The sequence below is a fragment of the Mauremys reevesii genome, linkage group 11 (assembly GCF_016161935.1).
Source record: "Mauremys reevesii isolate NIE-2019 linkage group 11, ASM1616193v1, whole genome shotgun sequence".
In the NCBI taxonomy this organism is placed as follows: Eukaryota; Metazoa; Chordata; order Testudines; family Geoemydidae; genus Mauremys; species Mauremys reevesii.
The window spans coordinates 60,284,193-61,437,625 of record NC_052633.1 but is presented as its reverse complement, the minus strand read 5'-3'; the positions used below and the strand labels follow the sequence as shown (position 1 = coordinate 61,437,625).

At 41.1% G+C, this 1,153,433-nt stretch overlaps 5 protein-coding genes and 1 long non-coding RNA gene across 30 annotated transcripts; 3 read left to right on the top strand and 3 right to left on the bottom strand.

Annotated features, from left to right (window-relative positions):
* Positions 1 to 192,659: 192,659 nt before the first annotated feature.
* Positions 192,660 to 241,198, bottom strand: ACTR3 (actin related protein 3). Its single transcript, XM_039495067.1, has 12 exons — positions 240,873 to 241,198; positions 213,492 to 213,547; positions 205,368 to 205,492; positions 204,790 to 204,900; positions 202,844 to 202,939; positions 201,806 to 201,913; positions 200,558 to 200,701; positions 199,403 to 199,576; positions 198,022 to 198,114; positions 197,024 to 197,149; positions 193,981 to 194,064; positions 192,660 to 193,583 (listed from the first exon to the last, which is right to left on the bottom strand). Exons 1-12 carry the CDS (start codon positions 240,914 to 240,916, stop codon positions 193,488 to 193,490), a joined length of 1,257 nt encoding a protein of 418 aa, XP_039351001.1. The 5' UTR covers positions 240,917 to 241,198; the 3' UTR covers positions 192,660 to 193,487.
* A 16,873-nt stretch (positions 241,199 to 258,071) lies between these two features.
* On the top strand, positions 258,072 to 311,327 carry SLC35F5 (solute carrier family 35 member F5). 12 transcript variants are annotated; one of them, XM_039494296.1, is made up of 19 exons: positions 258,080 to 258,319; positions 259,703 to 259,771; positions 261,528 to 261,600; positions 266,827 to 266,909; positions 267,346 to 267,438; positions 270,003 to 270,147; positions 271,148 to 271,291; positions 280,685 to 280,747; positions 281,763 to 281,844; positions 283,282 to 283,472; positions 285,342 to 285,423; positions 287,067 to 287,154; positions 288,801 to 288,856; positions 289,238 to 289,342; positions 293,396 to 293,555; positions 298,304 to 298,394; positions 308,434 to 308,588; positions 309,558 to 309,646; positions 310,240 to 311,327. In XM_039494296.1, exons 5-18 carry the CDS (start codon positions 267,392 to 267,394, stop codon positions 309,637 to 309,639), a joined length of 1,491 nt encoding a protein of 496 aa, XP_039350230.1. In that variant the 5' UTR covers positions 258,080 to 258,319; positions 259,703 to 259,771; positions 261,528 to 261,600; positions 266,827 to 266,909; positions 267,346 to 267,391; the 3' UTR covers positions 309,640 to 309,646; positions 310,240 to 311,327. The 12 variants fall into 12 exon arrangements, 11 of the variants coding, with proteins under 11 accessions (XP_039350236.1, XP_039350230.1, XP_039350229.1 ...); XM_039494295.1 differs by having other exon boundaries at positions 258,081 to 258,319; positions 270,006 to 270,147; positions 288,801 to 288,865; XM_039494291.1 differs by having other exon boundaries at positions 258,081 to 258,319; positions 288,801 to 288,865.
* A 56,897-nt stretch (positions 311,328 to 368,224) lies between these two features.
* GPR39 (G protein-coupled receptor 39) lies at positions 368,225 to 495,841 on the top strand. Of its 2 annotated transcripts, none has more exons than XM_039495975.1 (2): positions 368,225 to 369,963; positions 394,090 to 394,157. In XM_039495975.1, exons 1-2 carry the CDS (start codon positions 369,096 to 369,098, stop codon positions 394,140 to 394,142), a joined length of 921 nt encoding a protein of 306 aa, XP_039351909.1. In that variant the 5' UTR covers positions 368,225 to 369,095; the 3' UTR covers positions 394,143 to 394,157. The 2 variants fall into 2 exon arrangements, with proteins under 2 accessions (XP_039351909.1, XP_039351908.1); XM_039495974.1 differs by lacking the exon at positions 394,090 to 394,157 and adding an exon at positions 493,968 to 495,841 and having other exon boundaries at positions 368,247 to 369,963.
* Positions 494,822 to 522,353, bottom strand: LYPD1 (LY6/PLAUR domain containing 1). Its single transcript, XM_039495976.1, has 3 exons — positions 522,254 to 522,353; positions 520,730 to 520,867; positions 494,822 to 495,077 (listed from the first exon to the last, which is right to left on the bottom strand). Exons 1-3 carry the CDS (start codon positions 522,351 to 522,353, stop codon positions 494,839 to 494,841), a joined length of 477 nt encoding a protein of 158 aa, XP_039351910.1. The 3' UTR covers positions 494,822 to 494,838.
* Positions 522,354 to 525,697: 3,344 nt separating this feature from the next.
* Positions 525,698 to 1,106,665, bottom strand: NCKAP5 (NCK associated protein 5). Of its 12 annotated transcripts, XM_039495322.1 has the most exons (23): positions 1,106,488 to 1,106,665; positions 1,065,467 to 1,065,777; positions 1,064,688 to 1,064,753; positions 1,038,240 to 1,038,368; positions 885,494 to 885,567; positions 817,483 to 817,546; positions 783,921 to 784,054; positions 706,468 to 706,558; positions 684,028 to 684,177; positions 645,204 to 645,272; positions 637,855 to 637,893; positions 630,991 to 631,110; positions 607,760 to 607,864; positions 604,447 to 604,638; positions 593,880 to 597,727; positions 592,665 to 592,842; positions 589,673 to 589,708; positions 587,398 to 587,473; positions 567,593 to 567,907; positions 564,058 to 564,197; positions 562,213 to 562,342; positions 559,084 to 559,271; positions 525,698 to 526,340 (listed from the first exon to the last, which is right to left on the bottom strand). In XM_039495322.1, the coding sequence occupies exons 4-23, from the start codon at positions 1,038,306 to 1,038,308 to the stop codon at positions 526,059 to 526,061; spliced, it is 6,300 nt and encodes a 2,099-aa protein (XP_039351256.1). In that variant the 5' UTR covers positions 1,038,309 to 1,038,368; positions 1,064,688 to 1,064,753; positions 1,065,467 to 1,065,777; positions 1,106,488 to 1,106,665; the 3' UTR covers positions 525,698 to 526,058. The 12 variants fall into 12 exon arrangements, with proteins under 12 accessions (XP_039351256.1, XP_039351254.1, XP_039351260.1 ...); XM_039495320.1 differs by lacking the exons at positions 1,064,688 to 1,064,753; positions 1,065,467 to 1,065,777; XM_039495326.1 differs by lacking the exons at positions 1,064,688 to 1,064,753; positions 1,065,467 to 1,065,777 and having other exon boundaries at positions 592,665 to 592,785.
* LOC120374909 lies at positions 606,073 to 630,535 on the top strand. 2 transcript variants are annotated; one of them, XR_005586332.1, is made up of 4 exons: positions 606,073 to 606,167; positions 616,526 to 616,588; positions 618,619 to 618,659; positions 630,465 to 630,535. It is a non-coding gene; the product is annotated as an uncharacterized LOC120374909 (long non-coding RNA). The 2 variants fall into 2 exon arrangements; XR_005586331.1 differs by lacking the exon at positions 606,073 to 606,167 and adding an exon at positions 614,043 to 614,140.
* Positions 1,106,666 to 1,153,433: the final 46,768 nt, after the last annotated feature.

The window sequence follows — 1,153,433 nt, the reverse complement described above, 5'->3', positions numbered from 1 at the left end:
CTACTATCTGCTCAGCTACAAAAGACTGCCTGAGGGTGCTGGCTGCAGTCCTACACCATCAGCAGCACCAGTCCCCAGGGTTACAGCTTGATCTAGAGTAGGGGTCCCCAATGCAGTGCCGATGGGGACAATGGCGCCCGCGGGGGCGTTTAAGTGCGCCCCGCCTACTGGCCAGCAGACAAGCATCTGCCGAAATGCCACCAACAAGCAGCGTCATCCAGAGGCGTCACTGCCGAAATGCCGCCGATTTTCGGCGGCGATGCCTCTGGATGACGCTGCTTGTCAACAGCGACGCCTATTGACATTGCTGCTTGTCAATGGCATTTCGGCGGCAACGCCTATTGACATTGCCGCTTGTCGGCTGCATTTCGGTGGATACTCGTCCGCCGCCACGGTCCTCGGTGGCTTGTCGTCTGGCTTGTCCTGTGATACAGTTCAATGTTATCATCCTCATTTTAAACATGGGGAAACTGAATCAAAACTGTGTAGTCCCCCAGGACACTTTAATTGTTCAAATTAGAGAGCTAACTCCTGTCATAATCCTGTGCTCAGACTCTTGTAACATATTTCTCTCTAGAAGAACTCACAAGCAGAGCTGCCAGTGAAATATGGGAGTTTGGTGCATGGAATTGGAGTAGACCTTGCAAAAGGTCTGCAGAAATATGAGAGTTTGGTGCATGGAATTGGAGTAGAATTTTCAACACGTCTGCAACACGCCTAAGGCATCTGCAGTGCAGATCACAGAATTTGGCTCTTATGATCACTGGTCCAGCAGCATTCTCTGGGCTCAGAAGAGAAGAAGAATTAACTACATTGCTTCTTAAGTATAATAGAGTCACTTTGGGAATTTGTTTCCATTTGAGTTGCCTTTACGAGACGTTTCAATTACACTGTTGTATGGCAACTGCAGCATCAGCTAACAGGGAGCAGGAGTTGCTGTTATTTATGAAAGTGTCAAAAGTGTCTGGGTGTTTTTTTCTTCCCACCTCACAGGTCCTGGTGTGTTGATGGGTGGCCCCAAAGGTACTTAGGTCTTTGCTGAATTATTCAACCCAGTTGAGTGCTGAGATGGGACAGGGTGTTTGTTGCATTGCATCATTCTGAATTATTTTTGTTTATTGCTTTTTTTGTTGTCCACACCTTGCTTAACTGTCACCAAAGAAGTAAAGCAAAAAATTCTAAAGATACAGGAATGACTGACCTGACGTTGAGATGTTTTGAACTAAATTCTGAAGCTAAAAAGGAAAAATGATTTCATTTTTGCTAATCTTTGTATGGCCTCAGTTTTGGGAACAGCATGTGAATCACCTGTGCAAGTCAGCATAGCTTAATTGAAACACTAGCCAATGGAGCTATGCCAATTTACACCAACTGAGAACCTGGTCCAATATTCATTACCAGATGCTTTTTTATGTCATTCAGGCCCATTCCTGGCACATAATATATCATTATCTAAGTACTAACATGTCCCTATAATCATAGTATTGGAGCATCTTCAAAGTAATAATCTCTTTGATTCTGACTGACAGCGGTCCAGAGGCTCTTCTCCATCAGTTGTGGCCTTCTGTTCCAGGTCTCCATGGGGCCTTGGTGGCTCTGTGGTGGGGTCTAGTCCAGGTGATGTGGCGCTCCTGCAGCCTCTCTGCAGGAGCTACCAGCTCTGCCCACCCTGAGCTGGGCCACCCCCTTTTGAGCTCTGCTTCCATTGTGAGCATGCCCATCAAGTGTGGCTTGGTGGGGCCTTCTGGGCCCCAAGCCGCTCATTAATCCTTGGTTCCCTGGTGTGGGGCCTATGAACCTCATCACACACATCCTCCTCAGGCTAAGACCTGGGCATGGGTCTTTTTCCTGCCACTCTCCTCCATCCCAAGAGAAGAAATTGGCATTCTTGTGTGCCTTTCCCAGGTGGTGGAGTACCTGGAACTTGCAGGGTTATAGGGAAAGGTACCATTTCATGATCTGGGCATTGGTGACTTTCATGGAGTTTAGCCACCAGGGGGGGACATGGTCTGTGACGAGTATGAAGGAGTTCCCTAGGAGATAATATCAAAGTGCATCTATGGCACTTGTCAATGCCAGGCCTCTCTCTCGATAGTAGAATATTTCACCTCCCAAGACAACAGCTTTCTACTTGTTTATAGGATCAGATGTTCTTCTCCTTTGATCTTTTTGGGATAGCACAGCTCTGAGGCCCACTTCTGAGGTGTTCATTTGCAGAATGAATAACTTCATAAAAAGTCAGGGTGGAAGAGAACTGGCCCCTGGATTAGCAGGTGCTTCAAGGCTCTGAAGGTCCTGTTGCAGGCCTCCATCCACTGCATCTTCTTGGGGTTGGTGCCTTTAACCAGGTCCGTAAGGGGGGCACTTATTGTGGCAAAGTCGGGTACGAATCCCCTGTGATAGTCGGCAAAGCGTCACACTTCCTTTTTGGTTGATGGTATCAGGCAATCTGTCAAAGCCTGGACTTTGTCCACTAGGGAGTGCAGACAGCCCCGTCCCACAGTATTCCCAAGATATGTCACCTCTCTCTGTCCTGGGTCGCATTTGGCCAGGTTCACTGTACACCCTGCCTTCTTAAGGGCCCAAATGACCATGGTGACATGGTGTAGGTGGTCTTCCGAGCTGCAGCTATAGATGACTATGTCATCAATATAGGATCAGAAAAGAGCTACAAGAATGACTCAGGGTCTCAAAAATATGCCATATAGTGAGAGACTAAAGAAGCTCAACCTATTTAGTTTATCCAAAAGAAGGTTCAGAGGTGACTTGATCAAGTACGTACATGAGGTGAATATCTTTGATAGTAGAAAGCTCTTTAATGCAGCAGAAAGAGGCTGTAAGGCACTGGGGCATAGGTAGTCTGGCCTAGTGGTCACAGCTGGGCTGGAGTCCACATGTCAGGGACAGTAGTCGGTAAGCAAGGGTCAAAGAGAATGCAAGATGGAGAGATTCCAAGCTGGAATCAGGAGACAGCAATCAGGGTCAAGCTGGGATCTGAGATCAGGAGATGAGGTGAGGTGTGGAGTCACAGCAGGCCCAAAGTTTGTATTGTTGCCCAAACAACTTTCTGGGGAACCCTCAAGGGTTAAATAGGGTGGCTGGCCAATCAGAGGGCCACAGGGTACTGTCACTCTGGGTCCCTTGGGAAGTACTTCCTGCAGTGCTTATTCTCTACACTGCTCCTGCCTGGAGCACTGCATAGCCTCCTGGTGGCACTGTGGGAACTTCAGCCAGCTCAGGCTCTGCTGACCCCTCTTCAAGTCCCTGCATTTTTACAGGGGTATAACAAAGATCCAACAGTTGAAAGCTGAAGCTAGACAGATCCGGACTAGAATTAGGTCAGACTAGATGATCATAGTGGTCCCTTCTAGCCTTAAAATCTATGAAATGCCAGAGAGAGATACAGCAGAAAGATTATCTACAGATTGCACAACTGAACATTTGGATTAGGATCAAGCAGATACAAAGCAGCCCTGAAGCAGGTATAGCCAGTCATGGGAAGCCCTCCCCAGTGTAGGTATCCAGGGGAGAGACAGAATAGGTGTAGTGGTGTCCAGTGTAGGGGCACAGCTAGAGGAAAATTGGTGCAACTTTGACAATCCAAAGTTACACTATTGGCCCCTTGAGGCTGTTGGCAGCTAGTGTAATCAAAAGCAGCCTAAGTTATGCCTTGGGACCAAACCAGTACACAGTTTCCCAGGATAAGGGAAATACAGAAGTGCAAACCACCTACATATATACAACTGTCTCTGTGCTGCACTTTGTACACCTTTCTGCCATAGTGGGCCACTCTCTTCGGTGGGGTATCAGAACTTCATGCCCGGTTTCTGCACCTGAATGCTAAAACAGCAATGTGAAAAATTTCACTAGATGGGCAGATGCACCTTTTGTCAAGGATGGCCTTAAAATTTGAAGGATCCCAGACTGTTGGACGATGAGGAGTCAGCTAGTTGCCTCCTCACCTTGCTGTTGTAGGGGGAAGATCATGCAGTGAGCTACCTCCCTCTTCAAGCCCTGCAGCTGGAGGGAGGCATTTGCAGTGAACTGCAGCTTGCTGCCAGGCAAAGGTAGAAAGAACCTAGAGAATTACTTTCCTTCTCCACCCACCCATCCCTCCTCCGCCACCCAACACATACACACACCTGCTCCAAAGTCAAAGGGAGTGTCTGGCAGTCAATTGACTGCTCCCAGTCACACTGGCAAAAAGAATTCTGGGCAGCAAGCTGCCTACCCCTCTTCTTGTGGCAGCAGCAAAGGGAAATATCAGGCTGCCCTATGAGTTTCCAAACTAACCATAGACCCGAAAAGTCAGGGGCCTACACAATCATTTGTGTTACTTCTGCTTAAGGCCAACTCTACCTTTGTGCTAGATTTACTAAAAATATTCCCTGTGCTGATCTGTTAATTTTGCCACATGTGGGCTGGCAGCGGGCAAGCAATTGCATATTTTTTCCATTCATGCAAAAATATCACACAGTTCCACCAAATTATACACGTTTTTATTCATACTGCAAATTTTCAAGAACTGCAGGTGTGAACTTCCCTTCTCTTGGGTCCTATAAAAATGCCAGTTTGGAGGAGTTAGGTATACAAATACTAAGAAGAAATATATGGGCTTGATTCAATCCTACCCAACCATAACATCAGAGGGCAGGACTCTAAGCTCCGTTACACTGTTGTGAGTCAAGAGTAGGTCCACTGATGGCAACTAAATCACATTAGTATTAAAGCCATGCAAGATCAGAATCTGGGCATGGGTTTCATTGACCATAATCCTACAGCAGCTGGCTTTGAAATAATCTACAAGGCTGTGAAATAATCAGGGCCGGCGCTTCCATTAGGCGACCCTAGGCAGTCGCCTAGGATGCCAGGATTCGGGGGGCGGCATTTTGCGTGCTCCCCATGGGGTGCGCGGGAGCTTACAGTTCCGCTCCCATCGCGCCACCGAAGAAGGACCTTCTGCTGACGTGCCGCGGAAAACAGCGGCAGGCAATTGAGCAGCTCAATGACTGCCGCTGTCGCCTGCAGCATTTCGGCGGAGAGTCCTTCTTCGGCGGCGCGATGGGAGTGGAACCGGAAGCTCCTGCGCGCCCCATGGGGAGTGCACAAAATGCCACCCCCCGAATTCTGCCTAGGGCACCAGAAACTCTGGCGCCGCTCCTGAAATAATTAACTGCCAGACTATACAAAGTTGCTAAACTAACAAACTATACAATTGCTTATACAAGAAAGTTAGTCCCAAATATGAGAACTGTTGGATACAACAAACTTTTACACCTCTGCAGGGTTGTTTGTTTGGTTTGTGTTTTTTTTTAAATGGGCCCTGCAGAATTACACCACTTGGTAAATAGCTTTCCAGTTTATTGTAAACTGCTTCCCCAAAGTAATACTCTTTTATTCCCTGTTAACTTTGTTTCCAGCTTTACACAATTAATTAGGAAAGTGTTTTAAGACCTACATTTTAAACCACTTAGTTAATAAGGAATGAATGTTTAATGGCTATTCCTCTCAGACTATTTAATTTAATGAGAGAATTTGCAAGAAAAGGGAGCAAGGAAAATTGATTTAGTATGTAACAACCTGCAACAGAAAAAAGAAATGTCTGGAAAATAGTATATATATATATATCTATTTATTATTTAAATGTAGAAAGCATCCAAAGCCAGAGCTCAGGGTGCTGTCATTATTATTATAAAATATACAACTCAGATCAAAGAGACATCCCCACCTACTGAAACAAAAGGCTGCTCTTCCATCCCATCCGGAAACACTAGTAAACACTCCATTCCCACACTGCCTCTCAGAAAAAAGCCTGAGATAACAGAACAGATGAGCCTTGTAATTTGTCCTACATCCAGGCTCTAGCAGACCAAGAAAGGAAATGAATTCCAAAGGAGTTCAGGACCCCTTGTGGAGTATACTCTGCCACCAACTCCCACTAGTTTAAACCAGTGAGCTGTTACTTTGAGTGCTGAACACAACTATCATGTTTTCACACAAAGAAAGAGGCAATGTTTAAAGTGGTCAACTCCCAGATTACATAGGGCTCATATCATTTATGCAGGATATGTTAAGATTTCTGACTAGGAAAAATTGGCATTACCTCCTCACCCTAGCACAAAATCAAATAGAGAAATCAGATAAGCATTTAAGACTGATTTATTTAAATTAAATCTTTATATTGTTGCAAAAAATTAATAGCATGCAGTAGCAGCAGCTCACAATTTTATATTGTAGGGGCTGTCATTCTATTATTGCTCCATAAGCAAAATTTCCTTTGATGTAGAATGAGGTGAGAGTATATGTCCTTTTAAATATTTTTAAAATATACTAGTTTAGTTTCATTGCCTGAAAGACCTGCCACACACAAGTAAAAACAAGGGTCAAGACAGTCAGGTTTCCTTGGTAGAGAAGGTTAAAATAATATTAATGAATAATAATACTATTAATAGTAATTCTATTAATGCAGTAGTGCCTGGTGGCCCCAGACAATATCAGAGCCTCTATTATACCATGTTCTGCGCTGACTGTCACAGTTCAGAGCAAATGAACCTGTATTCTCCCACCATGGTCCAGCAAGGGCACCCAATTTTTAGACTCCCAGCTCCTTAGCCATCACCTCTCTTGGGTGGAGACCCACATCTGTCTCATTCATGACTGGGTTTTTTCCAGGCTGCACGGTGCCCTTCCTACACTGTGAGTTCCCCAGCAAGCTAGACTGCCTAAACAGATCTGTGCCTGCATCTTGCTTTCTCCTCACAGGCTATAAACAGTTATAATTGTGGGCAATTACAAGTTACCACATAGCTCTTTCTAAGCAAGCACATTTATTCTTAAGATGAAAGAATTACAGAAAAACCATATTAAAGCAATAAAAGAACCTACACACATGTTAATAAGCATACCAGAGATGACCTCCCTGCCAACTCCAGCAGGGCCTCTGGCAGAAGTCAGTCTTCAAACCCCGAACAGGGGTTTTTCCAGGTTACAAACGTATAACAGCTTTTGCTCAGAACAAGAACAACCATTCATACTTCATTCTTTTCTTTATGCAACTTGGGCCTTTGACCTTGTCCTGATATAAAAGGTGATCAGCAGACATTGTATCCTGAAGAGCTTACAATCTAAACCCTATGTTCGATAGCCAGTACCTAGTTAGCCACAATAAGGAACGGTAAGAAAAACAAGCTTGTTTTAACTTGGTGAAAGAACTGGGAATGAACATTCAAAGAGAACATGAAGTTATAAGGGCCCTATTCAGTACAGTTAACAAGATCATAATCTTTCCCCCCAAAGAATCCATTGTGATCACTCTGATGAGATTCAGCATCATAAATAAATATATGATGGCATATTGTTTTGGCAAAATTTTGCCTAACCCATATTTAATACATTCCAATATGCCCCAAAGGATAGCAAACTTGGCAATTTAGCTATACATTATAACCCGTGTGTGTTTATAAAGGAAGCTAAACAGCAAAACATTCCTCACTATTTCATATTAGTTAATTTTTCCATTACATGGATATACCTCACTTGGCCAAACTAGCTACCCAAAGTAAAGATAGTAGAATCCCACTGGTACGAACCATGAAACAAACTTTTGTTATTGGGCATTTGTGAGCTCACTCAGGTATTTAAATTAATAGAGGGAAACTCAAAAAATCAATCTAATCAGAAATACCCAATAAATCTGGACTGGAGGATAGTAACACCTGCTCGGATGCACCTCCAACCTAGGTTAGTTTGAATGCTTTAAACATTGACCTAGAAACATATATTCTCAAATATATACAGAATATAGTTAATGTTTATGAAAATCAATTTGCTTGTTATAAAGACCAAGGGCTAAATCTTGTTTAAAGAGGGAAGGAAAGAGAAAAGAACGTGGGAAGTCTTTTACCATGTCCTCCCCAAGTAACAGAGGGCAGAGCTTTCCACAGACCTAAAGAGAGTAATAGGAAGGACCAGCTAAAAGTTGGACAAAATAGGGGCATATTTGCTGTTTAAGGTTGTATTCAGCCTCTCAAATCAGCTAGTGAGCACACTGCAGTTAAAGGAACAAGAGAGGCTTCACAGCATGTTCTCCTGGCCTGCCATGAGGAATCTTGCCCATGCCAGACAGAGTCCTTGTGCAAAGGACAAAGTGAGCAATGCTGTACCAGCCAGGGCAAGATTTAGCCCCTATCATATTAAAAGTCATTCAGACTTTAAAATTTACATAATCTAATGTGACTAATTACTCATAATTACAAAATGTTGCAGCATATGCAATTACTTCTTTAGCTTTGGTTTTAAATTAATGAAAGTCACACTCCTTCCATTTAAAATCTCATTTTCCATATGTGTAAAGCTTCCAATCAGCTTTGAATTCCAAACAGAAGGGTCTAATTCAACCTTAGTGTAAATCCATTTAAACACAAATTCGAACACAAATCTGGACCGTTGTGTCGAAGTCCTCACAAAGAAGAAAGAAAGCAATGTTACAACCTTGTATATGGAAAATATTCAGTAGATATCACTTGTTTAAAAACAATCAAGCTTCCTTAGACAGAATGGGAAGGGATTCTTCAACCATGCCAAAAATAAAAGGTATGACAGTTATTCCCTTTTCTCATCCATGCAATTCTATGCAACTAAACTGCCCCAGGTAAATAGAAATATTGACCAAACACTGTGTTCACAATTATTTTCCATTCTCCAAAATAAATTCAAAACCTAAGTATAATATTCTTTATCACGAAGAGAGTTGACAGTTTCTTGGGACTATAGTTCTGTTTGGCTTTTGTAAAAGGACTCTGCTCAGTGCAACAAAAATAAGTCCATCACAGGACTGCAGACAGGGAACCTACTGCTTTATTTAACTGTATCGCAGCAGAGTAGAGGAAAAACTCCTGCTCGCTAAAATAGGAATGATGTCTCGATCCCAAAATACTCTGGCTAGCACAGTTAATGCTATCATGAGTGCTCTACTATGTTGACAAAAAAAATCTCATAATCATCTATATGTTAAATTATTTCCACAAATAGAACTCCACCCTTGTTTTGTGTTTGCTCCTGAGCCATTACTGTGGCAGTTCCTCTTTGCTCCAGGACATTTTGCAAAGCACCACACCAGTGATTCAGCAGTCAGCATATATAGGACCAGATCATGTCTTTTAGAAGCTACTTATAATAAGAGGTGATGAGGAGGAGCCTCATTGCCTGTAAAAGAAACATACGGAAACAAAGGCAGAGAGTCTACTGCAATATCCCTTTATGGGGTGCAGCTTACTACCTCCTGGACAGCTTGGCTAGCTAGTGCATGGGAAGGACAAAGCCATGACCCAGCCAGATCTCTATCACCTTTGGGTGGCAGATCCCCCAGGGGAGGAGAGAGAGCTGGTCTAATAATTCTCTGAGTGCAAGGACTCCAGCCCTGCCTTGCTCTTGGTCCATGTCTTCAAGAGTCTGAAAAACACTCCCGTACTTCTCCCAACCCCCACACTATGCACTCACCGGGGGTGGACATAATCTGATTCTTAATAACGTGGAAGCTCTTTATTCCCAAGACCTGCTAGCTCTGTATCTAGAAACTAGAGCTTGATATGTTCTGTAATTACATATTTTTATCTTTTCCAGTTGTCTGCTCATTCTCCTTTCATGTGCATGTCCCCCAGCTGCCTTACTCCCATTTACCCCTGGCCATTCCTTTCCCACTTCATGTTTCTATTGTAAACAGCGTTTTTATCTATGAATATCTGTGCCCATATTACAAATGCTGCTCTTAAAACATGGGTCAAGTAGTTTTTCAAACATATTTTAGGTTATCCTAGAGACTATGAACACCTTAAGAGCTCAGGCTTACTGCACGATGGGTTTCCTTTTTCTTTCAGGTTCAGGGCACATTTGATCAAATAAAAGATGGAAATCCCTGGTAAGTAGTTGCCTAAGGATGCATCATTAGCATTGATTTTCTGAGTGACAAATGGGGACTGGTTAACAAAACAGATATTTGAGTCCAATGAGTGGTGGACTAGAGAATATTGACTCTCTCATACGTGTCAAACTTGCCTTTATATACTGGGCCAGAGTCACTGCAGGGGATGTATCAGCTTCTCTGAGATAGATCCCTCCAGATGTGCTCCACACGCACACCTCCAGCAATGGAAAGTCACATGAAGGTTTGTTCCTTTGTTGGACGAGAACAAGCACTTTCGCAAGCGTACCTATTTTCACAAATATCAAATTCAGTTTTTTCCCCACACATCTTTGAAATTCACTTTCCACCAGCATTCATGCCAGTGCTCTGAATGCTCGTAACAAGTAAACCAAAATAAAGATGTGGGACATGGAAATGACCAAAGTGAAATATGAACAAATATTTGTGAGAGACAAGGTGGATGAAGTAGTATCTTTTACTGGACCAACTTCTATAGGTGAGAGAGACAAACTTTCGAGCCACACAGAGCTTTCCCAAGCCTAAAAAAGAGCTCTATGTGGCTCGAAACCTTGTCTCTCTCACCAATAGAAGTTGGTCGAATAAAAGATATTCCCTCACCCACCTTGTTTCTCTAATATCCTGGGACCGACATGATTAAAAGAACTCTGCATAAAATATTTGTAGACAGTTTTTTTTTCATTATTCTTCCAGCAATATCTTTCATTCAGAAAGTTCCCAAAGATCTTTACAAGTATTATGTAGTGTCACCTACTGCTGAAAAGCAGCTATCCCTGGGGTGAAACATGACAGCTGTCTGGCAGACATTTCATAATGAATCCATTAAATCCTGATCCAAGTGTGAGAACATTTTGTCTTTATGAAAAAGCACAACAATGAATATTTGTGATCTCTATACACTTAATTACACTAGGATCTTTAACGTGTAAAAATATCAATTATGATGAATCTCCTGAGCAACAAAATTGCTACTTTTCCTCCCACCACTACCAGACTGTGATGGTCAGCAGAAGGGGGAATGCAGACTCTGTCTGGTCTCCTGTCTAATAAGCAGGAAACAGAAAGCTCTCTGGGGATCCAAGAGAAGAAGGCAACTTTAGTGCTGGTGATCAGCAGAGAGCCCAGCATGGAAGATGGTTGATGCTGGCAGCAGCTGTATCACCTATTGAATACAGGCCTGCACAGAGCCAGGGAGGAAGTAACAGAGACTCTCAATTCAGACAGCTGACTAGAGAGGGCTCAATGAGGACTTCTCAGGAGCAAAGAGGCAGCAGCCTGCTAAGGCTGTTAAAAAAGGCAGTAACTTAAGTTGTGGCCGCCAAGGTGCCCCAGACACTGTGAACATAAGGATGGGTTCAAAGCAATATGACTGTGTGTTAGCCCCAAGGACGACTGGGCCTCTGTGCTCATAAAGGGGGGTGGGGTGGAGCTTCTAACTTAACTGTCACGCACAGATGGAGCCATCTGCTAGCAAAAGACATTGGACAGCCACTCATCTGGAGGCCTTCAATTATACAACTGGCTGTGGATCTGAATCCTGGGCAGTGGGACCTTCAGGATGAAAGCTAAGAAAGTAGTGGACTAGAAAGGGGACCGTGTGACCTCCTCTAATGCACTGCCCCAGGTTAGGCGGTACAACAAAAGGTAACCACTAATAAAATAGCTGACTAAGCTGCTATGCCTGACATTTACAAATTTTCTGTCAACTCCAGATAATCTGCCAATAATCATTAGAACATGTGTGAGAATTTTCAGCCCCCTCCCACATCCCACAGAAGACGCTGAAGTTTTTGCAAATATCAAAAATCAAAATAATTTGGATAAAAAGCAGAATATTTTGATTTGGAAATCTTGCTGCAATGCCTCATAGGAGTTGTCATTCAAGTGCCACATACTGTCATTCTCCTCTATGGAATGAGCTCCCTGGTCAGACTACATTTCTCACAATTCACCATGACTGAGCCACCCCAATGCATCTTGGGAATTCCACACATTAGGGGAGGTGTGATTTACTCATGTTGCCAGGCCCACAGAGGAGAATGGGAGCATGAGACAGTGAGGTTTTTTTATGACAACTTGACAGTTTCTGCAGAAAGCAGGCACTTTTCAAGAAAAGTTTCATTTAGCCAAACCCCCAATTTTCCATCAAAAACAGTTCCAAAGGAAAAACTTTGACCAGCCCTAATCATTCTTTTTCTGTGAGTGCTTATTGGAAACTCTATAGGCCCTAGAAGGTGAAACACAATCAACATTTGCCTCCAAGTCTAGGCACATGAGTTGATGTGCTTCCAAGTATCTGAAAAAGTTTGTGTACTGGAGTGCTCCAGCAATTTCACTGGGTTGGGTCAGTTATATATTACAAAATATATTCAACATGTAAGTATGGTAAATTTCAGGTTCTAATACTATAAGTACTAAAGTAGTAAAAAAAAATACAAGTATTATATTTAAATCTTATTCATAGTACCACCACAAGCCTTTTCTGTAAAATGATTTCTGTCTGTATTCTTAACTATTCCTACATCCAGTCAGAAAGATTTCTAGTTAGTTTAGATAGGAGTCTTCTAGAACTTTATCTACAGATGAAAGCTCAGTAACTAATCTGTTCAACTTTTTCATGCCAGGTTACCTGTTTGCAGTTTATAATTTTTATGCCTCCAAAGATGGCTAGATTCTTTGTAATCGGCATTTAAACACGCATAGAATAATATGCAGTGCATTAAGTCAGTATTTATGACTCTACACACAACTAACAGCTTTGCAATTAAGTTCTCTGAGAAGCTCACATTTCAAAAAGCCAAAAATATAGTGTTTATAAAGTTACCAGTAGAGATGGGCCTTTTATCATTCTGCTTTCCCTTGGGAGAGCTACAGCCTAAGAAAATTATCACAAGCACTTGGTCTGCGCAAAGCCTTTGAAATATTCAGTGATAAGTTACCTCATCACAGTACCAGTGGGAACATGCCTATTCTAACTTTAGATCTTGTTAAGCAAGAAAATAGCAACACATCACATTATCTGAAAATATCACACACAAATATCTGAAACAACTATGATTAGCTCCGTAACTTACTGGTTAACATTAAAGTTTTATTTCTAGACCAACATGTAAAGATATTTTCACCACTGGAAAATCAACGGTTTGGTATCAGTGCCATGTATGGAATTCCAATTCAGATACCAAAATATCCCACTACACATACGCTCAAAGTTAAGCAGTATTCAAATCTGGCGTCACACCCATTTCTACTTCATACCCACCCAAAAAAGCAATAGTTTTTCTTACACCTTATTTTCCGAGGTACATAGTTTGAAATGTTTCCATATACTGAGAGATAAAAGCATTGCTAATTAATTAGCACAGATAATTAATCTTAGATAATCATCGTAATTCTATGTCTCCCTGCATGAACTTGTACTAATTCCTTAAATGTTCTGTTTCAGTTTTCCTATCTGTAAAATGATATAAAATATAAAAATAATTGCCTACTTCATGGAGGCAATGAAAGGTTTAGTTAGTCAGTCAGTTTGTGAATTACTTGGAGCGCCTTGGAGGAAACACGGTATTTAAAGGCAAGCCCAAGTTTCTCTCCAAGTCACTGCAGAGACACAGGAAGTACATTCCATTAAGGAATGCACTAAACATCCCAAATCCCACAATTTGAATCCATTTACAGTGATTCCCAAGTAACAGTGTACATTGGTAGTGTGCAGAGCACAATCTGGTCATGTTCTGCATGCACTCCCCAAGTAAAGCACCTCAAAACGAGGAATAAAGGCCGGTGCAATTGGAAGAGTCAGCCATCAACAAGAGGCAAACATGTAAAGGAGAAGGGATGAAGCAACAAGGAAGCATGTATAGGAAAGAAGAGGAGGAGAAGGGGAGCAGGGTGGAGGGAGTACGTGCAGATGGGAGAGTGAAATTAAACAAAAACTGAAGTAAATAATGATTAATAGAACTGGGTGAGAAAAAACTGAGATTTTTCACCCCGCGGAAAATTTGGCCAAAACCAAAAAATGTTGATTTGGAAGTGCAGCCACAGTGCCTCATGGAAGTTACAGTTTGGGTCCCTCATTCACCCAATATGCTCCCAGCTCCCTAGCTGGACTATATCTCCTTTGATGCATCATGGTCTTGATGAACTGCTGTGAAGCATCCTGGGAAAAACAGTATAGCTGGGGGGCCTAGCTCAGAGAGGAGAGTGGAGGTATAAGGCAGTCTAAAATTCTCATGACTAGACTTGGCAGAATTTGCTTTTTATTTTTTATTTTTGTTTTGACAATCACGGGGAGGAGTCAATGGGGGAGTCAGACAATAATTATTTAATAACAGTAGATGTTGAGATTCAAAAAGTTAAAGCTTTATAATAGTTTTAAATCACAAATTGTCAGCACCATATATGAAAAAAATTAATTACATATCCTTAAATCAAATGCTAAAACATTTCTCAAGCAGCATTTTTATTACTTTGCCTAGCTGTACATTTCAATTATTATTGTTGGAAATATTTTCTGTTGGTTTGTATGTGTATGATGAAATTGATGTTTATCAACATTTACTAATAAAAACCTAATATTTTAAAGCTTACTCATGAGTTATCATGGTAGAAAGTTTTTACATGTTCAGGGGTGGTTTTTTAATAAAGAGTCTAAGTTTTCCACAAAAAGCAAACACTTTTTTGCAAAACAATATTTTAGTCAAAAACCCAAATTTCTTTCAAAGGTTGCCCAGTTAACTGTTTTTAAAATGGAGGAAAACACCTATCCCACTGAGAACAAAAATACCTAAATATTTTCTTGATATTAATTTTCTATGCAACCAATTTCTATAGTTGAAGCTACAGGGTTGTTATGTGATTGTGAATGGAAAGGATAGCCCACATAGTTGTGAACAGCAATTATAGGGAGAAGTGGTCCCTATGATTATGCATGAAGCAGAAGAGGCTTCATAACAGTCTATCTGCATAGCTACTGTACATCCACTAAGGATGTTAAACTTAGGCTATGACTACACTACAGCTTGTGTCAGCACAACTTATGTCACTCAGCCCCCCCTCCCTGAGTGACATAAGTTACGCTGACATAAGCGCTTGTGTGCACAGCACTATGTCGGAAGGAGAGCTTCTCCCACCAACACAGCTTGTCATTTGCGGAGGTGGTGTTGTTATGCTGACGGGAGAGCTCTCTCCCGCTGGCACAGCGCATCTACACCAAACACGCTGCAGCGCTATACATGTAGACCTAGCCCTAGTCACTGACGGGTTTTGTTTGGTTGTTTTTTGTTGTTAAGAAATGAGGATCAGTAAGCTTTTTACATCCCATCAAATTCAACAACAAACAACAACAGCAGCAGCAACGAGCCAGGAAAAATCCTGGATTTCTTTTTCCTCAGGGGTTTCACTCTGTCTCATTGTGTTTATAGCCTTATTTTTCTCATACAAAACAAGGAGCCAGCAAAATGTTTGAATCTATACCTCACACCCAGCAGTTATTTTCTTGAGTTATGTGCTTCAGATACTAGACATGACAACAATAAGCGAAGAGTAAAACCGCTGTGTTCCATCAGTTCACAAGAGCTTAAATAATGTTCACAAGATAATTTAAGGCACACACTAGCTCCCTCCAGAGCAATACATATTATTTATAGGTTTGAGACCATTATTCTTGATTTGTCAAATCTGTTGGTTTACTCTGATTAAGTCATTTTACTAGAAGATGGTTTTAAACCATGCAATTCTTATCACCCTTTTGAGCTGTCATGAGCTGCATGGTAATACAAACATGTTTCAGTAATGGGAATTATTGTGAACGCTGTTGCTGCTGCCTGACGGATTTGAAAATGTAAACATTGTTAAACTTTTTCAGGTAGAAATATCTTAGTCGATATATGTCTCATGGACCACCTTTTCTTCAATTTGCAACCATGCTAACCACTCCTATCCCATTACATACACACAACATCCCTATGATAACTAGATCATTTGCTTACATGGTAAAATAATATTAAGAAAATATTTAGGTATTTTAGCTGTTTTTAATGGAATTCTTTTAAAAAAGGATAATTATTGTCTCTTTTTGCTCCTTCAGTTCTACTCTCCTCTTTTCTCCTTCTCAGCTGGAAACAAGGAGAACCAGCATCATGTGACTAGCCAGTTCTTTGTAGGCCATTGTTTGGGAACCACTGAGACAGAGTTTCAGATCTTATCTTCTGTTTGTTTTTTGTTACAAATCTATAATTTAATATTTTCTTTTGAGAAAGATATATTATAGAAACAGATGAGACTTCCCCCACCCCATTATTTAAATGGGAAACCCATCACCACATTTAGAGTCCCTGTTTACCTTCCTTAAATGAATCGACAGAAGATTTCCCTGAGTAAAGACTACAAAATATGGTCAATTGTTTGCGTTGCTGATGATACAAATAATTGTTTTCCTTAAAAAACAAAAATCACTCAAGGGCTTACATATTAATTAATTAGCACTGGAATGTTGTTTGTTTATTTTCACATTTTAACAAGCAAAAATGCCATTAATTCATTACCTATTAACAAAAAAACCCTAATTTTTAATCTTTAATATTAATTTATATATTTTTATTCCTTTCCCACGTCCTGCACCAAATCCCCTGCTCCTTACGTCAGGTCCATTTTAGCTGATGACAAGTATGATATCCGTTCACTGGCTACAATGCACATAGGAACAGCCATACCCAATTAGACCCCAGGTCCATCTAGTCCACTATCCTGTCTGCAACAATGGACAGCATCAAATGCTTCAAAGGAACATTACTTTCTCTGTGATTTTGAGATAGTCAGGGCCTTGTTGGTATGTGATGAGAGAGGTGAACCATCTCTCTAAAATAATATGTGTCTCTCTAAAATAATAGCAATTTTTTTAAAAAAAAGTTAAAACAAGATTTTGGCTGTTTTTTAAAAAGAAAGAAAGAAAGAAAAACTTGAGGCTTTCTTTCATTTTCTGGCAGAGATGCTTGAATGCTAATGAGACAATACCTGTCCCAATCCCAAATAATCATATTCAGGTAATTAATATGTGTTTCAAACATCCTAAACCCAGTGTGTATATAGGAAATTTGGGGTTTGTGTAACCTGGCAATTTTTTCATCTCCATTGGAATATTTTGTCTCCAGTATATTTGTTCATTGAACAGCTAAAGGTCAGTGTATAAATTAAGAGATAATGTCAGTGAAATTGTAAAGCTGATTTAGGATAATAAGCTCACTTTCTGCTTCGTAAGTACTGGGGTGAAACAGAGACCTTTATTTTCAAAGCAGGTGTCCTTGATCCTGTGGCACAATTATTTCTAAATGACTGTAGTTCTTTTATACTAAATGAGTAATTCAGCTTTAATCAGTGTGTCTACAGGATCTTCAGAGTGACAGATCACTGATTTACTGCATTCTCACTGGTGTGGAGAAAGACCTATTGTGCATTTCAGCCACGTAGAGAGCATTGGGCCTGAACCTATAAGCCTTTACTCATACAAGCTGTTAGGATATAGATATTCAGGCCTGTCTGCAAAGGCCTATACTTTAAGAATTTAGGTGTATTCTTATCACTTAGCTAGTTATAGAGATATAAAAGAAAGAATTAAAAATCACTGTCTGTCTGTGTAATGGCCTCTTACTGTGACAGTCTGAGGCCCTGTTTAGTCATATTGAAATAAGGCAGTCTGGGGCTGTTAGGAAGGTGATCCGATCTATCACCTCCAGAGAAAGGGAAGAGCCTAGAAGATGTAAAAGGAAACTTAGTTTGATAGCATCCTGTCTGGTAAGAACTCACTTATCAATAGACACAGCTGGAAAACCCTTATGTCTGTATAGATGTAGTTGTAAAATCCTCACTTCTGTATTGTTTTGTATGTTTATTTGCATGGTCTCTGTCTGGTTCTGTGATTGCTTCTGTCTGCTGTTTAATTAATTAATTTTATTGGGTGTAAACCAATTAAGGTGGTGGGATATAATTGGTTAAATAACCATGTTACAGTATGTTAGGATTGGTTAGTTAAATTTCAGTAAAATGATTTGTTAAGGTATAGCTAAGCAGAATTCAAGTTTTACTATATAGTCTGCAGTCAATCAGGAAGTAGGGGGGAGGAAATGGGAACAGGGACTGTGGATGGGGGAATTGGGATCATGTTTTGCTAAAGGGGGAAATGGGAACAGGGGATGGGAACAGAAACAGGGACACAGGCAAGGCTCTGTGGTGTCAGAGCTGGGAAGGGGGACACTAAGGAAGGAAACTGGAATCATGCTTGCTGGAAGTTCACCCCAATAAACATTGAATTGTTTGCGCCTTTGGACTTCGGCTATTGTTGCTCTCTGTTCATGCGAGAAGGACCAGGGAAGTGAGAGGGTGAAGGAATAAGCCCCCTAACACAAGCACTCAACTCCCATTGAAGCCATGTAAATGTCTAGGACCGGGGACCTTTCCACCTTACATACTGATGCATAACACTTTATACCATGATCCTATATAAATTATAGCCTTTTTAGTCTATACGTATTGTAAAAAAAAAAAAGAAGAAAGAAATCTTGCTTTTACACCTACACAAGTTCATTGTCTACAATGAATGAAAGAATGTCATAAATGAGCACAGAAACTGGCCCATTGTCATTAGTTACCATGCCTTTCTGTTGCACAAAAATAAAATCTATTAGAAAGGAGACAGCAATGATAATGACTTCTATGTATAAAACCCTTTTCATGAATAATTTAGGGTTTATGAAATCTGTTACATATGTAAGCTGATGGGTTTTTTTTAAATCAATAGCATTTTTCATGTGGACAATAGCTTCCAGGATTGGGTCAAATTTTATTCATGAGTGTTATTTCAAACTTTGAATAAGATAGTGTATATTTGTCTGAAATTTTCATTTTAAAAACATGAATAATTGTAAATCGTTCCTCAGTTTTATTGACCAGTACAAGTTCCATTAGTATAATCTGAAATATAAATGAATTCATTCACCAATTTGCTGACCATCAGATAGATTAAGCTGCAGCTACTAATCAATACTGAATTTCTTGAAATGGTATGAGTTGTAAATTATCCAGTTAAGAACAGAAGCAATTATTAAACCACTCATATCTGCTACAAATTCTGTTTATTTTAGATTTGCATGTTAATCAGAAGTCTACTTCTACATATATCCACTACAGCCAGGCCTGATTCATCAGTTAAGAAGCTGCTGCAGGAAACATAGAAACAAATACTTCAAAATCATCCGAATGAATCCAACATCTGAGATTTGATTTCTGCTATGCTAATTTACTGCAAACTCCTAAACTCTGTTAGCCTTCCAATAATAGGTTGCTAAAGCGGAAGACTGTTGTTGCTGTCCTCTAAAGAATGGGGCTGAATGCAGATTAATGAATGAAAATCACTTATAGGTTAAATTCACTTTGAACTTTTTAACACTAACAACAATTTAACATAAATTTCCAGTATAGGTAAGATGGTTTATTCAGAGACATAACTGGTGGATGATTATTTTTGCAACATGCCGAGGCCAAAGGCTAATATATCTACACTATACTATTCATATTCATTTTCTCTCTCTCTCTCTCGCTATATATCTATATCTATAGATATAGATATAGATATATATGGAATGAGAAAAAAAAACAGAATAAGCATCCTGTTTTAGGGTTCCGCTATCCTAAGCAATGTATTTGCAATACTATGTTGTTCAAGGCCCTAGTTTCCAGTACAGCAATGATCTTCTTGCATCCAGACTCACAGACACACTCAGAATACAGAAAGTAACTCATTCTGTTATGCAGAGTAGAGCTTGAGGATATTTCCAATCTACAATTATAGTTGTAGCTTTTTTATCCCAACTCCCCGACTGGATCTAACACTCCCTTTAACAGCATTCTGAGCATATTTGAAATGGATATTGCAGCATCTGGCAGAAGGCAAATTCTGAGGCTTGGGGCACAGAACATTTCATAAATTGCCCCTTATCAAACTAGAAAAACTAGCCATAAATTCTGCAAACCAGGCTTCCCATAATATCTTTTCAACAAAGCTTATTAAAAATACCATACACAGCTTCTGTAATCACATGTCTTGGTCCCTCAGAAGAGATGATAATCTTCTAAATGGACACATAATAAGGCCTGGTCCGTGATTAATGCAAACTGAAATTCATTTTGGAGGCTGTGGCCCTGAATTTAAGAAAAATACTTGCCTATTTGCTATGTCAATATGGTTTAATTTTAAAAACCAAAACTAAATAAAGCTGCTTTTAAAATTCCCTTTGGAGATTAATGTTTAAGAAAGTTTTTGGAGCTGTGGGGATTTTTTTAAACCTAAGTAATCCAGTGCCATATATGTATGCTTTTAAGTTTGAATTTCTAGGAGTAGTGAACTTACTGTGTAGACTGGGATCAGAGAAGACTTGTTTGCATGAGCTGGAAATATGAATTTAGAAATCAAATCCTCTTTTTTCATTTTATTTGATCTGATCAACATGAGTAACTGTTGGATTCTTCCTGGGGGCAATGGGTGACCTTAGCCTGACCAAAATCACACAAACATACACTGCTCTAATGTTGTCATAAATAGTCATTACATTCTTCTGTTCCCACTGATTTAAACAGTTCATGAACCTATTTTATTCTTGATAAGATATGTGTAGGAGATATACACAGCATTTTCCTTCAATTTGACACAACACACTGCTTTGTTAATTTTATAAAGTCTTCATAGTTGTGCGTCTCTCACTGCTAAAATAATATACTTTCAGCTGGATTGTTTTGTGGGGATTATGGTGATGAAGGAGAAAGAAATGCATGTTTGGGTGAAAAAGCACTTTTTATCAACCTATCATAAACTTCAAAGAAGTAGAGCATTAAAACAGCCCTTCACTATAAACAGTTTGCACTATATCTGACTAAAATCAAATATTAAAATGAGAGAAATCAATTATTGATCTGCATTCTTTATTTACTGACACATTTTGTCAATTAAAATTTGGGCGTCAAATGGGCTTCAAGTTTGCTTGGCTTTCTAAAGTATATTTTATCATAGTAACTAATTTATTTTCTACTTTTTTTTCCCCCTGGAAATTTGTCATCTTCCTCTTAACTCCTTGAATACCAGAGTGCACGGCTCTACCCAGGGTCCATTACACAGTGGTACAGTAATATACTGTGAAAATCCTTAACAAGAAGGTGCTTCCTCTAAACGCCTTCTTCATCAGTGAAACTCATGATTTTCCCTAGGTGAAGCACTCTCCTTTCCTCTTCCTTTAGAAACAAAAATCCACTCTCTTCTCCCTGCCATCCAAGGAAAGTCTATTAATTCCAAAGTCCCCTCTCCCAAATCCATCAGTCCCTTCACACTACACATTCCTGTCTGGCATCTGTTGGCCCACCATGCTTCCCCCTCCTCAGTATCTTAGTGAGACATTCTAGGTGGTGTTTGTACCACACAGTTGTTCCTAACATCAGTATCAGTCATGGTGGCATGTGGGCCTCCTACAGCCTCTGCTGGCATCAGGGGTGGCAAGCAAGTCATCCTACAGTCTCAGGTTGTAGTGTCTGGTGAGGTGAGCAGGTCCACCATCTGGTGGTTATTTGGCAAGTAGGCAGGTCTTCCTCACTGATGATGGCCTATAGAGCTGTTATGAGAGAACAGATGAGCTGGTCTCCCCAAACTGGTGTAAGGGTTTTCCCCTAGCTGAAGACTACCAGTATCAGATCTTCAGACACCAATTGCAGATACTGCAGAGAAATAGGTGGCCTATAGTGATTACAGGACTCCTGCTCAGTGCAGCAGTAGTTTAGACCTGTTTCCTTATCTGCTGCTGTAGCTGTGGTGGGTATTTACACATTTAGAAGTATTGCTGGGAGCTACAGAAAGTGGGTTCCAATTGCAGAAGCTGCTGCAGTCACAGCAACAGTGGGTGCACTCAGAGAAGGTTGAAAAATCATAAGGTAACAACGAAGATACAACCAGTGCGCAACAGGATAGTCTGTCTCCTAAGCAAAACAAACCGAGGAGGGAGTATTTCACCAGTGCGCCACAAAGGACATTCACTCACCATTCACTACCACATCCTGTTCAAGGAAAGGACTGCTTCTGGTATCAATCTGCAAAGCCCTTAACAGGTGCCTACTGACACTTCCAGGATGATCTTTCCTTCCAGGACCTGCCACAGCAGATCTGATCATCAGCTATGCTCTAACTAACAAGAATAAATGTAAGAACAATCTCCTCAGTAGTATGCACAAAGCTCTGAAGATCAGAAAGACTCATGTCCTCTTCAGGTCATATCCCAGGAGTCACCTCTTCACCATAAAAAGTGACAAAGAGTCCTGTGGCATAAATAACCAACCTCCACACAAACGGACTTTACTAAAATAAGACAGGAAATCTACATTACACGCTTCACCTCTCTACAAAGGAAAAAGGACCGTAAGCTGTCTAAAATCCTACCTGCCACATGGGGCCACAACAGTGGTACCCCTAACTCACCCAACAATATCATCAATATATCCAGCATAACACTCAACCTGGCAGAAGAGTCTGTCTACAACCCACTTCATCAGATGCATGTAGTGGAAAATGCAGTAGGAAGATATATATATATACACACACACACAGAGAACATGAAGCAATGGGTGTTACCATACACACTATAAGGAGAGTGATCAGTTAAGGTGAGCTATTATCAGCAGGAGGGAAAAAGAACTGTTTGTAGTGGTAATGAAAATGTCAATTGCTGGAAATGGGCCAAGGAAACAGTTCTTTTTCTCTCCTGCTGATAATAGTTCACCTTAACTGATCACTCTCCTTATAGTATGTATGGTAACACCCATTGTTTCATGTTCTGTGTGTGGTGGGGGGTATATTTTATATATATCTTCCTACTGTATTTTCCACTACATGCATCTGATGAAATGGGCTGTAGCCCACGAAAGCTTATGCTCAAATAAATTTGTTAGTCTCTAAGGTGCCTCACGTACTCCTGTTCTTTTTGCAGATACAGACTGACACAGCTGCTACTCTGAAACCTGTCTTATCTCGGGGACTCTCTTTTTGCCCCAGCACCCCCACAAACATGATACAGTTCTGCGGTGATCTGGAAGCCTACTTTCGCCGTCTCCGACTCAAAGAATACTTTCAAGATAACACTGAACAGCGCACTGATACACAGATACCCTCCCACCAACAGCACAAGAAGAAGAACTCCACATGGATTCCTCCTGAGGGTCAAAATACATAGAATGGACCTATACATAGAATGCTTCCATCGATGTGCACAGGCAGAAATTGTGGAAAAACAACATCACTTGCCTCATAACCTAAGTCGTGCAGAATGCAATGCCATCCACAGCCTCAGATACAACCCTGACTCTATAATCAAAGAGGCTGATAAAGGCAGTGCTGTTGTCATCATGAACAGGTCTGACTACCACAAGAAGGCTGCCAGACAACTCTCCAATACCAAATTCTACAGGCCACTTTCCTCAGATCCCACTGAGGAATACACTAAGAAACTGCACCATCTACTCAGGACACTCCCTACGCTAACACAGGAACAAATCAACATACCCTTAGAGCCCCGACCGGGGTTATTCTATCTATTACCCAAGATCCACAAACCTGGAAATCGTGGTTGCCCCATCTTCAGTGATAGTGCCAATTCCAGAGATGGACTGTCCAGATATGTGGACTCTCTACTCAGACCGTACGCCACCAGCACTCCCAGCTATCTCTGTGACACCACTGATTTCCTGAGAAAACTACAATGCACTGGTGATCTTCCAGAAAACACCATCCTAGCCACCATGGATGTGGAGGTTCTCTACACAAACATCCCACACACTGATGGAATACAAGCTGTCAGGAACAGTATCCCTGATGATGCCACAGCACAGCTGGTTGCTGAGCTCTGTTACTTTATCCTCACGCACAATTATTTCAAATTTGGTGACAATATATACCTCCAGACCAGTGGCACCGCTATGGGCACCTGCATGGCCCCACAATATGCCAACATTTTTATGGCTGAGCTGGAACAATGCTTCCTCAGCTCTCATCCACTCATGCCCTTTCTCCACTTACGCTACATTGATGACATCTTCATCACCTGGACCCATGGGAAGGAGCCTCTGGAAGAATTCCACCATGATTTCAACAGCTTCCATTCCATCATCAGCCTTAGCCTGGACCAATCTACAAGGGAGGTCCACTTCCTAGACACCATGGTACAAATAAGTGACGGACACATTAACACCACCCTATACTGAAACCCCACTGACCGCTATGCCTACTTTCATGCCTCCAGCTTCCATCCCGGACACACCACACAATCCATCGTCTACAGCCAAGCACTGAGGTACAACCACATTTGCTCCAACCAGGGCCGGTGCAACCATTTAGGTGACCTAGGCAGTCGCCTAGGGTGCTGGGATTTGGGGGGCGCCATTTTCTTCGGCAGCAACCGCGGCGGCCGGATCTTCAGCCGCCCCGGTTGCCACCGGCATTTAGGCGGAGGGAGCTGGGGTAGGGGAGCACAGGGAGGGCCGCCTGCAGCAAGTAAGGAGGGGGCAGCATGCAGGGGAACTCCCCGCCCCAGCTCACCCCTGCCCCGCCTCCTCCCCAAGCACGCTGGGGGCAGGGGTGAGCTGCTTCACTTCTCCCGCCTCCCAGGCTTGTGGTGCCAATCAGCTTAGGGGTGCTCGAGGTGCTTGTGCGCGAAGCAGGGGTGAGCTGGGGCCGGGGGGGGCCTCAGAGTGGAGCTGCCGCAAGTGGGGCACCTCAGGACGGAGCGGGGGAGCTGCCGTGGGGGGGCACCTCAGGGTGGGGGCACGGAGGGGGGTGCAAGGTGGAAGTTTCACCTATGGCGCGAAACATCCCTGCACCGGCCCTGGCTCCAACCCCTCAGACAGAGACCAACACCTACAAGATCTTCACCAAGCATTCTCAAAACTACAATGCCCGCACGAGGAAATAAGGAAACAAATCAACAGAGTTGGAAGTGTACCCAGACGCCTCCTGCTGCAAGAGAAGCCCAAGAAAGAAACCAACAGGACTCCACTGGCCATCACCTACAGTCCTCAGCTAAAACCTCTCCAACACATCATCAGTGATCTACAACCCATCCTGGACAATGATCCCTTGCTTTCACAGGCCTTGGGAGGCAGGCCAGTCCTCGCCCACAGACAACCCGCCAGCCTTAAGCATATTCTCACTAGCAACCACACACTGCACCTTAGTAACTCTAACTCAGGAACCAATCCATGCAACAAACCTCGATGCCAACTCTACCCACATATCTACACCAGCGACACCATCACAGGACCTAACCAGATCAGCCACATCATCACCGGTTCATTCACCTGCACGTCCACCAATGTAATATACGCCATCATATGCCAGCAATGCCCCTCTGCTATGTACATCGGCCAAACTGGACAGTCCCTAAGTAAACAATAAATGGACACAAGTCAGATATTAAGAATGGCAATATACAAAAACCTGTAGGAGAACACTTCAATCTCCCTGGACACACAATAACAGATTTAAAGGTGGCCATCCTGCAGCAAAACAACTTCAGGACCAGACTTCAAAGAGAAACTGCTGAGCTCCAGTTCATCTGCAAATTTGACACCATCAGCTCAGGATTAAACAAAGACTGTGAATGGCTAGCCAACTACAGAACCAGTTTCTTCTCCCTTGGTGTTCACACCTCAACTGCTAGAAGAGGGCCTCATCCTCCCTGATTGAACTAACCTGGTTATCTCTAGCCTGATTCTTGCCTGCATATTTATACCTGCCTTTGGAAATTTCCACTACATGCATCTGACGAAGTGGGTATTCACCCACGAAAGCTCATACTCCAATACATCTGTTAGTCTATAAGGTGCCACAGGACTCTTTGTTGCTTTTTACAGATCCAGACTAACACGGCTACCCCTCTGATACTCTTCACCATAATGATTCACCAAAGAGCCCCAAAAAGAAAACCCAACAGTGTGCTCAAAGATAAGTCAACAATTAACTCAAAGAAAATTAGCAGTCCCCAGTACACACAGTTATTATTATTGTCTATAATCCATTTACAGCACTTACAATACCGGGGACAGGCACTTCAGTATGTGATATTACAATTAGAGCTGGCTGAAAAAAAGGGAATCCTTTTCCTTGAAAAATGTTGCCTTTTTAAAAAAAAAATATTAGGACAAAATGCCAACATCATGAAAAATTTTGAAGAGGAGTTTAAAGAAAAAATCAATTTCAAGAGACTTAAATTGGCATTTTTCGGCTGCCTGGGAAGTTGTGAAATTGACAAAAGCCTCCAAGCCCAGCTGCTGGAGAAGCAGAGAACCTGGCACACTCTGCCTCCCCATCCCAGGGAGCTAGCAGGGAGGATGAAAGGTCTGCTTCCTCATCCCCTGGAGCTAGCGCTGGAGGAAAACTCTTGTCAATTTCACTGGCAGCTAGGAAAACATCATTTCTGTTTTCACTCTGAAAATTTTCAGTTTTCAAAAGGGGCATTGGAAAAAAAAAATCATTCTGACAAAAAATGTTCAACAAGCTCTAATTACAGTAGATGCATTTCTTGACAGCTAATTGCATAAGCTGCTGCACAAAGGAAACGTTCAACAAAATAAAATGTGCATAGTTGGACTTTTCTGTTTATCTAGATACTTATATGGCCCTCATCCCTGTGGTATCTGCATACCTCGCAACACCTCTGTGAGGTAAGGAAACGTCATCCACATGTTACAACTGGAGAACTGAGGCCGGGAATGGAATCCGTCTCTTAAGTCGCTGTTCACTCTTTTATCCACTAAGATTATCCTTCCTACTCCTATAAGCATGTCAACAACATTTTCTAAAAATCAAGGTACTTTGTTATACTCTGAAAATGGATTATTTTTATACTTTAGAATTGCCATGGAGTTAAGGTTCGGTAGGGAAAAGTGCACGTGGTATGACTGAAGAAATTTGGATTTACTAATGAAAACATCGTAAATGATTTAAAAAGAACAAAATGAACTACTGTGCTTGAACACAGCGTCATGTTTGATTACTTAGAACTTTTGCATTTGTGAATCAGATTTCTTCAAACAAGCCAAAGCCACAATCACATCTGTTTTAAAGCTTCCTCTCAAGCCTAACCAGGAAACTGACCATCATAACAACTTTCATCTTTGTAATTTATATCAACTCTACTGCTAGGTGTTCTTTTTTACTTCCTCTTCTGATCCCTGTCTCACTTGAGCGGTGATCCAGGAAAAGTATCTGCCCTGTTCTCTTGATTTATTTTACTGATGGCTTGCAAACCAGACTCTGAAGCTGTACTGCATTTGATGCACTATAGGGTCACTGCAACCACAGAAACCCTGGAACGGCAATTCCTGACCCCTGGGGCTGGGCCCAGCTCCTCGCTCCAGGAGTTGCAACCTGGCGCATGGGTTGCATCACCACTCAAATTTGGCCTGGCCACCCCTCCATCACATCTGAAGGGCAGCTGGGCCAAACCTGAGTAGCACTGCAATCCAATGTGCTAGGTCACAATGTGCAGAGCTGGGAGCTCGGTCCAGCCCTGTGGGACAAAAGCCACCAGAGAGGGGTGAGTGAAGAAGATCCAGCCTCCCGCTGCACCGGGCTGGGATTAGGGTTGCGGTGCTGGTGCAGAGGGTGCTGCTTTACATGGTAGGGACTGAGGAGAAGGGTGTGATGCTGGAGGAGGAGTGTCCACTGAAATGGAAAGCTACATCTTGCACTGATGATGGGTCTGAAAAGGTACAAAATCTCAGAGGATAATCTCCTTGGACATCACAAAAGCAGAGGACACTTGGAATAAGAGAGGCTGAGTGTGAGAGAGAATCTCTGATCAGTGGCAAACTGCTTTCACAACTACATTTGCAACAGTTTTATCTGGTTTGTTTAGGAACAAGCACTTTTCAGTGCTATTTGATGGCTCTTGTCCTGACACAGAATCTACTGTAGCTTGCTCAGCCATGTAACAATTACAATCAGGAGTGGAAAGTTAAAGGCAAACAAGATGTCAGGAGGAAACTGTGAATGGAACCAGCAGTTACTCACCACACGCTAAGGAAGAGTGTCAGAAGACAAATAGTGAGGCAATGTAATAAACAGAAATTCAAGAACATTCTCCACATAATTTCACTTAGACCTTTTTTGCTCCCTTTTATATTTGCTTTGCAGCAGTGTTCACACTGGTGAAATTTTGTTTGTGTTAATGTTCATGGGCCTGCAACAGAAATTAATCTGAAATATTTGTTTTTGGTAGGAATGGATATAATCACTCAGCCAAGGAACACAAATAATATCTTGTGTTTTTGACCAATCATACAGCATGGAGAGAGACTAAATCATTATTGAATGCTTGAAGGATCACACAGTATGAGAGCAAGCAAGCCACAGGCTGACACTGGTTTGCACAGCACACTCCAATAATTTCAAATAATGAAAAACTTGTTAAAAATCATAGTCTATTCATGGAAAATTCACAAACAGAAACTCATTGAATAGACTTTTTGCTGTGAGCTGTTCACTCAGCTCTAAGGAGAGAGAGAGAGAGAGACAGACAACTTTTGGAAACTGTACATTTCGTACTCGTTTTATTGTTTAACAGATATCTTAGTAAGGCATTGCCAGCTAGTAGCCAGATAATTCAATAAAGAATTGCCAGTTAGCTGCCATCTGGACTCTGTCTCCCAAGCTAAATTATCTCTCAATATTACAACAGAGTTCAGGGCCACATTCATATTCTATTCTACATAGGTTCTTATACCTCACTCATCACTGTCGTGTCTGAGCATTTTCCAGCAGTGCATTAAGAAACATCACTAACACCTGTCACACAGGTCATTCCCTCTCATCCTCATTTAAGCAATAAAATGATTGGAATAAGGAAGTACAGGGCTATCGCTAATGTGACCATTTAGATTGTTGACTCTTCAGAGCAGTAACTGTCTTTTATTATGTGTACAGTGGTCAGACTTATTCCAATTTCAGACATAATAAAGTGATATTACCAATATCTAAAATGGGGGATATTGTTCGAATCTGTAAGACCTCTAAAACTGGAACTAACATTTTTACTGTGGCCACTGGATGTACCATGCCTAGTTAGAGCGGGGCAAAAAAATTTAGCCAAAGACTTTTTCAATGAAAAATGCAGATTTTGAGAAAATTAAAAAAAGTTTTGCAAATCTGTGTTGATTCTGAGGTGGTAGAATCTCTGTCATTGGAGGTTTTTAAGAACAGGTTAGACAAACACCTCTAAGGAATGGTCTAGTTATTACTTAGTCTTGCCTTGAGTGCAGGGGACTGGACTAGATGACCTACTGAGGTCCTTTCTATGAAACTGTTTGTGTAAAAAAAAAAAAAGTTTGAAAAAAGTCAAAATCAAAAGTTCAGATTTTTTATCCGACACTACAGTACTTTTTGTTTTGAAATTTCCCTCAATTATATTGAAAGAATTTTTTAAATTAACAAAAAAAACCCCACATACCTCAAAATGGATGTTTTTTTAAACTCTGATTTGCTAAAAATTTTCAAAAAAATGTTTTTGGGCCAACCCAAGAAATTTTTTTTTACAAGTTTCCTGAATTGCAAGTGAACAAAAAAAAATCAGTTATTTACATAATTCTATGCCTCGAAGGATAAGTCACTAGGCAGTAGTGTAATACAAACACCACAATGGTACATTCAGTCTACACAGATATGTGATTACGGTAACACCAGTATATGTATATCAGCACATTGTGCACGATCTTCAGTTTGCTCAGGTTACCCATTTTCTAGTGCTCAAAAACAACCATTTTCTCCACAGTCCAGTTTCTGACAGAGCTCATTCCTGACCCCTTCAATCAATGCAATAACACTCAATCCCTTCACTGCACTTTGGATTTTAGTGCCTTTCGTATATTGACAATAACTGGCCATGAAATTGTTATGACATTTCTGTATAAATGATGCTATGCAGATATGAATTTCAGTAAATTACTATATATTCTTGTGCTATATGCTTCCAAGAGCATATTCCTGAGGCAGCATTTCAAGACTGGTGATTTATAAATCCATCAACTCCTTCTCAAACCCATCACTGTGAGAATCAGATAGATGCTTGAGACATGCAGACAGCAATAACCCAATGGACAAGAAAGTTAGTGAGTCTAGCTTCTGTCTGAAGATTTAAACATAGGGACAACCTGTTCCCTCCCTGCCATCTGGCTAACATCCCATAGGAAGACATGCACTCCCCTAAGGCACTATTCCATCTTCAGAAATAATTTTTGAAAAGCTGTACCGTGGTGTAAAGAATCCCCCTATTAGTGCTTATCTTTTCTTAAATATGATTTCCACTTCTATTGTAGGCTCTCTTTAATTGCATCAATTTAAATTCTCTTATGCCAAGATTACAAAAAGTCCACCAACTTGAATTTGCTTTGTCCCTTCTGCGATAATTCTCCAATTACTTCTCAACTCCGAAAACCTTCATTTATTTTGTGTTTCAATTTAGCTTCCCAGCTACAGTAATCTGATTAGCAATCAAACCAATTTTGGAAGATTTTTCTGCTCATAGCAAGCCAGGAAAGCTCACAAGAAAAAACACCTCTTTGAGCCTATTAAGCATACAAGTTTATTTTGTTCTCCTCTAGTCTAATGATGTTTGCATGCAACCCCATTCAGCCTCATGTGAATTGACCAATACCAAGATAGCTCTGCCTCCCCAGCATCAATATTGTTATTTATTACAGAGGCACAGAGAGGTGAAGTGACTTGCCCAAGGTTGTGCAACGGGGCACAGGCACATGGATCTCCTAATTCCCAGTTCCATAGCCCTATCCACCAGGCCTGCACAACATACGGCATAGAATTATTCAGCAGCGGGGAGCCCAGAGCCCTTTAAATCCCAGCCACAGCCAGGAGTCAAAGGGCTCTGGGTTGCCGGCAGCAGCGGGGAGTCCTGAGCCCTTTAAATCTCAGCCGCGGCTGGGAGTCAAAGGGCTCTGGGCTGCCCGCAGAGATTCCCCGCCGTGGCTGGGATTTAAAGGGCTCAGGGCTCCCCGGAGTGACCAGCAGCCCAGAGACGTTTGAATCCTGGCCCGCAGCCGCTGATTGCCCCCAACCCAGACTCCTGCCCCAACTGCCCCCCAGGACCCCCACCCCCTATCTAAGCACCGCTGGTCCTTGTCCCCTGATACCCCTCTCCCAGGACCCTTGCCCCTAACTGCCCCCCAGGACCCCACCCCCTATCTAATTGCCACTGCTCCTTGTCCCCCGATTGCCCCCTCCCGAGACTCCTGCCCCTAACTGCCCCTTGGGACCCCAGCCCCTATCTAAGCCTCTCTTCTCCTTGTCCCCAACTGCCCCCTCCTGAGACCCCCACCAACTTCCCTCCAGGACCCCCCCCCCTACCTGTCCCCTGATAAACCCCTGGGACTCTCATGCCTATCCAACTGCTGCCTGTCCCCTGACTGCCCCCAAACCTCCGCCCCATGCTTCCTGTCCCTTGACTGCCCCCCGGAACCACCTAGCCCTTCTCCAACCCCCAGCCCCCTTACTGTGCCACTCAGACCAGCGTGTCTGGCTCCGTGCAGCTCCAGACACGTTGCTGCCATGCTCCCCCGCGGAGCCCACAGCCTCTCCCCCGCCCCCCGCACCTGCCTTCCAGATTTGAACACCTCAAAATTCAGGAGTGCTCAAGCTCAGTTTGGGCAGCTGTTACTTCATTTCTCCCAAATCAAATATACTGATCCACTGTAACTTGCTGTAGAAAAAGTAGGATAAAATTGAGCAAGAAATGCTTATTAGCACTGGAATTGCTATTTTCAACAGCCATTGCCTTTTTGTTTGTTTGAAAGGAAGACAATGATATTGCATTGGCAAATTCCCCACAGAAAGAAAGAGTGGAACAAAAGAATAATAAAGGCACCTCAACTTTCCCTCATTTATGGAGGACAGTCTTATAATATGCATCCAGATATCCTCCAATCACACAAGCTGAAAATTGTTCCACTTTACTGCAGCTCTGTAACCATATGGGAATCAATCATGTCTGTGTTTTGTGCACATCCAAAATTCCTGCTGAATGACCTGCCCTGGGACCGAGTTATCAGTGACCCAAGGCTGGGGCGGCAGGAGGTGGGGGGGGAGCCCAGGGCTGGGGCAGCAGCGGGGTGGGGGGAGGGCACTGGTGGGGAGGCAAGGGGGGAGCCCAGCGCTGGGGCAGCAGGGGGTGTGGGTGGGGGGAGAGCCCAGGACTGGGGCAGCAGGGGGGTACAGGGGGCTGGGACAGGGGGCAGCCAAATTTTTTTTTGCTTGGGGCAGCAAAAAACGTAGAGCTGGTCCTGCCGGGTTCCCCTTCAGCTGGGAGCCCCTGGTTGATTTAAAATAAAGTATCACCTCCTCACCCCCAACTTTCTTTTTTGGCCCACAGCTGTTTTGGTGGGGCGGCGCTGGGGAAGGAGGGTTTGTTTCCGCAGGGCTGAGCGGCCCTGGGGTGGCGTGTTTCCACAGGGCCGGGAGGTTTCGGCCCTCAGCTGTTTTCTTTGGAGTAATGTGGCTCTCGCCGCTTTACGAGTTGTGCAGGCTCCCTGCTCAGGAAAGCACTTAAAGTGTTTGCTCATCCTGCAGCGCACTTCAGTCCCACTGAAGTCTATGGAACATAAACATACTTAAATGCTTTCCTGAATATGGATGGACTTAGCAGGTGCTTAAGTACTTTTTCTGAAGTGGGATCTATAAAAACAAGACTCAATATCTAAGCAGAAAGTCATTGCCATGGAAATAACAGCAGATTTAAGAAGCATCATCACACTATCCACAACTATACAAAGAAAGTAAGTAAAAAATGATCCCCAAAATTCTATTATTCTGGTTAATACTGTAATTCCTGTCAAAGTTACAACTGGAAACGAGATTTACACCCTGTACAACATGCCCGTATAAACCTTTGTTATGTCAAACAATGAGGTATTTGAGAAAATCCCCAGCAGTAATAATACTTCTGATATTATTAATATCACATTGAACAAGACAAGGTCCATTCGGCAGTCACATATTTCTACACATTAAAAATGAAACTCCACCAAACTTTCTTATTCATCTGTGTGCATATCCAAGAAAATAAGAAATTATATAGATCAAGAATGTTATTACGTTTACATATAAACATGCGCAGAGCCAGTCTAACATGGGTGAAGTTATAATAAAATAACTTCTAGCGCAAACACATCTAAATATATATTGTGTTGGGGTATGGCAAAAACCAATGGATTTCAGTATTTGACCAGCCCTAGTATGTACATGCACATACGTGTAGACATGAATGGAAAGAGATATACGCACAGCTCTAGAGCAGTCTCTCTCTTGTAAACTACACCAGGGATTAATTTGGATGGAACACCAATGGAGTTGTGCCACATTGCACCAATGATGGAAAGTGTCTGTGTGTGGCTGTGACTTGAAGACCTCTAACCTAAGTAATTTTTAACTTGTTCTTTCCCTATTTTAGCCTCGGATCCTACCTCATTTTCCCTGGCATTCACTATGTTAGATGTCCAATCGCTACTAAGCTTTTTGGTGAAAACTGAAACAAATGATTCATTTAATACTTCTACATTTTCATGTTTTCTGTCATTGTCATCCCCTCCCCCATTGGGTAATAGACCTACCCTGTCCTTGGTCTTCCTCTTGCTTCTAATGTGTTTATAGAATGTTTTCTTGTTACTCTTTACATCTCTAGCTAGTTTAATCTTGTTTTGTGCCTTGGCCTTTCTAATTTTTTTCCTACATACTTGTGTTATTTGTTTATATTCATCCTTTGTAATTTGACCTAGTTTCTACTTTTTGTAGTATTATTTTTTGCGTTTCAGATAATTGAAGATCTCCTGGTTAAGCCAGGGCGGTCTCTTGTCTTACGTCCTCTTTCTTTCTTATGCAATGGGATAGTTTGTTCTTGTGCCCTTAATAAGGTCTCTTTGAAAAAACACCATCTCTCTTGAACTGTTTTTCCCCTTATCCCATGGGAAGCAAGTTTCTTACCTACCAACTCCCTGAGTTTTCTGAAGTCTGCCTTCTTGAAATCCATTATCTTAGAATCATGAACTCGATCATTTCATGATCACTTTCACCTAAGCTGCCTTCCACTTTTAAATCCTCAACCAGTTCCTCCCTATTTGTCAAAATCAAATCTAGAAAAGCATCTCCCCAGTAGCTTTCTCCACCTTGTGAAATAAAAAATAGTCTCCAATACATTTCAAGAACTTGTTGGATAATCTGTGCTGTATTATTTTCCCCAACAGATGGCGGGGTAGTTGAAGTCCCCCCATCACCACCAAGTCCTGTGCTTTGGATGATTTTGTTAGCTGATTAAAAAAGCCTCATCCACCTCTTCTTCCTGATTTGGTGGTTTGTAGTAGACCCCTACCATGACATCACCCTTGGTTTTTTACTCCTTTTTTTACCCAGAGACTTTCAACAAGTCTGTCTCCAGAAGTAACCAGCAGCCAGTGTCCTCCCTGTGACCAAGCCATATCCTCCTCCCACCGTGGCATGACAGCAGGCCTCTCTGGCTGGATAGCTTCCTCAGCCTTGGACATCTCCATATGAATACTCTCAATGAATTCTTCATGGGCATGGATGCTCTTCAGCCTAGCCACCTCCTCCTATAGCTCTCCCACCTGCTTCCTGAGAGATTCCACCAGCAAGCACCTTTCACACTGGCTGGTCCCCCCAGCCTGGCTTTCTGAAAGCAGGAAATGCAGGCCACAGTCTCTGCAAACCCAAATTCCAGGATCTGGGTAGAAGCATCCATGGTCAGGTTCTCTCTCTGAATATAGGCACAAGTGGAGGAGATAGGAGCAGCACTGGCATTGGCACTGAAGCCCTTCCTACCCATAGCAATTAGTTATTACAACTCCCTCAAATTCCTTTGTTTGTGGTCTCCTGTTTGCTAGCTTCCCTTGGTCGCTTAGCCTCTGGATTTTAAGGCTCTCTCTGCTAGGTCAGCCCTACCCACTTGTTACTTACACAGAGGGAGGGTGACCACAAGGCTGACTGAGGCGGATCAAAGATAATCAAGGAGGATCTGGGGAACAAATGCTCAATCAGTCCCCAAACACACAATCCGAACTGACCATGTTACTTTAAATAACCTGAAAGAGAACTGAATCTATTTCCCCATGTTAAGTATCCTCACACCTTCTATGGGTCATCTTGATTATCACTTCAAAAGTTTTTTTTCTCCTGCTGATGATAGCTCATCTCAATTGTTTGGCCTCTTACAGTTGGTATGACTACTTCCACCTTTTCATGTTCTCTGTATGTATAAATATCTTCTTGTTGTATGTTCCAGTCTATGCATCCGATGAAGTGGGCTGTAGCCCACGAAAACTTATGCTCAAATAAATTTGTTAGTCTCTAAGGTGCCACAAATACTCCTGTCCTTTTTGCTGAAAGAGAAAGAAATACACAACTAAACAAACTCACCCCAAGATTAGTACTCGCACCTTGTTTGTTCAGCGGGGGAAGGGGGGGGAATTCTCCTTCTCTCCCTCTGAAACTCCCCTGTTTGCAATCCTCTGTTCGCTAGATCCCCCTGATTGCTTAGCCTCTGGCTTTTAATCAAACTGCATTTATCTTTATTGCAGGTAACATAGCCTCACTGTTAACATTTCAATCCTAAAAATATAACCTCTTGCAAAACAGGTTCTTGTGATGAGTGAAATTAAGTGTGTTCATTCTAACTAAATAATATATGTATTGCTGCTATTGTGTTATGTCAGCTATCATTGCACTGCAGTTATATGCAAATGCATATTCCAATTCCCATAGATTCATAACATTTGCATTCTATACAAACATGTACCTATACATACACACACAATAATTACTTGTGCTCATGAATTTCAGACTTATTGGTGAAACTGCTAATTGTAAATTAACACGGAAGATGAAAAACCAGACGAGAATTACAAAAGAAAAAAGCATGCTGCAAATACCCCCATATAACATATTACAAACTTGTTACTAGCAGACAGTGCACAGATTAGGATGTCTGTGTGGGATGAATTGGAAATAATCTTCCATTAAATTTCAAATAACTTTACTGTTATTTACTTTACTGTTAAGGATGAGTGGCATGAAGTTCAACTTCATGCTGTTCTTGAGTCTGAAAATTATTCAGAATGTAGTTGTATAGAAAAGGCATATTAAAATGCATAAGACATGTAGACGTATGGTGTATGTGACAAACACTGCGGAATGCAAACATCCTGAGGTACTGCGATCCCATCCCACTTACAAACTATAGACCAGACAGTGAATAACAAACAAACATTAAAATACTAAACAATGGTGCTGGAACAATTTGCATAGTGGGGATGCTGAGAGCCACTGAATCAAACTGCAAACCCTTTATAGGATGGAGGCCACTTCAAGCCAGGGGGTGCAGCAGTACCTCCAGCAGCCCTAGTCCAGCACCTATGAACACTAATACAATCAATTAAAACTAACAAGTACAATTCGATAGCATCAGAGCTGTTGCCAGGAAGCTGGCTCTGCACAGTTACACAAGGACTGGGGGAGTACAGAGGTGCACTGTGCATTGCCTTTAGTCTCTACTCCCAAAGAGTGCTGAGCGCCATTCAGCCGGACCCAGGAGCTGGACTCATATCTATAACATGTCTCCCACTGGTCAGGAGAATGAGAATTGTATTTTCTGCAGACAGAACTCTGATGTGCTAGAAAAGTTGCATGAGTATTAAAAATGTATGCAGCTGTGCACTGCTATGCAGACTGCTTTTTACAAAGCATGAGTCAGACTGTGCATTGATACTTCGCTGGCTCAAAATGCATTAAAATGCAATCGAGAAAAGTATATCGGTTACAGATATCTTTTGCTAAAGGCAACTTTGATCAGTTTTTCTTCAAAATAGATGTGAGACTGTTGCTAAAAGAGCCATGTAAATTTCACTTTTTACACTGACATACACAAAGGGCAAATTATGCAGCATTTAAAAAATGTTATCTATGAAAACAAATCCGGGTCAAGGACAAGAAACACAATCAGTAGGTAAATCCTGCACTATGAAGGAGAAGCACAGCATTAGGGATCAGGATTGAATATATTGGTAATACAATATAATCCTGTGCTTTGTAGAGAATGTTCTATATCTAGTCCATTACAGGTTGAAGGCTGTGACAGTATAAAGGACATGTCACCTTTTAATACTTCACTAGCGTGTTCATTATGAGTACTTATAAATACCTTATGACTACTGTGTAAATACACTGGTTGTTGACAGAGTTAGTGCAGTTCCACATGCTTTTAGCAGTTCCTTAGCTTTCGTAAGTATCTTCCTCTGAGGACCGATTTCCTATCATTTCCTCTTGCTATGCTTTCTCGGTCTCACGTATAAATAATGAAAGTGTACTTCTGTCTCCTTGGTACCTTATGTTGACAATCAGTTGCAGAAGAACCAGAGCAGTCAGTGGTTGATGTGAATAAAAGAGAAAGCACACTGAATTCAAGTGCCAGAGATTGTGAGTCAGTAAGTTTCAAAGCTATTCCCAAGGCATCCTTTTGGAGAGGCTGGAGTCTAACAATAGTAGCTGTTTGAGATGGTTCCTCCCAAGCAATGCACCCCTTCACAAAGTTATCCCTACGTCATAGAGCAGTTATTGTTTAGACCCATAAAACATCTGTTCACAGATTAATATAAGAACACAGAAATTATACTAATTTTGACAAATGTGCCACTTTGTGCTCAAATTCCTGCATGTCCCTGTGTTTCTGATTTATGAACAAGCCCAGAGTGGCCGTCAGAACCTTTCACACAGTTGGAAATGTAAAATGATGTGCAATTTTTGTTCCTACTGTGGAGTGGCCACTGAGTGGAAGGGTCAGGTCTATCCCCAGAAACCGTGATTGATCAGGAAGTGGGCAAAAAGAGGAGGTGGCTCTGGAGAACTGGGTAGAAATCCCACCCTGACTTTCTGTCTGCCAGCCTCTCCTGTTGTAGTGAAGAAGTGTCATTCCAGAGCTGGTCCAGGGAATTAGCTGCAAGACAGGTGGCTAGTTATGGGCAGGGCTAAAAAGACAGACAGACAGACACACACACACCCACACACACCCCTACTTGCGTATATGTTGCAGTCTCACTTGTGCAAGATCAAGGCCAAGCATAGTCTGAGCCCGCCTAGGGAGAAAACCAAGGGCACAACTGCAGCCAGGCTTCTGGAGCAGCCTAACTCAGAAGACAAGGCATGACCAGCAGCACAGTGACCACAGAGAGGACACCAGACAACACAGCAGAGGACTCTGTACACCAAGCTTGCACTGTGTCCAAGCACCAGCGACCAATATCCTTTCACCAAACACATTGGAATGCAAGCATCAATCCGTTGCCCTAACACTTCTGATGCCCTAATTAATCTGACTACAGGACTAACTTTTCTGGGCTGTGAGAATGGTTTCAGTCTTGATCTTGTTTGTCTTCTTTGTCTCCTTGTAGCTAGAGGGGTATTTTCTTCAGAATAGAAATCTCCCAATACTATCCTAGACAATAAATGGTTTGTTAAATCCTGGGATATTTTATTTATGGAGAAGCTTTGGTGTAACTAAAAAAGGGTAAACATGCCAGGTGTACTGAAACATGGTAACCCTTCATTAAGCATATGGAAGATATCCATAAATTATACAAACCAACAGATCTTGTTATTTATACGATTCTCTGTTACTTCTATATTTCTTAGAAGTGTCAATCCTCTATATTTTGATAATGGAACTTTGAGTTTTCACTGAAAGCTTGTACTTCAGTAACAATAATTTTAAATAATAAAATCCATCTATATTGGGCCTGATTCTCCAGTACCTTGCCCCTTGTCTATTCATTGAAACCTGTGTAAGGTGCACATAAAACACTATCAGTCTGAACTGGAAGCATTTTACGCCAACATTGCAGAAGTGTAAATGACACGAAGGATGATGCAATGGAGAGTCAGGCCCCATGCTTTATTTTCACCCCAAAAGTTCAGCCCAGGCAATGACCTTGTAAAACAATTTTCAGCCCAGTGGGCATTTTTAGACTGGAGTCCCTAAAGGCATGTGTTTGTAATGGTAAGATACCCAAGCCCTCAACTAAGCAGTACTGTGGTGGTGATGAAGGCATAGCTGAGCATCAACTACTAATACAGAATGAGTGATTATTCTAAACTTTTGGGCCAAATCCTGAAATCCCCATAAAGCCCAGGTAAGCAGGCTTTGTCCTAGGGCCCCTCTAGTACAAAGGCAGAAGACGGGGAACTCCCCAAGGCACAGAGCTTCAATGAATAAATAAAAATGTGTTTTGGTATATTTAAGAACTAATGATAGTAGTAATGCCAAAATAAGTCTTTCACATTTCCTGACTGATGGGAGAAATACATTAAACATGCTATAAAAGTTTTATAGCAGTTAGTGATTTCACTTTGGAAAACCTGCTAGGAATAAATTTAATGGCATAATACATTTTCCGTTGTGAGGAATGGTTATTTGGAATTTTAAGGTTCGAGAATTTCTTGTAATTCTAATCAGCCAGCCAGCAATGAATAATGTTAACGTGCCTCATGTCTTTCTGCATGAACATCATAACGGTGCATTAAAGGATATACCTTAAAAACTTCAGATCTACCTTAACAACTTCAGATCACTCGTATAGACCTATTTATGTTTGCTGGACATACTCTAAAAGCAAGCATTTCCGAACTGTCAGCTTCACCTCTTTAGGAAGCAGGCAAAAGATGTTGAGTTTTACTGGCATGGTTGAAGGAGCTTTCTTTTCCAGTTAGACTGTGCCTGACCAATCTTTTGTGTTTTATCTCTAAGGAAGAAACAGGTAATTTGAGTCTGACACATCTTGAATCACAAAAAAAATAAAATATCAAACTTACTGTGTTTTCATCTATTATGCTTTTGATCCATGAAGGAACTCAGATCTATGCTTGAACCAAATTATTTTCCACTAGTGTGGATGATGTTATAATTATCAGTCACAGGCTAAATTCAGAAAGAAAATACAGAGTGAGCTAAAAATGACAAGGCTAGGGAACTACAGAAAACTTCCTACTTTGGAACCAAGGAGATACAGTGAACTCCAGGTTATAGTCAATGAGTTAGTAGTTGCATGTAGGGTGACCAGATGAGAGACGTGAAATATCGGGATGCCGGGGGGGAGGGGGGCGGGGCGGAGTAACAAAAAAAAAACACAAGAGCCGCCGGAGCATAGGAAAAATTGGTGGGGGCTGACCTCCCACCGGCAGCTCCGCGCCCCACCCCCCCGCACCAGCTCGCCTTCGCTCTGCCTCTACCTCCCCTGAGCTGGCTGCTGCGTCCTGTTTCTCCCCCCTCCCTCCAGCGCTTGTGTCACCATACAGCTGATTAGCGCAAGCCTGGGAGGGAGGGGTGAGGAAGAGGAGTACGGTGTGCTTGGAGAAGAGGTGGGGCCAGGGTGGGGATTTGGCGAGGGATCCAATGAGGGAGGGAGGGACAATTCGCGTCCCGACCGATGTTCGGTCGGGACATGGGACAAACAAATATCAGGACAGTCCCGATAAAATCGGGACGTCTGGTCACCCTAGTTGCATGAGCACCAAAGAGGCGTGAAAAGCAATCCGAGATCAAACATACAATTACATGCCCAGATCTTCTATAGCCACTAGGTTTGAGTTTGTCCTTAAACTGACCTTAGTATGGTCTTAGAAGTAGGAAATGATGCAAAGACTACTGGTGGGGGCAGCCCAAAGGCAGGCCCGCCGACGGGTGGGGGCAAAGGGGGCAATTGCCCAGGGGCCCCTGGCCAGTGCCACAGTAGCAGCCAGGTGCCCTGGTCCCTTTTAAATCACCTGGGCGGGCTGCAGGCAGGGGTGAAAGTGAACCAGTACGAGACGGTACTCTGTACCAGTAAGAACTCGTACCAGCCCATACCCAGTCCACATTAAAGGGCCGCTGACTGGGGGCAGGGGGAAGGGGAAGCGACATTAAAGCGCTGCTGCAGCAAAGGACCCTGCAGCGCTTTAACGTCCCGCCCCTTTTGCCCCCACCCCCAGCCGCTGACGGGCAGGGGGCGCAAAGGGAGCAGCTGCCCTGGGGGCGGCAATTTAAAAGGGCCTGGGGCTCTGGACGCCACTGCCGCTACCACAGCAGCAGCGTCCAGAGCTCCGTGCCCTTTATATCAACATGGGAGATCCAGGCGGCGCAGGCCAAGGGCTGGCTGGGTGATGCTGACCCCCAGCCCTGCCCCTTCTGCCCGAGGCCCCGCCCCTTCCAGGGGCCAGAGCCACCCCCACCCCGTACTGGTAAGTGTCCTCAGTTACTTTCACCCCTGGCCGCAGGGCTCCTAGGCGTGTGCAACCACTCTGGGCCCTGCGCTTTGGGGGGTCCCATGGGCGGGCGTGGTCAGTCCCGGAAGTGATGCATTTGTCATTCCCGCCACACGCACACACACCCGTGACGGCCCTGGCCCTGGGGCACAGTATTGCTGTCGGTGGGCCTGCCCAAAGGAATGGGATATTAGAGGTGACAAGAGCTCAATTATAGGCAGGGCTACTAGCATTCAGATTGCCTGACAACTCCCATTAGAAGACTCCACTTTCAGTTGCTTATAAAACTTTGCCAAACAGTTTGGACTGAAATTTTCCATGTTGCATATCTGTCTCCGGCTAATGTTCTTTCTTCTTTTTAAGAAAACTTCAGCCTAAATGGTTCAGCAGTTTCTGAAAATGAGGCTAGTAGGGAGGGAAATCCCAGGGTATGGTGGATCAAAAGGATTTTTCCTAGTAGTGGCTGTTCTGGGCTGCCTCAATGTACCCAGGCAGCGTGGATGAAGAAGCCATCTGATTTAAATACAGAGGGGATAAGAAGGGAAGAAGGGAAGGGAAAGGAATAAATTGGAATAAGGTGTCTGGTGAGACAGAGACTAGATGTAGAGAAACTGTATCTAAAGGTACGTCCAGACTACCCACCGTATCGGTAGGTAGCAATCGATTTATCGGAGATCGATATATCGCGTCTCGGTATTCCCGTAGCTGAAGTTGCGTATCTTACATCGACACCCTCCCGCAGTGTAGACCAGGCTAAGAGTTGATGTGGGAGTGGAGACAGGGATTTGGGGGGACGGGAGAGAGACTGGCTGAGCAAGCAGAATGTAAGCTGGCAGGTAGATCGGGCTAGGACTGAGAGCCATAGGAGGAGAAGAGATTGGGACTGGTTGGCAAGGAAGCTAGGAGCCAAAGATCAGAATGAAGCTGTTGGGGGAAGGGCGGGGGGACAGACTTGCTAGACAAGGAAATTGGGACTAGGAACCAGTGGAAGGGCGGGGAAATGGGGAAAGTGGGAGGCAAGACAGATCTGACTAGGAGCTGGGGTTTGAGGGGAGAACTGGATCTTCTGGGCAAAGAGACTGGGTAAAGGAACAGAAGACAAGCTGGATGAGGTGCTGGGAGGATGTAACTGAGAGTAGCTGTTCAGGGAGAGCGAGGACAAGGAGCTGAGGTGGGGAAGATTGGGACTGGCTGGGCAAAAGGACGGATTGGAACAGGGCTGGGTGGCGCTGGGGCGGGGTGTTTCCGCGGGGCCGGGAGGTGATGGGGGGGGCGTGTTTCCGCGGGGCCAGGAGGTTTCGGCCCTCAGCTGTTTTCTTTGGAGGAATGTGGCCCTCACCGTTTTATGAGTTGTGCAGGCCTGTTTTATTGGATGTATTTAAAATATAAATAATATAGAACTTATCCACAAGAGGGCCAGCAAATGAGATCAACAGCATTGAAACTACATAAGAATGGCCGTACTGGGTCAGACCAAAGGTCCATCTAGCCCAGTATCCAGTCTACCGACAGTGGCCAATGCCAGGTGCCCCAGAAGGAGTGAACCTAACAGGTAATGATCAAGTGAACTCTTCCTTTTGTTTGTTTTAAACCTGCTGTCTATTAATTTAATTTGGTGACCTCTAGTTCTTGTGCTATGAGTAACTTCCTTATTTATTTTCTCCACACCAGTCATGATTTTATAGACCGCTATCATATCCCCCTATCATATCCCCCCTTAGTTGTCTCTCTTTGAAGCTGAAAAGTCCCAATTTTATTAATCTCTCCTCATACGGAAGCCGTTCCATACCCCTAATCATTTTTGTTGTCCTTTTCTGAACCTTTTCCAATTCCAATATATCTTTTTTTGAGATGGGACGACCACATCTGCATGCAGTATTCAAGATGTGGGCGTACCATGGATTTATATAGAGGCAACCTGATATTTTCTGTCTTATTATCTATCCCTTTCTTCATGATTTCCAACATTTTCTTTGCTTTTTTTACCCCATCATTTTATATGTATAGTTGGGATTATACTTTCCAATGTGCATTACTTTGCATTTATCAACACTGAATTTCATCTGCCATTTTGTTGCCAGTCACCTAGTTTTGTGAGATCCTTTTGTAGCTCTTTGCAGTCTGTCTGGGACTTAACTATCTTGAGTAGTTTTGTATCGTCTGCAAATTTTGCCACCTCACAATTTACTTCTTTTTCCAGATCATTTATGAATGTGTTGAATAGGACTGGTCCCAGTACAGACCCCTGGGGGACATCACTATTTACTTCTGTCCATTCTGAAAACTGACTATTTATTCCTACCCTTTGCTTCCTCTCTTTTAACCGGTTAAAAGATGAGAGGACTTCCCTTGTATCCCATTACAGCTTACTTTGTTTAAGAGCCTTTGGTGAGGGATCTAGTCAAAGGCTTTCTGAAAATCTAAGTACTCTATACCCCCTTAGATCCCTCTTGTCCACATACTTGTTGACCCCCTCAAAAGTATTCTAGTAGATTGGTGAGGCATGATTTCCCTTTACATAAACCATGTTGACTCTTCCCCAACAAATTATGTTCAAATATGTGTCTGACAGTTTTGTTCTTTACTATAGTTTCAACCAGTTTGCCTGGTATTGAAGTCAGGCTTACCAGCCTGTAATTGCCAGGATCACCTTGGGAGCCCTTTTTAAAAATTGGAACCACATTAGCTATCCTCCAGTCATTTGGTACAGAAGCTGGTTTAAATTATAGGTTACAGACTACAGTTAGTAGTTCTGCAATTTCACATTTGAGTTCCTTCAGAACTCTTGGGTGAATACCATCTGGTCATGGTGACTTATTACTGTTTAGTTTATCAATTTGTTCCAAAACCTCCTCTAATGATGCCTCAATCTGGGACAGTTCCTCAGATTTGTCACATAAAAAGAATGGCTCAGATTTGGGAATCTCCCTCATATCTTCAGCCGTGAAGACTGATGCAAATAATTCATTTAGTTTCTCCACAATGGCCTTGTCTTCCTTGAGTGCTCCTTTAGCATCTCGATCGTCCAGTGCCTCTCTCCCCCTTCCCCCCCCCTGATTGTTTATCAGGCTTCCTGCTTCTGGTGTACTTTAAAAAAATTTGCTATTACTTTTTGAGTCTTTGGCTAACTGTTCTTCAAATTCTTTTTTGGCCTTCCTAATTATATTTTTACACTTCATTTGCAAGAGTTTATGCTCCTTTCTATTTTCCTCACTAGGATTTAACTTCCACTTTTTAAAGGATGCCTTTTTGCCTCTCACTGCTTCTTTTAGTTTGTTGTTTAGCTCCAGTGGCACTTTTTTGGTTCTCTTACTATGTTTTTTTAATTTGGGGTATACATTTAAGTTGAGCCTCTATTGTGCTATCTTTAAAAAGTTTCCATGCAGCTTTTCACTTTTTGCGTGTACCTTTCAATTTCTGTTTAGCTAACCTCCTCATTTTTGTGTAGTCCCCCTTTCTGAAATTAATGCTGCAGTTGTGTTTTTCCCACCACATGGATGTTAAATGTAATTATATTATGGTCACTATTACCAAGCAGTCCAGCTATATTCACTTCTTGGACCAGATCCTGTGCTCCACTTAGGACTAAATCAAGAATGGCCTCTCATCTTGTGGGTTCAGGACTAGCTGCTCCAAGAAGCAGTCATTTAAAGTGTCAAGAAACTTCATCTCTGCATCCCATCCTGAGGTGACATGTACCCAGTCAATATGGGGATAGTTGAAATCCCCCATTATTATTGAGTTTTTTATTTTAATAACCTCTCTAATCTCCCTGAGCATTTCACAGTCATGGTCACCATCCTGGTCAGGTGGTAATATATCTCTACTGCTATATTCTTATTTTAGAGCATGGAATTACTATCCATAGAGATTCTATGGTACAGTTTGGTTCATTTAAGATTTTTACTTCATTTGATTCTACGCTTTCTTTCGATGTAGTGCCACTCCCCCACCAGCATGACCTGTTTTGTCCTTGCGATATATTTTATACCATGGTATTACTGTGTCCCATTGATTATCCTCATTTCACCATGTTTCTTTGATGCCTATTATACCAATATCCTCATTTAATACAAAGCACTCTAGTTCACCCATCTTATTATTTCGACTTCTAGCATTTGTATATAAGCACTTTAAAAACTTGACACTTTTTAGCTATCTGCCATTACATGATGCGATTGAATGGAATTTTTTTCATTTGACTGTTTCTTATCAGATCCTACCTGTATTTTATCATCTTCCATCCTCTCCTCCTTACTAGGACATGGAGAATCTCCATTAAGAGATCCTCCCCTAAGGGATGTTGCTGTCCGAACCACATGCTCCTCCACGCCTGTTGTCCTTCCCCCAGCCCTTAGTTTAAAATGTTAAGTGCCCGCAATCTGGTTCCATTTTGGAACCCAGCCTTCCTGTATAGATTCCCCCTTTCCCAAAAGTTTCCCCAGTTCCTAATAAATCTAAACCCCTCCTCCTTATACCATCGTCTCATCCATGCATTGAGAGCCTACAGTTCTGCCTGTCTAACTGGCCCTGCTTGTGGAACTGGAAGCATTTCAGCGAATGCTACCATGGAGGTCCTGGACTTCAATCTCTTATCTAGCAGCCTAAATTTGGCCTCCAGGACCTCTCTCTTATCCTTCTCTATGTCATTGGTACCTCCACAGCACTACAAATGCTTGTTTATGTATAATTAATAATAATTTCTAATTCCAATTACACTCAAACCACAAAATGAAATGTGACAGTTCCTGTATAGTGCGACTCCATCACACAGACCAACAGACTGGCTCTTCTATAAAGAAAAAACAGGCAGGCCATCTAGGCAGCAAAGGTCATCTAGGCAGTAAGGACAGATATATTCACATAGACCGACAGTAATGGAACCCCCTAGAGTTCCAGGTCCATACAGTCCGTAATCTGCTTTTTCCCCCATTTTTAAAAAATTCAATTTTAAAGCCATATTTTAATGAGAAATTGGACATTAAAAAGAGTAATGTTAATATGCAGAACTCAGGATAGCTTTTTTATAAAAATGTTAGAAAGCTTTTAAACAATTAGTGCTGCCAGTGAAAATTCTTTTCACTGGTAATGACATGATAAAATATTAAACAGCAGGTGGGAGTTCCATTACAAAACACCCAGGAGGAAGTCAGATGAAGGATTTTTTAACTGTTTACAAGTGACCATTATTATAATTGAGTAGCTTTTTAAAAAAAAATGAAATAAAAAGATGACTAGGCTGTGTTTTCATTACCTTAATTGCTTCACATAACTTCACACATCATGTTATTGTTGCTCATATCTTAAGTGTCACTTGATATCCATAACAATCATAACATCAATCACTTTTGATAATTGACATCATTAATTTAAATATTTTGAAGGACTTTCTGAATACATTAATTAACCATATAGGATGTAAAATCAATGCTCTGAACTAGGTCACTAATAATAAGGAACAAAAATTATACATTTTGTACATGAATTAATTCATATGGTCAAACAGAGTAAAAAACACCTCTGACACTCACAAATATCAAATTCTTCCATGCAGCACAATCAGTGTTTAATGGATGTTCCTCCTCCTTTTTTTTTTTTTTAATTGTATTGACATTATTTTGCATATTTCACACAGAATATTAGCCCCAGGTAATTTTAAAAGCTTTTTCAGTGGAAACCCTTCAGGCCAATTTCCTCTCTTGTGTAGTTACTGTTTAAATAAAACCTTTTAATACTGCAGAAATCCCTATGGTCTACTAGGGAATATAGTGATGCTCTTCCTGCAACATCCACAGGCTATGTGGTATACTGGGGATGTTCATAATTCCTCCTCTGCTCCATGGAATTTTACAGGCCTCTATACAATAAAGGTGTTTCTCTGTGGATGCCATCAATTTCAGTTAAAGAAACACAGACGGAAAGTCACATTTCTTCTACACACAGTTCATTCTGACTATTTTAATATCCTCTTTCTCATAAAGCTATTCCCAATACATGGGTAGACCTTGGGAGTAATCCATATGTTTACTATCATATTATCTGGAAAAGAATGAGCTTGCTGCTTCCCAGGCATACAGCTCATATGGCCAGGAAGTTTAAGTGAAGTTATTAATGATGGAGGAAACCCCATACACTGGTGGAGTGAAATAAAATGAAGCTGCTTCCCAAAGGGAAAGTTGCAGACAACATTCATGACATTCCAAGTTATTTTGGTGGCCACAGAAGATATGGGTAAAGGTTAGGGTTAGAACTGTGGGGGTGGGGGAGAGAGGGAAAAAAAGTGTTCCTGGTCCTTAACCAGGACAAAAAGTCAAAATCTAGAAATTGTTAGTGAACTGATAATCCAAAAAAACATCAGTTACGGTCAGTCAAAATGTTTCATATTGATCATTTTGACTTATTAAAATCTTTTAGTCTAAATTTACTAAAATTTCAGAAATGTTATTTTGACTAAAAATATCCTAAACTTGTCATGATATTTGGACAATTCTGAAACTTTTTTCCCAGTAACTTTTTGAGTCAAAAGATTCATCTAAACCAACCTGTTCTGTGAACAGTTTTGATTTTGCCAAATCAGCATTTTTCCCAACCAGTTCTAGATAGGGTGGCAAAGCCCACCCCCAAGGAACATAAAGCTTCACAGTTGTTCATTTTTCCTTTGGACTTAGAGACTGAGTCTATTACATCTGTCTGGTCCATGTCACGGTGACATTTAGACTCAAACGTGCAAGGAAAGTGTGTCATAATAACAAGCCTTAATGATGGCCAGAGCTTCTCAGTATTAATAGCTCCCATCTCTGCAGGAACTGCAATGGGCTGAGCATTTAGATCCTGATCCTGGAAGTGCTGAGCAGTGGTTCAAGTCTATAAAAATGGGAGACTAACACCTCTGAAGAGTAAGGAGAGCCAGGATGGGTATTATCCTTTAGAGAGAAGGGGAAAGATAGGGGGGGGTCTCGCAGCTGGGGCATCTCCCATTGAGGGCTTCAAAATCATCAGCCAGGCACCAGCTTCTGATGCTTGTAATTCAGTAGCCTGCCCCGGCAAGTCCTCACATCATCAGCTGGGAAGTGGGGGGAGGGAGGTGTTAGAGCAGCAGCACTCCATCAAGTAAATAATAGTAATAGTAATAGGATGACATTTAATAACATTTAATTAACAGAAAGCATACAAGGAGTGGAAGATGGGAGGGATCAGCAAAGAAACCTACCTTATTGAGGTCAGAGGGTATAGGGATGCAGTGAGAAAGGCCAAAAGCCGGGTAGAGATGGACCTTGCGAAGGGAATTAAAACCAATAGTAAAAGGTTTTTTTAGCCATATAAATAGGAAGAAAACCAAGAAAGAAGAAGTGGGACTGCTTAAAACTGTAAATGGAATGGAGATTAAGGATAAGCCAGGCCTGGCACAATATCTAAACAAATATTTTGCCTCGGTCTTTAATGAGGCTAATGAAGGGCTTAGGAATAGTGGCAGAGTGACTGATGGGAATGAAGGTGAGGGGTTGGAAATTACAGTATCCGAGATAGAAGCCAAACTTGAACAGCTTAACGGTAGTAAATCAGGCGGCCCGGATAATCTTCATCCTAGAATATTAAAGGAATTGGCGAGTGAAATTGCAAGCCCGTTAGCGATAATTTTTAATGAATCTCTAAACTCGGGGGTTGCACTGTTTGACTGGAGATTAGCTAATATAGTTCCTATTTTCAAGAAGGGGAAAAAAAGTGACCCAGGTAACTACAGGCCTGTTAGTTTAACATCTGTAGTATGTAAAGTCATGGAAAAAATATTAAAGGAGAGAGTAGTTACGGACCTTGAGGTCAATGGCAATTGGGACAAATTACAACATGGTTTTACGAAAGGTAGATCATTCCAAACCAACCTGATCTCCTTCTTTGAGAAAGTAACAGATTTTTTAGACAAGGGAAATACGGTGGATCTAATATATCTTGATTTCAGTAAGGCGTTTGATACAGTACCGCATGAAGAATTACTGGTTAAATTGGAAAAGGTGGGGATCGAAATGAAAATCCAGAGGTGGATGAGGAACTGGTTAAAGGAGAGACTGCAGCGGGTCGTATTGAAAGGTGATCTGTCGGGTTGGAGGGAGGTTACCAGTGGAGTTCCTCAAGGTTCGGTTTTGGGTCCGATCTTATTCAATCTATTTATCACTGACCTCGGAACCAAAAGTAGGAGTGGGCTGATAAAGTTTGCGGATGACACGAAGTTGGGAGGTATTGCCAATTCGGAGAAGGATTGGGATATCCTCCAGGGAGATTTGGATGACTGAAGTATTAGTAATAGGATGAAATTCAATAGTGAGAAGTGTAAGGTTGTGCATTTAGTGATGACCAACAGGAATTTTAGTTATAAGCTGGGGATGCACCAGTTGGAAGTAACGGAAAAGGAGAAGGACCTCGGAGTCCTGGTTGATCGCGGGATGACTATGAGTCGGCAATGTGATGTGGCCGTTAAAAAAGCTAATGCGGTCTTGGGATGCATTAGGCGAGGTATTTCTAGTAGAGATAAGGAGATGCTAGTCCCGTTATACAAGGCGTTGGTGAGACCTCATTTGGAGTACTGTGTGCAGTTTTGGTCTCCCATGTTTAAGAAGGATGAATTCAAACTGGAACGGGTACAAAGAAGGGCCACTAGAATGATCCGAGGAATGGAAAGCCTGTCGTATGAAAGGAGACTTGAGGAGCTCGGTTTGTTTTCCTTAACCAAAAGAAGGTTGAGAGGAGATATGATTGCTCTCTTTAAATATATCAGAGGGATAAATACCAGGGAGGGAGAGGAATTATTTCAGCTCAGTACTAATGTGGACACGAGAACAAGTGGATATAAATTGGCAGTCGGGAAGTTTAGGCTTGAAATTAGACGAAGGTTTCTAACCATTAGGGGAGTGAAATTCTGGAACAGCCTACCGAGGGAAACAGTGGGGGCGAAGGACCTCTCTGGCTTTAAGATTAAGCTTGATAAGTTTATGGAGGGAATGGTTTGATAGGATAACGTGATTTAGTCAATAGGTCAATAACGTGCCACCACTGGTAATTAGTACCAAGGGTCAATGTTGGGATATTGAAAGTCTTTTTCCTGAGTGTCTGGCTCGAGAGTCTTGCCCGCATGCTCGGGGTTCAGCTGATCGCCATATTTGGGGTCAGGAAGGAATTTTCCTCCAGGGTAGATTGGCAGTGGCCCTGGAGGTTTTTCGCCTTCCTCCGCAGCATGGGGCAGGGGTCGCTTGCTGGAGGATTATCTGCTACTTGAAGTCTTTAAATCAGGATTTGGGGACTTCAACATCTGAGTCAAGGGAGAGAATTATTTCAGGAGTGGGTGGGTCAGCTTTTGTGGCCTGCATTTTGCGGGAGGTCAGACTAGATGATCATAATGGTCCCTTTTGATCTTAAATTCTATGATTCTATGATTAATAGTGAAAAGTGAAAGGTCATGCATTTAGGGATTAATAACAAGAATTCTGGTTATAAATTGGGGGCACATCAGTTGGAAGTTACAGAGGAGGAGAAGGATCTTGGAGTATTGGTTGATCACAGGATGACTATGAGCCGCCAATGTGATATGGCCGTTAAAAAAGCTAATGCGGTTTTAGGCTGCATCAGGCGAGGTATTTCCAGTAAATATAAGGAGGTGTTAGTACCGTTATACAAGGCACTGGTGAGACCTCATCTGAAATACTGTGTGCAGGTCTGGTCTCCCATGTTTAAGAAGGATGAATTCAAACTGGAACAGGCACAGGGAAGGGCTACTAGGATGATCCGAGGAATGGAAAATCTGTCTTATGAAAGGAGACTGAAAGAGCTTGGCTTGTTTAGCCTAACCAAAAGAAGGCTGAGGGGAGATATGATTGCTCTTTATAAATATATCAGAGGGATAAATATCAGGGAGGGAGAGGAATTATTTAAGCTTAGTACCAATGTGGACACAAGAACAAATGGATATAAACTGGACATAGGAAGTTTAGACTTGAAATTAGATGAAGGTTTCTAACCATTAGAGGAGTGAAGTTCTGGAACAGCCTTCCAAGGGGAGTAGTGGGGGAAAAAGACATATCTGGCTTCAAGACTAAGCTTGATAAGTTTATGGAGGGGATGGTATGATGGGATAGCCTAATTTTGGCAATTAATTGACCTTTGATTATTAGCGGGTAAATATGCCCAATGGTCTGTGATGGGATGGGATCTGAGTTACTACAGAGAAGTCTCTCCTGGGTGCTGGCTGCTGAGTTTTGCCCACATGCTCAGGGTTTAGCTGATCGCCATATTTGGGGTCGGAAAGGAATTTTCCTCCAGGAAAGATTGGCAGAGGCTCTGGAGGTTTTTCACCTTCCTCTGCAGCATGGCGAACAGGTCACTTGCTGGAGGATTCTCTGCACCTTGAGGTCTTTAAACCACGATTTGAGGACTTCAATAACTCAGACATAGGTTAGGGGTTTGTTACAGGAGTGGGTGGGTGAGATTCTGTGGCCTGCATTGTGCAGGAGGTCAGACTAGATGACCATAATGGTCCCTTCTAACCTTAAGTCTATGAGTCTATAAGTCTTGGATAAGGAGAGGAGGGGAAGGAGGATATATGCTTCCCCCTTACTTTAACCCTAGGAACTCAGCTACCCCAGTTCCTGTTGGATTATATTCCAGTCTTGTCTGGTGTCATCTACAGAACCCCATTTCCAATTACAAGTGTACAGCCCTCCCCACCCCTGGCTACTTCTGTGAAACCCCAGCATGAAAACAATAGGGTCAGATGTATGCAACTGATGGCAGAATATGGCTTACAGGATCTTTATTAATGGGGATGCCATCTGGAAAGAATGTTGCCTGTCTTCTAGATTCCAGCGTCCTTTAGAAGAGGTAGCAGTAAGAAAAACATTTTATCATGTAAACTGAGCACATTTGCTATGAAATAATTGAAAGACAATGAGCTTGAAGCTCTACAATGTCATTTGAACAGGAGTTATTTTACAAAGAAGCACCACACTTTAAATAACAAATTGCTGTATGTGTCCTGGATAGTTACTATTGGAAAAAATATCAGTGTGGGTGCCGAAGGTTGATTAGCTGCCCTATGTTCACAAAAAGCATCAGTTAAGTTAATAGGATTGGGGTTTTTTAAGCAGAAAAAGCTGTTCCATGAATCATTATGAATGTGGATTTACATGTGCAATTTACCACTACGCAATGGAATGAAACCACAAAATGTGTTAAAGGTGACTTTTCCAAGTACTTTTAAAGCAAATTAAGTAATTGTAGATTCACATGCTAAATGCTTCAGGTCGCAAAGCACATCAGTGGGCCATCCTTATTCAGCCTAACCCAGCCAGAATTTAGTCTTAGATTTTGTTGATTGAGAATGGGGAGGTTGCTGCATTACAACTATCTGATTTTCCTTCCTTTATTTCTTTCAGTGTTCTGCAGGGTCTCTTTTTTGATCAGGCCATTCCCCGCTTTTATTTTGCATCACATTGTGTTTCATTGCTGCTGGATCACTTTCCCCTGAAATAATCTCTTGTGGTATAAAGTACACGAGTCACCATCCTGTGTTCAATCATCGATTCTTTACAAACATAATCAACATGAAAATAGCACTGCAGTGACAGCAGCATCTTTTTTTATAAAGATCTTTTGGAGCCATGTCAGTCAGTTTGGTTTTTCTTTTATTGTCATCCCTTAGTCCTGGAAGAGCATTCTCAAGAGCCTAAACTGATGTTTGGTCAACTGTCAAATTCCTCCGCAACTATAATTTATTTCCTTGCCGTCTCCCTAGACTAATTCTACTACATGACACATGGGTCTCATATTTGACTCAGCAGTTTGTTTTAGATCTCATATAGATAATATTGCCAGATCCTTCTCAAAAAATTATTTGTTCTCATTCTTGGTTACTGACTAGATTTGATTATTATAATTTCAAGCCATAAAAATTCACTTTCATTATACAGTTGCATAAAATGCACAACCTCTTCCAATCACTAAAACACTCACATCAAATACATTAAATTCATTTCCATCCATAGGAAATCCTTCAAAAGAAAGGGAAAAAATTGATTTCCTTCCATAGGAAGGAAAAAACGAGTGCTGTGAATTCAACCACTGTATTCAATTATCACACAGAGTATGAAAAACAGTGTCATAAAAATGAAGTTAAATGCAGAATGTTACACAATACTGATTACTCATGTTATCTACTGTTTTATCATGACACAATATAAAACTTTATGAAATTTACTGTAACAGTTTCGGGTAATTGCACCTGTATTTCTTGTCCATGGTCCCTGAAGGGCAACCACTTAAGGTTTCCAGCTTCCAGACAACATCTCTCTTGGATGTTTCTCTCCCTCCTGACCAGGGTTTTCAGGCTGCACAATTTACACTGCAATATTCCCAGCAAGCCAGTCTACCAAAAGGCCAGTGCCTGTGCTTTGCTCTCTCTCCCCAAGGGCTATGGACAGTGTACTGCTAGCAGTTACAAGTTACCACAGTTTGTTCTAAACAAGCACCTTTATTCTTAAGTCAAAAGCAACACAGAGAAAAGCCCGCTGTTTTTTGGATGACATTTTCTATGTCTTTAAATGAAATATAAGCAAAAAGTCAAACCTGTTTCTGCCTTTGAAATTTACAGAGAAATGTTTATTGATCTGGTCATTAGAGTTACAAATTACTGAAGGAAAAATGATTTTCTTTCTGTGTAAGTTGGCAAAAGGTGCTGAGAAGAAACTTTCCTATGCTTAATACCAATATATGTTGCTTATACCTTCTGTAATGCAGAACTATGAATTATTTTCTTTCCTCTAAGAGAAAATAAACTTGTAGTTGAAGATATGGGAAGATTCAAAGAGCATATTCTGGGCATTAGGGAGACACATAGCATTCCTCAGCATCCTCTGCCAAAGAACATTTTCCGTCTAAAAGAAAATCAGTTTTCAGCACAATAAATTTGAAATTCTAGCAAAGTCACACAAACAGTACTTTATATTAACACTGAAAATGAAATGCTCCTTTCAGTGTCTTGTTTTTAGTGTTCAGCAAAGATAAATTACCATAGCTTTTCTAATCTCCCTAAACTATCAATTTACCATCAACAAAAAAAAAACCTCTCTCAACATTTTGGTCTGAATCTGATTTCATTCCTGAAATCTGAATCTGGTTTCATTTCTGTTCCCCATGTGATGCTCTGTAGTGAGGCGGATTGGCAGCCCACAGACCCAGAGGGGGAGGGGCCCCTCACTGAACCCTCATAGGCAGAGCCAAGCCATGCTCAACCCTCCTGCCGGAAATCAGTGGGTGGGACCGAAAGTACAAAAGGTGGGCTGGAGAACTCAGTGTGGTCCCAGCCACCAAAGGAGCCAGATGTCTCCTGTGAGCTCCCAAGCTGGGATGCTGCCGCAGACCCCGAGGAAGTTGAGGACTGGCCAAGACCACCAGAGCCATTTATAGACCTGAACACAGAGGAACTGCAAGCCCTGACAGAGGCCCTCTTCCCTGACGACCAGGACGACCCTTTACAGAGCCAGGTATGCCCTGAGGGGGAGTTGGGAAGTGGCCGAGGGGTAGCCGACCCCTGTCTGGCTGCAACACTGCCAGTGAGTGAGTCGGCATCTTGCGGCTGGATCCCTGCTGACCCAGTGGCAGACCGCTGTGCCACTGCTAGGCCCTGGGCTGGGACACAGTGGAGTGCGCGGGCCTGTGTCCCCCCGCCACCCCTATCCATGGGTGGCCGTCTCCCCCTCTCTTAGGCAACAAGCCTGTGCTTGTCGGCCCTCCACCAGAGCTAGGAGGCCCAACTGTTTGCTGCTCAGCCTGGGTGCAGGCCTGAGCCCTCAGACTCTTTGCTGCCCCGCCCTGACCAGGGGCTGGGCTCTGTAACTATGGTTGTCATTCAGTCCTGATCACAGACCCACGCTCATGTCTCCCGTCACCCCGCTGATTCCCCATGTCAGGCAACCTCCCAGAGACTTAATGAGGCGGATTGGCCACCCACAGACCTGGAGGGGGAGGGGCCACCCCCAGGAGCAGCGTCAGGGTTTCTGGCGCCTTAGGCAGAATTCGGGGGGTGGCATTTTGTGCGCTCCCCACGGGGCATGAGGGAGCTTCCGGTTCCACTCCCATTGCGCCGCCAAAGAAGGACCCTCCGCCGAAATGCCGCAGGCGACAGTGGCAGTCATTGAGCTGCTCAATTGCCTGCCACTGTTTTCTGCGGCACGTCGGCAGAAGGTCCTTCTTCAGGGGTGCGATGGGAGCGGAACCGGCAGCTCCCGCGCACCCCGTGGGGAGCGCACAAAATGCCGCCCCCTGAATCCTGGTGCCCTTGGCGACCGCCTAGGGTCGCCTAATGGAAGCGCCGGCCCTGGCCACCCCACACCCCCAACAGACTACAAGCTCCTGTTAAATATCAATGAGAGCTGTGTGCATGAAACATGATAAAAATAGCGATGACAAAAAAGGCAAAAATCCTCAGCTGTGCTTTCTATAAACATGTCTAATTTCCAAGAACACAGATCCCACACAAAAAGAGCAGAAGTAGAAAATGTGGCATTCATCTCACCCTGAAAAAGGGCTAAAAAATGTCCACTGGTCTTTTACAGTATGAGAGTCCTAGTCCCTGGTTACAGTTGTAGGCACAAGGAGGGGTGTGCACAGTGTAACACACCACCTTCAACAAAGTGTGCCTGGCATTGGGATCTTTACAATGGGTTCTGTCAGCTAGATAACCCATAGTGGTTTGCTAATGTGATGTTGGCAGACCAGGTACCAGCTCATGCTAAGTTTCCAGACATCACTGAACACTGCCAAATGTGTAGCTGGAAATCAGTCTGGCTTACCTGTGTATTAGTATAGTTAAAATGGGTATTAGAGTTATAAGAATGTGTTTAGACTTTATAGAATGCTTGTAGGATGCTGCATGTATTAATCCTACTTATAATATCTGTATCCCATGTTATAAGGTAATGTTTAAATGTTTGCTTTGTAACTATAAAAATGTTTGCTAAAACTGTGAGTCCCCCATAGTCAAGGGAGAAGCATTACCAAGCGTGAAATACTAGTTCACCACAAGAGGTGTTATTTCCCCTCATAAAAAAATCTTCAGACATCAGACAAGCCATTGTGGACAAAAGACTTTGCTGATTGCTTCCCCCAGGCTCCTGAAATGGGCTTGAATGCTGGGGAAGGTAATAAAAGGCCTGTTAAGGAGAACTTATTATTCCTGTATTGCTTGAACTCTGAAGGGAATGGATTTCTAAGCATAAGCAGTGAGTCCCCAGCTGTTTTGCCTCGGTTAGCCCTAAAGGATATACTGAGTCTGCTTACTATAGATGTTTCTATTACCTTTTGATACCCGACTGTAGCTCGTGTGTGTGCATGCTTCCCTGCTTTAATCTTGTCAATAACTCGAATTTCTTTTTCCTAGTTCTTTCCCCCAGAGTCTGACCTGTACCTCATCATGGTGGAGGGTGTAACATCTGAAGAAGGAGACTGCTTGTTGGAGCTATGCCATCAGCAATGAAGGCTGGTCCAAAATATCGCCTTGGACATTATGCGAGGTAGATAGGTCCAATGAGAACCCTGAAAATGATGGTTAATGCAGGTGGCGAAGATGCAGGGTAGTAACTGCACCTAGTTACCCAAGGTGAAGGAAGTCACCAAGAAAGACTCAATGGCTCCAGTTGCACAGCATGAGCCAGTACTGACAGACCAGGAAAAAGTTCACATTACGGCAACTCCATCTCATCCCAGTGGGATGAAGTATTCTTTGGGACAATCGTTCACTTTTGCTTTTGATCAACATGAATAACTTAGTGCTCAGCACCAGGGTTAAAGCCCCTGCCCTACTCTCAGCTGTAGATGCTCTGCCAGTGCAGTCTTCCCCCAGTGCAAACATGATGGGCTCGTGCCAAAGTCCCCCTGGGGATGCGCATCCTCTGACAATGTATTCAATCATAGCTGGGATCTCTGCTGGGAATATTATAACCAAGTGGCCGATGAAGTTGAACTTGGCTTAGCAAGGGGAGATTTACAGCCAGAATTCCATGTGATCCACAGCCTCAGTGGTCAAGAGGTAGTTGCTATGAATGGCATCCTTCTTAGTATATGCACAACGTGCCTCAGGTGGCATGTGACCAACATTCAACACCGAATTTGGTCCACTGGTTGGATCATTAGCTTCCTGTGCCCGGGGCAGGTATTAAGGGGAGCACAACATGAACACAGATTCATGCCCCCCACAGCATCCTGAATGAGAGCAAGGCTGTCCATGTAAATCTGATGATGATGTCTTCTTGCGCTGGGTGGAACATTATGACAGTGCCCTGAACCACCCTCCAGCTGCCACTTGCTCAGAGCTGCATGATGCAGCAGCCACTGTGGTTTTGCACCCAGATACTTGTACTGACGTAGCGATGTTGGATGAAGTTCAGCAGTCCATCTGTGAACTGAAAAACAGACGTGCACCTGGTCCCGATGGCATCTCTCTGGAGCTGCTAAAATGCACTATTGACCCTCTAATGGAATCAACTCTGGCTAGCTTTCGCCTGGTGCGGAGAACTGGAACCTTGCCAGCCACAGTAAGGACAGTATTGTGATCTCACTTTATGAGGGCAAGGGACCACACAGCAAATGTAAGAGCTTCAGGCCGATCATCTTGTCCATGCCAGCAAAGGTGCCAAGGTGCACATGTTCTGCTGGCGCGTTTGGAGCCCCTGCTACATCGGAAGTGTCGTCCTCAACAGTCAGACTTTACAAGGAACAAGTCCACATTAGACACCATTTTGGCCCTCCATTTGTTGTCGGAGATACATCACAAATTTAAGAAGCCCCTGTACGTAGCATATATCAATGTTAAGGCATTTGATTCAGTTGACCAAGTCGTGTGATGGTAGGCCTTAAAGTGTTCCAACCATTCTGCTGGACTTGATTAGCAAGCTACATAATGGAACCACTGCCTGTATACATCTCAGGAATCAGATATTGGCACCTTTTAAATCAGTATCTGGTGTCACAGGGCTGTGTCTTGGCCCCTGCACTCTTTTGTCAGGCAGTGGATTTCATAATGCAGTATTCCATCAGATCCATAGGCATTAAGATCAGTGATCTCTCACTCTCAGACCTTGACTATCTTGATGACGTTGCTCTTCTAGTTCAGAGCCTTGATAGGTTTCATGAGGCACTCTATCAAATGGAGGAGGAGTTGGCCAAGGTTGGCCTCCATGTTTTGTGCTCAAAGACAAAGCTGAAAAACCTAAGATCAGGTCCACCCATGACTCCAATGTCTTTGAATAATGAAACTGTCAAAGCAGTCTCCAGCTTTTGCTATTTGGGTTCTGGACTCACTGGTTGTTCCAACTCTCACCGGGAAGTTCTTCACCGGCTTGGCATTGCAGCATCTGCCATGGGTCATTTACAACGAAGATGGAATCAACATCATCTTGGCATGACAACCAAGTTCAGGATCTACTTGAGCTGTATCCTCTCCGTACTGCTGTATGGTTGTGAAACATGGACATTATAACGCTCAGACTGGGCAAAGCTGGAGGCTTTCCATACAAAATCGTTTATTGGGCACTGCATAAATGAAAATGATAGTTTCTTAGTCAGAGAGCTCATAGTGAAAGATTATGACAAGATGCAACAGGTGGATAAACAGGCCAAAAAGAGTGGGATGTTGGATAAGGTGACAATATAGCTGAATATTGTATAAGTCAGCAGTTTTCAAACTTCTTGAGCTGAGCGTCCCTTCTTAACCAAAATCTGAAACAGCACCACTGGCAGTGCCTGGCACAATAGAGCCCTGATCCCAGATTGGGGTCTCTAGGTGCTACCACAATATAAATAAATATAAAATCTAATAATTTAAAAGCAAGAAACAGAGGTGGTTTGTCCATTCTTCTCCAGCTCCCCAAACCCCCTGTTCGTTTTCAAGAAATAACGTTCCTGCATTGCAATTTGGAACAAGTTGTGTATTCACCAGCTCTGAACTAGTTACACTCGCAGTTACCATTTGCCATTGCCAACCACCTATGGATTTCCTATAAACAGGTCTCATTCATTGTGCAAATTAGATAATTGAAACAATCCATTTGCTCCAGGGCTGTGGTCTCAGCTGTGATACTTCCCTGTTGCCATGACAAGTAATTTTCTGAGTTAGATGCTAGCTGCTATAACTCACTTCCACAATATTCTATTGCCCATTCTCTTTATTGGCAATGAGAACTTTTTATTAGGTACTAGAGAGTATTAGTCAACCTTCTGCCAATTGTTATTCTGCCCAGATAGCTCCTCTTTCTCTATTACCATTGCTATCTCAGCAGAGATATTAAAAAGATATGATAAGAGAATGCAACCCTGTCAAATGTGGCAATGCGAAATCACTCTGTCATCCTTTCCATGATTCAGACTACTAACTATTGATTATTATGCAGGTTCTGAAGTAATTACATTGGAGCAAGTGGGAAATCCATATCAAACATTACCTAACAAATTTGCATGTGACAAAGTTTCCATTGAAGAATGACAGACTCATAGAGGGGTTAATTAAATTTCTTTACCTTTCTCATCAAAATCCTTAGGATAAAAATGGGTACAGACTTTGAGCAGACCTAATTTCAAATGAGACTCTACAGGGAGTGCGGGTGGATGGAAACAGCCTGCTGGCAAGCTTGGTATCAAATGTTTAACTCTGTTTTTTTCACATATGCCATTTTAAAGGAGCTGGAATGGCCTTCAAGTGAGTTATAGCCCCATTTGTAATTCCAGGTCCAAGCGGAAAACCTCAAAATTGAAAGCTTCCCTCCAACAAAATTGCTTTTCATAATTTTCTCAGTATCTTCTCTGGCCACTGCTATAACAGAGCACATAGTATAAGCCATACCCTGCAGTCCTTGCTCAGGCTAAACTCACAGTAATGATGAACTGTTGGAAAGATGACTTCAGCTATTTAACACTGAGAAATAAGAAATAGTGTCTATGGGATGGACCAACTCTGTCTAGCTACTGTTATTTATTTGCAGAACAGTCATGAGCATCAGAATTCAATCCCCCGTTCTGTGCAAATTACTCAAAAACCTATATTGCTGGAGGGCTTGATAAAACACTCCTAATTCCCTGCCCTCTCTATCACCTGTATCTCGTTCGTTGAGGGCTATTTGGTGGCCTATGTGCAATAAGTTTGTGCTCTGACAGGCCACTGGTCTAATCCACTAGAGCAATTTTGAGATTCCTCTGTATAGCGTGACAGTATGTCCCGTTTTGGCAGGGAGAGTCCCTTTTTTAAGCCCTGTCCCAGCCATCCTGACTTTTTTGATAACAGTGGGAATTTGTCCCATTTGCTCTTGCCCACTTTTATCAAAAAAAGTGGGGTGTGGAGGAACGTGGAGGGGGTGAGCGGAGATGCCAGCTCCTTGCAGGAGGGAGGTTGGGGTGGAGGGAGTGGGGGAAGGAAGGGTTCCAGTGTCGGGGTGTGGGCAGGCAGGGTTCCAGCGATCAGCGCAGCCTCAAGCGGGGGGCTAGCAGAGTTCGAGTGACCAGTGACATCCTCAAGCAGGGAGCCAGCAGGGTTCGAGTGACCAGTGACAGTCTGTAGGGGATTGCCTTGGGCGAGCCCCATGCAGTGTCCCATTTTCCCTTTGGGAAATATGGTTACCCTACTTATGTGCAGTTTATTCATCACAATGAACAGGCTCTGGGCTGGGGCAGGGGATGAGGGGTTTGGGGTGCAGAGTTGGGGCAAGAGATTGGGATGTTGGAGGGGGTCTGGACTCTGGGCTGGGGATGAGGGGTTTGGGGTGCAGAGTTGGGGCAAGAGGTTGGGATGTTGGAGGGGGTCTGGGCTCTGGGCTAGGGGTGCAGGCTGTGGAGTAGGGCCAGAAATGAGGGATCCAGGCTGGGGCAAGGGATTGTGGTGTTGGAGGGGGTATAGGCTCTGGGCTGGGGGTGCAGGCTCTGGGGGGGGCATGGATGAGGGGTTTGGGGTGAGGAGTAGGCTCTGGGGTGGGGAACAGGGTTGGGGTGTGGGCTCCGGGTGGCACTTACCTCAGGTGGCTCCCAGGAAGTTGCCAGAATCTCCCTCTGTCTCCTAGGCGGAGAGGGCAGGCAGCTCCACATGCTGCCCCTGCCTGCAGTGCCACTCCCATTGGCTGCGGTTCCCGCCAGCACTGCGGGGGGGGAGCAGCCTGCAGAGCCCCGTGTACCCCTAAGCCTAGGAGCCGCACAGAGCCAGGTAGGCATCCTGCCTGCCCCACTGCGGGCAACCAACCAGACTTTTAACAGCCCAGCCAGCAGTGCTGACTGAAGCCACCAGGGTCTCTTTTCAACTAGGTGGTCTGGTAAAAAACCAGAAGCCTGGCAACCCTAATTCAGAAGTCTCAACAGTATGAAATTATGAAATTATATTAAGGGACCAATCCTGTGAGGTGCTAAATGCCTCTGGCGGGGTTGATTTCTAGAGCTGGGCAGAAATCCTCTAACAAAGTGTTTGTGTAGAAAAATGCAGCTTCATCGAAAGCGAAATATTTCACAAACATGGCAAAAAAGCATTTCAGTAAGTTCAATAATGTTTTATTTTATATTATACATTTAACTACTGGGGGGAGGGATAGCTCAGTGGTTTGAGCATTGGCCTGCTAAACCCACGCGGCCCCTGCCCCTACCCCAGCCATGTCGCTGGGGGGAAGGTGGGGGGGGTAGGGAAAGGTTCCCCCCACACACTCACCGGTGGCGGGAAGCGGAGCAAAGTGGCCCCAGCCTGCTCCGCTTCCCTTGCCCGGGCCCCCGCTTTGGGGGCAGGCGGTCGGGCGGATTGGGGAAAGGTCCCTCCTCCCCCCACACACACTCACCAGCTGTGGCGGGAAGCGGAGCAGCCCGGCCCCAGCCTGCTCCACTCTGCCAGCTCCCAGCCGCAGCGCTCCGCTTCCCACCGCCGGTGAGTGCCGCTTCCCTTGCCCCTGCCCCTGCCCCTACCCCAGCCATGTCGCTTGGGGGGGGGGCTGGGGAAAGGTCCCCCCTCCCCTGCACTCACCGGCGGCAGAGCTGGAGGAGTGGAGCAGGCTGGGGCCGGGTTTCTCTACTTCTGCCGCAGCCGGTGAGTGCAGGGGGGCTCTCTTCCCCCAAACACCCTCCCCTGAGCGACATGGCTGGGGCTGGGGCGAGGGAAGCAGAGCAGGCTGCTCCCCATCTCCCGCTAATCCTCTGGGCCACTCTGGGCCTGCGGGCCCCCAAAAGTGCCCCCCACAGCTCCTGCCTCCCAGACCCTCCAGGTCTTTGGCGGCGGGAACTTCAGTGCCGCCAAAGAAACCCGGAGCAAGTGAAGGGCCTGCCTCCGAAGACCTGGAGTGCTGCCAGGGTGAGTAAAAGCGCTGCAGCGGGTGGCGCCTTTTTTTTTTTTATTGCTCCCCCTGTTCCCTCCACTTGGCTACGCCACTGATTCTATCTCAAAGGACATATTCAGGACAGTGGCATAGCCAGATGGAGGGAACAGAGAGAGCAATAAAAAAAAAAAAGCGGCGCCACCCATTGCGGCCCTTTTACTCACCTGGCAGTGCTCCAGGTCTTCGGCGGCAGGCCCTTCACTCGCTCCGCGTTTTTTTCGGCGGCACAAACGGGAATTTTACAGGTACTGCCTTTGCCATGGACAATGTCCAAGTCTCTGGCAGTAAGTTCAGAGGGAGGGTGTGACGCTGTACCCCATAATGCTTTATGGGAATGTGTCATAACTGGAATATGTTTTGTGCTGCCTGTACCATGTAACATATCTCTGTAAAGGTTATGGTCTACTATTTCTATTCATCCCATTTGTACACATATATCATTCTCTACTTGAGGTTTAAGGCGTGGCTGTACCTTTTTTGCTTTTCTAAGTAGTTTTTTTGAGGCATCATCTGGTCTTCTTTAGGAAGAAGCAAGATTGATTAAGTACCCGATCAAGAAGAAGCTTGAACAATGCATCATCTTGGAATGCTCAATCCATAATAGTTCCATAGACATAGACAAACAAGACAATGGTGGGATAGGTTCTCCACCCACAAGAGAAAGTCTATTTAAACCCCTGGGAGACTCCTCCATTTTGGTCTTCATCTGGCTAAAGAAGGAGCCTCTCCACCCCCCAGGATACTTGAAGGAAACTAGAACAAAGGACATTAACTACAGGGGGTGAGAGTGATTGCTGGACTCAGGCTAAAAGGAGATTAGTCTGTAAAAGGGAGCGTTCTGGAACTGGTGAGGAACTTATATGCATTTAGTCTGATTAGACATAGATTTGCACATTTTATTTTATTTTGCTTGGTGACTTACTTTGTTCTGTCTGTTACTACTTGGAACCACTTAAATCCTACTTTCTGTATTTAATAAAATCACTTGTTACTTATTAATTAACTCAGAGTATGTATTAATACCTGGGGGAGAAAACAACTGTGCATATCTCTCTGCATAAGCTTTATACAGGGTAAAACGGATTTATTTGGGTTTAGACCCCATTGGGAGTTGGGCATCTGAGTGCTAAAGACAAGCACACTTCTGTGAGCTGTTTTCAGGTAAACCTGCAGCTTTGGGGCAAGTAATTCAGACCCTGGGTCTGTGTTGGAGCAGACGGGAGTGTCTGGCTCAGCAAGACAGGGTTCTGGAGTCCTGAGCTGGCAGGGAAAACAGGAGCAGAAGTAGTCTTGGCACATCAGTTGGCAGCTCCCAGGGGGGTTTCTGTGATCCAACCCATCACAATTTCCTAGGCAAAACTCCCATTGGCTTCAATCGGAGTTTTGCCTGAGTAAAGAATTCAGTAGTATCAAAACCAGTGTCTTTAAAATAATTTTGTAACTCATACAAAGTTTCAAGCCATACGCTCTACTGTGCATATTCTGATCACATTTTTACTTTTATTAACAATACTTTAAACTATGGCATACCTGCAGGGGAAACACATTATTTTTCTGCAACAGAACCCTTCAAACACTGAAATTAGCATGCCCTTCATTTTTTTACCTAATATAATAAATAAATCAGTAGATTTATTACACTTTTTGTAACAGACACATGATACAAAAAATGTATCATTTTGATTTAATTTACTGAGACGTATTATTCAGTCGGCGGTTTGTCTCAAGTCACTTGTGTATGTAGTTTTCAATAATCAGCCTCCTACATGAGGACAACCACGAGCTGAAACAATACAGAACAAATGGCCAGACAAGAGCTGTAATTCAAATCAGTTATTTATACTGCATAATGACCATTCATACACAAAAATCTTGAAAAAAAACTTATCCGGAAAATTTATGAAACTGGAATAGTGTAGATTTATTGGAAACATTTTTACATTAGCACTTTTAAAATATATTTGTAAAATCCATGACAGAGCTAAAATTCTAGCAGTAGCCACTTTAGAAAATTCACAAGAGTATTTAATAAGATGTAAATTTCTGCTTAATTAAAAATTTATTATTATAAATTGCAGCCAAAAGATTAAACTCATTTTCAAGCATTTTTAAAGGAAGAACAGACTTCTAGTTCAAATTTTTTTTTCTTCTGAGCAACTAGTGAAATAAGGAGCTACAATGTAAAATATTTATTCCATTAGTTTTAGGTAATTGAAATGCACAGTGCTGAGCACTTAATCTATGCAAGCAGGGAAAGCTTCTTGCTGTCAGATTTTATTAAGTCTTTTTACTGCTCTTTGAGTAGTCAATAACAAGCGTCTAAACTCAGGAAACGATGTAGAGGTAGCATTCAAAGGTAAGGATATGATAAGGTGGAGTTTGCATTCAGGATAATATGTAGAAGTCCAGCATGTACCCAAGAAGACTTTTCTCCATGTCAACTAATTAGCATGTTTATTGGAAGCATTAATTATTCTGACAAGCTTAGAGATTTCTTCCAAGCAGACTCTTATACATGTTGAATATAACAAATAGCACAGAGCAAAATAAAACCATCCATACCAGAGTTGGGTTTTGTTACAGAGTCAAAATACAAGTCAGATATATGAATCTTCCATGGCAAACCTGGTTTCATTTTCAAAAGGAACCAGGGACAAATTAGAATTTTGACAAAAATCAGCTGATATTTGGCAGCCTTAACTGAGTTTTGCTTTGTGTTTCGGAACATAGTGGTACCTGAAACTCAAAGGGAAATGCAGAAGGTAGGATCTCATGCAGCTGAAAAACAAAGCAGTTTACATGAACCTCTGCCAGTCAGAACAGCCAGGTTTCACACAGAGCTATCTTCATGTCCATATTGGATATTGTTCAGGATACTGGCAGGGCATTGTCACTCAAGGGGCCAAATGCACCGCTGATGCAAATTAAGTTACTTTACAAAATACATTGGTAACCATGGATTAATGACTGGATTGAATTTGGCCCAAGGATTTGACTACCATTTTTTCAATTCAACATTGCTTATCAGTATGGTAGCCTCAGAGTGGTGGATTAATAACTACCAGAGTTAAGCTATGAATCTTTGTGATGAATTGCTATCGGCAAAGAGGGAGATGAACAGGGTGACCCTTGGAGGTACAGCGTAGCAAATGAGAGAAACCTTCCCAAGATGAAGACTTGAAGGATTAAAAAAAATCAAGTTTAGTAACTTAATTTATTTTGTTCCAGTTCTTTTTCTGTATATATGGACTTCAGCAGCCATATTGTTTTCACTTTTCTTGGTGTTGAATTTGGATAGAATTATCCTGTAACTCTCACAATGAACAACCTGCACTTCTACATACTCTGGGTGGGGTTTTCAAAAGTGCCTAACAGACAAGTCCCACTAAAAAAACAATGGCACTTTTGCAAATTCCACACTACAGACACCACTGAATGAAGGTTCTTTTCATTTGAGTTCTGAAGCAACTTTAAATACTGACACTATATTTCAGAACGATCACAGTAGAAAAAAAGAATTAGAACCTCCTACTCTGTTATCACCCCCCATGTAGCCACCTCTTTTATTTGCTTCCATAGGCCAAATAATCCTTTTATGCACAGTTGTGCATGGCACCCAGAGGAGCCATTCAGAAGAGTGTTTTCTAATCTCAGCCATAGTAACCCTTTCTCCCAGAAGTGGCAAAGTAGATTTGTGTTTTATTTTACTTTTATAATGCATAAGTCTATGGCTCCTTTGACAGCACCACTATAAAAATATATTCTTTTTCTCTTTACTCTCCTTTTAGTCCCAATTTCTTCTCTCCCCTTTCCCTCTAGCATTTTTCACCTTATCTCTCTCTCTCTCTCATCATCATCAACCTTTCTGTTCCCTCCTCTACATTCCATAAATACTTGGTTGTCCTTTCCTTCCTCTTACTTCTCTCTTCTCTTTCCTTCTCCTGCATTTCTGCTTGTCTCTCTCAACTCCATCTCTCTATTCCCATATCTTTAACTTCAGCCCCAAATTCTGAAGCTTTTCAACATCCATTACACACACACATACACAAACATGTTAGTGGCATGAAACGTATGTGAATATGTCAATAATTTGTTTGACAGATATAGACTCCAAGGCCCAGATTTTTAAATGTATTTAAGTGCCTAAAGCTGCAGAAAGGCAAGCTTTTGAAAATCCCACTAGGCACCCATCTACATCTTTAGACACCTAAATATATTTTAAAATCTGTCCGTAAGTCATAAATTTCTGAAAACCACTTATGGTTGTCTCAGATTTACTAAAAGTTATTCACAAATAATTTCTATGAATCATCTCTGTAGAGCAAGAGGAGCAACCCAATCTTTGAGGACTGACACACTTATTCTCAGAAGAGAAAAAGGCTGCCTCATCTCCCCAAAATACTTTCTACATCACTGAACTACCTTACATCTAGCAAAGTTTTATCACATTATGCAACTTTTGCTAAATGAAGCCTAGAGTTTAATATGCACAGACACTAAAATATCTTCTTCCTCTCAGTCCCTCCTTATCATATTTTCCTGGGAAGAAACATGCACTACACAATTGAATTTTGCATTCTTTAAGTTGAGATGCCTCCCACAGTCTTAGTGTAAATAATTTCCAGTAGTTTGTTGAACTACAAGAGTCAAGGAAATTGTACCATTGGAATAAGGCAGTGTTCTATATTACTCATGGTACTAAATGTTGCATTAAAAATTTCCCCAGGGATCCTCTCCACGTTCCTGAGCAGTTGGGGAAGAGATTTAAAGCAGCGTGATTAAGAAGGGACCACAGATAGAGATAAAGAGATGGAGAAATGGAAACAGATAGAGCCAGAATGATAACTGTGGAACAAAGGATCCAAATTCTGCTGCTAGACTCCCTATATTCTGGGATGATCTTCACTTATTCTGTTCCCATGAAATAGGACATGGAGATGAGGTAGAGAAGTTGGCTAGAAGGTGCCTTCTTCAAAGACACCCCTGGGATGGAAAAGGGATCTGAGCCAAGATGCCTGGGGAATATGCTGAAAATATTCATTGCTGAAAATACTTATTTGCAAGAAAGTAAGAATTCTATGGGCTTGTCTTCACTCTCAGGGTAAGTCAGCCTAAGTTACACTACTTCAGTTACATGAATAACATAGCTGGAGTCGATGTAGCTTAGGTCGACTTACCCCACAGTCTTCACTGTGCTGCGTCGATGGGAAGCGCTTTTCGGTCGACTTACCTTACTGTTCTTGGGGAGCTGGAGTACTGGGTTCAACCAGAGAGCACTCCGCCGTCGATTTAGCAGGTCTTCACTAGACCTGCTTTGATCTCCCTGGTAGTGAAGACAAGCCCTGAGGGAGAAATCAGGTGAAAAACTTGTTGGCCTGATTTTCAGAATTGCTGAGCACCCACAAGTCACAGAGTAGTTACTGGGAGAAGAAGTTTCCAAGAACCTTTGTATAAGTGGAATGCATTGTAGCTAGCTAGACTTAAAGAGCAGATTGCAGAAGGCTAATGGTGTGAAATTAACAGATCCTATTTGGGTGTTATAAACACAAGTAAAATTTTAAAAGAAAGCTCTCAAGGCTCATGATGCAAACATTTACCAATTTATTTTTGTAAGAGCAGTTTAGTGCCCACATAATTCTTTGTATAGTTTTTTAAAGCAACAAACTGCTTCAATGTTCTTTAAGAAAAAAAAGTGACAGCAGCCATTCATTCATAAGCAACCCTACAATAGCAAATCAATATGCGATAGAGAAAAAATTTGGGAAGGATATAGATGTCCAAGGTTTTATTTTATTTTTTTTAAATATATAAGTGAGAAAAAATCTTCTAAAATCCTAAAAATACATTGATAGTGTTCTTTTTGGGCTTGTAAAGGGCTCCAAACCCTTATTCTCAATGAATACTATAAACATTCCAAAACTAGAATGCAATACCAAGGATAATTTGCAGTTGTTCTATTCCTTTCAAGTTTGGAATGCTGCAGTTACAGTCTCCATAAAGCAGTTCTTAAAACTTAAGTGTTAATTATTGTATTTATTATAAAGGGATATACTTTCAATTAAGTTTGGGAGCTAGTAGAAAAAAGTTACTGTTATGTAAGCAACTACTCTCATCTTTATGGCTAAAACAGACTAACAATCCCTTTTTACGTGGTTAGCTGGCAACAGCTATTTCAAAGAGTGTCTTGGGTAAGCCTTGGAATGTAAGTATTACCAATGATAAGCCATGGTTTTAGCTGCAGGGTATGCGGTATGATATTCGCTTGAGTCCAATAATCTCCTTTTCAAGGTTATGAGTAAAAGTCTTCTGATTTATATTATAATTAAGCTGTAGACTCCCCCCTCTCTTTTATTCAAATACAGTATTCAGTGTTTCCCCCACTTTCGTCCCTTTGCTAGAAATCTCTAAATTGATGGACTGTTTTGAGTCCATTTGGAGTCTTAGCTCTTGGATCAGAGGAAGGTTTCTGAACCTCAGACAGCCAATCTTGCATTGGTCAAGTCAGTATGGGACTTAATCAGCTCATTTTACTAGTAGCATTGCTGCTAGCTTAGTTTTTGGTCACCCTTAGCCTATGAGCACTGACAACACTGAGGAGACTGTCAAGTAATTGCTAGTCATTTTAAAGAATTAATATTCCCCAACTGTTTAATATTTTCAATGATGTATCAGTGATGTGCTCCCAAATAGTTAAACGAGGGACTTCTTCAAATCTCCCTCTGTGGGCTTGCTGCAGAACCATGAAGTAGGAGGGCATCTACTTGCACGGAGGAAGAGTACAGGGCTTCCATTTATTTCTGAGTTTCTTTTTTAAAAGAGTTATGGAAAGAGCACTTGAAATCCTGTATTTACACAGTCATGTAGATGATCTTAAACTCTGGTCTTTGCAAGAGACTGGAACACAGAATAGTAAATGAACTACTAGTCCTTACTGCTAACATTCCCTCTAAAAACTCCTGTCTCATGTTGAACAGATCCTTGGCTGCAATTGGAATTAGTGGGCAAAAATATGCCCTTGTGCTTCCCTGTTCCAGGGCTACTCTGCATCAGGCTGGTCTTTCTGATACAGATCAGAGCAAGCTGTACTCCAAAAGACCTCTTACAAAAGCTAGAGATTGCAGGATTTTAAAGGAACCTCAAATATATTCCCTAAACTAGCAGTGGTGAGTAGTGTAGAAGCTGTTATGAGGGTTCTTCACAATCCAAGGTCCTCCTACACTGGAGATGTCCTCTGGGAACTAGCTCAGTTTGGTATACGGCCACTTTGCACTGGTTGAGCACTACAAAGTTCCAGAGCATAGCCTTGCATCAGAGCCATAATGTTCTCAGGCAAACAGAAACTAGTGAAAATCTGTGTAGGTTATTTTGGAAGGATGCAACAGAAGGTTGGATTATTTGGGGATAACAAGAGCTTTCCCCTGTTTATTGTTTTGGAAGCACTATTAAAGTTCGAAGTTAAGAACTGCAATCACATTTTATGAAATACCCTAAACAGGTTAAAGAAAATTCAGTGACAGGGAGACAATTTACTACTTGTAAATTCTTCTAGTCCTAGGGCTAACACAAAATAATATGAGGCGGGAAAAATGCATTAAGCCTGTAAAAACCAAGAGAGATGAATACTTTCAGTTTGTTTCATCTGCATGCTGAAGTACTATCAAGAAATTAGAACTGGTTGTGGTAAAGCAAAAAGTTCCTGGTAAAGGGTATTGTAAATTGTCATATTTGTAGTTAAAGAAAAAAAAAGTGGTGATCCCGGCAGTAATTTGTCATAGTCACTGAAAAGTATTATACTGGCACATGGCTTGACATGCTCTGAAGAGAGATTTTTAAACCACCTACTAAGAGGGGACAATTTCTCTCTCACAAGGAAAAGCCACCTAGGGCTGTGTGCCTCTACCACCCATACAGGAGGAGTTTGCACCTTTGCTGCACTGTTCCCAGACCCTGTCCCACGCACTGGATCCACCATGGGTCTAGGCAGGGGTAGGAGGAAAACATATTATCAAGCCTGCCATCAGCGGTCAACGTGCTGAAAGGTTAACGCAGCCTGTGCTAACTTTTGTGTGAAGCCCCCCTGACCACAGTGAGGAAGACACCTTTGTTGGGGGCACTTCACATGTCCTCTGGTGGGGCCTGTCGGTCACTTCCAGAGCTGGTGAAAATGGCCCCATTACTGTATTAGATCCCTTAAAGCACTGTGTAAATAGAGGCTGAACTCAATAAGAGGGAAATTTCCATCTCTCCCCCCAGTGGAAACAATTGATGATACTCAGGGATTGTCTACGTGGAGCAATAATGCAGACCGTGGAGATGTGATTTCTAAAGTGCACTAGCATGTTGCTGTTTCATATAGCAGTACATTAAAGCATATTAGGGAACTTTTAGTTTTCATCAGCAAGGTCTACACAGATAAATTAATGTGCAACACATTAGTGTGCTTTAGAAATCACATCCTGATAGTCCACGTAGACGAGCCCTCAGCAAGGGACTTGAGTTGGCAACAGTTTTACCAGCCGCAGGCAAGCGTTCTTTAACAAAGCATTAATTAGGCTCTTGTATAAATGGTCAAAAGTGAACACTGTGAATGACCATACAGGCTGGGATTTGTGCTTATAGAAGTTACACATCATTAATAAATATGTAAAAATCAAAAAGTAAAATTCATCAGGGAATTTACAAAAAAAAAAGAATCAACCACCATTACTAAGGATTAAGTATCTGGACAAGATGTGAAAATATTTGAAAAACAGCTGAAAGAATGATCAGGGAAGAGATTTTATGTGAACACTGGATAGGAGTAAGCACAGGCCACACACACTCAAGGTGCTCTATACTATTACAGTTTCTAAATTTAAAAATGCAAGGACTCACTAGGCATGTATAAGCAAGACCCAGCACAAGAAAATGAATAAGACCCTACACCCCACATTTGCTTTTCCCAGCTATCTTTAAGAATTCCAAACTTCCAAGGGAAACTTCCCTTGAATGTCATTTTCTCAAGTCCCTGTTTAGATTCAGGACTTCATAGTAACAGAGCCAACTTGCTCTCAGGATTGAGAAGTTTCAGATGTTATTGTAATACTATTTAAGGTGTTGGGCCAGTTAACAATCTCTGGCACTGCAGTATAAATCCAGAGTCTCTCTACTCATGGCAGTGGAGATACTCTGGAGCTAAGCTACACTCACACATCACAATCTTAGACCCATCTTCTGTACATACAGGTGCATTAGACAGTTTACACTTTTCCAGAATATCTAAATACTTACATCCCAAATCTTCAGGGACAAGCTACAAGAATTGAGTACAATGAAGTTTCTGGGAGAGAATAATTCATAGCGTAGTAGCTCTAAAACTCTCAGCTTTTTTCCTTCAATTCCCTCAAAGCCTCCTCTCTTGGCAGTTACATACACAGTTTACAGGGCTTTGGTTTCCTGAGCCCAATTAAAAGGAAAGAATTCCGCTAAGATCCGTCACATACTAGCAACTACCTGTTTTCCTGGTAAAATACGTAAGTGTTGTTTTCTTTTGTACTAACAAATCCCATCTCCTGGCTTCAGAATGTGTTTTTACCTCAGTCAAAACCAACAGGGTATACAAGCACTGTGTATTCAAATATGTTTATTATCAACATTAGGGGGGAGGCTCTCAGATACAATTTTATACATATTAAAGCTAGATATAAATCTTTCCAGGTCTTTAAGATGGAGAATTTGTGGTGTTCTCTCAGGATATGTCTACACTGCACACCACTGATGAGGGTATGTGTACTACCACATTGTAGTAGCTACACACAGGAGTGAAAAGTTCTGGCAAGGGGGCAGATAGCAGGGAAAGGCTCCGGCTGTGGGGAGCTACCTGAGTCTTTCCTCCTCTGCCTCCACACCTGCCACAGCTTTTCACTGCAGCAGGAAAAGGGTCCAGCACTGGGACACTACACTACTAAAAATAGCTGTCTAGATGGGGGGGCACTTTTACTCCTGGGGGAATTCTGTGCCAAAAAATTAAAAATTCTGCACACAATATTTTAAAATTCTGCAAAATTCTGCATATTTTATTTGTCAAAATAACACAATATAATCACACTGGTTTCAATTGTATTTGGTCATTTATTTCAAAATACCTGTCAGCAAGTATGTCTGTAACAAGACAGACAACAATAAAGATTCAGGAAAAAAAAATTGACAAATAGATTCCTTACTAGGCATATTAACACAGAACTCGGAGTAATAGTTCATTTAAACTACAATACAGAACCGTATTTCCCACACCCCTCAGAAGCAGTGCAAAGACTTGGGGGAGTCAGGAGTAATAGAGATGCTGAGAGAGAGGGAAGTGAATTGCTGGGAAGGAGCTTGGGTGTGAACTTGGAGGCTTGTTGAGTATGTGTGGGAAAAGTACGGAACAGGTTTTTTTGGGGGCCAGGGAGGGGTTGTTAGGGAGCTTCCCCCACGCAGACCCTGGCTGACCCCTAGCCATTCAGTCAGGCACATCTGCCCTGCCCCCATGTGTCCTTGCATCCCTTGTCCACATATGTCCCTTCACCTCCACTCTCCCCATCCCCATGTAGCCCTGCACCCCTCCCCCATCCCCACGTGTCTCTGTGCCCCCATCCAGCTACTCCCCTGTCCCTATGCCCCTGAACCCCTCCCCCATCCTCATGTAGCCCTGCACTCCTCCCCATGTGTCTCTGTGCCCCCATCCAGCTACTCCCGTCTGTCCCTATGTCCCTGCACCCCTCTCCATCCCCATGTGTCTCTGTGCCCCCATCCAGCTACTCCCGTCTGTCCCTATGCCCCTGAACCCCTCCCCCATCACCATGTGGCCCTGCACCTCCCTCCCCCCATGGCGCTGTGCCTCCACTCCCATTCAGCCCCTGCCCCAGTCTGTCCTCTCCCCACTAGCCCTTATGCGCCTCTGCCTGACCCCCCCCCCAGCAGCCTCACACTGTCTGTCTCCCCATAGCCCCTGTCTCTGGACCTGGCCAGACAGGCGCTGTAAAGAAGGCAGGCTCTCTCTCTTCCCTCGCTGCCTGGGAGCTGCTGCTGTGTTCTATGGCCACAGTGCCCTCTAGTGGGCAAAAGGCAGAACTACAGAAGTTATTTTCTGCTGGAAGCTGCTACTGTTCTTGCGCCACAGTGCCCTCTTGTGAACAACTTTTTTGTGCAAAAAATTCAAAATATGTGTGGCTCAATAATTATGCACACACAGTACCATAAAATTCTCCCATGAGTAGGGCATGTAGACAGCCATGTAGGGTAGATACCCCAAGGGTCTGGCATGTCTTTATTCAACTTGCCTAAGCAGTGCCTCACTGTCTACACTGCTATTTATACCCATGCTGGTCTACATTCCACCATAATGATTGAAAAAGCCCTGGCTGGGATGATTTAGTTGGTGTTGGTCCTGCTTAGAGCAGGAGGTTGGACTAGATTATCTCCTGAGGTCTCTTCCAGCCCTAATATTCTATGATTCTATAAGAAGTATGCAGTGTAGACACACACTCAGAGACTTTTCCGCAAAGCTAGTTTACTCTCGTTTGGGCCTCCAGGGTTTGTGTTTTTGAGAGCTGAAGAGCATGGATTAATTCAAGACAGCCAGTGGGACCTGACTGCTTCAGAACAACTATAAACATATTTATTTGTAACACAGCTGAATGCTATCATATCTTGGATCGAGTGAGCAATATTCATGGCTCGCTCAATGGGAATTCCTAAGGAGCACTATTACCTCTAGGCAACTTTACCAGTGCAAATGGACCATGAGAAATCATTTAAACTTTTTCCCCCAGAGGCAAAGGGAAGACCTCTGAATTCCTCATGAAGTATATATGATATAATACAATATGATTTCTTCACTATCTTCCCCATCTATTTTTTTCTTCCCCCTTCAACACATCTCGCTCTGCGGTTACCATCCTAGCAGCCATGGAGGACAGGATGCAACACCTTTCACTGACTTTCACCCCTATTCCCAGGAGGTAGAAGGAGGTCACTAGCCAGACGAAAGATGGTCAGGCAATGAGACTGGGGCTCAGGAGCTCTGCGTTCAATTCCCAACTGTGCCACAGGTCTCTTGTCCCTTAATTTATTGGTGTCTCAGTTTTCCCCTCTGTAAAATGGGATTGTTAATAAGAATGCTGCCTTTATTCCATATCTTTTGTCTATTTAGACAAACACTCGTAGGATCAAAGATTTTAAAAGCAGAGGGGACCATTATGATTATATAGTCTGACCTCCTGCATAACACACACTGTAGAATTTCACCAAGTGATTTCTGCATCAACACATAACTTCTGGTTGAGCTAGAGTATCTCATTTTAAAAGACATGCAGTGTCTTTACTCCTGGTGGAATTCTGCACCACTCCACATGCACAGAATTCATGTCCCTCCACAGATTTTTTTCCTTCCCTGCAGAAAATGACAGGGTGTTTTTATTTTTTGGCACAGAATTTTTAATTTTTTGATGCAGAATTCTCTCAGGAGTAAATCTTAGAGAAAAACATCTGATCTTCTTTAGGGAAGGGACTGCCTCTAATGACGCTTACATACAGTGCCTAGCACAATGGGGCCTTGGATGCTATTGTATTAGCAATTATAAATAATAACAGCCTCACACATCAAGATTCTCACTCTGGCTTACTTTGGGGACTTTTCAGAGTCATATAATAATTTACCTTTTCAGTCCAACAAGCAACATTTTGCTTTTGCTTTTTTTTTTTTAACTTCAATCTTTCACTCCAAGGTTGTACAAAAGAATTGTCCTAACATGCAGAATGTGTATGTAACATATACTTGCTCAAATGTATGTGAAGAAACCCACTACAAGAATTCATTATTTTGCATTTACGTCACCATTAGTCAGCTCTTCATTTGCAAATCCAAATGTATGTATAACTAGGTATCAAGAAGCATGCATTTTCTTGCAAAATTTTCGTGATTTGTTTATATTATGTAGAGTGCTTTGCTTGCTTTATTTACATATGTATTTTCCACTACCGCTGTATACCATAAATAAGCTGCCAAGCTCTGACACAGTGTAATAAATTTTTCAAGCATTTGATATGGAAATAAGAATAAGGTTTTTTATATTATATACAGATATACATATGAGAGAGAGAGAGAGAGAGTTTTTTCAAATACTGTTCAAACATTTAATATTCATAAAATTGCTTTTTTTTTTACATGACCAACAGGAATTCCAGTGCTCTGAATATTTCAATTATTTTGTATCATAGCAACTAGCAACACCATTCCTTGTTAAAAATTCAGATCTGTGATCATTTCAACTAAAAGGTTCACCATATTCCAAATACAGCACAAAAGACATCTCTTACGATGCTGAAGTAAATAATAAAATAATGCATTGCATTTATAAAGCATCTCTATCCGCCAGAACTTTCCCAGAGCATGTGGAAGACTCATCAACAGTTAAACAGACTATAGGATCCAAGTTTCAAAAGCACTTAAGTGATTTAGGAGCTTAAATCCCATTTTTCAAAATGGCTTAGGGTACGTCTACCCAGCAAAAGAAAGACCAGCAGCAGTGTGTCTCAGAGCCTGGGGCAACTGATTCAGGCTCACAGTGCTCAAACTGGGGGACTAAGAATAGCAGTGTAGACTTTTAGGCTCAGGCTGGAGCCCAGGCTCTGAAACTCACTAACAGGGGTTGGATGTCTCAGAGCACAGGCTCCAGCCCACGCCTGGATGTCTACACTGCTACTTTTAGTCCCGCAGCGTGAGCCACATGAGCCTAGAGTCAGTTGACCCAGGTTCTGCCACAGGGTTTTTGTTTGTTTGTTTTGCTGTGTAGTCGTACCCTTTGAGACTTAGGCTCCTAAAGGCTTTTGAAAAATTTACACATACTTTAAAATAGTATGAAACATACAAAATAAAAAAATATATAATAAGATATAAAAGAGCCAAGCAAAGTCACATCATTGTAAGAGAGGTAGGAGTCGTCCAAACAATGAGGCTAATAGTGATTAGAGCCAACACTTTCCTAGAAAAAACATTTAGGGCTTTAAAAAAAAAAAAAGAGGAAGTTTGGACCGATGAGCTGAGGTTTCTGCTGAGAGAGGAACTAGTTTGACACTCTAGGAGCCATCACAACAAAATGTTAATAGTCTATGAAATAGGATTGCAAGGGTGTAGCCCCCTAGAAACTGGGTTGTGTCAGCATGCCGTGATAAGACTCACAGAGGAGGTCTTGAACATAGTCAAGTCCTTTTCCCATAAGAGTTGTAGGAGCTGGCAAAGTCTATTGGGGAAAAAAAACCCATTGCTCAGCACTAAGGGGCCCCAGTTCAGCAAAGCATTTAAGCACATGCTTTCTTTTAAGCACGTGTGAAGTCCCATTACATCTACTAATGTGCTGAACAGCTAATATTGTAGCTATTTATGGCCATCAAGTGTAAGTAATGCCGAAGAGTCTTATTAACAACATTCAATCCAATGAGCAGGTATGTACTGCCACATTTTGTACAAGCTCTAAGTGATGGAGGAGCATAGCTGGAAGCCTTTCTCACAAGCAATTACAAATAAAGGTGGGCAAAACCAAGGGTGATTCCATTCTGAGTGCCATTTCATGAGCCCTACAGTTCAGGGAAGCATGTATTATTGTTGTGAGGCTGTCTCAAACTAAGCAAAGGATCAGTTGTTCCATTGTGTATAAATAATTAATCAATCATCGGAGCAGGAACTGGAACTTGGGTCTCCTACATTCTAGGCGAGTGTCCTAATCCTAAACACATGACAATGAATAGTCATTGTAAGGGAAAGAGAATGACTCTACTCTGGTGGTTAGGACACTCACTCAGGATGTAAAAGACCAAAACTCCAGTGACTGCTCCAATGACTAATTTATACCCTATGGAACAGCTTAAATAAAGAAACTGAGAAAGGCCCGCACCAGAATAACCCAGTAGCTAGGGCACTCCCCTACAATGTGGGAAACCCCTGTTCAAATCCCTTGCTGATATCAGGCCGGGGGTGGGCGAACTGAACCAGGATCTCCCACATCCTAAAAGAGTACCCAAACCACTAGGATCTAGGCTGAAGGTTATAAGGGAGGCGTTTTGATAGTCTACTTCTCCTTTGCCAGAAATTGAAATGTTTTGTTTCAACCAGATTCAAAATTTGGGGGAGGGGGGAAATCATTTTGATTTCACCCAAAATGATTTCCCCCCACCCCCGAATTGTGAGTGAACCAAAAAAAAAATCTATTATTTGCCCAGCTCTAGACCTGAGTTCTTCTGTTCCTGGCTTCCCTTGTGTTCTCACCCCATTGACACTCTCCTTCCCCCAATGTACTCATTTGCTGTGTGATATGTACAATTTATTTGTGAATTCCTTGGAGTAAGGACCTTACTCCCCATTCCATTTAATACCTGTATAGTTTATGCACACATACAATGTTATGCAAATAATAATGTGAAAGAAGTCTGTCTCCAAACACAGAATTTTATTTAGAACTGATAATTGAAGGATGTTCTGAAAGTTAAGCTAGGGTTGTTAGCATTTTAGGAAGAGCTCACTGCAGAATCAAGGGTACACAGAGTGATGGATAAAATTTTATGACAGAAGTTCATTGATAACTAGATAATACAAGAGGCTAACCCTAGGCATTTTCTGTGCCATGTGCATTTTACGTACCAAAGATGATTCACGTCCCCAGTCAGTTATTCTAATATTTAGAATCAGTCTCATTAAACAATCTTAATTTCTGATTCTTAGACCCTTAGTAAATTGTATTGAATGCTTTGTGAATCATGTATGTATCTTACCTTTACCATGTATTCCTCACGTACTTACAGTAGCTTTGCGATTATGTTGTCACTTTCTAGCACATTTTGCAAATTTTCTATTCATTCATAGATTCCAAGACCACAAGGGACCATTGTGATCATCTAGTCTGACCTCATGTATAATGCAGGCCATAGAACTTCCACAAAATAGACCAAAACTTTTAGAAAAACCATCAAGTTGTGATTTAAGAATGGTCACTGATGGAGAATCCACCACAACCCTTCCAATGTTCAATTGACCTCACTGTTAAAAATGTACACCTTATTTCCAGTCTTTACTACTTCTCCTTCTAAGTATTCTGACATTTGCTCTCCCGCGGTTGTGCTGGGAAGCTTCTCCAGAACCATTTGATCTACTGTGTCTGCAGGTTGTACAGTTTTTGAAGGTATTCTTTCCATTGCTTATTCTTTGCTTGTTCATCCTCAATTATTTGCCTGCGCTTGTCTTTCACTGCCAATATCCTCAATTTATAAGTCCTACTCGGTTCTCTTGTTTTGTGATACAACCCCCGTGTGGCATTTCTGTATCCTGCTTTTTTACACTGTTCACTTATCCAGTTGTTTTTGTCTCTCTCTTAGAATCTCAGGGTTGGAAGGGACCTCAGGAGGTCATCTAGTCCAACCCCCTTCACTTTCTGCTTTATCTCCCTGGTTAACCTACTGTACTCAGCTTTTAGACTTCCATCTTCTTTTGATTCTCCTTCAGTTTCCTACACTTGTCCTCAACTGCAACATTTTATCCACCTTTGTTCATTTTGGGCTTGTAACCCAACACTTGTTCAGCTACTCTCATAATCCACCTCTCCCACCCTTTTTTTAAAAAAAGAACACTGATCCATGTCTCTTCAATGTTCATTTCTTCTTTCATCAGACACATGGTGTTTTTCTGCATGGCTTCTCTGATAACTGGCCTTTTCAGTTTGTCCACATCATAGATTTTAGTTCTTGCACTTTTTCCACTGCTTTCAACCTCAAGCTCAGTGATGCCAGCACCAATTTATGATCAGATCTGATATTGGCCGCAAATGATTTGCACAGTACCATGCTTGATTTTCATCTGATTTGGTTCTGAATCTCACCTACAACATATAATATATGGAGATATACCTACCTCATAGAGCTGGAAGTGACCCTGAAAGGTCAGTGAGCCCAGCCCCCTGCCTTCATGAGCAGGACCAAGTACTGACTTTGCCCCAGATCCCTAAGTGGCCCCCTCAAGGATTGAACTCACAAGTCTAGGTTTAGCAGGCCAATGCTCAAACCACTGAGATATCCCTCCCCCCCTAGTTAGAAGCCTAGCTTGCCTTCAAGCTTTAGCACCTATGCAATTCCATCCTGGTATCCACCATCTTCTCTTCCCAATATCAATACCCTATGTTCACCATGGTAGAATTCTCCTGAGCCTTCCCATCTCATTTCACATAGATTGATAATGTCCTACTTATATCTTTTCAACTCATGCAACATTACTGCAACTGCTCCAGCCTGGTATAATGTTCTTACATTCCATTTTCCAATAAATGTCTTATCTTTCTAGTTCATCACATAATCCCCTGTTGTAGGTGTTGTATTTGTTCTGATTTTATCCCTTTTCACCCCACTTGGTTTCTGAGTGGTGAATGAAGCCCTTGTTTGTCCAGGTAAGTACTAAGCCAGCATATTTATTTTTCCATTCTTCATTCTGTTTCTATTGTCCAATATTTTCCACATGTTCAACTAGCTTGCTCAAGCACCATTTCCACTGATGTTATACTTTGAAAGTTGTTTTGCCAGCTTTGCCATAGGAGACTTTGCGCACTTGGAGAGCCAGATGTGCCTTTTCACTAGTGTTTATTGCCACTAACTACCCTCAGTAGGTTTAACATGCCAGCTGAGGCACGGTCAAAGGGTGAGGCAGAGCAGTGCACACAGTTACTTGGAGCCACCAATGAGAGTTGAGTGAGTTGCCAGGACCAACTGCAAGAAAATCACTCCTTTTGCATCCCTAGAGCTCACCCAGTACATCCACCACCTCCAGTAGACTAGGAAAGCAGAACATTTGGATTGAAGATCAGAATGGAGAAGATAAAAATTATGGCAATTGGATACAAAACAAAGATCTAAGCTCAGACTCAGAGACAAAGAATGAGAACAAGCGTACCATGGAGAACTAGTATTGAAGAATGGGAATTGTGAAGATAACATAAAAAGAAGGAGCGGCTGCTACTGTATTTGGAAAACTGCAAGATCTGGAAGGCTAAAGATAATTTGATAAAAACAAAAATCAGCATGAGACATTTGCCATAATGATATTGTTGTATGGATGGAAATGCTGGGGTAGGAGGAAAGCCAATGAACAAAAGATTTTGCCTGCAGAAATGAACTGTCTCTGAGGAATACCGTGAGTTTCAAGACTCCACAAAATTTTTAAAAAAAAATGGAGATAAGAAAACAAGTAGGACAAGAAATAATGCTGTTACAGAAGATTCAAGAAAGATAACAGACTGTTTGGACATATGTCAAGAATGAACCAAAAAAGATATACATGGTGATACATACCAGAGTACAAGGAACTAGAAACAGAGGAATACTGAGAATGCATTAGAGAGACATGGTCAGGGCCATCCCTAGGGGGGGTGCAGGGCCCAGGACATAGGCGCCGAGTTTCTAATCTGCCAGAAGGTGCTCCCCCACCCCCGGCTCTGCCCTGGCCTTACCCCACTCCATCCCTCCCCCCAAGGCCCCACTCCCGCCCTGCTTTTTCCTGCCCCACCTCTTCTGCTCCTGCCCCTCCACTTCCCCGCCCAGTTCCGCCCCCTACCCCGAGTGCACTGCGACCTCCCTCCTCTCCCCTCCCCCGCCAGCACTTCCTGACGGCGCAGGCAAAACATCTGATCCTCAGTAGGTGCTGATCGGAGGGGCCCGCCAGCGGGCAGGATGCACTGGGGGGAGAGGGGTTCTGGTAGGGGGCTCCTCCTCACCCTCGCCGCCCGCCTGCTGCTCACCTCCCCATTCGCCTCCTCACCCCTGCTCGCTCGCCCTCCTCCCCTCCTCGCCTGCCTCCTGCAGGGCCCCCCAATGCTTGGGGCCCGGGGCAGGCGGCCCGATTCACCAAATCCTAGGGACAGCTCTGGACATTGTGAAGAATGACAGAGAAGAAAAACATTTAAAGATGAGCAAAGCCATGAACCTAGACTGAGATAGAATGTGGTGGAAAAGACTTCACACAGCCACATCATCATGACTGAAGCTGATGGATGGGAGACAGAAGAAGAAGAGAATTTTAGTTCCTAAATATAGTAAAAGAAAGAAGAAATGTCTTAACAAGAGTATTATTATTACTTGAACAGACTTATGGACATAAAAAGTATAGCAATAAAGTTTTCTTGATAATGTCTACTGAACTAAGAAAAACAGTAAATTAAAAAAATTGTTTTGGGAGTACTCACTGGCAGCATATTTAATCTGCTGTTTTTCTAGCACAGTTTTCAATGATACTGTCAAGCTACTATATATTTCCTAATTTACAAAACAATGTTTTTTCTCCCTCTGTTATTTCCAAATAACCTTGGAATCTTGAAACTGAAGTCTGTTTCCTTTTCCTACCAAGACTCCATTGTTTGTGCAGTTTCTTATTGCAGGGTTGCTCTTACGTGTTTTATTCAAGCACTACAAACAGATTTAAGAAGGAAAGTCCAGTTGGGGACCTCCAAAAACTACATTTATCTCAAGTGTATGAAATTAGTTAAATCTGGCTCCAGAACTGTCACAGTGTGGTACCAGTTCTAAAATTAATTTCCCCATTTATATAAATCACATTTCTCATCATATTAATTTAGTTCTAGCGTGCTCTTTTATGTATATGTTCCATAAAGCACTAAGGAAAGGTAAAAAGAAGCAACATCACAGCTACTGCTAGGGTTTTCACACACTGTCATGCTAGTTATTACATGTTAACTATATTGTACAAAATAGAGGCTTATTTGGAAAGTGACAGGATATGGAAAAAGTTTCCCTTTCATAAGATGCTTTATTTTGATCAAAAGAAAATCTGCAGCTACATACACCTCTTCATGTGTTTAGCGTAAAATCTCATCTGCTTTAGTCTCATCAACAAGGTGACACTGTAAAGCAAAGCCAATTCTAACTGTGTTCCACTGTTTTATTTGATTGCTTGAGCTCTATTAGAAGTTGGTGTGTTTTCTTTGAAACAGTCTCACAGAATCTAAAAGCCTCTCCCCTTGGAGGATGTTTCTTCATGGTCTTCATTGTACCAACTCTTATGTCAGCTATTTACAAGAATATATGAACTCATCACCACTTTAGAGCTTGACTGGAGACTTCCAACAGGATATGTCTGACTGATGCACACTGAACTTACATGATCCCTCTCTGATTAACAGCAGTGTGTTTTTTTGGAGAGAGGCGTGTGCTTACTGAAGTACTTTCTGCTGGGCTAGAAATCGTATGGAGAGCACCAACAGGGTCATGCTTCCATTAGAAAGTTGACTGTTCATTGTAAGGATGAAAGGAGACAGACACCTCTCCAGTGTACTGAACCATACACAATGTAGGTTGAGAGGAAATTGTTGAAGAGATGTATAACCTTGTTTCTGAACTCCACAATAAAAATTCTATTGCGAGACTGGCACTTTAGTTAGCTCGGTGCTCTTGTCTTTCCATACAAAGGGCTCGCTTTATGTCAATAGGAATTTTGCATGCAGGTGGAAAGAACTAGATCCCCTAGAGATTAAAAAGGCAGGGAAATGGATTAGTGGCTTTTTCAGTGGAAAGATTTTATGAGCTCTTGCTAGAGAATCAATAGCTCTCTCCTCCAGCCACTGTTTAATACATTAAAACTTGGCAGGCCTTTCAAACAGTAATCTGTGACCAGGCCAAACTCACACAGTTTTGCCAAACCTTCATCCACAGGGGGTCTCCAGGTCATCCAATGCCTTCTCCACCAGGGCCAAGTTGAAATGCCAGTGTGGTGTTTACAGCATGTGCTCTAGCATTATCTGGGATGAGGTATGCATTGCTTTGCAGACAGACTATTGTGGTGGTACCTTTAGGAAGTCAAGCTATCTTCCTGTGTACTGCGGCACATTGCAAGTTCCTCCCTTCTCTAACAGGAAACCCCTATCCACTAAATTACCCCATAGCTCCAACCCATGTGTGAACATGCTAGTTCTAGTCACACTGCTTACTGGGGGAGAGAGACAGGAGAACGACAGAAGGAGGGTAATGCAGACAGACAGCACTAGCCAATAGTCTTTGCATTTGGTGCATTAAAGATTTATCCCTTTTACTCTCTGACCCTTTCAGCAGGACAAAGTATTTCTGTTTCCATGAGCCTCTTTGCTCCCCGCTGTCATCTGTGCAGTCTTTCACTTTGATATAAATACCACTGTAAAATAAAGATAAAAAGCATACGGACCCATTTTGCTGCTATGGATCAGCCTCATAAGAGTTGTTTTAGCTTCAGAATATGCTACTGAGGAGCCAAAAGATCCTTTGGAGCCAGCTACCTGCTTCCCCTCTATTTTACACTCATAAAAAGCAAAAGAAAATGAAAACCACCCAAAAGTTCTTCATTAAATGCTGCGAACATTTTAACAAGTGAGGACCTGAGCCAACTCATCATCCACCAATTCAGCGGGCTTGCACTGACTTGAATGGAAACTGAATTTGGTCCTGACTTATGCCAAACTGGCAAAAAATAGCAAAATGTACTACTGTTAATATTTCAGTGAATTAATCCCCTATTTATTTTCCTGTCTTGCCAAAAAATTTACTCAACAAAAACTATGTTCACAAGACAGACACCACTGCCCCATTTTTGGCTATGTCCAGCAGCATGGCACCCTGGCCTTACTTACGGGGAGCCCTGCCCTGCAAAACAAACAAGAACAAGGTACCACTGGCGAAACCTGTACGAGGAGAGACTACATCATATCTGGCCATGCTAAGTCACTTCTCTACTTTTACTTAAGTTTGTCAGACTCATGACACACACAACTCTCTCTCAGGGGAGTTATTTTTATTTTTTCTTCTGTGTGTGTGTGTGTGTGTGTGTGTGTGTGTGTGTGTGTGTGTGTGTGTGTGTGTGTGTGTGTGAGAGAGAGAGAGAGAGAGACTATTAATGGACTTATAAACTCACAAGTCTGACTGTCTTTTATGAGATCAAGCAAGGAAGGTGTTCCTTCAGGGGGAAAAATGTTTTACAGAGTTCTCCTAGCTAAGAACAGTAATGTTAGCCCTTCCCTCAAACCTAATTCAAACAATTATGTGAACCACTACCAGAGAATTTTCATTTATTAAGTACCTGCAAACTTGAACAACAAAAGACCTGTCCTCCATCAGTAGGATAGCATATAAATGTCACATGTCTGGTCTTTCATCATCATTTAGAATGAGACAAGACACTTAACTAATCTTAGGGCTGGTCTACACTGGGGGGGGATCGATCTAAGATACGCAACTTCAGCTCCGTGAATAGCGTAGCTGAAGTCGAAGTATCTTAGATCGATTTACCTCTCATCCTCACGGCGCGGGATCGACGTCTGCGGCTCCCCCGTTGACTCCGCTACCGCTGTTCGTGCTGGTGGACTTCCGGAGTCGACAGGAACGCGTTCGGGGATTGATATATCGCATCTAGATGAGACACGATATATCGATCCCCGAGAAATCGATCACTACCCACTGATACAGCGGGTAGCCTAGACATACCCTTAGATTGCATTTTGTGAGCTAAGTTCTGCTCTCATTTACCGACGTGCAACCCCACTCAACTCAAGGGGACTCAAGGAGAGAAGTGAATACTGAACTCATCCTCAAAAGCTGCTACAAAATGGAAGATGCTGATCAAGAAACAGGGGCCTGAGCAAAGCTCAGTGATGTCAATTGGAGTTTATGTCAGTCTTAGAGACAGCAAAAATAGGAATACATTTTCTTGTCTAAAGAATGCTTCTTATCCTTGATGTAAACCTTTTATAAATGAGGCACTTTAAACAAAGCTCACTTTGTCTGTTCAATTTATAATTACAACCTTGAGCTTCTGATACTGCCTGTCATCTCCCACCATTCCACCTACGATACCCACATTTGTTGTCCTTGTTACAAAGCTCATATATTTTTCCTAGCTTTCCTTGACTTCCATATGGACATTGGGACAATTTGATTTTGAACTTATCTTTGTGAATTGTTTGTACCTGAGCCTGGAGGTACATTTTTATAGTTTCAAATAAATAAATCACACCCATGGAACCCAGGTTGTGAGCAAGAAAGTGTACTTAGTGGGCGCAGACAGGACAAAGAGGAATGATGTGCCCACCCTTCGGCCTCTGCCAGGGGCCAGGTTCCCTTCTGTCTGCTTACCCTTTTAATCTTACCCTTGCCTTGCTGAGCAACACGGATTCCTCTCTACATTTAATGCTAGGTCTGCCTTAGACCATATTCTTGGTCCCTTCTTGTTGTTTTTTGTACCTCCCTCTCCTTAGTGCATTTGAGTATCACTGACCTCTGCAAAGCTTTACCTCTCTCCTTGCAGCTTCCTTCTGCTCCAGACTTACTGCCTTTAGTAATCACCCACTTCCTCGTCCATCTGGGCTTCATCTTGAATTAGGGCTGGCCCACCGTCCAGGTGCAGGCAGGTGAGCTAACTGGCCCCAAGCTCACAAACTCTTTCATCACCCCCATCAAACCACCTTTTAACACTTATTCCCTTCAGTTAGAAACAAAAAAGCGAGTTAGAACTGAAAAGCAGAATGTCCACACTCTATTTGTCTTAACACAAAGGACACATTTTCCTCAAATCACTGCTAAAGCCTCAGATTCTCTCTTATGATGGCGAAATCATCACGAACAACACTTTTGCACTGTTTTATTCTACTACATTTCAGCTTCAAGTAACTTCAGCCTTTTATTAACTGTGCTACTGAGTCCTATTCATCAGTTGGGCAGGTGTATTGGCTGATAATGCAATAAGCTTTCTTGGATGTATGAGATGTTTTATTTCTTTTATACCAGTAATCAGTTCCAAGAACATAATAAAACAAAAGGTTTATTTCTTTTTTACTGGTAGCACAGTTGTAAATTATCATCCATCAGCAATAACTATTGCCATTTAATACAAAAATAAGCTTTCTTTAATCCAACAGGGGACATAATAGATAACATAAACAAAATATTTATTAAAGTTGGTGACAAAATGAAGGATTGCTACAAGTGAGTGTATGCAGTGACGATATTTGTGTAGATAACACAATACTGCAGCAAAAAACAGACCTAACTTAGATGTAACAAAATAGATATTACACATCATTTTTCTGAAAAAAACCACCATTGTAATGTCTCAGCTGGCCTTCTTCTGAGTCTTTCAAATCCTCCAGACTGTAAGTTTAAGAAAGAAGAAATCTATAAAAGTTATAAAAACAAAACTCATTTTCAGTTCTTTTAGTACAATATCTAGAGAATAGCTATACGTACTGATCATCCAATGGTCTCCAGTGAATCATTACCAACTTTATTTCCATTTAATTTAGACCAGACTATCAGATTGTGGTCAGATCTCCATTTTTCTAATCTGTTGCTAAGCTATATGTTGATTTTTAAATCAGCAGTGAAAACACTTACTTTTCAAGACAATTTGTTTGTTTTCTGGTAGCCCCTACAGGCCCCAGTTAGGTGTGGGACCCAATTGTGCTAATCATCGTATACATACACACAATAAAAAAGACAAAGTTATTGCTATGAAGAGCTTAAAAATCTGAACAAAGACTTTAGGATCAAGATTTCAGAGTGCTCAGCAAGAGCTGTTGGGTGTAAACCTAGCCTCCAGGATAATAACTTTTAATTTGCTTTGTAAATTGTATGGCCAAGGATGAATCTGGATAAATGCATGTGTCCAGTTTCAAGGACTAACCAGCACTAATTGCATTGAAAGATAAAAGGCATTAACCAGCAGTAATATATTGCATTTCCCTACAGTCATGCTGTATATTCCAAGTTCTCGCACATGGGGTATATGGCCCCTGAGCTCCACCATGGCTTGAGGACAGGGTAGGGAACTTAATACATTATTTAAGCACTTTCAAGTTTTCATCAGAATGTTCTTAAAATTTCAAAGTAATAATCACCATATTTCTATATTTGTAGTAGATCAGTGCTCCATAAATATTTAATTCTGATGTTTTCTCTTATCATCCCTTTTGACGTTAAAAAAATAGTAGTAGTAGTAGTAGTACATGTAAAGCTGTAAAGCTGATCCAAAAACTCCTCTCACAAAGAGCCATGTAAAATGCAATCTCCCCAGCTATTCTCCCCCACACATCAGCATTCATATCCACTGTAATTCAAGTGGTGGTGGATGGAGTAGGGCTCAGCAAATTGGCAAGATCAAGGAACATCGGCAGGGGCCCCTTTTCCACTGAGTGCTTGAACCAGCAGATGAAATATTCCACCTGCAGTCCTGGTTGAGGTATCCTTTATGCTCTATCCTCACAGCAGGGAAGCCATGGGAGCTGCCAAAATGATTATTTGGCTCCAAGTCTACAGGATTGGGAGCCCCCTGGACTTTTTCCGTCCACTCTGTAGGACTGGGGAAGCCATTGGGGTATCTTCTCCCCTTCCCTCCATTGTATGGATGAGAACAAGGGATCAGAACAGCAGCTTGTGTGGTGCTCTACCACTAAGTCTTAATAAAGACTGAAGAAACACAGTGTAGATCCATGAGGGCTCCTATTCTGAACCTGGTTAGTCCTAGTAGAAGTTCAACCAGCAAAAGCCTGGTATTCCAGAGACACTGTGAAGGTCTGCTACTATGTACTGTGCCGCTGATGATGATGATCCTCATCATCATGTTCCTATTACTCCGCTGGCATTTAGGGCAGTGACGAACTCCTCCACTCCTGTCTGTTTCTGGCAAGTCTTTCAATAGCTCCCCAGCTGTGCCCCAGGTTTTTTCAGCTTGGCTTCCACAGCTCTTCACACCACATTGGTTTTGGGCAGCCTCGTTTTCGCTTGCCTTCAGGTGTCCATCTTGTTGCTACTCAGGTGATGGAATCGGTTTCCACTCGAAGCATATAACCAACCAATCCATCTCCAACGCCTCCTGGCAATGATGGTGCACATATCCTCTTGGCTACATTGCGTCAATAGATCTTGGTTTGAGATTGATGATGAGAGTGCCCATAATATTACAGTGCTGTATCCTATAAAAACTGAAATCCAATACTGTCTTTTCTAAATATAGATATACATTAATTATTGCTAGATTCATTATGATTTAGCAATAAAATTAACAGGAATGCCTTTTTGTTTAAAGTTTAAAAGTGAGAAGTATCTTACCATTATCATTATCTCAGTCATGAATGCATAATCCTTATAAATCATTGACAGTCCATTAGTCTAGTCTGGAAAACTAATTTACACAATGAGACAATAAGAATAATCAAAGTAATTCAAAGCTTTTTTTTCAGCATACCAAGCAGACTTGGGTGGCAAACCTCAGACAGGAGTCTGTAGAGCTCTAGGAATTCAGGAAAACAGACAGATGTGATATTCTATGAATCCTGAGTGATTGAGATGGTAATGTCTACTAGTTAAAAGTGTGTTATGTTTATAGGCACCCTTTACTAGAGGGGGTCTCTGAACTTAATTGAGAAGATCCTGTGTGCTGCAATCTAACCTTAGAGACCACAACTCCCATGATGCCTTGGGGAAGGGATGAGAGAATCTCTCTTGCAGCAAGTGCAGGGACAACAAGTGGTGGACTCCATTTTGGAGAGAGGAGCAAGATTGCTGGTGTGGAGCTCTGTCCATACCAGGAGATACTGCTGAGAGCCTTCTGGGGCTTTGATTGAGCAGGGAGCCTCAGAGGCTGTTGGTGGCTTCACTGGAGCCAAGGCAAAGACTGTTGCTGTGCCTGGAGCTGACTGAGGTGGGCCTGCAGTGAATGAACTGTGAATAACCCCCAGTGTGGTGTGGGAAAGTACTTGCAAGGGAAGAGGCACAGCAGAGAGACTGAGTCTGAGGAGAGGCAGAATGATCTTCCCATCGAACCAGGACTCAGAGCTGCTGACATTTGGTGGGGCCAACTCCAATCGTCTGCGGGGTTGTGCAGCTTGTTGCCTTGGCTGGACTGATGCACAGAACCAACAGAGTGCTGTCTCCAGCTGCAGGGCTCCAAGTGCACTCACGCAAACTAGTGTCTGGGACTCTGAAATCCAGAGGAGTGTACATTCCAGGGTGGGGTAAATGGTGGCAGTGTAAATGCCAGTTAGATACGTTTCATTTATGACTGTACACTATATTTGTTATTTGATTTTCATTCAACTGACCCCTGTGGATTTAAATTAGTAGTGACATTTAATCTTAGTCTATTATACCCTGTTTCTCTAAATTGTTAAGTAAAGGTGTGTTAACTCTATCTGATGTATATTATTTATAATTGGTATTTTTGAGTTGGACCCATGGCACAGATTATTATTAGAATGGGTTTATTCCGGGACATACCAAGGCACACCATTGAGTGTGTACAGGGGCCAGCCAGAGATTGGCATCACCAATTTTAAATTCCTTTTGGAGTAATGGGACAGCAGCAAAGGGGTGAATAGAGGATTCCCACCTATCCAACATCACCACTGGGATACTCAGAATCATCTTCAATGTCAACAACATCAGGTGCCCAGGCACATAGGTGAGTGTTGCCTGCTCACGAATAACCCAAGGGGGGGGGGCGGTGTTACATGTTGTACCACCTGCCCTCTGCCATCTTAGCAGGTATGTTCCATTATTCAGTGCATTGCACTGTGATGGAAGGAATTGCCCCATAAAATAAATTTTACCTCTATGGACAACTGCAAGTTTAAAGACATTTCAAAATTCTAGGACATTCAAAACAGAGATTTAAGTACCGGTAATTGTTTAAAGCAATAAAGAATCATGGGCTTAATTCAACCACAACAGACATTCCAAATTATGATGTTTTTAACCGCTTATGAATTTGCTTCTCATAGAAAAACTTCTCCCCAGCTATCTTTCAGCCTTTCTGAAATTATAATTTGAAAGAGAGGCTATATTAAAAATAAGGAGTTAAGCAGTTACAAGCAGATAATAAAAGGGATTCTCCATGCTGTAGTCTGAGGCCTGGTCTACACTACGCGTTTAAACCGGTTTTAGGAGTGTAAAACCAATTTAACACCACAACCGTCCACACTAAGAGGCCCTTTATATCGGTATAAAGGGCTCTTTAAACCGGTTTCTGTACTCCTCCCTAACGAGAGGAGTAGGGCTAATATTGGTATTACCATATTGGATTGGGGTTAGTGTGGCCGCAGATCGACGGTATTGGCCTCCGGGCGGTATCCCACAGTGCACCACTGACCGCTCTGGACAGCAATCTGAACTCGGATGCAGTGGCCAGGTAGACAGGAAAAGCCCCGCGAACTTTTGAATATTTCCTGTTTGCCCAGCGTGGAGCTCTGATCAGCACGGGTGGTGATGCAGTTAAAAATCAAAATAAAGAAAGAGCTCCCGCCTGGATGCGGACGTGATCGCTGTAAGGGCAGGCAAATCTGTTCTATCAGCGCTCCGTTACAGAAGACGAAATTCAAAATCATTTTTTAAATATCTCCAGACAGATGCCATAGCAGGGACTCAGCGCACTGCTGCGTGACAAGCGTAACGGAAAGCCAAAGAATCAAATGGACGCTCATGGACTGGAGGACTCAAGCTATCCCACAGTTCCTGCAGTCTCTGAAAAGCATTTGCATTCTTGGCTGAGCTCCAAATGCTTCTAGGGTCAAAAACAGTGTCCGCGGTGGGTCAGGGCATAGCTCGGCAATTTACGCACCCCCCCCCACCCCCAGAAGTGAAAGGGAAAACAATCCTCTCTTGACTCTTTTACATGTCACCCTATCTTTACTGAATGCTGCAGATAGACGCGATGGTGCAGCACTCAACACCAACATCCTTGCTCCCCCCACGCTATGGCTGGCTGATGGTACAATACGACTGGTATCTGTCCTCGTCATCAGCCTATTGGCACATGGGGCAGTGCAAAAGGACTGGTAACCATGATGACCAGCATCTGTTAGGTCGATCAAGGGCGCCTGGTCCTAATTTTTCCTGGTAGATGGTGCAGTATGGCTGATAACCATCGTCGTCATAGCAACAGGGGGCTGAGCTCCATCAGCCCCCACCCTTCATGTGTAAAGAAAAGATTCAAGTGCCCCTGAACTAGCAGAGGGATGCTGGGCTCCTCTCCTACACACTCCTTACTGTCCTGTCTTGACTATCATAGCAGCTGGACGCTGCCTTCCATTCATATCTCACTAACAAGTCACTGTGTCTTATTCCTGCATTCTTTATTACTTCATCACACAAGTGGGGGGACAATGCTACGGTAGCCCGGGAAGGCTGAGGGAAGAATGGAATCAACAGGTGGGGTTGTTGCAGGAGCACCCAATGTGAATAGAATACAGCTCATAATTTCTGCAGGATCTGACACAGAGCAGCTGTGCTCTCTGGTTCTCTGATACAGTGGTTCTCTAGTACACTTGCCCATATTCTACGCAGGACTGATTCTATTTTTAGATACCAAAAAGGAGGGATTGACTCAGGGAGTCATTCCCAATTTTAACTTTGCGCCCCTGGCTAAGAGCAGCCAGGGCACTTATGACAGCAGCAAATGGAACAGTGCAAAAGGACTGGTAGCCACGATCATCTTATTACCAATTTATGAATTGGTAGATGGTACAGTATGGCTGATAACCATCTCTTCTGTCATGAAAAGCAAAAGCATGCTGCTGTGTAGCGCTGCTGAATCGCCTCTGTCAGCGGCATCTAGTACACATACGGTGACAGTCACAAAAGGCAAAACAGGCTCCATGATTGCCATGCTATGGCATCTGCCAGGGCAATCCAGGGAAAAAAGGCGCGAAATGCTTGTCTGCCGTTGCTTTCCCAGAGGAAGGAGTGACTGACGACATTTACCCAGAACCACCCGCGACAATGATTTTTGCCCCATCAGGCACTGGGATCTCAACCCGGAAATGCCAAGGGGCGGGAACTATGGGATAGCTACGGGATAGCTACCCACAGTGCAATGCTCCAGAAATCGACGCTAGCCTCGGACCATGGACTCACACCACCGATTTAATGTGTTTAGTGTGGCCGCGCGCACTCGATTTTATAAAATCTGTTTTACAAAACCGGTTTATGCAAATTCGGAATAGTCCCGTAGTGTAGACGTACCCTGAGAGTTGATTCCTGGTCATATTCCGTTGTTGATTTATGGGCTCAGGCTGAAAAGCCTGATTGAGTAAAAAGATATGTCAGAAGGACAGGGAACACCTGGAGAGAAAGAAAAGCTAGACATAGATTTGGATAAGAACTTGGTGGATTTCATGCAGGAGCATGATGGTTTTTGGAAGTCTGGGAGCTTTATCGATCCCAAAGCGTTCCTGTAACTCTGTAAGCATACAGTAACGATGCTAGCAGATAAGCAGATAAAAGTTGAGAAAGAAAGAAATATCCAGACATAGGGCAGCTGTGACAGAAGAGAGAGAATAGGTTGGAACAGGAAGTGTCTGGATTGAAACAACAGAAAACAGAGTGAATCTATTGTTACAGCTTTACTAAGGGAATCCCAGGATACTAGCCAGGCTGATCTCTGGGAATGTAAGAGTCAAAGTTGTGCGCTCAGAGCCATGTGGGGAGATCAGAAGGGAATAGTGGTTATGATTCGTGAAAGTCGTAGCCTTAGAAGGGTGGGGCGAGTCAGATGAGGATGTTGACTCGTATCCTCATCATGATGATGAGAGAGGTGATCCCTATGAGCTTCCTTTTCCCTTGGACTCTTCTGGGCAGTCCCCATATGGTCTCTTGCTTGGAACACTGGAAGAGCTGCGGGCACCCATAGCCCCCATTGTAAGCAAGATTGATCCCCAAGGGGGTAACTCAGAAGGGGAATAATGGGTAAAGGTCTTCAACCCCTAACCAGGCTACAGCTGAAGGAAAACTGGTTGGCCCATTAACCCAGAGCACAGCCTTGGAACGTCTGGCAAAGACAGCTGACACCCCCGGTCTCACTCCAGCAGATGTGGCAGCAACTCCCACTCTCTTCTCAGAACTAAGATATGGGATAGGGGTCCAGGTTCCCAGATGTTCTGGTCTGCAGAGCCCTACTTCTAGATTTGTTGTTGCTGTCTGTACTTTCCTCGGCTTAGGTTTTCCTTTATCCTCAAGTCATTCTTTTTTCACTCCCCATCTCCACTTCTTCTCCCCCTTTCTCTGCTTTTCTTGTCTCCACCTCTTCTCCCTTTCTCTCTCCCCTTCCACATTTTCTCTTTCAGTGCTTCCTCCTCCCAATTTTCTCCCCCCCCCCTTTCTCTATTGAAAGTTTTTACTGTTGAAGATATGGTTGCCAGGCAATACTGATTAGGGCCTAGGGAGCAGTTTTGAAAAGACAGTAAATTACCAAAAGAAGGATCTGGCCCAAAGATTGAAAAGTTTGTGTCTGCATGAAGCAATCTTCTTTAAATCCATGGCCCCTGCTAAATAAGATTTTAAAGAAGGGCAAAAAGGAAAAAGGGAAAGTGAATGAAAACAGGCCCTTTAACTGGAAGGTAGAAATTTGGAGACAGCTTTTAAGGCTTGTTCACCCTGGAATTTTTGTTGAGGCTGGCTGAGCATGCAGGAAAAATCCTGAGTGCAATGCTACCGCGGCCATTTGCCTCCCTGTAGGGAGGCCAGTGTCCCGAGCTCCCCCAGCAGTGGCACATTTAGACACCGATGAGTGGGGATGGTTCATGGTTTCTGTGGAGATTGAAGGAGGGGCGTTCAGACAGAATTTGTTGTTAGATACAGGTGCCACTTACTCCTTGATGAGTACCCAGAATGAGAACCTCTTTGGCCCTCTGGCTGGAGTTAAGACCTTACAGGGATTTAATGAGACAGAATGTTGTTCCCTTTTGCAGAAATATATTGTATTAAGTGTGGAAGAGGAGAAATAAAGAGCAATTTGGCTTAATGAATTTGGGAGAAGAAGGAATTTTGGGAGAATTAAGAGTGTTAGCTGATTTTGCTAACACGGTTCTTCTATGTGTAACACTACCTCAGATCTCTCTCTCACACACACACACAATTGGCTAATACAACCACACTGGTTTTGTTGTTGTTTTAAACAGATTATGGTCTTTGTTTCCTATAAAACTAAAAATGCACAAGAACAGTAAGAATTGACCATCTACTTGTTTGGCAGAGCAAAGCAAGGGCCTACACTCAACACAATGACATTTTTCTGATTGCCTGTCTGTAAAGCAATAACTTGAATACCACATCTATTCAATTTCAAAATGTCAGGGAACGTTCAATAGGGCAGAACCTATAGAAACTAGAACAGCCTGATTTCCCACTGATGTAAGTGAGAGGAAAAGACTGTTCCACACAGAAGGGGGCACAATGGAGGACAGCATAAAGGTGACATGGAGAGCAATACAAAAGGATGGTAAGGAGGGACAGTTGGGCTGCGGGGACCAGGGGAGAGGAAGCAGGATGAGATGTAGGTCAGAGCGGAGCAGGATATGGCCTTGCAAGTGAGAACTCTGACCTTGATGCAGGAGGCACAAGGAGGGCAGTGCAGAGATCTGACGAACTGAGTGACCTGAGCAGAGTGGCATAGTCTGATACCAGGCCAAGCTGAGACCTGATCACTGCCCTCAGTCTAGCTCAATGCCTTCTCCTTCGATGGCCAGAAGGAACCCTGCCCACCAAAAGGGAATTAAATCACTTCCCACAGGGCATGAAAGTCTGTTAGCGTGGAAGATGCATAGGGTAGGGCTCAGGAACAACTGGTACACACCCATATGTTGTGCTGGTATCCCTCTGGATCTATTACCTTGTTCTCCAGAATCTCAGCTTTCATTTTAAAAAAATATTTAGCTATTATTGTTACAAAGAAAACCTAAAAAACGTGAGCTGTGTGTAAGAGAGGTAGGGGGAAATTGCAGAGAACCTGGAGCAATAGCTCAGAGGTAAGAACTGCCCCATTCAGCTCGTTAAATATTTCATTTCCTATTTCATTCCTCATGTAAGAAAGAGAGAATCACAGTTCTGCAGAATTTACTGAGACTGACATCTCCTTTTGCAGCACAAGTTGGTGGTGGTTAGGAGATACCACTAGCACTAGATGGGAAGTGGTTTTCCCATCCCATAATAGTGTTCAAAAATGTCACCCTCTTGAATTGGGATGAAGAGTTGAAATCTCAAAAGTTTTTGCAAACTGCTAATCTGAACAAAAATTGAATTGAAACATTCCATTTTGATAATTCTAAAACATTTTGTTTGAATTTTGACTTTTTAAAAAAAAAACAAAAAACGAACTATAAATTAACTAAAATTTCCAAAATTCCAAAAAGTTGCTTTGGTCAGGAAAAATTAAACTTCTCATTTTGAAAATGTTAAAACAGGACACTGACAATTCAGAAACTTTGTTTTTTCAAAAAATGTTTTCAACCAGGAGATTAATCAAAACCGACCCTTTCCTACAAACAGTTTTAGTTTCAACAAATCGACATCTTCCAACAAAAAAAATATTTAACTGGAAAATTCTTGACCATCTTTAACCCACACTTAGCTCCCCACCCCAGTTCAAGGAGGATAGCAGAGACCCATAAAGCGGCAGAGCCAAGCTCAAGGAGTTAAGTGTTGAAAGTACAATCTACAGTGAGCAGTGTCTCATTTTGGTGGCTCGGCAGGGAGAGAACTTGGAATGATATCACGATCTTTGTCCTTCTCCCAACCTGACCCTACATGGAGAACAGTATGTGACCCAGGAGTATTTAGTGTGTGCGTTGGTGCAAGGTGGGAGTAGATAAGGTGTGGAGGGGAGGGTTGGAAAAGCAGTGCCTGCAGTGAACTAGTTGGCAGTATTTCCACACAAAAGAGCATAAAAGTCACGAGCCAAAAACATTCAAGAGTGCCTCAATATTCATGAGATTTAAAGGATGTCCATTTGAGCTGCCTTTTGATTTTGGGAACTGTGATCCTGTTAGGCTTAAAATTCAATCTCAAATGCAAATACAAAAAAACTCAGGTCTCCCCCCAGCTATAAAGAGGGGGATTTCACTCCACCTTCCTGCCTCCTAGAGTGGAGGAGCCATCTGTGATAAAGGTGCGACACACAGAAGTGGTGGTAAGAGATTAATCTTTATTTCCTATCCCCAGTCACCAGACATGGATCATAGTCATTCCTCAGCCAGTACCCACTGATTACATCTCTATTCCCCTCTCCATCCTACTCTCCTACAAAATTTCCCTCCTACTTGCTGCCAGGTCTCTTCTCCCAGTCATCTGCCCTCCTTACCATTCTCACTGCCTGTTCCCACAATTTCCTGTACCCCAGTCATAGGGACAGTAAAGTAGCAGGTGTGTGTGCTTCCTCAAGCCACCTTAGACCTTAAATCCTGTACTCTGAAACAAACCATCCCCCGAACATTCCAGCTGGCTGCCTGACTTCTTTGCTCAACATTCTGAATGCCATTAACACAGTGCACCTGAAAAATTGTCTATACTTATCAAAAGCAGAAAGTTCCAGTTCTCATGCTTGCATGTCTGCTTAAATAGCTTAGGGGTTTGTTGCGGGAGTGGGTGGGTGAGATTCTGTGGCCTGCGTCGTGCAGGAGGTCAGACTAGATGATCATATTGGTCCCTTCTGACCTTAAAGTCTATGACTCTATGATTCTAAAGGCAGCTTTTCAAGGCCCTGCCTGGCTTATACTGACAATAACCCCATCTTTTCTGGATAAAAGTTAAGGGGACACAAAAATACAACGCGCCTGCTTTGATAAACAAGCAACCAACCAACCAGTCAAAAACGTGTTCCCACAGCAAAGGCACCACCTACAATTTGGCACAAGAATTGACAGTCTGTTGTAGAAAAAAACAGGACTCTGAAAGCGGGGAGTGTTTCAGGTGTAATAACAGACACTATTTCCTTAATCTATTAAATTATATAAATTTTTAATAACACATTTTAAAAATTTAAAATTAATAAATTTAAAAAGCATTAGCCAAGCTGAGCAGAAATGCTGGTATAGCACTTCTCCACAGTCTTTCTGGTCCTGGGTTCATGCTGACACACTCAAGGAAAATATAGTTGCTCAGTTTGTTTTTAAGATTTTTTGTTTGTTTGTATGTTTGTTTGGATGATAATTTACGATAAAAACTTTAAATACATGTAAATTAGGGTAAGTAAAAAATAGGATGACTCCAAGCTTCCTTTCAAATGAACCTGTTAGACTTAAGTCAATATTATAATATACAAAAACCAACTATTCATATTTTAAGATGAAAAATGAATTTCAAAGCTTAGCTAGAACAATGACTTCAGCAACAGAGACAATGTAGTATTATAGGTTTTAGTATTTAGGCATGAAACTTCATACTTCATGAACTCTCTCTCATTACATATCCTAAGAAAATCATTACTTTCTTCCTAAAGACAGGGGAGGAAGATAATTCATTAAGTGGTTTCTGAAAATGATACTCTATGCTTCAAAGATTATCAATATAAAGCTTCTTTCACATTAGCTGTAGAGTCTCCTGTGTTATAATGGCTTTACAGATATACTTGGAATTTGTACAATAAAAAAGCATAAGACAATTAGTTCCTATCCATGAAAAGCTTTGAAACAATTTGCTGAACATATCATCAAAATTACACAATAGATTAGCAGGCTGCAAATGATAATCAAGCCCAAAACTTCTAATGATGGTTCTTTTGTACACCAAAGTGATAGCAATATTCCTAGATACAGAAGAATAAAAATACAACAGAACTATCAAAACAGATTTTTTTTCCTTTCTGACAACTAACGCTTTACTTTCCAGTTTAAATTTACATGCAATTCGGTATTTTATGCACAAGTGAAGGAAACAAGCAACATTTAAATGACAGAGTTATCGGTCTTTCTTGTATATTGCAGCTGCTTGGAAAGCCATAGGGCAAAGACATTTATACAGGAGATAAGCTCATTCTGTAGAACAAATTAATGCTGCATTGTGAATTAAATGGCATGTCTTCGGACAGCTAATTAGCTTTGTGCAGCTCAATTAAGCTTTGAAAGAACATGCGTTTCTTGATGGAAGAGAAAACATTTCAAGACTGTTTCAATTCTTGATGCGTACTATTTTACGAACAGACTGAGCAGCCCATGAAGAAATAAAGACAAATCTAGCAACATTACTAAAAATATATCAAAATCTAAACTACAAAGGTGCAGTAAGCAACAAAGTGAGGAGAAAAGCCTTCTGGCTTATTTTCATATACTTCCAGAAATCTTTTATTTCATGCCAAAATGACTTGAAGCGTAAACTAGTATGGAATAGCAAGGAACCGTAATTCCCTGTATGTGCAATATTAAACTATAAAAGTATCAGGAAAGATCCAAGAATAAGTAACAAAGGACAAAGAGGCCCTATAGTATCATTCCATGTTTTGTTGCAGTTCTCTTCTATTAACCCAAAATCACATCTAAAACTCAGGCCTAATCTATACTATAAACTCACATCAGTATACCTATGTCATTCAGGGGTGTGAAAAACCTGTAAGCGACACAGTTATACTGACCTAACCCCTGGTGTAGACAGTGGTATGTCAGACAGGAGGGCTTCTCCCATCAACATAGCTGCTGCCTCTCCCAGAGCTGGATTAACTATGCTGCTGGGAGAAGCTCATTTTTATCCAAACTATCCAAGTTTCTTGAGACTCAGAAGTTATAAGAAAGCCTTCCATTATCAAGCTTTTCAGAAGATTTCCAGCACTTCTATTTCCTTTTCGCAGCTGGGAATATCATGAAGGCAGCCTGTCTCATGGTATTATGATGATGCTGGCCACCGTGTAACTCAGGAGTGCAAAAGCTTGGCAAAACTGGGGCTGGGAATGATAAAAGGGAATAAGATGCTTATTTCAACATTTCCACACCTTGATAAAAGATATGCGTTCAGTTCTTGTGGTGGACAAAGGTGTAGTTCATCCCATCCCTACTTAACACAGACAATAAATGGCAATGTGTTCTATTGTTCTTCTACAATCTTGAAATTTGGAATATTTATTTTATGAGCCAATGAACACAGGAAAGTAGATCCCCCATAATCAAACATTGACCTTTTACTTTTCCATTAGAGATCAGATTTTCAACACTTCAAGTATCCTTTTCAGCTACAATCTGGAAGTGAGGTGGATTTATTAATTATGCATTGATGATTACAGAAAAATGGGCATTTGACATTTCTATCATAAAGGTCAGTTTAACAATTTACAAAAAGTTATATTAATTTCTTCCATTATTGGTCATGCTGGATATGAGGCCTCTCATTTGGAGAAATTATGTTCATCTGAAGTCACCAGTTTTATTTGATATATTTTAGCCAAGAAAATTGTTGACAGCCATGTCCTCTGAAAGGGAGAGCTGCCACCTGCTAATGTATATGTACACCTATATATTTTTGATACACTTACAAAATAATGTATTTCCACCAAATCTGCAGGAATTTATTATAGAAACATCATTAAACAGAAACCCAGCTGTTGCTAGATGATTATGTTCCATCTGAATTAGAGTTATGACATTGTGACCCTTCTGTCCTCGGTCAGGAAAAATCATCCCATAGCCTGCGGAGCTAGCTGGGGAAGTCTTTGAAATGAAAGGTTACATCCACAAGTGGTGGTAATAAGAAAATGGAAGTTGGTGTGGGCTCAAGTGAAAGGTCATTTGCAGCCCATCAAGCTTGGATGGACTGTACAAAAGAACTATTAAGTTATTCACCTCACCTCTGGCAGCTTTTTAAATCCTTCAATGTGGAGCTTACCTGAGGTTGGTTAGTTGGTCCTTTATTTGAATGTTCTATTAGATCAGTGGTTCCCAAACTGGGGTTCATGAACCCCTGAGGGTTCGCAAAATGTTACAGGGGGTTCTCAGGAAAAAATTCCCTAATGGCAGACAGAGCTATCCCTAGGGACCCCAGGCAGCACGGGGCCAGCAGCCCGGAGCCCCTGGACTTCCAAGAGCTAAGCAGATCAAAGCAAGTGTATCTATCACACTGAGGAGATTTAACCTTCAAGACTCCTTATAAGAAATGGAAAGGGAGATTGATATTTTTTGCTGTTTTTTTAAATTAAATAGGAAGTTAGTATTGTTTTTAAAATTATTATGAAGAACAAGTTTAAGCTTTGTTGTAATGTGCGTTGTTTGCCTGGACTGCTCAAGACCTGAATGCTTGTGTAGGAGGAACTCTTTGAGTTGGCTTCTTAAATACCTTCATGCTGTTTCACATCTGATACTCCTAGATGAAACACAGGAGTCTTGTCTTATAACAGGCTTACTCAAAGTGATACAAGCTACGAAAGTGAGATCTTGGAAGAGTATTGCCGTTTTCATAATGTAATAAAAATACTGTAATGATAAATAATAATTAATAATAAATAGTGTGCAATAAGTATGTCATATAAACAAATTTTATATTTCCAAGATCATTGCTTTTTATAATTTATACTCAGGTAAAGGAGAAAATCTCTGGAAATATTATTTTTAGGAGGGAGTTTGTGACACTTGACATTTTAGTGAAAGGGGTTCACAGGTTGTTAAAGTTTGGGAACCGCTGTACTAGATCAGGCCTTTAAAGTTCAAATTGCACATGCCATTAGAACCTGCCATTGCCTGAATTTTAGTTTATCTCATGCAAATTTCCTGGCATTTTCCAGCACCTTTTCCTCTCTATTACAGGTGCAGGCTAGCCCTGCAGAGGAAACTGTCTGAGGTAATTTAATAGCAGACCAACAAACTCTACTTCAACTTTCTCTACTTCAAATTTCTCTACTTCAAATTTCAAAGGACAAAATGGCTGAATCAGTAGGCAATGGGCACATACAACCACATTGACTGGGGAGGGGGGGAGGGGGGACCGGTGAGTATCAAACATAGCCTTGAAGAGTTCCTTTTCTCTAAGTATCCACTCCAAAACAGTAGTGTTTCTGCAAAGGGAGATTTAACCTGAGCCCATTAGTACCTGTAGTGGAGCTGGTTCACTCCCTGAAAAATACGATGGTTTTGCAAAATAAAATATAAAAACTAAGACACATCCTTAACTTGGGGGTGCCTACCATAACAAAGAAGGATATTTTGGGGCGCAACTCTCACTTTGCCACAAGTACAAAACCTATAATCCAACCCCCATCCCAAAATTACAGGCATCAACTATAAAGTCTGGGAAACAAATGCCACAATGGCTATATTTTGAACTGTGCGTAGTTTCTCGTTTTTTAAAGCCACCTTCATTTGTATTTCTCCTCTTTCCCCTCGCCCCTTCCCTTCCCCCATTGGTATGACCACTCTGAACTGAGCAAACTCTGAGGAAAGACTTCAAGCTCTCCACGTGTTCTGAAACTGTATATAAGAAAGAAGTGTTTCAGAACATTTCCTCTAGATATATTTAAAATAGCTTCTGCCTCATATTGTGTTTGTTTGAATTTTATTAAGCATTCTCATAGTGAATTAGACATCCCATGTCTGATGTGAAGAATCTGGTGCAGCACACCATGAAAGGAAGACAGTTTTGCTTTGTTCTGAGGCCAAGAAAACATCCCATGTGCACCACTTTCCAAATTACATGAATACTTCCCACAACTCTTTATTAAAAGGTCTTAATACAAAAGGCTTAGGACAATAATCTTTCAGAATGCATGAGTGATAGGAATGCCACTGTTAAATACTGTACTATATTCGTCTTGCAAATACTGTACAACTAATTCTCATATTAGCGTTATTAAAATAGGATAGAATGTACTCTACCTCCTCAAGCTTCTCCCGCTGACACAGCTACCGCCGCTCATGGAGGTGGTTTTATTATGTCAACAGGAGAGCTCTCTCCCGGCATAGAGCATCTTCACTGGATGCACTGCAGTAGCTCAGCTACACCACTGCAGCACCGTATCCTTGTCTTGGGGGCAGCTGCCGAGAAAGTCTGGGGGGATGAAGAGTCGGGCTTCTACCGCGACGCCAGGCTGCCAGAATGTTTGTTATGACGAAACCTTCCCCATCTCCCACATCCGCTCTGCTAACTCCACAAGGAATGAAAAGGAGAGTCACACAGAGGAAAAGCGTTGAAAGGAATCAACAAACAAACCCAATGTGGTTTTGGACTATAAGAACATGAATATTTCTGTAATGTATTGCTTTCAAGGAGCTATACTGTAACACTAAGAATGCATGAAATGTTTCTGCTATGAGGATTTATCAATATTGTGTCTTGACTTCTACATGTTTCGTCCCTCTTGTGGTTATATTGCAGTTTTAGAAGCAGATTCTGGTGTGTCTCATGTTTAGGGTGACCAGATAGAAAGTGTGAAAAAGCGGGACGGTGGCAGGGAGGGAGGAAAAAGGCGCCTCTATTAGAAAAAGCCCCGAATATCAGGACTGTCCCTATAAAATCGGGACATCTGGTCACCCTGCTCTTGCTCACACACATAAACCCTTCCCTGAAGTCACCCAGACCCTTTGCACTGGAGAGGAAATTCATCCAAGTCAAGTCCCTCCTAACACTGTACAAACAAAACAAAACAAAACAAAACAAAACACTGCATTTCTGTTACAGCAGGACGGTTTTAATTAAAGGGGGATCCATAGAAGCTTTACAGGCAGAGGTTGCTGAGGAATGCACTGGATCAGCAACATTCCCTCAGTGCCCTGCCCGCATGCAGTTGCCAACACAGCACCTTTTCAGACTTTGCTGGGCGTGTTCCCTCCGTCCCCTCCTGCCCCCGCCCCCATCTGCAGAGTAGTGTGATGGTTGTGGTGGACATTTCAACAACAGTGCCCCATGCCCAGGTTATTCCCTGCAGAAGCCTGCATAAAGCAGGGCTGATTCTAACTCTAGAGTCTTCCCTATTACTTTTATTATTATTATTATTATTATTATTATAAAAATGATAACAAGCTTGACTTTCTGGAAACACTGAGTTAGTCTTTCAATTAGCTTAGCGTTTGAACTTTTTCCATCAGTAAAGTGAAGGATAATGCTAACCCATTGTACCATTTCAGTGGCTCTTTCCACGACACTGGTTTACAACAAAACAAGGATTTTGTGTTCCTTGCCAGTAATGGAGGTGAAGGTAAAGCAGGGAAACAGACAAGCTAGCATTCATGTCATCTTCAAGTCCTATGATTTCCCTATGAAAGCTGAAACAGACAGTTTGACATAAAGGAAATGTTACTATGAATTCCACTTGCTTGAAGCAGTCTTCGTAAAATTGATAATAAATCCAATTTTCAAGTTGCTTAATACAGCCTTCTCTTGACTAACACAGTTATCCTAACTTAAGGACCTTTTAAACTAATGACCTGGAAGGAGCATGGCATATTTCATTTGAATCCATGCAAAATTTGAAGAACTACTCCATAATTTTCTGCATCTCTCAGCACGGTTAGTAGTCAGTTTTCATCCTTGCCTGCTATGGACCCTTACAGGAAAGAACACTGACTTATAATGCAGTGCAGGTGATTAGATAAATATGAAATGAGAAATATTAATATCAGAGGGGTAGCCGTGTTAGTCTGGATCTGTAAAAGCAGCAAAGAGTCCTGTGGCATCTTATAGACTAACAGACATATTGGAGCATGAGCTTTCGTGGATGAATACCCACTTCGTCGGTATTCACCCATGCTCCAATATGTCTGTTAGTCTATAAGGTGCCACAGGATTCTTTGCTGCTTTTACAAATATTAATATGTTATTGAACATATCTTAAAGACAAAAAACCATGCATAAGTAATGTCTTACCACCTTCGCTTAACATTACAAAGATAAAATATAAGGTTTCTTTACTGAAACACCTGGGAACCAGTTGGTTGGCTTCAACCCTGGTTTTTCAACTATAGTTATGATTGTTTTTAATCTTTCTTGTAGTATCAGTTTAACAAACGCCACCTCATTTAGTAAGAAAATGTCTACTTTTTTATAATAAATGAATGGCACTAATATAGAATAAAATTAGATATTCAAAGGTAACCAACTCCTAGTGAATTTCAGTTAGAGTACCTGTCTTCACATTGGTCTTAGAATGTGTGTTTCTACCTAATGTAGAGTACCTCTCATCAGGCTAAGGTAAATTTAAAAATCAATGGGATTTGGCTGTCTACCTCCCTCAGGCCCTTCTGAAAAGCCTGGCCTAGGTAACTTTGTGGGAAATGATCTAACAAAGGGGTAAAAATATATAGCTCCTCTACTTCCATAACTATCACCTTTTCCATCTATTTCAGCTTTCCAGGATTCCATGTTCAGCCACACACGTGGAGAACCCAAGCCCTTCAGTGCACACATTTGTTGCATGAGCTAAATGAGAATCTCCATCAGCTACTGGTGCTTGTGTTGAGCTTGTCTGTATATAGTTTTCAGGCTAGCCAACAGAGACATGGTGACAACCACTTAGTCAAGTATGCCTTCTACATAGCAGAGGGCAATGATACGCATACAACACATCAGCCAGTACATTATACCTTGACATGCAGAATTTACACTTGAAAAAAAGATCCTAGAATTACTATAGACAAGCTATTATCAGTTAATGTTTGCAAAATTCAAAAAAAGGCATTCCATAGTACTACTTGTTATAGGTTACATTTACCTCAGCTTGAGGAGGGTTTGCCTGCATTACATAGGACAGGGATTCTAAGACCAATGCACAATCATTCCACCAACAAACATCAATGGCATTTGTAAACATGAAGCCTACTTCCTTTAATGCACCAAAATTATTCCTTTTGAACTTCTGCAGTTTTTTTCCTTCCTTATCTGAGCAGAACCTCATGTATTGATTAGTAAGGGAAGGAGAAAAAGAAAATAACTAGCTTTGAAATTATTCTTTTGAAGATCTCTTCCAATACCAAATACCAATCCAATAAATGTGAAAAATATGTACAGCACCATTAGCAGGATTGCAAATAATTCTAAAAACGTACAAAAGATTATGAAGTATAATCACACTCGGTATTGCAGAGAATTGTGATGACAGAGTACCCCAGTTTTACCAAGATAGTCCAGGATTTTAAAGCAAATTTCACAGATTCAAATTAAAGCAGATTTAAAAAAACAACTTCAAACATAACTTCAAATTGACTTCTGTAGCAGTCTCATTCCATTTCCTTATCCTACTGAGTACAGTACAAGTAGCAAAATTCATCCCTGCTGTGACTCCACTGACGTCCACTTTAGGAAAATTTTGCAGCAGAACAAACTGTCCTAATATCTGGAACTTTTTACCAGTGACTAAATGGGAAATCACAAGCATTGTGTATTTCACATCTAGTGAGGTGGGGATGGGGTGAAGTGGATATATTTATGGACAGCCCTTTTTTATGTTGCCACGTTTAATTTATAGGGTAGACACAGATCACTGCATGGGCATTTGTAGTTGTATTACAGAAATTTGAAGAAACAAAATAAACTTTAAAAAAAAAGCCACACTTACTAAAATCTTCATTCAAAATTACGGCAACACCTAGAGGCCTCAACAAGACCAAGCCTCCATTGGGCGAGGCCCTGCACAAATACATAGTAAGCAACTGTAAACACTTCAGAGTATGAACTATGTAAAGAGACAAGACAATCACAGGGTTGGAGAAAAAGTATTATTATACTCATTTTACAGATGAGGGACTGAGGCATGGAGAGATTACATGTCTTGCAAGAACTCTGCTCCTGTTGCAATGGTAAAATATCTATCATCTCCAATAACAGCAGAGTTAGGCCAACCGTGATGAGCACTTTTGGAGATCCCACCCATAACATACACAATGAGAAAACAATTTTGCATGCATCTTTAATTTGAATGAAACATTATCATACTTGAGCACACCTATTTTCTAGTGTGCTAAATACGCCATCACATAATAAAGTCAACACATTAGAGTCATTTACATAGTAACGAGAAGGATTAAGACACAGAATACAAAGGTGCATTTTCCTAAATCGAAAACCAGCAGGTTTCACAGCAGAAGTAAAGGGTACATGGTGCTCTCATCATTTATTATCCTGCATTCTTTTGGCTGTCGAGGGATTTAAGTCTCCTTACAAGATGGCAACAAAAATCCCACCTTCTCCACAAATTAGGGAATTCAGCCATACGGATGTTCCTCCAGGGTGTTCCTCCAGGAAGCAGTTACCACTACACTCAGAAGTCAAAAGATGTTCGTAAGGCACCTGAGAGATTCTCAAAAGCACCTAAGTGTGTAACTCTCATTGATTTCTGAGAGTTAGGTGCTTAACCAGATTTTTGAAAAGCAAGACAGAATTTCATAAACTAGACATATTCTGCAGCACAGAATGTTAAAAAAACTGTTTGAACAGATAAGCTAAGTTAACAGCTTTGTTATGGGGCAAACAAATCATCACTCACACAAAGTGGCTTTTTATACAGCTTGATATTCTTGTATTATTGAGCTGAGTGATGTGATGTGACGTGACATCAGATACACAGTGCCACTGATGTGTATAGAGCCTAAAAGAGATGACAGCCATATACTGTTAAGTGTCAAGCTTCCCAAGCATGTTTGTGAGCAGCCACCAAGTAGAATCGAGTAATATCATGGTGCCTATTTGCAGAAATACAGCTTAATTCAATAAGCTGACAGCAACAAGGCTTTTACAATGGCATTTTAGTAGCTGCTATTATGGAGAAAGAATAGCAGTGTAAACCATTAGAGAGCGACAAATAATTTATACCAAAAAACTAAATTAAATCTCATAGTTTCTTTTTAATGTATTCATTATTCAAATGTATTCTCACAACATAAGTTTTGTACTCTATGGTGTAGTGCCAAATATTCATCATTTGAACTGTGTTGCTTAGCAGGCCAGCTGTCAGATAAGTTACATGTTATTGCTGCTGTTAGGATGAATACACCAGAACTTTAGCATGTACACTGGTATGTACACCTCTACCTTGATATAACGCTGTCCTCAGGAGCCAAAAAATCTTACCGCGTTATAGGTGAAACCGTGTTATATTGAACTTGCTTTGATCCACTGGAATGTGCAGCCCCACCACCCCGGAGCGCTGCTTTACCGCATTGTATCCAAATTCGTGTTATATCGGGTCACATTATATCAAGGCAGAGGTGTATCAATTTGAAATCAGTTTCTGTCAATATTGTTGTGAACCCTCATCCACGGGGCTCTTAGACGATAGTAGGTTCTAACCTGCCATCCACTGACCTACTGTCAATTGCCAAAACAGAAGCTGAATGGTGACAAAGGACTTCAGTCCTGGACTCTGACTGGCAGAACACTGGGGGTCCTGCTTGGTTCACAGCTTCCATATAAACCCAGCAAAGGAACGGGAAGTTATCTATGCAACTGGGATTTCCCTGTTTAGGACTGCTTCCTCTGCAATGCCTGCTCCTGATTTCCTGGTAAACTGACTCTGCCTCTGGCTTCTCCTGAACTCTAATCTCCTGGTATCTGACCTGGCCTGACTCCTGCTCTGACCACTAGGTCAGACGGCCCACACCCTAGTCATGACAAATATTCACACCTGCAACTTTGAAATTTGCTTTCCAAGATCATTTTGGCATTAAGCCTCAATTTTCTCAATTGTCATGGAAAACAAATTCAGAAGTCATGCAAACATGGACAAAATGAATTCCTTTAAAATGCAAATGAATGTTTACAGAATTTGTTTGGCATTATTCACCCAACTCTAATAATTGGGCGTTTCATGACAATATTTGCTGTAGGGGTTCCTTCAGTGTTGTCCATCATATCCATGAATGTGTCTCACTACTATTTACCTTGATTTCTGGGAATAATTAATGTATATGTAGTGCCCCCCTCCACCCGGTTACCTTCTTGAATGCCAATCTGCTCACAGGTTTTGATGGACAGGCCTGGGTTCTTCTGGATCCCGCCACCCACTCAGCAGGGTGAATCTTCTTTATTTTTTCCTATGAATTTATTTGGCGATGCCTCCACCCCCTTTGCTCCTTCCTGGCAGGGTCACAAGGGCAGCTTAGGAGGAAAACTCTAACCACAGGATAATCCTCACTTACTTGCCAGATAGTTGGAGACTTCCAAGAAATAACACAAACACACACAATATATTCAATACAATAATTATATTAAACAGGATACAAATATAACAACAGGGTAAAACACTATTTTTAGGGTCACCGGTGCCCACTCTGATAATACCTGTGACCTTCCCCAGTCACGTGACTTGATGTAGCAAATGTAAGATTAGTGTCCTGTTGGTACATGTACTTTATTGGGGCCCTTGATGACCTATGACCACAAAATTCTTCTCTGCAGTGGTTTAGCCGTGTGGCTGACTGGGTTCAGGACAGCCCAAAGGAAGCACAAGTGGGAGGAGGTGGTAAATCCCTCCACAGGTTTAATATGCAGCTGGTTATAAAATCCTCAAACCTTCACTCCCTAGCTTGGGGAGACAGTTCGGGGAGTAGGGGGTCCCCAAAACAAATTCCCTGACTAACTAAAAGAGGGTGCACTCACAAACTCCATGAATGATCCTCAGGTTCAGAGATGACTCTGGACTCCTCAGTCACTGGCAGGGATCCTCTTCAGGCAGGAATCAGGCTGCTTCGGTCCCAGGATTTCCCTTCACCACAAAGGGGTGCAGGGCTCAAGGTGCAGATTATACAACTGTACTAAAATCCAAACTGTCGTCTCCTAGCCAGCGTCCAGACACACAGGCAGCAGTCCTGCACTAGTAGCCAGGCAGAGCTGACCATGTGGTGACTGGTCTCACCTAGGGAGCTGGGGGGCTAACTCAGCCTGGCTGGGGAAGTTTCCCAGCAAAACTCTACAAACTGGGAGTCATCAGTGGAGAAGGAAAAGCCCAGCTGAAGGATCTTGCTTTCAGGTCTCTAGAGGCCAGTTCTCAGGGGGAACCCTGCATGCAGGCCTGGGATTCACCAGCTCTCCAAACTGCCAGTCCCACCCTTGCCCTGGCTGGCTCCAGACTGACTCAAAAAATGGCTTCTCCCCTTCCTGAACTTCCCAAGAAGGTCTCTCACTCCCTACTGGTTGCTTGGCAGACTTACGGTACGTCTTCACTACCCGCCGGATCGGCGGGTAGCAATTGATTTCTCGGAGTTCGATATATCGCGTCCAGCAAACCAAGCTGGTGTCTAGGGCGGCCAAATCTAGGGGGCGGCAGGCTGGTCCGCTGTTCCGGCGGCTCGGTGGGCTCCGCGATCATGCCTGCGGCGCAGACGCTCCGTCCGCGCCGCTGGTGGTGCTGGAGCTCGGAGCTCAACCGGGGGGAAGAAAGGACGCGACCGGCGGACGGAAGGCGCGGCGCGCACCGCACTGCCTGGGGCAGCCTACTTTCTAGAGCCGCCCCTGATCGCGTCTCATCTAGACGCAATATATCGAACCCCGAATGCGCTCCCGTCGACTCCGGAACTCCACCGGAGTGAGTGGCGGTAGCAGAGTCGACGGGGGAGCCACGGACGTCGATCCCGCACCGTGAGGACGGGTAAGTAATTCGAGCTAAGATACTTCGACTTCGGCTACGCTATTCACGTAGCTGAAGTTGCGTACCTTAGATCGACCCCCCCGCCTCCCCCAGTGTAGACCAGGCCTCAGTTTGCCTTAGCTCCCCCTCCCCACCAGGGACAGTGCCTCTCCCTGAGCTGCCAGCAGACAGAGCCCCAGGAATCTAGATCATCTCCTTGGGGGTTACACATATTTTCCCTTAAGAATATTTGAATTTTAACCCCTCCCACCTACCTAAGAAGCAAGATATTTCACCTCCTTGCAGAGTAGAAGGATGGCCCAGTCTAGTGTACCAGCCTGGGACTTGAGAGACTTGGGTTCAGTTCCCTGCTCTGCTCCAGCTTCCTGTCTGACCTTGCACAAGTCACTTAAGGTGGGATTTACAAATATATTTAGGTATCCATCTCCAATTATAATCAGTTAGGTGCCTAAAGACCTTAGTTTCTCTGCACCTCACTTCCCTCTTGGTAAAATGTGGATAATTTCACTTCCTTACCTTAATGGGAGATTTGTAAGGATAAATAGATTAAATATTACAAGCTTCTCAGATACTAATATAGTGGCGACCGTGTAAGTTCAACAGACAGACAATCTACTGATCCCAAATGAGAGGAATGTCTTAAGAGAGAGTGCTACCGGTGAGCTACTGCAGTTTGGAAGGGGGGAATCGAGTCAAACTTGAAGACATGTTAATCCAAGCCCCATCATCTTGGATTTGTTTGCTCTGGGAAATTCAATGTGATTTTGCAATACAAACAGAACTGGGCAGTGTTTAATGCATTCTCCTGGACTACATGAGGAGAATGGAAATGTATCGTCAGTGTCTTTTAAACTTCTTTTAAACTCCAATTTCTCCTAAAATATTTTTCCTTTCATCTCCCCAGACTTCTGCTGCTCAGTCAGAAGTCTTTTTTTACATTAATGCAGGGACTGGCTATACAACTATATCACTTCAGAAACAGATCCATTTAAAATCATTGCAGTCCCTTAGTGTGGTTATACCAGTGGGTGTTTATATCAGTATATCTTTTCCATAAATTGCAGATTTTAAAAGCATTCTGTTTGTTGCCCTTACAGAGGAGAGATTATATTGGTTCTATCTACTATTACAAAAGCCAGACAAGAATTCATACTGCAGAGTATTTTATATTTTATATTGTACAGGATTTTCCTGGGGCAATGACCCTTTAAAAATCCCCAATATCCTCCAGAATGGAGAAATGATAACTGCACCTGGGTAGCTCCCTTCCATCAATCCCAAATCTCCTGTCCTCATCTCCATGGAGCCAAAATTATAGGGGCTTATGACTCCAGCAGTTCTTCCTTCACTTCCCAGGAGGACCAAATGGACTGGAATCCTCCATTGCATTCCCTACTTGTTATATCTTGTCTTAAAATAGACTGTTAAGAAATTCAGGGGAGGAACTGTCTCTAACCAAGGATATGCCAGCACTACAGGGACTACATCAGCATAGCTATGTCCTTGTATCTATGGCAGCATAACCCTGTAGCGTAGATGTAGGCTACACTGACAGAAGGGGTTTTTCAATTACTGTGGGAATAATACATCCTGCCGAGTGATGGTAGCTGGGTCAACAGAAGTACTCATCTATCAACATAGTTGTGTCTACACCGGGTGTTAGGTCTGCATAACTATGTCAGTCAAGTGTGTGGATTTTTCACACCTCTGACTGCCAGAGCTATCTTGCCCTAAATTTTAAGTGTAGACCAGACTTTACAATTTGTACAGAACCTACCACATTATGATCTTTATTCTCAGAGGGGCCTTTGAGCACAACTGTAACAGAAACAAGCCAATATTTTCAAAAGTGACTAGTGATTTCAGGCGCCCAACTTGAGACACCTTAAAGGGCTGGATTTTCAGAAAGTGCTAGGTAGCTTGTTCTCTAATGCGGCTCTTTCAAGTTGGGTATTCCATATTGAAGGCATTAAAAAAAAACCACTACTCACTTTTGAAATTTTTCTCCTTAATGCATAATACAAGTACTGCACAGAACATGCAATATCAATCAGTAGTACATAATGAAATACTGTTCATTGGTTTGTTCCTCTTTGTTGTATAAATGAAATTATACACATGCACTACAGAAATCTACCAAGACTATGCAGCTACAGTAATTTCAAACATAGCAAACTGGTTTTAAGATGTTAAACAAGCTCCAGTTAGGTTGGGAGCTTCCTGGGCACTTAAAAACAAAAACAAAAACAAAAAGCAAACACACACATATCCATATGTACACAGGATTTATTCTCCTCACTTACACACACAAATTGGACTCTTTCATTCAGCAAAGGAATTTGGAAGTCGGAGAAACATTTTTTTTTCTCCAAAGTATTTAATGGTTCTGTCAGCACTTAGCCTCTCCGTTTACCCAAGGAGGTTTCTTAATAGTAGTATAAAAATATTATTGTCTTCCCAAATAACACATACTTTCTACCACAATTATTGCCAATACAACTTTTCAGCAGAGAAACATAATTATAACTGTGGAAAAGCAGACTCAAAACTTGCTATTTAATATTAATTTTTACTTAGCACTTGAAGAAGAGCTGTGCATAAGCTCAAAAGCTTGTCTCTCTCACCAACAGAGATTGGTCCAATAAAACGTATTACCTCACCCACCCTATGTTTCTAATATCCTGGCACCAACACAGCTACAACAACCCTGCATTTAGTACCTCAGTAATTTGCTACTAATATTAGAAGGTGCTCCCACAAAAAAATCACTTTCTCCTCAATTTGGTCTCTGATAAACCACACAGACTAGGGTTTAATGTGCTCAGTCTGAGGAGAGGTGAGGAACTGGGGAATCTATTTGTTCATTTTCTTACACAAAAATACTTCCTCATAACTATAACCAAGGGGAGACTACACCACAGGGCAAACAGAATTAAACTATGAGTGCATTTGCTGGAAATGGTTATGCTTCAGTCCTGAAAAATATACTAAGGATATGGATGGTAAAACAAGTGTATATGTGAAAAGGATGGGGGTCGAGGGTGATGACCTTATAAGGAAGGTCTACCATACTCTCTCTTGGAGCAATATCTGTCACCTGGTGCAATTTGTTCCATTCCACAGGCAAAAAAGTTTGCTCTTTAACAGTAATTTAAAGCTACCGGGACAAAATCATCTCTGGCAGGGATGCTATAGCTGTACCCACACTACCAGTCAGCTTCCTCTGAGGGAGGAAAAATATCCTTATCCTTCCTTGAATTTGGTGAGAGAATTTTAACTGGGACTCCCCTCCGGCACTTTACTTCACATTACTTCAATGCAGTGCTGAAGAGGTGCATAGGCCTCATGCTGACTGTCTGCACAGAGATAAATTTCACCATTAGAGTCCAGAAGAAAAGAACTCTCTTTTTCTAGGGCTTCCTCTGCTGCCCAGAGAATATGTTCCTTCTTTTCTAATTGCTACTGTACTCTAGTGTTCAACCCCTTTCCTTCACAAATGACAGTTTTCCCACAAAAACTTCTTTCGTTGTTTCTACAAATGAAAGAAGCAATGAAAATATGAGTTTAGAATAGGTGACGGTGAAATGTTTTAGAAGGAGATAGGCAAACTGGCTTGTATAAAATAAGACCTGACCCAAAACTTTATCAGTCCTTCCAAGTTGTTATATTCATTTGTTTTCTGGCAGTACCCATTATGTGCTAGATGCTATCCAGAGATACATGAAGCCAGCCTGTGCCCCCAGAGAATTTACTATCTAACAAAGTAAGTGAAATGCAAAGGAATTGGGGAAGTGGATATAAACATAGTCAAAATACATACTTCTATAAAAAATAAATTTCAGCTATCCCCAACTCAATTTCTACTAAAATGGTCTTTCAAGGTTTATGAAAGTTATCTTGATGGTGTGGGATATGTATGACTGGGAACAAATGGTCTGCCATTGAAGCAGCAGCAAAATAAAACCAGAAAAAGCTCTAGCTGCCACTGCATGATGACACTGACTAAATCCCCATAAGGCAAAAGCTTTTACGTCAAAAACAACAAAATTGTTTTCTGTGGAGGGATGTAGCCCAGTGGGCCAGCTTGCCTCTATTATATTTACTGCTTTGCATTATATTCTGCTTTTCATTATATTCATCAGTAATAAAAGAAACCTACAGGCCTGTATCCTGTAAGACATTAGCTTCAGCAAGTTAGCATAAGGCTTGAGACCTATGAACTCAGAACGTCCCAATGGAAAACCCAAAGTATTTGGGGAGCTGAAAACAGAGTTTAAGGGGAAGTTCTGACCACAGGTAAATAATGCAACCACAGAAGTGTCCTGGCAATGAACTGATGTAAATGACAGGTACATGAGATACATTTAAGGCTAGCCTGCTTGCTTGCCTATATATCTTTTCTTATAAGTTCCTGATTTTCTTATGGGTTTATTTGTTTTATTATAATAGGTTTATATTAGAGTATATTTTGGCTATGACAAAAGGGATCTGCAGGCCACATCCTGTATGTTGAGTTAAGGCAAAGTTAGCATACATATGTTTGGGACCTTTCACCTAGATAGATGGTGATAAGCTAAAGCATATGATCCATGTATGGCTGTGACCTTTAACATAGAGGATGCGTTAAAGCAGGTTGGCATAGAGGCTTCCCTAAGTTCATACCCTTTTTAATTTAACAGGTACACCACAACTTGGAAAGAACCAAAATAACCACTTAGGACAAAAATAACCAATGTGATGCCTAACCACAAAAGGGCCACGGTAACAAATGAAGTTATGTGATAATAAGTAGAGATAATTGATATAATAACCTATAGGAAAAAGACACTCCAACATTAGTAAGGTGAGGAAATCAAATAAGGAAAAGGGGAAAAATCCCCTACCGAATCCATCAAACATAGTGGTGTCAGCGTAACATATTAGAAAAGTGGCATCCCAGGGGTGGTAGGAGAGAGAGATGTAATACTTAGGAGGTACCAAAATGATGGCCACTGGTGATGGTGCTGAGGAAGATGATGGCTAACATTTCAGATTGTACAGGAGATGGTGTGAGGATATGGATGTGCAGATGTACATTCTGTAGTATTTCTATATACCTTATTGAGTTGGGGTATTTGTGACTCTGCTAAATGTATAAATAAATTATATTTGTAAATATAAGTGAGTTCCTATAGTGTGACTGTTGCAACTGTACACATCAGGGTTCCCAACTATATAATAATTTAAATAATACTGGGCCTGATCTTGGGACAAGAACCTGTCAACCCTCAAAGTGATAACTGGGGATTCTTAAGTAATAAGTATAATTAATACATAATCTAAAGATCGGGAAACAGGGAAAAAAGTGATTTGACAGACAAAACTTTTTATAGTGAGTAAGGTGTTTCTATGTATACACTACGAGCTAGGGGTGGGGTTCCCCTGCTTGTGTACACATACATGCGCAAGCTGTGATCAAGCTAGCACGAGTATAAGTCACATAGGGTCGCCAGGTGGCCAGTTTTTGACCAGAAAGTCTAGCTGAAAGGGGATCTGTACAGTGTCTGGTCACATGTACTGACTGGATACCAAAAGTCCAGTTACCATGGGTACAGAGGGTCAAGGGAGGAGGCGCTGGGGGGGGTGCCTCAGGGCAGAGGGGGGGAGCTGCCGCGGCCGGGGGGCACCCTCAGTGCGGGGGCGGGGACGGGATAGGGCGCAAGGTGGAAGTTTCACCTAGGGCGCGAAACATCCTTGCACCAGCCCTGAGCCCAGGAGCAGAAGGAGCCCAGCTGGTGGGGGGAGGGATCGAGCAAGAAGGGAGGGGGAGAGCAGCGAGTGATGGGAGAACTTGTCTAGCCTAATTTACTCCCTTGCCTGTAAGGAAGTGGGTGTCAGATAAGGCTGGGCAATGGTGGAGTGGAACTCTGGGGCTTGGAGGAGATGCAAGTGGTGTGTGTGTGTGAGTACATTTTTTTATTCATGTTGTCAGAGTTATTTGATGGGTCTTCAGGGAATTGACAGGACTCTTTAGTGTATTTTTAAGAGATTGTTAGGGGCACCCAGAGGACTGGATGGGTGCACTTCTATTTTCATTTGTATATAAATAAATAAATGTGGGTCTTGCAGGTGAGACCCAAAAGACACAAGATCCCATCTACCCTACAGATACAGCAGAAAAAAACATCATGCATTCTATAGGACTATGGATTTGCCCCATGTTTTTTGTCAACGTTCCCCCCCAACCTCTGCTATTGTGCAGTGTTCTCTGCATGCCTGCCGACTGTTACTGCACTGAGAGAGGTATGTGATTCATGTATACGATATAAGATTCTCACCTTGCTCTAGCCCCTGTATGCCAGGTAAAAGAGCCAAGTGGCATAAAGGGGCTCTAAATTCCCCAGGCACAGGAATTGTAGAGACAGTCACAGGCTGTCCTCTGAGGATCCCTTGTAAGTACTGGTGCAGGAGGGGGTGCCAGAGGCATAGCTGTGGGTGGGAAGGCCATGTCAGGGTTAGGGCTAAAACGCAGTGCTGTGGGAATTCTGGGTAGCATTGCTGCCCATAGATAGGTGTGGGCCGGGCTGCCATAACTTAGTCTTGAGGGACTGTCCAAACTGCACTCCTCAAGAGCCGTATGAATCAGGAGCATGAAAGGGTAGTTTAAAGCTGTCTTAATCCCCTTTTCCCTGAACTGCAAACTCTGTGCTCTGCCTCTGAGAGCACAGAATCTCACTCACTGTTTGATAAACACCTTGGGATCCTCTGAGATAAGAGGTTCCATGGAAGTGTAAAATATTATAATTACATTCATAGCATGTCCAGACCACATGCATTTTCTCTTAATAGCTTAAAAAATTCAAAGCTAATATCAGAGACTGGTTATTTTCATTTACTCACAGAATGGCAGGAAGACAATATTTGTGAGACTATCATATAGGTTTTATTTAGAATTCCGTACAATGTAAATTTAAAACAATACAAAGTCCAGCTACACAGCTGCTTTTGTTACTTGATTTTTATGTGCCTGTAACAATTTAATGCAAAATTTCTGTTGGGAAAATTGTATGTGCCTTTTAAAAAACACAATACTTTTCAAAGAACTGATTGGAATGATATATTAAAGATGCAGGTTGTAGTGCCTTCTGGGTATATTGTACGCTTCTCAAAAGAACTTTGCTCAAATTAGACAGAGTTTGGCAGTACCACCATCTGCATTTGGAACCAAGGATTTCATCCATGCGTCATTGCTGTAATCAATCAAATTTGTTAACCTCCAGAAGTTCTTTCTCTTCCAGAGATAGAAATGAAGCCCACTGGTTCGTTGTGAGGATAATGGATTTTCCTCTAATTGGTAGTGACAGGAGTAAAAATAATCGCCTTGGGGAAACAATCAGCAAACAAAAGTCTCAGCAGCAGTCGGCTATGATGTACATTTCAGTGAAATAATGAAAACTGGCCAAATAACTAACCATTACAAACAAACTTAAGCAGTGGAAGTGAGCACAGTTTCCCAAGCTCCCAATGTCACGCAGCCAGCTTCTATAAAGAGAGAGCCTATAAAGCAAGAGCGTTATAGTCTATGGGTATGTCTACACTACAAAATTAGGTCGATTTAATAGAAGTCGATTTTTTAGAAATCGATTTGATACAGTCGATTGTGTGCGTCCCCACTAAGCGCATAAAGTCAGTGGTGTGCATCCACAGTACCGAGGCTAGCGTCAACTTTCAGAGCGTTGCACTGTGGTAGCTATCCCACAGTTCCTGCAGTCCCCGCCGCCCACTGGAATTCTGGGTTGAGCTCCCAATGCCTGATGGGGCACAAACATTGTCGTGTGTGGTTCTGGGTATGTCATCACACCCCCTCCCCCCATGAAAGCAACGGCAAAAAATCGTTTCTCGCCTTTTTTCCTGGGTTACCCGTGCAGATGACATACCACGGCAAGCATGGAGCCCACTCAGCTCACTGTACGTCTCCTGGGTGCTGCTGGCAGATGTAGTACTGCAGTGCTACACAGCAGCATCCCTTTGCCTTGCCTTGTGGATGGCAGATGGTGCAATACGACCGCTAGCCATCATCATCGTCCTGTGAGTGCTCCTGGCCGGCCTCAGTGAGGTTGGTCGGAGGTGCCTGGACAAAAATGGGAATGACTCCTGGTCATTCTCTTCTTTAAGTTTCGTCTCATGGAGATTCAGTCCTGCCTGGAATATCATGCCAGCTGGAGGTTTCTATCTCAGGCTGCTCTCCCAGTCAGCAGTACCGCGCAGTCACACCTACCCCAGCCTACCCCTTGCTCCCATGGCTCATGAAGCCTGGACAGTAGTAAGGAGCAGTTCAACTATAGGCTGAACAAATGCATAATGATGCCTTTGGACGTTTAAAAGAACAAATGTGCCTTTGGACATTTAAAAGATCGCTGGCACAGTTTACTGACTCGATTAGACCTCAGCGAAACCAATATTCCCACCGTTATTACTGCTTGCTGTGTGCTCCACAATATCTGAGAGAGTAAGGGGGAGATGTTTATGGCAGGGTGGGAGGTTGAGGCAAATCATCTGGCTGCTGATTATGCGCAGCCAGACACCAGGGCAGTTAGAAAAGCACAGGTAGGCACGCTGTGCATCAGAGAAGCTTTGAAAACCAGTTTCATGACTGGCCAGGCTACGGTGTGAAAGTTCTGTTTGTTCTCCTTGATGAAAACCCGCCCCCTAGGTTCACTCTACTTCCCTGTAGGCCAACCACCCTCTTCTCCTCCCTTTGATCTCCCCTTGCAGAGGCAATGAAGTCATTGTTGTTTCAGATTCACGTATTCTTTATTAATTCGTCACACAAATGGGAGGATAACTGCCAAGGTAGCCCTGGAGAGGTGGGGGAAGGAGGGAAGCACAGGGGTGGGGTAGTTGTAGGGGCACCCACTAGAATGGGATGCAGCTCATCATAGAAGTGGCATGTCTGGGGCTGTGACCCAGAGTGGCCGTTTGCCTCTCTGGTTCTTTGGTAGGCTTCACACGGCACTGCTGCGGGTCCCTGTTATAACCTCTGTCCTTCATGCCCTTGGAGAGTTTTTCAAATATTCCGGCATTTCGTCTTTTGGAATGGAGTTCTGATAGCATGGATTCATCTCCCCATACAGCAATCAGATCCAGTACCTCCCGTTCAGTCCATGCTGGAGCTCTTTTGCGATTCTGGGACTCCATGGTTACCTGTGCTGATCAGCTCGCTACGGTGGCCAAACAGGAAATGAAATTCAAAAGTTCACGGGGCTTTTCCTGTCTACCTGGCCAGTGCATCTGAGTTGAGAGTGCTGTCCAGAGCGGCCACAGTGGAGCACTCTGGGATAGCTCCCGGAGGCCAATACTGTCGAATTGCGCCCACACTACCCCAAATTTGACCCAGCAGGGTCGATTTCAGCGCTAATCCCCTCATCGGGGAGGAGTACAGAAATCAATTTTAAGAGCCCTTTAAGTCGACAAAAATGGCTTCATCATGTGGATGGGTGCAGGGTTAAATCGATCTAACGCTGCTAAATTCGACCTAAACTCATAGTGTAGACCAGGGCTATGTCTAATGAACAGTGAAGAATTTGTTGTCTGGAAATCTGTACACCTTCCCTTATTCAAAATAAGAGTTTTTATTATATGTTTATTACAGTAGCACCACTAGGTTTCAATCAACATCAGGGCCCAATTGTGCCAAGTGCTGTACGTACACATATCAAGAGACAGTGTTGACAAGCATATACGCTAAATAGACAAGACAGGCAAAGGCTGGGAGAAAGGAAGTATTACTATCCTCATTCTACTGATTGGAGCTGAGGCACAGAGATAAAGTGACGTGCCAAAAATAGCTCAGGAAGAGCCAAACGCATATCTCCAGCACAGTGCATTTAACCACAAGGCCATCCCCTTCTTCACAATTTTTGTATTTTGAAGATTCAGCTACAAAATACAGAGTTATTTCATCATTACAAAATGCAGTGTTATTTCATCATAACAAAATGTCAATATACCAAAATAACGCAAGTGAATGAAATCCATTATCAGTTGCATGTATTATTACAATTACACTATACATAGCAATAGTGAAATCAATGTTTCCAGAGTTCGTGTGTGCTGAAAACAACAACAAAAATGAAATATCGGCCAACCAAGCTCCACACAGATAAATAAGCCACTTCTAGACTAGACTACACTAACACAGATGTATTAAAGAATAATTAAAACCTCAAGCAACATTTCAGAAACACATACCAATTTTAGAGCTACCAGCCCTCTGGTTGTCATTTCCAGATTTAGAGGGCCCACTGGCAGGAGAGTGAGATAGGAAAAGCTACTTTGAAAAGATAATAAAGTCAGACTGAGGTGCATAATACCAAGCAGACAATCAGAAAGCTCTTAGACAAAATGTGATGGATTCCCACCTTACCATGGTGTAGGGATCTGGAAGGAGAAAAAAAAACAACAGTGATTTCCAGAACTAATGTGTTGTATCTTTCTTTTGGTTTGCTATGATGCTGTCTTGATAGAATACATTTCCAACTCCCTTTTGAACATTGCTTGCTCGCTTTGAGGTTTATCACCACAGTGTCATTTAGAAAATTCAGAAATATTTTATACAAGCCTACTAGTTTCTAAACAGTATTCAAAAGGTATTGGTGTATATGTACACACATATGTATGATTTGCATATTATATACAATGCTTTCAAGGATCTTAAACAGTCAGTCACAATACAAACACTTTTTTTAGTAATAAGACATTGCACTTATGTGGTAGCCAGGGCCATCCTTAGTACTTATGGGGCCCTACGCAGTATTATTAAACTAGTGCCCCTATGCCCGACAGCAGCCTGGGCTTGCAGCTCGGGGGGGAGGGAGGAGACAGCAAAGGATACCAAGTCATCTGGCCCACCCCACTGTGGCAGAGAGTCACAGTTCCCTGCAGAAACCCTGTATCCTCTCCCTTATGTAGAATGCGCGGCGCCGATGCAGTCAGTTCTGTGAATACGGCCCCTGCCTAAGGAGGATGCAGCACATGCTGAGTGTGCAGGAGCTGACTTGCTCTTATCTGCTGTAATGGGCAGTGGGTGAAGCTACCACTTGGGGAGTCTAGCTCCCCAGCCCACCTATTCTACCTGTGGCCCCACCATACTCCACCCCTGCTCTGCCCCAGGCCCCGCCCCCACTCTGCTCAGGCCACATCCCTCCCCACTGTCTCCCTCCTCTCTTCCCTTCCCACTCACCCCCTTCCGGCTAAATCCCTGAACCCAAATGAAGCAAATGACATTTGAAAAAAACCACTCTTCTGCAATTTCTTTCTAAAGAAAATGGAGCATGTTTTCCACTGCATGCCAGAAGGTGAAGACTGGACATGCAGAAGGTACCTAATTAAAAGCACTGAATTTAGGAATAAAAAATGTCAGTCACGGGTTTTTTGATATACCCTGAAGTTTGTCAGAGATTTATTTGCAAAAATTTTGTAGTAAGGGCAAGTCAGCTGTCCTGCTGAATACAACATTAAATATTATGGAATACATGATGCAACTCTTCTCCGTTTTACATTTTCTTAATCAGTATTTCTAAGCTGATTTTATATTTTAAATGTACTCTTAAAGCCTTCATAAAGTAATCATTCCTGATTACTACATATTTAACTCACTGAAACAAAGACTTTATTGTAAATTAATCAGTCACAGAGGTTTAGTGTGTTCATAACAATGTTCATTGCTTTTAGAAAAAGGGAACACTAATTTACTTTGTGTGATCTCCATAATAATAGACATGTTTATGAAATTTCACCAACTTTAAAAAAAATCTTTCCAAAGATTTTAGGCATAACAAAAGATTTTATATCTTACTGAGGTATTGATTTTGCTAGAGGGTTCTCTTAAAACTAGTTCATCAAATAATCAGAAGTAAAGAAAGCTGGAAAAATGACTTTCCCTATCTGGAAGAAAAGGGGTGTTGTCCCTTTAAGGGCTCTCTTCAACACGGGGGTGAAGGGAGAAAGGGATGGACAGAAAGGAGAGGAAGACTTTGGAAGCAATTTTTTTGTACTATAGTAATTAAAATGTGTATTTTAGATAAGGGTGGTCTTTTGAAGGATTTATTTAAAAAACTATATGTCTGAAGAGCCAAACATTTAAGGTTAAAGATGAAAACTCAGATTGTGCATCTAAAAAAAAATCTATGCAAGGATTTTTTAGAGATGTTATTTTATAATCTTCACCAACACACTAATGAAATATTTTTAAAGCAAATATTAAACTAAGGTCCTATAGACGCACATGTTCCGAGTAAATATTAGTCATGCACAACTGTTTTTGACAGTAATTCAGAAACTGACCATATATACCTGGGGGTTGGCAAATGCCTGTTAAATGGCTTCATTACCACTTGAATGGCTCTTTAACAGTTTCAATGTTGTGCTAATAGGTCTGGAAGGCTTTTTCACTTTTAAGTTACTAGATCCCCTCCGGAGGAAGACTCACCAGGCTGCAGCAGCCAGCTGTGGTGGGAGCCTGCAGGAAGAGTCAGAACAGGGATAGGAAGAGACGGAAGGGTGGACACTAAGACCTAGGAGTTCCTCAAATTTTTGAGTGCCCTATGCAGCCACGTATGCCTAAAGATGGCTCTGGTGGCAGCTTCCATGTGAAGACTCCAATGCTTTAAATATTAATGTAGACTCCCAGCACCCAGGAGGTAGACAATATTACGTCATTTTGCAGAAGGGGAAATGGAGTCAGAGGGAGGCTCAGTAACTTGAGCAATGTCACTCAGCATATTAGTGAAATTATGAGGAGCAGAACCCAGGAATCACCAGTCTCCACCAAGAACCAGCACTGCCTCCATAACTTGCCAAGAACACAGGTTTTATGGCTATGCAGAGTAACATTAATTGCCACCCTATGAAAGTCATGTGGCTCATGTGATTTTCTCTATGACTCTCTCTTCTGTAGTCCTGTGTAATTGGTCAGTGGGCTGCACTTTCAGTCATGGATTTTCTGTAACTGAGACTGCAGTCAGGGCCAGCTCCAGACCCCAGCGCGCGAAGCGTGCGCTTGGGGCAGCGACCCGTGGGAGGGCGGCAGGCGGCTCCGGTGGACCTCCCGCAGACGTGCCTGCGGAGGGTCCGCTGGTCCTGCGGCTCCGGTGGAGCATCTGCAGGAAGTCATGCCTGCAGGAAGTCCACCGGAGCCGCGGGACCGGCGACCGCCAGAGCGCCCCACGCAGCGTGCCGCCGTGCTTGGGGCAGCGCAAATCCTAGAGCCGCCCCTGACTGCAGTTCCCAGCTGATGACCTGTAATTGTGGCTAGTCAGTCTAGATGGGCAGTGGCCAGGCCAGAAGTCTTGTGGCCAGATTGCTTACAAGCTCCTTTCCCCAGCCCACAGGTACAGACAGGTAATTTTCCTGCTACGGGGAATGTGGGAAATTTCTGTATTATTTTTATGAAAAGTCTCTCTCTTTCCCCATTCATTTTTGTATTCCTACTCACTTGGTATGAAAGGACTAATTTCCAGAGACAGAGGAATACACAATAAATTGATTAGATGAAGACATCCTGGGCTTGTATAAATGGATTATCAAGAACTAACAACACGTGAATGATACTACACTGGAACACCAAAGACAAGACCATTAACTTTTAATGATTGCTAGCCAAGGGAAATCTTTTGGATTATGTGTGTAAATTACCTGTCTCCTCACAACCTCTCATGGCGGGGAGGAACAAGCTACACGAGAATAGTGTTACTGGGACTTAAGACAAAAAACAGAGACAGAGAGATGTGCTGCGTAATTCCATATGGAATAGTTGAGCAAGGGCTGGGAGGTTGCTGCAACCATGCAATCTGCCTACCAGGCCAGGGCAAAGAGAGACTCACGTAACTGAGCAAGTAGAAGGTGGCTAATTAGGGGAGAGTTGCATTTAGTCTTTGTTTTACCATTTTAACCCAGTGTCCCTAAATAGTGTATTCCAGCTGACTAATTAGTAATGTCTTATTTAGAAAAGGCTGCCCTGTGTCACTGCAAACACGTGCTGGTTGCATCGCTCTCAATGGGTGAAGTCCTCCCAACAAGGATCTGCGCTCATTTGGACCAGCTACAGGAGCCACAGCAAGAAACAGAAGTGCTGAAGCCAGGGACCCAGTCTCAGAACAGCTGGGTCACTTTAGTAAAATGGAGGCCTAGGGCCTGTCACTAAGAAGGGTACACTCCCAGAACTGTATGAAGATCAGAGGTATAGCACACCCTATGGATCTTGATACCTGCTGACAGGTGTTAAAAACAGGAGCATTTCCTATCAATTAAGTTCTATTGTTCCCTGACAGGTAAGCGTGGGTGCTGTAAAAAACTGATTCCCTGGAGTTTCCGTGTTGCAGAAATTGGACAGAGCATTGAATCTGATTTGTTGTAAGTAGTATAGCTTCAGCATCTTAGGAAGACCTTTCCTAAACTGTGTCAACTCCCACTGGATCTTTAAATATACCATATACACTATGTAATTCTATAATGCACTGTACATGAGAAACTCAAAGAAGTACAAAGCCATATTATGCTATTAACTGGTCTTCGATACACTCTAAGTAATCTTCAGTGACCCCACCAGTTTCTGAATATTGAATTTAAGAGACCCATTTTCTCTGTAATATATCTTAAAATTTTAAAGATTAACAGTCTTTTGGCTTTTATTATTTTCTCTAGCTTTTTTCAGCTCAGAAATGTGATGGACAATACATTTCCAGACCTGACATAGCACAAAGTGGTTATGTCTGCCTTGTAATGTATGACACATGTCATGAAACTGACCCAACAACTGACACACTGCTCTTATATATGCCATAGATACAACATGAATTCTGAGACCTTGAAAGAGTAGTAACTGTCAAAGGCTGGTATAAAAATCCTTCAGAGCCAAGTTCTGTAAACATTTACTGCTAACTGTAACGTGAAGTCAAATGCACTGTTTATATTATCAAATGTCATATCTAATTTCCTGTTATGAACCCTTGAAATAAAATTATGTGATAATTACATAATCTATGTGAAACCTGACAAATATATTCCCAATACAAATGATTTATGAAGATAGTTTGCTGCTTTAGCATAATGTTACTTTGTAATGGAAGCAGTAAAGCTGTTTCCTATACTCTGATAACCACATAATGATTTCTTACACAACTAAGATTAAGCAATAGATAATACAGGCATTTTGGTAAGTATAAATGTTACAGATTTGTTCCAGGCAGTTCAAAAATTATGTCCTGCCTATCTAACTAGCCTGTTAGCAAGGTATAATCTTAATTTGAGTTGTTTCTCTAGTTTCAACCCCATGTAGTGCCACTGCAATAGATTTATGTTTGGAGTAAGAATTACTTTTGTAAGGATTACTCTTAATCATAAACTTAATGACTAGGCTGGTCTGGGGTGAGTCATTAGTAATGCATCTCATTCCCATGCAGCAGACCTGAGATTAGTAACTGGTGGGGATTCCACTCCCAAGCAAGCCCAAGAGGCTCCCATAAGTGATGAGCTGCTAGCTCAGGAGTCACCTATTCTGAAATCACCTCATGTGACAATGACAGAGGAGTTAGCACAATGACAACACAGTTGTCTTTCCTCCTCCTCATTGGGTGCAGTCACTGCCTCAGTTTCCCCTTCCAGCAGTGCCTTAACTTCCCTCACCCAGTAGGGTAGGTAATTTAGCTCTTCTGTCAAATCAGATTCTGCCCAGTCCAGGGCTGACACAAGTCCAAATAAAACAGAAGTTCAACAAAAAGCCTTCACATAATTCTACTCCAGAGCCACAACTCTCCCTTCAGTGGTCCATAGGAACTTGGGTAATCAATATGCCTTTCACCCCTTGGCTTCAGGGGTTTACAAAGTCCTTTGTCCCTTGGTTGCAGGGGTCCATCTTTATATAGGGTATCAGCACATCACCTGAAGGTGGCACTAGTGAGGCACAGAGGATCCCAAGTCCCTCGTCTGCAATGGACTCTAGCCCAGAGAACTTAAGTAGTGAAGCAGTCATCCGCTCCACTTTCCCACATTTTCACTTCACTCTTCCATCTGGGCTGCCTCCCTCCCTCTGTCTTAGGCCTTCTTCCAGGTCCTTCCACACACTTTTAACATAGCCTCTCAGGGTCTCTGTCTCTGCTGGGAGACCCACCATAATCTTTGCCCAAATCTCAGGCACTACAGATCCCTATCAGCAGGCTATTGATCTCTCTCAGTTTCGTCCCACAGTGGAAATGGCTATTTCTTATATCCTCATTTCCCCCATCCCCTTCTAAAAGGCCTTGCTTTCAGCCAGCAGTACCCATGCTCCCTTCAAGAGCAAAACCCCACAAAGTCCTGGACAGAGAAAGTAATAGGGGTGGCAGGCACGGAACCCGTCCTTAAAGGGCCAACATGTTCTGTTACAGGCATTGCCTATCCAGTGGTTCTCAACCTTTTTAGGTTCATGACCTATTTGGCCTGTTGCAACCCAATAAATAGCTGTAGTGCAAAAGTCTGGCATATTAAATATTTGTTATCCACAATATATAATATACACATTAACGTAAGCACTAAATGTAGCAAATATCTCAATATAGCATTTAAGTAATTCTTGTATAAATCCTAGGTTCCACTTAATGAGAAACCTGAGGTTGCTTCTCGTTGATGAGTTTATTAAAGTTTGGTGTAAACCAGTGCAGTCCCAAGGTCATGCTCAACATCCGTGTTTCTGCTTTTATTTTTCAGTTGACTCATAGCTGAAAATCCTGTTTCACACAAGTATGTCATACTGAATGGCAAAATAACTAATAGCACGGCTAGCAAGAACAGTTTATTCATTTGCAATGCTGCACACAAAACTGGGAAGACTTGTTTCAGAATGTTTTCTCTGTAGACTATGATTGCAAGACAATTCGAGCAGCTAAGATTCTTCCGCCATAGGCAGACTCACGTTTTCCAGCATTATTCCAAATGGATCACAGATCCACTCTTCATCTTTGAGTTACTCATCTGGAAAACAATCACAGAATCTAGTGTGTAATTTAGTTAAGTTATTACAGATAATTTTCTGCTGCTTCCCAGCCTGCAGAATCTTCCTAGTTTTCCATTTCTAGCAACACAGAGTTGCTGCATGGAAACTAGACACTGATATTTGGGCTAAGGAACTTAAGAGGGTTTTGCCTGTGGATAGTTTGTAACCATTTCTGTTCAGGGACTAGTATATGTGTAAATAAAAAAGTTGTATTAAGAATATACCCAGATTCCTCATCTCTGATTTGTCTTCCAATGGAAGCCCAACCTGCAAGCCCAACCACCAACATATGCCATCACTTGGCAGAGAGGCAACAAATACAAGAGGAAAATAAATTCCTATAGAAATAAGGGAGAGGAATTTAAGGGGTACACAGCCTGCCTTAGAATGAAAAGGTGGGAAGTAGCTTGGTGGGAGGGAAGAGAATGACTCAATACACATTTTTCTAAACCCTAAGAAGAGCCCTACTAGAAATACTTTTCATTCTTTTCATGCCTCAAACTTCCATTCTATTACTGTTTGGCTTAAAACTGCAGAGCATCTTTTCATTTGCTTTGGTACCACTATTTATTAATATGTATGACAAGTGCTCAAATGTTAATTGTTTCTGGAGTGAGTTTAGGTCAGTAGTGCTAAAATGTTAACCATTTAAATGAAACCCCAAATAAGTTTCTGCAATTTTCGGCAGATGAAATAATAATTACTTTAGTTTTATTCATGCTGGTAAATCCATGCTTCATAGCACTGATTTAATTAATAAGCAGCTAAACATGACTGCCCTACTAATGATTTGTTCTTATGTTACCTGTGAAAAATAGTAACGTGGAACTAGAAGCATGCTAGGTGACAGCGTCCGCCACCCCCAAAGTTGTCATAAGCAACAAAAGAATTATAACTGTATACGCCTATAACCACACAAGAAGAAACCAAAAATGTACTGAGGTATCATGCATATTTCTGTGGAAAACATCTCTGATTAAGAAAAAGAAAACGTTTCACTGTATGATGCCCTTCAAACCTTACATAATTAACATGCATGCTTTTTTGTTTGGACTGGGGTCATTGTTTTAAAATCATGACCTGATGACGACATATCCTCTTTAAAATATCCTCCCCGCTAAATGATTATTTGAGCGGATAAGGATAGGTCTTTAAAGTAAGAAAGTTTAACAACTAGGAGCCACAGTAGAGTGGCCATACGTCAGAGAAAGTGCTGTAACAGAGAGCGTCTGAAAGCGAATTGTCTATATTCAACTACTAGAAAAGTGAGACCACGACAAGTTTAATTAAGCCATCCACTGACTTCTCTCTCAATGGATATTCACTTGTACAGGAAGAAAACAACAGTGGTGATGTATATCCACTAGGTTGTCCTCATACAATCTTAAGAATTTTCCCATCAGATTTCCTTCAGGGCCAGGCTAGTACAAGTCATTTTTCCCCACCAAGCTTGTTGCTAAATTAATTCATAGTGCAAGACAGTAAGAGAATAACATCATTCAGCAATAACATCTCAATTAATGTCTTTCACCACACTAAAGATTATCTCTAATTCTGGCTTCTGCCCAGGCAAAAAAATTACACTTACCCATGGACAATTCCAGGTCCTGAGTGATTAGCCACTTACTTTAATCTCAAATGTTCATGCACTATATAAAGTTCACTGAACTGATATTACTGCATTCGTCATACAATAAGATTAAAATAAAGGTAACTAATATGATATGGTACGACAAACATTTAACATCCTTGCAGAGGAGATTATATAGATACACTTTTAAATGCTAAAACCGTCCATCTTTTGTATCAGAGGGGTAGCCGTGTTAGTCTGGATCTGTAAAAGCAGCAAAGAGTCTTGTGGCACAAGACTCTTTGCTGCTTTTACATCTTTTGTATGCAAGTATTTGAGAAAACGAAACCCTCTAGATTACAGATGTACACAAAACCTATTTAACATTCATACAAAGATCAATGCATAAGTATTTCACAATAAAATAAGAAATTCTGTCTGGTATTTACATGCTGTTGCTATATGTTCTAGCTAAGATCTTTGCCAATATTATTTCTGAAGCTCCTTATATATATATATATATATATATATATATATATATATTTAGGTATGTCTAAGGCCCAGAACTTTTAGCTGTCCCAACTGAAAATTCAGGTAGGATATGGGGCCAAATCCTGCTTTGCTTGCTCAAGTGAGCAGGATTTGAGCCAAATATATTGCATTTCTATAGAACCATTTTTTTCTCCAAAGCATCCTGCAGCGCTTTTCATTCTACATATCTTACGTAAGAATCACTTTACCCACCACAGCAACACAGCCACCTTTGAAGATGAAACACACCAGTTGTTCAACAGCACACAGTGATATTTTGTAACAGTTTATGACAGGAAATGGAAGACACTAGATGAAGTTCAAGTTTTAAGTAAGTGCAATGTAATTACACGCAGTCACAGTGCAATCTGCTCACTTGAAAAACCTCTTAAAGTCTATAGCCTGTTCCCAAGTCCAACACAGGAATGAGGAGATGGTATTTCTCAAAACTCATGGGAGTTATAGATTAGATTATTCATCTCAGAAAGGAGGCAGGGATTTAAGATAATTTACATCTCTCCAGTAAAGGACCTTAATCAAGGTCCAAAGAGAAGTAATTTGAGTCAGATTTCCTGACATATGATCTTGAAGATGCAAATTATCACACTAAAATAATAAAATAGTAAATACAGAGCATTTTACTAATGCAAATTAGTTTAATGTTGTACCTGTCATACTATGATAAAATGAATGTGCAAACAAGGAAATCACTGTTGAGATTAGGTGACTCATAATTTGCCTTCCAATGGAATTCTAGAATAGGATTATAATTTTCTATAAAATTATAAAAGATATGTAAAAAACCCTAAAGAAAAATGTATGGAAAAGTTCTATAGCATTTAATAGAGCATAAGGGGAATAAAATCACTGACACTTTTAGATAGAGTTGTGAAGCTACTATTTTACCAGTGCAGTAATTTCTGTCTCAAGATCAGTATTTCATACAGCTGTTGCTAAGACCAAATTTTATTTCCTTACCTACCTTTTTTCATATTTATTTTCCATAATCAATGTTTAAAATGCAGTGGCCCTGATTCTCTTCTCACTTACATTGGTGCAAATAAGAAAATCAGGCCCAATATTCTTTTCCATTGCTAAAAACCGTGAAAGTTACACAAGAGTTTTATTATGAATGTTTCAGCAACACATATAGTTGGCGTCCTGAGAACTTGCTGAGGGTGCAATTCATCCCATCATCCAGATCATTAATAAAGATGTTGAACATAACCAGTCTCAGGATCGACCCCTGGGGCACTCCGTTTGATACCGGCTGCCAACTAGACATTGAGCCATTGATCACTACTCACTGAGCCCAACAACCTAGCCAGCTTTCTATCCACCTTATAGTCCATTCATCCAATCCATACTTCTTTAACTTGCTGTCAAGAATACTGTGAGAGATGGTATCAAACGCTTTGCTAAAGTCAAGATATATCACATCCGCTGCTTTTCCCATATCCATAGAGCCAGTTATCTCATCATAGAAGGCAATCAGGTTGGTCAGGCATGACTTGCCCTCAGTGAATCCATGTTGACTGTTCCTGATCACCTTCCTCTTCTCCAAGTGCAACAAAATGGATTTCTCGAGGACCTGCTCCATGATTTTCCAGGGACTGAAGTGAGGCTGACAGGTCTGTGGTTCTCTTTCTTCCCTTTTTTAAAGATGGGCACTATATTTGCCTTTTTTCCAATCGTCCAGGACCATCCCCCGAATTTTCAAAGATAATGGCCAAGGGCTCTGCAATCACATCAGCCAACTCCCTCAGCACTCTCGAATGCATTAGACCTGGACCCATGGACTTGTGCATGTCCAGCTTTTCTAAATAGTCCTTAACCTGTTCTTTCACCACTGAGGGCTGCTCACCTCCTCCCCATATTGTGTTTCCCAGTGCAGCAGTCTGGGAGCCAACCTTGTCTGTAAAGACCAAGGCAAAAAAAGCATTGAGTACTTCAGCTTTTTCCACATCATGTGTCACTAGGTTGCCTCCCCCATTCAGTAAGGGGCTCACACTTTTCCCTGTAAATTTAAGGCCACAGTGAGGATGCACTCTATGCCTTTGTATGTTTGTTTGGAAGAAAGTGGTCAAATAAGTACACATATGTTAAATGTGACACATTGCTTAACTTCAGCAGCTCTGAATGCAGGACACAAACATAAATGATACACAACTAAATTCAGTTTGAAAACATGATGCATATTCATTGTGTGACCAAATCTCAATCTCTAGCTATACTACCTCATTTTAGTGTCATGCTAATAATACAGTCTATTATTTACAAGGTGCCAAATCAAACACTGCATGCACACAGCAATTTCTAGAATACAATCACAATTACATTGCTTTAATAGTGGCACTAAAATTGAATCTGCAGACTATATATATACACTTAAATTTTTTTCCCATTATCCTGACTGTAAAGTCTCCATTTGTCAGTAATTTGGCACTGTGGTTACCATGTACACCGTGGACAGCTATTGGATTTCAACAGAACTTCATTTCATCCTTACATTAAAAGAAAGCATAATCCATTCAGTAATATGACCCCAGAGCTGAAGGTACATGATTGCACTGTTCTTCAGGAGAATGAATCCACATTCTATCATAAATCCATCAGTGAAGTATCAGAGCAAATATTGTCATAGCTGTACTTTTTACCTATATATTTCTCACTCCTTTGAAAGCCAAGGCTACTTGTGAGATTGTGGTTACTTCTCAATAACTTCTTTAAATTGCTCATTTTGTGCTTGGTCATAGGCAATATTGATAGCATAAAAGGTGGTTGTAAATTCCTTATCAATGCCAAGTCTTCACCTCGCTTTTATAGCGTGGATTACTGACTAATTGTTGCCCTTTGTGTTGAAAGTGAGCAGAGACTGCTGTTAAATGAAGCTGATGTTGAGAAAGGATTGGAAGGTCTGGAAAAGGAACTTAAATTACAATCACTACTATATTCTGTTCATAATGGTGGGGTTAAAAAGGTCTCACTTGCAGGATCAAATTCAGTGTTTTGCTCTCCTAATTCATCAGTGAAAGTTTTATTCAGTGGTATATCTGATCTTGAGGAATCCAACAATTTTTGATCATGTCTACAGGGGCGGCTCTAGCCATTTCGCCGCCCCAAGCATGGCAGCATGCCGCGGGGGGGGCGCTCTGCCAGTCGCCGGTCCTGCAGCTCTGGTGGACCTCCCACAGACGTGCCTGCGGAGAGTCCGCTGGTCCCGTGGCTTCAGTGGAGCATCCACAGGCATGCCTGCGGGAGGTCCACCGGAGCCGCCTGCCGCCCTCCTGGCGACCGGCAGAGCGCGCCCCTGCGGCGTGCCGCCCCAAGCACGCGCTTGGCATGTTGGGGCCTGGAGCCGCCCCTGCATGTCTACACTTTTCTTTAGGAGAACTATTTTAATTACTTCAGGCCGCTCAATCACTTGTTTCCTACCACTTCCTTCATCTTTGGGCATGCCGAATCAGCTAAATTCATGCACTGAATTCAGCTAATAGCTGAACACCAATCACCCTTTGCAGTGTAGATCAGCAACTTTCATATACTACAGCCAGGAGCAACCACCACCTGGTGAATTCAACGCTGAAAAATACCATAGACAGCTTTATGTAGAATCATGCTGTCACATGCCCTTTGCACTCTCCTAGAAAGCAAGCCACCTTAACTGTTTACAACTCCACCCATTCCCTCTCAAACACCCAGTGACTCCACCCACTAGCCACGGCCTTCTGTCTAAAGTCATCTGAATTAAATCTTTTATGGGAAGAGCAAAGGATTAAGAAAATATATTTGTTTAGCCCTTGCTAAACATACTTTAAATCTATTTTACAGAATTTCAGATAATTATATATAGTAATATGGCAATCTCTGACTGATATTTAATTCATTTATTATAGCAGAACTCATTGGCAGTGCTTTAGTTTAGTATAAATTCCTGCTTTCACTGCAAACTCCTAAAAAACAGGGATTATAATGCTCTGACTCAATTAATTAAAATATTTCCTCTCTACTTGCTAGTACAAATATTACTTTCAAAGTACATTTAATTAGTTATATCATTTTGGGGGCAGTAGGGGGACGGTGAGCAGTTAGTTTTCTCAGCCTCCGTGTATCACAATTTCAGCACCTTACAATTCCTGTTATAACCCTTGACCAACTGAGGATAACAGTGTAATAAAATTTGAAAATGATCCTTAACAAAAAAAGAGATGAAAAACGGTGTGCTTTGGTAATTTTCAACTTAAATTTAATTGGCATTTAAATTAGTATTAAATGTTAATTGCTTTTCACCGAGGCGGGGTGGAGGAAGAGAGGCAGAAGAAATTGAGGTGGTCAGATCAATTATCTGTGAAAAAAGGCATTGTGTGAATTCCTGAAAACTGCTTTCACGGTGGCCTCATCTTTAGTGCAACTGATGCCACATGCATGTAATAATAAAATTATAAGAGTTTTAGTAACATCATACTTTTTCTAAAGACCTATTGCAGATCCACTTTCAGTCAAGGGAAGTTCCTCAGAGCACAGGCCTGAGAACGAACCAAAAATCCAATACAATTAGTTATTAAAGTGCCTGCTAATCTTGCCTAAACATAAGGGACCATTTGGACCTCCACACATGTAGACAGACATAGTTCGATTGACTGCTGATTTCAATGGACCACCACCTATTTATATTAGCTGAGCATCTGGCCCAATATCTTTGTGGCAAATTGCAAATGGAATTGTGTATACTTTAGATACAAAAACACAAAACTACAAAAACTCTCATACAAATGTATCAGTCTCAGCACAACACTCTAGCCAAGCATGGTTAACATGATAATGAAATAAATACTTCTGTCAAAAAGTAACTCATGCAAGGGCAAGCGGATTTTTCAAGGCCCGATAGACACACAGTAAGTACATACCTGAATGTGAATATAACCTTGGCCAAAACTTACCTCTTCCTTACTTTAAAGGCATTGTAACCGAACTGTAAGCTTCATGCAAAAGATGCATCAGGTGTACAACAGCTACACATCAAAATTTCTTGGGAGTCCCCTTTGAATGACCTGTTAGTCTTAGGGACGTGCATGAAACTTCCTTTCAGTTTCCATCCAACCACTAACTACTGGAACAAGTTCTTTGAAAAAACAACACCCACACAGCACACAGGGTAATCAGCATTATTATTATTATTATTCACCAAAATGAAGCAATTGTTATCCCGATAAGTAAGGCTGCTGTTTATAATAAAGGCGTGTTACTCCTGGCTTTTATTGCCAATGAAATGCATAGCAATAACACACTTTGATTTTTCTCCTATTCTAAAACAATTAGAAGACCAACTGCTTCTACATTTCACCCTCCTTTTTTCCCCCCAGTCTCACTTTAAACCACGTTGACTCCTATATATTTACTGCTAAGACTGCCTCATCTACTTGTGCTACTCGTTCAACCCATGTAATCCTTTGCAAGAGAATAACAGAGCAAGAAGTGTAGGAAGGATTTTGCTGCATAGCGGAAAGGATTAGGCTCTCATTTACTTCATGTTTTGAGTTGTTTTGCTTAAATTTATCTGAAATGCAAGGCTCCTCATAAGAAACTAAGCTATAGCAAGAATAATCTCCTGTAAAGTAGGGGTTTGAGTTTGCTTGGAGAAGTTACTATCACTGAGGGAACTTGTCAAAATTAGTTTCATCTTAAAACATTTACCAGTCCCATTTATTATCCATTAAAATTAACAGCCTACCTTAGACATGGGGTTGCCACCTTTCTAACTGCTGTTAACCAGACCCCCGAGGCCCCACTCCTCCTCCACCTCTTCCCCCAAGGCCCAGCCCCCGTTGCATGCTCCTCTCCCCCCAGCCCACGCCTCTCGCTGGACCGTCTCAAGGAGCCTGTCTGCAGTTAGGAGGCGGCCCCAGCTGAGCAGGGGCTGGTGTGGGTTAATGACCCAGCACCTCTTCTCACCTCACGGTAACTGGATTTTTGGTTCGGGTGCCATTTCGGGTTGCCAGGTCCCTAAAAACTGAGCATCTAGCAATGCTAAACGGCACCCAGACACAGAAGCTAAAAACCAGAGTGTCCAGGTAAAAACTGGATTGGGGCAACTCTATGTAGACAGAAGTATTGCCTAATGGGGAAAATCGGCAGTTCTTTCCACAAAAGATGGGACTACTCCCTTAGATTACCTGATACACCAGGGAGGCACCAATTAAAAGAGAACAGCCACAATTTTTAAATTAGGCATAAAATATATGGTCTGGTTTTCACAAGTGCTAAGCAAAGGCAGGTCCCATTATCTCCAATATACCTCAATACATTTGTATTTAAGAGTTTCAAATATGGATTTAGAATCGTATGCCTTTAGGAAGCCTGGTTTAAAAATTTTGGTTGTTCTCTTTATTCACATATGGCAGGTGAAAACCAAAATATTGACAAATGCAATTTAATACACACTGCAAGAACTACTCATAAACAGTGCTAGGTTGTTAATCCACTGGGCACCACTCAGTGAAAACCTCTGCTCAAGGTATAGAAGTTATTTGGGATCATAACATCTAATAAAATGGTAGGATGTCTAGAAAATTCAAAGAAAATACAAAAAAAATTATAATGCCATTATCTACAGCAATGTTACAGTCTTCACTCAAAAGAGAAATTAGTTGGGAGACTGCAGAGCACTGTTGCAGGGAAGGGTGAAGCTTTAAACTTTTGTTTTTAAATAGGCTTTCAAAGAAGAGGAAATAAATGTTACCCCTATTTTATAAGCACCCTGGTCCCAACATCAGAACCAGCAGCATATGCCAGGAACACTGCAATACATTTGGGATTACGCAGTTGCTACACCATTAAGGTCTGGTTTCTAACCCCAAGGAGGCAGCACACCTCACTGTTTAGCTCAGCTTTCTGGCTGTATGCTTTGAGGAGCAGTATAAATGCTGCATTTGTCAAGGTAGCTGACACTGCAACCTGCACATCTGTAATTACAATCTGGCCTTTACCAGAAGTAGTTCCAAGCTACCACTCAGGAACAATATTTTTCTTTGAGTTTTGTTAAGATCGGGGGGGAGGGGAATCTCTCTTCAGATGACCCAGATCCATCTACCACTAAGTTTACGAAAACCAGAATTGTGTGTTATATATAACTGTGTTGTATATTTAGAGAAGGGAAGCATTGACCCCATGAACTGGGAAGAGCTGGTTGGCAGCGGATTGCAATGGCGTCGCATCAGACATCGTGTCTCAGCTTGAGGAGAATCACCTTGCTCAAGAGGCTGAGAAATGGCAGAGGAGGAAGGAAAGGGTGCAGCATCCCTGCCAGCAGATGTGCTCTCACCATGCCACCACCTATGATATATGTGGAAAAAAATCTACAGAGCACGGTTTGGATTCCTCAGCCATCTTAAATCTCCTCAGTGACTTCTTCCCCAGCAGACATCATCCCCATACCGAGGGATAGCCAACAACAACGATTATATATGTATATACACACGCAACTCTCTCTTTCTCTCGCATGCACGCTTGTTTCTTAAGGCCCCTGATGGATTGGATAAACAACCACAAATCTTCACCGTGGCACTCTGCCATATTAAAACATTCCCCTTTTGAAATTCTTTGCAAAGGCACTGAGAACAGGTATAATATATATCATTTTTCTGTTACAAAATGAAATGGATGATTGTAAGTATGGCTGCTTACCCTGCAAATGAAATGTTGACTACTTCATCAGCCAGGAACAGTCACAGTGGGTGTCAAACAATAGTTACTCAGGCCATAATTTTCATTCAAAATAAAGAAATAAAAGCATTTACAGCTACATCTGTTACCAGTCTCTGACAGTACATCAATGAGACTCTGGTCTCAAGCCTTTTTCTCCCCAGGGTTATTTTATGTGACAAACATAGCATTTTCATTTTAGCAAAGAAAAACCTTACAGCAAAAAGGAAGCATTGCCTTTACGATCCCAAGTGCACAGTGTATGTCTGCACTTAGTTGCAAGGAAACAAAGGAGAAGGAAATTTTGACGTGGGCAGCTCAATCATAGGTTATTAACAGGAAATCAATCTCAGACCCTTATGCCCCCAGCACAGCACTGAACCAATACTTAACTATAAGCACGCGCTTAAGTCCGATTGCAATCCATGGGATGTCAGTCCATGGTTTAAGTGCTTTGCTGGTTTGAGCTGCAATGTCAGTCTTTCAAACGCTACAAAATTAAAACCTGAGTGCATGTATGTTGACTTTAGGATTCATAAAAAAAAATATTTAGTTTTTCACTAAATTTAGGTTGACAGTGTCCTTCCAAACAATCAAGTCTATATTACAAATAGGGGACATCAGGATCACATGTTTGAAAACTGTTCATTTTATTTAATTTTTTTTCTGAAGAGATGTTATTTTTTTCTGAATCAAATTAAGAGATTTTGTTTGTCTCATATATTCACTGTACAGTGGCAAGATGTTAACCAAAATTAAAACTTGGAAAGTCAGAGCACTCTTTTAGACAGTGACAGAAACATTTAAGCAGAATTAATCCTTTTAAGAATAAGCCTGACGTGTTAAAAGGAAAACAAAATTACAGGTTAGAAAATTGTTGCCAATTATGAAGAAAAGTTTTAACTTAAAAATGACATTTTGGGTTTTCTATTTTCTGCTTTGTAAAGCAAATTGCTGGACCAGCTTGGTTTCTTAGTTACTCAAATTCTGATTAAGTGTACTGACAAAGGAAAATTCTGGCGTCATTAAAGACAATGACAAAACTCCCATTGACTTCTATGGGGCCAGGATTTTACCCTATGTGTATAAGAGAGACAAGGTGGGTGAGGTATATCTTTTCTTGGACCAGCTTCTGTTGGTGACCTACTTATGTAAACTGAAAAGCTTCTCTCTCTCACCAACAGAAGCTGGTCCAATAAAATATATGACCTCACCACCTTCTCTAATATCCTGGGACTGACAGAGCCACAACACCACTGCATGCTCTATGTGCCATATGTGTGAAGGTGATGTCCTTAGTGATTAACTGTAACATATGAATTTATCAAATGCCTGTGACCTCTCCACCTACCCAATAACCCAATTTATTCCTACAAAGCCAGTTTTAAGCCATTTCGTAGTGTTTTACTTACTTTTAATTTCTCACCCAAGTCCTACACAATGGAACTCATGGTCACAAAGGGTATGTCTACACTACAAAAGAGACCCATGGCAGCAAGTCTCACTTCCTGAGTCAGATGAGACACGCCCCCACCCACCACCCACCAGGTTTCAGAGCCTGAGGTCCAGCCTGAGCGAGAACATCTACTCTGTTATTTTTAGCCCCATAGAGCAAGACCCATGAGCCTGAGTCAGCTGACCTGGAATCAGAGACTTGCTGCCATGGGGAGGATTTTTGTTTTGTTTTGTTTTGTTTTTTGTTGCATGGTAGACTTACCTTAAAGCACCAATTCTGCAAAACACTTATTCTTATTCTGCAAAATGCTTAGCTTAAAGCATTCAAGCAGCCCCATTAAGTTCAATGGGACTACTCTTGTCCCTAAAGTTAATACATGTATAAACATTTGTAGGATTGGGGCCCAAAGCACCTCGCTTTACTAGCAAAGGCATATTAGATAGATCCAATAAAAGTCTTTAGAATTTACTAAAAACGTCCCTATTTTTTCCCCTGCAGCACAAGCAGCATAACACAATACACACACTGGAGCAGTGTGTTATAATGGTTATATCAGCATGTTTGGGATGAGCTGCATCACTCATTCATGCCTTTGCTACATGTAAGTATTACAATAATCCCACGAGCCATGTCAGCTTTATATCACTCATTCCCTACATTTAGTAATTAAATAATTTGTCTAAGTTTGGAGCTAATCAGTAAAGACATGAATACACTTGACAAAATCATTCAAGGATTACTGAGAGAATTTCTGTTTGGTTAGGTTACTGTTTTATTATATATTTGAAAATGGCATACATAATGCAGAATTCTCCAAAACTGAAATGACTGATTTTATTCAAAAATGATTTTTTTTTACAAATGTTACTATTTCCTACATATCAATGCAAAGAAATGAATTGCTGAATACTACTGTTGTCTTTCAGTGTTATCAATACCAATACCAAGGGAAATATGTATCATTTATTACAGTTGCTACTTTCCTAGAAGTGTATATTGTGGTAAGTTGTTCAAACCATCACAATTGTGCTACAGCCCATTTTATTTGGTAGCAGATATGCCCTGTTTAATTGTAGCCAGTTGCAACATTACACTTAACTACTGTCATGGTCCTTGGTAATTTTTGTTTAACCCGAATAGATAATAATATAACAGAGAAGAGTGGCATCTTGGAAGTTGTATTATCAGTATACCTAGGAAAATAAATCAAGGTAAAAAATTTACTAGAGGACATTTCAGCTGATGGTGAAGTGGTAAAAAAAGTGAGTAAACTCCAAACTCCATATTCCCCAAACTCACCTGTGTTTAGCCTCTACTACACTACTGATTTCAACTGTATTTTCACTGCAATGATTTCAACTCTACAACTTTTATACTTAATGAAACTTTACAAGCATATTTTTACAGCAAATGTTTTGTTTTTATGTATTATTTGCATCCAATGATTTATTTGCATTATGGAGAATTATTGTAGCATACAGAACTGTTATAAATTAGGTTTATTTTGAGACAAGTTGAAAAAAATGCAAATAGTTGCCACTCCTGTGACTTAATGTTGGGAGAGTGTATTTCTTTGTTGCAATGCAAAGCCATTTTAAGTGGAGAGAGGGAGAGAAGATTGTTTTTAGATTGCAACATAATTGCAAAACCTCCACCCAAAAATAGATTTAAATAATGTTTTCCAGATGCATTCAGATTCATGAAGTAGACTGGTTATTTGTTCTCCATATGGGCACACACATTTGAAGAAAGAAAGAAATGTGGCACTGTGCCTTTTGAAAGCGCATTGGGATTCACAAGGGAAGCATTTGGCTCCCTTTAACAGCAGCTGACTGCTGCTGGGTTTGGTCCACCATCACCACCAATCCAGATGATTCATAAACAAGATTAATCTACAGTCATCACACTTTTGTACTAAGGGACAAGAACCACCACCACAGCCTCATGGGGTTTTTTTCCTGTGAGAGACTGTGAATAGGTAACACAAGACCTAACATCCTGACTTTGGTAAGGTTTTTGATACTGTCTCACATGACCTTCTCATAAACAAACTTGGGAAATATAACCTAGGTGCAGCTACTATAAATTGGGTGCATAACTGGTTGGAAAACCATTCCCAGAGAATAGTTATTAGTGGTTCACAGTCAAGCTGGGAGGACTTATCAAGTGGGGACCCCAAAGATCAGTTCTGGGTTTGGTTCTGTTCAATTTCTTCATCAATGATTTAGACAATGGCATAGACAGTATACTTATAAAGTTTAGTATCAGAGGGGTAGCCATGTTAGTCTGGATCTGTAAAAAGCAACAAAGAGACCTGTGGCACCTTATAGACTAACAGACATATTGGAGCATAAGCTTTCGTGGGTGAATACCCACTTCGTCAGAAGCATGTAATGGAAATTTCCAGAGGCAGGTATACTACTACTTCTACTACATGCATCTGATGAAGTGGGTATTCACCCACGAAAGCTCATGCTCCAATACGTCTGTTAGTCTATAAGGTGCCACAGGACTCTTTGTCTCTTATAAAGTTTGTGGATGATACCAAGCTGGGAGGGGTTGCAAGTGCTCTGGAGGATATGATCAAAAGTCAAAATGATCTGGATAAACTGGAGAAATGGTCTGAAGAAAAGGGGATCAAATTCAAAAAGGACAAATGCAAAGTACTCCAATTAGGAAGGAAGAATCCACTGCACACATACAAAATGGGAAATTACTGCCTAGGAAGGAATACTGCAAAAAGGGATCTGGGAGTCATAGTGGACCACAAGCTAAATCACTGGTGCAAAAAAGCAATCATCATTCTGGGATGTATTAGCAGGAGTGTTGTAAGCAAGACACGAGAAGTAATTCTACTCCGCTCTACTTGGCATGGATTAGGCCTCAACTGGAGTATTGTGTCCAGTTCTGGGCATCACATTTCAAGGAGGATATGGACAAATTGGAGAAAGTCCAGAGAAGAGCAACAAAAATGATTAAAGCTCTAGAAAATATGGCCTCTGAGGGAAGATTGAAAATAATTGGGTTTGTTTACTCGAGAAGAGAAGACTGAGAGGGGACATAAGAGTTTTCATAAAAATTTGTTACAAGGAGGAGGGAGAAAATGGTTCACATTAACCTCTGAGGACAGGACAAGAAGAAATGGGCTTAAATTGCAGCAAGGACAGTTTATGTTCGACTTTCTGTCGGGGTGGTTAAGCACTGGAATAAATTGCATAGGGAGGTTGTGGTATCTCCATCACTAGAGATTTTTAAGAGCAGGTTAGACAAACACCTGTCAAGGATGGTCTAAGATAATACTTAGTCCTGCCATGAGTACGGGGGACTGAACTAGATGACCTCCTGAGGTCCCTTCCAGTCCTACAATTCTATGATCCCTACTTTATTTCAGTTCAGCTTCTGTTAGAGTTAATAGTGAACCCATTTTTCCTCTTTATCCCTTAATCATATTATTTCCCCTATACATTCACACACTATCATGCACAGCATGATTTGTAAAACATCTGAGCTACATACAGCGAATGTGGTGCTATGAAGAAAAGGCAAAAAACTTGTAAAATAAGAAAATATGACCATTCAAAAACAAGCAAATAAAAAGTTTTATGGAGGAGTAAAAACAAAATTTGTAAGGGATTTGTTTCTGTGTGTCTAGAAAACAGATGTTTTAGGCTGAAATGGTGCAGGTCTGATTACAGACATCCATTAGATGGATTATTTCCAAACTCCACTTCTCCTGTGTGCACATCTTTGCCTCCACCAAAAACACATTGCTGAGGCCATCAGCCTTTAAAATACAGTATACCAAGTAAACCAATAGATCTACAGTCATGCCACATTATGCATATATCAAACTGAGCAGGGTCAGACCAGATCAGTTCTTGATTGGCAGACCCCTGAGGAATACATAGGTACTGGTGTTTCAGCACGTGGCAGTCAAATGCCCAATTCATTGGTAGGTAGTACTGTGCTATTAGATAAGTAGTCTTTGAGATCATGAGTGGGCAGGCCCACTTGTAATCATTCGATTCTATGGGTTTTTAAAAAATTATTTCATTCCTACAAGCAGAAGCATTAGCCCTTTCTTCTAGCACAAATTCCAGCTCAACTAATTTACATTCTTCCCAAGTCCTCCCTTAATTTCAGTTGGATGGGATATTCTTTTTCACCTCCTGCTCTAAACTATTGCCTGGTGTTGCACTGTTTGCTGTACAATGCTCAAAGGCTGCTGTATTTCAACACAGAGGCTGTTGTACTTCCATGGTAGATAAAGCTATCCTTACAAATAGTTTGCAAGGTGTCTCCAGAGGAAAGGTAAGATAAATGCAAGATGTTATTAAACACGGATTTTCCCTAAAGCACATTAACAAGTAATGATTTACAAACCAAAATGTAATGACAAATCCCACTGAAAGTAATGCATGGCTTTTTTCCATTGTACTGCTCTCCAAGCAATAGATCCGTTTTCTTATTCATGACTGTCTTCCTGGGGTGTTTGCTTAGTTAAAACCACATCAGACATTCGCTGTCAGTACTGCAATCACATGATTAGCATAATTGTGTGGGACGCTTTTGTATATAAGCCAAAAGCTATTGATACATTGGAAAACAATACACTGTGTAAGTGCAAATTATTTAGAGTTAAACGCAGTTTCTTATTAAAGCAAACATGTTGTTTACCTAAAACCCAATTGCTGGTTTAACAAATTGGCATTTCCCAATGGCTTATACGTGTTATGTTACAGTACCAACAAATACAGAACATATCTACTAATAAAAAAGGTATTTAAATATGCCTAACACTGCTCTTTTTAATGGGCTGAACCTGTCTCCATTAAATATTTGATGTAAAGGAAGAATTCTCAAGCAACAGCCATACAGCCACAAATCAGATAATACCAGATATCATGGTGCCCATGAAAGCTGGCCAGGAACATACTGTAGAGGATCTGAAAATTCTTCTTGAATATTAATCCAACAAGATGACAGAACCAAAAAATTCAGTCTTTTCCAGAGAGTTCATTACTGGTTTCTGCTCCCTTCAGTGCGTTCTTCTCTCTGGCTTAATTTAGCTGTTTATTCATTGAGTCAATGCTCCAGAACAAAAAGGGTTTTCCAGCGTATTATACCTAGAGATTTGCCAGGGATCAGAAAAGAGGCAGAATCGCCCTCATCGCTGAAATCTTTCTACACATGGTATGCTGCTTAGTTTATTTGCCACATTGGTGAGTTGAATCCCTTTTGAAAATGATCTTTAGGCTCCTAAATCAGCTAAGTATTGCAAGACTAAGCGCAGCACTGCCTAAATGCCTTTAAAAATCTCAGCCAAAGTGCTTTACTGAACCAGAGACAAAGTGAGGGAATAACTATGCTTTAAGGTCCTAAATTTAATGGGCCTACCAGAGCTGCCTGTAAAATCTTTGTTGGACCAGTATAAGTACAGTGGTTGCCATAAAAAGTAAGCATTTTCCAGTAGTCACAACTGAGAGGTATCGGAGATTATCAGTTTCTCCCTATATTCAGAAGATACCTGTACTGACTCTTTTAATGGTTTGGACTTGATTTTCAGGGCTACTGGGTCTGGGCCTAAATACTTTCTGGACCAGAAACCCAAAAAGAAACACTTAGCTCTCTGACACAGGGTCCAAACAGGGCAGGCTACCAATGGGGAGAAAGGAGTTACAAGGTTAATACAAAAAGCTACTTCATGTCATTAAAATACATCACTGAAAGGACACAGAGCCCCAATGGCAGGAAAGAACTCAGCTACAAAGCTGGCTTCTTCCCTAGCTGTACTCTTACCTTAACGAAGTATCTCTGTGGCTGTGCTGAGTTGTCTCTAGAACCAGGGGAGCCCAGCACCATTGCTAATGGACTCCACTTTAGGTTAGGAGAGGGGAGCGCTGCTATTTATACCCTCACGCAGCGCCACCTGGTGCTATACATGCAGTACTGCAGCTTAACACTGAGAAGTGGGGATATGGCCATATATTTGTTAGGTGGATGTTTATTTTAATTTCAGTGTGTTCTGATTTGCATAAATGGTGGTTGGTGGTGCCCCACTTATTTACTTGTGGTCAGAGAAAAGTAAAGTGAAAAATTGTTACAACATTTTAAAACATATATGTAAAGGGGAGATGGATAGATTGTGGAAAGGGCTGACTAGCTGAAGCAAAAGGGAGATGAAGCAAAGGAAAGCGACTCAACAGGCACTATAGGAGTCAGTTGTCATTAGTCAGTCCTCAGTTTAGGCTGGATTTCTAGCAGAAGTGCTTTACACTTAAAAGTGGGCTTTAAGAAATGATGGCTACATTGTTACTGGAACTTTGTAAACTGAATTTTATTCCCTTTCCCTTCCTAACTCTGTCCAGGTCTGCTTATTTGCCTCAACAACCTGTTCTGAGTTGTGACTTTTCTCAGAAAAAAGCTCTTTGAAGCAGGGATTTTCATTTATGATTTGTTTGTACAGAACCTAACACAATGGAGCCCTGGGGAATAGTCTTAGAATTATAGAATATCGGGGTTGGAAGGAACCTCAGGAGGTCATCTAGTCCAACTCCCTGCTCAAAGCAGGACCAGTCCTCAACTAAATCATCCCAGCCAGGGCTTTGTAAAGCCTGACCTTAAAAACCCCTAAGGAAGGAGCTTCCACCACCTCCCTAGGTAACTCATTCCAGTGTTTCACCACCCTCCTAGTGAAAAAGTTTTTCCTAATATCCAACCTGAACCTCCCCCACTGCAACTTGAGACCATTACTCCTTGTTCTGTCATCTGGTACCTCTGAGAACAGTCTAGATCCATCCTCTTTGGGACCCCCTTTCAGGTAGTTGAAAGCAGCTATCAAATCCCCCCTCATTCTTCTCTTCTGCAGACTAAACAATCCCAGTTCCCTCAGCCCCTCCTCATAAGTCATGTGCTCCAGCCCCCTAAGGTCCCTCTTGGTCTCTAGGTGCTACTGTAATATGAATGCTAAATGACAATATATTAATTTACCTGTCATGGAATTCTAATTTAAAATGTGGGGTTTATAAATGCCAGTGGACTCTGGATTTCTTTCTGCTCTTCTATTCATAGATTCATAGAGTTTAAGGTCAAAAGTAGCCATTAGATCATCTAATGATGATCATAGGCCATTAAATTTCACACAGTTACCCCTGAATTGAGCCCCAATAACGTGTGTTTGATTAAAACAGAACTTGTGTTTGGCTAAAGCATAAGTCTCAGAAAGACATCTAGAAGAGATGGAGAATCTACCACTTCCTTTTGTAATTTAATCAGATGGTTAATCATGCTCACTGGTAACTTCAAATAAGAAATTTGGCACAAATTTTCATCTAGCTTTAGCTTCTAGCCACTGGTTCTTATTATGCCTTTCTCCTTAAGATTAAAGCACTTTTTAGTATCTGGTATTTTCTCTATTAGTCATTGTCATTCATAGGGGCACTTCATAGAGAGGGAAAATAATGAATAGTTATTATGAATGACTATGAATAGTCACTGGGCCAGAGACAGAGCAAAGATACTGCTATAGCCGAGTGATTAAGATAATCACCTAGGATGTAGAAGACACAAGTTTAACTCCTGGCTTCACTAACTATTTGATTATTTATACAAAATGGAACAGCTTCAACAGGAGATACTGAGAGCCCCACATCAGAATATCCCACAGCCCAGTGGTTTAAGCACACTCCCACAAAGTAGGAGACAGGTTCATATCCCTTTTCCAGCCCAGGAAGAGTGGGGAACTGAACTTGGGTCTCCTACTTCCCAAGTTAATGCCTTAATCACTAAACATTAAGGGAACCAAGTATCTCTTTTCCTCTAGTTGTATAGTAGCCCTTTAAAAGGAACCAAAAAACCATGCATTTGGGGGTTGAATGAAACATGTTTTGGATCCTGTTCAACTTGAAACAATTTTCTTGACACTGCCTGTGAACCTAAAAATCAGTTTTTCACCAATCTCTCCTCCACAGAGATCTGCCTTCACTAGAGCCTGATTTTCTGATTCCAGGATCCACACCTCCCATGCTGCAGCTGTACTATAACATTCCTTTTGTTGCAGTATGTCTATAGATAAATATATTACATCATAGTTCATTAAATCTTACATACCTGCGTTTTTAATGCATTTTCTATATGCAAAACAAGCATATTGTACAACTCAAACATATGCAATGCAGTTTTTCCATTGATATAATCAGAGTTCATATTGTTAAATATTAATATCACTTTGATCCTATTTGATCTGAGCTAAGAAGGGCTTTCATATAGGCTTATCCCCATTTCAGCTGTCTAGTGTTTTAAATATTGATTTCTCAAATGCTGCTACATCTGTCATTGCTTTTAATCATACTACTTCTACAGGTGGGTTATCATTCTTCCAATGCCTTTAATTTAAAAATGTCCATTCCTTTAATTAAAAAACAGAACAGAACACAACCACAACTGCTGTAGTGGATATTTACAATCTAGCTAAAAAACCCTCAGAGTAGTGCTTCTAAAGGAAAATTGATAGCACTGGAAAATGAAGTGCAGGTATAGCACAGCTCATGGCAGTCAAAGTACTCTGTTTTCTGCTGTATTACAATATTGCCTGGCATATCCCTCATTGCTCTCAAAAACCTTTCATGCAAGCATCTGTAACAGCAGTTTCTATGACTCCAATGACTAGAGTGGTTACTAATCCTATGTTCAGTGAACGTACAGTGGTGGGATACATTTAAAGTGAGGGATAAGTGGAAACCACACAGGGCAATGGAGCCTTGACCCTGAGTGGGGCCTCTGGACACTACCATAATATAGATAATTAATATTCAGTATAGAAAGTGTTGGATTGCCTAAATTGTCTGTAAATGCCTCTTATTTCCCTGTTACAAGAGATTCTCCTTTATGGACTCTTTCTTTGAGGCAGAAATGAGTCATCTGGCTTGTACCGTCTAGCTTTAACATTTTTGACACTAGTTATATCTGCAGATAGGTGCTTAAATTAGAAATCAAAACAAAAATATAAAAATAAAAGAGTCCCCAAGGAAATGCCAGAAAGACACAGATTCAGTTTTGAGAAGAGGCTTCCTGCGGTAGAAGGGAATAATAGAGAGGCTTCGGAAACCATCAGGGAAATAATAGGCTAGATTCTTTCCAGCACCAATATCCACATGAGGAGAGGAGTCATCAGGGAACTGTTCACAGCTCCCTGATTTTCAAGTTGCTCTGGCCCCACACTAAATGAAATCAGCCTAATATTTAGGGGCTGCACCAATTCACAGCAGCTGACTGTGGTTGCCAGGGGCCATATAGAGTAGAAGGGTGGGTAGGATTCCCCCCCCCCCCCAGAGATAAAAAGGTACTGACACATAACCAGAGATATACACAAACAGCTATGTAAATCTGCCTTGGTGCTGTGCGTAGTTTTAGAATGCAAGGTCTGAAATACTGTGTGGCATTTATGTATTTTAAATCACTTTCTTCTTGTCCCGTCCCCCCCCCCCTTCTGTAATATTTTTACTCTTTTATTTGCTAATGGAGTCAGAGAGACCCAGAGCAGTCGCTTTAATGCTCTATAAAGCATAACTCCCCCAAACTGCTGACTATGTGAAACAGCATAGAAGAGCATCTGAAGCTCAGGTCATTTTCCCTGTAAGGCCGTTTAGTGAACTTGACATACGCCCTAGTAACATTAGTGCTGACAGGCAATATGTATTCCTTTTCCTTATCACCTTACATTAAAGTGCTGAACATTTTTATTCTTTCCAATACCAATGAGACTTACTTTTGACAGTTTGGAAACTTCTAAAGCTCTTTCTTTTTTTTATTATTCTTTTCCTGCATGAGGACTCTCTCTACCGCTCTCTGGTGCTTAGTGGAATTGATTTTCAATTCAAATTACTCCACCTCTAGGACATCCTGTCAGCTTGAGAGGTGCAGTCATTACGTTCCTGCCTTCTGAAATTTGTAACACATTTTTCAATTTGCACCAATAGAAATTAGCTCTCTATTGTTCCTGACAGGACCACGTGTAAAGGATAGATACATTTTGAACAGTAGAAAATCTAAATGTTGCACTGAATCAAGCCTGTGGAATACACTATCAGTTATGGAGTCTGGTCTTAAGACTAGGGCAAGTTATTTGTAATTAATTGGGCAAAATTCAATAGAGTTACAGGAAATAGGGGAGGATTTTCAAAGGCACAAATAGCAGCTAGCCCCCAAACAACCTTTGTAAGTCAATGGGAGTTAGGCACCTCACTGCCATTGTGCCTTTGAAAACCTCACCCTCTTGCAATGTATTTTTTCAGTGCCTAGCACATTAGATTTTTGGGCACTACCACAGTGCAAATAATAATGATATATGACATGTATCTTTTTAGTTATTTTTTTTAATTGAGATGCCTATGGACATAACATTTATTAGTATCCTTTGCTGGTGAGAAAGTCCCAACTGGAAAAGTCTGCTGCCCTTAAACTGGAACAAAAGGTTCCCACTGATTTTAGTGGAAGCTGCAAATGTATACTTCAGCCTGGAAAACCCCTACTGCACTGTGTATTTTCAATCTAAGACAGTGTTTTTACGCACTCAGCACTGCAGGGCCTGGGGGAAAAGCAGACACAATGCCCCAGTGGATGATGGTAGGACAACACTGATAGCCAGGTATGGCAGTAGGAGCACAGACAATAAGAAAGTCCAGTGGTCTGTATCATGGACAGGAAATCCCACACTGAGCCAGAAGCTACACAAAGCAGAAGGCATTTTGTGGGGAGGAGATGGAAAGGAGAGATGAACCCACATTCTTGTTCAACCATTGGTTCTACATTTCAGCCTCATAATGTGAACAGATGAGCAGGCGTACTTGGCAGAGGAAACATTGGCACAGAGGACCTGACATGTCAATTTAAGAAGCTGCAGCATTCAAGCAAAGATGACAGGGGTCCAAATTGCACCGTTCCACCACATTGGGTTCTAATTTAGAGGTGTGTGTATGAGCTTTGCCTAAAGTACTGTTTCCAACATTTTGTATGTGAACGCCAATGCAGACATATCTTGGTACAAACTGCAGAGGCAGCAGATTTCTGTGCTTCTGAAGTTTCTATAGAATATGACATTGCTGGGCAGGGGACTGAAAATGCCACAGAACTTTTTAGCTGGGCCAATTAAGGTCTTAATAGTTTTGTCACTACCAGGAACCACATGCTTTAAGATTTCAGCAATGGGATGAACAGCTGAGTGGTCTTTCCTTAAGGCTTTTTCTAAGCTGAACCATTATCTCATGATACAAGCCTCACTGTAAATGCCTGTGAAGAAATCTATGCAGAAGCTTAAGTATTCCATTTCTCTGTAATGTTGATGGCAGGGTGCTCTTTTCAAAAGGGGAAAACAGCAAGAACTGAAATGTAATTTATTTTTATTGCTGTGTTGGACTTTTCAATAATTTTGCAGACATGCTTTTTAAAATAGATTCCTGCACGTATTTTACTTGTTGAACAGTTTCTATTCACTGGCATCACTTCAATTATTTAAGGAAAAGTGCTTGTTGGGTTATTTTCAGATGTTTACACTGCTCTCCAAATACACTTTATTGATAACTTCAGTGAAGTTGTTTGTTTGCTTTGGCTAAAAGGCTGATGTACACTAGATCTGCTCATGCCTACTGTGAGCAACCTCTTCATAATGTGTTCCAACAAACTTCTTACTTAAGTAAAAATGTTTGAGGATGTGCTTAATGTTAATGAAAGTGAAGAGGGACTAATAGCACTGCCATGAGACAAGCACAGAGCAAAATGGCACTGGGAAAGGTTCTCCACTGAGATATTAAGGAACGAGGACCTCAGATAGATAGACACATCATGGGCCTCTCTTGAGTGTAGACCGCTCTTTGTAACAAATTATGTAGCAGGTTTGAACAGCTGGAAATAGCCATAACTTGTGATCAAAACCAGCCTAACCTGTAAAGAAGAGGTGGAAAGACCAAAAAAGTCAAAATATGCATTTTACACAGCAAAAAAAGCAGTTCTGATTAAGTAATGATACCTGGATATCTAACAAGACCCCTATTTGTGAACACAGATGACAAACTATGGATATGCACTCTGAATCAGAAGGGTCCATATAACCTCTGCCATTTCCTCTGGTTGCTTCCTCCAAACTACCATCATGGCTTCGGTCTTCTCTGGACTGAACCTCAACCAGCTTGCTTTCATCCATGCCTGATTTGTTTCCATACCCTGAGAAAAACCACTCAACTTTACCCCTTGCATTGGATAAAATGGTAAGATAGAGGAAGCCATCAGCCTATTGAGAACAATTCAACCCATACTTCCTAGTTAACCCTCCCAATAGCTGTATATACACACACTGAACAGGAGGGGTGGAACTGGGTGAGAGAAATCTTGAGACAGAAGCAATTACCCAAAATGCCCTCTGTGATCTCTCTGTCATCACAAGATAGCCCTGGGTATTTACTGCTTGAATCCAACACTAATCTCTCTTTAAATCTTCTCCCTGCCCCTTTCCCACTACTAACCTTTTTACATTAGCCTACATCTTTCTCTTAAGTTTGTCAGTCTGGCTACCATCATATTTTACTCTGCTATATCTCTACAATCATAGTATTATTCCACTATTTTCTCTGAAAAACATCATTTTCCTGCACGGTTTGTTTTTTACCACCCAGCCAGGTGCTATCTCTGCTAGTCCCTTTGGGTCACATTATCTTCCTGCCTCAAATGTATGATCATCTCACCCATTACATTTCACTTTGTACTTTCTTCAGACATTTCAACATTTTACCTATTTATTTTGCAGGTAAGGTTTTAGTGTCAAAGTACCATATGATTCTTTCTGTCTGCAATCTTCTATCAGATTAATTCGTCCCTTGTCTATTGCTTCCAAGGGAAAAAAATGCTTGTTAAGATCCAAGCCATGTCGCCCATATTACTATTAGGAGGTCCTCAAAGCAACATATTTGATGTATTTTTTTTTAAATTGAGAGTCTAAAACTGCCTTTTTCTTTTTCTTTTTTTAAACTTTCATTACATTCCAGCTAACTTTTAAATGTTCATTGGAAATTATCTAAGACACAAAGGAGATCTAAAGATAACTTCCCCCACACTTTTATTTTTTAATTTTTTTTTAAGTCTAGCACCAAAGCTGCTACAGCTGTCACAACAAAAAGTAAGAGCTTGTAGAGACTAATGACCAAAAAGCAGAAAATCTGCCGGTAACTGCTTAATAACATAGTGCTTTAAAATGCTTCTCTGACACTTCAGTTTTTTATGTTCTAGAATGTGAAAGGCATGCAAATGTGTTGTGTCTGAAACAACACTCTGAGCCATTGAATGTTCGTGAATATGAGCTATCAATCTACAATACATGTTGACTGTGAACATTGTTGCTCCTGTAATTAGTCTGAGCAGTTTCCCTTTTGCTTCTTTCTTATTTCAAGATGCTTCCAATTTCTATTACTTAATCAGTTAGGTCCATGTTTATATGCAGAGTTGTTGTAGCCATGTCGGTCCCAGGGTATTACCTCACTCACCTTGTCTCTCTAATATCTGTTATTGGACTAACTTCTGTTAGGGAGGGAGACAAGCTTTCAAGCTTACACATGGCTCTTCTTCAGGTTTGGGAATGCCAGAAGTTGGTCCAATAAAAAGATATTATCTCACCCACCTTCTCTCTTAATTAGGGACAGATTTTTATAGGTATTTAGGGGTCTAAAGGTGCAGACACATGCCTAATTCTCTTTGATTTCAGTAGCTGCCTATCTGCATCTTTAGGGTCCCAAACACTTAAATATTTGGCTCTTAGTCCTTCCTTAGAAGGCTTTTACTCATTCATTAGAAAACAAAACACTTAATATTAAATTATGTGATAGATTTTTCTTCTCTAGTGCATTATGCAACATAATCTCTAGGTTTTTTGATACTGTGAGCTAGACAGACTGTTAGGTTTGTTATTATATTCAGATAGAAACAGGTTATACTGAAATTATGCAGTCTCTACATATTTTTAGGATACATTACTTCAGAAATAGCATAGAAATAGGACAATTGAAACCCAATTTTTTGACATAGGCAACCAAAAAAGCATCAGGTGGAGACCATTCTCAGTCTCTGGCTTGGATTTGTAATTTTCGACTAGTAATATCCAGATGTGCATGGAGACATGATCAAATGAGCCTAGACCATCCCTGACAGGTGTATGATTTAGTTGGGGATTGGTCTGCTTTGAGCAGGGGGTTGGACTAGATGACCTCCTGAGGTCCCTTCCAACTCTGATATTCTATGATTCTGTGTTCAGCCTGTTCTTAAAATCCTTCAGTGATGGAGATTCCACAACCTTCCTTGGAAGCCTGTTTAACTACCCTTATAGTTATAGGTTAGATTATAGGAAATATTTTCTATCTCCCTGGGTGCAAATTAAGCCCATTACTTCTAATTCTACCTTCAATGGACAAGGAGACAATTTTGATCCCCATCCTCTTTATAGGAGCCCTTAACACACTTGAAGTAGTAACAACAAACAAATACAGAGTTTCCACTTTCAGCACTCCCACTATAAAAATTGTTCCAACATCCTTGCTACAGCCACAAGCCCTTCCCATCCCTGGCTCACAGAGAAAAGTGGTGAGGCCAGCAAGCAGGCCTGAAAGCCTGAAAAGTCTCATCTGCATCTCCACTGCCCGTTGCCTAGACTAATTTCTCAAAAATGGGCTGGTACCCGCTCAAAGGCTGTGAGATTTGTCCAGGATTTCTAGCATCGCCCTACAGAATTTGCCTTGTGAGCCAGTGTCTGCTGGCCGGAGAGCTAGTTTGCTGCCTTCTCACTCACGCCGTGGAAGCTGAGAGTGCATGCCTGCATGAGAAGCAGACCTCAAGCTACCAGAGCTCGTCTCAACATAGAGAGAGAGAGAGAGAGAGAGAACAACAAGCATCCTCTGCTAATCACTGTTGCACACCATTGCCAGACACTGCAAGGCTCCCAGTTTCAGTCAGCTAATTCTGCAATGCTCCTCCAGATTCCCAACATGCCAGCATCCCATCATGAGCACTGGGAACTCAGAGACTTTGCCTTTGGAAAGTTTCCTTCCCATCACTGCTTTGTGGGGATGGGGAGGTGAGGAGTTTAACTCTCAGAATGCACAGATCTTGGAGGATCCATCAGAGGCCACAGCCATCTGCATGGAGGCCCTTTCTTTTTGTACTATTTTCCAGCTTTCTCACAGCCCTATCCAAGCACAGCTCTGTTGGATTCGTGCTCCTATGACTTCCCCCATTTGCTGCTGCCCCCAGGAACTCTCTCAAAGCGTGTATTTCAGAGCACTGGGGTTGGAGATGTGGAGTCAATTTAAGTTTCTAGTGACCCACTCGTCACTGTTAGGCCCGGAATCTCTATGTCTTACATACAGACCCTCACTGCGGTGAGTGGCTGTGCACCTGGCTCTGACCCCATTCAGTAGCCATCACCACCCACAAATCCCAGAGCAGATTACTTTGCTTGTCATCAGTTTGAGAAAGCTGTTGGTCTAGGTCAGTGTATCTCAACTGGTGGGCTGCAACCCCCAAGGGGGAAATCCCAAAAGGCAGTCAAGGGGGGTTGTGAAGTATTGAAAACATTATAATAATCTGAGCAAAGAAAATCTTGCTCTCCCACTTCCCACACTCCCTTACCTTTCAAGGACATGTTTTCTCTGTCACCCTATTGAGCACATGTATAAATACGTTCTATTGGCATAACAATAAAGATTTTACTATAAAAGTAATAGTTAAAAAATGTAAGGGGGTCATGAACAGTTTTGACTTTAAAGGGTTGCAAACTTAAAAAGGCTGAGAAACAATGGTCTAAAGAGACAATAGACTGTTAGCCCTATAATTTTATATAATGTTCCTGTAAAGAAACTCTCAAGATATATTTCTTTACTTGCATCTTCCATCCAGGTAGTTTTCCCTGTTCTCTGCCCATTTTGAAAGGCTAATGGTTTGTTCCAGCAAGAAACAACAGAAACTTCTGCAGAATCATTAATTTCCCCCAAAGGAAAATACTGAATCTGTCCTATTGGAGAAAATGAAGGCCAACATTGGATTATAGCATTAGGATAAGGTTATGGAATGGAATGGAGCGACGGGCTGCTCATGTACTGGTGTAACAATTGACTTAATTTCACATGCAGAAGCCTGGAGCGTAAAAAAAAATAAAAGAATCCAGCAAATACAAATCATGATGATGTGAGTAAAATGTAAAGACTTTTGATAAATAGGCTGCAGTGTCTCCATGCTTCCTTGAGAATTACACAAATCTTATGAAGCGTTCGCACCCTGGAGACGGAACATAGGCTGCAGGGTTTCCTATCTATCTTGGGATCCATAGTGAAGGTAAGTAAAAATCACCTGCAAATGAAGAGCACAGAATTGGTTATTGTAAGTCCACTCTCAAATATGAATCCCAGATAAAAAAGCATAGGCCAGTGGTTTGCAAACTTCTTGGTGTTACACCTAGCTCAACAGGGTCCTGGTCTGTGATTGGGGTTTCTAGGTACTATGGTAACAAATAACATCTAGGGCTCCATTTTCCCAACTTTTCTTTGCAAGTGTAAGCACTAGAAACTTAGCTTTCATTCAAAGTAAAAAGTGAGATTCTCATGTAATTGCATGATTCCAGTAGATGAATCTTTAAGGGCTAGTCTACACTTACCAGCCGGGTCGACGCGGTGAGTTCGACTTCTCGGAGTTCGAACTATCGCGTCTAATCTGGACGCGATAGTTCGAACTCTGGAAGCGCCGCGGTCGACTCCGGTACTCCACCACTGCAAACGGCGGTGGCGGAGTCGACCTTGGAGCCGCAGACTTCGATTCCGCGGCGTCTGGACGGGTGAGTAGTTCGAACTAGGGTACTTCGAATTCAGCTACGCTATTCACGTAGCTGAACTTGCGTACCCTAGTTCGACCCCCGCCCTTAGTGTAGACCTGCCCTAAGAAAGCCACCCAAAAAATCAGAGTCCGGGAAGGACAGAAGACAAAGCAAGCAGGCTGTGGCTGGCTTAGACGTTGGGTTGGTAGAGTGGTCAAGGGCATACCTCAGTCTTCATTTGGTACCTCTCTGCCAGCTGAAGGCTCAGTTGTGTAGTCCTGATGAGGAAAATGGCCTGACGCTGCCTTGGAGCTGGCCAAAAACAGGGTTCAATTGAAAAAAAAATTGGGGGAAAATTTTGTTTTTGACAAATTTGGGGGAGGGGCAAAATCCAAATTTTTTCAAAAGGTGTAATTTTAATACCCCTCACTTTCAAAATTTTGAAATTATGTTTTTCCCCCACTTTTCAACACTTCGTAATGTTTTCCAAATTACAAGAGTTGGCAAACAGAAAGTGGTGGTGGGGCGGGAACTTTGCCAGTTGGAAAATAGTTACAAAGTTTTGGCATGGGGGGAAGCCTCCACTTTTCAACCCTTTTTTCTGTGCGAAGTGCTGTTTCCCTACTTTCTTGCACTTTATGACTCATTTCCAACTTCTGCCAGGTGCAAAACAATAAAAAGGTGAGAAGTCTTCTCCTCCCCCGCAACTTTATCAGACTTTAAAAAATCATCTTCCCCTCCCTTTTTCCCTCTGGGGAAAACAAGAAAAAGCAAAAATTGGGGGAGAGCCTGAAAACTAAAGAAACTCGATTATATTGGTTAAAAAAAAAACCCAATGAAATGACATTTGAATGACATTTTAAATCTTTCTGCAGGAAATCAAAATTTCAATAGGGATTTTCCCCATAAAAAGATCAGAATGAAGAACCCCATTTTTCAAAACATCTCCACATTGTTTGCTGCTTAGGGTTGCCAACTTTTTAATCGCACAATACCAAATACCCTTGCCCTGCCTCTGCCCCGCCTCTTCTCTGAGGTCCCCTCTGCTCACTCCACCCCCCTTCCCTCCATTGCTCACTCTCCCTCACTCTCTTTCACCAGGCTGAGGCAGGGGGTTGGGGTGTGGGAGAGGGTAAATATTCTGGCTGGACATGCAGGCTCCAGCATGGGGCCAGAAATGAGGGGTGGGGCTAGGGATGAGGGGTTCAGGGTGTGGGAGGGGGCTCAGGACTGTGACATGCAGTTGGGGTGTGGGGTGAGGGCTCTGGCTGGGGCTGTGGGCTCGGGGGTGGGGCCAGGGATGAGGGGTTCAGAGTGCGGGAGGGGGCTCAGGGTTGGGGCAGAGGGTTGGGGTGCAGGGGGGGTGAGGGCTGCGATGTCAACCAGACTTTTAGTGGTCCGGTCAGCAATGTTCCCTCTAATTTTTTACATCCATGTGCAGAATGAATTTTGTTATGTGAACCAAGATGGAGGTGATGTGTGGTGAGTCTAGTCTCCCACACTTTAACTCCCATATAGGATTAGATGGCCCCAAGGTATTTTGCTGCCTTTTATTTAATGCAACAACACTAGATACATCTTTAGAGAAGTGGTGAAGGGATCTTTAGGTCCAGACTCGTATAATATCTTCACGAATGATCTAGCTGACAGAGTAAACAGCACACAATGAAATTCACAGATGTTAAATCAGGAGCTGAGGACACCAGTAAGGACAGAGAAGTAACAAAACTATTCCACAATAATACCCCAATATAAGAGAGAGAGAGAGAGAGAGAGAGAGAGAGAGAGAGAAATACCCCTGAAGTGGCAGAAGGGACTAGATGACTTTTCCATTTGTAAACTATTAAATCACATGATCCACCTAGCTTTTCTTTTAGACATTTTCATCCTTTTTTTTTCCTTCTAATTTATTACATTTCAAAATGAAAAATTTGGATACTTTAAATTTTTTTAAAAATTTTAATTTTCAAATTGTGGGATTTCTCCTACTTTCCTCTCACTTTTTAACTCTCCTCTCTACTTTCTGCAGTGGAAAAAATGTTGGGGTTAAAAATAATAGAAAATGAATTTTATTCCCAGCAAAATAAATTAAAAATTTTAGTTGTGAACATTTTTGTTGAAAACCAACAACATTTAAGAAATTTCCGAACAAAATTAAAAAAAAAATCTTTTAAATTTTCATGAAATTTTTTTGACCAGCTCTAGCTACAATAACAAAAAAATGTTTTTTAACTTATTTGGTTCTTGGTAGAGACTTATTTTTTTCAGCAATGACACTAAAATATCATGAAAAATAGATTTGAAATTTGCTTGCAATGCTGATCATCAGGACTACATGTGATTTATTCTCAAGAGACATTTCACAGAAAACATGGATTGGATAAAGTGCTGCATATTAACCTAACACCCATCAAGAATCCATTATTTCACAGTTTTGATTATTTAGGATGAAAGGTTCTTCTTCTTAGACCATGCCTACACTATCACATATGTTAGTATAACTTTATGCTGCTCACAGGGCGGAAGAAGCCACGCCCCCCCCCCCAAGTGACATAAGTAACTCTGACCTAAGCGTCAGTATGGACAGCACTATCCAGCAGGAGAGCTTCTCCTGGTGACATATCTACCGCCGCTCATTGGAGGTGGAGTCATTAATGGAGTAGCACTAGTCTAAGAATACAGGTGCAGTGTTGTCTAATGGTTAGAACATTGGTCTGAAAGTTAGGACACCTGGTTTCCAATCCAAACGGCCATCTAGCTCTCACTATGGGACTCAGTCCTGGCCTACACTGAAAAATTATACTGGCATAGTTAGTCCGGGGCGGAGGGGAGCAAGGGGGAACCATACTCCTGACTGATCTAAGTTACCATAATGCCCAGTGTACACAAAGCTACATTGAAAGAAGGAGGTTTCCATCAATGTAGCTAATTTCATTTGGGGAGGTTGTGTTCCTACATGCGGGACTATGCCAACATAACTATGCTGCAATAATCTCTATAGTGTAGAAAGTCCCTTGCTTTCTCTGTGCCTCCATTTAACCACTATCAAAATAGGGATAGTGAAACTTGCCTATCACCCTATCAGGGTGTTGGGGGCGGAGAATTAATTGGTGAGTATAAAGTGCTTTGATCCCCTCAGATAAAAATCACTATTAGAAGTATTATTGGCATTAAAACCGCCACTAAAAACCATCTTCAATAGGCAACCCCTGTGTTGAATGACTGCATTATGGTGTAATTTTCCAGGTATAATTTTGTTTGACCTTTAAACAACCCATCTGTTATGCTGTTAATATTTGCTGGTCTCTTATGTGATCACTTAAGAGAGTTTTCACTTTTAAAACTCGTAAGTACTTCATAATTAAAACTGCACAGGATTAGCCTATTCCTCTGCACACGGTAGCAGATAACCAGCACAAGGCAGCACTCCTTCCATTGCCATTCTCATATATCCTTTTAGTCAAATCCTTAGCTGTTGCAAACATCTTGATGAATGGACCTGATCAGAGCCCCTCCTTGTTTAACGATTATGTTCGCCTCTTCATTTCCCATTTCACACCCACATCACACCATTCCCATTTTATTGCAGGAATTGAAGTATACGACCTCCTGTCAGATTACGGGTAATTTATACTTTTTTAAAACCTCAAGGAATATATTACTTCCTGTTGGACTGGAATGTGAACTAGATGCTTATAATCTTAAGTGGAGTACCTAAATAATTACACGTATGGGCATTTTGATATCAGATCTTTTAAAAGAGCTGTTGTACGTGGCCTGTGTATCTTCAAGACCACTAAATCCAATTTGTCAAGGTACAGCATCTTCTCCTGCCCTGGCAGTTACTGAAAAGAATCAAGTTCTGTACAAATGAACATCTTCAAAGGTTGCCATGAGAGAAATGTTGCCTGGTGTAGCTACATTGACCTATTATAACAACTTTCCATTTAAATTCCACTCACACCTAGATGTTATGCAGGTCAGGATCCCATTTTGCTAGAGGATATACAAATATATAGTAAATAACAGTCCCTCTTTAAAGAGCTTACAATAGTTACACTGGTGTAAACCTTTTAAGCAGGGTTTATCCAGCACAGCTTTTGAAGTATAGCATACCCCCTAGATACATAAAGATGACAAGAGGTTTCAGTACATTTATTTGGGGGCAGAGCAAATCACACATGTAGACATGTGTGACACCATTCAAGTGGTAGTGTTATGCCAGCAGTAATCCACAACAAGATATGCAGTTACATCAGATGTCTCAGTTCCAGGTGCAACTGTGTGGTAGAGAATTTTCCATTGACTTGTTTCAGATCACTTAATGTTGTATCAGTTCCCTTCAGGAATCCAGTATATGTAATTATAGACTCATGTGTTTATAAATGGATCCTTTTTGGATTAAAGCAATAGGACTTGTGGGCAAAATTATGTTAGGCCATTTTTTAACTTGTGAGTCTTGTATTAAGGTTTTTAAACGTATATTTCAAAAGTTTTAGTGCATGGGGAAAATAAAACTCTCCACTGGTTAAGCCAAGAATTAACTCTAGCCGCTGCACTAAGGTCCCCATACAGCAAAGCACTTAACACGTAGGCAGGCAAACTTTTTGGCCTGAGGACCACATCGGGTTTTGCAAATTGTATGGAGGGCCAGTTAGGGGAGGGGGGCATGGGCCGGCCCTCACCCCCCTCCACTTCTTGCCCCCTGATGGCCCACCCCAGGGACCCCCACTCCCTGTCCTCTGACTGTCCCCAGAACCCCCGCCCCTGACTGCCCCCTGCTGCCCCATCCAACCCCCCCCAACCCCCGCCCCTTTCAAGCCCCCTGTTCCCCATTCTGACCACCCTGACCCCTATCCACACCCTCGCCCCCTGACCACCACCCCAAACTCCCCTGCCCTCTATCCAACCCGCCCCCGCTCCCTGCCCCCTCACCGCACTGCCTGGAGCACCGGTGGCCGGCGGCACTACAGACACGCACTGTGCAGCACAGAGCCCCGGGTCAGGCCAGGCTCTGCAGCGGCGCTGCCCCAGGAGCTCGCAGCCCCGCTGCCCAGAGCATTGCGCTGGGGGCAGGGCGAGCTGAGGCTGTAGGGGAACAGCAGGGGAGGGGCCGGGGGCTAACCTCCCGGGGCAGGAGCTCAGGGGCCAAGCAGGAGGGGCCCGCAGGCTGTAGTTTGCCCACCTCAGACTTAACATGTATTCAAAGCAGAGTATGTGCTAAAGGGCTTTGCTAAATGAAGGTCTAACCACAAAAGTAGTAGTTAAAGTGCTCCCCCTCCTGTGTCCCATTTAGCTTAAGGCAAGCTCAGTTAGACTATGGTGGAATCACAACTAACCTAATTGTCCTACAGTGCATAGCATTTTCTTCAGAGCGAAGGGTTTTATTTCTCCAAGTGGACATACATGCACTCTGTAGGAACTCCGGTTCAGAAGCTCGTAATGTCTCTCTTGGCTCAAGACATTAGGCAAGTTTTTACTATGTTGTTATTCCAGGTAGTTTACAACATTGTCACTTCAAATTTTAATAACAGTTCTGTGAAGCTTTCCATAGTATTCAGCTAGTTGTAAGAGTTGCACTAGCTTTTATATTATGGTTTTCCTTGTCTTTCTGTAAAATTGCCAGTAACTCCCTCAAATTCATTCCTGGTTTAACACCACTAAAGTCACTGGAGTTCCACCAGGGGTGAATTTCGCTCATGCACACTGAAATGAATATCTGTCTCTTTATCTAAGGCATTTGCTCCTTTGCACACTCAGGGGAAAATTAAACTCAACTCAGGTGAGGCAAGGAAAGGTGCTGAAAGTTTGGCCAGTGTACCAGATCATGACCTTGGAGAAAGCTGTGTCTTCCTGAAACTGTGCTACAGAATGGCTGCTTCAAATGACCTAAGCAGTATGAGGCAACAGACACCAGCAAGGTTTAGGATCCATATCTAGCATAGCAGATAAAAGTCTGTGCACCTATAAGGTAAGGACATAGCTCCCTGGGAGATGTGTCAGCTGATATTTTTCAGAAATAGAAACCAACATTTTTGATCCTCTGCATCCATGAAGTATTTGTTTCTTTGCACAGCAGTCATATTGCAACACGTGGTTATCTATTAATCGATATATTTACTGGTTTAGTGGCTTTACTACATAACTTATCTCTGTGTCCAAAGGTATCTCTCATATTGAACAGATCCTTGACAACTCTGGAATGTTTTGGTACATTGGTCTATCTTATGCTGTCATATAGTGCCTCTCATGGAGGCACATAAGAACTAAAGATGAAGCAATGAGCGTCTAAAATCTCTCTCATTTATAACTAGCACAGAGAGAAGTAAAGCTAAGAACATTACTGTATAATGTGAGGAAATAATGTAATGACACAGAAGTGCTAATGCAAATTATTTGTTCTAATGGGACATATTCACCAGGCTATTTCTAGTACAATACTTCAAGCCCTTTGTGACATAGTGTAAAAGGTGTCACAGAGAATAGATTAACAGACATATTGGAGCATGAACTTTCGTGGGTGAATACCCACTTCGTCGGATGCATGTGACATGCATCCGACGAAGTGGGTATTCACCCACGAAAGCTCATGCTCCAGTATGTCTGTTAGTCTATAAGGTGCCACAGGACTCTTTGCTGCTTTTACAGATCCAGACTAACACGGCTACCCCTCTGATACTAGAGAATAGATTGTGTTTCAACTCCAGATGAACGTCACCAAAAGACACTTAGGGAAAACATGTTTTGATGCCAAAAAACTGACTTTGCTGAAACCAATGACCAAGTGTAGTCCCCGTGTATAACCTTTCCAATAAACCACAGTAAAAAAAGGATAAAAAAATAGTAAAATTGCAAAGTAAAATAATAAAAAAATTATAAATGTTTTGAAAGAATCTTTCTAAGTGCAATAATTTCATTTGATATTTGCAACTCTAAATTGTTACGATAACAAAAACAGTAATACTAATAGCATCTGAAGTTTTATTCTTTTGTTATTAGTACCACATTCATATATAGCCTTTTGTCCTAATAGATCCCAAAGTGCTTTTCAGTCTTATAGGTTAGACACTTATAAGCTACACTGATTCTCCACTGGTTTGCACCTTGCTTAGTCATTTACAGCTGGGTAAAGGGTGGTAATATAGTACTAGACTGATCTGGTAGCAATTTATATCCATCCTTCCCAGATCTAAATGACTATATTAGGCCTTGGCTACACTTGCACGTTATACCGCAATAAAGCCTCTCAGAGCACTCTACCTTACTCCCCATCCACACTGGCAAGACACGTAGAGCGCTCTGACTCCCTGGCTGGAGCGCTCCTGGTACTCCACCTCCCTGAGATGATTAACAGATGTTGCATATTGGGTGAGATGCTTCAGTGCCAGTGTAAAGGAGAAGTAAGTTTACAACGCTCTAATTGACCTCCAGAAATCTCCCATAATCCCCTTAACTCAAGTGGCCTCCCTTGTCTTTGTTGTGAACTCGGGATGCGGAAGTGCCCTTTCAAAGCTCCGTTTGGGAGTGCCGGCTGCTTATCTCGTCTGAGAAAAAAAACAAACAGCTAATGTTTGCACTGAGTGAGAGAGAGAGAGGTGGAGGAGGGAGGGGGGGTCTGAACTTACAAGCCAGCATGCCGACACACTCTCAGCACCCCAAAAACCCACTCTCTCTCCCCCTACACTCCCTGTCACACTCCAATCCACCCCATTTGAAAAGCACATTGCAGCCACTTGAATGCTGGGATAGCTGCCCATAATGCACTGCTCCCAATGCAGCTGCAAGTGCTGCAAATGTGGCCATGCCAGTGCGCTGTCAGCTGTCAGTGTGGACAGACTGCAGTGCTTTCCCTAGTGTGCTCTCCGAAGGCTGGTAACTTAAAGCGCTCTACAGCTGCAAGTGTAGCCAGGCCCTTAGTTAGATGAAAGACAGTGGAAAATCAGGCCCACAGATATATCAATTCACCCATCACTGAAATGCAACCATTCTGGGATGGAACCCAAACACTACACAACAATTCAGGACAGGAAATGAAAAATAATGGACTATCCAGCTGAACCTGCAGGAGACATCCAGGAAGGCAGATTATAATGACTCAAATTGCAGTCCTGCCTGGCATCAATGTTAACACCTTCATTCTTACGAAAAGCACCAAGGCATCTGTAAATACCATGTGGTAAACGCCTCTGTTTCATGCCTCATTCAAAAAAAGCAGATTCTAGATGGTTTTACTGATTTTAATGGTCATTTTAGTGCCATGTAGCACCTAAAACACACTGGTGGATAGACACTATATAAACAAACAGCAAAGTCTGAAGAGGGATGTTCATCATGTAAAGACCGGCCTTTTAATGGTCATTACCATTGCATGTTCAGTGTTTTAATTTAAAAGGACAGGTATATGGTTATCAGAAAGAATCAGTTATTGGAGGCCAAGTATACACGATGTAGTTTCATGGTTTGTGATCCAGCCATGAACAAACAAAATATCCTTTCACTTCACTATTGCCTTTATATACATTTAGTTTTCATAAAAACCAATATTAAAAAGTCTATTTTGTTTACCTAGTTAACAAGTACATTTTATATGCTCACTTAAGTCAGCATGCTATTTCACAGTCAATTCAAAGTTATTATTGAGATGAATCCAAGTGCTATATAAAAACAATTTAGTTTTTATATCTTTCTAGTTGTCTCTTTATACTCTCTCTCCTTTTTATTCACTGAATGAGGTGTCAAGGACCATTCCACTGATAAAATACAGACGTTTTCACTTATCATCTTACTGCCTCAGAATGGGAAGAAAAAACAATACATGCTATGGGGGTTAGGTACTGAAGAGTTGACAGGAGATCAAGAGACTCTTTAAAGACCGATGAAAGTCATACGAGCAGGTTTTTAAAAACTCTTGGTTTGTGCAGGTAAGACTGAATAGCCTATATAGAGGTACTTACGTCATTCATATTCAGTTCTCCTCGGCGGCCTTACAGTATTTCCCCAAGACCCATGGGAAGAAAAACAAGATGCAAATCTGGGCATGAGGAGAGGCTCAGACTGGAGGTACAAGTTTATATACTCTTTCCCATAAGTATGCAGGGACCGTAACTTACCTGAACCCAACCAGCGCACCCACGTGATCTGGTGATGCCTTTTATCCCTCCCACCACCCACCTGCTCCAACCTCCTGAGATTCTAGGGATTGCACTGGAGGATTTTTTGACCAAGGATCCCAAATGGGATAGGTTGCAGACTTCTTTATTCACTACGTCCTCTTAAAGGTTAAACATTGTTTTGGTCCTTTGGGATGATTTGTGTAAAATCACCAAAGAACAGTTTAAACCACCTTGTAGATAAACAAGAGAGAGAAAAACAAAGCAAACAGTATTCATAATGTACCAGGTGGGCACAGTTCATCTCGTGATATGGTGTCACACTGCCTGGAGTGACCCACAACAGAGAGTGCCTACTTCAAGGCAAACTGTCAGAAAACAGGGCAGACACCGCAAGCTGGCAGTGTGTTCTATAATTAGATTTCACCAAGCCAGTACCAAATGTGAACTCTTGGATCACTATACCAGTCTTACACTGGAGTCACAGACTGTCCCCTTACACTCTTTAGCTATCTCGCCACTCAGACAAACTGGACTTTGTACTAATGGTCATGTAAACCAAAAAACCATACCACATCAGGTTGCTCCCAGTCCCAAGAGACCAGTCACTTACCCCAGATCAATTGAACTCCAAATCTTACACCACAGAAAATACTGGCAGACAATTCTTTAGTAAACTAACTACAGATTTATTAGCCAAGAAAAAAGAACGAGAGTTATTGAGAGGTTACATCAGGTAAAATATATGTTCATGTGAATCACAGCTTGTAATTTCAAATAATGGCAGTGATGTAATAAACTGCTAGTTTCTCAAAACTCTTGTCAGGATACCCAGATTGTCTCTGTGAATTTCTGCTTTGCATCTGGTACACTTCCATGTAAGAGTCCAAACCATTCAGAGATAAAAGATCTTTCTCTGAATCCATATTTATAGTATCTCACACAGAAAGCAAGCTGACAGTGTCTCTAACCACGTGGAGTTTTCCTTTGATGACGTGTGTGAGGAATGAACCTAGTCTTTTGATCACCAACTGTTATACACAGGGCGGCTCTGGACATTTCGCCACCCCAAGCATGGCGGCATGCCCCGGGGGGTGCTCTGCCAGCCGCCGGGAGGGCGGCAGGCGGCTCCAGTGGACCTCCCACAGGCGTGCCTGCGGGAGGTCCACCGAAGCCACCTGCCGCCCTCGCGGCGGCCGGCAGAGCGCCCCCCGCGGCATGCCGCCCCAAGCACGCACTTGGCGTGCTGGGGCCTGGAGCCGCCCCTGGTTATACATAATGGCCACTTGCTTTGAAGTTAGCATTGTTAAAGTCCTTAGGTCTTCCATTAGCATTTCACAAGATTTCTTTGATGGTTATTTAGTTACAGAGTAAACACAATGTAAATGTTTGCTGTTATAATGGAACAGGAACAGATAAGTGAAAACAATACAAGTAACATTCCAGTAGTTTTCATGAAGGTTAAACATCTGACTGCACACTTACACATTTAACATCTACACTAAACACAAGTGAATTGGTCTGGGGTTCTGACCTGAGCTGGCATCTGATTTGCCAGCATCACGCAGGGAATAACCAATATCTTGGCTTTCTTGAGCAGCTTGTGTCTCTTATTCTTCTGACCCCTGCATAGGGAAGTGCCTGGGTCTTGGTTTGCTGTCCTACTTTTGCAACATCAGGAGTCCTATTGAAGGTATATGCATACATATAAGAGTAGTTCCTAGAGCTGCTTGAAATTTTTCAGTTTTTGAATTTAAGGAGAAAAATTAGCAAAAATTGTTGTGAATGCAGCCCCTACTGTATGTGAGGTTTTCGGATCCATTATGGATGCAGTGACTCCCCTGCTGGACCAATAATTCACTCTGTGTTGCCACTACAAATAGGTAATACCAGGATTAAGAGGTGTAGAGGGCTCTGCAAGGACCTTCCAGACCTCTGTGAGTCTAACTCTTGACTAACTTTTGCTGCAACCAACCCAAGTACATTCCATTCACAGAGCACCGAAGCTCTCAACGAGGCACATTTCAATTTAATCCATCTGTTTCTCTCACATACCCATTTTACACTGTACTTAAACTTCCAGTGCATTGGAAAATAATGTGATTAGGTTTCTTTATTAGACATTTAAAAGGATTGTGTTGTATTTCTAAATATGGTTGATTGGGGCACAGTATGTGGTCTTTGAGGAGGATTTATCTTAAGGCATTTATTTAAATGGGCTTCATTACAGAACATTCTTTTGAATGGGGAGGGAAACGGAGAACCTGAACGCAGAAAATGAATGTTGTTCTGGCTGTGGCAACTTCATAAGGGCGCTATTAGGAGCTGAGTAAAGAGCTGCCGGAGGAAGCTATTTGCAGTGCACAACAAGGTTTTTTATCGGTCTTACCGAACCCAGGAACTATGCTCCATAGTCTTAAGTGCCACCTACTGGAATCTTAAGTATTAACTATTTACATCAGCACTGCTGTAATAGATACCTCTACTTTTGTTGATCAGTATTGGTGGCCTGCATTGTAATAAGTAACGAGAGGAGCCACTTCTGAATAATTATTAGTCCATGTTAGATCACATCACTAAGCAGGCATCTAACTGAAGCTAACCTGCTGGTCAGGTGCTCAAACAATGCCAAGAGACAGCCAGAGATGAGAGCTTTACCTTCACTTTTCCCCTGAATCCTCCAGTCTCTCCTTCTCAATCATTTCATCTCTGGTTACGTTTTCTGCTGAATCCCCAATTTGGGACTCTGCCTTCTGCTGCTTGTGCAGGGCTCCCAAGGAGTTCAACCTCTGCGACAGAGGCATCTGCACCCCCACACACACACACACACCAACCCTTCCGCTGCCACAAACCACATAGAAAACCACAAGGAAGGGGTTGAAATGTGAAAGAGGCATTTGCCTGTGCTATCCTCGAGATTAGAGGTGGGCTGTTTAAGCTTTTCTCTATCAGGATTCTAGCTCCCCCACTCAGAGTGGAAAGCACAGGGTGGTAACAGCCCCCACATTGAGAATCCCAGACTTAGACTAACAGAAATACTATCATGAAAGATAAGCTGCCTGCCCTCAAATTCCTTTATTTTCTGCAGAAGCAGGGAGGGTATTACAAGCTCCACTGTGACCATGTTCTCATTACTAATTAGCATTATTTTTGTTGTTTTTCATGTGACTGTACATAGTTTTTGGTTTGGATTTAATGCTTCCCCTGCAGCATTTGCTACCCACACGTTGCAGCCTTGGGCCAGTGCATGAGTCCCTTGAAGTGAAATCGACTTGAAACTATTCCCAGCTGGGGTGGAGGGGAGGAAATCAAGCAACACATAAACAAAAAGCCTGGCAGGTGGAAAGAACTGCCTGTCAAGCTCCTAGTCCATCTCCCAATTATTCCCAGCTTGTCAATGTACTGTTCTGTTTTCATAGGTATATTATGATCCTATCTCAGATGGGGGTAAGTGGTAGGCTACATTATTTGGAAAGGCTTTCACAGCCTAAAAAGTTTGCAAACCACTGATCTAGGGGTACACTCAGGGGCGGCTCTAGAAATTGGGCTGCTCCAAGCAGCGCGGAGCGCTGCGCCGCCCTTCCCCGGTCCCAAGGCGGGTCCCCTCTTCCCGTCCACCGGAGCCCGGGACGAGCGGACCTGCCGCAGTCATGCCTGCGGGAGCTCAACCGGAGCCGCGGGAAGACGGGACCCGCCGCAGTCATGCCTGCGGCAGGTCCGCTCGTCCCGGGCTCCGGTGGACCTGCCGCAGGCATGCCGGCGGGAGCTCCACCGGAGCCAAATGCCGCCCCCCCGGGAAACGGCCGCCCCAAGCGCCTGCTTGGCGCGCTGGTGCCTAGAGCCGCCCCTGCGTACACTTGCAGACCTCACGAACCCTGAGCTCTCACATTTGAAAGTAATGTTCCCTACCATCTCCACTTGGCTAGGAAACTTGGTCCCATCCTGGCCTCAGTCATGCCTTCATCAGCTCTCAGCTGCATGACAGCAATGCAATATAGTTGGGGATGAAACTTTCGGCACCTTAAGAAACTCCAACTAGTTCAGAATGTTGCAGTGCGTCTCAACAATACAGGATGCCACGAACATATCAAACCTGTCATCCACGCTCTATGCTAGGAGGGTGGTGAAGCACTGGAATAGGTTACCTAGGGAGGTGGTGGAATCTCCTTCCTTAGAGTTTTTTAAGGTCAGGCTTAACAAAGCCCTGGCTGAGATGATTTAGTTGGGGATTGGTCCTGCTTTGAGCAGGGGGTTGGACTAGATGACCTCCTGAGGTCCCTTCCAACCCTGATATTCTATGATTCTATACTGGCTTCCCATAGAATCTCAAATCAAGTTCAAGGTCTCAATCCTTATCTTCAAAACTCTCTACGTCCTGGGCCCAGAATATCTAAAAGATTATTTAAGGCTCTGGGACGAATATTTGATAACTACACTCCTCTGGCACAATGTTTTGTCTGTGTGGGAGACAGAACTTTTTCTGGTGGCTGGTCTGAGACTGTGGAATGAACTCCCCTGGGAACTAAGTCCCATTACAACCCATACCACCTTCCGCTCCAAAAGCAAGAAACATTTCTTTGACTTGCCTTCTCTTATATAATACATAGTAATAGGAACACTTATATTTGAAGACAACAATGAAGACGAAGAAAACATACTCTACCAAAACAGGATACTCCACTGCACACACCTCTCCTTCTGGTGAGAAGATGAGAGAACAAACAACACATAAAAGATCTGTAGTCATATTGCTTAAGGCACTAATGGAAGACCCCAAGAGACTACGGTGATGAGCACAGTATAAAAACCTACACAGAATAGAACAGAAGGAGAGGAACAAGAAACACCTGCTCTCTTTCTCAGCAATGAAGCAGGAGTGGAATTGGAATTCTATTAAAAGACCCTGCTTTTTACATTTTCCTGTAAATGACTTCACATACCAAGTGTAAGCAGGGGACTGGTCCCACTATTGTGGGGAACTTTCCTGGCTTACACACTACTCACGTGGAATTGGCTAGCAAAAGGCTCTCTGAGTTCTCGCTCCCACTTCCTTTACCCAGAGGTCTGCCTAACCTCGAGTACTCTGCTTCCTGTGTGGCAGGATTCCTGAGGGGCTCAACTCTGAGTCTTGTTGTGGTCACTTAGGACAGTAGCTGGGGTGTCCCCACTCTGGGGTGCTCTCTCCACACTGGATGCTTCCCTGACCCACTTGAGTTTCACAGCCTGACTGGCACTTTTCCTTTGTTGGCATTAGCAAGTACATTTGCAACCAGGAGCCCATTAGGGAGATTGACCCCAGGTGTTGGCTCGACAAGCACTCAGTACCCATCAAAGTCACCTGTTATAACCACTTTCTGTCTCCCTGCCACCTTAACATAGCCTATTTGAACCATAGGACTTGGAAAACGTCTCTGTCTATTCACTTGGGCTAGTACCCACTTCAGCATAGCATCCTTCTTAGCTTGCCCATGTCCGTTCATCTGCCAAGTTCCTTCTCCTACCACTAGTAATTCTTTCAGCTCTCTTATAATATTCATCCCGAGAATTCCTGGTACCAATAGTCCCCTTATACAAGCATGACCTCTTCCTGCATATTCTTACACTCCTAAAGTGCCCATCACCATGGTATTTTGCTCTATGATATCCTCTGCATTAAAAATCATGTAACAGAGATTTGATCTGAGTATAAGTTCTCTTAGGTAATGTCACAATGTTTCTCTCAGATGTCGCATCTTATTTGTATACGATTTCATAATCCTACAAGAAGATACCTATTTGTTGGCTGTAAATCAAAGAGCAACACTATACAGTCCTCTCTCAATTATCTAGGATTAAAAGGGCACCAGGCTTTCTCAGAGAGAGTTGTTTTCTATTGGTGCTCTGTCTATTGGTGTCTTCCTTTCAGATGAGTTGTTGCAGGGAAAGGATGCTGCTGCAGAGGTGGAAACCGTTTTGCTGGCAATCACTAAACTGAAACCTAATTTCTGGTACAAAATCACCATCTAGTGGCAAATTGGGACATTGCTCATGTTCCAGATCTGAAAACAGCAGAGTGAAATGCAGCCACCCATATAAGATTATTTGAAATTCCCCATATGCTCAGTAATGCTGTATGAAGGAGTATGTCTACACGGACAAGGCCAGTTGCCAATCTTTTTCTAGTTTGTTTCTACCATCCTGATTTAGTGTTTCAATTGTGCATTCATTTTAACTGCCATAAACCATTTTTTTGGTTATATTCTGGCTTTCATCATAGTGTTACATGAAGCTTATAATATTTCTAAGATGTTTATTATATTCCACACATTATAGCTATTGCCATTCTCCATTGTTGGGCCCAAAATACCCAAAGAAAAAGAAAAACCAACCACCACACAAAAATCACCTCTCAAATTCCTGTCAATTTTAAATTCTAATCACACTTCTCTTTAGATTCAGCTGCAGAACACTCAACGGGAGTTTGAAACATGAGACTTGGCTGGCATATGGTCTTCACTAAAGACTAGTGCCTTTGCTTGGTTAGAGAGACTGAAAAATCATTTTCTGAACATTCTTAGTAGTGATCTGCTAAGATTTTAGGATCCTGACACCAGTTTATGAAATCCCTGGTAGGCCTAAGCATGGGCCTTGGGCACAGAAAGAGACTTTTGCTCTCAAGATGCTGCTGGGATACTTTGTAATCAGTCCCTCAGACCTGAAGTCCTGAAAACCAACAGATCTGAACTTTGTTGGACTGAAGTGGATCCCAATTCCAGATCTGAATGTCCATCACTGAGAATGTAATGACCCAACATCCTGTTGATTAAACAAATAGACCACAAGCTGGAACACCTCAGAATCAGAAACAACTGCTGTGGTGTCACACGGAAGGAGAGGCAGTCTCTAAAGTTGCTAGAACCTAAGCCACACAGGGCTTTATAGATCAAAACCAACACCTTTAAATCCACCCTGAAATAAAAGAGAAGCCAGTACAGGTCACAGAGTGTGGGTGTAAGCTCTTCTCTGCGAGAGGTGCCAGTTAATAAGAGGACAGCTGCACACTGTATTGTATGAGAAGTGGACTTTAACTGAGCGATATTATTGTACGGTCTTGGTTAATTACAAATAGCGAATGGAGGTTCTGTCTGCAGTTCTGGGATTATGTTGCTGTTTTATGGGACTATTCTGAGCAGTGCTTAAGAGATATTTAAGGATGTGAATATTTGAGGATGTGAATGATTCATCAGTCCAAGTGTTTTATTAAGTAATGAACCATGCTCTTTAAGAAGGAATTGTTAAATGTTTGTAATGGTTGCTCTTGAGCAAAACAAAAGCCAATGTTCAGTTACAATATTTTATTAACTCTTGTTAAGTGCCATACAGAAGACATCAGAAATTGCCAGTTCACATTCTGAGGGAGGCTTTGACTGAAATGGAGACATGATGCACTTGTTAGTTTAACATGATTGTTGTTTTCAAAGTTTATATAACTCAGACTCAAACTTTAAGGCCAGAAGGGACCATCATGATCATCTAGTCTGACCTCCTGCACAACGCATGCCACAGCACCTCATCCACCCACTCCTGTAATAGTCCCGCTAACCTCTGGCTGAGTTACTGAAGTCCTCAAATCATGGTTTAAAGACTTCAAGTTACAGAGAATTCACCATTTATACTAGTTTAAACCTGCAAGTGAACTGTGCCCCATGCTGCAGAGGAAGGTGAAAAACCCACAGGGTCTTTGCCAAGCTGACCCAGGAGAAAAAAAATTTTCCAACCTCAAATATGGCAATTAGTTTGACTCTGAACATGTGAGCAAGACCCACCAGCCAGAGCAACTCTGAGCCCTCCCCATCAGATGTCTCATCACCAGATATTTGCTGCTAGCAGTTGCAGTTCAGCTACATGCCAGTATAGGCAGTCGCATCATACCATCCCCTCCATAAACTTATCAAGCTCAGTCTTAAAACAAGTTAAGTGTTTTGCCTCCACTTTTCCCTTTGGAAGGCTGTTCCAGAACTTCACTCCTTCATCTAATTAGAAACCTTCATCTAAATTTTAAGCCTAAACTTGTGGATGCCCAATTTATATCCATTTGTTATGTCCACGTTGGCACTTAACTCCTCTTCCTCCTTTGTATCTCTCTCTTGGATGTATTTATAGAAAGCAATCGTATCTCCCCTCAGCCTTCCTTTTGGGTAGGCTAAACAAGCCGAGCTCTTTCAGTCCCCTCTCCCAAGGTAGGCTTTCCATTCCTCAGATCATCCTAGTAGTCCTTTGCTGCACCTGTTCCAGTTTGAATTCATCTTTCTTAAACATGGGAGACCAGAATTGCACACATTATTCTAGATGAAGTCTCACCAGTGCTTTGTATAATGGTACTAACACTTCCTTGTCTCTACTGGAAATGCTTTGCCTGATGCATCCTAAGACTATATTAGCATTTTTCACAGCTGCATTACTTTGTTGTCTCAGTCATCCTGTGATCAATCAGTACACCCAGGTCTTTCTCCTCCTCTCTCACTTCCAACTGATAGGTTCCCAGTTTATAGCAAAAATTCTTGTTGTTAGTCCCTAAATTCATAATCTTGCACTTGGCGCTGTTGAATTTCATCTCATTTCTATTATTCTAGTTTTCATCTCAATGTCTTATATCTCTACCATTTAGCTAAAGTCAGTTACTACTTTTTTTTTTGTGGACACATTGGCCAAAATATACAAAAAGGGTTAGTGATTTTGCATGCCCCAGTTTTTGGCTTCCCACTTTGAGCCATTTCAAAAGGGCTTGATTTTCAAAAGGCAGACTAAGAAAATCAGCCTCCTTTAAAGGATGTCAAGTGGGGCTCCCAAAAAGAGATCCAAAATCATTTTGTGTTTAATTTAGGTCATCAATATTTATTCTTTCAATAGGGAGTTCAAACTTTCTCTTCCTGGTTTTTCCTTACCACTGACACTGAAACAGACTGGGTATAAACAGAAACCTCGTCAAGGAAAGTCTGACAGTACATTTCAGATGTTCTGGAAATAAATAAAAATAATGATTGTTATTATTGGCCATTTATATGACTGTGCTTATGTTAGGTGTTCGAGAATAAGTTATCGTACTCCTGTAAATGCTGATGAGTCATTCAGTAATACATATTTTCAAGAACAATAACATTTTAAGGTCATACTGTAGTCATCTTAACCCACTACATTTTCTTGAAGAGCCTGTACATTAAATCCTTTTGACTCCTTTACACTGCCACACAATATTAACCAGCCTTTGGGGAAAATCCCATGGAAATTGGATCAGCAGAACAACCAGTAGGGAACTTCTTAAACTGATAATAATTATAATAAACTTGAAGTGTAGGTTATTATTAAAGGGAATCTGGCACATTACAACAGGTAAAAGGTACTAAATCAACTGCAAAATGCTGGCCTCAGACAACTCACAAACCAAAGGCACAAAGGGGCCTATGGGTTTTAACCCTGGCGGGTGCTGCAGAACTATTAGGTTTTCAGCAGCAATTGAAGGAGAAGAGTAAGGGAGCCTAGTACACAGTATCTGGGAGTCTGTCCCATGCATAAGGCTTGGCATCAAAGGTGGCTTGTAGTCAGGAATGCAAAGGAAGCAACAAGGGAAGCTTAGACAGATTTTAGGGAGCAGGTGGGCATGTAGAAAAGTAAAAGAAGAAGTTTATAGACTATCTCCATTCTTCTGGAGAGTTTGAAACACTAAGCAAACTAATGAGCACAGCAGTGCACCAAAGTAATTGCTGGATTCTTTTCACATAGCTACAATTTAGTTACATATTTATTTCCCTCACCTAAAATAGATGCTCCAGCTGAAACCATGATTTCAGATCGGGATAGGTGCAAACAAAGGCAGCCAATTATCTCCTAGATGCACATTTACCATAGTACTAAGAGTTACCCTGATGGACCCGGTGGGGAAGAGAGTCCTCTGAACTTCAGAAGGCTGGAATAATTTTGCATGCTCATCCAGTACAGCAAACCCCTGTAGGGAACAGCATTCCTTATTTTTGATGAAGGAGGATTTGACAGTATCCTATGTCCATTAAAACAACAAGGAGTCCGGTAGCACCTTAAAGACTAACAGATTTATTTGGTCATAAGCTTTCATGGGTAAAAAATGCCACTTCTTCAGATGCATGGAGTGAAAATTACAGATGCAGGCATAAATATACTAACACATGAAGAGAAGGGAGTTACCTTACAAGTGGAGAACCAGTGTTGACCAGGCCAATTCAGTCAGGGTGGATGTGGTCCACTCCCAATAACTGTGGAGAAGGTGACAATACCAAGAGAGGGGAAATTGCTTTTATAGTGAGCCAGCCACCTCCAGTCCCTATTCAAGCCCAATTAATGGTGTTAAGTTTGCAACTGAATTGTAGCTCTGCAGTTTCTCTTTGAAGCCTGTTTTTAAAGTTTTTTGTTGAAGGCTACTTTAAATCTGTTATTGAATGTCTAGGGAGATTGATGTGTTCTCCTACTGACTTTTATATGTTACCATTCCTGATGTCTGATTTGTATCTATTTTATTCTTTTATGTAGAGACTGTCCGTTTTGGTCAATGTACATGGCAGAGGGGCATTGGCTCACTGGGCTTCGGAACCTATGTCCCCTGCCTAGCAAGTGCCATTCAGTTGAGGGCGAGTCCCTGTATCATGGCACACCAGGTACAGTTCTGCTGCCCTCAGTTCACACAACAAGGATAACAACCTTTATTACTCCTTCCCCAATAACAAGGAGACTGGGGATCCAACACCAGCCACAAGTGATCATTTGGGCAAGCAATCCCATCATGCTGAGCACCTAAAGTCCTTTTCCACAGCTCACTACTAGATGTCAGGGGAGATCTCACTCAGACTCTGTTTACACATGTATTCAAACTCTTGATTTTCAGTCTCTCAGTTTCTGATCCAGGACAGTCATTTTGCCTTTTGCCTAATGACTGCTTAATAGCCTCTTCTGGGGGACTGTCTCAAAGGCTTTTTTGAAAGTTTGAATAAATTGCATCTATTGGTGCTCCTTTTTACACTGTCTTGCCGACACACACAGATAATTCCAGAAGATTGCTATGCAATGACCTTCTCATCGCTGTAAACAGTTAACCAGTTGCAGCAAAAATTAAGAGGACTGATCCAATAATATCCTGACACAGCATTATTTCTATCCTAGGTTTCCTTTTAACACACAGAAAGGAACTTCCTTGGAATCATTCACCTCTCTCTGCCTGGGTTTTAGGAAGCACTGGTATCTTCCTGTTGCTCATCAGTAGAGTCTGAGATTAATATAATCCACTGGCAGAAAGTCTGCATCCCAAGACATTAGTTTAGTTTACACCATGCACTTACTTTCTTAAATTGACAATTTCTTTCAAATGGTTTTTCCCAGTTGTCTGAATAAAAATAATACCTAACTCTATTCCTTTACAGCTTCCAAATATTTGAAGATTAATTTTAAATCTTTTTCATGACCTCAGTGTCGAACCCACAAACTGTTAGCTTCTGACTCTTTGATCAATAACATCACTGCTTGTCACAGACACAGAACAGGACAGTTATAAAACAGACAGCTACTCAGGAAATTCTCTTCTGAGCTGACACCACTTCACCTGAAGAAGAGCTCTGTGTAAGCTCAAAATTTTGTCTTTTTCACCCATGGAAATTCATCTAATAAAAGATATTATCTCACCCACCTTGTCTCTCTACCATCATTTCAGGAGAGATTTATCACTTATAGCTTCCTAGGATACTTCCATTAGTTAGTGAAACCAAAAAAAATTACATGACCTAACTTGAATTTCTGAAGAATACTATTGTTATTTATTTTACACACATGCACTGATGATCTATCTTGTATGGCCCTCATCACCATAATATCTGAGCATCTCCTAGTTGTTAATTAATTTTAGCCTCACAACAGCTGTGAGGTAGGGAAGAATTATTGTACCTATTTTACAGGTTGGTGACTAAGGCATGGGACAAATTAAGTAACTTTTACAGTCTGTGGGAAGTCTCAGTCTGAAGTATTATCCACAAGATCAAACTCTGCCCACTTGTGCTTAGCTCTGTAAAAGATTCAAATGACAATATGTTCCCTGACGTCAGCTAAGAACACACTGGTATGCCCAGAAGATGGCTGTTCATGTGTACCATACAGGAGAGAGAAATGGGAGTGGTGATGTCATCGCAAAAGAAATCAGTTTCCAGTTGGAATTTAAATTAAAAGGAAGAGGCCTTGCCTTGCACATTGGCAAGCAAGATTATTCCAGGCTTTGAAATAGCTTTTTCTTGCTATGTACAGTATGTGCTGTGTATTGCACTCCTATTACTAATTCTCTCAGTCTCACTAAGGTTCCTGTGAGACTGAGAATTCATAGTGAAGCAGTGTCCCATTGCTTATACTGTATTGCTTGTGATGCAGAAGAGAAATCTTTATAGCAGTCAGCAAGCAATTTGTTCTTTTCTGTTGCTTACGAACTGGGCAGCCAAGATTTTAAGAGATTATTTTATTTTTCAATGAATATTGCAGGCATCTCCTAGGGATACTTAGAGCTTAATGTTCTAAGTTGTACCTTCCTTACTTTCATTATAGTGGAAAGTGAGGCGATTGCTTACAATATTAGAATGAAGCATGGTTGCTGGCAGGAAGTGGCCAGCTATTCTTTCATTTTTGCTGTAAAATGAAAAATGAAATCTAGAGCTTGCAACCTCTAGTCTACTTTTTGTTTGTCAAGAAGCAAAAAATCAGTAATCTGAACATGTTTTATTTATTTATTTAATGGTGCTAATATGGAGTGAGGGATATTTTTCATGCCTAAGGCTTGGTCTACATTTACTGGTAGATCGGCGCTGCTGCAATCGATGCAGCGGGTGTCGAGTTAGCAGGTCTCATGAAGACCTGCTAAAAATTGATCACAGAGCACTCTCCGTTCAACTCTGATAATTGACCACTCTGAGAAGAGTGAGGTAAATTGATGGGAGAGCATCTCCCATGGACACAGCGCAGTATAGACACTGGTAAATCGATCTATGCTACATCGACTCCAGTTACGTTATTGACGTAACTGGAGTAGTGTAACTTAGGTCAATTTACCACGGTTGTGTAGACAAACCCCAAGTAATGAAAAGGCTTTAGAACTGTGAGCTTAACAGGAACTTTCTGATGAGCTGGCATTGATTACTCAGCTCAATAAGCCCCGCAAATGCCTGAGGTCTGCCTGGTTTTCTTTCATTGTTCTTATCAAATAGAATTTAAAAACAAGACACTCGAGGCAATGGAATCACCAAAGGATTATTACACTTCTGGGTGGTTAAAGTCAATCAGCCTTTGTGCACCTGTGCTTTTAATCCGATGACCCGAGGCGTATATTAATTCCCCAGCAAGTCACAGGGTATGGTTCTTTACTGCTTAAATAATTATGCTCAGTCATTCCAACTCAAACCACTAGCTATGTAAAGGAAAGCTATCATATTACAATGTTTTTTTAAACCTTGATTTCACAAACTCTAAACTGGGCTAACATTGATTTAGTAATGATCTTTCAGCAATCACATCAATTACTGTAACTTCAGCTGTAATCAAGTTTTGTTAAGGGCCACGTTTATTTTAACCTCTCAATGTCAGCTAAACCTGGAGCCTCTGATACATTTTGCATTCACAAGCCTGTGGGAATTAGAACCAGAAAAAGCCTCTCAGCCTCCTGCCCTTCTCATGGAGATAGATGCCTAGATCCAGACTGCAGGGAGGTATCTGTCTCTGCTTAGCAACCCACACAGGGGAACCTGTCTCCTGGAGTCAGAGGTATAGACATCTAAGTATATTCTTGTGGGAATGAGTTAGATGCCTGTCTCACTTCTCAGAAAATGGCTGGAGGAGGAAGAAGAGGGGGTGCCACCTCTGCCTGCCTGATAACTTTTCTCCTACTTATTAGGGGGCTTTCCTGTGATGGAGGAGACCCAGGTTCGATTCCCCTCTATGCCTGATGGGGAGAAAAGCTTCGAACTGGGGTCTCCCAGGCCAGTGCTCTAACCACTGAGCTATTCTGATGTGTGTGGTGGGTCCCACAATCTCTCCTGTTGAAGCTGTTCCACTGTGGCTAAATAATGAAAAGAGAGGGGGATGACTGGATGCTCTGTCACCTCCCAGCTGGGGGCCCTAATCACGTGTCTATAGTCGTTTCCACAACTCTAAGTATTTATCCACAGTGGAACAGCTTCAAATAGGAGACATGGAGGGAGCCCTACCTCAGACTATCCCATATCTCAGTGGTTCGAGCCCTCCCCTGAGAGGAGGAGATAGCCCTGTTCAAAATCCTTAATGTGGCTGAGAATGGAATTGAATCCAGATCTCCCACAGTCCAGCTGAGAGCTCTAACCACTGGGATTACATCGAGAAGGTTGGCAGTGGCATCACCAGCAGGCTGCAGCAGCTATTTTGTGTGGAGAGAGGCAGGCACTTAACTTATTCCCACAAGAAATGCCTTAGGCACTAAGCTACCTGGTTCCAGGAGGCTCCTGTTCATGGATTGCGAAGCAGAGCTTGGTGCCTCCCTGGCCTGAATTGGCGCCTGTCTCCATGAGAGGGGCAGGGCTTAGCACACACTCCTCTTGACTCGGCATCTCCTATTGGTGGCTCCCGGGGCTAAAAGTTATCAGGTGGGCACCACTATCACTGCTTTCTCCTCCGTCTAGATTTTGAATGGGGCCCATTCTGGGAGGCAGCCATTGAGCATGCCTACTGGATTGGGCTCCACATGTGACTTTTTTTGGGGTGGGCAGGGAAGATGCCTACCTTCCCCTGGTTCCGTCTGGGGCTTAGGCAGGAGACAGGCATCAGGCCACCTAGAGGCTGCATGCCCAGGAGCAGAAATTTAGGTTCGATGGGAGTTTTGCAGATCACAGTGGAACCTAAAACTGGGACTTAGGGGACTAAACCTGAGACTTAGATGCCCACCCAAGTACCTTTGTGAATTGAGACCATGGGGGTTATACAAGTTCTATGCCCCCCGAGGAGATGGGGCCAGATCCTGTCCCCTTTACACTGCCAGGCAAAGCAGAGGGAGTAGAACCAAGAATCTCACCCATTCTTGGAGTTTGACTAGCAGCATGAAATAGGATTTTTAGACAGAGGAAGAAAAAAAATTAGTTTTACACACAGATCCTAATTATAAATGGGTTCTCCATACAATGTTTGCTTGCAATAAATCTCAGAAGCTGACAAATATAATTTGGATCTAACTTTATTTTTTTAAAATTTGACTTTGCAATTAACCTTACAGGTGCTTTAATCAACCTTTTCAACCAACCAGAGAGCAATAGAGGCAAATGTCAGAGTTTATGTAAGAACAGAGGTTTTACACTACTGTAATTGCTTTTTTATTGCAGTTTTACAGTAATTATTTTGTTTTACATGGTCCTATGGATTACTTATTTGCAAGCTACAGAACTCTGTGGTTATATTGTTAGAGGTGGCAGGCCAGATTCTAACTGAATTTACAGTGGTGTTATACCATTGTAACTCCATTGCCTTCATTGGAGTAATTCCCAATTTACATCAGTATAAACAGAGTATTTGGCCTGGTATGTTTAAATATTGATGCAGTTTGCATTTTAGCCAAGTAATGAGTAGAAGTGTCTCAAAGATAGTATCTAGTGCAATAGAAATCTGTAGTCCTTTGGTTTAACAAGTTAACATTTCCTTCCATTATTATAACTTCTGAATTAAGTTGTTGGACTTCACAAATATTTTTAAGTGACCCTTTGCTTATGCTGAAGAGGGGTTTCTTACATGTGATTTGTGAGACTAAGTATACACATTTTGCAAGGTAAACATTTCTCATAATTAAGGCTGCAAAGCCTGCGAGTCTTTCACAGAGGTCACAGATTCCATGACTTTCTGGGACCTCTGACTTCTCCAGCGGCTGGTGTGGCTAACCCAAGGGCCATCCGAGCATCTGGGGCAGCCCAGGAACGAACAGCCGCAGTGCCCCAGGCCCTACCCCAACCAGGAACGACAGCAGGGCCCCAGAGCACCCCCCAGCCCCCAACAGCAGTGGGACCCAGGAGCGCACCACTCCCCCCCAGGAGCAGCAGCCTCTGCAGGAGCACCCTTCCCAGCACTTAAGATTTAGTTAGGGGCATTTTTAGTAAACATCATGGACAGGTCATGGGCTGTGACTTTGTTTATTGCCTGTGACCTATCCATGACATTTACTAAAAATACCTGTGACTAAATCACAGCCTTACTCATAACTTTGAACTATATGGCACAATTACATATTTTAAAGTTTTTAAATTACATTTGACTTATCGGGGTTGGAACTGGCAGTAGTGACATTAGCATTATAGGGACCAATTGTAAAAGAATGTAAACCAATTTCTATCTAATTTTAGGATGGGATTAACATTTTTAAAATTAATTTGTTTGAAATTTGAACTTTTAGACTAGAAAACAAACACTACAATGTATTCTTGGTTCCAAAATGCCACTTTGAAGCATTTCCGAGACATCACTAAAGATTAGAATTCTGGGTCTGCTGAAATCCTTTAAAGAACTCGCTTTGAAGAGCTAAGAATGACCATGAAACAACTCATTTTTGACTCCACTTTTCCCCAATAAGTTCTTCACACAGTTAAATGTAAACGAGCAAATCCTCCCTTCCCCTTTTCCCCAAAGAAATACCATAAACTAACCAAGTGAAGGATTTATTATTTCTATTTTTAAATATTTAGGAGACGCTCTGATGACTGAGACCTTAGACCTGGGCTTGTTTTCAGCTGCTTATAGTGATGAGAAAATTGTGGTCCCATGAACGTATTTTCAGGGAATGCCTTCTGTGACACAGCTGGGCCAAGCACCAGCTCATGCCAAGATCCCCATGTCTCAACTGGATACTAATAGATGCATAGCTGTAATCTCTCTGTCTTAATATTCGGTTAATATTGATAAAATAGGGATTAGCTTTATAAGTGTTTAGGGACATTAATTAGCATGAAGAGCTGCTCTTCTACAACAAAAAAAAGTTATGCCCCTTACAAAAGAGGAGACCTATTATCTGATGGGATCTTACAACTAGAAACTCCCTACATCTGGATTGAGAAACCATCAACAAAAGGACTAAAGACTCCTTATTGTTCTGCTCTCCACCCCTTGAAAATGAGTCACTTGAGTAGACTCCTTCCATCACATGAAGTTGCAGCTCCGAGCACATGGCAGGAGGGGGATGAAAACCCCAAACAAAAGGAACTTAGTACCTCTATTCTGCTGGGAATCAGGGAGTGGAGGAGGGTTCCTAGGCATATGCAAGAGATCCCCAGCTGCTCAGGCTGGATTAGACCGAAAGGTCAAGTAGAGCTTGCTGATTATAGAAACCAATATTATCTTTTGAAACGTAAGGCTGTAACTCATTTGTGTGTCTTTGTTTGCTTTAGCCCTGTACATTTCTTTTTCTATTTAAGAAATCTTGACACAATTTAATATAGGATTATCTAAGGCACTGTCGTTGGTGTGAGACCTAGAGCACAATTGACCTGGCATAAGTGACTGGTCTTTTGGGATCAGAAGTAACCTATTGCTGTGATTCTTAGTGCAAGGGGCCATCTGTCACAGCAATACAGTCACCCGCGTAGGAAGACAGATCCGAGTATTCAAGGGGGCTGTCTGTGACTCCGTGTTGAAGCTGTTAAAGTGCCTAAGGAGTTTGTACTTGGTACAGTCGGTTGGTAAAATCTAAATTTAGAACTTACAGCCAATTAGGGGTTTTCAATAGTCTGCTCTGAGGTTGGTACTCATGCTCTTGCATCACCACTGGGAACATCACATCTTCCCTTTCTTCCCTCTCCTTCAAAGAAATGGTTAATGTCCAGCATTGAAAGTGGTTACTTGGACATAGGAAAGGGTTTTCCCAATATGTACACATTTAAGTACAACTGCAGACTTTTATTCCATTGACCATATTTTGTGAATTAAATGCTATGTGGTATTAGTTACAAAATATGACTAGATTAAATGTAAACTTGTTCACCTGCAGCAGGAATCTGAGAGCAACCAGGAAATGCATGGGTTGCTAAGCAATGTTGTTAGCACAGGAACCGTTTTTGTGTCCCAATTAACTGAATTCCGTGATTGTCAATGGACTACCTAGGAGCCTGGTTTGGACATGACAGTTCCAGTTCTATGCAAAGAGTGTGGTTTTGTTTAGCGAGAGGCTTAAGAGAAAAATTTTACTTAATGCTTCAGCCATTACTACTTGATAGGTGTCAGTCTTTAGGCAAAAAAGAGTTCTGGGCTTTTCCTCTGCATGCCCTATGTTCTCATTGATTAACAGCTGTAGAGTCATGGAGTTCCTCCCACTGAAGTTGCTAGTGGAATGAAAAAAAAATGAAATACCTATTTTTACCTTAAACAGGACTCTCTCAGTTCTCCCATACACCTGAAAGCTTCCAACCTTCACAATAATGTATTTTCCCTGCCAAAAAAGCAAGAATGGGAGCTGGCTCGTTAACTTACCTTAAACTCAGTGATGCTAGTGCTATTTGATTCTTACTACGGTGTAGTAAAATTAATTTTAGGCAGTTCAAGCAGCAATTTATTGCCAAATAAAATGTAAGTCAACTGTATAGAAATGCAGTAAACACATGATAGGGAAGAAGTTGGTGGTAAGAATTTCACCTCACTAATTTAAAATGAATGTAATTGTAAGAGGTGCTGCGACAATGAACGTCCTCCTTGACAAAATTTATCTGTGGTCAGAATAGGTTAAAAATAATCTCCAGGAAACAAGCCCTTAAAAGGAAGCAGATGAACTATTGGTAACTGAAGGTTCCTTAACTAGTGAGAGGAATCAGGAAGATGAACACAGGACAGGAACAGGTGTTTGTGCCTCACCCTTTGCACTGAGGGAGAACAACAGAGAAGACATTGTGCAATTATATTGGAAAACACTTTGAGGGGTTAAAACAACCCCCTTAAAATATAAACGCTATTCCTTGGCTTAAAAAGAAGTGAAATGTGTTACTGAAGCAGAACCTCATGCTGTCAGATTGAAGTAGTTACTCTGGGAAATCTAGAAAAAATGTAGGAGGCAGCTAGACTACAGCAATGAATGTGGGGTCATTCCAGTTCAAGACCAAACCCTAGCTTTAGAGATATGTGGAAAGATGACCCAGGTAAGTGACAGACTGAGTGGTCATCTCCACCAGTGATATATTTCTACATACAAAAAGCCTAGTTTAAAATTGGGACAGCACAGATGTGAAACATTTTGATTGCTGACAGAGTACGGCAGCTAGGAAAACTTGCATACTGCCTTTCACCAAACATACCCAGTTTAAGACAGAAGTCCTACATACTGGCCATAAAGTGCAAATGGTAGTTAATGACTTTTAGGTGCAACACTGTCATACGTTCTATAAATTAAATATTACTGCTCACACTGTGTGTATTTAAGATATTTAGATCACCCATTGGCAACCAGAGCTGTTTGAACTATGAGTAATTTGACACACTCAAGACCCACCTTTGTATCAAATTGCCAACAAAAGTGCTTATCTGAAATAATTTTTACAAACGTATTGGAATTATGGATGATTGTGTACTGTTTGTAGTGAACATTCAGTTGCTTCATTGGCTTTTGGAGTTTGCTATTCAAGCTCTGTGACAAGTTACTTAGGTGATATGGACCAACTAATCTTTTTATTGACTACTACAGTGCCAAACAAGTCTCTTCAGTAAATGAAATTCACCTATTGATCTGAAGCTCATCATTTATGAACCTACGAAAATCTTTGGTCATTTGAGCAATTATATGGACACATGAATAATCAAAGTACAGAAAATAAAAGGTATAACCTGCTTCTAATTCAGAGGACTACTCAAACAAGTTTCAAGTATCAGAGGGGTAGCCGTGTTTGCTGCTTTTACAGATCCAGACTGAGTCCTGTGGCACCTTACAGACTAACAGATGTATTGGAGCATGAGCTTTCATGGGTGAATACCCACTTCTTCAGATGCATCCACGAAAGCTCATGCTCCAATACGTCTGGTAGTCTATAAGGTGCCACAGGACTCTTTGCTGCTCAAACAAGTTTATGATTTTTGACCAATATTTGTATCATCTAGAGTAGATGGCCAGCATTACTGCATTAAAAAAAGTGCCTGGAAATTCTGACTTTTGGTTGCAGTTCATTTTCAGACAGACAAAGTCAGCATCCTTTTGTCATTCCACCCTTTTTCTTTTAGAGCAGTTACAGAACAGGGCTCTTAATTTCAAAAAGCTAAGTTAATTAGTCACAAAACAAGGGGAAGTTAAGCATACTTGCTTTTGCAAATACCAACTTACAGTTACAAGTCACTACACCATCTTCTTCAGAAATAGTACCCAAGCAGATCTACTTTCCCTAGTTGAAGTATCTCCTGCAAACCCAACTACATTTATGTTAAATACTATTGATTTAATAAATTGACAAGATATTGGCAATGAAAACTGCAGCCAAGCAGCTAATCTTAACTTTAGGAGGAGGATTTAACTGCCAATGACCAATTGTCTTGGACCGTGGTTAAAAGGAATAGATATCATCTGGGCCAGCCCAACAAAGGGCTTAACCAAATATTAACATTCTAGAAGGAGCGCAAACAGGATTTATTTATTTATTTATTTTTCACTCACTAATCTGTTACTGAGAAATGAATGATTGCTCCTCTTGGGCCCTCATAACTATTTAAATTAAAGCTTCCAAGCCCTGAGCATAGAAAAATGACAATGCTGAGAATACTGATTTCATAAGGAGGCTTGTGTTTTGTAAGAAACAAAAGTACTGGGGAAAGAATGTATTTTGCCAAATAAGGGGGGGGAAAAAAAAGAGAGGCAGAATAAGGAAAGAGTTTTATTAAAATAGTACGTTAGCATTATAAACAGTTTAGAATAATCAAAACGAGAAGAACTTGACATCAGTATCTTTAAAAGAAAACGTAACAGACTCAAAGTGTGAAAGCTTTAAAGATAAAAATCAAATTTCAGGCATCTACCTCAGACAAGATATAAAGAAAGTTTCACTTCCAATATTTTCCCAATTCACTCAAGTATGGCAGGTGTATTCACTCCCGGTTTGGAATCTATTGCAAACCATTCCGCAAAGAAAAGCCTGTCTGTTTAGATAATAATGTTAATCTTGGTATTAGGATGTAGTGCTTAGATAGCCTAATGGTTTGAAAGGCTAGATGTAAATGAAACATATGATGAGCAAACTTCACTCACATGAAAAATTAAGCAGGGGTTATGTTCTGTGTGTTTCCCAGCATTCAAGTAATAATAGGAACACAAGAATTTTATTTGGATGTACTACTATGTTCCATCAGGTACTAACCTACATGTTGTTTAAGGCGATAGAAAAGTTTAATATGATAAGGGAGATTAGTACTTCGAGATGAAAGGAGTTAAAACCATGGTTATTTGTAATGCTGAACAGAGGAAGTGTTTGGTCTACATTTCAAAAGTGTTAAGAGCTCTTGAACTCAAACATCATGGATTTTATTAGACACTTGGTGATATTTTGTTTAGACACTTGGTGGAAGGAGTCAGTATTTATAGACAAGACAAAGAATACAAAGAAACAAAATATTGTGGGGCTAGTTCAGCCTTCTCCACCAACCTTACTTGAGATTTAAAGTTACATTTTATAGAAGTAGATATTTTTAAAGTTTTGATATAGGCAAGGGAATTATAGGTAGCAGAGTTCGGGCAGTGACTTGTCAAACTGATCTGAATCACAAACCAGCATATTAAATACTGTAGAGGTGACCCCAATAAACACTGTAAAACTTCATTATTCAGTTTTAAAAGCAGCTATCAGAAAAGTTACATTGGGTAGTGCTATCTTTATATATGTTATTCAAGTTTGCTAATTTAAAATTAATGATTAAAGAACCGATCCAGCATATGAAAATCTTGGACCTAAAATAATACAGTACATTATCATCATCATCACATACTGATTTTCCTCTCCCATCACCAGTAAGAGATTCAGTAGTCACAATATTATTGACAATGTATTGGTGGTGAATGAAGTGGAATAGAATCCAGCTGGCTGCTCCAGTATTTTTATTAGCTGAGCAGTTCTAACAAAGTAGAAAAACTTTCCTTTTGCAGTATTTCCAAAACATTTAAGGCAACTGTTTGTTCACCTTACTCTGGCTTTCTGAACAGAGTCAGAGAGTTTAAGGTCATCTAATCTGACTTCCCGTACATCACAGGCCACCAACACCACTCAGCACTTGTGCAATAAACCCAAATTAGCAACCTAAATTAGACTATTACAGCCCACAGGGGACTAGACCGTTACATGCCACAGGCAGAGAATGGGAAGGACTGACGGCCCACGGCCCCCACATTGGCAGAGAAATGATTGAGACATACCCAGACAATCATGGCAAGTGACCCATGCCCACAGACTGCAGAGGAAGATGAAAACCACAAAAAAACTCCAAGGTCACTGCCAATCTGACCCTGAGGATGTTAGCAAGAACCAGCCAGCCAAGCACATGACAGAGAGAATGCTTGGAGCCAGCTCAGCATCCTGGCCCTCCCCATCCTATCTCCAACCATGGCCAACCCTGACGCTCAGAGAAAGAAGATTTAAAAAAAAAAAAAAACCTTCTCAGAATATGGGGTGCAAGGGGAAATCCCTTCCTTACACATGCATGCAGCTGAAACCCTGAAGCATAAGCTTTAGGGACATAAAACAAAGTGGAAGTGAGCCCCAAGACTGTTGAGTCCTGCCCCCTATCATCACAAGCAACCCCATCATACAATTACACTCAAATTTATTCTGCTCTCTTAAAACTATTAAGTTGTTTGCTCCCACAACTCCTACTGGGAACAGGGCTGCCCAGAGGCGGGGGGCAAGTGGGGCAATTTGCCCCAGACCCTGGAACCCACAGGGGCCCCCAGGAGAATATAGTATTTTATAGTATTGCAACTTGTTTTTATGGAAAGGGCCCCCGAAATTGCTTTGCCCCAGGCCCCCTGAATCCTCTGGGCAGCCCTGATTGGAAAACTGTTCCCCAACCTCACTCCTCTAATGGTTGGAAACCACCTAATTTCCAGACTGAATTTGTTCATCGCCCAGTATATATACTTTGTTCTTGTGCCAACACAGTGTCCTGTGCCAACACTGTCCGATGTATTTATAGATGATCTTATCCCATCTCAGCCTTCATTTTGCTAAACAAGCCAAACTTTTCCAGTGTCCTCCCATAAGACAGTTCCTTCATTCCCCTGATCATCCTAGTAGCTCTTTGCACCTATTCCAGTTTAAATTAATCTTTTCTGAACATGGGTGACCAGAATCATGCACAGTATTCCAAATGCTTACCAGTGCCTCCTACAATGGCATTAATATTTCTCTGGAAATGCCTCAGTGAATCATAGGTGAAAATTGGTGCTGCAGTCATATAAATATTTTTGATAGCAGATGGGATTTGAAGATACACTAAGTATATATACTGGACAGAAAAGATCACTTTCACATATTCACTTCTAGACCATATGTATGCGTTAAGTAGTAACTTGCATACAAAATACTGTAATATTATGGAGATAAAATATGTCAAGTTGTCATTTACAAAAGAAACAATTTCAAAGCATTCAATTATCACAAAGTAGCATGAACAAGCATAGGCATGAATTTTAAAACAGGTGTATTCTTTTGTCGTGTTTCAGATCTTTCTACCAAAATTGAGAACTTTATTTAAAAGCTATATTTTTTCAATGTATATCTACAGAAAGCTATTCTAAGTTTCTGATTCTGAAATGGATTCTTGTATTTCTCTTCCCTTCCAAATTGATATAAGCGTGAGAAATGTTCTTACAATCTACTTACCAAATATCCAGAGAAGTCATTTCCCACTCCATAGATTTCCCCCCTCAGCATTTCATTCCTTTTTGGACACCGTATAGTCAGCCACTATTCAGCCATACTCTCTTGCACTCTCCTGTGCCTGGTTCCCCTACAGGAGCCCCCCCCCCCCCACACCCACTCTGGGCAATCTCACTGTTCCCAGCAAGAGTTCAGCTTACTCCTAGGGTCCTTTCTGAGTCGTTACCGCTAGTCCTTGGCAGTGCTCCTCAAGCCTGACCATAGGCTGTTAGCTAGGAACAGCCTTACAGGCCTCTTGCCCATATCGGGTTTGCAATGTCAGTCTGCCCCCAAACAAAGGGAAGAGGGGGTAAGAAAGGGAGGCTAGTCCCTCCCTGAACTAGGCTCCTCTTGCTACTAGAAGTCACTGGCTGTCCCTAGAAACCTTTCATCCTGGGCAAACTTTGCCCCTTTCCTGTATGTGACGGCTCCACCTTGTTAAGCTCCCCTTCTCCAGATGAAGTATGTTCTGCAGCTGCATCCAATTGACACTGCCTGAATGCTCATTAGCCTGTCAATAGGATGGGGGGAGGGGCATATCCCATCACACACCTGGAGAACTGCTGTACCATTTTGACTTTTCCTCCTGCACTTGCATTCTCATCAGCTCCAGATCTCTTACTAGTATTCAAATGCTTCTCCCCATCTCAGCAGAGAGAGTTGGATCAGACCAACAGGGGGATGAACCACAGTTTGGAGGGCACAGGTCATGCTAAGACATGCTGGTGAAGAGGCCTCTCCTTCTGCCTCACAGTGTATTTGTTTCCTCTGCTTCCCATTGGCCAGCCAGGGAGCAATTGAGTAGCCCTTTCCCTCCTCCCCCTATCTATTTAAAGCCAAGAGACCAAAGGCCATCTTGCTGCTTCCCCCTCCCCCACAGGTGGGAACATTGATCTGTGTCCAGGATGCGGTAGGTCTGCCCAATAGCCCATTTTGAGGACCAAGAAAGAATTGTTTCACATTGGGCCACAGTGTCCAGATGCCAGGTTTTTGCCTTCCTCACAGCACCATAGAACAGCAGCTCAGGTTGAAAGGAGTAAGAATAGGAATTTATTGCTTGGAGGAATAGAGGAATGTTCAGTCTGCTGCAGTATGTGGCCGGTATCCAATATAGAAGTAGGTTAAAAGGGCCAGCTCTCAGCAATAAATGAGACCTGGAATATGGCTGGAGAACCTTTTGACCATGAAGAGAAGGGGAGTCCTAACGTCTTGACGGACTGAGGTCCCCATTGGTTCCCTCAGTCACGTCGTTGATGGGACATGCAAAGGGACTCAGAAGTGAGCTGAGTGGGGGTTAGGCTCAGGAGGATCAATCCCAAGTCATTGGTTATAGGGTGTGAGCCCTTTAAACACCACATAGGACCCAATTAAATGTACATGAGGGGGTATGGGTGGATAACAATGGAGAGGGACACTAAGTTAAAGACACTTAAACCATCTGGGTCCATCTTTCATTCACCTGCTTGTCCTGGGAGTATAAGTACCTGTAATAAAACACCTGTGGCACTGTCTCCCCGAGCCTGGGGTCAGCTACCTCTCATGCTTGGGTTGCAGGACCAAAACTAGCAGTGTAGACATTTGGGTTTGCGCTGGAGCCTGGGTTCCAGCCCAAGCATCTATACTGCAATTTTACAGCCCCACACCTAGAGCCCCATGAACCTGAACCAGTGGACTCAGGATAGCCAGGGTTGTACCAAGGGTCTTCTATTGCAGTGAAGACCATACCCTAAGTCAACTGGGTAAATGATACAGTGGTGTAGGAAAGACTATCACAAAATGGAGTTCTTATTAAATGTGTTTTGCACTACATGTCCTACCTTAAAAGCAATTTTAGATTTCACACACACAACACCGGGTATTAGCCAGGGTGTAAGGCACTTGTTGATGAACACATTAGACCAATGATGCCCAACCTTCTTACACAAGAGGGCCACATAAACCTAAGAATGAGCTTGTGTAGGCAAAGCCGATTCTACCTATTTTAATAAAGTTTCAAGTCACCTGTATTGATTTATATTTTAAGTTCAACTTGCTTCATGTGTAGATAGACAATACTGTACCTACCTTGTTTCGATTTATCCTCTTGTGTAAACCAAAATGTTGTAAACAGCCTAACAAAATGCTAATGAATTAGCTGTTAGTATATTGTGTTGAAGCAGGCTGCGGGCCTTATGAAATGCTGCTCCGGTGTGCCATGTACAGCCTGCAGACTGTGCACCCCTACATGACACTATTGGCTAGCCTCTTCCCTTTCTCAGAAATCCTAGAGGGATTTCTGCTATTTTTCAATGCAGATGTGTTAACAGATATTAATTTAAGCAATGGTAGTTTATTTCCTGAACCCAATTCAGGCAGCATATACCTCTTAAGAGTATTCTGTTATTGGCTGGATGGGTTTCAGGCTGAAGTAGGGAAAGTATCATTCTTGTTTGCAAAATACAGTAAAATAAAGCCTCAAAAGCTACAGGTACAACTGAACTTCACTTTTCTGCCAGACAACAGTACAACTATGGCTGTACATACAGCTTTACCTTGAAGACTAGAATGATTGAAGCATGCAACTTGCTATTGCCCGGCTGCAGTAGAGAATGAAAATTCTAGAACACCTGGCACTCTCATGTAGGGCCCTACCAAATTCACATAAGAACAGCCATACTGGGTCAGACCAAAGGTCCATCGAGTCCAGTATCCTGTCTTCTAACAGTGGCCAATGCCAGATGCCCCACAGGATATGAACAGAACAGGTAATCATCGATATAATCCTCTGTCACCCATTCCCAGCTTCTGGCAGAGGCTAGGGACACAATCCCTACCCATCCTGGATAATAGCCATTGATGGACCTATACTCCACAAATTTATCTGTTTATTTATTTATGAATTGAAGGTCCATTATGGTCAATTTCACAGGATTTTAAAAATCATAACTTCACACTGAGGTGGGGGGGGTCGCAAAGTTACTGTAGAGGGGGTTGCGGTACTGCTACCCTTACTTCTGTGCTGTTGGCAGAGGCGCTGTTGGCAGAGCTGGGTGGCCAGAGAGCAGCAACTGCTGGCCGGGAGCCCAGCTCTGAAGGCAGAGCCGCCACCAGCAGCAATGCATAAGTAAGGGTGGCGTGGTATGGTATTGCCACTCTTACTTCTGCGCTGCCTTCAGAGCTCGGCGGCTGGAGAGCAGTGGCTGTTGGCCAGGCACCCACAGCTCAGAAGGCAGCACCCTGCCAGCAGCAGTGCAGAAGTAAGAGTGGCAATACTGTGACACCCCCCGCAACTCCCTTTTCGGTCAAGACCCCCAGTTTGAGAAATACTGGTCTCCCCTCATGAAATCTTTATAGTATAGGGTAAAAGCACATAGAAGAACCACATTTCATGGGGACAGACCAGATTTCATGGTCTGTGACACATTTTTCATGCCCATGACTTTGGTAGGGCCTACTCATATGGCAGTTTACTTCCTCAAAGTGCTGTAGAACATTAATCCTTACAATATATATGAGATGTATATAATCCATAATTGTATAGATTGGCAAACAGAGAAGTTAAGTGAATTTCCCAAGGACAAACACAGAGTTAATGTAAGAGCTTGGAATAGAACTCAAGCTTCCATCTCCAAGTACTATGCTGAGGCCTCTAAGTAAACCTTGGAAGCCAAGCTGAATGTTTTTGCACTAATATCATTAACCAATGAACAAAGCACATAGAAATTATAGCAGTTGTCAGGAGAGAATAGGAATTGTACCTAGCATTTTATTCAAAAGATATTAAGATAATTTTATATCATGATTGTTTAACAGTTTCTTATTTTGCTTCCAGATTCTGTTTATTTTTAGCTGCTGCACATGAAATGTCTTAGTAATAGTTGTAAAAATGCCTTTCCATATTTATCCTCATTTTCTGGAAAGAACTCTCTCATTTGTCATGCTTTCTCTTCTCTTTCAAGTGACTGAAAGATATCACATCTAAACGTTCATCTCTTTCCTCTACCCTTGATTTTGAGTGTCTCCATTTTTCATTTCAGTGGAGAAAAAAAAAATCAAGTAAAAAGATCTCCCTCTTGTGGTCTTCTGTGTAAACTGGTTTAACTAAATTTGTGAGTCCAGCAGAAAATCCTCCTGCTACACATTCTTTAGAAAGATTTCCCTGTATTTTCTGTGTTCAAACATTAACAGAAATTGCAGATCACATTAAATACACTCAACTTCTTTCTAGAAACTATAAAAAACTTGAGCTTCATTTTACTTTTGCACATAAGCTATGAAAATTGAAAAAAAGACAATGCTGTCTCTGAAATGAAATGAAAAAAAAAGTAGCAATAAGCTATGGAGATGAATAAAGACCAAATACTGAGATGTATAGACTGATTAATTTAGATGACGCCACACAAATTTCAGTTCTAAAATTTTCATTTTAGTTTGAACAATGCACATAGTGATCTCTATCTTGCAAACTAGCTGAGGTGTGTATGAAGATTTCATGCAATGTGATCAACAAAGCCTCACACAAATGTAAAAAGAAATGTTGTGCCTTTATTGGAATGGTGTTAGGCTTTAAAATACACCACTTTCGATAATGGGATTATTTGTTTTTTCATTAGAAATGACACTACGGAACTGCAATACTGGTCCAACAGTCTTGTCTTTACTTTTGTTTTTTTAAGCAAGAAATAGAATGAAAATGCACCGAGTAATCAGAAAGCACTAGCAGGCATCGGTTAACCCAAGATACTAGCTTCTTTGTTCCAAAAGCACTTCCAAAGTTGGAACCGAGGACTTAGATTGGTCATAATTTGCAATAACTAGAGTCACATGAGTAAGCTTCATGTGCCCAATATATATATTTTTTAATTTACCATTAAGTTGGTCACTGGTATTTTTTCCTCAAATATTACAGTTTTTCTTTAATTGATATTTCTCCTCAAAGTATAAAAAAGTATGAAATATAAACAAGTTCTTGCATTGTACACATGTAAGAGTACAATTGAAGCATTAGAGAGCTGATTATCTATCTACACACCGTCAAATCCCATCAAATCTTGGATAATTCATTAATATACAAAATATCAGGGCACAGAAAGAACTAAAACCCACTTCTTTGTTTTGTTACGCACAGGTTCAAATATTCAATCTAAAGAAAAACACTTTTAATTATTTTGGCTTTCCACTATATCCGCATATTGAGACACTTATTAAAATATTCCTGTTTAATTGTGTTTGGTCTTTTTCTTATTATCAAGTCATGTTTGTTATCTTAATACCCGCCATCCAGACAAACAAGTAATCAGAAAGACCCTCCTTTTCCCCCCACTCCCTAGCCCTGACCCCTCTCAGGTCAGTTTTAAGACATGACTCCAAACACTGGGTTGTGACGACAGATGCTAGGACCAATCTCTTCATAATCTTTTTTGGTGTGGCATACTTGGTAGAACTCAGGCTGGAAAAGAGGAAACAAAAAGTCAGGTGCTCTGCTTGCATTTCAACTATATGTAAATCTCAATAATAACTGGGAAAAGGTATACTGAATTTGGAAACTATATTTGGTTTTGAATTACTGCTAAACAAACCCATACAACAGACATCACATTTTGCCATAAAGCCAAATACAGTATTGAATATTCATTTAGAATAATGTATTATAAACAAATACATTTCATGACACTTGGTTGTCATTTGCTCCTTTAAATCTTTAAAGTCTTCATTAGACTCAAGAGGGTTTATATTTGCTGCCCCAAATACATCAGTAGGTGTTATGAATGTGCATCAAGGATAAAATAGGATTCAAAAGTGTACCTAGAATGACTGAACCATGTTAAGTTTTATAACCAACTTACTGTGGAAGCCAGCATTGATCCTCCAAACCAAACTGCATATCTTTGCATATGATGCGTAATGACTTGTACATCAATAGGTTTGGGCTACAAAGGAAAACAAAATGAATACAATTAAAACTTGCCATTACTAATGATACTAAATAGAGTGTACATTTTTCTTTACAGATCTAAGTTTAGTGCTCATAATTAAATCGTTTCTTAAACAGTGTGTATATATGTGCACTATGCTATGTTTACACAACTATCACACACCTACTATTCCCCCCAATAAAAACTATTTTAAAAGTTAATTTTTAAATTTCATGTGGTGATTCCACCTAAACATAATCATAATAAAGACCAGGAAATTCCTATCTGAGATGTGTGTCATCACATCATAATCTACAGCCACAGCTTTTCCTTTTCTAAATTAGATCACCCACAAAGAAGCATCTTTTCACACAAAACATACAAATTGTAATGCCAAACTTCCGAGTGGTTAGAAACGGATGTTTCCTCACTATCTGGAGTATTGGTGTTGCAGGAAATAGTGTGTATGATGTAGTTTGACAATGATGGGTATATTTGGATTTGTTGTGAGTGTGTGTTGGGTGTGAGAGCATGTAGTTGATTGAAATTTAGCAAGTGTGGTAGGTAATCTGAGGAAACAAAGGTGTGTGCGTGCGTGTGCGGGAGAGATTTATTGGAGGGAAGCGAGGTGCTGTGGTTCTGTGAGTGTTTCAAGCCATCACTGCAGGTAAGTTTAATCATTTTGAAAAGTTATTGTTTGCAACTACTAATAGTGTTATTTAAAATGATGCAATAAGGAAGTCTGATGTGTTTTGCTTTTTCAATAATTGATTTACTGTCGGGGAGAACAAAGGGCCTAGGAGCTGGTCTAGGATGGAGTCCAATATCTCTGTGCTGAGGCATCCATGATTGAAAGGATGCACTAGGACATTAAAGCAACAGTGCCATGGGGAAACCCTAGCTGTAGCAGGGCTTTGGCACAGGATGTGTGGCTCCACCAGTGCTGATGGTGTGTCAGAGTCAAGGCAGCAGCGCTGGAAAAGCTAAGAGTCTCTGCAATTATGTAATCATTGCTTGAAACACTCCCGGAATCACAGCAGCTCCCTCCAATCTCTCTCTCCCTCCATGGGCGGTGGGTATCGTAGACAAGAGTAGGCTGTGCCTTCCTAAATAGCCCAGTGTGGCCCCACCCACACTCCACCTCCAGGCCAGGCCCCCTCCTGCAGTTCCCAGTCTAGAGTGCTCTGCCTGGCTGGCGTGCCTCCTGCAGGAAGTCAGGGTGGCTGGTGCTGGGGCCACGCCAGGGGTGCTCTGGGCTCCTGGGGGGAAGGAGGGAGCATAAGGGGGGCCAAGGCCTTGGGCACAAGGGGAGGGGCTGGGGACTAGCCTCCCTCAACAGCTAGGTCACCAGCCACCCATGTCTCCCTCCCTCTCTTGCACAGTCCCACCTTATTTCCTCAGATTACCACACTTGCTAACTCCCATCTTTACAAACCCTTCAGTCATGTCCCCATGGCTCTCATTGCTTATGTCCTTCATGCCCTTTGCTACTTAGGCCTGGTCTATACTGGTGAAAGGGAGGGCGAGCTAAGTCAGTCTAAGTTACGCAACTTCAGCTACGAAAATAGTGTAGCTGAAGTCAACGTACTTAGAGCTACTTACCGCAGTGTCTTCACTGCAGTAGGTCGACTGCTAACGCTCCCGTCGACTCCACCTATGCTTCTCGCTCCAGTGAAGTACCAGAGTCGATGGGAGAGTGCTCAATTTATCATGTCTTCACTAGACGAGATAATATCGACCACCGCTGGATCAATTGCTCTGAGGGTAAGTGTAGACCTGCCCTTAGTCTACCTCCCTGGCTCCCCAGAGATATATGAAGATCACTACAGATGACTCAGACATGCAATGTCATAAACAGAAAGCAGTTGACTGATTCAAGCAGTTCTGTCAGCTAGTCTTAGCGAAAACTCAATTAGGTTATTTTCAATCAGGGGAATACGTGTGCGCGTGTAATTTTAAAATTTCAGAAATAGGTCCTGAAGAAGAGCTCAATGTAAGTTCAAAAGCTTGTCTCCTTCACCAACTGAAGTTGGCCCAATAAAAGATACTACCTCACATACCTTGTCTCTCTAATATCCTGGACCCAACACAGCTACACCAATACTGAAAACATTATTAGAATGTGTAAGAGATGCTTAGTGTTTGTAAGGACAGTAATATAGCTAGAGTAACCCAAAGAAATATAAGACGTATCCAACAAATGCTGCACTGAAGTCAGATTTAGGGCCCAATTTTGAAAAAACACCCACAAAGAACAGACATTCAATTTACCTCACATTTTCCCCAGACATTTTTTGTTGTTATTTTGGTTTACAAAAAGGTCAAGGTCAGCATCTCATCAGTAGGGTGGAGTGCCCTCTCCCCATAACACGAGTAAGGCCTATCCCCTATGGGAGAGGGAGGGTGTGTCTACACTTCAATTAAAAACCTGCTATGGCCTATGCCAGCTGACTTGGGCTAAGGGGCTATTAATTACAGCGAACATCTTTGGGCTCAGGCTGGAGCCTGGGCTGTAGGACCCTGCGAGGTGGGAGGGTCCCAGAGCTTGGTCTGCAGCCCAAGTCCTAACATCTACTCGGCAATTAAACAGCCCCCCCCGAGCCCGAGCCCCAGGAGCCCAAGTCAGCTGGCACCAGCCAGCTGCGGGTGTCTAATTGCAGTGTAGACATACACTGAAATTTCTACAGCTCATGACTGCAGCAAGGGATGGCAGCCCAGCTGTGAAGCAAGGGAAGTATTGTGTGGCGACTATTCTCAGGAGTCTGTTAGAGTACATTAATCCTTGTTAAAATAATCTACAAGATCTTTATATAAAAGAAGAATCAACTTTAGTTCAAAATGATAACAAACAGAAGAGTGTCATTGCAGTAATTTGTTACTTAAGACCTAGAATTTCCAGTAAAAAAAAGCATAATAAAAAGAAATATACATGAGTCATGAACATTAGTTTAATGTATTGGCTAAGGAAACAAACCTTCAGTCTACCACCACTCAGTTCCTCACTGAGTTTCAGCCGGGCATCAACAGTTCTTTTCAAATCTCGTTGTAAACGGCGACCAAAGTCCCTGAACATGGTCGAACCTCCAGAGAGGACAATATTCTATAATGAATATGCATATACATTAGAAATAGGTCATTAATTAAGACTATCAAAAGTTAGTTATTAGTCTTGGACATAAGAGTGAAGACAGATGCTGATTATTATAATTATATTAAGGGTGCTTCCTGTTTACAAGGACTCGGACCTAAATATTTGACTGATTAGTGATTTCAGGTGCCTCCATTTTTGGGTACTCTATTGGAGAGAGGTTACCAGGGATTGATTGATTTTCAGAAGTTGGATACTTAGCATTTCTGAATATCAGACCTCTTTAGCGTATCAATGTAGGCACCCAAAATTGAGGCATCCAGAATTACCAGTCATTCTAAAAATTAGCTCCTCAGTATTTATTCAGACCTGGACATGGATATTCAACCTATGGTCACCAATTTGACATGGCTTTTTACGTTATTACACAGAATATTTTAAATCATTCAAATTTTAAAATGCTAGATAAAAATACCACCCAAATTGGGCTGTTACTCTGAAGAAAGGTAAATTGTTAAAAAAAAGTTTTAAAATCCCTTTGATCCCTACCATCATCTTTTCTTTCCCTCATCTTTTTTTCCATTTTTAACCCTTTTCCTCCTTCTCTTTTTAAACAGTATTACAATCCTGAAACATTAAAATAGATTAAAATGTTCAAACTGCAATTTGGTTAAAATTAAACTGTTAGTGAAAATGTTTTCACTTTGAGTGGTCTTCTGTATGTTAGACCCAATGACAATGGAGTTTGCTTTTAATTAAAAACTACCACCAAGTCTATAACAACAATTTCAGTATAAAAAGATGACATCTATATCTAGTAAAGGACAGCATGTTTGGACCCCACTGAAACAAAACTATTTTAAAATAACTTCACTCTTACTGACCTTATACAGAGGACGTCTAACATCAATAGGACAATTCTGAATAACTTCATCTACTACTTCTGAAATGGGTTGTGTGAAGTCAGGATTAGCAAACTAAAATCAGAAGTCAAATTGAATATTAAAAACAGCTGTAATTAGGTTGCTAACACCATAATTTTAAAACAATATACTTTAAAAATCTTGCTGTTTAATTCAAAGAACAAGAATCCAAGTGCAATTTGAAACAGCAGTAATTATCTTCTGGCTTTTAGAAGCAAACCTCCTTTTCTTGACCTACTATGTGTATGCAGGTTACTCAGGGGATCCCAGGAAAGTGAGAAAAGAAAGAACTCAATTGAACTTGAAAGAGAAGAAAACTCATTAGTAATAGGGAGTCAAGTACTTGAGAGCAACATGCAATAGAAAGAGAGAAACAGGAAAATTCAAGATTAATCCCAGACACGTCCTTAATTGAAAAAGCAGTGTTAGTATATGCAGGAGTAAACAGGAAGGATATTCTGAGTGGTTTCCCCCCCTTCCCCCTCTCCTGCACATTCACAAATGGAAAACGGTCAAGTCAAATGCTGCACCATTTATACCAAAACAGAAGAAGGGGGGAAATAAATGAAGCAAGCCATCTTAGTGCACATGTGCAACTGTTAACTAATACGAGAAACAGAAACCTGAGTATTTATTTTAATGGCCATTTAGTAAAAGGTTAAAAAGAAAACAAGCGATTAATTTTTTTTTCCATTTTGCCATTTGTTCTCTTGTACTGCTTTTGTAACTTTAACGATTCTTTTGCAACAGTTCAAAGACCTCCCAACCTTCTCAGATACTCAGTACTGAAGCATACAGTTTAACTCAGAATGAGGAAGTGGCCATGACAACAGAATAAAGAGAGAGAAGGGACTGAGGAAGAAATAGGTAGAGTTATTCCTATCTGCTTTTTCTAAAATGACCCTGAAAACAGGGCTAGTGGCACAGAATTGGAAGTGGGAGGGGAAAATTTTTTTAATGAAATGAAAATTGGTATTTTAAATGACTAGACAGAACCATGCACAATGGGTAAGAAGAAATTTAATTTTAAAAGATAAATGCTTAGCAAGAAGGAGAGGAACAATAACCCATATTAGCAATCCAATTATTTAAAACGTTCTACGGTTATACTGTGTTTGACTGCTCAAGTGCTATAATTTGTATACTGAAAGGTCCCAATATCAAGAAGTAAAACTCACTCGCTTTTTAAAACAGCAATTATCTACTTTAAAAGGTAAACTGAGATTTGAAAGATGTGAAAACTTGCCTATGTATTTAGAGTTTAGTGTACCAATTTTAAACTGCTGTTCTACAGCTTGAATAGAAAAAAATCTGAAGACCACTATAATTCACACCAACTTACCTCAGGATGAAAGAAGATCTCTGGCCCCAGGAATCTCTCATAGCCAACATCAATGGTGAATTCTTTCTTTGAAATTGCATTGATTCCAGTATATTGTTTAATCCATTTTGTACCATCTGTGTCATACTTGTTAAATTCTTTTACTAAATCAGGGCAGACATAACTAAAGCGCTCCTGAAAATTAAATATACACATTTGTAGAAATCTTCTCCAACAAAGTAGAAAAAAATGGTATGTACTTACAATATGGAGCTGTTTGAGCCCAATTAAATATAGTACAAATAAGGCTCCTTTTTAAAAATGGTTCAGGCTCTTGGAAAGAGTTGGAAGCTGGTAAGTAGCTACACAGTAGAGTACAAAAAAAAAAATAGTTCAAGTGACATTATGTACAATTAAATAATTTTAATCATTTCTATGCATCACTAGGAGCAAGTAGCATGCTTTGATGGGCTAAGTTGGTTTTGATTCCATTTTTCCTAATATTTCGACACTATACATTTAGTACTCATTTTTCATTAATGTACTTAATAGCTGAACATCCTTCAGTGGATCAGTTACAACAGATTTGTACTGAGGGAAAAAGACAGCTACCTATGCAGAAGAAATCATAAGGACATAAGAATGGCCATTCTGGATTAGTATCCTGTCTTCCGACATTGGCCAATTCCAGATACGTCAGGGGGAAATCATTGAGTGATCCATTCCCTGTCATCCAGTCCCATCTTCAGAAACTTAGGGGCAGTCAGAGCACAGGGTTGCATCCCTGACCATCTTGGCTAAAAGCCATTGACGGACCTATCCTCCCAGAAATTAAATAATTCTTTTTTGAACCCAGTTACAGTTTTGGTCTTCACAACATCCCTTGGCAACAAGTTCCACAGGTTGACTGTGCATTGTGTGAATTAAAAAAAGATAAAGTCATTAGGGCTTTTCATTTTACAGATAGCACCAGGAGAGTTTCCAGTTAAGAATTACAATAGTTCCATCTTCTCCCCTGAGACGTTTCTAGACTGACATTGGTATATTAATATGTTATATTTTAGGTATTTAAATATCACTTATATTCTTGTTTAGAAAAAGATAATTAAGGGAGTCATTTTTAATAATAAATTTATACTGTAGTATAACTTTGCCATTCATGAATTTTCATTTTACCTTCACTGCTTTAGCAGTTTCCAAGGATTGCTCAGGAGGAATTCCTACTTCTCGCTCTCTCAGCAGTTGCTGAATGAAGTATGTTATATCTCGTCCTGCAATTGGAATATGTTTGATACAGCTGCCAATCACATAGCCTTCAGCCTGGAAGTAACATTAATTTGGAGAAGGAGAAAGAAATGCCTTCCATCAGCTTTACAGTTATTTATTAAAGCATATAGAGTGCAATTCTGAAAATACTTATTCATATCCTTAACACTTCTTCACTACCACAATTCAGATTTATCAGAGTTACACTTACACACACAATCCCTCTCATAATCTTGTCCCCTTGATGGAGCCTGGAGGACATTCCCATTATTCATAGCTCTTTATTCTCCTTTTCTGAGGCCCTGCATTTGGTTACCATTCTTACAGGCGACAGAGACATATCCATTCTGTCAGCACTTAAAGTAACAACTTCTTACTCTCTATATTTGCTCCTTAAGCCAGATAGAGTGAGTGCCATTGAGTGATGGGAGGCATTCCCTCACCCATTACTGTTCAACAGCACTCAAAAGTCGTAGGCATAAGTATGCAAGAGTTTACAATCTACACAGGCAAAAGAGATGAGAGTTTTGAAGGTCGGGAGGAGACAACAGTCCAGCAAAGTGATCAAAATGACATCTAGCACATCACATTGGTCCACGATTTTTATAATTTTTCATTCCAACCTCCCTATCCCCACATGTCAGAGAAGGAAAGGGGAGGCAGGTGTTTAAGTCTATCATAAGTGATGGAATATTTGTATTCATGAGGATTAATTTGTAAATTGCATACGTTTTAACAGGAGATTAGATTTACCAACATTCAAAAAGGAAGCTTAAAGCAGAAGACTTAATGATTCTGTTATCTGATACACTGTTTGTACAGCATATGCACTACTCTTTACAGTATTTAATATTTGAAATGTCTTAACTATTCAAAGTTCTGCATCATTTTTGAAATTTTAATGAGCTAAAACATTTTTTAAGTAGCAAACCCACACTTAAAACGTGTATTTTTAACTAAAAACGATCAAAATGAATATTCACATGTCTGTCTGTCCCATTGTGGAGATTACATTTTCATCTATCAATTCCTTTTCCTCTACTTACATGTTTTAACTACAACAAAAGCCATCTCCCATATCAGTGTTCTCTTCAGCAAGGTTACAATGCGTGATATAACATTACATTATGCGGCTTTGATATTTTGAAGTATACTTACCACAGGAATAACATGAGTAACACCATCTCCACTGTCTATAACTGTGCCAGTCAATGTCCGTTCTCCTACCTGTCTCGATGTCCAAGATGCAGCTAAGGCAAGGACAGCCTTCCAAAAGAGAAAGCAGAATTTGAACCTTTAGTTTTACATTGATGCATAAAGCCTATACTGAGATTCCTCTACAGCAGATGTTTTATACCCTTTGAATGAAGGTACAAAAAAAGCCAAAGTGAGCAAAGTCTATTTAAGCATAACTGAATCAAAATAACCTAAGCCCTCAATGTTTGAATACTTTTCATTTTTCCCTTATATTGAATCAAAGAATGAAACTTACAAAATTTCTTTGTCAGAGAAAAAGTTAAATTCAGTATAAAAATGAAAAAAAAATATGACTTTGTAACAAGTACATCTGATTTTGACAGTACTGTAGCACAAATTATCGTGTACTGAAAAGGGAATTGAAGATCTATTGCATTTTAAACAAAAGCAGTAGAATTATTAGTGTTTGGCATTTAGTTAGTTTCCTTTTATAGGCAAATACACTTATAAACTAAAGGGTAGATCAGTGGTTTTCAACCTTTTTTCATTTGTGGACCCCTAAAAAAATCTCAAACAGCGGATCTAGCCCAGTGGTTTTCAACCTAGGGGTCTGCGGACCCCAGGTTGAAAACCACTGGGCTAGATCCGCTGTTGTAAGCTGGCATGGTTCCACTGTTCATGGACTATCCTGTTCTTGGTGTATTGCCACTTATTATGGTGTGTTTTCTCATGGGAAACCTGTCCTTCACGAACTGAGTTGAAACCACCAGTTAATTTTACATAATATCATTTGGCTGCTAGCTGAAGTAAGTATTTTTGACCACTATGCTGGATTTGAGCCAGTCACCCAATGAAAACCTCTGACCCAAATACCAATCTCCAAAACATCTTCAAACCAGTGGAATAATGCACAATTCTCTCACTGGGTTTAAAGATTATTTAAATTAAAGTTGAGAAAAACCATCCTTCCTTCCCTCCACTTAACAGTTGCAGTCTCACCTGAACAGCAATGTACAGTCCTGGAACGTTGAAAGACTCAAACATTATCTCAGCAGTATATTCCCTATTTTCCGGAGTATTTAGTGGAGGTTCAGTCTGTGTGACAGAAGTGATTTTTAAAATCAATTCAAATCCAATACTTGCATTTATTCAGATTTTAAAAACACACCAAGAAAAAAGTTTTCCGGTTGTGATATTAATAATTTACCCAGGGTACAAACAGCAGGAATTCACACTGTGCTTTAAAAAGCAATCAGCAAACTGTTTAATTTAGTAAACCTGTCAATTCCCATGAAGGCTAGAAATCTAATGCAAACTGCACTATAGGGATATCACAGTGTGTGTCATAATGCAGAAAAACAAAGTGATGTGAAACTCAATTCCTGCCACAATTTACCAAGATATATTGGTATCCTCTTATCATGGGCAGTTATTTCACTGCAACATTGTATCCACTGACAGAATATAGCACTATCATCCAAAAAAAGGACTTTTGTATATTCCGAGTATTTTGATAGCCCCAATTACAAAGAAAGAACCTATTTTTTCTCAGCCATTCACCTAATTGAACATGGATTATGATGATCTATTTTCTTCTCAAAGGCAATATCAGAAGATAGTCTGATATGATCTGAATAAATTATATTAAAAAAGGAGACTGGGACAGAATACATGTGATGTGCTACTATCAAACTGTGTTTGTTCTTTGAAAGTATGCATTCTGAATGTTCTATAAGTGAGGAATATTTAAAAGAAAAACATAATATTTGTTGCTATCAGTTGCTTCCGTGTAGGCATATGCTACAGTTCAGGTAGAGGAGGAATATGGACTTCAACCTGCAACCCTCATTGAAGTTGCACCGATTTCAATGAGATTCAATGTGGTTTGTTAGTGGATGGAGATACACACACTATATTCATGGAACAAACTATGGTTGTGATACTAGAGCCATTTTCTGCGTTTACCTTTTTTATATATAAAAGTAGGGAAATTTTAAAGAAGAGTTATAAATTGGTCATGAATAAATTTAGGCTGGAAATTAGAAGGGTTTCTAATCATCAGAGGAATGAGATTCTGGAACTGCCTCCCAATAGGAGGAGTGGGAACAATTGCTTAGCTAGGTTTAAGATGGAGCTTGATGAATTCATGAATAGGATTAAACAACAAGGCGGCCTGTGACAGCAGTGAACTGATCTTAATGATCCAGAAAGTTCATTCCAGTCCTATGTTTTTAACTTCTGTATGTGTATTTAAAAAAAAAAAAAAAGTCTTGTACAAAAGACTGAAGTTGTCAAGTTGCCCACAAGTTAATTGTAGCTAAATTGTGTTGCACATTCAATTATCAAAAGTCAAGAAAAAAGCTTAGAGCAACAGTTGTGAGGAATTAAAAAGGCTCAGACCTTGCCCCAAATCCAATCATAAAATGTCTAGAACTACTCAAAGCTGCAAAACAAATCCCACTGAATAGATTTACACTCCGTGTTTCCACAGGCTCTGTAAAAAGTATGGCAACTGAAATGACACTTTAGCAACTGCATCCAAATGATACAGTAATTGTTCCGTTTTAATACAACTGCTATTAACACACAGCGCACAGACTGCTACTGCATCACTGGAGAAATACTTACCTAAAATGTAGTTTCCATCACATCACTATTCACTTCAATGGAGAGCTGTTGCAACAGAGAAAGTTTGGGGCAATAGAAATAAAGGAAGAACAGGAGTTTGTAGATCAGACACTCCTTTGGTTTTAAAGCTCATAAAAAATAAAGAAGCAACTTACAGAGAAGCAGCCAGACCAGCCTGGCTTCAACCAATGCACATGACCTTTAACCTCCTACATAGGTGGTGCAGCTTCAAGGTTTATTTTCATAAAAGGTTGTGTGTGTAATTAACACAAAATTCTTACACATTCTTTCATAAACAGGAAGTAATTTATACTCACTAAAAGAAAGTAATGATCTTCCGGTTCTGCTCTTAGATATTTAAAGATAACTTGCTCCATAAACCTCTCCATCAAGTCCCAGTCTTCAACTATACCATGGCGGATAGGCCACTGTTAAAACAGATGCATCAGTATGTATTTTGAAAGTTTAAAATAAGAAGTCTGATTGATTGATTGTAACTGCAGGGAAAAAAAGTCACTAAAAGTGGAGGCAAACTACACGGTAAGAATACTGCGCTATAAGTTCTTCCTACCCCAGAATGATTATTAATTTGAAATTCTGAAGTCTTTATAAGCACTCATCTATGCAGGGAAATAGGCAGTAAACAACTGTGCTTCACTCTCTAATGTGAGTTCAAAGAAAATAAATTAATGAACTTTTTTCCAAATGAAGACAAAATGTCTTGAAAGTTACCAGAAACTAGTTGAATATTAAATCACATTTTAATATTTTCTTTTAAAAAGTACATGTTAAAAATGGAAAAAGAATTATTTACAGTTAAGCATCATTTAGAAACCATTTTACAGTGGATTTTTTAGAAGTATTAAATTAATAGAAAGGAACTATTCTTTAATACCTTTGTTGCATAAGTCGGTTTTTCTATTGCTTCATCCCCAATAAAGAAGTCTAAATCATCCACACCTTTCGTAACCCTCCTTTGTGCTTGATCAACAACTTTTGCCGATTCCTTGATTGCAATACCTTTAATAAGCAACAAATATACAAATGACATTGTAGACTGAAGTATGACAGAAGTTTCAGGATACATGAAGCTTTATATTCTGAATTCAAAGATTACAACATTGCCACCTGGAAAGAGTTTACCATTCCTAGCTTCAGTGCAGGTATAATGAGTCTGCTACAACACTTAAAATCTCATTTGAAAGGCCACCTATAATGAAACACTATTAGGATTGAATAATACAACACAGTCGTGAAAACAAAATGTGAACATGCTGCAATGCTAAACATACAATGCAGAAAAAGCGGTTACTTACCTTGTGCAATAACTGTGGTTCTTCAAGATGTGTATCCCTGTGGGTGCTCTACTTCAGAAACACATGTGCCACTTGACCCCTTGATTGAAGATTTTCAGTTAGCATCCATTCGGCCCATGCACATGTCCTATGCCTCCTCATGCTATATAGCTGCCCACAGTTCCTTCTCTACCCAAACACTCCTAAGGAACAGTCCAAACCAGAGGGGAAGGAGGGTGGGTAGTGTCCCTATACGTGCTCCACATCTCAAAGAACCACAATTACAGTGCAGAATGAGTAATTTTCATCAAGTAGTGTCCCTGTGGATGCTTCACTTGAGGTGACTTCCGAAGGATGGAGAAGGGAGGGTCTGATATAAAATGTATGGTATAACCTAATGTTCTGACCTATTTATCTGTAGTGATCCACCTCTAGGCATGTTGGAAGTAGGCAGGGCAGTCTCCAAAGTGCAGGGAGGTGGGCTAGTAGGAACAGCTGTGAATACAGAAGTGCAGGAAGATTCAAGCCCTTGACCAATCCATCAACACTGTTGTTTTGAAGATGGCTAGGTCGTCATGGAAGGCAGTTGGGCAGCCCTTTCTCTTTAAAACTTATGTCTCTTTCTGGGGTGTTTGGTGGATCTATGGGACCTGGAAAACAGAGCAGGATGCAGTCTCTGGATAGTCTGTGACCTACTAAATCTTTTCTTATTTGTAGGTGTATATGTGCCATGGGATTGTAAAGTAGCCCTCAAGTTTGTTAGAGTGTTCAAGAACCCATCTGTGGTTTACAAGAACAGCTCTGTTGAAGAGGAGGTCCTCCATGGTGGTCTGTACTTCTCTTAGAAACCACAAGAAATGACCATGATGCCTTGTGCATAACCACCACCATAGAGATGCAACTTGTAGCAGTGTGTGAAGCATCAAAGGATGTTTGAAGCGTGGTTCGGCCACCAACTGCCGTTCTGAGATGATGAACTGGAATTGCTCCCTATGCTTTTGTGGTGCTTGAGATGCTCAATAAAAGCTTGTTATAATTTGCTAAATTATATGTCGGCATGACTGCCAGACAATCACAACCCCGAACTGCAGGGATGCTGAAGAGTAGGCCCTTGGCCCAAAGATATCCAGCCTTTTCTGGTCCTTATATGGGGTAGACTTACTGAAATACTGTCTACCCTGCTCATTTACCACATCCACCACCAGAGAATTAGGTGGGGGAGGTGGGAAAACAAAAAGAAAATAATACTTTTATCTGCCTGTTTACATGTGGGCAGAATAATGTCAGGTGTCTGCCACAGCGGTATAGCTGGATCCAGGAGTACCTCATCGATGGGTAACTATTCTGGGGGTTTTACTGACTGCAGGATATCCAAAAGTTTGTGCTGTGAATTCTTGATGCCTCCTAGAGGAATTTGAAAAGTGTCAGTCATTCTTTCTGTGATCATGAAATTACTGAAAAAGTCATCGGCCTTGGATGGTGGCGGAACCATAACCACCTTGTCCAGAGATGAGGATGAAGTCGGAGTTTGAGAGGTGGCCTCCTTATCTGCCCTAGCCTCCTGTTACTCAAATGTTTCCTCCTGTCGGAAGGCTGGCTGGGGAGGAGAAAGCTGCACAACTCTGGCCCCCCACATGAGACGGTACCAGTGGTCTGGTAAATTGTCAATTGGCAGCCGGGGGCGGCAGGGAGCATAAGGAAGTAAAGGTAGCATCCAGGGTTGGTTCCATCACCATTGTTGTTAAGCCCAATTTTCCCCATGATTTTCTGAGAATGGGTTCCTGAATGGATATATTGGAGAAGCCTGGACAAAGATAAAGGAGACGGATTGAAGTTGTCTTCATCCTCCGGCAATCTCATCCAAAAGAGGCGCACCCTCAGTGGAGAGTCCTGTGGTACTGGAAGATGGTAGTCCAGAGATCAGAGTCTTGGTACCAAGAGACGCTCAGTACCCATGAAGAGCAGAGACTCTGGTTAATCTGTTATCAAGAGGTCCTTAGTATATCTGAACTCCTGCAGTACCAAATAGGGGATCGGTACTGAAGCAGTAGCTAAGGTCATGGTTGCCGAAACAGATTGTGGGCTCTTATACAAAATATTAGAATGATAGAAAGCCAAGGCATGCTCAAGTTGGACATACTAGGGCTCGGTCTCAGGCTGAGGCAGGTGAAACGGAACTGAAGGTGATTCACCCCACACACCCCTATGTAGCTTTGGTGTCTGGCATGAGGGGCCAAAGGGTGCATGCACAGGTCGAACGGATACTGCTACACTGAAAAATCTCTGATCAAGAGCTCAAGAGATGCACAAGCACCTGAAGTAGAGCACTCATAGGGATACTACTCAAAGAAGCAGTTAATATTTTAGCACAGTCAAACTGGCTGTTCATTCCACCTGTTGAAGACTTGCCTCAACAGGGAATGGACTACTTTACCTCCACATTCAACTAACAACCATTCAGCAGCCAGAAAGACAGGAGAAAAAAGGAAACTGCTGCGCAATGTGCACCCACATTCAAAAAAAGAAGACAAGATACTAAAGTATATTAAGAATGGGATAAAGATATTTTCAGTACCATGCCATTATATAAATGGATGTTTCACTCTGAACTCTGAGTTTAGTTCTAGACACCTCATCATAAAGAGATTAACAGACCAAGAAGGGATTCAAAAAAGGAATTAAAGTCAGGGGAAAAATATTTCCACAAAGAGACAAATAGGAATATTAAGATTCTTTATTTTTTAGAGAGGGAATATGAGGGAGATATACAAAATAATGAATACTATTGAAAAGAGAAGTCAAGTATTATTTACCTTCTATCATGACACAAGAATGAAATTTGGGAAGACACTTCCCTTTACAGGCACCTTTATTTATTATGGGGGTTTTGCACACTGAAGCATGAGGTACTGGCCAATATCAAAAATAGGATACTCAGTAGATAGATCATTGGCCTGATCCAGTAAGGGTATGATGCACCTGACCTTCCCCTCCAATCTTTTGCAGCTTCATTTGGCTAGTTGGGTTAGCTTGCTGGTTAGCGAGTGTCTGGTAAATTTTCAACCCTGCAGATCACCTTTAAAATTAAACCCTTTCCTGAAGTCAGGTGTCATATAAACTTCCATATGTAAGTCAAAAGGTGTTCAGTTATTGGTCAATACCTAGACCTGTGAAGGATGCTGAAGCAACGTGTGAAAAATCCTAATCCAATCACTTGGGGATAGTGACTTTTGCTAATGAACAAAGGATCTTAACTGAGCACTTCCTCATCATAAAAATCCTAAGGATTTACTACTGAAGCCTACTTTGTGCCTCAAAGCAGTGAAAGAAGACAAGTCAAATATCACCAGAGAAAGCATGAACCATAGAAGAGCCAAGACTAAAATGAAGAGTGCGACAGAAAAATACGAATGGTATTATATATTTATAAATTATAGTAGCTTACACATAGATGGTAAGGGGTACAGGGAGAAAAGATCCAACAGGAGTAGAACTGAGCAAATAATTCCTTTTCCTCTTCCATGGCTGAACTGGGAAAAAAAAATCTTTAAAATATTCAGTTTGTTTCAGATCCAAAACTGATTTTTATTCGTTTTCTTGCCAAATAAAAATAAAATTACATACATATTATTGTTTTTGCAGGTTGAATGAAAGGCTCCGAATTTTGTTTCAAGAGCAAACATTTTATTTAAAAAGTGCTATTTCCAATAAATAAATAAATAAATAAAATAAAAACCCAGGTGTTTTCTTCTTCCCAGCCCAAACTACAATTGTTTCCATGCCCTGAAAAATGCATATATTTTGGCAGATTTACTCTTTGAAGAAATTTTTGTCCAGCTCAGATAGGAGGATGCAAGATGATCATGTGCGACGTATAAAAGGAAGAGTTGTGTCAATGCAGTATTTTTAAGAGCACTATTATAAAGCTCTTTGATACTTTAGGTTAGGTTTAAAAGGCTCTTGCTGCCCAGCAGGGGCATCTTAAAAACAGTTTTGAGACAGACACCACCACTTGCTATAAACCTCCAGAGCTTTTCAGGTTAAAGTGATTTATCGTTGCTCTAACCCAAAGGTGGGCAAACTACAGTCTGTGGGATGCTCCTGCCTGGCCCCTGAGCTCCTGGCCCTTCCCCTGCTGTTCCCCCTCCCCCACAGCTTCTAGGTGGCGGGGCTCCAAGCTCTTGCCAGGCATCGCAGCTGCAGAGCCGTACCCTGACCCGGTGCTCTGTGGTGCGCGGTGGCATGGCTGGCTCCAGCCAGGCAGCACGGCTGCCCATCCTGGTGCTCCGGGCAGCACGGCAGTAGCACTGCCGGCCACTGGTGCTCCAGGCAGCGCGGTAAGGGGGCAGGGAGCAGGAGGAGTTGGAGAGGGGACAGAATTTGGGGTGGTGGTCAGGGGCAGGGGTGTGGCTAGGGGGCGGTCAGAGGGAATGGAACTGGGGGGTTGAATGGAAGCAGGGGTCCTGGGGCAGTCAAGGAGGAGAGGGGGGATTGGATGGGGTTGGGGGGACGTCAGGGGCAGGAGTTCTAGGGAAGTCAGGGAGAAGGGGTGATTGGATGGGGCAGGGATACTGGGGGCAGTCAAGAAGGAGAGGAGGGGTTGGATGGGGGTGGCGGGGAGCAGTTGGGGCGGGGACAGGGGTTGGATGGGGCAGGAGTCCCAGGGGGAGGGGCTGTTGGGGGTGAGAAGCGGGGGGGGGGTTGGATGGGGGCAGGGGCTGGGCCATGCCTGGCTGTTTGGGGAGGCACAGCCTCCCCTAACTGGCCCTTCATAAAATTTCGAAAACCTGATGTGGCCCTCAGGCCAAAAAGTTTGCCTGCCCCTGCTCTACCCTAAAAAAAAGGATGACTCCATATTTATTGCTGAATGAAACTAGCCTACATTTTGGGCTATATTTAAAAATAAAAAAAGAAGCAATTTAGAAAAAGCAGTACATTGTGACAATATAAACTGGAAATTAAATCTGGGGCTATGGCTACACTTAGCGCTGCCGCGGGAGCGCTCCCGTGGCAGCGCTTTGAAGCGCGAGTGTGGTCGGAGCGCCAGCGCTGGGAGAGAGTTCTCCCAGCCTTGTCCGTACTCCACCTCCCTATGGGGATTAACGTACAGCGCTGGGACCCATGCTCCCAGCGCTGAGGCTCTGATCACACTGGCGCTTTGCAGCGCTGCAGCTTGCAGTGCTGGAGGGGGTGTTTTTTCACACCCTGCTGCAGCGCTGCAAATCTGTAAGTGTAGCCAAGACCTGGGTAGTGAAAGAACCAGGTTACAATGGTGTTTGAAGATGGAAACTTCTCCAGCAATCTCAGAGTAGTTGGCTTTGGTTTGTTCAGCACAAGACTGAAAAAGTTTTTAAAAGAAAGAAGGTATTTGTATCAGACTGACTTTTGTGCTCAAAAACTGATGGGGCCATTTGTTTTAAGTGTAACAACTGGAAAAATAAGAGAACGAGCATTTAAAATTTGTTTTCACACAAAAAATATTTTGATATGAACACAAGAAAATAGGAGTGCTTGCACTGGAGGGATATCAATTAGTTGATATTTTGAACATATATCACACAGTAAAAATCAAAGGGAAGAAAGGAATGCTTAGCTGGACATTAACAAATAGCTGGGAGACAGCAAAGAAAGAAAATGAACCAGTGAACTTCAATGGGGTTCAAAAACCGTCTTCCTGGCCAATGCAACTGGCCCAATATTTCACTTTTACTTTATTTTTCTAGCAAGTTTCCTTGTGCAGTACAGATGCATATTCAGAATTAAGCAGGAAATCTATATAAAGGAACAGTGGGAGAGAAAAATCAGGAAAGAGAAGCAACTGATCAAGAGGGGAGGACTGCTGCTCGAACTGGTTATATAATAAGCATTTTTTCCCCTAAAGAATCAAATAGAGTGCAACAGCCAATATTTAAAGTCAAAAGAAAAAAAATAAAATAGCAAAGGTGGAGTGAAAGAAACTAAAAATATAGAAGCTTTTAAAAGAGCCTCATTTATTTCAGTATGAAATTATGTGCAAGTACTGCTGCAATTTATCTAATGTGGATTATCAATTCTATTTTACCCCATTTTGGGTGGTGGATTAGTTTAAACTCATGCAATTAGTGTAATTATTATATAATTTGGCCTAAAGGACAGAGGAGGAAATAGCAGACTATGATCCTTTCATTAGCAGTCCCATTTAGACTGCAGCTATTTCCACAGGATGGCAATTTCTTTGTGTTTTATATACAAGTAACGGAATTTACTCATCGATATTTAAAATCCATTTATTTCCTCAAAGATTTAACATATATATGTGCCACTATCCTCTTTTCTTGATGGCCTGTTAGATAACTTCCCTGCCTATCTCTTAGGTAATTCCCACTCCAATATTTAATCTCTAAATCAGACCACTATGATCAAGTTAGAATTACTAGCAAGGAAGAAGAGATGTAGGAAGAATAAATAGAAGAAACATCTGAATATCCAGGAGTGTACAAATACATGGATTAGAATATTTAAAACTTGTAAGTAGATTTATGTCCATATTTGAAGTGAAAATTCCAGCTTTAATATTATAATGCAAAAAGAATGACAAGTGGATTATTCAGTTAAAGGCATTTGTTCGGTAACATTTTCTGTAAATCCAACATTAGCTCCTAAATACTGTTCTCAACGTCCTGTTGAGAAATAGCAATTTCCACAACACATTTAAAATTAAAATTCTCAAGTGAAGTAACGGGCTAGCAGTTACCAGTTTTTGGTGAAATATGCAGTGCCGACAAGGCAACATCGAAAGTGCAGGTTTAAGGGGAAAAGCAAAACTGAGGATAGCACACTGGAGATATCATCAAGTAAATGTATTTTAAAAAGGCAAAAATGATCCAAAACAAAAAATGTGGATAGTTCCAAATTAAAAACCTACAGAGAAAAGCAATGGTTCTATAGTACTGGAGTAAAAACAGGAGAACAATAAGAAATATTAAATGCATAAACCTTAGTTTCCCAAAGTATTGTTGCCAAAAAAGTAAGACAGCCCCAACAATCCACAATATTTACTTTGCAACAACAGTTTTTAAGCACTTCTGCTTCTTGGACTAGGTGATCAATGACTTGGCACCAAATCATCCAGAAGGTTAAAAGAAGGATTTCCAAAAGGAAATTAATTGAATTCTACGTTCTACTCTAGTTTGGCACCAATCACCGGGAACCCTTTCATGAAGCGGATGGAATAAATATGCAAGTTTTACATGAAAAAAAAAAAGTTTAAAAAATCAGTTTCTACAAGTACCATTTGCAAAACTTAAGTTGGGAAACTGTTAATAGAAACAATGAAAGTCTGGGGAAAATACATCAGGTCAAAAGAACCGAAGATATGAAAACATACCCCAAAGTTGTAAATTAGAGTGTTTTCTTCAGTTATATATGTTCACATATTTACATGGTCTTTTACTAAGCCTACTAGAAAAGGTGAACCATACCTGTGCTACTATTACTTTAAAGCCAGCCTCCTTTACCAGCCTTTCAACTTCGAAGGCTAGATTTTTTTTTTTTTTAAATGAAGCTTACATTCCGCATAAACTGAGGCTACATCTTCAGGAAAGTTAGCTAATGCCCAGGGACAAATGCTTATATTCCACTTCCAGCCCTGTGCACAGTAATTTTGCCATGTATTCCTGGCTACCTTTCTAATTTTAAAAATAAATAGACCATGAACTTCAGTGCATGTGTAAACAAATGCTTACATGAAGGAATGATGAACTGTGGTTCTGTATTTCCAGCATATCCCAGTTTTGTATACCTGCAAAACAAAAGGTAAACAGGTTATGCTACTAATATTCCTATCCATACTGAGTCTAAGATACTACGTGATGATTAATGTCACAGAAATATTGGTTAAATACATTTCTTATGAGTAGTCATAAAGGCACAAACTTCCAATGGAGATGAATCAATTAAATCAAGCCTGAAACTGATGTTTTTCTAAAGTATCTTATTTTAAAAGCACAACCCTAACCTTATTTGTATACCTCAGAGAAAAACATCTTCATGAAAATAAAAAATATTTACAAAGGCATAACTCTGTGCATGAAAGGAATGTGTAATATTAAACCCCACCCTCCTATGAACATTAAGCAAGAGAAAATACAATTTCTTAAATTTTAACATTTCCTTTGTTTGTTTGTTTTTTGGAGGTCTGCTAAGTATTATTCATGATAACCCACCTCCTATTCTTGTGAGATGTAACCAGCAAAACATAAGAATGGCCATACTGGGTCAGACCAAAGGTCCATCTAGCCCAGGATCCTGTCTTCTGACAGTGGCCAATGCCAGGTGCCCCAGAGGGAATGAACAGAACAGGTAATCATCATCAAGTGATCCATCCTGTCACCCATTCCCAGCTTCTGGCAAACAGAGGCTAGGAGTGTCAAATTATACTTATCACTGTTGAGGAATGGAGCAGCCTGTCACAGCAAGTTACTGCAAATTTGCTCTTCTCTGCCCAACATTCACCAGTTCCATAAGAACCTTTTTTATGGAGTAAGAAAACAGGTTTTTAGGGCTATGTCTACACTACCATTTATGTGGTATAAGTTATTTCGCTCAGCGGGTGAAAAAGCTACCCCGAGTGGCACAAATTACACAGACCTAAGCACCGGTTCGGACAGCACTATGTGGGCAAGAGAACTTCTCCCGCCTACATAGCTATCGCCATTCGTGGGGACTGGAGTAATTAAACCCATGGGGGAACTGTCTCCCGTCAGCATAAAGCAGCTACATTACAGAGCTTGCAGCTGCATCGCTGTAAACTCTCTAATGAAGCCATAGCCTAGGAGTCCTAGCTATAGGGAAATGAAAAAAAAAAGAAAAAAAAAAAAAAAAAAAAGACTACACTCCCCTTGCCTACAAGCCTCACTCTTGCTGACTCATTCTTGAGCAACAGTCAATGGTGATTATGTAATCAAAAGTGCTGGAGTGTCTTGTAATAGGCAGAAGTTGTTTCCCAAAGGCAGTTAATGATGGGAAACAATACAGATATTCAGAGTCACATATGGAATATGCAAATTTTAAAATATTTTTTACTTTATATATCCACTATTTTTTTTACTTTACATAGATGAGGAAAACTATGCATCCATACTTTCCAGATTCAATCCCTATAGTGTCTTTTGGATATTAATGTTATTCACTGTACCATACATCGCTTATTGTTATTGCGATATGGTGAACTCCAGATATATCAGATATCAAAATGCCTGAAAATATTATCTGATTCTACTGAATTCGTGAAACTCAATAAACATCTTGGTTTAAAAGCATGCAAACGATTTGCTACCACTAAGAAGTTAATTACGATATTCTTACTTTTGACGTATTGGACCAAATGATAACCTCACTGTAAAATTGTAACCTCACTGTAAGACCTAGCTGTAACACAAATTATAAGTAAAGGCCCGTTACTAGGACTATATCATTTCTCTGTCCCCCAATCATTTTATATCTCCTTCCCAGTTCCCATCCGAAAGACCCACAGCAGCAGTGAAGGATCGGTTATGACTGCACTTATCGTCGTACCACTGGCATTTTCTGGAATTAAAACAATGCTGTTACAAGAGAAGCACAGGCTTAATAGTATCCAAAATTGCTGTAGTACCCAGATAGGCTGAAATTCACTGATACATTGTGGGATTTTTTGGGAGTGGGGGAGTGCTTTGAGTCTTGAACCCAACACTATTTTCATGTAGTTATATTTAATTACATCCAAGCTAAGCTTTAAAGAGAAAATATATAAAACAGAACACCAATTTTGGCCTATAAAAATAACTTTGCTGCTCAAAGAAGCAAATTTCACATGCTGAATACTGTTAGTCTGTATCAGCAAAAACAAGGAGTCCTTGTGGCACCTTAGAGATTAACAAATGTATTTGTGCAAAAGCTTTTGTGGGCTAAAACCTATTCCATGCACCTGATGAAGTGGATTTTAGCCCACAAAAGCTTATGCCCCAATTAATTTGTTAGGGCTTGGCTACACTGGAGAGTTGAAGCGCTGGTGGTGGCTTTACAGCGCTGCAACTCACTCACCGTCCACACTTGCAAGGCACATACAGCGCTGTATCTCCCTGGCTACAGCGCTGGCTGTACTCCACGTCTGCCTGGGGAATAACGACTGTAGCGCTGGTGCTGCAGCGCTGGAGTGCCAGTGTAAACAGTGATTAATCTTACTACGCTGTAACTGACCTCCAGAATTTTCCCATAATGCTTTTAACTAAAGAACGTTCTTTGTTTTGTTGTGATGCCTCTCTTTGTTTTGTTGTGAACTTGGGGCTCCCGGAGCTGCTTATCTAAAAAACAAACACAGCTCCTGTTTGCTGTGAATGAGGCAGGCAGGGGGATGAATGTCTACAGCCTAGTGTTTGCTTGAGGAGAGAAACAGCACAGCGGGGGGGGGGGGGAGGGGGGGAAGGGAGGCCATCGGAGCAGCTGCTTATCTGGTCTGCAGGCTATTTGCATTTAGGAGTGAATGAGGGGTCGGGGAAGTGGTCAGAATTTGCAAGGCAGGGAGCTGACAGTGTCAGCTCCAAAAATCCACTCTCTCTCTCTCCCCCCCACGCTCCCCGTCACACTCCACCCAATCCCCCTCTTTTGAGAAGCACATTGCAGCCACTTGAACGCTGGGATAGCTGCCCATAATGCACCACTCCCAACACCAAATGTGGCCACACTGCAGCGCTGGTAGCTGTCAGTCTGGCCACACTCCAGCGCTTTCCCTACACAGCTGTACGAAGACAGCTGTAACTCCCAGCGCTGCACACCTGCAAGTGTAGTCAAGCACTGAGTCTCTAAGGTGCCACAAGGACTCCTCGTTGTTTTTGCTGATACAGACTAACATGGCTCCCACTCTGAAAACTGTATTCTTAGAATTGTTTAATAAAACATTTTTAAAATGTACAAATAGTACAATTATATTGGCCTTTCAGTTCTGGAGATCCAGTCAGGTCATAAAAGAGGATTTATCTTTTCCTAGTCTCCATTTATTAGCATCAGAGTCCTCACTCCATCTGGCATGACCAGAAAAAACTATCCTTAAGACATGTCCAAATCCAGGTTAGCGTGGGTGTTGCTGATGGAACAGCACTAGAAAAGTAGTGCAAGGAAGTTTGCACATTATCTGTCTGACCATCGCTAGCTAAACCTACCGCTGGACATTTTTTTAGCAAAAAGAACAGAAGTACTTGTGGCACCTTAGAGACTAACAAAAAAGGTTTTTTGTTAGTCTCTAAGGTGCCATAAGTACTCCTGTTTTTATTGCGGATACAGACTAACATGGCTGCTACTCTGAAACCTGTCTTTTAGCAATGTTCACTCAAAAAAAGGGGGGAGGGGGGAGTATTAGTTATATGTATGATTAGAAAACCTGATTAACACTTTAAAGTTAACTGCTAGTATTTTCTAAGGAATGTGAAAATTGCAGGGTTATGCGCTAATGCTCAAAACAAGTATAACAACAGTATCCAGCACTCAGTTTTCTTTTAAGTTTTTACAAATTACTTCTGCGCAGAATGCCTATTTTACCTTTGCTTTTGGGGGGGCATTCAGGACTGAACCCTACAATTAGCTCATTTTACTTAAAGACTACTTGTTGCTCATGTTTAACTTTTCAAATCAAGGATGACAGGTTTCAGAATTTTATAATGCACTTTGAATTACTTTTGGAAGCTTTCATAATTACAAGAGGTTGAAAAAAAATCAACTAAATGAGCATCTACCTAAAACACCTTAACTGAGGATGAATATTAACTTATTTAAAATGTAGTCAGAGGTTCTTGGCAGCATTTCAGGAAAAATAAAGAGGCATAATGGATTTTTTTTCTCATGTATTCCTTTAAATATTGTTTTCAATATTTTGTATCTCTGTACAACATTTCCAACTTGGCCTAGGTTAGGTTTTGCTCACGAAAAGCATTATTTTGCTCCCATTTTACTTCTTTGGCAAAATGTCCATTCAGGTCTATGGGAGTTAAAATCATACCCTTAGGCCAGTGACTGACCCTGACAGGTGTAGAGTACCTTCCGTTCCTATTAACTTCAAAGGGAATGGAGAATGTACAACACTTCATAAGCACAAGTCTTTAGATTGTTACAGAGCATCTAAAGGCAGGTACCTAATAAATTTGCAAATGCAATGTGTCAGCAATTTTTTGCACCGCACAAGCCTTCTTACATCAGGCACCCCTAGAGAATGTCTCATCAGGAAGTGAGACCTGACAGACAACTCAAACAAGTAGACAGAAGAGGCAATGTGTCTACTAATTAGAGCAGTGGGCTCAGTTCCTGGGATCTAGACCTGCCTCCTATTTATGCTGGTATCAGAAAAAACAATACTGGAATTTCAAGACTGGGTACAAGGAAGATTCTTCTAACTACAAACACACACACAATCCTGAAACGGTAAATCAAGTCTCTGATTCTAAGTTTTTTTTTAAAAAATGACATGTCTGCAGGGCCCACATCTACCCTCCATTTTATCTGTATGAACATTGGGCAGAAGTTGCTCCTGCAATTGCAATTTACTAACTAGTCTGTTAGTAATATGCAAGCAAGAACAGAATCCAGCTCACTTTTACATAGGAGTAAAAAATGGACTTCTGCTTAACGCAGCAAACTGGCACTCAGAAGAGCTTGTTACTATTTCAAGTTCTGGCACAGACTCCCGCTATGGCCAGCTCCCCATTTGTAGAACAAGGAAAATATTTACCTCACTAAAGTGAAGAATATTAGTGTTTCTAAAGCACTCTGAGATCATTGGAAGAAGTACTGAATAGTTGTACTTTTGGGAAGAGTGTCAGTAAGTTCTGGAAAATTATACTCCGTCTTGAAAACCTAAACCCTCATCAAGTGCAACATCCGACACAGAAAAAAGCCAAGAAGTGTCCTAGCATATAAAATTATTTAACTTTTTGTATCAAACTCAGCAGATTCCAACAAAAACTAGGTTGTTGCAGATAGCAATACGCTGCTTAGTAGTTTTGTGGTGTCCAGTATACACACACACACACACACTGAAAACTCAGAGAAAAATATAGCCAGATGAAAGATGTATCTTCAATAAAAATGTTGCATTCAAAGCACAGAGATCAGCAGATATAAAAATACATACTGCTTATTCAGCAAGAACACAGCAGACTGACTTGTGAAAACAAAAATAAAGTGGTAGGGTTGTTTTTTTTTTAAATTGTTAGAATAGAAACATTCATTCAGCTTTGGTCTCTAAGGGCATGTCTACACTACAGCTGCTACAGCTACAGAGCTGCAGTTGTGCTGCTGCAGCACGGTAGCGTACATGCTGCCTACATCTATGGAAAGGGTTTTTCCATTGATTTAGTAAATCCGTCTCTCCAAGAGGTAGTAGGTAGGTCGATGGAAAAATGTGTTGACCTACTCACATCATCTACTCTGGGGTTAGGCTGACCTGACTATTGCACTCCAAAGTGTAAACCAGGCCTGAATACTGAGACAGCGTGTTATAAGTTGTTCTACCAATGCACTCTCTCAAAGTGAGGATTCACGTTTGACCAACTAGACTACACTTCCACATACTATTCAGTAAGTTAACATGGAGTGGTCAAAAATTGAGACATCAAAAGGGAGGGGATAGAAGTGAAGTAGAAGAGTGAAAAAACAAGGGGAACAAGTCATAATGAATAATTTTAACAATTACTTTTTATATAAACTAACTAATAGCACCCTCTAGCTTTGTATAACTATTTTTCAAATTTACCAGATCTACTCATCCAATGCTGATGTTAAAATAGAAAGATTTTACTCACTGAAAAAGTGACGCCTTAAGCAAACTGGATTTTACAAGACTAAAGTAAGTTCCCTAGTGCCACTCATGTAAACCACGATGTGTCTGACTAATGTTTGAATCAATGAAGTATGAGACACACCCTATCTTCAATCCTATTTGCAGTAGTAATTGAGTCCCTTTCTCCATTACTGAAAGGATCCCAATACAAGAAAGAGTGCAGAAGGGACTACTGATATAGCATCACTGTTTACAGAACTCTGTACTACTAATAGCATATTATAGATAGAGCAATATAACTTGATTGGAGCAAACATTTTTCTAGGATGCCACGGTACCAAATCCACACAAATGAATGTAAAACATAATAGGAAGGTAGATCACCTTGTATGACCTGAACTACAGAACACTTAATGGTTTTCAAGTTTCTAGAAGGGTAAAGTAATAATATGATCTTTGGTCAAGCTGTCATTAAGAATGAGTACTTGTTGACTCTGTCAACTGCTGGAAATGAGCCATCCTGATGATCACTACAAAAGTTTTTTTCTCCCGCTGATAACAGCTCACCTATTATAGTGGAGCAGGCAAATCCTGAGTTAAATGCTGAGGCAGCATAGATGATATTATAGTTAGTATGGCAACACCCATTTTTTCATTTCGTGTGTGTGTATGTATTTATATTACACACACACAGTCTTCCTACTGTATTTTCTACTGCATTCATCTGATGAAATGGGTTTTAGCACATGAAAGCTTATGCTCAAACAAATGTGTTAGTCTCTAAGGGGCCACAAGTACGCCTCGTTCTTTTTGCTGATGCAGAGTAACACGGCTACCACTCTGAAACCTTGACCAAAGAGAATTTTCTCCAAATTCAGCTACCTATTATTACATGTTCTTGTTGAACTACTTATTTTTCTTCATTAGAAGAGGGGACAAAAACTAAGATTGTTCCTGTGAAAGACAAGATAGGTGAGGTAGTATCTTTCATTGGACCAACTTCTGTTGGTGAGAGCGACAAGTTTCCAAAAACTTACACGAAACTCTTCTTTAGGTCTGGGAAACGAAGACCTTGTCTACACTAGAATTTACTTTGGAATAAATTTAATCATTTAGGGTGTGAATAATCCACACCTGAGTTTCACCCAGTTGCTATTGGGGCATTTAGTGCACTGGATGAGGAATGCTACATGTTGTGACAGACATGTGTAGACCCATGGATCTTGAAAGGTATGTTATACAGGGGGCTGATCATTGTAGCAGTGGAAATTTGTTTGTAGATTTTTCATGTATTGTTCTGGTGGAGTCTTGTGCCACTTTGAGTTGGCGTATCCTGGTCTGTGGGGAGACAAGCTTGTCTTTTTCACCAAGAGAAGTTGGCCCAATAAAAAAAGATACTTCACACATCTGGTCTCTCCAATATCCTGGGACCAACATGGCTACAACAACACTGCATACAACAATTGTTCCTGTGAGGTAATCAGTATCTTAGCATTTACTTAAAACAGCTAACATTACCCAAATTCAGTAGGGAGCTACTATTTACAAAATAATTATTCAGCCATCACTACTCCTGGGTATGATTATGTAAAACTGGCCCGGCAAATGGAGTAAAAATGTTCTTGCCATACTATATACACAAATATTAAGCAAAGCCGCAGGGTGCAGATACTAACATGAGTAACTACAGATCAAATATTTGATCTTCTAAGGTATTATCAGAAATAAATCCCCATGCCATTAATATAGATTTCACTTCAAAGTATTACCCAATTCCAAACTATAATTGAAAGTAAACGGAAGACAGTATCTTCCTTTTAGTCTATGAACTACTGAACCAACACTTAAAATCATTAACAATTACTAAACAAGTTACCATTATTATATGCCATGACCAATGTGCGAGTGCTTAGTAATAAATACTGATCTGTCCCCCCAAATGTTTTATGTGTAGGATTTCTGATATTATGGGAATGTCAAGGAGAGCATAGAATTTTAGCACATGTCCCCTCAGTCACAAGACTTGTAATTGCAAACCATGAAGGCTGAATGGGTCTAACTACCAAATAAGTAAGCAAACATCACAGCAGCAGTCTCTCAAATTGCCTGACTAGCCAAGTGGGAAAAAAAGAAGAAAAAAAAAACACAGTAAGGCAAAAGGAAGACTTCACACTTAGGCTCTGTAACAGAAGCCATTGAGCAAATGGTAACTGGGCTCAGGTAAACTGGAGGTATGTCTACGATGCAACAGAACACCCACTGCTGGCCCATGTCAGCTGACTCGAGCCTACGGGGCTAAAAATTGTAATGAAGACTTTCAGAGCCTGGTCTCCAGCCTGAGCCAAAATGTCTATGCAGCTCTGCAAGCCTGAACCAGCGGACACAGGCCAGCCGCAGGTGTTTTATTGCGCTAACAGGGAGTGTTGTCTCCACTGCAGTTAACTCAAGCTAATATAGTCTGGGTGGAATATCCCCACTGCAAAACCCCTACCTGTGCCAGGCTTACATAACTGCATCGCATGGTGCTGTACTAGTCTGTATGCAGGGATGGATTTCTATGGGATATCCGATAGTTCTTAGTGGTGCAAGAAACTGGGCTGCTCTATGAATTCATTTGCAGGGTGCTCTCACACCTAGCATGGCGCTGCTGTCTGTGGCAGTGACATGAGAACAATACTTCATGTACATGACTTCCAAATGGAGTTACTCATTATTAATGCAGCCAATTCTAAAGATAAAAGTAAACAGCATTTGGCAACAAGAACTTTTAATGAGAATGTCATTAAGGATTTCAGTCTCCAAGCCAAGTGATTTATGGCACACCCGACTGACTTATCTACCTTTCAGTTTCTTTCCTGTCCACTAAACATAAAAAATGTTTTTAGGTGTATTCCCCAGAAAAAAGTTGGCCTTAATGATATCACACCAGCAGATGACTTGTGTTAAATTCTCGTGCTGCCTGGAAGCTATTTATGGCATCTCTGTGCAAATGCTGTGGAAGCACAGCAGAAATGGAGCAGGCAAATCCTGAGTTAAATGCTGAGGCAGCATAGATGATTTCCAGTGTAGAATAAGGGAGGCAGACAAAGTGCAGCTCAGGTGGAACTGTAGACTATGATTGCAGGACTAACAGTACCTGGGTTTCATTAGCCTACCTCTTCATTCTCACTGCAGAATAGGTGGGCTGCCAGCCTGGGTTGAAGCAAAAACTGAGCTCAAGTCAATGCTCTTAACTGTGCTTGCTAGCCTGGGCTTGAGACTCCCTCAAGCCCCAGCTCGAGGTTTTTCCTGCATGGATGGAAACAGGGTTCGGCTAAAGCCTGACCTAACTCTGTAGTGAAGACATAACCAGGGAGGCTTTGAGAAAAGGAGTTTCAATCAGAGGCGGGAATGGATGAGGGGAGACACTCTGGAAGAAAAACTGAAATCAGATTGGGTCCCAAGAGCCACTGAGTTTCTGAAAAGAATACAAGTTGGGTCTGTTCTTTTTCTTTAACTCAAGAGAGAAGAATCAGAATATCAGGGTTGGAAGGAACCTCAGGAGGTCATCTAGTCCAACCCCCTGCTCAAAGCAGGACCAATCCCCAACTAAATCATCCCAGCCAGGGCTTTGTCAAGCCTGACCTTAAAAACCTCTAAGGAAGGAGATTCCACCACCTCCCTAGGTAACCCATTCCAGTGCTTCACCACCCTCCTAGTGAAAAAGTTTTTCCCAATATCCAACCTAAACTTCCCCCACTGCAGCTTGAGACCATTACAACTTGTTCTGTCATCTGGTACCACTGAGAACAGTCTAGATCCATCCTCTTTGGAACCCCTTTTCAGGTAGTTGAAAGCAGCTATCAAATCCCCCCTCATTCTTCTCTTCTGCAGACTAAATGGAAGAGTGAGAGTATTGAAAAATTCCACCCAAAGACAAGTACTGGTGATAGCCTCCTTAGAATCATAGAATCTCAGGGTTGGAAGGGACCTCAGGAGATCATCTAGTCCAACCCCCTGCCCCTTACTAGCAACTCAAGCTGTGAGAAAGTAGATAGTTTATGAAATGTTCCATTTCCATATAATGATAAATGTTGGTGGGAAATGGTGCAATAGGAAAACAGAAAAAGACTCAATTAGTCTAAACCAAAAAGGCGTGCTGATATAACTCAAGTACTGCTAAGGTCATGCCTGGTAAACAGTCCTTAAAAGAACAAGACTTTTGGGGAAAATCAGGAACAAGAAGCTGAAAACCACAATGCTGCCTGAGCAAAAGAAGGAGGAGTGAGCTTCAGCAAAATGGCTGCCACCTCCACCATCTCCAGGGACGCTGCGATCAACTGTGACACCACTATGACTTTGTCATCCTGATCAGACTGGTCCAAGAAGAGGGATCCAGAGGACATTTCAACCTCCACTCGCTCTAGCTAAATCCTGAACTTCGTCTGGAATGTGAGACATTGTCGTCTTGTCCTGTTTTCCTCATCCAGGGTCTTTTCCTTTCCACCTTATTTCTTCTTCCTCTTTTTTTTTTTTTTTTTAAAGAAGGGGGAAAAAAAAAGTCTGGCTTAGCCAGCCAAGACTGTATATTCTGCAACACTGCTGTAAGCCTGTGACCAAAGAATCATCTAAAAGCAAAACTCTTAACAGCCAAATGCTGCAATGTTTGCCAGGTCTCAGGGTGGCAGATATGACCATGTGCCACATCCGCATTTCTTCAACAGTGAGGTTGCAAGTGAAAGTCAACTCCACAGATTAAAAAATGCACTTCTGTCTCTGTAGTTCTTCTCTCCCCTAGGGTGACCAGAGAGCAAATGTGAAAAATCGAGACAGGGGTAGGGGGTAATAGGAGCCTATATAAGAAAAAGACAAAAAAAATCAGTACTGTCCCTGTAAAATCGGGATATCTGGTCACCCTACTCTCTCCCCTTACGTATGTGTCATCCAGGAAATGGGATCGGACTTTAAAATGGCAGTAATAACTGCTCCAGCCCATCTCACCTAACTGTCCTTTTTGGAGAAAAAGTTATCATCTAAGGCCGTCAAACAAGGGGATTCTTTCTAAAAACTTTCTCCAGCTGGAGCGAAAGGGAACAAAATGATGGTGTTAAAATGACAACACAACTTAACATTTCAAATGCTTTAACTGTTTTTCCTTCTTGTCTGTATCTTTATTAAAATATTCAAAAGATTCTCAATGGTATTAATGCCATGGTATTAAGCATGCTAGAGGTCTCACATCAGGGCTTTGGAGCTGTGCTCCGGCTCCTCTCCAGGCAAAAACCTGCAGGCCCCACTGCTCCGGAGCTGCTCCATGCTAAAGCTCCGGGCTCCACTCCAAAGCCCTGCTCTGAATAACAAACCCCAAACCTTCACCACTTACTTCTCTTAGCAATCACAAGGTTTTACCACAACACAGCCAATTGCTCATAAGTGATGCAGTAAGTGAATAATTAAATTTAAGCGCGGGAGGGAAAGGAACAGAGAATAAAACTGAAGTGATGCCTCACAATTGCATGAAACACTGAAAGGTGAATAATACTGTGTAACTTGCTGCCTCCTACACATGAATTGTCTTCATTACTGTGGTCTGCAGAACATTCTCTCTTCCCTTCAAGTGATGTCTCTAATACAGAGGTTATCAATTTCCACCTTCCATTTTTCTCAGTCACAACACAGCTGTACAGCTTCCACTCTCCTTTGGATACCAGTCCACCTAGCAACATTTCCAATGTAGGCGGTTCTCTTTCTTCCTCTTCCTGGTTTGCCTGCAATCTTGTCTGATAGTAGGAGTACTGAAATTGAGTCACTCTGTGATAAGCGAGCAATATGTCCAAAAAGATAATATTCTTTTTACACGGGGTCTCTAATAATTGTGCTCTTTTTAAATTCATCCTTCTCATCATGTGTCATTTTGGTGACCCATCTAATTTTTAACGTTCTTCTGTAACACCGCAACTCAAAACCTCCGAGTTGCATCTGTGTCTTTTAAGATCCCAGCTTCCACATCCGTACAGCAGGGGTGACCATATGTAGCACATCAGCAATCTAGTGCGGATATGCAGTTTTAACTTTTGACTACACGGAAGTCCTTGTATGTTACTGAATATAATATATTGAATGGCACTTTTTTTTTCATTTTACTGTTTCTCTTCAGTTCCTACTTTGTTGTGGAACAAGTGAGTAGTTTCCCCTGCTTGGGGAGTCTAATAACATCAGACAGAAGATGTGATTAAAAAATATATATATATTTTATATATATATATATATATTTTTTTTTTTAATCACATCTTCTGTCTGATGTTATTAGACTCCCCAAGCAGGGGAAACTACTCACTTGTTCCACAACAAAGTAGGAACTGAAGAGAAACAGTAAAATGAAAAAAAAAGTGCCATTCAATTACATCATATGAAAGCAGACAAGTAAATACTGACAAATTTTATAAGTGCTTGTATACAAATGCTAGAATTCTAAGTACTATGATGAGTGAACTTGGTATTAAATGAGGATATTGATATAACAGGCATCACAGAGACTTGATGGAATGATGATATTGATAACCAACGGGACATGATAATACCAGATGAACAAAATATACAGGAATGACAAAGTAGCTCATGCTGCTGGAGAAGTGGCATTTATGTGAAAGAAAGCAGAAAGTCAAATATTGTAAAAATCTCAAACTGTATCAGAATTTCAATGGATAAAAATTCCGTGTCTGAATAAGGGTATAGGTAGTAGGAATATACTACCAACCAGCTGACCATGAGAAAGACTGTGATTATGAAATGCTCACGGACATTAAAGAGGCTACAAAAACAGAAAAGCAAATACTAATGAAGATTTCAACGATCCCATATTGGCTGGGTACATGTCACCTCAGGATGGGATGCAGAGAATTTCTAGACAATATTAATGGCTGCTTCTTGGAGCAGCTTGTCCTGGAACTCAAAAGAGGAGAGGCAATTCTTGATTTAGTTCTAAGTGGAGCACAGGATCTGGTCCAAGAGGTGAATATAGCTGAACCACTCAATAACAGCAGTCATAATATAATTAAATTTAACATCCTTGTAAATAGTGAAAATACCAAAGAAACCCCCACAGTAGCATTTAACTTCAAAAAGGGGACCTACAAAAAAAGATGAAGTTTGTTCCTTTTAACTTCCATTTAACTATCAGAAGAGTGAAATGCCTTCACATTGCATGGAAACTATTTGAAAACCACCATATAATAGAGGCTCAAACTAAATGTATACCCCAAAGAGTCAGAGGACCAAAAATATGTCTCCATGGCTAAACACCACAGTAAAAGAGGCAGTTAGAAGCTAAAGGCATCCTTTAGAAGTCATATCCTACTGAGGAAAATAGAAATGAGCATAAACTCTGGCACATCAAATGCAAAAAAAAAAGTCATTAGCAGGCCAAAAAAGAATCTGAAGAGCAACTAGCAAGAATAACGAAGCACGAAGCCTGCCAAACAATCAGTGGGGCTACTGGATGATAGTGGTGCTATAGGAGCACTCAAGGAAGACAAGTCCACTGCAGACAAGCTAAATAAATTCTTAGCATTGGTCTTCAATGCACATGATGTGAGGGAGATTCCCACACTTGAGCCATTCTTTTTAGATAATAAATCTGAGGAACTGTTCTGGATTGAGATGTCAACAGAGGTAGTTTTGGAACAAACTGATAAATTAAACAGTAATAAGTCACTGGGATCAGATGGTATTCACCCAAGAGTTCTGAAGGAACTCATATTTGAAATTACAGAAAGTACTAACTGTTGTATATAACCTATGACTTAAATCAGTCTCTGTCAGATGACTGGCAGATAGCTAATGTGACGCTGAATTTTTAAAAAGACTCTAGAAACAATCCAATGGCAGGCCAAAAAGCATATCTTCAGTACCAGGCAAACTGATTGAAACAATTATCAGACACACACATGAAACAATACATTGGGGAAGAGTCAACATGGCTATTGTGAAGAAAAATCATGTTTAACCAATCTATTAAAATTCTTTGAGGGTGTCAACAAATGTGTGGACAAGAGTGTTTCAGTTAATATAGTGTACTTGGGCTTTCAGAAAGTCTCTGACAAGGCCCCTCACTAAAGGCTCTTAAGCAAAGTAAGCAGTCATAGGATAAGAGGGAAGGTCTTCTTATGGATCAGTAACTGATTAAAAGACAAGAAACGAAAGCTAGGAATAAACAGTCAGTTTTCATTGTGGAGAGAGGTAAATAGCAGGATCCCCCAAGGTTCTGTACTTGGACCAGAACTGTTCAACATAATCATAAACAATCTGGAAAAAGGGGTAAACAGTGAGGTGGCAAAGTTTGCATGATACAAAATTACACAAGATAGGTAAGTCCAAAATTGACTGACAATTACAAAAGATCTCACAAAACTGGGTGACTGGGAAACAAAATGATAGATGAAATTCCATGTTAATAAATGCAAAGAAATGAAGGCTGGAAAACATAATCCAAACTATACATACTAAATGATGCGGTCCAGTTAGTGGTTAGCACTCAAGAATAATCTTGGAGTCTTCTGAAAACATTTACTCAGTGTGCAGCAACAGCAGGAAAAAAAAAGTGCTAACAATGTTAGAAACCATTAGTAAAGGGATAGATAAGACAGAAAATATCATAATGCTACTATATAAAGCCATGATAGTATTCAAGATGTGGGTGTGTACACAGTTCTGGTCGCTCCATCTCAAAAAAAAGATGTATTCGAATTGGAAAAGGTACAGAGAAAAGCAATGAAAGTGGCTGGGGTATGGAAAAGCTTCCATTCGAGATATTAAGAAGAATGAGACTGTTCATCTTGGACAAGAGACAACTAAGGGGGGAGGAGGGGTGAAGAATATGAGAGAGGTCTATAAAATCATGAATAGCATGAAGAAAGCAAGTAAGGAAGATTTATTTATCCCCAAAAACCAGGGATCACCTAATGAAATGAATAGGCAGAAGGTTTAAAACAGACATGAGGAAGTACTTCTTCATACGGTCAACTCATGGAATTTGTTGCCAGGCAATGATGTGATGGCCAGAAGTATAACTGCAATCAAAAAAGAATTAAATAACTTAATGGAGGATAAGGTCCATCAATAACTTTAGCCAAGATGGTCAGGGATGCAACCTCATGCTCTGGGTGTCCCTAAGCCTGTGACTGCCAGAAACTGGGACTGGGTGACAGGATGGATCGCTTAATAATTGCTCTGTTCTGTTTTATTCCCTCCGAAGCATTTGGCACCAGACACAGTCAGAAGAAAAGATGCTGTGCTAGATGGACCACTGGCCCGACCCAGTAGGGCCATTTTTATGTTATGTTCTTAACTTGAGCATTGAGGTGTTGGTGTTGCCTACCTTGTGTGTTACTGTTTACTTAGCATACTTTTTGTCTTTCTAACGTTCATCATCATTCCTTTTTTCTTGCTGGCACTAATCACAGCAATAAGCATGTTCTCAAGTTCTTCCCTTGTGAAAGAGATGGGTAAACTAGGTCACTGGCATATCTTATGTTGTTGATGTATATGCCATTGACCGATACGCCCTGGCTGCTGTCTTCTAAACTTTCCCTCTTGTATCTTACACACACACACACACAAAAAATAGCTGTGGAGTAAGATGTAACTGTGGGGCAACATACCTTTTGTGATGCTGCAGTACTCAGATATTTCATAGTTATTTGGATTGCTGCTTTCTCTCCTCATTACAGGTTTTGGGGGTTTTGTTTGTTTTTTTTAAATAAATTGTAGGTCTTGAGTCAATATTACATTATGTAGACCATTACATCCACTATTTAAAATCCCTTTTCAAAACTCACTTATTCCATAATATCTAGAATAAAATTTATTATTTTTATCTATAATTATTTTTTAAAAATGAGGTAAAAGTAATTTCAAGTACTACTCTACCTGAATGCCCCTTCCAAATTGTACCTTCTTTATGTACATTTCCCTTGCTGCTGTTTGACACACCCAGACAAATAAGATAATTACCTGTAGCAGAGGAAATAATAAAACTGACTATTCACAAAGTGCTTTCATACACCAAACAAAATAGAGATAATTTTTTCCCCCCTGTAATCTTTTAGTTAATGAAAACTTACGTGTTACATAGAATGATGGTAGGTACAAAATGTTAAGACAAGGACATCTACGTAATCACTCAACGACTGGGTATACAAGTAAAATGGATAAAATTAGTAATGACATTCAAGCCAACTGGAAGTTTATAAACTAACTCCTTTATTGCTCTACATTGTTACTTTTTCCACATCGCAAATATACAAAACATGTGATGCACAATTAATCAGTGAATAAAATCTACTACACATTTCTACAGTCTTTCATCATTAAACGGCAGAATCACCACACCCTGGATGAAACAAGAGCCTTCAGCATTCGACAACTGAAACAATTATGCTCAAATAAATTACATCTAGTCCACACAAATTAATGCTGCTTCTTTTTACTTCCTTTCAAGTACATTCTCAGTAGCAGATTTTACAACACTAAACAGCACAAAATACATATGCTAATGTACCATTTCATTTGTTTCAATGTTTACAAAGATGTTCAATGACCAACAAGATTTGATGGATTAAGTCATCCAAAAAATGGCCCACGTCTGGTCCCTTCCAGCAAGGAGACCTTGGAAAATCTGCAGTCCAGTAACGTCTTATCTACAGTAGAAAATGTTGTACTAGTTTTTCATTAGTTGTGCCTGGTGGTATTCCAATTAGGGTTTTCATACTGCACTCAAAACAATATCAGAGTTCTTTCCACAGTTAAGGAGGACATTTACAACAGTGCAAGCACAATGTGGACAGGGATCAACTGTTTTTAAAGCATCACAAAAACTCTTTTGGCACATCACTGCTAAAAAATGAGAACATATTTAGTCTTTGCATATTTATGTTGAAGTGACCACAAGAAGTGTGGACAAAGCTGTGGGACTGTTGAGGACTAATTTCAGTCTTTTATATTGTTGCTGTATTTGAATCAATATGGAGGATCAGGACAGTTGGGGAGCCCAAGAAGAGTGTATTTTTCATTTCTCCTGAAGAGGAGAAAAAAGGAAAAGAAATTGAAAATCCTCTCCCATAGAACAGATTTTGTGCTACAGCTGGAGCAGATAAAAGTTGGTCAGGAAGCAGTGAAGCCTCTAGAATCCCTTCAATACTTGAATTACTGGGAAACGACATGGGAAGAAAGGGCTGTGCATAGAAGAAATTAGTTAGCCTAATATATCTTCTCAAATGCTCTTAAGAATCAGACATGGGATGACAAGTCTAAGCAAGAACTGAGATCAGCAAACTAAAATTCACAATTTGCTGACAAGAAAACTTTCAGTGAGCACTGTTTCTTCAATCCAGTGTCCCAAACTTCTGTATTAGTGAAATTCTAATTATTAGCTAGTATGGGACTGGTCTTTATCTTAAGAATTTTTTTTTTGTTCGCAACTACTTTAATCATAAACGTTGGGCTTTAAATAACTTTAAATTAACAGGACTGAATTACTACTAGTCAAAAAAAGAAATGTACATTGCAATTGAAGGAGAAACACACAATTTCAAATTATCCCAGACAAAATACTCTGTGAGGATGCCGATTAGAAAAACAGAGTTGGTAGTCTAAAAGTGTTTTTAGACACATGGGATATTATGGGCAGTGCAAACCAGATCACTGGACCAGGCAACTACTGCAACACTGGATATTTGAAAGGATGCTGTTGAACAGAGGCTAGTCAACAGATGTAGGAGCTTTAAAAAAAAAAAAAAATTCCTTCCCTAAAGAGAGACTACTGTAAATTCACTTCAGTGAATATTTTCACTGTGACAATACATACTTACCCACGTTAAGACATTAATATTAAATGAGATCATGATAAAATGTAAAGTAAAACCAGGGAGTTACAGCTGTGTAAAGAGAAAGGAAGCTACCATTTATTTTGACAATAACTGTCTCGGTATCTTGGAAAAGAAAGGAAAAAAACTTCTAAAACACTGATTTATATTTCAAAATATTATTGTTTTTCCTGTATTTAATAAACAGAACTATGATTTATCCAAATTCTACTGTTGTCTGTGTCTTTCTTTCCTGAATCTGACTAAACCTGTAAAAAATGAAATAGGTTCTTAACACAAAACAAATCCAAAATTCAGAAACTTCCTAACTACTCTAAGGCATTCGCTATATGGGGAAGTTCAAGAAAATATTCCCATTCATTCTACCAACACCAGCTGAACCAGGGGAACCAACTGAACCACTGTTAAAACCATTACAAGCAGCAGTGCAAGCAAATCTCCTGGGGCCAAATCTATCTTATCACACTTTCAATTAAAATGGCAATTGTTTTAAAAAAATAGCACAGGTCACCAGAACCTTGTCTATACTGCAGCTCCTAGTTTAAACATTCAGCAGAACCTGTGGGACTTTTGGGTCAAATTTTCCCAGAGTAATCATAGCTAATGAGTCTATTGCTACCAAGTTATGTTTGGCAGCTAGCTTATGAATAGTTACTATTAAGGCTGCTTGGCACCCACAACAGCATGATAAACCTGTCCAGGCCCAACCTTTTTATAATAAATTCAGATATTGAACAGTGTCCTGACCACAACTGTGGAGCTCTACGATATCAGAAGTGGGTGGGAGTTTTGAGACTGGAGTCTGTGGAGGATGTATTATGGCACTATGAATTCCAAACAAATACAAATCCAGCCCACAGGATCTGAACAAAATTAAGATACCACAATGTTTTTTCTCACTTGACACTTGTTTTGGTGGTATAGCACTCTCCCAAAAGACAAAACACGGCATGATCTCTAACACAGTCTATGCCAAGGGTGACCAAATTGTGGCTCATGAATTGCATGTGGCTCTTTTACAGTTGAAGTGCAGCTCACAGAGGGCCCCCCCTGCATTCTCTGTCTAGCACACTGGAAAAGGGGGGGGGGGAGAAGAGCTTGGGGCTTCTGCCTTGCACCAGGGTGGTGGGGCTAGGGGCTTCTGCCCAGTGTAGAGGGGGGTGTCTCAGGGCTTCAGCTATTACACTGGAGTCCTGGTAGGTGCACCCCAGCTCTCAAACGTGTGCAGATTGTCATACGTGGCTCAGAGGGTCAGTGAGTTTGGCCACCCCTGGTCTATGCCGTTGCGGTTGGAATCCTCATTGTCATGGTGATTCATTGTTTGACCTTTTCTTCTTGTAGAATATATCATATTTAGCAGCACTACACACGTCTAAAAACTGTTACCAGAATACCACAGGTGGGTGGAATACAATGCTTCGGGAATTCATTTGCCAGTGGCCAAAGGGAAGTTTTTCTTGGGAAAAGTAATGCTAATCAGTGTCTACTATACTTAAGTTTTCAGTAAATTAAAACTTATCAAATATGTCAGGCTGTCATGGTTGGTAAAATAAAAGTTTCTTACTGGGAAAAAACAAACAATCACACTTATCTTTGAGTCAGCACAGACAGGTTTTATGTGTAGTACTACTTATATCTTTGTCAAGAAGCAGCACCAGAGTGAAATTAACAACATTCTGGTCAGTTTCACTGCTGCATTCAGAACCCTCTAGGTAGCAATAAAAATTTCAAGAATCCTGTCAATTTCATGGTGCAGCATAGAAAAACCAGAGCAGCAGGAGCCACACACTGGGGTTATTGGTGGGTGATGACAACACAAAAATGGAGGCTAGAAGAGAGATCTGTTCTTCCTGAAGCAACCAGGAGGCTTTGGAGTTAGAAAAGTCCTTTCTAGCAACTGGGGGGGGGGGAGGGGGGCGGGGGGAGGAGGAGGAAAGAGATAGAGCTCTATTAAGATACCTATATTTTGAAGTAGATATTTATGTGCATACAAACTGTACCTATCCAATTCTTTGGGTGTGTCTGACAATCAGGATATGCTTTTGGGGAAGATAATCATTTTTATCCAGTTTGGGTAAAATTAGTTATTTCCTTAATTTTATATTTCAAATATTAAGGTATACAACAAAACTGCTAATTTTGATAAAGCAAACTAGATGTGGTGTTTTAATTCTCTGGTGCTTAAAGAAGTTCAGCAGAAATACTGGAGGAAGCCATGTGCTTACAGTTTCTAATGTTGTTCCGTTTGAGAAGAATGTTATGTTATATTGCTGTTGTGACGGCTGCTAATACAGATTTTAATATCTGTCCAGAAGGGGGAGAAAGAACAAAAACACAAACAATGAAAGGATCACAATTGCTATATCAGTTTTTACTCAGATTTGGGATAAAGATATACAAATGAAAGCCCAATTAAAATCAAGTTTTTCATGCTATGTCATCTCAGTACCTACCTTAAGATCACGTCAAGCAGCCATCAGCACTATGGCAGCTACTAGAAAGCATACAGAAAGGTGTCTCCTAACTGTTCAAACTGGCTTGGATACCAAAATATAAATTTGCTACTAAGTTAAATTCACAGGTATTCAAGGTTCGTAAAATAACTGCACTAGTGACTTGACTCTTTAGAAACTATCTTTATATTTAAAAGTTAGATCTGATGATAACATGCCGTTTAAAAATATACCATTGCTCAAAATGGGAACTTACTCAATCTCCTCAATTTATTGTTTAGCCCAGGGGTTCTCAAACTGGGGGTTGGGACCCCTCAGGTGGTTGTGAGGTTATTACCTGGGGGGGTCACGAGCTGTCAGCCTGCACCCCAAACCCCACTTTGCCTTCAGCATTTATAATGGTGTTAAATATATTAAAAAGTTTTAAGTTATAAGGGGGGGGGGGTTCACACTCAGAGGCTTGCTGTGTGAAAGGGGTCACCAGTACAGAAGTTTGAGAATCACTGGTTTAGACATCTATGAAGTGTACGCTATATAAAGAAGATTATATCTGTAAATGTTATACCATAGCAGATTAACAAAGCCAAATACAAGCATTAATACAAGCACTTATACATTACCATACCTCCCTGATCTAACTTGTAATTCTTAATCTATTTGCTTTCTACTTGTGAAACTCATTTAAAGTAATTATTTAAACAATGCCAAAAATAAAAAGGTGTATTTTATTTGAATGCAATTCTCAAAAATAAGAAATGGTACATGGCTTTGAATGTTATGTTTGTATTACAAATGTAATTTGTGTTGGCATTGACAGAATGCTCCCTTTCTCCTACCACATCCTCTGGGACCTGCACATTCATTTTTGAGTGTCGTAACAGTATGCCTCTGTATTTCAACACACAAGACAGAGCTGGACATATGCTGCATTGCTAATTGGTCATTACTTTCAAATTCTTCCACATAATCTATTTACCCTAAAGAAAAACATTAAACTGCTCTTTATATTATAGCTAATACATGTGAAAGTGTGTCCAACTAAAGGATAAAACAAAATGCCTTAGAATTTTGGAAGAGATTTTAGTATACAGGTATACATAAAATTTCCTATCATTAAGAAAAAATACAAACATACCACTACACAAAGTCAACAAATCAGGCCCATCCCCTAGAATAGGCCAACAGCTTTCAGACATCCATCAGAAGAAGCCTGAGAGAAAAGATTTATCATCTATTAAGCTCTGAAATCAACTAGCTAAGAATCTGCTGGGCCGATAGAAACAGCAACTTCCAAAAAGTCAAGTCTTCTACTTGAAGAAAACCCTGCTGTTGGCCCCCCAACACACAAGACCACCCCCACTGACTTCTGCTTTCATGACAGTACACAAAGGGAAATTAAGAAACTTTTCCCATATCAATCATGACTTGCTAAAGATTTTCCCCAATCTTTTGGGGAAGTATGTAAAATATACAGCAGTTTAACAGCATTTATTCTATATAGCTGTGATGCAGACATTCTGCACAGTGAATAAAAGTGTCCAGAGCATCAGATACATGTGTTAGTTTAACCTCTTAACATATTAATTTAAGGAGATAAACAAGTGGTGTTTGTCTGTCAAGAGCAGACTTGCATTAAAATACCAGTTTATATAGTTATGTTGCAACATGTTTCTACTTCAGGACAATGTTTAAATTAGAAGCAGTTGTCTTCTGAAAAAGTATCCTACTGAACTGTAGACAAAAACATGCCATTAAATCTTGTCTTAATAAAAGCTAGTCTCATTTAATTTTTTTTTAAACCACATAGGCTCAAATCTTACAGTAAAAATACAAGAGCAGTGATATTTCTGAAATCTCTTGCAGATGCTGAACAACATGGAGACAAATCTAAGGCAACTCATGACAAAAAACCCAATGTTAGTAAGTATGCAACATACTCAGAAAAAAAAATCATAGAATCATAGATTAGGGTTGGAAGGGACCTCAGAAGGTCATCTAGTCCAACCCCCTGCTCAAAGCAGGACCAATCCCCAGACAGATTTTTACCCCAGTTCCCTAAATGGCCCCCTCAAGGATTGAACTCACAACCCTCGGTTTAGCAGACCAATGCTCAAACCACTGAGCTATCCCTCCGCCCCAGAGATAATCAGAGATATTGCATCATCCAAAGAATTAAAACTCGAATAAGTCCAGTGACAGCATGCACTGTGTCTCACTCCTCACAGTCTAAGTTAGTCCACTTTACACAGCTGTAAAGTTCTAAGACCATGCAATGACGAGCCTCACAAGAAAGGTGTCAGAATAAGACACTTCCCACACCTGAACACTAGTTTAGAATCAAACAAAATGGAGAACCTATGTTCAGATGAGAGAGAAAAATAGAATGGTGTTCCAGCATAAAAAAAGGTTCAGAAATTGGTTCAATAACATTTTCAATTTAGAGGTATTATCTTCTTTGACTTATTGAATTATTTCTCAAAAAAAAAAATCAATCAATCTAGGCAAGATGTCATGCGTATCACCTAAAATTCTAGTAATACTTGCTTCACCTGGTAGTTTACATAAAGATTCCTGAACTGGTACACATGCCAAGGCCTACTTTCAGACTAGGAATGTTTTTAAAAGATAGCTTGTCCAAAGATAACTTTTGAATTCCCAGACCTTTTTTGATTAAATAAGTAGCCTTAGTATGGCATTCATATATTCTGGTAATTTTACATTTGATTTTTTTTCTTTACTTTTGATAAAAAGGAAACTGCTCATACACTAAGTCAGTGGTGTCAGACAGGTGATCCACAGTCCCACCTAACTATTGATCCAGCCCACATGACAGATTAGATTCTCAAGCTTTCATTTTGTTAAGAAGTTAGGTTCTAGCCCTTATGGTTCTGAAAAAGAAAACTCGCATTCAGATCATGTTTGGGACTGAGGTAGCACTGTCTTTCTGAATTGACAGCATGCCACTACCCTATCAATCCCAATGCATTGATGAGGTGCTGTAAATAGGCCCATGAGTTAAAAGTCCATAACTGCCAATTGCTGGGTTTCTTGCATCTTGTTCTAAATCATCCAGCTACTTCCCACATAATATTGCACTAGACCAGGGGTAGGCAACCTATGGCACGCGTGCCAAAGGCAGCATGTGAGCTGATTTTCAGTAGCACTCACACTGCCCAGGTTCTGACCGGCCGGCCCAGAGGGCTCTGTATTTTAATTTAAATTTTAAATGAAGCTTCTTAAACATTTTAAAAACCTTATTTACTTTACATACAATAGTTTAGTTATATATTATAGACTTATAGAAAGACCTTCTAAAAACATTAAAATGTATTACTGGCACCCGAAACCTTAAATTAGAGTGAATAAATGAAGACTCGGCACAGCACTTCTGAAAGGTTGCTAACCCCTGCACTAGACAGACCACTGGTTCTGTGTTCCTAAAAGCCAAATTTTCAACTAATTTTGGTGCCCAAATGTGCACCTCAACTGCACATTTACTACATTACCTGTGTGATGTGGGTAACTCAGGTCCTAGCATGGGCAAAGGGCCAAAAAACATAACAGAAGCTGAAAAGTACCCTGCATAGTTTTTCCCTCGTTGCATTAATATTTCTCAAGTAGCCTCAACTAAATGAGGAGTTACTACTATCAGGGCCATATTCTCCCTTGATCTTTGTGCAAGCTTCCCATCTGGTCAGTGGACAATATAAAAGTGATTCGGCCTTCTTTTTAGAATCAGTTTGATTCTCCAATTACTTTTCTGCAACAGGAGGTTTAAATGACAGTTGCAGATCTGAAAAAGCATCTGCGATGGCAGCAGCAACAGACAGAAGTATAAATTATATTATTTTTGATGAACCGTGATGTGTATTTCAATGAGACATTTTTATAAGTTGTGTCAACAGCTCCTCCAGCTGTACATTTTAATGTCACAAAGTGGGCTAGGATTCACTAGGCTCTTCTAAAAGTCCATGCAGCTACTAACTGTGCATGCTAAAAAGTTCTAAGATTGAAAATCACTTTTGAATTTTAAAATTTTCAACTCCACCTCCAAATCTAGCAAAGACCCTATTCACATGTGAAGCATAGAGGGCACCCCTCTGCCCCCATCACAGTTACTTGCAAGCAAAAAAAAGCCCTTAAAATCCTGAAATGGTATTTTTCCCTTTTCCATTAATGAGTGGCTCAAGAGATTTTTTTGCTCATGGTTCCCCACACAAAAGATCACTTCTAAACATGGAACATTTAGCCCCAAAAGGAGAATTTTTAATATCAAAGCATATGAAAACTAGGGTTATAAAGAAAGTCTCCATTGTAACCTTAACTATTAAAAAAAGATACTATAATTAACTAAGTTATTCTAAATAATAATTATGATAGTTTAGTGCAGTAGTTCTCAACCAGGGGTACAAGTACCCTTGGGGGTACACGGAGGTCTTCCAGGGGGCACATCAACTCATCTAGTTTTACAACAGGCTCCATAAAAAGCACTAGCGAAGTCAGTACAAACTAAAATCCCATTCAATGACTTGTTTATACTACTCTATATACTATACACTGAAATGTCAGTAAAATATTTATATTTCAAATGATTTATTTTATAGTTATATGGTAAAAATCAGAAAGTAAGCAATTTTTCAGTAATAGCGTGCTGTGACACTTTGGTATTTTTATGTCTGATTTTGTAGGCATGTAGTTTTTAAGTGAGGTGAAACTTGGGGCAAACTCTTGAAAGGGATGATATAGTCTAGAAAAGTTGAGATCCACTGGTTTAGTGGATATAAATGAAAACTGGTGGGAACAGTCTCAATTAGAATATCAGTACAAGACTCTCTTTAAAGTACATTTTAGTGGGGCCTACAAACATCAAAGTATCAAAAAAAGAGAGAGAGAGAAACAGAACCCTCAAGACCTGTACACGTCTTTGCTGAGTAACCACATTACTGTAATCCTTGTTCTATATAGTCTCTTACTCCCCTATTTGAATGTAAGCCCCAATAATAAAAGGGATCCTTTACTCCTGTACGAAGACCACTGTAAACAATGGAAATTCATTGCAAGTATAAGTAATTCTTTCTACAGGTTCTGGGCTTATAAACCCTTCAGGGCAGGGGCCATGTACTCACCTGTAGTAGGTGCTTTACTGAAATACTTCATGATAAAAAATAATGAATATGACAAAGCGCTCCCTATCTAATACATAATATGTGATAATACAAAAGGAAAGAGTACATTCACACTTCATATAAATTCAAGGTTTTTATTCCCGCTGTAACTCTAAATGCAGCCTTACTTAAGTTACCATTACTGCACCACCATTTTATACACATACAAGTGTGTAGTTTATAAAAGTGAATATTTATTGATGCTCTGTTAGTCCAAACTGGCACTTTTAAATGTAATTTAAATTCTGAAAGATCAAGTCCCCCCAAAAGTTAAATATGCATCTACTCTGAGTTTGCAATATGCCAAATATTGAATTTTTCATAATTTTAGTTTAAAACAAAACTTTCTATAAACATCAAAAATGGATGGGAAGTGAAACAAATAAGAGCAGCTTAGATAGCACAGTCACTTAACACATTCACTTTCCGTAGAAAAGCAGGAGGAGCTAGAACCACAACAAAAAAAACTTGATAGATTCTACAATAAAGCCTTCTGGAATGTTTAAAAATAAATCATTCCATCTGTAAAAATCGCACACTAATCAGTAACTCACAGGACGGAAAAAAATCCTGCATTTCCATTAAGGATACAAGGTAATCCTTCCAAGTTCAAACTCAGTCTTTACTTCCTACTGTTACCTACAGGGTCTTGCACACAGTGGCAAGACTAGAGCAGCAAACACAGGCAACAACAGAAAGGAATTCTGAACCTCTGTCCCTTCCTTCTATTTGCATTAGCTATCACTGGTACTTTCTCTCTACTCCTCATCGGCTAGTTGCTAAATACAAAGTAGTTTATAAAAAGGATTTGGTTCAGGTTTGACACTGAAAACTGCCTTATAAGGTATAAAAGCCTGAAAGCAGGAAGAGGCTTTGACAAAACTAAGGAAGTTCCGCTGCGCTTGCTCACTAGAAGAGGGGGAGGGTTTCCCCTATAGAGAAGTAATACTGAATAAATGATTTGATCTATACATTTAAAAAAATCATGGTATTTAGCAATAACCCGTGAGCTCAGAATATTTAATGCACACAATTACACGACTGAACAATATAAATAACATTGTTGTCATTTTGCTATCCTATCTGGATTATGAGTAGGGTCCACCCTAACCTCACCAGCCCCTGAGCAGGAGCCTGCTTCCTGCAAGACACAGGCAGCAAGATTGGTCTTGGAGATTCACAGGCAAGGGTTGGGAACACTGTTTCCTGAATGACCGAGACAGGAAGATTTCTAGAGCAGCAAACGGAATGAATGAGATTAGGGTGGAGAGGAGACCCTACAAAAAAAAAACCCAAGAGGGCGAGGGGAGAATCCTCACCTTAGGGTGTGACCCTGCCCCTTGAGTCAGACTGATTTTGGAGGGTTAGAGCAGATCTTGCACAGTCAGCCAAAAATGAACTGGGGGTGGGAGATGGTACCACTTGGGGAGAGGCCCACTCCCACGGGGAGTCGGGGGGCGGGTGCTGAGGTCGGGGTGGGAGCCCGCGCCCACCCAGATCTGGGGGAGGGGGTGCTCTTGTGGCGGGAGCCCGCCCCCACAACGCCGTATGCGGAGGAGGGAAGGAGCTGCGCTGGGAGGGGGCGGTGGGGAGAAATGGGGGGAGCGGGGGAGGGGTGCTCACTTCAACCCTTCCCCCGCTTTCCAGCCTCCTCTCCCCGCTGATACCACCGCCCCGGGGGGGGGGGGCTATTGTGGGGCAAGACACGTCCCCGCAGCCACCCCACCCCGCACCGGCCTGAGGCACCCACGCGGGAGGGGGGCGCCCCGGTGCCTGGTACCAAACTGTCAGCTGCCTCCCCGCTGCCCATTCATCGCCGGCTCGCCGCCCCCGCGCTCACCCCGTGCCGCAGTCCACCACGCACGCCGGCAGCCGCCCTGCCATCCTCCTCGCTAGAGACGGTGCTGGCCGGGGAACGGTGGGGGCCCCTGGACTCTCCTTCTCGCCGCTCTCTCTCCACTACGGGCGAGCGAACGCGGCCACTTCCGCAACCAGCCAGTCCCTCCCCCGCTCGCTCGCTCACAGTCCGGGCGAACCCAAGATGGCCGACTCCCTCGTCCCTCCCAACGCAGCACGGCGAGGTGGGCGGGCGCAGCAACCGAACCATTCAGTGACGTCCAATTTCTCGTCCTCGTCCCTACGAACGGGTGTGAAGTAAAGCGGGCGGGCGCCTCTCCGCCCCCTTATTTTTCTTTAGAGAGCCTTGGTTTCACCATCTGATTCTTCAAGGTCCTTTTGAAGGAGGATTAATTTTAAAAAAAAGAGATCTGCCAGTTATTTGAATAAACAGGCAGAAAGAATAATTCGCCTTCTGTTATTTGGGAAAAGACACAGGGACAATTGATTGTTAGATGGAGGGAGGAAGAATTGCAAAGATTAAACCACAATCAACCAAGTTCCTGTAAATTGGCCCTGTTGAAATAGTGGGATTGGGGAGGAGGGCTGCAGGCACCACCAGACTCAAGTCCCAGTAATTGGGATCTTTTGAAATGGCAGGGTGAGGGAGTACTCAGTTTCTATATAAATGTGGATTAAGCATTAAATGCAGAAGTGGATACTGCTTGGTTCTGTTTTTGAAGCATCCAAATGCAAGAGCAGACAGAAGTAGCTGTCTCCTAGCAGTACATTTTGTGAATCATGTCCTCTTTGTATATGCATTTTTTCCACTGGTAAAAAGCAAGTAGCTCTTCTCACAATAAAAAAAAAATCCCCTAAAATAAATGGGAAAATAATAACAAGACGACCTGTTTTTAAAAGTTTGGTAGTGTCCTTTTATTAATTATTTATAGCACTGAGAAATGTGCCATATGCTTCACATTAGACACAGAAAGACAATTTCCCTACACTCAAAAAAACATACAATCTAAGAGGTCAGGGGGTCAATTATGGCAGCTTTGCCACAAGACCAGTGTTTTATCACCTTCAGGGGCAAATCTCAAAGTGTTGTGGCCTCCTTGCAAATTGAGCACCACCTTGATTGATCTCTGGCAAAGTGCTTAAGGTGGTCTAGTTGTATATTCAGTTTATATCCATCACTGGCAATTTTCTCACACCACCAAAGCTTTTGACACCCACATGATTACCAACCATGTAGGCACATTCCTCGGTACACATGCTTTGAAATTCATTGATCTGTTATTCTAATAATATGTCCATCCCAAGAAAATGGCTAAAACCAAACCAGTGCTGATGAAGGCAGTTGCTGGGTTCGGTTTTGAATATCCTAATTTCTAATCCTGTCCTGCCACTTGATATGGAGCAGCTGATGAATAGGACAAGAATCATCCATCTGATGTTCTTCAGACCTCCTCTGTGCCCACATTTCACTTCTGTACAGTAGAGTTGGGGTAACTATGGTTCTACACATCTACAGCTTCATAGCAAGCTTGATGTCATGACATCCCCATGGGGGAGGAATGGTTACTGGGTTCAGATAACGGTTCTGGGGAGGATTTGGAGATGGGAGAGAGCCTGGCCTGGTTTCTGTCTCATTCAGGGCCTCCTGAAGGTATGGTTCAATGGGACCAGGTGCAATGGCTTGGGGATGGGGAACCTATGCCAGGTGTCTTTCCTACCTCACTGCTACAGCTGCTTTCGTAGTTCCCATGTGTTCTCAGGACAGTGTCTGCTGCTGCTTCTTTAGCAGTATTGTGAGTTCGGCCTTAGAACATTTGGGTGCTGCCAACATTTTCCTGAAAAAGGCGAGTACAGGTAAGGTAAAATTGAAATTTGTAATGGTTAATATCTCAGCAAAAGCAGAATGGAATTTCATGGGACAAAGAAAAGGCACTCCTATAGCCTGAGGGCTGGCCTCCTTCCAAATATCAAAGAAGACCATGACTCAGGGAGCAAAACAGTATCCCTTGCAGTACTTACATGATCACATTTTGCTGTAGGGACTTTTGTCCAGGAAAAACAGTGAAAGCATGATAACTGACTAATAGCTCTATAACATCCAATATCCTAACATAATGCCTCTGATTAGTCTACATAAGGCACTTTAGAACTACAGCTGAAATGGAGAAGAAATAATCAAAAAGCTGCTATAAGAGTATATTGATTATTTATTTTCAATAGTAGTGCCATTTACTAGTGAATGTAAAATCAAACCCACAAGCACTTACTTTAATGCAGTCTATGGAAAACATCCAGTAGTTTTCTTCTGTTGGTCTAAGCATCCTCTGTGGGTTGACAGCACAAAGACTAGGAAAAAGTAGAGTAGCTTATGTGGAAAGTGATACAAATGTAGCAAATAATTCCATTGCAGCCCTTTTCTATCAGTTTATGTGTTGTTTCTCTGGTCTGAGTCTATATTAAAAATGACATTGCAGAAGAGCAATGATATTGCATTTTGTGTTTTACTAAATTACAGTGGATTTACATGCAAAATCCAAAAGCACAGATCGTATCTTTATACTGAGATCAGGGCCGGTGCAACCATTTAGGTGACCTAGGCGGTCACCTAGGGTGCTAGGATTTGGGGGTCAGCATTTTCTTCGGCAGCGACCACGGCGGCCGGCTCTTTGGCCGCTCTGGTCGTCGCCGGCCTTTAGGCGGAGGGAGCTGGGGCAGGGGAGTGCGGGGAGGGCCACCTGCAGCAAGTAAGGGGGGGGGGGCGGCATGCAGGGGAACTCCCCGCCCCAGCTCACCCCTGCCCCGCCTCCTCCCCAAGCATGCCATGGCTGCTTCACTTCTCCTCCCACCTCCCAGACTTGCGGCGCCTAAGCTGATTGGCGCCGCAAGCCTGGGAGGCGGGAGAAGTGAAGCAGCGATGGCGTGCTCGGGGCGGAGGCGGGCAGGGGGGGAGCTGCCGCAAGGGGGGCACCTCAGGGCGGAGGGGGGGAGCTGCCACGGAGAGCGCCTCAAGGCGGGGGCTTGAGGACGGGGGAGGGCGCAAGGTGGAAGTTTCGTCTTGGGCGCGAAACATCCTTGCACCGGCCCTGACTGAGATGTTTACAAATAGAGTATGTGTAATTTGCAGCATTTTCCTCAGTACCTTGTGATATACTGTAGGTTCCTCTTTTTGGAATACAATGCAAACTAAGGTTTGGAATCCTGCAGCTCTTGCTCAGGCAAAACCTCCATTAAAGCCAATGAGAGTTTTTTTCTAGGGAAAAGGCTGCAAAATTAGGCCTTTCAGCTGTGAGTTGAGTTCTCATTTTTTCTTTAATCAATTCTTCAAAGTTTTGAGCACTCTTGCCCCAATACAGCAAAGAATATAAGCATGTGCCCACTTTTTCAACTTTAAGTCCCATATGATTGTATAGTAACAGCATGATTTTGGTGTTCAGTGCCAAAACCCAGATGGGCCAAGCTGGATACAGTTGCTGGATATGTGTTTTTGTGGTACTGTTGCACCATGATACAGTGGTATCTAGACTATTTTGGTGGACAGGGAGAAGTTACATATATACTAACTTTAGATGGTAAAAATGGATGGTATATATACAAAAATTATATAGATTCAGAAGCATATTGGTGCCAAATTAGAGATTTTGTATATCAGATGTGTTCCAGACCAGATTTTTTTTAATGTAATAAGAGAAGTAACTCTTATTTCTATTTTGATGGTACAATTTCGGGGGTTTGTCCCAGGATTTTACAGGATTCAGATGCCAGATCAAAACTTTGGCAGTGCTGATGCCATTACTAAACTGGATGGGATGCTTTTCAGCATCCCGAACATGCTGGGCTATTCCCCTCCAGCTACTGAACTCCTCTCCGGGATGCAAAAGGAGTAGCTCTGTGTATCCAAATACAGATTCAGGCCCAAAGAGCAAAATTAAAAGAAAGATGCAATGAATGGAGAAAAGAAAGGAATTAGAAATTTATCCCTGGAATTTCACTTTGTGTAAGAAGGTGCCACTGCTAGATGGTGGGGAAGGACTGTGCAGATACACATGAATGATACTTTTTGGAGCACGTATGTGTAGCTCTTATGATCCAACAGAGTGCTAGCTCAGAATTTAAGAGGCCCAGGTTCAACTGGCTCTGTCATGGACTTCCTTTGTAACTTGGGCAAGTCACTTAGTCTCTTAGTTTCCAGTCAGGAAAATGGGAATAATAGTACTTTACTACCTCATGAGGTGTTGTGAGGATAAGCACATTTAAGATTATCTGGTGCACAGACACTATGGTGATGGAAGCCATATAAGTACCATATGTAGATTTTGAGGGCTACTTCATACAGGTCCAGTATTTGTCCCCTTTGTAATAAAAGAAGTAATTAGCAGGAAGGAGAGCAGTTATTTTCTTTACTATCTGTGTGTCCATATGTGGAATATTTAAGGCATATATCATTTTGGTATCTAATCACCGCTTAGTAGTTTGTCTTGGATTTAGAAACAACCGTTATTGTTTAATTCCATCAAAATACATACAAAATTTTTACAACTCACAAATTAACCTTGGTGCAGGGATATGTTCCCAAAAGAAGACTGAATAAATTCCCTTGCTAATCTACAGCTGTTTGTATTATTCCTCTGCAATCTCAATTATTTGCAATAGGGGAGAACTTCTGGGGATCTGTTTGACTCTGTATGTGCCTGAGATCTCCAGACAGAATGTGTAGTTTGTGATCACTGAAATCAAAGGAACAATGGAAATAGATTCAAATGCAGTCTTAAAGCCAGGAATATTTCACAACACCAGCAAAGCAGGAATCTGTTCTTTTGCTGGAACTTTTGAAAATAAAACACCTTCCTTTTTATTATTAGTTTACAAGAAAACATGTATATACAGCTAAATATTTACACAGTGCCATGTGCATTTTGTCTTTCTAAAACAAATTTTGATGAAGCCAATAGAATATTTATTCCAAAATATTTAAAATTAGAAATGCTTAGTATGTGTGCATACATTGGAGAGTAGGGAGGGTGTGTGATCAAATTTTACTGAAATTCAGACTATTTTTAAAAAAACTGAATCTCATCTTAATATTTTTTTCCATAGTTGCTTGTCTTTAGTGACTGTGATTGGACTCTTTAGAAATCCCCATTAGTTTTCTGATTATAACTCGCTCTGAACTAAAATTCCAAAGGCCCAGATCTTCAAAAGTATACAGGCATCTGACTCAACTGAAATCAATGGAAGTTAAACACCTAAAGAGAGAATCTAGGGCAGATTTCTTATATGATGCAAGTAAAGTCACTTAATCCAAACTTTTCACAGGTGGTCACTAACTGAATATTCCTGATTTTCCTGGGGGTGTGACTAAGATACACTGTGGTCTGATTGGCAGGAGTGCTGAGCGTTCACAGCTGTAAGTGAAGTAAACAGAAGCTGTGGATTGAACATATAAAGGACTAATGCTAAATCCTCTGAAAAATCAGGTCCTATACATCTCAGATTGGGCACCCAATATTAGGTGGATACTTTTGACCTTAATCTTTCTCTATCTCAGTTCCCCTAATCTTGCAGGGGCATTGTGAAAATGAATGCATTAATATTTGTAAAGCAATCAGATACTATAGTGCTGAGCATCACAGCAAAGCCCATAAAGTAAATTAATAATTCTGTCTTCAGAGCAGCATTTGAACAATAAATAAGGCACTGGGCCACATGCTGCCCAATTAGGAGAAAACAAAATATTGGACTGCTGATCATTAAGTGAGCACTCTCCACTTTGCACACTGAATGAGGTAGTGGTTTGTAGGGAAAAAAAACAATATGTAATAATGTAATTAAAGACTGTATCATAATACACGTGTGCAAGGGAGGAGCAAAGTAAGGTTGCACAGGCAACCTTAACTCTAGCATTTCTTAATTTTTGAGTACTTGACTTTGCAGCCTTAATAATGTTCTTTTAACATAGCTTTGTGTATGTATGTGTGTATAATTGCATATAATCTTGTTGGTGGCATCAGGCATCTGTATTAGGCCTGAATGAACCAAAGTTATTCTATGCATGCCTAGAGGGCCCCAAGCTAAACTGTAATCGACGTCACAAACCAGTAACCGAGAATGGAGTGTGTAGTAGCTAGTTATCAGTGCAACACTGATACCAGGAGGCAATAATGAGACCTACTTGCACCTGGCTAGAGGGAAGGGGTGGGGAGGCAGGATAACGAAGAGGGAGTAAAACAAAATAACCGGTCAAGAAAAAGTCACTAACGAGACGATTTGTTTGTTGCCAAGAATGATTTAACCTGCTTAGTGTAATTGCTAGCCGTATAATGTATCCGCTATATGGGAACTAGGAGAGGGGGGAGTAAAGGGGGATGAGGAGTGGGGGTAATAGAGATGCTTAGCTGAAATCATGTATAAAGAGAGAGAGAGAGCTGCTTGCATGGGTGTGCTTGATCTGAGACGTGTGTGTCTCCTTGCACGAGCTTTGAGATCTCAAATAAACTTTATCTGCTTCTCCACCTTGGTGTGTTTATTGGAGCGAAGCACACCGGGCAACGAACCACTGTTGCTGCTGCCTCGAGCATTCTGTGCCAGCAACAATCTGGACATTCCAAATACAGGAACATAACTGCTTCTAGACTATGAGTTGTAAATCATGCCATATATCACTCAAAAGATAATTTCACCTACATTTACAATAAAGTCTCAGTCCTAAATTTGTCCTGATGTCACAATTATTTTCTCTTTCTTATTCTGCTCTCTCTAGTCTGTGAGAAAAATACTTTATTAACAAAGCTTATTGGTAATTAGGCAATCTGTAATATCATGAAGAAGCAGAAAAAAAAGCAACAAGAACAGCTAGAGTTTCAAGACAGCCAACATAGGAACGTTAGCAGCCAGGGGAAGGTGAGAAAAGGGCTCAAGACCTTGTCAGAACTGCTGGCTGAGGAGAATCTAGTACATTGGACATTATCATTGCTATTGTATCAAAAATTGTATACTTTAAACAGATCAATTATGTGCAGCCTGGAATTTCAAATGTGATTGCTTCCTTAGGTGGCAAGAGCCTAAAAAATAATATGCAAGGTTTATGTTACATTTTGCTGCATATGCTACATGCAGGACAGCTAGACTCAAATTGTGAGTTTTGGAAGAAGGCTATAAAAGTCCCAGACCCCAAATAGGGAAGTGGCGAAGAAGAAGAAGAAGTTGATGATACCCTTAATCATGCAAACTGAGAAAAACTACATGTGAAGAGAATTTTCTTTTCACTTTATTCCTCATGCAATCTTCTCTCCAGTAAATTTCACATAATATTTAAATAGCAAAGTTTTAATGACACTGTGCTCAGAATTCACGTGTGTGTTTGTTGAGACAGAAGGTATCTGCATGCCATTATATTTTTATTCCTTTAGCAATGTTGTAACAGGTAACAGATAAGCCTGGCCAATTGGGATGTCCCAAAATGGCTATTAGTTCTTCTCCCTACCTCTGCAATTTTGCAGGCTGTCATGTGGTATCCTTATGGACCCTATGTGGAGCTCTTTGTTCTGTACATGGAGTTCCTTCTGTGTCAGCTGCTCAGATTTGCAAGGGAGAAGACAGAAGTTCTGTCTTCCCTGATCACCTCCTCAGCTGCACAGACCTAATGCTACTCTCTTATCTCCCTGGCCTGCAATTCCTACCCTGTCACTTGATTGTTCACAAATATCTCTAATTCATAGAGTTCCCCTGTCATAAACAGTTAGTTAAGGGTTAAGATCTCTTTTACCTGTAAAGGGTTAACAAGCAGTACCTGAGGAACACCTGACCAGAGGACCAATCAGGGACAAGATAATTTCAAATCTCTGTGGAGGAAAGTTTTTTTTTCTGTGTTCTTTGTTTTGAGTTGAGTCTCCCTTGTAAGCTAGGGGAGTCCAGTCATCTTAATCAAGTCCTCCCAGGTTTCTGCAGTACTTTTCATCTATTCAGTCTAGTGAGTATTAGAAAGGCATACTAGTATTATAAGTTTATTTCTACATTTGCAGTTGTGTGTTTTGCTGAAGGAATCTCTTTATTTCTATTGCTGTTACTTTGCTTTTACTGAGAAAGAAAGGGGGGAGGGGGAATTCTCTCCAGGTTTATAGGTTAGACTCTGTGTATTGTTCCATCCTGGTATTACAGAGATAGTGTACTTTCTTTTTGTTCTTTTAATAAATTCTTTTCTTTTCTTTGGACTTGGTTAATTCCTTCTCTTGTGGAAATTCAGGGGAAGGGGGAAGAGTGAGTTCCTCCTGGATTTGATTCACGGAGTTGAATCGGTGTGTATCTCTCCGGAGTAGGCTAGAAGAGAGAGGGAGGGGGGAAGTGGGCTGCTTCCCTTTGTGTTGAGATTCAGGGAGATTGAATCTGTGTTCCCCAGGGAGAGTTTTGGGGGAACAGGCAGTGTGTTATCCACTTTAAACGTAACTGGTGGCAGCAGGACCAGATCTAGACTAGGATTAGTTTAGAGGAGCTCATGCAGGTTCCCATCTTGGAACCCAAAAGCTCCAAGTGGGGGAGTAAACCTATGACATCCCCAATCACAAGTATGAATTAATCAGGCTGTATGTACATAGAAGTACAATAGTAAACAGGGTTTGAAATTCATTGCTAGACCCTGCCACTTTCAGTGGAGCAATGGTAAAATAATATGCCATTTTGAGTCCTGAGACATCACAGCAACTAAAGATACATTATTACAGCATGGAGAATGAGACACAGTGGTACACATAGCCCCTTGCACAACCTCCCTCAATTATGCTCCACTCCTAAATTTAAAAGCTGGAAAACCCACAAAACCTTGTGTCTTCCCCAATCTTGACATAACACCACCGGATTCAATATTGTCCCACACTTGATTCATTTTTTAAAGTAAATCTTTCTTTTTCCAATGCTAGGAAACTAGTTGTGAATGAGCTGATACTCTATCCCAGGGGTCAGCAACCTTCGGCACGTGGCCCATCAGTGTGTCATAGAATATCCCCATTATATCCCCATAGACTCATAGAATAGCTCTAATAGGAGCTGTGGGAAGCGGCGGCCAGCACATCCTGCAGCCCGCGCCTCTTCCCGCAGCTCCCATTGGCCGGGAACGGCGAATCACGGGGGGCCATGCCTGTGGACAGTCAATATAAACAAAACGTCTCATGGCCTGCCAGCAGATTACCCTGATGGGCCGTGTACTGAAGGTTGCGACCCCTACTCTATCCCATCCGCAACAAAAAACAGAGACCCTGAATTAGTGTCCAAGCATGCCTGTTTCCTGAGATTGGCCTTTATTAATAACGGAAAAAAATAATAATACAATATAACCCCGGCCTAAGGTTCCTCCCCAAATTGTGAGAAAGTAAGGCGTATCTGTTGCTACTGTTATGGTACAAATTTGAAAATTGCATAAGTCAGAGCTGCATTGGATCAGCTTTGACTTTCATAGCTGATATTTATGTGACATTTGCTGATTTTTTCCAAGAAGAATGCACATGCGCAATGCTGAAATGCTACTGGTTGATCTGGGAATAGCTATAGCAGCAGTCACAGAGGAGGCATAAGGTTTAAAGGAGTTGTGGGTGGTAAAACAGCAGGGGATCCTCAGGACCTCATTCAGTATGGTCATGTTCAAAGTGCTCACGTTTAGAGCAACAATGCAACAAATAATGAACACAAAGAAAACTAGAATCCTCTCTGCCGTGTTCTTACAAAGGGTAAAATTCACCCCACTATGTACCACTTAAGACATCAAATTTTCATTCAAATTCATTAAATGCTTTTACCTTTATGCTGCCACCCTGTGATTGCTCATAGCAAATATACTGTTTGTTGCTCATGTATAAAGTTACTGTCAGTGAATAAACAGAGATGCTGCTGGAATGCTCCCAGCACAGCAGAAGGGTGCATGACTCTTTGCTTTTGGCTGTCTCCGATATATAAAAAATAAACCCCACTCTGTCCATACTGGGAGCAGACTCATATCAGTAGCAACCATGTTTACAGTTTGTCTATGATCAGACAATTGACATCTTATGCAGCAGAATGGCTCCTGGTGAGTATTCTGAATTATATCTTCCTATTTCACTGGCAAAAATAAGCTTGCCCTGCTACTTGCTTGGTTAGTCTTGCAGAGCCTAAACAGCTACGAAAGTCTGAGCTCACCCTTGCATCAACAGAATTGAAGAATCTTTATTAGTACTGTAGTTATGATGCACAAGCAAGCAAGACTACATCTTGACTTTCAAGATACTTTCAAGTTTGCAGGTAGAGCGTCCAGATCTGGCAGTCAGAAAAAAGTGATTTGGCTTGTAAAGTGAGCAAAACTGACATAGGCTCATTAAAGGACTAGAAATATACCACCTTATGATCAGGGCCGGATTTACACCTTACGCACCTCTAGGCACAGCATCTTCAGCACCCAACCGGCCTACAGCAACCTTTGTGTTTTCCATCAAAAATTAAACTCTCCCCTGTCTCTGCCTCCCCCCCACAGCCCCAGAACTGGCTCTGTTCCTCCCCGCAGCAGCCCCTCAAAGCAGGGATATCCGCCCCTAGCCCCCCTCTCCACGGGCAAAGCAGCCCCAGGGCAGCCGGGGTGGCCAGAGCACAGCCTCCCCAGGAAGGCACAAGACCCTCTTCCACATACGGTGCTCCCAGCCTGAGTGCAACCCTCCTGCCCTCGGCAAGGTGCAAGGGGGAGACTGTACCTCTCCCCACGGTGAGCGGTCCACGGGTGTCTTCTGTCCCTCCTGAAGCCCGGCGCGGCAGCTGCGCTCCGGCTCTGCCTCTTCAAGTGAATGGTGCACTGCCTACACCCCTCCCTCTACCTCCCCAGCACAGGGCGGAGGCAGCGGGGCGGCTGAGATTGGGAAAGGGCTGGGACGCTCCTAGCACCTTCAGCAGCCACCCCACCTGGCTGCGACTCACAGTGCCCCCAGGCGGGCTGACTCGGATGCTTACCCTGCTCCAGCCCCACACGCTGGGCAGCCACCAACCCATACCAGGAGCCTGGCCACCCACAGGGGATCTGTGCTCCACTATAAGGCAGGATGAAGGGACATAGCAAGATGAAGGGAGCATCTCTTTCCTAGGGAAAAGTCACTTTTAACTGCATATGTATTAACTTTTTAACTTTTAACCTACTTTTAACTTTTAGGGGCCCCTAGAATGCCAGTACCCCTAGGCACGTGCTTACTGTGCCTAACTGGAAATCTAGCCCTGCTTTTGATAGTATTTTTAGTGTCAATTTTAAGAATATCATGTCAGCGTTAGCACACATGTTCTTGAAGGATTCTAGGTGGTTTCTTTGAACAGTGTTCCCAAGGCTATTTTGGTGATTAACTGTGTAAGAATATTTCATAAAATCATGCTACAGAGTACTTAGAAGGAGGTAGCCTATGTCATAGTTGGGCTAGAACAGTTCTCAGAACAAAATTTCTGGTGGAATGTTTTTTTTCAGGGAAATTGTGCTAATACCCTCCTAGCAATAATTGCATTTAAATATGTTTGAGGCTAGAATAGTGTTGCTCCCAATCTTAACAAGATCTTAGAAGCTCCTTTTTTATTTTGGTATGATGATGAGAAAAGAAAGGAAGATACATTTCAAGGCTGCGTCTATACTACAAAATCTAACCATATTTGGTAATGGGTGTGAAACATGACTCCCCATTATTCACGTTCTAGTCCCCTTCAATTAATGTTGACAGAACTGTAATTGTATTACTGGTGAGAAAAGAATCAATCAAGTTCAACATCCACTGTAAGAAATCATGGTTAACCCAATAGAAATGTTTTGTCAAAACCGGAGCTGAACTCAGTTTATCCTGTCTACATCAACAGGAAAACTGTTTTCACCACAGTCTGAGTAGGTAGAAACAGCCATATTTGATACTAGTTGTGAAACGTAGCAGTATTTTCTAATGTAGACTCAGCCATATTGTTGAGGCCTTTTAAAAATTAGATATTCTAAATCATATTCTTACATGCTGCATAGTAAAAATAATGTTAAATATGGTAAAATACCCACAACAGAAAGGGTTTGCATCCCCACTTGTACCAAAAATAAATACAAAAATGAAAGGAAATCCAAAGGGATAAAAGGTATCTAAAACAAAGTTAGATGTTTTTAAACGTCAGGAGCAGTCATTTACCATAAGAAAACCTCCATTGCATGTTGTGTTATTACAGATTGTCAGAAAAAAAAACAAAATAATGGTGTCTCCAGACACAATTTGCCATTGTTTTATTGAGGCCCAATAAATGAATGACCAGTATAATTAATTTTAGAATGTTCTTCACTAGTGCTCTACATCTCTCTATATGAGGGGTAGGCAACCTATGGCACACGTGCCGAAGGTGGCATGCGAGCTGATTTTCAGTGGCACTCACACTGCCTGGGTCCTGGCCACCGGTCCAGGGGGCTCTGCATTTTAATTTAATTTTAAATGAAGCTTCTTAAACATTTTAAAAACCTTATTTATTTTACATACAATAGTTTAGTTATATATTATAGACTTATAGAAAGAGACCTTCTAAAAAGGTTAAGAAGTATTACCAGCACGCGAAACCTTAAATTAGAGTGAATAAATGAAGACACGGCACACCACTTCTGAAAGGTTGCCAATCCCTGATCTATACAATAAGTCATTACTGGAGCTGTGGGAATCAACAGAGAAGTGTTTGTTCCTTTGTTTCTTATGTTTATAAGCCTTTCTTATGAGGCTATTTAAACTATCCTGAAACATCTGCACCTACACCAGGGGTCAGTTACCAATAATTGAGGGGTCAGATTCATTTTGAGTAATACAGTACTTGCAAGTAGTCTCAATGAAACCAATGGGACTACTCAAGGAGTAAGATGCTCTTCATGATAAATAAGGGTAAAATAATCAGGCCTTCCAATATACCTCAGAAAATATAAGGTCAGATTCTGCATCCTTACTCATGAAATTTAGTACCTTATTTTGTAAATAGCCCTATTCACTTATATGGGGCTAGCTACAGAGTAAGGTACTCAGCATGAGTAAGAGGATCAGAACTGGACTCAGATCTAAGGCCAGATTTTCTCAAACAATGATCAGTTACTCATGGGAGTAGTGTCATTAGCTACAATTAAACTACTCAAGTGAGTAAGTTTGTACCAATGTAGGCAAGAGATTTAAAATCTGGCCCACAGACTGCAGGTAACCCCATTTGCCATGACCTGTGTTTTTTATAGATAGCTTGGTGAATGTCTGATTTTTCATTCATTTTTAGTTTTGCATGGTTAAGCTTTTGGTTGGTTTTTTAAATTCTTTTTATTATCATTATTTATATATTGAAAATAATTGGATATCAGCAATTTCACTATATTCACTAAATCCATTACCAATTAGGATATTTGTTTTTCTTACATACTGTAAATCAAGAGAGTAAGGAGACTCAGGCAACAAGTGTGATGTCACTTTGTAATAATACTATTGGCTAATGTTTGCTAACTGTGTTCCATAGCATACATAGCAAGCCTAGTTTCAGTTTCTAAAGCTTTGAAGATTGAATATCAAGAAAGCTAATTTTGTTTACTAATCCCTGTGGTTTATGCCTCAGAGAAAGCTACATAGCCCAAACTGTGTTGTCTGCTTCTTGTATATATTGCAACATTTTTCTTGGTTGCATTTCATGGGGAGCATTAGTTTTATTTAAAAAAACACACATTTTTGAGCAATGATGTTTCTTACCACTTTGCAGTGTAAGGCAAAACAGATAACCTGTACCCAATTTAAAACAAATCAGAACCTGGGAACTCAAAGGTTCACCATAGGACCTGATTTTTTTTTCCATTAGGGTTGATAGGTCAGTGGATGTTAAGCACATATTTAAGTGCTTTACTGAACACAGATGGAATTATTCATATGCTTAGTGCTTTGCTGTATTGTGGCCTATATCACTTCCATTGCTGAGCATGCTGACCACACCTCCTTCCTTCTTCCAGCCAGGGAAGAAGTTAGTTGATCAAAACTTAATCTTAGACAGTAGCATTGTCATCAGTATTCTCCTTCCCTGTCATTTCTCCTTTCTTGTTCTTTAAGGACCAGATCCAAAGCCTATTGAAAAGAATGGGAGTATTTCTCTACATGGATGAAATTCAGAGGATGAGTAGGAGGCCTATATACAGGAGTAAATTTCACTCACAGGATATGGCTTCATTGCAAGTTAACCTGGCTCTTACCCATGTTTTAGCCCAAATCCCTGTTCCATTCACACAGAAAACCCTAACCTAGGGCTGGAGGTGCTGGAAGTCTGGGCTAGTCTACCTAGCTGAGGATAGAACTCTGGCTGGAACCTGTCCACTTTGCAGCGAGGACCATCCAATGCCTTTTTCACAATTTCCCATACATATGTCCCATACACAATGTCCCATACAGGACATAAAATTGACAGGGAAAGAATCCTGGAGTGCATCAGCAGAAAGAACCATGGGATATGTCCCCAGATATACATGGACAAATGCAGAAACAGCAAGGACACAGGAATGGCTTTGCTGTGCAGATTCTTGCATCTGGTCTACGCTAACCTGGGTGCTCAGACCTGACTGCCAATCACCCAGATTAACTGTGCAGTGAAGATCTACCCTAATGGCCTGATCCAATTCCCACTGAAGACAACTGCAGAACTCTCCTGAATAGAATCTACAGGAATAAAACCCATAGTTTTTTACTATTATTAATTTTTTTGGCATTCCAGTTTCTAAAACTCACTATTGATAAAGGTGTTTCCATTCATTCCATTCATTCATTCATTCCATTCATATAGTGTTGTGATGTTGAAATACTTTTACCTTGGCTGGGTATGCAGTACTATTTTTGTTTTTATATGTTTGTATCTCTAAAATGTAATCAAATATTATTCACAATTAAATATTAAGTACACAAAAATGCAGTACAGAAAATACTTGGAATGTACATGAAAAAAAGGTAATTTCACCACTACAAAGAATATTTCCTACTCTTTAATTCATACTCAGCTAAAACTGAAATAATTTTATAAAGAAGAAATGAAGCATTGCTGAGTACATGAAGGCTGCTCCACTTGTCAATATAGCTGTTGCAGTTCTAGTATTTAAAGCATTGAAATATCTTGATTACAAAAAGTGCTATATCAGTGTGTCAGAAAAACAGAATTCAGTTTTAAATCTCGCTTTATTACATTATGCTATTGTTTCTACTCTCCCTACATTTCTTACTTGTTAATACTCTATTTGCTTCCTTGTACTAAGAAGTCCTCTGACCAAGCATTGTTCGCCATTTGCTAGTTTAACTGGAACATTTTTTATTAAGGGTTTATCTTTCTATGTGGTAATGGCCCAGGTCTGCAAACTCTTAATACCAATTAGGTCTTAAGTACATTGAAATCATCAGAACCATTCAGTCTTAAACACTATCCCTTATAAGTATTTTCAGCAAGTTTGTAAAGCACATTATTTTATGGTATCAGGAATACTGAGTCAGTAAATGTCTTAAAGGCAAAACTTTTATTTATTTAAATTTATAAAGCACCTATCTTATAAATCTAGTAAAGTTATATTGCTGAACTTTTGTTTTCAGCTAAGATTGTAAAGTCTTCCATTTTTTATCATAAATCATAGACTGTAAGCTTTTCAGGGTAAGGACAGAGTTTAAGTATGTGTTTGTACAGCATCTAAAATAATGGGACTACAGCAACATAAAATAAATAATAATGGAAGGTAGAGATTGAAAAAAATTATTAGGTCATCTAGTCTATCTCCCACACATGGCAAGGAAGTGTATAAAAGCATATGAACTGAAGTTGCACTGTATCTCAATTTTATTTTTATTAAACTTTGGGTTCTACTTTAATTCTTTTTACATTTATGTATTATGTGTTAAGCAATACAAAAGCAATGAACAATGCCAGCTGGATTCTGAAACTACAAAATACACAAAGAAATGGGCAAGTTTTAACAATAAAATATAGTTCTTCCATATATCAGGCTATAAATGAAATCTCTGACATCAAATTGCAAAATATCAGTATAGTTGTTTGTAATATATCAGTTTGACCCTGTTATAGCTAGTCTTTGTAACATACACTACCCTTTGCAACAAACTTTGTCTACGGTGGACATATTTTCTTAAAATCTCCCACCATTGTCACCATATGTTCAACTTTCTTGGAGGTAACAATAATGGGAGAACTAGCTTTTATTGCAGAGCAGCACCCAATAGCAGCTCAAACCTTTTCTGAGCTGACAAATGACATGGTGACTTTACTGCAGGTGATCAGACATGCCATTACTAGCATCAGTGCAACTCCACGGATGGTAACAATGGTGGAGAATTATCAGGAAAAAGCCTACTGGAGATGACCAAAATCTCTCTCGGTGTAGTCATCTTCACAAGAAAAAAGTAATAGCATGATCACACAGCTAGGTAAACTGTAAATAATATGTTTGAGAGAGTAGCCGTGTTAGTCTGTATCAGCAAAAACAACGAAGAGTCCTTGTGGTATTTTAGAGACTAACAAATTTATTTGGGCATAAGCTTTGAAGTGGTTTTTGGCCCACGAACGCTTATACCCAAATAAATATTTTAGTCTGGAAGGCTCCACAAGGACTCCTCGTTTTTGTAAATAATATGAGCCAAACAAGCAGCTGAATGAAAAAGGATTGGATTTAGTTGGCAAAAAATTAAACAACCGTTAACATTTAAAAAATGACGATTAAAGTCTTTTTTCCAAAGAGATTGTTCTTTCAGGTCTCGGGGCTGTCTATAAATGACAGAACTTTTTATGGGGGGGGGGGGGTCAAGACTCGCGCCCACCTTTGCAATTGAAACAAACACACACAATTACAGGACCCCCGCCTCGATGCCTTACGTACTTTACAGCCAAATAAGCGCAAATCTCGGCTGTGGTCTCCATGGGTCAGGCCCCCCCTCCCCCACTGCCTCTGTTGGCTGCCTCCCTGCTCCCCCCCCCCCTTTCCCTACCACTCCCCCCCACCGCCTGCTCCGCCCCCTTTCCCCTCCCACTCCACCTGCTCCCGCCCAACCACGCCCCTCCGCACCCCCCGGCGGGCCGCTCCCTCTCTCGGAGCGCCCCTGGCGCATTCCCCTCCCCAGCTCCCTCCCCCCAATCGCCAGCCGCGCCCCTTCCGCCTTCTCCTCCCCCCCCCCGTCCGCTCCTGCCCCACCCGCCCCCAGCCCCGCCTCTCTCCGCCGCGTCTGCGTCTCTGGGAGCGGCAGCAGGACGGCGAGCGGCTCTCCGAGCAGATCGATGGCGGCCCGGCGGGGCTGGCCGCTGGGGGGCGCCGGCTCTCGCTCGCTGGCTCTGGGATGGATTTTCCGCGGCCTAGCTGCGACTCCGGACCAGCCACCATCTTAGAGGAGAGGAGCGGGCTGGAGGGGCTCTGGGGCCGGGCCCTGCCGCACACAGGTACCGGCGAGACCCGCGCAAGGGCTTCCGGCCCCGAACCCAACGGGGAACCGATGCCCCGTCTAACCCCTGGTCTGGAGTGTCAGTGGGGAGGGGACCAGCCCCCTCGTCCGTGAGTGAGGGGGGCGGTGCCCGGCGTGCCCCGTGGTTGTGTGGGGAGTTCGCCGCCTTCCCCTGACCGGCCTCCCTTTCCGGGGGGAGACTCGCCGCCGCCTTCCTCCCCTGTCTCCTGCGTGGGAGGGGGGAACCCCCTTCCTTCTGCCCCGGGATCCACTGGCTGGGGGCTTAGCTTCCCCTGCACCCCCACTGGGCGGTGGGGGGGGCTGTCTCCTCTCCCCTCCCTCATCACCGCGGTGGGGGTGGGGTGGGAAATGGGGGCCCGTCTCTTTCTTTCCCGCCACCCTCAGAGTGGGAGTGTGTCTCCCACCCCCATCCCCAGAGCAGCGAAGTGTGTGTTTGGAGGGGGAAAGGGGCCTGGCTCTTCCTCTGCCTCACGACTGTGGAGTGGGGGTTTGGTGGGGGGGAAGGTTCTCCTGCTTGTTTTCCCCATCCCTAGAGTGAGTGGGTGGAGGGGGAAGGGAACAGAACCCAACCCCTAAACTGGAAGCCTGTTCCCGAAGGTGTAAGGCTTCCCCAGTTATGAGGGTGAGGAGTACTTTGTGCTGGACTTGATCTCACCATTGCTCTGTAGTTGTCTACCCCACTGCAAGCTGGTTTCTTTTGATCTCTTATTAAGCAGAATTGGACAGGTGATATCCAAGAAATGATTACATGCTTCTGATAATTCAGTAGTCGATATTCTTCCTCGTGTGTGTGTGTATTAAATGCATGATCCAGCATGTTATTAGGGGGCACCATTGCTCAGATGAGAGGTAAGAGTGAGGTCCTGAGCAGTTATTAAAGATTCCCTAGTACTTTTCACAAGTATGGGTGAGAGCGCCTGATGTTTGGGCCAAATTCCATTTGGGTAATTTATGTTCTTCCTAACTAAAATTCGTCTGTATTAATTTTATATTGTACATGTCATATCCAAAATTGTTGTGTAATGTTACCAGTTGTCTATTTTGCCACAAAAGTGTCTTCCCTTTAGTGGTGGGTGAAGTTAAATGTGTGTAAGATTTGTCAAAGACAGTAAAGTTTTAGGATTCTTCCAGATGGAAGATGCTAACTAGACATAAGTTTTCTGTGTGATCTCTTCCCAATGCTTAAAGTTATGGAGTTCATGGTCGGTTATTCCGGTAATTGTCAGTTAATGGTGTGTTTAATTATGTAATATACCATTTCTATTCACACTTGCAAATTACAATATAGCTGAAAATTTATGCTTCTGACACTTGTATGAGAATTTAGATTTTTTTTTCAAGTATTCCTCTTATTCTTTAGATACTGGGAACCAGCTCTACTATTATTTATATACAGAACATTTTGATGTCATGGAGGTACTGTTTTCAAGTGAGTATTGCCTGTTCTTGGACTCCAGGTGTTTTATGAGAGAAAATAATTGAGCTTATTTTAACTAATTCAAAACAAAGTGTTTCCTGTGCATATTTTGGTCGTCTGTTTTTTTTTTAATTAATTTTTATTTGGGCAGGTGTGGTAGACTAGTGGCAATACTCAGCACCAGCATGTGAGACTTGGGTTCAGTTACCTGTGCTTTGCTTCATGATCTGGAGATTTTTGCAGAGGAATCTACTCTTTTTATGGAGTTTCTTTGAGTAAGGACTGCGGGATTAGGCCTTTAGTGATTGCAGTATCTCTCAGAAACTGTCCCACCCTTCTGATGTAAAGATTGCCATTGTCTGTCTTTGAAGGAATTCCTCCCCACCCACTATCCTCTGTAGTATGGTGATCAACTGTTATGGATGTGAATTCTTAGGGTAATAGAAACAAAGAGAGAACAACAAATAAAACCTGTATGTTTTTTTTTTAAATATTTACACAAAATGCACTGGTTTGTTTTGATTCAGACTTTGTGCCATCAAATGAAAGACTGTGAGACATGAGTTAGTCAATACAAAGACTGACCATTTCTATATAACCTCCCTGAGGTTGGTACCCTCATATTTTTTATACGTCTGTCCTGGCTGTCTAATAGGTATTTCTTGAATTGGAAGGATGACAGTAAAATAGTTAGTCAATCCACTTCTATTCATTGTCCGATTGTAGCTAAAACATAATTTCTGTGTCTTCATCCTACCATATGACCCACATACTTCACAGGTGTGAGTGAAATTAGAATCCACTGAGGCCAATATATTTCAAGTCTCTTTTGGCACGTGCCCTTATGAGAACAGGCAGTGTTCAATTAGTAGGTACATTTTTTGTTGTTTTTCATGTTGGCCCACATTGTGGTGTGGGTGCAAAACTGTGAATACCAAAAAAAAATCAGTCTGTTGTGATTGAGCTGCTGTTCAGGTGCCTTTGTCATTGACTAGCTTTTACATAGCATGCCTGTAGTATATACACTGGTTTACCAATTTTTGTGTTCATAAAGAGGCTTCTCTTATGATCAACAAGCTATTTGATTTCTTCATATTCTCTCAGATCTCATGTTGTTCTGTCTTCACTATTAAATTGTATTATAAATTGAGAATGGTAATAATCTGTAGAGAAATGTGGTGCTAGTGTGGCTTTGCTGTCAGAGATGATGGGACTTCTTGCAAATGAAATGACACTTGCAGGATTACACATACTTACTACCCTTCTAAATACACTTTTGGCATATGTATCTTAGTAAAAACGGTGTTCTATCTTTTGTGAATTAGCATAAGGCCATTCCAGCCCATTGATCCAAATGTAGGTAGCCAAGTGAAAATACATTTGAGACAATTTTAAATGTGCAGGGGATGGGGTAGTATCTTTTATTGGACCAACTTCTGCTTGAAAGTTTGTCTCTCTCACCAACAGAAGATGGTCCAATAAAAGATACTTCACCCACCTTCTTTCTCTAATATCCTGGGGCTGATGTGGCTACAACAACACTAGCTTGCAATTCTTGTATTGCAGCATACAATAAGGGCATTTATGTCTGGGAATATCAACTGTTTATGTAGAGTATCTCTACCTAAAATTAAGTGATCTAGAATAGTTTAATGTGTGTGGGAGTGTGTGGAGGGAGACACCATTGAGTTGGGATTTTCACTCTTCACAAGGTATTGGAAAGGGGGAGGTTTTTTTTAAGTTTTCATTCCTTTTTGGCTCTCTGCAGAAGGCCTACACGTAACTGGCTGAAAAAAATGGCTCCACAAGATGACAGTCTCAGCCCTAATATGGTCTAAATGGTAAGGAAAACTATTGTGTGTCTAGGCTACTATCAGCCTCTGTTGAAAAGTGTTTATTAACAAAGGTGGTTCTGAAGCATATTTAACTCTTATCGTAAAGATGACACATAAAGGAATTCTGATTTTTGTGGTTGCTGTTGCAGAGAAAGGTATTAATGATACAGTGTCCGGAAGTTGAAGCTAGACAAATTCAGACTGGAAATAAGGTGTGCATTTTTAACAGTGAGAATAATTGGAATTATTTTCCAAGAGTCATGGTGGATTCTCTGTCACTGGACATTTTAAAATTGAGAGTGGATGTTTTTCCAAAAGAGATGCTCCAGGAATTATTTTGGGGAAGCTCAGTGACCTGTGTTATACACAGATGTTATACATGGATGATCACAGTGGTCCCTTCTGGCCTTGAAATCTATAAATATGTCTTAGACAAGCAGTATGTTTTGCCCCAGATAACTAAGACGAGGGACATTCAGCACAATTTTGAAGTATATCTTTTGTTTAATTGCTTTCAGGTTTAAAAAAACAAACAAAAACCATCTGATCTGTTGCATGCTGCCACCTCCATCTCACAACATGCATACACCACAGGAGCGTGCACATAGTAGGGCAGGAGTGTCAGACACATTCTGTGAGAGGGCTGCACTACATATTTAATCTTTGTTCTTGGCCCTGATGTCAAAAGGTAGGATGCTAAATTGTCCTCAATCCCCAGTGTATTTTTCACTGATGATAATAGACACTGAGGGCTTGGCTACACTTGCAGATGTGCAGCGCTGGGAGTTACAGCTGTGTTCGTACAGCTGTGTAGGGAAAGCGCTGGTGTGTGGCCACACTCACAGGTACCAGCGCTGCAGTGTGGCCACATATGCAGCATTTGCAGCGCTGTTGGGAGTGGTGCATTATGGGCAGCTATCCCAGCATTCAAGTGGCAGCAACGTGCTTTTCAAAAGAGGGAGGTGGGGTGAATTGTGACAGGGAGCGGGGGAGAGAGAGAGAGAGTGGATTTTTGGAGCCGACTCTGTGTGTCAGCTCCCTGCCTTGCAAATTCTGTGTCAGCTCCCTGCCTTGAAAATCTGAACATTTCCTCAACCCCTCATTCACTCTTAACTGCAAATAGCCTGCAGATCAGATAAGCAGCTGCTCCAACGGACTCCCTTTCTCCCCCCCCCCCCCCCCCGTTTCTCTCCTCAAGCAAACACTAGGCTGTAGACATTCATCCCCCTGCCTGCCTCAGTCACAGCAAGGTAGTGGGTTATCTCAATTGATTGTTCACAGTCAGTTACAGATTGATCACAGCAAACAGGAGCTGTGTTTGTTTTTTAGATAAGCAGCTCCCCGAACCCTGAGTTCACAACAAAACAAAGAGAGGCATCATAACAAAACACAGAGAGTAATTTAGTTAAAAGCATTCTGGGATATCTCCTAATACCCTGGAGGCCAATAACAGCGCTGGTGTGTGGCCACACTTGACAAGCAGCGCTGCATCACCAGCGCTGCACTTGTTATACCCCAAGCAGACCAGGTGTACAGCCAGCGCTGCAGCCAGGGAGTTGCAGCGCTGGATGTGCCTTGCAGGTGTGGACAGTTACTAAGTTGAAGCGCTGTAAAGCCTCCACCAGCGCTGCAACTCTCCAGTGTAGCCAAGCCCTGAATGGAGTTGTAAGTGCTCAGAACCTTGTAGGAATCCAGCCCAAAGGCAGGTTTGCGCAGTGATAGAGGATAGAATATGGTCCTTATGCAGTAACTAAATTGTTAGCTCAAATTCTGCACTGTATTGCATGGAGTACAACTCCTATACACTTAAATGAGAGCTATAGCTGTATAACTGTGAACAGAATCTACCCTTAGAAATGTAAACTGTTGCATTCAACTTCAGTGGGTTGTGGATGGAAATGATGGAGGGCAGTTTTGGGACCAGTGTCTGTTTTCCCCTCTATTTGGTCACTGGTGTGGTCAGTTACAATTACTGCTATTGTGTGCGTAAATCAGATAAGCATAAAACTGCACCTACATTATTTAGCTTTAAAGTAGTAGAGTTATCATCCTAGCTGAATAAATGAGGCAGTTCGTACCTCTCAAATTTATTTAAGGGGTCCATCTACAGTGCAGCTCGGAGGTGAATTCTCATCTTGCGTAGACGTACATGCACTAGTGTTGCAGCGATGGCATGGGTGGTGACTCGAGATAGCTGCTTGGTTGGCTAGCTAGAACTACTACCTCTGCGATTATGGCCTCACTGCTATTTTTAGCATGCCAGCTCAAGCAGAGCTGGGGTGTTTACATCTGCCTGAACTGGGAATTACACCTCCCAGCTGCAGTGTAGACATAGACTTAGATAGTATGTCAAGTCATGTTCTGCAGAGTCTGACTTTGTTATGTGTCTGGAAAAATACTTAAGGTGGGCAAGGTGTTTGATACCACTAGCATATGTTAAGGTAGTTCCTTTGTATGTGTATAATTTTTTTAACCTTTAAAAAAGATTTTTCTTTCTGAAGTGCTAGCCCCTGTCTGCAACAGGGTTGCATAGTAAATGTAAAGTGACCAGCGGGTATAATGTGTGTGCTAGGTCACTGTGGGTAGCAGCCTGCAGTGGATCTGAACTTTCTGACCTCCAGAATGGATAAACAAATGATAAGCTTTTCATCTTCAAAGTATGCTGCAAGTGCCTCTGAGCCTGGCTTATTAGTCATTCAACATATGTTCCATGTCTTATTCCTGGGGGAATTCTGTGCCAAAAAAATAAAAATTCTGTACACAATATTTTAAAATTCTGCATATTTTATTTATCAAAATTACACAATATAATCACAACAGTTTTAATTATTTTGGTATTTTATTTCAAAATACCTGTCAGCAAGTGTGTCTGTAACAGTACACAGAACACAAAAGATTCAGGAAATGTTTTTGACAAATAGATTCCTTACTGGACATATTAATACAGAGAGTTTCCAGAGAGTATTTATCAGTGGTTCAGAGTCATGCTGGAAGGGCATAATGAGTGGGGTCCCGCAAGGATCAGTTCTGGGTCTGGTTCTGTTCAATGTCTTCATCAATGATTTAGATAATGGCATAGAGAATACACTTATAAAGTTTGCGGACGATACCAAGCTGGGAGGGGTTGCAAGTGTTTTGAAGGATAGGATTAAAATTCAGACCATTTCTCCAGTTTGTCCAGATCATTTTGAAGTAAATAGGATGAAATTTAATAAGGACAAATGCAAAGTACTCCATTTAGGAAGGAACAATCAGTTGCACACATACAAAATGGGAAATGACTGCCTCGGAAGTAGTACTGCGGAAAGGGATCTGGGGTCTTAGTGGACCGCAAGCTAAATATGAGTCGAGAGTAGCACTGTTGCAAAAAAAAAAAAAAAAGTGAACATCATTCTGGGATGTATTAGCAGGAGTGTTGTAAGCAAGACACAAGAAGTAATTCTACTCCGCTCTGATTAGGCCTCAGCTGGAGTATTGTGTCCATTTCTGGGCGCCACATTTCAGGAAGGATGTGGACAAATTGGAGAGAGTCCAGAGAAGAGTGACAAAAGTAATGAAAGGTCTAGAAAACATGACCTATGAGTGAAGATTGAAAAAATTGGGTTTGTTTAGTCTGGAAAAGAGAAGACTGAGAGGGGACATAACAGTTTTCAAGTATGTAAAAGGTTATTACAAGGAGAGGGAAGAAAAATTGTTTTTCTTAACCTCTGAGGATAGAACAAGAAGCAATGGGCTTAAATTGCAGCAAAGAAGGTTTAGGTTGGACATTAGGAAAAACTTCCTAACTGTCAGAGTGGTTAAGCACTGGAATAAATCGCCTAGGGAGGTTGTGGAATCTCCATCATTGGAGATTTTTAAGAGCAGGTTAGACAAACGCCTGTCAGGAATGGTCTAGATAATTCTTAGTCCTACCACCAGTGCAAGGGACTGGATTAGATGACCTCTTGAGGTCCCTTCCAGTTCTATGATTCACATTTGCAGGAGATAATGTTGCCAGCTTCTTTTTACAATGTCATTTGAAAGTGAGAACAGGGGTTCTCATGGCACTGTTGTAGCTGGCGTCGCAAGATATTTATGCTACAGATGCTCTTAAGATTCATATGTCCGTGCTTCAAGCACCATTCCAGGGGACATGCTGATGATGGGTTCTGCTCAATAAAAAGCCAAAGAAGTGTGGACTGATGCGTGTTCATTTTCATTATCTGAGTCAGATGCCACCAGCAGAGGGTTAATTTTCTTTTTTGGTGGTTCAGGTTCTGTAGTTTCTGCATTGGAGTGTTGCTCTTTTCAGACTTCTGAAAGCATGCTCCACACCTGTCCCTCTTAGATTTTGGAAGGCACTTCAGATTCTTAAACCTTGGGTCGAGTGCTTTAGCTATCTTTAGAAATGTCACATTAGTACCTACTTTGTGTTTTGTCAAATCTGCAGTGAAAGTGTTCTTAAAATGAACAACATGTGCTGGGTCATCATCCGAGACTGCTATAACATGAAATATATGGCAGAATGCGGGTAAAACAGAGCAGGGGACATACAATTCCCCCCCAAGGAGTTCAGTCACAAATGTAGTTAACACATTTTTTTAACGAGCGTCATCAGCATGGGGGGTAGGGCAGGGATTGTTAGGGAGTTGGGGACCCTCTCCCATTCAGTCCTTGTGTCCCTGCACCTCCACTCAACCTCTCTTCTTCTCCCTGACCCCATGTGTTCCTGTACCCTCTCTCAGCCACCCTCTGTCACCATGTGACCCACTCCCATTCAGCCCCCACCCCAGTCTGTCCTCCCACTAGCCCTTCTGAACCCGTTTGTGACTCCCCCATGTGACTCCCATTCTTCTCCTTTGCAATATAACAGGGGTCAGCCACCTTTCAGAAGTGGTGTGCCAAGTCTTCATTTATTCACTCTAATTTAAGGTTTCACATGCCAGTCATACATTTTAACCTTTTTAGAAGGTCTCTTTCTGTAAGTCTATAATATATAACTAAACTATCTTTGTATGTAAAGTAAATACGTTTTTTAAAATGTTTAAGAAGCTCCATTTAAAATAAAATTAAAATGCAGAGCCCCCCGGACCGGTTGCCAGGACCCGGGCAATGTGAGTGCCATTGAAAATCAGCTCGTGTGCCACAAGTTGCCTACCCCTGCAATATAATTTGTTTTCTGTTTAGGAAACTTATTATTGAATGAATATGTATATGTTACACAGTATTTCAAATTTTATTTTTTTATTTTAGGAGACAGCTTTCATCTTGACAATGGCAGCTTGAAGTCTATTAAAGTCCAAGCATTTATTTTGTTTTTAAAAATTACTGTGCAGGTATGTAAAATATAAATCTCAGTAATTATTTTCTCAATGTTCTTTTTTATTTCAGCATGTTCTCAATGTGGGGAAACAAAATACTGCATATTTTCACTTCCTTTTTACAAATAGTCATGATTTAAAATCTATTTGCATATTGTGAAAGAATTGAAATAGTACAACAGTTTAAGATATCCAGAATCCTTATTTTCTCTTCACACACTTCGCATTCCATATTAAATTTTACAAACCTTAATATTGCTGTAATACGTAGTGCTATAAGATGTCTTTTATCGAAGCTTTAGAGAAGAATCATGGGTTTGATATTGAGGATCAGAACAGATACCCAGGACTCCGTCAACTTTCAGTCTAGTTAGTACTGCACCTGTCTTGAGTGCAAATTGAGATTTCACAATCACATTTTCCTATTAAGCATTTTTTTTTCTTGTTGCAGCGTGAAACACAGAAAACAAGAAACTGGCCATATAGGGGAAGTGGAGATGCTAAATACACACATTGCAGTCAAATGCACAAGAAAACTGAAAAGATAAATATTTTTTCTCTAATTTCTTAGAGTTGTGGTGATCTTGGCTGTTACTTTTAATAAGTATTGAAAAAACCCTTCAGACATAAGTGGTTTTGTAATTGGTGTCACTTAAAATGACTAACCATGAGTAGAAAGCAGTATAATATGTATTAAAATTTATCCATAAAATATAAACCAATCGAGAGAACTTGTGATCTCTGAAATATTAGAAGAGTAACTTTAGGGGGAAATCTCCAGCAGATTTCAGTTGCAGAAGTGGGGTAAGTCTGATATGGAAGAGTAGGGCAAGAGGTTAAGAGACTATCGGATGATCTGTACCAGCTGTGTGCTTTGGAGCAGTAGGGGGATCTGGGATATGACTAGGCAGTGCGATGGCTGAGGGTCAGTGGCTCCACCATTTAGTGGATTACTGGTTGTTCCTAACCTCAGCAAAGCAGGTATGCAGGAGCCTTAGGCTACAGTAGCCTTCACACTGCAATAGAAGCTTGAGAGCCACTCTTTCTTTTACTAGTCTTTCTTTTGCCCTGCTTCATTCTCAGCTAGCCCTCACCTGGAGACATCAACAGGGTCACAACTCCATCACTCCCCAGTTTTCAGACCTCTTTGGCTCAGGGAGCAGGAGACATCTCCCTTGGCTAGTGTCAACCTTCAACCCTCTCTGGTCATAGCTCTCTGGCCTGCGCAAGTTTTGTAGGTGACCACCCAACTGCCTTCCTGCTATCAACAGCCTTATCTGGGTCCACTGCATAGCTTGGGAACTCTCTCTAATCCCTCTTTCCGGGATATTGCCTCCCTCATTCAGCTTAGCTTTGCTCTTCTCCTGAGTGCTCTCTCTAGAATTTGGGTTCTAAACTCTTCCCTTTCGCTGTCACTTTTTTAAAACTTCCAGGGGCAACCCTGCCCTCCACATCACACCAAATTAGGGTACACAACTGGATTTAAACTGGAGACGGGCCAGCTACCTTGTTATACTATTTCTTTCAGCAAAGAAATTTTATTCCAGAGTCAGGATTTGCTGCATAAAAGTTAATGAGGTAGTAGTTCAGTTCATTAAGGAATCCTTACTAGTATAGCTTTTTATTTTAATAAATAGAAAGGAATTTTAAGTATTCCATGACTAAATCTCTTAAATAAATTTATTCTAAGAATGTGTGTATGTAGAAGTGCAGTTAGAAGCATAAAGCTTGCTAAATCAATATCTCTTACCAAGGTCCACTGGTGAGTACTTAACTTCTTTCTGGCAATAATAGTCTCAGGTATGATACTTCTAACTTCCTGTTCAGAGTCTAAAGAAAACATTTTGTCACCCTAAACTGATACTTTTTTTAATCATAAAACTTAAGGTCTTGCCGAATTTCAGGTCTACTGATGGGCAGTCTTAGTGCCACATAAAACTGTAAATTTAGTTGTATAATAAACTTGAGTCCCCTTCTCTCACCTTGGTGAATGTACAAGTGTGTGTGTATTGCTGGCATGGTCAAGATAAGTCTTTGTTTGGAGTAAGACTAATGCAGCTTGTGATTTCAAAGGCATCTGTAGCAAGATATAGAAAAGGTGGGTTGATTTCACTCTCCCTGCACTTTAAAAGACCTGTATGATATTTTACGATATGCCTTCTTCGACTTAAGAAAAATTGTTAAAATAATGTTTCAAGTGCTTGACTGTGAAAACTAAAGTTAGGAATTTGCAGTGACAGCTTTGGTCTGGCCATGCAATATTTAATCCGTTGCCATGTATGTCCATCCTGTGCACTGAATGAGGCAGGGGTACTGTGGGGAAAAAATAGTATGTGATCATATCATTAAAGATGTTACAATGATGCATATGTCCAGGGCAGCAGAAATAAATTTGCATGGACAGCTGTATATCTAGCGTTTTCTGACCTGATTCTGCAGCCTAAAGAACATTTTTAATGCCCTTATTTGATCAGCATGCTCCTTCCTGTACATATGAGCAAGTATTGCCATAGTTAAACATTTAAACCCTTTTATACTCTTGGTATTCTAGTAATTTGCTCATCTCTTCCTTATCCTTAAGTCCTGATTACGTAGATCTTGTCAGTACCAACTTGGGTAGGTACTTTTAAAATTGTCAGAGGTCTTCTGCATGTTAACCTAAACTTGATATCTTGAAATTTGTAGTAGACATGTCTGCATGCTCTCCTGTTGATTTTTATTTTGTTTTAAATACATCTTTACATAAGTCTTCTTAATGTCCTTTTATATGACACATCTAGCTGAAAGCTAGGACAGGTTTACGCTACCACTGAAGTTATCTAACTTACATCACTCGGGTATGAAAGACTCCCTTCTGAGCAATGCAGGGTACAGTGACCTAAACGCTGTCCATACTGGCGCTATGTTGGCATGGAGCGTCTTCCCCAAACATGCAGCTGGGCCAGTGTAGTACTTCTAGTGTAGACCGGCCCCTAGTCTACAGTGGTTGTTTTGATAGCTAGGTACTCAGCATTTGTGCAGTATGAATAACTGATTTTTTATTTTATATTTATATATACTATATAGTCACTATCTGTAATCGGTATTTTGTTCTGTATTGATGTTTAATAGGTTACAAATGGTGTGGGTTTTTATCATGAACCGAATGAGCTCCCAGTGCAGTTCCTCCACTCAGCGTAAGCGAATGGCTCTTGGAATTGTCATTCTTCTACTTGTTGATGTGATATGGGTTGCCTCCTCAGAACTCACTTCAGTAAGCATTGTTTCATGCTTCTTATTTTTAAGAAGGGGTAGAATACTATTACATAGACATTTCTGAAGCTCTGATCACATTTATACAGAGTTTTACTTGACACATTTTTTTTAATCTTAAAGAAAGGCGAAAAAAAATCAGAATCCTCCAGGTAGCTAAACAGTGCTATGAGCCAGCATAATGCAAGAACTATTGTTTTAACTATGGAGGGTATTGTTTAATCTAGAAATTGTCAGTATCTTGAACCAACAAGTATTTTTATTTTTTAGTTAGGAAGTCAAAACCTGATTTACGTATTATATCTGTTTAAAAAAAAAAAAGCCACTATTGCCACAGGGAGCAGCTAATCTAGTTATATCCTTAAAAATTAGTCTGTATAATGAACCTGTCATTCTAGCTTTACATTTCGGATTTTATGAAACTACTGCGTGTAGCCTGTTAGGGGAAATTATTATGGTTATATTGGTTCCCATACTGAAAAATAAGCAATGTTGCTGTTAATAGACTAAACTTAAAGATCACTGTTGCTTAACTAGTTTTTAAACAATTCCAGCTTGTTTACAAATGAAGATTGACTTAATACAGCTTTGAAACTTTACTATGAGGAAGAAAAATGCTGCTTTTCACTATCTTAATTTAAATGAAACAAGCACAGAAACAGTTTCCTTACCTTGTAAATATTTGTTTTAACTTTTACTTTATTGTTTTAGTAGTTTATGTTTAACACAGTAATGTGCTGTATTTGTGAGGGTTTTTTTTTGTTTGTTTTTTGTTTCCTCTGCTGCTGCCTGATTGTGTATTTCCGGTTCCAAATGAGGTGTGTGGTTGTCTAGTCAGTTCATAGCTCTGGTGTTTGTAATTCTGAGATTCTATTATATGTGTTTTGGCTTCAAGACGAACCACGAGGCTGATTTGGACTTGAAAAGCACTGATTAATTGAGAAGTCACATGACTCATCAGTAATTATGAAGACTATAACTATTTTATTTTCATTCTGCAGTATGTTTTTTCGAAGTACGAGAAGCCTTTTTTCAGTACCTTTGCAAAAACGTCCATGTTTGTTCTATACCTCTTGGGATTTATTGTTTGGAAACCATGGAGGCAACAGTGTACACGTGGGTTTCGTGGAAGGCATGCAGCTTTTGTAAGTATTTTTCAATGTAATAACCTAAATATACACAGTAATTCAAAGTTTAATGGGGGGTGGGAATTAAGGGTTAGTGTATATTACTTTGCTGATAGATCTATTGGCAAGGCCCCCTACTGGAGATGCCCATTATGCCAGCAAAAATTCTTTACCCAGCATAGTTAAGCCACCACCCTGAACATAATATAATTTTGACATTATAAGCTGCATCTACATGGATTTTGTTTTTGCTGTCATATCTGTGTCAGTTAGAGGTTTGGTTTGTTTGTTTTTTCCTCTCCTCCTTGTCTTCCCTGCCAACATAGCTATGTTGGCAAAACTTTGTCATGTAGACCTGGCCTTACAATAACATAAGCTAAACTCCAGATGTTAAGTGAATCAAATACTGATTTCATTAAAGTACCCTTACAAACTGAACAGACAGAAATAGTAATTGCAGGTTGTACAATTGAGTCTATACCTGGAATTAGTACTCTAACATTATGATTTGTCACTTCTTATATCCAGTTTCTTCAGATTAATTCTGAATAGCATGTTTAGAGAGACTAAAATCAGACACTTTTTTGAGATCATGTTCAGGAACTTGGTAGAATGAGTTTTGGTTTTATCACCAACTAAATGTATGTGTAGGGTTTTATGTTGTTAAACATCTTTGTAGACAAAGACTCTGCACACATTATGATGGGCATATTCTACACTCAAAATTTGGTGTTTAATATTAAATTCAGTGTCTAAAGACTTTAAACTCTCATGAGAGGCCTGGAACTAACATCATATTGCAGAGGCATAGAAGCAATTCCAGGGGAAATTCCAGAAGACTAGGAAAGTGATAATATTGTGCCAGTATTCAAAAAAAGCAGGCAGAATCACCTGGGTAACTAATGCGTCCATTAGCCTGACATCAATCCCAGGCAAAACAATGTGAAAGTAATACAGGATTAAATGGATAAAGAATTAACAGATATGAATATAATTAGTGCTAGTGAATATGGTTTTGTGGAAAATAGATCTTGTCAACCCTGATTTGATTCTTTGAGATGACAGATGTGGTTAATAAAGGTAACAGCATAGATGTAATGTACTTAACTTTTGCAAGGTGTTTGACTTATTGTGCAACATTCTGATTAAAAACAATTGTACTATAGTAAGAGAGCACACATTAAAGAGATTAAGAACTACTAACTGATCTCTCAAAGTAGTTGTCAGTGGAGAATCATCTTTGAATGGGGTTGCTTTTAGTGGGGTGCTGCAAGGTTTGGTACTAGGTGTGACATTCAACGTTGTTTTCAATCATCTGGAAGTAAATATAAAATCACTGGTAATAAAATTTGTGGATGACACAAAGATTGGCAGAGTGGTAGATAATGAGGAGGACAAAGCAGTCATACCTATTGATCTGGATGGCTTGGTAACCTGGGCCTGCTCCAAAAGAATGTATTTGAATATGGCCAGATGCAACATTACGCACTTAAGAACAAGGAACACAGTCCATAACCTACACAATGGGGAATGGTGTCTTGAAAAACAGTGATTCTGAAAAGGATTTAGGGGACATAGTGGACAAGCAACTGAACATGTGCTCCATATGCAATTCACATGAGATCTTTTTGCCAGATCCGTGGCTGTAGGAACAATGAAGTGACTTTACCTTTGTATACAGTGTTGGTGAGTCCTAAACAGGAATACTGCATACCATTCTGGTGTCAACATTTTAACATGTTTAAAAACTAGAGAATGTTCAGAAACGAGCCACAAAAGTGCAATGAGAGCTGGAAGAAGTGCCTTCCTTAAAAATCTCAATCTATTTAGTTTATTGAGAGGAAGATTGAGAGGTAATTTGACTATGGTGTCTAAGTACTTTCTTGGGGAGAAAATACTGGGTTTGAAAAGGCTCTTCAATCTAGTGGCGAAAGGCATAATAAGAACCAATAGTTGAAGCCAGACAAATTCATTTTTAACAATGAGTGTGATTGACTATTGGAACAAACTACCAAGGGATGTTGTGAATTGTTCATCTCTTGATGTTCTTCATATCATGACTGGATGCCTTTGTCGAAGATACGCTTTAGTTCACTACAAGTTAGTGGACTTAGTGCAGCGGTAACTGACCTTTGATACACAGGACATCTGACCAGATGATTTAATGATCCTTTCTTGCCTTATAATCTATGAATGAAGTAAAAATAGTGCATAAGTCTCCCATGGATGATGTAAACTTGAAGAGTAGGATTTGGTGGAATAGTGTAGATCAGGGGTCGGCAACCCGGCACTCAGCCCATCCGGGTAATCCATTGGTGGGCTGAGAGACGTTTTGTTTATGTTGACCAAACGCAGGCACAGCCCCCTGCAGCTCCCAGTGGCCGTGTTCCAAATGTTGCTGACCCCTGGTGTAGATCTAGGTAGGCTTTCTAAGCTAGCCAGGTCATTCTTCACTTCTGAGTATAAAGTGTATCATATCTTCAAGTGTAAATTAATTCCCAAGCACTAGATCCTTTCTACACATTATTAAAATGAGTGATGAAAAATGGTTACAGTATACTGAGCACATTTCAAAAAAAGCACCAGAAAGCAAAAGATGTAAAAACTTTTGAATGTTGTTCACCAATTTTTGAAAACCATAAAAAGCCCCAAAAGACATTTCCCAGACACAATGGAACGTATCGTTCACCTAACTAACAAAAATCTGTTGTTTTTCTCTGGTCCCTCCCTGTATCTAAGGGTAAGTCTACACTACAAGAGTAGTTCGATTCAACTTAAGTCGAATTTGTGGAATCGACCTTATGAAGTTGAATTTGTGTAACCACACTAAGGACACTAATTTGACTGAGTCCACACTAACGGGGCAAGCGTCGACTTTGGAAGCGGTGCACAGTTCCCGCAGTCCCGGCTGCCCATTGGAATGCTGGGTAGAGCCCCCAATGCCTGCTGGGGGAAAAAATGTGTCGAGGGTGGTTTTGGGTAACTGTCATCACTGAACCGTCAATCACGCCCTCCCTCCCTGAAAGCGCCTGCGGGCAATCTGTTCTTGCACTTTTCTGGTCAGTGACAACGCGGACGACACAGCACTGCGAGCATGGAGCCCGCTGCAGTTATGGCCGTTTTCACCTCCTTGAACCTTATCGTCCACCTCTTCCACAGTCAGCTGCTGAGAAATCGGGCTACTTTTCAATGGTGCTGCAAGCACTGGTGGACCATAGGGGACATTTTACCAACATCAACGTCGGGTGGCCAGGCAAGGTTCATGACACGCGTGTTTTCAGGAACTGTGGTCTGTTTAGACACCTGCAGGAAGATAGTTTCTTCCCGGACCACAAAATAACTGTTGGGGATGTGGAGATGCCTATAGTGATCCTCGGGGACCCAGCCTACCCGCTAATGCCCTGGCTCATGAAGCCCTATACAGGTTCCTGGGACAGGGACAAGGAACTCTTCAAGTACCAGCGAGCAGCGTGACCTGTGACTGTTCAGTTTCTTTACAGAGAAGCTGAACCTGCCCCTGTTTCTTTACCCAGTTACTGTTGACTATCCTCTGCAGTCACATACCCCGTTCACCCCACTTCCAACACACGTGTAAAAATAAAATACATGTTCCATTGTTACTTAACAAAGGTTTCTTTATTAATGACTTTGCGTTAAAGGGTTGAAACTGGGACCCAGACTGTGCTGCGTAGGGTGTGCGGTGATGTAAAGACCGCCTCTGAACTCGAGGAATGACAGGCTCCTGCTCCTAGAGCGGTCCGCAGTGCTGGACTGGTTGTTTCAACGGAGCCTGCCATCCCTCCTTTTTGGGATTCTGTGTGCGGGGGCTATGTGACCTTGTGGCAGAGGAGGACAGATACAGATTCCTCTGCTGCGTGACTCTGCGGTCCAGGACAAGGACCGCTGCATAAGATCTGTAACTGCCCTCCCCCGCTACAAAGTCACGCCCCCCAACCCACCCACACAGAACCTGGAAACCACCTCCCATACCGACCAGGGTGCCTACTGACTGCACTGTGTGTGTGACCTGCTGCTGATCCTGCCCCTGTGTCTGTACCCTGGTAAAGGTGACTGTCCTATGCAATTAGCAACCCCCTTCCCCACCCCTCCTTCAAACACAGTCTTCTGTAAAAAAACATGACAGAAACAGTAATTAACAGCAAAGTATTTTTAATAATTAACTAGACAGTTGATGAAACTGGGATTGGGGCTTGGGTGAGTCAGGAAGGGAAGGACTTCTCAAAATTGAAGGTATGAGAGCTTTTGGGTACTTGAGCACTCTGCTGGGGTGCAGTGACAGTTTTCACGGCCCCTGGTGCCCCTCCTTCTGGTTGTTTTGGGTGAGGGGGGTATGGGACTTTGTGGTGGGGGAGGGCGGTTGCAGATACACTGCAGGGGGGCTCTGTCCTCCTGCGTGCGGTCCTGCAGAACATCCACAAGGCGCCGGAGCGTGTCCATTTGCTCCCTCATTAGTCCAAGCAGCGTTTGAGTCGCCTGCTTGTCTTCTTCACGCCACCTCTCCTCCCGTTCGCTGTGTGAGCGCTGGTACAGAGAGAGGGTCTCCCTCCACTGGCTCTGCTGGTCCGCCTCGTCTCGGGAGCAGCCCATAAGTTCAGCGAACATCTCGTCCCGTGTCTTTTTCTTTCGCCGCCTAATCTTTGCCAGCCTCTGTGAGGGGGATGCTGTGGCAGGTCTGGAGACGGTGGCAGCTGTGTGATGGGAAAAAGGGAGTGAATTCCTTGCAAAGATACATTTTTGCGAACAATGAACACAGTCTAGTCTGTGTCTGTGAACAAGAGCATGCACAGCACCTATCTCGTGCGCACTCCTGCTGCAGGCAATCCGGAAAGCATAAACTCTGCCCCTGTTCCACCCCATCGCAGTGTCCCCCGACCCTTGGAATTCTGGGTTGAGATCCCAGTGCCTGATGGGGCAAATTTCATTGTCGTGGGTGGTTCTGGGTAAATGTAGTCACTCATTCCTTCCTCCGGGAAAGCAACGGCAGACAATCATTTCGAGCCCGTTTTCCCTGGATTACCCTGGCAGACGCCATAGCGTGGCAACCATGGAGCCTGTTTTGCCTTTTGTCACTGTCACCGTATGTGTACTAGATGCCGCGGACAGAGGCGATTCAGCAGCGCTACACAGCAGCATTCATTTGCTTTTGCATGACAGCAGAGATGGTTATCAGTCATATTGCACCATCTACCATGCCATTGTAAATTGGCAAGGTGAGGACGGTTAACAGTCCTACTGCACTATACCTTCTGCTGCTGTCGTAGGTGCCCCTGGCCGAGATCAGCCGGGGGTGCAAAAGACAAAACTGGGAATGACTCCCCGAGTCAATCCCTCCTTTATGGTATCTAAAAATAGAATCAGTCCTGCCTAGAATATGGGGCAACTGTACTAGGGTTGCAGTGTATCAGAGAACAAGAGAGCACAGCTTCTCCATGTCAGATCCCGCAGGAATGACGAGCTGCATGCCATTCACAGGGGGTGCCCCTGCAACAACCCCACCTGTTGCTTCCCTCCTCCCCCAGCCTTCCTGGGCTACTGTTGTAGTGTCCCCCCATTTGTATGCTGAAGTAATAAAGAATGCAGGAATAAGAAACAGTGACTTGTTAGTGAAATGAAATGAGGGGAAGGCAGCCTCCAGCTGCTATGATAGTCCAGACAGGACATTAAGCAGTGTAGGGGAGAGGAAAACAGCATCCTGCTGCTATGATAGTCCAGGCAATACAGAATCTTTTCTTTACACATGAAGGGCAGGGGCTGATGGAGCTCAGCCCCCTGTTGCTATGATGAAGACGGTTAGCAGGCCGTCTACTTATGGGCTGATGACAAGGACGGGTAGCAGTCCTACTGCACTACACCATCTACCGCAAGGCTGATGATGACAATGGGTATCAGTCATATTGCACCGTCAGCCACCCATGAGGCGGGGGGGGGGGGATGCTACAGTACAGTGCCGCAGCATTGCATCTACCAGCAGCATTCAGTACACATAGGGTGACATTTAAAAGAGTCAAGAGATGATTTTTTTTCCTTTTCCTTCTGGGGGTGGGGGAGGGGGGTACATTGACGAGCTATGCCCTGAACTGCCGCGGACAATGTGTTTGACCGTACAGGTATTGGGAGCTCAGCCAAGAATGCAAATGCTTTTCGGAGACTGCAGGAACTGTGGGATAGCTTGCGTCCTCAGGCCCCCCTCCCTCCATGAGCGTCCATTTGATTCTTTGGCTTTCTGTTACGCTTGTCACGCAGCAGCGTGCTGAGTCTCTGCTACGCCGTCTGTCTGGAGATTTTTTTAAAATACTTTGGACCAGGAGTAACATTACAGTAATTCCCCTAATTAGATGCAGGAGTCTCCGAGCGAGATCACCCTGAGGACGGTCATTAAGGAGATAGAGAGCGCATGCTGCGTGAAAGCCGGCACAAACCAGGGGGCTTTGCAGCCGTGCTCGGGGAGACAATGCTCCCCGAGTACCTCATGAAAGCCTGGCGCGGAAAAGTGTGCTACCACGGAGCACCCAATAAGGCAGCTCTCCCCAGGAACCTCCTGCGGAGGCTTTTCGATTACTTCCAGGAGAGCTTCGTGTTGATCTCCCAGGAGGATTTCTGTTCTATCCCCATATATATAGACCTCCTTTTCACATAGTTCAGATTCCTGTTCCATTAATAATAAAAGTTTACATGTTTAAAGCACTTACCGACTGATCCTTCCCCTGATTCAGGGTCCGGGTTAACGGCCGGGGAGAATTGGTAGGGGATCTCCGTGAGGGTGATGAAGAGATCCTGGCTGTCGGGGAAACCAGCGTTGTAAGCGCTGTCGCCTGCCTCGTCCTCCACAAACCCTTCCTCATCTTCCCCGTCCGCGAACATCGCCGAGGAACTGGCCGTCGACACTATCCCATCGTCAGAGTCCACGGTCACTGGTGGGGCAGTGGTGGCAGGCTCCGGAGCGTCCGTTTGCCGCTTTGGTCTTCTGGTAGCCTTGTCTCAGGTCCTTGATTTTCACGCAGCACTGCGTTGCATCCCGGCTGTATCCTCTGTCTCTCATGGCTTTGGAGACCTTCTCGTAGGTCTTTGCATTCCGTTTTTTTGGAGCGCAGCTCCGAAAGCACAGACTCCTCGCCCCACACACCGATCAGATCCAAGACTTCCCGGTCAGTCTATGCTGGGGCCCTCTTTCTATTCAGAGATTGCATGAACTCCTCTGCTGGAGAGCTCTGCATCGTTGCCGGTGCTGCTGAGCTCGCCCCGATGTCCAGCCAGGAAATGAGATTCAAACTGGCCAGACAGGAAAAGGAATTCAAATTTTCCCGGAGCTTTTCCTGTGTGCCTGGTCAGAACATCCAAGCTCGGACTGCTGTCCAGAGCGTCCACAGAGTGGTGCAGTGTGGGATAGCTCCTGGAGCTACTAAAGTCGATTTCCGTCCAGACCTAGCCTAATTCGACATGGCCATGTCGAATTTAGCGCTACTCCCCTCGTTGGGGAGGAGTACAGAAGTCGAACTAAAGAGCCCTCTATGTCGAATTAAATAGCTTCGTGGTGTGGACGGGTGCACGGTTAATTCGAATTAACGCTGCTAAATTCGAATTAAAGTCCTAGTGTGGACCAGGCCTAAGAGGAAACAGCCAGAAAGACAGAAGATAAACATGATGTGACTGAAACACTATCATTGGCAGATAACTCTGAAACTTTAGAAAATAATGGTGATCTTGAAGGTGGATAGTCTTCAGAATTCTGTGTGTTGAGGATGGATTCTCCTAAACAAAATAAGTCAATGCAGTTATTTAATTATTACTACCATACTGCTCATTTAGCATTACTCATTGCATTCACTGACACTAAGTACTACTTTAATGGTGAAATTGAAAAAGGAAGATCAGCCTATTTCAGCTATTTATTTTTTATCACAACTGCATCTAAAATGATAGTACCATAGAGTAACCACTATATTTTTTTGCTCAAACATGAGAATTCAAGAATAGTCCAGAAGGAAGACAGGCAGTCTTTAAGAAAGAAGTATGAAATAAAAAAGTTTGCTAACCTGAAGATCCTGCATGTTCAGACATGTTTCTTTCATCATCTTCAATGCAGCTTCCTCCTGAGAAGGGACACTTCTCATGGTGTCGTTTCATTCGGGCAACCAGGCCTTGCATTTCTTTGTTGCACTGTTTGCATTTTGCATGCACAGGTAGAGGAACTTCATTAAAATATTCCCAAACTGGGTCCCTTTTATGGCCTGCTGCCATTTTAGGTTTTCCCTTCTAGTGAGATAATGGTATGGCAGATCTCAAATTAATGAAGGCTACACTTGGAAGGACCTCAAGACTTCTGGAATATGCTGCTCAAACAGTTTCACTTTTGTTTCTACTGCCTGTCCCTCCCTTCTCACATTTATCTCCAGACTTCTTCTCCTTGTCCAGACCTATTGCACTCCCAACAATCTTCTATTCATTGAGCTTTTTGAAACTTTGCACTTTTAGAGAGAGGTAAGGGGATTGACTCTGTACACAAATTTGCAGAGGGACAATAGGGTGGAGGTCTGTTATTTCTCACCTCCATATATTTTTTATTTAAAAAAACCAAACAAACCATTTTTGTTGTTAACAAGCATGTTATCTCTGGAGACACACATCCAGTTTGAGAACTGCAAATCTAAGCATCTCTGCTGGTACTGTATTTTGAATGTAGACTGAGCACTGAGTCCCATTGGGTAAATAGAAAGATTAATCTAAATAATCTATATAGAAACCTCTGGAGCCCCATAAGATTGGGTTCCTAATCCATGAACTATTGGAACTCATTTACAAAATTTTTCTTAAACATTACATGAATATATTGTCTCATACTATAGAATTAGAATTTATAATCCCTATTCCATAATGAGATACCTTTGAGCTATAACGTATCTTAATAGGTTTTTTCCTTCAGAAAGCATTTTATCAAAAAAATCCGATTTAAATAAAAATCCAACAGTTTTTATTTTTTTAAATCATTGATTTTTATCCACCCTGCTTGTTACTAAAAGCTGTACTATTAGACATTTGACTGTTTTAAAACAATGCTTTGTGCACCAACTTTAATCAACCTAATATATTTATAGATATTAAATTCAATAATTCCTTCAGCATTTCTGATAAGAAACAGTTATATATAGATTATGTGTTAAGCCAGTAGGGAATTGCTTTTATAGAGCTCTTTGCAGAACAAGACCTAGTTTTGCTGTTGCTGATCTTCTCTGTTGGCTTGTAAAATACTAATCAACTTTATAGTTATTTTTCCTTTTCAGTATTTTGTGACTAAACTATAGTAGACTACATTGTAAACATTTTTTACTTAGCATTTTATATTAAAATTTTACAATGACTTGTTAGAATTTTAAATGTAAAATCTCTAATTAGTTTGCAGATGCTGAAGGTTATTTTGCTGCTTGTACAACAGATAACACTGTAAACAGTTCTTTGGTAAGTCCCTTAATTTTTTTGTATGATTAAGACACCCCTATGTCCATTATTTCCATCCTGTACACTTAAATTTGCAGGCATTCAGGAAATAAGATTAGTTACATTTCTTCTTTAATCAAAATGACTGAAAAGCATTTAGTTAAAATGACAGTAATGTGTCATGCAAGAAATCAGGCTACTCACAGTGGGAGATGTGGGATCTCTCTGAAATAAAACATTAATTGAATTTAGATAGGATTATGAAAGAAATATCAGCGTGTCATACAAGGAATACATTCCCAGGTTCAGCTCAATTTTTGCAAAGCAAAATGTGGAGAGCCAGTGATAAATCCAAACAGCCTTCAAATCCAAGGCTGTGCAACAGTGATTCAGCTGGAGGTGAACACATTAACATATCATGATCCCATCTTACAACTTGAAAGAGAAATGGACTGTCATCTTTCCTCCTCTGAAATAAACTACATAGGTGATTTTTGTCAGTCTTCATTTTTAAATCTTGTTGGGACCTGCATGCTAGTTGTTATATTTGGACTGGTCTAAAATATTAACTTGTTAGAAGCTTTTTAACAAAAAAAGTTTACTTACTGGATTTAAAATACATCTCTACCCCAATATAACGCGACCCGATATAACACGAATTCGGATATAATGCAGTAAAGCAGTGCTCCGAGGTGCTGCGCACTCCAGCAGATCAAAACAAGTTCAATATAACGCGGTTTCACCTATAACCCAGGAAAAAATTTTGGCTCCTGAGGACAGCGTTATATCGGGGTATATTCTAAAATAGATTGGTCATGTATTTTTATATATGTACTAGAAAGTGAAATATCTTAGTAGTAGTGAAGAGACTTGGTAGAGAGATGGTGGTACTGCCTAAAAATTCTGACTGTCTTGCTATTTTATGGAACTTGTTTTTCCTTTAGTATTTTGTTTCCAGGTATCCTAAGATAACAGTTTTGCTAACAGTTTCAATGTCTGTTTAACTGCATATGCTACTTGTCCTGCTGCATTTCAGAGTGAACCTTTGTATGTTCCTGTAAAGTTTCATGACTTACCAAGTGAAAAGAGTGGCAGTGCTAATAGTGATACTGAAAAAAGTGAGTAAAGACTTCAGAATTTCAAAATGCTCTTTGGTACAGATGCTTCTTGCATCTGAAGAAGTGGGTATTCACCCACGAAAGCTCATGCTGCAGAACGTCTGTTAGTCTATAAGGTGCCACAGGATTCTTTGTTGCTTTTACAGATCCAGACTAACACGGCTACCCCTCTGATATTTGGTACAGGGACTATTTTTGTGTCTGTATTGCCCCTGTTGTGGTTGCAGAGCTAGCTCCACCACTAAGTCCTGTTCCTGGTCTCTGTGAGCAAATCCCCTCAGGTGTCCGGCCTCATTCCTTTGCCTTTCCTGGGGTGGAATTTTGGGATTCCCGCCCACACACTTTTAGAGTTGGTCTAAACTTATTAGGTTAACAGCTACGTTGGTCAGGGTTTAAAAAACAACGTTTTAATGGATAGCTGTGCATATTGTCAGCTACCACAGTATTAGGTACTACAGAAAACCCTGAGACACTGTTATAATTAGTATTGTTTATTAAATGAAAACAAAAACAATAACTCTTGTTTGTATATAAAAGTTACCTGTCTGATGTAACTGTTAGATTCTTTGACCCACTCTCCAAACCTGAACAATCCTCCAGATTCCTACTGAAACTTCAAAGATCTGTGTAACGCTCCTACCCTCAGAATGCTATATTACAACCATCCTTTTCTTACAGTTTAGCATAACTGTATGGGGTACTTTTTTTCCCTGAGAGACACTAGCCAGACTCTTCAACAACACAGGATAGTTCCTCTTGCCTAGGGACTGTTTTTGTTGCCTCTGTAGCCCTGCTTGTCTAAATAGCAAGACATCAAGTGAAATTCTGGCCCCAGGGTGAAGTCATTGACTTCAGAGGGGCCAGGGCACCATCACAGGACTGGAAAATGGAAGTTCAAATCATTATCACTCTGTCACTGAGCTAATTCTTTTGTTGTTAATTTAACCACTATTTGTGTTGTGGAATCTATCATCAGTTTAAATTGGTACAGGCAACATTGTAAGATCAAAAACATAACTTTAATTTTTCCATGCATGCAAATTCAGGCAGCTTTTAACATCTGATGTTAATTTCTTTAAAACAGAATTATTAGAATGTGAACTATTGTGCATTTTAAAAAATACAATGTGCATACAAAGTAGAGGGAAAAATAAAGTAACAGGCTTCATTGTCGATTTTCAAAGGAGTTACTCTGAACAGACCATAATAATTATTTAAAACAATTATGAGATCCTTTTTCATTAGTACCTTATCAAGTGGTATAAATACTATTTTGTTAAAAAAAAGAATTAAAGCAAATCTTTTGTTGGAGGGAGAAGCTTCATGTCATGATTTGTGAACTGCTGTAATCAATGGGATCAAACATCACTTTTTTTCTTTTCTGTGTAATAGCGTGAAAAGTTGAATGATCATGTGCCACTTTTTTTTTTCCTTAAGCTCCCAAAAAGCCTCGTGTAAGGTTCAGTAATGTTATGGAGATTCGACAACTTCCATCAAGCCATGCATTGGAAGCAAAGTTGTCTCGCATGTCATATCCAACTGTTAAGGAGCAGGAATCAATATTAAAAACTGTAGGGAAACTCACTGCAACTCAAGTAGCAAAAATCAGCTTTTTCTTTTGCTTTGTGGTATGTCCTTTGTTCTTTAAGAAAATTATTAAGTATAGCTACAAGTATTGAACTGTTTTACATAATAATGAACATGAACTTGTATTTAATGTTGGCGTGTGCTCTTATTTTTTCAGTGTTTTTTCTCATTTTATATATGTACTAAATACAGTATAACCTTTCTTACCTGCACTTCTCTAAAACAGAACTCTGAACAGTACAATGTGTTTTCAGGCTTGCATTTAATTGTAGTACAGGTTCTACTGCTGGCAGGGCCATTGTAAATTATATCTTACTCCATTCTTCGGAATGGGTGTGGTAAGTCACTCACTAGTCTTGCCCGGGCAGAAATCCCAGGTTACTTAAACACCAGCTGTTGTTTCTTCTTTGTATAGGGAGTGGGGCCGAGCCCTGACTGTACCCACATCTTTGTGGCTATAGCATGTAGAACTGCCTTTCAGTTTGGGGGTGAAGAAGGAGAAAGGACCTATAAATGCAGCTGTTGCCCTGTTCTCTTTCTATGGAACCTCTTGAAAGCTGCCACCACATTGTCTCTCTCATCCTGTGGCATTATACACAGCCATGCAGTGATATGAAGATGTTTGGCTTGGGGCAGAGGATATCCTCAACTCTCCCCAATGAGAATAGGTAGGGCTGCAAGATGTCTTTATCCTCATCAGCAGACTGGTCATCTTCACATACTTCTGCAGCATTTCTCAATGTCACGGAAACACAGAGGTGAGAGTGGCATGTTTCCTAAGAGCCAACACTGAAGAGGAGGGTAACAAAGCAGTGGTGGCCCTTTTAACAGTGGCCCCACTGTACTGCTAGAGACATTTTATTTAAAATATGGTTAAGAGCAAGCCACACATAGCTCTTTGTACAGCAGGAGATGCTTCATGGGTATAGTAGCTCTGGAGGTGGCTTTTAACTGGTGTACTGACCAGAGGAAAGTGATCTGGCTACTGGAATTTCTTGAGATGGATGCATATATTGAGCGGATGTCCACAGAAATTAAAGAAAAACTAGTTGCATATGTACTTAAAAACTATCTGGAATAAGATTATTCTTTCCTTTAGTTTACAAACAAATGAAATGATACTGCTCTTGCTTTTGTAGTTGCTACTAAAAAGTACCTTGGCTGTATCTACTACTGCTGTATTTTGCTTCTAGGTCATCATTCAAAAAGTAAAATCTTTTTTGAAAGAATTTTTGGGTGAATGGTAGCTTCACTAAGAACATCTTTGGGATAACATTATTAATGAACTCTTACTCACTAAATATTTACAAACATTTAATCCTCACAGAATACCTGTTAGATAATTGATCTAGACACTGTATTATCTCTATTTTGGAGATGCTTGTTCATTTATGTACTTAAGATGTTATAGGACCCCAGTATATGAATCAGTTTAAATGGTTAACTTAACCTTTTGAGATTTATGGAAATAAGTAGTTTCTCTCAGTTTTTGCAAACAGTTTGAAAATGATGACTTCAGACTAAGTTGTTAGCTTTTTGGTTGTTGCTGACTTGCAGTTGCCATTTTCACTGATTATCTCTAGTGTGTTGTTTTTTTAAAGTCTGCAATAATTACTTTCTTGTAGATGCCACTGAAACTGTTCTTGTTGCCTGTTTTCACCTCTGCTACTTAATGCCTTTGCCTCTTCTTAATAACAATTACAAATTGATATTGTTATTTATAAGACAAAAGGACTTGTGTGACAGCCTTGTTCTGATTGATTTTTGTGTATACTGGTTCAAGTGATATCTCTGGTAAATATAAAAAAAATCTAAAAATTGCAGGAGTTAATGCACAGGCAAAACAGACTGTTTTAATATCTTGTGTGATTATCCATTTATTAATTTAAACTACTTTCCTTGTTCTGCAGTGGTTTTTGGCAAACTTCTCTTATCAAGAAGCACTCTTACATGCACAAGTTGCCATAGTTAATATCCTATCTTCAACCTCTGGTAAGATATGAAATGTGCATTTATAAGAGCTACTGAAATAGCTGTTTATAAATTAGAGCTCTTTTTGTTATGCCAGCACTATTTCATTAAATTGACTATTATGTGTATCTTTGAGAAGCATAAAGTTTTAGCAACAAACATGATAGCTTAGAAGCATTCCGTATATTGTTGCAAATTATTTTACTATCTTTATGTCTTACCACTTTGCAGCTTGCATTCTTTTGTCTTTATATAACTCTGCAAGTACATTACATTTTTATAGTTAGGATACTTTTTGGACTCCACAGAAAGCTGACCTTTTAGGTGGCTGCAACTTATTCTTTAAAAAAAAAAAAAAGAAGAAAATCCTTCACATACAGAAGAAATTGTTTTAAAAGTGAGCTACTTTTCTTGGACACGGTGCCACACCTGAAATCGATGTACAATTTTTTCTTGTATTTTTGTCTTTAAGATGATCACTATTGCAGTTTCTATACACTTAAGTTTTAATTGGCTTGAGAACAATAACAACATTTACAATGTAATTTTTTTTTAAATGGGGAGGGGGACAGCAGTATACTCCCATAGGCTATATGTATTGAGTATTGTGGATGTGATCTGAACCAAATGGCACAGCTGCTGTGCTACAAAGAGCTGGTGATAATATTACAGGTCTGGGTTACAATAATCCAAAGAAGGGTGGGAGTGAAAGTAATTTCAATGGAGGCTCTGCTGTATACCCTGACGCTGGTCACTGGAGGCATTAAGGACATAATTCTAATGTTAGTTTTGTGAATTTTAGACTTGCAGATCTCCTTTAAGGGGAAAAAAAAATCTGCTTTTGAACTGAAAACAAAACAAAAACCTAGCACTCTTTCAAGTTTGCAACATAAAAACAAAGGTTTATTTTACAGTGGTAAGTTTGCAGGGGATATCATAATTAGAACTAATCAATTCCACTGTTTGGAGGGGTGAGAAGAAGTACCAAGCTACAGTGTTTTTAGGAAATGGTTACTCTCACCATTAAAGTGTCTTAATTTAAAACTAGATGAGCTCTTTTTGTATCTCTCATATTTCTGTTGACCCAAAAACCATAATTTATCCCTACTATGGACATCAACAAGTTCTCTAAATAGGTTTTTTTACATGTTCAGTGAGACTGTCTAATTTTATCATAGCATGACAGACACTAATTGCTCCACAGTTTTGCTTTAACGTGTAATTAGACTGTCTTTCAAAGCTTATACTTACATTTATCGCAACCCAAAAATAGTGCATTGCTTTAGTTATTGCTATTTAAAAAACACAGTTTCAATATACACTGGTTTTTGACATGGGCTGATTTTTTTTTTAAGACAACTGAGTTTATTTCCTTTGCATGTTTAAATTGCAATCTTCATTTTTGTTAAATGTATTTTTACTTGTCTGGGGCATAGATTTTGAATTTCAATTTAGACACTGTAAACATTTCAGCAATACAAGAAAATTAAAGACAAACTGTGACATACTAATTCTGTTGCAATAATTCAGATTAAAAGTATGGAAACTAATCTGAAGTGATTAGACAATATTTAAAATAAATTGAGATAGTGGTAGCACAGTTTATTGAACAGATTAGTAATAAAGCTTGAAAAGATGTTACACCTTTTTATTTTCTCTTACAGGACTTTTTACCTTAATCTTAGCTGCAGTGTTTCCAAGTAACAGTGGAGACCGGTTTACCCTTTCCAAATTGTTAGCTGTCGTTTTAAGGTAGGAATATGAACTCTTAATCGCCAACACCCCTTCTCTGACCCTACCCCTAAAGAAGCTGGTAATTCTTTTAAGCTGTTTGAGATAGTTCAATTTATTTGGTGACGAATGTTGTTATATCAAGAGTAGCAGATCTTGGCAAGTTTTTAAAGAAAATAAAATGTAGAAGAGTACCTGTTTAAAATTTCACTTTTTTTGACAACTGCTCTGACCAGGAGTCTCCTCCCTCTAAATATAAACCTTTCTTTAATAGAATTCCCTATATGCTAGTTGCTAAAGACTAAGTAATTGAGGATTAGGGTTGAGACACTTGCTGGAACCTTGTGGTGTTACTAGTCTGCTCAGGAATGACTTGTTTTGCTATATATTTTCACTTGAACCCATTTTTGGGTCAGATGACTTTGGTGTGCAGTATTAGGGAGATAATTTGAAGTTCACCTAATTTTGACTTTCTTTTTAATGTTTGTGTCTGAAAGTTGTGTGTATGATACTTAAGTAACTTCTAAATATTTAGATGGGTTAGGAAAAAAAGATGCTGTGATATATGGGTAATCTGGTTAGTTTCAGTTTTCTGCTATCATTCAAAACTCTCAGCTGTCAGATTTTATAGATCTGCTCTGGACTTTTTTTTTCTTCTCCACTATCTGTCAGTGGAGTTTTGGTCAAGTATATAGTGTGTATACGAAAATGGTGATATGCTTCAGATTCTTTTGTTTTATTAGTCAGTTAAAGTGAATGTACTGCTCAACTGTAATGGGCAGGGCATCTTTAAGCAATTACACCTCTACCCCGATATAACGCGACCCGATATAATACAAATTTGGATATAACACGGTAAAGCAGTGCTTCGGGGGGGCGGGGCTGCGCACTTTGGCGCATCAAAGCATGTTCAATATAACGCGGTTTCACCTATAACGCGGTTAGATTTTTTTGGCTCCCAAGGACAGCATTATATCAGGGTAGAGGTGTATGTTTTAGTGGTCATTTAACCTAATTTAAGATACAAGCATAGCATTTGGTTATATAATTATTAGATAATAAATACTAACACATTTGTCTTACTGATAGTTAATTTTAAATTTTGTTTTAATGCAGATGGAAAGCATTAGATGTTTAATGAAACTTAATATCGTGTGGAAGCAGGGAAAGAAAGAGAGGGTTTAAGTGCAGCCATTTAAGTGTCAGAGACAGAGCAACTGTTCTGTCAAGTCTTAGCCTGATATCGCGAGACCTGTAGAAGCAGGGCTCATGTCAGAAGCGAGTGGAAAACAGCAGAATAATTAGTGTGACTTAACCTTGAGATAACGATGTTTGAGAAGAGAAAGGGAGAAAATACTGGAATAGATAGCAAAAAGCCTAAATAAAATGCAGATGTTTAATTAATGCACATCATTTCTGACGTGTCAGCTTTGTTCTCACAAAGGCCTGATCCATAGTTCAGGGAAGTCAGTGCAAAGAATCACATTGATTTAATTGAGCTCTGAAGTAGGCCTTAAAGCACAGGTTTGCCAAAAGCTGGGTTCAGTCTAATTACAGATATATAAAACTAGTGTCTTTATTTGTTGCTGTGCGTGTGTGAGACAGATGTAAAAAAAAATAAATAAAAATCTGTGGTATGCCTAATAGTTGATGATGTTTTTTCCTAGCATTGGCGGTGTAGTACTTGTTAATCTATCTGAGTCTGAGAAATCTCCAGGAAGAGGTACAATAGGTATATAAAATATTTTTTAAATTTCATACTGTAAATTGTAATACCAAGATAAATGTAATGCTTTTTTTTAAACTGCTCAAAACTACAGGGTGGGAGAAGGAAATGCAGTATAAATCTGTCATGTATTAGAGTATGGAAGATTGACTGCTGAAAATGGCTTATTTTGAGGAATGTTTATTAAATACCCTTTCAATATATGCATGTAGAGGGTCACATCTTCCTAAGTTTAATTCATTGTATATAGTAATGGATTCTATAATGAACTATTACAATTAGAAAATTGCCCAGTAGAGGGATTTAAGTATGATAGTCAGATTCATAACACTATGCCTAACCCATTTGTCTTAAAACAATATTTTTTATCGTTTACAGGTTCCCTGTGGTCTCTTGCAGGAGCAATGCTGTATGCTGTCTATATAGTTATGATAAAAAGAAAAGTAGACCGAGAAGATAAGCTTGATATACCAATGTTCTTTGGTAAGAACAGCAATATTTTAATATAGCAATGACGATATTGAAAATTTTCATTTATAGAATGACTAAATCCCTTGCTCTTTAGGCCCCAATCTTGTAAATACTTAAACGAGCATGTAAAGTTAAGCATATACATGTTTACAAGTATAGGGCCTTAATCTTTGAGTATTCTCAGTACTAGTCCATTCTTAGGGCCTGATCCTGAGGAGTGTTGAGCAGCAGCTCTCACTTTAGTCAATGGGAATCTCAGGTGCTTGACACATCTCCGTGTAAGGCCATCAGTGATAAAGTGAGTGAGCCTCTGTTGCTAATTCCTGTGATGTATTTTTATATTGAATAAAAACTGGATTGGTATGCTGAACTTTTTGTTGTAGTGCAGGTTTTGTAGCGAGCAGTTCAATATGGTCATTTCACTTTGCAATGCCATAATTTCTGAAGTCCAAATTGTAAACCAGAAGCCATATATGGTGCCATAGAGCCTTAATAACCTGCAAAAATGTAGTGTTCTGTCCCTGCCTCTGAGCAGACTTAATAGCGAAGTGCTATTGTGAGTTTTCATATTAGCAAAATTTCAAATGTACTAGTATATTATGAAATAAATAAAAACTAAATGATGAAATAAATGACCATAGTTCATTTGTGTTCAGTTGCTTGCTAATTCTCAGAAATCAGTAATTTGCAGTGAGTCTCCCAGGCTTTATGCTAATTAGTGAGGCTTTAAGGAACTGCACCTCTACCCTGATATAACGTGACCCAATATAACACAAATTTGGATATAATGCGGTAAAGCAGTGCTCGGGGGGGGGGGGGGGGCGGATCAAAGCAAGTTCAATATAACGCGGTTTCACCTATAACGCGGTAAGATTTTTTTGGCGACCGAGGACAGCATTATATCGAGGTAGAGGTGTATCTGCAAAATTAGCAATCTACAAAAATATCTACAAAAAGTGGAAACATGGATGAATTGCTAAAGAGGTGTACAAAAGAATGTTATAAGCACGTAGGGACAAAATTAGAAAAGGTAAAGCACAAAATGAGTTACACCTAGCAAAGGACATGTGGCAATAAGAGGAGGTTCTTTCAGTATGTTAGGCGCAAGAGAAAGGTGGAGAGTGTAGGTCCGCTACTTAGAGGGGAAGGAGAGCTAACTAATGCCATCAACAAGGTTTTATGCCTCTTTTGCTCAGTCTTCATTAAAATGGTTAATTGTGACCAGATACTCAGTACAAACAATATTAACAACAAGGGGGAAGGAACGCAAGCCAAAATAGGGAAAGAACAGATTAAAGAATATTTAGATAAGTTGGCAGGGCCTGATGAAATTTATGATAGGGTACTTAAGGAACTCTAAATGAAGTAATCTCAGAATTTTTAGTAACTATCTTCGAAAACTGATGAAAGACAGATGATGTCCCAGTGGACTGCAGAAGGGCAAATATAGTACCTATCTTTTAAAAAGGGGAATAGAAAGGTCCTGGGAAATTACAGACCAGTCAGTCTAACTTTGATACTTGGAAAGATAGTAGAACAAATTATTAAACAATCAGTTTGTAAGCACCTAGAGTAGGGGTAGTCAAGAAATTTGGACCTTGACAAAATACAGGCTAGTCCTGACCTAGAGAATAAGAGGGTTATAAGGAATAGCCAGCATGAATATATCAAGAACAAATCATCCCAAGCCAGCCTAATTTCTTTTTTTGATAGTGTTACTGGCACAGTGGATAGGGGGAAGCAGTAGATGTGATGTATCTGGATTTTTAGTAAGACTTTTTTGAAATCCCACGACTTTCTCTTAAGCAAACAAGGGAAAAGCAGTTTAGATGAAATTACTATAAGTTGAGTACATTTAGTGGGGTCCCAGAGTCTGCTACTCTGCTACAGTCCTGAGTCTGCTACTGTTCTATATTTGCATTAATTACTTGGAAATGGAGTAGAAAGTATGTTAATAAAATTTGTGGATGACACCAAACTGGGAGGGATTGCAAGCACTTTCAAGGCCAGGCTTAGAATTCAAAACTACCTTGACAAATTGGAGAATTTGTATGAAATTCACTAAAGACAAGTGCAAAGTACTTCACTTTGGAAGGAAAACTCAAATGCACAACCATGAAAGAGGTGATACTGCTGAAAGGGATCCAAAGTTTATAGCGAATCACAAATTGAATGAGTCAGCAATGTGTTTGTTAAAAAGGCTAGCATCATTCTAGGATGTGTGTGTATATATAGCACTGTCGTATGTAAGACATGGGAGGTAATTATATTATTGTGTTCAACACTTGTAAGACCTTAGTTGGAGTATTGTGTCCATTTCTGGGTGCCACACTTTTGGAAGTTGTGGCTAAATTGGAGAGTCCAGAGGAGAGCAAAAAAGTTGATGAAAGCTTTAGAAAATCTGACCTGTGAGGAAAGGTTTAAAAAATTGGTCATGTTTAGGCTTGAGAAAAGAAGATTGAGATGGGACCTGATAACAGTCTTCAAATATGTCAAGGACTGTTATAAAGAGGACAGTGATCAATTGTTCTCCATGTCCACTGAAAATAGGACAAGAAGTAATGGGCTTAATCTGCAGCAAGAGAGATCTGGATAGGTAATAGGGAAAAACTTTCTATTTACACCTCTACCCCGATATAAAGCTGTCCTTGGGAGCCAAAAAATCTTACTGCGTTATAGGTGAAACCGCATTATATTGAACTTGCTTTGATCTGCCCGAATGCGGAGCCCCCTTCCCCCCCCCCCCCCCGTTCTGCTTTACTGCGTTATATCCGAATTCGTGTTATATTTGGTCGCATTATATCGGGGTAGAAGTGTATATGGGTAGTTAAACTCTGAAATAGACTTCCAAGGGAGGTTGTGAAATCTCCATTAGAGGTTTTGAAGAACAGGTTGGACAAACACCTGTCTGGGATGGTCTAGGTTTAGTTGGTCCTGCTGCAGCACAGGGGGCTGGATTTGATGAGCTTTTGAGTTACCTTCCAACGTTACATATCTATGATTCTGTTATTTCACTTGAGAAACAGAACTGTTGTCCCAATAGATAAAGGATTTGCTGATCCTCGTGAGGTAGACCATATCTTTTATACCATCATCTTTTTCATTGGCAATACTATTAGCATTCCTGTGGCAACTCCTGCAGTTACTTTTATCAAAAAGTTAAGGTATTGAATATATATTTTAGTTGTCTTGTTTAAAGTAATTTTAACAGCTGGAAACAAGTAAAGCCAGCACCATGTGGTCAGCTAGTTTTTCCAGACCCACGAGTAAGTTGTTCATTGACCACCAGTAACCAAATTTGAAACCCACAGTAGTAGTCATTAACCTGGAATTAAATTCCCAATCTTTTTTTTCCAAAGTTTGATCTTCTAGTTCTTTCACCTGTAGGCACTGACAACCTATTTTCTCAGACCCATATTTTCTTCTTATGATTGTTGTGTAACTGTCCAATGCACCCCTGTTTCAAATGAACAGTTGGATTCAGTCAGGGTTGCTTACTGACCAGCACCACTTTTTAGAAGTCCATGATAGAGCGTTGTTGTTGTTGTTGTTTTTTTTTTTTAAAACTGTTTTATGCCTTGTTACTAGACCAGCTGTCATACTGTGACCCTGTGTTGGAATTGAAAAAAGCTTCAGGAGTCCTTCTCACTAGTTATGGGACCATGTCCCATCTAGCCATTAAAAAATGATAGTTGTTGTGACACCCTAGATTTCCCATGCTCTAGATCATCCCTATTGCTAGTGTAAATCCTTTCTTGTTGGAACCTTTAAAATGGAAGATTGCTGTACTTGTGGAAAGCCAAATACGCATTCTGAACTTGGAGAACTACTAAAAGCCTAAGTGTGTTGCATATTGTAAATATTTAAACTATTGCTTACCATTTGCCGTTAAAGATTCCTGTATTCCTTTTCCCAGGAATAGGAATAACCTATTAAGAGAGTTTTTCTGCAGCTCTTGCCAGACATTTGAACTGTAAGGGAAGCCAAGTAAGGGGAGAAGAAGGTAAATAAGGAATTATGATGAAACTGAAAGGAAACTAACATTAATTTGATTTTTATGTTCAGGTTTTGTAGGCCTCTTTAATCTGCTGCTGCTATGGCCAGGTTTCTTCCTACTTCATTATACTGGATTCGAGGCCTTTGAGTTTCCCAATAAATTGGTATTGATGTGCATTGTCATTAATGGCCTTATTGGAACAGTTCTGTCAGAATTCCTCTGGCTGTGGTATGTACTGTTTACTTCATATAAGTTGTCCTCTGATACATTACTTAAAAACTGTGAGCTGCTGCGGTGTCAGAATGATTAGGCTGTGTTTTTGTTTTCCAGTGAACGGTAAAGGCAGTCTGAGTTAGAGAAAGTCATCTGATACATCATAAAGTACGGTTTAAGAGTAGTTAGCCTGATAATTGTAAAGAGAAAATGGCTTGAGATTATAGAAAGAAACTAGTGTACATATTATTTAGGACTAAGAAGAATAAACCCAGTAGTTTAATAGTTTTATAATTGGCAAACAATATAAAAATTTTATGAGGAAAGATGAAGAAATTTTGAGGATCCTGTTTATACTGAAATTGTAGTGTTCTTGTGCAGATTTCTGCTGAAACAGTACACTTATCAAAAAAAAAAAAAGGTGGGCATTAATCATCTTGGATTATCTGAGTTTGTTATAACTATTATTTAAATTCCTGGCTCTTGCAATATACTGGCAATGCAAGAATCCTATCCAGTAAATTAAGTACTTCCATAGTTTAAAAGTTTAACTAAATTAGATCTTTGAAAAATGATTGTACTGGTATCTTATTAGCTTGCATTAATCACTAGGAGATGAGTTGCGAATTAGCAAGTCAGTAAACAAAGGAAATCTAGGATAATGTGTAATGCGGATGGGTCAGTAACAGTGGGAATTGAACCTGAGACTATTGGGTTTAAGACCATGGTCCTCTACAGCATGAGCGGAAGAACTAGGATCAGAGGTTCTTCTTTGAGTACTTGTTCATGTCAATTCCTATCAGGTGTGGTAGACCTCAGAGAGCTGAGAGCGGTACGCCTGGCATGCCAGACTTTCCAAGCCCACCTAACAGGTAGATGTGTATCAGTCATGACAGACAATACCACGGCGATGTTTTATATCAACAAACGAGGGTGCACACTCCTCTCCCCTTTGCCAGGAAGCCCTCATGCTTTGGGATTCTGTGTAGAGCACTTGATACACCTGCAAGCATTGTACCTCCCTGGAGTACAGAATGAGTTGGCGGACCATCTTAGCAAGTCATTCCATGGCCACGAGTGGTTCATTCGCCCGGACGTCGTGATCTCAATCTTCCATCAGTGGGGCTTTCCCCAGATAGACCCATTCGACATGCAGCGCAACAGGAAGTGTCAGCAGTTTTTCTCCTTCCTGGATCACAGGCCAGGCTCCATCGCGGATGCATTCCTCCTCCCCTGGGGAGGATATCTCCTATACGCGTTCCCGCCCGTTCCTCTTGTTCACAAGGTGCTCCTTGAGATACAGAGGGAAGAAGCTTCAGTGATAGCTCTAGCTTGGTCCCACCAGCACTGGTACACATCACTCCCGGAAATGTCTGTGGAAGCTCCAGTTACCTTTCCGCTCTTCCCGGACTTACTAACTCAGGATCATGGCCATCTCCAACATCCGAATCTCAAGTCACTCTATCTCACAGCATGGAAGCACCATGGCTGAACCCAGTGGAGCTTTCTTGCTCTGATCAAGTCAGACAAGTTCTCCTTGGCAGCAGGAAACCCGCCACAAGAGCTACCTACCTTGCCAAGTGGAAGAAATTTTCAATCTGGTCGGCGCAGCACCATTCATTTCTGACGCTTGCCTTGGTGCTACTTATACTGGACTGTCTTCTCCACCTCAAGCAGCAGGGACTGTCTGTGTCGTCAATTAAGGTTCACTTGGCTGCCATCTCTGCCTTCCACCCACGTGCAGAGGGATGCTCAGTCTTTGCCAACCCATTGGCCGGCCGTTTCCTTAAAGGTCTCGACAGGCTACGCCCGCAGATCAGACAGCCTGTTCCGGCTTGGGACCTCAATTTGGTTCTCCATACACACTTTCACGTGCTATGCAATCACCCAGCAGGCCAGAGATGATGCAGCCTTTGGAAGAGCAGTGTTCCAATCAGTGGACAACTCCGCTCCACCTCCTGAACTTGGGCTCGGGAGTCATCTGATTGGAAGTGACATGAACAAGCACTTGAAGAAAGAACGGTTACTCACCTTCTTGTAACTGTTGTTCTTCGAGATCTGTTGTTCATGTCCATTCCAATACCCATCCTCCTACCCCTCTGTCAGAGTAGCCGGCAAGAAGGAACTGAGGTCAGCAGGGCCCTATATTAGGAACCATGAAGTCGCAACTCCAGGGGGCGCCCAAGCTGACCCTACAGATGCTGCTAGGGGAAAAATCTTCCGGCTGTCGTGCACGCAGTGCGCACACACCTGATTAGAATGGTCATGAACAACACATCTCGAAGAACAACAGTTACGAGAAGTTGAATGGCCGTTTTTTGTGCCAGGCTTCTTAATTGAGTGGCCTAGTCACTGGAGGGTGACTGAGCCACACTGCGAAGGTTACACGTGCATCACAGAGTTTAGGCTCTTAGTATTTTGATAAGTTTTCATTTTAATTATTTGACAGGATATTTTGAAATATTATACACCATCTTGCTAATAAGAGACATCTCTCTAGTGATGGTATTAAATCATTGCTGAAAAATGATGCAAGATTGCTAAATTAGAAAAAAAAATAATTGCCAAAGTGTAGATTAGAAAAATATTCTTTTGTTGTAACACTAGTTTGAGCTGAAACCATTTAAATGTTGAGATCCCAGCTCCTACATTAAGCTAGTGATTTTGTGGCAATGCAGTGAATGAGAAATCTCATTTTGTCCCCAAACTCTCCCTAAAATATTTCTAAACCCAAAGAATCTTAGGATTCTTTGAGTTAACATCAAACATGCAAATAGTCTCAACAAGACCAGTTTTTTGTTTTTGCTTTTTTAATTACACTTTTTCATTGTACGTACAATGGCATAAATGCATAAGATGAAGAGCCAAGTGACAGATTTTGAGTCTTAATTATTTGTTTCTTCATATTTGTAGGTTTGAATTAAACTTCGTACGACTTAATTTCTGTGTGGTTGAATTACTTCTGTATTTGGAATAACTTAAAGTTGGGTCATAGAAAGTACCTAACCAGTTAAGTGTTGTGAACGGGAGCTGGAAATTTGGATTTGTGCATTTAATTCCGGGGGAGTGGAGAGTGCTTTTTGCTGCTTTATGCTCCATAAACAAGGCCTAAAATTTGTTTGCTTCCCCTTACTCCCCCCATCACCCTACTCAAGTATTTTTTCTGCCTTTTTTTTTAAACTTTACAAATATAATGTCCAGTCTGTTGGTCTTTGTTTTGCTGGAAGTCTCTCTGAAAAGGACCCAGTGGCTTGGAATGGGGGTTCTCTCATTCCTTAAAGACTTTTCCAACTGTTTGTTCAAACTGTTTGAGTTTAATTGTTTTATTTTTGTTAACACCTATTTTGTGATGTGAATAAAAATCACATCCCCTTTCAGTTAATTAGGTTTCATGTGCATAGCTTTTGTGACGTCACTCCTACTAATTGTCTAGTTATCCATATAATTACACAGGAAAGACTTAACTGAATTTTTAAAAATAAAATAAATTGATATTCTTAAATTTAAGGTCTTGTTTAAAGTTGGTAATTAGTACTGGTCAGATAACTGGGGGAGAGGGGGTTGTTTTCTGTGGAAAACTTCAACATTTTGGCCAAAAAACTGAAAATCTTCAGTGGAAAACAGAAAATTTTGATTTGGTAATGTCACTACGGTACATCATAAGAGATATAGTCTGTCTGGTAATTTGACCCTTAGGGAGTAGGATGTTGAGGCACCTGGACTACATCTCCGTTGAGGCTTTGTGGTGGCATTTCTGAATAAAATCTTTGCATTTTTCAGCCAGAAACCTTATTGGTGTGGGGATTGTTTGATAGTGGGGTTTTATATGGGGTGGGAGGGTAGGGTTTTTGTTTGTTTTTTTTTTTAACAGGAAGTCAGTCTGTGGAAAGTAATTGGGGGTGTGGAATTGTTTGATTTTTAGTAGAAAGATCATTTTCTGTTGAAACAGTTTTGATGGAAAATTTTGACCAGCCCTCGTAATTAGGAAGTTAAATTAAAATAGAAAAAATATATCTGGTGCCCTCTTTGTTCCTTGATGATGGAGATAAAGAAACAAAAAAGGGTACAAGTTGTTTTTTTTCCAGATTACCCGTAAAACTTCCTAATTACTGATTTTGATATTCCACAAGCATCTAATACCATTAGACTCATGAATAAATAGGTAATTTACTTTAATGAACAGTATTGACTGAAGTGGGAAAATAAGCATTTACAGAGTTATTAAATCAGTGATTCTTTACATGACAAAGCAGAATACCTCTTATGAAGGTATCTGTCAAGCCTGGTTTTACATTTGGGATCATTGACTTGATGGATCATAGTGTCTAACTTACAGCCTTTCTTAATATCTTAGGTGCTGTTAACTTGATACCAAAATGGCTCAAACTAGGCAAGCCTTACTCTAGATCAGGGGTCCCCAACGAAGTGCCCGCGGATGCTCGTTCGCCGCCACGTTCCTCTGTGGTGCCAGACGAAAAAGGTTGGGGACCACTGCTCTAGATCTTTTGTTGGGCCAATAATTCATGAATTAAAGAATACTTCAAATTCACAGTAATTCCATGAAATATCTTATTTTAAAATATATATATATTCTATGGCTCAGTCACTTTCACATTGAAGGTATCCTGCAAAGGACTTTTGAAAACAAACCTTATGGCTTTACACTTAAAACAAACCTTAACTAACAGATAACCTTGATTAAATCTCTTCTGCACTTTAAAGTATGTGTCTTAATTTTTAAATAAGACTTTTATATTTTTTAGGGGCTGCTTTCTTACCTCATCACTGATAGGCACACTTGCGCTAAGCCTTACAATACCTCTGTCCATAATAGCTGACATGTGCATGCAGAAGGTAATGTACACTTGATTGCTGATAAGATTTGAGCATTATTAACAGGCCTAAGTAGGTGCATTTTAGTGCAATGCCAGTGTTAAAGCTCAATGTACACAATGTACAGTATTTTCCTATTACTGTTAATTATCAAGACTGAATTATCTGTCATCCTTGCTGTATGTATATTAATCTTGTTTGTTACTGCATACTTAATTTATCTCGCTGAAATACAACTTCAATGAAAAGTAATTTAAATCACCAAACTCTCCCACTTCAGTTCCCTTACCTGGTCTAATCATTTAACTAAACCTATAGAACAGCATGTAACAACATCCTTAAATAGCAACTTAATAGTGTAAAATCCTTTCTGTGACCTTTATATCTTGAAAATATTCAGTTAGTGATATAAAAAAACCTGTAGATTAATTTCTGCAGAAGATGGACAATTTAAGGCTTAATCCTAGATTTTATGAATACAGTAAATATAAAATTAAATTTTTAAATGAAGAGGTCCCAATTAAAAAAACAAAACACCTTATTTCCATGGGTATTGTCATATAAGTCAATAACTGTGAGAGAACACTTCATGTGATTATAGTAAATATCCAAAAATAGTTTTTAGAACAGAAATGAGCCACAATTTTTCATTTATATTCCCCCTCAAACGAAATTGTCTAAGTTTTTGTTGAATATCCTATTAAAATTAAATCATTTTTGTCATGATTTTCATATAAACTTTAGCTGTCTTTTTGAATGTTTGACTGTAGTATTTTATCAATGGCAAGGAGCCCTAAATTCTTAATTTGTTTATATGAATTATAATCTGGATTTAGTGTTCTCATAACACAAGAATGAGGGTTCACCAAATCAAATTAATAGGCAGCAGATTTAAAACAAACGAAAGGAAGTATTTTTTCATACAACGCGCAGTCAACCTGTGGAACTCCTTGCCAGAGGATGTTGTGAAGGCCAAGACTACAAGTGGGTTAAAAAAAGAACTAGATAAATTCATGGAGGATAGGTCCATCAATGGCTACTAGCCAGGATAGGCAGGGATGGTGTCCCTAGCCTCTGTTTGTTTGCCAGAAACTGGGAATGGGCAACCGGATGGATCACTTGATGATTACCTGTTCTGTTCATTCCCTCTGGGGCACCTGACATTGGCTACTGTCGGAAGACAGGATACTAGGCTAGATGGACCTTTGATCTGACCCAGGTATAGCTGTTCTTATGTTCTGTGTATAGTAACACATAATATATACATACATACATGTTGAGTACTACTTTGTCTTCATTTTTAATTCTTGTTTTAATTGACTCAAAGCTCTCCATCTTACAGGTTTGTTTTTCTGTTTGCTATGATCATGGGCTCTTAAAACTTTGCTGCTGCTCCTAATGTTGGAGCAAATAATTATTCCGTTTTGCTAACTATAGCAACTGAGATCCCTAGATCTGACTCTACAATACCTATTTAACTTCTTGGAATAGCTTTCAAAACTAGCACAAGTACTGCTTGTTGGGGGAAGAGAAAGCATACATTAGTGCATAAGTGATATGCCTCACAATTTTTGAAGTTAGTGTATATATTATCTTTCTCATCTGTATCGTTAGTTCTTCTTTGTACTCATTTTAAAAAAAGATGGATATTGATTAAGTGCATTTGGTGCTTATCAAGGGGAAATCATGAAAGCTGCCTTTATGTTCTGACAAATGTAAACAAATGACAGCAATGACTAACAGTTGTATGTTGCTAAATAAGTAGGAAATCCTCCTTTCCCTTAAATGATAGTGAAATGGTTGAAGTTCTTTTGTTTTGATGGTAAACCCTAAAATGGATCAGTAAGCAATACAATAATTTAAAAGCAGCTTACACTTATAGCAATTCCCAGGTCAGAGGATCTGGACTCGCTTTGTAGACTGGATTCCCTTCACCCATTGGTGGCATGGTGGCATGCAGCAGCTCTTCAATGCAACAAAACAGTCTAAGGCAGGTCAGGAAGTGGACATATACTCTATTCCGGGGTGGGCAAACTTTTTGGCCTGAGGTCCACATCTGGGTATGGAAATTGTATGGTGGGCCATGAATGCTCACGAAATTGGGGGTTGGAGTGCAGGGGGTGAGGGCTCCGGTTGGAGGTGCGGGCTCTGGGGTGGGGCCAGAAATGAGTTCAGGGTGCAGGAGGGAGCTCCGGGCTGGGGCAGAGGGTTGGGGGGTGTGGGGGGAGGGTGAGGGCTCTGGCTGAGGGTGCGGGATGTAGGGTGGTGCTAGGGATGAGGGGTTGGGGGCCCAGGAGGGTGCTCCGGGCTGGGACCGAGAGGCTCGGAGGGCAAGAGCGGGATCAGGGCTGGGGAAAGGGTTTGGGGTGCAGGAGGGGATGAGGGGTGCAGCCTCTGGGCTGCACTTACCTCAAGCAGTTCCCAGAGCCAGTGGCATGTCACCCCTCCGGCTCCTACGTGGAGGTGCAGCCAGGCAGCTCTGTGCACTGCCCTGTCCGCAGGTGCCACCCCTGCAGCTCCCATTGGCCCCAGTTCCCAGACAATGGGAGCTGCGGGGGCAGCATGCGGAGCCCCTTGGCTGCCCCTATGCATAGGAGCTGGAGTAGGGACATGCCACTGCTTCTGGGAGACTCTGACCCCACTCCCTAGCTGGAGTGCCAGAGCAGGGCAAGCCCTGGACCCCACTGGTGGGAGCTTGGGGGCCAGATTGAAACATCTGGCGGGCCGGATGTGGCCCCCAGACCATAATTTGCCCACCCCTGCTCTATTCAGTTGAAACTGCACAAGGAATATAGGTAGGCATAGTCACCCAAATTGTACATTGGGCAGCTCTTTGAGGGTGAACTCACTTATTCTTACTATGATGTCGCAGTATATTTAGTTCAAGAAACCTATGGATATTAATATTCCAAATGTTCTGTATTAACTCAATTTGCCACTTGCAGATCACTCCCACCACTCACAGTGGTATTTATTTTCTTTTGAAGTGGGGTCTTCAATCCAACATGACTCTGGCTAGTTTGTAAAATCTCAAAAGATCAAAGCTCAACCACAAAGATGATGATAAAAGTACACTAACAATTCCTTATGGACCCCACAAAAAAAATTACTTGGCTCAATTTATACATCGTGGAGATGTCTTGAGTGAACACACAGGTTTTAGGTGTTACTTGTGGTTGTTCAGTTTACACCACATTTTTAGCCCAGACTTATTTTAAAAAGTAATTTATTAGCTCATTAGATAGCTTATTACAGTAGCTCATTAAATTGCGTTTTTTTACAGTTCTTTTATTTGCTTGCAGAGGGTCTGTCCCCATTCTGATACTTAAATGTGGGGAGAATAAAGCTGATCACAACATTTTCATAGGGAAAATTTAAATTCTGATGAACAATTTTGATTTTTTTCTGTGTGCATTTTTTGTGCATATTTTTGTTTCATGTTGACTTAATCCCTTTGGGTTTTTTAATAAACTGAAAAGCTTTGTTTCTTTTTTTTGAACTTTAAAGTTTTTCCCCGCATCTTCTCACTTTCCCCTCTACTGGGAAAAAAGGGGTAGGAGTGTGTTAGTGGAGCATGAGCCAGCTTTACCTGACGTGAACACTTTTTCCCACTCTTTCCAATTAAAAAACCAAATGGAGTTGTGGTGAGAAGCAGGTGTCTTTTCCTGCTGAGGCTTCAGAACTCTTTCCTCCTAATGGCCACAGCCATTGCTCTGTGTGAAGGGTTGACTCTCAACTCTGCTCTTTCTAAGCTCTTTGGCACTTAGAGGCCAAAGTGTCAAAAGTCTGGAAGATGTTCCCCTTCCCAAGAGCTGCATGTCACATGATTGATATAAATTCATGTAGTGACTTAGAGAAGAATCTCTTCCTCAACAAGGGTGGACGTTACAAGGGCAATGTTAAACTCACCGCGATCATGCAGCCAGATAAAACCCCTGATTTAGAAAAGGAGCATTTACACTTGTCGCTAAGACCATCCCCATCTGAAATGTCACTATAGTCTTGGAAAACCATTCAGATGTACAAGGATATTATTGCATTCCTCACAATGTCTGGACAATATGATTTGCATGATAAAACTTGAAAATATAGTCTGTTATTTGAGTGATGTGTGCCACTGACCAACGTTCCTTGTAAACTGCATGCACATGAGGCTGTGTGTGTCACAAGTGATGCCACTCACAAATTCCTCTGTTCCTGGGGTGGGCATTGTGAGAGCTGAAGTGGTGACTAAGGGCTCCCCAGCTGATAGGGGTGGAGGTGACAGTGGGACCCAAAGGGGCTGGAGCAGCTGCCATAGTACCTAGGAATGGACCAGGGCTGGGAGCAGTTACCCTGGGCAAGAGATGCAAACCCCCTCTTCCCTGTCTGCAGCCAGCTGCCTCTACCGCTGTTCTGAGTCTCCTTAGCTCCTCTCGCTCCACAGGGAGAGCACCCACTTCTCTCCCCCTCCTATCCCTGGCACTCTAACCCCCCACTCTGTCCCACTGCCCCACATCTCTCCTCAGCCTCACTGCCTCTGACACCCCCACTCCCTCTATCTCTGACTCCCTCATTTCCCTGGTCCCCCCCAAGATGCTGACTTCCTTCCACTCCACAGGCAGAGCACTCCCTCCTGTGCCTGAAACCATGAGAGTAAACAACAGTGTAGTTCTCAGGGAAGTTTGTTTGCTCAGTACAAAGAAAACCTGGAGGAAACATTGCTACTGTCATGTGTCTCGTTAAAATGCAGGTCTTCCTCTGGCTTTATTGCCTTATTTTTATGCAATTACATGACATTTTTAATGGCTATTTCCCAAAATACAGCATCTTCTGGAAGCTGCTGAGCACTCTGAAGACTGGAATCAGTTTTTATTTTGTTGTTTTCCGTTATATAGGCTGACTTTTCCCAAATCTTATTTTTTGGACATTGGGTTCAGCAACATCTGTATGTGTTGTGAAGTCTGTTGTTGTGACATTTTAGGTGGGTCAATGTTTTTGTGGTAGGCTATTTTAAAAAGGCCTTTCTTCATGTGAAATGCCAGTCGCCACAAGAAAGAAAATGACAAGCATTAAAGATGGCTGAATTCAAACCTGAATAATAGTAGTGAAAGCAGACATAAAATATATCTTTTCTATTTGGAAGAAAGTGAAAATGTTTTCAACTTTAGGGTGCAGCTTTAGGGTGTTTTCAACTTTAAGTGTACAGAAACTACAACTAAAATAAATTATTTCATGTAAATAAGCTAAAGCCTAGGCAAAACAAGCCTAATTGTCTTGGTCTTGAAACTTAAGCAATTCATATAAAGGACACAAACATTGTACCAAGAATATAAAAGTAAGTGAAAAGTTCTTCAGTAAATCAAAGTAACTTTTCTCCACAAAAACAAGAATAATTTCACTCCAGTGCATGTAGGCAGCTATATTTATATCTTTTGAAGTGTAAAAGGCTCACAAGCTTTTTTTTATTATTATTTTTCATATTCTGAGGCAATTTATTTAAATATAGTCGCGGCGATGGTTGAATGAACAGGAATCCTCTTTTGTAATTCCCAGAAAACTGGAACAGCTTCTTCTCTGAAGTATAAACCCAAATAGATTCTCAGCCCAGTCCTTTAAATAAATAGAATTTATTCTGTATAAGCACAAAATACACAAAACCACTGCAGCATCTGAAATGGAAGAGACAGCATTAAAGCAATGTTGCATGACAGATTCGAGGCACACTAATGCAATAGCAACAGATAGTATCTTTTAACTTTCTAATTATTTTTATGACACTCATCACTATAATCTGAACACTTGTACTGTATCTGTTTGACATTTATAATATTAATAAGCCCAAAACATTTAATAACAAATCTCATTTCTTTTACTCATCTCAATTGCTCTTTCTTCTTTTCCTTATTTTAATCTTTTTCTACCTCTGCTTTCTCTGCCTACCTGCTGGCAGCATCTGTCTTAATCCTAGTCCTTTGCACATATCCACTCCTTTCCTCCCTACCTTCCCTAACCCTTTCCATTCTTCAGGCACAACACCCCCTGACCTTTTTCTTGCTCTTCTTTTCCTGCTCGTTGTGGATTTTCCTGTTGCTTTTAATTCTGACTATTGTCTCTTCACCCTCACTAAAAACAGCTGCTGCCTCTGGCTACCCTTTTATTAGCAAGTATCAGAGGGGTAGCCATGTTAGTCTGGATCTGTAAAAGCAGCAAAGAATCCTGTGGCACCTTATAGACTAACAGACATTTTGCAGCATGAGCTTTCGTGGGTGAATACCCACTTCTTTGGATGCAAGTAGTGGAAATTTCCAGGGGCAGGTATATATATATGCAAGCAAGAAGCAAGCTAGAGATAACGAGGTTAGTTCAATCAGGGAGGATGAGGCCCTGTTCTAGCAGTAGAGGTGTGAAAACCAAGGGAGGAGAAACTGGTTCTGTAGTTGGCTAGCCATTCACAGTCTTTGTTTAATCCTGAGCTAATGGTGTCAAATTTGCAGATGAACTGAAGCTCAGCAGTTTCTCTTTGAAGTCTGGTCCTGAAGTTTTTTTGCTGTAGGATGGCCACCTTAAGATCTGCTATTGTGTGGCCAGGGAGGTTGAAGTGTTCTCCTACAGGCTTTTGTATATTGCCATTCCTAATATCTGATTTGTGTCCATTTATCCTTTTCCTTAGAGACTGTCCAGTTTGGCCGATGTACATAGCAGAGGGGCATAGCTGGCATATGATGGCGTATATTACATTGGTGAACGTGCAGGTGAATGAACCAGTGATGGTGTGGCTAATCTGGTTAGGTCCTATGATGGTGTCGCTGGTGTAGATATGTGGGCAGAGTTGGCATCAAGGTTTGTTGCATGGATTGGTTCCTGAGCTAGAGTTACTTGCAGTTACTGGTGAGAATATGCTTCAGGTTGGCAGGTTGTCTGTGGGCGAGGACTGGCCTGCCACCCAAGGTTGGTTTCTTTCTTGGGTTTGTCTTGCAGTAGGAGGCTTCTGGGTACACGTCTGGCTCTGTTGATCTGTTTCCTTACCATAGTAACTCTAGCTCAGGAACCAATCCATGCAACAAACCTCGATGCCAACTCTGCCCACATATCTACACCAGCGACACCATCATAGGACCTAACCAGATTAGCCACACCATCACTGGTTCATTCACCTGCACGTTCACCAATGTAATATACGCCATCATATGCCAGCTATGCCCCTCTGCTATGTACATCGGCCAAACTGGACAGTCTCTAAGGAAAAGGATAAATGGACACAAATCAGATATTAGGAATGGCAATATACAAAAACCTGTAGGAGAACACTTCAACCTCCCTGGCCACACAATAGCAGATCTTAAGGTGGCCATCCTACAGCAAAAAAACTTCAGGACCAGACTTCAAAGAGAAACTGCTGAGCTTCAGTTCATCTGCAAATTTGACACCATTAGCTCAGGATTAAACAAAGACTGTGAATGGCTAGCCAACTACAGAACCAGTTTCTCCTCCCTTGGTTTTCACACCTTTACTGCTAGAACAGGGCCTCATCCTCCCTGATTGAACTAACCTCGTTATCTCTAGCTTGCTTCTTGCTTGCATATATATATATATATACCTGCCCCTGGAAATTTCCACTACTTGCATCCGAAGAAGTGGGTATTCACCCACGAAAGCTCATGCTGCAAAATGTCTGTTAGTCTATAAGGTGCCACAGGATTCTTTGCTGCTTTTATTAGCAATCTGTCGCCTCCTTCACCTCCCCATAGACACTGCCACCAAGAAAGATGGTAATGGAGTAGGGGTCTTTCCCTCTTCTGTCTGCCTTCCTTTTCAGCTTCAAATTGCACACTTTCTAGTTCATTTTCTCCTCACATGGCTGTCATCTACCATCCAGTTTTCTGTCTGCCTGTCTGACTTTGTCTGCCTGTCTCTTTCTCACACCTAATTAACACCATCCTGATTTGACCTAGGCAGGCTAGGTCTGTTTTTGGTTTTAACTTGTGACTGGATGAGGTGCTGAATTCTTCCCTTCCTTACCCTTCAGTGCCTTCTATAATTGAGCTGTTCTGGATAGAACTAGCTCAAGGGGAGCATTCCCTCTGAAGCTGGGTGCTTCAGGTTGGCTGTGTTCCCTGGGAGACATAAGATTTGCCTCTCTTCTAAAGACAGCAGCTCTGAGGAAAAGGGAAAAAAGGGAAAAGCACTAAAATATAAGACACTTGCATGCTTTAGACATTACAAGTCAAACTTGTTGCACCTATTAATAATACTAGTTATTATAAAGCATTTTTCATCTCAACATGCTTTACAAAGGAAGTTGGTATCATAATCCCCATTTAACAGATGGAGAAACTGAGGCACAGAGAGTGAATTGACTTGTACGAGATCAACCAGCAAATTAGTGGCAGTGCCAGAAATTGAACTCAAGTCCTCTTAGTCCTAGTCCTAGTCCAGTGGCCTATCCACCAGGTCATGCTGTCCCCCATGTTTTAATGTAACGTTTAAGCTCATTTAAACATTTATTTCAATTATTTGAAGCTAGTCTCAGTTAGAAATTAATGTGGACACTAATCAATTCTAATAACTGCAGATATAGATTCCTAAGAATGAGGTGGTGTCCATACTCTGTCATTAAAACCCCAAGATTTATCACTGTATAAGACTTTATTTTTTTTCCACAAGGGGGAGCCTTGTCTATGGTTAATCAGCTTTTTCTAGCTAAAAAGAAGCTTTAAAGGGAGTAGTTCTGCTTTTTATTTTATTTTTCTTAAAAGGAACAGACCTTGTGATTTCTGTTTTGAAGCTTTACGTATACAGTAGGCATTCCAGATGCTCAGGCTAACTATTACTACCCTCGAGTCAGGTAAAATCCTGTTCATCTAATTTATGGCTCACTTTCAAAACAGGTGAGCAAATAACTTAATAAAAAATGCTGTATTTCTCCCCCCCACAGACTCAGGAAGAACAAATTCTTGTTACTTCCCAAATTATTAGCTTCTCATATGCTTTATTTGGCAGACAAAAATCAGAACTTCTTTGCTAGGACCACTTCCAAGGATTTTTCTCTTCAGTTGTTTGTTTTTATTTCTTTAATGTACGGATCTGTCTCTTTAAATGGGCATTTGGGGGCACAAATTGCCCTGAAATATATATTTTTCAGCTATACTGTTGGTCAGAAATTCAAATCTAGGTGGAGTAGGTATGTTGTTTTGTGACATTTCACTGGGGTTGTCCATACAGTTATTTCAGGGCTTGGAAAATTCACTTACCTTCTCATCTTTGGCAATTAAACTTTCATGGATTAGTGCCATCAAACTTGTACAGGTTGGTGGAGAAACAAAGAGAGTGCTTCCATTTTCAGCATCCAGATGTAATTTAGGAGAGGGGAAATGCATGCCTATTTTCCAGAGACTGATGTGGAAGATGGAGTCCCCAAAAGAGGGTTTAAGGACAGTACCCTAGTATGAATCCCAGCACATCTCTTTCCATGCCTGCGAGGAGTGTTTGGCTTCGCACCTGAATGTGGATCCACATCAGCTTTTAGCTAGAAGATGTAGTTCTCTTGATGTTCTGTACCTAGTAGAGTTTTTAAGGTCCATGAGTGAATGAGTAAGGGTGAGATCATTTGAGAAACTAGAAAAGAGAACCATGTTACCAGGAGGAGAAGGGGAGGAAAAATGTAGGTGGAGAACCCAATGTAAGGAGGTAAGGAAAAAAGAGAATTGAACACAGTGGGTGACTGAGGACATGGTGAACCAAGAGATCTTATAGAAAATGTTAAAATGCAAAAATTGTAACATTGGTCAGCATTCAAAGGAACTGAGACCCATCACGGTTTACAAATAGATTTTATTTTTTTCTCCAAATGGAAATGTCTTAAACACATATGCTGACACTATTGTAGCAACAAAGGAGCTAATAAATTACTAATGCAGTTGTCTTTACAATCTTGATGCAAGTTAGACACTTTTAACAATAACAATAGTAGACACGTCTCCATTTTATGGCAGTTGTCACAAATGAAAAAAAAATGAAATGTTAAAAGAAACTACTATTGTGCTTTGTTGGATAAATTATATTCATGCTCTAATTCCAGGTGCAGTTTTCCTGGTTATTTTTTGCAGGGGCAATCCCTGTATTTTTCTCATTTTTCATTGCAACTTTCTTATGCCATTATAACAACTGGGATCCAGTGATGGTAGGAATCAGAAGAATTTTTGCCTTTATCTGCAGAAAGCATCGCATTCAGAGGTATGATCACCTATTGTAACTTCCCTAACTTTTCATTCTACCTTCCCTATGTATCCTACCTCTTTTAGAAGCCTCAGAACTCACACCCTGGGTTTTTTGCGCCCCCCCGGTCGGCCCCCTTCCTCTCCTTTAAGAGAACCTCATTGACTGATTAGTTACCAGTGTAATTCTTTATCTCCGTTCTTTGCCCTAATATCCAGTGAGGGCAGAGACAAAATTATAAAAATTCCTGTGACACGGTTGTCTGTCCTTTAAGGGCCAGAGATCTGGGTCCTGCCAACCCTATTCATTAATCAGGTGCAGCTGAAGGGTGGACATGTGTTCCTTATAAAGAGCTGGGCTGTCAGGAAGGAAAGATCAGCAGAGGCTGCAGGGAGTCCATTGGGAGGGGAGGCAGTGGGGAAAAAGAGCCTCCTGGGAGAAGCCCTGGGAAGAGGTGCAAGGAACAAGGAGGAATCCTGCAACAGACCTTGAAGCAGGATGGAACGAGAGAGTCAAGGGGGAAAATCCCCTAGTACTTGTAGCCCAGTGGGGGTGGAAGAACTGTTTTTGTTTTGTTCTGTTTTTTTTATCTAAGTTTGGAAAATAAAACTGTGCCTGGAAAGAGACTTTGGGTATGGCAGTGGAGTTTTCATGGGCTGGGGACAAGCCACCATCTTAAAATCCTATTGTACTAGAATATTCACTGCAGAAAAAATTCTTTACAGTTTTATGTTTGCCTAATTATTGTTACCATATTATTTGCTATATTTCTGAGGCACTAAATAGCTATCTATAGATCATAATTATGACCACTCTAGTATAGTATATGTAATTCATCGAAGTATTTCGTTTTTTTAATGAACACAACTCAAGATAATATGTAACTCTTATATAGCATTACCATCCTTACTATTCATGTCTCCATGTCAAAATATAACCAGTTTAAGATTTTCTGTAATTATAAAATGAATTTGATATCTCTTTAAGAATGCCAGAGGAAAGTGAGCAGTGTGAAAGCCTCATCCCTATGCATAGTGTTTCTCAAGAAGGAGAAAACTGCTGTTCATAGGCAAAAGGTATGTTTAACAAGAAAACTTCAAAAGGTATAGTGAATACGTTCAAACTCTTAAGTCAATTTTTTTTCCTCTTGAGGTTGTTAGCACCTTACAATGGACTTGCTAATTATTCCATTATCTTCAGTACTTTTACCTGTTTTATTAACACTCATTTGCATGAATTAAAGAAGGAGCTCATGTATGTTACCAGTCTGCCAAACAGTCATGGAAATTAACCTGTGCAGGCACAAAATTTACTCACTCACTCTTTATCATGATTGATACTCACCCTTGAAATAAATAAATAAAGCTGCTCTCCCTGACAAGTGAGTATGTAGACTTTTGCAAAGATAATATAACTAGAAATGCAAGATTTAGAAAAATGTGGTTATTTTTTCCCAATATTCTCATAATTCCTGTTTGGCCGCAAAACAAAATATATCCCAGCTGTACAATATATTTGCAGTCTATTTTTCACCATTCCACTTGCACAGTTTCAAATACGTTTAATGCTATGACTGGAAAAGGTATATAAAATGAGAAATATAGGCTCAAAATCAATACAATTAATCCCTAATGCATAGCATTAATAATTCTGTTTTAATTTTTTTCAGTTTCAAGATGGTTTCATACTCAGCGAAGAGACAATCTCCTGGAAAGTCCATAAGGAACCATATTTCAGTGCCTATTCTACATTTGGAAAAAAAAGTTTCAGTTCTTTTGAAACTAAACTTTTATTTTCCCATAATTGCCTGTCTTCATCTGGTTCTATCAACGAACAACTTCACTATGTGCATATCACTACAACTATAGGAAATCCCAGTCCATCTAAACAACCAACCTGCCTTATAGAACTCAACTTGAAATTACTTGATATAATCAAGAAAGCAAATGCTGGTCTGGTGATTTATTTTTTGTTTTCACATTTTTGTTAAATGCTGGACAACAAGTTGTTCAAAAATTACTTTTAAAATGAATACTTTAATTCTGCAGGTCGTTATTTCTTACAGGCTTTCAGATGAAAAAAGCTAAATATGTAGGTTACTTGTAATAGGTACGGATTAACATTTTTGTATAAAGTCTATTTGAATATTAACACATGAAATTAGAAAAAAATCTTAATTTATTAAATAAGTACATTTTTGCAACTGTTGGAGCAGGATGTATGCAAGTTTCCGGAACACTACATATATTGCTTTATCCCATTTTAAAAAACCTTGTAATAGGAAAGGGTGCTTTGTGTTTAAAAATCTGTTCTGACCTAACAATCTCAAACTTTTAAAGAAGTGTTAGTATAAAAAGGTTATGTATTTTTAAAGGTGGTAATTATCATAAATTTGGCTGGACAAGCACTTGATGTAAAAGTTCATAATTCAGAATCAGTCTCTTTTTGAAAACTTAATAGTCAAAATTATTTAATATGTAAAATTGTAAATAATTCCAAGATGCCATGTGCACAGCTGCTTATTTGAGGAAAAAAACATCAAATAGACTTCTAAATTTTGTAGTTACTATCTTATCTCAACTCAAATCTTCCAAGCAATTTTAAAGCTAGAAATAATCATGTTGACTTCATTTTCCTAAGGAAATTACTGTGTAATGGCTAACTTTTTCACTGTGACCTGAGTATTCTTCCCTACTGCAATGCTGCTGTTCTGTTTGGTGCTGAAAGGTAACAAATTAATAAATATATTCACAAGAATCCTGCAGACAGTTATTGCCCTCTTCAAAAAGTAAAATTTGGTAACTTTGGCGAAGGGGTATTTACTAATTTATTTTGTCTTTTAGTGAATTGTAATGCTTATAAAGAGCACAGATGGACTTTCAGTCAAGGTGACTAAATTCTCCAGATAACTACAAAACCTACACGGACAGTGCAAGCTTTCTCATGCTGCTCTGCCATTTTGTCTCAATCCTGTTCTGGAGGAGCTGATGTTTTTCTAGGGATAAGTCCATTCGTCTTTGATCTCTATATTACTCCCACCAATAAGGATACTAATTGTGGAAATGGTGGTGGTGATTTGGCAATGTAAAGGAAAAAAAAAAAGTCCTAACTGGCCTGTATTAAAACTACAGACTTGGATAAATGTTTAGAAGGATTAGATTTTAATCTATTCAACCCCCAAATCAATAGCTGTAGGGAGAAGACCATTGTTAATTGAAATGTATGGGGTAAGTTAAAACATAGGCTATTGCACTTGCAGGCGGATTTTTGTTCATTTTTATCAAATACAAATATTTTTCTGAATTTTATATCAACGGTTGGTCACTAAACTATGAACAAAATGTATTTGAGGCCAACCTTTTTCAAAGGAGGAACATGAAAAGACCTGAGGTTGGGATTTTCAAAAGATTTACAAGCACAGTCCCATTTGAAGTCACTTAGATACTTTCAAAAATTCCATTTTTTGGTCCCAAGTCCATATTTAGTCACCTATCCTTTATACTCCTACTTTTGAACACTTAAGCCAGAGTTCCTAATCTCTTGCAGAAATGGAGGTCAATAAAAATTAGAAAGAAATACTGATGATGTACATCAAACTGAATAAAAAATAACCTTCAGTTCTACTGAACTGGATTAGTTTTAAACAGTGTAACTAAAAGTGAATGTCTCTGTCAATTACTCAAGTACCCATGAGAAGACAGGAACTTTAAATGCCGCAGTTGAACTATTTTTATATTTGATCTTGGGTAGAATTTTGGCTGTTCGGCAAGAGGAGAATTCTCCTGATAAAGTTAAAAATGTTTTTTAGGAAGCAAGATAACTCCAGAGAATTTAAGTGGAATCCTTACTAAGAAAAGCCATTAATTAAGGCATAGCGGCAATGGAATGCAAATAGTTGTTCCCTTAAAAAATGATTACATCTTCAGTTAATATTTGGCTTCTGTCAAGTTTGCCTAGTTAATACTCAACACTAAATCATGTCCTCTATAGCAGCGAGAAGGATAAGGATTGTGGCATCTGGAGAGATAAGCCTAGCAAGGCTAATTTTGCTTTCCAACAGGTGTGTTGCTCTGTTTTCAGAAGAAAACTAAGGTTCACTTTTGAAATTGATTGCCCATGACCCATAGTTGTACTGGGCTGTGACGTATAACTGTGAACCAGAATCCTTATTTAACATAACAAAACATGCCAGACGTGGAATCTATCATCAAATCCTTGGTTAGTTTATAGAGTTTTACGTAGCACTTTTAAATTGCGTCAAGAAATACATTGTGCTGGAAAAAATGAACATTAATACATAAGAGAAAATCTTCTCTTTCTGCCTCCTAAGGACATTCAAATAACATTTATATGTTTAAACAATTCAGATGCTGGGACCACCTCACTAATTTTTCCAAGAAAAGAAAAAAAATGTTTTGAGAAATCAGATTGTCATGATATAAAGTGTTAGATACCATAAATTACTTCAGCAGTCTTTTTATTAAAGTGTAGCATTCTGGGGAGTGGAATGTAAAATACAAAACAAATTATCTCCCTGAAAGGCCATAGATTTTCAAACAATTGTGCCCCAGTATTACAAGAGATATATGTATTACAGTATTACTAAAGTTATATATTGTTACATTGTGTCTGCATTTAATAAGAGATAATGAGATTTTCTATACCAACTTGTGATTTTTAGTATAAGAACATCTTTTATAAGTAACTGTCTTTTTTGTTAGAAAAGTGATTCATGCAGCTTTCTATAATGGTTGCTTGGTAAAGGCACAAGAGATTTAGCTTTTGAATCTCAGGTACCTGTGCAATAGTGGCGATATGTTGAATATAATACTCTTCTTGTGGGGTTTTTTTTTTTTTTGCGGGGGGGGAGGTGTGGGGGCGTTTACATGACATGGCATGCAACTGGACTCAGTTTCTCGTTACAGTAATGTGAAGAAGCTATCTCTCCTGGTAGAAATCTCTTTACTGACATGGACTACCATAACTTGTTTTTTTACTGTTTAATTGGAATGTCTTGATTTTGATTTATTTCCTTCAGGAAGTGTATTCACTTAAAAAAAAATCTTCTCATATTTTAAATTAATCATACTTTGAATGTTGTTGCATATTTAAAGAGCAGTGATTTCCCACATATGCCTACATTATTGAAAAACAATGCCATATATATAGTGCTGTCCAAAAATGAACTCATTTATCGCAGCATCCTTATGAGGCAGCTAAATAATTATCCTCATTTTTACATATGGAGAAACTGATACAGAGCAAAGTTAAGTGATTTTCTGACTGCCCCTAAATAAGTCTTGGAACTCAAGAGTTGAATGGGAGTAACAATTAGTCTGCTACGCTATACTGTGCAGTCCAGTACACAAAACTGCATTAACCCTTTTACTGCTAGTGGCTGCTGCAAACTTTAGCCTAACTCCAGAAAAGCACTTAAGCAGTTCCGTAACCTCTAGCACTTGCGTTATCCCATGATAGTTACACATAGATTTAGGTGCTTTGCTGAATTGGGGCCTTCAGCAGTATTTTCCTTTGAAATACTAAATGCCCTTCAAAGGACAATTAAAACCAGGGTATTGCATGTGGTACATGACATACTGTGTGTGCTGTTATGTGCATCGCATACCTATTACAAAACAGATGAGAAATTTAAAATAGTAAGAGCCTGAAAACGGAGTTTCCTTGCCTTATGCAATTGCCATTCTTCCTGTTTAATTATCCCCACTGTGCCTAGGTACTGCTGTTTACTATTGTGATTGGTTTCATTAAGCTTGCAAAATTACTTCTTTATAACACCGTTTCCATTGTTTATAATACTTTTTGAAGAATTCTTCTTTCATATTGAGTTTTGCCATTCTTGGTCTCTACATAGTCTTTCGGCTTGGGAAACTTAATTGAATGAAGTGTTGAACCTATTTTAAGTTACAGAACAAGTAGAAATTTCTTAATTCCAAGGTGAATTTATGCAGACAAATGGCCTCAGTGAATAATTATTTTTGCTAGGCACTTAAAGTTTCATTTAGATGTAATGAAGTAGTGGCTATTTGAAAATGCCCTTTAAAAAATGCACAGTAGGGGGGAAAAAAAAACCTCCTGGATCTTATGTAGCTACGCACCTGAGCAGGCTGTAAGCATAGGTGGCAAGTTTATATGGGCCCGTGTTGCTTGTGCTCCACCAATATTCCGGAACATAGGCCAAGGTCCACCAGCGTTTGGGCTTATATTTTCAGAGCCATCCCGTCCATAGGATGGGCCGGGGTCCCGCACTTCAGATGGACATGGAGTCCAGGGCAGCCTGGGAGATGAGCAGGGAGCCTGGAGCTGGCAGCAGTGAGCGACCAAGCCCCAGCCTGTCCTGCTCCGCTCTGCCCCGCCCCTTCCCACCCCTGCTCTGCCCCACTCCCACTCCAAGTTCCTACCCCGCCTCTTCTCATCCCCGCTCTGTCCCCACCCCTGCTCTGCCCTCTGCTTGGACCCGTTTTGGGCACCACCAAAAATTATACAAACCTGGCTCCCATGGGTGTAAGTGCATGGCATGCATCTGTGCACATCTGATAAGTGTACAGTTTTCATTAACAAGCATTGCTGGTCACAGACCGACTAGTGTCTCTTAACTAGTGATCTGAAAACTTCTGTTTTCTGAATTTAACACAAAGAAGACAGGCAGATGCAGTGCAATTCCACCCCCCATCATTAACGCAGTGCCAGTACTGAGAAATAAGACACAAAAATCAGAAAATAGCAGAAGTTAAGGTTTCTTTTGCACAACTGAGTTATATGACCATATTGTGGTCCTATTACTTTTTATCTCATTTCCAGTTTAAATCCTTACTATATTATCAGTTCTGTTAAGTACTGCATAACTGAACATATAGTCTGTGCAGCATGACAAGAGTTATTGATGCAGTGAAAACCTTACCTTTTGATATTTCTTTGGGAGGTTTTTTGCCTGTTGTATTTTGTTGTTGTTTTTTGGTTTGGTTTTTCCAACGTTGTGTTGCAATAACACTAGTTCTTTGCACTTTATATAATATAGCATGATTTCTCAGGGAAATGTGGATGATCTTAAACCACTTGTATCCAAGGAGGTGATTTGAAAATGAAGCAGCAGCCCTTTGTAGGTTTTATTTGAACATTGAATATAGTTTTAATATTTGTTTCCTTTGACTTAGCTCCCTCATCCTGGTTCTTTGGATAAGGATGATATTACAAGTATACTTTCCCATTGCTCTGATTTTTCAGAAATAGAATTGCTCTGTTATACTTACCCAGTTTTTCCTACATAGTTGTACTGTGCATCATCTTTACTGTATGAAATTGCGTTGAAATTAATAGGACTCTTGCTCTGTTGATTTCAAAGCTGCTCCTCTGTCCATGGTAGTATGGTGATGCCTACGCTAGGCATTCAGGGTTAAACAGCTCTGCTCTATCACATACCTAGTTGAGGTTTATACTCTGATTTCATCACACAGTGCTAGTATAACAGTGTTACCATGAATATGTTCCCTATAGTCAATGAGGTTTTGGGGCTAGATGATCGCCTGAGGTCCCTTCCAACCTTGATATTCTATGAAAGTAAAGTACAGTCAGGTTGTCCTTCAAATATTTTCTTCAGCAAAGTTGCTTCCCTGACTAATTTAAGCCCTCTGAAGTAAATGGCAGTCTTTCCATTGTTTTCCAGTGGGTTTTGAGTCAGAATCTTATTGAAATAAGGCTGTCACAAGCAGCTTGATCTTTCTTACACAGTATTTCCATGTGTAATATACCTCTGGAATATTCTTTCTTTAATAGGATTTTGCATAGTATCAGCCAATGGGACTTGATGCAAAAAAAAAATGTAGTGACCCTAGCATTCTAACTGTTCACTCAAGCCATTATTCTCTTATACCCAAGACAATAGCAACTTTATTATTTAGAGTCTTAGGTGTCTTTGGCTCCAGTTGTTATAATGTTGGGCTCTAAATCAGTAGTGTAAAGGATCCTATCCATTTCAGTAGAATTTATCATCAGGATCAACATCAGTATCAACATCAATAGCCTCAAGTCCCTCTTCACAGATTTCTCAGTATGGCTGCTCTGTTTGTACTTGGTTCAGTCTGAAGCAGAAAGTTTGCTCGTTGGTTTATGCTACTGAGATTGTACTGCGCCTGCAACTGTGTTCTTTACATTGGCTGCCTGTAGCCATGTGACTGACACTACTGGGGTTCTTTTAGATTTTAATAGTGTGACCCTGGTTGCATTCAGCCTTGGCCAGATGAACATCTGCACTTGCACTACCTGCAGTTTAAGGATCCCACCTTTGCATCTGATGTTGGTCCGTCGTCATATTTTTCTTGTGATGGAAAGGTTCTTACAGAATGGCAAATTTTAGTCCTGCATTTGTTACTTTCCTTACCAATCCCTTTATTTCCCTTTTTAAAATTACTCAGTGTATTCTTTTAGTGCCTTAAGCATATTGGCAAGGAATGTGGTATGAAGTCGTTGCTGAATATTCTATAGAGTAAATATGGTTGTCCATTATAATAGAATGGTCTCTGATATTAGAATGCAGGGATGTTTGTACAGTTACTGATCCACAATCCTATAGTTATTTCTCAATTATACAAATGCGTATTCTCAGTCTGAGAGGAATTAGCCAGTCACCATAGTGTTACATGTACAATATGCAATCCTTGTGTTCTATTGACATAGCTCTCAACATTTTACAGCTTTAGCCAACCACCCTGGCCACTTCCTTTTCCGATCCCCTCCATTCTTTTATGCTACACACTGCTACTCTATTCTGACCCACTGCCTGTTGCTTTGGAGAAAGGCTTGACACCCTTGCACAATGAGTAATTGAATAAAAATATTAAATGAGGTTTAAAAGCTTCCTTTCCTTCAGCCTGAGAAACAGCCGTGCTAGTGGAAAGTATCCTCCAGGAAGTTGCAAAATGGGAGAGGAGGAAGAAAGATCATTTAAAATATTGTAAAAACAGCAGATTCATTGGAAGGAGCAAAAAACCTTGTTGAGCAGCTGGAGAGTTAGGGCTGGAAATGTCATTTAACTAGAAAATGTACATGGGAAGTTTTTTGTTTTTATCTGATTGAATATGAAATGACTAGGATATAAAACAGTGATCTAGTTGCTAGTAAATGCCATGCATATTAAATTTAGAAGTTAATTGCTAGTTGTGATGCAATCTAGACAAAGCTGTATTAAAAGTAGCCATTTTTTGGTCACAGCGTTTCATTGACTTCAAAGTAGCACACATTGAGTTCAGTGGGGAGTTGTGCTATAATGTGTGAATTTTAAAATCACAATGAGCCTTGGAAGAGATACTTTGATACCTGAGGCTTTGGGGTTGGTGGTTTATAAGGTGGTCTTTAAACAAAAATATATTTTGGAAATCATTATTTTGTCTAGAGGTTGGTAGGTTTTAGAAGTTTAGCCATTTAGTATTTAAAGATGAGGAAAACCCATGAAATTATTAACTGTAACATATAATGTTAATGCTCATTAGAGTATTAACATTTTGTACTAAATTTCTGCGGTATTCCTCATGAAATGAATTCAGAAACCAGGATTCTAAGGCAGACAGCCCTGCAAAACTTTAGTGAAACCACTAGGTGTAACTGATGAAAATAGTGTATGCTTGTACAGAAGTGCTTAAAGCTTCAAGACTCTTTCTAATAATTCAAAGCACAGCAGTTTCCAGGTATACATCTTGTATGAAATATGTATGTGCTGCAAAAAATTTTAACCCATTTTCCTTTGAGACCAGAGCCTCAATTGCTGATCACTGATGCATATTGCATTTGCACCTAAATAAATTCTGGTTTCAAAGGGTTTTAAATCTTGATCTATTTTTGATAAATAGAAGTGTAGCATTTTATCTGATTTCCACTTAATAACAAAAATATGCATGCAAACAAGAACATGTAATCATAGTTTCCTGAATGATTATAAACCCAAGAAAACAGCAGGATGGCTGTAGTAATTCTGAAATGAAGACGCATGCCTCCTTAGGAACTGGAAGGTAGTTCCCTACTTTAGCACAAACTTGTGCTTTCCATTTCACTGGAAAATCTAGAGGAGCAAGGACCAGAACTCAGTCATTAGTTCATTGCAAGCAAATATTAGCTTTAACATGGAATTCCATCGTCTGACACTTTATTCTTTTTCTTAGGGGTTTTGGTGAAGTAAAAAGTATAGGATAGTATTTTTTTTAATCCACAAGAATTTAAAAACAGATTAAACAAATGAAATATTTTAGAACTTGTACAGGCCTAAAACACAGAAATTATAGGCATATATTAGGCATTTCAGACACTGCTTATATATATTTTTTAAAACTCAGTACATGTATGATTATTTGAAATATATATTATGATGAAAATGGCAGAAAATTGTATTGATAGAGATTTACATTTGGATACTTTTTAATATCCAGTACCAAACCTTAAAAAAGGGCTAATGAAAAAGAAAATATCACGTATTCTAATGAACTGCTTGTGTAATACAATCAATTGGTGTGAAATTTTTGTCTTGTATATTTTATATTTATTGTATGTCTGTAAAAACAAATAAATTGTCTTGTTTTCTTAACAGACATAAGCATTTGGTTGCAATTTGTCTTTAAATCCAGGGTTCCCAAACTGTCCATGTCCATGATCATGGCGATCTGGCTAGTCATATGATGCTAGCTCTGCTTCTTTTTTCCCCCAAGATGGCAAATCGCATTACAAGAAGATAAAAATACATTAAGTATTTTCATAATACTAATTTTCCATATAAACAGTTGCTGCAGGTAGCACGGGTTAGGATCAATACGGGAAAGGAGGTGGTTTACACAGTGATAAATGGGAGGGAGAAGGTAAAGTGGTCTGTGAGATGTAACTTGTAGTGTGTTCCAAGCCTTGAATAAGTTTTTAATAATCTCTGGATGAAACTTACATTGCTGAATTAGACCCTTCTGTGCCAGTTGTTCCTTAGATCAGGCCTGAATTTGACATGTCTTGGTTAAAGTTTTATAATATGGAAAATGGCACCCATCTTAATTATCTATAGACCATAGTCTGGGTTTCAGTATAAATGATTTTTCAAGCTTGATAACACCCTTATCTCTAGAACTCAATATGACCTTTCAAACAGCAATTGACAGTATTTATCAGCAGTAAATTAATAAGATTCCAGAGTCCATTATGAGTTTCAATGAGTCTTTTTTGGAGGAATAACGTAGTAGTGAAAAGTTGGGGGGCAGACTACATATGTCCACTTAATTACTTTTCTTCTTTAAAAATCAAAAGTGAATCCGAAAGTTTTGATTTGCTCTTGAGTCAATCAGGATCCCATATGCTTGTAATTGGGTCTCAAACTGGACTGATGAATCAGGTAGCAGGTCAATTGTTACTTTCTCAAAATTTTAGCCAGTTTATATCCTGAGATGGAATTGCCCCCTATACTTTCTTCAGTATCATGGTTGGTCAGCAGGGGGAGCTACTGTACTATTCCAGTTTACTGAAAGTCACCTAAGAAATTAGACAAGGTGGGTGAGGTAATATCTCTTATTGGACCAACTACTACAGTGCATACTACATAGATGACATTAGCAGTACAAAGATCATGACTCCTCTGTTTCGGGCCTTCGTTTGAAATTAATCAGCACTACATGCTGAGCTTCCTCCACTGAGTTGAGCTTTCAGGGTTAGATTTTAATTATTTCTTAAATTTTTGTAAATTGCAGGCTTTTACCTAAACATACTAGAACATTAAATCAATGTTAAAAATGTTTTGCTTTTTCTAAACTTACTGAAATACTCAGGGCTGAATTCAGCCTTCTGATATACCTGTACCTGCACTCTAATATTATTGAAGTCAATTTTGTTGTGGATTTTGGCATCAAGATTAAACCAGGGCTGCTGGAACAGGAGACCAACAGGCCATGGCTCTCCCACTTTTTGCCACTGGCCCATCCCTCTGCCCCTCCTCTTCCCCCTAGGCCGCGCTCCCCTAGCCAGGCCAGAAGCTGAAGCCTAGCCCAGGTAAGAGTGGCTTGGGGGGCCTGGGCAGCTGTGGGAAGCCGCAGACCTTCCATCTGCCAAGAGAGGGCTGAGAGCAGCCCCCAGCTCGTATCCCCACTCCCCAGGTCTCCCACACAGGGCAGGTGGAGGGTCTGCAGCTCCCCACACCTGCCCACAAGGTTCTTACCCCAGCTGAAGACCCTCCCTCTGCCCTGGGTGGGTCCTCAGGGGGACAGAGACACAGGCCAGGAGCTGCTAGTGATGGGTTTGGTCACAGAGACCCCCCTTGGGACTGTCACCTGATGTGCTGAAACTACAGCTGAGCCTGTTTTCTTTGCCAGCTTGGGACTCCAGAACCCTGGTCTGTTAAGCCAGACACGCAAGCCTGCTGTAACACAGACCCAGGGTCCGAACCACGCCCCAAAGCTGCAGACTTAACAGAAAACAGCACAGCAAGTACTCCTGTGTCCTGCACCCAAACACCCAGTTCCCTTCCATTTGCAAGCTTCTCAAATATCAGAAATCTTCTTCCAGTCATTGGTTGATTCTCTTCCTGAAATAAAGGGTCTAATAAATAGTAAACCAAACTGTTATTAACCAAGGGTAATTTAACACTTGGCATTTATTGGGCTAGACTGTTAGTGTGGAAGTGAGGAACTCCTGAGCTATAATCTTGCCTCTGCCATTGATGCCTTTGCAAGTCAGTTCTCAGTAGCCTATTGGACCTAAAATGTGTTTCCAGTGTCCCCTTGTGAAATCACTTGTAGCTGTCGGCACCCTAGTATTTACCACAGTAAACACACATGTTTAAAGAGACAAGGTGGGTGAGGTAATAGCTTTTATTGAGCCAACTTCTAGTGGTGAAAGAGACAAACTTTCAACCTACATGTTTAGACACATTTTAAAAGTTTATCTCCAGCCTGTTGACTCTTACAAGATGTGTATAAAGACTAGCAACTGGTTACCCAGACCTGCGTCTGTTTCTCTGAGGTATCTTCTATCTCCCTGTTGGAATGAGGGTTCTTTCATCTTTTCACTCATCCTCCACCGCTGTGAACCACATTTCATCCCTGACACTACTTCATCTGCAGGAGTCAAATGGTCTTTGTTCAGAGGTGAAGTTTTCTCAGAAACATTCAAACCTTTAAAAAATATATAGGGGTTCTAGAAGAGAGAATATGTATAGAATATATTCTTGTCAATTTAATTATATTTATAACCCAATATCACATTATATTGATTAAAAAACTTGGCAACGCTTAACATTTCTAAATAACTGGTTTATTGCCTCAGAGTAAGCTGATTTTTTCTTATTAGAAGCGTCTACTTAAAGTAAAAAATCTAGAGCTCTGTTTAAAGTAATTTAGAATTTTTTTTGTAATTTTATCTAGTACATTACAATTTTGCTGTGACATGAAGATAGTTATACCGTAAAGACTAGTTAATTACTTAAATTGGCTATACTTTGCGGGAAATGTGCTGCATCATTTGCTGGGATTATTTGGCTTAATTACTAGAATTATACTGTTAACAGTGATGAGTAAACTCCATTATTAAACTGCGCAAGTGTAATGTGTTTGTTTACACAATGCAAGGGGAGCATTGTTTACTTCATAATACTCTTCCTCCCTGTAACATTCAGCATTCTGACCCAGAAGGCTTACCAGAACTGAGGTACAAGTTTACTAGTACAGTTCTTTTGTTTAATGTATCTTTCAAACACCTCTCCAGCAGCTCCAGCAGCTGCCTTACAGGGAGGGGGCCTGGCAGTACCGAGTGGAGCCAGCAGGGGGGGACTTCTTCGTGCCCCTCCACCTGTCTTCTGTGGCTTCTGCCCAGTGGTGAGGGGGTTCTCGGGGCTTCAGCCCCATGGGGCTCACCTGCCGAGGCTCAGGGCTTCAGTAGGAGTGGGGCTGAAGCCCTGACACCCCCTTCCTGTAGGGCAGAAGCCCCTAGACTCACCATCTTGCCACAGGGCTGAAGCCCTGAGTCCCAGCAGGCATCTTCCACAGAGCTGAAGCCCTGAAAGCCCCCTCCCCACAGAACTGAAACCCCGAGCCCTGGCAGGTGCATCCCAGCTCTCAAACTTCTGAAGATTGTCGTATGCGGCTCGCAGGGTCAGTAAGTTTGGCTACCCCTGGCCAATGGGGAACATGCAAATACGTCATTCCAAGAAATGAGAAATTCCTGCCCTCTGCAGGAACCAGCCTGTTAGCAAGGGTACGTCTACAGTACGAAATTAATCTGAACGTATTCTATTTGAATTTTCGGAAGCGATTTTATACATTCGGTGTTGTGTCCCCCCACTAAAGCATATGAATTCAGCGGAGTGCGTCCGCAGTACTGAGGCTAGCATCGAATGTCGGAGCGGTGCACTGCGGTAGCTATCCCACAGTTCCTGCAGTCCCCGCCGCCCATTGAATTCTGGGTTAAGCTCCCAGAGCATGATGGGGCAACAACATTCTCACAAGTGTTTCTGGGTGTGTGCCGTCACTCACTCCTCCCTCTGTGAAAGCTACGGCAGACGCCATACTGCCAGCAGACGGTGCAGTACGGTGCACTGCCTGTCTCCTGGTACTATGAATCCACCTCGCATGTCCTCTCATCTTTCTATCTACTCTTTTATCTAACCATTTCCTGCCTTTTTTTAGCTACCAGGAAAGGAGCAGCACAGCTTCCACAGCAAACTCTGCTCTCCCGCTCTTGCATCACTAGCTAACTTTTCCATGTTGTCGGTCCTGGGCTCCCGTGGAAGCTGCAGAAGGCAATAATTCCCCGCTGTTTTTCGGCCATCGCGAACTGAGCCGTGCAGCTTCCGCCACAAATTCTGCTTTCCCGCTCTTGCAGCTCTAGCAAGTTTCCCGACTCCGTGAAAGCTACAGAAGACAACCATTTACCGCTGTTTATCGGCCATCTTGAACTGAACAGCTCTCCTACGTTTCGCGCCCTTTTTCCAGGATTACCCATGCAGGCGCCATAGTGCAGCAATCTTGGAGCCTGCTCACCTCTCCGCTGCAGTTTTGACCATTGTAAATGCCTCACACATTATTCAGCAGTATGTGCAGTACCTGCAAAGCCGGGTGAGGAAGTGATTACTATACTGATGAGGACATGGACACAGATGTTCGTAAAAGCATGGCATGTGACAATTGGGAGATCATGGTGGCGTTGGGACAGGTTCATTTAGTGGAATGCTGATTCTGGGCCAAGGAAACAAGCACAGACTGGTGGGACCACATAGTGTTGCAGCCACTGGGATGATTCCCAGTGGCTGCAAAACTTTCATATGCATAGGGCCACTTTCATGGAACTTTGTGACTTGCTGTCCCTTGCCCTGAAGCGCAAAGACACCAAAATGAGAGCAGCCCTCACAGTTGAGAAGCAGGTGGCCATAGCACTGTGGAAGCTTGCAACGTCCGACAGCTACCGGTCAGTCAGGAATCAGTTTGGAGTGGGCAAATCTACCATAGGGGCTGCTGTGCTGCAAGTAGCCAACACAATCATTGAGCAAGGGTATCACTACTATCAAGGGTAGTGACTTTGGGAAATGTGCAGACCACTGTGGATGGCTTTAATGCGCTGGGGTTCCCTAACTGTGGTGGAGTGATAGACGGAACGCATATCCCTATCTTAGCCGCGGCACAGTACGTAATCGCAAGGGGTACTTTTCCATGGTGCTGCAAGCACTGGTGGATCACAAGGGACGTTTCACAAACATAAACGTGGGATGGCCGGGAAAGGTGCATGACGCTGGCATCTTCAGGAACTCTGGTCTGTTTGAACAGCTGCAGGAAGGGACTTACTTCCCAGACCAGAAAATTACTGTTGGGGATGTTGAAATGCCTATAGTTATCCTCGGGGACCCAGCCTACCCCTTAATGCCATGGCTCATGAAGCCGTACACAGGCACCCTGGACAGTAGTAAGGAGCAGTTCAACTATAGGCTGAGCAAGTGCAGAATGGTGGTAGAATGGCTTTTGGATGTTTGAAAGCATGCTGGCGCAGTTTCTCAGCACAACCAGTATTCCAATTGTAATTGCTGCTTGTTGTGTGCTCCACAATATCTGTGAGAGTAAGGAGGAGACATTTATGGCGGGGTGGGAGGTTGAGGTAACTCGCCTGGCAGCCAATTTTGCACAGCCAGACAACAGGGCGATTAGAAGAGCGCAGCAGGGCACGCTGCGCATCAGAGAAGCTTTCAAAGCCAGTTTCACGACTGGCCAGGTTACGGTGTGACAGTTGTGTTTGTTTCTCTTGAAGTTACCCACCCCCTATATATATGAAAGGAAATAAGGTCAAAATTGTTTAAAAACTTTTTTGTTGCACAACACATTGAGAGATATCAGAAGGTAGACTGGGGGGATATTGGATTAGAGAGGTGGTGGAGGAGGGGAGGACAAGTCCAGAAACCAAATCAGAAGTTTGCATATGCCAGCTTTCTGCTGCTCAGGCGATCCTCTGGGGTTGAGTGTGTGGGTCCCCGTAGCCTCCCGCCTCGTGTTCTTGGGCATCTGGGTGAGGAGGCTATGGAACTTGAGGAGGAGGGAGGGCAGTTATACAGGGAACTGGCTCATTATTTTGAATGTTTTGGGTTAGTGCTCCTGAGATTCTTTCTGCATGAAGCAGTGTCAGCAGTGGCAGGTCTCTCTGCTAGGATAACTGCTAGAGATGGTAACTTGATGCCTTCAGTATTTCCTTCTTCATGTCTTGCAGGTGCTTTATAAAAATGTCTCATGTCTCCTTTTATAAACTCTTTAATTTTTGTTTTTTCTGCTCAGTGTAAATGGTATTGTTTCAGTTCTGATTATGTGCTAATGCTAAGCACTGTACAAATTCACAGATACAGGCAACCCCTTCTCCAAAGAACTTACAATCTGAAATACAAAAACACAAGACAAAACAACACTGGGAGATCTAGAGAAAGGGATTCATTCTGAATATTTTTCTCTCTTTCTCTTGTCCCCGCATGCAGTTTTAGGGTTGAGGGGGCAGTTAACTGGTTTGGGTTGGTGTTTGGGCTTTCAAGAAGAAGTGAATCTTTAAGAAGGCTTTTAACAAGGAGACAGATCCCTCTCGTTTTCATGATCTGGCTGGAACTATGCTGCTCTATGTAAAACTGGAGACCCACTGTACTAGTCTCGATTGCCTAGCTCTAGTTCCAGAGTTGGGCCGCTATGTGGCTGCTTGGAAGAGAAAAAGGACTCTGGGGCAGAAGTAGAGTCTTAGAGCAAATATTCTGGGAGTGCCAGTGAAAAAGACACAGACCAAAGGCCAGATACGGAAACATTTTTACACTGACGTTGCTGATGCCCCTTACCTGCACAGTGTCAATGGGCAAGTCACTTCACCTTCGCGTGCCTCAGTTTCTCTAGCTGTACAATGAGGATAATGCTCACATTCCCTTATAAAGTGCTTTCAGCTCTGAAGAGGAAAAATACTACAGAAAAACTAGTTACTGCTACTTATTATTAGAAGGACCACTGCTAATGAAGCATTTGGGACAGTTTTCAGCCTACACTGCCATAACCCGTGCTGATCTCTGGTTGTCTGGCTTCCTGGATTTTTCTCCTGCACCCTGCTATTCCTCTTCTCCGATCCCACCTGCATTTCTTGGGCAATCAGCCCAGTTCCCAAAGTTTTTAATGAGTCCCGACTGGAGAGGCCAACCGTAATACATCTCTGCCGTAGCTGTTCTCACTGCTCAGCCAGGCCCTTTAATATTGATGTCTCTCTGGTGGCAGCAATGAAGATTAACTGCCAGTTGTTGCTTTTAAAAAGCAAGTCTTCTAGCGAGGGAGAGGCAGAGTGGCATTGTTCCAAATAGCTCAATGACTTATTTTTTTAATATAACAAATGGGCAGTTTATCTTCATTGGTGCCACCACAGAACCACGTCAGTATCAAAGGGCCTGGCCCAGCAGCAGAGATGTGTTTAGGGCTAGGGCTCAAAGTGCTTGGGGAATTGGGCTGTTTGCCCAAAAAATGCAAGTGGAGGAGTCCAGGATGAGGAGTGGAAAGTGCAATAGCCAAGGCAGAGAGAGTACAGTGAGGAGCAGGAGGTAGCGAGGGCTGACCCTGGACACAATTGAAAAGTTAATGCAGGGCCCATCCATTCTCCACCCTGGTCTTGCTTCTCAGGGAAAGGCCGTAGCAGCGCAGCACAGCCGTCCTGGAATTGAGGAAAAGATGAACAAACGGCTACTTGCTTTGAACGTACAGCAGCACAGAGCCTGATCTACAGGCTGAGGACCACTTTGCAGCTCATGGTCTATGTACAAAGACAGTCCTTAAGCAAGGCACTGCCCATTTGGGAAGAGGGGGCGTTTGACCATGCTCTAATATAGAGCACTTGCCTATTGCCCTAAGAAGCCATTCAAGCACCTGGGGATGTTAACCTGCAAAGAAATATGAGCCACAAACCTTTTTCTCCAGTCATGTCCCTAATGCCAATGACCTAGAACCTGTAATGGCAGTTCCATGACAGTGAGACTGCATGGGGAACCCTTAAATGTCTGGATCTGCCAACCTCAGGGTAGCAGTGCAAAGCTGTACATACAACCGAACTGGACCCAGCACTCACATAAGATGCTTAAATCATCCGTTCCTTCTAAAAATGAACCATTTCTTTTTAAAAGTCATTTTTTTAAAAACTTCAGTGGCATCCTCATCTACTGCGTCAGCACACTCCAGTTTTGCCTATGTATTTTTCTGACTTATAAAATACACTCATCCTAAATCCTTGGTGCATATACTGTAAAAACCAGATAGGTACAGAACCAATTCACAATTATAAAATTGCATCACCCTCCCAATCTACCAGGCCAACAATTCTCCTCCCACTTAGCTACCTATACCCTCCTAAACACATCCACCTGCTTCTCAAAAGGCCTTGTAGCACCGCCCTAGAAGTAATCAAACTCAGGGACTGGTCCAACAGAGTCTCTATCAGTAAATGTCACCCTATATTGTATTATTTAAATCAGATGGTGCCTGTTGCAATCTCTTTCCATTCCTCACTCCCCCCCCCCACCCACATACATACATATACAAATCCACCCACCCCCTTAGAGAGAGAGCCTTGGGGCTTTCTTTTTCTGGTCTCCAAGAGTTGAGTCTGCCGGGATTCATGTCTCCCGAGAAGAGATAATTACTTTCTTGTAATTGCTGTTCTCTGAAGACAGGCATCTCAAAGGATTACCTCTTGCCCACCCCATCACCTCCCTATGGAGCTGAGATTTTTGTAAATCATGTGTGTTTTTTAATGGTTTTCTCCTTTTAATTTGCTGTGATATAGGGAGGATTTTCATCTTTCACTACAAAAGGAATGGATGCTTGGAGAGTAGAGGACAGCTGAAGCTTCTCAGCAGGAGTGGCATTAAACGACTCCTGCTGTGAACAATGGCTTACAACTTTGAGATGACAGAGGTCCCACTGAAACTGTTTGCAGGTGCCCAAATCCCTTCTTCTTCCAAGAATGGTACAGACCAGATTGTCATGTGATGTAAATAGGCATGGTTCTGTTTGCTGTAATGGAGCTATGACAACTTTCATCAGATGAGAATCTGGCCCTATGGGTAATCTTCAGTTAAACACAATTACGAGTAAGTAATTTCCTCTAGTATTGCCTTTTTTATTTCCTATCAACTTCATCGCTTAACAATGTATTGGGTTTTTGCTCAGCACATAGGAAGGCGTTTGGGCATTCTGATCAGTCCAAAAGTTAAGTAAATCACCAAGGAGCATATGGACTGTGGCTTCTGGTGCATCAACAATTTTTATATTCAGTTTAGCTTCTTTATCCATGAAAAAGACATTTATTGAAAATTATACCTTTTGAATATCTGTATATTTAAATTAGTTTCTCAACTCTGGTGTTTTGTATTTGGAATCTTCTCTTTCAATACTTATGTAAGAAAATTGTTTTGTCAACAATTTTCTTTAATAATTTAGTATCTAAATTATATTGCTCCTTGTTCTTAGGAATATTGTAGTCTATATACTTGTTATAAATTCCAGGCTGCAGCTTAGTAAAATGTACCAGGAGAACAGAAGGGCAGATTACACTTCACCTCTATTAGTATCATTGTCCGTTTTTCCTATAGGGGTTTATACTTAAAAGCCATCCTCTTGATCCTTTTGTAAAATAAGTGGACATGTGCTGCTATTTTTGACTTTCCTATCAGCACAACCTTCTTTCAGGAAGATTTACTCAGAATCAGAAAGTTCTATTTGAAAGAGTGTTTACTCTTAATTAAATGTGCTAACTTAGTCAGGGCTATTACTAATGATCCCTTTCTTGATCGTCTACTCTTTAAATTCAAATCCAAGGTTGGCAGGATTTCTTTGCCTGTGGTTATTTGAGACAAAGGTATATAACTAATTGATCCCCATGGTTCTAGTCAGTGACCTATAAATTTTCGATCTTACTCAAACACAGCAGTATAGGATTTTCTGCTGCTAATAGCCTTGTCCAATATTTAGATTCTATCTTTATTCAATCAACTCATTTACTGTTAGTCTTAAATGCAGGAAAGATGAAGGCATCAGGTTGTAAGAAATTATGCCACAGGACTAAGGATTCTGATGTATTGGGTATTAAATTACATTTTAGTTTGACTCTTTCACTGTCTGACATTTCAGGTTTAGTGTCTAGGTTTCATCCACAGATTATACGATCAAGCATACACTATTTGGGGCCGATATATTTAAACAGAAATTAGTATGTGCAGTATGCACTAATATTAAGATGTTTGATAACCACACAAAAGCAACAGTTTGAATTTAAGGCTAGAATCCAGCTCCATTGTCCTTCTGGAGTTTTTACAATAGAGAATATGATCCTCTCTTACAACAGAGAGAAGTTGCATAAATTATGTTAATATAATCTGTCATACTGAAGTACAGTTGATAAATAAACTTTTTATAGAGATTTATGTAATGGTATATTAGCAAAATAAATATTTTCCTAATGGCATGTGATGTAATGGTCAGTGCTGTAGGATTGAATGGTTTAAGGAATAACTAGGGTGCCATGATTTCTGCGGTGGCCAGTGTGGCTGACCCCAGGGCTCCTGAGCAGCTGGCTCTGGGGCCAGCTGCTCAGGTGGCCCCGGGAGCAGCCACACCAGCCAGTGCTGGAGCAGCTCTGCAGCCAGATGCTCAGGCGGCCCCACAGCCAGTTGCACCCAGGGCCGGCTCTAGGCACCAGCGCTCTAAGCATGTGCTTGGGGCGGCACTTTCCAAGGGGTGGCACTCTGGCTCCTTTTATTTTTATTTTTATTTTTTTTGCTTGGGGCACAAAAAGCCAGGAGCCGGCCCTGCGCGGAGGTGAGCTGCAGCGGTAGGGGGCACGGGGAGGGCCACAGGAAGTAACCCTGGGGGGGCAGAGGAACTGCTCCCCCCAGCTCACCTCCGCTCCACTGCCACCTGCTCCTCCAAGCGTGCTGCCATTCTGTTTCTCCCCCCTCCCTCCCAGGCAGGAGTAGGAGGGGAAATGTGGCACGGCCAGGGGAGGAGGTGGGACCAGGGCTTTGGGAAGGGGTTGGAATGGGGTGGGGAAGGGGCGGAGTTGGGGCAGGGCTGGAGGGGCACAGGAAAATTTTTTTTGCTTGGGGTAGCAAAAAACTTGGAGCCGGCCCTGGCGGCACCAGCCTGGGTACCGCCTGAGCAGCAGCTGGTGTGGCTGAGAAGGGTCCCGGGAGCAGCCAGAGCAACCACTGTCAGCAGACCCCAGCAGCAGTCCTCTGGAGCAGCCACTGTCAGCAGCCCCCGGCAGCAGGCCCGGGATGGGTGGAGCAGCTGCTGCTCAGCAGCCCCTGACAGCTGGAGCCAGTGGTCCCCCTCCAGCAGTGCTGCCTCCCCGCTCCCCTCCGTGCAAGATTTAGCCAAGGGTATAGTATAAATCATGCACAGGCCATGAATTTTTGTTTATTGCCCGTGACCTGTCCATGACTTTTCCTAAAAATACCGGTTACTAAATCATAGCCTTAGTGTAGCGGGGTGGTCACCGCTCCTGCCTGGAAGGGCTTAAGACAGCCCTGGAGAGGGCTGTGGCAGGGGGAAAAGCTGGGCTGGTTGGGGAAACAGCCTCAGCTGTGGCCACGCCCCAAACAGACCCAGCCGGCCCTATAAAGGCCAGGGAAGCCAGGAGCAGAGACAGTCTCTCTCTGCCTTCAGAGAGAGGGGGCCTGGCTGCTGGGAAGCTCAGGGTGCCTAGAGTGAGGCAGGGCAGGGGAAAGGCCAAAGAGGCTGGGGAGCTCCAGGCTGGCAACTCTCCAGGCTGCAGGGCCTTGTCCAAGGCCCCATAGAGGCACTGGGTTGCAGAGAGAGGCGGCAGGTCCAGACCCAACCTTGCCTATGATGAGTGGCTCACACTGCAGTCTGCCCCAGGGCATGGGCGTGAGTTGGTGACTGGCAGTAGCCTATGACTGAGGCGAGGTGGGGGTAGGGGGTGGGGGTTCCCTGGGGAGGGGAGACCACGAGACTGGGGAGTGTACTGCCAGGGGGCAGCACCCCAGATAAAGGGGCACCAGAGTCCAGGGAGGGACATGGGGCCAAGTGGCAGTGGGACACCAGACTGCAGAGGGTGCTCCAGAGGCTGGAGAGCTAATTCCCGAGATGACCAGCAGGAGGCGCTGCAGGGGGTGAGTACCACACCGTTACACTTCGGTATAACTCATGTGATTGTGCTGTGTTAAATGTGCTATGGCAAGTTCAAAAATATCTTTCCTATTGTTAGTGTATATATACATCTTCCTTCCAGAAACACACTCCTATTATATCCCTTTCAACAGCCATGTTGTCTTATGACCCTGCAATCACAGCTGTGTAGCCGCAACATGCCTGGTGACTTGTTTGCCTATCACCTTGACATCCTAAAATGGTTCCCAATGACTTGCCAAGACATCCGTTTCCCTTGACCTTGCTATCATAATCTTATTAACATAAGTGCTGTTTTATTTTGATCCACTTTGTGGTCTCCACAGACTTGCTTTGACATTGTATTGCCCTCATTTGGACGTTTTAATATAGGCCCTTAATGAAATTATCTTACCATTAACTTGAGTGTAGTGCCAGCAACATACAACAGGCATCATAAAATCATTTTTGATCATCCATAGTCCCATGCAAACAAATGGGATTCCGCTTGGTTGGAAAAGTATTATAAAATGATTTGTTCCATTGACTGTGCATCTCTCTTTATAGGTAAGGAGCTATACTCCATCCACACACTTGGCAGTGAATGGTTTTGTTACAGTGGGGAATGTGTAGACTGTCCATGCCTTGCCAAGAACTCTCAAGACCTAGCTGTCAGTGGGCTCCTTAGCACCTCTCCCCAGAGTGTCTCTGGCACATCACTTCTTGACCATTGTGCAATTTGTTTAATTATTTAAATGTTGTTAGGCTAGGAGCTGCTGAAGGAGATGAGTCTGGCAGTGTGCTCCAAAGGTTTTAAGCCTCAGCCTGATCAGAGAGAGCATTCAGCTACTGAGAATGCCTCATCCCCAAGCCCTATGAATCTGCACCAGAGCATAGCTATTAAATGAAGCTTCTATAGTGGCATAGAAAAGGCAGTCCCAGAGGTAGGTAGCTGGGGCAGGCACAACTGCAATTGGATTGTTAGGCTGTCCTCTGTTTACGTTGCCTAGTAGGCAGGTGGCTACTTGGTGAATCATTTGTAGTTGCCAGATGACTGGATTAAAAAAATAGAGTGGGGGTGGGGAGTTGTTTGTTTACTTATTTTTGCAAATTTTTGTTGGAATGTCAAAATCTGAAAATTTTACTTTGTAAGTTGGAAGGAAAACAGAAGGAAACATAATTGAAAACACAAAACCCTTCAATCAGCTCTACTTCTGGGTCACTTAGTATGTCGCAGCAGTCTAGCCCTGAGCTGAGCAAAGCTGGTGGTCAGTTAGCATCAGAGAGAGAGAGGCTAAGGGTAAAATCCCAGACCCACTGAAGTCAAAGGCAAAACTCCCATTAACTATAAATGGGCCAGGAGTTCACGTCAAGTTTCCTGACAAGGTGGAGATGAAAGAAGGAATTTCTGAGCATCCGTAAATAGGAATGAGTCCATAAGTCTCTGTGGTTGTTCATCTCCTTGACAACTGAAAAACATGCAATTGAATTCAATTTCTGCTAGTTCCTTGGAGGACTTCCCCTTTCCAACTTACATTAAGTGCCTGTTACATGGTTTTGCAGTGGAATTAAACATCATACTCTTTAGAAATTCTGTACTGTTTTTTAAAGGGACCCATGTTTAGCTGACCTTTTAAAACTATATATTAGGTTAGCCCAGCCTAATGTGTAGGTTAGTCTTTTTTACACTAGTTGTTCTGGCAGTGACTAACCACCTTACACTTAGCAGTTGCTGTGGTTTTCATACAAAGCAATGAGCATGCACATTTCATTATCATACAGCATGAGCACAGCTTTCCTTATTTATAAGACCTTTACTAAGTGCCATAATTGTTTTGTAATTATTCAGTCCCTCACTATGTACCATTTAAACAAAGGAACCCCAGAAGGGTGGAATCAGAAGCACATTTGCTAAACACTGAGCATGGAAATGCCCTCCTAAGCTGTTTTAATGTCAATTCTGGTCCCCCTTCTTTAGTTCTTAGGCTTTAAACATCACAACCATGGGGGGGAAAAAAAAGGAACACAATTAGAAAATGTATAGGAACCATGGAGATGAAATTGTGAATTGGCATTTAATCATGGAAAGGGATTCTGTAACAGGGCCTTTTTGTTTTTTTTTAAATTGGTGTGAGTCAATGAGCTTTTATGGTAGCAAAATTGCCCAGTAGGCTTTAATTGTGCATAATTATTGCACTGCATGGTGCACGGTGATATATTCAACTGAATTCCATTAAGTATTTGATTGAACTCCAGAAAGACGTATACCTGACAGTGTTTGGAATACACTTGTTTAATCTGCTGGTCCTTCCTTGTCTTAGAAAAAAGAAAATAAATTTAGGAGGGTTTTTTTTTCCATTTCTCCAATCTCTATATGATAAATAGTCTCCATGGGCTGCCACTTTATCCTCCTGAAATTAACTTGAGTTTTGCTTCTGACTTTAACCAGAGCACAAGCAGACACTACACACATTATAATATAACTCTTGCATGCTGGTTTAGGTGTGTAACTTTAAGTTCCCAGGTTTGAAAATTTGACAAATGGCTCATCCAAGGTCACACAATGGGTAAGTTACAGAACTGGGACTAGACCCTTGGTATGCAGACTCCCAGTCACGCAGATATTAATAATTGGGCCAGAGATCTAAACAACGTGTACAATGATTTGAATATATAATAAAGATCTTCTCTGCTATAAATTTCAGCTTAAAGTGGTGGAGTGCGTCTCTGAAGTTTGGTGTCAAAATGCTCTTTAGTGGTCTTCCACAACCTTCTCACTTGATTGATTTACAGCCATTTCCAACTTGTGCATATTCCCTTGCTGCATGATTCATTCCTGCTGATTCAGTCACTTTATCTTGTAGTCAATACTGTAGAAACACCCAGCTTCTGATCCAAGACTAAGAGAACTTGACTTCCTCCGCTGTAATTATGTAAAGAATGTACATCATTGTAGCCTAAGCATTTGAAGCATCTCAGTGTTCTGTTGTATGTTTGGTGTGTTCAGTTCTTTCTTTTTTCCTTTCCTCCTTCAGACAAAGCCTACTGCTACGCTTTCAAATCTTCAAGAATGATCTGATTGTTTCCCGTCTTTTCACCAGTGAAGGAGCCAATGCCAGCTTCCTATTGATCTCCTGTTCAGTATCACAGCTCTCATTCATCATGAAGCCCGATTATGATGATTGTGGGATGTGACACTTCCATAGAAGAACAGCTTTGGGTTTGGGTTATGGGGGGGGATGAATTAATTGAGGCTGAAATTATTGTAATTACTTTTCCACAACATTCTGTGGTCCTTTCACTCTCCCAGAGATGAAAGTACAGTGTAACAAACAATAGCTCGAGCAAAGCTTTTTCCTGTTTGTTTTGATGACCTTGCCATCATTATAATGTAGACAGCAAACCTTACAATCCTCCTCTTTTTCCTTTTTCCTCAGCATCTTCCAGCATGTGAGCGTTTGTATGTAACCTCAAAGCACACACCAAAGGAAGAATGAGTTTTGATTACTCCAGAGCAAGGGTTTTTGTGTGTGTTATTGTAACCATACAGCAGCAGGAAGAATAAGCAGAAAGAGAGAGTCTGTATTATTCCAAGATGCTCAGAAAATGGTTGCTGGAGGAGATGTAGCTGAAGTTAGCCCAGGCAGGATATTTTTATCTCTTCACCCAGTACAGAACCGGCAACACAGAAGGAGCAGGTGGTAATTCTGTGATTACTTTGCAGTTTTTCCCATGGACATTTGAAGAGGCACAAACAACACTGTATTCTGCCACTAAGAAAACCAGTCTCTCCAGCTATGGTGATCTCTGCTCTGCTACTTATAGCTATGGGAAGTAACTGTAGAGACACAAAGTCCTATCTAAAGTCTCACTTTCTGTCATGCTTTCAGACGATAGTGCAGACAGAATAGGAGAATCCTTGGAGGGGGAAATAACTACATTGTAAACTTAAACACAAAATGTAAAGGGAAAATATTAAACACAATGTAGACGCTCTTGTTGACTGGCATTTGACTGAACAATGTGGGGTTGATTCTGACTTACATTAAGGCCCCTTTACACAGGGTTGTGAAGAAGCTTATCTACGTGCTCTTTCTTGCACTTCTAGCGTGTTGTGAAGAGGTCTTACTGTAAGTGAGAATCAGGCCGTTTCATTGTATGCTACAGAATTAAATCAACTGTGAATCTTTTTTGTATAAAAATGTGAAGAATAAATTACATATTTCTTCTTGCTTTAGGTTTTTAATAGATCACTGCTACCAGCACAATCAGAAGAAAAAATAACACACAAAAAAACCACTCCATTGAGTGCCTCACTTTTTTAGAATCTGGATATGTTCCCAGTTTATACATCTGCCCCTCAATTTCTGTCTGAAATAATGTAAATACCAAATGGGACAGCTGTGTGCCAGATATTTACAGCGGCATGCATGTGTGCTACTTCTGCTGATGTATTTGCAGAAACCAGCATGAGCTTGCTCCTCTACTTAGCTTGGCAAGAGACACCCATTAGAAAGAACAGGCTCCAAGCATAATTAAGGAAGCATGTGCTTTTTCCTTTCTTGAGATTTTGAACTCCTCTAGTTCCTGGCTTTAATTTTTCTCATTCACATTGTTGCAGCAATGGTGAAAAGGCTATGTCGCAACCAGTCAAGTTATAATTTGGTAGTATGTGGGTAGCAAATTAATACTGGCTAATATCCATTCCAGACACCTCTTCTTAACCATTTATTTTTTTCCCTTTTAGTGTTTCTTTTAAGATAGTGGTAAGGAGCTGAGTTGATTTGAATAGACGTAATGAAGAAATGCTCTTAGATGTGACATTTCTCTCATAAAACTGAGTCTCTGGACAAGTAGATTCTTAAGAGGACGTGACATCGTTACCCTGCAGTGTAGACATACTTCTCAAGGTGAAGCCCAGGGTTAGTGGGACTCAAGTCAGTAGACCTTGGGATAGAGGACCCAGGGCTTGAGCTTCTACACTGATTGTAATCCCTAGAATGAGAATTTTCTATCCCAGGCTTGAATCCGGGGCTTCAGTGTCCACACTGCAGCACACAGACCCGAGTCCAACCAACTTGATCTCAGACTTACTAGTACCCTCCCCAAATGTGGTTGCTTTCTTACCCTTTGACTGTGGTGTAGTGTGGAAAATCTTGACTGTCCACCCTACATGTTACAGGCAGTTTGAATAGCCCACCAACACAGCCTGCCAAGCGCTCATTTTGGTCTGTGTGCTCCCAGCAACCAGAGCCAGCAACATAGAGGAGGTGCTTTTTGAAGAACTTCTCTTGCTTGTGCTTTTACTCCCATATCAGGAAATGGGCAGAGCTTCTGTGAGATGCTGGTGGACATTTTAGTGGTGTTTTCAGATCCACTGAAGGCACCTGACAGAGCTAATGACAGGACCAGGAGGAGAACACAGACATGGCCAACCTGAACTGGCTGCTCATGACACTCGGTATAGCTGCTGATGCCCCCTACATAGAGTGGCACTTCAGGAGCAGGGCCAAAATCACAGACTGGTGGGATCATGCAGGCCTGGAGTGGCTAAAGTGGAGGCGGAGTTTTCTGAGGCAATCAGGCATGTGGTTTACCCTCAGGCAGCAGACATAAAAGATATTCCTAAAGTAAATGCTATCTTTGAGAGAATGGAGTTCCCAAACTGTGCCAGGGTCATTGATGGAACTCATGTGTCCATAGTCTGCCCTCCTCAAGGAGCACATGGGTACTGCAAAGGGTAGTACCCCATTGTTATGTAGGCCCTCGTGAACTACAGAGTCCGATCTATGAATGTCAACGTGGGCTGCCCTGGAAAAGTTCATGATGTCAGGGTTTTTCACCAATCAGAAGTCTACATTCATGGACAGGCTTGGACGCTATTCCCACCAAATGCCATTGTTATAAATGGAGTTACCATCCCCACTGTTATTCTGAGGAGCTCAGCTATCCCCTTTTATATTGGTTTATGAAACCATATTCTGATTTCGGAAGCCCTATCGAAAGTCAGTTTAATTACACCCTCAGCAGGTGTAGAATGGTGGTTGAATGTGCTTTTGGCAGATTGAAATCCTGTTGGAAAGTCTACAGATCCATTTGGATTGCAGTGTTATCAATGGCTATTATCCAGGATGGGCAGGGATGGTGTCCCTAGCCTCTGTTTGCCAGAAGCTGGGAATGGACGACAGGGGATGGATCACTTGATGATTCTCTGTTCTGTTCATTCCCTCTGGGGCACCTGGCTTTGGCCACCGTCGGAAGACAGGATATTGGGCTAGATGGACCTTTGGTCTGACCCACTATGGCCATTCTTATGTTATCAAGGCTGTCTGCATTGTTGTGGCTTTCTGTGCTCTTCACAACCTTTGTGAAGCCAGAGGTGCACCATTTCCCCCTGAATGGACTTATGATAGCGAGTGGCCACTGAATTGGTACACTCAGCCAGAGAGTCTGCCTACCACTGCTGGAGCTGGAATCATCTGGGCAACATGAGTCAGGGATGCTTTGTGCTCCCACACTATGGACTTGCATGGCCCAATTGAAGAGGGAGGAATAATACCTTTCTGAATGTGCTTGTGGGTGAGTGGAGGGAGCTGATTACTTGTGGGGAATTTGGGGGAGGGATGCAGGTATGGTGACCAGAGAGCAAATGTGAAAAATTGGGACGGGGTGGAGGGTAATAGGAGCTTATATAAGAAAAAGACCCAAAAATCGGGACTGTGCCTATAAAATCTGGACATCTGGTCATCCTAGATGCAGGGGTATGAATGACCTGACTGCTTATCAAATGCAAGGAGAGGAGTTGATTCACAATATGGATTGATGTAAGGAAGTGATTGATGTAGCTAACTGTAATGAGGAATAGTGTTTGCATACAAATTCCCCATTGTCCTTGATCATGTGTTTACCTTTACTATTTGAAATACACATTGTATGATGGGAATCAGTGATTATAAATAATCTTTCTTTTATCCAGAAAGTTGATTGCTGACATTTATTAGAAAACTACAACATTAACCCATTGCCAGACAGGCCAGCAGCTGTTACCACAAGAGAACCTTAAAAAAAACCCAAAGTGCATGAAGTGCAAACAGGGAAACCATGTACAAGACAGACACCCCCTACTGTTGCATGTCCCCTGCCTTCCCATTCTCCTTTCCCTTTTTTCCACGTTTGCTGAGCACTTGGCACTGGGGCACAGGGACAGAGACATCCATGTGGGAAGCAGACATCCATGTGAGAAGCAGACCATATGGAAGACTGCATGGGGCAAAGTGGCCTTATCCAGCCGCTCATGGGCCACCCAGCCATGGAGTCAGGCCCTGATGCAGGTTCAGCAGGAGCCAGTACTCTTGTGGCCATTAGAGATAGCAGGTGCTCAAACAGTTCTTTCTGCTGAGCTCTGTGCTCCTCCTTTAGCTGCTGTTCCTGTTCCAGGAATTGCAAAGCAAGTGCCTGCTCCAATGCTGAAAGCCTGTCCTCATGCTGTGCAGCCAGTTGGAGCCTTTCCTGTTTCTTTCCTCTAGCCATAAATCCATCTGTCTTTGGTACTGGACCTGCTGGTTGGCTCTCTCCAGAACGTCAACCATAAGTTCATTACGGAAACGCTTCCTCTTGGAATGGTCCATTGGCCCAGGATTCTACTACAGTGTGTGTGAGCTGTGAAAGGTACTGCAACCTTTAGAGGACAAGGGGCCTGGAACAGGACAAGACAGAGGGTTAGTCTCTCAAATAGCTTAGTGCAGGAGTACAGAAAAAATCATGGTGGAATTTCAAGGACATCACATTTTACTTTTCCAAACTGAACTTATTTTGAAAAGAATGTTTCAGACCCCAGAAGCTCGCTGGATGCAGTAGGATTAACTGCAGTAAAAGAAGAGCAGAGACAATGGTAAGTTTAAAAAAAAAATCACAGCTGCTTTTCTTCCCTTCCCCCCTAAAATTTGCAGAAGTTGGATGTGGAGGAGCAATAGGTAGCTGTGCTACAAAAAGCTTTCTCTGTCATTTCAGGCCTTCCACATCTGGGACATAACTGTTCTTGGGGTGATTGATTGGCAAGGGGAAATGTTATGGCAAGCTGCTCATGGGAAACCTGCAGTGTATGCAATGGAAGAATTCAAATATATAGTGACTGAACAGCACATCTGTGAGTGGAGTGAGCTGGTCAGCTACCATGGTGGCCTTGGAAAACACACCCATCCCTGAAATCTGACTCCTATCTGGAGTTCCTGATATGGGGAAAATTTGAAACTATCAGCACCCATGGTTGGGTTAGCATTCACAAGGGAAGTAATAGGATGCTGCTCTAGCATCCCTGTAGTTTAGCCTATGATGACTGTCTGCAAACACCCAGAATACCATTGCTGTCCTCCTTACATGGCCCCAGGCACACTGTGGGACAAAATTTCAAACCCCTCTCATATTTGGGACAAATGATTTTGTCACCTCTGAACTACGAGTAAGTCTGTGTGTCTGTCATGTAAGTCATGGATTCCGTGACTTTTCGTGACCTCCGTGACTTCTGCAGCGGCCAGCAGCAGCAGCAGTTTGGGTGTGTGGGAAGGGGCTCAGAGCTAGGGCAGGGGGTTGGAGTGCAGGGTGGCGCTTTGTTTACTGCCCATGACTTGTCCATGAGCGTATTTCCTCCTGCTTGCTCACTCCCCAGTTCACTGTTTCCAGGTGGCTCATTAGACCGCTGAGTGGTTACATGGCAGAGTACTGACAGCGATGGCTATGTAAGGTGGTTTTTAAGAAACAGGAATGCCTTAAAAAATCGGCACCTTTCCCATAAATATTTGCTTTCCAAAGAGCTTTTTTACTGTCTGCATTTCTCAGTTGCCATTTTGAACTTCACTCCACATGCATGGGGTGGGGAGGAGCAGGACATCAAGGTGCTGGCATACAATCCGCCATTAGTGGATGCATACTGCTAGCCAGGGCTTCTAATAACTTTTGCATTGGTTTGTAGAATGGAAGTCCCTCCCATTCCTATATTAACAAACATTAAAATGGATCTAGAAACTTACCAGTCTCTGGGGCACTTCTGTGCCTTCTGTTTCTGCTGCCAATTCCATGGTGGGCTGTTCCAGGGGCGCTTCAAAAAACTCCTCCAAGTTTGCCCCAGGATGTGCTGCTCTGGCTCCAAAGCTGCCTCTGGGACCAGTGGCTTCTGTCAGATCTTACGCTGGACTCTGGGGCCAGCAGGTACCACTTCAGCTGACCAGATCATCATGCACCGTCGTTGGCTCCATGCTCAGTGCAGTACCCAGGACTCGGTCAAACTTATCATAAAATGAGCATGATGCTGGCGAGTTGCCTGAGGTGAGGTTCTGGTCCCTGGTTTTCCTGTACTCGGTCTTAAGCTGCTTAAGCCATTCCCTACACTGGTCACCAGTCTGGTAAATTTCCAGGGCTTCTTCACTATTTGCTGGAATGCATGGTCATTCCTGATCGTCTTACTAAAATCCACAGTTTTGCTGGCCTTGCACCAGAGATTAACCAAAATCTGGCTGAGCTTCTGTGACCATGAAGCAATGCTCTTTGTAAAGGACTTCTTCTGGTACGTCTCCATGAGAAATGCCGAAGGTTCTCCAAAGGTGTGTTTGCAGCTAGCTGGTCAGAACACAATGGAAGGATTAAACTTTCGCCTGCCGCATTGCTGGGCTACAAGGGAAGTTACTTTCATTTTCCTGGAGTTGATTAGTGATTCATGGGATAGAGAGGACAAAAGAAGTTAACCCATGGGATTATGGGATAGTTTTGGTGAAATCCCAGGACCCAAGTCTGAGTGGGGCTGTGTCTACACTGCAAAGCAATAGGGCTTGAACCCTGGGTCCCAGCATGACCTGGGCTTGAGCAATGGGAAGTAACCACTCAAACACAAAGTCCTAACTAAATCCTTACTTCCTGTGCAGGGCCGTCCCTAGCCATTTTGGTGCCCCCCTGGCCTCTGAAGGGTGGGAGGCTGGTCCCAGGCCTCCACGGGGGGGGGGGCAGGAGCAGGCTAGGGGGCAGGGGGGAAGCTGCCCCCCAGCACGAGCCGGTGGAGCGGAGCGGGTTGGGGCTGGGTCGCTCCACTTCCTGCCGCCCAGTGAGTGCAGGGCAGGCCCAACCCCGCACTCACAGGATGGCGGGAAGTGGAGTGACCTTGCCCCAGCCCACTCTGCTCTGCTTCCCTGGCTCCCAGGCTTGGGAGGGGTAGGGGGAAACCATCCCCCAGTACTCACCGGATGCGCGGCTGGGAGCCAGCAGCACAGAGGGGCCTGGGGCCGGTCACTCCTCCACTAACTCCCACCCCTGCTGCAGTCCTCAGGGGAAGGGTTGGGGTGGGGGTGGGGCAAGGGCGGAGCAGAGGTGGGGCAGGGGTGGAGCAGGGGCTAGAGCAGCACGCAGGTGCGTACTTTACGTATGGGTAGGGATGGCCCTGTTCCTGTGGTACAGCTGTCAAAATCCAGTGGCTGTTTACTGATCTTGAGAACATTATTTGGTGGTCTCAAGCCCATGGTTATGGGATGAGGACACAACATCACCCCCATTAGCACCTTCTGTACTACTGCAGGAAAAGCCAGATAGGAGGCCTGAACTACTATGGTCATTGAACTGCTATGGCTGGTCCTCACTGCACAGGTAACTCATGGTATAGCTCGATTGATCATGTTGACTTGACCCCTGTCAGCACACACGCCCCTCACTCAAGTGCAGTAGTAACACAATTTGGCTGGCATGACCAGGGCTATAGGCGAAGGCCTGCGGGAACATAAATCATCAGCTGCTAACATTACCACGGACAAAGACTAGTAACGTTTGAGTGCCGCTAGGTTTCCAATGCCATCCACAATTCCCGCTAGGCTGTCTCATCTTGTCATCTACCAGTTCCCTGCTTGCTGGACTGGAAGTCCTCTAGCAATTCATATAGGCCAGTTTAGCATTTGAACCTAATGTTTACACTCAACTTCCAAGACCAGCGACAACATTCTCCAACTCTGCCACAGAGCTCTGATTCTGTTTGAGAAAGGAGACAAGGAAACGATATCTCAGCACATGCCACCTGACCAAAGTTCTGACAGTCTCTGGTGTGAGGCCATCAGGGACCAGGATGTAGGGACCAAGTCCTGCAATGCCAATCTCTATGCTGATCACTCCAGAGCAGGCTTGACTCACGTAGGTGAGGTATGAAGTAGAGAAGCTAGCACTGCCACTGCCTATTCTGTCTTCACTTTCCCAGAATTGTCAGGCTAGCTCTTCTACTACTTTTAATAAGCACTGAATTCACTGAAGGAAGAGAGAAAATATTGTTAGTCCCGTTAAAGAGAAGCGAAGCCTCCTAGCAATTAGTGAGAGTTGGCAGGATTGAGAGACTGTTTGTTACCATTTTAATTATATATGGATTTTACTAACTTTTCTGACTACAGAAAAATTCCAGAGGGGAAAAGCCATTTATAGTCAACAGATCATTCAACAAATAATCTCTTTTACAATGGAAAGAGAACGCTGTGGAAGACATTCAATAGGTTCATCCTTTTCCAAAACAGTTCATTTATAGGTTGCCAGGTAACCAGAAGTCTTTGACTTTAAATAATTACTTCATTGGGATACAAAAAAACAGATCTCTCAGGAGCGGAAATGGCAGGAGCTATCTAAAATGAACAGCAGTCTTGCCAAATGCCCACTGAGCTGATCATCAGTATGCTCCCCCACAAAAGTGAAAGAAGTGATTTGATAAAATCTTCATTGGCCATATGAACCCAATTTCAGATACACACAGGAAGTATTTTGCTGGCAGATTATTAAATTGAATCTGCATATTCTTACTCAAGGTCACTCTGCTGCTCAAAAAGTAAATCATACTCTTGAGCTGCTTCAGGAAAAACAAGTGTACAAAGGAAGTTCTGAAAAGGAAACCTGTAAATAGGAACTATTGTCAAACTATTTGCTGCTGCTGAATCTTCTCTTTCTGGGTTAATAATTAACTCTGCTGCATGAACTGTCCCTTTACTATTCAAAGGCGGGAAAGTGGCATTGGGCCATGGTAATAAAAGGTAATAATTGGAGATATACCAATCTCCTAGAACTGGAAGGGACTTTGAAAGGTCATTGAGTCCAGCCCCCTGCCTTCACTAGCAGGACCAAGTACTGATTTTGCCCCAGATCCCTAGGCGGCCCCCTCAAGGACTGAACTCATAACCCTGGGTTTAGCAGGCCAATGCTCAAAGCACTGAGCTATCCCTCTCCCCCTAGGTATTTCCCTAAGTGGTGCAACTTTTGCAGGCTGGGGATGCTCTGTTTTTATAAAAAGAATGAGAAGTACTTCTGGCACCTTAGAGACTAACAAATTTATTTGAGCATAAGCTTTGTGGGCTAAAACCCACTTCATTGGATGCTTTGATGAAGTGGGTTTTAGCCCATGAAAGCTTTTGCTCAAATAAATTTCTTAGTCTCTAAGGTGCCACAAGCACTTGTTCTTTTTGCTGATACAGACTAACATGGCTACCACTCTGAAATCTGTTTTTATAGCACCTGATTCTCTTCTCACTTATATATAGAGTCATAGAATATCACAGGGTTGTAACGGACCTCAAGAGGTCATTCAGTCCAACCCCTGCTCAAAGCAGGACCAATCCCCAGACAGATTTTTGCCCTGATCCCTAAATGGCCCCCTCAAGGATTGAACTCACAACCCTGGGTTTGGCAGGCCAATACTCAAACCACTGAGCTATCCCTGCCCTCACTTACATAAGTATATCCCTATGGACTTCACTGAAGTTACTGCTGATCAGCCTGTTTAAATGAGTTCAGCCTTGGATGCAGAGGACTAGATTCACAAGGGGATTTAGCTGCCTCGCTGATGTGTTAGGCACTTAACTCCAACATTCAGATGCCACTGGCAGATCATTGACCTGCTTGGCACATAACTCATGCCTAAGCTCCAGGAGGATTCACAAAGTAGGTATTCCCTTCCTCCCCATCTCCTGTCTGCCTGCAGGGCTTGAGCCGGTAGGTGTGCTCAGATTATGCCAACTCTGCATGGAAGACAATTGAGGAGGAACTGATAATGACGGAGATGCCCCTGTTAAACACACATAGCTCAGTGGTTTGCACAGTCACTTAGGATGTAGGCACTCCAAATCCACATCCCTGTTCTGAATCAGGCAGAGTATTTTCCCAGCCAGACAACACAGAACCAAGCACAATGGGGTCCTGGTCCATGACAAGGGCCTCTAGGTGTTATGGTAATGCAAATAATAAACAAAATGTAATGTTATACCCATGTTTTCAGATGATGAAAAATTAAGGGGGCAGATTCCCCAAGGAGCCAGAGCAGCGCTTGGCACACTTGGAGAAATGGACCAGCACAGATGTCACCTGTTGGACCCCAAGATTCTGGGGGCCGACAAAGACTGAACCAGCCCGTGATACCATTTAGAACAGGCTCAAGGCTGCTTTGACTTGCACTGATGGATAGAAGCTCCCAACGAGCTGCTCCACAAACCAAGCTTACCCCAAACACTGCCTAGACTGATGTGGGGCACCTGCTGAATCCTCCACGACTACCATTTTCAGTCCACATTTTGCTGCGGCAGTGGTGCAAGGGGGGCTGACCCAGGACAAAGGATCTGGTTCAAGATTTTCTTTAGTTAATTTACTGCTCATAAGATGTTTGATCAACTTCTTGGTAGTAAGTTCTCTAATCACAGGACAGGGACAGCATGGGCAGGGTCAGGGCAAATGTCTAGGTGTGTTGGTGTGCCTTTAATCTTGACTCTCAGGGACCAATGTAAGGGAGCGAGAGTAGCTCAGTCTCCTTGTCCATTCAATTCTTGGCTCCCTCCTGCCATTTACCAACTAGGGTGTCCATTGCAAAGCAGAGCCCTGCCAACTAGGGGCTGGGCTCAGACCAATGGTTTACTTCATAGAGCCTCCACAGCAATCCTCACTGGGAGCAACTTTCAATCACTACTGGACCAGGCTTGTATTTTTATTTCAGACCTTTCCTACCACAATCATAGTTTTAAATGTTCTCTTCATTTGAACAATATTTATGCTGCCATGACTTTTCCAGCATCACTATCTGCCTTTTCTAGCCAAAATGCTCAAACACAATCAGCTTTGTTTCCAGAGTTTTGTCACATCAATAACACCTTAATAAAAAGGTTAGTACCAATGTCCAAAACTCACAGTAATCTGACAGTTTGTACCAGTGCCTATAGGAAAAGTCTTATCTACAACTCTGCACTGAAAGATGACCATAGTACAAAGTATACTGTCTGGAATTCTGCTACACAGTTTGAAATCCCATTTTGTTATTGCCTCGGAATCTGCATTAGCAACTTCATTAACATCAGTATGAAAGACTCTTGTTTGTCATGCTTTGAGCATTCGAGTTCCAGTGGTTCAAGATCAAAATTGATACAGAATACACAAGGTCTTGCATATCACCAAGACAACATTAATGCTTATAGTAAAAGCTTGATAGGATGGCAAATGGAAGTGATTCAGTTCTTGGCGGTAACAGCTGCCTACTTGGAATTACCTGCAAAAATATGGATCAGATGCCTATTTATTGGCATGATTTGTCTACCTTAATTAATGACTTTAGAAGAGTGGTGAAGGTAGGGAAGATAGGAGTAGCTGAAAAAGTGCCTCACGGTAATCCATAAGTCAACGGTGTGTCAGATCCAAAGCCCAGTGAAGACTATGGAAAGATTCTCATTAACTTCAATGACTGTCGATCAAACTCATACTGTACACAATTGCTATAGAGATGAAGAAAAAGGAACATAAAAATGTCACACTGATCTATTTAATAGCAATTAATTTTCCAGTCGAAGCATGGAATAAAACTTACAAATCCTATTGAAGCATTAGGCCCATTACTAGAGAGATGGTAAAATTTTTAATAATAATGCAGAAAAGTCAGAAGTGTTTGATAAATACTTCTGGTTTGCATTTGGAAGGAAGCAGGATGCTATACTCATATCACATGAAGATGATGAGGTACTTGCCAGTCCCACTAGCACCTGAGGAGGATGTTAGACAACATCTACTAGGGATAAATATTTTTAAATCAGTAGGTCTGACTGTTCCATAGGAAATGCCCTTGACGTCTTTTTTAAAGTGAAGGTTTTTTTAAGTAGGACAATGTTAGCTAACAAAAAGGTTCCTAAAAGTGCTGAGGAGCTCCATGGCCTGTTAATGTTGTGCCAATATTCAAAAAAGGTATGTGTATTCACCCCGGTAGCTACTGGCTGGTTAGCCTGACATCGGTCCTGGGCAAAATAATGGAAAAGCTGACATGGAATTCAGCTGATAAGGATAGGGATATAATTGATGCCAGTCAGCATGGTTTTATGGAAAATAGGTCTTGTCAGAAACACCTGATTTCATTCTTTGATGAGATTAGAAGTGTGGCTGATGAAAGTAACTGCATACATGTAACATACTTAATTTTTATGAGCTGTTTGATTTAGTATCACATGCTATTTTAATTTAAAAAACCAGTACTATACAATATCAAAGGATTTTTGGGGACAAGCAACTGAACTTCCAGTTGAACTTGATGCTGTGTCAAAAAGGGCCAAAGTGATTCCTGAATGTATAAACAAATGAGTAGGCGTAAGAAGCAGATTTTTAACCTCTGTGTACGGCATTGGTGAGATACCAGTACTAGAATGCTGCACCTCTTTCAGGTGTCAAAAAATGACTGGAGGACATGCCTTACAGTGAGAGGCTTAAGGAGCTCAATTTGTTTATTTTATTGAAAAGAAGATTGGAAGGTTAGTTGATTACAATGTATAAGTAACTTAATGAAGAAAAAATACCAAGTACCAGGTACTTTAATCTAGTGGAGAAAGGTATAACAAGAATCAAATGTTGAAAACTGAAGGCAGACAAATTAAAAGTGTACACCTAATTTCTAACATGAACAGTGAGGGTGATTAACCATTAGGACAAACTACCAAGGGAAGTTGTGGATTCTTCATTTCTTAATGTTTTCAAATCAAGACTGTTTTAGTTGTAACAGTCCCTTCTAGTCTTAAATTCTATGAATCTATGCATGAAAAAGTAAAATGCCCTTTGAAGATGGTTTAGGGACTGCCTGAGTGAGATCTGCAGCCTTTGGCCCTGTGTATGTAACAGGATATACATTGTTCTTGCTTTCTGATACAAATCCTGCCCTCAGGTGTTGCTGTGTACATGCATCATCAAATTCTCAAGCTATTTAATCCTTATTAGTGCAGCATTTCACATTGTTATCAAACCACAATATGGGAGAAAAAGAGAGATAATTAGAAAGAATGATGGGAAGAATCTTATAGAATTTAATAGGCAATTACATTCATGCTACAGAACGTCAAAACACCATGTGGAATTCTGTGACAGGTGTATAGGTCTCTGTTAAATTCCATCGGTTTAAAATTCTACAAAAGGATTTCAATCTCTATTTTCTGCACTAGGTTTTTAGAGTAATTTCCATGGAAATGCATGTCATTTCTAATCCTGGTGTGTTGGTTTCATCCATTTATGTTCCACAGGGGATTCTAGTAGGGGCAATTTTTGAGAATCATTGAGCTGTTCAGTACTCACTCTATGCGGGGAAGAATTTCTTCTCTCCTCACCAGAGTGTCACCTGCAACATTAAATCTTTATTAGAGTATAAAATAGTAAACACTGAAGACAGAACTGGTGCTACAAAAGTTTTTGATTTAAACAAGAGAAGGGAAATTTTGTGAGAAGAATCCCATTTGTAGATGTGAGCCGTAATTTCCAATGTTTGTATTTTTTCCACAGGAAATGACCCTCAAGTTTTGTTTGTTTGTTTGTTTTTAAAAGAGAGACAATGTTAGCTAACAAAAAGCACAAGCACCTGGGGCCCTTCTTGCACAGGGGCTCCTTTGAGGTACGATCCTGCTCTGACGGAAGTCCTTGGCAAAGCTCCCATTGACTTCAATTGGGGCAGGAGTATGCTACCTAAAGCAGCCACAGGGAAGGTGACTGCTTATCAGTCCCAGCTCAGTCACTCTGGTTTTACAACTTAGAACAAAAGACTCAAATGTTGTGGGGGACAGCAAGCTCATGAGCACTGCAGCAATCAAAAGAGAAATGAAACAATGCTGCTTTGCACTGTCGGTAATGGAGAAGGGTAGAGTCACAACACCGTATTCTGAAACATTTCCATGTGGGAGGCATGTTACCTCAGTCACAGCAAAGTGAGCAAGTGAAACCTTCCTAATTTCACTTTGCAAGAGGAATTGGCTGCTCTGACCACATTCAAGCACTGTTCACAATCTTGCACTGGCTTTTTACTGAGGTGTTCTTCTCCATAAGGCAAGAAGAGCTTGTGTTTAACACTTAAAATTTATTTTTACTTAAAAGTTGCATAATGCTGACACAGCAACCACAGCTTGATGCTAACTGCAGGCTGTAGCTCCCTGCTGTCTTGAGCCCCACCTTGCCAAATTGGAGGATGACTGTTGGTCTTTGCAGCCATGTCCCAGGACCTACCCAACCTCATTCCTGCCTCGTCTTACATTCCACTTCCCCTTCTACCTATACTGCTTAGCCCAAGCTGCATGAGTCACTGCTCCCATGTTCGTGTACTTCTCCCACTTCTCCATTGTAGCAACTATGCCTGACTGAAACTTCCATGTCCCTTCTTAAAACACACTTACAGCCCTGGCAGTGCTTCCCCTGTTGCATGATCATCATGTTGCTGCATTTAGATCCAACTGCCAGATTCCATGGGCTCTTAGGGTTGCTGGGTTTGGCTAGAGTCCATGCAATGTCTCTGGTTTTGGGACTTTACGCACACTGCCTAGGCCCTGAAACTAGTGCCAGCTCTCCCAAGCCTCCCCAATAGCTACTGCATGCTTCCCAGAGTTACACCAAAGTTGTGGACCCTCTGGATACTGTTTCCCCTTTCATGGACCTTGTGACAGTTAAAGCAAGTAACAGAGACTTTGCAAAGGAATTTCTAAACACATTACTCACTGACAAAACACAAAAAATATACAATTTAATGAAAAATTATAAGCAGCTGCATGTGAAACCCTTCCTCCAGAGTTCTCACCAACCCAAGAGCCCTTTGGTTTTGGTGAGTCCTTGCAGGGTCCCAACTCCCTCCTTTCTTTTTTCTCCTACTCATGAGAGACCCCCTGCTAAGAGCAGACCTTGTCCTTTTATAAAGTTCCACCCCCCATGTGTCAGGTGACCCCCCTGAGTCGCTTCAGATCCCTGGTCACATGATTCATTGCTTGGTTAGAGCCTTCCTGACATCTAACCTGCAAATACTGGTTCTCCTTAGTTGCAGCCAGCTCATAGTTCTAGGGTGCTTTCATTTGAATGGAAGCCCATCCAGGTTAATCACACTTGATTGTTCCCATTGTTAGTTCCTTGCTATATGCAAGGATTCCTCATAATACTTCTTGGGTGTTACAGCTCGAAATAGAGGCTACAGTGCCAGCAAGAAGGCACAGTACACTTTTACAATCAAAATGGTGTTCACAAAACACCCTGGAATATACCCTGCTATCGATTTACAGGCATACACTACTCCATCACATGCACCTTTTCCCAAATACCTATGATTCCTCCCTTGCTTTTTAACTTGTCAGTAGAAATGACAAGATGTCAGAGACCACTTTCCAAGCAATACAACATGTTACAAACAAAATGTGGTGCTTACGAGACATGTACTAAGTCTCACTGGTCAAATGCACATCTCTTCAGTTTGTCCTCCCTGTGTTTTTAGCTCGTGCGTATTTAGATGATGTTGACTTTCAACAAAATTATTATTATTGTAACCCTTCTGCCGGGCCGAAACGATAGCAGCAAGGGCCGGGTTCAATACATAGGGGTCCCTTCCCCACAACATAATGCAAAACCAGCTCGAGCCCCCACCCAGTGACCTGGGAAAATCTTACACTCACCCCTGGGCACCTCGAAGAGGCAATACTTCCCCTCTCGCAAGCACAGACTCTTGGTGTAGCAGAAAAGGTTTAATTACATGACAAACAACAAGCATTAAACTGGGAAAATACCTCAGCTAGAGTTCATAGGTCAAACCGTGAGCAAAGACCCACTCCAGCAAATTGGGCCATGTCCTTCTCTCGGGGCCCTTGAGTCCAGCAACCCCCAAATCACCCACAGTCCCAAAAGTCCCACAATCCAAAAGTCTCTGTCCCAGGTCAGTGCAGCCCCAGAGCTCAAGAGTCTCTCTGCAGAGGTCCCCCTCCCCAGCCTGGGTAGAAAAGGGGCACCTTACGTGGTTTCGGGGCCAACTGCCCTGCCTCTTTGTGGGGTTCTGCTTCCGCTAGTCATCTCCGCAAACAGCTCAGCTCCGCTTGCTCTGTGGGCTGCTTCGCCCTGCCAGCTGCTCTGGTCCACCAGCTGTCCTGTGAGCCACTCCAGCCGTCCTCACGAGCTGCTTGGCTCCACTCTGCTCTGCCAGCTACTCTGCTCCATGGTATGGCTTCAGGCTCCCCCACTCATTAGCACAGTACTCAGTGCTCTCAGCTCAGCAAGTCCAGCTCTTCAGTGATTTCAGCTCTTAGTAGGGGAGCCCCAGTACCAGTGAATTCAGCTCAATAACCTGCATTTAGACTCTTAAGGGAATCAAAATTAACTCTGACATTCCACAGTGGAGAGAGGCACAGGTGGAACTGGTGCTTCTGGCTCACACAAAGAGCCTGCACCACCAAGTACAGATCTCTGTCCCCAGCCTCTCTCTTTCCAATGGGTTTTGGAACCCATGTGCCCCATCTAGCAAGCGCTATCCAGCTGACAATGAAACCCCCCATCACAAGACAATTTTGTAGTTCCCCATTTACCCAATCAGGGTGACAACATTTCATTCCTCCTGCCCCAATAACAACGAAATTGGGGCTCCCACAGCTGCGAAAATAACCATCCCATGCTGCTTTGCAGTATGCTAAGTGGGGTGGGAGTGCCCATGCAAATAACCGAAATACCAATGCAACACTTTCCGCACTCCCCATAATTTATCAGCAGATGTCAGGGTGGGGCTCATCCTGACTCTGCTTACATCATTATTATTAGTGTTGTCACTTCTCACCATTTTTTTGTGCGTAACAGAATTTTGGCTGGGCTGGAGCCAGTCTTACAATGATGCAAAAGCTCTTCCCTCATAGGAATCCCAGCCCTGTCAGTGACAGAACTCCCACTGCTTGCCCCACAAGCCTACCACCTGGGGCTGAGCAACCAATCAGAGCTGCTGTATGAAGAGCTCTCTCCCTTTTCCTTTCCTCTCAGCAACCTGAAGCCTTTCTTACAGAACAGGAGAGGAGAGGAGGGAGCAGCATAGGTGGCAGGTATAATAGGCCAGGGGCGACTAAGCCTTCCTGGAGCAGCCGCTGCCACCAGACATCTGGGCCGTGGTGGCCCTGCCTGCACTCTGCCTCTTCCAGTCCCTGTTCTGCCCCTTCCCTGAACCTCCACTGCCTGGCTGAGTCCCTCCTCTCCTCCACTCCACACTCCCATCTTTGGAGGTTCTTGCTGCTCACCGCATACCTCCTCTCCTCCACCCCCTCCTCGCCCACTGCTCACTTTGTCCCTAAGGGCGGTGGGGGTGTCATGGTGGGGGAGAGAAGTGATGGGGGCCTCGGGGGAAGGGGTGTGTGGCAGAGAGGAGGGACGTGGGGAGCGGTGGGCAGTGGGGGCCTCGCCGGAGAAGTGAGGAGTAGAGGAAGGATGCGGGGAGTGGCGGTGGGAGGGGTCAAGTGGGGGGGAAACAGAGTAGGAGCGGGACCTGGGGCAGAGCAAGGGTGGAGTGTGGGCAGGGCCGTGGGCAGAAGAGGCAGGACAGGGTGCTAGCCTCCCCTAGGGGAAGTTTCACCTGCCACCCATGGCAGGAAGAACCCAGCAGCTCTGGGAGGCTCCATTTCCCCTCCCCTCCTAGAAGCAATGGGGACAGCTCCTCTGCTCCTCTCCCTCCCTTCCTGCTGCACTTAACTCGGGAAGTGGGAGAGGGGGCTCAGCCCCAGCCCCACTCCAGGCTTGGGTGTGGTGAAGAGCCCAAGGAGAAGCATAGGTGAGGCTGAGCCTGAATTGGAGGGGGGGGGTGGAGGTGTCAAATTGATGCAGGAACTGAAGGGACGGGATAGATTTGGAGTTTGGGGGGTGGAATTCATTGCCGGACAGGGGATGGGCAGATGTGGAGGTGAGAGCTCCTTCAACAGGGGCCAAAATCACCAGACCCAATACATTTGGGAGAGTGGACAACATGAATTCTCTCTCTTTCACACCCACACTCCTCCCCCCACCACCCCATCACACACACACAGGATGGCCTGGGGGCGGTCAACCACCAAAAAGACAAGCAATGTGCTTTCCGTATAATCTTTTTAAAATATCTCATGATTTTTAGGATCTGACTCATGATTTTTTATCTCTTATTATTGCTATTATGGTAGCACCTAGAAGCCCCAGCTATGAACCAGGACCCCTTTGTGCTAAGTGTTGTACAAACACAGAACAAAAAGACAGTCACTGACCCAAAGCCTTAACCTACTTAAGTGCTTGTGGGAATCCCATTGGGCACTTATCTGCATCTTTAGGCACGTAAATGCCTTTGTAAATCTCCCCGTAAATTCCTGGGAGCAGTGACCTTGTCCTTATAGCTGTCTAAAGCATATAGTATACTGTTGGATTGTCACTATACAAACAATAAATAACAAAGACAGAAACAATTGAGAGAAAGCAAGAGGAGCAGAGAGCAGAAAGTGAGAACAGAGATAACGTTGAGCATTTCCACATGAACCTAATGCAATTTATCCTACAGAAGTTATACAGTACTAATGGTTTCGCTATAGCTGGTGACAGTTTCTGTATCGTTACTACACTTTGCCAATCACAGACTCTGCCCCAACAACAAGAGGATGCTATTTTTATTACAATAACCCTAGAACTACCAGGACTGGAAATGGTATCAAATATAAGCATGTATAAAAGCAATGTACAGTTACATACTCAGTCACCGTTTGTGTGGGGCTTCAGCTTACTCAAGGGTCAGTTTAGTAAGCTAGCACAGTAAATAGCTTACCGAATCAATATTTAGGGGGAGATTTTCAAAGGCACCTAAGGTCTCTGCAGGCAGAGAAAGTGTGATTAGCCACAAGTCAGAAGCAGAGGCTTTCCAGGGATATATGGCATAACTACACCAAACATCTTAAGTGCCAGCTCCTAGATAATGAAGGCACACAGTGCTCTGAGTATAGACTGGCTTACTTACTTGTCTGCCTGCTATTAATTTACCAGTAGTGACTTGACTCCCAATTACCAGTGTAATTGATAATTAGGAGTCAACCCTGTCACTTTCCATTAATAACATTTGCCTCTACAACTACATGTATAGTCCATGTTAATGTTTGCATCATTTACCTGAATAACCTTAAATATAGGCTATGTACTCAACTGCCTTCGTAACTGTGGACCTTCTTATGACTATAGTATAACTATAGTTTCACAACACACATAAATAGTGGGATTTTTTTTAAAAGCTGCTTCTGATGGGGCCTGTGACCATTCCTCTTTTTGTACTATGATTATAACAAGCTAGTCGGGCTTCTTTGAGAAACACTTGGGTGTTGCAAGGAAGTAAAGAGCGCTACTCCTGTTACACCAGAACTGAATCAAGTTCCAGTATGACAGTGGGAGCTACATCTTCAATGCAGAGTTAACTCAGGTGTTATCCCTAACTCCCCTTCCATCCACACATAAAAAATCTGTCACCCAAGTTTAGTGCTGCTTTCAGACCAGGTTATCTGGCTTGTCTGGGACTGTGTGTCTAATAGGCAGCCGGTTTAAAACAAACAAAAGGAAGTATTTTTTTCCATACAACACACAGTCAACCTGTAGAACTTCTTGCCAGAGGATGTTGTGAAGGCCAAGACTACAAGTGGGTTAAAAAAAGAACTAAATAAGTTCATGAAGGATAGATCCGTCAATGGCTATTAGCCAGAATAGGCAGGGATAGTGTCCCTACCCTCTGTTTGCCAGAAGCTGGGAATGGGTGACAGGGGACGGATCACTTGATGATTACCTGTTCTGTTCATTCCCTCTGGGGCACCTGGCATTGGCCATTGTCAGAAGACAGGACACTGAGCTAGATGGACCTTCGGTCTGACCCAGTATGGCCGTTCTTATGTTGTAGACTAAAGCTTGGGTGCAGCTGTCACTCAGGCTGCACACCCTCCCTGCCCCACTTTGCACAGAGGACACAGGCTAAACAATTTGAGCACTGATAGTCCTCCAGTGTCTTCCCACAATTCCCCCTGTGTTCCCAAAAGGAGAGACCAGTTCCCCAACAATTCACTGGGAAAGAATCATAGTGTGGGTCAACTTACTGCAGCACAATGAGCCCTGGGTTATGTTTTCAGAAGTTCTAGCAACATATGTGGGTGAATTTAGCATCAGTAAGGCTACAGTAAGTAGGGCAAGGCTTTGTAATGTGATTGTTAATACCCAGGCTAAGCTAACCTGAGTGCTCAGACCTGGGGGCTGAGCACCAGGATTAAGTCTGCAGTGAAGACAGACCAAGACATCATCAATAATCCCATTGTGCTTTTTAAAAGAAGGGTTGAATTTTCTTTGTTCCAGTCAAATTTCTACTCAGGTATTTACATTCTTCTGCTTAGATTTCCCCTGCATTTAGGTTGGATATGGTATCCTCTACATGTGTAGAATTGCTGAGTTAAACAGCTGCTGTACTATACCCCAAAGGTGGCTGCATTATTTCTGCAGCAGGTGAAGCAGTCCCTATACAGTGATGAGCTGCCAAAATATTAACAACAGGTATCCTCCTCCTCACCTCACGAGGGGTTCGTGGCCGCCCCTCTGGAGCTCCTGCCCCATCCACCCCCCTTCCCTGATCCCTGACTACCCCCTGCCGCCCCATCCAATCCCTCCTCTCATTCCTGATTGCCCCCTGGGACTCCTGCCCCATCCAACCACCCCTTCTCCTTGTCCCCTGACCGCCCCTGGAATCCCTGCCCCTGACTGCCCCCCGCCACCCCATCCAACCCCTGCTCCTTCCTGACTGCCCCCCCAGGACCTTTGCCCCTATTCAATCCCTCTTTTCCCTGCCCTCTGACTGCCACACCCCTATCCACCCCCCATGACCCCCCAAACTCCCCTGCCCTCTTCCAACACCCCCTCCCTGCCCCCTTACCATGCTGCCTGGAGCCGCTCGGCCGGGACCAGCACCAGCACCGCGGGGGCCGGACCAGGGCTGGGCAGGAGCCGCAGGGGCCATGACCAGCACCGGCGCTGTGGGGCCAGGGCCGGGCCGGAGCCACAACCAGGGGTCCGGGCCCAGCACCGGCACCGCGGGGGCCAGAGCCGCAGGGGCCAGGCTGGAGCCGCTGGGCCGGGACCAGCACCGGCGCCATGGGGGCCGGGCCAAAGCTGGGGGCTCTCGGCGGGGGCCGGGACAGGAGGGGCCTAGGGGCGCTCGGCCAGGACCAGGAGCCAGGCCAGAGGGAGCCACGGGCACTCGGCTGGGACCGGGCTGGGGCTGGGGGGAGCCGCTCTCCAGGACCAGGAGCTGTGCTGGAGGGAGCCGCTGAGCCAGCAGCACCTCCCCTCCCGCCGCGCCCCAGCTTACCTGCCTGCCTGCTGCTTGTTCAGGCTTCCCGCGAACATCTGATTCGCGGGAAGCAGGGCAGGGGGAGGAGAAGGGGGCGGAGCATTCAGGAGAGGAGGGGGGAGTGAGTTTGGGCCGGAGCTTTTGTTAAATAAAGGAAGCCCTTATAGAACCAGTTGTCCTGGAACAACCGGTTCTAAAAGGCCTGCTAAATTTAACAACCGGTTCCTGCGAACCGGCTCAAGCTCACCACTGTCCCTATACATCCCTTTCTTATTTCATAGGAGAATTTAATGTTTGAAATAGTTAATGGTTGTTAAACCTCTTGAAAGGAAAGGTGCTATAAAACTGTAAAGCATTTCATTTAAATGAGAGGCAGAGTATTTTGAGTGTAGAGATCTGATATTTATTGTAAATGAGAAACAGGTAAGAGGAAATGTCCCCATTAAAGTGACACAGCTGACATGGTTTGCTCTCAAGTGGGCTAAAGAGCATCCTTCAGCATAAACCTTATCAGCTGAGTATTGAAATGTATGCAAAATGGCTGTATAACTACTCTGCTGGGCACATGAAGTCAAGTACTGAAGATGACGAAGACAAATACGAGATGGGCATTAGCAAGGAGTTCATTGCTTCCTCTGGCAAGAGGCCAATTGACCACTGCAGCAATTATTTCCCCCCAAAAAGACAGAGTTTAAAGTGGACAATTTCCAGAAGTTCCGCAGTCATTTCACTAAAAACTAGAACCAATGGCAATTGTCTGAATTGCAGCATTTTGGCAGCATGGCTGGGATGCTTGTAGCCAGGGATCTTCCAAGGAATTGGAACATTAATCCTGTAGTTCCATAAATGCAAGCTGTGGAGATGCTAGGTCCTGCAGTGATGCATTTTCGCAATGGTTCTATTACGTCTTGTAAGCTGAAGCCAGTCAAGGGAAAAAATTCTGAAGTCCTGCATAGAGCTATAGTGCTACATGCAAAAGGATGAAACTCTGTTATAAATACTGGCCCAAACCAGTATTTTAATGCAAGACCTTCCCCATGCTCAGGTAGGGGATGTTACAGGCACAGCTAACTGATGGGTTAAAAAAATGACAAAAAGCCTTGGCTTGAGCAGGTGGTTTGACGTGTATTTGAAAGCCATTAAATATTCACCTTGACAAACAGTTCAGAAAACAGGCAGTGATAAATGTGTCCTGCATGGGTGTGCCTAAGCTTGTGTTCCAAGGCTAAAGGTGGTAATTTTCCATGCTCTTATGACACGGTGTTTAAAGACACTTGGGATTCCATACAGATGATTTCAGAACAAACACTCTCTGGGCGGACGGCTCATAGTTATATGGGATTAGTCGGGGTAGGGGTAGCATTGTTTTTCAGTTATAAATATTTCCTTTATCTCGAGGAAGGATATAAACAAACTTGGTCTCTTAATTTTGGGGGGTAAAAAATCCTCTCTAATCCAATAGAGAGACCGCTTCTTGCCTGTCTCAACCACCAAACCCAAGCCATCTTGTTTCAGGTTTTCTCTTTAATAAGTCATAGCTGAATTCCCTTCCTTCCATACAGCTACTGCAGTCTCTGCGAGATGAGGCCATTCTCTTTCCTTGCTCCAGCGAAGGAGCTTAACCCTTTTACACACTGATGAGGGCAAGGCACACACAACCTGTCACAATGATGCCTAACTCACTCCTCATGTCAGGGATAAAGTCACAGGGTGTGCCCCGGGCAACACTGGCTATGAAAAAAGAAGGCTGTGTATAGAACAAGCATATTTCATGTTATCGCATGTGGTCAGAGAACAGGATTTGCTTTTTTTAAAAACATAATTCCAGACAGAGTAAAATGTGAATGTGTTTTGCAGCCATAATTGTATTTTAACTATTATTAATTAATAAGAAATATAACAGTCAAGACAACTTCTGTGGAGGGGTGAGCTTGTTGCTCTTGAGATTGTAAAGCTATAGGTTTTTCTGTTGCTAATGTGAGCATAGGAGAAAGAATAATCTTATAGGCAAGGCAGCTGGCTGGAACTCAGAAGATCTGTGTTTAGGTCTTCCATAGATTTCTTATGTTACCTTGTGTAAATCTATTACTGCCCAATCTATAAAATAGGTTGGGAGAAAAGAAGTATTGTTATTCCCTTGTCTGTCTTGTCTATTTAGACTAAATAATTTGGGGCAGGTGCTGTCTTTTATTATGCAACATACAATCTTGAATGGGGTCTCCTGATAAGAAATAAAATAAAATAAAATAATAATTAATAATAAAAAGGCATTCACAAGATTGATATTATTGCATGTGATACTCTGACCTGATGGCACCACCCCAGAAAACACTGAGTAATTTGGTTATATTGTGCATCCCATGTCTAGCCTATTTCCAGAAAGAAAATAATCTAGTAGTCAATGGCAGAGCAGTTGTAATATATTATGAAAGACTAAGCCAAAAGGGTATTGAAAAAGCAAACATACACTTTTATATTTTGGAGGGGGGGGAAAATCATATTGATTTATTAAATATCTATTTTATATTATTTACTATAACTTTTTTTTAATTGACACAATTAAGGAGGACTCAATAAACTGAGATTAAAAACAGTAAGGACTGAGGTTATTAGATCTGAGAAAACTGGAAGCCCTTCCAGTTACTGAGTAAAATTTTTATTAGATATTTGAATTTTTAATGAAAAATAACTACAAAAGCCAACATGAACTGTTGAAATCAAATTGATTTTTAAAAATGTTTAAAAGCATTTTGGTCTTTCCTCTATTTTCTTTGCAATTATTTCTTTATTCCCCCTGAACCTTCTGTGGTGTTCAGTGATCACTCAGGTGCTTTATGTTCTTGCAAAAGCTCTGCTTTATACTGTGTCTGATTCCAGCTGGCTGTGCATAACATCAAGAACTTCACAACATTCCACCCAGACTCTCTGGCTAGGAAGCTCAGCTCTTAAATGCACAGGCCTTCCCTTCCCAAGCCAAGACTTAACAACAATAACACTTAAAAAAAACCCAAACCAACATTAATATAACACACACAAATAGAATAATACTCAAGGACAAGTACATAGTTTTTTTTCCAGCCATCATAAACACATCTATGCCTATTTTGCTCCAGGGTAACAATTTTTCCTGTGCCAACAGGGCTCTCTCATTTGTTTTGGCCTGTATGTTTGTCATTTGCAACAAGCATTAACCGTATCTTCAACGGCACTGTTCATTTTAGACCAGTGTAAAACATTGCTGGTCCATCTCTTAGATTTTTCAATCCCTAAACATCTTCCTGTATTCTTTGTGACATATTTTTGTTTAGCATCTTAGGAAACACCATCTTGGTGCCTTTCAGTTAGGACTGAGAACTCCCTCTTCTATTGATTATACTGTAAACTGGGAATATGCCGTCTGAACAACAGTCTTAATTACTTTCTGCAGGGTCTCCTCTTGAGCAGTACCTCTAGCAATCACTGTCCAAATTTTCTCTGAGACCAGAGAGGTCTCCGTTTTTTTATTTTTTAAATCAGATTGATATGTACAACATCTATTTTTGGACTTTGCTCCACTGCACTTTGGTCAAATGCTCTAGACTGTGTATCTACAGCTACCAACACAGGTGCTGGAACTGGGGGTGCTCCTGCACCCCCTGGCTTGAAGTGGTTTCCGTCATAGACAGGGTTTACAGTTTGATTCAATAGCTCTCAGCACCCTCACTGTAAAAATTGTTCCAGCACCCCTGAACACCCCAAATCTCTCCCAGGTTGTGTTCAATTTTCAGGTCATACATTTGTAACTGGAAAAAACTATCCTCTGTATTGTTAGGGGGCAGGTGAGTGGGGGGAGCTTCCTTACAGCAATGGCAATAAGTGGTTTATGGTCAGTGGCAGTTAACGCACTAATATCATAAATGAAGACATGACACTTTTGACATCTCTGGACTAAGACAAAAGCCTCTTTCTGAGTGTATTAGCACTTGGTTTTTGTTAGCATCCATGATGCATAAGCTGCTGGTCTCCAGTTTTGACCATATTGCTTTAAGAGGACTGAGCCAATACCCTCTTGGAATGCAGTGTGAACTACTTAGTTTTGCACTTATTGCCAGAGTACTTGGGCTCTTTAATTAACTGCTTCAGTTTCTCAAGCTCCTGATTAAGATTTCCATCCCATGACCGTTAGACATCTTTGCACAGTAGCACTCTCATGTTGTTGGTTTGGGAAGCTAACTGGGTAGAAATTTCCTTACGTAATTCACCATTCCAAGGAATCTTTGTATCCATTCCTTGTCTGCTGGGGCAGGAATGTTGCCAGTGGCCTCAATCTTACTGCGATCTACCTGTACACATTGCAGTGTTAACTTCTCTCCCCGGTATGTTATTTCCATTACACAGCATTTACATTTTTGTTTGTTTTGCTTTAGCCCAGCAGCCAGGGCCAGTGCAACCATTTAGGTGACCTAGGCGGTTGCCTAGGGCACTAGGATTTGGGGGACGCCATTTTCTTCAGCAGCGACCCCGGCAGCGGAGGGAGCTGGGGCAGGGGAGCACGGGGAGGGCCGCCTGCAGCAAGAAGGGAGGCGGGGCGGCACGCAGGGGAACTCCCCGCCCCAGCTCACCCCTGCCCCCCCTCCTCCCCGAGCACGCCGTGGCCGCTTCACTTCTCTCGCCTCCAAGGCTTGCGGCACCTAAGCTGATTGGTGCTGCAAGCCTGGGAGGCGGGAGAAGTGAAGCAGCCATGGCGTGCTTGGGGTGCTCATGCTCGTGCGCGGAGCATGGGTGAGCTGGGGCGGGGGGGATGCCTCAGAGTGGAGGGTGGGGTGGGAAGCTGCTGCAAGGGGGGTGCCTCGGGACGGAGAGGGGAGAGCTGCTGGGCAGGGGGAGCGCCTCAGGGTGGGGGGCGCGGAGGGGGAGGGCGCAAGGTAGAAGTTTCGCCTAGGGCGCGAAACATCCTTGCACCGTCCCTGCCAGCAGCTCTGCTTCTTTCCAAAGCTGCACAGAGCCTCTGATTGTGCTCTTCTACTGTTTTTCCACTAAATCAAAACATCATGTATGTAAAACCTTAGTGCTCCCTGTACCCTCAAAAATTTGTTGTATTTTGAATATACGCAGATGTGTGCTCTCTTTTCCTAAGGGCACCTGCCAGACCTCCGATGATGCATTAGCCGTTTCCCCCCAAATTTCTTCCTTTATAGATCATGGGAAATGTTCCCTTTTTACATATGCATATACAAAAAAAAAATTACATAAGCAAAGAGTTCTATTTCCCCCACCCACATACAATGACCAACAAGGATACCCACTCTGTTGGTCCTTCAACTTGCCCTATGATTCCCAGAGCAGTGGGCCTATCCAGCTCCATCTTTTAACCTCTGCCTTAGGGCACAGAGGAACCTTCCTAGAGGCATGAATAGCAGTGTGGTTTCTCTTTCACCTCTATTCTGCACTCCGAGAGTTTCCCTATTCCATGGAAGACATCCTGAAACTCAACGGATTTGATTCCCCAGTCCATCCAAAGAGTGCACCACCTTGATAAAATCAAGGGCTTGATACACTTTTAACTCAATATTGGTTGTTTTTTCCCCTCGTACAATTACAAATTGTATCTTTTCCAATTTATTACCTATACATTCTGTTCCCATACTCCTTTAGTGAGGATAAACTCACCTCTATAAGCCCTGAGTTTTATCCATTTATCTTCTTCTACCCATGGCTTTTCTTTTAGTGTTACTAACAGCGTTTCTGGCAGTGATTGGCTTGTGCGCTGGTGTACAATCTAAAATCAATAAATGTCCCATTTGTTTTCAGATTGATAGTCCAATCATCCTCTATTGCCATGTTGTCCATTGCTCCTAAGAAGAATTCTTCTGGGGTAGTGGTGCTGTCGTGGTCCTCTTTGTCCATGCTGTGCACACTCTGCTGGTATGTGCAAACTCTTGCGGAGTGATGTAATCTATTGCTTTTCTTTAGGGCTAACCCCCACAGTTTAGATGCAGCAAGTTTAATGGAAGAATGCTTCTGTCAACCTAGCTATCATTGCTCAGGGAGGTGATGTCCTACCAGGGCCGGTTCTAGGCACCAGTGTTCCAAGAATGTGCTTGGGGTGGGGCGGCTTTTTTTTTTTTTCTTCGGTGGCAGCACTCCAGCTCTTTTTTATTTTTATTTTTTTGCTTGGGGTGGCAAAAAACCTGGAGCTGGCTCTGTGTCCTACAGTGACAGAAAAACTCCTTCCTTCAGTGTAGGCTGTATCTACACTATGGGGTTAGGCCAGCATAGCTACAACTATAGCTATGCTGTATAGTCTTCTTAATGTAGACATGGCCTATGACTCTTACCTTCAGATTAACTGTAGTATCAATTTGTTTACTTTCTATTGCAGAGGTGACTTGGGGAAGGCTGAGATTCTTCCTCTGCAAACAAATGAGAGACAAATACATGACAACTATACTGGAGGACAAGAGGCCTGCTGTGATGTGGAGAGAAAACGTGTGGTGGGAGAGGGACATGGGTCAGAAATATTTCGAACTTAAGCCAACAAAAAGCCTTTCACATCTTCACTTTCTTTGCTTTTGAGATTTCATTCAAGTTTTGGAGTTTTTAAGCCAGACGAAGTGAGGAGATGAGGTGTTTCTGTCAAGCACCTTGAACATGGGAGCCAATCACAGCAGAGTTATTAGAGTCAATTAGGACAGATTTGCATATTCACAACATGGCTATTGAGAAAAACTCTACAGAGAGATTGCAAATCTAATAATGGCTGTCAGCCATTTAGAACACAGTGATTAGCATAGTGTATGGTAATTGAGAAATAACCATATAATTATTATGCAAATTGGGCACCCATAACCAATCAGTGTGCCTGGAATTACACATCTGGGAAAAAATGTACTTATGAGCCAGTAACTATATAGTATCCCTGCACACTGAAAGAGGTTAATCTACAAATAATTTACATAAAATGTGATGGCATCTGTCAGATGAGTTTGTTGTTCCTAGATCAGTTCCCATTTACAATTTTTACCAACTACCATACTCGGAGGTCTGAGCCTGTGAACTCTTTGCAGGACTGGCCCATTAACAAGAGAGCAGATTGGGCAAGAACTGAATGGCATGCAAAATGCTCTGTCCTTTCACTTCCTAGATGCGTTGCCAAGGCAGCATGGGGGAATGGTTGCACTGCAACTACCTGTGCAATACCTATTATGTGGGAGAGAAGACTTTGCTTACCCGAGCTATCAATCAAGCAACTTTCTCCAGAACTAAGCCCTGCTCTACACGACAGAGTTAGGTTGACTTAAAGCAGTTTATGTTGACCTAACTCATTAAACGTCTACACTAAAATGTAGCTCCCACTGATGTAACTCACCCACTGTGACACATCATGTGAGACATCATTAAAAAGGTTATGATCTACTGAATATAATTATCCTGAAGTTAGGAACATTGTCTGTGCATCTATTAGAAAATGTGCTTACACCTGGGGAATGCCCACTAGGCAGAATTCAATAAGTCTAGATGACTGGCTGGGAAGGGCCTTTAGAGAAAACAATAGGCCTTTCGAAGAAGTTTATCTCCCAACGGGGAGCCTTTCTGAGGATGCTACAAACAGTCTCTGAGTCATGTGGCCAGATCACCTGGTACTGGACTCCATCATGGAACACCAGTGTTTTTCCTAGGGGTGGAAGTAACTTAAAGGACTTACCAGTACACTGGAGTCCTGAGCAGGGGGCATGGCCTCAACTGAAAGAGGCGGGACCTTAAATACCCAGGCCCTTTAAATCAAGATTTAAAGGCCCAGGGTCTCCGGCTGCAGCTGGGAGCCCCGGGGCCTTTAAATCACCCCCAGAGCTCCCAGCTGCAGAGGCAGATGGGAGCCCCGGGGCTCAGAGGCAATTTAAAGGGCCTGGGGCTCCCTACAGTGGCCGGAGCACTGGGCCCTTTAAGTCTGTGCCCGAGCCCCGGGGTAGTGGCAGCAGGGCTCCGACGGTGATTTAAAGGGCCAGGGGCTCCACTGCAGTAGCGGTGGCCAGAGCCCCGGGCCCTTTAAATCACCTCCCGAGCCCCACTGTTGGAACCTCAGGGTAGCAGTGGCAGGGCTCCGGCGGTGATTTAAAGGGCCCAGGGCTTCCTGCAGCAGCCGGAGCCCCGGGCCCTTTAAATCACCAGCCTGAGGAAGCCGGTCTGGTCCAGCACGGAGTACTGGGTATTGCCAGTAGGCCGTACCGTACCGGCTTACTTTCACCTCTGGTTTTTCCACTGAAAGGTGTCGGAACCAACTTGGAGGCAAAGGGTTCCTGCCATATGCAAAAGTTATTTAAGGCAGGGGAGGTTCTTCACTGACTCCCTGCCCAAAGGAGACTCTTGGAAACACATGAGGAACAAGGAGTGAACTGGAGGAATACCTGGGTTCTTAAGCTTCAAGCAAGGGCAGCTGGCCCCTTTAGAATCTCTGCAACTCACTTAAATCATCATTTAGGGTGAGAAGGTGTTACTCATATCCAATCTCTTTAGTATATTAAGCTTAGGTTGCATTTTGTTTATTTGCTCAATAATCTGCTTTCATCTCTTTGCTATTTCTCATAATCACTTAAAAATCTATCTTCTGTAGCTAATACATTTGTTTTTGCTTTAGCACAACCCAGTGTGTGGGAGTTATAACTTGGGGCAGAAAGCTGTTGTATATTCCTCTTCACATTGAGGGAGGGGGCAAATTTCATGAGCTTACGCTGTACAGTTCCCTGTGCAGTGCAAGAGGGTATAATTTTGGGTTTACACCCCAGAGGGGGTGAGTGCCTAAGTGGCTGGGAAGTTCCTTAGCTGAAGCCTTTCCATGCAGAGCTGATCACAGCGTCTGTATGTTTCTGCAGCCGGATGTGTCCCTACCTGTATGTGTGCTGGAGAAGGTGCAGACTGGAGCCTAGGAGAGGGCTTGGCAGTCTGGTCACAGTAGTATAGTGTAAAGGGAGCCCAGGGGAAGGCTCAGTGGTACCCCAGTTCCAGATGAGACCCCGGGGGGAACCCATCACACCCACTACACCAACTTGATAATTTCATCTCCGCAAGAGGTGTAGCACTTAGGTCGATGCAGTGTCAGTGTAAACATTGCGACTGTTGCTGCCTTTTCGAAGCCATCCCACAATGCCTCACACTGACAATTAAATTGGTGCAAGCACTCCTGGTGAAGATGCACACCACCAATACAAGGAGCATAGTGGGAATATGCAAAAGCGATGTACCGTAGTTACTGTGGCGGTGGTACATTGATGTAACCTAGGTCGACTTAATTATGTAGTGTAGACTTGCCCTAAAGTCACACAGGGATTAAAGCAGAAAGCTAACCATAGAAGAACTATTTACATAAGCATTACTCCAGCCACAATAATCTGTATTACCTATCTATGTATTTGTATGCCCTCCCTCCACATTACTGGTAGTATCTTATCAAACAAATCCACAATAGATGACTGGTGTCTCCCCATAGTGGGGGGAGGCACAATCTAAAGAGGAGGACATGTGACCACCCCATGTGTCTCCCCTGCCCAATGACACCCCCTCTTCTGCTCCCAGCCCGGGGCTACCATGCTGTCCCTGCCCCACGTTGCCTGCGGGGGTGGGGGATACTTGGTCCTTCTCTTCCTGCACCTCCCTCACCCACTGGCACATTCAGCCACTCTCCCTGGCAGCCAGGCAGTGAGCAGGATGGAGCCACTTCTGCCTCCCTGGCTGGGAGACAGCGGTGGCCCACTCCCTGCCCAGGCTTGGCTGCCAGTGGGAGGAGGGGAGCTCTGGCTCACTCGGTCCCTGTCCCTGCAGCAAGGCCCAGGTGGGGGGTAGCCTGCTGCTGCCTCAGTTCCTGCCATGTTTTTGGCTTGCTCAGCCCCTGTCCCCAGCAGCTGGGGCAGAAGCAGGATGCCCCCCTCCTGGGCCCTGCTTCTGGGACAGGGACCGAGTGAGCTAGAGCGCCCCCATCCCAGCCGCCGAGCCCGGGCAGGGAGTGGGCTGCCACTGCCTCCTAGCCAGGCTTTCTCAGGAATTCCCTGCCCGGCTGCCAGAAAGAGAAGCCAAATGGACCAGGGGGAAGGGGTGAGTGCAGGGAGAGAAGGACAGAGCCGCTCTTCCTCCACACCCCTGGCAGGGAAGTCGGGGGGGCACTTGACCACCATCCACCCACGTGTCATCTCTGAACATTGCAGGAGTTAATGTTACCTGGCCTATGGAGAGAGCAGGCTGCAGGCAGAACGTCAGATCTGCATCTAACTTGCACACACATAATCATTTTTTTTGAGCTTCCTACATTACCCTCATTCTCTGGTTGATAAAGTGCTGACTGCAGCCTTCCAGCACTGCTGTGTGCTAACAGTGGAAAGAAATGCTATCTTACACGTGGGGGCTTCTGCACAAGACTGATGACTGACGACCAGTATTGTCAACCTCAAGACATCAAAAATCATGAGTAAGACCCTCAAAACCAATCAGATTAGCCCACAGTGGGAGATGGCAGCCAATTTCTTTATTAAGGGCAGCCTCACTTCCCCTTGCAGATCGACTGTAAGGAAATGGTGACCCTCTTGCTGGTTTCAGTCCCATTGATAGTAATAGGGGATTGTGGCCATTTTGAGTAAGGGAACATTCATGAGTTACATCCTTTCGTCATGTTTTCATTAGACAGGTGAAAAAAAACCCAACTCCCCTGCCCCAAAAGCATAAGAGTTGTAATAAAATTGCAAGACTTGGCAATACTGTTGGACATGTTAGGCAATGTTGGGCAAAACCCAATGAGCAGCAGATAGATCAAGTGAGTGCTGTAAAGAACCATTTCTTCTTATACAAGAACAAGGGTCCATCCATGGAAATTAATTTAAAAATAATAAAAGAAAATTTGGAATACAATACAAAATTGACCGGTGGAACTCATTGCCACAAGATATTTGTAAGGCAAAGAGCGTAATAAGATCCCCCAAAAGATTAGACATACATATGAATAATAATAGTATAATCTACTGCTACACTAATTAGAATAAAATATATGAGAGCTATCAACCTTCATACTGCAGACAACCATTAACTATCTGTGATTAGGAAGAATCTTCCCTTATAGATATATTATTGCATAATTATCCATGTTGGGTATTTCAGACCTTCGTGAGAGGATCCTGGACTAGATGGACAATTGTTCTGATCTAATATGGCAGCTCCTGTGTACCATCTTTTTATGGTCTCACTTTATGGGCACTGAAATATTCTCTTTGCACTCCTATTCCCTCTGTGGTACTACAACTCTAATAAAGGGAGTTAATAAACATTGTGTATATTCTAAAGATAATATTGAAAACTGCAAAATTGCATATGCATTTTATAATTGGTGTGGAAAAAGGGGGAGATCTAATCCTCTTGGACCCCCTCTCGCTCTCTTTCCTCCCTTTGATGGTAAGCAGCAAATTTTAATTAGCTTCATTTCCATGATTCAGTCATGCATATGTAATCTTTGTTCACACTTTTATAAAGTAAAATTAAGTGAACGAAATTGGGTAATAATAGAAAGCTTGTCTGAGCAGAACAAATTTGAATTATCAAACATAAGGAAAGATGACTGGGGCTACAGGGCTTGAAGTTCTGCAAGGTTTGAGGTGGTTTCTCTGAAACAGGACTGCATAAATAATCCATTGAAACAGGTGCTGATTATCTAGTTATTGGCATCCTTTGTTCGTTATGTACTTGGGCTGCCTAGGTGTAGAGATAACCACTAAATATGAGGAGGCTGCTTAATAATATTTTTCTAATGCTCCTATTTTATCTTGAGATAAAATGTGACCTGAACTTGTCTAGTTAATAAAAATTACTATTTGAACCCACTTTTCTTGGATTTAGTATTAGAACAGCTCATCATACGGGACCTTCCATGATTACAGCTGCTAAAATTATTATGCCATTTTGGGAAAAACAACTTGCATTGTACTGTGAAGTTTTCCTAACCCATACAGCCCCCCTAAATCAATGGGCCCAGGGATTACTTCAGGAGCCGTTAGTGTCCTGGGGTGAAACTAAAACTAAAGTGTATTAAATTCAGTCCCTCTGGGACGAGGCAGGGAAGAGGGAAATACAGTCTAATCCCTGCCAGTCATGATTATTGGAAGGAATGAGCGTGATTAGGATCCCTATCTGTATTATTTTTATCTAGCAGGGGGAAAAATGGCAATGTAAAGAGATACTATTAATCTGTTTATGCCCAGAGTTTGATTTACTTTAAAACTTGTTAGAACACCCTTTACATTCTAAATAGGTATTTTATAAACCCATCAGCTCATCACCAGTAATTTATTTATTTACACTAAGAAAACTATTTGTTTATATAGGGCTGCAATCAAAATATTGGTCTGGCTCCTCAGCTAGCATAAATCAAGCCAGCCCCATTGAAGTCAATCAAATTATACCTGAAGGGAGGCTTAGGCCCACTTTATTTTGCTCTGCTGCATCACAACCACTCAGGAAGAATGTGCTGATTAAAAGGAATGTAAAAGCAGAGCAACAAAGGAGGTTAAAATCAGCATAGAGCAAAAGCCTGAATCCTGCTCAGAGGGAAGCTACTGAATGAATCTTCTCTCTCCAGTGTGCACCTCCCACACCAACCCCACCTTTGTTTGTCTCCTGGCTGGTAGGTTCTGGGTAAAGGCCTGTTACAGCAGCAGGTATCTGATTTCAGGAAGTGGAGGCTGCTTGTTTTGAAAGGCTGTTGCACTTTTTCCCTCCTACCCACCTGACTGCTGGTCAGTGACCACATCCTGTCTCTGTCTCAGCCACAGGTTAATATTAAACAGGAGCAGCTGCACAAACTCTTATGTCATCCCCAAGTTTGCAGTAGTGGAAGCCTAGGTGCAAGGTGTGCTCTGCAAGGCAGCAGATAACAGCAGTGAATGGAAGAGGTACAACCCTGCAGGTCGTTGTCTGGAGTGTTTGAGAAAATAGAATTGATTTCAGCAGAGACGAGAGAAGGAAGAATGAAAAGAAATTTGTTTCATCCATCATAAGAAAAGGGGAATGCCTGCTGAGAATTACCCTCTCTCCTCCCCACCACGCCTGTGCTGGATTATTGACACAGTCTCAGTAACTAACAAACCAGCTTTGATTCAGGTCAGGTGTGGCTTGTAGAGTCTCTTTCACTGCAGCCTGCTTGTACCAGCTTGCTTGTGAATGTGAAGGGAGGAAGAGGGATCTATTTACTGCTTTATTTTGAAGATTGGAGGGAGTGGGTAAGCAGAGTCTCTCCCCCACCCAACTTTTCCTTGTATTTTCCTGGACTTGGTCATGGCAGCGCCAAGTGACCAGGCAAATTGCTCTCATGTCATTGATCACAGTCATGTCTCAGAGTTCGAGCTTGCGCTGTGGATCAAGATCATTCTTGCCTTCATCTGCATCTTTATCTTTGTGGCGGGGATCCTGGGCAACAGTATCACCATCCAGACCACCAAAGTGCTGCAGAGGAAAGGCTATCTGCAGAAAGAGGTCACGGACCATATGGTGAGCTTGGCCTGTTCCGACTTGCTGGTCATCCTGCTGGGGATGCCTGTGGAGTTCTTCAGCATTATCTGGAGCCCCTTCTCCACCTCAAACAGCAACGTGGCCTGCAAGCTGTACTGCTTCCTCTTCGAGGCCTGCAGCTATGCCACCATACTGCACGTGGCCACCCTCAGCTTCGAGAGGTACGTTGCCATCTGCCACCCCTTCAAGTTCAGGGTTGCCTCTGGACCCCATAAGACCAAGATACTCATTGCCTTTGTCTGGGTCATCTCCATCCTGGTGGCCCTGCCCCTGCTCTTTGCAATGGGCACTGAATACCCCCTAGAAGCTGTCCCTGATCACCGAGGGGTGACTGCCTGTATCACACCTACCTCCAGACACAGCTGGGCTAACCTGAAGTACAATGTCACTATATGTACAAATCTTGCTTCCAAGTGGACTGTCTTCCAGTCCAGCATCTTCAGCGCCTTCACTGTGTACATCGTGGTGCTGATATCGGTGGCCTTCATGTGCCGCAGCATGATGAAAACTCTGATGATCCTCAAGAATGGGACTGTGACGGTTCAGGGGGTACGAAGTCACCAGGAGCAGTATCTAAGGAAAAATGAAAGCATGGAGGGCAAGAACTCCAGGAAACAGACCACCCTCTTCCTAGGTAAGGGCATGTTTTATTTGCAGGGGTTGGGAAGAAACTTAGAGGTATCTCTCTCACCCTGCCAAGGCCCAAATGTGTATTGAAGTATGGGATGCAGGTCCAAAATGACGGAGGCCCCAGAATTTAAGAAAATTATTCATATAGCTAAATAAATCACTCGATTTCCTCACTTTTGTGGTTCTTCATTCTTGATGAAAATAACTTTAACAATTAAAGTGATGGGACCCCAAGCTGGTGTGGAATGTGGGACTGAAAATGAATAGTGTCTCTCAAATGGCACAACTGAGGGCCATGCCTGGATGAACAGTTCTCATACCATCTGCAACCCTTGGCTTTCTACACAAAGGCCAAGGTTGGGTGTTTTCATTCCAGTTTTTTTTTAAGGGAACCTTTATATTTTAAGTAATATATTTTAAAAAACCTGATTCCCTGGGCTGTCTCTTATTAACATTCTACCACATTAAAGCAATGGGGAGGGAGGTAAGTCACTAAGTAAAATCCAATTTACTTTTTGTATTTATGCTGCCTGGTTACACTCTGTGTTTCTTTCCCTGTGGACAAATGAAACGGGCCTCACTGTGGTGTATACAGTGTTAGTCTGGTAGGCAGGGCAGAGGGATAGTGACTTGGTGTCAAACTCTTCCTTCTGCCATTTTTCCCCCCTTAAATTCTTGAATATGTGGCTGTTGCAAAAATGTGTTGTCTCACAAGATCTAAATCTCAGCCAATTCTGATGCATGTCCTGCTACCTGTGCTGAACTTTGTCAATTGTTGCTATATTTAAGTTGATTGTTGATTGACTGAAATTAGACTGGAGAGTTCATTTGGTCTAACAGGTTGCTGTTGCTCTGGTTTGTTTGCTTTTTTTCCTCTGGTCTTATCTGAAGGCCCATAACCTTGGAATGATGTCTGATTCCGATCTCTCTCACCACATTTGTCAGACTACGACTAATCAAGTTGTCATTTCACCAACTTGGAATCTTTCCAGGCTGTGATCCATGGAGCCTCCACCTCCAGTTGAGGGTCTTAGAAGTGCTCTTAATCATGTCCTGCTTGAATTACAGCAAAATCCTCGTTTTGTTGGCTTGCTTAATACAATAGTGGCTATGGTAAATGGACAAGCTAGTGGACAAAGTAGGATTTCAGTGCAGCTTTTTGGCACTCTGATATCTCAGGAAGGGGGTTGACGCAAATAGGCTTTTCCACTTAGAAAACCTTGCAGAGATTAACAGTGACTGTCCTATATTCTCCTAGCTAGCCATAGTCTCGCTGTTATCCACAGCCCACCAAGCCTTTTCTAGAGGTCTATGGAATAGGGGGAAAGAAATGGATAACCAGGAATTCTAGCTATAGTGAAAGGAGACTCGGTCTCTCTCTGGCCCCTTCTGCATTATGTCTGGGTCAGAATTGCAGACCCAATTAAAAGATACCATGTAGAAAGGTCTAACCTAACTCCTGTAATTACGTCTCAGTAACCAGATTAAAAGTATTGGATAACAGATGTGGCCAAATACATGCATGAAGTGTTCTGCAGGATTCAAATGTGAGAAATTAAGCTTCAGGCCACATGCTTTATTTTGTCAAAACACTTGTCTGGTCCTTGTGTCTAAAGTGCATTTTTTTTTTTTTTTTTTTTTTTTAGAAGAAACACTCTGGTTACTGTGGTTCTCTAACTATACTGCAAACTATTTTGGGATCATTTGGAATGAAAGGCACTGTATAAACGTGATACAGCGCCACTGAAATGTACGTTGTTTTATCTGAACTGCCTTCTGGGATGGAAGGCAATGACTAATGCACGTTGCACGGAGCAAGGGGGAGAGAAGATATTGCTATTTAAGGTCTTTGTTACAGTGGGACCTTTCAGATATCTGTGGAACTTGCTCCCCTCACAAATTGTCCACACTTACATTTAAGTCCAGTTTAAGGCCCCAATCCTGCAATAAGCTCTATGTGGGTACAGAGGGGAAACTAAATTACTGTGGCTTTTCTTCCCATTTATCCCCTGTCACTCTGTCTGGAGTGGCTTACAACCTTGAGTGCCAACCTCAGGGCAGACACCCCAAACGGGTGGTATGTTCTATTATTAGATTTCACCAACTCAGTAACAAGCGTGTCCTCCTAAAGCGCCATAACAGTCTTACCATGGAGTTGCAGACAGTCCCATTGGACACTCCAGTCTATCTTGCCATCCAGGCAAGCTGGATTTAGCAATGGTTCGTTGGTATACACCAAAGATACCATAAGAATTATCATAAGAATTATGCTATTCAGGTTGCTGCCAGTCCCAGGAGACCAGTCACTCACCCCCATGTCAAATTGTACCTCTGATCTCACACCGAAGACAACACATAGCCAATCCTTAATCCTAAACTTTATTACAGGTTAAAGCAGGCAAACATATATACGCAAATGAGTTAGTCTGTAGTGCCAAAAGATGAGAGTTGTCGTAATCTGTCAGCACTGAATGTCTTTTAGGGCTAATCCAGGTTGACCCTGGGGATCTCTGCTTCTGTTTCATAGCTCTAGCCCTCTGAGAGTCTCAACAGCAAAAGATGAAAAACGTTCTCATCAGCTATTTTTATTTCCTTCTTTCAGAATTCAAACTGCTGGGTTCAGCTTTTTTGTACGGAGCCTCTTCATGCTTGTGAAGGGGCAGTTAACAAAGGCTTTGTATTGTAATGTCCCACAATGGCCCATTGAGTTTTGGTAGCCTTGATGAACAGGAGACAATCCCTGCTGAGAGGGTTTATGGTTTCATAGCAAACACTTTTTTTTACAGATATTCTAAGTGAGATTAATGCATGCAGCAATTTACAAGCATTTCGTAAAGTCTAAACACTAAACCCATGGTTATAAGTTCAATATCCATCTTAACCATGCTGATACACAGGTGAAACAGACAGTATTCCAGCTATGAATTTGTCAGTGCTTGGCCGAGGCCTAAGCCTTGGTAAGAGCTGGCCCCTTTTTTGCCAGTCTCACCGTCCCTACCTCTTAATTTTTAATTTTTCCTTTGACTGTCAAGTTGGAAATGGGTCAAGACCAAAGCTAAAAGCTAAATGAAAGCAATTGGCTGGTGCTTAATATTAAAGGAATTTGCCACTGGTATCTAACATTTTCTCTGTGTGACCAGCTTGCTGACGGTGTTGGAAAATGCTTTCATGAATTTCCTGAAATGATTCCTACGATGTATTTCAAATGGCTCTTAAAAATATGAGTCTCACTAATTAACTTGGGTTAGGAAATAAATTAATGAACTGAAGAGGAAAAAATCATGGCCTGCATCCATGAGGATAATACAATGCAATTTAATATGCGGATTTCATAAGAATTATGCTTGAAGGCAGTTTTAACCAAGAAGAAACAAACATATAAATTGTTTACAAGTTGCTGAATTTAAATATGTTGATTTAGCAGCCCTCTTTGTATTTAATTTAACAGATGGGTCAAATTAAAACAAATATTTGCTCATTTCCAACATATTTCACATTAAATGTGAAATGTAAATGACAGCGTATAGCAAGATGTCTTTGAGCATCTAACAGCAATAAAAACAATCTAGCATTTTCTTTCTCTAGTTGTTAAAAGTGATAACTTCTACAAAACAGAAATTCATAAATCTACCAAAGATGAGAAGAATGTAAGTAGAAAAACACAGAAGTAGAAATGGATGCTTTTTTATTTTTTTAGTGCCATATTATTGTGCCATGTTTGGCAATAATGAAAACAAATTGGGAATGTTGACAGTGAGAAAATATTTCCTGTATCACTTCAGAGTCTAGTAGATAGTTTGCGGGAAGGAATCAAGATGCAGATGGGAATGGACAGTCATAGCCTAGAGAGAGCATGTGTTTGAGGGAGAGTACAAAGGTAGATACTACTGAAATATGTACAGAACCAAATTCTTCTGTTACTATAACTGAGAGCAGAAATTTGGTTCATATTGTCATGCTTGTCTGATTCCCAGTCTGATAGTCTATAACAGGGGAGGGCAAACTGCTGGCTGGATTCGGCCTGTTACGGCTTTCAATCTGGCCTGTAGGATTGCCAGCCCCATGGTGCAGCAGAGTTAAGGCAGGCTCCCTGCCTGCCCTGGCCCCGCGCCACTTCCAGAAGTGGCCGGCAGCATGTCCCTGCAGCCTCTGGGGGAGGTGAAGGGAGGGCAGAGGGCTCCCTGTGCTGCCCTTGCCTGCTGGCACTGCCCCCGCAGTTCCCATTGGCTAGGAATGGGGAACAGCGCCCAGTGGGAGCTCTGGGGGTTGTACCACAGGCGAGGGCAGCGCTCAGCAGAGCCACCTGCCCCACCCCACTCCCAGGAGCCACTGCTGGACATGCTGGCCACTTCCAGGAGCAGCATGGGACCAGGGAAGGCAGGGAGCCTGCCTTAGCCCCGCTGTATGCTGCTGCCACCCCTGGACCGCTCGAGGTAAGTGGGGGCTAGAGCCTGCACCCCTGCCCTGAGCCCCCTAGCCCCCTTCCTTGAACCCCGTCACACCCCTCCTGCACCCCAATTCCTGAACCCCCTCCTGCACTCTGCACCTTCCCCTGCACTCCCGCCCGCACCTCCACCCCCTGCCCTGAGCCCCTTCCTGCACAGTTCACCCCTACCCCAGTCCTACATTCATGGCCCTGCATACAATATCCCCACCCAGATGTGGCCTTCGAGCCAAAAAGTTTGCCCACCCCTGGTCTATAATATCCTCACGGAATGGTCCGGATTCTGGACTGTGACTGAGGAACACTTGATGCAGCTCCGGTGGTAGATGGTATAAAGGTGGGTTTAAACCACTTTTGGTTCATATTGTCCCAGTTGTTGTGGTGCTGGTCTAGTCCCTAGCTGAGCTAGTCTGAACCCTAGTAATTTACTCCAAGATCTAAAGGGGCTGCTCAGGCATTTGGAAGTTGCTGGGATATCTGGCCACACTCCTCTTCCTCCAGACCCAAGAACTAGGCTGGCAGTCTGGAGGGGAGAGGTGTGGGAGCCACTGGTGGAATCCTTTGATATCTGGGCAAGCTGGATTTACGGTAGCTTTACAGCAGTGGAGCTGTGCGAAGTTGCCCCAGTGTGTCGGGGGATTGACTTGTAACTGGTAAGTGGCACAGTGCTGTTCCTTTTGTACGTCCCAGTGGATAGAAGTGCTGTAGTACCTCACTGCTTACACAGCTCAGATTAAGTATCTTGCACTTCAGATACGCACACTTTGGGGTGTTTTGCAAGCAACTTTTTTTGTCCTCGCCTGTGTGTGTGTTAATCACTTGGAAACCTAATCTTCTCTTCTTAGTCATATGAGGAAACTCCATTCCCTCCAATGGGGCTACTTGTGTGAGTAAAGCGAGTAGAATTTGATTTGATATTGTGTGGGCTTTGCTTAAATGACTCATAATTGACCATGCTTCCTCATTCACTGCAAACATCACTATAAAGTCTATCTCTAGTGGACGATTATCTTGGTCCTGGTGTTATGAGCAGTGAGGAAATCTATCTAGTGCCTGTCACTGTCATTTTGTATGATTCACGCTTGTGCAGTATTTTACGTTTAAACTTCTTGCTTCATCTACAGCAGCAGAAGTTAATTAGTTACATTTTCAGACCTGTGCCCAGGAAAAGTGCTGGACTGGTAGAACTTGAATAAATGAAGGATAAACCTAGGCAACAGCAGTGCAAGCGTCCCCACGACACTCAGTCCAGCTGTGATCAGGTGGGATTGACCCTAAAGGTGGGGAGGTAGCTTGTTCAGCTCCGGGCCTTTCTGCCAAAAGCTAAAATGATGATTAAAGACCCAGCTAGATGCCAAGGGTGGTTTTGCACTGTGTGGACATGTCTGGGCATTTATTGTACACTTGTCAGTATAGACTCTATCTTTCTGTCCTGAAAATGTTGAGATCTGTGGTCATCATAACCTCTTTTCTGCTGTGGAAAGGAGTATCAAAGTGATGGGCCAGCTGATGGGGAAATCTGCATCCCCTGCTTGAAGCATGAAGCAGCTATGTAGCGTCTCAGGGTATGTTTACACTGCAATTAGCTGGCATGGGCCAGCAGCAGGTGTCTGGCTCTGGATAAGGGGCTATTTAATTGCAGGGTAGATATTCAGGCTCCACCTGGAACCTGAGCTCTAGGATCCTATGAGGTAAGAGGATCACAGAGCCCTGACTTCAGCCCACACCTGGACATTTACACTGCATTTAAACAGCCCTGCAGACTGAGCCCCCATGAGCCCAAATCAGCTGGCATAGTTGAGCAGCAAGTGTCTAATTGCAGTGTAGACATACAACTGGGAGCAGCAGCTATTGAGGGTTTGGCTGGAGTAGGGGCTGCAGCGCGTGCTCTCTCTCTTCCCCCCCCCCCCCCGACTGTAAAAGGATCTGTGCAAACACAGATCTACTGACCCTGTTCCTCTCCCAACCCAACAGAGCCAGTTCTGCTGTATGCACAGGATACAGTGCCCCTGGCATGCCAACAGCTCAGCTGTCTCCCTGCTATTGCAGAAGAACCATAATGTCAAATATCCCCCAGGCTCTTTGACAAGTAAGAATAGGAACTTTTCATACAAGCTTGGTATAGCTTCTTCATTAAAAGTTGTTACAATCTGGTGGTGTTTCTAGGGTTAATTTGGCATAGTGCTGATGTTACATGCATTAGACAAATATGGAGAGGTCTCTCCACCAAGGAGTTTACAATGTACCAGATTTAGTGTTCCGCCACAAGATAGAGTTCATTTTGATCTTATTTGTATTCCATTAGCACCAAGATTGTGCGATATGCTGTATAGGACATGACCATCCCTTCCCCAAAGAGCTTACAGTCCATATACACAAGACAGGGAAAGGGGTGGGAGAAGAAACAGGCACTGAGAGCTGAGGCAACTTACCAAATGTCACCCAGATCAGTGGCAGAGCCAGGAATTAATTGAACACAAGTCTCCTGAATATCACACCAGTGTCCTATCCACTGGAAAACACTGCCTCTTTGATACCTATTGTGTCACCACTTAGTATTGACTTTTACAATAGGCGCCTAACCCCACTGTGCTATTTAGAATAATCGCAAAACATACTGCTGCCAATGTTCACTACTCATTAGCTTGGCAGTTGTTAATCTTTTAATTCTACACAATGCCAGTTTTAAATGAACAGGCATGCGATCTGACCTAAACAGTCAATTAAAGCTAAATATAACTAGAGTGGCCAATGCTAGCACTTCTCTTTAAATCAGAAATTAAAAAAAAAAAAGTCCCCCAAAACTGAAGAAGGGCACCTGATTTCCCCCCCCCCCCGCCCATTATGAACAACCTAGTGTTGGCAGATTAATGTGTAGCTCAAAATAAAGATATCGTGTATAGAAATAGCCTTTCAAAAGATCACCAAGGAAATATATTTTGTAAGGCACTTGGCAAATGGATTTTCAGGAGAACAGATTACTTCAAGTACTCTGCTAAAAATATGTGGTTGTCATCTAGAGATGACTCAAGTGCTGCAAAACTTGACAATGGTAGGACTCCTGTTACAGGAAAATTAGACATTTCCTCATAGGCTGGAAATTGTCTGTCTGGTTCTTTTCCTTACAGAAAAAGGGACAGCTTGGAGACTGAACAAAAATTGAAAGAACAACTTGGTTGATTAGTTTCCAGACTATAACTCCACCCCATGTACTTAAACCCAGTTCCACTGACTCCCTTTGGTACATTTCTTTAATCACGTATCAGAGGGGTAGCCGTGTTTGCTGCTTTTACAGATCCAAACTAAGAGTCCTGTGGCACCTTATAGACTAACAGACGTATTGGAGCATGAGCTTTCATGGGTGAATACCCACTTCGTCGGATGCATGTAGTGGAAATTTCCAGGGGCAGGTATATATATGCAAGCAAGAAGCAGGCTAGAGATAACGAGGTTAGTTCAATCAGGGAGGATGAGGCCCTCTTCTAGCAGCTGGGGTGTGAAAACCCAGGGAGGAGAAACTGCTTTTGTAGTTGGCAAGCCATTCACAGTCTTTGTTTAATCCTGAGCTGATGGTGTCAAATTTGCAGATGAACTGGAGCTCAGCAGTTTCTCTTTGAAGTCTGGTCCTGAAGGTTTTTTTGCTGCAGGATGGCTACCTTTAGATCTGCTATTGTGTGTCCAGGGAGGTTGAAATGTTCTCCTACAGGTTTTTGTATATTGCCATTCCTAATATCTAATATTCTTTAATCATTCCACTCAAGTTCCCCATAGACTTTATTGGACATGTGCCTGAAGATGCATATGTTGTAGACTGGTTATTATTTTCATCTGTGCATGTTATACAGTTCCCCTTAACCATATATTTCCTGATGGGGACGCCTTTGGAGAGGGACTCTGTTACACAAGTCAATAAACTATATGCATCAATATCACCTGGTGCTTCGATATTGTCAGATCTCATAAATTTAGCAGGGGCAGTATTAGTGTTTGGCTGAAGAATTTAAGGGAACACCTGGATAATCCAGGAAGTTGTGTTGGTGGCATCCACTCTGAGTCAGTATTGAGTCAATGCCCCAGCACTATATTGGTGCTGTCTTTTGAATAAGACATAAAAGCAAAGGTCTTGCCTGCTTGTTGTCCCTAAAAATGCCTTCATTCGTTCCACACGAATAGGGGGTGTTAACCCTGGTGTCTTGCCCAAATCTGGGTAATTGCGTTGATTATTGAAAACTCCCCCATGTGTTCAGATAGAAACGGTTCCTTCACTTCTGTCCCAAATGGTTCCGTAGCACTGCCATGTTCTGTCACACAGATACTGGATTTCACCCCAGAGGTAGCTGCATTTCATTGGAGGGCGATCGACTCCTAAACAGTTCCTGAGGGACACTGAGGTCATTTTAGGTGAAAGTCTTTAGATAAAATATTAAATGAACCATCGATCACCGTCCACTGAAATACAGCTACCTCTGGGTTGGAATGTGTCATCCATTCTGTATTCAGAGCTCCATGGGAAGTGATTTAACATCTCCAAACAAAACTACCGCATGAACTCTACATTCTATCCAGCAAGTTTCTCTAGGTTGAATTTGGGTTTGAGGGGCAGGGGGAAGAATCAGGGTTGACATAGTCACAGTGCTGCTAAATATACTGACCTAGGTATGTTTACTGGCCATGAGTGATCAAAGCCTATTTAAAAAACAAACAAAAAAAATAACATCAGCAACAAAAAACAAAAGAGCATTTCCAGCAGCACAGTGCTGGGCACAGCACTAGCCAAAAGGGATGATTACGCCTTTTTATATGGAGCGCCTTTCGTCATGGTTCTAGATGTAATAATTTTATTGCATAAACCTCAACAAATAGGGATTTAATAATATAGTGTTTAGGAGAGAAAAAGGTAGATCTGTGGTAATAACACACAAATGGGAACAAACTTTGGAATCTTAACCATACACTGGGGAAAATATAGTCACCCACAGTGACACACTGGACATCTGAAATGCAAATATCTCTGTTGGTCAGGATCCCAAATGGGTCGCAGGTTCGTTTTAATGGGGTCGCCAGGGCTGGCATTAGACTTGCTGGGGCAAGGGCTCCGGAGCCTTCCCAAAAGGGTGTGGGGAACTGGGGGCCCCTACTCCTACTCCTCTGAAGTCCTGCCCTCAACCAAGCCAGAGCGGGATTGGGATCCTGGCCCCCCTCCCCCTGCCTCCCGGGGTGGGGTGGGAGCAACCCCCTGCCCCTGTTCCTGCCCCCCGGACTCCCTGCCCACGGCAGATGGAGAGTCCTTGGCTCCCCACAGCTGCCTTTGTGGCTCTTATCATGGCCGGGCTGTGGCTCTGAGGGCCCTCCTCTCCCCTACCCCGGGAGGCAGGGGGAGGGTCTGTGCAGGAGGGCAGGGGGCTGGGATCCCAGGAGCCGGGTAGGGGATAGAGCCACGTGGGCAGCTGTGGGGAGCTGGTGTAGAGTCATGGACCCTTGAACTCTACCAGCCCTGGGCCGGGCGAAGATATGGGCCGGGCACTGCTCTCAGCCCCCCCACCGCAGGCAGGTGGAGGGTCTGTTCGGCTTCCCAGCCGAGCTCCAGGCTGGCCTGGATGGGGCCTTGGGGGAGGGGGGGGGGAAGAAAGGGGTAGGGTCTGCCTTGGCGAAAAGTGGACAGGCCAGTCCTGTCCACTTTCAAAAAGTGGGAGGACCATGGCCTGAAGCCCGAGCCCCTCCATGAGGGACTAAAGCCGAAGCCCGAGGGCTTTGTCTCCACAGGGTTTGGGCTTGGGCTTTCTGTCCTGGGCCCCAGCGAGTCTAATGCCGGCCTTGACAAAGCCTGAGTCCGGCCATGCAGGGCTGAAGCCCAAGCTCAAGCAATTTAGCTTCATTGGGGCCCCCTGTGGCGTGAGATCATGTAGTAATTTTTGTTGTCAGAAGGGGGTCACAGTGCAATGATGAGAACCACTATGACAATTTTCAGTGGGAGATTAGAGTGGGGAGGGTGACTGAAAGATCTGTGCAGTAATTGCCTCTTAAAAATCTATAAAAGGTAGAATAACGTGTCCTAGGACCGCACCAGAAGGGAATTTTATTCCCAACATGGAGCTAAACAGATGTGTCTGGGAGATAATTGTTGGGATGTTCAGAAATGTATCTTGTCTGAGATGTCTCAGTGTTCATGTGGCAACCTGTAAACTGTTTCATGCTACTGAATACAGCTTGGTTTTGGTTAATTTGGTTAATTTTTCATTACTCAAAATGTATATTATAAATTTAATCTTTCCTTTTATAACTAGCAAGTGCACATTTTGTGTGGGGGAGAGAATACTATTTTTTTTTTTTTTTAGCTCAGGGGTTCTCAAACTGGGGGTTGGGACGCCTCGGGGGGTAATGAGGCTATTACCTGGGGGGTTGCGAGCTGTTAGCCTCCACCCCAAACCCTGCTTTGCCTCCAGCATTAGTAATGGTGTTTAAATATATAAAAATGTGTTTTTAATTTATAAGGGGGGGGTCGCACTCAGAGGCTTGCTATGTGAAAGAGGTCACCAGTACAAAAGTTTGAGAACCCCTGGTTTAGCTTGTGTGTGTGAGCCCGAATAAAAAAAAAATTAAAACTCGCCTCCTTTAAAAATTCATATGGACAACATGAATAAGAATGGTTATAATAATAAAAAAGGGGTGAGGGAAGAGTGTCAAACATGGGGCCAGAGAGATCATTCTAAAACCCAACTTTGGGGGCAGCAAAAAAGTTGGCCCATAGATTTCATGTTCGGAAATAATGCTAAACCTATTATTTTTTCTCAGTTCCTCCTTCCCTTGTAAATGGTTATTCATACAAGTAAGAGATTATCAGCAGGCAGGTTTAGTCTAATAGTCAGTTGATCTTGATGATATGTTACTCTTGCATCTGATTTAAAGGATCAAAGATTCTTTCTTCCTCTTGGGGCTTGTCTACACTACAGGACTATTTCGAATCTACTTAAGTCGAATTTGTGGATTCGACCTTAATAAGTCGAATTTGTGTATCCATACTAAATACACAAATTCGAACTTCTGAGTCCACATTCACGGGGCCAGCTTCGACTTTGGAAGCGGTGCACTGTGGGAAGCTATCCCACAGTTCCCGCACTCCCCGCTGCCCATTGGAATTGTGGGATTTCCCCCCAATGCATGCTGGGGGGAAAAATGTGTCGTCATTGAACCGTCAATCCCGCCCTCCCTCTCTTCCTTGAAAGCGCCGGCGGGAAATCTGTTCGCGCCCTTCTCTGGTCGGTTACAGCGCGGACGCCACAGCACTGCGAGCATGGAGCCCGCTGCGATCATCGCTGCACTTATGGCCGTTGTCAACTCCTCGCACGTTATCGTCCACCTCTTCCACAGTCAGATGCTGAGAAACCGGGTGAGGAGGCTCCGGCAGCACGGTGAGGAGAGTGGCGCAGACCTCTCACAAAGCAGGGTACGCCGGGCAGTGGAGATCATGGTGGCAATGGGTCAAGTTCATGGTGTGGAACAGCGATTCTGGGCCCGGGAAACAAGCACAGACTGGTGGGACCGCATAGTGCTGCAGGTCTGGGATGACACAGAGTGGCTGCGAAACTTCAGGATGCGTAAGGACACTTTCCTTGAACTGTGTGACTTGCTGTCCCCTGCCCTGAGGCGCCAGGACACAAGGATGCGAGCAGCCCTGACTGTGCAGAAGCGAGTGGCCATAGCCCTCTGGAAACTTGCCACGCCAGACAGCTACCGGTCAGTAGCGAACCACTTTGGCGTGGGCAAATCTACCGTGGGGATTGCTGTCATTCAAGTAGCCCACGCAATCGTTGAGCAACTGCTCTCAAAGGTAGTGACTGTCGGAAATGTCCAGGTCATCATAGATGGCTTCGCGCGATGGGATTCCCAAACTGCGGTGGGGCTATAGATGGGATTCACATCCCTATCCTGGCACCAGCCCACCAGGCCAGCGAGTACATTAACCGAAAGGGCTACTTTTCAATGGTGCTGCAAGCTGTGGTGGACCATAGGGGACGTTTTACCAACATCAACGTCGGGTGGGCGGGCAAGGTTCATGACGCGCGTGTGTTCAGGAACTCTGGTCTGTTTAGACGCCTCCAGGCAGGCACTTTCTTCCCGGACCACAAAATAACGGTTGGGGATGTGCAGATGCCTACAGTGATCCTCGGGGACCCGGCCTACCCGCTAATGCCCTGGCTCATGAAGCCCTATACAGGCGCCTTGGACACTGAAAAGGAACTCTTCAACTACCGGCTGAGCAAGTGCAGAATGGTGGTGGAGTGTGCTTCCGGACGTCTCAAGGGGAGGTGGCGGACCTTACTGACTCGCTCGGACAGCCGCGAGACGAATATCCCCGTAGTGATTGCTGCGTGGTGTGTGCTCCACAATCTCTGTGGGAGCACGGGCGCGGCCTGTTTGGCCGCGTGGGAGGTTGAGGCAAATCGCCTGGCTGCTGTTTATGATCAGCCAGACACCCGTGCTGAGAGAATATCACAGCGGGTAGCGATATGCATCATTGAGGCTTTGAAAGCGAGTTTCCTCGCAGAGCAGGGTAACCTGTGACTGTCCACTTGATTTTAAGAGAGCCTGATCATAAACCAAGTTTTCCCCACTTCCCAAGGACGTTTTAAAACTAAGGACATGTTTTAGTAATTAATAATAAATCTTTCGTTGACTTTGCATTTCTGTTTCTTCGTTGAAACATGGAAGCATTCTGTGCTGGTTAAGGTGTGCACTGATGGGTGGGTTTGCAGGAAGGGGCGAGGGGTGCCGTCCTTGGATAGGGGTTACCATGATGGCTGTGGGTTTGGGCGTTGGAAGGGGTGAGGGTGGGGGAAGGGTGAGTATCTGCCCCTGGATGAGGTCTCTTTTTGGGGCTCGGGGCACCGGGGAGGATCGTGACTACGGTCCAAATGCATGTGAAGGGAAGCCTGCCTTTACATTCGGGGATGTCAGGCACCAGGACCCTACACATCAAGGAAAGAGCCGGGGCAGCATACACCACACACACTGTCCCTGGTGCCTAGTGACTGCAGTCTGTGTGTGCCCTGCAGTTGACCCTGCCCCCAAGTCTGTACCCTGGTAATGTGGGCTATGCACTGTAATTAAAAATCCCCCCCCCCCCCACAAAGTCTTCTGACACGAGAAACGTGACGGAAACAGAGAGTAACAGCAAACCGCTTTTAATAATTTTATACACATTAGGTAGTTGAAACTAGGATTTTGGAATTGGTGATACTGTAAGGGAAGAACTTCTACAAAATTACAGCGAGAGGTGTCTTGTACATTAGCGCTCTGCTGCGGTGCAGTGACAGTTCTCACGGCCCCTACCGCCCCTCCTTCTTGTCACTTTGGGTGAGGGGGGGACAGGACTTCTTGGCGTTGGAGGGCGGTTGCAGATGCACTGCAGGGGGGCTCTCTCCTCCTGCCTGTGGTCTTGCAGAACATCTACAAGGCGCCGGAGCGTGTCCGTTTGCTCCCTCATTAGACCAAGCAGCGTTTGAGTCGCCTGCTGGTCTTCCTGCCGCCACCTATCCTCCCGTTCCATGTGTGTGCGATGCTGCTGACACAGGCTCTCCCTCGACTGTCTCTGCTCTGCCGCCTCCGCTCTGGAGCTGGCCATCAGTTCCTGGAACATGTCGTCCCTTGTCTTTTTCTTTCGGCGTCTAATCTGAGCCAGCCTCTGCGAGGGGGATGGCGGGGCAGTCCGTGAAGGAGAAGCTGTGTGATGCGAAAAAGTAGGTGATTTCCTTGAACAAATACATGTTTGCCAACAGTAAACACAGTCTAGTCATTTTCAGTTAAGAAGACCAAACAGGGAACCAAGTCTCAGGAGATCTCGGAACTAGTCCGAGATTTCGGAATACGCTCTCATTGGCGGCGCGATTGCACTGGATAGCGCACAAGCGAGGAGAGACAGCTGCATCCCTCTTGCACAAAGTCCTGGTAAGCCTTACAGTACAGACTGCTTATCAGATAGTGCTTAGCTGTGCTCTCCTGCTGGAGGCAATGTGCAAAGCAGAAAAGATGAGCGTTATGCGGCATCTCCCGCCAGTGAGCGCGAAAGACCCCTGTATGCTTTTCCTCTGAGGCCTGCAACACGTGGCTGTTAAGCGAGGGTCATTCTTATGCAAAGTAAAACTCTGTTAAGCAAGGGTCATTCTTATGCAAAGTAAAACTCTGTTAAGCGAGGGTCATTCTTATGCAAAGTAAAAGTCTACCATGCACAATAGTAACAGTACACTAATTCCACTAATTAGATGCAGCACTTCCACAACTACATCACCCTGAGGCGTGTCAGGCGCACACAGAGAGCGGATGTTAATAGAAGCCCTGCACAGACCAGGACCCTACGCTGCCAGGCTCGTAGAGGCGATGGTCCCCTCTACCTGAGGATGGCATGGCGCGGAAGAGTGTGCTTCAACGGAGCACCCAATAAAGCACCTCTCCCAAGAAACCTCTTGCTGAGGCTTTTCCAGCTGCTCTCTGAGAGCTTTTTTGAAATATCCCCAGAGGACTTTTGCTCCATTGCTGTTTGTGTAGACCTGCTGTTTGTTTAGTTTCATATTTAAACATGTTTATATAGTATTTCTATTTTTTATATAAATCCCTGTTTCTTAAAAAAATAAATGTTTCCCTGTTTGTAGCACTTACCGCCTGATCCTTCCCCTGATTCCGAGTCCTGGTTAACGGGCGGGACGGTTGGTAGGGGATCTCTGTGAGGGTGATGAAGAGATCCTGGCTGTCAGGGAAAGCGGGAGTGGGTTCGATGTCGCCTGCGCCGTCCTCTAAAGACCCTTCCTCATCTTCCCCATCGGCGAACAGGGAGGGGAACTGTCCCGGTACACTAGTCCGTCCTCGGAGTCCACCGTCACTGGTGGGGCACTGGTGGCAGACCCACCTAGAATGGCATGCAGTGCCTCGTAGAAGCGGCATGTCTGGGGCTGGGCTCCGGGCGTCCGTTTGCCGCTCTGACTTTTGATACCCTTGTCTTAGGTCCTTCACTTTCACGCGGCACTGCATCGCATCCCGGCTGTATCCTTTGTCTTTCATGGCTTTAGAGACCTTCTCGAAGGTCTTGCGTTCCGCTTGTTGGAGCGCAGCTCCGAGAGCACAGACTCCTCGCCCCACACAGCGATCAGATCCTGGACTTCCCGGTCACTCCATGCTGGGGACCTCTTTCTATTCTGGGATTGCCCGGACTCCTCTGCTGGAGAGCTCTGCATCGTTGCAGGTGCTGCGGAGCTCGCCCCGATGTGCAACCAGAACGTCAGATTCAAACCGCCCAGACAGGAAAATGAATTCAAATTTTCGCGGGTCATTTCCTGTGTGGCTGGCCAGAGAATCCAAGCTCGGACTGCTGTCCAGAGCGTCAACAGAGTGGTGCACTGTGGGATAGCTCCCGGAGCTGCTAAGTTCGATTAGCATCCACACCAAGCCTAATTCGAGCTAGCAAGTGCGAATTTAGCGTTACTCCACCTGCCGGGGTGGAGTACCAAATTCGAACTAAAGAGCCCTCTAGTTCGAATTAAATGGCTTCCTGGTGTGGACGGTTGAGCGGTTAGTTCGAATTAACGCTGATAAATTCGAATTAAAGTCCTAGTGTAGACCAGGCCTTGGTAACCATACAGATAAAGTCTAGCAGTGTAAATTACTTGGATTACCCTAGAGGAAAGTCTGAAGGGACGTGTTTTTGCCTAGAAGGACATAGCTGTGGCACAGTTACAAATTGAAATCTTAACTGGTGATCTGCAGTGGAGAATATTGTTTTGAAATTTCTCCTGACTAGTTCTGCATTTGTGTTAGCTACCCAGTAAAACTGCAAGTCTAGGAATCCACTTGTCAGAATGGAAGAAGAAGAAAATAAGCTTTAGCCTGCTGGTTGTTGCTATGCAGTTAGTGCTGAGATTCTAATAGCTGCCTTTAGGAAGTCAAGGAGTTATGTACGATCAAATTGAAAGCTCCAAATGACTAATAGCTTCTCTGATATTAAAGCTCTTTCATTAAAATTCAGACTAGCAATTATTGTTTAAAGATAATGGTCTTAACATCAGCTAGAAAACAAAAGATTTAATTTTGTGAAATATGATATAATCGGAATTCAAAACAATAGAAGAATAGATAATGCATTTAATTTTCACAAGTGAAGACTTTAATAAATCATCTATGAACTTGCCACAAATGAGTCTTATCTGTTGAAACTGGGAGAGGTGTGTGAGCAATCTATGCATGAAGTGGTGCTTGGCTCAGAGGGTGGCGGTGAGAAAGCATTGCCACAAGGGAATACTAATGCCTGGGATCATGGTATATTGTCCAGAGGAAGGGAATGGTATTCCAGAATTGTAGAGGTTGTCTTATTTAACCTGAGTGCACCAGGTTATTACTGGAGGCACACTCTCTGTTTTATTATTAACCCTCCTCAGCTCCACACACACACTCATATTGTCCCTAAGTTTCCAGCTTGTTGGAAGAAGTCCTTGAGGCCTTTCTTTCCTGCTCTCAGGAGGTATCACTGGAGAGAGAGAGACAAGGTAGGAAGATTTCTGTCTACTCACAATACTCGAGCAGGGGTAAGCTTCAGAGAAGGATGTTGGGTGGGCTCTTTCTCTCCTCCTCTGTTAAAGAACATTCTGAGGGAAAAGTTCTGGGTACCAGCAGGCGCACTGACCTCTCAGATAAAGGGAGATGGAGAGGAGGGTAATGGGACAGCCTTGTTGCTATTTTTTTTCTGCCATGTAAGAGTGGGGAATAAGAGGTTGAGGTGTAAAGGTCAGTGCTAACAGTATTCTTAATGCTTCTGGCACTCTGAGGGGCTTTGGCTGCGGAGAGGGCCAGAGTACTAAAGAAATCTCTCTGATCCACCTGAGGGCTTCCTCATGATGTTAGTGCTAGAGCATGGAGGGGAAAAGGTGAGCATATGCCTGAGCTATTTGTCTGGGTGGGAGAAAGGGTCAGGCTGATATGGGTGTCCTCAACATGTACTCTTTTTCATCTGGTGTAACTGCTGTTTCCTTTTGTATATCCTTTTGGGTAATTGTGTCTGGATTTTCACTAAACAGAGGACAGGTGAAATGAACAGAGAATAAAGAGTTCTTTAGATATTCATAGATTCCAAGGCCAGAAGGGACCATTGTGATTATCTAGTCTGACCTCGTGTGTAATGCAGGTCAGAGAATTGCCCCCAAAATAATTCCTAGAACATACTGTTTTAGAACAACATCCAAATTCTTATGAGCCCTAATGGTGTATGCACATAAAGACAAAAATAGCTCCACAATCATCAAATTTTGAGCTGATGCCTCTTCATTGGGATGGCAGAGGATCTAAATTAGTGATGAATCTAGCTTTCTGACTAAATATTTTTGGGGTTACATTACTTTTAATACTCTGAACTTTTCACTTGAAACAATTTTAAGCACTCTATTGCAGTGTAATTACATTTTGCATGTTTTAATGAAAAAATAATAACCCCTTTAACACTTCGGTGGCCTTTGGCCTCCTTTAGACTCTAATCTAACATTCTTGTTTTCTGGGTACCACTTTGCCATCCCCAGCGCAGGAAAAGCAGTCTAATTATGCTAAAAGTAAAACCTTCCATCACTTGAGAGGCCAATTAAAAGTGACAGTATCTGTAACAGTTGGTAAACTGCTTGCTGCACAACAGGGAAAAAATTACACTGGATTCTGCTTATTTCAGCTTTAAATTATAGCGTGGAAAGCCAACCCCACCCCCCAAATGTAAACCATCTAATCTCAAGCAAGTACTCTGTCTGTGTGTGTGTGTGTGTGTGTGTGTGTGTGTGTGTGCGTAAATTATATCTGCAACAAGAGTCCAACTAACTTTTTCTGAGGGTTTTAAATGATCATCCGTAAAAGGTAAATACTGTACTTGTATCCTATTTTGCATCCTCAATACACATCCTTTCCACTCACCTGTATTAGATGGTGGATGTAATTCCTATGTTACTAGCCTTGTGTTGCTGGTAAAATTCTAAGCCCTAGCACAGCCAAAGACATTGGATGGTGTAGAAACATGGGTCAACATTTTCAGAAGTGAAAAGCTGGTTGGCACTTTGGTATTTATTTGTAATATTTTTTTTAAAGGCATGTTTTTTGTCACAATTTAATTTTCCCTGGGTAATGTGTTTGTCTTAATTCTAGAATTTTCTCCCCCTCACTCCTCCCATCAAAACCAGAAAAATTTGGGCCAAAAAAAAATCTGTATCTGTTTTCAACATAAATCCATAAACTTTTTGAAAAAAAAAATAGAGAAAACAAAATTCACTTTCCTCAAATATTTTTGCAGGACCAAAACAACATTTTTCCACCCAGCTTTAGAGTGACACTTTTTTTTTTTTTTTAAATGCTTCAATTCTTAAATGCCCAATTGAGACACCTTATGAAGGGCCCAACTTTCAGAAAATGTTCCTCTGAAAACCGGACTCTTAAAATGTCTGAAATTGGGCATGCAAGAATTGAGGTGCTCAGATACCATGGTAATAAGCAGAATATCAGAACCCATATTAAATACAATGGGAGCACCAAAAATTACTAACTACCATTGAAAAATCTTAATCTTAGATAATTCAAATAGTGAGAATGTTTATAAAATTCATCCTTTTCCCACCCCTTCTGTGATTTAGTTGGGGATTGGTCCTGCTTTGAGCGAGGGGTTGGACTAGATGACCTCCTGAGGTCCCTTCCAACCCTGATATTCTATGAATGGGTCCAAACCACATAATGCTAGCTTAGTACTAAGCTACACTGTCTGTGTTGTATCAAAGAAGGTTGACTGTGGCTTCTACTCTGCCAAATAAGAACCAAATCCTTGGTGGTTTGTCAAGGATAAATAGAAGTCAAGGGCAAGTTTCCCAGCAGAATTGATTAGATTAGGCTTTAGACTCTGAAATATCATCAAAAGGTCTTTACGCTTTTTCACAACAAAGCTTTATTTTCTTTATTTTTTTCCCCCCAATGAGACCTCAAAAATAGATTTAGAGCAGATTTTTCATAAACACAAAGGGTATTTAGGTACCCAGATGCTATTGAAAGTCACTGGGAGTTGGGTGCTTAACTCCTATTTCTATAGCTAATAGAATTCTTATTTGGTCATAATTACTGTGGGTTAGATTGTGAGCCACTTTTACTTGCATTGGTGAGTAGTTAAACAAAGGAGTTGTCTCATGGTGCAAGGTTTTCCAAGGTGTTTAGGTACCTAAAAATGCAGTTGGTGTCTAGTAGGATTTTCATAATTATCTGTCTGCATCTTTAGATGCCTAAATACCTTTTTTTTTTTTTTTTTTTAAATCTGGCTTGTTGACTTTAGTGGGACTACTCATTTGTGTAACGTCTCACCATTGTGAATAATCCAGCCCTATGCAATTGCTTCCTTTATATTGAAAACCTAAGCTATATGTTCAGATTTCTTAAACTAGACAATTTCTGTCTGACACTAGTCGGATGTTTCACAAAGCTACTGAAGCTCAGGGCTTGAAGGCAATCAGATACCATTATGATGAGTATGATATGAAAACGTAGAAGCCATCTCTAGGAAGGTTGGGAGTTTATTGCTTTTTGATTATGGGATTTTGAGAGTTCTTTATGGCTGACCCAGCAATGAGGTTGTTTCCTCTGACTAGGGAGGACGTGTGCAATGTGGGTGTTTTTTATACTAGCGGAAGCAGTTGACTATTAAGGTGAACTGGCTTGTATAAGTCATTTGATGAGTGCTATGTGACTACATGAACCTCTGTGGCGGGAGAGTGCTGGAGCCAGTGGAGGTGCAGTCAGTGGAGGTGCAGCTCTCAAGTGACACTTCCTGGCTGGCAAATAGCTCAAGTTTTCAGAAGTCAGAATAGGAAACCCATGAGATCTATTTCCACCTGAAATACACACACAAATGGTTCCCCGCCTATGAGCCGCTTCCATACGAGTAGCTTTGTGTCCTGAGAAGAGTAGGAAACATTCACCAAAAGACCAAGGGTACACCCAGGTTGATGCGCTGCAATCCCTGCTTGCCCTTTGATGTGCACGCTACTCAATTTGTCTGCTCCAAATCTCCCTGATCCACCTTAAAGCATTCATTTATTTTCTGCTTCCCTAGTGTCCCAGCCCAATCTATGCCTTGGATGTACTAATCCATGACCTATTCAGTTGTGAGTCTCCTTGTGCCCAATGTCTGGTACATAAAAGCCTGTGTTGTGAATTCTTTCTTCCAATAGAGAATTGGTTTAACCTTATCAGACTGAAGTGAAGTTTTAAAATGACTGGATGTTTGTTTGTTGACAGGCAGATAATGTCCTCTAGACTGTCATAGTGTGAACAAAGTGCTGTAAAACCAAATCATAATCCTTTGTTAGGCTTCAGTCAAACCACATTAAGCTTTGGCAATAAGGTAGTGCTTGGGCTGCGTTGGCCTTATGCAGAGCATTCTCATTTTGAAATTTTATACAATGAAGAGATTTTGATATTTGCATAATTCAAACATGAAATCCTCTAACAACCACAGAAGACTTGATTTAATTAACTCAGGGCACTGCCATTCCCAGTCTCAGGCAGATGGCAAATACCTTTACTGTAAGTGTACTTAAAGATTCACTTCTTTCTTTAATCAAGCAACAAAATCTTACCCAAGGGAACCTGAAATTGACTTATCTTTTCTTCAGACTGAATAGCACAGACACCTTTTGGGTTACATGTAAGGTCAACCCTTCTTTGTGTTACAAATTAGCTGAAGGGGGAGGGGGGTGGAATTAATGCATTCTGCTACAACCCTTTGAAAACCTGTGCAATGTGTATGGTTTGCAAACAGGAGAAGTTAGATCCTCAGTTGCTCTGCCTAGTTATACACTGAATTCATTGGAACTATGCCCACTGACATCCACTGATGGTTTGGCCCTATTTTTTTTAATCTCCCTTTAGTAGAGCACTGTAACTTGTGACACACAGATTTTTTTTTTCCTGAGGAGTTATCTCCAAGGTAAGCAATTATAACTTCCTTTAACTGTTTTCTCAATGTTGCATCCCTGGGGACTGGGAAGGTGGGGCGAAGGGAGCTATGGGGCCAGATTCTCAAGCCTGGCGACATCCTCTCTGTACAACACAAGTAGCGTAAAGGGGCAATATTCCACCCTCAACTCTCTAGCACAAAAATTCCACAGAGTAGGGGTCCTCCCTTCTTGTGCAGCCATGCCGCTGCCCTTCCGGGGTAGGGATGTGTTGGGGCATGGCAGAGCTCCACCATGTCAGTCCTCCACTGGCATAAGGTCCATTGAGGTTCCTGTGTCAGAGAGGCAAGTTAGAGGTATTTGGTGGCAGCTCTGAGTGGCAGTGTGGCTGGACTTCAGAATCGGGCAACCACGGTGCCTGATCTTCCCCTCATTCCCTGCACTGAGCAGAGCTCTGGTGCTGGGGTGAATCCTCCCCGTTTTTGTCCCCATTGTCAAACAAATCCTCATGTGTGCGTGCGAATGTGTGGTAGTGTTTTTTTTGTTTTATTCCCAAACGTGCTATCTCTGTATCAGAGCCTTGGATTTCATTCTCTCCCCTTCAAATAGCAGTTTTCGTTTCCATTTTCTTATATCAGGATAACCTGACCTCTTACCCATTCCTGCTTCTCAGAAACATTCCCCTGAGCTTTATAAAACCAGAGCACTCTGCTACATTCTAATGGAGAGCTGATCCACTATTTTTTAATATCTATATTTTTCTAGAGCTGAGTCGAAACATTTATTTCACTTTTCTGCCTCCCTTTTAGAACACAAAGCATTCATGGTGAGGGTTTCTTTCTTCAGGTCACTAATGAATTTAAGAAGTGCTCCCTGCCTCTATTTCCTGCCAGCTTCCCCTCCAAAAGAAAGTCACAACTTTGTTTGAAATATAATCTGAAGAGAACTCTCAAGGGCACCCGGAATGTTGGAGTTTGACCTCTGGAAATGAAGGTGTCTCTGTTATTGATCGTATATGTTTAAGTGACGTTAAAAAAATCAACATACATTTCTTGTCATTTGTCCTGCAAGACATTACGCTTGCCTTACTGTCCCCATTTCAATATCCGTTCTTGGCTAGCTCTTACTAACCTGCTCAAAGAAGGCTGCTAGTTCAGCAATATGGCTCTCAATTGCTGTCAATGAAACACTCTAAGGCCTGGTCTACACTAAGGGGGGGTGTGTCGAACTAGGGTACGCAAGTTCAGCTACACGAATAGCGTAGCTGAACTCGAAGTACCCTAGTTCGACTGACTTACCCGTCCAGACGTGGCGGGGTCGAACTCCGCGGCTCCAAGGTCGACTCCGCCACCGCCGTTCGCGGTGGTGGAGTTCCGGAGTCGACCGGAGCGCGTGGGGAGTTCGAACTATCACATCTCGATTAGACGCGATAGTTCGAACTCCGAGAAGTCGAACTCACCGCGTCGACCCGCGCGGTGAGTATGGACCTGCCCTAAGAAACAACTTACTCACTTAAGGTTAAATCCTGTACTTCCCCTTCTCACTCTTGAGTCATCTACTCCCTGTAGATATGGAAGTACCTGCATTCAATTGGTAAGTCTCAGACCAGGCTCTGAAGGCACTATAGAGGAAGATTTTGGAGGTGGTTGTGTGAGTGTAGGAGTTCACAGAGGCAGACACACTGATCCTAATGCCCATTTATGGACAGGCGGTCAAACAGCAGCTGCTTGGTACTCTGTGCCTTGATGGAGGATTCTATCTCCTTGCAGAGATCATCTGAGTAGGGATGCAGAATTTGACCTGTATATATGCATATGCTACATCATAGACATATTTGAATTAATTACGATACTCTGCTACCTTGAAAAATTGGTGTAGTCAACTTAGACTTACAATAAATGCCAAGACGACAAAGTAGTTGCATCTTGGAAAAGAGACAATAGATAAAATATTGGAATGAAGCAGTGGGGAAGTCATAGAACAAGTAAACTCTTGTGTACCTAGGAAGATTGATTGGTGCCAATAGGCCTATCAAGGATAAGATTAAAAGAAGATGTACTTTAGCTATAAGTGCTGCACAGAAGTTGGTGGCAATATGGATAGATAAAAATATTGTTTGATACCAAAGTGAAAATTTGTCCAACCAGTGTACTAACAGAATTATGCTCTGGTCTGGAAGAAGCTGCCTTAAATGAAACAGACATCAGAAGGCTGGAGGCAGTAGAGATAAGAGTTCTTTGGAAGATGACAAGTGTAAAGTGGAATGATTTGAAGACAAATGGCGTTAGGAGAATAGAATGTGAAATCAGGGTACAGGATTGGCTGCACTTAAAAAAGATTATGATGGTGGAGACACTGTAGAAGACAAACAGCTGATTCAATGCCAAAGATGATCATGAATATTCAGCCAGGGTCAGTCAGACCCTAGAAGCCAACCACGGCCAAGATGGTAGGACATCAGATGCAGGGACATGACTAGGCTGGGCTTCATGTAGGAGCAAGTCGTGGGCAGGAATGAATGGAAATACTGTGCTCCCTATGTCTAAGATGCTTTGGGATGAAAAGAAGATAGAGATGTGTGTGTAAAAACTAACCTGGAGGCAAGGGGCAAGTAAGTCTAATATCATTCTAACTTATGTCCCGAGCATTGTTCCACTGGCTGAAATTCAGAAAAGCATGTTAAGTGACACTTTCCTGAATTGGGGCCAATATTCCTCATTCTTTTTCATTCTCTTCTTAGGTATCAACTCCACCATCCTCGAATCAAAAGAGAAAGAGATGAAATTTCCTTAATTGTAGTGGCTAGTTAACAGTAACAGCTTTTCTGAGTAACGTAACCACTCCAAACCCACCCATGGGAGGGTGAGCGCTTTATGCTGCACTCCAATTCCTGTTGCTTTAGGAACGGAGAGTCTGGTCACATGGCAGCACAGAGCCCTACAAGAACGCAACATGTTGCATTTTGCCTCATGAGTACCAGTTCATTTTATCCAAAAGTGTCTCAGTTCAGGGCAACTGCACCTGTATTTCTCTGCTATGGTCCAGCCAAGGGTACCTGGTTAGATTTCTGACTTCCCAGCCATCACTCCTCTTGGGTGGAGACACGCGTCTCCCTCCTGACTGGGTTTTTACAGGCTGCCCAGCTCCCTGCCTATGCTCTGAAGTCCCCAGCAAAATCAGAGTGCCTAAATGGTCCTGCTCTGCCTTTCAACTTAAAGGCTATAAATAGCGTAACTGCCCATGGTTATAAAGAGCTGTGTGGTAATTTTTATAAGCAAGCACAGTTAATTTTAAGGGCAAAGCACTACAGAGAAAATGAATTTTGAACAATGAAAGAATGAATTCCTACTAATAAGCTTATCAAAGATCAATCCTTCCGCCTACTCTGTAAAGCCTCTGGTTGGTGTCAGTCCTTCTAAGTCTTCCCTAAGGATCGGGCCTCTCCCTTTGGAATAATGTCCTGGCTCTCATTGGATCAGAAGAAAGACCCCAAGTCAGTTTTAATTCAAGCTATTTAACAAAAAGTCTGTTTTGTTGGCCGTGGAGAATCCATCTTGAATCAATATGTGTAAGTCTCGCTCCAGGTAGTGGTACTCTCCAGAGGTGTTACAGCCGGAGTGAATTAGCCTAAATACCTGCCGTCCCTCCCATGCACTGTTTAGGTCCAGGAAGGATGTTCCCCTTTTCCCACAGAAATACATAAACTTAATTCAATAAAGTTTGTCCAGGATATTGTAGGAAATTGCCCTATCTGTTACAAAGAGACCACCATGTCTTCGTGTTCCTGGAAATGTGTGTTTAAATCCTCAAGCAGGTTCAGCAAAGGCAACTCAGCTCTGACCCTCTAGCAATGGCAGCTTCATTCATTCATTCATTCAGGTACCAAGAATTAAACAGATCTGGAGAGTGAATCAAGGTGCAAAGGTGGCATTTATAGTGGATATCTTATTATAATGCCCACTAGGAAGTGGAATTAGTTCTTCAGCGCATTTGAACAGCAATTAAACTGTAATGACTCTCAAGCCATCCTGGGTCAGAAATAATTGAAAACGGTGACTTAGATGTGATCGGTTCCGTATCTTTTTACCCATCCCTGAGAAATCTAGTCTCCCTGAGCTGAAAATGTCTTTCGTAACTACTTGGCTTGGTTTTCTTAATTTTCATCAAAAATAGATTGGACAAAAGTAATCAGAAAGTACTTTATTAAAAATAAGAAGAGCCAGGAGGAAAAAAAGTCTTTTTGTTTTCAAGTGAAAGTTGATGGTTTTTGATCTGAGAGCTGATGTTCTACAGGAATAGTTGAAACAATAATCTCATGATAACCCCTATGGTAGCTTAAAATAGAAAAGCTCCCTAGTTAATGAATATAAATGAATTTACATTCATGTCCATTTTTATGAGGTTACTAAAGCTGATTAACGTTAGGTACCACAAATTTATTTAAAGAAGTTGAGTAATTGTTCTGATTCCTATCCCGAGAACATGCAATTTATTTATTACTCTGATTTTTAAATGTCCTTGAAATCACACTGAGTCCATGGGTTTGTCTTTGTCAGAGTTTTACAAGAAGTGGTTTTATCACAGAAGCAGAGAGGCGAACATGAGTAACACTATACAAATTAAAGAAGTTGTGGTGAATTGTTTGGCTTCGAGGTAAGAATCAGAACTGCTCTTAAGTGAATTCGAGTATCTACAATCTTGCTTAACATAAATGGAATTCTATATCCAGGACACATTAAATTAGAAAAACTGGTATAGTTTCATTGCAACAGAACAATAACCCTTCCTTTAGAATATTTAAAATAAGTTAAGTTGCTACATTTGTATTGTGATTCTTTCTGATTTAGGGCCAGATTGACTTCAGTGAGACTACCTGTGGATTAAGGTACTTCTTGCTGTAAGAGTTTTTAAATAGTGAGAATCAAGACTAATTTTTTTTTGTCTCAAATTTTTTAGTAATTAAATGAGGTGTGTGTGTGTTTTTTTTTAAGGTGCCAAACGATGCTGTATAATAGGGGTTCTCAAACTGGGGGTCGTGACCCCTCAGGGGGACACAAGGTTATTATATGGGGGATTGCGAGCTGTCAGCCTCCACCCCAAACTCTGCTTCGCCTCCAGCATTTTTAATAGTGCTAAATATAAAAAAATGTTTTTAATTTGTAAGGTGGGAGGTCACACAGAGGCTTGCTGTGTGAAAGGCATCACCAATACAAAAGTTTGAGAACCACTGCTCTATAAACAGTTATGACCTGCTTAAAGGAATTCCCTGGATTTGAAATATCTAACTTTCTCCCCAATGATGTAGCCGTGTGTTAGGTGGTGAATGAAAATTGGCCTTTCGTGGGGGCCATCAGAAGTTTTTTGTCTCCCACCTCAATTGTCTTTCTAACGTGTGCTACTATCAGAGTTCTGCTGCCCTTCTTAAATTTATGCTTGTGTATCGGGAGATGCTTAGCAGACATTGATCTGAATTGCCCTCTACGTCACCATGAATGGTTTTCCCCCCTCCACCTGCCTACAAGTTAAAATGTTGTCCCGTTATTAGGTCTAGGGGAATCTATATAGAATTGCTTTTTAAACTTAACTACAATTTTGCCCATAGATCTTCATGATTTAAGATATCCTTATTAGTGGTTAGAATATTAAAGGCATTACTCAATGGAGTCTGTTTGTGTATTTGGAATGCTTTAATTCCCTTTTCCTGTTGTTGCCTCACCAGGCCATGTGAGACTGTATATGATGTCAGATTTTTAGTAATACCAAAATTCTTAGACACTTAACATAATTTAGACATAAAGAGACAGTTTTAACTCCCAATTGCATACGAAAATATTTAAGGACAAAATAAGTGATATGCCTCTCTAGCCAATATAAATGAAACTATTAACATGATTTCAAGCAGACCAGAGTGTTTCTGTATTAAGGCTGTCCTGCCATTGGAGCATATGTATAACTTTCAGTTCTGTGTGCATGGTAATGGACTAACATATGCTATTGAAAAACAAGTGGGGGAAAATAAAAAAGCTGTTGCACTTGAAAGTTCCCCCTTCAAGGCAATTTAACTTATTATGGGCCAGAAAAAAAGTTATGCATCTGATGAACTTTATGGCCAAGTTACTTTTCACAATCAGTGCAGCTATAAAAAGACACTTGAAAAAAATCCCCTGCACTCTGAAAGTCCTGCGACAATTCATGACTCAAAACTTGATTCTGTGAGTAACCTATTGGATGACTGTATTAATAGAAAAATATCAAAAACATATGGATACTGCTCATTTAGGATTACTAACTTCTAGCGAGGGTCTCACAGTTGAAAAGACCATTGGTGATTGGACATGCCAGATGCTGGATTATGAGTTCACAGCCCAAAATGTTGTTGTATTCGAATAGAGCCTTGAATTCTGAAATCAGGACCTTGTTGCAGGGCTGCCCACAGGATTCAGGGGGCCTGGGGCAAAGCAATTTTGGGGCCCCCTTCCATAAAAAAAAAAGTTGCAATACTATAGAATACTATATTCTCGTGGGGGCCTGGGACAAATTGCCCCACTTGCGCCCCCCCCCCCCCCCGGCGGCCCTGCCTTGTTATGTTATGCACTGTATAGACATACATGCGTTGGTTACACAAACTACTGGTTTTCACTGGGCTGTGAATCAACCTCACACTAGCCTCCCAGGCTCTAACTGTTTGTCTGAATCCTGCTGACACAGATTAATATTCATTAGTGCGCTTTGATCTAGTCCTGTTTCAAAGAGGATAAGAGACAGTCCTTGCTCTAAAGAACTTGCCATCTAAATCAACAAGACAAGCAAAGAATGGGAACAAGGAAGTAGTATTACCATTTTTCAGATGGGGAAACTGATCTTCTCTTACTTTTGTTTTTAATATGAAATCTATCTTACACAGTTATTTTAATAGTTTAGTAAGAAATGTCCTCGTTCATTGAAGAATAGTGGGTTAACTTCACCTGAGAACTGTATAACATTTTACCTAACAGATTATAAAATATTGTGCATCTCTTTTTAAAATGCATATTTTCAAAATTTTCTTTTAAATGACTTAATTTTCTTTGGGAGTTTATCTATCCCTGTTTCCTAGCAAGAGCTCCTTCAGTTGTTTAATTTTTTTCTGATTTTCAGGTCAGATTAGTGGAAGAAAATGAAGTGCATTCAATTGGTGGTTTCCCCCCTCCCCCCCCCGTCTTTCTCATCTAAGTCGAAATGTTGCTTGCAGACTCAATTGTCAGACACGTTATGTTAATAATAGAAACTGAAGTGGGTATTTAAATGTGTTAGTAGCTGCTCAGAGGGAAATGTACCTCTTCCTACTTGTAAAATAAACTAGGATCAGGCTACAGAAAGCTGTTTAACTTAAAATTTGACAGGAATGCAACTTAGAGAGCTTTTCAGTATTTATTTCCCCCTTGACAGCAATTAAATATCGTAACTCCCTAGTCTATCTTTTGAAACCTTGTTGAATTCTTTTTATATTTAGTTCTTTCAGTTGCTCTTTGGTTAAGGTTCTATGCTGCTTTCCATTCTCTCTCCCTTCCAACCTTCTTCCCTTTCCATGGCTTCATTTAAACACAGAGAATTTTTCATCTTGGGAGACTGTTGCTACTGGTAGTCTAACTGGTCTGCTTTGATGCAATGTTTTCTTTTGTCATTCACGTGTAGCTGTATCTCCAAATAGACTGACTAAAACTTCCCTATGGGGAAGAGGGGCGCATGGAGTTCTTTGCTTGTTGTTTGATTTATTTTAGTGCATTGGAACAAGAACCTGTAGTGATTTCTTTGTAGCCCTGAGCATTCAGACACAGCTGGTACATCAGTGCCTGCATTTCATGCATTCAGGCTGGCAGGTTTCCGGTGATATGTATGGTGAAGGTTTATAATTTCTAATAAATCTGCAATACCGTCGGCAAAAGAATTATATGGAGTATGGAAAGAGAGAGAGCAATGAAGCTGGTCAATTTAATTCAGACACAGCTCAGTCCACAAGAATAATCATCCAGCTGAGTGACAGAAGTGTCATTTTTAATGCCTGCTGAACACATAAACAAGCAAACATTTTGGACATTTTCAAAGACCAATAGCTAATGCTGATAATGGGATACAATTTTGCAGACTTTTCTGAAGTCACTGGTATCAAGATAGATTTTCATTGCTTGCATCAGGGAGGAAATTGTATGAATGAGGAAGTGAAGCTGTGCGCTTTTATTTATTTATTTTTTTTCCATAAATGACTCAACCCTTTCAGTCTATGCAGCCTGAAGTCCTCTGTTTTGTGTCTGGCTTGAGAGAGCACGCTGCAAAGTTAAATCCAGATCCAAGTTTCAGGGCCTCTCCAATTTGGGGCTCTGGTTTGGATCCATCTGATAAACAAGGCCTAAATTTCCAAAAGTCTTACTGTGCATGGGTGTTAATTTCAAAGGGCAGGCAGAGGATAAATATACCGTATATACCGTTTTTAATGTGGATTGTTTTTTTCCCCTTGCATGTCGTCAAGACCTTACTTAGTCCAGAGGGAATTGTGAGCATCTTCATTGTTTTACCCTTTTAAGACCACTACAGCTATAGTGCTCTTTCATAACTTATTTAAATCAATAAGCCTGAAGTGCTTGTTTGTCTGATGCTCATACAAGCTGCATCACTCCCTTGTACCCTAGCCATAATGGGCTCAGTTAGGGAGGACAATTGTCTTGTAGGCCAGCAGCAAATTTATTGTCAGGAAGCACTTGAATAGCGTGATTAAGGACCAACTCATGCTATCTATTGCTTTATTTAGGAGATTGGCCTAGTGAGAGAACTTTAAGCTACCCAGCTCCGGAAGGAGCTGGCAGCATCAGAAAGCTGCCTAACTTGACTAATGTTGTGTATGAACATGAGCTGCAAAATAACTATTAATGCCAAAAAGACATTGGGGGCGGGGACAGCGGGCACAGTGAGGTAGACACTTATGTAGGAAGTTGCCCTTTCAGAATTAGTTCATGATTGGTGGTGGGTTATTTTTTTGGGGGGGGAACTGTCTTGTATTTACTGGCTATGACGCACCAACACTATGTAATGTGGTTTAACTTCTGCTTCACTTCCTGTCTAGCCATCCATCCAGGTTTCTTTTGTGGTCAGCCAGTTATGCTTTCGGTTATTAAATTCTTTTCTGCACTTTAGATTAAACACACACATCTTTTTACACACACATTAAGATTTTCAAAAAATAGCCTGCAGCTAGGTTCCTAAATAAATGAACAGGTGGGTGGGCTTGCGTATGTGTGTGTGTTTTCAATAGTACTGAGCAACCAGTTGCTCCTGAGCCTGTCAGTAGCTCAACATTTTGTGAAAACTGGCCACCTGTTTATTTGAAAATTTTGGCTTCAATTTATGTTCAACGGCATAATTATAGTGACTTTTGTTTAACAAGATTGATTCTTTGTATCTCTTGAAATGTTTGCTAGTCGTGGCAAAGCTGCCACCTACTTTGTGAGTAGCTGAAAGAATGTTTCCTCTGTTGATGCAATAAAAAATACACAGACTTCAGGTTGGAGGGTAAAAGCAATCGCAGGAGACAACAGTGACAGCCCTTAACACAATGGGTCCTACTGCATGATCAGGGCTCCTAGGTGCTATCAAAATATAAAATAATAATAATATGTTCACTTGTAAATTTAAAAAAATAAATTACAAGTCCAACTGATATTGTTGACAGATTGCATTTATCAACATTAAATTTCAAGTAATGTACATTAGAAAGCATAATCCCAACTATACATATAAAATAATGGGGTCTAAATTAGCTGTTACCACTCAAGAAAGAGATCTTGGAGTCATTGTGGATAGTTCTCTGAAAACATCCAATCAATGTGCAGTGGCAGTCAAAAAAGCAAACAGAATGCTGGGAATAATTAAGAAAGGGATAGATAATAGGACAGAAAATATGTTGCCTCTATATAAATCCATGGTAATCCCACATCTGCACACAGTAATTCAAGATGTACTGAATCTCAAAAAAGATATATTGGAATTGGAACAGATTCAGAAAAAGGCAACAAAAATTATTGGGGTATGGAACGGCTTTCGTATGAGGAGAGATTAGTAAGACTGGGACTTTTCAGCTTGGAAAAGAGACGACTAAGGGGAGATATGATTGAGGTCTATAAAATCATGACTGGTGTAGTAAAAGTAGATAAGGAAGTGTTCTCATAACACAAGAACTGGGGCGAGGTGTCACCAAATGAAATTAATAGGCAGCAGGTTTAAAACCAATAAAAAGAAGCATTTCTTCACACAATACACAATCAACCTGTGGAACTCCTTGCAGGAGGATGTAGTGAAGGCCAAGACCATAACAGGGTTAAAAAAGGAACTACCTAAATTCATGGAGGATAGGTCCATCAATGGCTATTAGACAGGATGGGCAGGAATGGTGTCCTTAGCCCAGGGGTAGGCAACCTATGGCACACATGCCAAAGGTAGCACACAAGCTGATTTTCAGTGGCACTCACACTGCCTGGGTCCTGGCCACCAGTCCGGGGGGCTCTGCATTTTAATTTAATTTTAAACAAAGCTTCTTAAACATTTTAAAAACCTTATTTACTTTACATGCAACAATAGTTTAGTTATATATTATAAACATATAAAGAGACCTTCTAAGAACGTTAAAATGTATTACTGGCATGCGAAACCATAAATTAGAGTGAATAAATGAAGACTTGGCACACCAGTTCTGAAAGGTCTCCGACCCCTGCCCTAGCCTCTGTTTGCCAGAAGCTGGGAATGAGCGACAGGAGATGGATCACTTGATGAATACCTGTTCTGTTCATTCCCTCTGGGGCACCTGGAACTGGCCACTGTCAGAAAACAGGATACTGGGCTAGATGGACCTTTGGTGTGACCCAGTAGGGCCATTCTTATATTCTTATGATGATGTGCAGGAAGGTTCTTTCAGAAGCATTAGTTTTTCAAAGCAGCAACAGTACAGATACCATTAAAACAACAAATACTTTAAGATGTACATTTCAAAATTACTATAAAATGTTTCTTTGACTTCTTTTTATAATAGGTTTTAAGAGACAAATTTGTGTGAGCAGGCCTATCTATCCGTGCTGCTGCACAGATTGATTTGTATGCTTGAGTAATAGAAATCTATAGGTAAATGCATTAAAAAGCAATGACACTTCTGTAAAGCAACATTTCTCATGGAAAATATTCTTAGTTAATGATCGCTATCAAGTCGACTATCTTTAATACATTAGGTCTGAGTTCATTTTATTGCTCCATTGAAAGGAGGACATGTTATTTAAGAGGTTCTTTCATTTTGGAGCAAACTTGGAAAGACAGCACTTAAACCTAAAGCAATTTACTGGGCTAGTCACTTTCTATATTCCCTTTGCTAATAAGGCATGGAAAAGACCTACTGAATCATGCAGGGCATCTCCCCTCCGATGCAAGGTTATTCTCTATGACATGTTGTCTGGTTTTATGGGCCTCATCCTGGAATGAAGTCAATGGGAAGTGAGGATATTTGGCATTCATAAGCACAGAAATGAGAGTGGGGATGCTCAGCTCTAGAGCTTGTTTGAAAAATAACTATTTTTTTGTGGGGAAGAAAAATCAAAATCTTCAATTTTTTTTTTAATTAAAAGAACATAATTTTGAATATTTCCCCCCTTTTCTCTTCTTTGTCTCTTCCATTTTGGGGCACAAGGAGGGGTAGACAAACTGAAAAAGCAATTTTTTTTTTCATTTGTCGTTTCAAAACTGAAACACTTTCCATTTTTTCCTCCAAAAATCAGAAAGTTCAAAAATGAGCTATGAACTATGCTCCCAAAAAAATCACTTTTCACTGAAAACATTTGGGAATGAAAAGTGACCTTCTCTATTCAGCACTTTGCAAGATCAAGTCTTACATGTCTCAAGATTATGGGACTTCTGCTCCCATCGGTCGATTTCACAACCTGCGAGATCTCACCCAGGGAGAGATCCTGACATCTTTACTTACGCTGAATGGTACCCTTGCTTCAGAAGTAATTCCACTGATTTAAAGTTGATCAATAGGACTGGCTAGAAAACAAGACTTCAGTTTTGTGAATCATTTCAAGGTCTTGAAACTTCAGGTTTTGTTCCACATCAGAACTTTTGGGGGAGAGACATCCAGCCCGCCCAGAATAGCTGATTAATGCAGCGACCCAATTGGAAGTCCCTGCTCTGCCTGAGTCTTGTCTCCCACATCCCAGCTGAGTGCACAATCACGAAAACTAATGGGATGTTAAATGCATTGTTTTCACTTACCTGTATCCCATTATAACATAGTAGCAAACATTTGCATTGTACATGCCCCTATAACTGAATAACCCATCAAATGAGAGAGAAGCCTTGTGTAATGCAAATTACTCCTGGGAGAATTATGTGCCAATAATTAAAAATTATGCGCAAAATATTTTTAAAATCTGCAAAATTCTGTGTAATCACGCCAGTTTCAATTATTTTAGTATTTTTATTTCAAAATACCTGTCAGCAAGTATGTCTGTAACAATACAGACAACAGAAAGATTCAGGAAACGTTTTTCGATAAATAGATTCCTCACTAGGCATAGTAATACAGATCTTTGAGTAATAATTCATTTAAATTACAATACAGATACCTATTTTCCTGCACCCTTCAGAAGCAATGCAAAGACTTTGTGGGAAGTCGGGGTAATGGAGGAGCTGAGGGAGAGGGAAGTAATTGCTGGGAAGGATATCCCGTGCCCCTGACCTGCCCACACAGGCAGGGCACTGAGAGGAATGCAGCCTGCTCTTCCTTATCCGTGGCTGGGGCAATTCTGTTCTGGTGCCATAGTGACCCTTAGTGGTTGAAAGGCATAACTGCAGCACTTCTCTGCGGAATGTATTTTCTGCTGAGGAGAAAAAAAAATTTGCATGGCACATGAATTCTGCATGTGCGCAGTGGCGCAGAATTCCTCCAGGAGTAGCAAATGAAGATCTTTAGCAGGAAAGTGCTAATTTGTATGGATTGGAAGGCAAGTGGTCATTATGTATGATGATCAGAGATCCAAGACTCTCTAAATGCTCTCCTCTCTATCCACCAATCACAAAAAGAGCCCACGTGGGTGGTGACCGTGTCAGCCTGTTTTCTGTGAGAAGCTCTAAGTATGGATTCAGGGAAAGCTGCTGTATCTCTGGACTGTTTGGACTTTTACAGATAGTGTGACACATGCTATTGGCTGTTCAGGGTTAGGTGCCCCTCTCTTTCTCCAAAAAGCCACGCCCAGCTCTGGAGCCACCCTGCTTTGGCCCAGATATCGTATTGATACACTGGTTCCTTATCTAACGAGCGCCTCCCGGTCCCATTTGTGGAGACTGCCTAGAGCAGTGGCGGGTGAGCAGGGCATCATCGATTGCACTCCTCTACCTGTCTAGCTCAGCTGGAGTTTGCCAGCCACTTGTCCTGCTGCTTAGTCTAGGCCTGCTTTATAACTGTAAAAATACCTGCTCTGAACTTGTGAACCCAGGCAAGAGGAGTGGTTCCCCTGCCCATCACAAAGGACTAGCAAAATAAAGCGGGCCATTGTGAAACATCACGATACAAAGACTGAGTTAATGGCCCTCGCACACCCATGAAGATACTACATGCAAGGAAGCTCATCCCCTCAGCTTGAATTCTGGAAGAAGGCAATAAAGATAGCTGACATGAAAATTCTTCATTGCTTTGCTGTTGGGCCTCTCGCAGGGCTGGAGCTATGAAACAAAAGCAGAGATTCTCAGGATAAACTGGGTTAGCACTAAAAGACAATCAGTGCTGACAGATTACCACATCAGTCACCGTTTGGAACCACAGACTGTAACTCATTTGTGCACACATGCTGCCTTCTTTAACCTGTAAATAGGTGTCTCATTTTTTTCCCCCTCATTAATAAATCTTTTGTTAGTTTATTATATCATTGGCTACAAGTGTTGCCTTCGATGTGAGATCTGAGGTACAAATTGACAAGGGTGAGTGACTGGTCTTTTGGGACTGGAAGCAACCTAATTTTTTTTGGTCTTTGGTTTAAGTGATCATTTATCACTAAGACTAGCTTGCCTGGGTGGCAAGATAAACTGGAGTGCCTGAGACACACTCTGTGACTTCCCTGGTATGACCATTATAGTGCTTCAGAAGTTTGCATCTGTTACCGGGTTGGTGAAATCTAGACCATACCAGCAGTTTGGGGGGTCTGCCCTGCTTTTTGACAGTCTGACCTGAGGTTGACACTCAATGGTGAACCACTCCAGACAGGTCTGACTAGGATGGGGCTGCCACCCTATCTCTCTATTTATTAACACAGCCCAAAGCCCATGTGGGTGGGGAAGCAGCAAATGACATGTTTAATGATGAGATCTGTTAATACAGCTAGGGAACCGTATAAAAAAGTGTTTACACTCCCTCTCTTTCAGTCTTCCTTGCCCTCCCTTCTTCCCCCAATTCATTCCTGGACCAAAAATATATTTCCATGAAAGCTTCAGTTGTGACGAATCCATATTATCCAATGGAAAAAACACTCTGGGATGTCTACACAGCAAAGAAAAACCCATGGCTGGCCTGTACCAACTGACTCGGGCTCAAGGGGCTTGAGCTGAGGGGCTGTTTCATTGCTGTGTAGACTTCCAGGCTTGGGCTGGAGCCTGAGCTCTAGGATGCTGTGAGGTGGGCGGGTCCTAGAGCCCAGGCTCCAGCCTGAGCCCGGAAGTCTACACAGCAGTGAAACAGCCCTGCAGCCCGAGTCAGCTGGCACGGCCCAGCCGCGGGTTTTTCTTTGCTGTGTAGATGTACCCTCTGAATAATTCTTGACCAGCTTTATTATTTAGTACGAGAGCCTTTGGACATGTAAACTGAATTGCAAGAGGCTAAATGGCTTGCCCATGGTCACACCGAGGTCTTATCTAAATTGTTAGCCACCATTGTATCCATCTTATTTCAGACACAATTTTTCACAGGTGCAGCAAATCCTGCACTGTGCCGGTTACCTTCATTTCAAGGCCATCATCGAGGCAGACAGAATGGAACAAAGATAATCTGACCCCCACTCTGCCTTAATTACACACCATCAAATCCTCTTTCTATGAGGACCATCACAATAGCATCTTGGTGCTTTGCTCTATGAAGACTTTTTAATTATGGCTGTTAAGTGACAGACTTAGGCTTGGGCTACACTTAAGTTTTACAGGCATTGCTATGGCAACAAGTGTGAATCCCTTTTACCGACACAGTTAGGCTGGTTCCAGTATAAGTACTCTGAGGCTGATATAACTGTGTCTACACTGGGCTTTTTGCCACTTGAACTCTGACATTTTAAGTGTAGATAAGATCATATTCTTTTCTGCCTTTGCCAGCTTATCATCCTGAGGTAGTCTGGCCCAATAGATAGGGTACTAGACTGGAACTGAGGAGACCTGGGTTCTGTTCTTAGCTCTGCCACTGGTCTGCTGTGAGACCTTGGGTAAGTCACTTTCCCTCACTGTGCCTCTGCTTCCAAACCCACAGAGAGGGGATTTCTGTCTCCTTTGTAACGTGCTAAGCATGTATTTGATACAATGGAGTGACTTATTGTGAACTACAAGTGTGGCAATAAAGCAGGGAGCACTTGAGCGCACACGCGGGCATTAGCATGGATTTCCTTGCTTCTCTTTGAAGTCGTGCCCTTAGGAGTACATTTTTCAAAGTGGTGTGTGAGATTTTTAGCTGCAAAATGCCTATTGAAAATCAGCCCCTCGACAGTTTGATGAAAAATATCCTGCTTAAAGTGAGATTAGTGTAGGTTTTTTTGTCCTTCATTTCCATGGGACTCTAATGGCAGTCTGAAAAAGAAAAAGAGACTCTCCCCTGAGAAAGTGTAGCATTTTGGGTTTCGCATCAGTGTAATCCAATTACCCAAGCCTAGGCCATGCAGAACTATTTTGTCTGAGGTATACATCAATCCAGTACTAGTACAATACACGTAACTGAAGGAGAAGCCAGATCTGGCATGTTTCTTAACAGCATAACCCAATGCATTTGCCAAAGGAAAGGCATATGCTTCTCTTCTGTGTTAAACAGTGTTTGATCTGAGTAATTTGCAGAGAGAGGGGGACAAAGCCCTTGCATGGGGGTTCAGAGGTATCCTCCTGAGGGAACAGTTTTGTAAGACACATGCCATCTGCTGCATTCAAATGCAAAAAAAGGTTTGCTCTTCAGAAGTTGGATGTAGGGATAGAAGTCCATCCCTGCCAGAGTTGGCTTAGTGGTATCCAGATGAGTTTCATCACAGGCAGTGAAATTCACCCCCGCGCTTAGCCTCCAATTCAAACATCAAATAGACTGATCTGACTGTAGTTGGTAGCTTCTTTAATGAAAGTTTTTCTGAAGTCCTCTCATGTTGAGCAGCATGCTTTGAGCTGTTTCATTTCTCTTCTTTCTGGTTTGCTTCCAGGCACCTCCATTTTACATAACGGTGAGAAGGGGGGTAAACAGTAAGTGGTGGTTACTGTCCCCCAAGCCAGGCCCACTAGGGAGACCAAAATTCAGATCATCATCATCATATAATGGTTGCCTTTCTCGAATGCTTTGATCAGCAGTTAAACGGCTACTGGTGGCATTTAAGTTGTTGCTGTTAGGTTTCAGAGCCGACACCCCTCAATATGAACTGGGACAGGTCACACTGAGCTATTGGTTCAGACTATTTGCAGACTCAGATGTTTAATTCACTTTCTGAAGGTTATCTTTTTGCAGTTGAAAGGGCTAGAGACAAAGGCCACATTTTTTATGGTATAGAGAGTACGCTTATAAAGTTTGTGGGCAGCACCAAGCTGGGAGGGCTCACAAGTGCTTTGGAGGATAGGATTAAAATTCAAAATGATCTGGACAAACTGGAGAAATGGTCTTCAGTAAATAGGATGAAATTCAATAAGGACAAATGCAAAATACTCCATTAGGAAGGAACAATCAGTTGCACACATACAAAATGGGAAATGACTGCCTAGGTAGGAGTACTGCAGAAAGGGATCTGGGGGTCATAGTGGTTCTCAAGCTAAATATGAGTCAACAGTGTAACGCTGTTGCAAAAAAATGCAAACATCATTCTGGGATGATGCAGGAGTATTGTAAGCAAGACACGAGAAGTAATTCTTCTGCTCTATTCCACGCTGATTAGGCCTTGACTGGAGTATTGTATCCAGTTTTGGGCGCCACATTTCAGGAAAGATGTGGATGAATTGGAGAAAATCTAGAGAAGAGCAACAAAAATGAGGGAAGGTCTAGAAAACATGACCTATGAGGGAAGATTGAAAAAATTGGGCTTGTTTAGTCTGGAGAAGAGAAGACTGAGAAGGGGACATAACAGTTTTCAAGTACATAAAAGCTTGTTACAAGGAGGAGGGAGAAAAATTGTTCTTGACCTCTGAGGATAGGACAAGAAGCAATGGGCTTAAATTGCAGCAAGAGGAGTTTAGGAAAAACTTCCTAACTGTCAGGGTGGTTAAACACTGGAATAAATTGTCTAGGAAGGTTGTGGAATCTCCATCATTGGGAATTTTTAAGAGCAGGTTGGACAAACACCTGTCAGGGATGGTCTAGATAACACTTAGTCCTGCCTTGAGTGCAGGGGACTGGACTAGATGACCTCTCAAGGTCCCTTCCAGGTCTATGATTCTATGATTTTATTATGGGTACACCTATGATTAGCTTATAAAGGACTTTTATAAATGGTTAAGCTTCAGTCTATCGAGTCAGCAGGCTGCTTCTAACCACCCATAATACAACCTACTGGTGTGCTTATGCGACAGTCACCATATTGGCCAACACGAGGGATCTCCATACCTAAATACATAAGTGTGTACTGCTTGAGCTACAGAGACAGAATTGGAAGCTAGAGAGGTTTAACAGACTTTTGTTCTCTGTGGATCGGTAACACATAACACACACTGACCAGTAGGTTACAATTATAGCAATTGGTAATTGTATCATACTACTCGCATCTGATGGCTGGCTGAAATCAGTTTTGAAAGTGGTGATTTTGGCTTGATTCACACTGAGGATTACCCCTGTCTTCCTGTAGAAGTTTGCTCTACCCAGGCATAGCAAGATCATATAGTGCACACTCCCTCTTCTTACTGTGTGTTTATGGAAGTTCCTCTTCATTGGTTGGTTATTATTGTTAGGATTCACAAAGTGAGTCTTCTTTTAATTAGTTATTTTGTCTTTAGTTTTTCAATTTACACCTCTGCTTGACATAGATGGCACATGTAAAGAGCTGGAGATGACTGAAGGCAGTAAAGCTGCCTTTGAAATACAGCTTTTCTGGTGTAAGAAGGAACAGGCTAATTTAACTTACTCAAAATGTACATTGTGCAGACTTTCCTTGTGCTAGAAAAAACAGAACGTTTAAAATAGGGGCTTGCTAAGTCTTACCTTGCTGCATGCAGTGATCTGTAAAAGCACTTGTTACAGCAAAACTATATGTGAAAACTATTTATCTACTACTATTGAGTCTCCCATGTTTATGGATAGGCATAGCACGTCGGAGAATGAAATGGGGATGCCAGAAAGACTTTAGAATGCCAGGCATTCAGTGCGTGGCATTGTGGAGCTGTGACATGCTGTGTTGTGGCAATGCAACCAAGATGCTGTGGTCATAACTGTGCAAGTTTACAACATCCAGAATGAAGCTACCAGGCATCTCCTTTGAATCCTATATCCAGCTCCCCCGCTCTTGAGGTGGCACTTCAATTCCGGTCTCCTTTACTGGCTGCTTATCAACCTGACTTCTATTCAGTCTTGTTCTCTTGGGGTGAAATTCTGTCCCCACTGAAGTCAATGGGAGTTTTGCCATTAACTTCAATAGGGCCAAGATTTCGTCTTTGGTGAGCATGACTCCACCTACTTCACAATCCCTCTTGCTCTGAGCTTCCAATCTTGCCCTGTCACTGTTCCTCCCTTTGATCGTTGCTCGTCTAGCCTCCCCCCCCCATCTAACTTGAATTCTTTCTCTTCCTCTTTCCTGATGTCACTTTCTCACCTGAAAAGTTCTCCTAGCTTCTCAATGATGACGGAATTTCTCTATAAAGATTTTTTTTTGATGGTTTGTATTGAAAGTACACATAAATCTGTATTGCATTTCTTGATGACCTTACTGTAATAGTTATCAGACATCAGTCCTACTCTGGAGGAAGGATTAAGATGGAATAATCCAGTTGCGAGGAACTGAGTTGGGCTTGTTTCGAGTCAAACAATCAGACAGGTGTAAATGAAACCATGTGACACTCCTCCTATCTGCTCAACTTATCTCCACAAAGAGGCAGGCAAAAAATAACCTACAGCAAAAATGTTCTTTGCTTAAGTTCCACCCGTATGAAGCTTAATAGTCATGTAAACTAAAACCTTCCAAGAAGGGAGCGAGAGTAAATAATGAACCCTCTACATCTTTCTTCATAGATGGTTATTATAAATAATCCACTGCAAACTAAATAAAAGGCTTCAGATTAGTTATGCTTGCCTGCCTGTTCCCCTGGCACTTAGTCTCTCTCTTCTCCTGTTTGCTCTTCCTTTTGTTAATGGAGAGCCCCAGAGACATACAAAGCATGGAGCATATGCATCCATGCTTAAGTGAATGTAATTTGTATGTTAGGGTTAAAATTCCTTTTGTGCTCTCCCATTCATCTTCATGTCCACTAAACGTGGATCCTGGTGTTGGGACAAATATAGCAGAAGATTTTTTTTGTGTGTGTGCATGTAAATTAGGCCAAAAAACCATGGTTGCTACCTGATTTTAGACATTGTATGTGTTAGGTAGACTGAAACTATGTGGACGGTAAACTATGAACTGGAATTGCTCTTTGTCTACTTACTTTCTTCAAGCTCCTTTCTACCCACTCATGTAATAAATGCAATTCCAAAGTTCTCTGGCCCAGCAGAAAAACATTCCAGGTGGAGGCCAGCCCATATTACAAAATGAGTTGTACTGAATATTTCAGTTGTGCAACAAACATGTTTTGTCATTAAGGCAAAATGCCAGAGTATCATTAGGTGCCATAAAACCCCCATTTATAATAATACAGAATTGTTTAGAGCAGTTAACAGTAATTTGTCACATTGAACAAGGAACGTGTGTGTTGCTGTCACCTTGAATAAGGAGGCTGGAGAGATTCTTGCACTGTACAGCCTGGCTGATAAATGGTGAGATGACCAAGGGGAGAAGTGGCAATGGAAACTGTTGCTCAGATGAACTGTACTGAGCTGTCTACGTTAAAATCCAGGGGTTCTAGCACTATACGACTTGATGCTGTGGCTTCGTAAATATCTTAGCACTGAGAAACCACCTGTAGTGATTTCCCAGTCTAACAGAGAGCCTGGTTTGTACAGGGCATGGGCCTGTGATTCACCACTATCATGACACTTCAGCCTGCTTTCGGTCATCCTGCAAAGAGCACTACCGGAAGTCATTGACCTGTTGTTGGCAATAAGTGGAAAATGAGTGCTGCATGGTGCTTTGGCCTAGATTCCAAGCTATGATAATCCTGGGTTTCTTTGTCTTGTCCCTCCCTCTCTCCTTGGAAGCAAATATCTGAGACAGCCCGAACAAGTGTGCTGTAATTGAAGGTATTCAGCTTTTAGTTGGCTCTGCTTAAATCTGTGGTTCAAGTGTGCTGCAGTTATATATTTCACTATACTCAATTTTATGGTTCTGCACATGTAAACTCTGCTGGAGCTTATTCAACCATAAATAAATCCAACAAGTATGGATCATAATAGGAAGTATAGAGCCATTTACCTGTAAGATAGGTATAGATTAACAGGGGATAGACCAGTGCACTTTTACAACGTGCCATCAATTGAAAGACGGAAGGATTTCTGGGGTGGAGGGAAGATGGTGTTAAAACAGCTAAAAATTGGGCAATATAAGAGAAGTTCTTGGGAGGTGGGTTTCCGATACTGTGTGGAAACATCCTCAATGGAAATCCATGTTTCTGTCTTGCTTAAACCTGGCTCATACCTTTTTATTGAAAGTTTGTGAAGAACTGAATGCAGAAGGAAAGACGGGGGTTGGCTTGGTGTGTTGCTCTGCAGTGTTAAGGGGGAGGAGGACCATGTCTTAGTTCCCCAAGTAATTGCACGTCTTACCCCTTTGTGGCCTCCTTCAGAGCACCCGACTTAGCTTGAGGCCTGAGACCTGTCATCTTTCTTATGGTGTTCTGCAACTCTCCCTCTAAACTGGGGATTTAGGCTGCAATTCTTACTGCAATTCACTGTGCTTAGTAATTGGTACCTTAGATTATATTGCCTCCGAGGCAATGACAGGGTTAGCCAGTGCCCAGCCAGCCTTTGTAAAGTAATGTAATGTAATCCTTAAGAACAAAAACATTACAGAGAGAACATTTCTTGAAAACAATACACAATTTACATGCAGGTCTTAGCTTATCAGGTAGGCATTCATCTTCTACATGGAAATAGGGTGACCAGACAGCAAATGTGAAAAATCGGGATGGGTGGGGGTAGTAGGAGCTTATATAAGAGAGAGACCCAAAAATCAGGACTGTCCCTATAAAATCTGGACGTCTGGTCACCCTACATGGAGACCCTGAGACAGGGAGAGAAGTTCTTCAACTCCTTCCCACAGGGTCTGTCCCTCTTGATCTCGGTGTCATGGCAGTTCTTGGGCCACATGAGAGTGACCTATCATTTGTCAGCTTGGCCACTTCATTCAGTGCTGTTTAGTAGCCTTTTTTCACCAGGTCAAACTTCTCCAGACTAGTTACTGGTTTAGGGATTTGCATTAATCATCTTCCCCAGTGATGTTAGTTCCTGTGAGAAACTTGGTTAACTCTCCTCCATAGAGGCAGAATACAATCCCTTGCCCATTCAGACCCATGTAGCATTTATAAAATTGATTCAATAGTCTGGATATTCCAGCTATCCATACTCTCTGTAAAAGACTTCCAGAGGAATCAACCTATAACTTCTCTGACCATTGAGGGCATCAGTTGTTTTCCAGCCAGCCCTAAGCACAAGATTTCTGGATTTTGTGTTTAAAAAAACAACAACGAGACTTTTTCAATTTTTTTTTTCAGGGAAGGGCCTTGAAACTTGGTTTCTCACATCCCAGGCAAGTGCCCTAACCACCAGGCTACTGGCTGTTTTGGAGGGTGGGGGAGGGTCGGGGGTCTCTCTCGTTTTGCAAAGAGATTCCGTCTTGTATCTGAGACACCTGCCCAACAAAAGTTTAATTGAAACTGATACGGTTCAGTGAAAAGTTTTGGTTTTGTTGAAAAATTCATGGCAATTTGCAGAACCCTTAACCACTGCTTCCAGGAGGAGCAATAAATTTACCTCTGAAACTTCAATTGAACAAGTCCTTGAGCTGGGTGTAGATGGAGTGTTGAACACTCTGAGTTCCAATATGCCAGGAGGGAATGCTACAAAGCAGAAGAAATTCCAAGAGTGAGAATGTACCTTTTCCCCGCCTAATAGACTTTGCCAGTATTTCAGCAATTATTTCTACTTCACACGTCAATATAAATTATTTTGCTGCATCTGTCAACAGGCACCTAAAGCAAAAATAAAGGCAGAATAGTGCCTCATAAATATCCAATATCCTAATTATCAGAGCTTGACTTAACCAATAGCAGTGTAATAAAATAAGATTTAAAAAAATCTTTTGCCATGAAAAATGCATGCTTCATTCCTTGAAGGCTGACTGCAGTGTCACAACTTTTGTGGCAAATAGTGCATGAAGCATATGGTTAGGGAATATGAAGCCACTAAATATTTTATCTTGCTGGCAATGTACTTGGAGAAAAATATAAACCTTAAATCTATCAGATTCCTTCTCCCAAACTGTTTTAATAATATAGAAATCTGAGTTCTCGAGAGAAATGCAACACATCCATTTTCCAATGTGCTTAGATGTAGTGAATAGCATAAATTATGGAGTTTAAAATGTCATTGCTGTCTATTTCTAAGAATTGTTTGGCAATCTTGCATTTCAGACTTCCATTTCTTTTAACAATAAATCATTCTAGCCTAAGATAGGTCAGAACCTGGGATCCAAACCTCTTTGAATTTGTGGGGTGTTACGATTTGAATCCTCTTCCTCTAATCTTGAGCATAGAGTTCTGGTTCTGGGTTGAATTCAAACTTGGGGAGGGAATCTTGCAATATTTCAGTGTCCTCTAATATGAGCCAAAACATTAAATCTAATGTGGATGTGAACAGCACCTCATTGGCTCATTTCTGTATTAAACAACAAATATTTTCAGTTCATTAGAATACTCCTTAAAAAGTAAAAATCACTCCGAGGTTGTGCACACAAAGCTCCAGGTTTTGGGGGGTTTTTTGGAGGGGGGAGGGGGATTCTATGGGTATTATGGTAGTGTTTAGGTGGCTCAGTCAATAGTGTGAACTTGCTGAGCTAGGTATCAGAAACTCGCATTAAGAGTCTGTCCAATGTGATACAAGAGTTTGGGGGCAGGGCTGAGAATTGAACCCACCTTTGCTGCATCCCACTCTGTTGCCTCAACCAATGGTGCAATAAGTGTGAATGGCTCATTAAAGAAAAGATAGAGTGAGTCTGCAGGATGAGATCAGCTGGCTGTTTTGGCGAGTGACGTGTATCATGGGTGGTGGTTTCGTACAAATCTATTTTTTAGGTATGGTCCTGTTTAATTCTATATTCAGATTTGTGCAAGGAATTCAGGAGAGGGACCATAAAATGGAATTCTGCCCCATCTCATAGTAAAGCAACTGGGCTCTATTTCTCCACAGCTGCTACCCCAACCCATGGGTAAGAAGAATGGTATGGGGGGCAGCAGGGGACAGCAGCTGCTATTGGAGGATGGTGACTCTTCTCATTTGCATGAAGCCTGCATAGATTTTTTTTTCTTCTCTCTGGCACACAGGGGATCTGGAGGTCTAACCCCATGTGGTGATTTTCCCCCGTCTCCTCCCTTGCTACTCAAGTTAAACATTTTTAAATCAGCAGATAAATCCAGATAAATTGCATCCAAGAGTTTTAAAAGAGCTGGCTGAGGAGCTTGCTAGACTGTTAAAGTTGATTTTCAATAAGTTTCAGAATACCAGACAAGTTTAGGAAGACTGGAAGAAAACGTTGTGCCAGTAGTTAAAAAGGGTAAATGGGATGACCTGAGAAATTATAGGCCTATTAGTTTGACACTGATCCTGGGCAAGATTATGGAGTGGCTGATACAGGACTCAATTAATAAAAAATTAAAGGAGGGTAACTAATGCCAATCAAGGTGGGTTTATGGAAAACAGACCCTGTCAAACCAACTTGCTTGTTTTTATGAGATTACAAATTTGGTTGAAAACGGTAATAGTTTTGATAAAATATATTTAGACTTCTGTAAGGCATTTGATTTAGTACTGCATTACACTTTGATTAAAAAACTAGAATGATGTATTACTAACATGGCACATAATTTTTGAGATTATCAGTTAATAATTGTAAATGGGGAGTCATCGAGCAGGTGCGTTTTTAGTGGGTTCCTCCAGGAATCTGTTCTTGGCCTTGTGCTATTTAACATTTTTATTAATAATCTGGAAGAAAACATAAAATCCTCACTGATGAAGTTTGCTAGTGACATAAACTGGGGGTGGTAAATAATGAAGAGGACAAGTCATAGATACAGAGCAATCTGGATAGTTTGGTAAGCTGGGCTCAAGCAAACCATATTTAGCCATATTAAAATGCATCAGATGTATACATTTATTAACAAAGAATGTAGGCCATACTTTCAGACTAGGAAAGCAGTGTATCCTGGGAAGCAGTGACTCTGAAGAAGATTTAGGGGTCATGATGGATAATCAGCTGAACAAGAGTTCCCAGTGCAATGCCGTTGACAAAAAGGCTAATGCAATTCTTGGGTGCACAACCGAAGAATCTCGAGTAGGCAAAGAGAAGTTATTTTACCTTTGTATTTGTTCCTGGTATGACCACTTTGAGATTACTGTGTCCAGTTCCAGAGTCAACAATTTAAGAAGGATGCTGATAAATTAGAGAGGGCTAGAAAGAGCCATGAGAATGATTAAAGGATCAGAAAAATATGCCTTATCATGATAGAGCTCCTTGAGTCTATCTAGTTAACCGAGGGTTGCCAGGTGTCCGGTTTTCAACCGGAACGCCCAGTTGAAAAGGGACCCTAGGGGCTCTGGTCAGCACAGCCGACTGAGCCATTAAAAGTCTGGTTGACTTGCTGCAAGGCTAAGGCAGGCTAGTCCCTACCTGTCCTAGCACCGCATTGTGCCCCGGAAGCAGGCAGCAGGTCCGGCTCCTACGCCGGGGGAGCCACAGGGCTCCACGTGCTGCCCTCACCCCTATCATCAGCTCTGTACTCTCATTGGTTGGGAACCGCAGCCAATGGGAGCTGGGGGCGGGGGCAGCACGTGTGGGCGAAAGCAGCACGTGGAGCCTCCTGGCCCTCCCACCTAGGAGCCGGACCTGCTGCTGCTTCTAGGGCACAGCGCGGAGCTGGGACAAGCAGGGAGCCTGCCTTAGCCCTGCTGTGCCACTGACCAGGAGCCACCCAAGGTAAGCCCATGCCCTAACCCTAAGCCCCCCCAAACCCGGAGCCGTCTCCTGCACCCCAAAGCCCTCACCCTGACCCCACCACAAAACCTGCACCCCCAGCCCAGAGCTCTAACCCCCTCCATACCCCAGCCCCTGCCTCAACCCACAGCCCCATACTGCACTCCAAATCCCTCAGCTCCCCACCCCAGAGCCCACACCCCCAGCTGAGCTGTCACCCCCTTCCACACCCCAACTTCCTGCCTCAGCCCGATCAATGGGAGCTGCAGAGTCAGTGTTCTAGGCCGGGGCAGTGCGCAGAGACATCCTTGCCCCCCCTCAGGGGCTGCAGGGGCTGCCTTCTGGTTCCGGGAGCAGCACAGAGCCAGGGCAGGGAGGAAGCCTGCCTTAGCCTTGCCGCACCTCTGGAGCGGGAGGAGTTGATCAGTGGGGCCCGTGGACCCACCAAAGTGCCCTCGGGGACCCCCAGGGGCCAGCAGACCCCAGTTTGAGAGATGCTGCTCTAGGAATTATTTGGGGGAAATTCTGTGGCGTGTTCTATACAGGTCAGACTAGATGATCACAGTGGTCCCTCCAGTCCTTCAAATCTATGAATCTGGGTTGTTGGCTTTATGCTTGCCTTTGTGCTTGTATCCACAAGACTCTTTCAGGCAGCAATTGGTATTCTGCTCCATAACTCTCGTGGTACATACAGTAAGCCTAGGTAAGGCTACCACTGTTTATTTTGCACACAAAATTACGAAAATCAGCGTCTATAGTTCCACTAGGGTAGAAAGAATCACCTGCTAGTTAGGGCACTAGGCTGGGACTTCAGAGACCTGGGTTCAATTCATAGCTCAGCTACAGATCTCCTATGTGACTTTGGGCAGGCTACTTAAGCTCCTTTGTGCCTCCATTCCCCATCAGTAAAATGGGCATATTAGTACTTCTCTGCTTCACAAGGGTGTCCTTATTCTAGATAAAATCTACTCAGGAGTGAGGCACTCAGATATATGGCCCTCATCGCTGTAATAAGTATTTGGATAGATGTTTGCTCTTTCCCTATAGATGCCGACATGTGAATACACTGACCGCGATGAATGCTCCTCATTAGGTGCTGTGAGAGTTGAAGGAGGGTTGGGTTGGGGGTAGGTAGGAGGGCATGAAACACTATGGCAGACTGAGTGGACATTTGATTGTCTGTCTCTGCTAGTGTCATCTTCTTTATGAAGATCTCTACAGCAAAGACACTCCCTTCTGTTACTCTGTGACCAACATTATAACAATCAAAATCAAAAGTTCTCAAGGGAAGAGGCAATCAGTGGAGAGAAGTGGTAAATGTACCCCTCCCCCTTGAGGTTTGCATTTGTCCATGTGCTGAATGAAGTACAGTCCCTTCATTCCAAGTACAGCTGTAGCAAAATAGAAGTCTGGGGCTGAATATACTTCCAGAATACTTTGTTGGCATGAAAGAGGAAACAAGTGACTAGTAGAGGCTTCCAGTGTAGACAAAGGAGTGATGACTCGCTAGCTGATGTATGGAAGCTTGTAGAAAACTGTTAGATTTATTATTTTAAAAATAAATAGCAGGAACTGAAACCTGGTGAAAAGACTGTAGACAGGGGCGGCTCTAGAAAGTAGGCTGCCCCAAGCAGCGCGGAGCGCTGCGCTGCTCTTCCCCGGTCCCGCGGCGGGTCCCCTCTTCCCGCGGCTCCGGTTGAGCTCCTGCCGGCATGCCTGCGGCAGGTCCACCGGAGCCCGGGACGAGCGGACCTGCCGCAGTCATGCCTGCGGGAGCTCAACCGGAGCCGCGGGAAGACAGGACCCGCCGCAGTCATGCCTGCGGCAGGTCCGCTCGTCCCGGGCTCCGGTCGACCTGCCGCAGGCATGCCGGCGGGAGCTCCACCGGAGCCAAATGCCGCCCCCACGGGAAACGGCGGCCCCAAGCCCCTGCTTGGCGCGCTGGTGTCTAGAGCCACCCCTGACTGTAGAGAAAGAGAACTGTTTGTGCACTCATGCGGTGGAACAATTGAACACGGCTCAGTGAGATGATGGAAAGACAGTGTGTTTAAAAACATGGAATTTCTGAAGGCTGCTGTGGACAACTGGAAGGATAAACAAAGACAGCAAATTGTTAAAATTCAATTATCTGCTAATCCTTCAGCTCTGTGGTTTTTGGAGACCAGGGGGTCATATTTATATGTATTAAAATACTTGAGCTGAATAGTATAATCATGATACTTTTATGCTTTTGTGGCAAGGCTCTTGAGGAACTTCACAAATTGCCTTGCCTCACCCCATGAAGGAGAACATAAGAATGGCCACACTGGGTCAGACCAAAGGTCCATCCAGCCCAGTATCCTGTCTACTAACAGTGGCCAATGCCAGGTGTCCCAGAGGGAGTGAACCTAACAGGTAATGATCAAGTGATCTCTCTTCTGCCATTCATCTCCACCCTCTGACAAACACCATTCCTTACCTATCCTGGCTAATAGCCATTAATGGACTTAACCTTCATGAATTTATCTAGTTCTTTTTTAAACACTCTTATAGTCCTAGCCTTCCCAACCTCCTCAGGCAAGGAGTTCCACAGGTTGACTGTGCACTGTGTGAAGAGGAACTTCTTTTTATTTGTTTTAAACCTGTAAGTAAGTTTAAAGTAAACTAAATACTATTATTTCTGTTCTAACAGATCAGGAAAGTGAGGCACAAAGTTGACGTAATAGATTGTCTTTTGAAGATACAATGTTGGGGAAGGAAGAAGGATACATATATGCAGAAGGAAAACATTCAGAGGCTCATTCATACAGCTCTGTATTTTATACTCTCTTGTCCCAGAGATTGGATTTTCATATCATCAATGCAGGGAACATGATTTCAGGAGGAGAGATCAATTACAGGAATCTTTAAATCTTGAGGGGGCCACTTAGAGATCTGGGGCAAAATCAGTACCTGGTCCTGCTAGTGAAGGCAGGGGGCTGGACTCGATGACCTTTCAAGGTCCCTTCCAGTTCTAGGAGGTAGGTATATCTCAATTTTTCTCTGTTTCTTTGAAGGTGCCAGTTTCGAAGACTAAGTGTGTGTGGTGTTGGCTAACTTATCTTTTGATGTAGGATCCTTGATTCATCTATCCTATGGTGATACAATAGAAATATTGTCTCCATTAATTTCCATGCTGTCTGAAATAAACAAGGACTGAACAATTTTTGCCTCTGTAGTGCTTTCTGGGGCAGTTCATAGCAGGGAGGGACTGCTGTCTTTTTTTAATGATAAAAAGCTTACAAATTAATGTGAAAAACTGGTCTCTGGTTATGCACAACTCACAAATTTCTAAAACTTCTTTTGGTAACATTACTGAAGTGCTGAATGCATGTGAGCTTCTCTATTCAAAAGGATATAAATGTGCAACCCTGGCATGTAGAGCTGAGCTTACATCCTTTAGAAAGGGTAGTCTGTCATCTTGTCTCCTGCTTTGTACTCCCTGTTGAACAAATCTGCCAACATGACACTGGATACTGATTAGCAATTTGTATGGTTATAAAAATATTGGCAGAATTCCATTGTTTTGCTATTTAATTCTTAATTTACATTTTTAATGTCCTGTGTCCTCATTCACATTACAGGTTTTACTCCTCTGTGTACATGTATAATAGAATGGATTTTTTTTTCTAAAAATTATGAATACTAAGAAGCGTGTGTGTGTGTTTAAATCAAGGAATGTCTCTTATGGTTTCTCTCTTAGGATAGGTTTCCTGCTATTATGTATTTACCAAAAGGTTTTTTTTAAATAATCTGTTTATTTTTAAACAGATTCAAGTGTTTTGGTTACCACAAGAAAATCTGTTCATTTCCCATTATTATACATTTTTGCCATTGTATAGCTAAATGATAGAAACCTGAGAAGCAGCCTTTCTGAAACATGTTTCAATGTTTTTTTTTTTAAACCATGAAAATGTCTGTCAATGCTAAGAAAATAGATTAACAATGCTGTGACCAAGCTGCGTTTTAAAACGATTGTGCCCAGTCAAACTTTTTTATAACCAGATCTCCGACTCCATCAGCGCTAGAGAAAGGAACTGGTGGGACTTCACTGGAGTAGACCCCAACGGTGCAGTTTATCTGCAGCAGCTATCCTGCTTTGAGTATACTTCCATTCTGCATCTGCACCTGGCACCCTGGTACTCCAGTCTAAGTGTTACAATTGAACTACGCTCACAAACCTTCATAACCACTCCTTGAATAGTGGCCGGTGGGAGATTTGGAAAGGGCTTCTCAGATTCACTCCTATACCCTCACTGTGAAGCTCAGCTACTTCTTAGACATACAAATTCAGACCAGAAGTATTGGTTGCAGTTTACTCTTTGCTCAGACCCTTTCTACGGGAGTTCCTGAAAACTAATCATCAAGTCTCTCAAGTAGTAAAGGGCTTAAATTACAGTAAGGGTGGTTTAGGTTGAACATTAGGAAAAACTTCCCAACTGTCGGGGTAGTTAAACACTGGAATAAATTGCCTAGGGAGAATGATGGAGATTCCACAATGGAGATTTTTAAGAGCAGGTTAGACAAACACCTGTCAGGGATGGTCTAGATTTTTCTCAGAGATGCTGAAGGAGGTACCAGCAATATCTATGCAGAGCTAGAGAAAGAGACCACCAGGTCGTGGAAATCCTGCTTCAAGGCTTGGGTCCTCCTCCCCCGCCCCACCTTTTCAATTCCTGCAGTAACCAGCTACTTCAAGTGGAAATTCATCACCGGTTTCCAAAGGAAGAAGCAGCTGTGACCTGCAATAGGCAGAATTAAATTGTAGCACGCTCTTCCATTAAAATATTATTTGTTGTTTTTCTAGGGTGACATTCAGCTCTGCAGTAGTGAAATCGCAATTGTACTGATAGTAAATTAATTACACTTTATGGACTAATAACAGAAAAATGTGGTAAAAGTACACAAACTTGTATTCCAAATGCTACAAGTAACCAGTACAAAATATGGAAAAATAAGTTTTATGGACTATTGCATGTCCTGGGCATTTCAGTTCTTTTTTCTGAACAGAAGGAGGGGTCAGCTTTCATGGAATGCAGCGGCAGAAGTATTCTATACAGGTTTTAGCTTTAGGAGGAAGTTTAAAGTTGCCATGCATCCTGCAATGCAGAGTATTAGTTAGAATCATAGTTCCTGAGTTGTAGACACTGAGACAATGGAATACGGCTAGGTCAGACTGCAGCAGCAACAGTACTGGGTTTGGCTAGACCATTCCTCAGTAATCACTGGAATGATGCAGGAGATAAGGTTGTGAAGGAAGGATGGGTGGAGCCTGTCCCACTTGGGACTCTCAGTGAAAAGAGCATGCACTGATACTGTGGGAGACTTGGGGCACCCAGGAAGAGCTGATAGGGTTGTGGACCATGTTATTGAAAGTAGGATGCAAAATGAGCTGGGAAATGAGTGTGCACATGCACACGTTTTTAGTAGGTCGGGTTAAACTGTTGGGGATAAATGGAAAGCAAATTGTTTGTTCAAAATCAATTCAGCGTCGCATTTCTTGCTTTGGACATGCAATGGCCATTTCAGAAAATTGTCGTCATCTCCTTGAGAGTGCTTCTGGGTAAACCCTCTCATGGGTGAGACTGGAGGGGTAGATCAAAGTAACATGGAAAAGATCTCAGGGTACTCTGGGGAAGTGGGAGGACACCTACCCAAGAAACTTGAGGCTGTGTCTCTAATGCAGTGGTGGGCAACCTGCAGGCCGCATGTGGCCCGTTAGGGTAATCCGCTGGCAGGCCGTGAGACAGTTGGTTTATGTTGACTGTCCGCAGGCATGGCCGCACCACTTTCCGCAGCTCCCATTGGCCGGGAACGGAGAACCACGGCCACTGGGAGCTGCGGGCGGCCGTGCCTGCAGACGGTCAATGTAAACAAACTCTTTTGTGGCCCACCGGCAGATTACCCTGATGGGCCACGTGCGGGCCCACCACTGCTCTAACGTGTTGCCAAAGGGGCAGAGACACTAAAGGGACAAGCTGGGGGAAATAGAAAGTGCTCTCTAGAGTGGAATACATTTTGGAGTCCTCTCCCACAGGGCGTTGTGCTTGTGTAAGCCAGGCCTGCTTGGTGTGACAGCTAGACTAGCTAGCAATCAATGAACCAGCTTCGGCCTTGGCTAAGAGACGTGCATTTTAGCTCATGCAGTAGAGGCTCCTGCATTACGCTTCAGAGGTCCCAGGTTTGAGCTCAGCTGCTGCTGACTGGAGTTTGTTGGCATTACGCTTGCTGGGCCTTGATCCACTGGATGCATGGAAAATGCCTAATCACCGACGAGAACTGATTTTAAGAAGCTTACGGTGACAGTATGACTTGGGCTAAAGTGTATTAGGAAGGGACCACAAGCAGTGAAAAACTGCCCTGGGATACGAACCAACCCCAACCCCTTGCATGATTGAATCTGATTTGTTTATAAAGTCAGAGCAGGAAGCCCTGAATGCAAGACTGATGGGAAGGGGAGTTGGAAGGTGACTAGAGAGGTGTGTACAGGTAGCTGAGTAAGAGAGAAGGAACATAGGCTTGACTCAAAATTGGCAATTCTTCTTACATTCTTATGTTACATTCAGGGAAGATCGTCCACTTTTGTTTGAAGTGCTATGACTAATGTTCAGTCACTCAGGCATTAATGTAATGCAAACTTCAAATAGCATGACTGACTTGCAGACCTCTGATAACTTTGTTCTGTCCCTAGACTCCAAACATTTAGTCAAACTTGGCTTAGGGCAGAGTGGAATTGTAAGGCACTAACCCTCCCATTGTGTATTCTCTCACCGTAGAGTGTCTCTAATTTCTTCATAAAAGTCTGTTTTTTCCAAAGAGCACTCCCTGCATCCCCATATGAGGTGCTCAACAGGCTCTTTAACCTCGCGTGTGTTACATAACCCAGCTTTGTCTAGTCATTAAATATAAATTATTATTGTCAAACCACAGTAGCCAGTTAACAATCTAAATATGAACCACTTCACTGATCCTTCCATAAATTTGGGCTAGCACCTTGTCCTCTATTTTGGCAGCACCTTTCTGCCACAGACTTTACACTAACTTACCGGCTCCAGTCCAGCTGGGCTAGCCTGGCTTTTCCTCCAGGTGTGGCCTGGTATGTTAATTGGCCTGTCCTGCCCACATTTACCGATTCTGAGCCAGTGGCTGGGGTACACACCCCAGCACAGGAATGCACAGCTGAACAGGTCAAACTAGATTTTAAAAAAGCCCCAGGAAAACCTTACCATTACATGTTTAGGTCTAGTTTGTGTAGTCAACATAATGCATCTGCACATTATTTTACTACCCACTGTGCATTAAGCCGTCATCGAAGTTTTGCTGTGCTCTCAAGGTAGAAAAATGTCTGCAGAGAGCTGTCTGATTGTCAGCTCACACCATGTTTAAATGCAATTTTCCACGCCTGTCTAATAACACACATGTTGTAAGGGAGAGTGGCGTATAGACTTCTGTTTTATTAGACTTCCCCAAAACTTGCTAAATTTTAGAGAAAATATTGCTGTAAAAGCAAATCACGTTTTGATTAAGTGGCAATGTTATTAAATATTGAATGTGTGTGTGTATTGTAATGGAGAGTTCTTTAAAGTGGCATAGATAGGAGAAAACCTGACTTTTGTCACCTAAGACGATAAGGAGCAGCCTAACGACCTATGCAAATTACTCCTGGCAAAACATATAATAATGGAAGAATAAAATGGCGTATATCTATTCAACCTGATACTTGTGTGAGAATGTACTGCATGTGTAAAGCAGGAACCAGTGGCTGGAAGCTGAAACTACGCACATTTTAGACTTGAAATAAGCCAGACATTTTTAAACATTGAGGTTAATTAACCATTGGAACAATTTACCAAGGGTTGTGGTAGATTCTCCACCACTGGAAACTTTTTAAAATTGACAACAAAGAATCCTGTGGCACCTTATAGACTAACAGACGTTCTGCAGCATGAGCTTTCGTGGGTGAATACCCACTTCTTCAGATGCAAGACGGCTACCCCTCTGATACTTTTTAAAATTGGCTGTTTTTCTGTTTTTCTGAAAGAGATGCCCTCGCTCAAATACCACTATTAACCTGAAGCAGGGATCAATACAGGGAAACCTTATGGTCTGTATTTCTGCAGGATATCAAAGTAGATGATCACACTGGTCCCTTCTGGCCTTTAAAATGTATTGAGTATAGTACATCCATTCCTAGTGGTTCCAGCAGTGTGTCTTGTACAGTCTTGTGTCAACAAGAACCAGAAATCCTATTTAAAGGAACTAAAAGATGATTCCTAAGTAGGGCTGTACAAAACTCAATGGCTTCCCTGTGTAGATTTTTGGTTGGTGAGTTTGTGCCTCTTCATCCCCAAATCCCTTTATTTTTTGGGTCTTTGGTTAGAACAAATTCTAAAATGAATGGAAATCACTCGTCTGGATTCCTATTGGAAATCATTAAGGCCAGATCTTTGCCATTTGGTATAGTTCTGGCTCCTCAGAGTACTCCCATTGACTCTCATGTACCGAGCACTGGCTTGGGTGCTAGGCATTTTGTAGCATGAAGACCCTATTTGCAAGCTCTTTTGAACAGGAAAGGATGTGTCTGCAAGCTCCGAAGCCATCTGTTGATGTGCTCCATTTACGTAAGGGGCTTGTAAAAACTTAATGAAGCTACTCCGACTTTTTGAGTTGGTAATACAATATGAAACAAGGAGAATTGCCTATTTGTACAGGGCTCTGTTGCACTTGCATAATGCGGGTCCTAAACCCTCATTTAAAATACCTGTAACCAACCACTTGATGTTTTACTTCCCTTTGTATTTTCAGTGTTGTCACTTGTTTGTTTGTGGTTTTGTTTGCTGTCTGTGTCGCTTTATTATTTGTTTGCTGTTTACTGTGTGTGAAGTATTAATCAAGAGTTGCCATCCCATAGAAATTGCATAAGACTGAGTGAATGCCTTTTACTCGCCTTTCCAGTATCAGAAAATACTGTGTTAATATTTGCGATGAGAGCATGACTATTTCTAGTTGACTCATAGATTTGTTTAGCATCTTTAAAGCTGAGCTGTGTGTGCAGGTAATATGCATGCAAGAGGGATAGTTTTGTGAACTGCAAAAGTCCGTAGCGTGCTAGTGTTTTGGCAGATGCTTCATTTTTCGAGAGCAGCTTTCTCTGAAGATTTAGTGGTCTGTGGTAGGAGTAGGTTATTAAATTGGGCCTCTGGTGCATATTTTTTTATGCTTTCACTTAATGGCCATGACTTTGTTTTATTTATATAGCTGTTTTCAGTATGCCACATTTTGGTGTGTTTACTAGCTTGAGAGTTGTTAGAAAGGATGATAAAATACATGTACTCCAAGGGATACTTAGTCAGCTCCTCTCCTAAGATAGCATGGACTATAACTGAGGCTGGGTGGGATATAATTTAGAATGAGAGGGACTGAAGTTTATTTCTAGAATCTTTGAAGGTTAGAAATCCCTTCAAACAGAAGGGGGCAGCAGTGTACAAAAGGAGCAAGGTTCTTGTGAAACAAATTTAGAGGTGGCAAAGAAATATCATAGCCTGGGAAGGTTTTATAATCTTTACCTGGGACTTCTCAAAGGAAATATATTGGAAATGCCACTTACTGTTCCCTGCATGCATCCCTTCTTCAGCATCCTAAATGCTACCACGGATATAATAAATGATTACTGTTGAGGTATGCTGAGTTCTTTAATCTCTCTGTTGCTTTGTGTAACTTGTAAATTACCAGCGTTGCAGAAAATTATATAAAAACTAGGATTATGATCCTCATTATGAAAACTGGCTTTTGATGGTAGACTATTTTTAATTGTCATTTGGTTAGTTTTCCTTTCACTTAAGTTTTAATAAAATTAGTTGGGCTTTTTAGTGCTTGAAATCTAGCCAGATATTGTAACTTCTTAGACATTTTGAATTAATTTGCAAGTTCATCTGCAAAACAAATACTAAGAAATACATGTCTAGACATAACCATATTAATTAGAGATCCTGAAAAACCTACTAGGTCATCTGTTGTTTGTATTGCTATTGGGGCTGGGCCATCTAGACTCTGTGCTACACACTGTACACATACTCATCCTTGCTCCACAAATTATCATCTCTATCTAAGGTGAGACACTACAGGTGGATAGGACAAACAGCAGCAGGGGTGCCGGGTTATAAAAATAAGGCGATTATAAGTGTCCTGAACAATGGTCACAGAATACCATCAGCGTACCCATTGTCATGTGACTTGGAAGCACCGGTAAGGTTAGGAAGAGGGTAATGGACTGGTCTTGCAAACTCTCATGAAGAGCTCCTCCAGTAAGTCGGAGTTGGGAAAAGAGAGAGTGTGTTGGCACTGTCAAGTTTTCCGTTCACTGCCCCGGGGTCAACTGCTCTATACCAGCTAAGCTTATTTGGGCCCTTGCCCAAAATGCCTTGTAGTCTATTTTCAACATTTTGTTCAGCCCAGACTTAAATAAATAAATAAATACACGGGGGTGGGAGGGGCTTCTGCTTAAAACCCTTTCCAGTTGCTTTTTCTCTGTCTCATCTTTTGTTGGTTAATTTTTCCTCCTAGCCATTTCCTGGTTGCTAGGAGAACAGAAGGCTGAGGGCTGAGTGCTAGGCAAGTAGGAAGGGAATTGGGGATGGGGAGAGAGAAGAAAGGAGGGAGGAATTTATGAAGATGAAGAGGTCTAGAGGGAAAGGGAAGCAAGATTGGAAGAACATAGGGGAAGTAGGAGGAGAGCATAAAGGAGAAAAAGAAATAAATAGAACGAGAAGGGGTTCCCATTTCCTTCTGTATTCCAGCTAACTAATTGCTGCAGAACGTGCCCCGTCAGTTTAAGGCACCACTTCAATTCCCATTGGAGTCATTGGGAACCTTTACATTGACTTTGAGTCTTTTAGATTAATTCCTAAAACACTATTTTAACATGGTCTTGAATCTGGATAATATTCACTGGTAGTGGAGGCTCTGGTTAAGGCTGAGAGAGGGTTTCTGTTCTAATTTTTTCCTAGCGGTTCAAGTATTTCTCATTCTTTGTGGGCTGTAGTTCCCCATGCCTGGTTGGTTGGTCGGTCGGTTTCTGTCTCTCTAATTTTAAACAAAATTGGTTCAGCTGTTTTTGATTTATGCAAGCATGGGGAAAATACACTTCTCCCATATCTTCAGAGTCAAAATTTGCACACACATAACTCAAAGCTGGCTGAAGCTAGCAATGTCAAATTAGCTTGTTTATAGTCCTCACTGGGGAGTTCCAAGTTTGGAAAAAATAGGTTCAGTGTTTTAAGTTCTGAATGTTTAGAGAGTCAGCATTTTCATGCATGCATGCTAGAATTTTTTTTCCGGTGCTTTTAACCTAGATCAACATAGGGGATTTAAGGATGCATTGGCTGAGGAGCCTTTCTTTCAGTTAAGGTTGCTCTGCTAAAGTACTTTCATCATACACAGATGAATCTTAAGTATGAAACAGCATTTTTTCCTTTATTTCTTTTAAACAAACACATGAAACCAAAATACAGCAGGGAATCTTAAATAATGCAAGACTAGTATTTAATGCAATGTTAAGATTGAGAAATCAAATACTTAATTTTTAGAATTATGGCTCTTTGATTCCTAACACAACATTATGGCAATTCAGCTGCATGGCATGATATTTATATATGCTATTTTCTACTCCAGTATCCTTACAAAATACCATTCTTTTTAATGCATGAATGTTTCCTTTACCAAGTATCAGAAAATACAGAATAGCTGCAGCTTGGCCAAGTTGCTCCAGAAACCATAATTTCTGGATTTCTTTTGTTTGTTTGTTCTGTCTTTTGAACTTGAATTGTGCAACTTTAACATTCTGTCAGTATGATTTTTGTACTCAATGTACCTAGTGTTGCCAATGCTCAATATTTTAACCAGACTCTCGTGATTCTTAAAGACCCAGCTCCTGGATGCATGTGATTAAGTAAGATTCTCTGCTTTTATTTTTAAAAAGTATGTTTCTAGCACTCATGAATGCAGCAGAATGCTAGAAAACATGACGTAAGTGCAGCCTAATGGCTCAGAAGGAAAAGAACCCAAATTTATTTTTAATCTAATGGATTTTTTTTAACCTAATCATGATAATATGGGCCTAAATCATGATTTTTTTTTTCAATGCTTGGGCTTACCAAAACTGCTTATTAGAGTCTTTTATTTTTAGAGCTGAGGGAGGGGAAATAAGGAGAGTGAGGGGAAGAAAGCAAATAAAACCTTCCAACACGCATGGCATTTCTTGGAGGACCACGTTGAATTTTTTTGTATGCTATATGCATGCCTTTGTTTGACTTCAATGTATGCGAACTCCATATGTTTCTGCTGTAGTATCAATTGGATATAGAATTCTTCACTTGTCATCCCTAAGCTTCTGTGCACTGTGAAACTGTTGCACTGTTCTGCCCTGCAGGTTGCTGCATTTGAATGGTTAGTGATGTGATCTCTATTAAATTTAGCCTTTTACACTAGATTCTGTTGTATCAATATAGCATGCAAAACCAATATCTCTAGAACTCTTTTAAGTTCTATAGTTTTATTAATGCAGGGTGTATTAGTCCGTTAGCATACCCTGCTTCTATGCAAATATATCCGAAGTCCCTCTCCATTGCACATTAATCATCATTAACTAAATTACTTACACTTAATCATCTTAACCTTGATTTTCCCCTGGATAACAGACCCATGATATATCTGTACAGGAATAACTAAGCAATTGGTACAGTTGAAAAGATAGGAATAGTTTGTTTTGCTCTGATTTACAATTAGTATGTATATGCTATGTTGTATGTCACTTACGTTCCATACTATAAATGTTAAGCCCCTACCCCCATCGCATTCACATTTGAGCGCTAGGCATTATTTTAAATAGAAATTAATGATACATGCTTCCGGGTGGGTGCCCTGAATGCTTCCTAGCAGGTTCCAGGGGTGGTTTCTTGATCATGAAGCTTGAAGGAGTCCAAAAAATGTTTCAGTACTAAATATACCGTATGTTTACAGTTGAACAATAAAAAAGGGAGCTGTACAGCAGAAGTTGCTTGGTTTCTTGTCCCTGTTGTGATGCCTCATAGAAGAGCAGAATGTCTTGGGAGTCAGAATGTCCTGGGAGTCTGCGCTCATGAGTTATCTTGTGAAGGTGTTTAGCTGCGATGATTATATAAAGTATTGGAGTATTTGAGTTTTGGAGAAGGAGAAACAAAAATTGTCTGAGGGTTCTTTGAGACAAGGTGGGTGAGGTAATATCTTTTACTGGACCAACTTCTGTTGGTGAGAGAGACAGAGTTGTGTGTAAGCTTGAAAGCTTGTCTCTCTCACCAACAGAAGCTGGTCCAATGAAAGATATTACTTCATCCACCTTGTCTCTCTAATATCCTGGGACTGACATGGCTACATGCAAGTTTTTTGGCATGACAGATACCTACTCAACCTAGACCTGAAGAGCCTTATTAAGAATTGTATATGCTTCCTTCCTTTTCAAAAGCTACAGCAGAGTCTCTCTTTTATCTGGCAACGTCTGTACTACAGTCTAAAGAATATGTAGACATGGGGAGGAAAGCTCTGCTATTTGTACTATTGTGCTGGGTACTCTTAAGGCTAAGCAAGCTTCATAATGAAAAGTTTGGCCTGTTAAAATTAATTTCAAATCTGCCAGCCAATGACCATCAATCTTGACCTGGACAAATTAAGCTACTTGGGGATAGGCAAGTACATTCTTGTGCTGCAGAAAAGACTGGATAGCTGGGAATGAAAGGGGTTAAGAGTTTCAGTTTAATGATAGTTTGACATGTGAAACTGTATAGATGTTGCCAAAGTGTAGACATGACAAATACTTCAGCTCTTTGTCAGAGGTTGGGACAGGCTACCCAGGATGGGGTTTTAGCGTGTGTTAAGTTTTACCCAATATGTCTGTACATCGTCTTCCATTCCTGAGCCCATTGGTGGCTACTAAATAGTATGACCCCATATCTGACCTTTCTCATAGGATTAGGCATAGTTTTTCCTCACTCTCTTTTAATGAAAAAGAAGAAGGGGGGGGGGGCGTTTTCTCATTCCTGATAATTTGGGAAAATATTTCTTGGCCTTTCATGGATTTTTGGACACTTGCAGAGTAGGAAGTGCATCTCTATCTCCATCTTGCCTTCTCTTCTAGATCATATTGGTTACACAGTCACTTCTCTCTGGATTAGACCTTGCTTTTTATCTCCCACATTCTACTTTTACGCTGTGGTCATTGATTCTGTCTCTTTGGTGAGAGTCTCACTTAATCTTGCATGCTTCACTACTTTGAGCTAGATGGGTGAATCTATCCTAGTGGCTTTATATGGTGTAGAAGATTCTTAGCTTTTTCTTGTAGTGCTTTAATAGCTATCCTGAAGCACCCAGGTTGTCATCTCGTGAACCCAAGGATGTTTGTATGCTCAGTTTCCATATTACCATACTACAGTGTTAATCTGTGCTGGGTTTTGCCTTTCTGAGATATCATTTTTAATTTGGCTCTAGGCTAATCTTTATAGCACTAGATTTCTAGCAGGTATCAGTTTCTTTGGAGTCCCTCTTGCATAGGACGTATTGTCTTATGCCCAGACTATCAGCATATATGTAGGTATCTTGTCTGAGTTGTTCACTGGTAGTCTGGGATCCCAGCATCAGTCTGAGGTTACACCCCTTGTGTACTCTTTTCTTACTGAAAGGATGCTCTCCAGGTGTTGAGTTTTGGTCCTATATTTGAATGATTGGCACAAGCATTTAATAATGTCCTATTTTCTATGTTTCTTTATACCAATTTCACCTGTAGCAACTTAAGTTTGATTCCAGGGTGGCGATTGAGTCAAATTCTCTAATATGAACCAGGCAAATATTTCTTATTTACCCTCCTTCTCCCCCCGCCCCCCCCCCACAACATCCTCTCATGGATTGGTAACTGGTTAAGAGATAGGAAACAAAGGGTAGGGATAAATGGTCAGTTTTCAGAATGGAGAGAGTTAAATAGTGGTGTCCCCCAGGGGTCTGTATTGGGACCAGTCCTATTCAACATATTCATAAATATTCTGGAAAAAGGGGTAAACAAAAAGGTGGCAAAATTTGCAGATGATACAAAACTACTCAGGATAGTTAAGTCCCAGGCAGACTGCGAAGAGCTACAAAAGGATCTCAAAACTGGGTGACTGGGCAACAAAATGGCAGATAATATTCAGTGTTGATAAATGCAAAGTAATGCACATTGGAAAACGTAATCCCAACATAAATTAGCTGTTACCACTCAAGCAAGAGATCTTGGTGTCATAGTGGATAGTTTTCGGAAAACATCCACTCAATGTTCAGCGGCAGTCAAAAAAGTTAACAGAATGTTGGGAATCATGAAGAAAGGGATAGATAATAAAACAGAAAATACCATATTGCCTCTGTATAAATCCATGGTACGCCCACATCTTGAAAACTGCATGCAGATGTGGTTGCCCCATCTCAAAAAAGATATACTGGAATTGGAAAAGGTTCAGAAAAGGGCAACAAAAATGATTAAGGGTATGGAACAGCTTCCGTATGAGGAGAGATTAATAAGACTGGGACTCTTCAGCTTGGAAAAGAGACAACTAAGGGGGAATATGATTGAGGTCTATAAAATCATGACTGGTATGGAGAAAGTAAATAAGGAAGTGCTATTTACTCCTTCTCATAATACAAGAACTAGAGGTCACCAAATGAAATTAGTAGGCAGCAGGTTTAGAACAAACAAACAAAAGGAAGTATTTCTTTACACAGTGCACAGTCAACCTGTGGAACTCTTTGTCAGAGGATGTTGTGAAGGCTAAGACTATAACAGGATTTAAAAAAAACTAGGTACATTCACGGAGGATAGGTCCATCAATGGCTATTAGCCAGGATAGGCAGGGATGGTGTCCCTAGCCTCTGTTTGCCAGAAGCTGGGAATGAGCGACAGGGAATGGATCTCTTGATGATTACCTGTTCTGTTCATTCCCTCTGGGGCACCTGGCATTGGCCACTGTCGGAAGACGGGATATGTGGCTAGATGGACCTTTGGTCTGACCCAGTATGGCCGCTCTTATGTTCTTTCCAGGGTAAAATGTGATTTAATTTCATGTAGTTGGATTATATTACAGTCTGTCAGCTATTGCAGTACTCTTATTGAGGACACAACAGACTAGCTTGCTGATATTGCTGCTGACACTGATATCTCTGTAGTTGATAGGGGTGAGCATTTTGCATACAGAGATAATTGTGTCATCTGACTGTATCTTAAAGAAGTGCCTGTGTAATTTAAGTGTTTTTGGCTGAACCCAGTGAAATAAGAAAAAGAAAAGGGGGTTACACGTGGATTGGAAGGGTGAGGAACTAGATAAACATTTAAATAATGCTTCCGCACAGGGACTGGCTAGTTGACAGACGTCTATTCAAGGTGACTTAATAGCTATCATTTAAGAAGCTGGTGTGATCGCTACTATTCAAAGTGTTGCTGATTTTAATCAGAGATGGTGTAAGAGTGAACAAATGTGAAATACATTCAAACAAGGCCAAAGTGCATCGTGTTGGATATCAATTAAAATATTTCATCACTTCCCAAAAGAGAGAGACTCTGCCCTACGAGGGGTCAGCCCAAGAGTGGTCCTGCAGCTGGCCCACTGGATGGCTTTGTCTTTGTCTAAACAAGGGATGGGGTGGGGAATTGGGTGCTGGAATTCCCGTATTGAGCAATGCCAAGGGGGCAGTTGGGGACAGAAGATCTTTCTATCTAAAACATGCTGCATTGCTTGTACTACGCTCAATGGTCAGACATTGGTAGCTCTCTAAATTCCCTAGGGAACACAAACTCTGTTATAAGGCTTGAAATAGTGGGTAAAATTGGGCTCCGTTGAAGTACATGCCATTGGCTTCAATGGAGCAGTATTTAACCCACTGTTTCTGATTTCCCTCGATATTCACAAGAAGTAATTCTTTCGCTCTACTCGCTCTGATTAGGCCTCAACTGGAGTATTGTGTCCAGTTCTGGGCACCACATTTCAGGACGGATGTGGATAAATTGGAGAAGAGTCCAGAGAAGAGCAACAAAAATAATTAAAGGTCTAGAAAACATGATCTGTGAGGGAAGATTGAAAAAATTGGGTTTGTTTAGTCTAGAAAAGAGATGACTGAGAGCGGACATAATAACAGTTTTTTCAAGAATGTAAAAGGTTTTTACAAGGAGGAAGAAAAATTTGTTTTTCTTAACCTCTGAGGATAGGACAAGAAGCAATGGGATTAAATTGCAGCCAGGGAGGTTTAGGTTGGACATTAGGAAAAAATTCCTAACTGTCAGGGTGGTTAAGCACTGGAATAAATTGCCTAGGGAGGTTGTGGAATCTCCATCATGGAAGATTTTTAAGAGCAGGTTGGACAAACACCTGTCAGGTATGGTCTAGATCAGTGGTTTTCAAAGCTGGTCCACTGCTTGTTCAGGGAAAGCCCCTGGAGGGCCGGGCCAGTTTGTTTATCTGCCACGTCCGCAGGTTCGGCCAATCGTGGCTTCCACTGGCCACGGTTCGCCGCTCCAGGCCAATGGGGGCTGCGGGAAGGGCGGCCAGCATATCCCTTGGCCCGTGCCGCTTCCTGCAGCCCCCATTGGCCTGGAGCAACAAACCATGGCCAGTGGGAACCGCGATCGGCCAAACCTGTGGACGTGGCAGGTAAACAAACTGGCCCAGCCTGCCAAGGGCTTTCCCTGAACAAGTGGCGGCCCAACTTTGAGAAGCACTGGTCTAGATAATTAGTCCTGCCACAAGTGCAGGGGTCTGGATCAGATGACCTCTCAAGGTCCCTTCCAGTACTATGATTCTATAATTTATGGAAAGCTACTTGGCTGGTTCTGGGGGGGATGGGTAATCCAATCTCTCTTCCTTCTCCTTGTCCTTTTTCCATGAAGACCACCAGAGTGTATATTTTTAGGGGAAGAATGGCTGTTTTTTCAACTGTGGGTTCCTCCCTTAAGATTCTAGATTATTTTGTGTATGTCATTCCCACGTGTGTCATACGTGGGTGGGATAATGAGCCACCTGCCTCACTGTGAGGAGAATGCACTTAATCCTTTCTCAGCCAAAACACCAACTGCTAACAGGGTGGGGTGTTTTAGGTAAGGGACACCTTGTGTTATGGAACATGTAAAGGAACCTATTTTGGTGTGAAACTTGAAACAGAACTGTATCACTCCCACTGGATGAAGGGAACAGCCTCTCCTCCCAATAGCAGTTCATAAAGAAGCAGGAAATATAAACTCAGGATTTACATTGCTAATAGTAACGTGAAATGGAGCTCATTATTATGTTGATCCTTGAAATAAAGAAGGGGTAGAGAAATTGCCACAGGCACTGACCCATACATTTATTATAATTGAGTCCATTAGCCTTAATTTTATAATTTCTAAATTAACTTTTCACATTTACAAATGGCTTTAATTGCTTGATGGAGGGAGTTAGGATTTAAAAATGAAAAACAAAACAAAAAACAAACCCCCCAAATCCGAGCATTTATATCAATGGGTTCATTTGGGCAATAGTGCTGACAATGTAGATCTAGCAAGAGTTGCAATTGTTTTTGTTGAGCCATCAAAGGCATTTTAGGCCAATTAGGGGTATTAAAAAAAAAATGCTAGCACATTAGGGTTTTTGTCTGTGGCAAACACTTTTTTTTTTTTTTTAAATTTAATGTAGTACTTTGTGAAAGGTGCTGATTTGGAAGTATGAAAACTGAAGCTGCCTGTCTTGAAGGTCCGAAATAAGCACTGTGGGGTTGAGATTTGGATTTCAGATGCACATACATGGACTATGATCTTAAACGTATGGATGGGGGGCTTTGTGTAGATATAGGGCAGGCAGGGCCGGCTCCAGACCCCAGCGCGCCAAGCGGGCGCTTGGGGCGGCATTTTGCCGGCAGGGCGGCAGGCGGCTCTGGCGGACCTTCTGCAGTCATGCCTGCGGGAGGTCCACCGGAGCCGCGGGACCAGCGGACCTCCCGCAGGCATGACTGCGGAGGGTGCGCTGGTCCCGCGGCTCGGGTGGACCTTTCGCAGGCATGACTGTGGAAGGTCCGCCAGAACCGCCTGCCGCCCTGCCAGCACACCCTCCGCAGGCGTGTCTGGAAGAGGTCCCCCGGAGCCGCGGGACCGGCAGCGCGCCCCCTGCGTGCTTGGGGCGGCCGAATTCCTAGAGCCGCCCCTGAGGGCAGGGCAGGGCCAGCCTAGGGTTGCCAACTTTCTACATGCACAAAACCAAACACCCTCCACCCCTCCCCTTCTCCAAGGCCCTGTGCCCGCTCATTCCATCCCTCCACCCTCACTCACTCTCTCATTTTCACTGGGCTGGGGGAGGGGGGTTGAGGTGCAGGAGGGGGTGAGGGTTCTGGCTGGGGGTGTGGGCTCTGGGGTGGGGCTAGGGATGAAGGGTTTGGGGTGCAGGAGGGGCTCTGAGATAGGGGGTGGAGCCAAGGGGATCAGAATATGGGAGGGGGCTCCAGGCTGAGGCAGGGGGTTGGGGTGTGGTACAATTAAGCATGAGAGTAGTTCCATTATTCCAATGTGTGATGCTATGTATGTAACTTAAGTGCTTTGTTGATGACTTGATCCTCTTCCCCTAGAGGTGGCTCAGGTAATAATGTAAGAAAAGGAGCCAGCTTTCAAATGTGTTTTTTAATGTGTATCTAGTATTAAAATCTACATGTGGAATTGCTGCTAATGTGGATTCTTCAACAGCTTTAAACTCTTCAGAAGAGCATTTCAGCTTTCGTATGATAAGGCCAACATTCTGATTTAAGTCCAGACCCAGTTTAACAACTTCTGCTGTTGTGAAAATGGATGGCTTGTAGGCTTTAATCTGGAGATGTTTAGAACGGTCTCCTAAATACCTAGAAACAACACTGATTCATGAAAATATTTATCTCTGTCTTAATGATCGCAATATGGACATGTCTAAGGGTTTTCCCCAGCTGCAGTTCTGGTGCTTAACCCACCTCCCTTGCATTGCAAAGTGCAAGCTGACTGAATGGAGAATCTGCATAGCTTGAAGGAGGGGGGCACATGAAATTAATGCTGGAATTGAGCTTCTGAAACAAAATACGTTAAAAGTGACATTTGTTGCCCATAAAACAAGAATATTCTAAAAATCAGGGTATGAATTAGATGCTAAGATTCTCCCGTCTGCAAATGATACAAGAGGTTTCAGTGGAGGGCAAAACAGAAAGCAAGGGCTGTACATTACTTTATTCAAAAGTAAAGAGAATTCTATAATTAGGTTATTTAGTATTCAGAGGCAACAGCTAATCTCAGGAAGAGAAAGATGATCATTCCAAGTAGAAGACCTCTGCAGACAGATCTAGCTAGCTGCGTGGCAGCATGATATATCTGATGTCAATAAAACTGTAGTGAGTGATACCTGATTAGCACAGACAAGACCAGCTTACACATGCTTTATTTTAAATCCAGCGAATGTTCTTTCTAGCTTAGAAAATGAAAGATCTAAAGAGCATAAAAGTATGCAATGCTAAGGAGAATCTTCATCACAAGACAGCTTTGGCCGGGAGAACAATTCACAATGTAAGATTCTCTTGGGCTCTGATCCCATTGAGACACCCTGAGTCGTGTCTCAAAATGGTGGACAAACGGACTCTGCCACTGACTGTTGTGTTGCTTTTTTAGCGATCAGATCAGTGCTGTGTTCACCCAATTATAAATCTCTGAAATACCACTGTCTTTTTTTTTTTTTTAAATTAAGGGAACAAGTATATGAAGAATCCACTATTTTAGAAGTATATGCAAAGTATAATGGAATGCGTTGCAGGCTTACAGCAGCAGATGACTTCCATGCAGCCTTCTATCCTCAGCCCAGACTCGCTTTCTGAGCTTCTCCCCTGCTTCCTGTTCCCCCCACTTGCATTCTCCCAATTGTCTCATTAGCCCAGCAATTGCCACCTGTGTCAGTAGTCCTCAGCAGAGGCTGATAAATTGACTGACTTCAGTTAACCCTGCACTTTTCCCAGTGCTGCAACAACCCGAGGGTATGTTTGCACTGCAATTAAAAACCCACAGTTGGCCCATGTCGGCTGACATGGGCTCACTAGGTTTGAGTTAAGCAGCTGTTTAATTGCAGCATATTTCTTCCGGGCTTTGGCTGCAGCCTAAGCTCTGGGACCCTCCCACGTCACAGAGTCCTAGAGCTTGAGTTCCAGCCCAACCACAAACATCTACACTGCAAATAAACATTCCCTTAGCCCAACGCCATGAGCCCAAGTCAACTGGCACAGGCCAGACGTGGCTGTCTAATAGGGTTGCCAGGTGTCTGGTTTTTGGTTGAAAAGTGACCCGGGTGGGCTGCTAAAAATCTGGTTGGCAGTCTGGTGGGGCTAAGGCAGGTTCCCTGCCTGCCCTGGCTCTGTGTGGCTCCCAGAAGCGGCCAGCATGTCTGGCTCCTATGCACGGGGGCTCCGTGTGCTGCCCTGCCCTGAGCGCTGGCTCCACAGCTCCCATTGGCTGCAGCTGTGGGGGCAGCACCTGCGGGCACGGGCAGTGCGCAGAACCACCTGACTGCCCCGTGCCTAGGAGTTGGACATGCTGGCCACTTGTGGGAACCGCATGAGGTAAACGCCACCTGGCTGGAGCATGCACTCCAAGCCCCCTCCCATACGCCAAGCCCCTTACCCCAGCTAGAGCTTGCACCCCAATCCCCAGCTCTCAGCCCCCTCTTGCACCACAAGCCCCTTCAGCCCTGGCCCCACCCCAAAGCCCACAGCCAGAGTCTGCACCCAAACCCCTCATCCCTGGACACACTCCAGAGCCCACACCCCCAGCCAGAGCCTGCATCTCAATCCCCTGCCCCAGCTCTGAGCCCCTCCTGTACCCCAAATCCCTTGGCCCCAGCCCAGAGCCCCCTCTTGTGCCCCGGAGCCCTCACCTTCTCCCACAGCCCAACCTCCTGCCCCAACCCAGAGCCTCCTCTGGCACCCCAAATCTCTCATACCTGGCCCCACCCCGAAGCCTGCACCGCCAGCTGGAGCCCTCACTCCGTCTTGCACTCCAACACCCTGCTCCAGCTCAGAGCCCCCTCCCACACCCTGAACCACTCATTTCTGCCCACACCCCCAGCTGTAGACCTCACCCCCTCCTGCACCCCAATCCCCTGCCCCAGCCTGTTGAAATGAGTGAAGTTGGGGGCGAACGAGCAATGGAGGAAGGGGGGATGAAGTGAGTGGGGGTGGGGGGGGAGGATGACGACGGGGCAAGTGTGTTCAGTTTTGTGCAGTTAGAAAGTTGCCAACCCTACTGCCTAATTGCAGTGTAGGAGCCCTCAGTACCCGGAGGTTTTGCTAATAGTGCCCTGTCATGGGGTGATTTAAGTTTTCCTGACAGATAAATGGAGGAGAAGCTTAAATGCAGGAAAGATGAAGAAAAGGAAACATAGTCTGCAGAGCTGGGTAAATTGGACTCCTTGTGCAAGGTACGTTTTATGGAGCTGTATAACTAATAATATAAGTAACCAACAGAGGCAAGAAAGAGAGTTGAGGGTATTAAGGAATTCTTTGTGCCAGCAGGTGGCTCTGCTATCTAGGTATAGAGTTGTACAGACCGTTTGTCACCATGCACCTCAGAGGTCAGCAATACATGCTTTGGTCAGTCCAAGTAGAGTTTAGCCAATATTTCCCAGGGTGCAAAGTTGACTTCTTGAACCCAGAGCCCATAAAGCTGTTCAGTCAGTCTCTTTTGTTGCAGTATCTGGTAGTGAGACTGTAGTCAGGGTTTTTGTTAAGTCCGCTGCCGGGCTCCTAAACTATCGCTATCTGGAGGAGGAGAAGAGTGATTCTAAACTGCGTATTATCTTTTGTCTTCATTGGTCTTATTTGACCTGGGTCTTGCTCTGCTGTTTCTGAATATAAAGGTTAAGGGATTAGAAAAGTGGGAAACTGACAAGATGCTAAAGGTTTTGTAGATCTGTGCAGTACTGAGGGTCAGTTTTCTTCCTATTTTATCTCTGTACTTTTATTGCCCAATTGCTTCAAAGCAAAGTTGAATTTCTTAAAAGTTTTATTGTCCTCGTCCTTTTGTATAAGGACATGTGAGAGTTACAATTTTTGGACTTTCTGAATAAGAACTAGGAAAAAGGAGAGAACCCTTTTAGATTTCACTGAATCTTTTTTTTTTAGGAAGCCTGCAATCTGTTCCATTTGGGATATTTAGCTTGGTTTTCAGTGTGTTCTGTTTATCATCGATTAGCTCTTTGAAGTACTATGAGGACAGAGAGATACCAATTTTTAAGTCATTTTTCAAACAGCATGTCAGGTCTTAGGCAGACGTCAGTGATGCCAGTTTAGTGCTAGGCACCCTTTTATTTTAACATGCTTTAAAAAAAACCCCAAACCTTAAGGCTAAAGTGAGTTAGTCTCCAAGAGGACTTGTACTAACACGTCACTCACACGCACCCCCCCCACACCTTTTAATCTTTTGTTTCTAGACACATTTTGTAATGTTGGGGGGTGTTGGAAGAATATTCAAGACAGCTGTATGATTAAAGGCAGCACATTACACATAGCGGGTATGCTGGCTAGCATACCCTTCCCCACAAAGTGACAAGAAGCTAATAATTGCTGTTTCCCACTTCCCATAGTGGTACACGCTTGAAGCAGTAGAGAAAGCAATTTCTTACTTATAAATTGTTTTTCTCTTTTCCTTTGAACATGTAGACCCATCAGTCTAAGGTCCCTCCTTTCTTATTGATTGATTGACAGTTTCAATGGAAAAAGCAGTTGACTGCTAAAGAAACACTCTAGTTTTATACCTGAGAATGTGAGCTTTGTAAAAGGAATTCTGAGAGACTAATTGAACACGATTGGCATCTGCCACTGATACAGTGAAAAGAGGAAAAGACCGACATTCTGGACTGGTGGATATCAGATGCTTAGAGAAAACCAATATCTGGTAAAAAGCTACTCCTTTCTCCTTCATTCATCATCTTTTAGAGTGCACAACAATAGTCAGATAATGGAAAACAAGGTCTGATTCTCTCTTGGCCATTTGAAAATCTAAAAAGCACATAAACAACCTGTTCTTTCCAAGTTGAGAGCACTCAGGAAATTAAATCCGTTATAAACCTAATGAAACCGAGACTTCCTAGTGGTCACTATAGGTTTGTCTACACTGCAATTAAAATCCCCCAGCTGGCACATGCCAGCTGACTCTCACTTGTGAGGCTCGGGCTAAGGAGCTGTTTAACTGCGGGGTAGGCGTTTGGGTTCAGGATGCAGCCTGAGCTCTGTGATGCTCCCACCTTACAGGGTCCCAGCCCGAACATCTACACCACAATTAAACAGCCCCTTAGTTCAAGCCCTGCAAGCCTGAGTCAGCTGGCACGGGCCAGCTGTGGGTGAATAGTTGCAGTGTAGCCGGACACTATGCAAACACTGAGACAGATTCTTCCTTCATTCAATTTAAATAAAGCAACAGCAGTAAACGAAGTTCCATTAATGTAAAAGAGGACAGAATCTGATCTGTGCACACTTGGCCTCAATACTATTTTATTTCCAAGGTGTTTCAATCAAAAGGGCATATTAAATGAAAAAGCATATTGAGTGGAGTGGAGGGAGGGAGGGAGGAGAGGGAAACGTTGAATAAATAAATAAAACAGAACTTTGAAAGTGTTGTCTGCAGAAATGAAATGTGTTTTAACAAGGTGCAGGTTCACATTAATGATATGTTTCACAAGACTGAATGTGATCTGTTTGTTTCTGTATCTTGAGCACAAGATTCTGTATTTTGAATGACTCAAGTTAGCATACAGGAAGGAAGCTGGGTCTAGTGGCTAGAGGAGAGGGCTGGGAGTCAGGATATCTGTGTGGTATTCCTGACTCCTCACCCTTCACTCAGGTGACATTGGGCAAGTCGCTTAACTTTTATCTGTTTCCACATCTGAACTGAAGAAAACACACTACTCATGTGGTTAAGTCTGTAGAGGTTTAATTCATCAATGTTAGTACAGTACTTTGCACTTGCGTAAACTGCCCTCCATCTGATGATCTCCAAGTACTTTGTTATCTATTGTTATTTATGTGGTTTCATTTTCTGTTTTATCCATCGTCAGGAGGACTAGGACAAAATATTTCTAGTTTTCCTGGCTGTGAAGAAAAAATGGAATTTTTATCCCAGTGTATGTGAAAAGCTTCGAATGCAAGAGGCAAATAAACCTTCAAAATGCATCTTTTTCTCTTAAATCCCATGATTTTTAAACCAATCTCATCACTTTTTTTGGAGCCCAACTCATGATTTGTGATTTGGGTTGGCAATGCTGGTAGTGGGCTCTCAGTTCTGTAATATCTACTTTGTGCTCTTTGAAGCCTCACGATCACTGCTTGATGATAGTGAACTGGCATTGTAAAAGGATCCAGCAAAGGAATTCTGATGCAAGAAAATGCTCCGGGGTGGATGATAATCTCCAAAAACAGTCTCTTACGTTGTATTGGATTTCCCCTTCCCCACAATTTGGATTGTAGGTAGGTGCAATTAGAGAGAGACAGGGGATTTGAAAGTGTTCTGGCATGTGGTGCAGCTGGCGTAGTCAGCTTTAGGGGAAAAAGGTACTGGTGGGGGTGGCTTTGACTGCCGGAAAAGTGTGTTGTGGTCTTACCTTGTTAATATTGCCACCTGAATGCTCAAAAATCATGAGTCAGGGCCCCCAAAATCATGAGATTTAAAAATAATTGGGGGTTTTATTGGCCTCCTGGTTTCTGACGCTTTACTGTTCATTCAATTCATGTTCTCAAGATTTTCCCCACAACCACGAGGGCTAGAAACTTTCTCCCCTTATGGAAGGGAAGCTGAGATTCTTACCTACTCACATGCTTCCAGGAGCTCAGGCTTTAAAAAAACGCACCAAATATCCTGAGGTACATGAGAATTGGGAGAGTGCCTTGTTCATTCAGATAATCTTGTTGCTATTGTATTAACTAATGTAACATTGACCTTCCAGAAAGCAGCATAAATATGCTTCATATCTGGTTAGTCCCAGTCAGGATAAGATTATCACTTATTTGTTTTTTAGGGTATGTCTACACTGCGATAAAAGACCCATGGTATGGCCGGGGCTGGCCCAAGTCAGCTGGCATGGGCTCTGGGTTATCTAATAGCAGTGTCGGGTTCAGGGTGGGGCCCTGGCTCTAAGGTCTATACTGCAATTTTATACCCTCAGTCCCCAGCCAAAGTCCTCTGAGCCTCAGTCAGCTGACCTGGACTCTGAGACTTGGTGTCATATGTTTTTTTTTACTGCATTGTAGACATACCCTTGGTAGCCCCAGAAGGCCAAATCAGGACTCAGTGATGCCATGCTGGGCTCTCAACACAAATAAAATTGGGAAGGAACTTTTTATTATGATAGTAGGAGGCAGACAAATGGGGAGAGGACAAGGTAGCCATGCAGCATTCATGTTTTGTGTAATATTCAGCTGCTATAATTCTGTGTAAATTCAATAGGCAAATATCTAAGAGGCCTAATCTGTTCGATGGGTGGAGCAAAGTACGTGAACCAATAACATGCTCTCAAGTCTGTGCCTTCATATTGATGGGATACTTGATCATGGGTGTTTGTTGTTTTTTTTTTAATTCTGTGGCTCTGAGAACCCTTCCTACAGTGAGAGTCACAATGCCCCAATTCATAGGATGGCTCAAGTAGGAATTCAAAGAAATATTCACTGCCCTGTTGCTGGGCAGAAAATCCCCAAGCAATGGGATTGAATGGTGGCTGGGTTCCCCGGTGAGAGAGGATTTCATTTTGTTCACATGAAGTTTCCCAAAGGCCAGTGAAAGCCTGCATTGTGCAAATTCCATTTTTTTTTACTTTTATACAGCTGTGATAAATTTACTAAAAAATGATTAAACCAGCTTAATGCAGATGGCCTGCTGGCCAGAAGGCAGTTGGGTGCTTTGCTTTGCAGAACGCATGGGTCTGGCAGCAGACTTGATGATGGTGCTCCCTGAGCCAGTGGTGATTAAGTGACAGGTGTATTATGGATGTGACAAGCCTGAAATCTTAAGGGCATAATGGGCGCTGGCTAAATCACGCTCTTCTTTTTGTCTTTCTGCAGCAAGGATAGCTGCTTTAGGGCTTAAATGTTGGCGCAGACCCCAAACCGTTTATGATCATGGGGGCGGGGAAAAAACGGAGTTGAATAGATATAAGATATTGTCCTTTGTCTTTCTTTGAGACTGCGTGGTGGCACTCGCTGCTACAGACTAAATGTTGAGTATCGGAGACTGAGAAAAGTAAGCGGAGGCTGAGAATGAATTTCTAGACCAGGCTCTTGGACTGCCGCACAGTTCATAAGTGATAGGTGCTCTCTCCAGTGGTCGATTTTCCCACCAGAGACTGAGGGTGGGATCCACAAAGTGAGTTAACTTCCTAAATCCCCATGTGTGGCACATTGCAATCCCTGAAATGCCCGCTTGGCTGTCGCCTAACCCTGCAGGTGCTTAAACTCACTTATCACCTAAGTTTCCTCTGTAAAAGTCCGCTAGGCACCTAAATTTTAGACCCTAGGGTATGTGCACTGCTGCCTCCTCCTAGGCATCCAGATGATGCCTATCTCCTGCCTAAGCCCCAGAGCAATTCACAAACCGGGGGAGGATGGGTATGCATCAGCCAATGTTGCATGCAAGGGTCAGGTGGCCTGTGAGCTGGCCTACTGGATTGGGCCCTATTCAAATCCGGCTACTGGTGGTGGTGCTACAGAATCTCTCTCTCTCTCTCTGCCTTCCTCCCCCACCCTGGCCCCTCCAACCAAATGACTATTTAAATATTTACTCACCGTGGAACAACTATTGGGCCAGAGGAAATGTAAGGATGTAGCCTAGTGTTCAGGGCACCTGCCAGAGAGGTGGGAGACCAGTTGTCCAGTCCCCTTGCTCCAGTTGCTCTTTCGTTATGTATCCACAGTGGCACAGCTCAACAGGACCGACTGAGGGAGCCCCCCACCAGAATCTCCCATAGCTTAGTGGTTGGAGCCCTCTCCTAAGAGGTGGCAGACCCCTGTTCAAATCATTTCTCTGGTGTAGCAGGTGGGGAGATGAATCTGGGTGTCCCATATCCTAGGCAAATGTTCTAACCACTGGGCTAAAAGTTACGACCATCACCACTTCCTCTGCCAGCCACTTTGTGTGGAATGAGGCAGGCACCTGATTCATCCCTTTAAGAAACTACTTGGGTGCCTAAGCCACTTGACTCCACAAGACAGGTTCCCATTCATGGATTGCAAACACAGATAGGGGCATATGTCTGGGCTGCACGGAGTTTCCTATGTACAAGAGAGAGGAATGGAGATTACCAGACACTCCTCTCATTGGCATCTCCCATTGACTAGTTAGCCAGCTCTTTGCCTAGCATGCTGGCTTTTGTGCATCGCATTCATAGGTGCCTATCTCTCCCCATTCATTGTATAAAGAGCTTAAGTGTCCAACTTGGCTTCGTGGATCCCAGTGGTGTTTGTGTGTTTTGGTTTTTTCGGTGGTGGTTAAAAGTTAGCGCTGCAATGCTGAAGTCCCTTCATGCATCCCACTCTGAGGGCAAGTCGATCCTACAAAATTAAATCGACCTAAGTTACGTTGACGTGCAGCCACCACGGTAATTAACTTGTTTTTGCACGTCCACACTATGCCTCTTGTGTCAGCGGTGCGCTTGCACCAATTTAACTGTCAGTGTGGGGCATTGTGGGACGGCTACTGAAAGGCAGCAACAGTCGATGTAAGCAATGCAGTGCCTACGTGGACACTGTGTCGACCAAACTATATCGACCTAAGCACTGCGTCTCTCATGGAAGTGCAGTTAAATCAAGGTAGTGGGCAAGTTACATTGGTGGGAGCTACACTTTAGTGTAGATTCTTACAGAGTTAGGTCGACATAAGGTAGCTTACGTCAACCTAACTGTCTAATGTAGACCCAGGCTAAATGTCAGTCTCATGTAAGTTCCTCGTTAAAGCAACAGATCTCCCTGGAATTTCAACTCTAAGCAGATCATCTGTTACAAGCTGAGATGCATAGAATCATAGGACTGGAAGGCATCTCGAGAGATCATTTAGTCCAGTCCCCTGCCTCATGACAGGACTAAGTATTACCTAGACCATCTCTGACAGGTGTTTGTCCAACTTGCTCTTAAAAATCCCCAATGAAGGAGATTCCACCACCTCCTTAGGCAATTTATTCCGGGGCTTAACCACTCTGACAGTTAGGAAGTTTTTCCTAATGTCCAACCTAAACCGCCCTTGCTGCAATTTAAGCCCATTGCTTCTTGTCCTATCCTCAGAGGTTAAGAACAACAATTTTTCTCCCTCCTCCTTGTAACAGCCTTTTCAGAGCTATTTCTTAGAAGCGAACAAGTCCTAGCAACCCAGATGTCTGCATGCAAATAATCCTGCCAGAGAAAATCAACAGGAAATAAAATATTGGTTAAGGTTCTCCCTCTGCCCCTATTCTTTTATTCTAGCATGCTCCTTCGGATTGGCTGCAAGGCGCTGGTCCCTCCCGAGGTCGGTCTCCCTTGCCGCTGCCACAGTTTCATCCAATATATGATCCTGTATAATCAGACTGAAGTGCAGTACTGACTAAGTGCTGCCAAACTAACTCCACACCATTTGGTTTCCCAGGGAGAGACGGGAGAAATAACTGTGAAAAGCAATGACTTCTCTGTTGGAAGAAGCTGCATCAAGGAATGGGGGAAAACCTGTGTTTATTAACCTGAGGGCTGTAGTGCTGAAAGCCTGCAGGGTTTTTCTATTAGTGGGCTTCTATAGTGATGCTAGCTATCATATTTATTTATGATATTTTGATTGATTTTTTTGGTGTGTGTATGTGTGATACCACTTATTACATATATTTTCAAAACACAAATGAAGCCGTAACTAGCTTGGTTTCCAGGACTCCAGGTGGGTTCATATTTCGAGTTTGTGTTTGATGAGTTTGTGTTTCCTGCTGCAACCAGAGGAATTTTTTAAATGACTTTCCCTCTTCATCCCCAGTCAGTTTGCTTTTATATATATATATTCTCCTCTGCACCAAAAGAGACAGCATTTGATTTATGAAATTTAGTTTAATTAAATTGCAGAAACAGAATCTCGGCTCTGGTACTAACAGAGAGAGACTACATTATTAAAGTAATAAAAGGGAAAGAAACAATTTATTGAGGACAAACTCGGGAAAGCGAGAGCAGACAGACAGTTAATGAAAGGCAAACCAGGGCTTGGCAGCACTTTACAGGGCAGAGTGGAGCTGGCAAAAGTCCAGCTGGAATATGTTTCCTAATTAACTCTAATTCTCTGCTTTTGGATTCAGAATAGATTGCTGTGTTGTCATTTCTCCGTCCTGGGCATTCCTCTTGCTGAATCCTCCTCCTGAGTAGGAATTTACGCTGAGCAGTGAGCGAGTACATAAATAAATAAATAAAAATCAACAGCTATGAACCATCTTAGTTTTCAAGGGTAGAGGAATATGCTTTTAATGCCGGTCTCCAAGCTACACATTCCACTGCAGGAACTTCATTAACACACTCATTAGTGTTATCTGATTCACTGCTGTAGCCTCTCCTTGGGAGTTTGGAACAGCAGCTGGAAGAGCAAATCAGCTTGAGCTAATGCATATGTTAATAACACTAACGTTGTAGCATTTGGTGTTGCTAAAAGAGAGACAGTAAAATATCTATGCTGTCCCCTACACTTAAAAAAGAAAACAAAAAAGACCAGTGCAGCATAAAATAAAGCTATCTGCTAGGAACATTTATAGTCAGTATTTATAGATTAGTGCAGTATGTTAGATATTCTGAGAGTAAAATACCCACATGAAGACCCATGCAATGAATTATTCAGCAAGATCTATTGTAAACTGGTCTACTGACAAGGAAAACAAACTAATGTTTCAGTAAGTTGAAATGAGTCTGCCACCTATGACCCTCCAGCTCTGCATAGTCAATAGACCTCTGCCAGCATAAACTTAGTACTCCATCTGCTTTATGTTCATCGTTTTTAGTGGCACACAGAATGCTCCCCTGTCTCAAGTTACACTTTGGGGTTTCAGTGGAAGTCTTGAGTATAATTAAACAAATTAGCAACTTCACTTCGTTGCTTCAAGGATAGAAATTAGTCAGTTTGCTCTACACAATGAATAGTTGAATTAGGTAAAATGAGCAACATGGTCCATATTTCAGCAGCACTGCAGTACTCCTCAAGCTACTAATTAGACAGTTCAAGATAACGAATTTCAGGTATCTAATTTGTGCCTATTTAGGTCCTGTGTGCCATGAACTTCAGTATTTCTAGCATGAGTGATGCCTGAAGGGTCAAAGTGAAAGCAAAAGCGACGGTGACTCTATTCTCTGATTAGCATTCGTGTGCCATGCATTTTGATTTGCATCCCTTGTCTATGCTCTTGAAAATGTCATAGAAAAGTCTACATTTTTGGTGTCAGGGACTGCTGCTGGTATCTTCATTTTTTCCTTTCTCTTAGTAACACATTAGTTAGCTACAAGACGTCAATACTATGTTAGAGTACTATGTATGCAATTGTACAGTATTAAAGAGGATCGTCAATAGTGATGCAGATGCTGATAGGGGCTTCTTATGAAAGGTACTGGCTCAACAGGGATGGAAAAGAGAAAGTCCTATCTTTGTAATTAATCATAGATACAGTCCAGGCATCTACCACACACAGTCCCACTAATGTACCTCAGTCCTGATGTGGAAGAGCTATCTCTAGTGATAAGGCAGCCTCGGTGTGTGATCTCTTCGCAAAATCCACCACAGCCGGAACCTTATTAATGCGAAACTTCCCAAAGAGGAACTGAGACCACAAAATAATTCTTCATGGGCTACTTAAAGTCAAAGTAAAGTGTTTTTTTCACTACTCCTAGCCTGTTTCAAATGCCAACCGGTGCCATACTCTAGTTGGATCCCCCCCAGCTCTGCCATCTGGTTCCCCTTCTGATCCTGGTGACACCCAGGAGCCCAATTATCTCCTCCTTATTCACACAGAGTAGTGCCTTCCTAGGTAAGTAGTCTCATTGAGTCCATTTCCATTTGATGTGAATAAGGATGGCAAATCCTGCCCTTGGTAGCTCATTGGATTTGTGAAATTGTCACATTTTATATCTGAATTTTGTTTTCCTGCACATAACATCTGCTAAGTGGTGATGCGATTTCAATTACTTTTTTTTTAAAAAATCTGATCTAGGTTGCAGCTAATTTCACTTGAGCTAATAAGTGAACAGTCCCTCCAAACTGTAGTTCAGAACTTTTATCTGGAGTCCACATCTTCACTGGGCACTCTATATTCTGCACATCAATAGATGTTCTGCACATTGAACTAGTGCAGAAGATGCTATAGCAACTCATATTTGCAAATTTAAAAAAAAATTGGCCCAACACTGAGTGGTTCTTTTTCTGGCAATATCATTATATTTTAATTTCATAGATATTGCCTTTGTATCTTAAGGCGTTTTGTCACACTCCACTCTAAGCACTTGATTTATTCTTATTTTTTAGACAGAATAAACTAATCAAGGTAAGATTATCTGAACAAAAAGCACATGGCCCATATATTACTTCTCATACACCCCCATCCCCCACACACATTATGATAAAAATGAGAAATAAAGATAGACCATAAAAATCCAGGATGTGAACTAGTGTGATCAAACTTTGGACAAGATTGCAGCTCTGTATATAAAGATTGGTTCCAGGCAAGAAGAGCATTCCTTTATTACTTTAAAAATAACATTGTTGTTGACGTCACATTTTGTAGCATTCACTTAAATAGTAGGATCTTTATGCTGGGAAAATAGTGCCATGTAAAAAGACCAGACAAGTATGTCCCATTCCAGGTTTCCTTAACACATTCATTTACTCTCTTACCTTCATCCCAGCTATTTTGGCAACTTGACTCTATTGATTTATACATTTAAAAAAAAAAGCTCTCGTAAAGTCTGTTCTGAAGTTACTCCAAATACTTAAACTTGATCCTTTGATAACTTTCATTTATTCTGCCTCTACAGGAGAGAGGCACGCAGAGTGTTAAAGACTAAAATTTTTGTAGTATAACTCATATTCTTAATTATTGGGAACAGTAGAAAATATAATTAACAAAACCCCTATTCTGTTTAGTGTCAACATTTTACATACTAAGATATTTGGAGTTACTTCTTCAAATAACATTAACCTTTTCAGAAGGATTTTGCATATATCACAAGAGGAAGGGCTATAAAGGAGATCATTGTTTGCAGACAGTAAAAGCCATAATGAGAGCCAACAAAAGGAGCAAAACTTGGCTGTAATGGGGGGAGAATAATTGTTTTGAGGTTTCTCTCCACCACTTTCCTGCCACAGGATAACAGGTGTTTACTATGAGGAAAGATAATAAACCCATTCTGTATGCTGTAAATATTTTACAGTATGGATATATTCTGGTTTTAATCTTTATGGAGAAATTAGGACAGTGTCTTCTCCAATTAAGTCAATGGCAAAGCTCCCATTGTTTTGAATGTAATAGAATCTAGTGATTAATAGGTTACTCCTAGGTGATAAACAATTTCCATTCAGTGGTAACGTGGATAATTAATAACTGCAACCTGAAGTAGTACAAATCAAGCAATTCTAAATGTCTGTATCAACATGTAAGGCTACTTGGTACCACTTTCAAAAGTGACTATGACCCCAAATGAAGCCCCACTGGGACTTAGAACATGAGATTGGAAGGGACTTCCTGGGTCATTGAGTCCAGTCCCCTGCTATTGCAGGCAATACTATGACATAAACCCTTGGGTGCTTTAGAGGCTGCTACCCAGTATCTCTAAGTGGCATTCTTCCTCCTCAGACTTATTCTGACATCTTCCCACTGTGCCTTAATTGGAAGTTCAGAAGTAGTATTTACATGCCAGAATAGATGCTCTGCCCTTTTTATAGATGTTCACATTTGGCTGGTTAGAACTGATGCAGTGATTTTATTTCTCTTATAAACCATTGATTTAATTTCCTTTCTCTGGCTCTAAGTCGAAAGATGGTTCAGGCCCATCCACTCTCCACATGTTAGATTAACCATGTTGGAGATACCAGCATTGTAATCACATTGATGATGTGGTGGTTTGTACAGTGTACATTGACCTGTGCTATTTAGGGGTCCCAGACCTGTACATCATGTCAAAACTACAAGAACTAGGAACAATAGTTCTGGTTCCTGTTAGAATCTTAACATTATACAAGACCCACTACTGAGTATTCTAGATGCCAAATGCATTTATTTTTTTCTGAATCAAGTTCTTAATACATGTATACTTTTGCTTGCATTGTTAATAAAACCAACAGCAATTGTACAGCATTATGAATTGCCTAACTTTGGTTTGAAGTCAAAGCTATTTTTTGACACCTACGGAGCTATTGCATGGAAAATATTAGTGCAGAGCCAAAATTTACTATTGAGTCAAACCGCTTAGAAACCAGTTTCTAAGGAAAATTATAATGAAACATTAATTATAACTATGCTAGTCGAGTCCCTGAACATACCCGTCCCCTTAGATCTTTTCCACCGAGATGGTGACATCTTTTACTCCTCTCTTCCAGGAGTAAAAAACCAAAACAAAACGCAACCTGGGTTTCGCATGTGACCAAAACTGTTACAATAGCTTGTGTTTTGTGGGTTCATCAAAATCTCATTAGCACTAACTGGAGATGTGGTCAGAGAAGAATAAATAGCCCTTCAACTTATAAAGAGGAAAGAAGGATTTTGGCAAAAGAAGAGCACTTTTGCTTTGTTCCGTATAAGAAGGGGACAGTTTTGTTTAATGTAAAATGTTGTATCCACTTTGAAATTGCCATACTACATTAGAGCTTTTATAAACCACTGGTCAGATAACACCCAGGATATTGAATGAGCTCTGTTCCTGTGCTACACCTGGAGTTCTCTGATTACTGGGGCAACAACTACTGTGCTTTTTTCTCCCTCCCCCTTTGTTTGCATAGTCTCTTAGTCCCTGGTCCGGCAACTGCTTACTCACATGCTTCTTTTTAAGCAAATGAGATATTGCATTAGGCCTGGTCTGCACTAATAGTGTAAGTCGATCTAAGTTACACTAGTTGAGTTACATAAGTTATGTAACTCAAGTCGACATAACTTAGCACGGTGCAGAAACCCCTATAAATCAATCTATGTCAACAGGAGACATTCTCCTGTCAACATAGCTTCTGCCTCTCGGGTAGGTGGAATACAGATGTCGATAGAGTGCTGGCCCATCAACTTAGCGTGTCTTCACCCGACCTGCTAAATTGAGACCACTGTATTGATCGCAGCAGTGCCAATTTATCCAGTAGTAAGATGTGGCCTTAGCTTCCATTATAGTATCTCTAGGTGAGGCTATGCCTTAAGTCAATCCAGAAATTTAGGATGGTACTGAATGTGGCAGCCTGCCTATCAGTCAGTTCTTTTTTATGGTAGCATGAGACTGGCTGCTTATTGGTTTCTGGATTAAATCTAAGGTGTTGGCTTTTGATATAATGCCCTCAGCAGGAAGGTCCCAAGTCTCTGGAGAGACCACCACCCTCTTCGTGCCTTAGTGCCACACTGTGGTCAGCGGAGGCACTCTAGGTGGGTACCTCTCAATGTAAAAGAGAGGCAGCTGGCAAAATAGTGTTTTTTCTGTGTGAGCGAAAAAAGTTTAATCTGAACTAGTTCCCCACATGGGAATTCTGAAAGACATTTATTTGCACGGGGTGCTGCAGAGGGTGGGGGTGAGGAGGTGTGTGTGAAGCTTTGTAGGGGGTCCAGTGCTGTTGATGTGAAAGCTGTTGGTTTTAGTTTCATCTGTGTAACTGGGGCTGGGGACACGTAAAAACTTTTGGACAGGTGCCTCTTTTTATTACTGTAGAAATCCAAATAAATCATTCAGAGGCATTGTCGTTCTATAAATGAGAACCATTCTGTTCAGAAAAGCACTCACTTGAATGCCGTGCTTTAGAACTGAAGTCTGTGTTCCTCAATATATAACTTCTGTAAAATTTGAAAGGCAGCCCAAACTTCCCGAGACTGCTGGTTTATGGGAAGGTGAGAGGCCTCCCCATCACTATATCACTAAAAAGTTGGTAGACATTCTTCACAATTGACTTTAAAAGAGAGCTCCTGTGTAGGAGGCCTAAGAAAGGCCCATGTTCTTATTTTAAAATAGCCCCAAAAAGCAATTACCCTTCTTGAAAGTGGAAAGTATAGGATTCCTGGGTACTTCTTAAGCCTGTCCCGCAGGTACAACACGCCTTTAAAGTTTAACCTGAACTCAGATACCTCCTGGGAGCTTCGGTTTTCTCTCCTTGGCTTTGTTGCTGTAACTCCAATTTCTCTTTGTGCGTAACACCAGGCTGCAGTAAAGAAAAGTCAATTTTACAAATTGGACTTAAGGCCTCATTCCCCTTTGTGACATAAAGGGTGTGTTTGTGTTTGTAAGAGGGAAGGAAAGCATCTTGATTGAGTTCCAGTGATATAAACTCAGAAACTATGAGGGCTGAGGTGAAAACCCTTTTCACTTCTGGAATTCCAGTAACAAGATGGTGAAAGGCATTGGAGTTCTCTGCTCCCTTTGACATGATCAGGATAAATCTGGTTGTCCAACAGCTCAAAGCTTCTTTGATTCCCAGAATACCTTGGAAGAAAATTTGGCTGTTACCATGATCGTGGTTTTGTTTTTGTTTTCGGGGAGGGGGGGAGGAAGGAGAAGTGGGAGAGAGGGAAATGTGGTTAATGCATTCTGAATATCTTGCTATGAAATAAGCATAGTGTAAGCTAGAAACTTTAAGCAGCACTTTATTCTCAACTATCCAATTAGTAGGATTTTCAATTGAGCAACATGACAGAGTTGTTGGATGAATTGTGGTGTGAGTTGGATGGACAACACAAAGTACGGGGCAACAGAGACTCGAGCCCAAGGAAAGGAAGCTGGGTCACAAATGCAGGCTGTGCGTGGAGGTAAAGCAGAGCTTTCCTGGCTGCAAACCAGCTTCTCAAACCAGCACTGACAGCAGTGAATGAATTAAATGTGACTCAGAGATTTGACAACATTTTATATAACTGTTAGCCACACTAAATTCCAAACAAAGAAGGGTGCTGTGCATAACCCAGGCCAGAGAGGACCAAGGGAACTTTTTTTGGTGGTTGAATGGCACCTGTGAATGGCAAAATCCTGTTTGTTAATCTTTTCAAATAAAGAACTGACTATGGCTGCAGGAGGAAATACAAAAATTGCTGCTCCTTGACAATTCATACTTGTCCATGTTCAATATATATATGATATTTATACAGCACCATGGATGAACACGGGCCCCCTTCCCTGAGAAGCTTCCAATCTAGGACCCTTGTCCTACAGTTGGATGGCTGTGGGTGTGAATTCTTCTGACCATGCAAAGCCCTAGGACTTCATGGAGGATCACATGAATGCAGATGTGCGCTTGTGTGGATCCAGTTGCAGGTTTGAAGATGTAGGTTATGTATGATGTGAGGACACGGAGAGAGAATGGGTTGGGGTGGGAACTAGAAGGAGGCTTCTATAACACAAAGCAACTTGTTGTTTGCATTGTATATGTAGTCTTAGAAGTGGAAGTCTTTCTAAATATACTAGGTTGACATGGGTTAGTGGTCCAGCACCGTCACAAGAAATATGTCCTGAGGAGAGCTTGGATGGGTGTTGCCTGGCATACAGGATCAGGGAAGCTTTTCAGCCTGCGGGTAGGGGGTAAGCCACGTATGGCATTGTTCCAAGAGGGCTAATGGTGCAAAATGTGAGTGTATAATTTGACAGATAATGAGGGGAGTGAAGCAATATGGAGGCATTAAGAGAAGAATTGGCCATTGGTGTACTCTAGGAAAAGACCCCAAGTTGATGTACTCAAGAAAAGGAGCTCAAACATTTTCTTGCAACTTTGCATGAGATTTTTTTTTTTAAATCCATACTCACATTTTAATCAAAAAGTGTACTGGTGCATTGCTGCGAGTTGTGTGAAAGCCAGGTTTTTGCACTGGGGGCATTTTTTCTAAAGCTTAAATTTATATTGTACATAGTTGCATTTATTACAAATGCAAGATGATGTTGGACTATGAGTCTTCTGTATCTGTTACAGGATTTCTCATTTCTAATTTGCCATTGGTGTGGAACTACTCAGTTTTGCTTCATCATCTTCAACTTGGTTGTTACAACTCTTTATGGAGGGTCTGTTTGCACAGAGACCCTCTAAGTATTAGCTAGAAACATACTGTGGTGGTATACCCCTTCGGGAGAGTCAGCAGCTGGATGTATTTTGTTTCTTTCCAAAGACACCTACCAATAGCAGGATTTACTTTTACTTTTTTCCCTTAAACTCAAGAGCAATATCAAGCCAAGGTTTTAAAATATGGATGCCTAAAGTTAGGCTCCTAAATCCTTATTTAGAATCCTAAATATTTTCATGTTTTCAGCTCCCATTGTCTTTAATAACAGCAGATGGGTGCTCATTAATCTTGAAAGTCAGGCCACTTGTAGTGGGCGGGCTTACAGGTTCTAGAGAGATCACCGGTTCTAGCATTATTCCCATTTTAAATCTAGGTAACAAGGCTCTGGGGCCTGCGAGGCCTTCAATTCCCGAATGGAGTGCGTCTATTATATTATGACTCTTAAATATCTATTTTAGAAACCCAAGTGGAAGCCAGATTATTTTTTAAAGACTCCCTGAAGCCCTTACAAGGGGATATACTTACTGGGCTTAAAATTTTTAACTTCAGTAATAAAATGGGAGTAATAGAAAATGTCAGAAGAGCGTGAGTGTGAGGTTTTAAAGCTTTTTAAAGACTTTGGAACTCAAGTATTTTGCACCGTTTTCCAGGGAGATAATATGGATGGCTGAAAAAATTGTTAAGTTCAGAGAAACCAGGTGCCACAAATACTCCTGTTCATGCTGGGAGGGGAACTGATCCTTATTACGGCAATTTAATTTTTTTTTGTTTTTTGTCTGTAATAGTGATTCAACTCCTTGTTCAGGCATTTGAATTAGAACAAAAGCATTTTTGTTTTGTTTTGTCTGTCTGTCTAAAGATGAACCATCCCTGCCTCCTCAGTTCAGGGCTGACAGAGCTCCCAGCCCCCGTTCCTGGACCCAACTAAAAAGAAGCCCAGTTTGACACGACATTGCTAATATTAGCAAAGTTTAAAAAAAAAAAAAAAAAAAAAGGAAAATAACCATCTTTTGGGAAGGAGAGGTGTTGAACCTGGGCACCCTTAAAACGTGATTAAAGGGGAAAAATGAAGGACAAATCTAATTTTAAATGTGATCTACAAAGGGAAATAAAGTTTTTTGTAGCTCACCTTTATAAACACAAGAGATTTGTGTTGTGTCACTATATTTCTTTCTCTAAACTGTTTTGGACCAACTGGATTGCAGCATTTCTTTAACCCTCCTCATAGTGGGAAGATTTGAAGCACTGCGATCTAATCCCTTTCCCCACACCAGTGGACATTTGATCCCTTTTGATGGAGACTTCACCATGAAACTGCAGCATAAGAATGTGTGGGTGGAGGCAGCAGGTCAGGATCGACTGCAAAGACTTTAACCAGCAGTGTCAGGACCTTACTCTCTTACACAAGAACTGATCATACTAAAACGTCATCCAGTTTCCAAAATTGAACCATAAAAGACCAGAATGAAGAAGGCTGTGCATTGGGAGGTTAGGGGGTGGAGGAGAAAGCTGAGGCTCTGGATGTGCACTATAGAATGCAACCGGTTAATGGATCAGAAAAACCCTTGGCTAGAAGGACTGTGGCAGTCTATAGAAGCAAAGTGCAAGATGCATGGGACTCTTCATACCATTTAGTGAGTGGCTGGCTGGAAGAGATGGTTTGTTTGGCTTTCCAGTTGTAGGACAAGTGCACCTCTTTGGGTAGAACAGGTAAAGCTGTAATACTGGAAGGGATGTAGGAATAAATGAGACGACACTGGGGGAAGAAGGGAGAGGAAAGATTAAATGGAATGAAAAGGCATTTATAAAACCTCCTGCTTGAACGGGCAACTCCTCCTCTCTCTGCTGCATCCTCGAGTGGGTGGGATGAGAGAATCTACAGCAAGATGACCAGGGGCTCTCACCTGCTGGCAAGAATCAGAGATTAAAGGGGGAAGGACACAGAAGACACACAAAGCATTGGCGCGCCTGGAGTGTAAATCTTATGCTCAGCTGGCTTGTGTTTCAAAGGAAAGCATTTCAAATGCTGAGAGAGATGGTGCTGTTAGCCGGTGATGCAATTACATGGCTGTGAGCTATAGAAACTTTTTCAATGTGGCACATATTAAACCTTTCAGAGGTAGCGCTTTGATTTTTAATTTTACGCTTTTGGCAGGCAATCAGGGTCTTTAATAGTGTGGGGGCCAGAGGGAAAATGTTTCAGAACAGTGAGGATCTTATCATAGTGTGCAATTAATGAATAATTATTAAAAAACCAGCAATAACTGGAAGAGCAGGCATGAGTGGCAATGCAATTCTCTGGTTTCAAGCCCATAATGAAATCTCAAGAGAAGAGAAATATGTTATGCAGCTTCATGGAATTGAATCTGGGTCCCCCCCCCCCCTTCTCCCAGTTGAAAGATAACAGATCTTGGGGGAAGGGGGAAACTGTCACTTAGTTTTATTTTAAGTCGCTTAATTGTCATGGTGAAGCATTTAACCTATTTAACTAGCAAAGCGATATTCTTCAGTATTTTGAAACACTGTTTTGAATTGTTGAACTATTTTAAAAAATATTGGTGTGAATTTAGGTAAGTGTGCCTGGAAGCCCTAGAGGCTGTAAGCCACCACCTTCTTCAAGTGGTTACAGACGTCTTTTCCACTTAGGTGTGCAGGTGCCCAGCACACCAAAGCCAGAGAGCTTTGGCTAGCAGTACCCGTAAGCGTGTCAGCTTTCGAGTCCTCTGGTCCCTCCCCTGACTGTTTAAGGGCACTGCTGCCCTGACCCCCCTCAGTTCCTCCCGGCCTCCTGTAGCAAGAGTTGGAGCATTCTACGTGGTATTTTGACCTCATAGTTCTCTCTGTCTCTTTCTGGGATTTTACTATATAATTAGTATAGTTTAGTATTACCCAGAGGTTTAGTTTATAGTAGTTAAGATCCGTAGTTATCCTGGGTGATGCCCTATCCAGAGTTTAAACCTTGTGGGGAAGGGGCTATCCCCAGCATTGACCCCCCCCCCCCACATACACGGTGGTGTGCCTGGGAGAAAGGTGCTCTCACTGCAAATCATTCAGGAAAAGAACTCAGGTGGCGAGGGACGTGCGCATTTGAAGCAGAAACTTCTGGAGCAGGCCATGCGGCTCACTTGTTTAGGAAGAAAATTTTATTCTACCTCATCCTTACAAATGCACATTGCCAGTGAGCAGGCGCTTTTATCACCGTACAACTTTTTAAATTGGGAAGAAATAGAAAAATTTACAGGTAAGTTGCCAGAATCCTCCAGAGAAGAGTTTAAGACTTTCATTGTGGAAGGCCATCTAGTGCAGGGGCTCTCTCATCAATTTTTTTGGTGGCCTCAGAGTGCGGCCACCAACTCTTGCTGGTGGCTGCTCTGACAGTTTTTCCTAAAATACTTATTTAACTTTAGGAAAAACAAATAAATATGTACATATATAGGTCCAAATCATTGAAATTTATTAATTAGGGTTTTTTGCAGACTCAATAGAAAAAAAAACCATACAGTTGTCTCTCTTCTTTACTGGACCTAAATAGAATACAAACACAAATAAGGTGCTTTGCATGTTTTTGTCTTTTTTGTTGTTGTTTCTTTTGCCTTTTTGGTTGCTTTTTTTTAGACTTGCTAGCTAGTAAGTCTGCTGCTGTGAAAAGTGATACTTGTCTGTTAATATCACTTTTCACAGCAGCAGACTAGATAGGAAGTTTACTTTGAAAAGTGACATTAACAAACATACAAATATCACTTTTCACAGCAGACTTACTCAGCCCCTGCAAGCTTGGGGACAAATTAAGCCCTGGATGGGGAGGTGGGTAGGAAGGCAGTGGGGACCAGGGGAGATGAAGAGAACTGATAGGGAGGCAGCAGGGGCCAGAGGCGATGGGAGCTGGATCATGGGTTGAAGCCCAGGGCCGGAGGAGGCAGCAGGGGCCAGGAGTAATGGGGAGGGAGGGTGAGCCTGTGGACAGAGCTCACCACCAGAGACACAAAACAAAACAAAACGGCTATTGTTCAAACTCAAATGCCTGAATAAGGAGTTGAATCACTGTTACAGACAAAAACAAAACACCACCCAGGAGGCTATGGCCTCAAGAAAAGGTGATGGCCACATGCAGTCATGGTGGCTGCATTTGAGAGACACAGGCCTAGTAGCAAAAAGTCACTGCAGTCAAATTAGGCTGACACTTCCTCTAGTATTATGGCTTCTGCCGTAACAATGAGAAGGGCTTCATGGTTGCAGAACTCTGGTATACCTCCTGAGGTCCAACAGACAATTGAGGGCCTACTCTTTGACAGTTTTTGTTTTCAGAGAAAACTGACAAATCGCTACATGCCTTTAAAGACTTGCGCTACGTTGGATTTGGAGATTTTTACCCTGGTGATAAAGAGGCTTCACTTTGCAGAGTGACAAGAGCAGCAATATTGCCCTCAGCACTTCTTTAGGTTGAATTATCCCGCTAGACAGCAGGACTTCTCTAGAAAGGGGTATAAGTCTCATAAGAAGTCTTCTGGTCCCAATTTCAACCAGTCAGCCCATCCTTCATTAGCTTTGGGAAAGCATCCAATCTGACACTCTTTCCGAGTTTGGCATTCCAGTCGTCACACTTCAAGCCATTTCTCCTCCATTCAGGGACAGGCTATCCCACTTCTACAGGTCTTGGGAGTCAACAACTACAAACAAGTAGGTCCTAAGCGCTATCGGATGGGGGTATGCCATTCAATTACTGTCCATTTCCCCTTTCCCAACTTCCTCCTCTGTCTCTTTCCAAGGACCCTCTGATAAGTCTATGCTCCTTCAATAGGTGCAGACTCTCTGGGCTTCCGGGGTGATAGAGGAGGTTCCTCTTCAGAATTGGGGAAAGGGATTCCATTCATGGTACTTCCTGATTCTCAAGCCCAAGGGAAAGATGAAACCTATCCTTAATCTCTACATTCTCAACAAGTGCATCAAATACATAAGATTCCACATGGTTACACTAGTGACTATTCTCCCTGCTTTGAATCACAATGACTGGTTTGCTCCCCTCAATCTTCAGGATGCTTACAAACATACAATGTGGTGATACAATTTCATGTGGTGATTTCTCCCAAGTCCCAGGAAGTTTCTGAAATTTGTAGTGGCAGGTCAGCATTATCAGTACACTGTGCTTCCCTTTGGCCTGTCTTGCGCTCCATGGGTATTTACCAAACATGACTAATAGCAGCATATCTCAGAGAAAAGAGGAATTAATATCTTCCAATATCTGGACAATTGGTTAGCGAGAAGCAAGTCCTCTGTTATGTCCAATTCACATTACATCTCTTCAATCATCTGGGCCTGATTTTGAAAAAAGGAAAGTTGACATTAATACCAAGTCAAAAAATCGTGTTCAAGATTGTTTCTACTAAAAACAAATATTTCACACTATTAGTCACCTATGTCTGGTGTCACAATCTCAACTTTCAGCTGTGGTCCTTGTATGCCTGAAGTTATTAGGCCATATGGCTACATGCACTTACGTAGTCCAGCATGTGAGATTGTTCCTTCATCCTATTGAAGCATGGGGCTGAAGTCGGTCAATCAACCGAGTTGTCTATCATTAGGCAGGTTTGTCTGAGTGTCTCTAGCGATCCTGGACTCCCTATAGTGGGGGGCAGTTATATATACCAGGGTGTTTTGCTCATCCTTCTCTGATCACAACTATAGTCACTAATGCCGCCTCAATAGGTTGGGGAACACATCTAGGGACACTGAAAATTCAGGGCTTGTGATCGGAACGGGCGGCTTCCTTTCATATCAATGTTCTGGAGCTTTGAGCCACTTTTAAAGCCTGACAAGCCTTTTGGGATCATGATTGGTGCAGTAGTTCATAGACTTCCTGACAATACCACCTCCATGTATTGTGAATAGGCACGGAGGTGCCCACTCCAACCAGCTTTGTCAAGAGGCAGCAAAATTTTGGCAGTTCTCCATTAAGGAGAGCATGGTTCCCACAGCTGCTCATTTACCTGGGGTCCAAAATCACTTGACCAATCATCTCCTAGGACCATAGGTAGTCTTTCAAGACCAAAGTCAGTCTTTCAAGACCAAAGTCCTAAAGTCCATCTTCCACAATGGGGCATCCTGATGACAGACTTGTTTTGTAATGAGAGATGGCAAGAAGTTCCATCAGTTTTGCTCTCAAGTAGATCTCAGTCCAGGCTCCTGAACCAACACCTTTCATATGAATTAGGGATTGTTGAAAATATACAGCTTCCCTTCGATCCCAATTAGCACACAGGTCAACCTCACGTTGAAGTTGGATCATGCCAAACTGATTCTTGTTGCTCCAGTGTGGCCAACACAATGTTTGTTCTCTGACCTGCTCAGTCTATCAGTTTGAACACCCATATCTCTTCCTGTCTATCTTGATGTACTGACTCAGCATGATGGCTGAGTTTTACATCCAGTGCTCAGCACTCTACCTCATGGCATGGATGCTTCATGGCTAGCTGAGGAGGAGGAATGCTATTTGGAAGCTGTTTAGGCAAATACCACTCAATAACAGAGCTACCTATGCAGCCAAGTGGAAGCGGCTTTTGATTTGGTCACTAGTCTGGGGGCTTCAATCCAGGCTAGTCTGCATTCAAGAAACTTTGGAGTATCTGCTACAGTTTCAATCCTCTTGTCTGTCTCTCAGCTCCTTGAAGGTCCACTTAGCGATGATGATAGAGTTTTATCCTCTAATCCAAAGGAAGTAAATTTTTCCCAAACTCTATTATAGCAAGATTTCTAAGAGGATTACTCACCTCCACCGACCTGTGAAAGAGCTGGTTCCCTCGTGTGACCTTGATACTGTTAGCTTCCCTTATGGGGCCCTGTGTTTGAGCCCCTGGCAACCTGTTCTGTCCCTCCCCTTGTTTCTATAACATCTGCAAGGAGAGTAAGTGCTGTAGGCCTTAATGGCTGAGCCCCCGTATATGCAGTTTTTCCAAAGACAAAGTGGCCCTACAACCTCATTCAAAACTCTTGTCGAAAGTGATTTCCCAATTGCACCTGAACCAAGTAATATACTTACCAGTGTTCTTTCCTAAACTGCAGTCAAATGCAGATGAACAGCCACTTCATTCATTGGATGTGAGATGATGCTTGGTGTTTTACCTGGAGAGGACTAAGCCTTTCTGTTCATTGCTTAGCCTTTGTCTCCTGTGCAAACTGAATGATGGGTCAGGCAGTCTCTGCATGCATGATTTCCAGGTGGATAACTTCCTGCATTATGACAGCATATGAAGAAGCTCAGCCCTCGCCTCTGCAGAGATTACAGGCTCATTTGACAAGGGCCCAAGCAATGCTGATGTTTTGATACTGGACATTTGCAGGGCTGCTGCCTGGCCTTTTGTACGTACTTTTACCAAGCACTATGCTGCTACCACAATGCTGCATCTAGGTCAGATTTAAACTTTAGGAAGGCAGTTTTGTAGTTTAAGTAGGCTCTGAGTCCCACCTCCTTTGAGGACTGCTTGAGCCACCTGAGAGGAATACTCATCTCCAACCACTCAAAGATGAAAAAATGGTTACATACCTGTACTGTAACTGTTGTTCTTTGAGATGTGTGTCCAGATGCGTATTCCATGACCCACCCTCTGTCCCCTCTGCATTAGTCTCTACTCTTAACATTTGGTGCAAAGGAACTGAGGGTGCTGCCCTTAAGTAGCCAGGAGAGAGGCTAAGGGCCAGAAGGTGTGAGTGCTGGGCAGAGTTCTCCAGCTTTGATGCTCTGGGAGTGCACACACCTGAGTGGCATGCACATCAGCACCCACATTTCAAAGAACAACCATGACAGTAGAGTTAAGTAACAGGGTTTTTTTAACTACAGAGGAGGCACAGCTTGGGCAATGATAGCCCGATCTTCCCCACACCGACCCGCCAATGTGCTTGAACTCTGAGCTGAAGGACAACTTCTAGATGGGGAAAAGGGTAACTGAGAAGACCTGGGTTCATTTCTCTGCTCTGCCACACACTTCCTGTATGACCTTGGGCAAGTCACTTTAATATACCTAGTGCTTCAGTTCCCTATCTGTAAAATGGAGACCATAATGCTCCCCTTTTCTGTTTTGTCTAATTACATGGTAAGCTCTTCAGACTCTGTGTGTGTGCGTGCGCATGTTGTCTGATCTCAGCTGATGTACTTAGGCACAATATAACTAATGATAATTTGCCTTTGGTGCCTCTGCCAAAGATTCCAGTTGTGGCAGTGGTTTTTGTAATGTGGGACTGGACAGACGCAACCAAACTCATTTTGCACAGGGCTTATAAACAGTCATCTATTTGGTACCACTTCCAAAGACTAACAACAGGGACTGGGTTTGAACTAGCAACTTAGAACTGGAGAAACTGACGAATACTCGAGGCCTCCAGTGCTGAACCTTGAAATATTTTAATTACGTTTTTAAACAAACTTTGTACAAAAAACCACATTATCCCTGGCATAACTCACATTCCTTTATGGATCTAGGACCAGTTTATGGTAAAAGAGAATTACATATCTCATCATATAGTATTCACTGAGACAACCTTTAAATGTGTCCGGTAGGGCAGTGACTTCTCTATTTCAGATTATGTAACAGTTTTCATTCTAAATCCCAGTTAGTCAAACCTTCCATGCTGATTCCCACCTCACTTTGAGGCTTCTTTTCCAATCTAAAGAAAATTGATTTTTGTTTGTTTAGTTTAGGCAATTCACATACCACTCAAGTACACAACTTCACAATGTTCTGTTTCAAATCTAAGTGAGTTCAGGCTTATTTAAAAAAATGTTAAGTATATACTTCTCTGAACTTTGCTAAATGGAGAAAATAGTCTGGTGTCATGGAAAGCTTTCTAGCTGGAAAATACCTTTTAATATATTTATTTTTTAGACATTTTGATTGCTACGGAGCGCTGCAGCTCGGAAGGATTTCAGAAGCTGGAAAGCCTTTTTAAAAAAAAACAATTAGATTTCCCAGTCACATTACTTTGAAAAACAATGGCACATAGTGAAAACACTTGGCCAAATTGACTGGGGGGAAAGGAGATTAAATCGACATATACTAGTTGTGGCATTTTCCTGGAATCGTTACTAGGAGACAGAGCTCAATCTTTGCTACTTTGACTGCTTACCCTGTGGTGGTTTTCAAATTTTAACTGTCTTCCACAGCCTCTGGCTCTGATTCCCTTCTGCTCTACAGAGCAGGGGAAAGGGTTTAAAGCAATTTCATACTTAAGGAAAAGGACAGCAGACCCATACAATCACCATTCCCTTTGTGCATCTGCAATGTCCCTGCACCCCGCTGTACCCATAAACACCATGCAGTGTAGGCTTCAGCTGGGGAGCAGCTCTTCTGAATAGCATCTTCTCCTGTGAAACAGGTGGTATTTCTGTTGGGCTTTTGGGAAGAAGCAAATATTGCCACAAGAAGCACTAACTTCTAGTGCAAGGTAGCGTGCATAGGTGGGTAGGGGAGCCATCATGCTAGGGAAGAGGAGGAGACAGTGACATGGTGTGTATTAATCAATTTGGAGATCTTACCTCCTCCATTAGGACACAAACTCCCTTTTCCCCTTCCCCTCTCCCCTGCATCCCTCAGTCCCAGAGAACATACAACAGAAAATATACAAAGTTCACCGTAAGTATCTTCAGTCCTCTCCTTCTCTTCCCCACCCCCGTCCATGGCTCTTACCACAGGAATGTCCGACTGATATTTTGGTGACTTACATGAATTGTATTTGAAGCACCTTTAGATGCCTTTTATTAACTTGGAGCTCTGTTTTAGAACCTGTATGGAAGGTGAAGTGTGCGATGCCAAGTCCGATAATATGCACCCACCATGCTGGCAAACCTGTCTTGTACTCTCTCACAAAAGTGGGAGGGGCAATAAGCTGCAGGGGGAAAATGCAGAGTCCTTTCCTAACACTTCCTTCCTCACCCTATTTCCAGGAATACATGGTTCAGGGCTGGGGCTAGCCATGTCAAAACACTGCCTCAAAAGCAATAAAAAGGAGAAATGTCGCATGCAGACTTGTGCTTTGTCAGTTCTGTATTCAGAGTGGTCTATTCTGTACATGTCTCTAGTTGCTGAGGATGATCTGTTTCCAGTTCTGGGCACCACACTTCAGAAAAGATCTGGACCAATTGGAGAAAGTCCAGTCAAGAGCAACAAAACATAATTAGAGGTCTAGAAAACGTGACCTTCAAGGACAGATTGGATTTGTTAGTCTGGAGAAGAAAAGACTGAGGGGGACATAACAGTTCTCAAGTACATAAAAGTCTTTTATAAAGAGGACGATGATAAATTATTCTCCTTAACCACTGAGGACTGGATAAGAAGTAGTATGGGCTTAAATTGCAGTAAGGAAAAACTTTCTAACTGTCAGGGTAGTTAAGCACTGGAACAAATTACCTAGAGAGGTTGTGGAATCTCAGTCACTGGAGATTTTTAAGAGCAGATTAGACAAACCCCTGCCAGGGATGGTCTAGATAATACTCAGTCCTGCTGCAGTGCTGGGGACCAGATTAGATGACTATCAAAGCACCTTCTATCCTACATTTCTATGATCTCTGTAGTTCCTCAGCTTTGTGTCTTGCCTTTAAGATGCACTAAAGTGAACGATTGACTGTGGATCTAAATTGTTAGTTGTCTTTTTTTCAGTTTTTCACAGCTGTTCTTTCCATTGCATGTCCTTAGAAGTTGGCATTCAAAGTACTTCTCCAGTCTTCTCTCTGGTGGCTAGTGGCATACGAAGCTCAAACCTTCTCAGTTGGCTTCAGTGGCAAGGACAACAGCATTTTAGGCTGTATAAGTAGGAGCATTGCCAGCAGATAGAGGGATGTGATCATTTCCCCTCTATTCGACATTGGTGAGGCCTCATCTGGAGTACTGTATCCAGTTTTGGGCCCCACACTACAAGAAGGATGTGAAAAAATTGGAAAGAGTCCAGCAGAGGGCAACAAAAATGATTAGGGGGCTGGGGCACATGATTTATGAGGTTTAAGGAACTGTGATTTAGTCTCCAGAAGAAACGAATGAGGGGGGATTTGATAGCTGCTTTCAACTACCTGAAAGGGGGTTCCAAAGAGGATGGATCTAGCCTGTTCTCATTGGTATCAGATGTTAGAACAAGGAGCAGTGGTCTCAAGTTGCAGTGGGAGAGGTTTAGGTTGGATATTAGGAAAAACTTTTCCACTAGGAGGGTTGTGAAGCACTGGAATGGGTTACATAGGGAGGTGGTGAAATCTCCTTCCTTAGAGGATTTTAAGGTCAGGCTTGACAAAGCTCTGTCTGGGATGATTTAGTTGGAGATTGGTCCTGCTTTGAGCAGGGGGTTGGACTAGATGACCTCCTGAGGTCCCTTCCAACCCTGAGATTCTGTGATATTCTATTCTATGACAATGTGCTATGTTCATTTTGCAGTTTTAGTTAAGCTGTTAAGAGCAAGGCTGTTGTCCTGTTGTGAATTCTTTTGGCATTTACCATAACCATGTGGCTCTGCTTCTCTTTAGGCAAGATGTGCTCAGTGCCCTGGTAAAACTTGGTGCCACTGTTAAGCTGTTAGTGTTACCAACAAAAGCCATTGTTCTGTTTTTTTTTAAAGTTTTTATAGACTTGGAGCTTATGCCAACAAAATTTGGCAAAATGTCTTGCCCAGCTTTTGCCACTGTCATTAATTCATAATCTTGCCAGATCTGCTATAATTTAATGCCAGCTCAGCAAGCTGAAATTAACTCTTGTGTAATCACTTGATCACTTATCACTTGATTTATCTCTTAGTTCTATGAGTGGAACTAAATGTAAACCGTCATTGTAAATCACTAACTCAAGTAATAGGAGAAGGGTGCACACTTTATATATTTCAATACCACTCAATTAAAAAAAATTCCCATGTAAATATACTATGCAAAATCCTTCTCCTGAATGCTTCAGACCTTATGGGTAAAATGTCCTTTTGGTCCCATATGTCTTGCACTATTATTATTCTGGTTTTTAAATTGATAAATTATTTAGTTTGATTTCTGCCCGTGGGAGCAAAATTAAAAGTCCTCTCAGATCCCAGACTAACTTGTTCCTCATAGATGTCTGTCTGTCTACCTATTGCCCCCGTCAGAACATACAGTTGCAAGAATGCATCTTTAATTTGACCCTGCCCTGCTAATATTTGTATTGCACTCACTTACCACCTCTATTACTGCAATTACCTCTTTTCTGTTCAATCACAGTAGCTGCAGGTGACAGTCAGGGTATGTTTCTACTCCAACTAGTACCCAACTCATTGTCTGCCCCAGAACTTTCTCCACAGTCTAGGATTGCTTTCATGTGCCCAGTCTTCCTAACTTCAGCTCTCTACTTAACCCCGCTCCAATCTGATATCGACAGTCCACTGAAACTGTCTGGCCCAACTTCACTAATGGCCTTCTCCTAATTAAATAGAAAAGAATTCAGATTGAAGCATCTGCTACCTTAAACACTGCTGTTCATTCTTACTCTTCCACTTTTGCTCCTGGTTCTCCTGTCTAGCTGATTGCACCTTCATCATTTTGCATTAACTGCTGCTCTGGCACCCTTTGGAACCCTATTCTCTGTCTCCGTCTCCCTCGTGGTGGCCTAAAGTTCTCCCATAGTTTCATAATTTTGAACTGAAATCCTTTTTGGTACTAAACTTGCTCCAGAGCTATAATACAGGCAACATCCACTCAAGTTCTGGCCCTCCAGCATCTTTGGAGCATACTGTGCTTCCTACTTTGCCACTTATACCAAGACGTGAAATGGAAGAATTCAGTAGAAAATGAATGGTAATGAAATTCTTTTTAAAGGAATATTATTTAATTGTTTTTTTCCCCCAAAATAATAATAATAATAAAATAAAAAATTCTGCCTTTTGATCAATTGCTCTTCCATAGATTCCAAGACCAGAAGGGACCATTGTGATCATCTAATCTGACCTCCTGTGTAACACAGGCCCGAAACTCCCCCAAAATAATTACTATATCATATCTTTTAAAAACACATCCAATCTTGGTTTAAAAATTGTCAGTCATCTAGTCCAATCCTCTGCTCAAAGCAGGACCAATTCCCAACTAAATCATCTCAGCCAGGGCTTTGTCAAGCCTGACCTTAAAAACCTCTAAGGAAGGAGATTCCACCACCTCCCTAGGTAACCCATTCCAGTTCTTCACCACCCTCCTAGTGAAAAAGTTTTTCCTAATATCCAACCTAAACCTCCCCCACTGAAAAATGAGACCATTACTCGTTCTGTCATCGGCCACCACTGAGAACAGTCTAGATCCATCCTCTTTGGAACCCCCGTTCAGATAGTTGGAAGCAGCTATCAGATCCCCCCTCATTCTTCTCTTCTGCAGACTAAACAACCTCAGTTCCCTCAGCCTCTCCTCATAAGTCATGTGCTCCAGCCCCCTAATCATTTGTTGCCCTCCGCTGGACTCTTTCCAATTTGTCCACATCCTCCTTGCAGTGTGGGGCCCAAAACTGGACACAGTACTCCAGATGAGGCCTCACCAATGTCAAATAGAGGGGAATGATCACGTCCCTCAATCTGCTGGCAATGCCCCTACTTATACAGCCCAAAATGCCGTTAGCCTTCTTGGGAACAAGGGCACACTGTTGACTCATATCCAGATATGTATATGTATCTGTATATGTATTTAGTATAACAAAAATAAAGTATTCTGCCTTAAAAGAACAAACAAAATTAAGTCCACCTTTTTGTTTTATTGGTGAGATTTTTTTATTTAATTGATCTGTAACAAGGTTCTCCATTGTGGCTAAAATATTACATTGTACATAACGTTTTCCTGTTTTAGCTCAACTTGCACAATTTTCATTTAGTTTCAAGGTGGTTCATTCTGTTGAAGCTCTGTTTTTGTTCAGACTAGCAACTCAAGAGGCTTCCTGTAGCTAAGAGATTGCTTTTGAATTGATACATTATTCAGTCATGAATTTCTTCTTTACTGTAGGAGCGAGTGTGTGTTTTATCACAAGTATGAGTTTGAGTACAGAACCACTGCTACTCTGACCAAATATAAAACATGTAAAATTAACTTTGACACTCAGTAATATGTTGTGATGCCTCTGTATACTGCATGGATTTAAAAGAGAAAGTCCTTTGATAAAGAACCTCCTATGGTGTGTAGTAATAGGATTTACTGCATTTAGAATAATACAACATATTGTAGAAATACAGGTGTTAGTGAGGAATGAAACTAGATTTCATACCAACAAGAGATGTAATCAGAAACATGTTTGGTCTTGATCAGCCACTAATTAAGTAAATCTTTTTTAATAACATACAAAATCTGACTCTGGCATAATGTTCTAAATTAATTTATTATGAGATTATTATATTAACTAAGGGAATGAGATAAAAACGGAAAGCCGCTATTTTAATATTACGCTAATCAGCATTTTTTGAAAAAAGTTCCTTTGATTTATTACTGCCTGTTGTACAAGATATTTTCCACTTTATGTTCCACTTACAAGTTTTCTGTCATATAAAGTTAACTTGGAGAAATGTAAGACAGTATGGGGAAAACAGTCTAAGCTTTCCAAAGATGCTGTCTCTGAACTTGTAAGATGTTCTGAAGGTTAAAAAACAAACCAACCGTGGGGACCATTGTGGCAAATGGGAGGAAGATATTTGCCTAGTACAGAACAGCCAAATTATGGACCCAGGGCTTCCATTTGGCTTCCCAATGTAAGATTTGTGACACTTTAAGAAGGGATCACTTTCCTTCCGGGGCTGGAGCAGGACTGCAGAGCTGCAATTGATGAAGAGGAGGCTCCACTGACTCTTGAACTAAGAGGTCTCTTGCAGCCCACTTACCAAGAGCAGAACAATTCTGCATGCTGATAAATGGCTGGGTTAATATTGCTATTGTGTTTTATCCTTCTGAAGAAATGTATTTGCCATATAACTTCCGGTGTCCAGAGATGGGCTATGGTAGACTTCCAGGGGCATGTGCAGGAATTTAAATTTGATCCCTTCTGGTGGGGCACAGAAGCTCACACTCCCCCTTCCCACTCCCAGCCCCAGGAGTAGCTCACTGCTCCCCCTCCCCATTCACGGGAGGAGCTCACTGTCCCCCTCCCCACCCACCTCCCGGGGAGAGAGGACTCCCCTAGCTCTGGGGCTGCAGCTCTCTACCCGCCGTAGCCCCAGGGCTGGGGGAGTACTGTGTCTCTCTCTGATTACTGGGGAGGCCCAGGCCTCTGCTTGCCCATCCTTGCACATGCCCCTGTAGACTTCAAATTCCTCTGCAAAGGAGGTGGGAGTTCCTTGTATTGTGACTTCTGGAAAGAAAAAAATATTCCTATTTGAAGGGCTTACTTGTGGACCATGAGCCATTTCACCCTGTTAAGTAGATGGGAGTGTGTGTGGGATTAGGGACTGTGAAAACTCCAACAAGGCATGTGGAGGCTGAAGTGAAAAATTGGCGCATAGGTCCTTGCTTTTTATAATATTCCTTATTGGCTGGAGTAACCGGCTGATGCAGGAAAAGGACCCCTAGTCTTTTAAAATGAAAGATCAGCCTTTTTAATTTTGAAAATAGGAATGATGGTTCTTCTTTCCAATACAAGTGATCAAAGAACCGCTAAAAGGTTTAAAATGGAGGAACCCAACAGTCTTTGAACTCCTCCTTGGAAAGTTAAGAGGTGTCTTAATTCCTGCCTAATCTATGTGTGGCACAATAGTGGGGGTGGGGTGAGTTTAAAAAATCAGCAGGCAGAAGTAGAAAAGCACTCAGGAAAAGGGGACCAGGCATGAAATTCTAGTGTCAATAGCTGCCTTGTTGATTAGAAGAGAGAGCAAGCCTTGAGCAAAAGAGCAGCTAATTGCATAAATAATATATTAATTTACCATCTATAATTGCATTATTTCTGTTGCGGTAATGCCTAAATCAGGACAAGGCCCCCATTGTGCTAGGAGCTGTACAAACACAATGGAGGCACAGTTCCCGCCTAAGAAACTTGATAATCAAAGAGAGAAAAGGAATACACACAAATGTGAGTTTTGGACAAACAGAGCAGCGTTCTTCAGATGTATCTCTAGTTTTTAAAAGCTTTTTATTAAGGCAAAGTTACAATTAAATGTGAGCATACTGCTTTGTTACATTACTTACTCAGCATCAGCTTAATGTTCAAAGAACCTGGCTAAAGAGTCTGGCTTGCTGACTGGTGAACTCTCCTCCTCTGAGTATGCTAGGTATGGTGACCAAATTTCTAAATACCTATCCTTGGGCCAATAAACGATAGTACCTCACTCACCTTGTCTCTCTAAAACAACTTCTGTTGGTGAAAGAGCCAAGCTTTTGAGCTTACACAGAGCTCTTTTTCAGATCTCAGAAATGTACTCGGTGCATTCAATTCAAGGTGGAACAGATTGTTTAGCATAAGGAGCTAACATATAAGAGAACATTCAAGGTGAAGTGGGCAGTTAAACATCTCTGCAGTCTGAGGACAAAGGAGGGTTAGCAGGTTATAGATTGTAATGAGCCACAAATCCAGTGTCTTTATTATGTCTGTCATTTTTAGTGTCTAACAAAGTTATGAATTTAAGCTCTCTTGCCCAATGCCTTCTAAAGCTGAGCCTGTTTCCTTTGAGCACAGGACTGAGAAGTTAGCTATTGAGTGATCATTTTGCAACAAGTATTCACCCACAGGAGATATGGTGTTTTTACGTTATCATTTATCCGTGTGAGTTCATTTGAAAACGTAGTGATTGTCTGGGTTTCACTCACATACTTGTTGTTGGGGCATTTAGTGTACTGGATGAGGTACACTGCATGTTGTGATAGACATGTGGAAGACCTGTGAATCTTGAAAGATGTGTAGTTGGGGTATTGATCATTGTAGGAATGGTGCTATGTGCGCAGGTTTTGCATCTGTTATAGCAGGGTCTGGTGCGGCTCCCCTGGTCTGTGGGGAGCTTGCTCTGATGGTAAGGTTGGAGGTGGTTTGAAGGCCAGAAAGTTTTTTCTTTTTAGGATGTGGTCCCCCATAGAGTATTAGTTGTAATTGTTTAATGAGATCCCATTTGGGGTTCTAGTGTAGGGTAGTAGGTGACAAATAGGTGGAGGCAGCTTTAAGTGTGCTTAAGGTGGTGTGTAACGCGGACTTTTTTCTTGCAGCATATTCTGTGGTATCTGAGTGCCTGGCTGTAAATAACTGATTTGTTGGGATGTTTGGTGTGGTTACTGGATCTGTGAAGCCACGTGTGTGGTGAGCCGGGGTTGTCTGTAGAGTTTGATTGCTGAAGCTGACCATGGTGTCCAGGAAGCTCATGCTGGTGTGGGAGTGTTCTAGAGAGAGTTTCATGGATGGATGGTGGTTGAACTTGTGGTGCAAATCTATGATGGAGTTTTAGGTCATCTGTCCAGAGGATGAAAATATCAGTGATGTGTCGCAGGTGTAATATTGGTTTCATAGTGCATCCTTGTTGTGGAGCTTCTCTTGTGTACGTACTTGCTGTGAAAGCTTTTCCATTACAAGAACAGTCCATATTTTACTATATCACAATTCCATAGGAGTCATCATCACATTTTCCCAATAATGTGCAATACACACACTAGCTGCTAACAATAAAAAATAATTTGTTGTTCTGTTTAAAATGCAGATCCTTTACTGAAGCAATAAGAGGTCAGAGGATCTCTAGGAAGCCAGAGTTTTGTCACAAGATGAATCTCTTTAATAATTTCCTCCCAAAGCCACCATATGTGGAAGTATAATTTCTTCCTGGACACAATCACGACATGTGGAAGTATGTTCCCCTTTCCCTGCAATCCCTCCAACAGAATGCCTATCTAGTAGCAAAAATATGATGCATCTTAACTGGAGTCAAATGCAATAATTGATTTAAAAATGGTATTTGAGCTACAGAAATTGAAGATGTGTATATACCCTTTCCAATATGGAGACCCACTCACCCAGGTCAATTTCTTTGTCCAGTTCCCTCTTCCATCTTTTTATATGTTTAATTTTAAGTTGCTGGTTATGTATGTTGTAGAACATACATTCATAACCAAAAAATTCAACAAGCCATCCTATTAAGTTAGATATAAAGTGTGTTTCTTATGCTTGGCTAGGATTACTATTATGACAGTGATTTGGGTGAGAAGATGTGGTGGTCTTCCCCCTCTCTAATTTGCAGTATCTTGTGTACCAAGTCAAGGGGGAGGGGCTGCACCCAGCTATGAGAGAAGACAAGTTTAGGAAAGTAGCAGCATTTACAGTGATTCAGAATGAAGAGATTCTGGAGAAGGTAGGTGACCTCATTTAGATGTCAGAAGTCATGCATGACCTCACTGTGCTCCCGACTCCTCCCTCCACCCCCAAATCCTGCCTGACACTGGATTCCTGATTTTCCACTTAAGAATTGTAATATGTTAGCATAATTAGATCAGATGCACTATCATATAATTAGAGTCAATCCTGATCTTCTCTTGCTCATTATATAATTTTGTTCTGAACATCACTGTCTGGTTCCTGTCTTTCTTAGCCTGGAATTAGTTACACTGTGTGCATGAGTGGAGAAACGTGGCAGATAGCGGGGGCTCTGGTTTAATTACTTTTCTCAAGTCTCCATTATCATCTCATTGCACTTAGTATTCATCAGAAAGGTGCTACAAAAGATAGAGAAAACTGCATGGTCCAACTCCACCTGGAATACTGTAGTTAGTTTTGGTCTCTACTCAAGGGTATAACTGAGAAGCAGAAGGCTAACAAATGTTTGAACCTGGTGAGACTTGCAATTTCATTCCTTTCTATGCTTCAGTTGTTTCGTTTGTAAAACAGTAAAAGGGATTTGATTGACTCTTTTAAAAACAAATTATGAAGGAAATTGTCAAATTGATCAGACTCTTTCCTTTAGATCCTAATCTGATGGTATGAGGTTGATACTCGATGGCAAGAGAAAATGCTCATTTATGAGATGTATATTTGATCTGTAGATATTGCTGCATGCAGGCTAGCTGAGATATTTATAAGGGACCTAATACCATATCTCATTGCCGAATGTACGTATTATGAAGAAGCAGTAGACTTTAGAGCAAATGGTGTTTACACTCTCTCTCTCTCTCTTTTCTCTCTTGTATTAGAAGGGAGTGTGCATCCATAATAAAGTCTCTTTAGGGTACTGTTCTTCCAAAGCATTGGCCTAATGGTCACACTTTTTGGTCTATGATCAAACTCCTATTAACATCAATGAGAACAGAGTTAGACCAGTGCCCATCCTTATTTGCATGATTCCTTAGGAAAGGCTTGAAAAAAGAGACATTCATTAGCACCACGTGGGCCACTTCTGTGGCAAGTTCAGTTCTGAAACATTGATTATGAGGGATACAGGATGTTAAGAGAGGGTAGACTCTGTTGGAGTTCAGATGTCACCACTTTCTCAGTGACCTTGCCCAGGAAAGGGAAGCTGGAAACGGGAAGTGGTTAGCCAGATGGTTCTTGTTTTAAATGTGCATATGGTAGCTTGACTACTTTTGAAGAAGACTTTCATCTGAGTTATCACAGGAGTCAGCACATCTTTACTGGAACACATCAGGTATGAAGGGCAGAGGACATTGTTACAGGTGGTGGGCAGCCAGTTTTCAGGCAGGATGACGTCCATTCCTGATTCTGGGGTATCTCTATATGTCTCAGCAAGCCCCACTCTGATTTTGTTGAATTCCTCAGGAAATAATGAAGACACATCTGTCTGTGTGTAAGCGGACACTGTTAGTGATTGCCAATAAAGTCTACAGCTGCTGTGTGCAAGCAAGTAATGTTACCATGCTATTCCTGGTTAAATATACATTAAGGATTATGGGATTACATTTTCAAAAACACCAAAATCCCACTTTCAAAAATGATTTAGGCACTTTGGAGCCTAAGTGATTTTGAAAATTTTACTCACTGAATACTGTGGTAACATTAATTAGGTAAAAATGTAATTGAAGTGAAAATCAAGGGTATGGCACAAGGGTATTCAAACCTCATGCTTCAATACATCACTTGCAGCAGTTGCACAGGAATTTTAATTCCATGTATACCTGCATGTCATCCCTATATCTCATAAACTAGCTAGGTGTGTTAAAAGGTCTCTTCACCTTCTTCTAAAGCACTAGGTATTGGCCAGTGCCAGAAGAAGAAAATTGGATCAATGGTCTGTTTTTAATGAGACAGTTTGAGTATTCTGTATCTCTTCTATCTTCCCCTACACAAACACACTTTTAAAAGTAATCCTTTTCAAGGAGGTTTGAGGGTGGATTTGAGTCTGTATTCTCCTGTAATTTTCTGGGTTCATTACTTTAACTAACAAACTCAATTAGAGGTCACTGAAATGAAGATTCTACCCTTCTTTCTGGAAGGAGGCAACTGTGATGTGAAATATTTCACTTTCTTTATCTTGACTGATTATGATTAATTATGGTATTTCCAAGCAAGCAATCTTTCTTCTGAAAACTCCCAGACGGGTTATAAACTTTTGGATCTTAAAAATGAGTCCTGGAGGAAAAATCTGAAACATCTGGCTTTGTAATTTTTTTGACCACATTATTTCCCTTCCCCTCAAAACAACTAATCTAACAGAAGAATATCCACTCTCTTCAGGCCAAAGTCCTAAGGAAGCTGGCTCAGCATGAAGTAACGTCTCCAGGAGAACTTGGGTACATTGTGGAATCCAAAATACCCAAACCCCTCACTTCTATGCAGCTCTATAACTCCTTCTGTCAGAGGTGGAGAATTCTCTGTATATTCTCTGGACAAGTACCCTTTCCATATGGGGCTGCACGTCTGGTGAGTTATTGTAGCTCTCTGGCTGCAAGAACTCACAGGAACTCTTCCACCTGACCCAATTCTAGACTGTACACATTTCTAGACTCTACAGAGGAGAAGAACTCAATGGAGATGAGTCGAATTTACCCATCTCTGTTGAATCTTTCCTTCCCTTCCCTTCAGGTTCTCAGTGGATGAAAAGCAATGTTTGGGCTGCGTGAACCCTTTTTTAAATTTTTTCTGCAGTTGACTGACTTGGTTAACTAGGTGGGGAGGAGCCCATTCCTGCATTAAGGTGTTGGGAAGGATGAGTCTCTTCTGCATGAGCCTAACTGCTGAGGTATATTGGACTTCATCTCCTATCAAGAAACAGCCACAGAATGCCCTGGTTCCTTTCTCACTAGGGGGTTATTAATCCTTCTGTCTCGCTTCAAACATATTATCACTCTAAATGTAGGCACCACACAATGGGAGCAGGAGGAGCAGGCACATGATTTTTGTGTTTGCAATATTAATGTCTGAAAACAAGACGGAGTTCATTTCTCCCATAACTTGCTGCTATAGTATTGTATGGCTTCTCGTAAACTTTGCAATAAGGAGATCTCTTAGCAACTGTGTGAGAATTACTTCTTCCTTGAGCTAAATAGTTTTGAATTTTGCCCTTGGTATTTAATCTCATTTTCATTGAATCTCAAAGCACTTTACATACATTACTGAATTAACCCTCATAGTATTCCTTGTTGTTGATATTTTGAATGACTTTCCTAAAGTCACAGTGGGTCAGTGACGGAGCTGGGACTAGAACTAAGGTCAGACTTCTAGTCAGGGCCAGCTCCAGGCACCAGCGAATGAAGCAGGTGCTTGGGGCGGCACGTCTGGATCTTCGGCAGCAAGTCCCTTAGTCCCTCTTGGACTGAAGGACCCGCCGCCGAATTGCTGCCGAGGAATGCAGCGGTGTGGCTTTTTTTTTTTCCCCCCTTCTCTGCTTGGAGTGGCAAAAAAGCCTGCCAGGCCTGCTTCTAGTCCCACACATAAGCAACCAAATTAGCCACTTTTTTCCACCAAATTTGTGAATGGCATATTGAATTTCTGTTCCTTTTGCCTCTTTGTTTGGACATTATTGCATCTGTGCACTTTGATGCAAGATTTAAATGGCTGCACACCCATTTTTTAATGGAGCTTGCTCTGGTTTCTCTTCGCACTGAGTCTGTTGTACATAAACTCCACTTGCCTCTTTGAAAATCAGCTGGCAGTCATATTTTTTGCTATAATTTCATTTTCAACTTGTTAGCTACAGAGCAATAGGTTTTCTTCATCTGATGGTTTTGAATGCAAAAGCCATCTTAGGAGCCTGATAATCTCTCTCCAGTTTGGAAGAGCTTTGCTGATTCCCACTATGACAATTGGTTCTGTATAAAATATAGCTCAGGCTTGTTTTTCTAGGAGAGCTCTTCAGTATCGCTCATATCTACTGATCTAATATTTCGCCTCCCTGGATTTATATTTGGTTGTTAACTGTTCAATGAATTCCACAGCTGGCTTGTGCTAGATGAGACTCCTGGTATAGGTGTCTAAAGCTGCAATGGCTAATTTTGTAATTTTTTGAAAAAACTAAATTCCAAATTGTGTTTGCTGGCTGCAACATTGAATTTAAATGAGAGTTATATGGAAAATGCATTTTTCAGTGGCTCTCTAACACATAAAGAAAACAAGTCTTCATTCTTTGTAAAAGGAAATCAAAGGCAACCATTCCAGAGAAATTGTTCTGAAGGGAGAAACATTAATAAAAGATGAGATTTTTCTTCCTTTTACTACCCCTCCTCCCCCCAAGTTTGTTTACAATCCGGCATTTAAACTACTTTTAAATGAAGACATTTTTATTTTTGGGGGGAGTGATATGTACGTTATAAAAGCCTATATTATTTGACAGCTGTGATAATAAAATAAATCTGATATGAGACCACTGTGAAAAATGTATTTAATGAATTTTAGACCGTTCTTCTTTCATATTAGCTGAATATGGAAGTGCAGCGTTGTTTTTTTAAAAAGTAATCTTGAATTAAAATTTGATTAGTACATATTATCAGCCTTTTTTATACTGATTGGGAGTGGACGCCTCTGAAAACTGATGAGATTTATAGCTTTTCAGCTCTAAGCTAAGTAGTATGTGAACCTCAAAAGAACTGTCAATCCCTGGCTCAAATGAGATTCATGTCAGTATTATACGTCATTACTATCTAATAATGACCTCACCGCACAGTAAGTGGTGTGGGGATCATTCTCTGACTTGTAGGAAAAGGTGTGTGGCTCTTTTAAGGGCTAGAGAGCCAGAGGGATTTGCTGTGGCAGGTTCAGATCAAGTGAGCATGGAGATGCCATAGAGAAGGGATACAGTGATCAGGTAAAATGGATTGGGAAAGCATTTAAAGGAGGTATTTTTTAAAGAAGCCGAAATGGGAGGGTTGGGGCTTCTATGACTTGTATGCCTGTAAGCCAACCCCTCACTTTTTTTACAGCCTCCCCCTTAACTCTCATTGGAAAGTGGGGGAGAGGGGATGGTGAATCTCAGCATCAGGTTGGCTGGGAACCAGGCTGGAAAAGGGGCAGGGCTGACAGCAGCTCCCCCAACCCCGCCGTGGTATATGTAAATGATTGTAAACTTTTATCTGCCTATTACTCCAACACCGTCAGGTTCCCTTCATTTAGCCCTGTGACCTCACTCCCGTTCCTGTTATATCTTTAGTTGTCCCCTGCAATCATTTGGAATCCCGAACCTTTGGATCCTCCCCTTAGGCTTGGGGGAGGTCCTTTAGCAGTGGGTGGGCTTCTGTCCACCCACTTCCTGGATCCCAACAGGACTCTGACACCTAGGAATAAAGCTGCGGCCTAATTAAACCACATCGTGTCTCCCGTCCTTCGTCCGGCAGAGCCAGACAATGACTGTTTACTAGCCTATGTGAAGTGAGACAGATGTACATCCAGTATCAGACTGGACAAACATGCACATTAAATGCCCCATTAATTCTCACCCTTCCTAACAATTTTGCTCAGACTGCCAAGGGTGAAATGGTCATGGAGAATGAACTATCATCCCTTCCAGAGAGGTGTTGAGGTAGGTTGGCATAGCATTGTGGGAAGGCTGAACTGCTGCATGTTGTGTGGAAAACAAGACATCAGTCCAGTGCTACTAGCCTGATTCTAGATTGTGAAAGAGAATTATGTAGTTGTGGCACGCTGTACCTCAAAGCAGCACCCTGGAACCCCCATATTCACCCCATCATAGAATTGTGATATATTTCATACAAAGCATGCCATGTAAGATACCATATGAAAGATCATGATCTGCTGAAACCCATTATTCTGTACAAATACACATATCATTAATGTGTATGAAGTTTGAGATTTTGCTGTATGGTTGTTAGTGAAATATGTTGTAAGTTTGAGAATCTCTACTGCTAGTTCCCCAGTGACGACAAAGGTGGAGGTCCACTCCCAGGAGGGTGTCAAGTGACCATTAATCAGCAAGGGAGTTGTAAACAAGGGATTTACAATGCTGTAAGAGGGCTGCATAAGCATCATAAAATGGGGAATTGCTCAACTCTGTGACTCAACAAAGCCCACCAGGATGTGTCTGGGCTGGTATTTTCCAAGCACATGGACTGAGGGCATAAAGTAAGGGGCACTGGCATCATGCCGTTGCCTTTCTCCTCCACAACCTACACTGGAAATAACAAGAATGCTGAGAAGACACAGACTTAACTGAGGAGACTGGTCCCAGGCTTAAGGGGGAAGCCTGCATATTAAGAACTATAACTTACCTGCAACATCCAGTGGTGTGAGAAACTGCTTGATCCAAATACTGCCTAATGTAATAGAGTTTAGGACTTAGACTATGGACTTACCTTTTTTTTGGTAACTATCTCTGACCTATTATGCCTACCACTTATAATCACTTTAAAAATCTATATTCCTATAGTTAATAAATCTGTTTTATATTTTACCTAAAACAGTGTGTTTTGGTTGATGTGCTTGGGAAATCTCAGCTCAGGTTGCAAAGGCTACTGTGTCTCCTCTCCAAATCGTAGGAGCAGGGGATGGGTGATGAACTTACACTGGTCAGGCTTCTGACTAGGGCAAGACAGTATAGTCTGGGGGTGCAAAGCTAGGGACTTGGGAGGTTTGCTGGTGCGTTTCTCTGTGTAATTCATGAGTGGCTCAGGGATCATTCATGCAATCTAGCTTTGTGTGAGGCTCCACATGCTGTTGTACTAAGTGATAACAGCACCTGGAAGGTGGCTGCTACTTGTCACTGGCAAAACATTGTGAGAGACAGCCCAGACTGGAGAGTTAAAGGGGTACAGCCGTACCCTAGTTCCAGGTTGCAACCCCGGGATCCCATCTAAGTAGTGAAAATAAAACATCAAGGATTAAGCAGTCATTTTTTTTCCCCCTCAAGACCCCGTAGTTATGGCCTGGCTCACAAAGTATTTGTGCATCTGTCAGTTGGGAAAAAAATCAGTAGATATGTGCATGATTAAAATGAATATGGTCCAATGATGAGAATCATGAATAAGTTTGCAGTCAGTGGTAGTGAACCTAAGACTTCAAAGTAGAATCACTTGTACTAGATAGATATGTAAAGTTCTATGGTAGCTTAACAGGAAAAAGTGAAGAGGAGTAATTTAAAAAAAAAAACTTTTAGAAGGAATTATATACAAGAGATTTGGGGAAGATTTCCAAAGGCCAAATGAGAGTTAACTGCCAACTTGTGCCTTTGAAAATATTCCTCATAGTTATTTCTAAAAGTTAGGCATTTAAAAATGTTAAATTATAAGCACTTCTCTCCACTGGTGAGATATGAATGGGACTTACATTATATAATATATGTAGTTCTTCTTTTAGAAGCTGACCACCACTTGTTTGTTGAAAAAAGGCTGCTCTTATTGAATAACTATACTTTTACCGTGCATCTTTCTTGTATAAGCCACAGGTAGAAGAAATTGCAACATACAGTATCCAAGGGATTCTAAACAAAGTTTTATGCAGTGCTTACATGGCAAATTAATGGAATTTTGTAGCAGCACTTTCAAGCAAGTAAGGGAGAAACTCCGCATGCAGTACAGCAGACAAGGGAGAACAATCAGCCTTTTCAATGAGGGAGGCGGGAACTGCACTGTTACCCTGTGTCATTGGTTTAATCCAAACTTGGCAAACCTCGATCACCATATTGCTACAAATGACCACCCGGGAGCAGAAGAGAAGGTGGCCTCATCTGTGTGTGTGTGAGGCCAATAGTTCAAGCTCTTGCAATCCTTCTGTGGTCAGAACTAGAGGTGCATTGGCAGTGTGATGTGGAGAATCTTGTACATAGGCCTGGTGCTCATTGGTACCATTTATCTCTCTCACCAACACTGCCACCGAAATCACCCAGGATCCCTTTTTTTTAAAGGGGTAAACATAAATCCAAGTTTGCCAGTAATTCCACACTAGACATACCGCAGCTTTGAGAGAGGAACTGCCGGAAGCACTAAATGTCTAATTTATAAGCAGACTACACTAACTCCATTAACATCTGTGATTTACTTAAGACATAGTAGCTTCTCTGACAGAGAAAAAGGCAAGTTGTTATAGAGCAGTGTAATCGGGTATTTAGTTATTAAAACTTTGCAGCTGAGTCTCCCATTTCCTGTGCTCAGTGACAGAACAGGTAGGCGCACCTGACAGATTTGTAAAACATAGCACCTCTTGCTTTCTGTACTCCTGACCATGCAAGAAGGCTTCGGTTCACCTATAAACTGTTAGAGCTCTTAAGATTGACATCACAGGTGAATTTAATTATAGGAGATTGCCTAAAATGCTTGATAACACGTCAGTTGCACAGCAAGGCACACTGCTACGTTGTGTGTGTGTGTGTGTGTGTGTAATTCATCTCTCACAAGCATGCACAATGCGCACACACCCTATTTAGCTGTTATATTTAACAATAAGCTCTCTGGAGCAAGAACCCTGCCTAAAGCTCTTGAACCTAGCCCACTGGGTCCATGATCCTGATTCAGCTGCTGCTATGGTTCTACCACAATATAATTACTGCACTCCTTGACTGGGACTGTGATCCCTTCGCTGAGGCCATATTTATTTTGCTTTGAACATCAAACACTGAAATGTCAAATGGCTACATTCTATTGCTACATACATGAGAGAAATCCTAATTCATGATTAGCTCAAGACAGTCGTATGGAACACCAGCCTACAAAGTGCTAAATGTACTCAACTCCCAGAAGTTAACGGTGCTCAGGACTTCACAGGAGGTTGGCTCACATGTGCTTGATCCCACCAACAATAATAATTGTTTACCCAAGAATTAACCATGTGGCCTGAAAAAATGTTAACCAATTAGACTGCATATGAAAATAACTGATTGACTTCAGTTCTGCTCTGAACGGCTGTGTAAAAAAGGGCAGACCCGTGTGTATTCAGACATGCCTGCCTGCATTAGTGCCAATATATGCTTTTGCTACCTTTTTCAAGTCCTATTAGCCCTGCAGAGCTGGATTCTATTCGCCCTTGCGTGTAATCAGCAGACTTGTTTGTTCCATTCCAATTATAACGTTACAAGTGTGCAAACCCACCGATGGCAATGGTGACAAATAACTGGGCTGTGGAGAGGGGAGGATCTGGCTTGCGGAATCTTTTGTTTACTGGAGATGGTGCACTGTTAGCAGCCAGCCTAACCTGATTTTCAGTTCCCATGTTGAGTTTGCAGAGCTGGCTGGTGTGAATGGGGCACATTTTGATATAGAAATCATTAGCACCGTCACTCCACCCCTACAACGTCACTTTCACAGTCAGTGCCCAGATTATACTAGTTTCTGCCTCTTTTAGAACATTAGGGTTATTTTGTTGTTGATGCTGTTTTAACGGGAAAAAGTGCTTATGAAACTTGGGGCTTGGAAGAGATTTGCCTATAAACTTGATGAGCTCATTCAAACTGTATGTATAGAGCCCTGCCCAGACACAGAATTTATATCTACGGATGTGAATATCCATGGATATAAAGTGGATCTCTGCAGGGCTCTAGCAACAAGCGAGACCAGCAGGGCCACAGCCAGCAACCAGGCCAGGAACGGCAGTGGCGAAAGCATCAGCATGTCTGGCCGCCACTTGCAGGAGCCAGTGCTCAGCCCGGGCAGCTCCTCCAGTGTGGCTATACCACCTGCAGCCCTGCCCACTGGGGTGGGCAGCAGGCTCACCAGCAGCTGTCTCTGGTCACACTAGTATGTGCAAGTGGCTCGCATGCTCCCGGACAGGAGATGGTCACTCGCTCCTTGTTGCTAGAGCCTGCAAATCCGCGGCTATCCATTTTATGTTCGCAGATATAAATTTTGTATCCACGCAGGGCTCTATGTATGTAGCAATGCATATATTTACATGTTTCAGTGAACATCAAAATATATTGTCCTTTGAACTAAGTATTGACACAGACAAGGCAGAGCTCAATATATTATCTCTTGGATTAGCAAGCTTTTATTTTCACCTCAACAGACATCAATATCTGCTTATTATTATATATGATGGTGTTTGTCCTTCTGCAAAGAAAGCTTACATGTGGGGGAGGAAATGGGAGAGATGATCTGTATGCTTCCCCATGCTTTGATTTCACTAGATACTGTATACCTGGAGTGTAATCCTACATTCAACAAAACTCTTATTGATGTCTATGATACTTTCTGTGCTAAATGACAGGATCATGACGATTAATAGTTGGCTGAGGGAGTGGTGTTACAAGGAGGGGGGCTTTTGTATGGGCTGGGGGAGGCTTTTGGGGGGACACACAACTTCTCTCGGGATGGGCTCCACACCTCCAGGGGGGAAGGAAATAGAAAGGAGGGAGGAGGTCTAATCTGATTAAATAAAAAAAAACTAGACACTGGGGACTGGGGGAGATGGTTGGGAGAGGTCCTGTGCCTCCACGCCCATTTTATACAAGAACAACAAACACAACAAATATACACACAGGAGCCAGAGGAGGGGAGAGGGGAAGGAGGGGGGGGAGGGGAACTACGATACATACACATACTACTGTGTACTGTGTGTGGTGGTGAAAAAGAGTGAGAGGGAGAGGAAAAGGAGGGATTAGGATGTTTGTTGTTCAATGCAAGAAAAAGAGGTAACAAAAAAAATGAGGAAACTGGAGCTCCTGGTCCGAGAACGGAAACCGGAAGGAAAAGGAATAACCAAACATGGTGGAACGGTAGCCATGATATGAGTACAGGTACAGGTTTAGGAAAGACCGATGCAAAGGTAAAGGTAGATGCAAAGGTAAAGTAGGGGGGAATAATGAGTTGTCATGATATAAGAATGAATATGCAATGAAATAAAATAATATCTGGGATATCTGAGAGTCTGTCTGGAAAAAAAAAAAGAGCCTCAAAACACCAGAGCCTATGGGGGTGTGTGATAGACCGCCGGGATAGAGCTTGAGAGGAGAGAGATTGAGATAATTTTTTTATTAATAATAATTTTAAGGAGGATAATACTAGGATCTGGGCTTGGACTTCGGGGATATATAGATATACAAATATATATAAAAAATAAATATAATAATAGGGAATAGACTTTTTCCTAATGATGATAGTGCCTTCATCAATTCAATTCTGCTCATCGGGGATTTGATTTTTTTGATTTTTTTTTGTGTGAGGGTGAGTGATGAGGGGAGGAGTTGTGGAGGGGGACAAGGAAATTGATGTAGAGCTCGAGGAATTTCAAAAAAAAAAATCAAAAAATAAATGGAAAATGTATCACTAGACTTTCTGAGTGTTTTTCAAACTAAAACTAAGGGCTTACTTTACTAAAGTAAGGCGACTAGTTAGGAAGTGGACTGGACTAATCTAAAGACTGATGGGAAGGCAGGGTTAGGCAGGTTACGTCAGGTTGAAGTTGCAGGAAGAGCAGGAGGAGAGGAAGAGAGAGAAACAGTTTTAGGTAGCAGTAGATGAGCAAGAGTCTTTGGGAGGTCAGAGAGAGAGAAAGCAGAAAAAAAAAAAAAAGGGGAAAACAGAAAGGAAAAAGAGGGAAGAAACCAGAAAAGGTACCTTATTGAGGTAGGAGGGGGGGTCAGGAAAAGAGAAAGGGCAGCGGCGAGATGGACCTAGAGGAGAGGAGCGAAATTAAAACCAAAATAAACGGTTTTAAATAAAAAGAAAGAAAAGAAAGAAGAAAAAAAAGAAGAAAACTTTAAAAAAACTTTAAAGTTTAGGAGATTAGGAATATCTTGGGAATGAGCAATATGATAAAATAAATTTAATTTTGCTTCTATGATGAATTGAGGGAAGGAGGAAGGGGAAATGAGGAAGGAGAATGGAATGAAGATATGGAAGAAATGGGAGAACATTACGAGGAAGAAGCCAAAAGCCAAAACAACTAAACTTAACGGAAGTAAATCGGGGCCCGATAAATCTCCTAGGAATTTATTACAGTATTTTAGAATGATATTAGATTATTAATAAGTAATAATTTTTTATTTAAATCTAAATTTTGATTTGCTGTCCTGGAATTATATTAATAAGGTAAAATAGTTCCTATATTCAAGAAGGGGAATAAAAAGTGGTAAGTAATCCTGTTATAATAAAGTCTATAATCTGTAGTAAAAAAAGAAATGGAAAATCTTGGAGTGATGGATCTATTTAGAGGCATGAGATTTGGCAACCATTGATATGCCAAAATTGGATTCAAGAGCAAATTGAAAACCATAGATTTTTAGACAGATCTTTTTTTTGGAGAAATTTTTTTTTTTTCAGATGATAAATGGATCTATATTATGGTAATTATATTACTGATTAAATAAAAAATTGAAAAATAGAAATTAAAAGAATTGGGGGGATAAGAATGAAAAAGGAGAAGTGAGAGGTGGATAAGGAGCTGGTTAAAGGGGAGGGTTAGGGGGTAGGGGTGGGGGGGAGTTGGGTCAGGTTGAGGGGTGGAGTTCCTTTTTCCTATTTGTTCCGGTTTTTTTTTTTTTTATTTATTATTGCTGACCTGGGAACCCAAGAGGAATGGGCTGATAAAGTTTGCAGATGATGAAGGATTTGGAGGGATTTGGGGATTGAAAGAGATAGGATGGGATCCAGGAGGAGATTTGATGATGATGTTAAGGAGTTATTAGTAACAGGATTAAATTCAATAGTGAGAAGTGTAAGTTTTATGTTTTGGATATAAGACAAGAAGAGAAGTTTTGGGGAGGGCTGGGGCGAAAAGTAGGAGAGAAGTGGAGGGGAGGAGGGACCTAGGAGTCCTGGTTGAATGAGATGACTAGATGCAATGAGGTGTATGTCTAGTAAGGATAAGGGCGGTCTTGGGATGCATTAGGTGGGAGGTGAGAGAGGAGGGAGTATTTGGGCCCTGCTGATATAATAGTCCATTGAGAAGGATATTTGGGTGATTTTGTGGTATTTTGAATTGTCAGTTTAAAGAGAAATGATGAAAAAGAACTGAAGCTGTAGAAAGAAAGAGAAGAAGAAAGGGAGGAATGGAAGGAGAGTCATATGAAGAAAGAAGGAGGGAGGAGAAGGAGTTTTCTGGAGAAAAAGGAGATAAGAGGAGGAGAGGAGAGATTTTTTAAGAGATAAGGGAGGGATAAATATTAGGAAGGAGGAAGAATAGCTCAGAAAATTTGGAGACAAGGGGAGGACAGTGCTCATTCAATTAAGTCAGGAAATTCATAGGAATTTAATTCAAGGAGGAGACTAGGAAATAAGTAGAGGGATGTACCGAAGATAAAGGAATAACCGAGGAGGAAGGGGAGGAAATGGAGAAGAGAAGATAATAATAGTATGGAGATTATGGATGAGATATGATAAACGGAGAGGGTAGTATGGAGGAGATATAACTGGTAAATAATATAATGGGTCACATATGTGTAATATGTCTTGAATATGGTTTGGGCATGGCTGATCCGCCATATGGGGGGTCGGAAGAGGTTTGGGAATTTGGGAGGTGGCAGCTGGATTTTAATTTTGGGGTCGGAAGGAGGCCCAGGGGGGGGTCGCCTTCCTTCGAGGGGGGGGCAGCTTTTCGCGCCTGGGAGGGTGGGGGGGCCGGAAAATGATGATAGCAGTGGGGCCTCTATGGAGCTAGTGAATCTCTGTGGGAGAAGTAGTTCAGGGTTGGGCAATTGATTATTGGGGAAATATAAAGTTAATTACCACTAGCAGAAAGGGCCGTAGTATCCATCTTTTTCATTGTGCAGACTACAGTTGCCTTATGATTTGTGGTAAGAGGTGTGTGTTTGACAGTACACTGAAACTTAGACACAGAGCTGACTACAGAATGCAAATTCAGAGAGGAATTTGATTCTCTGATCAGACTGTGTCTCATGACCATGGAATGGTTACTCTTCATGTCCAACAGAGTCATGTTTGCCCACTTGTCAGAACCCTGATGTTGTTGCGTCTCTTTTACTCAGTCTCCTGCCTGCCTCCTCCAGTTGCCCACACGTGCATGCTTGCTCTCTGTCTTTCTCTGACTTATTCTGATTCCTATCCTTGCCTGGAATTACAGTGTTTCTATGGCAATGGTCCTAAACACTGCAGCTCACCATTGTGATAAGAGTTCTTTTTCCTCAGGCAGAATCTGGCAGCTCCTACACTGTTTCTGTTTGCTCAATGTCTCCATGTGGATGTGGTGTCACAAAGTGGTGGACATTCCACTACTTAAAGAGGAGCATTAATCAGCCATGAACACGGTGCACTGATTTGAGACAATTAGTCTGTCTCCTAAGGACGAGAGACTGCAATTTCCCCTCCCTGAAGGATGGGGAAAGAATATGCAAAATTAGCATTTAGGGTAGCATAGAGCTAGGTAATTGCATTTAATCACTGCCCCACCCTGTATGTCAGGGAAAGAGATGTTCTTACCATTCACAATGCAACTTGCATGGAAGCAAAATTTTGCTGTGGAACATCTCAGCATTGGTTTTTGCTGTGCCTAGACTTAACCATGAAGCTTGCATCATCATGCATGTTTCTCACTCCTCCCTTATTTACTTACAGACAGAAAGACAAAGACACACACACACACACCATTTTTAGCTACGTTCCTCCTAAAGAAAAAGTTAATTGGGAGGGGAACATTGCCACTTGGTGAACTTGTGAGCAAAGGACCATTCTTTAGGATACTCAGATGATGCTTCTTTCCCTAAAGCATGACTGGAGCAAGGGAACTGGTATTCTGCTCAGTGGAGCATGATGGGCTGGATCTAAAGAGATATTGGCATTGTTGGCCAGCTAGGTTTGCCACAACTAATAGCTGTGTTTGTGGTACACTCCTAGTAGCTTTTAAAGAAAAGCCTGCAACTTCTGACTTTTTGCTTAAACCCAGGTCTTGGAAAATGTATTAGACACTTGCTAGCCAGAAGACTAAACCTCTACATCTACTGTCCAGAAGGGTCCAGAGAAAGGTAGTAACAGGCAATGCAGCCATCCATTCTCCCACTTCTGCTGACAAAGGAAGAGTGTTGGAATTTTGATTAGCGTGATGTCTTTGGATTCTGCTTGGGGCTGCCATCTTTTTGTATGAGTCTCTGGTTAGTTAAGTGTTGTCTGTAGTTGAAGCACCACGCCCTATAGCTACTGCTTTTTCTCCAGTGTCTCCTGGGTCCCACAAGGGAAAAAGGGTCTCCCTCAACATTATAACACTATCCCTCCCTTAGTTTCCTGCCTTCCGCAAGGTGGGGACTGTGCTATTCTACCCTTCGTCCAGCCTCCTTTGGGAGGAGATGGTATCCTTCCCATAAATTGCTGCATTGTCTGCCTATTCTGATGCTTGTAGCTTTTCCAAGCAGAGCCATCCTTGTTAATTTCACTTCTCCAGACAAGACTCTGAATAACAGCCATGAAAATTATCATCGTCTAATTATTTTCACTCCATTGGTTGCTTTGAAAGTAATGGGCAGCAGAGGAGACCCAGGAGCTACCTGCACTTTCTGGGAGACAGCACTACATTAACCTTCCAAACATTGATCACCTTGGCAATCATACGGGCAAGAAAATAATATTTTGTTTTTCTTAATGAAACCTTAAACTCTGAAAAAACGGATGGCTTAGATTCCCATATATGCAGTGGAAAACAAGTAGATTTTCAAGCCCATATTAAATCCATTTAAAAACAAAAACTGAAGGTGGCATTGTATTAAGTTCCTGCTAGGTATGTGGTTTTAAAAATGTGAGATTTTTTTTTTTCACAAGGGTTAACTGTGAAAGGTTTCATGACCAGTTAGCATTAACTTGGGCAGTTAACTTGACTCCACTACCAAAAGAGTAGGACCAGTGCGGACAAAAGTGGCAAAGATATATTCTAATGGCAAACTCGAAGTGTGATCTACAAGACTGTGGGCCCATGGCAGCGAATTTAACATTTGTAAGATACAAGTTTTACTGAATATTTTCCTCTTGTAGGATCTGATATAGCCAGCTTGACAAAAGGTGATTTAAATCTGCTGGGTTGTCGGGAGCATCTGCATCTCAGTACAGAGTAGGGCACTAATGTCACATTATACCCTGAATTGGAGTATAAAACCAGGCCTAGTATGAAAATATAAAATATAGAAAGCTAAAAATGTCCTAACGAACCAAGTGCATTTCTGTCTGCACTTGACTCGTAACTCAACTAACCATATGCTTGTAGTCTACTGACAATTGCCATTTAAATGTCAGTTTACAAGCAGATGTTGAGAACCCTCTTTTGAACCATTAATTTAATCACAGAAAAATAAAGTTTAGTATTTAACCCCGCTGCTGCCAACTGTGAGTCAGCCTAGGAGCAGATTCCTATGCAACATTAATCATCACGGCAAATAGGATAATTGGAATGGACAAGGAGAATGTACGTGATGTGACAATGACCATGGAAGTGGTTAATAGAATATGGCATCGAAATAAAAATATGCATTGGAGCATCCTAGTGACTGTTCTTTATAATTTCATTAGATGACTCCAGGTTCTGTGGATTGGCTGGCAGTGCCTAGTTGTAGTGTGGCAATAACATACTTTGACAACAAAGAAAAGGGGGAAAGAGCCATCAGGCACGTTCTGGTCTGTTCAACACTGGAACAAGCAAAACCTGCAGAAAATCCCTGTCTGCTCCCCCAGACTTTGGCTCCTGCTAGCTGGAATGTATTTAAAATCACCCAGTAAAGACAGTAATGAATTTAATTTAGCATTCTATAGCTCAGGGGAATGTTTTGAGTCATAAAAAGTATAGTTAAGAGAAATGACTGCCAAACTCATTCTATTCTGTGCCAATGATGCATATTTATGTCATTAGCTCTTAGGCATTAGGTTTGCTTTACTACAAAGACCATCCGTTATCACTTATGAAGATTAGATATTGTAGCTTCCCGAAAGAAGCTTTAATACTAACAATTATTTTAATTTAAACTTGCAACCATTTGTCAAGATTCGTACAATGAAATGCACAATTTTTAAAAAGGAGGGTTACATTTTAAAACTAAATTACTAGCAGAATGGGCCACTTCTGGTTGGGACAAAATGTTGTGTAGTTTGTGTAATGTTTAAATTTATTTGCTTTTCATCCAAGGATCTCAAAGCACTTGAGTTGCATGAGTTTTGTTAAGTTAGCTGAAATAACTGAGTCCAATGTTAAATGAATTATAAGTGCAGACAGTTACTCTTACTTAAAAGCTGGCATGTATTCACTAGTATGTGTTTAACCAGCTACTCCAAGGCCCCCAAGCCTCTGATTGCATGGCTTAATGCACTTTTGAAGATTAAACCATGCATAATGATTCTAATGTTGTTGGAAATTTCAAGCATCAAGTGCTACAGTTTGTTGGGCATCTGCATTACTTTGTTTTTAACAAGACTCAGAGGATAAATCTGTGTCCTGAGCTAATGCCTTTTGTCATTTTAGTACAATAATCTAAAGGAAAAATGAAACTTTTGGGGGAGGTCGCAGATCAAGTGAAACATGTAAGGTTATAATATGCAGCAGGTGACTGATCCGTGCAGGTAGAAGTCATAGGGAAAAGATGTATCAATTCTGGTATAAAATAGTTTGTTTTACATGTGAGTTCATTTCACTGATCTTCACTGACGTGCATACACAAATGTGTAAGTGCATTCTGCACATTACATATCAAATACTATCCCCTCCTTCACCCCGAGCTTGTATACAAGTTCAGACTGATTGCAGCAGTAACTCAGTCAAAATATTTAATACATTATATTAAGGCCTGAATGAGAATGTAAAGCTTTTCCTTGGAGGTATGCAGTAACTCTAAGTGTATCTGAACCAAATGTAAAGAGCTAGAATAAAACATGATTTTTTTGTCAGCATGTTTATTCGCGTGGTGCTTCTCTGCTAAGACAATGACCTTTTTTTTTTCCAAGTGTAAAAATGAATAATTACTTGTCCTTCTAAAAATGACAAAGTTTACAGAGAAATTCCTCCCTTCCCCCCAAAAAGACTAACCTCCGTGGCTCCGCAGAAGGGCATGAACAGCTCATTTTTCACTTGCTGTACACGTGCCCAAATAGTCAATTCCCCCAGAACAGACATGTCTGAAGAATATAGGGAGGAATCTTACACACTTGGCAGTTTAGACTCAAAATAAAGGTCAATGTCAAAGAATGCAAGATAAAAATTTGAAGACTCAGGGCATTTAGTTAGAGCTTTAAAAATGGAACTAAAACCCTGGTTTCAAAAGATTAGATCTTCACAGTAGAATCTCCTTCCTTGGTCTTTATATAATCTAGCAGGATAAAATAACTTGAAAGTTTAAAAAAAAAAGATCAAAACCACAAATTTATTTACTCTACAGTAAACAAGCTTTTGTAGTGTGATAAGAATTTGGTTGCAGATACTATGGTGATGAGGGCCACAGAAGTACCTAGATTGTAGAGTGCAATAACCTACCTTTGCTATTCTATAAAGGGTGCTAATTAAGTAAATGATCCATCAGAAAAGTTCTTACCCAGGATGTTTGTTTTGCTTCTCTCTGCCAAGCCTCTTTGATATTTATAGTGCTGGCAGCAAAGAAAAACATTGAAGTCTGGAACTCTGCACAAAGCTCATGTTCTAGCAAAGAAATGCAACATATGTAGTGAAACAAAAATGTGAGGTGAGGGACATGCAGTACAAAAATGTTACAGGACATCTACAGAGAGAATGATGATGGAGGGGTAGGGTACTGAGACAGTAGAGAACAGAATGAAAGGTGATGTGCAGAGAAGCAAAAGATGAGGCCACACGGTCTCCTCTGGTCACTTACCTGATCAAGCATGTTCCTACTTCTCCTTTTCCCAGCCTCTATAAATACAGTAATATTGATGTCTGAGATACCATCCCTCCACCCCCAATCCTTCAGGGCAGCAGTGTCATCTAAAATTAAATTTCATTAAAATGTTCCGAGGGGAAAAATTCTCAGAAGAGGGTTTTCAATTGATCAGTGTGGGTCAATGAGAGAAGAAATTTGTGGCAGCCCTTTTACAAGAGCTGGTCTCCCATTAAGAAAATGAATCTCTTTTAATTAAAGAATCTGGAAAAAAATAAAATTAAAATGTGAAAACTGCAGTTCTTAGAACATTGAATACACACACTGCTTGTTTTTGAGTCCTGGCACTTTCTAAGTGGTGAAAACCTCGTATCTTTTCCTGTACATTCATAATTTTGACTCCAGTAAAATACTGGTTTTTAAGCCAACAAATGTTATCTAATGCACTATTTTAGAATTCCATGTCTCCCTGAAGTGATCTCATCCTTTCCATTCAATTATTCTCTTTTGCTTTCTCTGTTTTAGAATTAACAAGAGGTGGAGTGTAGCTCTGAAGCCAAATTTACTGAAAGGCTTCTCAACAGAAACAAGCATTCTGCTGATCCAAGTTGGATTTCAGAACTATAAAGTTAAAGGTAGAAAAAATCTGGTGAAATGTGCTGCCTTGCACTACAGAGCTCTACAGGACTATTCTAACTGTAGGGGAGGCAGACTCTGCTGCTACCATTAAGTGTTTTATACAAGGCACCTTTGATGAAAAGGGAAAAACATAGTGGAAACTGCAAAGTTTTTCAATTTTTAGTACATTTTCTTGGAGTATTTATATTTGAATTTGTTTTATCTTCAGATGAGAAGTTAGGATTTCCAGCATTTGTTTCCATATTAGCTAGAGGTTAGTAGTTTCAAAACTCAGACTGCATTCCCTTCTCTGCCTCAATATCCTTGTGCTACCACTGTGTGAAAAGTACTCTGATAGATTTGTTCAAATGCTACTGTCACAAGAGAGACTGCATTATTGCTGTTTCTTTGTTGAAAGCTTCTCCATAAAGACAGAATCTTTAGATGTCTACTTAGGTAAGGTTTCTCTTTTTTTAAAATGTAGATAATGTACAGTGACACATTTATATGTAAATATAGAATGATCAGATGCCGCATTTTTGGAACACATTTTGTTTTATCTCAAACTGCTTACATTTCCGTCTTTCCTGTGCCATTTACATTCATGAATTTAATTCCTAACATATATCTTCTTAATTACCCTAAAAAGATCCATACATACTTTACTTAAAAATATCTTCTGTAAGAGGAAAGTTACCAAAAATAATGCCTAATATACTATTATGCATAATTTTTTTTTTTTTTGGTAAAATACAAACAGTCTGATCTCTTCTGGGTATTGCCTGCACTACTATGGCTATATTTTTTTTTAAAAGGAAGAAAAGGGAAAACACAAATGTAGGAACAAAAAAAATCCAATTCTTTCCAAAGATACAAATATCAGTGAAAGAACACCTGAAAATTAACAAGTGCCAACAAGTAGAAATAAATACAATCTTATACGATCTTTATCCAATCATATACTGCAATGACCTTGAACTTGTTAAAATAGTTGATACTGGCAGAAAAAGCTGTCAAGCAAAACACTGAAAAATCGGTACCATTTCCTACCCAGTAAGTGCAAAACTGAGAGACTAAATACTTTGATTTGTTTCACATGTTCTCTCTCTCTCTCTCTCCCCCTTTGCTCACAGGACTGATTGTTGCCACTCTGGCAATATGTTGGATGCCAAATCAGATTCGAAGGATCATGGCTGCTGCTAAACCTAAGCAGGACTGGACTGTGCCCTACTTCAGAGCATATATCACCCTTCTTCCCATTGCAGACACCTTCTTTTACTTCAGTTCTGTGGTAAACCCACTCCTGTACAACATCTCTTCTCAGCAGTTCCGAACTGTATTTCTACAGGTCCTCCGTTGCCATCTGACGATAGAACATGCCAACAAACAGAAGCTTCTGAGAGCCAATTTGAATTCTCGAACCAGCAGTAGCCGTTTTATGCGTCCATTGATCTTCATTTCATCTAAGCGCAATTCTTCTAGAAAGAGCCCTGTTTTCTTAAGTACTTTTCAGAATGAGACCAAACCTGACTGCAGTCCACAGAAATTGAATCTTGAATCACCGGAGACCAACTTGGAAATAATGCCACTAGAGACTAATTTAGAGTCCAGTCCAGCTGCACAGAATGGCTTTCATGAACATGAAATGTGACTCCGTGTAAGGCAAAGTTAGACGACTAGCAATAAACATAACATGGAAATTAAAATAACTGAGGATCTAGAAACTGAACAATCAACTATATCTTCATTAAGTGCTGTTTTTGATAGACTTGTTTCCAATTACACAAATGGAGCATGAGTTTTTGTGTGCCATTTGTTTTTTAAAGTGCACACTAGAAATTCAATCAGACAACTGAATTTATTAGTTGCTGACCAAAAGAAAAAAAAACAGGATGAGGAAGGCGGTTCTTGGACCAAACTCTTCTTTAGCAGGATGGCAACAAAAGAACAGCAGGGTCTTGTGGGACATGGAACAAATGCCAGGACAAAAAAAATCCTTTAAGTTTAGCAATGCACTGACAATAAAAGAGCCAATTTTAAGAGCAAAACAGTAGTTAATATGCCTGCCTTGGGCACTGTGCCAGAACTCCCCCTCTTCTTGGGCCGGGGTCCATTGCAGAGTGGAGTATTGCAGCAGCTGATACACACAGAGTTCATTTTCCCTGGGGAGCAGAAAGACTGGTATCCAGCAGAGGCTATGAGACAGGCTGCAGAGGATGCGCAGGACTTGCGATAGAGGATTCCTGTGACACAGAACAAAAGTTATTTAGCTTGATATGAACATGCTTTTGCCGTATGCTAAAATCCTGTTTGAAGAGTCTGACAGATAGTGGTGAATGCTGGTTAAAATTTTCAAGTCAATATAGGGGATATAGCCTCATCACTTCCATAAGTTAGAATAACAGATGTGTGACTAAAATCCCAGCATTGCTATGAAAATAAAGCCATTGTTTTAGATTTTTTTTTAATGTTGTACAATATGTATTTTAAAGCCATACATTTTACAACCAAAAATGTAATCCCTTGGAATGCCTGTTAAAAGGTTTGAAACAGAAATCTAATCAATTTCAAAAGGCACTTGAATTTCAGACACTTTACCAGCCTGAGTCCCCTGGCACAATTTTTGTAGCTTTAGAATTACATTTTTTCTATGTTTTAAAAATGTCGCTCTTGCTTGTTGCTTTGTGGGGAAAAAAGTATAGGAAGATGCGTAACTGACTGACACTGGGAGGGGAAAATGACTGAACACAAAGCACTGTTCAATGCACAAGGAAAACTAACGAAGAGATTTCTCTAATTTTGTTCAGTTCTAGTTATTTTAGGAGAGGGTACACAATTTGAAGAGAAATTATCTATCTTTTTTAAAGTTGAAGGTGTTCCTTTAAAAGCTAATATCTCAAACTGTTTTTAACTGAATAAAAAGCAGTACACTCTACATTCTGATGCACACAATCCTGTATTTTAAAAATTGTATTAGGCTGTAAAATAAAGTTATTACAATTCAATACTTCAAGGGTCTTTCCTTTATGTGATATGACAGAAATTTGGATTTGGATAGGGCACACAATACAGACATGAATCCTTGGGTTTTTTTTGCCTAATTTACCTGGGGGAAGGTTAGGGAGAGGAAGGGGTGGAAGTGTAGTAAATGCTTAGTAAGTGTTACATGCATTCAAGATTAATAAAAACCTCATTCCTCTCTAGATCTCTTAAGTAGGATTTTAAAAAGTGCTCATCTCAGTAGGAGCAAAGTGAGGCCACTGATGGCTGCTTTCTAAAATACCACCCATAACCTTTTGATTTTTATGTCCAAGCTGATAGGCCAACACTGTCAGCCTGAGAGGAAAGGGGATGCCCTAGCCAAACAAAAAAAATGCCCGGAACGCACATTCAGCTGCTTACTTCTTAGTTTCTTTACTCTGAAATAACATGCCAACCAGTATAGCATGTTGGCTTCTAAGTAGGGCTGTTGATTAATCGCTGTTAACTCACATGTTTAACTCAAAAAAAGTAAGCACGATTAAAAAAATTAATCTTAATTAATCGCAGTTTTAATCGCACTGTTAAACAATAAAATACCAACTGAAATTTATTAAATATTTTGAGTTTTTCAACGTTTTCATATATATTGTGTTGTAACTGAAATCAAAGCATACATTTATTACAAATATTTGCACTGTAACAATGATAAACAAAAGAAATAGTATTTTTCAATTCACCTCATACAAGTACTGTAGTGCAATCTTTGTCGTGAAAGTGCAATTTACAAATGTAGATTTTTTTTTGTTACATAACTGCACTCAAAAACAAAACAATGTAAATCTTCAGTCTACAAGTCCACTCAGTGCTACTACTTGTTCAGCCAATCGCTAAGACAAACAAGTTTGTTTACATTTACAGGAGATAATGCTGCCCACTTCTTATTTACGTCACCAGAAAGTGAGAAAAGACATTTGCATGACACTTCTGTAGCCGGCATTGCAAGGTCTTTACCTGCCAGATACGATAAACATCCATATGCCCCTTTGTGCTTTGGCCACCATTCCAGAGGATGTACTTCCATGCTGATAACACTCATTTAAAAAAAGTGTTAATTAAATTTGTGACTGAACTCCTTGGGGGAGTGCCCCCTGCTCTGTTTTATCCACATTCTGCCATATATTTCGTTGTTATAACAGGTCTTGGATGATGACCCAGCACATGTTGTTTGTTTTAAGAACACGTTCACTGCACATTTGACAAAACGCAAAGAAGGTACCAAGCTGAGCTATCTAAAGATCGCTACAGCACTTGACCCAAGGTTTAAGAATCTGAAGTGCCTTCCAAAATCTGAGAGGGACAAGGTATGGAGCATGCTTTCAGAAGTCTTAGAAGAGCAATACTCTGACGCAGAAACTACAGAACCCGAACCATCAAAAAAGAAAATCAACCTTCTGCTGGTGGCATCTGACTCAGATAATGAATGAGCATAACCTGTCATCAGCATGGACGCATGTCCCCTGGAATGGTGGTTGAAGCATGAAGGGACATATGAATCTTTAGTGCATCTGGCATGTAAATATCATGCAAATGCCTGTTCTCCCTTTCAGGTGATGCTGTAAACAAGAAGTGGGCAGCATTATCTCCTGCAAATGTAAACAAACTTGTTTGTCTTAGCAATTGGCTGAACAAGAAGTAGGACTGAGTGGACTTGCAGGCTCTAAAATTTTATATTGAATGTAGTTTTTTTGTACATAATTCTACATCTGTAAGTTCAACTTCCATGATAGAGATTGCACTACAGTACTTGTATTAGGTGAATTGAAAAATACTATATTTTTTTACAGTGCAAATATTTGTCATCAAAAATAAAGTGAGCACTGTACACGCAGTATTCTGTAAAAAAAAAAAAAAAAAAAAAAAACAGGAGTACTTGTGGCACCTTAAAGACTAACAAATTTGTTAGTCTTTAAGGTGCCACAAGTACTCCTGTTTTTTTTGCGGATACAGACTAACACGGCTGCTACTCTGAAACCTGTCAGTATTCTGTGTTGTAACTGAAATCAGTGTATTTGAAAATGTAGAAAACATTCAAAAATACTTATATAAATGGTATTCTATTATTGTTTAACAGTGCGATTAATCACAATTAATTTTTTAATCGCTTGACAGCCCTACTTCTAAGAGGTTGTTTTGGTTTTTTTTTTTAATATTATGCATTAATCAGTACAACTCAAAGCACTTTATAAAGGCAAGTAAGTATCAGCATCCCCACTTTCCAGATGATGCACAGAGAGGTGAAGCGACAGAGCAGGTCAGTGACTGTCAGGGTTAGAATTCAGGTCTCCAAACTCCAGCGTTTGGTCCTATGCAGTTGACCATGCTGCTTCCCAGCACAGAAACTGAAGATTTCAAAGCTGTATCTCTGGGTTGTTGCTTAGCCTTGCCCGCCCAAGGCCCCCTCAGTAATACTATAATGACAGAATGCTCAATATTAAGCTTTTGTGCTAACCATAATGTGCAGTTCTGAAGCATAAACCTTTATGTATAACCAAATTAGCTGACAAGAAAGCACTTAAGTGATACTTAAGTACGTACTTAACTACCACTGACTTGAAAGGAATTAACTGTAGTTTTAAAATTACATACACACATCTTTAACCCTCTCTAAATCCCGCCCCCTGGGGGTGGTCACTAATAGTTGTGGGCAAGTTCCTTCTTAGGTGGGTTGAGATAAGGATAGGAGGAGTCACTAGAAGAATTATGTGCCCATGTACACCATGAATCACAGCCCAACAAGGGCTCCTTGAGGCCGAGCACGAGTTTGGAGAGGAGGCCAAGGAGGTGGGCATGTGGCTTGTGGATAGCCAGCTATGATATGTAGGTCCACTGGCTAAATGCCATGTGAATGGGGAAGAGAGAGCAGTGCACTAGTTTTACGGTCTAGTAGAGGCCTTAAGCAGTAAGAGCTACCGCAGAACAAAGCCATCATCCCCAACCACCCCAGTGCATAGTCAATTTGGTTTATGCCCCAGGGGAAATTATTTCCGATGCTCAGCAATATTGCTTGGAGAGGAAAAGCAGCTATTGGTCTTATTTTAATCAATTCCCTGCATGTTGCCCCAAAACTGGTACTGTTCTAGTGTAGTGAAACTTTCAGAATTGATGCCAATATAAAGTTATCTACAGAAAATTCTTATCTTATTCTTTTCCTGATCTTAATTAAATCAATGACCTGCATGGAGCCAAGATTTCACCCACTATGTTGGATTCATCTTTGAATATTGATGCTGCCATGGTATCTCACCTTAAGGACAGAAGTGCATCCTCTTTATTTTGGTAAACGTTGTTTAAAAGGGATTTTTTTCCTTTCCTATACAGAGGTAGGGGAGGGATAGCTCTGGTTTGAGCACTGGCCTGCTAAACCCAGAGTTGTGAGCTCAATCCTTGAGGGCGCCATTTAGGGATCTGGGGCAAAAATCTGTCTGGGGATTGGTCCTGCTTTGAGCACAGGGTTGGACTAGATGATCTCCTGAGTTCCCTTCCAACTCTGATATTCTATGGTTTTATGTCAAAGTTTGCATGTGGATGACCCTGGAAATAGATTATTCCTGTCCAGGAGCTCCAACAGGATTACCCCTGGTAGGTTCATTATGCTAACATCCCAATTTCTTTCTCTCTCTCTCTCTCTCTCTCTCTTTTTTTAAATGTCTGGTGCTTTGTCTGTGTTTATTCTCCAGCATTAGAAGGGAAAAAGCCTTGTCCCAGCCTTGCTACTTGCATGGCCATTCCTAGAGCTAATTTTCTCTAGTTCTTCAGAAATCACTGCTTTTGTATCAGCATTAAATGAGAAAAGGCATGCTGAGTGTTTCCCATGTCTATTTTAGAAGATCAGACCTTGGTGATGAGTCCTCTCCCTCATCTGCAGGCTTCTGGCTCATCCAATCATCTATATTTAGAAGGTCATCCATGTCAAGAACATTGAATCTTGATTTTTCCCTGCCTAACTATTAAGCTTCTAGAATGTTGGTAACAGCGGTGCATGATTTTGTTCTGTTTATATGAATTTTTTCTCTTGCCGCTGAGCATTTTTCTTTGACAGATGATTCTCACCATTCCACGTGATTTGCATCCACAGTGAAGTATTGTTTAGGTATCTGATGTGATGGAGCCTCCAAGTTATGTTCCTTTGACTGAAAGACGATGTTCATTGCTGTGAACAGTTTGTTCATGCCCTCAAATGTAAGCATCCTGATTTTCACCAGGGAAGTCTGAAGACCTCAATCAGGAAGATCATATACGCCTACAGCCTTAACTTCAACTGCCATCAAGGGCTTTCTATCTCCAGCATGAATTCAATTGAATAATAGAGTTCCTGTAAAAAGAAACACTGAATTCCTGCAGGGCAGGTGGAATTTTAAAACTCTAGCACTGTAGTTTCATGCACAGATGGAACACATTCATGCTTAAGTAGAACGAATGATCTGACTGGCAATAAAACCTCATTGTAACATTCATCTCTTGTGGCGTCTTCGTGATTGTTTCTTCCAATAGGAAATTCCATTCCCCAATGAGTGTTTATTCCCATTTCCAGCTGCAGTAGCAGTAATCTGAATTAGACTCGTATTCTTCTTTAGATAATTAAAACTGTGCAGCATTCTTATAGTTGGGTTTGTGGCAGCTCTTTGGCTTCCTTAGAACTCTCCACATCCAAAATATTTTTATAAATAAAAAAAGTACAGATGGATCTGTGTTCAAAGGAGCTGTTGTTACATAGAACGTATCTGCATTTTCAAGATGACTCTAGAAGCTGTCAGGTAGCAACTCAACTTATATGGACAAAGGTTTTTGCTGTGCTTGGCAGCTGTAATCCTTCCCAAGGTACAATAAAGATAAGAAAGTCGGCTGAAAAATAGGAAAAACTGCTGCCAACCGAGGCGATTTACTTTCTTCTTGCTCAACTTCTAATCAAATACAACTCTTATTTCCCCATACCATTTTGGTACAAGTTGGGGCAAAAGATATGAAGTCCTGAATCATAGAAATCTTAGAGATGGTTATTACAGAAGACTAGCTCATAGCTCTTTGGTCCTGGGTTCTCGAGGTAGTAGAATGAATGCAGAACAAATGATTAGATTGTGGATTAGAGGCTAGATAACTGTCATCCTTTCTGGATTTTCCACCTCTAGAAGCCTTATTGCTTGTATACCTCAAAGTAGTCTTTCCTCTGACTTCACTTTTTAGGTAGTGAAGATTGGAGATGGAAATGCTCTTTTGTCCTCCTTCACCCCTTCTGAAATTACTACTGGAAACATCTACCTGAACAATTTCACCCCCTTGTTAATGGTGTTGAAGACAATGCTGTCTTCTACCATCACAGATTTCACTGCTCAGTAATGGAGACCATTGGTTCAGATACAAATAAATCATCAATTTAATGCACCACCTATAAATGGAGTTGCCACATCTCTCCGTGTGGCTCCTTTTACATTATGATAGTGGGTAAGCAGAGGGCTACCCCATGATTTTTTTTTTCCTTGTGAAGGAGATGTCATGTAAGCTGCTTGAGTTTAGAGGTCTCAGACAATTCTGGTGGTCAAATATTTTTACAATGTAAACAATGTTTTGATAGAAATTTAGACCATGCCAGATGGTCCAAAACAATACCCACCCCACCACTCACGGAGGAGATATATACCCTACCCCCACACATTCATTTCTCTAAGACTCTACTATATATCCTACAAAAATGACATAAAAAGAACTTTATGAAGGTTGCCATGTCAAGCACTCAAACTGGGAAATGACAAATTTAAGGCTGCCTGTGCAACCTTGATTCATTCTCCTTGTGCCTATATGTTATGATATAGTCTCTAATTGCATGATCAACTATTTTTTTTCCCCACAGGATACCTGCCTCTTTTGGTGCACAGAATAAACAGGGTTCACTTAATGAGCTCAGTTCCCGTATCCACCTCCGAGCATCAATAACATGTATACAAAGTCAATCCTACCTATCACATCGCTTATCACGTCTGGATTTGCTGCGAGTTTTTACCAAAAATGGAGGAAGGTAAATTCTACCCCGATTTACAAAAACATACAACTCCTGGTGAGCTTTTTAATAATCAAAGCTTAGAGCAGCAGGTCCAGGCTGACAAGTGTACTGAACTGGTGTACGTTAGGTTGAACACCAGGACTGGAAGAGTAGAGTGTCTACTGCTGTACATCTTGTATCCTATGAAATATATCAAACCTAGACTTCAAGGAATGCAGCATTACTGAGGTTTAATAATGTGTATGTGTGATTTCCCAAGATCCTAATTAATAGACCAGGTATAACAGGCCCAGTCACATCTATATTTGGTTGGAACAAATTTCTAATAAATTTTCAATAAGTACCCTTACTCTTGTCTTAACCCCTTCCCACTTTTGAATACGCACCTGCTTTCTGCAAAGGTAGATGTGGAAGGAGCACCAGCCCCTGATGCATTCTTGTATATTACCCATCTCTTAGGCCCAGAGATATATAGGTATTTAGCCGTTGCAGCGCTTAGCATTTGAAAAACACATCATCTACGAAGCCTGTGTTAGGTGCCTAGATGCCCAATAGAGGACACAGGGAGAGACGGGCACCTGAAAATGGGATCCACAAAAGCCAGCATGCTAGGTGGAAAGCTGCTTACAGTAGCCAATATTAAATGCAAATGAGAAAGTGTGGCCTAAGCGGCCATTCTCTCACAGTGCTAGACAGCTCCCAGACTTACACGCCTATCTCTGCTTGCAAGCAAAGCTGGGAACTCTCTCCTGGAACCAGGAGACTGAGGCAGATGTCTAAGCCTAGTGCTAAAAAAAAAGAGTAGGTGCCTGACACCACATAAAACAGAAGGGAGAGGAGGTGGACTCTACTGGGATAAAGGTTATAAGAGTTAGGGGGCTTAGCCGGGAAGCAGCAGAACAGGGGTTGGCAACCTTCGACATGCAGCCCATCAAGGTAATCCGTTGATGGGCCGTGAGACATTTTATTTACATTGACCATCCGCAAGCACGGTCCCCTGCAGCTCCCAGGCCCATGGGAGCTCACTACTCCCGGCCCATGGGAGCTGCGGCGCAGGCCGCAGAGACGTGCTGGCCACTGCTTCCCGCAGCTCCCATTGGCCGGGAGCTGTGTGTGCGGGGGTGGGGAGGGTCAATGTAAACAAAATGTCTTGCGGCCCGCTAACAAATTACCCGGATGGGCCGCGTGCCGAAGGTTGCTCACCCTGCTGTAGAGTATAGTTCAATTCCCCTCTATGCCTGATGAGACGAAGGGCTTTGAACAGGGTTTTCCCCACATCTCAGATGAGTGTCCTCAACACTGCACTGTAGAGTCAGTCATTCTCATACATCCTCTGGTCCAATTAGTGGAATTGCTTCAATAAGGAAGATGGAGAGAGCGCCCCATCAGAATATCCCATTGTCCGTACTCTAACCACTGGGCTAAAGGTTATAAGGGAGGTGCCTGCTGCCTCTGCCTCTCCCTCCCCCCCCCGCCCATTTTGTGGGGAGAGAGGCATGCGCTTTACCCTGCAGGAAAGCTAGGCAGTGGGATCATGCTGGGGAACAGGCATGACATATGCACCCAGCTGCCTGTCTGAGGCAGTACTGTGCATGTGTAGACACAGGAATTTAGGAGCCATGGGGACTTTTATAGCAAAATGTAGATCCCTACAGGGTTAGGTTTCAGTTGAATAGGGAGAGAGTACAGTGGTGCCTAAAAATGGGAGTGAGATTCAAGGGCCCTTCATGGCGCTGGCCCTCAGGGTCTGTTTTTATGTCTAAAACAGTGTCAGGAGCCCTGGGTTCAAAACTGTTTAGTGTTGGTAGCATTGCATGTCTCTGGCTTTGCTTTAGGATTATAGTGGGGCCTTAAACTATAAGCTCTTTGAGACAGGAAATCTTATTTGTTCCACACTATACAATGCTGCATACAGCTGGTCTATACTAGGAACTTACATTGGTATGCCAACCTACCCATCAGTGCAGACTGTACTAGGTTCATGGACAAACTCTTCCATCAACCCAGCTACCCCATATCAGCGTAGGTAGCATTTATACTCAAGCACTACAGTGGCACAGCAGTTGTAGTGTAGACTTAGCCAGTAGATGAGTCATTTAGCATCTTCCAGGTCCAACAAAACAATAAACTGTGGAGGGGAAAACCCATTCAAACAAACCTTTGCATACACCAATGTTGCATGTACCATTCATTAATTCATATAGTAGCCTATGAGCTAGTTGGGGGTTTTGGCAATCATGGAGTGCCTCATGTGGTAATGCAATCTTCTTACAGTCCCTAGCGCATGGTGTTCCTGTCCTTTCATGTAGCAATGGGAATTTCCACAGGGAGGCTATTTCATGCCCAATACACGTTTTAGCCTGTACAACTACAGTGCATAAATTGGACTGTCTCCCCTATCACTGAAATAAATGAATGCCTATTGTACCACAGTAGCTGCACAATCATATTTTATGACTATGAGTAAAGATTCTACTATTCTTGCCTCAAAATAAGGTAAGCAAAGCAGGTCTACCCTAAGGACTTCTTTACTGCATATGCTGCAGATGAAGCACACAACAAGCAACACAGAGCAAAAAATACGGTATATTCCAGCTCTGTGCAGGCATTTTTTTAGTACCTCTATTCTATTAAAAACAAACTGTCAAACACAAGCCAGCAAAACAAAAGGTACTTAGCACCTGCAGGCACACAGAAAGAAGGTTTCTATGTCTTGTTCTTTGCTGTATCACTAGTTTCTGTGGGCCTTTAATGTACCTTTCTTATATTTATTTGTCTGGCACTGCCCAGAATATGCTAGTGTTTTCGATACATAATAAAGAGCTTATGGCAGAACAGATCAGCCATAGCATAAAGAAAAGCTCACACAGAATAACAGAAAATAGCAACAGGGCTACCAAAAATTGGGACCCATTCAAGTATAGAAGACGACCAGTTATAACACTGAATTTAAAACAATCCACCAATGCACAGCAGTCTGAGAGCACAACTGGGCCCAAACGTGTTCATTTTAGTCTGCTGAATAGCAATTATTGAGAAGGGTTTCAAGAAACAAAGTGTTAGCTTCACAAAGGGGATTAAGCCAAGCAATTCCTAACTTTCAGGTGCGCTGATACCAGTGGAATTCACAAACCCTGAGTTAGGGGCCCACGTGCCCTCTACACTGTGTGGGGAGAATTAGACACCTCAAAATGGGGTCCCCAAAACACAGCATGCTGAGCTGGGAGTTACCTGAACTAGCCAATAGAGTGAGAGGGAGAGCCCACTGTTGGTAGCAAATGCCAAGGAGAGTGGTGTGTCATGAGCCCTGCCCCTCAAAGGGAACTAGATGCCTAAATCTGGGTTGAAAGCTCATTAGCCAAGTGATTAGGACACTCATTTGGGATGTAAGAGACCCTGATTCAATTTCCCCTTCTGTCTGATGAGCAGGGGCTTCCATCACTCAGGTGAGTGCCCTAACCGTTGGGCTAGGGGATACTGTGATGTGGAGCTCTCCTGCTGATGCTATTCCATCAGCAGGAGAGCAAGTGTGACGTGACTCTAGTCCAGTGCTTAGCACACCCATGTTTAAATCCCTTCTCATTAGTCAAAAGAAGGACTTAAACTGGGGTCTCCCAGATTAATGCTGTAACCACTGGGCTGATGGGTATGCAGCAGCTGCTCTTCCCCAGCAAGGAGGCTGGGCTATGCAGAGTTAGGCAGGCTCTGAGCATACCTACCTGCTCAGGCCCTGCGCAGTAAGGCCTAATTTGAGAATCCTATAGGGGCTTAGGGAATAGTTAGATATGCAGGCACCTGCTTGAGGTGCAGTGTGCATGCCCAGTGGCTGGAATCTAGGCACCTAAGGGACTTTTACAGTAAACATCTTTGGTGCTTAGTGAATTTAGGCAGAAACTGATACATCCAGACTTAGATGGCATCTGAGCAAGGGGTTTGTAAACTTTGTAAATACTGGGCTTAAGCACCTGAAGTGGGAATTTGTGGCCTTAAGTCCCTTTGGGAATCTGGCCTAAAAACAAAATTAAAGATGAAATGGCCTTAAATTAAATACATCGTAAAATAGACATTTCTGTAATTCTAATTCATGTTTTGCATCATAATGTTTCTGATTGCTGGGGTATCAAATAGAACAGTATAAGACCTTCCCCGCGGCTCTAGCTAACTATTCCTCCAATAGGCTTTTGTAAAGAAGAGAAGCCACAAGGAAGCAATGCATGGAAAGTTGCTGCCATATTCTTGCATTTGCTACTTACCACAAAGGCTGCAAATTAGCTGTTGCCTCAGTCAAGCTCATCTGAATCAGCTGCACGTGAACACACCATGTGAAACAGGTAACACTAATTAGCCTCACTTTAATGATACATGTTCATGATTAATGAAGTCTGTCTTGGATGTTATTGCATTTGTTCATAAAGACAAGTTTTAATACAGTGTATATAAGCTGACAAAGCATTCTTATGTCACCTTTATTATACCAGCCTCCTAAATGGCCTCACCTCTTATTCCTCTGAATTTTTAAATTTTGGGGTCTTGGGAAATCTGCATGGTCATGCTTTTTTGAAGCACTCAGACTTCATAGAATCATAGCATCTCAGGGCTGGAAGGGACCTTAGGAGGTCATCTAGTCCAACCCCCTGCTCAAAGCAGGACCAAACCCGACTAAATCATCCCAGCCAGGGCTTTGTCAAGACTGACCTTAAAAACCTCTAAGGAAGGAGATTCTACCACCTCCCTAGGTAACCCATTCCAGTTCTTCACCACCCTACTAGTGAAAAAGTTTTTCCTAATGTCCAACCTAAACCTCCCCCTCTGCAACTTGAGACCATTACTCCTTGTTCTGTCATCTTCTACCACTGAGAACAGTCTAGATCCATCCTCTTTGGAACCCCCTTTCAGGTAGTTGAAAGCAGCTATCAAATCCCCCCTCATTCTTCTCTTCTGCAGGCTAAACAATCTCAGTTCCCTCAGCCTCTCCTCATAAGTCATGTGCTCCACCCCCCTAATCATTTTTGTTGCCCTCTGCTGGACTCCCTCCAATTTATCCACATCCTTCTTGTAGTGTGGGGCCCAAAACTGGACACAGTACTCCAAATGAGGCCTCACCAGTGCTGAATAGAGGGGAATGATCACGTCCCTCGATCTGCTGGAAATGCCCCTACTTATACAACCCAAAATGCCATTAGCCTTCTTGGCAACAAGGGCACACTGTTGACTCATATTCAGCTTTTCGTCCACCGTAACCCCTAGGTCCTTCTCTGCAGAACTGCTGTCCAGCCATTCGGTCCCTAGTCTGTAGCAGTGCCTGGGATTCTTCCATCCTAAGTGCAGGACTCTGCACTTGTCCTTGTTGAACCTCATCATATTTCTTTTGGCCCAATCCTCTAATTTGTCTAGGTCCCTCTGTATCCTATCCCTACCCTCCAACGTATCAACCACTCCTCCCAGTTTAGTGTCATCTGCAAACTTGCTAAGGGTGCAGTCCATACCATCCTCCAGATCGTTAATGAAGATATTGAACAAAACCGGCCCCAGCACCGACCCTTGGGGCACTCCACTTGATACCAGCTGCCAACTAGACATGGAACCATTGATTACTACCCGTTGAGCCCGACCATCTAGCCAGTTTTCTATCCACCTTACCGTCCATTCATCCAGCCCATACTTCTTTAACTTGCTGGCAAGAATACTGTGGAAACTGTATCAAAAGCTTTGCTAAAGTCCAGATATAGCACATCCACTGCTTTCCCCTCATCCACAGAGCTGGTTATCTCATCATAGAAGGCAATTAGGTTAGTCAGGCATGACTTGCCCTTGGTGAATCCATGCTGACTGTTCCTGATCACTTTCCCCTCCTTTAAGTGGTTCAGAATTGATTCCTTGAGGACCTGTTCCATGATTTTTCCAGGGACTGAGGTGAGACTGACTGGCCTGTAGTTCCCTGGATCTTCCTTCTTCCCTTTTTTAAAGATGGGCACTACATTAGCTTTTTTCCAGTCATCCGGGACCTCCCCCGATCGCCATGATTTGTCAAAGATTTGCCAAAGGCTCTGCAATCTCATCGGCCAACTCCTTTAGCACCCTTGGATGCAGTGCATCCGGCCCCATGGACTTGTGCTCATTCAGCTTTTCTAGTCCCGAACTACTACTTTCTCCACAGAGAGCTGGTCACCTCCTCCCCATACCGAGCTGACCTTGTCTGTGAAGACAAAGGCAAAAAAAGCATTGAGTACACTAGCTTTCTCCACATCCTCTGTCACTAGGTTCCCTCCCTCATTCAGCAAGGGGCCCACACTTTCCTTGACTTTCTTCTTGTTGCTAACATACCTGAAGAAACCCTTCTTGTTACTCCTAACATCTCCGGCTAGCTGCAACTCCAAGTGTGATTTGGCCTTCCTAATTTCACTCCTGCATGCCTGAGCAATACTTTTATACTCCTCCCTGGTTATTTGTCCAATCTTCCACTTCTTGTAAGCTGTTTTTTTGTGTTTAAGACGAGCAAGGATTTCATTGTTAAGCCAAGCTGGTCGCCTGCCATATTTACTTTTCTTCCTACACATCGGGATGGTTTGTTCCTGCAACCTCAATAAGGATTCTTTAAAATACAGCCAGCTTTCCTCGACTCCTTTCCCCGTCATGTTATTCTCCCAGGGGACCTTGCCCATCAGTTCCCTGAGGGAGTCGAAGTCTGCTTTTCTGAAGTCCAGGGTCTCTGTTCTACTGCTCTCCTTTCTTCCTTATGTCAGGATCCTGAACTCGACCATCTCATGGTCACTGCCTCCCAGGTTCCCATCCACTATTGCTTCCTCTACTATTTCTTCCCTGTTTGTGAGCAGCAGGTCAAGAAGAGCTTTTCCCCTAGTTGGTTCCTCCAGCACTTGCACCAGGAAATTGTCCCCTACACTTTCCAGAAACTTCCTGGATTGTCTGTGCACTGCTGTATTGCTCTCCCAGCAGATATCGGGGTGATTAAAGTCACCCATGAGAACCAGGGCCTGTGATCTAGCAACTTCTGTTAGTTGCTGGAAGAAAGCCTCGTCCACCTCATCCCCCTGGTCTGGTGGTCTGTAGCAGACTCCCACCATGACATTACCCTTGTTGTTCATACTTCTAAATTTAATCCAGAGACTCTCAGGTTTTTCTGCAGTTTCATACTGGAGCTCTGAGCAGTCATACTGCTCTCTTACATACAACGCAACTCCCCCACCTTTTCTGCCCTGCCTATCCTTCCTGAACAGTTTATATCCATCCATGACAGTACTCCAACCATGTGAGTTATCCCACCAAGTCTCTGTTATTCCAATTACATCATAATTCCTTGACTGTGCCAGGACTTCCCTGCTTGTTTCCCAGGCTTCTTGCATTTGTGTATAGGCATGTAAGATAACTCACTGATCGTCCTGGTGTCCCAGTATGGGGCAGGAGCCCTCCCCTCTTGCACTCACCTACTTGTGCTTTCTCCCGATATCCCACTTCCCCACTTACCTCGGGGCTTTGGTCTCCTTCCCCCAGTGAACCTAGTTTAAAGCCCTCCTCACTAGGTTAGCCAGCCTGCTTGCAAAGATGCTCTTCCCTCTTTTCGACTTGATGTCTTGTTTGTCTGCTCAGTGTGCTGACTTCTGTGAATCTCTTTTTTTAGACACCTAACTCTCCCCATGCATTGTATAGGGACCCTGGGCACTTAAGTCAGGGTTGTGAATGTCACTTGGTGGCAGGGAACCTAAAAGATAGGAATTGCAACACTCAGCCAATGCACCCCTTCCTTGTGAATCCCACCCTTATTGTAATGGCAGCATAATTAAATATAATCTTTGATGTATATCATTTAATTACATATGACTTTTGATTTATATGAAATGTGGGACTAGATTATTTAGAGTTCAGATTTTTTGATACATCCATAGATGGTCAAAAACAGCCTGCAAAGCCACAAAAGGCTTAGGGTACAGGATTATCCTGCTCTAGTGGTGGATCTGGTATAGATTAACTAGGACAGCCTTTGTAATAGACTAGGTGGCTTTGACATGTGCCTTTTTCTCCATTCACTGGTTTGTAAAGCTAAGTGTAACATCAACAAACGCTGGTCGTTGGTGGGAGCGATTGAACCTGGGATCTCTGAAGCTTAGTGCATGATTCTCTGCTGCATGAGCTAAAAGCCACATGTCGCTTAGTCAAGGCTGTAGCAGACTCATAAACCTCCTAGAGGGTAAAGTGCCACTAGACGGGGACAGAACACCACACCCAGCAGGCACCAGTCACACAAGCATCCCTGTTTATCTAGTACAGGGGTCAGCAACCTTTCAGAAGTGGTGTGCTGAGTCTTCATTTATTCACTCCAATTTAAGGTTTTGCATGCCAGTAATACATTTTAACGTTTTCAAGTTTATAATATATAACTAAACTATAGTTGTTTGTAAAGTAAATAAGGTTTTTAAAATGTTTAAGAAGCTTCATTTAAAATTAAATTAAAATGCAGAGCCCCCCGGACTGGTGGTCAGGACCCGGCAGTGTGAGTGCCACTGAAAATAAGCTCGCGTGCGGCCTTCGGCACACGTGCCATAGGTTGCCTACCCCGATCTAGTATTTGTTCACAGGATTCATTATGCAGGGATTTGATGCCACAAGTCCTTCTCCCCAACTTACAGAAAAAGTCTTTATGAATATTTGATCCACTAAGGTCCCACACGTATTAGAATGTGACGCCTCTTGCAGGTGGAAAAGGAATGTTTCCCTGAATTATTCTTTGAAAAGAAATCATGTATTCAAAACTTGCTTATGTGCAACTATACTAATATTCAAGAAGATGTTACAATAACTTCATATACAAGACTCAAACCTGTGCTCTTGTTTTGTTTCTAATAAAGAATAACCTGCTTGGAAGAGCTGAAGACTGGGCATGCTTTTAATTACACACACACACACACACACACACTAAATGGTGCGGTTTCATTTTAGACTAATTTTGCTGTCCCTACTCTCTCAAAACACACTGAAGTTAATTAGGTTTTAATAACAATTGTACTTATGTACTACCTTCCATGAGAGAATCTCAAAGTGATTTAATAAACATCTAATTAATCTTCACTATATTTAATTATGATCCTCAATTTATAGATGAGGTATGAGGTTAAATGATCTGAAGTCTGCAGCACAACCAGAGACAGAACTCAGCTCTTCTGTCTCCAAGGCCCTGCATCCCCTCTTTCATTACGCTAGTAAGGATTCCAGAATTGGACCCTATGAATGTATTAAGGAGCAAGTATATCCATTACAATTAGATTCTTAGGTAGCATAGTATAGTTATAAAAACTACATCCATTATCTTAGTGTTTTCTTCCTAAGGGCTTGTATGACTTGAATGTTAATTTGGATTAAGGCAGGCTATGAATTTAAAGTGCAATAGCTATTTCTGAACAACTCCGAGTGTGGACACTCATCTCAGACTTATTCTTTACTAGGTCCTGAATGACTCCTGGTGTAGACAAGCCTAAATAGTTTTTCATATACAATTTCAATTTATGCTTAGAATGATTGCAGCAACTATTTTAAAAGATTGTTTTATTCAGGGCCTTGGTTTTTAAATCGTTTGTGCAAATACAGTAATAACAGGTGGTTTTGAGCAACACATGTCTTTTTAAAAAAAGATGCTTGACTACCTGCTTTCTGACCTCTCTGCCATGACCATGTCTTGTAGAACTGAAAATGTTCTTAGATGAAAACAGGATAATTGCTGGATACAGTGAATAAGGGACTGGATTACTGTGATTTATTTTACAATATTGAAGAACATGGCATCAAATCATGCCTTCCAATTATGGCGCTGGAAGTCTAAAGCAAAACTGGTTTGTTAATATTGTTTTAAATAATGACCCAGGAAAATCCATCCTATTGCTTCCAGCTTCACAAAGCACAAGTGAGGCATTAAACTACTAAAAAATATGCATTGATTAGCAAAGTCTAAGAGCAGCACCTGGTTTTTCTGTATTACCAGACAGACTTTTTCAGTAAATGCTAAGTATAGATTACAAACAATTGCATTCCAGTCAAACCTCAGCTTTCATTTTCCAGTCTTAACCTTTTATTTTCTTCTGTTGTATCTATTTCTTCTTTACAATTTACAGTGCACTGGCAGCCAAGTAGTAAATTGTACAATTTCTCAAGTACAGTTGGCTTGTGCAGTTGTCATCTGTCCTTTCTTTCTACATGGTAGGGAAGCATCATGGATATTGAGATCAAAATGTACTCCAGTTTCCAGTATTAGAGATTAACTCAGGCTTCTTACCTTTCAGGATCAGAGTTTAGTATTTTACTTGCAAGTGCTGATTATAGTACTAATCCCTGGAAATTAGGGAGCCATAGTCCTTATGCTATTTTGAGTGTTAAATGGCCCCAATCTTGCAAACATTTTTACATAAATAACTTTATGCATGTGAATAATCCACATATTTTTCAAGAGCCTTATTGAGTTCGGTGTGTCTATTTGCATGTGTACAGCTATTTGCCAATATACATATTTGCAGGACAGGGGCTAATGTCGTCAGCTCTTGCAAGTTTAACCCAGAAACCTACATTCAGGCGTTGATGGATAAATAAAGACCTAATTTATGAGTATTTTGTGGTTTAAAATATGTATTTATGGTTTAAATCTAAATATATATTTTGCTATTGATTTTGGATCCTGCTGTCCTGGACTTCAATGTGAGCAGGATAAGGCGATTGGTTTGGGGGTTTTTAAATGATTTTTAGTTCACATTGAGAGTGTCACTGGTAACACCACCATTAGAATGCTACGTACTATGGATGCCGCATTTCTGATTACTCTCAATTTTGCCAGTGGATGCCCCTGCTATAAAATGAAAATAACTACACTGTTGTCATTAAATATACTTGCTTGTGTTTAGCTCCCCGGGAGTTAGAGAAAAATCTGGGCAGGTCACTGGAAATTGTTTTTGAAATTCAGATTCATTTATATGTGAAATGTGGGGCACAATATGGTACTCTGAAGAGACAGAATTCAGAGATACCAGCCTATGGGCACCATATCCTATCATTGTACATATTTTTCAGACAAGCCCAGAAATAGAAAAACATAAAAAGCTATTGTCCATGACCTGTGAGAAATGAAATGCACTGCACCAGATATCACAACTTCCTTAAAATAATACAACACTTCATCACGTTTGCATTTGGATCCTTTTCATGGTTTTCAAGTCATAAACTACTTGAAGTCCACAACTAGCTCAATCATTACTTTACTGTATTTAAAACACACACAAAAAGCAATTTATTATACTCTCCATGGTTTCACCTTATCTAATGCACTTAATTCAGTTTATCTCCTGCTTGCTTTGTAGTGTTGTAGGCAACCGAAAGATAGAAAGCAATTTATTAATAAGAGAACATGCCCTACAGCTTTGGCATCTGAAAACAGTTTCTGAATGGTAATATATTCAGATCTCAAAGTTTACAGCATATAGTGAAAGTTAATGACATATACTATAATTCTTGTATTCATATGCAAGCTTTTATTCACACCCCCAACAAAAAGGATCTAGGTGCCATGGATACTGGTTACTATGCTTTGATTCTGCTGAGCATCAAACAGTGCAGAACAAGATGCTATTTGCTAACAATGTCATGCACTAAATTACTTTATACATTTGAAAAATACTAATAAAATAGATAGTGCTAAGTGTTAGATTAGTTTTGAAAATGATCAAAATAGATAATATGTGCATCTCTTCATTCCCCTCATTTCCAATGCCACTGAGTTATTAAAACAAAATACTTTAATCACTTTTGACATTTTTTTAAGAACAAACACACACCCTGAAACCACTGTATGAGTTGGTACATATTCCTTTCTGTAAATTTTTAAGTAATAAAGATGAAGTTAAAGAAGATTATAGCTATTACCTATAAAACCCTAATGCCTAGAGAGATTCTGAAGATGTTGAACTTTGTTGGCTATTATAATCTTTTGTCAATAAATGTACACAGGGCACACTCTCCCCTTGATGCCAATGTGTAACTGCTCCTTGAGTCAATGGGAGTTATGCATGTGCAGGAGAGGAGTATATATTTGTGTAGCCCTTAAGAACCACATATATGGTGCAACTTGAATGTGGCAGCAAAGAAAACAGAGGTGAAGGTGTTAATGTAGGACTAGTTGTGATAGGACTTTAACATCAGCTTCCCTCTGCTTGATAAAAGGAGGGACTTGGAAATCAGTATCATGAAGAGCCTTAGAAACAGCAATTAAAATTCACCAGTGAAATGATTATCATGTTCCTAGGCACTACTTTAAGTGTACAATTACAGTAATTGCTTTAATTATACTGCAGTATTCTATACAAGTGCATGCATGGGAAATGCCACTGTAAATTAAAAAAAAAAAAAGAAGAGAATTTTTTATTGTAGGTGTATTGAATTGATGAGGTTGTAGGTGACTTCATTTACAGGGAAACTTTATAACTAACCTAAATTTCTCTAGATAGCAAGATGGGATTTTAGAAACTTTTTTTGTAAGGCCTATTGCAGAACACTTGTTGCCTTTTTCCAAGTGGCATTTCTAATGCAGATACTAGGTGCATGATGTAACAGAAACAGTGAAAAATAGATTTAAAAGCTACATAACTGAGAGAGGTAGCAAGAGCATGAAGCCTTGTTTTAAAAATGAAATAGCCTGTTACAGCTACAGTAACTCCTCGCTTAACGTTGTAGTTATGTTCCTGAAAAATGCAACTTTAAGCGAAACGATGTTAAGCAAATCCAATTTCCCCATAAGAATTAATGTAAATGGGGGTGGGGGGGTTAGGTTCCAGGGAAATTTTTTTCACCAGACAAAAATCTATATATTATATAGAGAGATATACACACAGTATACATTTTAAACAAACAATTTAATACTATTCACAGCTATGATGATTGTGAAGCTTGGTTGAGGTGGTGAAGTTAGAGTAGGGTGACTAGATGTTCCGATTTTATAGGGATGGTCCCAATTTTTGGGTCTTTTTCTTATATAGGCTCCTATTACCCTCCACCTCCTGTCCCGATTTTTTGCATTTGCTGTCTGGTCACCCAAAGTTAGAAGGTGGAAGAGGGAGGGATATTTCCCAGGGAATGCCTTGCTGCTAAATGATGAACTAGCACTCGGCTGAGCCCTCAAGGGTTAACACATTGTTGTTAATGTACCTCTCACGCAAGGCAACACGAACAGGAGGGAGGGGAGACAGCATAGCAGATGGTGACAGACACACACCTTGTGTGTGGGAGAGAGAGAGAGAGATGCACACTGCCCCTTTAAGTAAGCTGACCTACTCTTAAGTGCATTGTCTTTTTAAGTGGATCAGGAAGTTGAGACAGCAGTTGCTGCCCCAGGCTCTCGCTGTCTCTCTCCCTCCGTGTCCCCTCCCTGCTCTATATGGAGAAGGGATAAGCGGGGTGCAGGAGCAGGGGGGGAGGGGGACACCCTGACATTAGCACCCCCCCTTCCCCCTCTGCACAGCAAGCAGGAGTCTCTGGAAGCAGCTCCAAGGCAGAGGGCAGGAGCAGCACATGGCAGTGTGAGGAGGGACAACTGACCAGCCTGGCAATTGATAGACTGCTGGGTGGCTGCAGCACGGGGAACTTAGGGGAAGGGGGAGCTGATAGGGGGGCTGCCGGTCCACCCTGGTTACAAGCCCCCACCAGCTAGCTGCAATGGGCTGCTCTTCCTGCAAGCAGTGGACAAAGCAGGTGGCTGCCAAACCTCAGAAGGGAGCATTGCACAACTTTAAACGAGCATGTTCCCTAATTGATCAGCAACGTAACAACAAAACAACGTTAACCGGGACGACTTTAAGTGAGGAGTTTCTGTACTGAGCATTGAGATGGTCTAAGAATTTTACATTTTCCAACTCTTTCCTTTGATTTTTCTCCCCTCACAGTTGGTTTCCTTCTACACCGTTCATTTTCTGGATTTATTCTATTTTTAAAAACATCATTATTTATAGCGATAAGAAATTGCCTTGTATCACATCTTGATGCTGGTTGTACTGTTTTCTCCACTTGGAGATTGATTGGGTTCTGTATTTGCTGCATTTCTGTATCTCTTTGCAGACTATGGGCCTGATTCAAAGTCAGTGGAAAGATCAACTCCCCTTGGATTCAGTGGCTTTTGCATCAAGCCCTATGTGGTCAGGTCACTCATCACCAATAGAAGAAAAGTTGTATTTCTTAGAATTTGTTTCATTTATATATAATAAACACATGAATAGCCAGAACATTTCATTCTGTCCAAAGGAGAGAAGTGTGCATTACGTTTCTTTGTTCTTGTATTCACTTTCACTTTGAAAAGCAGCGGCTTTGTAGATTCAGTGCTCAAAATCAGTTAAAAAAAAATCAGTTACCAATGTTTTCCTGAAATAGTTGCAAATGGAATTAATATCGTGAAGAATGCTTCTCATTCATCAAACTTTTCATCTATGTAATCTGCTTGCAAACATCAGCTGCTTCTTCAGCTGGAAGGCTAACCTTAAAAACCTATCCCTTATGTTAGTTTCTATGGCACCAAAAGTATTTGATATGGGCTTCAGTGCCTCTTCCAGAGCTCACAGTTCTTCCCTATAAAGAAGAGACGTATTGATGCTTTTTAAAGACTAGGTTAGCTAATTAGCTGGAAAAGTGCATTCCCTGTAGTGAAATATGGCTCTTTTGCATCTCCCACTGGAAGCCATCTCCCATTACCACCTAAAACTTAGTCTTGCAAAATGCATAAATAACGGTACTGAAACTTGGAACATTTTTGTCATTTACTTCATGAAGTCTCCAAATCTGTACATTTTGGATGGGTTCTCTAGGTTCTATTGCAATATAAACTGATAAGAGTACCTGTGTGTTGGGGGGTGGGAGGGAAAAGAGGGTATATTCGTTCAGTATAGACACCCATCTAGGTACATGCTTAACTGCTTCCCCCACCCAAATACTTCCCACTTGTATTATTCTTGTTTTAATTAGGAAATAGAGCTAATTTGTAACATTAGTGGAAACATCTGATTGGTACTGCTTATGTTGATCTGAATTAAATGTGAATGATTGCAATATCTAGATTCATCAGTATTTTGAAAATCCAAGATATTCATAACTGTGCTTTTTTAACTTGGATTTTTGTAAACTTTCATATTTTACATAGGCTTGTTAGAATGTCTTGTCTAGGAATGAAATACATTTCATAAAACTGGTTCTATAACCAAATTCTGAGAATGCTTAGATTGAGTAGAGTAAGGTTTTAAACATAGCTTAAGCCTCATTTTACCTTAATTAAACAGGAGTGGTTTGTCTTGACTAAAGTAAGGCTTAAGCAAGTATTTACAATATAAATGAACAAAGCTTCTTAGAATTGCAGTTCTCCTTTGTATTATCGATGAAAGCGCTTAGTATAGAAAGAAAATTGAACCACTGAACTGTCATTGTTAAACTTAATGAGCATTAACAAATATGTAAGAAAATAACCCTTGCCTACACACTTATGACTAAAATGTATACAAGCATGTAAATCAGTGACCCCCTTGGCAGCAAAATAGACAACTAGATTAATGTATGTTGCAAAGGATGTGCGACTAGGTCTATTAGGTTACTGATTCAGACCATGAACTTTATCTCAATATACTGCATTTAACTTTTAAATAAGGTTTAGGAGAACATGCAACATTTTGCTAACTAACAGCTATATTTTACTAAAGGCAGAAATTGGCTAGTCTATAAAAATTAAATTATACTCCTTTTACAGTATCTAGTCAAGAGGAAAAAACTAATTACAAGATCATACTGACAAGTAAATGCAAATGCACATTCCTTATATACTGGGTTAAATATTCAAACTCAAATATTATTATAAAATGAAAATCAATATTTGAAATACTTTTCAGCTTTCAATGATAAGCATATAAAACTGTTTTAAAATAACCTGATAAAATAAATGTTGAATTATTAAATGAAATTTGTGAGAATGAGACATTATTTTAAACACATTTAAATATCAACAAGAAAAAAACAACAATAAGAGATGATTAACTGACTCTTCCTTGCTTTACTCCCAATGTTTTCTAGAACTGACTGAGAAGCTTAACCTGTACTGCAAATCTCACTCAATTTAAATAGGTGTTAAAAATTAAATTTACTTCTTCACAGGAACTTGTAACTCTCTAACTTAAAATGAATAGGAGCTGCATTTACAGAACAAAGCCAAATAAGAATGAACTGTAGTCTGCTATGCACTGCATGACAGGTATCTATGGGAAAATTCAAATGTCACTCCAGAGACTTTCATTATAGGCAATGTAATATTGCCCAGGTAAAAGAAGTGAGAGAACATTGCCCAGGTAAAAGAACAGAAAGAACATTTCATAAAAATGTTTCTCTACCTTTATTTAATCTATTGCAAACCAGTTTCTTTGTAGTGGTGAAGACAAGTTTATGCAGCCATATATTTTTAATACCCAATCACAATCATTCATATTTTCAATTTAACATAGTCACACAAGCTTAATCAGCCAGTTTGCAAACTCAGTTGTTAATCTGATGTTTTTAATCTGAACAAGTCAGTTGTCCGTACTTGCTCTGTGAATGGCTTCCACTTAAATCTTTTGGATACCTATACACTCAAGTAAACCATTCCTTGCGTAAGGAGGTCTGACTGCAAACACTTCTTTGTCTAACATTCAGCTGAAGATAAGATTACAGGTGTTTGTTTGGAGGCAGTTATAGTTTGAAATTGTACATTGGAATCAGGGTGACCAGATGTCCCGATTTTATAGGGACAGTACCAATATTTGGGGCTTTTTCTTATATAGGCTCCTATTACCCCGCTTCCCTCATCCCAATTTTTCACACTTGCTGTCTGGTCAGCCTAATTGGAATAAAAATGTTGTGGCAAGGGAAGGGGACAAGAGGAAAGAAAGTGGCAAGAGTTAAATGAGGATAGTTTACATGTTTTACTGAGAGGGATCTGTATTTGACTATATAGGATTTGTATAGCACTTCAAACTCCTCCACATCATCCATTCAAACCTATTTAAAAGCTTATAGAACATTTTGGGTGCATGTGGCAAAGCCTTCAAACTGCATTTCAAATATTTGTCTAAAATTATGCATAGGTTCAAGGCACCTCACAACCCATAACTGTCTCAAACCTCTACCATCTTCTCTAAGTAAATACTCCTTTCTTGAAAGAAGATACTCATGTTTGAAGTAAAGAGGAAAAACGTGTTTTTACCCAAAATATGTTCACAAGTTCTCTTATTGAATGGCGACTAATCTTCCCTTAAGTATATATCTTTTTCTTTCTGTTCAGAATAAATTCCAAATACTTTACAAAGTAGCTAGAAGTGCAGTACAATGTGTATGGTGTTACCTGCATTGAAAAGAATGCCAACAATGCATTCTCTATTTACTAAAGAGGCAATTTTACCACTTTCTCATGGTTTGCAGGGCATTAATCTATGGTTAGCTATAAGATCAGAGTTGCTGATACATACCTTGGTAAATATCACTTAGATCTGTAGAAGATTTTAAGAGTATTAATCACTTTTGTTTATGTAGAAACTATTTTACATTTCAAGACTTGTAGCTATACTTACATTTCCCATTATCAGAGGGAATCTGGTATTGTTGGAAGGAGACAGACTGCAACTTTATTTACATAAACACCAAAACAGTCTTATATAATGTCCTTAATCAACAGCCATGTATAAATTGTTGCCCTCAGCTGTGAGCCACTGTATCCATCCAAGATCCTTTCCCTCCAAATCAGTGGTACTACATATTCCCATCTATATACATCTTCTGGATTTCTGTCTTTTGTAAATGAGTTTCTCAACCTGAACTGCCACTCATCAGTGTGCATGTCATATCTAATTTGAGGAACTCCTGAGAGCCAGTAATATCCTAGCTCCTTCTGGCCCTACAAACATCACAGCTAGAGGCTATGATAGCAGCAGGAAGCTATATGAAATAGCAACCGGACAAACACTTTTCCTCTATCAGAGTGCCCAACCCAAAAGTCTCTTATAAAGCTAGAACTTTTTACCCAGTTAGATGACTATGATAGGTCCTGAAGTTTCACACACAAAACACCAGTGCCCCCCCCCCCCGCCCAAATCTCTAAAAATATCTTGAAGTATTTGATATGATGGATTGATTTACAGCCCAGCCCAGAGGTGATTTAGGGAGAGAACAAGCATGGTTGGCTCTCTCTTGAAAATATTAGTGATCTTTGAATAAAAACTAAAAGCAGTGCACTGTATTCTCAAATTAATTAGTACTGTGATAGAGTCCCTAAAGAATTTTCAGAGATAACATCCATATGCCCAATTCATTCTTTCAACAATGCCCACTTGAATTCTATCATTTGCCTGTCTTTCTCTGCTCACTGTCTTCTGGATGAAAGGCCATAGCTTGGCTTCCTATACCATATGATCAACCTTTTCTTTATTTACTCCAGCAATTCACATACAGTAAAGAAGGAATTGCTAATTTAATGCACTTTTCCTCCATCTCTTGGGAAAGGCCCATTTAATTAACTATAATGGGATTAAACTAACTTGTTATGATTTTCCAGTGCTCTGAAACTAAATCTGACCATAAGACCATATTTTAACATCATTATTAACATTTGTGTTGTAAGTTTCAATACTTTCAATTTTAAAATAAAATTATCCTAAAGTATCAGAGAAATACAATACATTTGAGACAAAGTCATTTTAGTAATAACATAATATGCCTTAAGCTAAAAATTCATACTAGAGAAAAATGAACAAATGCTACAAAGAGCACCAAACAAGACCAAATAAACAAGGAAGAGTGTAATTATTAAGTGCTTACCAGAACTTTTTTCCATTACTTCTTTCTGGCACATGTCTTGAACATTCACTGTGCAGTTCACAATGAACTCTGGAGCAGAGCAGTCATTATTTAGCTGGAATTCTTCACACTGGTAACACTGTATTTGCAGACCAAATCCTGGAATAGACAAAGTTTTGCTCAGAGTAGATCTGCATATGCCAAAAAATGCTACTTATTTTTTTTTCACTCTGCTATTCCTATCTATTTAGCAGCAAAGCAAAAATATGGGTTTTGCCAAAAGATTCGTCTCCAAACCTGGCCCATTTAGCTGAGGCTATGCCTTATAATTACCCGGCTTCTTATAATCAGCTAACTCTGTACAAACGGGCAGTCTACATGAGCGAAGCAATCCCCAGCCAACCACTCACTTTTTTGAATTAGCTAAATTCCCTGGGGAGCACCAGCAAAGGCTGCAGCCAGCAGGGGGCAGAGTACAAAGAAAGGACTGAAATGAAATTGATACCACTTACCCACCGACCCGGCACTCTCAGCTCCCACTCTACGCCGCTTTAAAGCAGTGGGATAAGAACTATCCGTGCGTCGGGGGACAGTAACCGGGCTAACAGATGCGCTTCAGCTCTTATCTGTGCCGTCGGGTTTACTTAACTACTAATTAATTACAAATGATTTAATTACTATTTTGCCATGCACAATTACAGCTGCAAAGCAGCCTTCGCTTCCCTCTTTTATCATGTAAACGAGGTCCTTCTCCAGCACGAAGTGCAGGAAACTGTCGCAGGTCCTCCACGCTGCGGGGGAGGGACTGCTCGAGGTGAGCCGCTTCTCCACTACATCGTCACCCAGAGGAGCTGTCCCCGGACACGTCAGGGACCGGGGCGCTGCACGAAGAGAGCCCTGCTGTTCCCTCTGCAGCTCGCTGGGGACCCGTGGCAGAGCTGGGCCCTCGTGCATCTCACAGGGGGCAGCAAAATGCCAGCGGGGACCCCGAGCCTGGCTGACGATGCCGATTCCGTTCCCCCCGGCGCTGCTCCCAGGGCGGAGGCTGGTAGAAGGGACCCAGCACCGAGCTCTTCCCAGGCACCACACAGGGGTGCTGGGCTCTGGGCTCGGGGCTGCTGGAAGAGCGCCGGAGCGCTGCTGTTCGCCATGCACTCGCCCAGCGGGGCTGGCCTCTGTCCGTGCGAGGAGCGCGGGGGCTGGGGGGCGAGCGCCGCGCAGGGAGCTGGCCACAGTGCTGGAGACGGCGAGCAGCGAGCGATGAGCCAGCGGCAGAGAGGAGCGGGGCGGGTGCACTGCCCCGGGGAGCGCGGGCGGCCAGCGGGGCACGGGCTGGGCAGAGGCTCCCCGCGGGGCGCCGGGGGAAGGGGCCGCCCCGCCAGCGGAGTTGCGGCCAGCAGCTGTTGAATGGCAGCGCGAACTTCGCAGCGTGGCGGGAGCGGGTGGCAGCGCCGAGACCGGCGGGGAGCTGCTGCGGGCGCCGGGCGGCTGCCCACGCCTCGCCCTGCTCCGGCCCGCAGGGGCGCGCTGCCCCGCGACTCCTACCTGGCGCCAGGACCAAGCCCCAGAAAGTTGCCGCGCCGAAGAGGAGCCACATCCTCGTGGAGCCGGGCCCCCGGGCTGCGCGGCGCCCGCCGCGGCGCATCAGAAGCAGCCGGGCAGGCGGGGCGCGGTGCCGCCGAGCCTCTTCCCCGCGCCGCTGCGGAGAGCAGCTCCGGGAGCCCGCATCGCCCGCCCGGCTCCGCGCTGCCGCCAGGAGTTGGGAGCCGAGACTGGCCGGAGCTGGGGGGAGTCGGCGAGAGAAAAGTCTCCCTCTGCCCCCCCCTTCTCCGCATCATGTGACAGGGGAGGGCCCCCCCCGGCACACTCGGGGAAGGGGGCGGGAGAAAGTTACTGTGGGGTGGGGAGGAGGGAGACTCCCAACGCCCCCCCCCCAGGAACGGGCTCCCCAGTTAATCCACCCGCCCCTGGGAACGGGGGGGGGGTCCCTCGCCTGCCCCCAGTGTGTGGGTGGGGGGGGGGTCACTAGCTAGCCGAGCCCCTCCCCGAGGCGGCGGGGGCTCAGCCGCTGAGCTACTGAGCCACACTGGCCGGTGGGGCGGGCTCTGCCCCTGCCCCATCCTGGCCTGCGGGGCTTTGTCCCTGCGCTGCAGACCCACGCGGGCTGGGAATGGGTAGAGTGCCCCCCCTTGCCCCCCGGGTTGGGGGGGCTTCCTTGCAGGGGTGCTGGGTCCCCCGCTCTGCACTCCCCCCCAAACCGGGGTGTGTCTGCCGGGGGGGGGGGGGCTCTGTCCTTAACCAGCACACACCTCCCAGGGGCTGGGCTGCCCTGCCCGCCACCCACCCAGCAGGGACCGACGGGTGGCCACTGACCCCCCCCTCCCCCTCCCCCTCCCCCTCCCCGCCCCCGGGCGGAGCGGTCACGACGCCCCACTTCCCACCCCCAACGCCCCCCCCCGGCATGGGGGCGGTTACCCGTTTAGCGGCCTCGGGCCCTAAGTTACCTAGTACGTGTGTGTTTGGGCGGCTCTGACCCTAATCTCCAGTGTGTGTGTGTATGGGGTGGGGGCGTTGACCTTTACCCACCCACCTGTGTGTTGGGGGGGGGGCGCTCACCCGAACCATCCACCTGCGTGTGTTGGGCGGGGGAGTGTTTAACCCTCCCCCCCCCCAGTGTGTGTTGTGGGGAGGGGAGGTGCTGCCCTTTACCGCCCCACCTGTGTTTCAGGAGAAGGGGGAGGGCGCTGCACCAACCCATCCACCTATGTGTGTGTGTGTTTTTGGGGGGGGGGAGGAAGCGGCCCAGAACCCATCCACCTGTGTGTGTGTGTTTGGGGCGGGGGGGTGGAGGAATCGGACCATAACCCATCCACCGGTGTGTGGGAGGAAGGGTTCGCTCCGCTCTGTCTTGCAGGGTAACCCCCCCCCCCAGGAAAGGCTTTGGTCCGGGTTACTCGCTCCCTCACACCCCTCTGTAATGGGCGGGGGGGGGGGCGGGGGGTCCGGAACAGTCGCCAGCCCGGCGAGGACGTGCGGGGGGCCGCGGCCAGGTGGGCGCGAGCGGGTTCAGGGGCTGGGGGGAGGCGGGGGCGCGCGCCTTGCTGGCTAGCGGAGCTGGGACCCAGCGCGGCAGTTCCCCGCGCTCCGGAGCGTGCCCGCCCCTGTCGCTGCTCCTGCCGGCTGAGCGCGCCTCGTGCCCCATGCCCGGGCTGCTCAGGAGCCAGCGGTCCCGGGCCACGGTGGGTGCGCGTTGACTGCCTGGAAAGCGCTGCCTGCAGCCATAAAGCGCCTTCCCAGCTCAGCCGCCCGCCAGGCGGCTCTGGAGCCGGGGCAGGGCAGTGCCGCCACACGGGCGCAGCGAGGAGCGATTCAGGGGCTGTCCCCTCCATGCTCTCGTCTGGCGTAATGTGGAAGCTACTGGGGGCCACCCCCCCGTGGCGGGGCCTTTCCTTTCTACAATCCGCAGCGAACTTCATTTGTGAGGGGAAGAACTAGCTGAAGTAAAATGATGGTTTTCATTGTGCAGCCCATTACAACTTGCGCCTTCCATCATGCCTCCTTCCCCAGCCTCATCCTTCGGCAACCCACATGCTTCCCTTTGATCAGTCACAATCTTGTCTGCAAGCAGAGAGGTTTGAATTAAGCTTAAATTACTTTTTAGTTGCCATGTCGAGAATTCATTTGAATGATTGAATTCCACCTGCACATTTATTATTTCTGGAGCAGCGAGGGCTAGTTGATTGGAGAAGGGAAATGGTTTGCACAATGTTTTGCATGCATATGGTAACATAGAATTGGTTATTTTATTCAAAATATTTCTACATTATTTTATTTGCTTCCCATTGGTTCTTTGGATTTGCTTGAAGCAATGCTATTTTCTTAGATAATTAATTCGTGAATCCAGCTCATTAAACAAATTAACCCCAACATGGACTACTTGTCCCTGGGAAAATATATATCTTTAACCATTCCTATAGCTGTGATACAAACTTTATTTAGAAATAAGTTTCAAAAAGACAACGCAAGTTTAAATCTGACATTATTACTTAAAATAACAAAATTAAAATGTAACAAATTGCACAAAGTATTTTAACAAAATAACACTGATCATACAATATCATAAAGATTAACAGGTATTTGCTAAAGAACCAGTAGAGTCTAGAAATATCCCAAATATACCTAGTTTACAGAGAGATTGCTGTACAAAAGCAGTTATAAATACTTCACAACTAGAAAAAATACACAACCTTTGAAATAGACTTCCCCTTACATATAAAGTCTTTATAGGAAAAAGATATGTTGAATTAAGAGTTGTTAGCACCAAAACATTTTTTTTAGTTTTACAAAAGTTTATATCACAAATATGAGTTTTATTTCAGTTTTCCAGGATTCCTAGATGGAGTTAAAATCAAGGTGGTCTGGGGGGGGAAATCAACAAACCACATTCAGAAATTCGTATTAAATGGTTACAGAGGAAAGAGGAATAGGTAAACTATAAAAGTAAATACTGCAGTTAGAAATAAAGTCCAGATCCTGCAATCCTTTACTCAGGCAAAACTCCCATTGAAGTCAAATGGCAAATCACTTTGACCCTGATCTTCCAAACACTTATGCATATGAGGAACTTCATTCTTTATGAACTCAGTGGGGCTGCTCAGATGCACAAGTAGTAGTAGGATCTGGGTATTTGATTCCAACCATTCTCATACTGTCTCAAACATCAGAACCCTCTTTAAGTATCAACAGATACATGTTAAGGAATTATACCAACTAAATGCACATATCCGTAGAGAATCTTATGTGAAATTGCACTAAAATAAAAAAAAATACAAAGTGTATGTTGTAAAATGTGGTCCAAGGTGGTTTATTACAGACAATTTGGCAGGCTCAAGTTTATTTTAAAGCAGTGTTTCTACATACAGTTTTAAGACTAGAACAATTATAAATCTTTCTTTAAAAAAATCCACTATTTTTGTTATATTTGTTAATATTAACATCAACTTTTAAAAGTTAGTAATCTGTCATTTCAGGAGCATGGCACCATTTAATATTTATTGCTTTTTTTTTCTACAAATATATTTTTTCAAAAAAATTTACAACTTCTGTACAAGTATTCATAAAAGTGCAAAATTAAGACATTTTGTATAACAGCTTTTGTGTTCAATTTTCCGTCTCATGCATCACAATAAATGCAGGCTTATCTTTCCTTATTGCTGTGTCATGAAAATAAGTCAGGAAATACCCTTCTGGGAATCCAACAATTTAGGATAAAGTTTTTCAACAGTTGTCCCTTTCTTTTTTTCCCCTCAGTTCCTTAAGTGCTCCGTTCACAGCCCACTGGAAAGTGTCTTTATACATCATTAGAGCCTTGGCTGGCACAGGATGAGAAGCTATCATATAAAGAATCACTCAAGGATTCTAAATTGTCCACACCATGCCTATCAGAGCTATTTAAAGAAGCTTCTTCATTCTTTCCATTTTCTTCCTTTTGTCCTTCAACCTTGTTCAGACAATTCTTCTCTTTTTCTAATAAAATGACATTATTGCTGTTAAATTTATTGAGAGACTCCAGGGAAATTTTAGATAATCTATTCTCAGAATCTTCCCTTGTTTTTTCAGCTTGTTTCAATTTCTGTAATAAGTAAGGAAAATATTAGAAACATATTTCTTACAAAAATAAAGCTATCCTATATACACAGTCAATTATTTGTTTGTCGAACATTCACAGTGTTAAGGGAATAGATTGTTAGAGGCTTGTACCTAAATCCTCCGGTATAATTAAATGGAATAATAAAGTCCATTTTGGGGTTAAATCACATTAAATAAACCCATTTTAGGGTTTAATGATTCTGCTGAGACAAATAGGACTCAATTTGCAAAACAGTTAAGTCCAATTTACATTTTAAGTGGCAGATTCTGGAATTTGTATGTGTAAAATATCTTCAGCTTCTTCATAGTAATTTACATTTTCCCTCATCACAATTTATTTATTTATTTATCGTAAGGGTAAATGAATATTTGTCTATGATTTGAGTTTGGAGCCTGCCAAATAACTAACATGCAGTGCACATATTCCGAGGGGGAAAATATATTTTCTGTATGATACAGGCACAAATGAAACTTTCTAAAAAATAACCTAACATTTTGCATGTGTAAGGCTATCGATTTCCATGAACCAAAAGCCTCCCTAATAGAAATGAAAGCAACAAGAGAGGAAATTACACTGAACTGATCCAATCCCCACAGACCAGAATCAATCAGATATTGGCTAGATCTACTTTGGGAAGTGTTGTAATTCTGTTGAAACTGCACCAAATGAAACACTGGACAATGTATTAGCACATTATATTAAAAAAAAATCACAGTAGTATTATACAAGTGTAATTGCATCTCTTTGTTGGCTACAGGTATTTTCAAAGGTCTTTTCAAGACTAGTTTATCAGCTCTTTAGGGAGAAGTTCAATAAAAATGACCTGTCTTTCACATACAGTCTTTTTTTATCTTATGTTATCAACTCATGTTACAGATGATATTATCAAAAAACAACATTCCACATTTGATGGGACTCTTGGAGACCTTGGGGGCGAAGTTTTTTAAATAGCCATTTTTAAATGAGGTGTGCTCTCCCAGTTAGGGTCATTTCTCATTTTCAGTAATAGTATTAGGCAGCAATGACTGGATCAATATACTATTGGCAATCCAAGAACAAACAGTGTTACTTGGTTTAGATGGATAGTTTAGGCTCACCCAAGAGTACAGCGCGACCAGAACGAGGAGATCCTGGGTGATTAAACACACAATTTTAACTAGTCATCAGGGTTGGTAGAAAATATGAAGGTTAAAAAAATACATCAGGCTTTCTTCCTGCCATTTTTATTAAACCCGAGAGATCTTGGGCAATGGGAAGACCTTAGATAGAGGAGGGTGCTTATTTTTCATGGCTAAATATGTAAAAAAGGTGGGGGGAAGGCACGAAGCCATGCCAGCTTAGATTGTGAACTTGTCAGATCTTACAGGCTGCCCAGGTTAGAACTTGGATGAGACCTTTCAGAAAACTTTAAATGACATTAGCAGTAATAAGAACAGGAGTACTTGTGGCACCTTAGAGACTAACAAATTTATTTCAGCATAAGCTTTCGTGAGCTACAGCTCACTTCTTCGGATGCATAGAATGGAACACAGAGACAGGAGATATTTATACATACAGAGAACATGAAAAGGTGGAAGTCCTGTTGGTATGTGTACTTCCACCTTTTCATGTTCTCTGTATGTATAAATATCTCCTGTCTGTGTGTTCCATTCTGTGCATCCGAAGAAGTGAGCTGTAGCTCACGAAAGCTTATGCTGAAATAAATTTGTTAGTCTCTAAGAGCAGCAAAGAGTCCTGTGGCACCTTATAGACTAACAGACGTATTGGAGCATGAGCTTTTGTGGGTGAATACCCACTTTGTCGGATGCATGTCTCTAGGGTGCCACAAGTACTCCTGTTCTTTTTGCAGATACAGACTAACACGGCTGCTACTCTGAAACCTGTCATTAGCAGTAATGTTGGTGACATAGTAGGTGGGACTCTTCTTTTTGGTCCAATAGTGAATGCATGCCGAGACATATTTCAAGGGGGAATTGTAGTACTGTAAGTGCCATTTTTTTGGATGAGACACAAAACTGTGGTCCTTACCACTAATCTCAAAGTACTTTCTGAAAGAGGAGGGATGTAATCCCCAGTATTCCAGACAAATTCAAATGTTGGAAGTTACAGTGGACTGAAAATTCTCTGTAATTTCAGTTTTCAAAGTTCTTCCCTAAACAATGCTGTATAGTGTTACTGACACAGAACAGATGCCATATTCCAGTGTAGGCTGAATAAAATGATCCGTATGCATACCACCTTTAAAACACTTACATAGTGTACAGACTAGCTAAATCTTAAATATTTTATTAAATGAACTATTGACTTCTAAATTTGAGTTACATGGCCTTTTTTGTTTTGTTTTTTGTTTCCAACTTTCAGCTTTGCTTTGGATAAATTAAATGGGGATGTTTGGGCATAGATATGGACGGATAAACATGAGGTTTTGGGTGAAATCCCGGATCTATTACGTAAATGGCAAAACTACCATTAGTTTTAATGGGGGAGGTCATCCTTTATTTGCTGGCAAGCGCTAGAATGTATGTATGGACTGACTGCACAGGGCTATTTCTGATAGTCTATTGTACACAGTTAAAATAACAACAACAACTCTGGATGGGCTGAAAGATAGTGTAAGTCACAGAGGTGGACACGCAGTTAGCTGACTAGTATATTCTATGCACCTGGAACCTCAATAGCTTTTAACCTTATGCAAGTACAATATAAAATAGTACATCAATATAATCACACCCTTGTTAAGGTACATAATATGGGGGGGAGTCACAGCAAATAAACTATACTAAAGAAATTATCCGGAAGAAACATATCCACACCAAATTTTAACTAAAATAATTGAACCAAATCAAAATGAAGTGCCCAGCATTGAAAACTGAATATACTGAGTAGTAAACACTGCAATGGATGCTCGTAATTTGATACATATAAGTCTTATGTGGATATAGTTCCTACCTTTATACAAAGGGACTTAGGAAGGGTGGAACACATGTGATCAAAAGGAATGGAAGGTCATCATTCTCTCACTTAATATTTATTACTGAAACTGAGGCAAAGGCATTTGTTTTCAGGAATAAGTTAAAGATATTTTATGATATATGATTGCCTTTTTATATATGTATTAATGCCAAGGTCAATGGTTTCATCTGATAAAAGACGGGCTCGGTTTTCTTTTCTCTAACACATTACTACAATACTGTATGAGCAAAGATGTGTGATTTACTGATAGAGTTGGGATGATATGCAAAGTATTTTTTTACCTTTCCTTTCAGCTGATGCTGATGCACTGTTTCCACTTTGTCTAATATATAATGCCTCCCTTTTCTGGGTTTCTTTCTCATTTGAACAGTGTTCCGTATTGCCAACCCCAAGCAGTCAATCATCATGAGTCAGGCTCCAAAATCATGAAACTGGATTAAGCCACCCCAACCCCCCCTTCTTTTCTTTTTTTTTGTTGGTTACAATAATACATTTTGTGTTATTTTTATTTGCCACTGGGTTTTGTGCTATTAGGGTTCATTTTTACAATCCTCATTCTGTAACCATGAGGGCTAGAAACATTTTTAGAAAAGAGAGAGTGGAGACTCTCATGTAATAACATTACTCCGGGAGCTGGAGCTTTACAGAAAAACACCAGATATCGCCAGTTTCCTAAGACATTCGTCAGATAACAGCAAGTATATAAAGGAAATGTAAATAGGGAGGTTTGGGTGTGGGAGTAGGAACAATTAAGGGAATCATACTAATGTATTAGACAAATTCATTAAGAAGAACTTCTCCCCACAGTTTAGTTTGCAGGAGAACTGTGTTTGCATATCATATTAATACGTTATGCTGACCTTGGAATAAGAAGTCATGTAATATAATTCTTAATACACGTGGGCAAAAAGTTACAATATGATATTTCCTTAATTATAATTCTGGAAGTAAACTCAGTTACATCCAAAACTCCTCCACACAGAAAAAATTTAAGCACAATCATTTCTGTGAGGATCTTTGCAGACAATGAACTGTTCCTGTCTCATGATAATGAAATAACTTACATATCCACTTTGTAAAGGCTAACATGCATTATTTTATTATCAAGAAAGAATCCCCTTTGTTCTTTAATAACCTATTCAGTTGTTACGGAAGGTGAATACCAGTAGGATACAAAATATAGACTATTTGGATACAGAAAACAGTATATTTCTTAGTTTTCATGGCAGCTTACAAAAGCTGCTGTATGAAACAAAAGGAAATCACAAAATAATAAATATTATTAGGATACGTTGATAAATTATAGATATAGTCAAATTCTGTTCTCAGTTACATGCATTTAGACCTATTACTGACTTCATTGGAGTAGAACAGGTGCAACAAGGAACAGACTTTGGCTCAAAGATGTTAGCTTTGCCTATGTTTAAGTCATTAGTTTACTAATGCACTTTTAGTGTCAGTTCTCACATGAAAGAATCAGTATCTTCTCCTGATGATAAGGGCCCTTCAGCGGGATATCAGATACATATATAGTATCTTGGGAAATTGGCTGGCTCAGGGATTTGGTAATGGTATATACAGCCTTTAGAACCTGTAGCTCATTAGTTCAAATCAAATCTGGTCCAGGTCAGTAGTGACTGAAAGTCAGTACTATCAGAAACATGTCTAATTGACTATATGAAATTAGTCAGTGGTCAGCCTAACTGTCAGGGAACAAGCATTCCTATCACCACAGTTGGCGATATGAGTAGAGGAACGGAAACAGAAATTGAACTGCATTCTCACTTAAAACATGGTTCTCTATTGAGGGCCAAGGCACAAGGCAGGTTCAGTGAGGAGAACTGCTGCTGACCACACCGTACCTGTTCTGAGGTAGATGGACTGGTCTACCCTCCAAGGTGATCAACCCAGCACCTTTTCACAAGCATTAAATTCACCCAGATGAAAATTCAATAGCTACAGACACAGATGGTGTCCTGAGCCAAGATACAGTCCGTACAGAAGGTGTCATCAGGGAGCAACTTAAGCCTTCTTGATTCTTATGGTATCTTTGCAGCATCAAGGCTCAAGGCTCCTCTAATTGATGCCAACTGGCTATGAGCTCAATGGGACCATACTACAACTGTGAACTGGTGTTGTGCAGGCATGCTGTGCCCCACCCCAGGACACCCCATATTAGTGTGTGTAGGTGTGTGGGGGGGCAACTGCCACAGGAGCTGGTTTTTCCACTTTACATCAGCTGAGCGCTCCCCATCTCCACAGGAATCCTCAGCCGGCCACCCCCTGAGAATGATGTACAGTTGCCAGAGGAGGAGGAGGAGGAGGAGAGAATCTAGTCCAGATACTACACACATTAATTAGGAATCAATTTACACTGATTGCAATTTACATTGCTCCTCTGCAGCATGGGGCATGGGTCACTTGCGGATTTTAACTAGTGTAAATGGTGAATTTTCTGTAACTAGAAGCCTATAAATCATGATTTCTGTAACTAGAAGCCTATAAATCAGTAACTCAGCCAGAGGTTAGGGGTCTATTACAGCAGTGGGTGGGTGAGGTTCTGGGGCCTGCAATGTGCAGGAGGTCTGATTAGATGACGATGATGCTCCCTTCTGACCTTAAAGTCTATGAGTCTACATGGAGATATACTGCAGTCATGAATCAGAATACTTTTTCATTTTGGTTACATTCTAATGGGTTTAGCTAAGACCCAAAACTAATGTAATAAAACACCTTAGTGCAACAAATTAAGAAAACAAAGCTAACCTACACGCACATTTAAGTATTGGACATATACATTGAATATTTTTGTTTTACTAACAAAGAATTTATGATGCACTTTCTAATTAAAAAAGTCATAGGGCCAGATTATGGCTGGGCAGTGGTGCAAGGAGCCTCTTCTCCTTGTGCCCGATATGTTCAGGACAAGCCACAATTGCAGTCCTAGTGCTAACCTAAACAGTACCAGGACTAGGGCTAGCAAACTGGGACAGGGAAGGGTGGGGTGACGGCAAAGCTATGGCTGCTGAGAAGTCATGCTGCACCCCCTTAAGGAATGTGGCCACATGTCCACTCCTACCATATACTGGTGGAGCTACCATTGAATGTAGTGAGGTACTGCTTCCTAGTCAGACTCAGCCTGTAAGGTACATCTGAGACCCAAATTAGCAAGGAAAATACTGTAGTGTAAATGCATTTTGCATCCTTCCAAGTTTAGTTAAACAGTAGTTTAAGGGGCTCAGAGTCAGTTACACACTAGAATAAAATAAACCTTACTTTTATCTCGCATGCACTGAGCAATTTAGTTTTTAGATTACCCCAAAAGTAAAACGAACATTGCTCCAAGTGAAGTATATCTGCAAAACACTCCTGTGTAAAAACAACTAAATTGCTATGAGAATTAAATATAGATCAACAAAATCAATACTTAATTGTATAACTGAAGGTCTTTCATTTCAGATCTAATCCCTAATAGGAGATATCAAGTATGCTTGCTTTTGATTTTTTTGAAATTATTATTTAAAACTACACCACAAGGCAAAACAATTTTCTAGCTTTTTACATTTTTTAATTCCATAAGTTACTTCGCCTGTGTGTATCCAAGGTCATATTGATCTCACAGTCTGTAACTGTTTATCATTTTAAATTCAGAGTTTTATCAATCTAGATGTCCCGTAGTTGTTATAATAACTGCTTTGCATTTATTATACAATAGGATTAAGCAGTAAAAGACACAGATGCACACAGTTTGTATTTATTACAAACTACCATACTGCATGCTCAGTAGGACACCTTTAATATCTATGCAGTGTCCTCTTATAAAAAACGTGTTTTGAGGACACAGGGCTGGATTCTGATCAAACTTACACTGGTGTAAATCAGGAGTAACTCCACTGACATCAATGGAGTCACACTACTGTAACACCATTGTAAGTGAGATCAGGTTCAGGGCCATATCATTTTGTGTTGCATAGCCAGGTGTGGTATGAAAAGGTTCAGTTTAGCTTTGTGCCGAGGTACAGTAGTTTTCCATTAGACAGACAGAAAGGGACAGAATGCAGTGGTAGTTTCTCAATAGAAAGTGAACAGTCTCCAGATCTCATTTAGCCAAATGGATGAGAACATTAGGTGGACAGGTAAAGCTCTACAGTGAAAATAGTGGTACAATCACATCCAGGAAACTACAAAGGTGAAAGTTGTAACTGCATGACCTCTGTTATATTACAGCAGAGCTAAAAATGTAATGTTTGAACTTTTTTCTCTTTAAAGTGTAACCTTAAATAATAAGTTAAGCCTTGTTCTCCCTTATATATTGTCAGAAGCTTTCATCTATTTTCTAGACTGATGGTAAAATAATTTTTGAAATAATGAATCATTTTTCTTTTTCCTGCTTGAACAGAAATCCCATGATTATTTTCCTGTAGCAGACAATGACCTTCTCAAAGGAACCCCATCAGACTTTCAAGATAAATAATAAAGAAGCCCTCTATTCCCTGACTCAAGGAAAAATTGCATTGATATGGAGTATTTGTGAAATTATTGATCTGTTCATCATTTTATGAGAAAACAATATACACTTAGGTGAAAGTAATCTACATATGGTATTATGTGTAGCTTGATGATACTGTCAACAGAACCAGAAACTTGCATGCCATTTCTAGGATAGAGGAGTAACGTTCTACATAAATATTTAATTTTTCGTGACAAGGAGAATATTTTTGGCCCTTCTAAATTGTAAATACATTACCTAAGGGGAAATAAAGCTCATTAGCATGAGCTCTGCATGGCTCACACCTGCAGACCTGGACAAAATGGCTATTGATGAATAAATAGCTTGCTGTGGAGCTGAGAGCTGTATTATCGGTGGTTTGAATTCTTGTATGATGTGGAAGGTAAAAGACTGCCTAGCAAATAGACCTTTATGTGTCTAAAAACACAATTTTCATAATACAGCTAGATATATATCTGCTTTTAAGAAGGGATTAAGTGGATTCAGTTACTCAAAATGAATACTGTGCCCTGTGTGATGTTGTACCTAGAAATGTAGGCATTAAAACAGCAATAATTACATACTAGTACTACCCTCACAGTTTAGCAAGCAATATTATCTCTTTGGTGATACAACAGACTGTTTATATATAAACTAGATTAGATATTCCCAACCCTTCGTTCTCGCCTCAAAGTTTTACCTATTTTTAGTACCCAAGATTTTCAAATTCTGAAATGTTCCTGATCAGGTAAGAAACTGGGTGTGCCAAAGTATTACAAGGATGTCTGTTTTTCCATGGCACCATATGAAGACTGAGAGGGGACATGACAACGTTTTCAAGTTCATAAAAGGTTGTTACAGGGAGGAGGGAGAAGTAGTGTTCTCCTTAACCTCTGAGGATAGTACAATAAGCAATGGTATTAAATTGTAGCAAGGGCGGTTTAGGTTGGATATTAAGAAAAACTTCCTAACTGTCAGGGTAGTTAAGCACTGGAATAAATTGCCTAGGGAGGTTGTGGAATCTCCATCATTGGAGATTTTTAAGAGCAAGTTAGACAAACACCTGTCAGGAATGGTTTAGATAATACTTAGTCCTGCCATGAGTGCACGGGACTGGACAAGATGACCTCTTGAGGTCCCTTCCAATTCTATGATGGCTATTGGATGCATGAACTGTACATGAACAAAGTGTGTTTGACAGTGGTCGAGGAGAGAATAATTTGAGTGGAATTTAGTAGAAAAAGATGGCAGCAACAACATAACAACAACCAGGTACTCAGACAGCTGTGACCAGAGAAGTTAAAAAAGCTAAATACTGCTGCTTTCTCCAGAGAGTAAGCAAGGCCACAAACTGTCAGCAGACATTGAATCACCAATTCTGCTTCTCATGGAGGAAATCCAGTAGATAATTGCGATGCTAATTTCAATCACAGACTCATCACTAGAATTAAAGAACAAATATTTATGGTGGAAAAGGAGGCTGAAACTTTAGATTTTAGCATTTGAGAGAGTGACAATTAATATGAGACACACAGAATAAACTTTGCATTTCAGAAATCAATTTACTATTACTCATGGAGAGAGTTAAGTAATAAAATTAGTCTGATTTTCCAGTAAAGGGAAAAATTACATTAAAACATTTCAGACTGAAAGGCCAAACTAGTTGCTGACAGTTATCTTACTCTACAAAACCATATAAAGTTCAATACTGCCTCTAAACAGAATTAGCGTCAGCCTTACATTGCCAATGATAACCGATTGAACACCATTTTAGTGAAAACCCTGCACACTTAAGCTAAATGTTTTTACCCTTTACCTTCTTAATCAGTTTTTTTATTCAGTGTACAGTATTTAAATATCCAGGGTTCTGTTCTGTAGAGGTGCATATGCCATGAAAGCCTGTTTGTTTGTTTGGTAGTTTAAACAGGGAAGGAATAAAAGGGGCTATCCTGGCTATTTAATCCAAAATTAGTGTTTGTTAAAATTGATTTCTTTTTAAAACTAGGACTTTGGTTAGAACTGAATGAGGAATGAAACGGTAAAAACTAGTTCAAACAAACCAAGTTATTTTAACAAGATAATTCACAATATGGTTCTTACAGGGCCTGATCCTGCTACATAGATACCAATGGCAAAACTCCCATGGAATCCAATGGTAGCAGGATCAGGCACATACGACATATAATCTTTAATGACTCTCACCATGAGAGGAGTCATCTTTTCATAAGGCTGAACTGTTCTCAAATGATTTTTCATAAGCATTAGTCACACACTTGCCTGTCTTCATGTTCCACCTTTGGCTTTCTATTTATTTTGGTAATTACAAAGAAATTTCTCCTCTCACTCTCCAGTTATGTCTGAATCCTTTATTGTCTCAGTGTTAGTAACCCAGGGTACTGATGGAAAATGGGATTCCATTGCAAAATGTCTCCTTCAAGACTCAGTAGTGGAGAGTAACTGATGGTAGGTAATGATTTTCTGCTCTAGTAACCCTCCCTTTTGGGCATCTGAACTAGATTCTCTTCATGTTAGCCTGTGAACATCCAGAGTGCACCACCTGACCCAATGGGAAAGAGGCAGAAGCAGCAGAGGTAGAAATAGCAGTTTTCAAGGGGCAGCATCAGTAGCAGTCATCACAATGAAGAGACTGTGCAGATAAAGTCCTCCTCTCCCTGCTATGAAAAGCAGCAGGTGTTTATACACTCAGGGGGACATCCCCACCCCAGTGTCCAGCACAAGTAGCTTGACTATGTTGGGAGATTTGTAGCGGGAAGAAAGAGAGCACCCTAGAAATGATTCGCAGGAGATACTCCATTTAAATTGCTGGAATAGCTTAGGGTTGCCAACTTTCTAATTGCAGAAAACTGAATACTGTTGCCCCACCCCCCAGCCCCGAGGCCCTGCCCCTGCTCTCTCCATCCTCCCTCCATTGCTCGCTCTTCCCCACCCTCGCTCACTTTCACCGGGCTGGGGCAGGGGTTGGGGTGCGGGAGGGGTGAGGTCTCCAGCTGGAGGTGCGGTGTCTGGAGTGGGGATGGAGATGAGGGCGTTGGGGTGCAGGAGGGGGCTCAGGGCTGGGGCAGGGGTCTGCCAGGGGGTACAGGCTCTGGAATGGAGGGTGCAGGCTCCAGGGTGAGACCAGAAATGAAGGATTCAGGGTGTGGAAGGGGCAGGGGCAGCTCTAGACATTTTACCGCCCCATGCACAGAGGCGTGCCTGTGGGAGGTCTGCCAAAGCCGCTGAAAGCATCCTGCCTGCCGCCCTAGTGGCGACCGGCAGAGCGCCCCCCGCGGCTTGCTGCCCCAGGCACGCGCTTGGAGTGCTGGTGCCGCCCCTGGGAAGGGGTTCGGGGTGTGTGCTCTGGGAGAGAGTTTGGGTGCCGGAGGGGGCTCAGGGCTGGGGTAGGAGGTTGGGGTGTGGGAGAGGGTGTGAGCTCCTAGAGGGGGCTCAGGGCTGGGGCAGGGGTTTGGGTTGCAGGAGGGGGTTCAGGTTCTGGGTGGCACTTACCTCAGGCGGCTTCCAGGAAGTGGCCACATGTCTCTCTGGCTCCTTGGCGGAGGCACAGCCAGGGGGCTCTGCATGCCCACAGGAACTGACCCCGCAGCTCCCATTGGCTGCAGTTCCTGGCCAGTGGGAATTATGGAGCCAGCGCTTGGGGCGGAGGCAGCATACGGAGCCCCCCTGGCCGTGCCTCCACTTAGGAGCAAGAGGGACATGCCAGCCACTTCCCAGGAACTTGGGATGGAGCCTGCCAGTACCGCCAACAGGACTTTTAACAGCCCAGTCAGCAGTGCTGACCAGAGCTGCCAGGGTCCCTTTTCGACTGAGTGTTCCGTCTGAAAACCAGACACCTGACAACCCTAGGGACAGCCTCTATGGTCCTTGCATGCTCTGTGTAAGGGGACTGGGGGAGGGAACACACAATCTGCCCATATCCACCAGTTCACCCTACTTCATTTCCAAACACCCTCTTGTGTACTGCTGCACAGGAAGCCTCTGCATAATGAGACTCCATGTCATACGGGCAGTATGCATTTACAGCATGGCTCCCCTAAAAAATCCTACCTTCCCTGGGCAACAAAATTACGCTGGTTTCACTGCCAGCAGGCCCTTCACACCTGCACTTGTGGAAGCAGGATTTGCCAGTAAACACTACCAAGCCAAAAGTAAGAGGCTTTTTGTGGGTGTTGTTCATAGGAGCAAGAATCCCCTCACTTCCCCTCCATCTCAGATCTTAAAAGTTACAATGTGCAGGTAAAGTGTTTATCTGGAGAATTTGCATATTCATGGTTCCATTGGCCAGGCTCCCATATCTTCCCCAACTGGCTACACCTGCCCCCCCACAAAACCTCAATGGAGGTGTATCCCTTCCCCCACCCAGCATATGCACTCTATTTATAACTTGTCCTGATCTGTGCAATGGAAAGGCAACACTGAGGAGAGATTAATAAGACTAGGACTTTCAGCTTGGAAAAGAGACAACCAAGGGGGGATATGTTAGAGGTCTATAAAATCATGACTGGTGAGTAGAAAGTAAATAAGGAAGTCAAGTATCAGGGGTAGATATGTTAGTCTGTATCCACAAAAACAACAAGGAGTCCGGTGGCACCTTAAAGACTAACAGATTTATTTGGGCGTAAGGTTTCGTGGGTAAAAAAACCCACTTCTTCAGATGACTGGAACCAAAAAAACCAGGAATCGCTCTGTCCACATTGAAATCTATGCTTCATCCATCAGCAGTCAAACCCTGTATATAAGTATATTTCACATACACTTTTTTTTAATTCCCTGCAACCAGTTTACTTGTCCTATAGCCCAGAAAATTTGTGGGAAGGGAGAGGCAGAAGCCACAGAGGCACACACAGGAAAACCAGAACAATCAGGGCTGGAAAAAAAACACAGATTTAAGTAAAGGAAGAAATTACTCCTGCAATTTTTAAAGTATATTTCAGTCTAGCTGGTTGTGTCAATAAAGAGCTCATAGTATAAACCAGCTAGAAAATAAATGTTATGAAGGATGTTCCATTTTATGTGGTTTGAATTTGATTAGTGATTAGTCTTGGTGGTTTAAGCCACATGGGAACAATAATCAAGGTTTCTCTACTGCAGCTCTGTAACAACTGGAAAATACTCTGCTGGCTCGTGTCCCATACTATGATGGGATATTAACCTAAAATCTAATTAATCTATGAATGAATTATGGCTCTAGAAATACACTGCATTATAATCAATTTTAAGTGAGATCCTAACAGAAGACAAGATGAAGAAAAAGCTGTAAAATTACCACAGGTTGATAAATTCTGTTTACTATGTGTGATGATTTTTAGGGGATAATTTTACAATCCATCAAACTTTTGTCAGTTCAAAAGTCACACTGCCAAACGTATGCAGTAAATTAATTTTTAAATTTACATATTTATTAAATATCTTATTGAAAACAGCATGAAGTAAGTCCAGTTTGAATAATAAAATAACTTGTTTTTCTACTGGAAGCAAACAAAAAACCCACAACCCTCCTATTGAAAAAGACTTTATACTCAGGCAATAATCATATTAATCTCTATCTGAATTAGTTAAGTAAAACAATGTATTATTAAGTCACTCACCAAAATTTACACTAAGAATTATGACACTGATGAAAAACAATCAAACCAAGAAAATTCATAATTTAAATATCAAGAAATTCATGGTTAAGATTGAAATTTGCCATAAGCGTGTGCTTCTCATCTTGGGCCTGGGCTCCATTAGTGGTGCCAGACAAGTCTGGGAGGGTGTGGGAAGCTGCACCCACTTTGACTTGGCACTGTAAACATGCTGCGGGGAGCACCTTGGAACCCATCTTCCCTCCCTGCGCCTGCAGTAACCCTGAATGCCATGGCCACAGAAGCAGCGTAAGTGTCTAGTGGTACTGGCTCAGGAAGTAGCTCACTTACCCAAGGTTTGTTTTTGCACTCACAACACCAGAGAGCTCAGCTGCAAAAGCATGTGTCCCGGCCTCATTCTGGACACCTCCCACCAGAAGCAGAATGAGAACTATGTAACTTGATGAAGAATGAGGAAAGGAGCATAGAGATCAATCAGGTGAGAGGAATGAAAAAAGAAAAAAATCATTTGAAACAAAAATTTTAAAAAAGAGAAATAATCAGGGGGGCAGGGAGGGTAAAGAATGAGTTGGGGGGGAGAGAGTAGAGAGCAACAATTAGAAACCCTGCCACTGTGGTCGGGTATGGCACAAGAGGTTATGAAAGAGGAGGGTAACAACCCACCGATCTGTCACAAACTGGCAAAGAGGGGAGCTTCAGAAAAGGTGTACGGGGAACCATTCTGATGTTTTCCTAGGCACACTGGAAACATCAGAGACCAGTCAAGGAGAGTTCCTGGCAGGAGCCACATTTAAGCCTTATCTATAAATCATTGTTGCTTTAATGATTTTCTGATACAACTTTGACATGTCCTGGACTCCCACTGCTGTTTCCCCTGTGTTATGTCCCATTGATATGCTGCTGAAATCAATGGAATGTCAGTAATGCCTCTCCTGATGTCCCCTTGATTTCCTTTTCTTAATATCATCTCCATGCCTTTTCTCACGCAACAAAAACCTTTCCAAACCTGGTCCACCAAGTCATTATCTTCTACTCATTACAATCTCCCCTAAACAATCATTTCTTCCAGGCCCTCTACAACAGGTGATTTGATCTAAACAGACAAAACCAAGTTTTACTTGAGAGGAACCGTTCAGGTGTGCATGCATTGTAACTACGTCACCATAACCCTTGTGGTTCCTTCCCCAATCCCTGCTCTCATTAGCTGCTCTCCCTCACAGTATCATCTCCAATATTAGAATGCAAAATGCTTGAGTCAGGGAGCATGTCTCTATTTAATCTGTACAGTATCTAGCACATCTCTGGATGCTAAGGCGTACATTATGGTGCAGAAGAGAAGCAATGTGTTTCTGGACTCCTTGCACATAGCAGTCCAGAAAAATACCATGTATTTGTGGTGGCGCTGGTTAGGCTCGTAACAAGGTAAAATTAGATTGAGTAGTGTAGTCTGTGGCCTAAAATACATCTGGGTGGACACAAATATAGATCATAGAGTAATCTAATATTTGCCAGACAACTCAAGGATCCAGTCCTGGGATTTGTGACTTATCTGGCTTACTCCACAAGGAAATGACAGAGACAAGAAGAGACATGCAGGAAATAGGTGAGTCATGTCAGACACAAAACCAAATGGCAGAGGACACCCTTCACCCCCTGCTGTAGAGAATCATCACAGAGAAACATGAGTAGGAATAAGCAGAGGACGTTGTCACCCAGAAGTGGACTGCAGGTTACATAGCTAGAAAGCTACCATAGCTAAAACAGCTGTTAGATGTTGCATGTGACACACTCACTGAGGGGAACCTTGTGAAGTTTCTTGTCCTCTCTGTGGGTTTTTTCCAGTGACAGAATGATGCAACTCATAGTGTGTGTATTTAGTGATGTATAATTGGTGGGGTGGCCTGACACTGCAGTGAACATGTAGGAGAAATATGTTTAAGATGTTTTGTCTTGTCTTATGTATTATAGAAATGTTACCACATTATTAATTTTGTAAACTGTTCTGAAACGTGTTATATGCCTCATATTCCAGTATATAAAATAAATGTTACATTATTGTTATTATAAAAGGCCACTAGGAGGACTAAAATGCAACTGGAATATGAGCACACATACTGTAGCCTATGCAATTTTTTTGAGTGATCAGATACTGTGCCAGATGATGCACAACAACAAACCTATTGGGAAATAATAAAAAGCAGTAACTAAGTTATATTAGGAAATTAACAGTTTGAAAAGTTTTGTTGAAAAACAAAACAAATCCATGTTTAATATATATTGGAGCCTAAGTAAATCTTTAAAATATTAACATGTTCCATGTTTTGAACCAATCAAATGGTTATGAGGATTTAATTAAAATTGCCACAGTGCACAGACACTGCAATGAGATCAATGCAGCAGGACTCCCGAGCTGGCATGAAGCCCCACTGAAGTATGTAGGGCTCTGTGGATGCTACCATAAAATTAACTAATAATAATAATAATAATGATTATACACTTAGCACTGCTATAGCAACTTTTCTCTGAGCACCTCAGAGCACTCCATAAACATTCATGAATTAAACCCCAATTACACCAGGGAGGTATTATTTTTATCTTTAGCTTTACTGATGGGGAAAGTGAGGCAACAAGAGATTAAGTGATTTGTTCAATATGTCACCCAAAAAGCCAGCCGCAGAACTGAGAATAAAATCCTACTCTCCTGATTCCACAGCGCTGTGCTTTAACTACTAGCCCATGTAGAAAATATTAGAGAATTTTTCTCCTTCAGTTAGGAAATTCCCTATACAGACATTAAGGACTGGACTGTACTCCTCACTAGAAGAGATCCTGAAATGCTATGTCGGAACAGCAGACCTGCAATCTGATCCAAAGTCTATTGAAGCTAATGGCATAGTTTCCATTGACTTTGGTGAATTTTGGATCAGGCCCTTGGTCGGTTAGAGATATAAATAGGTTAATTTATCCAACTCCCCTAGAAACAAAATTTTGAGCTGCAAACAAAAGCTAAAACACACCAAATGGGATGCCATCTGCTGCAACGAACAGAACATGACCAGTTCCCAATGCTTGAGATTCCTTCAAAATAAAGTTTGAAATGGTTTTTGTTACACTCCCGACTGCTTCACAAAAGTTGACTTAACTCAGGTTAGCAAACGCTGGTGTCACCAGCAACCATAAGCCAGACTCTGCTATATCATTTGGAGCTGTCCACATTTTAATCTTATTGGTCTGCCCTGTGTAAAGGTTTGGACATTTTCTACACACATGTTATGTACTGGGGTCTGTGGGGCCGATTACTGTCCCTGAGCATATACGGCTGTTGGTTATCCAGTAACTGATCCAAGTCCTCCAGTTTGGCACACAACTCAGATTCCTTTCCCCTTTCCGCCCCGGGCTGGGAAGCCATTCCAGGATCACTACTGTAGCCCTGCCTGAATCTGCAGCATTTTCCCCAGCCTGCCTTAAGGCACCCCAGTCTGAAGACAGTGGTGTTTTGTTTTGTTTTTTTAATTTCCAAAAGTGAATTTTATGAATATGGCAGCTCACAAGGATCATGTTGTACTTGTACTGTATTGAGTTCAGAAGTCAAACAAGTATTTGAAAGTGAAACTCCACATTAAATTACAACTGCTGGCCTATTTAACAACCCCATGAGAAAGATGACACCAGTGCTTGGAATGCAGACGTCAACCACATCATTTTTGAGACTCTTCAAAGTTGGGCTCCTCAAATTTGGAAGACATGTGGATCTGCTCTCCACACAACTTGCACAGGGGCACAAAAGCCCTACAGAGCTGAGGTGTGAGCCACTGCATGGCTCCACCAAAGCACCAATTCTGCCCCCCTTCTGCCCCACAGAGGCAGGAGCATAATTTTCACCATGGAGCAATAGAGCAGACTATAAGTTATGCCTTCATATTATAAGTTTCTTCCTAACTAGACACCACCACCAGCAGCAGCCCTGCCCCAGATGATAGAAGTAATCATTAACTAACAGAGTTTCGGTCCTTATCAGATAGCTGGAACAGACCATCATCCTCCATGTTACTCAGCTATTTTGGATGGTTACTGCTGCTCTTTGACTTACTACCCTGCCCCAGTGTTCCTTCTGTTTCACTATTGTGCTACTAAAACCCAGCATATGCTGGCACAGTACAGATTCCCTTTTGTACCTAACATTTATAGGAGTACTCGATTGGTAACATTGGAGTCTTTAGCGGCAGGTTTTCAGTGTCATGAAAAAAAAAAGAGAGGACATATAATATAAAAAAAGCCTGTAAATGACAGATCTGGTTCTGGCCTTTGCTGGTTGCCAGTGTTATGACGGTAATGGAAAATGCAATTAAAATTAGCTTCAAATTAACAGGAGTTTTATTATGACACAACCTTTTGTGTAGAATCATAGGTTCTCATTCAAAAACACAGTATTTAGCCTTCCTTTTGGGGAAGCCATAGAAAAATGCCTTCTGAGGCTTCTGTGATGTCACTCACGCTACCCCAGTACAAGAGTTAGACATTATAGGTTAAATTATAGGTTAAATAAGTAAGTACATAAATCCATATTTGGGTACATAAACAAGAGACCTGATTTTCAGAGGAGCTGAATATGTAGAACTCTCTCGGATGTCACTAAAAGCTGCAAGCTTTCAGCACTTCTGAAAATCAAGGCACTTGTTTAAATTCCTAAACATGAGCTTAGGTGCCTAACATTAAGAACCCAAGCTTGAAAAAACTGGCCCATGAACAGGACACTACCGTTAGGCTTCGCAGTGTAAAATAACTCTTGCAAAAATGACCATGAACAAAGTACATTATGCTTATTTGGTTCTACTCATCAGTGTCTTGCATTTCATATCCATTTTGTAGCTTTGTGCATGTGTAACCTCCCCCTTTCCGACCGCCACACCGGCTAACTTTGCTGTAGATACAGTGTCTCAGTGAAGTTTAAACACTCCTGCCATAAAAAGTCATGTACTATTAATGCATGGTTAACATTTTAATTTTAAAATACTCTGCAATATAATGTATTCATATTTAATTTCCTCATTGCCACCACTTGTGTTTTATTCGACATCCAGTGAAATCATTTGAGGCCCTGTTTTACAATGTGCCTAATAGTGTATTTAATTTTACAGACAAGATGAGTTCATGTTTAACAGGCTATCAGAGGGATCACTTTTAAATGCATAACAATTATTCAAATAATTATTCAAATAACCACCTGGTTTCTTGTTTACTAAGAATAACATTAGAGTAGTTAAAAAAATCCTTGAGGCTATAGGCATTTTATAATGTCGAGAAGTTTTAGCAACCTCTATTAATGATCAAGCAAAGAATGGAGTAATCCACAGAAGAAGGCAGTACTTGGAGCTCAGCTGAGTGCTGCATGGGGGACTGAAATCCAAATGCCAAGGTCTTAAAAAAATTGTTAGAAGACAAATATTTTATTTTGGGGCCTGGGCCAATCAAAAATTAAGAGGATGGGTTCACAAAAAATCCTTACTTCCAATTCCCTAATTAAAACCAGTGTACTTATAGTGGCATTTTCTCCTACCTCCACCTGCAGGACATAATCAGTCTTTTTGTCAGGTTGCATAAAACCTAGCAGATGACTTTTCATTGAAATAAAAGTTGAAACTTTGGGGCGGTGAAACACAGCAGACTTAATAAATGGCTGGACTGGAGCAGACTGTAAGATAAAAAACAGGCTTCAAAAAGATTTTAACATGTAATTAAAAAAAGATATTAGAAAGAACTTTCTGTCCTCTTTAAAAAAAAACAGTGATGGAGCATTTCTTCCTGTCTACATATAAAAAGGAAAAGAAAGAAGCAGGCTACAGGGCCCTACTAAAAAAAGAAACGGCTTGGCAGTGCATTTTGTATGCAGTGCATAGCTTCTATTAATGTGCGCTACGAAACTTATTTCTCATGCATCGTGCTGAGAACATAACTCTGATATTAAAATATCAGTCATTTCCTGCCCCTCCCTCCATAATATTCAACTGCTTTTATGCAAAGCATATCACTGTTATAGATGGCGGAGGCAAATTTCAGCTGGAAAAACAATTCGCAAAAATGCTGTCCTATTATTCATCTCATTTAACTTTGCTAATCAGATGCTCCTTTTGAGTCAAAATATTTTCCAGACTCACATAACAAAGAGCTCTTTTGAACATCTCTCTGCTCCTACTCCTCTTATCGTGAATTGAGTCAACTCAGTGTTTATTGTATTCAATTTATTTTTATCTGTTTCTTTTATTACTAATAACATTTCCACCATTATAACAATTACACTATCTTACAAACTTCCTAATAATATTTGAATATTTGTCATTTGTTGCTGTTAATGTCTACTGAATTCCATGTTGGATTATTGTATTAGATTATAATATTCCAATTCATGGCAACAATATGAAAGCAAAGGGAAATAAAACCCAAAGCTTCATTTCCAAAGTTGCAAGATTGAAGAGTGTAAAATGACAAATGGCAGAAACATTATTGCACTTTGAGCCACGGTGCAAATCGCAATGGCTACATCTGTCAAGTTTTTTGACAAATGGCTTAGAATGTTCTCCAATTAAGGGAATCAGCTAGCAAATTATATTTTTATTCAGTGTATGCTCTTGGTTCTAGCTATCCGTTGACTGAAGGATCTATCTGCTTATGCCTACTCATCATGGAATCTATTTAATTCTTAAATATTCTTCAGTTATATAGGGAAATAAACATTTACTATCACTAACAGACATGTGCTGCATCTCTAAGGACTCCAAAATGATACGAGTGCCAAGACATTTTATATTTGGACCAATGCAAGATACAGTTATATAACTTGTATACACCAAAAGTACCATGGTTGTGTGATTCAAATAGTTTTTAAAAATGCTCCTCAGGTGGGCAAAGAATGTAAATTAAGACCAGTGGAGGTCTGGGCTGCATTAGATAAAATAGGGAACGCCTCTGCTCCAGTGGGTAAGTTTTCCTTAGTCGAAAAGGGCCAGATTCTTTCACTCTTACAGAGAGGAAAGGCTAAGAGTTCAGTGAGTAGTCCCATTGAAATCAATGGGGCATCTTATGGAGCAAGACATTGCTCAGTGTGGCTTACAGGAAAGAAAAGGCCTGAGTCTCCTCTCCATTACACCAGCACAGGACAGGAGTAACTACTGAAATTCATAGACTACAGCAGTGTAAAATGGATGTAAAATGAGAGGAGAATCTGGCCCAGGATATTTTTCAACCGTTCAGCCAGCCCTGCCAAGTTCTAGGCCCTCTTACACACACCTACGTCCCACTTGTCTTCAGCCTTCCCATAAACACTCTGCCACCTGCTTTCTTTTGTTAGACCTTCCTCCCACCCCTCTACATTCCCATTTCCTGTCCTTTACCCTTCTGTCCACATGGCAACAAAGACAATTCTTATTTAGGAACACATCTATGAAGAGATATCAAAGGGCGTAGAAAAAAGAAGGGTGACATCCTCAGCCCCACTCCAGTCCTTTTATGCCATGTGCAAGGGCTGGAGTGGTGTAAAGGACTCCAAAAGCTCTTATATTGACTGGGTAAAATTCCCCAAGTGCAGGAGTTGAGGAGACAGCTCTGAGGGTTCCCCCAAGGATCCTCTTGCAAGCCCCAACAGGAGGACTGTGCCCTGGGTGGGGCCACAGCAGACAGTGCTGAAGCTCAGGGCAGCCCAAAGAAACGGCCATAATTTAGGCAGGGCCCAGGCACAGTAAACAATCTCACCCTAATGGTTAAAGCACATTCCAGCTGTGGTGGTGTGAATCATTTGGAGATTTACTCTGAGTAGGATTAGAGTCCCATCTATACCATGGTCTCCACCTGTGGAAAACCACAGGTTCCAGTTTTCCTAATTTAGACAGAGCCTTTCATTTCCTCTGCCTCTTCTCTCAGTTAACATAGAAATTAAGTTCTCAGTTGTCAAACCTTGCTCTATTATTTCACTCGCCACAAACTAAGCAGGGAGACACCTCTCTGCCTGCTGGTCACACCCCCTTCACATAATCCAAACCATCTATTACCCCTCACCAACTCCTCAACTGTTTCAGAGCAATCTAGCAATCCTTGGATGAAAAACATTTGGTTTGCTCAAAGTAACATGTCACCTACCACTCCAACCTTATATGGGGACAGGTACATTGGAGCAAATATAAAATAAAGAGAACATGTATACAGCATGGAGGGCCAGTCAAAGCAGTGACACTCTAGTGAAAATGCCAGAGTTCTGTCTACACTACGGCCTTCATCATGGCTGCCACTGCTGTGGAGGATTACAGGATTACCTCTGAAAGTCTCTGGACACAGAGCTCTACACTAGCTGCTAGAGAACTAGGTTGCAGCTACAGGGTTTTTTTTCTGTTGGACCCTATGTTTGTAAAAAATCTTTTGTTTCTTTTTATTATAACTGATCCCATCTAAGATCTTAATTCAGCCTTGGAGAAAAAGCTTGTTTGGTGATGGATTTTTGTTTTTGTTGCTGTACCTTTCTATCTATCTGGATCATGATGGCAAATTATTCCAATGGTTAATTACCATCATGGTTAAGAACATAAGAATGGCCGTACCGGGTCAGACCAAAGGTGCATCTAGCCCAGTATCTGTCTACTGACAGTGGCCAATGCCAGGTGCCCCAGAGGGACTGAACCTAACAGGCAACGATCAAGTGATCTCTCTCCTGCCATCCATCTCCATCCTCTGACGAACAGAGGCTAGGGACACCATTCTTTACCCATCCTGGCTAATAGCTATTTATGGACTTCACCACCATGAATTTATCCAGTTCTCTTTTAAACACTGTTATAGTCCTAGCCTTCACAACCTCCTCAGGAAAGGAGTTCCACAAGTTGACTGTGCGCTGCGTGAAGAAGAACTTCCTTTTATTTGTTTTAAACCTGCTGCCTATTAATTTCATTTGGTGACCCCTAGTTCTTGTATTATGGGAATAAGTAAATAACTTTTCCTTATCCACTTTCTCAACATCACTCATGATTTTATATACCTCTATCATATCTCCCCTTAGTCTCCTCTCTTCCAAGCTGAAGAGATCTAGCCTCTTTAATCTTTCCTCGTATGGGACCCTCTCCAAACCCCTAATCATTTTAGTTGCCCTTTTCTGAACCATTTCTAGTGCTAGAATATCTTTTCTGAGGTGAGGAGACCACATCTGTACACAGTATTCAAGATGTGGGCGTACCATGGATTTATATAAGGGCAATAATATATTCTCAGTCTTATTCTCTATCCCCTTTTTAATGATTCCTAACATCCTGTTTGCATTTTTGACCGCCTCTGCACACTGCGTGGACATCTTCAGAGAACTATCCACGATGACGCCAAGATCTTTTTCCTGACTCGTTGTAGCTAAATTAGCCCCCATCAGATTGTATGTATAGTTGGGGTTATTTTTTCCAATGTACATTACTTTACATTTATCCACATTAAATTTCATTTGCCATTTGCCCAATCACTTAGTTTTGTGAGATCTTTTTGAAGTTCTTCACAATCTGCTTTGGTCTTAACTATCTTGAGTAGTTTAGTATCATCTGCAAACTTTGCCACCTCACTGTTTACCCCTTTCTCCAGATCATTAAAAATTCACACCTAATTTACACTCTGATTTTATCTGATTTCAACTTCACGCCATTGGATCATAGTACACCTTTTTCGGCTAGGCAGAAGAGCCTGTTATTAAATAGTTATTACCCATTTAGGTATACACAAGACTGTAATCAAGTCACCTCTTTACTTTTCTTTGTTAAGATAAACAGATTGAGCTCGTCAAGTCTATTACTATAAGGCATGTTTTATAATCCTTTAATCATTCTTATGGCTCTTCTCTGAACCCTCTCCAATTTGTCAACATCCTCTTCAAATTGTTGACCCCAGAACTGGACACAGTATTCCAGCGGTGTCAAATACAAAAGTAAAATGACTTCTTCACTCAATTTAAGATTCCCGTTTATACACTGAAGGATCACATTAGCTCTTTTGGCCACAGCATCTCACTGTGAGCTCATGTTCAGCTGATTATACAGCATAACTCCCAAATCTTTTTCAGAGTCACTGCTTCCAGGACAGAGTCCCCCATCCTATAATTATGGACGTCATTCTTTGACCACATTCACCTATATTAAAATACATATTGTTTGCTTGTGCCCTGCTTACCAAGAGGTCCATATTGCTCTGTATCAGTGACCTGTCCTCTTAATTATTTACCACTCTCCCAATTTTTGGGTCATCTGTCATCTTTATCATTTTATGTTTTCTTCCAGCTCATGAATAAAAATGTTAAATGGCATAAGGCCAAGAACTGATCAGTGAGAGCCCACACTAGAAATACACCCATTTAGTGCATCCGAAGAAGTGAGCTGTAGCTTACGAAAGCTCATGCTTAAATAAATTTGTTAGTCTTTAAGGTGCCACAAGTACTCCTGGTTTTTTTTGCGGATACAGACTAACACGGCTGCTACTCTGAAACCCATTTAGTGATGATTCCCCATTTACAATTAAATGTTGAGACCTATCAGTAAGCCAGTTTTTACTCCATTTCATGTGTGCAACGTTAATTTTATATCTTTCTAGTTTTTAATCAAATTGTCACCTAGTACCAAGTCAAACACCTTACCACAACTATTACCTTTATCAACCTAATTTGTAATCTCAAAAAAGGATATTAAGTTAGCTTGATAGGATCTTTTTCCATAAACATGTTGATTTGCCTTAATTATATTATCTTCCTTTAATTATTTATAAATCAAGTACCATATCAGGTGCTCCATTATTTTATCCATGATCAAGGACAGGCTGTCAGGCTTATAAGTACCCAGGTAATTGAATTTACCCTTTTAAAATATTGGCACAACATTCGCTTTCTTCCAGCCTTCTGGAACTTCCCCAATGCTCTAAGACTTATTGAAAATCCACATTAAGGTCCAGTGAGCTCTCAGCCAACTCTTACAGCTGCTGATTTCAAAATGTTTAACTTTAGTAGCTGCTGTTTAACATTCCCCTGATATACTACTGGAATGGAAAGAGTGTTATCAAATGATATGATTACATTATCTGTTTTTCCCAAATATAGTATATTTATTCAAAACGTCTGCTTTTTCTGCATTATTATAGATTCTACCACTTCAATCTAGTAATGGACCAGTGTAATTGTTAATACACTTAAAAAGCCTCTTTCCTATAGTCCTTAATTCTGCTGACCATAATTTCTTCTTCTGTCCCTTTCCTTCCCTTATCACTTTTCTACAATTCCTACCTTCTGACTTATACTCATTACAATCAACTTCCCCTTTCTTCTATTTATTTTATATTATTGTTTTATAGCTGTCTTCGCTTCCCCTCTAAACCACATTTTTTTTAAACCAATATGTCTTTCTTTCTCAATTATGGCCTTTGGGCATCTAGTAAAGTGTTCTTAAACATATCTTAAGTGGTTTCTGGATCTGATTAGGTATAAAAGACTCAGTAGCATAGGAGGGATATTGAAATGGGAACTCACCCTATGAAACATGTGAGATGTGGAATTTGTTGATGTTTAGAGCGCTTCTGATTTATTTCTAATTTGATGTTTCTTCATTCTCAAACAAATCAAACTTGAGGCTAGATGATATATTTTTTAATTCTGCAGTACTTCGATGGGTGGTACAATAAAGTCCATTATTTTATTGGATCATGCTCCTGTGATTTTTTCATTGAAGTTGTCACTCTTATGAGACTCCCAGGACAGTAGATTCGACATTAAATTGTGTAATTATCCAGACTCTATTGTTCCTTGATGGAACAAATATTGCATTATTCATCTGAGATTCTCAACACACTCATTAAACATAAATTACACCTCATACTCTCCAGTGAGGTAAGTAACTGAAATTATACCCATTTTATTAAGTAGAAGCACATATAGATTAAATGACCTGACTAAGATGACATAGGTGTGACAATGGCAAAGACAATGATAAAATCATCAGATAAGCGCCAAGACTGAAATTAAGCTACATTTTTGTAGGCCTACTTTTGGCTGCGATGATCCAAACTACCATTATAAGACATTACAGGCCTGATGTTCTCACTGGGTTCCAGAGGAGGAACTCAGGCTGCAAACAGCCAGAGAAGTAAAGTCTGCCTGGGCAGGGCCAGCACTAGCTGCTTGCAAATACAGCTTCAAAGGTGGATCTGGAGGCAGTTGGGGCTGCTAAGAAAGTGAACAGGCCTAGATGGAAAGAGCCAGTGTACCTGGGAAATGTGATGATTCAATGCAGTCTCCACCAATTAGACTCCGATGGATCCCTGGCTAGAACTTAAAGCTACTACTTCTGGAGGGCTGCTAGGGCAGGGAACCACGGTACGCCACACCTCCCCCCCTTCCTTAGTAATGAATGTCTCTAGTGGCACAGCTATCACTCATGTTTGCAGGAGTCCAAATTGTACCTCCATGTGCCTGCAGGGCTGAACTGAGCCCTACTTTAAATTTTTACCATATTAAGGAATAACAAATTGCTGCACACCGAGTTGTACAGCAAGCACTTTCTACTTCCACAGGCATTATGAAGTATTTCCTAACTAAAGCTACCTCTAAAAGACACTAATATTAAACAATGAGAAAAGGAGGGAAGAGGGGCTGGATGGTTCAGGGGATTGTTAAGAGGATACAACTACTATGTTGCTGGTTCAAATCCATTCAAGTCAGTAATGAGCAGTGGATCCTGTTGTTCCAGGGCTGTTTAGAGGACTACTTGAACTGGGGAGGAGAGTCAATTCCTATGTATCTGTGTGAGAACACCACCTCTATAATGGCCAGTCTCAGGAGACAGGAGAGGGATTGAATGGGCTGTCTTTGCATTATTCTCTCTGTCCTAGAAATGACAAGCCTGGGATGGGACAGAATGGGAGGAAGTTGGTACTACCACTGCCCACGCTATACCATTCTGTGGATAGGTAATGAGCCTCCAGAGTCAACACAGTTCCTTTCACAAGCCCCGAATATTTTAAAATAAATACATTAATTAAAAAAAATAGATGAAGTTGATATCTCATTATCAAGGCTGTCAGAAGGGATAGCGTATTGATCTAAAGGTCTGGTGTGAAACAGCTAGGCACTCTGGAACCACAGATTCCAATCCCATCAGGATCAGCTCAACCTTGCATCCTTGTCAGTCAGAGAAATTGAGTTTAATGAAGTTTACCGTGTTTGTCTCTTTCGGATCTTAAAAACTGAAGTCATGTCAGCTCTAAGTGGATGTGAAAGATCTAATGGCACTTTTAATAAGAGGAGGCATTTGCCTCGAGTCCTTGACCAAACTTTCCTCTCCCTCTACTCATACGCAGTATGCTTTGTGGTGGTTTCCTGCCTACATGCTGCCTCCCGCCACCAAGTACAACTGCAGTTAAGTGGTGCTGGATTGGCTTATGCATTGCTCGTAAAATGCTTTTGGCTCTTTGAGAATGGCAGACATTGCATAATTACTAATTACCGTCATTTTGTAAGTCCTTGTTTGGATACTCCATTGTGCCAATGTGATACTTCAGAAGACTCGCAAGTATAATGAGACATACGTTAATTCCCAATCAACTCACTCACTTGTAAAAATTATTGAGTTTATCTGGGAATGTCACCATGTTGATTTCATTCATAAACATAACCAAAGCAGCACTGGTTTCTCTGTTGATATATTTGGTTTTCTTCTGTCCATACTTGCCAGCTAGCTCTAAAACCTATTTGAATTGCAAGACACGGTGATTTGAGCATCAAATCTCTTTCATGAATCAGCTGTACAATAAACAGGCACTCTGCTGCATAGAAAAAAAGAGTATAACTTCACTTATGCACAAATAAGCCTCTTTAGTTAATTGGGTCTATAATTAAATCATTGATGTAGTAAACACTGTAATGTGAGGTGAAAAGTCAGTGTTTACATGTAAATTATTGTAATTGAGGAAAAACGGATTTCCAAGCTTGCAATGGATACAAACATTTCATCACTCTTCTTCTACAAAAGGAACCTATCCTTTCTGCCCTCACCAAGTCATACCTTGAAATATAAGCAAGAAAAAATCTTTATGATTTTAACTGAACTATATATAGGGAGGAAAGGAAAGAAGAACGACTATATTAAATAAAAACATGTCACTCCATTAGATAGAGACAGACGAGCATATATTTTTCATGAAGCTTTGGGGTCATAAGGATGATAAACTAACTGGCATGCTTTTCTGCAGCCAGAAAGAAGGCAGTAAAAATAATGAATTATTAGATGTATTGCCACAGCACCTGAGCCCTAGTCATGGACCTGGACCACCTTGTGCTAGGTGCTGTACAAACAACAGGGGAAAGTGACGAACAGACGTCTTGTTTTCTGAGTTCTTTAAAATGTGCTGTGATTTATTAATTTTTATAAAAAACCCACTGAGCTAATGCAAATTGTGAAATAATATTTCCATCTCTGACTTGTCATGATTCAGATTTCAGTTTAACTGGAGCTGAGATCATGATGTCAGCAAGTGGTTTAGGGCATTATCAGTTATTGCCACAGGCAATAGAAGCAATATTCTGTACACTACGGGCCAGATCTAAAGCTCGCCGAAATCAATGGGTGTTTTTCTATTGACTTTGATGGTCTTTGGTACAGGTCATATAGGAGTTCATTAAATTAGATCAGTTATTGTTTAATTAAAAATCAAATTTAATTGCTGCATATCAAAATAATTGTGCTCCCACTTTTGAAATACTGCAATTAGCAAAAATCATGTTAGAAAAATATATTAATCCTATTAATTTAGATGATGGTTTTATCCACATCCTTCAGTTTACTTTTATAATCTTCTTTTTGAAATTATGGGGGGTTTTTTGTATAAAAATGGTAACTTACTGAAGAATCTGTGTATTTCAGAATTTTCTGGCATGCCTACATTTCCCTAGCTGATTTAAAATGATCTCTTACTGGTGAGCAGAAATTTGCAGATATTAAAAATAGTTTCCAAAACAGAAAGTTTAGGATATCTCAGATCAAAGACTGGATTGAGCAACATTACCTATTTATTTGACATCCTTAGAAACAATGTGTAATTTCTCAAACATTCTGTTTAGTTCCCCCTCTATAAGAAAGGTATTTTGTCTATTGATTGCTTCATATTCTGAAGCCTTGCTATGTAAATACCCTTTTTGGTGACTGAATGTATTTGTGTGTGTGTATTTTGAGGGTAGCACTGGTGAATGTGTACTGGGGGAGGAGAGACAAATCAGACTACAATAGTGCCAGGTTAGCAGAGCTTCCTTCCAAAATGTCTCATTACAGCACTGAGCCTGTAACCACCAACTTACTAGCGGTGCCTTACAGGCCAATTTAATTTAAGGTACGGCCACGGCACACTGCTCTTTTGACAAGCAGGGTAAACTCATTCTGTTCATCATGACACTTTAAAATAAAAAAAAAGCCTTCACATATATCATTCAAGAATTAAATTCCAGGCACGTACCATCTTCTTTTTAGAAGGCCACATTATAGATCACAGTTCCTTTCCAAAATTTGCCTGATTTTTCAGAATCGTTGACTTAGGTCCTTGTTGCCAGTATTCCCCATTTTTTGTGAGTAATGTTCCAAGACACACAAGTCTAATTTAAACAGACTATGGATCTTCTTGTGGCGGACAAATTACAGCTGAGAAAAAAATTGCTGTGCTGGTTCAAACAAGGAGTTCAGGGGCAACCAGCTTTTCATGGTCACTGCTCCTCATTTGTCATTCTGAAAAGTTTAATACTAATAGGCAAATCCCTTGTGTTTTATCGAGCTTTCACTGTTCACCAAGAGGCAACACTGTTTTTGAGCACTGTTTCCAATATTCAAAAAGAAATCTTAAAAGCCCCCCAACTTAGTGCATGATAAATGCTGGTGCTGAGCTGTACCTGCTGTTTTCTAGTTTAATGATGCATTTTTACAAGGTCCTTAAGGCCATTTCAATGAGTTTTGTTTAATTTTAACCTAATGCTGATTTTGCACATTATTTAAACATGAAAAACTAGAATATACCAGTAAAAATTAAGTAAGTGCAAATGCAACCTTTTTTATCCCATTTGATATAATACAACCAAATCTGATCGCTCTATTAATAGCAAAAGACCTTGGCCTTGCAAAGGCAGAATTGCAATATTTGTTTTGAGACAATTCATTATGTCTACATAATTAAGCTGTGGAATTAAATGTTTGTTTCCCCTCATTTATTCTTTTCTTTTCTTTGTGATTTTCTAATTGTAAAGCCAGAGCATAGTCTAGTCATTAGATAAATGTTGGTATATGGTGAAACAAAGTAGGTACATGTCAGGATTTTTCTTTCTAAGTTTGTGAGTGAATTTAGTGTTCAGTAAAGTGCAGGTTTCAGAGCACTGCCTTGAAGGCACAGTGTAAGAAAGAGCTGTGAAAGCTTCCTCCAAGTCATTCTGACTGTTCACTTTGGGCCTAACCTCCAATGCCCTCTGCTATTTAACAGATATTGCCAGCTCTATGGAATTGAGGGATATGGGGGGAGGGATAGCTCAGTGGTTTGAGCATTGGCCTGCTAAACCCAGGGTTGTGGGGGGCCATTTAGGGAACTGGGGTAAGGGGATTGGTCCTGCTTTGAGCAGGGGGTTGGGCTAGATGACCTTCTGAGGTCCCTTCCAACCCTGATATTCTATGATTGTACAGTGATTTTCTTAAGCACACAACTGGGGGTCAAGGATGAAAAATGCATTTTTTTCTCTTGTGATCTAACCCACTATGCCACATACAACAGCCCTTGCATTATTTTCTATTATCATCCTCCAGTATATTTACAATAGTGCTCAAAATGTGCTAGGTGCTGCACTGCTACAGAGTAGAATGCAGCCCCCGCTGAGAAGAGCTTACCATCAAAAAGAGAAAGGCTACGGGAAAGAGATTCAATATGCAAAGTGAAGAGAGTGATGACATGGCACAGTTTTTGTTAGCTGCATTTTAAAAACATTAATATGTTTGCTTAATTTCTGCTATAGTCATTTAGTTTTAGTTGTTTTTTCAATGGGGAAGTCAGGGTTGAAGTGAGGGAGAGGAATGGTGGGAAGAGATTGTAGGACTGAGAAGAGGAGGAGGAGGAGAGTAAGGGGAGAGAAGCACAATGGGATGTGAATGAGGGATTTGGCAGATGAAGGGTTGCAGAGATAAAGGCAATGGGGGAAGAAGATGGACCAACAACCAATGACAATTCAACTAATGAGAAAATATATCCAAGTCCAGATCTCAGAGCTGAGTGAACACAATGATGTCAAGTGGCTCTGAGCCCTGTGGAGGGAAGCAAATGGATGGTTAGCAAAGAGGAGGCATGCAAGCCAGAGCCTTATCTTCTGCAGCACCAGCTAAAGCTGAACCTGGATGCTTTCCAAAGTCTGACCCCTGCAAGTGCTTCTTGACTATTGCTGCTCCTCATTTGAAGGCCACTAGGACCAGTGTCCCAGGAGGTCTGGTTGAGATTAAGGGGCACTGGGCCTGAAGGACCCTGATTTGCACCCTGTGCCCTCAGCTGTAGCTGGTGGTGGCTTCTTTAGAGAAGGAGCCCTGAAGGTCGAGAAATTTTCCTAAGCATGTCCCCTCCAAACTCTTTGAGGCTGCTACTGCTCAAGTGGAATTTCTGGGCCTGGTTGCTGTGCATCTGGTAGGCAGGGTAGAAGCAAGGCTGGAAGTCCCTGACTTGACAGCTGGTGCTGTCTTCTTTGGGATCATTTGCTCCAGGTTCTAGCCACTGAATCTTTGTTAACAACCTACTTTTATTTGTGTTTCACTGCACTTTTGAAATTGAGGTAAAAAAGCCCCAGCTGGAGAAGAGTTGGGAGAATGAAGACACATGCTCTCCAGTAGTATTTTAAGGGGCAATGGGCAGGATTTAGCAAAAAATACTTCACCTCTTCACACACAAAATCCAAGTAATCCACCTTTCTGCAGGGAACTGTACAGTGTTGGTGGGGGAGTGGTATGAAACAGGCTGTAGTTAGCACTGGAGGTCCTCTACGGCTACTATTCCAAGATTATAGTCGGAAATATCTGTCAGTTTATCTGTGGACCCATAGGCAGAGATTTGGAGGAACTAGATCCATGTACTGGATCCAATAGTCCATTCTTTAAGCAGCCACCAATGGCTTCTCTATGCCACCTACTTCAGGGCTAGTGTGGACCCTCCTATACGCTCTGACTGCACTTCTCAGAGATATGGTATCTTAGGTATTAAGTGGTGCAGAAGTCCACCGTTTATGGGTGATATAAATTAACAAGCAGGTTTACATCTACTATGGGGAAAATGCAATTTTCTGTCCATAAAGCACTGAGGTTCAGAGATGAGAGTTGTGTGTTTGAAGCCATCATTTGCTGCATCCCCAGAGCAGAAATTACATACACTCCAGCAGCCCTGGATACAAGTCACCACTCAGTTTCTTCCTTAAATCTAATTCTAGGTTCTTTTAATAAAATTTATACTTACAGAAACAGATTTGTTTTTTTTTAAAGTTTACACAGAAGAAAAGATTCTCTGTAAAACAAGCATTAAAAATGTATTGCACCGATGACTGCTTGCCATAGAAAGTATTTTCCCTTTTAATACTTGGAATTGTATACCTCACTGAGAAAGAGAGAGAGAGAATATTGGTTTGTGTGTGGGTGGGCGGGGGAGGGGTAGGAATGGACAGAAAACAAGAATGTGTGTGTGGGAGAGAGAGAAAGCGAGAAAGTGTGGTAAAGTACATTATTTCAGAGGTATTGTATGTTGAAGGTGGTAGAGACTGCCACAGTAAGGCTCATACTCTGCTACTAATCTCTTTGTGGAGCTCTTGATTAAGTCAACTGAAGTTTGCACAGAAATTGGTGGTAAGAAAGACCTAGTCTTAACAGAGCTACGTCTGACAATATGATGGTATTTTGGGGAGCCCACAAAACAGTTGGTAATCACAGCAGACGTCCACTTGAAATTTTTTTAAAATATCATTTAATAGGCCTATGCTGCACTAAATGCAATGCAACCTCTTGTAAACTGGCAGCGTGGAGTTTTGTCTACACTGCAACTAGGCGCGTGGGTAGACAGACTTGTCTCTGCTCAAGCTAGCATGCTAAAAATAGCAGTGTGGATTTCGCAGAAGCGGGGGCAGCTTGGGCTCAATGTCCAAGTCTAAGCCTGCCTGACTCTCTGGGTCTGAGCTTGGGTGACTGGCCCGAGCCATTGTTTGTGCCACAATGTCCACACTGCTATTTTTAGAGCAGTGCTGGCATACGTCTGTCTGCCTGGGCTGGGAGATACTCCCAGCTGCAGCGTAGGCATTTCCAAAGAGAAATAATGGGTTTTACTGCTATCCTTAAACAGAAGTTTGCCATGAATCTTAGGGCTCCAGAATGTCGCTAATGGTAAGTTTTTGGAAGTCTGTTGTAAGCTAGAGCTGACTACAAGATCACCACACTTATGCAACCTCCATTAAAAAGGTGCTTTGTTTGCTTTACTCCCCCTAGAAACTCATGCCATATTTTCAGGTGTCTTTTTGGTTTCATGTAAATACTAATGATGAATGCAGAAAACAACTATAAATGAGACAGATATATTCCTGGGTTAAGTAAGAGGTAATATCATAAAAAGCAAGATAACTTACACTAGGGATCTCTTTGCTCTTGCCTTCTTTACTGGAAGCTCCACTCAGCTGCTCAATAAAACTGTAATGTGTTAATTGTTCAGGCCCATCCTCTCCATAATGGCCATAGAGACTGTGTTGATATAAATCCAAGATTGACATAGGGGTCCCCATAAAGGACTTTCTCACAGTATTTTCTTCTTGCTCAGCTATGGAAAGATTTTAAAAAACATTGCACATTTATTTGAGAGAAAGTTCATGTACAGCTTAAATGGATCACAGTATAATTTTTAATAGCAATACAAATACTTTAAGACAATTGGAAAGGTCAGTGGTTGGTAATAAAAGCATAACAAAAACTATGTAACAGTTAAGGGTATGATTTCAAACTACTGAAAAAGGACATTCAAAGTTAATGCTTAAAATTCAGGATGACTTTCTATCCTTAAAGAAGATACAATAGTCTGAGATAAGCAGAGGGGCAAATCCGAGATTTTTAATTTCCTTTCTTTTGTGACTTTAGATGAGATTATTAATTTGACTTCAGTATAGAATTTTTTTTTATTTAAATAATTTTGGTTTAAGTTTTTATCTTCAGCTGTTAATAGCCTTCAAGCCCTAACTTCCTTGGGCACATGCCTATCTTTTGGTTGGCTTGCTTTTGAACATATTATTTCTTTTATCTACTTTTTCATTTGTTTTATAAATCTTAAATCCTTAACTGACTGGCTGGCAATGAAGACAGTGGTGTAGAATCTATGTTTGTGAGATCAGAATCAGGCTCTATTAACTTGTTAAAGATCATACAGGAAGTGGCAGTGCTAGGAATAGAACCGAGGTCTCCCTACTCCTAGGCCTGAAACCTATGTTCAAAAAAAAAAAAATAAAAGCAAAGAAACCCTCTGCAACAGTGTGAGACAGCACGAGGGAAGGATGTTCTAGATGGGGCATTTGTTTCTCTACTGGCTCGTGCTGTTACATACATTTGAATGTTACCTGACGGAAGTCCTGTATATCTAGTAGCTTTTGAAAAACACTGTCTCCACTGCCTTCAACAGAGTCACACCGATGTAAAATCCAGTTGAGATCAAAATTAGGATGGTCTGATAGTTGAGGCATGGTGCGAGGGCTCAGAATACCTGGGTTTAATTCCTAGTGTACCACGGACTTCCTATGTGACTGAACAACTCATTAATAACCTGATCCAAACCCACTGAATCAATGAACCATTCCATTGACTTCAATGGGCTTTGCATCAGGCCTGTAGTCTCTTTGTGCTTCAGTTCCTTGCTGAATGGGAATTAAAATACTCCCCTACCTCATGGAGTGTTGTGAGGATAAGTTCATTAATGTTTGTGAGGCTCTGAGACAATACAGTAATGGGGCCATATAAGTAACTAGATCATCTCTGTGCCTCAGACTGCTCATTTGTAAAATGGGGATAATACCTCACCCACACACAGGTGTCGTGAGGCTAAATCAATTAATGTCAGTAAAGTGTGTTGAGCTCTTTGGATGCAAGTTGCAATAGAAGCAAAGTATTATTACTTATCTGATCTGGGCAATTGTATTTAAAGTGACCAAGGCAAAAATGTTGGTCTATAGGAGAAAAAACAACCACTTGCTATACCAACATTTTAGGATTTATTTTTTGTTTGCCTCAATCACAGACCAGAATTTTTGCATCCATTTTGGTTCTATCTCTCCCGACCCCAATGAGCCAGCTATGTAAATTAATTGGTCACTAAGTAAAGTGGTGATTTTAATTCACAGTAGATGTCAGAAAATTTGAAGGCTGCTGTCATTTAATGCAGGCACTTACACATGATAAAATCCTTTAAAACATTCGTTATGGATAAAGAAATCATTGCACATATGGCAACACCTATTTAAGAAAATACGATTCTCTCATGTTATATCATCATTTTAGAAAAATATCAAGAGTGTCTCTTTGATTTAATCACTTGCAACATTTCATATATAATCAAAGATTAAACAAATAGGAGCATATCATAAATAAAATAATCAACCTCCTACACTCTCGCTTCAGGTTGCCAACTCTCTGGCATTGTCCTGGAGTCTCCAGGAATTACAGATTATGTCATGTGATGAAACCTCCAGGAATATGTCCAATCAAAATTGGCAACCCTACTCTTGTTGCTGAAAACACCCAAATGGATTATCCTTGCAAATGCCAAACGCTCAGTCCAGCTCCTGGTAGAAAGTAATGGCACCTGGGTATCTATCTGCAGTATCTAGTTGCCTGTGGTACTTTTAATGCACTTATCACTGCAGTATCTACTGTATGTGCTGGGTCAAGTTCACTCCCTGTGCAAAGGGTTGGCACAAAGTCTATGCATCACTGAAGTCTCCCTTAAATTCTCAGGAAATGCACAGGGCTTGAGTGGGTTCATTGGTGCACGGCTCTTCTACTGGCCCTATACACTCCCTTGAATCGTCTGTAGCAGGGAAGCCAAGGATGGAATGGGCCCGGATTTTCCCACTGCTGAGAGTCTTCTCCATAACACACTTAACATACATTGCAGGATGGCTTCCACTGTTGCTGCTGTTTGAATGCAGACAGCAATCTCCTGGGCCACCAATCCAGCACTCAGTTACCTCAAAATTTAGAAAAATTACCCCAAGGAATTCACTGTTGAGCTTTCATGCTAGATTTCAATTCACAGTCGATTCTTGTGACCGAATTTGATCCTCAGAAAAGTGACAATATACACTGGGAAGGCTGACAGAGCCTTAACTATAGCCGTGTAAACAGTACCACTGTCATAAGACAGTTAGAAAGCTACGGCCATGGCTCATTGGCTTATTTTAACCTACTACTAAATTATGTAATTAAAAAAAAAGTTATCTTTATAATCACCTTTTTATTGCTGCAATAATGCAGCTAAAGACTTTTTAGTTCACCACGGGGATTTATGAATAAAAGCCTTAGAGTTATGCCCACGGTGGCAAGAATGGTGTAACAGAAAACAATGATGCGGATAGATAATAAAAAATACATAATGGAAAATTATATCTGAAGAAAGTTAGAGTTAAAAAGTGAAAATAACTACACAATGAAAGACACAATCAGTTGCTGTCAGGATGGAGATCAAAACTATACATTACTATGTACAAATTTTCGGTTACCTCGTTTGTTCTTCATTAAATCTGCTAACTTTTCCCCTGCAGTTCCAAAGTCATTTGTTTCATACTCTGGCTCCGTCTCAGTGTCACTACTGCTGCTAGCAGAATAAGTGCACACTCGCAGTGCCTTGTCCTTCACCAGTAATAATAGCACAATGAGAATCAGTCATATACTATGGAAGAATATTTTATTAGGATATAAAACATTTTGCATTCATCAAAGAAAACCTCGGATTTACTAATTGAACTACAGCATTATCATTCAGCATGTAATCATAAGTTTGACAGTATGGGAAATAGCCACTATTATTGTCCAGATATGTCCCAAGAGTTATTCCTGCTTATACCGGGCCAGATTCTCCTCAGATACTCCTCACTTAGTCCCATTGGTTTAAACAGGACTCCTTGAGTGAGTAACAGCTTAACATGAGTAAGAGTGGGAGAATCCGGCCTCTTTCCCTCTGTAAAACTGCTTTAAGGTTGCACACTTTCCTCAGATAATATTTATTTATTCATTTATTTATTTGCATTTATAAAGTACCCATCATATACAATTTTAAAACCTCTCAAGTATTTCTAAGATAGCATGTAGGGCATTCACACAACAAATGATGTGTAGGGCTGTGTAAAGGTTTAATCAACACTTGTTTGGAATGACTAGCTTAAAACACTCATGGCTTTACCACCTGTGAGCAATTCAGCCATTTTAATGTCATGCCCCCTTCCTATCCTTTGGCAGAGTGGTAGGGGAAGCAATAAACTCCACAATTGGCTCCTTCTCCTCTGGACTCCATGGGGAGGGCATAGACAAATACATTGCTGACTCTGGAAGTGAAGATCCCTAGTAAAGAGCAGCCCTGGTCCTGATACCACACTCCATGGAAGTGCTGAAGATTTAGGAGTTCAGTGGCAGCAGAAAGGACAGGGGAGGAAGTTACATCTGATATTCAGAATAGGGTGGTATTTGTACCTGGTGTTCTGATTATCAACCAGATAGCAGGGTCGACAAGTACAATTATCACCTGGACCCACTTTTAAAACTTTTTTTAATACGAGCACTTCTTACGGCAGTTTTGGAGATGCTGGTTTTTCCCATGCATTCCTCAATTCATCAGAGATTTAAAATGGCAGTTGCTTATTGGATAAGAGGCATATTCTAACAACAGGAGTATGGGAGTGAGAGGCAGCAGTACTCTAATCAGATCTGCCACAGACTTGCCAATGTGACATTAGGCAAGCCACTTAACTTATCTGTGTGTACCATGGAGAGCAAGGGTCTGGGCCAGCTTTATAAAAGAACAAGGGCACAAGTTAAAAAAAAAGCACAAGACAAAAAGATTAGCATAAATCACAACATAACCAATAGTGAGAGACTTACATGCTAGCTGTGGATCAGTTTAACCACCCCCTTTCTTGAGGAGGTTATTTTTTTAATCATCCTATGTAACCTATATCTCAAGGGTTCTCACTTGCTAACCTGCTGCACCTGTTCTTCCAACAGGGCTTGACTCATTTGGCACTTCTAATCATTCATAGCCCTGCACCCATCAACAGTAGCTTTTACACAAGTGTATGCATTTGCCTATTTGTCCTTTTCATCATTTACAAGGAAGGATTGAAAGACAGACAGATCATTGTAGGGATTAACAAAATGACAGAAACCAAAAGATTATTTTACCATTTACACTACAATGATATTACATCCATTCACTCATACCACACCAACAGCAAAACCTAGATCAGGAAAGAACTGTATCTCCAAAATTTTGACTCTTTGCAGTTAAGTATGGCCTTTAGACTAAATATATATGCTAGTTACACTACTGGCATTTTTCTTTCAATGTATACCTTTGTTTTTTTAGTGGCTTTCTTGCTGCTCCAGTCTGGAAGAATCTTCTTGTTTTCCACGTTTTTTTCGGTATGCTCTAATGAAACAGAAGTCACCAGAAATTGTTCATGTCCACTTTGCTCTGGAGGGTTAATTATTCCTGAATTCAGAAAGAGATTAGGCAATTTATGGATCTCATCATCATTACACTAACAACAGTGTTTGATTGTGTTTAGGAGTAATCCAGTGTTCAATTATGGGTCAGTCTGATACTTCTATTCATGTCAAATCATCCCATTCTTCAATGGAACTACTTGTATAGTAAGGTGCTGTTCAACATAAGGATGGCAGAATCTTGCCCAAAGCACTTCCCAGTTATGAGGAGGAGAGAAGAGAAGACACAATTTAAAGTCAGTCTTTGACTTATAAAATATAAACTCTTTGCAAATGAGAAACAAAATGTTACAATGATTTTTAGGAAGTTGTTGGAAGAGCTGTATTGTTATTTTATATTGTGATGGAGAGAAACATAGCAAACTCAGTTTTTGACAAAGACACAAATAGGAAATTATACCTTGCTCCAAAATTTTTTTAGATCAAATAGTTCTTTTTATTTACTACATGTATATTACGTAAAACCAAAATTTAAGAAAATAAACTGCTCTGTAGAATAAAATAATAGTTGTGTTTTTGGTGACGTAGGGTAAAGAAGAAGGGCCAGATAAAAATATTCCAGGAAAGAATGAGTTGACCTCACAATCTGATGTATTCTACTTTTTTTGCATCTCTTCACGACAATTTAATTAAGATACAAACCTTACAAGGTTGGTGCAGTGAATATTAGCATTAAAATCAGTGCAATCTTACTGCTACCAACTTCTTATGAAGCAATTCAATGCTTGCAGTTTCTATTCAATTTGTTATAATGACAGTGTTTAATCATGGAGTCTACTCTATAGCATACTGCTGAATTGAGGTCACACATGTGGCTATTCAAGCATGTAGCATATAATCTATAACTAAGATTTCTCTTCTGAACCTCTCTTAGCTGTGCCATTAATTAACAATACATTTCTTTCGAAAATAATATGTATCAAAATATATTTTATTTAGCTTTGATTCAAAACCTGCAGGGGAGTTTGCAATAAAGACCACAATATGTGTTTGCACTCTAATATACTGCAATGGGAATATGGCTAAATCAACTACATTCCAATATGTTTAATTAAAAACCTTCTCATATACATTCTGATGAAAGACTATTTAGTCTTAGGTTCAATTTAAATAACAGCAATTTAGCAAAACATACTTTGGTGGCCTTACCCTAAATTTAAACCTAATATCTAGCCTTACATGATCATTAAATGGATTTCTTGTATGAGGCAATGTGGTACAGAGTCATGCCAGTTAAATAAATAGGTGTCATTTTTTTAGTTGCAATAAATACTCTATCTTGACAAAGTGTTAGCAAAAAAGGTTCAGCCTGTAGATTTTTTGCTGGATTTTTAATAGTTCTCTTTTTAGAATGTAAACTTTTTAGGGCAGGGACCACTGTCTCTTAGTATGTGTTTATATGTTTTAATCTAAGGCTAGATCCACAAAGGGATTTAAACATTTAATTGTCACTTTGGGCACCTAAACCCAAAATGTAGCTCCTCAATGCTCCTGCTCAAATGCTACCTAACCCTGTAGAAGCCCACATTTCCATTGGAAAGTCCCCATGGCACCTACACTTCTGCTGGTGAGCATGCACAAAGCTACCCAAGTCCTGACACCCAGCACCTGGCTCCTACTTAAATCACAGTGGGATCCTCAAACTAGATGTTCCCCCACCTAGCTCACCTGTAGAGCCCGATCAAGTGGGCATTCTCAGAGGATACCTACTAACACAGAAGGAGGTGGTAGTATAGCCCAGTGGCTAAAGCACTTACCTGGGATGTGGTCATTGGAGTAGGACCTTGGACCAGACTCTTCCACATCCCAGGTGAGTGCACTAAACATTGGGCTACAGAGTCACCTTCTCACATTTCATTCTCTCTGGCCCAATGGATGTTTAAATATTTCATACAAAGTGGAACAGCTTCAACAGGAGAGATTTAAAGCTGCATCCAGAATACCATGTAACCCAGTGGTTAGGATATTCACACAGGAAGTGGGAGACCTGGGATCAAGTCCCTTCTCCAAATCAGGCAGGATGGATTTGAAGCTGCATCTCTCATTGGGCTATAGGCTATACAAGGGGTGGAAATAGCTGCCCCTATTTTTTGGAGAGAAAGGGCTGGGCTGATTTAGGTGTCAGAAGAGGTTTCATGGCTGTGAATCCCAAGCAGAGGGAGGTGCCTGACTCCCTTTGAGAGATGGAGCTCAGGCTGCATCCCTCTCCTCGGCACTAGCTTAAACAGCTCCCTGCTCAGTGACTCCCATTCTTAGGCACCTAACTCTCCTCATGCACTGAATAGGGAGCCTGAGTGTCTAACTCAGGGCTTGGATTCCACTGTGCAGCAAGGAGCCTAAACATTAGATGTCTATCTGCCCTTTGTGGTCTAAGTGCACAGTTTTTAACAGCAAAGACCACCAATCCTAACAGGGGCTTTTGCGCATTCCCATAACATAAAGAATACATAATACTGAAGTAGGAACAATTAAAATGTGTACATCACCAAAGCAGTTTAATTTACTCTGTTATTTGCAATATTTCCCATTTTAAGTACAGAAATTATTCCATGATAAAGATAAATGCTGCGGTGTAATAAAAATCCATTTTTTTACTAGCACTTGTACTTTTAGGCCACAAGCCTGCAAACACGCATACACACATGTACTTTTACACACTGGAAGTCCCATTGAACTCAGTGGGACTATATTCAATTCAGTTTGTATATATAAAGATACTCATGTGTGTGTTTGCTGGATTGGGGCCTTAGCATGCGTCTTTCATTGTTTAGGAGCTATTGTTTTATATGTTATAGTTAATTGCACATTCTGCTGATACATCAAAATAAGTGTTTTTACTACTGTCTATAAATATATTTGTACAGTTTGGTAACATATCAAAAGACTTACGTTTATAGTTGAGGCAAAATATTCATTGGTATAGAATTTATGCACTGAGTCCAAATTACTTTGTATTCCAAGTTCAGTTTTGAAAGCAAGTGTTTATGAATGTATCATTTTAACATTTAATATCACAATATGGCTACTGACAGCAAATTGAGAGTCTGATCCTGAAAGTTGTTGAGCACATGAAATTCTTATTCAAATCAATGGGAATCACCACTGTTCTGAGGGTTGGCCCTACTCTCAAATATAGTTTCTTGAGGAAGGGATTTAACATTTTGCACAATTTTCTTTGAGGTACAGATATGCATTATGAGCAACCAAATTTCCATTGGACTCAGGTCACCAACTTGATAACCTTATATATTCACATAAGGAATCTTTTCTGCTACAGGCTTAGCATTCCCATTATCTAACATCATTATTACAGGGCTTCTGTTAATGGAAACAGACATTAGGGCAGAAATAATCTAATTTCCAGTGTAATTGGCATTTTACCTGAGGAGACTGGTTTGGGAAGGCGACTTTGAAAAGGTCGTACAACTTTGGCAGTCATGGTAGGATCAGATGTTGAATGACTAATCATGCTTTCCACAGATTCTGGGCTCTTAGCTGTTGAAGGCACTTCTCGCTCAAGAGTTTTGGCTTTTATTGAAGAAGCTGAAGGAAGGGCTTGCTCAGGAGACATGAAGACTTCAGTTTCTAAAGCTGATTCTTGCTTAGAAACATATCGTCCAGTTGACCGGTTTCCTGAGTCTGGGAGAGGGAAGGTTCCTATCCCACTGTCCAATGTTCTCATCTGGCAGCAAGACTCTAAGATACAGGAAGATTGTGTGATGGGAGTGGAGCTAAAGGAATCTCTAGTATTTAAAGACAGTGAAAGGGGCTATGGGAAAAGAGGGTATCTTGAAAGGAATGTTTTAAGGAAAGAAAAACATTTCACATTTAGCAAGTGTCAATTGTAATTGTAACTTATAGTATTTCACCTGAAACATCTTTTTAATTAAACACAAAAAATATCACATTCAAATACAATTAAACCACAACAAAAAGATAAAAAGCAAGACATTCTAAGCGACATGACTTAAATTCTTGTTATGACAATGGCTAAAAAGGCATGTACTAGAAACTAATTACTGCTCTTAATGGTTGGTATGAATTTCTTTAACAGTTTGGAGAGAATTCAGAGAAGACCATTAACATGATTAAGGGTTGGAGGTAGGCTTACAGGAAAAAGTAAAAGAATTAAGAGTGCAGTGCTCTCCTTCCTGTGTGCAACATGTACAATAGGAATTCATTCCTCTTCTAGGAAGGAAAGGGGTGCTAATGTGCCACTGCCAGAAGTCATACCACCAATTCTTGCAGATGACCAAGATCTACAGGATTACCTGTAAATATCAGCCTTTTAGGGTTCCCCAACAGGCCTACCATAGCACATGGCAAGACAGCTCACATCCCTGCCTTCTTACACTTTGGCTCAGCTGATGTCATCTAGTCACACATGCCCTATGCAGGGGCGGCTCCAGGCCCCAGCACGCCAAGTGCGTGCTTGGGGCGGCATGCCGCGGGGGGCGCTCTTCCGGTTGCCGGGAGGGCGGCAGGCAGCTCTGGTGGACCTCCCGCAGGCGTGCCTGCGGAGGGTCCGCTGGTCCCACGGCTTCGATGGAGCATCCTCAGGCACGCCTGCGGGAGGTCCACCGGAGCCGCGGGACCATCCGACCATCCGCAGGCACGTCTGTGGGAGGTCTACCGGAGCCGCGGGACCGGCGACCGGCAGAGCGCCCCCCACGGCATGCGGCCGTGCTTGGGGTGGCAAAATGGCTAGAGCCGCTCCTGGCCCTATGCACTGTCTATTCAAATTGTAGAGGAGCAGTTACTGCTGATCAGGGAAACAAGTGTTTTAGTTGGTAAATTCCTGACAGGGGGACATGACTCAAAGCCTCATACTAAATCCCTCTCCCTGGGTCTTCTCAACTGGGTGGTGTTTGGCTCCACAATAGCAGCCATGGAGTGGAGAGAGCGATGCAACTGTGTCTCCCCTACATGGTGGATGGGATGCAGTTGCTTAATCCTATCCCCTCCCTCTCTATTCACCCACATAGACTTCCCCTCTGACATGGCTAGCTTGGCGAAACAACCCAGAGAGGGTATTATGGCAATCTACCTATATTTTAAGAGTGTAAATACCAAGGAGGAAGTTTTAGGACTAATGGCTTGAAACTATGCAAAATTTAGGTTAAATATCTGGAAACATATCCTGACAGCAAGATCTAGCAGGCTGTTGCAGATACTCCCAAAAGAAGTGGTGGAAGTCCCATTGCTTGAGCAATTTAAAACCGGACTGGAAAAGGGACTTGAGAGTATACGGTAGCAAGCAATTGTGCCCTGGTAGGACACGCACAATATGACCTAATAGATCAGGGGTGGGCAAACTTTTTGACCCAAGGGCCACATTGGGATTGTGCAACTGTATGGAGGGCCGGGTAGGGAAGGCTGTGCCTCCCCAAACAGCCTGTCCCCCACCCCCTATCCATCCCCTCCCACTTCTCATCCTCTGACTGCTCCCCTCAAAACCCCCAACCCATCCAATCCCCCCTGCTCCTTGTCCCCTGACTGCCCCCTCCAGGGACCCCCACCCCCCATCCAACCCCCCTGCTCCCTGTCCCGTGATTGCCCTGACCCCTATCCACACCCCTGCCCTGACAGCCTGCCCCCCCTGGGTCACCCACCCCCTATCCAACCGCCCTCTGCTCCTCATCCCCTGACCACCCCCTCCCAGGACTCTCCCCCACTAACTGCTCCCCCAGATCTCACCCTCTTATCCAACCCCCCACGCTTTCTGTCCCCTGACTGCCCTCCAGACCCCTATCCACATCCCCACCTCCTGACAGGGCCCCCAGGACTCCCACTCCCAACCCTCCCTGTTCCCCATCCCCTGACTGCCCCCCCCCAACCTCTGCCCCATCCAACAGTCCCCTCCTCCCTGACTGTCCCCCAGGACCCATGCTCCCTTACTCAACCCCCCCGCTCTCCACCCTCTTACCAGCAGCAGGAGCTCGCAGCCGCAACACCCAGCCAGAGCCAGCTGTGATCCCCATGCTGCCCAGCGGGAGCAGCGGGCCAAAGCACAGCTCACATGGGAGGGGGAACAGCGGAGGAGGGGCTGGGGACTAGGCTCCCCGACCGGGAGCTCAGGGGCCGGGCAGGACGATCCCGCTGGCCGTAGTTTGCCCAAGTCTGTAATAGATCTTTTCCATCTCTATTTTCTAGGCTCCTATGTACTGATCTTTTTATGATATTTCTATTTGCTATTTAACACCATTATAGTTAGCAGTACTCTGTCAAGTCATGTTCTGTTATTTTTCCTCTGCAGCATTTCTAATATTCTTAGAGGTTTGAAAATATTTCAAAGAAGGGAAGTATCGTTATCCTCACTTTACAGATGGGGATCTGAGGCACAGAGAGAGACTTAGGACTTGTCTACACTTAAAATGCTGCAGCGGAGCAGCTGCACCTCTGTAGTCCTTCAGTGAAAATGTTATCTATGCAGACTGAAGGGGTTCTCCCATTGGTGTAGGTGCTCCACCTCCCTGAGAGGAGGTAGCTAGGTTGAAGGAAGAATTAGTCTGTCGACTGAACACTGTCAACAGTGGGGTTATGTCATTTTAACTTCATTCTTCAGGGGTGTTGATCTTTCACAGGCCTTAGTGAGTTGCCCAAGATCAAACAGGAAACCTGTGGCAAGGCAAGCAAGTGTCTTAACTATTGAACCGTCCTTCCTCCTTTTTAGTTTTAATCTCTCTAGTTTTTTTTTAAGCCACAATAACATGGCTACTTAGAATTCTGTGGACTGTTCCAATCAGATTGTAACAGTGTTAAGGTAGGTTACATTTGATGGGTCAGTCCTGGTCACATGCTACATGGATTAGCAGGGGTTAGAAACACCATGGATAATAAGCAGACATCATTTACTGACAACCCCCTACCAACTAAAGAAAAACAGGAGTGAAGAAGAGATTTCCATTAATTTCTACTTAGCTGAAGGATGGTGACTGATGTGGGAATCTTAGCTTGGAGCGGTATAGATCAGATAATAATGGAAAGAATTCCAGGGCTTCAGCAAAGACATGGGATAAACTGGGAGGGATAAAGAGAAGACCATATTTTGGACCCTAAATATCTTAACAGCATGCCTTTTATGGTCTGCAGTGTTAATATAGGGCCTTACCCTGCATTCCAATTTCATTGGGAATTCTGCAAAAGAAGAGCTTGTAAGAACAAGTACACCTCTTGTAACGTTTTTTTCCATCACATTGTTTTAAAAATATTCTATATTAGAAACAACAGTCAGTCCTTCCTAATTACAGCACACCGATGTCTGGTACTGGACTCAAAGCAAATAATAGATGCTGATCATGCAAGAAAGTAGCAGTGGCCTTCAATACAGGCAAATTGGAAGTGAAAGACTATCAACTCTTTTTGGAACAGCTTCAAGAAAGAACACATCTCGTGCCAGAGAATCTCTCTTCCTCGTGACTCATCTTTACAAATCCTAGGAAACCTAACATCCATGAAAGATGGATCTCATAATCAAGAGAAATGACTAGTAAGGACTGTGCTGATTGCCAAAAAATGATTCTTGAAAAGTGGAAGTCCCCAGCTGTTCCTAAAACAATTGATTAGATGAAAGAGTGACCTGGGAGCACAAAGTAAGTCTCACTTAATAAAAACAAGTACTTTTAACCAAAAATAAGATCTTCTGTAGAATGCTGTATCTGGCTAACCATCTCTGTAAAAGGAAAAGATGCCATGTTGTAAACCAGATTTTTGAAAGAGCTCAGTGCCAGGTTTTTAGTGTAGAGCACCTACCACAGGAGCTTGGTTTTCAAAAGGGCTCAGTATTCAGCAGCTCCCACTGTGACACAGATTTTCCAAAAAGATATGAACCCAACAAGCTAAAATCTGGCCCTAGATCTAAACACAAAGGACATCACAAATTTCTGTGTAGTGCATTAACTTTTCAATGTGTATTACTGCTTTATACCTTAAAGCTTATTTTATCAATACAAATAAACTATTGTTCATCGATGTGTGGGTTTTGTCTTGAAGAACGATTTGCATTATTAAGTGAATGAGTATTAAGTATTCCTGTGTGTTGGATTTTAAGTTCCATGAGGCAACTGCTAAATCAAGGTATGTGGAACACTCACCAGGGATGGCTCCCAACCAAACTGCTTGAGCCCAAATAGGACTCCTTTAGATTCTCTTAGCCCTGCCCTGGGGTTTCAGTTGGAATACATGCATTACTAAGTGCTGATCAGTATGTGTAAGGTTGCATAATCAAACTCGAGGTTATAAAATGACTCAGCAGAACATTAATGTCCCCAAAGGAGTCATATTTGAACTTAATTGCTATGGTTAGGGAGTCTTCCCTGGCAAGTATGCCAAATTTCTCGGGAGGGAGGGTGGTGGTGGTTTTGTTTGTTTGTATTTTTTGCCTCAGGGAAGAGAGGCACTATTCCACAGGCATTACTTTGTTATAGTGGTCACAGACGTACCATCTGCCATACTACTGACCAAACAGTCCAGAATCAGTCTCTGAAATATGGAAGGAATTTTTCCTCTGCCTGGAGCTGATTCTGCCTACAAAACAAAGTCCCTATAACTTCTGTGGTGGGGATGCATTCTTCCAAACTGAAAGCAGAAATACGCCCAGGACTTTGGGACATTTCCAGGGGATCACAAACCTCTTCACTCCTCGGGGACCCTCTGAAACCTTGTGACAGGCAGCAAACAATGCTATCTCCACATTTCCATATGGATGGCACAACTTGAGGAATACCTCTGGGTTTGGCGAGGCTTCCTCCCACAAGCTGTTACTTCTACATAAGGCATTGGCCATTATGCTCTCTGATCTAAGAATTGACTGAACAGTTATGCATGTGTAGAAATTTCAGTCTAAGGGCTTGTCTACATTGGCACTTTACAACGCTGTAACTTTCTCACTCAGGTGTGTGAAAAAACATGCCACTGAGTGCTGCAAGTTTCAGCGCTGTAAAATGCCAGTACAGACAGTGCACCAGCACTTGGATCTATTCCCCTTGTGGAGGTGGTTTTTCTAGAGTGCTGGGAGAGCCAAATTCCTGGGTTGTTTTAAAACAGTCACGTTACATAAAAGAAGGGTTCTTACATAAGACACTTCTTGTTTCCGGTTTCATGTTATATGCAATTTGGGAAATCATTATTTGAAAAAAAGAAGATAAGGCTTCACAAGGCTTGGCTTTGTCACCCTTATCAATACTGAATAGTACCTTACTCTGCAAGTACTGATTTCAAGGCGGCTGCCTGCAAAATAAAGTATTATTCAGTGTACAAAATCAGGGCCTACAAAACTTTCAGCTTAGGTACAAAGAAGCACTCTTGGGTTGAGCTTCCACAAACCAAAGTTCAACCTGGAGAAATTTTTAGAGAGAGCCTGAATCTCTGAAAATAGGATTTTATAATAGAAGTGATGACATAGCCTTTCAGTACAGCTTCCTAGATGCACTGCTCCAATAATTTACAAAAATATTCTTGTTCAGAAAAAAAAAGGCATTTGCAATGTATTCTCTTCTGAATACTCCGAGAGCTTTCCAAAACATTTGATCTGTGAAAATGGTGGATCAAAGACTCACATTCCACTCATAAATTCTTACCAGGTGTTTGGTTTATTCAGGAGTTAGCCAATAATCTGAACAGATCTCAATTATTCCTTAAATAGGAGTCTAATTCCAATTAATTAAAAATATTTGTAGGGTTTTTAAAATATAAAGCAGTGTAAGTTCTAAGTATTACCAAGTTTGGGGATGCATTACATGCATGCATATAAAATGATGATTAAACAATCCTTAGAGTCCCTTAAATTTGAAATAAAATGAATAAGCCCCTGATCAGCAAAGCAATTAAGTATATAAATAGTCTCAATCAAAATAATGGGACTATTTATGTGCTTGAGGATAAGTGTATGTCTGTGTACTTGTTGGATAAACAAAATATATGTTTCTGGACATGTGTGCAGATAAGGAGTTATACCTCTCTATATATCTCTAGGTTTAGATTTCAGCATGCCCTAATCAAAACATTGTCCTAAACTGACCTGTGCTACAATTGACAGAGGATGGTCAAAAGTCAATCCTCCATTGGCTAAAGGTGTCAGGATTTCTGGAAACTTTGCTAATCACAACAGCTCTGAATCAGATGGCATCACAAGGTTAACACAAACATTTTTGCTGGTTACCTTAATGTAAACAAACAACATTACTTCTACTTCAAAGCACTGAAATACTTTAACAGTTATAACTGTTGTAGAACTAGGAAAAGTGTATACAACATTGGCTACCAGAACTAATTTTAATGGCAAGTCATGTAGATTATCACATTAGCTATCTAAACTTAAAAAATAACAAAATGTTTTTAGGGACATAGAGCATCTGTGTTCAAACAGTATATAGGTAGCTCTCATTAAACATGGCTTCCTGGATAGTGTAACTACAACTACCATAGCCCACAAGGTGTTAATTTCTTTCCAGTTAATGGCCCACTGTATGTAAAAAAGGTTACATTTAGCAGAGGGCACATATCATTAGAACTAGTGGGGAAAAAAATCGTACAGACATTTTTTAATTTTTGGCCAAAAAACCAAAAGTGTTTGGTGGAAATCCTTTGGGTTTTGGCTGAAAGCTTTTGACAAGAAACTCAATTTTTTTCACAGAAAGCAGACACTTTTCACAATCAAATTCATTTAGTCAAAAACCTAAATTTCCGCTGAAAAACAGTGTATGGAAAATTCTTGACCATTCTGCTCACAACTTAGCCATTTTAAAATAGTGTTTGAAGTGACACATAAAACTCATGTGTGGGTTGTCGGCACGGGATGAATGACTGCACTGAAAATGAAGGCGACATATTTGAACCACTAAAATTAAGCCCCCCAAAATATTCTGACAAGTGCTCTTTCTTTGAATTAGAAACTCAGCCTGTCTCTAAAAGTTACACTGGCACATGCAGCAGATGATATGATGTGTTTTTTGAGCCAGATATGGAGCACAGCTAATTTTTTTGGTATTTTGAAACATGCCAGATTATTAATTATCACTCTTTCTTCTTTCATAATAATATCTCCAGTGTAAATAGATCTCTGCAAAACTGCTTTACCAGTTAATAAACATCTTTAAACTACATGTGGCATTGGCAAGAAGAATTTAAACTACAGATGGCAGAACAGATCTCTTTATTTGCACATCCTTCTCTTCATCTGCAGTGCTAACGTAACTACAAAAAAATGTACATACTTCTGCCAGATTGATGTCAGTTTTAAAGCAGATTATTCCTTTTGGGCTTATACTACCATTTGATATAATTAGTCAAAGATGAATGCATCAGTTGTTTACTGTCTCGATTAGAAGTATAACCAATATGCACACCTGAAGAAGCTAAGCCTACTGTAGGTAAAAATCAGAGGAGGATTAGAGGTAAAGATTTATATGATCTTTATTCTCTTCTCACTTACAGTAGTTTTACGCTGATGTAATCCTATTAATTGCAATGGAGTTATTCCTAATTAATACCGGGGGACATGAGAGAAGAATCAGGCCCTAAATCTTCAAACTGATTAATGTAAATATGAGCTTTGCCCAAACTCAGGGTTGATCAAATCTGGGTTGCAGTTCAGGCCCATTTCTAATTAAAATTTTTCTATAAAAGTATGTTGTGGACCTTATTTGTCCTTCCCCACTTATCCAACCATGTCTCTTATTGTCTCACCCCTTCTCCTGTCTTCCTGCATACCATCCAACTTCAACACTCTGATTGTCCCACAAATATCTGCATGCTCTTTTCCATGACACCCCTATCCATGGAACTATCTGACTGGAAATACCAGATCACTACCCTCTCTTCATTCACCCATCTCTTCAGAGACACACTTCTGCCTACAAGAATGAGTCAGACACATTCAGTCAGATAGTAAGTAGTAATAATAATCTTCTGCTCTACCATGTTGTATGCTGACTTTTAACATATTCTGTTATTCCTGTCCATCTTCCCTCTCCCATTTTATCATCTCTGTTCTTGCATTATGACAAGACAGATTGTAAGCTTTTTGAGGCAGTGATCATGGGTGAAATCCTTGTCCCTATTCAAATCAACAGAAGTTTTGCTAGGATTTCATCCCATGTATTCTCATTTGTGATTTACCTTAGGCTTTTTTGGGGGCAATGTCAATTATTTTTAAGAACAACAGTTGTAAGAACAAAATTATTCATGGACACTTTCACTTGTTCCTTATCTTTCCCAAAACATCAGTTGTTCCTCCAATTTGCTATAATTATTTACTGGGAAAAGATTTAGATTTTATCCAAGAAAATTAGATGTTAGGATAACAAGTTTGATATGCCTTAACAGGAATGGTAGGACCTTTAATTGATGTAAGGTGAAAATTCTAGCTCTATGTGTAAGAGTCATCGTGAATTTTTAACAAAATTGAACTGCACTTACCAGATGTGAACAGGGCCAGGCTAGAAATGGGGTTTTTTTGGAAGGGATCAGACTCCTCCTTTTTAACTATACATAACTTTGGTTGTACATTCTCACCTGTCAATCAGCATCAATGATTTGCAAGTGTGCTTAAGCACTCCCAATTGATGAATAATAGTTGAAGAGAAGGTGAAATCCTCAAATCAAATGTACAGGATTAATCCAAGTTAAGCAGAAGAAATGTGGCTATTCCTGCTGCTTCCATAGTTCAAACATGTAGTACCACAGCCTGAGAAAGGATAGTCAGTGTTTGTAGGTACTGAACTGGGACTTAGGAGATTGGGGCTCAGCCACAGGCTTTTTGTGTGACCTCGAGCTAGTCACTTAGCCAGGACTTTTAAGGTATTTAGTCACTTAAAGATGCACAAAGGTACCTGGGCATCTAATTTCCATTGAAATCAACGCGACATGGGCACTAGGTGCTTTTGAAAATCCACTAGGCACGTAACCGTATATTTTGGTGCCTAAATATCTTTAAAATCTGTCCTATAAACAGCCTGAGACTTAGGAGCCTAAATCACTTTTGAAAATGAGACTTAGGCGTGGCAACGGCGAGTGGAGCAATGCCTCAATATCTGTAAAACCTGGGACTTAATTTCTCTGGCTCAGATTTTTAAAGCTATTTAGGCCCTAACTCTCATTGATTTCTGTGCCATTGGTTTCAATGGGAGTTAGGCACTTAAACACCTTAAAAAAAATCTTTCCCTTTGTGCCTCACTTCTCCATCTTAAAAATTAGGCTAAGGATATTCCCCTACTTCCCAAGAGAGTTGTCAGAATAAAGCCATTAATGTTTAGCACTCAGATACAATAGTGATGGGCCATACAAGTATCTACATAGATAAATGGAGCACCACAGGCATATAGGCCATGAACTGAATCCTAGCATGTTTTCTGTTTTTACTCACATTCAGTTGTGAGCAGTCCAAACCTCAGTCTCAACCCTAGTACCACTGAGGCTGGAAGCCAGAGTTCACTGAAGTCTTAGTCTAGGATAAACCAGGAAACTTGATTGTAAAGGTTGGAGGCCACTGATTACATGCTCTTACTGGAACCTCGTGTAACAGGCACATGGTCTCATTCACATTAGGGGTGCCTCCTTCGCTTTTCCGCTAGTTAACAGACAAGAGCAGTGACAGAGCTGAGTCCATAAATGTTGTCTCAGGCACTGTGAAGTCATTTATAAAAGATGTGCACAAGAAGCTTTGCATATTGCAAATGCAAAAGAGAACGTACTATATTTATTTTAGTAACATCACCAATTTTTTTTAATAGCACAAAACAATGCTAAAATAAAAGCTGTATAAATATTAAATGAGGCTTTAAAAAATTTATTAGTTATGCCCAGAGGGTGATTTTACTTAATCATAATGGTAATAACTAGTTATATACACACACACAAACACACACACGTGCAACTAAATGGCTTTATTTCCCAATTAATGTAATGAAAACTTGTTAACAGACTTTTCTTCAGTTGAACTATAATCTTTCTTATTTCAGCACCCAAGTTCAGCTCCTCCAGACCAGATGATATTCTAATCACTGTATCTGAAAGCTAACTGTGTGTAAACAGGAAGCAGCAGTTGGTGACAAATGGTCATGATCTAAAGCCAGAACAATGAATACTGATTTCTTTCAGAAAGTGTTTTCCCCATAACAAATGTCTGTAATATAAATGCTAGGTAGTGTTTCAAAAACATCATTAGCATGAGCGGTTGGGAACAGCATACTGTACCTCTCTGCCTGCTAGAGGCTGGAGATAGACAAAATAAAATAAATTTGTTTTTTTTCTGTTTATGAATGGACCTCAGATTGTGAAATTCTCAGATATATTAAATATTCAAAGTGACACATGAATTTATTCAGTGACTATTTCATGCTTGTGGAGATTACATTATGAATAGTTGAAATTGTGCTATGCTGCTTAAAGTCAATTGATTTCAGTAGGCTTTGGACAGGTTTGAATGAGTTATGTAACTAACTGGTAAGAATGTGAATTTTGAATTACATATTAAAATAAAAATTTGAAATTCATTTTTTGTACTTCAAGCATATTTCAGCATTCAAGATTAAAATTTGTTTTTCATGAAAATTCATGCTCCTAAAACCCATTTCACCATTTGTGCAAACAGAACAGAAAATCAGTGTGTGCACAAGTGAAGTGAATTGGAAAAAACCCGAACAAACATTCATAGAAAATGTTTTGTAATATTTCCTCAGCTCTGTTACAGACATGTGAAGTAGTTTAATGGGAAATGCAGCAAAGAATCCTGTGGCACCTTATAGACTAACAGATGTTTTGTAGCATGAGCTTTCGTGGGTGAACACCCACTTCTTCGGATGCAAGCAGTGGGTGTTCACCCACGAACAGAACGAGCAGTGGGAAATGCATGACCAAAGCTCCACACAGAGCGATGAAGATGTGTCTACAAATGGTTTTAACCAAAATATGTACTAACCAAAAGCAATAATCTGTAAAGTAGAAAAGTCTAAAATATAAGGAAATCATATTTATACGGAGAATAATGGCTTATACTACCCCAACTAATTGGGATAATTAGGTGTATTCTGTATATACATGACATAAACTAGGATAAATCGGGCAAGATCTTAAGCTGGGGTAAATCAATATAGCTCCAGTGACTTCTGAACTGTGGCTCTGAGCCACAGTTTAAATGGTATTTTAAATCCTGGAGAATAGTAGATTTTAAGTATCCAGAATATTAATCAGAGTATTACCTGCATATAACTGTAGGAAGCACCAGGTTTTCTATCATTCCAGTTACATAATTTAGTACTTCCAGGTGGATAAATGTAATGACAAAAAATAAAATGAACAGCAAATCATTGTGACTAACAAGGAAATGTTGATCCAAGATATTAATATTCTCCACAGAAAGGAGAGCTAAACAGTATACGATAGCATTGCTGCAGGAGACTTGGCAATTATCAACTGCTATGTGTATTATCTGTTTGAAGTAGGAATAAATTATTTGTCTTTGTCAGACTGTGAAGAAGGTAAGTTGACATAAATTAGGAGATACAAATGCATGCTAGTTTCTTATTCGCAATAAAAGATTCTTCACCATCTTCAAATATACACATAAAATTGCATTCCATTATTGCAGACTCCTTCATACTATCGCTTCATAAATACTTTTCAGAAGACACTTAATAACTAAACAATAGTCAAGGGACTAGGCAGCACACAGTATCTGAACACATGATTTCTAAAGGCTCTGCAAAGTGCATGCGGATCCCAAGGATGGGAACACTCACGTGGGCCGAGGAGTCATGGATAGGCAGAGATCCCTTGTATGTGGAGCGGGGCAAGACCGCTTTACATCATTGTCAGTTCATGCATGGTAGGTGAGGCTCTCCAATGTGCGAACTTAGAGATGCAGGTAAAGAAGTTCTCCATTCTGCCCTTCTTTGTCCTTTGGGGTCAGATTTTAGAGACAGGAAGAAAGGGGGAAATACAAGGGATGCTGCCTGGTCAGAATATAAGACACTTGTGTGCGTGGGGTTGGAATGGGGTGAGGGCATGAAGAGCAACAGGCAGAATGGGGTGAGGGCATGAAGAACAACAGGCACTGAGATAATATTAAACCTGTTCTGGGATGGATCTGAAAGAGAGGAAAAGAACTACAGAGAGACCACTGGAATCTACCAATTGTCTGCACACCCATCCCTTTTACATGGCATATTTTGAACTGCTGCTGGGCACATAATTGGCAAATGTTATCATTAGCATATGGAACACGACAGCTCCCCCACCTGTCTGCGTGACCAAACAGTCCTGTGCCTGTAGACTGAGTGGTGCAGAGATTTTGAAAAGTGCCCTCTCATGAGGGCACACAGAGCTGCAATGCAAAGGAATTGGCAGGAGCAGTGGGTGCTTTTGTAGGATAGTAGCAGGTGAAGGTACTAGTCTGAATGGCTTCTTCCTGTAATTAGTTCTGTCCTGTCTGCAAATCTGTGCATGAGTCCACAGGGGCTATCCTTGCGTACTATGCCAAATGACTGTGAGAGCATGAGGCCTGGTAGGCTTTGATGTTGCAAGAGGTAAATAGTTTATTTTAAACATTTGTTAATATTCAAGCTGCTGAGGTATAGAGGCCAAGTAGGCTGTAAATGTGGCTGATAAGCTGTAGCCCCATTACAGAGTCTGAATTCAGCCAGCACTCATATTAAAATCTGTGTACGCACTCACAATGGCTGGGTTCTTGTAAGGCTTAATTGTCAACCTGTATGTGCCTGTGGGGCTTAAAACAGCCCAGGAGAGGGCTGCTGCTGGGGCAAGAAGCCTGGGCTGATTGGGGGAAAGTAGGCTCAGCTGGCCCCTATAAGAGGCAATGAGCCAGAGGCCCAGGCAGTCTCCCTCTGTCTCTAGAGGGAGAAGGGCCTGGCTGCAAGGTGGCAAAAAGGGAACCTAGATTGGAGCAGGGCTGGGGAAAGGCCAAGGGAGCCAGGGAACTCTGACCTAGGAGAGCCCCAGGCTGCAGGCCTGATAAGGCCTATTAGGTACTGGGTTGCAGGGGGCAGCCCATGGGTAGGCAGAGGCAGCAGGGCCGAACCCCCTTTGCCTATGATGAGTGGCTTACACTGCAGTCCACCCCAGTGAGTGGGGGCTAGACGGAGACTGGCAGTAGCCTAACACTGAGGCGAAGTGGGGATAGTGGGTGGGGGTTCCCCTGGGAGGGGAAGACCCAGAACTGTGGGGTTACTGCCAGGGGGCAGCACCCCAGATAACGGGGCACTGGGTCCTGGGAGGGACACGGGAGCCAGAGTGAGGTAAGCCGGATCACCGGCCTGCAGAGGGCACTCTGGGCTGGAAATCGAGCTAATTCCTGGAGACTACCAGCAGGAGGCGCCACAGAGGTGAGCCTGAACCCTTACAGTGGCCATAGGGCTTTTGAAACAGATTTCACTCTGGGCATGCAAATAAGTACATGACTACAGGTACCACTATTCACATAAAAGTGACTCATGGAACATGTGACCCCTTACCATTTCTCACATCAAACATAACACCTTTAGAGTACAGATTCCAAACACATCAGAAACAGATTGGAAATTGATTCAATGCTACTAGTGTTGTTACAGCCAGTAACCTAGCGCTTTTATCTGTAGAGACTTTTAGGTATTCTATCGCTTTATTGGGTGCTGAAGGGGAAGATAAAGCAAATATCATTCCTTTATCTGATCATGTGTAAAATGAATCAACCAACCACTATCTGTGATAAGATGATTGCTAAATGATTCTTCTCAATTTCTATCGACGGACTGACGAAAAAAATTAAGACTGACATTGATAAGTTACTTTCTCAGGCATGAAGGTTTCATGACAAGAAAGGATTTCTTTAGACTCCAAAACACACAATATCAGAGGGATCCCAGAATCTTCCCCAAATCTGAACAACTTCTGAATGACTATACCTATTCCTAACCACATTTTAATTTCAATCACCTTTCTTTACTAAATGGACATCCTACAACAGATCAATTTGTTCACTGTCATTTGTTTTATGTTATGTTATGTGATTTCATTTTTATCTTGATAATTCATTATTGCCCTCACCTAATCTGCCCACAGTTTTTCAGAACTCTCTAAAGTAAATGTATTTACTCAAATATGTCAGGCTTAACGGGTATATTACAGGATGACATGTGTCAGACAATGCATAAACCACATTAATCGAGCTTGTTTCCATCATGTCTATTTTCATATTCTCAAAATGAAAAAACATGAAACCAGACAGTTATAACTTACTTAATATCAACATAACAAACTACCCAGCTGCAGCATTTTATAAAAATGGTGAGCGTTGTAATGTTAATTAATCATTTGCTTGGTGGGAAAAGAGGATAGTGGGATAATTTCATGCATATTTACTAATTATGACCGTGAGACCTGCATAGCACCATTAGGTATGCAGATGGAATAACACTAGAAAGAAAAGCATATCCCCCAGTAGCCTACCTCCAAAATGAACTTGGTTCTGGGAATTTGCTGAACTGCTGAAGGCACTTAAAGACCTACAAGCTATGGAAAAGCAGCCTCCAGTGACTTAAAGGGCTCAGTTGGGAAAATGGGCTGAGCAGGAGCTATTCTTGGGAACCCGCTCAGTATACTTTTGGTTTCAGGGCAACGTGAGCAGGAAACCAACTAGGTTCACTGATGCAGGCAGCTGATGAGAAATGACCTGAGAACTCATGCTTCTCTAGCTGGATAAGAAGGATCTATGGGAGGAGCAGTTCTGAATAGGGGCCTTACAGAGATGCAGTTGGAATGTCAAGAGACTGAATCGGAGAGTACAAAACAGTATCTATGGAGCCGCATAAAACGTATGCTCAAACCCATGGTCTGATCAAGAGTAAAGAGCAGGTTTGGGATTATTTTGATGAGCATGAAGGTGGAGTTTGACAGACAATTTGGGGCAAGGAAGATGATGAGAGGAATAGGGAGGGAGAAAATGTCTCTCTCCTACCGCACATCTGGTTATTACATAAAAACATAACGGCTATACTGGGTCAGACCAAAGGTCTATCTAGCCCAGTATCCTGTCTTCCAACAATGACCAATGCCAGATGCATCAGAGGGAATGAACAGAACAGATAATCATCAAGTGATCCATTTCCTGTCACTCAGTCCCAGCTTCTGGCATACAGAGGCTAGGGACACCATCCCTGACCATCCTGGCTAATAGCCACTGATGGATCTATCCTCCATGAACTTATCTAGTTCTTTTTTGAACCCTATTATAGTCTTGGCCTTCACAACATCCTCTGGCAAAGAGTTCCACAGGTTGTCTGATAATCTAAGAATTTTAAGATGACCCTGGTCAGGAGTTATAACACTGTCTCCTCACACCACTTTGTCCTTGCACCTCAGTGAAACTTACAGTGATTGCCATTTTTACCAAAGTGGCCTTTTGTTTAGGTGATGTGAATGCACATTTACCAGGAGAAATGTTGAGATGACAGAAATTTGCTCAAAGAAATAAGCCAAAGCTTTGTCCTAGAGCAGAAAGTAAGTCTGTGAGATACAACACTTAAATACCAAGGTGATTGGTGACTTATAAATACCTTAGATAGACAGATATTGTAGGTAGAAAAACTCATCTGCTCCTCATTTTATATAGGGTATAAAGCTATTGGGATTAAATTACTGTAAGTACTGAATCAGACAATATTTGGATGCAGTTTTGGATAAGGATATTATGCACAGATTTTTGATACCACATCAAAAACTTTTAATGCTGACACTTCACTTTATAAGTCAACCCTATTAACCGTCAATAGCATTTTACATCTTACCAACTTGCTATCCATTTATCCATTAAACTTGCAATCCAGAGCATTCCTGTTTCCCACTGAAATTTAATTTTGATCACTTGTCTTGTTTCTTTTGTGTAAAACTTAAAGGTGTACACCTAAAAATACAATCCTTGCTGTAAAAGACCAATAACCCATAATTTCAGGAGCATTAAAAACGCCACTGAATTCAACCAAACATTCTTTTAAAATAAGGAAATCTACAAAAAAAGCCTTGTGAAAAACAGACCTTCCTTTTTTTTGATCAGATTGCCTTTAAATTAAACCACAGAACCTTTTTGCAAGGTTGTTCTTGGAAAGCAAAAAATGATGGTATAGGAAAGTGCCTCCTATAAGGTAGAGATGATTATCGAGAACTTTAATGGAATTGAGCACCACAGTGCAGCAGAACTATAAAAGAAACCTTGACCTGAGTATATTTTTATTCTGTCACAAAAAACCTAAGTCTACAATGTATTTTTAATGTTACTTAACAGTTTGTATGCCCAACCCTCTGTCTAGCTTGAGACTTCCTTAAGCCCCTTTCAACCATTTGTTAGCTTCCTCTCCTCTGCATTATTGACATATCAACGTCTCTAGAGTCTGCCAATTAACGCTGGATGAATTTAGCTAGAGAAACTGACCTGAGCCTTTCCTCAAAACTTTTTTCTTATTAATTTTTGCATGGTTCTGCACTTCAGATCAAATACTCAGCATAAACAGCAAGGGCCACTGCTGTAGTAGGATAATGCCTCCCCAAGAGCTGTAACTAGTACTTCAGTGGCACTTCAAACCCCTGCTCACCTGGGGAAATTAAGCCCTGAACACAAATATCAAATCCATACATCCCACCTGGCAGTATCTTGTATTTCAACAGACCAGTTGAATGTCTAACTCCAACAGTAGATCCTGAAACATTTTGGATCACTATCCCCAATCCCTGCCCTATCAATAATTTGCTTAGCATTCCATCCACAGTGCTGAAACTAATTGCAGTGCAATTAATAATGAGCTGATTTTTAATTCATTTTACCAGCATTTCTTGGGCCCAAACTCTGCATACAGTGCTCTCACTGATTTCAAGTCACTGTATGGTTTCATTTGACAGCAGCCTTTGTCCCATATTGATTTAGCCCAACCAATGACATACTGGAAATAAAACACAGAAACAATAACATTATGCAGGCTTGTGAAATGCTGTGTTTTAGTTAAATTAAGAGAAGGAGCAAGAACTCCTAGTTAGAAAAGGGGATTGAGTGCTAAGGGTTCTGGATTCTATTCTGTGCTCTGTTAATCACTAGCAGACTGACCATAGCTTTATCATATCATATGCCTATCTCACAAATTACCCTATCAATAAAATAGGTATAATACTACTTATCTGCCCAAAAGAAGTGTTAAGAGTCTTAATTAATGTATGTAAAGCACTGAATGGTCCTTGGATGCAGGTGCAATATAAAGAGAAAATGTTCTAATTATTATTAATACACATTCTCCTTAAAGAGTCTATAATATCTTTAAATCTATTTAGATCAAATGCCTAATAATAAAAGATTAACAACTGATAGTTTACATGTTATTTGTTTGACAGGTTCAGGAGGATTTAATTATTAGAAAATGATGAATCAGAGTTGTCTTACATGCTGCCAAGTTTGAAGGCTGTAAAATATTATCTATCTTGCATATTAGCTAATTGTGCAGAACTGATACCAATTTAAGCATTTTACATTTACAACTATAGTAAAGAATGTCTTTTTTCTTCAACTCATTCAGCTCTGTTTTGTAAGATTTTAGTTCCTTCAGCTAGAGCATAGAAGAAAAATGACAGTATGCCAGGTTCATTACAATGTAGCTACACAACAACTCACCATAATAAACTTTAAATTATGGTTTTGAAATGACTGCTGAGAAAGTCAGAAACAGAATGTATGTAATGCAGACCTGCTGGAGTCTGGTATCCACAGAGAATCATGCTGAGAGCTGGCAGCAAAAACATCAACATGGGAACAGACTAGCATAAGAGGAGCATAAAACACAGCAAAGCTTTGATTCAGGTAAGCATCTCTATGCAGGAAGGATGGTTGAGTATGTCTTTCAGTTGGGCTACGAAGTAAATGAAACGTAGCATGTTTACGTTCTTTCCTGAATTGGGGCCAGCTTGCTAACACTAAAAAACAAAAACATTGCTTAGGGCCCTTCTATGTACTCCATCTTTTATATAACAATGACACCTATAGAGTGCACTGCCTTGCATCTTCTAGGACCTCTATGACATTAACTGATGAATCCTCACAACAAACCCTGAAAGCCAGGTCTGTACATTTTAACAACAGGGAACAGACAGAGGGTGGCTTTGCATTCCTGGATCCTCAGCTGTGGGTGCTCTATTAAATGCAGGACTGGCTTGGAATCACTGCAGTGCTGCCTGGAATCTCCACAGCACCACATACAGACAAGCCCTCTGTCACTCTTGGCATACCCCCTATACCAGAGCCTATGAAGAGGTCCTCAGAAGGCTGCCTTACCCTTGACCATCACAGTGCCTGTACTGGGAAAATCCTCCCCTGGGGCAGATCTGGGTTTTTTAGAGACCCTTTGTGCTGCTCTGGTGCTTTTACCCAGCATTGAAGGGCCAGAGCAGGGTGACGATGTTACCCAGATAATTTAAGTGGCTTACTCGTGGCTATACCATGACACTGAGTCAGAGCCAGGCTTCCCATTCAGGAGTGCCTGAGACTGAGTCCCGAGCCACCTATATACCACCAGACTGGCTATTAGCCAGGATGGGTAAGGAATGGTGTCCCTAGCCTCTGTTTGTCAGAGGGTGAGGATGGATGGCAGGAGAGAGATCACTTGATCATTACCTGTTAGGTTCACTCCTTCTGGGGCACCTGGCATTGGCCACTGTCAGTAGATAGGATACTGGGCTAGATGGACCATTGGTCTGACCCAGTACGGCTGTTCTTATGTACATATAAGGTGAATCTACGCTGCAACTGGGAGGTTTGATTTTCAGCATGGGTAGACGGTGATACAGTTAATCACCATCCCTTATTCAAGGCAGAGTATATAGTTACAGATTATACATTGGTTGAACTCTTACAAAAAGCAATGACAGTTTGGCATGAACAACTACTACAGGACCAGGCCATAGTACATGGAATACTCCAGTTGTAACCTCTGGGCCAGGTTGCAATACCCTTACTCATCGAATAGCACCTTGCTCCACAATTGGTGTCAGCATGGCACAGCATGGTGTCAGTATCTGTACCTCTGGACTGGCAAACCAATGCAGAAAAAGTCTTTTTTTAAAAAGGACAATTTAGTAGCTAGGTTAGCTACTGAGATTAAACATTGTTTTACCAGGGAAAAAAAGCATCATTAATACCCGTATAAAATATAGTTTTGTACCTATTACGTGACTCTGACATGTGCTTGTGATGGTGTCCTCTTCATCTTCCTGCTGGATTTCTGTGACCAATTTAGTCTGCACATAATACAACAAAAATCAAAGTAAAGAAAACATCCTTCACATGTCTGCTTTTGGTAGCATAGACCAAAAATGGTGTGAAGCCATGCACTTTTGTTTTATTGTTTTAGCTGATTATTTACCTTAATTATCCTAATATCTTTTCAGAAATGTTTAGCTGCTCAAGTATTAAAAGTAGGAATATATTGTATGTCTCATTCCATGAAAGATGTCTAAAGATAACAGCTTTGATTCTAAATCCTCTAATAAAAGCCATGATGTGCGGCTGTCAAGAAAAATTAAGACTTGGGGAGATGTAATTCCTCAAGAGGAAATTACTTCTGCTACAATCCATTTTAATAAGAATACAGAAATACACTCAGGTCTCATGACTCTGTATTTGTTTCTCTCCAGGAATATCATGTCATTCTTTATGCTAAGGAAAATATGAGGTGAACTTAATGTGTGACATGGTATCTCCTCATTCGGTTTGCAATCATTTAACTCTGGTGTCTTCTTTTCCACCTGTTAAAAGGCTAGCTAGAAAGCCAATCATATTTTTAAAAATGAATCATGCACAAAGATCCCTATACTGATCTTTTCTATTGCACTGTAGTTAAAATGTGTGATTCTAGCCTCATACATTTTCTAGGTGATGCTTGAGAGGACTGCATAATTCACACTTTTTCTTCTCTCTTATTCGTAAAAATGGGTGCACAAATAGTTAAGCTTCTTCCTATAATGCATTTTGTCAACTTGCTTCTTACATGCACAGAGAAAAACCTCTTCAGTGTGCACCACGTGTGGCTATAATTCAGATCCAAGGGCGTATGTTTTTTCTTACACCATGCTAATATGTACAAGTCAAACAGAAAGGAAAATACTTGCTAAGGCTGTCCTGAAAGAGAACAAGCCCTGAAGAAAAATTCACTCTTTCACTGCTTGGTGCTCTAATTAATACTTGTTAACTGCCCTCCATTGCCCTAAGCCACTTCCAGGATCTATTGTACTTTATATACATTCAAAGAAGTATTAAATATGCTTCTCAATCTAAAATCTTAGGATTTATTATTATTTGAAAAACAATTAGTTTTTTTTTAAAATGTGTCATAGGCCAGATTCTGCTTGTCTTACTCACACAGGTAGTTCCATTGACTTCCCATAACTAGCATTAGTAAGTCAAGGATTCGGCTCTATACATTTGCAAAAGTCATGTATTCTTTTAAGTGGAAAGATTTTATAAGAACTTTTTTCTTGGGGAACAGAACTCTTCAGGGCATGTGGAACTAGAGAAGAATATGTGCATGGTTTTACTTAACTGACTGATAAAGTAATCTTTTCACATTTATGGATTCTGTCACAGCCAGGACATAAGCAGGCTGACCCAGCAGTCTGAGCCAGATCCCACAGTCATGACGCAGAAGTAAGCTAGGGCAGGATATTAGGAGATGAGAAGCAGAAGACAAACTGGAGATCAGCACCAAAAGTCAGGAACCAGTATCAGGCTGGGTCAGAATAACTAGAAGGTCAGAGGCAGGAAACAAACTGGAGGTCTGGACCCACAACTTGGATGGCAGGAAATAAAGGAGCAGAGGAGCAGAGAGGGGGCAGGAATGGAGCACAGCTGTTTCAACAGCTTCCTGTTCCTGCTACTGGCTTAAGTAGGGTCAGTGGACCAATCAGCCAGCCCGATGGGACTCCAACAAGTGGACCTCAGGGGCAGAGCCTGACACTGTGGCTGGTCTTCATGGGTCCCAGGTAGGTCCTTGTCAACAAGCTGGGTTCAAGACCCATAGGTCATGACAGATTGTATGTGTCCTGCTAATTTTATTAAACTTCATGATAGAGGTCTATGTCCTTGGGTATTCCAAAATGCCCAGAATGCAATTCAGGGAGCTGTATGCACAGGTGGCTCAAATTTCTCACTTCCACGGCCCTGATTCTGGTGCTACTCTGTCCACTTCTCCCCCCACACTGTGTTACAGTAGTCTCATAGCTGATGAAAACCTAGCTCAGGACTAGCATAGACTTGTCCTGACCATGCCCCCATTTCCATACTATGCCAGCAGTAGTGAGGGTGTGGCATAATTTACCCCTAGGCTGACTCTATGTCACTTCATGATCACTTTTCCTGTGGAATGAGCCACCATAGACCACTTACAGAGGTCTTGCAGCCAAAATATCCTGGCAGTGCCATTCAAAGCTGTTGCATCTCACCTGAAGTAATGGCCAATGGTCTGAACGAGTTGAGGCCTGTGTCAGAAGAGAACATTTAGGTGTTACCGTTTTGTGCCTATGGGACTACAAGTATGAGTGAGCAGCATTTGGCCCCAAAGGTACCTTTTTTGATTAACTTAATCATAATGCATTTGGTGGTTGTGTATCCCTCCCAAAGGTGTATGCTTGAGCTTGCTGTTAATGAGACGCTAGTTTTATCTCTTTTAAATATGAAAGCCAAGTAATGGTGCTCTCTAGTATAAGTTGCACAAAAATCAGGCATAAGTGCTGCATAAAGGATGGCATAATAGGCCCCCGTGCCTTTAATTAGCACTTGGAAAGAGAAAAGATTTAATTCTATGAAGTATAAGAAAAAAGACTTGAAAAAACACTTTCTAGAATGTTAATGTTTAAAAGAGCTTCATGTTACTGTCAGGTTTTAAAAAAGCGGTACACACGATATGAGATTTGAAGTACAAGTGCCAGTTTCAGTGTTGACCCTCATTACTGAATGTACTTTACATTGTTAAGAGAAGAATAATCCTCTTAGTTTAAGGTTTTTTAAAAGATTTATGCTGTTTTCTCAAAAAGCGTTTATTTTTCCTTTTTATAAAAAATACACAATGGTCTATGCTACCACATGCTAGTGTTTTCAATCACAGATATCTCTCTAAACAGAATCCTTTGCAATCTTCTTCAAAGAAAGCAGGCACTAAAGAATAATGAAAAGAGCTAGAAATAAAATGCGTGAACTCTGAATTTAAAGAGTTTCAGTTGTTTCTCTTGTATGAGTTTGGAGGAGAAGCTGAAATTCCTCTTAATTTATAAATCCTATTTAACAGCATATTTCTTTCAAAAATTAGACTTAAGAGCACAAAGTATGTCCTTTCATTTTCTCTATTCTAAATGTCCTCAACATGTTGGCACTAGTTATTTCATTTAGGAATTAAACTCAACAAAATTCATAAGGAATTCACAACTGAAGCAACTTGAATCTTCAAAAACAATATAGTTTATAATACTTTGATTTCCTATTTAACAAAGGGACATATGGTATAAGATAGGTAATGCCTTTTCACCATGACTAATTTGTCCTTAGAAGCTAAATAGGATAATTAGCATTTCTCCATTATTTATGTATATTAAGGACAATCTTTGTACTTCACTGATAAAATGAAGTGTGTTTCTTAAAGATACACTTAAAGTCCTAAATGACTGTTATTGTTACATTTAGAAAGACTTAACAAAATGAGAGACAAAAAGAATAGCAAATTATTGCAGCATTAGAAAATAATAAGAAAGCAAAAAAGAAATTGTAGAAGCAATGGTTCAGAGCTTTTTGTACTTCTGTACAGTGACAATATACCCTAAGCTGTCAGGACCATATTAAATGGGGCATAGTTAAATTGAGTGGCTCTGATAAGGGGCTCCGCTTTGCTATCAAAGTTCTAGATCAGTTGGATTGAATTTCCTGCATATTGCACATTTCCAGACTTTCATTCTCTCTCTTTCCTTTCAGTGACATTACAAGGGCAGCCTTAGATATGCTTATAATTTGTGGTTTTATAATGCAGGGGACATCTACATTTTCAAAGAAGAGATGATACCACAGAAGCCAGGAGCAAAAAGTTTTCCAAAGCATTCATTCTGCCAATGCTTTCTGAGAGAGTTTTAAAAAATGACCTTGTATATCCTTTTAGTAAAGACATTATTTGCATGAAAATACAAATACACATTTGCCTGGACTTGAAAGTATGTCTGTGATACTGTAACCTTAAGCACTCTGTAAACTAAGAGGTTTTCCAATTCCCCTTATGAAGCCTTTTGAAACTTGCTTTACCCTTCAAATATGACCCAGAGAAATATTTAATTACTTCATATTTCAAATTTTCTCATACGAAATGGTAGCATGTGCTGTATTTTAATAACTCATTTTGTCAGAACAAAAATGATATGCTTAAATTAATGCTGTACACTGTACACATTTGGTACAAACATTCAAATTATTTTGCAAAAAGGGAAAATAATATGGTTAACGCAACTATGAAGAGTGAAGAAAGTTTTTATGATACAAAATTAAATGCGGTTAGCGTTAAAATATCTATATACCACCAGTATTTGAAACTTTATAACATCATGGAAGAAGTCCACTTTAAAGGAGAAATCACTCTCAGCTGAGTTCTAAGATTAATTATTAAAAACTTCACAATTAAGGGTATCTTTAGAGTAAGATCTTAGGTCACAATTCTGCAAAGATTTACAAATTCTTAGCTTTATTCATTTGATGCACAGCAAGCACTACTCACAATGTGTAAAGCTAAGCAAATACATGCATGACCTTTGCACAATCAGGGCTCATGAGCTGACAGTGCTTAAAACAATTTTCCTTAGGAATTGTAATGCTTATGCTCTCTGGATAAATTAAAGTGTCAGATCCAGTTAAAACTATAGAGAAGCACAAAATTCACTTCAAGGGGGAAATTTTTCAAAGGTACAAATGGTAGCTAAGGGGCTTAATTCCCATGGAAAGTCAAGTATCCAATTCTCACTTGTGCGTTTGATAGTGACAAACATCCTTAAATCTGGTTCAGTACTTTGCTTTTTTTCCCCATTGTTTTACACTTTTTACTTTTTAATGGTTTCAGTCATATCAGAAGAATGTTTGATGCAAGTGTATAGTTTTCAGGGGAAAGAAAGGAAAACCATCTCCTTATTTCATTGTGCTGCACTGTGATTATGGCGTCATTGTGCAAATATATTTACAGAAATTGAGTTGCCAGTAAAAGCAGTATGATCTTCATGAATAGCCGTACAATCTGACCCATAATCAAACTGTCAGATTTGGCATTAATTCATAGTTCTCTTGTTACAAAATTCTTTCTACTATATATAAACAATTATTGTACTGTTTGCCTGTACTGACAATAAGGAACAAAGCACATCCAGAAATTAATAAAAGGGAAATAATGTTTTTGTGCACTAAAGAACTTACCAGTGTCTCATGCTGCATTTCCATATCAGCTTTTGTTTTGCTGTTTTTCTTGTGGCTTCCTTGAGCGCTGATAGAGTTGCTGGGAAGAGAGGAGCCCTGGGAGCTGCCCTTCGACACACTCCTGTAGGAAACATTATTTGATCCACTTTCTGTCTGCCTAGCTGCTTTCTTATCAACTCTGCAGGTAGAAAGTGATTCCTCTGATAAATTACATTGCCCTTCTTCAAGCACTCTACTTTTCCCATCCCTTTAATGTTTAAAGTAACCTCTCTCTATCTTTCTGTCTCTAGACCTTTGAGTGATAAATGTTTTTAACTAGTCTTGATCAAATCTGTCACTTGCAATTTCAGGTAGTATATCAATTTAGTCTTTCACATACAATGATTTATTTTATATTTAGAATTGCTGTGGGGCAAACTGGGAATCACTGTACAATGATTGTTGAGTGTCTTTGTGGCCTAAGGTTATGGCAGCTGTAAATGTAATTAATTCTGGCTAGTTACCAAATACACATTTGCTGGTTACAGTCACTGAAAATGGGAGAAATAAAAAACATGTACATCATTTTCCTGTTTCAAACCATATGCCTACATTCCTGGTTTCTGGTGTAGTTTGAATTCCTATAATCTTTGATCAAATTTACCATTCTTGGGGGGAGGGATAGCTCAGTGGTTTGAGCATTGGCCTGCTAAACCCAGGGTTGTGAATTCAATCCTTGAGGGGGCCACTTAGGGATCTGGGGCAAAAATTGGCCCTGCCTAGTGAAGGCAGGGAGCTGGACTCAATGACCTTTCAAGGTCCTTTCCAGTTCTAGGAGACTGGTATATCTCCAATTATAAAATAAATAAATTAATTTCAAAGACCATTGGTTTGGTTAACAAACTAACATGAACCAGATTATAATTTTATTGCTAACATTTCCCCCCAGAGATTAAAATCTTGATATGTACAAAACAAATGCTGCTATTGTAACACTGACAGATCCCAATCGTCGGCAGGTGGGATTCAACCTGCAGCCTCTGGAGCTTAGTGCATGAGCTTGGTCTCGGGGCCACTGCATGGGACAAAACACCACACCCAGCAGGTGTTTGGGTTACACTATGCATTCCTGGTCTAGAAGAAACATTCTTGCATTCTGTTTAACACTGAGGATGCACATATAGCTGCAGAGAGAAAAAAAACTGCACATCCCAAATTGTTTCATAAAGTAATTACCTGTTTAAAAGTTCTTTCATAAAACTGTCTTTTGCTGAACATGTGATGGTGGAGGAAGCACTCTTTTGATAACACCTAATCTGGCCAGGGATGTCTTGCGAAGCTTTTGTATTCTTTTTGCCTTTCAAAACATCATCTAAAATGTCACTATTTTCAGTTTTCTTATTAAATTCATTTTCTGCTTCACAGTGTTGGTCAGTTTTGTTTTTATCTTTTTTTTTCTCTGACTTTGCCTGCTTATTTCCAAAACCTGAACCTTTTGCTTCTCTCTTTTCAACCTTTGTTTTAGGAACATCAGTTTTTCTACCATTCAGGGCTGGGAGTTTACTCTTACGAAAACCAAACCAGCTAGCTATAGAGGGCCCGGTCTTTTGTTTCATCTCGGTGGTGCGAGACTTGTTTTGCCCTTGACCCTTCTGCACATTTTCCTGGATACACAACATGACTTTTTCTTCTATTGTAGGTTGCACAACAGATGAACTCAAAGCACTGGTAACCTCTGAGTTTTCTGATATCTTTAAAGAGGTTTCTTGTCTTTGTGACTTGCTTGCTTCACGTTTACGAGGATATTGTATTCCATCCAAGTTTTGAAATGATGGCATTTGTTCTGTTGGAATAGTAGGTGATGACTCCAACTCCAATTCCGCTTGCATGATACTTTTTTTGTTTAGTGGATGCTGTTTAGAATTCTCACTGCTTTTTTCATTGTGGACAAATATATTTGGTGTATCTTTCTGAGAAGGTGATTTGTTTCCCTCACATTTTGAAATGTTGTGAAACGAGTCCACTTTTGGAGATATTCTGAATGGTAGTCTGCTTGGGCTACCAAGCTGACTATTGGAACTACTCATGCTTCCATCAGAACCTTGTCTAGAATAGAATTTTTCTGGGACTTTTGAAGTATCTGAAAGGGTCTCTGATGCCATTGCTAACCCAGGACTGGCCTTGATTTGGAATCCTTCCATGGTAGAGTTCTGCCTTGTTAAAGAATTTCCTCTTTCAGAAGTGTTAGTAATAATCTGAGTCCGTACTTTTCCTAGCCCTTCTGTCACAGGGGTAGCTGGCTTTTCCCCTGTATGAATGCTGAAACTTTGACTACGGGCTTTTGCTCCATTCATTCCCAGAGCCGGTTTTAAGTATGTTTTGTTACTAGAAGAAACAGATCTCTTAACTAATTTGTTTTCTAATCCATCTCCTCTATCTACCATCATGCTGCAGTTTTCAGGTGAGTGAGGTGATGCTGTATCAATAGTAAGTCCCATGGAAAAATTATCTCTTATTTCAGGATCGGCCTTAGTGACTCTTAATTCCGTACCCATTGTTTCCATGTTGATTAGACACATGGATTCATCCTGCTTGTACTTACATGAACTCACATTGCTTTTGGAAGCTGCATTTATACTGTCTTTTTCTTGTTTCCCTGGTACAGTAGAACTCTTCCTGAGGAGTTGGGGAGATTTTACAAGTAGTTTCAGTCCTACAGGGAGACGGGTTTTCAGTCCTTTCTCATGAGGGATTTGGACAGCATTTGTCGTGTCACTGCCATGAAATGATAGTGGCAATGAGGAACGGTTAACATGAGATAGAAGAGGCTCGCTACTATTTGCTGTTTGACATTGTGGAGATGTGGGCAGACTGTTTGGCATCTTTTGTGGCTGAGGCACTCCACTGCCATCGGATAGTCCTTTTCTGCCTGAATATGTGCTTTGTGAGGAAACCGTTTCCAGTGAGACACAAGCTAGAGAGAAAGTCTTAGCTGGGTTAGAAAGCTCCTGATTGCTGCAGAATACTGACTGATTAGAGGGTTTGGGGCAAGCTCTTTTTGTGAAAACTTTGGAAGGCCCTTGAGAGGTTCCAGGGGAGCTGTGGGACTGCTGAAGCATGTTTTGTGTGCTCATTTCTCCATTCTCTTGAAGGTGAACTAATTCAATTTTGGCCATGAAAGGTGTATTTGTTGTTAGCATTTCACGATTAGGTTGGTTATGAAAAGCAATAGGGTTTGCAATTCTTTTTAAGGGTGACAATTTAAGACTATTTTTTGCTGTTTCATTGGGAACAGTTGTGCCTGGCTTTATGGATAAAGGTGGAGAATGTTCATAATTTGGTTTTATCAACAGTGAAGTTGACCGGCCCGGAGGAGGGGGGGGTGATGGGGATCGAGTTTCTACAATTGCTAAATCACAATGAATATCTCTGGTTGGGGGCTCTCCATAGTCACTAGGTTCTATAAGGTGCCGAGGCAGTAATGGCGATTCTGGAACTTCACTCTTTGGATTCTTTGTCCAATCACTTTTGCCTGGAATTTTAGAATTTTGAGGAAGATGGTCAGGGCGCTTTGGAATCTCTATGTCTATTTTCGAATCCAGATTATGAGTTGGACTTTGTGCCTTTTTGAATCTTGACAGTTTCATAGGCAGCAAAACTGGTGATTTTTCTAGGGTTGTTGGGCCAGATGATAAGGCTGCAGTAGACTCCCCACTATCTGTCATCTTAATTTTCTGTGGTGAAAACTTACTTCTGCTGGGTATTTTAGTCAAGTTTTGTTTTTGATTGATACCTGCATGAACAGTGGAGATGGAATTGGCCTTATATGATACATTGTACACTGGCTTCACTAGCTTTTGTCGCAGAGTATTTTGCAACAATGCTCTTCCAAAGTGTAAAGATTCACTGCATGTCATGGGGACAATTGTATTTTCATTCCCTCCATTATTCTGAAGAGTCCTTTTCTCGATTTCATCTTCAGGTGTTTCTAAAACAGTGTAGTTTCTAGCATCAGTTCCTGTCTGCAAATTAGTTATTCCCTGAGGTATAAATTCAATGTATTCTGCATTGGGCTCACTTTGTGGTCGGTTGATGGAAATTTCATTTCTAGTCACAGTGACTACTCCAGTTTGATGTGAACTGAATTCAATAGGCTCGCCATCCTCAGCATCAAATATTACAGTAGTGCATTCTTCAGAAGAAGTCTTTTTTATAAAGTTTTGTTGTTTAATGAAATTACATGTCTTTGGCCCAATATCTGACTGAGTGGATACTTGTTTTTCCTCTCCGTCAGTAGATACAAACTGAGAATTTTCTGTCCCTGCAAACATGTCAGAGCTCTTTGTATGCTTGTCAGTAAAGGGAGTTAATAACAACTCCGATGGACTTTTTTCATCACCGCTTTCTATATGTAATTCATCCATGACTTCATTGTCATCAGTATCTGAAAACTGTAAATTAAGGTCCTTCCAACCAAGATTAGCAGCACTTTGATCTAGCTGTAGTACAGGCAGCTTAACATTTGTGCATGATTTTACCTCTGACTGAAAATCATTGACAAAACTAGTTAGTTTTTCAGGTCTTTCCTTTGAATTAAAATATGAACCTTTTTCTGGTAAATGTTTCCCATTAGGCTCCCAACCAAATAGACTGTCAGAAATACTGTGGGTTAATTTATTACAGTAGAGCCTGCAACCTTTGCTTGGCACTTCATGCAGCAACACTAAAGATGAAGATTCATCATCTGCATCATCATGTGAATCTGAATCATAAGTGAAAGTTTTGTTGTGCTCGATGCAAACGCTCCCTATGTCCATTGGCTTACAATGAGTTTGTTCTTCATGGCTGCCACATTTAATTCCAGGGGAATATATTCCTTCATTGGAGTCCATGCAATCTTTGTAACCCCATTTTGATATTACTGAAGATGGTTCAAATAATATTTTTCGTTTCTGTAACTTCTTCAGCCCTTCCAAAATGTGGTTTTCCTTGATACGAGTTGGAGGCAGATCGCCTGTAGGACTAGAGAGGTTGCTTGGGAGTGAAGAACCAATGCTTATTCTTTTATCCCAGCTCATAGATGACTGTTAAAAAAATAAGAATATGCTGGTAAAAAAAAAGTAATACCTTTTATTTAATTGGTTATAAATTGCATTTGGTATTAAGTCTCATCTTGACAAACTGCTATCTTTGGAATTTATGACAATATTCTTTCTTAACACAGTATTTCATAGTAGTGTGAAATGGGGAGGGTGATTGGTGTGTGTAAGAGAGAGAATGTGGATGAGAGGGGTAAGACAGAAAGAGAGCAGAAGAAATTTGAGTGTGAAAGAGAAAGGGAATGTCTGAATGAGAGAGAGATTGGGAAAGCAGAGGGAGAGAATGAGGATAGTTGGCTTGAATTTAGGGGAAAGAGGAAATGAGGTGAGTGAATAAAAAGTGAGAACAGAGGATAGTGAAGGGGCTGTACTCATGCATGCAAACTTATGGTCAGGTGATCTGCCATTTCACATATGAGGAAAAAAAATAAGGGAAGACTACACAGCATATATAGTAAATACTGCATATTTACATGAACTCCAGACCACTATGACATGCTGGGCCCTGGGAGGAAACCTCACGAACCCTACTTCTACTTCTACATTAAAGTCTGTGAGGTAATGGGGCCCTATAAGTACCTAAGATAGGGGTTTGTTACTATTGTTATTATTAAGTGAAGAAGTGGGGTTGTTTGGGAAGTGGGCTTTGTATCCTGCAGTTAAGAACAGTATTAGCAGCTGCTCTTGCCTAGATGTGACTCAGGCAACCACGCAGCCCAGAAGACAACTAGGAAAGGTTCTGCACTATGGACCATTTATGGGTCTTTTCTTATAACTGATGCTTGGACTTGAGAAAGGAGAAGTCAGTTGTAGGTCTTATGTTTATTGTTTGGCTTTATATGCTAACAACCAAAAATAAGTATAGCAACCCAGAAAGCAGAAGAGATTTTATTTTTATTAACCAGAGAGTTTGGTGTCTATTACTGAAGGAAACCCTGAGCTCCCATACAGTCCCCAATAGTTTTCTACATGGAAATCTCCTCTCTTTCTGCCTATTTCAGCTTACCTTTTTGAAAAGGTAGGAAGCACAATACAACAGAAAATGCTTGAGTATGAACAGCAAACAAAAATGCAAATTGAGCAAAAGCTAGAGATAGGCATAGCTAGAAAAGAAAAGGCAATTTTCTTATAGTGAGATAGAGTGTGACTGTGGTACTTTACTAAATTATAGCAAATGTATCTTTACCTTAAATATTACAGAAATTTCCTACCCTTCTGACTGCATAGACTGTGGTCCCTTCAGGATATGGTCAAAGCTACATTTCTAAAACAACATTGGAAAAATTATTGAAAAATATACCATAGGGAAATATCTTCCTCCGGCAAGTTGATGCACTAGTTGTGACTTCATAAGAGTCTATGGATTCTACTATTCTAAACATAAAGCAGATTCACAGTGAAGGCCAAACCTCAATGTGATTTGTAAAACTTGCTTGGAATAGTTCTTGTTAAAATGTTTTGCGTTGTTTTAAATGACTGTGATGCTTGTGAAAAGTGCTGGAGTGAATGTCCTGAGAAAATAAAACAACCCATTTATCAATGGTAGAGGCAGTGGCAATGTGAGCATCTTTGTGCCTCAAGGCCTCATCGAGAAGGACCACCTCAAAGGACAAGCAGGTAATTCTGGGCCAGGTTCTCTGCTGTACCCAGCTTCTCCGTCTGGCCCCAACCCAGGGCACAGTTTAAAGCAGTGTTGCTCTAAGATCTATCAGTGGGCAATGGTCCCCAAGGAAACATTTGCCAGCTGAGGATAGCCAAAACGCAGAGTGGTCAAGCCATACCTCTTTCCCACCAACTACACATCCTTTCTCACTTCCCTGGGTAGGGGGCTGCAGGGAGGGGAGCATAGGAGCCAGCTATGCTGTTTTACCTTCCCTGGAGGCTCCTCAATGCAAACAAAATCCACAGCTAGGGGCATGCTCCTTTTGTGCTGCTTGAGCTGCACATAAATAGCAGAGCAGGGCCAAGAATCTACCTCGCAGTCTTTGAACTCTAGAATGCTAAGTGTGTTGGTGGTTTTTCTGAGATGATCAACTGTCTACTGGGTACTTTACTCACACCACAAACTTCTTCCATTGAACATACATAAGATGGTAACTTTCAGTCACTATTTACCAGGGTTATATCTAGGGCCCTACCAAATTCACGGTCCATTTTGGTCAATTTCACGGTCAGAGGATTTTAAAAATCATAAATTTAAAGACTTCAGATATTTAAATCTGAATTTTCATGGTGTTGTAATTGTAGGGGTCCTGACCCAAAAAGGAGTTGGGGGAGGGGGTCGCAAGGTTATTGTAGAGGGGGTTGCAGTACTTCTACCCTTACTTCTGTGCTGCTGCTGGCGGCGGTGCTGTAGTCAGAGATGGGTGGCCAGAGAGCGGTGGCTGTTGGCTGGGAGCTGCCACCAGCAGCAGTGCATAAGTTAGGGTGTCATGGTATGGTATTTCAACTCTTACTTCAGAGTTGGGCCCTTGACAGAGGTGAAGCTAAGCTGGTCCGGTCCGGTCCGGTGAATCGGTAAGAAAGTGCCGACCGTACTGGCTGGGCTGCTTACGATGGCGGGGGGCAAAAAGTGCAGCTACCCAGGGCTCTGGTGGCGATTTAAAAGGTCTGGGGCTCCCGGCCGCTGCTGCCGCCACTGCTCCTGGAGCCCCGGGCGCTTTAAATTGCCGTCGGAGCCCCGGGGCTCCCAGCCAATGCCACTGCTACCCCGGGGCCTTGGCAGCGATTTAAAGGGCCTGGGTCTCCCAGCTGCCACTGCCACCACCGTACCTGCGGCTGGAGCCCCGGGCGCTTTAAATTGCTGTCGGAGCCCCAGGGCTCCTAGCCAATGCCACTGCTACCCCGGGGCCTTGGCAGCGATTTAAGGGGCCTGGGGCTCCCAGCTGCCACTGCCACCACTGTACCTGCGGCTGGAGCCCCGGGTCCTTTAAATTGATGCTGAAGCCTCGGGCAGCGGGGGCGCGGCAGCGCTGAAGGGCTGGCTGGAGGATTTTGGCCCCAGCCCTGCCCCTTCCATCTGAGGTGCCATCCCTCTGGGGGCCCAGAGGCCCCCCCAACCTGGCCCAGGACCCAGCCACCCTGCGTATCAGTAAGTCATTTAAGTTACCTTCACTCCTGCCCTTGGTCAGCAGCTGCCACTCTCTGGCCACCCAGCTCTGAAGGCAGCAGCACAGAAGTAAGAGTGGCATGGTACGGTACTTACTTCTGTGCTGATGCTGGCTGGGCGTCTGGCCAACAGCCACAGCTCTCTGGCCGCCCAGCTCTGAAGGCAGCGCAGAAGTAAGAGTGGCAATACTGTGACACCCCCTAAAATAACCTTATGACCACCCCCCCGCTGCAACTCCCTTTTGGGTCAAGACCCCCAATTTGAGAAATGCTGGTCTCCCCCATGAAATCTGTATAGTATAGGGTAAAAGCACACAAAAGACCAGATTTCATGGCGGGAGAGACTAGATTTCATGCTCCGTGATGCGTTTTTCATGGCTGTGAATTTGGTAGGGCCCTAGTTATATCTGAACCTAAGAGCTGAAAGTTTCCACTTCCCAAATCCTTCACCCCTTTACCTCCCTAGTCTAGCCTCTCTCAAAAAGCCTACTTTGAAGTTAGCATGCTTAGAAAAGGAAACTAAATGAAACATTCTGACAAGAAACCTGGAGAAAATCCAAAATTGCCAAGAAATTGCTGTTCAGAGAAGAAGCCTACCATTCAATATGCTCGGTTAATGCAGACACAGGGAGAATAGAAAACGATAAAAAACAATATGAGCTCAACTTGCTTTACCCTTTTGCACTGGTGATGGTGATGCTCCCAGTGTTGTGTGCTAATTCATCATGCATTAGCACTTTGCATTGAGGTAACTCAACAATTAGGGTCAAGGGGCTAAGCTTCCCTATATGATTCAAGCTGAAATCTCTCCAACTCTTCTATTTAAGCCCATTAGATCACATGAGACCACCTTTCTGATCTATTTTTTTCCTATGCATTGTGGAAGCAAACACTTTCAGTTCATATGTTTCCTGCCTCCTAAACCATAACAATATTTTTTTTAAAGCTGCTAAATATACCAAATTCTACCCTTGATTAAATCCAGGAACCCAAATGAAGCCAGTGTGGCACAGCTTGGCCTCATGTGTAAATGCACAGACTTTTTTTTGCATGTTGTACTCTGTAGGCCAGGGGTGGGCAAACTACGGGAGCAGCTCGATGCAGGGTCAGGACAGGCAGGCAGGGAGCCTGCCCTGGCACCAGTGCGTGCCGCTCCAGGTAAGCAGCGCCGGGCCGGAGCCCACACCCCTCCTTCATCCTGCACCCCAAATCCCTGCCCTGAACCCCTTGCCTGCACCCCAATACCCTGCTGCACCCCAACTCCCTGCCCTGAGCCCCCTCATAGACCTTACACTCCTCCTCTGCCCCAACCCCTTGCCCTGAGCCCCTTTCTGCAAACCGCACCCCCTCTCACACCCCAACCCCCTGCCCCGGCGTTGCATGAAATTTCCCCACCCAGATGTGACACTCGGCCCTTGTGCCAGATAGCTTAAGGAATAAAGAAGGCCTGAAGTTTGTTCGGACAGCTCCTCTCACATTCTCACATTTCCCCCCACCAAACTCTAACAAGTTTGATAATCATGTAAAGGGATGAAGGGGGAGAAGATTTAAAGGGGGAGAAGAAGAAGAAAGGCAAATAGTTCAGAAATTTCTGACTGCTCCATTCCGCTGGGTAGGAAAGATAGAAAATGAAGACCAGCTTGGCTTAACCAAAAAAATAAAAAGGAGTCATATAAAAAATGGAAACTATGACAAATTACAAAGGATGAATATAGGCAAACAACACAGGGGCAAGATTAGAAAGGTAAAGGCACAAAATGAGCTCAAATTAGCTACAGGAATAAAGGGAAATAAGAAGACTTTTTATCAATACATTAGAAGCAAGAGGAAGACCAAGGACAGGGTAGGCCACTGCTCAGTGAGGAGGGAGAAACAGTAACAGGAAACTTGGAAATGGCAGAGATGCTCAATGACTTCTTTGTTTTGGTCTTCACAGAGAAGTCTGAAGGAATGCCTAACATAGTGAATGCTAATGGGAAGGGGGTAGGTTTGGAAGATAAAATAAAAAAAGAACAAGTTAAAAATCACTTAGAAAAATTAGATGCCTGCAAGTCACCAGGGCCTGATGAAATGCATCCTAGAATACTCAAGGAGCTAATAGAGGAGGTATCTGAGCCTCTAGCTATTACCTTTGGAAAATCATGGGAGACAGGAGAGATTCCAGAAGACTGGAAAAGGGCAAATATAGTGCCCATCTATAAAAAAGGAAATAATAACAAACCAGGAAACTACAGACCAGTTAGTTTAACTTCTGTGCCAGGGAAGATAATGGAGCATGTAATTAAGGAAATCATCTGCAAACACTTGGAAGGTGGTAAGGTGATAGGGAATAGCCAACATGGGTTTGTAAAGAACAAATTGTGTCAAACCAATCTGATAGCTATTTTGATAGGATAATGAGTCTTGTGGATATGGGAGAAGCGGTGGATGTAGTATACCTAGACTTTAGTAAGGCATTTGATACGGTCTCGCATGATATTCTCATCAATAAACTAGGCAAATACAACTGAGATGTGGCTACTATAAGGTGGGTGCATAACTGGCTGGATAACCATACTCAGAGAGTAGTTATTAATGGTTCCCAATCCTGCTGGAAAGGTATAACAAGTGAGATTCCACAAGGGTCTGTTTTGGAACCGACTCTGTTCAATATCTTCATCAACAACTCAGATATTGGCATAGAAAGTACGCTTATTAAGTTTGCAAATGATACCAAACTAGGAGGAATTGCAACTGTTTTGGAGGATAGGGTCATTATTCAAAATGATCTGGAGAAATGGTCTGAGGTAAACAGGATGAAGTCTAATAAAGACAAATGCAAAGTGCTCCACTTCGGAAGGAACAATCAGTTTCACACATACAGAATGGGAAGAGACTGTCTAGGAAGGAGTACGGCAGAAAAGGATCTAGGGGTTATAGTGGATGAGAAGGTAAATATGCAAAAAAAGCAAATGTGATTCTGGGATGCATTAACAGGTGTGTTGTGAGCAAGACACAAAAAGTCATTCCTCTGATCTCCTCTGCGCTGGTTAGGTCTCAACTGGAATATTGTGTCCAGTTCTGGGCACCGCATTTCAAGAAAGATGTGGAGAAATTGGAGAGGGTCCAGAGAAGAGCAACAAGAATGATTAAAGGTCTAGAGAACATGACCTATGAAAGAAGACTGAAAAAATTAGGTTTGTTTAGTTTGGAAAAGAGAAGACTGAGGGGATACATGATAGCAGTTTTCAGGTATCTAAAAGGGTGTCATAAGGAGGAGGGAGAAAACTTGTTCATCTTAGCCTCTAAGGATAGAACAAGAAGCAATGGGCAGTAAGGGAGGTTTAGGTTGGACATTAGGAAAAAGTTCCTAACTGTCAGGATGGTTAAACACTGGAATAAACTGCCTAGGGAGGTTGTGGAATCTCCATCTCTGGAGATATTTAAGAGTAGGTTAGATAAATGTCTATCCGGGATGGTCTAGACAGTATTTGGTCCTGCCATGAGGGCAGGGGACTGGACTCGATGACCTCTCGAGGTCCCTTCCAGCCCTAGAATCTATGAATCTTGTTTCAGATGAATTGAGTTAATAAATGAAACAAATCGATTTGCTTTACCCTTTTACTGCACATCTTTCCATCATTCCAAGTGTAGGAGGAGCCACTGGAATATTCACTGCAAGCACTTGATAGAGAGAGTTCACTGCTACTACAACTGCTCCGGGGATATAGGCGACTGGGCCCTGTCATATTTAATTGACTCTGGCATTTCAAGGCAGGTATACTGGATTTCACATTTTGCTGGCATTCCTAAAACACAAGAAGAAATGCAACAATCTTATGGGTAAAAACAGATCATTTTCTTTTCTACCTGATTGATTTAGTTAATAGGGCAAAATGCAAGTGTGCCATTTATACTTGCATAATATTCCATTAGGATCTGCTAAAAATTAATGAACAGATGTAAAATAAAAAGAAACAATGTAACGTTTAGCTTTATTAGAACAGAAAAAAAATATCAATCCCTCCAATTATTTTTATTTATTTACTGTGGCTTCAGTATTCTGCTGGTCTTTCTGCAAGGGTATTTTGAGTCTGTTTGAATTCTGATGTAGATATTAGCAGCATGCTCCAGTAAGATATCACAAACTAAGTTATAAGAGTACAAGTACATCTTGACAACAGCATTATAGCCCCACAATGTAACAGATGAGGCTCTACCAACTGGACAAGGTAAATTAATTTAGTGTCCCAAACAGAATGTCCACCGAGAATGGAATCTCTCCATTACAGTCTAATTCTGGTTTCCTATCTAGTCCAAAGCTTTGTCTAAGAAACTCTCTGATGTAGGACAATCCATCTTTGTGTCACTCTCAGACAGCTGAAGCCTCTTGCTTATGCAATTTATTGACACTTTATGGCTGCCTTTAGTACTTGGGTAGTTATCGCCCCTCTCCAAATGCAATTTCAGCTGACTGTGACTAAATGCCAGCTTTGAGGAAGAGAGTAATGAAGAGCAGATAGCACGTTAGGTAAAATATTAAACCTTTGTAGGAGTATCTAGGATGTGTTTAATTTGTATTCAAACTAGTACTCTTGTGCCTAACAACGCTAGACTTTCTTTAACATTAAGTGCCTGCACTGTTATTCTGTTATGATGATATCCTCTAATGCCATATAGAATCAGAAACTTTTTTAATTACCAGGAATACCAAAGAGCAACACTACTACATTTTTTCTGAAAGTTGGCTTAGAATTTCATTATAACTAGAAAATAACCTCACAACCAAGCCTTAAGCAATATTTATTGATTTCCATTTTTGTTTATAGCCTGATGTAGTTTTGCTTAGATGGGTGTTTTTACATTTATATCCCAATAGGATACAAACAAATCTAAGGTTATATAATACATGAGCAGCTGGCAGAACTGTCAAATAGATTCAATGGATGTATAAAATGCCTCATAGAAATCTCTGGAAAATATTCAATTTAGAGACCGTTCTCCATATACTCTGTTCCATTCTGGGTTGCTTTTTGTGTGTGTTATTTCCCCCCATTTATTACTACAAAGGCCGTTTGGCTGAGAACACAATTTTTATTGCTGAGGAGTTCGTCAGCTACTGCTGCTCATTCCTCAAGTGATATCATAATGCTCTGTCTGTGACAAACCTAACTACATGGAAAATCATCACTCCCTGTCATGGACAAAACCCCTGGATGGGAAATATCAGTGAGCAGTAGCAGCAGCGAGTTTCACCTCAGGGAGTTATCGACACATGTTCTCCTAAGCAGTGAAAGGGGCGCAGAAGGACTGGCCTTCAAACTCTCCAGAGTGCCAGGTAATACACAGAGCACAGGCTTCTGCATTTTTGCAATAGAGTCCTTTGGCTTTGTTGATACATCTCTCTCTCTCTCTTCACCATTGGCATCATTCACTCCCTCTGCTGTCACTAGTTCCCCCTCCTATGCCTGCATCCTCCCCTGCAGGCAGAAGGCATGGAGGCCAACAGTAGCATTGATTTCTGCTTATTATGGCATTTTAGCTGTGGTGCTAGATAAACATACAATGTTCGGTGGCTGCACTCTGGGTTCTACCCCATATAACAGGCCAGACATGTCCAAAGTGCCTAGTACCTGCATGGAAGGGCTGCTGTAAATTCTGGGGAAGGGGAGCACATAGCATGCTGCAGAACCCTCCCTCCCCTCCCTCCACCTTCTGCTGCTTTGCAAGCCTTCCCATCCCATCCCCTTTTCCCCTTTTGTGCCTTAAGGAGGAGAGGGACATCAGGTCCTATGATTTCAGAATAAGAAGCAGATGGACATCTAAGCAAAAAATATTTTCATGTACATACCCTTAATATTCACAGCAAGGAAGATAACATGGAAAACATTGTGTGCATGACTAGAATTCTTTCCAAATAGAATGTTCTCCAAACTTTCTAAATTTTAAAAGGTTGGGTTTTCCTTCTATGAGCTGTCTAATTTTTCTAAAAATTCTGTTTAGAAAACCTTTAAAGATTATATTTATGATGCATTAATTACATATAGTTAACTTGCACATTGGTTAATTAATTTGAATTGCATAATCTGACTTTTCCCCCCTAATCATGACTTCTAAACCATCACCTTTAATGAAATTAGAGTACAAAAGCTCTCTGTATGAGTATAATTTAAACATGTAATTGTTGTTAGAAAGGAAAGACAACTGAATGAATCAAACAATTGCAGAGAGAAAACTGCATACTTAGAAAAATCTAACCTGAAGGCTAAATTACAGATTGTATAGAGGGTCATTAACATCTCTGTGAACCTTTGAAACAATGGCTTTCCACTAAAATATGTATTATTATAAAGGAGATTACATTTCTGATGACACTTTTATACTTTAAGATGAAAGGCACAGAAAGGCTCAGTTTTCTGTTCTCATCCGCTTTATTTCTCTCTCTTTATGTGACTTTTGTTTTTAAAGCTACTTTTCTCTCTGCCAATGAAACATGAAAGCCCTACTGGTTAAAGTTTTGCCAAATAAGCACAAAGCTAACCCCATCTTTAAAAAAATAAAAAATAAAAAAAAAAACTGCAGAGACCATGAATTTTTAAAAGTTCATACATAATATATCATAAAAGTAGGATGAATAATATGGTGCATGGGCTTTAATAAAAAGCTCCTTGACCATTTCTCAGAGATTCTGAGATGTAATCAATACCCAAAAAGGTATCTTGGGGACATTGTCAAGATGTATGCTTTTTTTTGCAAAGAGTGACACTTTCTGTGTACTATATCAACCAGAGACATGATATTGAATTTCAGAGAACAGAAGAAAGGAAAGTATTGTTATCTGTCTCAACAATGGCTCACCCATGACATCGCACTTCACAGACAGAAATGAGTGCTCCAAATGAGGCACTCAAAGACAGCACAAAGACTCACATGTATCTGAACACCAGTAGTTCGTGATTGTATCAAACTTCTGTTCCTTTCTACATCTGAAAGCAAATCCCCAGACGAGAGATCTAAGATGCGTGAATGCAGTTTCTGGCAGAAGAGAATGACCAAAGCATAAACATTTGACAAATATGCAACAGATCAGCATTTTAAAAATTTCAAACTGTGCAGTTAAATTTCAAAGGAGAATAAAACCCTGTGGTAAAAAAGCACTTGTCCTAATTTGAAAGTTTTCCATTTTCTGCTTACTGAGTCCAGGACTTGACGCACGAAGATTTTTCATCCAAAAAACCCTGAACTTTTTATCCCTGAGACTGTTTCACAACTTATCATGATTTCACATGCAACAATGACAAAGTAATAGGACCACAATCATATTTATCCATAGAGTCTGGCAAGTTTGAATTAAAAAAGTATAAAAATGAATGATGAAATTAACATTTATAAAGCAATCAACACATTAACCTTGTTTTATTTAGCAGTTGCTACAGCCTGAGTGATTATAAAAGTGACCCTATTTCTAAATGGCATTGATCTTGTGAAGCCCTGCCTTGCACACATTTTAACTCAAAGTCATTAATGTCATCTGTTAGGAACAATTAATATGAATAGAAAATAATTGCATCAGGGAGCAAGGGACTCAGAGGATTTTGTGCATTAATATTCACATGCTGTTCAATTACATATGCAGTCCTTTATTTCAGTTTTGCTTGGAAAGCCTGCTAACCTGGTGCCATTTCCCCCATATTAATCTGTACACTAATTACCAAGGCTTTCTGTGTAGAATAAGTCTAACTTGTTTTAATTGCAAATGTATGATTTATTTGAATGTTGTTTCTTGACCAATGACTTCAAAAGAAAAAAATAGCAATATCTGCTGTCCAGCTGGTCATGTGAGCCAAGCTTTTTGATTATAGATACTTGGGATCTGATCCACAGTCCACTGAAATATATGAAAAGGTTCCTATTGACTTCAATGAGCTTTGGGTCAGGCCCTCTGATAAGATCCTGCCCACCCTCCCTGAAACTACAGAAGAATCAAGACATTGGAACTGCTAAGTTCATGTTGTGTGTGGCTGTGGGTGCTGGATACGGGTGAAGGAGAGGCTGCAGAAAACCTGCCAAGGAAACTTGGTACCTTGGGTTACGCTGTGTAGGACACACCCTGTGGGAATGTGGAGACTGTGCAGTGGGGCAAGGCAGTGGACCCAGAAACTGTTTATCCATGGGTCCACAAATATTAGTATGAGGAGGAAGCAATAGCTTGCAACCGCTAATCCTACCTATATCCAACTGGAGCAGTGGCAGAGCAGCTCTACACAGGCTTCTGCAAACTGGGACTGAAGCTTCAGCTCAGCACCAGATGCAGTGCTCAGCCTGCTTATCAGGCACTCACCTCTACAATTTCTTCCTCTGGAGAATGAATCATCCAGAAATAGACATCTCTTCTTAAAGCCTTTGCTGTTCACATCCACTATTGCAAACTGACTTCTATTCCAGGCAATTTAGTACTTTTAACCACTATTTATTAATTTGGGAGTAATTTTCCAGGAGTTACATATTCATTTAGTTTTCATTCAGTGTTTTGTTTTAACTGGTGCTATCATGTTTCAGTAAGATTATGGGAAACTATTTGAATTATGAATACTCTGTATAATCATATTTCCTATAACATAATGTTGAATAGAAGACACAAACACTTTGCATTCAGTATATTTTTCATTATAAATATTTATTACATCCAGTGTACATGTCTTTTAACACAGTGTCAGTTATATCTATTCTCCAGTTATTGAATGTGAACCATTTAAAATATTGTTATTGTAATTGCAGGCTGATGTTTGCCCAAAATTTAAATACTGACTAGTTACACCTTCCAAGCTCACAGGTTTACAATAAATTCAAAGTTAGCCTTTGACTGAAAGTCTCCCAACTGTATAGTTGAGCCACCAGAAAATTCAAATTGGTTCAGACACAGGAATCTTTGATGCCATGCAAAAGCGTTGTTAGGTAGGGCCCTTTGAAAAGGAATGTCTTTCCTCCAAAGCGACCAACTTCCTGGTCTCTCCTTGCAGAGGATTTTTAGTGCAAGTTTCTGTACTTTAAGCCATGCATTAGACTGGAAAATTAGGGATGTGTGAGGGGAATGGACACTAATGTTTATTTCCCAAGAATACATACTGGAAATACGACTTCAGGAGTTTTACATCCTGAAGACTTGCTTCAGAGTTTGTCAGTCCCTAAAAATATTTTGAAAATAAATATTTTATTGTACATGAGTTAGCAATACAGATGGCGGTAAATAAAGAAGTGAACAATATAATTTGTTATAACAATAACTATCACATGAAACTAAGTACACTGCTATATCGTTCTTGTGAAACATAATGCCAGCTCACTCAGCGTACTAAATCAGCAAGAAGAAAATAAAATCAGAAAAGAAAAAGAAATAATTGCTCAAATAACAACCTAAAATTAATTTTAAAAAGTAAATTGTTAAAAGTTATAAATTATTGGGCTCAATACAAGGGTAAATGGGTGACATTTAATGTCCTATGATATACAGGAGGTCAGACTAGATGATCTAATGAACCCTTCTGGTCTTAAACTCTATGAGCCTTTAAATAATAAAAGTAAATCAGCAAAATAATAGAGAAGAAAGAAAGGAAAGTGGGTTCTCAAGATCTATAATACTACTACATATCTGTATCAAATAGACAAATTAAGTAATTATCATACTGGAAACGTTCACCATCATACAAATCACAAAAGGAATTTGGGGGTTATAATGGATCACAAATTGAATATGAGTCAACAATGTGATTCAGTAGTGAAAAAGTCTAATATCATAATGGAGTGTATTAACAGGAATGTCAAATGTAAGACTCAGTGGGTAATTGTCTCACTCTTGTAAGCTGGAGTATGTTTCCAGGTCTTGGTGCCACACTTTAAGACAGATGTAGACAAATGTAATGTGGAGAACTTCCATGCATGAACTTCCCTTGCCTAAATAGGAGAGGCGATCGGGTGCATACGTGGCATCACCCTTATTGTCCTTGAACAGCTGTGGATCGAGGCATACATGCATTGGAATGGGGGAGTCCTGAGCTGGGGAAAGTTATCCTCTCACCAGCCCCTATGCAGAAAACTCAGGAAAGTTAATACAGCATAGGCTGTATCAATTTTTACAGAAGTTTTTTTCTTTTTGGTTCCAAAGTTCCTATAGAAATAAAACTTTTATGAAAGCAAGTTTTTATTTCTATAGGATCTTCGGAACCAAAAAGAGAAAACACTTGTGAAACAGTTCTATTTCCCCATAGCAGATAATGTGACAACCCCACCCCCAAAAAACCTATAATAAACACTATGATTTGGTTTATAGTTGATTTAATAGGAGTTCCTAAAGATAATGTCTCCATTATGGAATTAGATCCTGCTGTCTTTCTGGGCATTGCACAGAATGCACAGAAATGTTTTCAGGGAGACAAGGGACATCTTATGTCTGTTCCTTGCAAAATTAACTTGATTTGAACTCTCACCAAATACTACTCAACCAAAATATTAAGCATGTATTCTTCATATGCTTAATACTCAGAAAGAAGGGGCAAATTATGTGTAAGGAAACACTGAAAATAAAAAATGTAAAATGGATTTCAGGCTCAGAAAGTATTAATGGATTTTTTTTTTTTTTTTACAACAAATTTACAAACCCAATATGGGGCCTGGCAGCCTTCTAAAGAGACCAGCAAAATTGGTCATGTATTGGAGTATTGAAGTGGGCTTTAAAGAAAAAGAAAAAAAAAAAAAAAAGATGCTTTTTTGCTTTTTTTTTTTTTGAAGAGATGTTGAAATGGTTCTATGTTCTTACTGCAGATCTCACTGTTCTTAATTATAATATTATGAAATGTTGGAAAATTTCTGAGAACTACTCTTTCTGATCTACAAAAATGTATGAATTTATTATTATGTATAACAGTTAGCTATACTTACTTATTTCAGATCTTGGAAGTTATAAATCTAATGGAACATTGAGAATTAAGTCCTGCTTTTCTACAAATTAATTACTGTACTATACTCCACTATAAACAGAATTTAAAAAAATACTTCATAATCTTAACTTTTCAGTTTAAACAAGAAATTTTCATAGTTTATAATGGCAATAGTGACTTCCATGCTGGTCATTTCCCCCAGTTAACCAGGTGGGTTAAGGACTTGCATTCACCTCCTCTTGCTGCTTATGAATTGCCAGGAAATGCAGTGCCACAGTAATGCTGTTCTGTTTGCATATGCTCTTTCGCAATTCTTTTCATACTGACTACTGATATTACCTAATGTCATTTCAAGGGCACTGCTTGGTCTAAATTTTCAAAGTTCTTTTCCTCCCAATTCTCTAACAACATCCTTATTATTTATCCTGACATTCTACCCTTACCTCCAACATATGCCATTCCTCTTAATGATTTGTAGAGGCCCTTTTCCAAATTCCACTGTCCACCGTCCTCTTTACCACTTTTCAGAGATCTTTCTACAAGAGCTGAAGTTCCCCAAAGAGTATTAATGGCACATGCATGTCTATTTTATAAGATGCCTCCTCTGCTTTTGCTCCAAAGTGGAGACTGAAGTAATGTGACTTTCCACACCAGTAGTTCCAGTTTCTGGGAAATAAAATGTGGTCTTATCTTGTAGGCTGCACAGAAAAAGTCCAAAGGTATATCTCACTAATTTCTGTGCAAAGAGACCATCAGTAGAAGATGAGGAAATAGCATGGCTCTCAGTAGCAGAAAAAAAAGTTCAGTTAAAAAAAAAAAAGCATTTTCAGGAGAATGAACATGAGGATTGGAAACTCACTTTTCTCCTGATCTTCTCTGTTAGGTGCCTGTAGCATTCTGAGTAAGTGTCCACATTTAGGACAGTATGCAGCCCATGTTTACTGGAAGTAAACCATGTACCTCTGCATTCTGCATAATTGGAGTTAGATCTTTGCTTTTAAATGTTGGCCGGGTGGGTGGAATATTGTCTACAGACACCCTTCAAATGGCATAGAGTATTTTGTAACAAACATTTGGAGACACACAGCTCCTCAGTCCTGAGGATACATAAGACAGAGCCAGATGCCAACCAGTCAATCTGTATCTGCAGAAGTCTCCCTGTCCATCTCCATCCCTGACATTTCCCCATCTTGCACCATCAATTGCCAGGGAAAAAAAGAGAGTGGGGTGCTTGTGGATAATGGGCATGGCCAGAGATGTGCTGACCTAAACCCTATCCTGGCCCCGTTATTTGGGTGCAGAACAATCATGGGGCTGAAAAAGAATGACAAGTTACTCACCTGAGGCAGCTGACAGAACATATGATAGGGAGTAGATCCACCAGGGGCTCAAGTGAATAACTTCTTCGGCTCACACCTGCATAGCAGGCCCAGATTTAAGCAAGGTACAGTAAAAACTAGAGTAAGAACCTTATCTTATCTAGAGTAGGAATCTTATATGACTCTAAGGCACCATAAAACTGATCATAAGGGGGAATGCAAAATGCAAGACAAAAATGGATGAAAATTTGCTCCATAATGTATAATCTTTTGTTTTTTCTACTGCTCTGAGTATTGGTTCTAACAGGACAAGTAGCTAATGACGATATTTGGTGATACTTGTAAAGGTCTATTACATGGAATCTGTTGTCTTGAAAATGCAATGAATGCCCGTGGTCTTACCTCCCATGATATTTAATACCAACATCCACCTTATCAGTGATTCAGGTTTATTACTTTATTCTTCTCTATAGCCTAACTAGTAGATTTAATAAAATTAGCTTGCCTTATAGTTTGTATCTGCAGAGTTGCATCATTATTTTCCTGTAGCTTCATCCTTATAGTGGCTTTTTTGTTTGTTTTGTTTTCTAACCTACAGTAAGTGAACCCCAGGATATGAAATGTCTCATAGTGATATAAGCAAGCCGTTGGAGATTGTTATTTATTGGTCTTACAAATAGCTGTTTGAAATGTAAGGAACAAAATTACAAGCTTACAATATTGTTCAGTATTAACAGTGGGGAAAGTTATACACAAAATAAATATTAAAGGATTAACTGTAAAATACAGTTCAGTAAGCCAAATAATTTCTTAGTATAAAAAAGAGCTTCCAGCTATTACAGAGAATTCATCAAGTCAAGTGGATTTCATTTTGATTTTCTATTAATCTAGCAAAAGTATTTCCCTGTTCAAGTTTTAATTTGTTTATTTCTCATCCCCTCCCCTCCCAGGTCAAGATGAAGTTGTTAAAAACTAAGTCTGGAGATACAAAAGATGCCAGACTAAATTCAAACCCACCCTTAATAGTGGCTTGTCAGTTTTGCTGGCAAATCCTCCAGGTGAGTTTACTGAGCCTTAACTGACAACATTCAAGACAAAGTACAAGCATGTGATATTACAAACATTTGTATGGAAGATTACGTCAGAAAATTTTGTTAACAAGGCAAATCCACCCCAAAATATAAAACAATAGTTTTGTGTCTGCTTCAGATTCTACAGACTTGTTACAATTTGTTGTAATCAAGCCTTTCAAAGATAGGCAAAAGCAGTGAATTAGCTTCTGAAGTACTGAGAAAGCTGAAAGCAAAAATTCCTAAATGTCCTAGAGTGTAAATTGTGAGGTATTAAGCACATATTTGATGCATAAACATAAATAGCATAATCTCTCTCTGTATTCTTCAGTTGCCTGTGTTACTATAAGCCTAAAATTATTCCTCTTCCAAATCCCCCTAGTTTTATTAATTTTTATAAACTGCTTTAAATAAAAGCTACACTGAAAGATTTAATGTAATCCTTTCTGATCCTTGCTTTCATTTTATAACTATATCAGTGTTTTCAAGTCTTGAGAACTCCAAAATATTAGTTCTCATTTTAATAGCATTAAGTTAGGTGTGTGTAAATACAGCAGCAACGATAAAATCAACTAATTTGTTTTCTTGGGAAAAATATGTATAAAGTTCCCTATGGTTTATAATTATTGTAGAGTCAACATTTTACACCAATAACCTGGTAATCAGTTAGCCAAAATGTAAACCATTAATGCAATTAATTATTTCACTGAGCTCACTGAAGTCTCCTTGAGTATTTCATGACAGCATCTTTCCTGAAAAATGCACTCTGAGGTGTTCAACCCTCCTATTAAATATCAGTCTTCACTTTCTGTGCTCATTTGTCTCACATAAAAAGCAGAAAATACTTTTCATAAATACTTTTCCACTGATCTAAAATGAATGAAGTAAATTTTCCTCCCACTTTATTGTATGATGGCCAAAATCACACAGATGCAGCAAGTTATGTGTATATGAAAAATTGTAACATAGAATTCTGCAAGTTATGACACCTTATCTTTTTTGATTAGCCACAGTTTCAGAGACTTTTCATTTACATTTCAGGGTGGTCAGAATCACTCCAGAATACCATTTTATGCTTCTAACTTTTATGACAAGGAAGAACTATACCATTTATCTTTTATGACCCGCCTTACAGAAGATATCTGTACTTTAACACAAAAAGGCAGGCCTGCCTTTTATTTTGCCAGGGTGCCCAAGTGCCGTACTTTAACATATGAATGTGAAGTGCTTCGCTATTGTTTAAGTTCCATCTATAAAATATGCGCAGTATAATATAGAAGTTATTTGATTATATTCTATTAACTAATTTCTATCTTATAACTAGCTTATATCAGGATAGCCAGTGATATATCATGTATAGTATAATGTAGTGTTGGCCTTTGTCTTTGTGATTCTTATAGTTTTAAGCTTCTTTTCACATTCACTTCCTGACTCTATCACTAGAACCAAAAATCATCTAAAGGAATTAGGCAGACCTCAATACGATCTTGTTATTGACATTTATGTTGATCAATGTTGGCTCTTACAGAATTGGAATCTGCAGATCAATTCCCTTATTAGATTCTTTCTCACTGCTGCCATGATCATTTTATCACACAAGCTGCTGCTATCAAATGCTGTTTTATCACTTTATAATGGGATAAGCTAAAGCTTTCCTCCACCATAGAGTTAGAAATGAAAACTGTTTTGAATCTCAAGACCATTTCCTCAAGTATTCAGAAATATCTTAATCATTATGTATATTTTAGAAGTTAATTTAAACTAAATTCACATAACCCCCCACAAAATTATTTCTCATGCTACAATTCCAACTTATTTCCAGGGGAAAAAGTTAATAATTAAGGGCCAGAGACTGGCATGAATCTCGCTCACTCTTCGTCTGTATGTTGAGTCAGAGAAGTAAGTGAGCCTAGGAATGAAGGGATTTTCAGTAGAGATAATGTCAGGAACAAAAATTCTGATGTCTGGAATGAAAATAAGCACATAATTCTCTTTCTCTCTCACACACTCACACAAACAGGGTACGGGACAAAATGTATATACAAGGTTTGTTGCAGTTTTATGTCTTTAAAATTTGTATGGATAATGATACAAAATGCACATGTGCCTCTGCAGGAATGGCATTCCAGCTCCTATTAAGAGAGGAATTTCTCACATTAATTTAAATCTCTGATAAAATAAATTAGCTTTTTTATTGTCAGGTTGAACTATGAGACTACGATTGTTATGTATTACTTCAATCCAGGCCTTAATGGTATTTTAGCCCTGTGGTGGGCAAACAGAAACTATTTCAAGCCTTCCAAAGGCTATTAAAACATGTGCAGATGTCTGGAAAATTAATACTATTATCTAACTCTAACCTTTTGCCTGTAGGAGGAAAAAGAGAGACAAGGCTCAAGGAAGATATTTTAGATCAATAGACAGCAACCGAGGAAGGTAAGCACTGCTTTGCTAGCAAGTTCAGAGGCAGCAATCTGGTATCCCAAATAAGTGTTATATTACGTATTCTCAATAGATTCCTTCTTGCATAGTTTTAGCTGAAATCATTCATTTATTCTATAAAAAAAATCAGAAGAGATAAGCATCATTTTCTATAACCTTCCCTCACTGCAGTTTCTCAAAGCCCAGTACGTTAGACACTTAAAATATTAATTTATTTACATGACAAGAACATGAATTTGTCAATGTTAATGTTGAACAAGCCATCTTTTCCTTTCCCAAAATGTTCTGCATTTTGAAAGATGTTTTTGTGTATCTTATTGAAATGTCACAAACGGTGGGGCAGGTTGCTGGGGGAAGGCAAAGTTGTAGAGGATTTCCACAAAATGTCCTCATTCCTACTTTCAAGGCTTTCATAACTTTTTAATAAAAGTTCTCTCTCTAACACTGATCAAAATGCAATGTTTTCTGCTCTGGAAAAGTAATTCCAAATTTTGAACTTTTATCAAGGTTCTGTTAAAAAGCCTTAGAGGTCTGGACTGAAGGTGTTTTATTGAACGCTTTTTCTTTAAAGCATCTTTTGGAGGATGGACAAACTGGATTGGAAATAATCAAGGGCAGTCACCCAGTTGGTGTAAATTGTCAGCTTCACTGCTCCAAGGGCTCCCTGAATCTTTTTTTGTCTGTTTCTATAAATGAAGATTCTGAAGTGTTCAATTAACTCTTTTCCCCCCAACTTTTTGTTAAGGTCCTCGAAGACCCAACGTAGAGTGAGAAAACCTAATCTTGTGGAATTTCCAGCCCAAGGCTAATTACCTCATGGAAACACTTATGCACTTTCCCATAATTACAGGACAGTAAACATTTGCAGGATTGGACCACAATTTTGCAAACCCAAAGCCTTGAATAAGCATCCCAACTTTGGCTGTTTATCTGAGCCAGACCCAAATTCAGCATCTTTAAGGTTTAATTGTCCTGTTCCAGTGGTTCTAATAAGAGGTTTATTCTATAGGTTACAGGATTAAGACTACTGGATTAAGCGAAGAACTGGGACTCAGGAATTCATGATATTTAGCCTATACTCATTTCTGACTGCAGTATGGACTTGAATATGTCACTTAACTCTCTGCTTCCCCATCTGTAAAACAAATATAGTGATATTTATCACAAAGGAGTGCTGTGAGTAGAATTGGGAAAATAGTGGAAAAATCGATTCTCTAACTTGTTCCCTAAATCTGATTCACTATTTGATTCAACCAAGCAAGGTGCCTTTTTAAAATTCCCTTTTCCATGAACATTCAAATAGCTGGGGGGTTTTCTCAGCTTAATGATGGAGCTTCTGTTCATGTGCACAAGTCTATTCAGATGCAGATATGCACATTCACACCAGAAGTCTTTGCTTGACGACCTCATGTATAAAAACTGGCGTTGAGGTTTTGGGAATGAGGATATTAGAAGGAAGAGACTGGGGGTATGTCTACACTTAGAATGCTGCAGCAGCGCAGCTGTAGTGCTTCAGTGGAGACATTACCTCTCTGTCCCTTAAGGAAGGCCATATGTCAGGTTACTGTCAAGTAACTCCCAAGGACTGGTTTACAGAATAGCATTTAAGGTGTCCTTTAAAAAACAAGGTTATATTCTTCCTCAGGTACATGTACAATATCTGAAGTCCATAGACAAATGTACAGTATGCACAAGCCTTATGTACACTGGAGGTGGACATATAAGGAAGAATTGTAGTCAACAGAAAATAAAAGAAAACTTGAAAATGATACACATCAGTTTTTAAAACAATAGAATACTAAAGTTTAAAATCCAAACTCTACAAAATGGGTGTAGAATAAAAACAATTCATATCAATGACTTTGTAGTTGAGAAAGACTAAAGAGTGGACATCTCTCTGAGATTTCTAAAGCGCTGTTATTAATTCAAGATGTCATTATCCTGATATGCTGGTTTCCATACTTCAAATGCAGTCAGCAAGAGTTTAATTCATAACGTTCAAGATGCCCTTGTATTCCACACAGGACACAGACAAATCACCACTCCTCCCAGTATCCTGACAAAGGTGAGTGACTAATGAAACGTGGCTTGCTCACGTTTAGAGACAGAAATTAATTTTAATACCATCTAAAAATGCAAAAAAATGAGAGTTAAGTCTAGCAATAGGCTGCAAAATGTTTAACAACAAAGGTAACTTTTCCCTTCAGCCTGCTCTTATCAAGAAAGAAGACAGGTGGTAATTTAAGAGTTAAAGCACTAATGGACTCTTCAGTTTCATTGAGCATCTATGTGCTGATTTTATCTTGCAATACAGTATTTCACATCCTCAGCAAAGTCAATAGAGATTTAGTCAATAGTGTCACAGCCTTTGGATGAGGATCTGAATTTTACCAGTATCAAACCATCATTACAGAGGATAGGTCATATGGGAAAGAAAGGAGCACATTAGTAAAATTCAATACAAAAAGATTGGGTTGTTTGACTAGCTGTTTCATGACTCATTATGGATCACATTTCACTTTAACTACTACCCCATCTCTTCTTACAACTGTGCAATATATATAATAGTATACTAAGTATACAGAATATATGCCAGGGAAATGATTTGTTTTGTAATAGATGGCAGCACAAAATCTTATAGAATAATCTTGTGTGTTAAAATCACTTAACATAACTTTAGTTGGATTCATCTGGTGAGAGTACATGAAGTTTAATTTAAAATCTCTAGCAAATCACACTGACTTGATAAAAGTTTAAAAATCTTAAAATGTAATCAAGTATAACCTTTACTGGCATAGACATTTTTAGATAATAGAGCCATAGGTTTGATTTTGTTTCACAACCCAAAGTTCTATCACCATGTTATATACAGTAGTAATGGAAAAAAAGAGATACTAAAATAAGTGAATTTTTCAGGGAAATTTTCACATATTCATTTCAGTGATGCTACAGGTAAATTAATCCTCTATTTTATTACGTCAGCCATTAATTTCATATATATGCATATACACATATTACACACTATTTTTTGAGCAGCAGGCCTTTGTTTAAATTTCAAAGTATTTTAAGATAACCAAAATAAATACTTCATATTTAGCAACATTACTAATAATGATTATACTTCCATACTGTTTTAGAATTTCAGTAGATTTCTCTTTTACCATAAAGAACAGAAACCCTCTAAATCTTTGAATCATTTAATTTTATGCATTCTGTTGGAATTTCATTTGGGAGTTATGGAGTGTGAAATATGCACCATGATGAGAAAACAATTATCTAGCACACCTGTTGCTTAAGCATATTGTGTTTAAGACAGTCCTGCAATGGCTATTATTTTATTCCGCTGCATAATTTCAATGAGGGGGCTTTAAAAGTTGATCCGATGACATGAAATTATACTTTTATATGTAACACATGGCTAGTGCTTTGCCCACTGTGATAACATTAGAATGATGCCTGTTTTCCAAGCCAAACTAATTTTCCAGTCTGCACTCCAATGAGAAAGATTTCTCAGTTTTAATGGGAAACAGAAGGAGTCTTGGCCTAAATATACAAGTTATATAACAAAAAGTGAAACAGGATAATATACACTGAACACAGAAATGCATCAACTGCAATATATTTACATCTATTGAATCTTTGATACTGTCCCTGTCATAAAATTGATGGTGATAAATCTGTGTACCATCTAGGCTGCATTCATTACGAAAATTCCCCACACTATTCACGTGCATTTTATGTAAACTTAAAAAAAAGGTACACAAGTAAATTCTACTGCTTTCTATTTAATTAAAACCTACCCCACTCCAAACAAAGAGCTAATTCAGTACCACAGCCCCAAAGAGTAAAGAAATGGTCTGGAGCTGGTCATAAAAAATACAAAAACAGAGCTCAAAGAATTTTCACACAGTTCAGAGCCTAGAATAAAGGCTGCCTATAAACAGCTTTCACTTATACTTTGACCATTTACTCAGGGATTTACATGACAAGTTAACATCTTGCATTTATGTTCAGTAAACACAGCAGGCTGAAAAACCAAGGTGCCCCTGAGTCAAGTGGTTGCTTCTCTTTAAGGAAGGTGTGATTATGAGGAACAAAATATAACGGTAGAGAACAAAGAAAAATGTATCTTTTTAATGCTTTTATAAAAAGTTTAAAGTGGAGGGCTCCTCTGAAAAGAAACTGTAAAAATGGTAGCGTAGGCTTTCTTGTTTCTTGCCTTTCACTGATTGCTACATTTAAAGTGTTCAGTTTACAAGAATAATGATATTTTTTCCCCAATGATTATCTCTGCATACTCACCTTGGTCTACCAAAGCAAAATTGGATTTTTTCCATTGTGCACATCACCATCAGTAATAAAATCCTTACACTCAGGCAACCCCACTGTCTACAAGTTATGGCCTCCGTGTATCCTCACTGACAACAATTTGCCCCCTTGGAACTTAGTAAACAATTCTGATGATGATGGTGAGGCGTAAGATGGAACGGAACCTACAGCTCACTCAGTCTCAGCTGTATGTATTGGCTTTGCTGCACTAACAGAAGTAAAAAACAGTAATATTTTATTTTTGTCACTAACAGCCTAGTGTAAGTGCAGTCCTACTGTTCTCTTGAGGCACACTTCCCCTGAGTAACATCCATCTTCATTCATCAGGACTATGCCCACATATATCTTTCAACTGTTATAATAGATTGTATTCCTATTTCAAAATTATTTATAAATATTACACTAAAGACCATTTATATTTTGCCTCAAAACCGTTTACTCAATTTACTGTTGGTAATCTTTCCCTGGCAATTTATTGTCAGTTGGGCAGTGGACAAATCTTGCTTTCAGAGGCTGGATCTGAAAAGTGCCTCCATAAAATATCACAAAACCTCATGATTGTGTAGACATGGAAAAGCCTTTTAATGCTTTTATTTGTCAGTCCTAAAGGCTAATAATCTGTGTTACAAGGACTTGCCAAGTGCCGGCTGTTGAATGTCATTTTCACTTAAAAGATTTGTCATGTTCACCAGGATTATATGCTTGGTGAACTTTGTTCATTTGGGGGTGGGGGAAGGGGGAGAGATCAGAAAGACTCCAGATGCTGAAATAGGAGAAGCCAGGCATGACAAGAAGGAGATCATAGAAACATATACATTAGAGATGGAACTGATCTGTTAGATCAGTTAGTCCATCACACTGCTGATGAAAGACTGTTCACTATTGTACATTTATCAGTGCTATATCCAGTTTAGTTTTCAATGTCCTAAGTGATGAGGCTTCCATTTCTTCCCAGGGGAAACTACCACAGTATAACACAACTCATTATCAGGAAGATTTTCCTAATACTGAGAATATGCCTATATGAATATGACTTTGATCCAGAAAAGCACTTAACCAAATACTTAATTTTAAGCCTGTGATGAAGATTCACTGGGTTCAAATTTCCAGGATACCGCCACTGGAGAAGTTGGTCATTGACTCTCTAATCTGTTTCTTTTTATGTGAGTGATCTCTTAGGATTGAATTGGTCAACTGTTCATCTGATCAGTGGGCTGTACTGCTAAGGAAGATGAAAGTCTCAAGGCAGGAGACCATCAACCTGGAGCAGAGGGAAACAATCCTATAGTTGGGACCCACCTTCCAGATGAAGTCATGATATCCTCTTGCTTTGAGGATACCCCTCCAGGCACAGGGACTCCAGTTATTATGAAGGGTTGGGCAATAGTAGTAGGGGATTTGATTATTAGAAACATAGACAGTTGGGTCTGTGAGAACTATGAGAATGGATGGTGAATTGCCTGCCAGGTGTGAAGGTAGTAGATCTCACAAGAGATCTAGACAGCTTTATAAGCAGTGATGGGGAGGAGATGGTGCTAGGTAAGAGATTAAAGTCCAGAACTGCCATGGTAGCATTCTTTGAAATGCTTCCTGTTCCATGTGCAGGGACACCAAAACAGACAGCGCTTCAAGGTCTAAATGTGAGGATGAGGGGATAGCATATGGAGGAAGGATTTAGGTTTATAAGGAACTGAGGAACTTTTGGGGGAAGTAGCAACCTTTACAGGAGAGATGGGCTTCATCTATCCAAAATGGAACGACCAGACTGCTTACACATAAAATAAAAAAGTTTACAGAGGATTAGAGATTACAGGGGCTGGGGGGAAATTGACAGGTGAGGAGGACCACCTGGGGATGAATTTATTAAAGAGGGGAACACAATATAGTAGAGAAGATAGGAAATAAGTAGGTAAAGTACAGGTAAGAGATAACAAGGAACAATCACATATAAAAGAGTCCCATTTAAACATAACACATAAAGGCAAGCAACTAAATATAGACAAAATGCACAAATACTTATATATAAATGCAAAAAATATAAATACTAATAGGGTGAACTATAGATCTTAGCATTAAATATGAATTTTGATATAACAGTCATTGCGGAAACTTGGTGGAATAAGGATAATCAATGGGACATGGTAATACTTGGGCACAAACTATATATAGGAATGACACAGTAGGTACTGCTGGTGGGGGAGTGGTATTATATGTTTCAACAAAGCATAGTCAAATAAGGAGAAAATCTTAAATGAATCAAACTATATAACATATCTGTAGGAATAGAAATTCTATGCTTCAATAAAGAGTACAGCAGCAGAAATATACTACCAGCCACCTGCCCAGGATGGTGACAGTGATTGCGAAATGCTAAAGGAGGTGAGAGAGGCTACAGAACCAGAAAACACAATAATAAAGGGTGATTTCAACTATCCTTATATTTACTGGGTAAATGTCATCAAAGGGCATGATGCAGAGATAAAATTTACAGACACCATGAATGATTTATTCTTGGAGATGCTTGTCCTGGAACCCACAAGAGAACAGAAATTCTTAATTTAGTCCTAAGAACAGCACAGGATCTGGTCTAAGAGGTAACTATAGTTGAATCACTTGGTAATAGTGACCATAATGTAATTAAGTAGAAGGGAAAATACCAGCTAAACCCACCACAGTAACATTTAACTTTAAAAAGGGTAACTGTCCAAGAATGAAGATGCTACGTAGACGGAAATTAAAAAGAGCAATCACAAGGGTAAAATGCTGCAAGCAGCATGGAGAGCACTGAAAAACACCATAATAGGGACTCAGACTAAATGTATACCCCAAATCAAAAAAGACAGTAGGACTACAAAATGCCACCATGGTTAAACAGCAAAATAATGCAGGCTGCTAGTGGCAAAAAGGCATCCTTTAAAATTTGCATGTCAAATCCGAATGAGGAAAATAGGATGGAGCACAAACTCTGGCAAGTAAAATATAAAAGTACAATAAAGTAAAAAATGAATTTAAGAAGCAACTTGCCAAAGATTAAAAAACTAACAGTAATTCTTTTTAAGTACATCAGAAGCAGGAAGTCTTCCAAACAGGCAGTGGGGGCACTAGACTACAAATGTTTTAAAGGTACACTCAAGAAAGACATGGCCAATACAGAGAAGCTAAATGAATTTTTTGCATCAATCTTCACTGCAGGTGATGTGGGGGAGATGCCAACATTAGAGAGATTCTTTTTGGGTGACAAAGCTGAAGTACTCGCCCCAACTGATGTGTCAATAGAAGAGGTTTTAGGGAAAAAAATTATAAACTAAACCGTAATAAGTCACCAGGACCATATGATAGAGTTGATAAAGTGTACTTGGATTTTCAGAAAGCCTTAACAAGGTCCGTTGTTAACGAAACCAAGTAGCCATGAGAGAAGAGGCCTTACCAATCTATTAGAATTCTTTGAGGAGGTCAACAAACACGTGGACATGGGTGATCCAGTGGATGTAGTGTATTTGGACTTTTAGAAAGCCTTTGACTAAGTCCCACACCAAAGACTCTTAAGCAAAGTAAGCAGCCATGGATAACAGGGAAGTTCCTCTCATGGATCAGTAAATAGTTGAAAGATAGGAAACAAAGGGAAGGAATAAACGGTTGGTTTTCACAGTAGAGAGAGGTGAACAGCGGGTTATACTGCAGGAAGTTCAGAGCCTTGAAATGGTTGAAACTTAAAGTTATTGATCTTGTTCCTAAATATGCCTTTAGAGTGCAGATATGCATGAGGTGGGGTCTAGATTGTTGGCTTGCCATCCAGTCTGAATTATACAGCTTTCAGCACATATTGGTACGGTTATTTAAAATGGTTAACTGTTGACATCCTTTTCTAGCAATATAAGATGATCTTTGGGTTTGTTTTCTCCTCCTCAAATATTTACTTTTAGAAATACCTACAAATTCTGCATATTCAACTGGTAGAAGCCAACATAATGTCTCTTTTAACCATCTGTATTCAGAACATCATGATGTCTCAAGATGTCTGAATGTAAAGTCAGATTCTGGGCCATTCATTTCATCCACTTCTGTCAGGTCTTAAACAATTCATTGCCCTATCTTTCTTCACATATATAATAATGTTGTTGGAGCAATTTACCCCTTTCTGCTAGGTTGATAACTATTTCCATCTAAGTAAGTGTATTTCTTTTCAAATACATATTTTAGAGCACACTCTTTGAATTGTTATAGAAGTCAATACAAAAATAGTTATTACCTACATTAAGATGAGAATTTAGCAGTCTGGCCACAGCAGTATGGACAAATTTTAGGTACACAATAAAGCAATACGGGAGATCCATGGAAAATGAATTATACTAATCCAGACAGATGTATACAAGGCATAAGTGGATGTTTCAAAAGTCTTCCTGCTTTGTTCTAGAGTTGTTAAAGTGATATTTGGAGTGAGAGAGATAAAATGACAATTAAAAGAGAGTTTAGGAGCAGAGATGCCCTCGGTCTTATGATTAGTAAATTATTTTATACTTCCCATACTCTATGCAGATATCACTATTTATTTAATGAAATAAATCCAACCAATAAACACTAATTCTACCACTTTGCACTTATTTAACACCTTTCACCCAAGGATCTCAAAGTGCTTTAATAACATCAATGATAGTAACTTTGTTTACGAAAAGATAAAACAACATTCTTGAGAGAATTCAGCTAACAAATGTATATATATGTACCTTCTAATGTAAAATTGTTATTTATTTAGGCCTTTACTTGATTATAGAATGCCTTTGGTATATATGGCAGGCCAAATCCTGTCCTTAGTTATGTCTGTGCAATTGTATGAGTGTATGAATTTGGCACTACATCTTCTATAAAGAATTTTTCAATAGACTGGCTTTTTCTCTCATGTACAGTGGGTTAAATCAGAAATAACTAAAATGAAATTAGTGGAGTTACTCTGAAGTAAAAGATGTGTACAACATGAGATCACAATCAAGCCCAGTGTCTGTAATTCCATTTTCACCTGCAATGGGGGAAAAGGGCAATGACTGGAAGAGAAAGCACTGAACTCATTTCTCTGTTTCAAGAGAAATAAAAAAACCAATCTGAACTGACAAAGCAAAGCTGTGTGTTGGGGAGCAGCAGCTGAAGGATGGAGAAACGAAGTTCATTTTTAGGCAATTTTAGAAATAAAATGTTTACTTTTGCAAAGGAATTTAGACTAATTTAGAAAGACAAATAATGAGGCAGAGAGAAATACTGTAACACCAAGAATTAAAAATTCGTTCCCATATTACAGATATCCTGTGTTATCTTGGGCAATTCATCAGGCATAGGCTTCCTTCTTGTCTTCACCCTCTGCACTTTATCTCTATCTTATACATTCACGTGTTTTCAGCTACCATCTTAATACCAAACACTCACATATCTGCCTCTCACCTCATTTAATTTCTCTGCACTGGCCTTGTCTTCCTTGATTGCTCCTTTTCATCCAAGCTCAAATCTCAGCCTGTCTAACATTCCCTCCTGGTGTGTGGCTCACTGACAGAGTATATGTAACATGGCTAGCTAAAACTGAGCTTTTGAACTTTCTTTCTATACACTTCCCAAAGGGGCAGGTACATTATTTCCCCTCAACCCGCACCCTCCCGCAGGTAAAGGAGTGGGGGTCAACTGGACAGGAGCTCCATTAGTGCCATGGATCCTGGCCTTGGCTGTTGCTGCTTTTCAGGTGGCATTGAGTTGAAGGCATCTCTAAAAGGGGAGACCTCTTCCACAAGTCTGTCCCAGTGGGTCAAGGAGAAGGATGGTTAGATAACAGCAAAAATTAGGTGCCCTAGGTACTTGCTTATTTAGCCTACACCTAATGCCAACTCTATACATGACTTCCAGCAACAAGAAAGTGTGTCTCCAGAGAGTCTCAAAACAAACTCACCTCCAACACAAAGAGGTGATGGAACACAGACTGAATTACCTCCGGCTCCTGGAAACTCTGGTCTTTTATGTCAGTGTTTGGGTTACTTAATCTTTTCAAGATAGGAATGAGATTTCCCCCGTGTGACATATATTGCCAGCAATGGACACACCGAAATTTTTAGTGCCAAAGAATTAATGTAGCAATCTGCATAATCAAATCCCCCAGATAAACACAGTAATTTCTTGTTCCGTACTATCAGTCCCTAGGATTTAATGGATACTTATATTTATACAAAATTCGTGAAAATGTAATACTTAATAACTGTTTTACAATGGAGCCTTCTTAAAGTTGTTTTTTAAACCTCCCTTGCATGAAATTTACTAAATCTGGAGTAATCAGTTTTTCTTTTTGATCTGCATGTGAAACATGAGGAAAAACAGCACAGTGCATTCAGTATTATATAAGGAACATGTTCTGCACTCAAATTTAAATCACTTGTATCACATCCTTAAATGATCATAGTGAGTTATATTCTCCTCTTGTTTATAAGCAGAAACCAAACAGATTGTGAAGGCTTTGTTTAAAGTCAACTGCACTAAAATAACCCACGATACTGGTGATTCATTATTTTGAAAAGCATTTAAGTTCACTGATGCAAGATTTCAACACCACTGAAATGGAAGAAATCCATACTTTAATTCAAATTTGGTATGTCAAGAAATTCATATATAGTTTTTAAAGTACATTTAAATTTAAGTAAAAGAATGTACTAATGTCTGGTTGCAGAATAATTTGCAGGTAACATGCAATCAAGTCACTGGTGATAATGGTATACATGATAACTACAGAAGAAAACAACTAAGATTAACTCAGTTTTGTTCTTCCTCTGCACTCACTTATTTTGTAACTATTTAATTGTGAAAATAATTTTAGGATGAGATTTGTATGAAGATAGCATTGTACTGCATTGTATAAATCAACAATAAATAAATTATATTTACACATGTTTAAGTAAATGAGTAGCACAAGTACAACTGACTTTGAATAGGACTTGTGAGCCTAGGCTGGGATTTTCAAAACTCTCAGAGTTAGTCTCCTTTGAAAATCCCATCCCTAAGTTATAGGACACATGTTCCTAAGTCATTTAGATGCTTTTCAGAATGTATAAATGTGTATACAACATGTAAAGCGAAGACAGTTATTGATTATATAATTTCTCTAAAGTCAATTATATCTTTAGAGAATAAGAATAATTCAACTGGGGAATAGTGCTTAGTAAATGAAGGTGGATTTTGGACTCCATTCTAAAACACATGGATCATACACCCTGCCTTAGAACAGTGTTTCCCAAAGGGTGGGTCTCGACCTACCAGTGGGTCATGCAAAGGTTCCAAATGGGTCATAGGTGGCAGATCACTCTCCACCATCCCCTACCTATCCCCCCAATGTCTCCCCTCTGCATTGGGCAAGGATTTGGGTTGCAGTGTCAGAGTGGAGGGTGCATGTACATTATGGAAGGTTACAAAAAAAACCCACAAAATGCAGTTGGGTAGGTCGCCTTAATAAAATGTTTTGGAATGTTGACCAGTATATGCTGGCTAGCCTGTACATATATCATATTAGTCTTATGTATATCATTCACACCATATATATAACTATGCATTAAGCAGAAATAGCATTAAGCACAAATATTACAGCAGTTACACAGCCTAAACTGGCTTATACTTTTACTATAATCCTACCTATTCACTTATGCCGATATTCCATAACACCGTGCTTTGGCTTAAGCAGACAGGAAAGTTGTCAGGATAAGGACATGTGTGTATTTTACCCTAGCAAGAGATAGACAGTTATTCCCACAGGCCAGTACTGGAATATCCCAAAGGAAGATGACAAGATATGATTGTTCTAACCCGGTACAAACCTAGAAGTTACCTTCAAACACCAGTACCTGGAATGCTAGTATCCAAAACAAAGATAAGGAAAGGAACAGAACAAGTTAATGAACTGGGACAAACTGATAGGCTGAATTTTAGTGACATGTAAAGAAATGTGTAACTTGTAAAATCATCCGATAAATACTATCAGCTGAAATGTGTAACTTTGTCCATGTAAGGTGAATGTGACAATGCTTCACAAGACAGCTTTCCAGAGACTAGTATCGTATAAAAACTATTTCCTGTACTATATTATTATTGGCTTATAGCAATAAACCTGACTGACAGTGGTTATTTGGTCTATTGAGTATATTTCATAATGAACCAAAATGTGGTCAAGGAATTGATTATACAATTTATCAACGGGAACCACTGCTTTAGGATGTCCATGTGCAGCTAAATGTGCAGAGATTCCACATGGAAGCTGCAAAGTGTCAGCTCCACAAGTTTTGAGAGAGTTGGGGTCTCCTGGTTGTTTGTGTATGTAGAAGGGACCATCAGAACACTTAGCAACCGCCCTTTCAAATAATTATGGTGTTTGGCCCCAACTCAAGAAAGCATTGCGATTCAGGCACGTATTTAAGTACATACGTGAGTACATTCCTGAATAGGGGTAACTTAAGCGAGTGCTTAAGAGCTTTTCTGAATCTGGGTTCAAGAGTACAGTGGACACTTTGGATTAATGTGGCAACCTCTATGGCAGACATATTGTTAGTTGCCTAATCTAACAGAATTCAGTAATATCATTTGGAAATATCTTTTTGAAAATCTTAAAGTCTCAGATGATGAATTAGATTCCATTGGGCAAATTAATTTAGAAGATGAGTTACATTTTGGTCATTCACAAATTTACTGTTCTGTTTTTCTGAAAAAAAATAATATTTGACACTGATCATCTTTATCAGAAGTCCTTCATTGTCTGAAATACAGTGACACTCTTCCTTCGATTTTTCCCAACGGCTCAAAATATGTTGATGACCTAGTTCAGTTGCACATCAGCAGTACATTTTGCTGTCAGATGGGAGACATGGAGTTTAGGAATAACAGTGGTACCCCTTCTCACGTGGCCAATAAAGACTAAGCAAGTGAAGTCAGAAAAATTCTGCAGATATGAAGAGTCTGCCTGCTAAACCATGGAGAGGCAACAGTGATAAATGTTACAAATTCATACAAGCTAGAAATAAAAAGACTTACTAGATCATCTACTCCTTCCTGCTACCAAGGCAGGTTCATTCTCTTCAGTACATTCCATAGCACTTGATGCAGTCCAGTTTCAAATAACTTTAGTCATAGGACTGACACCAGTTCCTTTGAGAAGATATATGACATCCTAAAGGCCAAATTTCATCATCACATACATGTGTGGAACACCTGGTGATTTCCATGAGTTTCATTCATGCTCTTACATAGGCCAAATTCTGCACTCTCAAGTACCTTTCTTTGATCTCAGTGGGAATTGTATACATATAAAGGGCAGAATTTGGACCATCTTTAAGAAGCTTCTCAATCTCAACCTAAAGTTACCTTCATTTAATTTCAACCCAGCTCATGGTCAGATTTTCTGGCTAATGCAGAGGTACGGCTAGACACTTCTAATGGGAAGGGGAACAAAGAATAATAGGGAAGATAAATGTAATTTCATATTAAGGGAAATGCCACATCAAAAGTAAATCTTCTGCCTTCCTGATTTTTCCAGGATAACAAGGAAGAATGGGAGACAGGTCACTCTACATCTGAGTTCTTGACTGTCTTGTCCCAGAAAAGGTAAATAAAATATTGCTCTGGGTCTATGTAATATATTGAATCACCACAACAAACATGGAGAAAGCTAAACAGTCTGATTTCTTGCTCATAGAAAATTATGCTTTGTTTACCATCAAATGGAATATTATGGAATTATGTGACCACAATTTTTGCCCCCCATAAGGAATAATGAACCCATATGTCATCCCATTTATCATCCTGAGGAGGCACCTCAAAAAGTAACTTATTCCTCAGATACACTTCTCTCTCCACATCTACACATAATGTGCAGCCAAAGTTTGGTGGTGTACACTTTCAATTTCAATGCTATCAGATGATAGATAACCAATTTTCTTCTAATATATTATGTCTATCAGTTGTCACTTCTTGCTTGCTAACATTATCTTAAGAAGATTAATATCATTTAAATGTATTGAATCTAAATTTAGCTGATTCCAGAGGCAAAGGTTTCTTCCTACCTGGAGAAGGAGGTCGGAAGCTGGTTTGATCCTTTGTTGGAAAAGCACACTTAGCATTCGATTCTGTTGTTCCAAATCAAAAACTCTTGTTTTCAGCTTCACACATTCTTCCCTCAGATCCTACAGCACAGGAGAAAATAGGAGGATTGAGGAAAAAATGCAGTGAAACTCTTGAAAATGCTTTATGGAATAGGAGGCTTCAGAAGAGACAAATGAGTACAATTTTCAAAATAGCACAAATAAATCAGAAAAAAAGATACTACACCATTTCCCTGATTATTTGATCATTAAAATGCAATATTTAAAATGCATGAAATCAGACATATTAGTTACATACATATACTTTTGGAGTGCAATGTCAGTTAGACCTTAGCAGCAGTGTGTTTTATTGTATTGATATGGTCATAAACTGAATCAGAAACAGGGGCGGCTCCAGGCACCAGTGCAAGAAGCACGTGCCTAGGTCGGCAAGACGTGGGGGGTGGCCTGCCAGTCACTGTGAGGGCGGCAGTCGGGCAGCCTTCAGCGGCATGCCTGCGGGAGGTCCGCCGGTCCCGTGGCTTCTGCGGCGGGTACGCCAAAGGCGCGGGACCAGCAGATCACCCGCAGAAACACTGCCGAATCCGCCGAAGGCCGCCTGATTGCCATGCTTGGGGCGGCAAAAAACAAAGAGCTGCCCCTGATCAGAAAACATTAAAATAATTATGTTGTTATAGAACTGGACTGTGTCTTTAAGCAAAGCCCTAATATACCATGGGGTTCTTTGTAAGCTACACCATTATAGGAGTAGACCAAGGAGTCATTATGCCTTGGAGATACTCCTCCAAAATCCACTCCCCTCCCTGCTTCTGCTTGCTCTGGAGTAGTACCAAGAGCAAAGTATACCACCGCCCATGCTGGCTCAGCTGTACTGGCTGTTGCATAGGGAAGGGCGGGGGGAGTGCCAAGGCTCTTCTCTTTCCATTCCTCTTCCTGTCCACTGGCTCTGGACTAGCCACTCTAGAGATGGCTTGGCCATAGACAGAGGTTGATGAGCCTGCTACAGCCTTGGCTGAGGAAGCTCATCCCAAGTTTTACAGGTTCACCCAATTCAATTGTCAATAAAGGGCTACCACTTGTAACCTGATGACCCTAGATGGGGTTGTCTGCAGCTGAGATTGTACTTGGGATCTCTGGTTCTTTAAGCATGAAGCCCTTGTGCCTGAGCTGAAAGGTCCAGGTCAATTAGCCAAAGGTTGCAGGTTCATCAACCTTTACCTTTCACTCACCCACCTGTAGAAGTGAACAGAGCGCCATTTATAGCCCACCTATACCCACCTCCAAGGGCTTGCACAGGGTTGTAAAAATGATTCTCACGCCCCTTTACTCCCTTAGGTGGCCACAAACCCCAAATCACAGTTCAGAACAGAGTGAACAGAGGTCTGATAAATTATGAAACCAAGTATGTGGGTTTTTTATATACCCAGCATAATTCCATACCATACAATATTTCAGCTGTCTAATTTTGATGATGCAGTTTGTAACTGACGGGACCAACAATAACTTTTTAAAGAGAAGCTGAGTAATTTAGCCCAATAATTTTATCTACTTTAAAACTGCTGTAGTCTAATGGGAATTGTTATGCTCTAAGATTTTTAGAACATGTTTATCACCTCAGCATCTAAGACACCAGCAAAGCACTTCAAGCATTGCTTAAGTTTAAATACATGAGTAGACCTACTGAAATTAAGCATGTGCTTAAGTGCTTTGCTGGACTCAGGCCTAAGTGCAGAGCCTAAAAGTTTGTTCTCTTTGCAGTCCCCATTCTGCTAGCAAAACATTAATCAAAATAAAGCACTTTACTAGACCCACTGTTTATGTAAGCACTGTTTTATGCTCTACTGCTGCAGCAGAGCCTGCTATCCAGATAGCTGAAGGAACATAACCTAATGAAAGCGTTATTCTCAGAGCTGCAGTGACATATTTGATGCCGGTGGTGCACAATCCATGAAATAGACATTAGCCATCTTGGTGGATGTTCCACCACAATTACAAGGGGCAGGGAGAATCAATGCTTGCCCAATTAAAAATGAAAAAAGTAATATGCAAATACATTTTAATAACAATTGCAAACAATAGCAAATGAAAAAAACAAACAAAAGAAATTATATTTTAAGGAATGGCTTTTGTCAGTGTCTGTAACCCTTTCATTGCTCAACTCTTCTGCAATTTCTGTGCTGTAGCAGAATGTGGTGACTTTTCTTTACACTGTTGATATTCCAATGGAACTTCGAACCTTTAAGTATTTGGTACATGGAACAAAACCAGGCACATATTCTGAACCACATGAGTATATCTTGCAATTGGTACATTTAGCAGCACACACGTATGCTGAATATAACATATTGAATCCATGTTTTGTACTGATCTCCCTCCAGTAGCAGGACTGAAGTGTTTGTTGATTATATAGTATTTTGGACAAAGCATCTCTCAAACATAAGGCTGTAAACTGGCCTGATGGTACAGCTTGGCTGAAAGTTTTAAATATCAATTTCCGATATTGGCATAGGACTTCCTTTTGTTGGCCATTTAAGGGAACACAGGATTCTGCCACAAAGTGGACTTCAGTAGGGTTCAGGCAGACTTTGACTCAAAATCTCTGCATAAGTTATACAATACAGGTGGCAGTCTTTTTTGAAGGACATGGCATCTCTGTGTTATAGTCAATATGAACTTCAAAAATCAGAAAGGATTGCAACTCTAGCGGCACTTGTGTAAACAAAAACTGCAGGCACATTTATTCCCACAAAAAGTGTAATCACTCTCCTTTTTTTTTTAATTTAGAGCGGCTGCTACCCACTGGCATTGCCTAACTGCCTTTATTTTTCATCACATGGTGGAAAACAGGCCTCCTGCTTCCAATATGCTTGTCCGTCAGTAGCGTTAACAACATATTGACCTGCAAAGGAGCATGAACCTGATGAGGTAGCAGCTCAGAGTGGGAAATTATAGTCAGAGTAGCCAAAGTGCCTGTCTACATCAGCACCAGTTCTTATCTAGAGTGTACTGTAGCCAGCACGGAGAATACAAAAGAGGTCACCACACAATGAGAAAACCTTGCCCTGAGACCATTGGAAACATGCTGAAATATCTTTAGTTACAGAGGTATCACTGGATGAATTATGAAGTTATTTTCCCTGGATACATTACCACAATAGTGCTTATTTTAAGTGGTTCTAAAGCTGTCCAAGTTATATATTTTGTGCCTTCTAAAATGATGAGGCAATGATATCTATTTGAGGTGTAGTAAAACCCTAAAGCTTTAATTCTCTGAGTGAAAACCCCTGCTAAAACGCTCATCTATTAACTTATATGGGACAGTGTTTCTCGTCTGGGGAAGCACAAACACCAAAGTCCCTCTTTACATGGCTTTCACAAATAATCAAAGAAATTAAAACTGAGCCCTAGCTGCTATAATGTAGTTTAAATACTGAGTTCACTGAAGAGGAAAAAAGCTTCATGGGAACTCACAATTTAAAACAACATTGCAGACATAGCAATGTTGCCTCTCAAACTTTTCCTTTTAAGAGCTAAACCTTGGAAGTTTATATGCCTCCAACTTTGGACTTTTTGCTCCAGAGCAAGAGTAAAATTTTTGGCACATTACCAAGCAAGATGCAGTAAACTGTTCCAACACTAATGCCATTCACAGAAAGGTGAAAAAAAGCATTAACAGGAAATTAACATAAGAATATTTATGTAAAGTAGCAATGCCTGGCTATATTAAATCAAAAGAATAAAATGATCAGTAGGCATGTTGTGTCATAATTAACAAACCCTGAAGTATATCATGATGCACATTGCTAATGGTAGAACTAATGGGTATTAAAAAAGTGATACTACAAATATCTCTCTCAGTACTGTAGTATCTGAGTGTCTCACAATCTTTAACGTGTTTATCCTTACAACATCCACTGCACTATTCCTTGATACCAGAACTATTCTTCCCCCAGCTGGGAAATGATGCTTTTCCTTTAAATTCTGGAAATCCACTGCCTTTCCTTTGAATACATTTCCTCTGTTGTAATGCTCAGTTCCTGTCCACACATTCACCATACACAGCGCTGAAGGTCACCTGTAGCACCAGATAACAGGTGGCAAGATTTTCAAGATCAGAAAGGGCAAAATTAAATGATCATGCGGATCCTAGAGCAGAGAATGTGGGTCAGCACTTGTCTGAAAGGATTCAAGTGCAGCAAGGTGACAAGCAAAGGTCAGATCTATGGAGCAATGAGCAATTCCATTATGCACTATAACTCCAATGTCACAATGTTGATCCAGATCTTAAGGAAAATTTAGACCCAAGCACCCAGCCACACTTTTTCAGCTGGACACTAGGGATCTCTGGAGAGGAGATGGAAACCTCACACTGGCTGCAGAGATATTCCATGCAGTTTACTCCAGCCTATTGTCTGGAACCTGCTTCTAGGGTGTTAGCCTGACCAACGCTCTCTAGCAGGAGTTCCCCACTGCCTACCTTTTCCCAAACCCCTTCCCCTGTGTTGCCACAAAGGAAACCACAGCAGAGATAGTTTACAAACTGTGCAGGGGATGTCACCTCCTGTGTGGGGCTTCAAAATACTGCCTCTCTCTTTGCCCAGGGGAATTACCTGGGTTTAATTCTGCCATGTAGAGTTAAGCCATCCGTGGATACATGAAGAATGATGGTTGATGATCTGCACAGAAATCAATGGGGCTGTGCAACCCACCCACCAGCAAACACACAAAACATATTTTGTGGGTTTGTCTCAAAATCATTTGCTGATTATCTGACTTCTCAGATTTCCCAGAGGTAAAACCTGCTATTTATAAGTGGGGAGAAAAATGCAAACAAATTTTCTGCATAAAAGGTGAAATTTTGCTCTGGGGCTAATTCAGGAAAATTCCCAATTTCACACATTTTCTGCATGCGCCTGGTAAAAAACAGGCCACATCAGAGGAATTCCATATGTATTATAACAAATGATATACTCCAAAAGTGCACATTTAAGACTGTAATTCCATCTCAAGGTTTCAGTGACATTGATAAATCACTCAAGCTTTGCTCTCTCAGTTTCTCTCATCAGAATCCCTCAGTGGAATCAGTCTTCTCATATACTGAGGGATGTACAGTACTTTATCCCTTACATTACAGTATGTACTTAATTTAAACAAAAATTAGCCCTTGTGGAGCAATTTCAAATTCACAATAAAACATACCCAGTATATGTTACTGTGCAATATTACTCTTCTTGAATCTTTGAAAGCTCTCAGCTTGTCTTCATGCCTCACTATGCCCCAGAGGTGTGTTATCTCACTGTGGCATGACTTGATGTGTCTTACTGCTTAGCTGCACTATGGTAGATTTATCTGTTTACTAGTTATTACCTGGATTTGTATAGCTACTACCTTTTGTGACTGACTTGAAGAGTCCAATTTCTTACACTATTGTCTTCCTCTCCTTTCTTATAAATGATCTCAATATGAACAGAGGTATGAGTACTATAACAGTTAACATTCATTAGCATTTAGAAGAGTACCCTCTTGATTCCATGGACGTTAAATTAGTTGGTATTACTCAGCAGTAGGTAAGCAGCTGTTAAATCCCATCAATACTCAGCAAATTACTTTATTAAATGTATTTAAATTCATTTTTATTATATCTGTACAAACTCCATGGTTCCTACGCGTTTGGGTGGGTCCATTATTGGGAAATTATATTGTCATCAAAAAATCTGACTCACAATGTAAAAGAATTCAGAAACCTTCTCTCTGCTTTTGGAAAACAATCACAATATTTCCCAAATTATAGACTAAAATATGGAGACTGAAACGCTAGCAAATATGTCACCATTATAAGATGTGATTTTGCTTTATGTACTCAAGGATCAGTCTTCCGCTTATATGTAGAATAGAAATAGCAAGAACAGCAAAAGTGCAATCTTCCCCACACTGCCTTGCCTCATATCTGACCTGCGTGGACCACCACTAGGCTTGAGTGTGCAGTATCATTTCCAAACCTATGCAGGGTGGAATTGTGGGTACAGAGACAAAGATATTGTTCTGAAGACATGGAGCTGAGGAATGGAACTGACAGTGGCATCTATGGAGCCATTTTGTAGTCACAGTTCCTGAGTGTAGGGCTTTAGCAAACATTAATTACCCCCTCTATATGCTCCCTCCATGGATCATCATGGTTTGTGAACATGGTGGCTACACTCCAGGATATTCCTGCATGGCCTATCTACAAATCCCTCTCTACACAGCTGTCATATGGCAGAGAGCTGCTAAAGAGCACAGTTTCCATAGCATGGGGCTGAAGCATCTCCTGTACATCTTCTTCACTACTCAGCCTTAGAATATCCGTTCCTCCGCTGTGTATATGGGAGCCTTCCATTGCCACTCAGGGAGGCACAGGCTTTCACCTATAACCCTTATATTCTGCTGAGAGCCAACAAGAGTGCCAAGTGTGATGGTCTTTTTCTGATGTCCAACAGGAACCGGATTGGGACATAGAACCAACTCATTTTGGATAGGACACAGAAAAGACAAGAGATGGGATGGACTGTCAGGCATTATTGACTTTAGCCAGGCCTACTCTAAGTATCAAATGGGATGAGGCTATATATTCCATTACCAATCCTCCGAGGTTCCCAGTCCCAGAATTATTATTCATTTTTGTTATTGGTAGAACACTTGTCATATTTTGACATTTTGCGGTTGCGTTACTGAAATGTGTGCACAGCATTTGAAAAATGTATCCCGCATAAAGACATGCAAACCATTGAATTAGAAAATGTATTTACAGCCTTTAAAAACATGCCAAAAATCAGAGAAACAATCTACCTTTTGAGTAAGTAGCGCTTGCACAACTTGGTTGGCTACCTGTAAGAAATAAATAATAAAATAATATAACTTATTATATTGATTTTTTTGGTGGAGGAGACCCTTTTCTGAGGGATCCCACTGTAAGCTATTTTCCCCCGGAATAACCTCCTGAACCCACTCCCTAAAGTGACATTGCGAGCGTATATAAAATCTAGGTTCCAACAGTTCCCCATTTCATACCAAACATATACACCCTAATAACTTTAGTATGACATTACAAATCTTTGTTTTGGTATTCTAGTCTAATACAGTCAAACAGAATACAATGTAAGGGTCAGGTCTCTCGCTGATGCAAATCACTATAGTTGAACTGACTTCAATACCGCTGCACTGATTTGCACCTGCTGAGGACGTGATCCTGAATGTTTTGATGAAGCTTAATTGTTTCTTGATTCAGCATTGGTAAATGGTACATTTATCATGACAGGCAGACAACAATAAAGTGCCACAGAAAATTAAAATACCTACAGTCATCAAAATATGGTTTGAAGCATTCACACCATAATGTGTAATTGCCTTGAATCACATCACACACCATTGATTAGTGGAACTATATATGCAGGAGGGAATTTTAAAATTTATTTTATACAAGTGTCCTCTCATTATTTACATTTTTGACATGGGGGAAAAATAAGTATTTTCTGCTGGTGATACTTTTGAATGTTTTTGATAAATGTTTCATTAAAAAATGTATACCCATAATCAAATGTCATTTTTTAAACTATACATGAACTGTCACATTTTCAATGTGTTTGTCCTGATTCCGCTCTGTATAAGTAACATAATCTTAGGCTTAAATCTCTGTGCACAGAATCTAGTTATGAGCTCTAGTCCATTTTAGCTTTCTAAAAGTTAAACAATACATGAGGCTGTCATTTGGAAGTACAAATCTGCCTTGCTGCCTTTACTGTTAGTGAATTTAAAAAAAAAATAGACCATTCAAGTGAACTGAGTCATGAGCAAAGAACTGAAGCTAATTCATTTCAGTAAATAATTCAATTCTCTAAAACCCAGAACTTTGATTTGATTCATATTCTCATAAAATTGCCTAGTATCTATTTTTTCCCCCAAACTGGTCCCTAATTTAAGGCAGCCTGTGGAACAATGGTCACATAAAATAGCTCAATACATGATTTAACAGAAGACAGACGAATACTGGAACTGTAATAACCCACAGGAATAAATATGTTATATTTTTTAAATCCATGTGTAGCCCTACAGGCTTTTAGAATCTACATCTGACAGTGTTCCTTCTGGCATGTACTTTTAACGTCTGTTTGCTCTACCTGAAAATTGAACAAATCACATCTAATACATTATTTCTTTACTTCCTGACATAGTGTTACTTTACCAAGAAGGACTAAAGGGTTCTTTGCAATGTGTACAAAGCACTTGCAACAGCATTACCTATGAAATTATTCTTACAGCTTCATAGACTATACAAAGAAGTGTAAATGGAATAATCTGCCGATTGAGGGGGGGGGGAAAGAACTTGCTGATGCACATTGGACAATTTTTTCTAACTTGAGTGCATGAACGTAGGTACCAAGGGTTTGTCTACACAGGGACATCCAGGAAAATTAATCTGAATTATCTAAAGGTGTGAATTTGAAGTGGTTTAGTTAAATTACATGAAAAGCCTGTGTGAACATCTTCATTCAGAATCAAAGTGGCCTTAATTCAGTTTAGTTTCATTCGAAGTGATTTAAACTATATCAAATTAAGGTCACTTTAATTTTGACCATCATCATCCATATAGGGATTTAATGTAGTTTAACTAATCCACTTCAAATTCACACGTTTAGATAATTTGGATTAATTTCCCTGGATATCTCAGCATAGACAAGCCCTAAATGAATGCTGCTTGATTTTCACAGATGCTAATAACCACAGTTCCCATTGACACCAGACTCCTTAGGCACCCAAGTCTGAATATTATGTCTACTGTCCCGAGATTTTCAAATCCAGACTCCTGACTGGCATGTCCAGAGAAAACTGAGAATTCAGGCTGAGCAGAAAGCCTGTAGGATAGTATTCTGAAGTAACTGTGGTTCATTTAGGCTTCACACAGAAGGGAGTCACCAAATGGAGTCATATCCAAAACCCTTCAAAGGTGGTCATCATTATGGGGAATTCATTCCTATGGTTAACATTCAAAGTGAAGTAATTGCTAACTAAGACTACTTTACACCTATACCATGCCACTCACCTGAGGATGTTAAAAGGCTTTCTGACATTAAGCCACACAACACACCTGTGAGGTAGGCATTGTCTGTGGTATCCTGAAACTGTGTTAATATTGCAAGCTGAACACTTTACATTGTAAGTGGTTTCCTGGTTTGCTTGCAGGCTAGAGGACAAGGATCACATAGATGTTTTTTGGGGCCCAGAGAAAAATCTGAAGGTGAGGCCCCTCACCACCCTTCTACAAAATGATCATGGAGACAAGAGTTTAAGAAGAGGAGAAGGACTGGAGGCAGGGGCGGCTCTAGGTATTTTGCCGCCCCAAGCACGGCAGGCAGGCTGCCTTTGGCGGGTTGCCTGCGGGAGGTCCCCCGTCCCGCGGATTCGGCAGCATGCCTGCGGGAGGTCCGCAGAAGCCGCGGGACCAGCGGACCCTCTGCAGGCATGCTGCCGAAGGCAACCTGCCTGCCGCCCTCGCGGTGACCAGCAGAGCGCCCCCCATAGCTTGCCTCCCCAGGCACACGCTTGGCGTGCTGGTTCCTGGAGCCACCCCTGACTGAAGGAGGTCAGAGAGGGCCAGGCCTTTGCGGTCGCTGCCCTCCTTGTGCTGCCTGGGGGATTAGGGAGGGGATGGGGAAGGCAGAGAGGGCCCAGGTCTATGAAGTCTATGCCTTCCCTGTGGGGCGAGGGAGGCTCTTCCCCGCATGCAGCTGGAAGGCCACTCCTGGTCCTGCCTCTCCCTGACTTCCACGCATGCTACTGGTGGGAGAATTTTCCCTGATTCTGCTCCTAACTCCAGGTTCTCAGCCTGGTGGGTCACCTCAGGCCAAGCACAATGATGCCAGCAGCAGCACTGGAATCTGAGTCACTCCGCACACTCTTAATGGGGGTGGGGGTGCCAAACCTGAGTGGTGCTGGACTCCTGCACCAGGCTGCAACACCTCTCACTCAAATTTGGCCTGGCTACTCTTAGCACATCTTGGTTTCTGCATGTGAAGTATTTTTTTTTTTTTTTTACAGAACTGTATCTTATATTTATGGCTTTGTGTAACATTTAGGATTTTCTAATTAAACAGACGCTCTGAGAGATATTTTTCTTTATTTTTTTTAAAGTAAAATGCATATTGAAGAAGCCTTTATATGTTGGGGGTGCTAATTGGAAATGTATTATGGTAATATTAAGATGAAATCATTTTAAGATTTCATCTACCACTGAAGCAGTCATTTGTACGTTTTCCTCTATATCAGTACAGTCAAGCTTGACAGAAATCTTACTGGTACAATAACGTGAATAAACATTATACTACTTCTTGCCAATAAACTGACAGTCAAATTCCTGAATAGGAAACTAGGATTAAGCATGTAACCTCAAGCCCATAAAGTACCGGAAGATAATCCTGTTTCTTGCATTATGTTTTACAGAGACAGAGAGATAGGTTTACAGTATATTTTTTAATTTTAAATGAGCTCTTTTTCTGGTTTGTGTAGTATTGGACAGTTCAGTGCTATTTACTTCCAAATATTATTCCAGAAATGTTCATATGTCAACTTCAGATAAAATAATAGAGATGGGCAATTAATTTTAAAAATCTGTGAATATATTAATAGAGTTCATAAAGGATTTTGCTTCAGTCATGTTCATATCCCTTGTGTGTTTTCTGTCTATGAATATTTGAGTTTGATTGAGTTTTACTGGTGAAAATGATTGGAGAACGTGAAATTTTAAGTCAGAGATACAGTATTCACCCTTGAATAGTGACCGATTGGCATGGCATGAATGAGGAAGAAAGAAGTACAAAGAATGATGGAATGAAGAAGGAGACAAAGAGAGGAGGAGGAAATGGGAGTGAGAAAGGCTGCACTCATAGGTGTTAAACGTGAGCTCAAGCAGCTATTTGCTCCTCAAAGAAAGGAAATAGAGGGAACTTTGATACCTTCACCTCTTTAGTTCTTGCATGGGGGGTGGAGGCAGGACCACTAACACTTCTGCAGAGGATTCTGTGTGCATAGTGGGGAAGCTTTGTTGTTGCCACCCCATAATGGCTAGGCTGGAATGATGCTGGAACTTCTTCCCCAGGTCGGAGCCCCACCCACCACAATTTTTTTTGCTGAGGTGGCAGATATGGCCAAGCACAGAGTCCACTGACGGGGTGGCAGGTTTACCCTCTGCTTGGGAAAGACCCTGGCCTACCTGGACATGGAGCAGTGGTTTGGGAAGAAGGGCCCACAGGACAGTGGCAGATTCCCTTGACCAGTCCAGTCTTACAACCATCACTACCCCAACTAGGGGCAGGGTGACGTCACAGGAGCACAGGCCCCCAGGATTTATGAACTGCCCTGAATCCAGCTTTTGAGTCTGCAAGACATGAAGAGGATGAAATACACCCTTGGTTCATAGCATTGCCCTTAACCGACAGAGATCAGAACATGACATGACCATGCATAATATGCATCATCTCTAGCTGATGCTGTGGCCATGTATGGTTTCCTCTGCAGTCTGACAAGGATGGGACGCCCACGTTTTTTGTAGGAAATTAAAAATAATTATTGTAATGGACCCTGAAACTCTCTTTCAGAGGGCTGATCTACTGCAACTCTGGGACTGATCAGAGCCTGCTGTTTTGAGGGACAACTGAGTCCCTTCCCCTCAGCCAACCAGGTCATTTTGGTGGCAGAAGTGAACATGTCAGACATCCTGGAAGGAAAGAGAATGAGGCAGCTGATCTCTGCTCCTGAGGATTGCAGAGGAAGCTCCTAGAATCTGGCCCAAACAAGAAAACGACCATGGAAGGAGCTCTTGCCTGTGAGAAGTGGAGCTTGTGCCTTGGGCCTAGAGCCATAAAAAACAAACGTTTTCCAACCCAAAAATGGACAATTTTTCATAATTTTTAAAAATGTTTTTATTTTTTGACCAGCTCTGCTGAAAATCCCTGGTTAGGAATAACTTTGTATCAGGGTTTGCTTGCTCCAGAGGGGTCCATGGGATCCAAGGCAATTGGAGCCACAGGGTCCCATGGGCATGAAAGGATTATTTCTTAACTGTGTTTATGTCAGATCATTAATTCTGTTTATTGTTTCTTCACTGAATTCACTGAGATTATCTCAGCAGAGAAGAAGAAAAGGTCCCTGTTTATTTTGTGAACCCTTCCTGTGAGTGCCATTCCTGCGTGAGCCCACTCAGTGTTAGATGCCCATGTGGCTGTCATAGTTGGAACTCACAGGGCTTGTCTCCGGGTTTGTGGTGAGGTTGTCATGGCTGCTGAAACCAATTTATGTGCATCATTGCTCACATAGGTCCAGGCCTATCTTGGCTGAGATAAGGCAGGTTACAATATCACTAGGAAGAGAGAGGTCAAAGGATTGGAGGTGGGGAAAGAGATGAGAAATAGAATGGGTAACAGATGAGGCGAAGAAGAATAGAGGAGATTAGAAATAACAGAGGCATAAGAAAAAAAGAAGGGAACACAGAAAAGACGAGAGGGAAGACACAAGAAAATGTACAAAGCAACAAAGAGTCCTGTGGCACCTTATAGACTAACAGATGTATTGGTGCAGCAGCCCTTGTCACTTACAGACAAGAAACACTGCCTCCAAGAGAGCGTTCAGAGTGGGAAGGGACAGATATGCCAGCGGGAGACCTGAATTACCTGACTTAAGCACTGAGAAAATAAAATCTGGAGCACAGTTTTAAAATTACTATTATTTGTATTGCAGTAGCATGTAGGAGCCACAATCATGGACTAGGACCCCTATGTGCTAGGCACTGTACAAATACACACCAAAAAGAGGGCTCCTGCCCCAAAACGCTTACAGTCTAAATATGTGGACCCCTTTTATTTTCTTATTGATGGGTAACTGTCTCATTTAACCCAGTGCTGAAATGTCTTCTGTAGCCACATCATATCCAAGACAAGAAGATAATAAAAAACAAAGCTTCACAATTTCATATGAAACTTATTAAATTCTTATATTCTATTCTAATTAGGTTCTTACACCACCATAATATCTGAGGACCTTCCATCAGTGCATTAAGGGATGTGACTAGTATCTGTCATATGTGATTTGTTCTCTCTCTCTCGTCCTTTCTCCAAGGGGAGAATTGTGTGTGTAGGGTAGTGGTTTTCTTTTTTAAATGCACAGGTTGCTATGTGTTGCTATGATGCAAAGTGTAAAGGCTTCTGTCTATCTGAGTTATAGACAGACAATCACAGATCTGGTTAAAGCCAAACTAGACAGAGCATATGATGGTGAGTCCAGACAACCACAAAATCCATTAAAACCTTTTGGTGGGCCATATTTTATTTGTTGGTTTGTGTTTGTTTTAAAGAGGCTACATATCCTTCCACAGGGCAACAACCAGTAACACCAGCTCTTACACGAGTTAGGCAGCCGCAATGGCCTGAGCATGCTTTGCTTCCAAGTAAAATTGCAGCTAGCCAGTGCCATCCACTACAGGAGCAACAGAGCACTCTCACAGCGGCAGCGGCAGCAGATCACAGCACTGCAGTGAGATCAGGAATTTGGGGAGGGAATCCTCCCTTTCAGCATGAGGATTAATGTAGTGGGCAAAATAAAACGCTCTGACAGGCCAGTTACCCATGGTTTCCCTCCACCCCCAGTGGTCACCAGCCCTTCTCCCCTTTCCCTCCCACCCCCCTGAGAGGGGGGCCCTGTGCAAGGTCACAGAGTGCACATTGGTTAAGCTGGGCCTAGTGCTAAGCACCCTTCTTTCAGGCTAAATGGAAGGAGCAGTTAAGTCCCTTTATGTAATGAAATAGCTGAAAACAACAGAAGCCATCACTCAAGGCAGTGGGCTGCATGGGGAGGCCTGAGCAGATGTGAGCTGAGGGCTCCCTGATTTTGTGTGTGTGTGTGTGTGTGTGTGTGTGTGTGTGTGTGTGTGTGTGTGTGTGTGTGTGTGTGTGTGTGTGTGTGTTTGTTTTAGAGGAGAGACAGTTAGCAGACAGTGAGAGACACAGTCACAAGGGTGGCCCTGAGAGCAAAACAACAGAGCCTCTAGGGCTGGAAACCTACTGGAAAGGCAGGCTTGGGGAAACTGCCTGTTTGTTGTTCATTACAGTCATAGAAACTCAGTCATAAAATCTTTCTTAAATCTACATTACCTCATCGAGGCACCTTTCATACTGTTCTCTTTGATTTTCATTTTCCAGAGCCAATGCTGAATTCTCTGCCTGCAGTAAGAAGCAAAAATATAATGCAAATGAATCACTGGATATTTTGTGCTACATGACAACTTATTCAATGAATTTACTGCACATTCCTCCTCAGGATCCAAAATAATCTCTTAAAAATACACAAAACATATTTACTTTAAGTTACTGTTATAAATAAAACTGAAATGTCATCAGTTTTATGAAGTTATCCAAAAAATACATTACAATTTAGAGAAATACAAGCATTGACATTTTAAGTACATCTGTAACCTAGTCTTGTCAGATGCAAAGATAGTCTTTAGTAAAACACTGCAAATGATAGTTTGCACGTCAATTTTTGTTTCTGGTACTGTACATTGAAACTGACACCCAACCTGCATGGAGAAAGTATTTGGTGGAAACGGAATCTAACCCAAGCTAAAAGCCACAATAAGCCATTCCAGGGCACTGAAATTGAGTAACTGTGGATATAGTGGCCACATAATAATTGATGGGTAAATTACATCTCTAATCATAAAAAGTAATTTTCTTAATCCACCACATTAAAAACACATGCCAAAGTCCATCATTTCAAGAGTGAAAAGGAATTATATTTTACAACATCTAAATAAAATCTTAAAGTCAAACAGTAAATTTCATTCTAACAAATGTCAGTTTAAAAATTAAAAGTTTCCTATATACTAATGGCTTTAATCTGTTCTTAATTATCCATTCTTCTGAGATTTTTGCGTAATGCACATGAAAAAAAATAGCACAAGCTGGTATTAAAATTTAAATTGCATTAAATCACCATATTCTTCTATATAATTTTGCCTTTGCCTTGGGAAGCTCCTGTGTCGCAGAAATTCCCCAAAATATAACAGAAACATATACATGAGTTTCAAATAAGAGCAAGGTTCAACTATATTCCTCTCAAAGACTGAAAAATAAAACAAAATATAAAAATGTGCAAATTAAAGCTGGCCTTGGGAATCTATATGTTGTCCCTGGTCCCCACTCATACCCTTCACATCACGCAACCATAATATCACAATCAATACATTCAGAGAATTACAACCATTAAAAAGTTTACATTACTCACCTCCCTTTTACTAAACTGACAATCCATAAAAGCTTAATAAATGAGGTTCCAAAAATAATTGTGGTTAAGAGATAATGGTCACATGTATGGCTAATGTTTGCAATTCCGGACCAAAAAGTTTATTGATGTAATCAAACACATCTTAAGGGAAGATTTTGCCTAGCAAGAGCAACAGTTATCTCTTTATAGAGGAAAAAAAAAAGAATAAAGAAACTTGAGCAAAACTGCAATTAATAAATTCACCCACCTTTATTTCAAATTCAAGATTAACCTAAAAATAATGTGTTGGGAGGAGAAAGGGAAATGCCCATAATAGCCAGTTTTTAAGCAGCACAGAGAAAAGCCAAAGGGTGAGAAGAGAAAGCAACATATGGAGATTACTTACATTTCTCAGCAAACAGTTTTATAAAGTCAGCAACACACTCCAGAGACATCAGCAAATGTTATGAATTTCTCTGCATCATAACTGCACCATACAGCACACCCATAGATTCAACATTTGGTTACAAGGGAGTTTCTAAGTGTCCCAGCAAAATGGTGGAACACGATGCAGCAAAAGGTAAAAGGTGCAGTTGTAAATTCAAAGCAGACGCAAAGATGGAAGCAGAAGTCAGAATAACAAAAGTAGCAGTAAGGGTTTGGGAGCTGGATGCTCAAATATCCAAGAGGACATCATACATGCATACCAGAGCTAAAACAGAATTAGGAACACACAAACTATCTGAAACCCAAGGAAAGTGCCAATCCACTCAGGAAACAGACACTTGTTATCAGTTTGGAAAAGTGTTCCATGCTCATTGTGATTGCTGATTTAACGATGCACATTGCAGAAACTGTAATAAAAAAGGTCATATCCAAACACTTGTCACGCTGTAAGAAATAAGGAAGAGACCAAATTGGAATATAGAAAAAGGAATGTCAATGTACACACTGTAGACAGAAGCAGTGGTGACACAGACTGACAGAGTGGAGTAGCCAGTTGTGGATATAGTGTGAGCAAAAATCACAAGTCAGCAATCGGGTTGACACCCTGGGTGGTGGGAAAAATGCTTGAAATGGAATTGGACATTGGTTCCATAGTCCCATGTACTGAATATATGAAAACTTTAAAAATAACTAACTGAGGGAAACACTGATGTTACTAAAACATATATGGGAGAAAAGATAGTACCAACTGGAGTAAAGCAGGTGAATGTAGAGTACAACAATAAGCAATGTTTATTAGACTCCCATATTATTGGGAAGGAGGGCCAAACCCTGTGGGGCTATGAATGGTTAAGAACATAAGAACGGCCATACTGGGTCAGACCAAAGGTCCACCTAGCCCAGTATCCTGTCCTCTGACAGTGGCCAATAGCAGGTGCCCCAAAGGGAATGAACGCAGGTTATCATCAAGTGATCCATGCCCTGTCACCCAACCCCAGCTTCTGGCAAACAGAGGCTAGGGACGCCATTCCTGCCCATCTTGGATAATACCCATTGATGGACCTATCTTCCATGAATCTATCTAGCTCCCTTTTGAACTCTGTTATAGTATTGGCCTTCATAACACTCTCTGGCAAGGAGTTCCAGAGGTTGGCAGTGCGTTGCTTGAGAAAATACTTTCTTATGTTCGTTTTAAACCTGCTACCTATTAATTTCATTTTGTGGCCCCTTGTTCTTGTTTTATGAGAAGGAGTAAATAACACTTCTTTATTTACTTTCTCTATACCACTCATGATTTTATAGACTTCTATCATATCCCCCCTTAGTCGCCTCTTTTCCAAGCTGACAAGTCCGTCTTATTAATCTCTCTTCATATGGAAGCTGTTCTATACCCCTAATAATTTTTGTTGCCCTTTTCTGAAACTTTTCCAATTACAATATATCTTTTTTGAGATGGGATGACCACATCTGTACGCAGTATTCAAGGTATGGGCGTACCATGGATTTATACAGAGGCAATATGATGTTTTCTCTGTCTTATTATCTATCCATTTCTTGATGATTTCCATCATTCTGTTGGCTTTTTTGACTGCTGCTGCACATTGAGTGGATGATTTCAGAGAATTATCCACAATGACACCAAGATCTCTTTCTTGAGTGGGAACAGCTAATTTAGACCCCATCATTGTATATGTATAGTTAGGATTATGTTTTCCAGTGTGCATTACTTTGCATTTATCAACATTAAATTTCATCTGCCATTTTGTTGCCCAGTCACCCAGTTTTGAGAGATCCTTTTGTAGCTCTTCACAGTCTTCCGGGACTTACCTATCTTGAGTAGTTTTGTATCATCTGCAAATTTTGCCACTTCACTGTTTACCCCTTTTTTCAGATCATTTATGAATATGTTCTTCTGGATTTGGAAATCTATAAAGATCTATAAAGTCACTTTCAGTATACCCCACTAAAACAGGTGAACAGCAGCTGGAAGGGATACTATGTCGGGCATTGGGAATAATCAAGGAGGACACAGGAACTCTAAAACATATGAAGGCTAAAATAATCCTAGCTGAGAAAGCACAACCCAAGTTTCACAAAACTCAACCTGTACCTTACAGTATTCGCTCAAAGGTAGATGCTGAATTGGAACGTCTGGAAAGAGAGGGCATACTTTCAAAAGTGGTCTGGAGCAAGTGGGGAACTCCTATCATTCCAGTTGTAAAAAAAATGTGGTGCAGTTAGTTTTTTGTGGATATTTTAAGGTCACTATAAACCCTGTACTGAAAATACCTACACATGGAAGTTCAGGAAGAGTCTAAGGCAAACCTCACAAACAACACACAAAAGGCTCTCTACCAGTACAGCAGGCTAGTGTGTAGTATTGCTTCAGCTACTGCTAAACGGCAATGGCCCAAGTTTTGCGAGGTATTCTGAGAACACAGTGGTATCTGGATGACATGACTGTGACCAGTAGAAGCGACGAGGAAGACCTGGAATCCCTGAAGAGGATATTAAAGTGTCTAAAAGAACTTGGGTTACAAGCCAATTGCATAAAATGTGAACTATTCAAGGACTCTGTAGCTTATTGTGTGCACGTCACTGATACACAAGGCCCACATAAATCTCAGAAGAAGATTAAAGCAGTGCTGGAAGCTCCGCTGCCAAAGAATGTGTCATAACTTAGATCATTTCTAGGATTTTTTAACTACTATAGCCTATTTGCACCACATTGAGCAACTGTATTGCATCTGCTGAACTGTTTGCTGCAGACTGGTCAAAAGTCACTATAGTCATGTGAGTGTCAAAAAGCTTTCCTGGAAGCAAAACAATTGGTCATATCAGGCAGTGCGCTAATGCACTTTAACCCACCGCTGCCTGTCAAGTTAGCATGTGATGCTTCTTTATATGGAATTGGGATGGTTATATTGCACACCAGGCCAGATGGCAGTGAGAGATCCATAGCACTTGCCTCCAGTCTCTCAGTGCCAGAATGTAACTATGCACAAATAGACAAAGAGGCTTTAAGTCTGGTATTGGGTGCAAAGAAATTCAACCAATACTTATATGGGAGGAAATTCACACTTTTCATAGAGCACCAAGCTCTTGTATCAAACTTTCATTTGAAGAAGGGAGTTCCCGTGACAACTGCGGCACGTGTGCAATGCTTGGCCCTCTTCTTGCAGGTTATATCTATAGCATTGAATTCAAAAGAATAGATGCTCACGCGAACCCAGACGGGCTCCCCCATCGGCCCATGCTAGTTGAAGGGCAACCAGTAACAAAAACAAAATTTATCAAATTTGTAAACTTGTTACACATTGAGTGTGCCCAGTGACTTGTAGTTTATTCGAGCAAGAAACCAAGAGGGATCCCACACTGGCTTAGGTTTTTGAAGCCACTCTGAAGGGCTGGAAATATACTGAGAGCCCTAATTTGGCACCCATTTACACTGGCAAAGTTGAATTTATGATACATCCAGGAATTCATGTTATTATACCTAGCAAACTGCATATAAGAGTCTTAGAAAAGATCCATGTAAGTCACCTAGGAGGAGTAAAAGTGAAGGCATTTGCCAGAAGTTTTCTATGGTGACCAGGCATTGACTAACAAATAGAGCCACTTGCTAAGGAATATGTATGATGCCAACAGGTACCAGAATGGCTAAACCAGCACCACTATACCCGTCAGAATGGCCCTCCACATCGTGGCAGTGTCTGCATACTGATTTTGCAGGACCATTTTGGGGAATAATATGTCTAGTAGTGGTGGATGCCCATTCCAAATGATCGCATATTTTTTGCATGAAAACCACCACAGCTGCACAGATGGTAGAAAAATCTTTGAATTTTGTTTGCAAGAACTCGACTCAGGAATAAGTTGTGAGTGACAACAGCCTTCAGTTAAGTTCAGAAGAGTTTCAGTCATTCATGAAGAAAAATGGTGTTAGACATGTTACCTCAGCACCATGCCACCGAGCCACAAATGGCTTGGTTGAAATACTTGTACAAACTTCTATACAAGCTCTGTGATCCATAAAAGATGAGAAGGGGTCATTACAGCAGAAGTTGGCATGCTTCTTACTAGCATATCAAAATGCATAACATGCCATGATGAACCAAACATCTGAAATTCTGTTTCTGGACTGAAATCTCAGGTCATGCTTGGACTTATTAAAGATCTAGGCCTAGAAGTCAGAAATAGTCAAATAAGTTAAGCTATGGAGAGAGTGCACCTTGTAAGCTACAAATGGATCAAGCAGGGTGGGTGCATGATTATCAGAGACCAGTACATGGATTGCAGCAATGGTTAGCACACAAATGAGTACTTTGTCCTACAGAGTACAAGTGGCACCCAATGTGTTTTGGCACTGCCACATTGACCCACTACAAGATTTGGGGGTGACTCCATGACTGAGAAAAGAAACAAAACTTGAGGATCCATCAATTGTTCTGACACTGGTGCCCCAACTTGAAGCAATAACATTATACCAGAAAACAGCTGCATTGAACTATCAGCATCATCTGAGGAAACATCCAATTCAGACATTACTGTGGACACACCACTTCCTCAGGGAAATGTTCAAAATGTTGGCAGATGCTAACCACAGAGAAAATACAAACAACCTAAAAGATCTGACTTGTAACTGAACCTTTGGTTGTTCCCCTACAAATACTTCTGAAGGTTTTGGGCCCATTTGATTTCAGGGAGAGGATAGATATGATATATTTGAATGTATTGAGCAGCGTTGAATCCGTTCATGTGAATTTGCAATTATAGTTTTATTTTTGAGTCAGTACTCACCAGCATGAATAGGTATTTTACAATCTAGCCCTAAAATAGTAAGCTTGAAAAAAATATATGATACAGATTGCTCCCATGTCCAGATGCCTAGAAGATCTGCTAACAATATATGGTCATATAGTAAACACACAACTACAAAATATCAAAACTGAGCCCTACATTTCTTTCAGTCTGTCTTATTTTGACTGCTGTGATGTAGTAATAAAATGGAAACTGAATCTAAAACTGCTTATGTTTTATTGCCTACTATATGACTTCAGCAAGCTATTCCTTGATGAATACACTGCCAAAATTAGGAAATCTGAGTGTGACAGCATTAATAATAAATAGTGCATTTTTCCTCTTTGCCTGCCACAGTGGAAATATCTGTATAATACAAACTTTTTCACACCAGTGGCTTTGAATGTGTACAGAAAGGATGTAATCCAGTCAATGCTAGCTTGCTTCTTGATTGCTGAGAAAATCATGCCCATTTGGTATTTTTGTAATGAGGACTGAGCAAGGAAGGGAACACTTCACAGACTTCATTTAGGACCCTGGTGCCAATCCCTGTAAGGTTGACAGACCTATACTTTATACAGTATGTCACCCCATATTGCAACAGAACACTTACAGTAAACCACAATCACCTCCATAATATTTACATATACATAAACTTGGGAATAGAGTTTGTAGTCTTAAAAAAAAACATTTTTCTTTCAAACCAATGTGCTTTTTCTCTTTGGAAGAACAGAATGATAGAGAATTGTGGAAGTCTTTCACCACTCTTATCACCCAGACTTTTTACTTCATGGTGCTGGGAATCCTAATGATCCTTGTTTCCTCTACCCCCAAGAATTCAGATTCCAGACATCTTCTGATTGGGAAAGGCTTGTGGGATTCGCATGGAGTTAAGCAGCATCACTCCTTATAATTATTTGAAAAGGTGGCTGTTAAGCAAAAGAGGTACTCTGAGAAACTCTGTATATTGTGCCTCTATTACACATTTTTTTGTGGGGGTGGAAAGTGGGAGGACAGTATACTCCAAGCTGTATGTATACCAAGCTAAGTTGCTATAGCAAGCTGATGACCTCTATAGAATGAAAACTAAGTCATGTTTACTAACCCTCAGAGGCATAATAGAGAAATATAAGTTCCACACCTGACATAACCTAGGAGATGAGTCCATAAATCAAAAGGAAGAAAGCTGGAAGATAATTGATGACGGCACTTTCTTAAGTATCAATTGTCTGGTTTCTGCAGTCATTCTGGTTTTAGATACAGTTGTACTTTTATTCTAATGGATCTGTGCACATCTTTTTTCTTCTGTGTTTTCTTATGTCCCATTACACACACGGAACATAACAACTAAACAAAACAACCTAAAAGCCAAAGCAGTCTAAGCGTGGTAAACAGTCCCAAGGATCAGAGATATGTATGGTCTGTCACTAGTGTTTCAGTAGCTCAGATTGTGGGTAAGCATTTCTCTGCTAGGGTCTCAGCCCTCATCATATAGTATCATTCAGTCAGCTGAAGACATGTTGCAACAGAAAGCTTGCCATTAGATGAGTCATTACATACTGCTTTGCATGCTATTAAGGCACTATAAGATCCTGCTGATGCCAAGATAGAGGCTTATGCGCTTCATATCTTCAAATTGGAATAAAAGGTTTCTACTGTAGAAGAGACTCTCCAAACAGTTAGTGGGAAATATAACGTTTTAAATCAGTAACTGGATAATGCTAAGCAGTGTTCAGCTGCCTTAATTAGAGACAACTTTGTTCTAAACCATAAGACTGAATTTATGGAAAATCAATTAGAAAGTGAAAACTTAAGATTACTTTGTATAAAATAGGGGTTTTCTGGCATTGACACCATTGCCAAAATACAGTCATTACTAGAGACTTATTCGTTTCTTAGTTTGATCCACTTTTCAGGGTGGAAAAGGCAGATTATATCTCCAGCAAAGCTATAAATATTTTCAGGACATCAGAGCTGGGATAAAAATATTTCCCACCCCCACCCCAGCAAGGGTCTTATGAAACATATGAATTAGTTCATGATAAGTACTTTGAGATCTGCAGAAGAAAAGTGTGACACAGTATCAGTATTGGAGAAAGTCTTCAACACTTTTACAAATATGATGGAAGAAAAAAAAACCACTGAATTTTCCCCCAAAAGACTGATTTTCTTTCAAGAACCAATTATTGCAGAGTCAAGATATGAAACAAAGGGATATGGAGGGCAGGATAGCAGACGTATTTGGCACTGAGGGGGAAGGAAATGAGGGTTTAAAGGTCATATGTCAAGTTAGCAACTCAAAATTCTTTGAAGGTATCATTGATAAAGGTCAAGGGGAACAGAGTTATGACAGTGAACTTTAAAAACACTGACAGAATGCTAGAACACTGGTTACTCTGTGCATTTCCTTGTTATTCATACTAAACCAGTAGTCCCTTTATAGAAAGGTTTATTGATTTACACAGACACTCATTTGTCATACCCTGTATAGTACATTAAGAGCTGCCCAAGTACTTCAAATGAACTCAGCAATTTTTTTCATGTTTTTAATCTATGATTTCATACATTTTGTGCTCAGAGGTGTATAGATTCCACCATTTATAGCTATCCAGAAAGGGCTGGTTTGAATGTAGGAAGAAGTTTGTAGACTGTGTAGATGGAGGTAATGGTTCCTGGATCCCTTATGTCCTTTGGGGTTTTTTCTAAGCTACTGCTCTAGAAGGAGACAGCCACCTCCATGCCTTTGACCCTGGTGAACTGTTTACCTTCATCTTTTTCTGCATGTCTTGACAAGACAGAGACAACGTACCTTTTGAAAGTAAGTAATTACATAAAAGTTTTACTGGTATAGTTATGTTGGTTAGGGGTGTGATATTTGTAATGATAAAACTATTCTGGTAAAAGCCCTAATGTAGATGTAGTTACACCACTATAAAACTGTTTATACTGGTATAACTTTTGCTGGTTCCATGTTTCCTTTTATATTGATATAACTGCTTCACCAGTAGGAGTTATACTGCTATAACTGCATCTCCAGAGTGTCATTTAACCAATACAATTCTTTCTTGTCCTTCAGTCCAGCCTCATTCACCATGCAGCTTCCAACTTCTGCAACAAATGAGGCAGGGGTCCTACATTCAGCAGCTTCATTCATGACATGGCCTTGAGTCATTGCGTAAGCACTGTTCATCCTATGACTTGAATGAAGCAGGAGTCCAGCAGAAACAACAGTATGCGTCCATGTAATTAAATACTACTATAATACATATGCACAAAGAGATCAAACTGAGGTTGCAAAGACAATATTAACACTGGTATTTCCTTACGTTTGAGTGCTTGACTGTGCAAACTTAACATTCTTTTACTGTCTCTTACCCTTCCCCCCACAGCCCATCTGGGCTCAGCCCTACATCTATTGGCTCCCCACTGCCTGCCTCTGCCCCCCATCAGCTCCATACCGCAACCTCTCTGCCTATATCAACCCCCCCCATGGGCTGATCCTCCCCACCCCCACCCCCACCCCCAGCTCTATCATCCCCCTCTGCATTCAAGTCAGGTTACTTCCTCCTTCCCTGCCACACTCTCTGGGTGTCAGCAACAGGAACATTGAGATGACAGCAGAGACAGTCTCCTGGCTTTCCCTTCATTTGCTTGGTGCCACAATAGCCCTTGGGAAAGTTCTGCTCTGCCCTTACATCTCTGGGTGTAACAGTCTGTACCCCTGCATTCACCCCTTACACACTAGTATAATAATCTTTGTACAAGTATGGCTTGTGAGATATCATTTGAAAACTCAACTTGCTGGTCAATGTTGTCCTGATAAAACATGTGTGGCAACATTGTGTAAGGTAAAGTTATAAGATTCCATTGTACAGTGTTACTAAGACATATTCCAAGTCTGGGGAGAGGCCGAACCAGTTCCTCAGAGACGAAAGACTAGCTGACACATCAGCCTAGTGTCAACAGGACAAATGGGCCATCACCTGCTTAAGTGGCTATTCATTGTCAGGAAAAGGGACATGGGCAAAAAAATCTACATCTTGAAAAGAAATAGCTTGGGGTTCCCATCCACATAGACTTTTTGTCTCCTGAACCTCAACTAGAAATGCTTCTCAAAGAAGGGAAAGAACTGTAACAGGGGAGGGTAGATGCCCCAAATCATTCCTCCCTTTCTCTCTACCTATGTCATCCACAACACCTGAAGAACAAAGGAAGCAGCATTCAACTGGATGAGGGATCCTGACTGAAAGAAGTTCAGCCAGTAGGACTGCTGAACCATGGTAAAAGAGACCTTGCTTTGAATTCACTCTAGTATGCATTTTACTTCTATTTTTCTTATAACCAATTCTGACTTTTATGTCTCATTACTTAGTCACTTAATATCTATCCCTTTGTAGTTATTAAACTTGTTCTATTGTTTTAGCTAAACCAGTATGTTGACATTGAAGTGTTTAGGAAACTCCATTTGGGATAATAGGACGAGTGCATATCATTTTCAATTAATAAAATGACAGACTTTATATTAGCTTGTATTGTCCAGGAGAGGGCTGGGCAGTACAAGACACACATTTCTGGGGAAAGTGTGGGATTGGGAGTTTTTTTTGGTGTTGCTCTGTAGTGTAATTCAAGAGTGGCTGGCTACAGCACTCATACAATATAACTATGAATACAGTAATATAATACTACATGCTGGAAGCTGTATGAGAGCAGACCAGGAATGTTAGCTCTCATCATGAAGCAGTGTAAAAGGCACCCCAGGTTAGAGACGTGAGGGGACACAGCTGTTCATCAGTCCAGATTTTACCATGGTTATGTCACATTGTGACACAGCATGATCAGTCACAATGTGTAGATGGCACATCTACAGTCCAGTCACATACAAGAGCTGTGAGGGAATGGAGCATGCTCAGTACAAACAGAATCTTCAGAGCATTTAGCTGCCGAACTCTAACAAGAGATTTTACTGTGTGAATACGTGACTTTTTAATGGCTCATAACTTGGCCAAATTTGTTTTTGCCCACATGCAAACAGCAAAATGTGCATCCTTCCTTCCATATTTCAAGTCCCTGCTCCAAAGTATGGAGGTACTAGAACTTCTGAGTTAAATTCTCTTAAAATTTGGCAAAACTATAAACAACTGAAAATAGGATTTTATAATGGGAAGAGTTGTAAGTATTGCTACCTGCTCAACCTATAATCAAATAACTTATTAGACCTTAGTATGGGTGGGCTTCTCTCTATTATGCTCATATTTTCTGAACTTCCATGCTAATAGTCAGCATTACTAGTTTTTAAATGTTACAAAATACAATGATACAAAATAAAGCAGTGCTAGAGTAAGCAACCAACAGTTTTCACTTAAGTTCTCTGAAAACATCCACTCAATGTGCAGCGGCAGTCAAAAAAGCAAACAGAATGTGGGAATCATGAAGAAAGGGATAGATAATAAGACAGAAAATATCATATTGCCTCTATATAAATCTATGGTTTGCCCACACCTTGAATACTGCATCTCAAAAAAGGTCTATTGGAACTGGAAAAGGTTCAGAAAAGGGCAACAAAAATGATTACGGGTATAGAATGGCTTCCAGATGAGGAAAGATTAATAAGACTGGGACTTTTCAGCTTGGAAAAGAGGCGACTAAGGGGAGATATGATAGAGGTCTATAAAATCATGAGTGGTATAGAGAAAGTAAATAAGGAAGTGTTATTTACTCCTTCTCATAATACAAGAACAAGGGGCCACCAAATGAAATTGATAGGTAGCGGGTTTAAAACAAACAAAAATTTTTTTCACGCAACGCACTGTCAACCTCTGGAACTCCTTGCCAGAGGGTGTTGTGAAGGCCAATACTATAACAGGGTTCAAAAGGGAGCTAGATAGATTCATGGAAGATAGGTCCATCAATGGGTATTATCCAGGATGGGCAGGAATGGTGTCCCTAGCCTCTGTTTTCCAGAAGCTGGGATTGGGTGACAGGGCATGGATCACTTGAAGATAACCTGTGTGTTCATTCCCTTTGGGGCACCTGCCATTGGCCACTGTCAGAGGAAAGGATACTGGGCTAGATGGACCTTTGGTTTGACCCAGTATGGCCGTTCTTATGTTCTAAGTTTTCTCTAAGATGTGCGGCTGCCCAGCAGTCTATCAAGTGCCGTGCACTTCAGGTGCCCCTCCCCTCACTGCCGCACGGCTCCTGCCCTCTGCCTTGGAGCCCCTGGCCAGCAGCTCCCGGGAGCCTCCTTCTTGCTGTTCAGAGTGGGGGAGGGGGGCTCTGATATCAGGGTGTCCACCTCCCCACGCCCATGTACCCCATCTCCCTGGGGGGAGAGGGAAACACAACAGAGCTCAGGAATGGGACGGAGCTTGCTGGCGGCTACTACTGTGTCTGAACAAACAGGCTTCAAAGTGGTGAGTGCCAATCTATTTAAAGAGGCAGCATACTTTAAGGGGCAGCATGTGTCTCTGTTTCTCTCTCTCTCTCTCTCACACACACAGTGTGTCTCTGTCTCTCACACACACACAGTGTATCCCGGTCTCACACACACGCTCTTTCACACTCACCTCCCAACACATACTTTTATTATTGTTGTTGTTTCTTCTCGATACTTCCTGCAATGCACATATATTCTCTGTAATTTTATTCCTTCGAAGTGCTATTATTTTAGTTTTTTGACTGGTCTATGCATTTAATAATTTTTATTTCTCTCTTATGCTTAAATTTAATTCTTTGAGTAGCGAGTTCTAAAATGCCTAACCTGTTCTGGCTGGAGAAATTATCCCTATGGTAACTTTTAAAAAATATATATTATATCTAGGTTTTTTGTTTCTTCTGGTGCCACTCATCTGCACATACCTCAATATTGGTTCACATAACAAAATTCATTCTGCATATGGATGAAAAAAACTAGAGGGAACATTGGTTTTCACATAGACTTTTTTCCTCATAGGTTGAATGTTACTCTACAAGACAAAATGGGGCTCTCCTCTCTTTCCTTGTCAACAACAGCAACATGACAGTGTTACAGCTCTGTATTTGATGTGTGCTAAAAAAAGTCAGGAAATAAAATTGGCTTAATAAAAGAAAGTTAACTGCTTCCCACAGCATCCAGTTACCGTATCTTAGAGCAGAGTGGACAAGTGGCATGCAGCTGCATGTGATGTGAGATGCAAACTAATAAACAAGCTCAATTGCATATGTGCACATTATTTGTATATGAACCTAAACTTTAGCTTTCAAAAATTGTGTGGATTTAGTGCTGGAGAAAGACTGGAGTAAGGAAGTTACCCATTTATCCACAATCCAGCAAGAGAACAGGGGAAGTTGTTACCCTCATGCATTGCCCTGCCAATATGCCTCCACTGAGCTATAGTGGACTGCCCTAAGTGCCAACAAAGGCAGCATGTAGTTCTAACTCTCTCTGCTGAGTCTCAGTCTCTGATTGCTACTGAGAATAACAAATGATGTTTGACTTAAATGATGAAGTCAAGTTATCCCACCCATTCACCTGTTAGCAAAAAAGAAAAAAAAATCAGGCAGAACTCAGACTTCAACTGGGCTTCTTAAAATGCCCCAGGAAAATTAGATACATTTTTTATTTTCTGGTTAAAGTCTGAGTTCTGCCTTGTTTTGTCATTATTAATTTATTTTTGCGAACTGGTGAATGAGTCGGATAACTTGACTTTTAACATTCAAATCTACTTATGTTGGATAAACAATTGACCTTCACAAGGCTAAGCCAAACAAACCCAAACTATCTTAGGTTCACACATTTTACTAGAGAGGAGGCTGCTTCTTAAATATAAAATATAAATCCAATTTTTCCGGGGCTTTGCAAACTATCTTTGCTGAGCTTTCTTAGGATTTTTCAAGAGAAGCTATGGCCCGATATTTTTAACTGGCTCAAGAATCATAATATTCCTCGTTCTTATTTCTGTTGACTGTATGGTAGTTAAGAACAACAAGACTTTAAAACCTTCAACATTTTCCCTCCTGATACCATAGAAATGTTTGGAGCTGACATTTTAACAGAAGCTTAGGAACAGGCTCTAGCAAAACAGAATGAACTATAACTCAAGACTTATCTTCCAGCAAATAAATAGCCAGGCTATAAACAAATATATCAGTAATAGTTATTTTTTTAGCAAATTCTGGTGAATGGAAAAATTCAGCATCTTTGACATATACTGTTTGTAAATACATAGAGTATAATGTATTTACAATATAATCACACATACAAACGTATGTAGGATACAATTATGTCTCTCTATATGACAGATGTAAAGGATGCCACTATTCCATAATTTTTTGACATGGTCAAACTGTATACTTTTGGAGAAAAGAACAGTGACAATATATTGGACAAACCGACAGTGCTGTAAATCATATGTGTTGTCTCTAGGGGTCACAGATCTAACAAAATCTCAAAGCTCTGACATTGCCTAAAGAGAGGGGTCACTGCTAGTGAGGGGAAAAGATGTAGCCAAATCTGAGAGAATGTTTTCCCACTAACTTCAGCGCCACCACCCCACAGTATTACCGCATATGCTTCTTGTTCTATTCCGGACATGATGCTAGAGGCCAAACCACAAATGCAGGGCAGAAGTCTGAATGCTCCTGCAAGGGAACATTTGTGCATGTCACCCCAAAAAGGCAATCATAATTACTGGTGTATCTTTGCTTTCTTATATTCAAACTCTTGGGTTTGGCAATCTGACTCTTTGCAAATTGTGAAGCACCTCCCCAATCTCTGCTGTGTTTCATCTCCTTGTACAATCCTGTAAATGAGCTGATGCCATAATGGCTCTCTCTCCACTTGGTATCCAACAGAGCATCTCATCTTGGTGTATTTATTTTGCTTCTCCTACCTAGTATTAAATATTTGCATCTTTCTCAAAGAAATAAAAATCAATCCGTTCTGCAGTACTGAAATTGTAATTATTATGAACTAATGAAAGGCCATAAATAAGAAATGCAACCCTAATGCCAATGTGACACATCTTTAAGAACATTTTCTCTCTCTCTTCCCCTCCTCCCCCCACACACTTGCATATTATATTAAATATACATAAACACAAATTCACGGAATTCACTTCACTCACCAATGAAATGGGTTTTTTTGTCATTTTGGTTTACAGGCTTGTTTATTTGTTTGTCTAGTTGCATTTCCTTAGAGGTTTTTAAGGTCAGACTTGACAAAGCCCTGGCTTTGGGAGCAGCGTGGCTTCTCAGCAGGCCTGTCTCACTATCTGAGGCAGGGCAGCCTTCTCCCTGTTCACTGCCCCTTCCAGTGATAGGTTTTCCCTTTTAAGCTCCCCGCTCTCCAGGCAAGACAAGCCTTGCAGGTGCACCTTGGTAGTGCTGGACAGGCTCATAGGCGCTCGATACTCTCCTCTATGTGCTCCTTTACGTACCTCACCTCTCAATCTGGAGAAGCCATACTGGGGTCGTTTGTTGCCATCCCTGATCTCCCATGAAAAGAAATCGGTGTTATGGTCCCTTCCCGCCTAGTTCTGTACTCTGAAACAGTAGGGTTGTAGCACAAGGTACCATCTCATTATATGTGGGTTTGTGTCTTTCATGGTTTTCAAGGCTTGTCTTGCCTGGAGAGCGAGGAGCTTAAAAGGGAAAACCTATCACAGGAAGGGGCAGTGAACAGGGAGAAGGCTGCCCTGCCTCAGATAGTGAGACAGGCCTGCTGAGAAGGAGACAGCAACAAGCCACGCTGCTCCCAAAGCTGCACAACCCAGCCTCAGAGCAACATGCCTCACTAGGAGGGGCTGAAGGTGGACCTTGTGTAGATTAAGCCCAAAGGGCTGACCCAGGAAGACTGCCTGAGTTGTTTTGCCTTGTGTTTGTTTGCTTTCCCACGTGCTCCCCTCTCCCACAGGGAAGGAAGGAGAGGGAGAGGACTTTTCTTTTGTTTGCTCCAAGAACCTCTTGGGCACCTGCTGGAGTGGGGGAGAGTACAAGGACCTGCAATGGGGTCTAAAGGGGACTTGTAGGGACCCTTGCCCCCCACGACTCCCCAAATCACAAAAACAAACAAAAACACGTTATATTTTTGTTTATGATATAAAGCTTGATATTTCACCTTGTCCCTCCCAAATTTATTTTTCCCTGTCTGTCTTTTAGCTTAGAAATATGACTATTGTCAAGTCTTCCTCTCCCTGGTTTTGCTGGCTGTGTCACTGGAAGGCCAGAAAATTGGAATAGATGCTTTCTCCATCCTTAATTGAAGAGCTGGGTGTTGAATCTTTAACAGCTATTTTTTTCCCCCACCCAATTATCCAGTGTTTGGAATAAATTGGTATTTTAAAAAACAAACAAAAAATAAAAAGTCCTGAACATACAAACAGCCTGACCAAATATTCCTTCTTTTCTTAATTGTTCAAATTTCTCATCCTTGGTATGTCTGATGTAACAATTCTCTGAGTTTTCCAGCCATCCATGGAGTTTTCATGGTGGAAGGTGATATACATTCTGGTGTAATGTATAAGTAAAAATAAGCAGGAACTTTTCACCCCCCCCCCCAAAAAATGTTCATGCCTTTTTTAAACATCTTAAAGAAACAAATAGGACACATCTTCCCCTCCCCCCTCCCCACACATTTTTTTTTAATTTGCAAGTTTCCTTTTTAGTTTATTGTCCTTTTGTGTGTGTATATGTGAAAAGGGAATCATCTCTTTTGCTTTTCTATGTTGTACAAAAGAAATATTTAAAGTATAGTATGGTGCCATAATGATCACAAAATGATATATTAATTTTTTCATGAAAGCTAAAATCTATTTACCTTCCTTCCCCTACCATGTATAAACTTTGTTTTATTCCATACTTTAAAATTATTGACTTTCATCACAATTTAAGCTATTAATGTCAACTGTTTCACAATTCCTAAAAGAAACTTATAACATATATTTTTCTATATTTAGCCATACAGAGGTTCCCGAAAGGCAGGGTTAGCTGCAATTTCATTTTATTCAATTCCATAGAAGTGCAGCCATAAGTCAACTGTCCCCAGGGATTTCAAAATGACCTTCTTCTCAAGGATTTCATTTGCTTCCCTCTCCCCTCCAGGTGAGAAGTTAAAAAAACACGACCACAACTCACAACCAAGCATGGCAGGTATTTGGTCCACTGTGCAACAGATATCACACAATGCCACATAATGCAATGAATTTTTTTCATAGCCAATAGCTAACTTCTCATAAGTGAACCAGCAAAGTATTGTTTACTTGCTGCCAAATGAAATAAAACTCCAGTCACAAACATCTTTCTTTCCCTGAAAGCTTTGAATTTCATCTATTTTTCTTCTTACAGGCACAACACGCAGCAAATAACATCCTGTAAGTCACTCTGTTTACATCATGATACACAATAGGTTAAATTAAAAATGAAGTTGCTTTTTCAGTGCAATTTTACTTCACCCATAACAGAACAAAAGCATCTGGAATTTAGTATCTTTTACAATCTGAAGCTGCCTTTTCCCAGGTTGTGCTACCTTCAGAAGGGATGGATGCACTTCGCTGGGTGGTGGTGGCCTTAGAAGTGGTCTATCATGGCAGCACACCATGGTTATTCTAAACCATCCCTGGGGGCTGCCTGATGCAGCTGCAACCAGTAGTCTGAGGGTTCTTATTACCAGGGGCTTGCCCCTGTGGAATCATCACCTATGTCAAGGAAACTTCCCATAAACCCAAACTGAAAGATAGGACAAATGGGATAGAAAGCCTTTTTTCAAACATAGAATGGCTTTCTTCTGTATAGCTTACAGCCAATCCAGAGGCCTTCTGTGACAAATTATTAAAAAGAGAATTTTCAAAAGCTTTTACAGGGTAAATGTTGTGAATTTACATTCAATGGAAAACAGAAAATGTGCAACACTATCACAAAAAGTGCATAAAAGAAAACCAGCTGTATGTGAAAAGTATATTTTTAGTTGACATACTCATTTTTTGGAATCAGTATAGTACCGCAATAAGTATCTTTATTTATTTAGCATGCCCCGTGTTGAAGGACACAATATAAATTTTGGATTGCACATGTGACAGAAACATCCCCAGTTCATGCTGAAATTGTTAGGTACACATGTCCAGGATGCAACTATAGAAAAAAAACAAAACCACTTGACATCTTGTAACTAACCAACATAGTGAGATTCCACATTGTAAAAATCAGCAACAAAGCTTAGGCAAACAATAATTGCTGAAGGATTTTATGACTAATTCCAAAGAATGAGAATGTTCACGGATTTCTCAAACTATCTGTGACTAATTCAAAAACAGAATAAAGAAAATGGAGTGTTTTGAATTATGTGCCTAGCTCTAATCACATATGTTAGGCTAAATTCTGTGAGATACCTCAGTGCTATTTACATTGATTTCACATCTGATGTGCCTATGAGAAGGAGAACAGAATGCAGCCTGTTAACTGATTTATATAACTAACCACAAAACATGGGCAAAATTGAGACTAGTGGTATGTGCAACTCCACTGCAGTCAGTGGAATTATACCCACTTATACCAGGTCCGAATTGATCCCAGGGAAGTCAAATATACAAACATTACTATTGACCATGAGGAAATGTTGCTGTTATCTTAATCCCAACTGCTACTCAAGAGCAATATCAATGATTAATTGATTGGCCTAGGGGGGAAATGTGTACAAGAGAATGCAAATAAATCAATGTGTGAAATACTGTGCAGTGTAATATATATCTGGGATCGATCATATTACTGCTCACGTAGACAGGCCTGTAACTGGGAAATAGCCCGGCTCACAAGAGGTCACCAGCTGGGCAAATTGGTTGCTTAACAAAATAAATTTTCATCATTTTATGCATATCCTATTTCTCCTGTGGAGGGTAAAAGAGATGCACCAGGGACAGAAAGAATCACTAAAATGAAAAGAGAAATAGTTTGGATAAACAAAGGGGAAGTGAGAGGAAGAGAGAGTCTGTTTCATAAGCAATAAGTGATGCAGCAAAAGAGGCTAAGTTGTAGGAAAGACATGATGTAATGATCGTGCATGAAGGCTACGTTACACTGGCCTGTCTGTCTGGTAGGAGCATGGCCCCGGACTGAATTCTCAAGACCCTTGTGTAACAGCAAAGTATGCCATTTCTGAAACCTGACCTTCTTTCTCGAGTTCCACTCATCACACTACCGAGTCAGTGAGTATTTAAGTCAAGTTATTGAAATCAAGGAAGTTTGTCTCAAAACAGAATTGTTATTTTGGCAATATATTCAGCATTATTTTAATGTCTGTCTGATAAATGTATTGGTTTGTCTTAAAATAAATGGGCAATTACTTTTTAAAAATGAAAACAGGATTGATTAAAGAACATGGCAGTGTCCCTAGAGCTTGGATTTATTTTATGGAAATTTAGAGACCTAGCAAAATAATTACTATTGTGATGATGTAGGTTGGATTTAAGGAAGAATTGGCATTGTCTATTTAAGAAAATGAAGAACATAACTTCCATTGTTCCTATCAGAGATGGTAGTGATTAAAATGTAGTGAAATAAAAAGCAATGACAAAACTCTTCGGGAGCGTGCTAAGCAAGAGGCAATTGGCTTTTGCTGAGAGGAGGGGTTTACTGAGCATGTAAACAAAAGTGGAAAGAGGTCTGGATATTGCTGGGGAGGGAGAACACTGCAATAGAGAACACTGTAGCAGAATGGAGAGCAAACATGCAGGCATGCTTGAACTCTAGAACAGAAAAATTCCATAAGAATGAAAACAGCCTTTGATGAACCTCTAGAGCAGGGGTTCTCAACCTTTTTCTTTCTGAGGCCTCTCTCCCCTCCTCCTCCAACATGCTATAAAACTTCCATGGCCCACTTGTGCCACAACTGTTTTTCTGCATATCCAGTAAAAGCCAGAGCTGTCATTTGAGGGTAGCAGGCAGGGCAATTTCCTGGGGCCCCACAAAACTAAGTTGCTCAGTCTTCGGCTTCAGCCCTGGGTGGCGTGGCTCGGGCTTTAACTTCATCCCCAGGTGGCAGGGCTCTGGCTTCAGCTTTCTGCCCTGGGCCCCAGAGAGTCAAACACTGGCCCTGCTCTCTGGTTTATTTTGGTGGCTCTCCTGAAACCTGCTCATGGCCCCTCAGGAGACCACATACCTCTGTTTGAGAGACGCTACTCTAGAGAAAAGGCAGGGAGAAATTTTTGGAAACCAACCAGGTCAGTTTTTCAGGGAAAACCTCTTCCAACCGATTTCCACATTGCCACAGACTGTTAAGAGAAATGCTAACTGCGCATTTCAAATAGAAGTGCCACAAATGAGCAAGACTGTACTGCTTCAGGAGGCATTGGTGACAAGAGGGTGACAAGAAGTGTTTTGGGAGTGGAATTTCAGTGATGAGTTCAATATAAGGCCAGGATGAAAGATTAGATGTGACTGTTGAAAACACTGTGAGAGTATAAAGTGCAGGCAGAGTCCTCAGAGGTTTAACCTAGGCATGAAGAAGACAACAATTGCAAGGATATGAGGGTAGAGTTAGATTAAGTGTGGGGTTCTAGAGGTACAAAGGTGCTTGGAGAGAAACTGAGGACGATTGTCATTGAGCACTTGTAAATGAGAGAGGCAGGCTTGACTGAGAAGACAGGGGGACTCATTTATTTTGCCTGATTAAGAAGCATGATGGTATTGAATTTTGTGTGCTCTTTAATTTTTGGACATGATGCTCAACTGTCAGACTCAGTTTTTCAGCTGACCCTAAACTGCTGTTGGAATAACCTCATCACAGAATTTTACATAGCAAAATAACTAACTTGCAAGACCCCTTCTTTTTCAGCAGATTGCAGCAAAGTGCAGTTAAAAAAATTATAGTTACTCTTTCTGGAAAAGAATCATGTCTCACATTAAAATTTCAGATGAAGTGTCTGAGTGTTAAAGTCAGCAAAGACTATTTTGGAAGCACTGGCTGAGGGATTGACTGGGGATAACAAGGAGTTTATGTATTAATTAAATAGGGAGAGTTGTCACTTTCAATAAATGGGAATTTCCATCTTCTTTTCTGAAATGGTTTTCCAGTTTGGGCCTTGCATGCAGTGTGTATTAATCAGGACAGAAATATGGAGATATTGAATTGCAAAGGTGTATAAGCACCATCACCATATACAATGAAAAGGGAGTGTTATCTCATGTCCTTATGCAGAAAAGGAAGGGACTATGCCCTCTAGATGGCATTATGAACCTGCATATTTCAGATTTTAATGGGTCAGAATGTCAGGCAAACTATTCACCCTTCCACCTATGTAGGAAATTTGTGCACACAAGTCAAAAAGATCAGATGGCTGCTTTTGGTCTCTATGGGATGGAGACAGCTGCTCACTGTTAAAATGCAAAAAGGTTGCTGTCCTGGGAGAAAGCCACTTTCCTGGCCATTTGGTTATTACTCCAGGTGCAATGAGATGAAGAAAGGATGCTCAGAAATCTCAGGACAAAAAGGACTGAGGATCTCCAAGACACCATCTGGGCAGATTCATTAAGGGTAACCACACTTGATAGCATGCCAAGGACGGCTGAGATATCAAAGCATGAAAACAAACACAAATATAACAAATCTCAGGCATTAGAAAAAATGGGAGAAAATGACTGCAAAAATGGTTGTGTCTTTCTGTAAAATCAAACTCTTCCTTCTACATGCTGTTTAATACCATTGCAAATCTGAATCAGGCAAATATATACTGACAACATATACATATATTTGATGTGGCTTTTTTGGTTTTACTGCTCAATTGAAAGCAGATATTTGTTGCATAGTACATGCTTGATTTATTCATTCTATTTATAATTTTACATAAATTATTGAAATTATAACTAATCTTAAAGTCTGCATGTACCACACTGACAGGTTAAACTGACTTTTAACAATCAGAATAAATATTTAGGTTTTAACTGCTGTGGACCAACAAAGGACTTTAAAAAACAAGGATACTGAAACAATGATCTTCTGATTATGCAAATATGTCAAAGGTGTGTGTGTACATATATATAGAGATATATATGTGTGTGTGTATGTACATGCCGCTCCCCCCCCCCCCAATACCAGGGTCAAGAACATCAATTGACCCAAGTCAGCTAAGGATCTGGGCGTCTAATTTGTGGTGTTCTGCAAGTTTAACAAAAAGAAAATAATTATCATTTTTTAAAGTTGTGTTACTCTCCTAACCTCATTCATGTTTCATCATCTTCCAAAGCCCATAGAAGAAAATGAATTGAGAGAAATTCTTTTTGCTGTGTGAGAATCAAATACCTTGCAATTCTAACTGCTGAAGTAAATTAATGGGATTTCCTCTGCAGCCAACAAAGAATGCTGATGGCATATGGGATTTTCCTATTTAGATCAATTTGATATGAATTCCAGCTACTTATTATTTTAAGTCTATGAACTATTTATTATTGGAGACTTGCTTCACTGGATCACAAAATGCATTGCATTAGTATGTAAATTAGAAATGTAGGCCCTGATCCTACAAAACCTCTCTCCTTGCTCCTTGAGAAGCCTCTTGCAGACTCACTTAATCAATAGTTTGCAGGATCAATCTCAGAATTTATCTAATAGAAGTTATATATACATAAAAATAAATTATTATTTTACTATTTTAAAATTACAAATAAGAGAGTGGTAAACTAAGTGAAAGCACAGAGAGCTTTTTTGGCAATTTTTTCTCTCATTTGAATAGGATACTGCATTTTCAAATTTTTTTTTGTTTGCATTTTTGATTGTTAAGAAGCTAAGTTACATTACTTACTAATGATATGCAGTGAGGTACTCTACACAGAGTGATCCAACGATACTTAAAGTGATTAACAGTGGAATTATAAAAGTCTTTTAAACACTTAAGCAAAAGTACTTGAGATTCAAAATATGAGATTAATTACAACTCAGCAAGGATTCACTACAGAATGGGGTGGAATATGAAATAGTTGTTATGGAAGGTCTGCAAAATGGAAACCTTTATATTTAGTTATAAACAATTATATTTAGCTGTGTTGCAGACAATACAGAAAATGTAAATCTCTGTTCTCCAAGTTTTTCTGTAAATTCAGTAACTCAACACATTGTTTAGAAGATCCTCAAGTTTAAATACAGTTTCCATTGCCTGTATACATTATAACAGGATAAAACATTAGTAGAAAAGTAAAAATAATATTTTTAAAAGAACATTCATTGCATATGAAAGGAGTTGAATTGACAGCACTGAAAAATCAAGCCCCATGTCAATTTACCTTGAGTAAATATAAATACATAATAGCATTGGTTATCTGCCTTATCAATGAGCCTTAAGTTTGTGGTAAGAGGATTTGAGTATCTGAAATCAAAGCAGAAAGTGAACAAAAACTTCTATTAAAAACTATATTAATTGCATGAGTAGGCTGAACAAGGAGAATTCTGGCTTATGCCAAAATGATCTCCCAGCTTCGTGAGGGAAGGGAATGCAATCACATGGCCACATGAGTCACCTGAACTACAACTACCCTGAGAAATTATGGGAGCATTTTGGAATTTAGATATTTTGGAATTTTAAAATTTCGCATTCAATTTATCTATCAAAATTTTCATTTAGTCAAAACCCCTCCAATTTTTCATCAAAAACAGTTTCAGCAAAAATTTTCTACCAGCCCTCAAGAGCATACCTAAGGCAGTAGTATGCGTTACATGTCATTTCAATCCTTGACCTCTTTTCTGAGTGTAGCAATAAAGGAGCTATTTAATACTAATTGTGCTTGATAGAGCCATTTGTGAATATGAACGTTTCTTTTCCAGAAGCCAGACTGATACACTTAACTGATTGTTCAACAGTCAATCAATAACATTCAGCAATCCCACACAGATTGCATTCAGCAGTGACCTAGAGGTGAAGGGATTTACCTATTACTATTATTAACCTATTATATCCCCCAAACTCCCAACATCCCAACTGAAAATAATCGCACTCAATTTACAACTACAAGAAAAATAAATTGCGATACTGTATACGGCGTTACTTTTTCCAGACATCAAGAAATCTGGAGATCATGAAAATGCCACTAAGTATGGGCATGGTTTTCATTAAATTCCTTATGCTCCTCAGGGGAGCAAAATAACTTTAATCTGATTAAAATGTCAGTTCTTTCTAAAACAATTTTAAGTTGTAAATATTTAGGACACAGATACACGTGTAGTTCAAACTCATTATAAGGAGTCTTCTGGGAGAAAGGAAGTGTTTTCAATGGTGTCCATATTTGGTGGTGTGCAGTTTCATTTTAACAGCGCTTGGAAAATATATTACCCTTAAACGTGGTTTTATAATAGCTTTGTATCGTTAAATACATTTTCAATGCCATGTGGGGCACTTCCATCACTCGTTTCTTATTCCCCCCACTTTTTAATATTTAACACATTTTAAAAAGCAGGAAAGGGGTTTGTTTAATTTAAAAATCTGAAGCTAAAAAAATACATATCCATAGGTAGATGTATGTCCCCACGTCACCTTCCCCCAGGTGATGGCTATTTATGCATATTTATATTAAGAGACTGTTCCATTTGCGGGGAAGGATTGTGCAGTGGACTGTGCACCACCAACCAGTCCCATAGACAAGCACAATGGTTTCAGCAGTGATAGGGGAGTGTAAACCCAAGTAGTTCCTGCTGTATCCAGAGGGGAGGGGCAGGGCTATCTTCATCACCTTTAGGGAGACTAGTGTCCACACTAGACATTCTTTGCCTTTGCATGCCAAGAGTCCTGGCAGGACTGCAAAAAGGGAAGGTGCTGGATAGAAAAGATCTTGTACCTTCTCCATGTCATTTTCTAGCCTCATATACTGAAATATACTTTATTAACTTTTAATGTAGCCAATATGTTCATGTCACAGGTTCACCAGAACCAATGGACTCACAAGGAAGAACCCTATAATTTTACAGCAGTCAACTGATGCCCAGCTCAAGGTTGACACCTCAGTTTTACATTCCACAACATAAAACAATCTTTCATTAACTCAATCAGAAACGTGCAGATTTAGCCAATGGCCAGACTGGGCTTTTGGGTTAAGAGAGTGTAGATCCTTCCGCTCCTGTCCTAACTTCACCTAGAACTGCCCCTGGGAGGAAGCATCCTACCCTTTTTACCTCACCTGTTGGGCTCTGATTGGCTTTCTGTCTGCTCCTAGCCTTTCTAGCCACCAAAGAACCTATTATCATTGGTACTGCCTGCAGCTGACCCTGGGTGGCCTCTCTATGTAGCTCTTGGAGATCTAAACTCACTGCTTTTTTCTCCAAAAGAAAACCTTCCTGAGGCAAGGTGCACCAAGATGGTGGGACTTCCAGTATGGGGCAGTAAACCTTTGTATACTCATCACAGTCCAACAGATATTTTTAGTATTCCAGGGTCTTTCAAGTGAATATAACACCTCTATTCATATTTTTATTTATATTTTCATACTTTTAGTAATAAAATAATAATACTTTTAATATTTAGATTTCAGTAACTAAAAATATCTGACATGTAGTTCTTGTAATGGTTATGTAATCTAGCAGTTTTATCCATTAATTAATGTGGGGGGTGTGCGCGCGTGTGGGGAGGGTAAATTTTGAAATGATTAGCCATAATGGTATAATTACAGTAGATTTTTTATCTGAAAACTTGCTTAAATACTGGGAAGTAAAAAGTTTATCATCATTATTACAAGAAAACAGCATTGTAGTTTGGAGAGAGCATGCCGTCTTCAATCTAAGTGCAACAAACTGGTGAGTTTGCACCAATCATCTTCACCACTCTGTGCCATATCCCCTAGCACATCCATTAGTGGAAACCAACTAAAGCAAGTTGACAGTTTACCTGTCTCAGCAGCAATATCTCCCATGATGGATCTCTTTACAAAGAGATCACAAACAGGATACAGAAAGCTTCGCAGTCATTAGGAAAGTTACGTAACAAATTCCTGAAATCCCACAATAACTCTCTCAACAAAAATAAAACTTTATAATGCTCTTGTGCTCACATCTCTCCTCTATGGCTGTGAGACCTGGACACCATACGAATGGCATATCAAGTAGCTAGCGGCCTTCCATATGCAGTCTCTGCGAACCATTATGGGGATCCGCTGGCAGGACAGAATTACCAACCTGGAGGTTCTCCAAAAGTCAAATGCCTTAAGCATCGAGGCCATGTTGATAAAAGCCCAACTACGCTGGGTTGGACACATCATTGGGATGCCTGAACATCGACTCCCCAGAAAAATCTTCTATGGAGAATTGGCGCAAGGACACCGGAACCAAGGCCACCCCAGAAAGCGCTACAAGGACAGCATCTAGGACAGCATACACTTTGGTGCAATAAAACTGGATGCTCTTGAGCAGGCTGCATTAAATAGATCAGCATGGCAACACACAACACAGAGCTTTCCAAGCCTTTGAAGAGGACAGCAATAATTAATTGTTAGCTGCAAGTGAAAAGCGTCATACTACTACTATAAGAACAGGAGTACTTGTGGCACCTTAGAGACTAACAAATTTATTTGAGCATAAGCTTTCGTGGGCTACAGCCCACTTCTTCGGATGCAACTACTGCTATAGCTACCAAGACGCTCACCAATGACTTTGTCTGCCGGATCTGCTCACAAGCATGCGTTTCACACTTTGGACTTCAGAGTCACTCCAGAATCCACAAAAAGAGAGAGCATGAAAACATCATCGTCGAACCGACGGACTACACACACATGAGTGGCCAGGAAACTGGGGAGAGAGGCTGTTTATGGATGAATCAAATTAAATGTGGTGACTGAAGGAGGACTATTTGCTGTAGATTATTTTTAGGCAATTCAGCGATTATGTTGCAATTCTAAGTAATGGGATTAAACTTTCTTGTAGGCAACAACTGCAGATGAAGCAGTTCACTTCCAGTAAATAACAAGTTTCTTCTCCTTGTTACCAAAGGGATTTTAGACTCCTTGATACTGGAAACTGTATGCTTTCTTGGGTGAAAAAAAAAGTCTATCTTCTAACAAACTAAATAACAAACAAAAAAATTATTCAATATACATCATATGGGAATATTTGTTAAAAAAAAGGAAGCCCAGAATCTATAAACTGCAACATTAAAGATTAAAATTAAGTTGCTTTCTCTTTGAAATTTCAGTTCACCCAAAGGAAATAAGTGTCTTTATAAACACTGTCTCTCTCAGCTACTTGGTTATCAAATAGTCTCTCTCCATAGAGTAATAAAAGCATAATATGGGAAGTATTTGACATACTTCCTCATTTGTTTAATGGTGATGATATGGGGGAAATTACCCTTTTAATACACTGGAACATTTAGCTTATGATCCTAAGTGAACCTTCTCCCAAAAGCTCAATTTATTTAAACAAAACACATTTTCCCATGATAAATTGCAAAGAGTGAGAGGGAAAAACACTATAATTAGAATCAAGGGGAAGGCTTTTTGTGACTCTTCTCAAGTAGAAACTAGGTCTACTATAGTTCAGTTTACTGAAACTTTCATTGACTTTCACTCACCCGCGAGCAATGAGATTTTCACACATGAATTAGGCCTTTCATTGGAAAACTTCAAGATCACAATTTTATGCTACCTCAGTGGCTTGCTATTTTGGTGCAAGAAAGCAAGACTGACAGCAGCCTACGGTCACTAACTTCCTCAGCTTGTGGAACTGAGGCAAATTGCAGAATTTAGGTGCTTGAGGCAGGAGGCTGGTTGCCTGCTACCTAGGTATGTAACAACCTGTAAGAATCACTGATTGGTTACCAATACCTGTCTTAACTGGAAGCTATGTTGTACTTTTAATACAGAATGTGGGTTAGAAGTAGGAAAAAAACAAAATGGTGGCTTTGGGAATGAACTGACTTTCATTCAGGGACAGGGCCAAGTAGTAGTATTTATTATTTAATGACTCTACTGTCCCCAGAGGGCTAGCACCGACATCATCTACATTTCCCACAGGCAGGGCGGCACCAACATACCTTAGATGGGTGACCTGTGCAACGTGGCACCTCCTGACATCCCCGAACCCGATGGTGAGGAGCATTGCGGATGAAGCCGTGCAGGATGTGGTCAGGAAACACATCACCAGGGCCCCCTTCAAGCAGGAAGTTGCCACTTACCTCGGTGGCTCCCTGGAGGTTGAGTTTGGGAAAGAGAGGGGAGACCTGTCCTCTCTCTGGTCCCATGCCTGCAAAAAGAGGATTGGCTGCCGCTGGAAGTGGTGCGAGGAGCGCCAGGAACTGGGAATACTGGTGCCGCGCATAAAGACCTTGGACCACACCATCGTCACCCCAACCGCCAGAACGATGCTGGAAAGGACCCTGAAAGATGCCATCCACTGCCACTACACCGAGAACCTCAAGTGGAAGCCAGACCAGGGTAAGGCGTTCGAGGTGTCCAGCAAGTTCATCCACTGGGCCCGACTCAACTGTATTCCCCTCAATGGAGCTGTCCACCACAGCAACCGGGACAAGTGCTGCAGGAAGTGCACCTATACCAACAAGACCCTGTCCCATGTCCTGTGTGGCTGCAAACACTACTATGGAGCCTGGTGGCACCACCACAACGCCATCCAGAACCGGCCGGTGAAAGCCATCCCGCTGGGTAAGATCACCATCGACTCTGCCATCCCCGGGACAGACAGCCTACTGTGACCTGACATCATCGTAACCAACACAGAAAAGAAGGTCCTCATGGTAAACGTCATGGTGCCATTTGAAAACAGGTCACCGGCCTTCCACGATCCCTGAGCACGGAAGGCGTTGAAGTACACCTTGTAGGCCAACACCCTGAAAGCCCAGGGCTACGAGGTCCAGATAAACACCCTGATCATGGGAGCCCTGAGCGCATGGGACCTCCACAATGAGCCAGTACTGAGAGCGTGCAGATTCAGTTGACGCTACACCCGGCTCATGAAACAGCTCCGACCCATCAGGAGGTCCAGAGACATCTACATGGAACACATCACGGGACACCGCCAGTACCAGGTCGAGTAACCGAGACTGCCAACCAGGGAAATAACCCACTTCCTTTCCTGACAAGCCGAGGGATGCACCCCACCCATGTACTTATTCTGTACACCAATACTGACTTGGACTCTCAATACACTCCCACACCCCAGTCTGGATCTATGCTGGTTATGTGATATGTATGTATGTATATACCTCGTGAACCTTGTAACCGATACTTGCAATCCCCCATAACCCAAGCCTGACCCCAGATGTACAGCACCTTCCCTCTCAACTTGCGTAAATTTGATTTTAAACATTAACTTTAATAAAATTTGTATTATTTGTATTTCAGTAGCCCCTTGAAGCTCCAGCTTCCAACATTCTAGGCACTCTACAGACACACAGAAAGAGGCAGTTCCCGCCCTAAACAACTTACAGTCTAAGTAGACAAGACAGAAACAGGATGTATTGTCATCTGTCAGAGAGCCTCAACAGGCAAATTAGTTTGTAAGTATCACACCAGTACTCCAGATGGTTAGATAAAAATCAAAGTCCTATTTTATTTATTCTTTCCTTGCCCATTTTGGAGATGAAGGGTCAGGACAACAGACATACAAAACACATAAAAGGGCTATCAATATTAATATCTAGAATAGCCAAGTCTAAGGCAGTACTTACTAACTAGTCCCCCATCTCCTCTCTGACCTTTGTTCTCCTCTTAACCAATATAAACCATTTTCTGTTACCTTAATGGGATAACCCACTGAATTGTAAGTCTCCATTTTCCCAGTTGTGACCTTTGTATCCCAGTGGTTCCTTGATTCATGTTTCTGGGTCCAAATCTGTAAAATAAACCCTGAGGAAAGAAAGCCAGCAAGCCAAACTCAGGCACCCTCTCCCCTAGGTACTTGACTGCCCTCTCATATCCCTATTCTTTACAGATAAGGAATTGGAGCACCGAGAAATTAAATTACTTGTACAAGATACAGGAGGTCTGTAGTTGAGCTGGGAACTGAACCCAGATTTCCTGAGTCTCAGTCCAACCCCTAACCACAACCTCGTTCCTCTTCAAGGAAATGTGAGAACCCAGGGCCTAGTGCATGAAAGAAGGCCATCATAGAGAAAGATTTGTGTATTTTGCAAAAACCTTTTCATAAAGTCTCTGTTTACTGTTTTAAAAAAATTGTCTTTTTGAAAGTGCTTTCATTCAGTGTCCTTTGGTTTATTCCCTCAGGCTAACACCATTTGACAGAAAGGTTGCTTTCTTCCTGACTGCTCAATCAAAAGCAAATGGTTTTTAGAGAGTTGCAATGAGAGAACTTTAAAAAAAAAAAAAAAGGGCTAGAACGCTTAATAGTCAGACCTAATTATTTCATGATGAATTCTCCACAATGCGTAAATGTCCGTATCAGACAGATTTTAATAAGCCTTCAAAAGCTGACACAGTATTTATCACTGATTTGTTAATTTAATTCTTTTAAATCAAAATGACTATTGCTTTTAGGGCTAGATTGGGGCCAGAGTCCTGTGTTGCGTAGTGAAGGGCTGCACCATTCCAGGATGATAGATTGGAACATGCCCTCCCAGGTGATCCCTCTATGCACAGGAAGAGTGAAAACTGCTCTATTCACATATCACCCCCACCCCACCCCTCCCCACTCCACCCACAGGCTGGTATAGAGGGGACAGAGCTATGAACTAGACTGTCCCCTGCTCTTTTTTGGGGGACTTGCTCTTTGGTCAGGGGAGGTTGTGAGAAGCAAGCAGTCCTAGGGTTCCCCAGAGCACAAGAACTGCTACTGTGGGAAGCCTTTCCTCGCTGCATAGTTGGAACAGAAACTTCTTGCTTGATGGGTAGGCCAAGCTCTCACAAGACTTAGACCTTTTTGGTATCCCTGCATGGCCAGGGAGGACATACTTGCTAAATAAAGCCTCAAAGGGCTTAAACTGAACACAGAAGTGAAATTCACAAGTAATTCAAGTGATTCAGTAGTAATACATAATGAGAATCCTTTGCTGATCTTTAGCATTTTATGTGGGGTTGTTAGCACTGTCTATTATCAAGGTTGCCTGAGACCTCCCACGATAAGACCTAGTTTTCAGTTGCTCTTCACTTTGCCAAACTTTAACTTTTTGGTCTGAAATGTGCTTTTTGTCATCCCTGTAAAATTTCACCCAAATCTGGCCAAGTTAGAAGTCCTTGGAAAATCACACTTTGCACATGCTCAGTAGAGACTTGATAGTACTTTGCAGCTAAATTCCCCCCAAATTCCATCCACACTGGGCGTGGTCCAGCTTGGGACTAAGCAGGACTTTCCCTGCAATTGCAATTTAGGGATGCTGCGAGCCAGGGCCAGGTACCAGAACTGACAGCAGGAAGCCTCTCTCCCCTGTGCTTTCAGTGACCCTTCAGCTAGGCCCAGGAAGCATGGAAAAGGAAGCTTCTTTATTTGAATGTGGAGAGGACAATAGCTGGATGTGAGGAGAGTGGGGCAAGTAGATTGTGTCAAGGAGCCAGGGAGGGTGGGGAACTGGAGGCTGGTGGTGGGGAGAGGAAACTGGGACTGAGAGTTAGCGTTAGAGTAGGGGGAGACTGGGACTGGCTGGGCACGGAGACTGGGACTGGGAGTTAGGGAGGGTAACAGGGTGCATGACTGGGAGTGCCTAATTAAAGAAATTCTGACTAAGGGTATGTCTTCACTACCAGCCAGATCGGTGGGCAGCAATCGATCCCCGAGCGCTCTCCCGTCGACTCCTGTACTCCAGCTCAGCGAGATGGGAAGGCAGAGTTGACCGGGGAGCGGCAGCAGGTGACTCACTGCGTGAAGACACTACGGTAAGTTGATCTAAGTACGTCGACTTCAGCTACATTATTCACGTAGCTGAAGTTGCGTAACTTAGATCGATCCTCTTCCCTTCCCCCCCAGTGTAGACCAGGCCTTAGAATCAGTGAGGTAGTGGAGAAGCAGTCAGGGGTTCTGTTGAAATAAATAGTATGTGATCATGTAATTAGAGACTGTATCTTAATGCATACACACAAAGGAGTCAAATTAAGGTTGCAAAGGCCACCTTAATTCTGGCATTTCCTAACTTCTGAGTGTTTGACTTTTCAACCTTTTTCACATAGTGTGTATAATATGTAGCTGTACTGGGGGTTGATCCGTGTTCAAAATATACTATGTTGCGCAGGTTTTCCTGACTGCCTTTAATAAAATACATCTCCAATTACTCTTGTGCTGAAAGCAGACAAGAAATTGAAAACCAACCAAAGAGTTGCACTACTCTCCTTAAATCATTAATCTTTTATCTTTTTCAGAAGTCCACATATACAATGAATTTACCAGTGGAATTACTTTTGCTTCGTAAGGGTTATAAGGTGTTTGATCATAACTGCTGGAGTAAATTAAGCAGATTTCATGAGCAGCTAACTGAGAATGCTGATGCCACAAGGAAGTTTTGATAACCAAGAGATCACAATTTGATTCCAATGACACAGAGTGGGGTATAATGGATTTTGAACCATTTGTTATTTGTCATCTGTTTCATTTGATTAAAAATGTATGGTATTTACAGGGTTGGAAGGATTCAATTTAAATCATTAGTTGTCAGTAAATGTCAATTTCACCTGACACACAAAGCGAGAAAAAAAATGTCCACCGAAAGTAGTCAGTGAGTGCAGCCTCCTCGACACTTAGTGCCTTCAAGGATCTGGTATCACAGGACCCTGTTGCCCTGCTGTCATGGCCCTGCTCACTCATTCACTGGCCGAGAATGAGGGGGGTCTGCTTACCATGGGCTGGAGCTGTTCAGCAGTGAGGTGACTTCCCCTGTCCTTGTTATGTGCCTTATCGGGGGCTCCTGCTCCACCCAACCTGGAATGCAGCCTCCCGCCCAAAAAAAGGCCTGAGATTTTGTATGTTTGTTTTAGCTTCAACCGCCTAGCAGTGGGAACTGAAGACTTTATGGGTAAAATTCTGTAATTTAGACTTTTGAATTAGGCTTGTTACAAATAAATAAAGCTTTAACTTTTTGAATCTCAACATCTACTGCCATTAAATAATTATTGCCTGCCCCCTTCATGCAACTGAGAAAATTAAAATAATTAAAAATAAAATGCTTAAAATTCATATTATCTATCACAATTAGAAAATAATAAACATCAAATTCTGCCATGCCTAAGAGTATTTATCAGTCAGTAGGCTGGAAAAAGAATTGCTAGGACTGATAAAAAATGTAAAAAGATCATCATTAAAAGGGCAAATGAGGGAATACTAAACTTTGTCAAAGGGATCATAACACCTCATCTGGGGAAAAAAAAACTTTTGAGTAGGCTGACAGTAAAAACACTTTACTAAATTGCTCTGTATTGTTAACTGAGTAACCGTCTATGCTAAGATGCAGTGTGGTGGTTTATTTGGCAAAGCACTCGACAGTTAATGAGAAAAATAGTGCTAAAAACAACTGCACTGTTAAAGTCATTTTCTCCCTTTTAGCAACATATTACTTGAGAATAAAATGTATAACTGTTTTTACTCTAGAATGGATACTCTTCAACATTCAGTTCAGCATCAGTTTGTACTAGCTTCATCATATTTGCCATTTTGGCAGCAGACCATTCGTGCAGAAACCCATTACTTGCCTTCCAGCTATTGTGGTGATGTTCAATATTCTAAATACTATTAGCATACAAAGAATTCTCTTCCTGTTATGTAATTAGAATGTACGATTATTTTTTCCTATATGGGTAGCATAAAAATATAAGCTGAATAACCCATTGGTGTGCTTCTTTGGGGCTAGGGTGTTGATAGATGGTAACTCCTCCGCTTTAGTATGTTGTTCCTCAAAGATGTTAGTATATAGCAAAACCTTTTTTTGCTACTAGTTCAAATTCATCCCTAGACGAATGATAAATATATTACCGTCTTTAGTGCAGGGAGAGCACACTCCAGCAATAGGATGAGGAGGAAGGGCTGGGAAGAGAAAGGAAGGACTCTGTGCATCCTGGGAATCTCTTAGGTGTTGAAATTGTATATTTGGCTAAATATGTGAAAACTTTCTTGATGCAAATGATCTGAATTCATAAGTAGGTGTCAAATATTTGTTAAAAGAACATGGGGGGGGAGAGAGAGAGTGATGGGGAGTATAAATCCCACACTAGAACGGAAAAGGTTAAGGAGCAGTTCTGGGCCCCTGTAACCCTGTACCCCCTCCTTTCCCCAAAGCTGCAGAGCATGCTCCAGCTGGAGGAAGGACTTTAAAGGGAGCCAGACAGCTTAGATGGGGGAACAGGTCAGATCTACCCTGAGTGCTCCAGACCAAAGGTGCCACAAAAGCCTCTGCTGGGGAGGAAGGGACTACCAGATGACTCTAGCCAGGCTGAAGGTTCAGTTACCCTTCTCCCTTCCCCTTTTGTTATATTAAGTTGGACTTTGAGACCATGGAAGGGGGTGGATAGTAGGAAGTGGTCCAAGGAGGCAGTCTTGAGGCAAACCCGGGTGCCTGATTTAGTTTGCCTCGCACAGGGCCCAGAGTAAGAGCTCAGTGGAGTGGAAGGGTCCAGGCTCCTTTATCAAACGCCCTCGCCATACAGGGATATAACCGTCACTTCCACCCCTCCCAGAAGTAAGGAGAAGGTGGAGATGCTGAAAGCCTCATGGGAAGGACCAGGCATCTTCAGGGGCTAGGAGATAAACTGAGGATTCTCTCTTGTCAGAAGGATGTGGAACCCTCTACAATTTGTTGAACGCTGCTGCCCCGAAAGGGGGGGAATGAGCTAAATTGGTGACCCAGCTGGAGGACTGAGTTGATACACAACCAAAAGGCAGGTCAGCCCAGTTCTGGAGGAGTTGCTGACAGGAAGCACCAGAGACTGGGAGGGGGAAATTGAGAGACCAATGACCTAACTACTAAGTGATGCCACCAGTAAGCCCAGCTCCTGGAATACATACATACATAGATACATAGACACACATAGTATATTTGTGAAAATATTTATATATTGAAAATATTTTTAAATCACACACATACGCTATATTTCTGCCAACTTTTTAAATAAAATTTCCACTGGGGGCCAACAATTTTGAGTGGGATTTTTAGGAGGTGGTGTTATGACTAGGGTGGCTTCCAAAGGAAGTAAGGGCTTGTCTACATTACCCGCTGGATCGACAGGCAGCGATCGATCCAGCGGGGGTCGATTTATTGCGTCAGACGCAATAAATTGACCGCCAAGCACTCTCCCGTCGACTTCGGTACTCCACCGGAGCAAGAGGTGCAGGCGGATTCGACGGGGAGTATCAGCAGTCGACTCACCACAGTGAAGACACTGCGGTGAGTAGATCTAAGTACGTTGACTTCATCTACGTTATTCATGTAGCTGAAGTTGTGATCTCCCCACCAGTGTAGACCAGAGCTAATAGAGCTAGGAAGATACACAAGGCTTGAAAAGACATTACAAGTCTGTGATACAAATTTATAATCAGATGCTTTATTTTAGCTTTTATTAGTTTGATGAGACTAGGTGCATCTTGCAAATTCCCATCTCAAACTGTGTCCAAAATTATCTACTCTTATTTTACTGCCTGGTGTACATATACTTAGTATCTCTATCTACTGTATTAATCTATAATGCTATTTTAAAATACCAATTGTATCTGAGATGAGTGTTGAGGGCCTTTATGTTCCTTATATTTGGGACTGCATACCTATTCAGGAGAGTCCTTGAGCAAACCTAATGGAACTTAACCACTTAAGCAAGTGCTTTCCCGAACTGAGGCCAAGCAGTTTTGTTTAGAACAATGTATCCTGCTCACAAAGGAAGCAGGAGATGATATTACTTCTACACAACTCAAATAATACACTTTATTAACAGAAATGTTATACATGCAATTCATTTAACCAAAGTAAGTATTAAGACTTAGAAAAAGAAATAGAGAAAAAAATTAAGTGTTTTGGATAGTTGTTGAATGGAAATACTCTCTAGCATATAAATAGTGTGCTTACTACTCATGGGTTTACCGTGGTTTTAAATCACTGACTGAATGTGACATGTGTCACATTGTGCTGGGGTTCATTGCATGATAAGCTATGTCACATCTAACTATATATTAAATTATTTCTTGGTGCCTTCTTCTGATATTAATGTATGCTAATGCTAGCAATCCACTGCTTGTAGAGAGAAATATATAATGAAAATATTTTCTTGTAACACTTTTTTTCCCCAAAAAAATACTACTGGTAAAATTATGCACTGGGCCAACAAACAATTTTTAAAAAGGAATCAGCTCCTCCAAATGGTCTTCCATTGATCAAAGTCTGATCAAAAAATTTCCAACAAAACTATCTCAGTGAAAAATTGAGTTTCCAACGAAATAACATTTTTCATTAAAAGAGTCTGCTTTCTGCAGAAAATTTTGAATTTTCATCTTGTACACTTTGGACAAAACTGCAAACTTTTCAGCCAAAAAGATTTGGGTTTTGGCTGAAAATTTTCCTGTTCCAGTTTTTCCAAATCTCTCCACAGGGGAAAAAAAATTCCAAACAGCTCTGCATCAGTTACCATACAGTGGGCCAAATCCTGACGTTAGTTACCTCCATGCATATGCTAGTGATAGCACAATGTGGTCCTGAGAAAGGAAATATTCATGAGTTTTGCTTATAGGCATAATCTTAATGCATAACACTGCACAGATGGATAGACTAACTTTACTATGTGCTTTATAAGACTTGTTAATTTTATGAATCATGTCTGATAATTGTAATAATTTGAATACTCAAGATGAAGGAACCTGCTAATTGCTTTACTGTGAATGTAATGTCAAATACCCATTTTCTGTTTTTTTTAATACATTAATGAAATACTAAGATTAATTACTCTCAGAATACTAAAGGATGAGAACTGCTAATTGCAAGTAACCGAGAAAATGTATCTCTTGATTAATAAACCGAAGAGCTTTCAGCCTTTGACATAAAAATTTATACCCTCCAAGAAAAAACAAGGGCAAGGATATATAACATTAAACCAACACACAATTAACAACACTTTGTTTTAATTATCTTTGGGCACAATTTAATGTTGGCCCTGCAGTTCATTTTTCTTCTTTGACTGCTCATTAGACTATTTATGTAGATTAATTCTTGAAGTATTGGCATTTGCTAATACATGGTTTTTTACAAGCTACTGCACAAAGCTGACATCAGTGAGGAAACCTATTAACTGACCTCCCAGAGACAGATCTTGTCTGTCCATAATGTTATGTTTTTTTTCCTTCTAGGCAGTTTGCCATAATTGATAAAAGGTTATGACTTTATTGAATGATTTCTTATCAGCTGAAAGGACATAAAGGACTGAACAGTCATGTGGACTGACTGAAAACAAGCCCAAGGGAACTCAAATTATGCATATTTGGAAAAATAAATTTACAAGGAACCTCAAGTCACTCAACATCAATGATACAATTAAGACTGAATAAGTGCTTTTGTTTATTTCAAGTTCTATAGACCTAGGTAAAATGCATACAGATTATGAAGCAATTGTTCTATGTAGGAATAGTGAGAATTAACATTTAATATGTTTATTTTAGTGATATTTGTGTGGGTCTTTAAAGGGAAAATATATTTACAGACATAATTATAAAGACCTGGTATAATTTTAGGTGAGGCCTGTGCTTTGTACTTAGATCTGAACACACTTACCACTTTTTGTTTTATTTTTGTTTTACAAAATCTTCCAGGACACTAATATTGAACTTGATTTTTAATTGAATTGGGAGTATAATCAAGTGAGAATGTTATGTGGATTATGAAGCAGAAGGAGAATTTTCCTGTTTGCTTAAACCAGAAATCTATAGCCCCAATGACTGAATTGTTTTTCTCAATCTCAGGCAAAACTCCTGCTGAGATCACTAGAAAGCATTTGTATACTGTACTGCTGAACCACTGTATAAGAAACTGAACAGAGTACAATGAACTGAGCACTGAATAAGAACTTCAGATTTTGATTCTATGTTGGTCCAGACCTTGATTCCGATCCTTGAGGTTATTACATCATGCTTAAGTACATGGACATTGAACTCAGTGCAGTTACTCAGGTGCATTCTTCTTGGGGGGTCTGGTAAGGACTGTGAGGTTTTCAACAATAAATACTCCAAATACTGCAACTTCAGCAGTAAACACCAGAGTGAAGTAATGCCATTTTTATGATGGTTATTAAATCACGTATGCTACACGATTTAAAAAATTAACACTTGAAACAAAGTCAGAATGTGTCAATGGGTTTGATTGAGCCTATAGCTTGAACTGAATTAAAATTATTTATGAAGTACTTTTTAAGGATATATGATCCTTGACATTAGAGAGAGTAGTTCCAAGATGGAACTTTCTGCTCATCCTTGATAAATGAATCATGATAAAAAATACTGTTACATGAGTCTAAGTGAACTAAGAAAGACAGGATTTATACCACATTGATTCAGTACCACTATAAGAAGGGGTATACTTTTATGTGTAAAGTTATTTTATTTCTTACCTCCAGAGCTTTCAATCGTTCTAATAGCAATTTTGTCTTTTCTTTCTCTTCTTCAGTACTGCTATTTTCACTTCTTGAATCTCCATCTACTGCAATATGAATGTGTTCCATAGTTTCTTTGCATTTTCTGTCCTCTTCTAACAGTTTTTCCTAAAAAGATTAAGAATTGTTTTCATTACACACAAGAGCAGATGAAATTAATTATGTAAGAGTAAATGCCTAGGAATTTCCTTTGAGAGCCAATGTGCGTGAAGTAATATCTTTTATTGGACCAACTTCTGTTGGTGAAAGAGACAGGCTTGTGACCTACAGAGAGCTCTTCTTCAGGTCTTCTCAAAAGCTCTCTCTTCTCAGAAGACCTAAAGAAGAACTCTATGTAGCTCAAAAGCTTGTATCTTTCACCGAAAGAAGTTGGTCCAATAAAAGATATTAGCTCACCCACCTTGTCTCTCTAATATTATGGGATCAACATGGCTACAACAGCATTGCAAACAACATAGGAATTTCCTTTGCACATGCAAAAAAGAGAACTTGTACCTTGTTTGGGATCACAGTACTCATGAAGATTCTGCTGAACGTATTATGGCCTCAGTCCTGCAAAAGGGTGTGCATGGGTGAACCTTTATACCCTACCTGAATTCCCTGTGAATTTAATGGGACTCTGTGCAGATGTAAGAGTCTGTCTTCTGCAGGTTAGAGACCTAGATTATCATTAACAAAACAACTTTTGCATTTTCTTTAAAAGTTGTCGCAACAAGAACTTGGCTTCTAATACAAGTGCTCTGCCACTGACATACAGTTTACCTAGGGACAACCAGCATAGAGGCTTATACTTAATATATGGCATCCTTCTTCATCTAGTGCTTATTCATGAACTATCATTTAGGGCTCAGAATCTATTGTTGGATATTGATTTCAGCACAGGATATAAACTAATGTATAACTAGAGATAACCAAAGTAACAGGAAGTTTCCAAGTATGTCTTTTGAAAATAAATGAGACTTAGGCTCCAAAGTGACATAGAAGCTTTTTAAAATTTTGCTCATAATCCAGAAATTTTGCATTCAATTAACTTTACTTAATATGTGTGTTTTGGGGTTTTAGCTTGTGATAGGCGGACTCATTTTTGCTTAATTTCAAGCCCCGCTGAACAGCATCATCATTATTTAGGGCTAGATTGCCTATTACTTCTAGCCTAGAGAAAGGGTTAGCATGTAGCTGAGCTGCCCTAGGAGCAACATAGGGAAGGAAATGTGTTTCAGTTGCTCTCCTGCTCTTCCACTCTGTTCCCAGGAAGTAGGAACTGGATACCAATCTTTACCACTAGAATCACAGAATATCAGGGCTGGAAGGGACCTCAGGAGGTCATCTAGTCCAACCCTCTGCTCAAAGCAGGACCAATTCCCAACTAAATTATCCCAGCCAGGGCTTTGTCAAGCCTGACCTTAAAAACCTCTAGCAGATTCCATGACCCTATCAACTTAATCTGCCCAACTGCATGGTGGAGGAAGGCAAATGTAAGAGAATACCAGGAATGTGGCCCTGCTTGTCAAAATATATGTAGCAGAAATGTGGGCAAGCCATAGAGGAGAATTGGGCAGGGGGGGCTTTCTCCCCATCGAGCCCCTGTGCAGCCATGTAGGCAAGACCACAACTGGCACTAATTGCTTGTTGAGAGTAAATAGTGTACTCTATGATGTAAAGAAGAAACAGAGGACAAGGACTATCACCTCAAGAAATTTAAAATCTAAGGCCCCCAAAGACTTCTCCACATGTATAACTTTACACACAAAGACAATCCCATTGTGATTACTGGGATTCTTCACATGTGTTAAAAGTATATGTAACACCAACAGACCCTGGTTGTCGGTGGGCAGGATCAAACCTGGGACCTCTGGATCTTAATGCATGAGCCTCTACTGCATGATCTAAAAGCCATATATATGACTGTTAGCTAAGGCTGTAGAGCAGACTCATTAATCTCTCTTTCTAAGTGGTCTTGGTGTCCACCACACCCAAGAGGTATATGGGTTACATATGCATATGCAGAAGCGTTTTGAGGATTAGCACCTAACCGGATGAATAAAATGATACACACATACATTTTACTGAGAGTGGAAGGATCAGTGGGTGACGCAGAAATTTTATTTTATTTAAATGTTGTTTTTGTTAAGTGATTAAGTTTGGTGAGTTTCACAGGAGACCTGTAGAAAACACGAGTTTGAATACTGAACAGCACTAACTCAGTAAGTTATGGATCTCATTCTACAATTAGAGACAAAGAGGGTGGCAAAAATGAGCTGAGAGCAACAGATCCAAAGGAAAACTATCCTGAATGTGAGATATTGTGCAAAAGGAGCAAAGGCGTAAGGAAAAACAGACACAAACACAATGTTATTATTCATAAGACACTCATGGTGGACTCCACAAATCAATGTAGGCGCCTAACTTCTACTGAAATCAGTCACTGAAATCAATGGAAGTTAAGGTCCTAACTTCTATCTAGACACCTAAGTTGCTTTGTAGATTCCACCCTCAACACAGACAATAAAATATACACTGTCCCTTACCCTGAAGAGCTTACAATTTAATTGTGTATATGAAGTGAAAAGTGGAAGTAACAATGGTAGGGATAAGCAACAGAGAGTCCTGTGGCACCTTTAAGACTAACAGATGTATTGGAGCATAAGCTTTCGTGGGTGACGAAGTGGGTATTCACGATCCAATACATCTGTTAGTCTTAAAGGTGCCACAGGACTCTCTGTTGCTTTTTTACAGATCCAGTCTAACACGGCTACCCCTCTGATACTTAATGGTAGGAACAGGAATGGGAAATAGGAAGAAAGGAAGAACAACTATAAAAAGATACCATGGGGATGGGTGACCTTACAAAAATCTAGATAGCAATATAAAATCACTTGGATATGTTATGTGCACTTCATGATAGTTCTGATATATATCTGCATATATCTGCACACTGTGGAAAGGCACCTTCTCGGTCTCACCAGTCTCAGCTGTTTTTAGCCTTGGCGAGACGGGCTTGGGGTAAAACAGTCCCTCTTGGTTGCACAGGGGCAGTCCGCTCCTTTTCTCAGTCAGTATTTTAGGCTTGTTTTTCTCCCTTATGGGAGGGAATGCAGCCTCCACTCCTGGTGAGGCTTGCCGTCTTGCTGCTCCTCACCTACTGGCAGCTTGACTCCCACCCCGCCTCAACAAGGGAGGGTTTAAAAAGGTCTCAGGCAGCCCATAGTTGGAATCAGCTGATCCTAATTGTCTTCAGGTAACTCTCTCTCTCTCAGCTGATCCTGATTGACCTGTAGTCACCCCTCCTTAGCTGACAGGGAGGAGGGCCTTTTACCCTTCTGGGACTGTTTTCTACCCTGCCCTTGCAGCTGTCTGTCCTGAGTTTATCACAACACTTATGGGTATTTTGTACCAGCCTATATTTTGAGAGGTGCTTTCTTATTTCTAATATATAGCACATGCTCTGTAATGATTTAATGGCTTGAACAATACATTCAAACCATTTTCCCTTTTCAAGTTGTCCTGAATCGGGAAATCCATGTAAAACTTTATCAACCAATTCAGAAAACAGTTTGTTATAATGACTCATCTTTGATGCATTGCCGGCATGAATGACGCTTTTAAAGACAAAAATACAACACAAATGAATGAAGCCTAGTAATGGAAGGACATCTTAACACCCATACAAGGGCATCCTAACTGCCAACTTCATTAGCTTGTTAAAGGAGAGTGTGTAGGAAAGCATGACCCCAGACACTTCACCACAGAGGTGGGAACAATGTGATTCCTATCAAAGTAAATTGCAGAAATCAATGACTTTATCTAATACAATGCTTAGAATAAAGAAATGACTTCTCACTCTTCTTTGAATTACAAAATTTGATGTCCTTGGGAGACAAGGTTGCATTACCGAAAATTCACACTGTCAACTAAAACAGAAATACATATTTGAGCATTGTTTGCTCAAAAATGATAATTCAAACAAAGATGCTTAATAATGTTACCCTATAACAATATATACATGCTAAACAGAATACGGTCAAAGATCAAATCCCATTATAAAGAAACTGGGTCTCCTGCTCCCACTGAAGTCAATGGGAATTTAGCCATTGAGTTCAATGAGAGGATTGGCCCACTGGATCAGATTCTCAAGCTGGTGTAAATATGAGGCTATACAGATTTTAAATAGTTAATGTTCTGGCCTATTATCTCTACATATACAAAATGTTCCATAAAAGACATAAGTAGTACACTGATGATGTATCTTTTGGTCTAATCCTTCAATTCCTATTGCCAATAGAGCCAACAGTTGAAGATAGACCCAGTGCAGCCTCGAAACGGTAAGAGTTCTCGAATTAATGTGAACATATAAATCACTGAAGACACTGATCTATGAAACTTCACAATGCAACAACCTCACTGAGATTTGTCAGAAAGCTGGATTTCAAAAAGATGAACTAAGAGGGAGCAATTCAATTTCCCTTCTCCACCAATACATTTAGATGAAAATGACAAACTGACATTGGATGAAATCTTGCTGAAATTCCATTATTTTCATTATGGTGAAAAGCAACTGTCCTCCCTAGCATCCCCACCTCCAGTACTGTGAGAATATTCTCATTAACAAAGAGGCATTCACAATCATAATTTTAAATAAAACAACAGTACAGTAACAATATCTATAGAAGAAAACATGAGGGACATTTTCAAAAGACCATACTTCCTTTTTGGTATGGCACTGGAAAAGAAATCTGACCACGTCTAGGAATTATACAATTTCATGAAAAACATTTGGAAAATAATCAAGTTACTATTAAAATATTTCATTTAATTACAAAGACATTTCAAAACATTAAACAAAAAGAGTGAATGATTAGAAGACACACAGTAGCAAATTCAGTTAAGAACAGCTTCAAGAGACTCTGAAGTATCCACAGGCGACAGGTTTCCAGTAGTGTTCAGCTCCTATGAAGCCTGAGAAGAAATATGCCCAGATTGAAAAAGAATGCCTGGCAAGGAAACAAATGCTTCATCTTCCTGCTGTTATTATTTATATTACAATAGTGCCTAATAGAACTGGGGTTCCACTGTACCAGGTGGTGTACAAACATATAGGGTGACCAGATGTCTCAATTTTATAGGGACAGCCCTATATTTGGAACTTTGTCTTATACAGGTGCCTATTACTCCCCACCCTGTCCTGATTTTTCATATTTGCTATCTGGTCACCCTACAAATATATGCTATGAAATGGTCCCTACTCCATGGAGCTTAAAATCCAATTTGGGATCTTATGACCTAATTTGGCAGTTTACAACCTCAGAGTCACTTGCACTGACTGGGAATCTTTTTGTCTGTTAACAGAACACAATCCATTAGTGTCATTGATCAGCTGTCAGGCATTAATAAATAGAGCACTTGCCTGTCTTAACATTAAGCCACATGAAACATATGAAGAACCATTAACATCAGAGTACATTCCAGAATAAGAGCTGTCAGCAGTAACCTACATGCTATCAGAGTGTCGTGTGACAGAGACCTGTCTGAAACAAAAAGGTGACTTAAAGGGGGTCAAGGCTGTTTGTGTAACTGGAGTGGCTGATATCTTTATTAGCAATTGCTGATGATGTGACCCAGTCTTCACCCTGACAGCACTAAAAAAAGTACCTGTTTTATAACTACCCCAGTGCTAGCAATGCTGTAAGTGCTAAAAGAGACAGCCTCAGGTGTTTTAAACACTCAATCATGCAAATCTGCTTAAGTGGTAAAAATGCCAGAGCCCTGTCTATACTTGCTGCACCATTGTTGGCTGCTGCTTGTACTACAAATACTAATTTTGCTAGCACACATGCTGAGGAAAACCAGCTTACTAGATAGATGTCTCACCTCCTCCCAACAGGTAAAATTAAGAAACACATAACAAAGAAAAAGCAATACTCCATTCCTGGTACTTATTGTTCTGGCTACTAATAAGGAATCATTAGAAAAATTACCCTCTCACTCACAGAAGTTGGAGCTTATCTCCATGATTATCACAGCCAGATTGTGCTTAATATGCACTTATGTGGAAAACCAAACCATTTTCAGACATAGTGAGGCTCCTGCAGATGCAAACCATGTCGGTATATCACGTTCAGCTGTTGGACTATGAAATGTCAGCTTCTACTTTTTTGGTTATAGTCTCTTTAATTTTTAAGTCATTGGACTTTGTTAAAAATAGGAGATTGATCAGTGATGTAAACTCATACTAAGCAGAGATCTGATGTGAGAATACTGCTTTAGAAACACTTCTAACCCAGGAATGAAACAGATAAAAAGCACATGGCATGGGATAACTTCAACATTATTTGTGAGGCAGAAAAGTACCTCTGCTATATTATAATCATTCAGACACACAGCTCCAATTATAAAACAAACAAACAAACCTCCATGCTATATTTATCAACACATAGTCAGCAAAAGTGTATATATTGTAAAGTAACATTAATACTAGCTCCCAGTGGGTATCTGCCCCCAATTAGTTAAACTGCAAAGTTCTTCTCTGGAAGCTATCAAAATGCACTGAGATGCCTCTGAGGCTTCCAAAGGTTCAACTCTCCTTGAGTCTTCTCTGCTATTCTAAATGCATAAACTTGACCTCAGTACTCTCTACATTTCAGTTACAAAACAATATACAAGATAACTGATGCAATAATAAATTCTGAAAGTTGTTTCTTGCAATGTCGCTATACAGTCTTGATATATTCCTATATAAAGTACATTAAATGCTATTTTCTCTGCAGACCTCCTTGTGTTCAGCACTATCCCTCATCATGAGTGCATGACATGGAAGAAGAATGTTCAGGCTGCAGATATGGATAGTGAATGTACATGGAGTTCTTCACAGGAAGTCTTCATGCTGCCATAAGACAGACAGTCCAGGGCTGTGCACAACTCACTCAAGTAATTTGACTGGACAAGTTGAAAAAAAGCAGCAAATGCTCCCAATGACTGGGGGTGGATGGATCACTACAAAAACTAATTTCCCTCTGCTGATACTCACACCTTCTTATCAACTGTTTGAAATGGGCCACCTTGGTTGCACTGGCCTCATTAGCACTACAAAAGTGATTTTTCCCTTGGTATTCACCCCTTCTTGTCAACTGTTGAGACTAGTCCACTTTCACCTTAATCGAACTGGCTCGTTAGCACTGACCCCTTCACTTGGTAAGGCAACTCCCATCTTTTCATGTGTTGTGTTTTTATACCTGCTACTGTATTTTCCACTCTATGCATCTGATGAAGTGGGTTTTAGCCCACGAAATCTTATGCCCAAATAAATTTGTTAGTCTCTAAGGTGCCAAAAGGATTCCTATAGTTTTTTCTTGATTTGAAATATATTTATTCAATATATCATTGCTTTAGACAGCACATTAACAAATGCAATAATAATGTTTTCTTGTATAGCTACATCTTTTGTTCAGTACAAGCTGACTGAATTTGAACAAAAAGAAAAGGATTCACATAAATCAGAAGCAGAAACATTGCAAATTGTTCATAGTTTAACATTACGGCTGTCATGCAAAACATATAAAATTCCTCTTTTTCATCTCTGGATTTGACTTACAAAACGAACAGAGTGAGCAGTAAAATCCCCTAGATTAAATGTGTATGATGGATAAGAGAACAAAGTGTTTTCTTTATGTCTCTAATATGAACCCATGACCACTCGCATATCAATCAATCTACTACACATTATTCTTCACTCAAAATACTCCTAAATGTTGCAGGCTATCATCCTTATTGAACAGTTCTGCAGAGTTACATTAATAAATTTTCTGATGATGCTTTTATTGCCTGTTCCATCTATCAGCAAACATTTATTTCTTTTGAAAAAGTTCAGATTTAGAAGGCATGTAAAGTAAAGGGAAACTGCATAGTGAAATGAAAAATGGAGAAAAACTTAAGACTAATCCTAATTAAATGGCTAAAGCGGAGCAAATAGCTTATTAGATGGATAATGGAATATGGAGTCTTTTGCCACTAGGTCAGCAGTTGAAATGTAATCTGTAATGACCAAGAAGTAGAATAGTTGTCCGGTGACTCATAAGAAATGAGTTGCTGTTGGTCTCATCCAGTCCATAGTAAACAGATATCTACATTGCAAACACCGCCATTGTATCTAGGACTTTTGTTGTCTGCATTGATATCAAGGACTGCATAGATAAGGGAACGGAATAACACTTTCAGCTTTGGTGACCCTTTCAAAGACATGATGGCAGGGCAGTAAGGGAGTAGCCTGTAGCATCTGGTGTTACAGTGATGTGCGTAGTGTGTGATAAAATGAAAATTTCAAATTCATTCGATGGCTATGGAATTTGCACAGAAAAATGATACTAAGGGACAAATTCTGTGGCTCCTACTGATGTTGCATGCATGTATATGTGGGCAAAATATCCACTGCATTTTCTCATATACATTTGTAATCTGTTATAAAATGGTTCATCACAGTATTGCAAAAGTAAATCAATTTTCTTTTCTCACAAGGAAACCTATCTTAAAGCTAAAAAGGAACACAGCATTTAATGTAGCTCTAGGAATTTGTGAGTATTAAAATATCTACAGTTAATTGAAGCAAGATGAGCCAGATTCTGCTCTGATTTAAATTTGGGGTAAATTTGAAGAAACTGCAGTGAAGTCAATGCAATTACTCCAGATTTACTTTGGCAGAATTTAGCCCTATTTAAAAAAAAAAGACTGTATTCTCATTGCCCAGGTAAAGGAGGTCAAATGCTTATTTTGATCAATTAAAGAACTTTAAGGTAAAAAGTTTCCCTGCCATGAATCTCATTGTTGGTGTTCAGAAACACCAATGTATTAAAGATCCTTACTCAAGCTTCACAGAGCTATGCTAGTCAATTTATTCTGCCTGTTCTTCCCTTTCTAGGGATTACCACAAAGAAGCTACAAAGAACATAGCTCAAGAAAGGCATTTACTAGTATTTTGGAATGCCGGCATATTAATTCTCATGGGAGACAATGTCAGTGCAGGTACAGAGACCAGAGCCAACTATGCCTCATGTAGAATTTAGATACAAAGCAAGTATAGTACTGTAACTGAGGTTCTCTTTGGCAGGTGCCATGAAATATTTAGTTGGCTGTAGAACCAACCAGAGATGCAAGCATGGAATGTATTTTTTGGATGGGATTCTCAACTGTCAACACCATTCAGTGGATGGAATCTATCAGTGATATGGCTTCAAAGATTTGCTAGACTAGCTAGATCTAGGCATTCCATTTGTCTTAACCAAGAGATGCAGGAGCTAGAGGATGCTTTGTTGGCTTTGGTAGGCAACAGGGGAAGATGGCTATTAGGAGAAAGTGGTGGTGATCAAAATCTCTCATATATGGAAATCTAGCTAACACAATAAGTATTTGTCTATGAGTGATAAGAGGATAGGATTTTTTACATTTCCTGCATTTAGTTACTTACTTTTACCAACTACAAGTTATTTACTTTTCCTGCATATAGAAATGTTGTTTGTCATAATTTTGGTTAGAGACGGGCCTGAAACAAACTCTGGATCTCAGCTCTATAAAGGGCCTAACCTAAATTTGAACATTCTCCAATTTGGGAGTTCAGTATCCTGATTGGAACTTTCCCAATTAGAGTGATAAGTATGAGCTGAGAATTCAGATCCAAATCCTTGATTCTAATCTGGGATGTCGGTAATTACCTTAGAAAGCTTGGCTGTATTGTAGATATCTGACTCACAATATTGTCTCACTTGTTAATAAATCTTTGTTCTTCCCTAACCTCTTGGCTGCTGTTTTAATCTCAGAAGCAGTAACTAAGAAAGGGGAGAAATCTAAATCTAATTTGGCTGCTTCAGAAATATGGTTGAGAACTGTAGATGAAAGTTAGAATGATAACCATTGTTAGCCTTGAGACTGGTCTTTAAGAAATATGTGGATTAATTTTGTGGCAGTGGTTCTAGTTCATATTACAGCCTTTAAAATAAAATCCTGCAAATTCCCTTGTCTTGAACAATAGATCTGTAATGCAAGTGGCAACAAACTATTTTCAGGACAAATAATATCAGTATAAGGATGTTCAGCCCGTAAAATGATAATATGCCAAATAAAAAAAATTGATGTATATATCTTTCTTGCTATTTTGCTAAACAAAAAATGTATATCATAGTTTTATAAACTTCTTAAAATATTATACAAATACTATAAATATACTTTATATTTACAAATAATAATATTTTATACTTCTATAGCACCTTCCATCCAAAGATCTCAAAGTGCTTTACAAATCTCAATAAATCATACCTCCAAAACATAGAAAGGGTAGTATCATTTAGTTGATGTTACAAATGGAGAAACTTATGAACAGACAGATTAAGTGACTTGATCATACAGGAAACCCATACTATGAATCCATACCTAGGAACACAACCCAGGTTCTATCAGATTCCCACTCTCATGCTTTAGCAATAAGACAATCCATCCTTCACCGCTTAGAAGTGCTTCAGGAACATCGCTGCTTTTCAGCTAGGGTGGAAAGAAGGGATGTAAGAGGCAGATGTTGAATGATATAGGGGAACAAGATTGCAGCCTGGGAAAGGCAGCCAGATGATTACCATATCTAAACTTTATTTATCACCAGCAACTGGGACATGACCCTCACTCTAGAGTCTGTAGGCTATCCCTGCACACAGGAAGAATATCTGCAGGCATTAGGGCAGCATGAATCACCCTAGACAGGCTGTGAATCTGGCTGTATGATTTTTCAAAGCTCTTGTGTCTGCATTTCTGTGTTATGGCTGTATGATATTCATAGGTCCCAAAAAACATCAATAAGCTGCTTTTTTGGGGTGTGGGTGGGATGATTCCACAGAAAAGATACAGGAAGAAGGTATGGCTGAAAGGAAATATAAAGATGGTTTAGAGGAAAAGTAGACGTGGGAGCCGGATCTGTCCAATGTAGTGCTACAACCACATGCTACTTGGAATGTGTAAATGGAATGTTCTGGAAATGAGAGAATAACTTATTTTCTAAGAAACAGGCACATACACTGCATATTTTTAATACAGAGACAGGCACATGCTGTTAGACTTCACTGTGTTATACATAACTCTACATGGTTGTTGCTCTATGATACTGAATGATAAACAGACAAGAGCAATGAAACTGGAAAGCTTGTGCAGGTATGTTCTTTGATATGAAAATTTAGTTTTGAATTATGTACATTAGCATCATCATTCAACTTTTAGATACAGGAAACTAGTCTCTAGGTATGTAACTGTAGGGACAGATTACACAAAGCCTGCACCAGAAGCTAGAACAGAAACTTTTAAAGGGCTCCCAGTAGCAGAAATTACCCCGAGGAATATTTGTGGCAGATGACGACACAGGTTTCTCCTCTGCTTAGTGGAGCCAGGGTAGCTCCAAAAGTGGGCAGAGGTAGCCAGGGAAACCAGGGATCTCCTGTGGAGCTGCCAGCAGAATGTAAAGTTTCTCTCCCCATTCTCCTCAGGAAGGAGGTGGCAGGGAAAAGTAGGCCTCCCCTACTGTGAATCTGCTCTGTGGCACAGCCGGTCAGGTTGGTGCAGCTCTTCACTGTATCAGGAGTAATTCTGGGACTTTATCTTTCTCTATCACAGGGGTCAGCAACCTTTCAGAAGTGGTGTGCCGAGTCTTCATTTATTCACTCTAATTTAAGGTTTCGCATACCATTAACACATTGTAATGTTTTTAGAAGGTCTCTTTCTATAAGTCTATAATATATAACTAAATTATTGTTGTATGTAAAGTAAATAAGTTTTTAAAAATGTTTAAGAAGCTTCATTTAAAATTAAATTAAAATGCAGATCTCCGCGGACCAGTGGCCAGGACCCGGGCAGTGTGCGTGCCACTGAAAATCAGCTCGCGTGCTGCCTTCGGCACACGTGCCATAGGTTGCCTACTCCTGCTCTATCATCTGATATAGACCCTATGGCATTCCTGACCCCAATCCAAACATGTGAAGAGTCAGGGTGAAATACAAAGAAGTATCTGACACTTCATGCTATCTTGACCTTATAAATGAAACCAGTTTTAATGTGCGCATATTCCTTTAAAATATGAAAGTTATAATGCTGTACCATTGTCTTGGGTGTGTTTCCAGGAAGAAGTCAAAACCAGGTGCTTTCTTCAATGCCTTTAAAGCCCTCAGTATCGGCGTTGCCCTACCAGCAATCCATTTCTAATCATAGCTTCCCTTTGAAACCAAAGCATTTCAGGAGTTCTGTTACTGAAACATTATAATTTGATGTCACGCCATAATTTTATATAGATATGACACTATACAAAAAAGGATGGAGACACATTTATTTTTTGATCAATTGGATGACCTGACCCCTAGCTGGGGTGAATACCTTTGAATCAGAGGCAGCTCAGACCAAAGATACTGCCTTAAAAAAAATCCTGTTTCATTCCGGGGCAGGTTTAGACTTTTAAATTTAACTAGAAGCCTTTTTTCAACACTACAATGTATTTCAACAGCTGCTTTCACCCAAGTCGAAGACAATGACCCTCCACCTCTTCCTCTGCTTCTCCAGGGTCCAGGTCTTCTGCCAGGCAGCAGGTTTGACACCACTATCAAGAGCCCAATAGAACCACCCTAGGATTATAAGCACTTCTATCCAGTTCCTTCCTACATTTCCCCCCATCCCCCATGCTTTTTAGGGAATCTTCTCATAAGATACTGTTGAAATAAGAGGTTCATTTCCTCTTATAACTCACAGCAGTAGAGGATGTCCCTTTAGAGTTCAGGGGAAGTGAGGCTTATTCCCATAATGTTCTCATCCCAAAGAAGAAAGGGTGATGATGTCCCATTATGGATCTTTGATATCTCAAAAAATTCATCTACCATTTCAAGTCCAGGCTGGTGACTCTGGCTTTCATAACTCCCTCATTAGCGCCTCAAGACTGGTTCACAGCTCTTGACCTGCATGATACATATTTCCATGCATTTATTAATCCAACCCACAAGATTCCTAGTGGTAACAGCATTTGGTCTTCCCACAACAATGAAGGTATTCACCAATTGCTCGGCATTCGTGGCAGCTCATCTAATAACATAGAGAATCCAGGTCTACCCATAACTTGATAGCTGGCTGATCCAGGGAGGATCACCCCAGCAGGTGACCAACTCATTTCATATAACCTTAAAACTCCTTGTCACTCTGAGCCCCAAAATCAACAGAGAGAAATCCACACTGGTTCTGTCTCAGAGCACAGAGTTCATAGGAACAGTGTGAGATGAGTGAACGTTTACCTTCCACAGGAAGGGTTACAAATTATATCGAACCTTCTCAACTAATTTCAAGCCCAACCAAGGAAATCAGTTAAAATACACCTCACGGACTCTTGGGACACTTGGTCTCATGCACCTATGTGATGCACTTTGCCAGACTTCACTACACTCCATGAAAGTGAATCAAATCATGCCTGTGTCTCTGCACCTTCCTGGCCTTCTAAACACCTTGGCAGATCAGCTCAGTAGACAGTTCCCAGACAATCACAAGGGGGCTATCAAAGACTCAGTCCTACAGAATATCTTTTGCAAGTGAGGATTCCCAGATTCAACCTGTTTGACTAGAACAACAACTGCCAGACATTCTATTCCAGTGGGGCTCCAGCCCAGGCTTCCTGACAGATGCCTTCGTCTTCCTCAAAACTGATGCATGCCTTTCCGCTGATCCCCATGACACCAAGGCTTCTGAGGAAACTAAGGCAAGATGCAGAACTGATTATTATGATAGTCCCAGCATGGGCCAGGCAGTTCTGTTATCTCTTATCACAGCTCCCCACAGCCTTACTTGCCCTACCTGACAGAGTCTTGTAGAATAACTGTTAAATCCTACTGCTGCACTCAACTGTGTTACATCTGACAGCCTGAATGCTTTCTGGATGATGTCCGCTGAAAGAAACTGTTCAGCTGAAGTTAAGAACATTCTGCTCCAAGCAGGAAAACCCCAAACAGATAGATTTTTAAAACTAAATGGAAGCGGTTTGCTATTTGGGCACCTCAGCACCAGCTGTCTCCCTTGACAGTACCCATTTCAGCAATATTGAACTGTCTGCTAGTCCACAAGCAATCTGGATTTTCTATCAGCTCCACAGGGGCCCATCTAACAGCAACATCTGCACACCACTCTCCTATTCAGGCCCAGGCTCTATTTTTCCACTCTACCATGGCTAGATTCCTTAAGGGCCTTATTTATGTTTTCCCCCAGTTTGGGAGCCCCACCCCGCTTGGAACATCAATATAGTATTAGCAGAGTTGATGGGTCCTCCCTTTGAGCCCTTTGCAAACTATTATCTATAATACTAGTCCATGAAGGCTGCCTTTTTAGTGGCCATTACATCAGCTTGAAGGTTAGGGAGATTCAGGCCCTCATGGATGGTCCCCCCTACCTACTGCTTCAGAAGGCCAGGGTCACTGTCAGGCCTCATCCCAAGTTCCCGCCTACAGCTGTGCCACGTAAACCAATTCACTCATCTCCCAGTTTTCTTCTCCAAACCCCACTCAATCTGTAGGGACAATAAACTTTACACACCCGACATCGTAAGGGCACCGTCCTTTTACATTGACAGGAAAAACACATTCAGGAACAGACCTAAACTGTGGCCTTTGCAGTGAGGGTTAAGGGTCTGGCAGAGACTTCGCAGAGACAATTTAAGTGGGTCTCCAACTATATAAGGACATGTTATGAATTGGCCAGGTTAGATCCACCTAGCCACATCGAGCTCATTCCACTCAAGTTCAGGCAGCTTCTACTGCCTGTGGGAGAATGTCCCTACTTCTGAAATCTGTAGGTCACCTGCGCGGAGCTCAGTCCACTCATTCACAATATCCTACTCTTCGGTAGAAGCTTCCAGATTGGATGCCTGCTTTGGTAAAGTGGTCCTGCAGTCTGTTTAAGTAGAACATATATTCCTATTATCCACTTCCAAGCAAGCAAACAGCAGCTTTATTAGTCATCATGAGTGGAATGTATGCAGAATATCACTCTAAGAAGAAAGAACAGTTACTTACCTTTCAGTAACTGCAGTTCTTTGAGATGTGTTGTCCATGTGCATTCCATGACCTGTTCTCCCACTCCATTACTACACAGTGCTAGTCTTCTCAGATTCTGTGTTGGCAAAGGAACGGAGGGACAATTGGGATTGCACTACCCTTTATTCAAGAGGAAGGGGCAAAGACATCTAGGACATAGGCACAGTCCCAGTGGACACTGCTAGCAAAAGAATCTCATCTCGCACACATGGGGTGCTTGTGAACCAACAGTGCGATCCATGTAGACAACACATCTCAAAGAACCACAGAAACTGGCACAGGGGTTAATTTCCCCATTCTTTATATATGAAAGAGAATAGGTTTTGCTTGAAAACTGTCCCATTTTCACTTGAAATTTGGTCCTATTTTTTAAAATTGTATATCTAGCAAATTCTTTTGTGAAAATGACCCTATTTTCTTGTTCAAAAGGAAATGTGAAAAGCCTTGTATTCTTCATGTCTACTGTGCAGTTGAGATCATGCTTTTCAGAATGGGTAACCAGACTCCTGCTAGCTCCAGCAGAGCTAGTGTTCTAAAAATGACCATGTAGCCAAGGGTACACAGGTAGCACAGGTAATGGCTCAGGCTAGTCGCCTGAGTACAAACCCGCTCAGACTCCCAAGTACATACTTGGGTGGCTAGCCCTAGCTGCTGCCTGTGATACCCCCAGCTACATTAATATTTTTAGTACACTAGCTTCAGCAGACCTAGTATGTGTTTGTCTATCTGCACTGGGAAGCGTGCTCCCAGATGCAGTGTAGACATAATCTATGTCTATATTTTATCTGTCCATCTCAGTAACTTTTATGGCTCTCATCACTGTGGTTTCTGAGCAGCTCACACTGAGGAGTTTATCCTTAATGCGCATGTGAGGTAGGGAGAAGGAGAAGGTGGGGCTGGATAGGACATACACTACGCAAGCAGCCAACCAACATCACCAGACAGGCACTGCAGTGGAACCCCCAAGGCAAGCGGAAAAGAGGCCGCCCAAGAAATACTTGGCGACGCGACCTTCAGGTTGATAGCAAAAAAATGGGCTATACCTGGAACCAGCTAGAGCGAATGGCCCAGGATAGAAGACTATGGAGATCTGTTGTTGGCGGCCCATACCCCGGTTGGGGTGACAGGCATGAATGATGATGAATGAATGAGGTAGGGAAGTATTATTATCTTCATTTTACAGGTGAAAAACTGAAACAAATTAAGTGATTTGCTCAAGGTCACGCAGGAAGTGTGTGGCAGAGACAGGACTGAACTCTGGTCTTTTCAGTCCTACTGCCTTAAACACAAGACAATCCTTCCTCTTTGGTAACCTACATAATGTATACAAACAAGTGTATGTTTGTCTGTACTGCACTTCAGAGTACTTGTCCGGCAAATTCTGAACTGTGATCGACTGTAATCTTGCAGAAAACTCTTTCTCTTCCTTATCTATTCTGATTGTCAAACTGGCAGATAAAGTCAAAATAAGTTTAAGGGAAACCTGAAAGACTCTATTGCCCGTCTCATCTTTAATCAGATGAGAGTCTCCCTGTGGCATGCATGCATGCAGTAAAAGGATCAAGTGGATAAAAAAGAATCTATTTGTAAATTTCTGGAAAACAAGAATAAACATATGAAGAAAGGCTTGCAGAGTCCTTGCTTTTACAAGGATTCATCTGTTTCTCTTCATTATTCATAGTGACCATTTCCCATCTCCCATAAAGGATTTGCATCTTGAATGGGCAAGCATCTGTAACACTGATAGAGGGAGATGCAGAGCTGTTTGCCGCCCCTCAGGGTATTAATACATACTCTGGGTTAATTAACAAGTAAAAAGTGATTTTATTAAATACAGAAAGTAGGATTTAAGTGGTTCCAAGTAGTAACAGACAGAACAAAGTGAATTACTAAATAAAATAAAATAAAATAAAACATGAAAATCTAAGCCTAATACAGTAATACAATTGAGTACAGATAAAATCTCACCCTGAGAGATGTTTCGATAAGTTTCTTTCACAGACTGGATGCCTTCCTAGTCTGGTCAGCCCTTTCCCCTGGTACAGCCCTTGTTCCAGCTCAGGTGGCAGCTAGGGGATTCCTCATGATGGCTCCTTCTTTTCTCTGTTCCACCCATTTATATATCTTTTGCATAAAGCGGGAATCCTTTGTCCCTCTGGGTTTCCCCCCCGTCTTCTCAATAGAAAAGCACCAGGTTAAAGATGGATTCCAGTTCAGGTGACATGATCACATGTCAATGTAAGACTTCATTACCCACTTGCCAGCACACACATATACAGGAAGACTTACAGGTAAAACAGAGCCATCTGCAGTCAATTGTCCTGGTTAATGGGAGTCATCAAGATTCCAAACCACCACACTTTCCATAATTACAATAGGCCCTCAGAGTTATATTTCATATTTCTAGGTTCAGATCCAAGAGTGGTACATTTATACAAATAGGATGATCACACTCACTAGATTATAAGCTTTGTAATGATACCTTACAAGAGACTTTTTGCATGAAGCATATTCCAGTTACATTAGCATATTTTCATAAAATCATATAGAGTGCAACGGCCCAGTTTCATGTAAGTCATAGGAGGTAATTGTCCTACTCTACTTGGCACTGGTGAGGTCTCAGCTGGAATACTGCATCCAATTCTGGGTGCCACACTTTAGAAAATATGTGGATAAATTGGAGAATCCAGAGGAGAGAGACAAAAATGCTAAAAGGTTTAGAAAACATGACCTGTCTTGAGAAAAGAAGATTGGGAGGTGGCGGGGGGCTGATAACTATGTCTCCAAATATGTTAAGGACTGTTATAAAGAAGAGCACGATCAATTGTTCTCCATGTCCACTGAAAGTAGGACAAAAAGTAATGGGCTTAATCTGCAGCAAGGCAGATTTAGGTTAGATATTAGGAAAAACTTTCCAGCTATGAGGGTAGCTTCTGGAACAGGCTTCAAGGAAGGCTGTGGAATCCTCATCATTGGAGATTTTTAAGAACCCATTGGACAAACACCTGTCATGGATGCTTTAGGGTTACTGGGTCCTGCCTCAGCTCAGGGAGCTGGGCTAGATGACTTCTCAAAGTCCCTTCCATCCCTACATTTCTCTGATTCTATGATCTGAAGTTAATTAACAGTAATATTTATTCTGGAGTCAGGCATATTGGTATTGTAATAAATACTCAGTTTTGTATGTTCCTGAACAATCATTGGGTTTGCAAAAAGAAATGTGTCCAATAGTCAATAGATCAAAAGTGTTTAGTGCACAGTGTTTTAAGACTACTCAAATATTAATTTGAACATGCTGCACACAATGAAACTAACTTACCATAGTGTCAGGGAATATGGGACACAGTATCAACAATTCATGTTAAAGACCCACTCTAGAAATCTCCCTCAGTCCTATATTTTCTGATTTGTTCCAAAATATAGGACTGTATTGTGCAAAAAAAATTTCTGGATAACTGATAATTAAACTCAGAGGTGTATTCTGCTTTAGAAAAATAGTACTTATACATTTAAAAACTGCACTCAATAAAGCATTAGGAATCAGAGCTATGTGAATAACTGAATTTTCAGTTTACTACCAATTCCAAAAAATGGGGGCAAAAATAATTTCAGGTTGAACAAATTGTTTTGTTCAATCCAAAATGAAATAATTCAATAAAATTTTGAGCTCTTTTTACATTTTAAAAAAATAAATTTGAAGGAATTAAATAGAATTAAAATTAAAAGTCATTTCAAATTTTAGAAATTGAAACTTTTGTTCATAAATGTCTAAATGAAATGTTGCAACTCTTTTGGAATTTTAGTCCCCGCCCCCTCCCCCCCAACTTAAACAATTTGTCAAAACTGACACAAACTTCATTATTCTCCAAAGTATGTTTCAAAGTAAAACTTTTTCCCAGTTTATTTGGAATGTACAGTAAGTGTGACACTGGCAGACCACATGTCAGCTCATGCTGAAGCCCCAGGCCAATTCACTTGTGCATTAGTACACCTCTACCTCGATATAACAATGTCCTCAGGACCAAAAAATCTTACCATGTTATAGGTGAAACCGCGTTATATCAAACTTGCTTTGATCCACCGGTGTGCGCAGCTTCCTCCCCCCCCCCCCCCCGAGCACTGCTTTACCGCGTTATGTCCAAATTCGTGTTATATTGGGTCGCGTTATATCGAGGTAGAGGTTTATAGATGAAAGTGAGTGTTAAATGTATCAGAGTGTGTATTTGGTGTTTAAAGTTAATGAAAACTAATGGACTGTTACTTGCATTGTTTTACTTATATGTATCCTCTTATAATGTAATAACAAACATTTATATTGTGTATATCCCTGTAACTAAATAACCCATCAAAGGAGAAAGAAGCTTGTAGAATGCAAATGAAGAATTCTAACAGAAAAGAGTTAATTTCAAAGCAAATGGTCATAGTGTGTGATGCTTGCAGGTCAAAAACTCAAAATGAATTCCTTACTCTCTGTCATCAAAGGAAAAGCCTATGTAGGCATTGACACTGTCAGCTTGTTTTCTGTGAGAAGAAGCTGTAACTATGGATTCAAGGAAAGATCTTTCATTTCTGGACTATTTGGACTCTTACAGGGAAGTATACCAGATGCAAAGCGGAGCTCCCCAGAGACAAACTGGGTATCCTGAAAAGACTTTTGAGAAACTGACAGTTTATTACATCACTGCTACCACTTAAATTTACAAACTGTGACTCACCTGTGCATATATTTCATCTGCTTTAAGGTTTCAATAACTCATTTCTTTTTCTTAGGTAATAAAGCTTTGGTTAGTTTCCTATAGAACTGGTTGCCAGCATTGTCTTTGGTGTAAGATCTAGAGTACCAATTGATCTGGAGAAAGTGACTGGTCTTTTGGGACCAGGAACAATCTGATGTGGTGTGATTTTTGGTTTGAGTGACCATTTATCACAAAGTCCAGTTTGTCTGGGTGGAAAGATAAACCGAAGAGTCTAAGGGGTCTGTCTGTGACTCCAAGGTAAGATTGGAGTTCACATTTGTCATTGGCTTGGTGAAATCTAATTATAGAACATACCACAGTCTGCCCTGTTTTCTAATAGTCTGCCCAGAAGAAGGCACTCACAGTCGTGAGCCAGTCCAGACAGTGTGACAGCAAGTACTATGCTACATCATAAATATGCTTTTCATACTTTTTATCCCAGATTTGGAATTGAGCTGTAGATGGGAAACAATGTTGTCATACTGCACTGAAAGAAGGATGTATATCAAAGTGTAAAGTGTAACTGCTAGGGTTTTACTTCCAGATGCTACTCCCAATAGTGAAATATGCTGATATATCAAAAAATGACAGATATTATTTATAATGCCTTGCATATGATAAGTGAATAAAGTATTTGTAATATAATTCATGAAAAATGTAGCCAATATCTGTTTATGATCTATGTGCAGAATTGGATTTTAATAATATATTCATTATTAGTGAGTATCCAAACACCTTGTGAGTTTTTAGGACAGTAGGTTCTCTGCAAACTATTTGCTGTGGTGATGCCTTCAGCTATTGGCTGTTGATTGTTATGACTGGTCACCTAAGTCACATGGTATTGTTTGTTTTCCCTGATTGGATGACAAACACTATATACATAGAGCGGACACTTCTGGCCTAAATAGCAAACATCCACATTAGTGTGTGAATGCCCTTGCTGGCATATGAATACAGGCATTCAAATGAAAAAAACAGCCATTCCGCAAAATCTGAGCAAACAAAAACCAATTTTTGTGAGAGCCTGCAGAAAAGTGGACAAAAAGGGGTGTGGACATGGCTGAATTGAAAAGCAATTCAAAATAAGTAAAATGTTCAAAAACAATTTTCCTCCTTTTTCACTCCCTCTGTTCATCACTGTCATATGATGCAGTAGGCTGGCCATTCTTTCAGTAAAGAAGAAAATGCTTTGAGCACATTTTTTGTATAATAAATAAATGGAACAATAAAATGCATGTTGCAATTATACAGGACTTCCCGTAGAAGAATTATACAGGACTTCCCAGTCTTAAATTATTTAAGCAGCAGAAGAGCACTGTGTGAGGTTAGCTACTATTAGTATCCCCAGTTTACAGACAAGGAAAATAAAGCCCAGACAGGTTAACAGAGACATTAAGTGGCTTGTCCCAGATCAGACATGATAGCAGCATCTATCCAAAAATAAAATCCATGACAGTTGTGACTCTTAGTCATGTATCTTAACAACTAAATCACACAATGAATCACCTTAACATTTATTTCCATGTCAGTTACTTGAACATATACATAATCTTAGATTAAGTCTTAACTGCCTACAATTCTGCAGCCTCTGATCAAGTGTGACTGTTATTTGGCTTTGCATTTTAGTCTGTCCTCATGCTCTGGTTGTAAGAAGGGACATGAAAGTATCTATACAATGTTTTTCACAAGTGCCTCGTTATCTGGAGAACTGCAAAGTAGGTCATGTTTCAATATTTTATTTCTTGTAGGATTGTTAGTAAAGGTATGAATACGCACTGAGGCCTTCTCTGTCTGACCAAGGAAATGCAACTTTTGGAATAATTGGGACTGTCTTTATTAAATATTTAAATAAGTGAATTTTCAGAATGTCAGTGTAAATGGGCAGAATATCTCTCAACATCCTCAACAGAATGTAAAGACCCTCCGTTAGCTCAAATCTCATGCTCTTCTTGGGTAAAGTAAAATTCTAATAAATCATAAACCACAATATAAGCTTCCTCCCTCAGCTTGGTTCTCCCTCAGTTTTTCTCTGCAGAAACAACTTTATTCTTGCCCCTAGTACTCTTTGTTCAGAGGGACGCTCATCCTCCCTATATCCCAGGTTCAAGTGACAAAGCACACCTATTACGCAAGTCAGACAAATTTTTGCAGCTTTATACAAGGTTCTATTACCTCTGAAAATATGGGTTGACAGAACATTACTGTGACAGTTTTCTGGTAAAATCTTGTGACTTAGGTGCTTTGGAATATTTTACCATAAATTTCATGTTTTAATAAGGCTTAACATTTGGTTCATGTTTCCCTTCTGAAAAGTAGATGCAACAATCAAAATAATAAAGCAAAGAGTTTCTTGGGAAGGAACAAGAAGATAAAAATGTAATTATGGAAATGGAAAACCTTAAGCAGTAGGGGGAGAATACACAGGGAAAGTGAGGAGGAACCAGGTATGCTGAATTATTTAATAATAATAGATTACCAGCATTCATAACTCATAAAGACAGAACAAAAATACTTGGACATGGATGTCGGAAATACAGAGCATTGGTTAGATTTTTTAAATATGTAAACAACAGAAAAGCTACCAATACCTGATACACCTTCATGATATTAACTGTTCCCTCTCCATTCTGGTCTGGAGATCCTTGATTCTGCAGTAGATTTCTCACCGTCTCCTCCATCCTGGAGAATGAAAATACAAAAACATTTTAAAGGTCAGAAATCTCTGCATGTGGATAAGACATGTAGTGTTAGGGTCATTTAAAGGACAAAATACATCATTCTACTGGCTACTAGCAAATTAATATTCATAGGATATCCTGGTCTTGGAACTTTCTTCACTTCTATACTGGAGCCTATGGTTAACACACTTAAAGGGCTTCTTTACCTTTTACATGGGTAGGGTAATGAGAGCTTCCTCTTTATGTGAGCTACAAAGGGAGTTTAATAAACATCAGACAACATATGCAGCTAGCAGGCATCTTCTTGATGTCAGTGTTGTAGCAGCAGCAGAATAATAAAATTAATGCCATCAAAAAAAATCATTCATAATTTTCCAGAAAAGTGTAATACCACAACTTCTTTTGAGTACTGTTGCATTTTTAGTCAGCTGTGTATAATGTGGAGAGTTCATCCCCAAAGAAAATTCCTGGCATTGACTCCTTTATTCCCTAGGTATGTTCCAGGATAATTGAAATAAAATTTCTTATAATTTTCCCACTTCATGTATGTTTGGTTTACATTCAAGGAAAACAGTTTCACTACTAGAACTCTGTGAAAATGCGTCAGTAGCATTTACAAGTGTGTTGATGACTCGCCTTCTAAAGGACTGAGAAAGTGGGCATACCTTACTGCTCTGTTTTTTCCCCTCTTCACTTCAGTCCACTACAACCTGTGGCCCCCAAATTAAAAGTTTAATGTGAAAGCAGTAGCAGTGGGAGCAGGATCCTTTATGGTCCTGCTGCAAAAAGCGGTTGAGGTGGGCTGTCCCTCATAATATACCACCAATGTAGTGAAGAGATCCCGGTATAGGAGTGGGGAGCAAACTAGTTAACCTCGAAGGTTTTGAGGTGTTTTGGAATGAGGTAAAAGCCAACTTGATTTCCTCCTGGCACTGAGGGTTGAGGATGGGCTGCGCTGCAGCAGGAGTGCCTGAAGAAGTTCTAGCCAACTCAGCCAGAATGTGGAGAGACTAATTCAGACACAGTTCTATGAATTGGTGCAGTATGTGCTCCCTCCTAGTACAGCAATGCTAGCTAGTGTGGAGCGAGGTAGAGTGCCAAGACTGGGATCATGGCTCGTTCTGCTATAGAGGCACAAGTGCACTGCTTGGTAACCTTTTCCCCACTTACATCCCATGCAGTGCTGGCCACAATCTGCCATTATAACATCATGAGAGTTTAGTCAATCTCAGCTCAGACATTAAAAAAGAAAGAATGTTTGTGCTATTATGCTGGTAGGTATTAATGGCTTCCATCAAGCATGCCTTTGATCGATCTGCAATCACAGAGCTTGTTAAAGCTGATGGGCATGCTAGCTACTCTTAATTCAGGTTGACTGGAAGAAGCAATTGGGCTCCTTTATTGAGTAAGATAGCTTTAGATAATAGAAGCCACTGTCCAAGGCACTAGGCCACATGCAGGGCTAATCAAAAATCAAGCCATATGGGTAAAGGGGTTTCATAGGGACTGATTGCTAGTGTAGGGGCTAGGGCTTTGATTGGTTGCAAATGTGTTTGTCTGGGTGTGTCAGAAGCAGAAACAACCAGAGAGCTAGAGAAGCTGTCATGAGTGTGACCTTGCAGGCAGTAGACAGAGCTCACTGGAGTACAAGACTGGCTGGGAAAAGCAAGCTTGGAGACTGTGAGTAAGGAAACAACCTGCTTCTGTTTGTTCCTACTAAGTTCACAGAAACAGGGCTTTGTGAACCTTCTTCATAGATAAAGAGGACTGCACCAAAGAAATACCTGACTCTCTAATGGAAACAACCCAGGAAGGCCCCGAATGTTAGCTACCCACACTGGACAAAGGGCAACAATACCATCTTTACATAACCTTTGTGCACCTGGTTGTCATTTGAGTCTTTCAGTCTGATCAGAATCAGTAGTAACTAATCTAATAACAACATTCCTGCTTGCTTAGTTCTCTCTTTTATAGTCAGCCAGCAACATCCTACTTCCTGAGAAGCAGGCATTGTGAGGCATTCATCCTAGTCAGATGCCCAGTGACATTTCCCTTATTTTTATTATATTTTTTTAGTTGATGTGAATGTTTTTGCATTGCCAGAATGCACACGGAATAGTTGGACCATCTGTTGACCAAATGTGAATAAGAATAAGCCAGCTCTAATCTCCAGTGCAGACAGTGGTACATAGTTTTTCAGTTGCAGACTGGAACCATTTCTGCTCATCGGCTGACCTTAATCAGAGCCTTTTTACTCAGGAGGCCAAATCCTTTTGCTTCAGAATATAATCCATAAAAGAAGACAAATATTTTAATTCCTAAAATGTGAACCCCTAATTTTTAAAGTTATTAATATAGCAGAGTCTCTTTCTACTGATATATATTTATAATATTATGAAAAGCCCAGGTAAATGAATAAACAGACTCAAATCAGAAAAGAAAATGAGGAACAGATCCACCTCTCACTAAAGTTAATGGGAGTTTTGTCATTGAATTCTGTGTTAGCAGGATCAAGGACAATAATATGAAGGAAAAACAATGTAGGTGCAAAAAATCAAACCACTTATGAAAAAGAATTGTGAAAAGCACTATAATAGAAGTCATTTATTGCATGATAGCTTCTCTTTGCCTATTTTCTGGGCACAGACAATTAGGTTGACTGTCCTGGATTGCTTCTGCATGTGTATAAAGCAGAAACTCATTTTGTCTAAGAACTTTGTAGGGATTGGCTGTACACTGTTCTATGTCGAGTATAGTGATCAGATACTCTTAGCAAAACTCCAATTTACACTGGCAGAACAAAATACAGAGTATGACAAACCCATCCAGACGACAGGCAGAGTTGTTCTAACTGGAGGGTAAATATAGTTTTTTTGCTTGTTTGTTGATATTAAAGAAATATATAAAGACAAGCTTAATTATCTGTGATGATGATGATGATGAAGCATGTACAATGAAATTTACTTTAGATTTCCAAAGGTCCTAATTTCCCTTTAATGAGGTATCAGTGGAAGAGTACAACAAGGAGAAAGAATAAATAGATATCTGCCAAAAAGGCAAGTCAAATGCCCTTAGATTCAGCTTTCGCAAAGTTTGTCAGGCACTGCCATTGTGGTTTACCGACTGCTATTGCTAGCATTCCTTTTTTATTTGAATCCCAGTCTTCCATTTTAGGAGGAACTGCTTGACCAAACATTCTGTACCACAATAATTTAATCTGCTTCCTCATTAAATCAGCATTCAGTGCTTTTAATTTATGAGAGCATTAATAAAAGTTCATTGTTATATTATAATCTACATTAGTCTGCACAATTAAAGTATATGCCAGTAAAATTTAATACACTATTTTAAAGTTTGGCCAGGCCCTTCCCCAAATCCAGTTTGAGAAATAGCCGCGGCCTTCCCCTGGCCGACTTTATCTGGGAGATAGCATATAAATTTTGAACCAAAGTGGCATTGATGAACTATATAGCTGTCAGTCGTGTCTGATGATGACATCACAGCATCGTGTGTGTGCTCTTGTGGCTGTACAGTCCGATCTGCAAGGAGCAAGGTCAAGGTCACGGTAGGTGTCACATAGAAATGTCTCCCACTGAAAACGTGACATGACGCGTGGCCCTTTTTTCAACCAGTTTTTCACAGATGTCTCTCTCAACATGTTCACAATCTTTATTGATAGTTGCTCTCGATTCAGGTCTGCCTGTGGCTGTGTCTTCCAAGTTATCGATATTTATGCTGCACGAGTTGAGATTCTGCTTAAGGATGTCTTTGAATTGTTTATATTAGTCACTCAGAGCAAGTACGCTCATGCCAAAGATCTTCATTTTTCTGATAAAAGCATTAACCTTCCCTACCCTTGTATTTTCCTGTAAGTTTCATTTTCATTTCATACCCTTGTATTTTCCTGTAAGTTTCATTTTCTTTTCAGGGCACTGTGCTGCTAAAAATATGTGCATTACAGCACCATACGGGACAGAGTCCACATATACACCAAACCCATTCAACATTTCAGGAAATAAATCTCATAAAGACAGAGAGAGAGCGTGTGTGTGCATAGATACAATTTGTCTTCTATTCGGTTCATCAGTACTAATGCTTGCCAACTGGGAAATGCCAGGTCAGAGTCTGCAACATTCCATATCAGGTTCTGAGCAGATAATTTAGCCCTGCAGCATTCCCCAAACAATAAAATAGACCTTAGTATCCACTCTGGCCTAGCACTTAAAACTTCTTTTGCATCACCCCAACCAACACCTCCCCGCCTCAAAAGTAGTAATAGGAGGATACATTCATTTATTATTTGTATTATAGCAGTACCTAGATGTCCCAACTGAGATTAGGGTCCTATCATGCTAGGCATTGCGCTATTTTATATATAGTGCAATGAAGTAGACAAAACAGCAAAGATGGGAGAGGAAGCAGAGGCACAGCAATGTAAAGTAACTTGCCCAAGATCACAGGTAATGCTGGGAGTAGAACTCAGGGGTGAAATTCTGGCCCCACTGAAGTTAATGGCAAAACTCTACTGAGTGAGCTCCAGTCTAATGCCCTGTATATTGGAGGGATCTATTTTCCCCCCTATTAATGTGTTTTGGATTTTAGAAAAAATGTACACATTCTCATTTTTTATAAATAAATACAAATATACCTGCAAAGAAAGCTTGTCCTCAGGTCAGATTTAGTTTATGCTCTTAAGTTTGATCTATACTCCTACCCCATGCACCACATACAATTACACAGTAGGTCAGAGATCTCAAAACATCAATAACACTGAAACAAACTATACATCCTTGCTGTAAAAGTAGATTTCTAATTTTTAAACAGAGATTATGTGTGTGTGTGCGCGCATCTCTCTCTCTCTCTCTATATATATATACACACACACTGTGCTAGACCCAGGCCAGTTGGGAACAGCAGAGTAGTAGAAGGGAGATATACTGGCCACTGGATAAGCAGTGACTAGAGCAGCGGCTGCTCCACGCTAATGAGAACACCTGACTCCAATTAACCTGCTAAGAGTCAGGTGAGGCTGGTAAGCACCTGTCTCTAATTAAGGCCCCTCTCATGCTATAAAAGGGCTCGCTCCAGTCAGGCCAAAGGGAGCCAGAGATGGGGAAGTGCGTGCGTGAGTGCGTGCGTGAAAGAAAAGCTGAGAGTGAGTAGGCATACTGCTGGAGGACTGAGAAGTACAAGATCATACATCAGGAGGAAGGTCTGGTGGTGAGGACAAATAAGGTGTTGAGAGGAGGCCATGGGGGAGTAGCCCAGGGAGTTGTAGCTGTCGCACAACTATACCAGGAGGCACTCTAGACAGCTGCAGTCCACAGGACCTGGGCTGGAACCTGGAGTAGAGGGTGGGCCTGAGTTCCCCCAAAACTTCCCAACTCCTGATCAAACACAGGAGGAATTGACCTTGACTGTGGCTTCTACCAGAGGAGAAGGTCTCTGGGCTGTTTCCCAACCCACAGGGTGAATCTGTGAGGCAAGCAAATCCGCCAATAAGCGCAGGACCCACCAAGGTAGAGGAGGAACTTTGTCACCACACACACAATAATATATTACATAGTCTTTAATTTGGTAAAACTACTTTAAAAATAAATAAATAAAAGCATTTTGGCACAGAGAGAGACTGCAGGCTTTAATTCACTCATGGGTATGTTATGCCATTAAAACCAACCAAAAGTGTTAGTCTCATTTTGAATGCAGCTTCATAGCCATTCCAAGAGCATCTGTATGTGTAGACAGAGAAACATCTGTGTGTTTATTAGTAGTAGTGATGGTGCTGTGTGAAACACAGCAACTTTTGAAAGGATGAAGTGGATACAGAAAAGTGCAAGGTGAAAACTAGATCTGTCATCAATGACTATTTGTGGAAATTCCCTGAATGTTAACAAACTGTTCTCATGTGTTTTCACACCACACTGCATGCATCATGACATTTTCAGGCTCATAGGGTGTCTACACTACAAAATTAGGTCGACTTTATAGAAGTCAATTTTTAGAAATCAATTTTATATAGTCGATTGCGTATGTCCACACTAAGCACATTAAGTTGGCGGAGTGCATCCTCACTACCGTGGCTAGCATTGACTTACGGAGCGGTGCACTGTGGGTAGCTATCCCACAGTTCCCGCAGTCTCCGCCGCCCATTGGAATTCTGGGTTAAGCTCCCAATGCCTGATGGTGCAAAAACATTGTCGTGGGTGATTTTGGGTATATGTCGTCAGTCTCCCTCCGTGAAAGCAATGGCAGACAATCATTTTGCGCCAGACACCAGGGCGATTAGAAGAGCACAGCAAGGCACGCTGCGCATCAGAGAGGCTTTGAAAACCAGTTTCCTGACTGGCCAGGCTTCAGTGTGACAGTTGTGTGTGTTTCTCCTTGATGCAAACCCACCCCCTTTGTTGATTTTAATTCCCTCTAAGCCAACCACCCTCTCCCCTTCGAAATAAAGTAACTATTGTTTTGAAACCATGCATTCTTTCTTTATTAATTAAAAAAAAAAAGAGATAATGGACAAGGTAGCCCAGGTGGGGTGGGGGAGGAGGGAAGGAAAAGGCCACATTGCTTATTGTAGCCACACTAAAAATCAAACTGTCTGAATAACAGCCTTCTGTTGCGTGGGCCATCTTCTGCAGTGGAGTGGCTGGGTGCCCAGAGCCTCCCCTCCCTGCATTCTTGGGCATCTGGGTGAGGAGGCTATGGAACATGGGGAGGAGGAAAGGCAGTTATGCAGTGGGGGTCTGTGCTCTTGTTGGCTTTCCTGCAGCTCCAATGGATGCTTCATCATGTCTGTTTGCTCCTCCATTAGCCTCAGCATCGCGTCCTGCCTCTGCTCTTCGCGCTCACTTAATTCTTTCCTTCCCTCTGCCACTGAATGCCTCCATACATTAAGCTGTGCCCTATCAGTGCGGGAGGGCTGCATGAGCTCAGAAAACATGTCATCGTGAGTGTGGTTTTTTTAGCCTTCTAATCTGTGATAACCTCAGGGACGGAGATGATAGGGGGAGTGTAGAAACATTCTACGCTCTATGATTCTGGGGGGACTGCATGGTCACCTGTGCTGCTGAGTTCGGCACGCTGACCAAACAGGAAATTAAATGAAAAAGTTCCCGGGGCTTTTCCTGTGTACCTGGCTAGTGCATCAGAATTCAAAGTGCTGTCCAGAGCGGTCACAATGGAGCACTTTGGGATAGCTTCCGGAGGCCAATACCATCGATTTGCGTCCACACTACTCCAAATTCAACCCAGCAAAGTCAATTTTAGTGCTACCTCCCTCGCCAGGGAGGAGTACAGAAGTCGATTTTAAGAGCCCTTTAGGTCAACGGAATGGGGTTGGTTGTGTGGACACATTAATTTTTAAATCGACCTAATGCGGCTAAATTCAACCTAACCCTGTAGTGTAGACCAGGCCATATCGTTTTCTAGTAGACACACAAGAGTGCTAGCCACAGAACTGATGGCAGGTGGAGGCAAGCAAAGAAGAGGAAGCAATTTTATTCCATGAGGAATTACCATTATTTGTTTTCAGTCTACAAGTTTCCTGCAGAGTTTTCTGAGTCTATCAGAAGGTTTCTCATCTCATAACAGAGATTACATCACCTACATTTGTTTGAGTCCTGATGATTATGTACTCAAGAATTATTCTTTATCTGGAACCATCTCTATTCCAATAATAACTTCCTCTTATCATGGCATCAACACTTCCAAAAGTCCTGTGATTTTTGGGGGCTTTAGAATCCCCTATATATGGTTTTGCTTCAGTAGGACAGACATCTGGAACTGGCCAATAATTAATCCTATTACTAATAGTACTTTTCTACAGTGCCTTGCATCCAGGGATTTCAAAGTGCTTTACAGTCATTAAAGACTACATTTTCCAATGGTTATACTCATGTAACAGAGGACACTAGGAGTTCACTGAGTATCTATGACAGATTTGCCCTCAATTAATCCTCACAACATCCCTTAAGTACTATTATACCAGAACTTTTGTAATTCACACAAATGACTGTGAGACCCCCTGCAAATTACTGAATTTTGCAAATTAAATATATGGAGATATACCTATCTCATAGAACTGGAAGAGACCTTAAAAGGTCATTGAGTCCAGCCCCCTGCCTTCACTAGAAGGACCAAGTACTGATTTTGCCCCAGATCCTTAAGTGGCATCCTCAAGGACTGAACTCACAACCCTGGGTTTAGCAGGCCAATGCTCAAACCACTGAGCTATCCCTCTCCCCAGAATATGAATAAATAAAGAAGAAGAGATGAAGATGATGCACCACAAAATATATTCTGTTCATTCAAATGCAGTGTATCAATAACTATAATAATTCATTGTATACTAGGAAATATGATGTATAGTTTGTAAACATCAGCAAGCGATATGTATGTAAGCAAGCACGTATTAAAGCTTTTGCTAAGAAGTGATCAGAGAATGAGGGGGTTCTGTGCATGCCAATTGGTGCATGGCTGGGAAGGTTAGTATAATTCTACTGTATATTCATTTTACATTTGAAAACTGAGGCTCAAAGAAGTAAGTGACTTGCCAAAGAAATAGAACCTGGCAGTCACGAATCCTTGGTCAAGGCAATACATGACAAGACATATTCTCTGTTTTTATTTTACATTGATTCATTACTGTGACTGAGCAGACCTAATGCTGTTTCCATGAGTTATCTGACTAAGTTGCATACAGTAATACATATCTAAATAACTTCAAATGTATTGGCAGCCATGCTGTCTCTATATTGTTATGATACTATGATGTACATTTCATATCAATAGCATATGTTCCTGCCCACATAATTTTAAACAAATTCCAATTTGATCTGGAATGAAGAATGGTACTGAAGATCTTAGTTCTGTCTTTTTACTAGTTTGGAAGGTTGTGTACTCATACTGTGGACTCAGAGTTTAAGTACTGTTACCTGACAGATGCGTGTGGGGCTAAAAAGAAATAAAAATATTTCCACATTTTATAGTTATTTTGCAATACAAAGGTAATAGTTAAAATATAGAATTATTTTGATTAACTGGCTGTTATGCATATTATTAATATTTAATGAGACTTTTAGTATATTAAAGTCTATATAAAATACCCAAACTCCTGCAGAACTAAAAAGTGTTACATTTCACTGAGCTGATGCATTGTTTTTTTTTTTTTTTTTTTTTACTTTTTTAATGTCCATGTCCATAAAGTAAAGGTGCTAATAAAACTAAATATATAATATAGTGAATAGTGAAGGGCTTGTCCCCTAAAAAAAAACAAGTTTTAATATAATAATAATCACAAAGAGAGCTGGTGTTTTGGTACCCCAGAGCCATGCATTGTAGGCATACCCTTAAAGCTAAACCTCTACAGCAACTGGCCCATCTGGCCCTCCATAAAAGTCTATACAGTGTGGGGGGTAGGTAGAAGTGTCCCCACACTGGGTTCAGTTCCCCATAAAAGAAAGGAAAAGGCAGTCCTCTGTAACTCTGACAAATTTAGGGAGTCCAAAAATCAACATCATCACCACAAAGGACAGGAAAATAATATGAGTTTGGGAAAAAAAAAAAATAAAAAAAAAAAATTTTTTATTTATATTTTATGATTTTTAATCCTTTAAGGTTCACCTTTTCCAGCTTTTCTCTGAAAATATGAGGGTTAAGAATTTTTTTTTATGAAATTAAAGATTCTCTCTGTGTGTGACTCCAGGAGAGAGGGGCTGGGGCAGAAAAAACATCAAATATCATGAGACACACAAAGACTCATGAGCCAGCAACACTGCATGAATAATGAATGAATATGAATAAAAGTGAGTGATACAGTACATGCTGGTAACCACAATGCTATGCTCTTACATACATATTATAATCCATATTCACATAATAAAATTCATAAAATGGTAGGTACCTGGTGGTGTTATATGTGGGCTTTTGTTTTGGAATTTGGTTTTCTTTGTTTCTCTAATAACATAGATTTATTTAGCTAAACCTAAAAAAAGAGGAAGCTAGGTTTTTGAGCAGTGCCTGGCAGTGAGTAGTGAGCCTCCTTGCCTTCCTTGCCCTCTCTCTTTGCCAGCAGCAAGAGCAGAGTCAGAGCACAGTCAGAGGAGAACAACCCTTAGTACAACAAACTACAGTGAGGACACAACATATTTGCTGCATGAACCTCTTCCATCTTCCACTCCACAGCTGGGCAAATCAAGAGGAGGACTCATGCTGGACTATGTTAAGTCAATGCAAGTGGTCCTCTGATGACAGTACTTTCTGATCCCACACACTGATCCCACATCTGCCTTAGGATGATGCCCTCCTTGCCTTAATGCTTAATAAAGAGGTGAGATATAAATAGTGAGAGGTGAGGAATAGCATCCTGTTCAATAAAAGTTAGTTTGTTCTAGAAAGTAAAACCTTATTTATTTAAAACTTAAAACTAATATGGATTATGGAATTAATAAACAAAAATTTATAATAGTACAAAAAAGAAAAGGTAATAAAAAAAACAAGAAAACAAACAAGAGGAAAAGAAAACAAAGAAGAGGATAAGAAGTTTAAGACTTTTAATCTTATGTCTTTAGTCTTTTAATAATCTTAATGTAATAGCAAATAAGTAGCAAGTATATAAATGGTTAGTTAGGTATAAATAGTCTAGATATATAGGTAGCAATTAACTCCTCTAAAGTATAGAACCATGCTCTTCTAAAAAGCAAAAAAAATATAATGATTGATACAAATACAGCACATCATGAATGAATAATGAAAGCCTGACATATAATGAAAAATGATTGAAAATAGATCAAGGAGGCTGAAAAGAATGTAAAGTATTGCAGAAGGTGTTAAAATTTTTTGAAAAGAATTTTTAGTCATTAGTTTGTGATTAACATTTTTTGTCATTAACACGTTGCCATTAGTTAGACCATTTAAACATTGTTGCATGTTGTTGCTCATATGTTCATAATTGTGCTTGTTGTTCTTATCCATCTAATTTATTATCTTTAAATACAATAAAAACATTAAAAATTAACCATAGGCAAAAATTAAAAAAATGTGATGACCATTAACAAATGCCTGACATTTTTCCATGGGGGAAACTCTAATTGGGTTTTTAAAATATTTACTATGATTAAAATTCCTTGGATTTTGATTAACTTAGTGTTTTTTAATGAATTGTTGTTTATAATTTGAAACATATTTGAAAAATGAAAATAAATGTGTGTTTGACTGAGATACTTGAAAAATCTTACAGTGTATAATGTGATTACTCTGGAGATGGGCCTGTTATATATATGACTGTTCTTAATGGTTAAAATAGGTTAAAAAAGGTATATTGGATATGGTGTTACAAGAGGAACAGAACACAGAGAGAGATGCGCAGGGGAAGGCACGCTGTTCACGTTTGCCGGGTGAGGGGGTTGCTGGCCTAGGCATGCAAGCCACCTTTGGCATGTGGCCAGGTTTGCTGGCGCCATGGCTGCCAGCCAGGCTGGGCTGGGCGCCAGCTGAGGCCCTGCTGGCCGCTGGGCTGGCGGGTGGGCGGACCCCCGGCAGGAGCTTGGCCGCTCCTGGCGGCTGGGGACTGGCGGCCCCAGCGGCGCTCCCACGCCGCCCCTCCACCCCCTCACCCCCGCTGCCTCCCGGTGGAGCTGGGAGTCCACCACGCCAGCATCCTCCAGGGGCATCAGACATGGGGCGGGGAGGGGAGTCCCGGGGGCAGCAGGGGGCAGGGGGGAGGGGAAGGGGAGAGTTCTAGGAGGGCAGGTTGGGAGCATGGTGGAGGGGGGGTGTCAGGAGTTGGGGGGATGGGGGGGGGGGGGGTGAGGCAGGGTTGGGGGGGGGGGGGGGGGGAGGGTGAGGAGGGGGGGTGGGAAGGTTAGGGGGTAGGAGGAGGGGGGGGGCAGAGGTGAGGAGTCTTAGGGGGGGGTGGGGGGGGGGGGGGGCAGGGGGGGGGGGGGGGGGGGGGGGGCAGGGGGTGTGGGGGCAGTCGGGGTGGGAAGTGGGAGGGAGTGGATGGTGGGGGCTAGGGAAGGGCTCTCCCTTCTTTTTTGATTGTTGAAATATGGTAACCCTAGGCAAGGGAAGAGCCGGGGGGGTGCATGGGGGCTGGCGCCCGCATACATCCACTGCAGCCTGCAGGAGCCCCCGGGGGGGGTTCCAGGCTGCAGCCTAGGCAGGAGGGGGGGGGTTGTATGCTCCCCAGTAGCGGCGCCACCACCTTTGGAGGGCTGCTGCCCCCCTGCACCATGCTGGCTCCTCCATGGCTGGGGCTCGCTGCTGAAGCAAGCAGACACTCTGGCTCTCCAGTGCCTCCGGAAGGTGACTCCTCCCTGCTGAGCTGCTGCAGCAGCCCAAGCCCAGCAAAGCCAGTGGGTGGACTTGGGCGGGGCCACTGGGTGGGGTGGGTTGGGGAGGGCTTGTGGGGGGGGTGCACCCTCCAGGGGAGTTCAGGGGGCGGGGAGGGGGGAACCTGGTCTGGGGAGCAGCCCCTGGGCATGGCTGGCCCCTGGGATCTATAAAGGCTCATTGGGATTTGCCCCTCAATGAACAGATGTGCGGGGGAGGAGGTGCGCAAGGTGGAAGTTTTGCCTAGGGTGCAAAATATCCTGCCCCAGGGGGTGCATGTACCCCAGGTTAAGAACCACTGCACTAAACTGATAAGATCTGCATTTTAATTTAATTTTAAAGGAAGCTTCTTAAACATTTTAAAAAACTTGTTTACTTTACATACAACAATAGTTTATAGACTTACAGAGAGAGACCTTCTAAAAACGTTAAAATGTATTACCGGCACGCGAAACCTTAAATTAGAGTGAATAAATGAAGACTCGGCTCAGCACTTCTGAAATGTTGCTGACTCCTGTGCTACAGAAAGGATGCTGGCACTTTATTTCTGTCTCTTGTACCAACTATTCCAGCTCTCTCCTTTGTTGCTGAAGCTGTGCAGAACACTTCCTCTGTCACAGTCCTCAGGTCTGGCCCACGCCCACCCACTGATTTCCAGGGCCATTAACACAAGGCCAAAAAGCAGATGGGGACGGGGAGAGGAAGCTTTGGCAGAGGTAAATAGTGGCCAAAATGCAAGAGAAAGACATGGAGAGGAAAAGGTGAGAGGCCCTGAAGAATCTCACTCCATGGATCAGGCCCACCCAGAAGCACAACAGCAAGGCAGACCAGGATATAGCAGGGTCGGGGAAGAGACAGACATCGGGTGGGGGATAAAAGGGGAAGACAAAGAAAGAGGTCTACTGATGTGAAGGGGATCGAGAGAGAAAGAGAAAGAAGGGGAAGGTGGGAATACTGAAAAGAGGAGGAGAGAAAAAGACTTGGGGAGCAGGGAAGAGAACAGAAAAGGGAGAGAGAAGAGAAGGAAAGTGGAAAAGAGATGGGAGAACCAGAAGAAGAGAGTATGATGGTACAAATGAGATTCAAGGAAAAAAATGAATGGAAAGAAAAGAAAAACAAGGAAGTAAGAAATTAGAAGAGAGAAAACATAAGAACATTCAGACACCTTTATGGTTGAAAAGGGTTATTATATTTATTTTCGGCATGTTTTATTTTACTTCCTTTGTGGGAAAGGGAGAGTCCTAAGGCTGGGGACTCCACTCCAATGGAAAATCGTTTAAATGAGCTGTGAGTGGAGGAGGATTTTTGGCCTGATTGAAGAGTGAAAGCCATTCCATCACTTATTCCCCCCTTTTCAAGCACTTACTCTTTAAGCATCTATCTTCAGCACAGCACGAGGTACATTTTCAAACTGCTGTGTGGGTTTTTAGCCATGCAGCTCCCATTGAGTTTAATGGGAGTCCTGTGGATGAACCCTCATTTGAAGCTTTCAAATTGTGCTCCAAAATGTCTAAATAACGTCCTATTTGAACATTAACTTTTCATATGACAGGAGTGAAGTAAAACAAGTACAGAATGATTTTTAAAGGTATATCATTCTGTTTTGCAATATGTATTGGGAAGCTCACCAGAGTTTAGTTAAAATATTTAACACAAACTTATCCACATCTAGGATTTAGTTTTCATAATGATTAAAATAAAATTACTCATATGTGTTTTTAAAAGGAGAACATAAATCAACCCATGCTGCATTTTCCCCACAGAGAAAAGATGGTCCAGTGGTTAAGGCACTAGTTTAGGACTTGGGAGACCTCTGCTAAAGTCTCTCCTCTGCCACATACTTGCTCTGTGACCTTAGGAAGTTATTTAGCCTCCCTTTGCCTCAGGTTCCCATCTGTAAAATGTAGATAGTCATAGTTCCCTACCTCGCAGGCGTATTGTGTGGATAAATAAATTTAATATTTGAGGTACTCAAATACTAAGGTAATGAAGGCCATAGATGTACGTGAGGTAAATTGATTCAGATATGGCAAGAATGCAGGGGCGTTCACTTCCCAAGCAAAATGCTTTTCATTTTCTTCCCTCTAGAGGAGGGGGTCTTCCTCATGCCTGTGACTGAAAAACACATGTGGTAGTCCTGGAATGTTTAAACCACCACTGCCCATGCTATTCCTGTCCTACAAACAGAATCCAGTCTCTAATACAGTCATCTTTCAGGAACACTAGAAGATTATTCAAAATAAATCTAAGCAGGTACAATTTTATCTGATGTTTACATGATGATCATATTCTGATACTCTTATTCATGTTAAGCAGCAACTTTACTCCATTACTTGTTGTTGTATCAACCTGGCAAGTTACTAACAACTTCAACAGGACTTTATTTTTACAGTGGAAACCTCTGTACCAAGCTGCTGCTGCACCCTCTGTAACTCTCACCCAACCTCCTCAACTCCTTCCCCCCTCCTTCTTGTTTCCTATCCTTTCAGACTCCCAACAGCCAGTGCTCCCAGTTCTAATAATTACAAGCACATCTAAATACCACACTTGTGAATTAAGGTACTATTCTGCATAAGAAAGCATTATTAGAGGGTGGCCCCTCAATTAGTATTCTAATGAAGAAAATGGGTGAAATGGCATGCATAACACATCTAAACATGTGGGGCAAGATCCTCTATTGCAGGCAATGTAGCTATGCCAATTTACACCAGCTAAGAATCCATCCCATGAATGTTGGCGGGGTGGGGAGGTGGGGGGAGAAAAGGAAATTGGCTTACATTGGAGCCATTTCACTAGACTGCTGGCAGACAATGGGCTTGATACAACTATCTCAGCCAGTTCCCCCACATACTTATGTAGGTCACATCTTACTTACATAACTTATGCTATCATGAAAATGTGGAAATACCTTTGGGCATGTCTAGATTTATGCCAACACCTGTACTTAGATGTCTATGAAAACTGGGCTTAGCAAGCAAAACCCTTAAACCATTAACTGGTTTTGGATTTTTAAGCTTTAACAAATCTCTGTTTGGATATTACTGCATAAATCTATTGTTGTATAGTAGGTACAATATTTCAAAAGATTCTGAATCTAGGTGTGATGTTGCACTCTATTTGATTTTATGAAAATATGCTAATGAATTTGAATATAAGGTAACTGAAATAGGCTTCATGCAAAAGGTCTCTTGTAACGTATCATTACAAAGGTCATCCTATTTGTATAAATGTATCACTCTTGTATCTGAACCTAGAAATATGAAATATAACTGAGGGGCTATTGTAATTATGGAAAGTGTGGGCCATTAATGGTAGTTTGGAATCTTGATGACTCCCACTAACCATGACAATTGTCTGCAGATGACTCTGTTTTAGTGGTAAGTCTCCCTGTATATGTGTGTGCTGGCAAGTGGGTAATGAAGTCTTACAGTGACGTGATCATGTCACCTGAACTGGAATCCATCTTTAACCTGGTGCTTTTCCATTGAGAAGGAGGGGTGGGAACCCAGAGGGACAAAGGATTCCTGCCTTATGCAAAAGATATATAAATGGGTGGAACAGAACAAAGGAGGAGCCATCATGAGGAATCCCCTAGCTGCCACTTGAGCTGGAACAAGGGCTGTACCAGGGGAAAGGGCTGTGCCCAGACTAGGAAGGTGTCCACTCTGTGAAACATCTCTCAGGGTGAGATTTTTATCTGTACTCAGTTGTATTACTGTATTAGACTTAGATTTGCATGTTTTATTTTATTTTACTTGGTAATTCACTTTGTTCTGTCTGTTACTACTTGGAACCACTTAAATCCTACTTTCTGTATTTAATAAAATCACTTTTTACTTGTTAATTAACTCAGAGTATGTATTAATACCTGGGGAGGGGGGAAACAGCGGTGTATACCTATCTATCAGTGTTTTAGAGGGCGAACAATTTATGAGTTTACCCTGTATAAGCTTTATACAGAGTAAAATGGATTTATTTGGGGTTTAGACCCCATTGGGAGTTGGGTATCTGAGTGCTAAAGACAGGAACACTTCTGTGGGCTGCTTCCGGTTAAGTCTGCAGCTTTGGGGCACGTACTTCAGACCCTGGGTCTGTGCTAGAGCAGACTGGCGTGTCTGGCTCAGCAAGACACGATGCTGGAGTCCTGAGCTGGCAGGGAAAGCAGGGGCAGTTGGCAGTTCCCAAGGGGGTTTCTGTGATCCAATCCATCACACTAGGCAAATGGGAAACAGAAAGACTAAAAAAAGCTACATGTTCACCTGCTTTGGGCCCCAACCATGCAAACTCTTTTATATGAGTAACTTAGTGCAAAGTATTCCCACTGACTTCAATAGGACTATCCACATCTTAAAATGCAGAATCAGGGCCTTGGTAAGTTACTTAGTGAACAGATAGCATGTATTTTACCCAAATCTGATGGAAACAAAGCCTCACAGGAGCATCCTAACCTCAGATATAATTTAGCAGCTTTCCTGAGGAACTCAGTTTGTTGTTCTGTAAGCAAGTATCAACACAAAGAAATGGATCCTTTTAAAACCTTAATTAAATATTACAAAAGCTGTAAAGAAGCTATCATTACCGGATACTACTTCATTACAATGCAAAGCCCTGATTTCTGAAGAACCCAATTTAGATATCAATGTCCAGCAAGGAAGAAGGGAAACAAGAAAAAAAACTCCGTGGAAGAGTAGCTGTGTATGACAGGTGCTTTTGTATGTAAGAATAACCACTGAATAGCAGTAGCCCAACATTAAAAATTCTACCTGGTCTGCAAGAAGGCAGTATGCTTTGTCTTCAACAGGAACTCAGTGTTATATGCTGGAATTAGCTTGCAGGCCAGGTGAACCCATGCAGGGCAGATGGAGTTCTAAGGCCTGGTCTACACACCATTTTTGTATTGATACATCTATGTTAGTTAGGGGTTTGAATTTTAACTGATATTCTGATACTGGTATACCCCTAGTGTGGATGTGATTATACTGGTGTACTGGCTATAAAGGTGCCTTATACCAGTGTAGCTTATTATCCTTCCCATATGGGAATAAGTTAAAAAAGCACCTTTATATCAGTATAATTACATCCACATTAGGGGGTGTTTACATCTGTAACTAGACCAGTATTGTTAAAGTAATACAAGCCCTACGACTCCCTGTCTAATTATCTTTCTGTACAACCAATTTAAGCTAAGGCTTGCAAATTGTGAAATATATTTAATCATGTCTCAGTGTTATCTGTGGAGGTAGGGGGTGAATCAAGCTCATTACAGAGGCAGATGATAGAGGCTAGGTAGAGACTTCAAACTTTTGGCAGAATAGCGGTCAGTTAGGGGTGTGAGGAGGTGCCATTTGTGACTGACATAGCAGTACCAATAAAAGCCCCCAGTGTGGATGTAGTTATACCAGCAAAACTCTGCTTTTGCCAGTTATGCATCTATACACAAGTATAGCTCGACCAGCAAAGCACTCCTAGTTTAGACCTGACCAGAATGTTTGTGGACTTCAAGACAATTAAAAACACTCTGGATACATATATGAATTGTGCCATCTTGCGATTAAAGTCTGATATTGTGACTTATTGTAATATCAAAAGACAAATACAGGAAAATGCAGTATTTTATCATTCAAATTTAAAGTTCATATTATCTCCAAATTATCGCCACTGCTTTATTAGCTTTCTTCCGTATAGCAGGCATATTTTTGTACTTATGATAACATTTCAAGATCAACATAAAATGAAGCTGCTTGCAGTATTTTTATTAACAAAGTACTAGCATAATACGCTTGTACCTATGTTAAACTGTCTGTTAGTGTCTCATTTCAAAAGCAATTTCTTCCCTCCTATCAGTTTACTTAGTGCAACTGTCATACATTTTCTTAATCCTAGCTATCCTAAACCCTTTTATACATTCCTCTCTGCATTTCTCTAGCATATCATGTGCTTGGAGAAATCCCTTGGCATGTAGACTGAGTTTCTAATCCTGCTCAACAAAATAAACTGTCATTGTTTTGGAAATGTAAGATTTTTGCATTTTAAAATATACCACTGTGCAGTCTGAGATTGCTGGGTGTCTGTGGTTAACTCATTTTTCTATTAAGGCTATGTATCCTTGTAAGATGAAACACGAGTATCATTTACCAATCAAGAGGTGTCCAATTGGAAATCAATCCATTAGCAAGAGAGATAGCTGTATCTAATGTGCTGAATGTTCATTTTCAATTGTGACTCTTCAAATTATTGGCAAATAGTTTTAATCTTTCTAATTTGAATAAATATCTGTTGGTTTAATCTTGAAGGATACATCCATACAGCTTTGGGCAAGTGGAATGCTCCTGGATTTAGTTTTTCAAGTATTTCAAACTACAACCAATGAGGAATTACAGAGGATTTGGAGATAAAAGCTTATTGTTAACTTAAAATATAAGCAATTGCCTACTACTACTAATTTTTTTCTAGGTTTAAGACGCCATTGCTGTTTGATCAACGGGATGAATGAGCTGTGTTAAGTACCTTCTTTACACGTAATGAAAAGGTGAGTACAAAGTGGAGGGGTATGTATGTTAATGAGCAAGTCATTGTGCCTGCAATTCTGAATACAAAAAACACACTTACTGATTTGTATCTTTTAAAAAAAATCTGATGATCCTTAACGTTCACAAATGAAATCTCTAACTTAAGTGTGCAGTTAGAAAGCCAACCCCCCTATTTTCTGTTGCTCTAGGAGCCAATATATAGTGAGAAGAGTTTACATTTATACAGCACCTTCCACCCACTTTAATTTACACACATTGGCCAAAATTGTCAGAAGTGACTAGTAATTTTAGGTGCCTTAATTTTTGAGCATCTATGCTGAGACACTTCAAAAGAGCCTGGTTTTCACAAAGTGATGTACTCCCACCTTCTGAACATAGCTTGCCTCAATGTATCTCATACTAGACACTCAAAAACAGAGGCAACCACAATCACTAGTCATTTTGAGAAATCTTGGCCACTAAACCCAAAACACCCCCATCTGACAGGTTACTACACTACCATTTTAAAAATACATAAACTGAGGCTGGAGAAGATAAATGACTTATCCAGGATCACACAGTGAAAACCCACAACTGCTCCAATGATTTCAATGAGAGCAGGAACTGGTTGGTTAACTGATAAAGCCACAGACAAAACCCAGTTGTCTTGGCTTATTCACCTGCTCTAACTACAACATCACACCAACTACTCTCATTTTGTGCATCATTTAGCACTCTATTGCCCCCACGTGTTGACTTAAAGTGTTGACTTAAGAATTTAGACCTAAATACTGACAGTTTTTAATTGCTATTTTATTATTTACTATTTAATATTGAAGGAACAATACAAAACTATTATTTTATACATTTTGGGATAAATGTTTCTCCTATAGCTTTTCTAAACATCTGAACAGCATATTTTTGTGCTCTGGCAAGGGTCAGAAAGAATAATCAAAAGAAGTGTCTCTCTTTTTGGCTCCTATCTGATATGCCTTGGTACTAAGCTAAATATACAATCACAATAGAAAGAAAAAAAATTATCATGTAAATTAAAATGACATAGGACCCAGTTAACACAAAAATATTCTACTTCTAAAGATTCATTTTTTCAATTATATGCACAAACAAGTGTGATAATCCATCTGAAATATTAATAGCCTTTTTACACGCATGACTCTGGTTAGTTACCCAGTCAACCAAAGCTTGCCTCAGTGTGAGTATGCAGCTAAAATCCTACCTCTACTTGTCTTTATATTGCATAGTACTGTAGAATCCCTATAAACACAGAGGAAGTGAAACTACAGCTTGATGTGAGGTTTGGCTGCAACTTTAATTGCCTGATTTATTTGCAAACCTGGTATCTCTGTTATATTTAGCATTAAAAATATATCCAGAATAGTAAACCTAGCAACTTCACTAACGATTTTATGTGGAAGGCAATGATGGGTGGCAGTATAAAACTGATAGAGATAAGCCAAAATATACAACTGTATCTCACAGTGCCAGACATCGCCCCAGTGGCCAGAATGAAAGAGGCAGGAGTCCATGCCAGTCCTTGTGCTCCTGAATGAATCTGGTGTCACTCCTAGAAACACAGCTATGGTAAGGCAAGTGCTAGGATCATGAGCCCAGTCTTCCTTCCACACTGAACCAATTCAGGAAAGGGAGTATACTGAATCCCTCCAACTACAGTAGCAGATAGAAATGGTTGAAATTTTTCCAACGGAACTGTTATCAGGCTGCTAAGGATTCGGGAGCCAGGAATCCCTGATAGCCCCAGCTCCCTAGCAGCCCGCCAAGCAGGCTGCCAAAGAAGCCCTACTACAGAAGCCAGGGAGCCCTGGGGGTGCATGTGACAGGATAACAGGCAGGTTTGCAGGTTTTCATTGGGAACCTACCTGGCTTCCATCAGAATTTCAGTGAAATAAACACATTCTTGTGGAACATTTCAATTCTGTTAAGTCAGCATTTTCCTATGAGAACCTGTTCAGTCAGAACATTTCTGATCAGCTCTATCCAGAAGGCTTTCAGTTCCATCTCCAACAGATAAACATACCCTGATTTCATCACGCTTTCACTCTAATACAAAACCTTAACATAGGACACATATATGCTTTTAAATCAGCAGATCAGAACACAAGAGCTTCTACGCAGTTAGGAAGTTATTTTGCCTTCACACTGCTGAAGTCAGTGATAAGGTTTCACATTACAGTACTAATTTCCTAGGAGTTTACATAGCTTTTATGTTCTTCACTATATTGCACCCCCGAGCCAGGGAGACAAGAATCTGTACCTGCCTGGGAATCTGACAGATCAACTGGGATGTGGAAGCTGCTCCTGAATATGTCAACCCTGCTGAAAAGTGTGGGAAGCTGTGACGTGCTTCTGTAAACAGGATGTGCTTCGTGTAACATTTTATCCCTATTTAAAGCATACTTTCAGTAAGTACAGCAGGGGTTCTCAAACTGGGGGTCAGGATCCCTCACCGGGTCGCGAGGTTATTACATGGGGGGTCGCGAGCTGTCAGCCTCCACCCCAAACTTTGCTTTGCCTCCAGCATTTATAATGGTGTTAAATATATAAACAAGTGTTTTTACTTTATAAGAGGCTTGATATGTGAAAGGGGTCACTCGTACAATAGTTTGAGAGCTACTGATGTACAGCAACAGCAAACCCTCCATGTTTACCAGTGATGACCTGTCAACAAGACCTCCCAGAGGATTCAGGGGGCCTGGAGCACGGCCGAGTTTTCGGCGGCAATTCGGTGGCGGGTCCCTCGGTCCCTCTCGAAGGGAAGGACCCGCTGCTGAATTTCCGCCGAAGAATGAAGTGGCAGCGGTAGAGCAGCCTAAGTGCCACTGATTGCGGCTTTTTTCTTTTCCTCTGCCGCTTGTGGCGCTTGTACTCACCGGGTAGCACTCAGGCTTCGGCAGCACTTCAGCGGTGGGTCCTTCACTCGCTCCGAGTCTTCCACTGCACTGAAGGACCCGTTGCCAAAGACCCGGAGCAAGTGAAGAGCCCGCCACCGAAGTGCCACCGAAAACCTGGAGCAGCTGGCAGGGCCCCTGTGGTGCCCGGGGCATATTGCCCCACTCTTCTCCCCTCCCCCAGGGTGGCCCTGCCTGTCAACTAGAGAGAACTTCTCAGAAGGAATCCAAAACTCTCTATGGTCTCTCATGAGCTTCCAGAAACTGGATACAGCCACGAGCAGCTGCAGTAGCAAGGTATGCCTGCATTACACAAGTAGATTTGCCTACTGCTCCTCCTTCTCTGCCATTATGAACCATACTGTTCCATGCCAATGTGAGACACCTGCAAGTGCAAAGGCCACCACCTTGGCCTCTAGCACTAAAGAATGAGTCTTTAGAGTTTATGCTAAAGAGCCAAACTCTCAAGCTAAGAATTGTCACAGGCACTTTGAGGCATCCTCTGCGGATTGATCACAGATTATGACCAGTGATTACACAAGCAAAATGTGAAAAATGACTGAAATATGAAGCATAGATATTTTCACGGTTCACTCCATAATTTATAGATTTTCATAGTTTTAAGGGGAAAATCGATTTTAAAGAAATGTTTTAAACAACTATCAAAATATTTACCTTTGAATCAATAGTGTACAAAATGGCCACACAAAGGAAGCAGGATTTCTACGAATGCAATTTGAGAAAGGCATCAAATTACAAGGTATTGTTTACTTTTAACTAATCCTTGTAGAATGACTTTATATAATTTACAATATTTTTGGAGGAATGGTCTGAAAATGTATTATTTATGTGTCTATATTCAGTATTCAATATGCATTCTTCAGTGTAACATAACAGAATTGGAATCACATTGACGATTTTTGCTTGAAAATTGCGTAGAAGTGTAGTATTGATATAATTTCCAATGTATAAAACGTACACCTCTCTCTTCAAATAAAAAAAATTACTACAGAAACATCCTTTACAAGTAACAAAAAAATCTTTATATGCAGTTACTGGTATGTAATAAACTTGTATTCTTCTTTATTTTTAATAGTTATAGTTTTCTAGGCACTGAAAATAAATGTGCAAGAGTAATTAACATGATTTACTACATCTAACTGGTTCTGCAATATGTAATCAAGTGTGTGTGTCTGTTTCTGACTTGAACACATTAAGGATTCTCTTTTGTCTCAAGATGCCTATTTTTCTCTCTTCATGATGAACTTTTCATGAATACAAATCCTCATAATTTATAAAGATAACTTTATGATAATTTTCCCTGTTTTCTGATATAATTCTGTACAGATATTTAGTATTGTTCGTGGATCCATGCTTCATAATAAAAGATAGATCAAGCATATATCTTCTTAAAGTGATAACATTATTTGACTACACTTCACATAAAAAATGATCATGGGGTCTGAAAAACAGCTAAGTCTTGTTTTAGGCTAGTTTTCTTTAATGCATATCTTTCTGGGAGTTTTTCAGTTTCTATATTACCCTAATGATAAATGCCCTTTTTTTCCCTTGTATGTAATAATATTGTTTTGTAGTTTACCTTTGTAGTGATAAAAATCAGGTGAAATTAAAAAAAAAATCATTTAATTTAAGGCCAGATTGACTTCTTACCAGCCAGTGTCTGCTTACCAATGAGAGTAAGGAGTTCACAGCCTAGCTGCCAGTAACTAGGGAAAGGTTACTAGGGGAAGGTAATTAAATCTCTGGAGCCAAATCCTGGGCTCCACTAAACACACATACTAGGGCTAGATTGTCCTTTTAACTTTCGCCCTGATTAAAGGGAGATGCTGAAGTGTGTTACCCAGCGCACCCCAGAGAAGGAAATGGGTCTTGCACCACATGAATGGCAGATGTAGGGACACCTACGTACTGCAGAGATTGGTGCTGGAGATTCACAATGTCAATTCCCTTCTTTCTTAGTCAGTTCCTTCCAAAACCCTCCCCATACGCTTATTCTGAACCAATATCCAGCATGACATTAGGAGGCACCATTTTTGGTAAGACATAAAAGAAGGTTTTCACTACATGTTATTACAATTATAAAGGCTTCCATATAATCTGTTACTGGGTAATTATTTTCTATTTGCCATTTCAATTGGTGACAATATTTTTCACTGCCTAATTTAACTTGTTGAATGTTGCTAAGGGCTGTTAAGCAGCTTCTGTATTTTACTCAGGGGTTGCTGCATTTGTTTGGTGAATGGAATGATCCCTGTGTATGAATAGAATGACCAGTTGATGTCTGTAAATTGATTTGGTGTCCCCTGGGCTGAAAGTTATTATATAAAATGTATAGCCACACTAAACTGCAAAAAAATGTATAACGTCACTAAAATGTGATTCACTAATTTCCCATGCCAAGTAATATGCACATAAAAATAGTTGTCTTTCTTCTCAGCTAAGATTTCAGCAGTGAGGTCTAATAGTCTCAAAAATTCTTTATTTTTACAATATATTTTAGATTGCTTCATAATATACTAATTAATCCATTCTCATAAATAATTAAAACTAAAACATTTATTTTGTGATGCATTCTTATTCTATTTTCTCACTTATAAATTCACAATGTGTGGCTATGAGTCTCCCAGTTATTAGCGCAAACTAGCACAGGGTAATTGTATTATTGTAATTAAAGCATTAGAAAGAAGAGTGGAGGCCAAAAAATTGAGAACTATATTCTGTGAAATGGCTTTGTTCATAAATGGGCCTTATAAACCTGACTGAATTTTTTTAAACTAGTGGCACACAGAAAAAAATATTAATGGATAGAATTCTTAAACCCATTGAAAATTAAACCAATAAGCACGTATCTACACTCTTATATTATTCACAGCTGGGATCACATTCAAAAAAAGAACAAAAACTGCCTAAAGGCCTGTCTATGTAACATATAGAAAACTGCAGAAGTATTGAGCCAGTAATTGTATGGAAAGTTTTATTGGATGACCCATCTGGATGAGATACTAAAAGATCAAGAACATATAATTTCCAGAGTCATTCGATTACTAATAGCACAAGAACTTTTTTTTTTTTTAAGTGATTTATGAGGGGAAAAAGAGAGAGAGAAGAGGTTTAGTGCAGGGTCTATTTTAGAGGACATGCTACTGCACAAAACAAAAGAGAAAGTGGTTACCATTATTGTTCACTATGGAATTATTTTAAGAATAGGATCAAAGGGACAATTCGAGGGACATTAAAAATTCATAATAAGAAAACTTTGGACACAAGTCAGAAAATCAGAAGTACTTTTCATTCCATAAATTCTTACTAAATCATTTGTACATTTCCTTGTTTTTAAAACACTAATCCACTTGGAAAGAGTTATATGATATAAGTATGGCTCATTGACAGAGACTCAGTATGTCCTCTCATTAAAAAAACACAATGCAGAGGAGAATAAAAATGTATATCTGAATCATTAACAATCTAACTTTTGTAGGAATGATTAGCATCTTCTGCAAGTCAAGCAGGAATGTCTCCTCCAAAAAGTGCTAAGCATAGCTGCTTCGTAAAGTGATTTAAAGAAATATAGTGAATTTATAATTGTTTAGCTCCCTTCATAGTGGGTGGCAGCAAGAACTGTCTTCATCTTCATTGTCACTCTTGCCAACTGTCCCTTGGGCTATTCTAACACTTTGGGAATATACAGTACATCTACTGAATGCCAAACAAGAATGAAAGTACTGGTTGAATGCAATTTTTCTATATTTCTTCTGACACTTCAGAATTAATTAGAAAATATACTGGATTTTCTTCTTGTTTATTTCTAAGGTTTTCAGATCTGGAGTTTGTACACACAGTGTATTCAAGATGAGTTAAATAAATGGAACAACATACCAAATCTGTAGAGGAAAAAAGACCTAACAAAGGAGTTCTAAGAAGTTACTTCCCAACTGTAGTGCATATCATCCCCTTCGCGTGTTAAAAGGATAGTAGGGAGGACAGATATGCAGTTTCTAGGTCACAGACACTTACATGCATCATACGCTTCTAGAAGTGGACCAGGCTGCAGAGCGCATCATGATCAGGGAAGTGAAGTCAGAGGGCCCATATTCCCTGGAGGGACTGTTATTGAGCAAATATCCTGGAAACAGGGAAATTAGACTAGAAAAAACTCAGCCAAAGCAGTACACAGGGTTTAATGAAGTTCCACTTGTTCAACTTAACCTGCATTCAGCTTCTCTCTTTGCGAGCGATGAGGGCTGCCTTTTCTTGTAGACAGACCAAAATCTCTGGAAATAAAACATGCCCGTCCAAAGGATCCTAGTCTGTGCCTGCATACGAAGCATGTCTACACTACAGACTTAAGTTGACTTATGTTAAGTCAAATTATAGCCACCGCAGTAATTACATGTCCACACTACCCTCCTTCTGTCGGTGGTGCACGTACTCACCAGGAACGCTTCCACCGACTAAAGAGGAACAGTGTGGGGACTACGGTTGCCAGACATCTAGTTTTCGACCAGAAAGCCCAGTCGAAAAGGGACTCTGGCAGCTCCGGTCAGCACCGCTGACCAGGCCGTTAAAAGTCCAGTTGGCGGCGCAGTGGGGCTAAGGCAGGCTCCTGCACCCTAACCCCTACCCCAGCCCTGAGCCCCCTCCTGAACTCTGAACCCCTTGGCCCCAACTCAGAGCAAGCGACGGGGGGGGGGATGGAGTGAATGGGGGGGCAGGGATTAGGCAGGGGGTAGGGCAAGGGTGTTTGGTTTTCTGCGATTAGAATGTTGGCAACCCAAGTGGGGGCCTGAGAGCCCAGGCTCTCAGCTCCATGCAGCTCCCGGCTAGCAGCTCCCTGAGCTGCTAGCCATCTGGGCTTCTCGCCTCCCTGTTCTCTGCCAGGAGGGGGAGCAGCCACCCAGGCTACTCAGCTTCCTGAGCGGGGAGTGGGGAGGTGGGCAGGCACAGCTCAGCTGGGAGTGGGGAGCCCAGCCAGCTGGCTGTAGCTGCCCAGTTTTCTTGTCAATTTCACAGCTCCAGCATGGAGCCCTGAAATTGACAAGACAGCCAACAACAGATGTAAGTAACATCCTGTTACACAGACCCTGCCTGATCCTAACTACACCAACATAAACCCCATGCCTCTCATGGAGACGGAGTTACTATGTTGGTGAAGTAGGGCATTTACATGGGCGGGACAGGGCTGCAGTGTATACACTGACATTAGCTGCCTTCCATCGACCTGTGTAGTGTAGCCCAGGGCTTAGTTTTGCCATGAGAATGAGAACACCATTTTTATGTTGCGCTGCCAACGGCCTGTCATCATACAGTGGTCTGCCTACACCCTGTCTGTGTTGCAGAAAAGCCATGGAGTGTCAATTGGTGCTGCTCAGGGTTGCAGTACCATAGTTTCAAATTGAAAACATACTTGTTTGCTGGGAGAAGACAGTCAGCTACATTATAATTCATTTTCATGGGAATCAAATGTAAAGATCATTTTCTCATTTATTATGAAATATTCATTCATGGCTTTAAAACACAGTTCTAATGTCATTTGGCCATGCCTTCAATGGCTGGTGAAAGCATGTTATAAATCCGTTTCACTGCAGCGGTGTTTAAAGCAGTTTCTTAACTTTAAAAAGAACAGGAGTACTTGTGGCACCTTAGAAACTATTAGTTAGTCTCTAAGGTGCCACAAGTACTCCTGTTCTTTTTGCAGATACAGACTAACATGGCTGCTACTCTGAAACCTTTCTTAACTTTGTCATTGGCCCCAACTTTAGACTGCTATACTGCTTCAGTACCAGTAGTTGACTTGGGATCACTTGCTTTGATACTAACCGGCTTGGATAAAAGTCTCACCTGAGTTCCAACTTGATTCCACAGCACTCCATACCTTAAAGACACATACACCCTCTTTGGAAATGATACAACATTGTTACAATTAATCAAGTCTAACGAAAATTTTGAGGACCTTCAGAAGGAACTCGCAAACAAAGCTAACAGGTCACCCACTGCCACATAAAAGTCAGTGTATTGTGCTGCAATGCACAAAAGAACAAAACAATGTGAACTGCTCATACATATAAATCAAATCTACATATTAATTTATAAGTATCAACCATAGCCTCTCAGGAAAAAAAGGTGTCCTTGTAAACAGCTCATTGAAAATATCTGATCAAAAGTCTGTGGTGGTAAAAGAAGCAAATGAGGTATTAGGCTATATTAAGAAAGGACTAGAGAAAAATACAGAAAATATTATAATTCAATTACAGAAATCAATGGTAGGACCTCAAGTTGAATATCGAGTTCAGTTTTTGTTACCTCATCTCAAAAACTTTATAAGGGAAATCAACTTTCAAGCTTTTGGACATAAATTATTTACTAGGGAACTAATCCAAAACCCAATGAAGTTAATGGAAAAACAAATTAAGGACAGGGTAAATAGCAAGTTACCCTTGCAGTTAATGTATATATACACACATCAAACATTTGAAATGCAGAAATCAAGCTGATCCAAATTAAAATCAGTTACATTAAAATTTAACTTGAAATCGGGTACACCGATATAGTTAGTACATTACACATACATGGCAAAATATACAAGAGTTTCATAATTATCTGTGACAACAATTAAAATGCAGTATGAAATGCTAATAAAACACTAATTTTGCTGAAACTGATTTGAAAATCTTTTCAATCATCCGAGGTTAATCAGTTTGAACTGAAGCCTTGCAGAAGAATACAGTGTGCCAGTTATTCATTATTTTTAATACAGTATAGGAGAAATCTTAGAGATATTTTTATTTTTCTTAATTTTACTATTAACTTTTGAATATCCACATTTTCTTGAGATCTTCATTTGAAGCACACTCTATGAACTACAGAAATGGAATTGAATTACAACACTAATACTTCGTTTAAACAAATCAAATGTACACCACACACTAAGGAAAAGGCGTTTTGTACAAAACGTACATATTTGGGACTACACTCTGCATAAATTTACAATGAACTTTTTTCATGCTGCATATGCAATGTAATGATAGCTACAGATATGTGAACAACAAAAACAAGGTCAGCAGTGTTTTACTTATATAAAAATAAACTTACAATTTGGGAAGTGTTGCACATTGCCACTAACTAGCAAACATCAGCTGGAGAATCCAAGCTACATATTGTTAAAAGCCAAGCAATTTGCTCCTATCTAGACTTCCTCAAGGGCCCCTGGAGGCATTATGTCTTATAGCGGCCTAATGCTTCTCTCTTCTATTGCTGGAGCACTAGAGTAACACTCCAGTACTCAAAATAGTCACAAAGACATTGTTTGGCACAAAGAGGTGGGGAAAGTTGTTTTTTGTTTTTGTCATTTACTATAAACAGACACTTTTTCATATGATCTCTTTGAAAAATTAATCTGATGAAGACCACAATTTTAATTAAGAGCAGGTGTGCATAACACCATGGAAAGGCATTCTTTTCCTTAACCATCAAATAATGCTGTTTGCTGTGTACTGTAGTTAAATATTAAAATGATAGAGCTGTGATATTCTGAAAATTAAACATTTCTTATTATTGATAATGTAATATTTCAATATAAATAGAAAGAGCTGAGCATTAATACATTTTAATGGTTTTTTTAAATGTGTATCTTTGTACACCAGAACATACTATAATGGTAGAGAGATTACTTATTCTCTTATCCCTGCTTTTACATGAGTTTGAATTACAAATTAGATAGGACAGGTAACCTTGTCTTTTATACATCTAAACTTTGGAGGTGTTCATTTGTGGAACCAACCTTTCTAAAAAGGGACCATCACTATATTTTTTTACTGTTAGTGACAGGATCATCTGACAAAGAAATCAATGATACAGGGGTTGTCACTGTAAAGGCAGCACTCACCAATAGTTATCAAAACACAGTCTCAGTTATACGTTGGATACCTCCTCTATTTTGAGCATGAAGAAAAACTGCTGTGGTTTGGTGACTATTGGCAGATGCTGACACATTAAATGGCAGCCATTTTATCCATCCATATTTTACTTAGAGTTTCATTGCCATTTTGACTGAAAATTATTTATATCATTACACTTGTGGTTTATGGAGTTTGCTCCGGAGCTCTCCTCTTAGTACTATTGTTTTAAGTTTAGCTGAAAACTTAATCCCAATATTTGACTGCTATGTTTTTTGTTGCTGTTGTTATGGGCAGATACTCCTATTTATTTTACTTATATCCTTAATGCCTTGAATTTGAAAATGAACAGAATGTTTAGCTGAAGGAATAAGTGACAAAGAAGAAATGTTTTATGTTCCATCAGAAATGGAAACATTGTATATATTTTGATGGGCAATTTCCTTTCAATATTTTGTTTGCTTCTATTTCTTTAGTTAAGAAAATGTACATCATCCTGGAATTAGGAACATGTAAATGTTCTTTGTCTCATCTAAGGAACATTTCTGAAGTGTGTCTTTAAAGAATAAATTTGAGGACTTAAATGTGTGCTGTTGTAACTTTTAGGCTAGATAATAGAAATTCATTCTATTTAAGCACACCCAATAAAAGTCTATTTGTAAGATTCACTTAACACAAAATTCTCCCAGCTGTCCAGTCAGCCTATTCTGCACTATCCTAGAGATTTATTTTGATTACTACTGTGTTGAGTAGTGCATCATGACAGGCCAAATCCTTCAAACATTGAACTCGAAGGTAAAATTCCATTGGCTACCCAAAAGCAGCATGCTCAAACCAATTGATTTTAACAATAATTTACTACATTTTAGGGCATTCTTAGCACCATTTTCCTTATATTGCTGACTTTTTCACCCTCATAAGTTCCATTATGGATAGAGGCACTCAAGTCGTATGGTGATGAGCACCACCAAAATGATTATAAATAAATAAATAAGACTATAAGGATTGTCATACACACAACTTCCACATTCATCAGAAACACAGATTTGCTGAATTTAAGATAAAATAAAAACCCTCTTTTCCCACTGTCTTTAAGCTTAAATGATGCTGGATCTTCAAAGCTCTTTGTGACTGCATATAAAATACTGATAATTTGCATGAACAAATCTATATAAATTTAGCACTGTGCATTGTGTTATTAAACAAGGAAACAAGAAACAATAAAATTCCACAGATATGGATCCATCCCATTGCTATCACATAGGGTAGAATCCAACATTCCCCAAAATATCCTACTTCTCTCTCCCAACCAGCCAATCTTTAGGGTCCTTACTGTGAACATCTGTACAAAGAGAAGGTAAAGCTAAGCTGGAGTTAACCAGGTATTGGTGAACACTGTAATAGAGGTGAATGTCAACACTATGGATGGTACCTCTCATGTCATGAACTCTTGCAAAGAGACTATTCATAGAGACATACAGTCTGAGATTAAAACCCCCACCAATATTTAAAATAACTGAACTTCCCCCCCCACCCCACAGGACGATAATCATGTAATTTTAGTTATAATTACAGCAGACTCTGATTGAATTTAATTTTAATTATTTAAAATTTGTACACACTCCAGAAAAACCTCATTAAGCTGGATCAGCCAGTTTGTTTTCAAGTGGGACCTATGAGTCAACATTTACAATTATCCATTACAATATTCATTCATTCACTCTAATGGTTCTGATTAATCAGTGATAACGTTCAATTCAGGCAAGTAAGTGATGGTGGATAAAATCATTTTATAGTTGTACAAGGAAGATGTGATTCAAATAACTGAAAACTTCAGACTGTTGGTACATAAACACAGCTGCCCTTTCTTTATTCTAATAGAACAAACTTTCAGTTTACCACAAGGAGTTCTCTCAATATAAAGAATGATCACTCATTGGTTTACTGAAACACAGATCGTAAGTACTTTGGTCCACTATCAAAAGTACAGCAGTGTAATAAAGAAGTAACAGGATGCTGTTAAATTAATCTTAATGACAATAAATCTATCTTAGCACATTTCATATCAGGCAATGGTGATATTCTTACCTAACTGAACCCAAAGCAAATATACCAGCAAATGCAGTTCAATAGTTTCTTCGTGTAAGAATCAGTTGTGCCTGGCCTCATATAAGAGCATCCTCACTCTTTAGAGTCCATGTGCAAAGACCAAGCACAATTTTATTAAGGATCCCACACACTGCTTCTGGGATCTATCTACCCAAAAAAGGAGTGCACAGAGGGTAGTATCCACTAAATTTTCAGAAAGGTTTTTTCTGTAATATGTACTGACCCTGCTGAACAAGGAGTGAGTTTTAATCCTAGGATGAGTGAGCTTGTTTGGATGTTTGTTTTTTTCCTCTTTCAAGTTACTTGAAGTTACAGAATCAGTTGGGATTGTGCATTTGGGGACTGTTTGAGCCTTTGTTCCCTTGATCATCTTCGATCATCCTCAATCAGCCTTGAGAACACCCTTCCCTGTTTCATTAATGAGAGGGTAGAGCTGATTTAGGAGAGAAGGGTTTAAAAGCCAGAGGCTAAACAACCAAGGGGAGCTAGCAAACTGGGGAGTTTGTGATGGAGTTTATGGGAGGGAGATGTAATATAATCACTATGGTTAGGAAAGGCTGTATTGCCACTGCCAGTGCAGCTCCTGTCTCCGCCACCTGCGCCTGTATTCAGACAGAGAGCCTGACCATGGATGCATCTACTCACATCCTGGTGTGGATTTGTAGAGTCTCTGGACTGCATTTCCCTTTCACAGAAAGCCACACTGGGGAGACTGTCCAGGGATTTGCTGGTGGAATCTCTCAGGAAGTTGGTAGGAGAGCTACAAGAAGGAGGTGGCTAGGCTGAGGAGCATCCATGCACACAAGGAATTCATCTAGGAGTATTCATATGGTAACCTCCAAGGCTGAGGAAGCTATCTAGCTAGAAAGGACAGTTGTCACACCACCAGGAGAGGAGGATATGGCTGTCACAGGGTGGTAGGCTGTGCTCCACCTCTGGTCCTAACCCACTGGTGATAGTGATGAAGAACTATTATGCTGCCTTGGCAGCAAGGGATGAGGAATCTCCCCCAAAGGTGGTGGAGGAGAAGCACTGTGCCTCAAAGGCTGGGAGTATCGCAGCCACCACTCCCAAGAGGAAATGTAGGGTAGTTGTGGTCAATGACTCCCTTCTGAAGGGGATGGAAGCACCCATCCGTCAGCCTGACATGGCATCCCAAGAGGTGTGCTGCCTGCCAGGGGTCCATATCTGAGACGTTACCGAGGGAATTGTCATCCAGCCCTCCAACTACTACCCAATGCTTCTCATCCATGTGGGCACTAATGATACTGCAAGCTATGACCCTGAGCAGATCAGAAGTGAGTAATGGGCTCTGGGAGTAAAGGTGAAGGAGCTGGGAGCACAGGACATGTTCTCTTCAATCCTTCCCATCAAGGGTAGGGATCTAGGCAAAGATAGATGCATCCTGGAGGTGAATGTATGGCTGTATGGATGGTATCTCCAGAAGGGCTTCGGCTTCCTTTACCACAGGATGTGGTTCTGGGAAGAAGGACTGCTGAGCAAAGATGGAGTCCACTTATCAAGCAAGGGGAAGAGGATCTTTGGATACAGACTGGCTAACCTAGCGAGGTGAGCTTTAAACTAAGTTCAAGGGGGACCAGAGACAAAAGTTCACAGGTAAGTCAAAAACATGGAGACCTGGGTGAAGGGTTGGAATCCAGGGGGAGCATGGGCAATTATAGCAGAGGATAAAGGAGAGACAAGAGGGAACATAGAGGGGAAATCAAATCAGTATCTTAGAGGTCTGTATAGTAATGCAAGAAGTATGAGGAATAAACCGAAAGAACTAGAAATACTAGTGAATAATCACCACTAATGCACATGAATGGAGTATTGGTATAGAAGGGTACAGCTTACTCAAGGACAGACTAAAAGGGAGGAGGTCTTGCCTTTTATATTAAACATGTATACACTTGCACTGAGGTTGAGATGTAAATAGGAGACAGACTTGTCAGAAGTATCTAGGTAAAGATAAAAGGGGTAAAAACAAGGGTGACATCATGGTAGGGGTCTACTATAGACCACCTAACCAGGAAGAAGAGGTGGATGAGGCTTTTTTTTTTAAACAACTAACAAAATCATCCAAAGCACAGGGCTTGATGGTGATGGGGGATTTCAAGCACTCAGATATCTGTAGGGAAAATAATACAGCAGAACACAGATTACCCAATACATTCTTGGAATGCATTGGAGACATGTTTTTATTTCAGGGGAGAGGCTTTGTAAATTTGTTTTTGGCAAATATGGATGAACTGGTTAAGAATTTGAAAGTGGAAGGCAGGTTAGGTGAAAGTGATCATGAAATGATAGAGTTCATGATTCTAAGGAACAGTACGAGGGAAAAAAGTAGAATAAAGATAATGGATTTCAAGGAGGCAGACTTTAGCAAACTCAGTGAGTTGGTAGATAAGATCCCATGGGAATCAAGTCTAAGAGGAAAAATATTTCAAGACAGTTGCAAGTTTTTCGAAGAGACATTATTAAGGCCACTGCATAGGAAAGACAGGAATTATGGCAAAAGATCACCCTGGCTTTACTAGGAGATCTTCAATGAACTGAAAATCAAAAAGGTCCTACAAAAAGTGTAAACTAGGTCAAATTACAAAATGAGATTAAACTAGCTAGAGACATGAAGGGTAACAAGAAAACATTCTACAAATACATTAGAAGCAAGAGGAAGACCAAGGACAGCGTAGGCCCATTACTCAATGGGGGGTGGGGAGAGACAATAACAGAAAATGTGGAAAGGTGGAAGTGCTAAGTGCCTTTTTTGTTTCAGTTTTCACCAAAAAGCTTAGTAGTGATTGGATGTCTTACATAGTGTAGATCAGTGAAAATGAGGTGGGATAGGAGGCTAAAATAGGGAAAGAACAAGTTAAAAATTACTTAGACAAGTTTGCTGTCTTCAAGTCAGCAGGGCCTGAGGAAATACATCCTAGAGTACTCAAAGAGATGACTGAGGAGATATCTGAGCCATTTGTGATTATCTTTGAAAAATCATGGAAGATGGGAGAGACTCCAGAGGACAGGAACAGGACAAATATAGTGTCAATCTACAAAGAGGGGAATAAGGATAAACTGGGAAATTACAGATCAGCCATCTTAACTTCAGTACCCAGAAAGATAATGCAGCAAATAATCAAGCAATCAATTTGCAAACACCTAGAAGATAATAAGGTAATAAGTAACAGTGAACATGGATTTGTCAAAACCAAAACCAGAACAAATCATGTCAAACCAACCTAATAGCTTTCTTTAACAGGGTAACAAGCCTTGTGGATGGGGGAAAGCGGTAGATATGGTATATCTTGACTTTAGCAAGGCTTTCAATACTGTTTTACATGACCTTCTCATAAACAACCTAGCGAAATAGAGCCTACATGGAGCTACTATAATTCTGTTCAATATCCTCAATGATTTAAATAATGGCATAGAGAGTACACTTATAGTTTGATGATGATACCAAGCTGGGAGGGGTTGCAAGTGCTTTGGAGGATAGGATTAAAATTCAAAATGATCTGTACAAACTAGAGAAATGGTCTAATGTAAATAGGATGAAATTCAATAAGGACAAATGAAAAAAGATGATAATCTAGACCACACTGTATTGTATAAACATCTGAATAATCAATAACATAGTAGTTTTCTATTAGAGTTTTCCTAATAAGTCCTCCTAAATCTGAGGTCCCTACATGAGGTTACTGAGTTTGGACAGAGCAATTTTAAATTAAATTTAAAATAAGTTTTAAAAAACTCAACAAAATGGTAAAATACCACATTCAATGTCAATTCTTGTCTGACTTTATCCTACTGCAACATTTTATAAAGCTCTTCTGAATTGTTTCTTTTTTTGTTCTCTTTCCATTTCTCCCCTCTTCAACATTCTCCTTCTCCTCTCTTTATTCCCATTTATAACAGATTTCACTAGGTCACTCTTGCAATATTGCAAGAGAGAAGTGAACTCCAACATCCTGTTGTAAACATGTTTCCATAGAAAAAATGGCAGGTTTTAGTAACGTTCTGTAATTGTGGTGACTTAGCTTGAGCAATAAAATTGGTTTTCTAATCTTGGCATCTGGGGAGGCAAAAAGAACCTCTTGTCCCATTACCTAAGAATATGCAGTGGACCCAAAATCATCAGCATATTAGAGTCAGCAGGATTTAAAGCAACAGGAGTGGTAACAACTGAGTGCCAGCAGGAGCATATTATACTGAAGTTCTTATGTGAAGCCAACCCATGCCAAATTCTGAGTTGGTAGGTCAGCATACAGTCCTTTCCAGTCCATATGAAGAAAGACAGACAGAGAGAAAGACTGACAGATAGATTGACTTCTGTTTAAAATCCTTATTTAAAGGATTGACCCAGCCAAACCTAAATATGTTAACGTGAACTCAGTTATTGCCAAGAGGTTCATTCACCTTAAAATCACACATTTAATTCACCCCACTGTAGAATAAATCCACCTTCATACAGCAAGTCTGAAATAAGACCCTTTGTTATTTATATTAAAATATAATTCAGAACATCAGATTATTGGCCATACTCGCTTCCTAAAACATTATTTAGAACATATTTCTTTAATTTTAATGAAATTGTACTGTAAGAAGATATTTGTTATTTAAATCTCAAACTATATGTTATGGAGCACTAAAGTGAAACTGTTGATATAGATTTTGGTTCTACAGCATACCATTGGCATCTCCCAATCATTAGCTGCATAAGCATACAAAAACTTAATGAGCCAGAAATAGTGAAATCCAACCCCTGGATATCATTTTGGCAAGTTTCTCCTTGGAAACACTCCAGTTCATTTTCATGTTCTCAATATTAATCTTTTATTAATAGATTCATTGTCTAGGAGTAATTTCTGAAGTCCATTTTTGCCACTCATCCTAAGCTATATGTCAGGAAGTTTATTTAGTGTCTGTGAAGATAGCTGTCCAGAAAGCAAGACTGATACTGCTGATATCAGCTGAAGAAAATGTACAGTATATGACTGAGCAATGTGGGAAAGGATTGGGAGTGGTCAAAAAGAAATGTTCAGTGTCATATATATTTATTCAAACAAGTTTCTGGCAATACTGTAAGAAGAGGAGGGAAAAAAGCAATATGAGGTTACCTCTATACCACCTGTATTATAATACTGCAATAAACTTTTCTAGAAAGTCATCATATTTACTTGAAGCTTTCCAACTGCAATACATTATGTATTCAAATATCAAATGCTGCACCTTAGCCAGATATCCTAGATAACCCAAAATAGGATGTAGAAAGTATTCCCACATCTGTATACATACTGTTAAATCTGAAGATTTCTAGTAGTTTTAGAAAACAATGTATTGTTAATATAATATAAGAGCAGAACAACTTTACTTTTGTTCCATAATATCTAAGCATGTTCAAAGAGCATTTTATGAAGCATTAGTATTACTCCAAGTAAATCATTACTGTAAAATAAATAAATGTTAACCATGACTTGAACTAAATAGACTGTAACATTCACAGTCAGTCAATCAGGTTCAACGGTTAAGCAAGACTCATCTTTTCACTGCACCAATCTTCCCTTGTTACTATTCCCATTATTACTTAGCTCTATCTTGTTTACATTTCTTTTAATAGAGGAATATTACAACCTGGAAGGCATTTGAAACAGGTCTGATAACACAAAAGGTAAATTGTACATTTTGTCGGGATCACATGGCATCATGCATGACCCTCATTTGACTGGTAAATCTTATCTCAGTTTCCCTTATTATTTAAACTCTCCTTGGCTGAACTGTATGTCATTTTTGCTGTATAAGCTGCCTACAGGGTAAGTTTTCAAAGTAAAGTTCCAGTTTCAGGTTCCCTCACTTATGCTTTGGTTTTAGTTACTAGGGAAACTCGTTTTTTCATTGGTCAGTATAATCTTTTAATTCCCTTTCTCCTAATTCTTAAATAATCCATTTAAACTACAAAAGCAAACAATATGAGACATGTTCGCTAAGTACCTAAGTGACAACTGAACGAATAACTACATAACATAAACTTAGCAATTTGTATGCCTTCCCATCAGAAATTAAGTTATAAGGGGGTTCCATGTATAATATGGAGAGATAAAGAAAGGTGAAATATTTATGTCAGCCATAACTTTTGACTCATGGGGCCAGTAGTGGGAGTATGTCAGCAATGAATTTTCGAATTATCACAATTCAATGGCATGGAAACAAGACTTTCTATTCATGTTTTTGGATATTTACAATACTTTATATAAGCTTGCAATCAGATCTACTTGTGTGGACTTTGAAATAATGATACTCATTTCTACAATAAAATAACAAAAAAAATGAACTGGCATTATATTCACATTAAGAACAACACTTTTTCCAGTTATCCACACTATATTCCATATGGTGTATCAGAAAGGCATAGCTCAGAAAAGGTGAAACTAGGTCCAAATGCTCTTTAAAGTAAGTCAATGAACACTTACATACTGGCCTTATCTTTTGTTTATACAGTAGCAACCAGACAAGGGCATTAATATTATCAAACTGTTCTGGTAATAGATGGTAACTTCATTATTCTCCCCCAACTATGATAAACTAGAAAATAAATTTTGTTCCTTGATAATGTCACCTTTTACTGTTTGTGAAATACTAATGGGAATGAAATCAGTACAAGACTTTGACAGTGACATTGTATCAAGTCTGACACGCCTTCAGACCTTATACCAAGTTTGTATGGTGCCATTAAAAGTCACCATATATCAAATGTATGAGAAGCTTCTAGCAAAACTTTAGAAAGCATGCAGCTGAATAAAGCAGTTCAATTACATCACGTTGTTAATATCAATTATGGCAATAAACATATTAATACAAGTAGTCACTAGAGAATCCAAAAACACTTTTCAGATGAGAGTATAAAATCTGTCTTAGCTGTTAGTTTTTCCTCCCAAATAAAGGCATATCTCCTGACACTTAATGATCATTCAACTCCCTTCCACTGCTGTTTCAGAGGTAGCTAGAGCAGTTAAACAGGGCCAGTCAAGGAACAAAAAATCGCCTCTCAACTCACTCTCCAGAAGAAATTCTTCCCTATACAAAATTATTAACAAATACATTAACAAGAGAAATATATAACATGATTGAGTGCCCTGAACTATAAACATAATATTTCCTGAGACTAATTTCCAGAAAGTTTCTCACTCAACCAACCTATTCCTTGTATAGAACAAAGAGGATTGGTGGACATACCTATTTTATAGGGCAAGAAAAAAAAGTAGATAGAGACATTTGTCCTGATTGCTTTTCTTCAGTGAACCATGCTTAAAACACTATTTGCTAAAGAGATACTAGGCATAGACAGAACCTTTTGAAACTGGCTTGTCTTTGTTAGAATGAAAGGAAGTGTCTGAAACTAAAAAAACCTACTGTTATGGGACTGATCTATAAATGAAAACCATGGACACAACCAAGATTTTTAGGAAGAAAAAATATAGGGCCACATTTTGGGCCTATCTGTATATTGGTTTGAAAAACACATGTATTAATCCATATCCTCAAGTGGATTTATACCAGCCAGGAATCTGGATTATAAACTTCTTGTTTTTCAAAGCTACCAGTTGCCCTGTGCACATGAGCAGCCTATAACAAAGCAGTGAACATGCCCAATGGAGGAAAATTAGTAAGGAAGCAGAATTCTGCCTTATGCTTTCAAGGAGTTATTATAAAACAACAGCAAGTAAAATAATGAGTGTTAAAATTATAAATAACATTTCAGCAGTATCCTTTTAAGTATTTTTATTGGAAATAAAGGCACATGTAGGTTGATCATATGCATGCAAAGTTGAAGCCAGATGTAATTTAAAGCAGTTGAATTATCAATCCTTGAAAACTGTGAGATTTAATGGAAAAACTAAAACGATCCTTAAAGAATCATTGCTACTGATTTCTGTAGTATTGGTGCCACTGCCTGCAGATCAATGAGATTATTAATGGGAGTAAAGCAACGTCTGCGCATCAGTGTTTGCTGGACTGGGGCCTTTGCCGATACATCAGCTTGTTCCTCTCACTTATTTCCTTCAACCCAGGGTTTGACGTTCCCTGCTTGAAAATGACTGTAATATCACAAACACTGGAGCAAGGCATCACTGAACAAATCTGGCTGACTGGAAAAGAGCTTTTATTTAGACACCAACACTTTGGAAATCCTCGGTGATGCATTAGATCAATGAGGTGTTGGAAAATATTTATTTGATCAATAAAGTAAAGGTGATTTGGGTAAAATAAATTTAAGCAACTAACTGCAGTGTCATAAACACTAAAATTAGGATAAGCCAAAGAAATAAAGTACATCAAAGAAACCTGAAACTATTACTAAAAGAAAAAAAAAACCCTCATTCAAGTCAATAGGAGGTTTTCCTGGGTAGAGTAAGAATGGAGTAGAAACCGAGTGAGGCTATCAGAATCTGGACTATTGTAAGAATATAGAAATGATTCTTCAGAAATGATTTTTTCTTGCATATTGTAAAGCTTTTGTGTAGGGATATCAACTGGGCGTACAGCAGATGGCATATTAAATGCCAGCTGTTTATATAGTACCACCTACTCCAACCCTAGCCTACTCACTAGCCCCGAGTAGGATGGATGTGTATTTTCCCCATCCACAGTTTCCTTCACTTAGTCACAGCACCACAGATTATTACAATCCATACTCATGCATCTTTTTTTAGTATACAGACAAGATTCTGAACTATGGACTTTAATTAATGGGAATGATTTTGGATGCACTTCTAACCATTCTGTAAGCTCTCAGGAAAGCCCCTAATGCATATCCATAAACATACCATACAGTATCAGCTGCCTATCCATGTACATATCTGTATCTGCATTTGTTATCCAACAGTGTAGTCTCGTGGCCAGGGGCTTAGAGTCGGAACTCCTGGGTCCCAGCTCTGGCTTACTTTCTGACTGCAGGAAAGTAACCATAGTCTCTGGTCTCCATATACCCATGGTTAGAATAGATGTAATATCATTACCCTGTCTCATGGTGGGGGCTGTGAAATGTAATTAATTTATGTTTATAATAATAATAATAGGAGATATACCAATCTCCTAGAACTGGAAGGGACCTTGAAAGGTCATCAAGTCCAGCCCCCTGCCTTGACTAGCAGGACCAATTTTTGCCCCAGATCCCCAAGTGGCCCCCTCAAGGATTGAACTCACAACCCTGTGTTTAGCAGGCCAATGCTCAAACCACTGAGCTATCCCCCCAAGAGAGATAATGCATTCTGAAAATCAAACACCAAATATTAAAGTTGCTATATAAATGTGAAGAAGTATTATTTCTGCTTCCTGCTTAATTGCCTTGGTGCAATATAACCAAGACTACCATAGCAATTCTTAAACAGTCTTTCAGATAAATATTTTCCCCGCAGCTGACTTTTTTGCACATTTACTGAGTGTTCTTTTTGTTCTCATCAGTTCCATTATTTCCCCTTCCTGGAGATTTATGAGTCCAGACAGCTATCTATCTTTAGAGGAGATTATAATCGAACATGAAATCCAAATTCCTTGGAACCTTGCTAATTCACACTGTGTTAATCCTAATAAGCCATAATTTGCACACATATAGAAATGGTGTATGTGCAGTTCTGAGCAAAGATTTAATTGCAGAGTGCTTTGCGAGGTCTTAATATTGAGACTTCATTACATTTACAAATATGTTACAAAACATTTATTAGTACACCTCTACCCCACTATAACGCGACCCGATATAACATGGGTTCATGTATAGCACGGTAGCAGCGGGGCTCCAGCGACGCTTTAAAGGGCCCGGGGCTCCGGCTGCTGCGGGGAGCCCAGGGCCCTTTAAATCACCGCTGGAGCCCCACCGGGGCTGTGGCAGCGGGGCTTGCCGGTGATTTAAAGGGTCTGGGGCTCCCCGCAGCGGCTGGAGCCTGGAGCTCTTTAAATCACCGCTGGAGCCCTGCTGCCCCTACCCTGGTATAACAGGGTTTCAGCTATAACGCGGTAGGGATTTTTGGCTCCCCACGACCGCATTATAGTGGGGTAGAGGTGTATTATGCATTATCACTTAGAATAAATAACAACCTAAACTGTCAGTTATACAAACAAAAGATAGTCTGTAATGACTTTTTCTTATTTTTTAATTTGCATAATTCAAATTGCAATAGGTCTCTAGATCATTGGGGCAAATTAGTGAGGTTTTGCTACACTGAATAGCCCTGTGACATGGATGAAAGATGTGAGGACTTCCTTTTCTGGTGCATGTTTTCCCATACAATTAACATACCTCCCAAAATGTCTCCAACACCTGGTTACATATACTATTTGCACACTTAGAGGCAGATTCCTAAATCAGTGAGCAAAGTATTTATACAAGTAACTTTAATTAGCAGTAATGGAGATTACCTGCACAGAACTCCCCCTGTATCAATGAGTTGGAAGACCAACAGTTTGGAATTAGCTGTAAAGTCAACAGCCAACCTCCTACATTTGTAGTTGTGGTGTAACGTCTTTGTAGGCCAGAATACACTCAGGCAACAGAGCCTTTAAGAATGAAATTCATCAACTGCACTTCAAAATTAGTAACTCCATAAGTCCTGGGGAATTCTACAGTGATAAGGTTCAGTCACACAAATGAGTTCCTTTGACTGAAATGTTAAATTATGATTCAGAGAACACTTGCAAGCTGTGAAATTTAAACTCAACAACTCAAGCACGGGAAATTCATGTGATATTTTAGAATGTGGGGGGATATCAAAAGGCCGTATTATTTATGATTCTTTGAGTTGTAAATAAGGATAAGTTATTTTCCTTCAGACTTGCAATTCCTGTGTACAAAGGCTTAGAACATGAATGCTCAGTCTGAAGAAAACAAGCCTACATGACAAATCCTGTCAGGAAGCATTAATTTCACACAGAAAAAAAAACAACCCACTGTTGTAGCTGAAATAGTCTCAGAGAATGTAATTAGAATGTTACACATCTATGTGATTTTTCTGCAATGCTTTCCTGCAAAGCTGACAGGGGCGGCTCTAGGCACCAGCAAACCAAGCTGTTGCCTGGGGCGGCCAAATCTAGGGGGCGGCAGGCTGGGTCGGTGGACCTGCCGCAGTCATGCCTGCGGGAGGTCCACCGGAGCCGCGGACGACCGGACCTGCCGCAGGCATGACTGCGGAGGGGGCTCTCGTCCCGCGGCTCGGCTGGACCTCCCGCAGGCATGACTGCGGCAGCTCAAGCGGAGCCGCCGGACCCGCGGGAGGTCCGCTGTTCCCGCGGCTCGGGTGGAGCTCCCGCAGTCATGCCTGCGGCAGGTCCGCTCGTCCCGGGGCTCCGGTGGACCTGCCGCGGGAGCTCAACCGGAGCCGCGGGAAGAGGGGACCCGCCGCGGGACCGAGGAAGGGCGGCGCAGCACACCACGCTGCCTGGGGCAGCGTCATTTCTAGAGCCGCCCCTGAAAGCTGAGATATGTAGAAAGCAGCCAGGTCAGAACTGTGTGTTTACAAATGAAGGCTGCAATCTTGCAACTGTATCCATCAACATGGGGGGGGCTGTTTATGCCTGAGTGAGGAAGTACTATTGGAGCCAATGGCCCTCTACATGACTAGGTATCTGCTGCAGGGGTCCAGCTACAGGATCAGGACCTAAAAGTACTAATGAAGAGGAACACCCATTTCAGAAACAGACTCTATTATCATTATTTTTTGTATCATGGCTGCACCTAAGGGCCCCAGACAGGGCTCAGGGCCCCATTGTGCTAGGCACAGTACAAACACAGTGCCCCAAAGAGCTTACAATCTAAATATATCTATGATCAAATGATCACTATTAAATTTATAGGAGACAAGATGGCTGGCAATATTATACAGCAGAACACTGGAGAGTACTCCAGAACACTTGGCATGAAATTTACTGTATCCCTAGCCACACTTTCATTAGACATGGTTGAGTTTGTTCTATTAACAACTTTTATTCATAAAGAAAATGGTCATAACTAGCTTAAAAAAAACAATGCATGGTAATTGCATGCTTCAAAGGCAACAGCTAGGTGCAGAGCTCAAATCTTTTTGTTCCCATCAGAGGAGATATCAACAAGGAGCCACATTCTGCACCAGTCTGCACATGTGTGACTCCCAATTAAGTCAACTCAATGGGAAAATAGATGCATCCATCCAAAGCAGAATTTAGCCTTAAGAATGTAAATCTAATCCTCAAAGAATTTTCATCTGTGTAAGGGCCACTATGATCAGGCAAATCTACACCAAGCAAGCAGTCTACTAAGAAATATTAGATTGGCCAAAAAATTAATTACACTCAGCCAGAATGACTTGATTTGTCCAGATTAGTTGCTAAAATGTCTCTAGGGAATAGAATATAATAATTTTGTTCCTCAAGAATGAAATGAAGATGTGATTCCAAATGTCATAATTTGGGCATATAATCGATATTTCCATTGTCCAAACATCCACAGTAAATGTCTTCACAGATACAAATGTTATCTATTGTAATTTCTGTAGGTTCACCTAAATGTATATGGAAAATTACATTAGGACACATACATATTGGTTGTTCTCTCTTAGTAGAAATTATATACCATACAAAGTGCCTCAAAACACCAAAAGACTTAGCAAAGGATTTTTATCTGCAAATGAGCACTCTATAAAGCTGCATCTAAAAGCCACAATGATGTATAACTAAAACTAAGTCTTTCAAGATTTCTAAAACAACTTGTACAATAACAACATGACTGCTAATGCAACTGGCTATGCAATTAGCTAATACACATTTTCATCACTCACTTCATACCTCTTAGACCCTTCAGAAATTCAGCCACTGATTTGGTCATGCATCCATCCCCACAGAAAAAAAAAAAATGAAAAAAATGCTTGCCATCTTCTGAGTCTCTGGCCCTGGTCATGGTTTTAATTTTTCATGAAACTTAAAGGCCTATAACATGAGGGGATGTTAGAGGTTGTTGATTTTTTTTTAAGCTGCTGACACTTTAGTATAAAGAAAAAATCTTCAAGATCTACAATTTGACAAATTTTCAGCAGTTCTTTTCTGCCTACTGGATACACTGGACATTGCAGTATATACAAACTTATACTCTGGATAACTCTTCCAAACGCTTTACAAACCTTTGTAATGTCTGTTCTTTGCCAACAAGGCTCTTTCTAAATATAAAAGCTTAATAGCAAAGAATTATTCTTCCATTTTTCTTCTATAGCTTTTGACAACCTACGAAACTGAGCAAATTCAGAGAGTAAAGAGGAGGAACTAAAGAAAAGATGCCTACTTTTTCTATCTGTATACAACTCAATTTTTTTTTCATAGTTCTGACTGCTAGTCCCCAAAAGAAAAAAAAATGCTATCAAGAAACAAATATGTGCAATGTAAACATTAACCATGCGAGTACAAGAAGTTGAAACTTTAGAAATGCTTTAATGCCTGGCTAATTTTGTCTGTGAAAAGCTACACTTAAAAAAATAAAAGAGCTACAGGCAGTCAAAGATGCACGAGAAACTGAATGGCTTTTATGTATAAATAGTTCTTCTCAGTGGTCACGTGCAGGACAGTTATGCGAAAAGCAAAAGAAAAATTATGGAGTGAAAGAAAAAGAGCCTGCAGAACTGAAATGAATTTCTAAAATGATAATGCCATTTTCACAACTGTAAAAATAGATTAAGAAAGACTATTAAACACTTTTACTGCAGGAGAAGTAGCTCAAATACCTGATGAATACACAAAACTGCTGTAAACATAACAAAAACTTCTCAACAACTAGTAAATAAGGACACTTACAATTGTGGCTTGCATTATTCACACATTATTGCAGTGCACGTATTTAATGTAGTATAAGGAACAATTTGATTTTACATAAAGCATTGAAAGACAGAACACAATTCCTCAGATCAAAATTTAAATAACTTTAGAAGGATTGTGTGCTACTGCTTCAGATATCTTCAAATTGATCCTCACAAAGCTAAAGCTAATAAACTATTAGATATATAGTCTTCTTTAAATATGTTAGACTTTCATTCATATGTAATTCTCCCAGACATAAGTTAGGCAATAGGAAAACTTTCTCCAAAAGGACATAGTACCTGCAAACAGCCTTTCTTAGCATCAGATTAAATTCAGGGTCTTCTGAATAGGATCTCAGAGTGATATTCCTCTTGTGTGTGTTCTGGGACATTCTGACTAGGATAAATGACTTCTCACAAACGGCTACTCAGGAACTGGGCTGCTTCTTAAAAAAGCATTAGCTTGGCCCCACACTGTGCCGTCAAAGGCTCTTCTGCATGAAGCCTTCATTACTCATATGTTTCAAATCTGTTGCACGGTACCTGGGATACCAAATCTAAGCATTTTGTCCAGTCGAATTTTAAAGTCCTTACAGTTACGCTTTCCACATACTACTGGGAAGAGTGACCTTTCTTTCTCGCCACATGTTGCTAGTGTCTGACCTACATCATGGAGATGACTGAATCTCCTACTAATCCACACCCTAATAGCCAGACTTTCAACTCTTAAACCCCAAACAGGAAAGCCAGTCACATGACAAGCAGCATTTTTCTTTCTTTTTTTTTTAAATGTTAATCGTTCTCCCTGCAAAGTTATGTCACAATGTGAAAGAATTCTTTGAATTTATAATCATCCAACAGATGCATAATTTACAAATTTAAAGCACATGTTCATCTCTGGAATATAGTTTGATGAAAAATACTGTCTTGTATTTTTATATATATCTATATATATATCTATATCTATCTATCTAGATAGATATACACATACACACATTATATATATATAGATATAGATATAGATATAGATATATATACACACACACACACACACACATATACACACACACCCCAAATCTTTATAATCAACTTTGATAAAGCACAATTATAAGGTGCTTATAATGAATAATGTATTATACTGTACATACAATTTGCATTATTCTTTAACAATATATTAGTTTAATTTACACGATTTCAATGGATGAAAAACAGTATTGAAGAATGGATTTTTTTTTCCTTCTACCAACATTTTAATGTTAAGCTGATTTGGGAATCCACAGAGTGTTAAACAACAGGTAGCCAGGATTTTCATGTACTGAAGTAGTGGGAGAACAATGTTTGACTAGAATTGTGATTCACATTCTTTAGAAAGATGTACTAAATATTTATCAGTTAAGAAGTATATATTTTTCTTTCTGTAAAAAAAAGGATTTCTAATTATTTTACTAGAGACAACATATTGATAGTTAGACAAAATATCTTGGAAATACAGAGTAAAGTCAACAATTCCTTGATATTTAGAAATATTGCTCTCTCCCCACCACCACCTTCATGTATAATTTTCATCTCTATTCCTACGACTATAATGAATTTTTGTTTTTGTTTCTTCATCTTCTTTTTCACTTTGAAGTCTGTTATTCTCTCTCTATTCTTTTAAAGTTCACAAATTTCCTTGAATTAAATAAAAAAGGCATCTCTCTCTTTCTCTCTCTCATCTCTCTCCCCCCTCAAAATAAAGCATGGAGAAGGTGCTTAGAGAACGTAAAGCGTGGTTCAGTGTACAAATAATATACACATAATAATATATTTTAACCTATTTTTTTTTAATCTATGTATGTTTCTTAGGGTTTGTACTGGTTCTCATCACAACAGCATCTGAATGCCTCTTTCATCAACATTATGTGCTATGTGTACACATTAATCCCACTAGTGGCAATGCAAGTTATACACATATGTGTACCCAAGGAAGACCTAAGCACCCTAAAAGTATATTGTATTATAACACAGCAAGATTTACTTGCTATTTTGTGGTTTGCTAAGGGGACTTTGATCTCTTCAGTGTCTGTGAGTAACTCTTAACAGCATTAATGAGAGCTATATACATGTATCAAACAGACCTCCACAAAGGTGTTTAACAGGTTAGTATCTGTCAAAGTAACATTCAGCAAATTAAACTGAAAGGACAAATAAATAAGAATCTGGGAATGAACCACACAATCTAAATTTAAAGTTTTAAAGTAATGAATTACAAAATAGGATACTCTTACTTACACTGTTCTCTGCTTACTATGTTGGCTATTAAATATTAATGATGAGGATATACAGCAAAGTGAGCAGAGAGAAAAAATTATTAAAGCTAATGTTAAAAAATTATATAGTGCACAGGTTAAGAAAAGAGCGCCTGTACATCTGGGTATAATAAAGTGGTTCTCAAACTTCTGCACTGGTGACCCCTTTCACATAGCAAGCCTCTGAGTGTGACCCACCCCCTTACAAATGAAAACCACTTTTTTATATATTTAACACCATTATAAATGCTGGAGGCAAAGTGGGGCTTTGGGTGCAGGCTGACAGCTTGTGACTCCCCCCCCCCATAATAACCTCGCTACCCCGAGGAGTCCTGACCCCCAGTACTTAGATTATCCACAAACACAAAGTTTGTGTTTAAAGTCATAAGATACATATAGTGCATAATCAGCAATAACTCAAATTTAGGTGAATAAATTTAAGAATACAGTTTAGATGTTAGTATCCAAGTATTCAGGTACATCACTCATGAAAAGTTAAACAGAGAGTTGGTTGTGGAAAGCAAATATAACAATGAGTGAAGATTGTCCCTTACTAATTGATTTACTAAAGCAGTATTGCTGTGAAATATGTAGCACCACAAAACACAACTGCAAAAATACAACTTTTCCTGCTCCTATCCACCCTACCTGGAAGATGGTTCTGCAAATCAGAAGGCCAAACTGGATCCTAGTAATTCAGAAGTTCTTACATAGTAAGAATGTAGTCAGAGCATCAATTTTTTTCCCCCATTGGCACTTGTATGTAACCTACATTCAGGTTAACAGGAGTTATGCATGCCTGACCCCAGTCACTTTACCAGGTGTTTGCATGTACAGCAATGAGAGATTAGACTCCTAGAACTAGCAAGAAAACATGTATATTCTTGTATGTCACATACAATTCTTGTATGAAATAAATTCCCCTATGCTTCTATAGCAGAAATAAGAATAATTAGCCATTACCATAACAACAACAACAATACGCAGCTAGCACTTCTCAAACATCTAATTAAGCTCAATATAGCAGAGATAAATGTATGCTATTGACTGGAAAATGGGAATAAAACTGCAGGCAAGGCAAGATTATCAAAAATATAAAAACCACTCTTATCTACTATATTTATAGGATTGTAGCAGGGTGGACCCTACTCCTGCCCTGAGGGGTTTAAAAGTGGCCTGGCAGGGCTTGAGAGCTGTGGCTCTAAAAGCTGGGCTGATTGGGGAAGTGGCTGCAGCCGGGCCACACCCCAATCAGGCCACAGCTGGCCCCTATAAAAGGCTGGGGGCCAGAAGCCCAGATAGTCTCTCTTGGTCTTCAGAGAGAGAAGGGCCTAGCTGCAGGGAACTTGAGACGGGATACCTGAGTGAAGCAGGGCTGGGGAAAGGCTGAGGAGCTGGGTAGCTCCAGCCTAGAAAGCCCCAGGCTGCGGCCTAGCAGAGGGCTAGCAACTGGTACTGGGGGTTGCAGAGGGCAGCCCAGAGCAGCAGGTCCAAACCCCTTTGCCTGTGATGAGTAGGCTGATACTGCAGTCTGCCCCAGAGTGTGGGGCTAGACAATGACTGGCAGTAGCCAATACTGAGGCAAGGTGGGGCTAGAGGGTGGGGGTTCCCCAAGGAGGGGAGACCCAGAGAGAAAGGGGTTACTGCCAGGGGGCAGCACCCCCAATAAAAGGGCACCGGGTCCAGGGAGGGACACGGGGGCCTGAAGACAGGCGGATCACCGGCCTGCAGAGGGCGTGCCGAACACTGGACTGAGCTAATTCCCGGAGTCACCAGCAGGAGGTGCTGAGGGGGTGAGTCTGACCTTGTTACAGATCACAAAAACATTGGACAACTGGAATTTAAACAAGATGAGATGAATTTGCATTCTCAAAGGAATTAGTTACAAACATCCTAATCTTCATCTTTTAAATCCAACTCTACCTTTGATGCAGTATATTGTTTAATCTGAAGAATAAACAGAACGGTTATCCAGTTCTCTCAACTCCATAATAACTAACTCTTGCAACATGAAAAAGTAAGATGCAGGTTGAAGATTCAAAGCAATTAGGACTGCACATCTGACTCCCTGCATTATTTTAACTAACAAAACTGTTTATTTACTTTGTTGCACAAACACTTGTACAAATGAAGTTTTGTTCATGTGGGTGTTAGAAGGAAATGAATTCAGGATCATATCTGAAAGCTCTTTTCTTACAGAACTACATTTGTTTCAGCTGGAAACAGAAGTACCATATTGGACAGCCTAGAAATTCACTCTGGTGTTTGTGAGTGAAAGAGAAGATCAGGGTAGGCATAAGGTGGAGTAGAGAATGAACAAGAAAAGACAGATGGAGAAGGATCAGGAGAGCAGAAGGATGAGGTGCAAGAAGGATGAGAGAGGGAAAAGAAAGGGAGACAGGGTACAGTGCTGGGATAACTCTTCACCTATGCGGATCCACTTCACTGAGGTGTCTAGGAACATGACCTCTGTCACAGATGCACTTTAGCTCCACGGGTTCACCTGAAGGCCCACCGCAGAGTCCAGCTCTATATCCTGTTGTCAGCAGTGGGTAATTGTACAAGCTGGGGAAGCAGTATCTGCCCCAGAGGAAGTGGCAGCAGGATGGAGAGTAGCCTGTAGCACTCCACTGCAGAATTCTATGTCTGTGGAGTAGGACATACTGCTTTTCTTTCTTTAAGGCCTCCAGAACTATTGATCCACCTACAGCTGGACTGTGATGGTGGAGAGGAGCACCCAGAAGCATGGAGGAGAGGTAGATCCTGGCAGTGCAGATGAAAATGGAAGCCACATGGAGCCTTTTATAGGTGGCTGTGGGAGATGGGTCTTCCCTGAGCCTATGTCCTTCTCTGCACCTTCTGTCAGCTTGTCTCACCCAGACCAGTAGCATCTTTCCCACAGTTAATATCACCGAGTACATACTAGAGTGCTAGAGTAAAAACATAGTAATACCTGCTTCGATTTAATTAGATAACAGAGAGAATGCCATGTGACTTAAGCAACCGGTCACACAGTTCAAAGAGTGAATCATGAATACAGAAAACTCAAAATGAATACACATGGGGAGCTGTTTGCAAGCAATTCACAATTTCAAATTTTTGAGCACAACACAGCTGTCAAACAAATACAAATTGCAGACCAAAATAAAGGAGCTAAAATCATTGACAGTAGTATGCATTACAAACTGTTTGCCCAATACACACATATATGAATCTTTGTATTGTAAAAACACACATCATATATATTTTATTGTGTCAGGTAATTTCAAATTTTAAAACTACATATTTTAGATATAAAAATGGTTAACTTCAGTATCTTTCATTGTTGTTTTTTCTAAATGCTTTCAGATAGATAAAAAAAACTAAAGTATTGAGTTTTTCTATTCCTGTGCATAATATTTCTCTTCATTAGAGCTTTGCCTATGCCAACATTAGCACGTTACTGGAACAATCTAATGATTAAAGGTTGTTCCACATCTTTATGTTCTCCAGATGGCAATGGTTCAGAAAGAATCTCTTTCCTTCGTTCAGCAGGATTAGGAAACCTCTTACAACAACCTCAATTGACATTTTTCATTCTGCCAATGTTGCAAGGGATCACAATGTGTGTGTTCTACATACTAGTTGCCAGTATAATTGTCCCATTACAAGCTCACTGATTGAGAAATATTGAAATAAACACTAAATATGTCATGAAATGTTCAACTTGATGTTCATAATGAACAGTGGGCAGGTCTGGAATTAGAAAATATTGCTCATTATTTTACTGTACCAAAAATTGCAGCAATTCAGGAGCTGAACAAAAGGCTGAATATTTCATGTAATTTTTAATAAGACTGCTCTCTAGTTAAAAGATTTTCCTTTTTTGTATCCTTTAGCATTACCTCAAAGAAATATTCCAGAAATTTAAACAAAAGAGTTGCAATCAAAGACACACATTTTAAGTAAACATAGTATCTATCAAGTAATTTTTAGGGAATATTATGGGTGATGGGGCCATTCAGACCAAGCACTATAATGTAGTCCATATGGTCAGTACTCACTGAGTATTAAATTGGCCTGTAGCTTCTTTTTTTCCCCTGAGGAACTGAGATCAAGATAATCATTGAATCTGGTGGCACTAGTAAGAAACAGCAGTGTCACAGTACCGTATGCCATTCTGCTAGTTGATGCCCACTGTTTTCCAATAGAGAATCAAATGTTGGCATTAGTCTCTACTGTCTATAAAATTTTGATGAGCAAAAAACACACCCAGGAGTAATATTGTTAAATCAATTAACATTTTTAGGAGCAACAGATGGGATTAGAGGAGATTATTTATCAAATGACCAGTTCATTCCAAAAGTTCCTTAAGGCTAATATAGTATTTTGTTAGGAAAAGTCTTAATTGAAAAAAGCTCGCTAGAGCTAATTGAAAAGCAATCTTATCACTAGCATATCCCAGATAACACTTTAAGGTTATTTAGAAATAAATCATCAAGACAGCGAACTAAGACTTCTATAACCACTTCAAATATTGGGAGGAACCATTATACGTGGATATTGCATTACTATATATGGTCCTTTATCAAGTAGTCTTTGAACAGTAGGTGAGCTTATACTTTATATCAAGCAATTCATCTAATTTAAAGTAACATGAAGAGTTTCTTACACTTCACAAAACAGGAAGAAATTCAGATTGTTTCTGATTCTACTGTCTTTATTCAGACAAAACCCAAACTGATGTCAGTAGGCGTTTTGCCCAAATAAAAAGAGAAGGATCATGCTCATGAGGCTGAAAATCCGTAACAGCAACCCCATGTTAGATTTTCACCCTTAATTCTGCATTGCTTAACAATTTCTTGAAATTGATTTCATTCACTGGACAATTTTCTAACAGTCTGCCCTGAATAGCAAACGTCACAAAACACGTGTTACAGTACAATGCATTGAAAGACCTGGTGATTCATAGAATACTGGGCACTTAAAGAATGCACCTCCTACATACTACACCACAGGCGTAAAGGTAGAGTGTGCTGCTGCCAGCATATCAGATAACAAAACAGAAAGGAGATATACCAGCCAGAATACAGGGGCAAACCCTAACTCTTATGAAAAAAGCTTAGAGATCTTTAATAGTGACACAGCAAAAAGAAACTTGGTTGTTATACTCATATTCACTGATAAGAAGCTATCTCAAGAGTTCCTGTGCAATATATTCACTACAAAAATTTTTGCTGGTCTTAAGTAAAAAGTGTTTATTCTTGAACTACATCATAATGTGACTGACAAGCAAGCCAGGCAGGGGAACTCTAATCCATACCATTATTTAACACAGCTCCACTTTGATCTATTGTAACTCTGATTTTAATTATTAAGTCTGAATAGATACTCTGCTTCCATATCTGTTGCTTTACCTCACTCTGTTTTGGCTGGTCTGTGGGAGAGAGTGCAAGTGCTCAAAGCTTGCCAGTTTTATGCTAATTTTTAGCTAGTCCGGTAGAAAGGATCATGCACAGGAGCTTGTTGTTACTGTTACTTAGTTTGTCTACCACACTACCGTGATTAGCACTTGTACATTTTACAGGTGTAAATCAAGACTTCTGAAAGAGTCTGCAAATTAGCTGACAAGTAAACTGAAGATAAAAGGTGTGCGCACACACATGCACAAAACCAGCCATTTCTGCCTTTTCAGTCTTCATGATTAAGGGTGAAATCCTCTGATAGAGACAGAAAAGTAACCCTCTGACAGAGTGAGATGGTATATCAGCGTTCACCATCCTCATTCAATTAATAGACTCTGCTGTATGCAAACACTGATAAGTGGGCAAAATGTGCTACTCCTTAATGATCTAATCTGTATTCTCAGAGAATGCAGACTGAGCTACACACAAACAGCTCACTTGGATTTCCCAGACAATGATGCTTCAGAATGTTTCAATAGTTTATTTTGCTTGAATGGCAAGATGAAGACCTCTGCTGCTAAATATAACATGCAGTACCACTAAGAAGTACAACGCAAACATAAATGAATTCTACTGGTGTCTAAATTAATAAGAACTGCATTAAGAGAAGATGATTGAAAACACTTTCTCAGGAAGGTAAATGAGATGCAGCAGAAATATTTGTTGCCTTGTATCCACCAGGCTTAACATCTTCTGCCTCCACCCAATCAACTTCCCTACCATTAGACTCTACTCTGTGCTAATTGCTATGTTGTGTTCTGGTGATGGAATGGAGGGACACCGCTACTTCTCTTAGCTGGTTTTCCCTTCAGTAGGAAGCTAGAGAGATCATTCAAGTGCAGAGGGACCCAATAACTTCTTTGCTTGTTTATCTGCCTTTCTAAGTTGTATTGGAACCCTGCACTGTATGTTGCACCGTGCCCTGCAATTCTATTCAATCTCTAATCATGCAAGATTTATTTTTTTCCATTCTCAAGATTAGCGGTTCTGACTGGCTTGCTGCCACACACCCTAATGAAGTCCCCATTCTTCTGATGGCTTAGAGAATATTCAGTGTGATGCCTAGCTATGTGGCTCAATACTCTGTCTGAAGTGAAGGGTTCTTCACTGTCTTCCCCACTTCCTACTAAAAAATAAATGGTTACAAATATGGCAACTTGCTGCTCAGCACTGTAAACCAACTGTTGATGCAAGCAATGGATCGAGGACTTTGCTGGGTTACTCAGAGGCAGAGATCAAAGGGCCAAATATATCACATTCCATTATTGGATGCAGTACATATCCCTTATCTTTAAAATGATTCAATTACAATTCAGGTACTTGTTAATCATGAAATGAAAATAAACCAAAGCAAATCTCTTTAGAGACACATGCAAAGTGAGTATTTATCTAGCAACTCATATAACCAACATGCTCCGTGCGTTAAATGTACTGTAGTTCCTTTTACAACCATTTGCAGCATACACTTTGGTATCATATTCTTCCAGGAAAAGCTCCAAGAGTTTGGACAACGCAACATACTTCCGACATCTAAGGATATGTTTGCAGTACCCAATAGTTACTATACTGCATGCTTGATAGATAACCTAAGTTTTTTATTAAACAATTTCATATTTAATGAATGCTATTTAATGCAACATTATAATAACGAATAACATGCCCTCATTTGTATTGTTTGTGACTACAGAGAGAGAGCACCACAAATGGTACAAATTAAATTATTTCCCGTGTAATATGGTTTTAATCACTCACATCAATCTACATTTTTGCAACATCTGCAAACTGGAATATACTGTTAGTGTGACCAAAAATAATCACATTAGTGTTTTTTTGGCAAAACTTTACAATAAGTGGACAGTAATTGTTGCTAAATTGCAGCAGAATCTCTATGGAATTAGATTACATCCATATAAGGATCAAGTGACTTCAGCATGGTTAATGACACTGCAACAAATATCAAGGGCATTTAAATTATTAGCCACTTAGGGCTAGATGTCGTAGTCTTTATTTGGGTAATATTCTCATTGAAGTCCATTGGTCAAAGCCTGTGGTACTTATTCAGGGCCTGATCCCGCAATCCCTCACTCAGGAATCCATGAAGGGTGCCAAGAATGCCCAACATTCATTAACTTAACTGGCCATTGAGAATATTCACCATTTTTCAGGGGATGCTTAGAACCCCACAGGATCTGGCCCAGGGTTATTCCTTACACATACAAGTAGTTCCATTCACATCAGCTTACTTAAATTGTAAAGCAGGATGGGACCCTTAATTTTTTTATTCCACCCTTATGGAGAGAAACTCCCGTTGGTTTTAGTGTGAACTTCTCTGAGCTAGGATTGTGTAAAAACTGAATAAGAACCTTGGGCTTTGTCATTACTGCTATGGATTGGCTACAAATTGTGCACCATCATCCCATTATTTTTGTTACCCCATGTTCTCTGCTCCCCCATCCATTTGTTTGTATCTGTTATGTCTTGTCTTCTCACTTTGGAGCAGGGATTCATGTTTTATATGTCTGAACAGTCCCTAGTATAATGGGACCTCAACTTCACTAAGGCCTCTGGGTTCTACCACAATATAAATGAGAGAAGAACTTGTCCCAAGCGTAGCACTGCCTGAGTAAGTAGGGAAGGTTCCATTATTTTGCATTAATCTGTTTCACAGTTACTCTGTAAGCAAAACTTTGAATGAGTCTCCCTGCTGATGACCTCCAAGCTTTATTTATTTATATATATATATATATATATATATATATATATATATATATATATATACACACACACATATATATATATATATATATATATATATATATATATATATATATATACACACATTGCAATTTTTAATTAAATATATTAAAAATATTCCTGTAAGAAAAAAAAATCCAAAAGATTTTGCTATGAGAAAAAAGGTTAAACTAAATTTTCTAAATTGCACTGTCCAATTTTGAGCAGAGACAACAAATGAACTGCTGTATAGTCCATTATATTAAAACAATAGTGTGGAATAATTGCAAGTTCCTAGATAAAATTAAATTTACCATAATCATTATTCTGTGAAACAATCCAATCTCTGCAGTCTACAAATTGCTACTAGGTTGACAAAATATATACTACCACCTCAGGTTAAGCAGAAATATTATTCAATTTCCATTAATTATTGTAACTATTTAAGAGGTTATGCAGACTAAAATGATACACAAATTATATTTACAACTTATGTATTGTTACATTTAGGGACCAGCTCTTTTATTTGCACTCTGGTATCAGAAAGCAGACAAGGCAAAAATGTGACTAAAAACCAACTTTTATAATAGCTTCTAACTGATTTTTAAAATAAAAATACATCCAAAGGAGGGTACTGTGGGCTGGGAAAAATTCCACTGCCACAGTCCCCTATGGGAAGGCTGGCACTCCAGGGGACATGAGCAGGTAGCAGCTCTTAACCTGGGAACCCTGGGTTTGCTGTTCTGACTGGTATTTGTGCAGCAAGCACAGAGCATGGAGGGACTCCTTGGCCCTCCCTGATCCTAATCACCCATGTGCTCCTAAGTGGTTTGCCCAGGGTCGTACAAGGCAGTAACGCAAGTGGGCATATAACTCAGGAGTCCTGACTTCCAGTCTCATCCTCCATTCACTAGAAAACACTCCTTTCATTGTTGAAGCTTGCATCAGTCATGTCTATTGGGCCAAATCCCAAGGTCCACCTCTTATTTAGGCATCTGTCATCACCAGAGCTAAACAAAATTTTTCAGCTGAAATTTTTCAAGAGAAAAAAAAAAGCAGATTCAGACTCAAACTTTTCACACGTGTGTCACTTATTCATTTTAATTATTGGATTATTACTGAAATTTCTGAAAAAAGGTAACTTTTCATTTCAACAGTTTTCAAATAAAACATTTTGATATTTTGATTTGCAACGATTTTGTTTCAAAGTGTCCTGTAGTTTTCTTTTTGAAAACTCAAATGTTTTCAAAAGTCATCAAAATGAAAAAGGAATGCTTCAATTTTGTCAAAACAAAATGTTTCGTTGAATCCAAATTTAATATTTCTTGGTCCAACCCAGAACATTTTTATTATTTTATATACACTATAGTGTGCACAAATGCATACAGCTAGCAGTTGGGCCAGACTTGCTGATGTCTTTTATATACACCTCTACCTTGATATAACGCTGTCCTCGGGAGCCAAAAAAATCTTACCATGTTATAGGTGAAACCGCGTTATATCGAACTTGCTTTGATCCACCGGAGTGCGCAGCCCTGCCCCACCCTTCCCGGAGCACTGCTTTACCACGTTATATCGGAATTTGTTATATCGGGTCGCGTTATATTGGGGTAGAGGTGTGTATATATATAAAAGACATCAGCAAGTCTGGCCCAACTGCTAGCTGTATGCATTTGTGCACACTATACTTTCCCCTATGCTTTCACTAACTGGTGAGCAAGTGGAAACAGAATATGAGAATCCTGACCTCTGAGATTTTGCTCTTGAAAGAATGAAGCAGACAGAGAGAAGGGTCAGCAGCATGGCCAAGTGTGAAAGAAATTATATTCCCTGGGTGCGTTTTAGAAATGACACCTAACGGAGAAAAATCATATTTTTCAAATTTGCTGCCTTTATTTTAGTATAGATTTGTGTAGGATGATATAATTTCACTGGATAAAAGCATGTGTCCCCATTCCTAAATTATACAGTATTATCTCATTACTACATGGACCCTGAAACTAGTCCAGGCAAATAGTTGGATAAATGTGAGGCAGTGCTCTATCAACTGGGAGTTTAAAAGGTGATGGATAAACAAACCACACACTTCATATTCCTCTTCCTTTTGGAGAGAATAACAGAGCTCCTTATCAGGAAATGAGAGCATTGCTACAGTAATAGTACAGTAATTCTGTGTTCATGAATAAGCTGTTTATTGTCATACTATCCTTTTTCCTCGCTTTTGCATTTGTTTAATAAATTCTATGGGAAAAAAAACCTGGGAGAAAAGCTGCAAAGAGCTAGATAAAGCGCTGTGCACACCTACAATCAGACTGTGGCAGCCAACACTCAGGATTACATTTTTTTTCCCCGTGAGATGTATCTGTACTCTTTATGGGCTCAGTCTTGCAAGGTGCTGAGGACCCTCAAATCCTACTGATTTTAGTAAGAGTAGAGGGCACTCGGTCACCTCAAAAGGGGCTCAGCACTTTGGTGGATCGCGTTTATATCCCCTTGCAATTAAGTGTTTTTTTAAAGTAGTATTTTAAAATATGCAAAATTCAGGACCTGACAATCTTGTTAATATCCTTTAAGATTACAATCACAGCTCATAAAGAAAAGCATGTTTGTGTTCCAAACTAAATAAGTTTAGTTTTGTAATATCTCCTTTTTAATCATAATATTTCCTTATGATTTACTTTAATCTATACCTATTACAGTCAATCTGAATATATAGTAGTGTTTTTAATGATACCTTTACAGTTGTAATACAAAGTATACAGTATATGGGAATTAGTAATATGAACTTCAGCACACTAGTACAACCACTATACAGAAAAATTGTGTCTTTACAAACAGAAAATTCCTGATCCTAAACTCAGATATTCATATTCACACTACATAGAAAAGTGGAATAAATCTATGCACCTGAGGGTTTTACAGAAGCCTTTGCTGTCAGATACAGCTGGTCTTCAACATTTACCCATACCTGACAAAAGGAGTCACAAGTATAGCATAATCCAAAAAGTAATCAGGGAGGCAAATCCACAAAGCATCTTACAAAGGGAACTGCATTCACAACTTTTGTACAATTACAAGACCAGTATTAACAGATTACTACATAGTGTTGGATTTTATATTTTGTTTGTTTGTAATGTATCTCAATATGTGATAGTAGGAAAACAAAACACACAGCTGAACTAAAAGGACTGGTATGGAGCATAGCCGCCTTTGAAAGGTTTATACACAGTGCGGGGGTATCTCATTTTTTCTGCCATTTTCAGTAATATTCCTCCTCTATATAAGAGGGAATTCCATTGGAAAGATAGAATCTTTCAAATTGGAACAAAATGTTAAAGGTGACCACTGTGCAGGATTACTAGGTGACTTAAAAGAAAGTTATCTGGTCACCTTAATGGTCTGGGAAACAACCATTGTTGTATCTTAAACCAATTGGACATTTTTTTGGGGGAAAGTGGGAGCATTAAAACTTATGTCAGTGGTCTGTGTGCAGATCTTTAAGTCACATCTGTTTTCTCATATGTTCTTTCCTGTTCTCCTAATCTTATTTCTGTTTCTCTAATCATTTTAGTGTGACATCATTTCTATTTAGACAGATCCCTTTGTATTTTTGGATTTAGAGACATAGTTGACAAGGCTGTCTAAAAGGTGATTCTCCGTAATGTGTTTCACTGTAAAGATTCAAGACCTTTATCGCTACATTGTCTTAGTCTCCTAGGTATTCCTTCCAGGTTTCTTCCCCGCACACACACTTTTTTTTGGGGGGGGGGAAGGGGTGTCCTTTGTTTTGTGGCTATTATATAAAAAATCTTTTAAAATAACAGCGGTACATATTTAAATCTGAAGAGACTTGTGCCGCATTCACAAGCTCTGGTAGAGGGATGAATCTGGCTCTGAAGTGATAAATAGAGTAAGCTTTCCAAACAATCCACACCACTGTGGATCCTAAAGAAATTTAAAGGAAAAGGACACTATTTCCACCATTTTATTTTCAATGTTGAACAAAGGCTGGAATGAGGGAGTAGTTTTTTACATTTTTCAAAAATAGGCAATGACATGAATGGTAACAATCTTTTCTGGAAGCCAAGAATTTTCAGAATGATAGGGTAACAGTTAAATATAAAGATTCCCTGATTTATGTGAGAGTCAGAGGCCATTAGTGAGACAACAGATGGTAAAAATAGTTGGAAAGGAGCTATCAAATCTTATAAATTAAACTTCCAGTTTTAACATGTGCTGTATATCTTAAATTGGTTTAAAAATAGTACAATTACAGTCTAAACACAAGAATATTAAATTTAAATAAATTGTCAATTTCTGCAAGACATTTACAGTAAAATTATTATAATAAACTGTGTTGGAAGGAGCCACTACTGGGTCAAATAAGGCATAGGCTCCTTCAAGCCTCAGGGCATAAACAAGCCACTAACTGCATGGGGTTTTGTTTCAGATGAATAGGAACAGTATTAAACTAAACCAAAATAACCCACTCAAACCAAATAAGATTGTTCACACAGCCTTTTACACCAGTTTGCTTATATTGATGCAAAACAATAATGTAAGTTATTCATGTAGACAAGCCCTTTAATCTTTTCATGCTTCATTCCCCACCTCTCCCATCTGTAAAATGATGGTAATAATACTTCCCTCAGAGAGGTGTCCTGAGGCTAATTCAGTAAGAATAAAATTCAATCCTGTGCAGCTCCAGCCCAAAGCCTAAGCACCATTTAAATCCTACTTACATATAATTGTGTGCAGTGTATATATATATTGGATGCAGTGCTGGTTGCGCCGTCTCAAAAAAAGATACATTAGAAATGGAAAAGGTACAGAGAAGGGCAACAAAAATGATTAAAGGTATGGAACAGCTTCCATCTGAGGAGAGATTAAAAAGACTGGGACTGTTCAGTTGGAAAAGAGACAACTAAAGGGAGATGTGATAGAGGTCTACAAAATCATGAATGGTGAGGAGAAAGTGAATACAGAAAAGTTATTTATCCCTTCTCATAATACAAGAACCAGGGGTCATCCAATGAAATGAATAGGCAGCAAGTTTAAAACAAACAAAAGGAAGTACTTCTTCACACAATGCACAGTCTGTGGAACTCATTGCCAGGGGACGTTGTGATGGCCAAAAGTATAGAATTAGATAAATTCATGGGGGACAGGTCCATCAATGACTATTAGCCAAGATGGTCAGGGATGCAATCCCATGCCCTGGGTGTCCCTAAGCCTGTGTCCGCCAGATTCAGGGACTGGATGACAGGGGATGGATCACTTGATAATTGCCCTTTTCTTTTCATTCCCTTTGAAGTATCTGGCACTAGCCGCTGTTGGAAGACAGGATACTGGGATAGATGGACCACTGGTCTGACCCAGCATGGCCATTCTTATGTTCTACTTAGGTTGTCAAAACAGAGCCCAACTGATACCTACGTAGTTCAAAAGTTTAGCACTAGCTCTCTGCATTGAGATGAATTTCACCCCACGTCTCTGCACGTCTCTTTGAGACCCTCAGATTGAAGGTGTTAAATAGTCAATTTATTATAACACCTCCATGAATTGTAATTGTACAGTCTCCCTTGTAATTATTCTCTCATTTGTTTAACAGTCCTTTTACATTTCGTCTTTGTATTTAAACCTAAATTCACCCTGCTGCAGTTTATGTCCATTACTTATTCTGTTAGCAGTTACTGAGTGTCAGATTAATCAACCAGGCTATGATAATATCCCTTGCTCAGTCCCTGATAATCACTGTCCCATCTATAACTTCCCTTCCTGTACATTTTTGTATGTAAGTATGACTTTCCTCAGTCATCTTCAATACAGACTAACTGTTCCCCATTCTCTTAACTTTTCATCCTAAATCATATTTTTCAAATCTTGGATTATTTTTGCTTAGGGTCTCTGAACTCTCCCCAATCTATGGCCCTCTCCAATCAATCATCTCTTATACAAGAAGCCCCTATCATATTTCTTCTGAAATTTTCTCTCTGAGGAGTCAGAGTAGGCTGGAGGTTAGAGCCCCAAAACTAGAAGGGTTTCCCAAAGATCTATGCTGACACCTGAGATCTGCTGGAGGCCAGGGCCATGTGGGCAGATGTAATGTACCTCCACATTGCTCATGAGTTTCCCTGGAACCCAACGCTATTGACAAATCATGCCACTTTCCCTACATCACCCCATGCAAGGGGTTTTTCCTCACAGTGCACAGGGGGAAGCATAAAATGATAGTGTCACAGAAGTACACTTTAAAAGGGAGCAGGGCTAGTCCATCTGTGACTTGCCAGCTGATCTCAGTTGAGCTTTAAAAGAGGGCTCCTGGGCTTACACAGAGAGAGACTCAGTGAGGGGGTGCCAGGGTGAGTCAGGCTGAGAGCCATTCATTAGAGGGAGAGAGAGAGTGGACATGGGAACAGGGAGCCCGGTAGGGCTAGGACTGCCAAAGTCCCCTGGGAGGGGAGGCAGTGGGACCCTGAGAAATAAAGGGGGGAAAAACCTCCTGGGAGTTGTAGCCCAGGGTGAGTTGAGGCAGTGTGTTTTTGCTGATCTGCCTTACATGTGGACAGATACACTGCCCGGAAAAAAGAGTGTGGGTGTGGCAGTGAATCTTTAGCAAGCTGGGGAGAAGCCCTGCCTCGTTACAAACAGTTAATATTCACTCAGTGGGGGAGATGATGGGTGCAAGCAAGTAACTTTGATTCTGGCCCATTCACAATGCTCTCAAGGGAAGGGGCCTTCGGCAGCACACTTCCCATTTCAATGCCTCCTGACTGGGGATCCACAGAAGTGAAGGGAACAGTTTGGACTTGTGTGTCTTTTCTAATCTGTAATGCTCAAGGGTCTGAAACCTATCCAGAGCTAAGCAGAGCAAAAATATTATTTCCTATATGAACCACTTGACACTGGCTTTCACAGCATCATATATGATTAATTTCATCCCATTTCTGAAGAACATACTGTTTCTGACCCTCCAAAACTCCAGAGTGTTTGCATTCCCTTCCAGATTTGCATCACTTGCAGATTTGATAGGATTATTCTTCACCCTCCTTCCACCTGCCTTTATGCAATGTACTCTACAGAAATGGCTGCAAGTGTCTACAGTGTATCTACTTTTGCAGTAGTTTCAACATATTCACATTTCCCCAGTTTCCCCATGAGAATGTAAAGTGGAACTGTATCAAATTCATTAATAAAGCAAGATATCCTAAGCCCATCACATTTCCTTTATCCATTAAGCTTGTTATCCTATCAAAGCGATTAAGTTGGTTTGGCATGATTTGTTTTTGACAAATCCATATTGCCTCTTACTATTCATCTTATTTTCCTCTAGGTAATAGCAGATCAACTGTTTTATCAATTTTTTAACAATTTACCATGTACTGAAGTTAGACTTACTGGTCTGTAAATCTTCTGGGTCTTATTTCTCAGCCTTCTAAAAACAGGTACCATGTTTCCCATTTTCCACTCCTCTGAGACCTCACTCATCCTCCATGTAGCCTGAACATAAAATTACCAGTGGTTCTGCTACAACTTCAGCTAGTTGTTTTGAGTACTTCAGCCTTGATGATTTGAATCTCGTTTTCAGTATTGGTTAACCTATTCCTTCCAGATTCTGCCTTATGACCTCATCCTTTCCTTGTTAATTATTATTGCATTAAGCATCCTATTACAATCATCCTTTTAGGGAAGATTGAAGCAAAGTAGCCATTAAGCATTTCAGCCTTCTAATCTGTTGCGTGCTCCCTTGGCCTGATAAGTCGCAGACCTACATTGTCCTTGTCCTTCTCTTTTACCTGCTTAAAGATTCTTTTCCCTTAGTGTATTTTGCACCCTTTGCTAGTAATCATAACACAGCTCTTATATAACACTTTTCATCAGTAGATCTCAAAGCACTTTACAAATGAGGTCAGAACCCATTTTTTTATAGATGGGGAAATTGAGGCAGATTGCAGTGAAGTGATTTACCCAAAGTTACCCAGCAGGTCAGTAGCAGATCCAGGAACAGAACCCAGGTCTCCTGAGTCACAGTCCAGTGCTCTAACCCTAGGCCACACTGCTTCTCTTGCAGCCGAACATCTATTTGTGCCTTTGCATTTCTGCCTTTGCCCCACCCCTATGTTTTATTCTTACTACTATCGAGAGAAAAGGTGAGCGCAGTAATATCTTTTACTGAACCTACTTCTGTTAGTGAGAGAGAGACAAGCTTTCAAGCCACACAGAGCTCTTTTTCTGGGACTCGCATGGCTACAACACTTTTATTAGTATAATCAATTTATTACTATTATCCACTCCGTTTTTCATGTTTTCTCTTTTTTTCATGTTAATATCACTACAATTCTGTGATGTAACCTGACTTCAATTCAGCAAAGTCTTTGGGCACAGGGCCAGCCTTAGGGGAAATGGCACCCTGGGCGAACTTGCATTTTGGTGCCCCTGGCCTCCGTGGGCATGATATGCCCCCCCCCAGTGCCTGCCACCTATGGGCGCCCCACCGTCCCTTGACCCCTAACCCCTGCACTGTGCCCCTTTTGCCCCTAATCCCTGCATTCCCCTCCTGTGCCCCTAATCCTTGCACCCCTTCACTCCTACCTCCTACACCCTAACCCCTGCACTGTGCCCTATTCACCCCAACCCCTGCACCCCCTTCACTCCTACACCTTGCACCTCCCTCCTGCACCCCGATCCCTTGCACTGTGCCCCCTTCATTCTAACTCCTTCCCCCTCCTGTGCCCCAACCCCTGTACTACCCTCTTGCATCCCTAACCCCTGCACTCGCCTCCTACACCCCTAACCCCTGCACTGTGCCCTCTTCACCCCAGCCCCTGTCTCCCTGCTGTGCCCCTAACCTTTGCATCCCCCTCCTGCACCCACATGGGAAAACCGACCTGGATGCAGACAGACCAGCTGGCATTGCTGCTCGCTCCCACCACCCCTGGACTGCTCTGACCCTGTCAACTTTAGACCCTCACTTTTCCTATTTGTAAAGGGAAGAAACCAAAGAAACCAAACTATGACAAATTCCACAGGAAAGAAATATTGTCAGTACTTTTTATTTTCCACATTGCAAATACCATTTAAAAAAAATCTGAGAACTGTACACCAATAAGAAGTAACAGAAATGTATCCTTATGACTGAAGGACATACTTCCTGTAAAGGTATCTCAAAATGAAGGATTGTAAAGTTTCAAGGCAGTTGTGTGTTTTTTCATAGGGGTCCATAATACTTAGTTCTTCTGTTAGCACTTTTCTGTCCCTGATTTTCAAGGTACTTTACAAAAAAGGGTGAAGAAAAGTTGATTTGTGGTTAAGGAAAGTAAATTATATTAGCTCTGACAATGTGCCTATTGTAGAGTGCAAAATAAATTGCAAAATGCCTTGGATTTTGATTGGTGTAGCATGTCATAGTACTGTGTACTGTCACATTCAGTACAAGGGTCCCCATCTCCTTTGCTAGGAATAACACAGACAGGGCTGTGGAGGGACTGCAAATTTCAGCTTACGGAGTTTTTTCCCTGTTCTGTGGCAGTGGTGAAGAATTCCACCCTCTCCACTACTTGTGCCTGGAGAACCTGTGTCCATAATGCCACCTGACCCCTGGTCAGCAGCCCTTATTGCTTGCCTCCCTGCACTGCAGAACTCCTGCTGGAGACATACTGTCTGGAGTTTCCCTGGCATCATTTGGAACCAAGGCCGGCTCCAGGGTTTTTGCCGCCCCAAGCAACAAAAAGGAAAAAAAAAAAGCCACGATGGCGATTAGCTCTGCCGCCGCCGCTTCAGCCTTCGGTGGCAATTTGGCAGCAGGTCCTTCGCCCCGAGAGGGAGGGAGGGACCCACTGCCGAATTGCCGCCAAAGAGCCGGATGTGCCGCTCCTCTCTGTTGGCCGCCCCAAGCACCTGCTTGCTGGGCTGCTGCCTGGAACTGGCCCTGTCTGGAACCCCCTTTCGGGAAGGAAATGCACCACACTATAGCTGGAGGAGAAGCGTAAGTTACTACACACTGTCTACTGTAAACTGAAACAGTTTGCTCCCAAGATCTGTTATGTGTGTGTAGGACTGAGTGTAGACCATCCCCACCGTCTCCTGACTCACAGAAGCCAAACACTGTGGAGCCTTTCTGAAAGAGATAACTTCCCGACACGATGTCCCCTAAACAGGAGTATGCTCTGTGCATATACCCAAAGGGCAGTATCGGAACCTAAGCTTGAATTTGTCTATATTTTTGATGTACTCAGAACCTGTAAGTAACTTAAGCACCATTTTGTATGTGCTCAAAGAAAGGGTAGCCAAAATGAGCACAGCCTAACTCTCAGGTTATTGAATTATATTATACAAGGAAAAGAACCATCAAATTGTAATGTTAGCCAAGAGACTTGAGAGAGCTGGTTAGTGTTCTGATACAAAGATGATGGGCATGTTATAGATAGAGCCTGCCAGAAATGCATGTATGTGGTCAAGGCATATATAGAATTACAAAATAGCCAATATATATAGGCGAAGTAAAACTGTGGGCATCAGAATAAATAAATTAGTCTGGTTTTGCCATGGCAGACATAAATTACTCATTTCCTGGACCCCTTAAAAGAATTATTAACAGCAAATAAGAGATTCAAGAGAACAGCAATGCACATTATTCACGAGTATGTCAGGATATTGAGACAGGTTTGACTATTACTGCAGCTTTAGTGCCTCAACAGCCTACAGCTGTTCAGGAAATATATGCATCCTTAATAATGCCTGGGGCTAGGCAATTCAGTGTTCTCTACAAGTGTTACATAAACCAACAGGTGTCATATGAATGTAGCCAATTATAACTTCTCTTCACTGAATAACTTCTGACACTGTTTTGGAGTGTAAACTGATTCTATAGTCACTTTAAGCAGCGACAACAGTGAGGTATACTTTGATAACGACAATATGTGATCTCTCTTTTCACCAATGCAGATGAATCCCCTACACCATAACAGAAACAAGACCATGGTGAGAAAGTCTGTTTGTGGTTTTTTGTTTTGTTTTTTAAAAGAAAAGCCACATTTAAGGTACTTAGGCATGAGTACTCTCTAATCCAAATAAATTATTTCTAAACTACAAAAGAAACAATTTATGCTAACCACATTCACATCTGGAATGGAAAAACTGATAGATTTAAGCCCGATATAAAGAGACCATCTTTCTCTATTTTATACTTATTAAAATATAGCTTACAGCCTAGAAGGCCGGTCCAGACTAGCACATGAATTGAGAGAAATGATACTGTCAAATCAAAATTCCCCCATTGTGGAACGTCCCTCTAGGAATCTGGACAACGGTTGCTTAAGAAAAAATTCTTCTGTCTTGCCAGATAAGACCCCAAGAGGTAAATTATGACGCTGTTCAAAATAGAACCTGTTTGGTCATCCTTAACATGCTATCTGCCATTTCAGTTTCACCTTTCTTTATTTAGGTAAGTCACAGCAGTGGTGGTGTCCAATCATTTTGCTCCACCTCCTCCTGACTTTTATCTATCTATTTATTTATTTAATAATCAGCAGGTTTTAAACAAATATAAGGAAGTACTTCACACAATGCACAGCCAACCTGTGGAACTCATCACCAGTGGATATTGTGAAGATCAAAAGTATAACTGAAATTACATACGTTCATGGAGGATAGAGTCATTAATGACTATTAGCCAAGATGGACAGAGAAGCAACCCCATGCTCTGTGTGCCCCTAAATCTCTGCCTTCCAGAAGCTGGGACTGGATGATAGGGGATGGATCACTCAATAAATTGTCCTATTCTGTTTATTTTCTTTGAAGCATCCGACACTGGCCACTGTTGGAAGACAGGATACTGGGCCAAATGGACCACTGGTCTGACCTAGTGTGGCCATTCTTATGTTCTGTTATTTAAATATGCCCATCACATTGTCCATGTGCACATGTATGTAAATAAATAAGAACAATACTATGTTCAACTGACCACTGTAAACTAAAACTAAAACAAACCTCATCTCTCCACTGTCAGCGCTAAGCAAACAGACACCCACCCCCATTCAGGCCAAAGCTTCACACTGTGCCCCGAAGCTCAGAAACTTGAGTCCTCTCAGACCAATGGGGAAACTGAGTTCAGCAACCTTTCACTGAAAACACTCTGCCCCCACAACCCAAATAGCCAAATTAGGCGCTATGAGCTTTTGCCCTTCAGCTGGGCCCCAATGTCTCTCAGGTAGTTAGGACCCAAACCATTTAGGGCTTTCAAGATCAAAATCAACATTTCAGATTGTAGCTGGAAGCAAAGAAGAAGCCAGTGCAGTCTTTAGCAGACAGGCACCATGTGCACCCTTCAGTCAGCACATCTAAGTACTGTAAATGGGCTGTTGCAGTCTGCACCAGATCTGTGGCTTACACCAAGTAATTAAATCTGGAGGTAACTCAACCATGGGTAAGTGTTGCAAGATCAGCTTCAGATATAAGTTCTCTCCATCCTTATGACAAGCTGCCTCCCACAGTGAGCTCATGTGCAGGTTGAATACAAAAGGTGTTACGATGGGTCCCTGAAGATCTGTGCAAAAGACAGCCCTTGGGGAGAATGGAGAAATCATAAACAGACACCATCTGAAAGGGGGCCATTTAGGGAATTGGGTATTTAGTTGGAGATTGGCCCTGTTTTGAGCAGGGGGTTGGATTAGATGACCTCCTGAGGTCCCTTCAAACCCTGATATTCTATGATTCTAATACATAGAGTTTTGTCTCCCTCTCCCCATTAGGGTCTGCAGTAGATTCAACAAAGTTATACTGTCAATTATATTAGAGGTTGCTGACAGACAAAGCTGATTTTTTTTTTGTTCTATCACTAGGAAGAGGTCATCTGAAAATGAGTCTGGCGAAGCCTCCATACCTGAACCAGCCAAATCATAAGAGTCATAGAAATGTAGGTCTGCAAGGGACCTCGAGAAGTCATCCAGTCCAGCTTCTTGCACTGCGGCAGCACCAAGTAATCCTAGGCCATTCCTGACAGGTGTTTTTCTCCAACCTGTTTTTAAAAACCTCCAGTGATGGGGACTCCACAACCTCCGTTGGAAGCCTGATCCAGAGTTTAACTACCCTTACAGTTAGAAAGTTTTTCCTAATATCTAACTTAAATCTCCCTTGCTGCAGATTAAGCCCATTACTTCTTTTCCTATCTTCAGTGGATATGGAGAACAATGGATCATTAGCCCCTTTATAACAGCCCTTAATATATTTGCAGACAATTATTAGGTTCCCCCTCAGTCTTCTTTTTTCAAATACTAAACATGCCCAGTGTTTTTAACCTTGTATCATTATTGTTGCTCATCTCTGAACTGTCTCCGTTTTATCCACACCTTTCCTAAAGAGTGGCACCCAGCCTTGGACACAATAATGTAGCGGAGGCCTCACCAGTGCCAAGTCAAGTGGGATAATTACAGCTCATGTCTTACATATAGGACTCCTGTGAATGCTCGCCAGAATGATATTTGCTTTTTTCACAGCTGTATCACATTGCTGATTCATATTCAATTTGTGATCCACAACAACCCCCAGATCCTTTTCAGCAGTACTGTCACCTAGCCAGTTATTCCTCATTTTGTAGTTGTGCATTTGATTTTACCTTCCTAAGTACTTTACACTTGTCTTTACTGAATTTCATCTTGTTGAATTCAGACCAATTTTCCAAGGTCATTTTGAACTCTAATCCTCTCTTCCTTGCAATCCCTTCCAGCTGGTGTCATCTGCAAACTTTATAAGCATACTCTCCTTTTCATTACCCATTGATATTGACTAGTATCAGACCCAGAACTTACCCTTTCAGAACTTCACCAGATATGTCCTCACGCTTTCACAGTGAACCATTAATAACTACTCTTTGAATATGGTCTTTCAAGCAGTTGTGCAGCCACTCTATAGTAATTTCATCTAGACCACATTTGCCTCGTTTGCTTATAAGACTATCATGTGAGACTGTGTCAAAAGCCTTAGTAAAATCAAGATGTATCATATCTACTGCTTCCCCCATCCACTAAGCCAGTAACCCAGTGCCCATTTGAAAGGAATGAAGTGAGTAATGATGCCAATTTTCCCCAACTCCCACCTTCTCAATAATCCTACCCCAAAAGGTCAGTTTGGTCAACGTGGACTCCCCCTTCCTCTGTTTCCTTTTTGTGGATTTGGAAGCTTAGGAATGTTCAAACTGTCTCTAAGTACCAAGCCAAAGTATCTTGCTGTTCCATGGGATTAACCTGCAGATCCATTAGGCCTAGAAAGGCTAGGACCCACTGAAAACAAGAACTTCCACATCCTCTCCAAAGGGGGAAAATTGTCTGAGCTTTGCAGGAGTCATATTTATTATCTAGCTAGTTCCTTAAACAGGGGAAGTGCCGTTTGTCTCCACAGTCGTTGAACAGAGAAAAATCTATTGGAATTGTTACACCAGAGAACTAAAATGGTGATGGAACTATAATGCAGGGTCTTACAGAATCTATGGAAAGATATTTACAGCAGTGTGAAAAACACCTTTTTAAGACCATTGCTAATGAAATAGCTACAGATTTTTCATTATGCTCATTTTACTTCCTGCATGTTTGAACTATACTAAACATCTTATTTTTGTGTAAGTAATTCAAGAGAAGGAATTCTAAATTGCTGAGTACACAGAAAACATCTTAGCAGGCTTGCAACTTAAATCTAAAATTGGTTCTGACACAAAGGGTATGTCTACACTACACACTGGATCGGCAGGCAGTGATCGATCCAGCGGGGGTTGATTTATCACGTCTAAATTGACCCCCTGAGCGCTCTCCAGTCAACTCCTGTACTCCACCGCCGTAAGAGGTGCAGTCAACGGGGGAGCAGCAGCAGTTGACTCACCGCAGTGAAGACATCGCGTAAGTAGGTCTATGTCGACTTCAGTTACATTATTTATGTAGCTGAAGTTGCATAACTTAGATCTATTCCACCCTCCCCACCCCACCCCCATGTAGACCAGGCCAAACAGTGCCAAAAAGAGTGCCCAATCCTAGAAAAGGTTCAAAGACTGACTGAGTTGATCAGATTAATCTTGTTAGTTTTGAAAAAGGTAAGACCTTTACAAGTACTCATTTCCGTCAGTACTGCTCCTTCCTAAAGATGTAAGGAAGCCATGGAGGTTCCGTTCAAACATGAAGGAGAGGAGATTGCACTAACTCATAAATCTGATGGCTTAAACTCAGAGGAAAAGTCCTTCCCCTTATTGTTATTATGTTCATATGACTCCATCAGAGATGTATATTTAAAACACTTGCAGCTATTTGGTAATCTGTTGATCAAGAGATTCTAACCTCAGATTAATGATAAATGGAGAAGGGGAAGCAAATTTACAACCTCTTCTCCATGAGCAGGAGAATGTATCTACATTTTAACATCCAAAGATGATTTTGAAATAAGATTAATAGTCTGACTGGTGTTAAATGGACATTAGACAAAATGACCCCACCACTTTAGGCTATACAGGTGTCCCAAGGCTTATAAATCTCCAAGCCATTTTACCCAAGATTCATTCTGTGGCATAGATGGATTGTTGTGCACTGCAATAAAGCTTCCCTGGGGAATAAGCAGGTTCCAATCTCTAGGTCAGTTTGATGTGATTAAATTCTGACAGAAGTGCAAAATATCCCTTCATCCCCAGTGGTAGGGAATTAGTTATCAATTCTGGTCTGATCTTCTGACAAGACATCACCATCACCAAACAGAATACAGCAGGAGGAATCAAAAACACCAGGAGCAAGCTAAAGAATACATGTTTGCACCCAGTAGAGAGACATACTGTCATCTTATGCAAAGTGTTATTGGATTTGTAATGGCCAGGTTCCACCTGTTGGAAGTGACAGATATAACCCTATGGTCAATATTAGTGTGAGGGGAATACTGAAACAATGCAACGAGAATACTACGACATCTAATTTGTCAGATTCCTACAGCCAAAACCTGGATACATTTCCTACTTTTCCAGCAGCATGTGTTCTTAAAAGTCAGCTGCAGTTTTTCTGCAACAGATGTAGACATCTATAACCAAGGCCATCTTAAGGTGAAATATTTTGTGCAATGTAAACAAAGTAATTTTAAATAACTGACCCTTGCAGCTTCAATTACTCTTAACAGATTCACTATACAATTATACATTATATTAAAACTTGCTTTCTGTAGACTTAAATAGTAATCAAAATAATTTAGGACAGATCTACTTCTGTTACTGCTTCAACATTTAATCCCAGCATGGATTCCTATGTACTGCATGCACTCAAGCAACATTTGGTACAATATGATGATGTATAGAAGACAATGTGATCAATTTATATTCTGTATACTACTTAATGTACCTTCTGGAATGATACTATAAATCACACTTACCGTTTTGGTTCTCCTTGGGAGTCACTGCACATATTGCTACAAGAAGCTGATGAAACTATCAGACATAAAGCACAATCCAAGCCCAGAGCATCCAAGAAGAGACTGAGAGGCACTTTCTACTCCAATGTCCAAAATACCAGGAAATACATGAAAGAAATCTCCTCAAATTGTAAGCAATCAGAAAAGTCATTTAAGCAAAAAGAAGTAACGAAAAACTGTATCTAACCCTGGAAGAAAGGAAAGACAGCAGAGATGGGATCACACTATGTAGCAATCTGACAGTGCAGGGGTGGCCAACCTGAGCCTGAGAAGAAGCCAGAATTTACCAATGTGCATTGCCAAAGAGCCACAGTAATATGTCAGCAGCCCCCCATCAGCTCCCCACCCACTCCCAGCGCCTCTCGCCCACCAGCAGTCCTGCCGATCAGCAGTTTCGTGGCATGCAGGAGGCTCTGCATGGGAGGGGGAGGAGCGAGGGCAAGGCAGGCTCAGGGGAGAGGACAGAAAAGGGTGGAGTGGGGGCGAGGCCTCTGGCAGAGCCAGTACTGAGCAGTGAGCACCCCCTGGCACATTGGAAAGTTGGCTTCTGTAGCTCCAACCCTGGAGTCAGTGCCACAAGGAGCTGCATATTAACTCTGAAGAGCCGCATGTGGCTCCGGAGCCACAGGTTGGCCACCCCTGTGCCAGTGGATCAGGAATGGCCATTGCTGAAAAATGGAAACAGGAAATCAAATCCTAAACACAATGTTTACCCCTATCCTGGATGGATCTCTGATAGATACCAACTCTGATAGATACCTGAAGGCTTGGTTTCTTCTATGCACTCTAGTAACACTTTTATGGTTATTCATGCCAATAGAGTCTCATGGAATTTAATTGTTACGAACAAGCAACAGACTTCAACAGGTGAGAGTACAGCAGACAACACAAGAATCATTGTACACAGCTCCAATGTAAAGATTTTGGATTTAAGGTTAAAGTGTTTTTCTGTGGCATTCTGAATATTTTAAACACATACTACATCTAATAGTAAAATTGCTCCTATCTGCACAGTACACTATATAATCCAGGTACAGAATGTTTGTTTTGTTAAAAATATTTTCTTTCTTCCATAGTAACTGTCAAACATTTACATTAAAACTGTAGCCCCAGTGTCATTTTAAGGGTCTAGATCAGGGGTTGGCAACCTTTCAGAAGTGCTGTGCCAAGTCTTCATTTATTCACTAATTTAAGGTTTCGTGTACCAGTAATACATTTTAACCTTTTTAGAAGGTCTCTCTATATAAGTCTATATTATATAACTAAACTACTGTTGTATGTAAAGTAAATAAGGTTTTTAAAATGTTTAAGAAGCTTCATTTAAAATTAAATTAAAATGCAGAGCCCCCCGGACCGGTGCCACTGAAAATCATCTCGCGTGCCGCCTTCGGCACGCGTGCCATAGGTTGCCTACCCCGGTCTAGATTTTTACAGATGGTAAAAGGAAGGACTTTGATTTTGGGGGTAATCTCAGCCAGAAATATTGCTGACTGAGTAGATGTTGAGACTTAATTAATACAAAAGAAAGCCTGCTTCTGGAGTCTCGCACAGAGGACTGTGCACTCAAAGTTGAATTCTTATAAGGTAGGTTAAAGTTTTCACATAATTTAAGATATGAACAGAGCTTTCTGACGCTGATTACAAAAAGGTCAGTTTACAGTGTCATGTTTCATTCTTCTAAAGATGTAGAGAAAATATTTTTATGAGAGGGAGAAAGACAGATTGAGCACCTGCTCCAAATCTCTGTTTAAAATTACTGTATTGCATGGAGTGCATAGGCATGAATATATGCACTTACTCAGTAACAGAGATATGCAGATTTGCAAAGCTATGATGTGCTACCTGCTTTTCTCTCAGATTTTCTGTTCTCTTTTGAAAGACAGAAGATTTGGGTGCACAAAATCCTTTCCCAGATTGCATGTATTTACTGTTAAAAGTGCTTTCATTTTCCACTTAACTTTCTGCCCCCTCACCACACACTTTTTTTTGGTCCAGTGTAATTTTTTTCCTTAACTTCAATTCCTCAACTGACGTGATATCACTGTGGAACAGTGGTGTAGTTAGGAAAAAAAGAAATGGGTAAACTAACCTAACCTAAACTGCATATTCTCCAAATGAGAAGTAGATAATCTCCATTTACCTGAGTTTCCCCTCAACTACACTGCTGCCATGGGGCACAGGACTTCACCAGCATCAGCCCTCTACTAACATGGGGCTGTCATAGGTCTCACCCCCACTTAGAGCTGTTGGGTTCCAATGTGGGGACCTGCACTGGTTTCCCTCTAAACTAAAATCCTAATTTAGATCTAGTAAAAGCTGCCACCACTCAATCAGGTACGTGGATTGAGACACAGTCCTTCCCCAAAATCCTAGGGGATTCCAAGAGCCCCAAATCCATGGAGTTCTTACACCCAGGAGAAATAAACCATTCCCCCTGCTTCCTCCCCCTCCCTTTTCCTAGGAGAGACACTGGGATTTAACTACAGAGGGATACCTCCCCCTCCTCTTTCCCTGAGAATCCACCCAAAGAAAGATCAACCAAGTCCTTGATAGAAAAGAATTTATTAAAGAATAAAAAGAAAAGTCACTGTCTCTGTAACCAAGCTGGAACAATACACAGGTCTAAACTTATTAATCTTTGGAGAGAATTCCCCCTCCCCCTTTCTTAGTAAAAGCAATATCAGTAAACAGGAATAAAGAATTTCCTTTAGCAAACACACAATTGCAAATATAGAAAGCAACGCAAAAAACTAATCCGCCTTTCTAATTAATACTCACTATTAAATAGTAGAAACTACTCCAGGAGAACTTGGAGACATGACTGACCTCTCTTAGATCCAAAGAGAGCTCTGAGCAAAGAACACAGACAAAGGCTTCCCTCCACAGAGATTTGAAATTATGTTGTTTCTGATTGGTTCTCTGGTCAGGTGGTCATCAGGTACTGCATGTTAACCCTTTACAGGTAAAAGAGACCTTAACCTTTAACTATCTGTTTATTTATGACAGGGGCTAGAAAAAATCACTTGTCCAGAGATAAATCTATATGATGTGTGCGCCATAATCTTCTGCAGCATGAAAACTTTCACTAAAAAGTGGGAAGTTTTTAGCATTCATGGTTACAAAAGTGACACTCCAAATGGAAATGGAGTTTAAAACAATGTAGTGCTGTCTTCCAAAGACCTGGTCTACATACAAGTGATAAAATCCTGTCCCACTGAAATCAGTGGGAGTTTTGCTGTTAACAATAGGTGTGTTTTGTTAAACTGTGGATGCTCTTAAAACAGTTTAATACAGGCTTATATTGGTTTAGCTTGCACTGGAAAATGTATAGGTGCAAAGCAAATTTAACCACTTTTAAACAAATATAAAAGTGTCCACACAAAGGTTTGCACCAGTTTAACTAAATCTGTTTTAAAACAGCTACACTGTGATGAAGAGGACATTGTGAAAAGAAATGGGAAGAAAAGAAATGGATTAATTTGCCATACAAACAGGGATTTTCATTAACAGCAAAGATAGTCATTTTGTTGAGCAACTGGAGATTTAGTCAAACGTTTTTACAGGAGTGGTAAAGAGATCTGTGCACGAAACACTAGAAAATTTCAGTCACAACATCCAGTTACAAATTTATGGCAAAAAGACAAACACATGCTAGCAGTACTACATAAGCTTAAATAATTCAGGAAGTTTTAAATTCAACAAAACTATTGTTTTATAATCAGGAGCTTAAGCACTTTTTCCAGAAACTAAGATTCAAATGAAACAGGAAAAAAAATAATCCCAACCAACTACATTCAGTGGATGGATTTAAATTATTGTGAATTATTCCAGGGGACTCATCTAAAGAGACCACCATGCTGGAACCTCAAAAAAGGTGTGATGTGTTTTCAATATTTTTCATGAAAAGTTCTCATCAACTTTTCACAAAAACAGAAATATATTTTCCTAACATTTCCAAAATATTGGCCATCTATAATTGTATTATTTATTTGTATTGCCCCAGTCTTGGACCAAGACTCCATTCTGCTAGGTGTTGTACAAAAAGACAGCTCACTTTCATTGTATGAACTAAATGGAACTTTGTGAGAGAAACAGTTGATACTCAAACACTGTCTCATTGGACACCATACAAAGTGAAACTCCGCTTTCAGTTCGGATTCTGCTTGCTCTTCTCCATGTGAATAGAAGCCACTCAGAATTGCAGTAAAAGACTGATTGTGCATTATAAAAACCATACAGCACTCTATTCCATGACTCATCCATTTCAATTAAGTGTTTGACTATGGAAATAAGTTCAGGACCCAATCCTGTAATGACATCCATATGGGTGAACTCCTACCCAAGCACAGTATTCCATTAAAGTCAATGCAGAAACAGGCCTAAAGTATGCTGAAACAGGGAAATAGCCTGTACCCTTTAGGATATTATATATTTGCCAATGGATCATAAGAAATTATCACATTTTATTAAATTATTTTAAAAAGTATTATTTTGAATTGGTGATGAAGGCACAGTGTTTTTTCATCATATCGAATAATAAAGAAAATGTAACTTTGATTTGGCCATGGCATGCATTTCTTGAGAAATGTGAAGCCCTGTGATCTTCCAGAAAAATACTAGGGAAATATAATAGATAGTAATTGCATTTCCACAGATTTTGTTTACACCATCCTATGGAATTCTACAACAAGGTATAATCCTCTTAAATTCTATAGGCCATATAAATAATTTACCCAGAAGCATAATGGATTTTCCCAAATAATTATATGAGAGGTTTTGCCTCCTTTCATGCTGAGCACACTGTCAGAGGGTTTCAGGCACTTTTGTATCAAAACTTTCTTTCTATATTGTGAATAAAGTTTACCATCACAACGTACCTCGAAAACTGCTCCTGCAATCCACGCATTTGAGCTCTATTACGCTCTGACTCCAATGTCACCTCCCGTAATCTTTTTTCACTCTCAAGTCTCAAATGTCTTTCTTCCTCCAACTCATGTATCAGCTTCTCGCGCTGAAAAATATATCACCAGAGGTTATATATTAGTTGTATGTGTCCACGTTTAAAAAATAAAGGTGTTTCCTTTTGAAGATAAAGATAGTAAAACATAAGAAATATCATAAGAAAAAGGTCAAATGTGTTTGATTCTGATATTTAATCACATCAATGCTACAATTAGAATAATATAAATTAGAGATGGAAAAAAGACCTAACACAGTAAGCTATCTAGTCCATTTCCCTTCTAGTAAAGGGATATTCCCTACAATATGATTTCTTAGTTTCTACTTATGTGTTAAACTTCTCAAACAATAAGGACTTTTACTTTTCCACTGTTCCACATCCAATATCCTACACTGAATGCACATACACACAAAAAAGGATAAAAGAAAAAAAATATCTATTTTTTCCACTTGTTCTTTGTGTTCAGTGTTCAGTTTGTTAATGCAAATTACTATGGAGACAGAAGATTTTAGGATTTGGTAGGGTCACAAATCTACAAGACTGCCGTAAAATATCCCTATCTGAGCTGCTCTACTTTGGCTCCCAGACTTATTGAAATCAACAAAACAGGCGTTTAAAATTACAAGTCTCTCTCCCCATCCTCCATCAATGGAGCAGACTTTATAAAAATAAAATAAAATACAATGGTAAAAATCTAGCTTTAAAAATCTAGGTACCTAGCCAAAAAGAAAGAGAGGTTTCAGAAATGTAATAAGAACACCCTCCAGTATAAAGACATATTTAGGTAAAGAGTTTTGGAAACATAGACTAAAAATGGAGCACCTCCAGCATACTGTACCTACTGTACATGTCATTTATGACATGCTAATTCTTATTAGCTTCTTAACCTCAGCTCTAAAAACTAGTGAATTCAAAAGCCTATTTCAAACAAAAGGTTTCATATGACTTGCCCCCTCCCCCTGCCCCCCCCCCAAAAGCAGCAGCTTCAAAACCCACTGTTGGAACCATAAAAAAAAAATACACGCACTATCCATGAGATCCTACGACACAGAAATTACATTCTGATTGTATTTGATTATTCCACAAGCATCTAAATGAACAGCATCAAATAGATCAATAAGAAACTGATCAATTGATCAATGTTCTAGTAGAGAAAGAGCTCAGGCATCAGCTGACTATGAAAAGGCTAAAGCATCATAAAATTACATTACGTACACCATTTATATACTTTGAAAATCACTGTAAACATGATGTGGTGCAATTTGTGGCCTGTCAAAGATTTTGATGTAAGTCTGTTACTGACCTAAATTTTTATGACATACCCACAAAAAATGTATCAAGAAATTATACATATGGTTTCATTACAAAATAACAAAGGTTTCTTACTGTTAAGCCATTAAACAGAGGAGATTATTTATACAAGTCTCACAGCTATAAATCTTGCTGGATAATAATTTATAATAGCAGTAACCAAGGGACCAAAAATATGAGCATTACCAAGTGGATAAGGGATCTTAAAGACAGTGATAAATAAGCAGATGCCACAAAGGAAGGCTGGCAAGGAATTAAATGAAATATCTATATACTTGTGGAAAAACATGAGGAACTGTGCAGAGAATACAGAGCTTCTGTCTAGCTAGCCATACCTAGTATCTCAAAGATGGAAATTTTCAAAATAGGAAATAAATTATTGGAAAATAAATTATTGTTCTAATTAAATTATCCAATTAATGTTCTGCCACAGACCCTGATTCTCCAAAATGTGCAATAGTACCAGACTCTCATCTGACTTCATTGGGAGTTGAGAGTGCTCAACATCAGGCAGAAGGTACTCAGCACCTCACACTACAAGAATCCTGAATATATGAGAGCATGGAGGAGTAATTCATGCTTAAAAATAGTGAGTGGGATTTTCAAAAGTGCTCAGTATTTGCCTAACTATTCTTGTTGAAGTCAATGGGGAAATGCTCAATGATTCCAATAGGAGCAGAGCTTGGACAATGCTGAATGCTTTTGATGATAGCCTGAATTATAGATGTATCTCCCTTGCCATATGGGGGGCTTAAGAAAGGAACTCCTGGAGCCAGAAGGCAGCTGTGAAAATGAAAATAAAATGAAAGAGAAATGTCTGGCTGCTTAATCTGTATGCTTAAAACCCAGTGGGGGCTGATCCAGAGAAAAGGAGAAATTACTGGGTGAAGAGCTGAACTGTCATGCCTGTACCAAGCAAGAATTGCCTGCAATAAGCCAGGGACTTCCCACAAGCACATTCAATCCCAGCAAGCAGATGGTTCAGGCAAAGTTAAGGGAGTTGACTCCAGCAGGTTGGTGTGCATTTCATGTATTGCATGCTGGGTAATACTGTAACATAAAAGGATTCCATGTTTCTAAAATTAAACTGGTTCTTTATTAGGAAAACTATTTACAGAAATGCTGCAGCTAGAATTCTAGCCACGTGCACACCTCCTGACTATTTGGTCCCTCCTCCAAACTATACCCTCCTGAAATCTGTGCTCCTCCCTCCAAGTTCCATGCAGCATGCTGCATCTTTCCTTTTAACAATTTTATTGTGCACCATGTGCAAGCATTTGCTGACTTGGTGGGGCCAGAGGTGAATAGTACATAGCTCACCAGAGACGTGGCCTTTGCCACCACCCACAGTCCTGGAGTGCTATTCCTCTAACAAGTGTCCCACTTCTTGTTTGTGTTATCACTGTTCATGTGGGACTTGCTTCCATCTGTTGCTGTCTTCATTCTGGTGGGTAGCATCCTGTTGTCCATCTGTGTTGTTCATATATCTTGTTTCTTCTCACTTCTACATCAGGACAGCTGAGGCTCTTTCTGAGTCTTCCTGGTCTTGACCTTCCCCTGTTTGTCTGGGTGTACCAGCCGTCTGCTGCTACTCTGCAGTGGTCTTCAGTCTTGTCTCCACTGCTGTCCTGAGTACATAACCACATCATGTGACCTGTAACCCACTGCAATTTGCACTGCTGCTTTTGCAATTGCTTTGTGTGGCTATTTGAAGGTTGGAGCCAGACCTGATCACCTCTGTACTGTGAACTCAGGCCTTGGCTCCACTGTAGGAGAAAGTTATAAGCTTAGCTTGGCATTTTCTTAACTGCTTCTGTGTCTTGTTCATTATTCCTTTGTATGTCTCCACTGTCTGCTGCAACAGACTACCCCTCATGGGAAGCAGAGTCTTGGTTCTCTGGCCCCATACCCATCAGTCCCTGTGCTAGGCTAATACCTAGTCCACAGAAGGGTGTATCGCGATGGTCCAACATTGTCAGCAATGGATCCCTTTCTGTCTGTTAAGTCAGTCTGTTGAGTCTCTTGGCCAACTTTACTCCTGGCTCTGCCTTCCCATTGCTTTTTGGTTACCCAGGAGAAGATATCGCGTGTTAAAATTCCAATTTGATGCTGAATCGTTCAAATTCAGATGCAGAGTACTGTGGCCCATTGTTTGAGTATAGCATGTTGGGTATGTTGTACCTTACAAAATGCACCATCAGTTTCCAGATCACAGGTCTTGCCCGAATGTCCTCCATACAGTCCTTCTCCCAGAAAATGGAGTAGTAACTTACTGTAACCATGTACTTCTGCTACTAAGAGTGAATACGTCTGTAATCCAGCCTTTTCACAGGGTAAGATTCAGATTTCCTGTGGCTGATCCCTATACTCTTTTCTCTCCTTGCACTGTTCCATGTTGCTCTCAACTAGGCATTTATGCCTGTCCTACATGTAGGCACCCTTTACTAGAGCGGCCTCTGAACAACATCAGGCGCCCAAGCACACAGATGAGTGTTGCCTGCTCCTGAGTAACCCAGGGAGGAAATGGGGGCTACATACAGGTACACTCCCTGGTTCATATCATGCATACCTCTATCCCTAGGTGTGAGGTGTGTAACCATCTAATGATGTCAATTCTTAAAACTGCTCAGTTCCTTTTAAACAAAATCCCCATCTTGTGCACACAGCTCATCTCTGATCTGGTAGCATAGGGCAACCTCCTGTGGGACTTTCTCCTTGAGATCTGCCCAGCTTTTAAGTATTAAAGTTTTGCTGCCTGTAGCATCCCAGCCTGGTTGGTGCTGTTTCTGGATTGCCTGGAGCCTCCCCTCAAAGATATGACAGTAGTCTATGAACATGCTACAATATCTCCTGCTCCACAGATCCATCTCTGTTGTACTTTGGAAGGTATGCCCTGGTCTGCCACGAGTCATGACTTTCCTGGGCAGTACCTTATCCTCACCTCATAGCACTGATCCAGTAATATGCATTGAACATAAGAACATAAGAATGGCCGTACCGGGTCAGACCAAAGGTCCATCTAGCCCAGTATCTGTCTACCAACAGTGGCCAATGCCAGGTGCCCCAGAGGGAGTGAACCTAACAGGCAATGATCAAGTGATCTCTCTCCATCCTCTGACAAACAGAGGCTAGGGACACCATTCCTTACCCATCCTGGCTAATAGCCATTTATGGACTTAACCACCATGAATTTATCCAGTTCTCTTTTAAACGCTGTTATAGTCCTAGCCTTCACAACCTCCTCAGGCAACGAGCTCCACAAGTTGACTGTGCACTGCATGAAGAAGAACTTCCTTTTATTTGTTTTAAACCTGTCACTCAGGAGTGGTTCATGCTGCTTTCTACCAGTTTGTGGTCTGCCTGCACATCTATCTTGTGCCTAAGGGTGAACCGTTAGAATTGTTCCATTCCAAAGACAACAGCCAGCAGCTCCTTTTCTATCTGAGCACATGTATGGGCTGCTGGCTTTGCATCAGTGTTGCTTTCCACAGTATACACACTGAATCATGTCATCTGCATTCATGATCAGTTTGTCTCTCTCCTGATTCCTGGGTTCCTTTAGCTTGAGCCTCTAAACTTGTTCTCAACCAGTGGCTGTTATTGTTTTGATCCTTTGGATGGTTTAGCTGCCCTTGCTATTTGGAGTCCTTTCTCTGCAGTCAGATCTGTTACTCTCAACAATCTCTCTTGTAAGCTGGAATCACATTTCCCACAAAGGCTCCTGTCTTTAATTAAGGAATCTTTAATGTCTCCAAAGTTGCATGTGGATGGCAGAATTCCCTGTATGGTTAGTATATTCCTACTTCTACTTCTTGGCAGTGGGTTAAAAAAAATCCAGTATCTCTCTACTGTCTCATTCCATCTGGGGTCACAGTACTCATCAAAACACTCAACAGCTGTTCCAGTGTTTTGTTGGCTACGTCTCATCCTTTTCCCAACTCCCCCCTCCCCAATGAGACAGTAAAAAAGCTTTACCTTCATCTTCTCATCTTTATTCCTCATATTAAGCTCTGTATATAGACTCAATTCTGGCTTCCATGTTTGTGCAAGGTTTTCTGTCTGGAAATCCAGTTTTCCTAGTGGTCTGATCCCCTCCCTCCTGACTGATATCAATAATTCTGTGTACTTTAAAGCTCTTATTATTCAGCAAAGCCTCATACCCCTTACTTAGGTAGTAGATGAGTAAGTATAATTCCCTCCATTTTACAGATCTGATTTACAGATAATTGATAGGTCCTACAAGGTCACTTCAGGCAATGCAAAGAATAAAACCCAGATTTTGGCTACTCAGCCACACTGCCTTACAGAATGATTGTGTCAGATCCATATATGTGGCCATGCTTCCAGTAATCACCAAATCACACACCCCCTTCCACAGCAAAGAATAGTGCCCAAGATTCCTGATTGCAAGTATTCCTCTACTGTCCAACGAAGAACTCTGTAAGCCACTGGCAACATGTATGTCACAAATGCCTGGGACTCATACAGGATAACAGCCTACTGGTTACTCCTTTAACTCATGTAATAGAAGTATGTATTATGGAACTCAAGGTTCATATCCTGCTGATGACTAATACGGGAGGATCAGTATGGCTCGACATGATAGCATTTCTGTTTTGTCAGCTTGCTTTAAAAAAACAAACAAACAAAAAACACCACTATAAAAGTACCTTAAAAATTACATTAAAAGAACCTTAATTCCGACATTTCCTAAATTATGAATGCTTGACTTTGCAATCTTAGTGTTATTTTATTGGTGTTTTGCATGCGTGTGTGTGTGTGTGTGTCTAGTTTATCCAAAATTAAAGACGCAAAGGACTCAAGATGAAAAATAAGAGTATGAATATGAAACTCCCACAGCTACGGAGTCTGCAGAATTCAGGATTCAAGTCACTTATGTGCAGTATACACTGAAAGTGTCCCTCAGCAATACTAATCTCACCTACAAAAATAAGGACAATATTTTCATTCTAACGAAAAAGACAACAAAATGGTGAGACAGAAGAAGTAAACCTAGCCCACAGAAAGGCTAGACAAGATAAAGAGGTTTGTTTGTGATGGAAATAGATGCAGCATTCCTGAATCACCTACAAAATTGTGTGTGTTTGTAGCTCTCCTGTTAAAATTTACTACTGAGTAAAGTGATTGATTGAGTGTGAACAGAAAAGCATTAGCCAGCTCCATGTTTAAGGTTCCATAGTGAGTATAAACATAAAGAAGGGGGATACATGAGTGCAACAGGTTTGATGGGAAGTTAAGAAAAATGAAAATAGAAACAAAACTCATTTTTTTTAAAACACTAGGAAACCATGGTTATCTTGTCAATGAAGTTATCTGCACAAACTCTTGCCACAATTTTCCTTCATTCTCTTCTTACTATTTTCCACATCATCTGGGGTTCCTCTTCCCTGCACTCAGGAACACAGCTATCACGCCCCCTTTTAAAAATAATTCTCACTTCACCTACTTGCTTGCTAATGGCTACTCCATCTCCAGCTTCCCTGTCATCAGCAAAAACTACAAGGAGTCCTTGTGACACCTTAGAGACTAACAAATTTACTAAATGCCGCAAGGACCCCTCGTTGTTTTTGCTGATACAGACTAACACGGCTAACCCTCTGAAACCTGTCATCAGCAAGCTTCTGAAGAAAGTATTCTGACTCATCTTTGATCACTTCTTGCAAAATCTCCACCATGGTTTTCAGTCTGGTTTTTTACCCAAAAAGAATCTTCTCTTCATGTGTTTAGAGATTGGTTGATCAAATACCACAACTATTTCCCAACAACTATGAGTCAGAATTTTAAAGTGAATTTATTTTGCACATGATCTCGGCACTGTTTGTATTCACTCTCTGTGAATGTTTGAGTGATCTAGTTTTACAGGCTAGATGTTGTGAACAAAACTGAAGAGTTACATGCATGAATATTTGCAAAAAATCCTATTTTAAATTTGCATGTGTAAACATTCTTGCCAGAAGTGCTTCTGTTCTCTTCCAGTTCAGAAATAGAAACAATCCCACGTGACCAATCACATCTAAGCAACAATTCCAATCTGGAATATTCATGATCAACACAAAATTTGAGAAAAATGTTTATTGACTACATTCAAATGGTGAATACATTTACAGAAATTCTGACCTCCTCTTTGATATCCCACAAAGAGAAAGACAGGTTAAATTTGTTCTGTAAATTATTGGCTCATTATTGTGTTCTCAGATTTATTAATGACCAAAAGACCCAATCCAGTGAGGTGATGGTGTCTCCCCCCAAAAATGCTCAACTTCTCAAATCCCACTGAGCTCAATGGGAGTTAAAACAATAAATTGTTCTCTATGGTTTCCTTACCTGTCACATAGCTTCTACCACTACCACACCTCGTCTAAATCTATTATCTTAATCTTTTGGCCCATGTACACTAAGGCTCTGTTGGACATCTCTATTTAAATATAAAAGGGCTTTAAAGTGGGCATAAATGTAATTTACACTCCTAGAGTAGGGAAAGAGGGCCTCAATATATATGAGAATTCAGTTCTTTGTGTTCCTGTGTTTATTTCTTTTCTGAATACGTGTAACCCAAAGGAGAAATTAGACAGTGGATTTTCTATGGTAACTATTAATTCTCCTAAAATACAAGAATAATTATGTCAGCAATAGCCTGCAAAGTATTAAAACACAAGTTAAGGTTGTTTGATAAGGCTAGTAACCCTAAGAAATTCATATTAATTGTTGACATATTTTTAAGCATTTTGAAAACAAGGACACAATTTCTTTGCAATTAATACTGATTGCTAGCAAATGCTTTTCTAGAGGTTTTAAACCAAGAGAAGAAGATAATTCTCTCTCAAAACTATTCGTCTATATATAAAAAAGGTTTTTTAAGTCATTGCTATTCTAAATTAAATCGTTTATAGTAGTGTATATGCAGTGTGTACATATGTTAAATGCATAACTTCAGAAGTTCTTTAACAATTCTCCATAATAACCATGGCATAATAAAAATATTGCCTGATGTAGTGGTTAGGAGCATAATAAACTACCAACTAGAAGATTCACACTGCAGAGTGGATATTAGATTCTTGCTTTTAGTAAAGTCTAGCACTTTCGAATGTCTTGGGTCAAATTTTCAAATGGACCTCAACCAGATTGCCATTTGTGTACACACAAGAATGCACATTCAAATCACTGGACATACTTCTTTGTGCAATATCACTTGTGCACCCAAATGATAAAATGCACATGCACAAAAACAGCTTGCAGTCAATTGTGCTAGATTTGCATGGAGAATGTTTGCCTGTGTAAATTCAATGATTTATATGCAAAAGTGGTAGAGTTACACAAATACATAGCAAGGAATTTGCAAATAAATTTGTGTATGTACAAATGTTGATTTTGTTTAGACCATTTAGACCACAGAATGTATGGGAAGGGGGTTGCAAGGAGGTTTGTTTATACTGGAGAAAATGCAAGAGCTACATTAAAAATTAGATTAGATATTAGTTATGAAGGCAGCCAGGAATGATTGAACAGGAGATCTTTACCTACACCTGTCCTACACATTCTATAGAGCATAATGGTTATGGGATTCACTTGGAAGGAGAGCCCTGCCCCTCACTGGTTCCAGTCCCTGCTCCAATGACTATTAAAGTATTTTACACAAAGTGGAACAGCTTCCACAGGAGAGATTGAGAGATTTACCCTAGAATAGTGGCTATGGCAATCAGCCACAATGTGATAGACCCAAATCAGGCAGAGTGAGAATTTGAAGAGGAGTTTCCCATATCCCAGTTGAGTGCTTCAATGACAGAGCAATAGAGTATAAGGAGGCAGCAGCCACTGCTACCATCACTACACTGTTTGGCAATGGTGTTTCCAAATGTCCTTGGCTTGTAATAAAAAAAAAAAATCAGTTAAACATGCTCGGAAAGTAAATGAAACATTTATTTTCAGGTTGAATGAAATATTGTGTTTGACTTTTTTTTTTTTTTGGGCGGGTGGGAGAAGTTTTTTGTTTTGTATTTTTGCCCAGACAACAACAAATTTATTTTGGGTTCATTAGTTTCAGCTAATGAACCAAAAAAAATCAATTATTTACACAGGTTGAATAATAATAGTAATTGTATATATTGTGTCTGTATAAGGCACACTGTTAAGTGTATATGTCCCATAAATAATGGGGGGAAACATTGTGACCTTACAAAAATATATATCATTTTATTATTTAATCATAATTACTCTGGGTTGTGTGTTTTAGTTTAAATTTAAAATGATTCAGACTTCAGAATGTCCTTTGTCTGTTCCTCATCGATTGCTGTTAAACTAAATGTTTCTCATTCTGTAATCAATACTTCTTTACGAAAATAAACCCAGGCACTGACAACCAGCTATGCAGCATATTGCAGCTTTCCTGGTAGTGGATTTTGACAATATAAAAAACTACTACCCCCAATGAATTTAAAAAAGCTATACATTGGGTTTTGTGCTTATTGCAATTTTCACAAGCTGCTTACATCTGAGTAATTTTCCTGTAACAAAACTATTAAATTAGGCAACTGTTGAATCTTGAACTTAACGACAATAGTGATTAATATGCCTTTGTTCTTTATTACTGTTTCAAAATGTACTACTAATGTAGTATTTTTGAAGCTTTTCCAGTGATGAAGTTATAGATATATTTATATCAATGTGAAGCTGTATGATAGAGACAGTAACAACCAAGTTCTTCAGGAATTGAGTCTTGGAAATCAGGGGAGTAACATGTTATGTAGTGCTATATATCTTTAAAAATTAGACTTTTTTAATTTTGCGTGGTTGCTTTGCCATCAAAGTGAAGTAGACCTTTATCTGACACAGATGTATGCTACTGAGGCTCAAGGAGAGAGTTCCCTCCTTCATTCTAGCTTTTTTTTCTTAACTTTTAATGTTATTTCTTAATGTGATCTCTCCCAAAATCTATTCCCTTTAAAGCGCCAGAACAGCAGGATCTATAACTACAGCATAGACAGCAGAATGTGAGAATATAAACAAAATTACCAGTGGCCGATGCCTTCTCTCTCACCTTAATCCCTTTATTCCAAAAGGAAAAAGTTCTAAAGAACAACCTTCTGGCTCCTTAATATACATTGGGAAAACCTAGAACGTCCTAAACCATTTGAATGGTCAAAAAGTATTTTCCAGTATTGCCCTATTATGACCTGAGGACTTCTTGATGCTAACTGACAGAGTACATAGAGTGCATAATTGTCACAGGGATCCCCTGGATCTGGTATTTACATTCTAGCTCAACAAAAAGTGTCCTGTAAGGTTTCTGCTGAAAGTCTGTATCACACTGATCATCATAATCTTTGCAAAATGTATGTGTGAATAATATGTAAGGAGATATGTATACATATATATATTGGACATTGTGTTCATAATGTAAGGCGGCTCTTGGCTCCTTACTGAAACAGTGGTTTTTTTGGTTGGCCCTCTCCCAATTCCAGGAGAAAGAGGAAGCATTTAAGAGGAGTCAGGATCCTGGGACCCCTGAGCTGAGCCAGGGAGAGTGCAGCAGCCCAGAGGCAGAGAAGCCAGAGCAGCAGTCCAGAGCCAGGGAGCTGAGCAGCGGAGAGCAGCCATGCTGATGGTGAGCCAGGACTGAGCTTCAGTGGGGAGCCGCAGAACCAGAACCGGGATAGTGGAAGGTCTACCATGCCTCAAGTAAACTGGAGCTGAGAGCTGTAAGCAGCTTGAGAGAATAAGGTGGGGATCCTGGTCAAAGGGGGCCCAACAGAGGGAGACGTCACCAGACAAGGCTAGACTCGGAGGGAGAGATGCAAACCCAACAAGAGGGCCAATACTGGGGAGAAGGGACCCTCCATGTTGAGTCTGAGGGTGTGTAGCCACCACCAGAATAGGTATTTTACCCATGGCATCACCACTGCACATACAGGTCCTGGCAAGGAGGCCTGGGACGTGAGAGGAATAGTCTGAGTTCCGGAGACTGATGTTTATGGTATTCCCTGTGCCCACAGTGCAGGGTTCCATGATCTTTCAATCTTTTCAGTTTTTCCCTTATTTGTTTACAGTTGCTGTTTAATACATACTGTGCAGTTTAAAATTAATGTAGTGATCACTGGGTCAGGGAAGTGGACAGTGATGAGAGAGAGTACCATAGAGTGGGGAAACCCTAGACCCCATCCTGAGTGGCTCATAATGAGACTTGGGGCTGAGCTCCCCAGGGATCCTGCACCCAGCCTTATCAGAGTTATGAGGACTCTGCTGCATGGAAGAGAGAAAGAGGAGTCCTTGAGGTCAGGAAGGCATCCAGGTAGAGAGAGCTTGGGCACGGACTCAGATCCTTTCACGATCCCTTTCCAGCTGGATAGTACAGAAGCCAGGAAAATTCCCCTGCTTACACTAAAGGCAGGTCACCCAGACTTAGCATGCCTGAAGTCAGGTTCCACCAGACAGGATATGGGAGACATTTATCTCCCTGGCTACCCATTGTGTATTGTGTGTCTTACAATGGAAATCTATTTGCACGCTGAGTTAAATACTAATGAAGGAATTGCGGGAACTTCAGAAGGAAAAGTAACAGTGAGGGGGTTGAGGGGTAAACAAATTAGGGGGGTTGAGGGGAGACTTTTTTAGAGAGGAAAAACAAACAACTGGTTTAGTGTATCTAAGGGTGAAGAAAGACACTATGCCTTTCTTCAACTGGGGAGACAAACTGCCAGCAGGCTTGATCTCATGAAAAGGTCTCTACAGTCTTAGCTGAACAACACTGTGAGAAGGACTTTGGGGTACGCAGTACCTTATTAGACAAGAGGGCATACAGGTCTGTCTCATCTTACGCTGGGGTTACGTTCCACAGGCAGTGCGTAAAGCGAAAATCGCATATAGTCAAAATTACGTTGAGTGTAATGGCGGGCGGACTCACCCGCACTACAGAAACAGTATTTAAATTGTTATTTTTCTTTTTTTTGTTGTTTTTTCCGACTGTGTGAAGCTGAAATCGCGCATGTTAAATGTGCCTAAGATGGGACAGACCTGTATTGTGAGTTAAGTTTAGGCTCTAGAATGTGTTACAATTGTATTGTATATGTAAGCCTTTATTTCCAATAGTTCTGTTTGCTATCATCTGAATCTCTGCTCTTTGTTAACTAAACATACATTTGCTTTCTCTATAAACAAATCTAAGTGCTGGGTGTTAAGCAGAGCTGTGTTCTGAAGTGTAGGATCTGGTAATTCTATGAGTGTCCAGTAGATAGGGGCTGGACCCCACCAGGGGCGGCTCTAGCCATTTCGCTGCCCCAAGCACGGCGGCATGCCGCGGGGGGCTCTCCGCCGGTCCCGCGGCTCCGGTGGACCTCCCGCAGGTGTGCCTGCGGATGCTCCACCGAAGCAGTGGGAGCAGCGGACCCTCCACAGGCACGCCTGCGGGAGGTCCACCAGAGCCGCCTGCCGCCCTCCCGGCGACCGGCAGAGCGCCCCCCGCAGCATGCCGCCCCAAGCACGCACTTGGCGTGCTGGGGCCTGGAGCCGCCCCTGGACCCCACAGAGAGGTGATCAGAGCACTCAGGAGTTAGATTGAGCCTATTGCTAGCTAGGGTGACCAGACAGCAAATGTGAAAAATCGGGACAGAGGGTGGAGGGGGGTAATAGGAGTCTATATAAGAAAAAGACCCAAAAATCAGGACTGTCCCTATAAAATCGGGACATCTGGTCACCCTATTGCTAGCCTGCATGAGGGCCAGCGAACCCTGCACAAACTGAGAGGGGAGTGCTTGCATTGCCTTTGGCTGGGAGAATCAGGGAACTGACAGATAAGGCTCCCTCATGCTAAGAGCAGATGGTAGCAAGGTGCTTTACAACATTGGGTATCCCCAGGAAGTGTTACACCTACAAATGATTAATAAATCAGAACAAACGGTTTCAATTTTTTTGTTTTAAATTTGGATAAGCTTAAACATATCCCCCATCTTCTGTTTATTAGCAAACACCAAATACATTTGTTCAGTGACTAGTAGTTACAAACTCTAAGTTTTGCTCGCTTCTATGATGAATAGTAAGAGAGGAATGTAGAACTTTTATTATTACTGGTTGATATTTTAGTGACATTAGACCATAGATTGCATGGTTTATATTCTTACAAGATGGCATTATTTCAAACCAATTCAAGTAAATTTAAAGGGTTTTCTTGCTACAGTTACTATTTCTGTATAAAATAGCATACTAGCTCTCACTAGGCAGTAGCTCAAAATTGCCACCAAGTGGCAGGACAGCGACTTAATTTAGCTGTATTTATACAGAACGGGTATGATTTTAATTGTATCTCTGCAACAAAATAACTGCTGTTCTGAAGCTCCTTTTTCATTATAATTGTACAATTAATCTGTATTTAGAAATTTAGAAGGCTGTTACATATGCAGTATTGTATATACAGTTGAGCTTGTGGTGGCATTTGTTTTAAAATTGAATTTTTTTTTCAATAATTAAAAACAAACTTTCAGGGAAGAACTAGGCAATTAACACTTGTCTTCCTGTCTCTCTCTACAACTGTGGTATACAGCCAACACTCAGGTTGGTGGCAGGGGAGGAGGAGGGGTAAGGGGATAGCTCTTACTGCCAAATAGCCATTTAATTATGTGAAACAGGCAACCCAGCTCACATAAAATTGGAGTCACCACTGAAACCACTCAGTCTTCCAAAGACTAATAAACTGGAAGTTATTATGTGGACTTCTTTTACAATCTTTCTTGGAGACACTGCTCTAGACATAGTGGTAATATATAATCCACTATAGAAATATAAACCATTTACAGGTAGGCAATATGTAGACAGAACAAGACATCTGAATCCCTGGGTAGCCATCCTCTCATTTTCACTTACTGAACTTTCCAAAATCTGTCTAAATATTGCATTTTCAACACCGAATGAAGAGAAACAAATATATTTGTCAGCCCTTTCTCTTTATGGGAATATTTATTGTTCAGTATAGCTCAGAGCTAAGTTTTAAGTCTTGAATTGATCTTCAGTTTCTAGCATAATTAATTTTGCATTCTGAGCAGTACATTCTTTCCTTGATGGAGGAATTCCATTGGCGGAGGGTGGGGGGACTTCTTAGTGAACAAGAAAAGTCCCATATAGTCAGATCGTGGGATTTTTATCTGAAAACCATAAAGCTTTTCAAAAACGAATTTGAAAATGTAATTGAGCTTCTAATAGCTTCTACAGACAGTAATTAAAGCAATCTCATTTCCTTAAATTAAACATAATGAAATGTTTTTCAAGATCAAATAAAAACTTAGATATTAGGGCAGAGATAATTTGTATGAAAATCTATAATTCAAAAATTGTTCAGAATAAGGCTAAATCAATAGCAAAATGAGTAACTGTAATAAGTAATGCGTAAACCCTTTTTCCCTGCATCATGTTAGCTTTTATTTGCTGATGATTACTCTAATCGCTTCACCACACATTGTGATCGGGAGGTGACTTGTTTCACATTAAGACAGCTAAGCAAGCACAACAATTCCTTAAAACTAATCACTTACCCCCTTTTCAATTTAAAAAAGTGAGTTTTCATTTAACTAACATAACCTGTTTCAATGGCAGGTTTATGAATTCTGAATTGATGTGCAAAAATCCATTCAGTGTTAAAAAGTTTTTATTTCCCATTTGTCTGATTGTAGAGCATTTACAATGAGAACAAAGGGATTGCGACATACTGGCATTTAATCAACAACTCATGACTCGGTACAGCCCAGCAAATCACTATCTTAAGAGCCAAACTGTGATGTACCAGCACAGTGCCAATAACTTGGTGACTGAACCACTCCTTGGGCTGACAAATTTTATTGGGTGACTGTAGCAGGGTGGTTACCCCGCTCCTGCCCTGAAGGGCTTAAAACAGCCCTGGGGGAAGGTTGTGGCTGGGAGCTGCTAAGCTGGGCTGATTGGGAAGTGGCTGCAGCTGGGCCATGCCCCAGTCAGGCCACAGCTGGCCTGTATAAAGAGGCTGGGAGCCAGGAGCTCAACAGTCTCCCTCTGCCTGTAGAGGGAGAAGGGCCTGGCTGCAGGGAGCTAGAGACAGGGTACCTGAGTGGCACAGGGCTGGGGAAAGGCAGAAGAGCTGGGGAGCTCCAGCCTGGAAAGCCCCAGGCTGTGGCCTAGCATAAGGCCAACAGGTACTGGGGGTTGCAGAGGGCAGCCCAGAGGTAGGCAAATGCAGCAGGTCCAAACCCACCCTTGCCTATGATGAATAGGCTGATACTGCAGTCTGCCCCAGGGCGTGGGGGCTAGACGATGACTGGCAGTAGCCTTATACTGAGGCAAGGTGGGGATAATGAGTGAGGGTTCTCCGGGAAGGGGAGACCCTAAGACTGCCAGAGGGCAGCACCCCAGACAACAGGGCACCGGGTCCGGGAAAGATACGGGAGCCAGAGGACAGGCGGATCACTGGCCTGCAGAGGACGCCCAGAGCTGGAACAAGCTAATTCCCAGAAGTCACCAGCAGGAGGCGCTGCAGGGGTGAGTCCACTCCTCTACAGTGACACAGAATTCTTCCATACCTCAAGGAATGTTTTATACCAGATCTGCAACTCAAACACTAAGATTTTCCGAAAGGGATGGTTTGACCAAGATGGAGCATTGATGTGTTTAATTTACCACTTGCTGGGTAATAACATAAAAGGACTCTGTTTCTAGTGTCATCAGCTACATGCCTAGGAGTCCTTCTAGTTTCTGCTAACACTGGAACATCTCTGGTACCGGGCTGATGCCCACAAAAAAAGTAATTGTGGCAGAGATACTTTTCCCTTCACTGATAGTAATGCAGCAATCCACAAAACTCTAACATCTGCTGTATTCCTCTTGGTCCAGACATTTACGCCATGCTCAACACCATAGTTAGCATCCAAGTACAGCAAACCTAACCTCTTGTTCATAGCGAATCTGATGTGTCCAAGGGGTCAGCTGAGGAATTACATGATCTCTGGACTTTTTGAGATAGGTGAACCATTTGGAACATAAATTGTCTGGAATAATCCACCATGAACAAGGATTGAAAAGTAAAAGGACTCTTCCATCCACGAATGTTGGAATACATTCTTTGGCAAGTGAGCCAATGCTGGTAGCAAAGGAATGAATCAAACTTAAGACGTTTCTTCGCTGCTGCCTCCTTTTCTCACCCAATTTTTGAGAGTTTCACTGTGCTGCTCAGGAACACTATTATGTAGCAGCTGCAGCAGCAGAAACTAAGTCTTCCCTTCTGGAGATGGAGAGATCCCAGCCATGTCCGCTACCCCTATTGCTGCACACAATGCCCCTGAGAAGCCCAGTAAAGCTTGTAAGAATCTGGCTGGTATCATTGCTGCTCAGAGCAGTAGATGCTAACAATTAAAGTGATTTTTTTTATTTATTTTTTTTTTACAGTTTCACTCTGCTTCTGAAGAGGGAAGCAGTGTACAGAACGAAGGGATGATGAGATCTAGGGAGTAATGTAGTCTCACCTGCTCTTTTTCCAGCACCCAATATAGGATGGAGGGCAAGAGGGGTGGGCTCTCCTTGCAAACAGCAATCAAGGCCAGACATGGAGCTAGATATTGTTTGGACACTATCCAAGCATGAGTGGAGGGTTGGTCCTGAAATTCTCTAATTGGTGTATCTTCACATTGAGATCTATGTGATAGGCACAGATGGATTCAAATTGATTTAACATATCTCACTTCTGCACAGAGATCCACATAGAATTTAGCCCAGGGTGGGCAAACTATAATCTGGCCCTTGAGCTCCCGCTGGAGAGCGGGGTCTGGGGCTTACCCTGCTCCAGCACTCCAGCCAGGGAGCAGGGTCGGGGGTTCTTCTCTGCACACCACCCCTGCCCAAAGTACCTCCCCCACAGCTCCTATTGGCCAGGAAGTGCAGGCAATGGGAGCTGCAGGGGCAGAGCCTGTGGACGGGGTGGCGCACAGCAGAGCCACCTGGCCGTGCCTCCGCATAGGAGCCGGAGAGGCAGATGTGCTGCTGCTTCCGATAGCTGATTGAGGTAAGTGCCACCTAGAGCCTGCACCCCGAGCCACCCCACACACACACTCCAACCCCCTCCTGCCCTCCGAACCCCTCGGTCCCAGCCTGGAGTACCCTCCTACAACCCAAACCCCTCCTTCCCAGCCCTCACCCCATCCCACACTCCAACCTCAATTTTGTGAGCATTCATGGCCCACCATACAATTTCTATACCCAGATGTGGCCCTCAGGCCAAAAGGTTTGCCCACCCCTGACTTTGCCTTTAATGGAGCAAGAGAGGAATAAATATCTGCTGTAAGTCTGGGTAGAACTTTAGTCAATATAAGAAAAACTGTAGGAAATAAACATGGTCAAGCAAAGAGTTGCAGTGAAGAGCAAAAGAAAAAACTTTAAAAATGCTAATTTATTTCACGCGCATGATCTATTTACTTTCATTAGATATGCATTTGGCAGCAAATTTTACAGGTCATCGGATATCAGGGGAATTCCTGCGAGTAGATTATTGCTTGTTCCAGATTATATAAAAATAGCTCTTACTTTTCATATTATAGTAAAACCTCCAGGCCCTCAGAAAAACTGAGGCCCCACTGTGTTAAGTCTTGCTACTCTAGTATAGCAAGATATCTGCCTGGGAAGAGACAGCAGTACTCATTGTGGTTACTCAACTGTTTATATCACCTCAGTTACACAGCATTATACATGCAGTCTTCACTAGTACAATTCTGCCCTGAACTTAATATATAATTATCTCAGCCCACAGCTCAGAGTGCAAACTGTATCCAACTCTGACTGACAAATATTTTTATTCAAAACGTAATGTATGAGCACTAAATCCAATGGTGTTTACATTCATGCTGCTTGGATAAACTAAACCTGTAAGACTAAGCTCAGAGCAGCCCATCTGGCATAAAAATGTTATCAGAAGGAAAGACAGGGGGGAAAAGATTCCTCAAGCTGCTGTACAATGATTCGTATCACAGCCAGTATTCTTCTCTCATGCAAGATATATTTTCAAAATGTGAATTTAAGAGGCAGAGAGTTTCCAGAACTTTATAGCATTGTCTTGAGAGTTATTCTCCTAGCAATGAATGATACCATTCAAAAATAAGCCCACTAGCCATGGCAGCACAATTCTGAAGTGTGGAAATTATTCAGATTGATTTTAGGTAGGCTGACTGTCTTCACATTGGTACCTTCCATATAACTCATTACAGCAAAACAGTATTTCTTAGTGTGCTTGCAGTACAGGCATGAAATGTGGAGGAAGGACAGGAGGAAGAAACCACATTTTTTTTGTAGATATTTAGGGCTTTTTTTCTGATTTCTGATCCTTTGATGCCTATCACCCTAAAGTGGAATTTCATCTAACTTCTGCAATGGGATAAATACCACCTTCCAAAAGGTCCTTTAGGACAGATATGTCTGTCCAGTGCACCTGTTCTCACAAGGCATTAGAAGAAGGAGGATGGTTTGGAAAAAAGAGTGGAGTGGGAAGGGAGGAAGAACAATTACAAACCTTTCCATGACAGATGTTCTTCGAGATGTGCTGCTCATGTCCATTCCACGTTAGGTGCGCGTGCACCATCTCTGGAGATTTTTCCTCGGTAGGATTAATTGGGCCAGCTCTAGCGCTCTCTGGTGCCACGTGCAGGGCCGGCTTCAAGTTTTTTGCCGCCCCAAGCAAAATAAAATTTCCCGCAGCCCCCCCCCGGCCCCAGCCCAACTCCACCACTTCCCCGCCCCATTCCAACCCCTTCCCCAAATCCCTGGCCCCACCCCAGGCACGTCACATTTCCTCTCCTACCCCTCCCTCCCAGGTTTTCCTGGGAGGTAGTGGGGAGAAGCAGAGCGGCGGCGCACTCGAGGGAGGAGGCGGAAGTGAGCTGGGGAGAGCAGTTCCTCTGCACCGGCCCCCAGGGTTACTTCCTGCGGCCCTCCCTGTGCCCCCCACTGCTGCAGCTCACCTCCATTCAGGGCTGGCTCCCAGCTTTTTGCACCTCAAGAAAAAAAAAAAAAGGAGCCAGAGTGTTGCCCCTTGGAAAGTGCCACCCCAAGCACATGCTTGGAGCGCTGGTGCCTAGAGCCGGCCCTGGCGACGTTAGCCTCTCTCAGACATTTCAGACAACTGGAGTGTGGGTCACTCACTGGCATAGGCTTGCTGCAAGAGTCACAAGATTTGAAGCCCAAGGACCAGGGCATGCTCAGACCCAAGGGTGAAAGGAGCCCCTCTACGCTAAGAGAGGGGGATTGACTAACTATTTACACTACTGCTAACTATGACTAATAAAACTAAGTTGAATAGAAAACCACTGAATAATGCTTTGCTGAAGCAAGAGGAGATGTTTGAGCGCCTGTCAAGGGCAGTAAGAAAGAACTGAGAGGGTGGCAGTGCCCCTTATACCAGTGCATAAGCACGCAGCACAAGAGGGTGCTAGAGACAGCCCAATGGACACCACTGAGGGAAAAATCTCCGGCAACAGTACATGGACCTAACGTGGAATGGACATGAGCAAGCACTCAAACAAGTAGGGAGGGAGACAGGGATAGCTCAGTGGTTTGAGCATTGGCCTGCTAAACCCAGGGTTGTGAGTTCAATCCTTAAGGGGACCACTTAGGGATCTGGGGCAAAAATCAGTACTTGGTCCTGCTAGTGAACGCAGGGGGCTGGACTCAATGACCTTTCAAGGTCCCTTCCAGTTCTAGGAGATTGGTATATCTCCAGTTATTATTATTAAGATACATTTAGCTTGACTGAGCCTCTGGGAGCTACCACAACATGAATATTAAATGCAGTGTAGGCTGCTGGCCTGTCCCCTCCAACCCAGGAAGGACTACCACCATGCCCAAGTCTTTTTCAGGTCCCTCCCTCAGGCCACTGTTTATTAATTCAAAAACCAAGTAAGACAAAACAAACCTATTCCCCTGACCAACATAGGCTGAAGAGGCCCAGAACCCTTGGCCTCCCTCAGGGCCAGTCACAGGAGCCAGCTTTCCTTCCACTGCTCCCCCTCCAACTGAGCTTTCCCAGCCCTTTATAGGAATTACCCGATCCCTTTCCCAACTAGGTCTGATAATCCAGTAGGGCTGGCAGGCACCAGATCCTCTGAACCTTTAAGGGGCAGATCACTCTATTACAGACACTACCTGGAATAAACAGTACACATGAGCCTCCTCAAGGTGCATCATGCAAGACAGTGTATCCCCCTCTAAGTATGCACACAGTATTTTCACCTCATGTTCTCTGACGTATGCAACGAATGAACATGTTCTCCTACCATGATGGCATAAAGTGAATGGTTTTGCCATAACCAGTTAGCATATCTCTTAGCTCAAATAACTGTATTTGGGCTGAACCGTTGTAGGGTAAAATGCAAGAGAGCTCCAAAAGGAGCACCTCCCTTAAAATTGCTTCATTATCTTGTCTCAGCTGCAGCTTACAGGTCATATATAGGCCAATACTGCAGGCATGCCTGGCTGCAGGTACAAGATACTTTATATAAAACAAAACAGTTCCATGTCCTAGACAATCCTAAGATTATTTCCTCATTCCATTTGCACTCAGTACAAACACAAGTAACCCTTATATGATGTTGATTATATAAATGAGGTTGTAGTTGGTACAGATACCTTTATTTTTGGGATCTGTACAGGTGAGACAGGAGCTGGCAAGACGTTGTGTGTGGCATGCACATAATGGGAACGACAGCAGGAATATTATAAGGATTATAGTTGATTTAATAGGATGGACTTGTAGAACTTTGCATCATTCTGACAAGGAGATTGATGAATAGAGATTCTTACAAAGTAAAAGCAGCATATGTTTGCTGCCCTGATGCCACACAGAAATAAATGTGATGCAATTTTTGGATTTATTTCCTTTTAATATAAACACATGCAAATCCTGCCAATAGAGACACTATCAAGCAGAGAACTGAGCTATAACGCTCTGCAAGCATCAAGTGGTTCTGAGGTTATTGTGCCAATCACAAGAAAAAACCTAGACTGATTAGCAATGTTATCAGAGCCTAAAGGTTGTGAGGTAGTCTAATGTCACAGATTTCGCATTTACATTTCTATGCATCATACTCAGCTGATATATCAAACAATAGCTTGTTACCAGCCACCTCTTCACATAGCCTTTTACCAGGTTCTTTATGGTACTGCTCATGAACATGTCAGTTTATTAAATTTTTCCTGTGTTCATTTGTAGAGTCCTTTTATGCTTAGAAAAGTAATTGTAAAAAATGGCACCATATTTACTCAACTGCTCCATTTATGGATTCAACACTCCTATCTACTTAATTTTCTGAAAAAAACACTTTTTACATTTTTTTCACTTCTGTGAGCACTGCAGAGCCTTCACAGCTATGGACAATGAGGAAATGTGAAAGATTATTTTCTTGTTCCATCTTCAACAAGATTTTTTTAAAGAGTTCCTATTGCAGAATCTTTACTATTGCTGAAGATGCATGCATCAGAAAGAATAGAGCTTGACTTTCAGATAGAGGCTGAGTTTGCAGGTCTGGTATGTGGGAGAAAAGGACATCTTTTTATTTGTAATCTGGGCAAACTGGGTATGGTAATTAAGAGACAATATAACTGCAGTGACATGATGCCATTTTTCAGAATCACTTTCCTTCCACTGCTCCCCCTCCAACTGAGCTTTCCCAGCCCTTTTCAGAGCATAATTACACTTGAAGTTCCACCCATACTTTCAACATTTCCTGGGCCAAATTATGTTCCAAGTTATACTTTTGCTATCTCATTAGCCCACAGTTCTCTACTCCTCCAGGCCCACCTCCTGTTTCCTTGGGAGATGAAATAGCAGCAGGAGTTTAACTAAAAAATTTGTTCAAACAGTCCCTTTTCTTTGTTAGAGGAGCTGAGCTAGATTCACTGTTGTGATAGAATTCCTACACAGATAGGAGACTTCTATCCCTTAATTCTTGTTTTGCCATTTCCATCTCTATTGATTGCCATATATTACGCATTTTGTTTAATCATATCAAATGACCATTTCTTCTGATCCATTACTTAGTCTTACACAAATCTGTAGATATTGACTTGATGCAGAGCAAGATAACTATTTTGATATTTATTTCAGCTTAAGAGTCAGTTAAGAGCATTTTAACCATGCACAAATTTTTAAGTGTGAAATTGCTTTGTACAGTGTCCCAGCTGCATCACTTTTAAGAGGTGTTTTCTTAAACACCTGCAGCAGGTTTTACAGCTTTGTCATTTAGAAATGGTACTACAGCTACTTGCTTGAACCGTTTGTTACTGTTGCTGCAAAATAAATGAGATCACCACTGAATTACCAATTAACTTTACCAGCCTCATAATTCTTGCATAGTAGTATCCTCAACATGGATGGCCTAGTGATTAAAACACAGGAATGGGTTTCAGGAGATCTGGGTTTAATTACTGGCTCTGCCACAGATTTCCTGTATAACCTTAGGTAAGTCATTTCTCTGGGCCTCAGTCCTCCATCCAACAGACAGAGTAGAATAATAATACGCCCATACTGCATCTGTCTTTATTTGGATTGTAAGCTCTCTGGGGCAGAGAATATCTCTTACTGTGTGTCTGTACGATGAAAAATCAAGGACCAAAGAGTATGCTCATTTGCAGTCTTCTAATATGTGCACTGGGGCTAAGAAAACTCTGCTTTCTTGCTGTATTGGCCTCTGGACTGCACCTCCTCCCTTATCTCAGGAGACTATGATATAGTTATGTTTTTTTCTGGAGGCTCACTTTTGCTAAGTTTTTTCTGTACCTTTTGAAGAGCCAGACTGCACCCAAATAGTAGGTATTATCCAAAAAAATTGTCATACAGCAAGAGCTTTATTCCCCCTCCTACAAATTACTTAATGTGAACACTTCTTTTTCTTGTAGTCTAATATGTTACATCCAGTAGGTGAAAGGAATTAATTTAAAATACCTGCAAGATTCAAGATCTAGTTTTAGTGTCAGAGATTCTTCAGCTTTTGAGTTAAGACATGTATTTTCCCCCCTTATGAAATCTCTGGCAGTAAACTGCACATATTTTCCTTTTTGCAGTGATTTATCATCAAAAGCATAAGGCAACCTTACATAACACTACATTTCCAGACACAATCACACAATCAGGTCCCGCTCTCATTGTGAAGTCAAGAACAAAGTTGCTTAAATGGGAAACTAGGCCAGTCACTGGTCCATGGCTGAGGTTAATAGGTGCCAAACTTAGAATGCTCCCAAAGGGGGATAACTTCTCTCTTACCTTGAGGAATAGCTTCTAAATAGGTAGGATCACACTGGAATGCTACTCTCAAACTCAGAGTATAAACAGCATCACAAACCTGTTCTTATGAAGGCTATGCATATTGAGTCATATCCACTCTCCAACGCCCAACCTGTAACTGAGCTACAACCATCTAAATTACAGTAGCACCTAATGGCCTCAAATTAGATTTATTTCAGTTGTTCTAGGCACTGTATGAAAACCTAGTAAGAGACAGTCCCTGCCCCAGAAAGCTTATAGTCTAAACAGACAAGACATACAAATGGTGGGAGAAAGGGAGCATCATTACCCCCAGTTTACAAAGGGGGGAGCTGAGACATGAAGATTAAATGACTTGCCAAGATCTCTCAGGAAATCTGTGGCAGAGCTGAAAGTTGAACCCAGAACTCCTGAATGAGATGCGAACAAGCAACAAACTGGGAAGAAGGGAGTGGGAGGAATCTTCTCCTCAGGCTGCGGACTTTCTTCCCAACCCTGCCAAATGCTCAGCATCCCCACCTCACGTGACAGCATGCAAAGGGACAATCATGCAGGATGTGTGCTCCCACCGAGTGGTGTTCCCAAGCCCTCTCTGCCCCAAAGGGGTGGTGGGAATATACCCCATTGTGACTTTTTGATAACAAGAGTACTAAAAAAACCACTATTTAAAAAACATTTTTGGTAGATGTCTAACCATGTTAAGACATATACCATTATATTGTATACACAAAGCATTGCTTGTTGCTATGGTTTGGAATGAGGGAGGAAGTCACTGTGGTGGCAGATTACAGCCGGGTAAGGCACTGGGAATTAGACGTATGTATCATGTAATATGGTACTTTACTTTTTATTAAAGTTCAGAAGAATTACAAAAGCACAGTGCATCATGCCAAGCGATATGGAAATATTACAATTCAAACATCAGAGAGACATTCCCACAGTCTAGACATAGTCAATCTCATCCCACAGGGCATACCAGAATGCCTCTGTCCCAATTCCAGACTTGGAAACTATGTGATGAAATCTTCATTGTAACATATTCAGTGGAATACCAAAGGGTGCATTATTACAATTACTGGAGAAGCTAAGATTTAATGGGCCATGGAGCATGAACTACCCTCTCACAGTACAGAGAGCTGCAGAGCTGAGCCCTGGACAGGGCAGTGTGATAAAGCTTTTATTTCCACTGTTTGTGCTTCACTTGTTCTTGGGTAAACACAGACTTTGAGTTAATCTGGCACCTTTCAACAGTGCTCCATTCATTTAAAGATATAGATTTGCATTTGTTCATTTAATTGAACCAACAAGGTGTGCCAATGCCAAGACTACATAATTTTCTTGCTCTAACCTTTGTTCTTCCACACCCCACTCCCTCCGTACTGTTCAATATCTTCTCTTTTTGCGTCACATTTATAAGACTAAAGGTTACCTCTTTGGGATAGTGAGCACGTCTCTTAGGTTTGCAAAGCACATATTAAATAAATAGCCCGAAGAACAAGGTCAGTTCACCTTTAGTTGACAGGCATGGAAAGATCCCTATACTGGAGCAAATCCTGCTCACCTAACTTGACTTCAATTGGACCTATTGCTTCAGTTAGTAGAGCAGGTTTTATCCCATTGTCCCCTCCTCTGTATTGTTCTTGTCATGCATTACATGATGAATCAGTAACCAATTCAACTCACTATGAAGTGGTACTGATAAGAAACCACAAACTATGACAAGTGTTAGTACATATATTATTGTGATAATCAAAAGGTCATGTATTCGCTGAGATAAAAGGCTACCAGGACATTAAGGGCCAGATCTTCAGCTGATGTAAATAAGGGTATCTTCACAGATTTACAGAGCTTTAACTCAGCAGAGCTACACAGACTTACACCAGCATCTATTTAGCTCAAAGGGTATGTCAAGGCTAAAAACCAATAAATTAACAGTACCTGTAAAAAGGTTTGTTTTAAAATAAATAAAATGAATGAACCCTTAGCTAAGAATATAAATTTAACTGATTTTCTGTGTTCTCAGCATTAAAACAGTAAACACATTATTTTGTTTAAAGCATTGCTTCTGTATTAATATAAATGCCACAGAAATATTCTGGCAATTAACCAAGAGAACAAACTGGTTAATTTATCATACTAAAAGTATAAGAATTTTCCTAGAAGATCTAAAAAAAAAAAAAAATTATTCCAAATATGCCATAGCAATTTCACTATTTATCAGTAGATTTCGCTTTATATTTTGCATCAAATTCAAATTGTTATGCAACTTATACTTTTTTTTAAAGAATTTAAAGAAATCTTCTGATTAATCAAGTTCCATTAGCAGCACAGTACCCTGGTATTCTAACAAAACATGCTTATGCATTTACTTTCTCCTTAGATTTCAAAATAGTGGCTATTTTCAGGTCATCCTTTGTAAAAATATTAACCCAATAATGCTGATGTGCCCATTGCCAATCCATCCCGTTGCCTGAGGGAGCTCAGGATTGCAGAGCTTAACCTTTAAAATATTAAAGTGGCCACAGTTCACTGTTATTAGTGTGTATTAGCCAGTGAGGTATTTCCTAGAGCAGCATACATCTGTTTCTAGCCATAAAAGGGGATTTGCTCCATGCTAAAGGCAGCTTCTACTCGGATATTAAACATACCCAATGGATAGTGTGAGACTTCCTGCACTTTTGCTGCACTGCCTGGATTGGCTCCTGCATGGGTTATCTAATGTATAAATGCCAGTTTCCACCCAAGGGCAATTTACTTTACACACTGTACTTTTACAAATTGACTGTTTTCCATTCAGGCCTTATAATAAATGAGCTTTTATACCAAAGCTTGTTTTTCCTTTTTCAGTACTATATTTTGAATAATCCTATTGCCTATCACCTCTGTTTCCCTAACCAAGACTTAAAATGAGAATAGTGTATTATGCTTTACAATTGTGAATGCTGAAAACAGATCTTTAAATATTGGGGGTTTGATCTACTAACAATAGAAGACCAAATCTAAGTCCAAATCTGAAATCAAATGGGACTAGGATTTTGACAGTGTTTTGAACTAAAATGTCACCAATATTCCACCTTGAATATGCTGAAGAAGGTTTGTAGATTAACTGAGCTTGGGTTATGGATCTTATTTTAAATGAATATAGCTCCCTCTTCTGGTTGAAAGCCAGAATCAGTAACTGTAGGAACTGAAAAACATATCAGGGATATTTTCCTTCCGTATGTGCTCACGTAATTCCTATTACACTTTAAACAATAATAGAATGAAAGTCAATTAATTTATAATCAGCGTGTTCCTCACATTCTTATAGAAAAATTTGATGAGTAAACCAAATTCTGAAATTAATTAACTAGGAAAAATTAAAATTGGCTTTGAAGAGCAGAAGAACTCAGAGACTACACAACTATCAAGCGTCCAATAGGTTAGTGTCAGGAAAACTCAGTAAACTGTGGCTATTTTATTTTCTGTTGTTGCTGTTGTTAAATGAGTGCTGAAATGCCATAAACATTGTTTTTAAATTATGAAGAATATTCTTCTTAAGAAACTACCCGTAATAACAAAATGTCTGTACATCTGTATATTTGGAGCAAATAAAAAGGAACACATTTAACATGAAGAATTAAGGGGCCAAATCCTTCTCTCAGTAAACATATTTGAAACCCCACTAACAACAATAAGGTTGCAAAGTTGTAAATAAGGACATTTGGCCCACTGAAGGATAGAATTTAATGAGGTCCAGGTGCATTAGGCTAAACTTCTAAAGAAATTGGTCAGTTATTCTCACTGATAATGACTATCATTAAAGTCACTGAGTTTATACATGCATGGGGACTATGTGAGGTAGCTCTAATGAGGAGGTAGGAAGTAGTGTAAATAGACCATCTAACAGAGAAAAAAGAGCAAGATGGATGGATGAGCAGGCTTCATCTTGTTTTTAGGGTGTTTAATGTTCAAAGAGATACATTTAAACATGCAGCTATTCCATGACAAAATACAACATGCTGAAACCTGAAAGAATCTAATATTTAAACGAAAAGTGAATATAACTCAATTTCAAGTCAGGGAACTTCAACGGAAATAGTGAGTCTGCCTCATTATGTGCTACTTTTTAATTAAAGCACAGATAGCTGGGTTACTGGATGCAAGGACATAAATGTTGGGATTGCAAAAAATTTAGCCTCTTTTAGCTCATCTTTTAACACTTCATTTACTGCTAAACAACATCTAGTTTTGAATGACCTCAATGCTTCTGCATCAACAGACTTTCCAGTTGCTCAAGGCTATTGCACAGATTTATCACTTCTTTGATAGAAAAGTGTTTCCAAGCTGGAGGCAGCACATTATGCTGCCATGTGTAAGACCCAAGTTCAAGAGCAAACTCAGGACTCCCACTCCTTGGTAAGGACCAGGGAAATTGCAGATGTCACATGCCGGCTATCTGGAAATGCTGACCATGCAGGTTTTAGAAGCATTACCTGCTAGTTGATTAATGGAGCAGCATTAATATCAGCCTTGGTGAAGGCTACATATTCAGTTCCCTAGCTGGAGACAGAGTGCCAGAATAGTGATAACAGCTGGAGAGAGGTACAGGCAGCCAGGAGAGGAAGGAGGAGTAGTAAAAACAGGAGCCTCCATAATGATGGAATGAGTTTAAGTCCACACTATAATGTCTTCGAGCGATAAGTCTCTCTCTATAGATAGGGAACAAGAAATGTTGAATTTAAAAAAAATGTTTACAAGGAACCTTTTCTGGAATTTACTTTAATTTCCATTTTTATTCCCTACTACTGTTATTGGTCCTGAATGAATCTAAAAAAAGTATACAGCGTTATCTGTTTTGTTTTGAGTTTTCAGATGAACACCAAGTTTGAACACAGATCTGAGCGAGGGGGGACGCAACCAACCACACCCTCTCCCTGAAATTTGAGGAAGTTCAAACCATGGAGACATCCCACTGATTTCAGTAGGCTTTGGATCATAACTGCTCTCTGTACTTCAGCTCTTCTGCCTCCAGATGGAACAGACAAGTTCAGAGTGACATGAAGATGACAAAGATTTCACAGAAAGAGTTAGTCAAACTTTTTCAAACCTGAATAAATAAATAAAAGATTTGGTTTGAGTTTTATGTAAAGATCCAGTTTGTTTTATATTTTATCCTTCTTCTCTCATCCATGATTATTGTGTATACACAAAGAACTAATGCAAGGAAGTTGTAACAAAAATGATAAAATACAACTCAGTTTATGGTAACAACTGAATTGTTTTCTGGTAGTTCACTCTTCCCCCCCTTTTTTTTTAAACTTACAGTGTCTACTAGTTTATGCTAAAAATTCATTGTAAAGAACTAATAGTGTGGATCACTTAAAAACTCATTAATATAACTTGTTTTCCCATTATCAGCAGCATCTGAGCCTGTTGAAAATCTTAACCAGGGCTTTAATTTCTCCACAGAGGGCTTTAAATTAATTAGTGGTTTACATGCTAACAAAGAATCTGATACATTCATAAATCAATCTAATGCAGGAGGATTACAGAAGGGTGGAAACCTATTCAGTGGGGACCTCATATTCAGTTAACATGGTGTGTTTCTAACAAAAGGGTGCAGGTGTGAAATAGATGGATACAAGGAAGAAGACATGATAATCACTTTGCATTACTTAAATCCACAGCAGGAAACATGGTAAATCAGAGCCTAAGGCCCACCCTAAGTGAGGCCCATGTAGACATGTAGACATAAAAGACAATATTGTACCATAAATTGATTGAGTACTAGGATTTATTCTGTGTGGGTTACTGGTCAATGAACTAAAGAAAAGTTGGTTAGAATTATAGTACTTAGATGCAGGAAACTAATAAAAATGACTAGTAAACAAATGTATTACAGTGCACATATATACAAACAGACACAAAAGTGTTTGAAGTTTTACTTGTCTTTGAATATGAATGTGAGTCAGACTGTGGTGCATTTTGTATAGTTTTAGTACACTCTAGGTTTTCAATTCCAAAACAACTGTTTTACAATTAGAACATTGCTGCAGTGACACACACAGATGAGAAGGCATTTTCATTGTAAGTCCCTGATTCAGGCACTCAGTGTTCAAGAAATTTAGTCTTGTGCGGAGCCCAAAGAGATGTTTTCTTATTTTTGGTGTTTGATGAAAGTTTGGTAAAATATTATTTGGTTATTTTTAAGTTACATGAGTCTGAGGAAACAACTTCTTTGATTATTTCAGATGTTTCCATATATTTCTGTGTTTTGGAATAAACTCTTACTTGGATTATCTTTAAAGCTCCTAAATTTGAAAATAAAAATTCTGCCATCACAGATACTCTGCTACCCCGATATAACACAACCCAATATAACACAAATTGGGATTTAACACAGTAAAGCAGTGCTCCGGTGGATCAAAGCAAGTTCGATATAACACAGTTTCACCTATAACGCGGTAAGATTTTTTGGCTCCGGAGGACAGCATTATATCGGGGTAGAGGTGTATTTACACATTTCTCATTGGCTTCAATAAGAGATGCACATATTTGAGGGTATAATGTAGCTTTTAGTCTTTAGTGAAGGAAAATGCCTTTGACATCTTAATTTTTTTTTAAAACTCAAGACTGTAAATGTGCATGGTTAAGAATTATGCAGTAAGGGCTAAAGTGAAGCCTGGATATATATTCATGGTTTCAATTTCTAGATACATTTGTAGGGCCTTTTCTAGAGGATCTCTGGACATTCAGACAACTTTCCAGAGCTCTGCCTGGATTTCTCTGCCCTGTGCTAACTGGCTGTTTGTTTTAACTCTCTTACTTCCCCTCCCTCATTCTTTTCACCTTAGCTTCACACCACACCTGCCCCACTTCTCCCTTGCCTAGTCCTCCTCACTCCCTTCCCTTCCTTTTAGTTTATCCCCTCTTAAGTAAATCCACCCACCTCAAACAAACCAAGACATGGAATGAATGTTTGCTACCATCAAGTAGTTCACTCTGCTTCTGTGTTCCACCCTTTCCCCTACCCTAACCTGCATCTGTCTTGTCTGTTTAGATTGTAAGCTCTTCTAGGCTGGGACCATCTACTGTTTGTACAGTGCTTAGCACAATGGGGCCTCCTTTCTTGGTTGTCCCTGAGGCATTATTGTAATAAACATAATTAAGAATAAAGTCTCTGTGCAATTTGACAGTTCTACAAATCAGAAATTATTTGTGAAGATGGTCCAGTAAAAAAACTGTGAACAATAAATAAATCTAAGCAAATCAAACTGTTTACAGATAGGGTTAGCCTATTTTTCCATTTCATATTATCAAATAATGTATTTCCTATATTCACTGAACTCTAGTTGTGACACACCAGTTTTTATAACATTCCTGTTTTAAAATGTGTTATATCAGTAAAATGTATTTTTTGGAAGAGATGACTTGTTTGAGGGAAAAAAAATCTTCATTTTAATCCTTTCACCTCAGCATTTCCTGGTATATCTACTGCCAGGAATAAATTGAACACTGAGATAGTGTAACTCTGGGAGCCAAGGACTTACAAAAAATGCATTTCCTTTGTGGGTCTGATAGCTTGGTATCATATACTGTTTCCTCCTGATCTCGTCTCTCTCAAAAAGATGGGATACCTCACCATGAGTGGCACACAACATTCTCTCCTCGTAAAGATGCATTTCATTATTGCTTACCACGTGTTATTTATACAGATGTGTATAACTCATATTTAGAGCAAAGATATCACAGCTCAAATAGGATCTAAAACACATGCTTAATGTTTACTTTTAATTACTGCTCTGTCTGAATAATCCCCACTGCAGCGATTCCTGTAATGGTGGGTGGACAAGATAGCGCAACAGGTCTTTCCTGTCTATAATTCCTTGGGCTATACATAGAAGACAACAGCTGGTAATAAGTTATGGCTGAAATTAACTAGCATTCCCCGTGTATGGAAGAAAAGCCTAAATAGTGTAGATTTTTCTACCTGACGTAGGAGAAACATGCTCTGGAATCACATGTACTCAAAAAGTAGGTATGTCTAGAAGGTTAATAATACTTAAAGAGCCTCGAATTATCCCACAAGAAGTACTTCACATTTAAGATACTGCGTTAGTTCTATGCCTACAAGGAAAGCTAGTTTATAAAATTAAAGGAAACATTTCAATCAAGGTAACAGCACTTTGTACTTCTGTAAAATTATTTATACTGAAAACTAATACACCTGAGGCCTGAAGTCAGTGGGAGTTTTGTCTGAGTTACAGACTCTTAGATTATGATTTAACACTGGAAAGTATTTTGTTTCCTCAGCTTGTATATGAGCCCTGCTCCAATACATACAGTAGAGTCATACTTTATAATGCCAGAAGGGACCATTGTGACCATCTAGTCTGACTGTCTGCATAACACAGACAGGACACTGGAATTCCATGAATTAATTGCTGTTTGGATGTTTTTTCCTAAACGATATGCTCTAGCCCAATCTTGATCTACAAATTGCCAGTGATGGAGAATCTATCACAACAATTTGGTAATTTTTTTCAATGGTTAATTGCAGTGTCAGTTACACTGTTAAAAATTTGCTCCTTGTTTCCAATTAGAATTTGTCTAGCTTCAGCTTCCATTAAAACCATAGCTTCAGAATCAAACTCATTTTTATCTGCATGCTGCCAAATATGGCTTCCAAACCTCTCTCATTTTATTATACCAGTCATTAAATGTGGCTTATTTATATATATAATATATATAGATATAGATATATTTAAAAGGGAACTGTTGAAATTTTAAGGTTTTCAAGACTTTGCATCACAGGACTAATGGAGTTTTTACATGCCCAAATGTACTTCTCATATGGGTCACTGTTTCAGACTCTCTGCACTTAGTTTAACAAACTATGGGCCAAATTCTGTCTTCAGATCCAACTAAATGACTCTATTTTAGTCAATGGCAGCCTCATGCACATGTCCAAGGGAACTGGGTTTTGTTCTAGGCATCCTGAACATGTCTGCTTTATCCTGTGGGTCCCTCACACTTTTCAGGTGAAGGCAGGGATAAATAGAATCCTTCTCAGATAGGAAAGCTCCTCTGGATTTCAAATAAATTAGGCAGTGTCAATAAATTGTTGGGGAAAAAATGATGTTTTAGTATGATAACGTAATGCTGACAGACCTTGGTTGTCAGCAAGTGGGATTGAACCTGAGACCTCTGGAACTTAGTGCATGAGGCTCTGCCACATGAGCTAAAAGCCATATGGCTCTTTGTTAAGGCTGTAGAGCAGACTTGTTAATCTCTCTCACTCTCTAAGTGGTCTCAGTGCCACTAGATGGGATAGAACACCACACCCAGGAGGTGTGTGGGTTACAATAAAGCATGCTATCAATTGACGTTATAGTTAACTAAAACCAGCCATGCCCGTTTTAACTCACAATCTTCATCCCACAAGCTTGATACATGGAAAACAGACAACCAATGGAAAGCAAAAAATAAATTAAGAGCTTAAAATTTATAAAGTTATCAAACTGGTCTTCTTTTCTTTCTTTAATCTTCCTTACTTTAATTTTTCCATTTTTCACAGCTTGGGAGGGGCAACTGATGACTAAACAAACCTAATCTCTCAATCTGATATTGCCTATTTAGGTTCACAGTGATGCTTGCGAGAGTCTCAGTGTGAATTTCCAGCAGAGCCCATCACCAGGGCAAAGGAGGCTATTTCTCAGCCTAATACAAGTATTTCCAAGGCAATGGTGTTTCTGGAATAGCTTTGATTTTTTTCCAAAATCATCACTGGCAAAAACATCATTAAGCCTAATGCAAGACTAATATTTCAGTGGCCACCCTCAGGAAGGTGTAATGTGTCTGAGGCCTGAATAGAAAGGGTACAACTGGAATTGCAAAACAGATATTAGCCAACACTTACCATTGTCCCTTCACTCTTACTTCGCGCAACTTCCCGCTGCAGCTGAGCCACAGACAACTTCTCCCTATGGAAAGAGAAGCACATGAAAAGCACATCATTTTTCACTAGTTAGGAGAATGCTCTGCTCGCATGTCACTGCAGCATTCTTCGACATTGCCGTGGTAACCGTCTTGGCAGAGCTTTCTCTCTGCCATATTTCCTAAAAATGTTTAAAGGCATTGAGCTTTATCGTTGCGTTTAATGACAGCCTGACACCATGTCAGTGAATCAAATCAATCTATGCATCAGTTGTCCCATTGAAACAAGTAGCAAAGTAGCCAGTGATCTTGGCTTTATGGGAAAACTTCACCTAAATTACATTGTCCATCATTTTTCTGTAACCTTGCGCATCAACTTTATTCCACTCTATGGCAGCTCTGGTTACAAGGTTGGTATATTTAAAAACATATTTGTTACTATATTTTTACTTTAAACTATCAACAGAAGAAGCCAAGAATGCATTACCAACCCCATTCATAAACACATTCTGTAGCATTTTGTAATTCAGTGTTACTTACAATTTTAGACCCCAATCCTGAAACCCTTAGTGACATGAAATCCTCATTCAGGTCCTTAGTTTGACTTCATGTAAGCTTATTTGTTTTAGTAAAGTGAGGGGGGCTGTATAAATCAAGCTGTTATTGTGTACAGTAAACAACAAGAGAGAGAGTTTCTCTCAGAGTTATTTGCATGGGATAAAATATATGGTTTTAGTGGATTTGAAGAGAAATTAGGGAGCAGATTGTCAGTACTCCGGTGTAGCGCCACTGACTTCAGTTAGAGCAATGCCAGTTTACACCAGCTGAGGCTGTTGTCCTAAATGATCCTGGAGTGGACAGACCTAGTATGTAGGAGGTACAGAAGAGAAGGCTCTTACTCCAATAGTGTAAAGGGAAACAAAAGATACCAGTGCTAGTTAAGTAGAGTGATCAGGAAGAGGAATAAAGAAACAGGAAATAACCTTTTAAAATTGTTTTAAGAAAGGCAAGATGGGCATTTTTCAATTGGGTCCAATAATTATTGGGGAATATTAATGATGCAACCACATTGAAACAAAAAAATGTGTGGAGAGGACAACACACTATTCTTATAGCCACCCTGAGGGTGAGGATAGTAAAACTTTCGGAGAGGGAAAGAATATGATCCCCTTGCACCTACTGTTTAAACCTCTGAGGAACAGAATTTCAAGAAGCCCAGACTGTCATACATAATTCCATGCAAATCTTTGGTAAGTGAACAATAACACACATCATACCCCATAACAACACTCTCACTTAGAGAGTTCTATTCACTTAATTTATTCACTTCCATTCATCAAACACGATCTCGACCTAAAATATATATACAGTGGTAATCCTGAGGAGGGAGTAGTAGTTAATGTAATTCCCTGACCACAGTTTCAGTTCACACTTCAATCCAAGAACTTTATCTTCAATTAAATAAATGGTGTGGACAATAGACACCTCATCCCCATATTAATTCCAAAGCAGATATTATCTGTCCCCCTTTCTTGATCTGCTTACAATACATGAGCAGTTTTTTGCAACTAAAGCCATCATGATGGATAACTAGCTTGCTGAAAGATGCTTCACTTCCTTTGCGTAAGTAAAAAACTTTTATCAATGATTCAACTCCAACACCTCTCCCATCTTTGCACACCTGAAGCACTATGTTGTACAACATAATACAAACTGTTTAAAATATGCTTTTTTAAAATCATGAAAATAAAAGTTTCCTTTTTAAAAATTTAACTAATTAAACCAGTCAAGGGATGAAAAAGAAGGGGTAAAAGGCAGCAAGAGTAGGCAAATATGAAACTAATAATGCTCAATTCATATATGTATGTGTACACAAATATACACGTGTGAATACACGTGTCCTACGAAACAAAAAACTTTTTTTAGAGGTTGAGTTTCAGCATAGGCAGACACAGATCAAGATGAATTTAGAAAAGGGGGAGAGTGAAAGGATTCAGTACCCATGAGCCAATCACAGTAAAGTCCCAATCTCCTACCAATTTATGAAGCAATGGAGGATTCATTAAAACAGTAAGCGGTGCAAGTACATAGACCAAGGCTCATGGAAGATGCCGGAAGCGGCCAGATACTCAGCTCTCCATAACCCACCAACAACTGGCTACACTGAAAAACATTTATACAACTCCAGAACAAAGGCTGAAACTTAGACTGCATCATTTCACTTAGTAAATCACCACCCTAAAAGGGAAGACAAGATTGACTGGTAAAAGCATGAAGGTGAGGGCAGGTGAGAAAGGAGATGATTGAAATCTAGAAAGAGGAAGTATTCTCTTTTTCCCTAAACTTGTGGAATCTCTGTCCTTTCAAGGCTCCCACAGAGAGAAGAGAGACAGAAATGCTCTGTCTAGCCCTGGGGAATTCTTTCCGCAGAAAATAATGCTGACAGTCAGCATCAGCTCCCTGGAGAGCCTACTCCGTGCCATTGAGAAGAGTTGGCCCAGGCACAAATGAGAAGATTGTGTCAGCAAAGTTATTTTAGGAACAATTCTGCCAGGACCAGGAGATGCTTCAGAGTGGCCCATCACAGATATGTGAGTATCTGCAGGATTCCACAAGGGTTGATGGCACTGGGTTGGATGGCACCAAACCACACACACATCTTGGGCCAGAAAACTAGTCCCCCTCCCCTCTCAATGATGGGGATCCTTAGTCAGGAAACTTAAGCTGAAACTGAGTTTTCTGCTTAAATCTGCCCAGACGTGGATATTGACATGGCAAAGCATAACCTGACCTATATATCTTTTAAAATCCCTACTATTATATTAAAGTTGCAAATTGTCTGTTCTTATATCCCCGTGTGTTTGTGTGTATGCGTCTGTAGACAGAAGCCACTTTCATATCATATTGTGTTACGTCCCATCTCATCTTTGTACTGTTCAAAAATGGGTTATATCTTAAAGGTTAATATGCTGCAAATGCTTTATATTAGTGTAGGCCCATGGAACAATGAGGTCTTATTTTCAGTACTGGCATCTGCTGATGCATACTGAAAGTCATATCCGAGGAGTACATTTAAAACAATGTGAAACAAAGAACGGTCTAAAACAGAGGTGAGCAAACTACGGCCCGCGGGCTACATCCGGCCTGCAGGACCCTCCTGCCCGGCCCCTGAGCTCCTGGCCTGGGAGGCTAGCCTCCGGCCCCTCCCCTGCTGTTCCCCCTCCCTCGCAGGTTCAGCTCACTGCACTGCAGGTGCAATGCTCTGGGCAGCAGGGCTATGAGCTCCTGGGGCAGCATAGCTGCAGAGCCGGGGCCTGACCTGGTGCTCTGTGCTGCACGGTGCATGGCTGGCTCCAGCCGGAAGGCCACCAGCCACCAGTGCTGCAGGCAGCGCGGTAAGGGGGCATGGAGCCGGGGGGTTGGATAGAGAGCAGGAGAGTTCGGGGTGGCGGTCAGGGGATAGGAGTGTGGGTACGGGTCAGGGCAGTCAGGGCAGTTTAATGGGGGCAGCAGTCCTGGGGGGGCAGTCAGGAAGGCGGGGGGGTTGGATGGGGTGGCGGGGGGCAGTCAGGGGACAGGGAGAAGGGGTGGTTGGATGGGGCAGGGGTCCCGGGGCACGAGAAGCAGATGGGGGCAAGGGCCGGGCCATGCCCGGCTGTTTGGGGAGGCACAGCCTCCCCTAACCGGCCCTGCATACAATTTCCGAAACCCAATGTGGCCCTCAGGCCAAAAAGTTTGCCCGCCCCGGTCTAAAAGATAGGATGCTGGACTGGGAGTCAAGACACCTGCATTTGGTTCCTGGATCAGTCACAGACTTCCTATGTAATCATAGATTATTAGGGTTGGAAGGGACCTCAGGAGATCATCTAGTCCAACCCCCTGCTCAAAGCAGGACCAATCCCCAGCTAAATCCCCAAATGGCCCCTTTAAGGATTGAACTCACAACCCTTGCTGGGCAAGTCTCTTGGTCTACTATGTGCCACAGTTTGCAACCTGTAAAATGGGGATGATACCTTCCAGTTTCACACGTATTGTGGATAAAATCCACTAAAGCTTGTGAGATGCTCAGATACTACAGTGAGCAAGGCAATATAAGTACTTAGATAAATAGGATTTGTTCAAAGGGAAAGTTAAATTGGGAGGCATACTTCCAAATTGGGCCACCAAGGTAGCTCATTGTGGCTTTCATCTAGCAGACCAAAGCACCCACTTTGGGAAGTACAGTATATGAGACAGGAAAAGCTGGCCCAGGAAGAAATAAAATAAAAAGGACTAAGCAAGAGAGTACAGATGTGAATGCGCCTTTCAACTTGACTGGGGGATTCTTCTCTTTTCATGCGTAAGTTGTTGTGGAGTCAGAGAAGCAAAACACAAAGGGGAATCAGGGCAAATCAAGGTTTGGAGTAGAGCAGATCAGAAAAAACCTCAGCAGAACAGTTTTTCATTGGAAAGTGCAGTTCCATCAAAATTGAAACTCTGAAAAAAAAAAACCTATTTCAAAACATTCTGTTTCTACATTTTCAGATAATGTTTTGACTTTTCCTCCAAAACAACTTTTTATTTTATTTTGTGTTATAATACAATTTAAATTTTTAAAGTCAAAATTGAAATGAAATATTTCAAACAATCCCAATAATTTTTGTAGGATTTTTTTTCAGAAAATTTCAAAATTTTCAGGTTTTACTCTGGATTGGAATAAAAAGTTTCTAAATCTTGAAATCCTGTGAAACAGAATTTCCATTCTTTACATAGCACTAATTTTCAAGAACTCTGTAGAAAGATGACTCCTACCAGAGAAGTTACATGATTACCTCTAACCTATTGCAATCCAACTTTTACATAAGCATTTATGATCATAGGCATTTTTGCCATTTTCCTAAACTATTTACCATTCACAAATTTAATCATTGGAACAATTTCCATTCATCATGGTACCTACCTATCAAATAACAAAGTATTTCTAAGCAAGCATTCCTATTTTAGAGTACTTTCATGCAGCTAATATTAGCAAAACCTAAGTAAAGTATATCAAAACAATTTGGATCTTGCATTTAATCTAATCAAGTTTTTGTTTCATTTGTTTTTGTTTTCCAGCTTGAATATCAGAGCTCTAAACATCTATTGAAAATGCACAGGTAGAACAAATACACTAATAGCACCTTTTGTGCAAATATGTAGCTTTTAAACACAGCCCTTCTTTTAAGGCACTTTGCATGGATGCTACTGTAACACTGACAGACCCCGGTCGTTGGTGGGCGGAATCCTACCATAAGCAAATTACAAAATTGGTTAATCCTGTTTTAAGGATTTAGCTCATCTACTGGAAATAGTCAGTTCCTTTTTTGCATTGCTTCACTGCTTTAATATGCTTTAGTGGAAAAGCTAGCATATGCTTTGAGGGGTTTTGACTTTTTAATTGCAAAACAAATGCCTAAGGATATTTCATGAGCAAAACACATAAGAGCTGTTTATCCGTATTTACAGTCTGCTAGAAAAATCAACATTAAAATACACACAATGAAACAATATGGGGCCTCCCGGTATCCACTTCAGCTGTCTGCAAATAAGGATAGAAAGAAATTATTTTCTCTCCCCATTCAATCTTATATTTGAATGCAGAACAAGCTATAAATTCCCAGAGACCTTGAGAACCCCAAAATCCCATCTATGCTTTCACTAATAAAAAGATTTCTCTTTCTGGTACATGAATCTTCTGAGTACTACCAGCAAGAGTGTCTTGGAGAAATATTAGAAAGAGAGCTTCCTTGAGGGATTTCCTAATGAAACAAAGGTAGGATGGTCACCCTTAGAGTATCTTAGCATGATGCAAGATAAAATATGTGAATATTTGAAAAAATCTGCAAGGAAGAACAAAATACTATTTTTTCAATTGAAAACAAAACACAAAAACAAAAACTAGCTTGCTATGTATGACAAAAAAAGGTTAAGGGCACTGCATAGCCATTTGTTGCATGGGTGTCTAAAACAAAGTTTATCTAGAGGCAAACCAAGTTTTTGTTTCTATTTTAAATAGGCCCCCATCCTAGAAATGAAGAAATTGTGTAGTTCACTCCAAGCAGATTGTTACCTTCACTTACTAGGACATGTTACTGAGGCACAGTAGTGCCCCTGGACCAAATTAGTCCATGGTGTAATTTCATAGCATTCCATCAGAGATTAACTTGACCCATTGGGCATGGTGATACATTGTTTTGCACCACATGTAATCATATACACCAGCAAAATGATTGCAAAGTGCATACAAAGTGCTACCATTCTGAGTTGGTAGCATTTTGCACACAGTTTGAATTATTGTAAATTATTATACAATTATAGCAAGGGAGAATGAGGTCCATTGTGTTAACTGTGACCAAATAAGACTATCCATTAAAAGCCACCGTCTGAAGAAGTAAATCATTCACAAGTCTGATTAAGACAGAACCTGTAACAGTTCTCAGCCCAGATTTTTTTTTTAAATCAACACAGTGTCAGTTGGATAAGCATTTTTACTATGACTGAGCTAAAGACTATAATAGGTTTTCAGCTGCTTTAGCCTTTCAGATGTTTTGAATGTATAAGAACATTGTGATGAGCCTTCAAAGTTAATTTAATTTTCTCAGAATATTTTTTAAATAGAAATATGCTTAGCTTTGCTGTGAAGTTACACGGTTTTACTAATTTTTAAATCAAGTATATTTTATCCCTATAGTTACTACAGCAGACCTGAACCAGACAAAAAAATTCAGCAAAGACTGGACAAAATATGTAAATAAATTCACTTCAGATGTACTTGTTGCCACTTTTAGAAAAAATATTAAATAAGAAGTTTACTAAATGCCATTAGAAAACATATTTTGTGCTTTTAAACTTGATTTGCATTGTAAAGTGGCATATGTTGCAGAAGGTGGATCACAGGCCATCAATACAACAGGGGACAGTGTTCCCAAAATGCCTAGTCAGAGACCTTTCGTAGAGGTAACTGAGGGAGCCAGACAAAGATCTGATCATACTCTTGGCAGACAGGACCAATCATACACATGCAATTGCTTCGTGAGAATACAATTAGAGGAAAATACATTTAAAATTCTTCCTACCACTAATATCTCTCACAATAGCCTACCATTCTGTGTAATGATGCGATGGGACAAGTAAGGCATATTTGACCCACAAAGGAAAAAGTTTATTATGTTCTAAATAATCCTGCCTAAATTCTAACGTCTTCCTAACTACTACTTCTCCCAAAAGAAACTATGCCATGTTACCAGTCACAGCTAACTGACAGAGCTCAGGTTTTCAATACCAAACACTAACTTCTCAAAATACAGAGTAAAAAATAACTGGATTCATTTTTTTTTAAAATAAAAATACCAGAACTTTGAACAAAAATGTTAGTGTATGTCATGGTCTGCTCAGAGACGTTCCAGACACACACAAAAAGATGCTAGATTTGTTGTGTAAATTATTCACTTAAAAATCCAAGTATATATTTTCTAATCCTATGACTTAATCTATACAGTCATAGGTCCAAACTCTCTCTATAATGGGCCAAACCCTAACACTGAACCTGAACTTCCCAAACTTTATGTTAAGATTCTGATCCATATTTTGAAATCTCAAATTCTGGAGCTTTTAGATAAAGAATTTTGGTTCAGCCTCCGACATAGGTAAAATGATATTATATCTTTCCAGCGTAGCAGTTCAGGCTAGGGTTGCCAACCCTCCTGGATTGTCCTGGAGTCTCCAGGAATTAAAGATTAATCTTTAATTAAAGATGGTATCATGTGATGAAACTCCAGGAATACATTCAATCAAAATTGGCAAAATTGTCTCAGATGGAATCTCATTCTAATTTTCAAAGAAGGTTTAGGCATGCACAATTAGATTAGGACACAGTTTCAGTGCTAAGAAATAATTTTATTTTGTTTAAAGTTTTGTAATAAAAAAGTATTTTGGCATCAATCAAAAGTCAGGGAGATTTGAAATTTCTGGGTACTGCACCTAAAACCTGATGTAATGCTTCACTGAATCCAGTTGCCCAGGTTCCATAGAGAACACAATACAAATAAAAACCTGACAAAGGCCTTTTTCCAGTCTTAATCACACACCAGTACACCCACCATGTGTGTGCAGAATGTGTCTCTTGGATTCTTAACACTGAAGCTGCTTTCAGAGTTTCCCTTTCATACTGTAAATGATCGTTTTCTGCTACAGCTGTACCTCGCCTTTATTTAATTCCTCTTAGGGCCTGTGCTCATGTTATCCAGACACTAATTTTTCTCTATACCAATCTTAACCTGAGAACAACAAAAGAGAGACTGTTTTCGTTAACGTTTCACACTTAGCTTTATAACTTTCACACTGTGTTGAACTTGCACAGTTCTGCACAAAAGAAGTATTACTTAAAAGTCTAGTATTTTCCTTCATGTAGTGAATCATTTGTAACACTGAGCTCGTCTTCCTGTAAAAATACAAGAGGCAACTTGGGAGATTGAAAAACATGCTTTGTACAAAATTATTTCAAATAGTTACACCATACCACACTAGCCAAATTGTACGTTAGCAAGCACTGTTTTATTATCATATGGGTATATCAATCCATACAAATGCAGATTCCTTTGCCACTGGAAAATAAAAATATCTTGACAGCAACATTACACAGTAGAAAGGCAGGAAGTGAAGAGTACCCAACTGAAAAGGCAGTAAACATTTAAGCAGGCAGGATATGAAATCTGAATTTTGAAAGCACACATGTATCATTAACTCTTTCAAAACACTTACCCTCACTTTCCAAAAAGGCAGTGGGATGTTAAATAATCATTAGTAGCCAGGACCTTGTTCTTCCAATGATCCAAAAAATCATAGTCTCTAAAATCCACTAAACCAATGCTCCAGCATGGTGCCAATTCTGACTTATGGTGAAGCGTACTGTGCACAGAATTACAAACACCACTTCCTTCAACACCCTTGTTTTCCATGGAAGTTTCCCATCCAAGTACTAACCAGGCTTGACCCCATTTAGTTTATGCGATCTGACAAGAGCACAGACTCAAGGTGATATGACTGTAGTGAATAAATGTAACTGTTTTAACTGGTGTTGTGATCACTGTGGTTAGCAGTGCTAAATACTTTCTACTGTAGGAAATTATGTATACTGGATTTAATACTATCAAAATGGCAGTTCCAAACTGAATTCTTAATCATTATTTTGCAATCATGACCATTTTAATTGGATCTGGCAATGGAGAAATTTTACTTGCATGGAAAAACTAAATGAAAATATAAATATGATGGCAAGACACAGTAGAAGAAGCTTTATTTAAAGGAATATTTTAATTTACATTGTCTGCAGTCATTTTTGGTGTATTAACCCTGTTAAAACACCATCAGAATAATTCCTATATAGAAAATGGCACCAATAATGCAGAGTTTTCTATTTATTTGTAATTGTTTATATTATAATTTAATTGAATTTACATAACAGAAGTAAGTATGGCTGAGATCAGGGCCCTATTGTGTTAGGCACTCCCCAGACACACCGAAAGTGCCCTGAAGAGTTCACAATCTAAACAGACAAGACAAACAAAAGTGTTGGAGAAAGGATGGATATCAGCAGTCCCCACCGACTCTCTACCTAGCCATTAGTTGGCAATTTCCCACAGACATCAAATATGAAAGTCCTTAGGAAAAATTTGAAACAGGACAGGGTAACTGCTCTACAGAATAGTTCAGACAAGAGACAGAAGGAATGGTGGAGGGGGGAAAGGGGAGAAAGCTTCAAAGATCATTGTGAATGACAAATGAGTGTTTGAGGCAAGCATCATCGGTGTAGTGGAGGATACAGGGAACATCCCCAAAAAGATTCAGGAACAGATATGTATGGTGAGGCAGAATCACGAAGGGTCTCAAAGGTGAGGACAAAAAGGTTGAATTTGATGAAGAGAAGGAGGAAGAGCCCGTAAAAAGAGTGAAAGAGAAAGGGTGGCAAGGTAAGGACTATAGAACAGATTATGAGAGGATAATTTTTCTGAGAGACAATTATTCGCCTGAGCTGCTGTCATGGTAAGTGAGACCAGCTGGGGAAATTCAGCTAAAAGCCCCTTGATTTAAACACCTGGGAGCTGGTGGCAGTGTATTTTGAGATGTGGTCTCTTGACTCAAATTCACTATCCCTATGAGTCCAATGGGGTCTGTACAGGTCCTCTGAGCAATTCTCAGTGCAGGATTCAGACCTTAATGACCTGTTGTTGTTTTAGTTTAAACACAACTTTTACATCTGTTGTCATTTAGGAAAAAAACACTGCTTTAAACTTGGGTTGATTCCACAGCTCTAAGAAAAACAGCATCTTTATACTCATGCCAAAAAATTTTTCCCAAATCATAACCTATTGAAAGTTAATCACAAAGTTTACAATGTTGAGCTCTGATTTTATCACATGCTTTCAGCAGAGGTAGGTCAAGAGTCAGTGCTTTTTAAACTGTTGACCTTTAAACAATTATCATCAGCAATAGCCAATAGTCAGCAGGATACCAAAAAGGATGGCATGCACAGCCTGCTATTCTCATGAAGTGTACTTGTACTTTTTATTCCACTGATTAAGTAGAGATAAAGGGAGTAGCAAGCAGCATGCTGTAAAAGCATCATGTTCCAGAATACATACAATTATTGATGAGACTGCTTTTTTCAAGAAAGTTAGTGACGTTGTGCCATCAACTTTTCACAGCTAGTGCTGTCTCTCTATCAGGAAAGAAGATACTCAAGCTTGCCTTCAATTGTAACATAAGGAAAATCTTGTATGACATAATGCTGAATCATCAGGATAATTCTGAATTATATTGAGCAAGGATTTACAAACCTGTGACAACTTCTCTATTATGGCCACTAATCAAGAGCAATGGTCTTCAGTTGCCAGTGGTTCTTTAAACCAAATATGACAGGGGGAAAAAGAATTTGGAATAGTAATAAGTAGGCTCTGACCAGCTATCTGAACAAAATGACTGTTTTGGTACAGGTATTAACAATTTTATTAGAACTAATACATCTAGCAGATCAGGTAGGGTGAAAAGTTAAGTCAAGTGGGAGCAGTATACAGTCATATAATTACAGTGATTATTTTTTCTACAGTTGAAAAATCAGGAAAACGCTAAGACTGGAAAAAAGTTTAGTTCATGATCATGAAAAGTTTGGTTAATACAATGCAAAGTGATCTTACTATATTAGCCTAAGACAAGATTCAAACCAAAAACCAGTGTAACAAACAATAAGGTTTTCCATCTATGGAGCGAATGGATGTCTGTCTAAAACCAAAGTTTTAAACCCCTTTACTCAGCATGATCTACTTTCATTTTGCTCAATATGCAAATGTATTTTTAGCAAAGAGTCCTGTGGCACCTTATAGACCAACAGATGACCACGAAAGCTCATGCTCCAATACGTCTGTTGGTCTATAAGGTGCCACAGGACTCTTTGCTGCTTTTACAGATCCAGACTAACACAGCTACCCCTCTGATACTTGACACCATGCAAATGTATTTTTAGCATTCAGCATAAGTAAATGCTGAAGATTGAGATGCAGTTTCCATTCTACTTTCCCCCTCTATTAACTATGGTTTGTAACCTGTCCTTTAAATCAGCTTCTGTACCCAATGACTGAAAGATAGCTAATGTAATGCCAATATTGAAAAGGGGCTCTAGAAGTGATCCCAGCAATTACAGACCGTTAAGTCTAACGTCAGTTCCAGGAAAATTAGTTGAAACAATAGCAAAGAATAAAATTGTCAGACATATAGAAGAACATAAATTGTTCGGCAAAAGTCAACATGGTTTCTGTAAAGGGAAATCATGTCTTACTAATCTATTAGAGTTCTTTGAAGGGGTCAACAAGCATGTGGACAAGGGGGGGCCAGTGGACGTAGCGTACTTAGATTTCCAGAAAGCCTTTGACAAGGTCCCTCACCAAAGGCTCTTACTTAAATTAAGCTGTCATGGGATAAGAGGGGAGATCCTTTCATGGATTGAGAACTGGTTAAAAGACAGGGAACAAAAGGTAGGAATAAATGGTAAATTTTCAGAATGGAGAGGGGTAACTAGTGGTATTCCCCAAGGGTCAGTCCTAGGACCAATCCTAGGGTAAACAGTGAGATGGCAAAGTTTGCAGATGATACTAAACTGCTCAAGATAGTTAAGACCAAAGCAGACTGTGAAGAACTTCAAAAAGATCTCACAAAACTAAGTGATTGGGCAACAAAATGGCAGAAGTATTGCACATTGGAAAAAAATAACCCCAACTATACATACAATATGATGGGGGCTAATTTAGCTTCAACTAATCAGGAAAGAGATCTTGAAGTCATCATGGATAGTTCTCTGAAGATGTCCACTCAGTGTGCAGTGGCAGTCAAAAAAGCAAACAGGATGTTAGGAATCATTCAAAAAGGGATAGAGAATAAGACAGAGAATATCTTATTGCCCTTATATAAATCCATGGTATGCCCACATCTTGAATACTGCATACAGATGTGGTCTCCTCATCTCAAAAAAGATATACTGGCATTAGAAAAGTTTCAGAGAAGGGCAACTAAAATGATTAGGGGGTTTGGAACGGGTCCCATATGAGGAGAGATTAAAGAGGCTAGGACTTTTCAGCTTGGAAAAGAGGAGACTAAGGGGGGATATGATAGAGGTATATAAAATCATGAGTGGTGTAGAGAAAGTGAATAAGGAAAAGTTACGTACTTCGTACGTTCCCATAATATAAGAACTAAGGGCTATCAAATGAAATTAATGGGCAGCAGATTTAAAACAAATAAATGGAAGTTCTTCTTCACACAGCGCACAGTCAACCTGTGGAACTCTTTGCCTGAGGAGGTTGTGAAGGCTAGAACTAAATAAATTCATGGAGGTTAAGGCCATTAATGACTATTAGCTAGGATGGGTAAGGAATGGTGTCCCTAGTCTCTGTCAGAGGGTGGAGATGGATGGCAGGAGAGAGAGATCACTTGATCATTACCTGTTAGGTTCACTCCCTCTGGGACACCTGGCATTGGTCACTGTCAGTAGACAGGATACTGGGCTGGATTGACCTTTGCTCTGATCCAGTATGTCCATTCTTATGTTCTCTCCTCCATGCTATTTTCAGTTACTCGTAATTCTCTCAAATACATGCCTTTGGTGCTTATTTTTGGATCAAAAGATCATACATGGGGGATGGGGAAAAGAGAAGAGGAATTGTTCAGCAAAGGCAAAATCAAATGAGCAGTTTTTTGAGTTATAAAAGTGTTAGAAACATAAACTACACCCATTCTCATCTTCCCCTTCCTGTTCCTCTATGTGCATGTGTACACACACACACACACACACACACACACCATCTATATATTCTACATAAGTGTTTGTGTCTACACAACAAACAGCAAACCTAGACATTTCCAGCTTGGCTGGTTTGATAGTTGTAATCAAGGAAGGATAAACAATCAGGTCTAAAGAAAACGGTATCAGTATTTTTAAAGCTTTGAGTGCCAAATCTTGATCCCACTTAAGTCACTTAAGGTGTTTTGCTATTGAATTCAAAACCAGAATATGCCACATCAGTTTTTAGTTTCCTGTTCTCTCACATGCAATTTACAACATAAAGTTCCAGTGTTTTTTATTGTAGGTCCTAATTGATGAAAGTACATGAGCATGTGTCTAACTTTTAACATGAGTACTCTCATCGACTTCAATGGACAACTCGTGCTTAAAGTCAAGCATGTCTTGAGTACCTTCCGGAATCAGGGCATTGGAGTAGTTTAGAATATTGATTAAGGTCACCTCAGTTAAAGCTGTGTTGCTGAAGTGACATATGAGCACTATGGTAGCTCTAAAAACTTTACCAATACCGAATCATTTCTAAAGTACATTATGTGGCACCGCAGCATCTATAAGGAGGCTTAGTTTAAAAAACAAACAACAAAGCACCACTCCTCACAAGGAAATCACATCCAAGTACTCACATTAATACAATGTCAAGTGTGAGAATTCAAGTACTTAAATGTCAGGAAATATCAAGCGTTCTACAGTAGTACCAAACTCTGACAAATCGTGACTACAGATGAAATGTTACGAACGTTAAGTAAGCTCTACATTTAATGAGAGCTCAATATGGTTGAGTTAACATTTTAGTAAAAACCTTGGCCCAAATTCTTAGCTAATGTACACCCTGCTTAGCCCCCATAGTACTAAAGCACAGCGAGTATAAATCAGAATGGAATTTAGGCCATGGGTTCTACTGCAATATTAAGACATCTATATTGCACATATGTTGTATTTTCAGTTCCGGTGCCCTTGTTAAATGTAAACCTTAATGCTTCTGTTGTGTAATGTATACCATAAAATATACAGGAAGAGCAATTTGGCAGAGTTCAACATTGCGGCAGGAACTTTCAGAATTTCCTGACTTAGGTGATTGATTTATCATTCTCAATGTTGCATTAACATTAATATTTGCATTTAATATTGTATTATATCTGCCAATAAGTTGCAATCCAAAAAGCATCTGGGAGGAATTTATATGATGAGGCAAGCTGCCAATGTTCAAAGACTCTATCATTATTATCATCATCATCACCACCACCATCATCATGGGAAACCTCAATGTTAAAATGGACAAGAAAAAAGAACTGAAGGACTAAGAGAAGTCATTTTGGAATACTAATTAAGAACAGGAAGTTTTAGATAACAATGAGGCAGAAGGTCCATGTAAATCCAGTACCTTCTCTTAGTGAATGGTTGTTCATGCTTCCTTTTGTCACTTATTGGATACTAACTCAAAATGTTAGACAACATCTGGCTTCATTAGGACTCTGAGTTTTCTTATATTACATGAAGGTCCTCAATGAGGGCCAGATCCTATGAATGGATCCACCTGACCACACCCCTGCACCTGAGAGAGGCCTCATTGACTTCAATGGTTTCTGAATAGGCCAGAGCTGTTTGCAGGATCTTGCCCATAAGATCCGAACCTGCAACACACACACACACCCCTCAGTGAAACTACTCACTGTACTGTAAAATTAATCAGATTCATAAGTCCTTTGCAAGGTTGGGACCATCACCCACAATGCTGCAAGGAGCTGAGCACCCTCAAGCTCCATTAAAGTCAATAGGAGTTGAACGTTCATAGCACCTTGCAGTGTAGGCCCCTTAATTTAAAAAACAAAACAAATCCTAGGTTCTCTAAACTTTTTGACCAACAAAAGGCCCAGAGCCCATGTATCAATCTCATGACCTTCCCTGTGTTCTGTACCTTCCCCACTGAGTGCCAATATAAAATTTGCTTTCCAGACCATTGCCTCTCTCTTCCAGTCCCCAGAAACTCATCTGCTCTTTCAGCAGCAGTTCATGGTCCACCAACCTGATCTCTTTTATGAAATATCATTTGGGCTGTTAAAGTCTCTGTTTAGGTTTTACACAGAAAGCAGGTTAAAAGGAGAGGAAAGGGACACAAACAGCTACTAAAGGGGCAATGTGGTCCTTACAGGGAGGGGACATTTTAAGTTGCCACTTTTTATCTCCAACCCTCATTCCTCACCATATGCAATTGCATCTCATTCCTGCACATCAACCATTTTGCCACTCTCACTCACTGAGTGTAATGGGGATAAGGATGAGGTCCCAGCTATGCACCAGAGGGAGTTGATACATGGATTGTGACATTGCTAAAACCCTTATGTCAATTTTAGGACACACAGAGTAAGGTTCTGATCTCACCTATTCCTGTCCAAATCCAAAGTAATTCAAGTGAAGTGAATAGAGCTAATCTGGACTGATAATCAGCATAAAAAAAATCAAAACTTCTTCTTTTCCGATTAACTTTTTATGCTCAGTTCTTAGGAACTTTCCTTCTAGTTACTGTTTGCTACTGTAATTTGCAGTGGAAGTGTTTATATTTTTCATATGGTGTTATTTCAGCACATTGTCACATTCAGCAATTCTACTTTATTCTATACTTAGCGCAAGAGGCCATATTTGCAGGCTGAGTATTACTATCATTACATGGACGATTGTAGATGTTTCTACTTGGTCTGATAGAGATTGCTCTTAACAGTCTCTTTCATTTAACGACTGTAATTCAGCTTCTGACCTCTTATCTGGTGTGTGTGTGTGTGTTTATTTCGCTTGACTGAGCAGTTCTCCATACAAAATGGATTCAACTTCTTTAATGATGTGCCTCTCTCTGATTATCTGTTTCTTTTGTGAAGCTTTAGAGTATCACATCTGTGTTGTGTACAGGTTTATCCTAACTTTTTTTTCCCCTACTAATTCCTATTTCTTCCCTTAGATTTAAAGATGAGAAAAGTTTGAAAGCCAAAAGATCACAGAAAACACATGAGGACTTCTGAAGATTCTGATCAAGATAGTACAAGCTGTAAATCTGGGATAGTTCAGCCATTAGCCAGAAATAGTGAATTCTTTTTCTTCCCGGTCTAGCCACTGGAAGACAATTTTGAGACAATCTGTGAAGAAATGTTGAGAATTTCTCTTTGCAAAAAACAGCTGAAGTTGAAAGTTCAGTTAATAAATCCCTTGACTAACGATAGTTTATATGTATTTTCTCTGGAGATTTGTCACATGGACAAGATGTTTTGTGGAAACTCTTTTGAAAAACTCTTTTGCATTTCCCTAAAGGATTATTAATGAGATTTCAGTGCTCATGAAAGATTTAAGATTGACAGCACTGGAATCTCCAGTCCTCTATTAATATAATGTGCCGCATGGTTAGCAGCAGTGTAACTTTCCCAACTAGTGTGTTTCAATCCAAGGTCAAAAGACAATACAGACTCAGCCAATGTCCTTCTCTCTACTGAGGCTGCCTGCACAGGTGCTAATTAAAATGTGCACTACAAAACAGAATCAGACCATTAATTTCAGAGATCTGTGGGCTATGACTTTGTCACAGTTGAAATCAATCAGATATAAGCTACCAGTGAAAGGCAATGACAGGCTGCCTGTAGCATTCATTCTCTCTTATGGTAACCTCTGATCAATATCTGATCTTTTGCTTAGTTATAATCCATTTTTTAGATCAGTCAGTTCTTTAGCTCCTCAGTTAAAATTCAGGTTTGATGCTGATCAGTGTGTAATTCCATATGTTTCCAATACGTCATCAGGTTTTAAAACTTTTGTCCTCCTCATAATATTTGCAGAGAGTCGTCAAGATTAAAGATCATCTGAACCTACCAAAAATGTTGGTTGCTAAACTCATTTGTGTATTTCCAGGATATATGGGGGACACAAAGTGGGAAGTCAAGCCTGCAAAATTTGGAGGTCTTTTTGGAAACACAAGGCCTTAAATCCACTCCCATATTTCTAAGGGAATGGAGTGGCAAAATTCCATTTTAGGCCTCTTTGGAAAGAAGACCCCAAACATACTTGCAAATTTCTAGGAGGGTAGGGGAAGAAAGGAAAGTAGGATTTAAAAAGCAGAATAAATTAGGTGTTTTGGAGGGAGAGCCCAAGCTCAGCAAAACTACTATATCCTGCCTTCATGGATCGAGGGCTCTTTGTATCTTATTTTGCTTCTATTTTGAGTTTACAAAAGGTATAATTCACCTCCCTGTTTGTTTTCTGTTTCTAATACCCCTGAAACCAACTAGTGTTTTCAGGACTGGACATACTACTACAGATTTTTGCCAACTCTGTATACTACATCTGCTGTGTTGTTAGTGTATAAAGAAAATAGCTGCTCATTTCATTACCAATTGACCTTTTCATTTCCTTAAACTCCTATTTTCCTTGTGAGTATACTGGATCATTACAACATGTTTTTGATACTCTTTGCAATCTTTATTTTCAGCATCTCACACAATGTAATGGGTTTTCATCCACCTATAAACTGTCCAACATCAAGACCTTTGTCTTTCTTATCGAGTCTTGCTTGCCAAACATCACGCCTTTCTCCTTCTGAAGTTTCAGATATTGTATGCTTTGTTGCCTTCTGGCTGTCATTCATATCTTAATCTAATTGAACACAACAAAGATTCAAAAAATATTCATTTTTTTTTCTTTGTAGAGGTAGACAGGGGACAGAGTGAATAGATGGTTTCACTCTTTGTTCACTCTCTCTTGACTTCTGTATCCATTTTCTGAACTATTTTTTCTTGTACAAAGCGTTCATGTCTTATCCGCTATGCTAGCAATCAGTGAAGAGAAAGGATATAGAAGGGAAATGAAAAGTGTTAAGAGATATTTAGCTGCTTATAGCTGAGTGACATCTAGCAACACACATGCACTAATATTAAAGGCTGGTTTTGCTAGAAGATGAGAACTTGTCCAATGGCAAGAAAGAAAATGTGCAAACTAAGAAATATCCAGTGCAAAGACCACCCAAGGACCAAACCTAGCCATTGTTGAACAAACTACTTCTACCATAGGCGCAGGCTCTGTGGGTGCTCAGGGGAACACCCATGGAAAAAAAAATAGCGAGTGCTCAGCACCTACCAGCCATCCGCCGATCAGCGGTTCGGCGACGGGAGGAGGTGCTGAGGAGGGAGCGGAGCAGCAGCAGGAACAGGTGGAGCAATGATGGGGCCTTGGCAGAAGGGGCAGAGTGGGGGTGCAGCCTCAGGGTGCAGTGGGAGAGGAGCATCAACCCGGAACAATGAAGGTCGGTGCCTGTGGACTTCTGCTGTGACTCCCACAAGAAATGAGACATCCAAATCATTTTTATTTAGGAAATTTATTTATTTTAGATGCACTTTTAATAAAATTTATAAATATGAAAATAACCTTCAACCATGATGTGTGCATGCCATTGCTGAGCACGGGTTTGATCTTAAAGCCCGCTGAAGTCAATGGGAGTCTTTCCAATTGGATTTGGACTAGGCCATAGGAGCGTTATCTTATTATACAGTTGCCAACTTTCTAATTGCAGAAAACCGAACACCATTGCCCCGCCCTCTTTCCCACTCCTTTCCTGAGGCTGTGCCCCTGCTCTGCCCCTTCTCTGAGACCCCATTCCCCACTCCCTTCATCCTCCCTCCCTCTGTCATTCACCGTCCCCCACTCTCACTCCCTCATTTTCACCGGGTTGGAGCAGGGAGTTGGGGTGTGGGAGAGAGTGAGAGCTCTGGCTGGGGCTGCGGGCTCTGGGGTGGGGCCAGGGATGAGGGGTTTGGAGTGCAGGAGGGGGTTCTGGCTTGGGGGGTGGGAAAGAGGAATTTGGACTGTGAGAGGGGGCTCCAGGCTGGGGCAGGGGCTTGGGGTGCAGGAGGGGTACAAGCTCTGGGCTGGGGGTGCAGGCTCCGGGGTGGGACCAGAAATGAGGGGTTCAGAGTGTGGGAGTGGGCTCAAAGCTAGGGCATGGGGTTGGGGTGCAGGAGGGTGTGCAGATTCTGGGAAGGGGTTCAGGGTGTGGGCTCCGGGTGGCGCTGACCTCAGGTGGCTCCCAGGAAGTGGCAGCATGTCCCTCCAGCTCTTAGGTGGAGGGGTGGCCAGGGGACTCCGCACGCTGCCCCCACCCACAGGCGCCGCCGGCCCTTCAGCTCCCATTGGCCACAGTTCCTGGCCAATGGGAGCTGTAGAACCAATGCTTGGGGTGGCACCATCAGGTGGGGGCAGTACGCAGAGCCCCCCAGCCGCTCCTATGCCTGGAAGCCAGAGGGACATGCTGGCCACTTCTCAGGAGCCATGCAGATTTTTAAATGCTTGGTCAGCAGTGCTGACCAAAGCTGCCAGGGTCCCTTTTTGACCGGGCATTCCGGTCAAAAACCGGATGCTTGGCAATCCTATCTTATTGTCAAGACCCCTGTCTTTTTAATCCCAAATTCGTTCATCTGAGGCTTTCCTTTTTTGCCCCTTTGTTGTGCCACGTGTGAAATTAAAAAATAATCTGTGGCAGAGATCAGGTGTAATCTATCTGTACTGAGCGTACTTTTGAGCACTGTAAAATAGTAATAGCATAACTCCATTGACTTCAGTTGGATTTACCTACATATATCAAGGCTTAATTATGTGGTATTAAGATGACACAATGGAAATTCTGAGTGCTTAGAGAGCGCATGTACAAGTGAGAGAACAGAATTTAGAACTAAGTAAAGGGTGCGTAACAAGTTAAGACAAACAGAACTCTTTTTCAAACACACATCGAAGAAATAATCAATGGGAAAGACAGAACTTGTCATGGGATAGCTGCCCCCCTTAAGGTGTGTTTGGGCCCAGGCTACCAGTGACATGCTAATTTAAGTAGCTCATCTAGGCCCTTAATTGAATAATGAGCACCTAGGCCTGATTAAAGGACAACAGGGCTCAGTTGCAGGGTGGTGCTCATAGAAAGAAAAGCTCGCTTAACAGAGAGGAACTCCTAGAGACCACAGTTTTCAAGGAGGAGAGCTGTGTAACCCCTAAATCACAAAATAAAAGTCATTTTCTATGGGCTCAATTCTGCACCATTCACAATAATAGGAGTTTTTTCAATGACATGAATGGGAGCATGATCATGCCCTGTATGCCTATGGTATTTATTATTAAACAAAAAGGGTCTGATCCTGCATTTATTACTTCAATGGGAGTAACTGAAAGAGGCTAATTCTATACTTTCTATAAATCACTATAAATAGTGTACATATTGTATCACATAAGGAGCCAAGTTTAAAAGGCAGTGAACACAGGTCAGAGTTCTGAAAAGAGACATTTTAACTGAGCTTTAGGAAAAGTCATCAGCAGTTAGAATTTTCCTCCATGGGCTTGAGACCATGCTACATGATGCCTGAAACAAAATATCATTGTCTAAACTACAGAAGGGATTTGAAAACAAACAAAAAATGAAATACTGACTGCTGAGGCTCACTCTGAAGTGTCCCTCTGTCACCTAGCCATCAAATTCATATTCATACAGCCTTAAAGCATTAAAATCAATTACATTTTAATGACATAATTGTTTCTCCCATCACTCTAGCTATAAAGGCAGACCAGCTGAAGTCAAAGCCAGTGGCCCCTGGCTGATTATATGTTTTGACAAATTAGAGGATTACTAGAACCATCAAGCTCAAGTCCGCTATGTCTCTACAGACCTAAGACAGAGGAGAGGGAAAGGATTGCTTTTAAATGGACATATGTCCAGAGGGGGCCCTGACTCAAAGGAACTGAAGGATGTTAGCTACATAAAGAGCATTATTTGTATTGAATCAAGCAGTGGCTGGCATAAAAACAGACTTATCTTAATACAAAATATGCTGCCATTTCTAAAAACAGGCACATCACAAGGTGCTACACACAATTTGTTTCAAACATATCCAATTAAAGACAGAGCAATATAAACTAGAATGTCGGCTACAGCTTTTTCAAAGAATATACAACTAGCTAACTAAGCCAGTCTAACATTTAACCAATGCTAAAATGAAAGCAAAGAGCACATCAAGAATATTAGTGCAGTAGCAAAGTTCTGTTTTGTATATGCTTATGAGAAGGTTTAAATTAATAGAGAATTCAAATCAAAACAGCTGAGGGATAAAAAGAAAGCAGTGAATACAGTATCAACTGATAACACAGGATCAAATGTTACTGCCTTATCCATGTGTCAACACGATAAGTTGCATAAAGTGAGCATGATTTGGCCAAGAACTGAATCACAAAATCCTCAGTGGTACAGAAAAAAAAAGCTGATTTAAACATTATAACTCTATGGAAGTAACTATAGACATAGTCTGCCCTCTCGACTAGTTTATAGCTCAAGTTTTACACAATTTAAATCGGAACTACACAACATATAATTAAGGTTATAACAAGGCAGTATTGTGCCTCCACGGGCTTCTCTGGTTATCGTATGTGTGAGTACAAATTTCAATTGGAATTACTAAAATAGAAAATTGAATATACTGTAATCCAGGGGTCGGCAACCTTTCAGAATTGGTGTGCCGAGTCTTCATTTATTCACTCTAATTTAAGGTTTTGCGTGCCAGTAATACATGTTAACGTTTTTAGAAGGTCTCTTTCTATAAGTCTTTAATATATAACTAAACTATTGTTGTATGTAAAGTAAATAAGGTTTTTAAAATGTTTAAGAAGCTTCCTTTAAAATGAAATTAAAATACAGAGCCCCCCGGACCAATGGCCAGTGTGAGTGCCAGTGAAAATCAGCTCGCGTGCCGCCTTCGGCACACGTGCCATAGGTTGCCTACCCCTACTGTAATCACTCAAGCAAACACATTCACGAGATGGAGATTTACAGTTTCAACCAACTATCTCCCACCATTTAACTGCCCTGATACCTGTAGAATCAGATAACTCTGTGAAGGACACTGTTTAATTATTATCATATAAATAATTGGGAGCTTTGTTTTGTTGATTTTCAAAGGTACAACTGGCAGGTAAGCACCCAACTCCCATTGAAAGTCAATGAGAGTTAAGTGCCTAGTTGTTTATGCCTTTGAAAAAAACTATTCAATGTTTTGGTAAGTTAACATTTTAAAATAATTTCTTCTCTTATTAACAACATACATGAACTTTCCATACTATTAACATATTTTATTAATAACCTGTATGTCACTTTAAATGAACCATTTGTGTTTGATCAACCGCTTGTAAATTATGTGCATTTATTTTGTACGTATTCCAAAAAATGTCAACCAGATATTACAAAATCTACTGGATTCTGACATAAGGCTCTGTCAATATTTTTCATTAAAAGGATTTCCCATACTTTATTTCTCCATGCCACTAAAGTTGGGGGATCTGTCCTTTTCTAAAAATGAAACATTACACATGTAGATGCTTGTAGGGGTTTATTGTTCTTGTATGGGTCTATATATTTCTCATTTGATTAAACAAGAGCAAGGATGTGTTAGAATTCTATGCAAAGTATCTGTGTATTATGCTACATCTACCACACAGCCCTTTGAAGAGGGAAACAAAAGCCTCGCACTTTTGGGTGGAGTTTTGTGAGAGGGTGTGCTAAAACTACAGGGGAGCTTGAGGACTGAACACTGGTTCCAGGGGCTGAGCTGACAGACCATGTGGTCTAAGCCAGGAGTGGGCAAACTACGGCCCGCGGGTCAGATCTGGCCTGTCACGGCTTTGGATCTGACCCGTGGGATTGCCACCCCTATGGCACCGCAGGCACCGTGCCGCTGCTGGAAGTGGCCAGCACCATGTCCCTGTGGCCCCTGAGGGTGGAGGGGCGGAGGGCTCCGTGCACTGCCCTCGCCTCCAGGCACTGTCCCCCACAGCTCCCATTGGCCAAGAATGGGGAACCGCGGTCAATGGGAGCTTCAGGGGAGGTACCCGCAGGGCAGCGCACAGAGCCCTCTGCCTCCCCTCCCCCAGAAGCTGCAGGGACGTAGTGCCAGCCGCTTCCGGGAGCGGCACGGAGTGGGGCCAGGGCAGGCAGGGAGCCTATCTTAGCCCCACTGCCACCCCAGAGGCACTCCAGGTAAGTGGTGCCGGGCCGAAACCTGCACCCCGCATCCCTCCTGCACCTCACACCCCCTGCCCTGAGCCTCCTTGTACATCCCACACCCCTCCTGAGCCTCAGCCCCTTGCCTGAGCCCCTTCCTGCACATTGTAAGCCCTCCCACACCCCACACTCCCTCCCGCACCCCAACCCCCTGCCCCAGCCCTACATTCATGGCCCTGCATGCAATTTCCCCACCCAGATGTGGCCCTCAGGCCAAAAAGTTTGCCCACTCCAGGTCTAAGCTCTCCAGACAAGGTTCTAGAAGATCTGTAACCCAACAGTGTGCCTACAGACTTCAAGACAGGGACAACATCTGGGCTCTGTTCAGGCTGAGACTAACTGTTCAGGCTATGGAGACTTAAAACACACATAAGCATCCGACGAAGTGGGTATTCACCCACGAAAGCTCATGCTCCCAAACGTTTGTTAGTCTATAAGGTGCCACAGGACTCTTTGCTGCTTTTACAGATCCAGACTAACACGGCTACCCCTCTGATACTTAAAACACACAGGATCCAGCAGCTGAGTCCCCTCACAGCAATCTGCTAAGCTTCGAGCTGGGAGCACTGAACCAGATCTGTTACACAGCCATGCCTTTAAATTCATTGAGGTAAAAATTGCAGCCAGAAAACACACACTTCAAGCCATTTAGGAGATTTGCTGCTTAATCCAAAACACTCATGTTTACTCTTGCCGGGATTCTCAAACTTCCACGACCCCCTTCTGACAACAAAAATTACTACACGACCCGAGGAAGGGAGACCAAAGCCTGGGCTCACCTGAGCCCCACCGTCCTGGTTTGGGGGACCAAACTCCAAGCCCCACTGCCCCCGACTGGGGGGGTACAAAGCCCAAGGGCTTCAGTCCCAGGTGGCAGGCCTGTAACCTGAGCCTAGCCACCCAGGGCTGAAGCCCTAGACTCGGGCTTCGGCCCCAGGACCCAGTAAGTCTAACGCCAACCCTGGTGACCCCATTAAAATGGGGTCACGAGCCACTTTGGGGTCCCAACCCACAGTTTGAGAACCTCTGCCTAGATTCAAAGGATCTGAATAAGGCCTTTAAGAATCACCAACTTTAATAAAATACCAAACTATCTTTAAGCCAAACACCACCAATAAATAACAATTTCCTAAAAGGAAACTGGACATAAGTGTAATTTACTGTACATCTAAAGTCCATTACCAACAAAAGGTACATCAGTAAGTGACATACTGTTTTAAAGGAATGCAAAAGAAACTATTCAGTACTTTGGTATTAATTTAGTAACATGTATTAATTCTGGCTTTAAATGTCATGAAGTCATTATATAGTGTCTTGGAACTTTTCCAAACTGAGAGAGAAAAATACCTAAGGGATGTTCACATCTGGTTTCCCTTTTGAAAAGCCTGATGGCAGATTTCTTTTTCTTTCTTTCTTTCTTTTTTCATGGGAGAGGGGAGGAAGGGGGTGATGATCTGTGCTCAATAGCTTTAATTATGTTGCAAAAACAATCTATATTTTGATACACTGAAATATATGAATGTTGACACATTTTTCTAAATCCCCCTTGCCAACAGAATAAGATAGATCACCTTGCAATAACCAACAAACCTAAAAGGCTTCTATTAAAGACTAAAATTTGATTGTAAAATAAAAAAATGCTTTCAGATTGCATATTGCCCCTTTCATTACAGCACATACTATAAAACAAGTCTTCACAGTTCAGAATGAAAGCTATTATCTAATTTCATGTGGAAATGAGATATTTTTATCCACTCAGAAGTACAAAATATGCCCTTCACGAATATGGTAAGTGAATGCATGACCAGAATGCAAAAATTCTTTTTCCGCACTATTGGCTAACAAGCATATTGTTAACCTAGGGCTTTATAAACTAGTTCTCTTTAATGTGGACTATACATTAACTTTTATAATTATTTCATTTCAACAACTTTTAGTTGTATTTCCAGTTAATATATCTTATGTTCTAAACCATTTTTGGATACAGGAAAATTAAAAAGGAAACTCACAGAACACAGAGTTTCCATTATGTTCTTGAAATTGCAGTTCCATTTTGATCATTTTCAGATTGTTTTGCTGTTTTCCCTTCCCCCAAAACATCACCCTGGAAATATAGCATTGTTCATTCTTTATCACAGAATCATAGAAAATTAGGGTTGGAAGAGATTTCAGGAGGTCATCTAGTCCAATCCCCTGCTCAAAGCAGAACCAACCCCAACTAAATCATCCCAGCCAGGGCTTTATCAATCCGGGCCTTAAAAACCTCTAAGGAAGGAGATTCCACCACCTCCCTATGTAACCCATTCCAGGGCTTCACCACCCTCCTAGTGAAATAGTTTTTCCTAATATCCAAGCTAGACCTCCCACACTGCAACTTGAGACCATTGCTTCTTGTTCTGTCATCTGCCATCACTGAGAACAGCCTAGCTCCATCCTCTTTGGATGACTTGAGTTGAAGACTGCTATCAACCCCCCAACATACACACACATTCTTCTCTTCTGCAGACCAAACAAGGCCAATTCCCTCATCCTCTCCTCATAAGTCATGTGCTCCAGCCCCCTAATCATTTTTGTTTCCTTCCACTGGACTCTCTCCAATTTGACCACATCCTTTCTGTAGTGGGGGTCCCCAAACTGGACACAATACTCCAGGTGTGGCCTCACCAGTGCTGAATAGAGAGGAATAATCACTTCCCTCAATCTGATGGCAATGCTCCTACTAATGCAGCCCAATATGCCGTTCGCCTTCTTGGCAACAAGGGCACACTGTTGACTCATATCCAGCTTCTCATCCACTGTAATCCTCAGGTCCTTTTCTGCAGAACTGTCACTTAGCCAGTCGGTCCCCAGCCTGTAGCAGTGCATGGGATTCTTCCGTCTAACTGCAGGACTCTGCACTTGTCCTTCTTGAATCTCATCAGATTTCTTTGGACCCTATCCCTACCCTCCAGCATATCTACCTCTCCCCACATCTTAGTGTTGTCTGTGAACTGGTTGAGGTCACAATTCATCCCATCATCCAGATCATTAATGAAGATGTTGAACAAAACCAGCCCCAGGACCGATCCCTGGGGCACTCCGCTTGATAACGGCTGCCAACTAGACATCGAGCCGTTGATCACTACCCATTGAGCCCTATGATCTAGCCAGCTTTCTATCCACTTTACAGTCCATTCATCCAATCCATACTTCTTTAACTTGCTGGCAAGAATACTGTGGGAGACAGTATCAAAAGCTTTGCTAAAGTCAAGATATATCACATCCACCACTTTCCCCATATCCACAGAGCCAGTTATCTCATCAGGTTGATCAGGCATGACTTGCCCTTGGTGAATCCATCTTGACTGTTCCTGATCAGCTTCCTCTCCTCCCATAGTTGTTTATAAGCAGTGATTTCTACTTTATACATCTCTAAGGGTATGGCTACTCTTGCAGCTGTACAGCGCTGGGAGTTAAACCTGTCTTCGTACAGCTGAATAGGGAAAGCGCTGCAATCTGGCCACACTGGCAGCTACCAGCGCACTGTCGTGGCCACATTTGCAGCATCTGCAGCGGCATTGGGAGCAGTGCATTATGGGCAGCTATCCCAGTGTTCAAGTGGCTGCAACGTGCTTTTCAAAAGGGGGTGGGTGGGTTGGAGTGTGACAGGGAGCGTGGGGGAGAGAGAGAGTGGATTTTTGGAGCCGACACTCTGTCAGCAGCTGCAAGTTCTGACCCCCTCCCCCACCCCTCTCTCGCTCACTGAAAGCACCAGATAAGCAGCCTCCCGGAAACGGACCTCCCCCTCCCTCCCGCACGCCGTGCTGCTTCTCTCCTCAAGCCCCCTCTCTTCAAGCAAACACTAGCTGTGGGCGTTCCAAAGGGAGCTCATTCACAGCAAACAGTAGCTGTGTTTGTTTTTCTGATAAGCAGATTCGGGAGCCAGGAGTTCACAACAAAACAAACAGAGGCATCACAACAAAACAAAGAGCGTAATCTTTACTTAAAAGCATTATGGGAAGCTTCCGGAGGTCAGTTACAGCGTAGTAAGATTATTCCCTGTTTACACTGGTGCCCAGCAGCGCTATTCTCTTTATTCCTCTCATCAAGGTGGAGTACATGCAGCACTGTAGCCAGGGAGATACAGCGCTGTATGTGCCTTGCCAGTGTGAACGGGGAGTGAGTTACAGCGCTGTAAAGCCACCACCAGCGCTGTAACTCTCAAGTGTAGCCAAGGCCTAAGAACTACAATTTTATGCAAGTATCCCAGGGCATGTCATGCAGGAAGAACAAACAGTAAGATGGGAAAAAAGAAATGCTTGAAAACAATGTCAAAGACATCTAGCATTTTAATAGAGGGCCAGATTTTCAGCTGGTATATCTAATCAATTGATTTACACGAGCCAAGTATCTAGTCCAAAATCTTAAAAGGGAAAGTTTCACAAAATTAATTACATCATTGGAGATCAATGACTTCAGATATTACTTAACATTATCAATCACTAACATTTGGCCTAAGACTTTGGACCCAGTACTACAGAGTGGGTGAGTAGGGCAATTTGAGCACATGCTCTTGAGCACATTCCTCCAGCTGAATCTTGATTTCTACTAGTATCTGTTGGTTGCTAAAGGCCTCTGTCCATTAGCAACAGTAACATCATAAATCCTTTGCTTGCCCCTAAACCTAGATAGCCAGCTGCAACCAGCAGAACATTTGCAACTAGAATTTTCACTAGAAGGTGATTGAAAGGTAAGGAAACTGTCACAGTTATGAGACAAACTGCACCTCTAGCCTTTCCTGGTCTCATCAAGTGCATGCCTCCCAGGTTTCAGGCCTTTAACGATGTGTCTGAGATCTGGGACCCTCCCACCTCACAAGGTCCTCTAGCCCTGAGCTTCAGCCCAAGCCTAGAAGTCTACACAGCAATGTAACAGCCCCACAGCCTGACCCAGCTGGCACAGGCCAGCCACAGATTTTCTTTGACTGTGTAGACATATCCTTAGCCATCATCTGGCTCTAGGCGGAATCACACAATTCTCCCACTCTCAGGCCAGGCCTGGGTTACAGTCACAACTACCTCAGGATGTCTAATTTAATCTCAGACCCTTAAATTCTGTTCCCTCTGAGGGCAATGACAATAAAATCAGTTACCACATAGCCTCCTTAAAGCAAAATATTATTTATTCAGAACAAAAGCATTTCTGAGAAATCTGTACCTTAAAAACAATAGAATAGACTATATGCACATCTAGCTTTTTCCTAAGGCTTACCATTCCCTGGATCTGAGAAGGCATAACCTTTTTAGACTCCCTCTGCAGTCTCTGTCTCCCTAGACAGCTTCTGACAAGCAAATCCCCTTCTCTCCCTGAGAAGCACTTTTCAACAATTTAGTGTTCTTTTGCTTTCCAGACTCCTAGCTTTGGCAAAACAAGGCTTGCAACTTGTTGGAGACAGGATCCTTGAAGCTAACAGCTTGCCCCATTGTCTTTCAAGTGTGCCTGGGGAATGACTTTATCTAGATCTATTGTGCTGTTTTCCTATTTGCTCTTTCTACAGCCCCTGATTACATTAGAGCTATTCAGGATACAAGAAATTCTAATAATATAGAGTAACCTCCCCTCACTGAGCAACATTCAAAAAATTATTACACCTCAGTATTTTTAGATTATTACATAGCAGTTCTACACCTGCAACAAAACAAATCCTGCATTTGCCTATTTATCATATACCAAAATTGTATAGTCTGATCTCAGGCAACACCTTTCCTGTCATAAATGGGAATTTAGCCTGAGAAATGGCTGCAGGATTTCACTCCATGATGGTTATTCACAGAAGCAATGCTTGAAGAAGCTTCAAACTTCAAGCTTCCGGTAACAGGTTTTATATTAATTATCAGGAAGGGTTCTCTTGCAGTTATGGACTTGGAAAAGTATTGTGGTAATACACCCAGCTATAGGATGTGAAAACATGTACACAGGTGGAGGCCAGAAGGATGGAATTGGTAGCTCTGTGTTGTAAAAAGTATCTGTAAAAAGAATGTGTAAAGACATAGGATGCTATAAAATTATTTAAAAATTCCACAAATTCAATATCGCCATTCTATTACTTTATCTAACTAGATTCCTACATGGCACCCCTTCCACATTCTGAGTCGCTCCCAAAATTATGACATAATCAAGTATGTCTCTATTCCTCTCTCACAAGACAGCAAGCAGTTTGGGGGTTTGGGCTAGTTATGGTTTTACTGTTCACCTGATAAGATTCATACTGCATGTTACATACAGTATTCAAGGGTAAATTCAACAGTGTGAAGACCTCCACATTATTGCCTCAGTAGTTTATGCAACACCTGTTCATTTCCCCTTGAATGAAGAGTCGCATACTGCGTGCTGTACTGAAAACTTTTTTTAAGTGAACAATATACTGCAGTATTGTCATTTATTTACTCCTAGAAACAAATTTCAAGTTCCATGCTTTGAGAAGCACGAAAAGAAGTTTTTGGAAAGTTTTGAACTAGTGAAAGCAAGTTTAAAAAAAAAAAAAAAAAATCTTAAAACCTAAACTATAGTATTCAACATGTACCAACACTGAAATCCATTGTCAGAGTTGATAATTCTTTGGGGAAAAGTGAAAGGAAACCTCAAATTTTAGAAACTTATTTTTTTTAGCACAGATTGTAGTCTGGTTCAGTATAGATGGCCGCGGGAAAAAAATTAATACATTTGAAATACATTGGTGTGTTTTGAGCAAAGAGACATTTTCTATTTTACATTTAATTTAAAAAAAATCAGTTTAAAGCATTTGTGCCCACCCATGCTGCCTGCTTTCAACAACCTAATAACTAATACATCAGATGAACATTAATTGACTTGACAGCTACCATAAAAATTGTAAAGGTACAAAGGAAAAATGCTGTGGCAGCATTTTCTGTCTGAGCAGGACAGTAGCTATGGAAACTATCTTTAGAGGCCAACTGGCCTTCATCCCAGCACAACATATAAAATAAAAATGCTACCTACACTCGGAGTCAGTGGCAGCAGCCTTAATTTTCAACCATTCCAACCTTGCTAAACATTAGTTGAAACTAAATCTTCAATGATTTAATTAGAATTATAATCTGCCATAGTAGATATCTTACATATTTAAACAACATAAAACATACATGAAGATGCTTTCATGTTTCTATTTAATATAATGATCTGATATCAGGGAGTACATTAGAGAAAGTAAAACCATCAGATACAATCTAAAAAATAATCGGTATATAGGTTCTTTAGATTCTTCACTGAAAATGTATTTTACTAATCACTAAATAATCTAAATGTTTTCATCTGATCCTGAGTGCTGATACTTTTAACCAATGAAAACGAAAAATCCAATCTCACTCAACTCTCTACTTGTCACATTTGTTTTATAAATGAATATACTTCCACTGATCCTCTAAGAACAGTTTTCCTGCTATAATCCCATCAGAACCCAACCTGCTGCACAAATGCTACAATATCAATTACTAGTCTGACAGAACCATAGCTTTTCCAAATGGTGATGGCCTACCTTTGGAAAAGTAGACATCAAATAAGACACAGATAATCCGTACCAGAGATCTATTGAGGCAAATGTATCTGGGAACCTCAGTCTGCCACACAAAACAGTTATTGTATGACAGTAATCATAAACTATTAATGATCCACTTAGACTTTCGAAAAAAGATGTTTTCCTTGTAGAACGGTATTCTGAAAGTAGTGAAAGATTTCATTCATTAAGAAGCCTAGCAACCTGGAAGTAGGCAGAAGTGGAATGCTTCAAGTATACATACATTTCCTCCTTTACATAGGTTAGTATTTCACTAAACTGTACTGTCTTCTGACATTGTGGTATTCAAATACTATTTTCCATCTCAGACACTCTGTGAAACACTTGCTAAGTGTTAGTGTGGGTTTTTTTGTGTTTGTTTTTTAATGTTTTGGCCCAATCCTGCAAACCTTGCTTTGCCTCCACTGCAATCCACAAAACACCCACAAAACCCTATAGGTGCCTAAGTTTCTGCCTAAGCACATGTTATGCTACCTCTCTCTATGTGTCCCAATGCCTATATCCTGCTTAAGCCCCAAAACACATCACAAACTGGAGAAAGATAGGCATTCAGCTATAGAATCATAGAATATTAGGGTTGGAAGAGACCTCAGGAGGTCATCTAGTCCAATCCCCTGCTCAAAGCAGGACCAACACCAACTAAATCATTCCAGCCAGGGTTTTGTCAAGCAGGGCCTTAAAAACCTCCAAGGATGGAGATTCCACCACCTCCCTAGGTAACCCATTCCAGTGCTTCACCACCCTCCTAGTGAAATAGTGTTTCCTAATATCTAACCTAGACCTCCCCCACTGCAACTTGAGACCATTGCTTCTTGTTCTGTCATCTGCTACCACTGAGAACAGCCTAGTTCCATCCTCTTTGGATTTATTATAATTATAATTAGCCACTTATCTCAAGAGGAACAGCTTAAACAGGAGAGACTGAGGGAGACCCATATCAGAATATTCCATAGCTCAGTGATTAAAGGTGGGAGACACCTGTTCAAATCCTCTCCCCACCTCTGGCAGAAATGGGGGAATTGAACCTGGGTCTCTCACATTCCAGGTGAGTGCTCTAACCTTATAACGAAGTCCCCCAGATTTAGGCACCTATTTCTGGGAGAGGGGTGGCTTAACACATATCCTTCTCCTTAGCATCTTCCATTGGCTAGTTTACATGGCTCCCTGCCAAACATCCTGGCTTTTGTAGATCATGTTCTTAGGCACCTCTCTCCCCCCATTCATCATATAGGGAGCCGAGGCATCTAACTTAGCTTTGATTGCAGACCTATTCCTGTGACTTTCTATGCACTGTGATACTGAACACTGTAAGGCCTAAGCCTTCCTAAGTGGCTTCAATGGGACTACTCATCTAAGACAGACTTGCATGATCAAATCTACATAAATTAAGGTCCCCGTCCTACCAGCTGCTAAATAGCCCATGCTAGGTGTTGAGTGCAATCAACCCCCAGTGAGCTCAGTGGCATTCAGCACTTGACAAGATTGGACCCTCAATCATTAGCACTTTTTAACGTGACTAAAAACATAGCATGAAGGCTGAGAGTGGATAAAGATTTATAGGTATGTTAATTCTGTTTGCCAATGAGGCTGTGTGTCAATAACTGATTTAATTATATTTCTGTTAAGGTACCCAAGCACAGTTGAGGATTTATGTTCAAAAAACATCTCTCTATTTGGCAAACCAAAATTGACAAGTAAGTTGTGTACCCGAAACACAACACTTACACAGGGTTACCAACCCTCCAGGATTGGCCTGGAGTCTCCAGGAATTAAAATTAATCTTTAATTAAAGATCATGTCATGTGATTCCATCTCCAGGAATACATCCAACCAAAACTGGTAATCCTACACTTATGTTTGGTGTGTATGGACCACTAAAGCTGACTCTAGCCCAGGGACTTGGATCACAGTATATGTCCTTAACTTTAACATGCTGGTTTCATAGAAAACTGCACATCTTATCCTTCTGTTATTTCAAGATAAGATGTAGTAAAAGCATATGGGCTAGATTCTCAGCTGTCATAAATTGATGCAGCTCCATTTTGATCAATGCAGTTATGCTGATTTCCACACACTTGAGAATATAGCCTCATTTTAAACAGTGTGTCATATTTATTCCAGTAAGTCTATAGGAATTTTGCCATTAACTTAAATGGGTGTAGGATCAGGCCCTTAGCCTGCCACGTGTTTTCTTTTGCCTCAGAAGCAAATGAACAAATTACTAATTTTGTATGTTCCAGGTCTGGAAGTTAGACCCATCCCCTTCCTGTGAATAGGGAAAGCTTCTAGGAAACTTGTTGATTGGCGTGCTGCTGTATTGATTCCCAGCTGCTGTCAGATTGCAGCTACTGAGACCCTGACAAAAGTCCTGTAACATAATCCAACCACATCAGCCTGCCTTTTCACAGTCTTATCTGTGACCTTCAATGAACTTCCAGGTGGACTTCCCATAATAAATCATTTCACCTAACTAAAATGTCCCTGTGAAGCCTCCTTCTCAATACAAAAGGGAGAGCTTGGAGCTAAATTTACTAACGGTTCTAATACTGAATAAATTTCCTCTACTTATTTATAAATTAGCACTTTGAGTCAAGTAGCTTTCTCTATCAAAATATTTTATGTGATTTCTCAGTTGCAGTACATATTAAAACTGATGAATGATTTAAAATCTTAACAAATAATTTTCTTTTTAAAATCAGAAATGTTTCACAGGTTTCCTAGTCACACTGACCTCTAAAACGTGTTAATGATCAAAACTAGTAAGTCAAATCCAGATCACCTGGCTTGCATGAACAGTCCTGCTACTATTTACGTGAGCAGGACAGTAGGATCCGACTCCAAGGGTGATGTACATTTATATCTACCCTGGAATAACTGTGGATGTGACAAGTCTTTTAAAGACATTAAAACAGACATAGTTTCATTATATAGCTTATATATCAAAAACTCATATCTCTTCCCAGTTAATATATTTCATAGTATAATTTGAAAGTAACATCAGTGGGAGTGGGATGTTCTTCAAAATGGCATCCACCGTCATGCAAGTCATGCTATTGGGGATAGTGCAACACACTGTTCAAAAAGGTATCCTCCTTGCGGCATGACCTCGCACTCACGGTGCATGCGAGGTCATGCCGGCAGAGGCAGGGCCACACTGTTCCCAGAAGTACCAGAATGTCTAGTATTCTGGGAATGCAGCAGTGGTCAACTCCCCCTCACCAGGCCAGGATTAGGGTTGCAGTACAGTGCCCCCTTGACATTACAGTATAGTGCATCCATTGAATTAGGAGGCAACATCCACACTGCCTCTAGGACAATGCAGATCACAAAGCCCAGATGCAGGACATGAGAGCTGGGAACAAAGCATTCTTCATCAAGAGAATGTGGTTATGGAATGACCTTCCAGAAGAGATCAAGCAAAACCAATGTTTGAGCACCTTTAGGTAACATTGTGAAGCGTCTGTGTTAGAAAAAGTCTTTCCACCGTAGTAATAATGACAGTCACAACAATAGCATCCATCTACCCAAATAACATTCCACCCTCAAAAAATAAAAATAAAAATATCTAACAAGCCATCAACCAAAAAGAGAAAAGACACTGAAAAATACCCCAAGCAGATTTTTTACCCCACAAAGGGAGAAGAGCACAATACTCCATGAAGTCCACATGGGACCTCACTCTTGCTATTGATTTTATGTGCAGGGAGCTCATATACTACAGTGATGGATGGCAGTATGATAGATCGTAAATTTTAAAAATTCTGAATATGAAAATGATGAAGAATTTGACCATTTGGTTTAACATATAGGACTTCACTCACAAATAATCATTGGAAAAAAGTGTCTGGACACCCATTGTATGCAATATGTATCAAGAATATAATGAAAGTCAAGAAAAGCTTGCTTTTTCCTTATTAAATATTAGGAAGTACATAATATATAGTAATTTCAGAGGTTTTGCAGGCAAATGCCAATAAAAACGAGAATTTGTTTGTTTTAACAAGTGTAAAGCTTGACATATATAAGTAGTGTGTGGTATGATAAAAATTCAGTTTCTTTTGGCAGCTATTACTTTACTCATCAATAACCACTGGGTATTAAATTGTTACATCTCACTCTGTAACCATCTACAAAAGACTATCCATGGCAACACTAGCAAAGCCAATATCACATGAAAGAGAACTGGCTAGTCAAGCGTACACTATGAAATGAAACTAAGAGCTCTGCTTCATAAGCTACATATGCTGCATTTAAGCAGTCAAGATCAGAGGCAATCCTAACATTCCCATGTACACATGCCATTTATATTTTTTTAAGTGTGCAATCTTTTTATATACATTCATCTGTATGCTGGCATGCAAAATCCCATTATCATCAATGGGCATGATTCTGATCTCACATTCAGTACAAATCAGGAATTGCTGCAGTGGAGTTCTACTGGTGTGACATAAAAGTCAGGCACAGTGTGTTTTGACTATGGCTCAGTTGATAGGTGTGGCTTTGGCGTGAGATCTAAGACACAAATTAGCCTGAGGTAAGTGGCTGGTCCTTTGGGACTGAGAACAATCTGAAAAAAAAAATATATATGTATATATATATATATATATATATATATATATATATATATATATAAAACCAAGTCCAGTTTCCCTGAGTGGCAAGATAAACTGGAATGTCCAAGGGCACTGTCTGTGATTCCATGGTAAGGCTGTTACGGTGCTTTAGGAGTACATGCTTGTTACTGGGTTGGTGAATTCTAATTATAGAACATACCACTCGTTTGGGGTCTCTAGTTCCTGACAGACTTCCCTCAGCTTGGCACTCGGGAGCCACTCCAGAGAGTATGACAGTTAGGGCACTCACCTGGGCCATAGGAGACCCACATGGAAATCCGTGCTGCAATTACTATTTATTAATACACATGGATCATCTTCAACAGAGTTTGAGACACACCACTCCCACAATCACACCAGAATATCCAACGGCCCCATGTCTAGGGATCTCTGTTACAGTGTGGGAGACTCAAGTTCTAATTTCTTTTTCACATCCAGCGGAGGTGGGAATTGAATCCAGGTCTCCCCATCACGGGGGATTACCTGAACTACCGGGCAAAGAATTTAAAGATCACTGTCACCATCACTGATTTGTGAGTGGTGCCTAATTCTTCAGAAAAAAAATGGCCAAAACTATTCAGCGAATTGGTGTCAAACTGCATTCTTCTGTGAACAAATGTATTAATTAAAAAAAATGCATACATCTCTAAATGACACAAACACCCTGAATTATAATGAGACTTCTGGTATTTGCAATTTCACATTCCGGGATGTCTTCAGTGAACCAAGATGTACTAAGGGGAAAAAGAAAACATACATGCACTGAACCCTATTGAAGTCAGCGTGGCCCTCACTTGTTTAACAAAGCACAATTTGGCTTTTAATTACGAGGCTGGCTAACATACATAGGCATATACACTGGGCATAAGCAAAAGGTCATTGTATATGGCAGAGAAGCAAATAGTGGGAAAGATCAGTGGATGCTGCTTTTCAATTTGTTTGATGATTATGACCTGGAGCAGAGCTGTGCCTACATTTACTAGTTTTGTTGTCGTCAGCAAATATAGAATTGTTATTCAAGCCTTACGTGACATAGCTCATCTTCAAATAAAATTAAGTACAGTACAGAAGTGGCATATGTAATGGTGGTAGAGTTTCACCTTAGCAAATGTATAGTTTATTTGTTTATCATGTGTGTTTCAATAGCCTAGAACAACAATATACATTACTCAATAAAATCCTGGAATGCACCGCCACTGAAAGGGTTTTAGGGATTCAAGTTTGCATATTAAAAGATGAAGGCATTGTCCAAATAGAACAAGAAAGGCCAGCAGGATCTGAGAGTCCATCAAAAGGGATATTATAAACAATGCAAGAAAAATTATAAGACTGAACAAAGACAAGTAGGGAAACCAAATGGCAGGCATTTAATTTGGTTGGAATAGTCAGGGAGTGCACAGATTTAAAAGGTGACCTAGAACAGAGAGGAAGAAAAGGAGTTTATGCCCTTTTTTGCTTCTTTATTATATATAAAGTAGTCCTGGAAGTTTGTTTTACTTTCTATTTTTTAAGTGGGAGAAACACAATGTTTTCCCCTCCTACTTTTTTCCCCCTGAGATTTCGAGTCTGGCATTGTCTGATTTTTGTTGGAGGAACTGTTGGTGTTCTCAGATGTGAACTGAGAGTATTCAGTCCATAAAAGAAGAGGTGGAAGTGTTGGAACCTTGTTGGAACCACAAAAGCAATTTCAGTGTTGCCAAACCACGTATTCAAAAATCATGAGTTCAGCCCCTATGATCATGAGACTGGTTTAAAAACAATACAGAATTAAAAAAATAATAATAATACTTCATCTCTGTTTTTTGAGAAACTAGCATTCATGTTTTTAAGTGTTTCACTGCAACAATGAAGGACAGAAACATTTCATTTTCATTTTTTTTTTAAAGTGATTCTCATCTAATCAGGTAACTCCAGGAGCTGGAGCTTTCAGAAAAATACCAAGTATCATGAGGCTTGCCGGCAACATCACAGCTCTTCTCCCAAATATTTATTCAAACATCTGAATTAAATGTGTTAACATAAAAGTTTTAAAAAGAACAGAAGTACTTGTGGCACCTTAGAGACTAACAAATGTATTTATTTCGTGGGCTACAGCCCATGAAAGCTTATGCTGAAATAAATTTGTTAGTCTCTAAGGTGCCACAAGTACTCCTGTTCTTTTTGCGGATGAAGACTAACACGGCTGCTACTCTGAAACCCGTCATTATAAAAGTTTTAAGTTGTCTGAATATTTTAAAAGTCACTTCCCTTCTCAGACAGTCAATCAATCTCTCATTTCATATTTCTACCAGTAAAACCGCGGAGATAAGACCCAGATTTCCAATGTTAAAACAGGCACAATTCTCTCTCTTTCATTAAAATCCATCATTTATAAAGAAAGAATAGATACATAAGAAAGGCACAAAGCCATGTTTTCCTTTGCAAGCCACTTTTCCAATCACCTCTTCATGCTGTGGCTACTGAGCAGCAGTATAGTGTCAGGAAAATGAAGGCGGCATCAAGCATATTGAGCAAATATCTTAAATCAACGCCTGTGGAGTTTAAGCACTGGTGTGATCTTCAGGTCTCCCTGGGGAAATAGAACACCCATCTCCTGACTCTCAGGCCCATGCTAAATCCATGCAACTGTGTGGCTTAGGAGTTGAAAGACCATGGCCAAAATGAATGATAGCTAGGTAGAGGGAGTGTTGGAGCTAGCAACAAAAAAGTGACTATTTTATCCTCCACCTTTAGAGCTCTTCTTCTCAAGCCCCAATCCTGCAAACACATACAAACATACTTAACTTTATTGCTGCACAGCACCCAGCATAACGAGGTCCTGATCCGTGATTAGGGCTCTAGGCAGTACAGTAATACAATAATAAATAATAATAATAATCATAACGATACTGAGTAGTTCCTTGATGTCCATGGAGTGACTGACAGTGGTAAAGTTGCACGTGTAAAAGAGGTAATAGGATCAGAGCCTTAAACTGTAAACTCATGAGGATATGGAGTGTGTCTTCCTAGACATGTGAACAGCACCTAGCACACTGTAGCTTCTACTGTAGTATAGATAAAAAAATATGGGTATTATTACTTACATGCACAGGATTAAGCTGATAGGCAAATTTGCAGCCAGAAAGAACTTAATGCGTGGCACATTTTGGCATAGACATTGAGCTTGTAGAGCACTGAGGAGAGATCTTCCATTAGGATCAAGCAGCTATGTGCTACTCCAGAGGTAGGCATTAGGCAATCTATGGCACACATGCCAAAGGAGACACACGAGCTGATTTTCAGTGGCACTCACACTGCCTAGGTCCTGGCCACTGATCCGGGGGCTCTGCATTTTAATTTAATTTTAAATGAAGCTTCTTAAACATTTTAAAAACCTTATTTACTTTACATACAACAACAGTTTAGTTATATATTATAGACTTATAGAAAGAGACCTTCTAAAAACGTTAAAATGTATTACTGGCACGTGAAACCTTAAATTAGAGTGAATAAATGAGAACTCGGCACACCACTTCTGAAAGATTGCCGACCCCTATGCTACTCTAATGCTTTAGTAAGGCTCACAAACCCTTTCTCCTTTGGCTGTAATAAACCACGTGTAACAGAGATGTGTAACCTTGCAAAGTGGAGGGCAAGGTAGTGGTGAATATATTCCTTTGCAAACTAACATATATAAATGCACTGGAATTGTTTACATTCATTCTGGAAACACATACTGAACATACATAAATTTGTATAGTATGTGCAAAATGATGTATTGCAAAAAAAAAAATCCCCACAATATACATCAAAGAAACAAACTGCAATAATATTTTTGAGACAAAAGATAAGTCATTCCTGTAAGGACGGCTCAACAATACCAAGAGCAAGGGTGAACTACATCAGAAAAATCATCCTGAAGTTTTTCTTTAGTTTGGTATCTATGTTAACAAGGGTCTCCTTGGAGCTTCCTGCTACTCCTTAGCCATGTCCCCTTCAGCACATCACTGAGATCAGGTGAGAGTATGTGCTTAACTTTATATTACTTCAATAGGACTACTCTTATGCTTCAGTTGAGCACACATTTAAATGCTTTGCCGAATCAGGATCTTTGAACTCATGAGTCTACTCAAGTGAATGAGTACTACTGTATTTCAGTAGGGGCTGCAGAGCCAGCCCCACAGCAAGCAAAGTGCATCACCTTCTTAAGGCACCTCTGAAAATCCAATAGCCCACAAACAAATTCTGGAACTGCTTTAAAATCTTGAGGCTTCCAAGTTCATGGGACATTTCGTAAAGTGCTGGGTATGCTGGACGATAGTTTTCATACCCTTACAATGTGTAGTGCATGCAAAATAGTCATCTTTTAAAATAAATGTCTACCTCTGGGACAGATGATGACCTCAGTTCCACCAGAGACAATCCAGAGACACGTCAATGGAGGCAAAGGAAGTAAATCTCCAGTAGAGTTACTCCAGATTTACATTGATAGAACTGATATCAGAGTGTAGCTCCAGATCTCAATGACTACATTAGAAATTCTGTGCACTTTATCCAAAAGCTAATAGTAGGAAATCTATTTAATTTCTGTAATTTGTTTCCTCAATTAACCAAGGAAAATGAGAAGGACAGCATTCTAGATAGGTCAGAAGAAATGTTTTGATTTAATTGTTACATAATTATCACCTGCATCAAAATTTCTAGGAAAATAATCCTACAAGTTTTGAATATTAGACGATATATTCCCAACTACATTTAAAAACAGAACTTGTCAGCTCTGACATCTCAAAGTAAATTTTATTGACCTACTAACCTGTAACTCTGGGAAGCCTGGAACTAAAAATGCAATAATGGCTAGCAAATACAAGTCTCCAAACAAAGTGTAATAACCTTAAGTAAACTACTGCCAAGCAAAAGTCCTGCAGATCAAACAGTTCCCACGATGCCTTGTTATATTAACTTGTGAAAAGGTCCCATGATATCTCCACAGTAATGCAGAATAACAGACCACTGCACTTTTGTTTACTTACATAGCTTATCTGCAATCCAGAAATGTATACAGTCAATCCCTCAGATGTAAATCACTTGCCTATGAAATGTTACCTCGCTTGTTAAAAACTTAGCAAACTTTCCAATGATAAACAATGGTTTTATCTTGAATATCAATTGTTTTAAAGCACGAATCTACAATGACTAGGCTGTAAACCATTTCAACAATTAGGCCATAAGTATTACATACAGTTATGAGAACAAAAGGATTACCTAAAATACATGCTGAAAATAGAATAAGAAGTTAGCAACAATGTGTCAACTGCAGGTCTCCTTCAGAAAGTTATAAACTATGTTTGATTCAAGTGGATGATTCTTAAAGCAAGCTTCAAGGTCAATTTCTTACTTTATGTACTTTAAGTTTTCAGGAAAACTTTCCCTTCAGGAGCAACTCACATATTGGATGATGGGTCTAATACAACTGAAAGGTTTTTTGGAATACTCTGAACAGCAATTCATCATTTTACACTTTATTTTTCAGTTTATTTTACATTCTCCTATCCTTGTGTATCTGAATATGAACTAAGTGTAGCTATATTTCATTTCCTTCAGAATTTGTTTCTTTCTATCAATATATGATGTGATTACTTAGGCCAAGTTTTGTGTGTGTTTGTTTTTTAAACCTTTTCACTTCAACAGGAAAAAACACTTATTAGGGTGCTTCTTAATGAATCATAATATAAAAAGAGAGAGAAAACTTGGCTCCCCCTGAAGCAACAGGGTTGAAATGTTTAATGAAGCATTAAACATTAAAAGCATAGAGCATAAAAAGCAAACATCATATTGTTTATCATATTGCTGCTCAAGACAAAAAACTAAGCATATTAAGTTCATTAGACTTCCCATCCCCACCACTCAAAAATGCACAGCCTCTTAGACAATTCATATAATCAAGATTCAGAGGATTTTTTCCTAAGGAAACACATTTATAGATTTAATGTAAAACATTCTTAAACACTGCACAAGGAAGGAAAAAAACTGCTCAGCACAAATTAGCATAAACATTAACTAAATATTTGATTAGTCCAGGTTTCTCACCCAGAGCATTGGAAGTGATTCCAATCTCAGCCAACCAGACAATTTTTGGATCATTAAGTAAAACAGGTTTTGTTCATATTAAGCACACAGCCACACATAGAAAATACAGAGCATTCTTCCCTTTTAGTTTGTTACCTGTACTGTACTCCTCTGCATAGGAAGACGTGAGAGAGTGACCAGCTTTCATACAAGGGAAGTGGGGGTGGGGGTGGAAGAAGGGAAAATAGATATTTCTATTATCTGCACCGAATTGATTTCTTTAACAAATTGTTTCCGGAGAGCTTTCAAGAATCATTCTGGGTCAGTAGGATAGGTCTGTTTCAATGATCAGGCACAGAAGTAAAATTACATGAAAAGCTTCGTTTATCTGAATCAACAGAAGCATACATAATGAAGGGTAGAAATGAAAGCTCTGCAGCAGTCACACAGAAAGCCTAGATAAACCAGCCAGATCACAAGAGGGAAGGCACCAGGATTAATTTTAAAGATTAAAAATTCTAATCATTCTAAAATACACACACACACATATATCTATGTATCCACACATACAGGGGTGCATAGAAAGCTTTGGTTTCTCAGTCTCACTGGTCATCTTAAAAAGATCATATTTCTGGGCCATCAATCAGAATTAAGCTGCTTATGGATGCGTAGCAATTCGGTACATGTAGTTGCCAGTAGCAACAGGGCACACAATTGGGCAGCTTTCCTCCCTCACACAGGAGCAACAGCAGCAGCCGAGGGAGGAGCAGCGGCAGGAGCAGAAGCAGATGGGACAGCAGAGTAGGGGCAGGGCCAAGGCAGGCGAAGGAGCCAAGTGGCGGGGCAATGACAGCAGCAGGGGCAGGAGGCAGTGGCAGCATCAGAAGGGCCAGGGAGCCTGGGGCTGGCGAGGCAGCAGGGAATTGGCAACAAGAGATACGGGGGACGAGGGGCGGCAGAAGCGGAAGCAAGACCTGTAACAGTAGCAGCCGCGGAGCCAAGAGAGGAGCAGGTGTCCCCTTCACGGCACACACACACCTCCCCCAGCCGGACCCTGGAGCCCCCCGCCCCTGCCCGCGAGGCAGCAGCTGGCTGCCCGCCCGAGTCCCCGGGCTGCTCCGCCGCGCGCCGCTGTTGCTGCTGTCCCTGCGCGCGGCCCCCGGAGCCCAGCGAGCAGGGTGCGGAGCCGGGGGGGCAAGTGAGGAGCCAGGGGAGCAGGGTTCGGGGCCAGGGGAGCCGGGGGGAGGGGAGCAGGGTGTGGGGAGCAGGGGAGCCGGGGGGAGGAGAGCAGGGTGCGGGGCCAGGGGGCAAGTGAGGAGCCAGGGAGCAGGGTGCGGGGCCAGGGAGCCGCGGGGAGGGGAGCAGGGTGCGGGGCCAGGGGAGCCGCGGGGAGGAGCAGGGTGCGGGGCCAGGGAGCCGCGGGGAGGGAGCAGGGTGCAGGGCCAGGGGCAGGGGAGGAGGGAGCAGGGTGCGGGGCCAGGGGAGCCGGGGGGGAGGGGAGCAGGGTGCGGGGCCAGGGGAGCCGGGGAGGAGCAGGGTGCAGGGCCAGGGGAGCCGGGGAGGGGAGCAGGGTGCGGGGCCGGGGAGGGGAGCAGGGTGCGGGGCCGGGGAGCAGGGTGGGGGCCAGGAGCCGGGGGAGGGAGCAGGGTGCGGGGCCAGGGAGCGGGGGAGGGAGCAGGGTGCGGGGCCAGGGGAGCCGGGGGAGGAGCAGGGTGCGGGGCCGGGGAGGGGAGCAGGGTGCAGGGCCAGGGGAGCCGGGGGGGGAGGGGAGCAGGTGGGGAGCCAGGGGAGCAGGGCGTGGGAGGGGAGCAGGGTGCGGGGCCAGGGGAGCGGGGGGGAGGGGAGCAGGGTGCGGGCCAGGGGAGCGGGGAGGGGAGCAGGGTGCGGGGCCAGGGAGCGGGGAGGGGAGCAGGGTGCGGGGCCAGGGGAGAGGGGAGCAGGGTGCGGGGCCAGGGGAGCCGGGGAGGAGAGCAGGGAGGAGCCGGGTGCGGGGCCAGGGAGCCGGGGAGGGGGGCAGGTGAGGAGCCAGGACGGCGGCGGAGGGGGCGGGGGACTCGGCTCCTTACCTGGCCTGCGGCGGGACATGCTGAAGCAGGGCGCGGGGCGGGGACGCTACCGCCCTACAGGGGCGAGGAGCCGGCCGGGGTCCGCCGAGCCGATAAACTTTCCATGGCCCGGCCGCGCGGCCCCGAGCCGCTCTCCCCCGCCGCTGCTGCCGGGGAGCCCCGCGCCTCTCCCGCTCGGCTGCGCTCCAGCGGCTCCTTCCCGGCGGGGCAGCGGGGCGGGCCGGGGGGCGCGAGGCTCCGCGGGGAGGGCAGCGCGCGCGGCCCGGGCGCTGTGTGCGATCCCGCGGCGCGGCCGGGGCCTGCTAATTCCCCCGGCCCCTGCGAAACTGCTTAGGATCGGGGCTGTCAAATCCAGCCCATCTGCTGCAATCATAATCAGTCTCAACTGAATGGCTCTGACAAATCCGCGCCTGCAGCAGGGGTTAGGCGAGCCCGGGGAGGGGAGGGAGGCAGGGGAGAGTGCGGGCTCCTATTGTCTGCTGTGAACTGGGTGCCTGAAAGGCAAGACACTTGGACAGGCAGGCTCCGGGAAAGCTTAGAGCCCTGCCCATCCCCCAGCGTACGGCCAGGGAGCCCACCCCGGCCCCGGGTCCCTCTGGCCAAACGCTTGCTGCTAATGAACTAAACACACAGTTACCTTCAGCTGGTTATCAGTTAGCCCTGCACAAGCAGAGCAGCGTGCGACGTGCCATTCCCTCCCCTCGGGGAAAACAAAAAGTGCTGCAAGTGGCAAGTTACACAGTAAAACTATCAACAGATCTAGCACGCTCAGAGCTAGCTTCAAGTCAGGGCACTTTTTTAAATCAATGTGTTTTGGTTGGGTGGTCAGTGCTTTAATGGGTAACTTTGGCTATAGTGTTAATAAAGTTGGGGGAGATGTAATTTCTCTGAAGAAGCACTTTAGTCTATTACACTACTACACTCAAAATACACTTGCAAAGCCAATGGTTTCTTAATAAAGAATATAAAACAAGTTCATTGTCTTCAGATGTAAGGGGGGGAAATCGATGGTACAAATTATTGTGTTTCTGTATTTCTTAAACAAGAGGGCTAAGCAGTTTGTCAGTTTGGTTGTTTTGTTAAACTGCTTTGTGACTACACAAGTGCAAAGAATAAAAAATGTAGTCTTAAATATTCAGAAATATATAATGAATAAATAGATGCCTTTCAAAATATCCTAAAAAGTTGGCAAACACTCACCAAGATAGAAAGTTCTTGGCCCATTCTGCTGGAATTATTTATCAGAAAAGTGATAAGTGATTACAATTATGCCAAATGGGATCTGTGCCAGTCAGACTGCTGGATTGATGAGTTACTCCCTTACAAAATTTAGATAAAAAAGAAACTTTAGACTATTGTAATATGCAGACAACTACAGTACATGTTTAAAACTCCAACTTTTATGAATAAATTCTAAAAAATATTTTAGTATATGAAGAATTCATACAAAAGTATCAGAAAATTTTGCCAAATTGGAGTCAATAAATGCAAGTACAAGTGAACTATGTCCATTACAACAGATTATATAGGCATCATCTGTAGATGTGGTATGTCATGGTACAAAAGGCACAATGGTCAAATTTCAGGGAGAAATAGTGAGTGTAGGGAAAGCAGGAGAAGTGGGGTAGATTTTCTACAGTTTAATTAGAGAAAGTGTTAAGTGTCACAAAAGAAGAAGGAGAACTGATGGATCTCAAGATATAATCTGAAGACAACTAGAGAGGCAGTCAAACACAATGAGACAGGGAAGCTGTTCTAGCCAAACCCCTGGTTTGGTGAGATTAGCGGTGAATATCTGATATATATGGAATTTACAGTGGTGGCATGTTGGTAAAGCCTGCTTTCCTTACAAATTAGAAGGATATCCTTTTTTGGATATACTAAGATGAAAAAAGCTATGATGCAAGCCAAAGTTAATGAAGCAGTAACAGAATGTGAGAAAAGGGCTACCAAAATGAAGGGGACAGAAATGTAGGTATAAACTGAACAGAAATAATCCCAAATTTGAAGTCAGAAAGGAAATGGCAAAGGACCATTAGAAAGATAAGGAAGCAGGTTCTGATTAGCAAACATATACAATAGGTACGTCTCTAAACCGATTAGTCTGTACTGTCCCAGGCAGCCACTATCTAGCAGAACATGTAAGCATATACATAACTGTAAGCACGAGTAGTCCCATTGATGTCAAGACCTAGGTCCTAGGTACCCACACTGAAGTCATGCAGTTGCTTAATTGCTAGTGGAATCACAGAGAACAACTTTCCCTGTATTCAGTCAATAGCCATCAGTTTTAATGACTGAACATAAAGTACCTTAAGCTTTTGATATAATAGAAATAACATCACAGCAATAAAATGTTATCACAGTTATCAATGTCCCTTGCTTGAAAATAAGCATTTCAGTTTCACCTTGCGTGCCACATATGGTTTCATCTCAGCATGTAAGTGACAGCAGAAGACCATATACTCAACTTGGCAGCATTCAATTTTTACATTTTTATATATAATATTAGCAAATAAGGTCAATGTTTATTTTTAAGCATTTTTAATATTTATTTAAATTTTCACAGTTCTGGGAAATTATCAGGGGCTCAAATAATAACAGGAGAAATTCAGATTTAAAAAAGTAAAGCTCTATAAATATTAACACACACATTGTTGACATCACCTCTAAACATCCTTCACTCAAACTCAACAAGTACTCGAGCAGCATTTTTCTTACTTTGCCTATCTGTAAATTTTGATTATCATCAATGCAAATATTGTGTGTGTGTGTGTGTGTGTGTGTGTGTGTGTGTGTGTGTGTGTGTGTGTGTGTGTGTGTGTGTGTGTGTGTGTGTGTGTGTGTGTGTAAGTTTCCTGTCATTTCCTGATAAAAAGCCAATATATACTTGTTATAATATTCTAAACTAGTGGTATTCAAACTGTGGTATGCATACCACTGATAGTACACAGGCGACAGTCAGGTGGCTAGTATATGTGTTCATTTAAACTATAGTATCAGCAAAAGATTCCTATATAACTGCATTGATTAAAATTACAAAGCCCAGTTACTTTTGAGGTTTAGATGTGGTATGCTAGATGTGTGTGAGAGAACTGCTGTACTAGTCCATTGACTTTATCTCCAAATTATGGATTGTTAAATACAGTGTCATAGAGCATAGAACTTTCTTAGTTTGCATTTCTATCCAAGCTCTGCCCACATTTGCCCAATCCTGCTTTCCCAAAATTCCAATGAAGCTTCTATATCAGGGGTCAGCAACCTTTCAGAAGTGGTGTGCCGAGTCTTCATTTATTCACTCTAATTAAAGGTTTCACGTGCCAGTAATACATTTTAACGTTTTGAGAAGGTCTCTTTCTATAAGTCTATAATATAAAACTAAACTATTGATGCATGTAAAGTAAATAAGGTTTTTAAAATGTTTAAGAAGCTTCATTTAAAATTAAATTAAAATGCAGAGCCCCCCCCCCCCCCCTGGACTGGAGGCCAGGACCTGGGCAGTGTGAGTGCCACTGAAAGTCAGCTCGTGTGCCGCCTTCGGCACGCATGCCATAGGTTGCCTACCCCTGTTCTATATAGTTCATACCAGTATTTGGATAATCTCACAGTATTGCCATACAAAATAAAAATGTGGTTATTCAATACTACCCAATCTAAATAAATCTTTGCTAAATGTTTAATTATTTAGAGCCCAATCCTGCATCCACTGAAGTCAACAGAGGAAGAATGGGCTGTTAATCTATGACCACAACATTTCATAACTAAAAATAGACTACATTATTTTTCTACAATTTACCACAATACCTCAGAAATATTTTTCTGCAAATTAAACTACTTTGCCTGACCACTGAGCTGCTGTTCTTCCTTGTCTGCCTCTTCTCTTTGCAAGACTAATACTTTATCGGAGTTTCATGTGTATATGAGTTTGTGACACTAGGATGTATAGGTGCATATACCACATCTTGAATTGGTTCTTGCCCCTGAATCACATTTTATCAAACAGAAATGTTTAATAGATCATAGAGCACACTTTTTAAAACATTCATGGTTTTTACCAGTGCCAAAGTGCAAAGCTTATATTTCAGAACCCTCTAGACTAATGTAAAACCAAATAACTCTAGTTTAATGTATAAGGAATAAGAAAGATTTCACATGTAAAGACCCAACTTTTGGTAGGGATATAGTCAATAATTGTCCAGTTTGGGATTTTTGTTTCTTCCTCTGAAGCACCAGGTCACTGTTGAAGACAGGACATTGGACTTAGATGGACCACGGGTCAGTTCCAGTGTGGCCCACCACTATGTTCCTAAATTTCCCCAGTGTGAAATCGCGTCAGTGAGACTGGAATCAGGCCTGGTGTTTTTAAATTCATTATCATCCCCAACTCATTCCATACCTCTTTCAAAGTAGAAATACTTTGAAAATAAACCTGATAGGCAGCCAGATCAGGAGTGATGTAGTTCAGTTGTAGTTAATAATATCACTATGACCATTTAACCATAAAGAAAGGCTGCATGTGGGGGAGGGGAGGGCAGATCTGAAACACGATGCTTTTAATAAAAATCTGAACAAACACTTACTATATTTAACACACTCCTTGTCCTTTTAAACAATGATTTATATGCTCTATTTACACAGGAGTGAAACAGAATTTGGGTGATGTAATACTGGACTTTCAGGTATTATGCCCATAGGTTATTAACAGTTAATTCCCAGAACTCCAAAAATAGATTATATAGGAGTAGATTAGAAATCTCATATAGTGAAGTCATTGGGGAAATAAATTATTTTTACTCTGAGCCTGAACCTGAGATATGTAGAAAGTCCTTAACACTCCTTCAGTGGGAACTTGGAGAACAGAGCACTCTGTTGGTTCAGATCTCATATGCACAGGTTCACTGTGTACTTGTCTACACAGGGAAATTGCCCAGCATACCTACTGCAGAATGAGCTATTCTATAATAGATATTTTGGAATAGGTCCCACTGTGGATACTGTTCTGGAATAAAAGTCACTTTTAAAAGTGTCCACAGGGGGGCACTATTCCAGAGTAGATACTGTGGGATAGCTTAGTCTACTGTAAATATGGAGGTCAATTTCCCACCGTAGACAAGGCCTATAACTAGAATTGCAATGATTTGAAATCTTCCTATTGATTTCAGTGGACATTGGATCAAGCCAATAAGCACCATCCTGCTCCCACTTAAGTCAATGGAAGTTTTGCTATTGATTTTATTGGGAGTTGGAGCAGACCCTACAAGTGGGTTCCAATTGTGTTTTCAAAAAATGTCTCAATAATGGCTCAAATCCTACCAATATCCACAATCAGAGAACATAAGTGAAGGGAAATTCTGCATGCCCATGTCTACTAGAATAGAAGCATTTGGCCAGTAGGACAGTTTCAAAGTGCTTGAAACGTAGTTAATGGATTTGATTCTCAGACTACATCTGAACCTGGGGAGCAATTTGCAGTTCATGTAAACATACCCATGCTAGCTTTAATCTAGCTAGATTGCTAAAAATAGCAGTGAGGACTCAACAACACTGGCTTTGGCACAAACTTTACAAGCATGCATGGTATATATTTGCATTGCCTGGGATGTGCCACATGCCTCCACATCCTCACTGCTATTTTTAGTGAGCAGGCATGGTGGGTATGTCTATACAAGCTGCAAATTACATCCCCATTTGCAGTGTAGATATAGTCTCAGAGGACCTGTGTTGGGAGATCTGCACTACCTTAGCATGCAATCTCCCCTCCCTAGCCACCCAGCGTGGAATCCATCAAGTCTATGCGGGACCTCACTACAAAGATTTAATTTACCTTAGATGCACTTAGAACAATCTTGCACTGCATGAGTAGGGACATATTAGCATATGTCTACAATGCAGCTGGGAGGTGTGATTCCTAGCAGTGGTAGATAGACTTGTGCTGGCTCAGCTTGAGCTAACATGCTAAAAATAGCAATGTGAACATTATGGCACTGGCAGCGGCTCAGGCTAGCCACCTGAGCTTGGACCCAAGTGGCTGGGTGGGCTTGGACTCAAGTACTGCAATGTCCACACTGCTATTTTTAGCACACTAGCAGGAGCTGAGCTAGCATGAGTGTGTGGTTTCCATGATATACAGGGTTTACAGTTTGGTTCAATGGCTCTCAGCACCCCCACTATAAAAATTGATCCAGCACCCCTGTTCATATGAGCAAAGGTTTGCAAATTCAGGACCAAGGTGAATCAAACAGAAAAAAAAATGGCTCATGTTGTTAACACTCTGATGAATACTGCTTTATAATTGAAACCTGGCCCCTAGTGGGATCAATTTCAAGAATGTTTAAACAGGTTGGCACTATTAGTCCATGAATTTTTCCCCCTGCAGCAGAATATATTGGAATTTATTCCTGATTTTAAAAACTTGACTAGCAAATGGACCACATACCCTGATATGGGTTGCATGACAACATCATTTTAATATTAAGCACAGTCATGACAAATATCATTCCTTAACATAAAAAGGTCTCATACAATATACACAACTTATAGAAAATGTACCTTGGGTCTAAATATATAACGTGGAGGCAGGAAGTCAGCCAAATTCTTCAGAATTAAAGGAAACTTGTATCCAGAATAGGACAATGATCTTAAATCATCCTTAGCCAAGTTTTCCTATCCCCCTTATACCCTGCAGTGGAGCTAAACAAGAGACCAGATGAGTGACCTGGATGAAGCTAGCAACAGATCAGAGGGTATGTCTACACGTTAATTAAACTCTCACAGCTGGCCCTTGTCAGCTGGCTTGGGCTACAGAGCTGTCAAATTGCAATGTAGACATTCAAGCTCAGCCTGGGCTCTGGGATTCTGCCCCCTCTCAGAGTCCCAGAGCTTGGGCTGCAGCCTGAGCCCAAACATCTAAATCACAATTTTACAACCTCATAGCCTCAGCACCACAAGCCTGGCTCAGCTGACACAGGCCAGTCGCAGGTGTTCAATTTTAAAATCTGTTGCAAAGAGTCTCAGAGTCTACATTACGGCTAGCGGTGTTTCTCCCAGGAACCGGGGTGTTCGAATTTACAGAGGGGATGAGGGCCAAGGGGTGAGACTGTGTGGGCGAAGGTAGGCTGTATGGCTCCATAGTAAAAACTGAAAAATGTTTTACGACCATTTTATTAGATTTAACTCATGTTTTTAAATCATCACACAAATTAAAGTTGGCTACTCAAGCCTACTATGAAGTACTACATCTACATCCTTTGTGGTTTCTTGTTGTAATTTTGCACAGCTCTGTTAATGAACTTCTCGAATGCAGTGCATTCATATTTGGGGCTTTTTGTGTGTCCGCTACCTCCAGTTCTTCATGATATGCTCATGATCAGGCAGAAGGTGACTTCTTTCAGAACACAAAATTCCATTCAAAGAATGCTCAACTGTAGCTGCTGTGACTGGGAGTAGCAATAGATTAACTCCAATTTCTTTCATCCTAGGAAACACAGAACAAAGATTGGGTCGAACCACTAGTGATGATAAGGAAGAAGTTGAAGTTAAATCTTCATTCATTCATGGTATGATATTCCACTCTGTGTTCAAAATTCTCTATTCTGTCCTGATTACATATCAGGTCCATTGCTGGTAGTGCCTCACTCTACTCAGCTGTAAGTGTTTTATAAGACATAGTGGTTGAGTAGAAGCTAGAAATCACTATTGTAGATTTGTAAGACTCAAGTCTGTGTTCTTTTTCAGCTGGCTTAACAAACACTTCTTGTGCTCTTCACTTAAAGATTCAGTATAAGCACCTTCATTTGTCAACTTCTGGGATGAATTCTTTGCTTCTTCCAGTACGTTTTCAATGGATAGCTCTCTGATTGATCCAAGGGTAGCTTCTATTGCTGGACAAAGATCTACTACTGTTATAGCAGATTTTTGGATAGCATTGTTTAATGACCCAAGTGGTTTTAAGAGTGGACTTACAAGAGAGAGAATGGCAATAATCTTCTCTGAACTTAGTAGCAAAAGTAGTCAACTAGCTGCACTGCTTAGATCTCTCCTATCTTGGTGGATACTTTCTAAAGCCAGTAATAATGGTTTCAGTAATTTAAAGACAACAGCCAAGGATCACTCATGAGAAAGCCAGCAAGTTTTTCCAGGTTGGACTAATTTGAACTTCAGTCCTAGTCTATCTTCTATTTGTTTACAAGATGTTCAGTTCTTTTGGACTCTTGCTGAAAAAAGAGCATAACAAAGCCATTAAATTCATGGCTTTTTTAATGTCTTTTGAGGATTCTGCAGCTCATATTAGTGCTAGTTGGAGTAGATGGTCTCTGCAGTGTGTATAGGAGAGATTATGGTTACACTTTTCTCTGAGGAAAGCTTGTACTCCACTATGTCTTCCAGAGAAGTTTGCAACTCCATCAAATGCATAAGTGGCCATCTGTTTGGGGTTCAATTTACAAGCATTTAACTCTTCTAAGATGTCACAGATGCAGCTGATATGTCTTCTGTAACCTGAACATCTAGAATGCATCTACTGGCCTGCCATGGACATCAGAATAACGTACTCAGTGACTTAATACTTGATCTCTATTTGCATTGGTACATTCACCAGCCATGTATGCACATTTTTTGAATGTGATGAGAGAATTCTTTGCTTTTTCGACTGCTGTGTCTTTCACTGTTGCACCGCATGGTTCTAGCCAGTTAGTTGAGTTTTTTGCAGAAAGATAGCGAGCATTTGCCAATCATGTTTGAAACCAGTATCCAACTTCAGGGTTAACATGCAACAATGCACTTAACATTGGCCTCCAGTTTGTAGTGTGTGGTATCTCTTGCTTAAATAGAAAGTATGATGCGACAGCCTTGTTGGTTCACATAAATTGAGTTGTGTCTCCAGCATTCTTAACAGCCTCATTAAGTACTTCTAAAATTGGCTTTGACAGTGACTGGCTTATAAGACTCTGCATGTTGATGCAGTCCAGAAGCATGGAGTTTTGCAGCCTTTTCATGTAGGTTGTCAGTATTGGCTCGGCTGATCAGTCTGGCAAATCAAGCTCCTCCACTTTTACTATATAAATCCAAGATACACCCACATCTTGAATAGTGTGTGCCGTTCTGGTCACCCCATCTCAAAAAATATATATTGGAATTGGAAAAGGTAAAGAGAAGGGCAACAAAAATGATTAGGGGTAGGGATTAAAAAGACTTGGACTTTTCAGCTTGGAAAAGAGATAACTAAAGGGGGATATGATAGAGGCCTATAAAATCTTGACTGATGTGGAGAAAGTGAATAAGGAAGTGTTATTTTCCCCTTCACTTAACACAAGAACCAGGGGTCACCCAATGACATTAATAGGCAGCAGGTTTAAAACAAACAAAAGGAAGTACTTCTTCATACAACGTACAGTCAACCTGTGGAACATTTGCCAGGGATGTTGTGCAGGCCAAAATTATAACAGGGTTCAAAAAAGAGCTAAATAAGTTCATGGAGGATAGGTCCATCAATGACTATTAGCCAGGATGAGCAGGGATGCAACACCATGCTTTGAGTGTCCCTAGCCTGTCCCATTTTTTTCACAGTTGCTATCTGGTAACCCTACAAATAATGCATTTTAAAAATGTTAGCCTACTAGGAAATATACATTTATATAAGTTTCCCAATCACAAATCTAGCATTCTGGAGCAAAGTCACTAAAATATAGTCCAACAAACAAATGCTCCTTTAATGTGTCCCTCTCTTCTCCCTCCACTCCACCCCACCCCACTCATAGATGTTGTCCTTGGTCAGTGGAGACCCAGAGTTCAGAGGTGCTTTCATGTGAGTTCATCTCCCACCCTGGGAGCTGTAGAGGGGAAAGTGGGAGGGAAGAAGACATCTTGCTTGTTCCTCCCAACACTCACCACTCACTCTGGCCACTTACCACTTGCTCTGGTTGCACACTCTGGCCAATGTTGTTTGTCATGCTGCCATTCACTCCACCACTCTGTCCCCAATGGCCCTGCACCATCACCTTCTGCTGCCATCTGCCACTGTGACCTCTGCCAGTCAATCTCTTGAGGTTCCACCCAGCTCTCAGTGATTTCAGCTCTCAGTGGGGAACCGCACTGCTACTGCAGGCTGGGCAGTTTCTTCCACAGAAACACTGTCCCACAGCAGGTCTAAGTACTTAGATCTGATTATCAGTGATTTCAGCTCTAGTGGTCACTTAAACCAAAAGACTCCCTATGGAGCCTAATCAGCTCTATCTTTAAACGGGTTGAGGGGCAGGTTAAGTAGTGCCTGTGACTCTTAGGCAGAGCCCACACCAGCAAGCAAAACACCTGTGCCCCACCCTCTCTCTCCCCACTGGGATCTGGCATCCAGACCCCCTGCTTAGCGAGGTCAGTTCAGCTGAGGTGACCAATGCTTAATTTTTAATGAAAGAGATGCCAGAACTCAGGCAAGTTTGTTACTTTCATAACTGATGTGGCAAGGCCAGAGGTCCCAGGGATATGATCTGCCAGGCCTAGAGTGCCAGGGCTCAGTCCTGGCAAGCCCTAGCACAGATTAAGCACTGAGGGAGACCCCCCTCATTCAGGCAGGCTAAGCACAGTTCTGCAATAAGGATAACATATGATTACCCCAGCATTCAGTACTAAAGTGATTTGTAACCTAGCACCAGCCAAAATTGATCACTTGGACAACACAGCTCTGTCGCTGTATACCTAGGTAGAGTAGGTGTGTTCATGTAACTACAGTCAGGTCCTGAAGCCTTTCGCCCTACCTCTGGCTCATCACTAGCTGTCAGGAGAGAGCTCATTCAGACCTTGCTTACAAATCATAATTTGAAATTATTAGGTTGGCCAATATAGCCGAAACAAATGCACTGACATTGTCATAAACAGCTGTATAAGAAAGCTAGTCTTTGTTCACACTTTGCAAACCCATTATGCCTTCTCAGGTACAAGTATTTTATCATATACTGTATATCAGTGGTGGACATGGCCCGTCAGGGTAATCCACTGGCGGGCAATGACACAGTTTGTTTACATTGACTGTCCGCAAGCACGGCCACCCACAGCTCCCGGTGTCCGCAGTTTGCCATTCCTGGCCAATGGGAGCTGCGGGAAGCAGTGGCCAGGCCGCGCCACTTCCCAGCTCCCATTGGCCGGGAATGGCGAACTGTGGACAATGGGAGCTGCGGGCAACCGTGCCTGCAGATGGTCAATGTAAACAAACTGTTTTGTGGCCCACCAGCAGATTACTGTGGCGGGCCGCAGGTTGCCCACCACTGCTGTATATGCTTTCAAAGTGCGTATTAATGTTTCAATTTCAATTCAAATTTCCAACCAATGACTAAATTGGCAATACTGTATGTAACTGGTTGATCACTGGGGGTGGGGGTGTTGGGAAATCTCTGTAGGCTAGAACTACAGCACTAAAAATAGCAGTGTAGATGTTCAGGCCTGAGCTAGAGCTCAGGCACTGAAGCCTGAGGACAGGGTAGTCTTCAGAACCCACGATCCAGCTCAAGGTGCAATGTCTACATACACCGTTGTTTTTAGCACTGTAGTGTGAGCTCTAGTCTGTAGATCTGGGCTCTGAGACTCGCTGCTGTGAGTTGTAAAATGCAGTATAAACATATCCTTAGGCCTAGAACATTTAAAAATGTTACATATTATCAGTGAAGTTGATAACTAATCACATCCTCTAATTTGAGGCAGACAGGGCACAGGCCTGTGTATTGATGGAAGGGATGTTCTTGAGGTTAAAGCACTGGACTGAAACTCAGGAGTTCTGAGTTCAATTCTTGATTTAGCCACAGAGTTCCTGTATGATTTTGGTCACCTATTCTCTTTATATGACTTAGTTGCTCATCTGAAAAATAGGCATACTACTACTCCCTTCCTCCTGCCCTTTGCCTATCTAGCTTGTGAGCTCTTTGGGGCCAGGGGACATACACTGTCTCTCACTGTAAGTGTGTGCATGGCCTAGCACAATGGGACCCTGATCTCAGCTGTGGCCTCTAGGGTGCTACTTTAATGTAAATGATAATCAATAATAATGATGGAGCAAACTATATCAATGCTGGTGCAATATAAAATCAAACAGATACGCTAAGCTAGGTTATTGAATTTATCTTCTATAAATGAAGCCAGTTTGCAGGGAAAGATGGGTAGATCAAAGTCCTATTTACCTGATGGCCTGGTAGCAGCAGTGCTAGATTTCCCACATAGCTAGAGTGTGATTCAATATAGCCTTTTAGGGTTTGCTGGCTCCTTTTCCTCCTAGAGATGGGAGAATAATTCAATCTCCATGCTCATTCAGTCATTGGCCTCCTTCTGCAACTAGAAAAAAGGATGCCATGAGACGGTGCAAAATTTGATGGTGACCAGAAAGATGGCCTTGTAGATCCTATTGAATTAGTGTTAAATACTTATAGGTGGCAGAGGGAAAACTGGGCTGCACTGGGCTTTCCAACTTATTTCATAAGTTTCTTGAGAAAAATGACTCATTTAGGATATTTCCTCAAAGAATTCCAAAGAAAACAACATGTCTAAGTTCATGGTAGACAATAGACATGCTTTTCTGCAATCCTATTCTCACTTTTATCTAGCCTCTCCGCACATAAGAAAAAAAAAACAAAAAAACACTTAAGATAAACCTGTCACCGAAGTTTCCACAGACTTAGCTTATCTGCCCCACATATTTCTATACTATACTACAATATAATAGGCTGTTTATTTAGGTCCAGATTCTGATTCTTTTACACTTATAAATCCAGGATAACTCCACTGGGTTTAATGGAATTATTCAGATTTACACCAGTGTAACTGAGACTAGAATCCATCCCACATACTTTATATGTAAGAGAGAGTATGTAAATTTAAAGTACACTTGTTTTATCTGAGGCTCAGACTACATAATTATTAAAGATCTAAGGTCAGGTCCTGTCACTCACTGTTCCTTGCTCCTTGATCAAGGGGACTCTTTGAGGAGTAAAGTACAATTCAGTATAAAAAAAGTATGGCAGAATATAGCTATTAGTGAGAATGGAGAAATAAACATTTCTAGGTGCTATTTTGTATTTAATTTCTTCTTGCCTTTAAATAAGGTTGAAGATCATTTTATTTTTTTAAAAAGAACTTGCTAACCTGACAGAAGCTTCAGAGCTCAACATGTAATGCAGCAGCTACATGTATTTGCATGTTCAAGTGTTGTAAATTGCAATTAATGACCTGATTCAGTACCCAAACCCAAAGCTGAGACAGATTTTCAGATTAGCATGTGCTCCAATATTTTTCCAAAGAGGACATTCCTCTTTGTAGACCTACATTTCACCCATGCAATGATACAGTTGTATATATATATACATGCTGTGCCTAGTGCCCTCCAACTGAACCACAGTGCATAGTTCAGGAGACCCAGACAATAACCATCTGCCTTAAACAGATGGGATCAGGTAAAATGAATTCCCAAATTCTTCTAACCCTAAAAACCAACTAAAGAAAGAAGCACATCTGAATACACAAAAAGTGCATTTTTATAAAAATGTAAAACAAATAGTGAACCATTCCAAGATTATGCATTTCATTTCTCAGCATATAAATGAGGAGCATTCACTCTGGGCTGTTCATACATTTTACATTTAACAAACATCCATATGTCAAGTAGAACTTCCACACCCTTCCCTGCTGGAGTTTTCTTCTTTCAACTTGGTAGGGAACATTTATGATCTTTATTCCACCAAATAAATCTAAGGAATAGATTTTGCTCAAGGCCTCTATTTTTTATTTTCAGAGAAATGAATCAATTCATGGTTCAGGCAGTCTTGTTATTAAGACGGCCGTACATCTGTGCAAAAAAAAACCCCAACCTAATTCATTACACAATTTTATTAAAATATTTTTAGATTAAGCTCTGGCTAATTTCTTTAGTTTTATAACTCTGAAAGTAGTGTTCTTAAGATCTTTATGTCAAACTAAAATTTTAAATCGGGATTGTATAGTATACGTACAGAGCAATTTGATGATATGGAAAATACTTTGTATAGAGAAAGCTCAAAATCCCTTTCCTAATTACTTAAATACTTCACTCCTTACTCAGGCAAAACTCCAATTGCCACTGTCATCAGCTTTCCCTGAGTGAGGAGTGCTGGGCAAGATCTACAGTCTTTTAGAAATTAATATTCGCTTTGCATGTATTGTGTCATGATCATACACACTGCTTCATATTTCTTATATACTACAGAATATCAAGCTGTGCTTTGTTAAAATAAGTCAAATTAATTTAGAAAATACTCCATCAAAAGAATTGACTGTGACAATTTACAATTTACTGTGACAATTTTGGTTTAAAGAGATATATTAATTTCTTAATCGGATACAATAGTTGCACTTAAATAAATGACTAACTGGTAGAATTTTTTATCAGTTTGTGAGATATTTCTTCTATATACAAGAAGGTACACAGATAGAATAGTAATGTCTTTTGAATAGGTGATAATTTTTCAAAAGGTATCCACTGTAATGTTAGTTTAAATGTGATTTAAACAGTACTTTGATACAAATAATATTAATCTTAAACAAGCACTGAACTGTTTTTCCCTACCCCCTTTAGCCAATATGTAAACACTCTAGTATTCTTCATCGGACTAATGTTGTTTAAAGAGTTCTTGTTTATGTACTATATAGGATCTGTGTAGTTTGGTACATTTGATATCTTTAACCCATTACCTATTTAGTGCAGTCTCTGAATTTATTTTTACAGTCTCCTGTTGTGTGTCTTGCTTTTCAGGGAGATGTCCCCTTTAATGTATATCTCTGTAGAAGAATGGATTATCTCACTGCATTCTGTGATCTCTTAGTTCATACAATAAGATGCAGACAATAAAATGCCTCCTTTTTCTGTCTGTCAGTTATCCACAATACTGGCCTAGCCAGCTTAAAATCATGGAAAAGACCTTTTTTTAAATTGTGATGTGACACAGGGCATTGTATCAGAGATTGAAAGGAAGAAAGCCTGTTTAATTCACAGATAATACAATAGTAGTGCTTTTTAATGACCTAGTGGCTACATATTCCCTGTTCATTGAACCATCCAAATTTACACTCATCTAGAGAAATATACATGTGGTCAAATATTAGAAATGTTCTTAATAGACTTTCCCTCTTGAGCCCACATTTCAAATGCTGGTTAATAGAAGAAATGAGTTCACATAATAAATAAAGCATATGATGTATTTTAGGACTGAGGCATTGTCAGCTGTGTTGGAAAAAACAGTGCAAGATTTGTCTGCTCTGTAAGTTTCATTCAAGCAAGTTCTGTTAGTTCATTACTATAATGAATAACAGAAACCACACAAAATGTAAATAGAAAAAAATGTTATTTAATTATTTTAATTGGCAGTTACCCAGATAATGCAAATGAACACCAAAAGCCAAATTCTGCCCTCAGTTACAGTCTCACACATCACTGAAGGAGTGTAAGGGTTTCCCTTAAAAAAGGGAATGTGTCACCACATTTGTACCACATGTTCTTCAGATTTACAAATGTAACACGTTCTCAGATTTAGCACTGTCCTGGACTTGAAGGAACATGGCTATTAAATAATTTGACAAAATAAGCAACTAGGTGTATGTGCCTGGCATCTTAAAATTGCATTTTATTCTGTTTTTATCCACTGGCAGGTGTTGGAAGTCTGAGTAGGTAGAATACTGAGCCACAAAAACATAAGAACAAAAATGGCTATAATGGGACAGACCAATGGCCCATCTAGCCCAGTCTCCTGTCTTCCAATGCCAGGTGCTTCATAGGGATTGAACAGAACAGAGTTATTTATCGAATGATCCATCCCCTGTCATCCAGTTCCAGCTCTGGCAGTCACAGATTTAGGAACACACCCAGAGCATGGTGTTGTGTCCCTGACCATCTTGGCTAATAGCCATTGATGGACCTATCTTCCATGAACGTATCTAATTCATTTTGAACCCAGTTATACTTTTGGCCTTCTCAGCATTCCCTGGCAATGAGTTTCACAGGTTGACTGTGTGTTTTGTGAAGAAGTACTTACTTATGTTTGTTTTAAAGCTGCTGCCTACTAATTTCATTGGGTGATCCCCAGGGCCAGATTAACTCTCCTGTGAGCTATTAGATTTTGTGGGGCCCTTAGGGGTTTGGAGTGGGGGTGTGGGCTCAGGGCTGGGGCAGGGGATTGGGGTGCAGCTCCAGCTGGGGGGGGCTCTGGGGTGGGGACAGGGATGGGACAGGGGGTTGGAGTGCAGCAGGAGGTTCGGGGTGTGGGCTTTGGGCAGGAGTTTGGGTGCAGGAGGTTCTCAGGGCTGGGACAGGGGTTAGGGTGCAGGTGGGGGTGTGGAGTCTGGGAGGGAGTTTGGGTGCAGGAGGGAGCTACGGGCTAGGGTAGGGGTGCAGGGGGGGTACGGGGTGCAGGCTCCAGCTGAGAGGTGCTTACCTCAGGCGGCTCCTGATTGGTGGCACAGCAGGGTTAAGGCAGCCTGCCTGCCCTGGCTCCACGCTGCTCTGCTCCCCGATGTGGCTGGCACGTCCGGACCCTAGGCAGAGGGCCCAGGCGCTGGGGGCAGGGGCAGTGCACAGAGATTCCTTGAATGCCCCCTCGCCTAGGGGCCTCAAGAGCACATCGGCGAGCTGTCACTCACGGCTCCAGCCCCAGGGGAGTGGCGTGGGGGGGGGAGGCGGGCGCTGAGGCTCAGGGACTGTCCGACCTGTGGTGCAGAGACTTGCCACTGACCAGATGAAAGGAAGCAGAGGGCCACATCCTCCAGCTGCCTTAGCCCAAGGCCCTGGACTGCAGCCCCTAAAGTCCCTGCATTAGTCCGGCCCTGGTGACCCCTAGTTCTTGTGCTAAATGAAGAGGGAAATAACACTTCCTTATTCATTTTCTCCTCACCATTCATGATTTTCTAGACCTCTGTCATATCCCACCATAGTCATCTTTTTACTAAGATGAACAGTCCCAGTCTTTTTAATCTCTCCTCATATAGAGGCAGCGGAGAGGAGAGCTTTGCATTTCTTTGCAAAGATCTCTGCCAGATGACCAAGGGGCAACAATGATGGATTCCAAAGGAAATCCCATTCAACATCACTGGCTGGAAGATATAGCTATCATTTGGAAATCTTACAGGAAGAGTTAAAATGGGATTAAAATGATGAAGGTCCCCAAGATTCTGTCTGCTTTAATGTTAGTTCTACTCAGCCAAGCTACAGAGAGACCTCACAGGAAAAGAAATGTGTGCGGAGTATGCCTTGGTTCCATTGGTACAGCGTCAGGTATTTTTGTCAAAGCCTGCCCTGCCTTAACATCACACAGTACACAGGTTTTTCCATTTGTTTGCCATGCATCATATTCCAAAAAGATTAGTCCTTTTCTAGTCAAGCAGTTTAAAATTAATCATGGTTGTTATTTTAATCTGTGTTCACCATTAAGAATTCTTGCAGAGCAATTTTACTTGTTACCAATTAAGATCTCCCAGTGGAAGTTTATGATTACAGCAAAAGCAACCTGATGAATACTTGGCACCTCCTTAGTTTACAAGCATTAAACCCATGAGCATAGAGACGTGCTAATACTTTAGATGACAGTATAACACAGTTATTTAAGAAAGCCTCTTTTTAAAAACTTGTCCTTAGAAAAATGCCATGGAGTCCATATGCTGTCTCTCTCTCTTCATCTCTCAGGGTTTTACATCACTGTAGTATATATGTTTGGCTTTTGTTTTGTTTTGTTTCCTGATTGTACTCTCTGAAGTCTAGAACATCCCAACACTTCCAAAAATTCTGGGACCAAGGTCCAATCCTGGTTCCATTCAAGTCAATAATAAAATTCTCATGGACGTTAGCAGGAACAAGAGCAGACTCTTTTATACCTGGGAAAGCATACTGTGCTTCAATACCAATTCTTTTTTCTGTTAAGGGAAAAAGTGAATTACAATTAGGGGCCCAAATGTCAATCATTCAAAATTAAGATCTACTGTTGCAATCGTTACACATTGATGTTACTGATGCAAACCTGAGGGGGTCACTGAGCAAAGACTGCAGGAGCAAACCCTTGCTTTTCCAATTATTTCTACATATTATTCTGCCCTTAAAATTATATATAGTAATAAAATTTAGCCAAATATGAAACAGCACTGGTTGACTACGTGAGAAAATACCAGTGCAGAGAAAAAAAAATCTTTTCTGTCCAAACTTTTGATACTATTTATAGGCCCAGGATGGAGTGGGAGGAGGGAATAAACCCTAAAATAATCCCAAATGTTCCAGTGCATGTTGATCTACTGAGACATTCATTACTGTGTAACCACTAAAATAGCTTCAATGGAGTTAAATCAGCGTTGAATTTGCTCTACTGGTTTTTTTTTTTCAAATAAGCCAGAGAAAAGCAAAACACAAAACAAAAAGCCATACAGATTTTTTTTTAAAAAAAAAGAAACCCCACCTCAAAAAATAATATTCCAGGGTTGTCACTCTGTGTGCCACTGTGAAGACTATGACGTCTGTAGCGTCACTGTGAAGCCATGGAAACAGCAATAAGCATGGTGGAGGGCTCTTTTTGTTCAGCCTACCACCAGATTGAATTGTCACCGGGTTTTGTGATCTGTTACCATCCCATTTTTAAGTTCTCAGTCCTTCTGACTTATGAATTACACCTATGCAAGTTGATGTTGATGTAGTCCCATTTCAAACAGGACTGCGTTTACGCACTCTAGGTACCTTTTAGAGCACACCAACAGGGCCTACAAGGGGCAGTTAGTGCACAGCTCTTTAGAGGACTCTACAAGTCCCACCCTCTCAGTCCAGGCTCAGAGTGCAGGGACCAGTTTTCACATGCCCCAGTGCAACTGCCCCAGACTCCAGGGCCCCGGTAGGCTACTCAGATGACTAGACTTTTTCTATTTTTTTCCTCTCTGCTATGGCCCACTTGCCCCAAAGTTCACCCGCTACCACTGCAAGCAGCACACACTATAACCCCATACATACATAGCTCCTCTCCACAGCATATACCACTCATTCAGCACCTGCACAAATCAACACAAATCTCCCAGCACAACACAATCAGCACATACAATAACCTCGAGCCTCACACGGAAGCCTAGAATGTCTGAGTCAGTGTAAAGAGCTGGAAAAAGGTACAAGGATGATAGTTTTTGTTTAGAATATCACCAGGTTCAATCATCACTTGGATTCACTGTCTGTTACTGTCTAATCTTTAAGTTCCCAGCTATTTTTGTCTTTTTTTACACACGTGACTTTACAAATTATACCTGTGTGACAGCACGGCTTTCAGCTACTAGTGTGTGAGTGTGTGTATGTATCTTGTTTCAGATAGTGAATTTCTACCTTTACTGCTGTCTTAATTCTTCGTATAACAATAAACTGTCTAAGGTTCTTAGTGTAAGAAAACGGTGGTGGTCAAAAACAGCTGTACTTTCAGATACTGCTGAGGTAGCTCTGCTTATGCTTCTGAAGTTCTTTAGAAACTGAAAATCTGGAGGTCTATTTTAGTAGCATGCTATGAAACATGACCTAAACATAACCAGTCCTCTTGGGAGTATGATTACAGCAATAAATTTCTATGTTCCACAACAGATGGCTATGCCACATGAAGAAAGTAAAATATATCAAGCTCTGTAAAATGAGAAGAAAAAGAAATTTCTGCTCCCACATCTAATTAAGTGCCTTTTAGTTTGCTGTTGTACATGTGGTACCGTAGACATTCTATATGAGCGCCGTGACATCAGTTTTAGTCTCTTCTGTCTCAGACTGGTTGCTATAAATCAGCCCACGCTGTAAGCAATGTTGAAGGAGCTAAATGTTCAGAATTTGTATCTGTCTTTTTTATTAGCTAGCCTAGAGTAAACCAGGGGCTATCGTTCAATGTCAGGTTCAATGCCCAATGACCCTATAGGTTAAAATTGTGGCAGCCACAAATCCAGGGCATAATGAAGTCTAAGAAGTGGTCTATGCTGATTTATTAGGGCATCTGTCTGACTCTAGACAATCTAGTGCTGCTCTTGTATAGCATGAGCTATTCCCATGATCCTTAGCATATTACAGATTTCTCTCTTTTAAATCTATAATAAAGCATTCAAGATAGTCTATCGAAACCAGAGAGGATTTTTTATAGTATTCATTGTCATTCTTAAGTTTTTAATCTCAATGTTACTCTGTAAACAATAATAAAAAGAAAATGCTGACTTTAACTCTGCAAAAAACATTCAGTTTTCAGGAATAGCTGAATGTCAGTTCACAATTCAATAAAGTCCTTATATATGTGCTGGTTTTCAAGGAGTTGTTTCCATTTTCTTTATTCTACTATTCATTTCCATTTATTCATAATATTGTTATTCAGCTATACTGCTACTATTAACCTTCATTCTTAATCAAATGCATTTTACTGAATATTGTAATTTTACATGAAAACCCTTGGTATAATAATTCAATTTTAAAAGAAAATGGGAACTGAATGGCCACAAACTTTTGTAGTCTAGCTTTAAATGAGGCTAAACCCATGTCTGAAATGTTATTTTAATCCAATTTTATATCCCAGAGGACAGGAATGTTCATCAGAGCTATATCAAGCAATGTGAAAATCCACCTTTTTTGAGAATACAGGGTTTTCAACTGAAAAATCATCGGAACTTAATTATTCCTCTCCTGAGAGCAGGTCTGAGGTGCATTGGTTTAACCTATTTGAGAAAATTAAATTATACTTGTCTCCAAACTTAATGGAGGACTTCTCATATTCATGAACCTTCTATATGCAGAAAGAAAAAATAATCAAATATTGCATACAAAAATATATGGATGGTAAATATTGCATCAGCTTCATCCCTGGTATGATTCCAGTGGCTTCACAGTAGAGTTAGTTCAGATATAAATTTGGCTCCTATGCCTATACAAATGTGAGATTGTCAAGACTGATTCCCCACTCTGGCACTTCGAGTGCAGAAGGTGGGGGCCCTCAAGGATTCTAAAAATTAATACTGGCCACTCCAGGCTTGTATTAAACTCCCAAGGGTACAGTGTTTCTCTGACCTTGGAAGGGTAGATGCTGCCATCACCCAAGTGCAAAAACCCCTTTGAGAGCCCAGGAAGGCACGCTTGGGAATTCCTTCCTGTGGGGTACCCTCAAGCCCTTTCACCCCCACTTCCGGGGAAAAGCTAAGAGAAAAACAAAGAAAATCAGCGGTTGCCACCAGCTTATTAAACAACATGTGCATAAACCTCTTAGGACACAAAAATCCAATCCTGTTCTTAAAAAAAAGTAAATTTTATTAAAACAAAAAGAAAGAAAATATATCTGAAAACTCAGACTATTGCTAGATTTTAAAAAGAACCACTTTTTAAGCATCAAAACAACTTTATTGAGGTCCAGCTTAAAGGTTACAAGCAAAACAAAAGTTGGCAGCCAGTATCAAGCGGAGTGTCCCAGGGGTCGGTCCTGGGGCCGGTTTTGTTCAACATCTTTATTAATGATCTGGATGACGGGATGGATTGCACCCTCAGCAAGTTCACTGGGGAGAGAGGTAGGTATGCTGGAGGGTAGGGGTAGGGTCCAGAGTGACCTAGACAAATTGGAGGATTGGGCCAAAAGAAATTTGATGAGATTTGACAAGGACAAGTACAGAGTCCTGCACTTAGGACAAAAGAATCCCATGCACCGCTACAGGCTGGGGACCGACTGGCTAAGCAGCAGTTCTGCAGAAAAGGACCTGGAGATTACAGTGGATGATGAGCTGGGTACGAGTCAGCAGTTTGCCCTTGTTGCCAAGAAGGCTAACGGCATATTGGGCTGCATTAGTAGGAGCATTGCCAGCAGATCGAGGGAAGTGATTATTCCTCTCTATTTGGCACTGGTGAGGACACATCTGGAGTATTGCATCCAGTTTTGGGCCCCCCACTACAGAGAGGATGTGGAAAAATTGGAAAGTGTCCAGTGGAGGGCAATGAAAATGATCGGTGGCTGGGGCACATGACTTATGAGGAGAGGCTGAGGGAACTAGGCTTGTTTAGTCTGCAGAAGAGAAGAGTGAGGGGGATTTGATAGCAGCCTTCAACTACCTGAAGGGGGGTTCCAAAAAGGATGGAGCTAGGCTGTTCTCAGTGGTGGCAGATGACAGAACAAGGAGCAATGGTCTCAAGTTGCAGTGTGGGAGGTCTAGGTTGGATATGGAACCACTATTTCACCAGGAGGGTGGTGAAGCACTGGAATGGGTTACCTAGGAGGTGGTGGAATTTCCATCCTTAGAGGTTTTTAAGGCCCAGCTTGACAAAGCCCCAGCTAGGATGATTTAGTTGGTGTTGGTCCTGCCTTGAGCAGGGGGTTGGACTAGATGACCTCTTGAGGTCTCTTCCAACCATAATCTTATATGATTCTGTGAAAAAGCATTTGGGGTTAGCCCAGAGGAATCCATAAGCCATAAAGAGATAAAAGAAATAAACCTAATCGCGTCTTCCTGGACATTTCCTGATCTACTTACATATCTGGGGTTTCAAATGAGTAGCTTCTAGGTATGAGCTGATGATTTGTCATACATGGTCCAAGTTTTTCACAGCATAGTTCTGCCCTGTTCCCTCTCTCCCCGAGAACAACACAAACAGGGGAAGTTTTTTCCCATTTTTAAAAAAATTCTAGCCTTCCCATTGGCTCTTTTGGTCAGATGCCCACTCCCTTCCTTTTACCTATGCAGGGAGACTTTTTAACCCTTTACAGGTAAAGCAAGTAGAGAACAACTACTAAGAGGGATTTTATAGTTAACTGGCTGGCTGGGTGTCCATAAAAAGGGAGCTACCCCTGCACCTTTCATTTATCACAGAGATAATGGATGCTCAAAAACTGTACAGCAAATACAGCCTGAAAAGTGTTTTCCTATAGCTACTTAGTTATCACATGTCATGTGTAACAACTACAAATCTACATAAATAAAAAAACTGGTGCAATTTCACAAACTAATAAAAATCTGACCAAATAAGTTATCCACTTATAGAGGGAATGAGTCATCTAAAGTTAAATAGGATTTGTTGAGACAAAAGAAAAAAAAATCAGAGAAAAAGCCTTTTGGGATGTTTGTACTATTTTTTACCAGGGCAGCCCTGGGACAACCTGCAGAGCACAATTCTTCAGAAACAACAATACAGCACCAAAACCATTCATGTTGCAAGTTGTCACTTTTATGAATGATATTTCAGTAACTTTAGAGAGTTGCAAAAAATGCATAGTAGTATGGCTTACATAATGGGGATCGGCCATGGTATCTGGCATCATTGGGAACACTTCAGTAAAACCATCCAAGTAAAGCTATCCAATCAAGTTGCAGGCACACATAGGGAAAATGTATTTAGAATTGAATAGCTACTTTATTGCAGCAGAACTAGGTAAACTGATAACTTATGAATAGATTACATTTTCTAAGGCAAACACATGCAGGGGAATTTTCAAAGTTCTCCTGCATCCAACTTGCCTAAGCACACAGAATTCGATGGGATTTTCAAGTGCTCTTGCACATTTCTCAGTTGATCAAGATGGAGCAGAAATCTCAGGCATATAGGTATATTATATATGGGTATATATTAGCATATGTAAATCATCACTTTATAGATATGCAAATTGGGTCTGGACATCCAGTGGTAATCGATGTGAAAGCAGGAGATATGGAAAATGCTTACTAGAGCATCAAGACTGCCTCTTTGTCACTGAAGAGACAAGGTGGGTGAGGTAATATCTTTTATAGGACCAACTTCTGTTGGTGAGAGAGACAACCTTTCATTGCAGCAGGCTTGTTAACCATTGCTAGTTTGGGTTTTAAAACTCCGAATATCTTACATTACCATGTTATCACCATTTCATGGTCACTTATGTTACTCCTTTCACATTCCATTTGAAAGAGACTCCTATATGCAAGGAGACCAAACTGCCTGGTAAACCCACTCCAGTGAAACTGACAATAATTCTAAGCAGGGATAAGCATAGCAAATGCTTGGAAAACAGAGTATTTCCACAAACAGGGATACCTGCAGACATATTTAAAAATCTTGACAGGCCATGGATATGATTCCACTCCTAGAGTTATGACTTTCTGTGTGGTTCACTGTTATTTCATCTGTGGTTAAAACTCATGTGAGAGTTTAATGTTTGTGGGTGGGTATTTAAAAGAAGTGCAGATCTGGAAGTTCAACACCTGTCCATCTTATCTAAAGTCAGCAGCAAAAACTATGGAATATCGTATCTCTTTCCAAAACAAATATATGCATATAAATTGTACTTGCCTCCATAGGTTCCAGCGTTGCTCTTCTAGCTGAGTTACTAAATGTTCTATGTATTTATTTGAGTCCATATACTCCTAAAAAGAAAAGGACCAAAATATTTTTTTCATATATATATATTATAACATTTGTAAAATGTTGACTAACTAACAGAGATATTCTGTGAGGGTGAAGGACCAAATGGAATCCTACAACACATAAAACTTCCATTGACATAAAAAAGCAACATTAACGGAAGCTTATATTTGGGCTGGAAGAACCCTTTATAAAGCCAATTGTTACCACAGATCATAGAATCTCAGGGTTGGAAGGGACCTCAGGAGATCAGCTAGTTCAACCCCCTGCTCAAAGCAGGACAAATCCCCAGACAGTTTTTTTTTTAACCCCACTTCCCTAAGTGGCCCCCTCAAGGATTGAACTCACAACCCTGGGTTTAGTAGGCCAATGCTCAAATCACTGAGCTATCCCCCCTGAAATTAGTGGAGAAGATGTATAAGTATCATGGTAGGCCATGGTATGTATATTCATGAACCTGCATATTATATCCAGAATTCTCCTCCAAGTCTCTAGGTGTTAGGTTTTTGATCAGAGTTGGAGTGGATAATGTTTTCTCTTCAGGTCTTGGGGTTTCTGGCATAAAGCTGTGTCTGCTGGGCAACCATGATTTGACCCAAAGGTTTATTTTGTTGCTTGCATCACAGTTTGGAAACCTCAAAAACTGAATTTGAATATCAAACCAATTCAGCTCCAGGATCCTTTTTCAGTTCAACTTTTTCAGGTGCAATAACAGTATGATATTATCAGCCACATGAAAGCTACAGTACTTTTCGTCAAGTGGAATTTCAGATACAGAACAAAAATCATCAATTATTTTTCTGTTGCTGAAATACTGTTGTCTGTTCTTTAAACAAAAATTTATTTCTCTAGAGAAACACTTACTTCAGCAATAGAAAAATAACTTTCCAGGATGAAAGTAACTCTAGAGTGATATTTATATAAAATATTTCAGAAAGACCCCACAGAATGACATATAACATAATATGCTGTGTTACTGTGGCAGTAGCTTCAGTACAGCCATAGTACTTTTAATCTGACAGACTATCAACAATATGATTCTCTGGCAACATCTAATGAAAATTCCAACTTGGGTTTCTGGAGACAAAGGTTCTTCTTTTTATGGACTCACTGGCAAGCCCCATCCCTATCCTTGTGTACTATGGTTGCTTGTCTAATGTTATTTACTTTGTGTGCCTGTTGCCTAATGGCTGGTCTTTGTTCAGCCATTTATCTTAATAATTCAGGAATGGAAGGCGGTATTACAATGGGGACAGTACATTATCCCATCTCTCCGCAAGGTGACAATAAATGTCACAAGAATTCAACCATCATATTTTATGTATAAAATGTAGTTTTTATTTTCCAGGACTGAAATTGTTCTAAGCAACTGTCTAACATTATAGGGCTTAGCGTTGGGTGAGAATAGACGGTTCTCAGGAATGCAGCTAAACTGTTAATAATTTTTGGATTTAAATAACAAAAGAAATAAATTAAGCTAGAAACTATCCAATAGTAACAACTCAATATACAATTACAGATATGTAAGTATAGCAATAGTTATCCACAAACACCTATTTCTGCTTGTGAAAAACAATCAAAAAGATGATCATGTGATTACCAAAATAAATTGTGCACACACTACCGTACATTTTTAACTGCAATTATGTCTCAGTAAAGGAGACTTCTTCAATTGCACCTCTGGCAACACTACACCATAGATGGGGCCTGATGGTTAAGTCAATTGGAAAAGTATTATTGGCAGGATTTCTACAATGAGGATATGATTAAATGTTCTAGCATATGTTTCTGCCCATGGTAATTATTTTGTTGTTCTAATAAAAAGCTACATTCACTCTTCAGAGGTTACATTGGTTGATGAAACAACAAAAATTCCTCTTATAGAAATTCTCTGAAGTAGGTAGTAGTAGACACCTGTTCCATGCAAATGGAAATAATCTTAGTAATATTTTGTTGAAATTTGGCATTGTTTGTAAGGAACTGAATATTATGAAGCTTTCCACTAGTTTCCTTATCTTTCCCAAATTTCTACCCCCAGTAGTAGTTTCCAAATATAAGGACAGATTATGCAGTCTTTACTTAACCAAACTTCCCTTGAACCAGATTTTGTGCTGTTACAATAATATAAAACTGGAGAAACTCCATCAACTCGGTGGTGTTAATCTAGGTTTTACATCACTGCAATGGAAATCAGAATCTGACCCATTGGCTTTATCTTGGGTCTGTACCGTGTCTGTTTTAATAGAGTTAAATTTTACATGAAGTACAGTCATCATGTAAATTAGATAGTGAGCTTTTCTGAAGCTAAACTAAGAAAAATCATTGTGTAGAATGTGTATGTTATGGCTTAGAAAAGCTACAATATGCAATTGCATAATGATGATTACTTGTGGTACCAAGTTGTTTGAAACAAACTTCCTTGTAATGAATAGCTTTTACTATATCACATATAGCAGAAATTAGTATTAATAACCTCTTTATATCTTATTTTACTGTAATATGACTCACTCCTGGTTTATACTTGAGTGCATTTTGCCCTGCAGCCAAGAGAATCAATAGTTTTATTACACACAATTCTACTGCAATAACGTGAAAAGTTAATTTTGTAGCTATTTTTGTGAAAAATATGGTCAAGTGCACAAAGTCAATTGGGAAAAAGAAAATATATATTTATTTTGTATATTTTCTGCCTTAATGTCAAGTTCTTCCCATGGCAAACCTGAAAAACGATGCAATTTCTACTTAGAGGTCTGCAAGCCAGCAGCAGATGATTTGTCAGTATGGCGTGAAGATCAAGCACAACTCAAAATATTAATTTTGTGTTTAGCAAAAACATCTCATCTGTGCTGTGACTAGAAGGGTCAATACAATGATTTGCTGTTTCAAAGGCTCAAGTACTGTACTTCCAAACCTGGGTTTGCCCACTTTGCTGCCTGCACATGTGACAGCAGCTGGATTTGGTCCCTATCTAGTACTAATCCATCTAACCCAGAGGTGGGCAAACTCTGGCCCGCAGGCTACGTCTGGCCCACTGGACCATCCTGCCCGGCCCCCGAGCTCCTGGCCTGGGAGGCTAGCGCCCGACTCCTCCTCTGCTGTCTCCCCTCTCCCACAGCCTCAGCTCACTCGCTCTGCCACCGCGCAATGCTCTGGGCAGTGGGGCTGTGAGTTCCTGGGGCAGCGCAGCTGCAGAGCCCGGCCTAACCCAGTGCTCTGAGCTGTGTGGTGGCAGCATGGCCTAGCTTCAGCCGGGCGGCACAGCTGTAGCGCCACCAGGCACCGGTGCTCCAGGCAGCGTGGTAAGGGGGCAGGGAGCAGGGGGGTTGGACAGAGGGCAGCGGTGTTGGGGGCGGTGGTCAGGGGGTGTGGATGTGGATAGGGGTTGGGGCGGTCGGTGGGGAACAGGGGGTTAAATGGGGGAAGAGCTTCCAAGGGGGCAGTCAGGAAGGAGGGGGGGTTGGATGGGGTGGGAGTCCCGGGGTGGGCGGATAAGAGGTGGGAGCAGGGCCACAACCCCCTCTCCTAACTTCCCCTCCATACAATTTACGAAACCCGATGCAGCCCTCGGGCCAAAAAGTTGCCCACCCTGATCTAATCCCTCTGAACTGCTCTGGGATAGCAGTAGGAGTCAGCCTTTAAAAAAGTTTCACTTGAAAGGGAATCATTTCCAAATGCCATATTTATGCAGTGTAGTTGTAGCTGTTTTGGACCCAGGACATTAGAGGGACAAGGTGGGTGAGCTCTTCTTCTTCAGGTCTGGGAAAGGTTCTCCAAACATCACAGTAAAATGCAAGGTGGAGCAGATTGTTTAGCGTAAGCAGTCAGCACACAGGTATAAATAATGGTGTGCACAACACCTTCAAAACAAAAGATGAGCCTGGAAGCTTAAATTCATAACTCTGCTAGACACTAAAAATCATGGATTGAACAGAGACACTGGACCTATTACAACAATATGTAACCCACTCACCCCTTCTTTGTTGTCCTATGACTGCAGGCGTGTTAACGGGCCACTCTGCCTTGAATAGTCCCTTAGTATATGTGTGTTAACTACTTGTGCTAATCAACTGTTCCACCTTTGCATTTAGCAGTGCCGCTTGAAGTACCTTTCCCAGAGCTGAAGAAGAGCTCTGTGTAGCTTGAAGGCTTGTCAAACAGAAGTTGGTTCAATGAAAGATATTATCTGACCCACCTTGTCTCTCTAATGATCTAGTCATGACATGCTCAAACATTATTTAATTGTGATCATAATAGATCAAATTCTGCACTCAAGAAAAAGCCCATATGAACTTAAGTGGAAATTTTGCTGGAGAGAGAACTATATCACAGGATGTGGTTTCAGTAATAAAAGTACAAATAGACACGGTAAGACTATTGTGGGAAGAACAAAACCTGATCAACGAGAAGGAGACCTATAATATTTACTGAGTCTTTGAGAAATTAATACAGTACCTGCCTTCTAATAAGAGACACTTGAAGAAGAGAAGCTTGAGGTATCTGATTTATCAGACAATGAACAGCCTAATTCATAAATGCCTGATCCAAAGATGCCCATTGATTTCAGTGGGTTTTGGATCAGGTGTGATGCTGGCAGGCCATCTCTTGCCCAAGTTGCAGGCATTAGCTAAGAACTAACAAACTTGTAACTGGAGAGCAGACCAATTCACCTCCATGTTAGTTTTGCTCAAATAGGTATTAGTTTTATAAGAATGTACTTAGTGTTTAGACTTTATGAAATGCTTACAGGTTGCTGAATGCATTAAGCTCACTTGTCTGTATTCCATGGTATAAGAAAATATAGGTTTTGCTTTACAATTTGAAAAGAACAGGAGTACTCGTGGCACCGTAGAGGCTAACAAATTTATTTGAGCATAAGCTTTCATGGGCTACAGCCCACTTCATCGGATGCATAGAATGGAATATACAGTAAGAAGATATTTATATATACAGAGAACATGAAAAGGTGGAAGTACTCATACCAACTGTAAGAGGCTAATTAATTAAGAGAAGCTATTATCAGCAGGAGAGAAAAACTTTTGAAGTGATAATCAAGATGCCCCTTTTCGGTCAGTTGACACGAAGGTGTGAGGATACTTTAACATGGGGAAATAGATTCAATTAGTGTAATGACCAAGCCATTCCCAGTCTCTGTTCAAACCTAAGTTAATGGTATCTAGTTTGCATATTAATTCAAGTTCAGCAGCTTCTCGTTGGGGTCTGTTTTTGAAGCTTTTTTGTTTTTGAAAAGGTTTGCTCCGAACTTGTGAAATCAGGCATAGGAATAGTTCCCACCGACCCATCCCCACCAATCCAGGACTATCAACATCAGATGGGCCATCAAGGAACATCGCAATACAAAGGATTGGTTACTGGACCTATCCGCACCTGTGAAGTGTTATGTGCAAGAAAGCTCAGTCATGTGGGCTTGGAGACTGAATGAAGGAAATAAAACAAAGCCACAGGAAAATTTCCTATCTTTTTGGTTGTTTGAACTCTGAGGATATGTCTACACTGTAATAGAAGCCCAGGGTTAGTGGGACTTGAGTCAGCCTACCTGTGCTAGGGAACCCTGGGCTTCAGCGTCTACACTGTATTTTAACCCTAGAATTTTCAGATTCATGCTGTAAAAAGCAACAAAGAGTCCTGTGGCACCTTACAGACTAACAGACGTATTGGAGCATGAGCTTTCGTGGGTGAATACCCACTTCGTCCGTTCGATCCAGACTAACACGGCTACCCCTCTGATACCTGACTCATGCTCTAACGTGAGCTTTGGCATCCACACCGCAGTGCACAGACCCAAGTCAAAGTAACCATATTCCAGAGTCCCTAGTGCCTCACTACCAAAATGTGGCCACTCTAGCCCTAGGATCATAGACTATATCCTGTGCACTGTGAGAAAACTTTACTGCCCATCCTGCACATTACCAGGAATCAGCTAGCTTTGCAAAAGGCTTGATCAGCTCACTCTCCATTGCAAGAGGGTCTCTGGCAGTGTGCTTGCAGATCGGTGGTCAGAATAGAATGCATTAATGCTGACCTGAGCTGCTGCCGTTTGCAAAGGGCACGTGGCTTCCATTTTCAATAGAGTGGATAGCAAATTGTTGGGATAGAGAGGGCTAAGGAAGTTATTCCATGGAATTGTGTGATGCTTCCAGATGACTCCCAGGACCTGAGTCAAGTGGGGCTGCGTCTACAATAAGCAATAAGGCTCAGACCCTGCGAAAAATATCCTTCCCATAAGCACTAGAGAAGGCAAGTCCAGTTACTGAGTAGTGACGAGAACCATTTAGATTAACATTACTGATACAGAAACTATTGATAATCATTTTAGAAAAGTGGAATAGAGAGTAGAGAAGGTCCTGTAGCACTTTGATTTATTTTTTCAAAAGCGGGCTATAATTTTGGGTGTCCAACTGCATTTCAGAGATGCTAAGCACCTCAACTTTAAACGGAGTCAATGGGATCAGTAGCTGCTGAATACTTCTGAAATTCAGTTATTAGCTCAATGAAGCTCAGGACCCATAATTAGAGTCTACTTTTTAAAATCTAGTAGTGTTATATCACAACTTTGTTGGAAGGACATTTTTGCTTATTTGAAGCCAGGATTTCACCCATTGCATAAAGTCTCATATGATGGCACAAAACCATTTCATTTTATAGTAACACTTTCACTAATTGTGTAAAAATAATAGAAAATCCTAATAAAACTTCCCATTATCTAGTCTACCAGTCCCAGGTCTCAATTAAATACTGGGGACAGCAAAAGATAAAACAGGGACAGGAGTGAGGGTCATAGGATCAAAAGCAGGGAGTCAGAGGGTGACAATGAGCAAAGATCCCTGGACAGTGCCCACTGCTCCTCGAAGGCATCCGTGGAGTCAGTTGACCATGGGTGCCGGGTATAATAGGCCAAGGTACACTAACCTAAGTCTCCCCTTGTGCTGCCACGGCCACCCGAGTTTTGGAGTGAAGTTTTTGATTTCTTATGCCCCATGCAGGTTCTGGGGCAGCTGAGGAGGCAGTATGTGCTATTCAGCTTCCCGGGTTCATCAGTAATCTCCCTGGGAAGCTGAGTAACACATCAGCCATCCTGGAACCTGCATGGTGCATATCAAAAGCTCAGGTTCTTCTCCCAGAAGAGAAGAAACAAGAGCTTTTCCTATGGTGTGGCTTTGTATGGGGGGAGAGAGGGCTCTGGCTGGCCGGGGACTCCTGTGGACAAGGGGGGTGGGACCTGAGGCTCCTCTGGGGTGGGGTCTCAGGGAGGCTAGAGCTCTGGCCATGGGGAGGATGGTGGACGCAGGTGGAAGGGGCAGAGCCAGAGGCTAGCCTCTCAGAAGAGGGGCTCTACCCGCCATCCATGCAGTGGACGTGGCCCAGAGGAATTCTGCCTGGAGACTTGGTCTCACCACAGCAGCTGAGTGAGCAGCCCTGGTTTGGTTGTGAGTTTGCCTCACAAATGGAAATACTCATGTGCTAAAAGTTAAGCACATGGTTAAGTGCTTTGCCAGAGTAGGGCCAGTGGGCTCTGACCAATGTGGCAGTTGGGGTTGAGCCATCCCATTCCATCAAGAACTCTGCCATCCAGAGGCAATCTGGCCCAGCTACACTCTTTAAGATAGTTTAGTGTGTACTGTCAGCTGTGGCAAGCCACAGCTTTGCTCACCAGTGAAGGAGGGGACAAGGATATAACTCCATCTCCTCCACCGCTTCCTAATCCACTTGTTGTGGCTAATCACAATGCCAGTTATTTCTCTGTGCACCCACCTGAAGACAGGGACTCAAAACTGTGATTGCCCCCTGTGAGGGTTTCAGGTATGGCCCCATCACTGCCCTCCAGAGCAGCCCTAAGCTGGGCCAGAATGGCCCCTTCACTACAGCTGCTCCACCAATAACTCCACCTGGAGCATGAGTAGTGCAGAGGGCCTTCTGGTGGTACTCTGCAGCATGATGGGAATTTCACCCAGTAATATTGCCTTTTAAACCAACTAGGATAACTTCACAGTCAATCCAGACCTTCATGCTTCAGGGTGTAAGACTTTTGTCACCTGGATGTGGGAAAGTTACATAAGCAACAATTGTCCAGAAGCCTGGTGGCTTCATTTTCCTCTGAACTGTCAGGTGATTGTCCATTATCAAAGACATGGTCTACACTAGACACACTAGTTGCCTATTCCAACATGGCAAGTCCTAAAAGTCCTATTTTCCTAGCGAAATATTTAAAAAATAATAATAATGGAGTTAGTCAGTAGACTCTGTTGAAACTAGCAACCTACAGTAGCAGAAGCCAGAAGTAGGTAGTGATGCTGACCTGAGAGATGAAGACCTAAGCTATGATCCCATGTGGGGAGGCACTAGTTCATCTTTGAAGGACTTTGGAAAGCTTCCCTGGGGTTAAGCTCTAGTTCTGGAGAGAGCTCCTCTGGAGAACATTATAATGTTTAAAAAATATTTATTTTTCATTATCATCCTGCTACATAAACTGCTGATGGAATAGGCTTTTTCCAACAGCCCCTGAGGAGATTATATATATATTATATATATAGTACATGGCCCTGTCTGAATTGCATATTTTACATGCGTCCAACTGTAGGAGAATTGGGGATTTAAGTGAGCTATCTGTTTGAGTGAGCTATTCAGCAGCGCACTAAAAATAAATCACATGGAAAAAATATAAACATTCCTTGTATTAGGTATTTCTGTCACTTCCTTCAGCACTGCATATGGTGCCAAACTGCCCATCTTTAGTGTTAAATAACGGCTATTGCTAAACAGTGCAAGCCAATGAAAGGAAGGTCTTTTAAAACGGCTCTTTTCACCAATTTACTATTTTCCTACGTGATTTCAACATGGTAGTTTCATTGTTAATTTTATTAGCAATTAAAACCAAACTGCACATTTTAAAACTCTTTCAATGGAGCAAGAAACTGGCAAGAGCCTTCTTCGCATGCTGTGTGCATTATGAACATTCTGGTGAAAACAGTAATCACGGCTTTAACAAATATGTTGAGCAGATTTCTTAATTGTTCAAAATTACTTAAGCCTGAGTGAACCTTTCATATTAAATTTCAGCTGTAGTGATTAAAACTGATTTACCAACTCTTCTGAAGCCAGTTATTTTCATAAAAATCAGCTGGGTCTCATTTCTGCTGCTGCCTACTTTTGGCTTTGCACCCATTCAGATGTCACTAGCCACATATATGACAGCAGAGTTTACTAAAGTCTGAAACAGCACAAGATAGTTAAAGGGACTGGTCCTGCAACCCTCAATCTTGATGAGCAGACACAGTGAATTCAGTGGAACTACTCATGGAACTACAACTCAACATGAGTTAGGACTGCAGGACAGGGGCCAGATTCTCAGCTGGGGTAAAACTGTTCAGTGGATTTATGCCACTCTATATCAGCTAAGAGTATCAAATTGGGCATCTAGCAAGGCAGGAAGCTCAAGCCTTGACTCTTGCTTCCAGGGCTGGTGGAGAGTGGGCATTTTCTAGCAGCACTTTGCCCTCATGTGCAGAAGTAATGAGGAAGGTGAGCAGCATATGGCTATGCACTGGCTAATCTAGGAGTGATCATGACAAATTCTATCCAGCTCTCTCACCTGGAGGAAGGTTGTTGGAGAATAAACATGCTTTTTTTTTTAAGGGACACTGACAGTTTTGTCTTTTTTCTCTCCCTCACAGGCTTCACCTCTAGATTTTATGTCTCTGAGATGGGCCTGGAGTAAGATGATCTGAAAATGGAGGAGAGAAGGTGGTCAAAAAGGTAACGTAATTTACCAATTTATTCTGCTCACATTCACCAAATTAATTTTAACTTGATGATTTACCCTACAAATCCCTTCTTGCCCTCGTCCTAATCATCAAAGAGTGTGATTATAAAAAAACTCATAAAAAGCGTTTACACAGGACACAGAACAGAGTTTCTGGTGCTACAGTGTGAAAGGGAGAAGCTAAAGAGGCAGAAATAGAAACATTTCAGCATCCCCAGAGGAATCCTGTTGCCATGGCTTATCCAGATGAAAAACAGAGGGCCAGCTCTTCAGCTGCACTAAATAAGCATGTCTCCCTTGACTTCAAGACGTAACTATTTTAATTGTTATTTATTGAGTTCTATAAGTTTGCATGGTGCTGCACAAACAGGGAATAATAAAATGAACATATTGCCTCTAAGAACTTCCCCGTAAGAACTGATCAAGACATTGTTTATGCCTTCCACTGAAGACTTACAACCCTATTCAAAGTTCTGTTTTTTACTTCTCGCTAAATCTGGAGGACCAGGTAGTGGCCACACTGATCCCTGCATGTGTCATCTCCATGCTGGACTGCTGCAGCTCATGGTATCTGAAGCTGAATGTGAAGACAATGCACTGGCTCCAGCTGGTACAGCCTTCTCCCTGGCTTAAGCTGTCGTGAGCATCAAATCCCTCCACTGGCTCCTAGTCAGCGTTTGATGCCATTATAATGCCTTGATCCTAATTTTCAAAGCAACTAATGGATCAACTCTCCACTACATCAAAGACCACATTTCAATCTATGAACCATTGTGACAGTTGCCCTCCTCTGGAACAATACAGATCACAAGGCTCACGATGAAGCACCTGAGAGCTCAGGACAAAGCATCCTTGGTCAAGGACTGTAGAACCATTTCACATAGGAGATAAGGTGAATTAAGTCTGGCCGTCTTTAGGAAATGTTACAAAACCTTCCTCTTTGAGGAAGCCTTTCCTCCATAAGTGATGCTCACAATGCAACATCTCTTCTATTTCCAAACCACTACCAACTGCTCCCTCCTCAAAAAACAAACAAAGAACAGAGTTTTGACCCCAAGCAGGAAACATACTCCATGGAGTCCACTAGGGACTTTGCTCTTGTTATTGATTTAGGTGGAAGGTACTTAGATACTATGATGATGGGTGGCAGTATAAAATGCCAAAATGACTGAGTTGGACAGACAGCACAATTTTAGAAACAAGACACAGTGGTGCAGGGGGGCCAATTTGCCAATGGTCCATTTAAAAATGTACATAACTATTCTAATCTGTTTATCTGATGGATTATTGGTGGAAGGTTTTGCAGAAGAAGTGGATATATAAAGAGGATATGAATGAATGGGGGGGAGTCAATTCCAAATTGAAGGGATAACAAAGGGCGGGGAGGAAAACAGGAATGAAAAAGCTAAATGAATGTGTCTAGAACTTAGTATTCTTGCTGACCCAAGCATCTAAAAAAGTTAGTAATCAGCACTCCTTCTGGGCCACAAATCTCCCTGGTGATGGTTGCTTGGGGGAGTGGTTTTGAGCAAGCTATTCTGTTTGGCTGCATGAATAAAAAAATGAAGTAAATGCGTTTTGTCCTGAGATGACATACCAACTGTATTTAATTCAAGACACAGAGCTGCTTGCTTGCTTTTCTTGCGGATGAAATAAATCAAGGAGAGTATGGCTAATAAGAATAATAGAGTACTTTAAGCCTTTACTGGAATTAACCTGAGATGGGAAAGAATGATTGATATAATGCCAGAAAGTCTGAATTTTGAATTCTAAATGAATTAGTTGCTGAGTATTAGTAGCCCAATTTAGGAGAACAGTGTATCAGATATACATGCTGTCAATGTGATTATCAAAACTAGACCATATGAAGATAAATAGTATTGATAGCATCATAATTATGTCTCCTTTATTGAAGTGGATATCCATTTTTCATTATTATTAGAGGTTAAAACTGGACATCCTCTCTCACTTTGTATTCAGTCCTTATTCAGATGAAACTCCCACTGATACTAATATGAGATTTTCCTGAATAAGAACAGAATAATAAGTAAATCAGGATGTGGCCTGTTATGAATTAAGTTTAAGCAGAGTTTTTTTTGCCCTGATCCTCAGTTGTAGCCAAGGAGTATAAAATGCAACATAGGTGGGGAAGGAGGAGGTTTGCAAAGGCGGCTTTTAGCATTTTCCCTTACTTGGGCTGATCCCTGATATAAGTAAAAGCAGTAGCTCTAGAGCTCTTCTAACCTGCACCAACTGCCAATGTTCCCAAAGGCCATTACAGCAGCCACAGATAGCTGGGTGAGGGAAGTCCTGGACATGCTCTTAGTGCCAGCCAAAGGAATGGTGATGGGTGGTGGTTTAGGAACTACTATGCTGCCTCTACCTCACCAGAGGATTCCCTTACAGCAAGGTGGTTCAGTCATGTCAGGTTGGCTCTTTTGTGCCCGAGATGTGGTGTAAAGTGGTCAGACATAGGAGAGAACCTGGTCCTTTTTCTGTACAAGATCTCTACATAACAGTACAGCCCAACTGAATCTGGCAACATTTATTTTTGTTGAATGATCTAAGTTTTAGGAGCTAAGTAAACATTCAGATATTTCTAAATTGTTAATGACTAAGTGTAATTTTAGAAGGGCAGAAATTATCTGACAGAAACCTTTGTATATTAAAGATGTCATGGGTGAAAAGGTAGCCACTGAAACTGAGAAAAGTTTACTGGATAGCAAAAGCAGACAGTCAAGTAAATAAAGCTGTAAAATAAATACCGTGCAACATGTTTATGAACTTATCTTACACAATATATACATTTTAATGAAATAATTAGCTATAATCTTGTGTATGTCACATCCAATTTACATTAACAAACATCACACAGTATAAGTACTGATGCCATATGTCCAGAAATGTTAACAATGTGAGAAATGCAACATAAAAATTGAAGCCTTTAATTAATCAACTTCTGACTTTCTCAGGTAATTACAATTTCTGAATAATTTCTCATTGTTTTTATAAGTATAAATCAACCAGAACACACTGGAAGTAGGTGTTGGTTGGAAACATCTGACTTGTTTATACATATGGTACTTGCATGTGACTCATGGAAGTGATGGATTGAAGGAGACAAGGGGCTATAGCATGGATGGAAAAGCATTCATAGAATCCATTTGAAGGTTTGGGGAAATCCAGTGAAGAGTTTCTGTGGCTGTCACAGATGTGGAGTGTTCATTTGCGAAGACTACTGTGGTTGCATAGAGGGCTACTTAACCTGTGTATTCACTCAGAATAACTGCAGCGTATAGCTTAAAATTGTCATCCATGTGAGCAATAGGTAAATCCCAAACTGGACGTTTTTGTCCTCTTTCCTTCCTCTAATTACCATGACCATCCTCACATACACATTGGCAATTCCTGGCGGAGTGCTACATTATAGAAATATATTAAAAAATACTTTATAGTGCCTTCAATGTGAAGCTTACAAAATGCTTTAGAAATGCTACATATGCATTATCACAACAGCCCTGTGAAGGAGATAAGTAGCATTATGTTATCCATAATAATTGAGGCACCAAGATTTTACGTCTAATACCCAGGTTGTCAGAGTGGCAAAACATGAAGGGAAAAAAAAAAAAAAGCCAGGATTCCCAGCTTTCAGCATCTCAGCTCTAATCACTAGGTTAGTCTGTTATCTAGCAAAAGCAATACTGATAAAAAAAAACAGCTGCAAAGCCATATACAGTAGCTACTGATGTTTTGGCCTGTCATAAAAACAGAGAAGTGGAAGATTAGCAATGAGAGGGCAATATGAGTGCAGTGGTGAGGTTTCCTTGACTCCAGACATCCTCCCCCCTCGCCTCCCTTTTGCTGAGACTGCTGAAAGGAATCTTGCTTTCATTGTTTCTTGCCATCACTCTGTCTTTCTTTCTTTCGCCTGTCTGACAGGACGCTCTGCTCTAGCCACAAACTTTTGATTGGAGAGGAGAACTGAACTTGTTGAGGCAGGTTTTTGAAGTAACATCTGCTTAACTGTGGCCAGCTCGGCTGGAATGGCTTGCACATGCATAATAGCACTCCAGTTATTTCATAAATATTGACTTCAGCACAGCTACATCAATTTGCATCAGCAGAAAATTTGCCCCCCACCCATGTAACCTATTATATATTCCACTGTACATATATTATATAAAGAATACACAACACACACCCAGAAACAAAAAGTAAAAAAGCAATGCAATCTGAAGGGAGTGTCCTAAGAAACCATTTTCTTTACACATTACAATCTGTTGAAAATAGAACAATCAAATCCTAATAAATAAATAAATAAAGGTCAAATTTCTCCTGGAATTTATTTTATTTATTTATACACACATGCACACACAAACACACCATGACTTTGGTTTTGCTCCTAGTAGGGCCAATGAAAACCCCTGATTTAAATGGGAGTAGGATTGGGCTCTAGAGCAAAGGGCCATATTAAATCCAGCTGCCCCGAGGGTGCTCAAGTTGAAGGAAGTCATGTAAGAAACACCTCATCTTCTGTCCCTGCATTCTAGCCACACCTTGGAGAGCAGGAATGCTCCCTGCAAGCACCCTGGCAGTGGAAGCATTTTAATAGCTGTGGGGAGTTTCTGGGTGAAGGTGGAGCTGAGCTGGCTGGAGACACAAAGGAATGAAGTAATGTGTATTTACCCTGCCTTCAAGGACCTCTGAGAAGTATTCTTCCTTCCACAGGAAGATTAAGCCCTGGTCAACACTACAGAGTTAGGTCAACATAAGGCAGTTTACATCAACCTAATTATGTCAGTGTATCACTACAGCCTTGCTCCCACCGTGTAAGTGCCATACTACACTGACATAATAACGGCACCTCCACAAGAGGCATAGGGCTTATGTCGGAATCGTTAAGGCGACTACACAGACTCTGCGGGTTACTTACATCGGCTATTGGCTGTCATTGGTGTCAGCTGCCCCTCCTCCCCTGACTCCTGGCTCCCCACTGGGCTGCTGCACGCTGCCTAAGCTCCCCACTCCCTGCTTGGAGCTGGGCTGCCCCCTAGGCTCCCGTCTCCCGACTCCCAACCGGGCAGATGCCCAGTCTTCCCACTTGGAGACAAGCTGCCCTCAAGGCCCTGACTCCCCACTCCCAGTCAGGCTACTGCCCAGGCTCCCTGTGCCTGGTTTCCAGCTCCCTGCTCCCAGCCGGGCTGCCCTCCAGGCTCCCAGCTCCCCATACCCAGCCGGGCTGCCCTCCAGGATCCCAGCTGGGAGCCACCTGGGCCAGGGCACGGAGCTCCCTGTTAAGAGCCTGGGCAGCAGCCATGCTCCCGGCAGAGAGCATGGAGCTGGGAACCTGGGCAGCTGCTGTTCTCCCCACGGGGAGCCAAGAACCCGGTGCGGGGTGGACAGCCAGATTCCTGGTGGAGAGTGGGGAGGTGGGAGCCAAGCTCCTGGTGGAGAGCTGCATGGAACTGACAGCCCGGGCTCTCAGACCCCCACACTGCCCCTCTAAAGTAGGTGGAAGCAGCAGTCCTAGTGAGGATGTGCACCACCGACAGAAGGAGGGCAGTGTGGACATGAACCAATGCAGTGGCTGAAATTGACCTAAGTTTTTAGTGTAGCCCTTACTCCCAGATGTCACCCAGGAGTGCTGGAGTTCTTCAATGCACTCAACATAGGCTAGTGACTATGGGATACGACTGAGCCCAAGGAAAGGATCAGTGCTAAAATGTGGGCCAAATCACACTCTCCCTATTAATTCAGAATTCCCATTAACTTCAGTGAAAGTTTTAATTGAATAAAACCCAGTAAAGATTACAGGATTGGTCCCTGTTTTATTTGTTTCCCATAAATGGAAAAAAACACTGCAACCTGTAATGCACTCTCTTATAGACGGCAACTAAATTATGAATTTCAGTCAGGAAACAAATTTTAATACTTGTTGCAGGACATGTTTGCAAATCACATAGCTGATAACCAGCTCTAATAGCTGCAGTATAGCCAATAAACTAACCCTGGACTCCACTTTATAAAGAGAGAGTTTACATTTCCAGCATGAGCACCAGTGTAATCTAATCCTCTCTATTCATGGGATTAATCATCTGAAGTCTGGCATTTCCTAAAGATTGTATAGACTAGACAGCATCATGTGGCATTAGCTGAAGATACAGATTAGCTGAAGATACAGATACTGATTTAGCAAAAGTAATATGCCAAATTTTAATGTCAAGCTATAATAAGAAAATTCAACAAAGTCCCAGATGGGTCTGAAATTAAAACTGAAATATTTGTGCCTATTAAACACTTTGGGTCAAACTGTGCTCTTTGGTACACCGATTCAGTCCCACTGAAGTCAATGGGTTTAAACAGCAGGCACTGGGATGCGTCACTGGGATACAACTCACCCCATTGCATGGGTCTTACACAAGACACTCTGTGCTTCTACAACACTCCAGCAGCCCTGAATAAGGGATAGATGTGTTGGGATCCATGCAGGGACAGATTTCTGTGTGCTGGTGAGGTGACTATGCACCACTTCATGATAGGCAATTGTGAAGGGTTGCTTTGGTGGTAAGCCAGGAGAGGGACAGTTGGATCCATGCTTACGATGACAGTAGATACAGTGGTTTGGAACGTAGAAGAGGTGCAGAGGGGCAGCAGATACTATTATCAGCCTTTAGTCAAAAGTAATGGCTGAAGAGGAGCTACACTGCAGCTCCACATCCTCCCCTCTCGTAGGATGGGGTAAAGATGAATTTTGATAGATCTCCCCCAGAATACTTGCAAAAAGCCAGTTTAATCAGGTTTTACATGTCGTAGAAAATGTGGAAATGAGTAATTTTTCTCTCTGGTTTATAGTTAAATAAATCACACAGTTCTCCCCCACCCCCTCACTGCTTGCACATAATGTAATTTTATACATAAAAGGACCAATGCATTACTTATCCCCAGTGCAGCCTTGCAACTTCTACAGGTGATTTTCATTACACATATTGTGGATATTGAACAAGAAATAAAAAGTAATAATGTTAAATTAATTTTGTTTCCTCTGTAAAAAACCTTAAACTGAGAACTTTAATTTAGCGCCACATTTTTGTATCCACAGATGCAGTAAAGTATAGGACTGGTACACAGTAAGAAGATACCTTCTCAGCTGAAGTCATGAAATTCTAGCTGTTTATCTCTTAGTAATACTAAAGACAATTGTGTACTTAAATCTCCACATACTGAGTTGAAAACACACCCTAAAAGCGACATGCCTAGAAATATTCTTTAAGAACTTATTGCAAAATATTCTATTGATTTATTTATTCTAATAAGTTTATTCTAATAAGACTGAACCATACACAAAGCTGTAGAAAAGAAGGCTCACCATATTCACAAATGTAGGCTTAGATGAGTATTTGTGAATTGACTGCAACTCAGGATATATGGTGACAATTCAGATTATCCTTACATGCTAGTTTTTCATTTTATAATACATATTGCAAGTGAATATTCCAAAAATATATCTTTACAATAAGTATCCCTTCTACATTATGTCTAAAATGCATCAGTATAATACTTACTGTCCATTTGTCTTAAATATGATCCTTTCAGTCTGCAGGAGATTTAATTCTGACTTAATGTGATTTATTTAAACAGTGAGCGAGCAAGCATTAGCCTTTAGGCTTCCACTAGACTTGTTCTCATCACTGGATCTGACTCACTGGAAAAAATGCTTGTATAATATTTACCTGAATTACAGCACAAACATTTTAAAGATCTTTATCATGATCAACTGGAAAATCTAGGGCTATGGGTTATGAGTCATGTTACTGAACTGGAGGCTCTATTATAGACTTTGAGAAGTTTTAGCCACTTGAATTGTTCTAGTGGGGGAATACCATCAGAGTTTTCTGCAGAAGTCGTGGTTCTCACTGTTCAGAGACGGAGAGGAAAAAAAGGGACAATTAAAAAACAACAACCCTGAAACTGTTTTAGACTATATTAACCATGTGCCCCACAGCCTCGTTTTCCACATCAGAGTGATGCCATATGCTGAGTATGGGCAAGAGAATTACTACTCAGCTTCACTTTGAAGTCATTTTACTCTTGACCAAATTACTCAGATGATATCACTCCAACATGAAGAAAGACTTCTGGGGTATCTGAAATTGCAAATTTTCTTCTTTAGTTTTACAGTAAACATTGTTTTAAAATGATTTTTACTGTACTATTTATTGTACATAACCATTCTTTGGATAGTGGTCCATTAGAAGCAACTAGCACTTGTAAAGCTACTCTTGTGCTTTGGAGTGCTCAAAAATAATGGTAACTAACAAGTTGCTTATGTGAGGTCAATGCACTGTATTTGATCCACACATGTATCTCGTGCATGGATCATGGGCAATATACCATATGGTCCTCAAAAGGTTTGAAGGTCAGACGCATATCCAAATTTCATGAACCTTCTGAGACTTAAATTAGCTTTAGTGAGAAACTCCAAAGTGAAACATACTTTTTTCCAAATATTTAAAAAATGTTCAAAAAAAGAGTCCATCCTAGAAACTGATGGAGATTTAAACCTCCCCCTACCCTCAAAAAATCCTCAAAAAACGTGTATATATTTCTATAGAAAGGGCTGGCTTGTATCTTACAGGCTCTGCCCTGCATTGGTGGCTGGAAGAGTACCTCGGTGTCCTAGCAGGTGCTCCAAGAGCCATTGTGTAATGGCGTTCCCTGGCACACAAGGAAAATGTGGTCTGTGCCAGGCCATAGGGTGTATGGTCCCCTCTTCAGATTCCCTTTTGGCATGGCCAACATCACAAGCTGTGTATAGTTCTTGCACTCAGGTAGATGAAAACACTACAATTGCAGGGCAGAGATAAGAGGAGACAGAAGGATCCTTTTGCCCTTTCCCTCCACAATATACACTGCGCACCATGGATAGGATTCTACTCCCACCAAAGGGAGTTCTTTATCCAATTCCCACTAAAAGCTACAGGGAGGTTAGGCCTTTATCAAAGTCTCACCTCTTCCGTATAAAGCAAAAGCCTACTGCACAAGAAAGTATGAAATGTAAAGTGTTACAGACCTGTGGGTGACTATACAAGTGAAGCCACTGCACTCACCCAGGCATGCCCATGGAATCTTATATGGCTTGATTCTGCAAAGTGCTAAACATCGATCTGCACATTCCACTGAGCTCTTACAAGTAAGCCCAGTTGGGGGGAAAAAAGCCATTTTTAAACATTAAACACAGTACTTAATCATTCATTTAAAAAGCACTTCCATTGTCATCAGCTTGACAGTATTTAAAAGAAAAGATCCTGAAAAATCACTGCTTGTTTTCAAGCAGGAAATGCTTTCGAAGATTGGCATTTCTCATGTATAGAAAAATTTATAGTAATCATGTCCTGATGACAACCCTAAGAGAGGACTTCTATCTAACTGGAATGATCTAATTTATCTTTCATACAATAATACCCAGTGGCTATTTTCAACATTTCATTATCATGGAAATTAAAGACAACACAGGAAATTAATGTTTCAAGAGAACTGGGTATGGTCCACTTAACTGCTCCTTTGATTGGCCACAGAATGTAATAAGATAATTTGCTTCCTTTGTATATATGTCTGAGTAATGAAAATAACACTTTTCCATAAATTACATGCAGAAACTTAAGAGAAAATCCAGGCTAGTCAGTATAAAGACTTTCTAATTATTTCATAGTTCTATATCATGCATACATCAATAACTCCCTGCCAAAACAATCCATCAGTTTCAGGATGTAATATACTCATTACCCATAGTGCCAACTCCTGCTCTTATTGGAGTCAAAGGGATTTTTGCCATTGGCATCACTGGGAGCAAGATTTGGCCCTTAAAATGGAGTCAGCAGTCAACTATCAGGTCAAAATACATTGCTTTAGAAAGGAAATGGGCCACAATGTTCTCCAAGGCCTGGGCCGTAGAGAAGAGTTGCAATTGAGCAGCCACTTGTCTTTGTCTCTTCCTACTTTCTTCAAAATATTATGGCCCTGTCTCTCACTTATCCTAAGAACATTTTACACAGCTCTAGTCGTGGAAAGGGACCTTAAGGAGGGTGCAAAAATAACTGACGCACGCGTTAAGGCCACTTTATACTGCCAGAGTAGTGCTAAAATGGCCTTAGTCTAAATGAGAATCAGGCCCTAAGTCTCTGTAACAATGACCTCTCGGACTGTTTTTGCTCCTACTACGCTTGACCCTGCACTTCTTACTCAGGCAAGTCTCCCAAAGAGGTCAGCATGGACTGAAACTATTAATACAGGTTCCCTTGCTAGGCATCCCTACATCAAGGAGGAACCAAATGAACACAGGGCCAGATTTTAAAAAGTATTTAGGTGCCTATTTGCATCTTTAGGCACCTAAATACCTTTAAAAATCTGGCTCATTGCTACTTCTTATGTATCAGACACTGTTTCTTTGATTTCAAGGTTTGGAGGGGAATAGAGGAGGGCAACATGCAAATTCTTTTTCTTTGATATTTACATTTGTACCTTGTATGGTAAAACAAAACATCCTAAGCACATATTTGAAAAACATGATCATGTTAGCATGCACTCATGCATCAGAGGTCTGGGGCCAGAAAGGCATGCTGAATATGCAGGTGACTGTCTAGCCACAAAGAAAATTTGGAGGAAGAAGAGGATAAAAAGAAGGCAAATGGAATCCTCAAACTGTCAGTGAAGATTGCACACTCTAGCTTTACAAAACGCCACAAATGCTTACTGATAAGATCTTCTGTGACACCATAGTTTTCAAGCACCTCAGAAAGACAAATTATTTTATCTATACAAATGGGAAACTTAGGCACAGAGTGTCTAAGTAACTTGCCTGAGATCACCCAGGAAGACTTGGGCAAAGCCAACACTAGAACCCCAGATCTCCTGAAACTCGGTCCAGTGCCTTAACTACAGCACCATTCTTCCCCTTAAACAGGTATCCAAAAACCAGATATATTTGTGCAATATTATAGAAAAGAGAAACCAATGAAAATCATTCAGAAAGCACATATTTATCTTTAATATTCACCTTAGTAGCAAAATTATATTCAGGGGAGCCAGAATCTCTACAACACAGAGTTATACTGCCAGCTTAGTTTACACAGGTTTCAGATACTAATGCGTTTTCTGCTGATTATTAGTTTACTGATGGATCTAAACTCATTTTGTGGCTTCTGTACCTTTTACATATGGGTGCCTAGATTCTCCAGATTATCCCCTATAAGGCTCTTTTGACTGAAGCTATTTCTTTCAGATCTGTGCCAAGTTATTAATCAAGGTTGAGATTTCTGCTTTTCACAATAATGTAATTAGTCTCTTAACTATGCTCAGTGCTACATGGTGGAAGCACCGTTTAAGAAAGTCAGCATTCAGACCTGAACTGATATAGTATGTTCTAAACTTAATTTGGGAGTTGGAGTAATGCTGAGATGTACTGTTTTGTTGAAAGCTGTGAGAATTTGTTGCCAGTATTGACACCCCATAACAGCTTTATGTGAAAAATAGCCCTTGGTTACATGCACCAGTGTTTCAGCACACATTCCAATAATCACCTAAAGGAAATCCTCCTGGCTCTCAGAGTCTTACAAACCCAAAGGAATTTACATACATGTAATCTTTAGAGAAGAACTAACTAGTGCCGTGATAATATCTGATTATTTGCATTCTGGCAAAGTTTTTGGAAAGTTAATAAAATATAAAATCTTCCAAAAGGTAACACTGTAATTCCAGTGGAACGGTAACATTGTGATGCATCATTCTTACTCATGTACTAGTCTCAGAAGATCAGACTTCATCGAGAATTAACCTGTTTGTACCATCAATATACATTATTATTATTAAATATTTATGTTATACTAGTTTCCAGAAGCCCGATTAGATTTGGGGTCCCATTGTGCTAGCTACTGTAAAAACACATATAGTGATGTGCTTACAAGGACCCAATGCTGCAGTCAGATCACCTGCATCCATGAAAAGCCCCATTAACATCATTGAAGCCCCATGAGAGTTCAAGAGTCTGATTACAAGATCAGACCTTAGACAGCAAGAGTTGAGGGTTGTACAAATGTTCTATATACATTTGCAGTTTTCTGTCACTACTATTAACAGTGTATGCCCATGTGCATACATTAATTAGGAGAAGTTATTATGCAACTGAATTAAAATGACAGAAAAGCACATATGCTAGTTTTCCTTGCAGAATGTAATTGATGTTAACACTGTAACTGACACATGTATGCTGTTTGGATTAGTCCTTGAAACTGTTATGAGTATTCATACTTTGAACTTTTTCACTGCCAACTGTAGGTAGAGCTGCCAGGGCAACAGAAGTGAGAAGACAGAATAGTGAACAGTTGTTACCACTTTCTGTACTTTGAAAATTTTGAATTAGTGATTAAACATCATCTGATGACTTTCTTGGCAGTTTGACTAAAGCCAGCAATTAACAGTTTCATGTTACCATGAAGCTCTGTCAGTATGTATCTGCAAATTGAATTCCCAATACCTAGCTCTGTGACATTTCCTGTTTCCTCATGCATTTTTCCCCTGTTGCTCCTACTATGACTTAAAGCAGCAGGATTATATTTTCCTCAGTGGGAAATGCATCACCTGCTGTTAAAAGGAAAGCAATTATTGTGTTCTCACTAAATCTTGAGCCTATTTCTGTACGCTTTACCACTTAAATATATAAACATCATGCTCTGTGCCAGTTTTAAGAGGTTAAACAGGTGGAGACACCAGCTGGGATACCAGTGGATGTCACCTTAGGTGCCTATTAAGAGTAGGGAAAGATGCCAAACTTACGCGCCCTTCCAGTAACTATGACTAATCAATCAAAAGTAAACATGAATGATGTGCACTCAGCTTCTGCATATGTGACTTCGTGTTCTAAAAAATTAGATTCCTCCTCTTTCTCCACCAATCCCATTATATTTTTTACTCTTATTCAAGCAAGATTTGTCTCTGCCCTGATTTTTTTGTTTTTTGTTTTTTGTTTCTTGCTTTTATGTGTTTTTTCTATGACTGTAAACCTGACTGAGAGAAGAACCGGTATTTTATTTGCACATTGTCAGATATTATTTCTCAATGGAAGTTACTATTGCCAAACAAAACAACTCTGATAATCAAAGTGGGACTTAAAACAACATGAAAGTTTACATTTGCTGGTGGTGGCAAGATCCCTCAGGCAGCAAGAAGCAATAAAAGAACCAAAGGCATATTTAAATGTGTGGATTGGCATGCACGCAAATGAAAAAGTATACGGATATATGTATAAAGGAAGTCAGATTTCAGCCGGGCTTTGGAGTGGAGCCCAGAGCTGGGGAACGGAGCAACTCTGGAGCAGTGGAGCTGCAGGTTTTTGCCTGGAGCTGGAGCAGACCCGGAGCACAGCTCCAAAGCCCTGGATTTCAGTACATACTGTATATATGTCACAATGCACTTTAACAGCAGAGTAGTATATAAATAAAAGTATTAATTGTACATATTTATGCACACAAGAGGACACACTTGAATACAGGACAGGGAAAGAAAAAAAAGCTAGAATGGCTGAATATGAGAAAGATCACCTCTAGGCTATCCATGAAAGGACATTTATAATATTAAACAGCATTCATCTTCGAAAGGCCTTTTGTAGATCAGGAGAAAAAATACCTACCCTTTCTACAGAAAAGGACCTGGGGATTACAGTGGATGAAAAGCTGGATATGAGTCAGCAGTGTGCCTTTGTTGCCAAGAAGGCCAATGCCATAGTGGGCTGTATTAGTAGGAGCATTGCCAGCAGATCGAGGGAAGTGATTATTCCCCTCTATTTGGCACTGGTGAGGCCACACCTAGAGTATTGCGTTCAGTTTGGTCCCCCCACTACAGAAGGGATGTTAACAAATTGGAGAGAGTCCAGCGGAACGCAACAAAAATGATTAGGGGGCTGGGGCACATGACTTATGAGAAGAGGCTGAGGGAACTGGGGTTATTTAGTTTGCAGAAGAGAAGAGCGAGGGGGGATTTGATAGCAGCCTTCAACTACCAGAAAGGGGGGTTCCAAAGAGGATGGAGCTAGGCTTTTCTCAGTGGTGGCAGATGACAGAACAAGAAGCAATGGTCTCAAGTTGCAGTGGGGGAGGTCTAGGTTGAATATTAGGAAACACTATTTCACTAGGAGGGTGATGAAGCACTGGAATGGGTTACCTAGGGAGGTAGTGGAATCTCCATCCTTAGAAGTTTTTAAGGCTCAGCTTGACAAAGCCTTGGCTTAGTTGGGTTTGGTCCTGCTTTGAGCAGGGGATTGGACTAGATGATCTCCTGAGGTCTCTTCCAACCCTAATATCCTATGATTCTATAAAATGACCTAAAAATACCCCTATTGACAGAAAAGAGGTACTTGTCCCAAACACAACTAAAAAGACTTTAAAGTTTAAAACAGTATAATCTATTACAAATGATAACCTACAAATATACCTAGAATGATCTGCCGGTAGGACATAGCAAATAAACACTCTCTACTTACATCTCCCCCGCCCCCCTCCCACACACTCCCAACACAGCACCAGGGACAATACTAACAATAAGAATGTGAATAGACAGTCATAAATGCTGCTCTTTTGCAGTGGTACTGGAACAATTTTTATAGTAGGGGTGCTGAGAGACATTGAACCAAACGGTAAACCCTGCATATGATGGAAACCATTTCCAGCCAGGGGGTGCGGCAGCACTGCCAGCACTCCTAGTTCCAGCAGCTCATTTGTAATATATAAAGTAATGGTAAATCTGAGGAGAGTATTTATGGAGGACTATCTATTTGGAAAAACAATGAGGAGTCCTTATGGCACCTTGGGCATAAGCTTTCATGGGCTAAAACCCACTTCATCAGATGATACAGATAACACAGCTACCACTCCGAAACCTATCTATTTGGAGGCATTTCTAAAGTATTTCCCTGTGGTATCTATGTACCAATGTTGGGTGGACTGCAAAATTCTATATGTAGAATGTATCCATCATATTGATATTTTCATTGTCTTCAGTAAATAAGTTAAAAATCAGCATCAGAGGAATATAGGAACTGCCATACTGGATCAAACCAGTGGTCTATTTAATCCTATATCCTGTCTCTGACAGTAGCCAGAACCAACTCTTCAGAGGAAGGTACAAGAACACCAAAATTGGATAACTATAGAATGATCTTCTCACAGAGAAGTTTTCTTTGGCTTATACCTAAAGAATGAGAGTTTATGTTTAGTCTTCAAATTTTTTTATCCTACCTAATGTAATTGTAGATGTACTTACTATCCATATAACTATCTAAATCATATAAAGTTCCTGGCCTCAGTGATATTTTGTGGCAATTAATTCAAACAGGCTAATTATTTGTTGTAAGAAAGCATTATAACGTTTTCAGAATTATTTTCTACCCCATTCTTTATAATGTCTAACTAGGACTGATTGAAAAATGTCTATCAAAACTGTTTTTCAATGTATAATTGAGTTTTCAATGTTTTTTGACAAAAAGTCTAAATTTTCCACAATTTTTTCCCAGTGAGCTTTAATCCCAATTTTTTTCACTATTTTTTGACCATCATTACACAATAAGCAAAGATTTTAATTAAGCTCTCCATAATTATGCCAATTTCTTTTTTCTCAGAATCAGTGTTAATTCAAATGAATCAGCGATGCTTATCATTAGAAACTATTTCTTAAACATTATTTTAATAATTTAGCAATTTTCTGAGCTCCATCCTTGCATAAAGAGAAATTCTCCCTGGAAAAAACAAGTATCTGTGCTGCAATGCATTTTATTTTCTGTGGAGCTATTAGGACAGAAGGTTGGAAAATTGCCATGCTGAAGAGCAACCTCCCATGTTCTTCAGTACATTTCCTCTCTTCTGTTTCAGTGATCATTATCTATTTTCTTAAAAAAATACTGCTCAGAAGGCCAGAAACATATCAGTAGAAACAGAGGTCTACATACCACAGATCGTTTTTTCACACGATCTGCTAGAGACAAGGGCTTTTAGCATTCTGCCAATTTCAACCATTCTGGCATGTGCATTGGTAGCTGTTCAAGACTGCAGTCTATGAAATAAAGCACTATTCTGCAGCTTGATCCATAAAATCTTTTTCCTTCTTAAACCATTTGAAAATAAGTAGAGCATATGCTCTTAGTTGAGACATACCAAAAGGTTCAGTAATAATACAAACATGACCAGTTTGGGCACTTCTCCCACCTTCTCTTCCACCCTCTTCATTTTGTAAGAAGAGTAGCCACAATCCACGGCATATACATGGATTTTATTTATTTATTGTTTTGCTTTTTCTTGCATTAAAATGCTCTGGATAGACAAGTTTTTCATTCAATATTCATTATAGCTTTACCTGCTCTGGAATGAGAATTCTAAGCACTTTGGTAAATGGATTGAAAAGTTCAGTATTTTCACTATAACTCTTACAAATACCGCTGTCCCCTCTGCTTTGTAATCGCTTAGAGGCATACCTCATAACAAATCAGAACAGATATCACTATAATACCCACAACAATTGTGTATTGGGAGACTGTAGAAAGGAATTATTGTATTTTGCTTCTTTTCCTAGCAGTGGATGACAAATGGCATCAGGCCACTAGCCCTTTCTATACTGATACCATTAGTCTAGCCTCAGGTGGCTGCTTTTCTCATATACTTGCTCCCAGATGAAATGCAGAATTTCTACAGTCATGTAATTTTGGCCTCTATTCATTTAAAATCAAAAGTGTAAGTAAGAGGAATCCTATTATACTTGTCAGTTGAACAACTGATTACTTATGAATAACAATGCTAAGTACTTATACAGCTCTTCACATTTTAAAATTGCTTTATAAACCTCACGCCACCATCAAGCCATTGATTTCTAAGCAGAACTCCCCCACTGGAAACAATGTCTGCTTTAAAAAAATAAAAAAATCACTGGCACAATATCGCTCAACAACTAATTAATCCTCATAAGTATTATTATCCCCATTTTATAGGCGAGAAACTAAGACAGAGAACAGTTAAGTGATTTGCCCAATGTCCCAAAGAGAGTCGGTGTCAGAACCAGGGCAAGCATCTATGAGTTTCTGGTTCTCAGTCTAATATGTTTAAGTATAGCGCATGCCTCTCCCTGATGACACCATCAAGAAGCAAAAATCAGGATTTACATGGCATGTACATCACCTATTGCAGTTTTCTGAATTTCAGCTCCATAAATTCAGATTCACTCCTTTGGACAGTGAAGTGTGTAATTTGTACCCTCCCTGCCTTGTGTGGAGTGGGGAGCAGCTGGGTCATAGGTGGGAGTTACCACTGAGCAGATATCACTGCTGCCTTCCTCTCAGGATTCCACTAGACTCTTCCTGGCCAGGGACTCCAAGACCCTCTACTGCAGGTTGCCCAGCAGAGGCACTGAATTAGTGCATCTTGCACCAGCCTGACTTGGCCCCCTCTAAGGATGGCTCTACACACTTTTGGGAGTTGCACCAACCAAAGACCTCCAATAGGAACGGGGCCTGGGCAACTTTGACTGCTGCACCTTCTCTACATACAGACTTACTGCTGCCAGGGATCGGTAGCCTGGCATTTGCTGGCTTACGCTAACAGAACTCAGGGTTAAATGACGTCTGTAACTGTACAAATAGAAAAGGTTCTCTTCCTTGGGCTACACAGCTCAATCTGTTAGCTTTCTCTGTGACCCCTTTCCCTCTGTGCAGGATTTCTAGACTCACCTAATATCGACAATGGCCATGAGTAATGATGCCAGATTAACTCAACTGAGCATGCTCAAATAAATTCACCCATGTCAACTGAATGTAAAAGTCTGTAATCAGAGACATACCAGTACAGGCTTTGATCAAGAAAAGAAGCACGAAAGTCCATCTAATACTGTAATGCAATGCAAATGTTACCAGCTGGATTCAGGCATCCAGCTGGCAATCTGCATCTGTGGGGAATGGATTTAGAGATGGATTAACTTTCGGTTGATAAAACTGTGTCGTGCTGGTGCTGAGGGATAGTTTTTGTCACTCCTGGATCAGGCACTGGAAGAGAGAGGGAAAGTCACTGACATGAAATCTCTATGACTGCAATACATTTCACAGGAAGTGGAAAACGTGGAATTTGTCCAACACAGTTACAGCCTGCTGAACAAGCCTTCTATATGAGGCAACTTGCTCCACTCCATGCAGAACAAGAATATATGGCAACTGTCAATTCAATATATTCTGAATGGCATATGCTTTATATACTGGACTTGTATAATAACACTCAAAAATGAACTACTATGGAAGTGGCCCCTTTTATATATAGCAGTCCACAGAAATATGTAACATATATAACAGACAGTCCTTTGCATAGGGAACTAAACATGTCTCATGCCAAAAGCACACAAGAGGGCCCAATGCCTTCCAGGGCTACTAGCCCACAAAAGCTCCCTGAGTAGACCTGGTTAGGATTTTTTTGACAAAATGGGGTGTGGTTTTTTGACAGAAAATCCCTCATTCATCAAAACAAACTTTTCACAGGAAAGCTTCAATTTCAGCTACACAATTTCTCAGGGTCCTGGATGGAATTTCTGAGAGAGAGGGTGCCCTACCCCAGAACAGCCAGTAGCCTGGTGGTTAGGGCATTCCCCTGGAATGTGAGACATCTAGACCTAGGTTCAAGTTCTGTTCAGAGCAGGGACTTCAACCTTACTCTCCCATAACACAGGTAAGTGCACTGACTGACTACCACACTAGTGGGTGGGTGGGCCTCTCTCACACATTTTTCATGAAAATTTTTGAAAGGTCTCAGCTTTGTCCCTCTGCAGAATGGGGCAAAAATTTGATATTCATTTCCCACCTGGCTCTATCCCTGAGTTTGCTCAGTTACACAGCCATAAGGATCATGCCCTATTTTGATGAAGCACAATAGCAGGAGTATACCTTGTTAATAGTCATGTGCTGGTTCAGACTGCAGCCATCTTGTAAGTCTATATGCCAGAAAAAAATGATTGTTTAAATATGTCTTTGACTGAACTCACATTAATAAAGTTATTCAGGTGCCTAAGCATTTGCCAGGCTGAAATCTAAATTGATATAAATAATATTTTGCTTATTTATATTATTTATGTAACCAATATTTTACCAGTCATGAAAATTATTGAAAACGCTAAGACCTTCTTTACTAAGTTTAGTAATTATAAGAAATATTTCCAGTTCAACAACAATAATGGCTCCTGGGGGCAGTGAAAAGCACGACAGAAATCTATTAAAAAAATAAATGGGATGCTCCACTTCAAATTCTTTGTTTAATGTTGTGTGTTATTCAACACATGTTGCTAGACTGTATATGACATTGTCACAAGAGTATAATTTCTGTCGTTTTCATTATGGCTTTGGAAGAAGCTTTCAATGAAATAAGGAAAAATGTAACCTTATGCTAGGAAGTGTAACTAAATCTCTTCAAAGATCTATTACTGCACATGGCTGCAGTTGAAGGACTTTATATATCCTTTGGAGCCACTCAATCAGGCTAAAGTTTGAATTAAATGCAGATGCCATAGTGTCAGCATACCATGGTTTTCACCTACTGTGACAAGTATAGGGATAATCTGTTATTACTAAAGGTTAAAAGGCAAATTGGAGGAATAAACACAAAGATCCTTCCTTATACTGACATCCTTCAGAGAGTGTTTCTTTTTAATCTGTTTGGAACCTGGTTTGCTTTGAAACCCATTGACGAGTGCTGTGCAAAAATACAAAAACAAAGTGTTTTGCGGGAAGACTTGTATTTTCTGTAGATTTTCTTTCTATTGTATTCTGCAAGTGTCCATAAGATCATTTTACGATGCAAACATCTGCAACCAACCAAATGTCACATTTTTAAACCAAGCCAGCAAAATTTGCTTATGTACCCAACTCTTGGCAGAGAATCCTTGCACTTGAATAAGTAAACACATATTTTAATCCATTGATGAGGGATTTGTATGTGCAATTGTGTATATCTGCTTGTGAAAAAGCAGGTTTTTGTTTAAGCAAGTTGCAGAAAAAAAAAAAGACGGTTACTCACCGTTGTAACTGTTGTTCTTCGAGATGTGTTGCTCATATCCATTCCAGTTGGGTGTGCGCGCGCCGCGTCGGAAGATTTTTACCCTAGCAACACTCGGTGGGTCGGCTGGGCGCCCCCTGGAGTGGCGCCGCTATAGCGCTAGATATATACCCCAGCCGACCCGTCCGCTCCTCAGTTCCTTCTTGCCGGCTACTCCGACAGTGGGGAAGGAGGGCGGGTCTGGAATGGATATGAGCAACACATCTCAAAGAACAACAGTTACAACGGTGAGTAACCGTCTTTTCTTCTTCAAGTGATTGCTCATATGCATTCCAGTTAGGTGATTCCCAAGCCTTACCTAGGCGGTGGGGTCGGAATGAGACGTGGCAGAATGCAAGACTGCTGAGCCAAAGGCTGAATCGTCTCTGGACTGTTGCACCAATGCGTAGTGGGCAGCAAAGGTGTGAACGGAAGACCAGGTTGCCGCCCGACAGATGTCCTGAATGGGGACATGGGCCAGGAAGGCGGCAGAAGAGGCTTGCGCTCTTGTAGAGTGAGCGGAGAGATGACCAGCCGGGACGTGAGCGAGCTCATAGCATGTCCTGATACATGACGTCACCCAGGTCAAAATCCGCTGAGAAGAGACTGGCATGACCTTCATGCGATCTGATACCGCCACAAAGAGCCTGGGGCGAACGGCGGAAAGACTTCGTTCGGTCTATGTAAAAGGCGAGGGCCCTACACACGTCGAGGCTATGAAGCTGTTGGTCCCGACGGGATGTGTGCGGCTTCGGGAAGAAGACCGGGAGGAAGATGTCCTGGTTCACATGGAAAGCCGACACCACCTTAGGCAGGAAGGTGGGGTGTGGCCGAAGCTGCACTTTGTCCTTATGGAAGATAGTATACGGCGGGTCAGCCGTTAGGGCACAAAGCTCCGAGACCCGTCTCGCCGAAGTAATAGCAATGAGGAAGGCCGTTTTCCAGGACAAGTAGAGAAGGGAACACGTGGCCAAGGGCTCAAAGGGGGCTCCCATAAGCTTGGCTAGGACCAAGTTCAGATCCCAGGTAGGAGTTGGGCGCCATACCGGAGGGTATAATCGCTCTAACCCCTTAAGGAAATGGGTAACCATGTGATTGGAGAAGATGGAACGTTCCCCTATGCTGGGCCTAAAGGCGGAAATTGCCGCCAGGTGCACTTTCAAGGAGGAGATTGAGAGGCCTTGCTCCTTGAGGGACCAGAGATAGTCCAGGATCTTGGGAATAGGGATCAGGAGAGGGTTGAGACCTTTCTGATCGCACCAGAATGCGAAACGCTTCCACTTGGTGAGGTAAGTCGACCGAGTGGAAAGTTTCCTGCTTTCCAGCAGCACCTGCTGCACCTCAACAGAACAGTCCCACTCCGCTCGGGTCAGCCACGCAGGAGCCAAGCTGTCAAGTGGAGGGACTGCAGGTCTGGGTGGCGAAGCCTGCCGAAGTCCTGTGTTATGAGGTCCGGCCATAACGGGAGGGGAATGGGATCCGCCACTGAGAGGTCGAACAGCAGGGTGTACCAGTGCTGTCTCGGCCATGCCGGAGCAATGAGAATGAGGCAGGCCCTGTCCCTCCGGAGCTTGAGCAGGACCCGATGTATGAGGGGGAATGGAGGGAAGGCATATAGTAGGTGATCCGTCCACGGGAGGAGGAATGCTTCCGAGAGGGAGCCCTGAGAGCTGCCCTGGTAAGAGCAGAACAGATGGCATTTCCTGTTCTCTCTGGAGGCAAAGAGGTCTATTCGGGGAAAGCCCCACCTCTGGAAAATTGTGTGGACCACATCAGGATGAATCGACCACTCGTGGGAGAGGAAACACCTGCTGAGACGGTCTGCCATCGTGTTCCGCACTCCCGGAAGAAACGATGCTACTATGTGTATGGAGTGGGCTATGCAAAATTCCCACAGTTGCATCGTTCCGTACAAAGCAGGGAGGAATGCGCACCGCCCTGCTTGTTGATGTAGAACATCGCTGTCATGTTGTCTGTGAAGACGGACACGCAGCAACCTTGGAGATGGGAACGAAAGGTTTGGCACGCCGAGCGAACTGCTCGCAGTTCCCTGACGTTGATATGGAGGGTCAGCTCGCGGGGTGACCAAAGGCCCTGGGTGTGTAGGCTGCCGAGGTGCGCACCCCAGCCCATGGCCAAGGCGTCCGTAGTGAGAGTCGTGGAGGGGTGAGGGGGGCGGAATGGGACCCCGGCACACACCACCCCTAGGTCCAACCACCAGTTGAGCGACTTGAGGGCTGTTTTCGGGATCGTGACCTATAGAGTCCCTGTGCGGGCGGTAAACCGACGCCAGCCAAGTTTGAAAGGTGCGAAGGCGGAGCTTTGCGTATAGTGTCATGAAAGTGCACGCTGCCATGTGGCCTAGGAGGCTGAGGCAGGTGCGCACCATTGTCGTCGGGAAGGACTGTAGGCTTCGGATGATGGAAGCCATAGTCTGGTGCTGAGGCAGAGGGAGGCAGGCCCTGGCTAGGTTGGAGTCCAGGACCGCGCCGATGAATTCTATCCTCTGCGTAGGAGTCAAGGTAGACTTCTCGGCGTTGATCATAAGGCCTAGGTGTTGAAACAGGCCTATGATCTCGGTCATTTGTTGGGCTACGAGCTGCTGTGACGTTCCGCAGACCAGCCAGTCATCGAGATACGGGTAGATATGTATCCGACGGCGGCGGAGAGCCGCGGCGACCACCGCCATGCACTTGGTGAAGACCCTCGGCGCCATGGAGAGGCCGAAGGGGAGCACCGTAAACTGGTAGTGCAGGTGGTTGACAACAAAGCACAGGTAGCGTTGATGAGGAGGGTAAATCGTGATATGGAAATACGCGTCCTTCATGTCGAGGGCGGCAAACCAGTCTCCCGGATCCAGGGAGGGAATAATGGTCCCCAGTGTCACCATGCGGAACTTGAGCTTGATCAGAAATTTGTTGAGCTCTCGGAGGTCCAGGATTGGTCGCAGACCTCCTTTTGCCTTGTGGATTAGGAAATATCGGGAATAAAACCCCCTACCCTGCATGCCGTCTGGCACCTCCTCTATGGCACCCAAACTCAACAGAGTCTCGACCTCTTGCAAGAGGAATTGCTTGTGAGAGGGATCCCTGAAGAGGGATGGGTAGGGTGGGTGGGAGGGAGGGGGCGAAACAAATTGGAGGCGGTAACCAGACTCCACCGTGCGAAGTACCCAGCTGTCGAATGTTATCTGGGACCAGGCCGGTAGGAATTGGGAGAGACGGTTGGAAAACAACGGGGAAGGATCCGGCAATGAAACTGGTGGGCCGTCCTCGGGCGTCCCATCAAAAGTTCTGTTTGGGCCCTGAAGTAGGCTTTGAGGGTGGTTGGGACTGGTTTCCCTGACTGCCCGAGTGTCTGCACCGGTTCACTTTGCCCCGGCGCCTATTATCCGGCCGCGCTCTGGGCTGGTTGAACGGGCGGTATGGCTGTGGGCGGAAGGGCCTCCGCTGGGTAACCGGGGTGTGCATGCCCAGGGAGCGAATCATGACGCGACCATCCTTAAGGGTCTGCAGCCTTGAGTCGGTCTTCTCAGAGAAGAGACCCTGGCCATCAAAGGGCAAGTCCTGGATGGTGTGTTGGACCTCCGGCGGCAGCATCGAGGCCTGAAGCCACGAAATTCTCCTCATTGTCACCCCAGAGGCCAAGGTCCTGGCTCCCGAATCTGCAGAGTCCAGAGAGGCTTGGAGGGCTGACCGGGACGCTTTCTTACCCTCCTCAACAAGGGCCATGAACTCAGGCCAGGAGTCTGGTGGCACAAGCTCCGAGAATTTGGACAGCGACACCAAGGTGTTATAGGTGTACCTGCTGAGGAGAGCCAGTTGGTTGGCCACCCGTAACTGCAGGCCACTGGCTGAGTAGACCTTGCGGCCCAAAAGGTCCATGCGCCGCACTTCTTTGGATTTTGGCGCTGGCGCTTGTTGGCCATGTTGCTCACGGTCATTAACCGACTGGACCACCAATAAGCATGGAGCAGGGTGAGTATAGAGGTACTCGTATCCCTTGGATGGGACCGAGTACTTCCTTTCCACCCCCCGGGCCATCAGAGGGATGGAAGCTGGTGACTGCCAAACGGTGTCCACATTCCGCTGGATCGTGCGGATAAATGGCAGGGCCACTCGAAGAGGCGCATACGCCGAGATGATATTGACGACGGGGTCGTCGTCCTCCGCCACCTCCTCAACAGGAAGGTTTATGTTTTGTGCTACCCGTCGCAACAAGTCCTGATGGGCCCTAAGGTCGATCGGAGGAGGGCCCGAGGCGGACGCCCCTGCCACCGCTTCATCCGGGGAGGAAGAGGATGACAGGCCCGGGACCAGAGTGTCCTGCAGGGGTTCAGTGATCTGCTGCAGGGCCTCGTCGACGGGGGGATGCTCAGCATCGATGGACGTCAGCGGCTCCTCTGCCACGGCTGTGGGAGTAGGCCTGCTGACCGTGGCCTCAGGCGCCCTGTGGTTGGAGGGCCTGGAGCGCTCCGTGGGAAAGGGGGCTCCTTGCGCCTCATGGTACGCCCAAGGAGTCCAGAAGGCCCATTGAGGAGGACCCTGGTCTTGGCCTTGAGGCTCGGTGCACTGATCAGCTGCGCTATCAGCCTGGGAGGAGACAGATGGCTGTCTCAAAGGCCATGGCGGTGCCGAAAGACTGTGAGACTGCACCGTTGACGCCGCCGGTCTGTCCCTGGACGGTGCCGGGGAACGGTGCCGCTCTTCGCGGTGCTGGGAATGAGACCGGGACCATCTACCGCACTGGTGCCGGGAGGTCGACCGGGATCTCGAATCTCGATGGTGGGAATGGCTGTGTGAGGACCGGTGCTGGGAACGGTACTGAGAGCCGGATCGGTGCCGATAGCGTCTGTCAGGAGACCGGGACCGAGATCATCTCCGCGAGTACGACCGGCACCGCGATGGAGAGTGGTACCGGGACTGCGAGCGGTGCTGAGATCTGGAGCGGCGAGAACGGGAACGTCTCCGGGACCGGGACCTGGAGTAACGTCTGTCCTGCCTGTCAGGGGAAGGAGGCCTCATTATAGCCGGCTTTCCCGCTGATTTGATAACCCACACCAGCGGTGCCGGGGGTTGAGGATGCGTTGGCTCCGTCAACGCTATCAGCTCTCTCGCCATCGAAAAGGTCTCAGGCGTCGATGGGAGAGTGAGCTCGACCGCAGTGTGCACCGGGGAGCAAGGTGGTACCCGACTCGACGGGCCTTGCGGCGCCGGAGTCAATGGTACAGCGCACGGTGGATGCACTGTTGATGTCGGTGCCAGTGGTGCCGGTGCCGGAGGCCAGGCGACAGGTCCAGGTGCAGAGACTTTGGAGGAAGTCTGTGCTGCCTTCCGTTTCCTCGATGGAGAGAGGGAACGGTGCCGGGGGGCCAGTGCCAGCTGATGCTTCTTCGGGACCTCGGTACCGGAACGAACAGGAACCGCTGGAGCGCTCCACACCGAAGGTGTCTGCGGAGCGGCTGGTGCCGGCACCGCAGGGCAAAGTGCCGACTCTATTAGGAGCTGCTTCAAATGAAAGTCCCGCTCCTTCTTTGTCCTTGGCTTGAAGGACTTGCAAATGCGGCACTTATCTGCAAGGTGAGACTCTCCTAAGCACCGCAGGCACGAATCGTGAGGGTCTCCAATCGGCATCGGCCTCTGACAGGCCGAACACGGCTTAAATCCCGGTGCCTTGGGCATGAGCCCGCACCGGGTTGGGAAAAAGAAGGGCTAGCCCCTCAAATTCCCCTAAGTAAGTAACTACTAACTATAACAAACTAGTAAACTAATCTAACTATATTTTAAGAACTATATACAACTACTAGGAGAAACAACAAGTGAGAAGCTAGGGCTGTGAAGGTCAGCAAAGCTGCACTCCACTGTTCCAACGACCGTCATGGGCGGTAAGAAGGAACTGAGGAATGGACGGGTCGGCAGGGGTATATATCTAGCGCTATAGCGGCGCCACTCCAGGGGGCGCCCAGCTGACCCACCGAGTGTTGCTAGGGTAAAAATCTTCCGACGAGCGTGCACGCGGCGCGTGCACACCTAACTGGAATGCATATGAGCAATCACTCAAAGAAGAACCATGGGTAATGATTTTCAGAAGTGACTGGGGATTTTGATGTCTCCATTTTTGGGTGCTCACCTTGGCACACCTTAAATGCACCTGATTTTTAGATGGTGGGTTCTCAGCACTTTAGGAAAATCATAAAGGTGTCTCAGATTAGGCATCCAAAATGACTAGTCACTTTTTAGATTCTTGGCCCTGGTCACTGCCCTGAGGAACTCACAACCTCAGTTCAGAGAGCCAGAAAGGTAGAGGATGGAGGAGATAGGGAAGAAGTGGAGGGTTACAATAATAGGGTATATTCACAAATTTAACCCTGATCCTCAAAATGAATCCATGCCAATGGAATCTTGTGTGAAGTCCCACTAAAGTCGGTGGGGTCTGCACAGATACAGAGGTCTACCCATGGGTATCCAATTGTAGGATGGGTACAAATTTAGATGCCCATTGGAAAATTTTCCTGAAGACTTAAATGTTTTCAAACAATTTGGATATACTGCTGATCTCCCTCTATTTTAAACACATTTTATGACAACAAACATTAAATATATGAAAGTGATAATGTGAGTTATAAAGCCTATCAACCAAAAGCAGAAGGAAAATAAAATTCATTCTATCATGGTGGTTTCTTGTGCTATGTTAAATATGTTAAATAAAGACTCAGTACAAATGTTTTAAGGAAAACTACATAGAAAAGTAGTAATGCCATAATTAATAGTAAGAAATCAAGGGTCTATGTTTTGCATTTTGTTGACAGAAAATCTGGTCATTAACTTGCAGTATACCAAGAGTCATTCCACACCATGGCTGAAGTAGCAAGCACAGTAGCAACAGTTGCAGTATCCATCTGTGCCATAAATATTTCAAAAATCTACTTTGCAACGAGAAAGCCCTTGATTAACGAAAAGTAGTTTCAATTTTTTTTAAAAGTAACCACACAATTCATCATTATTATAGTTCAAGAGAGTGTATTAGATCACTGATGAAAGAAGGTTGGATATAAGTAAATTAACAGGCCACCTTTAACCTGCTTGACATATTTAGCATGTACCATCAATAGTGCAACATGCCAATTGTATTATGACTAGCGGGAGAGTCGTCTAACATTACAGAAATGATAGATATTTTGGCTCCTGTGCATTTTTTAGGGTTTTGTTTTAAAACTGATCTAACAAGCTTTCGAGTAATAAAAAAAAAGAATATACTGCTCTCCTTGTAAGTTATAAATAAGACCAGGGCTAGCATAGGAGTTCTGGATTCTGAAGCTAATGAAAAATGTCTATGACTTTTGACATTTTGGAATTTTTCTGCGTGACTGGATGGAGATGGATGGGCGGATTGGTGTGATTGCAAACAGTTGAACAAATTTCACTGTGAGCCTTGGGAGCATCATAGGAGGGTCATAAAGGGCAAGCACTTGGTAAAAGCGCTGAAAGCAGATCAGCCAGATCTCAGGGGAAACTTTTAATGATTATCCAGGAGAGGTGGGTGCACCCTTCAGGCTTTGTTTCTCTGAGCAGCCCTTAATGCCCGGATGCCCCAACATTTTAATTTCTTTTTGGGGAGTAACCTGACAACCTTTCTGATCAGCATGGTTAAACTGACTGTAGGGCACAGAGAGAGAGAGTCATAAGCCTTAGTAATGTAGCTAGGGAAACCCCTTGGGTCCTTTAGCAACTACATGGCATGTAATTCCTAACACACAACTGCTAAGAACCCTGCAAAGTTCCCTAGCTACTTCACCAAGTCTTATGGAGCATCTAGTCCCTGCAGGCAATGTAGCAACTACATTACAAGGAATTATTCTCAGTTCCGGCTGCTTTACGGGGGAAGAAGTCAGCCTGTTTTCTCTCACCAAATTCCTATGTGGATTTCAGAGTCATTGGCCCTTAGTTCCCTGGAAGCTAAAGGACATGGATAGCAGCCCAAGTTCTGCCTGATGGGGACAGTTAGTTTCAGGAGGGAATGGTTTGGGATCAGGCCATAGTCCCACCTCACAAAAAAACAACTAAGGAAAGTTTGGGAGGATCCTGGAGAGGGCATTTTTGGCAAGGGACGGGAGTGGGGGTCTAGATCTGAGCCAGCTGTATTGGACATAAGAACATAAGAACATAAGAAAGGCCGAACCGGGTCAGACCAAAGGTCCATCTAGCCCAGTATCTGTCTACCGACAGTGGCCAATGCCAGGTGCCCCTGAGGGAGTGAACCTAACAGGCAATGATCAAGTGATCTCTCTCTTGCCATCCATCTCCATCCTCTGACGAACAGAGGCTAGGGACACCATTCTTACCCATCCTGGCTAATAGCCATTTATGGACTTAGCCACCATGAATTTATCCAGTCCCCTTTTAAACATTGTTATAGTCCTAGCCTTCACAACCTCCTCAGGTAAGGAGTTCCACAAGTTGACTGTGCGCTGCGTGAAGAAGAACTTCCTTTTATTTGTTTTAAACCTGCTGCCTATTAATTTCATTTGGTGACCCCTAGTTCTTGTATTATGGGAATAAGTAAATAACTTTTCCTTATCCACTTTCTCAACATCACTCATGATTTTATATACCTCTATCATGTCCCCCCTTAGTCTTCTCTTTTCCAAACTGAAGAGTCCTAGCCTCTTTAATCTTTCCTCATATGGGACCCTCTCTAAACCCCTAATCATTTTAGTTGCTCTTTTCTGAACCTTTTCTAGTGCTAGAATATCTTTTTTGAGGTGAGGAGACCACATCTGTACACAATATTCGAGATGTGGGCGTACCATGGATTTATATAAGAGCAATAATATAGTCTCAGTCTTATTCACTATCCCCTTTTTAATGATTCCTAACATCCTGTTTGCTTTTTTGACCGCCTCTGCACACTGCGTGGACATCTTTAGAGAACTATCCACGATAACTCCAAGATCTTTTTCCTGACTTGTTGTAGCTAAATTAGCCCCCATCATGTTGTATGTATAGTTGGGGTTATTTTTTCCAATGTGCATTACTTTACATTTATCCACATTAAATTTCATTTGCCATTTTGTTGCCCAATCACTTAGTTTTGTGAGATCTTTTTGAAGTTCTTCACAATCTGCTTTGGTCTTAACTATCTTGAGTAGTTTAGTATCATCTGCAAACTTTGCCACCTCACTGTTTACCCCTTTCTCCAGATCATTTATGAATAAATTGAATAGGATTGGTCCCAGGACTGACCCTTGGGGAACACCACTAGTTACCCCTCTCCATTCTGAGAATTTACCATTAATTCCTACCCTTTGTTCCCTGTCCTTTAACCAGTTCTCAATCCATGAAAGGACCTTTCCTTTTATCCCATGACAGCTTAATTTACGTAAGAGCCTTTGGTGAGGGACCTTGTCACAGGCTTTCTGGAAATCTAAGTACACTATGTCCACCGGATCCCCCTTGTCCACATGTTTGTTGACCCCTTCAAAGAACTCTGATAGATTAGTAAGACACGATTTCCCTTTACAGAAACCATGTTGACTATTGCTCAAGAGTTTATGTTTTTCTATGTGTCTGACAATTTTATTCTTTACTATTGTTTCAACTAATTTGCCCGGTACCGACGTTAGACTTACCGGTCTGTAATTGCTGGGATCACCCCTAGAGCCCTTTTTAAATATTGGCGTTACATTAGCTAACTTCCAGTCATTGGGTACGAAGCGATTTAAAGGACAGGTTACAAACCTTAGTTAATAGTTCCATAACTTCACATTTGAGTTCTTTCAGAACTCTTGGGTGAATGCCATCTGGTCCCGTGACTTGTTAATGTTGAGTTTATCAATTAATTACAAAACCTCATCTAGTGATACTTCAATCTGTGACAGTTCCTCAGATTTGTCACCTACAAAAGCCAGCTCAGGTTTGGGAATCTCCCTAACATCCTCAGCCGTGAAGACTGAAACAAAGAATCCATTTAGTTTCTCCGCAATGACTTTATCATCTTTAAGCGCTCCTTTTGTATTTTCATCGTCAAGGGGCCCCACTGGTTGTTTAGCAGGCTTCCTGCTTCTGATGTACTTAAAAAACATTTTGTTATTACCTTTGGAGTTTTTGGCTATCCGTTCTTCAAACTCCTCTTTGGCTTTTCTTATTACACTCTTGCACTTAAGTTGGCAGTGTTTGTGCTCCTTTCTATTTGCCTCACTAGGATTTGACTTCCACTTTTTAAAGGAAGTCTTTTTATCTCTCACTGCTTCTTTTACATGGTTGTTAAACCACGGTGGCTCTTTTTTAGTTCTTTTACTGTTTTTCTTAATTTGGGGTATACATTGAAGTTGGGCCTCTATTATGGTGTCTTTAAAAAGGGCCCACGCAACTTGCAGGGATTTCACTTTAGTCACTGTACCTTGTAACTTTTGTCTAACTAACCCCCTCATTTTTGTATAGTTCCCCCTTTTGAAATTAAAGGCCACAGTGTTGGGCAGTTGAGATGTTCTTCCCACCACAGGGACAAAATTCGGATCTGATTTTTCACAGGTAGCATGGAATCTGAACCCACCCGGATTTCAGCTGGTTTCAGGAACCTAGCCAAATACTTCATACTGACTTATTCATGATGAGTCACTCATATACACAGAGTAATGGGGTGGACCATCACCAGGGATAAGACCCTCAAAATGCCCTATCCTATAATCTGGCAGGAGTCATTCCCAAGAGACAGAATCATAGCATCATGTTATTATGTATTTATTTTTTTAATAAGGAACCCAAACCAGCCCACAAAAGGCATGTCTCGTCTTCCTTAGGGCTGTAGTATCTACCACTGGTTACATAGCTGTGGTGGGAGGGAGAACTGGGGCCAGCAATGAGCAGAAAGCTCATTTAAATGAGCTGCCTACCCCACAGGCAGTTTTTCAGTTTTTGATCATGGAGTGGAGTTGCTTTGGATTTTTTCTTCCTTTGGTTTTCTTCCTTTCCTTTTTCTTGTTTGTGAATAGGTAGTTGAATCACTGGCATAGATTGCTTGTTGTGGCTGTATGACTGAGAAGCCTTCATATATTTCAGAGACTGTTAGGGTGACCAGATGTCCCAATTTTATAGGGACAGTCCTGATTGTTGGGTCTTTTACTTATATAGGCTCCTATTGCCCCCCACCCCGTGTCCTGATTTTTCATACTTGCTGTCTGGTCACCTTAGAGACCATAGGACCTTTTGTAAGAAATAATAATAAAAAAACTTAAACAAAAAGTAGAAGTCCATGGAATAGCGTTTGCTATCTTCAAATCTTTCTCTTCCCTGAAGATCATCTAAATAATCTGGTGCTAGTTCCAGAAACAAAGTCCATTATTACAGCTCTACGACTATCTTGAAAGAGTTTTCTGCCATTTGAATGGAGCAGTTCTTATTATCTGTCTGGGTTAGCGATAAGTTTGCACTTAACAGAAGCAGCTTTCTGGACACAATTGCCAAGTCATTGATTTTCCCAGGGACCAATAGGCCACTGCTGCTCCTGTCATACTTCAGACATAAATCCTCCTTCTGAGACAGCATCATCAGTACAACGAATTTGACTTTTGCTAGAACGTCCACTTTGTGAATTTCCACTGGGATGGAGATGGGGATAACAGAAAACTCAGTTACTTTCCACCCTGTGGTCTTCTAATAGCTTTCACCACTGCATTCCAGCTATGTCCCAACTATGTCCAGGACCTGTGGAATAGGCAGGTAAAACTTTGCTCCGCCAGAAAAGAGCACTAAAGAGGCTGTAATGACCTTTAATCTTCATACCAGAATAGTAGACTCAAGAGCTATATCATGGCTGCCTACCTGTTGTTCAACCATGCATGATGAGTATTTATCACTCCACCATCTTTTGAGGTATACGTACAGTCCTAGGACAAAGTTCTTTAGAGCCGCGAGAGCCTGAAAATCTCACAGGGTGAACAAAATTATATGTAAAAAAAAGGTCTTATAACTTGAGACCAATATCCAATGTAAATACACAATCAAGGTGCTCCTTTCCTTTTGGTTTAGGCTCAAGCCCTGCTGCTCTTAAGTCTGATAAAATAAAACACTTTTTCAAAGACAACCAATCCACCCATCAGCCACATGGATTTAAAAAGTGCAGTTTCATGCCAATCTTTTGCTCCCCTAACTCTTCTCCTCTCTCTTTGTGAAATCCCCTCTTTCACTGATTATAAGCCTGACCATTACGTAAGAAACCACCAAGAAAAAAACGTAATTTGTATATGGTAAATACATGCTCCCATCACGTACTCTGACACCAGCCCCTCTACACCCCCCCATAGGCACACAACTATTCCTTCCTCCCTGTCTCTCAAGCTTTAACTGAGCCCTGCTCCCCTCAAAGCTGAAGTGCATTGATAATGAGAGTGTGACAAATTGATCTTCTTCTTCAGCAAGTCCTTTGACTCCTGCACTTGGAACTGTTTGAATATTCAGGCAGCATGAAATTAAAACCTCTTTGATCCTAAGTTTAGATATCTGAGTTTGAAACTCTGATGAACAGCTTTCTGTAGCTGAAACATCCGCATGATTTTCATTTTTGAATGGAAAATTGAGAATAAGCTAAATACATGTATTTATTTTCTTCAGCTACTTACAGAAATAAACATTAATTAAGAAGTATGATACTCTTTTTGTCTTCCACTCTTCTGTTTGTCTTACTGTGAAAGATTAGCATAGTCATGCAGACTGGTGATTTCCCATTGTTTTTTAAATGTTACCTTTGTGATCATTATTTGTCTATGTCTTTTTCGATACACAATATGTCATATCATCATAGTACAAAAACATGTTCAAACTCATTGTACTTGTTGGAGTTCTGGCATTTCTTAAATTGCCATTTTCCCCCTTGACCACCTTCATTTAAAGTACTGTGGAATTAAGAATAAAAATAGAAATATTTATATAGTACTTTTTAAATATAAGATTTACGAAACTAACAATTACCTATGGCCAGATTGTGCCATCATAAATATCAGTCATTGAATTTAATGGGAGTTGAGTGAGGGGCAGTTTGCCCCCTAGTTTCTAAGTGAAAACTGAATTCTAAGGCCAAACAAGGGATAAAATGACATTATTGTCACTAACGTCAACATTAAGCACATGCTTAAATCCCTCCCTACTTTAAGTCTGTGCTTAAGTACTTTACTCTACTGGGGCCTCTGTGAGTCAATAGTACCTTTATTATCTTCCACTTCAAAATATTACAGAATTGCCAAGATATGTGTATGCATAAATTGAGTTACATATGATTGCCCTGCTACAATATTTGTCTTTACTCAGCCTGTCCCCTGCCTTCCACGGTCATCAGGTTATAAACTCTTCAGCACAGGGACCATGTCTTATGGGAAGTGTCTGGTGCAAATTTGAGTGCTTAATAACACCACCACCACAAAGATATAATTAATAAAGGTCAACTCGGGGCAGTCTAATGTAGCCTTTCCAAAGATCATACATTTTGTTGCAGTAGCCATGCATTGTATTTCATTGTGGGAGACCTGAGTTCAAGACACATGCATTGGATTATTCTTCTTATGATTGGTAGAAAGTGAAAGCAGAAAAGGCAGGATGTGCTCTCTCACCATTTGGAGAGACTGCAGCCTTGCGGATCAAAGAGCAAGCAGGCTGACCTTCAGAGAACTGGATAACCCTCAGAGCCTTTCATTCTTCCTCCCTTTCCTACCGGAAGTCAAATTACTGATTGTAGACCAGAGTGCTGGGGTTTAGGTAAAGGGTCAGAAGTTAAAATCAGAGCTTAGCATAAAGCACCCTTCCTCTTAGCAAACATGGAAAATGTGATATTGAGACAATCAGTCAGATTCAGATCTCATTTATGCTGGTATGTATCTGGAGCAATTCATCTAAAAATCAATGGCATTCATCCAGACTGTGTGAATACAATCAGGATCTGTCCCACAAGCACCACATGTTACGATGTATCTGCTAAGGGAGAAAGGAAAATCCCACATCACACAAGAAGAGGTTAAGACATTACAATGGGCCAAATTCTATCCTTAATTACACATTGCCCAATCCAATTAACTTCATTGTTTCTTCTCCCTCCTTCAGCCAGAGGTCACATATTAAAATTCTGAAAAATATTGAGATAGTAAAACTTTACAAGAAACAGTGTAATAAAAAAATAAAACATCATGAAAATGCCTTAGGAACATGCTCTGTATTCAGTTAGACCTACTAAAAGCCCTTTAGAAACATTAGAATAATTAATTAGCTTTATTATAATCAGTTTCTGTATAATGCAGTATATGACATAATATTACCACAAACATAAGCATAGGCACTGACTTCCCCGCTTTCCTGTGGGTGCTTGACCCCCCCACCTTTTGCCTCTGGCCCTGCCCCCACTCCACACCTTCAATGAGGCCCTGCCCCTGACCTGCCTCTTCCCACTCCTGCCCCACCCCCATTCCAACCCCTTCCCCAAATCCCCGCCCCGCCTCTTCCCCTCGTCCTCTCTGAGTGCACCACGTTACCGCTCCTCCCCTCCCTCCTGGAGCCTGCTAATGCTGCCAAACAGCTGGAAGCGCTGGGAGGTAGGCAGAGAAACGGGGACGCAGCACACTCAGGGGAGGAGGTGGAGGAGGAGGTGGGGCGGGAGGTGAGGGGAGCTTGGCTGCTGATGGGTGCAGAGCACCCACTAATTTTTCCCCATGGGTGCTCCAGCCCCGGAGCACCCACGGAGTCGGCGCCTATGAACATAATATATGTATCCTTAAAACACAGAACCTTGATGCATAGTCAGGCATAAAAAGGTAGAGAGCACGCTGACCTTTATTAACATGACTTCTAAAATGGTTGATACAGAAAAGAAGAGCATGGGAGTTTAAATTCATAACTTTGCTAAATAGTAAAAATCATGGACTGAATAAAGACACTGGATTTATGGCCTATTACAACAATCTATAACCCACTATCCCTCTTCCCCCCCACCACGCCCCGTGGCTAGAAATGTGTTAACCTTGAGTAATCCCTTGAAATATGCGTTAACTACTTATGCTAAACAATCTGTTCCACCTCATATTTAGCTGTGACACTCTGAGTATATTTCCCAGACCTGAAGAAGAGCTCTGTATAACCTCAAAAGCTTGTCTCTCTCACCAACAGAAGTTGGTCCAATAAAAGATATTACCTCATCCATTTTGTCATACAAGGAAAATATAGATCTTTCATTAAAATAAAATCACAACATTTTTGCAACTTAAATATTTCCTGGCTCAGTTTTGTAATATTAAGATAATTTAAGTGAATGATTATGAAGCTTGTCCTAAATGGTTGCCCACTGCCCCAAAGAAAATGTTTATAAGCTGAGTAGAATAATTATATTCTCCTATTAAATATTGCTCCTTCAGGGCTAGTTATTGTGGAGTGTAAATGTGCCACTTTATATGCAAATAAAATATACTTAGAGTTGAATAAAAAGTTCAGCATATATCTACTGACAAATCATCTTATTATGTTCTATATTATCAGAGAGAACATCTTGTGGTATGAAATGTTAATAGAGTTCAACGGGATACAATACTTGCTTCCTTGTTTCTATGAAATCATCTTAGTTATAGCTTCAGTTCTTTCATTTTCCTTAACTACATTTTAGTTGAAAGGGAATTTTAATAATGTAGTTCAATCTATTACATTTCATACATGAAAATATGTAGATTTCGCAACCATGCATTAATAATGTCTGATATTTGTAAACATTTTGAATGATGATCATTATCTGAACAAAAAAATAAGAGTATACTAAAATAATGCAGAGATTTTTATGAAAGATAATTCAAAACCATTAGTGCATTTTAGGACAAGTTCTCAGAACCAAAAGCCATTATATCTCAGGAGAAAATTGGATTGTGGTTAACATAATTCATTATGATATGTCAGAGGATATCCCACATTATTTAGCACAATACACATTGGTCATCACTGTATTTAAATTCATGAAGGACGTACAAAATCCAGGCTTAAGCTTTGTCCTCAATATTATTGTGCCTAAGCATTGGCTAACGTGTGATATAATGGATCTGATGATAGCCACAAGGTAATAAACTAAGGATATTTGAAACAGTTCAAATGAAATAAGAAACCACCTAATCCTTCACTCAGAATTGAACATGAACTCTACCCACCCCTTTTATGACAGACTAGAAAGTTTGTTCAATTGTTTGTTTTGTTTTCACACAATTCACCCCTCTCTGATTTGGCAGGGACTGTTAGCAAAAGTAACTGAAATACAACGAGAAAGTGGATTCTTTCTGACTTATCTGGAACCAAGACTGCTATGGACTTGACTCACTTTACCCATGTAGATCAGGAACGACCCCAAAGAAGTCAGTGGAATTACATTGGTGTAAAGCTAATGAAAGGAGGTAAGAGATAGAAACTTCTTTTTGCTATTTTCCAGGCGACAACAAGGAGTCTCACTGAAATCAGTCTCCTAAGGCATCCTCTTTCCTGCCCCCATTCCTACTCAAAAAGGGTGGAGTGCTGGGCAGGATGCCAGTCCCCAAGAATATGCTGTGGTGTTTGCAGTGTAGCGATCCTCCTTTCTGATGACCACAATGCAGCCAATGTAGGAATAGGCCAACTTTCTGCCATCAGATGTAGGGAGAGACAAGAGAGGAGTTTTCAGGTTTACAACCCCCCTGAAACAGTAAGAGGTAAAGAACAGGGAGAGTTCTAATGCCTGTTGGAGAAAGGGAGGAACCAGAGAACCCATAGGGGGGAAAAGGTAGATTCCAAGTAGGCTTTGGGATAGGGAGGATAGAGTAACTTGCCAGTTTGTTGATGAAACTGGTGATTCTCATCAAGTTTGCTTGAAGTTTCGCATAGACTCTTTGGGTTTTGTGTAAAAAAAAAAAAAAAAAAAAAAAAAAAAAATGGAATGCTGGAATGCTGCAAGTATTATTTGTTCACCACCACAAAAAATGGAGGTGCTTCAATAACCCAGCTTAATGTCCTTTTTTTTGGGCAACTACACACACACACAAAAACAGAGAGCAAGCATACAATTATTACTCCTCCTCTCCCACACACACACCACACAAACACATGTCACAGTGAATAAAATTATAGATGGAGGAAAAATGATGTGTGTATATAAATGTGTTATTACACTGGAATTTATGCAGTTTTAGCCATTTTGCTTTGCTTTTTTCTTTTTTGAATTCTTTCTATCTCTGATTTTTTTTGAATTCTGAGTATAGAAGTAGATATATGTAGTTAGCTGAAAGTAGTTTTTTTTGTTTAGTTACTTTTTAAATTTTAAAAACAAAAACAAAAAAATGTTAATTGAAGTGAATGCATTTTTTGATGTTTGAAGCTCCATTTGGCCATTGCATTGAAGAATTAAAATTAAATCAAAAAAAACAAAAACACAATAAAGACAGGTGCAAAAAAACTAAAAGAAAAGGAAAAATAAAAAGGAAATATAAAAACAAAAAAAAATAAAAAAAAGAAATAGATTGTATTAGATAAAAAAGTTATAATGGATCATAATAATAATAATTGAATATCAAATCAAAAAAGGTGCATTAAAAAAAAAAGATTATTAATATGTTATAGTATATATATATAGTTATCATGTGTAAGACACAGAAGGTAAGTTCCCCACTGGTGAGGTGCTTGTGAGGCTGTGGCTTTGGCAGCAGAACTGTGGCTTGATGACAGATGTGGGAAAGATGTGGACAGATTGGACCAGAGAAGAACAAAGAAAGAGAAAACAACCCTGCCCTAGGAAGGTTTAGTTTGAGAAAAGAAGGAGGAGAGGGGGAAGAAGAGAAAGGAGAGTTGGGAAGAGTTCAGGAACAGGATCTGTTATAGTTAAGGTTATTGTTATCACCAGTTTCAGTTGTTCTAAGACAAGTAGGGTTGGACAAGATGTAAGGGGTTTAATTAAGAGATTATGAGTTTTAAATTCTATATATATGGATACTTTAACTGGATAAATACTTTAACTACTAAAATTACTAAATAATTGTGATAAATATTTTTTTCAGATTTCAGGACAGTTTTCAGGGAAAATACTGAGGCCTCAGGGTTGTATACTCAGTCAGCCAGTGAGGTCCTGCTTCACCTCAGGAGCTACTACAGGTCTACTTCATTCATCACATCTTGCTATTTTTTCACTGGACTTTGAACAGAGACACTAGATTTTGAGATTAGACCTGACATTTTAATTATCATCATCAAATCTGATCTTTATAATGATGAAAGATTTTTAATTAAATGAAATGCAGCAAAATATAAGCAAGCAGCAGCAGCCTTTTGACTGCCCAAAAAAAACAAACTAACTTCTCAAACTATAGATAAAAATCAAAGTTGAGAGTGAGTAGCACTTAGCAAAGAGACATTTAGTACCTTGAAGGATAGGTTCATTGTGTCATAAGTATTGGAATCTGCAAGCATATGCTGTGTAATCTATGTTTTTATTTGTATTGCTAATGCACAAACACCTACGCACACTAACTACCCCCCAGTGAGGATGGGATACTAATACATGGCACTGGGCAATGAAATCCTACTTGCATGCTTTGAAGTATTACCGTACATTTTGTGAATGAAGAGTAGTTACTTTTAACATTTAGATATGTAACTATTTTGTGCATGCTGGGTTCGGAGGGGAGAGACTACTGAAAGGTTCTAGTCTTCTTTTTGAGCTACCACTCTGCACAATGTATATGTTTTAGTTACAGTCTTTGAATTCTAAAGTCTTTAAAAAAAAGACAACAAAATTATACATATTATTTTTGCACTCCTATTAGTCAAAGATGTCCAAATAGACCGAAACAAGATTTGAAGATATAAAACTGCTGCTGTGTTTAGGTCTTGCATGCCAAGTTACAACCTGGAGAAAATTTTTATAGCATCATAATCCTGTGAAAGTAGGATTTATAATAAAAGGCTGGTGACATTGCACTAACTATTGTGGAACTAGGAACCTCTGTATTACTAGTAGGTATTTCAGCCCTTGGTATCCAATTCCCAGATAATGTACTGACTTAATGACACCACTCTCCTAACCACAAAGCAGGCAATCTTTTTTGTCTTTTGTTCATTTTAAATCTTAGAACAGCCGCTTTTCAATCTTTCTATACACCATCTACCCCCACATCTGTCTTACCCTATATAGCTATTCTTTACAATTCCTGCCATGCATATTTTTGTTACTACATTGAAATCTTATGCATAATTATGTGAGGTTGCTATGGAGATTATGTGTGATTTGTCATGAGGAAAATCTATTGTGTTTGAGATAATTCTGCACACTAATGACCTTAGAATCTTTTTTCTTTCTTCCTCAGGGATCAGAAGAAACTACCTGCATAGATTGCTCGCTAGCAACAAAATAAATTTTATAAACAACAAAGTTAGTGTTATTGTCTTCAGCTCAGAGACCAAGAACTCCCCTTCATTTTAAACAGATGGGATGTGAACTTGTACAAGGTAATGATTGTACTAGGTAATGATTATGCAAAATTTAGACTCCAGCATCTCATGGTAACCATAACAAGTGTCTACACAATTCATTATTTTCCCTGACTGAAATGTCTTCAAATAATGCCCATGATCTGACATTATCTACTTTTTAAAAAAAATATTTATGATGAAGGGATAGATCAAACTAGACACACTTTATTGAAGCGCACTTGAAAAATATCTAATCAGTAGTGCTCTGAAACAACTTACTTGTCTTCTTTGCTACTTGTGTATCTTTTTATAGCAGGAAAAGCATGCAATTGATTACTGCATGTCAATCACAAGCAATTCAAGCTATCCAGTTCTGGCTGTACAATAGCTGGAGGTCTAGCTTTAGCTCCCAGCAAGGTCATGGATTTATTCCTTCTTCACCCCACCTAACAACTTCCTGCCTTCCTAGGACTCAAGACAATCCAAGGGAGCATGCATATTTACACAGAAAGCGGCCATGAGAACACAGAATCAAACTTTTCCACCATGGAAGATCTGACTAAATAATTCAACAGTGATTTTTTTTGTGGGGGAGGGAGGGGAACTCACTGCTCATGTCAAGTGGAGGAGATAGGGTGAAAGTGTGAGAATTCCTGGGAATGAAAAAATTAGCTAGGAAGAAAGGTGCTCAATAAGCTCAATCTCAGTCAGAAGCCTATGTGATAGCTCCAAAGTCAACTACAAAATTCCAAAGCTCTGGAAAGATAAAATCTGTAGCATGGTTCATGGATCATATGGCTGCTATCAAAGATAATGCAGAGGTGCTATCCTTAGCATCCAGATATTACTGGTGGGAAGGCGCAGGAAAGAAGTGCAGATTCAGAAGAACAATGAGATCATCTTTAAAGATTCCAGCTCCATTTCTGTATCTTACATCACCTCTTTTATGGCTCATGTAAGCATGCCTCATCACCTTTATTATGCTACTTCAGAGCACTTTTGCCATTTACATTTTTAGAGATCCTTGCTTTGCTTAAATATCCCTGAAACCACCATTAAAAGTAAAAGAATCATACAGTGTAACAGATGGACAGATGCACTTTGGGGTGAATAATATAGATAGAGATCTGTCATCACAACACACAGAGTCATACGTTCACCTACTGGGCAATATTCTTGATATAGATCTGTAGCCTTTAAACAGTACACTTGGTTGAATTTATGGGAGACTCCTTGATAGTTGATGGGAGATCTTACCTAGGGTGACCAGACAGCAAGTGTGAAAAATCGGGACAGGGGTTGGGGGGTAATAGGAGCCCATATAAAAAAAAGCCCCAAATATCAGGACTGTCCCTATAAAATCGGGACATCTGGTCACCCTAATCTTACCATACACAGACCCTCATCTCCATCCCTTTCCAGTCAGCCACTCCACTAAAAATAACACAGATAGCACCAATCATAGTGTCTGTAGATTCTGAACTATGCTTCCATAGCTTCTATTCCACCATACTAAGCAATTGCCATCCAGGTTAGCTGACATTTGCATTGCTTTGACTCTCTTCCTCCTGGCCCCCACCCCACCCTCCGCTACACACTGGGAAGGATGATCTGCCCCTAAGGCTGTATAATTTGATTGTGTGGCTTTGGAGACATCAAAAATCACTTGAGTTTGCTCTCATGGTTTATAATATTGCCAGAACCCTTAATGGAACTTACAACCCCATTATGCACAGCTGGGGATGCATTATTCTTTATATTGCTAGTGTTACATTTGTACTGAGAAATAGAGCTTTACAATGCACCTCTATGGTCCTTCTGGAGGTAGATGATGAAATATGGTCAGATGACGCCAACTATTGCCCTCAACAGGATTACTGTATTACATTATGAATTTTTAAAACTTTTTTGCAATACGAATTAAGCACTTGTAAAAGTCTGGACTAGCTCTTTGTTTTAATAAGTGAAGGGGAAAGAATGGTTGCCAAACACTGAGGTACATAGGGGAGTCAAGGGAACTCATGCATAGAGCTTCTGTGATTTTCTGTCTAAGAAAACCTGGGAAATTGCACTCTGTCCCTGATTTATGCCAAAGACGTTCTCCAGACATAAAGGGTGAGTGGGGGTAATGTGAAAAGGGCTTTTAATCTGTGTGATAAATTGTCAAATTCTATTATGTTTAATGAGTCTCATTAATACATAGCTAGAATAGCAAAAAGATATAAGTATCCTATCAAATACTCATATAAACAAATTGAAGGAATTAATAATAAGAATGCTATTAATGTCTACATAATTTAGAGAAGTTAATGAAATCAATTTTAAGTTTTACTAATGTATACTTAGTGGTTAAAAAAAAACCACCCAAACTCTTGATGTCTTAAACAGATCTTAATGTTCCTTTCCCCTCTCCATTCCCTGCCCCCCATTTAAAGAATGAAACTACTATAAAAAATTCTATAGAAAGTAATGAACTATGATATTCTTTCTAATCTTATTGAATTTAATATGGATTCTATTTTGCTATAGAGCTCCATAAATACCCTATTAAAAGGATATAATTCTTTATTACATTCTGTCAGATCTGAGAGTAATTTCAATAAAATTTTATTAAGTTTGTATACATGAGGAAAATTGTCATATTTGGTCAGTATGTACATACAGGATCAAATTTGGAAATCAAGTATTGTTTTAAAAATTATTATGAAGAACAAGTTTAAGCTTTGTTGTAACGTGCATTGTTTGCCTGGACTGCTCAAGACCTGAATGCTTGTGTAGGAGGAACTCTTTGAGTTGGCTTCTTAAATACCTTCATGCTGTTTCACATCTAATACTCCTTGATGAAACATAGGAGCCTTGCTGTATAACAGGCTTATTCAAAGTGATACAAGCTACAAAAGTGAGATCTTAGAAGAGTGTTGCCGTTTTCATAATGTAATAAAAATACAGTAAAGATAAATAATTATTAATAAACAGTGTGTAATAAGCATGTCATAAAAAATTTCATATTTCCAAGATCACTGCTTTTACAGTTTATACTCAGGTAGAGGAGAAAATCCCTGGAAATATTCATTTTTTAGGAGTGGAGTTCGCGAGACTTGACATTTTAGTGAAAGGGGTTCACAGGTTGTTAAAGTTTGGGAACCACTGCAATATTGCAAAGAGAGATATTGAATCTAAAGCAGATGACGCTGCATCTGACATAAAGAGGTTGAGGGAATGTCAGCCAAAAAACATGAAGAAAGCTCTTGGATTTAGTGCAAGGATCCTTGCCTGGATGCCACTGTTTCTTCCCTTCACATTCACACTGTTGTTGTAGCATTGGCGATGGCAGCCCTGAAGCTTTATTTTATTTTAATTCAAAATGTTCATTAACAGTTCTGTTAGGCCTTTTCCAGTAGAGTCGTCCACAGACCAGAAAGAGATAAAGTGTTCTTTTACTTGGATGTAGCCATCCTCATCAACAAAAAATCTTACTGTAAATGATATCTTTTCACACTGTGACTAATGTTGGGAGTGCAGTTCATTATTATGGCGTAGTACTTCACTTTGCCGAGGCACATCAATATATTATCAAGCACCTTCCTTGCCATAAGGTCAATCAATTTGTTTTGAGTTGTTTTGCTGCAATAATGGTCCATAGCTTCTTTACGAACTATCTGACATAGGTGCTCACGCATGACATTGTCTTATTTCCCATGGAGCTGTACCAAAGCTGAGGAAATTACCATTATGTTCAGTGAACAATTTATCTGACAAGCCCCAGAAAGCCAAATTATTCTTTGCGAGTCAAAAGAAATAACAGTATTTTTTTTTATATTGTTGTGTAGATAGGGGTTCAATAGATCTTTGGCATCTCATTAAATATGTCCTTTATTAGTTGCTACTTACATTCTTCAAGTCTTAAAACACATGTTCACTTTCATAATTATACAATAAAACAAGGTTCACAATATCGTAGCTGGGCTCTTACTTCGTTTTTATATCTCACTGACTGACTGGTGACACTCCGCCCCTTATATACACATGAAGGCATGGCTGACAACATTCTAGGAGGTTCAAGGAAAATGTAGTTTTTAGAAAGTCTTGAAGGTTCTATGAGATTCTACAAAGGTCTGGAACATTCTAGGAGTTAGTGAAAAATGAATCCACATACAGAGTACCTGAAACATTTTACTTCAAACATTCTATTTTCCCTTTTGTCGCTAACAACAAAAACAACCCCCAGAGCCTGATGCTTCCCAAGCCTGGCACCCCAGGCAGTTACCTGGGCCACCTGCCCCTAAATCTCACCCTGGTTCTGACCAGACAATAGTCCTTATCTTTGCCAGGTCCCTCCAAAGCAAGATTGAGGATACCCAGTGTTGGGACGATTCCTGCACCATCATCTAGGTATTTATACCATGCTCATAATCTCAGTGTTTACCACTTCTTTGAACAAGGAAATTCAATCTTCAGAGCAGTGTCTCTGGCAACTTTCAAGAGCGCTAAATTCAACAAGGGATTATTTTTTTAAGCAAAGTAATTTTAGGTACTTGTGCCCAAGTAATTTATTGTGTGTGACATGTATATCTTTTATTTACCATTCTATAAGTGTGTATGGTTTGAATAAGGAAGTCAGATTTGAACTGCCTAAGATATCCAAGAGTTACACTGGAAGAGTGCCTGTGGTGAATGAAGAAAGCAGCATGTTATTCTGTGATTCACTAGGCTCCATGAAATGACAGCAGTAAAAAAAAAGACATTTGAAAGCTGCTAATGAAGTCTGTTTACTTTAAAAGTTACAGTGCAGTTGGCAGTGATGTTAACAGCTGATATCAATCATACATTTAAATTCTAATGGCTGAAGGATTCACAGATACAGGTCCTCTTGAAACTGTACACCAATGGAACTGTAGCCTGATTTTTTTTTTTCAAGTGGCAGTACTAACTAGTACTTGGAAATGCTTATGTTCCACTTCAGCAATGTAGCAGATCCTTTCCATTTGGCTAATAAAGACCATCTCATAAAGGACAATTAAACTAAGTACAGAATAATATGAGCATCTGCTCGGGGCGGCTCTAGGTATTTTGCCGCCCCAAGCATGGAAGGCAGGCTGCCTTCCGTGGCTTGCCTGTGGGAGGTCCCCGGTCCTGCGGATTTGGCGGCACGCCTGCGGGAGGTCCACTGAAGCCGCGGGACCAGCGGACCCTCCACAGGCAAGCCACCGAAGGCAACCTGCTTGCCGCCCTCGCGGCGACCGGCAGAGCGCTCCCCTTGGCTTGCCGCCCCAGGCACATACTTGGCGTGCTGGTGCCTGGAGCTGCCCCTGCATCTGCTGATTAGAGTAGGCCATCTATTGGGGAGGGTTTGTAAACTTACATTTACAATTTCAGCAAAAATAATACTATAGAAACAATTAAAAATGAGGTAGAAAATGCTTTGCACATACTGTGTGAGAATCTGACTTTCCAGAGCACATTGTCCAAACACCTAGAAACAACCTAGAATCATAGGGTGGGGTTGTTTAGCCAAGCTGTAGAGCAATATAAATCTTCAGTAAGATCTTGGAATGTATCAGGGACAACTTTTTGTTCCAGAAAGTAAGCTAGGGGACAGCCATATTAGACTTGATTCTGACCAACAGGGTGAAATTGGTAGGGAATCCGAAGGTGAAAGGTGATTTGAGTGAAAGTGATCTTGAAATGATAGATTTCATGATTCTAAGGGAAGAAAGGAATGAGAGCAGCAGAATAAGGATAATGGACTTCAAAAAAGCGGACTTTAACAAACTCAGAATGGTAGGTAAGGTCCCTTGGGAAGAAAACAAGGGAAAAAGGAGTTCAGGAGAGCTGGCAGTTCCTTAAAGATACAAGATTAAAGATACCACTGCAAACTATTCCAATGCAAAGGAAAGACTCAAAGAATAGTAAGACGCTAATGTGAGTCCATCGAGTTCTTTAATGACCTGAAAATAAAAAAGGAATCCTACAAAGAGTGGAAACACAGTCAAATTGATAAGGAGGAGTACAAAAGAACAGCACAAGTTTGTAGAGGCAAAATCAGAAAGACTAAGGCACAAAATGCAAGAGAGATAAAGAAAATAAGCAGTTATTTTAATATATTAGAAACAAGAAAAAGATGAAGTGTAGGTCCTTTATTTAAAGGGGAAGGGAGCTAATAACTGATGACATAAAGAAAATTGAGGTGCTTAATGCTAATTTTGCTTCAGTCTTCACTGAAAAGGTTAATGATGACCAGATAGTCAACACAATTAATACTGACAACCAGGGGGAAGGAATGCAAGCCATCATAGGGAAAGAAAAGTTAAAGAATATTTAGATAAATTAATTGTATTCAAGTCAGCAGGGCCTGATGAAATTCATGTTATGATACTAAAGGAACTAGCTGAAGCAATTTCAGAGCCATTAGCAATTATCTTTGAAAACTCCTGGAGGATGAGAGAGGTCGCAGAAGACTGGAGAAGGGCAAACATAGAACCTATCTTTAAAAAGGAGAACAAGGAGGACCCAAGAATTATGAGAACATAAGAATGGCCCTACTGGGTCAGACCAAAGGTCCATCTAGCCCAGTATCCTGTCTAGCCCAGTATCCGAAAATGGTCAATGTCAGGTGCCCCGGAGGGAATGAACAGAACAGGTAATCATCAAATGATCCATCCCCTGTCGCTCATTCCCAGCTCCTGGCAAACAGAGACTAGGGACACCATTCCTGCCCATCCTGGCTAATAGCCATTGATGGACCTATCCTCCGTGAATTTATCTAGTTCTTTTTTGAATCCTGTTATAGTCTTGGCCTTCATAACATCGTCTGGCAAGGAGTTCCACAGGTTGACTGTGCGTTGTGTGAAAAAATACTTCTTTTTATTTGTTTTAAACCTGCTGCCTATTAATTTTATTTGGCAACCCCTAGTTTTTGTGTTATGAGAAGTAGTAAACAACACTCCCTTAGCTACTTTCTCTACCTCAATCATATCTCCCCTTAGCCGTCTCTTTTCCAAGCTGAAAAGTCCCACTCTTATTAATCTCTCCTCATACGAAAGCCATTCCATATCCCTAATCATTTTTGTTGCCCTTTTCTGAACCTTTTCCAATTCCAATATATATCTTTTTTGAGATGGGGCGACCACATCTGCACACAGTATTCAAGATCTGAGTATACCATGGATTTATATAGCGGCAACATGATATTTTCTGTCCTATTATCTCTCCCTTTCTTAATTATTCCCAGCATTCTGTTCACTTTTTTGACTGCCGCTGTACATTTTGTGGATGTTTTTAGAGAACTATCCACAGTGACTCCAAGATCTCTTTCTTGAGTGGTAACAGCTAATTTAGACCCCATTATTTAAAATGTATAGTTGGGATTATGCTTTCCAATGTGCATTAATTTGCATTTATCAACATTGAATTTCATCTGCCATTTTGTTGCCCAGTCACCCAGTTTTGAGAGATCCTTTTGTAGTTCTTCGCAGTCTTCCTGGGTCTTAACTATCTTTAGTAATTTTGTATCATCTGCAAATTTTGCCACCTCACTCTTTACCCCCTTTTCCAGATCATTTATGAATATGTTGAATAGGATTGTTCCCAGAACAGACCCCTGGGGGACACCACTATTTACCTCTCTCCATTCTGAAAACTGACCATTTATACCTACCCTTCGTTTCCTATCTTTTAACCAGTTACCAATCCATGAGAGGACCTTCCCTCTTATCCCGTGGCAGATTACTTTGTGTAAGAGCCTTTGGTGAGGGACCTTGTCAAAGGCTTTTTGAAAATCTAAGTACACTATATCCACTGGATCCCCTTGGTCCACATGCTTGTTGACCAGTTATTATAGACCAGTCAGCCTAACTTCAATATCTGGAAAGACACTGATGCAATTATTAAACAATCAATGTGTAAGCACCTGGAGGATAATAGGGTTATAAGGAATAGCCAGCATGGATTTGTCAAGAACAAATTATGTCAAACAAACTTTATTTCCTCTTTTGGTAGGATTACTGACATAGTGAATAGGAAGGAAACATTAGACATGATACACTTTGATTTTAGTAAGGCTTTTGAAAGAGTTCCGCATGACATTCTCATAAGCACAGTCAACCTGTGGAACTCTTTGCCAGAGGATGTTGTGAAGGCCAAGACTATAACAGGGTTCAAAAAAGAACTAGATAAATTAATGGAGGATAGGTTAATCAATGGCTATTAGCCGAGATGGGCTGGGATAGTGTCCCTAGCGTGTTTGTCAGAGGCTGGGTCTGAGTGGCAGGGGATGGATCACTTGGTGATCGCCTGTTCTATTCATTCCCCTTGGGGCACCCAACGTTGGCCACTGTTGGAAGACAGGATGCTGGGCTAGATGGATCTTTGGTCTGGTCCAGTATGGCTGTTCTTATGTTCTTAAGCAAACTGTGGTCTAGATGAAATTACTGTAAGGTGGGTGCACAACTGGTTGAAAGACCATACTCAGTTGGCTGAAAGAGTAGCTATTAATTGTTTGCTATCAAATTGGGAGGGTGTATCTAGCGGGGTACTGCAGGGGTTAGTCCTGTGTCTGGTACTATTCAACATTTTCATTAAATGACTGGGATTATGGAGTAGATAATATGGTTATAAAATCTGCAGATGACGTCAAGCTGAAATGGGTTGCAAGCATTTTGGAGGACAGGTTTAAAATTCAAAATGACCTTGACAAATTGGAGAATTAGTCTGAATTCAACAAGATGAAATTCAGTAAAGAGAAGTACAAAATACTTTACTTAGGAAGGAAAAATCAAATGCACAACTACAAAATGGAGAATAACTGGCTAGATGGTAGCATGGCTGAAAAGCATCTGGGGATTATACTGGACCACAAACTGAATATGAATCATCCATGTGATGCAGCTGCAAAAGGGGCTAATATGATTCTGGGGTGTTTTAACAGAAGTGTTGTACATAAGATATGCGAGATAATTGTCCCTCTCTGCTCAGCACTGGTGAGGCATCAGGTGGAGTACTGTGTCCAATTCAAGGCACCACAATTTAGGAAAGATGTGGACAAATTTGAAAGAGTTCAGAGGACAGCAACAAAAATAATAGAAGGTTTAGAAACCTTATCTCTGAGGAAAGGTTAAAAAATGGGCACGTTTAGTCTTGAGAAAAGAAGACTGAGGGGGGACTAGGTTATAGTCTTCAAATATGTGAAGGGCTGTTATAAAGAGGACAGTGATGAATTGTTTTCATGTCCACTGAAGGTAGGACAAGAAGTAACAGGCTTAATCTGCAGCAAGGGAGATTTAAATTAGATATTAGGAAAAACTTTCTAACTATAAAGGCTAGTTAATCTCTGGAATAGGCTTCCAAGGGAGGTCATGGACTCCCCATCACTAGAAGCTTTTTAAAACAAGTTGGACATGCATGTGTCTGAAATGGTCTAAGTTTACTTGATCCTGTCACAGTGCAGGGGCTACTGGACTCGATGACTTCTCAAGGTCCCTTCCAGCCCTACATTCCTATGATTCTATGAAATGCTCAATTAATTTTAATTGGAAACTTGAATCTAAAAACATTCTTAAAGTATTTAGGTTCCTTTCCTGTACGTGTGAGGAACAAGGATGGACTGTAATGGCAAAAAGTAAGCTCCCCTGGACATAATGGAAAATATTGAGAATGTTGTTTGTATGAATGGATAGGAAAGGGGAGAAAAAAACTAACTCTACAGTACATGGACTCTTGATAAGACTGGCTGAGATGGTTTTTTGATCTGTTGGTGGGTTTTTGGGAGCAAAGAATAGAACTTCTCAGAAAAGAGGGTCAGGGCTTCATTTTTCTCTGATGTCTACTGCCCTTGACACTCCTAGATGGATGAGAAGATGGGAATGGAATTTAAGGATGCTCATTTCCCATTCACTTCAGTTTTGAATTTGATAGGTTCTTTGGTTAAACCTGCCAGGGAGAGATTCTTGAAAAATACAGATTTATTTCCACGAAAATTTTCAATTAAAACAATTTTGTTCAAAAATTTGGGGGGACACTTTCAATTTTTTTAACCAAACATCACACAAACATTTTCATTCCATTTAAAATATAAATTTTCATTTTATTTTGCTTTTTAAAAATCCAAACAAAATTTCAAACTAAACATTTTCATTTTGAATTTTTTCATTAAATATTGAAAATTCTGTAATAAAACTGAACTATATTCATGAAACATATTGATTTAAAAGAAAACACACTTCCAATAAAATTTTGGCTGAAAAATCATGACCAGCTGTTAGGTCAATGAGGAGAAAGCCTTAAAATGTAACATTGGTCTAAGGCAGTATAATAATTGGCCAAGAAAGCAAGGTCCTGCTCTCAACTTGATGGCATTTCTCTGTTCACAGTGGAGAGAAATAGGGAAATGCTTGGGGATGGGGGACACACAGAGCCCCGGAATGGTAGGGGAAAGAGTGGAAAACCCTGGTATGGAGAAAAGGGAGAATGGGGGAACACAGAACTCCTGGTGGGGGGGGGGAAATGGAGGAGCCTGGTATGGGGGAGAAAGGAGGGAATCAGGGACATAAAAAATCCCTGGCATGGGAAGAGAGGACATGGGGGACACACAGAGCATCCAGCATGTAATGGAGGGGGAATGATGGGGCCACTGAGAGTCATGGGGGAGAAAATGGGGGATGATGGTATGGGGGAGGTGGACATGAGACAAACATAGAGCCCCTGGCATGAGGGGAGAGTGGGAAATGGTGAATGAGGAGACACACAGAGGTCCTGGCATGGTGGGGGAAGGGTGAATGGGCATAAGGGAGGATGGAGGGAGGGAGTTTCAGTCCCTGAAATAGAGAATGATGGGAGAGTGGCATACAGGGAGCTCATTGAGGGGGACTGGAAGGATGCAAAGAGCTCTGGTGTGTGCAATGAACTTGGCCTATGGACACTACAAAGTGTGTAACCCCCCTAGTCTAGGTCAGAGAGTCTTTACTGCATATTTAAATGACCAGATAGATAGAGTTCACCTATGCTATGTGGAACAAGAACTTTTCTAATTAAAATATTCCTGTGTGGATTTGCACCAATCATATTAGATCGTTATGCATATCTTTGCTCAAAAGGAACCCAATCTTACAGATGGTCCACTTTAGTCCCTGTAGCTCTCCACCTTCAGAAGTGGAGCTCTGACCCCTGAAGAAAAAGTAAGAGTGTGGTCACCAATTATTGAAATGGCTAGGCATCCATAGGAATTACCAGGGATGATCCCACCATTACAATGTGTTTCTGCTGCATCCCTATTCCTAGAGACAGTAACATGGCTTTCAAAGACGTTGCGCTGCAACTAGTTAGTCCCTAAGCCATGAGAGAGGTCAGCAACTTTCCTGAGACACTCAACTCCTTGCATGTCTGGGCCCACAGTGTCTAGCAAGGTTTTCTCTACTAAGTGGTTTTTTTAGGTCTTTGTAGCAAATTTTGTTTCTGTCAGTCTCTGCTCAACCCAGCTTACAAGAGACTTGCTGAATATCCCTTTGCAAAAGATCGGCGCACAGGCTAAATTGTTGCTTTGTTCAGTTGTGAACTCGATATTACAGTGGCCCAAACGTCCTATACTAAGGAAGTTAATTCAAAGAATGAAAATTTCATCATTCAGTATCATGCAAATATGCAAAGAAAACCTTCATTTCAGACATATTTTCTCTGTCAGTTGCCTCTGAAAGCTATGGTAGTTAAGCTCATTATGTGCTGTCCAACATTCATCAGAAGATTATCATGTATTAATTTTAAAAACCTTATATTGCATTTCTTCTTCATGATAAAGTTTTTCAGGATAGAGAGCTGGAATGACATTAGAGTGGCAATTTGTAAAGGAGATTAGTTTGGCAAAGTGGATCTGAGCAATTGGTTTCTAATTATTTCAATAAATGAGCTTTACAGGAAATTCCGATAATCAAGCAATTTATGCCAAAATGGGGGGGGGGGGGGGAAGTTCTAGTATTCTCCAGTTTCAGATACTGTAATTATGCTATTAAGACCTATGGTATCTTGTGAATAACACAGAGCACTTGAGTAATAATGAGCATTTATTTTATTATGCAATTCATAATGTACATCCATCATACAGTTGCTATTTGCATTCTATGCGTATTGTATCTTATTCTGAAAAGTACTTTTGTCACTTTAGCTGGATTGTGTTATGCATCTGTGATCAGCCTTTAAGCATTATTTCACAAGTGTTTTGCACAAAAAAGGATGAACTTGCAGGCTTTACTGTCATTTCAACTGTGCGTTCATATTGCACTGGTAAGTAATACATTGTCTGAATCATACCATGCAACATTTGAATCGGTAGAGAAGGGAAATCACTTTGGGATGCAACTTCTTCCCCCAATGTCTGCACTTCAGATCTCTCTCAATGGACAAAAGTGGGCACAAAAAAGGTTCAGTATATGTGCAGAAATGGGGACAACCTGGATCACACAAACACCTTCCCCTCAAACCTGAGGAGTGTCCAAAATCTGAGCTCATGTCTGAATTCTGCAAATGGCTCCTCTCCTTACAACCCAGTTCTGAACACCTCTGAAGTTTGCAATGCTTGATATGCATACCCAAATTTTGATTCTTGCATCTCTCTCACTTATCCAGATAGCTCCATTCTATGGAAAGCTCTCTTGCTCCATTTAACATTGAACTCTCCCCTCTCCAATCTCTTCTCTCCTCACCCCCATCACCCCTCCCAACACGAGGGCTAGGAGGCAGACTTCTCCAAAGCCCAGGACCATGATGGAGCGGCGGTTCATGTGCACTAGTAAGTGCCTTGAACCATTTTTTGTTCATAATATCTGGCACCATCATCCAGGAAATAACAGACCTGCTCCCGGTTTTATATATTCCTAGACCAGAAGTATCCAGGATACTGAACCCATAATATCTCATTGAGGAGATCTATATTAAACATGCTCTAAATGACGGGGTTCAGCTGATTGCCATATTTGGGGTTGGGAAGGAATTTTCCTCTGGGGTAGATTGGCAGTGGCCCTGGAGGTTTTTCGCCTTCCTCCGCAGCATGGGGCAGGGGTCGCTTGCTGGAGGATTATCTGCTACTTGAAGTCTTTAAATCAGGATTTGGGGACTTCAACAGCTGAGTCAAGGGAGAGAATTATTTCAGGAGTGGGTGGGTCAGCTTTTGTGGCCTGCATCTTGCGGGAGGTCAGACTAGATGATCATAATGGTCCCTTCTGATCTTAAGTTCTATGATTCTATGACTGTGAGGGGGTTGGGGTTTTTTGCTGCTCAGCCCCATGGAGTGTCTGTTTATTGAGTATTCTAAGCTGAACGCCACCAGGACATAAAATACTGTTATTCCTTATTTCTGTCTGTCAGAACAAGTAATGTTATTCAGTGACTATATCTATTAAGGGAGTCTCTCATTCATTTGTAAAGCTTAGTGATTCTGTCTTTGACTCAGTGATGCAACCAAGATAGGTTAAAATGAAAAAGAAAATGACTGCACAGTTGAGCGTCATTAGCAATGTCCCACCCTTCCTATTCATGTACATGTACCTACACAGACACACTTTGACAAATGAACAATGGGGGAGGTGGAAGGGCTCGCCAAACCATAATACTTTAGATTAGAAGTTTTCAAATTACCTCCCTAGCGGTAATTCCAGGTATTTATATGACTCCCCCCACCATTGTAGTAACTGAGCATTTCCCAAGTTTTTAAAAATAGAAGCAATACATCTCTCTCTTTCTTTTCTTCCCAGCCCATAGGAAAAACAGCGTCATTAGTTTATACTTTTCTGATTTGCTTATGTTTGTATGTGTGCATGAGTGGGGGTGATGTGTGGAAAGAAATTACGAAGAGAACACTATAATAAAATAAATGAGTTTTGCTTTTCATTCTGAGAAGAGATAATTTTGGGGTCATCCTTATTTCTTTTAGGATTGAGCTCCAGAGTCTAAATTTGACTCCTGCAATAATTCTGTATCCTGCACTCAAGAACCTCCTATATTCATAGGCAGTTTCATTGCTTTGTTGCAATGTAGCTGTTGCAGAAGACCAGGATCATTATAGAAGGAGAGGCGATCTCCCAGGTAGCAAGGACTTTGATTATGAGAACAGAGATCTTGAACTAAACTCTGTATTCATAGGGGAGCCAATGCAGGGAACAGAGCACAAGGATGATGTGTTTACAGTGATCTGTGTTACCAGACAGACTGAAGCTATCAATTGGAGCTTAATTAGGGCATGTGGCTTCATTCCTAGATATAATGAGCAGTAATAATCAAGGCTGGGCATCCTGAATGTGTTGCTCGCTAAGGCCAATTCCATGTCCAGAAACCTGTGGTGCAATGTTCTGGCCAGTTGCAGTTGAAGTTTTTTGCTGTCATGGGGCACTTCCAGATGATGCACAGAGTTGCTTCCATTACAGTGAAGAAGCATGTGAAGAAGTAAGAATCAGTCATACTGTCCTCGAAAGTATCAATTATGTATTCATCAGTCTTCAAGTAGAACCCTGCCAGAGCTTCCTTGTATACTTCTGCCTATTTGGATTGCTGCATGGAACTTAAGTCTGCTAACAAGTATCTCTTTGTCAGGTGTATAAGTTCAACCACAATCAAATTTGCTGAGAACACCAAAGTTGAACGGTTTGTAAACACACAGGAGAAGGGAAGAAAACTGCAATGTTACAGGCAGTGATTAGAGCACTGGGGACATCAGACAATGCAGGAGCTTTCCTATTAATAAATGTAGAGCCTTATACTCAGGGGAGTAAATTAACAGATACAAAATTGGTGGGGGAATGTAACGAAGGAATCATGAACCACTGCATGACAATGAGTTAAGCTGTAGCCTGTCTTTGTTATATTGTCCAAATATTATCTATTTTTACAATGCCAAGCACTAGAGCTGCTGCAGGAAAAGTGTGGAATTGGGATATTGGGTGAGGTGTCCATGAAAAGACTGGCATTAAAAAGTGGTCCACAATATTAAAAAGGTGCAAGAACCATTGCAGTAGATGTCAGCTTCAGTAGTTAGAATCAGGAAGTAACCACTGGCTCTGAAGGGAAAACTGTATATTTATTAGTTTATTTTAATAATGTATAGTGCACCCATTATCATGGCCTCTAGGCACAACACACACAAACCCAGGAATCTTTTTAACAAACAGAAAGGGGCTAAAGAACACAGCCTAGCACTATACTCAGAATCCCTGAGAACAGACATATTTTATCAGAACATGAAGAACTATAAAAACTTCATTTTCTTTACTTCAGAGAGATTTGATTATTACTATGGAGCTCTTTTGTAATAAATTCAATCTCACAATGTCTGAAGGATGTTAAATCTTGGTTTTCAAGAGGATTTCTAGGACCAGCTACTGATTGCTTGTTATAATTATTTGACCTTCAGTTGAAAACCCAGGGAGCTCCAGCCACCAAAAATGTGCATACACCAGTACACAGTTTATAGGTTTTCTGTTTGAGCACCTAGCACATAGTGTGTGGAGTATTTAGTGGCACAGATCTTGGAGAAAGTCAGAAAGAGTGAGGTGATTTTAGGACTGATCCCATTATTTTTTTGCAATTTCAGTATGAAGAGAGGGCCAACATTCTCTTTGCTCTTCATATAGTGAATATAGACCTCTTAAGAGTTTTGGCAGCTGGTCCACATTTTATTATTTTCTTCCTTAACTCTGAGGAAATATGTAGCTTATCTCAGTGCAAGTGCACTGTAGATTATGACTGCTTGAAAATTATATAATCAAAAACTCAAAACCAGACTCAATGCAGGAGATTTTCCACTTCATTACAAACCTGAAACGTGGGCCAGGCTCACTGACGTTCACAAGCATTTTTGCGAACACAGCCTAAGCTTCATTAAAAACTATGTTGGATTCCAAAGAAATCTGGACTGAGTTACAGTATGGTTATGGATGGAACCCATGTGAATTTTGGTGGCTTCAAACAATTTCAGCCAATCCTACACCAGGCAAAACTTTATGGGCTTGGCTGAGCTTTGCAATGTTATTGGACTTGTCCAAACCCGAAAAGCAAAGTGAAACACTTAAGAAACAAGGAAAAAGTTCACAATAATCTCTACTAATCAAATCTACCACATTTAACAAACTTGTACCATAGATTTAGGACTCTTTGCCTTTCTGAGAGCAAATTTCAGTGATTAAAATATAACAAAATATCTTTGTTTATAAGGCATATTACATCTTTTCTGAATTAGTAATAGTATGACTGTGAGCAGAATATATAAACAGGAGTTTAAATCTATTCACTAAATACCCAATTTATCTAACTTTATAAATCTAATGCAATGTGCATCTGATTGTCACAAATTCTAATGTAGGTTATGGCAGACTTCTGGAGCTATTCATTATAGCATTTGGCTTAGACTGTACCAGTATAGCCTCAGAATGACAATTCAGTTACAGAGCAGCTTAATCTAATCTATTTATTCTAGAGATAATCTACAATGGCTGACTCAGATTACAGCCATTTACGTATGTTTGGAAGATTGCACATAAAGGTAAAGAGATAGAAATAATCTTGTATATTGATCATGTTCTCTCCTATTATTAATTGTATTAGATAACTTTTTTTGACCAAAGAATCCACAAGTGCTCAAAGGCAGTTAGCAAACATCAGTTCTTGGACAAGATCAGGAAGGATTTCAAACATTCCCCCATTCAGCTGATCCTTCCTTCTGGTCACTATGGCCTACATGCAATTATTTCTCAAGTCCACCAATGCCACTCCTGGGCTGACACCATAAAGGACTATTCGATGACACAAGTTGCTTTTTGCCCTAGAGTTAAGCATGCTGCTTCTGGCCCGTGCTTTGTGTCAGACTGTTATTTTGTAATTATCCCCAAGTTTTAAAGTTCACCGAGATTTGATTCTTATTTATTCATTATTGGTATTACAGTAGCAAATGGAGACTCCAGTTGAGGATCATGGCCCCATTGTGTGTGGTGCCCTACACACATATATTAGAAATTGTGGTCCCTACTTACTGTCTAAATATGAGACAAGAGTTAAAGGGTGGATACAACAAATAGATGCGGGGGTGGGGGGTGGGAGGGAGAGAGCACAAGATAACAGTGAACCAAGTGGGATTAGTGTAAAATACAGCAGTTAAAGTAATATATATGAGTCAGCAATGTTCTATGATTAGTAATAAAAAAGAAAATAAAGGGACCAAGCTGAAGAAGTCAGTGGAAAAACTTTGGATTGTCTCCAAAACATCTTATGCTGTTCAGTAATGTACACTTATGGGAACTTCTGCAGTAAACAGTTATTTATATAAAAGCCCAGTTCTGTAGCCTCTCTGTGTCTGGATCCAAACATAACAATATACAGTATGAATGTGCCAAAGAATCCAGAAATATGTATATTTACCTCAAATTTCTGAGCTAAAGAAGAAAATCTTCCAAACAAAATCTGCTTACTATGCACCCTCAGATATACTGTTAGCCCTCAGGCTCCTGCTCAAAAGAAGATACATTTAATGGCTTTAGAGAAGTTCAGGGCCGGCGCAACTCATTAGGTGACCTAGGCAGTCGCCTAGGGTGCTAACATTTGGGGGGCGGCGACCACGGCAGCCAGATCTTTGGCTGCCCCGGTCGTCAGCGGTATTTTGGGGGAAGGGCCTTCCACTGCCTCTGTCGTCGGTGGTATTTCAGGGGCGGGACCTTCCGCCGCCTCTGTTGGGGGCGGCATTTCGGGGGCGGGACCTTCCGCCGCCTAGGGTGCCAAAAAAGCTGGCGGTGCTCCTGGAGAAGCTACTGTTAATTTTCTAGCTTATTCTGCATGAAGGTGTAGATTTCGTGGTTTGGAGTTAAAGCACCCCTGACTATAATATAAAAAATGCCATAATGGATTAACATAATATTCATTTGAATCCAAGTTGCAGAAGAATTTATCCTGTAATAGAATTCTTGCACCATTGCTTAAAATATTAAATATCCAAACAAATGAAAATCTTAACGTTTTATTTGAATCCTAAAGTTAATATTACTCATTATTTTGGCTTCATGGCACGTGGTATTGTATTTCTTCAATGTGAATCACACCCTAAGTGAAACATTCTTTGTAATACAGTGCATCATCTATGGATATCAGGGCAAAACAACAAATTGTGCTGGTCAATTAACACTTAATCATAGTAGCTGCAAAATGGATAATTAAACACTATGGCCTAGACCAGGGATCGGAAACCTTTGGCACACGGATCACCAGGATAAGCACCCTGGCAGGCCGGGCCAGTTTGTTTACCTGCCACATCTGCAGGTTCGGCCGATCGTGGCTCCCACTGGCCGCGGTTTGCCGCTCCAGGCCAATGGGGGCTGCGGGAAGTGGCGGCCAGCACATCCCTCGGCCCGCGCTGCTTCCCGCAGCCCTGTTGGCCTGGAAGCTAGAGTTCTGTTCTACTAGCCCTACTTCGGATTCTCGAGGCTACTAGGGAGAGGTCAAGCAAAAGAACAACTCCTGAAGAATCTCAGACATGTGGTAACAAAAGTCCTTACAAGCAATCATTTGAGGACAAATTTCCAAAACTGAACAGCTCCCAGAAACCTGGAGTGAGACTGTGTGGGGAAGGAGGAAGCATTGCTTTAGAGGGAGAATTCCCACCCAACCCTTATCCCATCACCCTTTTTGCATGAGACCATGTGTCCTTTAACATGCTATTTTGGCCTGGTCCATTGATCTCCTTTTTGCACCTTCCTTGCTAATGTTGTCATTTCCTCTGAGCTTGCTGTGCTGGTTATACTGTTTTTACCATTTTGTTTATATTGTTAACTTTCTCTTCATTACAATTTACTGGACACATGTAAATTTGCACTGAAGCGTAATTCTACTGGGTGAACAGCTGTACAATGGGAAGCTTTGAGGGACTTACTGACCAGAGGGGCAAACAATTGAGGGCAGCTCTATTTTAAACTATATTTGTTAGCTATCTGCAAGATAATATCAAACTCTGACTTAAATGGATCAAGATGAAAAATCCAGAGTCCTTCATTAGAGGTGCTTTCCCTGTTCTGCCTGAAGCCAGCGTACAAGAGACAAAAAATTCAGAGCTAATGAATGGAATCTCAAAGAGCAACCCTTTAGTGGATAGCTTTACTGGAGTTCTATCATGAAAATAATTTCTGTGCATGCTGAATCCTGGATAAACAGAGATTCTACCTGCTGGAAATCCTCTCCAAAATCTTAATAAGATTTGCCACCAAATTTATTTACCCACACTTCAGAGTTTATTCTGAAAGCGTATACACTTGTAAAGGCCCAAATTACATTCTTGGAATGTGGGGGGGCAGGGAAGACAAATTGAAGCTCTATGACTATTTTAAATAATTAAAGAGAAACTGAGGAAATTATTAATAATGTTTAAAACCCATGTATTATTAATAACAATACATTACTCCTTGTGTTAAAACAGGCAATATCTTCAACACTCTACAGCACTTGTAGATATTGAGACATGGAGCTGCTGTATAAATGGTTCAAAAACAATTGATGGATTCATTTTGCCATAACCAGTCTGCTTTCTGCTTCTTAAATATACGAGATTTGTCTCATTTGATCTCAAAATTCAAGCACCACAAAAAGAATTGAGAAACTAACAACAAAAAACCTATGGGAAGTGTAAATCAATGCCAGCCAAGAACAGAGAAGTCCCAGTGATATTAACCAGAATTTCTGTTCCTATTAAATCTTCATACGAGAATATGACATCTTTATACAACACATCTACAAATGCACAGTTTTGCCAAAAACAAGATTCCACTTAAAATCTCTTCACTCTTCCTTCTCACAACAGTCACATCTGTCCTATAAAGCATGATTTTATGATGCATAGTTCAATAAGTGCTTTGTATTCATTTTAGTTCTGTGCTCCCTTATCCTTTTTTGAAATCTCCTTTCTTTCTACTCCACAACGATTCCTATTATAAGGGACCCGACTCTGTCTTACACAAGCTGCTCTCCCACTGAAGTCAATGGGCAATTTGCCTTCATAGAAGCCACAGGATAGAGGCACAGACTGTAGTGGGAGCTGCATCTGTATAACTGGGACAAGACTGTAGTGCATAATCCATGTCTCCATTCACTGCATTCTAGGTGATGCCACTCATTAATCTGCCAGTGCATTGTAGCTTAATGACACAAGGCTGCTGGCAAAACGAATCCATTAATTATTTTTGTCCATTTATGCAGCAACTAGATCTAGAACTCTAAATTTAAATCTTTAGCTGGTTGTTACAAGAAATTATTCTATTTAGTTGGCAACTAAGGTAGAAATGATTCCTTTTGTGGCAAAGACTTGCTGCATGATCGGGTTGTCTTGCTGAACAGCATACTGCAGAAACATCTTAAAAGTGGTTAAATTTAGTATCACAATACAATGGGTTATACTGGCTCCTTAAGGTCATGGGGAGGAGACCTCTTAGACCAGTGCCAGTCTGGTCCTTCAGGCTGCCCTAACCTATGCCATGGGTGTAGCTTGACACATAGTCAATCCAGGAATAGGGGGAAACAAGATGGCTTAAACTGAATTCCAGACCTTCCCAGCTAAAGCATAAGCCTCTATAGTCTGAGCTAAAGGATGCAGGGCCAGATTCTTAGAGATATTTAGGCACCTATATCTGTAGATAGGTGCCTAGTGAGATTTTCCAAAAGCAGTTGTATGCCTAACTCCTATTGAAGTTGATGAGGTTGAAATCAGAAGGAGCTGGGCACCTGCACACTTCTGAATATCCCACAAGGTGTTCTGACACTTTTCAAATTTGATCTAAATTCTCTAGCTACAAGTTGTAAAAGATTCATAAGCGTGAGTTACATACTTCCCCTGGGACGCTCACCCCACGTCAGACCCACAACAATTCTAATCCTAAAGCCACCACTTTCATAACAATCAGCATCGCAGGTACCACCAGGGATCAAACCAGAGATCCATGACTAAAAAGCACAATTCTCTATTTCTTGACTTAAATCCCTTACCTAAGAGCAGTAGCAGAGCCATATCCTTTCAGGACAAGGCACAAAAGAGGCTGTGTAACACACACTGAATGGTGGTTGCATTATAAAGGCACAGCTCTAAGTAAGGGTGTAAATTAGTATTGCCCCAGCAGAAGCATTGTGGGGCACGGTGCTTAACCTGTTTTTCCTTGGACTGTGTGTTATAGGCTTGAGAGTTTGGAGAACTTAAAGTTTACTTTCCCTCCCTCCCCCCCCCAAATATCCTATTTCAATTATCAAGTAGATTTTCTCAAGTTAATCAAATTCTAATTAGGACACTTGATTAAAAAGAAATAATTACAAGTATTAATTAATCTGAAGTCTGCATCTATCACTAGGAATCTCTCAATATAAAAATCACACAATGAAGCATAAACAGCAACGTAATTAATTGTCTATTTACCTTACAGTCAGCTGAAAGAGTATAGATGGTCATTACATCTAAAATGCCATTGCATCAATTCATCATTCAGACAGACAATACAGTCGCCAGACCTTACCAGATTTACTAGGTTTTGCAATTCCTTTCTGGAGACGGAAATGATGTGTAATTACTAGAACCAGGCATGCAGCAAGACAAGTTGTGCACAAACATTTTGGCGACTTCTAAATAGAAGCTGACTTCAAGCTACAATTGAACCCTATATTAATATACAGTACTAGTAGCAGAAAGCCAGTTCTGTCGCATGGGCACAATTTGTAAAGTCATCTGAATAAAAAAGCTGAAAATGGGAGCTCTTGTTTCCACGTGTCATTCTGAAGAGAGAACTGCTCCTTTTTGTATTTGTTCCCCAAAATTTGTGCACACAGTTGTCCCTTGATTGGAGGCACAATCACTTTTGTTAGCCCTCACAGCCGTTACTTCCACTTCTCTGATAAAGTGTCATATTCCAATCTCCCCAGAACCTGTGGACTCCCGCATTCCATCGGGTTCTCTCAAGGCCCAGTGATGACTGAATCTGGTGATACTTTAAACAAAAAAGAGTTTGTATCTTTCCATCCCTTCACACTAACTCAACAGACAGAGCAGTAGTGGGCAACCTGCAATCCGTCAGGGTAATCTGCTGGTGGGCCACGAGACAGTGTTTACAATGACCATCCGCAGGCACGGCCGCCCACAGCTACCAGTGGCCGCGGTTTGCTGCTCCCGTGAGGAATTTATGTTTGTATGTCAGTACTAGAACTGGAGACAGGAAAGGAGAGATTGCCCTGTCTGCAATGGACTTTATCCCCATGCTGTGTGTTGCACAATAATACTTGTCAGCAAGAACTTTTATTCCTAGCTCATAATAAACATATTTATTGGGGATTGTGATGGGGCAGATTGGCCCCACACTGGTATGGAGGGGGTTAATCCTTCCCTCCTAGCAGAGGAAGTTGTTATAGTCCTAGCCTTCACAATGGACATAGGCATAGAGAGGCGGGGTTAACTCTCACCCCCTTAACTTAAGGGGTTGACGAGGTACAAAGCCTGGGGTATTTTGGGATACAGCAGCTTGCATCAAGTGACAGGTGTTTTCAAAGTATCAGAGGGGTAGCCATGTTAGTCTGGATCTGTAAAAGCAGAAAAGAGTCCTGTGGCAACTTATAGACTAACAGACGTATTGGAGCATGACCTTTCGTGGGTGAATACCCACTTCATCGGATGCATGTACGTCGAAGTGGGTATTCACCCACGAAAGCTCATGCTCCAATACGTTTGTTAGTCTATAAGGTGCCACAGGACTCTTTTCTGTGTTTCCAAAGCAATTTATAGGACCTCTGTACAGGGGATTTGTTTCTCATCACACTCCTTCGACTTGCAAATTACTTGGGTCCAAATTCTGTGATCCTTAGTCAAGCAACTCTTCCACTGGTGTCACCAACAACATTTGGTCCTCTGTGTTTTCTAAGTTACTCAAAATATATTTCTTGAACTGCTTCTACCCACAGACAGGGCCCTATGAAGGAAAATCAGCAGCTGTTCCCATGAGATTTTTACCAGTTTGAACTGTAATCTCTCAAAAAATCCTGATCACATAACATTTTGACCACACCAAAGCTGGACCTGAGAAATAGAACCCTTACAGCCTCGTATCTGACCTACTAACAAAACCTAAAACACCACTACTTATTATTCATATGCCTAAAAGCGTGCTAAGCATTTTACAGACATGTGAGAAGACAGGTCCCTTCTTCAAGTGACTCACACTTTTCTAGACAACACACAAACAACAAGCAAAAGGAATGTGAGAGAAATGCAGCACTTTCATTTTTAATTCAATCTATTCTTTTTGTACTTTTTAAATTCTTAGGTTAAAGGTCATTTTGTTCTCTGAATTGTCAGTTTTCCTGTATATGGATCTTTAACCTTTACCTATATTCCTCTCTGTTACATGATACCATGTGATAAAATCCAACTATTCAGAATGAAACTGAAAAATAGAGCAACAAAACTAGTGACTTTTGTACAGATATCCAGAAAATAAAAATCATACCTTATCCAAATTTGTCTAAATTTTCACTAAATTCAAAAAGTGATGTAGGAAATGCTACACGAACACATAAAAGCAAATTTTGAGAGCTTTCAGTTTTGAGTAAAGGATGACACAGAGCTCAAATGTAGATGCGCTTATATATACACACTAGGCCCAATTCTGATCTCACTTATACTAGTATAATTCCATTAGACTTCCTTGGAGATACTCTTGATTTTCACAGGTGTTAGGCCTAAATTTCACTTAACCATTTAAACAGTCCCGCTGAAGTTAATGGAAAAACCCACATGCTTGCAGTTGCACACATTACTTAAGTGCTTTGCTTAAGCATACTTGTCTGTTAATTAATTAATCAGTTTTCAGTATTGACACTGCCTAATAAATATTTAGCCAAACAGATGTTTATCTAGTTTATAATTATATGAAAATATGATGATTTCTGTGCTTGAATTCTGCACCTTGTAAACCATTTCTGTTTTTGAATGCTTTTGTATGCGAAGTAGTAGATGTGCAGTATTAAGAGATAAGGATAGTAAATTCCTATATTGATGAATGTGCTGATTGTCAAAAGCGAACTTGATGCAAAGAACAGTGAAACAGCTTTCAGCCCTTTTGAATCAACTGGACACCACTGCAGTGCATCTGATGACTCTAGCTGGCTTGTCATTGTGTGCCTGATTCTCAGTATTTCTCTCCCATATGTCTGGCAGCCAGCTGGTAGACCAGATGGAGTCACAGCAAACTAGGATAGCCAAATGACCATTACTATCTTGGATGATACATTGAAAGGTCAAAGGGGCTTTGGCTACTATTTACAACAAGATAATTTTACCTGCAGGGGGCTCTTTGATTGTTTGCAATAAAACATGCAAATAATTTACAGATCTATTGTTTACCTTTTTGTTGAACACAAAAGAGCAGAACCCTCAAACAATAAATTTGATTTATTCACCACCAAAATCATTTGTTCAAATCTTCCATTCTTCTTTATTGTTGCACAGTACATTTCCTTTACTAACCTCTTGCTCTCAAAGAACAAAGACACTTTCCAGGGCTTATTTTTTCTTATCAAAACATTCAGCATTTTCTATCTAATATACTTCTAAAAAAATCCCCAACTTTTAAAGTTATATTTCTGCGTGCAAGATGGAAAGGTGAGATTAGCTGACATGGACATAATAAACAGCTTGAACTTTTAAAACGGATCAGTGCTCATTTCAAAATTAAAATCCCCAAATCAGAATTAGAACCCCCAACCTTTGGGGAAAATTATATCTGGGATAATAGTTTGGCCTTCAGATAGGTCCAAGGGGTGTATTTCAGATCCAAATCTGGTTCCCAAACCAAATAAGCCTAAAGGATTTGCAAGTAAACGTGGGATTTGATTCAGGTCTAATTGTGCAGGTTAATTTTGCAAAAATTCATAGTGTTAGTTTGAAATGTTATATAACCGATGAACATTCTGATTACATAAAGAAAATTCTACAGCGTTACTGGAATATCAGGATTCATATTTAGATACATGGAGCTACAGGTGGTCAGTACCCCTGAAAATCAGGTCAATATTGTATTCCAATGACAGAATGCAGACCATTAATGTGTGTGCAGTGAGAGGATACTAGTTCTAATCTGTATGAGAATAGCACACTTAATGACAAAAGGGCCAAATTCTGTGGTTCTTTATTCAGCAAAATTCTCATTGACTTTTATGGGAATTTTACTGGATTAAGAAACACACAATTTGATCCAAAATTGCCAACCCTACTTTTCTGTAATACACTGATGTGAGATGGGTGAAACTTGGGCAAAATTTGATTCTGTTATTTTGCTTGGTTTGCTGAATGGTTGGTAACAATCAATCATTTTTCAAGTCATCTTTGTGGATTTGGCCCCCAAATCAGTTTTTATAACATTTTAAGTGTTCTAATTTGGCCTGGTATTTATGACAAAAACTTGAGCCTAATCACCAGGGATGTTTTTGGTGCTTTTCTCAAACCTGTGCCCCAAAAGCCAAAAGTTACCAGCTCTGCTTTATATTGCAAACTGTACTTTCATCCATTTAATCATGAAGTAAAACACTGTTCAACACAAGCTTCCGTTTCCAAAGTTAAACAAAACCAGACTCAAAAAGGAACATCTTTTAATTTTGAAAAACTCTACTTCTCTGCCAAACATTTGGTTTAGATAAATCAGATGGAATAGCTCCAGGGTTTTCAGGACTACAGAAAGGAACAGGAATATGATACTCAGTGACAAGTGACTAGAAAATAAATTATTTTAAATTTGATTATTTAAAGTTATTTTTCCCACTGAACCACAATGCTTCCTTACCAGTTTCAGAGATGTATATTAAATATATTTCTTTGTTTGTTCAGAATATTTCATGTGCCTATGTAAGCAAATATTTTCTGTGACTAGAGTGAAGCAAACAGAAGGACTGACTCAATTCCATTTAATTTATTTTGTTTTACAACTTCAGGGCCAAATGCAATAAAAGTGCTGGACGATTGTGTTCCACAGTAGCCTATACAAGGTTACACTGGATAGACAGAGGTTTTATATAATTTAGCACCAAATGATTTGTGAACCACAAATGGTAATTTCCTTTAAACTCCTGCTTACCATGACCCTGCACAGCAGGGCAACACTTCAAACAGATATGTCCATAAAGGTGTCAAAAGGATAGTGATCTGCTCAGAATTTAGTGGTGAAAGAGGACTAGGAATGAAGATGGGATGAAGGAGGCAGTCTTGGGATCTGGATTAGATTTAGGATAGTGTTCAGGTTCAAAGCCAAACTAGGGATAGCTTTCAGATACAGGCGGCACCAAAATCTTACAACGCTGCTACCGCAAGATTTCAGCCCCAAAGGACACAAGTCTCTTGATGTTTCTGCTTGGTTTTGGCCAATGTCTTGCTAGCAGTGTTCTTGCGAGATTTTTGACTCTTTCTAGCTCTAGATTCAGGGATTCAAATCCTAATCCTGCATTTTCCAAGGGAGTTTGGATTTGATGTTCTATTTTCATCTTGTATCTAATAGGATTGGGCAGTATTTGTGTGGGAGAACTCCAGGGAAAATAGGTGCCATAGAAAATGGTATTTGTGAATCAGTAGACATCACTCTTTCCTTCTGAGTTAGTCATGAAATAAGGAGCTACTGTGGTATTAAGGGGCATCATGCTGTCTTTAGATGAGAAGATGCTGTCTTTAGATGAGAAGTAAAGCTGACACCACAAATCATCCACTGTGATGAATAAAAATATGTAAGCATTTGGTTAAATCTGGTCTCCTGGCCAAATTCCAGCCTAAGTCATTATTACAGGCCAAGGTCTATGTACAATTCCCCTTGCATTTTCATCTGATCACAATGTATTTCAGCTGTTGTGTGGTGCTCCTGTATTATGCTGGATATGTTACATCCCTGGGTTGGGTTCTACTGGGGAGAGAAACAATCTCTCCCACAGATTCATCACAACTTCTGCTCATAGGCTGGGCTGGAGAAACTGCAGTGCAAGTGGGCCTCAAGGACTCCAAAAATGGGTATAGGGCTTAGTTGCACAAGAATACACACTAGATGCCCAATCTCTCTATGTCAGTATTCTACCAGTACCTCACTCCTCAGCACTAGTAGAAGAGTTTAGCAGCTGTACGACCATTAACTGTCTCACTCTGCCCTGGGACCCTAGCAATAGGGAGTCTCAGAGCACTTCAGCCTGCACCTGCAGATTTTCTGCTGAACGCCCCTCCCTCCAGAAGTTTAGAGGTGGGAACCTGAGGATAGTCCTAAATTTCTTTCCCTGGCTTGACCCACAGGAAGCTTCTGCACAAGGGAAAGTGACATCCAAATGAAAAACTGGGAGAGCAGATATAGCCTGTGTGTTGTTCCACAAAGTCATTGCCCTTATTAACATTCTCAAATGTGATCTCCATAGTTTTATTGCCCTCTGCATCAGCATCACACAAAGTGGGAGCATATGGGCCATTATCATTAACTTCATCTAAAGTGTGGACAGGACCCAGTGGACATTTGGCCCAGAGGGATCAAATTCAATCTGAGTCTTAATTTTGAACAGAATTTTTACAACTCAATTAGCATGAAATTGTCTTTAGATTCCCCTTGATGTGCAGTGGTTTGGCTAAGATTTTCATACGGTCTTCTCGAAATCTTTTCTTTAGGCACAGCAGAAAACTACAGGTCTTCTCACCAGTAAAATTAAAATCCTCTCTCTAATGTGGTTTGGGCTAAGTTTACAACTTTGCTTTTTCTCATTATAAGATACTTTGAGATGATTCCCACTTTATAAATATGATTTTATATACTTAGTTGTTCTTTGCAGTCGGTTTTGTATGGCGAGCGTGAATTGCATCACAGATTTTTCAGTGTAACAGATACAATTCCCTTCCCTACCATATAAGATGATGTGCGTGCTAGCTAACCTCATTTCCTTTTATTGCACTGGATCCCTGCCCACATATTTCCTTTCCTAAATTGTATGTCCAATCTTGCAGCCTTTCCTTGTGCAGAATTCCCACAGGGCCTGATTCAACTGTATGTAACTTTCTTTTAAACTGGTGTAACTCCGTTGATACAAATGAAGTTTCACCAGCATTAAACTGGAGTGACAGTGATGAATCATACCCAGCAAATTCTGTTTGTGGATAAATTCCAGGAAGGGTCCAAACAATAATTAGTGACATTTTTTCATTATTCACCAAGTGATACTGGTTTAATTAGAACACATTTCATAACACCAAGAACACTTCTAAAGGAATTTACAAACACCTTCCCAAACAAATAAAAAACTCAGTACGTTGTGTTCTTAGTGATGTACATTTCCACGACCTAAAACTAATCATAAGAGTAAGGTAATCAAGCTAGCCTACAGCAAGACTGTAATTTGGGAACATAGCTAGCTTCATGCCATTATCAACTAAAAATATTTAGCCAGCTTTGCATATAATCCCTTTTCTTCTGCTAGTTGGTTTATTTATTCTCCAATGAATCTTGCATATCATACACCACATGAATTACCTATTTTTCCCCCAAAAATATAGCTTTGGTAATTCATCAACTGCTTCTGTATCAAATGAAGGTACAGCATATTACTACCAAAGCAGGATATATCATATATGGTTTTATTATCGTACATTGCACACCTTAAGGGAATTATCATGGGCAAAATCCAGAGTCTTACTCAGTCCTTACTGAAAAAACACAAGTGATTTTGATGAGAAAATTGCCTAAGCAAGAACTAAGAACTTTAGGGGTCGGCCCTGCATAAAACGTTCCCAGATCTCAGCCAGAATGGACAATGTTCCAAGTGATTAAAACCAATATTACCTCTAAACAACTAAGAGTATCACATTCTATAAAGGAGAATTGTTAGCCAAAAAGGACTCAGGGAGACTGCTGGCTTTGAAACATAGAGACATTTCACAATTCGCTACAAAGCTTTCGCAAATGAGCCAACAAGCTACTGTCCATGAGCTTTACACTCATGTTTCCATATTTCAACAAGGCTTCATACATCAAAGAATATTTGCCAAGAAGTGCATGGTATGTATAGGCCATATGACACATTGGAATTACACAACACAGTGCTTTCTGTAAAGGAACACATAACCAACAATGCATTATATGAACATCATATTTTAAGAGGATGCTTCCCAAGCAATACTCCTGTTAAAATAACTATGAGGGTTTTATTGCTCACTCTATTTTCTTGGTACTATTCTTTTTTATTTCTCCTTTTTCTTTTAAAAAACAATTTATGAAGAATAACCCGGAAGATTGAATGTTTTCTGTAGACCACCATTTCAGTACGATTGTGGGAATAAGACAGAAGGGGACTGGCCATTGTTATTTAGTTTTAAAAGGTAGTGTGTAAATTCCAGCTGCTGATTATTTAATCACCTGTTCTGGAAAGCAAACATGGTAGTTTCCTCTGTCTCTTCCATGTTTCATAATTTCCAAATGTGGAACTACCAAAACCTAAAGCGGTTAATATGTCAGTTTTTATTTATGTAGCTCTTCGGTTATCCTTTTGGGACAGCTTCTCTACCCAGCCTGCCAGCTTATAAAAGGATTTGGTGCAGTAATAGAATGCCACACCATTTTAAAAAAAGCAACACACTGTATCCTTTGACTACCTCTGTGCATTATTTTAAATGAAATAATAATCTCATAATACTCTTGACATACATGTCTCTCCACTAGTAAATAGCCCTTTTTAGATGCAGTCTTATGGTAAATACTATCAACAAGATTAACGTTTTTAAATGAATACACAAAATCATCATTGCAAAAGGTCAATGTACAGGCTATAAAACATGCAATTGTTTGTGTCACTAAAGGACTTTGCTTATTTTTCATTCATTAAATTTTGAACAGCATAAGCCTGTATGTAACTGCGCAATCAACAATAAAAATATCTCCCTGAAGTTAAACCAGCTTCGAGGCATCTGCACAATTCACTGCTAATGTGCTGTACCAACAAGAATAATTTCTTCTGAGCAAACAGACCTACCTTTAACAACTGAAGAAAAGGTAAACTATGCAGAAGACTATACCCAGGTGAATCATTAGGACCGCTCCAGCTGTTCATTTTGGTCTGAAAAATCCTGGATATGTTGAATCACAAATGCCAGACCTTACTTTTCTCCTTCAGCCTGAGTGCTGCTGCTCTTCCGCTTCTTGTCAATATTTAACTAGTTTGTCAAGTTAGATTATATCACCTGTTCTAAATCTTACTCTTGTAGCTCCAGCTAAGTGGGTGTGCTTCTAGCATTGCATCTTAGGCAAATATTAAAATCCTATCAGAACATTACCAGGACTCACAACATTTGTTTGACCTAAAAGGAACAGAGATTTCTTCCTGTGCACACTATCACATGCAGAATATAGCTTATATTTTGTGAACCATTACAGAGGGGAGAAAAACAAAGAGAGTGTAAATTAACCACAATGTTTATCCATGGTCCACTGCAACATGCAAGTAGAATCTGTAATTAGATGGATTTCTGATGCCCCTTGATGATTACTTATTATCGCATTTAATAAATATAAAGATACCATCAAAAGGATGAAAATAGCACCAATAGCTAGAAATTTTAAAATGAGCATGGTCTTCTACAGATTATGTTTAAAGTAACATTATAACAAGACTTTACATAGTTTGGGTTTAAAGAAGGTTAAAGAAAACACACCTTAAGGGCCAACCATTGCCATCAAAAAGTCTTAGAATGTGGCCTTTGGGTGCCCTCTCCCTGTAAATACATGGCAATGACAAAGCTGATCAACCGCTGGCCTTTATTTCTGGGGATTGCAAACAAGCAATTTCCATTTGACCCTCAATGAAGATGCAAGTGCAAGCTACTGTTAGGCTTGTGTGAATTTATCTTTTGATACATTTTATGTACATTTATATGCAAAGTATGTGTGTCCCTCAGGCTCCAGGCAATTTGCCAGTGCAGCCCTCAAAGGTGCAAAGTTCTCAACTACAGATTTGAAGGGACAAAAATTTCATCTAGCAAAAATTATTATGCTAAACCCGTACAGTATTTCAAAGGTCAGCCGTTACCATTAAAAAGTCAACAGTTACCAACCAGCTGTGTCTGAGAGATTGTAATATTTCCTTGCAATAGATGATAACATTTTTATGGAAGTATAACGGTGTCTCAGATACCACCTGGAGGGAACTCTCATTAAAAGTTGACCTGTTAATAATAAGCACTGTGTGTTCCCACGGAGGATGGGATGCGTATGGGGAGGGGAAATCCACAATGCTTTGGGGAAAACTCTGCAAGTACCTTCTCAGCCTAGTCTCTGTCTGGGCTGCTGGGCATTTCCATAGAGGACGATGCTTAAAGTCAGTTATTTCAGTCAGGCCAATGTTGGAAGTGATGGAAGCCTCATTGCTTAGGGACATTTAAAACTAAACCCCACAAAGTATTGAAGGCAAGGAGACAGACTGAATGACCTATTGGTATTTCCCATTTCCAATTTCTTTATTACCATTGGGCAAGCCTTGTGTCCGGACATATAAAAGGAACTATATATACATTTTTATATAACTCTGAAGTTGGAATATTTAGGACCAAATCCTGCCTGCCGTTCACTTCATCAGGACTTCCCATGTGTAAGAGACCAGGAGTATTTAGCTCTTAACAGAACTCTCTCTCTCTCTCTTTTCCTGTGTGTGTGTGCGTGTGCTCAACTGAAAACACTGGAGACCTCTATATGGGCTCTATTTGGTCCCTGCAAATTTTTCTATTGACTGTATTGAACTTTATGTTCTGGTGAAAGAGGGCCTGCTCCATATGAACCCAATTGCAGTGCTAATTTACCATACCTCTGACCTCAATGGGCCAACCTCAGATTTGTGGTGAACGTTGTCATGGTGGTTTTCCAGGTGTGGGCTCTTTTATCCATCATGAACTAATCTGATATCACCAAACTTATCTCGTATACGCCAACAAATGGCCACTACCATCAGATCACTGTCAAGGTTGTCAGGTCAATGAAAATCTGGGTGGGATACAAATGGTTATTCCAGATATAAAGGGCTTTACAGCCTACTTGCAATCCTTTGAGCCATCCAGTCCCCTCCATCTGTATTTTTGCTGCTTTCTGAGGTTCTGAGACTCTGCAGAAATAAATGTTAGCTTTTAACTATTTGAGGGCTATTTTGTAACATGCTTCACAGAATATTTCTCTAGCTGAGACCAATGGACAAATATTAGTCTTTTACAACAAGATATTTTTGTCTTTGATAAATGTTAACTGACATGCCATAGTAAAAATAGCTGACCCATATTTCAAAACTATTGAAGGTCTGAAACAAGGGAGTTTTCTTTGACACTATCAGGAAAACCAGAACACTTAGTTGCCAGGGGCGGCTCTAGGATTTCCGCTGCCCCAAGCACGGCCGCACGCCGCGGGGGGCGCTCTAGCAGTCGCCAGTCCCGCGGCTCCGGTGGACCTCCGGCAGACGTGCCTGTGGAGGGTCCGCTGGCCCCGCGGCTCCGGTGGACCTCCCGCAGGCATGCCTGCGGATGCTCCACCAGAGCCGCGGGACCAGCGGCCCCTCCGCAGGCACGTCTGCGGGAGGTCTACCGGAGCCGCGGTCCCAGCAGACCTTCCGCAGGCATGCCTGTGGGAGGTCCGCCGGAGCCGCCTGCCGCCCTCCCACTGGGACGCCGCCCCAAGCACGTGCTTGGCGCGCTGGGGTCTGGAGCCGGCCCTGTTAGTTGCTATAAGCCAGATCTCTAAGCAAGACTTGATTTCTGATTGTTGGATACAAGTTTACTACATGTGGAATGAATACAATGAAATGGAACAGTTGGCTGGAGTATTTTTTATTACTATTCTTTGTTAAAGAAACAGGAATTCCCACTAATGAAACTATTTAATAACATATTTTTGATTGAGGTAAATGAGTGGTCTCATTACTTACGATATAGAACTGCTACTATTAATCACAAAATGGCAGAGGATATTTTTGTCTAATTATGAAGGATATTGTGTTGTTGATATAATCTATCCATTAGGATTACAAGATGCCACATGTCACTTTGTCAACCAGGCATTTGTTTTAGTGAATTTCAGTTGATACTTTCAAATTCCATCAGTGAGTATAACACTGGTAATGATAATCTAAGATCCGATTCCTAACAATCCACAGATAAGGACTGTAACCATTATTAATGGGGGCAGCGGGGAAGCTCATAGGTAAGCACTGACACACATACAAGACTTGTGCTAGACAATAATGCAAATGCTAAACGTAAAAAACATAAACAAAACATTAAAAAATCCTTAGAAGGGACAACAGATCTGAGCCTAGAGTGCACATTTTCAAAAAGGATGCCCCAAAGCCAGGAGAATGCTTCATGGTATGTTATTTAAAATTTTGTTTTTTGACAGTACAGAATTTGATTCACATTTTGCACACATAGGGAAAAAAATACAAGACAAGTCTCTCACACACAGGAACACTGCCTAATATTTTAACGTATGCAAAATACCATGAGCCAGGGGCAGGGGCGGCTCTATGAATTCCGCCACCCCAAGCAGGGCGGCGCGCTGTGCCGCTCGCGCTGCCGGGCGCCGGGGGACCTCCCGCAGACGTGCCGCTGGTCCCGCGCCTACGGTGGACCTTCCGCAGTCATGCCTGCGGGAGGTCCACACGAGCCGCGGGACCAGCGCACCCGCCGCAGTCATGCCTGCGGGAGGTCCGGTCGTCCCGCGGCTCCGTTGGACATTCCCCTGGCATGACTGCAGAAGGTCCGCCGGACCCGCCTGCCACCCTCCCGTTAAAATGCCGCCCCACGCGCGCGCTTGGCGTGCTGGGGTCTGGAGCTGGCCCTGGCCAGGGGTCAGCAACCTTTCAGAAGTGGTGTGCCGAGTCTTTATCTATTCACTCTAATTTAAGGTTTTGCATGCCTGTAATACATGTTAAAGGTTTTAGAAGGTCTCTTTCTATAAGTCTATAATATATAACTAAACTATTGTTTTATATAAAGTAAATACGTTTTTTAAAATGTTTAAGAAGCTTAATTTAAAATTAAATTAAAATGCAGAGCCCCCCGGACTGGGGGCCAGGACCCGGGCAGTGTGAGTGACACTGAAAATCAGCTCGTGGGCCGCCTTTGGCACACATGCCATAGGTTGCCTACCCCTGCCACAAGCTTTAGAATGACATACTACAAGGTCTGGTCCAAAAAACCTGTGTGCCCTTAATGTAATTCTCTCTCTCTGTCTCTCTCTTTTCCCCCTCCCCCCATACATAACCCTAACAGCTTGGTTGGGGAAGCTAACTTGAATAGCTTTCCACAGCTGCTGCCCATTAATGTATCCCCTGATGGTGATCAGAGCTGATTACCAAAGTTTCAGATAGTGAGAAGTAGCTCTTCAACTAAGTGTGCAGACTGATTTCAGTCTTCTTAAAAAAACCCAAAAAACAAAACAAAAAAAACCAGTTGTATGGCTTTGTGGGGTTAGTTTCCAAAGTCTGCACTGGACCTCAATAACAGATCACAAGTATATTACAGCATCTAGGCCAAGGGGGTATAGATAACTGTTTTCAGCACTCCAATTATAAATCCCTTTTTAAAAAAGTATATTTTATATATTTAACTGAAAGGTGAACCATAAAGGCTGTTTTTGTGTCAGCTGGAGTTCCACATATGTAGAAGAAACACACCACCACAATTGAGTACAATCTGGTCAATCTGAGAGGAGAATTTTGACCTTTTTCTTACAGAGACATATCCTTTCTTTCACATGCACATAATGGCTGTGAGTCTTTCGGTACATAACACTCCCAAATTTTACCCTCAGCTGTACTTGTTGCTCTCAGTGACCAATTTTCTCTGCTGAGCTATTTGCTAGATATAACGGGCCTAATCCTGACTTCCTTATACAGGTCAAACTCCTATAGTTATCAATGGGAGCTTGGCCTGAAAGAGCAAGAAAGGCCTGGATCAGGTCTTGTGTCACAGTGTAGGAAGGAAAATGAATGGTGCTGGTGGTACTCATTTGTGGGCCAGAAAACATTAGGTGGGATTTTCAAAAACACTCAGAGTTGGTCTAACTCTGCTCCTACTGAAGTCAATCAAAGATAAGACTTTGCTTGTCCTCAGAGGGACCAAAGTTAAGCTAGTGTTCAGCACTTTGAAAAATACAACCCCCTATATTCAAATCCCTAAAACAGCTTGCACAGTCTTGATTTGTTAGAATACAAAGTACAAACCATCCCTTGCACCATTTTGAATGACAAATCTGTTGCACTAAGTTCCTGTGCAGTAGTAAGTGGATGTCACAAGATGCTGAATATATGTCATTGGTTTTGGTACTTGCTTTTAATAATTGCCTATAATGCCATGGGCTAAGTAGGGAAAGCCAATTTGTGTTACACTCACAAAGTTGTCCTTCATCTTAGTGTGTGCTCCTTAAACTTTGAATACTGCTCATCACACAATATCCAGTATAATTGCAAGATTAGCGTCCCCACATTATTTACATCATGCAACAAACTGAACAGCATTACTTTTTCATGAGAAACAATAAAAAATGGTAATCAATTATTAAAGTTCCCTTTTCAGCATATAAGGCTGTAAAAATGTATAAATGAAAAGGAAATGCCTCACTTACATACATACTAAATAATTTCTTACAATAGACCCAGCTCTACTAATATGATGTACTGTTTAATGCACTGATTGATAGGTATCCACGTTTTATTTTGTTTAGGCACATTGTTCAGAATATTAAGAACACACATTGCTGTCGTCAGATGTTTGGCTGCGTGCGTGTTCTCCCGTGTATTCTACTGTGTGCTGTCCCAGCTCTGCACAGACAGCTGGCACAGCAGACCTCGAGTGAACCACCCAATAAATCCACAGACTTGGCTCGTAGCGAAGGCACTTGGTCAGGTTTATTGCGGATGAAGCAATAAACTAATAAGCTAATGCCCTGGCTCAATGGTTACAGGTACACTAACACATGTATGCTCGTGACAATGGACCGGCTCAATAAATGGCGGGACTTTCCACTATCCCCTAGGCCAGACAAAGACACTCCCTCTGAGATACATCTTTAGACAGCAATACGAACAAGTTATGCATCATCCTTCATGTATCAGGGTGCCACCATCTAACGCATTAGGGCACCACCCATTGCCTTGTACCAGTAGATGTGATCAAAACATCTCTATTCATCATGCTTTCATCCTGACCTTATCCTTAAGATGGGTCAGAATGTTCCTATTATCTTCGGAGAATGTGTTTATTGGGGTGTTCTGGTACCACCCTTCTGGAATGTGCTTGCATGAGTGTTTTGTGCCTAGCACTTCTTAGGAATATGTGTTTTTGCAATATCAACCCTATGCTTGCCAAATTCGGTGAGCAGGGCCTGCCTTTTGCTCACAACTTTATCAGGCCTCTGATACATGGGCTTATGTTTAGGGTGACCAGATCACCCAGGTCAAATATCGGGACATGGGACGGGGGGGACAGGGACAGAGGGGAAAAAAATGGCGACAGAGCAAAAAAAAAAAAAAATCCCCCACCCCCGATTCCTCCTCCCTCCGCAAGCGCTGGAGGGAGGCCCGGGAGACTCAGGGGAGCGTGGGGCTGGGGTGAGTGTGAGTCTGGCCTGGCCCCAAGCAGGCAGGACTCGGGCACGGTACCTGGAGGGAGAGTAGGGGGTGGCCTGCAGGGCCAGGCGGCGGTTGTTCTCCCCACCTGGGCAGCGGGACTTGGGAACAGCCGCTGCTGCAGCTCCCACTGCCGCGGGGGGAGGAAGCGGCCGCTGGCCAAGCTTGGCGGCTGCGGCTCTAGCACCCATTAACCCCCCGAGCCCGGGCCTGCTGCGGGGACCCAGCGCGCACCCAGCCCCTGGCCAGTCGCGTCTGGGCTGGCTGCCCAGCTGGTGCAATCCCGCGGGCGGCCCCGGAGTGGGGGCAGCAGGCCCCAGCCCCCCCATCCCGCTTGGGTCCCGCAGGAGAACGAATGGGGCTGGGCTGCCGATGCCTCCGCTGCGGGATTGCACCAGCCGGGCAGCCAGCACAGACACGACTGGCCAGGGGCTGGGCGCAGCGTGCGCGCTGCTGGGTCCCTGCAGCAGGCCCAGGCTCGGGGGGTTCTGGCCCGGGCGCCAAAGCCGCAGCCGCTGAGCGCCACGTGCTTGGCCGCTTCCTCCCCCCGCGGCAGTGGGAGCTGCAGCAGCGGCTGCTCCAGAGTCCTGCTGCCCAGGTGGGGAGAACAGCCGCCGCCTGGCCCCGTGGGCCGCCCCCCTACTCTCCCTTCAGGTACCGAGTCCTGCCTGCTCAGGGCCAGGCCAGACTCACACTCACCCCGTCCCCGCACTCCCCTGCGTCTCCTGGGCATGGCATGCTTGGCAAGAGGCGGGGATTTGGGGAGGGAGCCAATGGGGGAAGGAGAGGGCAGAGTCAGGGCGGGGGAGGGCGCAAGCCCTTCTGGGCTCCAGAGCCTTTGCTTGTTTGTCCAGTGTCCCGACCTAACATTGGTCGGGACGCGGGACAAACAAGCAAATATCGGGACAGTCCCGATAAAATCGGGACGTCTGGTCACCCTACTTATGTTTCAGGCCCTCTTCCTACTACATTTGCTATCAGACATGTAATTAAGTCCACTTCACAGGCTTAAGAAACTAGAACAGTGCTTAGCATCTCTAGGAATAAAGAGGAAATTCCTCCTCTGTCATTCCTCCTTTCCAAAGACAAGGTGGGTGAGGTAATATCTTTTATTGGACCAACTTCTGTTGGTGAGAGACACACGCTTTCAAGCTACACAGAGCTCTTCTTCAGGTCTGGGAAAGGTACTCGGGGCATGTCTACACTACAAAATCAAGTTGACTTAACTTATGGCAGCATTCAGCTGCCGCAGCATTTATATTGCTAGTGTGCGTCTATACTTTGCTCCTTGTGTGGGCGGTGTGCAGCCTTATCAGGAGCACTTGAACTGATTATACTGTCAGTGTCGGGCATTGTGGGATGGCTTCTGAAAGCCAGTCACAGTTGATGTAAGCAACAAAGTGTCTACACTGACACTGCCTTGACCTAACTACATTGACACTGATTCTACGCAGTAGCTGATTTAGAGTTAGTGGGGTCGTGTGCACAACTTCATTTTCAGGGGCCCCCACTCGGGACCCAGTCCAGAAAAAGAAAGCCAGACCCCTGTCCACCCCAGGCGCGGGTCCAGACCTGGGCATTCGCTGCGAGGTGACAGCCAGGACCATAGATGCGGGAACTAGGGGTGCGGGCAGGGCTGCGGACAGAATCGCCAGGCCCCTTGGTAAGGGGGGCCGGCTCTGGGCCCCCAGAAGGGGCGAGGCCTTGGGCAGAAGGGGCGGGGCTGGGGGCTAGCCTCCCCTAGCCAGCCTTTCAGCGCTGCCCAGACTGCGGCGCCCATGGCTCTGGCAGTGATTTAAAGGGCCTGGGACTCAAGCCACTGCTGCGGGAGCAGCAGGGGCGGCTGGGAGCCCTGGGCCCTTTTAAATCACTGGGCCCTGGGGAAGCTGCCCCTTTAGCCCCCGCCTATCGTAGGCCCTGCGTGCGGGGCGTGCTGCAAGCACCCCCACGTTTTATGCAGGGCTCCGCTGCCATCCCGCATCACTTACGTTTAAACCTATTGTTAGGAGCAGAGAACTGCCCAGGTTCCTGGGGAGACGGGGAGGTATCCGAGCCCAGTCACGGGGGCTGCAGCACGGCCACGGCAGCTAAGGGGAATCGCAGCTGCCTGCTTTGCAAGGACCCAACGGCCAGGGGAGGTGAGCAGAGATCAGTGCATGGAGGCAGCGGGGTGCTCAGGTGGTCACCGATGGAGCCGTGTCCCCCCTTCACCTTTAGGTAAGTGTTCAGCCCACGTGGGTCTCTAGTGGGGCAGCAGCAAAGCCCAACAGCCCTGGGCGCAGGGCGGAAGCTGGGACTCCAGGTGCCCCAGAAGCAGCGCATGAGTGGAGCCTCCATGGGGCTGGAGAAGGAGACAGGAGACATGAAGGTCTTCATGGCTGAGGACAGCTTCGGGCACCTTTAACTCAGTATTGCTTTACCCCTACACATTCCACACTTTCCTTAAAGGGCTAATTCTTATCTTCTCCGAGAGATGGCACATAAAATGGCACAGGGCCCTCATGCACTATTCTGGGGAGTTGGTTCAATACTGATCAAAAGGAAGAGTGCCACCTAGTGAATGACAAACAACAATTCTTACAGCGTTGGGCATTTCCTTGGAGACTTCACATTCAAATACTGGCCAAACCCAAATTTTGCTTTGTTGATGGGAGCAAATGAGATCACAGCCCAAGGAAGTATAGCTGCAGGCTATACATGTTAATGGATGTGGGATCAACAATGTTATGCCCATAAAACTGAAACCAAATTTTGGGGATAGTTAAAGGTCATTCACCCCAACTGCTCTCTTTTATCCAGAACACAAAGACTAAATATCAATCATTGGGGGTCACAGACACTAGGAAAGAACATACTGATACTTTTTAAAATAAAAGGGTATTATTGCAAAACTAAGATAAGAGATAAAGTCCAAAATTCTATGTTGTGTGTAGCTTGTACAGGCAAAGCAGTAAAAATTCATAAATTTCCAGGCAAAATCACCAACCAACTAAACAAACAAATAAGCCTTTGTTAATCTTAAATAAAGGTTATTAATACCTATGACTTCACACCTTTAAAGGAACACTAAAAACAGAAATGTTACAACAGCCTACACTTTCCGTCATTGCTGTGGATGGTTTGCTAACTCTTACAAGTATGGTTAGGAAAAAAAGTGAACGTGCGTACTGTCAAATGTGTCCCCTGTTAAGGCAGTCTGTCCACTGTAAATATTTACTTTTTACCAGCAATAACAGGGGACTCGAGTGCTGCTGTTTCAATGATACTGTAAAGCAAAGCTCCTCAAAGCAGCATTAAAGGCTTGGCATAGCTAAACGGTTTTACAATAAATTCTGCAATACTTCATGCCACTATTATGCAAAATAGCTTCAGATTGCACCGTATTTTCAGATTTTTGACCACATTTCTACTGTAGTTGCCAACAGTGTCAATCATCAAGTATCAGAGGGGTAACCATGTTAGCCTGTATCCACAAAAACAATGAGGAGTCCGGTGGCACCTTAAAGACTAACAGATTTTTTTTTTAAACAGTGTCAATGTCATTCACAGGCATAAAGCTAGATTTTTTCATCTCAACTCTATTCAGGGGTGGCTCTATGTATTTTGCCGCCCCAAGCACGGCAGGCAGGCGGCTTTCGGCGGCGCGCCTGCAGGAGGTCCGCTGGCAACGCGGCTTCGGCAGCGCGCCTGCGGGAGGTCCGCTGGTCCCGCACCTTCGGTGTCCCCGCTGCCGAATTACCGCCGAAGCTGCTGGACCGGCGGACCTCCCGCAGGCATGCTGCCGAAGACTGCCTGACTGCCGCCTTCACGGCGACCGTCAGGCCAGCCCCCCACGGCTTGCCGCCCCAGGCACACGCTTGGAGTGCTGGTGCCTGGAGCCGCCCGTCTCTATTGTTTAATTGAATCCAGTGGAGTTACTCTGGATTTACACCAGTTGAATAATCTGACACTTAATCTTGGGCAGAAATGCTAATGGAGTGGTGTCTTCTGTGTCTATATCAAATCATATCACAATTTCATAAACTAAATGGATGTTTTAACCAACCAGTACATTTAAGAAATGCAAACATATTTAAATTGGTTTCAGCATGGTAAATTTGTAATCAGAGTTGCATGATCAACAAAATGGCTATGGGAAATGAAATTCTGATGAATATTCAAATAGCTGGAAGGCAAGCTAACTTGTTTGGATGGTGTCTAATCTTATGACTATTTGCCATTTGAATACTTTGATTTTTGCAAAGTTAGAGGATGCACTTACTCAAAAGCAACAGCAAAAGATAGTATCAATAGGAATCCAGAACTAGCTGCTGAGAGGCTGTTTTACTGCTGATCCAGGCATTTTATTGCAAAACATACAAAAAAGGTCAAGTAGAACAGAAACCTTACACTAAAATTATAAAATTCAGTGCATTCAAATAAATAGTCTTTTTAAAAAACTTGCTTAGGGTACTTCATAATGAAAAGAAATGTTATTAAATTACCCCTCTTTGGTTTCTTATCAAATCACATTCTGCTTCCACTTTTGTTTTTCAGATGTTGCCAATATTTATCCATTTATTATCAAATAGAAATCTTCTACAGGTATAAAGTATTTGTTGTGTCACACACACCAATTTCTTATTAGATCAAATCCAAGTCTCTACAGACGGCAGATAACACAAAAAAAAAGAAGCAGTGAGATTAACTAGCACTAGAATTAGAAGGAAGGATTTAAAGTTAAAGGATTTGAGGGAAAATATCCATTATGATACAACTCAGATTCCCCATTAGACTGCCCTTGGGAGGGAGAGAATCAAGAGGCTGTGCAAACAACTCTATGAAATGTGCTTCTGGGGACTCGGAGTCAGGACTCCGTAGCCTCACATTACATAGAGTTTTTGAAGAGTCTCCAAGTTAGGGTATTCTGTATCTAAAAAGAAAAACAATTCTAGCTGGCAGGCCAGCACAATGTAGTGCAAGCCCACTTGGAAGACTTAACAGGCTTTGAATCCAAGGCATTTTCCAAAGAATGCTAAGCACACAGTACAGATACATTATTATTCTTAGTCTGAAAGTGAATTAACTGAGGTAGGCACGCTGCCTGGCAGCCTGTCCACACAATAGGTTGATGCGGAGGAGACAAGCTAGATAGGAAAAATTCATTAAAAAAGGAAAGGTTTGATAGCCCTACAACAGTCTCCACTATTGATGCATGCTCCATTCCTGCAAGCACGGTGCTACAGCATATGATGGTAAATCTTTCTCTTCACATTGCTGCCAACTCTCACTGTTGCATTGAGAGTCCCCCAATATTTGGTGTTTTCCTTAAAGCCTCACCTCCTGGATTACTGGGATTAGGTAAGAATCTCAGTTTTCAAATTTTTTTTAAAAAGTAAGTTTCTAGATCTCAGGATTGAGTAGAAAAACTTGAGAATGTCACCCAAGTGAGACCTATAAAAGATCTAAAATCAGAAGGCAAACACAAAACCGCAAATGTATCTTTTAATCTCATAATTTTTAAATCAATCTCCTCATTTTCTGGGCCTGACTCAGGATGCTTGAACATTTGGAGCTGGGAATACTGCTTTAGCTGATTCTGTGTTACACTGAGCCATGTAAAGGGAGGAAAACTAACTTTTGACTATAGAAAACTCAATGCTTTACTCCTCTAGGAAAGAGGTTTCAGGGTGACATACAAGGGGCAGGGAACACAACCTTCTAGTTTCACAGGGTTTGAGGAAACTTTGGGGAATACATCCCTGATATACTGGAATTTAGGACAAGCATGTATAGCTATCCCAGATATTGTCTTTGGCTGCCCCGCTCGGTGGCTACAGACCCTGCTCAGTGGCCTTACAACACTGGTTCCTCAGTCCATGGCTTCATACTTCTACCCTCTCCATAGTAGTAGATTGAAGCTGTAGGTTAAAAGTTAATATTGAAGGGATGAGGATAAATTTGCACAAGGAATTCTGCCTCAATCGTGCCAGTTCTGTACGAGAGCCTATTGCCTGCATGGTGGTTAGGGCTACCAAACGCCTACACATAATGGCGCTAGTGAGGGCTACCAAACACCTACACAAAATGTCACTCTGAAGTGCATAAATGCTGGCAATCCATTGTGAGTAAAGGGCTTCTTTGAATGGGGTAGGAGACAGACAGCACAGAGTTGCAAGCAGATAGAGCGAACTTAGGATGCACTGAGCCTCTGTGCTAGGATGAGGTTATGAAGCTTACTCTAAATCATGGCAGGTGGCTACCCAGAGCCATTCATGGTTCCTACCCTCGTAGCTAAGCTCAGGCTCCTGGCACGTCTGAGAAATACATGATCAAGCCTTCTGTCTTGCCTGACAGGAGTCTCTCTTCTCTTCATTTCTGAAGACCACATAACTGGTATACAGAAGTTTAGATCCCTTGTATCAGAAGCAGGGACAGACACTTGCAGATGCAAAGCTGAGATCTGTGGCTGGGCCTTGCAGCCCCCTCATAGCAACCCATCTGACTCTCCCAAACTTCAGTGCTGCTTCTCTTCAGCCTTTTAATACCACTCCCTCCCCAATTTCCACACACGCTCCCTTTCACTTGAGGAAAACCTCTGACTTGATTCATTCCAATGGCTCGGGTGACCTTTCCCAGCTTTCCTGTGACTACTTGGTAAAGAGGTGTTAGGATATGTATACTATTTCTTTAAATCTGTAGAAGGAAGACAGGCTAAAGTCAGGGAGATAAAGGCTGGTTCCAGGGAGAGAAAGGCAGAGAAGCTTTGGGACTATTAATTTTTGCCTTATTCTAATAAAGTTCCTTGTTCAATGTTAAAGGAAAGAGTCATTATTATTTCAGTGCCCAGTTACCATTATGTCACAGAAGGGTTTTATAGCTATGCCAACTGGACACAAAGCCAGTGTCTCAGGCCCAATTTTTCTCCTCCGGTCACTGTTGAAAGTTGTGCTGTATTCACATGAGCTCTCTGGCTCTGCATGGAGAGCCTGGCACAGAGGACAAACACCTTACAGTGAAAATCAGTTCTTTATTATTATTATTATTATTATATTTACAATTACTTACCACATACCATGGCATCTGGGTGCCTTGAGTAGATTTAAATTGGAGAATGTAGTGGTCTTACGCAGATAAATCTATTTTACCATGTTCGTGATCATCCTTATATAGATTTGCATCTGCTGCTATTCATTTGTTTCAGCCTATGCTGGTTTAATCAGAAACCACATTCTCATCCCCAAAATATGTTTACATTGCGTGGAGTGTTACATGCATCACATTTAAACAGAAGAAAATTTCAAAGTCGGTCTACCTGAGGTGATGCTATATATTTCCTGGGGCATTCATCTAACTAATGAGAAATATAAATCAGGACACAATGCCTTAGGCCTGCCTAAAGATAGTTGTTGTTTGTTGTGGTACCCTGTTTTCAGGCAGATATTTAATGGAGTTGTGCTGGAGGCCTTTTATGCCAGCCAACATGGTAGTGGCATGGATGGTGCAGTGTGTCTGTACTCTTTAAATGTACCATTTCTTAATAGAACTAGCATCTGTGTTTCTCAGCACAGCTTCAGACCTCCAACATTTACGAAATGGAGTGGAAGTTTAATGAGTTTAGTAACAAATTTCAAGAGCAAGATGAACAAAGATGCACTGACTTGGCCACCTCAGAGACTTGAGTTGTACAAATCACAGCCTCAAGAGCTGCCATTGGGTTAAGGCTGATCATTTTGCTAGATTTCCATATAGTCAAGACATTGGCACAAGGGTTCAAGTAGGAGAGCATGTTTTGTTTGTGAGTGAAAGAAAATATTTATTCTCCTCCCAATGCTGCAGCCGCTCCAAGGTACATGAAAACTGCCTCTTGGCAGCTTCAATTGCCAAAACTTGCTCCAAAATAAACGGGCAACGGGGCATTTTTTACTCAAAGCAAGTCTGTGTGTAGTGAGTCATGATCTGTTAACTGAGTGTCCTGCAGAACGGAACTGGAAAACAGTCATCTGAGACGGAAAGAAAATAAGAGGAGCATGCACCAAAGATTGTCAATCCCCACAGAAACAGACAGCTCAAAAAGGGAGCTACTGTATGTTTTAGGTAAACAAAGAGTTTATTTCACTCCCTCTGACTAATATTCCAAGTCAGAGTCTCCACTGGTAAAAATCAAAATAGCTCCAACTGACAAAGTCATAGAGTTTAAGGCCAGAAGGGCTCACTAGATCATCTAGTTTGACCTGTATTTCACAGGCCTCCAACACCACTCAGCACCAGCACACTAAACCCAACAACCAAACAACCAAACAACCAAAATTAGACTAAAGTATTACAGCCCATAGTAGACTAGACTATATTATTGACAACGCGCTCCCCCCCGCCCAAAAAAAACCCCAACAGTATGAGGACCAAAACACTGCCACATAACTAAACAGTACAGAAAAAGAGGCAGTTAGAGGCAAAAAAGACATCCTTTAAAAATTAAAAGTCAAAACCTACTGAGGAAAAGAGAAAGGAGCATAAACTCTGGCAAGTCAAGTGTAAAAGTATATTGAGGTAGGTCAAAAAAGAATTTGAAGAGCAACTAGCAAAAGACATAAAAATTAACAGGAAAAAATGTTTAGGTACAGCAGAAGCAGGAAGCCTGCCAATCAATCAGTGGGACCACTGGATGATCAAGGTGCTAAAAGAGCGCTCACGAAAGACCAATCTGGTGACAAATCTGAGGAACTATTCCAAACTGAGTAGTCAATAAAAGAGGTTTGGGAACAAATTGATAAATTAAACAGCAAAAGGTCACCATGACCAGATGGTATTCTCCCAAGAGTTCTGAAGGAACTCAGATATGAAATTGTGGAACTACTAACTGTGATATGTAACCTATCACTTGAATCAGCCTCTGTAACATGCCTGGAGGATAGCTAATGTAACATTGATTTTAAAAAAGGCTCCAGAGGCAGTCCTAGCAATTACAGGCTGGTAAGCCTAACTTCAGCACCAGGCAAACTGGCTGAAACTATAGGAAAGAACAGAATTATCAGACACATGGAGGAACACAATATGTTGAAGAAGAGTCAACACGGGTTTTATAAAGGGAAATCATGCCTCACCAATCTATTAGAATTAATTGAGGAGGTCAACAAACATGTGGAGAAGGATGATCCAGTTGACAGTATGAACTTGGACTTTTAGAGAGCCTTTGACAAAGTCCCAAACCAAAAGCTCTTAAGCACAGTAAGCAGTCATTGATAACAGGAAGTTCCTCTCAGGGATCAGTAACTGGTTAAATATAGGAAACAAAAAGTAAGACTAAATGGTCAGTTTTCACAGAGGAGAGAGGTTAATAATGGTGCGCCCCAAGGATCTGTACTGGGACCAGTGCTATTCAAAACATTCATAAATGATCTTGAAAAGGGGGTAAACAATGAGGTAGTAAAGTTTGCAGATGGTACTAATTTACTCAAGGTAGTTAAATCCAAAGCTGACTGCAAAGAGTTATAAAGAGAGCTCACAAAATTGGATGATTAGCCAACAAAATGACAGATGAAATACAACGTTGATAAATCCAAACATAATCCCAACTATACATACAAAATGGTGCAGTCTAATTAGCTGTTATCACTCAAGAAAGATCTTGGAGTCATTGTGGATAATTTTCTGAAACAACGCTCAGTGTGCAGTAGCAGTCAAAAAGGCTAACAGAACATTAGGAAGCAGTAGAAAGGGATAGATAAGAAGACATAATATATAATAATGCCATTATATAAATCCATGGTTTGCCCGCACCTTGAACATTGCATGCAGTTCTAGTCATTGCATCTCAAAAAAGATATATTAGAACAGGAAAAAGTATACAGGAGGGCAACAAAAATTAGTACAGTATGGAACATCTTCCATGAGAGGAGAGATTAAAAAGACTGGGACTGTTCAACTTAAAAAAGAGGTGATTTAGAGGGGATATGATAGAGGTCTATAAAATCATGAATGGTATGGAAACAGTGAATAAGAAAGTGTTATTTTCACCTTTATATAATACAAGAACCAGGGGTCACCCAATGAACTTAATAGGCAGCAGGTTTAAAACAAACAAAAGGAAGTACTTCTCCACACAATGAATAGTCAACCTGGGGAACGTATTGCCAGGAGATGTTGTGAAGGCCAAAAAGTATAACTTGTTCAAAAAAGAATTAGATAAGTTCATGGAGAATAGGTCCATCAATGACTGTTAGCCAAGATTGTCAAGGACACAACCCCATGCTCTGGGTGTCCCTGATCCTCCAGCTGCCGGAAGCTGGGACTGAATGACAGAAGATGTATCACTTGACAATTGCCCTGTTCTGTTTATTCTCTCTGAAGTACCTGGAATCGGCCATTGTTGGAAGACAGGATACTGTGCTAGATGAACCACTGGTTGGACCCACTATGACCATTCTTATGTGCCACAGGCAGACAATAGGAGGGACCAAGGTGTACCAGTACCTGAGTACCACGCAATGGCAAGGAAATGATTAAATGAGATATTCCTGAATAATCCTGGCAAATGACCTGCACTCACGCACTGCAGACAAAAGTGAAACCCCCCCACAGCCATTGCCAATCTGACCTGGGGAAAATTCTTTTCCAACCCCACATATGGCGATCATTTAGACCCTGAGCATGTGAGCAAGAACCATCTAGACAACCACCAGAGACAGACAAACCTCAGTGTCACCTTGAAGCCATGGCCCACCCTGTCTAATGTTCCAGCTCCAGCCATGGCCATCCCTGATACTTCAGAGGAAGGAGATAAAAAATCCCAGCCCCCAGAATACATTGTATGGTGATGGGTTGGGAAGGATTGGGGGTGGACTCCCTTCCTGACCCCTGCACGTGCCTTGCTTTAACCTTGAAGCATGAGCTTTTAGGAACATAAGACATAAACCAGAAGTGAGTCCTGTCCCCTACTACCACAAGCAACCCTGTCATACAATCATATTCAAAAATTGTCCAACTCTCTCTTAAAAACTAATTAAGTTGTTTGCCCCCACAACTCCTGAGGGGAGGCTGTTCTAGAACCTCACTCCTCTGATTTTTAGAAACGTTCTTCTAATTTCCAATCTGAATTTGTACATGCCAACTTTATACCCATTTGTTCTTGTGCCAACACTGCCCTTTAGCTTAAATAGCTCTTCACCCTCTCTGGTATTTACCTCCCTGATGTATTTATCCAGAGCAATCATATCTCCTCTCTGCCCTTTTTTTTGCTAGGCTAAACAGTCTCATCTCATAAGATAGGCACTCTGATCATCCTAGTAGCTCCTCTCTGCACCTGTTTCAATTGATATCATCTTTCTTTAACACAGGTGACAGAATTGTAGACAGTATTCCAAATGCAGTGTTATCAGTGTCTTGTACAATTGCATTAATACTTCTATCTCTCTACTGGAAATGCCTCGCCTAATACATCCTAGGATTGCATTTGCCTTTTTCACAGTTGCATCACACTGGTGGCTCAGTCATCCTGTGATCGATCCATACACCCAGATCTCTATCCTTCTCTATTGTGTCCAACTTATGAGCAGAAATTCTTATTATTAGACTCTACGTGCATGATCTTGCACTATGTACTACTGAATTTCATCCCATTTCTCTCACACTGGTCTTCCAGGTCATCTAGATCATTCTGTATAATATTCCAATCCTCCTCTGTATTGTGATGTCTCCCAATATCAAAGGAGCTACACTGATTTACACCAGCTGAGGATCTGGCCCTCACTCTAAATACTGGTCAGGAGTGGTTTGAAAGAAACCTGTCTTCTGCACTGAACACATTCTGGCAATGAGGTCCTCAACCCAATTGAGTTTGAATGGTTTGCGACTCATGGCTGTGCTTGGGCTCTCATGACACAGAAACCTGAAAGATTTATTAGATTGACTCAGGCCTTCAATAAAGTGGAAATATTCTGACCTTGTGGAAGAAATTTTAATTAATGTATTTGTTTGTGGTTGCATCAATAATACACTAGGTGCTTTCCATGCATTCCAGAAGGAACGATCCCTGCCCTCTGGATGTCAGAGTCTAAGGATGCTCAAAACAAATGTTTCATGATTTTGGGAGGGGAAAAAAAGTTACACTTTGATGGGTGATTTTCTGAAAGGATTCAGGAAAAGGAAAGGTGGGGTTTTTAATCTTGAAAATCAGCCCTCACCCATGGAAAGTGGCAGTTGAGGATTACCCTTTCACCCAAATAAGGGCAAACATTTTGCTACATCACACCAGAATCTCATTATCTACTGCCCTATGCTTGATTAGCAACATTTTGTAGGGTTTTTCAGCCCAGTTAAAAGCTGTCTACAGATTACAAGCATTACAAGACTCAGATTTTTCCAAGTAGACACAAAAAGCTCACAAGGTTTGCACTTGAAAATTGTTAAATTCCTGTTTGTAATCCAGGCAGAAAAGGCCAAATTCTGCTTTCTATAGAACTGGCTGCAGAATTTAGCTCACTGTAATGTAAATTATGATTTACATTAAGGCCTGGTCTCTTTACACTGAAGTGTGGTGTAGAGAGAGTTTAGTGTAAGTGAGACCTGGATCACTGAATTTAGTGTTCATCTGAACAGCTGCTGGAAATTTGGGTTACCTTCTTTGCATGTCTTCACTTTGGGCCAGAGCCTACATTCCTGGCACAAAGATTGCAGTGGGAGTTTTGGATACTGAAAGGATGCAGAATTCAGCCCTTAATGAATGAAGCATTGTATTACTGTCCTGAACTGCAGTACTCATATGACTGTGTGCCCTTCTCCAATGCCATTTTGATTGGTTCTTGATTTATGTAAGATACTTTTCTACGTTGGACTCTGCTCTTATAAAAGATCTCTCACTCCTCTACTAAAAGGCTTTTATGCTGCAGCATATCCCATCCAAGTGTCACCTCCTGTCTTTCTTGTTGTCTTTCATCTGTTTTGAAAGTCTCTTGAAGATTTTGACAAAGGACAATAAATGTATTGCTTCTGACTATCTCAAAACTCCTGGAATTACCATTTTGGGGAATTATAGCGCTATTTACAGTTGTTGCTCTTCTCTGTAGCAATAGTTCTAGTGTTTGCAGGTGGAATTTACCCATGTTGGGTCTTCATTTGAATGACAGCCACTATCCTGCTATACCCCAGCATGCAGAAGTGCCATCCCAAAGAGCCCTTTGTGGCCTGAGGTAGCCCTGCCAGCACCCTGTCCTCAGATCCCTCTTAGTTCTTTACTGTCATTTATACTCAGACCAGAATACTTAAAATAATTTCCCCCGCCCAGCCCCCATTTGTGTAGTCTTATTTAGTCATCTCCCAAATATGAGTCTGTAGTGGTGTGGCTGGAGCAGTACCCACTTGTGCACCTTCTGGCATCCTGAGGTAGCCAAGGTCTCTCAGGTGGGGGAGGGAAGAAGTCTCCTTTTCCAGTGTCCACTGAGGTAGGACTCTCACCTACTGATTAATTTCCCCATCAGTCTTATCCCCTTCTGGGTGGGTTTGAGAGGCTCTGCCCCAAATGTTCTACAACAAAAAGCAAACATAACTCAATATTAGGCCATCCCCAGTCTTCTGAGGTGGTATATTCCTGTCCTTTCCTTTGCACTGCTCATTCCTTGAGGTTTAGTTGTTCCCCACACTGGCTGTTCCAGCTAGCAGGCCTGTCTCTGCAACTCAACAAGGGACCCTCTCTTCAGGCAGAGAGCCCGAGCCCCATTCCTCTTCCCAGCCAGTAAGACATAAACTGAGCCAGGCTCTCTTCTTTTATTCCCCCTCCGGGCTTGGCATTGGCTGCAGGTATAGTGGGCCGGGGCTCACTGGGCCCAAAGGCTCTCCTTAACCCCTCCTTTGCTGGTATGGTGCTTCTCTGCCCTGTCACAGAGTCTTTTGGTACCTCAGACCCAATCCTTCTTCTCCTTAGTTCAGGAGTCCCCAAGCCCTCCTTCAGGGAGCTGTGTGGCAGTTCAAACAGGTGTCCTCTTCTCAGCCCAGAATTCCATAGCATCCTTTGTGGGGATTTGTTGATTCAGGCTACCTGCAGCCCCAAATTGGTTTCTCCCAGGTGGCCCTTTTTTACTTAGACCTTTTCCTTCCTGGTAGGAGGGAGGGCAGCAATCCGTCCCTGTTGGTGTCTCCTCTGTTATGAGGGAAGAGGCAGAATATACACTGCCTTCTTTCCCAGAAACTTGTTCTACTTGGCTGGAAGAGAAGGAAGCCTTGACCCACCCTATACTACATGACTCTTATTCCCGGGTTCTTAAAAAGACAGGAGCCTTGGTTTTCCCTACACATTGCCTATGTCCTGGGACCCACTTCCTCTCTTCCAGTACCTGCCTCTGCTGTTCCCTAGGTGTGTGTCCACTCCTGAAGTCCAGGAGCCTTAAAGCCAGAGGTTATGGGCCTATTACAGGACTGGGTAGGCAAAGTTCTGTGGCCTGTGACATGCAGGAGATCAGACTAGATAATCAAGATGGTTCCTTCTGACTGTAAAGTCTATGAGTCTATAGGGACATGCCCTAGAGCAGGGGTTGCCTGACCTTGTCCATACTACTCTAAAAATGGGACAGCCTCCCCATGACACCCAGGAAATCCTGGGACAAAGAAAACTGTCACATCATACACTGTCCAGGTATTCCCCCTCCCACCTTGCACCACAAGTTTTCTCTCAGAAAAATATTAACCTGGCGTACGTCCTGGATTTGTTACTGTAGTATATAGGAATAGGTCAATATCCCTTTAAATAGTGTGTAAGCCCTCTAGTGTGGCTCATTGTGTTCTATGTTGTTGCGCTGCCAGAAACCAGACAGAGCAGCAGAATCTATAAAGCCAAGCCTTGCATGTTAGCATATAGTTAGTAAACAGGATTACTTGGAATGTAACTGTGCCTATGTGATTTCTTCAGATTATTATTGTTGTGTAATGAGCAATAGACATAATATTTATTCTTTTTGTATCTTCTAATGGAACTGTGCAAAGCAGAGCTACTAGTTGTTTATCAGGGATTCAAATGTTTCCAGTAACAACCCTTGATGGCATCAAGTCCACCATAGGAGGAAGGTGAAGCACCAGAGAGAGGCTGGCATCTCCCTAGTGGGTGGGGATTCATAAGGGACAATTGTGCCGCTAAATGTGAACAGAAGGGGTGCAGTCAGGGTGGCTGTGATGTGCATTAATTTAATGTCTCCCTGCAGCAGTTCCTCCCTGCAGAACTGCTGTTGAGCTCCAGCATGAGTTAGAGACTTCTTCCAAGGCTCCAGGAGAGAACAGCGGTAGCCAGCACCTGCCTTCCCTCCATTTGAATCCATTGGGCACAAGGTGCCTTGGTGGTACACAGAGATGTGATTTACACTTCCTTGCACCAACTTTAGTGAGACTGGCCCTCTGATTTCACGGAGCGTTTCATCATAGTGTTGTCCATGCAGTCCCACAGTTTGGACTATGGGGGTTTGAAGAGCAGCATGCACCAAAGTGATGTGCTCTAACTCCCCCATGTGGATGCCATGGGTGCCAACTAAAAGATTCCTTGTGCTGGTTAATGTAGTCCTATTTGAAGGGGACTATGTTAACACAAACTAGGAACTCTTTAGTTTGCTGCCCCACTGTCACTATGGAGAAGTTACAGTGCAGCAATCTGGTGCATAGTGCTATTCACAACCCCATAGTCTGAGCTGTGGAGTAGTGTAGACATAGCCTAAGTGTCATTTCCAAAAGTGACTTTAGAGTCTGTCCTACTGGAAATTAATGGGACATAAGCACTTTTGAAAATTTTGCCCAACATTTAAAAGAATGAGCACCAAACTCTCAGGAAAAATTTTAACCCTTTAAAAATATGCCATTTTTCTTTAAAGCACTGCCAATGTTTCAGCCTTCTCTTGATAAGGGTGTTTGCTGCAGTATGAGTTTTGATTCCCAAAGAGCTGTGGAATACGTAGCAAGTATGATAGGACATGTTTTATGGGTTAGTAAAGCCAGCCGTTGCAAAACATTTTAAATTGGTGAGGCCACAAGTTAAGACACGTTCCCCAAACAATCGTATGTTTTGCACCATCTTGAACTATACATAATCTATATTAATGGAAAGCCATAACTCTTTCCCATAATATTTACAGAGTATTAAAGAGGAATTCATTAGAAGGCATATGAAGGGAGAAGGCAGAATGGATACTGATACAGTGCTTCTCATCGGAGGATCTGTCAGTGCTTCACAAACATTAAGCCTTTCCCCGTGAGGCAAGTAAATGCTGGTAGCCCCTTTTTCCCAGGCCTGTAAAGTGAGCTTGTAAATGATGTGTGGTTCATAAGGCAGTGGAGGAGCAAGCCAAGAACCTACGGAAGCCTGACAACCAGCCCCCTGCTCTAACAAATAGAATTCATTCACTCTAATAGAAAGTTAACCCTATGCTCTAGTAGGAAAGGGCTAGATTCTGTCCCCCTTAGCAGTGATAGCAGTGAGAGCCTCTAAAATATTCACATAACTAGAAATGCTACACTGTACATTTGCTTTCCCAACCTGGTCTAGCTCAGAATTCCATCTAGGTATGCAGTCTCTTGCCATCCATGGGTTCAGCCATTTATACTTGCAGCTATTTCTTCCTGCTTCTTCTCCTTTTTCCCTTTGCCATCCAACCCCTCCATTTGTGTTCTTTGGCTCCTGTTATTCTGGGAAGGCTTCTGCAGAAAACTGGGCTCTGAAAAAGGTCAGATTAGAGATCGCAGGAGGGTGAAATTCACCTCTATGCAGAAAGCCGGTTGGAGACCTGTGCATTACTTAAATTCCACTTAATTCATCAAAACTGGGTATTAGTGGAATTTAAGTGGTTCACAGGCTTTGCACTGGTCCTCTCCATGGGACAATTTTCAGCTGGTGCAGAACATCATATACTCTAGTCAGCTAATCTACATTGTGTAGGCTGAAGCTCTTTTAGATGTAACACAATATATTTCTGCAAATTCTCAAACACAGCTCCATAACTCATAAATAACAGGTACTGTATTATAGTAAATGACATGATGCTAAGTATTCCTAATATGTACAATCAGGTAATAAACACTCAAAATGGACATTAGCAAAAGAAAAAAAGCAAAATATGCAGTAGAGTACCTGCTCAATTATAGTATGTGCAGTGGTAATACAGATTATATATATATATAAATTAAAGATTGTTCTTTCTGTAACTTATCAAAGTTAGCCAGAAATTCAATAACTACAAAAATAATTTAAATAATCCCCACTGCTGAATTCACTAGCAAGTTGCCCAAGATACCAGTTTATAACTAGATGTGTGGTTATACTCAGAAACAGGATACTACAAAGGTGCCACCTTCTTATTCAGTTTATCTACTCCAGTATTTTACGGTCATGTCTGCTTTCTTCACTGACAAAAAATATTTTTTTTAAACTATAGTTAATTCTGTGGAACCAAGAACACTATGGCAAAGCAAGCTGCTTCCTACAGTGCCCTGCACATTATTAACTAATGTGTCAGCTAAATTCTAACTGCAGACTTCTGGTGGTGATACAAGGAACAGAAAAATGATCACGTTTTTTATTTTTAGCTACTTGGATGGGTTTGTCATTGCTGGTCATTAGAAGAATCAAATGGAAAAAGGAGTCAGTGACAGAATAAATATGGAACTTGACATTTTTACAGATTGCTTTTCTGAGTGTAATGTACTACAAGCTCTAGCAAGCACTGAAGTATTATGGTCAGAACCCAACTAATTGGATCAGCAACTTTCCCATTCACTTCTAAACATAGCATACCAAATTCTACATTCAGCTATGTAGCTTCCATTAAAATCCATTGGAATTCCAGGTTTTCATCTGAGGGCAAAATGTAGCACAAGGTGGATAAAGTCATCTCCTGATGAGTGGATAAAACTCCCATAATCGCTAATGAAGTAGAAGACTTAACTGCAAAGAAAAGACCCCCATTTAGTTCTCTTGAAAGCAGGTGATCAGACAATATAGTCTCTTGAGCTGGAGTGACTTACTTAACTCCACAGCATTAATATTAAACTGCATCAGCTTCAGAGGAAAATATGTTAGCCAAAAATAACAAGAGTTTGGCTTGACATCAAGGTCTGAAACCTGCAACCTATTAAATGCCAGCTATTCGTCTTGAAATGCTTCCTGTTTTCATAAATACAACCTGCAATTCAAGTGTTCTCATGTTTCCAGTACAATATGACATTTGAAAAACAAAGCAGTGAAATACAGCACACCAGAAAACTGAGAGCTTAGAAAGAAAAAAAGTCTATAATGGCAATTTTCTTAATGTGCACATTCGACAAAGGGAAAGATTGCATTTAGAATGTGCACAGGTGGGAGATGGGGGAATAATAATTTCCAAAAGCTCTGAAGCATCCATATATTTGCATAGATGGAAATCCCAGTTCCAAACTACACTATGTTGTATAAATTAGGGTTCAGATTATTCAAATAATCATATTTTGGGATCTGAACTGGTGCATTGAGTCTCATTGGGGAATGTTTCTGTACAATGTTGACCATGCCTAAAATACGTTATTAATTGCTAGTGGGGCATTATATAGTGTTATGCAGATTTTTAGAATATTTATTCAACATTACACCTCTGTTAGAATTTGGATTTGTCTTTACCTTTGTTTGGAAAACATTTTTATTTTGGTTCTAAATAACACATGCATATGTTTAATTACAAAGATGTTTAATGAGAGCAAAGAACTCAACATCAGAACACCTGAGTTGTATTCTCAGCACTGCAACCTACTTGATGTGCAACTCTGAAGGACACTTAACCTCTCTTTCACTTTACCAATCTGTAAAATGAATCTCCTAACAATGTTTGCTTAATTCCACAGTGTGTTGTGAAAATTAATTAAAGCACTTTGAGAGCCTCAGATGAAAGGAGTTGGAGGAGTGTCAAATATTATGGTATCATTACTTTTTCCAGTGTTTAAATGTTATTGCAGATGGACACATCTAAATGAGTTATTCCTTTATTTAGCCTTTACGTTTACAGGATTCTAAGTCTGTGCCTTCACTGACAAAAAAAAAGGTACGTTTTTAACCATGTGTTTTACCAGAGAAGCTTTAGCAATTCTGTTGAAAAAAAATACAGTGGAGACAAGGCACTGTAGTTTTTCCATGAAGTAACCTAGGCAAGGTCTACTATGAGTGGGGGAGTATAGATAGTGCTGACCTTGCCTACCTACATCATGGCTAACACTAGAAGCGACTTGTCTCCACTTGGGATTTCACAGCAAGATAGTAATTGGCATGTTAGTTTCACTATAAAAAAAACTTTGGGTCAATTAAATCAAAGCCTAAAAGGTTAAGAGTAATCCCTTGTCCATGGTCTCACTGAACACCAATTTCTTGCAATCCCTGTATATCTTTGTGTCATCAAATCATAGAACCATGGGATTAGAAAGCACCACAAGAGTCATCCATCTTAACTCCCTGCCAAGAGGCAGGACTTGTTGGATCTAAACCATCCAAGGGAGATGGCTATCCAGTCTCTCCTTGAAAACCACCAGTGAAGGAGCTTCCATGACTTCCTGAGGCAGTCTGTTCCACAGTCCTACTGTTCTTACAGTTAGGAACTTTTTCCTGATATTTAATCCAAATCTGCTATGCTGTTGTACTGCCCTCTGCGGCAAGAGAGAACAACTTTTCTCCATCTTTTTTATGGCAGCCTTTCAAGTATTTGAAGACCATTATCGTGTCCCCCCTTAATCTCCTCTTTTCCAAATTAAACACACCCAGTTCCACCAGCCTTTGCTCATATGACTTGCATTCCATCCCTTTGGAAAGGATCCAGAGCAATGCAGATGATCACTTTCTCTACATCCTTTCTATATAGTGGTGACCAAATCTGGACATAGTACTCCAGCTGAGGCCTAACCAGCGCCAAGTAGATCAGTACTATCATCGCTGTATAGAAAGGATGCTTTGTTTGCAACAGCATCACATTGTTGATTCATGTTGAGGTTGTGATTCACTACAACTCGCAGATCCTTCTCTGCAGTGCCACTGTCAAGCCAGTTGTCCCCCATACTGTATTTGTGCATTTGGTTTTTCTTCCCTGAGTGTAGCACCTTATATTTCTCTTTGTTGAATTTAATTCTGTTGTCTATAGCCCACTTCTCCAATTTGTCAAGATCCCTTTGAATTTTAACTCTATCTTCCAAAGTGTTTGCAATCCCGTCCCCACTCACAGCTTTGTGTCATCTGCAAATTTGATCAGAATGCTCTCTATTCCTACATCCAGGTCATTAATAAAGATGTTATCTAATCTGACATCATTCCATTAATAGCAGCAAAGAATCCTGTGGCACCTTATAGACTAACAGATGTTTTGCAGCATGAGCTTTTGTGGGTGAATACCCACTTTGTTGGATGCAAGACGAAGTGGGTATTCACCCACGAAAGCTCATGATGCAAAATGTCTGTTAGTCTATAAGGTGCCACAGGATTCTTTGCTGCTTTTACAGATCCAGACTAACATGGCTACCCCTCTGATACTTGATTCCATTAATAGTTACTCTGTGTTTGCAGTTATTTGACCAATTATGTATCCACTTAATGGTGGTTCTACCAAGCCCGCATTTCTCCAGTTTACTTATGAAAATGTCAAGTGGGACTGTGTCAAAAGCCTTGCTGAAGTCCAGGTATATTATGTCCTCCTATCCACCAAACTAGTTATCTTGTCAAAGAAGGAACTCAAACTGGTTTGGCATGATTTGTTCTTAGTAAATCCATGTTGACTGCTAGTGATCACCCCTTCATCCTCCAGGTATTTGCAAATTGAATGTTTTACATATTATGTCATGTGTCATACTAGCAATACTTGCTATTCCAACAGGAGTATCACAACTTCCATGAAGTTTCTGAGTAGATTAAATGACATCAACATTTAAAGTATTTGAAGCAATCCCATAGGTTTCATTCTATGTGACCTTACTATCTGAGCTCAGTTTGCTAAGAGTACAGTAGTATTTGGTCACATCCTGCAGCTTTGCTGAAACCTGCTAGCATGCAAGGAAGACACCAGCTGGCTAGAGTGGAAGAATGGTTCTTGTGGCCAAGGCACTTAGTAGCTTTTGGTTCAATTTTCTGCTTTGCCCCAGACTTCATTTATGACATTGTGTAAATCACTTAAATTTCTCAGTTCCTCACCATAATCTGAACATAATAATACATCCTTTGACTATTTAGGGTGTAATCTCTTTGGGGCAGGGACTTACTATGTGACTGTGGTGAGCTTAGCACTATGAGATTTCCAGGCCCTGTTATACACATAAATAATAACCACATTAAAACACTAGATCTGTGAAGGGTGGGAATACCTATACACACCAAAAGCAAAACCCCATATTTCCAAGATTCCCCCCCTAATTTCAAGAAGTTATAGGCCAGATCTTGAAAAAATGCAAGTATTTTTATTCAAACCTCAGATATTTTTGCGCTGTGAAAACTGAAACTGCCTTCAGTAAAATCCCCCTACATTCTCTTGTTCATATGCTCAAAATAGTTTTTTCCACTCTAATGGATGGCTAATAAATTACCAAAGAAGAGAAAAGTATGGCATTGACCCCTGTTGACTTGGACTGTGCTCTTCAGTAAACTTAAAGAAAAAAAAGAGTTGTCCCAGTCAAGTTTATATACTTTACTCTTTCTTGTTCAGGATTATAGACAATTGGTAACAGTCTAGCATGATATCTGATCCTTGTGGACCAATAAAAACCCTTATGACTTCCAAATGAGACTACTACTGTTTAAAAGTCAATTCACAGATTGCTAACAAATTAGCATGCTGAGAATATCTTCTGGGGGTAAATTGTATGGCATTTCAGCACAAGCCTAAGCATTAGAGCACATAGCGTAAATAGTTTGAAATGCTTTAGCAAATTTGCAGCAACGTATTAAATCCCAAATTATTGAATTAAATGATTAAATTAACCATATTATTTGTTAGCAGGATTCTATCCATTTCCAAACACTCTGGCATCAATTAACCTTTGATTTAAATCATACACCTAGCACTAGCAGCTCCCTCTCTTCGCTGATGTATACCTGAAGGCTGGCAAAGGTGCTTTAAAAGATAACAGTACCATCGATATCTATATGTTCTCAGAAGAACTGTCACGTTTGAGCCTGTTCTTCCTCTTTGCCCAGAGAAAGAAACAGAGGAGCTCATCCCACACTTGGACACAGGCACATGTAAGCTGTACATTTTATGTTGCTGCATTCTGTTCTTAATTATCTTCAATAGCCGAGGGCTCCATTTGCTCTAAAGTCTTTTTCTCTTTGTCTTGCAGAAATGTATGTTTCAACAGAGATGCACCAATCAGTGAACATCCACTCTGAGATTCTGCTCACAGACACAGCATTTTAATGACGGGTTACTTACAATACCACTCCTACGGCAAACACAAACAAAAAAACCTAAAAATGTAGGTATGTGGAGAAAAGATATTAGTAAAGCAGAAGTATCCTGATTGACAGTCTATTGGCCAAATTAGGTGAAAATTCTATTGTGTATTCAAATGTCTGAAAAGGCATAAAATGAAATAGCACGCTGAATAAAAATACCAGAGTAACAAAACCTTCATTATGAGCTACATTCACAAAAGTACTTAGGCACCTAAACTCCAGATTTAGACACCTAATTTAGGTACCTAAATCCCAGTTTTAGGCTCCAATCAATTCACATAACTCCTGCTAAACACTGTAGGCTGCAGGCATCTAAGTTTCTGCCTCTGGGCATGCACAATGCTACCTCGCTCCAGGAGCCTATTTCCTGCCTAAACCCCAGAGCGATTCACAGACTGGGGAAGACAGTTCTTTGGCCTCATGCAGGGCTGGATTTGGTAGGCATGCTCAGAGGCTGTCTACTGGATTAGGCCCCTCAGGCAAGTTCACACAAAACAGCCAAGGAGGAGGAGGAGGTGCTTCTTCATAACTTTTAACCCTGTGGTTAGCGCACTCACTGGGATGTGGGAGACCCCTGGTTCAAGGTCTGCCTCTGCCTCATGAATTACTTTCATTATTTATTCTTTGTGGAACAGCTTTAACAGGAGAGATGGAGGGAGCCCACACTTCAGAATATCCCATAGTCTAGAGGTCAAGTCTCTGACCCGGGCAGTGGCAGATCTCTGTTCAAATCCATTCTCCCTCTGTGACAGAGGGGAAGATTTGAACTGAGGGTTCTCCCACTTCACAGGTGAGCACCTTAACCACTGAGCTAAAAGTAGTGAGGGAGCAGTTGCTGCTCCACCCTCCCTTCCTGCAGCTTCTTCCAAAAATGGCATAAGTGTCCAACTCCAAAGAGGGCTTCTGTCTATGAATTGCTAGTCGGGCAGCCTGGATTTAGGAACCTATCTCCATGAGAGGGTTAGGATTTAGTACACATCTTTTTCATTGGCATTTCCCAATGTTTAGGCAGCTCACTGCCTAACATGCTGGCATTTGTGAATCCCAGTCTCTCTCCCCATTCATTCACTCAATCAATCACAGTGATTTTCTAGGTTTCAGAATAGCAGCCGTGTTAGTTTGTATCCGCAAAAAGAACAGGAGTACTTATGGCACCTTAGAGACTAACAAATTTATTTCAGCATAAGCTTTCGTGGGCTACAGCTCACTTCTTCGGATGCATAGAATGGAACACACAGACAGAAGATATTTATACATACAGAGAACATGAAAAGGTGGAAGTAGCCATACCAACAGGAAGAGTCTAATCAATTGAGATGAGCTATCATCAGCAGGAGAAAAAAAACCTTTGAAGTGATAATTGAGATGACCCATAGAATGTGTGAGGAGAACTTAACATAGGGAAATAGATTCAATTAATGTAATGACCCAACCATTCCCAGTCTCTGTTTAAACCTAAGTTAATTGTATCTAATTTGCATATTAATTCGAGTTCAGCAGTCTCTCTTTGGAGTCTGTTTTCGAAGTTTTTTTGTTGCAAAATTGCCACCTTCAAGTCTGTCACTGAGTGGTTAGAGTCAGTTCTCCCACTGATTTTTGAATGTTATGATTCCTGATGTCAGATTTGTGTCCATTTATTCTTTTGTGTAGAGACTGTCCGGTTTGGCCAATGTACATGGCAGAGGGGCATTGCTGGCACATGATGGGATATATCACGTTGGTAGATGTGCAGGTGAACAAGCCCCTGATGGCATGGCTGATGTAATTAGGTCCTATGATGGTGTCACTTGAATAGATATGTGAACAGAGCTGGCATCGGGCTTTGTTGCATGGATAGGTTCCTGGGTTAGTGTTTATGTTGTATGGTGTGCAGTTGCTGGTGAGTATTTGCTTCAGGTTGGGAGACTGTCTGTAAGCGAGGACTGGCCTGTCTCCCAAGATCTGTGAGAGTGAGGGATCATCTTTCAGGATAGGTTGTAGATCTTTGATGATGCGCTGGAGAGGTTTTAGTTGGCGGCTGTAGGTGATGGCTAGTGGCCAGGGGCGGCTCTAGGCACCAGCAAACCAAGCTGTTGCCTAGGGCGGCCAAATCTAGGGGGCGGCTGGGGGGGCTGGACCCTGCGCGTCATGCCTGCGGGGAGGTCCACGGGAGCCGGACAAACCGACTGACCCATGCATGACTGGGCAGGAGGGGGGCTCGCGCAGCTCGCGCCGGCCGCCGTTCTGTTCTTTCGGCTCGGCTCTGGGCTCGGCTCCATCTCCGCTGTGGCGGCGCGCCTGCGGCCCGTCTCTCCGGGCTGGGGAGCTGCGGAGCTCGGCGGAGGGGAGCGGAAGAGGAGGGGACCGGGAGGACCGGGGAAGGGCGCGCCGCGCGCGCCCAGCCCTGGGGCAGAGCTAGCCGCCGCCCCCCTGCTAGTGGCGTTCTGTTATTTTCTTTTCTAGGCACTTAAAAGTTAGGCACTGTGACTCTCAACATCACAACACCTAACCCCTTTTGTGCATCCATGCCTGTATCGTTATTTGGTCTTTTAATCTGAGTTTGATCATTTCTGCATTAAATGATCTTAATTTCATACCTATTTTATACCTAGCCAAGCACCAGTTATCTACTTGGCACTGGTGAAATGCATCACTATTAGGAAGAACTTTTGCTGACAGTGTCCCCATTCAGCAGTGTTGTTCATCCACTACCACTAGGCTAAACTGTGATGATAATTATTAATAACAACACATAATAGCATCTCAAGGACAACCAAACTGGGTTCCCATTGAGGTAGGTGCTGTACAATTATAAATTTGTTCATGGGAAATCTCTCAGTAAAGAGGTCCTCTCAATTAAGTGAAATATATTATAGTAAATGTATAATTCTTTAAAAAAAATCATGATTTAAAATTGCTGGCTAGACAATTCAATCTTTCTGACACATTGTTTTACTCTTTTTCATAACTGTCTCAGTTGAATTCAACCCTTAAAAGTAGATTTTAATGTTTTAAACATTTACCCCCCAAAGTAACAAAGAAATGCAATTTTCACACCCAAGACACTTTATTTGGTGGGATACCAAGGTTCTCTCTTTAATTAGGTAAATCACTATTTAGTTTTCTTGTAAATCAATATTTTCTCTCTGTCTCATATAAACCTGAGGCAAACAGCAAGGGTCCAGTTCTGAGAAATACATCCAACCCAGTATTCTATCTTTGGCTGTTAAGTGTTACATTCTTCTGTAAGTCACAGTGAGTAAGTTTAGTTATGGTTCATAAACCCCAAACTCAATTTCTCATCCCCTATACCCAATGGACTTATATCAAGTCATCTGTCATAACCCTTGAATGATTTTCCTAAATTGTATTTTTTATATAGGCATACACGTGTATACTTATTCCCTGGCATTTGTAAATGGAAATATAGCATATTATAATGAATCATTTCAAAAGTTAGTTTTGAAGAGAAATAAACTGGGATTATCAAATCTCTTCCCTGAGGATAGTGGCATTCTGATTAAGTGCTTCACAAAGTTCCTTTCTTGATATTTTTTACAGAAACTGCGCCTGCTGTGTTTGCCCTCTGGTTATTGGTTTCACCTGTAAACAGTTCACTGCCACTGCTGACTCCACTAAACATCTTCTTTGTACTTCAATCTGCATTTTATGTGAACTCTGGAGCTATTAGGCACTAATATCAACAGCATTGCACAGTCTAGGAACATTTATTGCTCCCCTGCTTAGTTTAACGTTCCTGCCTTACTACAATAATATTATTAATAGTCACAGAGTACAATAAAAGAAAATTAAGTGTTTATTTTGTTTAGGCTTTAGCCACTTTACCTGCAGCCTTTTTCCATTACATTTGCACATAAATGAGCATACACTACATTTTTTAGATGCAAATCAGGCTTTAACTCCCCTAATCATATTGTTCTTTTTCCAGTCATCTTCCAGGCCACTTTATTTGTTATTGTAAATGCATGTATATTATGGTAAAAAAAAATGTGCATGAGATAGCTATTCACCTCTCTAATACACTTCATTTACATATTTTCCTTTTAAGAACAATTATTTTCCAAACAGTCAGGCTGTAATATATGCATTCAATAGACTGCAAAACATCTTCATGTTACATAGACACCACTACAGCCTGTTTGCATCTTACAGTGTGGGTGTGTTTTTTTTTCCTTACAGTACAGTTCTGGTTTTTTTCCTAACATGCTAGATAGATATATAAGAAATGGACTAATGTATCTTGCAAGGAACACACGAATGTACTGCAGAACAGCTTTAAATACATTCTCACCAAAGACCAGCCCCACTGCACAACATAGTCAGTGTATGAACTTGAACATGCTATTTACACATCTGGCACCCAAAACACCATCTATAATTCCCCTTTCAGGCTCTTGTCATGTATCAGCCTCTCTGTGACTTTATGCTGGACCAAACCAAGACAGTCCCCTTCCACCATACGCTCATGTTGCTTGCAATGCTGTTGTTTTCTGGCATATCTTGCTGTTTTCTTTGGTTTGAATTCTTTTACCCACAATACATTATGTCACAAAGACTGGCTTTAAGACTAATTTAAATCCTCTCTTCTTCCTCCATGTGAGAAAGTGTGTACGAGCAGGAGAACTAGGGCCAAACCCTCAATGGGAGTTCTGCCTTGGACTTCAGTGGGACCCAGATTTCAACCTTGACTTTAGCAGCCATCCTGTAAAGTTCCAACAAAGAACTAAGATATAAAGTAACACTTTCTTGGGACTACGTTAAAACTCAACCTGACCCATCCATGCAAGACAAACTAGTCATTAATCCTCATGCCAGACATTTGGCCATCTGTGTGTCCATTTAGCACTGTACAACCCATGATGAGTGATTTTTCCCCACGGGATTAATCCAAACACAGTAAAGTTTTTGTTTAGGTAAAACAAGCCCAATGAGGCCTTATGGGCTTCTAAAATTGCAGATGCAATTCTATGTACCCAAGTTTTTCAAGACCAGCTCTTGAGATACTTAAGTCATGTGGTTTACTTGACTGGCTTGCTCTTCTTTGGGCTCCCTCCAGTGCATTCCTTTTTTTCTCATGTCAACGTTTCCAGACCTGAATACAGTATTCCCAGAACAGTCTTACTATAGCCAAATGAAGCAGGGCTATCACACCTCCTTATTCTTTGACTTGATGCATCTGGGTTTATAGCCCCAAATTCCCACTTTCAGAAGCAGTGTAAATAGCAATACTTTGGGGTCTATTTGTTCGGAAATATTCTTGGTTTACTCCAGTATAATTTGTATTATATTGACACATCTGAGTACAGGGAAGGAAAGGGGAGACATAGCGATTCATTATTGTGATTAAGAGAATTAGCATTTTCTATCAAATTCCAGGTAATCTTGTTTTCTTTTGTGTCAATGTAATTAATTACCATGTTTAGCATTCAGACATAACACCACCTTGTATATGTTTTGATTAAATAGACACAAATACATTTTGCAAAATACCGGTACTTTGAATCCAGACCCATCAACTGTTGTATTCATATTTGGCCCTATCTGCTACTGGAATTGACTCAATGAAATTTAAACACTTGCCTGTCGCCCTATATGCTTTGGTATTCATCTGTCCATAAACTAATGATGGTGTACAAAGCTATTTATTACAGTCAAATTCCTTATTTATTTACAGTTATGTAACCCCACTGAAATCAATGGGATGATATAGGATGTGAATGAGGGCATAATTCTGCTTATTATAATGAGTGGTTGAAGAAGTGAAAATGCTTTCAGATTTGCCCCTTACTTTACTGATTGTCTAAAAAAACCCTCTTCATTGGATGGAATGCAAATTGATACTGCACTTTGATCTTTAACTGAGTAATAAAATAAAATTTAAGAAACCTTTTATCAGTTAATTGAGATTCTCTTCAATTATATAATACAACTTACTAACCTGTAGGGCTTTTCATTAACAAGGGTTCATCAGTTGTAATCATTTGGCACTCAAATACTCTAGCTAAGCAAGCCAATATAATTGAAGTTGCCAATTTTGCTGACAGATTTCTTAAGTTACAAGAACATTTGTCAATGTTAGATACTAATTTGTATCACACTGATTTCTCAGATACAGTAATATCACATTAATGCCTTAACTGGCTTTACTGGAGAAATTAATTTTCAAATACATACTCATTCTTTAAGCTTTTTGGCTAGACCAGGAAGTTCACAGTCACATGTGGTATGTTATCTTAGTGAGTAATACATACAAGACTCCTAGGAAATTTAATAATCCTCTTTAATCAAGCCTTTTAATAATTAAGATTTTAATCTTCAAGGGTAATTTGTCTGACCCCTCAAAACACATTCCCCATTACTCTACCATATGGATTTTGTGCTCTGGCTACGTGGAGACTCAATGATACTAGTTCAATAATTTGTTCAGAGGATCCTTCTCACTGAAGAAGTTCCAAGGTATTAAATTGATAATATGCCTGCTAAAGATTTCACCCTGTAGTACAGGAAATCCAGCATGATTAATTCATTTATCTACTCTCCACTTTATAAGCACAAATAAAATGAAATAGTACATGTCGTACAGGTATAGCACCTTTTCCCAGAACAGTCACAAAGCATTTTACAAACTCTGGCCAAGATCATGCAAACACTTAAGCATGTGCCTAACTTTATGCACAGGAATTGTCTTATTGACTTCAAAAGCTATACGCATGTGAGTAAAGTGTTCACATGTCTAAGTGTTTGCAGAACTGGGGGAGGGGCTTGCAAACCCATTCAAAAGTCCTCATTCATGCAAAACTCCCACTGGATCTGAAGAATCACGCACCTATGTCTGGTGTGAAGGGAAACAAACACATGACCCACTGCTCAACACTGGAAGGAAAGGGAAATTTTTGCTGAAGATACCAGGTTCTATCCCTACTCTTTCTAAAATTGCCATAGTATCCTGAGGACTAAATTTTTCAACAGGGCTTAGACATTTTGGGTGCTAGCATTTTTGTACTGATTAAATGAGTTGCAGGAGCAAATCTTAGTACATGTGATTAGAACAATTTAGAACACTTGATTATTGTCCAAAAGTTAATTAGGAAAGACAACTAGATTTCCAAATAAATACTGCCTGTTGAATATCCACGTCAAATTGGCAATCCACATAACAAAAATAATGTGAAAAAATTAACTGAGTATATCTGAATAACAAATACCTTGAGGAATGCTCAATTTGCTTGCAGACATTCCATCAGCAGAAAAGAGGTAACATTAATCAGATAGAGCATTGTTGCAAATTATTCTCTCAGTTTTAGTAAATATTAATTCAGAGACAAATCCTGCAGTCCTTACTCAGTCCCCACCTGTCATCCGTGCGAGTCTGTGTTGGAATAAGGATGGCAGGATGTAGCCCTATTTTTATATATATAACAAATATATAATTGCATCGAATTTTTTCAACAAGTAATTGTTAAAGGATGGTCGAACCCCTACTGAAAGTCTCTGTTTGGGTTATTTAAGGCCTATTTGGTAGATACATGGAGAAAAAAAGAATCTGTAGAGTCATTTTTCCCCCTCTGAGGTTAGGAAGCGATTCATAAAGTTCTCTTTGGCCCAGGGCCAAATCCAGCTCTCAGTTACACCTGTACAACTGCACTGAAGTCAGTAAAGCCTTGATCTTGCAAAGACAATGTAATGGGACTACACACAGTATGTAACATTATGTATATACACAAGTATTTTCCAGTTCGGGACCTATAGGAGTGTCGTTCAACTCAAGCAGCTTCTCAATATTTGCTGGAATATATATTTCCAAGTATAGTTCATGGATGATTTGCTCCTTGTAAACCATGATGTCCAAAGAGCAATAATAAGATCCACTCTGGTATCTTGCCAGAAGTCCTAGGTGCCACAACTGATTTGCATATTATCATGATTAAGTATTTGCATTACAGTAGAGCCAGATGTTCCCATCCAAGATCAGGCCCTATAGTACTGAGTCTTGTACACACAACTACTGAGAAATAGTCCCTGTCTTGAAGATCTTACAAGCTAAGTAGATAAGACAGAAAAAGAGGGGGGGGGAAAAGTAGTATGCCCATTTTACAGGTGGGGAACTGAGGCACTGACTGAGACATTAAATGAGCAGCTCAAGGCTATGGCAGTCAGAAATAGAATGCAGATCTCGAGTCCTATTCTACTGCTTAACTTCTTCCTGTCAAGTTAACATACATTTTCAATAGGAAATAAACACACAAAATAACTATTTGCTTGAAATTTTCTCATCCTCAATTGGTTCTTAGAAATTATGTGATAACTAGATGATCTCCTGAGGTCCCTTGCAACCCTGATATTCTATGAAACTGAATTCACTAGCACTGAAAACAAAAAAACAAACAAAATAGTAATTGGAGATACACCTATTTCCTAGAACTGGAAGGGACCTTGAAAAGTCATTAAGTCCAGCCCCCTGCCTTCACTAGCAGGACCAAGTATTGATTTTTGCCCTAGATGGCCCCCTCAAAGATTGAACTCACAACCCTGGGTTTAGCAGGCCAATGCTCAAACCACTGAGCTATCCCTCCCCTACATCAGGCTAGTTAAGAGCAAAATAGGGTAAAGGTTACTATGTGCTCTGACTTGCACTCTTGATGTAAACTTAAAATTAGATTTTAATTATTCTTGCTCAGTTCCCGTTATATTAATTGTCAATATCTATGCTTTGGAATTATACACTTACAGCATGATTGTAGTCAGACAAAATATTTTTCTAATGACTAAAGGGGGGAGGAAATTGCAGCGAGTCCAAGGATAATATTATGCATCTGATTTGTTATCTTTTAAATTATAAAACACAATGCTTTTTAAAGGCTTTGATTTCAAAATGTGGTAAATGACAGGAGAGTATTTCCCTGGGTTTTGCTGCAATAATTTCTAAGATTGTGTTCCTGCAGTTGTAACACCCACTCAAGTCTTAAGAGTTCTCAGAGGTGATCTAATATTCTCTGAAGCATTGAAAAAAGTTTGAAGGGCTACGGAGAATCTAAAAATCTCTATTTGTCAGTTGAAAGTTAAAGTTTTAAAGTAAGTGCATTTGTGTTAATGGTTGGTAGACGTGTTCACTTAGAGACATATTCTGATAATCTTGAGAGGCACCTTATGCCACAATAAGTCCCATTAAAATCAATATTTCTAGATTCTAAGGGCTAGATTGTGGTTCCCCTTAATCATGTTGGAATGTATATTACTCCTCAACTACTCCCGCTGATTTCACTGAGAACACTTGAGAAGTAGAGTACTACTTTACATGAGTAAGGGCATCGCAATCCAGCCCTAACTGATATATCTGATTGAGGGCAAAGTGCTAACACTCTTGTTAAACAAAGTGAGTCGCAGCAGTGCTGAATTCCTTATTTTAACTGTGCCTGTTTTTTCAATTAGCAAGATTTTTTTTAACTTACATGTGTTTACATTTGCATAGAAAATGTCATATTTAGCACTCAGCTTGTGATCTTAGCTTATCAGCATCTGGCTAATAATCCTAAAACAAGCCATCATGACTTAACAAAGGATACTTGGGAGAATAACATGTCAAATCTTCTGGTCTACTCAAGATAGTTAAGTCCCAAGCAGACTGCGAAGAGCTACAAAAAAAATCTCACAAAACTGGGTGACTGGGCAACAAAATGGCAGATGAAATTCAATGTTGATAAATGCAAAGTAATGCACATTGGAAAACATAGTCCCAACTATACATATAAAATGACAGGGTCTAAATTAGCTGTTACCACTCAAGAAAGAGATCTTGGGGTCATTGTGGATAGTTCTCTGAAAACATTCACTCAATGTGCAGCAGCAGTCAAAAAAGCAAACAGAATGTTGGGCATCATTAAGGAAGGGATAGATAAGAAGACCAAAAATATCATATTGCCTCTATATAAATCCATGGTATGCCCACATCTTGAATACTGCGTGCAGATGTGGTCACCCCACCTCAAAAAATATATACTGGAATTGGAAAAGGTTCAGAAAAGGGCAACAAAAATGATTAAGAGTATGGGACAGCTTCCATATGAGGAGAGATTAATAAGACTGAGACTTTTCAGCTTGGAAAAGAGACAACTAAGGGGGGGATCTGATAGAGGTCTATAAAATCGTGACTGGTGTGGAGAAAGTAAATAAGGAAGTGTTATTTACTCCTTCTCATAACACAAGAACTAGGGGTCACCAAATGAAATTAATAGGCAACAGGTTTAAAACAAATAAAAGGAAGTATTTTTTCACACAATGTACAGTCAACCTGTGGAACTCTTTGCCAGGCCATGTTATGAAGGCCAAGACTATAACAGAGTCATAGGTCCATCAATGGCTATTAGCCAGGTTGGGCAGGGACGGTGTTCCTAGCCACTGTTTGGCAGAAGCTGGGAATGGGCAACAGGGCATGGATCATTTGATAATTACCTGTTCTGTTCATTCTCTCTGGGGCACCTGGCATTAGCCACTGTCAGAAGACAAGATACTGGGCTAGATGGATCTATGGTCTGAGTCAGTATGGCCACTCTTATATTCTTATGGTCTGTTGTGGCAGAGCTGTTTCTTGGTCTTAGAGAAGTTACAGTCTCAAATTCCAGTTGTAGCATTAATTTTCCAAATTATTTTTTCAAGTTGCACATCAATCCTCCCCCTTCCTGTGGCATGCTGTATATATTTATAAACAAAATAATGCATGTGGTAGTACCATATTGGACACCTGATTTAAAGTAAAGTAGCAGCTGAACACACATACACTTGTAGGACCAGAACATTACACTACATTCAGAGACATTACAGTATAAAACAGACAGAACACAGGGATGTTAACTAAAGGAGCATCCAGAGATGCTTTACAGAAATACTGTACATACAGTCCCTACACTGAGAAAATGGGGCACCAGAAACAAACCCTATTGGTGGGGACCCTTAGGAAACACGACATGAGGAACAATCCTGCAATGGCAGGCCAATGAACTGGATGATCCAAATAGGCCTTTTGGTATCTAACATCTATAATTCTAGGTTTCTTGAATTAAAAATATGCAGTGAATATTTTTCATTTTCATTTCTTGCAACCAGGTTCAGAAATCACTTATCTCAGACTCTGTGTTTGCCTAGTCACTGTTATATTCAGTTAGACCAGTGGTCATTTATAAAGACCTAAAAGAGCTCTTTGCCACAATGAATGAAGCATTCATGAATTTTAAGGAAAGATATTGCACTAATTCCTTGGAAAGAAAATTACCTATATTTCATAGTTACAGAGGGCCAGACTCCCATCCTGAATCTCACGATAAAAGAAGGGATGGAAAAGACAAAGTCCTATCTGGGAGGCACAACATCTGCAGAAACATGGCCTTTCAGAGAGATCCTCTACTCTTAGTGGCAGACCAAACCAATGCTACACACCACATGGAGGCTTGCAGCCATAACTCTGCCTTGAACTAGCATACTCATGAAGAAATTATTATACCCAATATCACTATGCTCAAGTGCAGAAACTTGTCTGTCCTCATAACCTATAAACCACTGTCACTTTCTAGGCCTGTAGCCAAAATCAGTGTTTAGGAGGATGTCCAGTGAAATCTATCTTATGTGACAACTCAAGGGATCAACAAAATTTTTTGGTCTAGACGTTAAATATGGTTGTAAAAAATAGTACTGGGAACCTTTGGGACAAATGTGTTGCTTAAAAAAGTGAGTTGCTTCCTGGATAGCAGACTAGAATGTATGTTTCACTGTATATGCTAGAAGTTTTCAGAGGGTTAATGAATTTAATAATCTTATATTCTTCTGTAAAAATGAAATCATATGATGTGTACTCCAGGAATCACTAACAGATTCATAATTAATTTAATAGGAAGTGAGTTATGTAACAGTGTAAAAGAAAATAACATAATTAGGAGATGGTTTGTGTTTATTCAATACATTTATGAAATATCAAACTTGACTGGAAAGCCTTTCCTCTGGGATATAAAAATCCCTAGAACACAAAACCTTGTTCTCTCATGGCTTTGCTTATCAATGCATTGAGAAATCTATACAATACAAAGGCCAAGTCCTGATATCCATGAGAGATTTCCTGAGTAAGGACTGAGTGAGAATGGAGTAAGGACCTCAGAATTTGTCTCCGTAGTTTGAAGCAAACTAACAAATCAGAGAAAGTTGCCAAGGGGATGTTAACTCGTCTGCAAACTAGGAACATTTTTCTAATCAAAAAGACTTACTTCAGAGGCTCATGTAATGTTAGCACAATAACTGGCTTTATCCACCCTCATTTTGTGTTGGAAATTAAAATACATTTTAATTGCATTTAACTTACACCATGGTGGCAAGAGTAGGGGCAAAGACAACACATTTTAAAAATTAATGTGTATCTGATATAGAAAAGTTTTCCATAGAGAGAGTTAAATTTAAACCAATAGTAAACCAGTCATGTTCAGGAGCACAAGCAGGCACTTCAATGAAGAGTTTAGACCAAGTTTACCTCCCTAATATTCACAGCACATAAGAACATAAGAAAGGCCGTACCGGGTCAGACCAAAGGTCCATCTAGCCCAGTATCTGTCTACCGACAGTGGCCAATGCCAGGTGCCCCAGAGGGAGTGAATCTAACAGGCAATGATCAAGTGATCTCTCTCCTGCCATCCATCTCCATCCTCTGACGAACAGAGGCTAGGGACACCATTCTTACCCATTCTGGCTAATAGCCATTTATGGACTTAGCCACCATGAATTTATCCAGTCCCCTTTTAAACATTGTTATAGTCCTAGCCTTCACAACCTCCTCAGGTAAGGAGTTCCACAAGTTGACTGTGCGCTGCGTGAAGAAGAACTTCCTTTTATTTGTTTTAAACCTGCTGCCTATTAATTTCATTTGGTGACCCCTAGATCTTGTATTATGGGAATAAGTAAATAACTTTTCCTTATCCACTTTCTCAACATCACTCATGATTTTATATACCTCTATCATGTCCCCCCTTAGTCTTCTCTTTTCCAAACTGAAGAGTCCTAGCCTCTTTAATCTTTCCTCATATGGGACCCTCTCTAAACCCCTAATCATTTTAGTTGCCCTTTTCTGAACCTTTTCTAGTGCTAGAATATTTTTTGAGGTGAGGAGACCACATCTGTACACAGTATTCGAGATGTGGGCGTACCATGGATGTATATAAGGGCAATAATATATTCTCAGTCTTATTCTCTATCCCCTTTTTAATGATTCCTAACATCCTGTTTGCTTTTTTGACTGCCTCTGCACACTGCGTGGACATCTTCAGAGAACTATCCACGATGACGCCAAGATCTTTTTCCTGACTCGTTGTAGCTAAATTAGCCCCCATCATATTGTATGTATAGTTGGGGTTATTTTTTCCAATGTGCATTACTTTACATTTATCCACATTAAATTTCATTTGCCATTTTGTTGCCCAATCACTTAGTTTTGTGAGATCTTTTTGAAGTTCTTCACAATCTGCTTTGGTCTTAACTATCTTGAGAAGTTTAGTATCATCTGCAAACTTGGCCACCTCACTGTTTACCCCTTTCTCCAGATCATTTATGAATAAATTGAATAGGATTGGTCCTAGGACTGACCCTTGGGGAACACCACTAGTTACCCCTCTCCATTCTGAGAATTTACCATTAATTCCTACCCTTTGTTCCCTGTCCTTTAACCAGTTCTCAATCCATGAAAGGACCTTCCCTTTTATCCCATGACAGCTTAATTTATGTAAGAGCCTTTGGTGAGGGACCTTGTCAAAGGCTTTCTGGAAATCCAAGTACACTATGTCCACCGGATCCCCCTTGTCCACATGTTTGTTGACCCCTTCAAAGAATTCTAATAGATTAGTAAGACACGATTTCCCTTTACAGAAACCATGTTGACTATTGCTCAAGAGTTTATGTTTTTCTATGTGTCTGACAATTTTATTCTTTACTATTGTTTCAACTAATTTGTCCGGTACCGATGTTAGACTTACCGGTCTGTAATTGCCGGGATCACCCCTAGAGCCCTTTTTAAATATTGGCGTTACATTAGCTAACTTCCAGTCATTGGGTACCGAAGCCGATTTAAAGGACAGGTTACAAACCTTAGTTAATAGTTCCGCAACTTCACATTTGAGTTCTTTCAGAACTCTTGGGTGAATGCCATCTGGTCCCGGTGACTTGTTAATGTTGAGTTTATTAATTAATTCCAAAACCTCCTCTAGTGACACTTCAATCTGTGACAGTTCCTCAGATTTGTCTCCTACAAAAGCCAGCTCAGGTTTGGGAATCTCCCTAACATCCTCAGCTGTGAAGACTGAAGCAAAGAATCCATTTAGTTTCTCCGCAATGACTTTATCGTCTTTAAGCGCTCCTTTTGTATTTTGATCATCAAAGGGCCCCACTGGTTGTTTAGCAGGCTTCCTGCTTCTGATGTACTTAAAAAACATTTTGTTATTACCTTTGGAGTTTTTGGCTAGCCGTTCTTCAAACTCCTCTTTGGCTTTTCTTATTACACTCTTGCACTTAAGTTGGCAGTGTTTGTGCTCCTTTCTATTTGCCTCACTAGGATTTGACTTCCACTTTTTAAAGGAAGTCTTTTTATCTCTCACTGCTTCTTTTACATGGTTGTTAAGCCACGGTGGCTCTTTTTTAGTTCTTTTACTGTTTTTCTTAATTTGGGGTATACATTGAAGTTGGGCCTCTATAATGGTGTCTTTAAAAAGGGCCCATGCAACTTGCAGGGATTTCACTTTAGTCACTGTACCTTTTAACTTTTGTCTAACTAACCCCCTCATTTTTGTGTAGTTCCCCCTTTTGAAATAAAATGCCACAGTTTTGGGCAGTTGTGTTCTTCCCACCACAGGGATGTTGAATGCTATTGTATTATGGTCACTATTTCCAAGCGGTCCTGCTATAGTTACCTCTTGGACCAGCTCCTGCGCTCCACTCAGGATTAAATCTAGAGTTGCCTCTCCCCTTGTGGGTTCCCGTACCAGCTGCTCCATGAAGCAGTCATTTAAAGTATCGAGAAATTTTATCTCTGCATTTCGTCCTGAAGTGAAATGCTCCCAGTCAATACGGGGATAATTGAAATCCCCCACTATTATTGTGTTCTTAATTTTGATAGCCTCTCTAATTTTCCTTAGCATTTAATCATCACTATTACTGTCCTGGTCAGGTGGTCAATAATAGATCCCTAATGTTATATTTTTACTAGAGCATGAAATTTCTATCCATAGAGACTCTATGGAACATGTGGATTCGCTTACGATTTTTACTTCATTTGAATCTACACTTTCTTTCACATATAGTGCCACTCCTCCCCCTGCACGACCTGTTCTGTCCTTCTGATATATTTTGTACCCCGGAATGATTGTGTCCCATTGGTTGCTCTCAGTCCACCAGGTTTCTGTGATGCCTATTATATCTAAATCCTCCTTTATCACAAGGCACTCTAGTTCACCCATCTTATTATTTAGACTTCTGGCATTTGTGTACAAGCACTTTAAAAACTTGTCCCTGTTTATTAGCCTGCCTTTTTCTGATGTGCCAGATTCTTTTTTATGTGACTGTTTATCATCTGATCCGGCCCTTACATTATACTTCTCATTCCTCTGCTCCTGACTATAACCTGGAGATTCTCTATCATCAGACTCTCCCCTAAGAGAAGTCTGTGTCCGATCCACACGCTCCTCTGCAGCAGTCGGCTTTCCCCCATCTCCTAGTTTAAAAACTGCTCTACAACCTTTTTAATGTTTAGTGCCAGCAGTCTGGTTCCACTTTGGTTTAGGTGGAGCCCATCTCTCCTGTATAGGCTCCTCCCATCCCAGAAGTTTCCCCAGTTCCTAATGAACGTGAACCCCTCCTCTCTGTACCATCATCTCATCCATGCATTGAGACTCTGAAGCTCTGCCTGCCTACCTGGCCCTGCGCGTGGAACTGGGAGCATTTCTGAAAATGCCACCATAGAGGTCCTGGATTTCAGTCTCTTCCCTAGCAGCCTAAATTTGGCTTCCAGGACATCTCTCCTACCCTTCCCTATGTCATTGGTACCTACATGTACCACGACCACCGGCTCCTCCCCAGCACTACACATAAGTCTATCTAGATGCCTTGAGAGATCCGCAACCTTCGAACCAGGCAGGCAAGTCACCATACGGTTCTCCCGGTCATCACAAACCCAGCTATCTACATTTCTAATAATCGAATCTCCCATTACTAACACCTGCCTTTTCCTAGAAACTGGAGTTCCCTCCCCCGGAGAGGCAACCTCAGTGCGAGAGGCAACCCCAGCACCATCTGGAAGGAGGGTCCCAACTATGGGAAGGTTTCCCTCTGCTCCCATTGACTGCTCTGCTTCCCTGGGCCTTTCTTCCTCCTCAACAGCACAGGAGCTGTCTGAGCAGAGGTGGGACAATTCTACAGTGTCCCGGAAAGCCTCATCAACATACCTCTCTGCCTCTCTTAGCTCCTCCAGTTCCGCCACCCTGGCCTCCAAAGTCCGTACATGGTCTCTGAGGGCCAGGAGCTCCTTGCACCGACTGCACACATACGCAACCCACCCACAGGGCAGGTAATCATACATGCTACACTCAGTGCAATAAACTGGATAGCCCCCACCCTGCTGCTGGGCTTCTGCCTGCATTGTCTCCTAGTTAATGTAAGGGTGGATTAAAGAAAGAGGTTTTGAATGTAGTTTGGTTTATAGGTTTTAGGATTTTAGGGGGGGGGGAGGCACAGGGAAGGGGTTACGGCCGGCGAGGGACTCCCACTCCCTTCCCACTCCCCTTCAGATTGCCTCTGAAATGCTGAGACTTAGCATGGGACCCTTCAGCTCTGCCGATTGCTCCATTTCCCCAAACAAGAAAAACCTAGAAACACTAGCAGAAAATCAGAGGTGGCTGATTGACCTGTTGACCACCTGGCTGGTGGATGGGAGTTTTGTCTTGTTGAAGTCAGTAGGAGTTGTGCTCTACAGTGTGCAGAATGTAAACAAATGTAGACTGTGAGTAAAATTTTCAAAATGGTCGGAGTGTCTTAGGATCTGAAGTTCCATGGGAAATGAGCGAACATAGGCTATGTCATCATAGGGCAAGAAACAGTGTGTCCACTCATTTCATTCCCAGCAAGCAAATCACCCACTCCTGGAGTCCAGTCTTTCTTAACCACTCAGAAGACATGACACCAACTGTGGGGTGGAGGGTGCCTGAGGGCTAGATTTACCCAAGTATAAAATGTCCATGTGTAACACTGACAGACCCCAGTCGGTGGTGAACGGGATCGAACCTGGGATCTCTGGAGCTTAGTGCATGAGCCTCTACTGCATGAGCTAAAAACCATGTGACTCTTAGCTAAGGCTGTAGAGCAGACTCATTAGTTTCTCTCTAAGTGGTCTTGGTGCCACTAGATGGTACAGAACACAACACCCAGAAGGTGTGTGGGTTATACATGCCAGGCCTTCTGCATCACTTAAGCTTTGAAGATGAACAGCCTGATATAAGTTATAGTCATGGAGGGAGTCATTACAAACTCAGATAGCAAACTTCAATTATTATATCAATGTCCTCCCAAGTAGGGTGACCAGTCAGCAAGTGTGAAAAATCGGGACAGGAGGTGGTGGGTGGGTGGGTGGGGTAATAGGAGCCTATATAAGAAAAAGACTCAAAAATGGGGATTGTCCCTATAAAATCGGGACATCTGGTCACCCTACTCCCAAGCCTTCTCATGGCCTCTAAGTGTTTGACCCAGTTTTAGACACTCAGGCAGCTGGCAGTACAGAGCACCACCTGTCACCTGTGCAGCCTGAGGAAAGTAGTCTAAACACTTGTGCCTCTTCAGTGCCATTTGACACCCTTTACTTTCCATGCAATGGCTGCTGGATCCTTACTAGATTAAAGATCATCAGATGGCCATAGAGAACTCCGAGTGGTACCCTATGCTCTGTGTATAATAAAGAATGCATAACAAATATGGTATGTGGATTTAGGCTTGATCCAAAGCCCAAAGTCACTGACTTTAAAGGACTTAGGACCAGGTCCTTAGTACTTTAGACATGATTGTAACTGAAGCACAAAGATTACAATAAGATAGTATAATTTTCATGGACATAATGATAAAAATAAAAGTGATATTAAAGCAATGCTAAGGATACAAATAAACACATGGGATCCTATGCTCCCTTGCTGGTTGGGAGGACATTTTGAAGCATAGATATGTACAATCTTCCTCCATTTTATGATGCTGTATTTGTCCCCTCCACAAATGTCTGGGAAAAAGATATGTAATCCAGACAGAGACGAGCAGGGGAGAGCAGCTCTAAGCAGCTCTGAACTCCGTGTGGACTGAATCTCACCTGAGAAAACAGGATTAGTTAATGCTGAAACAGCACTCTGATTCCTATCAGCTGCCATCTCAGACTCTCAGCCTGAAGCCCTGCAACTGAAAGGAGCACAGCTAGAGATAGGCATGCTGCCAGAGTTTGGATAGGGGTGAGATCAGTGGTATAGTGGTAGAAATAGAAATGGGTGAACTAAACTAAACTAAACTCCATATTTCCTAAATGAGAAGTGGATAAACTCCATTTACCTGCATTCTTCATCACCTGCACTATCAGGTGTGAGCAAGAAGTAACACAGGAGTTCCCTCTATGTTCATGACCAAGGATCTGTGAGACTAGAGCCAGGATTTTATACAGAGCCCTGACATTCCCTACGTTTGCTTCACTCTTCTATCACCATATTCAGAACAGTCCCTTGCACAAGGAGAGGCAGGGAACCCATTAGCCACACATCAAACCCACATGGGCTTGCTATCAGTGTGTCATCCTCTGCACATTTTTATCCTGAAAGAGAATATAGTGGACATAAAAACCAAGAGAATTCTCAGTTAAAACTGCTATAATCGCTTTGAAACCTCCTTTTATCTATACATTTTAGACCAGGGGTTCGCTGTGTGAAAGGGGTCACCAATACAAAAGTTTGAGAAACACTGTTTTAGACCATACTGCATAAGGGATGCTGGACAATTTTCAGTAACACTAGGGAGAACCTGTATGATACTTTCCCAAGATGACTTTAAAGATAACTGTAGTTGTATATATTTTTATTTATCTAACCAGATAGGTAGGTTTGCACTATGTGCCATCCCTTGGATTGTTCAACACTGCCCAGTGTTATAGAACTGTCTGTTAGGTAAACTATGTGAACAACAAACTCTTGTCACACAGGCCCGAGTTAAGGATTTGGTGGCAGAATTTTCGTGCTTTTGTTCATTAAAGTAAAACCTTTTATTACACATTTTGTATATAAATGTCATATTTAAGGCAAGCTGCTGAACCAAAATACATACATCTTCCTTTGGCTTCTGGTTTGTCAATGCCTTTTGCTTTGTCAACAGTGTGCGCTCTGACTGGTGAGTGAAGGATAATCTAAATTACGATTTAAAATTTCTAAGCCTTCAGCTTTCCTAACTTGATACAGTCACTTCAGTCACGTCTCATTTAAGGATGTAAGAATGTAAATGTCTATGTTCTGCCGGGGGGGAGGGGGAAATACAGTGTTTACAAAATGTTACAGCCATTAGTTTCACAGACATACTGTACCTACCTCGCAGCCAAATTCTGCCCTCAGATAATGGTGTGTCATCTATAATTATGTGGGTGTAACTGAAGGGATAATTTAGTCCTTGAGTATTAAAAGGGGTGTGTGCATGTGTGTGTTTGTTTTTAAATGTTACAATAACTGTTGTCAACAAAGTTGGTTGAAAAAGAGAACAATTTTTTTGTGAAGATTTAGTTCCTTTTTTTTCCCCTCAAATTTTTTTTTACACATTTTTTTTTTGTCAACCAGCTCTAGTTGCCAAAAACAAATAAAATAAAACAGTCAGCAAGGAGATTTGGACCCATTTTTAGCTCATTTCCGATCACTTCAAAAATGCTAAAAGAAGCAAATTTTTATTCCAAAATGATTTACAAATCCTGGTAAATTTTACTGAAAGGAAAACTGAGACTGAAAACCCAAAGCAACAAAGGACTCAGTGTCAGACTGGGGTTAGGCCTGTTTCCCATTTCTGTGCTCACTAGAACACAGTGCTATAATCTATATTTGTATAAATCTCCCCATTAAGAATGCAATCACATGATTCAGATCCATATTTTGTCATCATACAACAACTTCATTCCAGTTAAAATCTCTTTTCCATCCCATCTCATATCAGTGACACAAGTTAAAATCTTACAACGGATGCAGGTGTTGACTGTACAGCTGGGAGGAAATGCCCCATCAAAACTTTCAAGATTTCAATGACTTTTCCCATTATGCATTAGGACTAAACCAACACTTTTCAAAAAATTTTATACAAACCAGAGAGAACACACATCACTCCAGAATAGGCAATAGCCCAATGCTTAGGGAACTCACCTGGGATATGGGAGATCTGGGTTTAAAATCCTTACTTTGCCTTACTCAGAGCAGAGACTTGAACATGGGTCCCCCACAGCCTAGGAAAGCATCATAACTGCTGGGCTTTTGAATACTCTGGAGTGATGTGTGTTCCCTCTTTCTCCCTCTCATTTTGACTATAAATTCCATCCTTAACACGAGGTACCTTCCTGATAAACCTCCCTGCAAAAAATGTAGGTTTTGACAAACTGGCATGTTTCTACAAAAAAACATTTCAGCAAAAAATTCCCAACTAGCTCTAATTGCCAGCTATTGTTTCCATTGGAATTTATGCTCTTGGCTACGTTAAAGGATGATATACTGGTCCCTACTACTAAGTTCTTTGACAGGACTGTATACTGGAAAAGTGAATACAAAAAAATCAGTAGAATAAGGGAGATCCAGGCCTAGACACACATCAAATAGCAAAACCAAAGTTAATAACATGGCTCTAGCAAATGCTACTGGATCAGCATAGTCGTGATCAAGTGGTGAACAGAAAGACACACATTCCTAAAGATTTCATTATGTCAGTTCTACACTAACGGCATGAGAGAAGCAAGACAAGTCACATTAAGTCATTTAGCATAAGCCAACACTATTAATGCAAGCAGACATGACAAGTCACAACCCGATATGTCGGCACAGAGAAAATAGCGAGAGACACATCTTTCTGCAAAACCAGTCTAACACAGCTTCATTATCTGCAAAGGGCCCCTTACTCAGAAAGTATTTCACTAGCTGGTTGCTATTTATACTTTCTTAGATAATTCTTGGTTTTAAATTAGTTTATAAAATTGAGTCATTTCCTCGGGCCAAAGGGTCAGAAGAATTCTAAATCTAGCACGTTTCTATTTAAAGCAGAGGCGCTCTCTCATCAGCTCGTCTCAGAATGTCAGTGACAGAAGAAAAGCACAAGGCAATTGGCTGCTGGATGCACTGAGCATTAGAAGATGGCAAATCACCTCTGACATTGCCATGTCTCTAACCTTGCTGTTGCTCTTCACATGCCTCTCCCAGTGGAGCTGATGAGAGGTTACCCCGGTATCAAATTACCTGACTGCTAGTCAGGTCTGCCCAGAAGACAGATGTGAGTTAACATAATAATACTTTGCCCTTAGAAAGCCCTGATTATCTCGCTCGAGATTGCAAAGCATTTTAGGTACATCTATGCTGCAGCTGAGTGTGTGCTTCCCAGCACGGGCAGACCGACACACACACGCTCTGCTAGAGCCAGGACACTAAAAACAGCAGTACAGCTCGGGTAGCATGGGCAGCCCCAATTACATTCCTGGGGGTCCAGGTGGATTTGTACTCAGGTGGCTACCCCAAGCTGCTGTCCATGCTATCCTGGAGCAGAGCTAGCACTTGTCTGTCTACCCCCACCGGTAAGTGTCCTTCCAGCTGCGGTGTAGACATACCCTGAGAGACAGAGATGAAGCTGCTAGTCCAGATTTGTACACTAACCCAGTGATAGTCAAAAGCTGGAGCCAGGGTAGAATTATTCACAATCCTCTGTCCTAGCCACTAAGATAATGTTGCTCTTGATCTTCTGAAACAAAATCCCTTTAGATCCCCTGATTCCTCTACCCTTCCCTATCCCTTGAGTTACAAGTGAAAAAAAAATCAAATTTATGCTGAAAAACTTATGGTCCCAACAAGGTGGTTAAGGACCATGATAGTGATGTGCTGGCTTCATTGCATTAGAATTATAGAATCATAAGACTGGAAGGGACCTTGAGAGGTCATCTCATCCAATCCCCTGCCTCATGGAGGGACTAAGTATTAGTGAACTGCATAATGAATAGAGAGAGTCCTGAAGCACAAAATTCTAATTTGGATCCTGATTCTCATTCCCCTGGAAGCATAGGATGTGTTTGGATTTCATAGGTGGTAATACTACCACGGTCATCATTTAGTTGGACCTGCATAACAAAAGCCTTAGTATTTCACCCAGTAATTATTGCAGTGGACAGAATTATTGTGATGTAAGTGTTTGGTTCAGCCTGCTAAATAGGCAAGGAGCTATCCACAATCTGGAGCAGGATTCAGATCCTGCATTCCCCCACAGTTTGGTGATGCTCAGTGTCAGTGTTTTGATTTAGCCTTGCATACTGATGAGGACCATTCTGAAGCATTTGAAATTCTGGGTACTGAAAGTAAAATAATGTCTGGAAGTTGCATTTAATTTTAACCCTTGTGCATTTTAATTAAAAATGCAAACAAAAATTAAAGGGCAGAATTTTGTGTTAGGCTAGGCCAGAGTTCCTAGAGTAGAGTTACTGCCAGTTTCTCTTCTGCTGTGCCATGCTTCTACCAAATTTGCCATGAACAAAACACAAAAAAAGCAAAAGACGGGGCTGTGTGTGAAAGCAGTTAACAAACAAACACTGTAGCTCACAGTTAAAGAGAAAGCCAAGGTCGACATGTAGGTTCAGCTTGTGTTTTGTGCTGTCTCATCTCACTATTATTCACCAACTTAGCACTGCATAATTGGCTAACGGGAGGAGCATTCAAAATGGAAGGAGGCAATGTTTGAAATCAAGTTCATGGTGGCATCTCCCTCTCTAACTGCTGGAGGAAAGCATGTATCCTACCAACCCTACTGCACCTGCTCTAGTGATTACTTTTAGCCCTGCTTTATAAAGGATCGTTCAATGGTGTAATGGCAGAATAAGAAAATAAGATAATACTACTGGCATCACATTTACAAGAGGCAAGAAGCAGAAGTCACAGAGAAAGATTAATAGATTCCAAAGTTGAAAGGGATCACTGTGATTATTTAGTTTGACCTCCTGAATAACAAAGCCAATAGAACTTCCTGAAATAATTCCTGTTTGAACTAGATGTCTTTTAGAACATCCAATACTAATTTAAAAATTGCCAATGATGGAGAATCCACCGCAAGCCATGTTACACTGTTCCAGTGGTTAATTACTCTCACTCTTAAAATGCCATAGTTTCATTTTCTTTCATTAGGCAAGTGTGTATGCAGAAGCACACACACTATACATTCCAAAACCTGACCAGTCCTAATGACTGATCATACTTATCTCTTGCTCCCACAAACAAATTAAGCTTAGCGCCCTGCCACATTGGACCATAGGTGAGAGAAACCTCCCATAGCAGAATTTTCCTGCCTGCTAATTTCTACTTGTGGTCTTTCCTCTGAATCACTTCCTGGTGGGAAGGGCTAGTAGGATTTGCTTTTATTGGAGTGGAAGGGGATTCCATTTCCTAACCTGTGGAGAGCCAACATCTACACAGATTTTGGAGCCCCTGCATTCAGCAGAGCATCCTATTGGAAGCCAAATATCTCCACACAGCACCCTTTGTTCCTCTTCCTCTCACAGTATAAAGGCTCCCATAGAGGCTATGCTTTCTTGCAGCACCACCGTCCATTGACTACATCAAACCTCTCCACCACCCCCATCTTCTCAAAGTACCATACAAGGTACTGATATCCGGATGTGTTTTCAACTGGAAATCCATACATGTCTGAAGGAATATGCCACAGAAAGTAGCTGCTCCATGTTTGTTTTCCCCTCCCACAGTTGCAGATCCCTGACCCCAAAGAAAGGCCTCCATGTTGGCTGGTCATTAGACATGCTCACCTCCACTTCTCAGACCTCCTGATCTGACAGATATATTGCTACCTCCCATTGTACAGTTACACGTGTCCAGTCATTCATTGACTATGCAGCAGAGCTGTTACCCTGAAATGTACATGTCCCAAAAATTACAACAATGAGATACTACAGTTATTCCCTGATCCTAGTGTAGGGAACTGATGTGATATCATAAATACCACTGAGCAATGACTTTACTTTGGATGCACCTGGAAGGTAGTGTAGATTGAAGAGCAGGGATATACTACATCTGGTGATGGTGGTGTCCATTTGGCACTGTTCAATCAGATTCAATGATCCATTTAGTTATGTTTGTTCTTTTAAAATAACGTATGGTATTTTTTCCCTGATAGTTTACACATATGGGACCACAAAGCTGGCAGGGACATGTTGAATGAGAAAATGAAGATGAGACACACCTAAGTTTCTGTCTAGCCACCCCGCCGATGAGTTCACATAATTGGTTGTTTTGGGTACTATTGCTTGCACCTCTTTTATCTCTGTTATTTCCTCTAGTGTGCAATGCAAAATAGTGCATGCTTTAAAGTGCCAAATCTTCACCCATTCACATCATTTCCCTTTCAGAATCAGGCAAAGGCCTTTTTTGAACAAACTACTTAACTTGGAACTTAAGTTTCATAAAATATCAAGAAAATGGGCAAATATTGCAAGGCAAGAAATTTTTCCTTGTGAAATTTGTAAATTTTAAAGGAATCTTACATGAATGTGCATCACTGCCCTCTACTGGATGGATGCAGACATACAAGGTTTATTATTATTATTAATTATTATTATCATTATTATTATTATTCTCTTGCCCTCTAGTGGCTGAGGTGCATAGAGACTACAAGTCCCATTACTGACCAGGGCCGGCTCCAGACCCCAGCACGCCAAGCGCGTGCTTGGGGCGGCGTGCTGCGGGAGGGCGGCAGGCAGCTCCGGTGGACCTCCCGCAGGCGTGCCTGCAGAGGGTCCGTTGGTCCCGCAGCTTCGCTGGAGCATCCTATTGGCTCCACAGGCATGTCTGCAGGAGGTCCACCAGAGCCGTGGGACCGGCGACCGCCAGAGCGCCCCCCGCAGCGTGCCGCCCTGCTTGGGGCGGCGCAATTCCTAGAGCCGCCCCTGTTACTGACAACACAAGAAGAGCCCCTTTAAATTAAGTGTTATAGGCTTTAGTTATAAGCCTTTTAAATCTGAAGTTCACAAATTCTATTTTCCATACAGAATTGTTTTAACTGGAAGTCTGAGTACTTGTGCATTTATGAAGAATTTTTCTTCTTCTCAACCAAGTTTAAAATTTAACTTGGGCATTGGTTTGATCTTCAGAGGCAAAAAACTATTTTAAAAATAAACAGTATTTTTCTTAATGACATTTTGCCAAAAATATACGTTTCAAAAGACAGCTGCTCACAGAGTCATATGTTTGGTGTGGTTCTTCCTTTCGCTATTTCATCTTTTGTGAAGTTTGAGCTATAGCTTTTGCATCACGTATGATTACATTTTTGAAAAGCCGGAATTCAGGCAATGACAGCTTTGTTACTCGTTTGTCTCAGAAATATTTGCTAGAATGGACAAGACTGCACCATAGAAAATTGCAAGGGAACCAGAACATTCAATATGTTTTTGATTGCTTTATATGGAATGCTACATCTGGAGTGAGTATTTGATAAAACAACATTCTGAAGTCACGCTCCCCAGAAGAATGCTTCAGTTCACTAATAAATGCTGGATTTTATCTATTTTCTGCCCCTATTTTAGGCTGTCTAAAGAAAGACTTGAATCTTCTTGACTCTATCATTTCATTGTATCCTAACAACTGCACAGAACTCAACAATACTCTTTGCTTTGACAGTCAATATTGTTATTTGAAAATTTACAGAAGCTAGAATTGCATTGTAAATTTGACAACATTGAAGGATAAAGAAACGCTGCATTCAGACATATCCCTCAAAGTGCTCTCTCAAAACAGCAGGATAAGGGAACAAGGTCAAGTTGCTGACATTCATAGTCAAGTTGTTCAGATCTGTTTAGGGAAAAAGCAGCTGTGAGACTTATTATACTCACCATCATTCAACATTCTGATGAAATGTTACGTTGAAAAGATAAGACCAATTCCAGAGAGGAAAATGAATTTAATGGGAAATATTATGTATGGTACATTGCAAGATATCAACCTTTAGACTCTGCATATTCAAAGAGCCAAAAGCTAATCACTGGCCTTTATCCAAATACTGTATGCACTATGCAGTATGAAAATATCTGCCATCTCTTGCCCTCACTAAAGTAGGGAAGAAAAAACAGAAAATTTAAACAGCCAGGAGATTCTACATGGATGCAGAGAAGTTAATTCTCTATTAGAAACTGAATTTCCTTGCCTGACTCTGGAGGAGAACAGAGAAGAGGCCCAGAAGCATCCAAATTAAACTTAAATAAGTGAATTAAATTACAAGAACAATTCATTAATAGATGAATGATAACTTCCCCAGAACACACTGATCTCCAGGGGAGCAGGATTAGTGCTATGGGTTCCCAACAGAGCTAACTAGAGCAGAGTTGAAGCTTCTGATTGAAAATTAAATATTCTACTCCTCTCCTTGATACCTCCTTCCTTGACCTCTAAATTCCTGTCTAGGATGAGCCTCAATGGACATAGTCATCCTTGCTACAACGACAAACATTCTAAACTCTCTACACAATCAGCAGTATTTATTTGTTACAACTGACCAAACTGTAATCAAAATTCCATGCTTGATTAATAAAAGGATAGCAGTAGGAATACACTACCGACCACCTGACCAGGATAGTGATTGTGAAATGCTCAGGGAAATTAGAGAGACTATAAAAATAGACACCTTAATAATAATGGGGGATTTCAACTATCCCCAAATTGACTGGATCCATCTCACCTCAGGACATGATACAGAAATAAAGTTTCTAGACACAGAATCATAGAAGATTAGGGTTGGAAGAGACCTCAGAAGGTCATCTAGTTCAACCCCCTGCTCAAAGCAGGACCAATCCCAACTAAATCATCCCAGCCAGGGCTTTGTCAAGCCCTTTGTCTAAGGATGGAGATTCCACCACCTCCCCAGGTAACCCATTCCAGTGTTTCACTACCCTCTTAGTGACTTTTCCCCCTAATATTAAAAAAACCCCTATTTCACTAGGAGGGTGGTGAAGCACTGAAAACACTAGACATCATTAATATCTGCTTTTTGAAGCAGCTAGTCCTAGAACCCAGAAGGAGAGAGGCAATTCTTGATTTAGTCCTAAGTGGAGCACAGGATCTGGCCCAAGAGATGATTATAGCTGAACTGCTTGGTAATACAGACCATAATATAATTAAATATAAGACCCTTGTCGCGGGGGGGAGGGGATATCAAAGAAGCCTACCACAGTAGCATTTAACTTCAGAAAAATAAGAAGGCTAGTTAAAAGGAAATTGAAAGGAACAGTCACAGGAGTGAAATGCCTGCAAGCTGCATGGAAACATATTTAAAACACCATAAAAAGAGGTTCAAATTAAATGTATACCTGTAAATTAAAAAGAACAGTAAGGGGACCAAAAAATTACTGCCATGGCTAAACAGAGTAAAAGAAGTGGCTAGAGGCAAAAAAGGGATCCTTTAATATAGGAAGTCAAATCCTACTGAGGAAAATAGACAGGAGCATAAACTCTGGCAAGTTAAGTGTAAAAGTATAATTAGGCAGGCAAAAAAGGACTTGAAGAGCAATTAGCAAAAAACACAAACGCTAATAGCAAAAAATGTTTAAGTACATCAGAAGCAGGAAGCCTGCCAAACAATCACTGGGGCCAACGGAGGTGCTAAAGGAGCATTCAAGGAAGACATGGCCATTGTGGAGAAGCTAAATGACTTCTTTGCATTGGTCTTCAGAGCACAGGATGTGAGAGTGATTTCCACAACTGAGTCATTCTTTTTAGGTGCAAGATGTGAGGAACTGTCCCAGATTGAGGTATCAATAGAGGTGGTTTGGGAGCAATTTGATAAATTAAACAGTAATAAGTCATCAGGACCAGATGGTATTCACCCAAGTGTTCTGAAGGAACTCATATATGAAACAGCAGAACTACTAACTGTGGTATGTATCCTAACACTTAAAGCAGCCTCTGTACCAGATGACTGGAGGATAGCTAATGTGACACCAATTTTTAAACAAGCCTCCAGCGGTGATTACAGGATGGTAAGCCAAATTACAGTACCAGGCAAATTGGTTGAAACTATAGTAAAGAATAAAATTATCAGATACATAGATTAATACAATTTGTTGGGGAAGAGTCAACATGGCTTTTGTAAAGGGAAATCATGCCTCAATCTATTAGAATTCTTTCAGGACGTCAAGAAACATGTGAACAAGGGTGATCCAGTGGATATAGTGTACTTGAACTTTCAGAATGCCTTTGACAAGGTACCTCACCAAAGACTCTTAAGTAAAGTATACAGTCATGGGATAAAAGGGAAGGTCCTCTCAAGGATCAGTAACTGGTTAAAAGACAGCAGAAAAAGGGAAGGAATAAATGCTCATTTTTGAGAATGCAGAGAGGTAAACAGCAGTGTCCCACAGAGATCTTTACTGGGACCAACGTTGTTCAGCATACTCATAAGTGATCTGGAAAAAGGGGTAAAACAGTGAGATTGCAAAGTTTGCAGATAAAATTATTCGGGATAGTCAAGGCCAAAGCAGACTGTGAAGAGTTACAAAAGGATCTCACAAAACTGGGTGACTGGGCAAGAAAATGGCAGATGAAATTCAATGTTGATAAATGCAAAGTAAAAGACATTGGAAAATGTATTCCCAACTATACGTACAAAATGATGGGGCCTAAATTAGCTGTTACCACTGAAGAAAGATCTCAGAGTCATTGTGGATAGTTCTCTGAAAACATCCACTCAATGTGCAGTGGCAGTCAAAAAAGCAAACAATGTTAGGAATCATTAGGAAAAGGATAGATAATAAGACAGTAAATATTACAATGCCATTATATAAACCTATGGTACACCCACACTTTGAATACTGTGTTCAGTTTTGGTAGCCCCATCCCAAAAAAGATATATCAGGAATGGAAAAGGGAGAGAGAAGGGCAACCAAAATGATTAAGGCCATGGAACAGCTTCCAGACTGGGACTGTTCATCTTAGAAAGGAGATGACTAGACGGGGATATGATAGAGGTCTATAGAATCATGAATGGAGTGGAAAAAGTGAATAAGGAAGTGTTATTTATCCCTTCACAGAACAGAAGAATCAGGGGTCACCCAATGAAATTAATAGGCAGTGGGTTTAAAACAAACAAAAGGAAGTACTTCACACAATGCACAGTCAACATGTGGAACTTGTTGCAAGGGGATGTTGTGAAGGCCAAATCTATAAATGAATTAAAAAAAACAACTAGATAAGTTCATGGAGGACAGGTCCACCAATGGCTATTAGCCAATATGGTCAGGGATGCCACCCCATGCTCTGGGTGTCCCTAAGCCTCTTACTGCCACATGCTGGGACTGGATGACAGGGAATGGATTACTTGATGATTGCCCTGTTCTATTTATTCCCTTTGAAGCATTTGGCATTGGTCACTGTCGGGAGAGAGGATACTGGGCTAGATGGACCTGATCCAGTATGGCCATTAGGTTCTTCTCCTGCCCAAAGGTACACCCAGGCAACCTAGTAGGATTTCAATGGCACAGAATGTGGCCTTACAGTTTGACCTGTTCTGCAGCTGTTCTGCATGTTAAGCTTCCAGTGAAGTCACTGGGAGTTGTACACATGAAACAGCTACAGAATCAGGGCCAGCTTGGGGAGCCTATAGCAGGCAAAAAGTTCCAAGGGAGCAGCTAAAGGCAATACGCAGATATTGAGGGGGAAGGTCTCAGATGGGAAAAGTTAATAAACTTAGTTCAAAGTTACATTGAGCAATAACAGTACCTGACTTGCAAGGAAATGCTTTTTCATTTTTATTCTGGAACTTGTAGCAACCTGACATTTCTTAAAGATGTAAAATGCAAAGTGAATTTAGTGTAAAAATGCCGAGACCATGAAATAAGCCAGCTGCAGCTAGGAAATTCAAATTAACATTCACATCTCCAACTTTAATCAAGTGCCGGTGTGGTTTCCTTTGCCAACAATGGTGCAAGGTGAAGCTGGAGGCATTTGTTCTTCTCTTAGTAATTGCATACACGTAGCTCCCACCTACACACCTTCTTCTCCTTGACACAAAACTAACTTCTGAAGGACCACCTGTTCCACAAAGCATTCCAGCTAGAAAGGCCACCCATCACTCTGTTTATTCACTGTATCATATGCGTGCTCTTAAGTCTGTATGCTCTTTAGGGCAGTAGTTAGTTTTTTTATTTAGCACATTTTACATTGTATAATGTGTAGCGTATGCTTACAATGCTCTATCTATTATAGCAGATTTGTGTCTGGTGGACCCAGCCGTGTCCTGCTCTTTGTTGTTTCTATCACATGCCAAACGTTATTTCAACATAATGAGCCAAAGGTAGGCCTTGTGTAAGTAAGTGCACTTCCCGAGAAAAACTCTGGACTAAATTCAATGGTGATGTAAGCTACGTGTCAGGCATGACTGGGTTTGAAAACTACTCTAAGTGGCAAAGTAGTGTAACTTGCACCACCTTGCCATTTCTTGAGTATGCAAAATAAGTGCAGCTTGCTGTTAATCCCATTCACCAGGATTTTCCCCATTACTTGCCTTTGACATGGACATTTTGCAAACCTATCTGCATGTTTAACACCCACTGAACAACAGATCTGTGCTAGTTACACTACTTTAATACTTATACCCATCAAGTAAATTGAACTATCATTTATGTCACTGCTGAATTTGGTCCTGTCATTGGTGTTATTTCTCTCTCTCTCTCTCTTTTAAAAAGAAACACATTGTGGGAAGTGCAAAGACACATATTACTCCTCTGAGAACCATAAAGCAGCTCCTCTCCCATGTAAACAGGGGATGAAATCTATATTTTACAAAAAACAGGTCATAATGTCTGTTTAGGTCCCCACTGCTTCCTGTGAACATTTGAGCCAGAGTCTCCCCTCTGCATGGAACAGGAATATAGAAGCAGAACCCTCTCCCATAGCACACGCAATCCAGTGGAAAGTCAGGGAGGCAGCACCACAGCTTTCTTCCCCGCTCACTAGGGCTCTGTCAGTTCCAGCCTGAAGGGGAAGGTGGCATGCTGTATGGTACATGCCCCTCCAGATTTCAAGCTATAACCCATTTTAGTGAGTGCTGTCTCCATCTCTGCACCTTCTGATCCCAACAAACAGGAGTCACAGAGGGTTGGAATCCATTTTCATTATGGAACTTCAGCCACTGTGGGGTTTGAATACTGCACAAAACAAAAAACCCTTTTCCTCCAAGACACTGCAACAGTAAATCCATCAGGGTTTTTCTAAATGAGGAGAATAATTTCCCATAACAAATACTATCACTTGCATGTGTACTCTGAATCCCTATGGTAAGTAGAGGCATATATAAGCTGAAGACATTTTAAAAAAAAGATACGGTACTCGACAAGCACAGTAACCAGTTTTCAAAAGCTACTATTAACAGCTCAAGCCTTGATTTATTTATCTAATAAGGATAAAATAACCACAGACAGAGGGACACTGCCAAGATTTCACCTCAAGAAGAAAGTGGCATTATTGGGCTACAAGGCCAAGACGCTCCTCTGATTTACATCAGTGTAAACCTGGAGTAACTTCACTGGAGTTAACATGCAGTTTAAAGACAGGTTAAGCACCATGTTTCTGTGCTTCTAGTCTGTGGACCTGATTCTAATCTTACCTGACTTTTGGATCATGGTAATTCCAATTTATCCCATCGACTTCAGTTATTCTGATTTACGCTGGTGCAAGTGAGAGCAGAGTCAGACCTTGTGTCTTCTCTATGCCGAAATGCAAGCTGAAGTAATTTTCCCCATCATGAGGTATATACTATACATTGCAAGACTAAGGCATTCTAAAGGAAGTGGTAACAGAAAAGTACCACTGTAATATACAGTTTTAGTGAGGCAGAAAGTGAGCAGTAAATAGCATACAACTAGGCTAACTGGATCTCATTCCTTCGACTTGTCTTAATCCACCATATAATTTAACCTACTCTAAATAAACAAGAACTGGTTCAGACAGCATATTTCCCTCTTACAGTTGCTTCTGGGTGTTCAATAATCACATTAAAATGGTTTAAACTTTAAAAGAAATAATCTTGCCTCTAGGGATTTCTACTTTCCAGAAATGTTACATATTATTATATATGAAAGAAAATAAGACAGAGTTCAAAGCTGAGCTGACTGTGCTACTATATACATTGGACTTTCTATTTTAACTAGTGTGACAAGCAATGATAGGTGGCTTTATCAGTCAACATTTCCAGTGGAATAAAGGGACAGAAATCTCAAACCTAAACACTCAAAACAAGGTAAACAGGAGTTAGAAGATATTTTCCTCTCCGTTTTCAATGCAGATTCATTTTCTTCTGCTCTTTTGATACTTGAATAATCAATCAACGCTTCGGTCCAAAAAAATTCTCCTCTCAAGACAGAGCTGTACGGCTGTTATCCTTAACACTGAAAATAACGACTAAGGGATAGATTAAAGTAGTAGTATAAATTCAAATTAATTCTATTTTAAATACTAAACCCAGACATCCCCAAACTATTCTCTAACCCTTGCTCCAGTGTTCATTCCATACCAACCTACCGTATGACTTGCCAAACCAGATCAGACTACTGGTCCTTTTAGTCAGCTGGCAATCCTCTTTCTGGTAATGGACAGCACCTCATCAGAGAAAGGCAGGCACTTTCCTATCCTGCCCAACCAACTGTGTAATGCATCTGGGGAGGGTATGAAGCCTGTCCTTGCTCTACAGGTGATTACTTTACCCCCTGAAGCAAGACATCAGATTACACTCATCATTAATTTAGCTTGCAAAGCTACAAACATTAGAGGTCATAAAATTACCCAGCCCTTTTACAAATCCAGCCACAGTATTTATCACAATGACCTTGTGCAGTCCTGATTTCCACAGGCTGACAATACATTATTGCCTCTTATTAATGATGGGCTCCAAGCCAAAACATTGAGGGATGTTTTCTTTGGATCCTTGGTTCTGGGGTGGCCTGTCTCTATTTCTTATTAGTTCTTATTACTTCTTTAGCTTCAACAACTGTCTACCTATTTTGTTTTCATAACACTAAAACACATGCTTAAAGTTGTGAGTAGTGCCATTAACTTCAACTGATTATACCTACTGCATCAGGACTGCAGAAGATCTTTGAGATAATTTATGGGGGCTGGCTTTGTAAATTTTACTGTGCCTAGTACTTGCAGCTCTGCAAGCTAAATTGAGGGCTCTGGTGGGAATTTCAAAAGCACCTCTGTGAGTTAAGAGCACTAATCCCATTGAAGCTGGTGCATTGGTTCAGTATTGATTTAGAGAGAAGCCGTCCATTTACCTTATCCCCAACACACTTCCTGCAAAACTTACATGTTGCTTAGAGATCTCCCATACCAAAACTGACATGGCAGCATGGCTACTAATAGTCATACAAAGAGATTTATAAAATTCCTAGGCGCAAAAAACACCTTAACTTTGCCTTGCAATGACACCATACATAATCATGTTTATGGTTAGCAATAATACCATCTGTAGCCCCAGGTTAAAAAGCCACATTTGATTTTTTCCCCATTTTCCCCCCTCATCGTGTCCCTATAGGTCTGGACACTGTGCTGTCAGGGGCCACCATCTTCTTTGAAGGCAGCTTTGCTTCATTCCTATTATTCTCAATAGAATGCAGTGGCCATTTTGAAAGAGGGCATCTTAACTCAAAGGCACCTGTGGTCTCAGTCCTATTAAAAACAATTGGAAATGGCAGAGATTTTAAAAGGGGGAGGTCCTTTGTAGACTTGTCTAATAATGCCCTTCTATAATCAGTCTCAGCTGAAGAAGAAACTTTCCACTATGTAAAAAAATGGCAAAAAATACCATTAATCCTACAAAAAAAATGTAAGTACTCAATGCATGATATTTTAGTTAGTTTAAGTATAAGGGAAGTTTGAAGAGTTTGCATTATTCCAGTATTAAGATCATTCAGGACAAAGAAATAGCTGCACAGATGGTGCTAAATCTCTTAAAAGACTAATTTTAAAATTAATTTTAACTCCAATTAATTAACTAATATACTTGCAAATTTGCAGAAATTCATTCTATTCTCAAAGAGTAAGTTCTGTAGTTTTGGGGGAAGATGCACTGTATTCTTCATACATAATCCAATGGGTGAATCCCTGCTGTCAATGTGAAAACTCAGCTAACCCCTAACTATGGAACCACAAGTAGCACTACCTTAATATTTGTTTTTCTTGATCAAAATATAGATATGAAATGCAACAATGGCACGGTAAGTATGGCTTGTCTTTCTGCAGTGTTCAATTCACAGTTTTGAATACACCCTTGAAATGAATGGAATGACACCAGGGATGAAGTTGGCAAATGGCCAAGATTTGCAAAGTGAACAGTGATTCTGGATGCTTCAATCTTTGAATGCTCAATTTAAGACTCCTTAAAGGGGCTTGGTTTTCAGAAGGACTTTCAACACATTTGGAAATGAGGTCGTACTTGGATGCCCAAAGATGGGCATCCTAAAAATGATCCACTCAGAATCCCCGATCACTTGAAAATCCTGGCTTGTGGGTTTTAAAGATGGAATATAAATAGGTTTGTAAGGATTAGATTTTTATCTGTAAATATCAGTAAACACTGATTATACTCTACACACACAAGCCAATCAAAACATTTCCAGTGATAATAATCAAAATGTACAGTTAGACAACATAAGAAAAATGCTGCTGAGAACTTAGAGTTTGATTTAAGGTTATTTACTTTGCATATGTTGACATGTGATGTTGACGATTTGTGCTTTAATGGTTACAAAGCTTTAACTTTTTGAATCTCAAAGTCCACTGTCATTAAACAGGTCCCCCTATAATTTCCCATAACCATGAACATTTAAATTAATAAAAATCTAAAATGTGCTTAAACAAACATTGATATTATCCATCAAAATTATTTAAAAAATGAACTCTGCCAAGCCTAGACATAAAACAATTAATGTAAAGTATATTAATCACTTCATCAGCTTTTGGTTACATAGTGTCCTTAATAAAGCAATTTGTCAGATCTTTTGAAATAAGTTAACTTGAAATTATATATAAATATACATTTTCTATTGCTGAAGGAAGAGGAGACCAACGAACTCCTATGGTGTCAGATTCCTTACCTTTCAACAGCAAGTGGTGAATACAGATCACAACCTAACAAAGATACACACTCTTGAACGATATATGTTGTAAGCATACAAGCAGGGGACAGTCCTAGAACATGAGAAACTGATACTTCATGAAGATGTGGCGAAGCAAGCAAATTCAGAGCTTTATAGGTTTAAGTGCGATAAAATGAATATAATATTTTAAAGGAATTCAGCACATAATTCCTACTACATGTGTTGTATGTTGATTGCTGGAAACATTGAGCTGTATGTCCTCTAGCTGCTGAATTTCACACAAGAAACAGCCAATTTGGGAGGTCTGTGAACCAGATATAGCAATAATTCAACCGTGCTGTTATTCGGGCATAAATCAAAACCTCTGCAGCCTGCTGAGGCAGCAGTGGCCTGAGCTTTGCTGAATTCCTATGCTGATAATAAAGTCTTGACAATGTGGTTGATGTGGCACTCAAAGGAAAGCTTCAAGCCACAGATGAAACCAAGATTACAAGCTGGTTAGAAAGTAAATAACGGTCCCATGAAATGGAACCATAAATGAAAAAAATGCTACTCAGCCAGTGATGGGAGCCAACTATAATTCAAAATGATTCAAAATTCAGTCAAAGAGTCAGTATCACAGTGCAACCCAACTTACAAAACAAAACACATGAGAAGAATTATACTCAAACCTGAGCATGTATAACAACAGTAGGAGGAACAGGTATTCAGTTGCATGAAATTTTTGTCATTTCATCCCAACAAATTAAAAAAAAATCTCAAAATATCATAATTCCCCACAGGATGGAAATTCTCATTTTTGTCCAGCTCTAGGGTTTAAATCTCCAAGGAACTCCACAAAACACCTAAACGGAGCCCCAGAGACATCATCATCTGTTATTCATTAGAGTGCTTTAATTAACATGGACATTTCAACCTTCTAATAACGTGGAACAATTTGTTCACAGAACAACTTCGCTAAGGGCCAAATCTTGCTCAACTTACATACACAAGTCATCCCACTGAATTAAATCGACAATGAGTAAAACTGGCAAGATTTGTCCTAGTAAGAGGAGAATCATTACAACTGGAACTGCAGTTTGCATGATGCAAACCTTTGCAAAAAATTGAGACTGTCTTATTATTTAAATATAAACAATATTCCATTGTATTATCACTGCCTGGGAGGGACAGAGTGGAAGGATTTCTGTTGGTATATACACACACCATACATATATGTCACTGAAGACACATAGGAGTGCAATGAACAGTTATGAGTTGGTTTTGGATTCAGTCAGAGAAGCCATTAACCCTGAAATGTGATCGCGTTGTCAGTTATCTTTGCCAAACTGGAGTTTCAAATTAGGAAAAATATACTGCATGCTCAGAAACAGTAAGAGGTAGTTTTCCCTCAGCCCTACCAAAGATTTTCACTTGTAAGAAAATCTCTGAGGTATTATGATAGTGAAAACAAGCTCTTTGGAAAACAACTTGGAAACTGTCTCAGGCCAAAATTACCCTGTTCTATTTCTACACCAGGGAAAACATTCATTGGTGTCATAAAAATTGCCTGGATTAATACAGACAGTTGCCCAGAAAGCCAGTTGCTGTTGCTCCTGGGGAATCTGAATGCTTCACAATTATCCTGATTCATTTCTTATATGGGTCAAATGGACCCCTACAAGGAGCGTGGATGACCAGCTTGTGAGGGTCAGAGAGAAAAGACAACTAAAACTAAGAAAGGGGTCAGTTATTCAGAGTAGATGAGCCTTGACAAGCATTTTAAGGAAACCTACAAAAGTAACTTGTCTGGTATCAGATGATCTATCCCCAAAGACCCCTGGCTCACATGAGTCCTGGTCAATAAGTATGTTCCATGTAAGCTGTATAATTTTGACCAGTACTGTTACAGCATAAGGCAGATTACAGCAGAGTTGGTTGAAAGTTTTCCAATTTTTAAATCTCAGAATTTCTCACAGGATGGAAATTCTATTTTTAACCAGCTCCAAAATACAGTTTGTAACACCAGATGCTACTTTCATTTTGAGTCCCAAGTTGGAATAGATAAAGTCAGAACTCTAAAGGAAGCTTTTCTTTCAACTCCAGCTGTTTATGAAATGAATCTTTCTGGTTGTGCCTATCTAGAACCTTTCCACAGGTATTTTCTCATTTGTGTGTGTGCACAAACACACACTCAAAATAGAATCTGCATCCACCACTGAAATATACACTGCTCAGTGATGCAACAGCATCCAACATATCAGGACAGGAAATTTGAAAGAATACCATATTCAACTGAACTTGCAGTATGGGATTCATAGTGGCACAATGTAGCAACCCAAACTAGATTACATCTCCCTGTATCTGCTCAATTCTTATGAAAAGTGACATGATCCTTAAAATTCACAAGCTTTCAACTGGTTGTACATATCAGGTAAAAGATAACACTTTGAACAATACAATGCTAACAGCTTGGGACTGGTTGAATTATCACACAGAAGGAAGAATCCCCTTCCAGATTCACCAACACTGCTTTCTGTGGGGGGGTTTATAATACTTTGTATATAACACTTTTCATCTAAAGGTCTCAAAGCACTTTACAAGCACACATTAGAATCTCAAGGTTCACAATGTTTAGTGAGGTAGGGAAGTATTATCATCTTCATTTTACTGTGAGAAAATCGATTAATAGAGTTTGAGAGAGATTTGACCAGGGTCACAGAGTCATGATTTGAACCCAGAACATCTGATTTTGAATCCTTTGCTCTAATCATTAGAAAACACAACATTCCTTCCCAGGAGGTCTCCTAACCAACTACTAGCTAGACCTGTCTTTACCTAGTGTTTGACTGTAATACAACTGGAGGAGGGGTGGATATAGCCATTACTCCCATTGTAAAGTGCAATTTATTACATTATAGTGCTACCCTCATTACAGTGTAGTGGTATCATTGAAGTTAATCCAATTGAGAATCACAGCAGTGTATGACTAAGCTGAAAGTATCAGAGCACAGTTCATGAGCCACCAAAGAAACCATTTACTGCAGTTTGCTCTTAAAAGTAAAAGCCTCATTTTAAATTAAGTGAAAAACGTATTTTGTAAATGCTGGCTTGCTTGAAAAGAAACTATTCTCAAACTTTCTGCTCAGCTAAATACCATCACAGCTGCACATGCCAACCAAGTGCATAGTCAGCTTGGGAATTATTCACATAAATAAAGAACACAGCTTGTAACATTGACTTTTTTTGATCAAAAAGTGTCCTGGGGACAACTGAACAGTTTGGCTCAGGCAAAGGCTAAACTTCTGGTGGGCCTTTTATTATTTTCACAGAGTATTAGACTTTGTGAATACAAAGCTAGATGTACTCAAACTGATAATGACACATTCTAATAGTCTCTCTATCCCACAGATGCTTCTTGAAAAAGTTGTTTTATTTACTTACTTTAGGAAGAACTTCTTTTAGTACAACTTGAAATACAATCAATCCTTTCATTAGCTGTTTTAATAGCATCCCCAGGCCCAACATCCTTCACCACAAACCAAATAAGTTGGGGGTGATGGAACATTTGTATAGTGGAGGTGCTGAGAGCCATTGAACCAAACTATAAACCCTGTATGTGATGGAAACCACTTCAAGCCAGGGGTTGCGGCAGTACCCTTAGTTCCAGCACCTATAAAATAAGTTGGTGATTATTATTGGATAAAAAGGACCTTTTCAAGGTTAAAAATACCCTGTTAAAAAGTACACTGATGCTAATAATATATTTCCCTTATTCAAAACTGAAAGAATTATTTAAAATCTAATGTATTTTTCACCATCTGTTCTTTATTTCCATTTTGCATTCTAACTCAGATTGGAAAAAAATACAGAACAGCAAGTTTTCCTTTTATTTTTTTCTCCTTGCATGTTGTCATTCACCAATACAATGCCTTGGTTGCAAATGCCAGAAGGAGCAAAAACTTAGAATCACAGAATTGGAAAGGACCTCAGGAGGTCATCTAGTCTAACCCCCTGCTCAAAGCAGGACCAATCCCCAGACAGATTTTTACGCCAGATCCCTAAATGGCCCCCTCAAGAATTGAACTCACAATCCTGGATTTAATAGGCCAATGCTCAAACCACTGAGCTATCCTTCTAATTAGATTTCTAATATTAGATTTGTAAAACTTAATAGAGCTTAAATTTAAGGGCTAAGCTACTTAACTTTCATTTTATATTGAATCAATCTTACAAAAGTGTATTGTAGAAAACTACAAACCACAGACCAAACAAACAGGCTTCTACAAAGTTTGAGTCCCAGTTTTGTCTCCTTTGTTTACCAGGGATCACATCCTACCTGGAAAACTGTACAACACAGAGAAATACCAAATGGTTGAATAATATATTGCAAATAAACTTATTCCATTGACATTATTTCTTTGCATTTTATTTTAGTTCTAAACTGAAGTACCTTCAGTAATCATAGCATAACCCTGATGTGACTGTGGCCCCCATCATACAAAGCAGTTCACAGTGACATAAGAGCCCGGTAAATGTATTTTTGTTCTAATTTTTTGTGAATTTCATATTATTTTATTTTATCCATTTTATCCACAAGGGTTGTGTCCTGCCCCCAATGTGTGAAAGACTCTCTGGGTGATGGGATTTGCAGAGTGAGCCTGCTCCTCACTCACCGTGCAGCAGTGGTTTCTGACCTGTGAGGCTGAGTCCAGCTCTCCATTCCAGGCATCTGGCGCCCGGGGTTTCATACCGCTTAGCTTTGGCCCATCTGCCCCTCCATCATCATGAATTTGTGAAAAATATAGGGCTCTAGTTCCACGTAGGTGGATGGACTTTGTCTGAGAGAGTTTGTGTTGTTTCCATCTGTTGGCTGGCCGACAAACAGGATAGAGGACCCCTATTAATAAGGTCATATAAAGGCTCTTTTCTTTATCTGAAGTGACAGAGGCCTGTTTTTTTTAAAGATGAAAAACAAGAGTTCTAATCCTAGCTCCCCACATGTCTCTGATTTAAATAATAATCATGTCTTGTCTGTTACATATAAACACAGATTTTCCTAATAGAAAGCTTCCCTGGAGCTTAATAGGGATGAAATCAATATGGGTTATAGAAATTATTATAAATTCCTATACAAAAACTGTATCCTTATGACAGTTGGGCGGGGAAGGTCAACCATCAGACAGAACTAAAAGGTGGTATTATTCTGAAGCCGTATACGGATTTTCTATAAGGGTTGTTAGACTCTGAGATAAATATTTTGCCATTCCTTTCACTTGAATATGGAACTATAAATATCGTTGTCATTGCTCTAAAGGTTTGACTGCTTTGTCTATAAATATTAGTTAATCACCTGTGCATTGAAATTCTCAGTTGCTGGCAATAGTGGAGACCTCTAGTGGTTACAATAATAGCAGTAATCATATGACCATTTAACCTCAAAGTGATCCAGTTCCCTTGAGGTCAATGGTAAGACATCTCTTGATCTAACAAGAGTTGAACAAGGCCCTCAGTGGATATTTTGCTGTTACTAATGGCAGGAGGATTCTTAGTCTCCTGAGAAATAAAAGGATTAAAATATATTAGCTTTTGGTAAAGTATTCAGAGAAATATCCATTCAAACTTTTTAATTAGTAGAAAATCTCATGGTGCTTCACAGTATGAATCATCCTTATATTTTTGTGTCTACATTTTTTCTTTGAGAAAAGCTTATCTGGCCTCATTTTCAAGCTCTTTCCCCAAGGTTTTCCAGCTGTGCTAAAGGTTATGGCGTAGGGATGGAAGGCAGGCAGCACCACTATCCCCACCTCCTTCTCCTCCACCAGCCATTTTGTGACTGGCCAAAACTATTGGTGTCAAATCCATACATAGTTTCAGGTTGACCTGAAACGGCATTTTTTGTCAACTAAACTATTTGTCTGAAAAATTTTTGCCCAGCTCTAGCAGGGCTTAAATACATTTGATTTTCCCCTTCAATTAGGGGATCCAAGAAGAAGTGATTCTGTACTGTGCTGTGAGGAAGAGCGTTATGTGGATGTGTCATTTCTCACTGCTTCATTGTTTGAAGGTTCCAAATTTAGACAAAAATTGGCCTGAGTCAAAACCCCAGATGGAAGCTGAAACGTTGTTCCAGGTCTGGAGTTTGGATTGCTCTCTGTAATGGTCAAAATCCAAACACACCAAACTTTGGTAAAGTTCAGATTCAGTTTTGGAAAGCCCAAATTTATACCCAGAATGGCTTGAGCCCATCTCTAGTTTTAGAAATTGCTTTCTTCCTCTTTTTCTCACTCTCTCTTCCTCTGAGCCAATACATTCTGACTCCAAGAGGAAGATACAGATAGAGATAATCCACTGCTATTAAAAATCACTAAGCAATACTTAGGTTTAGTAAATTTTAATACCTACTGAAAGAGAGCTCTCCAGCATTACTTCATGGAAGAAGTGTTCATTTTCACAAGGAGATGGCATAGTAAAGCATTCCAGATTGATACATAACACACTATTGTGTGTGTTAAGATTATCTCCTGTTTATATTTGGGTTTTGTGGCCCAAGGTCAAAAACTGAACATGTTGCTTTTGAATGCATATGAATGAGATTCTTTTCTATGGTGGATTATTGCTAGAAGGCTCCCACAGAAAGCAGAGACCATGTTTTTAGCATCAAATCAGGGTTGACTGTTCCAAGCATAATGTCCAGCCTGGAGAATACTGGAATATGAGACTGCAAGAAGACTTCAAGGGAGTGGTTAGGCAGGAGGGTTTATGTTAAGAAAAGAGACTGAGAGGAGATGTAGGAACTTCAGAAGGTAGAATGAAGATGAGTGGATAGATTTTGGAAATGTAGTGTTCTGATAGAATTTGACTACAGAATGGACGTAGGGGAAGTAATGAGAAGAGCGGAGTATAATACCCAGATGACAGAAAGAAATTTATTGTTATCGACAGTGATGGAGAGGAGAGAGAAAGGGAGAGAAAGATAAAGTGTTTAGTTTTGCCTGGTTGAATTTGGTCTAGTCACAGGACAGCCAGTATGATATACTAACAGGCAGTCGAAGATGCGAGACTGCAGAAGACTCACAACATTTTGGTTTACTGGGGAGGTAGTTCATAGACTCGGGGCAGGAAACCAGGAGCCTATGCATCCGACCACAACTGTCTCCTGAGTAAAACAAAATTTACATTTTAATTGGTTGATAAAACATCAGTAAGGACCAAAACTATTCTATGGAGAATTCTTTGGATAAGTGAAACAATAGTAAAAAAACCAGCACTTATTTTCCATACTATTCAACACCTTTTCTAGCAATCCATGAAGCAATGTTCAAAATTGCTGACACTGCCCTAAACTCTCAGTATACAGTTTCTGTTCTTCTGTGGCTAAAATCTTTGGAACACAGCAATGAACTTTAATTAGAGAAATTAGACTAGAATCTGCCTCCATGGAGTTACATGCCTAGAAATAATAGCAGAACTTGATCCTGTATATGAACACAGTCCATGTACAATAAATGCTTATTTTTGTTTTTCTCATATATGAGAGTCTATTAGATGATGAAAATGTGCATCTACTTCTGAGCTGTAAGGTAACTGAAGTAGTTTTAATAATGTTGTTGCTTTGGACTTGATCTACCTGAAAATACCTGTGCATGTCTGGACTGTGCAAGTCCTGGGAGGATGCAGGCTTTGCAGTAGGCTGGATTTTGCAGAACCTACCTGAAGGAAAAGATGGTCCACTGCAGAAGCACACTCAACATCAGGGCATTTTGAAGCTGCTCACAATGGGAAGATGAGCTCCACACCTCACATGATACGTAACTCCCTACAATCAACCTTTCATTGGAGCCACTGGCAGTCTGTTGAGGTTAGGGGAAGGAGTGTTCACTCCCTGATTTATTTTAAAAGGCACAAGGGGTGGTTTACAGAATCACATCTCCCTAACTGACAGTTCCATTTCAGAGCCCAGGAAAGTGGTAGCTGCTCCCACAGTCATGTCCCCTTTTTACATTTGTTTCCCTAGCCAGCTGACATTAACAGTCAAGCAAGACCCATCCTCTCCTGCATTTATACAATGGAGGAGATTCACTAAGCATGCCAGCCACTTCCCCAAGCGTCATTCCCAGGACGCTCATTACTCTGAGAAGGCAGCAGATCTGCAATCACCTCCAAGGAAAAATTTCCCTTCTCAGAATAAGGAGTAGCCGCTGCAAAAGTCACAGAGATGAATGTGGGCAGGGTGAGACCTCTCAGTTTATTGTTTCAGAATACTAGTTGTAAACACATATTCCAAGTATTTTCCAATCTGGGCATTCATGATATGTCTGTACAAGAATTCTTTGTTTATTCCACTCAGCAGCTAAAACATTACTTTTTGAAGGCAGATTTGGGGCCAAGATCATGCTCTCATTAAATTCAGGATCAGGTCCTTGGTATATCAATAATAATTCACCCGGAGCATGTGCCAGCTGATGCTTCCTTCAGATGATATTACATGAATTTGTAACATACCTACAGCCACCACAGTTAGTGTAACTAAACAAGTATTTGCAGTCAGAGAAGGTCAGTATTTACTTCAGTGAAAGTATTTCCTATATGAAATATAAAGAAATACAGCAGAGTACTGCAGGGCCTGAGGTAACCATATCTATTTATCTTATATAACACTGGTAATTTTTTAAATGCCATCTTGTGTACTGGGCCAGATTCATCCCTAGTGTAATTCACTTAAACCTAGTGACATGTTTCTATATGATAATAGGTTCCTATTAGGTTGCTGCAAAAGTCTTTTAGTCCTATAGATCTGGAGTTATAATCACAAGAGGATTTGCCATTGTGATGTCTTGAACATCTGCTTTAAAAAAAGGTACAATATTATGGGGACATAGAAATTAAAGAGCAATACTTTTAATGCCAAAACATACAACAGTAAATGAATATTTTAGTCCTTACCACAAGACTGCTGTCCAGAGAAAGTCTTTTCCCGAATTCCCGTCTCTGTCGTTGTTTTTTTCTTTCCATGGCTTTGGTGGTTTGTTTTCCTTGCAATCTACTAGAAGTGTCAGGCTGTTTCCAGTGTCACTGAAAAAATTAAATGCACATTCAATAATCAAGTTAACAGTTTCTGTTGTTCATCATTAACTTTCTAATAATCCAGCAGTTAATGACTTTGTGAATCTAGTAGGCCGTGTTCCAGGAACAAGTTCTCTGTGCCTAAAAGAGCTGATCTGTCCAGAGAGAAATGTGAACTGAACATATTGGGGTGATATTTAAAACCACCACCACAACAACAAAAACCTGAACACCCAGCTGTTGATACTGTCCTTGATTGGCTTTATCAGGGCCCCTGGGTTTGTATAGTCTTTTACTAAAAGAACAGGGAAATGGGTTTGCAGAGCTAGTAAGCTGTCTGAAAAAATAAACAGTTCACGTTGCTCACGCTTCCCAGTAAACCGTGTTTACTGGCATAACTCCCTGTGTTATATTTATGAGGCACAAATATTGAGCCCAATCCTGCAAGGTTCTGGGAGTTGAAAGCCTTGAGTACCTTTCATTGATTTTTAAGGCCAGATAGTACCACTATGATCATCTAGTCTGAACTCCCGCATAATACAGGCCATAGAATTTCATCCTGTGAAATTCTGGTACTTCTGCAGTGGAGGAAATTAGTGGCGTCATTGTTGGCAACATTTTTTATTAATTCTAAGACATAACTTGCATTACATAACATAAAAAATTCAAAGTGTCCAGGATAACAGAAAGTATCTTAAAAGATTCAAACTTCTAAGAGAGGTATATTGTGCATGCAATGGTTTGTCTAGCGTGCTTTGGGAATGTAGGTCAGATTTTTCTCTCAGCTGCACTCGTGTAAATCTGAAATAACGTCTTTGATGTTAATGAGGATATTCTGGATTTATAACAATGTAACTGTGATCGAAATCTGACCCAAATACAGGCAAATAGATATGCACAGGAATGTAGAGCCAAGTATAAGAAACTTCTACTGCAACCAACACTGAGTGCATCTGTAAATGTCGAAGGGCAATGTCTACAGTTCTTACTCTGGGCTAACTTCCAGCAAGGCCAAAGGGAGCTTTCCCTGAACAAAGGCTGGAGGATTTGGTCGAAATCTTTAGTCAAGACCAATTGTAGAAAGAGAATAATAATAATAAAAATGGTTTCAGCAATGCTGCAATCCTCCTAGTTTCACTCAGTGCCAAATCCATTGTATTTAGTGAAAACTCGGACTAAAATAGAGCAGAAGCTGACCCTACATGTTTAAGAACCAGTTTCTAACTCCTTTTACTTATTTTGAATAGTACCTTGAACTACAAGGAGTCCTATGACTTCAGTGGGATTACTATTGTAAGGAGCTATTCAAGGTGACTAAGGGGAATCAGAATCTGTCCTTATAGCAATATAGCCAGTGTAAGGTTTTCCATTCTACCCAACTTCAGACCTGCCTGACCTCACTTATACTGGTTTTGTACTGGTGTGAGATCAAAATTCAGCCAGTTTTCTAACTAATACCTGTAAATTAGTCTGTACAGAGATTATTTGCCATACATGAGCTCGGTGAGAGAATATCTAAATGTGTATGGCAATTAATCAGTGAAGACATCTCAATTATTGCTCCAATCACTTTCTTTTTCCATTTTGTACAGTGCTGGTTACAGTAAACCTCTGCTTGCTTGCATTGCTACCAATTAAAATGTTAAATGTGTTATTCACTTGAGATAACGAGGGAGCACAATGGTGAATTACCACGGTTCACATGAAATACCACAATGGATATTATTAAAGACACAATGGCAACTCAATACAGTGCTGTTCTCCTCTTTATAAAACACCAGACATGAGAAGGAAAAAGGTTAACTTTTGTCATCTTTGCACAGTATCTCTATCCATTCATCATCGTATCAGCCAAGCATAACCTTCCCTAAGGTACATTTCTGTTGACCAATAGCCTCACCTTGGAGTGAGCTAGAGGTAGTCATAGTCTAGAGGCAACCGCTCAAGAGGAAGGACAAGCATTTGATTTGATTATCCTGTCTGCAGATACTTAGCAGAAACCATTCCCAAATCGGTCACACAAATAGTGGATGTAGGACTAGCTATCAATTGTTTATACAGTACCAACACTGGGCTACTATGGACACTTTACACATATATGTGAAGACAAGGCTCCAGAAGATCTTATAGTCTGGATTATCAAGAGTTACAAATCTAGGTCTAGTCCTACCCTTTTCCAACTAGGAAATAATGACACACGGGCTAAAGTTTTCAAAAGTGACTAGTGATTGTGAGTGCCTCAGCTTTTGGGTGTCCAACTCATGACACCTTAAAGAAGCCTGATTTCCAGAACGCAAGTACCCACATTCTGAATATCACTTCCCTTTATTTTGCCTGCAGCTGGGCACCCTTAACCAAGCCACCTACAAGTACTAGTCACTTTTGAAAATCTTGCCCTTGCATCTTAACAAACAAAAATATCCTCATTCAGACAAGTCAAAGGCCAGTTTGGGCCTCAAAACCAGACTCTCTCTTCAAACTAAAGATAAAATCATTGGCTAAAATGCTGAAAAACAAGCTCTTATCTTGGAACAGGTATTTCTGTGCAACATATTTCCTGTCTCAAAGAAAGAGCTTTATCTGGTAGGCTTCTATCTCCTAGTGATCAACCTATAGGCCAGCTAAGAGACCTACAGTAATTCGAACGGGAAGAAATGCACCTCCTGAGAGCCTCCACCTTCTGGGAGAATGCCTGTCTAGCAGGAATAGACCTGAAGTGTTGTACACTCACTAACGGTTTGCCCAAATCACAAGGAATACTGTACCTACATATCAGGATAAAACAATTTTCCAGCCTTCTCTTTTGAGTTTATCATCAGTTGCCTGATGCTCCTGAGGGGATTTCTTCATTGCAGAATTAACTCAGGTGATCAGCACCCAGGTTAGCCTAGGCCAGGTGTGAGCAGCCACATTGCAAAACCATACCCAACTACATGTGTCCTCATGGGTGGGTGTGGTGCAACACCCATGAACGAGCCTGGGTTAACTCAGCAATGAAGCCATACCTTTGGATTTAGGAACTTTCAGGGTAACAACAATCTTCAGTCCAGAGGTATTACACACCTCGAAAATACACTAATTTTATAATGGAAATAATTGTTCAGTACACTGGGAGATGGACCTAATAATCCACAACCAGGAGAACCAGGGTATTGTTATAAACATACAGAAGTTCCATCTGTAATCCACATATGACATTTCCTGGTTCATACAGTCTCCTTCAGAGGGAAAGTTATAGTTTGAGGTATATATATATCATGGCTGCTGGAAAAGTGTAACATTATCATACGAAGATTAACATCCAAGATCTCTTCATACAGTTTAAGAGCACACGGTCAGATTTCAATTGAGCTACGCCAATTTATGCTAACCAAATATTTGGCCCATAATCATATCTTTTGGAAACATGAAACTGATTATATTTGTCTTTTTTAAAAAATGTATATGAACATAGCAATTGTGATAAGTGTCAGATTGACAAGTCTAGAGACTGAAGTCTTCCGGTTTATCCTCAGAAGAGGTACAATTCAAACATTCCCACCCCTCCACATATCTCAGTACTGACAGGGCAAACGTCCCTGGGGCAATAGGATAGTTCAGTCTCCATAGCCCATTCAGTCTTTGGCGTCCTCTGCTAAGATTGTCAACAAGAGTGCTAATTATGGGGATGTTTTTTGTGATCATGAGCCTACTAGAGACTAGAATAAAAATCACCACAAATTATACATTGGTCACATTTTAAAAGTTTCTTCCATCTAGAAAAATTCAGCCAGTTTGAGAGCTATCCTTTATACCTGAAATGGAGAACACAGATGGAATTGGTAATATCTCTGATAATGGGGAGAAGGAGGGGGAAATGTTTTAAGTGCTGTCACTAGTATAGGACACCAAACAGCCATCAGATAGTAGAAACTTTCAGTCAGTGCAGACGTTGACTAGAATTAAACAGGTGACCTAGAGGTGAAAGTATCTCTATCTCATTGTGAATCCCTTGAGTCATTCAATCCCCCTGGAATGGGTTTTCTAACTGAAACTTTATCCTCCAAATTATCATACACACTAGCCTGCTATTGTACAGTAGGGTTGCTTATGAGGACTATGCTGGTGACACTGAGGTTTATGGGTTGGGTTTGCATGTGGTTTCTCTAAGAAAAATGAACACAGAAGCATTTCAAACTTAAATATTATGAAGAATTGCATAAGCCTTTGCAAAATAGACATGAGGAAAAAAGAAAGCATTCGAAATTGTAGAGCTTATTACTACGAATATTCAATATAATGAAGAATATTCATTATACACCAAACAGTGCTGTTATATTTCTAGGCCTGCATCAGCCAAAAAGCTTACATTGATTCTGTGACTGTTTTCTGTCCTTCCAAACACTGTAGACTGGGATCACCACAAACCCCCACCTCTGCAATGAACATGAACATGAACATGTTTTCCATTATGATTAAAAGCAGGTCATTAAAATGGTTTAATTAACACACCATCCTCCCTCCCTCCCATGGTATTCAGCAGGCTGATGTTGAGGATTTAAATGTTGACGAGGAAAAATCATTCTGGAATTCTCTTCTGAGCAGACATATCAGATGGCTGTCTTCAATACAAGTGATTAGGGAAACAGAAAACTGCATTGGCATCTGTGTTTATGCATCATGAAATTAAGCATTTTCTGTTTCACCTACAGTATGCTCCACAGCAACTCTATGAGCACAGATCAGCCAGCTAAAGCTCAATACACCCAGGTATTTGATCAGACTGGTCAGTAGTTTGCTAGCACTAGTGTACACATTGTGCACTCATACCCACTGGATTAGGAGACTATTTAGATAAGCAAGCTGCATTTTTGCAGCGAGAAAGAGGAGAATCTTAGCCTGTGTCATGTGTTAATGTTAGTGAGTTAATTAAATTAGAGAAATTCTAGTGCCAGACACTAAAACACTTAGCTAAGTAGAATGCTATGGGAATTAAAAGGAAGCAAACCACAGCACTACTCCATGCATACTGCCCCTACAGCTATTTTTTTTCTGACTGGCTCTGGAAAGTTACATCAAAACAAAAAATCCAATTTTGAGAAAGTTAGTCAGGAACTACCTACAAAAAAGGATCCTGAGTCCGATCTCCCTTACACCAACCTTCCATCAGCATAACTCGTTTTGCCAGATTCTGACCTGGCTTCCGACCCCTTACTGCTGCTCCCGGGGCATATAGGAGTAATGGTGGGTGTGGAGCAACTCCAAGAGCTGCCTATGAGTTGCTCTGCAGTCTGGATCACCCCCATCTACATTCCTAATCTGTCCCATCAAGTCCCCAGGCTTGTGAGGTGACCATTTTAGAGTTAGAACAGCCCTATGCAGTACCTGCCTTGTAGAAATTATCCCAGCAGCATTGAAGAATTTGGTTCAGGGAGACAGACTCCTACACAATGTATCCCAGAGACAGAATGAAACAAATCTGCACACCTACTGAACTTTCACCCTGTCCGCATCACAATTTTGCCATCTACCTTTAAGTTTTCTTCATACAAGGCATTCGGCTTGTCAAACAAAACATCTAGAATCCCGGCTTACAAGAACACTTCTAGGAGCCAAGCAAGCAAGGGTTGGGGGATAAAAGCAAGTAAACCTACTAATGTGCTCAAAATAATACAAGGAATTTCAATAAACCATAAAATATGGAATATGGCATCAAAGATGAAATATACGAGAAAAGTTTAAAAGATTTGGATCTCAATATCTTATCAGGTTAATTAAATGGATAACTGGACGCATTTAAGGAGAAAAGGGTGGGTTGCAATGACATAAAATGAGAGGCCACACGATTACAATGTTAAAGTGTTAAGGAGAATGGGTTATGTTTATATCATTTCCCTATTCCATAACAACTGCGATTCATCTGATGCCATTTTCTGTTCTTATTCAAATCTTTCCTTGTAAAAATACTCTGAACAGTTAATAGACTTATAACCAATCCAAAGGCTGTAACCTTTCCAGCATTTCATATTTGGATTGTCTGTCCATTTTTATCATGGTTATAAGGGCCATGCTGTAGGGAGAAAGTGAACAGTCAGTAAATTACACCAAAGAATACTGAAAAGGTCAAAGGATTAGACTTTGTTGTTTGCTTTTATGGATTATATGAGGCAGTTAAACTGTGAAACTAAATTATTTGGACAAAGATGATAACAGATAAAAAATAGCAAAGCATGAATGGGTTGTTGAGACAATGACTGATGAGGGTAGTAAGAGGGATATGTTGCCATGTTCTGATCCTCAGAAGACTGATCCTGCAAGATGATGTTGCATAAGCATCCTTAGCTCCTCCACAGAAGTCAAAAGGGATTTGAAGACAGTATTAGAGCTTGTCAGGATTTTTTGATGAAGTATTTTCTCTCCAGAAAATGCCAATTTCTCAAACCTGAAACTTTTCTCAGGAACGCCTGGGTTTAAACATGGGTTTCTGTTGGGAAAGTGTCTCAGGTCCAGGATGGAATTTCTGGTCAAAATTAGAGAGACCCGCCCCATAATATCCAGTATCCTAGTGATTATAGAAACAGGCCTGCAAGTGGCAGACCCAGAGATCAAGTCTCTACTTGGCCTAATTCAAAGGCTTTATCAGAAAGAGACGTCTTTCCTAGGAAAGCCGCTGAAGACAGTGGGTGAAATCCAAATGAACTGTGTAATGTGTTGCAATTCACAGATAAGTGGATGTGAGTAGGTCTGAAAGAGTATGAGTTGGTGAAACTTGTTTCGGCAAAAGGAAGAAGTATACAATAAACTAATCAAGAGTTCTTCATAACCACCAAGTCTGGCTTTTTTCGGCCCAATTCTCATCTCTCTTGCACCAGCATAAATCAGGAGTATGTTTATGAAAGTCAATGAAGTATGAAACCAGTGAAAGATAAGAGTCAGGTCTTGACTCTCCATAGTAAGCAAAATGTGATTGGTCAATGGGCTGTACCAATTAAAATTTTGCAGACTGAATTTAGTGTTTGTGAAAGATACCAAATAGACAATCCTGATGACAGAAGACCTGTGTTTTTCCCTAGAATAGATGTAACACAGGCAGCATCCTCTCTGCCTCCCTCCAATCCTATTCAAGAGAGATCGCCAAAAGGCATTAATTCTCCATGAATCTTCAATGTTTCCTAGCTCTGCTGTGGCAGCCAACAAAAATAATAGCTAGTGTTTGTTACAGTGTTTGCTTTGCAATCTGAACACATGGTCTCAGTCTAGTTCCTGATGGTCCTATAACAATTTTAGGTCACTATCACCCAGACATAAATATCTCATTGCCAAATCTCTGAGCAATTCAGTCTTCTGACAAATTTTATCTTTACCCCAATTTGGCAAAAATTGGCCATTTTAAAGGCACAGTTTTTGCCCACTTCTTGCTAGAGGCACAAAAAAAATTATGTTGCTATGCACATTTTTTATGACAAAAATTTACTGAATCCAAGCAAGGTTTTGCTAGATGAAGTGCCATCTTCATGACCTGTAAGATCACAACTTGATTTGGTTTTATCCATAGCAGAGCCCAGGAGAGTGAATGATTATTTACTGATGAATTCTAACTCATGGACATGAGAAATTATAACTCAGTCTTAATTTATTCATAGTTTTTGAACATCTGATTTCATTCTATGAAACATGCTAGGATGTTATAAAACGTTATGTGGCCTAAAGGAAAATTTTCAAGATAAAAGTCATGTATTGAAAAAATCTTTTCCTCTGTTAACTAATAATACTTTAAGGGACAAACCTCACATTGCCTGCTTAGACAAAGTAACAATCTGCTGACTTCAATGACAAATTTTCCTGAGTAAGGACAGCACAATTTGTTTCTAAATTACTCTAACAATTCTATGGCCACGGAGGATGTCAGGGTCACCTGCATTTTGTACAGCTGCTACTTTATCATTTTGACCCTCACAATAGACTAGACTGGAACTTTACAGTAAATGGCCTCAGGAAGTTGTTCCACCCACGGAGCATGCTGTGATAGGTTCGGTCACAGAGACCCCCTTGGGACTGTCACCTGATGTGCTGAGACTACCTCTGAGCCCATTTTCTCTGCCAGTTTGGGCCTCCAGAACCCTGCCTTGTTGAGCCAGACATGCCAGTCTGCTCCAACACAGACCCAGGGTCTCAACCGCGTGCCCCAAAGCTGCAGAATTAACTGAAAACAGCTTAAGAAGTGCTCCTGTCTTCAGCATCCAGACACCCAGCTCCCAGCTCCAAACCCCAAATAATTCCATTTTAATCTGTATAAAGCTTATACAGGGTAAACTCATAAATTGTCCGCCCTCTATAATATCGATAGAGAGATATGCACAGGCATTTTCTCCCCCAAGGTATTAATTACTTACTCTGGGTTAATTTATAAGCAAAAGTGATTTTATTAAGAATAAAAAGTAGGATTTAAGTGGGTCCACCTAATAACAGACAAAACAAAGTAAGTTACCAAGCAAAATAAAACAAAACATGCAAGTCTAAGCCTAATACATTAAGAAACTGATTACAGATAAAATCTCACCCTCAGAGATGTGCTTCTTTCACAGACTGGACTCCTTCCTAGTCTGGGCACAATCCTTGCCCCGGTACAGTTCTTGTTAGCTCCAGCTCAGGTGGTAACTAGGGGATTTCTCATGACTGCAGTCTCCTTTGTTCTGTTCCACCCCTTTATATAACTTTGACACAAGGCGGGAATCTTTTGTCTCTCTGGGTCCCCACCGCTCCTTCTAAATGGAAAAGTACCAGGCTTAAGATGAATTCCAGTACCAGGTGACATGGTCACATGTCCTGTGAGACCCCCCAAGCCTTCATTCTTTCTGGTTTGACTCACAGGAAGGCTTGCAAGTAAACAGAACCATTTACAACCAATTGTCCTAGTTAATGGGAGCCATCAAGATTCCAAACCACCATTAATGGCCCACACTTTGCATAATTACAATAGGACCTCCGAGTTATATTTCATATTTCTAGTTTCAGATACAAGAATGATACATTTATACAAATAGGATGACCACATTCAGTAGATTATAAACTTTGTAATGATACCTTACAAGAGACCTTTTGCATGAAGCATATTCCAGTTACATTACATTCACACTCATTAGCATATTTTCATAAAATCATATGGAGTGCAACGTCACACACGCATCTAACAAACGGTGATTCTGAGTCTTAATCCGCGGACTCTGAGGAAGATGTTAGCTGCTTCGCCCCTTTTTGTGGAGAAGCTTATTCTTCACTGTGTACCTGGCCAGCAAGTAAGAAGAGGCAGAACAAGGGCTTCTCCCTCCTCCTGCCCACTTCCCACCTACTTGCTCACAGTGCAGAGGGTTGAGTGAATAGCCCCTATTGAAACCCCATAGCTAAAGTCACAAATTGAGCAGGGCTGAGAAGAGGAGAAAGGTCTGGGTAATCTCATCCAGTGGCACCAAAGAAAGAACGCAGCTTCTCCAGCTTCAAAGGACAAGCCCCTACCACTTGTGGGCTGCTACACCCTATGGCCCATAACACACAGTTGACCAGTTCTCATTCCAAACCCTAGACGGCACTAGACACTTTATTACAGGCCAGATTCAGCCATCCTTACTCACATTTCATAGTAATTTACTCCACAAGTACCTTCATTCATTTCAGTGGGACCACTTGAGGAGTAAATTATCACTCAGTTGCTCCATTCTCCCTTGTTTCCAAGATGTGCTGTCATAGCCAACAGTGGCAGCCACAGGGGGTCAGCTGTGACTCCTTGATTCCTGACTATTTGGCCCTGGAAGAAGTTAGAGCAGAAGAGATCTAATCTTGCTTTTGCCGAGCTTACATCACCAAGGGATCAGTTGTAGTAGAACCTGTGTCCACCACCCACACCTCTGACACTCATTGGTGGTAGGAAGATAGCTAGCTAACATAGGAGGCAGCTAGGTGATTTTCTCCAACTGTACACCAGCAGGGATCCCCCCTAAACAGGAAAAATTCTCCAGGGGCATTCTTCTGCTGCTTTAAAAATGTACTTTGTGCTTCTTATGCAGTGTAAATTGAATTTAGTTGTCCGGAAATCTGGCCCAGTGTGAACAAGAGTGGCACAACCTGTTTCCTCCTTATTAAAAATGAAAAAATGTTAAAAATTGATGAATGTGATTTTGGAGACATGTTGAACAGAGTTGTTTGTATCAATTTTTGTAATATATGCTTAGATGATAGAATGACAGGGACAATCAATGAAAATAGGGGGAAATTCTTTTTACATTCATCCAACTTCAATTTAGCTTATGGTCAAGAAAACTGCAGTGAAGAAATAAAGGGGCAGATTGTGTCTTGGATTATGCACCTACAGACAGGTGAGGGAAGGGGGCCAGGAAGAACACCCCACTCCCTCACAGGAGTAAATGTGGCCATTCACCTGCATTGTCCCTCCCCAGAGCAGCTGGGGCAGGACTGGGCAGGGAGGGGTAAGGAGCTAACTCTACCCACTTATTCAGTGGCCCAAAGCATAAAGCTGATCAAATGCAGGTTGGGAAAGGTAGTAATTTACTGCTGGCATCACTACCAACCCAGATTAAGCAGGGGAAGACTTGTATCTCAGGTGTCTCTTTGAGTCACATTTTCTCTTGGACCTATTTTTAGGAAGATGCCTGTTTTAGTCTATGCTTAAAGTCTGTGCCCTAAGTTTTGCAACAAACTCAACATCACCACAACCAAAAAATGTTTTTGCATAAACACACACAAAATAACAGGAAAAAATAACACTATCTTAGGAGTAAATGCAGGAAGTTTAGAAAACGGAGTTGTTCATCTTTGTGGTTCAGGAGAGGATGGGATAATCTTGTGATGGAAAAGTTCACAAATGATCTGAGATGGGGATTTTCTCTCTATATTGTAGTCTTACAAGTCTAGATATCATTTCTATAATATGAAAAAGATAAGAAAAGAAACAGACATCTGGAATAGAAAGAAGTTTTATTTTATTATAAAATATTGATATGTTTAGCCACTCTTCAAGCAATATATTGAATTAATAAGAATTGTTAAGTTTCTGATCCTGTTTCAGCTTTTATTTTTAAAAAAATACCTCTGCAATATCGTTTGCACCAATTATTTTTCCTTTTAACTGCTTGAATTCTGCAACTTTAAAACAAAAACAGAAACTCAACGGTATCAGGGTCACTGCCTCCAGAGCACCACTTCATGGCCTGGAGATACCTTGCAGTATCCCTGCCTCAGTTTCCTTTTCTTTAGGGCTTCTCGGTAATTTCACAACGGTTTTCTGGCAGCCAACAACGTCCCTACACGGGCTGGTTTATTATCATAAACAGTTCCACAATAAAGTCCTTCAAGTTCAAAATTCAGGTATTTATCCTTCATCAAGCCCTGCCCAGACTCACTTGAAAGTCTTTCAAGCCTCTCCCACGTCCTCCTGCCCAGGGCCATTCGCTGCTTTAGCAGGCCACTCCTAGCCCTACCTAGCTGGAGTCTTTTCTCCCCTGAGTTCCACAGTTTCCTGCAGGAGCTCCCACATCTCTTTCAGCAGCCTTCCTATCCTCTGCAGCCCCCCATCCCCTGCCAGGTGAGGTGTCCATTTCACTAACCAGGCCTCTCCTTTATCTATCTCAGAGTAACATGACTAATTTTCCCCACCTGGGAGGAGGGTTGGCTGGCTGTGAAACTGAGCCCCAGCTCTCCTTAAAGGGCCAGCCACCCTGCCACATTACCAGTCAATCTTTTAAGTGAGACGTGTGGGCACTAGCCCAGGGAACCCACGAAGTGACTCAGACCCACCTAGTTTTGATACAAATCTGAAACACACAACAGTTTCAAAAGCAAATGTACACTCCGATGTATTTATAACATTCATCTATCAATCAAAATGTAAAGGTTTGAGAAGCTGGAGTAGAGAAAGAAGGGAATCATCATATCTTGCATGATGCAATGATTCCTCTGAATTTAGGATGGAATCCTGGCCCAATTAATATTAATGTCAAAACTCCCATTGACTTCAACAGGGCCAGGATGTTACCCTTAGAAACCAACATACTGCTGATTGTGTTCATTGGGCTGTTGTACAGCAATAAAAATGATTAAGGCCCTGGCTGATGTGGAGAAAGGTTAACAAAGCTGTATATCGTTGTTTTAAACAATTACGAGAGGAGGAAGGGATGGGAGAGCATAACTATCTACACCTATCTGAGAGATGTATACAAACATCACAGACAATGAGGAATTGATTAGGGTTCGTACAATGAAGTTAAACAGAAAAAAAGGGGAGAAAAAAGACACTGAGTAGTAGGAGAAAACTACCTATAGTGAAATCCAATATAGACTCTGGTATCATCTTCCAAGGGAATTGGTCAAATACTTGTGATATTAAAAACGAGACAGGATAAGGGACAATAAAATATACTATAGGGAACAATGTTACACTGACAGGGTAGATGACAGACCCTAATAGGATTTTTCCATCTCTTTCTTCTACAATTCTCTTTTACTGCATTGTAGTGACTGATCTATATTAGGGTGAGAGCTTAGCTTCAGAAAAATATAAATAACAGCCCCTCCCTTTCCCCCCAGCAGTCAGCTGCTGCCAGGGCCTTACTGCAACTTCTCTGTGAGAGCACTGGCTGTCACAGACTGACTTCCATTCTTGCCATCTGCCAGAAACCTAATAAAAATGTAAATTTTAAAACGCTCATGAAACTCCTAGTTAGAGGTTGATAACTCTTCTGTTTTTATGTCATCCTACTGATCTCTTTAACGAGTCTGCACTCAGTTATTTCAAATGACACAAAACAGAAATGTAGATGATATGGCAGACTACCATTAACAATAACACTAAGGTAATGGAGCGAGAGTACAAGGAGGGGATGGAGGGAAACAGAGGTTAAGTTTTTATTTATTTTAAATTTCAAAGGTCACTCACCCACTGTTGTTTGAGGAACATTTGTATGTCTTGTGGTGGTGGTCACATTAACATGAGATAATGCAATCTCTCTTTCCTGTGGAGGCAATGGCTGCCAGTTACTCTTATCTGATGTGACTGTTTTCCAAGGTGCTTTTTCAGGGGTAAAAACTACACCCTACAACACTCGATCAGGAAAACAACATACACACATCTACACTAAGCATAATGGCAGTCTTCTGTTTCTTAGGAAGGTGGAAAGGGAAAAGTGTGGGATCAGCATGAAAGTCAAAAACTCCTTGGACTTGACCACACTAGCTGTTGAAGTTACTCGCCTGTAACTGACCAGATGATCAGGACCCCAAGTTCTTATCCCAGCTCTGACAAACTAAATGTGTTACCTAGGGAAAATCACTTATTTTCCCTGCCTCAGTTTCCTCTCCTGTAATGTGACGATAATAATACATCTCATATAGGGTGGTTTAAGGATTAGTTCATTTTTGTCAGTGGCTTTGATGAAATATGCTCTGCAAATGCTGTTGTTACAGCATAGATTCAAAGGCCAGAAGGGACTTTTTGTGATCATCTATTCTGACCTCCTGTATAACACAGGCCATAGAACTCCCCCAAAATAAGGTATTGTTATTCTTATCTAGCCACCATCTGGCTTCCTCACTGTCATTTTTCCCATGATTCTGCCTCCAGAGTAGACAAAGTAGACAGAAGGCCAAACTCAACCCTAATTTATACCTATGCCATTCCACTGAAGTAAATGAGGTTGTATGGATGTAACTGGGAAAAGAATTTGGCCCAATACATTGTGTATGTAAAGATTCTTCTAGATTTTCCACTCAAGGAAAAGTTCACATACAAACAATATGGCAGAATAAAGAGCACTTGCTCATCATTATTTAAAATGGTTGGTTGTAGAATCTCTCAGTAACAAAAGCTACAACCAAGGGTTAGATTGCAACTTGGACAACATAGCCACGCAAGGGAGCAAGAATCCCCCTGTGTCCCATGTGTAGGCAACTCAGACTTGAGTTTGAACATACGAGAATAAGCAGAGCCACTTGCCTGCTTACTCCCTTCCCAGAGCAGGTGGATGGAGTGTGGGGCAGCACCTTGGCTCCACACTATTCACTGGCCAAAGTAGCTGAGCCAGTAGGCGACAGAGAGACTCTAGTAACTTACGGGTAGTATGGACCAGCTGTAAAATTCCTTTTCCTCCCCCTCCTCCACACATACCCAAGAGAGCAAGGAAGAAGCCAGGGAGGAACTGTGTTCCAAAGGTGTGTCTGAGTCACAATGCTTCCCATGGCTACCCCTGGAGGGGTGCAGCTTATGCACTATACCTTGCCGAGGGCTGTGCCTAAAGTCAGAATCTAGCCCATACATTTTCAGTACTGGCTGGTTAAAGCTATTTTTTTCTTGTGATAATGGAGAAGAAATGCAATTCACTTGATTAAAGACTGGTAAATGGAACTGAGGAAATTGTTTCCCATAAAGTGCATCATGATGTTAGAAACACAACCAATAAAAACATGACAGAATTTGAGCTTTGGGGAAACTAATTAGTCGTGTATTAGTTTAACAGAAGAGAACTGTAAGGATTCTTGAGTGGAGAGACAAGGAGAATGGCCAGCCTGAGACTTTCCATGGTGTTCTATTGTTGTTTTTCCTTGTCCAGTCCATTTAGCATTTTCCTTTGCTTGTGCAGTTTTAGGACATAGTCATGAAACATCTTGGAACAGATGACATAAGGGAGAAAAGTGTTTATCAAAGACACTCTTAGCCAGTTTACCTTTTAATAGTCTCCCTCAGTAGCAATTATTAACAGATGCTAAAATTCTTAGTGATTTAAGCTGATCTTTTAATATGTCATAATTTATAAATGTTCCACAGATGTGAAATTTAGGACTTCTAGCACCAGTGTAATATGGGGAATTGGAGGACTTGGAGTATTGGTAATTGAAATTTTAGCCTTTCACCTCTGGATCATGGTTTCAAATTCACACCAGGATGATAGTGAATGAAAGTCATTACCATCATCTGGCTGTTCAATGACCTATATGAAACACTATAAGATGGTAGTGGACAGGTGTCTGGATAATTAAAACACTCTGCACAAGCACAGTTGGCACTCTACAATTTTTTTCTTAACTCATCTATCCCTCCAGTTTATAAATGGAAAGTATTCAGAAGTAATGAGATTTCAGATGTAAGAACTGCAAGGATACAGTACTTTTTGTAAATCCATAAACAATGTACCCCAGTTTGTAAAGCCCTTTGAGATCCCCAGACATATGGCGTTGTACATTGCCAAGGCAAAGTATTATAGTGCAGACCAATACAAATATGTCCAGAGCAGTATTTGATAAAACCTACACTAATGTGGGCCATATTAGGAGAGTTCATCGTCAACATTGCAGCAAATGTTATGAACTAGACTCCATAGATACCGTAAGCTATTCCAGAAACATAGGTGTCTCGCTGGAATAAAGTTGCAGGAACAGTACAAAATTAGCATCAAAAAGTCTAAATTTCCAAATGGGGCTAGGAGTAGTGACCATGAATAGGGGAGGTAACCTAGTGACAGATGATGTGGAAAAAGCTGAAGTACTCAATGCTGTTTTTGCCTCGGTCTTCACAGACAAGTTCAGCTCCCAGACTGCTGCACTGGGCAGCACAGTACGGGGAGGAGGTGAGCAGCCTTCAGTGGTGAAGGAACAGATTAAGGACTATTTAGGAAACCTGGACATACATAAGTCCATGGGGACCACTTAAGAGGGTGCTGAGGGAGTTGGCTGATGTGATTGCAGAGTCATTGGCCATTATCTCTGAAAACTTGTGGCCATCGGGGGAGGTCCCAGATGACTGGGAAAAGGCATATATAGTAGCCATCTTTAAAAAGGGAAGAAGAAGAATCCGGGGAACTACAGACTGGTCAGCCTCACCTCAGTCCGTGGAAAAATCATGGACCAAGTCATCAAGGAATCCATTTTGAAGCACTTAGAGGAGAGGAAAGTGTTCAGGAACAGTCAATATGGATTCAACCAGGGCAAGTCATGCCTGACCAACCTGATTGCCTTCTATGATGAGATAACTGGCTCTGTGGATATGGGGAAACCAATAGACGTGATATTCCTTGACTTTAGCAAAGCTTTTGATATGGTCTCCTACAGTATTTTTGCCAGCAAGTTAAAGAAGTATGGGCAGATGAATAGACTATAAGGTGGATAGAAAGCTGACTAGATTGTCAGCTGAATGGATAGTGGATCAATGGCTCAGTGTCTAGTTGGCAGCTGGTATGAAGCAGAATGCCCCAGAGGTCGGTCCTGGGGCTGGTTTTGTTTAACATCTTCATTAATGAGCTGGATGATGGGATTGATTGCACCCTCAGCAAGTTCGCGGATGACACTAAACTGGGGGGAGAGGTAGATATGCTGGAGGGTAGGGTTAGGGTCCAGAGTGACCTAGACAAATTGGAAGATTGAACCTCATCAGATTTCTTTTGGCCCAACAAGGACAAGTGCAGAGTCCTGCACTTAGGACGGAAGAATCCCATGCACCACTAAAGGCTGGGGACCAACTGGCTAAGCAGCAGTTCTACAGAAAAGGACCTGAGGATTTCAGTGGACAAGAAGCTGGATATGAGTCAGCAGTGTGCCCTTGTTGCCAAGAAGGTGAATGTCATATTAGGCTGCATTACTAGGAGCATTACCAGCAGATCGAGGGAAGTGATTATTCCCCTCTATTCGGCACTGGTGAGGCCACATCTGGAGTATTGAGTCCAGTTTTGGCCTCCCACTACAGAAAGGACGTGGGCAAATTGGAGAGAGTCCAGCAGAGGGCAATGAAAATGATCAGGGGGCTGGGACACATAACTTATGAGGAGAGGACTGAGAGAACTAGGCTTATTTAGTTTGCAGAAGAGAAGAGTGAGGGGGGATTTGATAGTAGCCTTCAACTACCTGAAGAGGAGTTCCAAAGAGCATGGAGCTAGGCTAGTCTCAGTGGTGGCACATGACAGAACGAGGAGCAATAGTCTCAAGTTGCAGTGGGGGAGGTCTAGGTTGGATAATAGGAAACACTATTTCACTAGTAGGTTGATGAAGTACTGGAATGGGTTAACTAGGGAGGTGGTGGAATCTCCATCCTTAGAGGTTTTTAAGGCCCAGCTTGATAAATCCTTGGCTGGGATGATTTAGTTGGGGTTGGTCCTGTTTTGAGCAGGGGGTCTTCCAACCCTAATCTTCTTTGATTCTATGTTTGGCAACCAAAGATAAAAAGAGAAAGATGTAAGTTAGATAGTAGCAGACAGGTTCAGTCTCAAAGCAGGCTGGGTTTCTTAAATAGAAGTCATGGAAACTGTTTCAAGCCATACTGGTGTTTTGAGAGGAAAGAAGAAAACCACAGTACTATATAGACTTTGAATAACCAAACAATAACTCAGAAACCAATTTAGCAAGGCACTGTTTGCTTCTTTAATAGTTTGAATGTGAGAGCTCAACCAGAGACTTTGTCAAACAATCAGTGTGGGTGTTGTTAGATTCAGTATTGCATGCTGAAAGTTGTAGTAGTCTGAGTCAGAAAGCAGGAAGTATGTGTGTGACAGTCATGGCTGCTAACAGTCAGGGCATCTGCTTCTGGCTCTGCATGGTGTTTGTCTAAACAAACAAACCACTTGGTGGCTTTCACCCTTTTGGTCTCAACTTCTACTACTCAACAAATTGGCAATAAGGGTGACTCTCCTGCCCCTGAATCTATCTGCACCTTTTCTTCAAAGCCCGAGTGACCAGCCAGTTGCTTTTAATGCTTGGATTAGAGTGGTTTGAGAACTGTGTCTTTGACAGAACTTTCTGAAAAAAAACCATGCTCTGCTTATTCACTGCCTTGGAGCAGAAGGGCAGCATATATTTTACAAGCTTCCCTTTCTGGATGATGAATATGAGACTACACTTGCTGCATTAAAGAATTTTTTGTGACTAAAGTAAATGTGGTAGCTGAACACTACAAATTCTCCCAGCATGAACAGAAACTAGGGGAAATTGACAGATCAGTATATTGCTGCCTTAAGGGAATTGAATGCGATTTTGGCAACATGGCAGACAAAATGATTTGAGATCAACTTGGGGAGAAAAACAGTTGTGCCTCATATTAGTTGTGCTTACTACTTGAATGGGACCTGATCTTACAGAAGACGATAAGTATTGCTCATCACATTGAGTCAGCTATAGTGGAAGAGAAAATAATGAGTCCAGGCTCAGCAGGTATGATCCAGGCCATGCAACCACTACAGACATGGACTACAACAAGGAAGTCAAAAAATTACTAGGGCGATGCAAATGGGAGGTTACAGACCCAGCAACTTCAAAACGCACAAGGCAAAGTACCTTACCACTGTGGATCTACAGAACACACTGTGAACTACAGAGGATGTCCTGCACATGGAGCTCACTGCAGTCACTGCCAAAAGACCAGACAGTTTGCTAAGCTATGCTAAAGCAAGCAGCCTAATCAACAGGTGCATGCAGCACTGGGCTTGGTGTTACTGTTTTGCGTGTGGATGAAAGCAGAACCACACACATTGCGGACATAAAATAGTATGTACTGTTCATGTTTCTGTTATAGCATGAGGGAAGCCCCAGGTGGTGGAATTAACATTGGACACTAGCTCAACAATTTCAATACTACCTGAATGGATTTATTTGAAATATATTTTGGACATGTGCCACATGCTGAACCAGGCTTATGCTTAGTGTGGAACTTGATGAACCACATTCCTGTGCTCTTTTGATACATACTCTGTACCAGTGGAATTTGATATAATCCATAGGGGTACTCCTATTGAGGGAAAAATTGTTTGCTGCACTGAACATGCATGGGTAGTCAATGTGCATTGCTTCTGCCCCACCTGACACCACTAAAACCACAAACTCTAGTCTCTGCTCTTAACAAGGATAGCGCACAGGAAACCATTGGCTGTACATTTGGATTTGTTCACAAAATTACACTTCGACCTAATGTGATACCTGTGCAATAGAAGTTGTACCATCTACCATTCTCAGCCAGGGATGCTGTATCACAAGAGCTTAAAAAATTAGTACAGGCTGGTTCTTTAGAATCTGAATGATGGCCTGGCTTGACTCTCACAGCCATAACCATTCAAATCTACTTGCTTAGCCTGCCCAATTCAACAAAAATTGCAGGAACTGCTGATGACAAAATGGTCACAAAATCCCAAATGCCTTGACCCAGCTTTGCTATCTTGCTTCAGAGCATGCAACAAACTTTCTCTACAAGATGGATGCATGATAAGGTACTTACCAGCTGGCTGTACCAGATGAACTGCAGCCAAAATTCATACACCTGGCACATCACACATCAAGGGATTGTTAGAATGAAACAGCACCTACGTATTAGTGGCTGGGAATGGATGCTCAAGCTGAAGCACCTATAAAAATGTGCATTACTTGCCAATTGCATGACAAGATGGTGGTCATGCATTACTATCTGTTCCTCTTCCAGATGCAGGAAGGAAAAGGTTGCCATCGGACAATGTGCCAAATGACTGTCGCTATATCACCTACACCAACTACTTCAGTAAATGGCCAGAAGTGACATTTATATTACAAGTCACCTCTGCTACAGTGATCAAGTTCTTGTCAAGTTCTTCCCTTTAGCAAGAAAGGGAACCTGAAAGAATTAGTATTGGACCACAAAATGCAATTTGCCTCACTGGAACGTCAAACTTTTCTGGCAGAGAGAAATATTAGACATAGACGATCATCCATGTATTACCCTCAAGCAAACGGAGAAACTGAACAATTCAACAGATGTTTGAAAGACAGTCTGCAAAACAACAACATGTTGGCAAGAAAAGCACGGATGACCTTCACTACAGATTTCTTACAAGTCTATAGGGCTGTACACCATGCCATAACGCAAAGGTCAGCTACTGAATTATTGCATCGATTACAGGGACCTACATCTGATATATCTGTGTAGCTGGATAGGAGATAAACAGTTCAACAGAAACAGCAAAAATATAAATATATACAGAAACATTGTGAGGCTGAGGAACTGAACATTGAATTTGGTTCATTTGTAAGAGTATGAAAACCTGGAATCTTATGAAAAGGAGAACCCGTTGTTGCGGGGGTTGGCGGAGGAAAGGACCTTACACTTACAAGCTGTCAAATGGTCAGGTATGAAATGCTGTTTATTCATCTTGCACCTGCACCAAGAGCAAAGCAAAGATGTTCCAGACCATCTAACTGGGGCCGATGATTTTACTTTGCCACTGACAGTACAGGGTAACTGACAGAACATTGTGTCTGACAGACGCGCTATCAGAGTCAGACAGCTACCTGCATGGACTAGAGACTATGGTATGTAATTACTAATGAAAAAGGAGATTAGCACTCAGTCATAACTGGAAGCTTAATTATAGTTACCTAACCATTTATTCTTAGTTATTGTTTATTTATTTGCTAATTACTTAATTGGTGTTTATTACTATAGTAATAAGCTATTGTATTATTAGTGTTGTTGTAAGATAGGGTTTAAGATGGGAAAAAGGTGGTATTGATAGATCCAGTACTGCATGCTGGGAGTTGTGGTCTTTGAGTTATTTTTTTCTTAACAGGAAGCAAGGAGTGTAAGTATGTGAGTGTGTGTCATGGCTGGAGTCAGGGACTACTACTGCAGCTGCTTCTGGAGCTGCCTGCTGGTTGTCTAAATAAAACCTCATTGGATTTCACCCTTTTGGTCTCAATTTCTGGTACTCAAGACAAGGTGATACCACAGATTTCCATTGTCTTGGCTTCCTGCATACTACTCGTGGACTCCATCAGGCCCTATTTGGGGTTGTACATTGGTTTCATAAATGGGGGTGGGCGGGGAGCAAACCTTTTTTTTTCTCATTACCTGTTTTCAAAATGTATGTTGGCCAAAAACCCCTCCAAGAAGTCCACATGTGGGCTGGACACATGGGTCTACCACATAGGGGTAGAAGAGGCTAGAGAGTGGTGCGGGAGCAAGAAAGGCTGGGCACCCCCTCTGTGCCAGCAACAAGAAGGAAGGGTCAGGGGTAGACTGGAGGAGAGACCAGAAGGTTTGCAATTACAGCATCTACTGGCCCAACCCCCCACTGCAGATGCCACTACAGCTGCTGGCTAGTGAATAAATTCCACCCCATCCATACCCACTGTGAAATACATGAGCATAAAATGAATCATGAGCGCAAATTTATTTCATGATCATCAAAGAGCCATAGATGATAATTCCTTTTGGTCATTCCAGAGCTCTGTCATATTTAATCCAGTAAAGCAGAATAAGAAACTCATTCAGTGCCCCCATGAGTGCAAATTTCTCCAGAAGGGGTGAGAAAAAGTGGGATCATGGCCACTTCCCCACGGACACTAGTCCATGATGCTGACTGGGCATGCCATGAAGGAAGGACAGGTCCCAGCATCTCATGGTTTACGAAGGGTGCTCTTCTGCAGGCAGGAGATTTGGGTGAAAATGTGTCCTTTCCAAGACATAATCCTTCCTGGAGCTCCTCCTGACATCACACCACTATCAGTGTGGACTTGTGTCTATTGGGCCCAATGTGGCCCTAACAATACAACCAAAATGGTTCAATCCCCCTAAAGAAGCCAGGAACATTTGCAAGACAGAGGACAAAAATCACACAGATAAAATCGGATGGGACTTTAACATAACTATTTTTCTCAACTGGTAATTTCTTTTGCACTCATGGCATATGATATGTGGTAATGCACATTATGTTGAATAACCTCAGTTATTGTGCATTAGAAGCAGTAGATTTTAAGTGCAAAAGGAAAATTCATTCAAGCGTACATTTTTTAATCACAGTGTTTGTGTTACTTTTTCTTGGCCCAATAGTACATAAAAACCTGTTAAATATTAACAATAAAAACAAAAATCATAAATTTGTAAAAAACAAAAACAAAAAAAACCCCAACCACTGCCAATAAACTGAAGACACACGTGAATTGTCCAGAAAGACTTAGAAATTGGGGAGGGAAGGGGTAGGAGAAAGCAAATCATGCAGAAACTATTTAATCAAAGAGTAAAGACAATTATAACATCTGTTAAGCTTTTGTGTAGGTTATAATTAGATGCTATGGAGGAGTAGCCTTTAAAGGGGTATCCTTTAACATCTGCTGTAAGGACAAACAACACTGCACAATAAATGACCCTCTAAATGCAATCAGCAAAACATGAGCTGTGCAGAATTCACACAAGCTGCATATAAAAGATTGAGGACAAAGTATTTTGCCAAGAGTCAATTCCTGCCGCACTTATTCAGGCAATATTCCCACTGGGGCATCCTGGAGGTTTGCCTATATAATGACTGCAAGTTTTGGACCCCAAATCAAATGCAAGCATGATTTTACCTCTGAAAAACAATATTTTTCTCATTTGTATCATTGTCTTGAAAGCACACGCTATTGTTGTATATCACAGCCACTTAATGACTTATTGGAGCTGGGTCTATAAACTTAGAACAGTTTCAAATACATTTTATCCACATGTTTATTTTAAAAACCAGGGAAGAATTTCAGTCTAATTAGTCCCATACATAACTGCATGGTGCTGTAAGAGTGAAGTGAGTCTTATTTTAAAAAACTAATCATTCAGTAGCTTCCAAAATAAACCCCAAATTTTGCCCTTGAAAATGTCCATATGTTTTAAGCAGCATTACTCAGTGAAAATGTCAGTCTAGCAAGGAATTATTTTATTCAGTTTAACATGGCCCTCTACTGGCAAAAACAACCCCAAAAATCTATCAGTGTGAACCATTTTGTAAGATTCCAGGAACTGAGTATTTATTATAAGCACATGTTACAGCCAAGTTATTTCATATCTTAAGAAGATACACCTGGGAGCTCTGGAAACGAGCAAAAAGAAAATGTTGAAGGAGAAGCAATTGGGTCATTATTTTATCCCATCCAAAAGTTGCTTTGCCAGGAATACTACTTCCTTTACTCTGTAAAGGCAACTCTGGCTATCAGTTCTACACTGAAGATAAAGACTAACTGAATAGAACAATTCATTGAGGGCCAGATTGTGAGACCCTTATTCATTTTGAGAAGTACCTTACTCCACAAGTAGTCCCATTGATTTCAGTGAGACTATTTGTGGAGTATAGTACTACTTAGCATGGGTAGGGTTATCGTAATCTGTCCCTAAGTGTGAGAAGGGCAAAGTATAAATGCTAATTACTAATAACAGCCAGCTAAGTAGAGCTGTTTCTGCCTCTCTCCTTTCCCGAATATCCACACTCTCAGTTCAGTGCTGCTGCAATTAAAGGTGAGCAATGAAATTTGCCTCTATTGTTGCATGCAGTAATTAACTCTTCCTATTTGTATTATGTGTGAGTGACAAAGAAACAAAAGGACATGGTGAACTGTTGGATTTAACAATTTAGATAAGGATGAATTATTATAATCAATTAGCGTGATCAAAGAAAATAATGTGTGATGATTTGATGCTGCACAGACCTATTGTATGCGCACACCATCCAAATGTAGGCTGGCTCTGGAAAAACAAACAGTATAATTTTGTGGCAAGCCTATCAAACATGCAGTTCAATAACAGCATTTGTTCTCAATGCTAATAGCCCATCTTTCAGCAACATAATGTTTATCCACTGTTTTAGTATCCAAGCTGCTTTTCACAGAGTTCACATCATCCATAGCCTATAGACAATTTTACTGACAACTTTTAGCACCTTCTGCTGCAATACAAACCATATTAGCATGAATCACAAGTCAAAGAAATCGCAGCGAGATTTCTAGGTAATTTTCAGATTATAGCAAGTGATTCCTCACCCTGAAAATACCTTGATTAATTTACACAACCATGAGGAAATATCTAAAGTAATCAAGGTTTCTGCATACCACACATCATTAGACACATGTGGATCAGGGCATTGTAGGCATTTATGGCTAATGTCCTATTGCTATTGAACATGTATTTTATTGTATATAATAATGTAAGCAGAGCTTACAATAAAACTGCATTTTAGAAGCTCCACACTTCCACAGCCAGATTAGCATTTTTGTTTTACCGTGGTCCTAATCCAGCAAGGTGCAGAAGTCCCTGAACTCTCATTGAAATCAGTGGGAGTTGTGGAGCATCTTGCAGCACCGGTCCCTGTAACGAGGGTGCTTAAGTCTTTAGCTAATTCTGCTGCTCCCTTTGCACAACTGTACAGTGTTTTGTCCAAAATTTAGTCCCACCTGTCAGGTTGACTGGCTGAAGTCTGCACTTATTCCATTGCTTTTCAAATTGCAAAAGAGCCTGAAGAATAGAAATGTTGCTGGCAATTGTCCACTTTAACACCATACTAAAATGATAGATGATTATGCATATGAAATCCTTGGGCACATTTTCAACCCTGCAGTCCTTACCAAGGCAAAAGTCCAACTAAAGTTGTATCTACAGAACTGGGACTCTCTTGTGTATCCTAATTTGGTTTAATGAAATATAAAATAGGACTGTATATTATGTTGCCAACATAAGGTAAGGAAAATAAAGGAAAAATGCCCCCAAATTCTCAAGGCTTTTAGGGTCTGACCCCGCTCCTATTGAAATCAGTTAGAGTTCTGCAATTGACTACAATGGAAGTCACACTGGACTTTGTGCCTCACATAAGTGTTGCTGAGTCTCAGTCTCTGCTCATTTAAACCCCAATCCTCTAAACACTTGCACATACGAGTGATTTTATGTGGGTGAGTAGCCCCATAGAAATCAATGGAGCTTTTCATGTGCACTCTTGCATAAACCCACACAAAAGAGCCCAGAGGAAGAGGGGGCTGTTGGTACCCCCTTGTAGCTTTTAGCCCAGTGGTTAGAGAGCAGCGTTTCTCAACCTTTTTGATACCAGGGACCAGCTTGCTGACTTCCTAAACTGTGTCAAGGAGATCTCAGTGACCCCATTGAGAAACACTGGGTTAGAGCACTCACCCAGGGTGTGGAAGACCTGGATTTAATTCCTCTCCTCTGCCTGAAATGGACAATGGATTTGAATTTAGGTTTCTGTTTCCCCATAGGAGAGGGCCCTAACCACTTGACTATGAGGTATTCTGGGACAGGGCTCTCTCAGTGTTTGCTATCGAAGCGCTTCCACTGTGCATAAATACTTAAATGTGCATGCGACCAGAGTAAGTGAGAATGACTCCATGGCTTGGGCACTCACATGAGAGGGGGGAAAGCCAGGTTCCAACCCCCCTGGTTCCAATGCATATTTCATTGTTTATACACAGCTCCAACAGGGGACAGTGAGAGACCTGTCCCAAAATACCCCCAAACTGAGCAGTTAGGGCACTCTCCAGTGACGGGGGGACCCAAATTCGAATCTCTTCTCCACATCAGGCAGAGGAAGGAATTTAAACTGGTTCTCCCACACCCTCAGTGAGTGCTGTAACCACTGAGCTAACTGTTATAAGAGGAGGAGAAGTTACCACTTGCTTCTTCATGGGGTTTGTTTGTTTGTTTTTAACAAACATGAGGAGGTGCTCAGGTGCTTCTCTGCAGGAAAGGTTCCATGACTGTGACTCATGGGTGCAGATAGGTGCCTCCCTCCAAATCAGATATAGATGCTTAACTCTTTTTGAGGGCTGCGGTGTGGGCCATACCCCTTTCCTCCATATTTCCTAGTGGCTAGTTTAGGCAGCTTCCCTCTAAGTGTGCTGGGCTTTTGTGGATCCCATTCTTAGCTGTCTAACTGTCCCTATGCCTTGTATAGGGAGCCTGGACGTCTAACGTAGGGCTATACATTCCAGTAGGTGGCAAAGCGCCACAAAAATTACGTGCTGCGGTGCTTAGTGTTGCAATGCCTACAGCCTCTTTTATATCTAGCCCTAGGACACCAATCCTGAGCATGGATCCACCTAGACAGACTCTTACAGATTGTGGGGCCTTAGTAATGAGGCCAAAATGGGTGGCAAGGAGGGAGCAAAAGAAGACATTTGGTAGTACTTAGAATTAAGAAGGGATCTTGCCTATTTATACTGAATTTCAACTGGGGTCAGATGTGGTAGAGGCTGACTCACCCTCAGATGTTTGACAACGGGAGCTTCCTTCCACCTCCTCCCTCAGGAAGAGTGCTTTGTTTTCCCAACAGAGATATATCAGTAAGTAGAGGAAAGATGTCTAGAGCTTTCTATACCCAGTATTGTGATCAGGAGGCTTTTCTGGAGAATAGACGGTATATCTAAAATTACACTCAATAGGGTGGTCCTCTGGTTAAGGCATGGGACAGGGAACTGGAAGATCTGGGATTTGTTCCAAGCCTTTCAACAGAGTGCCTGTGCAGTCTTTGGTAGGTCACCTCTGTGCATCAGTCCCTCCTCCGTAAAATGGGGATACTACAATTGCCAACTCACAGGGTTGTTGTGAAGCTGAGTTCAGTAGTGATTGTAAAGCACATGATGATCCTGGGATGGAAGGCACTAAAGAAATACAAAGTATTATTAATAGCACTTATTAGGGCAGCCCCTTTCAGAGGTGGTTCAACATTGTTACTGAGCATTCATTGTTTACAGCTACCAGAAATAAATAAAATAAAAATGCTACTGCTCCTGTTGTAGTAGAATACATCTCATTTTACCTGAATGGTTTCAATGGATGATTTACAAACTTTTAAACTTTCTATGCTTCCAGAGCCAGTACAGAGATTAAAAGTAAAACCATACTAATTTTGCCCTAAATCTAAGTATAGATGAGCAGGAAGTACAACTTCATAAGGAAACTATGTTAACTATTTGAATGAATTTTGATTGTCCGAAAATGACACTAGCTTAGGAACCACTATAAAAACTTCATCAGTCCACTGATGAAAATTATTTATGATTCTTCTTTGTTTTATAATCAGAGTATAATTTTAGAGTTACATTGAAAAAAGTCAGGTTAGCATAACCATCACATGCAAACATAAAATTTAGAATCAAAGTTGTGATTTTTCTATTACCCTTGCTATATGGGACTATTAGCCACACTTGAAACAGATTCAGATGTCTGACTGTAATTATTGCTAGTAACTGCATACTTGCTGCTTGTTATAATTAAACCTAAACCACAAGTAGTAATACTGAAACATAATACAATATTTTTAAAAGAAAAGAAGCTTTGCAATATGATAAAACACGAAAAGAAAAAGCCTTACTTGAAGTTGTTCAATTAAAACATGCCACAGTCCTAGAGAAATCAGAACCATAAGAAGTCTTTGCAGTCCAGAAATTCTCTTGAGTGTATCCAGTGGTTATTTACCAAGCTTTAAAACTTTGTGGTCAGAAGAACAGGGTTAGCTTTCTAGACCATCCACAAAGTCCTACAGTAACTGCAGACATGAAGTTTGTTGGTAGTTGGCTTTTCTGCTGTTATGTAGTTGCTCAGTACTTGTAAATACAAGCTCTGTGGACAAAGTCCCAAATGACATCACTGGCAGCTGCTTATTGTTGAGTCTTTATTAACTGACTGTCAAAAAAGAAAAGAGAAGGGGAGGGGAAAAAAGCACAGCTATCTTCCCTGCAGCACAATTTGCAACTTTGTAGGAGCTTCAGTTCTACATAAGTAAATACTTCTAGTTACCCAAATTATGATTTCTTATGACCAATAGTCACTGTGTGCATGAAAAACAGAAAACTAAGTATATCCTAATCAACTTACAAAATGGAAAGAGAGAGATTTAAATGACAGCAGTAGCTTTATCAGGATTTAGCCCTGAATATTTCTAGTATGTGTGTTCATATATAATTACATACAGGCACATATATAAAAGGAAACCTAGAGTCGATGTCAGTATTGGGCTGAAATTGAATATTCAGCTACATTCTCATTGTAGAAAAATAACTTTCATAGTCAGCCCTGATGTTTTGCTTTATTTAGCACTTATTTTTATCACACCATGACTTACAAGATCGTTTCATATTTAATTTCATCGACATTCTTAAAGATTTAACAAAAACCTATTTAATCCCTCACTTTTAAAAGGTGAAAATATAAAGAGCAAGGGAGATAAATGGCAAAGGCAGACAGTCTGTCAATACTAGGTGGTAAGGACATAAACTACTGACCTTTCTCTCTTGGGACTGTGGGTTGGAACAAAATGGTGTTTTAAAAGTGAAATGATTATGACAGATTCTATTCAGTCCCCACCAATCTGTAGAACACACATCACAAAACTAGCACTGACACTGATTTGGGCAAATGCCTTGTCTTGGGAATTTCTGCTAAAGGAGAAGTCGAGAGTGGGACTGGCGTGAAGTCTAGACTTTGACTCTTGTTTCTCAGAAGTTGATCTTTTCAAGTCAGAATTAGGGACACAGGAAGGGCCCTGTGTAAGAACTGCAACTGCCTGGACTATATCTGCAATCTGTTTATATTTCAATGGAGGAACTTCAATATTGGGAAATATACCTTGATTCATCTTCAGAAAACAAAAATGCAGATTCAACCACAGACTGAAAGATTGAAGAACAGTTTAGAGCCAAAACAAAGTTGTATTTTTGTTTGCAAATTTCTCAGCCACTTTTAGTAAAGCCATCATCCTACACTCCTGCATCTCTTCAGAGACTAAAACTTGGGTGAGATCCTCAGCTGGTGGCAGTCAGTATAGCTATATCAATTTACACTGGCTAAGACAAGATATGCCAATTTACACCAGCTAAAGATCTGGCCCCTGGCCTGCCTGAATGATGAAAGGGCTCTCTTTTGCCAATATTTACTCCTGGGTTTAGTGATTACACAACACCAGTGTATCTTGCTATCTTGAGTAGAAGTCAAAGGGGCTGCTCACAGCAGTAAGGACTACACCAGGTAAGCTCTGTTGTCTGTTCTAATGCATCGTTTTACCTAGGACAGAGGATCTGAAACAAGAAGACAGGGTGGTCTCCTCTTGAAAATGAAGGTGATTGATGTAAAGTCTCCCTAGAATTTCTCCATGTGTGTCTGTATAGCTCCTAACCCATTTAAGGCACTAGTAGTTCTACTACTATAGTATTACTTACTGCCTACCTCACAATGGTGTCGTTGTAAGCCTGCTTCCGTTAAAGTCAGGGAGCAAAATTCCCATTGACTTTAATGGAAGGAGGGTGGGTCCCAGTTTGAAACAGTGGACATGAGTAGTCCCACTGAAACCAATGGGACAATTTGCAAATGTTCACCAGTGCGAAGCCCACAATCTGACTCATAACATTTGCAAAGCGCTTTGAAGATGAATGTGCTTCAATGAGAAGTGTTACAACACAACAGAAGTAAAGTACATGGATATCAACTCCTAAGACTACTTTACACCCCAGCCCTGCAGGCAAGTGGTATAGCAGAGAATTCCACTTAAGCAAATGTTAATAGGACTCTGTACAGCTGCACTGGTCTGTTAATCAAGGCCTTAGATTGTTCTAACAGGAACAAACCCATCTGTAATCTGGAGGGGTTGAATTTAGTGTAAATCTGACGCTAATTTACAATGTGATTTTCTCAGAGTTACTTGGCCCTTCCATTGCAAAGATTTATATGCATTAATAAAATTGCAAAACACAGGTTAAATTCCTACACATTTGAAAACAAAATCAGTTTGTAACCTGACACGAAGGGAGACCTACAGAAAAAAAGAGGGAATCAGCATTTCATAAATTAAGACTACTATTTTTCAAATGCTTATTCTTCTAAATGAAATGATCAAAAACTTATATTTTCACAAGACAGTTATGGTCTCATGAAACAAACAAAAAAAACACAAAAAGACAGCACTTACAGAACAAGACTCTGTTCCCAATGAATATTTGTGTTGCTCAGCCTAGTTCTGGTACATTTTACAGTATAGATACTTACAATTCACTAGGAAACTTGAGGGCATTTCTAAGTCAGATACTGGCACACATGACCAGATCACTTCCCCAACTAGAGCAGTGCGGAGGATCTATTAGTCAGATCCCCCTGTTCCACAGGAATAGGTTGGCTCTGGCAGAACAGGACCCCCAAATCTCTGGTAGAACAGGACCCTCCACCTCAACTTCTTTCACAACTGGATCCTATATGACTTGCCCTAGATAAAAATCTACAGCAGAGGTGAGACCTGAACATAGATTTCTTTATTCCTGTGCTCAGCTACCAGACTGTCCTTTCTAAATAGACTTTGAGGAGATTTTCCACGTCAAGGGAGACAGGCTAGACCTCTTTCTAGGGGAATGACTATTATATCATTTTGCACTGTCACAGCATTTATCAATTTAATTTCTGTTCTATGACACCACAAGACACAGCCACCTAAGCTTGTTTTGGTGCAAAGGCGAAAGGATTTGTTAGAGAACAAGATTCACAAATTAAAATTCAATCACTGACTAAACATTGGATACCAGAAGATGAAATACTTAAAGTCATTAAACGTAGTGGTCCCTACTGGAAGCAATACACTGTAGGCAGACTCTACCCACACATCTAAGAAGCAAATTTATTATAGCTTGCTTTGTATGGAGGCAGTGGAAATGAGGGATTTATGTATAAAGAACTGGTGAGACAACAAAATTACTCAATTCACACAGGTATTAGGAACCCCTCATCAATTACGTTTCCCTATCACAGTATACTCAGCTTCTGTTAGAACCCAACTGTGTTCTAATAAGCCCTTATATCTCACTGACTGTGTTAGTTTTAAATTCAGGAAGTCCTTTATGAAGCCAAAATAAAGCAAAATCTGGTCTTAACATTGTATTTCCACCATTCAGGGACTGAAATACCATGAGAAGACCAGATCAAGTTGTTTTAGCACCACAAAAGGCTCCAGAGGCATTATGAAAGGTCCATGTAACCACATAAACATATAAAAAGCCCAAATACCCAACACCTCAGTACTAGATTCCATACATACACCTATTTCCTACCAACACATAACCCCAAATGGGGTGGATCCTGGTTAGTTAGGTGTCCATCTTTTCTCCCATTGCAGCACCCTGGCAGCTGAGATTCCCTGGTGGTCAAGCCACCAGTGAGAAGGCTGGAAGGAGAGCATTTTCAGTGAGGTATCCTCAACAGTGGCACGTGTATCCTGTTTTGGTTCATTAAAGTCTGAATTTGTTGACCTTTAGGACACACTGCGAATCTGAGGGCTTGTCTACACTACCACCTAAGTCCAAGTAAGTTACATCACTCAGGGGTGTGAAAAAACAACCCTCTGAGTGACATAACTTACATCAACTTAAAGCAGTGTCTACACTGCACTATGTTGGTGGGAGACACTCTCCCATCAACACAGCACATCTTCATCAGATACATTAAATCGGCACCGCTGCATCGATGCAGCAGTGCCGATTTAGTGTGGTAGTGAAGACAAGTTCTTATTTGTTCTCCCAGGCTATTCCTGGGGGTGAAGCAGGACAAGCCAATCAGTGGATGCAGTAGCAGTAGTTATGTTTTAGAGGGCTACGTTGCTGGACATTATTCCTAACTGGCTGTATTTCTATACAAAATATACATTCACCCAGACCACTGAACGGGTGGTGCTTCTTTCTTAATTGACAAACCGATTCTCCTGAATATGGCAAATCCGGCTCTCTCAGACACCGGTGGAAACCTGGAGTGCTTCCTGGAAATCAAAGAACTTTCCCCAGATTTACACGGTGGCATCTGAGGCCAGAATTTGGTCCTACACTTTTAAAACCTTTTGAACACTCACTTTAGCCAACATAAATAAGTCCTGAACAGCATGACAATACAAATGCCTAAACATACCTTAGATCCTAGCACATTCGCACAGTAAACATTTTCAGAGCCTACTAGCTGTGGTGTAGCAAGCAGACAGGACAAACAAGGGAGCTGAGTGAAAATATGTGAAAAGGGTGCGTGGGAGTAGGATACGCATCTTCTTAGATTCTTATTGTCAACACCCGATCTTCACTTGAAACAGTTTGATCAGCCTTGGAAGCTTTTGATCACCAGGACAGTTTTGTTGTTTTCCCTGCTAGGTGATTTCTCAAAGCTCAGTCTACTTCTCCTGCATGCTAAGGAAAGTGAAGCGGTAAGAGAAGGCTTTAGCAAGGCAAGGCTTTCTTGCTGTAACAAACAATAGATTTCACCTCAGACTGCAGAGAAAGCCACTAACAATATTTATTAACAGTAAACTGCCCTCTGATTGGCTATTCCACAATCTAATGGAGTCATAGTGCAGTATAAATCTAGCTTGTCTGTGGTAAGTGGTCTCAAAGTGAACTCAGGGGATAAGTACATGCACTTAGAATGGCATCTCCACAGTCTTTCCAATACTTGATTGAAAGCTTTATGGGATGACCTGTGCATTTCCCAGATCTTTATTAACCTCTCTAGTACCTTTGGAGGTGATTCAGCATATAGTGCATCATGCAAAGGTGCATTTGTGCAAGAATATCTCCTCCAACTCAATTCCTGCACCATCCAAAATCTTATCCTTAATTACAAAGATGAAGCCTTGAGAGCAGATACTGACATGAAACATAAAAGGCTAATATGAAAGATTTCCTCCAACATTTTTAGCTGTTAGGTTCATTTTAGGTTCCCTATCAGTTCTGCCAGCTACAACAGTGATATGCAACCAATTTCTAATGCTTCTGTGAGACTCCCTCACCACTGCTACCAAAGTATTGTGCTGAGAGCCTTCCTATTGTGACAGGGATCATTTGGCTCAGAATATCATGACCATTACCCTTAAAAAACATTTGCTTTCAAAAAGTTGTGAAGCTGCCTCATTGTAAACACACCAAGAATACACAAGTTTTAAGCCAAGCTTGAGAGTTCTATTTGTGTCACTGTTCGTGACAGTGGCAGTGAATGGAACTTTAAATTCCCCCCTCCACACCCAACAGCAATCAAGATTTTTTTTTCATTTTAATGTTTAATTAAATGCAGGTAACATACAAAACTGGTTCAGGGTAATTTCAAGGTTTAAACAACTCTTCTTTTCCTTCTCTCCTCCCCGCCTTTGTCCCTGGAACTATTACAATTATTCAAACACCAAGGGCCTGATCCACAGCTCAGTGAAGTCAATGGCAATGACTTCATTGGGCTTTGGGTCAGGCCCAAAGAAAGAACACTCCAAGGCCCAATCCTGCAAAGGTTTATGCGCATGCTCAAGGTTAAGCACATGTGTAAGTCTTTGAAGGTTCAGGACCCTGGCTCCAGGCCTGAAATGAGTTAGGCAAAGCTTGACATCCATCACACATAGGAGCAGTCCCAGTCTCTAGTAAGTGATGAGACTTAGAATGGTACCCCCACAGTCTGAGTCCAATGGGAGTGCTGAGATGCCTACAGCTCAGCATGTGTCCAAGTGACAACACGATTGAGGCCTTCATGAGAACATTGACTGATTTGAGCTCACACTCCTCCATTCTGGACATATCGCTCTCTGACCAAAAGCATAGGTGTTACTGTGCGAAACACACATTCCTCTAGATGCAGGCATCTGGCTTCTTGGCAACCTGGTTGTAACAAGTTCCACAGCAGCTGTGATGGCTCTCTGGTCTTTCAGGTGATTAAATGGTCTTGTTGTCTGGACTACCTTGTATTCCTGGATGAGAATGTGACGAGTTGGGTCACAGAGATCCTCTTGGGACTGTACCTGATGTGCTGAGGCTACCTCTGAGCCCATTTTCCCTGCCAGCTTTGGACTTCAGAACCCTACCTTGTTGAGCCAGACACACAAGCCTGCTGCAAACACAGACCCGGGTCTGAACCACGTCCTCCAAAAGCTGCAGACTTAACTGAAAACAGCTTACGAAGTTCTCAAGCACCCAGACACCCAGTTCCCAATGGGGTCCAAATCCCAAATAAATCCATTTTACTCTGTATAAAGTTTATACAGGGTAAACTCATAAATTGTCCACCCTCTATAACATTGATAGAGAGATATGCACAGCGGTTTGCTCCCCCGGGAATTAATTACTTACTCTGGGTTAATTTATATGCAAAAGTGATTTTATTAAGTATAAAAAGTAGGATTTAAGTGGGTCCAAGTAATAACAGACAGAACAAAGTAAGTTACCAAGCAAAATAATGCAAAACATGCAAGTCTAAGCCTAACACATTAAGAAACTGATTACAGAAAAAATCTCACCCTCAGAGATGTTCCAATAAGCTTCTTTCACAGACTGGACTCCTTCCTAGTCTGGGCACAATCATTTCCCCTGGTCCTTGTTCCAGCTCAGGTGGTAGCTAGGGGATTTCTCATGACTGCAACCTCCTTTGTTCTGTTCCACCCCCTTATATAGCTTTTGCACAAGGCAGGAATCTTTTGTCTCTCTGGGTCCCCACCCTTCCTCCTAAATGGAAAAGCCCCAGGTTTAAGATGGATTCCAGTACCAGGTGACATGGTCACATGTCCTGTGAGACCCCAAGCCTTCATTCTTCCCAGCCCAACTCACAGGAAGGCTTTCAAGTAAACAGAGCCATCTACAGTCAATTGTCCTGGCTAATGGGAGCCATCAAGATTCCAAACCACCATTAATGGCCCACACTTTGCATTATTACAATAGGACCTCAGAGTTATATTTCATATTTCTAGTTTCAGATACAATAATGATACATTTATACAAATAGGATGACCACACTCAGTAGATTATAAACTTTGTAATGCTACCTTACAAGGGACCTTTTGCATTAAATATATTCCAGTTACATTACATATTCACACTCGTTAGCATATTTTCATAAAATCATATGGAGTGCAACATCACAGAGATCCCATTTACCTTTTTACTCAATGAACTGGACATTGGAATGGAGTTAATCAGTTGCATTTCTCTATGTGTCTGAGAGCAGACTTTTACACATGGTCCTCCCACCCCACATCCCGACACATCAAAGTCGTTGTTTAGCATGCACAGCCCAGTCCTGACACCCTTACATAGGCAAAGGTCACAGACCCTGACAATCGCCTGTAGTGGTTGGAAGGGCCATCCACCCAAATTGGGAACATTTGCTATAACATCTTTCAGCATCCATCCGTTGTAAACGTCACTGCTCCTTCATTATTAAAAGAGACAGTGATTAGAGCCACTCACAGCAAACAAGGAATTTATTTTATTCAGACAGCTTTATGTACAGTGCCTTCCCACACGCACACACCAGATGGAGATAAGCATCAGGGTGGAAAATGTAGCCTTACAATGTGTTTCAGAGACATAATTCCATATCAACTCATTAAAAAAATATTTCTCCAGAGGAAAGTGGATTATGCTAATAAGAATTAATTTTGCTTAGATTGGTTTATTTTATGTATGTATTTACATAATATTTAAAAGCACTGATTCCTTCCCAAAAACATCCACATACATACACTGGTGTAGCACAGTGGAAGAACAAGCCTCTCATAAAAGACTAAAGAAAAGATAAAGCCATCAGTGTTACTAACCTCCCATCTCCATCCACATGTGAGCCCCTCTCTTCATCTATTCTTCCCTTCACTGCTGGGAGGAAGAAAGGTTTCTACCCTCTTCCTCCCTCCCTCTTTTCTCATCCATCATAAGGAGAGGAAGTATCTCTCTCTCTGTCCAGGGGCGGGAAAACCGTTGTTGCCAACTTTATACATTTAATTTCTCCCTTGCTGGTCTTGTACTCCATTTGGCTCCTTCACAAACCTCACAGCCCGCCTATTTCACCATGCGGCATCTTCCCTAGGAAAGGAGCCAGAGACTTTCACACGTCCAGGCCCATTTGTTCAGTGCTCCCTGTTCTCCCCACTCTTGTTCCAGCCACAATGTGGAGTGCCTAACACAATCACTCCACCATGACCTTGACCATGGACAACCCGCCATGGTACCTGTTCACCGTGCTTTGGTGTTTGTACGATCAGGTAACTGTTTGATCAGTCACACTACACAGGCAGTCTCATTAATGTGCATGTGTGCGCGCACACACACACACACACACGCACACACACACACACAGAGTCAATCAAGATCCAGCAGCAGCTATGACATTTTGCAGCATTGTGGTTGCTGACTGCAGTAGTCGCAGAGAAGAACCACTGTATCCACTGGTAACTGTCACTACAGCTGCTCATTCCTGCAGCAGTAAAGAAGCACCAGGCCTGATTCAGATCACTATAAACCAGCAAAAGTAAATGATTACATCAGCAATCAAGAATCAGACCCATCCTTTCCCAAGGCTCTACAAATAGAGCATGTTGAACAGCCCTAGAGCCATTCATAGAGACTAAAGTCCTCATGTTCCTCCTCATATCTCCCAGCTTTCTCCTATCTTCACCAAGATTAGTGAAGAGCCAATACCTGTGAAGCATCTACCACACTACTGACACTATTTAAGTGATCAGTAATAATAATATTAATCATTTTAGGAATATCCAGAGCCACTCTTCCGTAATGTATTCTTGTTGCAGCCAAAGCTTCCCATTTTACTTCATGCCTACTTATAAAGCACCCTGTAACACCTCTGAGAGCCTCTCAAGGTACTTCACAGACATGAATATGTTATTCTCATAATAGCCCTAAAATATAGGGATGACTTTGCTCCATGCTATGAATCTAAGATGCATCGAGGTTAAGTTACCTGCCCAAGGAGTCAGTGGTAGATTAAAATCCAGGAATTCCTACTCCCAGTCTCAACAACCAGGGAACACCATTTTCTCAAATGCTTAAAAAAGCTAGGCACTTCAGAGCGAGTCTCCATGTACCCACCCTGCTATCCTCTTCGAAAGAGTCACAGTGTCATGGGAATGCAGTGATAAACTGTGCACACAATGATATGCATGACATTCCACTTCTCTGGGGGGGTGCTTGACCCCCATGCCACCCCACGCCCTGCCCCACTCCACCCATTTCCCCAAGGCCCCATCCCCACTCTGCCTTTTCCCGCCCCCGTTCTGCCACCTCCCCATAGTGCCCCCTGCTCTCACTCTCTACCTTACCCACCCCCTCCAGTGCCTCCTGCATGCTGCTGAACAGCTGGTCGCAGTGGGTGGGAGGAAGGGGAGGTGCTGATCAGCTGGGTTGCCGGTAGGTGCTGAGCATCCACCATTTTTTGCCCATGGGTGCTCCAGCCCTGAAGCACACACCGAGTCAGTGCCTATGCACATGCAACAGAATTTCAACCATATGGCCTAATTATTTTGTATCTGATTTATATATATATATAAACTCCTCAGAGCAGCTGGTTAGAGACTCTTCATCGAAGAGGGAAAATTGACCTGTACCTTTGAAACAATGTTGAAACAGCTCTGAAATTATTATTTTTGTGAAGAGAAAACTTCCCTAGTCATCCTACTTCAAAAGGTTCAAAGAATCTCCCCTCCTCTCGTCTAGGTAGAAAAAGGCAGGTGTACCCAGTGAAGGGATGGTCTGCTCTGACTTATCACACTGTTCTCTGCTATATTTCTTGAAGATGTTACTGAACACTATAAAGAGAGAGAAGCTCCTTGTGCAGAGATATAAATGTACTGAGCAACATGGAATAAACATCAAATGCCTTTGCAAGAGTCAGTGATAATCTCAGCCCTGAGGTACAATTTAAAACAGTATGATAAAGACTTCAGTTAGATTAGAACCATCAAACGCAAACTAACATTCAAAACAAACAATGCAGTCTCAGTGTAGATTTATTACAATACTTTTTCTGAATTGGCAGATTTCCCTCCTGGCTGTTCAGCTGTCTCTTCCCCACAGGTAAAGTGAGTAAATCTGCTTGAGAGGACAATTTGCCATGCCGCTTACATAAAGCCGTACATTAAAAAACACCACTGAACCATTCTGCTGCCAGAATGTTCTTGTTTTTTGTTTTGTTTTGTTTCTTTAATCCATGAATAGGCATTAAACAAAAAACAAAAGAGAGAAATTTAGTTAGATGTAGCTGGCTCCACAATAATTTATTAGATTAAAATAAAATTACTGGCCAAATTTTTGCTCTCATATATGCACATATTTTCCATCAAAGTCCTCCCCTGAAATTCTTCCACTGCAGCCAATGGCAGTTGTGTGCATGTCTTTTAGAGAACACTTTGGCCTGGTCTACACTGTGGGGGAGAGAATCGATCTAAGTTACGCAACTTCAGCTGCGTGAATAACGCAGCTGAAGCCGACGTACTTAGATCTACTTACTGCAATGTCTTCACTATGGTGAGTCGACTGCTTCCGCTCCCCCATTGACTCTGCCTGGGTCTCTTGCCAAGCTGGAGTACAGGAGTCAACAGGAGAGCGCTTGGGGATCGATCGCTGCCTGTTGATCCAGCCAGTAGTGAAGACATACTCTTTGAGCCCACAGTCCAAATTTTGCTTGGTTATTCTACTGCAAATATAATATAACTTACCGGTAACTGACATCAAAGACATTATATTAGATGTACATCAGTGTAACAGAGACCAGAACAATATCCTGTGGCCCTGATTCTGCACTACCCTGCACTTACACGTGTGTAAAATGGATATAAACTGCTACCAAATCAGAATGATAATATTTTACACCCACTTAACATGGGTTTAATTGATTACTCAGAGTGCAAGGCATTGCTTGGAAAGAAAGGAAGGAAGAGAATGCTTTGTCTTCATATTGTAAGGGAAAACCAGAACAAGCTTGCAAAATCATATGGGTGAAAGCCTAATATAACTCACTCAATTCAAGCTAAACAAAATCCTTAACACACATTATGAATAAAAAGAAAGTTATATTACCCAGACTCCAGAAGACTGGAAATGGGCAAATAGAGTGCCCATCTAGAAAAAGGGAAATAAGGACAACCCAGGGAATTACAGACCAGTCATCTTAACTTCTGTAACCCAGAAAGATAATGGAGCAAATAATTAAGCAATCAATTTGCAAACATCTAGAAGATAATAAGGTGATAAGTAACAGCCACATGGATTTGTCAAAAGCAAATCATGTCAAACCAACCTGATAGCTTTCTCTGACAGGGTAACAAGCTTTGCGGATAGGGGGGGAAGCAGTAGAATCATAGAATATCAGGGTTGGAAGGTACCTCAGGAAGTCATCTAGTCCAACCCCCTGTTCAAAGCAGGAGCAATTCCCAACTAAATCATCCCAGCCAGGGCTTTGTCAAGCCTGACCTTAAAAACCTCCAAGGAAGAAGATTCCACCACCTCCCTAGGTAACCCATTCAGTGCTATAGATGAGGTGTATCTTGACTTTAATAATGCTTTTGATACTGTCTCACATGACCTTCTCATAAACAAACTAAGGAAATGCAACCTAGGCCTGGTCTACACTAGGCGTTTAAACCGGTTTTAGGAGCGTAAAACCGATTTAACGCCACACCCGTCCACACTGAGAGGCCCTTTATATCGGTATAAAGGGCTCTTTAAACCGGTTTCTGTACTCCTCCCTAACGAGAGGAGTAGCGCTAGTATCGGAATTACCATATCGGATTAGGGTTAGTGTGGCCGCAGATCGACGGTATTGGCCTCCGGCTGGTATCCCACAGTGCACCACTGACTGCTCTGGACAGCAATCTGAACTCGGATGCAGTGGCCAGGTAGACAGGAAAAGCCCCGCGAACTTTTGAATATTTCCTGTTTGCCTAGCGTGGAGCTCAGATCAGCACGTGTGGCGATGCAGTTAAAAATCAAAATAAAGAAAGAGCTCCCGCATGGACCATGCGGATGTGATCGCTGTAAGGGCAGGCAAATCTGTTCTATCAGCACTCCGTTACAGAAGACGAAATTCAAAATCATTTTTAAAAAATCTCCAGACAGACGCCATAGCAGGGGCTCAGCGCACTGCTGCGTGACAAACGTAACGGAAAGCCCAAGAATCAAATGGACGCTCATGGACTGGAGGACTCAAGCTATCCCACAGTTCCTGCAGTCTTGAAAAGTATTTGCATTCTTGGCTGAGCTCCAAATGCTTCTAGGGTCAAACACAGTGTCCGCGGTGGGTCAGGGCATAGCTCGGCAATTTACGCACCCCCCCACCCACCCCCAGAAGTGAAAGGGAAAACAATCCTCTCTTGACTCTTTAACATGTCACCCTATCTTTACTGAATGCTGCAGATAGACCCGATGCTGCAGCACTCAACACCAACATCCTTGCTCCCCCCCGCCATGGGTGGCTGATGGTGCAATACGACTGGTATCCGTCCTCGTCATCAGCCTATTGGCACATGGGGCAGTGCAAAAGGACTGGTAACCATGCAGACTAGCATCGGTGAGGTCTATCAAGGGTGCCTGGCCCTAATTTTTCCTGGTAGATGGTACAGTATGGCTGATAACCATCGTCGTCATAGCAACAGGGGGCTGAGCTCTGTCAGCCCCCACCCTTCATGTGTAAAAAAAAGATTCAATTGCCCCTGGACTAGCAGAGGGATGCTGGGCTCCTCTGCTCCACACTCCTTACTGTCCTGTCTGGACTATCATAGCAGCTGGAGGCTGCCTTCCACTCATTTCTCACTAACAAGTCAGTGTGTCTTATTCCTGCATTCTTTATTACTTCATCACACAAGTGGGGGGACAATGCTACAGTAGCCCAGGAAGGCTGGGGGAAGAACGGAATCAACAGGTGGGGTTGTTGCAGGAGCACCCCCTGTGAATAGCATACAGCTCATAATTTCTGCAGGATCTGACATAGAGCAGCTGTGCTCTCTGATACAGTGGTTCTCTAGTACACTTGCCCATATTCTAGGCAGGACTGATTCTATTTTTAGATACCAAAAAGGAGGGATTGACTCTGGGAGTCACTCCCAATTTTGGCTTTTGCGCCCCTGGCTAAGAGCAGCCAGGGGCACTTATGACAGCAGCAAATGGTGCAAAACGACTGGTAGCCATGCTCATCTTTTTACCAATTTATGGACTGGTAGATGGTGCAGTATGGCTGGTAACCATCTCTGCTGTCATGCAAAAACAAAAGCATGCTGCTGTGTAGCGCTGCTGAATCGCCTCTGTCAGCGGCATCTAGTACACATACGGTGACAGTCACAAAAGGCAAAACAGGCTCCATGATTGCCATGCTATGGCATCTGCCAGGGCAATCCAGGGAAAAAAGGCGCGAAATGCTTGTCTGCCGTTGCTTTCCCAGAGGAAGGAGTGACTGACGACATTTACCCAGAACCACCCGCGACAATGATTTTTGCCCCATCAGGCACTGGGATCTCAACCCGGAAATTCCAAGGGGCGGGGGAGGCTGCGGGAACTATGGGATAGCTACGGAATAGCTACCCACAGTGCAATGCTCCAGAAGTCGATGCTAGCCTCGGACCGTGGACGCACACCACCGATTTAATGTGTTTAGTGTGGCCGCGCGCACTCGATTTTATACAATCTGTTTTACAAAACTGGTTTATGCAAATTTGGAATAGTCCCGTAGTGTAGACGTACCCCTAGATAGAGCTACTATAAGGTGGGTGCAAAACTGATTGGAAAACCATTCCCAGAGAGTAGTTATCAGTGGTTCAGGAAGGGCATAATGAGTGGGGTCCCACAGGGATCAGTTCTGTCATCAATGATTTAGATAATGGCATACAGAATATAATTATAAAGTTTGCAGATGATACCAAGCTGGGAGGGGTTGCAAGTGCTTTGGAGGATAGGATTAAAATTCAAAATGATCTGGACAAACTGGAGAAATGATCTGAAGTAAACAGGATGAAATTCAATAAGGACAAATGCAAAGTAGAAGGAACAATCAGTTGCACACATACAAAATGGGAAATGACTGCCTAGGAAGGAGTACTGCAGAAAGGGATCTGGTGGTCATAGTGGACCACAAGTTAAATATGAGTCAACAGTATAATGCTGTTATGCTGTTGCAAAAAAAGTGAACATCATTCTGAGATGTATTAGCAGGAGTGTTGTAAGCAAGACACGAGAAGTAATTCTTCCGCTCTACTCCGCACTAATTAGGCCTCAACTGGAGTATTGTGTCCAGTTCTGGGTGCCACATTTCAGGAAGGATGTGGACAAATTGGAGAGAGTCCAGAGAAGAGGAACAAAAGATTATTAAAGGTCTAGAAAACATGACCTATGAGGGAAGATTGAAAAAAATTGGGTTTGTTTAGTCTGGAAAAGAGAAGACTGAGAGGGGACATGATATAGAAAACTGTTATGTAAAAGGTTTTTACAAGGAAGAGGAAGAAAAATTGTTTTTCTTAACCTCTGAGGATAGGACAAGAAGCAATGGGCTTAAATTGCAGCAAGAGAGGATTAGGTTGGACATTAGGAAAAACTTCCTAACTGTCAGGGTGGTTAAGCACCGGAATAAATTGCCTAGGGAGGTTATGGAATCTGCATCATTGAAGACTTTTAAGAGCAGGTTAGACAAATATCTGTCAGGGATGGTCTAGATAATTAGTCCTACCACGAGTGCAGGGTACTGGACTAGATGATCTCTCGAGGTCCCTTCCAGTTCTATGATTCTATGATCACTGAATGTGTTTGAAAAATATGTTATCATTGAATGTTTCAAACAACTGAAGATTTAAGTCTCAGGCTAGTTAACTGACTGTTGTTATATCTGCTAAATACCAAAAACCTTTAAGTACATACTGAGCAGTGCCACCCAGCCCTCCTTCCTTTGATCTTAAAAACTCACATGATTTCTCACTGTGCTACTTCCACCTTAGTTCAACCAATGGGATTTTTTCTTCTTCTTCGCACTCTTTAAACACACACACACACACACACACACACACACTCTCCTTTGTATTGTATGTAGATGCTCATGAAAGTAGGGATTGGATATCATTGGCTAGAACCAAGTATTATAACCCACTGGTCAGTGTTTTTTTACACATCCTGATCCACGGAGAATGTGAATCTATTACAGGCCCCAGATTCAGAGCGAGCTGGTTCTTTAATTCAAACTGTAGAGCTGATGCTTTTAGCTCTGGAACTCCCTGGGCTTAATCACTGGTTGACTAAGATAACCCAAGCATGCTGCAATCTTTCCAACATGCCTCTGCAAATGTCCCTTACCTCTGCACCTCACCTTTTCTGCTTTGCTAGCACTAGGATTCTTCAGAGAAGAGAATTTCCATCATGCTGAAATGTTTTGTATTGTGTATGATGTGAATTATTAATTCATGTTACATTTATATGGGCCATAGGTGTATGAATGCCCTCTAGGGATCTGAATGAGGGCAAACACATTTTGTTTGTTGCTTAGAGTAGTACTATATGAATCCATGTCTCTAGACGTGCAAGTCTCTACCACCTCTTCCAACCCTCTCAACAATTTGAAAGTAGTTTATTTCTCCAGTGTCCCTGATTTTGGCATGTGTAATAAAACAAATGCAATTTACTGTTTTACTGCCTTAGGGTATCTAAATACCCTAAGAGCTCTTGTTTCTTCTGCAAAGACATCCAATTAATAGCAGAGATTTTCTGCCACTGAAAGGGTTTCAAAATATCGGGACTGGAGCCAGAAACATGGTGCTGATTTGCTCATTTACAAACAACCTAATCTGAATATAACTGTATACTGAATGTAACGTAATCTATCCAAAAATACATTATGAGCCATTCTGGTGTACTGAATAAGGTTCTCTGTTTTGTGTAGTGTATTACAATCTCATGTATTCCTATAACGTGTCTCACCTTACACCTTACACAGTGACAACACCAAGACCCCCATGTTTTTCAAACCAGAATAATATTCCTGCACTAGGTGTCTGTGGCTTTAGCAGCATCATTTTTTGAAGATGGCTTTTATTTTAGAGTAACATTTATTTATTTTTTATGAAGCAGTCAAGCTCAACCTACTCAGAGACCCATTAATTCAATATGGCTACTCATGTGAATATGGAAGATAGATAACATCTCAAACACTGAAAGTAGGTCCACTCCATTAAGTACTTTAAGTGTTTGTGATAATTCTTGGGCTGTGACTTGTTCATGAATTGTTTGTAGAGAATATTTGATATTTTAAATCCAAGTGATTTTGAGTGGGCAGGTGGTGACCTGAGACTTCCTCCAAAAGAGCCCCACCATGTTTATCTGTTTAGTCCCTCTATTGCAACCTATCTGACTGTTGCACTCTCTGGAGCAGGGATGATCCTCTGAGATTTTTCTGTACAGTGCCAGCATAGTGGGACCCAATCCTTGATTTTATTATGGGAGCACCTACGAACCACAAACAGTAATTTACAAGAGAAAATCAGATCTTAAGGGCAGGCTTAAGAAATACATTTTAATTTACTTGAAAATATATTCATGTTAAGGCTACAGAAGTATTCAGTTAAGGATTTATTGACACTGGCAATATGGGGAAGGTTATACATGGTTCTTTAACACTTGTTTTTTTAAATCTTTAAAGAAGTAAAAGATACAAGATTTGTGCATGGAACAATGGCAATTAGGGACCAGGACCTGAATACTCTGCCTATAGCAGTAAAGACTACAACATTTAACATCACAATTAAATATTTGATTCTTCCCTGGTGTAACTGAGTTCAGAATCAGGCCCCAAATTTCATTTGTGGTCGTTCTTATAAGCATCTGTCCAAACACAGATAACAGAACAGAAATATTTTCCAAACAGGAATAAGCTGAGTCAGTAGCTATTAAAGTATGGTAAAGACAACACCGGTGAACTGTAAGCAAGCAAGCTCCTTATTTGCTTTCTTTAAAAAGATTCAATGGTTCACAGTAGCTGGCAAGATAAACTGTAATTATGACGTGGATTATCTACACAGAAAGCAGAAGTGGTCCATATCGTGCCAGATGTTAGTTTACGTTAAATATTATAACTTTTTTTTTTAAGATAACGCAATTTCTGACAGTAATTAAATAAAAGAGAGAGTGGGAAGTTGGATTTCTTTTTCTGAATGACAGCTAACTCCAAGAATGTATTCACTAGAAACTGTTTGCATTAGGGTCTGCACTTCCTTTAACACATAAAGAACTTGCATTAATGGGAGTTGTACAAACGTAGCAAGGGCAAAATAGACACCAAAGACTGTAAATGCTAGAAAATCAAAATTAAATGCAATTGCATGCAAGTACACCTAGCAGGGGCACCATTTCAGATTTTGTTTGGGGGGGCAGGCAACTTTAACCGTGATTCCAGGGGCTACTTAGGCACCTGAAAACTCTAGGGTTTTGTGCAGATAACTCAGAAATTAGCTGATAGGAGCACTGTATCTAATTCCTATATTAGAAAAGAGAATTAAATAAATGTTAGACCCACTCAGCTCTAATACTAGCATGTTCTCACATCTTGTGTCAAGTCACTTAAGGGATACTGATTAGATACTATGTCAAGTATCAGAGGGGTAGCCTCTGATATGCATCTGATGAAGTGGGTATTCACCCACGAAAGCTCATTCTCCAATATATCTGTTAGTCTATAAGGTGCCACAGCACTCTTTGCTGCTTGGTTAGATACTGGGTTAGATTTAAGATTTTAATATAAATGTTCTGTTCTTACTTTGTTACTAACTCTTGAATACAACAATTAAAATACCTGTAGAAAAATCTAGATTACTTTCTATCACTTTTTTGCAGTTCACCAATCTTGGACTAGATCATTTGGAAACATCCTACTTGGGCAAGGCCCTGTAAGTTTATACTGCACCTGCCTGAACTTAAACAGGAGTGAAAGTGACACTTTCAAGTCACTTTCACAGTATTGCGAATCCCAAATGTTCAAAAACCATGAATCAAGCTCACCAAAAACCACGAGATTGGCTTTAAACTCATGAGATTATGTAAAAATAATTGATTTGGTGATCTTTTTATTTGCATTCTGCTTTTTGAGCCTTTAGGGCAGGGATCGGCAACCTTTGGCCCACGGCCCGGAAGGGTAAGCACCCTGGTGGGCCAGGCTGGTTTGTTTACCTTCCGCGTGTGCAAGTTTGGCCTATCGTGGCTCCCACTGGCCGCGGTTCGCCGTTGCAGGCCAATGGGGGCTGCGGGAAGCGGTGTGGGCTGAGGGATGTGCTCGCTGCGTCTCAGAGAACTGGCCACTTTGGTTAGTCTGTCTGTGCCTCAGTGCCCCATCTGTACAATGGGGATAACAACACTGCTGTACCTCACCAATGGGCTGTGAGGAGAAATAGTTTAGACCTTGTGAGGTGCACAGATACTACGGTGATGGGGCCACATAAGTACCACAGGTAGAGTGGGAATTTCTCTGTACCCCTGCTAGCCCTTCTCTTGGTTTTGGCCCCTTATTTTCACCTACATCCACAAACCTTCCCCTTTTTCTGAATGTAACCTTGGATCAGAGGGCTTGGCTGTATTTTTTGAGTCCCTGGTGTGCTCTCTAAAATAACTCCCCACCCTGGGGGAAGTCTGGAAGTCTAGCCTCCCTGCACCCCCCTCAAATGGCACCCCCGACTAGGTGTTATAGGCAAACTGCTCTTTCTTCCTGCCAAAAAGGCCTCTCTAATCTACACTTGGTGAAAATATTCTCATTCCTGCAATATTTCCTCTGCAGCAACAGCAACCTTATACCCACAGGCCCTTCCCTACAGTCCTGACTCAGACTAAACTCTCACTAAAGTCAGAAAAGTAGGATTAGACCTTACAAAAAGACAGGCAAACTTTTAAAATTACCACTCCAAAGACCTGGGACAAGTTGCCTGTTCCACTGAAGCAGGCACCTACCTTCTTGGTTTAGTTTTAAGAAATGCTCAAAAAATGAACTGAATATGACTAGTCATTATTCTTGTCTGCTGAGTTATAGTCAACGCCCAACTCGCATTACGTTATTTATATTGTACATAGGTATACTGGGATAGATTGTATGATTGCCATCCACATGCGACCATCATATAAGGGAGATGTGTGTGTCCTAAAGCTATTCCAGTCAGTACAGTTTTAAAAATACACAAAATAAAGGTCATGGATCATGCGCATACATTAGTGTATTTCCAGTGGCACTCTAGTGTTCCTCAAAGGTTTCTTCTCCTTTAGGAAAACCCAGATCAACCCAGCCGCAGTTGTGAAGCTGACTCACTTTTCATCAGCAATAGCGCAAATAGGCCGTCAGCTCAATTCGTTCAAGTCACTCTGTATCTGTTCTATATGGGCAAAAATTGGGGAATCTTTGTCTTGTAGGGAACTGACTGGGAAGTCTTTGTGTGGGCAGAGCAAAGCCAGTTTAAGGAATAGGAGAAGGTCAGAGAGGCTACCAGGGAATAAATGTGAGTCTAACATGGATTTTCTACCCTATTGAAATGATAGCATAAGCCACAGAGAAGCCTAATGGGCCATTCACATGCACATTAGTTTGATGGTCACTTCATAAATGGGGCTTCTGATACTCTGGAATTGCACAACCATTGAATGTCCACCCCTTGCCAAAAAGCTGTGCTCCACAATTTAAGTTTACAGTAAAAAACAAGAACAAAAAAATACATTTCTAGCTGTTATGCTTAAGAAAATTTGCCTAACATGAACAGAGAGTATAAGCCAATGAAATGTTTTCTTCTTGAATCTGCACAAAACCTGAGAAAATAGCTCTGAGAGAAAGCTCTGTGGGATTCTTCTCAATGGGATTTTAACACTGAAATTTAATAATTATATTGTGGAATGACAACATTCCTACTATTACTGCTGGCCAGCAACTCTGAAAATGAATGTATGTATTCTCAATACAAAATTCTGAGACATTTTGAAAATTTAAGATGTAGTGACAGCATAAAATAAATGCAATTTAATATCAATTTATAGGATGAGTTTTGCAGAAATCATGGAAACGGGAGAGAGGAGCACAGGTTGCAGGAGTGGGGAGTTTGGAGGAAGCATCAGGAAGTCAATCTGTGCTCAAATGGCTAGAATGCTGGCTGCAGTTGCAGCATCTCTGTAAATTGTTCTCTTAATAAAGAGCCAGTTTAAATTTACAAGCCTGGAGTTGTTTTTTTAATATTATTATTACCTAGTACATGGTACATGAAAAAGCTTTCTTACTTTATCATAAAAATAAATGCCATTAAGAATATCTAAATAAATAAATAAATAAATAAATAATTTAGCTTTTCAATAATCTGAAGTTGCCACAGAATAGCCAAACTGCTGCATTGGAGCACCACAAAATGCAAGAGCCTTGCTACAGAACTGAAATCAAGCTTCAGAGACTTGTTTATCAATGTGTGACATTATAATTATTCAGAAACTAGCATTTGCCCATATATTCCGGGTCCAGATTCAGGGCCTAATCCAAAGATCATTAACATCAATGAGAATCTTTCTAGTGACTTCAGTAGACTTTGGATAAGGCCAGAAGTGGGATCCATTGTGCTGAAAGTTTCCAAGAGAAAGTTCCTATATCAAGTATCCAAAACCAAGACCAAAAATCACAGGGACCAGTTCTTCCCTGCTTGTGGCTGATCCATTGCACACAGCTGTGTCTCAGACAGCAAGCCTCTCAGCCTCCGCGGAAAAGCAGACAAACATTTTAGTCATGGCACATTGCAGAACATACACAAAACCCATTTTGTCTCAGGACAAAACCACAAAAAACAATTAACTATGGCAGTGCTTATTCAAATCCTCAGTCACTCACGGAGCTGACTGAGTTTCAGCTAAGGGATGCCAACTGTTGCCCATAAAATTATGCAAAATGACGTCCCAGTCTACATCATCCTTTTAGAAGGGACAGTGATACATAGGAAGTATCAAGTTTTAATTCCTCTTCCACACTGTAAGCTAAAAGAAAAATATAATTATCTTCTTTTTGCCTCCAAAATAATTTTGTGCACTTATATTTTATACATTGAATCAAATTCATCCCTGGTTTAACTCCACTGAAGTCAAGAGAGTTACATTAGGCATGTATTTTTCACATTCTGGCTTATAACCTTGGACACTTCTTACATCTACGGTCACAAATCCACCCAGCCTCCCTTTACAACTCTCCATTTCTAGCTGTTATGATTGAGAAGAAAATTTGCCTAACATGAACATGAACATGCCTAACAACTCTCCAGTGTTCTTAAATCACTCAAAAGACCCCTGAGTGCATTCATTGATTTACAGAAACAACTGTAGATACATGCAGGAAACACTGTATTTAATCCCATCTATGCTTCTCCCAGATCAACCAAATTCTGATGATTAACCCCTTATTTTTCAAGGCAAACATCCCTCCAACAGAGGAAGGTTGGAGGGGACTTCTAGCAGACAGCAAGATAGCTCCTTTAACAGAGGGGCTGCTAGATAATTATATGAAACACACCCAGCTCACCAGGGCTAAGGATGAGCTGTCAGCACTCCCAGCTTCTAATGGCACTGGAACATGGAACCAAGCTTGACTCTCAGACTATGCATGAAGGTGCACAACACTGATGGGACGCCTAAAAATCTACAAATCACATCAATTTTGAGGTAAATAAATCTTCAAAAACACCGTTAAAATGGGTACGTGTTGTACGGATGTGTGGGTGAGCATGCGTGCATATGTCATACATACAGAAGCGCTGTCATAGATACCAGACAAGGAGTTAAAATAAACCTACGGTATGTTTAACAAAGAATGGCTGTCACCTGAATTTGCAAAACATGAGGGCAAATCACAGCTGCAGCTGTGGGATTTGATATGTTTACTCTAGGTTTACTATCCCACAGAGAGTTGAGAAAGATTTTACATTATCCCCTTCTGTAACACAACTGGCTGCATGCTGCCAGAGGCACGCCTTTCTGAGAAAAAACAGGCCCAATACACAGTGAGTGTCAAGATACACATTATAGAGCCACATAAACACCCCTTTCCAAGATGTCCTGCTGTGAGCACCAAACATCCAGGGGACTAAGGAGTTATTAAAGATCTTAAAAAAAAAAAAAGCACAATAATATAAAATATAACCTGTCAATCAGGTATTGGAAATGGACTATGAAGATGCCAGTCTAAGTGCATTTACTTATACCCTGAGACCACTAGAGGCCACTTAGAAAAGACAAGCATGATTTATACTGCACTGTGTCAGTCACACACACCATTTCTGATGTTCAAGAGCCTATCCAGGCTGTCACTTGAAGAAATTTCTAGTTATTTGCTATTTTGTAGCTCTGTAAATCACATAAATGCTCATATTAGTACCATGTGCTCCAATGGTTTGCATCAACAGATCATCTCAGAAGAATTAGGATGATGAATTATTGATAATGCCTCATGTATCTGGCAAACATTTATTTGAAATTCAGGCTCTTGTGATACAGAACATGCTTCTTTACAATCTCCAAATCGAACCTAATGTAACTACAGCAAGCACCAAATTAAAAAATATATAGATCCTAGCCCTCAATTCATTTTCTCATTTCATGATTTCCACAAAGATTGTTTATTATTGATGTGAAATGCTGGAACTGAAATATCCTGTAGCTGCAAGTTGGAAGTCTTTATAACTGAGTCAATGTCTCTCTGTTGGCGTCTTCTCAATGTGTTTTATTCCTTCTATCGAATAAATAAACAGACCCATTCTCTAATAACAAACCAAGCCCAAGGATTTTCCTGCATTGTTTTGACAGATGCTGTCAAGGACTGATTACAAAAACGTGTATACCTAGCTTTAGCAGATATGTATTTCTATGATTTTCCATAATGCAATAGAACAATACACAGATTAAATTAATGTTATGGGAAGCTGTGCTAATGAGAAGCCTCTAGATATGAAAATTAAGCTGCCATTTAACTTTCCCAGCTGCTGTGACATCCAGTTACAAAGGGACCAAAGAACATTCATGTTACCATGACTTAGGGCACACAAAAGACTAGATGGGACATGAAGGGCCAGATTTTTCAAAAAAATCTCAATCATTCAGCATCTTCTATTGATACCAGCCTGACAAACCTTTTGGTTAGCTGGAACTCAGCAAACTGAATCCCCTGTCTCCAGTATTCATTAGAGATTCTTGTGTATTAACACTTATTGAATAGTCAACCAGTTCTATAGCTAGTCAGATGCTAGCGGACCAGGGGCCAGCTCATGCCAAGGCCTGTACACCTCAACTGAACACTGACAAATACATAGCGGAAACCAGTCTGGCTCACCTGTGTGTTGGTATTGTTAAAATAGATATTAGGTTTATGAAAATGTGTTTAGATTTTATGAAATGCTTTTAAGTTGCTACATGCAGTAATTTTACTCTGTGTCCCATGTTATAAAGGTAATATTTAAGTTTTTGCACTATAAAAGTGTTTGCTTTGAAACTGTAACCCTCCCCCGCCCAGTCAGGAGAGAAGTATTAAGCAAGTGTTAAATACTAGTTTACCACAGGAGGTGTTCTCTTCTGCCCAGCAAAAGAAGGCCCGTAGACATCAGACAAACCATTGTGGAACATCAGAGGACAAAAAAATTTGTTGATTCCACCCCCACACCCATGAAGAGGTGACCTTCATGGAGACTTGTCTCATCAGTTTGAACTTTGGAGGAAGGGAATAAAATTCCCTAACAGGAAGAAATGGCATCTTTATGCTGCTTGGACTCTGAGGGGCAAGGATTATTAAGCATAAGCAGGAGATCCCCTTGCTTGGCCTGGGTTAACCCTAAAGGACATTTGGAGCTTGCTTATTATAGAAACTTCTATTAACTTTTGGAACCTAAACTGTGACTCATTTGTGTGTGTGTGTTTACCTGCTTTACCCTTCTAAATAATTTTTATTTCTTTTTCTTAGTTAATAAATCGTTAGTTCACTTATTACAGGGAGTGGCTATAAGCATTGTCTTTGGTGTAGGATCTAAGGTGCAGTGGTACTGGTCTTTTGGGACTGGAAGTAATTGTGATTTTTGGTGTAAGGGATGATCTATCACAAAGCCAAACTTGCCTGGGTTGCAAAATAGATCACATTACCCAAGGGGACACACTCTGTGATTCCATGTTACAGCTGTTTTAGTGCCTGAGGTGTTCAGACTTGATACTTGGTTGGTGAAATCTAACTATAGAACTCACAACCAATTTAGGGTGTATGCCCTGAAGTTGGTACTCACACTCCTGAACCAGTCAAGAGAACATAGCATATTAACAGTTATTTTATAGTCTCCCAGTTCCACAGCCAGTCAGATATTATTCAGCACATATATTATTAAATTACTACTGGTGGAATTCATCAATTACATTAAATTCTGCTATTTTACTGGCCCTAGTAGTAAATTACCTTATAAGAAACAAATTGACAATACATTACAATTATATACAGCATGCAACTATCATTCTTTCAGACACAGGGGCCATGGCCTCAGAGGAAACAGGGTCCAGCCTTTGTGGGGAACAATAGGCCAAAGGTATTTCCCTGGCTAGAAGCTTGGATCCTCAGGAGGTGGCAGATTTTTTTTTCCAAGTCCTAGTGACCAATCTCCCTAAAAATAAAAAATATATATGTATTTTATATAACCTGTAATACAAAAAAAAGATTCATAGCATCATTTTAGCCGTGCAGTACAAAGTAATGTACAACACATATAGATGTGTGTATTTAAATGTAGAATAGCACTTCTCCAGGGCTCTCAATGCTGCAAGACTATTATAAATCACTAAAGAGAGATTCTGGATTGAAAAGATAAAGCTCAGAGATGAAAGGAGCACAGGTAAGTTGACAACTACACAGCTGGCCCCGTGGTTCATTGGATGCAATAAGAACATCAGAATGGGATGCACACCAAAACAATCCCCAAAGTTCAGTTTCAATGGTTAAAATCATACACCTCCCTCTGAAAGGCAAGGAACTATGGTGAATGAGAGGTTAACGTTTTTTCATGTCCTTAAATACAAATTGATTAGAGGAAGAAATGAGCTATGGCTTAGGATCCCTAAAGATTTCAATGGGAGTTAGGTTTCTAAATACCTTTGAAGATTTGGGCCTACGTATTTTTAACTCAGGTAGTAAGGACCCGATCCAAAGCCAAATGAAATCAATGGAGATCCTTCCATTGCTTTCAATTGGCTTGTGATCAGTGCCCTAACTGAATCTAAAGCCTCAAATATGCTGACTAATTTCTTAGCCGTTTTTATTCTGGTGCCTCTTTTCTCTGAAGACGGTTGCCTCTTTTAATCTGAAAAGTCACATCTCTCATTACATACAATACCACCGAATGAAAACAATGCACTTTCCTGTTTTTCTAAGCTCTTCCACCACTGGGTGCTAATAAGCTACATTGATTTTAGCAGGACAAACTCATGCCTGTTCCCATGCTGTGAGAAGTATTGTAGGTCATTCTTCTCCCCGTCAATGTCACGAGAAGTTACAGTATGTGATGTTTTCCATTCAGGATATTAGAGCGGGCTCCTAGCTGGTACAGTTGTGATTTCCTCTGTGGACAATAACCTTTCTTGTTGATTTCCTAATAGTCTGAGAGTGGTAAAGTGAGAAGAATTAGATGTTCATAGGAGTATTATAGAACATCATCTACTTCTAGCAAGGGCTCAATCTGACATTCTGACATTTACTGGAATTACCTACCCTCTGTTTTGCTTCCACTAGATTCTAAAAGGGGTTATGTACTGAAATGGGAATTCATTGGGATCTGGACATTTTACTCCCTTAGGCACGTTTGAAAATCCCAGCCTAATGTAATGTACTTTCAGGGCACAGGGAGAGAATTTTGCTTGGAGGGCATTACTGATGTCAGTGGAAAGACTCCCATGGATTTCAATGGGCTTTGGATCAGACTCTAAGGACTACGTGTCCTGTTGAAGTAAATGGAAAACTTCAATTCAATTAAATCAAGCTTTGAGCCTAAAAGAGAAAAGGCACGTTCTTTGAGGGACCATATTACAGAGCTATGGAACTAGCACATAAAGCAAAAGCAAAGGCAGCTATAAATTGCATTTGATGATAAACCAAGAGTTTCATTCAGAACACTTGAAATAATGCTTTCATCCTCCGGTAATATCAAAATCAGTCATGCTTCCAGCCAAAAGTGCTGTAGGTGTAAGAGATAGGTGATAATACTCAGGGTACTTCTAGCTAAAGATTGTATGAGGAATTTGGAAAAATAAGAATTAAACTAACTGGTTTACTCTTGTCTATTTGAACTTTAATTACACAGCAGTTGTTGGATGGCAATGAAATTACAAGTCTTGAGATCCTTGAATCAATATTTTAAATCATACTTGAAGCCTCACATGGTTCTTATCAGTAAAAGAGGCTTTAAAAATGTTTTCTTTACTCTTAACTTCTTCCCCTGCTCTTACACTGGATGTCCTTGGCAAGTATGCAATACCTTTTAAAATCATCACCTTAATATGCGCAACTCTCTGTGCTCTTGGTGCTTGCTGATCACTTAATGTCATAAACTTTAAGGCCAAAAGGAACCACTGGATCATTTAGGTCTTGTCTACACTACAGACCTATAACAGTTTAACTACATCTCTCAGAGGTGTGAAAAATGCACTAACCTAACCCCCTGTGTAGACAGCACTTCTCCCGCCAACATAGCTACCACCTCTCGAGGAGCTGGATTTACTACACCAAACGGGAGAGCTCTCTCCTGTTGGCATAGAGTGTATTTATTAAAGTGCTGCTGTAGCGCTGATGCAGTATTTTAAATGTAGACTTGAACTTAGTCTAATCTCCTAAATAGCACAGGCCAACAACCCCTCCCAGCACCCACACACTAAACCCAACAACCAAAATGAAAACAATGTATTACAGCCCACTGGACATTAGACTATTATGTACCACAGACAGAGAATAGAAACGGCCAAGATACACCAGTGCTTGAGGCTCCCTCAATGGCTGTGAAATAATTAAGTGAGATATACCCAGATGATCCTGGCAAGTCACTCGCACCCACATGCTGCACAAGAAGGCAAGTCCCACCCACCCACTACCACCCACCAAGGTCACTGCTAATCTTACCTGGGGGAAAATTTCTTCCTGACCCCTGGCAATCAATTAGACCCTGAGCATGTGAGCAAGAACCAGCCAGCCAAGCACCTGAGAGAGAGAGAATGCTCTCTGTCACCAAAGAGCACTGGCCAACCCTCACAATGTACCATCCCCAGCCATGTGGCCAGCTGAAACCTTGAAGCATGCACTTTAGGAACATAGGATATAAACCTGAAGTGAGCCCCAGGGCTGTTGAGGCCTGCCGCCTAGCATCACAAACAATCCTATCGTACAATTCCACTCATAACATTTGTCCAGCTCTCTTAAAACCAATTAAGTTATTTGCCCCCTATCACTCCTAGTGTGAGGCTTTTCCAGAACGTCACCCTTCCAGTTGTTAGAAACCTTCTTCTAATTTCCAGCCCGAATTTGTTCATGGCCAGTTTATATCCATTTGTTCTTGTGCCAACATTGTCCTTTAGGTTAAATAGCTCTTCGCTGTCCCAGGCGTTTAACCCCTGGATATATTTATAGAGACCAATCATATCCCTTCTCCGCCTCCTTTTTGCTAGACTAAGGAAGCCAAGCTCTTCCAGTCTCTTCCCATAAGAAAGGCCCTCTTTTCCCCTCATCATCCTAACAGCTCTTCTCTGCACCTGTTCCAGTTTAAATTCATCTTTCCTGAACATGGGTGACCAGAATTGTTCAAAACACTCCAAATAAGGTTTTACCAGTGCCTTATACAATAGTATTAATACAGCTCTATCTCTACTAGAAATACCTCACCTAAAACATCTTAGGTTCACATTTGCCTTCTTCACAGTCGCATCACATTGGTGGTTCATAGTCATCCTGTGAGTGACCCACACACTCAGGTCTCTCTCCTCTTCTGTCACTTGCAACTGATGAGCCCCCAGCATGTAGCAGGCATTCTTATTACTAAACCCTAACAACATAACTTTCCACTTTGTACTATTGATGTTTCATCCCAGTTTCTGTCACTCCAGTCTTCAAGGTTATCCAGATCTTCTTGTATAATGTACTGATCTTCCTCTATATTGACAATGCCTCCCAACCTAGTATCATCAGCAAATTTCATTAGCACGCTCCTACTTTTTGTGTCAAGGTCATTCATGAAAATATTGACTATGACTGGACTTAGGACTGATTCCCAAGGAACTTCACTAATAAGCTCCCTCCATTCTGATAATTCACCTATCAGCACAACCTGTTGCCTTCTCCCCTTTAGCCAATTCCTTATCCACCTCACAATGCTTGTATTGATCCCCATCTTCCCTAATTTACCTAATAATTTCTCATTTGGCACTATGTCAAATGTTTTACTGAAATCCAAGAATATTAGATCTACTGCACTTCTCTTGTCTAAAAAAATCTGTTCTCAAAGAAGGAAATCTGGTTAGTCTGGCATGATATACCTTTTGTAAACCAATATTGCATTGCATCCTCCTTTACTATTTACCTCTCTGAATTTAATTGTTCTTTCCTTCACAATTTGTTCTAAAACCTTGCATACTAGTGAGATCAGACTTATGGGTCTATAATTTTCCCCATTCTTAAATATAGGTACGGCATTAGCTATTCTCCATTCATATGGTACTACCCCCAAATAGATAGATTTATTAAAAATCCTTGCTACTAGACTAGAAGTCTCCTGGGCCAGGTCTTTCAGTATTCTGAGGTGGAAGTGATCAGATCCCCCTGATTTGAGCGCATTAAGCCTTTTATGTTTTTCTTCCACCTCAAATGTGGTCATTTCCATTTCTAGATACACATTACCATCAACCATACTGTACCTACATAGATTATTTCTGCTGTCCTTCTCTAATATCGAAGGCCAAGATTTCCAAAGCTGGATACCTAAAGTTGAGCCGAGTGGCCAGATTCAGAGATGCTGAACACTCCCACCCTGCCATTGGCTTTAATGGGAGTTGTATGTGCACCGCACCGCTGGGAAAAAAAAAAAGGTCAGGCTACTAAATCCATATTTAGGCAACTAAACAGAAGTGGTTTGATTTTCAGCGCAACTGAACATTGTCTCTTCTTTCTCTTCCTCCTCCACCCCCCACATTGATTTTAACACAATGCCATACATCTACATTATATGGTAGAGAAGATAATTAAAAATAAACCATGCAGCTTGAACTGCATTGATCACCTTCAGCATTTATTACTTGCTGTCAGTAACAAGAAGAGTACAATCCGCAGCCATGGAGTAAAGGCAAGACACCAGGGGAACAAAATAAATCAAAAAAAGGAAAGAAAAAATATCCAGCTGAGCAAAGACACATCCATGCACTTTTTCTTGAGAGAGAGAGAGAGAGAGAGAGAGAGATGACCAGCTTAGGAGATGCACTGCATTGTGATCAATCTGCCTGTGGTGCCTCTGATTGCATGTAGGTATGGTTGAAGACAAGAGAGTAGGGCATTACTCACCAAGCCAGTCATTGGGTTAAACAAACAAGGACTGGCACAGCTGACTGCAAACAGGTCTATCAATGGCAATTAGCAGAGCAGACACACAAACCAAAAATGAGTGTGTTTAGCCAGAAAGTTGAATGGCTGTGCAAGAGTAGAGTCCATCTGACTCAGAGCTGTCATTCACACGCCAACATTTCTAATCTTTTTATTTTCTCAGGTAAGCTTAACACTCACAGTGTGCACCACTGTTCATTCACAGCCATCTCAGTGAGTTATGGCTTTTCGCTTGGAGATTTCCATAATCTTGGATGTAAGCTCCACAGAAGCAAACACTCCCTGGATACCACAGCAGTAAAGCTGATCTCATTAGCAAGGAAGAGCTTATGGTCCAAACCACTGCAATCAAGTCAGTCTGAATAATACACACCTGTAAAGGTTGGGTTGCCATCTGAACCTAGAAAAGGTTCTTCTTGTTCAGTCCATTAAAAGTCTCCCTCACTTTATAGACAGAGCCCTTAGAATTCATAGATATGAAGCTTTATGCTACTCATGTAAAGCTGTCATGCAAGACTATTTTCAGCATAATATTTACAAAATAAATAATGGGAAGTTTACTGCTGGGGGATTCCACTTTGGATTGCCAAAAGAACTCAGTTTAATTGTTTATAGTAGAAAATAAATGTTATCAAAGTTCATGGAGAAAGTGTTATCTACATTTCTAAACAAAAAACAAAACAAAAAGGCCTCCATTATATTCCAGGAATGCATTTCTGGCACAGAAAATAGAAGTTTGTACACAATGTCTTTTTATAGATTGGTCAGGGAGAAAAGGATTGCATTGACTGGCGGCAAAATGTAGCGATTTTTGCAGAAGAATTAGAAGTGACATCAATTTTCATGACATCTGAGAACAGAATTTATTTTATTGAAAGAATTCCATCTTTTTCCACTCTGGTTAGTTTGGTTATGGAGACAAACTTTCCCATTGTTTATTGTCTGGCAAGTTGTATGACTGGTAGCTATATTTAAAAATATATATGAAAGAGTGTCTCAAAAATCTCAAATATTTTTTCTAAATAATTATTTAACTGTTGTCTCTCTAAAGCAGGGCACGCAAACTATCCAACTGAGCATTGTTGTTAGCATTTGAAAGGATTTGAAGGCTGCACCTAAACAACACATAAAGCAGCTTGTGGAGACAAGTCAAAATATGTAATATTCTGTCTCAGCAGTTCCCAGACTGTAGTCCAACAACTATCCAAAGAGCCCTTCTTGGTGGCCATCCAACAGTGGCCCAAAGAGCCCTTCTTGGTGGCCAACAGAACTGTCTTTTTTAAATAAGAAGTATTGGGGCATTGGAGGATGAGAATCATCTATGAGAATCTATCTAATGAAGTGGTTTGCAAATACAAAATGTATAGAAGCCCTGATCCAAAAAGCCAATATGCTTGGACAAAGATGGAATATTCTATATTGGATCCTGTAGGAGACTCCATTGGTTCTCATCTTCCATGTTATTAAATAAGGTCAGCTTTGGACTGCACTGGTAGAAGTTCTGGGGAATATACCTGCTCAGTGGGACACTGAAGCTATGCTAAATATTTAGAAAAATACTCTTCACTCAGTAACAAGAATTTATATTCAACTCTTACTAATACCAATGGAATTTATGCAGCTAAAACCTCATGCCACAATCTGGATTTTGTGTATCGTGGTTTGTCAATACAGCATTTTCCTCATTAATCTAACTGAATCAAAAGTGGAGTTCCAGGAAGTTTTGCCATTAACTTCAGGGGGAACAGGAGAAAAACCACATTATGAAGGTGGTGAGCTAATACAAACTGACGTCACATTGTCAGTTAGATACCATATAGTGACATGGGTCAGAAAAGTGATGATTTGGGCCCACTCCCAAAAACCCTTCCTCATGTGAGTAGATCCATTCACTTCACTGGGACTACTTGTATGCGTAAGGACCCAATCCTGCAAGATCTCTGTTTGTATCATTCCAAACAAATAGTTGCTTCAAAAGCATTATATTTTACAGGTCAAGCGGTTCTAATATACGCCGTATATAGTTCTCTGACAGGACATCCAAGCTAAAAGAAATTACATTTTAAAATCAGTCAGAAATATTATCACAAAAGATTCCGCCAATGTTTTTCAGTGAAAAGACTTGCTTAAAAAAGTCACATAAAATGACACATCTAATCCAGAAGAGTGGCTCATTTCTTTGCAATATAGGTTTACTTTTTATAATAAAGAATGTTATGAAAAATCAGCATTGCTCCATATGCACTTCGATGGAGTGATGGCAAGTTACACCAACCGAGGATGTAGCCCTTATTTTTAAACCTTATCCAAATATTCAGTTGTAATATTATTAATAATTTTCTGTCAATTTTTCTATACTGGAAGCAGTACAACAGTAGGTTCTGTGTTTATACAACTCTATATTTACAGAAGAGTTTGGGCTTTATACACTTTTCTTCATAATAAAGGATACCAAAATGGCACTGTCTATTGATCTATGCAGGTAATTTTCTGGCCTCTTCACCATAATATCTTAGCACCTTTGCTTTGCAAAAAGATATTAGGTGATAGTAGTACAGGGAGTGTCCGACAACCATGTGTTCTCAGCAATAGATCTCACAGAGTTTGGTTCTCAAAACTCATTTTGTTGACAGAGTGATCTTCAGCCAAGTGCTATAGGGTATTTTGTTTCTTCAGTAAGTATCCACTCAGATTAGCGTTACTTTTGAATCTGTGGTGAAATCCTGGCCTCACTGAAGTCAATGGGATTAACACACCCGGTCCTGAAAGTTCTGATAATTTTCCTCCAAAACTGAAAGCATAAATCTCTTCTCAATGGTGAAATTAATCCCAATAAAGAGGGAGGGCCTTTTGCATTACTTAATCACTTACCGGGTGGTGTAAATAGGAATTTCATGATGCAAAATAAGTTATAAATAAGATGCAAATGCCAGACAGAATGAACATTTTTTCTTTAAAGAAGTGCTTGACAGCGCATATTAACGGCCCTGATTATTTAAACTTCTGTAAGGGTTTCATGGTCCACCACTTTTGGCTTGACTGGTTTAATCAGAGGCATACAACTATACCCAGCATGCAACTAGCATTCCCTTCTTGAAATTCTTATTTTGGAAAGCAAAGGTCTTTACAGAGCAATTTCCATGAATCTTATCTAAAAGAAAAAAATCTGCCCAACTGTCAAAAGACAAGATCACACTCATCCTTTTAAAAAGATCCAGGACAACATCTGTCACCTTGATAGAAAAGATTAGTTAAGAGCCTTCGCAACCAGAGGAAGGATTGTTCTGTGGTTATTAAGACATTGGACTAGAGCTCAGAAGATCTGGGTTTGGTATCTGACGCTGCCACTGCTTCCCTGTGACACCTTGGGCAAATCAGTTGTCTGCATTTCCATTCATCATCTGGTAATTGCAAAAATGCTCCTTTTCTGAGCACCTTTTGCCCATTTTGTCTATTTCAACTGTAAGTTCTTTAGGACAGGGACTATCTATAACTATGGATCAGATTCTAATTCCCTTCCACCAGGTGTAGTGGTGCTCCTGGAATGAACAGGACTATTTAAGGAGTGAGTTACTAATTAAGGGAGAATATCAGAATGTGGTCCTATGTGTCTGTACAGGGCCTACTCAATGCCCCCCCCCCCCCAAAAAAAAGGAACAACAATCTCTGTGGCTTGAGTCAGACACTCTAATATTAACTGAGTAGTACCTTATTTCTCAGATAGTACCATTAAAACCAGTGGGGCAGATCCTCAGATTATGAAAATTGTCATTGTTCCACTGAAGTTCAATAATTGATTTTAATAGAGTGATGACAATTTACATCCCCTGAGGATCTGCCCCAGTGAGTCTATTTGAAGACAAAAGCACTACCCAAACTGAGTAAGGTGAGCTCTAAATTAAAAGTATAAAAATGGCAAATATTGTGGGAGGCTCACATTTGTTCTGTGATTTTTTTTTAATTTGGTGCATAAGGAAGCTGATTTGTACAATCACTAGTGGAATGTCATGTTAAACAGACTGTTGTGTGGCTGAAGGATAGGGCCAGCATCACTCTCAGTAGGCCCCAGTTTTACCAATAAAGAAACTGTTTCTTTAATCAGGGTACAACTATGTAAAACTCTCAGGAGGCAGAGGAAAGGGTTGCCTCTCGTTCACAATTTCCTATAGGTGGATGGAAATGGTATGTTGAAGAATGAGGCTGCAAGGAAATTATAGCCCCGCAGATTGGTGTGTTCTTGAAGAACTTCTAGTGCAGACCTGTAATGGTGGGTACTTCTACCAAGATCCTTTTCTAGTACATGAGACCCATGCACAGTCCTTGTGTTACACAAAGCCATGACATGTCAGATCTAGCCTACAGATTTTTCCCCTCTGTCTCCTTTTAATAAACAAAGAACTCATTTACAGACATTTAGTTTCAAAATTACTCACCTATGGCTCTTGCTCATGCTTTCCTGAGCGGCCAAGTAGGGTGCAGGGCGATTTGCTGCTTTCTGCTCTCTTATAGTTCTAGGGTTCAGAGCTTCAGCCAATAAAATATCCACTCAATTGTTACTATTAATCGTGATACCTTATGTCTGCACTGCACATTTCTTGCCAGAGACTCACAAAGCACATACTTTATATACCGCTGTATATACATGACCCCATATACCACACTGAGTTGGAGGGAAGTGTGTCTCACCCTGAATCACAAACACTATTACTCTTGGCATCCTAAGTAATCCTTGGAACCTCCCATTACAGGCCACGCCGACCCCAATTTAGCTTGTGGGATCAGGTATGATTACAACACAAAACAATATTGCTACAAGCTTTTTTAAACCATGAAATCACATGCACTGGACTTAAAAATACCTGTGATGTAGACACACATTCAAAAACTAGAACCTAGCCCTTAGTTAAAAGCCATTGTACATTGTTTTCTATATACAAATGATAAAATTAGCAGAATACAGAAGAGACTAAACGGTGCTGGCACATTTCACCATAGCAGTAACATGTGAGTAACTCTTAAAAGCTAGTCTGTATAAACCAAGGCTACATCTATTCCTGGAGCTAGCAATGTGATTCCCAGCTTGGGTAGACATAACATTAGCTCTCTTTGAGCTGAAAGGCTAATAAAATAGTAGCATAGCCACAGTAGCACAGGCAGTGGCAAGCAGTGTTATGGCCTAAACACTTGCCCAGGCCCTATGAGTATGTTCTCAGAGCAATTAGCCTATGCCGCCGCTTACCGCTACCTATGCTACTGTGGCTACACTACTATTTTAGCACGCTAGCTCAAGCATACCTCAGCAAGCTGGGAATCACACCCTCAGCTCCAAGTGCAGATGCAGCCCAAGGCTAACAGCTGCTGCTTCTGATACTTTGCTATCATATAAAGTGGTCACACAGGTTAAGAGCATTGTTACTGGAAGAGCACACAATGTTGACAACACATTTTGTTCCTTGTTCCAACAACCAAGTATTGCTATTTGCAATGGGTCAACTTGTGGCCTGACCTTATGCAGCCTTACAAGAGTGGTAAGACTCCATGTACACACATTTCCCTGTATTGTGTTCCTATATCTCAGCTATGGCTATGTGGGGGGCAAAGTGGGGGTGGCATAGCTGGTATTCCCTCCCATGGAGGTGGGAAGGTAATGAGCAACAAACAGGTGGCTCTTTGCCTCTTCCCCATTAACAAACTGGCTAGCATAGCTGGCCTGGCATGGGTGAGAGGATGGAAAGAAAATAATCTGGTAAGGGCCAGTAGCAGGTTACTTCCCCACTGAGAACATGGGGCAGGGGGTACCGGTTCTTTGCTCCTTCTGGGGCAGTGCAGCTACAGCCATGACTTAGATCAGAGGTGGCCAAACTTACTGACCCTCTGAGCAAGACACGCACAACCTGCCCTGTAGGGTGGTGCCTACTGGGGCTAGGGGCTAAAGCCTGAGGGAAGCAAAGCTCACAGTAGTAATGTGGCCAGTTGCAAGATGTAGTGTGGGATAAAGTGACAAACACAACGTTCATGTGGGTTACCGCGGAAGTAGCAATTTTAAAACGATTCTGTATCCCTATTTCATGGTTCCCACCACAGAGAAAGGAAAAGCTTTTTGGCTTTGGGTAGGAAAATAACAATGGTAGTGTGGGCAGGGCACACATAGTAAAAACAGCAATTCCATTAAAGCATGAGTATCATTTAGCAAACCACAGTAATGTGCACTGATTGCCAAAGCGTTTCACATTCCTTTCATTGATAGGCCCTCTCGTATATCAGTGTCTGTTACTGCTACTGGAAAATACTGAAATTCCAGTACACCTGTATTGTTTAAACCACAATATTTTCTTGTGTAGACAAGCCCTTTGTATCTCATTGTGATTCCATACACAATTTGCTCCATTTAAAAGTAAAAATATATTTTTCCGAACTTCTGGAAAAAACATCCTGGATATGAAAAGCAAGCTGGGTTCTTTCCTTGTTCCTCAGATCTACCAGTAGTAAAGGTTCTATAGGTCAAATTATGCTGCCATTCACACCTAGGCTCTGCTACCCCTGTCCTCAGTAGGATTGCACAGGAGTAAATGAGGGCACATTTTGGCATGCAGGGAAATATAATTGATTATGTGAGAACAGGAACATAGTTTTATCTCACAGTTACTTTGGTTCCTTAGTGATAATACATGTTACTAGAGTCTGAATTTCTGACTCAATACCACATGGGGAACAGGCCTAGACAAAGGAGACAACATTTCTTCTAGCCATTTTTCGGAGTAGAACTGCATTTCGAATTGTTTGTATTTCCATAGCAGGCCATGCGCTCATTGGTTCCCTGAATTTGAAATGGAGAGTGCCTTGCCTTTATAACTTCTACCACAACCTCTGTGTTAAGCTTTGGAGTTCTTGGTTCATCTCTTTGTTCTATTGGGTAGTGTTTAAAAACTGTCTGTTTTTAATTATTATACATAAGGCTGAAGTAAGCTTAGAAGGGACATGATTGAGTGAAGTTATGGTTTGGCCAATCAGCACTGTCCACCACAGTGAGGTCATTCTTAGAAGAAATATCATAGGATAGGTAGTCATCCAATCTGCTGTCCAATGGGCTTATAGCTGACCCACCTCAACTCCCTGACTTTTAGAGGAAACACTGAGTGAGTTCCTAAGTTTCAGTGGTTCAGTAACATCTACAAGGTGCTACTAGCCACAGTGTCCTAATAGAACAATTGGAAAAATATGGGAGGATCTGAAGCAGCTACCAAAAATTCAGTAAATTCAGCAGGATTGTCAGGGGTCTCTTCTCCATGAAACCAAGAGGTACTCAAGTCTAAAATGCTCAGCTTACAAGAAAAATGTTGGATACATCAATGTGTCTATTATATGTTAGTACTGGTGTATAACTAAGGTGATCTATGCACATAATCTATCTTTATGAGATGATATATCTTAGCCATGCTGTAAGTGAAATTCACATCCAAAAGTTTTTCTAGTGATCTGTCACTCTAGATGTACAATTCAGCAGTTGTACTTTGTTTCAATTCTGAGTTTCCAGAAGTATCGAATTCTCACGGATTAAGCTTTTGTTACAAAGTAGAATTTTGCCATCTTTCACCAAACATCACAGATTTTCACACCTTTGCTTTAGAAAAAAAAATATAGCAAAACCTGGAAAATTATGGTGAGAAATTTTACTCTAATAGTTTTTCTTGCTCTGAAATTTCCCGGTAAATAACAGAATCCTAAGCAACTAAAGAAAGTAAACAAAAGTCCATTAAAAAAATCTCAAAATTTATTCCAAGTTAATATACCATCTTCTGGGTCTCCCATTTCATCTCAGTTTATTTGTTTCTGGCTTTGAGCCTATAAGTGTATGGACCTTCTGCATGAGTCATCTGCAGGGTTTTGAACCTGGGACATTCAACACTAAAAGTATATGCCTTGCTCACTAGTGCTAAAGAAGCAACTCTATTAACTGCTAGCAGTTAAGGTAAAATCCTCCCTCACCAAAGTTAATGGGTGTTTTGCCATTGACTTCAGATGGGTCATGCTTTCACCCTTATCCTCTAACATGGACCAGCCATTAGAAGGGGATATGACACCCATAGTGCATTGTTTTACATAAGGTCTTTGGTGCAGGGTCTGTTTATCTGTGTGCTGTACAGCACCAAGAATATTGTCAGCACTGAAATACTAAACAGATGATAAAATAAAATAATCACTCTTGATTCTGAATAATGTTTTCCTTTTCATTATTATGAAAAGCAGTGCATCTGTCCTGCTACAGCGTGACCGTTTTTTCATAGCTCTAGTCTTTTGATAAAGGAAAGGAGGATATGTTCACACATGACGGCTTTCATGTTTTGTCTGTCAAAGACATGAAGAAGTAGTGGCTGCAGCAGCAGCAGAGTAATACATACACTACTGCACAGGGGAGGGAGCATAAGCTCCAGAAAAGAGTAAGATCATATCTGCCTGCAGTTATAAACATAAGACCTGATTCCACCATCCAAACTCCTATTGGAGTCGGACCAAGTTTGAGGTGCAGGATCAATATTAGCATCTACCAGTCTCTGCTTCTCCTCCTGCTCTGTGTCTGTCTTGTGTATTAACGTGGTGCCAGTCATGACTCCATAGTTACAGATGAGCTGTGTTTTTCATGCAAAGCAGGGATTCAGCTCTTAGTTGTGCACAAAGATACAACTGCATCCCCCTCAAACTTACAACTCTGAGTTCAGAATGAGTTTAGACTGTAAGCTCTTCAGGGCAGGGGCTGGCTCGCACTTTGTATTTGTATAGTACATAGTACAATTGGGCTCTGATCTCTGATACTAATACCAGGGCCAATGGCTAATATGATATGAAGTAGAAAAGAGAATGTAAAAGTAGCAATAGATCTCTCTTGCCTGTTTGTCTCAACACTGTCTAACCAACTTTTTCTTTTTTCCCCTTGAAGGAACAGATATAGTGTACAGAATGAAAGCCAGAGACGCCAATCACTCCATGTGTGTAAGGGAAGTTTACAGAAAAGTCCAGAAAAACATTTGTATAGAAAGGGCTAAATTCAGTTCTTGGTTTACATTAACTGGATCAAGCCTCTTTGTTTGGGACAAATTCTCAGTTTGAAACAAGTCTTTTCTGAGACTCCTGGTAAAGAGAAAAATGACAATCCAAGTGTCAGAGAAATTAACCCATTTTTCAGACATCCATGTACTAGCTTCTTGGCATCTTTTCCTACTATCCTTCATAACCTCCTAAAAAGTAGCTTTTTCAATTTGTCCTTTAACAATAATCATAATCATATTTAGAATCTCAGTGGACTCTAGGAAGGTGGGTAAATATGGAAGATGGCAACATGAAAGTAGCTTTTGCTGTGGTATTAGAGATCTGGGTATGTTGGTACTATCAGAGATGGTGGGTTGTTGTTTTTTAAAACGAGTTGCTGACCCATTTCCCCACCTATCCTTCCATCTTTCTCAAGGCTTTTCAATTGCATTTTATCTTCAAAAAGACTTTCACTCAATCCTGCAAAGATTTGTCTAAAGATAAAAGTGTGCACTAGTCTTTGCAGGATTTGGGGCCTTCTGGGTTTTTTTATATGTATATATTTCTGTATCTCACCATAGCAAATATTATTTACACCTAGTCTTTGAACCCCAATTCTGTAGTAGTTATTAATGATGTGCTGTACCTAGCCAAATAAATAGTTCCATCCACTCCAAAGGGACTAGTTTAATGAGTAAAGCTTGCAAAATCAAGGCCCTTAATGTAGAGAATTTTAATATATATTTCTTGAATTTGCTAGTTTTTTACTTCACCAGACTTATTTTCATATGATAGCTTAACTCATACATTGAAGTTTGTTGCAAAATACATTTAAACTATTATTCTATAGACTAACCAGCATTTATTTTGTCAGTAGGCACATGAAGCTTTTCTTAAAGTCTCAGCTTGGCATATGCTCAGTGCTACTTGCACATTAACAAGGCACATTTAACAAATCCCTATTGCTGAAATATGATCCCATACCATGAAATGTGCAAGATTCTTTGCTCACAATTAGCAAAAGTGAAGCCAAAGAGTACGGACCATAATGTGTTGAAATAGCAATCATCAGTCTGGAATTTCAGATGATTTAAAGTGCTGAGATGAAATGATGAGTATAAACCAGTGGTTCTCAAACTATTGTACTGGTGACCCCTTTCATATAACAAGTCTCTGAGTGCAACCCCCCTTATAAATTAAAAACACTTGTTTATATATTTAACACCATTATAAATGCTGGAGGCAAAGCAAGGTTTGGGGTGGAGGCTGACAGCTCATGACCCCCCATGTAATAACCTCACGACCCTCTGAGGGGTCCTGACCCCCAGTTCCAATACTGTCTTCAAGTCCTTGCAGTACACCAGAATGTAATAAATGAAATCAGATATGATTTATAATGATTTACACATTTTAAATAGTGTAATATACACTTCATTAATGCAACTTCAGCTGTTTCTTTTAAAATACCAGAAAAGATGAAGACAATAGTCTCAGATAAAACAACTACTTAAAGTTGAAAGAAAGAGCAGGCAACACATTTTTAGAAGTCCTTGGTTTGCATTTGAATACTAGAATGACAACGATCAATTAGATAGCAGAGAGAATAACTTTTCAAAAGTACCATACATGCAGCAAATTCTGAAATCCCCCTATTGACACAACTAGACAAAATACAGCTGGGAACTTGTCAGGAAAGTACCAGACATTAAACTATAAATGTATATTAAAGATGTCTGTAAAGATTCAAGCACCTATCGGACACTGGAACAGTACTGAGAAAAAGGTACAGTATGTAACACTAATGCTGATGGTACATAGTTACTGGGTAACATCTTCTGTCTATTTACACATACTGTCACACAGCTTCCTCCCAAATCAGAGGATTAAATCAAAAGTGCTAATAGCACCTTTCAGTGTGCTAACTGTAAGCTCTTTTTTTTATAATAAGATTTAAAACAAACAAAAATCTGTCCTTACCTACAAGGCAAAGCAGAAATGGAAGGTCAATGTTTTCATTTTACCAAACTCAGTATTTTCTCTTTCATTCTGTAAATGTTATAACATTATTGAGGACAAAAAATGTCTGAGGTTCTCAGATCTTCCTTCAGAGTTTTAATCACTGGCTTCTCAAGAATGGGTTTAACAAATACCACTGTGTTCTGTCAATATTTGTATGCAGCACCACATAGGGCAAGCTGCCAAACTTACATGGTTTAAAGAGCCAGGAGTAGAAAACTGACACCCTAACAAACACACTCCCTTCTTTGTCTCTTTTAAGGTAGTGCTAAAAGTGTCATCTTTGCTTCTGACTGGAGCTTAGGAGAGCTCTTTCTTTGGTTTCTCCACTTCTACAAAAATGCATTATTTAATAATCGTGTTAGCCAAACTTGGGGATTTTATCTCATTGCCCTAAAGTTTCTTGCACAATTGTAGTTCTTTTGCTTTCCACCAGCTGCACTTTAAATGTATTTTAATTGGCTGGAATTTAGAAAGAATCCATTTGGCAGTAATTTGCATTTGAAGCACGCCCATAGCAGCTGAAACAGGCCCCAGAAGCAGCCCAATTACTTCATCAAAAGATGTCGTTTGAATACCATTGACTCCTACATAACTACAGTGAACTCTATTATATAGATGGGATGATGTAATTAATAATTTTCTGTTAAAGGTCTTAATTAATCTGGAAGCAAAAAAAAGAGTCTGGTCTGGAAACAAATTTATTTAAAATTTCAAGAGGTGCTATGATTAGATGTTTAGAAACTGACTGTCTCCTAATTTTTAAGTTCTTTTGTGAGTCGCTTGTGCAATTCTGTGCATATTTATGGTCAAACAAGACTTATCAATTTGAATTTTGGTATGAAATACTCCAGTACCTAGTGTGTGAGATATTATAGAATATAGTCTATAGTAAAAAACAAAAGTTTGAGGCTACATTAGTGTTAACATTTGCTCATTTTTCTCCTTTTCTTTTGTTTTGTTATCTAAGAGGTTAAGTGTGTATAATAAATGGACTTTGCAGTTTTATTTAAATTAGTAAGTTCATCCCATATCTAATTGTGCAGCGTGTATTTTCTAATTCTGTAATATAGAGATTTACAGGCTCACAGCAGCATTGAAAAATGGGAAGACATTAAAAACCTACAAGAATTCACACAGTAAAATACAATATTTAGAATTAATGTAGAAACATTAACAAGTCAAGTTTAAAAGCACTGAGACACTTCCAAGCTGTGTCTGACTGAACGCATGGCATCTGAGAAACCCAGTGTTCTGCAATCTAGGAAAGCTCCTATGAAATTGTAGCCACTAAAGAGTTAGCTTATTATTGATGTATCAGTAAGGATGAAGGAGCAAAAGAAAAGGGGATTATTCTCGGGCAGGAATATAATGAAGGCTGTTTAAAGGTAAACAGTTCTCAGAGGAATGATGACAATACTTGCCACTTGCAGAGAAAAAACAGCATTTCAAGAGCACCATCTGAAAAGGAGAAGGACTAATTATCCTAACCATGAGTCACATGGTTTCATAATTTGACTCCATGCAACATTTTTGTGCACCTTGTACTCTAAATCTGAAAGGACAGAGGGCCTTGGCCTGCCAGCCGTCAATGCCCTGAACTTTTATGCAATTCAATGGAAGTACCACATTCAGAGGGCATGTTGAATTGAGCCCTTAATGATACTACAAATATTGTGGCCAAGTTTTTGTTGCACCTCAGCCTCTTATGTCCTCCAGTGGCGTAAATGGATCCAAAAGGGATAGAAACTGTCCCTGAGGATTACTGCTGACAAGGGACCTTCCCTGAACAGCACAGAGCTGCCAACACAGCTCTACCCTGGCCCCCTCCTAGTCCCCACAAAAAGTAGTATACATTAGGGAGGCTTAGCCAAATAAGCTGCAGCCCATCAATCCTGGGCTGGTTGACAACCCCTATCTAGGTGACTATACAGCGCTCATCATCATAGTATCTGAGTGCATCACAATCGCTGACGTATTTTACCCTCGCAGCCTGTCTGTGAAGAGGGAAATAGTTTTTTGTTTGTTTTGTTTTCATAAAACCAAAAGGCAGCTGAGCCACAAGGCAGATTAAGTGACTTGCTTAAGGTTAAAGAGTGTGTGTGACCAAGCTGGGACTTGAAACCAGATCTTCCTAAGTCCCAGTGTAACCCACAGACCTCCTGGGTGTGGTGTTCTCTCCCAGCGAGTGGCACTGAGACCACTTAGAGAGAGATTAATGAGTCTGCTCTACAGCCTTAACTAAGGGTACATCTATACTTACCATCCGGGTTGGCGGCTAGCATTCGACTTCTCGGAGTTCGATATATCGCGCTAGACGCGCTAGACGCGAAATATCGAACTCCGAACGCGCTCCCGTCGACTCCGGAGCGCGCTCCGAACGCGCTCCTGTTGACTCCGGAACTCCACCACCGCGAACGGCGGTGGCGGAGTCGACGGGGGAGCCGCGGATTTCGATCCCGCGGCGTCTGGACGGGTGAGTACTTCGAACTAAGGTAGTTCAAGTTCAGCTACGCTATTCACGTAGCTGAACTTGCGTACCTTAGTTTGACACCCCCCCCCTTAGTGTAGACCAGGCCTAAGAGCCAGTTGGCTCATGCACTTAGTTCCAGCGGTCCCAGGTTCTATCCCACCCACTGACAACTGGGGTCTGTCAGCATTACAAGTGGGGGCTCATTGAGGATTTCCACTAGGAAGTCTCTGAAGCTTGGGATGTGCTTCCTCAGCTAGGAGAAGTATGTAACCTCTCCAGCCTTTGCTAACAGCCACTTGGTTTTTGGCTCATGCACAAAGCTCCAGAGACCCCAGGTTCAATCTTGCCCAACGACAACCGGAGTCTCTCAGCGTTAAACCAGCACATTACTTTATCCATCACACTAAGCCACTGTTGCTACTAGAACATGACTTAGAGCAGCGCTAAGCCTTGTCTCACTTATGACTGGGAAGGGCTAGGCAAGATCATTCAACATCCGGAAAACACAGGTATCAGAAAAGATGACTTAAAGCAATATTCGTCCTGCCTGCTGTCCCTACACCACATCCTAATGAAATGCATGACAAAATTCCTGAGGCCTTCAATGTCATCCAGTCTCCTACTGAAATACATGACAAAACTCCCAAGGTCTTTAATAGGTCATCCCATGAGTGGTATAGGTAAGAGAGAGCAGCATAGCTTTTTATGGCATCCATCCTGTAAGTGAGAGGATATTCCTAGACTATCACAAGTACCCTAGATGCTTTGTGAATATCATTATTCACACCAAGCTTTGTAGTTTTGTTTGTGGGATCTTTTTTTTAAATGGGAAAACTCCTTGGTGGAACTGTTGCACTGTAACCTTCTACTGGGGGAAAAGTAATCTTATCAGCCATATAGCTCAGTGGTTTGAGCATTGGCCTGCTTAAATCCAGGCTTATGAGTTCAAACCTTGAGGGGGGCCATTATCGGCATCTAAGGCAATAGTTCTGTCTGAGGATTGGTCCTACTCTGAGCAGCAGGGTAGACTAGATGACCTCCTGAGGTCCCTTCCAACCTGGATATTCTATGAACTTGGTGGCTGGGTGAGGGAGCTTGGGCGGGGGGCTGTGAAGATAGCTAGAGGCAGGTTGCACAGCACCCCAGTTCAGCCTTGCCTTTATCTCAAGTGGTCAAGATCTGTGCTTTAGCAGAAGGAAGACCAGAGTTCTAATTCCTGCTGCTGCTGGGATCACAGTGTGCAGTGTCATGAATGATAGCCTGAAGTCCTGCGTAACCTCTGATTTGTTACAGGACATTGAGGACAATCAGCCTTTATTTACATTCAATATCTGCCTTTAAAATGAATTAAATTTAAGGCACTGGCTGAGGGTCTGGTTTATCCACAGGCCTTATGGGAGATTCAAGTCACAGCTACAATAAGCCTAAAAAAAGCTCTATGCTAACTGATTTTCTGGTAGCTGTTACACAAGAAGAACCTTTGCACTGACAAAATGTAAGCATTTGAAACACTTCCTATTAAGCCAGTTAATAGCCCTGAGCACAGTGAGAAGGAAAAGCATTACTTCAAAAACAGAGAGAAAGGAATATGGGGATTATCAAAGAAAAGATAATCAATCTTTCAGAAGCAACATCCTAATGGGAATTCTTCACTGCCTTCCTGCTGTTGGTAGGAGACAGATAGACAGACTCAGATGCACAAAATAGACGATAGCCCAGTAACTAAAGCACTCATGTGACACATAGGAAGGTTGGGTTCAAGTCCGCACTCTACTAGTCTGGGGTGGATGAGTTGGTCTCTCTCAAACTTCCTAACAAAATAATCATCAAAACAGATGATTCTGCAAAACATTTTTTATTTCAACCCCCCCAAAAAGTTTTGTTAAAAGATTTCAGCTAGTCCCAGTGCCAATAGCATGCTAGGTACTATAAAGGCAGGTCATTCAATAGCCAGGAAGTCCCTGACCACAGTTCAGGTGTGCAGGGGCAGGGAGGATACAAGGAGATTTCCCTTCATTATGCTCCCACAGACGAGAGAGGAGTGCTCAGGGGAGTATAGGGCCTACTTCCCCCAAAGCAAGAACCCTCCATAGGTAGGTAGAGGAAAGTAGGATGCAGCAGAGCCAAGGTCCCCCTTCCATAGTGGCTCAAGGAGCTGGCTGAGTGCACTGGGGAAGCATCCTAAGGGATGAGATAGCACATACATTATCCCTGCATACTGGGGAGTCTGGGGTAGGGTTGTGCTTTATGGAGATGCAATCCCTCCTCCAGATTCCTTATAGATAAGGTCCTACCAAAGTCACGATCCATTTTGGTCAATTTCATGGTCGTAGGATTTTTAAAATAGTAAATTTCATTATTTCAGTTATTTAAATCTGAAATTTCACAGTGTTGTAATTGTAGGGGACCTGACACAAAAAGGAGTTGTGGGGTGGGGTCGCAAGGTTATTGTAGGGGGGGCTTGTGGTACTGTTACACTTACTTCTGTGCTGCTTGTGGTGGCAGGGCTGCCTTCAGCTCTGAAGGCAGAGCCACCGCCAGCAGCAGTGTAGAAGTAAGGATGGCATCGTATGGTATTGCCACCCTTACTTCTGCGCTGCTGCCTGCAGAGCTGGGTGCTCAGTGAGCAGTCGCCACTCTCTGGCTGCCCAGCACTGAAGACAGCAGTACAAAAGTAAGGGTGGCATGGTATGGTATTGCCACTCTTGCCTCTGCACAGCTGCTAACGGGGCGCTGCCTTCAGAGCTGGGCACTTGGCCAACAGCCGCTGCTCTCCGGCCACCAGGTCTGAAGACAGCACAGAAATAAGGATGGCAATACCACAACCCCCCTAAAATAACCTTGGAACCCCCCTCTCCCCGCAACTCCTTTTTGGGTCAGAGCCCCCAGTTTGAGAAACCCTAGTAATCCCTGTGAAATCTGCCAGATTTCAGGGTCCGTGAATTTGGTAGGGCCCTACTTACAGCAATCTAGCCCTAAGCAAGGTTGCCAAGCATGAGAGCTATCATTTGATAAACAGTCATTGGTGGGAAGCACAAGGGCTTGTAGGCAATAATATGCAGAGATAAGATGTCTGAATCTAACATAATTTACAGTTACACTGAACAATGGTGGGATTGCCAAGGAAGACACTAGCCTTCCTTAGACACTGGAGCTGGGCCTGAGAAGTATTTCCCAAATACTCCATTTTATCTAGTATCTCATGTTGCTCCCTTCTAGAAGCACCAAAACCTCTGACAAGAAACAGTACCCTAAGAAATATGTCTCCATGTTAGTCAATTCCATTGAAAGTTCAAATATCACCCGCTGAAGTGTCACTTTCCTGGACCTACTTTCCTGGAGCAATGTCTCTGAATACAGGGCTGCCACATGGGACACGTTACTGTAATACCAAAGCTGATAGACGTTCTTTGACATGTTGTACCATTATCTATCACATACCTAACTGTTCTTCTGGTATTTGCAGTGACATATGATTCTTTATGAGTAGGCCGCACAACACTAACATCTTTATGGAGGAGAAACCTTTTCAAAAAATGAATGACTATAGTCTGAGTTTAAGGCCAAATTCATGCCCTGAGCAGATGTAGCTCAGGCATGAAAGCACATTAATCTGCATTAACATCAATTTGCAAGTTCACCGGAGTATAATGCCCTCGGACTTATTAACATCAGTTTGCAATTTCTCTCATCAGATATCATGTCCATAAATTTGCACTGCCATTGCTTTTCCTTTTCCTCAAATCAGATCAAAAAGGGGAAAAGCAGTTTTAAATTTGGATCTGTATTCAGACTGGCTGCAACCCCAAATGATCTCTCCTATGCTGATTATTTCTGTCGGGTCAATAGTAATCTGCCTGAGAAGTGAAATGTCCAGGACATATGCCATATGTCCCTATTATCAGCAACATTATCTTTCCACAGCTGCATAACTCCTGGCCAAGCCTGAGGAATGGTCCTTAGAAGTATCTTCTGTGTGGCCACATAATGCCAATCAGGCTCCACACATCCATGAAGGCACTAGTACTACTCCTGGATTTTTAAACTACAGACCCTGATGCATACCATTCATGCTTTCCCACCCTGGTGGGTGTATAATTTGCACAGGGAGTCTCACTTCAGTCACGCTCTGCTGGAATAACTGCATGAGGCTGACAGTGTCCACCAAGATGGAAGAAAATAGCTTACCAATTGTTTTGCTTTGCTGAGCTAACAAATGAGGAGGGGCAGGAATTTACATAAATGAGAGATCAAGTTTTCAGGGCAGAAGATGAAGGATTAGTAAGCACGCAGAGGGCACTGAAGATTACAGGAGAATGAAATCCACTAGGGAACCCATCCAGACACCATAAAAACAAGAAATCAAGGGTGGAATCAAAATAGTCTAAAATCATCTACCTGCACAAGTTAAACATCACCTTTCATGTGACTCAGACCTTGCTACCCTGAGGTGATGTTTTCAGCTTCAAATGAGCACTTGGATGCACCGTGACAAATATGTCATTTTCAGTTGCTACATACTTATGGCCAGCCTGATGAGATGACATATAACTAGACAGAACATGATTTGTGTGTCATGTGGTAACAACTTTAAAGCATGCATTCTTTAAAAAAAAAAAGATAGATAAAAAGGCGATGTTGTGCCAGTCTTTTCCAGAACATGTAGTTAAGGTGTGGTATATTTATGTAATAATTTTAAAATATTTCATACCACTCATAAAGTCTTGCTCACCTGGGAGAGAATAGAAGTAAATAAATAATCTGTTAAGGGAACTCAATGTGAGCTCTGCAGATTCTATAGCTTCGTTTTCCTATCCTACTGTAGCTGCTCAGGTTTTGGCTGTGCATGCATCGGTAACAAGGATTGGACCAAGCAAGCAAACCAGGGATACCAATGGAGCCAGAGCCTTGGGGCCTGTGGTAAAGCTGAGTATTTTGTTTACTCAGATTCCATTCAATCTATGGGGCATCCACAGCCTGTAAGAAAGCCCTCCTGGGAACTCACTGCAAGGACAGCATTACCAATTATAATGTATAATCGTTGAATCTCAATTAGTTTAATATCAGAGGGGTAGCCGTGCTAGTCTGGATCTCCAAAAGCAGCAAAGAGTCTTGTGGCACCTTATAGACTAACAGAGGTTTTGGAGCATGAGCTTTCGTGGGTGAATACCCGCTTCGTCTGATGCATGTAGTGGAAATTTCCAGGGGCAGGTATATATAAGCAATCAAGAAGCAAGCTAGACATAACGAGGTTAGTTCAATCAGGGAGGATGAGGCCCTCTTCTAGCAGCTGAGGTGTGAAAACCAAGGGAGGAGAAACTGGTATCCACCAGAAGAGGGCCTCATCCTCTCTGATTGAACTAACCTCGTTATGTCTAGCCTGCTTCTTGCTTGCTTATATATACCTGCCCCTGGAAATTTCCACTACATGCATCCGACGAAGCGGGTATTCACCCACGAAAGCTCATGCTCCAAAACCTCTGTTAGTCTATAAGGTGCCACAAGACTCTTTGCTGCTTCATTAGTTTAATTAAACTCATGACAGCTCTCACACACTTGGTTTTCAGTAACCTATTAAATCTTCACTGTACTGTGACATATAACAACATTACCCATGAGACAATGCGGATTAAAATTTGATTTTTGCTAACAATGGTATAATGTGATACATGTGGCCAGATCCTGCCACAGAGCCCCACTCATGTCAGTGGAATTCTACATGGACATAGGGGTTCAATTTGCAGGATGGGGCTTACATTCTGCCTGTGTACACTATCCTTCTTTTAACTGTAATTGCTCAGCAATTATTATTACAAGGTATTTATTAAAAATTTTGTTTCACATATTCTTTTAATAATGGTACTCAAAATGCTATACAGACATTAGTGGATCCAGCCTCTAACTCCTCCCATAAAGCAGGTAAGCATGATAAGTAAGAAATATTATCTTCTCATCATGCATTTCGAGGTACAGTGTCCATGGGACATAATTAAATTGAGATGTAAATTAAAGCTTTTCTTCCACAGAGACAAACAGGTAAAATATAACTTACTGTACACGTAAGCCTGAGTACAAAGGAGTCTAAAATTGTCTTTACTTCAAGATTACACAACTTAATATCACTGTACAGCAGAAGGGAGAAAGGGAAATACTTTTAGTAAGGTCTTTCAAAAGATTAATGTCTATTATTACTCTAACTAGAAAGGGTATATTTCAATTAGCACATTTGGGGTCAAATTCTGCATTTACACCACTATCAATCCAGCTATCTGCATTCATTTAAGCTGAGTTAGTCAGGATTTACTCTGGTGTAACCAAGAGCAAATTTTGGCCTGTTGGTTAGATCCGAAGACTGGGAGTCAAGAATCCCGTTTTTCTCCAGAAACATCAGCCCTAATCCTACAATCAGATTAGCATGGACAGATCCATGAGCCATGTATGATTTAGAATGTAGGCTCTTTGAGTCAGAGACTGTGTCTGACTCCGTTTTGTACACTGATAAGCAAATTTACGGGGGCGGGGGAAACAATCCTGTACTTTGTTTTTTTCATGTCAATTAAAAATAAAGAATTCAGGGAGAGGAGCTACCAACTAGTGTTTTCAGCACTGGTAATAAGTCAATAATAGATACCTAATCAAACAGTCTAGAGAAAATGTACAACCTATGCTATTCAGAATCTCAAACTTACCTATGAGGAGCTGAACAGCTGCTGCAGTTAGAAAGGTCCCCCTGTTGGCCACAACATTCCCTGTCCCAGTTTTTTTACCACAGCAAAGAGCTCTGCTACCCCAGGCAGAGGCACAAGGACGGGTTCAGGCCACCAGAGGTAGATTGAAGAATGACCTGCTAGTCCAGGAAAGCTCTATTTTTAGGGATTAAATTTCCAAGAATCAGATCACAGCTAGTTCTAATGGTTCTCCAGGAGTAGGGAAAATCGCTTACTCCAATTTATGCATTAGTTTCACAGTCTGTAAAATGGGTATCATGCCACCTACCTTACAGGGTTACAATACATAGTAGTGACATTGAACTAATATTAATAATGAGCTTTGAGATGCCAGTGATGGATGACACTATAGAAGTGAAAGCTGCATTACTATATTAAAATGTCATTATGAAAACCTGTACTAAGGACACTAAATATACTAAATGTTTCAACAGTATTGTCTTTGTTTGTAATGTCTGAGGCGATACGAAAGGGACAAAGGGTTACACTGTTAATAGCAAAGCAAGTTAGAGTTGCTCTAAGGTCATGAAGATAAAGCAGGGCACAGCCAGACATAAGCCGCAGGATCCTCCAGTTGATCCGCGCTTTTACCAGAAGCCTGTAAAGCTCTTTCAGTACAGAAGACAGTGATATGGTCAATTATTCTGCATCAAGTGAGTAATTATGTAGCTGAATTTTGTACAAGCTGAGAGCATAGCTAGGATGCAGCAGAACAGAGGTAGTTACAGTTACTCAAGCGAGTGATAATGAACACGTGTATGGATTAGGGTTTGGGAAAAGTAGGGCAAGCCACTCAGAATAAGGGAATTTTGGTCACCTTAGAACTGAACAAGGGAGAGGGTTAGGAAGAAAAATATTACAAGTAAGAAGGAAAGTTTGAAACAATTGGGGTTTGAGGGGAGTGTTTCAGCATTACAGACTCAAGTGGAATGATTGAAGTCTGGTAATCTCCAGGTTCAGAGGAATTTTTTATTTCTTAGCAACTTTCTGTGTTTTCTTGGTCCCTTAACTGATATAACAGAGAATAAAACACAGCCCCAGAATTCTGTATTTCCACAATGGTAATAGGAGCTTGCCAGCTCGGGTGAATTTTTGCATCGATGTTTACTAATGGATCAGAAGGCAACGTCTTCTTGTGACGCTCAAGGGAACAGCCCACAGATAAAATCTTGCATGTGGGTTTCATCTAAATTCTAAACATCCCACTGGATTACTTAAAACACCTCTTGAGGACTAAGCAATTTTAAGCATACTCATGAATTAACAGTTATGGGCCAGTTACCTAGGGCTAGGATGCACAATGAGAAAGGCCAGCTGGGTTTCTGCAGGGAGGGGTAGGGCTTTAATTTATAGCATGGGTTTCCAAAGGAGTCCCACTAGCAGAGAATGGTGTGGGGATGCTCTGAACAAGTGAGTCCTCCACTTACCCTGGCCAGGACCCCTTCCCAGTCAGTACCAACCATTTTTGGACAGGGCCGGTCATTTAAATCACTTGCCCCATTACAACAGAGTTTGAGAGTGCTGTGTACTGCTGCAAACTATTGTTTCAGCAGACTTTCTAGTGCAGGTGCCTTATGCTGGCACAGACTTGCAGTGAATATCACCCAATATATTTTGATAGACTGTTGTACTATCACCATCATTTAGCATTTGAAATGTACTGTCATACTAAGTCTTATTAAAATGAAATGAGCTACATATTTGAGGCAAAGAATCTACCTGTGTAACATCCAGGGTGTTGTTTTTCTGATCTCTAAATAAACCTCTCCCACTCTTGTTTGGCCTAAAGTCTTGCTGTAAAACTTTAACAACAGGAATGATGATTCATCACAATTATGGTGATACGTGCACAGTAACTTTGCATGGATGCTTGAATGCTCAATAATGCCCTTGAAAAACAAACCATACGAATTTATATTTGGAAAGGGATCAACCACAATCTAACTAAGATAAAGGAATGCCTGGGAATTTAGTTGGTTAAGAACAAACATTTCCACACTGAGCAATTATAATCACAATGAAAATTCTCTCCCTACCATTCAGTACATGGTCCTCATAAAGAAATAGCAAACAATCATCCTGTTAGCTCTTAAAACACTGAGTAGTCTTAACAATCACTATCAGTCAAAGGAAAATGTCAAAAGAGCCCAGACTCAGGCTTTCCTTGAATCACTCATGACGATTGATTGTTCCACAGCAATTGCAATAACTAGCATTTCAATCATGCCCTAGGTCTCACTTGAAGGTAACTTTAAAAAAAGGAACAGTAGAGACACTGCTGCTGATACAGGAAAACTACAACGTGATCCCTCTGGGTCTCCCTGGTGCTAGACTGATTGTTCTTGATGGATTGACTCATCTAATGCCACAGAAGCACATGGGTGGGCATCATTGTTCTTTTGCTGCTGCCTCTTTTCTTTTGACCTGTAGACCATGCACACCTGCATGTAGAGTAGATGGTATTGAAGATGTTGCTGAAAGTTGGATGCTTATCTCCTAAGTTGGTGCTTAATTTCTGAAGTTCCAAACATTCGGTTAATGCTCTGATGCTATTTTTGCAAAGAATAGCAAAAAACAAAACAACAACAACAAAAACCTACCACATTTCATCATATAGAGAATGATTAAAAACAAAGCTCTTGGCTACCAGCCCGAAGACTCCTAGCAGGTTTGAAATATTTGGTGTCCTATGGTGACTTTAATGCCATGCTGTGACTTGTCAATGAAATAATAAGAAAGACTTTTCCCCAGTTAAAAATCTCCACATGGGCGCTGAGAGAAAATCCTGATACAACCCTCTGAACTCCACAGGGCAAACTATACTAAAATGTAGAGGGAATCCACCTTGGTAATGTCAGTAAATCAGACTGTAGAAGGCAAAGGAGGTTTCTCCTGCAGTGGGGAAGGGGCTACAGAAAGCCCTCAGTATAGCAGAGCTCTGAGCAGCTGCACAGTGTGAATGCAGAAGGATTCAGCAACCCTTGTGCATGGAGAAGCCATGCTCCATATCAGCTCTATATAGGACAGAACCGTTTTGGAAGTGGGATCTTGCCACTGGGTCCATGCTTATGGAGATCTAGGGGCTACAAACCGGAGTACGGATCTTGCAACTCTGTTCCAGTGCAGGAGCTGGAATACTGAACAGGGAAGGATCTATAGACTGCCTTCATGCTTCTCACATGTCGAGGGTGGGGTGAGGGGGGGAGATGGATTCCATTCACCATGTAATTTCCTACAGGATATCTGTTTATTCAGACTGTGCAGAATGGAAGAAAAGGAGGTGAATTTCACCCAAAGTGTTTATTCATGTTGTGAAACTCATTAAATTATGATTTTATAGAAGAATAAGATGCAGAAAAGCTGTTCAGGATTTAGAAATCAGAAATGAGAGTTTAAAAAAAAGCAAGATTCATATAATAAATATGGTGATAGTTGCAAAACTTCAGAGTCTACTGGCTCTCCATTCAGATGTACTACTAATATACTAGTAAAACACAGGTTATTCCCAAGAATCAGAAACTGTATTGACTCCAGCTTACCCATTTTATCACTATTAGCTTCAGTATCTTGATTTCCTGGACTCTGCATTTCAATGACCTTTTTCATTTGAGCAGTGTTCCACTGTGATGGGGGTATCATCCCCACACAAGGCTTCAAAGCGCTAAGGTGGCAGACGAACCAATTAACTCCCCAGGCTGCACCTGGAGGAGGAACCAGTGGTTGATTAAATGAGGCTCAGCTGGACAGAAACAGAAGGAGCCTGGATAAACCAGGTAGCTGGTCACAGAAGGGGCTGTAGGCTTCAGTTGCTCCCTGGAAGAAGGGAGCTGTTTATGGGACTATACAGGGTAGACCACAGTTACTCCCTGAGGGAGACTAGTGGACCCATAGATGTGGGGGAGTCAGGAATGTAGGAAAGGCTCAGGGGAAAGCAGCAAGGTAAGACACTGCAGGCCTTGGCTATTGAGTGGAGGGCACCTGAGCTGGAATCTGGAGTAGGGAGGAGACCTAGGTTCCCCTACCAGTCACTGAGGATGTGGCATAGACCAGGTAAAGGATAGTAGATTGCCTGGGACTTTTTCTTCCACAGGGATCTTGGTCTCCTCCTCCACCCCCAGAAGGGGGAACAATGCAGTGACCTCACCAGAGGGCTGAACCACAAAGAGGAGGCTGCAGTTCCTAGAGCAAAAGGGGTCTGCAGGCCAAGAGGACAATGGGAGAGAAACTGCCAGAGGGCAGCATGTCTGGCTAGAGCTTATCCCCAAAGTGACCAGGAGGAGGTGGTGCCATCAGAGGTGAATGGGACATGTGACACCCACCAACAAAATGGAGTAAGCTGTGGTCTGAGAAGAAACTAGCCAGTGATAGATGGGTTGGGAAGGAACACAAGCTCTTTAAAAATGGCTTCATGATGAAGTGACTGGCTCTATATTCTGGTCCATTCCCACTCACTTTCCAATGCAAGCTATGAAGTTTGTCTAGGTCACTGCAGATTTGTTGACAGATGTGGTTTAATAATTAAAACTGAAGTCTAAGTATGCAATTGCAACCAGTATGTTTACCATCTGTTAAGTTTCAGGTCAAGTTTACTCATCTTTCCTCAATGTAGCAGATCCTCCTATCCCACAGGCAAGAAAATGAAAGAAGTAAGAAATCAAGAATGAACTTGCACCATTGGAGGGGAAGGGCACATGCTGCATATTTAGGCTCAGGCACTGAAAAACAGCTTGAGGGGGGCCAAAACCGAAAGCTTTTATCTTCTCTCCTCCCTTCTAAACACCTGCAGTTTTCGTGTTTGGATAAAACGGGGCCCTGGTTTGCAAAACCCACAGAATCTCGCGTTGGGCTCATCTCCAAAACCTGTGTGAAATCTCACAAGTAAAGCCAGGATGTTTTTCAGGGTGGGTGTGGGTGGTGATGGTTGCCATGTTTCATAAAAGGGCAGAAACTTCACTTTTTAGGGGAAACCTTATTTTTGGGACTTTCAGCTTTCCCTGACTCATGTTGAATAGCAAGTTGTCACCTGAGACTCCACATGGCCAAAGCTGAACTAAAAATGTTACCTCCCAAACCTTCTCCTTAATCTCCAGGCTCTGTTATAGTCAGCTATAACCTCTTCATCCATGTCACCTAGGCCTATAACCTGGGGGTCCTCTTTGACTCCTCCCTCGTCTTCTACTCCCACATGCAACCTATGACCAAGGGTGGTCACTTCTACCTACAAAACACTTCTAAAATCTGTGTCCCAATGACTAAATCCTTCATCACAGGGTGATAGATTTTTTTAAGCCCAGAAAGACCTTTGTGATTGTCTTCTCTGACCTCTTGCATAACACAGGCCATAGGACTTCCCTGTATGAATCCCCTGTATCATCTTTCTTGACTACTGCAATATCCTCTTCTTTATACTACCTAACCCTCCTCCAGTCCCTCCAGAATAAGTGTTATTGCTGCAATAGTCAGATCTTCTCTGAGTCACTTCACTGACTCCCCATTGTGCTGTGGATCGAATTTAACCTTATTATCTTTGCCTTCAAGCCAATACATCATGCAGCCATTGTCTACTTTCATTAAGCTATTTTCCTTTCATATTCCCTCTCATCTTCTCCACTCTGTAAATGATGCAGCCTTGATTACTATGTAGGTTTCCTCTGACAGGTGTCTCCATGCCCTTTCTATGATCCTCCTAGGGTTGGAACGTTTTCCCCAGACACATTTATCAAGACACCTTCCTCACCTCATTCAAATCCCTTCCTGAAAACTCACTTTTGCCATGAAGTCTGTGAAAAGCAAAGAGGAAGAAAGCTGGCTTAAAAGAAAACAGAAACCTCAAGATGTCTGAGACTTACTAGGTGAGTTAATTATGCCACCCTTGTACCTTCTTTCCTCTTCCCCTCTACCTTCTGGTTGTCTTGTGTCAAAATTAGACTATCCTCTTCACAGCAAGGATTTTGTTGTCACTTGTTTTGGGAGACATGTACCACAGTTTGGGGAACCTGACATAATAAAAAAGTAAGGAAAAAAAGAATTTTCACTAGTGAACAATGGAGTTACTCTGGTGTGAATGAAATCAGAATCTGGTCCAAGACTCAAATATCTTGCTGCAGGTGTAGTGGGACTGAAAATTACCAAGAATGCTTCCATACCAGCTTGACACATGTAAAGGAAATCCAAATAAATGGAATGGTGCTATTGGAAACTTTTTCCACACCTTCTCCACTTTCAGGCACTTGAAAGAAAGAGAGACAGACACAGTGGTAGCTTAGAGGAAGGAGGAAGAAAGGAAAGGGAGAGGAGATAATTATTAAATAGCGCCACTGAGACAAAATAAGCATAGCATACAATGATATTGCATTGTAAATAGAGATGATCAAAAATCAGAATTTCCATCTTATGGGAAATTCCAATATTTAGACATTTGTTTGCATCCTGAACTGGGACAAAAAGTAAGAATATCAGCATTTTTTATCAAATGGAAATGTCCAAACAGTTCAGAAATGTGTAAATATTTATTTTTAGCTATTTTTATTTAAATGATATGGTTTTGACATTCCAAATGGAAATGTTTCATTTGTCATACCAAATCAAAATACTTAGTTTCAGCTCAGTTCAATATTAATCTCTTCTTCTGCTTGAGCCACCATATTGCCTCATGAGAGTTGTAGTTTGGTTGCCTCATATCCACCATTTTCCTATGATGCACTTGTGAGGCCAGCAAACCACGTGCCATCTTATGCAGAGACCCCTAGATCTCAACTGAACACTGAGAGGAACCAGTCAGGCTCACCTATGTGTTGGTATTGTTAAAATGGATATTAGAATTATAAGAATGTGTTTAGTGTTTATGAAATGCTTGAAAGTTGCTGCATGCATTTATCTCATTTGAAATATCTGTATCCCACACTATAGAGTAATATTTAAGTGTTTGTTCTGTAAATCACTACACAGGGAAGCATTAGCAAGTTTGAAATACTAATTTCCAACAGGTGTTATCTCATGCCTGACAAAGAAGGCCCTCAACACCAGACAAAATATTGTGGAACATCAGGGGACATAAGACTGTAGATTACTCTGCCCTCCCACCCCTGCACTGGTTATGAAGAGGAGACAAGTGAATTCCTCCACACAGCTGAATTTGCAACTGAAAGCTAAAGGAGGGAAGGAATAAAAAGCCGTAACAAGATGGAACTGTATCTTGTATGCTGCTTGAACTTTGAGGGGCAAGGATTACTAAGCATAAGCAAAAGATTCACAGTGCTTGGCTTGGGTTAGGCCTAAAGGACATAGATCTTGCTTATTACAGAAACGTATTACTTTCTGAAACTTTAAGAGTGGAACTTATTTGTGTGTGTATATATGTTTACCTGCCTTAACCTTGTAAATAATGCTCTTATTTTCTTTCCCTAGTTAATAAATCTTTAGATAGATTATTTTAGGATAGGCTACAAGCAATGTCTTTGGTGTGACGTCTTCTCTTATCTAGGTGTCAAGACAGATTGAAGTACCAATGAGGACTGTCTGTGACTCCGTGTTAAGGCTGTTATAGTGTTGGAGAAGCTGACACTCGGTTGGTGAAATCTAAGTATAGAACCCACAACCAATGTAAAGTCTGTGCCCTGCTTCTTAAGTCTGCCTTGAGGTTGATGTAGGACAGCTTGACAGTGCTGTAATTATAGAACTCCCATCATACACCACAGTGGATCAGCAACCAAAGAGACTATACATAGACTAAATCTTCTAAGTAGGGAGTCTAGCCATTGGGAAGAATGGGGGAATGAGGCATCCAGGGGCATGGAGAAGGGCATGCAAGTAGGGGCACCCCCAATAATCATCAGGGGCACAGAACTCCTCCAGCCGTGGTGGAAGTGGGGGCAGGAGGAGCGCAAGCTCCTCCCAGCCCTGGGGCCACAGAGGAGGGAGTGAGCTCCTGCTGGGTGGGGGCTGGGAGGAAGAGTGAGCTCCTGCTGAAGCCAGAGTTGGGGGGAGCAGGAGGGAAGAGAGAATTCCTACTGGGGGAGGGGGAGGAGGGAAGAGTGAGCTCCTCCTAGGGCCAGGGCAGACACAGAACATGCTCCCCCTCTCCCCCACCCCAAAGGGGTCAACATTAAATTTCTGCACACACCCCTGAAGGCATCTGAAATACAATTCCCCTGAGACACTGTGGCAGCTCAGGCAGACACTGATTAGTGTCAGAAGGACCTGAAACAAAAACACATTTAATACAATTCAGCAAACCAAAATGTTTCAATTCAAGTTGACCTGACCTAAAACAAAATATTTCCTTTTGATTTTCCCAACAGAAAAGCAAAAACTTTTTGCAAAAATTAGTTTTTCAATGGAAAATTTTAATTTTCTGGAAACCACATTTTCCATTAAATATATTTTGACTTAAATTCCCAACCAGCTTAAATAATAAAATTTGCACCAATACAGAAGATGTTGTCAAGGTCTCTCTTGGCTGTCATTTTGTGGGTGGTCTAATTACAAAGTGATTGTCCAGGTCTCCTAGAGTCCACTGAGGGACACTACATAACATGAATAATCTAATAATAGTATGAATACCATAGGACTGCAAAAAGTGGTCTCTGACATTTATTCCTTTGAAACCAGCATAGCTTGTCATACTTGACTTCTCATAATACTGCATCCATCAGGTAAAAAGAAAGCCTATGCAACTAAGAAATATATGTTGATACAAAATAAACAATCATGGATTTCATTTTAACCATTATTAAAAACTTTTAAACATTTTCCTTTTACATATGTGAGTTACAAAAAGGAAACACAATGATTTATGTGTCCAGTCAACAAACAGTACTTTTATATATATTACAGGCCAGAGTTCTTCACATTTCAGAAAACAAAACAAAGTATGATGTTAAGTGATTTAAACCATAATAAAGGCTATAGATCTTACTCTACAACCAGCTGTGAAAAGAGCCAGACTCTAGATGAAATGGACTGTAACATATTTACAAAAGACAGCAAAGAACACGACCTTTGACTTTCCCCAGGCCTTACAAAAAGATGCAATGGTGATTTAAGAGACCTGAAAGATGAAGCCATTACAGTGCATATCATATTTATTTGGTTATAGTAATATTGTAGTTTAAATCTCAGTATATAGCTTATTTACAATGATGGGAGCTGGGGGGGAAGTACCACAATCGCTTACCATAAATGGCACTTCTCATGAATACCAAGCCCATGCAAATAATTTTTAAAGAGGAATCAAAAATCAGCCTACATTTCATACATTTTTGTTTGTTTTTAAATCTTTACACTGAATATACTGAAAGTTATAGAAATTAATGGCAAGTCTTGCTCACCTTTAAGTCTTTCAGTGCCCCATTCCACTTTCATTCTCCTTCACTGGGAGTCTTTCCATTGACTTTCAATGGGAGCAGGATCAGATATCTATCTAGTTCTTCCACAGCCAAAATGTTTTTCAGACTGATTAAAAACTAGCATGCAGTCATGATGGCAATTTTTACAATTTTTGCCTATTTCCTTATTACAATGGAATTTATAGAAGCAGCAAAGAATCCTGTGGCACCTTATAGACTAACAGACGTTTTGCAGCATGAGCTTTCGTGGGTGAATACCCACTTCTTCGGATGCAAGCAGTGGAAATTTCCAGGGGCAGGTGTATATATAAGCAAGCAAGAAGCAAGCTAGAGAATTTATGGTATTCTCAATCCTAATAAAGAAATACTGAGGTAATATAAATTACTAACAATTGCTGGGGGCTAGAGTATGCGATTATTCTAGCCTTCAGGAATGGGAAGGGCCAGGCTCTGGTTATGCACAGGCCAGAGGAGGTAGGCCAGGGAAACTGGCAGGCTGCATTGTGTGTCTTCACTGCAGAGTTAACCTGAGTTATCTACATTCTAGTTAGTTCTCTGAGTTAGCCTAGCTTGAGTGAGAGTGGCCACACTGCAAATGAACTCTAATTACTACATCCACATTGGTGCTGCACTCATGTGGGTGGCACTAACACTTTTGGGGGCATAGCCATACCCTTTTCCTGTACTGAGTTCAGTCTATTGAGAAGTTTTCATTTAGCAGTGGTTTTCAAACATTTGTACTAGTGACCCCTCTCACACAGCAAGCCTCTGAGTGTGACCCCGCTTCTAAATTAAAAACACATTTTTTTAATATTTAACACTATTATAAATGCTGGAGGCAAAGTGAGGTTTGTAGATGGAGGCTGACAGCTTGCAACCTCCCACATAATAACCTCATGACCCCAGTTGGAGAACCCCTGAGTTAAGGAATAGGGACAGTGCATTGGAGTGTAGACATTCTACCCTGAAACAAGGGTTGAAGGTATTAATGATCTGCCCTGGCGATGGGCTGGAAGTGCATTCACCAGCAATAAGAGGCCTGGAGAGAAGGCCCTCATGCTGGAGAAAGTGAAAAAGGAGAAGCAGGCTTCTCAGCTATGCTGCCCTGATAGAAAGATCTTATGTCAGAAGTAGAGAAGACCTTGCATGGAGGGTTGAACTAGAAACCTGGGGAGCAGCCAAACTGAAGGAAAACCATATGTTGTCTTATTTGTTCATTAATAAATTCAAACCCCAAGGAAGGGGGTGAGTTTTCAGCCCTTCACAGGGTTTGCAGACAGAAGCATAGAGCAGGTAGGAAAGTCACCATCTCACATCAGGAAAAGACACAGCAGGATAGTGGAGATAAACAGGATAGACTTCCTAATAGCGGTGTTTGGTTCTACTGATTATTGTCTGTAGTTATCAGTGGACGATGTGTATCTAATCTTACTTTCTTACACCTGTTTTCATTTGTGCCCAAATGTTTGCTCGTAACTTATTCTGCAGCAATCAAATTGGAAATGAGTTTGTTGCTGCTTTTGTTTTTCAACAAGCAGGGGACAATTTTGCTCTGCATAATTTGAATACTACCCAGCTGCAGATAAGCAGTAACAGCTTACTGTAGTGTTAGGCCATGTCTACACTACAGACTTATGTCAACTCAAGTTCTGCCACCATACAGCCGCCGCAGTTAGTATATTGCTTGTGTGCTCGCATACTTGGCTCCTTGTGTCAGCAATGTGCATACGCACCGAGAGTGCTTGTATCGGTGCAGGGTGAGGTGCACCAATAATAGGTATCCCATTGTGCAGCTCACCACTGTCAGCTGCACTGTCTTTTGGGAAGTTTTGGGAATGTATGATGGGGCCAAAATAAGGCACACAGGGGTGACTGGGAGCATGGGGTCAGTTCGCAACTCTCCCCATCCATAATGTTAACTGTATCCCATAATCTTCATGCCCTTTTTCCCCCAAATCCCACAAACAACGCAGCCCTTCTCGCTGTCTGCCATCTTCACAGAAGCATGGAGTCTGCACAGCTCTGCACTATTGTTATGAGAATTGCAAGCACAGGGCACATAATCCTGGAGTATTTGCAGAGCCACAAGAAACACCTAATGAGTGGGAAGCATAATGATTCCTTGGAGGACAGATTGCTGTGGGAAATAATGAGAATTAATGCAAGGATGTTAGTGGCATTCACAGAGCAGTTCCAGATGATGGAGCGCTACTTCTGGGCCTCAGAAACAAGCCCTGACTGTTGGGTCACGTCATAATACTGGCTTGGATGACTCGCAGTGGCTGCAGAACTTTCAGATGTGCAAGGCCATGTTCCTGGATCTGTGCGCTCAGCTCACCCTAGGTCTTTGGCACAGGGACACCCAAATGAGACCTGCATTGACAGTGGAGAAGCAAGTGGCGATCGTACTGTGGAAACCTGCAACACCAGATTGATGCCCCTTCTCACTGGTAGCAATCTGGAGTCGGGAAATCAACTATGGAGGCCATTGTCATGCAAGTATGCAGGGACATTAATCACCGTGTGACTCTGAGCAATGTGCAGGACACAGTGGATCGATTTGCAGCAATGGGGTTCCCGAACAGCAGTGGAGTGACAGACAGCATGCATATCCCTATTTTGGCACCAGACCCCCTTGTCACTGCATACATGAACAGAAAGAGCTACTCTTCTATGGTTATGCAAGCACTGGCTGATTACCGGGGACACTTCACTGCCATCAACGTGGGCTAGGCAAGGAAGGGCATGACACTCACATCTTTAAGAACGCAGGACTGTTCCGAGAGCTACAAGGAGGGACTTTATTTCCCAACTGCTGATTACCGTTGGGAATTTTGAAATGCCAGTAGTTAGCCTGGGTCCCCCAGGATATCCTTTGCTCCCCTGGCTCATGAAGCTGTACATCAGCCAGCTCAACAGCACCAAGGAATGATTCAACTATCAGCTCATAGGTGCAGAATGACAGTTGAATGTGGTTTTGGTCATCGGAAGGGTTGCTTGCTTTGTTTACTCACAAGATTAGACCTCAGTGAGAAAAATATCCCAACGGCTATAGCTGCCTGCTGTGTCATGCATAATATCTGTGAAACAACTGGGGGAAAGTTTCCACTGGGGTGGAGGTGCAGAGGCTGCCTGCTGAATTTGACTAGCCGATACAAGGGCTAGCAGAAGAGCTCATTGTAGACCATTTTAACAGTGAGCAAGAGTATTGTGTATGTTGTTGCTCTACCTGGCCTTGCTCTTTAGTGGCCTGGCAGGAATCGTGTGGTGGTTGCGGTACAGGTAGGAATATAACATTGTCAATGCATCTGCTAATTTTGTTAGTGAATGATCCTATGAGTTATATGACATTGTGCAGTAATTGGTTGTTTTCAGAACTGCTGAGCACTCAGCAGCATATGTTGTGAACTAATAAAGATGAATTATGTTCCACCTAATAGAATTTTGTTCTGTAACAAAATCAGTGTACAAAAAAAATCCTTGCAATTTAAAAACAAATACATTAAAACCTTAATTCATTAAGAGAGCAGAACTTATGCGAAAGAAAATTCATGTCCATTTCTGATACACATACACCTACCGTGGCTTTCGCAGGTCAGTGTATGTGAAGCTGTGATTGTCTTTAATGTTCCCTGGGGTGGAGTGGCAGGGATACTGCAATGACTCCTGATGCCCTGTGGAATGTTGCAGGGGGAGGTATAGGGAGGTCCCCATATTGAGTTCTCAGTGGCTGCAGAGGGAAGGGAGCCTGGGATTGTTGAACATGCAGGTCCACCAGAATCTGCAGCGTCTGTATACGCTGCCTGAGAAGCCCCATTATGTCCTGGTGCATCTTCCTCTCCTGTGCCTGCTGGGACTTTTCTCTTCTCCACTCTTTCCTTCTCCAGGCTGTCTGCAATGTTCACCCTCCAGGCTCTGTGCTCACAGTCTGAAGCAGCACTGGCTTGCAGGGTCTCATTGAACATGCCGTTCCAAGCCCTCTTTCTCCTCCTTATCTGGCTCAAGCATTCCACAGGTGTGGAGGAGGAGACCCGAAAGGCTACAAAGGCAGCATCTGAAGATAAAATACACAGTGGTCCCACTGTCAGTGCATTCGCTACAGAAAGCAAAGCAAGATGCTATACTCACTTCCATTGCTCCCCTAAAGTTTTAAGCACTACATCCTCACTTCTGCTTGGGATTGCTTGTTCATGGCCTTCACAGCACTAGCCAAGGGGAGTATGACCCACAGGGGAAATGAGGAGAGAATTGCTTGGTTGCATGATTCTAGTAATATAGAGCAATGGGACTGAATACTGGCACCATTTTCCACAGGTGGTGGTGATTTCAGCTGCTCTCACTCCTGAGGGTAACAGAGGCAGAGAGCACAGCTGGGCCCATATGCTGCTAGCTTGTGTACTGCAATGGTGCCTGCTAAAGTTATCGCTGAGTGGCATGGGAAAGTGACCTACTGCAGAAGAAGAAATAAGACATCCCTGTGTACATAAACAAAGTGCTCCACGGGCCCCCTACCCCCGCCTAGCTCTAGAGGGGAATGAAATGCAGATAGAAACGCTCTCTCTTCTGGTTGTGCCATTACCTTTTCTAGTGTGAGTAAATTAATGAAAAGTCAAAAGATATGTCCTGCTACTTTGGGGGTGCCATCCCTGTAACTGAAAATCTATCCACACCCTCACCCGAGATTCTTCCCCTGCATCAGGCTCATCCATGCTCAGCTGACTGGACTGCGGTAGAGTCAAAAACAGGTGCTGGCTCATTGCACGGCTGGATCCCGCAATTGCCAGTCCCCCATACTCCTCCTCCTCACTGTTCATGCTGGTCCCTGTCAGGGCCCTTTTCCTGTATCTCCTGAGCAATCTGCTGACAGATGCCAATGTTTCTAAAGCTGTTGTGGAGCTGTGCCTGCACAGCATTTTCTCCCCATAGTCCCAGGAGATCCAGTATCTCTTGTCTATTCCTAGCAGGAGCACGTCTGGCATGGTCAGCTGGGAAGTTGCACTTAACAATGGAGAGCTGCTAGGTGAGCTTACCAAGCTTGGCAAAGGAAGAAGGAATTTCAAAAATTCAGAGGGCTTTAAAGGGGAGAGGGGCTTCCAGTCTCAGTGACCTGGGCAGTGGATTTCACAGTGATGACCAGAGTGATCAGTATGGGGCATTGCGGGAGGACAATTAGGGTTGACATAAGTAATGCAGTGTCTACACTCACATTGCGTTGCCCTAACTTTGTAACGCATACTAGGCCCAGACAATTAAAACTCAAGGCTTCAAATTCTACCAAGGATTCAAAAGCTGTCAAACACAACTCATTCTGTCCTGGTGAAAATGAGGCTGGTGCTTCCATGCAGGTGTCTGGACCAGATAAATTTGCTTTCTTATGGAGCTTAATTTAGTGGTCACTTGGATGCAGTGATGAAAAGAAGGTTTCCCCAAAACTGATCCTCATTAGAAAATTCCCCTGGTTCACTCAGAATGTCACTGTGCTAATAATATTTGCAAACCTCAACCAAAAGAGGGGATATAAAGCTGAAATGAATTCAACAGAATGTCATATGTTTTCCTTCACAGCTACATCCTGAACTGAAAGTCCTAAGAACTCTGCAGATGTCCCATTTGGATTCCTGACAGAAGATGAACATCTGTCGGGGGCCAATTATGAAGCAAGGAGATAAACATCTCAGGCTGAAAAAATCCAGAGGATTCCAGATGTCTTCAGTCCCTATCTGGACACGCAGAACCTTGAGAAGATTATACCAAGTGTACATTGTGAGGATAAGCTATTTAGTACACCTGCAATTTGAGACATTCTCTATTCTTTTAAATTGGTAGCTTCTCCAGAGAGCAGATCTTCTGCTTGTTTTTCAAGACTGGAGTAACATACCAAAACATGCCATGTTACTTTTCCTTTTGAGCTTGCCCTTGTAAAGATTTCCAACAGACTGTGCAGGAGGCAATCTAGAGACTAATGAAATCACTATACATAGCTTTTGAATGTTGCCGCAGTTGTAATCCCAACAAGCCATAGCGCATGCTGTATATCATTCTTTAATGGCATCTGTCTCTAAGAAGGCCAGTCTCGCTCAGCAGCACCTATACACTGGAGACCCGATCCTATCTGTGGTATGAAGGACAAAAAGCAGCCTATTCATACAGCTCAGTGACAGATTGCATGACACAGCATGCCACATCGTACTGTCTCATGCAGAGCTGATGTATCATAATTAGTGGACCAGCTCATAAGCAAAGTATTTTCCAGAAAGCTATTATCAACTATAAATAATAAATGGTTAAAACTGAGTAGGAGGTTTGCAAACCTTTCGAATGTCAGTGTTGTTACCCACAAGCTATCCTACATTTTCCAGATTGCTTTGCAGATACAACGCCAGCTGGCTCCTTTGCCAAGCATATACAATGTACTGTGTAATACTTGTTATCTGGCAAGCATATATTTGATGACTTATCCATGGTTACAAATCACACCATTATGCTGTGCTACTTTTATAAATGTTTCTAGGCCTGTTCTTAATAAGGGTGATGATCTCCAAAACTGAACAGTCGACAATCCTCCCATATGAACCTGAGATAACAAAAGTGCAACTTTGACTTCCTCCATGTGTGAAAGTTTTGTTGACAAGGTGGATGAATTCAAACTAGCTGGAAACCATCGATTCCAAGAAAGGTGACATAAGACAGATGTTAGTCCCATCTCCCTAGTATCTTTTCATAAGACATGCAAATATAAAGTCAAAGGTTACCTCAGCAGTGCAGTAATACAAGCATTCCCACTTCCCCTGCTGTGAAAAAATAACTATACAAAGAAGTTGCCATACAGTTGGCGTAGGTACCGGTAACAAAATTTTAAAAGACAGTTCAACTAACAACAGGCTTTCACCCACTTACCTCTGCACTGAGCTCAGTAACTTGTGTTTGACTAAAACATATCATCCAGAAAGGCATTCATTCTTGATTTGAAGACATCAAGAGATGGAGAATGTATTGCTTCCTTTAATAGTGTTCTACCACCCAGCCCTTCTCTTTTATCTGTCTAGAATGATTAGGCTGTAGAGCACAAGAAAGACTACTCTGAAAAGACCAGTCCATATCCTGGTGCTAATAAGTGTGTCTTTGTGTACTGTCACAACACCTCTTCCTAACTTGGGACTGTTTGCCATACGTAGGTTGTGTTTGCAATTTAGGTGCCAATGGTGGTGTTCATTATGCAGGGTATATTTTTAAACTTAGGGGGAAGATCCTCAGCTGGTATAAATTGTAATAGCTCCACAGTATACAGCTGAGAATCTGATCCCAGATGCCCATACTCAGTTGAATTTGTAATTAGGTACAGTGTCACCCTGTTATATTTTGGGATGCAATTCAGACTAGTGAGAGCTTGCATCACTGCTTATCCTGTAACACTGGGTACCTTAAAATGCTCTGCTGCTGTAGTTCCCTGTGTCAATGCTCCCAGATAGCATTCAAGCATATGCTGAGTGTTTTATGTGTTGAGCAGCCCTGTTTCAGCAACTCTGATACCAGCAGCCTGCTTGTTATACCACGGTCACACTCTGGTCTCCACCAGCCTTGGTTACTACTAGCCAAGTGACCCACAACAAACTCCCAGTCCTGAATTTCCCCAAAACTGTCTGCCCTGAAATGTCCAGTCCTCTCTGGGAACATTCAAAGCTGCAATAAAGTACATTGCTCCTTTAAAGAGACAACAGTGAGTTGCTTTAACTGGAGTTAATCACTTCAATTCAGCCTCAGCACTGAGTTGTTTTAGATTAAAAGTAAAACATTTTTAACAAAAATAAATCACTTTTAGTTGAGTTCAAGTACAAGGGATAAAGACCAAATGGCTACAACCAAATAAAAGTAAAATACACTTTCTAGTGGCTAAGACTTAACTCAACAAGCTATAGCCTTGGTTTAAGATGGATTTCTTACCAATCTTTTTCTTTCCAGCCATGGCCAACTTTCTCTTAGTCAGGACATAAAAACGGCCATACTGGGTCAGACCAAAGGTCCATCCAACCTAGTATCCAGTCTACCGACAGTGACCCATGTCAGGTGTCCCAGAGGGAGTGAAACTAACAGGTAATGATCAAGTGATCTCTGTCCTACTATCCATCTCCACCCTCTGACAAACAGAGGCTAGGGACACCATTCCTTACCCATCCCAGCTAATAACCATTAATGGACTTAACCTCCATGAATTTATCTAGTTCTCTTTTAAACCCTGTTATAGCCCTAGCCTTCATAACCTCCTCAGGCAAGGAGTTCCACAGATTGACAGTGCACTGTGTGAAGAATTACTTCCTTTTCTTTGTTTTAAACCCATAGTCCACTAATTTCATTTGGTGGCCCCTAGTTCTTATATTATGGGAACAAATAAATAACTTTTCCTTATTCACTTTCTCCACAGTCATGATTTTATATACCCCCTTAGTCTCCTCTTTTCCAAGCTGAAAAGTCCTAGCCTCTTTAATCTCTCCTCCCCTTCAAAGAACTCTAATAGATTAGTAAAGCATGATTTCCCTTTACAGAAACTATGTTGACTTTTGCCCAACAATTTATATTCTTCTACGTGTCTGACAATTTTATTCTTTACTATCGTTTCAACTAATTTACCTGGTACTGACGTTAGACTTACCGGTCTGTAACTGCCGTGATCACCTCTAGAGCCCTTTTTAAATATTGGTGTTACATTTGCTATCTTCCAGTCATTGGGTACAGAAGCTGATTTAAAGGACAGGTTACAAATCATAGCTAATAGTTTTGCAATTTCACATTTGAGTTCTTTCAGAACTCTTGGGTAAATGGCATCTCCTCCCAGTGACTTGTTACTGTTAAGTTTACCAAAACCTCCTCTAGTGATACTTCAATCTGTGACAATTCCTCAGATTTGTCACCTACAAAGGATGGCTCAGGTTTGGGAATCTCCCTAACATCCTCAGCTGTGACAACTAAAGCAAAGAATTAATTTAGTTTCTCTGCAATGACTTTTTCGTCTTTAAGTGCTCCTTTTGTATCTCGATTGTCCAGGGGCACCACTGGTGGTTTAGCAAGCTTCCTGCTTCTGATATACTTAAAAAACATTTTGTTATTACCTTTTGAGTTTTTGGCTAGCTGTTCTTCCAACTCCTTTTTGGCTTTTCTTATTACATTTTTACACTTAATTTGCCAGTGTTTATGCTCCTTTCTATTTACATCTCACTAGGATTTGACTTCCACTTTTTAAAAGATGTCTTTATCTCTCACTGCTTCTTTTACATGGTTGTTAAGCCACGGTGGCTCTTTTTTAGTTTTTTTTTACTGTGTTTTTTAATTTGGGGTATACTTTTAAGTTGGGCCTTTGAAAAGTGTCCATGAAGCTTGCAGAGATTTCACTCTAGTCGCTGTACCTTTAATTTCTGTTTAACTAACCTCCTCATTTTTGCATAGTTCCCCTTTCTGAAATTAAATGCTGGTTTCCCTTGTCTTCCTAGGTAAAAGATCTTTGCCTAAGCAGATTTTTCACTTATATTCACTTCTCAAAAAGACTTCAACCACTTTGCCTAAAGGGCCCATCTTTCTCAGCTTGCAAAATCTCTGGCGCCTTGTGTCTGTCCAGTGATAGATGGTAAGATGGCTTCTTCTCTACCGTTATATCTTCCCATACTCACTGTTTTGTCCCCAGTCTCAGAATGACCTCATGATGTTCTTCCTTTCTTTTGGACTTCCCATCCCCCTGCTCATTCGTATGTAAATGGAGCTTCTATTGTTTTTGTTCACACTTTACTTAAGATCATTGGAGAAAGGAAGATCACTCCCTTCCATCCTTGCTGGGGGAAAACCTGTCTAAGGCAGACTGGGCTTATGCATTGCCTGCCAAATACATTTTAACAACATAATTCTAGCACATATCCATAGCTCTATGTACTTGCCCTGTATATACATCATGCAGTAATATTAATGATCAGTGAGCTATTCGTTTTCCAGTGACATATTACATGCCACCTGTTGAGTACAGATCATGACAACTGTGTGTTAGGAGAATATCAGGCCCAACAAGAGTTGCTGGCACAGAGCAGTGAACCACAAAAGAATGTCCATATCACACACCCTAACATATGAATTCAGGGTCCAGATCCTCCTTCAATGAGCTATGTTGTTTCACATCAGATTATCAATTGACATGATTTCAGTTAAGTATTTGGATCTTGATTCCCATCCTAGGCTATTAATATGTCAGTCTGTGCAGAATTTATGCACTATGGATTTTGGTGTATACAACATACACAGCATCTTTCTTGACTGTGATCATTCTAAAGTACTAAGAAAAATGTTTTAAAATGCAAGGGAGAACAAGGTTAAGAAAACATATTTTGTCTGTATTTTATTCATCAAACTATAGAAAATTTTAAATGTAAAGTAAAATGATAATTGATAATATCTACTCTATAGCTGTGACAAAGGCATAATATTTTAAAAGAGCATTTATGTTAATGTCTTACATATTTTACATGATATCACATTACCAAAGGGTTTACCAGCAGTTCACGTATATATCTTATGACATGATTTTTGTCTATCCTCAGTTGCTGGAGCATTAAGAATCCCACTTTTGGGAAGAATTCCAGATTGGAGTTGTTTGTCCATGAGGTAGTTTAGATCTCTATACATCAGCACATGATTATTTTGGCTATGGGTTTGCATAACTATGTTGGTTTCCTGTAGTATAAATAAGAGGAAAATTTAGAATGCTCAAGCTTTTGCCTCTCTGAGGAAAAAGTTTAATAATGACAAGGAATTACACCCACTGCCATATTTAGTGAAAAATGGATTCAGCCAAAGCAAACAAGATAAGCAACAAGTTAATCAGAGATGGGATTAAGCCATGAAGCTTTGGATCCAAATCCAAACTCCTCCACTATTCAGGGACGTGGTGTTTATATTTGGTCCCATTTTCTAACTGCTGCCAATTAGTCTTTAAATTAAAGTCAGTGCTTAATTATGGCCTGATCCTGTTCCAGTGGCCTCAGTGAGAGTTTTGTCATTGATTTAAATGGAGCACAATCCAACCCTTTTAGGTTGTGTCCAACAGTACTGAGGGCCTGATCCTGCAAACACTTCCTATCAATTGGGGTTAGTATTCACAGAAGTCACACTATGCTTTGTAGTACATGTTTGCAGGATAGGGCCCTTAAGTACTCTCATATGTTGAAATTATGTACACATTATGTAATATATTGTATCTACTGTAGTTGTTCGTGCCAGAAAAAGTACAAGAACACTAGAATAAATCTTCCTGAAGTTGCATCGTTGCCTGAAGAATAGGGGTGACACATGGTGATATTACGTTGCCTGTGTACATAGTTAATTCTAATAATTCCATATTAAACAAAAAATATTAGTATTTTGACCTTCTATTGCACTGTTCACCCAAGAGTATCAAAACGCTTTGCAAACATTGACTCTTAATAACATGAGCAAATAAATTCAAGCTCAAAACACCCTTCTGAGGTAGGTAAGGGATATACAAGGATTGTTTGTCCATCATTGATATATGCAGGCTTTTATGAGGAGGGAGAAAGCAGCTTTTCAACAGTACCCAGGAGCTCCCCTATCCCTCTGCACAGCATCACCATGGACTTTCTTTTGGTGCAGAAGGCTCTGCAAGGCCCACTGCAATTGTCTATTTTTAACTAAAACTATTTTTTTTAATTTACTTTCTCTTCTAGAAGTGGTTCTGTTTTCATTGGAGACACACTACTGCATAATTAGGAAAAAAATCTTTAACTGTTTTCAGGTGCAATCCCATTGAGAAGTATCCTTCAGATTTTAGATAATGAAGGTACATGTCTACATATCTCCAGTAAGAAAAGAGTCCAATCTCTTCCAGTAATTTCAAGTGAATACAGTGGGCCAGAACCTCAGTCTGAAGGCCCATTAAACTGTCCTAAGGCCCTGGTTCAGAAAAGCTATTTAGAAGGGCATGAAAACACACTTAAGAGCTTTATTGAATCGCTGATAATTCCTATGGGATTATGCTGGTCTATCTGGGGGCCAATCCAGTCTCGAGAATCAGGAATCTACACAGCTGGCAGACTCTATTCAGGTCCTTCTGGGCCTAGTAAATCTAGTTCTAAATTCAAGGCTGCCTGGGGGAGATGGAGGCAGTTTGCCTTGATCCCCTTTTGAGAGGGTCCCCCAAACCAAGTGGTGCGGTGACCCAGTCACTTAAATTTGGCCCAGCAGTTCTGTCATGACAGAGGGGCAGCTGGGCTATACCTGAGTGGTACTGTGACCCCACATGCCAGGTCATAATGCCTGGAGCAGAGAGCTGGGTACAGTCCTGCGGGATAGGAGCTGAGGAACTACTGTGAGGAGAGTGTGGCGCAGGTTCACTTTCTATGTGTCGATGTTAGAGAACTCCAGGTCAAAAAAACATGCCTGGTACTTGGAACAGAAAGTGGCGAAATTTGTGACAGTCCTTAGTTCATTCCAAGGTCTCAGATCAGCCACTGGAGAAAGTTCAATTTCCTTCACAGACAAGTAGAGAGTGCCATTGTGCCAGAGGAGCAAAGTTGTCAACCATGGTCTTCATCCCAGAGCATCGGACAATCTTTTAGATATCCTAGACCCAGGCCATGGAGAGCTTTGAAGATAAGAACTGAGACTTTGAAATTTGATAGGAAGCCAGGATAGAGAGAAGAGGACAGGTTTAATATTGCCAGGATGGCACTGGCAACCAACAGGGTCTTGCATTGCATTGTCAGGGAGGAGAAATGATCTCCTCTGAAGATTGGTGCTTTTGTGTCTCGGTATTTTATTTTCCTTGGTGATGTGGCCATGTACAAAAGGTTTTGTTTGTTTGTAGTTTGGGGCCCAGAGAGTTACTCAATCTTAAGATAATGCCATACCTGGGGAAACAGGCCTAAATAAAAAAATGAAAGCACCACCACCACCGAAACTTCCCTATCAGGACAATTTTTCTTCCATTCAACTGAGTAATCAAGGGCTTGTTGGTCTCACGCTATCTCAATATTTATTTTCTTCTATACTGGCATCCTAGGAAATTACTGTAGGACAGAGGAATATTATTGATTCAAAGAAGGCTTAGGAGCCCACTAGGTCCAAAGCAGCTACAGCAGCTAACTAATGACTGTGCCCATCAGTAAGCCACTAGTTCAAGTACCTGTCCAGTTCTCTTTGAACATGACTGTGAAGTTGTTTCTAGTGTTGTGCTTGTTAACCTTATGCCTAAGTTTCCTTTACAATACTAGGTCAAATGCCTTTTGGAGAGCATTAGATTTTGTTCGCTGCCTCATTCCTCTCTGCATTATCTCCTTTAAAAGAAAAAAAAAACCTGTCAGCTTTGTCATACTAGAATTACCCTTTATAAATCCAAGATGGCTAGTTTTTGTAAGCTCATATTTCTCCAGATGTTTTGTGATCTCATCCATTATTAATGTCTAGAACCTTGCCTACTATAAAGGTTAGGCTCACTGGTCTATAATTTTTTGTCTCTTGCCCCTCTGAATGGCTCCCCAGCTGACTAACAGGCCCCTATCAGCAAGGTCAGCCAGAGAGAACCATATTTACACACACAGACACACACACACATACAGCAAACATGCCTCTAGTTGCTCACAAGTAATATTCAGTGCTGTTTGATTCATTTAGTATTAAAGATATTTGAAACCATTTATACCGAATAAAAGTGTTCTATTGGTCAAGTTCCACAGAGTCAATTGTGAAGTACAGTTGAAAAGGAGCTCCTAGAATGGTTATTTGCAAAATACAATGGTAAACCTTTCCCACACCTACCCTTTGAGATCTCATCATCAGGAGGAAATATTTCTTCTCTCTGACAAATGCACTTCCATGTCCAGTGTAATTTGAGTTGCAATTAGTTTTCTGGTTATGCCTTGCTCTCTCTCAATGCAATGAACTAGAAATTCTGGAGAGAGTAAGATGTGACAAGAAAGCTGGCAGCACTTCAAAAGGCACAATTTGGCCAGTATAGATTTCAGACAGCCTTGATGCAAGTATAATCTATTGGGGCTTCCGGACACAGATCTTAAACATTCAAGTCCTGTCAGTGATGTGTGGATGTTAAAGATCTCGTATCCCTTTTCATAACAACAGTATCCTTGGCATACCATCTTTTGCTCCATGGGAGATGGCTGCATTTCAGTGATGGCAAGTATGCATAGTTTGTTCAGCTTTTATATCCTTTTGGACTGAGAGATGTCATATAAATGTACATTATATATATGGCAATAGGAGAAAGATTGAGGGTAAATTATCCCCTTATAAAAATATATTCCTGAAACCAGACACAGCAGGAGATTTTAGACTAACTAGCTCTGCTGTTATTACCAAACACATGCTCCTTTTTAAACATCTTGGATCAGACAATGAATGAAAGCAAGTCCCCATTCAGTCCACAAAAGGGACCTGTCTGTCACAGCTCAACTGTTTTGGGCAGGTCTAGAAAACCATTTTTGTTACCCTCCTCCTTCCATGTATAGACAGTTTCTGTCTACCATGGCACCACCACTACACAAAAGGAAAGCCAAAAGGTTTGGTGATAGCTTGTTCCTTTCAATTCCAGAGATTCATTTGCATAAATTTACATGTGCAAGGCCATTTGCACAAGAAAGGGACTGGAAACCTAATTTATTTAAAGAAACAGAAATTGAGTAAAATTTTCAAAAGCAGGGAAGCAATTTAGGAGCCAAAAATCCCAAAGGTGCTTCAGTGGGAATTTTAGTAGGCCTTCAACTGATTTTTAAAGCTATTTCAGTGCCTAACTCCAACTGAAACCAATGGCAGATGAGACATAATTTTAAATGATAGTCAGACACCTAGGCACTTTTGAATATGTATCCATTCTCTTTTAGATTTAAAGTACCTCTCTAAACAGGCAAGCCTATATATGCAAAGGCCATAGACCAGCTGCTGTCAGGTAGTTTGGGAAACCCACAGAGAGAACTCATTGAGCATGATGAATACACCTAGATCTTGTATAGCTCCCATTACTAATATCAGAGCACATCCTGAGTGACACCTTCTGATGAATGGCACTGAGCTTTAATGTATTACATATGGCACGTGGGGTGGATATAGGAGTATTTTGTGCACTATAAAATTTAATCATTTGCCATGTCTGTCAATATTAGGTTTTTTGGCATTTCACTGAGACTCAATAGGACATATTCAGAGGTGAGTTTAAGGTAGACTAAGTTGGCTTAATATATATCTTCTTGCAGCCCCTCAGCATGCAAACTACACCAATTTATATAGTACTCCTTTATGCCTCGCTACACCTGCTTAACAGCACATAACTCAGGGCACTGACACATCATCTCTGTGTTTGGCCCAATGGTCTCAGAGAACAGGAAATTTATCAGTAGGAACCTTTGGGAGAAGGGGAGTATAAAGGTCCTTGCTATTCATCACAACAAACTACTTGAAAAAAAATGTTCACCTAGGAGAGGCCAAGATTCTCAAATACACTGTGGAACTCACATGATTTGTGAAAGTTTTTCAATATGCACTTATGGATACAATTACCCATCTCCAATACTTACCAGCTAATGTCTGAAGCTAATAAATGGTCAGATGAGACCATAACAGGTGATGTGCACACACCTTCGATGATATATGTATTTTTAACATTGCACAACACATGCAATCATTCTTTTAATAACAGTTCTTTCAGTGAGATTCTTGTGCACTGTACAGGGCGTGTACGTGGGAGAGTCAGGGTTTCATAGTTCTGGTTTTGTTCTGCTGCACACTTTGAAGTTTTAATAGCAACTCAGAGCATATTAAATGTGTTTTATAGGAGCCACACTCAGAGCTGATGTCCTTGAGGGAAAGAAAACTGAGGTATGAAGAGAGAGAGAGAGAAACTGAGCCAGGACATCTGCAACTTGATAAGGAGGGTTCCCTTTCCACCCAAAAAGAAAATTGCAACATACCAACTAGGAAAGAGTAGCAGGAACAAGGAATAAACATCACAAACCCCTATTCAATACTAAACATGTTCTTTCTCTAGGCCTCCAAAAACAAAGAAAGGCAGAGTGGCTGGAGGCTCTATTAGCTTCTAGTTATTTATAAAATGTGGCTTATCATATCATCAATTTTTCTCACAAATTTTAGGCCCAAATACTTTTCGCCTTACTCCTACAAATAGCTCAATTGGACCAGATTGTGATCTCAGTTATATCAATTTAAATCCAGAGCAGCTACACTGAAGTAAGGGAGTTACTCTGGAATTACACTGGTGTAAGTGAGATCAGAATCCATCCTGTTATTGACTTTAATGGAACTACTTGCATGAACAAGTTAAATAGACTGAATTCTTGGGTCTTATTCATAGATTCATTAGATTAAGCCCAAAACAGAAAAATCAAGCAAACAGTGAGTTTACTGAGAGGGAGTGTGATCCAATGTGAATCCATTGAAGTCATTGGCAAAGTTTCCATTAACATCAGTGGATCTAGGACTTTACCCATAGATAGAAAGGTCACAAGGGACCATTATGATCATCTAGTCTGGTGTCCTGCATAACAAAGACCATTTAATTTCACTCAGTAACTCCCACATTAAACCCAATTGCTTGTGGTCAAGTATATCTTTTAGCAGGACATCCAATCTTGATTTAAAGACTTCATGTGATAGAGAATCCCCCACATCCCTTGGTAAACTGTTCCAGTGGTTAACTACCCTTGCTGTTAAAAGTTTGCACCTTCTTTCCTGTTTGAAATTGTCTAATTCTTATTTGTTTTACTAACATTGAGGGTATGTCCAGACTACCTGCTGTATCAGCGGGTAGCAATCAATTTTTCGGGGATCGATATATCACGTCTCATCTAGACACGATATATCGATCCCCGAACGCGCTCCCGTCGATTCCGGAACTCCACCGGAGCGAGCGGCAGTAGCGGAGTCGACGCAGGGAGCCACGGACATCGACCCCGCGCCGTGAGGACCCAAGGTAAATCAATTTAAGATACTTTGAGTTCAGCTACGCTATTCACATAGCTGAAGTTGCGTATCTTAGATCAATACTACCACCCCCCAGTCTAGACCAGCCCTTATATCATATGGTAGTAACACATTTATTTCTAAACATCCTGGTGGCAAATGTTCTGATTTATTTTGTTACTTACAAATTTGTGATTATTCACTCATTAAACTTTACACCAGGTGAATTAAAACAGTTCCCCCACTCCACCCCCATTGATTCACAGCTGATACACGCAACAAGTGGTCTTGGCTAATTCAAACCATTCTTGAAATAATAAGCTCAAGCCAAAATGTGATCCTATAAATGTTTGCAAAATATTTTTAAAATGAGAGATGGTTTCTGGTCTTGGTTCATCAATATACAATATTAAACAAAGCAGATAAAGGTCACCATGACAGGAACGTTTGCTTAAAAGGAGGAAATTCCATCTTAAAGCTACATTACTCATAGTCAACACCAATGATAGGGTCAGTAATTAGCCCAACCCTTTCTGTGACAGGCATCAGATGCAAAGTGCTATGTGTACAGTTTGTCAAGTATGATTAGCATTCTATAGTCATATCTGTGACTTGATGGTAATGAAGGCAAGAGTTATCCACAAAGCCACATTAGCACTCAGGTTCTTTGCCCAACTAGTCAAAGATCAGTTTGTTGCTGATAGATGTGTGTGTGAGAGAGAACCCCCCAGAACCATGGACATGGTGTATTGGCACTTTAGCTAAAATCAAGATTTGACGCAAGCTCCTCCCACATGATATTCCTCATACCTTCTCCCTCCCTCATGGTCATAATATTACCTCTCCCTTTTCCCTTCTTCTCATCCAACACATAATCCAGCCAGTCCCTTTACTGCATATTTTCCTTCTTCATAAGAGTGGTCCGGTTTCTGCTCAATGGTGTGCAATAAGAAGGAAATTCAAGGCTAGATTTTATCTGTAGTCCAGGCAAGTGTTATGCGAACTTCCCCATACAGCTCTGCCTTACTTTAGTTCTTCCCATATCAAACAAGCTAGTGTAGCTGCAAGGTTCTATTGAGATTGAATCCAATGATTATTGTATGTACAGACAGCATTATCTCTGACGTGTAGACTATCCACTAACAGAAATGTGATCAAACTGTCTTTCACTTAAGTTATTAATTAAACCTATTTTATTAAATAGAAGTCTATAGGCAGAAGACGAGTGGATTAACTCATTCTATTACCTTTTGAATGTCTGCACTTTGTTATTCACTTATATTCTTCTACAGTTAAATATAAATTTTGTAACTACTTATCACATATGCAGCTATTCCATTTTCATGATTTATGTTACTAATGTCTTGGCATCTGTTTTATAGTGTGAATCAGCCAATATATAAAAATTATTGGCAAAAGGAAATATAAGATTTATGCACACTATTCACACAGCCTTTCTAACTGCACAAGATGTTCTCTAAGCCATTTAAGATACATCTACTTTCACATCCCAACATTTGTAAAATATAGCACTATACATTAAAAAACTATTCACATTAATCTAGAGACTGCATCTAAAATCCTCCACTAATGGATATTAAATATAAATATAAAGTATGCCTCAAACAGTCAGATGCAAACTTTACTCCTTTTCATGCATTAAGATTCAAAAACATTGAGACAGAAATTGTCCAATCAAGGATATTCATCTCATATCAGCACCACAAATTCTTCATCATCCATTACATGTTCCAAACTGCTGGGATGATCTATTGTTGATATTATAAAGATGTAAACAGTTTTAGAACTGCATTTGGATTTGTAAGTCAAGTCTGTAAATGTATAAAATAAATCCATCCCCATCTACCACTGAGTTATATTAGGATATGGTCAAGTCTAATAAAATCCAAATTGTTAGTATGAAAGCTGGTAAAAAAAGGGAAACATTTTTATAAAAAATCTTGCAGTTTCAAAGCTGCTTTCATTTTGAAATTTTCAGAATGAAATGCAAGTTTTTTCAGATTTCTTTTTTTAAAACCACAGTTAAGGCACATTCCCCTCCGCCTGCCAATATTTTATTGAAAAGACAAAAAAACCTATCAAAATCAAGAACATTTTAAATAAATGAAATATTTCTATAACATTTTCAATAATATTTTGGTGTTTTTGAAAAATAAAAAAGTGCAAAATGAAACGTCAGCAATTTTTCACCAAAACATTTGGTTTTGAAAAGTGTTTTCAGTGAAAACATTTTTTTTCCATTTGAAAAATTGAAACCAACTCTAGTTACCAGTGACTGAATGGAACTGCATTGCAACTTTACGCAAGATATTTCAATACTACTCATGATTTAAAACAAAAGTGTAAGAGGTTAAGAAAAAGAAGGGTAAAGCTCTCTCCTTAGTCTTGTGGCTTAACTGTATTAAGGGTGGGATTCACTGCACCAATATATAGCTCTAGTAATTGGAAGGATGCAGGAGTCAGGAGAGCGGAATGCAACCCAACCTGTGGCCATGCAGCTAATCAGCAGCTACTATTCCAGTTTATGACTGAGAATACCAGCCATTGCCCCTACCCGTCACTTGCTCAAAGTGTTGGACTATGGATACACATAATCATAAATCCTTTGGTTCTTTTTCTGGATCACCTTCAGCCCAGCCGCCCATCAAAATTACCACCTTTTCCTTGGCCTATATGGGGACATCCCCTCATTGTTTCACATGAACCGTGAAGGGTTCCCAGCATGCCCTGCTATAATCTCCCCACACAACTCAGAACAGGGTTTAGGACATGACTGTAGCAGAGTAGAATTCTCTCTTAGGGTGATTTCAAACTCCTGTCCCCATGTAAATGTCAAATTGTTTTTCATAATAAGGCCCTGATCAGTCCTTTGATTTTTCATGAGTTGGTAGTTCCAACTAAGTACTGGGACAAGCTCTTAAGCTTGGGCCCTGACATCCCAGTGGGCATTCTGGGGTCAACAAAGCAAAAACAGGTTAAAAACATTCCTTCCACTGGGAGGGAATGGGCAAGAACGTTGCCAAGTATGTCCAGTCAAATGCATACAAAGTGTTCTTCAATGTCAAATATCTTGTTGTTTACATACTTAGTAGTATATGTAATAGTGCATGTGTTTTGTTTATCTGTTTATTTTACAGTTCTAGGAGGAAATCACCACCAGTAGTTCCCACTGTTGGCGATTTGGGGGGCGTGTCATAAACAGATAGTTAAGGGTTAAAGTCTGTTTTACCTGTAAAGGGTTAACATGCAGTACCTGGTGACCACCTGACCAAAGGACCAATCAGAGACGAGATAATTTCAAATCTCTGTGGAGGGAAGCCTTTGTCTGGGTTCTTTGTTAGAACTCTTTTTGAATCTAAGAGAGACAGTCATGTCTCCAAGTTCTCCTGGAGTAGTTTCTACTAATTAATAGTGAGTATTAATTAGAAAGGCGAATTAGTCTTATGATTTGATTTCTATATTTGCAATTGTGTGTTTGCTAAAGGAAATGCTTTATTCCTGTTTGCTGATTTTGCTTTGACTGAGAAAGGGGGGAGGGGGAATTCTCTCCAGAAATTGATAAGCTTAGACCCTATGAGTGTCCAGCTTGGGCTCATAGAGATTCTGTATTTTTCTTTTTAGTCTTTAATAAATTCTTTTCTATTAAGGATTTGTTTGGTCTTTCCTTGGGTGGATTCTCAGGGAAAGAGAAGGGGGAGGTATCCCTCTGTAGTTAGATCCCGGTATCTCTCCTAGGAAAAGGGAGGGGGGAGGAAGCAGGGGAAATGGTTTATTTCTCCTGGGTGTAAAAACTCCATGGATTTGGGGCTCTTGGAATCCCCTAGGATTTTGGGGAAGGACTGTGTCTCAATCCACATTCCCTGATTGAGTGGTGGCAGCTTACTAGATCTAAACTAGGATTTTAGTTTAGAGGGAAACCAAGTCGGGTCCCCATCTTTGAACCCACAAGCTCAAAGTGGGGGTGAGACCCTATGACATGGTGGCAGAATACATGCGGGTCCCCATCTTTGAACCCACAAGCTCAAAGTGGGGGTGAGATCCCAGGACAACAGGGTTTAGGACATGACTGTAGCAGAGTAGAATTCTCTCTTAGGGTGATTTCAAACTCCTGTCCCCATGTAAATGTCAAATTGTTTTTCATAATAAGGCCCTGATCAGTCCTTTGATTTTTCATGAGGGAAATAACAGAAGAATGATAAATTGTCTAATAATTCCTCTGCTAGAGAGCCAGAGACAGAAGAGAATGAAGAATTTGAAACTTGGAGATGCGGTTTAGTGGGGAAATGGTTTTGTTTTGGAAGAGGGTGAGAATGTTACCATTGGCTGCTTTCCTTTTTAAATGGGACACTTATGTTAAGAATATTTGTTCAGTGTGATCATGAGATATGAAGCCCATTCTACGAATTTTGGTGGACTTTCCTTTCCTTTATCTGAGTGTGGAATGTTAGTGAAAGCAGGGATCACAGCCTTATAGGGTGACTTGGAGAAATTTTGTAATGATTATTTCATATTTCTTGTCCTAGTCACATGAGTATCAGTTGTTTCCTCTGGCACTTGGTAAGCACGTTCAGACAGATCCTCATGCAGGTACACAAGAAGGGCATGGCACAAGGAGCCTTATCTTTTATGCTCCCATACAAGGCAAAGTATAATTGTGGTCCCTGGGCACCCCAAGAACAATCTAGAAAACAGGTAAAGTATTTGTGTACATACACAATTGTATAAGTATAGTGGTGCACCTTCTTACCCCACATCTGAATTTGTTTAACTGACAAGACTAGTAAAAAGTTGTAAAACACTGTGGGTGAAATCCTTGCCCACTGAAGTCAGTGGCAAAAACTCCCATTTGACTTCAAAAGAGCCATCATGAATCTCTCATTGAGATGGTGACCTTATGCCAAGCAAGTTTTTGTTATCTATAATTCTTTGTTGATCTACAGTATTTAAAATGAAGGTGATTTTTACCTGGAGTTTATCAGACACAAGACACCAATCGTGAATCAATCAAAATATCCAGCCCAGGCAAGACACTGATACCATGGAGGCTTCAGAGAGTGAGAACAATTCAGTGAATTGTTTACTTCTTTCCTGTTTCACTGCTTAACCTTCTTAAGCCCAATTTGTCACCTCAATTACAAGAAAAACATTTTTCAAATTGAAATGCCTTCTTTTGTAACCAAGATGAAATGTATTCCAGAACCAAGTATTCTGTATGACTAGACTTACTGCAGACAAAAGGGAAATAATGAAGAGAAGCATTTTAAAATTGCTTAATTTATTTCAACTGCATAGGTATTAAATTAAGCCCATGTCATTTGGTTGGTAGTATCCATTAGCAACACACACACACACAAATTGGGTTCAGAGACATTGTTTGTCCATGTAGCAAGATCATATTTTGGGAAAAAGGGTTGAGAAAATTATTGTCGCTTCATCAGAAGAATTAATACAGATCCCATTCTTCCTCCTAAGGAACTGAATCATTTTACTCCTCATTTTCTAATCATTTTAAGATTCTTGGACAGTACAGAAGAGGTTTGAATTCTGCCTTCACAAATCATTTCTCCCAGAATGCTGAATGGTTCTTGGGTACAACACTGTTTTAACCTAAACCCCATTATTGGGGTTTAAAAAAAAACAAAAAAACTTTCAGGCAGAGATTTCCAAAGGCAGGAATGGGATTTAGGCACCTCACTGCCCTTTGGGCTTTTGAAAGCCTCCCCTCTAATCTTTGGCTACTTCTATGCTTGGAGACAGGCGTGAGATTCCCAGCTCAAGTGCTAGCTCTTAACAAGCTACTGTACTAAATATAGTAGAGTACCCACAGTGGAATGGGCAATGGTGAGTGGTGGTACAGGCAAGCCTCCCTGAGTACAGAGTCTTCTGGACCACTTGGGTACATACTCAGGGTGGCAAGACTGTGCCATCACTGCTGCTGCCCATACTACAGTGGCAACTCCACTATTTTTTAGTACTAGCTCGATGAGTGCTAGCATGAGTAGGTCTACATGAGCTGCTAGTCTCACCACTAGCTCCATGTGCAGATGTAGCAGACATTTCTATAAATAAGGTGCTTTATCCTGCAAACTCTCCATGCATACCTCTCAACTGTCCCCCTTGTTCAGGGGCATCACACAGTTAAGTTACAAAGGAACCTATGATCCTCAAAAAAATGTGTTCCTTCTCCTTTATTGTTGAGAATTATTTGCAATTGAAATAAAGAATTATGCAACTCAGGTAACAGACAGTTATAAACCCTGCATCATTTTAAGTTTCCTGCAAGACTACTTGTGTATCCTTTATTTTGGGTCAGTCTCACACATCTGATGCTGACTAGCGTCACGTGACCTTTTGTAACTCTGACACATGCAGGTCACTGAGGCCAAGAAATATTGAGTTCAGCCGCACTTAACTGGCAGGTCTGTGTGTCACACTTTTGTTATACGTATGGCTGGCAATGGTGAATCAGGCCCTATCAATCCAGTTTTTAATAACGTGTGTATTTTAAAAGTAAAAACTTGAGCTGTGCTGTGGGAGGGATGATAACGATGTTCTGTGCATTCAAGCTGTTAATGGTATAAAAAAACTGGACTGGTACACCTATTAAATGATAGGTATCAGAAATACCATGCTAAGCACCATAGACGTACTTCCCTTTTCTTTGGCTGTCCATTGTCAGATGATGTTTCAGTGCACAGTGGCAATATCGGTTCTGACTGAAAAGCTCTATGTTGGGATTTTAAAAGATACCAGAGGTTGTAAAAGTTCTGAAAACTCTGGGAAATTTGGGAACAAATTCATTGTGAACAAGTTTCTATTCAGGCACTAAATGTAATGCACCAACTGACAGCTGGTACAGAATCTGGCATACATCACAGAAAGAAGAATAAAAGAAAACTTAGTCTGTGATAAGCTTTATGATGGGCCAGTAAAACCTTAATTGAGGCACACTGAACCATACAAAGAAGTTTGTATTATATGATAGGGGCTTAAATGAATAGGCATAGTCAGAAAAAGATGAAAGAAACCTTCCTTAATGACTGATTTGCTGAATTTTTAAAGTATTATTTTCTTAATCCTTGAATTTGCTGATTTCTTACATATTCTTGTCATTTAATATTGTGCATGAGTGGCTATAGTCCCATACTGTCATCTATATTTTAATTATTTTGGCTAACTTTAATTGCACTGCTCATGATTAACTCTCTTTTGAAAAAAAATCAAAGCATTGTCTTAAAATTGGCACCACTGAAACTGTATTTATAATATTGCCATTAAATTCCGGCACAAATCTAACATATGTGTGGGGAAGAGAATAATGGTAAAAGCTAACTTTTTTGTAACCCCACTATAGATGTGGTGTGGTAGTGAAATGTTTTTGTGTCAGCTATTGCTATAAGGCTAAATAAACTGTAGATTTCAGTCTCAACTAGACCCTGAGATGCACAAAGCAGCCCGTACTTATTGCAGAAATTATTAGTGTTAGTAAAGAAAATAAAACTAATAAATACATAGCTGAAGGCAGAATAGGACCCTATTTAGTTTCTTGAAACACACATGCCTAGGAAGCTTTATGAGCGGATCTTGAAGAACATGGGCCAAATGTGGCTGTCATTTACCTGAGGAAGGGCCACGGGATTTGGCTCACACACGAGGCCGTGTGAGATGTGCTTGCTTAAAAAACATTGATACTCATAAGTATTTGAAAATGAAAAGAAAAGGAGGCCCAATGTCCTTCCTCATACACAAAGAAGAAATTAGGGAGCTGTGGTCCTTCAAAAGCCAGGGCCCTTCCCAGTCAGCCATGAGATGGGGCAAATATGCCAGTCACATCAAGCATCCTATTCTGTTTCCCATAGGATGAGATTATTCATTTTGTGGCTATTCTATGCATTTATAAGGTACTGAAGCAAGGTGGGTGCCATTTGCATAATTAAAAAATATCCCCCCCTTTCAAACATGGTGGGCTATGTACTCTGGGGAGTTCCAAGACTTAAGCATGCTTTTAAAGGTCACCAACTCAATGCGTTCCATTTGCAGGATAACAGTTTTCATCAGCAAGGGGCCTAGGCCCTTCCCAACAAGAAGGATGAATCTATCCTACAGGGTTTAAAACTTTAATCAAATGTATATAGCACTTGGAAAGTGCTTTTAAAAGGGTGAATTTTTTAATAGGGAAGTTGGTATTATCCCCATTTTACAGATGACGAAAGTAGACACAGTGGTTAAGCAACTTGCACACTAAGTCAGTAGCAAAGCTAATATTAGAATTCAGGTCTCCTGACTCCCAGTGTTTGGAGCATTGGACTGGACCACATCACTTTGGTTGATCAGACCTCTGTAAGCATGAAACGGGATTAAATTCAGTCAAGAAGAGTGGTGACATAATATATATATCCTCAAGTCATGCATTTAGTGTGTGGAGAGTTATTTGAAAATTATGTTGATATAGCAATTCAGCAGTACTGGATCAATATAAAACAAATAGCTTTTAGAATACCATGGTTGCACTATCTACCACGACTGTTGCCTGATCAGTCAATACAAGAGAAGGATATTGCTCCTTCTAAGAGGATCGAATATTGAACTGATAGCAGGCATTTTCTTTTCTGTTACCTTGACTACAGCTCCTTTCTGTCAAATAGTCTTAAAAGTTAGCAGTTCACTTTGCTAACATATAATCCCTACCTTTTCCTGATGTGTCTCTGTACAGCTCTCAGACATCGATGAAAGTTCACCTGCAAGATAAAAGATCATATGAACACAATCTTTCTTGAGTCTTTCATTTTAGCTCCAGCCTATTTCCTCATTGAAATCTGAGCTGTAATAATGCGGCAGGACACTTCCCCTTCAATGAGTTTTGTCATCTATTATTGCTTTGATGTCTTCAAATTATATACCCATGTTTCTGATATATTTTCAATTCAGTGAGTGACCTTCATACTTCAGTGCCATGATGGAGAGGGTGTATACATGCAGGCACTTCACTACTGCACGAGCTAGAACTTTTGATGAAATCGTCAAAGGAAAAAAAGACTCTTGGTAAATTAAATCATTAATACCTCCCGTCAGTTCTTTGTTTGCACAAACCAATAACATTATTGGGGGACAATAATAAGGTGAAAAAGATGCAGCTGTCGTGGCTGAAAAGAGTCCATTGTTTGGGAAACCTGTGCATCACAAATGCAGTTTTGAACTTGAAGCAGTTTTATAGTTAAATTTTGGGGGAGGAAAAAAGATGAAAATTCAGGGCTAAATCCTCTCTTGCTGCGAACCAGCATAAGCTCCCTTGACTTCAGAGCTACTCCATTTTACAAGATAAAGCCATCAGTCTTTAATAATTAAGGTTTTACTCCTATTTCAGCAATGCCAAGATTTTAAAAGGACAGATGCTGTCTAGAAGAAATAATGAGGAAGAGGAAGGACAGTATAAAACTGTTGCCATAGTAACATTTCAGATAACAGTAATAGTCTACCTAGCCTAGAAGTAGAGGTAAATGAGACTAAAATATATGCATAAACTAAACACTTTCAAGGACCTTTTTCACTTTAAATACATAAATTTAAATTAGGTAGTGCCTGAATATTATAGATATTATGAATCATAAGTCCAATTCATAAAATAAAAGCACACCTAACTTACACTATGGAGACCTATTCAGAGCACTGTTTGAGAAATATCTAGTATGGTTACATGGAAAAAACCTGCAAGAAATTGCTATACATTTCCTCCTTAAGTTACTCAGACTTTGTGTGGTCATTTAGAAAGAGTATCTGGCAACCTTACCAATGCAGATAGTAAGGACGGCATTTTGCATTCTGTTTTATTACCTAATATTGACTAAAAGACTAACCACTTATTTTTTCTACTGCTACTGAAAGAACAGCTCCTGACCCCACCACACTGCAATGGCAGTGCAAGAAATTGGCTTGGTAGCAGAAATTCTGCACATTGCAGGAAAATGAATGGTCCAACGGGCAGAATCCAGACCAAAAAAAAAAAAGGAATGGAGGAAGAGGAGGATGCTAGAAAGAAGCTAAAAGATAGAGAAGAAGGGAACGAGACAGGAGAAGAGCACTAGGAAAAGGAAAGTAAGATGAGATCACAGGTAAAAGAGAGAGAGAACATGATGCTTCAAGGATTCTAAGCAGCATATGACTTGATGAACAAGATGCTCGTTTTGACCTATAGACTTAGATCTCTGCCATACCCTTTTGGCAAACTAGCCCCCACCGGATATTTGACAGCAGCCTACAAGTCTGATGGAACTTTAACATGCTCCACTAGAAGGTCAGTGCTTCAGCTACAGAATATGGTTCCTTCTATACAGAAGACATTGCCAAAAAATATATCAAGAATGCTCTATTTCTCGCTCTTTAAAGGTGAACAGATTTTAAAAGAACAAAACAATATAATGCAAAACTGGCTCAATGCACTGGGAGTTTTGATCATTCTTATACTAATATATATTTATTCAACTCTGACAAATTAAGAACTACACAGTGAAGACTGTGAGCATTTAGATTTTAAGTTCTTCAGGGCAAAGACTGTGTCTTCTTTTTGTGCCTTGTACAGCACTAATTGTTCCGTAAATAAGAAAGTCATTGCTAGTAAAAGAATTACAGTTGAAGTGTAGTATTACAGTAAAGTCTGATTTACCATTCTATGCCCAGAGACCAGCCTCAAAACGAACAAAAAACATAGTGTGATATTTACATTGGAAAATAGCAACTAAGTACCAGCCATAAAGGAGTATGAATAGACTTACAGATATGCCAGGAGTGTTCTTTAAATGGACTAGAGGTGCCATTTATCCATTAAGTCACTTAACTGATGCAACACACCATATCTGTTTCCATGGCAATGCAGCAGCAGCAGCTATGGAAATACAGGCAATTTGTTCTTGTACTGTCCATGTAAGAAGACAAGCATAAACCTCCTCTCCATTTGAGTGAACAAAAGCATGAATATTTTCCAGTGCAAACACGGATGACCACAATCTCTTCCCTCTCCTGACTACAGTAAAAATAATGAACAAACAGACAAGCCTTAAGAACATAAAAATGGCCATACTGGGTCAGACCAATGGTCCATCTAACCCAGTATCCTGTCTTCTGGCAGTGGCCAGTGCCAGCTGCTTCAGAGGGAATGAACAGAAAAGGCAATCGTTGAGAGATCCATCCTCTGTCATCCACTCCCAGTCTGCTTTGGACTTAACTATCTTGAGTAATTTTGTATCATCTACAAAATTTTGCTTCCTCACTGTTTACCCCTTTGTTCAGACCATGTAAGAATATATTGAACAGACCCCTGAAGCCACCACTATTTACCTCTCTCCATTTTGAGAACCAACCATTTAT

What these genes read in the sequence shown, in the direction of transcription:
- NCKAP5 (XM_039495322.1), bottom strand. Translation starts at nt 1,038,308, where the DNA reads ATGGAAAGAAAAAAACAACGACAGAGACGGGAATTCGGGAAAAGACTT. An exon ending in GTAAGAGTGAAGGGACAATG is followed by an intron (nt 784,055 to 817,482) that starts GTAAGTGTTGGC and finishes TATATTTTTCAG; the next exon opens with CGCGAGAAGCTGATACATGA. An exon ending in CTTCCGACCTCCTTCTCCAG is followed by an intron (nt 607,865 to 630,990) that starts GTAGGAAGAAAC and finishes CTCTTCTGCCAG; the next exon opens with AAACTGCATTCACGCATCTT.
- ACTR3 (XM_039495067.1), bottom strand. Translation starts at nt 240,916, where the DNA reads ATGGCAGGGCGGCTGCCGGCGTGCGTGGTGGACTGCGGCACGGG. An exon ending in AAGATCATTACTTTCTTTTA is followed by an intron (nt 202,940 to 204,789) that starts GTGAGTATAAAT and finishes TCTGTCACACAG; the next exon opens with ACTGAACCTCCACTAAATAC. An exon ending in AGATCTTCTTTCATCCTGAG is followed by an intron (nt 198,115 to 199,402) that starts GTAAGTTGGTGT and finishes TTCTGATTTTAG; the next exon opens with TTTGCTAATCCTGACTTCAC.
- SLC35F5 (XM_039494293.1), top strand. Translation starts at nt 267,392, where the DNA reads ATGCTAAATACACACATTGCAGTCAAATGCACAAGAAAACTGAAAAG. An exon ending in TGCACAAGAAAACTGAAAAG is followed by an intron (nt 267,439 to 270,002) that starts ATAAATATTTTT and finishes ATTGATGTTTAA; the next exon opens with TAGGTTACAAATGGTGTGGG. An exon ending in CCTCCTCAGAACTCACTTCA is followed by an intron (nt 270,148 to 271,147) that starts GTAAGCATTGTT and finishes TTCATTCTGCAG; the next exon opens with TATGTTTTTTCGAAGTACGA.
- GPR39 (XM_039495974.1), top strand. Translation starts at nt 369,096, where the DNA reads ATGGCAGCGCCAAGTGACCAGGCAAATTGCTCTCATGTCATTGATCAC. An exon ending in ACAGACCACCCTCTTCCTAG is followed by an intron (nt 369,964 to 493,967) that starts GTAAGGGCATGT and finishes CTTTGCTCACAG; the next exon opens with GACTGATTGTTGCCACTCTG.
- LYPD1 (XM_039495976.1), bottom strand. Translation starts at nt 522,353, where the DNA reads ATGCGCCGCGGCGGGCGCCGCGCAGCCCGGGGGCCCGGCTCCACGAGG. An exon ending in GGGCTTGGTCCTGGCGCCAG is followed by an intron (nt 520,868 to 522,253) that starts GTAGGAGTCGCG and finishes TGTCTATTCCAG; the next exon opens with GATTTGGTCTGCAAATACAG. An exon ending in AGTAATGGAAAAAAGTTCTG is followed by an intron (nt 495,078 to 520,729) that starts GTAAGCACTTAA and finishes TCTGTGTCACAG; the next exon opens with GAATCCTCTATCGCAAGTCC.